The 1,055,075-nt window shown below is 44.4% G+C and overlaps 4 protein-coding genes and 1 long non-coding RNA gene across 6 annotated transcripts; 3 read left to right on the top strand and 2 right to left on the bottom strand.

Moving 5' to 3' along the window:
* Positions 1-46,365: 46,365 nt before the first annotated feature.
* Positions 46,366-46,746, top strand: LOC121282803 (histone H2B 1/2/3/4/6-like). The gene has a single exon (XM_041196619.1). The coding sequence runs from the start codon at positions 46,366-46,368 to the stop codon at positions 46,744-46,746; it is 381 nt and encodes a 126-aa protein (XP_041052553.1).
* Positions 46,747-332,440: 285,694 nt separating this feature from the next.
* ano3 (anoctamin 3) lies at positions 332,441-932,024 on the top strand. The gene is made up of 28 exons (XM_041198368.1): positions 332,441-332,793; positions 457,751-457,945; positions 658,178-658,366; positions 669,239-669,352; positions 672,675-672,802; positions 680,058-680,216; positions 691,130-691,230; positions 691,906-691,950; positions 703,350-703,481; positions 705,556-705,662; positions 710,830-710,885; positions 727,348-727,469; positions 742,582-742,716; positions 752,547-752,643; positions 785,575-785,635; positions 834,492-834,574; positions 837,125-837,265; positions 845,179-845,343; positions 846,048-846,084; positions 846,433-846,544; positions 849,360-849,417; positions 851,044-851,141; positions 856,005-856,150; positions 866,107-866,259; positions 906,849-906,996; positions 913,630-913,710; positions 918,349-918,454; positions 931,786-932,024. Exons 1-28 carry the CDS (start codon positions 332,646-332,648, stop codon positions 931,966-931,968), a joined length of 3,300 nt encoding a protein of 1,099 aa, XP_041054302.1. The 5' UTR covers positions 332,441-332,645; the 3' UTR covers positions 931,969-932,024.
* On the bottom strand, positions 784,301-816,031 carry LOC121283606 (mucin-15-like). Of its 2 annotated transcripts, XM_041198370.1 has the most exons (5): positions 815,893-815,979; positions 813,973-814,037; positions 800,641-801,475; positions 798,425-798,595; positions 784,301-785,969 (listed from the first exon to the last, which is right to left on the bottom strand). In XM_041198370.1, the coding sequence occupies exons 3-5, from the start codon at positions 801,434-801,436 to the stop codon at positions 785,794-785,796; spliced, it is 1,143 nt and encodes a 380-aa protein (XP_041054304.1). In that variant the 5' UTR covers positions 801,437-801,475; positions 813,973-814,037; positions 815,893-815,979; the 3' UTR covers positions 784,301-785,793. The 2 variants fall into 2 exon arrangements, with proteins under 2 accessions (XP_041054304.1, XP_041054303.1); XM_041198369.1 differs by lacking the exon at positions 813,973-814,037 and having other exon boundaries at positions 815,893-816,031.
* A 23,876-nt stretch (positions 932,025-955,900) lies between the features above and the next one.
* On the bottom strand, positions 955,901-1,036,995 carry slc5a12 (solute carrier family 5 member 12). The gene is made up of 15 exons (XM_041196618.1): positions 1,036,639-1,036,995; positions 1,022,858-1,022,923; positions 1,022,707-1,022,758; positions 1,021,687-1,021,754; positions 1,019,059-1,019,213; positions 991,160-991,300; positions 986,098-986,227; positions 985,144-985,232; positions 984,918-985,030; positions 976,909-976,976; positions 973,987-974,073; positions 973,704-973,891; positions 973,514-973,617; positions 956,908-957,038; positions 955,901-956,068 (listed from the first exon to the last, which is right to left on the bottom strand). The coding sequence occupies exons 1-15, from the start codon at positions 1,036,993-1,036,995 to the stop codon at positions 955,901-955,903; spliced, it is 1,917 nt and encodes a 638-aa protein (XP_041052552.1).
* Positions 1,036,996-1,040,731: 3,736 nt separating this feature from the next.
* Positions 1,040,732-1,053,159, top strand: LOC121282982. Its single transcript, XR_005944158.1, has 3 exons — positions 1,040,732-1,040,776; positions 1,047,146-1,047,280; positions 1,052,729-1,053,159. It is a non-coding gene; the product is annotated as an uncharacterized LOC121282982 (long non-coding RNA).
* The last annotated feature ends 1,916 nt before the right edge of the window (positions 1,053,160-1,055,075 follow it).

Below are 1,055,075 nucleotides of genomic sequence, written 5' to 3'. Positions count from 1 at the left end.
AAGAGCATGGGAACTAACCCTGGTGCCCGAGCCAATTTCCATTCTTCAGTGAACAACACATCTGGCGATAATCACATTGCTGTTCACGGGAGCTTACCATGTGCAGATTGGCCGATGTGTTTCTGACACTGCAACAGTGAATGCGCTTCAAAAAGTACTTCACTGGCTGTACAGCACTTTGGGGCTGCCTTATGGTTCTGAAAGGCACTATGTCAACGCAAGTCTTTGGCCGGAATTTTCCAGCCCCCCCCCACTACACCGGCAGCATCTTCCGGTCCCACTGATGTGAACGGAGATTTAAATGGCTCATTGGTCCCATCGCTGTGGGGGGCTGGAAGATTCTGGCCTTTCTCTTTTTCTTGCACCATTGCTATGCTATAAATATAGCAACTCAAGCTTTCCAACCCGTTCCTTCAAAAGGATGTTCTATTGCTATATATATGAAGACTATTTAGACACCTGCACATGAAAGGATCTCCCATGAAATTGCTCACAGATTTAAAAATGGCAAGTAAAAAATAACAAGAAAACCCACACACTAACACAAAGAAGCAATAGTAGAAACCAGGCAAGTAGTATAGGCCATATGCTGTTGCTTCACACTAAGTACAGATTGATTTTCTTTCCTGGATCCTCTGCCTTTCTCCCCTCCCTTTTTGTTTAGTCTCCCCATGCCACGACTTTCCTTCTCTTCACACTTCATGCCCCTTTAGCCATTGATTTGCACCACCCCATTTTACTTCACTGCCAATTTTTACCTCTGTGTTGCCTGAGGAAGTTATTACTCTCACTTTTATTTTCTCACCTTACTGCACTCAGCGAGGTGCATCAAAAGATTCCGGAAGATGGGCTGCTCTTCAGTTGATTTTTTTTGGCACCCGGTTTCATGAGTGGAAACTGGGCCTGCAGCAGATTTTTAAGCCCAGTTTGTTGGTGTTTTAAAAACAAATTTTGTGTGCAGTTCCTCTGCGGAAAATGTTTTTAGATCTGCTGGTAAAGAGAGAAAGAAGCTGCAAACAGGAAAATGCTGAAGACCGGACAAGGACTGTGGACATGTAGTACTTAGATTATGTATTTGGCACCATTTAGTGCAGACAGGATGCACTTGCAATGGAGTAAGGAGAGCTTATCAAAAATCCATGATATGGTTCTGGATTTCTTTCTTGGGTTGGACTGGAACAGACTCTGTTTATAGGGGTGTGGATTAGTTCAGTGTTATTTGCCAGCAAGGAGGCTGTGGTAATGTCAAGATTGTTGACAAAACTCAGCAATGTTTGTGTGATGACTTGATGGAGCCGACAGGTTTTGTAAAGAAACAGTAAAACTTTATTACAGTGACATCTAGGAGTGCTTGCGCTCTAGACCCGATCTCTCATCTGAAAAGCCCCACTCACCGGATTGCCCGAGCTAAGAGCTTACCGGTTGAAGCCCCTCAGTATGTCACACAAGCCATGATTGAAAGGAGGGAGGGACAATACATGCAGTTACCACATTTCCTGCTCCTTTAGTTTTTTACAATTGCTCTTCACAAACCACATTTGAACATCCAACAAACATATAGACAATTTCAGGTGATTATTTGTATATGGCTAGGGCATCGTAGCTCTACCACTAGAGATTCCTGAACAGGATCGACAGGATCTGGAGCTGCACTGTGAGACACATCATAGGAACTGGGCAGTTCAGGATTTGGCAACTCCTCTGAAAAATCTGGAATATCTGCTCTAGAAGTCAACAGTTCAACATTAATCACATGTTGATCAGTTAAATGTTGGAGTGTCTCTCTGGCACGGATGTGATCTATGTGCTTATGGATGATTCTGTCTCCCACTTGTACTTGGAAAGATAATGGACCAGCCTCTGAAAAAATGGCTCTGGAGCCCAACAGGGTCCACTGCTGAAATTTCACAAGTATACTGTATCACCTCCTCTGTGCGAGCTTTACTGTGTATATCATGGTTAAATTTCTGTTTACTCTGGTTTCGCACTACCTTCCCTTCTAACTTCACAAACACCAAGTGTAAATATGTACACAGACAGCGTTTCATTAATAACTCTGACAGTGTTGAACACGTAGTCGAATATGGCATTGTATGATAACAAGAGGAACTGGGAAAGTCAAGATTCCAGGATGCCTTCTGAGAACATTTTCATACAAGACTTAAAAGTTTGTACAGTCCTCTTGGCTAGACCATTTGATGAGGGATGCCTAGGAACTGTCTTTATATTGTGGATTCCATTCAGATCCATAAATTACTGAAATTCGGTGCTGGTAAAGGCTGTACCATTATCAGAAATGACAAGTTCAGGTAGGCCATGTATGCTGAAACTGTTGCAAAGCTTCTTGATACTTGTGTTCAATATTGGTGATTTGACTGCATAGACATCCATCCATTTTGAATGTACATCTACAATTAACGAGAACATGATACCTAGGAATGGTCGTATATAATCGATATATAGTCGAACCCAGGGTCGTGCAGGCCACTCCCACAGATACAAGGGAGCCAAAACTTCTTTTGTTGTTGCTGACAGTGGAGACAGTGCTTGACTGTGCTTTCAATGTCATTGTCAATGCCTGGCCACCAGACATAGCTTTGTACAAGCATTTTCACCTTTGATATGCCTGGATGCGTTCTGTGAAGCTCTGTCAAGACTGGCTCTCTACCTTATGATGGGACGACAAAGCTTGACCCCCACAACAAAATTCCATCTTGACAGCTTAGTTCCGTGTTTCTGACATGGAATGCTTTTAATTCTTCAGATGCAGATGAGTTTGGTCATCACTGCACAACAAAGTCCCCGACTTTCAGCAACATCAGATCTCTGTTCATCCAAAGTCTAATTTGTTTCGCACACAAAGGTGAAGAGTCTAAGAAATGTATTAAAAGCACTAATTCTTATGAAACGGGAGTATTTACAATACTATCTGGTAACGGGAGATGACTAAGTGCATCCGCATTTATAATGTGAAGACCAGGGCGGTACATAAAAGTATACTCATATGCAGATAATGTCAGAGCCCGGCGTTGTATTCTTGCTGATGCTATTGGCAGAAAAGCCTTGTCCTTGCTAAATAATCCCATTACTGATATATGGTTCGACAAGATGGCAAAATGATGCCAATGTAGGTACCGGCGAAATTTTTTTACACCGATTACGACTGATAATCCTTCTCTTTCTAACTGAGAATAGCCCTTCTCAGCTTGGGAAAGGGTTCTCGAGACATAGCCAAAGGTCCTTTTTAATCCATTTTTCATTTTATGTAATAAAATGTTTCCTACACCGTAGGAGAATCATCACATGTTAATAGCAGTTCTTTCAATGTGTCGTAGGTACCAATAAACATGACGAATGCAGCAATTTATTTGCTTTCACAAAGACATCTTCTTGTTGTAAACCCCATGACCAATGGTGGTTCTTTTTCAGCAACGAGTGTAACGGCGCCAAAAGAGTTGACAGGCTGGGTAAGACGCAGCCATCGTAGTTGACCATACTCAGGAAGGACTTGGGTTTTGCTACATTGGATGGTGATAATGCATATTTTATTGTCTGAACTTTACATTCTACAGGATGCAAACCCCTGGCATCCACTCTGTGACCTGGATAAGCGAATTCTGGTGCTTGAAATATGCATTTTTCCCTCCTTAGCCGTGCACCAGCTTCCATGAACTTTCTCAGCACCTCCTCCAGGTTGCCAAGTGTTTAGCCTCAGCTAACCCGGTGATGAGAACATCATCCAAATATACAACGCTTGTGGAAGTCCTTGCAGAAGACTCTCCATTGCTCTCTGAGAAATTGTGCCTGCTGACGAGACTCCAAAAGGCAGGCGAGTGTACTGATAGAGACCCTTGTGTGTGCTAATAGTCACATATTCTCTCAATGTGCTATCCAATTGTTGAAAGGCATGGCTCATATCTAATTTCGTATATAACTTGCCTCCTGCCAGCTTGGCGTATAAGTCATCTATCCTTGGAATAGGGTACTTGTCTAGCTTTGCTACTTTATTTACTATCAATTTGTAGTCTCCACGCATACGTATAGCCTGATCGGGCTTGACAACTGGAACTATGGGTGCAGCCCCCTCAGAGAATTCCACTCTGAATTATTCCCAGGCTTTCTAACCTGTGCAGCTCTGCATCCACCTTTTCTTTCAGTGTATAAGGCACAGGACTGGCCTTGAAGAAACAGAGTGTTGCCTGGGGATTGACATATACCTTGGCATGCACGCCTTTCAACTTCCTTGTTGTATTTCTTCAGAAGTTCTGGAATTCCATCTGATTTTAGGTGAAATATCTCAGACCGGTTGAGTTTTATCTTCGTATATAAAAGCAAAATACTGCGGGTGCTGGAAATCTGAAACAAAAATAGAAAACGCTGGAAGAGCTTAGCAGGTCTGACAGCATCTGTGGAGAGAGAAAAACAAAGTTAACGTTTCGAGTCTGTATGACCCTTCTTCAGAGCTTAATCTTCTGTAGCTAATCTCAACCTAAAAGAGTGGGTCCCTCCCCTTTTACAATTATCACAGGCAGTTGGGCTGTCGGTTGCTTGTAACAGACTGGGACAGTGGGAATGCCCTTGACTTGAATAGATTCTCTGTGTAAGTCCTTAGCTTAGCATTTGTCAGCTCCAAGTTTATTGGCTGTCTTCCTTCATTAATGTATTAGAAAGTGTGCACTCCAACCACTGTAGCTGAGGCACCAATATCCACTTCCATACGAATGAGCTTCCTTTTTTTATATTAATTCATGGGATGTGGGCATCACTGGCTGGGCCAACATTTATTACCCATCCCTCGTTGCCCTTGGGAAGGTGGTGTTGAGCTGCCTTCTTGAACCGTTGCGGTCCATGTGCTGTTAAGAAGAGAGTTCCAGGATTTTGACCCAGCGGCAGTGAAGGAATGGAGATATATTTCCAAGTCAGGATGGTGAGCGGCTTGGAGGTGAACTTCCAGGTGGTGGTGTTCCCAACCTATCTGCTGCTCTTGTCCTTCTAGGTGGTGGTGGTCATGGGTTTGGAAGGTGCTGTTGAAGGAACCTTGGTAAATTTCTGCAGTGCATCTTATAGGTGGTACTGCTGCTACTGCTGTGTTGGTGGTTGAGGGAGTGAATGATTGTGGCTTTGGTGACAATCAAGTGGGTTGCTTTGTCCTGGACGGTGTCAAGCTTCTTCAGTGTTGTGAGAGCTGCACTCATCCAGGCAAGTGGAGAGTATTCCATCACACTCCTGGCTTTTGGTGTACAGGCTTTGGGGAGTCAGGAGGTGAGTTACTCATTGCACAATTCCTAGCCTCTGACCTGCTCTTGTAGCCATAGTATTTATATGGCTAGTCCAGTTCAGTTTCTGGTCAATGGTAACCCCCAGGATGTTGAGAGAGGGGGTTTCAGTGATGGTAATGCCATTGAACTTCAAGGGAGGATGGTTAGATTCTCTCTTGTTGGAGATGGCCATTGCCTGACACTTGTGTGGCACGAAAGTTACTTGCCACTTGTCAGCCCACGTCTGGATATTGTCCAGGCCTTGCTGCATTTGGACATGGACTGCTTCAGTATCTGAAGAGTCACGAATGGTGCTAAACATTGTGTAATTATCAGTGAACATCCCCACTTCTGACTTTATGATGGAAGGAAAGTCAGTGATGAAGCAGCTGAAGATGGTTGGGCTGAGAACACCACCCTGAGGAACTCCTGCAGTGATGTCCTGGAGTTGAGATGACTGACCGCCAACAACCACAACCATTTTCCTTTGTGCTAGGTATGACTCCAACCAGCAGAGAGTTTTCTCCCTGATTCCCATTGTCTTCTGTTTCGCCAGGGCTTGTTAATGCCACACTCTGTCAAGTGTGGCCTTGATGTCAAGGGCAGTCCCTCTTACCTCACCTCGGGAGTCTTTTGTCCATGTTTGAATCAAGGCTATATTGAGGTCAGGAGCTGAGTGGCCCTGGCGGAACCCAAACTGAGCGTCAGTGAGCAGGTTATTGCTAAACAACTGCTGTTTGATAGCACTGTTGATGACCCCTTCCATTACTTTTCAGATGACCCAGAGTAGACTGATGGGATGACAATTGGCCGAGTTGGATTTTTCCTGCTTTTTGTGTACAGTACATAACTGGGCAATTTTCCACATAGTTTGATAGATGCCAGTGTTGTAGCTGTACTAGAAAAGCTTGGCTAGGGGCGCAGCAAATTCTGGAGCACAAGTCTTCAGTACTAATGGCAGAATAGGAGATATGCCGGGCCATGAGGTTACAGATTGTGTTCGTGTACAATTCTGCCACTGCTGATGGCTCACAGTGCCTCATAGATGCCCAGTCTTGAGTTGCTAGATCTGTTTGAAATCTATCCCATTTAGCACGGTCATAGTACCACACAACACGATGGAGGGTATCTTCAATGTGAAGGCAGGATTTCATATCTACAATGACTGTGCAGTGGTCAGTCCTACCAATTTTGTCATGGACAGATGCATCTGCAGCAAGCAGGCTGGTGAGGATGAGGTCAAGTATGTGTTTTCCCTCACCACCTTCCGCAGACCCAGTCTAGCAGCTCGGTAGTGGTGCTACCAAGCCATTCTTGATGATGCACATTGAAGTCCCCAGCCCAGAGTACATTCTGTGCCCTTGCCAAGTGGTGTTCAACATGGAGGAGCACTGATTCATCAGCTAACAGAGGGCAGTACATGGTAATCAGCAGGAGGTTTCTTTGCCCATGTTTGGCCTGATGCCATGAGAATTAATGGGGTCCAGAGATGATGTAACTCCCTCCCGACTTTATCCCACTGTGCCAACACCTCTGCTGGGCCTGTCCTGTCTGTGGGACAGGACATATGGAGTCTGGGACATTATCTCTAAGATATGATTACATGAGGGTGACTATGTCATGCTGTTGCTTTACTAGTCTATGAGACAGCTCTCCTAACTTAGGCACAAGCCCCCAGATGTTAGTAAGGAGGTCCTTGCAGGGTCGACAGGGTTAAGATTGCTGTTGTTGTTTCCAGTGCCTAGGTCGATGCCGGGTGGTCTGTCCGGTTTCCTTCCTTTTTTGTGACTTTCTAGAGGTTTGATACAACTGAGTGTCTTGCTAGGCCATTTCAGAGGGCATTGATGTGGGTCTGGAGTCACAAATAGGGCAGACCAGATAAGGATGACACATTTCCTTCCTTAAAGGGCATTAGTGAACCAGAGGGGTCTTTACAACAATCATCAATGATTTCATTGAATTCAAATTTCATCATCTGCCATGGTGGGATTCGAACCCAGGTCCCCAGAGCATTACCCTGGCTCTCGGGATTACTAGTCCAGCAACAATATAGCTACGCCATCACCTCCCCCTGCACTGTCACTGTAATAGGCTCAGTTTTCACAGCAGTTACATTATACAGGAAGTACACATCCGTATCAGCAGCTTCAGCCTTTGCTGTGCCTGTTAACTCAGCCATGTTTCTTTGCTATCTTGCAGGCCGCCTCATCTTTGCTTGGCATTGCCTAACCACGTGTCCTTTCTTATGGCAATAATGACATTTTGCAACTCTGAATTTACAACCACCTGCTCCGTAGTCACCTCCACATTTACAGCAATTTTATCTTGAAGTCATTGATGAAGCATTTCTGCTAGGCTTCTTATTGTTTCTTACAGGCGACATTGAATCGTACTTTAACTCTGCAGGTCTGGTTTTTGCGCCACGCTCGGTCCCCACCCGACATGAAGTACAACACCATTACCCATGTGTGAGCCTGAGAGTCTTTCACAGCATTTTCCACGGTGAGAGAGATTTCTAGGGTGTGTTTAAAATTAATATTGAATTCGGCAAACAAGCAGTGCTGTCTGGTGTCGGCCTTGATTCCACATGCCAGTCAGTCCCACAGCATATCGTTTAATGCGACCCCAATGCCACAGTATTCCATTAACTGCTTGGGGTTCACCATGTAGGCATGGGGCACAAACTCTTGAATTAAATTTAAGGCTCTGCACTATCATGGTTGGCTTTGGCTGGAATTGTGTTTTCATTAGGTTGACAAATTCACTGAAGGACTTGGAATTGGGCGTGCTGGGGGCAGTCAGGTTACCAATCAAGATAAATGTTTCACTGCCACATACATTTAAAAGCTTTCCGCTTTTCTTCGGCGGCTATTTCATTTGCTACAAAGTAAAATCAGAGGTGATCAACATACTGGCCCCAATCTTCAATATTAGCATCATATGGACCGATTCTTCCAAACAGCAGCATGACCGGTGAGTAATTTTTAAAATTCGGTTTACTCACAGTAACAGGGCGAGGTGCAAAGTCGAAGTCAATTTTACGCTCGTCACCAAATGTAATGCCTCTATGGAGCAGACAGGTTTTGTAAAGAAACAGTAAAACTTCATTACGGTGACATCTTGGAGTGCTTGCAGCTAGACCCGATCCCTCGTCCGAAAGGCACCGCCCTGCAGGTTGCCCGTGTTAAGAGCTCATTGGTTGAAGCCCCAGCAATATATCTCATGACCTACGATTGACAGGAGGGAGGGACAATACATGCAGTTACCACAGTTTGTTTGAGCAACTGCAAGATGCAATAGACATGGTTATATGTTCATTTATTTCTGAGCTTTTGAACGTTTCACCAATGTTATCAAACTTAATATTGGGATTTGAGTGTGGCATCAAGGAGCCCTAGCAAAACTGAAGTCAATGGGAATCAGGGGGAAAACCCTCCACTGCTTGGAGTCATACCGAGCACAAATGAAGAATGTTCTGCTTGTTGGAGGTCAATCATCTCAGCTCCAGACCATCACTGGAGGAGTTCCTCAGGGTAGTGTCCTAGGCCCAACCATCTTAAGCTGCTTCATCAATGACCTTACTTCCATCATAAGGACAGAAATGGGGATGTTCGCTGATGATTGCACAACGTTCAGCACCATCCGCGATTACACAGATACTGAAGCAGTCCGTGTCCAAATACAGCAAGACCTGGACAATATCCAGGCTTGGGCTGACAAGTAACAAGTAATATTGGCGCCACCCAAGTGTCAGGCAATGAAAACCTCCAACAAGAGAGAATCTAACCATCAACCCTTGATGTTCAAAACCATAAGACATAGGAGCAGAAATTAGGCTATTCAGTCCATTGAGTCTGCTCCGCCATTCAATCATGGCTGATAAGTTTCTCAACCCCATCCTCCCACCTTCTCCCCGTAACCTTTGATCTCCTTACCAATCAAGAACCTATCTCTCTTAAATACACTCAATGACCTGGCTTCCACAGCCTTCTGTGGCAATGAATTCCATAGATTCACCAGTCTCTGGCTAAAGAAGTTTCTCCTCATCTCTGTTCTAAAAGGTCTTCCCTTTACTCTGAGGCTGTGCCCTCGAGTCCTAGTCTCTCCTACTAATGGAAACATCTTCCCCACATCCACTCTATCCAGGCCTTTCAGTATTCTGTAAGTTTCAATCAGATCCCCCCTCATCCTTCTAAACTTCATCGAGTATAGACCCAGAGTCCTCAAACCTTCCTCGTATGTTAAGCCTTTCATTCCTGCGATTGTTCTCGTGAACCTCCTCTGGACCCTTTCCAGGGCCAGCACATCCTTCCTGAGATACGGGGCCCAAAATTGCTCACAATATTCTAAATGTGGTCTGACCAGAGCCTTATAAAGCCTCAGCAGCACATCCCTGCTTTTATATTCTAGTCCTCGCGAAATAAATGCCAACATTGAATTTGCCTTCCTAACTACCGACTCAACCTGCAAGTTAACCTTAAGAGAATCCTGGACTAGGACTTCCAAGTCCCTTTGCACTCCAGATTTCTGAATTCTCTCCTCATTTAGAAAATAGTCTATGCCTCTATTCTTCCTACCAAAGTGCATGACCTCACACTTCCCCATGTTGTATTCCATCTGCTACTTCTTTGCCCATTCTCCTAACCTGTCCAAATCCTTCTGTAGCCTCCCTGCCTCCTCAATACTACCTGAATCCCCCATATCAACATCCATTGACCAGAAACTGAATTGGACTAGCCTTATAAATACTGTGGCTACAAAAGCAGGTCAGAAGCTAGGAATCCTGCAACGAGTAACTCACCTCCTGACTCCCCGAAGCCTGTCCACCATCTACAAGGCACAAGTCGAATGTGGTGGAATGCTACCCACTTGTCTGGATGAGTGCAGCTCCCACAATACCCAAGAAGCTTGACACCATCCAGCATAATGCAGCCCACTTGATTGGCACCCCATCTACAAACATTCACTCCCTGCACCACCAACACAGAGTAATAAACAGGGTGTATCACCTACAAGGTGCACTCCTGGAATTCACCAAGGCTTCTTGGACAGCACCTTCCAAACCCAAGACCACTACCATCTAGAAGGACAAGGGCAACAGATAGGTCGGAACACCACCATCTGGAAATTCCCCTTCAAGCCACTCGCCACCTTGACTTGGAGGTATATTGGCGTTCCTTCACTGTCACTGGGTCAAAATCCTGAAACTCCCTTCCTAACAGCACTGTGGCTGTACCCACGCCACATGGACTGCAGCGGTTCAAGAAGGCAGCTCACCACCACCTTCTCAAGGGCAACTTGGGATGGGCAATAAATGCTGGCCTAGTCAGCGACACTCACATCCTGTGAATGAATTTTTTAAAAATTATAATGAGCTAGATGAAGAATTGTTATGGCAGTTGTCTGCTGTGGAAATTCATATTATAATTCCCAGAAAATGAAAACAAAAAAAAAAACTGCTGACTATTTCAGCAGTAATGTCGCCCATAGAATGGGGAAGAAAGAAAGATGTGGGGAGGGAGGAAGAGTGAGGGAGATGCTGCCTATGGTGGGCTGGGAGAAAGGTCTTTGGGACCTGGTTGGTTGCAAGGGTGGATGCAGAGAGTGGAAGGCACATACGACACATAAGTCAGCTGGATTGGGTAGTGAGGAAAATGAAAGGGACCCATAGACAGGGAGTGGAGCAGAGTGCACAAAAAATAGAAAGGGAGAGGTGCTCTGTCGTGGGAGACAGGGAAAGAATCTATTCTGGAAATAATTCTTTTGGAGAGGCAGCAGAGCCCTGTTGTACTGGGAAGAAAGACACACACTCACACACACACACACACAGACACACTTACCATACATCCGCACCTACTACACACACCTACAATACACACACACCCACACCTACTACACATAGACACATACACACACACCTACTACACTTACACATATACTACATACACACACACCAACACCTACTACACACACACACGCGCACAGACCTACACACACACACACTACATACACATACACAGGTACAAACACACACCACACACACCTGTAGTGGAAAGAGGGAGGCAAAAAAAAGCGATAGGAAACCTCTTTAGCTCTCAAGAGAATGGGAGAGATGATTATTGCTACTTTCCAGGCCTGGATCATAAAACAATGTATTTTCAGACTCACTGTGAGCAATGCCATGGGAGATTCACAGATTGTTCCTTTATTTGTTTTGTGTTTCCTTTATTACCGCAGTGTAACATTTGGATTACATTTAGGTTAACAAAGTTTACCATTTCAAAAGGAAATTTAAGAGTTATTTTAGAAATCACATTGGTAACATGGATTGACTCATTTTTGGCAATTTTTAATGAGCACAAACATTCAAAATGTGGTTGAATGCTTTGCAAACTGAAGGAGGGCCTCGTTATTGGAATTGTTAGAAATACCCATACACAAAATGGCACCTCTAATATCCCAGGCACTGCCTTTGATTCATCAATGTTTCAAACGGAGAAAATTATTCCAGATTCAATTTACTGATCTGTGTCATGCTGTGAATGAATCTATTTAAATAAACAATCGACTTTTTTTTCAATACACAGGAGCAGGATCTTTTATTTCGCTTTGAAATATTTCATCAAAGTAAGAACAGTTCAAAGGATTGCAACCAGGATTCTTGTATTTTGTATTCATATATGTTGTCAATAGTAAGCTAATGGATTACAAGTGGATGTTATTGTCAATGGTACAGGGGAATGATTAGAATGGGGCTTCAGTTACATCGAACATTTATGCAACAGATACTTAAATACATATAAATTCCTCAAGGTACTTCCTTTCACATCCATGTTTATTGTATTCTTTCTCTTGCTTATTAAGGCTGTCCAGACTTTGGTGCACCACCAATTACTACAGGGTATTTGCATATTTCATAGTTAATTTTAGGTCGTTATTAGTGTGCATTCATCATGACCTGACTAATTGAATTAAAAAAGTGAAATAAAATCTCCTGATAAACATTCCAATACTTTGATGTTGTACCCTTCAAAAATTCAGCGGAATGGCAAGGTCTTTATGATGTATTATTGAGCTGCAACCCCAGGAACTCAGGGTCATTTACTAAGGACTACACTTCTCTTGCTTACTGGTTGTGATTTCAATGGCCTCTTCCTTCTGAAACTGCAAATATTTCAGTAATCCATTATGGTTTTATGGGAAAAAAAAACTGCAAAAATACAAAAATTGGAACTGCCTGAAACTGCAGGAATTTTGACACGCTGAGCAAGGTTTCATGACAAGTGCGTTGCTACAGATATGTACTATTTCGTTTCATTCAGTTCTGTATTCAAAACTGAATTTTACAATTCTTGTAGTGCATAGGAAATAAATAGCACAAAATAAAAGTTAATGCCACATAATTAATTTGTAAGAAAACGTGTTTTAATTATGTTTATATTCGGTAAGTCTTCTGATGGAGCTTACTTTTATATTAACTTGTTATTTTATAATTTCAATTTCAGTTGTGTAAGAGAAACTTCAACTGGATGCACATTTGTTGCATTATAAATTTTTCTCCTGTATTTCAATGCATAGTTTTGATGTGTTCAGTAAATGAGCATTTATTATCCTATTAAATTAATTATTTAAGAAGTTGTTTTGCAATGTTATTCTCTGCTCCTTTTATTTAAATGTTTGGCCTTAATTGTGACTTGAATAAAAACAGAAGTTATATTTTAGTGCCGTGTGCACCTCAGTTATCTATAAAAGCTATAGTGGAAAAATATTTTTATAGAAGTATTACTTCGCAATATGATGGTTCAGAATATTTTAATAATAACAGCAACTCATATTTCTATAGCACATTTACCATAATGAAATGTCCCAAGGCGCTTCACAGGCGCATTTTAAAACAAATTATGACACTGAGTCACATAATGAGATATTAGATCAGATGTCCAAAAGCTTTGTGAAAGAGGTAGGTTTTAAGCAGTGTCTTAAAGGAAGAAAGCGAGATAGGGAGGCGGAGAGGTGTAGGGGGGGGAATTCCAGAGCTTGGAGCCCAGGCAGCTGAAGGCACGGCCACCAATGGTGGAGCAATTAAAATTGGGAGTGGACAACAGGGTAACCAACTACCAGTGAACATTTTAAGGGACTTTTTTGCACCAACTGTGGGAGCCGTTGGGGATGAGGGGGTGCTGCAGTGGATGCTGCCAGAGCTGTAAGAGCAGGGCATTTGGGATGTTCCCAGAGCGGTCTGAGCAGTGGGGTGCCAGAGCTGTGAGAGCTGGTATGGGGAGGGGGGAGGTGGGGGCAGTGGGTGCTCCCAGAGCTGTCTGAATGGTGGGGAATATCAAAGAGGAAAGCACAGCACACATGTATAGGTGCATACTGCTCAAGCACAAAGCTTCAACATTGCAGATGCAGCTTCAAACAACCTGGGAAATGGCACAACCAGCCTAATTACAGGGCAATTCCATAAAATCCAGGGCAGCTGGTCAACCTGATACACAAAGGCAAGAATTAGAGGAGCACAGACACCTTGTCACACTGTGGGGCTGGAGGGGATTACAATGATGGGGAGGACCAAGGCCAGGAGCCAATGTAGGTTACGAACACAGGGGTGATAGGGGAAGAGGACTGCAAGTTAAGACACAGACAGAGTTTCGGATGATCTCAAGTTTACAGAGCGTAGAAAGTGGGAGACCAGCCAAGAGTGGTTAGAATATTCGAGTCGAGAGGTAATGAAGGCAGCAATGAGGATTCCAGCAGCAGAAATTCACAACTCCACAGATACTGAAGCAGGCGTCCATATGCAGCAAGACCTAGACAATATTCAAACTTGGGCTAATAAGTGGCAAGTAACATTCATGCCACCCAAGTGCCAGACAATACCATCTCCAATGAGAGAATCTAACCATCTCCCCTTGACATTCAATGGCACTACCATCACCTGAATTCCCCACTATCAACATCCTGGGGGTTAACATTGACCAGAAACTGAACTGGGCCAGTCATATAAATACTGTGGCTACAACAGCAGGTCAGAGGCTGGGAATCCTGCACTGAGTAACTCACCTGCTGTCTCTCCAAAGCCTGTCCACCATCTACAAGGTACAAAGCAGGAGTGTGATAAAATACTCACCACTTGCCTGGATGACTTGCACTTCCAACAAAATTCAAGCAGTGTGTACTATCTACAAGGTGCACTACAGCAACTCACCAAGGCCCCTTCGACAGTACTTTCCAAACCTGCAACTTCTACCATCTAGAAGGACAAGGGCAGCAGATACATGGGGACACCACCAACTGCAAGTTCCCCTCCAAGCCACTCACCATTCTGACTTGCGGTTCCTTCACTACCGCTGGGTCAAAATCCTGGAATTCCCTTCCTAATAGCACTTTGGGTGTTCCAACAGCACTTGGACTGTAGTGGTTCAAGAAGGCAGCTCACCATCATCTTCTCAAGGTCAATTAGGGATGGGCAATAAATGTTGGCCTAGCCAGTGATGCCCACATCTGATGAACGAATAAAAAATGCTGATCAGAGGTGAAGTCAAGCAATGTTACAGGATGGAAAGAGGTGTCTTAGTCATTGCATGAATATGAGGGTGGAAGCTCATCTTGGGATCAAATGTGGCACCAAGTTTGCAAACAGTCTTGCTTACTCTCAGGCTGTTGCCAGGGAGAAGGATGGAGTTGAATAAATTTCAGTTGACAGAATGACTCAGCTCTTTTAATTAGTGAATAGTGTTGTGTCAAACTCTCCCTTAAGATGAGCAACTTCAAGCAATCATTGTGTCTTTAAGCATTTACCAGCTTAGTATGCATGTTATTACAATTTCCTCCAACATTCTTAACCTGTGGTCCACAGCATACCAAGTCTTCTAAAAATCTGAACTGGCACTCAGGGGTGATTTAGTGTGCCACAGTACTAACAATTATCCCTGTGACAAACAGTGCACTGGAAGTACATGGGATGCCCACCACTCAGACATGGCTACTCTGAAAGGCTGAAGAAACCATACTGTTAAATGAACATAATCGGACTAAAAGTCATAGAGATTTATTTACATGTAAAATAATAACAAAGCAGAAAAACACAGTGGGACACTAATGGTATGCAGGCTTCAAAAACGGCTAAGGCTAAATCAGACCCATAAAATGCATTCATTAGAATTTAGTTTTTACAGGGGGCATAGAGGGTGGAATTTTCTGAGCCCACTGGCGGTGGGTGTGATAGGCGGCGTGCATGGAAAATATGGCGCAACCTGCTTCAAGCTGGCGTGAAGGCAGGTCGTGACTGTCCGCTCAGCCCGCCATCGATTGGCGGGGAGCTAATTATAATACATTAACATATAATTAAAAGACCATCCTGCCAGGCTCTTGGAATCCCGTCGTATTGTCCGTCCATGTCAGCGGGAAAGCACGTTTCACAACAGCACAACGCGCACTTGGCGGACTTCACTTTGGGGGAACTGAGGTGAGTGAGCAGCTGCGTTCTCCACAGCTCACCCGTTGTTTACAGGCCTCAGGGGCGCCATGGGCCAGGGGCAACTGATGCCCAGCCTCAGAGGTGACTGCTGAGGGGGTGGTGGGTATCTGAGGCCAAGTGCTGGCCATTTTCGGAGGCAACTGCTGAGGTGGGGGGGTGTCTGGGGGCAAGCGCTGGCCAGCCTTGGAGGCGACTGCTGAGGGGGTGGGGGGTTATCTGAGGCCAAGTGCTGGTCAGCCTTGGAGGTGAATGCAGAAGAGAGGGGTGTCTGGGAGCAAGTGCTGGCCAGCCTCGGAGGCAACCGCTGTTGGTTGGCGGGGGGGGAAGGAGTGGTCAAGTGCTGCCCTGGCGCTGCATCCTGCGGACAGGCAATCAATGTGTGGGGCAGGGTAAGTGAGGCAAGTGGCCATGCATTACGGGCACCTGTATAAACTGACCGTGCCTCTTAAACTGAGACAGATCAGGTGCAGCCGCAGTGATATGATTGGGGCTCCTGGCCTGCCCGCCCATGCAAGGAAACGGAGGCACCAAAGAGCCACCAAGCACTCCATACCTTACCCCTGCCCCTCCCTCCCCCCAGCACCCCCCACACCCCAGCATGGACTTCGAGTTCACCACTACTTTATTGGACTGTGGAGCAGTTGGACTGCACACGTTGTACAATCTCCTTGCCAATCCTGACCATGTAGCAGTCACTGCTGGAGGTGCTCACAGCCCCTTCCAATCTCAGCATCCCGGTCTCAGTGTCCCCCACATCACAGGTTGACAGGGCAGCCATGCAGCGCACTCATCTCTGGCCATCCGAGGGGTGACCAGCTCTCTCCAGGAAGCATTAAGTGGTGGTCACACAGGGCCAGGAAAGGTGCTAAGTACAGCCATGATAACCGCGCCTTTCTCTCTCTTTCGTGCTGCAAGAGAACCACATCAGGATCATGGATCCTGGTGACCTGGCTGTATGCTTGATGACCTATAGAGACCATAGAAGACGGTGGAGAGAGCGACTGAGGCTCCTGGCTGCACAAAGGCAGGAGCAGCAACCTCATGAAGAAGGGGCAGCAGGTTTACAGAGGCTGCAGAGTTGGCTCCTTGGGGATAAGGGCTAGATGGAGAGGCCGTGGCTGATGACACCCGTGCAATGGCCTCAGACTGCAGCAAAGCGATGCTATAACGAGGTTCGTGCAGCAACTCGCAACTTGGTGGAGCAAACCCATCGGGATGCTGAAGATGCTAAGCTGGTGCCTGAACCGGTTTGGTGGAGCCCTGAAATACAGTCCACAGAGGGAGTCACGCATCGTCGTCGCCTGCTGTGCCCTTTACAACCTGTTGCTGAAATGGGGAGAGTAGCAGGCTGAGGATAAGATGGAACAGTGAGGAGGACGCCGATGGGGAAGAGAATGAGGGGGTCCTCGGAGGCGCTGAAGACAGGAATGAGGCTCTCGCATTGGCTGGACGAGGCAGGTGCACTCAGGAGGCCCTCATAGTTGCCAGATTTGTGGAGAATAATGACAACATGCAGTGAGGTGTCCCCGTAGATCCCCAGATCACAGTTGTGAATGTTTGATTCCATTCTCCCTTATGGAAGTACCAATGCACACTGTAAGAATGCTCCTGTCATGGAAATGTAGTGGAGGCCTTAGTAGTGGCTCGATCACGGGATGATGATGACAATGTGCAGTGAGGACACGTCAAAAATCTTCACATAGCCTCTGAGAATGTCTGACTCTTAGCTGGCCGAGGGCAGATCACTTGCGGTCCCTGATCAGAACCATCTCATAGATGCAGCCATGAAACTTTAGACGCATCAGATGCTGTGTCCGCCTTCAGCACCTCAGCCCTTCAGGAGCTGGTGCACAGCATCACCAGTCACAGATGCTGGTGTGATGGGGCCAACCCCTCCACACAGAGAGTAAGAAAGAACTCTGTAGAACCTGCCCACCACAGTCAGGCAGCAATGACCAGCACTGCCGAGGTGCAGGTATCAGTAATGTTTCCAGGGAGTGTGAAGCCGGACCATCACTTTGGTCTGAAGGCCGCACAGAGCACAGGGAAGAGGCCCTGGACTGAGACACCTGCCTTTAGCTTGTGCAGAAAGGTTTCACATCTGAGTGACAGGAACACTGCTCACCAGAACAAGGAGCCACAGGCAGGGACACATTCTTAGGAGTTTATTGACAATATTGAACAGTGTGTACAAATGATCAACACCCCTGGCCAGGCTGTGCAACTATTTTTATCTAACATTCCTAACCCTGCTGCTATGTCTTGGTGCTCCGCGGACATCCACAGCGGCAGTGTAGGCAAGCTGCTGACTGTGGCACCCTGTCTGTGACGATTTTGGCGGGCATCCTCTGGAGGGCCGAGACTTGCAGGGCCCCGGCCTGCTTTTCGGGGTCCTGCTGTGTGGCAGCGGCACCCTCCTCGGCCTGTGGAGCTGGATCTGCAGGGGTCACAGGAAGAGGGGAGTCAGATGGGCCGATCACTCCCTGGGTGGATGACTCCGGAGTGGGCACCTGCTGACCTTCCTCCCTATGGGTGCCTGAGGGCCCCTGGCTGACTCTGTGAGCGGAAGGGATAGCTGGAGTGAGATCGAGCTGCCCTGCACCTCTCTTGCGTACACATTATTGGAGGCCAACTATGGCATCAGTGATGGAGTTAAGCCATGCAGAGGTTCAGGATTGATGTCCTGGACCAAGGTCTCCATGAGGCTGCCACCCTGGCAAAAGAATGGGTCTAAGACTAATATTTTAAACTTAAATAGGGGCAATTATGAAGGCATGAAAGCAGAGCTAGCAGAAGTGAACGGACAATTCAGGTTAAGGGGTAGGTCAATGGAAATGCAGTGGTGGGCATTTAAGGGGATATTTCAGTATACACAGAATAGGTACATTCCAATGAGAAAGAAAAACCCCAAGTTGGAGACCACAATCCGTGGTAGCTAAAAAACTTAAAGATAGTATCAGACACAAAGAAAAAGCCTATCATTGCACAAAGATGGGCAGCAGATCAAAAGATTGGACAGAATATATATTACAGCAGAGAATGACTGAAAGCTTAATAAGGAGAGAAAATTTACAGTACGAGCGAAAGATAGCTAGAAATGTAGGACAGGATCTTACCCTTGGCAGGAGCGGGCAGGGGCGGTTGGGAAGCTGACCCCCGCCAGTGATCGGCAGCGCACCGCGATTTTACCCGGGTGGGCCAATTAAGGCCCGCCCAGCATGAGACACGCACTGTGAATGAGGGCAAAGGGGAGGACAGGGGCATGATGTCCGCTGGGTCCAATGGCGACCTGGCAGCTGATTCAAATGCGGCCTTGGCAGCCCCTGGAAGGCTGCCACTGCAGGACGCTGAAATCCTGTGCGTGGAGATCATGGCAGGTGATATGGCAAGGGGGAAGACAGCCGGCCTCGCTTTTCTCAGATGAGTCCCTCACTGCCCTCCTGGGAGGAGGTGGCATCCAGGGTCAGCAGTCAAAACATGGTGAGGCGCACGTGGGTGCCATGCAGGAAGCACTTTAACGATCTCCTGCGATCGGGAAGGGTGAGTACCATGTTGGCATGGGTCACTTTGCAGAGCAGTTAAGAGGTGCCCATCCCCCCATGGACCTCAGAGGGGTTACAATGTGAGTGGAAAATGTCAATGAGGCAGGATCTGGCCAAGGGGGGTGAGCCCTGGCTGCTTGGACTGAGTGCCTTACATCTCCAGGGTCAGGAATCGGCTGAGCCCTGCGAGGTGTTCCTCAGGTGAGGCTGGCCAGGCTGCGATGGTGCTAAAGGTAGAGGGTGGACTAATCAATGCTTCTTTATTCTTTCAGGAGAAAACATCCCCTAACAATGTTGAGTGGTCACGGACTGGCAGGGGGACCCCCACATCTCCTAATTCTCAGTCAATATGAGCATGAGGCACTGGAGCTGGAGAGAAGCTATGCACCTTGGTCAAGCGGCCATGGTGAGGTTAGGGCGCCAGAGGGAGGTAAGAGTGCAGGGCACTGAGGTGAGAATGTGGGCTTTTTGCAACTATTCCAGTACAGTCTGTATATTAATGTGAAACTCAAACCTGGAATGCCCACTGATGCCATGCACACTGACAGTCTAGTGAGTTAAACTAATGACATGTCCTTCTTTTCCCTTTTAGGCTCACCAGCAGGTGGTCATCATGAGGCACGTGAAGGCCCACCCCTGACCCCTGAGGACCCACCATGCACACCACGCACCTGCATCTCACCCTCTCTGTCAAGCAGGCACCAGCGCATGTACCAGCACCTCAGTGGGCATAACATTGCTGTCTAGAATCTCAGTGCACAGTGGTGAGGACACTTCACACTCGCTTGAGGTGCAGGAGGAGGCAGAGAGTGCCCAGGGTGCTGACAGTCTGAGTATTGCTGGGAACCAGGACAATGCTCAGTCGATGGCTGACGATGGGCCTCTGGAGTCACCCAAGAGGCAGCAGATGCTGGATGTCCAGCAGGTTGTGTGGGAGGATCTGGCGGAGATACATGAGGGAATCCGTGCTATGGTGTCCATTGTGGAGGAGTCCCTGCGGAGCAAAAGTACTGCGTTGACCCTCATGGCTGAGCCCAATGCCTCCTCCATGGAGAGAATAATGACTCTGACGGAGAGGCACCTCCAGGAACTCAATCAGGGGTTCCTGGGGGGTGCGCTCGGAGCTGCAAAGCCACACAGTGGCAATGACCTCACCTGGTCAGTGTCAGTGTAGGAGATGGATTGGGCACCCAGTACCCCAGCTAGGTTCCCATCCATTAATGGTGAGCAGGAAGGTACAAAGCAACCTCACGTTGGCGCACGGGCTCCTCTCAGGGCACTCCGGTTGACGGCAGCAGCTCTTCCGCCCCTCTGCCAGTGACCGTGGCATCTGATGAGGCTGCGGCAACTATGGAGATGCCAGCCGTGGCACTGGCCACTCCCTCCCAGGCGGGGCCAGCATAGGCTCCATGGGTCAGAGGATGCCCTTCAAAGTCATCAAGGCCAACAGGACAGCAGGGACAACAGGATGTCTCCAATGCCGCTGCCAGTGAGGGGGGAGCACCTAGACATAGCACCCACAAGTGAAAACTTAAAGCACCTTAAACACAATACAGCCTGGTCAAGGGTGATACTTGTTTCCCCCGCTTTTCTGTTCTTTTTTTAATGGTGTGATGTAAAACACTGGTCAATGTTAATTTCTGCAATGTTTGTCTGTCAGCAGTAAAAGAGATGTTTTTTGTGCAATTGGCCTCTGGATGCTTCATTTGTTCTGTAGGTGCAGGGTAGGCCATGATGTTATGATGGATGTGTGACTCCATAAGCTTTATTGCAGTAGCACACAGTGCATGTTGTTGACCAAGGAAATGGTCTTGTCAGGGATCAATATGGAAACTACAGCCCTAGCATGTGGTGATGGTTTTTATTTGGTAGGCTAACTGAAGGAGCATTAGATCAAAGCATCCCTGGAGTCCCTGCTCCTTGGAGAATACCCAGGTCAGCGTCTATGCCCTCAGCATTCTCCTGAGCGTGCTCATCCTCAGACTCACTACTGGACTCATCATCTGTTGCCCGTGCAGCTACATCATGATCTTCTTCCTCCATTGTGTCCCCCCCCTTGCCATTGTCAGATTGTCTGGTGCAACCACCATCGATGACACACGATCTGGGGGATATTGCAGTGCACCCCCTGAACGGTCCAGGTATCGGAAGCGCATCTTGAGAAGACCGATGATTCTCTCCACCACCCTCGTGGAGGCGTGGCTCCTGTTGTACCGCTGTTGGCCTCTGTTATTGGGTGGCAGAGAGGTGTAATGAACCACCTTCTGAGGGGATAGCCCTTGTCACTCACAGCCATCCATCCAGCCGTGCTGGAGCACTAAAGAGCCTCGGCACCTGGGAGTGGCTAAGGATGAACGCTTCATGGGAGCTGCCAGGGTACCTTGCACAGACTTGTAGAATCTGCATCCTGTGGTCACACACAATCTGGATCTTCAGGGAGTGGAATCCCTTCCTGTTGACGGCGGCAACCAGCTGACCCTCGAGCCTGCTCTGCAATTCAAAAGATAATGGCTGATCTGAATGTAACCTCAACCCCACATTCCTCTCAGCCCCCGATAACCTTTCACCCCCTAGTTAATCAAGAATCTATCTAGCTCTGCCTTAAAAACATTCAAAGACTCTGCTTCCACCGCCTTTTGAGGGAGGGAGTTCCAAAGCCTTGATGGACACATGTGTGCGGTCGATGGCACCCTGGATACAGGGGTACCCTGTAATCATTGCTAAGCCTCTGGCTCGCTCTGCCTGGCTGGCCGCATCCATATGGTAATGAATGAAAGTCAATGCACACCTGAACAGAGTGTCTGAAACCAGTTTGACACAATTGTGGACAGTTAATTGGGAGGCTCCACACTGATCCCCACTGACCCCTGGATAAAGCCAGAGGCATAGAAATTTAGGGCCACCGTGACTTTCAGAGCACTGGCATGGGGTACCCACCAGCCCAGTCAGAACTAATCTCAAGGCTGATCCTCTGACAGATGGAGGTCACTGTCTCCCTTGAGAGATGGAGCCTCCTTTGCCACTGCACCTCAGACATATTGAGGTAGCTGCATTGCTGCCTGTATACCCTGGCAGCAGGATAGTGGCGTCTTCTGTGGCTCCTTACACCTTGGACTGTTGGCCCTGCGCCCCTTGTGCCTGCACTTCTCCCCCCACACATCGCTCCCCCGAAAGCTGAATAAGGACACCTGGTCTCCTCCCCTTTCTGCCCGTCTCTTCCACCTCAGAGGAGGAGGTGCCTCCAGCGGAGATCACAGTCCTCATTACCAGGGTAATGGAAGGCCGTCTGATATCTGAAAGGCCCCGCGCGGTGTGAATCCTCCGGGGGCCTGGAAGACAACACTGAGTCCTGAACCGAAGCCTCTAAATGCTCTGAATGCAGCGCTGAAGCGAAATGAAGCCGTCCTGTTGACAGAAGCAAGCAGCAGCAAGTGATATCCAAAACCACTCACTATTCGCTTTATTCACCCCTCTTATCCTGCCCGTGGATGAGGTTTTGCAAATTGTGGCCTGCCCATTTTGCCCGTGCAACGGCCTGAAAATCGCACGGGTTATGTAAAGCCAGTGACAATTGATCTCTCAAGGGCCTTAACTGGCCATTTAATTCATGGTGGGCGTGCATCCGTCTTCATCACACACCCGCCTAGCGAACGACCGCGAGAGTGTGCGTCGACGTTGGCACGATCAGCCGACAGCAATGCGATTTATTTCACGCTTGGGCATGTCGGGCACATGCCCACATGCCAAGGGTAAAATTCTGCCCATAAAGATAGTAAGAGATTCTCCAGATATTTAAAAAAGAACAGAGTTAACAAAGTGAGCGTTGGTCCTATAGAAAATGAGTCTGTGGAATTAGTAATGGAAAATAAGCTGATGTCAGATGAATTGAACAGGGACTTTGCATCAGTCTTCACTACAGAGGATACACATAACATCCTAGAATAGCTGTAAATCAGGAAACAGAAGGGAGGGAGAAAGTCAAGAAACTTACAATCATTGTACATACAAACATACATACATACGAATTAGAAGCAAGAGTAGGCAACTCGGCCCCTCGAGCCTGCTCCGCAATTCAATAAGATCATGGTGAACCTGAATGTAACCTCAACCCCACATGTCTGCCTACCCCTGATAACTTTTCACCCCCTGGTTAATCAAAAATCTATCTAGCTCTACCTTAAAAATATTCAAAGACTCTGCTTCCACCACCTTTTGAGGGAGACAGTTCCAAAGGCTCAGGACCATCTGAGAGTAAAAATTTCTTCTCATCTCTTTCTGAAATGAGCGAGCTCTTATTTTTAACCAGTGACCCTTAGTTCTAGATTCTCCCACAAGAGGAAACATCCTTTCCACATCCACCCTGTCAAGGCCCCTCAGGATCCTGAAGGTTTCCATTAAGTCACCTCTTACTCTTGTAAATTTCAGTGGATATGACCCTAACTTGTCCAGCGTTTCCTTATAGGACAATCTGTCCTTTCCTGGTATTAGTTTAGTAAACCTTCTCTGAACTGCTTCTAACATATTTACATCTTTCTTTAAATAAAGAGAGCAGTGCTATACACAATACTCCAGATATGGTCTCACCAGTGCCCTGTAGAACTAAAAGATAATGTCCCTACTTTTTTAATCAATTCCCCTCACAATAAATGATAACATTCTATTAGCTTTCCTAATTACTTGCTGTATCTACATACTCATCTTTTGTGATTCATGCGCCAGGACACCCAGATCCCTCTGAATCTCAGAGCTCTGCAATCCCTTACCATTTAGATAATTTTTTATTCTTCCTGCCAAAATGAAAAATTTTACATTTGCCCACATTGTGCTCTATTTGCCAGATCTTTGCCCACTCACTTAACCTATCTATGTCACTTTGTAGCCTCCTTACATCCTCTTCACTGTTTACTTTTCTACCAAGCTTTGTGTCATCAGCAAATTTAGCCACTGTTCCTTCGGTACCTTCATCCAAGTCACTTATATAAATTGTAAGAAGTTGAGGTGCCAGCACTGATCCCTGTGGCACACCACTTGTCACATCCTACTAACCAGAAAAGACCCATTTATGCCAACTCTCTGCTTCCTGTTAGCTAGCCAATCTCTTATCCATGTCAATATGTTATTACCCCCTATAACATGAGCTTTTATTTTCTGCAGTAGGCTTTGATGGGGCACTTTATCAAATGCCTTTTGGAAATCTAAGTACAGTACATCCACTGTTTCCCCTTTATCCACAGCACATGTGACTCCTTCAAAGGACTCCAACAAATTGGTTAAACATGATTTCTCTTTTACAAAACCCTGTTGACTCTGCCTGATTGCCTTGAATTTTTCAAAGTGCCCTGATATAACATTTCTCATAATAACTTCTAACATTTTCCCTATGACAGATGTTAGGTTAACTGGCCTATAGTTTCCTACTTTCTATCTCCCTTCTTTTTGAATAGAAGGGTTATATTTGCTATTTTCCAATCTAATGGAACCTTCCTCAAATCTAGGGAAGCCTGGAAAATTAAAACTAGTGCATCAACTAACTCACTAGCCACTTCTTTCAAGACCTTAGGGTGAAGTCCATCTGGACCTGGAGATTTGTTCCTTTGCAGTCCCAACAATTTGCTCAATACCACTTCCCTCGTGATTGTAATTTTCCTGAGTTCCTCCATCCTTTCCATTTCCTGATTCACAGCTATTTCCGGGATGTTACTTGTGTCTTCCATAGTGAAGGCTGAAGCAAAATACTTGTTTAATTCATCCACCATCTCCCTATTTTTCATTATCAATTCCCCAAATGCACTTTTTATAGGACCAATGCTCACTTTGTTAACTCTTTTCCTATTTAAATATCTAGAAAAACTCTTACTATCCATCTTTATGTTACTAGCTAGCTTTCTCTCATACTTTAATGTTTTCCTTCTTATTAATCTTTTTGTCATTCTTTGGTGTTCTTTATATTCTTTCCAATCTTCTGACCTATCACCTGTCTTTCCGTAATTATATGCTTTTTGTTTAAGTTTGATGCTGTCTTTAATATTTTTAGTTAACCACGGATGGTTGGCCCTCCCCTTGGAATTTTTCTCTCTCATTGGAATGTATATATTCTGTGTATTCTGAAATATCCCTTTAAATGTCTGCTACTGAACCTCTATTGACATATCCATTAACCTCATTTTCCAGTTCACTTTTCCTAACTCCGTTTTCATGATCTCATAATTGATCTTTTTTAAGTTTAAAATACTAGTCTTGGACACGTTCATTTCTCCCTCAAAATGAATGTAAAATTCAATCATATTATGATTGCAGTTATCCAGGGGTGTCTTCACTAGGAGGTTATCAATTAATCCTATCTTGCTGCTCAATACCAGTTCTGGTATAGCTTGCTCTCTGGTTGGTTCCAGAGCATGCTGTTCTAAGAAGCTTTCCCGAAACCATTCTATGAGCTCTTCATCTACACTACCTTTGCCCATCTGATTTTTCGAGTCTATATATAGATTAAAATCCCCCAGGATTATTGTTGTACCTTTCTGGCATGCTCCCATTATCCCTTCTTTTATACTCTGTCCTACTGTATAGTTACAATTCGGGGGACCTGTCCACTGCTTCCACAAATGATTTCTTGCCTTTATCATTCTTCATCTCAACCCAAACCACTTCTACATCCTGGTTTCCTGAACTTAGGTCATCCCTCTCTAATGTGTTAATACCATCATTAATTAACAGAGCCACCCCTCCACCTTTTCCTAACTTCCTGTCCTTCCTAAATGTCACATACGGTTCAATCTTCATGTCCTAACCTATGTCACCAAACAGTAAGTAGGCATATAATTGACACGTGCATAAACAAGAATAAAATGTTGACCATTGGAGGGAAGCACATGATAAAGTTGGCTGATTAACAGGATTTCTATAAAAAAAAATTAAGTCTATTGTCAGGAAATATAAGGGAAAAATTCCTGCTGTGCCAAGTGTAAAAATAATGGAGCCTATTTGCAGAGAATGCTTTCACTATTTTACTTTACATAGCACATCTTCTAATTCATGGTACCAAAATAAGAGTTTTTCAGTACATCTATTATCCATATTGTTATGTTTTACTATATGGGGTCGCTTTGCTCCTGAACTAGTTGCATGCTTATCTGTCGGCAGGTAAGTCAATTACAACATACTGCAGATGCAGAGACCAATATGAAACGCAGCACGTACTATTTATTTACACAAACAACAGAGCACAAACATGACATGTGCTTCACCAACCCTCTACTCTAGGCTAACATTTACATGGTGGCTCACATTACACAGCTATTGGGTCTTACAGTCACGTGGTCAATCTTCTCAGGTTCTCTTAAAGGTGTATTACACCTCAGATTACCATGTCCTCCGCCTTTACTTGAAAGTACATTTTATAATATGTTCACTATTTACAAAAATGAACTATTTACAAATTCAGTCTCTCGGGAAGCTTTTTCAAACGAATCGACCCTCGTAGTTCTATGACTTCGGATAGTTTACCTGAGGCCTCTCTCTCAGGGGTTATCTGTCCACTAGGCTCTCCAGGAGGAACCTGTAAGATTGCTTCTTCGACTCCCACAGGCCCAACGGGTTGTACAGCTCCTTCCAAAGCAAGAGGAGTTCTTTCTACCTGTGCTGTAGACTCCAATGGTAATGTTTGGTGCACCTTTTCTTGTGGATCTGTTTCCATTTTCCTAAGATGATCTAGGTATCTCCTGATTATCTGACCTTCAACCAATGTATGGTAGGACAGCAGTCCTATCACAGCACTGACTTCACCTAATAGCCATTTGGGCCCACATCCAAAGTTCTTTTCAAAAACTGCTTCCCCTATAGCGAAGTTTCTTTCATGACTGTGGTAATCATGTTCATTTTTCTGGGCCTCCTGACTTCTCTCTACTGTCCACCCTAAATTTGGCCTTATGAGGCTTAACCGTGTCCTGAGATTTCTCTTAATTAATAACTCGGCGGGGCCAATTCTAGTGGCCGTATGTGGCGTAGTCCTATAATGGAGCAGCTGAGTTGACTATTATCTCTGGTAAACTGTGTATTGAAAATTCTGATGCAATCTGTCCATGGTAGCAGCAGATGTGTGTGATCACACCTCGTATACATCCATCCATTTGGAGTGAGCGTCGATAAGTAAGAGGAACATTGTGCCCAAAAAAGGCCCCAAGTAGTCAACGTGGGGGCAGACCCATCGCCTTCCTGGCCATTCCCAGGGATGCAGTGGAGCAGAAGGAGGCAAATTCTGCACCTGTTGGCATTGTATGTGGCTCCTGACCATGTTTTCGATTTCAGTGTCCATCCCTGGCCTCCATAAGTAGCTGCGCACCAACATTTTCATTCTGGAAATGCCGAGGTGAGAACTATGCAATTCTATCAATAATGGTTGCCTTCCTCTGGGAGGCACAATGGCTCTCGTTCCTCACTGTAAAATGCCAAACTGGCAGGTGAGCTCGTATCTCCTATTAAGATAGGGCTTCATTTCGTCCAACTTTGGCTCATTAGACCATCTCAGCAAGACTTTGTTCCCTGATGGGACACAAAATTGGATCACGGTTTGTCCATTCTCTGGTTTGTTGGGCATTTACTGGCAATGAATCCAGAAAGTTTAATAACAAGACAAGTTCTCAAGGAATTGTGACATTCACATTGCTGTTCTTTAGAGGTAATCGGATCAGCGTGCCAGCCTTGGCAATCTGGCTCCTCGGCCTGTGGACAAAAGTATATTCCTAAGCAGCTAGAATCAATGCCCAAATGGATGCTTGCCAAGGCAATTGGGGATATTGTCTTATCTTCTCCAAACAAGCCTAGTAGTGCCTTGTGATTGGACACAATGATGAAGTAGTGACCATGGATGTATTGATGGAATTTCTTAACGCCAAATACAATGGATAAGCCTTTTTTCTCTATTTGTGAGTATCTTTGTTCTGCCACACTGAGTGCTCTTGAGATGTTGCCAATGGGCCGTTCGGAGCCATCCACCATCAAGTGGGAGTGTACTGCCCCCACTCTATAAGGGGAAGCATCACACGTTAAAATCAATTCTTTCTCTGGGTCGAAATGTACCAAAAAGGGCCGATGAATGTAGTAACTGCTTTACTGCTGTAAAAGCCTGTTGTTGTTGGGCTTGCCAAGTCTGCCTGTGGATTTTCTTGAGTAACCCGTATAATGGAGCAAGTACTGCTGGCTTGGGAGAGACCAACTGTAGTAGTTAACCATTCCCAAGAAGGACTTGAGTCCAAGACATTTTTCAGGGCTGACAAATAGCTCTCACCTTGTCTTCTACTAGGTGAAGGCCCTGCGAGTCGACCCTATGACCCAGGTAAATCACTTCTTTTTCTTGGATTTTTCCCTTTTCAAGCGTACTCTGGCTTGTGAGAAATGCTTCACTACCTCTTCCAAGTTAGTCAGGTGTCCTTCATCAGTTAGTCTTGTTACTAGGACACCATCGATATAAACAACCACATGGGGTAGAACTTGGAGCAAGTTTCCCACAGTCCATTGGAAAATGGTGCAAGCCGATGAGACTCCGAAGGGTAACTTAGTTTTTCTTATTATTCATTCATGGGATGTGGGCTTCGCTGGCTGGGCCAGCATTTATTGCCCATCTCTAGTTGCCCTTGAGAAGAAGGTGGTGAGCTGCCTTCTTGAAAGGCTGTGGTCCATGTGGTGTAGGTACACCCACAGTGCTGTTAGGAAGGGAGTTCCAGGATTTTGATCCAGCAGCAGTGAAGGAACGCCGATATATTTCTAAGTCAGGATAGTGAGTGACTTGTAGGGGAACTTCCGTGTGGTGGGGTTCCCATCTTTCCGCTGCCCTTGTCTTTCTATATGGTGGAGGTCATGGGTTTGGAAGGGGCTGTCAAAGGAACCTTGGTGAATTCTTGCAATGCATCTTGTAGATGGTACATACTACTGCTCCTGTGCGTTGATGGTGGAGGGAGTGAATGTTTGTGGATGTGGCGCCAATCAAGCGGGCTGCTTAGTCCTGGATGGTGTCAAGCTTCTTGAATGTTGTGGGAGCTGCACTTATCTAGGCAAGTGGGGAGTATTCCATCATATTGCTGATTTGTGCCTTGTAGATGGTGGACAGGCTTTGGGGAGTCAGAGGTGGTTTATGCATCACACGATTCCTAGCCCCTGACCTGCTCTTGCAGCCATATTATTTATATGGCTAGTCCAGTTCAGTTTCTGGTCAATGGTAACCCCCAGGATGTTGATAGTGGGGGATTCAGTGATGGTAATGCCATTGAACATCAGGAGGGCAATGGGTTGGATTCTCTCTTGTTGGAGATGGTCATTGCCTAATGCTTGTGTGGTGCAAACGTTGTTTGCCACTTGTCAGCCCAAGCCTGTATATTGTTCAGGTCTTGCTGCATTTGGAAATGGACTGCCTCAGGTCCAAATGCAGCAGAACTGCACAATATCCAAGTAAACTGGTATAACCCTCTATATGTGTTGATTGTCACAAAAGCCCAAGAGGCCTTTTCTCATTCGGATTGCTGGTAAGCGTGGCTCATTTCGAGTTTCGTAGCTGTGATTCCCCCTGCCAGCTTGGAGCACAATTCATCAATTTTTGGTATAAGATGTATATCAAGTCTGGCCACTTTGTTAACGTTCAACTTGTAGCCCCCGCATATTCGCACACTCTGGTCAGGCTTTAGATGCAAAGGGGACTGGCCTCGCCTTCAAATAAGAACATAAGAAATAGGAACAGGAGTAGACCATTCGGCCCCTCGAGCCTGCTCTGCTATTCAATAAGATCATGGCCGATCTTCTGTTGTTTCAATTTCCACATTCCCATCCATCCCCGATAACTTTGATTCCCTTGCCTAACAAGAATCTATCTAACTCTGCCTTAAAAAATATTCAATGATCATGCCTTCACTACCTTCTGAGGCAGAGAATTCCTAAGTCGCACAAAAAATTTCCCCTCATCTTTGTCCTAAAAGGCACCCACTAATATTAAAACAAGACCCCTCGTTCTGGACTCACCCACAAGAGGAAACATCCTTTCAACGTTCACCTTGTCAAGGCCGTTCAGGATCTGTATACATCATTCAAATGGCCCCTCATTCCAGGTGTCAACCTCCTTTGAACCACCTCTAATGCATTTACATCCTTCCTTAAATAATGGGACCAAAACTGCGCACAGTATGCGAGATGCGGTTTCACCAAATATCTAGGGGTGGCTCCAGGATCCAAGTGGATTTTAGCTTGCAGCCTCTGAATCTTTCCGAGCTCTTCCCTGAACACAGAGGCATATTTCTGTAATAATTCTTGCAGATTTTTCATTTTGAGTTAAAAATCTCAGTCCACTCCAAATTTATTTCCTCAAGCCAGTTCCGAACAAGTAGAGTTGGACCTTCCCAGGCTACCACTACCATGGGTAGATTAGCAGACTGGCTTCCATATTGTACTGGAACTTTGCATATACCTTTTACTCATATGTTCTCGCCAGTATATGTCTTTAGTCTGGCATCTGAGTTTTCCAGACTTAGTGAGTGGCGTCCTCCATTCAGATACCTAAATGTGTGCTCCCCTATGACTGTCGTGGATGCGCCTGTATTCACCTCCATTCGAATAGGTTTTCTGTTGACCTCTACTGTCACCCACAAGAGGAAACATCCTTTTGACGCCCTTCTTGTTAAGGCCGTTCAGCATCTTGTATACATCAATTAAATCATCCCTCATTCCGGGTGTCAACCTAATAAACCTCCTTTGAACCGCCTCTAATGCATTTACATCCTTCCTTAAATAAGGGGACCTCTGATTTTTAAGCTGCGTAAATATCTGACTCTGTTTCTTCTGGCTCCTCCATTATATAAATCTCACGACTTCTGCCTTTTTGTTTGAAATTTGGACTCAATCTTTCTTCACAATATCACATTCTTTTAAATTGTTGTTCATTTGTAAGCTGTGTGGTTCAAATTCTGCTGTTATGAATGTGTTTTTTATCCATTAATCCATTGCTTTTTGCTGTTCTGTTAATGGCAGCTGTTTCTCACCTTTCCATGGAGCCTTGCGCTTCCAAGACATTTCCAGCCTCCCTCCCAATGTGAAGAACAGTGCCACTTTGTGCTCCCTTCATTTCTTGAGTCTGACTGCGCTTTCCATTGCGAGTGCCAACTCCAGTGTCTTGCTGCAGTCTAAGTTTGTTTCTGACAACAGCCTTTTTTTGAATGGTGTCTTTGTTAATCCCACACACTAATCAGCATCTTAACCTTAACATCGACATCCCGAACTCACAGTGCTCTGTCAGTTGTTTTATGGCTGCTACGTAGCTACATAGCAAGTGACTGTCTCTCCAGGGGCACGACACCTCAGATTAAATTTAAAATGCTGCTTTGTTACCGAGGGTTTCGGCTTAAAGTGGCCTTTCACTAGATTCACCAACTCATCAAAGCTCTTGGTATCTGGGTTGTTGAGTGCCGATAGACTACGAATTAGGCCGTATGTTTTACTGCCACATGTTGATAAGAGGATCACCTGCCTCTTCCCCTCCTCCGATATGTCATTGGCTTAAAAAGAAAAATGCGAGGCGTTCAACATAAGGTGACTAGTCAGTGGTAGTCTGATCAAATGGTTCGATGCGGCCAAATTGTGGCATACTGGAGGGCAATAACTTCGACAATTATGGTGAGGGCTTACAATTGTAATGTACTTACAATCAGCCTGCACAGCATGGATGTTTCACTACAGTTGGGTTTTCATGGTTTTCCTTGATATTGTCGACTAGTCGTGTTTTGCCTCGTCGCCAGTTGTTCTGTTTTATATGAGGTCGCTTTGCTTGCGAACTGGTTGCATGCTTACCTGTCGGCAGGTGAGACGATTACAATATACTGCAGATGCAGAGACCAATATGAAATGAAGCACATACTATTTATTTACACAAACAGAGCACTAACATGACGTGTGCTTCTCCGACCAGACCCTACTCTAGACTAACATTTACAAGGTAACCCGTGCTACACAGCTATTGGATCTTACAGTCATGTGGTCAATCTGCTAATATTCTCTTAAAGGTGTATTACACCTCAGATTACCACACAGTTGTTCTCCACCCATCTGAAAGAGAGTTGACCTTACATGCCGTTCACTAGATGTGATTAAAAACAAAAGAAACAAATGTACAGTGAAAATAAATGTACCCGCATGCATGTACAGAGCAAAGCTATATGCTGCTTTTAAATTATCATATCCAGAACATCCATTTATTGGCTCACGAAGGCTACCTGCTGGGCATCAAAGAGTGCAAGAGAATATCTTTCCTCTTGCCTTTAGTAAAGCTGCCTGCCCTATGTATTGGTCAACAGGAAAAACATTGATCAGCCAGGGTTGCTTGGCTGGCATTGAAGCTGAAAGCTGTGTAGGATTTAGCAAATTTCATAACCTGCATAATCAGTTCTCAACCATATTTCATGATTATGAATTCAACTCAGAAGGAAAACAAAGTGACAATATGTATAAACAATAGCTCCTACATTGGAAGAACCTCTTCATGTGTGTTTACCAACTCAGCCTTCAGAAGAGTCTGAACTTTTCTTAAAAAGAAATCAAATCTCTTTGGCTTTTGATAAGATGACATGTGACATGATTCTCCCTGAAATGAAATTTGCCAGCTGCAATTTTTACAAGTGCAATACTAAATGTAATACATAGATACACACACATACACACACACAAACCCAATTGCCAACAACATCACAGTATTCGGAATCTGCACCTATGCTGATTGTGACAGAAAACTGACTCGTTATTGCAAAACTGCAAAAGGGGGATCTAATAAAGAAGAAAAGAATTCAGTTAGTCCTTCAACATGTTTTGTGCCATTCCTTTAACACAATCATAGGCAGTGATCATCTTGAACTGTTTGCAGCTGCTTGTACAGCCTCCCAAAGTGTAGACATTCATGTTCCTATTACAGTAACTAATGTTCCTCTAGTTCTCAATGACATAGTATTTATAAAGGATTTCTATCAAATCTGGAATGGATAATTCATCTTTTTCTTCCATCTCAGCTTCAGAGTGCATATTGAAGCTTCAGCTTAGATGCAAACTTAATAAAAATAAATTTTTTAAAAATCAACAATCCATTAATCATCTACAAAGATAATTCACACTTTTCTTTAAAAAATGACCAAAGCTGAAATGGAAAGGTCAATCTCACTCTACTATTAATGAAATAAAGATCATAAGGTATATACAGAGATGAAAGAGAAGATAATAAAGCAAGTATTAGGAAACTCATACATCGGTCAAAGTACTGGTTTTCACTGATGTTTCTGGACAACCCTATACTTTGAAATGCCTTGAAGCTTGAAAAGAACTTGTTAAATTACTTGCTTTGATATGGTGGATTATTATGTTGTTAAAATTCTTTAAGAGTTCACACTATAAATTACATTTGAAAAGCAGTGATCATTGTTATGTTTGTTGCGTGATTGTAAAGGCTGATGTAAATATTTGATTTAATAAGGGCCTTTTGGATAAGGCACATTTGAAAATGCATGTCTTAGCCTGCAAGCCAACAAACAAGAACCCGTAAGCTTCCAAAATGTGTAACAGTGTGGATACTGAGAGTATAAGCAAAATACTGCAGATGTTGTACATCTGAAATAAGAACAGAAAATGCCAAAAATACTCAGCCGATCTGGCAGCATCTGTGGAGAGAGAAATTATGTTAAAATTTTGAGCCAAATATGACTTATTCAGAACAGAAGAACAGTAGAAATATGGAGGGTATTATACTGTTGAAAGTGCAGACGGGAAGGAAGGACAGAAGGGAAAGTCTGGGATATGGTAGAAGTGGGAGAGATTAATTGACAAAGATGTTATGGAACAACAGTGGCATTCAAGGGGGAAATAGCAAGGGTACATGGGAAAATATGTTCCCATAAAGTCAATGGTCGGGGGGGGCGGGGGGGAACCAAGTTCTGAGAAACCTGGATATTAAGGGACATAAAGGTTAGGATTAAGGAAAAAAGAGAAGCTTATGGCAGACACTGAGGGCTCAGTATGGCAGAGTCGCAAGGGGCGTATAAAAAGTGCAGAGGGAAACTTAAAAAAAAATTAGGAAAGCTAAGAGAGTGCATGAGAAAGCATTGGTGGGTAGAATAAATGAAAACCCGAAGGATTTTTTTTACATATATGAAGAGCAAGAGAATAACTAGGGAAAGAGTAGGACCAATTTAGGGCCATAGAGACAATCTGTGTGGTCCTGGAAGACATGTCAACAAAGATCTGACTACATTAATCCCATTTTCTAGTGCTTGGGTCATAGCCCTGGAGGCTATGGCAACACAAGTGAATACCTAAATACTCCTTAACTGTTACGAGAGTTTCTGACCCAGCCATCCTTTCAGGCAGTGAGTTCCAGACTCCCACCACCCTCTGGGTGGAAAAAATTCTCCTCAACTCCCCTCTTAGCCTTCTACCTCTTACCTTAAATCTATGCCCCCTGTTTATTGACACCTGCACTAATGGAAAAATGCCTTCCTATCTATCCTATCTATGTCCCTCATAGTCTTATGCACCTCTATAAGGTCCCCTCTCAACCTTCACTGCTCCAAGGAAAACAGCCCCAGCCTATCCAATCTTCCTTCATAGCTCAGACCCTCCAGCCCAGGCAGCATCCTGGTAAATCTCCTCTGCAGCCTCTCCAGTGCAATCACATCCTTCCTATAATGTCTTGTCCAGAATTGCACGCAGTACTCTAGTTGTGGTCTAACCAGTGTTTTATACAGCTCCAGCATAACCTTCCTGCTCTTGTATTCTATGCCTCAGCTACGAAAGGCAAGTAACCCATATACCTTCTTAACCACCTTATCTACCTGCCCTGATACCTTCTGGGATCCGTGGATATGCACACCAAGGTCCCTTTAATCTGGACTATTTTCCAGGGTCCTACCATTCATAGTGTAATCCCTTGACTTGTTAGCCCTCCCCAAATGCATTACCTCACACTTTTCTAGGTTGAATTCCATTTGCCCCGCTCTACTCACCTGACCAGTCCATTGATATCCTCCTGCAGTTTACAGATATCCTCCTCACTATTTACCACCCTACCAATTGCCGTGCATTCACGAACTTCTTGATCATACCCCCTACATTTAAGTCCAAATCATTTATGTACACCACAAACAACAAGGGCCCCAGCACTGAGCCCTGTGGAACCCCACTGGAAACAGACTTCCTGTCACAGAAACATCCCTCTACCATCACCCACTGCTTCCTGCCTCTCAGCTAATTTTGGATCCAATGTGCCACTTTGCCTTGGATATCATGGGCTCTTACTTTCTTGACCAGTCTGCCATGAGGGACCTTATCAAAAGCCTTGCTAAAGTCCATGTAGGCCAAATCAAATGCATTACCCTCATTCACACTTCCGGTTACCTCCTCTGAAAATTCGTTCAAATTTGTCAAACACGACCTTTCATGTTGGTGTATGGCTGTTTGAAAATATTAATTCAAGTTGTCAACAGTTCAATGTTAGGAAAGGAAGGCAGGGAGAAAACTTATATTGGGATCCCAGTAATTTAGTGAAGTTTCATTCCTATTTATTCTTCTGCCATTTAAGCTCTCGATATAGGGGTGAAAACTTATTCAAATTCCTTGTGTGGGGGAGGGTACCATAAGTGTTTATCCTAAGCCACATCATTGCTTGAACTGACCTCTGCATATAAATGTACAGTCCTACATTTTTTGTCTTTTACTAAATAAGCCCTACTTTTTAAAAAAAAACACTGTAAGACCCTCCCGCTGATCTAAAGGTTCTTGTCTTGGATATCAACAGCACTCAACAACTTGGATGAAATTTCATAAAAGCTGACACACCTTTATTTAACTTCTAAGCGATAGTACATACTCACGATAATGTTGGTTGCAAAGCTTCCCTGCAAGTCAGAGTCGGTCTCATTGGTCAATCCCATAATGAACCTTCTCTTGTAACCACAGTATTTACATGGCTAGTCCTGTTTAGTTTCTGGTCAATGGTAACCCTGATAACGAATTCTTCATGCGCATCTTTGAGCAGCTGACCAAATTGCTCTAATCACTGAAGCAAAGGTGATTCTGTGGGCTCTTTCTTGAAGCCTTTTTTGTCATGGCTCTGTGCCATATAAGGTAAAGCCTGCTTCTTGTCCATTTAATTGGTTTTTAATTACATTGCTGTTCATCTCCATGCTTTCTCCAGATGTTCCCTGGCTCGGCCCCCTTTGAAGGTGACACTTGAGATACCATAGCGAGCTTGACTTCACGTTGTTATCTCCAACAACCTTATCAATCTCCAGACCTGGGACAAGTCGGCACATTTATTGCCCCTGAATGAAACTCAGTTTGTTTATCGTCCCCGGCTGGAGCCCTCCTACAGATTAAGTCATTTTGCAGAACTTAATTTTTATTCATTCAAGGGATGTGGGCTTTGCTGGCTAGGGCAGCATTTATTGCCCATCCCTAATTGCCCTTGAGAAGGTGGTGGTGAGCTGCCTTCTTGAACAGCTGAAGTCCATGTGGTTTAGGTACACCCACAGTGCTGTTAGGAAGGGAGTTCCAGGATTTCAGTGGCAATGAAGGAGCGATTATATATTTCCAAGTCAAGATGGTGAGTGGCTTGGAGGGGAACTATCTGGTGCCCTTGTCCTTCTAGATGGTAACAGCCATGGGTTTGGCAGGTGCTGCCGAAGGAGTCTTGGAGAGTTTCTACAGTGCATCCTATGGATGATACACACTGCTGCTATTGTGCGTTGGTGGTGGAGGGAGTGAATGTTTGTGGATGGGGTGCCAATCAAACGGGCTGCTTTGTCCTGGATGATGACAAGCTTCTTGAATTTTAATGGAGCTCCGCTTATCCTGGAAAGTGGAGACTACTCCATCACACTCCTGACTTGTGCCTTATAGATGGCAGACAGGCTTTGGGAGTTCAGGAGGTGAGTTACTCGTTGCAGGATAACTATTCGCAGACCTTCTCTTGTAACCACAGTATTTATATGGCTAGTCCTGTTTAGTTTCTGGTCAATGGTAACCCTGATAACGAATTCTTCATGTGCATCTTCTGAGCAACTGACCAAATTGCTCTAATCACTTCAGCAAAGGTGATTCTGTGGGCTTTTTCTTAATGCCTTTTTTGTTATGGGTCTGTGCCATATAAGGTAAAGCCTGCTTTTTGTCCATTTAATTGGTTTTTAATTACATCGCTGTTCATCTCCATGCTTTTTCCAGATGTTTCCTGGCTCAGCCCCCTTTGAAGGTTACACTTGAGATACCATAGCGAGCTTGACTTCGCATTGTTATCTCCAACACTGTTATCAATCTCCAGAGCTGGGACAAGTCGGCACTTTTATACCCCTGAATGAAACTCAGTCTGTTTATCATCCCTGGTATGAGCCCTCCTACAGATTAAGTCATTTTGCAGAACTTTATTTTCATTTATTCAAGGGATGTGGGTTTCGCTGGCTAGAGCAGCATTTATTGCCCATCCCTAACTGCCCATAAGAAGGTGGTGGATAATGGGGAACTCAGCAATGATAATGTCATTGAATATCAATGGGCGATGGTTAGATTCCGTCTAGTTGGAGATGCTCATTGCCTGGCACTTGTGTGGAGCAAATGTTACTTGCCACTTGTCAGCCCAAGCCTGGATGTTGTCCAGGTCTTGTTGCATTTGGATATGGGCTTCTTCAGTATCTGAGGACTTATGTTGTGCAATCATCAGCGAACATCTCCACATCTGAACTTATCATGGAGGGAAGGTCATTGATGAAGCAGCTGAAGATGTTTGGGCCTAGGACACTACCCTGAGGAACACCTGCAGTGTTATGACACAGCCCATGGTAATTGCTGAGTTGTTCAAATCCCAAAGGGAAACTTGAAACAACTGCACAACTTGTTTTGCAGTTTGTATAAATTTCAAGATGGGTGCCTTGACTTCAGTAGTAATAATACCACCCAGTCAAATAGATCTTACAAAACTAGGTTAAACAATTATTAATAAGAGAAATTATTTTTAAATACATACATAGATCTACAAATTACTGCTATGATAACTTCTAAATTCCCCTAATAATCTAACTCTCAGTTACACTTTCATTAAGGCACATAGACTTAAAAGACCCAGGCAAAAAAAATGATACCATGAACAAGCCAAATTCAAAGTGAGTTTTCTTAACTTCAGTCCTTTGAAGATAGAAGCTGGAGGCATAGATGTTGAAGTCTTTTTTCACTTGTAAGATCTTAAAATTGCCTTCCCTTACAAACAGCCTTCTCTCCTTTATATATATTTTCCTCTGTGAATGCAAAAACTCATTGTTTCACTATGTCTTGGACTTTATCTTCCTGATAATAAAAACCTCTCATAGCACTAAGTTTTACCAGTAATCTTTGGGAAAAATAAACACACTGTTTCTAAACTTCACCCACCTAGATGACACATTTCACTCCCTCTTTTAAAAACAATCTAGTCTGGCTTATTTAAAAATGCAAATGTTCCCTTGACACCTATGTTTCTAAACATCCCCATGTTTACCTAATTAACATTTCAAACCTAACTTCTCTTCTTACATCAAAGGCACCCAGACTAGCTGCCTCTAATTCAATTAATTCTCGCAAACACACAGAGACACATGCAGACACATAGGCACATCCCACTATTACTCTACTTTTCAAAAAACTCCAATAACATTATGGAAATTATTATATCTTCCTGACATGTAGCAATGTCCTGGAGTTGAGGGGACTGACCTCCAACAACCACAACCATCTTCCTTTGTGCTAGGTATGACTTCAACCAGTGGAGAGTTTTCTCCTGATTCCCATTGACTCCAGTTTCACTCGGGCTCCTTGATGCCACACTCAGTCAAATGCTGCCTTGATGTCAAGGGCAGTCACTCTCACCTCACCTTGCTGGTCTTAGCAAGGCTTTGACTTGACTAAGTTAACCATTATGCTTTGTGTCTTGAACCCAGGCTGCAGTTCGGTATAGTTCTTTAGATATACCCTCGGTTTGGGTTCTTCTTATACCTCGATGTTCCATGTTACAACCATGAGACAGACTCCATGCACAGGGTTAAGCCACAATATAAAAGAAATAAATAAACTCTTACATAGTTAAGAAGTGATTGTACATTCAAATAGTAAATAATGCGTTGGCTTACACCGGGACCACAACTTAATGAGCCAATTCAGTATTTTCATGGTAATGATAAAAGATTTTGGGCTCATATTGATTCTTTCGTTCATTATTAATGCTCAGCATTGCGAGCAAGCCCAGCATTTGTTGCCTATCACTAGATGCCCTTGGGAAAATGATGGTTGTAGTGTTCAATTGTTCAAATCTTTGCATAGCTCTGAGATATATAAAATATACAACAACGGTAAGCCTTCTTCTTGAATCACTGCAGGCTTTCTAGTGAGCATACTCTGACAGTGCTTTCAGGGAGGTGGGGGGATGGGGGGGGGGGGGCGGGTGTGGTGGGTACATGTAGTTCCAGGATTTTGATCTATATTGAAGGAATGTTGATAAATGTCCAAGTTGTCACACCATTTGTAAAATTTTGATATCATCCTAACTGAAACCAAGTAGACTGACAGCAATTTGGAAGGTCATCTGTTTTGACAAATCCAATAAGGATGGGTTCAGTGTTGCTATTGGCTGTGCCAACCTTTAGCCAACAGCATAAGAGTAGCAACTTCAAACACTCACTCAAAATTGACTCCTGTGTGACTATAGTAACATTGTAAAACTACTCTGCCCAGGAATATGAACAACAATGAGGCAAATAGTAACTGGCATCTTTAATATTAGGTTGCATCAAAGGCCTTTGTTAAGCTTCAAAGGCTTTGACCATTTTTCCATAGAAATAACTTGGAAACAAAAGGAAACATTTAAGTACAGGATTTTAAAATAAATTGGATTTCAGCCAATTTAAAAGGATGGCTACAGGCTGTCTCAATGCGTATTTAAGCAAGGAAAATATACTGTTACCGCGATAGTCAGACATAATAGTCTTTAACAAAAACAGAATTACCTGGAAAAACTCAGCAGGTCTGGCAGCATCGGCGGAGAAGAAAAGAGTTGACGTTTCGAGTCCTCATGACCCTCGTTATCAATAAAACTTAATGTTCAACCATACAAGACTCTGAACCTCTTTGCGAGACCTACTGAACATACAATATACAACAGTTTCTGCTTTGAATACTTTCATACATCCAATGAGATTGGCTGCTCCTGTAAATATGAGAGTTAACCCATGTTGTTCTATTATCTTTTTGTACAATCGCATTACCTTGTAAATAATTGTATCCCCTTGTAATCTGGACCAGAACGCAAGTTCTGTCGAAGGGTCATGAGGACTCGAAACGTCAACTCTTTTCTTCTCCGCCGATGCTGCCAGACCTGCTGAGTTTTTCCAGGTAATTCTGTTTTTGTTTTGGATTTCCAGCATCCACAGTTTTTTTGTTTTTATAATAGTCTTTATATCCTTGACAGGAGCTCCCAACAAACATTCATTTTAAAGAGGGATAATCTGTACTTCCATGCTGAGCTTTGCATGATGCTGGTTTCAAAAGAGAGGAACACACTGGCAGAGCTGATTAACATGATCTTCTGATAACCCCTGGGGAAAGGTCAGGAGTGAAGCTCTAACTTCCTGTGGGTTTGGAAATGGGTCACGTGTAGCAGTCAATTTTTGGATAAAGTGAAAATCTGCAAAGCTTTAGGTGGAGGGAGGTCCAGAAATATTATGGAGACTCAGAAAATGGGAAGATTATTCTGATTAAGTGAAGTAGGACAGACAGGTGAATGATGGTGGGAACACTACATATTTGTAATTTTACTTTATTATGCGAAGACAAGCTGTATTCATTGAAACCGATGGATCTATTCATCAGCAACAAAAGCAATTTAAATACGCTCAGCAGGTCTAACAACTTTGGATCGGTTTTTGTTTTTAGATTGGGTCTATTCATCGTTGTCTTGCTGTATGTTCACTGGGAGACTGAAGAATGCAGATGATAAAGAAACATATATATGGTCCAGATTACAAGGGGATACAATTATTTACAAGGTAATGCGATTGTACAAAAAGATAATAGAACAACATGGGTTAACTCTCATATTTACAGGAGCAGCCAATCTCATTGGATGTATGAAAGTATTCAAAGCAGAAACTGTTGTATATTGTATGTTCAGTAGGTCTCGCAAAGAGGTTCAGAGTCTTGTATGGTTGAACATTAAGTTTTATTGATAACAATTAACTATTTACATTGGCTACAAGATATAATTAAATCACACACACAGACAAAACAACACAACCCCCAACCCCCCTCCATAAACCTACTTTACACTAAACCAGAAGAATATTATGAAAATTATTATACTTCCGTAACAGGCGATGGTTAGATTCTCTCTAGTTGGATATGATCGCTGCCTGGCACTTGTGTGGTGCAAATATTACTTGCCACTTGTCAGCCCATGCCAGGATATTGTCCAGGTCTTGCTGCATTTGGACATGGGCTGCTTCAGTATCTGAGGAGTCGCCAGTGGTGCTGAACATTGTGCAATCATCAGTGAACATCCTCGTTTCTTACCTTAGGACGGAAGGAAGGTCATTGATGATGCAGCTGAAGATGGTTGGGCCTAGGGCCCTAACCTGAGGAACTCCTGCAGTGATGTCATGGAGCTGAGATGACTGATCTCCAACAACCACAACAATCTTCCTTTGTGCTAGGTATGGCTGCAACGAGGAGAGAGTTCTCCCCCGATTCCCATTGACTCTAGTTTTGCTAGGGCTGCTTGATGCCACATTTGGTCGAATGCTACCTTGATGTCAATGGCAGTCACTCTCACCTCACCTACTGAGTTCAGCTCTTTTGTCTATGTTTGAACCAAGGCAGTAATGTGGTCAGAAGCTGAGTGACCCTGGCGGAACCAAAACTGAGCATCAGTGAGCAGGTTATTCCGAGCAAGTGCCATTTGATGACAGCACTGTTGATGACCTCTTCCATTAACTTTACTGACGATCGAGAGTAGACTGATAGGACAGTAATTTTCTGGGTTGGATTTGTCCTGCTTTTTGTGTACAGCACATACCTGGACAATTTTCTATATTGCCAGGTAGATGCCAGTGTTGTAGCTGAACAGCTTGGCTAGGGGCATGGCAAGTTCTGGAGCACAAGTCTTCAGTACTATTGCTGGTATATTGTCAGTGCCAATAGCCTTTGCAGTATCCAGTGCCTTCAGCCATTTCTTGATATTACATGGAGCAAATCGAATTGGCTGAAGACTGGCCTTTGTGATGCTGGGGACTTCTGGTGGAGGCCGAGGTTGATCATTCACTTGGCACTTCTGGCTGAAGATTGCTGCGAATGCTGCAACCTTCTCTCTTGCATTAATGTTCTGTGCTCCACACCATTGAGGATGGGGAGATTTGTGGAGGCGCCTCCTCTAGTGAGTTATTTAATTGTCCACCACCGTTCATGGCTGGTTGTGGCAGGACTGCAGAGCTTGGATCTGATCTGTTGGTTACGGAATCACTTAGCTCTGTCGATCACTTTTTGCTCATGCTGTTTGTCATCAAGCAGCCCTGCATTGTAGCTTCATCAGGTTGACATCTCATTTTTAGATATGCTTAGTGCTGTTCTTGGCATGCCCTCCTGCACTCTTCATTGAACCAGTGTTGATCCGCTGGCTTTCTGGTAATAGTAGAGTGGGCGATATACCGGGCCATGAGGTTACTGATTGTGGTTAAGTATAATTCTGCTGCTACTGATGGTCCACAGTGTCTCATGGATGCCCAGTCTTGAGTTGCTAAGTCTGTTTGAAATCTAGCCCATTAGCGTGGTGGTAGTACCCAAAACACGATGGAGGGTATAGTCAATGTGAAGACAGGACTTCATCTCCACAAGGACTGTGCAGTGGTCACTCCTACCGATACTGCCATGGACAGATGCATCTGTGGCAGGCAGGTTGGTGTGGATAAGGTCAAGTATGCTTTTCCATCTTGTTAGTTCCCTTACCACCTGCTGCAGACCCAGCTTAGCAGCTATGTCCTCAGGACGCAGCCAGCTTGGCCTGTTGCTGGTCATTTTCTTGTGTGTCTTCTACTCGAGGTACAGTGGTAATTGTATGACAATTTGTCTGGTATGACCAAAGAGGAGCTTCTGCTGCCAGCAAAGAAATTGGACAAACTGGCTCTGCAAAGAGTGAAGTCAATTCAAAGCTGAAGTCCCAGTTGAGAGTTTCTTTACTAGTGGGCCTCTCAGGAACTTGCAGCTCCATGTAGTTGATGACAAAGGTTGCCTTGACATCTTCTGCTGTTTTAAGAAGGGTAAAAGCAACACAGGCATCTCTGCTCAAGAGAGAAAAAGATTTGTTTCAGATGACGTACATGACTTTGAATTTCTGCTTCTTGCCATACCTTAGTGATTCTAGGATCATGCCTATAACCAAAAGTTGGATTCCTCTAGCCCCTTAGGATAGTGTGTCTGTTGCTCATAGCCAGAGGTCTCTCAGCCATGGTTCTTTATCCAAGAGGACTGTAACACTGGTTTTCTGTCCAATTTGAAGTTAGTGAGTTGACTGCTTACTGAAATGTTTGCATTCCAAAAAGAGAATCCAGTTCCTTGACCTCCCCCAAGAGTATGGTTGAGTCTCTTCCTGATGTGGCACCTCAATCTCATGGATTGTCTTGGAATCCTCCGGTCACCTGGCTTTGCATCGTTTTCCGAAGTGTCCCAGGGATTTGCAGTTGAAACCGAGATTGCTGGACAATACTCTTGCCTGTGGGGTAATTTGGCTCCACAGTGCTAACGTAATGTCCCACCTCCTTGTTGTCAGTTTGGGTACTGCATTTCTTGACTTGGAGTCTCACTATACCTTTATTCCTAGCTGGACAGCTGGGGTTGCTCTGTACCATGGCTTGCTTTCACCATGTAAAATGGATTAATGCTGTTGGTGGATTTCAAACTGTCTTGACTCTTTGGATGGCCTTTTCTAGAGTCAGATCTTCCTTGGCCTTTAATATGTCTGAAAGGGCATCATCAGCCACTCTACAGTTCTGCCGTTTATGAGTTCTGACATAAGATCACCATAGTCACAGCCTCATTTATAAAAGAGTCAACTGGTTCTCTGGACTGTTGGACATATTGGTGAATTTCACACTCTCTAAGATTTCGTTACTTCTTAAATTAAACTATGCATCAAAGGATCTTAGAACTTCCTTAAATTTATCTAAGGATTAACTTATTCTTTGCCTTGCAATAATATCATCAGCTATTGGACCTACTGAATAAATTAATGTATTCCCTTGTTTATCTTCTGTCTTTTTACCTAATCCTGAAGCTAGCATGTATTGTAAGAACTTTTTTCACCAAATTCCCTGATTTGTTTGGTCTGGCCCTTTTATCAGTCTAAATTGGTATCAGTCCAAATATTTATTTGTTGCTTTAAAGTTGCTTTAAAGTTCTGGTGAGTACAGCTTTAAATACTGTGTAGGTTTTAATGACGGCACCACAGCAACCATTTCTTCAAAGAGTCTTTCCACGCTTGTTGTGTTTTGGTGGGCTCCCAGCAATGGCAGTCTCAACCTCTTTGTCTTTAGTTTTGTGCAACAATTTACTCAATCAACTAACCTGGGCCTTTCTTGTGATATCAAAGGATTTTAAACTGTTTTACAGTCAATTCCAGGCTTTGGCTGAGGTTTTTAAATCTTCTGATTCATTATTTTTTTACAACAATGTTGGTTGCCACCTGGTATGGTACTGATTCTGACCCAGCCTGGCCATGGTACTTTTGGAAAGGGGCTACTCTGACTTTTTAACAACACTGAAGCTTTTTAAGCTAGTCCTGGCTTAGAACAGAATTTTTTTGCTCACCTCTGCTAGGTCCTTTGACTCTGCACTCTATGGGCATTGACAATAGACCTCTACAGGATCATGTGGAGCCTTCAAGTGCACAGTAGGGTTTTTTCTTCTGCTTTTCTACTTCCAATTCTGCAATGGAGTTCCTTTCAAATGATATCTCTCTGTGCCTTCGCTTTAGGTATTTTCAGTTATGTCAGAATGTTGCTCCTTTAAATTTACAGCATTTGAATTTCTGCTCCAGCTTCTCTGAGGTTTTCGGTTTTACCATTCGCTGCCACCATGTTATATATTCAGCAGGTCTCGCAAAGAGGCTCTGAGTCTTGAATGGCTGAACAGTGAGCATTTATTGATAATACATAATGATGTACATATATACAGGGTATAGCCCAAGCTATGAGCTAACTCCATATTGCTTCTACATTGATCCCTGTCCAGCCCAGAACTGACTCTAGACTCAGGTCATGTGTTTCTTTACATCACACTTTGGGCAGTGCTGTTTCCCAGTTCCACATTAACCTTTGCTATTGCAGATATTCTTATGCTACAGAAGCAAATTTATAGCAACCACATCTACTTTGTTCTTCCTTTATTACTGTATAAACAACTTGAATAGCAGGAAGATGGTGGTGTAGTGATAATTTAATTGGGCTAGTAATCCAGAGGCCTCAGATAATCCCACTGGAGCAGTTGGTGAAATTTCAATTAATAAATAAATATGGAATATAAAGCTAGTCTCAGTTATGGTAACCATCACAACAATCATCGATCGTTGCAAAAAGGCCATCCAGTTCACTAATGCCCTTCAGGGAAGTAAGTCTGCTGAGATTGGCAACAAATGCTGGCCTTGCCAACGATGCCTGCATCCCATGAAAGAATGGGAAAAGCAATGTTATTAAAGAGGCATTTTGATAGGTTTAGACAAAGTAAGGTTGGAGGAGGCTGATATGAAGTATAAAGACCAGTTAGGCCAAATAGAATTTACAGCACAGAAAAAGGCTAAGTAATTATTTTTTTCCCTTATAGCATTAATCATGGTACCTTGTTACAGAATCAAATGGCACCTCAACTAACCAATACGATATCCTTCGGTGAATAAGTTAACAGCTTCACATTTAATTTGCAACAATCTATTAAACAAGGCCAGCTGAGCACAGCCCACTGATTAATAATCTACTGATTAATGTACTATACGCAGTGCTGACCCAGACCACTTTCATTCGCAATGCCTGAAGCGGTGACGAAGGGCGTGGCCCCCAAAAAGGGGCCAAAGAAAACTGCCACCAAGAAACGCGGCAAAGGTGAGAAGAAGCGCAAGAAAAGCAGGAAGGAGAGCTACAGCATCTACATCTACAAGGTGCTGAAGCAGGTCCACCTGGACACCGGCATCTCCTCTTCAGCCATGAGTGTCATCAACTCGTTCGTCAACGACATCTACGAGCGCATCGCCTGCGAGGCTTCCCTCCTGATCCGCTACAGCAAGCAGCACACCATCTCCTCCCGGGAGATCCAGACCACCGTCTGCCTCCTGTTGCCGGGGGAACTGGCCAAACACGCCGTCTCCGAGGGCACCAAGGCAGTCACTAAATATACCAGCTGCAAATAGAGCTTCTCAACAGATCTATTTAAAATTCAACTCAGTGCTGACCCAGTTGCTTTAATATTCTAATCAACTTTTATTAACTTAGTACAGCCCGTGCAAGAAATTTCTGTCCCTTTACAAAATGGTCAAATTGGAATTTAAAAAAAAAACAAGGGTATATTTGTCATTTCCTTAATCTTACCAAGCACAGAGTTTATCCTCAAATCTGGAAATCAGATCATTCAGTCTCTCGTAGCAAAATAGAAAGATTTACATCACAGAAAGAGGCTTTTCGGCCCATTGCGCTTATGCTGCCCACAAAAGAGTTTTCCAGTCCAACTCTCACTTCAAGTGCACATCCAACAGTGTTTGGTAAATACAATGAGGATTTCTGCCTCTATCTTTCAGGCATTGAGTTCCAGGCTCTCACCACCATCTGCGTAAAAAAAAAATCCTCCTCCTTCCTTCTAATTCTTCCCTTTAAATCCATGGGCGGAATTTTGCCGTTGGTGAGCAGGGGGCGGGGCCCGCTCACCGACGTGCAAAATGACGCGGGATAACGTCGGGGGTTTCCGCCCCACTTAAATTTTCAGGAAGGCGGGGGCTCAGCAAAATCGGCTGTGCGCCCGCCGACCTGTCAATGGCCAATTGAGGCCATTGACAGGATAATTAAAACATTTAAAGGCCCTGCCCGTCTAACCTTAAGGCTGGCGGGCAGGCCAGGAGTCCCTGCGGGCTTCTGTTAAAACATGAAACCTCATCCACCGGCGGGAAGAAGTTTCATGTAGGGGTTTAAAAAACTTTAATAAAGTTAAAGTGAAACTTATTAACATGTCCCATCTCGTGTGACATTGTCACATGAGGGGGACATGTGAAGGATTTTTAAATTTTTCTATTTTTAATATTTATACAGCTGTCAACGATCTCCCTAAGTCTGCACTTAGCCTCAGGGAGATGTGCGCTCTGTCATGCGCATGTGCAAAAGAGCACACTCTCGCTTTTGGGGAATCCCTCCCCCGACCCGCACAGGAAGCGCTGTCACACTGGGCGGGCCTTAAGGTAGGCAGAAAATTCTGCCCTATGCCTCATGGTTATTGACCTCCAGCTAATAGAATAAGTCCTCCCTATCCACTCAATCTGTACAGCTTTGACAAGCATGCTCTTCAAAACCACACTGACCATTTTCTTTCAGATTAAAAGCTGCAAAAATAATTGCATAAGTGCAATGCTTTTCTGAAAAGTGTTGCACGTGGCCAGATAAACAGAGACAAAGTGTAGAATTTCACCGCCCAACACAAGGCAGGAGCAAGGTGTGTGGCAGTGGGTGGGTGAGGGAGGTTTGTCGCTGGGTGGGGTGGCTGTGAAAGATAAAATCGCAGGCAGCTGTGGCGGATCAGCTCCCTGACCATATCTCACCATCGGGGCATTTTACTGATGGCAGGAAAGAATCGGACGGGAGGAGGGCAGACAATTTGAATATGCAATGGCTCTATTAAGGGCCATTTTACAAGGTCATCAGCACATCTGCAAAATTATACTAACTAACAGTTCATTCAAAATCAAAAGGATGGGAACCATTTTTCCAGTATATATTTGTAGAAGTCATTTTGAGGACAGTGTCATTCTTAATAGAATTCATTTTTAATCTAAGAAATCCAGTAAAGGGAAAACCAGTATGAATTAATTCTAACTGTATTAGAATGCAGCCCATTTTTATTACCAGATTCTAACTAGCTCTTTTTGTTACTGTGTGCCTTCTATTAAATTAAAAAGGTATAAACTGCTGCAGAGGTGAATTTGAACAAGGGATAAAATAATCAGGCTGAAGAAACTGAGAAATTACGCAATAAAGAACTGAAATAATGCAATAGAAAGTGAGGATTGCAGAACAGCATGGGGAAAATGAGAGAGCGAGAAACGCTTAAATAAATGAATAATTAAGTACAGGTCCTTTTACGTGCTAATATATTCTTGAGATTGATGGCATACCCATTTAAGCAACAACAAATTGCATTTATATAGCAGTACAAACTTAAAAAGGCATCAAAAGCTGTTTCGCAGAGGTAAATTCAGGCAAAACATTTGCAGCTCCATAGGAATAATGTCCATGTAATTCTGAGAAAAAACATATTTGAATTATGGAATGGTTGATCCCTTCCTGAGGAACATTTATTCATTTAATTTTTTTTAAAGTAGAATCTTCAAAGGAACTCAAATAATCAGCTGATCAGTTTATTCCATTAATCAACTAATTTAAATCCATGGTGTTATTTGCTTTCAACAAATTGCTTCTTGGTTCCATAAGTGAGCATGACTAAACTTGTTTGACAGTCCATTAATAAAATGTAAGATCGGACTGATAGTAATCTTCTTCTGAGGTGTCATGATGGAAATACTATGTGCAATCTACTTATAATAAATGGGTCTGTTGTTTACCTATGTCAAGCTACCCCAGATTACTTGGCATACAAGGCTTTCCTTCAGTTTATAATGACTGATCTATAGGAACTGCATGCAAAAGAAAAGACGTCTGGAGAAGTTTGCATTGTAACAACCCATAATACATACATTTGCATTGTAGTATTCTGCTGGAATTAGCTATGGAAAATGGACTGATGGCCTATAACCTAAGGTAGATTTGCAAAGAATATACAGAACAGAAACAGGCCATTTGGACCCACTAGTGTGTGGGTGTTTATATTCCATACATGTCTCCTCCCATTTCATCTGGTTCATCTCTTATGCACTCTTTTGAAAACATGGTAAGCTATATACGCCTCAACCACTTCAACCAAAATCAAACCACTCCACAACTAATAGTGTTTCTTCTTAATTCCTTATTGGATTTATGAGTACCTAAATTTTACTTATGACCCCTGGTTTAGGATTCTTCCACAAGTGGAAACATTCTTTCCATATCTACACTTTCTAATGGTAATAATTTTAAAGACAGGAAAAATCAGGAGGACAAACACTCCTCTACTTTCAAACCAACATGGAACAGACAGTTATAAAAACAAAAAAACTGCGGATGCTGGAAATCCAAAACAAAAACAGAATTACCTGGAAAAACTCAGCAGGTCTGGCAGCATCGGCGGAGAAGAAAAGAGTTGACGTTTCGAGTCCTCATGACCCTTCGACAGAACTTGAGTTCGAGTCCCACAGAACAGACAGTGCTGGCCATTATGGGAAGGGGCATCGCTGAGGCCATAGTCAATGACAGCACTGGAAAGATCAATAATAAAAGTCTGTAAAGTTTTAAGCTTCTTTCCCACTTCTCTCTCACCCCACAATATCTTCTGGCTCACAGGCTGCAGATGGCATAAGTGTGCATTTCTTACTTTCCCTTCTCATCACAGCCCATCTTTGTCCCTTTTCCAATTCAAATACCCAAGAACTGGAACATGCCTAATCAGAAGCTGAAGACAGTGATGATGAATTGACACTCTCACTTGATCTTACACTCACAGCCAGCAGCTCAGAGCCAGGTACTGCGCATACTTTAAAGTGTTTTTAGGGTTGGATGAGTGCATCTGCAATAACACTCAAGAAGCTTGACACTCAGGACGAAACTGCTCACTTGATTGGCACCCCATCCACAAACATTCACTCCCTCCACCACTGACACACAGTAGCAGCAGTGTGTACCATCTACAAGATGCACTGTAGGAATTCACCAAGGCTCCTTAGACAGCACCCTCCAAACCCACGACCACCACGATCCAGAAGGACAAGAGCAGCAGACATATGAGAGCACCACCATCGGGAAGATCCCTTCCAAGTTACTCACCATCCTGGCTTGGAAATATATCACCGTTCCTTCACTGTCATTGGATAAAAATCCCGGAATTGCCTTCTTAACAGCACTGTGGGTGTTCCTACACCATATGGACTACAATGGTGTGAAGGCAGCTCACCACCACCATCTTAAAGGCAATAAGGGAAGGGCAATAAATGCCAGTGATGAGCGATGCCCACATCCCATGAACGAATGAAAAAAAAGACTAGAATTGCGGAAAGGTTTGCACATGATGAGACAAGAAGCACAAGTGTGCAGGATCCAGCTGGGAAATGAGGATACCATAGGTGCCAGCCCACCAGGGGGTGACGCTGAATACTAGTTCTGCTGCAGATGAGTCAGATAAGGTTTTTAATGATCAGGCGACAGAGAAGGCTGACGTGCACACAAAACCAAACGTTTGGCCCATTGCAAACCATGTTGAAAAGCTTGCACACAACATAGAGGAGGATATAAGTTCACTGCTTACTTCAGACCTAAACCTGTGCTTAAACAAATTTCCACCCCTCTATGTCTATGTCTCCCTGACTGGATGTAAGTGGACTGCTATATTCAAAGACCTGATATTGTCACAAGGGCTACAAAAAGGTGCTCATTGCTGTTTACTGGGAGGACCTGGTCCTTGATCAAATTTAACATTCCTGTAAAGGTGCGAACAAGGGTAAACACAAAAGCAAATTAGTAGTTAGATGATTGTGTATTAATGGGCTTCATCATCACCAACATCTGCATGGGGAGGACCTGCAAGTTGATATATTCAGACACATTGACTGCAGCCATTCAAGAAGGCAGCTCACCAGCACCTTCTCAAGGGTAATTAGGGATGGGCAATAAATGCTGGTCTAGCCAGTGAAGCCCACATCCCATGAACAAATAATAATAAAGAACATTGACCAAAAGTAGGAGGAAAGGAAGACTAGTCTCTGGATTACCCACCTCCTTCACCATCTCCTGTGAACTCTCGCAAGCTTCATTGTTCAAAGTCTATTGGGATGGATGGATGAATGCCTGACTTGTACCTGGTCCTCCATCCAAAAGTGTAGTCTGCTTTTTGTTGAACACTGCTTTCTTCTGCAATAACATTTTAGAGTTCCACGATTTACTGCAACATGGTAATCACTTGCAATATTAGCAGTGCCCTTTTTGCTTTTGCATTCAGTGGCTGCAGTTCAGAAAGTGATGCTCCTTTATTGATTTGTCATGTGTTAGCTCTTTGTTGATATTTGTTTGACGCATGACTTGTGACTTATTAATCAACGATCATTGTGTTAAAAGACGGCACCTTCTTTAAAGGATGCTATTTTAACCAACTCACTACATTGAGTGATAGGAAACACTTGGTAGTTGCCACAGGGCTCATTTTTAAAGCTGACTCTTACAGTCCTCATCAAACTTCTTCTGGTATTGTCCCCACGTCCTTGGACTGAGCATATTAGCCTGCTTCATCAATTACCTTATCTCTAACAAAGGACCAGCAGTAACGGGATAAAGGGCAATAGAACCAAGGTGGATTAATGACATTGGAATACTGATTCGCCACGGCCCAATTGATTGGTGGAACAGGAAGGATGGCTGAATAGTCTACTCCTGAGATGAATCTACAGCATATAACTCCATTAATAACTCCTTTCAAAATGAAGCAGCCTATGACAGTACATGGACAATGTTTGGACATGGGCTATTAAATGACAGGTAACATGCGCACCAATTAAATACCAGATGTTGGATCCAGTATCCTGGTTTGTTGGGGCTAAAGGATCCGGGTTGCGAACATCTTCTCCTCCCTTGCACTGTTGTTCGCCTGGAAGGAGAATGTGAGGCGTTCAACACAATGAGACTAGTCGTCTGAGGTTGGATTGAAAGGCTCCACTCTTCCGAATTGCGGTATGTTCTGAGTGCATTGCTTCGATGGCCAGGAAATAAATTTTTCTTTACTTATAACTACCATGTGAGGTACGGCCTGATTTCGGTTTTCTGATTTCCTTCGTTCCTTATTTTTACCTCATCCTTTCATGTCTTTTCTTGCTTTTTACTCTTGTCGCCACTTTGTTGGATCCAGTGCCCTGGTTTATTGGGGCTAAAGGACCTTTGTTGCACGGTTGTTTCAGGGTGACTGAGTTGGTACCAAGACAGAGAATCTCAGTAGACCATTCCTAGAAACACATGGGGAAGAGATTTCCCCTCGTCGGGGGTCGGGGGGGTGGTGGGGAGGAGTGCAGGAACGGGTGTGTGCAGGCGCCCCTCCAATCGACGCCTCCGAGCTGGCTGAGGAGCAGATGGAGGAGCAGCACGTCTCCTCCAATGAGGAGGACACCATAGATCCTCATATTGCATCTATGAACGTTTGGCTACAGTCTGGCTGAGGGCAGCTTGCTTGCACTCTGTGATCGGCGTCATATCATGGAGACACGGCGTGAAACTTTAAATGCACCTGATCCTTTGTCCACCTTCAGCACCTGGCTCCTTCAGGAGCACAGAGTCACTGGACACAGATGCTGATGAGATGGGGGCCAGCCCCACCTGAAAGGTGCTGAGAGCACACAGAGAGAATGACGGAACTCTATGGCGCCTGCCCACAACATTCTGGCAACAATGACAAGTACTGTTGAGGTGCAGGCATCAGTAATGTGTCCACTGAGTGTAAAGCTGGAGGTTGCACACTGCACAGGGAAGAGGCCCTGGGCTGGGACACCTGCCTTTAGCTTGTGCAGGAACCAAGGCTTCACATCTGAGCGACATGAACACTGCTCATCAGAACAAGGAGCCATAGGCAAGGAATCATTCTTGGTAGTTTATTTACACTAGTGAACATTATGTACACGTGATTAATACTCATGCCCAGGTTGTGCAACTACATCTTTTTAGCCTTACTAGCGCTGCCGCTATGTCGTGGTGACTGCTATGCCCTGCCTGTGACCTTGCCGGGCATCCACTGGAGGGTTGAGATTTGGAGGTCCATGGCCTGTTTCTGGGGTCCTTTTGTGTGGCTGTGGCACCCTCCTCAGCCTGTAGGTCTGGAGCTGTGGGGATCACAGGAAGAGGGGATTCGGATGGGCTGGACACTCCTTGAGTCACTTTGGTGGACGGCCCTGGGGTGTGCACCTGCTGACCCTCCTCCTTATAGGTGTCTGAGGGCCCCAGGCTGACTCCTTGTGGAAAAGGGAAAGCTGGAGAGAGATGGAGCAGCCCCACATTGCTCTTGTATTGAGACTGATGGAGGCTACCAATGGCATCAATGAAAGAGTTCAGCCCGCACAGCAGTGCAGGACTGATGTCCTGGACCAAGGTCTCCATGGCAGCTGCAATCCTACCTCAGTGCATGGCACGCTGGCGTTATCACCTCAGACTGAAGGCAGGCAGACTCCTTCATTGTGCCTTGCAATCTGAGGAGTGCAGCGAACATCCCTTCCTGATGTTCCCGAGCTTGCCTGTGCAGCTCCAGCAACTGAGGTTTGATGAGCCCAGAGGCTCCTTATCTGACTCAGACTCAGCAGATTTCTGGCCTTCAGCCATCCTCCAAGTGCCAGAAACCTGTGAAGTCCCTGCCACCGTCTGCTGTGGATCAGACAGTGCGATATGCTCACCAGACTGTGACCCCAAGGCTGCTCTAGAACTAGGTTCCACCCAAGTGTGTGTCTCTGTGCCAGTGGAGGGTGTGGGTGAACACTGTGATGGGTCATCCATTGGGGTTTCTGCAGATTCCTCTTCCGAGGTGTCTACGGGGCTGGAGATGAGCACCTGGGTCGTGCACTCCCTTGGCTGTTTCCCATATATGCCCAGGAAAGCAAGGAGAGATAATTAGTGCATGGCAATGGCCTGTGAAACAGGACACATCACTCACAGCATGCATGTCTGATGGATTTTGCACTGCTGGTTCCAACTTGGTAGAGCAGCGCTGACCTCACCGTCAGCACAGGGATGGTCCAGATCCTCGTAGGCCAGCTAGATGACTATTTTCAACGTCTGTGATGACCTTGATTTGAGGCATTCCTCCACCAGTCTGCGGCCTCTCCCTCTTGTGTGCCAGCTTGTCCTGTATGAAGACAGATGAAGAGAATGTAAGTGAGACGCCTGCCAGGTCAGGTGATAAGTGTGCCTAGCATGTGGGTGGTGAGCGGTGCCATGGACAGGATGAGGACAGTGAAGCTGTGTGCGAAAGAGTGAACGGTGATGTCCCTTGAACTTGCGGTGAGTGAGATCCTTGTGGATGTGTGATGGGTCTGTGAGTGTGCGAATTGAGAGGGATGAGAAAAGCGACTAACCCGGATGGAAAGGAGGAGATCATTCATCCTCTTTCGGCACTGGGTGGCTGTCCTCCTTTGCAAAGCATTGGCACTGACCACCACTGCCAGTGCCTTCCAAGCTGGTTTGGTGATGCTGCTGCCTTTTCTGAGCCAGAGCAGGGGTAGATGACATCACGGCGGGCCTCCAGAGCGTCCAAAAGTCATTGCAGGGGTGCATTACTGAATTGGGGAGCTGCAGTCTTCTTGCCTTTCAGGGTCATGCCTTCTGTGCAGCAGTCCTAGGCTGGAAGCACTGAGAGGTGTGTGTGCAGCTGCACTTTAAATATGGTGCCCAGAGTGAGGACGCGATGAGGTGATGGCATGGTGGGCGAGTGAGAGCCTGCTGCCCGCCATCAAAACGATGTGTTTCCAGGGAATGCACAATTAATGAGGCAGGTTTGGGACTGTAAGGCGTGAAAAACTGCCATTGTGGCTGGCGGGTAACACATTCTTCTTCCCTTCCGCTACCGAACTTGGTGAATGTCTGAGATGGCGCAGCCCAAAGGGAGGGTTTAAAGCACGAAAGGAAAAAATGAAAATGGCAATTTTAACCTGGAGGTATTTGGGGACTGCGAACTAATCTGGGTCGGTAAGGACAAGGATGTTGGGTGGGATAGGATACAGCAAACAGAGCTGAAGTTTATAGAATATGGAGGCTAGGAGGGCAGCCAATGAAAAGGATGGGACTGGCAGCAAGGAAATAGTTTGTTGCAGAGACTGAGAACTGTGACTGTGACCTTCCAAATGATTTAAACCTACAAAAGAATTAAAAGTTTTAAGCACATTGGAAAGGTAATTTTAAATTCATTGTAGATTACTGAGCAATATTAACCAGGAATGAAATCTGATATTCAAAGGACATGATAAGAGTAGAAAATTCAATGCATCTAGCAATGAATGTAAATTTGTGATTTAGATTCAGTCAGAATAAGAAGACTGTGCAGTACATCACATATAAACTTTACAAGGTTTAAGCCACAAAGCCTCGGCAAAGATTCTTTGATAAAGCACCCTGATTTCAGTTAAAATTATTAGAAATATATTTAGAAATTGGTGGATGAAAATCCTTGCTTATGTCCTGTCTCTAATGGTTTGACACAGGATCACAGAATTTCAACAAAGCATATCAAAGATATATTAGCTGATAACAGGAAGATAATGGTGTTTTCAGACCTACAGAAGATTCTGATTCATCCAGCCCAAAAATGCACAGTCTTCTCCTGGTGCATTCCTAGTAGCTTCCAACGACATTCTCCAGGGAAGATTGATCATAATATTATGAAATTGTACTTTCAGTTTGAGAGTGAGACACTTGGGTCTGAAACACGCATCATAAACTTAAAATAAAAGTAATTGTGAAGTTGGCTTAGGTGGGACTTGGAAAATAGATTAAAAGGTAAGACAGTAGATAAGCAGTGGCAGACAATTAAGAAGGTATTTCATAATTTTCAACAAAGGTATATTCTGTTGAGAAAGACGGTGTGAGAACGGTGACTCAGCCATGGCTAAAGAAGTTAGGGATTGTGTCAAATTGACAGAAAATTGCGAAAGTTAGTGCAGGCTAGAAGATTGGAAAATGTTAGAAACTAGCAAAGGATGCCAAAAGATAAATAAAAAATGAGAAGATAAAAAATGAGAGTCCAAAAGTCATTCCAGGGGCAGAACTTAGTCAAGGGATAGGATACGGCAAACAGAGCTGAAGTTTATAGAATATGGAGGCTAGGGGGGCAGCCAATGAAAAGGATGGGACTGGCAGCAAGGAAATAGTTTGTGGCAGAGACTGAGAACTGTGACTTTCCAACTGATTTAAACCTACAGAAGAATTAAAAGTCTTAAGCACATTGGAAAGGTAATTTTAGATTCATTGTAGATTACTGAGCAATATTAACCAGGAATAAAATCTGATAATCAAAGGACATGATAAGAGTAGAAAATTCAATGCATCTAGCAATGAATGTAAATTTGTGTTTTAGATTCAGTCAGAATAATTAGACTGTGCAATACATCACATATAAACTTTACAAAGTTTAAGCCACAAAGCCTCGGCAAAGATTCTTTGATAAAGCACCCTGATTTCAGATATCCTGTTGGTGAGAGAAAAAAAAACTCCTCCTGCATTCCCTCTGTTGTTCTTAATTTGTAGAAATATCTGTCATTTTGTTCAAACAATTGCCCTCCATCTATGTAAGACTCAAATTTCAGAGAAGTATTGCCTTGCTATCTTTGAAGGTCAGGTCCTCAGTTGTGTGATTAGGTGGTGCTCTGTTTCAGAGCAATTCAACCTTTTCAGGCATCAGTTCAAACTGATTCCAAAACAGCACATCACAGTCTCGTGACTGCAATAAATGAAGCATTGTGATATATAGCCTGAAGAATTGCACGGAATAATCCTGAACCTATAAATGTCTGTGAAGCAAACGTTTAAAACAAAATTAGGCTGATAGCATTAAAGAGAAGACAAAAGCTAATTTATGCCCATTGTTCTATTATCATAGAACTCACTGGCATTTGGGGGTGCACCAAAATTTAGAGGGCTGTCCCACAGACTAGTCAAGCAACAGTTTAACGTAGTCATACTCACTGAATCATACCATACAGCCAGGGCTCCTCTATTATCATCCCTGGGTGTGTCCTGTTCCACCAGCAAGACAGACCCAGCAGAGGTAGCGACATAGTGGTATACAGTCGGGAGGGAGTCTCCTGGGAGTCCTCAACATTCACTCCAGACTTCATGAAGAGAGAGTGCAGCACAGATTGAACAGGATGGCACCTGGTCTGCAAAGATTAAATAATGAGGAGAGGTTGGACAAATTAGGCTCATATTCCCTTGAATTTAGAATGTTAAGGGATGATTTGATTAAAGTTTTCAGGATATTAAGGGAAACAGATAGGGCAGATGGATAGAAATGATTTCTGCGAGCTGGGGAGTCTAGAACTAGGTGACATGATCTAAAAATCTAAGATGTTCGTGGAGTCAAATTAAGAAACACTTTAACAGGAACCGTCCCCGATTTGCTTGTGGTAGCAGGTGTGAGAAAAGACCTTTTACCCGCCAGCCACAATGGTGGGTTTTCCTGCTAAATTGTTGCCTTCCCGGTTCATCCCGCCTCGTTAATAATGCATCCGTGGGAAACGTGCTGGCGGGTGGGCTCGGTTTTGCCCGCCATGCCGTGACCTCTGCCCTTCCTCGCTCCGGGCGCCATATTTAAAGCATAGCAGAGTGCAGCCTATTTCATTGTCTACAGACTGGGGCTGCTCCAGGTGGCACATGGCCCTGAAAGCAAAGGTGAGGGAAGCCCTCAAATTTAGTGATGCCTGGCAATTGCTGGACACAAAGGAAGGTTGCCGTGATGTCCTCTACCACCCCCCCCCCCCCACCCCCGCTCTGGCCACAGGAGGTCCACCAGAGTCACCACTCCAGTCTGGGAGGTGGGCATTCAGTGCCAGTGGAACACAGAGGAAGTCAGCCATCCAGTGCAGGGAGAGGATGAATGGGTAAGTCAATCTTCTCATTGCTCTCGACTCACACACACTCAGAAACCCATCACACACCCACAGGGATCTCACACCTCAAGGGACTACACCACTAACTCTCACACCCCCCCCAACCCCCACACCTCCATCAGGTTCATATCCTCTGGAGCTCGTGTCCTCATCCTGTCCATGGCTCCGTTCACCACACAAACATTCCACGGAGTGCCATGTGTCCTGTTCAAACCCTCTCCACCAGTTCTCATACAGGATAAGCTGGTTCACAACAGCAGGGAGAGGCCCCAGACCGGGGCGGGGGTTGGGAAGGGGGGGAGGTGGGGGGGCGGCGGTGGGTGGCCCACATTAGGCCCCTCACTCACTTTGATCTGCGTGCCATCACACTGACTAGTGAGGATGTGGACCATGCCTGTGGTGATGGTAATATTGGCAGCGAACCCCCATGTGAGGCTCCGGCACCCCATCATCCCCATCTCAATGCAACTGTGAGTGTTCTCTCTCCTGCTTTTGACTCTGCTGCCATGCAGTAATTATCTCTGCTTTGGTTCATAGGGAGCTCTGCCAAGCGACCTCAGACAGCCAGTCCATCAGCTCCATCCAGGTCCTCACCTCCAGCCAAGAGGACACCTCCTCCATTGAAGGGCTGGAAATAAGCAGCCTGGAAGACTCGTCACAGCGCTTACCCACACCCTCCAGCAGCGCAGAGACACACACCTCACTGGGACCGAGATCCAGAGCAGGCTTGTGTTCACAATCTCGTGGTCACCATACGGACATGTGTCAGCAGCAGGAGGATGCAGGTTTAGCTGAGCTCCCCAGCGCTCGGAGGACTGCTGGGGAAGAGGCATCTGTGAGGTCCGAGTCAGATGACAAGCCTCTGGGTTCGGCCTTTGAGCTCATCATGGAGAGTCAGCAGAAGTCGGGGGAACATAAGTTCAAGGTGAGGTGCAGGAGGTTTAGGGGGGATGTGAGGAAAAGCTTTTTTACCCAGAGGGTGGTGACGGTCTGGAATGCACTGCCTGGGAGGGTGGTGGAGGTGGGTTGCCTCACATCCTTTAAAAAGTACCTGGATGAGCACTTGGCACGTCATAACATTCAAGGCTATGGACCACGTGCTGATAAATGGGGTTAGGTAGGTAGGTCAGGTGTTTCTCACGTGTCGGTGCAGACTTGATGGGCCGAAGGGCCTCTTCTGTACTGTGTGAGTCTGTGATTATGTAAACATCACGCAGAGCTATTGGAAGTCCTCAAAAAAGTGACACACGAGTCAGAGGAATGCATCCGCCTGCTCTCTGCTGAGGTGGTGCACACATGTGCACACATGGAGATCTCCATGGGAAAGATGGCAAATGCCATGGACACCCTGGTCCAGCAGAACGCGCAGATGCATGCAGCCATCATGGTAGCCATGGGTGAATTCCTGCATTGACAGCATGAGGAGGAAATGGTGCAGCTCAATGTCCCTCCAGGTGCTCCTTCTCCTCAAGGAGTCAGGCTGGGGCCCTTGGGCACCCGAAGGTAGGAAGAGCAGCAGCTGGACACCCTTGGGTCATCCACTCCGGAATCTTAGAGGCCGTCTGCTCTGCCTGAGCTCCCTTTGCCTGTGACCCCCTCAACCTCATCCTCTGTCACCACAGAGGGAGCAGATGGCCCACAGGAGGATGGCCAAAGCAAGCCGGGGCCCTGAAGGCCTCGGCTCTCCAGAGGATGCACGCTGAAGTCATCAGAGGCAACAGGACCAACCATTCCACAGTCTGTCTCCAACCCTGCTGTGGATGTCAGGGCAGCAAGAAGTAGTATGCATAGAAAAGTTAAGAAATTCTGATCACAAGTGGTTGCATGGGTTTTTGTCACTTTATCACCTGAAAATTGTAAAGAACACATCTTTTTATTCCTGTTGGACTGTGGATTAAAATTACAATGGCTGCAGTTTGAAGGACATGTCTACTGGAACAGTGTGGGGGATATATACGCTGTTGCTGTCCTGGAGCAGAGTGTGCCATGAAAGACAGGATGGTGCTGAGGAGGAATCTGGCCCAATGGGAAACTGCCTGGCAACAATGTCTTAATTGGCTCCTGACCAGGTGACCAGGGCTTGTGTGAGAGCAGTGCAGCAGAATAGCTACTAGCCTGAAAGGAAAAAAGACCTAAAACCTCTGTCTCCTATGTGTGTAAGATTCCAGTAATTCTACAATAATAGCTAGCTGGCTTTTTCTCCTCATATCTCTAGAGCCTGCTCTCTCTCTGAAAATCCCTGTCAAGAAGCAAAGGGGAAAGTCACTGTTAGAGACATTGAAAGGCAAGTTCTCAACAAGTGAACTAAACTGAAAGTGCTGGAAGAGCACCTTTGTCATCAACAAAGAACTAAAAGGAATTTGGAAGACATCAATCAAAATCAACCAGTCGAATTCTGTACTCTGGAATTGAGCTAATGAACTGCTTTATCACACCCTTAAAATCCATGTTCTTTGTGCGTCTCATGTGTCTTGTAAGTGTGTGTATAGGGATTTAAGAAGGGATAGAGTTTAGGTTATAGAGTTAGAAATTAACAGTTCATTATCTCTTTCTTTTGCCACTGGTTAAAGACAATTTGTTCAATAAAAAGCTATTTACTTATGGAGTTTACAAACCTGGTGCTCGTATTCTCTTAACTTAAATTAAACAGTTAAGTGGGCTGATCAAGCACTTTTCACATTTCTCGTGGCTCGGGGAGCAGAGAGGCTTGATATTGCAGCGCACTATCCCCAATGAGTCGTGACAGAATACATTCACTTTCACTGAATAATGTGTATTGTTGTATTTCAACTTCTTTGACAGGCTTCACAAGTCCTCCCACTGCTTGCCTCCCCCTCACGTAGTTCAGCTGCACGCAGCCGGCCCACGAGCAGTTCTGGAGGGGGAAGTGTGTGTGTGTGTGTGTGGCAGGGCCTATCAGAGCCTTGGGCAAGCACTCTCCCACGCATGTAGAGCCTACATCAACCACACTCAGCTCACTGTCCCGAGCATTTTCAATACTGCTTGCTGGGGGTCTCTTTTAGTTGTCCATCTGAGCTGACCTGCATCTTTACCCACCCACTGATCACACTCCCCATGCAGCACCACCCAACACAAGGCTCCGCCTGCTTTTGATTTGACAAATGGGGTCATGGTAAAGTTCTTGATTAACTCCCCAACACTTTCCACTCCCCCAGTCACCCATGCCCTTTCCCCCATCACGGTGGACCCCCTGGCATCACCTTCCACCTCCCCACTGTCACCTACCAACCCAAACCCTTGTATTTCCAAGATGTCCAGGTGAACGTGCACGTTCCCTACCTTCCTGAGAATCCCACTCCCATCGCATTGGCCTTCCCAACCTCGTCCTTCCCACCCCCAGGGTCCGTATCTGCCTCCGTATCCCCAGCAACCACTCTTACCACCCCTTCTACTGTTACCGTTACACCCTCATCTTCCAACCCTACCAGCTCACTCTGCCCCCTCTCACACTCAACATTCCCTCCTACCACATACACCCTCAGTTCACTCCCCAGGAGGTAGTCATTGACTCCACAGACCCTTGCATGTTCACCTGGATATCCCCCCACTTACTCCCTCCACACTTTCTCCCTCCTCCTCCCTTACTCCCTCTGTAACCCTGGACACCTCCCCTCTCTGAACTCTCTCCTCCCACCAGACACTTTCCCCTCTCCAAACTCCCTTCCTTACACCTGCCTCTCCCATACATGTGTCTCCTCACTTGAAGCATTCTCGCCTGTTACACCCTCCTCCCCCCAACTCCCTCAACCCCACTCCCATCCCCACCTCCACCTGACACCTTTGTTTTCCCCCCACTAACCTCACCACTCCCACCACACCCCGCCCACCACCCACACACCCACCCGCTACACCTTTATCTCCCATTCACGCCTAAACATGCCTCTCCCACAACTTCGTTGATTATCCATAGCAGCCCATGGCCAAGACTCTGATGTTCCAAAGCTGGCCCAAAGAATCAACAGAGACCATGGAAGATGGCGCAAGCCCATGGCCAAGACCGTGATGTTCCCAAGTAGGCCCAAGGCAATACCGAGACCTCCCACCTTCCGGGAACTGCTTCACAGCAGAGCCATGTGCATGAGAATACACCCAGCATGCGGTGCATGTGTTCCTCCAGGCTCCAGTAGCTGTATGGATCCAGTACCTTCTTCTCCTCGGATGTCCGCAATTTGAGCACAGCCATAAAGATAAGACCCAACTTCCCAAAGGCATAACGGTAAATTGGGCGTGGAGGGGCAATTCCACTCGGGCCTTACCTTGCATCCCATTAGCGGGATGCAAATCATGACCGCGTTGGTCACCAATGGGATTTGTGTCCCAACGGATGATCCCACTGTGATTTCATGCTGGCATGAAACCAATTTCTGCCCCTCATGCCAAATTCTGCCCCATCCCAACCCAACGTGACACCCGCCACCAATGGGACTGGACGATTCTGTCCTTTGACAGGAAAACGGCAGAGGTTTTGGACTCTTTCGTCCCCAGCATCCCAGGTGCCAGACTTCAGCCAATTCGATTCACACCACGTGGTATCAAGAAATGGCTGAAGGCACTGGATACTGCAAAGGCTATCAGCCCTGACAATATTCCAACAATAGTACCGAAGACTTGTGTTCCAGGACTTGCCGTGCCCCAAGCCAAGCTGGTCCGGTACAGCTACAACACTGGATTCTACCTGGTTATCTGGAAAATTGCCCAGGTATATCCTGTACACAAAAAGCAGGATAAATACAACCCAGCCAATTACCGCCCCATCTGTCTACTCTCCATCATCAGTAAAGTAATGGAAGGGGTCATCAACAATGCTATCAAGCGGCACTTGCTTTGCAATAACCTGCTCGCTCACGCCCAGTTTGGGTTCTGCCAGGGGCAATCAGTCCCTGACCTCATTACAGCCTTGGTTCAAACATGGACAAAAGTGCTGAACTCCTGAGATGAGGTGAGAGCGACTGCCCTTGACATCAAGGCCGCATTTGACAGAGAGTGGCTTCAGGGAGCCCTAGCAAAACTGGAGCCAATGGGAATCAGGGGAAAACGCTCCACTGGTTGGAGTCATACCAAGCACAAAGGAAGATGGCTGTGGTTGTTGGAGGTCACTCATCTAGCTCCAGGACATCACTGCAGGAGTTCCTCAGGGTAGTGTCCTAGGCCCAACCATCTTCAGCTGCTTTATCAAAGGCCTTGCTTCCATCATAAGGTCAGAAGTGGGGCTGTTTGCTGATGATTGTACAATGTTCAGCACCATTGGTGACTCCTCAGATACTGAAGCAGTTCATGTCCAAATGCACCAAGGCCTGGACAATATCCAGACTCGGGCTGACAAGTGGCAAATAACGTTCGCGCCACACAAGTGTCAGGCAATGACCACCTCCAACAAGAGAGAATCCAACCATTGTCTCTTGTTGTTCAATAGCATTACCATCACTGAATCCCCCACTATCAACATCCTGGGGGTTACCATTGACCAGAAACTGAACTGGACTAGTCATAGGAACATAAATGGCTACAAGAGCAGCTCAGAGGCTAGGAATCGTGCGATGTATAAACCACCTCCTGTCTCCCCAAAGCCTGTCCACCATCTACAAGGCACAAGTCAGGAATGTGATGGAATAGGCCCCACTTGCCTGGATGAGTGTAGCTCCCACAGCACGCAAGAAGCTTGACACCGTCCAGGACAGTGGCAGCAGTGAGTACCATCCACAAGATGCACTGCAGGAATTCACCAAGACTCCTTTGACAGCACCTTCCAAAAGGCAGCAGATAGATAGAAACACCACCACCTGCAAGTTCCCCTTCAAGTCACTCACCATCCTGACCTGGAAATATATCACCGTTCCTTCACTTTCGCTGGGTTAAAATCCTGGAACTGCCTCCTTAACAGCACTGTGGGTGTACCTGCACCCCAGCAGAAGTTGAAGAAGGCAGCTCACCACCACCTTCTCTAGGGCAATTAGGAATGGGCATTAAATGCTGGACCAGCCAGCGAAGCCCACATCCCTTGAATGAATAAAAAAAACCTGTCTTCTACAAATAGGAATTGATGCTAGATCGATTGCTAAATTTCAAGCTGAGGTTGGTAGATTTTAGTTAACCAAAAATATAAAGAGATATGGGGCTAAGGCAGGTTCATGCCATGACCTCACTGATTGGCAGAACAGACTCGAGGGACTAAATATCCTGCCTGTTTTGCTATGTTCACTAAAATCCAGGTCTATATGTTAAGGCCACATCGTAGAATTTCAAGGCCAAGGGTTCTGTAGATGTTTGTGATGTTGTCACTTCAGGTCACTCAAGGGAAACTCAGGCAAAATTCTCTCGGTTTGTATTTCGAACAGAAGAGGAAATGGATTGGCCAGGCGTTATAAGGTGTACTAAAACAAATAAAAAAGTGTTTCAACTGCAGAATAGTGGTGAAAGTGCACATAATGCAGGGCTCTAGAGAACAGGCTACGATAAACATCAAGCCCTGATAATTATTTTGTTGCTACACTTCTATACACATGCCGGCAAAATCTAAGAGTAGCACTGCACAATATTAACATTGCGCTGTGAGTGATTGGGAAGTAAGATCAGCATGTTACTGACAGTATTATAACAACATACACTCGAATATGCTTTTATAATGATTGATACAGAATCCAGGCACTCGGATTCAGGATATAAAGATGTTGCTTGATGTTGCAATATATCAACATGACTCTTTCAGGATTTAACATAGGAATATGTTCTTAATGCAGTTTTGCAGCAGCAATTGTAGCAGTAAGCAGCATTCGGCTTTGTAGTGTTAAGCACATTTCAGCAATGCTCTCCTGCACTAATGGGTTTTTGAATGAAATATGGAATCCTATGTTGATTTCCAATTATATTTTATGAAATATGTGGGACTAGGTATCAGGAGGGTGTTTCTATTGCTGGACACCTTTCTCCTCGTGAAAAATGGGTTGCCAGTGTTATGTTTTTACAATAACATAAAAAGCACCAATCACTCATAAGGGATTGGATAAATGCTTTGTAGGTTAATTTATTGAGACTACTGCATGGGAACATTTATACAGGGGTATAAAGCCTGAAGATATCAGAGCTACAGAGCTGTCTGGGTGTGCGCTTTGCTGAAAAAAACAAAAGTGAAACTAAAACTTGGGGTGGAATTATACAGCCCCTCTCGTTGGGGGGATTTTCCAGCCCTGCCGAAGTCAGTGGACGTTTGAACAGCTCACCACATTTTCCAGCCCCAGCCCAGCCACGACAGGGCTGTAAAATTCCACCCTGGATCGCATGACACACTTCCTTTCTAGTGATGTCACGCTGTAATCCCTTAAAGGAATATTAGAACAGCCAGCAGTTGAGAATCAAGTGGAGTGTTTGGGACAGGGAAGAGGCAATGTGTTGGGCACCTTGGACATCTCACTGACACCAATTAAAGCCAACAATTTCCAACTAGGCTTGTAATGGGAAAACAACCTTGCCCATCAAAAACAGGCAGCTTACGTGCACAAATAGGGTCCTAGTCAGCTGATGCTGATTGCCATTTTCAAGCACTAATGGGCAGAGTGTGTAACATGAATGTGCCTGGGTGTCTCCTGCTTGTACCATGCAGTGAGCAGCTTACCTCGTAGTCCTTAAAGGTACAGTTTGAAGCCACTCAAAATATGTCCAGGAAGATTTTTTTTTGTTGGAGGTGGTGGGGGAGGGGGGGGTGGAGAATGGAGCCAAGAGGAACAGGAATGCTTTCCTGTAATTTTAAATGGAAGAAAATGGTCCAGTTATACATGAAGGGCCATAAAATGCAGGAGCAAGAAATAGTTTATTATTAACAAGTCTGACACTGTTGGCCTTTTTCTCTGCTCATGCAAGAGCAGGAAGTGAATAAAAATAAGATTTTCATTAAAGTGATGTGGCTTGGGTGGTAGACTTTTATTAGCCTGACAGATGAATATTGAATGTCTATAGTAGACCAACCGTGGTATTTGAACCTACTTCTTACTTAGAGTTCTCCTTTATACTATTCCTGCTGGCACAATGAGTACTTATTTTCTACTGAAACATTATTTTGTACAAAATTGAAGTTGACAGGCCTCTTTAATCTTTTCACTGCCTCATGCCAATTTAAGTGCCTTGTGGTTTTACTCAAGCAGATTGAAATATGGTGAGATATCTAATCATTGGTTCTGGTGGAGACAAATGTCTGTGCCACAGATACCTCATCACTACACTTAAAAAAGATTCAGTATAAGCTCCATATGGCTCAGTGAGCTGATTCAGAAAGTTCTTTCACCAATCTAAACTGGGTTCGCTAACATCAATTTGAACGGTGCTGCAATTGGCTTAGCGAATCATCGCTAGGGAAGAAGAAAAGAGAATTCATTCAGTGTTCCTTCTCCTGCTAGTTTCCCACCAACCTGTGGTTGAAGAGATCAGGTGAAAGAATAATACCAAGCTCAGCCCTCATGGTTAAGTAGCCCTATGGGCCTACACCCATGGGAGTTTAGAAGAATGGGAGCTGATCTTATTGAAAAATATAAGACCCTGAGCGGAATTGTTAGACAGGTTTTTGGTAGACAAGGGATTCAAGGTTTATGGGGTATAAACAGAAAAGTGGAGTTAAGGACCAGTTACGATCTTATCAAATGGTCCAGCAGGCTCAAAAGGCTGAATGGTCTCCTCTGGCTCCTAAGCCCTATGCCCCTATGTTCCATACAACACTTGCTGGAAAGGATTGGACGGATGGATAATGACCACTTAATCAAGTTGCCATAAGGTAACCTATGTCCATGAGCCGTGCCTCAATGAGAAGTTGAAGGAAATAAGGAGGAATGGTTCAAAGTTTGGAGAGGAAAAGAAGTTCGGGAACAATTGTCTCCAGACAAGAAGGCTGGAAATTCAAGTCCTGCACCGGGGACTGGAGGTCACACATAGGGTTAAATTTCTTGGGTCAGTGTGGCAACACCATGCTACAACCCTGCAATAAAGCCTGGTAGCTGGTCAGCAGCATACACTTAAAAAGGCTAAGCTATGAACAACATGTAACATTTAATACTGAGCCCAGTGGTAGCAGCTGCATTGTCCAAGATGTAATCCTTTGTAATGGCTGTGCAGATGCGAAAACAGTCATTGTAAAAGGAAGCACGCATCACAGAAGAACATTCCCTTGAGCACTCCCTCACGAGCCATCATTTGGGGTCTTAGGGTGTATCATTCCTTTGCAGAGTAATCCTAAAATGACTAAACTAGCAGCTCATTGTTCCTTGCTAGTTTGTGAAAATCAGTTTGCTCTGACTTGCTGAAGTTATCCTATGCTATAATAAAGAGTATTTGCTTCGTCCCAATTCAATGAATCATCCAAGCAAAATGCATGCAGGCTGTGAAAATTAGCTAAAGCACACAAATAATTTTGAGAAAGCTGACAGTTTCCCCAAAAAAGGCTGGTAGGCAAAACACAATTTTAAACCAGCCTTGGACATAGGTTTATTTTACAGTCACCACTCTTACATACTGTTATGCTGAATAGATTTCACAACTTGCATCCCCCAGCTGCTCCTTTTAGGTGGTGGAGGTCAGCACTTTGGAAGGTGCTGTCAAAGAAATCTTGTCAATTAGTGCAGTGGAACATGTGCTTGTCATAATTTAAGAAATAGGCATATCCAATATTCCATCATTTACATTGCGAGGGCTCGCTAAAGCATCTTAATATGTGCTTCTGAAGTTGTAGACTTGTAGCTCTCAGAAGGTTGAGTTTTACACTACCAACTTATTTATTCAGCATCTTTTAATGCATTAAAATATCCCAAAGGGGCTTCAGGGCAATGCTATAAAGAAAAATTTAATACTAAATAGAGAGGCTTTAAGGAACATCTTGAAGGAAGGGAGTTAGAGAGAGGGAGAGGTTTAGCAAAGGAATTCCAGAGTTTAGTGCCTAGGCGACTGAAGGTGATGTCGCCAACAGTGGATGCTCAATAGGTCAGAAATAAAGGACCGCAGTTATCTTGGTGGATTGTGGGGCTGGAGAGGATTACACGCCAGGGAGGGCCAGGCCATGCAGGGGCTTGAAAGGAAACATGGGAGTTTTAAAATCAAGACATTGCTTAACTGTGGGGCAATGTAAGCCAGTGAAGATGGGAGAACTGGACACGCTGCAAGTTAGGGCAGCAAAGTTTTGGATGGCCTAAATTTTATGGAGTGTAGGAGGCGGGAGGTTGACCAGAATTGCACAGAATAGTCAAGCGAAGGCATGGATGGTGGTTTCAGCAGTGGCTGAGTTAAGGCGGGGGAGGATTCTGGCCATGTTACAAGGTAGAAAGACACTGTCTCAGTGACGGAGTAGATAACTGATCAGAATCCCATCTCAGCGTCAAATATCACAGAATTTCTCCCTGTGTGGGCGGGCGTGTGCCCGACCCACTCGAGCATAAAATAGCGCATGATGATGTCGGGCGAGTGTCCCAACGTCATTGTGCACTCGCACAATATTTCGGTTGGTGGGCGTGCGCTAAACTCAGGAGCGTGCCCGCCGACAATTAAGAGGGCAATTAAGCCCATTAATGACGCAATTAACAGAGATTTTTCACTGCTTGTTCAACGTTACAGTTGGCGGGCAGGCAAATCAGCCAGGGGGCCTTTGCATTTTTCAGGAAACCTCATTCACGGGCTGGCTGAGGTTTCCGTGATAAATTAAAATTAAAATAAGTTTTTGTGGACAGCGTTTTCATGACCTGCATTGTCAGGTGAAGGATTATGAAGCTGGACACTTTTTTTTTTTCCGTTTTCTGTGACCTTTATTTTAGGTTCTTCAGGTCTGCAGCTCCCTGAGGAAGCTCTCTGCCTTCAGGGAGATCTCTGTAAGTGCTTCCCCACACCCGTGCTGACTTCAGCGCTAGCGCTCGTCCCACCCCACCCCGGCAGCGCTGAGCCTTTCAGCGCACACTTCACGCTGGCTGGCCCATTAACTGGGCAGCCAGCGTGAAATGGCAGATGGGGGCAGATCGCGGGCGCTAGTCTGTTCCCGGACCCGCCGATCATGCCCACACACTGACCTAAAAATCCTGCCCTGTGGAAATACATCGCCTTTCCTTCACTGTCGCTGGGTCAAAACCCTGGAGCTCCCTCCCCAACGGCACTGTGGATGTACCGATACCACATGGGCTGCAGCGGTTCAAGAAGGCAGCTCACCACCACCTTCTCAAGGGCAGCTAGGAATGGGCAATAAATGCTGGCCCAGCCAGCGAAGCCCACATCCCATGAAGACTAATTAAAGAAAAGCCCCAGCCACTCGCCACGGAGAGGAATGACTGGGGAATGGAGTTTGTAGCAGAGATTGAAACAATGGCTTCAGTATCCCCGATATTTAAGCGGAGGAAATCTCTGCTCATCTAGTGCTCGACATTGGACAAGCAGTCTGGTGAGGTGGTGAGGTTAAGCTGGTTGTCATGAGTCTACATGGGAAATGTGATGCTGTATTTCAGATGAAGCTGCTGGGGAATAAATATGGATGAGAACGAGGAAAGAGTCAAAGATAGATATTTGGGGGTTACAAGAGGTAATGCTTCAGGACCTGGAAGAGAAGCTGGTTGCGATTAGATAGATAAGGTGGAACCAGGCGAGTGCAGTCCCCAGATGGAAAACAGGGGAGAGCCATTGGAGGAGGATGGTGTGGTTAACCTTGTCAAGGGGTGTAGACAGATTGAGAAGGATAAGAAGTCTTTGTTTACCTTTGTTCATTTTCATATAGAATATCTATTTTTCCCTTTCAAAAGAATCCATTTGGATATGTGGCAGGTGCAGAAATCTGATTCAAGGACGGAGTTCCAGGAAAGATGGACATGGATTTAGGAGGTGGAAACTCATTTGAAGACTTTGGAGAGGAAAAGGAGATTTGATGATGAGGCGTCATATAGGGGGATGGTGACATCACCACCTCAGCCAGGTTCCATTAAGGCCTTGATATCAATCCAGTCATCTACAAGAAATTTATGGATGACAAGGGCCTTACTCACAAGTGAATGGACATTCTGGAGGGAGAGCAGAGATGGGTGGCATAAGCTAACCAGCTAGCAGAGATCACAGGGGCAGCGGTGGGAGGGGTGAATTGGATGGGAAAAAGATTAGAAAGATAACCCCCAGTGGGTGCAATGGGCAGTAAAGTCAGTTTTAAGGATCCATGCGTGACTTCCACCTTTTTGGATGAGGTCCTCTGCATAATATGCCTTTAAGGGATAGCAACATGTTGTCAATAGAAGGGAAGTGTGTCATGTGATCCAGCCCCAGTTTCATTTTGGCCTGTGAGCAGAACATAGCACACACAGCTCTACTGATGATGTCATCAAGCTTTCTATCTTTCTATAGCTGTTCTCATGTGCCTGGTTTAAATAAATGAATCCACAACATATTGACACAGTCCCTTATGAGTGATTGGTGCTGTTGTATCGTTATAAAAGAACAACATGGTATTCAGCAGTGGTCAAGCAGCCATGCAGCAAGATTAAGTACAGATGGTGAACAGCTTTAGATTATGCTACATGGCATGAGATGACCCTCAACATTCTGGTCAGACGGCAAAGGAGTCAAGTGTCGGAGGGTGTTGAATTTGCAGCGTGGTAACTGCACAGAAAAGCTTTAGCAGAACTCCAATAAAGAGCTGATAAACTGACAGATCCCTCATGGTGAGATTGCAATGCGTAATCTGTCAGTTCCTTGAGTTGAACAGAACATCGAGAGGGCCAGCACTGGGTTAGCAGAGTCAGGAAAGGCGAGTCGCCAAGGCGTGAGCTGAATCGATAGTGAGCGAGGGAGAGTCAAACAAAAAAAGAAACAAACAAAGCCATCATTAAAATTGGGCCAGAGAAGGTTCCCATTATAATAGGTAGCTGCAGGAGTTGTTGAGCATTAAATTGTTTAAAATAAGGAGGAAGGTTAAAGGGATATTGTCAGAATGTCCACAAAGTTCCTCCGTTTGAACTGGGATGTATCTGGCCTACTATCCAAATTCAAACTTTTTAAACAGTATATGGAGCTACGGTTTCTAGATTCAGGTGTGTGTGAACCAGACAAGCAAGCCATAAAAAATTCACCTAGCAATTGGGAATGAAGGTCTACACAGGTTGAACATGTCAGGATTAATAGAAGAGCTAAAGGATCCCCAAAAGATTTGGATTACATTGGAAGACTGGTTCGGTATCAGATTAAACTTCCATTTTCATCAACAAGAGTTCATGTAATTTCGACAATAGCCTACAGAATCTATAGATCACTTCAACAGCAAATGCAGAGAAAAAGGTACATTTTGTGATTTTTCAAATGCAGCGCTAACAGACAGAACCGTTGAGTTGGTGATCACATCCACTCCCATGGAAGCATTCCAGAATAATATGCTAGACAAGTCCAAAGTGTATAGTATCGTAAAACTCAGGGCTGGACATAAATATGAATTTATCCTCATAGGTCGACGAAGCTTACAGATCACATGTACAACTCCAGTTGTCATTGCACTCACCAGAACACCCAAACCTAGCAGGACATATGGAGGGTGTGGCCTTCTACATGCACCAAGGGAAATGCTCAACTTTCCATCAATTCTGCAAGGCATGTGGCAGAAAGGGCCATTGGCTGATGCAGCTACAAAGAGCTGTGCACTGATCCAAACAGGCCGTACATAATGGCAAGAAGAATGCCCTATAAGAAACAAGTGCATAATGTGATTGACAAACCAGAAAATGACCATGATGAGCATGACGAGCGGTACGCATAGGTTTCACGCTGTCAATCTTGTGGAAATCATAGGTACCGTCACACCATCAAAAGTGTTTGCCAAGATTCAAATTATCTGTCCTAAGAAAGTTGGTAACTATTTGTTATGTGCCAAGATTGACACAGGGGCAAGTGCCAACCTATGACACCTGCAAATTCTAAAAGACATGTATCCACAGAAATGGAAAGCCATGGCAAAACCTACTGCTGCAAAACTTTCAGTGTACAATGGTTCATTTATTCCATGTGCAGGATCCATAGTCCTGGAGTGCAAGTGCAATCAATCTCCTGTGTGTCACAAATGTTCTACACTGTGGAGACTAAAGGCCTGATGATTGTTGGTCTACCAGAATGACATGATCTCACACTAGTAACAATCCATGGAACTGGTCAGACCTCACGCAGCAGACAAACCTCAGAAACTACTTCTATCACCTCAGTTCACAATCTAACATCAAAATATCCAGAAGGCTTTGATAAAAGTGACAGTTTCAAGGGAGTTGCAATGTTACGCTTACAGGAGAATGAAAGCCCACTAATTGATCTGGTACAGCCTGCGCCATGCAAATGCTGGGAGCTACAAGGAGAAACAGTGAAATATTCCACATTACAGAAACTGTGGAAAACCATGATTGAATTATGGCCTGATTCACTTCAGCATGTACACAGACAGGTGAGACCATTTTGGCTTTATTGTGATGAGCTAGGCATCTTCTGGGGAGTCATTTTTAAATGTCATCATACCGGAATCTATGTGACCTGATATTCTTCAACAACTTCATCACTCACACACGGGCACAGATCAGATGAGAAGACTCACAAGAGAGCCTATTGGCCGGGTACGAACAATGACATTGAAGTCATTGTGAGGAAGTGCGAGGCGTGTCAACAGCATATGCCAAGTCAGCACAAAGAGCCACCGTTTCCACATAATGTTCCTATCCAGCCTTGGTCCAAAATTACATCCGACCTCTTTCATGCTAATAGCACTGACTTCATCGTCGATTTCTTTACCAAGTACCCCATTATTCGACAATTTCACAATATGTCAAGCACAACTGTCATGTACACTCTGAAGTACTCTTTCAGTTTATTTGCCACCTAGAAAGATCACTACGGATAACGGTGCGTAATTTACTGCTATGCCATTTCAGCATATGTGTGAGAAGTGGAATATCGATCACACTACTTCTTCTCCTCATTACCCTAGATCTAAAGGCCTCACTGAAAAATTGATTCATACAGTGAAATCCTGAATTATCAAACATAGATAGACCAGTTAAGAAATACACATTGCAATGTTACATCTGAAGCGACACCTTTAAATGCAACTATTCCATCACCAGCAGAGCTCATGTTCAGCAGACCAATGTATATCAAGCTAATTACTCTTACCCATTTTACTCTCTCAGAAACTAAAGATCAACTTGTAAAACTGCAAGAGAAGATGACCAACATTCATGATAAAAATGCAGGTACACAATTGTCAAGTTTAAAGTTAGGAATAGACCATAAGACCATAAGACATAGGAGCAGAAATTAGACCATTCGGCCCATCGGGTCTGCTCTGCCATTCAATCATGGCTGATAATTTTCTCTACCGCCTTCTCCCCGTAACCTTTGATCACCTTACCAATCAAGAACCTATCTATCTTCGTCTTAAATACACTCAATGACCTGGCTTCCACAGACTTATGTGGCAATGAATTGCATAGATTCACCACTTTCTGGCTATAGAAGTTTCTCCTCATCTCTGTTCTAAAAGTTCTTCCCTTTACTCTGAGGCTGTGCCCTCGGGTCCTAGTCTCTCCTACTAATGGAACCATCTTCCCCACGTCCACTCTATCCAGACCTTTCAGTATTCTGTAAGTTTCAATCAGATCCCCCCTCATCCTTCTAAACTCCATCGAGTATAGACCCAGAGTCCTCAAACGTTCCTCATATGTTAAGCTTTTCATTCCTGGGATCGTTCTCGTGAACCTCCTCTGGACTCTCTCCAGGGCCAGCACATCCTTCCTGAGATACGGGGCCCACAATTGCTCACAATATTCTAAATGTGGTCTGACCAGAGCTTTATAAAGTCTCAGCAGCACATCCCTGCTTTTATGTTCTAGTCCTCTCGAAATAAATGCCAACATTGCATTTGCCTTCCTAACCACCAACTCAACCTGTAAGTTAACCTTAAGAGAATCCTGGACTAGGACTCCCAAGTCCCTTTGCTCTCCAGATTTCTGAATTCTCTCCCCATTTAGAAAATAGTCTATGCCTCTATTCTTCCTACCAAAGTGCATGACCTCACAATTTCCCACTTTGTATTCCATCTGCCACTTCTTTGCCCATTTTCCTAACCTGTCCAAATCCTTCTGCAGCCTCCCTGCCTCCTCAATACTACCTGTCCCTCCACCTATTTCTTAATCATCTGCAAACTTAACCAGAATGCCCTCAGTTCCTTCATCTAGATCATTAATGTATAAAGTGAAAAGTTGTGGTCCCAACACTGACCCCTGCAGAACTCCACTAGTCACCGGACACCATCCTGAGAAAGACCCCCTTATCCCCACTCTCTGCCTCCGGCCAAACAGCCAATCTTCTATCCATGCTAGTACCTTGCCTCTAACACCATGGGCTCTTATCTTACTGAGCAGCCTCCTGTGCAGCACCTTGTCAAAGGCCTTCTGGAAGTCCAAGTAGATAACATCCATTGGCTCTCCTTCGTCTAACCTACTCGTTACCTCCTCAAAGAATTATAACAGATTTGTCAGGCATGACCTTCCCTTGATGAAACCATGTTGACTTTGCCCTATTTTACCATGCACTTCCAAGTATTCTGAAATCTCATCCTTAATAATGGACTCTAAAATCTTACCAACGACCGAGGTCAGGCTTATCGGCCTGTAATTTCCTGTCTTTTGCCTCACTCCCTTCTTAAACAGGGGGGTTACATTAGCAATTTTCCAGTCCTCTGGGACCCTCCTGACTCCAGTGATTCACCATTAAAGCCTCCACTATCTCTTCAGCTATCTCCTTCAGAACTCTGGGGTGTAATCCATCTGGTCCAGGTGATTTATCCACCTTCAGACCCTTCAGTTTTCCTAGCACCTTCTCCTTGGTAATGGCCACCATATTCACCTCTGCCGCCTCTCCCCCCCCCCCCCCCCCCCCCCCCCCCCCCCCCCCCCCCCACCGACTGTCTTGAACTTTGGGGATGTTACTCGTGTCTTCTACCGTGAAGACTGATGCATAGTACCTATTCAGTTCCTCCACCATTTCTTTGTTCCCCACTACTGCTTCTCCAGCATCATTTTCTAGTGGCCCAATGTCCAATTTTGCCTCTCTCTTACCCTTTATATATCTAAAAAAACTCTTGCAATCTTCTTTTATATTACTGGCTAGTTTACCCTCCTATTTAATCTTCTCCCTCCTTATTTCTTTTTTAGTTGTCTTCTGTTGGTCTTTGTAGGCTTCCCAATCCCCCGGTTTCCCACTGCTCTTCGCTGCATTGTATGCTTTCTCTTTAGCTTTTATGCTGTCCCTGACTTCCCTTGTCAGCCATGGTTGCCTTGTCCTCCCTTTACTATGCTTCTTCTTCCTAGGGATGAAATTTTGCTGTGTCTCCCAAATTACTCCCAGAAACTCCTACCATTGCTGTTCCACTGTCTTTCCTGCTAGGCTCATCTCCCAGTCAACTGAGACTGGACCAATGGGAACTGATAGCCAGTGCCAAGCTAAACAAAAGACCCCAAAATCCAGGGGAGTGGAACAGGAGAAAGTCCCAGGAAGATCTCCTAGTCAAAGGGAAGGACAGGAACCTGGAAAGGGTCGAGTGAGGGGCAGACAGAAAGGCTTCAGATTTAAAGAGACAAAAGCTGCAGAAAGCAGATTTAAAGTGAGAACAGCTTGCAAGAGGCCAGAAGGTCCAAAGAGACAACTGACAGTCTCTTACTCTTTGCTATCAGTCTGTAAAGCAGTGGTGTACTATTGACAGCTGAGCTGCTGAGAGAGTGTGTGTGGAAGAAAGTTTGAATGCATGTGGTGACCCAGGGGAGAGGAAAAGGAGAGGGAAGGAGAGTTCGAAACCTTGGAGGTGAACCCTTGGGGAATGTGTCTGAGAGAAATTGTCAGTTTGGGAGAAGATTCCAAAGCGAGTTCTTGGAGAGTGGAGATTGAAAACCCTCATGATAAACTGAGTTCAGTGAGGCTGGTTGGCTCATAGTATGACAACTGGGGGGAGTTGAGGGGAGATCCATAGCATCTGGTTGAGGTGGCACCTGTCACTTGGTTTCAAAGTGTGCTGTGTCTGACCACAGGCCTTTAAATGGTTTACATAGATTATACTTACTGTGAACATTAGAGTATAAGATAGCTTTTGTGACTTGTGTTATCATTACGAATCTGTTTATATCTATAAAGGTATAGTTGTGGGTGAAGGAATATTGTAATATAATTCATCTTTTCTTGTTTAATAAATGTTTTATGCTTTTGTTAAAAGTTCATTAGCTGACTCCAGTGACTGTGTTCAGGAGCCCCTCTTCATGTATTCAAACAACAAACAAAAGTTAGGATCTATCCAGCTAGGTTCCATCCTGGGATCAGGCTTGTCCAGTGGTAACCTTACCTAGGGATTTTAACACATGCAAGTAGTCCTTTGTTGTAGCTTCACCAGGTTGTTACCTCATTTTTAGGTATGCCTGGTGCTGCTCCTGGCATACCCTCCTGCACTCATCATTGAACCAGAGCTGATCCCCTGGCTTGATGGTAATGGTAGAGTGGAGAATATGCTGGCCCGTGAGGTTACAGTTTGTGGCTGAGTACAATTTTGCTGCTGCTGATGGCCTACAGTGCCTCATGGCTGCCCAGTATTGAGTTGCTAGATCTGTTCAAAATCTATCCCATTTAATATAGTGGTTGTGCCACCGTATCCTCAACGTGAAGATGGGACTTTTTCTCCACAAGGGCTGTGCGGTGATCACTCCCACCGATACTGTCATGGACAGATGAGTCTGCAGAAGGAAGGTTGGTGAGGATGAGGTCAAGTATGTTTTTCCTTCACCAACTGCCTCAGGCCCAGTCTAGCAGTTAAGTCCTTTTGGACTCGGCCAGCTTGGTCTGTAGTGGTGATACTGAGCCATTCTTGGTGATAGACATTGAAGTCCCCCACCCAGAGTATATTCTGCAACCTTCACATCTTCAGTGCTTCCTCCAAGTGGCGTTCAACATGGAGGAGTACTGAATGAGGGTGGGGGTGGGGGCGGGGACGGGGAGTAGTATGTGGTAATCGGGGGGTGGGGGCGGGGGCGGGGAGTAGTATGTGGTAATCGGCAGGAGGTTTCCTTGTTCATGTTTGATAATGCCATGAGACTTCATGTGGTCTGGAGTTCTACCTATATATAATTGTTCTCGTGCCAAGTTTAACTAAATGAACCCACAACGTGTTTATACAATCCCTTATGCGTGATTTGTGCCTTTATATCGTTATAAAAACACAACATTTTCCGTGACCATTGACAACCCACCCTTTTGCATAGAGCAACAGTCAAATGCTGATACTTTGGATGTATATACCAGCTCACAGTTCGTACATTTTATGTCACTCTCTCCAATATATTTCATATCATTTCATGGTGCTTACTTCCTCTTGGTATAATTTATAGCACATGATATCTTGAGTGCAACTCACATGAGCAGTCTCTGGGGTCAATCTTCGCTGAAGATTTTGAAGTATTTAAATACATTTTGGTGTCATTTCAAGAGCCTAAAAGAGAGGCATTTGATTGCAGAATTTCTATACATACACAGAAGAGATTACTGCTGTATTGAGATAATCTCAAGAGCATGGCAATGCAGTGAAGGAGTTTTAAGTCCCATACTGCATTTATCTACAAAGGCTGACATGTGGATAAAAGACTCAAAACGCTGATGGTTAGCAAATATGAATCCTGATGGAGCATTGTTAAATGAAGTTACATAAAAAGTGTGTTGTACTCACTATAAGGGATGTGATTCAGCTTCAAGCTTTTGAACAGAGTGTTAAGTCCAGACAGTCTCTCATTATCTGCCCTCAGCTACTTCCCGCCATGTTTAAGTGATTTGCTTTTCATGCGTTAGCACATCTCAAATACGTGCTGATGGGCAGTGGCAGTGAGTTCTTAAAAGGAATATAGATGCACATTTTGTATAGCATGTGTCAGCACATAAACCAAGGTCAGTCGATCTACAAATATTACAGTGGCTGTATTACACTCACCTGTCTTGCAAAGTATTGAATCATACGGCTTAATATTCACTCATGTTCAGAAGAGATTTCCACAGCATCCTGGGTGATTTCAGGAGAGCTGCTTGGCAATGAAGCTCAAATATCATGATGACTTTGTCAGAAAATGATGTCAACACACCTCATCGGGGGAAAATGGTGGCATAGTGGTAATGTCACTAATAATCCAGACTCCCAGGCTAATGCTCTGGGAACTTTGGTTCAAATCCCACCATGGGAGGCAGTGGGGTTTAAATTCTGGTGATAAATCTGGAATATAAAGCTGGTCTCATTCATGGTGACCGTGGCAGCCATTATTGATCGGTGTTAAAAACCCATTTGGTTCACTAATGTCCTTTAGGGAAGGAAATCTGCTGTCCCTACCTGGCCTGGCCTGCGTGTGACTCCAGACTTGCAGCAATGTGATTGACTCTTAACTGCCTTTTGAAATAGCTGAGCAAGTCACTCAATTGAAGGGCAATTAGGGAAGGGTAAAAAAAAAAAGACCCAACCCTACAAACCAAAATAACCAGCCAGAATTTGGCTGCTGGAACTTTAATGGGAAATTTCTGGAACCTACAAGAAATGTTAACCTTCCACTAAATGTACAGCAGCAGAAGAGGACAGGAATGTTGTGTTTTCACTGACCTACGTTGGCTCCTGGTCCAGCAATTTAAAAAAAAACCCCACCTCTTTTTCAAATCCCTCATGGTTTCATCCCTCCGTGTCTCTGTAGCCTCCTTCAGCCCAACAACCATCTAAGACAACTGTGTTTCTCCAATGCTGGCTTCTTGCCAGAAATCCCTAATTTTCATCTCATTATCAATAGTGGCCATGCCTTCAGCTGTCTAAGCCCTAAGCTCTAGGGCCAGAATTTTCCCATCGGCGATTTGGGGGCGGGGCCAGCTCGCCGACGGGAAAATGACGTGGGATGATGTCGGGAGGAATCTCCGGCGTCATCCCGGTCCCTTTAAATTTTTAGGATGGCGGGCGGACACCGAAATCAGCTGTCCACCCGCCGATCTGTCAATGGCCACTAAAGACCTGCCCGTCCAAGCTTAAGGTTGGCGGGCAGGCCAGGGGCCCCAGTGGGCTTCTGATAATACACGAAACCTCATCCACTGGTGGGATGAGATTTCTTGTCCGTTTTTTAAAACTTTAATAAATTTTATGTGAGATTTATTAACATGTCCTATTTCATGTGACGTTGTCACATGAGGGGGACACGTTAATAATTTTTAAATTTTCCTATTTTTAAAGTTTTTTGGACTGTCAGTAATCTCCCTGAGACAGCACTTAGTCTCAGGGAGCAGAGTTCTTGAATGAGCGCACTTTGACAGATGGGGAATCCCTCCACTCCCCGCACAGGAAGTGCATAGCGCTTCCCATTGGCCAGCCCGCTGGGCGGTCCTTAATTGGCCCGCCCACTTGAAGTAGTGGCGAGCCCCGTTTTGGCGGTGGAGTTTGGTTGCCAGCCCGCTGCCAAGACGGTGGGGCCTGCCCGCCATTCGAGGGCAAAATTCTGCCCTAGAATTCCTTCACTAAATCACTCTATTTTTCTTTCCTTCCTCAAGAGACTCCTTAAAACCTATCTTTTGAGCAAGCTTTTGGCCACCCATCCTAGTATTTCTCTGTGGCCTGTTAAGACACAGCAGTTGGTAAAGGTTGAGTTATTTAAAATCCCGGAGGGAAACTTTAAACAACTATCATAACCTATATATTTCAATTACTATTTTGAGCAGCAACTCTGGATTCAGAAATGAAACCTCCAGAGGCTTTTTTATATAAACTAAATTCAACATTTATTAACCAAGTTATTAAACACATAAAAATCTACAAATTATTACTATAATAACAATTAAACAAATCCCCAAATTAATCACTTCCAGACAATCTTCCCCAAGGCAACAATAACCCATAGACTTAAACAGGCACCAGGCAAAGCACACTTTATCTTACAAATTCAAAATGAGGTTCCTTTCTATTTATTTCCTTTGCAGACAGCTGTAGGCTTACAGGCACTTAGGTCTCACATGCCCCAAACTTCTACACACAAAACTCTTCTGTATATACCTAGCCTTCCCTTTGAATGCAAATTCTCATTGTATAACCAGGCTCTTTGAACTCTACCTCTTCTAATAATAAAACCCTTTTCATAGTACCAATTTTAATAGTAATATAAACATATCGCTTGGTGTCTCCTAGCTAGGTGCAAGATTTCACCTCCCAGTCTTTGAATGGTTCATTCAACAAAACGCAAATGTACCCTCTACCTCTGTTTACATCTCAAAACTACTCTACTTCAAAGCACCCAGGCTAGCTGGCTTTAATCCAATTAACATACATACACTCACACCCACAGACACAGGACTTACAAGAAGTCCAATCAAAAATAATTTCCAATAACATTATACATATTAATATTTCTTCATGACAGGCCAGTGTCAAAATTTGTTCAGTAACGCATCTGTGTGAAGCATTTTCAGAAATTTTACTATATTAAAGTTGATATTCAGAACACCAGAACAAAGTCCTAGGTTGGAATATAAAGTTGGTTCAGGCAGGCTCACGCCCGACCCAACCGAGCGTAAAATGACGCACGATGATGTCAGGCGAGCATCCCAGGGTCATCGCGCACTCCTGCAATATTTCAGTTGGCAGCCGCACGCAGGATTCGGCAGGTGCGCCTCCCGCCAATTGAAAGGCCTATTGAGGCCACTGAAGCTATAACTGATAGAAATTTTTCGCTGCCCGTCCAACTTGACGGTCGGCGGGGAGGCAAAAAGGCCCTGCGGCCTCTGCATTTTTTAGGAATCCTCATCTACGCGCGGGCTGAGGTTTCCAACAGCAAACAAAAGCAAAATGGAAATGTCAACGTTTCATGAATAACATGTTCCTGCTCGTGTGACATGTTTTATAACATTTTGAAAAATCTTTACTTTTGATGCTCAGAAGCCTTCATTTCCCTGAGGCAGCCCCTGTGCCTCTGAGAGCTTTTCCAACGCGCTCCCCCACCTTGCGCGAACTTGTGCTCTCGCCCTTCTCACTCCCCACCCCCGCCACACAGGCAGCGTTGGGCGCCACCATGCCTTAATTGGCCCGCCAGCATGAAATAACGGGCGTCCCCAGTCGCGGGCGGCGGTCAGCCTCCCGAACAGCCCCTCCCGACCCCGCCGAGCCCGCCCGACAAGGGCAAAGTTCTGCCCCTAATGAACATTTTAGTGTGCGGCTTGCGGATATTAAGAGGTGGGAAAGGGGACTGCTTTTTAGAGGAGGTTATCAATATTAAATTTTACAGCCTCCTATGTTATTCACTTTAAATGTCTAAAATGCTGAACTGTTTTATCTTTCATTCTTAAAACGTTTTCTCTCCCACATAAATATTGCAAATAGTCACAGCGGCAGTTGTAGAGCATGACTGAAAGCAGTAATTCTGAACACATCTTTTTCTTCAAGCATCAGAACTGACTATCAAAACAGTACTTTTTATAATGACAATGAAATAATGCTGCTCGCTCTCGGCACTACCTGACCACTTTCTTTCTTAAATTGTTGTCAGCAAGTTTTTATTTCTTAATTGAAAATGCACCTTGCAATACCTGTAGTGGACTCCCTGGAGCAAGGTCCCACTATATTTCAATTGCCTAGCATGAGGGGCTATTGATGACCTTCATTTCCCAAGACAATTTAGCAATTTAACTGATGTAAGTTGTATTCGAGGGACTACGTGATGAAAATACAGTTAACTCTTCATCACTTGGTGGCACAGTACTTGAGTATTACTGAAAAAATAGACATGCTATTGAAGCTTTTCCTCTTTCACCCATCAGGGCAGGCACAAGAATACCAAATTTCAAAGGGAGCAACAAGTTGTATTGCATGAGAAAGGTTTCGACAGCATCCCTCTTTCCTCAGCAATAGGTACCTCTTCCTTCAGCTTTACTGTGGCAGTTTGAACTCACTGTTACTTTGCTGATGAGTTATTTTGAAAAGCATGGCCTGAATAATACGCTTCAAAAACAGGAGCAAAACAGGAACACATCTATGTATGACCGGGTGTGAAGATGTTGGGTCACATTCCCAGCATCATCATACCAGACTGGGATAATACAGTTAGCGAGCGGGTGTGGAAATTAGGAGCCTGCCCGTGCTATGCAAATTGAAGGTAATAGGCTAGTTGTACTAATTAAAAAGGCAATCAACTGCCATAATAAATGCAGAATAAGACCATAAGACCATAAGACATAGGAGCAGAAATTAGGCCATTCGGCCCATTGAGTCTGCTCCATCATTCAATCATGGCTGATGAGTTTCCCAACCCCATTCTCCCGCCTTCTCCCCATAACCTTTGACCCCTAGCCAATCAAGAACCTATCTCGGTCTTAAATACACTCAATGGCCTGGCCTCCACAGCCTTCTGTGGCAATGAATTCCATAGATTCACCACTCTCTGGCTAAAGGAGAATAGAATAAAACGCTTTCAGAGTGGGGTTTGTGCCAGTCATATTTCCCTCTTTTGTTGTAATCAGGCAGGCTGTAATGGTGGGCTGTCTGAGGGCAGAGTTCAATTTCGGCTGTTCAGTGTTCTTTGGCTGCTGGAAGTGTTGCATGGAAGAAGTAGATGTATACTGACTTAAATTCTTGATTTAAGAACCTGAGACCTCATACAGAGAGGTCCGTTTCTGCTTTGTGCCGCTAAAGAAGCCAGAGTGGCCCTTTAAATCACGGGCAGTGACCTCGATCCGGGTCACGGCCGACGAGCTCCAATGCTGGATATCCCGCCCTACTGCTCTGATTGGGTGGGATACTCTCAGCCTGTGGCCCGGTACCCGCCTAGCACTCATAATTGGCCCAATTGACACTTTTCTTGGCACCTTTGGGGGTGGCCTGGGTCGGAAGCCTGAATGCTGGCTGCTTCCAGGTGCATACCCCGCGGCACCACACCCGCGCATGTTAATCAGCCCCATCTTGCAGTATTGTAACCGTTCACGTGGGCGTTTTTAGCTACCTTCACTGAAATGCATTTCATTATCTTGTTGAACATTTAACTCAATACAATCTAATGAGAGCTATAGGTTTTCTAGGCAGAGTCAGCATTGTAGTTTGTTTTAAGAGGAAATGCAGCTGAATGCACTTATCGCAGAATAAAAAGGTTCCTACACAAAAGGTTGAAATAAGTTTTCTTCCTGTATGTACAGCCTTTCATTATAAGACTCAAATAAGAGATAATAGCTTTTTGATGTCTTTTCTTTGTTCATACATTTTTTCCCTGAGCTGTCATGAATGCTAACTGTGAACGAATGATCAGGGTTACCCTAAAGGAAAGTAAGAAGTAGCAAACCCAAGCAATTGTTCCCTGTTTTATTGCTGATGGATAGAATCAGGTCACAAGTCATTGACAACAAAATTCATTTTGGAATCGTTAAACTTTTGTCCCAATCTATTCTTTTATCTAGAAAAGATTTTTGTCCTTTTGTAACCTGGACTAAAATTCTCATCTTTGCAAAATATGCGGAGCCTACTCCCCCAACTAATTATCACCAGCTAAAGAGAACAATGCAACGCACATTATTTAAACATACAATTTCTGCAAAATCTCTTGTTCAAGGCATCAAAGAAATATCCTTTATTACTAACATTCCTGTGCATCCGCACTAATCATCCTTTAAAGTGTTTCAAGCCACCAATGAGTAATTGAAATCGCCGAAGCTGGCATTTGCAATTCACCAGTCTAATTTAAATGATATCTAATGCCAACTACCAATTGAGCCTCAGGTCTACCTGTTCTAGCACAGGGATCACAACCTGCAACCAATATGCACGAGCAGGCCAGTTCTTTCCAATTTCTATCCTAATTAAGTTTCATATAAACAGCAGTAATTCCTGTCCTATTATTCAAGTTTAGGAAGAAAACCCAAATTTATCATGTTGTGTCAAATGGTTCTCCTTAAATACATTGAGGGTGGGTTTCTCCAGAGGTTCTTCTTGTGCTCTTCGATGGAAGAACCATGCCATTTTCCTGGGATTTCAACAGACACGCCCCGAGGGAAATTTACTGCCCTTTACATCCTAATGCAAAGATTCTGCAACCCAGAGTGAAAAGACATTAAAAAAGGGGAAATAAGGATGCTGATCCGAACTGGTCTTGTATACTTCAAAATGAAACACCAGTGAAAACTGGGAAATAAGAGAACCAGTCCCAACTGTTTTTTTTTTCCCTTCCGGGAAAGAATGAAAATAATTATGAAGCTAAAATATGTATATTTTGCCGGAAAGGTCACAACTAAAGCGGGTAAACAGTGGTGATAAAGTGTTACTGCCCCTTATTACAAGCAGAGGTTTATTAGTTTATGAAAGTGTAATGTATTTTCCTAGTTATGAAAGAAAAAAGCTCTGCAATTGCGCCAGGAGTGTTGGAGCCCCTCCCCCAACTTCGCCTCCCCTCCCCCTCACCCCCAACACCCCCAACTAGCAAGGAGCAGGAGAAACTCCTTGGAAATTCCAGGTCTAAACTTACTTTCCAGAAACCAATCAAAAAACACTTCACCATATTTTGGAAAATCTTTTACAGACACCTTCCCAAATACTTTCAGTGGACCTTTCCTCCAATTCTACACTCAAGCACCATCTCTGGCAACATTCTGAAACACTGAGCAGTTCAGGGACCTGCTCATTTTGTCTAATGTTTCAGTGGAATATTTTTTTTAACTTGGAATTTGGAACAAGCTGAATTTCAATTCATCGTGGATGCTTTGACAGATAATTCATGAACAGAAAGTGTGACAGCATGAGGCTATCGGTCTCGAGCGAAATTGCTTTCGGCTGCTTTGAGTGGTTCTTTTGCAATAAAACCCCTGCAAAATCCCATATGCATGAGTTCAATGACCCTAAAAAGTCTCAAAAGTCAGCTATATCTGTCATAAATCAGACTGAGGATGAGCTTGCTGTTTTTCGTATGGAAAACAATTGCTTGGACTTTCTGTCCTGACAACTAAATAGCATTGACTGCGTGATGCCCCATAGATCAAGGGTCTAAAATGCATAAGCAGCAAAAGAGCCAAGTGTTGCAGCCATCTTCACTGCTGCTGGTAATTCCAAAGTCACACAGGATGCAGTCTGTAAATCTCCTGAAGGCAATTGCAGAAATCAAATAATGTTTACCAACCTAACCAATGCTTATCAACAGAACAGCTGGGGACATGGAGGGTAACTTTAATTTAACACTGGGTGATAAACGAGCGATAGCAGATTGGCTGCCCATTTCAATGAAACACAAAGTCAGCCGAGGAACAAAACAAGCAGCTGAATCGCTAATGCTTACTTTTCGCCCAGCGCTAAACGTTGAAGTGAATCTCCAAACTTATCCCCACCCCTCTCCACCCCCCCCCCACCCCCCCCACAACCCCGTGTGTTAATTAAAAAGCTAGGAAAATAAACCAAGCCCAAAGTATCCTGGACCTTTTGTGTGCACTTCTAATTATTTTAACCATGTTCTTCTTCTGATTATTAGGCTCAAGAGAGAGAAAAAAACTAAACCGTCAACCATTTTAGTTTCATTTAATATTCCCTTTGGCTTTTAAACACTGGCTGTGTTCAGTTTTGACAAGCTTCCAGTCTAGTCTTATCAGTGTCAACACATTGACTTTGAATCGGTGCTAAAAATTGCTTATGGTTACACAATTCATTACTTCTGCTTCTTTTTTTTTGCCATCAATGTGTAAAAGATGCATGCTTTCAGCCTTAAGCTTAGGGCAATGCTTCATTAAAAAAAAAGGCCCATTTAAATTCTGCACAAGAGTAGACGCGCATAAATGAACTGCAATCCCCACTCATGTGTCCAAAGAAAAATCATGATCTTTTTTTTCCCCAACAGCCTAGATAATTAAATTACAGAAATAAGAGCAAAAAAAAAAAAAATAATGCTGGAAACACACAGCAGCATCTGTGGAGAGATAAAGACAGAGTTAACGTTTCAAGGCCAGTGTGACTCTTGGCCAGGATTTAGGGCCCCCACCCCACCACCCCCATCCCCACCCCACCACCCCTGCGGATGCGGCGAGCCATTTAAATCTCCATTCAGTTCAGCGGGACCGTAATGTCCCGCCGGGCGAGAGGGGCCGTAAAATCCTGGCCCGAGTCTACAGCGCAGCGAAAGGCCCTTCGGCCCATCGGAAAGGCCCTTCGGCCCATCGTGCCTATTCCACTCAAACGTTGGGCCGAACCCGTCACGGCGGGGGAGGGGGGGGGGGGGTGGGCGAGCCATTCAAAAGTCCACTGCCTTTGGCATGACCGGAAAAGCCCACCGGCGGGAGGGGCTGTAAAATTCCGCCAGTTCACCTTGTTTCTCTCTCCACCGATACTGAATATTTTTAGCACTCTCCACTTTCATTTCAGATTCCCAGCATCCAGAGTGTTTTACTTTGAACTAAATGACAGGTTTTATTTTTGCACTGACTGCAATTTATTATTTTCAGTGCATTCCTAATAACAATAATCATGGGAGGCATAGGTGCAGATTAAAAGGAAAGTTAGGGGGTAGGCCCGTAGCAGGGGTAAAATTATAGGCGTTCGTGAGGCAATGCTCTCTCCGCTTCCTCAATGAATAACTACTCAAAGATGTTGTGCTCACTCCGAGGTGATACCACTGTTTTTTATCCCTGCCACTTCACTTTGCCAATGCTTCAAGCGGCTTTACTTGGCTTTCATCATATTATTTAGATTTGTACTATTTGAAGTCACTTAATACTGCCAAGTGGATAGTGGTTGTTGTGCTGCACCAAGCATGGTTACATTTCAACACGACCCTAAACGAGGTGCATATGTCTTTTGATGGCTGGATGGGATGGATTTAGTGGCTGCCAGTTATATACCTTTCTCAACGAGAAACATCGGCAGAGCAGTATATATAATGGGTGATCCCACATCACCTGTTTTATACTATCCGCCAGAATTAAAATCACCCTAGAAGTGAACCCTGTTACTTTACAGTTGGCATGCTGAATGTTTTTCTTTCAATTGCTTTACTGTACCACTTGTTCATTCACAAGGAACGGTCAGTCCCCACAGTTTAATCTGTCCGGATTTATCGCAGGGAGTTACCCAGATTAGGAAAATAGCGCTAACCATTTGTTAGCACAGTAGAAGTCAATTAAAAAGGCACCATTTAAAATATATTCCACTGTAACTCCTGACACCCGGGGGTGAAAGGCATCAGGAGCAGTTACGCTTGTGCACTCAGCCCACACTGAGGCTGCCGGTATATGAGCAACTGCTCGTGAAACCTTTCTGGTCAGCGGCAGGAGTTTGGATCTACCAAAGGCCATGTTGCTCCACACTGCATTGGAACCTGCAATTTTAGCATTTTCTGTGGGAATTCCAATGTTAAAATGTAATACTTATATGTGTGTATGCTTCTAGGAGCACCAGCAATTGGCATTAAGGTGAGAATTCTGCTGGAGCATTTCAGTGCTGCAGCACAGACGAAAACATAATTTGTTAGCAACAATTCATCCCAGTTCCCAATATGGTGAAGGGATAGCAAACTCAATTAGAATTTACAGGAGTGTTGCCTCCTTAGGCTAGATCCAGTGTATTAAGAGTTTGTGCAAGGAGTTGCCGCACAACCCAAGTAGCTTAGTTGGTGTATTCCTTTTATACTTATGTGTTCATGGGATGAGGGCATCACTGGCTAGGCCAGCATTTATTGCCCATCCCTAACTATCCTTGAGAAGGTGATGGTGAGCTGCCTCCTTGAACCGCTGCAGTCTCTGTGGTGTAGGTAGACTCACAGTGCTGCTAGGAGGAGAGTTCCAGGATTTTGATCCAGCAACAGTGAAGGAACGGCAGTGTTTTTCCCAGTCAGAATGGCGTATGCCTTGGAGTATGCCTTGGAGGGGAACTTGAAGGCGGTGGTGTTCCCATGCATCTGCTGCCCTAGTTTTTCTAGCTGGTAGAGGTCACAGGTTTGGAGGGTACTCTTTAAGGAACCTTGGTAATTTGCTGCAGTGTATCTTGTAGCTGGTACATACTGCTGCCATAGTGTGTAGGTAGGGAGGGGCAGTGGGGGTTGAATGACATAGGAGGAGAACCCAAATGGTGCAGGAATAAATGAACTTAGTGCTGAGTTCAAACAAACCCCATTTTGGCTGTTGCTGTGTGGAAGTCACAAATTTATGGAGTAGGCATAAACACTCTTCAGGGGTGGATTAGATCTGTTTAACTGTCATGGTCTGAAGATTTTTTAAAAATTTCCTGCCCTTTAAACTGGAAAAGAAAAATTGACTGCAGCAGCCAGTGATTATTAACAAAAACTCTGCTTGAACGTTTTGATTGACATGACAGCTGGTGTAGCATCTGTGCAAATGATTTCCACAAAGTTTTTTGTTGACATTTCCCTTAAGGCTATTCATTATGAATGCTTGGCTAAGTTTTAAATGCCACCATTGTCTCAACAGGGGTTCTGAGTTCACAGTTTTACTGACAACTATAGAGGCTTTTGAAGAATTAGGTGCATGAATATTTATCTATTGTTTTTTGTTTTTATAAGTGATTAACCACTTGCGGAGATTTAAAAGTTTAGGTAATTACATGATTGTTTTTCCACTACCAAGTCTACATAATGAAAACTGTATTAGATTTTTAGAAGTTTTTTTTTTCATTTCCACATGGATCTTGTGGTCTTCCTTTGAAATATATTGGGTGAGGAGCCATGGAGTTGGCATGGAGGGCATGAGGGGGGGTGGTCTTGGATGAGGGGATGTGAATGTAAGAGGGCCTAAAACTTGCGAAAACAAATGCGACAAAGCCTCAGAGAACCAAGGGATGACTTTTAACCAGCTCACCTTGGCACTCGCCCAGCATTCCCCCCCCACCCCCCACCACTAACCGCCATGTTCACCCCCACATATGGCCACTTACAGTCTGATTCCATGGCCTGACCCCATTGCACATCCATGCTCTTCAGAGCAAAAATCTTGTGACTCGTGGCACCTTTTACCGAGGCAAGTCCACCAAGTCAAGGTATTTCTCGACTTGAGCTATCCACCTCAGGAGCCAAAATCTGACCCCGAGGCTGTGGAGAAGGTGCAGCAAAAATAAACACAGTCAATATATTTAGCACACTGGTTACTTCAAGCAGCTCAATAAGCTTTTTGCAACCCGATAACCTCCTGCATTTACCATCACAGCAAAAAATCTCCCACCTTTTATCTCTCAAAAGGTACAGTGTAAAGGTTAAACTTCCTGGCTTGTGCTGATGAATCCCAGCTACTGAATATTCATGGCTCATTTGGAATAAAAGAGATGGCGTTTGAATATTAACAAAAGCACAGTAATCCGTTATATAGGCAATATTCCTGAGTTATTTCTGCTCATTTTGGAAAGAAATCGCAGTGAATGTTCCAATTTAAAATGGACAGTTTAGTTCACATTTTGCAACAGACTATACCAAATGAGAAGTGGCAGTTGCCTGATTAGCTTTCAGAGAAGTGGGGAATGGGAATTACAAACTCCATTCATCGAAGGTATGGAGGTGTTTCATGCTGTTTCATTATTGCAACCTATTATGGCTTTACCATGGGCCATTTATTGGAGGTAAATTGCATTAACACAAATGCTCCGCTATCTGGAGTGGGCACTGTAATAGGTTTACAGGAGATTTTTGAAAGAAGTAGCGAGACAAGGTACTTTGGAACTAGAAGCCGAGTCTAGATGGGAGATGTAATGGCAGAAATATTGGTCTCTGACCATCACTTTGGAACCTGTAAGGACATTTCCTTGTCCCACTTGCCTTCCTCACTTACATGGTGACATCATCTAGATTCATCAGATCAGCTTGCACACAAAGGCTAATACACACACCCTATTATTTTCCATTGCCTGTGTGCTTGTTGACATCCAATACTGTGCAAACCCTAACTTCCTGCAGATAAAACTTGGGAAAACTCAAGCCACTGGCTTCATGAACTTAGGGTCAACCAGACCATGATATCAGAATATAGTTTAACCAAAGCTGAGTTCTCCTTCTCCTTTCTTCTCCATCACAAAGTTTGACTATTATTACCTCTATAACATGCCAGCCTCTGCCTCTATGTCAAGCTGTCCACTTCTGCTCTCACCACTAGACCCAGCTACTCCAATACATGTTGCTGGCCTCATAATATTCTCTCGTCACAACCTTGAATTCATCCAAAAGTCGAGTGTTCAATATCATCCCGGGCCCTAACTTCCGAGCTCCAGGGCAGTGTATCTGGGGGGTACCCCAAAGATGCACTGGGGAACCCAGCAGACCTCATCCCCCCTCACCAAACCTCAGACATTCATTCCCAGGTAGATATTTCAAACTTCTGATGGGCAATTGCCCTGCACTGGGAACCATCTGAAAATGCAGGACTCCCCACAATGCCCAAGCCCCACCCCTCCCCTACCCAACTGGCCCCCACCCCTGAGACTACCTTCATGACCAAACCCCGGAACTACCCTTCCAACACGACCATGTGATTCCCTCACCCTCAATACCTCCCTGACTGACCTCCGCCACCACCTAGGCTGAACTCTCAAATTCCCACCCCCCCCCCCCGGCCCGACCACCCCACAACACTGGCGTAAATTCTGCTACCCGCCCCCCATCCCCCGGCAGCCCTACCAGCCCAACTCCCACTGCTCCCCCCAGCACAACTCCCACACCCCCATCCCGACTCACGCCCCTCTCACCTGACTTCCAACCCCTGACCACCCCCACCAAATGCGACCCACTTACCTTATGCATTTACCTTACGCTGGCTTGTCAAAGACCTTTAAAATTGGCTGGACCTTTAAGCCTACCTGGTTTACAGCAGCTGGTGCCACAAAAAAGAGGGTGTGGCTTACTTACCTTCGACTGAGCTGCCCTCAGTTGTAGGCCCTGGGAGTGTACTGCACTACTTAGATCTCGCCTGGCCTGAGTCGGAAGGTCAGGCAAGGTAGGATCGCCTGGATTTCCAGGTAAGTAATTTTGAGCAGCGTGGCAATTCGACTCAATTGCTACTCCATCGGAAATTATGGCCCTTCATGTCAAAGAATGAGGGAGAACAGAGTGTGACGAAGCCTCAATGCAGTGAGGTTCGAGTGCTAATTTTGCAGTGTGGTGCAGGTAGGAATTCAATGGCTGTTCAAGGCTTTAACTAGGTGAGCAGGTAGGTGATTGGTGAGGTTTTAAGATTTTATTTATCTAGACGCAAGCGTTAGTTTAAATCAGTACTGGGGAAGTATAAGTACTGCACTAAATTTATAGCTTAACTAGTTAAAATACTTGGTATAACTACAAACAACAGTTAAATAATATTTCTAAACTTGAAATCCAGTTAGATAACTTAAACAGAATACAGATGGCAGGGCAGATGATGCGTTGCAGCTGCAGCATGTGGATATTGGTGGACACCAGTGTGATCCAGAAGTGTCTGCAGCTCGAGGAACTTCAGCTCAGAGTCAATGAGTTGCAGTCCGATGTTTGGACACTGCAATGATTCATAGAAATATAGAAACTAGGAGCAGGAGTAGGCCATTCAGCCCTTCGAGCCTGCTCCACCATTCATTATGATCATGGCTGATCATCCAGCTCAATAGCCTGCTCCCACTTTCTCCCCATATCCTTTGATCCCTTTTGCCCCAAGAGCTATATCTAACTCCTTCTTGAAAACATACAATGTTTTTGTCTCAACTACTGTCTGTGGTAGCAAATTCCAGAGGCTCACCACTCTCTGGGTGAAGAAATTTCTCCTCATTTCAGTCCTAAATGGTCTACCCCATATCCTCAGACTGTGACCCCTGGTTCTGGACTCCCCCACCATCGGGAACATCCTTCCTGAATCTACCCTGTCTAGTCCTGTTAAAATTTTATAGGTTTCTATGAGATCCCCCCTCATTCTTCCGAACTCTAGCGAATATAATCCTAACCGACTCAATCTCTCCTCATATGTCAGTCTTGCCATCCCAGGAATCAGTCAGGTAAACCTTTTCTGCACTCCCTCTATAGCAAGAACATCCTTCCCCAGATAAGGAGACCAAAATTGCACACAATATTCCAGGTGTGGTCTCACTAAGGCCCTGTACCTTTGCAGCAAGACATCCCTGTTCCTGTACCCTTCAGAGAGGGGAAAAATTACCTGGATACTTTTTTCCAGGAGGCAGTCATACCCTTTGTGCTAGGTACTTCTGATTTGCCCCATGGTCAGGAACAAATGGGTGTAACTGCCAATCAGGCAGGTTTGGGCACCCAGAAGGCAGCAATGGAGGAGCTTCAGCCCCCACAATTGTCCAACAGGTTCAAGGTCTTTGTGGCTAGTGTTGGTGAAAGCAGGACTGCAGGGAGGATGAACAAACTGGCCACAACACCGTGGCACTGGGGCATTCAAACAGGGGGAGGACAACGGAATGTAGTTGTAATAAAGAATCGTACAGTTAAGGGGATAGTTATGCTTCTTTGCAGCTGAGAATCTGAGTCCCGAAAGCAGTGCTGCCAGCCCAGGGCCAGGGTTAAGGTTAGTCTCTCTGGGTTGGAGAGGAGCTTGGAATGGGAGGGGGAGGATCCAATTGTCACGGTGCACACAGATACAAACAACATAAGTGGGACTAAGAAAGAGGTTCTTCTGACTTTGCCAAGAAAACAGGCCCCTCCATATTGCAGGGAACCATTAACTGCACACACGTGGCCTTGCTGGCACCACATCTCAATGAAGAGATGTACTGAAAGAGCAAGGGATACCACTCAATTAATGTACAGTTAGTGTTGAATGTCATGTTGGTGAATGTTGAGTACCCTGGCAGTGGTCATGATGCTTTCATCCTGTAATCTTCAGGTCAGGCCATCTTCGAGCAACCAGGGATTGGCTGCTCATTGACAAGGGCTACCTGTTCTACACCTAGCTAATGACTCATTTTCACCACCCAATATGTGACCAATGGCTCCCCAGTAGAATCCATGCCTCAATTATGAACATTATGGAGCAGACCATCTGTGCCCCGAAACAACATTTCCATCACTTGGATTGCTCAAGGGAGCCCTCCAGTATTCACCAGACTGTGACTCCGAACTCGTGGTGATCTGCTGCGTCCTCCTCAACTTGGCCACTATGGAGGTGCAACACATTACCCCAAGGTTTTGATGGCCACCTCAGATGGCTGAGATTGAGGAGGAGGAGGAGGAAGAGAGGAAGCTGACACATCCATGCTCCGGGTGGACTGTCTGTAAGCATCTCATCAAACTCCAGCTCCCCTGATGAAATCTGTACATCCCTGTTACTCAGCACTTCCTCACCTTGCCACCTCTCTGCTACAGAACATCACAGTATCCTCTAGGCCACAAACTGAAATAAAACAAGCCACAAAGGAGCCAAGCCAAATTTATCCAACAACACTTCCAATAATCCAGATAATAACCAACTATTCATCCTCCTTGCCTTCATGCGCATATCTTTCCCTGGCCTAGTGTTGCCACCAAGTGCTAGCCCAGAGGCTGCAGAATGGTTGATGGAAGGCCATTGGATTTCAATGCGGGACTGCAGACGGTCTTGCAGGATGCCCCTAACCATCCTTGGCATTGGTGAATATAAGAATATAAGAAAGCAGCAGTAGTCTACCATACGTCCCCTCTAGCCCACTCCACCATTCGATATGATCATGGCTGAGTGACTGCCTGGACTCCACTTTCCCACCTGTTCCCCTTATCCCTTGATTCCCTGTGACACCAAAAATCTGTCTATCTCAGTCTTGAATATACTCAATGATAGAGCATCCCCAACCCTCTGGGGTAGAGAATTTCAAAGACTGACAACAATCTGAGTGAAATTTCTCCTTCTCTCAGTCCAAAAAAATTGACTCCCTAACCCGAGACTGTGTCCCGGTGTTCTAAATTCTCCAAAGGAACCAGCCTTTTGGTGTCTACCCTATCACCTTCATAATCTTATTTGTTTCAATCAAATTACCTCTCATTCTTCTAAATTACAGACACTATAAACCCCCAATTCACTCAGCCTCTCATCATAGGACAACCCCCCTCATCCCAAGTTTTGTATGATCTCATATGTGCCTACATGCCATTGTAATGTAAAGGTGCTCAGCAGAGCAAGGGTTAATGTGGGACTGGGCAATAGGACCAGCCACAGTATGATGTATAGGGTTACATCGTAATTGACTGAGAGAATAGTCCAGAGAGAACACTTTAGCAGCAGTCTACATGCATGGAAGAGCATCATGCATGGCTGTAACCTGGGATCTGCAAATAATTAAAAAGAAACAATAAATGGCTTGTATTTAAATATAAAAGTATCAAGACCTCATCACTGAGATGTCTAAAGAACCCATTTTACAACATGGTTGGCAGTGGTGTTTGCTTCTAAAAGGTATCAGATCAGCAGTGATTTGAAAGGTGTCATTTTAAATGATGAACCCAGAACAGTATCCCAAAGTATGAAAACCTAAAAGCAGCTGAAGCCAGACTAGAGAGGTGTGCACATAAGAAGAAAACTTGAAGGAATAGTTGAAGAAGCTTCGCTACAGACTTAGATTGAGTGAAAGTCCATTGCAAGACCCCTGAATGATGCAGAGTAAAGAAGAATAAAGCCCTGGTCCTGTACCTTGAGTGATGCAGAGTCAAACGACCTGGTCCATTCACGAGACGGTGACCAAAAATACAAAAAAGGCATACTTAATTTATAGAATAGGTGTCAGTCCCAGGGCTCAGCATATCTATAAAGAAGCTAAAAGACAGCTGCAAGGTAAAATGACCTGCTAAAAAAAAAAATCGGCTGGCAGAGTCAAGGAGAAAACCTGCAGGGCATGGTAAAACAACAGGAAAAGCTTGCATAGTTGAAGAAACAAGGAACCCTTTTCAGTCGGGAAAAGTAAAGCTTTTCAGTGAAGAAAAAAAAGAATTGCTGCTGCTCTCAAGAGTTTAACACAGCAGCACTGAGAATAAGGAAAAAGAAAACAAAACCTGAAAAGTTGATACTTCCTGGCTTTCAAAAAAAAAGCGCACATCCACCGAAACATGTGGAGAATGGGACATTCAAAGTGCAAAGGACTTGCAGAGGTAAAAGACAAAAAAGGGAAAGAGTTGCCCAGAAAAGAAGTGCTACAGTTATAAAAAGTTAAAAAAATAATAAGGCCCACGATTGTCGGGGAGCCCACCAAAATCATAAAAGCGCAGGAAACTCACAACAAAGAAAACCGACAGCTACAGACAGCCTGAAGTGAAAAAAAAATGGTTACTGCACTGACAGTCTTAAAGGAGCAATAACAGTTAAAATAGTAAATATAAGAAAAAACAATTGATCATGGGCAGAAAATTAGAAGAACCAGATGAATTTTGGACAAGGAAGTGGCTACATCAGATACAAGAGTGGTCTAGCACACTACTAATAAAGTGCTGAAGGCAACACAAGACCCCAGAGAGAAGGCAACAAGAGACCTCAGAGAGGGGACAACTCCCAATAAACTGCCAAAGGCAACAAGAGGCCCAGAGGGAAGGCAACAAAAGATCCCAGAGTGAGGGAACCAAAAGACTTCAGAATGAAGGAGACAATGTTCAAGAAAACCACAAGATGGTATCTGACCATGCCAGTGCAATGAAATGAATGAGCTGAAGAGTTTAGCACAGAAGAAAGAATTGGCTAAGAACCACCCAAAAGGTTCAAAAATAAAGATTCTTGAAAACATTGACGGAGTGCCCAAAATGCAACATCAGTTAGTATTGCGGAGTATGTGCAGATGGATGTGAATTAAGGAAAGCTGTCTGAAGTAACTCAAAAGAAGCAAAACATGCAAAAAATGAAGCTGTTCTACAAGCAAATGTTCACATCAGAGCTGAACTGAAAGATTTGAAGCATAAGATTCAAGCTGAGTCAACGAGATGATGTATTGATACCCAGAGTGAGTTAGCAAGGGTCAACAAGAAAATAAACAGTTGAAAGAACAGTTGATTGTCCTTCAAGATCAAACACAAAAACAACATGTGACCATTTAGCAGCCTGAAGAAATGCAGATTGTCTTAAACTGCAGAATGGAAACACAGAGCTGGAGAGGGGCAAAAGTTTCTAGAATGTGTTCAGGAAAGTTTTCTACAGCAGTATCTGTTCAATACAACAACAAAAAAAGACAAAATGTTGGTCCTGGTTCTTAGAAATGAGGTGATCAAGTGTCAGTGAGCGAACATTTAGGAGACAGTGATCATTGTATTGTACATTTTAGGATGATGATACAAAAGCATGATAGGCAACCTGGAGTAAGAATAATTAACTGGACAAGATCCGACTTCGATGGGGCAAGAACAGAGCTGGGCCAGATAGACAGGAAAGATAGAATGGTGAGAAAAAACTGTGGCTGAGCAATGGGCTACCTTCAAAAAAGAATTGGCTTGGGCGCAGTCAAGGTATAGTCCATTGAAAGGGAAACATAAGCAAACAAATCCAGAGCTCCCTGGATGAAAAATGGGATAGAAATTAAGATAAGGAAGAAAAATTGTGCATATGACAGGTGTCAGGTAGAAAATACAATTGAGAACCAAGAGGGATACACAAGGTTTAGAGGGGAGGTGAAAAAGCATATTAGAGAAGTGAAGAGGGATTATGAGAAAAGACTGGCAGCCAACATAAAGGGGAACCCCGAAACCTTCTCTAGGTATATGAATAATTAAAGGATGGTAAAAGGAGGAGTAGAGCCGATTAGGGACTTAAAAGGGAATCTATACACGGACGAGGGGGCTGAGGTATTAAATGAATATTTTGCATCTGTCTTTACCAAGGAGGTACGTGCTACCTAGACCATGGTGACAGATGAGGAAACATTGTCACTAGAAGGGTTCAAAGTTGATAAGGAGGATGTGGTGAATAGGCTGTAAACTCTAAAGTTGACAAGACACCGGGACCAGATGAGATGCATCCAAGAATATTGAAGGAAGCGAGAGTAGAAATTGTAGGGGTACCGGCCATAATTTTCCAGTCTTCCCTAGACTCCGGTGGTGCCGGAGGACTGGAGAATTGCAAACATTATGCCCTTGTTCAAAAAAGGTTATAAAGATAAGCCCAACAATTACAGACCAGTCACTTTAACTTCAGTGGTGGGCAAGATTCTAGAAATAATTATTCGGGAAAGAATTAGTAGTCACATGGAAAATATGGGTTGATAAGGAAGATCCAGCATGGATTTCTAAAGGGGAAATCATGTTTAACTAACTTGCTGGAGCTTTTTGAAAAAGCAACAGTCAAGTTTGATGAGGGTAATGCTGTTGATGTGATGTACATCGACTTTCAAAAGGCATTTGATACAATGCCATACAATAGACTTGTGAGAAAAGTTATAGCTCATGGAATTAAAGGGACAGTAGCAACATGGATACAGAATTGGCTGAAAAATAGGAAGCAGGGAGTGATGGTCAATGGATATTTTTCAGGTTGAAGGGAGGTTTTAAGTGGAATTCCTCAGGAGTTGGTATTGGGACCCTTGCTTTTCCTGACATACATTAATGATCTAGATCTTGGTGTGAAGGGGACAATTTCAAAGTTTGCAGATGATACAATGCTTGGGAGTGTTGTAAACTGTGAGGAAGAGAGTATAGAACTCCAAAAAGACATACAAAAGTTGGTGGAGTGGGCAGATAGGTGTCAGATAAAGTTCAATGCAGAAAAATGTGAGGTGATGCATTTAGGTAGGAAGAACATGGACAGACAACATAAAATAAAGGGTGAAATTTTGAAGGGGGTGCAGGAGGATAAAGACCTGGGTGTGTATGTGCATAGATCATTGAAGGTGTCAGGACAGGTGGAGAGAGCAGTTAATAAAGCATACAGTATCTTGGGCTTTTATATAAGGCACTTGTTAGACCTCAGCTGGAGTACAGTGTACAGTTCTGGGCACCACATTATAGGAAGGATGTGAACACATTGGAGACAGTGCAGAACAGATTTACAGAAATGGTTCCAGGGATGAGAAACTTCACTTATGAAGATAGACTGGAGAGGCTGGTACTGTTCTCCTTGGAGAGAAGAAGGCTAAGAGGAGATTTGATAAAGATGTTCAAAATCACGATGGGGCTATGAGAGTAGATAGGTAGAAGCTACTCCCGTTCACAAAAGGATCAAATATGAGAGGGCACAGATTTAAAGTGATTTGCAAAAGAAGCAAATGTGACATGGGAAGAAACATTTTCACACAACAAGTGGTTCGGGTCTGGAATGCACTGCCTGGACGTGTGGTGGAGGCAAGTTCAATCGAGGCATTCAAGAGCGCATTAGATGATTATTTGAATAGGAACAATGTGCAGGGGCACAGGGAAAAGGCAGGACAATTCTCATTTGGAGAGCCGGTACAGACATGCTGGGCTGGATGGCCTCCTTCTGTGCCATTGAAATTCTGTGATATCTGCAGCCATGATGGCAGCATTCTGAGCCTGACTGGCAGCAAGCAATGCTTCAGCCTGATCTTCCTCTGTGGCACTGAACCGACTGCCTGTGCTACAATGGGAAGAGTTGGTGGAGAATGCATTGCCTCCGATACTGCCTGCACTGCAAACATTTAACATTCCAAGGAGCAGTAATTGGCTGGAGGTGGGATCTCTGCCCCTCACTTGGGAGGAAGTCCTGCCTCAGAATGCTGCGGCCCACAGCTTTGTAGTTCTAGCAGCACAGGGGCTAGAAGGCAAGACAGGGATTACAAGCCATCGCCAGAGTCTAAGTCCCAGAGTCCAAGCCCAGGTAAGTTGGGGTTTCAGGATGGGGAAGGGAGGTGAAGCCCAGGGAAGTGGGAAGAGTGGGGTAGGGGTTTTTATGGAGAGGCAGAGGTGGTGAGGGGTCAGACATTGTGATGGGGGCACCCAATGTTGAAAGGTGGCCATTGATGGAGGTGCCTTCCCTTCATGACTGAGGCTCAAGCAGGGTGGCTTTGTGGGGCTCTCCCCTGGCCCTGAACTCTTCCTACCAGTCTGAAAATCGAGGCTGGGTGGGAAACGGCTCTTAAGTGGTCATTAATTGGCCACTTAAGGACCTCAAGCGGGGCAAGGGCAGACAGGCCAGCCTTGGCCTCGTTCATCTCATCGTAAAATTATAAAGAAGTTGGGGTGGGCAAGGGCCTAGTGTGAAGGGCATCCGAGGAGTTTTACAGGCTCCCGCCACCATTGCAAACCCATCAGTGGGCGAACGTAAACTTTTGCCCCAGATTGTGGGATGAGAGTGAAGTGGGATTCGCTGTCTTCCTGGATGCCTTTAGTGACACTTGTTGCCTCAATGATAATCTCACCAAGGAAGTCAAGCACCTTCACACCCGAAGAAGTGAAGACAGACAGCCGTGCCTGTCTCCTGCCGGTGTGTGGTTGCTGTCTCCTGTTGTGGGTCACTTTGTCCTGCAAGAGAGAGAGAAGAGCATCAGTGAGTATTTTGCTATGTGTTTGGGTGATGTGCTCGCAGCAGCTGAACAGCTGGAAAAATGTGGAAGCTGCAAGCTGTGGGTGTGAGGCTCACAGCAGTGATAAGTGTATGAGCGCACGAATGTTAGGCATGGGCCCTGATTCCCTGAGGTTGCTGATGGACAAGCGATGGGGCTGATGTTCCTTGGGCAGTGTTTCAGGCTGACGGTGTGGTTGGTCAGAGATGGCATCTGAAGATGTACTCACTGACCCTGACCACTCACGTGAAGTTGTTGAACTTTTTCCGCACTGTGTCCAGGTCCTTGGAGTTAGTTTCCTGACATTGACCTTCATGGGTACCTACTCTCACTGCCTTTGCCGTGTATGTCTCGGAGACTTTCTAGGTTCCTTCAGCAAGATGATCTCTCTGGCCCTTTCCAGTTTCTGCACTAAGGCCTCCAGCTCTGCCTCGGAGAATCTAATAACTCTCTCTCTCTCTCTCTCTCTCTCTGGCCTGTAGCTCCATTAGGCTGGTTTATTCCCGTGTCTTTTCCAGCCACTTCCAGTACCTCCTGTAGCCAGTTTCTATCTCCCCTTGAAGGGATGCAGGATGGCTTTAACTGGCGATGGACTCACATAAAATGGGCCCCTCTGTTGATTATGCAGCCAATTAGCAACCCATTTAGCATGGGTTGCACACTACAACCATTGAGATGAGCAGGCAGCATAAAGTTTCTGTGCTGCCTGCTTCACTTCCTGCATCTGCTAATGGGACTTATTGAATCTTTCAGACCCCCCTACCCCCAACAGTTTTAACTCCACACTTCAGGAATGTGTTTTATACATTGGTGACAAACCATTATGTGAAGTTGGCGGTACTCTAATATGACATTAGCTACAGCTTGTTCACGATGATAGGTAATACTCTCATACAATAATGTTAATCCAGGTTTGGGGTTAGAGAAGAGTTCAGGAAGCTTGACCCTGCGATCATGTAATAATGGACCTCTTCTTTTGCTGTTATTTGAATACGTGCACATTGTTTGTATCTCTATATTCTGCTTTTAGAGAATTTTTTAAAGCCTTTTGAGAATTGCAGATAGTGTAATCTTTTTGCCATTAATTTCTGTGGATTAACGGAAGGGGAATATGGTGGTCTAGTGGTAATGTCACTGGACTAGGGGGACATGGGTTCAAAAGCCACCTCAGCAGCTGGTGGAATTTGAATTCAGTTAATAAAATCTGAAATTATAAATCTAGTATCAGTGACGGTGATCATGACAGCTATCATCGACTATTGTTAAAAACCCATCTAGTTCATTAATATCCTTCAGGGAAGGAAGCCTACTAACCTGGATTAGCCTACACGTGACTCCAGGCCCACAGCACTGTGATTGGCTCTTATCTGCTCTCTGAAATGGCCTAGCAAGCTATTCAGTTTGACAGAATTTTTTAAAAATTCAGTTATGGGATGTAGGCTTTGCTGGTTGGGCCAGCATTTATTGCCCATCCCTAAATGCCCTTGAGAAGGTGGTGTTGAGCTGCCTTCTTGAACCATTGTGGTCCTTGTGGTGTAGGTACACCCACAGTGTTGTTAGGGAGGGAGTTCCAGGAGTTTGACTCAGTGACAGTGAAGGAAAAGTGATATATTTCCAAGTCAGGATGGTGAGTGACTTGGAGGGGAACTTGCAAGCGGTGGTGTTCCCATCTATCTGCTGCCCTTGTCCTTCTAGATGGCAGTGGTTGTGGGTTTGGAAGGTGCTGCCTAAGGAACCTTAGTGAGTTGCTGCAGTGCATCTTGTAGATGGTACACACTGCTGCTACTGTGCATCGGTGGTGGAGAAAATGAACATTTGTGGATGGGGTGCCACTCAAGTGGGCTGCTTTGTTCTGGATGGTGTCAAACTCCTTGAGTGTTGTTGGAGCTGCACTCATCTAGGCAAGTGGGGAGTATTCCATCACACTCCTTACTTGTGCCTTGTAGATGGTGGACAGGCTTTGGGGAGTCAGGAGGTGAATTACTCACCACAGGTTTCCTAGCCTCTGACCTGCTCTTGTAGCCACATTATTTATATGGCTAGTCCATTCAGTTTCTGATCAATGATAACCCCCAGGATGTTGATAGGGGATTTAGCGATGGTAATGCCATTGAATGCAAAGGGGAAATGGTTAGATTCTCGCTTGTTGGAGATGGTCATTGCCTGGCACTTGTGTGGCGCCAATATTACTTGCCAGTTGTCAGCCCAAGCCTGGATATTGTCGAGGTCTTTCTGCAAGTGGAATAGGACTGCTTCAGGGCAAGAAATGCAGGCCTTGTCAGTGACAGCCACATCTCATGCAAGAGCAACAAAAAAATTAAATCTAACTGTCTCTGGATCTAGTGAAATGTGTCTGAAATGATTGAAGACATCAGATCATTCAAAGCAGACAACTCCAAGGAAACAACACATTGATAAAAGATTTATCGGTTATAACATTTGCCGTTCTTTCTAAATCACGCAACACTTTGGCCGCTGCACAAATGTGCCATAAAATGTTCCAACACCTCAATGAAAAAACATTAAATGGAACCCTGAGTTTTTCACAGCACAAAGAACTATATAGATTTCTCCGTTTAGTTCATGGATCATTATGCTTCTCATTTCATGTTTGTGCAGTTTAATTAGATATATATAAAAAAAGCTGTAAGGTATATGGAATGTGCTCAATCCTGTTTCGAGAGATTTATAAATCAGTGAAACAAGCAAGCCATCCATAGAGTTTAGGTTAAATTATATATTCAGCTCATCATATACCCAGAGGTCCATAATCACATTTTCATTCCCTGAATTGTAATCTTATAAATATAATGAAAATAAGAATGACAATTTTAATAGATACAGTACTCAGATCATGCTTGAAAAACAGGAGCTATTCACAGTAAAAATGGCATTAATCCTTTACATACATTCTGATCCTAAATAGCTCTGTCTGTGAATTTCCTTTATAATTTTTCAGACTGCAGCTGACTATTTCTGAAGAGGTCACGGCAATGCAAATAAATATACCAGCTTTCCTGGGAGCCCTTTGCTACATGGGATTGTTGCCTTCAAGTCCTCTCACTATGCTCCCCCCACTATTCCATCACCACTCCATTCCCTTTTCCCTATTTCCTATTCCCTCGGGGCCCTTGTTTGTATCTCATAGGATAAATCTATTATTTTGTCCTGACTAATGGAGAAGAATTGTCAATGCTCGGCCTGTCCCTTTGTTACTGGGCCTCCTCAGCCTTAGGCTGCAGAGGCATGGGTTTTAATTCATTGGGGCTCTACTGGGGTGAACATTACTGAGTTATTAGCTCTCTCCAGTGCACCACGTCTGAACACTTATTGAATGCACAGCATATTCCTTTCCCAATCCCTTAGCATTGTATATAAATTTAACAACAATAACATAAAGTCCTTTTTACTGACATGATTTATGTTTCTGATTTCACCAATTTCATCATTTTCCCTACTCCATCATTCCTCAGTTTCGTTTTCAATCCATAAATCTCAATGGTTAAAGACACAGTTGCCCATGGGAAGTTGGTGGTGAGCCTACTTGAACCGCCGCAGCCCATGTGCAGTTGAATAGACAGATCCACAATTTTGACCCAGTGTTATGACCGATGCAGTTGGTAAAGTAGAGTTATTTTAAAATCCCTGAGGGAAACTTTAAATAACTGTCCTAGCTTATAATTTTAAGTATTATATTTGAAAGGCGACTCTGAATTCAGGATTCAGACCACCAGTTCTTGAGGTTTTACGTTAAAGTAAATGAAACATTTTATTAATTTACACAGGTTAATATATATATACACATGGCTACAAATTACTACTATCATAAATTTTAACAAATTCCAAACTAATCTCCATAAAGACGACAGCAACCCATAGACTTAACCAAACACCAGGCAAAGCATTTATAACTCATAAATTCAAAATGAGGCTCTTTTCACTTTGGTTCCTGGGAACCAGTTGGAGGTTTGTAGCTGCCTTTTGATCTCACATTGCCTCTGCTCTGCACATGCAAAATGGCTGTCTTGTTATACCTACCATTACCCATTGAATGTTAATTCTCATTGTGTCAACAACCTCTGAACTAAACCTCTCTAACAATAAAACCTCTTTCATTGTACCAATTTTATTAGTAATATAAACATTTTGCTTGGTATCTGCTAGATAGGTATCATTTTTCACCCCACTTCTTGCATGTTCTATTCAAAAAAATGCCTTTGTTACCGCATTCGCTTTTCGACAGTCTGTACACAGTCGTTGTGTTCCATCCGGTTTCAGCACCAGTACAATAGGGGAACTCCAGTTACCGCAACTAGACTCAATGATTTCATTTTGAAGCCTGAAATCAATTTCTTTTTTTACTTGTGATAACTTTGCTGGATTTAATCTATAAGGTTGTTGACTCGCTGAGGATGATATTTCTATACATACATCATATCAAGCTAAATGTGTCTTTCACAACTTATTTCCACAAATATGTTTGTGTGACTGCAATAGCTTTTCCAAATCACTTTGACACTTGTTGGAAGGTAATTCAATATTGCATTTAAGTTTTCAAGCACCCCTTCATTATCCAATTTGATTAGAGGAAAATCAATTTCAGAGAGCTGCACTTCTACCTCTTTCTCATCACCCACCATTACTAACAACTCTTTTCATTTCTCGTCCCTGTCAAAGTACTTTTTAACCATATTTACATGACACACCCTCTGCTTCTTTCTTCTATCTGGAGTATTTATTAAATGATTTACTTCACTCAATTTTGTTTCAATCCTGTAAGACGCACTAAATTTTGCATTTAATGAATCACCTAGAACTGGTCACAAAATGAGTACTTTCTCTCCAGAAACAAGACTGTGAATTTTAGCTTCCTTATCTGCTTTCACTTTCATCACTTGCTGTGATATCTTTGAATGTTCCCTAGCCAACTCACATGCTCTGATCAATCTTTCCCTGAATTTTGATACGTAATCCAGGAGAATAGTTTCTGAATTTTGACCCACTAATTTCTCCTGAATCAGTTTCAGTGGTCCCCTTACTTCATGACCATAAACTAGTTCAAAAGTGCTAAAACCAGTCAATGCATTAGGACCGTCTTTAATAGCAAATAACAAAAATGGAATTCCCGTATCCCAATCCTGCGCATAATTCTGACAGCATGCTCTTATCATAGTTGTTAAAGTTTGATGCCATCTTTACAAAGCTCCTTTTGACTCCGGATGATAAACTGTTAACTTAAACTGTTTTATCCCCAAATTGCTTATCATTTCCTTAAACAGCTGTGACATGAAATTTGACCTCTGATCTGATTGTATTTCTTTAGGTAAGCCGTATCATGTGAAAAACTTAATTAACTCCTCCACAATGTTCTTAATTGTAATATTTCTTAAAGATATCGCTTCAGGAAACCTGGTGGACACATCCATTATTGTCAATAAGTATTGATTTTTATTCTGAGGGAGGGGTCCTGCACAATCAATCATGAGCCTGATAAATGGTTCTTTAAATGTTGGTATTTGGATTAAAGGCACTGGCTTAATCACTGCTTGTGGTGTTCCTGTTACTTGACATACATGACAGGTTCTACAGAATTTGACTACATCACTGTGCAATCCTGGCCAAAAAAAACCTCTGTATCTTTTCCTGTGTTTTCCTAATTCTTAAATGTCCTCCCATTGGAATTTCATGAGCAATCCTCAGAAACTTATTTTTGTACCCTAATGGGATAACAATCTGATGCACCTCCCTCTAGCTTTCATTTGCTTAGACATGATCCGAGAGCCACTTTCTCAACAATATATTTCTTTGAAGATAATAACGTACATTTTGCTTTGGTTTCTGAATAAGCTTTCTGATATAACTGTTTTAATTGCAAATCATTTTTCTGTAACCCCACTAACCTCTTTGAGTTAAACACTTCAAATGAACTGTCCTGCATTCCTTCCCCCTGAACAATGTTATCTAATTGGATTTCAACACCGTTGAACTGCCTGCTCATCTTGTTTGTTTTGTTCTTCCCAATGGACCTTTGATCTTGTTATAACAAAACCAGGAAACAATCCAGGATGTTCATCCTGTAGCACTTCTGTTGAAAACACATCAACAGGCTGCTCAACTACCATTTGCATCAGCCACATTTGTGACCCAGCTATATCATTACCCAGAATACACTGAACCCCTGCAATGGGCAATTTTTCCACCACCCCAACTATAACTTCACCCGTCTTCCATTTGCTCTTAAAATTTACCTTCCACAATGGAATAGATTTAGCATCTCCATGAACCCCACTTATTATTACCTTCTCCTATTATACTCCCTCTGAACAACAAATATCACTATCCCACAACATTAAGGATTGACTAGCCCCTGTGTCTCTTAAAATGTGAACATCTTTACCTACTCCACCCTCTACACATGGAAAGATTTTCCCTTCACATGCACAATCTTTAAACATTTCTGCAACCAGCTCCCCAGAATTCTCTTGAATAAACTGTGAACACATTCCCACTTCTTTACCTTTCATTGATTCTCTGTTTCACCTGTACACAAGCCATTGGTTTCTCCTGTGCCTGAACCTAAGAACCCATAGTACTTTTACTTCCAGGGCTGTTCTGTACCCCAATAATTCCAGCAGATTTTCCTTACAACCTCCAACACACTGACATCATGTGCCATACTTATTAAAATGAAAACATTTCAATTTTTGAACGTCACTTCTACCTTCAGCACCTTCCTTTTTGTTCTGAGAAGAAAACTTCCTGGGAATTTCCAGCTAATCCTTATCTTCACTGATTACCTAACTTCCTTTCACCTTCCCGTTTTTTATCCTTTGCCTATTTGAAAGGGTGACAGAAAAAAAAGGTTTAGCTGTATGAACTAACTCATAATCATCAGCTTTCTCTGCTGCTTGTCATACAGATTCAGCCCTCTGTTCATCCACATGAGTTCTCACTACTGAAGGGCTTGAATCTTTAAATTCTTCCAAAAGAATGACTTCCCTAAGAGCTGCATAGGTTGTCTCTATTTTTAACACCCGTATCCACAAGTCAAAATTACTTTGTTTTACTCTTTCAAACTCAAAATAAGTTTGCCCATGCTGTTTTCTCATATTCCTAAATTACTGCCTGTATGCTTGAGGAACTAACTCATATGTGCTCAAAATAGCTTTGTTCACCACATCATAATTCACTGACATTTCTTCTCAAAGCAAAACTTATACCTCATGTGCCCTACCTAACAACGTACTCTGTAATAATAATATCCAGTATTCCTCTAGCCATTTCATCTGTTTAGCTAGCTTCTCAAATTAAATAAAGAATGCTTCAATATCTTTTACCATCAAACTTTGGAAGAGCTTGTAAAATTTAAACATATCCCTACTGGGTTCAACTCTAGAGAAAAATCCTTCCTCACCTACTGGCATCACTTTTTAAACTGCCAACATTTTCAGTCGGAGTTCTCCCTCTCTCCCTCTCTCCCTCTCTGTCTCTTTCTCTTTCCTCCTTCCACCTTCACAATTTTTGATTCCCATGCTTCAAATTCAAGTTTCTTCAGTTCCTTTGCTTGTTCAAATTCAAACTTCTTCATTTGCAGCTGAAGTCTCATTACCTCCAGCTGTCAGGTTTCACTTCCAACTGTAGATGCTGTGCCATACTTTTAACGATATCTGATTTCATAACCCCCACAAGTAACCCCAATTGTAACTTATCTGCCAACTCTGTTAACTTACTTTTGATCATTCTCTCCAAACCAATCAGAGTTATCTCTTCTACTCCCAGACAAGTCTTATCAATTGCCAAAGCCATCTTGCAGTCTCCACTTCTAAAATACCTCACCAACTCCTGAATTCAAAGTGCCTCTCCTACTCGTAAGCTTAACATTCACCAATTCCTAACCAATTTAGGAATTAGAAATATAATTTATTCTGGACAAGCCCCCATTTGTTATGACTGATGCAGTTAGTAAAGTGGAGTTATTTAAAAATCCCAGAGAGAAATTTTAAACAACTGTCATAACCTATAATTTTAAGTGTTATGTTTGAGGTGCGACTCTAAATTCTGGAGTCAGACAACCAGTTCTCAAGATTTTACATTAAAATAAATGAAACATTTTATTAATTTATACAGGTTAAAATATATATGCACATGGCTACAAATTACTACTATTATAGCTTTTAACTAATTCCCAAACTAATCTCCATAAAGACAACAGCAACCCACAGACTTAACCAAACACCAGGCAAAGCATTTTCACCTTAAGATTTCAAAATAAGGTTAATTTCACTTCAGTTCCTGTGGAGCCAGTTGGAGGCTTATAGCTGCCTTTTGATCTCACATTGCTTCTGCTTTGCACACCCAAAACGGTTGTCTTGTTATACCTACCACTACCCATTGAATATTAATTCTCATTGTATCAACAACCTCTGAACTAAACCTCTCTAACAATAAAACCTCTTTCATTGTACAATTTTATTAGTAATATAAACATAGTGCTTTGTATCTGCTAGATAGCTATCATTTTTCCTTCCACTTCCTGAATGCTCTATTCAAAAAGTGCAAATGCACGCTATTGTCTCTTACACATCAAAACTTGTACACATCAAAGCACCCAGACTAGCTGGCTTTAATCCAATTAAGACACACCCATAGACTAAACTTCTATTTTAAAAGAAAAATCTTTTCCAATATTATTATATACATTAATAGTTTCGTGACACCCGGCCACAACAAAGGAATGACAATATATATCCAAGTTGGGGTATTGTATGTTTTGGAGGGGAACTTCGAAGTGGTTGTAATCCCATGCACCTGCTGCCCTGCCCTTTTAGGTGGCGAAGGTCACATATTCGGAAGATGCTATTGAAGAAGCTTTTTTGAGTTACAAGATACAGGTATATCCAATATTCCAATGTTTATGTTACAGGGACAATATGACAAACACAAATATCCATTTCTGGAGTTGTAGATTTAGAATGTAGGAGGGCAAGACTTAGTTCTGAAGCAGTCCATCCACAGCCTCAACCTTTTTGATATTATTCCCCATGACTTTTGACATTCCATCCCACATGCATAGAGCAACAGGCACATAGTGGTGGCTGCTATGACTCATCTCATGAAATGTACATTTTACTTCAATCACTCCAAGATATTTAATGCCATTCTCTGTTAGATATCTTTTTCTTGATACAATTTGCATCACACAGTCTCTCAAGTACAACTCACACAAGCAATATCTGTAGCCTATCTTCCTCCTAAACATCAGCCATGCTCAGCTGGGAGCACTCCTGCCTCTGAGTCAGAAGGTTGTGTGTTGAAGTTCCATGCCAGAGACAGGAGCACAAAAATCGAGGCTGACACTCCATTGCAGTACTGAGGTAATGCTGCTCTGTTGGAGGTTCCGTCTTTCAGAATGCATGTTAAACCAAGCCCCTTCCTGCTCTCCAAGGTGGTTGTAATAGGCATTATTTTAAAGAAGGGCAGGGGAGTTATCCTTGGTGCCCTGGCCAATATTTATTCTTCAACAACCACCACTTAGAGCATTTTTGCATTCCTGTTTGTTGGAGCTTGCCATGTGAAAATTGCCTGCTGTATTTACTTCTGGAGCACTTCAAAAGCATTTGGCTGTAAAGTGCTTTAAAGGACATCCTGAGGTCATGAAAGGCACCATATAAAGGCATGTCTTTCTTTCTGAAGGTTTAAAGTACTTAAATGCTGCTGGGTGCCATTTCAATAGTCTGTAAGAGAGTCATTTGATCACAGAATCGCTGCACATATACAAAAGGTATTACTGCTGCATTTCAGGGAAAGTACAAAAGCCAGGCAGTGGAGAAGGTTCAAATTCAACATCACATTTTGTCTGGAAAAGTTGATATGTGTATAAAAGCCTGGAAATGCTGATTGTTAGTGAGTAGGCCTTCTAATCTGGCATTGTTAGATGAAGTTACATAAAAAGTGCATTGTAATTACTGTAAGGAATCTGACTATGCATCAAGTTCTGTAAAAGGGTATTATGTCCAGACAATTTGTCATTATTCCCCTTGAGCTACCTCCCACCATATTTTGCTTTATGGTTTAGCACGTCGGATTCAAGCTGATGGGCAGCAGCACTAAATTCAATATAGCTGCACATTATGTCTAACATATGTCAGCACATAAACAAAGGCCAATGCATTGCTATAAATTAAAGGCCGTGCTCATTCCCTGTGTTAACTTTGCTATTTTAAATGGTTGCTGCGCACATCCAGAGCTACCTACAATGTTCATTAACCCCATGCAGCAGCAAGGGGTCTAATATTGAGGGTTAGTAGTAGGTCTTAAGGGCAGCCTGTACGTCTCAAAGGGGAGATACATTGCAGCAGCAAGAAATGATAGAAGGCATTTGAAAATGGAGTCTGTGCTGCGATGCTTTGAGGAATGGCTGAACATGCAGGAAAAGGTTCACTAAGATTGTCCGACTGTGCGCCCGTTCAGTGTAAGGGTGGAAAGGAGAGACCCCCTGTATCCGGGGGAGTGGGGGAGTCGGCAAGGGTGGGGGCCGGGGGAAGTGGGGGCAGGAGGGCATCCAGACATATGGTCAGGAGGCAATGGGAAGAAGTAGTGGTGGAAATAAACATCAGGAGAGTAACTGCTACAACATGGACACAGTGCAGGAAGAAATTTTATGATCTGACATGATTTGTCAAGGTGAGTGAATTCAGTCTATAAATAGAATATCCTACCAACTTCATAACTAGCCTCATCACTGTTCAAATCGCTACTCATTGCCCACCTATCAATAACCTCTACCAATCAATACTCAACTTTTCAATTCACATGCTCATACACTTAGCACAGTTGCAAATCTCACAACCATAATTCACAGACACACTGGCAGCTATTCAACCATGACAGCCACATCATCCAGACATATTGCAGGACACTCACTGAAACACTTCCCTCTTCCTTGAAGGAGAAGGTTGCCCATAACAGAGCAAAGCAGGAAAGGACTGGAGGAGGACAAATGTGCCTGCATGCTTTAACACTCATGGAGGAGATTGTGGTGCCATCACGGGAAGAAGCATTGCTGAGGCCCTGACAACTAGGTGTGCTGGAGGAATTGTCGATCAGGGTTGGTGCAGTTTTAATCTTTCCTCCTTTTATCTCAGTTCTGCATCATCTTGTCTGACTTACAAGCTGCAGATGATGTAAGCACGCACTGCCTACTTTCTTTTCTCCCCTCACCACAGCCCACCCCTTGTCCCTTTTTCAATTCAGATAGCCAAGAACAGGGACCTTTCCAGTGAGAGGAGGAAGAATGAAGAAGGCAGTGAAGATGACGAGACGTCTTAACTCAAACATATAATCTCAGCCACCAGTTCAGAGACTGAGATTGAGTATATTCAAGAGGCTAGGATAAAGGAGGCATATGCACATGGTGATACACCTGGCACAAGTGAATAGGAGCCAGGGTATAGGGAAAGGCTAGCACAGGTACCAGCTCACCGGAGGTTGTGGTTACACACACTATTTCTGCTGTGGAAGAGTCAGGGTTTTAATAAGGCAGGGTACAGGAGAAAACTGGTTGGTGCACTTGAAACTCTGTCAGAAAGCCTTCACAAATTATCAAGGTGCATGGGGGAATCCAATACTCCAACTGGGGTCGGGGTACTACACTGAGCTCGGAGTTCATCCTTTCAAACATCAGCATGCCTGCGGAACCAAAAATGATGCACCATCTAATGGCTGATATCATTTCTAATACAGATTCCGCCAAAGGTCTGAGTGCTGCAGTGGGACCTCAGACTGTTGACATTGCAAGTTTGGATACCACTGTTTAAATGGGCATCAAGAGCATCCCAATAATCCATCATCTGTATATCCCCCAACAGATAGGTAGAGTTGGTGAGATGCCGCACAATGCAATTACCAGTGGTTCCATGAAGCACGAACCTGCTATCTTCTTCAAATCAATGAATTGGGGAGTTACAACATTGAAGAAATGTAAAGTTACACCTATAAACTTTGTTACAATCACTGTTGGGAATCAATAAACCAAAATAACATTTTTTAAAAAATGTGTTCATGGGATTGCTGACTAGGCAAGCATTTATTGCCCATCCCTAATTGTCCTTGGGAAGGTGGTGGTGAGCTGCCTTCTTGAACTGCTGCAGTCCATGTGTTGTAGGGACACCCAGAGTGCTGTTAGGAAGGGAGTTCCAGGATTTTGACCCAGTGACAGTGAAGGAACAGCAACATAGTTCCAAGTCAGGATGGCGTGTGACTTAAGGGAACTTACGGGTTCCCATGCATGTGCTACTCTTGCCCTTCTAGATGCTAGAGATCAAGGGACTGGAAGATTTACTGAATGAGCCCCTGATAAAGAAATTACTGACAAGATTTCATTTTTTGTAACTACTTTAACACCAATCAACACCAACACAAATTAAACACAAATTAACAAACAAATGATACTTCAAATAAAAATGTAAATTTCACTTCAAGTAGCCAATACAACAAAGGTATATCTTTCACAACCACAAATATTCCCCTTCAGCATACCTGACATTACATAGTTACACATGTTATTCTTTATTCACACAGTTAGGTCAGGAGTCCTATCTGACAACAGCTTTCACCCCTGAGTTTCACAGGTACAATTATCATCAGCAAGGCACACATCTATGGACCCTCTCACCCTCGGGTCATGACAATCCTGATGGGACTGTGTGGCACTCCAGAGTTCTTTTTTCAATCGACCAACCAATAACACCTTGGTAACGACCTGGCCCTCTGATACAAACTCTCAGCTCTTTTGCAAGCCTGGGTTATTCACACCGCTTTTAGGATTCAGTCTCTTTTACGTTGGTTGTATATCACTTCTCCAAGAGCTTCTGGAATTCTATTTTTCTTCTTACTGCCAAACAGAAAAGTGACCTTTTTGTAGAGAGCTCAGCTTACTCTTAAACACATCAGAGAATTAATAACTGTGTCCTATCACAGCATTTCTTCTGCATCTGTGTGCTGATTGCCTCCTGCCTCTAGCTCTCCTTTATGTCCATCCATAATGGCTTTTGGTCTTAACTTACTGCCTGTTAGTACTGCTTAGGTCATGTCACCAGTTTACATGGGTCAGTATTTCTTAGTATCCAAGAAATTTACAATCAATCCCTTACTATTGATACAAACTCTTAAAAGCCCTTTTCAAGTACTCCTAAAAATAATTGCAGATTCCACAGACATTTTAAAGAAATTACAAATTTTCCATACTATACTACTTTGGGGTCAAAGGTCATCACAACGTAAAAATTGAATGCATCAAATTTTGTTCCATAACTCTCTGCGAAGTTTCACCATGTGTTATATAAATGCAAGTTTTTGTTGTTGATGTCGTTGAACGACATTGAATAACCTTCATAACTTGCTAAAGCCTTTTCAATGGTGCTAAATAGCCTATAAGGGGTTGATACCAGATGTCATCAGTTTCTAGGCAGCCAACCTAATGAGTGATAGTATTTTAAAATCCTACTTTAACCCACTTCTCAATTTAATTTAATCAACTTGGATAGTATGATTCAAAGTACATTTTAAGACTCCACTATTATTGCTCATTTTACAGGAACTCCCACAGCGTGGATCACCCATGGCCAGAGACCACATCATTATAAGATTACCGAATGTCTTGATCAGGAACAAGGAAAACCCATTTTTCACCTCGCCTACATATGATCTTTCTGGATGTCAACACCTTTAAATGGGATTAACAAAGAAACTTCTGACATAGCATGGTGATGACATTGTAGTGCAACATTTGGTCAGAACAAATGTACAGAGCAGTGACAACTTGAGCTAATGCAATGCCTTTAACATAGACAATTTCATAGGGCATTTTACAACTGGCAGTTCAGAAAATAATAGGAATAGGTAAGAGGGAGGGTAAACCATGGTCAGAGAGATAAGAAATGGTGGCTGGTCACTTGTTCAAAAAAAGATGGATTTTCCAAAGGTTATTAAAGGTAGATGGGTTCTTCAAGATAGGGAGAGAAATGGAGAGTTAACGGAGCTTAGGGAGGGAATGCCAGAAAGCAGAGCCAGCAAAAGTGGGGAGGGCAGGGGGAGAATTGTATATGTTCATAGTCGAATAAGCAAAGGATGTAGGAGTTGATATACTGCCAGAATAGTTTTATAGTGTGCAGCTGATTTACAAAAAAATTGGCTTCACAGTATGATACTGAATGCCAGAATACGTGTCTCAGTTTGCTCTTTCTCTCTCTCTCATGAGCCAGGCTGCAATGTAACAGTGGCTTTAGTTTCTACTCTCTATTTGATTGCAGTTCTGTTTGGTTTGGCAGTGCTGATATAAGCAAACAAAGGGACTTCACAGCTTAATCATTGTAATTCATTCATTGATGTCAAGAACATGTTTCCAGGAATGGAAAATTGACTCTATTTTAAGCAGGCATGTTGAGATATATTGCCCAGTCCATGACGTCAAGTTTTGCATAAAAAAAAACTTTGTTAACTGATATGCAAATGCAACCTGATTTCTGAAGTGCCATCGAGGCTAGCTTTCAGCTTCAGAGGAAAATAAGATGCATTATATCCCATTAGGTTAATACTCCCATTGGAGATTATGATTGAGAAACAATAAGGGGGACCATTTTACACAAATCTATTACATATATTCTATTTTTTAAAGATTATTTCCATAGTTAGTATCTAAATTTGAAAGGCTGGTGACATGTTTATACTATGAGTTAGCATAACAGTCTCCTCTCCAAGGACAACTGCATTTCATTATCACTGTGCTGGAGTCTCAGTTCCATTCTCAGGCCTTACAAACCCAAACATTAGCATTTTGTGTGCACTTTGGGAATACATGGGATCGCAGATGTATTGTTAGGAAATGGTATCCAAAGTGGGTAAACAGTTATGTATCCAAAAGGCCGTGGGTAGCATAGCTTAGAAAGAATATAACAGAAATGAGATCATAACCACAAGAGAGAATAAATCAAGAGGGGAAAGCTGAAGATGGTTGGTTGTGTCTTCTGATGCACATCCAATGTAACCTCAAGTGTTGATCTTGAATATGTATAACATCTAACTTTTAATAAACCTACAAATGTATTGGCTTTTGTGTTTGAACCTTTTATTAATTGCCACTTTTATTATTCCAGTATCTCGACAAAATCAAATAATGTGCAACACTCCATCTGGCACTACCTGAACAAATTCAAGCCCTACACGGCTCAAATGTTTATTTTCCTTTAATAAAAGTCTATTTTGGGTAACGAAATTAACAGGGAAATTAGGAATGCAGACTTTGAAATTCCATGGGCGGTTGGGCAGCTTTGCGAGGGGTTGGAGGGGTGTGGGGGGGTGTGGAGGTGTACTAGTGGTGGAGGATTTCACTGTAAACCCACAGGAGATCAGCAAAAGGAGATGGTCCAACAGGTTTTTGCAGCTGTTTATTCCATTTTGCTGAAATATCCATTGATATCCCCACTGGAGTTACAACAGAAAACCACAAGAACTCCTGTGGAACGTCAGGGCCACAACTGGAGACATTTGCACTTGGGCTGTGAAGAGAAAGCACAAAGAGGCTTCATATTGAGGGATATTTTCAGGTTGGTGAAGTGAGTGGACAAGAACATGGGACATAAAATAAAATGCAGGGAAATGTGAAGCTATTTTGAAGGAAAAATAAAGAGCAGATTTTTTTTTTAAATGGCAGGAGGCTGGGATATCCTGGTATTCAGAGGGATCTGCATGTCTTTATATGTGGATCACATACATGGCCAGGGAGGGACAGTATGAGCCCTGGTGCTTCTCCTGTTGCGAGGCCCCTTATTTCACAGCCCCTATTTAACCCTCCTCCTCACATCCTTCAGGTGCCCAGAATTAAGAACCATGGTTACAGAGGGGTTAAACTATTTTATGTAAGTTTAGCAAAGCTTCTTGCCTTTTGTACTCAATGCCTCTATATATAAAGCCTGTCAAAAGCTCAGGTTTCTGTATGATATACTTCACAACCACGGCTTTGTCAGACTATTACACATAACATGGTCGTTCATCTTATGCAACCAGCTCCGCTTCTTTGAACCTGGCCCTACGGTATATCCAGACAGCAACATCCAAAAGACTTGAGCCTCACAAGCACTGCAAAAAACAATCCCATGTATAAATGAAAATATTTTGAATTAACAATGACATATTCTATAGGTGACTGACTCCTGGTTTCACTTCGAAGTTTAGAAACGACATAACCTTCCAATAAATTAGCACCAACAATTCACCTGCAATAATATGCTTTATCTATCCATACAAGTGGGCCTTGTTAATGGAAAAAATACGTTTTACAATGAGTGATTAATATTTTCTCTATTTCTTTATTTTAAATAATTTAAATTGATTATAGCCACATTTACATGTGCCCATCATGGAGCATATAATAGAAGAGCAAAGTACTGCAGATGCTGGAAATCTGAACGATAAACAGGAAATTCTGGAAAAACTCAGCAGGCCAAGAAGCATCTGTGGAGAGAGAATCAGAGTCAACGCTTCAGGTTCACGATCTGCACTAGTTCTAACAAAGGGACACTGACGTCTCTTTCTGCACAGATGTTGTCAGTTGTGCGGAGCATTTCCAACATTTCCAATGTATTTTGAAGCAAAAGTAACCCCTTTTCCCAGACCTCCAAAAAAGAGTCTTGTAAGGCTTTCATTCCCCTTCAGCAAGAAACACACCAGCAGCTGCCTGAGATTTCTTTTGGCACAACATTAAACATGATTTTTTTTTTAAATGAAGGTATGAAAAAGGCATAAACAATATCAATGTCAAAGCAATCAATTGATGATTTTTAAAAATGCGTTAATAATAAAAATGTCCATTAAAAAGTGCCAAGCAGCAGAGTTAACTAATAAAACGCTTTTGCCTTTTTGCTTAGGAAGCAGAGCTAGAGGCCGACTAGACCCCAAGTCCTGGTCACCAGAGAAGGGGGAGGGGGAGTGGACCTGAGCTAATAAGTTGGGTTTAACTAACACTGACCTTGTGTTCATCACTGGAGGTGCATGCTCCAAGCTGGCCCCAGCCGAATTCATAGGAAAGTGAGGGTTGGAAGCTGGCTGCCTATCAGCCTGAGTTTTCCTCTTCACCCAGCCCAGCCCAGCACGTGGAAAGTTTCTGGAGAGGGAGGAGTTGACGGTGGAGGGCATGTCTATGTTTTTTTTTATTCATTCACGGGATATGCGATTCACTGGCTGGACCAGCATTTATTGCCAATCCCTAATTGCCCAAGAAGCTGATGGTGAACTGTCTTCTTGAACCGCTGCAGTCCATGTGTTGTAGGTACACCCACCGTGCTGTTAGGGAGGGAGATCCAAGATTTTGACCCAGCGACAGTGAAGAAATGGAGATGTATTTCCAAGTCAGGATGGAGAGTGACTTGGAGGGGAACTTATGCGTGGTGGTGTTCACATGTATCTGCTGCCTTTGTCCTTCTAGATGGTAGTGGTCGTGGGTTTGGAAGGTGTATCGTTGCACCGAGCAGCCTTTGTGTGTGTGTTTGTGTGTGTGGGTGTGTGCGTGTGCATAAATGTACATGTGCACATGTGTGTGTGTGCGCGTTCAGTTCACTCCCAGTTTCAGGATTCTCTCTCTCACTCACACACTCACTCACTCACTCACTCTCACACATGCACACATACACACCCACTCACTCTCACACACACACACTCTCTCTCACTCTCTCACACACACTCTCTCTCACACATGCACTCTCTCACATGCACTCTCTCGCTCACTCTCTCACACACATTCTCTTATACAGACACGTACTCTCACACACACACATTCACTCACTCACATGCGCTTTCACTTTCACACACACACACATTCTCTCCCACTCTTCCACACACACTCTCAATCTCACATACACACTCAGTCTCACACACACACTCTCGCACACTTACACACTCACTCTCACACTCTCTCAATCTTACATACACACTCACTCTCACACATTCTCTCACGCATGCACACACACAACAGACTCACTCACTCTCTCACACACACACACACACAGACACAGTCACTCACTCTTACACATTCACTCTCAAACACACACTCTCGCACACAGTCTCTATCTCACACACACACTCACTCTCTCTCTCACTCCCACACACGCTCTCTCACACTCACACTCACTCCCACACGCACACACTCTCACTCTCACATTCACACTCTCTCACTCTCAAACACACACACTCTCTCACACTCACTCTTTGCAGTTTTACTGAAAAAGCCCAAACTTGTCAAGTTTTTCTTCCTAACTCTGCCTCCTCATCCTTTATAATATCCGAGAGAAAGTACAATGTCCTTTTCTATTATTTTGATATCCTTTTCATATGATGATGCTCAAAACTACACGGTCTCTCTGCTACTACAGCCATTTACAACTTGCACTTATCCACTCATCCGTGGGCCCAGGAGGTTTGGAAATGGTCTCACTGCCGTGGAGTTATGGATACCTGTGAGGGTGGCAAGATGCATTTCCTTTCAGGCCTGTCACATGTTCCAGCTACCCTGGGGCCCCACTGTTGCTGTAACCACCTTCTCCTGGCCTCCCCGGCCAGCTCTGCCATCTTGACTCCTCTAGCCCTTTAGGTGGCCGGCACCTGCTCATCAGGGTGAGAACACGACCAAGGGTGGACTATGTTACTCAGAATGTACTCAGGCTGTAAAAATAAATGACTGCACGGTATCAGGCTTTCATTCCAATAACTCCTCATAGAAACATAGAACCATAGAAAATAAAAGCAGCAGTGAGTCATTGGGCCCTTCGAGCCTACTCCACCATTCAATATGATCATGGCTGATCCTCCAGCTCAATGTCATACTCTCACTCTCTCCCCATACCCCTTGATGCCTTTAGAATCTAGAAATCGATCTATTTCCTTCTTAAATATATTCAGTGACTTGGCCTCCACAGCTTCTATGATAGACAATTCCTCAGGTTCACCACCCTCTGAGTGAAGAAGTTTCTCCTTATCTCAGTCCTAAATGGCCTACCTCATATCCTGAGATCATGACCCCTTGTTCTAGACCCCCCCCACCCCCACCCCCACCACCCAGCCAAAGGAAACATCATGCCTGCATCCAGTCTGTCCAGCCCTGTCAGAAATTTATATGTTTCAATGAGATCCCGTCTCATTCTTCTGAACCTCAGTTAAAACAGACAAAGTCGGCCCAATCTCTCCTCATATAACAATCCTGCCATCCCAGGAATCATTCTGGTCAACCATCGCTGCACTCCCTCTATGGCAAGTATATCCTTTACTATGTAGTATATCCTATACTGCAGAACTTTGTCCTGGAGTGGAGCACCCACCACGCACTTATCTGCAAACACATTGAATTGGGCAGGCGGCCATGTGAGAGAGGGAGTGGTGCTACCCGAGTCTGGGCTGTCCCACTGCACCACCGCACCCCCCCCCCCCCCCCCCCCAATCCCCCCCCTCCCACCCCTTTACCTTGGATCCCATGGGCTCTTACTTTCTTGACCAGTCTGCCATGAGGGACCTTAGCAAAAGCCTTGCTAAAGTCCATGTAGACCACATCAAATGCATTGCCCTCAGCAACACTCCTGGTTATCTCCTCAAAACATTTGATCAAATTTGTCAAACACGACCTTCCCTGAAAAAAAATCCATGTTGACTATCCCTGATTAATCCATGTCTCTCCAAGTGCAGATATATTTTGTCTCTCAGAATTCTTTCTAGTAACTTTCCCACCACCAGGGTTTGACTGACTGGCCTGTAATTTCCTGGTCTATCCCTTCTCCCTTTTTTAATAATGGGACAACGTTAGCAGTCCTCCAGTCCTCTTGCACCTCAACAGTAGCCAGGGAGATTTGAAAATTACTGCCAGGGCCCCTGATATCTCTTCCTTTGCCTCCCTCAACAGTCTGGGATACATCTCATCTGGGCCAAAGGATTTATCCACTTATAAGGCCGCTAAACCTGCTAATACTTCCTCTCCTTCTTTGTTAAATACCTCTAATATTTCACAGTCCTCTACCCTGATGTCTATACCTGCGTCATCCTTTTCCATTGTGAAGACCGATGCAAAGTATTCATTGAGGTCTGCACCCACGACTTCCGGGTCTACACACAGGTTACTTCTATTGGCCCTACTCTTTTTCTAGTTATTCTCTTGCTTTTCATATATTGAAAAAACACATTTGGGTTTTCCTTTATTGTTCCCACCAATGCTTTCTCATACACTCTCATAGCTTTCCTAATTTCCTTTTTAAGGTCCTCTCTGCACTTTTTATACTCCTCCAGGGACTCTGCTGTATTTAGCCCTCGGTATCTGCCATAAGCTTCTTTTTTTCTGAATCTTAACATTTATGTCCCTTGACATCCAGGGTTCTCCAGACTTGGTCTCCCCCTTTGTCTTTACAGGATCTTATTTGCCCTGTACTCTCGCTATTTCCTCCTTGAATGCCTCCCACTGCTCTGACAGTTTTATCTGCAAGGAGCTGCTCCCAGTCCACTTGGGCCAAATCGCATCTCATCTTAGCAAAATTAGCCTTTCCCCAGTTTTGAACTTTTATTCCCGGCCCAACCTTATCCTTTTCCATAACTGTCCTAAATCTAACTGAGTTATGATCACTATCTCCAAAATGCTCCCCTACTGATACGCCTTCTCCCTGCCTGGGCTCATTTCCAAAAATGAGGTCCAGAAATGTCCCCTCCCTTGTTGAGCTTTCTACCTACTGGCTAAAAAAGTTATCTTGGATGCAACTTAAGAATTTTGTTCCCTCCCTATCTTGCACACTAAAACTATCCCAGTTAATATTTGGGTAGTTAAAATCCCCTACTATTACTGCCTTCTCTGAAATTTGATTCCATATTTTGATCTTCTATCTCTCCCTAACTGTTTAGAGGCCTACAGTACACACCCAACGTGTGTGTCCCTTTTGTGTTTTTTACTTCTACTCATATAGCTTGCTTTGATGATCTATCCAAGATATCATCCTTCCTCACTGCTATAAGTGATTCTTTGATCAATACTGCAATCCCCCTTCCCCTTCTATCCCCCTCTCTATCTCGTCTGAATACTCTATAACCAGGAATGTTGAGCTGCCAATCCTGCCCTTCTTTTAGCCAAGTCTCGGTCATAGCTATGATATCATAATCCTATGTGCCTAACTGTGCCCTCAGCTCGTCTGTTTTATTCTTCAGGCTCCTTACATTGAAATATATTCCATTTACACTTGCTAACCTCACTTCTTTCTTATCCAGCTTATGTTTCCTCTGCGTTCCAGACTCACTTACCAGTGTTTTAACTTCTAATTCCATCTCAGCTTCTCTCCCCTCTAAACTACTTTTCAGGATCCCATACCCCTGCCAATTGTGTTTAAATCCACCCCAACAACATTGGCAAATGTCCCCGTGAGGATGGGCAGTCCAAAAGTATGGGTTACAATCTCAGAGCAAGGAGTTGACCGTCTAGGGCTGAGATGTGGAAAAATCTTTATTCAAAGGTTTATGGATCTTTGGAATTCTCTACTCCAGGAGCTTTGAATGCTCAGTCACTGAATATGTTCAAGACAATTATCGATAGATTTTTGGATAATAAGGGAATTAAGGGATATTGAGATGGTATGGGAAATATTTCCCAAGCATGTTTAAATTCCTGGAATTAATGGCAGGTCTACATCAATACCTAATGGTTGATAGAAGCCCAACCTTCCTTCAGTTCCAAAGGAGCTGCCAACATTTCAGGCCCTAGGAGTCCATCTGAAGATGAACCAAATCTTTGGCTGGATAGCTTGGATGTAAAAGTTAGGTTCCCAGCAGGGCCAGTGCAAGTGTGCTTTCCACCCTAGGTCAACATTCATCCATGTCACGGAAATCCAGTAGCAAGGCGCAAGCGGTTCTGAGGGAAACAAGTCCCGGAAACCTGGGGATGGGCTTAGGGAACAGGTTAATGTGAGAATTCACTGCTTCCGCACTGGAAACTCAAATTCTTTGCAGACTGAACACACCTGAACAATGAGCAGCTATGGCTTAAAGCTCTGCTATTGAACTTCCAGCCACAGTGTTTAAGATAAATAAAGTGAGAACATTATATGAGAATATATGCAGGTACAGCAAGTTATTAAGAAGGCAAATGGAATTTTGGCATGTATTGCTAGGAGGTTGGAGTTTAAAAATAGGGAAGTCTTGTACAGGATGTTGGAGTACTGTGTACAGTTTTATTCCCCATATTTAAGAAGGATATACTGGCATTGGAGGCAGTTCAAAAGAGATTCACTAGGCTGATTCCTAGGATGAAAGGGTTGACTTTTCAAGAACGGCTAAACAGGTTAGGCCTTTATTCTTTAGAGTTTGGAAGAATGAGGAGTGATCTTATTGAAACGTACAAGATTCTGAGGGGGCTTGACAGGTAGGTGTTAAGAAGATGTTTCCACTAGCAGGGGAGTCTTGAGCTAGGGGACATAGTTACAGAATAAGGGGACACTCATTCAAACTGGAATGTAAAGGAATTTCTTCTCTCAGAGGATAGTGAATGTCTGGAATTCTCTACCCCAGAGAGTTGTGGATGCTAGATCACTGAAAGTTTTTAAAGAGGAGGTAGATAGATTTTTGAAATATCGGGGAGTTGAGGGATATGAGGAGCTGGCACAAAAGAGGAGATGAGACTTGTGGCAAATGATGGGATTGGTGGAGGCAAGATCTTATTGAATGGTGGGCCAGGCTTGAGGGGCTGGATGGCCTACTCCTGCTCCTACTTCTCATGTTCTTATTTGCAGTAAGCCTTAAAAACAAATCGCTGATCCGATCAGAAGTGAAGTTTTCTGAACCCCTCTTCGCGCCCATCGAAGTCGGACTAACGCTCACTGCTCCTGCCCGATCCCTCAATGAAATTCAAACTCCTCCAATCCCATCATTCGCCACCAAAAGTCCAGCCAAAACAAATTTTCCGTTTTTTTTTTTCAGTTTGAGGAAGTTTGAATTTAACTGGGCATGGCTGCGCTGGATGTGATGCATGACGATGTTTCATGATGATAGGAGTTGGAGTTCCTTTCACCTTGATTACTGATGATGAATTATGGGACTGATTTGTTTTAAAATACCAGGGGCTGAATTTTTTAGGATGGCGGGGGTCTCAGCTCCTACCATCCGAAAAGTCGGCGGGAACACATCCCCACCAACTCAGAGAATCCTGCTGCCATTTTATGCTCCAGCAAGCATTGATTGGCATAAGGTGGGAATTCCACCCCTCAATCAGAAAAGAGTCCCGTCTTGGAGAGCGTCCGGCCAATCAGATTGGCTAACAGCTCTCTAGTCCCTCCAGGAACAGCGCTGCGGTGGCCGGAAGAGGCACTACACAGAGCTGTCAGAGCCCAAGGACAGGAATCTGAGGCCTATGTAAGTGTCAGGAGTCCCAGTGCGGGGAGGGTAGGGAAGGGCTGGGGGGTTCACTGGACGTTGGGTGGGGGGATGGTGGGGAGTGTGTTGGGGGGAGTCCGTGTCTTGAAGGATAGGCTGATGGGCAGGGGGAGGTCCAGGTCAGCGGCCTTAAGGGGAGAGCGCCCCTAGGCTGATGGAGGCATCCTCCCCCACACCTTTCCACCCAAGACCAACCTTTCCTTCATTTCTGGCTTCTGCCCCACCCACCGAGCTGTCTATAAATTGAGGCTGTTTGGGAAACAGCCCTTAAGTGGCTATTGGTTGGCCACTTAAGGGCCTTAATTAGGGAAAAGGTGGGCTTCCCCTCTGAGGCCTTGCCCACCCCAGCATAAAATCACTGCGAGGCCAGGGGGTTGGTGGGGGCAGTGCAGGTAAACAGAGGGAATCCTGTCCATGCAAATTTATGCTCCCCACATGCCTCATGACCCATCGGGGTTGCTGGGGAGCATAAAATTCTAGACCAGGTTTCAGTTCCGATTTTTAAAAAAGGCTGGCACTTTTTTGCTGCTCCCCACATCTTGCTGCCCTAGGGTGAGTGCCTAGCTCGCCTGGTGGTAGCGCCAACCCTGCTTCCCAGAGGAAAAAGGAATAGAGGTCCAAATAAAGCTACTGACTTGCAAAATGGATTTACCCAGGAAGGAATGGATAACAGATCCGTAGGATAAGATATACAAAGCTGTCCTACCATGAGGTGAATTCAACTGACCGGAGAGATCTGAGACAGCCTTCACTACCACATAAAATCAGAAAGATAAGGAACAATTTCCTAAAACCATAAGTTCTTCAGCATTATACTGAACTAGGCTTTATCATATCTTCTAGATGCATTATTCAAAGCTCTTTACTGGATACAAGAAGTCAAAACATAAAATTGTTGTATTTTGTTGCACAATACCTGTACGTTCAGTTTTGTGGCCGCTGTTTCAGGTCCAAGATGGTGTCCGCATCACACATGCTCGAAGATGCTCCACACTGGACACCATTGTGGGGAGGCACACCAGAAGTATGCGGAGAAGGCAGCTTGTGACAACAGACAGCATGTAGCGCTGATTTAGCTCATTATGTCATTTGTGACCTCAGCGCTCCAGTTAACACCATTTCTTGATCTCAGTTGAACATTCATTCAGCATTGGGAAGGACCACCCACATGAGCGCTACATTCAGGTCAGTTGCTGCTTGATTTCTACTCACTGATGCTTTTTTAAAAAATTCTTTCATAGGATGTGGGTGTCACTGGTAAGGCCAGCAATTGTTGCCAATCCCTAATTGGCCTTGAATTGAGTGGCTCGCTTGGCCATTTCAGAGGGCAGTTAAGAGTCAACTACATTGCTGTGGGTCTGGAGTCACATGTAGGCCAGACTGGGTATGGACAGCAGATTTCCCTCCCTAAGGCACAAAAAAAAACCAATGTTTTCACAACAATAAATGATAGTTGTCATGGTCACCATTACTGAGACTAGTTTTATATTTATTATTAAATTTAATTTCAATCCCATCAGCTGCTATGGTGGGATTTGAATCCATGCCCCCTAGAGTCTGGGCGTCTGGATTACTAATCCAGTGACATCACCGTTAGAGCGACATCTGCCCTAAATTACTGAGTCATTAGAGCTTTATGCTGGTTTTTACTGCTATTTAAAATTGCTGAAGTCTACAGGGAATGGGATGGCATGAGATGAAAGGTTCTGCTCAGACCATTTGTTCCCAGTCCTGAAGCATGACAGAGAGAATAAGAAGGGCAACATAGAGGAGGACAAGATGCTCAAAGAGGCAGGAGAAGGCAGAGAGAAGGGCTCTTAGCAGAAAGTCATTGGTCTTCATGGAACAAATCATCTACCTCAACCTCAGTGAGGAACAGTGTGTGTGACATTCCTGTTTTATGAAGGAAGTGCTGACAGATCTCTGCCACCTGTTGTAAGCAGACCTGCAACCTCAGAGCAGGGCGAGGTTGGCACTGCCAGTGGCTGTGATGGTGATTGTGGCCTCAAACTTGTTCAGGTCAGGCTCCTTCCAGGCTGGAGTAGGTATCATCTCCAACATCTCTCAGTTCACTGTTATTTTAAGGGAGGTCACTGATACTTTGTATGCAAGAGAGTAGAAGAGGTTGCATTCACTCCTTGTACAGAAATGCCCATGGAGTGAGCACATAGCTTCACCAGGATAGCTGATTTGCCCATGGTGCATGCCTGCGCACATGTCACTTTGCGAGCGGCCCATATAAATTTTGAGATGGACCCCATAGGTTTCACCCCCTCAGTGTCCAGCTGGTGTGTGACCATATTCAGTATGTCATGCAAGTCAATGCCCACTAGCCTATGGTGAGCAGCTGTGAAGGAGGAAGAAGAGGAGGAAGGGAGAAGGCAGTGAGCATGGACCCTCTTAGGACAGGAAGACTGTGACCGGCTCATCTGACTGAGGTACCAGTGAGCAGAGCCCTTTTTCCCATTCAACAACAGTCTCACACCATCCCTTCCCTCTGATACTGACCATCACAGCTTCTATTTGTCAACAATGCTGAAAGAGCACCACCACAGAACAAACATTTCAACGCAATTTTATCAATCAAACCATGCAATGTTGCATTCAAAAGTCAACGAATCACCCCTGTACTGTTCCTTGGTGCCTATCTTCTGTGTGTCTTTCCGTGTCCTAGACCTCCTATGCAGTGCTGCTCCTATGGCTGCAGAATGGCTGGTGGAAGGGTGCTGACTTTTCTGGGGCGGTTGTAGATGGCCTTGCAGGATGACCTTGTGCAGTCCTGGCCCTAGAAGACCTGGCTTTGGACTCCATCCACCTTGATGTAGGTGGCAGCAGTCTGGGTTGGCTAGTTGACAGGCAACAGTAAAGGCACTGATGGAGTAGTGGGAGGGTGATCATGAGTGGGAATCATGGGAAAGGACAGCAGGTTCGTACACTACCAAGCAACTGCCAGCTACTCGGTTCTAAGGTTCTTTATTACTCTAAATTGTCATGAATGCTGAACTTCACAGGACGGTTATGTTTTAAAATGTCCCCTTTAACTTAAGGTGAAATGGAACATTCTGAAAAGCGGGGTTGGTGAATTCCAGATAAACACCTCCACTTGGAGAAAGGCCCGTGTCTTCCAGTTGTCATGCGGAGAGAAATGCAATCAGAAACCTATTGAAATGCCAAGTGACAGTCTTAACATCTTTACATAGCGTCCCACAGACAAAGAACACTTAATTTTTGAGAAGCAGAGAAACAAATAAGCTACTACTGCAGCAATACAGGTGGACTGTTTTGTGTTAATAACCAAGCAGGACGCTGATGAAAGTTTGTTTTCTGTTTGAAAGGAAGGGAACAGAATAGATGGGGCTCCTGGAAATTTAAAGAACAGGGAGTCTCTGAGACGGGCCTTGCTGGTAAAACTTGGACCAGAAAACACAGCCTACGTGGAACAGTTTTTTAAGGACGCTGGAAGTTTTCTCCTAGCATGAAGGGGAAAAGTGAGCCTCCAGGAGAGCTGGGACATGTTTTGGAACTGTTCCTGTAGTGCTACATTTCTGCCAGAAGTGGGGTGCACAGTGAAAGGGGTTGTAAGACAAATCTTGATTGCGTTAGTTAGTTCATGTGCAAATACCTTTCTTTAAATTCATTGTATTAGTTGTCTGTTAAGTAACATTTGACCTCTGTTGATTTTAGTTTGCTTGTTACAGTAAAAGTCTTAAAACATGATATATTGTCATTCAGTTATTTAGGAACATAGGAAGAGGAAAAGGCCATTCAGCCCGTTGAGCCTGCTCTGCCATTCAATACGACCATGGCTGATCGAACACTTCAATGCCTTTTACTCACACTAGCTCCATTACACTACGTTATTGTTAATCAGAAATCTATCAATCTCTACCTTAAACACACTCAATGACTGACCTTCCATGACCATCTGGGCCAGAGGATGCCAAAGATTCACAACCCTCTGAGTAAAGAAATTTCTCCTCACCTCGGTCCTAAGTGCCTTCCCCCTTATTTTTAAATTGTGTCCCTTGGTTCTAGGCTCACCAGCTAAGGGAAACATCTTATCTGCATCTACTCTGCCTATTACTTTAAGTATTTTGTAGATTTCAATGAGATCACCTCTCATTCTTTGAAACTCTAGAGAATACAGGCCCAGTTTGCCCAATCTCTCTTCCTTAAAGACAGTCCCACCATCCGTGGAACAAGTCTGGTAAACCTTCATTGCACTCTATGACGACAATATCCTTTCTGAGGTAAGGGGATCAAAATGCACACAGTATTCCAGGTGCCGTCTAACCAAGCCTCCATACAATTGAAGCAAGACTTCACTACTCCTGTACTCAAATCCTCTTGCATTCTATTAGCCTTCCTAATTGCCCACTGCATCTGCATGTTAGCTTTCAATGAGTTATGAACAAGTCAGGTCCCTCTGTGCATCTACACTTTCTAATCTCATCATTTAGGAAATACTCCGCACTTCTGTTCCTTTGACCAAAGTGGATAACTGCACATTTTTCCACATTATATTCCATCTGCCATGTACTTGCCCACTCACTAAGTCTGTCCAAATCCTCCTGGAGCCGCTTTCCCTCTTCCTCACAACACACGTTCCTACCTACCTTTGTATCATCTGCAAACTTGGAAATATTTACATTTTTTCCCCCAAATCCAAATCATTGATACATATTGTGAACAGCTGGGGCCCAAGTACTGATCCTTGCGGTACCCCCTAGTGACAGTCTGCCAACATGAGAATGACCCGTTTATTCCTCCTCTGTTTTCAGCCTGTTAGCCAATCCTTAATCCATGCCAGTATATTGCCTCCTATCTCATGTGCTTTTATTTTGCTAATCAACCTCCTGTGGGGGACTTTATCAAAAGCCTTCTGAAAATCCTAGTATACTACATCCTTCAACTCTCCCTTTATCAATTTTGTTAGTAACATCCTCAAAAAGACTCCAACAAGTTCATCAAACATGATTTCCCATTCACAAATCCATGCTGACTCTGCCCAATCAGATCATGATTATCCAAGTATCCATTTATCACATCCTTTATAATAGATTCTAGCATTTTCCCTACTACTGATGTAAGGCTAACAGGCCTGTGGTTCCCTGTTTACTCTCTCCTGCCCTTCTTAAATAGTGGGGTGACCTTTGCTACCTTCCAAGCTTCAGGAACCATTCCAGAATCTATAGAATTTTGGGAAATGATCACCAATGCATCCACTATCTCAATAGCAACTTCTTCCAACACTCTGGGATGCAGAATTTCGGTCCCATTAATTTCTCCAATAAAACCTTCTTACTTATACTAATTTCCTTCAATCCTTTCTCATTCTCCCTAGTCTCTTGGATCTCTAAATCTGGGAGCTTTCCTGTATCTCCCTCAGTGAAAATAGACACAAAGTAATCACTTAGCTTCTCCACCATTTCTCTAATCCCTATTATGAATTGTCCTGACTCTGCCTGTAATGGACCCACGTTTGTCTTAAAAACAAAAAACTGCAGATGCTGGAAATCCAAAACAAAAATAGAATTACCTGGAAAATCTCAGCAGGTCTGGCAGCATCGGCGGAGAAGAAAAGAGTTGACGTTTCGAGTCCTCATGACCCTTCAGCAGAAGGGTCACAAGGACTCAAAACGTCAACTCTTTTCTTCTCCACCGATGCTGCCGGACCTGCTGAGTTTTTCCACATTTATCTTAGCCAAACGCAGCCTTTTTACACACCTATAGAAGTTGTTACAGTCCCATTTTTAGGTTTTTTTTGCTAGATTGCAATCATTTTCTATTCTCCTTTCTTTACCAGTTCCTTGGGCCTAGATTTTTCCTGTGGTGGGAGGCTGGGCGGGAGTGGGCAGGGGCAGGCATGGAGCCGATCGCAGCCCGCAATTGGCTGCGCGCCGCCAGTTTAGGTGGGTGGGCGATTAAGGCCTGCCCAGCGTAATACGCGTTCTGTAGTGCTTAGCCCTACCTGTGCGGGCGGGGGGAGGAGAGAGAGCCGGGGCCAGCGCTCTTTCGTGCGTGCGCCTGAAAGAGTGCAGCAACCTCTCTGAGGCACAGAGCTGCCTCGGGGGGGGCGGTGGAATTGAATGGATATGAAACAAATTTAAAAATCGGTTTAAAAATTTATTCCAACATGTCCCCTCATGTTGGAACAAGTTTGTAAAAGTGTGAAAATTCATGTATTTATTTTATAAAAGCTTCAGGAAACCTCATCCTGCCCATGGATCAGGTTTCCTGAAAAACCCAAAGGCCGCTTGGGCTTTTCACCTGAACGCCAACCTTAAGGCTGGACGGGCAGTGTTCTTAAGGACTTTAATTAATTTCTCAATGGTCTTAATAGGCCCTTAACATTTCTGCGGGCGCACAGCTGACTCTGGCGCGTGCTAGCCGAACGAAATAACGTGTGATGCGCGGTGACATCGGGACACACGCCCGACGTTATCACGCATCACGTTATGCGTCTGCGTGTCAACCCGCTCCTGAATGTTGACCAGAAGATTATGCCCTCGGTCTTCGTTTGCTGAATTTTAAAAACCTCCCAAACCTCAGGTTTACTACTACGTCTGGCAACTTTATAAGCCTTTTCTTTTAACCTTATACCATCCTTAATTTCCTTTATCAGCCACGGTTTACTAACTTTTTTGGGATTTTGCACCTTGAAGGAACGGATAGGAGCTGTAAGCTTTGTAATTGCCCTTTGAATGCTATTCATCGTCGACGTACAGTCAAACCTTTTAATATATTTTCCCAATACACCTCAGCCAATTTGTCCCCCATGCCTTCAGAACTTCCGTTGGCCGCAGGGAATATAACCTCTTCTCAAAAATTATGGGCAGCATTTTGGCCTTGATAGGCAGGTGGGCCCGACTGACTCGGTGGTGGGCAGGCAGCCGATCACCGCCACCAAAATGGGCCGCGCCGCCATTTTAAGTGGGCGGGCCAATTAAGGCCCACCCAGCGTGCTGCCCGACGGGAAGCGCTATGCACTTCCTGTGCAGGGTTGGGGGTGGGGGGGGCGGGGGGGATTCCCCAGCTGTCAGAGTGCGCTCTTTCACGCATGCGCACCTCTCCCTGTGGCAAAGTGCTGCCTCAGGGAGATCGCTGAAATCCTGTCAAATATTAAAAATGAAACAATAAAAAATTCATTAACATATGCCCCTCACGTGAAAATGTCACGCGAGATGGGACATGTTAGCGAAGTACACAAAGCCTTTCTTAAATGTTTTTAAATCCGATACCAAACCTCAGGTGGTAAAAAAAAATCACTTACCCGCCTGCCCGTCGAGCCCGTGCGCTGAGCCGAAGTTCACATGGGTCCCTGAAAATCCTGGTCGATTGGAGAGTTAAGGGCCTTAACAAGGCCTTTAATTAATGGCGGGGCCGCACGTCCTGCTGCCTAGCGCGCCTGCCGACCGAAATATCGCGATGCCGCGCGCTGACTTCGGGACGCTGGTGCGACACCAGCGCGCGACATTTTAAGCGCTGGCGTGTGGGGTCCACCACCCGCACGCCAGCCAGAAGATTCTGCCCTATCAGTCTGTCCGTGGACCGTATCAAAATTCAGGACCTTTTTCATATTATGACCCCTTTCACGGTAGGGAACAAAACTGGCGGGAGCTGAAGAAGTGTACCTTGTGGGATCAAGTACGGAGCAGCACTGACTTTAGATATTGGAGCAGTTTCTGTGCCCAGGTTAAGGAATGAAAAGTAAAAGCTTTCGTAGCACTGAGAAGCCTGTGAAAGGGATTATAATCTGCTCTTCTCTAGAGCCGCAATTTTGGACAATAAACTGTTACTCTTCCGCTATTGCTGAAATGTTTTTCTGACATATTTTACAGTTATATTTCTGGCTCAATATGGTGCTTCCTGTCTCTCTATAACATCAACTGCATGCTAAGGAAGTACAATTTTTCAAACTAACTGGATTGTCAGACAGCTGATTAAAAACTCTTAAAGTCGACATTAAATCATCAGCGTCGCAAGTTGAAGATTTTCTCATCCTTCCTGGTTTCTCAGTGCCTCTTCTCACAAGTAAGCTTTTGCTTTTCATTGGAAAAACTCAGCAGGTCTGGCAGCATCAACGGAGAAGAAGAGAGTTGACATTTCGAGTCCTCATGACCCTTCCACAGAGCTCAGGAGTTTTTCCAGGTAATTCTGTTTTTGTTTTGGATTTCCAGCACCCGCAGTTTTTTGTTTGTACTTTTCATTCCTTAGTCTGGGCACAGAAACCGCTCCAATAGCTAAAGCCGGTGCTGCTCTGTACTTGATCACTTCTTCAGTTCCCACCAATTTTGCACCCTATCAAGAAAGCGATTATAATATGAATGATATTTGTCTATTATAGTAAAAACAGAAAGTGCTGGAAAAACTCAGCAGGTCTGACAGCATCTGTGGAGAGAGAAACACTGAGTTAACGTTTCAAGTCCGTACGACTCTTCTTCAGAGATACTTGGCTATTATGAGCTGAAAACTGGGAGGGTCCAATTTTATTGCTACCAAGATGCTGTTTGCAGTAAATGTCCAAAAATTAAGAATTGCTCTGAAATAATGGCCGGGGATTTCCTGGAGCAGGGCACTGCATGGTGTTCCCCATGAGTTAGATATTTCCTCTTACCCTTCTGCTTGAAATTCTTTTGCCCTACAAGTTGCTAGAAGTGCAAGGGCAACTGGGCATATTGAACATTGGTGGGACGAACAGCTGGATTTTACGGGACACTGCAGACCCCACACCACACGGCCATAAAGTCCAGGGGGAGGAGACCTGCCCACGATCCCAACGGCTGCCCCACGGCAATTTAATACTCGCTGCAACGTCTATTGCTTTACGGCGAGACTTTTGCCCCTTCCTCAGGAGGAAGTCTCACCTAAGAGAGCTGTTGGCCAATCCAATTTGTCGGTAGTCACATCAGTGCCACTTGGAGCTACTTCTGGGACCGCAAGCTGTCCCCAGTTCTCTGGAGCCTGGACTGACAGGTAAGTCTGGGGTTGGGGATCATGGCAAGGTAGGCGCGGGAGTGAGCGGTGAGTTGGGTGATGTGGGAGAGGAGGTGGGTGCTGGCCGCCAGTGGCCAGGAGCGAGGGTGAAAGGGTAGTGGGGGGGAGGGTGACCTATAGCAAGGTGGGAGGGGGGGCATAGGCTGCATCCAAATGGCTGAGGGGGCCCCCAAAAGAGCCTCCTCCCTCCTTGCCTGACACCAGCTGGCGCAGGTAAAGCTGCCGGCCTACCTGCATGGCATGGTCCACCTCCTGCTGCATGTAAACAACTGGTGGGGGTAGGATGAGACCATTAGGTGACCATTAGCTCATAAAATTTCTGACAGATCAGGCGTGGGTGGATAGGCAGCAGGAAAGTCATTCACTCGATTTTACGTGACCCCAGCCAACAAACCCACTGGTGGGCGACTGGTGGTTGGGGGGGTGGGGGAGCATAAAATTCAGCCCAGACACTCTATTTTCTTAACCAATGAGATTTAAGGATTGAGAAAGTTTCAGACAAAGGATGGAGGAGGAAATTGAATGAATTAGAGTCAGGGAGAGAAAAAAATAAAGAGAGAGAAAGAAGGATTGAATTGAGAGAAATGAGGTGAAAATGGAAAACTAAGAAAAACATTTTAAAAATAAAACTGTTAAAATCTCTAAGAACAATTTGCTACTGTACAAATGAGATGACAGCTTAAATTGTTCACTTGGTGGACTGGAGAAGTTGAGTGGCTTTGCAGGAACATAAATCTCATCATTAATAGATTAGTTACACTGTTAAGTAATAGCCCTAATTTTTGGTGGCAAGTTTAATTGACAATAAAGCACAAGTGTTGTACCTTTATGAAATTCACAAGGTGTGATCTGCCATTTTTCTGTCGCTTTATGCACAAATGATCCTGCAGCTTGTGATAATTTGCCATTCAAGGGGTGTTTTTCCTTGCTATTAGCTGCTGGATTATTTACACATTAATAATGGTATGCATATTAAACTCAACATTGTTTTATCAGTAAATTCTGGTCCATTTTAAAAATTTGTTCATGGGATGTGGGTGTCGGCAGCATTTGTTGCCTATCGCTAGTTGCCCTTGCTCAGAGGCCATTTAAGAGCCAACAACATTGCTGCGGGTCTGGAGTCACATATAGGTCATGTAAGCACAGCAGATTTCCTTCCCTAAAGGATATTAGTGAACCAGATGGGTTTTTACAACAATCAGCAATGGTTTCATGGTCATCATCAGACTTTTAATTCTATGTTTTTATTGAATTCAAATTTCACCATCGGCTGTGGTGGGATTCAAACCCAGGTCCCCAGAACATTACCCTGGGTCTCTGGAGTATTAGTCCAGTGACAATACCACCATGCCACATCAAGGTAGTGAGTGGCTTGGAGGGGAACTTCCAGGTGGTGGTGTTCCCTTGTATTTGCTGCTCTTGTCCTCTAAATAGTTGAATTGCATAGTGTTTGAGGTGCCTTTGGCTTACTTTTCATCTTGTAAGTTTTTACATCATTGTCTGTATTTAACTAAAACTCTTCTCTGATATCTTATCAATAGCATATTCACAAAAATTATTCTATGAACACGTTCTATTATTTTCCCCTGATCTTTTAGCTAATATTGGTTCAGTGCACTGTAAATGAACCTCTGAGCATATTCCAGTTCATTCTGCTGATGACTTGAATGGGAATAATGCTTTGTAATCCCAATAAAAACTATCGGCTACAGATCAGATTACAGGTAATGCTCATACTGCAAACTATTGGGATTTTAAGAACTATTTTAGGGAAAGAATTCTGGACAATGTAGAAAACTATCACTGCTTCCAGAATCAAGTACATTCTCAGCATTTAGTGATCCATTTTAATGCAGATAAATAGTAAATGCAAATTCTCAATCAATGACCTATTCAGTGGATTACATTACCAGAGTTTATTTTTTAATATTACTACAGTTTGTGCATGGCAGGACTTCTTGCATAAAATGCTAAATGGGTAATTTTGATATACTCATTTAATCTGGCATTAAAAATATGTACAGGAGAACTTTTGTTTCATTTCATGATAAAGACTCAATTGTAGTTCATTTATTATCTAATGTTACAGAAATTCTGACTAGAAGATCTCATAATGATGCTTGCATTTTTGACTAATGCAGATTTTTAGTAAACCCCTGGTTCATCACAAAAACAGAATTACCTGGAAAAACTCAGCAGGTCTGGCAGCATCGGCGGAGAAGAAAAGAGTCGACGTTTCGAGTCCTCATGACCCTTCGACAGAACTGTCGAAGGGTCATGAGGACTCGAAACGTCAACTCTTTTCTTCTCCGCCGATGCTGCCAGACCTGCTGAGTTTTTCCAGGTAATTCTGTTTTTGTTTTGGATTTCCAGCATCCGCAGTTGTTTTTTCGTTTTTATCCCTGGTTCATCTATTCATTCCTTCTGCCCACCAACCCCACACAATGGGCTGAACCTAATGGACCGCCCTGCAGTGTCCATCAGCCAGAAAGCTGGAAGCAATGCAGTCATTTTCAGAAGTCCCATGGAACCCAATGCCAGTCAGGTAGTTAACTGCCTGCCGCCAGATCCCCCTTCCCTTTCAGGAATGAGGTTCTGCCCTCAAGAGCAGCTGGCCAATCTGAAGGCCGGCAGCTCCTCAGCCTCAGCAGCACCACCGGGACTGGTGTCCACTGCTGGGACTGCAGCGGCTGCAGGATTAAGGTAAGTTTGCGGGCTCACCGGGGCCAGTCAAGCAGGCCCTGGCGAAGGGGGAAGCTTTTACTGGGTGGCTTTCATCGATAGCTTATGGCAACACCCACACACCCCACCACAACCCCCACACCCTTACCTGTTGGTAGAGCAGCGGCAGGGTGAGCCTTATTGACCATTGAATGGCCACAGTTGCTCCCCAGATGGGAAGGCCATCGTTGATCTTTCCCACCTGTGACTTAATCGGGGAAGGATGGGGGAGTCAGGAAGGCAACAGACCTTCCCTCCCAATGCTACGCAATCGCCCTTTCCTGCCTCCTAGCCTGGACCTGAGGGCAGCATTAAATTTCACCAAATTTGGGCAGTGCTTTTAGATGCAATGGGCAGAATTTTCTGCCTGCCAGGCGGACGGGCCCGACCCAATCTCCGGCGGGCGGGGAGCTGATCCCCGCCAGAGAAGCAGGCCCCACTGCCATTTTACGTGGGTGGGCCAATTAAGGCACGCCCAGCGTGACGTCCAGCGCTTCCCGTGTGGGCGGGGGGAGGGGGGAATTCCCCAAAAGCGAGCGTGCACTCTTTCACGCATGCGCACGAAAGAGCGCACATCCCCCTGAGGCTAAGTGCTGCCTCAGGGAGTTCGCTGACAGTTTTAAAAAATAGAGAAAAAAAAATCCTTAACATGTCCCCTTCATGTGACGATGTCACATGAGATGGGACATGTTCATAAATTATGCTAAAGCTTAATTAAACTTTTTAAATCTCTACATGGAATCTGGTCCCGCTGGTGGATGAGGTTTCATGTTTTTTCTATTTCCCCCCCCCCCCCCCGGTGTTCCTGTCCTGCCCGCCAGCCTTAAGGTTGGACGGGCAGGTCCTTTAATTGTTTTAACGATCCTGTCAATGGCCTCAATTGGCCGTTGACAGGCCGGTGGGCGCACAGTTGATTTTGCTGTGCCCCCACCTTCCTGAAAATTGAAATGGGGCGGGATGAAGTCAAGGGTTCCTCCCATCGTCATCCCGCATCATTTTAAGCGTCGATAAGCGGGCCCCGCCCCCTGCTCGCCGATGGCAAAATTCAGCCCAGAACATTATATTATGGTTTGTTATGCTTCAGGAGATGACGGCATCATTTTTGTTTTATGTAGCAGTGGATGTTCAAGGTAAGTGTGTTTGTGAAATAATTAGAGTTAAAATAGACTTTGTATTTCAGTATTATAACTTTCAAATGGAGAACAGAGCCCAACTGACTTACAATTACATGCACATTAATTCACCTGTGGATTAGCCAGGAAGCCAAGGATTTTAATCAAATTATAGATCATTTGAAGGACATGAATATTTTATTTGTGGATCAAGCTATCCAACCCACATATAAATTGGTTCAATTGCTAGCAAGTATCAAAGCAATAAAGAAAGAACCTCCAGTTATATTGAGATTATGACATCCTGGGGGCATTCCAAAGCATTTCACAGCCAATTAATTATTTTTGAAGTGTAGCTACCTGTTCTTGCAGTCGTTATGTGGGAAAACTGTTGGTAGTTGCGGGTTAATCTTAACCGGCCACCCAATCAAGATGGTTGTGTTATAGGATAAGTTCACAATATATGTGTTGTTCAGCATGAAGAAATCCAGGACTGCAACTTAGTACTCATGGAATCTAAATATCCCTTACAACTAAGTCTTTGAACTTGATTGATTGACAGGGCTTCGTTTTGAGGTCATTTAATATGGAATACAGACTGAATTATACTTAGTTCATTTTCTGGAATTAACAATTGAGCCCAGATATTCCTCCTTTCACAAACTATAGTAACTGAAGGAATGGCCTCTCCTGCTGTCTATCAGGTGTCATATGATGTTCTTGGAGGCTTTGACCAATGAGCCCTAAGCGCAGGCAATTTGGGGGTACGGCTTACTGACGAGAGTGCTGACCAAGCATGTAGTGCCTGAAAAGCTTTCTGTAATAAAGTTATCTGTTTCTTGTTGAAACTTGTCCACTCCATCATTACATTTGGCGACGAGGGTAAAATGGCTCCGACACTGCATCTCACCTGGTTACCGTGAGTACATTGAATCTCAAGAAAAAGAAAAGACTGCTTACCAGTCCTGCCACACTTCAGCAGAATCAATACTTATGTTGCCACTATGGAAGACTGCAACCAGTATGTAGAAGGCCTCAGATTTTATTTCCTAGTGAAAGAAATTACTGTGGAGGAAAAGCAGAAAGTCATCCTTCTGAGTGTTTGTGGTACTAAGATATACAAGCTCATTTGCAACATGACGGTCCGAGCACGCTCAATTCTAAGTCCTATAATGAATTAGTGGACCTCGTGAAAATGCACTTCTAGCCAAAACCATCTGTAATAATGCAGCATTTTAAATTTAATTCCAGAGTTAGAGCCTCGGGAGAGCCCACAACTTTAGGGACAGATTAAATGATATGCTGTGGGACCGATTAGTTTGTGGAGTTCAGGATGACACCGTGCAGCGCTGATTATTCACCGAGGTCGACATCGACTTTGAGTGTGCCCTAGAAATCCCCCTCACCATGGAAAGTGCTGCGAGAGACTCGCAGGCTTTGCAACACGTATAACATGGTGCTGTTCTTCATGTGGGGCTGGAACCGCCTGCTGAGCGCGGGGTGAAAACCAGAGACACAGCACTGAATTGACATGCAATGTCCACTGTTAGAAACATGAAAAGACCTAATATAACACTTCAGCAGTGACTCCAAGGTGAGTTGTTATAGATGTGGAGGTCACCACGGACCAGACACCTGTAAGTTCAAGGAAGCAGAATGCCATTATCACCATGAGAAATGTCACGTAGTAAGGCAATGCAGGGCAAAAGTTGAAACAGCCCGTAAAGCAGCAAACCAACATGGGTGAATTATAAATACAGCAGGATCTTAAGCCGCAAACACCAACATTTATTCCCTCTATAATGTAACCGTTGTAAAAACCGAACCTATCACTGTCACCATCCAAGTTAATGAGAAGCCACTGATAAACGAGGTGGATGCGGGTGCCTCGATTACGGTGGTGGGAGAGTACACTTTCATATACCTTAATGAGGGTTGACAGCCAATAAACCTGGAGCGGCCAACCACTAAATTAAAGACATACACTGGAGAAGGTAAAGGGCATCACCACAGTACCAGTGTCTTACAGGCAACAGACAGCCCAGCTGCCTGTGATAATAGTGAAAGGAGACGGACCCAGTCTTTTAGGCCAAGACTGGTTACAGAAGATCAAGCTTGACTGGTCTGAGTTATTTCACCTGAAAACAGAGGGAATTTCTGAACTGCTAAGGAAATACGACATGGTATTTTGGGATGAATTAGGGAAGTTAAAAGGCGTGCAGACCAAGAGCTACGTGAGTTGTCAGGGGACACCACATTTCTCTAAGGTCAGAATTGTGCCTTATGCATTGAAGGAGAAGGTGGTTGCAGAACTGTGCAGGTTAGAAAAGCTGGGCGTCATCCAACATGTTCAATTCTCGGAAAGGGCAGCACCCATAGTTCCAGTAGTTAAGCCTGACCAAACTATATGCACTATAAATTGACCTTAAACAAGACAGCAAAACTAGACAAGTACCCTTTTCCCAAGGATAGATGATTTATATGCAAAGCTGGCTGGAGGCAGCTGCTATAAAAAAAATGGATGTGAGCCATGCCTACCAACAATTAGAACTGGATAGCAGGTCAAGAGGATATGTGACTATTAACACACACAAGGGTCTTTATCAGTGCACTAGCCTACCCTTTGGAGTATCATCTGCATGCGCAATTTTCCAGGGAACAATGGAGAGTCTTTTTCAAGGACTCCCCCCAATTGGTAGTGTACCTAGGTGATGTTCTGATCACAGGGTCAACTGAGACCGAACACTTGGCCAACCTGGAGGAGGTGCTAAGAAGGTTCATGGAAGCCAACTTATGGTTAAAGAAGGAAAACTGCACATTTCAAGCACCAGAAGTTACTTACCTGGGTCACAGGGTGGATGCCTTGGGTTTGCATCCAGTGGAAGCGAAAGTTTGGGCAATAAAAGATGCATCCTCACCTTCCAATGTAATTGAACTCAAGTTGTTCATGGGTATTATGAACTCCTATGGCCGCTTCTTATCTAACTTATCAACTGTGTTAGCACCATTACACTTGTTGTTAAAAAAGAATCATCGCTGGTCATGGATTTCACAACAGGAAGAGGCTTTTGTGAAAGTAAAGAAACTGTTACATTCACTGTGTTTATTGGTACACTACGACCCATCGAAAGAGTTGATATTAAAATGTGATGCCTCTCCTTATGGTGTAGGATCAGTGTTATCACACAGAATGGAAAATGTATTAGAAAGGCCCATTGGCTATGTCTCACGAACCCTTTCTCAAGCCGAAAAGGGTTACTCCTAGCTAGAAAAGGAAGGCTTATCGGTGGTATTCAGAGGAAAGAAATTGCACCAGTACCTACATGGGCAGCATTTCACCATTGTGTCGGGCCATAAACCATTAATGCGTTTACTCAGTGAGGATAAGGCCATTCCGCCACTAACATCAGCTGGATTACAGCATTGGGCTCTGATATTATCTGTGTTTGAGTATACTTTTATGTACCGCCTTGACTTACACATTGAAAATGCAGATGCACTCAGTCATCTCCCATTACCAGATAGCATCGTACATGCTCCAGTGCCACAAGAAGTTATGCTATTACTGAGTTTCTTGGATTCATCATCTGTGTGATGAAGAGAGATCAAACATTTTCGAAAGTCAGAGACTTTGTTTTGCAAGGATGGTCAAATTCGCCTGTATTTGAAGATTTGAGACCATTCCATGCCAGAAACAAAGAGTTAAGCTTCAAGATGGAATTTTGTTTTGGGATCAGGAGTTATCGTCCCATCACAAGGTAGAGAATCACTCCTGACAGAGCTTCACAGTATGCATCCAAGCATATCAGAGATGAAAATGCTTGTACGAAGGTATGTCTGGTGGCCAGACATTGACAGTGACACTGAAAGCATAGTTAAGCACTGTCTCCACTGTCAGCAACAATTGAAGTTGACTATTTCAGCTCCAGTGCATCCGTGGGGGTGGTCTGGTTGACCCTGGGTTAGACTACATGTTGATTATGTAGAACCATTCTTAGTTGCCATATTTTTGTTGATTACAGGTGCACATTCTAAATGGATGGATGTGTACGTAGTCAAATTGCCAACATCGAGCACTACTATTGAAGCTGCGTCACTGTTTTAGCGTACATGACCTACCTGAAGTCATCGTTTCTGATAAAGGTACAGTCGTTAGCAGCATAGGGTTTCAGAAATTCATGAATCTGAATGGAATCAGACATAGTAAAACAGCCCCTTACCATCCCTCGTCAAATGATTGAGCTGGGAGAACTGTAAAAATTTTCAAGTCTGGCATGAAAAGGTTATTAGAAGGTATTCTAGAAGCTCAACTTTCCCATTTTCTTCTCAGCTATCGTACAACACCACATTTGACTTCGTGTTCAACACCCCCTGAATTATTGATTAAACGCTGCCTACGGACAGAGTTAAGCCTGGTGTTCCCAAATTTAGAGAGGAAGGTATAGCAGAAACAGAGCAATCAAAAATGTAACCATGATATACACAGCAAAGCTCACACAGTGTAGGTGACATGGTCGTTGTGCAAAATTTCGGAAGTGGACCTTGTTGGGTTCCTGGAACCATTGTCTCACAGGCTGGTCCAGTATCTTTCAAAGTACAAAAGGAAGATAGAATCATTCGTAAGCATCATATTCATGCTAGAGACATATTCCAACAACCAACTATTCCGTCTGGATTTGACATTGAACCGTCAATTCCTGAAGTAGCAGATCTACCTAGAATAGACATGCCTAATATCTCTGTAGAATTGCCAAACCAAGAACTTCCACTTTCTAATGATATGTCTCATGCTGCATTTCCAGATCCTGTCGATCCTGTTGAAGAACCTCAAATGGCAGTGCTACGCTGCTCTAGCCGTACAAAGTGATCTCCTCAGAGACTTGATCTTTAATCACCTGAAGTTGAATATGTGTATATGTTGTTGGATATTAACTTTTTTTCCTGTAAATTGAATTTGAAATAAAAAAACCTAAAGAGGGAGGAAACGTAGTAACTGAAGGTATAGCCTCTTGTGCTGTCCATCAGGGGTCACGTCCTGGGAGGCTCTGACCAATGAGCCCTAAGCATGGGCAATCCGGGGGGTAGGGCTTCCTGACGAGAGTCCTGATCAAGCGTGTAGAGCCTGAAAAGATTTCTGTAATAAAGTCTGTTTCTTGTTGAAGCCTGTCTGCTCTGTCAAGTCATTACACAAACATTAGATGCAAATAGTTATTAGAGGTTTTAGGAAGACAGAAGAGGAAGTGTATCGTTTACTCCTGACATTCTGGGTTGTCAATAGCATAGTTTCATGCGCAGATTTGACCATACATAAGGTGTGCCTGGTGGAAGCAGAAAACCAGCTTAATGGGATGGACACAATTAAAGTAAAAAAGAGGGAAAAAAATGCTTGCAAAATGTTTGAGAACGCCAAAAGACGTTTTTGACCACTGAAGGCTGACTGTTCAGAAAATCATTGGATGAGGTAGTGGCTCAGGGTATTGCTCTGGGGACCCAGGTTTGAATCCCACCACGGCAGATGGTGAAATTTGAATTCAATAAAAATCTGGAACTAAAATCTGATGATGACCACGAAACCATTGTTGATTGTTGTAAAAATTCATTTGGTTCACTAATTTCCTTTAGGGAAGTAAACCTGCCCTCCTTATCTAGTCTGGCCTACATGTGACTCCAGACCCGCGGTAGATGTAGTTGACGCTTAACTGCCCTCTGAACAAGGGCAATTAGGGATTGGCAATAACTGCTGGCCTAGCCAGCGATGCCCACATCCCATGAATGAATGAATAAAAAGCAGAAACAAAAAGGTCAGATAGCGAGAAGAGAGCCTCGAGAAGAAAGGGGCCAGTGAATCAGTACCTGTGATGACTGTCACTGTAAGATCAATTCAACTGAGTAGGGGAGGGGGGGGGGGTGGGGGGGTCACGTGATTTGTTCAACCAATGTGTGGCTACCATGGGGGAATAAATTCTAGTGAGGCTTTTCCTAGCATGAAGATGGCTGTATGAGGGGTTGGCTGGATACAAGCAGCCATGGAAGCTCTCATGTAAATAAAGTTCACTTTGCTTGACTAAGAAGCCTCCCAGAACGTGTTTCTGCAGTCCACTGTCTTCCACTGCAGGAAATAGGTCTGAGATGGCCAGGCCAGAATAGGGCTCCTGAGCAACACCAGGTGATGGTTAACACAGAGTTGACCACCAAGGCACAAATCATACCTTGCAACACATTGTACAAGGTGGCTGCCACCACCAGTAGCAGTCTTTACCAGTGCTGAAAGACTATAGCTAAGAGATAAGATTAAATTAAGGGAAAGGAAAGCTGGCAAAATGGAATTCCTGCATATTTTCTACATGAAGGATTGGGAGTGATGTAAAATTAATGTACCCTTAAATATTATCTTCAATATTTTGGTCTAGCACTTAATAAAACTAAAATAACTTAATAAAACTAAAGACAAAGTAGATATTTTTTCAGAAAATAGGTAAGTGTGATACAGAAGATATAGAGCGGAACTGTCCCAGATTAGCATTAAGTGTGGTAGCGGGCAGGATAAACAGTGTTTTACCCGCTGAGTGCAATGGCTGCATCTCATGGTGTTATTATCCCAATCCTGCTGTATTAATTATGCATTCCCGGGAAACACGCCATTTTAATGTCGGGCAGGCTCTAATTCGTCAGTTCACTTCATCACTTCATCGCTTCCTCTTGCCAGTCACCATATTTAAAGTGCAGCCACGCGTACACATCTCAGTTCTTCCAGCCCAGGGCTGCTGCACAGAAGGTATGGCCCTGAAAGGCTAAAAGAATGCAGAACCACACACCCCAAACCACCCTGGTTTAGTGACGCATCCCTCGAGCACCTTTTAGACATTGTGTAGGCCCGTTACGATGTCCTCTAGGATCTGGACCAGTCCTGTGCTGACAGTGAGGTCAGCGGCATTCTACCAAGTGAGGATCTAGCAGTGCGATATCCATCAGGCAACCACATTATGAGTGATGTGTCCTGGTTCATAGGACATTGTCATGCACTAATTATCTCTCCTTGCTTTCACAGGCACATGTGGGAAATAGCTGAGGGAATCCATGACCCAGGTCCGCAACTCAAGCCCCAAAGAAACCTCCGAAGAAGAATCTGTAGACACCTTCATTGAAGGCCCATCACAGCGCTCACCCACACCCTCCACCAGCACAGAGACACACAACTCGGTGGGATGTCGCTTTACAGTGGCATCAGGATCACAATCTGGTGAGCACGTCGCACTTTCTGATCCACAGCAGGCGGCGGTTAGGACTTCCCAGGTCTCTGGCAGTCAGAGGAGTGATGGAGACCAGAAATCTGCTGAGTCCGAGTCAGATGATAAGCCTCTGGACTCCGTTGTATCTCAGTTGATGGAGCTGCAAAGGCAAGCTCGGGAACATCAGGAAGGGATGTTCTCTGAATTTCTCAGATTGCAAGGCACAATGGAGGGGTCCATCTGCCTTCAGGCTGAAGTGGTAGCACTGACATGAATGCACCAAGGTCAACACTGGTAAGATGATGGCTGCCATGAAGACCTTGGTCCAGGATATCACTCCTGTACTACAGTGCAGGCTAAACTCCATCACTGATGCCATAGTTAGCCTCTAACAGTGTGTACGCAAGAGTGGTGTTGGGTGGTTCAATCTCACTCCAGCTACTCCTTCTCCTCAAGGAGTCAGTGGGAACCTTGGACATCCATTGGGAGGAGGATCAGCAGATGTACACAATGAGGCCATCCATCCAGGTGACTCCGGGAGTATCCGGCCCATCTGAATCCCCTTTTCCTGTGACCCCAGCAGTTCCAGCTCCATAGACCGAGGAGGGTGTCACTACCACACAGCAGGACCCCGAAAGCAAGACCGGGCCCTCCAAGTCTCGGCCCTCCAGAGGACATCCATCAAGGTTACCACAGACGGGGCATAGCAGGCTGCCTCCACCTCCGCTGTGGATGTCTGGGAGCAACAAGACGTAGCAACAGGGTTAGGAAGGTTAAGAAGATGTAATTGCACAGCCTGGCACGTGTGTTAATCACTTGTACATAAGGTTCAGAATAATGTACAGAATAACAAGGTGACTTATTATTTAAATGGAGAGAAACTTCAGAATGCTTCAGTGCAGAGGGATCTGGGTGTCCTCGTGCATGAATTCTGAAAGCTAGTATGCAGGTACAGCAGGTAATAAGGAAGGCAAATGGAATTTTGGCATTTATTGCTAAAGGAATAGAGTATAAAATTAGGGAAGTGCTGTTGCAACTGTACAAGGCATTGGTGAGACCGCATCTGGAGTACCTTGCACAGTTTTGGTCCCCTTACTTGAGGAAGGATGTAGCTGCATTGGAGACGGTTCAGAGGAAGTTCACTAGATTAATTCCAGAGATGTGGGGCTTGTATTATGAGGAGAGATTGAGCAGTTTAGGCCTATACTCATTAGAGTTTAGAAGGATGAGAGGAGATCTAATTGAAGTATGTAAGATGCTAAAGGGGACAGACAAAGTAGACGTGGAGCAGATGTTTCCCCTTGTGGGGCATTCTAGAATGAGAGGCCATAGTTTTAGGCTAAGGGGTGGTAGATTTAAATCAGAGATGAGGAGGAATTACTTTTCTCGAAGGGTCGTGAATCTGTGGAATTCACTACCTCAGAGTGCAGTGGGTGCTGGGACGCTGATTAAATTTAAGGAGGATATAGACAGATTTTAAATTAGTAATGGGTTGAAAGGTTATGGGGAGAGGGCGGGAAAATGGAGTTGAGGCCGAAATGAGATCAGCCATGATCGTATTGAATGGCGGGGCAGGCTCGAGGGGCTGAATTGCCTACTCCTGCTCTTAGTTCTTATGTTCTCATGTTCACTATTGTAAATAAACTCCAAGGAATGTCTCCCTGCCTATAGCTCCTTGTTCTGATGGGCACTGTTGTTGTTACTCAGATGTGAAAACTTGGTTTCTGCACAAGATAAAGGCAGGTACCTCAGTCCAGGGCCTCTTCCAGCTCTGTGCAGCCTTCAGATCACGCAGTCCGCCGTCACACTCCCTGGACACTTCAGTGATGCCTGCACCTCGATGATTCTTGTTATCGCTGCCAGAATGTCGTGGGCAGGTGTCACAGAGTTCCGCCATTCTCTCTGAGTGCTCTCAGCACCTTTAAGGTCAGACTCCCCCCCCCATCTCATCAGCATCTGTGACCAGCGATACTGTGTTCCTGAAGGAATCAGATCCCAAAAGTTGACAAAGGACCAGGTTCATTTAAAGTTTCACAACTGTGTCTCTATGATATGACCCTGATCACAGAACGCAAGTGAGCTGCCCTCAGCCAGACTGGAGTCGGACATTCACAGAGGCTAGGTGAAGGTTTATGGAGTGTCTTCACTGCATGTCGTCATCAACTTCCTGGAATTGAGCAACTATTAGGGCACTCCTCTGCGTCTCCATGACAGGAGCATTCTCACAGGGTGTGTGCACTGCCATCAGCCAGACTGGAGTCAAATGTTCAAAGTTGCAATGTGAGCATCTATGGTCTTTCCTCACTGCATGTCATCATCATCCTCCACAAATCTAGTAGCTATGAGGGCCTTCCAAGCACGCCTGCCTGGTTTGGCCTCACTGCCTTCGAGGACCTCCTCACCCTCATCCCCTTCAGTGTCCTCCTCATCGGAGGAGACCTCCAGATCCTCCATCTCTTCCTCAGGCAGCTCCTCTCCCTGTTGCAGTGCCAGGTTGTAAAGGGTGCAGCAGGCAACAACGATGTGTGACACCTTCTGTGGATGGTATTGCAGGTCGCCACCTGTCCGGTCCAGGTACCGGAACCTCATTCACCGCATCCCGATGGTTTGCTCCACCAAGTTGCGAGTTGCAGTATGAGCCTCGTTACACCTTCATTCTGCTGCAGTCTGAGGCCGCTGCACGGGTGTCATCAGCCACAGCTTCTGTGGGTAGCCCTTGTCCCCGAGGAGCCAATCCTGCAGCTTCTGTGGACCCTGGAATATGTTAGGGATCTGAGACCTACTGAGAATGTAGGGGTCATGGACACTCGCTGGAAACCGAGGGCGAACCTGCAGGATGTGTTTGTGGTGGTCGCACATCAGCTGCGCATTCGGCGAATGGAAGCCCTTCTAAGTTGACATAGCTGACTGCTTGTTGCAAGACGGAGAACTGAGCACACCTCGTGAGTGCCGTCGATATCACTCTGCACCTGTGTGAAACCCGAGATCTGGGCAAATCCAACCGCTCTCGCATCCTGGCTGTCCTGGTCCCGGGTGAAATGCACAAAGTTCGCAAAGATGGCATCCGTGACCACATGGATACAGTTGTGGGTGGAGGCTTGTGATATCCTACAGAGGTCACCTGTGGAGTCCTGAAAGAAGCCACTGGTGTAGAAATTGAGCGCCGCGGTCACTTTCAAAGCCACTGGCAGTGGATGCCCTCCATGCCCCCTTGGCGCCAAATGCTGCAGCAGTTCGCAGATGTGACCAAACAAGTCCCTAGACATGCGCAGTCTTTGAAAACACTGGTTCTCGGTCATCTGCAGGAATGAAAAGCAGTGTCCATTGACCCTGGGCCCTGTCTAGGCCCTGCCCAGCGATGACCCGCTGTGGCTGTTCAGCAGCGTGTGCGGGAGCCCCAGTCGTCCCTTCTTCCTGAGGGTGCTGCTCCTCCCTCTGTGCAGCCAGGCACCTCCGTCGTTCTCATCTTCTTCATCTCTGCTCTCTGTAAGCCACGAGGCATATAGCTAGTTCACCAGGATCCATGCTCCTGATCTACTCCTCCTGCAGGATGAAAGAGAGAGTTGCATGGGTTAGCTTGAGTGTACTAAGAACCTGTCTTGGTTAAGTCTGAAGGCCCCTTAACGTATCCTGGAGAGTTCTGGCTACCACTTCGATGGCCAGAGTTTACTGCGCTGCATGGCTGCCTGAAACCCAACCCTCCTCCGTCCCAACCCACCTGACCGATTGGCAGCAGCTTTGCCCATTGGACTGCACGCTGTGCTCTCAGCTCAGGTGCAGGATTCTCCTAACCTGCAATGCAAGGCTGCACTATTGGCTTGAACCAAGGGGGAGACTGGTCCAAACCAGAATGATGACTTGGCAAGGGGCTGTGAGTGCCTCCACCAGTGACTGCTCCATGGCCAGCTTTAGCAAGGAGATTGTACAATGTGCACAGTTGAGTGACTGTACTGCAATCCACTAAAACACTCATGACTTTGCAGTCAGTGCTCAAAGGGCGAAAAGCTCCAGAGCACTTGGTGGCACTTTCGCGCCTCTGCATTGCTTGAGCGGGCAAATAAGCTAGAGGCCCGACTCCAAGTGCGTCAATGTAGCTGCAGCTGAACTATCTCAGCTGTGGAGGAATGGTCCCTTTATACAACGTGTTCCTGATGTGTGGCCACTTCCCCACCCCCCACCCGGCAGGTGCTTGTGCACTATCATGAACCACAGGGCAGCCCTTGTCCCCACCCTCCCCAAGTCACCTCAACCGCAGTGCAGCCCTTATCCCGCTCCTACCCCCAAGTCATCTCCACCTTGATGTCTAAAAGGCGACCCTGGCAAGCACCGCGCAACCTTACTCTGCACTCACCTCCCAGTTCCCCTTGTAGTGCAGCCTGCCGAGTGCATGCCTTATATATGCTGTTGTGAAATACGCCAGCGTACAATCACGCCGACATGTTTGGACGATCCAGCGTTGGGGGGGATGATTCCGGCAGACTGGCCTTAGAATGATACGCAGATATATGACAAAGAGGTCTGACAGCGGGAAACACGCCTGTCATTGACAGGCAGAGCAGACAACTGCAAGCTAGTTTTGCGATGTCGTGAAACCGATTTTTGGCTTTCTCGCTATGTTGCCCGTTCATGCTGCCGAGCATGCCCAACGCCAGCGGGCACAGAAAATTCCGCCCATACTTTCAGATTGCTGAGTGCTGCAAACTGGTAAATTGATGAGCATTATTTTGCTTAATATAAATAACCAGCGGCATTCTTTCCAATTAAGGTTTGCTATAATAATCTAATCGATCTCACAATTGTGTTTGAGGATTGTTTTATGATCCCAGCTGTTGTTAATACTCGACAAGTCAGATCCCAGGGTGGAACCCGGCTTCTAGAACCTAACTTTTACTTTTGTTTAGAAACGTGGAGGGCAGCTACCGAACAGTGTTGTGACGTGATGGATAGCGTGTGCTAGGTGGATCAAATCCACGAAGAAAACTTGATCACGCGGTCACAACTGTTTTGCAATTTGTATTTTTTTTCGAGGTGCGTGCCCTGAATTATAGAAGTTATAAGACTACTACAACTTGAGGTATTTTTAAAAAACTAAATTAAACATTTATTAACAGAAGAAATGATTTCATGCACATACATAGGTCTACAAATTACAACCTTAATAACTCCTAAAATTCCTAATTAATCTGGCTCCCCAGTTACACCTCCTTTAAGGCAACAATAAAAGCAAATAGATTTAAACAGACCCAGGCAAAGCAACACAATACCCAAGATAGGAGAATTCAAAGTGAGTTTTCTCAGCTTTGGTTCCTGTAGACAGCAACTAGATGTACCGGCCTTGGAGGCTTTTCACAGTTGTTACATCTTAGAATGTCTTCTCCTCTGACACACAGCTTCATCTCCTTTATACATGTTTCTCCCTATTTACTGCAAATTCCATTGTTCCCATATGTCTTTGGAACTTTACCTTTCTCATAATATAATTCCTTCCCGAGGGCAGGATGTTTCCCTCAACAGGGAGCGAGGTGGGCGGGACTGGGAGCAGCCGTCAAACCGACCACCACCCGCAATCAGGCTCTGACCGGGATTTGACACTGACCGGCCAATTAAGGCCCGCCCAGGGTGAAACGCCGCTCCGCATCGGCCGGGGGGGTGGGGACCTGTTGGCCGCCGGGTCCAATGGCGACCTGGCAGCTGGTTTAAAAATGGGCCCAGGGAGCCCCAGAAAGGCTGACAGGAAAGGGCTTCTGTCTGCCGTTCTCACGATGGACTTGAGTGCGGCTGCAAACACCAGGCGGGAGGGTAGGTTGGGCAGGCACTCGGTCACCCGCTTTTCTGATGAGTGCCTTGTTGACGTCGTGGAGGAGGTGGCTGCCAGGAGGGACGCTCTTGACCCCAAGGATGGGAGGAGGTCACCGCACCTCACCAAGAGGGAATGGGAGGAGGTGGCAGCCCAGGTGATCAGCAATGATGTGGTGCGGCCACAGTGGGTCCAGTGACAGAAGTGCTTCAATGACCTGCTATGCTCAGGAAGGTTGAGTACCACGTTGGCATGGGTCGGTGTGCAGAAATGTTAAGGTGTGGCTGTCCCCCCCCACCCACCAACAGGGGTGCTAGAGTCTGAGTGCCATCTGCCAATCACACTGGAGCGGCCAAGGGGGTGAGCCAACTTGGACTGAGTGCCTTGCTGCTCGAGGGCCACAACTCAGATGTGCCCTGAGAGATGTTCTTCAGCTGGGGCTGTGGCCAAGCTGAAAAGGCTTCTCTGTCCTTTAAGAAGAAGACGAGCCATAACCAAGCCGAGAGGGCACGTACAGATGGGGACCTGCCCAACCTCCTGCTGCACAGCAGTTTTGAGCAGGATGCCATCGAGCTTTGGAGCCTGTAGGCTCCCCGCGCAACCAAGCATGGAGAGGCGGGGGTGCAAGACAAAGGTAAGAGCGCAGTGCACAGAAGTGAGAGTTTCGGCTTGTGCAACCATTCTAGTGCAGTCTCTTCATTGATGTGAGCCTCAAACCTGGAGTCCCCATTGATCATTGAAAGATGATGGCACCATGATGCTGATCTCCATTGTCTTACCAGGATGCCTGGCATGCACAGTGACAGTGTGATAACTTCAACAAGTGACATGTCCTTGTTCTCCTTTTCAGTTCGCCAGCAGGCGTCCAACCTGCAGACCCCAAAGGGTCACCCCTGGTGCCAGAGGACTACTGGGCATCATTTTCCCCTGCATCACACCCACTCCCTGAAGCAGGCACCAGTGCAGATACCAGCACCTCAGTGGGCATTAGAGTGGTGGCTAGTATCTTGGTGCACATTGGTGAGGGCACCTCACAGTCGCTTGAGGTGCGGGCAGAGGCAGAGAGTGCCCAGGGCACCAGCAGTCAAAGTACTGCTGGCGACCAGGATTATGCTCAGTCAAAGGCTGGTGATGAGCCTCTGGAGTCGTCCATTAGGCAGCAGGATGTGCTGGAGGATCTGGCAGAGATCCATGAGGGTATGCGTGCCATGGTTTCAGTGATGGAGGAGTTCATGCTGAGCATGAGCATGGCATTGACCCTCATGGCTGAGTGCACTGCCTCCTTCATTGAAACAGTGGTGACTCTCAAAAAGACGCAGCTCCAGGTCCAGAATGAGGGGTTCCTGGGGTTGCACTCAGACATGCAAGTCCTCACACAGGCACTGACTTCAGGTGGTCAGTGTCCGTGTGGGAGATGGATGAGGCACCCCGTATCCCAGCTAGGTGCCCGTCCATCAATGGTGCGCAGGGAGGTCCAGAGTGACCTCACGTTGGTGCACGAGCTGCCTGTCGTCTCTGCGGGTTTCTCTCAGGGCGCTCTGGATGATGCCAGCAGCTCCTCAGCCCCTCTGCCAGTGACTGTGGCATCCGATTAGGCTGGGGCAACTTAGGAGATGCCAGGCATGGCACTGGCCCCTCCTCCCAAGGCAGGGCCAGCAAAGACTCCACTGGCCAGAGGACAACCGCCAAGGTCATCAAAGCCAACAAGACAGGAGAACCAGCAGGCTGTCTCCAATGCCAGTGCCAGTGCTAGATGTAGCACTCACAAACTTAAGTTAAAGGCACCATGAGCACAAGAGGGACAGGTCACGGGTGATTTTATGTTAATTTCTGTTTGCTTCATCTATACCAGTCTGTGACTGAAGACCAGAAACGTTTATGTAAATAATTTGGAGTTGTCACAAGGAGATAAATCTTGTATTTGTCATATTGACCTGTGTATGCTTCACCTTTTTATTTTATTGGTGCAGGGTATGCCAGTATGTAATGCTGGACATAAGTGGCTCTGAACTTTATTGCACAGGCACTGAGTGTTCTTTGTGTTCAAATGAAAGTGTTCTTTCAGACAACCGGGATAGAGGAGGTAGCCTTGGTATATGTTTGAAGCTGATCTTTGGTAGCCTAGCTGAAGGAGCGTTGGAACACACAATGAGTCAACCAGCCTCACTGAACTCTGTCTTTCATACGAGGGTTTCCAATCTCCAGTCTCAAAGTGCCTGCTTTGGAACTATTCACAAATGACACTTTTGCCCGATGCCTTCCAAACCTCCAAGGTTTTGAACACTCCTTCCGATGTTCTTCTCCCCTGGATCACCACATGCATTCAAACTTTCTTCCATGCACTCTGTCTCAAATACTCAGCCATGCCAACAGAATACCACTGCTTCTCATGTGCATAGTAAGAAGTCACCAAACTTTGGTTGTCTCCTTGGATCTTCTGGCTTCTCGCAAGCCAATTTTGCCTTGAGTCTGCTTTCTTTCTCTAAACTGAGAGTCTTCCTTTCTGCTTCTTGCTTTCACTTCCACTGAATCGGGTCTTGTTCCAGATTCCTGTCCTTGTCCTTTGACTTAACTTAAAGGGATTGTTGGAGCCTTTCTCTTTTTCCTATTGGACCTGCTACCTGCAGTTCCCTCACCCAGTAGACTGATGACAACTTGCTATCTCTCTTGAGATCCAGAATTTATTTGACATTCACTGTTACCTTAACTTTAGAGCAACTCATCTAAGATTTTTAGACGTATTTTCCTTCGCAATCTACTAGTATGTCTGTGTGGGAGATGGATGAGGCACCCCGTATCCCAGCTAGGTGCCTGTCCATCAGTGGTGCGCAGGGACCTCACGCTGGTGCACGAGCTGCCTGTTGTCTCTACGGCTCCCCTCAGGGTGCTCTGGATGATGGCAGCAGCTCTTCCATCCCCTCTGTCAGTGACTGTGGCATCCGATTAGGCTGGGGCGACTTAGGAGGTAGAGACTTAAGCTGATTCCTCTACCTTGGAGCATAATCACCAATTGAACTCAAACTGTAAGTCTTCTCTCTAGGCCCCTGTTGCTAGGCAACAGCAGAGTTTTTTCTACCTTGTGTTTGTTTAAACTTCCTTTCAAAAGTCATAAAATCTCATTAGAATGCATGCAGCTTTTAAAGTGAGATGAAAACTCAAGTTCCCCCTTTAACACACAAATACAGAAACACAAATCAAACTTAAACTTAAAGCTAAAACTAATTTCTAACACCCAAACACTTCAACTATCTCTAGTTCCTAACAATTGTAAGTTTTGAATTATAAGATTACTATATTTCAGCACTGTAGCTTTAATTGTAAGGTAGGTGGAAGGAGACATGTGACCTGTGCTGGGGTCTACCTGACTGTAAGCCTGGGTGGTTTAATTGTTGAAGATCTGAGGAAGACTTAGATTGTTTTATTGAGGGGGAGGTGCAAGGTATCTATGCTTAAGAACAATAACTGCAGTTTCTAAGTTTACATTGAGTAGACCCTGAGTCTCCCAAAGTCCCAGAAAGGTGTTATAGATATTAAGTTATAAATAGTTGTGCCAAAAAGTGTCCTTTTGCTTCTAAGATGAAAGGAAGTTAGGATTAAGGATAACTTAGTAACATTTCCACTTAGATACAAAGCTAATGTGTTTCCGGTTGCCATGTGGAAGAGGATAGTGGAAGACATTTTGTGATCAGGTTACATGCTTCCCTATAAACCCAAGAATATCAGAAAAATCACAGTGTAGCAGTTTGGTCCTGTGAAATCTACAGCCAAATGAGAGGTAGAGAGAAAGTGGTAGAACAGTCAGGCCTGTACCTTAAGCAGAAAAATGTTAACCATTTCATTCATAACGTGGGTATGAGTTTGTGCTCAGATTCAAGACTGATTTTGTGAGGATATAAAAGAAACTTGAAGCTATCTTGAAGCTTGAGGAAGAAATCTACAGCATAGGCCTCACAGTGAGAGATAGTCCTGGAATTAGAGATTAGCTGGCTGGGAAAGTGTGAAGAAGTATAAAGGAAGTAACCCGTTAGAAACCAGGAGCTAGCACATGTGAACAGTTTGCAATGGGAACTGTAATTCTGCGGAGAGTGTGTTGTGTGATTAATAACAAGGATTCATTTATTTCCATAGTTTAAAGCATAAGTTACTTACAAAAGAAAATAATGCTTAGTTAATAGTGTTTTAGCCATTTGTTACAGTAAATGTTTTAACACGAGAAATCTTGATGTATTATTCTTTCAGCTGTTAACTGGAAGTTTGAATTTCCCTTTAAAAGCTATTGGTCTCTACAGAGATTATAACATGTTTAAAAAGATGTTTTTCTATATATAAAAGTTGAATGACTGTGCCATCCTAAATTTATGTAATTAGTCAACCATTATAAGCAAAACATTGTGTGCCTAAGATTGTGTTTCTAAGAAGTTCATTAAATATAGATGTCTAAAAGTTTGGCTGTATATAAAAAAAAACTTACATTTCATTTTTATTCAACTGGTTCATGTCACCATACAGGTACAAACTTGCTGGAGTTTTTTCAAAATATTACTTGTAGCATTGACAAAGGAGAACTAGTGGCTGTGGTGTATTTGGATTTTCAGAAGGCTTTTGATAAGTTCCCTTACAGGAGGTTAATAAATAAAATTAGAGCACATGGGACTGTGTAAATATGCTAGTATGGATTGAGAATTGGTTAACAGACAGAAAGGAGAGAGTAGGAACAAGTGGATCATTCTCAAGATGGCAGGTTGTTACTAGTGAGGTGCCGCAAAGATCAGTGCTCTGTCTGCAGCTGTTCAAAATCTGTACAAATGATTTGGATGTGGGGACCAATTGTAATATTTTCAAATTTTCTGATGACACCAAATTGGGTGGGAACATAAGTTGTGAGGAGGATGCAAGGAGGCTTCAAGGGGACTTGGACAGGCTGAGTGAATGGGCTAGAACATCGCAGGTGGACTATAATGTGAATTCACTTTAGTAGAAAAAAAAACAGAAATGCAGGATATTTCTTAAATGGTGAGAAATTGGGAAGTGCAGGTATCCAAAGGGGCCTGAGTGTCCTTTTTCATGAGTCGCTAAAAGTTAACATGCAGGTGCAACAAGCAATTAGGAAGGCAAATGGTATGTTGGCCTTCATCACGAGAGGATTTGAATACAGAAGTGAAGATGTCTTGCAATTGTATAGACGCTTGGTGAACTGTATTGTGTACAGTTTTGGTCCCCTTATCTAACAAAGAATAAACTTGCCATAGAGGGAGTGCAACAGAGGTTCGCTGAATTAATCCCTGGGATAGCGGGATTGTCTCATGAGGAAAGATTGGGTCTGTGTTCGATAGAGTTTCAAAGAATGAGGGGTGACCTCATTGAAACTTGCAAAATTCTTACAAGGCGTGATAGGGTGGATGTAGCTAAGACGTTTCCCCTGGCTGGCGAATCTAAAACCAGGGGACATAATCTCGGATAAGGGGCAGGTAATTTGAGACTGAGATGAGGAGGAATTTCTTTACTCAAAGGGTGGTGAATCTTTGGAATTCTCTACTCCAGAGGGATGTGGCAGCTTAATCATTGAGCATGTTCAAAAGAGAAATCAATAGATTTCTTGAGACAAATGACATCAAGGGATATGGAGATAGTGTGGGAAAGTGGCACTGAGATAGATACAGGAAAGTGGCATTAAGATAGATGATCAGCCATGATCTAAATGAATAGTGGAGCAGGCTCGACAGGCTGAATGACCTACTCCTTTTCCTATGTTCCTACAGATAAGCATATTTTAACCTATTTTGAAAGCATGTCTACCCAGATGCAAAATCTCCACAGCCATTTGTCTTATGATTTCTCCACAAGAGAATTGCAATGTTTCAAAACAGCTGCTACTTTCTTTATGTCATAAAATAAGATCTAATAACATCTACTGGAAGAGAAATTTATTGAACTTTTTTTTGCTGTGGAGAGATTGAATAATCAAAATGGCAAATTGGAAGTTGAGGACATAGTGGGTATCTTTTATAAATTCCAGCACGCAATTTACTGCATATTGGGATTAATTTTCAGCCTTGGGTCATGTAAGACAGAAAATAAAATATAGAAATTTCAGTTAATAAGGGATGCTTTTAATGAAGACAGTTGCAATGCAATTTAGATGAAAGAAAACAATGCTTGAATAGTAACATCAGGATTAAGGAACTTTTTTTTAATAGCTTCTGAAGAACAGGTCAGATGTGGAGAATATTATACATTAATAAAAGACACATTCAGAAAATCAAATGCATAATATTAACGGTTAATAAAATCAGTCCTTTAATCTGATCAGATCCGGCTAATCCTAAGATTTTTCTTTGCTTCCAGTTCAGCTTTATCATTGAAATGCCGATTGGCACTGGCTTTAAAAGTCTAAACAGCTGCCATTTTTAAAATTAAGGACGTGCAAATAGATCATTTGTTCTTTGAATTATCACCAATGCAAACAATCATTTTTTTAAAACTTTGATATTGACTGCAGAGCGCAACAAGAGCTAAGGCAATAAGAATGTTCCATTTTATTGACTAACGGCTGGTAAATGGAATTGGCAGTAATGTCAGGGAAGTCAGAATACACAGACTTTTGACAATGCCTGGTAAGTACCAAAAAAAAATCATTATTCCAGAAGAGAACTGCAGCATTAATAGGATCCAGGCAAAATATGAATATGTGTCCTGAGGTCAACACATCATCATGTGTACATGCTGACAAATTTCATCAATATTTTTATTAGGGTTGAAGTAAATCAGCTAATGAATAAGTTCATAAAAAGTGCATCTCCCAGACATAACCTTAACCCATAAACTGGCCACTAGTTTTGGCTCAATTGTCAGTTATTAAGCTAATGTACATAGTAAATACAGTAAAAACCAAGGACGAGTAAAGATAAATAAACATGAATACTTATTTCCATTAATCAATTTTCATATGATCTTGCAAATAGCTACTTTTCCTGATTTCTTATATTCTTGATTCATCACTGCAGTGTTACAAAGATCAACTCTTCGGACAAAACACTTAAAATGGAGATTCTCTGATAGGTTTAAAAATATTGTACAGACTGTCACATTAGACAAAATTGTTTATAGTTTACATTTGGAGGAGGCAATTGAAGAAATATAGATAGTCCAGTAAGTGCATCTATGTTATAGCCAGGCATATGAATTAAGGAAGTTAAAGATAGGGAATAAATTGTAATATTCCATTAAATCCTGGGTATAATAGCTTAGTGGTTATGCTACTGGACTACTAATCGAAAACCTTTGACTAATGATCTAGAGTCATGTGTTCAAATCCCATCATGGTAGCTGGGGAATTTAAATTCAGTTAATTAATTAAGTTTGAAATTAAAAGCTAATATCAGTGATGTTGACCATGAATCTACCAGATTGTTGAAAAAGCCCTTCTGGTTCACTAATATCTTTTAAACAAGAAAATCTGCCAGATTTATCTGGTCTGGCCTATATATGACTCCAGACCCACATCAATGTGGTTGACCCTTAATGGCTTAGTGTAATGGGGCTAAGACCTCACATTCCATACTTTTTAAAATAAAATATATAGATAACATCATGGCTAATTTCTCACATTTTAAAAACTGGACAAAGACTTTGAAATGACTGAAGCCACCTGTGTGACCTTCAAACAAAATAAACTTTCTGGCAGTATTAGAGAAACTAACATCACATTATCTCAGAAGATACACTAACAACCCTGTGGGCTGCAGACACCAAATTCAAAATGAATTATACAAAGGCCATCTACATTTCATAAGCCAGGCCTGGCCAATGGAGATAGGTCGTCTGCTAGGACAAAGGACCCTGCAATGTTCCTTTCAAATTCTTTATGGTTGGAACATTAACAATCTCAGGAACCCAGTCAAAGGTATACAGACTCTTTATCCAAGCCAAAGTAGAGGGTGACAGTCATGTGACATGAACCCCCTGGCTGGGAGGACCAATATTGCTGTCTTGCTGGACTGCAAAGTAGTTTGCCATCTTCCATCAACTAAGAAGCAGCACCAAAATGGGCTCTGTCCACTCTCGAAAGCCTGGTCCCCATCTATATTGTTTCTACTAGCGCTTTGGAACTTCTATACCACCACTTACATACTAATTCATCTCTACATGCCTATCTTATCAGGGAAGTCATCTCTACTGGAAAAATAACTTATCTAGCATCAGTTTTCGACCTGCTGACTTTGGTGAAGGGACAAACCATTGGACTTTGATTCTAGGCTCTGGACTCATGTGAAACAATAATCCTTTACTCTGTGGTCTTTGTCCTGTGAATCTGCCTTTTCCTATCCCCCTCATTATTGCATGAGTGACAAGGAGGCAACATCATGACCCTCCTGTCATGTTTCAGTGTGTGAAAATAAACTAACCCTCTGAGTTCACCCTATCTGGAGTTTGCTGTGGGGTTTATTAATAGAAATTGGATCACACCAAAACTGAAGAGCTGGGAAGCACACCACCACTTATCGAGAGGGAATCAAAATCAAAAACATCTTTCTGTTTATGGACGGGTGGTGAGAGCAGAAATCAGGACTGTTTAAATTAACCCCATCTGCCCTCCTGTCCGTAACACTTAGGAAGCCATTCTGTTGCATTCAAGAAGGAGGCTCACCGCCACCTTCTCAAGGCAATTAAGGATGGGTAATAAATGCTGACTTGCCAGTGCTGCTATAATTAAAAATAATTATATCCCTGCCTTTAAATAAAAGTCTAGATGTACTTTAGGGGAACTATTAGATTCCACGTAAGAATGGAAAAATACATTTCCAAATTGTCTTCATCAAAATAACAAAATCAGAGAATATGAAAAAGCACCTATTTGAGAGATCCTTGTACAGCTGAGATGAAATATTGCATGTTTCAGTCAGTGGTAGCTTTAATTTATACTTAAAACAATGGAGTTGATTAATTTTCCCTGGCTAGGAGCTTTGATGGTTTGCAACTACCAGCTTCAGTGAGGGTAACAATCAAGCACACAAGGCCATAATTTATCGTACAAATCTTCTGCCTGCATGCCCAATCACGTATCTCGCTGTCTGGGAGAATGACAATCTGCCCTTAACCCTATCACAGAATAAGCTCCTGCTCACGATCACAGCCTCAGGTCAATTATACGTGGTAGAAATGTGTAGGGTGAATATAAGTTACAATCGCCTTCCTCCTAAAACAATCTATCAATGAGCTTTGAGGCACTGGGCGAACGCAGGGGAAAATATATGCTGTCATTTGCAGAGTTCAATTTGATATTTAAATTCGCTAGAACTACCCTCAAGGGAAAATTATCAAGTCTTGACAGTCACTCAGTGAAATGCAGAGCACATTCCCTTTTCTTACATCGTAATTCCTCAATTTACTGAGAAGGCAGTAAAAAACAGAGTAACAATTTAGTAGCATTTATCAGAAGTAATAGTAATTTGTTTTACAGAATATGCACTATAAAAGTAAGGTGCAATCCTAATTCTGAAATATTTGGAATATATGTTACTGCTTATTAATTCCAGTCTTAATTTTAGTCAAGTTATTTAACATTTTCCTCAGGTCTCCCTGCACCATGCACCAGTCTCTGGGCAAGACAGGAAACCTGTATGTTGCCTCTGATTGTATTAATACTGATGTATGGCTGGTTGATCAGATGCACGCTAGTGCCGAACACTTCTCCTTCTTGCCCTTCCTTCCTGTGGGATTGCATTTGGATCAACCTAACCCTCGAACCGATGGCCAGGTAAAATCCAGCAATTCACTGCATAAAAATCATGAGTTTGAATCCATGCCCTGCAAAGCACTGGAGTGCCCCATCATGCTAACAACATTATTTCCTAATGTGGAGTGTTCCAAAGATGTTTTTGGGGTTTCATACACATTCAAAATTTACCACATGTTGCTCTGAATATATTAAAGAGGGAGGTATGTTTTCATTGGTGCCACGTTATAGACTTTTAACCTTTTGAGAATGGAAGCTATATTTCTGCTAAATAGCAAGGGTTGAACATTTGTATTCTGACTGACTCAGCCAGGTGGCTCTCTTTCTCAAATCCATAGAAAGACTGCAGGGCACAATGCATCCCATGCAATGCTGGAAGATCTAGTTAAATTATTCTCAGTGGATCACTGTTTGGTATTCATTGCCTGAAGTGGTTCAGGATTCAGCAAAGGTGACAGTGATCTAATATTCTATCCCAGTGAACAATGGTATGCGCCTTTGACTCTTAACAGTTAAGTTTTTTTTAACAACAGCTTACCTTTCTGGAGGATAAAATTAATTGCCCTTCAAGTGCTTCAGCATAAATGACAGAAAGAAAATGCTCAGAGTTGCTGCCTCAAGATGTCATTAGCATGATTGTTAAAGATGTGTAAAGCAAATCTGAACATTTAAATTATGCAGGCGATCAGAAATGAAGCTAGTTTGTGGGGAACAGAAACTGGTGAGATAACTAGAATCAAAGGGTTAAGACATGAAACAAAACAGAAGAAAAATATGTGGAAGCTGGTAACAGAGGCATTCAAAGCTCTTGATCCCAATAGCAAGGTGTCAATGTACCTTTCAAATTACCAGTAGTTAATACATATATATTCATGTCAAAAAGAGAAGAATGGAATATTAATCAATAACACTGTAATTCAAATATGAAAAAAATGCTTCTGTTGAAATCAAAGAATATTAATGAATTTCAGAAGTTAAGATGAATCGTTGCATTGTGAGGTAGTAAAAGAATTAAGGGTAGCTTGTTTGCTGTGACAACTTTGTCGCTTGGATTCATCCAAGATAGATAATTAAATAACTGTGTAAAGATGTAATTGTAGAGCACTTCTAACTTATGTTATTTTGACAATAAAATAGTTTGGTAAGTACTTAATGTCTATTATTGAGTGCACTGGATGAGTAAAGGGCCATTTATTAAGCAAATTTTAGTTCATTGACAGCTAAAAAAGGGGAGTAAGTTTGTATAACATGTCATACATGAAGGGAGAAAATGAATAGTGTGATAGCTTCAAAATTTCAATTCATCTCAACATTTGAAGAATCAGTATGTGCTATTGTTTTGTGAGTGTACGTTCTGAAGAACTATGGGGTAATTGGCAATAGGCCATTATTATTATTATTTGATAGGCTTTTAAATTATTATAGTCACAGAATAGTTGAATGATACAGCACAGAAGGAGACCATTTGGCCCATCATTCTAGTGCTGGCACTTTGAACGATTATTTCAATTCCCCCGAATTTTCCTTTAACCGTGCATTTTTTTTTCCTTTCCAATTTATCCAGTTCCCTTTTGGAATTTACAACTGATTATGCTTGCCATCCTTTCAGGCAATGCATTCCAGATAATAACAACTCACTCCATAAACAAAAAATGCTCCTCATTTCACCCCTGGCTCTTTTGCTGAATTACCCTAAATCTGTATCCTCTGGTTATCAATCACTACAAAGTTTTAAGCTAACTTGGTGGATTAACAAAAATGCAATCTTGAACACAATTCCATATTTTGCACTTCTGGCATTTTACAATGAGATGGATGAAATGATGAAGCATGTTACCCTTGGATCAAATTCCATGGGTATATGAAGGAATCGTATGAATACTGAAAGGTTTCATTTCAAATCAATATTTAAAATATTTTTCCTCAGGAAAAAGAATGCTTGCGGGCTTAAAAATATCAGTTTCCAATATAGTTAAAGATAATGGTGTTCAGAAAAGATTGAAATAGTTTTCAATCTGCAGCAGGATTTTCCATTTCTGCAATGAATATATTATTTACCTTATGTGGCAGTGTGATTGAGAAGCATGTGATTCAAATGCAGTTCAAAGAAGCCCAGGTACCGTAATCAAATTATCATGGAAAGTGCCCTTATAGCAGATAAATGTTAACTTTGAATATTTGGCATTAGTCAATTTTCAGTGACAAATTTTAATAAATATGATAAGCCATTGATCCAGAAAATGCAGGGATTATATTTGCATCACAATTTCACAGAACACAATGGCCTGGAGACTGCAACTCAGATGAGGGCATGATCCCAGTCAAGCGCCTAATGAGGCCGGCAGCAGAATCACAATGAACCAGTCCACTGACCTCATATAGTACCAGAGAGCTGTGGCCACTCTTTGTGGCTCCTGAGGCAGCTCATCATTGGTAGGGGCCTACTAAGACAATAAGGTCAGAGCCACAACCTGAAGGCAGACTTAGATGCTGCTCTGCCTAAATTCAAAATGCCACAATTTTCTTGCATGTTTATAACACAGGCTTTTTGGGCTAAAGGACCTGCTTCCATGTCATAACTTCACTAGATTATTTATCTTAGCCATTCAAATTTTACAGATCAAATGCTGTTCTATTTTTCCTCCACAGAGCCAACTTCAGCAAGACTTCCAGTGACTTTCTTATAATTCACCACTCATCCCTTTGACATTTGTCTTTTTAAAGAATATGTTTTTACTCTGAAACATATCAGTACTGATGCCAGGCAATCTTAAATGTAATCACATTGTGGTCACGGGCCACTAGAGATTCCACCATTTCTGTATTATGGATGCTATCCTGATCACTTGCAATAACCAGGTCTAGATGAAAGTTACTCCAAGCGGGGTGCTTGAAAAATTGAGCCATAAAACAACCTTGCAACAAGTTGACTGGTTCTCATTTAGTCACCACACATCAAGTAATCAGATAAAAATTGGGAATACCTTAATAGAAGTCGCCCATGATTAGAGCATTATTGCCTTTGCATATGCTTTGATATATCATCATTTCATATACCACCATCATCCTTACCCTGCCTAAGGGTGAGTACTTGATCTAACTGCTAATCCTGACCTTGCTAACTTCAAGCCAGGTTATTTTAGTTTCTGCTCTCTCCTGGGATAACAATTCTCCCTCCTTAATTCCCAAATTCTCTTCAAGCGTGTGAAGCAACACGTCCTCCTCTCCTGAACTTTCAATCCTTTGAGATGAGCCGATTTGTTTCAATGATACACAAAGGAATTTGTACTTCTACTGGCACTGAGATGTAGACAGATGCTGAAGGAACTGAAAGCAGACCTATATGAGGAAGAGAAGGAGAAACTTGGCACATTGGATTGTGAGAGCAGCAGAAATCAAAAAAAGCAGGAACCTGCCAGAGGCAATGACCACTTAATTGTGGAAGGAAGATGTTAACAAAGAAAAATCAAAACCACTGAGAATGTAATAAGAACACAAACAAGTGGGTATGATGATATGAAAATAAATGCTCCAGGCAGAATATAATTATATTGCACAGAATTGATTCCTGTATTTGGTGTGGCCTGGACTCAAGCAACAATAAAAGAAACACAGATTCACAGAAACATGTTTTCTCCTGCTCTCATCTCTTTTTATTTTGCATCTTTAGATTTATGAAGCCACATACTTGGGCTTTGCATACTTTCTGAAGAAGCAGTTTCAATCATGCACACTATCTAAAATTACTGAATTACTGAACATACTCAAGAGTTGTTTGGGACCTAGATCATTTAATTATTTTGTACCATAACATTTAACTACAAAATGCCCACAACTTTATACATAATTCAAAATGACTTGCTGCAGTTATTTGACTGAATTCATTTCATTAAAAAAAAAGCCTTCTTATGTTTGCATTCTGGTTAGAAGCCAACATTTGGGCCCAATGGGACATGTTTTCTCTCTTTGAAGATGCCTATTTCTTTTCCTGACCATATTCTAGTATTCAAGAGGACTCAGCCACATGGGGGCTAGATCAGTCATGTCTGCATGGACCATATGGTCAGCAGCACTGGTTGTTCCAGTTGCACTCTCCCTGCCTGACAGCTCTGCATCTCCTTCCAGCACTAGAGTCGGTCTCCTCACACTGGATGCACCTTTGGAATCCCTGGCGCACACATATTGCAGGATTCCCCATTGCTATCCGACTCCTCTACACTTGAGTCACTTACTGCTGACACTTCAGGTTAAGTGATGCCTTTGATTGGACCGTTTGCATCCATATCATTCACCAGGCTTCCACCCTCGAGCAACTCCCCTCAGTAAACCATTTTCTGAGGCTGTGCTCCAGCTACAGGTTCCACAATATTGGTGTAGCCACTAGTGTTAGTCTGTTTGATGACTTTGTGGGGTTCAGGATCCTAGACACCGAGTAGCTTCCGACCTCTGATACTCCTGTTCCAGAGATATACTCTTGTGCTGACTGGAAGGTCAACCTTGTCAGCTTTGTGATTCTGGAGCATTTTTCTTCACGCCAGTTCTTTCTCGGTCATTTTGGACGTCATCTCGAATGTCTGGTGTAGCCTCGCATGATGCTCTGAAATCCACTCGTCAACTTAGCCATCTCCTTAAGTTTTTTTTAAAAATTTATTCACGTGATGTGGGCTTCGCTGGCTGAGCCAGCATTTGTTGCCCATCCCAAATTGCCCTTGAGAAGGTGGTGGTGAGCTGCCTTCTTGAACCTCTGCAGCCAATGTAGTGTAGTTACACCCACAGTGCTGTTGGGAAGGGAGTTCCAGGATTTTGACCCAGCGACAGTGAAGGAATGGCCGATATATTTCCAAGTCAGGATGGTGAGTGACTTGGAGGGGAACTTCCAGGTGGTGGTGTTCCCATCTATCTGCTGCCTTTGCCCTTCTAGATGGTAGTGGTCATGGGTTTGGAAGTTGCTGCTGAAGGAGCCTTGGAGAGTTCCTGCAGTGCATCTTGTATATGGTACACACTGCTGCTACTGTGCATAGGTGATGGAGGGAATGAATGTTTGTGGATGTGGTGCCAATCAAGCGGACTGCTTTGTCCCGGATGGTGTCAAGCTTCTTAAGTGTTGTGGGAGCTGCACTCATCCAGGCAAGTGGGGGGTATGGGTGATGAGCCCAAGGAGATGGCCCACAGGAAGGACTGTGTCTCTTCCAAAGAAGAGATAGTGTGGGGAATTAACCCATGGAGGAATTTGGGGTACTAATATAAACATAGACCAGTTCTGGAAGGTACTCAGGCCACTTTTGTTTACTCACTGTGCTGGTGCGGAATCGGCCATGCAGAGTGCTGTTGAATCATTCGCACTGTCCAATCCCCTCCGGATGGTAGGGGGTAGTGCAACTCTTCACAAATCCATACACCTTGCAGAGCTCCTGTAGGATCTTACTGTCAAAATTGCACCCTTAGTCTCTGTGGATTCAACATCGGTCACGGAAATGAATGAATCAATCGCGTACTAACACTTTGGCTGTAGTTGAGGCTATTTAGTCACGGGTGGGAATAGTCTGCGTAAATTTAGGGAAGACATTACGAGTATGAGAATCTGTTCAGTTCTGTTACTGCTGGGGTTGAGGACCATAAAACCCATTGCAAGGACCTCCAGGGTCTAGTGGCAACCAGGGATCCCATGCTGGGGTGAAGTTGTTTCCCTGCTTTGCTTAAAATTCATCTTTCACAGTTCCAACAGTAGTCCTCGATATCGGAAGTCATCGATACCGGGTCAGTAAAATGTTTCCCCTACAATTATTTCTCTGGTCGGCACATTTGTCTTCTCTGGCGCTGGTGCTCCACCTGATCATAAGCCACTGTCAACACTTGATGTTTGTGATGCCGGGAGGGATGAATTGCTTCACCTCTCCCTGGTTATCATGAACCAGCCAGTAGAGAATTCCATCATCCTCCCTGATTCTCTTCCAGCACCACAGCAGTTTCTGGGCCTGTTTGGATTCCTTCATCAGATGGCACCAGGTTGGTGGATGTCGGGCTTTCCAGGATTGGTGAAGTCTACTGATGTATTTATCAACCAGTTGAAGCTGCCCGAGGTCCTTTTTTAAGATGGATGGCAAAGATGAAACCACATGTGGTTACCCCTCTGGATCTTGTATGGATCGCCCTCATAAGTGCATCGGTGATGCTAGGGCGACTTCCTGCCTGGATTCCATGGAGGACTGGTGTGTGAATGTGGCTATTTGCTTGAGGCGTGGGTGTGGCATCAGCTGCAATCTAAAATGGCAAAGGTGGGGTGCCTTCCATGGTCAGTCCTGTGGCCGAGGGCCTCAGCCCTTGGCTGGGCTTGCTTCTTCTCTGATGAGGGGGAGGAATGGATGCAGCCCTTGTTCTTGCTGGTGCAGTGTCTGAGGTTACTGGGAACAGCCTCGGTTAGAGTGTCCAACCCCATTACAATCCCCGCACCTCTTGGAAGTGTCCCTCAGATGTGATTGGCCTGAGGCTTGCTTTAGGAAGGCAGGAAGGGGTGAGTCTGTGCTTGCTGTGCAGTAATCTGCTCTGCCTGTCTCCTCAGTCTCTGGTCTTTTTTCCCCACCCGTGCCAACAGTCAGCTCCCTGATGGTGGCCTCTTTTCTGGGCCGGGAGTTTCCAGTCCCTCCCAATTGGAAAATTTGAAGAGCCAACCAAAAGACCATTAACTGGAAATTTCCAGCCCTGGCCTTGGGAGTCCGGTCTTTCCCCATGATCCTGATGATGGAATCACGTGCATCAAAGAAGGACGGTTGGGGCTTGTCACTGTTAAGTCTCCTCAATACCGTCCGAACGTCTTCATCCCTCACCACTTTAGCTAGGCAATTTTTCAGCTGCATGTCCCTGGTTGGCTTGAAGGAGGATGATCCTGGAGAACAATATGATCAAACAACTTCACCAGCTCCATGGATACAGAGCCCAGGTCCTCTCCTTCAGTTTACTTGTGCTCATAAAACCTCTGCTGCAGCTGTGACAGGTTAACACTGTCCCCAGACACCCGTGCCAAGACCTCAAAGATCCACCACGGAATTTTTTTCCACATCCGTGCCTCTCCCCAGTGTTACCCGTCAAGCTTTCCCATGGATATCCATCACGAATGCTGCCTGCTCGCTCTGGGTGAGGACCCTGGATGCCATGACCAGCTGCTCAGCCTCGATCAAATCCTGGGCCACCTGGTTGTTGGACGTCCCCAGTCTTCCCCCAAACCTGTCCAGCTTCCTACCCGCTGGCAGGTGGAATATCTGTGACAGGATATTCCATCCACCCTCTGTGGGGAGGGCAGTCTGGAAGCCCCATCCTGGTCGTGAACCCCAACTCTCAGCTTCATCCTGTGAAGCCTGTGCCTCCACTGGAGCTGCAGCTACTTCAGCCTCCCTCGCTGACAGAGCCAGTTCCAGTTCTTCCACCATCTATTCTATCCTGGCCAGGCACCTTTCCACCTCGTCCAACATGACTTGATGCCAGTGCTGTGGAATCACAGTCCAGACACCAAGATATAACTTGTGATTCAAGTACACAGATTGCACGAAGATTATAAAACAGGGATCCTTTATTCCACTGGCATCAAATCTTTATAAATATTAATAGAAAAGCTTAACTTAGGGTAACAGACTATTTGCAATGCGTATTCACTACTAATATTCCAGATCCACCAGACTGTCAAGAGCTTAACTCTTGATCTCCAATTAGCTGGTAGCAGAGTTCAATTGGTGGAACTTCTGCTGCCAATTTCCCATGGCTATATGACCCAGATTACCTTGCCTTACAGGAGCAGGGATGACTTGCTGCAATTGTACAGGGCCTTGGCGAGACCACACCTGGAATATTGTGTGCAGTTTTGGTCTCCTTATCTGGGGAAGGATGTTCTTGCTGTAGACGAAGTGCAGCGAAGGTTTACCAGACTGATTCCTGGAAGGGCGGGACTGACATAGGAAGAGAGTTTGAATCGTTTAGAATTATATTCACTGAAGTTCAAAAGAACGAGCGGGGATCTCATAGAAACCTATAAAATTCTAACAGGACTAGACAGGGTAGATGCAGGGAGGATGTTCCCAATGGTCCAGAACCAGGGGTCACAGTCTGAGGATACAGGGTAGGCCATTTAGGACTGAGACGAGGAGAAATTTCTTCACCCAGAGAGTGGTGAGCCTGTAGAATTCGCTAACACAAAAAGTAGTTGAGGCCAAAACATTGTGTGTTTTTAGGAAGGAGTTCGATATAGCTCTTGGGGCGAAAGGGATCAAAGGGTATGGGGAGAAAGCGAGAACAGGCTATTGAGTTGGACGATCAGCCATGATCATAATGAATGGCAGAGCAGGCTTGAAGGGACGAATGGCCTAGTCCTGCTCCTAGTTTCTATGTTTCTATAAAAGGGAATTGCTCTCTTTGAGGCTCCTCAGTCCCAGGGCTGGCTTCCCAAGCAGTCCGACCATGGCTCCAGTAGCTTTTTTTTTCATTCATTCATGGGGTGTGGGCATCGCTGGCTCGACCAGCACTTATTGCCCATCCCAAGTTGCCCTTGTTCAGAGGGCCTTTAAGAGTCAACCACATTGCTGGGTCTGGAGTCACATGTAGCCCAGACCAGGTGAGGGCAGCAGATTTCTTTCCCTAAAGGACATTAGTGAACTAGATGGGTTTTTACAACAATCGACAATGGTCATCATTAGACTTTTAATTTCAGATTTTTATTGAATTCAAATTCCACGATTGAACCCAGACCTCTAGAATACTACTCTGGGTCTCTCGATTACTAGTCCAACAACAACACCACTACACCATTGCCTCCCCAATATGCCCACTCCACTTCCACTTTCCAGTTCTCTAGCCACCACCCGAAGCTTCAAGCTGCCCTATTCATGGGTTTAGGTCTCACCAAGCGGCAACTCACAAGTCCTCGACTTCTGCTCCTTGCTGCTTCTGCAACCCTTGCTCAATCCCTATGGACTCTGGCTCCACCCCGAGCCGAGGACAGAGGAGCCCATGGGGCTGACCAGTTCTCTTGCCTGCTGTTCTCCCTCACTACACAGAGTCGCTAGGTTGCACAAAAATAATTTTAATATTTTTTTTAGTAGGCCATATCTCCACTATGAATTAGTTCAGATGCACAGCAAACCCAAAGATCATATCCTTTTCATGTCAGAAGTGGAGAAGTCTACCTATTTAGCTGCAGCAGGATCCGAACAGGATACTCTACTCATACTGACCATGACTGATGTACAATGAGGCAGTTTTAACAAAGCATACAACTTTCTGGCTCTGGACAGTGTTGTCTAAGATGTTAGCCTTTACTCACACTTGGCTAATTGAGAATTACAGACGAGACTAATTGCATTTTTGATCAGTAAGTAAAACATGAGCTGGAATTCAGGGTAACAGAGTCAAGTAACCTTTAACCCCTTCGCTCTCAAGTTCTGAAGTGATTCAAAGTGATAGGGTGTCAGCGGTTATATCGTATTCACTGTAAGATTTACCACATGCTAATGTCTGAGCACTGATATCAAAGTGTGACAGCATTACCAACAAAGCCCTGGGTCGATTAATGTGATCTCCGCATAACTACTCACTGCTCATGACCCAGGATACGTCAGCCAGTACAGCACATAATGCTGCTCCAATTTCTGTACATAGGGAATCTCATCTTATGATTATTTTACACAGCAAAGCCTCTGGAGATCAATTTAACTCACTTCGCTTTTGTTTGAATAGCCCATTTACAAAAGATGCCCTATATCTCTCTGCCCACCCAAACCGGATCAGGGTCTCTGAATCTCCAGCTTCAACTGCTTCCCATGTCCTGCCAATTCTCAGCTGGAAAACATTCCAATGTCTGACCAAACCAAGGAAAATGTGGGCCTGAATTGCTTGCCTGCTGATGGGTTTTTAGGTGAGGTTGGAGCATGAAATTGCAGGAACCGGATTCCCTCTGTCTCCCGATCTGTCCTGACCTTGCAGTAAATTTATGCTGGTGGGGGGTGGTGTGTGTGTGTGGGGGCAAGGCCTTGGACAGGAAACCCACCCTTGCCCTGATTGAGGCCACTTAAGTGGCCAATTATTGGCCACTTAAGGGCCATTTCCTGCCCAGCCTCAATCTTGAGGCTGGTGGGGTGATTTACCTGGCGTGGGGCAAGCCCAGAAAAGAATGGGCTTAGATCTCAGGCGGGAAGACTACACCTGAAGCTCCTTTCTGACTGCAGGAAGCGCCCCCCTGCCTCCCCTCCCAAAGCCGCAGTGGCCACTAGACCTCCCTCCCTCACTTCCCGGCCTCTCCCTTGACACCCTGATCGCCCTCTGTGCCTCCCCAAGCCTACCCTACCCTCCCTGCCCTGAGACCCCATAAGCTTACCTTATCCTCTGGTCCTGGGACCTAGGCTCAGGCAACTTCCTGGACTTCCTCTCAGTCCGCTGCTGCTCTTGTCGCTGCAGGGGCTGGAGAGCTGCCGATCAATCAGATTCTCTCCAAGGTGGGACTTCCTCTTGAGTGAGGGGCAGAAGTCCCGCCTTGCAGCCAATTGACGCTCAATCGAGTGTGAAATGGCTGCGGGGCACTCGGAGTTGGCGGAGATGTATTCTTCTTTGGATGGCGGGAAGGGAGACCCCACCATCTGAAAAATTCAGGCCATTGAGGTAAAGGTGTTCAAAATCAAGAGGGAACTGGACAGAGTTGATAGGGAAAATCTGTTCTCACTGGTAGAAGGATCGAGAAGGAGAGGGCGCAGATTTGAAGCAATTGGCAAAAGAAGCAATGGACACATGGGGAGAAACCTTTTCACACAGCAAGCAGTTAAGGTCTGGAATGCGCTTCCTGAGAACATGGTGACGGCAGGTTCAGTCAAAGCATACAAGAGGGAATTAGATTATGATCTGAAAAAGGAAGAAGGTGCGGGGTTATGTGGAGATGGCGGGGCAATGGCACTGGGTGCATTGCTCATTCAGCGGGCTGGCACAGAAACAATGGGCTGAATATCTTCCTTCTGTGCTGAACCATGGTGGCTTTGGTGTTGAAGTCTGGCATCTTCATTCATTTATTTTGTCTCAGTTCGAACCACAACTGGGCCTTTGAGATTCTGAGGCGTTTGTATTTTAGTTCTCATGCAGCAGCCTGTCTGTTTTCATGCTCTACTAGATACCTGCTGACGTTTACCATTTTATGATTTGGTTCCTTTCAAAATCTTCAGGTCATTGAAGGGTCAAACCACAATTCCTCATCTAGTTATTTCTCAACCTATTTTACCTTGGGCATAGCACAAGCAGGGATAAAAGAAGTTCAGTATAAGATTCAGTATAACAATGAAATTACAGAAGTGTACAGTCAGTCGTAGTGTTTGAATTAACTTTCATTAATTAGACAAGGCAATGCAGAGATTTCTCAGGATTTATACAGTGAGTAATAGGCATCGTCACTGGTTATATTCAATGCTTATAATCACATGAGTGTATGCGTGTATACCTTAATCTTGTGCTCTAGCTGGTAAAATGATAATGAAAAGCAGGAGGAGCAAGTGTTTCTTGATTGATTTGTGTGTTTTGTTTTCTTGCTTATTGCTTATTGGATAGGTTATTTTTACAGAGTGATTTTTGAAACGAATGAAGATGCCAGACTTCAACACCATAGAAACAATAGCATCCGTCATCAAGATCAGTTCAATCAAATCAGGATAGTGAGTCCAGGCCAATGGATGGCATCAAACCCTTCCAAAAATGAGCAGCTCCAACAGGGCACATCATGGCAACAGGCAAGCATCATCCAATCACATTTTGGATGGGGAACGGTCACAGTTCTGGTGTGCTTTGCTGGGTGAGTCAAGGTTCTCAGCAATCTCTCTGAAGCAATCAGGGTACCGATTGTACTGATGTACCAATGTGTGCTATCTCTGGTAAGCACATGCCAGAATTCTGAACTTGGTGAAAGGGAAAGATTTCAAAGTTCCCCAATGATTTTCTTTTTATTCACCCATAGGATGCGGGTGTCACTGGTCAGGCCAGCATTTATTGCCCATCCCTAATTACCCTTGAGAAGGTGCTGGGGAGCCTTTTCTTGAACCATTGAAATCCATGGTGCGTAGGTACACCCACAGTGTTGTCAGGGAAGGAGCTCCATGATTTTGACCCAGTGACGGTGAAGGAATGGTGATGTCGTTCCATGTTAAGATGGTGTATGACGTGGAGGGAAACTTGCAGATGGTGGTGTGCCTGCTGCCCTTGTCATTCTAGGTGGTAGACATCGTAGGTTTGGAAGGTGGTGTTAAAGGAGCCTTGTTAATTTGCTGCAGTACATCTTGTAGATGATACACACTGCTGCCACTAGGCACTGATGGTTGAGGGAGTAAATGTTTAAGGGGTGGATGCGGTGCCAATCAAGCAGGCTGCTTTGTCCTAGACACTGCCGAGCCTTTTGAGTGTTGTTGGGGCTGCACTCATCTAGGTAATTGGTGAGTATTCCATCATACACCTGGCTTGTGCCTTGTAGGTAGTAGAAAAGCTTTGGGGAGTTAGGAGGTCAGTCCTCACCACAGATTGATGATATATGTTTAATTAGTAAATATGCTTGTTACATTAACCTGTATGGTGTGAGCGTATGCAAGGCATTTTCTAACAAAATTATTAGAAAATAATTGCATGTGGCTAAAGTAGTCTTGCCATAGCCATACCTTTGGCTAATCAACAATTTTTTTTCGACAAAGCTGAGTTTGTCATGTTTAGAGTGGGGTTCCTGGCATTTCTATTAACTGGAAGGAAATAGGAAAAAACTAGAGCCCCTAAATGTTTAGCAAATAAACAAAATCATGCAGCTTTCCACCTCAATCTTTTATCTTTCAAGCACCGAATGAGCTTTGTCAAATTAACATGAAAGCAATTTTCAATTCTTTGGTTATTTGTTGTTAAGCAGTAATATTAAAATAGAGGACAATGCCATCTAATGGAAAACAAAGGAGTTACTCCCTGCAGCTCACGTGTTGAAACCTATGTACACTGCACACTGTGGGACTTTGTCTTGCAGTTCTCAAATTACGAACGTATTAACATGAAGTAGAATCTAAATATAGGTATTACATGCCAACCTGCTCATAGTTGTGGCAGCCTTCTGCCTTCTAAGGTGTTAGTTTGCGCCATGTTCGTGAACTCTGTGTTAAGCGTTGCTTGGTGTAGCTAAAGAGCCTCACTCTGATGTGGCAGTTTCTTGCCGCATTTACTGCAGAGGAAGACAGTGGGCTGAGAAGGTGAATGATTCGCTGGCCTCTGTTTTCTCTGGGCCCTCTTCTTGGTCAGCTGGGTTTTTTTTTTGTTTCAGCTCGTCTCTCCCAATGTCTTTCCAGTCAGCCTCCAGAGGACACAGCCGTCAGCAACTGTCTCCCAATTGCCATCTTCATATCTCGCTTGCAGGTGTCCGTGTAGTGGAGTTTTGGACGCCAAGGAGATCGTGGCCCATGGCCAATTCACTGTACAGAAAGCCTTTGGGTATAGGGCCATCACCCCTCCGATGAATGTTGCCAAGGCAGCGCAGCCATCATTGGCTTCGTGATGAGTGTATGCTGACGGAATTAGCACACTCCAGGGCGTCTGAGTTAGTGACCTTGTCCTGCCAAGGGATGCCAAGGATACGTCTGACACAGCAAAGGTGGAAACTGTTCAGCCTTTTCTCCAGCCTAGCTTATGTTTTCCAGGTCTCAGCACACTCATTACACATTAAAGTAGTGTGTGTTAAAGCTAACAGTTAAAAATTGCTTCTTTGTAATGTAAAATACACCACAAATGTTGGATTTGAGGAACACATCCAAATACAAATGAGTTTATCTAAAATTAAAATGATGTTTGTAAAATAGCCAAAATGTAAAGCCTGGATTGTTTACACTTGTTATTATCTTGTCATAATGAAATGGATTAAGAGATAGAGAACAATCATGCAGCCTTCCACCTCAATCTTTTATCTTTCAAATTAAATCTTATTTATATCATTCACAGAGACTCTAGTGAGTGTGACTTTACTACAATATTACACCATGCATTGTGACAACTTTAATCTTCTACTTCCCCAATGCAATCACCCTTGCAATCTACCATTTTTATTTTTTAATAGATCCTTGGAGCAATAGACTGTGCACTTACATGTTAAATGAGGCAACGTAAAGGGAGTTGAAATTAACTTTTGTTTGGAAGGAGTGTCCTAATATCTGCTTGTGTGGCTGCGTGTTAATGTTGTTTTCCTGATAATGCTCCTGTAAAGTAGCTTGTGATGTTCCACTACTATGTCAAATAGACACCAAATGATGCGAGCTGTTGTTCTTATCTTCCAGGGCCCTGAGGCCAACAGCCAGACTGCAGCTCCAGTTCTGCCAGATCCGAGCTGTCATGGAAAGCATTTATGCTGGGGTTTCAAACTAGCCATGGTCTGGTAAACCACAGCTTGCTCTGGATAGGTGCAGTTTACATTGAGTGTGCTGGATGTGTTCAGGCCCAGGGCAGAAAGGAGTCAGGAAAATTAACCCTACAAGTGGTACATTTAAGTGTTACTATGTTATCCCCTACAGCATGAGCTTTTATTTTCTGCAATAACCTTTGTTGTGTACATTGTGTAGATATTTCACATAGTTCCTAATTTTACTTATCATTTAGTAGAATGTTCCATTTATATGTATAAAATATATGTATTTTATACATATGTATATATTTTATATATATATATTACATAAATATATATTTTACATACATGTTTTACATATATACATATACCACACTTATACATAACACGTACTTTCAAGCCAATGATAGTGTCGTCATTAGTTCTGATAATGTGAATATGACTTTTAGCAGACAGAATAATTATTAAATGTTGCTTGACACACATCTTTTTAAAACAGACCAGCTCCCTGTCGAGGCAAGTTAGATGCTGATAAATAGAAATAATGAGGCCTTCATACAATTCTGGACCAGCTTTAGGCTTCCTGATTTGTATTTGCGCTCAGTGCATGGCACCGATTTCAGGCCCAAAGCCAGGTCCAAAAGAATTTCCACTCAAACCTGTTTTGGTGGTGTTGTTTGGAGAGATAATGATCGGTCAGGACACAAGGACAACTTCCTTACTTTTCTTTGCATTGGGCCTTGGGATCTTTACCCAAGAGGAAAAACTTAACATTTCGGCCTAGATTTTCACCAAGTTGGGATGACCTGGGAGCCCTTTAAAAGTGGTGGACAGGTCTTGATTCCAAGATTCCTGACCCCATTCCCAGGCTGCCCACTCAGTCAGCCTATCTATATCGATCTGCACCTCCTCATGCCCTCTTCACAACATACTTTCCTACCTATCTTTATGTCATCTGCAAATTTAGATACCATACCTTTTCTCTCCTCTGCTGAGTCATTGATGTAAATTGTAAAAAGTTCAGGCCCCAGCACAGACCCCTGTGGGACACTACTCATCACATCCTGCCAGTCAGAAAAAGACCCATTTATGCATATTCTCTGTTTTCTGCCGGCCAGCCAATCTTCTATCCATGCTACTATGTTATCCTCTACAGCGTGAGCTTTTATATTCTGCAATAACCTTTGTTGTGTCACCTTATCAAATGCCTTCTGGAAATACAAGTACAGCACATCTACAGGCTCCCCTTTATCCACAGCACATGTGTCTCCTTCAAAGAACTCCAATAAATTGGTTAAACATGATTTCCCTTTCACAAATCCATGCTGACTCTTCCTGATTACCTAGAGTTTCTCTACATGCTAAGCTAAAACCTCCTTAATTATCGATTCTAACACCTTCCCCACAACAGACATCAAGATAATTGGCCTATAGTTTTCTGATTTCTGCATCCCTCCCTTCTTGAATAGAGGGGTTATATTTCCAGTCTGATGGGACATTTCCAGATTCTAGCGAATTTTATAAAATTAACGCCAATGCATCGATTACCTCAACAGCCACCTCTTTTTAGACCCAAGGAGGAAGTCCATCAGGGCCCAGAGTTTCCCCATTCTCACTCTCTGGAGGACCAACACTCACTTCACTTACTCTTTTCCTTTTTAAATACCTGTAGAAATGCTTGTGTCTGTTTTTATATTTCTAGCTAGCTTCCACTCATTTTCTACTTTCTTTCTCCTGATTAACCTTTTAGTCATTCTCTGCTGTTCTTTACATCCTGACCAATCATCTGTCTTGCCACTCATCTTTGTGCTGTTATATGCTTTTTCCTTAAGTTTGATGCTCTCCTTAACACCTTTAGTTAACCATGGATGGTGGGTCCTCTGCTTAGAATTTTTCCTTACAGTAGGAATATACTTATTCTGCATATTCTGAATTATCCCCTTAAATGTCTGCCACTGCTTCTCTATTGATCAATCCCCTAGCCTAGTTTCCCAGTTCACTCCAGTTAGCTCAGCTTTCATGTGCTCATAGTTTCCCTTGTTTGGGTTTAAGATACTAGTCTTGGACCCACTCTTCTCCCTTTCAAACTGGGTGTAAAATTCAATCATATTGTGGTCACTACTACTTATGGGTGCCTTCACTCTGAGGTCATTAATTAATTCTGTCATGTTGCGCAATACGAAGTCTAACATAACCTGCTGCCTGGTCGGTTCCAGAAAGTGCTGCTCTAAGAAACTATCTTGAAAGCAATCTGTGAACTCATCATTGAGGTTACTACTGCCAATTTAATTTTTCCAGTTTATATGTAGATTAAAATCAACGATTACAACCACTAAATATTGCTTCTTGTATACTTTGGGCTAGATTGTGGTTACTGTTAGGGGCCTGTAGACCATTCCCACCAGTGACTTATTTCCCCCACTATTCTTCATTTCCACTCAAACTAATTCTACATCCTGATCTCCTGAACTAAGGTCACCTCTACTCCACCAATGCCATCCTTAATCAACAGTGCTACTCCTCCTCCTTTATCTAGCTTTCTATTCTTCTTGAATGTCACATACACTCAATATTCAGGACCCAACACTTGTCAACCTGCAGCCATGTCTCTGTAATGGCTATCAGATCAGCACACCAGTGCAAAATATAAGGCTGCAGCATTTGCTACAATCTTCAGCCAGAAGTGCCGAGTAGATGATCCATCTCCAGGTGGCCCCCAGCATCACAGATGCCAGTCTTCAGCCAATTCAATTCATTCCACATGATATCAAGAAACAGCTGAAGGCACTGGATACAGCAAAGGCTATGGGCCCTGAGAATATTCCGGCAATAATACTGAAGGCATGTGCTCCAGAACTTGCTGCGCACCTAGCCAAGCTGTTCCAGTACACCTACAACACTGGCATTTACCCGGCTATGTGGAAAATTGCCAAGGTATGTCCTGTACACAAAAGCAGGACAAATCCAACCTGATCAATTACCACTACATCAGTTACTCTCAAACATCAGTAAAGTAATGGAAAGGGTCATCAACAGTGCTATCAAGCAGCACTTGCTAAGCAATAACCTGCTCACTGGTGCCCAGTATGGGTTCGCCAGGGCCACTCAGCTCCTGACCTCATTACAGCCTTGGTTCAAGCATGGACAAAAGAGCAGAACTCCTGAAATGAGGTGAGAGTCACTGCCCTTGACATCAAGCCTACATTTGACCGAGTGTGGCATTAAGGACCCCTAGCAAAACTGAGTCTAAGTGAATCAGGGGTAAAACTCTCTGCTGGCTGGAGTCATACCTAGCACAAAGGGAGATAATTGTGGTTGTTGGATGTCAGTCATCTCAGCTCCAGGACATCACTGCAGGAGTTCCTCAGGGTAGTGTCCTCAGCCCAACCATCTTCAGCTGCTTCATCAATGACCTCCCTTCCATCATAAGGTCAGAAATGGGGATGTTCCCTGATGATTGCATAAGGCTCAGCACCATTCGTGACTCCTCAGATACTGATGCAGTCCATGTCCAAATGCAGCAACACATGGACAATTTCCAGAATTGGGCTGACAAGTGGCAAGTAACATTTGTGCCACACAAGTGTCAGGCAATCACTGTCACCAACAAGAGAGAATCCAGCCATCACCCCTTGATGTTCAATGTCATTACCATCACTAAATCCCCTACTATCAACACCCTGGGGATTACCATTGGCCAAAAAACTGAACTGGACTAGTCATATAAATACTGTGGCTACAATAGCAGGTTAGAAGCTAAAAATTCAGTGACAAGTAACTCATCTCCTGACTCCCCAAAGCCTGTCCACCATCTACAAGGCATAAGTCAGGAGTGTGATGGAATACTCCCCACTTGCCTGGATGAGTACAGCATCCACAACACTCAAGAAGTTTGACACCATCCAGGACAAAGCAGCCCACTTTATTGGCACCACATCCATAAACATTCACTCCCTCCACCACTGATACACAGTAGCAGCAGTGTGTATCATCTACAAGATGCACTGCAGGAATTCACCAAGGCTCCTTCAACAGCACCTTCCAAGCCCACAACCACTACCATCTAGAAAGACAAGGACAGGAGATAGGTGAGAATACCACCACCTGGAAGATCCCCTCCAAATCACTCACCATCCTGACTTGGAAATATATCGCCGTTTCTCCACTGTTGCTGGGTCAAAATCCTGGAACTCCCTTCCTAATAGCACTGTGGGTGTACGTGCACCACATGGACTACAACGGTTCAAGAAAGCAGCTCACCACCACCTTCTCAATGGCATCTAGGGATGGGCAATAAATGCTGGCCCAGCCAGCGAAGCCAACTTCCCATGAATGAATGAATAAAAAAAAAAAAATTCAATGCGTGCTATCAATTCTTTAACTTTGCTCGGAATGTTACACACATTCAGATACAGAGCCTTTAGTTTTGCCTCCTTGTTATCTGTGTAACATCTAAAGAAGTGGTGTACCTGATAGTGCAGAATTGCTCAGTATTGCATTAATCTAGATTATATGCTCAGTCACAGGATGTAGGGCTGGAACTCCCGACCTCTGGTGACAGTGCTACCCCCCTGAAGAAAGATGAACAGGGTTATTTGTGCAGATTATCCACACAGCCTTAAAATGAAGTTCAAAACTGTAGCTCAAGCTTCTATAATAAGAGCACAACGTTTGAAACAAATCAGTAATTTATTCGCAAAATATGACCTACTGGAGTCCAGGGATAGTTTTTGCAGTATAATGGCAGAGAGAGAAGGATAAGGGAGATTGAGGATGTCATAGCTCACTTACTGGAGGAGATGGTTCTTGACATTAATGGTCCCTGCTGGTTTGTATAAAACAACTTATAGCTAGTTTGGCACATCTATTCCTGAGAAGTCTCTAAAGAAGTATAAATATCTCAGTGCACACTGAATCAGTGTCAGTAACACTTTACTCCTTATTATTCACAAGTCCTGCATGTTGTGAAAACTTTAGCCTGTGCCCTTACTTTAATAAGTTAACAATCTTACCTTTTATGTTTGAACTGAATCTTTAAGATGATGCAGTATATTTAACAGTAAATAGATTTCTAGCCGATTCCAGGTATTTTTTTTCCAAAATCAGCTGCCTGGAATGTACTTTTAATTCTCTTATAGCTGCATACTCTGTTTAAATTCAAATTTGATTTAATGGAAGGGAATAACTCCACCAACTCCCTTAGGCCATAAAGGTTTTTTATTCTATAAACAAATGTTATGCTTGGCTGTTGTCCCACGCGTAGGCAGGCTGAATGATATGCCACTTAATTACAAAAAGTGAATGCAAAGGAAAGTTCACTGTAACCTCTCTAGTCCGGACACCAACTCATTTCTGGATTTCAGAGTTTTCTGGATTACAGAATGACATTAGAATCCTTAACCTCAAATGTGTGAACCGAAAATCACAGTAAATAAAAATACTTATCTGAAACATAAAACATTATAAAGCAGGAATCAAAAAATGAATTCCTTATCCAAATACTCTATCCCCCATGTTTCCACTCCCAAAGCACTGTACCAAGATGATGCCAATGACATCGAGGGAACAGATGAATCAGCTGAAAAGTAAAATTCAAGACAACTGGTGCTTCTGAACAATAGATTTCCAGATTGGAGGGGTTCCAGTGTAATTATAATAATCTCTATCATGCTTTTGTCTCAATGTGAAATTTGACATTTCAGACTGAATAAGAGAACCTTATCCTCCTACCAATAACAATACCAACCCAGTAATTTATTAACCAGCTGTAATAACTTGTATCATTTGCCACTTGCAGACAGTGAAGCTACCATTGCTTCTCAGTGTACTCTCTCGCTATGGTAATAGCTTTTGAACTGATTCCTACTAATTAATTTCTACACAACTTGTATTAATTTGTTTTTAGCTTACATTCAAAATGTTCCTGTTGAAACAATCTTACTTTACCTCCTTCCATCAGTTACTAATGTCCTTCAATCTCTTACCTCATAACAATGTAAGCAATCCAAATTGTTGTATAGTGTAATGTGTTTCAAGGTCTTTCACAGAAGCATAACCAAACAAGTGGATACTGAGTCAAAGGAGACATTTGGAGGGCTGATGTTCATAGAGCTGGATCTTGAAGGAAAGATAAAGAATTTGAGGGAGGGAACTCTAGAGTGTGGCATTTAGGTAGCTGAAGGTCAAATGCTGGGGTGAAAAGAGAGAAGGCTGTCCAGGAATCTGGAGTCAGAGAAATGGAGAATTTGTTCAGGGTGAGGGAGAATTGTGGAGCTGAGAAGGATGCAGAGATAGGGACTGCTAAGGCCAGGAAAAGATATAAACTGAAGGACGAGAATCTTAAATTGGAGGCTTTGGGGGTCTGGAAGCCATTGCGAGCCAGCAAGTATAAAGGTGATGAACAAGGGGAATTTGGTGCAATTTAGGACACAGGCAGCAGAGTTTTGGACTAGCCAAATGTAATAGAAGTTGCAAATTGTAGGCCAGCCAGGAAAGCATTGGAATGGTGAAGTCTGGGGGTGACAAGGGCATGGCATGGAATGAAGGTTTTAGCAGCAGATGAGCTGTTGTTTTGTAGCTAGGCAATGTCATTAAACTTGAAGCCAGCAATCTTGGTGCTGGAGCAAATATAGGATTGGAAGCTTGGTTTGGCATCTAAAAAGGTTCTAAGGAGTTTCATTCAGCTTTGGGAGATGGGGTAGGGGGATGGTGGGGTGGATGGAATCCATGACCAGACTATAGAGCTTGTGGCTGGGGTTGAGGACAATGGTTTCAATCTTCCTCAAGGTTTTTCAATGAAAATTGTACTTCAGCTAAAACCGGATATTGAACAGGCAGTGTGACAGCACAGAGGCAGTGGGAAAATTGAGAGAGGTAGGAATGAGATAGAACTTGGTCTCATTAACATAAACATGGAAGCTGACCCCCATGTCCATGGCTGATGTTGCAAAGGGGCAGCATATAGTTAAAAGATGAGGAGGCAGCCAAGGATGGACCCCTGTGGGACTGCAGAGGAAATGTTACAGGGTGGGAAGAGAAATTGTTTGTGGAGCTGCAGTGGCTACAACTGAACCAAATTAGGGCAGTCTCACTGAGCTTGAAGAGCGATATTGGAGGTACAGGATGCAGTCAAGATTTTCCAAAGGCTACAGAAGAATTCAGGGGGATGAGGAATGATAATGCACAATGTTGATCTTTGGTTATGTTGTAAGAGAGGTAGAAACTTGATTAGAGAGATTCAAACATAGACATGGGCATGAATTTAGGAGGAGACAGCAAACTGAGTTTACACCATGGAGGTAAGAAACAGGAGCTGGGTCTTATTTGGGTTTAGAAACATTCCTCGAGTGGGAGGCTGATTAAAGTTCATATTTTCACATGGATGAGCCTTTAATTGATATGGGGATTGGTTTCCTGTCCACTTTGAGCCAGTGGCAGTGGAAGCAGGTCAGATGAAATCTGGAACTCATTTAGCCATCCCACAGCAGCCATGACCAGTGCTATTGGTTGTTCTGATGGAGATATCTGCTGATTCTGCCAAAATCTTTCGCTTCACCAGAGGGAAGTGAGATGTCACAGAGGAGCCAGGGGCCTGACACCCAGGCTGGACAACCCTCGTTTCATTGATGCTGACTTGGATCATATGCTGGAGTCCTTGAGAGAGGAGGGAAGTTCTCTTCACGGGGAGTGGCAGGGGGAAGCGACCTCGTCACGCAAGCAGGGACACCTCTCTGTTCAGCATTATTTCTACCCTCACCATCCCCACCCCGGCTCCAATCCCTCCTTCTTTCATACCTCCTGCTACTGCTCCTCCCCTGAGGAGCTGCTTCCTTCCAGAGTCTCACCTTCTCAAGGTCCACATCTCTCTGGAGAGCACGTTGTGGAGAGAACAGGAGACCACCACAATAATCGAGGCCCTTGCAGCGGTGTACTGAAGGCACTGCCTGACCAGTCACATCTTCAGAAGCCCAATAGTTTGCTCAATGGTTGTCCTGCTGAGCAGGAGGAATAGGTCGTATCACCTCTGTATCTCTGGGCCTAGCATAGATGGGTCAGTAGACATCTCTTCAGGGGATTTCCCTGGCTCCCGAGGATAAGTTCACACTTAGGAGGTTGGAGTGAAGACCTGAGGCAAGATGGACCAGCAGAGCATGAAGGAGCCATGGCAGCTGCCAGCAAAGTGAGGGCACACATGATAGAAGCTTTTTGCTGTGGTTATGGACAGCTGGATGTTTCGGGAGTGACAGTCCTTAATGACCACATGGGTGCAATCGATGATGCTCTGCACATGTGGGAATCCAGTGATGGAGGCAGAACCCAATGCCCTCCATCTCTGTGGGGCGCTGTCTGTCATTAAATGAACATGCTGTTCAGCTCTGGCAAAGTGGGTGTCAGTGACCAGTCAGATACAATTGGGTGCAGCTCTTTTTGAGATGCCGCCAAGGTCTACAGCTGATTCTTGGAAGGGGCCAGAAGCAAATAAGGTCAAGGTCACAGTGACATTGATGACCACTGGTGGGGCATGGAGACCAGTGCTTTGAGGTGGGAGGTATTTGTCGATGAGGGCACAGATATCTGTGACCATCTGCTTGGAAAGTCTCATTATCTTGTGGCGCTGGTTCTCGGCCATCTCCAGGTAGCTCCATCTTTGCTGGACAATCTGGTGATGAGGGCTTAACTTCTGTAGCCTTCCTGCCCTTTTTTCCTCTCCTCTGCTCTCCTGATGCCCAGGGTTCTGCCATTTCTGCCCTTCCTCCTTCGTGGTCTGCTATTCCATGTTGCCTCAATGCCACTGAGCACAAAATCTGACAGTCATGCCCCTTTGCCAGCTGGAGTCTTCCTTCTGAGTAAGTGGCTGCCCAGTTGTGCTTGGCAGACTTGACCCATGCCCTTCTGGTCCTTGGTTTCAGGCATCTGCCAACTCCACTTAAAGATCGGGTGCTGAGTTCCCACTCTCCCTACCGCCTGTGAAACACCAAGAACATGCCCTTATCAAGTGTCCAGTCCCCCTTTGCACTGTTCAACTTCTTCTGGGGCTGAGGTGATGCCTTCAGGCGCCTAATACTGACTCTCCACCATGTACCCACCTTCCCTCAGTTGTTCCAGAATTGCCAGCTTCGAAAACCCACCTACTCCTTTAAATATCCCACCCACCATCTACAATAGGTTCTCAATGAGCTTTTAAAGTCTTAATTGGGCATTGCTAAAAAAAAGAAATTTTTTTAACAAAGCTTTTCATCTTGCAGTCATCAGGACAATTGGCAAGAATACCAAATGTAAAGGGAACAACAATTTATACTGCATGAGAAGAGGGTGCTGATGGGTTGGCAAGTGATTGCTGGTTGGTAGAGGCATTGCCATAGAGAATGCATCGGTTGACAGTGGATGACAGTTAAACGCCAAACATTGTTTGAAATTTAAACCAGGCAACCTGACCCTGATTGCTCAAGACATTGCCCTGGGGAATGAACCAGTGAATGGTTGTCACTTGATTTCTTTAGCTGAAATGGACGCAATGTGTGTACATGTCCTTTCTGTCTGTGTATTAATATATGTAGCTTCCAGTATTCGCAAATGCACCACATTGCGAGCCTGATTCACAATCTTAAATTGGTTGTCAGCGTAATTCTTAGCACACTGTGGATTATTTAGCAAGTGTTGTCCAATCGCAGAATCACATCTAACGATGGACACTATGGTAAGAATTTTCCTGTCGGCAAGCGGGGGCGGGGCCAACTTGCTGACATGTAAAATGACGCGGAATGACATCAGATGGAAGTCCCCATGTCAGCCTGCGTCATTTGCATTTTCAGGTCAGCGGGGACGCAGCCAAGTCAGCTATGCACCTGCCGACCATTCAAAAAGCAATTAAAACAGTTAGTGAACGTGCAGGTCGGGAGTGCTGGCGGCCACCTGAAAAAGCATGAAACTTCATCCACGGACGGGATGAGGTTTCATGACTGAATTAAAAAGTGAAGATTTACTTTTACTTAAAAGTTATGTCCACGTCCCAACTCATGTGACATTGTCACAAGAGGGGACATGGATGGTAAATGAAAGTTTCGAAAAGAGAACTTTCTCACTTTGGGAACCGACCTCCCTAAGGCAGCAGTTAGTCTTGGGGAGATCGGAGCGCTCCTTCATGCACATGCACAAAGGAGCGCACTTCCACATTTGCCATCCCCCCCCACCGCCTCCACCTGCACAGGGAGCAGCGCTTCCATGCGGACATCATGATGGGTGGGGCTTAACTGGCCCACCCATGGAAAATGGCGGCGCGCCCCCAATTGGGGGCACCGATCAGAAGGCCGCCTGCCCACACCCACTGCCGCACTTCCCCCTTGACGGGGAGAATGTTTTGCCCTGTGTTTTGAGTTTTGCAAGTATGGGCTGGTTGAATGCGGTCTGTAGCTTGCCCATTGTGAACAGCAGAAGGTACATGCTGTTTGATATGATCCGCCAGCCTTTGGGGCATACAGCCTACATACCTAGCAACACACCAGCACTGAAATTCATATACCACATTAGTCATTTGTGTGATAGGCAGAAGGTTTTTTTGGTTTGACAGCAGCATTCTGTTGGCAGCAAATACCACTTGTGTTGCTACTGCCCAGTAGCAGCATGAAACTGCTCACTTTACTTGTGGCTCATGTAATGGTGGCAGGTCCAGCTCACCATGATATAATGCTGCAGGACAAATATTTATGGCTTCCTTAAGTGGAGCATTGGTGAATTGGCTAGCAATGTCAAATGAGCATATGGACGCAGTATTGCTTTCTCTATGTATGGTCTTCAAAAATGTAAAGGAATCTTTCACTTCTGTTCATGTCCACTTGCCGAACTCTCTTCTCATGCAGTGTAAATTATTGTTCTCTTTACATTTGGTATTATTGCGAGTTGTCCTGATGAATGCAAGGTGTAAAGCTTTGAAGAGAAAAATCTTTTTTTCAGCAATACTCAAGTTCTGAATTACCAAATGATTAGTGTTAATTGACCTGAATTGGAGGGAGGGTAGAATCCCTGTCCTGCCCTTCCAACACTCTGCTCGTTATTGCCAGTTGTGGGGTGAGCAACTTTAAATCCATAAGTTGCTTGATGCCAGTGTTTTCAGGCTGCTATCTCTGAGCAATGGGGTGGGGGCTGTAGGGGAATTGGAGGGGGTAGGGAGTGGGGGTAGTGGTGTGGCACTGAAAGTTTAACCCAACGTGTTCAATGGGTTTGAAGATTGGAGATAGAGAGGTAGGTTGCAAGGGCGGAATAGTCAAGAGTGGTATACAGAGGGATTGATACTGGTGCATTTGAAAGGGACAGTAACAAGGTGTGGGGAATGGGGAGCAATTTACCATGCCACACTGGTATCGGGACTAGAGAGGGAAGGTGGGTAGTTAGCAGTTGAGTTGGATTTCTTTATATTCATTCACCAAATGTGGGCGGCACTGGCAATGCCAACATTTTTTACTAACCACCAATTGCTCTTGAGAAGGCAGTGGACAGCCACTTTCTTGAAGAAAGCTGAATGGCTTGATAGGCCATTTCAGAGAGTAGTTATGTGGCCGGTGTTATCCTTACTTTTGCTTTGTTGTTCCTTTAAATCTCACAGACCCATTACAGTGGGTCTGGAGTCACATATAAGCCAGGCCTGGTAAGGTTGGGGGATTTTAGTGATTTCAGGACATTAGTGAACTGGATGAGTTTTTACTACAATTGGTCATTTTGTGGCTGCCATAACCGATCTAGTTTTTAATTAAGGTTAAGGAAGTAGGGGCAGGTTCTCAAGGGAAAGTGAATTTGGGGGCAAGCGTAAGTGAAGAAAAACTAAAGGAAGATATGTGGGGGTTCAGGTCTGGAACCGGAAGAGGGCATGGAGAGATTGGCTTGTTGAGCAAGAGGGAGGAAAGAAGAAGCTGGGCTAGCGGAACAGATTGGCAGAGTCTTGGTGCCAATGAAGTCCATGGACTTCGCATAGATGTTGTTAGAACTGAGGCTGGAGAAGACAGGGTGTGGGGATTTAAGGAGACACTTGAGGATAGCAAAGAAAAGAAGTCAGGTTTACCTTTACCCTTTAAAATGGGTTACCTACTCAGACAAGAATAAGGTGCAGTTCAGCTCGAAGCAAAAGCAGAAAATGCTGGAAAAATCAGGCCTAACAGCATCTGTGGTGAAAGAAAGAGAGTTGGCTTTTCTGTATGCCCCTTCTTCAGAGCTGAGCTGATCTAGGTCCAGCCAAACCTGCTGAAGCATGGCTATATCTGCAGTGTTTTGGTGAGGTCAATGGCATTGCTGCAATTGTCCATTGTTGGCTCCTTGGAAATTGAAATAAGAGACTGAGTTTTTCTGGTGCCTCTAATGTAGTTTATTTACCTAGTATATGATCATTTAATTGCTTTTAAATCATTTTATTCTGGAGTTTTCCCAACTCCATTTGCTCCCATCATGTCTTACTGAAATACCATGCAGGCCACAGTCAAGTTTTGAAATCCCCCTGACAAGATGATCTCATTTATCAACTGACTTCTCACTAACAGCCAAAAATTGATGAATGTATTCCATAGTTTATTTCCTCTTCAGTATTACTTCTACCACTCACATTCAGCAGCCATGTCAAAATGCACACAAAGTTAATATTTTTACTTGCTGAAACTTTAAGATGATTCAAGTACAATTACTCCAACAATATATTTAATACTGATAAACTAGAAACATTACTAATTCTGTCTTAAAGAAGATTGGCTTCTGATATTATCTTTCATCTCAGTCATTCCTTTTCCTCTTCAGAATTCTTAACTCTATTTAAAACCCAAAACAAACCAAGGCTTAAATGGTCAATATTTGGGGGGCTGTTTGAACACCCCCACCCGTAACCCTCCCGCCCCCAACCCCCTCATGTAGTCCTCAGCAGGTACAATAAAAATACTAAAATCTGCCAGGCAAGATCTTCCTGCCTTTGAGCTCCAACTGCTTTATGACCGTTGCAACCTTTCCTGCCACTTTCTACTCTTGCAAAGTTTAGTCCTTTTAATCTCATACGACAGTTAGAGTGTCCAAGGGATAGACCTTGATTAGCAAGAGGTAACTCGAAACAGCAGGACCTGTTTTTAGTCATGAAAAATTATCAGGAATGGGCTCGCAAAGCAAAGGCTGTTGGGACACTTGATATTTTTAGCTTAGACAAGTGCACAGCAAAAACTAAATCAGACTAGCTTGAAGTTAGCGTGAACCCAACAATTACAGATAACTAAGTCAGCAATTACGGGTAACTAGATGTCAGTCACTGGAATGCTAAGATACACAGAAAAACGAGACAGTTGATCTGAAACACTTTGCACGTGTTGTGATAGATTGTGAGCCTATGTGACCAAGAACACATCCTCAGTCATGAAAGGACAGGGACAGATTGTATAAAAGACAATGTAACAACTCAGAGGGCAGAGTACTGATGTAGATTGTCTTGACTATAGCAGTCTCTCCTGTTTATGCTTGATTAAATGATCGAGAAAATCTTACCTGAGTCTCCGAGGCGTTTGTCATTTTCACCCCGCAACATAGCCAGCCTCTTCTCCCTATCTTTATCATGCTAAAATTAGGACTTAACTACAAGAACTTGTATTGGTATAATGACCTTGATGTAATAAAAGTTAGAAGTGGATGCCCGCTGATGATTATACACTGTTCAGCATCATTCATGACCCTTCAGATACTGAAGCAGTCTATGTCCATATGCAGCAAGACATGAATAATATTCAGGCTTGGGCTGATAAGTGGTAAGTAGCATTCACCCCACACAAGTGCCAGGCAATGACCACCTCCAGAAGAGAGAGTCTAACCATTGCCCCATGGCATTCAATTGCATTAACATCACTGAATCCCCCATTATTAACATCCAGGGGGTTACCGTTAACCAGAAACCCAACTGGACCAGCCATATAAATACTATAGCTACAAGGGCAGGTCAGAAGCTGAGAATTCTGCACAGAGTAATTCACCTCCTGACTCTCCAAAGCCTGTCCACATCTGAAAGACACAAGTCAGGAGTGTGATGGAATATTCTTCACTTGCCTGGATGAGTGCAGCTCCAACACTCAAGGTGTTCGACACCATCCAGGGCAAAGCAGCCCTTTAGATTGGCACACCATCCACCACATTCAACATTCACTCCCTCCATCACCAATGCACAGCAGTGTGTATCATGTACTAGATGCATTGCAGCAACTCACCAAGGCTCCTGTGACAACACTTTCCAAATGTGCAACCTCTGCCACCTCTAAGGAGAAGGGCAGAAGGTGCATGGGAACACCAACACCAGCAAGTTCTCCTTCAAGTCACTCACCATCCTAACTTGGAAATATATCGTCGTTCCTTCACTGTCACTGGGTCAAAGTCCTGGAAATCCCTCCCTCACAGCACTGTAGGTGAACCTACACCACATGGACCGCAGCAGTTCAAAAAGACGGTTATCCACCACCTTCTCAAGGGCAATTGGGGTTGGGCAATAAATGCTGGCCTAGCCAGTGATACTCACATCCTGTGAATTAATAAACTAACATGTAAAGTAAAATAAAACTTCCCAAGGAGCTTTACAAGATAAGGCAACATTTGACACCGAACCAAATAAGGCACTATTAGAGCAGATGGCCAAAAGCTTGGTCAAAGGGGTAGGTTTTAAGAATGGCCTTAAAGGAGGAAAGGGAAGCAGAGAGGTTTAGGGAGGAAATTCCAGAGCTTAGGAGCTAGACACAGGAGGACAGGGCTACCAATAGTGAAGCGATTAAAATCAGGGATGCTCAAGAGGCCAAAATTAGATGAGAGCAGATATCTCAGAGATTTGTAGGGTTAGATAAGATTGCAGAGATGAGAAGTGACAAGAGCTTGAAGGTATTTGAAAATAAAGATGAGAATTTTACAATTGTGGCATTTTGCTTAACTGGGAGCCAATATCAATGAGTGAGCATAGGGCAGTGGTGCAGGAGGGGGAAGAGAAGCCATTGCAGGTGATACTTTCACTGTGATTAGATAGAAAAGAATAGAACCATGGAGTGCATTCCTACACAGCTGAAGGACGGTGGAGAAGTCCCTGATGTCTCCTTTCTCTTGCAGCACAAGCGTCAGTTTATACTTTCAGCAAATGGCCACCCAAATACTTAGAAACCTAAATATGTAAAGAAGCCTAACCAATGGAAAACGTCATTAGATGCCCTGTTAGAGTAAATTTTGGCCTGCTTAATGTCGATGATATTTTGTCCTGAGATTGCTGGAAGTTAATAATGCAAAGAGCACTGTGCCCTCTCCAGGGTGTCTGAGATCTGAATGAATGGAACAAGCAACTGTGAATCTCCTTAACCTAAAAATCACCAACATAAAACCTGTGAAGCAAGTGTAAGTAATTCAAAGTCACATGGGGGACACCCCGGCGGTGGGCAAGACTGGAAAATCCCGGCCTAAGAGAGAGAAAGTAAGATTGGATTAAGGGAGGGAGACAAAGAGATGGTAAAAACGAGTTTTTTTTAATAAAATCTCCAACAATTAAAACCCTTAAAGAATGCGATGTTGCATTTGTAATTGTTAATTTTCAGTGCCAACGATGTTGGCTTTTTATTGCTCTTTCATGGGATGTGGGCATCACTGGCTAGGCCATCATTTATTGACAATTCCTAAGCTGACAATAATTAACATTTACCACATCGCTAAAGGGTACTTAGACTCAAAATGACTTGGCTTAAGTTTCTGTGGTGAGTTGACTTCATAACTACAGTGCAAGTACAGGAAATTCACATCACTGAATGGTGACAGAGATAGTGGGATGCTGTTTTATTAAAACTCATGATGGAGAAGCTAATCTCCAACAGCAACTTTTCAATTTCTACATTTAATTACACTTTGCCCTAGTTTGGGGTTGCTGTGGCAATTGAGCATAAATAACACTGAACAATGGGTCATCATTTATAATGTTACAAACATACATAAACCTACACAAGTATGGAATAGAATCACTGTTATTGCTCATTCAGGTAGCTAAAGTTAGAAATGCCTACAAATTGTAATCCTTCATGGTTTCTATGGTTTAAGGCTTGAGTATGAAATTTCATCTGAGTCTTAGGCAAAGGGAATTTTATTTTGCTTATGGACAAATGCTGTATGCATGTTTTTTTTTAAATTTATTCAAGATTTGGGCAGCACTGGTTAGGTAACTATTTATTGCCCATCCCTGATTGTCCTTGAGAAGGTGATGGAGAGCTGCTTTCTTGAACCACTGCAGTCCACAGCATTGTTAAGAAGGAACTTCCAGGATTTTGACCCAATGACAGTGAAGGAACGGTGATATATTTCCAAGTCAGGATGGTGAGTGACTTGGAGGGGAACTTGCGGGTGGTGGTGTTCTCATGCACCTGCTGCCCTCGTCCTTCCAGCTCGTAGAGGTCATAGGTTTGGAAGGTGCTGTCATAGGAGCCTTGGTGAGTTGCTGCTGTGCATCTCGTAGATGGTACACACTTGCTAACACTGTGCGTTGTTTGTGGAGGGAGTGAGTGGTTAAGGTAATGGATGGGGTGTCAGTCAAGAGGGCTGCTTTGTCCTGGATGGTGCCAAGCTTCTTGAGTGTTGTTGGAGGCACAATCATCCAGGCAAGTGGAGAATATTCCATCATGTATGTGAGAAAAATAGTTGCATAATCAATATATAGTTTGACCCAACTCCTGTGGAACTTCAGTACTTGAGAATACACAACCAAAACCATGACAATGACAATGGGCCAGCAAACGGCTGGAGAGTTAGAAACTATCTTTCCTTTGGCAGCTCAGTGGGATAATAACTGATAAAGATGTTGAAGTCAGCACTAGGAACATCAGCCCAGAAACTTGTTAAAACAGTTGATTGCTAGCAGGCATTTTGAGTGATACTCTTTAAAGAGGCTGATGTCATTTTGGTGGCTAACATTTCGACTAATGCCCTCTCCGAACAGCAGCCAGCTGTATTGGAATGATAAGGGTATTGATGTCAATTTCAAGTTCTACTTAAAGGGATACTTGACATTTCACTGTTGTTGGAGCTATGAAGTGCACTTCTAAGACACATTGGCAGACTTCATTGGATACTCTATCAAGACTTCACCAACACTTGAGTAAGACTTATTCCAGAGATTCTCTGAGAACTTCACCTAAAAAGAATGTGCTGTGCTACTCCATCTTATAAGAGTCTCTGGGAGAAAAGGAATGCTTGGTGTATAAGAACATATATAGGAGTAGGCCACTCAACTCCTTGAGCGTGCTCCATCATTCACTAGGATCATGGTTAATTTTATTTTAACTTCAACTCCATGCTCCCTCCTACCCCCGATAACCTTTCACCCTCTTGCTGATCAAGAATCTATCTACCTCTGCCCTAAAGATATTCAAAGATTCTGCTTCCACTGCCTTAGAATCATAGAGTCGTTAAGGTCTACAGCACAGAAAAAGGCCCTTCAGCCTGTCGAGTCTGTGCTGGTTGAACATGTACCTAACTATTCCATGCGGGACCTTATCAAAAGCCTTGCTGAAGTCCAAGTAGACTACATCAAATGCATTGCCCTCATCTACACACTTGGTCACCTCTTCCAAAAATTCAATCAAGTTGGTCAGACATGGCCTCCCCATAACAGAACCATGCTAACTGTCCTTGATTAATCCCTGCCTCTCCAAGTGTAGATTAATTCTGTCCCTCAGAATTGCTTCCAACAGTTTCCCCACCACTGAGGTTAAACTGACTGGCCTGTCATCCCCTGGTTTATCCCTTCCACCCTTCTTCTAGGCTTTTGAGAAAGAGTTCCTAAGACCCGCGACCCCTTACCCACCGAGAGAGAAAAAAATTCTCCTCACCTCTACCTTAAATGGGTGACCCCTTATTTTTAAACAGTGGCCCCTAGTTCTAAATTCTCCCACCAGAGGAAACATCCTTTCCACATCCACCCTGTCAAGACCCCTCAGGATCTTATGTGCTTCAATCAAATTGCCTTCCATTCTTCCAAACTCTAGTGGATACAAGCCTAGATTGTCCAACCTTTCCTCATAGGACAATTTGCCCATTCCAGGTATTAGTCTAGTGAACCACCTCTGAACTGCTTTCAACACATTTAAATCCTTCCTTAAATACTGCACATAGTACTCCAGATCCACTCACCATCCCGACTTGGAAATATATCACCGTTCCTTTACTGTCACTTCAGTTATACAGAGCACTTTCAAACAGGCCAGTTTTGTTAGCATTGCGCATGTTTAGCATCCATCTTCATTCTTTAACCAAAGCCATCCGGTCAATGTCTGCAAGCTCACGTTGAATAATGCCCATGTTTAAAATCAATGGCATTGGATATACAGAAAGTGTTTACAATTTCAGGAGCCTGTTGTTAAATCCAACTTAAGTCTCATTTAGTCCAATATGAAAAGGTTCTATCTAACAAGCTTGCTGACCAGATTTCCCCAAAAGATGTGCTTCTTTCTGCAGAAACTTTCAGATTTCCATTTTGAATTACTAGTGTTGCTTAATATAAGGTAATATTCACTGATCATATTCTGATAATAATCTATTTATTACAATTATTTTCCTATTTCAGTGTAATTAGGTCTCAGTGAACCATTCACTGTCCTAGTAGAATGGGATATTACCTGCACTAAATTAGAATTTATGCTATTGTTCAACTAGGATTAGAAATTCTCAGCAGGGAAACTTTTTTTCAAATTTTCAATAAATGTATTTAAATACCTTCGGGTGGGATTTTATCCTGGCAATGTAGAGATTACAGCTGAATAAAGCCATTAAAAATTTTCGAAAACAATTCCCTAGTTAGCACCTATTGTACTGAGGAGAACTGAAAATAATAAAAGTAGATTGTCCTTAGACCGATTTAAATTAAATAAATGGCCATGAGAGATGCAAGGGATTGTTTCAATAGACTGAACAGATTAAATGTATTTGGCTCGTTGTCTACAAAGAAAACTTTTCATTTTATTGGTATATTGGAGAAAATATTGATCTACTGACAGCCTTTCCCACAGTCCTTGAATGGTCTAGTATTCATGCTGATGTTTCACTGTGAAGAATGTGTCCAATTTTGAATGTGATGTTAAGAGTGGATCAGTTTATTCAACATAAGAAGAAAGGGATAGACTCCCCCCTTCTATACACCTAGAGAGGAAAGACAAGTGAACACACATTTGCTGGATCCCTTCTGCCTTTAGATTTCTTTTATTCTTTCATTCTTTATTCTTTCACATAAATTTCTCTGGCAAGACCGGCATTTGTTTCCCATCCTTAATTGCCCTTGAGAAGGTGGTAGTGAGCTGCCTTCTTGAACCTCTGCAGTTCATGTGGTGTAGGTTACACTCACAGTGCTCGTTGTAGTTTACCCAGAGAAGCAAGAAACGAGCAGCTATGAAAAAACAAGGTATTAAAGTCCTAAAAGAGCCTCCTGCCTCATTTTCCTCGGTTTTCTGTCTACGTGGAAGACTTGTCAGAAGACGTTGGTGGAATTTGGTTTTTTTGTTCAGCCCCACTCAGATCAAAGCATCTGAGTTAAGCATGAGGGAAAAGGATGCTCGTCAGGACAAAGTCTTTGAGGAAGCCCCCACCCTTGTTATTGGGCTGAGGAAATCAAGGTGTTGGGCAAGAAATCTCTTCACTCTTCTCATTTCCATTTGAATTTTGAGTTTGCCACGTAAATAGTGGATTCAGGAAGGTAGCAAATACGTTCAATCTCTGTCCCACTCTTATATCCATGATCTTGATATGACGGTAGAAGTTAAGCTCCTCATCAGTGGTGATCCCACCAAGAAGGTGGGGAGCTTGCTGATGGTGATGCCATTGAAATTCATGGGGATATGACTGGGCTTAAGTGTGTTTAAGATGGTTATTATCAAGAACTTTTATATATGAATGTTGCCTGCTACTTGCCAGCCCAGGGCTTGACAGGGAAGAGCAGTCAGAGAAGCAGACCAGTCAGCTGCTCGGAACAGGCCCATGCTGAGTTCAGAAGAAGAGTGAAAAAGAAACACGTTGTGACATCACAGGAAAGGAGCAACCTGATTGGTTGGAGAAGAAGCTAGCTGTTTGGTGAGTATCTGGTGAGTGCCTGGTAAGTGTTTAAGGTTTATTCTATTTCTAAGGTTTAAAATAAAGTAGGAACTGCACTTTTTGGTAAGATTTATTAAGGAGGGCCCACTAAAATAATTTTCTACTTGGATAAAATGGCGAGAGTTCAGGGGGTAAATCAGTGTGAGGTCGGGAGATAAAACAGCGAGAGGTCAGGAGATAAAACTGTGAGAGTTCAGGGGATAAAAAAACGAGAGTTCAGGGGATAAAACAGCGGGAGTTCAGGAGATAAAACTGAGAGATTTCAGGGGATAAAACAGTGAGAGATCGGGAGATAAAACAACGGGAGTTCAGGGAATAAAATAGCGGGAGTTCAGGGGATAAAACAGCGGAAGTTCAGGAGATAAAACAGCGAGCGTTCAGGGGATGAAACAGCAGGAGTTCAGGAGATAAAACAGCTGAATGCAGAGACAGTTAGGAATTGAGAACAGAAGTGAGTATAGAAACGTACATTTCTAAACAAGCACACAGAAAGTAAGAATTTATAGGCACAGGAGAGGGGTTTCTACTTTCTACTCATCACCAATTTATAGTTAACAATGCAAGAGTAAGGTTAAAGTAAATAAAAGTTATTAAAGTTTAAGCAAAAATGTGATTTAAAAGTTTAAGGGTAAGGCATGGCAGGACAGCTCAGGCAAGCGGAATGCCCATCCTGTGACATGTGGGGAGTCATGGACACTTCTCGTGACCCAGACGAGCCCACGTGCAGGAAGTGTCATCGGATGCACAAGGTTGAGCTCCGCGTTTCAGAGCTCGAGCAGTGGCTGGAGTCACTGAGGTGCATCCGTGAGGCAGAGAACTAAGTGGATAGCATGTTCAGAGAGGTGGTCGCACTGCAAGTTAGGGGCAAGCAGGCAGATAGGGAATGGGTGAACCCCAGGCAGTCCAAGAGAAACAGACAAGTAGTGAAGGAGTCCCTAGAGATCCGGCTCACAAACTGGTTTTCCATTCTGGATATTGGTGAGGGCAATAGATCCTTGGAGGAGTGCAGCAAGAGCCAAGACCGTGGCACCATGGGTGGCCCAGCTATACAGGAGGGGAGGAAGAGGAGTGGAAGGGCAATACTGATAGGGGATTCTTTAGGTAAGGGAGCAGACAGGCTTTTCTGCGGTCACTGATGTGACTCCAGGATGGTTTGTTGCCTCCCTGGTGCTAGGGTCAATTATGTCACAAAACGGCTGCAGGACATTCTTGTGGGGGAGGGTGACATTCTTGTGGGAGCCAGAGGTCATGGTCCACGTTGGTACTAACGACATAGGTAGGAAGGGGAATGTGGTCCTGCAATCGGAATTTGGGGAGCTGGGTAGGAAATTAGCAAGCAGGATCTCTAAAGTAGTAATCTCTCCATTACTTCCAGTGCCACATGCAAGTGAGTACAGAAGATAAGACAGAGGAATGCGTGGCTGGAAAGATGGTGCAGGAGGGAGGCCTTTAGATTCCTGGGACACTGGGACTGGCTCTGGGGGAGATGGCACCTGTACAGGCCGGACGGGTTGCACCTGAATAGAGCCAGGACTGAGTTCCTTGCAGGTCATTTTGCTAATACTGTTGGGGAGGGTTTAAACTAACTCAGCAGAGGTTTGGGAGCAGGAGAGAATATTAGAAAGTAATACCAGGATGCATGGAATGTTGGGAGAGGCAGATGGCGCTAAAATAGAGAAAAGTGAGTTAATAGAGGGAGTCAGAGAATGGGAGCAAGTAATGAAGACTAAATCAGGGTTACACTTCATGTATGTGAATGCACAGAGCATAGTTAATAAAATTGGGGAGTTACAGGAACAGACTTGTCAGATTATGATGTTGTGGTGATAATAGGGACCTGGCTTAAGGGCGGGCAGATCTGGGTGCTAAATATTCCTGGTTACAAAGTCAGACAAGATAGGAAAGGGAAAAAAGGAGGAGGGGTGGCATTTTTGGATAAGGAGAGTATTGCAGTACTGGAGAAAGAGGATATGTCAGAGGATTCAAGGACAGAATTGATTTGACTAGAGCTAAGGGGTAAGAAGGATCCAATTACATTGCTCGGTGTAATGTATAGACCACCAGTTAGTGGGAAGGATATAGAGTGTCATGAAGAGATATTAATGTCTATAATGTCATTGGAAATTATTTTTAAAATTGAATTGTAGTAGGGTCTGTGTCTATGTATGTGTCTGTGTGTGGTTTAATTGGATTAATGCCAGCTAGTCTGGGTGCTTTTTCATAGTTTTGAGATGTTAATTAGATAAACAGTTAGGAGGATAGAAGTTAAAACATAAATTTGCATTTGTTGAATAAAGCATTCAAGAGTGGGAGTAAAATTTGCACCCAGCTGGGAGACGCCCAGCGATGTGACTATATTACCAATAAAATTAGTGGGACGAAACTGTTATTGTTAGAAGGTGTGGCATTAAAAGCCTAAGATACCATGGAAAATTCACATTCAAAGGAAAAGCTAGGTATAAACAGAAAGGAATGTGTGTGTGTGGGTCAGAGGCATTTAAGACCTAACCAGCCTGTAAGCCTACAACTGTATCTGCAAAGAACCAAATTGCAAGGAATCTCATTTTGAATTTGTAAGATCAAATGTGCTTTGCCACATGCATGTTTAAAATCTATGGGTCACTGTTGCCTTGGTGAAGATTTACCTGGGGGTGATTAATTTGGGGGTTTATTTAAAAACTCTTATAGTAGTAATTTGCAGTAATCTGTATGCATTTAATTTGTTGTTAAACTAACAAACATTTAATATAGTTTCATATAAAAAACCTCTTGAGGCTCGGTGGTCTTATTCCTGAATTCAGACCTGCATCTCAAACATACCAATTGAAAATATAGATTATGACAGTTGTTCAAGTTTCCCTCTGGGATTTAAACAACTCAGCCTTTACAAGCTGAGAGGAGGAAATCTGCAAGGAAAATACAGAGAAGTGTAAACATTGTAGAGTAGTTATAACGGGGGACTTGAATTACCCGTATATAGACTGGGATAGCTGTGGTGTAAAGGGCATTAAGGGCCAGTGAGATTGTGTTCAGGAGAATTTCCTATAGCAGTATGTATCCAGTCCAACAAGAAAAGAGGCACTGCTAGACCTGGTTCTTGGGAATGAGGTGGGCCAAGTAGATCAAGTGACAGCGGGGGAACATTTAGGGGACAGTGATCATCATATTATAAGGTTTAGGATGATGATGGAAAAGGATATTGTCAATCCAGAGTAAGAATAATCAACTGGCACAGAGCGGACTTTAATGGACAAGGAGAGAGCTGGGCCGAATAGACTGGAACCAAAGATTGTTGGGAAAAACAGTGGCTGAACAGTGGGCTACCTTCAAAGAAGAGATGGTTTGGGCACAGTCAAGATTCATTCTCTCAAAAGGGATGAGTAGGACAAACAAACCCAGAGCTCCGTCCATGACAAAGGAGATAGAAATTAAGTTAAAGAAGATAAAGTGTGCTTATGACAAGTGCCAGGTAGCAAATACAATTGAGAGCCAAGCTGAATACAGAAGGTTCAGAAGGGATGTGAAAAAGCAAATACAAGAAACAGGGGTTATGAAAAAAGACTGGCAGTTAACATACCAAAGTATCCTATAAGCACACCAATAGTAAAAGCTTGGTAAAAGGAGGAGTAGGGCTGATTAGGGACCAAAAAGAGGCAACAGGCATGGCTGAGGTGTTAAATGAATACTTTGCATCTGTCTTTACCTACGAGGTAGATGCTGCCCAAGCCATGGTGACAGAGGAGTCATTAGAATGGTTTAAAATTGATAAGGAGGAGGTATTGGATAAGCTGTCAGCAGTTAAAGTTGATAAGGCACCAAGGCTGGATGAGGTGCATCCAAGAATATTGAAGGAAGTGAGAGTGGAAATTGCAGAGGCATTGACAATAATCTCTCAATGTTCTTTGGATTCAGGGGAGATGCCGGAGGACTGGAGAATTGCAAACATTACGCCATAGTTCAAAAAAGGTTGTAAAGATCTGCTCTGATATTACAGGCCAGTCAGTTTAACTTCAGTAATGGGGGACCTTCCAGAAACAATTATTCAGGATAGAATTAATAGTCACATGGAGTGCTGTGGATTGATTCGGAAGATTCAGCATGGATTTGTTAAAGGAAAGTTGTGTCTGACTAACTTGCTGGAGTTTTTTTGTAGAGGTAACAGGGATGGTTGATGAGGCCATTGATGTGGTGTATATGGACTTCTAAAAGATGTTCGATGCAGTTCCACACAACAGAACTATGAGGAAGGTTATAGGTCATGGGATAAAAGGGACAGTAGAAACATGGATACAAAATTGGCTGAGGGATAGAAAACAAAGAGTAATGGTTAATGGGTACTTTTCGGGCTGGAAGAAGGTTGGTAGTGGAGGTCCCCAGGGGTCGATATTGAGACCCTTGCTTTTCCTGATATATATATATATATATATTATCTCGATCTTGGTGTGCAAGGGACAATTTCAAAGTTTGCAGACAACACAAGCTTGGGAGAATTGTAAACTGAGGAGGACAATGTAGAACTTCAAAAGGACATTGACATAGTGGTGGAGTGGGCAGATAGGTGGCAGATGAAGTTCAATGTGGAGAAGTGTGAAGTGATACACTTTGGTACAAAGAACATGGAGAGGCAGTATAAAATAAAGGATACTATTCTGAAGGGTGTGCAGGAGCAGAGAGACCTGGATGTATTTGTAAATAAGTCATTAAAGGTGGCAGGACAGGTAGAGAGAGAAGTTTCTAAAGCATACAGTATTCTAGGCGTCATTAATAGGGATAGAGGCATAGAGTATAAGAGCATGGAGGTTTTAATGAACTTATCTAAGACACTGGTTAGACCTCAGCTAGAGTATTCTTTGCAGTTCTGGGCACCACTCTATAGGAAGGATATGGACACGTTGGAGAGAGTGCAGAAGAGGTTTATGAGAATTATTCCAGGGAGGAGACATTACAGTTATGAGGAAAGATTGGAGAAGTTGGGACTGTTTTTCTTGGAGAGGAGAAAGCTATGAGGAGATTTGATAGAAGATTTCAAAATCATGAGGGGTCAGGACAGAGTAGATAGGAGAAACTGTTCCCGCTCATAAATGGATTGACATCCAGAGGGCACAGTTTTAAAGAGTTTTGCGGAAGAAGCAAATGTGAGGTGAGAAAAAATTTTTTCACACAGCGAGTCGTTAGAGTTTGGAATGCACTGCCTGGAAATGTGGTGGAGGCGGGTTTGATTGAAGCATTCAAGAGGCCATTGGATGATTATTTAAATAGAAACAATATGCAGAGTTATGGGGAAGAGGCAGGAGATTGGCATTAAGTTAAAATGCTCAGAGAGTCAATACAGACACGATGAGCTTAATGGCCTCCTCTGCACCATAACAATCCTGTGATAGGATGTTTCCACGGGTTGGGGGATCTAGCACCAGGGGCCATGGTCTCAGAATAAGGAGTTAGGTTGTTAGGACCAAGATGAGCAGGAATTTCTTTAGTCAGAGGGTGGTAAATCTTTGGAATTCTCTAACACAGAGGGCTGTGCAGACTCAGTAAGTCAGTATATTCAAACCAGAGATCAACAGTTTTCTAGACACCAATGACATCAAGGGCTATGGGGACAGTGTGGGAGGATGGCATTGGAGGTAGATCAGCCAAGATCTAGTTAAATGGTGGAGCAGTCTCCTGGGGCCAAATGGCCTACTCCTGCTCCTATGCTCCTCTGTTCCCAAGCCTAGATATTAGCAGATTGGCCTGGGTTGCCTCATTATCAGGGGAGTTGTGAAGGGCACTACACACCATGGAATCATCACTCTCAATCTTATAATGGAAAGAAGGTGTGCAAACAGTACTTTGTAGTACAGAACTTGAGTATTGCTGAAAAGGGAGACATGTTGTTGGAGCTTTTCCTCCAGACAAATGGAAGAATACTAAATTTCAAACAATCACAACAATTTATTCTATAGTAGAGAAGGGGTGCTGATTGGTTGTAAAGTTGACTCTGATTGGCTGAGGCATTGCCATGGAGAAAACAGCAGGAAGCTATAGGCTCCCCACACTCCTGGGTAATTCAAAAAAGGTGCAAGGCTTGAAAATATTTCTTGTGTTTGCAGAGAACAGATCCTGGCGAATGAATGTATGTCGCTTCTATAAATCATAAATGAGCTCTGTTAAGGGCTTGACTGATTTTCTTAAACTGGTTATTAGTGTAGCTATTAGTGCACCGAGGATTGTTCAGCAAGTGCTGCCCAATCGTGGCATCACATCTAACAATAGACTTTTTGTTTTGGGTTTTGCAAATGTGGGCTGGCCTTTTTGAGAGTTTACGTGATGCATAGTGAACAATGACCTGATCAGAAGATTGATGGCGCAACTGAAGGTGGTTGGATTGAGAATGCTTCCCTGAAAAGCTCTGTACTCTGCCTATTACAAACAGGCAAAGGAACATGTTGATTGACTCATTGGGACCTATGGCCTATGTGTCTGGCTTTGCACCAGCACTGAAATTCATGGATGACATTGGTCAATTGTGTGGTAAGCAGATATCTTTTTGGACTGACAATAGCACCCTGTTAGTGGAAATACCATTCGCATCACCATTGCATAGAAGCAGCCGTGAAATGGCTTACTTAACCTGGCATTCAAATTTTTCAGGTACTTTGCCTTTCCAGGGTAATTTGAAGTGGACCGGTCCAAAAGTGGCAGCCTTTAGTCGATTTGCGAGTTTCCAAGATGCATAGTGAACAATGACCTGATTAGAAGATTGATGGAGCAACTGAACCTGGTTGAATTGAGAATGCTTCCCTGAAAAGCTCCTTCAGTAATGTCCTGGGGTTGCAATGACTGACCTCTGACCCACAACCATCTCTCTTTGTGTCCAGTATGAATCTAACTACTGGAGGGTTTTCATTTCCGTCTCCATTGACCTTCGTCTTTCCAAGGTTGTATATTGCGATGCTCAGCTGAATGCTCCCTTGAGGTCAAGGGCAGCTACTCTCACCTCTCCTTTGACAATCAGTTCCTGCATCCGTGCCTGAATTATAATTAGAAAATGATGGAAAAACGTGGTTTATATATCTTGTTATTCTTACAACAATTTCTATGGTTACTGGGAAAAGATAATTCTATAAAATCAAATTGGATTGATGTCATAACTGGCAGGCGGCTAAGTACTGCAGAAAGTTGGTGAACTATCTGTTCACTCATGCAACTTCGCTCAAGTTCCAGCCTAGACTTATAAACAGAATTAGCATCACTATAAGGATTACAGTGGACTGGATCTGCCTAAATCCAGTTCCTAGCAAATCAAAACATATATAAACTGTCATTGTTATTCACAATGGCTACAATAAATATAAATCATTACATTGGTACAGTATGAAGGAATTCATTTCTGGTCTAGTTGTATCGTTGGAGTACAGTAGAAGCTTGACATGACCCATGCTGTACCTGGTGTATCCCAGGAGTGACCAATGCTGAGGCTGCTGTCAGCACACTACCAGGAAGCTGGATTCAATGACATTTCTCATAAAAGACACACCAACATTTTAGACACATTCTGACACTTTGAAACTCAGTTTCCAGTCTAGTATTAGTGACCAACCTCACATTTACTGGAGTACCTGGATTCTTATTTACATTCTACTGCTTTACTATATACCAGGGAACAAGATATATACTCAGCAAATCATCATGATAAAAAAAATTGGACACATATCAACTAAACCACAAAATGAACAAATTGCGATTTTAATGATAAATGAAAAACACGAATTAAACAATGATTTTCAGAATAAGTTTATGTTTGGATCAATTTGGAGCAATTATTAAACAAGTAGCAAGAGTGGTATTAACCACTCAGGATGCTGCCGTCAAGCCAAAGAGTTGTTTTGCCTATCATACAAATGAGTGATGTGGTGTATGAATTTCAGTGCCAGTGTGATGCTAGGTATGTAGGCCGTAGGTCCCAAAGACTGGCAGATCATATCAAACAGCATGTCCCAGCTGCTTTTCTCAATGGGCAAGGTACGGACCATACCCAACCAGCCCACACTTGCAAAACTCAAAACGTTGTCCAACATTAGATGTGATTCCATGATTTGACAACATTTGTTAAGTAATCCTCATTGTGCTAAGAATCACACTGGCAAGCAATTTAAGATTGTCAGCTGGGCTCGCAGTGTGATGCATTTACGTGTACTGGAAGCTACATATGTTAATACATATGGCTCTGTTCTTTGCAGAAAGAAAGAACACGTACACACATTGCACCTGTTGCAGCTAAACAAATCAAGTGATAGCCATTCACTGGTTCATTCCCCAGGGCAATGTTTTCACCAATCAGAGTCAAGCTTCCTGGTTTAAATTTCAAACAATGCTTGGCAGTCAACTGTCAGTCACCATCATCTAGTGCATTCTCCATGTGAATGCCTCTAATAATGAGTCCACTTTGCAAACATCCAGCACTGTCTTCTCATATAGTATAAATGTGTTGTTTTCCCCTGAAATTGGCACTTGTCCTGATGAGTACAAGATGTAAAACTTCGGCAAAGTAATCTCCTTTTTTGGCAATAGACAAGTATTCTGAATGTTCACATTCAGCTATAAATAATTAATGATCATCACAGGACATTGCTACTGGAGTTCCTCAGGATAGTATCCTAAACTCAAATATCTTCAGCTGCTTCATCAGTGCCCTTCTCTCTATCATAAGGTCAGGAGTGGGGATGTTCTCTGATGATTGCACCATTCGCAACTCTTGAGATACCGATGCAGTCTGCATCCACATGCACAAGCCCTGGACAGCATTCAGGCTTGGGTTGATAAGTGGTAAGGAACATTCACCAAGATCCAAGCAATGACCATTTCTAACAATAGAGAATCTAATCATTTTCCCCTCGACATTCAACGGCATTGCCATTGCTGAATCTCCCATTATCAACATCCTGGGAGTTACCATTGACCAGAAACAGAATTGGGCCAACCATGTAAATACCGGTGCTACAAGAGCAGGTCAGAGGCTGGGAATTCTGAGATCAGTGACTCACCTCCTGACTCCCCCAAGCCTTTCCAAAATCTACAGGCAGGAGTGTGAAGGAATATTTTCCACTTGCCTTGATGAGTATGTCTCCAACAACACTCAGTAAGCTCAACACCAGCCAGTATAAAGCAGTCCACTTGATCGTCACTCCAGCCATCACCTTTAACATTCATTTCCTCCACACCATGCACGATGGAAGCATTGTACACTATATATGCAATGCACTGCAATAACTCACCAATGCTCCTTCGAAAACACCTGCCAAACCCATGGCCACTGCCCCCTAGAAGAACAAGGACAACAGATGCATGGGAACACCACCACCTGTAAGTTCCCCCCACCACCATCACCCACCTCCCCCCCCACCCAACCCCGCGCCCCCAAGCCACACACCATCCTGACTTGCAAGTATATCACAATTCCTTCACTGCTGATGTATCAAAGTCCTGGAACTCCCTTCTTAACAGCACTGCAAGTATACCTGCACCAGAGGGACTGCAGCGATTCAAGAATGTGGCTCACTGCCACACTCTCAAGACCAATTAAGGATGGGCAACAGATTCTGGCCTAGCCAGTGATGCTCACATCCCAGGAAAGGTTTTTTTAAAAGAGCAAAATAACAAACCAACCTTTATGAATAATTGACACAATTCTTCCGTCATCTTAACAAACACATTCCAAATACTAGGATACACTTGATGTTTCATAATGTAGTAATCATAACTTTTTTATACTTGATATTATTTAAAGTGAGAATGGTTATACCAGTATCTTTGAGGTACACAATGCACTTGTAACTTAATGAATTCTTGTCACGTTAAACTTGTCAGACACATGCTTCATAGGAAGGTGATCTATTCATCTACATTAAAAAAGAACAAGAAAATATAATCAAAACTGGCCATGTGGCACATTGTTTGCTCTGATAAGCAACTAAATATATTCAGTACAGATGGTGGTTAGTGTACCACATTACATCACAACAAGTAGTGACAAATAATGAAATGAATAAACTAATTCTATTAGTGACATCTGTAATTTAAGTAATTGTACAATCGCAATTGTTCATTAGAAAATGGAATCATGTAAAATTCACATAGAAAACTCCCAAGCGCGATGGTAAATCTATGCATTTATGAAAGAACATCAATTCAAAAACAAAATCTACCTCAGATATCTTCAAATTGTGACATTAAACAATGGATGGATTCCTATGCTGCAATTGTCAAAATGCATCTGGTTCATCATTACCATGCACTTCTGGTATTAGGATCTCATTTCACAATGTGAACCCATTGGACAATGACCATCAGCCTATCTTTCAAGAACATAGGAACAGGAGGAGGCCATTCATTCCCTCAATCTTGTTCTGTCATTCAATTAGATTGTAGCTTATCTGTATTCCAACTCAGAAGCAATCCCATTAGAGGTCCCATGTATGAACCCTCAGTGGTCTGATTGTGGAGCAGCCTTGAGTTGTCCCTTTAAGGGCTGCTGATTGGGACCCTCCATGCCACAGAATGAAGGGTGAGGCACACATAGCACTCGCCCGTCCATTAGTAAATGATGGAGTCAGGCAGCTACAATAGAGGCCGGATCTCAATTAAAATATTTAAATAATTTTCCCACCTCTTTCAGGCATGGCTGCTAGCTGCCTATTTCTAGGCCCACTTAAAAAGTGAGCCAAACAAGCCTTGGACAAAGAGATAAAAACAAAAAACTGCGAATGCTGGAAATCCAAAACAAAAACAGAATTACCTGGAAAAACTTAGCAGGTCTGGCAGCATCGCTGGAGAAGAAAAGAGTTGACGTTTCGAGTCCTCATGACCCTTCAACAGAACTGTTGAAGGGTCATGAGGACTCGAAATGTCAACTCTTTTCTTCTCCAGCGATGCTGCCAGACCTGCTGAGTTTTTCCAGGTAATTCTGTTTTAGCCTTGGACAAACACTGTTCAATTTTCATTTGTCTGCTGCCCTTTTCTCCAGCGTAGTCATGGTGGTAGGTGTACAAACCAGGGCCTCTCTGTTTTTGGTCAGCTTGTCAAAAGTGATGACGTTAAAGAAGCACTGGACTTTTGCTCCTCAGTCAAACCAGTTTTCGTGGTATCGATTTGTATTGTATTAAATTCAGTACATGGAGCAGGCATTCCATTGAAAACTCATAATTTATATCTGTTACTCCTGTAGGAAGCACTGTGATAGTTGCTCTGAATGTTAAAAGACCTCATACTGTGATACGTTAACTGTTGCCCTTGTATAAAGTTGAAACACATTTTGCGGAGATTGCGCAATCTGACAACGTGTTTCATAAATCACTCTAAGCACTTTTCCTTCAGAGCTCATTTTTATCTCTCAGTAACTGGTATTACTAATGTTAAAAATAAGGGAATAAAGAAAAAAAATACATATTTCACAACATGATTACATTGATCCATGTCATTAAGGTTTTTACTTGAAGGCACCTGCTTAACTCAAAGACTTGAGCTTCAGCTAGTTTTTAACTCAGAGCTGCGACCCTCTGAGCTGCATTTGAATGATGCAGTCTAAGCATGTGCGGTGTACCTAGTTTCCTAAGATGTAATGGTAACAGCCAATCAGCTGAATTTAATTTCTCTTTGCCTCCCCCCAACCCCGCAACCCCACCCCCCACACCACCCCAAAGCAGCATTTTTTCAAATGTGTTTGAAAAATAAGAAGTAAGCAAAAATTCAATAATTTTACTGAGCTAAAATGTATATTAAAAATGCACAGAGATTGTGTTTGTGAATTCAAGAGAGAAAAACATAACTACCAATTACACCTGCACATGCTTTTGTTTTCCTCTTTAAAAGTGTTTTCCTTCATGTAATATAGCTTTAATTTTAAAAAAGCTCAACAAGTGAATTTTGAACCAACAAATTAGTTTCACCTGATGGTTAGAAAAGGTCATGTTGCTTTTATTTTACTTTCATGGGATGTGGGTGTCGCTGGCAAGGCCAGCATTTGTTGCCCATCCTAACCACCCTTGAACTGAATGGTTTGCTAGGCTATTTCAGAGGGCAGTTAAGAGTCAAACGTGTTGCTGTGGGTCTGGAGTCACATGTAGGCCAGGCCAGGTAAGGATGGCAGATTTCCTTCTCTGAATGAAGGACGTTGGTGAACCAGATGGGTTTTTACCACAATTAACAATAGCTCCATGGTCGCCATTACTGAGACTAGCTTTTCAATTCCAGGTTTTTTTTAATTAATTGATTAAATTTGAATTTCACCAGCTGCCATTGAACCCATGTCTCCAAGTCATTAGCCTGGGCATCTTTTAGTAAGAGGCATTGCCATTACACTACCATGTCCCTTTGCTGATTGCATATAACTGTGAGACAGAGATTTTAATTGCTAACACTTAAGAGACTTGACACAAGTAGAGAAAAGGGCACAGAAGCAGTGTTTTGTTTTCCCCTCATTCTAATTTAAACTTCTGTAACAAGTTAAATTTTGTTAGCTATCTGAGGAAGAAGGTTAGGAAGGGCAGGTGGGATAGGAGTGGGGAACTCAATGAAGATGATGGATTTTCAACCCTCTCAATGCCCTCTTTAAGGGTGGGGTGATGGAAGGTTAGGGTTGAGTGAGTGACAGGGGTTAAATGGGTCTTTCTAATGGTAGGGGTAATGATGGTGTTTAGGAAGAAGACTGGATAGTGGGGAGGTGAAGAGGTAGGAGATATAGTGGGAAGGGATGGTAAGTGAGCCACTGATGGCTGCATTCATCATGCAACCCCATCCACAATGCAGCCTCCAGCCATTGGTAACTCCTTTTCTTTCTAAATTGCACCAACTGCACCTACTCAGGAGGAGAGATAAAAAGAAGAAAGGTAGGAGAAGGCAGGTCAAAGACCAACAAGCTAAAGAGAGAGAAGAAAATGAGACAGAAGCAGAAGAGGAAAAACAGAGAGAATCAGTCACTTGAAGACACCAGAGAGAGGTAAGATCATGACTGTATTCTCTAAATGATCAAGAATGATAATTCAACAGGAGATCGATTAGTAGGTTAAAAATTATTGCCAATGATATTTTATGAAAGTGTAATGATCTTGTACCAAGTCATTTTCTTTGAACCGCTTATTTGCTTGTTATCAGATCACAGAGAAGGAAGTTGCTAGCAAAGCTGTTTACCAACATCTACAGAATAGGCACCCTTCCAAACATCTGCCGCCAAACCAAGATGGTGGCCTTTGCCAAGGCGAGGAAGCCAGCCGATGAACCACAAAGCTACCATCCCATTGTCCTGTTCTCAATATGATATTAGGTCCTGGAATGCCTCCTGCTAAACAGTCTATCTCACCCTGGAAACAGCAACGCCCCCTCAACAAACATGTTTTTGCATAGGTTGCAACTGCTCTGAACAGGTTCTGACACTGAGCCCACAACATATTAAGTCCTGTTTCCAGAAAAGCTTAAAGTCAGGAACTATCTTTGTTGACTTCTCCTTTGTCTGTGACACAGTGTGGTGCACAGGCATGCTGCTGAGGCTCTCCAAAGTCATCTGCTGTGTGAAAACCCTACAACTAATCAACTCCATGATCAGCAGCCAGCAGTCCCATATGCACCTTGGAGATCATATCAACCGCCGACCCAGAACCAGCAACAGGTTCACACAGGAATCAGTCCTCGCACAAGCTCTCTTTAACACATATACCAGTGACTTCCCTTCCACAAAGTCATGGCACTTCACACATGCTGACGTCTTGGCCCTGGCTCTCCAGGTTAAAGAACTTGAGGACATTGAGAAAATACTCTCTGAAGACCTACATTCCCTGGAAGTCTACTTCAGAAATTGGAGATTTTGACCAAACACTACTAACACCTGAGCAACTCAAGGCCAGGGAAGAACTTCATGTTCAATTCTGTGGCTGATGATTCACCCATGACTCAACTTCAACATACCTTGGCATCACTCTTGACCGTACATCGTTCTTGAGAACACCGGAGCCAAGGTCAAGATGAGAGTGAATCTCATACAGAAACTGGTGGGTACCACCTGGAGCAGCAGAGCCAACACACTACCCACTGCTTCACTCATCCTGGCCTACCCAACAACAGAGTACAGCTGCTCAACATGGCTCAGGAGCCACTGCACAATAGGAGATATCCACTTCTGGAAACTATGACGATTATTTCTGGGAAAATGAGGCCAATACAGCTTGCGTGTCTTCCTGCGCTGGCACATATTGAACCCCCTGATGTCCGCAAGGAAAGCATCCTCCTCAAAGAAGACTACTGGCTGACAGCTAACAAAGCATTCCCGCTGACACAGGATCTAAAAAGAAACCCACGCACTCATTGAAATCCCATAGTCCCTACTGGAACACAGTCCACACGCTACAAACCATCGACAGCACCACCTCTCAATGACATGCCTCTTGGTTGACTGCAAACATTGACAACCACATCCTGGTAACTGACTCGAGTGGTGAAATCCCAGGTTTCAACCCTCCAAGGAAAATCTGGGCACCCTTTGAAAATCTGAAAACCCTCAACCATTTAAGGATGGGTCAGGAAGAGTGTAGCCATTTGCTCCACAAGTGGAACACGAGGAACAACTCAAATCCAAGTCAGACCATTGTCCATATACTGAATCCCTGCCCTGTGGGATCCACTCTTGGTGGCATCACAACCATTCACACTGTATCAGCTGAAGCCATTGAATGGGCTGTTAACCTGGACATTGAACATGACTACTTCCCCAGCCATACAAAAAAACTTTACCAGTCAAGCGGATTTTTTCCTTCTTTTGTATATGTGTCAAACTTTTTGAATGTAATTATCAGCCTGCCTGCTAATACTGACACGTGTGTGCCACAGTAGCATGTGGGTGCCCTGGCAACAAATACAGTGACTTCCCCATAGTCTGAGTGGGTTAGAAGCAGAATCAGTGACTGATGCATCCCAAAATTCACACCAGGATGTCAACCCCATGATGATTTAACCCCTTTATTTTGTTTCATTTAGCGGTGCTGCAATAATTAATAGAGTGATATCCTTATTTTCTGGACATGTCAAACCTCCCTTTTTTAGATGTGTTTGTACGTTGGTATTTTAATAGCTTTTAGCCTGTGAATACTCAGGTCAGAATTGAATATTTCACCAACCCAAAGTAATGGTGGTGGGATATGAGAAGGCAGCATGTAGGCCAAAATTTTCAAGTATGGAGTGGGATCTGGCCAGGAAACTCCTAGATCGCTCCCCTGAACATCTCAATGAATGGAAAATCGCAGGGATTCAGCAAGCTTGTGTCTGCATTTGGGGTAAATTTGATCTCTTTGGTCACATTGGCAGTTCAATGCAGAGCTGCCAATCAATCGAGCACAGCTTCTAGGTTGCAGGCTACGTTGTCAAATTACTGGAGCTGGTGTGAACCAATGAGGAGTGTGAAACAATAGACCCAGTTACTGAATATAAATCACCCAAACTTCAGTTCACCTGTGGAGCACGCAATCTGATAGAGTATGGCTAGAATAACAAACAACATTTTGTTTCAGAGGTGATGTACTGTATGTAGTCCACAATCCTATAATGGAATGTCATATTTTTGATATTGATGAAGAGCCTTCCATATGCAGCTAAAGAGTCATGTATCCATTATGATACAGTAACCTTCTAAATTCTAGGAAATACAACCTAGTTTGTGTAATCTCGCTTTGTAATTTAACCATTGAAGCCCGAGGACCATTTTGGCAAATGTTAACTGTACCCCCTTCAAGGTCAATATATCATCCCTAAAGGGTGGTGTCCAGGATTTCTTGCAGTGCTCTAGGTGTGGTCTGACTAGGGCTTTGTACAGCTGAAGCATGACTTCTACCCCCTGGTACCGTAGATCTCTATAGAAAGGCTAACAATCCATTAGCCTTTTTGATTATTTTCATGTTCATGACATTTTAATGACCTATAGAATCCACAAGTCTATCTCAAGACTTTTACTATTTTTAGCTTTTCACCATTTAGATAGCAATCTGGTTATCCTTTTAAGGTTTAAGGTCTAAGATAATTGACCTCCCATTCCCCTAATTGAAATCCATTTATCACAGTTTTGCCCATTCACTTAACCTATGAATATTTATTTGCCATTTTATGTTTCTATCTGCACTACTTATAATGCTGTCTATCATTGCATCATCAGGAAATTTGGATTTGTGCCTTTCTGTTCCATCATTCAAATGACCAATAAATAGTTGAGGCCTCAATACAGATCCTTGCAGGACATCGCTAGTCATATTCAATCAATTAGAATACTTGCTCTTTATTGCTACTCTGTCTCTTCCACTTAGATAATTTCCTAACTAGGTCAATAATTTTCCTTCAATTCAATAGCTTTACTAACAGTCTTGTATGAGGGACATTATCAAGTGCCTCTGGTAGCTCATGTAAATAACATCCATAGACTTTCCCCTGTTCACTACTTCAGTAATCTCTTCAAAACATTCAATCAGGTTTGTCAAGCATGACCTATTCATTTGCCAATCCAGGCTGGCTGTGTTCAATCACTCTATCCTTAAGTTTAGACCCCTACAATTTCCAGACAACAACAGATGTTCGGCTGACTGGTCTGCAATCTCCTGGTTTCTCTCTCTAATCTAAAGAGATGGTTCCCGAAATGAGAGAACTTCAGAAGATTATAGTTAAGGCATCTGCAATGTCATCTATCAGTGAAGAGTGTGAAAGAAGTGAGATCTTTGGAGATTGGATGAACATGGTAGTTCATATATTTACAGAGGCCTTGTATTAAAATTCACTCCAATAAAGTGAATTCACATCAGGAAATAGTTCCCTAAGGATATTTTTGATGAAGCCATTTCTGAGCCTTCAAAGTGGATCTCTGAGTTCTCTTGCATTTTCTGAGCATTCCCCCAATCCATCTGGAGAATCATCACGGGCTTTGTTTCCACCCCTCAGCTCAGAGTTTCCTGGGTCTGTACTGCTGTTATATTCCAGTTAGGTTAGACTGAGATGAATAAGGAGCAGCAATTACCAGGATCGCTTTGTTAAGGCGGGTGAGGGGTAAGTGAGATTGAAACATTTATAAACTTCATATAGTGATTTCTGCAAGGATATTACATTTTCCGGTGTTGCTGTAACACTGTATGATTTAGATGAAGAAAACAAGTTTGGGAGGATACATGCCACCTGAGGGCTTTTTTCTACAATGAGCAGTACCCGGACATGTAAATTTACATAACCCCACTTACCTGGTTATACATACGAACATACAAAATAAGAGCAGAGTAAGCCATTTGGCCCCTTGAGCCTGCTCCGCCATTCAGTAAGATCATGGCTGATCTGTTTGTGTTTCGAGTTCTACATTTCCATCTACCCCCAATAACCTTTGATTCCCTTGCCTAACAAGGATCTGTCTACCTCCGACTTAAAAATATTCATTGACCCTGCCTCTACTGCCTTCTGAGGCAGAGAGTTCCAAAGTCACACAACCCTCTGAAGGAAAAAAATTCTCAACTCTGTCCTATAAGGGTGACACCTAATTTTAAAACAGTATCCCCTAGTTCTGGACTCACCCACAAGAGGAAACATCCTTTCCACATCCACCTTGTCAAGACAATTCAGGTCCAGTGGAAACAGGCCCACACTGTCTAAACCTTCCTTATAAGACAACCCACTCATTCCAGGTATCAATTTAGTAAACCTCCTGAATAGCCTCTAACACATTTACATCCTTCCTTAAATTAGAAGACCAAAACTACACAGAGCATTTGAGATATGGTCTCACCAATAACCTGTATAACTGAAGCATAACATCCTTACTTTTATGTTCAATTCCTTTCATAATAAAGGATAACATTCTATTAGCCTTCTTGATTACATGCTGTACTTGGTACTAACTTTTTGTGACTCATGCACGAGAACACCTAGATCCCTCTGCACTTCAGAATTCTGCTGTTGTTCTCCATTTAAGTAATACTTTTTTTTTATTCTTCCTGCTAAAGTGAACAACTTCATATTTTCACACATCTGCCAGAGTTTTGCCTACTCACTCAACATATCCATACCCATCTGCAAACTCCTTATGTCTTCTTCACAACATACTTTCCTACCTATCTTTGCATCGCCTGAAAATTTAGCCACCATGCCTTTGCTCCCCTCATCTAAGTCATTGATGTAAATTGTAAAAGGTTGAGGCCCCAGCACAAATTCCTGCAGGATTCCACTAGTCACATCCTGCCAATCTGCCAGCCAGCCAACCTTCTATCCATGCTCATATGTTACCTCCTGTACCTTGAGATTTATTTTCTGCAATAACCTCTGATGTGGCACCTTTTGGAAATCCAAGTACTGAATATCTACAGGCTACCCTTTATCCACAGCACTTGTGACTTCTTCAAAGGACTCTAATAAATTGGTTAAACATGATTTCCCTTTCACAAAACCATGCTGCTTCTTCCTGATTACCTTTTGTTTTTCTAAATGCCCAGCTGTAACCTCTTTAATGACTGACTCTAACACCTTCCCCATGACAGACTTCAAACTAACTGACGTTTAGTTTCCTGTTTTCTGTCTCCCTCCCTTCTTGAATAGCAGGATTCTATTAGTTACTTTCCAGTCAGATGGAACCTTTCCAGAATCAGAGAGGGGGACCTATTTTCGCTGCCTCACTTTCATAAGAATAGCTGTGTCCATTTATACAATTCCACAGGCACGAGGCTCAGTGTTTGAGTTTGTAATATTCTGTCTGGATTCTTGGCAGACCGAATTAGCCACACTACTAGGAAGCCACCAGTTTTTTTGTAAGTCCTGGTAAACCTCCCAATGACCAAGGGGCAGGTAATCTTGGGGTTTGAGTTAATAACAGGTAAATTCAATCCCATGTCATTTTCTGCTGTGACCGTCCCCAAAGAGCTGACAAAGTCAATTGCATTAACATCAACTGGGCCTGCAACTTCTCTCGACCTCTGTACCAATCTGCATTAACATTCCCAATGACCAATTCCCAATGACCAACTACCCTGGCAACTATCCCATTAAAGCACCCTATCAAACTGGGTTGTCGGGGTGCTAGGCAATTCCATCATGCTCTCGCAAGACTCTGTATCTTGTGTTACATTGTTAACCAATCTCATACATCTTGGCTCTTTCAATCTTCACAAAGGGTGCTGATGAATTTAGATGCCTTTGAAAATTCTACAAAGATTTTCAGAATTTTCAACCTCCTGTTTTGACTCCCCCTTTACAAAATTACAGCTCTTTACAAATGAACTAGATATAATTCTTCTTTCCATCTGGTGTCTCCTGTCAACTCTAGACCTGCCTCACCCTGCAACTGGTGCTGTGAACACTTATGCTAATAAACTTATACCAGAGAATTGAGTGCTATCAGCACTCGACCTTGCTAACCATTTGAAATTGACCAATGTTTGAATGGAAGAATCATCTGGGCCAGTGTGCCTGGAAACTTATTAATCATCGACCGCTGTATTTGACTGTGGAGGTAGCCATCTTGATTTTGCGTTGTCTCAATTCAGTTCTCAGTGCCATTATAGAGGACTCTGTACCTAATGTTTTAGTAAATATGTGCTTTGCCAGGCAGTTCAGAGGCTGGGGAACATGCAAACTCAAGGGCAGGATTTTCGCTGTGGGCTTCGAGAACTTCGCCATCAGGAGTCAGAGGTCCATGCTGTGTGGGGAACAGTCACTTCTTATGATTTTTCCACTTAGTGGCCAGAGACCAGGCTTGGCGTCCAGTTAAGGACAGTGGATGGGCTCTTGAAGCTGCAAGGCCAATCTGTGGCCTTCCAATTTGAAAGTCAGCAACTGGATGCGACGAAAGGTAAGTGAGGGAGAGCGAACTTAAAAATGGAAGTGCCCTCTCTTCAAAGTTTTGAAAATTTAAATAGAAAGAGGTTTGTGCAGCCAAATCACTGTCGTATCTGTTGCCAGGAGGGCTGCCCCCAGGCACTTAAATTGGCCTCTGCCACCCACAGGAACTGGCAGGCCAACTGGAAAATCCCAGACAGCCTCCTTCAATCGGACGACCCAACTGCGCCCCATCCCACCTTCGGGAGAATGGTCCAAAGGGAGGATAAAGCTGGGGAATCGGCGGAGAGCACCATTTCTAGTGCCTGTCCACCTCCGTTCCAGACCTTGGCATGGCTGAACATTCAGATCTTGATTGTCTGTTTCATGTATTAGCATTTTGCTCAGGCATTTGTTCCAGGTTGCAAGAATTATTAAGGTCCCCAAATATTTTATTACTTTGAAGCAGGGTTTGTAAGTTAAATAAACCATTGCAACTTGTCCACCTTGCATTATTATCCTACCTCCTGTTAATATCTTAATAATTTGCAGCCTGAAACAAGCGGTCTGTCAAAATTTTATATGACTGCCAGTCAAAGAGGGATCAAAGTTATTAGTGCTAGTGAACGTGTAAGCAACAAAAAAGTGCCCTGAAGAAGAGTAAAACGGACTCGAAACGTTAACTCTGTTTCTCTCTCCACAGATGCTGCCAGACCTGCTGAATTCTTCCAGCACTTTCCGCTTTTATTTTATATTCTAAAAGTTTTATTGTTCACCCTGAGTACGCTCTGGTGTGTTGTACAAGCGGTCACCGGGTAGAATTTCCATGAGGATGTTCTGAGCTCCTGTTGTAACTCCAGCAGGCGAGTGGTCAAATTCCCTAAGAAAGCATGAATACATCGGGCAGAATATTATGCTGGTCGGGAGGGAGCCCAACTGACCCGGACGAGTGTAAAATGACGCGCGATGGCGTCGGGGGGGAGTCCCGACATCATCACGCACTCACGCCATATTTCAGTCGGCGGGCAGGTATGGGAGTCGGCAACGCACCCGCTGACAATTAACAGGCCGATTAAGGCCATTAAAGCTCTAATTACATGAAATTTTTTTGCTGGCTGTCCAACCTCACGTTGGGCAGGCAGTCGGAAAGGCTTTATGTGAAACCTTACCCATTAGAGAGATTAAGAAAAAACATTTTTCAGACTAATTTCTAACATGTTCCTGCCCCATGTGACAGAGCCGCATGAGGGGACGTTGTTGACATTTTTAGATTCTTTATTTTTTTTTATTTTCACAACTCTTCAGCTACCTGAGGCAGCCCTCCGCCTCAGGGAGCTTTTACTGCGCGCACCCCTGCGCCTGCGCACACGGTTCTGCGCTCGCGCTCCTCCCGGCCCCTACAGCTGAGCTGCTGAGCTGAAATGGAGCGCGCATTTCACGCTGTCTGCCCGTTAATTGACCAGCCAGTGTGAAACCCACATCCGGGCCCCATTGCGGGCGGCGGTCAGCTTCATGGCCGCTCCTGGACCCACCCACTGCGCCCGTCCGACGAGGGCAAAATGCTGCCCATTATTTCTCCAGGGGTTCCACCACAGTTATGGTGGGAGGGGAAGAAACCCCGTTGGGAATTCTAAGCAAATTAACTAAATGCACAGGGAATAGAAGCAGTGCTTTGCAATGGAACATAAAAATGCACCCGGTTCGTTTCACATGGGAACAACTATGACAAAGCTTAAATGCTACATGCAGGGCATGCATGTCAACAGCATATAAGGCATTTAAGTGGTTAAACATTGAACAGGCATTTTTCATACAACACACTGGCACTGAAATTTGAGCAACAGGTGAAGCGAGCTGTTTCACGCTGCTACCACGCAGCAGCAACACGAGTGGTGTTCACCACTAACAGGATGCTGCCGTCAAGCCAAAAGGATGCTTTGTCTATCGCACAGATGAGTAATGTGGTATATGAATTTCAGCACCAGTGAGATGCTAGGTCTGTTGGCCGTACATCCCAAAGATTGGCAGATCGTATCAAACAGCGTGTCCCAGCCACTGTACACAATGGGCGTGGTACCCAACCAGCCCTTGCTTGCAAAACTCAAAACACAGTGTCCAACATTAGATGTGATTCTGTGATTGGACAACGTTTGCTAAATAATCCTTAATGTGCTAAGAATTACACTGACAGCCAATTTAAGATTGTCAGTTAGGCTCACAATGCAGCACATTTGCATGTACTGGAAGCTACATATATTAGTACACAGGGCCCTGCTCTTTGCAGACAGAAAGAACATATACACACATTGCGCCTGTTTCAGCTAAACAAAATAAGTGACAGCCATTCGCTGATCACCCCTCAGGGCAATGTTGACCAATCGGGATCAAGCTGCCTGGTTTAAATTTCAAACAATGCTTGGCAGTTAACTGTCAGTCACCATCAGTGATGCATTCTCCATGGCAATGCCACTTGCCAACCAATCAGCACTCTTCACATACAGTATAAATTGTTGTTTTTCCCCCTTATATTAATATTCTTGAAGTGTCCTGATGGTGGCAAGACAAAAAGCTTAGACACGTCTCTTTGAGCAATACTCAAGTTCTGTACTATCAAACGACTACTCGTATACCTGAGACAGTAGGAATTGTTGGTGCAATATTTTATCACATACAAGATATATGCAGAATGATTCAGAGGAAGTTGGGAAAACACCTGCAAGAAAGAGGACTGCAATGATATTCAAATGGAAATGATGGAGGAGAGCTCATTGTCAGCCAGTAACTAAATTGAGTTTATTGCCAAAAGGGGACTATGATGGCAAGGCTCATTTTTGCAATGAGTTTGAGTCAGATTAAGATCTCCTTTTATGAGCTGTGCCTGCAGCTCTCTGACAGCTAGAACGATTCAATTATCAGTTTGTCTGCGAAGTGCAGGCTTCTGGTGCATCGCTGAGTGATCAAGGTGAAGCATTCCACTGGGGTCTGTAGCTGGGGAAGCAGGGGCCGGGTCTTGTTCGGCATCCCCCAGCCTCGAGCCTACCGCTTAGGGATGCTAAAATCCAAGCCACGAGTACGATAAAGTTCAGAGCTATTAACAGTGCCTATTCAGCTTATTCTGTCTGCAATTAACACTCTGATTTTGCTCCTCTTTTCCCTTCACAGCAGAAGAAAAGGCAGAAGTCTCGAGGCTGACATTGTTCCCCGAGGACCATGATTGCAGGTTAAATTGAAGACTTACTGTAAAACTCATTGATCTATTATACATTAAAATTATTGCATGGTTCAGATACTTTTTGAAATATATTGAAAATTTCTATGCCACGCTATCACAATGGGAAAACAAGCATTGTCAAAGTGTTAACATTTAAAATGCAGAACCAGTTACACATCAGTGTAAGAGACAGGGCTGTAGGATTTTCAACCATCTTCAGCCAGAAGTGCTGAGCGGATGATCCTGAGGTCCCCAGCATCACAGATGCCAGTCTTCAGCCAATTTGATTCACTCCACGTGATATCAAGAAACAGTTGAAGACACAGGATAGTGCAAAGGCTATGGGCCCTGACAATATTCCGGCAATAGTGCTGAAGAATTGTGCTCCTGAACTGGCCACGCCCCTAGCCAAGCTTTTCCAGTGCAGCTACAACACTGGCAATGTAGAAAATTGCCCAGCTATGTCCTGTACACAAAGAAAAGCAGGACAAATCCTATTGGCTAGTTACTACCCCATCAGACTACTCTCGATCATCAGCAAAGAGATGGAATAGGTCATCAACAGTGCTACCAAGCAGCACTTGTTCAGCAATAACCTGATCACCAATGTTTAGTTTCAGTTCTGCCAGGGCCACTCAGCTCCTGACCTCATTACAGCCTTTGTCCAAGCACAGACAATAGAGCTGAGTTCAAGAAGTAAGGTGAGAGTGACCACCCTTGAACATCAAGGCAACATTTGACCAACTGTGTCATCAAGGAGCCCTGGCAAAACTGAACTCAATGGAAATCAGGGCGGGAAACTCTCCACTGGTTGGAGTCACACCTAGCACAAAGGAAGATGGTTGTGGTTGTTGGAGGTCATTCATCTCGGTTCCAGGACATCACTGCAGGGGTTCCTCAGGGTAGTGTCCTCAGCCAAACCATATTCAGCTGCTTCATCAATGACCTTCCTTCCATCATAAGGTCAGAAGTGGGAATGTTCACTGACGATTTCACATTGTTCAGGACTGTTCGCAACTCCTCGGGGATTGAAGCAGTATGTACCTTCATGCAGCAAGACCTGGAAAACATTCAGGCTTGGGATGATGAGTGACCAGTATTTGCACCACACAAGTGCCAGGCAATGACTACCTCTATCTTGAATCTAACCATCTCCCCTTTACATTCAAAAGCATTACCATAACGGAATCCCCTACTATCAAACGTGCTGGTGGGTTATCACCTACCAGGAACTGAACTGTACCAGCCTTATAAATACTGTCGCTACAAGAGCAGGTCAGAGGCTGGGGATTCTGCAGCAAGTAACTCACCTTCTGACTCCCAAAAGCCTGTCCACCATCTACAAGGCAGAAGTCAAGAGTGTGATGGAATACTCCCCACTTGCCTGGATGAATGTGGCTCACACTCAAGAAGCTTAACACCTCCAAGAACAAAGCACCACTTGTTCAGCACCCCATCCCCCACCTTAAACACTCACTCCCACCACCACTGACACACAGTGGCAGTAGTGTGTACCATGCACAGGATGTACTGCAGCAACTTGCCAAGGCTCCTTTGACAGCACCTTCCAAACACACAAAATCTACCATCTAGAAGGATAAGGGCAACAGGTAGATGGGAACACTACCACCCTCAAGTTCCCCTCCAAGCCACACACCTTCCTGACTTGAAACTATATCACTGTTCCTTCAATGTTGCTGGGTCAAAAACCTGGAACTCTGTCCCTAACAGCACTATCAACATCCTGGGGGTTACCATTGACCAGAAACTGAACTGGACTAGCATTATAAATACTGTAGCTACAAGAGCAGGTCAGAGGCTAGGAATCCTATGGCAAGTAACTCACCTCCTGACTCCCCAAAGCCTGTCCACCAAGGCACAAGTCAGGAGTGTGATGGAATACTCTCCATTTGCCTGGATGAGTGCTGCTCCCACAACACTCAAGAAGATTGGCACCATCCAGGACAAAGCATTCCATTTGATTGGCACCCCCATCCACTAACATTCACTCCCTGCACCAGCAACGCAAAGTAGCAGCAGTGTGTATCATCTATAAGATGCACTGCAGGAACTCACCAGGGCTCCTTGGACTGGATGTTCCAAACCCTCGACCACTACCATCTAGAAGAACAAGGGCAGCAGATGGATGGGAACACCACCACCTGGAAGTTCCAGTCCAAGCCATTCATCATCCTGACTTGGAAATATATCGCCGTTCCTTCACTGTCACTGAGTCAAAATCCTGGAACTCTCTTCCCAAAAGCACTGTGGGTGTACCTACACCACATGGACTGCAGTGGTTCAAGAAGGCAGCTCACCACCACCTTCTCAAGGTCAACTAGGGATGGGCAATAAATGCTGGCCCAGTCAGCAAAGCCCACATCACGTGAATGATTAAAACAAAACACTGGGTGTACCTACACCACGTGGGCTGCAGCAGTTCAAGAAGTTGGCTCACCAGCATCTTCTCCAGGGCAATTAGTGATGGGAAACAAAATGCTGGCCTTGCCAATGACATTCACATCCCATGAAAGAAAAAAGAACACCACAGTTTGTGCTGTGACAGAGATTTTTTTAATGTTAAACGTCACCTAATATTACCATTTAAAACAATGAATTTGAATTTCCTTAAGCTTTTTGCCAGTTTGTAAAGGAAACCACACCGGAACTCCTGATGAATTTTGATGGCACAGCAGCATAAAAACTAGGGAATTAATGGCTGTTCTTTCTCCCCACCTCCTGCCATCCTCAGTCATCCTTCTCTCTCCATCCTGTTTTCTTCCTTTTCACCTATTTCCTTCCCACCCCTCCCCACCATCCTCCTTTCCTTCTTCTCCTTGTCCTGATACTTCCCCCTATTGCCTCCTCCCATCTCTCTTTCCCTCTACCCCCGTCTGGGTTAAAGTATCCTCGCACCCCATAACACTGCATACCCTGAATCAGGCACCTGACTTTGACTGCATGTTTTGTTAAGCAAGGTCTTCCTTTCTGAAATACCCATTGGATCTTGATTGATTTATCTTCAACTAGTTGTTGCTCAATTTCTTGTATAGGAGATTTTTCTCTGTCCCATTCTGTAGGAAGAACTGCTCCCAAGAGCAAAACAAAGGAAAATTAGGTGGACACCCATCATTTTCGAGACCCTTACCCCCCCCCCCACCCCCCCCACCCCTGCCACCACCCACCCCCACCCCCCACCAACAATAGTTCACTCTAGGATCACCTAGGGCAGCCTCTCCTGACATAATTGCACTTGTACGTATAATAAGTTGAGACCAAGCTTTACTAATCTCTCCTTTTGTATTATGATTCACTAGATGGATGTGCCAACTCCAAGGTTACCTTGTGAAAGCCCCACTATCGTGTTCCTGCCAGCCAGAGTGTCTGTGGGTACCTGGAGACAGGCCAAAGACATCAGTTCATGTAAGGATCTTTTTTTTTTCTTGAACCCCAGCCAATCCAAGCAAGGAGATCTGTGCCATTTAGGGTCTTCTGGCTGCTGATCTCAAAACTCTAACTTCCTTTTCAGGTGCAAAGCCCATTGAGCATTGTAGTCTCCTCTGAGGTAAGCCACACTTATTGGCACAACTGGAGTCCATAGTGGCAACTCTGCCCTATCCTGTATCCCATAGATTTTTGATTTTTTTGTGCATTTTACGAAGTGCATGATAATCAAGTGTCAAAGAAATAGGATGCAAAACTATAGCCTAAAACAGTGCAGCAATGATTTTCTAATTATCTGCTTCTGTCAAGTGTGTTTCCCTTTTGGGAGTGAGGAATTTCATTTACCAATACATTGATACTTGAGTGACATGTTCTTTCATCTCCTTGAATTAATTTTAATTCTGCAGTGTCTATTACTAACTACCTTGGCTGTCAAAGTAAACCACTTTGAATGAAAATGATTTGAGACTCTGCTTTCCAAAATAGGAATTTTACTCACCCAAAATGAATTCTGAAAAACACAGGATATAATTGCAGTGTGTTCTAGAGCAGGAAAAACTGCCATCTTGTGGCCGATTAAAAGTCTGCAATATATTTCACATTAAATCAATGTACTATAACTAACTCTAGGTCATGATCAACTTTAAATGGCTGTATCATTTTAGCACAAAATGGTGACCAATAATGAGGGAGACTAAATTTAACTTAATTTTTGCAGTAAAACTCATTTTGGGCCCAGTATTACCAATTCTGACCTGTCTCTTTTGAAACAATTTAAATAATAAGTATTACACGTTGAAGTGATTTAATCTAGGCCCATACTAAGTGTCGTACACTATTGAACTCGAACTTGACAGTTAACATCAGGTCACTGCAGTATGTGGTCAGGCTGTGTAGAAGATTGACATGTTTCTAAACGCACCACACTGTGGTCTGACACCACCACCTTCCCTTCAGCGTGACATTTAGATGGGGCCTACGATGAGCCCAAAATAAACACCACATCTGTTCAACTTGACTTTTAAACATAAAGTGAGAGCATTCCTTTGTGGCGTGTTTAAAATGCAAAAGATTAATAATGCATTTCTTCTTAAAAAGAAATGCTGTTCTTCGGACATGGGTATCGCTGGGAAGACCAGCATTTATTGCCCGCCACTAAATTCTGTGTCAAGGTGGGCGTGTGCTGCCTTTTTGAACCAGTTTGTGTGGTGAATGTGCTTCCACTTTGTGGTCAGCTTGGGAGTTTCCAAGGTTTTGACCCAATGACAGTGAAGGAATGGAGATGTATATTTGAGTCAGGGTGGGAAGGGAAAGTTTATGTTTCTTTATTTTTTCATGAGACGTGGGCATCACTGGCAAAGCCAGCATTCGTTGTCCACACCTAATTGCCCTTGAACTGAACATTTCAGAGGGCAGTTAAGAGTCAACCACATTGCTGTGAATCTTCAGTTACATGTTTCCAACTGCACTGCACTGTGGTCTGACAGCTGGACACGGGGAGGCAGAGGTTTCTGTGGGGGCAAGGGTGGGGGAGGGGGCCAGCAGTAGCAGGCGGTCAGTGAGTGCAGTCTGTCCCCAAGAAACTGGCAGCAGTACCAGAAGAAGCCAAATGATCTTACCCACCTGGTCAAGGTCAGTGAATGATTCTTCACATGACATCTCCTACCCACCGCTCTCCCAATCTCTCACATTGCTCAATGTACCACACCCCCATTACTTACCCAACAGCACTGTCTGGCACTTAGGACTAACACCTGGCATCTAGATCCCTCACCCTCACACATGTTCTAATGATGCCAACCTCACACTGAGCTCCTGCTGCTACCACGTACCTCTGATATTCAGCTGTAGCAGACACATCACTCAAACACATTGCGATACAATCACTGACATTCTGCTTTCTCTCTCTCAGGACAAGGTCACCCATAACCATCGGAAACAGAGCAGAACGGGTAGGGTCAAAGATGGCTTAGGCAGATGGCTCCTTGGACAGCACCTTCCAAACCCACGACCGCTACTATCTAGAAGGACTAGGACGGTAGATAGATGGGAACACCACCACCTTGTAACTTCCTCTCCAAGCCACTCACCATCCTGACTTAGAAATATATCGCCGTTCCTTCACTGTCGCTGGGTCAAAATCCTGGAACTCCCTCGGTAACAGCTTTGTGAGTGAACCTACACCACATGGACTGCAGCGGTTCAAAAAGGCAGCTCACCACCACCTTCTCAAGGGCAACTAGGGATGGGCAGTAAATGCCTAAGTAGCCAACAATACCCACATCCCATGAATGATTTTTTTTAAAAATCACCTGAGTACCACAGAGGAGATGACTCTCTGCAGTATGGGGCTGACTGTGAGAGAGTCCATGGCATCCAGCATTGCTGACAACATTGAAGATGATGATCTGTTACCGTTTTATGGCCCTTCTCAACTCCCAGCTCACCCTTATCCTGATATCTGGCATGATGAGCAAGCTTCTGATGTTTTCCACCCTATTCGACTCACCTTTCCTCATCACAGCATTCTCCTTTCAGAGTCCTGCCTTCAGATACCCAAGGACTGCTGCCTTTTCAGCCAGAGCACAGTCATGAGAGAGACAGAGTTAGAGAGAGATAGTGTGAGGGAGCGAGTGAGGGAAAGTGGGAGAGCGACAACACAGCGCTTAGGAATAGGATAATTCGACACTCACAGCAACCAGTTCACTGAACAGTATGTAACTTAGAAGCAAGTATAGAGTTGGAATCCATATGTGGTGAGTTACCAGTCAGAAGTGGGCTGTCGTCAGACCGAAGGGAATGGACATGTAGCATGCAAGTTCACCAGAAAGCAAGGCCACAGAAGAATCCTGCTACAGGGGACTCAGTTGAGGACCTCAATGAGATGGCATGCAGGAGAATGGCGATGGGATTGCACAGTGAGATTGTGGCTGCATTGGCTGGCCTACCAGGCAACCTCCTTTCACTCTTAACTGTAGTATAAAGAGTTAATGTTAAAAATATGTAGTCATCATCAGTAACATAAAAATCACACTACAACAGAGCATGGAGAGAGATAGTTCTATGTAGAGCCTCGTAATAGGTCTGTGTTGTACAGTTAGTATAATGTTCAATAAAAGGTAGAGTTTACCAACAACTCTGCCTTCAGCATTATCTGTAAAGTCCAGACCCATGAGTACCACACCTCGGACCCACAGCGATAGTAACAGATCAACAAACATGAAGGAGTCTGTCTCCATGTCCTCCACAAACATACCAGAGTATTTCTAGAAACTTTACAATATTGCAGAGGTTAGTGTAAATTGCTTTAGCTGCAAGCTGGGTGTCTGGCTCTTTAAATAACGTTAGTTTAGGGCCCCTCTTGCAGCTGACCACGTGTTCTTTAGTGAGTGACCAACAATTAGTTAAATGAACCTGCGTGGTTGAAGTTTTTAAATGGAGCTGAGGTCAGCTGGTATGACTGTTTGACATCAAGACAGCACCAGTTGAGAGGCATCCAGAGCATGCAGGGGCTGCCTGTGTAAGTGCTCTTCCTAGCTTGGGGTGCCATGTAGGCCATACTGGAAGTAGCTGAACAAGCTGCATATCCCACCTGGAGGACCTCTAACATCCGTAGTGCCATCTCAAGCGTTGCTACGGGCTTGCTTTTCACATCCATTGTATTTGTACCACTCAGCTGCCTCCTGCCTGGGTGTTTGCACCATGTGGACCTTCATGAAATCATGCTAAGATGGGGTAATACACTGATGATGTTATTATACCGTGACTTCCCCATTTAAAGTAGGCCCCAGTCAGACTGTGGAAGTCAGCCTTCCATTCCCATCCAGAAGTAAGTCCTTGTCTGCAAAGGTCAATGTGCAGGGCTATGGTAAAAAGGTGGGGGAATGGTACTAGGTGCTCTGGCAGGCTGAATCGCCTCCTCATTTTCTGCTTCTATCATTTTTGTATTATCTTAAATTTATGGCACCTTTTTATTTTCTTGCTGATGAACGGAACATATTCCTGACTATTAACTGTGCCATATCCCTCCATTGATTAATTCCAAAATGAAGTCTCTTCAGATGAGAAATAGATCTTTACTAAGGCCTGGATTTTTGTTTGCAAGTTGGGAGAATTCCCTGCTCAGTGAACCTGACCTTTAAAATTTGCTGCCTGAACTTCCTATTTTCATTCCGGGGGATGGCAGAATAGATTAAAAGTTGGGGAAGACGACCCTGGAAATAGTGCAGGGTCGGTGGCGCGTGTCTTGGGAGGTTGGGCGACTAAGGTGCAGATAAAAAGTAGGCCCTCAGAAAGGCCTATTTGAGAGGTTGGCTGTCCATGGTAAACTTGCTGAGCCTTGTCAGGTGACTGTCAAAGCTGTAAATGTTGTCCAACTGCTAGCTGTCACTGGAATGGATGGCCCATCATGGGCTTTCCCTATGGAAGAATTGTCATTGCTGCTGCCGAATCAAAATGTACTCTACTGAACCAGTGAAAGCATGGAGTGGATTCTCAAGGCACAGCCATGGAGATGTCATCACCTTGCCTCCGCTAGCTGGTACAGTCATTATGCAGTCATGTAGTTAGCTGCCAAGGCTCAGTGTGTGAATGATGAACATTGCCATGTTCATTATCCCATTCACTTGCGCCCTTGTCACCTATTTATCAGGATGTGCCCACACTATTGACCTGTGACCAGGTCCCTCAGATCTGCACTGTCACAGCATTAACAGTGTGACTAAGAGGGATTAAACCAGTAGGGCTGTCGGTGGTCACGGAGCACAGCATGCTACCTGGGAGTCACGGCTGCAACAAACATGGCACCAAGCATCTATGCAGAGCTACTTTCTGCTCTACACCTTAACAGTAAAAATTGATAATATGGTGAATATGGTTAGTGCAAGTAATCACACAAAGGTGAATGAGAGCATTGTAATCTGAGTTGTTCATGACCCTTTTTGCCTTACATTTTTATTGGTAGAATAAAGTGCGATGGTTGCACACCAGCAGCCTGCCCCATCAACCCTACCTGAATGCAAACCCAGGGCTGTGCAGGTTACTGAGGAGGGTGAAGGTACCAGGACTGCCCCAGCACCCTCATCTTCTTCCACCTCCCCAGCCCCTGCACCAAAGCCCTCATCTGCTTCACCTGTGCCAGTGACCACGGCTGCCCATGTAGAGACTACAGTCTGAAGTAGGTCACCAATAGGCACCTGCACTGCCAATTAGAGTGAGAAGTGTGCAGTCCACCTCAACCTCTTCCAAGACAACATAGAGGGCACTTTGTAGGAGTGTGCATGAGTGCAGGGTGTCATCCCACTTAGAACACTAATCAGTTCAGCATGGTTACACTTTTCACATCGTATAGATCACAGTTGAGCCCTGCTTGAATATATTTACTTCCAATTGTACACGATTCAGTGTGTGTTTGTACACTAAAGAGCTCAAAAAGAATAGTAAGATTATCACGGTGGTTCTTACCAGTAATAATGAGGACAGCCTGCTGGGGTCCATCTCAATGTGCCGTCACCAGGAACAAAGTCATCACCCGATTTGTGATGCTTTGGAGGGTTTTCCAAGGTTGACTTTAAGGGAGGCTCAATGTTCAGCCCCCATGAGCAGAAGCTGGGCAGCAGGTGCATCTCAAAAATGAGTGATGGGTACAAGCATTAATCACACTGCAGCGTTACACATTGGCCTAAGTGTATGCATCACAGTTAGGTAGGCCATGTATCGTCCAGGGAATATTGGCCGTCTGCTGTGCCCACTACTTTGGCTGCATTTGCATTCCAGAGCCAGGACTTTCCCCTCAGCGATTTGCGGGCGGGGCCCACTCGCCAATGGGAAAAGGACACGGAATGACATCGGGAGGAATCGTCGACGTCAGCCCGGTCCCTTTAAATTTTTAGGAAGGCGGGTGGACAGCGAAATCAGCTGTCCGCCCGCTGACCTGTCAATGGCCAATTGTGGCCATTGACAGGCTAGTTAAGATAATTAAAGACCTGCCCATCCAAGCTTAAGGCTGACGGACAGGCCAGGAGCCCCAGCGGGCTCCAGATTATTGATGAAACTTCATCCACTGGTGGTGTGAGGTTTCATGTCCGTTTTTTAAAAATGTAGTAAGTTTTAAGTGTTTATTATTAACATGTCCCATCTCGTGTGACATTGTCACATGAGGGGGACATGTTAATAATTTTAATATTTTTTTATTTTTAGACTTTACTTACCTGTCAGTAATCTCCCTGAGACAGCACTTTGCCTCAGGGAGCAGTGCGCTCTTTCGCACACATGCGTGAGACAGCGCACTTTGACAGATGGGGATTCCCTCCCCAACCCCAAATGCATGGCACTTCCTGTCGGGGATGCTGCTGGGTGGGCCTTAATTGGCCCGCCCACTAAAAATGGCGGCGGGCCCCGTTTCGGTGGTGGAGGTCGGCTGTCAGACCTGCCGCCGAGCTGGTGGGGCCCGCACGCCATCCGAGGGCAAAATTCTGCCCAATGTGTCGCAGAATGTGCTTTGTGTGTAAAGCAGAGGCCTATGGGAGTCAGGAATTTTGCAGGTGGCGCTAACGTCATAAACAGGTCCATTGGCCGAAATGGATGATTCACGAGTTCTTTCAAAGAGCTGTTGTTGGACTGTTGCGGGCTCCTCATGTGTGGGATGCCGTATCTGAATGTATGCTACAACATATAATCCTATCAGTATGTGTGGGTTTGAAGTCTGATATTGTGTCACTCTCAGCATTATGAGCATGGTTTGATTCTGGACAAGTTGGCAGCATAGGCTCCTCATTGACAGTCACTGGTACTCATGTAAGGGGTTAGGTTGTGAATAATTTATTACCATGTGTGGTTGCAATATGATGAGGCCCATGGTTATGATGGTGAGGGTATCAGCCACATGAATGTGACTGAGTCCAACTCACTGATGTTGATTCCCTCCCTTGCGAGGGATGGACAGTCCCCTGAGTACCTGTGGAGTCAATGTACAGGGTATTTTAGGTGGAAGCATGTTTCCAGGGCCTGGCTGATGACATTTGGGAAATGGGGGGACCTAATGAGAATCTATTTTGCAGTAGAACCCATCCAGCAGTGATCCCGTCCTGCACAGTCAGACCTGGATACATGACCACGCCTCCCAGCTGCACAGTCAGACCTGGATACATGACCACGCCTCCCAGCCGCTCTGCCATTGGTGGCCTCCTCATCCTCACCATTTCTGAATCTCTGGAATGGACAGGGCTTCCTCCTCTGCCTCATCTCCCTCCTCCTCAGAGGTTGAAGCTCTGCCCATGGCCTCATTTTCATCGATTTGTAGGCCCCTCCGCAACACAATGTTGTGCAGCATGCAGCACAGCACTACTCTTCTTGATAAGCTTGCTGGGGAATATTGCAGAGCTCCACTTGAGCAACCAAGGCATCGGGGGTGGGGGTGTCGCAATATGGAAAAAAGGGCAAACATCTGTTTCATGCCGCTGTGAAACCACTTTGCGATTGTCCGCTCCATCCATCGATGGCGGGCTGTGTTTCTTGCTGCCGCATGTCAGGAACATCATTTTAATACATTGGCATCAAATTATAAGCCCTGCTCACCAGAATCATCCCCTGACACTGGATCATCTAGGCACGCCGACGTGTTTCCCAACTGTACATAAACAACCAGCATCCAGCGAGTTGCACTTTGCTCGGGACTTCGAGGTTTGTTTGCCGACCTTGCTTCGGGCAGCACTCATAGTCATCAGCGCCAGGCCTCACAGGCAGCACCACATCACTTTTAGGGGCGCTTACGAGCAGGTCCCTACCCACCAGACCAGCTGTAAGGTGGGGTTGGCTTTTCAACAGCTGCAGGGCTCAGGCTTGTTTGAGAAAGGGGGAGAAGTGGCCCCAGGAAAGGGAAGAGGCTGCAGGGTGAGGGTTGAATTGGGGAAGGGGGGTATCGCAGGGTGTGTGTGGGGGCACATGCTGATCTGTGCAAGTGGCCTCAAGAGGATGAGGACTGAGGATGCGGTCTCCAGAGGAGATGAGGCCAGATGGAGATGTGAGTATCTGCCTGAGAGAGTGAGTGGTGATGTCCCTTGAGCTGGCAATGAGTGAGGTGCCAGTGAATATGTGATGACCTTGTGAGTGTGTGAGTTTAGAGTGATGTGATGCTTGCCTTACCCTGGCACAGATGAGATCACCTATCCTTTTTCTGCACTGGATGGCTGACCTCTTGTGTGTAGCACTGGCACTGACCACCTCTCTCACCGCCTCCGAAGCCAAAGTGGTGAGACTGATGGGTCTCCTGTGGCCAGAGCAGGGGTAGAGTACAGCTTGGCAGACCTCCACGGCATCCAGAATGCATCCCAGGGATGCGGCACAGGATCAGGAGGCTGCACTCTTCTTGGCTTTCGGTGCCATGTCTTTTCCAGAGCAGTCCTGGGCTGCAAGCAGTGAGAAGTGGGCATTTGGCTACAGTTTAAATATAGCGCCCTGCGTGAGGAAGCGGGAAGGTGTTGATGTGATGGGCAAATCAGAGGCTGCCTGGCAGCGAGACCGCATGTTTCCTGTGGCTGCCTAATTAATGAGGCGGGAATGGGATGATGCAGCGCAAGAACCCACTATTGAGGCCGACTGGTAAAACAACTTTTTTCCCCACCTGCTACTGCACTTTGCACAAACCTGGGATAATTCCACCCCTTGGCGTGGTCACAATCAATAAACAATCACGTTTATTGAGTGGAAGGACTTCTGGTTAACAAATGTGTCCACATGTTAAGCTGGGGCCTTTATGACAACATGGGGGCCAATCAATAACACCCTGTACTTGAGGGAAGCCTGCTGATTGGGCAAAGACCATGGCTTTCTGCATCTGAGATGCCAAATCTATAGGGAAATTAACGTGATCTCCCACACGAGTGGACAGGGCAGTAGTTACAGCCTTAATGCGGTTGTGTGCTGCTGACTGGGATATAACAGACAGGTCTCCTGATGATCCCCGGAAAGATCCTGAGGCACAGAAATTTAGAGGGACTGTTGCCTTCCTGTTGCAGGAAATGGGAGTCAATGGATTGTGGCTCCAATTGTAGCTGCACCATGCGACATATGCCTGTCACCACCTCATGGCTTAGTCTCAGTCACATTCAGCACTGGTGACCATTATATTGAGATAAGATGTCCTAGGTCTGTACAAACTTCCCATAGCGCAGTATCTGGTTGTCCTGTCTCTCCTCTTCTTCCTTCCTGGTGCCTGTGCAGCAATCTCTTCCTCCTGACCTCCTGACCTCCCTGTGGCCTCTGGCTGCTTATGGTAACTGGCTTCTATGTGTGAGGATGCCATGCCCATCTTCTACCTTCCTTCACACAAAGTGCTATGTGCCCTTCTCCAGCACAAAGTTCTTCCTGGCACCAGGATGCACGAGTAGGTAGAGGCAAAAAAATACCACCCTTGTACCCCCTTGGGTTAAAGCAGACAGTTGATTTTGTGCCACTTCTGGGGCAGTGAATAAAAGTTTTTAGCAAATTCCACAGAGGTACCTTACCTCTCTAAAGGGGTATTCTGGCTACCCAAACAAATACACCAAGTTCAGACCTGTTCTTACCTGGTGTACTCTGCACACTTCAGATTTCACACTCCTAGGCTGTCCAAATCTGACTTGAGCAGAGGCAACTAAAATGGCCAGCTGCCTCCATTAAAGGTGCATGCATGAAAATGCCCCTCCCCCATCCCCGCCCAGGTGAAAATGGTAATCGCCATGTTTGGGGTGGTCATTTATGATTTTGGGGAACTTATTATTTGTAGGGAGACGGTAGAGTAATGGTAATGTCACTAGACTAGTAATGCAGAAGCCCAGGTTCATGATCTGGGGACATGGGTTTAAATCCCATCACAGCAGCTGGTGGAATTTAAAGTAAATTAATAAAATCTAGATTTTACGAAAGCTCGTCTCAATAATGGCAACCATGAACTTATTCTTAATTGTCGTAAAAACTTATCTGGTTCATTAATGTCCTTTAGGGAAGGAAATCTGCCATCCTTATGTGGTCTGGCCTACATGTAACTCCAGACTCAGTAATGTGGTCAACTCTTAACTGCCCTCTGAAAGGGCCAAGCAATCATTCAGTTCAAGGGCAATTAGGGATGGGCAACAAATGCTGGCCTTGCCTGTGACATCCACATCCTATGAAAGAATAATGAGAGGGCTCCTGTCATTTTTATCTTGATGGAGGGGCTCTGTGTCATGATGAAAATCCGGGCTTAAGTCCAATTTTTATACGTTCCATTATGTTATACGTCCAGGCTTCTGAAAACTGGTTCAGAAAGTGGATAAGCATCGCGATGCAAGATGTTCAAACACGTTAGGAGCAATTTAGGAGAATCAGCCAATTAAACTTCACCATACTGTTCACATGTCAATAACTTGGTTGAGTAATGAGTAGTAGGAACCAATTTTATGTCAATAACTTCTTTAAAATAAAATTCCTGATTAAAAGGCAGCTCCTTGTTATTCATCAGAAAGACAATCTAATTTCAACTTCAGATAAACCTGCTACTTGATCCTATAGAGTGAAGGCAAATTTGTCCATCAGTCACTTATAAGCTCCTATCATTCTGCCAAATTACATCACATTTCATCAATTCACAAGACCTGCTACACTCATGTAGCACATTCTTTGCCTCATTGACCAGTTGGATGGTTCAACTCTTTCTTGCCAGAACAAATCTTGAAATCCTGACTCTGAAATCTTTCGTATATGCTCCGTTAAACATCTAATTAATTGAAATAAAAGCCACTGTACAAAGATAATTCCAAAGCTATTACATTGAAATTATTATATTTTATTCATTACAAAGCTTTGCAAGAGAAGATAGAATGAAGCCTAACACAAAACCATAAATCTTATACTCTTCATCAATACAAAGAGCATGTTTGAGCCTAACCAGGTGTTAACTAAGGGCAAGGTCTGTACATAGGAATATCAGAACAAGAGTGGGCCATTCAGGTCTTCACGCCTGTCTTGCCATTCGAATGGATATGGACAGACCTGAACCTCAACTTAATTTATCTGCCTTTGCTCTATAACTTTTGGTACCCTTACCTGGCAAAAGTCTTTTGCCTTCCTGATCATCTATGGTCTGGTTGGATGGTGGAGCAGGCTCAGGGGGAGGAGTAGCCGATTCCTACTTCTATTTCCTATGTTCCAATGTTCTTACCTCACCCCAATTAATTGTCAGCCCACATCATAAGATAATCTCGCTTTTGTCTTTGCTAATGATAAAGAAAGAAAAACTTGCATTTATATGGCACTTTTCACATCCACTGGATGTCTCAAAGCGCATACAAACAATTAAGCATTGTTTTGAAATGTAGTCACTGTTGCAATGTTGGAAAGCATGAATCCTTATTGAGCACTTTCTGGATGCCTTTATCAACAGGATTCAGAAGATTCCCCTACCCACCATTCTAGTGAACTCCTCCAAAAATCTAGTTTGTTCAGACGTGTCCCCATTTCAAAAATCCATGCTGACCTTTTTGCTCAGCTTGCACTTGTCCTAGTACTCCCTCACTATCTATGATGATAATTGTAGGGAACGTACTGGAATCTGATATTAAACTGATGGGTCAATAGCTACATGGTGTCTCTATATCCACCCCTTCTTAATTAATGAAGTGACATTTCCCAATCCATTTATTGCACAGAATTTTCTTAAATTGCTTTATTTGATTGTAAACCTCTTGGCAATGTGGTGACATACAATCAACACTGAAACTTTCTAAAATAGACCTCATATTGTTCAATGGTTTAATGATCTGCATTTGATTATGTTAATCTGTTTGCAGATCTATGTTCATTGTACTTGATTGCTTAAACCTGGGTGGAACCTTTGAGAGCTAAAGTAAACAGGAGCTTCTAGAGAAAGACCTGAGAAACCAGAGCTGTGAACATGTTTGTAAAAATCCCGTGGTTGTTGAGATATTTTAAAGCACTGCAAATAAGCCTGTTATTAACTTAGAATTTGTGTCATCTCTGCATTGTTCTAAGGTAAATCAGAAATAAAATCTACAACAAACTGGTCAATGCACTACAGAAATGCTACCAACATGACAACCAGTTGCAGACAAACCTTGCCAAGCACATTGAGATTGGGGTCTCACTGACGTTTGGTCCCCCACCTGTTCTACAGGATTTCTACTACCAAATAACAAGATATTTGTCAGATACAACATGATTGCACCAAGAAATTTTAAAGTTACTGCATAAATCTCCATAGTTTGCTGAGGCAGGCTTTTAATCATGACACCTTGGCAATAAAGATGCAGGAGTGGAAATTGTGCAGGGTCATAATTGGGAAGTTTTGCAAAAAAAAGTAGACTCCTTTGCCTGTCCATTTTACTGATGTCAAATTTGTGCCTAAATTCGCTGCCAATCTTATTAGCAAATGGAGGAGCACAAAAGTCAGCAATAACAGTTGGGCCTGAGGAATGACCAGGATTCACACCATGCATTCTTTCTTTAAATATGAGGGTTGGAATTTCAAACCATCTAACAATGATGAATGGACATTGGAATTTCATGTGTATTTGGGCCCAGAGACTCTGACAAGGTGCGGCTTATTAGATGACAGAATTCTGGACACAAGTACGATACATCCAAATCGCCCCAGTTTTCTTTGATCCACCTGACACTTCCAAGCTCTGACCGTTTAGACCAATCCATGCTCGAAATGGTAACGAACCTTGGTTATCCACAATTGAAGAATATGTTTGGAGCTTTTTTTTTAAAAAAGGGATACAATCTAGTCATGGAAAATTCCAGCGATTTGATCAGTTCAAATAATCTGATTTTTCACTGGTTTTTCATAGTTGTATAGTGAAGCAAACTTATAGCACACTTGTTGACACCTTGAAAATCAGATTTCTTTTCAAAAAAGTTAGAGCTTTTGGATTGAAAATCAGTAGTCAGTGAAAAATTAATAAGTAATTTTTATGTTTAATATGTAAATATTTCCAACATTTAAATGTATTAGTGGAAATGCAGCATCAGATACCTTAACAGGTATTGGTCCAGAGTTCCTTGGCTCTCACTTACGCTTACCACCTGCATCAATTTGCCAACAGGAACTTGTGCCCTTTAAATTTTTGCGGCTGAGTGAAATATAAGCATTGCCACCAAACAAATGCAGTGCCAGCAATGGAAATATATTGCACTGTCGTCTTCTGTCATATGCCTTACTTTTAGAACCTCTTGCCTCTGCTGCTGCTTTCTCTTGCGTTGCTGTGGAGGACAAGGGTATGGACATGGGAAGATCACTCCAGCTACTTAGTCCTTCAGAATGCATGGTGGAGGGCTAGAGGTTCAAAAAACATCACTTGCACTGACAGGACTTCAGTTACCTAAAATGTAGGACTGGACAGATTTTTTTTCCCAATGAGAAAGGTTGCCATCAATCTCCATCAACCTGTTATTTCATTATCCATCTGACTTAAGGGGCCATATTGGGCCTCAATCATAGGGTGTAAATCGATACATTTCTTATTCAGATGGATCGAGGATACTCACACCACCTGTTCCTTTGCGTGGGGTGAGTTTTCAAATGAATGGCAAATGGTTTGGGCAAATGTATCTAGCAAGTGGTGTAAACACTTGAGGAAATTTGCACTTTGCGATGTTTCAATGTAAAACTATCATAAATCAGTTGCAAGCAGGAAAACAAAATGGAGTAAAGCTGCTGTTGCACCACTGTAACGCTGAAATGTTCCAGGAGGCTTTCAGCTTTTATTTTATCATTTCCAAATCTTAATATTCATTTATAACAGCTCAGCAACCTCGTCACAAGGCATCATGCTTTCCAGGCAGTAAACAACATGCTTAACTGCATCCACATTTCAATAAATCAATGAAAATTTCCTTTGGGTAGCATACTATACGATATGTGCATATTTTTATATAAAAAAAGCTAGCTGTCATATTGTTATATTTAAGAATCAAGAGTAAGAAAGCAGAAACAAACTTGCATTCACCTAGCAACTTTCACATCCTCAGTTCATCCCTAAATGCTTTGCAGACGGTGGCCTGGATTTTCCCTTTGGCGGGCGGGCTGGGTGAGGGCGAGCGAGTGGAAGTGATCGCCACCCGTGATCAGCTGCGCCCGCCATTTTACGAGGGTGGGCCAATTCAGGCCTGTCCAGCGTAACGCGCGGCCGGTAGCGCTCAGCGCTACCTGTGCATGCGGGGGGGGTGGGGGAGGAGGGAGAGTCGGAGCCTGCGTGTGCGTGAAAGAGCGCAGCAATCTGCCTCAGGGAGATTGAATAGATTATAAAGCATTTTGACAAGCGAAGTAAAAATGTACTTAAACATGTGACAGTCTCACATGAGCTGGGACGTGTTTGTGAGGTTGGGAACATTTATTTATTTATTTTATTAAAGTTTCAGGGAACCTCATCCCGCCCGTGGATGAGGTTTCCTGAAAAACGCGAAGGCCGCTTGGGCTTTTCGCCTCCCCGCCAACCTTAAGGATATACGGGCAGCGTTCTAAAGCATTTTAATTAACCCCTTAATGGCCTTAATAGGCCCTTAACCTTTCGGCAAGTGTGCTGCTGATGTCATCGTAGCCCCACGAGCTACTTTTGAAGTGCAGTTACTTTTATTTTGTCGGCAAAGGTGACGTTTAATTGCATTGAACTATTAGTCTAAATGTATACATTTTATAAGGCAATATTTAGCCTATTGTTAAATAATACATATATCATTGAAGCTATTTTGGGATGTAACGGCCTGACCAAGGTAATGACATTTTGGCTGATTTAAACTAAACTTGGGATAATGACTTATTGAGTGCTGGGCCAGAACTGTGGAAAATATATCCAGACGATGATGTAGCAAAGGTTTATTGTAAAACCTTTTGTAACTCTGTTCTCTTCTCTGTACCTCATTCTGTGTCAGGTTGGTTTGTATGAGGTGTAGTTTCCGGCAGGTTGTTGGCAAATGACTTAAAACGGAACTTGACAATCAGCATATTTGGCACAAGACTGAATTCATCAAATTAATATATTAAAAAAGTAGTTTCAGGCAAAGAACTTCTCTAATGTTGCTGCCTTACTACAAGATAATGAATGAAATTCAATTTATGGGGCAGAGTTTTATGTTGTGCCAGGGCCCCCAACACAACCCCCCACCCCCAACCTCCCCAGTGTAAATGTCAGGGGCAAAGCTACCCCCCTGGAAAGTTGCACCTAGCCATTTAACATTCAGTGGGGTGTTAATTGACTCAGGGCAAGACCTCTGTCTGCATCTGGAGAGGCAATTCCACCTCTAAGAGGCTGCTGATCAGTCAGATGGCCGGCAGCTGATGGCTGGGATCTCTGGACTCAGTGGCGCCACCAGAGTCACTGGCCACTGCTGGGACTGTATCTAGTCCCGTTCAGAGATCTTGGCAGGAGCTGAATGGGGAGGCATGAGCAGCGAGGAAGAGGTGGTGGGGGGGGTGGTGGGATACCAGGATGAACAGGCCAGGGGCAGAGGGGAAACCTGGTGGGGAGAAGACCATGTGGGAAGGCTCGTAATGGAAATACCCCCTTCATTATCTGCCAAGTAGTGAGAGCAGCCAGGTTTTCCACTAGGTGCTGGCTGACACAGCAAACATTGCGGAGAAGGCAGGAAGTGTCCCTTAAGGGGCCATTAATTGGCCATTTAAGGGCCTCAATTGGCCCATGTTCAGGCAGACCACCTGACACCTACCTCACTGCTTATAAAATTGTCGTCGGGTAGACGCTGGCAATGGCACCCATGGCATTACACCCCTACCCACCTTGCAACCCGCCCCAGGGTGAGCATAAAATTCTGCCCATCACGTTTTGTTTGAGTCTGACTGCATTACACCTGCAAGATCACTGAACGTTTCCAATTCACATTCTTGTTTCATTCTCATTCGAATGTGAGGCCCTGTTTGCTGTTGATTGAATCACCGTAAGTGAAATCTAATTATAATTGGAAGAGCATTTCACTTCAGTCAGGTGCAAATAATCTTAGACGGCTGTAGTTTGAGGTTTATACCGAGAAAGCAATAGGACTTTGAAGCTTTCCCAGTACAATCAGATTTCCCACAGTCAGCCTTTATATTCTGTTGCAGGTGTCAGCAGTAGAGTGGGGCTGGCTATGTCCAAGGCAGTGGAACAGAAGCAGCAACGTTTGAAGACATTTTAAAATGTAAGGATTGTGAGATACAATTTTCCTGCAATCTTATCATTGGGGAGTGTGTGGGGGTGGGGCGGATGGGGAGGAGGTTGGGGGCTGGGGGTTTTGTTAAATTTCGCATCCATCCAGTTGTGGCATCACGCAGTCACCAGGGACACGTTGAGTGTTGCCATGGTGATCATGGCGGAAAACGCTATTTCTCATGTCACTCTGTTAAGACCGTGCAGTTTGAATACTACTGCCCATACTTCACTGCAGCCACAGAATTCCTGGGAAGTGGCATCAATCATTAGGGAGTGAATGGATTGTCTGCTCGATCAACTTCTCATTGTTGATCTGCCCAGAAACAGGTGGAAATCTAATGCAAAGTCTTTTTTTTTTTAATTCATTCACGTGGTGTAGGCTTTGCTGGCTGGGCCAGCACTTATTGGCCCTCCCTAATTGCCCTTGGGAAGGTGGTGGTGAGCTGCCTTCTTGAACCACTGCAGCCCATGTGGTGTAGGTACTCCCACAGTGCTGTTAGGGAGGGAGTTTCAGGATTTTGACCCAGCGACGATGAAAGAACAGCGATATATTCCCAAGTCGGGATGGTGAGTGACTTGGAAGGGAACTTCCAGGTGGTGGTGTTCGAATCTATCTGCTGCCCTTGTCCTTCTAGATGACAGTGGTCGTGGGTTTGGAAGGTGCTGTGTAAGGAGCCTTGGTAAATTCCTGCAGTGCATCCTGGAGATGATACACACACTGCTGCTGTTGGTGGTGGAGGGAGTGAATGTTTCTGGATGGGATGCCAGTCAAGTGGACTGCTTTGTCCTGGATGGTGTCCAGCTTCTTGAGTGTTGTGGGAGCTGCACTCATCCAGGTAAGTGGGCAGTATTCCATCACACTCCTGACTTGTGCCTTGTAGATGAAAGACAGGCTTTGGGGAGTCAGGAGGTGAGTTACTCACCGCAGGATTCCAAGCCTCATGTCTTGTAACTGGATTTAAAAGCTCAGCCATCTTGTCAAAATCCAACATTTTTATATTAACTCAATTAACTATTTTAAGCGGATGCATTTTGTTACCTCTGATAGCTGTTTTAAACAGTTATCATTCTAATTTAAAGAGAAAAATTCCTGATACCTGTTCCAAATTTACTTCCCCAATAGCTTTAATTATGTCCTCTGTTTTAATTATGTTCTTTGATTTAACTTCAGTAACAATCAGAGTTACTTTACATGTATAATTTTATATTTTATAAACTTCAATTAGAATTTTTTTAATTCTTTCTCGGGATGTGGTCTTCGCTTTACATCATAAACATACTTTTATATAGCAACACTATGTAATAACACGTCACAACGCGCTTTACTAAAGTATTGGCAAACAAAATTTGGCATTGAGCCACAGAGAGCCTGGGACAGGGCTTGATCAGTGATAGATTTTTATGGGGCAGTTCAAAGGAGCAAAGAGATTTGGAGACGTTTAAGGGGGGGAATTGAAGATCTTAGGGACAAGACAGCTGAATGCATTGTTGCCAATGGTGGAGCAATTATATTAGGGGCTGCACAAGAGGCCAGAATTGGAGAAATGCAGAGATTCGGAGAGGGGAGGTGCACAAGGGGCAAAACACTAGGGCCCATGCCCTCGAGAGGAGGGGGGAGGTGGCTGGAACCCTGGACTCAACTCACAGCTTTTGCTTCACTGGCAGCACCAGCCCTCTATGTGGGCAGCCGTGACAGATAGCCATATCCACTGAATGTGCGACCCGACTCCAGAGTTCAGCTGGTGTCAGAATGAGTCAAAGTTGATTGCATGTTAACAAAGTGTTATGGACAGGAGGGAGAGAAAGTGAACTTCTTTATCCTCCCATCGCCTGTCCTTAACTAGAGCTGGTTTTTTAATTATTTTAAAAATAGGTTGTGGTGGATTTCCACAATCTCTCAGTTTGTGTGAGACAATTTACTAATAACTCGCAGCAAACTCGCTTTATGATTAACTCAGAAGGTGAGTTTATTTGCATTCAAACTCGGGATGAGGGAGGGTGTTCACAAACACATACACACACACACACACACACAAACACACACACTAAGCCGGGGGATAGAAAAGAGGAAGATTTACAACTATGGGCAACGACAATAAAAGAACCACAGAAATGAATATTAGTTCAGGTGATTTCCAAAGTCTGAGAAGTCAAAGTCCAGAGGGTATTTCTTTCGTGGTGGAGTTAAATCCAGATACATCCCAGGTTGAAGACAGCAACATGAAAAACCCTTGAAACGAAGGATGCTGCAGCGTGATGGGCTTTCACCGTTTAGATGGCTTGGCATGCAATGATCAGAGACGTTTAGAGATCTAACAGGCTTTGAGGAGTTAAGAGATGGTTACTGGCTGTTTGCTCAGCCAAGCTGCTGGAGTCCTTTCCAGTTGGTATTAAAACAGCATCTGAGGGTTTCTCAGTTCTCATAGGAATATAGGGATTTCAAAATGGCCACTCGAGTCATATGACCTTCTTTCTCCACTGTGATGACAAAAAGGATGTTCATCAATTATCTGGAACTGACTTTTGGTTTCAGGACTGATAATGTCCTAGCCATTAGCTTTTGAAAGAGTTACCATCTATACTGACATTCTTGTGTCGGGATACCATTGTCAAGGCAGACCCTCTGCCTCCGCTAGAGGGGTAAGCTTATCAAGATGCAGATGATGTCCATTGTCCCCTCAATAGTCTCCTTTTGAAATGGACCTGGACAATTCCAAGCGTGACATGGGTCTGTCAACATCCTTGCAGGCATAACAAGTTTCATTTTATCCTTCGGCTCATCCGACGCCTCAACAAGAAACTTTTTCTCTTTCTCTCAAGTGCTAAGGAACGCAAGCTACAACAACTCATCGACACCAACACCCATCTAGGACCCCCTGACTATACCCCCTGACCTTCCCCTCTCCGATGCTGAACGTTCAGTGCTCAGCAAAGGACTTAGTTTCATACCCTTACGCCCTCACCTCAATGAATTTCGGGCTCGGCATGATACTGAACTCTTCTTCCGCCGTCTTCGTCTCCGGGCTCACTTCTTTGGGCAGGAGTCCTCTCCCAGTTCAACGGATCCTTTTACCCATCTCCAATATTCTCCCTCCACCTGGACCCCTCCCTCTGGATTCTTACCTTCTCTCGATCTTTTCATTGAGAACTGTCGGCGCGACATTAGTCGTCTCAATTTCTCTGCTCCTCTCACCCATTCTAACCTGTCTCTCTCTGAACTTACTGCACTCCATTCTCTCAGGTCCAACCCTGACATTGTCATCAAACCCGCTGACAAGGGTGGTGCCGTTGTTGTCTGGCGCATTGACCTCTACCTCGCGGAGGCTGAGCGTCAACTCGCAGACACTTCCTCCTACCTCCCCCTGGACCATGACTCCACCACTGAACATCAAGCCATTGTTTCCAGGACTGTCACTGACCTCATCTCCTCTGGGGATCTCCCTCCCACAGCTTCCAACCTGATAGTCGCCCAACCTCGGACGGCCCGCTTCTATCTCCTACCCAAAATCCACAAACAGAACTGCCCCGGTAGACCGATCGTCTCAGCTTGCTCCTGCCCCACAGAACTCATTTCTCGTTATCTTGACTCCCTTCTCTCTCCCCTTGTCCAGTCCCTTCCCACCTACATCCGTGATTCCTCTGACACCTTACGTCACATCAACAATTTCCAGTTCCCTGGCCCCAACCGCTTACTCTTCACCATGGACGTCAAATCCCTCTACACCTCCATCCCCCACCAGGATGGTCTGAGGGCCCTTAGCTTTTTCCTCGAACAGAGGCCCGAACAATCCCCATCCACCACTACTCTCCTCCGTCTGGCTGAACTTGTTCTCACACTGAACAATTTCTCCTTCAACTCCTCTCACTTACTCCAAATAAAAGGTGTGGCTATGGGTACCCGCATGGGCCCCAGCTATGCCTGTCTCTTTATGGGGTATGTGGAACATTCCTTGTTGCAGTCCTACTCCGGCCCCCTTCCACAACTCTTTCTCCGGTACATCGATGATTACTTCGGTGCCGCTTCATGCTCTCGTCAGGACTTGGAAAAATTTATTAATTTTGCTTCCAATCTCCACCCCTCCATCATTTTCACGTGGTCCATCTCTGACACTTCCCTTCCCTTCCTTGACCTCTCTGTCTCAATCTCTGGTGATAGACTGTCCACCAATATCCATTACAAACCCACCAACTCCCACAGCTATCTCGACTACAGCTCCTCACACCCTGCTTCCTGTAAGGACTCCATCCCATTCTCTCAATTCCTTCGCCTCCGTCGCATCTGTTCTGATGATGCTACATTCAAAAACAGTTCCTCTGACATGTCCTCCTTCTTCCTTAACCGAGGTTTTCCACCCACGGTCGTTGACAGGGCCCTCAACCGTGTCCGGCCCATCTCCCGCGCATCCGCCCTCACGCCTTCTCCTCCCTCCCAGAAACATGATAGGGTCCCCCTTGTCCTCACTTATCACCCCACCAGCCTCCGCATTCAAAGGATCATCCTCCGCCATTTCCGCCAACTCCAGCACGATGCCACCACCAAACACATCTTCCCTTCACCCCCCTTATCGGCATTCAGTAGGGATCGCTCCCTCCGGGACACCCTGGTCCACTCCTCCATCACCCCCTACTCCTCAACCCCCTCCTATGGCACCACCCCATGCCCACGCAAAAAATGCAATACCTGCCCCTTCACTTCCTCTCTCCTCACCGTCCAAGGACCCAAACACTCCTTTCAAGTGAAGCAGCATTTCACTTGCATTTCCCCCAACTTAGTCTACTGCATCCGTTGCTCCCAATGTGGTCTCCTCTACATTGGAGAGACCAAACGTAAACTGGGCGACCGCTTTGCAGAACACCTGCGGTCTGTCCGCAGGAATGACCCAAACCTCCCTGTCGCTTGCCATTTCAACACTCCACCCTGCTCTCTTGCCCACATGTCTGTCCTTGGCTTGCTGCATTGTTCCAGTGAAGCCCAACGCAAACTGGAGGAACAACACCTCATCTTCCGACTAGGGACTTTACAGCCTTCTGGACTGAATATTGAATTCAACAACTTTAGGTCGTAAGCTCCCTCCCCCATCCCCACCCCCTTTCTGTTTCCCCATTCCTTTTTTTTTCCAATAAATTATAAAGATTTTCCTTTTCCCACCTATTTCCATTATATATATAAAAAAAAACCCACTAGAGCTATACCTTGAGTGCCCTACCATCCATTCTTAACTAGCACATTCGTTTAGATGTCACCAACTTTAATTTTAACACCTATGTGTTCTATTGTACTATTGTCGTTGACATCTTTTGATGATCTGCTTCTATCACTGCTTGTTTGTCCCTACAACCACACCCCCCACCCCCCCCCTCCACCTCTTTGTCTCTCTATCTCTCCGCCCCCCACACACACACCTTAAACCAGCTTATATTTCAACTCTTTCTTGGACTCGAACGCAAGTTCTGTCGAAGGGTCATGAGGACTCGAAACGTCAACTCTTTTCTTCTCCGCCAATGCTGCCAGACCTGCTGAGTTTTTCCAGGTAATTCTGTTTTTGTTATGGTTGAAGCTGGTCTGGTAATAAAATGTGAGGACTGCCGTCTTGGAACCTCAAGCATTGGCACAGCAGAAAATGAAACTAAGAAAAAAATGTTGCTGGGACTTCTGGGAGGAGTGGATCATAGCACTGGGGGAGCCAATTAAAGCCGCACCCATCTAGAATCTTTATTCCCACGTGAGGAGAAATGCACAGCAGAGACACGTTTGGAGAAGCTCAATAACTTTTGAGACAATTTGGAGCCTTCAATATAATAGCACATTCATGCGAGATTAATTCTGACATGTTCTTATCATTGATCTCCCTGCAATAACCCATTGTAGTAATCGTGGTAATCGCCAGTCTGATAATGACTCCAAAAACAGGTGGGCACCTGGACAAACAGGAGAAGCCTTTTGGAAAACCAGTCTCAGAACATTGCAGCTGCCGGGCTCAGGGATGGGAACTCTCGGGCACTCCTAAAAGAATCTCATCCCCTCACAGAGCATGTGCCCTCATGCATATTCCAAATGATGTAGTCATAGAGTTCACTGAATGAGTAACGTATTGCCTGAAATAAATGCAGGACATCCAAGTGCCTGGCCAAATCCATCTCATGGCATAAGGTCCACTGAATTAGGACAGTTGGCGGAGCATACTGTGACACTGAGAGCGGTCATCGAGATGGCCAAGATTGTATTGGCTAATAGGTGCCAAGACTGTAAACAAACTCTTAAACCCACAGTCACTCACAAGGAGGTGACACAAAGAGAATCTTTGGAGGCTTTCGGTCAATGTTCCTGCAGAGAGGAAACCTTCAGGAAGATGGAAGGTGTATTTAATGTTGTCCACATCATCGCATGCAGGCAGGATGAAAGGCGGAGAAGGGTGCTATGGTGGCACCAGGCTCACCAAAGGGAGAAACTTCACGCTGGTGAGCAAGGGACAGCAGGGTCCCCCTCTGGACCCAGAGGATGAGGCTCACAGTAACGCTGCATGTAGGTGCCTCCCAAGATTCAGGATGTACAGAAGACGTATGTCCTTTCTGCAGATGAGCGACAGACAGTGTCATCGATGCCTCCGCATGTTCAGGGTGGCTCATATCTGTCACATTCTCCATGAGTTGACACCATTGGGATTGAGAGGACATCCTTTGCCAGTGGCTCTGAAAGTCACCACCGCTCTTAACTTCTACGTGAGTGACTCTTTCCAGGGCTGCACTGGGGACTTCTGCGGGATTTCTCAAGCTTCCAGCTACAAATGCATACAGGACTGATGGATGCCCTCTTTGCCAAAGCCCAATTACATGCACTTCACCTGAGATCAAGCTGGCCAGGCAGCCAGAGCACTGGGCCTTGCTGCTATTACCAGATTCCCACAACTGCAGGGTGCCATTGGCTGCACTCACGTGGCTATAAGACCTCCCTGGCAACGGAGACTCCAATACATCAGCAGGAAAGGCTTCCACTTGCTCAGTGTGCATCTGGTCTGCGACCACCAAGGACACATCATGCAAGTTTGCGTGAGATACCAGGGAAGCTGCAACTACTGCCAAATCTTGAGTTGATTACAGGTCCTGGACATCTTCGAGGACATCGCCACACAACATCCAGGGTTGGCTCCACGGTGACAATGGTTACTTGCAGGACATGGCTGATGACACTCGTCCAATGGCCACAAACTCCAACTGAAAGAAGGTACAATGATGCACATTCCACCACAGAAACACTGGTGGAGTACACCATTGGCATACTGAAGATGTGATTCTGATGCCTGGACAGATCCGGCAGAGCAGTCCACTACACTCCCCAGAGGATCTCGGGGATCACTGTGTCTCCCTGCGCCCTGCACAAACTGGCACTGCAAAGCGGGGAGGACTTGCCAGATGCCGACATGGAGGAGCTGCACATCTTCGCTGAAGAGGAGGACATCAAGAGGGATGAGGGCGATGAGGTCAAGGAAGCTGAGGCTGCAGGGCAAGAAGCCAAAGCATAGGCCAGACGAGGCAGGCGTGCACATAAGGCATTCAAGCTGTCAGGTCCCAGGAGGATAATGATGAGTAGCAGTGCTTATCCTGTCAGACCAGTGCCCTCCATGATGGACCCACATCACCACCAGCGTGGCTAATCTTCTCAACCATCCTCTTCATTCTGAGATTGAGTATTTACACATTCTGCTCACCGTGTCCTCATCCTATGAAGGATGATGAAGCCTCGGGGGCATGTGTCCTTGCTGAGATGAGGTATCAACTGCAGGAGGTCATTCCGGCATCACACAACGTAAGGTGCTGCCTTTTCGAGCATCTCTACAGCATCCCGGATGCTAAGGCAACCTACAAGAGGCCGGAGTTGCACTGCAGTCCTCAGTGGAATCATGGCACTGTACCTTCATTCTGACAATGTGTCTCAAGGTGATCCATCTCCATCAACACGAAAACACCTAATATGTCACTTCTGTGGTGATGCTGCGAGGCTAGGCTTGAGCCAAAGTAGGTGAGGACATTCAACAGGTGTTAACACTTGTTCAATGCACTCAGTCCTCACTCAATCCCGATTACATTGAGGCCCTCCATTCTCAGTGAGGGATGTGGTGCTCCAGTGAGCCTGACCTTTCAATGGACATTGGTCACCATCTTCATACATTTGCCTGACAGACTTGAAAAAGCCTCTTTTTCAGCACCATCGGCTTCCCATAATGGTCAGCCCTGGCCCATGTGACCTTGTGCAGATGACCAAGGAGCCCTGAAGGTTCTGCTTCACTGATAATAACGTATCAGCTGCATTCCATCCTCACTCCCAGCCCATTTCTGTCCTGAGCATTGTCTTCCCATCAAGCTCCCATGTGAGCATTGAGACCATGCTCAACGGTTCCAGTGACCACAACACATCTCCAGTTGGATGTGGCATTGCTGAGCTCGGCGAGTGTTTAGGGGAGGGGAGGCTAAGCAGAATGTATCAGCCCGCACCGCATCCCCTCTTTTTGATGATAGCCTTGTGGGCACTATGAAGATAAAACAGCAAGACATAACATCGCACTCACAGTCTCACTGCCTGAAGGATCAGCTGGTGCAGGGTCCTCACTTGAGTGTGTGCCGCTGACCTTACCATTACCGCATGCACGGCCCAGGTCCTCTCTGGTCAGGTGTACTGCACAATCCTCATACTGGGTGAGGACCCTGATCTCTGGCATCAGGCCACCGACCTCTGACCCCTCCCTTTTATTATGGGTGAGCTTGGCCTACTTGAAGACAGATGGAGAGAGTCTGAGCAGGAAGCATACCTAGGCAGATGATAAAAGATGCCTACCTTGTGTGGGTGCTGAGTGGAGCTGTGTACGAGATGAGGACACAAACTGCACAGCATGTGAGTCTAGATGGAGGTGTCAGGGTGCGTGCGGGAGGGTGAGTGGCAATGTCCCTTGTGCTGGTAGAGTGTGAGATCCCTGCAGATTGTCATCCTGAGAACATGTGAGGGGGCTTGTGAGAATGTGAGCTGAGAGGAACGAGAAGGCTGGCTTATCGTGGTTGCGCAGATGAGATTATTCATCTTTTGCCGGCAAGGTATCATTGAGCTGAGTTGGCGTCCACCGCCACAGACACCACCTCCCAAGCCAGGTTGGTGACCTTGTTGGACATCCCGAGGGTAGAGAAGGTCACAGCGGGCCTCGACAGCATCCAGAAGGTGACCCAGTGAGGCATCGCTAAACTTGGGGGCTGCAGTCCTCCCACTTCTTTTGTGAGCCATCTCCTGCCTGGAGTCGCCCTGGGCTGCAGGCAGTGAAAGACCTGCATGCGGGTGCGGTTTAAATAGGATGCACAGAGCGAGGATCCGCTGAGATGACAGGGAAAGGGTGGGCAAATCACAGGCCGCCGGCCGGCAAAACGGTGTGTTTCTAGCTCATGAATATTGAATGAGGTGAGGGACAGACAATCGGGTGCAAAAACAACACCAGCGGGGAAAAAGCCGCTTTTCCCACCCACCACAACGCTCAGGTCCGCAGAGGAAACACTTCCACCCTCTGTCTCTCCCTTTAGCTCTGCTTCTTAAAGTGAAAAGACAAAAAATGTTCTTATAAGTGAACTCTGCTGCTTGGCACTTTTTGATGGTCATTTTTATTAATTGCCCATATTTAAAAAGTTGCCAATTTATTGCTTTGACATTGATTCTTTTATGCCCTCTCAGCAAGCTGCTTATGTTTTTTTTTGAAATTCATGTTTAATGTTGTGCCAAACCAGATCTCAGGCAGCTGCTACTGGGTTTTTCCTGAAGGGGAATCAAAGGCTGACAAGAAGTCAATGGGAGCAACATCCTTTGCGGGGAGGTTTGCTAGTGCTGTTGGGGAGGGCTTAAACTAATTTGGCAGGGGGATGGGATCCTGAGAGGAGGTTCAGCAAAGGGAGATGACCAGCCAAAATTAGAAGAAAGAGCAAGAGCCTGGAAGGCATAGAAATTATAGGCCAGTTAGGCACAAGGGAGTTTGGCAAGGTTGGATGGTATTTATTTTAATGCAAGGAGTCTGACAAATATGGCAGATGAGTTCAGAGCATAAATTAACACATGGAAGTATAATATCATTGCTGTCACAGAGGCATTGTTGAGAGAGGGGTGGGATTGGCAGCTCATTATTCCAGGATATAGGGCCTTCAGGCAAGACAGGGAAGGAGGTAAAAGAGGAGGGGGTATTGCAATATTGATCAAGGAATCAATTACAGCAACAAGGAGGGATGACATCTTAGAAGGCCCCTCAAATAAAGCCATAGGGGTAGAACTGATAATCAAAAAAGGAGCAATCATATTGCCAGGAGTGTACTACAGGCCCCTAAATAGTTAGAGAGAAATAGAAGAGCAGGTATGTAGGCAAATTTTGGAGAAGTGTAAAAATAATAGGGTAGTAATAGTGAGGGATTTCAACTTCCCCAACATTAACTGGGTTAGTTATAGTGCGATAGGTTTAGAGGGAACAGAATTCTTAAAATGCATCCAGGAGAGCTTTTTAAGCCAATATGTAAAAGGGCCTACAAGGCCCTGGACTTAATTTTAGGGACATGAAGCTGGGCAAGTGATAGGGGTATCAGTAGGGGAGCATTTTGCAGATAGCGATCATAACTCCGTTAGATTCAAGGTTTTTATGGAAAAGGAAAAGGATAGGTCAGAAATCAGAGTTCTAAATTGGGGGAAGGCCAATTTTAATAAGATCAGATATGATTTGGCCAGAGTGGACTGGGAGCAGCAACTTTTAGGTAAAGCTGCGTAAGAGCAGTGGGACTCATTCAAGAAGGAAATAGGGATAGTACAGGACCAATATATTCCAGTAAAGACAAAGGGTGGGACCAACAAATCCAGGGAACCCTGGATGTCAAGGAATATACAAGATTGGATGAAGAGAAAAAGGGAGGTTTATGGCAGATTCCAAGGGCTCAAAACAGCAGAAGCCCTAGAGGAGTATAGAATGTGTAGGGGGGGGAACTTAAAAAGGAAATTAGGAGAGCAAAAAGAGGGTTTGAAAAAACATTGGCAGGTAAAATAAAGGAAAATAAAGGAAAATCCAAAGTTATTTTACAAGTACATTAAGAGTAAGAGGATAACTATGGAAAGAGTAGGGCCTATTAAAGACCATAGTGGTAATTTGCGTGTGGAGCCAGAAGACTTAGGTAGGGTTCTAAATGAATACCTTGTGTTGGTGTTCACAAGTGAGAGGGACGATGTGGTTATGAAAATCAGGCAGAAGGACTGTGATATAATTAAATAAATTAGCATAGAAAAGGAAGAGGTTCCAAGTGGTCTGGCAGGCTTGAAAGTAGATAAATCTCCAGGCCCGGATGAAATGTATCCCAGGCTGTTGAGTGAGGCAGGGGAGGAGTTAGCAGGGGCGCTGGCAATAATTTTCAATACCTCTCTGGCCACAGAAGAGGTGCCAGAGGACTGGAGGATAGCCAATGTGATACAGTTATTCAAGAAAGGAGGAAGGGATAAACTAGGGAACTACAGGCCAGTCAGTCTAACATCAGTGGTGGGGAAATTATTGGAAGTAATTCTGAGGGAAAGAATTAATCTACACTTGGAGAGGCAGGGATTAATCAAGGACAGTCAGCATGGCTTTGTTAAGGGGATGTCATGTCTGACCAATTTGGTTAAATTTTTCGAAGAGGTAACCAGATATGTAGATGAGGGCAACACATTTGACGTAGTCTACTTGGACTTCAGCAAGGCTTTTGATAAGGTCCCACATGGGAGACTGATAATGAAGATAGAGCCCGTGGGATTCAAGGCAATTGGCAAATTGGATCCAGAATTGACTGAGTGGCAGGAAGCAAAGGGTGATGGTTGAGGGGTGTTTTTGTGACTGGATGCCTGTGTTCAGTGGGGTTCCACAGGGATCAGTGTTGGATCCCTTGCTGTTTGTGGTATATATAAACTATTTAGACTTGAATGTAGGAGAGTTGATCAGTAAGTTCATGGATGACATGAAAATTGGTGGGGCGGTAAGTAGTGAGGAGGATAGCCTTAGATATCAAAGGATATAGACGGGCTGGTCAGATGGGCTGATCAGTGGCAAATGGAATTTAATCTGGATAAGTGTGAGGTGATGCACTTGGGCAGGACAAACAAGGCACAGGAATACACAATGAATGGTAGGACCCTGGGAAGTACCAAGGATCAGAGGGACATTGGTGTGCTTGTCCACTGGTCCCTTAAGGTAGCGGGACAGGTAGATAAGGTGGTTAAGAAGGCACATGGGATACTTGCCTTTATTAGCTGAGGCATAGAATGTAAGAGCAGGGAGGTTATGCTGGAACTGTTTAAACCCTGGTTAGGCCACAGCTAGAGTATTGCATGCAGTTTTGGAATCCGCATTATAGGAAGGATGTGATTGCACTAGAGAGACTGCAGAGGAGATTTACCAGGATGTTGCCTGGGCTGGAGAGTTTTAGTTATGAAGAGAGATTGGATAGACTGGGGTTATTTTCCTTGGAGCAGAGGAAATTGAGGGGGATATGATTGAGGTGTATAAAATTATGAGGGGGATAGATAGAGTAGACAGGAAGGAACATTTCCCCTTGTGGAGGGATCAATAACCAGGAGGCATAGATTTACCTCACACTTATCCAGATTAAATTCCATTTGCCACTGATCAGCCCATCTGACCAGCCCATCTACATCCTCCTGCAATCTAAGGCTGTCCTCCTCACAATTTGCCACCCCACCAATTTTTGTGTCAGCCACAAACTTACTGATTAACCCTTCTAGATTCAAGTCTAAATTGTTCATATATACCACAAGCAGCAAGGGACCCAACACTGATCCCTGTTGTGGAACCCCACTGGACACAGAGGTAAGGGGCAGGAGGTTTAGAGGGGATGTGAGGAAGAATTTTTTCACCTGGAGGGTGGTGGGAACCTGGAACTCACTGCCTGAAATGGTGGTAGAGGCCGAAACCCTCATAACATCTAAGAAGTATTTGGATGTGCACTTGTGATGCCATGGCATACAAGTTATGGGCCTAGTGCTGGAAAATGAGATTAAAATAGTTAGGTACTTGTTTGACCGGTGCAGACCCGATGGGCTGAAAGGCCTTTTTCTGTGCTGTGTACCTCTATGACTCTATAAGTCTGATAGTTTTTTTGGAAGATGGGCAAAAGGGGTTAATTTTATTCCAATAGAAACAGGGAGTGTTGGAAATGCTCAGCATGTCTGAGGATTTGAACACAGGAGTAAGGAGGTCTTGCTGCAGATGGATAGAGCCTTGGTGAGACCACACATTGGAGGATTGTATGCAGCCTTGGTCTCCTTAGCTAAAGAAGGATATACTGGCCATGGAGGGAGTGCATCAAAGGTTCACGAGACTAATCCCTGGGATGGCAGGATTGCCTTGTGAGGAGAGATTGAGGAGACTGGGCCTGATCTAGAATTTCAAAGGATGAGAGGTGGTCTCATTGAGGTATCCGAAATCGGTACAGGGGTCAACAGGGTAGATGCAGGAAGGGTGTTTTCCCCTGGTTGGTGGGATTAGAACCAGGGGACATAGACTCAGAATAAGAGATAGGCCATTAGGTTCAAGATCAGGAAGAATTTCTTCAGTCAGAGGGTGGTAAATCTTTGGAATTCTCTACCCCAGAGTGCTGTAGAGGCTCAGTCCTTATGTGTGTTCAAAACAGAGTTCGGTAGATTTCTAGATACCAATGACTTCAAGTGATATGGAGATAGTGTGGGAAGATGGTGTTGAAGTAGAAGATCAACCATAATCCATGTAAATGGCGGAGCAAGCTCGAGGGACTGAATGGCCTACTCCTGCTCCTATCTTCCTATCTCCTTAGAGGTCAGTGACCCTTCATCAGAACTATTGCAGATCGTGAACCTTAAGTGTTGACTCTGTTTCTCTCTCCACAGATGCTGCCTGGCCTGCTGAGTATTTCTAGCATTTTCTGTTTATATTTCAGATTTCCAGTATCTGCAGTGCATTGCTCTCCTATTATATGCACTATTCTGGAAAGTTGTATGTGTGGTTAGTTTCAATTCAAAATGAGAAAATATTTATCACTTAGTGCAATGTAATCTTTTTGTTAGCAAAGCCCATTTGTCTAGATAAAAATAGCAAATTGTAGCAGGTGAAACGGTTGAAACTAATTTATTGGAAGGTCTCGCCATTTTTAAACTAGGAATGAAACCAGGAGTCATGCCCCAATCGAATATGTCACTGTTAGTTTAAGATATTGTACATGGGATTGTTGTTTGCAGTCTTCCATGAGGTTCAAGTCTTTTGGATGTTGCTGTCTGTGTATTGCATAGGGCCATGATGTGTTCTAATAATTATATAAGCACCAAACACTCAAAAAGGATTGTGTAAACATGTTGCGGGTCCATTTAATTCGACTGGGCACATTTATACAAAGGTAGAAAGCTTGAAGATATCAGCAGCAGAGCTCTGTATGTGTGCTCTGCTCAAAAGCAAAAGTGAACCGTAGGCTGGTTCGCCAGACAGACTTCCCTTCTAGTGATGTCACGCTGCTATCCCTTAAAGGCATATTATAACATCCCCCTTTCTGTTTAAAGGCACTTACCCCCCTTCCAAAGAAGTATAACTATTTACTATATGTTTTCATGTTTAGTTACCATTACATAAGTACATAGAATTGGTGAATCAATGAGTCTATAAAGCGTAGAGGTAACCTGCTGATATGCCCAGATCTTCTAATGGTAACCTTGTCTGGAGGTTTCCTGAATTGCCCACAGTGTTCTGTGGGATTCTCATTCTTGGAAGTTGTTCCTGGTTGCATTTGGGATCTTGTCCTTGATGTAAAAGGACTGTGCATTGGTTGAGGAGTTGGAATGGATCTGATTTTTCCTCGGTCATGCCTCACCATTGCGCCTTTGTGTGTAATGACTTCATGGGGCCTTGGTTCTGAATCGATCCTTCTCACCTCAACTGGTTGTCATGTACCTTCTGTGGGATCCTGGATACGAACTGGTTCCAACTCAAAGCTTCACAATTCTGCATCTTCATTTTTATCGTGCATACTGACCATTTCCACTTGGAGTTTTAAAAGTTGCTCTCTAGTTTCTGAGAGTAGAATGGGTAAGAGTAGGTAAATTGGTACGCACTGGTCTGCCAAATGTGAGCTCTGCTGGTGATGGAATAGTTGCAGTTAAAGGTATCACTCTCAGATGTAAAATTGCAATATGTAGATCTTTTTTGGTCTATCTGCAATTGAGAATTAGGGATTTCACCATATGATTATTGATTCAGTTAGGCCATTAGATCTAGGATAATGAGAAGAAGTAGAGCAATCGATATTCCACTTCTCACACATATCCTGAAATGGCTTGGCAATAAATTACGGACTGTTATCAGTAATGATCTCTTTAGGCACACCAAATAAACTGAAAATAACACTTAGAGTGCACACAACAGTTGTGACTTGAGGTATTGTGCACTTGTTGAATAATGGGGTACTTGGTAAAGTTATCATTGATGATGATGAAGTCAATGCCATAGACATGAAAGAGGTCAGATACAATTTGGACCAAGGATGGATGGGAACGTCAAACAAAATCAATGGTTCTTTGTGCTGGCATGGCATATGCTCTTGACATGCGTTGCACTTCTCAATGATGATTTCAATGTCATTGTTCATACCCGGCCTTTAAACTGTCTCTCATCCGATCTATGCCCATGTGTGAGTGATGAAGATAATGAAGAATATCAGTTCACAAAGATTCTGGTTTGATGGCTTGCCTGCCTTTAAAAATGACTCCCCAGGAGATGCCCAGCTCATCCTGATAAGGGCAAAATTGTCTCACATGCTCGTGAGCATGCTGAATTGAATCAGACCATCCTACAGTGATAGTTTCCCACAGTTTCTGTATTGTAGAAACTTTTGCAGTTTCTTCTTATGGCTGCCAGCATTTCCATTGTAAAAAATGTACCAGATCCATTGATGGACTTGCATTGTCCTGCAAGTGTAATGTTGCAGCTCCCTTGAAACTGTCAATTTCATCACAATATTCTGGATATTTCGATGTTATGTCATGAAATGAGGTGATAGGAGTAGTTTTTGAGATTGATCTGCCTTAAGATTTCTGACTCATTCCAAAGATTGTCACTAGTGAGGTCATGGCATGCTGGTATACCTACAATCACTTCGTCTTTAGTCTCCACGATGTAGATCATCTGATAAACAGGAGGATTGATTGTACTTGCACTCCAGAGTACTGATCCTGCACAGAATTATTGAACACTTGTATGTTGAAAGTTTCACAGCAGTAGGTTTTGCCATGGCCTTCCAAGTCTGTGGGTACATGTCTTTTAGAATCTGCAGAAGTAGGATGTTAGCACTTGCCTCCTGTGTCAATCTTGGCCATTAATGAATAGTTATCAACTTTCTTAGGGCAGACAATTTGAATCTTGGCAAACGCTTCAGAAGGTGTAATGGCATTCACGTTTTCCACAAGATTGATGGTCTGAAACATGTGTTCATCGCTCTCCACCTCGTCGTGCACATCATCATCATTTTTGTCGTTTGTCAATCACCTCATATATATGTTTCTTATTGCTTGAAGGTAGCCATTGTCTGTTTGGATCAGTGGCTCTTTGCAACTGCAGCAGCCTTTGCTCTAGTCCATTGCTGCTGCCAATGGCCCTTTCTGCCACATGCCTGATTGATGGAAAGCTGGGCATTTCCTTGGCAGAAGGCCATACCTCCCATATATCTTGCTAGGTTTGAGTGTTCTAGTGAGGAGTGCGTCAACAATTGGGGTTGTGCTTAGGGCCTGTAGGCTTTGTCAACCTGTGAGAATCGCTTCATACTTACGTCCATCTATCAGTAGCTAAACAATGCTATACATTTTGAGCTCGTCTAGCAGATGCCCCGTAACGCTTCAATGGGAGTGGATGCAATCACAAACTCAACAATTCTGCTAGTTCTGCATTTGAAAAGTCACCCCACTTATTCTTGTTTCTGCATCTGCTGACAAAGTGGTATTTAGATTCTGTAGGCTGTTGTCGAAATGACATGAACTCTAGTCAATGAATGTGGAAGATTAAGCCAGTACTGAACCAGTCCTCCAATATAGTCCATATTTTTGGGGGCTCATTTAGTTTTTCTTCTGTTAATCCTGATGTGTTCAGCCTGTGTAGACCTTCATTCCCAATTGCTTAGTGAATTTTTATGGCTTTCTTCTCTGATTCAGACACACATGAATCTAAAAACCATAGCCCTGTGTGCTGTTTCATATTATGACACAGGCAATGGTCAGGGCGAGTTGTTCAAATCCCAGAGGGAAACTTGAAACAACTGTCATAGCCCATTTTTGAAATTTGTATGTTTCAAGATGCAGGCTATGAATTCAGTAGTAATAAGACCACCAAGTCTCAAGAGGTTTTTTTCTAAAACTAAATTAAACATTTATTAATACAAGAGAAAATGTAAGCACATGCATATTTGAACAAAATTACTTCTATAATAACTACAAATATCCCCTAATTAATCTGACTCTCACTATACCCACATTTAGGCAACAGTAAATCTCATAGATTTAAAAAGACCGCCAGGCAAAGCACATTTGACCTTAGGAGTTCAAAATGAGATTCCTTGCAGACATTGTTGCAGGCGCACAGGCTGTTTAGGTCTTAAATGCCTCTGCCTTACACACATGGACTCCTTTCTGTTTACACCTAGCTTTGCCTTTGAATGTAAATTTCCCATTTTATTACTAGGTTATTAATTTTACCTCTTCCAACAATAACATCCTTTGATTCCATCAATTTTATCAGTAAGCTAAAAAAAACGCTTTGCTCAGCATCTTCTAGCTAGGTGCAAGGTTTCACCCATTCTTTTGAATGCTTTATTTAAAAACGCAAATTGCTCCCTTAACGCCTATGTTTCTAACCTTCCCCATGTTTATCTAATTACCATTTCAAACTACTTCTTTCTATGCATCAAAGCACCCAGACCAGCTGACTTTACTGCAATTAAGACACACATAGACACAGACACCACTGGGCGGGGTTGTGAATTGTGAGGAGGATGCAAGGAGGCTTCAGGGCAATTTAGACAAGTTGTGAGTGTGGGCAAACACATGGCAGATGCAATATAATGTGGATAAATGTGAAGTTATACACTTCGTTGTGAAAAACAGAAAGGCAGAGTATTATTTAAATGGTGATATATTTGGAAATGTGGATGTGCAAAGGGATCCGGGTGTCCTTGCAGGTACAGCAAGCAATTAGGAAGGCAGACAGTATGCTGGCCTTCATTGAAAGAGGATTTGAGTTCAGCAGTAGGGATGTCTTACTGCAGTTATACAGGGCCTTGGTGAGGCCACACCTGGAGTATTGCATGCAGTTTTGGTCTACCTACCTAAGGAAGAATATACTAGCTATAAAGGAAGTGCAGCGAAGGTTCATTGATACCAGGGATGGTAGGACAGTCGTATGAGGAGAGATTCAGTTGACTGGGCCTGTATTCACTAGAGTTTAGAAGAATGAGAGGGGATCTGATTGAAACATATAAAATTCTAACAAGGCTTAACAGACTGGATGTTTCCCCTGGCTGGGGAGTCTAGAACAAGGTGTCACAGTCCATGTAGGACTCAGATGAGAAAAAATTTCTTCAATCAGTGGATGGTCAACTTGTGGAATTCAATGCCACAGAAGGCTGTGGAGGTCGGGTCACTGAATATATTCAAGAAATAAATTGATACATTTTTGGATATTAGGGGCATCAAGGGGCTTGGAGAGAAAGCGGGAATATGGCTTTGAGGTAGAGAATCAGCCATTATCATATTGAATAGCAGAGCAGGCTCGAAGGGCTGAATGGCCTACTCCTACTCCTAGTTTCTATGTTTCTCTGTTGAAGTTCTATTTTAAAAAAGAATTTCCAATAATATTATGGGCATTAATCTCGCCATGACACTTAAACATTTCGAATTTGCATAATAGGTCAGCTACATCCCAATTCAAACTGGGGGATTTTGTGGACTTTCTGACAATATCCCTTTGACCTTCCTTCTTGCTGTTCTCAATTTATTGTTCAGCAACTCCCGAGGGCACCCATTATAATGGCAAACTTCCCTGGTGTCACCATGCTGCAATTTCAACACTCTCCAGTGCTGGAGCACTGTTGCAGTCTAACCAAAACATCAAGGATCGTCTCATGCCATGTAGCATGATCTAAAGCTGTTCACCATGTCATACTTGCACTTAATCCTGCTGCCACGCTGTTTAACAGTTGCTAAGCAACTGTTGTTATAATGATATAGGGACTAATCCCTCGCAAGGGATTGTGTAAACACTTTGTGGGTTAATTTACTTAGACTAGGCACATGAAAACATTTATCCAAAGGTAGGAAGTTGGAAGAGATCAGTAGCAGACCTCTGAGTGTGTGGGCTCTGCTCAGAAACAAAAGTGAAACTAAGACTGGATCACATGACACACTTCCCTTTTAGTAATGCCACGTGGCTATCACGTAAAAGTATATTACAATAGGCCAGGTTCAAAGAAGCGGAACTGGTTGCATTAAATGGGCAACCAAGTTGTGTGTAATTGTCTGACAAAACTGTGATTGTAAAGTGCATCAGACTGAAATATGAGCTTTCAATGCACTTTACAAATAGAGGTATAGAGTACAAAAACCAAGAAGTTGTGCTGAAACTATATGAAACTATACGTGTCTTTAATTTTCCAAACCCTGCCACTACATCTTGGTGTTCCCTGGCCATCCACAGTGGAGGTGGAGGTAGCCTGCTGACTGCTATGCCTTGTTTGTGATGACCTTGGCGGGCGTCCTCTGGAGGCCGAGACCTGGAGGGCCCCGGCCTGCTTTTGGGGTCCTGTTGTTTGGCCGTGGCACCCTCCTTGGCATGTGGAGCTGGAGCTGTAGAGGTCACAGTAAGAGGGGATTCGGATGGGCCAGTCACTCCGAGTCACCTGGGTGAATGAGCCCGGAATGTGTACCTGCTGATCCTCCTCCCTATGAGTGCCCGAGGGCCCCAGGCTAACTCCTTGAGGAGAAGGGGTAGCTGGAGTGAGATGGAGCTGACCAACACCCCTCCCATATACACACTGTTGTAGGCCAACTATGGCATCAGCGATGGAGTTGAGTCCACTCAGCAGTACAGGAGTAATGTGCTGGATCAAGGTCTCCATGGCGGCCACCATCCTACCAGTGTTGACCTCAGTGCATTGGCAGCTGGTGCTATCTTCAGATTGAAGGCAGACGGACTCCTCCATTGTGCCTTGCAATCTGAGGAGTGCAGCGGACGTCCCTTCCTGATGTTCCCGGACTTGTCTTTGCAGCTCCAGCAACTGTGTCATCACTGAGTTCAGAGGCTTGTCACCTGACTCAGGCTAAGCATATGTCTGACTTCCAGCAGTCCTCCGAATGCCAGACACCTGGGAAGTTCCTGCGCTCCCTGCTGCGATTAAGACTGTGCAATGTGCTCAACGGATTGTGATCCCGGGGCTACTCTAAAGCTAGGTCCGACCGAGGTGTATGTCTCTGCGCTGGTGGGGGGTGTGGGTTAGCGTTGTGATGGGATTTCAAGGAGGGTGCCTCCTGATTCCTCTTCAGAGGTTTCATCGGGGCTTGATTGGAGGTCATGGGTCATGGATTCCATTGGCTGTTTCCCAGATGTGACTACAGAACCAAGGGGAGATAATTAGTGCACGGCAATGGCCTGTGAAACAGGGCACATCACTCACAGCATGGTTGTGCCTGATGTATGTTGCACTGCTGGATCCTCACTTGTTAGAGCACCGCCAACCTCACCATTAGCACAGGAATGGTCCCGATCATGCCTCCAGCTTGATGGCTCAGTTTTCAAAGCCCGTGAGGACCTTGATTTCAGGCATTGCTCCATCGATCTGTGACTTCTCCCTCTTGCTGTGTGCCAGCTTGTCCTGCATGAATAGAGATGGAGATACAATAAGCAGGACACCTGCCAGGCTAGATGATAAATATGTCTGACATGCGTTGGTGGTGAGTGGTTCCATGGACGGAATGAGGATAATGACAGTGTGTGTGAGAGAGTGAATGGTGATGTCCCTTGAACTGGATGTGAGTGAGATCCCTATGGATTTGTGTTGGGTTTGTGAGTTGAGAGTGATGAGATGAGTGACCTACCCTGGCCGAACGGAGGAGATCATTCATCCTCTTGTGGCACTGGGCGGCTGCCCTCTTTGGAAGAGCGTTGGCGCTAACCACCACTGCCACCATCTCCCAAGCTGGATTAGTGATGTTGCTGCCCATCCTGCGGCCAGAGTGGGGGTAGAGGACGTCACGGCGAGTCTCCATGGCATCCAAAAGGCGCTCGCTGGACACGTCATTGAACCTGGGGGCTGGCAGTCCTTTTGCCTTTCAGAGCCATGTCTTCTTTGCAGCAGTCGTGAGCTGGAAGCACTGAGAGGCTTGCACGCAGCTGCGCTTTAAATATGGTGCCCGGTGTGATGAAGCGGCAAAGTGATGGCATGGCGGGTGAATGAAAGTCTGCCTACCATGGAAACGGTGTATGTCTCAGGAATGCATAATTAAAGGAACGGGTTTGGGACAATACGGTGTGAAAAACTGCCTTTGCAGTCTTGGGTAAAAGGTCATTTTACCCGCCCGCTACCGCACTTAGTGCAAATCTGGGACGATTCCGCCCAGAGAAAATGAGCTTATTCTCCCTAAAGCTAAGAAGCCTGAGGGGCTTTGATGGAGGTGAATGAAGTTATAAAGAGCTTGGATAGAATAAATAGAAACTGTTTCCAACGGCTGAAGGATTGATAATCAGATGGCCCAGATTTAACTTCACTTAGGGTATTGGCAAAAGAACCAGAGGGAACACGAAGGAAAACTTTTACACAAAGGGTGGTTAGGATTTAGAATGCACTCCTTCCCCAATATTGTGGTGGACACAGATTCAAATACTGTTCAAAAGGAAATTGGATAAATGCTTGGAGGGAAAAAAAGTGTATTGTGAAATCCTAGCATATCTTCTGCTGCCTTACATTCCAAGCTAGCTCCCTAACCTAGTACTCCATTAGCTTTTTAAATTGTTTTGCCCTAATCTAAAATTTGATGGATGTATTACTGCATGTATTCCCTACATTACTACAGTGATTACACATCGGAGGTACTTCACTGGCAGTCTGGTGGATGTGAAAAGCACAATATAAATGCAAATCTTTCTTTTTTTGTGTGTATTACTGCCTCATTCCTTCTATATGATTAAAACCCATCTGCAGAATGTGCATTCCACTGAAACCTGCTGTATAAATATTTCCAGTGGCAATTCATTGTAAATTATTTCTTCTAACGCCCCAGTTGGCACTTTAATGGGAATTCCAATTTTGATAATTATGCAAACTTATAATTGTTCTTTTCATAACACCAGTTGGCACTATAGAGCCTTCTTCTGGCTGTTCCCTTAAGTGACAGCGACAAGCATGCTTGTGATGACTCTATGGAATAGACTGGCTTCGTCAAGAAACTGTTAAACTTTATTACAGAGACGTTTTTACTGCTTGCACGCTCGACCAGATCGCACATCGGAAAAGACCCATCCTGCGGATCGCCCGTGCTAAAAGCTCGGAGATCCCACAGTACATCACATGACCCACGGTTGACAGGAGGGAGTGACTATGCATCCAGTTACCATAACGCGAAAATGTCCTAGAACTGAGGAAGCTTCCAGGAGTATATCGGTGAGACACGGCTTCTTACCAGTTCTTTGGCATGCATTAATCTTGTATGAATTTCTTGCAGCTGTTCACCAGGTAGAATGCAAAAGGAACAATTTGCATCCAACTGTATTAGCTTATATATAAATATAGGCAAGGAAGTTAACTTAAGGTTGCCTTGCAGTTCTCCTTCTTCCTCTGTTTTAACATGGTTGCATAGAAACACCCTGGGAACCATTATTTAAATGACACAGTGTCAGGGGGAGGTGGTGGCAAAGTGACAGGACATGTTGCTATTCCAGAGACCAAGGGGAATTCTCTGCGAATCCCCGTTTTGAATTCCATTGCAGCAGATGGTGAAATTTGAATTCAATAAAAATCTGAGATTAATCTGATGATGATATGAAATGATTATGTTGAAAACCCATCTGATTCATTAATGCCCTTAACAGAAGGGAAATCTGATGGCCTATATATGACTCCAGACCCAGAGAAATGTAGTTGACTCCTAAATACCCTCCAAGTAAGGGCAATTAGGGATGGACAATAAATGCTGACCCAGCCAGTGATGCCCATACCCCATGAGCAAATGAAAAATAAAATTGCCCTGGTGCAGCATGAGGTTATTTTCTCCAGTGATAATACCATGGATGGGGACTGTTAAGTTTAGATGGCAGTTATCCATTTATGACTTAAGTGAAATGGAATTTCATATTGTCACATTGGGGGAGTACACAAGATGTCTGGTGCCTCTAAGCCATAAGAGTGGAGGCACTTGAGAGGCACCGATGTGTCACATTTCCTGTGCAATTGCTAATGGAAGATTAAAAATAGGTCATATATTCTAGGAAAGATGAATTACTGCTTTATGTTTAAAGGCCAGGACAATACATAATGTTGAAAATGTTGAGGCTTCTATTTAATTAAGATATATCTAAGTGAAACACAAGAAGTGTATTTAGTCTTCAGAATCCTTTGAGCTAAAATGCAGGGGAAAATGTTATGTATTTAGCTGGGAGGTCATAACAAATATGATGGTGCCCAGAATTCTCTGATCATTAATCTTGATCAAGTTCCCTCTCAACATCCACTTCTGCAAGGAATAAAACCCTAGTGTACATAATTTTTCTTCATAACTCAGTCCTGTAAATTAATGAATCAGCCTTGGAGCCCTCCTTTGGACTCCGTCCAATAATTCTTTCCTCTAATATGGAGGTTAAAGCTGAACGTTGAGCTGTACAGACAGTCTTACCAAAGCTAAATACAATATCAACATCACCTTTTCAGCAATGTTCTCTCTATTTTTTTTTGTTGTGCATGGTCTGCTCATGTCAATGCTCTTCACCTTTAATTTCTTTTGTGCGGCCACACTGAGTGTCACCTTAAAACAGGATAACTTGCAAGCGGTCTGTGCAGTATCTTCCAAGTTGTTGTGCTTCCATGCACTTTAGAAGGAACATTGCTCCTCAGCACTGAAAGACACACCCTGAGCTACATGCCTACATTTTTATTGCTTGCGTCATCACTCCTGAACACTGAATCCTTGGTTGCTACAACTTATCAACCAGAACCCTCCACTCTCATCTTGGTCTGTTACCTCACACAGATCTTACTTTAATATCTAAACTATATTCTCACTTCTTGTACCTAATCTCTTATTTTGAATATTGCTGAAAAGAGAGACATGTTGCTGAAGCTTTATGTCTTGCGCTCATCAGGACAAACACAAGAATGCCAAATTTCAAATGATCATAACCTTTTACACCACAGAAGGATGAAGGATAGTGCTGATTGGTTGGCAAGTCAACTCTATTGGCTGAGGCATTGCCATGCAGAGAAAAAAAATAGGAACCATAGGCTCCCCTAACTCCCAGGCAATTCAAAAAAGGTACAAGGCTTGAACATTTTTTGGGTTTTTTTTGTTGCAGCGAATGGGTTCCTGCGTATGGATGTCTGTCACTTCTAGCAAGTGTAAATGAGCCACATTACGAATTTGACAGATTATCTTAAATTGTTTGTTAGTGTAGCTATTAGTGCACTCTTAACTTCACATTCACCCATTTTGAGCTCCACCTCCCACCATACTACTCATTTATTTAACCTGTCGTGATTCCTTTGGACCACTAGACTTTGATTAACACATTTTGTAAAAGTAAAAAATAGATAAAAAAGCAGCTGAATATCTAAATAGCGAGAGATTGCAGAGTTCCGAGATTCAGAGGGCTCCGGGTGTCTTGGTGCATGAATCACAAAAGGCTTGCAGGCAGATACAGCAAGTAATTAGGAAAGCTATTAGAATGTTATCATTTGCTGGGAGGGGAATTGATTACAAAAGTAGGGAGGTTATGCTTCAGTTGTACAGGGCACTGCTGAGACCACAGTTGGAGTATTGTGTACAGTACTGGTCTCAGAAACGTAGAAAATAGAAGCAGGAGTAGGTTATTCAGCCCTTTGAGCCTGCTCTGCCATTCAAGATGATCATGAATGATCCTCTATCTCAACGCTATACTCTTGCTCTCTCCCCATATCCTTTGACTCCTTTAGAGTCTATAAACCTATTTCCTTCTTAAATAATTTTAGTGATTTGGCCTCCACAGCCCTGTGTGATAGAGAATTCCACAGGTTCACCACCCTCTGAGTGAAGGGGTTTCTCCTCATCTCAGTCCTAAATAGCCTACCCCATATCCTGAGATTGTTCTAGAACCCCCAGTTAGAGGAAACGTCATCCCTGCATCCAGTCTGCCCAGCCCTGTCAGGATTTTATATGTTTCCAAAAAATGGCTCTTTATTTAAGGAAAGATGTAAATGCATTAGAAGCAGTTCAGAGAAAGTTTACTAGACCAATACTAGGAATGGGCAGGTTGTCTTCTGAGGAAAGGTTGGATAGGTTAGGCTTGTATCCACTGGAGTTTAGAAGAATAAGAGGTGACTTGATTGAAATCTTAAAGATCCTGAGGGGTCTTAACAGGATGGATGTGGAGAGCATGTTTCCTCTTGTGGGAGAATCTAGAACCTGGGTCATTGTTAAAAAATAAGGGGTCCATCATTTAAGACAGAGATGGGGGGAATTTTTTTTCTCTCATAGGGAAGTCTTTGGATCTCTCTTCCTCAAAAGGTGCTGGAAGCAGTGTTTGAATATTTTTAAGACAGAGCTAGATAGATTCCTAGTTAACATGAGGGGTGAATGGTAATCAGGAGTAGGCAGAAATGTGGGGTTGAGGTGACAATTAGATCATCCATGATCTTACTGAATGTTGGTGCAGACTTGAGGTGCTGAGTGGCCTACTCCTGCTCCCGATTTGTATGTTCATAAGTATGTTCGCATTGGCCATCCAACCAATTAGATGCCATCCACAAACTTAAACAACTTGGACCACATGTGAAATAAGAGCAGAAAATACTGGTAAAACTCAGCAGATCTGGTAGCATCTGTGGAGAGAGAAACACTGTTAAAGTTTCAAGTCCATATGACTCTTCTTCAGAGCTAAAGGGGACTATATTTGGTTTGATAAGCCAATTATCGACTTAAGAAAAAATAGTGGCTCCAACACTGACCCCACACCCTTCTCCTAATGCTGCTCTTCACTTCCCCTTCTATCTAAGTTTCAATCTCAGATTTTAACCCTGACTTGATTCTGGGTAAACCTGCCGTTGCAATGTGAACGATTCCTTCTTCAAAAATAATCTTCCATTTTAACGGCCCATTCTTCCCTTTGCCAAATTCTTTTCATTTATTGCTTTCATACTACATTTCATCGCCTCCAAATCTATTCTTCCGAAATTCAGTTTCTCAATCATTGTGGTTAACAGTTTTGTTCTCATTTCAGCCTTAAAGTGAACGTTTACACAATTAACTCGCACACAGTAACAAATGTTTCCTGTCATCTACTTGGCTTGCACATCCCTCTGCATTCATTAGGGGCAAATCTACTATTGCTATCCCCTTTTGCTGTTTGTTTTATCTGTTTATTACAAGTCTAGATCTTCTCCTTAGATATTCTCTCAGATACACTGGTGCTAGTAGCTCTCACAAGTGGTGCACGCGTCATACATATTTATGTATGTCCAATATCTAAATGCAAAAAACAGATATAAAAGATATAAAGTATTTATTTGCTTCTTTGTCTGAGCTGCACAGTTATTTGAATACCTGATTCGTCCATCCCTCCAAAGGTTGACCAAACAATCGCTTGGTGTGATGAAATTTAAATTGCCAAGTTGTTGTGTTTCACAGCACATGAATATGCAGAACAATCATTTTGATTGAACTGAATTATTTCAATGAATTCAGTTCAGAGAAGGTTCTCTCGGCTGATTCCTGGAATGAGGGGCTTGTCTCAACGAGGATAGGTTAAGGCAGGTTCGGCCTATTACACATTGGAGTTTAGAAGAATGAGCGGTGATCTTATTAAAACATGTAAGATCCTAAGGGGGCTTGACAGGGATGATGCTGGGAGGTTGTTTCCTGCTGCAGGGGAAGCTGGAACTTGAGGGCACAGGTAGTTTCAAAATAAGGGGTCTCGCATATTAATACAGGGATGAGGAGAAATTTCTTCTCTCAGAAGGCCATTAATGTTTGGAATTCTCTTTCCCAGGGTGCAGGGGAGGTTGGGTTATTGAATATATTCAAGGCTGAGTTAGACAGATTTTTGATTGTCAAGAGAGTAAAGTGTTAAGGGGGGCAGACAGAAAAGTGGAGTTAAGGCCACAGTCAAATCAGCCATAATCTTATTGAATGGCGGAGCAGGCTCAAAGGGCTGAATGGCCTACGCCTGCTCCTATTTCTTTTGTTCTTATGAATACAACTGGGCTTTGTGCAATAGTACAAAATAATGAATGTGTATGACTCCCACAACACCTTTGACTTAAACAAGGTAAAGTTCAACTTCAGCAGGACACAAAACAGTCAATAATGGATCAGCCATCCTTCATACACTTGATCCAATTTTCCTTTCCATTTCTCTCGATTAAAACACCTGAGATATTGCTGACAAAGTGACATGGAGAATATTCCATAAGAATGTTGACAGTGTCTGTTGGGCCATATGCTCGTGTTAACAAAATATTCTGTCTCTTTCGTGGTGCCCAGCACTCCATCTGCTCCTGTGATAAGTTTAACATTGAACATGAAAGCTTAAGTTGGACAACCAACAATCCCCCTTGAACGACCAATAAAATGGATCCTTCTCAGTGCAGCACTTGATCGTGAGAAGCCTTTTCATTTCTGCCACAAACCTGACGTGAACTTGAGTTGATATCAGGTTCTACGTTATTAGTCCTGAGGATTTAAAGTTACTTTTCCCGCTGATGATTGATTGTTGTTTATCGGGTGTTAACATAGCTGCTCACTTGATCATAGATCTTAGAGGCAGAGTTATTGTCAGTCCGAAGCGTTATGTATGTGCAAGCATTCAGGAATCCTGACGCTTACTGACAGTGATTGTGGAAATCATAAATTTATTGAAACAACTGTCGACAGCTGGCTCAATAAAGGACGCCAGAATGTTTTTCTTTCAATTTTTCCAGAGGGACCAGTTTTTAGGGAAGCTGACAACTTTAAAGATAGCCCCATTCTTTTAAAGCTTCAAGCAGCCTTAGTTGCAAGTTACCTGGTATCACTGTGCAAGCAATAAATTACAGAGCTGCAAAACTGTCCTTATTTACAACAGCAAGTCTATTGTAAGATTGTTACTGTGGGTGAGGGAAATTAGTAAAGTAATTCACCAGGAGAAAGCAGCGAAACTTTTCTCTAAGGCCAATCTTAAGTACGATGATTCTGACATTATGGCCTGGCGGGTATACGTGATTGGTGGGTCCAGGAACGGCCGGGAAGTAGACCGTCGCCCGCGATTGCCCCCCCCCCCCCCCCGGACCGCGAATTCACACTGGCCAATTAATAGCCGCCGGGGTGGGGGCGGGAGGAGGGCGGGCGCTGATGTTTGCGTGGGAAATCTTCCCGAACGCAGAGAGCTGCCTCGGGGAGCCGCAGACCCGAAAAACCACGAAATCAATTCTGAAAATCAGGGGAAAGACGTCCAAGCGTCGAAATCAGGCACTTAAACATGTGGATAATAAAAATGCTGTCCATAGGTTTTTGTATTTATGTTATTTAATTCCAGAAACCTCATCCCCGCCCTTGGATGAGGCTTCATGAGAAACGCAAAGTCCGCCTGGACGATTCACCCGTCCGCCAAGCGTAAGGTTGGATGGACCATGAAAAATCAGAGACAATCGCGCCGTGAATGGGCAATAATTGCCCTCTTAGCTGTCGGCGGCACGCTTCCAACTTTTGCGTGCGCCCACCGAGCGAAACATTGCGCGGGTTCGGGATGGTGTTGGGGCGCTCGCCAGCGCGATTTTACGCCCGATCAGGTCAGGCGCATGTACCCACAGGACGCATAATTCTGCCCTCTGTGTCAGACTGTGTTTTCTGCCAATGCAACTGCAGGGACCTCATTCACAGGACATGCAGTCTCAATGCCTGTGACATCACTGCCAGCCACAGCTCACTGTCTGCAGCAAAGAACAGAGGCACCCGCGATATTGAACAACGTAAAGATATTTTCAAAAGTGCAGCAAAATAAAATGCGCTTTTCATTTCACCTTGGCTAAGGATTGCAGCCTGCAAAGAATATTGAACCCCAAATAATCAGTCAAAAATCCTGGGATCACACCTGCAATTTGCTCGCCACCCTGCTTTCAGCCTCAGTGGTTAACCCGGTCCCGAGCTCTCACTGCCTCCTTGTCACTCGCAGCCCTGCACCTCGATGTGTATCGGCAGCGAGCGGGGCAGTGAACAAAGAGGCCAAAGGTTGGGACTAGGGCGGTGAGGAAAGCAGCGAGTTGGGTGGTGAGTAAAGTGGCGAACGGGGTGGTGAGTGGGGCGGTGAGGGCAGTGGTGAGTGGGGCGGTGAGGGCAGTGGTGAGTGGGGCGGTGAGTGAGGCAGTGAGTGGAGCAGTGAGTGGGGCGGTGAGTGGGGCGGTGAGTGGGGCAGTGGGGCAGTGATGGCAGCGGTGAGTGGGGCGGTGAGTGGGGCGGTGAGTGGGGCGGTGAGTGGAGCGGTGAGTGGGGAGGTGAGTGGGGTGGTGAGTGGAGCGGTGAGTGGGGCGGTGAGTGGGGCGGTGAGTGGGGCAGTGAGGGCAGCGGTGAGTGGGGCGGTGAGTGGGGAGGTGAGTGGGGTGGTGAGTGGAGCGGTGAGTGGGGAGGTGAGTGGGGTGGTGAGTAGAGCGGTGAGTGGGGCGGTGAGTGAGGCAGTGAGTGGGGCAGTGAGGGCAGCGGTGAGTGGGGCGGTGAGTGAGGCAGTGAGTGGGGCAGTGAGGGCAGCGGTGAGTGGGGCGGCGAGTGGGGCAGTGAGTGAAGCAGTGAGTGGGGCAGTGAATGAGGTGGTAAGTGGGGAGGTGAGTGGGGCAGTGAGTGGGGCGGTGAGTGGGGCGGTGAGTGGGATGGTGAGTGAGGCAGTGAGGGCAGCGGTGAGTGAGGTGGTGAGGGCAGCGGCAATCGGGGTGGTGAGTGAGGCGGTGAGTGGGGCAGTGAGTGGGGCGGTGAGTGGGGCAGTGAGTGGGGCGGTGAGTGGGGCAGTGAGTGGGGCGGTGAGTGGGGTGGTGAGTGGGGCAGTGAGTGGGGCAGTGAGTGGGGCAGTGAGGGGCGGTGAGTGGGGTGGTGAGTGGGGCAGTGAGTGGGGCGGTGAGTGGGGCGGTGAGTGGGGTGGTGAGTGGGGTGGTGAGTGGGGCGGTGAGTGGGGCAGTGAGTGGGGTGGTGAGTGGGGTGGTGAGTGGGGCGGTGAGTGAGGCAGTGAGTGGGGCAGTGAGGGCAGCGGTGAGTGGGGTGGTGAGTGGAGCGGTGAGTGGGGCGGTGAGTGAGGCAGTGAGTGGGGCAGTGAGGGCAGCGGTGAGTGGGGCGGTGAGTGAGGCAGTGAGTGGGGCAGTGAGGGCAGCGGTGAGTGGGGCGGCGAGTGGGGCAGTGAGTGGAGCAGTGAGTGGGGCAGTGAATGAGGTGGTAAGTGGGGAGGTGAGTGGGGCAGTGAGTGGGGCGGTGAGTGGGGCGGTGAGTGGGATGGTGAGTGAGGCAGTGAGGGCAGCGGTGAGTGAGGTGGTGAGGGCAGCGGCAATCGGGGTGGTGAGTGAGGCGGTGAGTGGGGCAGTGAGTGGGGCGGTGAGTGGGGCAGTGAGTGGGGCGGTGAGTGGGGCAGTGAGTGGGGCGGTGAGTGGGGTGGTGAGTGGGGCAGTGAGTGGGGCAGTGAGTGGGGCAGTGAGGGGCGGTGAGTGGGGTGGTGAGTGGGGCAGTGAGTGGGGCGGTGAGTGGGGCGGTGAGTGGGGCGGTGAGTGGGGCAGTGAGTGAGGCGGTGAGTGGGGCAGTGAGTGGGGCGGTGAGTGGGGCAGTGAGTGGTGCGGTGAGTGGGGCAGTGAGTGAGGCGGTGAGTGGGGCGGTGAGTGGGGCGGTGAGTGGGGCGGTGAGTGGGACAGTGAGTGGAGCGGTGAGTGGGACAGTGAGTGAGGCGGTGAGTGGGGCGGTGAGTGGGGCGGTGAGTGGGGCAGTGAGTGAGGCGGTGAGTGGGGCGGTGAGTGGGACAGTGAGTGAGGCGGTGAGTGGGGCGGTGAGTGGGGCAGTGAGTGGGGCAGTGAGTGGGGTGGTGAGTGGGGCGGTGAGTGGGGTGGTGAGTGGGGCGGTGAGTGGGGCAGTGAGTGGGGTGGTGAGTGGGGTGGTGAGTGAGGCGGTGAGTGGGGCGGTGAGTGGAGCGGTGAGTGGGGAGGTGAGTGGGGTGGTGAGGATTGGGTAGGTGAGTGGAGCGGTGAGGAAAGTGGTGATCAGGGTGGTGAGTGGGACAGTGAGTGAGGCGGTGAGTGGAGCGGTGAGTGAAGCGGTGAGTGGGGCGGTGAGTGGGGCAGTGAGTGGGGCAGTGAGTGGGGCGGTGAGTGGGGTGGTGAGTGGGGCGGTGAGTGAGGCAGTGAGGGCAGCGGTGAGTGGGGCAGTGAGTGGAGCGATGAGTGGGGCAGTGAATGGGGCAGTGAGGGGCGGTGAGTGGGGCGGTGAGTGGGGCAGTGAGTGGGGCAGTGAGTGGGGCGGTGAGTGGGGCGGTGAGTGGGGCGGTGAGTGGGGCGGTGAGTGGAGCGGTGAGTGGGGTGGTGAGTGGGGCAGTGAGTGGGGCGGTGAGTGGGGCGGTGAGTGGGGCAGTGAGTGGGGCGGTGAGTGGGGTGGTGAGTGGGGTGGTGAGTGGGGCGGTGAGTGGGGCGGTGAGTGAGGCGGTGAGTGGAGCGGTGAGTGGGGCGGTGAGTGGGGCGGTGAGTGGGGTGGTGAGTGGGGCGGTGAGTGGGGTGGTGAGTGGGGCAGTGAGTGGGGCGGTGAGTGGGGCGGTGAGTGGAGCTGTGAGTGGGGCAGTGAGTGGGGCGGTGAGTGGGGCGGTGAGTGGGGAGGTGAGTGAGGCAGTGAGGGCAGCGGTGAGTGAGGTGGTGAGGGCAGCGGCAATCGGGGTGGTGAGTGAGGCGGTGAGTGGGGCGGTGAGTGGAGCGGTGAGGGGCGGTGAGTGGGGTGGTGAGTGGGGCGGTGAGTGGGGCGGTGAGTGGGGCAGTGAGGGCAGCGGTGAGTGGGGCGGTGAGTGGGGCAGTGAGTGGGACGGTGAGTAGAGCGGTGAGTGGGGCGGTGAGTGGGGCGGTGAGTGGGGCAGTGAGGGCAGCGGTGAGTGGGGCGGTGAATGGGGCAGTGAGTGGGGCAGTGAGTGGGGCAGTGAGTGGGGCGGTGAGTGGGGCGGTGAGTGGAGCGGTGAGTGGGGCGGTGAGTGGGACGGTGAGTAGAGCGGTGAGTGGGGCGGTGAGTGGAGCGGTGAGTGGGGTGGTGAGTGGGGCGGTGAGTGGAGTGGTGAGTGGGGCAGTGAGTGAGGCGGTGAGTGGGGTGGTGAGTGGGGCAGTGAGTGAGGCGGTGAGAGGGGTGGTGAGTGGGGAGATGAGTGGAGCGGTGAGTGGGGCAGTGAGTGGGGCGGTGAGTGGGACGGTGAGTGGAGCGGCGATCGGGGCGGTGAGTGGGGCGGTGAATGGGGCAGTGAGTGAGGCGGTGAGTGGGGCGGTGAGTGGGGCAGTGAGTGGGGCGGTGAGTGGGGCGGTGAGTGGGGCGGTGAGTGGGGCGGTGAGTGGGGCGGTGAGTGGGGCGGTGAGTGGAGCGGTGAGTGGGGCAGTGAGTGGGGCGGTGAGTGGGGTGGTGAGTGGGGCGGTGAGTGGGACGGTGAGTGGAGCGGCGATCGGGGCGGTGAGTGGGGCGGTGAATGGGGCGGTGAGTGAGGCGGTGAGTGGGGTGGTGAGTGGGGCAGTGAGTGGGGCGGTGAGTGGGGCAGTGAGTGGGGCGGTGAGTGGGGCGGTGAGTGGGGCAGTGAGTGGGGCGGTGAGTGGGGCGGTGAGTGGGGCAGTGAGTGGGGCGGTGAGTGGGGTGGTGAGTGGAGCGGTGAGTGGGGCGGTGAGGAAAGTGGCGATTGGGTTGATGAGTGAGGTGGTGAGGAAAGCGACGATTGCGGTGATGAGTGGGACGGTGAGTTGGGCAGCGAGGCCAGCGGCGATCGGGGTGGTGAGTGGGGCGGTGAGAAAAGTGGCGATTGCGGTGGTGAGTGGGGAAGTGAGGAAAGCAACCATCACGGTGGTGAGTGGGACGGTGAGTGGAGTGGTGAGGAAAGCGGTGATTGCGGTGATGAGTGGGACGGTGAGTGGGGCAGTGAGGGCAGCAGTGATTGCGGTGGTGAGTGGGTCGGTGCGTGGAGCAGTGAGGAAAGCGGTGATTGTGGTGCTGAGTGTGGCGGTGAGGAAAGCGGCGATCAGGGTGGTGAGTGGGGCAGTGAGGATCGGGTAGGTGAGTGGAGCGGTGAGGATCAGGTAGGTGAGTGGAGCGGTGAGGATCAGGTAGGTGAGTAGAGCGGTGAGGATCGGGTAGGTGAGTGGAGCGGTGAGGAAAGTGGCGATCAGGGTGGTGAGTGGGACGGTGAGGAAAGCGGCGATCGGGGTGGTGAGTGGTTGGTGGGCGCGGGCATACAACAATTACATCTGTGGCATCGCGCACGAGCCTGGGGGTGGTTTGGGTACCAACTTCCTGCTTCAGGCGCACAACAGTGACGTCAGTGGCACCGACTTCCTGTCTCAGTGCGTTGGCAGGAGATACAGTGTATGTGTAATTGGGCAAGTGGCAATGTACCCTAACCTCTTATTTGAGTCTCATTAATTATATAAAGTGACTCGCCTACATGATTTGTGCTTATCTCTGGAGATTCACATGGTTGGAAAAGTGAAATTATGTACGCAGGTGCAGGGATTTAAAAGCCAGGAATGATGTTTACCTGTAGTAGAGGTAAAGAGAGTTTAGGCTGAAGTTATGTTGGAGCCGTGCCTGACAAAAACCACAGTTTTTACAAGCGTGGCTGCAGCTAATGTTATAAGAAATGCACCAAAGTTGCTCAATTCTACACTTCAGGGCCCCTTTCCAAATAAAAATGGAAGGCAGAGTGCCTTGGAGGAGGAATTAAGTATATAAAAACCACAATATACGTAGAAGAAATGCAATAAATGTTTTTGAACAGCCAAAAATCTGTCAGTGCAACACTATAAAATATTTTGATTGCAAGATTGTTGATTGAGCTTATATGCTTTGATGATGTTTTCTGGGTTAGTACCATCTTTTTTTAAGTATTTTTCTTCTGTCTTCACTCATTTACTGTCAGTCTGAAATGCACCAAGGTTTCTTCAATGGCCTGTTCTGTGCGATCTCAACCGCCAACAGGTTAAATGAGCAATGTCATGGCAAGACCAGCACTTCCAAATTCCTCAAGTTCTAGGTTACACATCTTCCTGACTGGTACACACGTCACCTTTCCTTCATTGTCATTGGGTCAATATCCTTGAATTCCCCGACCTATCATTGTTGTAGCAACATTATTACACACTGATTGTAATGGCCCAATATATCTCCTATCCAGAAAAACAAGACAAATCTAACCAGGACCATCACCGCTCTATCATCCTCCCAATTAACAGTAAAGTGATGGAAGGAGGCTTCAATCATGCCATCAAGTAATATCTATCTACCACTAACTTGCTAGTACATGATTCATTTAGATACTAACAGAACTATTCAACTCATGGTCCAAGCACAGCTTTCATCCAGATATGGGCACAGAGCTGAATATGAAAGAAGAGGTGAGTGTAGATGCCCTTAATAACCAGACAGCACCCAACTGGATATGGCATCAAATGGCTTTAACAATTGAAGCCAATGAGGGTCAAAAGGAAAATCTTCCAATTTCTGAAGTCTCATCTGACACAAAGAAATATGCTTCCCTTTCTAAGAGGCCAATCAGCGCAGCCCTAGAATACCACTGTAGATTCATAGCGTTATAAAGTCATTTACAGCATGAAAGGTGGCCATTTGGCCCATCTTGTCAATGCTGGCTCTCTGTCGGGCAATCCAATCAGTCTCACTCCCCTACTCAGTCCCCGTGGTCCTGCAGGTTGATTTCCTTCAAGTGCATATCCAATTTCCTGTTGAAACCATTGACTGTTTCTGTGCCCATCACCCTCATGGGCTGGAATTCCAGGTCATTACCACTCGTTGCATAAAAAAGTTCCTCCTCATGCTCCCACTGTAACTCTCGCCCAGAACCTTAAATCTGCCCCCAATCCTTGTACAAGCAGCTAATGGGAACAGTTTTTCCTTGTCTTCCTTATCCAAATCTGTCATAACCTTGTATGCTTCTATCAAATCTCCCCTCAACATCCTTTGCTCCAAGGAGAACAACCCTATCTGTTCCAATCTAGCCTTGTAACTAAAGTCCCCAAATCCTGAAAGCATTCTGGTAAATCTCTTCTGTACCTTCTTAAGGACCCTCACATCCTTCCTAAACTGTGGTGACCAGAACTGGATGCAACACTCTAGTTGGGGCCTTACCAGAGCTTCATAAAGGGTAAGCATAACTTCCCTGTTTTTGTGCTCAATGTCTCAACTAATGAAGGCCAAGATAGGAGCTCCTCAGGAAATGTCCTCTGCCTAATTATTTTCAGTTTCATTTTTAATGCCATCCCACTATCAAAAATCAGGATTATGACTATTCATTAATCTACAGTAAACAACCCCTTTCACAATTTCTATGATAATTAAGAAACTCATGTCACACTACAAATGGTTCGGGATTACATGCAGCTTTGGGCTCACAAATAGAAGCATGTCATTCATGTTGCGTAAGTGTCAAGTCATGATCAACCTCCAACAACAGGAGACATCTCAACATGTAATGACAGCACCATGCTGAGCATCCCATCATCAGCATCCTGGGGAGTCGCCATTGACCAGAAGCTGAACTGGACAAGATTGACGGGATCAGGGCAGAACTCTGTGGTGAGTGATTCAACTCTGGACCTCCTGAAAATCCCCTCACCCTTTACAAGGCTCACGTTAAGTGTGATGGAATGTTCATTGCTGACTAGATGTGTATAACCACAGCAATCTCAGCATCACGCAGGACTGAAAAGCACATATAATTTGGGACGCCTGTCACAAAATTCACTATTCATCTCTTTCATCATTGTGGAAGCAATAGGCATGATCCACAAGAAGCAGCATTGCAACTTGTCAAGGTTGCTTCACAACACCTCTCTCTCTCTCCATCCTCCACATCAGTGAGAGGATCAGACCAGCAAAGTTGCAGGAGTATCATCACCTCCAAATCGCCCCATTCTGACATGGATATACATTATTGTTCCTTCATTGTCATTGAGTCAAAACCCTGCAATTTCATACCAAATGCAAATGTAGGAGCACCATCACCATAAGGACTGCAGTGGACTTAGTTGACAGTATTTTATGGCTCTTCTTATGGTTTATTTTGAGGTGGGAGTGTTACTTACCAGGCAGGTGAGCAGATTTCAAGCAAAATCAAATCAAGGACAGGAAGGCCTGTGGTCAGAATTCCCACTGCATTGCCAATTGAAGCCCTTAAAGGTGGACAATTAATGCCCATTTAAGGGCTTCATTCTGCCGACGCTGGTATTCACCCAGCGGTGAGCGGGGCAGACACGCTGTGTTGAACATGACAAGCAAATTTGCACAGGGCGGCTTGAGGTCATCTGGGGGGATCCCCTTTTCACAGGCACTCGGTGCTTGACCGAGGGACCCAGCATCAGGAAGAGCGTGGAGGTGGGGGGACACTGAGGTGCAACCCCTAACCTTGCTGCTGACTCTTCTACTTCCCCCTCTCTCATGAACCCCACCCCATGAAATCTCTCCCGTCATTACTTACCTGTGGCGTGGGGCGCTCCTCGATCCTGGGCCTTGGGGGAGCGGGGTTGGGGTGGGGTTGTCGCCCTGCAGCAGCCATCACCTCCTGGAGGCGCTGCTGAGCAAACGAGCTGCTGGCCCCTGATTGGTCAGAAAATCTCATTGGGCAGGATTGCCTTAATCCTGGTTCCTTGATGCCAGAGAATTCTTGCCACTGGGCACATAAGTGCTTAAGAGGAGCTTCTAGAAGGAGGCAATGTGGGTCTTATGCTGACTGTCCAGCTGGCAGACAAGACCCCCGATGCCTCCAAAAAATCCCCCTCATTGTATTTATGCTCCAATTAGCCATTGCAAAATTCTCTTGCACTTTCTATGAAATTGTCAATTTTGGCAGCCGAATCGACTAGTTCAAATGTATGCATGATGGAATTCATACAGGGATCCACCAAACTGGATTCAAATCCCATCTCCCAGGCCAAAATTAGCCATTCAATGTTGTGGCGCAGGTTTGCACCAACAGTAATTCCTCTACCACAATGGGTGAATGGACAGGTTACTGTTATCGATTGCATTAATCTTTGTTCAAATACAACTGAAACTGCTGAATAATTCTCCATTTCCCACCTTTTCAATTCTTTTTGATGATAATGTACAAAACAAAAGATAAGAGTTCACCCCTTGCCTGAGGAACCAACAGATATTTTGAAAATATCTCTCATTGTGCAGTAAATTGAAGTAGTCCATCAAATTTATTGTAACCTGATTGAATAAAAAATGTGAAAGCTGAACTACATTAATCTTTCATGTTGCATAAACCATTCTGCCTCAGACCTCGAGAACACAAACAGCTATTCCATCAGTCAAAAGCCGCGTGCAGTATTTTTATTTCTTATACAGTCACAAATCATTCGGACAGGTTTTACCTCTTATAGTGTGTTTTTAAGAGAATGGTGAAGTCGCTGATTAAGAAAAAAGTTTATGAATTGACATTGGCAAGCTTTTTATCATAAATCTGACATTTTCTGCCTTCAGTCAAGCTAAACTGCCTGGATTTTGCAGTAGAAATAACAAGAATGATATCAGCTCTAACCTTTGTTAAGGGCTAAATCAGGGAGTTGTCTTCGACATCCTGCACCAAATGTGGAAATTAAGAAGGTGGTATCCGAGTTGTCCCATTGCTCTAGATTCTCGAAGCTGTGCTATAACAATATCTTGCCAAGTGAATTGTATCCATAATTGCCCATCCGTACCCAAAGCTGTTACAAGCAGTCTCACTGTAGTTGGGCTGAGAAAGCCATCCTGGTCTGCCACTTTAGTGATATTTCACCCTGGAGACATTCGGGGTGGGGGAGGTGGGAAGGTTTGGACTGTCCTCCATTGGAGCTGTCCTCCATTGGAGTGGTCTTTCCACTCTGTTCTTCCTTGACAATGTTGCCACGCCCAGTTTCCCAGAGCTGGGGTGCACTAACCTTTTCACTGGTTCAAATCTTTCAGAGATTGGGCTTCTTCTCCTCCAGCTCCTTAGCGTTTTGCTGCTTCTTGTTCTTGTCCACCCTCAGCTGAAAGGCCCCTGCCATCCATGTCAGATGGGAGTCACCACTTGCCACTGCTTTGGGAAGTGGCTTGGTCCTTTCTTGGCCCCTTCCTCTCCTTGATCTTACTCAACAGCTGCCACTCGCCCGGTTGCCCCTCTGCTGGCTCGTCCTCCATTGAGTTGGTCTGCTGAAGAGGAGTTGGCTCAGGGGGTTGTGCTGCTGTTTGACAGCTTGCTGCTACACCCTTTTCCTTCTTGTGTCCTTCTTTGTCCCATTTTCTTCCTTGGAAGTCCTGGTGGGTGTAGGGTTGCAAGACTCTTTCACGGTAGCCATGCTTACCATTCTGCCTGTGTACCCCTCTTTGGTTCTTGCTGCTTGTGCGTAGTTAAGGTAATGTTTTGGGCAGGCCTTGTATGGGTGGCATGCCTCACCAGACAGGTTGCAACACTTGGTCTGATTGTAGTTCTTTTCCTGGTAGCCTCCCTGCTGACAGTTCTTACAGATGATGGTGCTGCAGTTAGCTGCAAGGTGGGCTGGGCCCAGGTGCGACAAATTCTAGGCTGCCCAAAAAGACAAGGCAACCCCGGCTTCCGCCTGGAGGGACAGTGGAGGGCTGTTCCCTTGTCATCCACCTGCAAAGTTACCTTGACCTCGCATTTGTTGGTCCAAATTGCGAAAGGATCTTTGACCTCCATGCTGAATCTAACCATGGCAACATACCTGACAGGGGAGATAAGCACATCCATGACAGGAACATACGGTTGTAAAGATGCACGATCACAATATTGTGACAGCAGCGAAAATAGCGGCTCCACCATGAGGGTTCTCAGTGTTACTAAGTTTCCTTTCCACTCATCAGCTTGAGGAATTTCATACATGCAGCAACATTCTTGAAGGTCACTTCAAAGTATGAAACACTGGGTAAGTCCTGCAGGCAGCAAATGTCCACAGCTATGAATCTGCAGCATTTCAAAGGGACTCCCTTAACGAAGATGGTTGATGGTGCAACTCGTTCACTACTTTTCACCGCCACCCTAACGGTGTTACACACCCTCAGGTTTGGGGCTCAGTCGCCGGTTGCAGCCATCACTTGTTCAACATTTCCCACTAACATCCTAACCAGAAGGAAGACAAACAACCGCAGCTGAGCTTTCAACAGTGAAACGTAAAAGGCAGAAGCTTCCACTGAACCCAAGAGAACACAAACTTACAGCTGTCCTGGGGGAATCACCTTCTTGATCATGATGCCCCTCCCCCCCACCGCCTAATAAATAGAACTGACTCAATGGGTGGAATGTTCCAATCCTACCAGCAGCGAGGAGCTTGGTGGGTGGGGGAGATTAATTTGGGTTGAGGAGAAAAATCAGTTTCCCAATGGTGAAATGAACTTTTGCAATTATGGTTCTTGGGACTCAAAGGTGGTTTAAAGGTGGATTGATTCTACCCGATGAGCAATGTCGGGAAGCCCTGTTACATGCATTGGCAAGTCATGCATTGAAAGGCCACCTCGTCGGAATTAGGTACCCCCTAAAAATCCCCGCCAATGAGAAATTCGAACGTACACTTTCATAACTGCATATAAATGGAGTTTAAATGGAGTATAAAAGTAGACATCTTCCATGTTTAACGGTGAGTTGCTACTTTGGGTAGGGTCTGTAAATACCAGCCTATGCTTGAGGCTGGGTGGTAGCAGCACAAGGTGCATGGCAGATGACCAAGGAAGGAAGGGTTAGTGGGGAAGGGTGGAGAAGTAGCCAGGCAAGGATGGAAGGGATGGGAGTTCCAGGATTTTGACCCAGCGACAGTGAAGGAACGGCAATATATTTCCAAGTCAGGATGGTGGGTGGCTTGGAGGGGATCTTCCAGGTGTTGGTATTCCCGTGTGTCTGCTGCCCTTGTCCTTCTAGATGGTAGTGGTCGTGGGTTTGGAAGGTTCTATCTGAGGAGCCTTGTTGAGTTCCTGCAGTGCACCTTATAGATGGTACACGCTGCTGCTACTGTGCGCCGGTAGTGGAGTGTTCGTGAATGGGATGCCAGTCAAGTGGACTGCTTTGTCCTGGATGGTGTCAAGCTTCTTGAGTGCTGTTGGAGTTGCGCTCATCCAGGCAAGTGGAGAATATTCCATCACACTCCTGACTTGTGCCTTGTAGATGGTGGACAGGCTTTGGGGAGTCAGGAGGTGAGTTACTTGCAGCAAGATTCCTAGCTTCTGACCTGCTCTTGTAGCCAGAATATTTGGAGACTTGTAAATATTAGGCCCTGGCCTTTGACCCTGTGAGGTGATGGTGGGGATGGTGACCTCTTGCCCGTCTCTGCGCGAGAATCATCGAGCTCCTCACAAATGCATTTTTAACGAGCTGAACAGAGCAAGATTGTGGGTAGTCAGCTGCCCCGCCCCATCGCGGGAATAACTCCCACTTCATCACCCGCCTGAACATAGACTGCAGAACATGCGATAACGGCCTATATAACATTCTGTTCTGGAAGACAGTTCTTTTAATTTATCCATTTCAACTTTCTCCTTCAGTCAATCAGTTACTTTGCATGGTACAGTCACTTTGGACTTATTTTCATAATCTATATACGTGTTGGATATGTGCTAGATGCTGCCATTTTACAATGATGATTGCACTTATAACAAGCTTTTTATTTATACCTTGGCCAAAATGAGTCCAGTTAACATTGAATGACATGCTTCAGAATGAAAACTCCCTTTTCAATCATTTATTCATTCATGTTTATATCTAACTGGTTATTCAACTGCTAATTCTGACTTTCTTATTCTTGTCCTGTAAAATCGCATTAGTTGTGAATCAGAAGCACAATTACAGGAAAATGAACAGTGAACAGACCTTTCAATGCTGCTGACTTCAGAATTGCAATTTCCAACTGCTAACCAAAAGCTATGGGGAGGAATTTAATGCTCCCCCTTGGAGCCTGGCTGGGTGGCAGGGGGCTGCTAAATAATGGGGCAGCAAGGTGCGAGACCCCAGTGCCTTCTCAACTTCCACCAATTATGTCCAAGGCAAGGAAGGTCAAGAACAGCCTTCCTGCCCAGCGGCCAACTGAAGCTATTATGTGGCCACATAAGGACCATTTAAGGGCCTCATCCAGAAGCAAGCAGCAGCTACGCTATGTGAGTGACTGGCCAGGTGCATCTGGCAGGCGTGCCTGTGGCCTGTTGGGGTAGGTGGCCCTCTTTCTCCATCATCCTAAGCCCAATGGAGTGACCGGACAAAAGGAAATGGAGAGACACTCAAAAAGCTACCCCCGCCCTTGACAATGATCTCTCTCTTCCTCTACCCCACTCGCCTGCACCCTGAGGTTGCAACAACAATCCTTCAAGTTGAGGGAGATGGTGGCATTGTGGTAATGTCAATGGACTAGTATCGAGAGACCCAAGCTCATCCTCTAGGGGGAACATGGGTTTGAATTCCACCATGGCAGCTGGTGGAATTGAAATTCAAGAAATAAATCTGGAGTTCAAGCTAGTCTCAATAATGGTGACCAAGGGCAAATGTAAAATTATCCAATTTGGCAGGAAGAACAAAAAAGAAGCATACTATCTAAATGGTGAGAGATTGCAGAGCTCTGAGATTCCGAGGGATCTGGGTGTCCTAGTGCATGAATCACAAAAGGTTAATATGCAGGTACAGCAAATAATTGGGAAAGCTAATAGAATGTTATCATTTATTGTGAGGGGAATTGAATACAAAAGTAGAGAGGGTATGTTTCAGTTGCACAAGGCCATCCATCTACATTCGATCATCAGAAAATGGTAGGGGTCATCAACAGTGTTATCAAGCGGCACTTGCTAAGCAATAACCTGTTCACTGATGATGCCTAGTTTGGGTTCCACCAGGGCCACTCAGCTCCTATCCTTATTACAGCCTTGGGTTAAACATGGACAAAAGAGCTGAACTTCTGAGGTGAGGTGAGAATCACTGCCCTTGACATCAAGGCCACATTTGACCGAGTGTGCCATTAAGGAACCCTAGCAAAACTAGTCAATGGGAATCAGGGGGAAAAATTCTTCACTGGTTGGAGTCATATCTAGCATAAAGGAAGATGTTTGTGGTTGTTGGAGGTCAATCAACTCAGTTCCCGGTCATCACTGCAGGAGTTCCTCAGGGTAGTGTCCTAGGTCCAACTATCTTCAGTGCTTCATCAATGACCTCCCTCCCAGCTGATGGTCAGAAGTGAGGATGTTCACTGATGGTTGCACAATGTTCAGCACTATTCGTAACTCTTCAGATATTGAAGCAGTCCATGTCCAAATGCAGCAAGACCTGGACAATATTAGGCTTGGGCTGACAAGTGGCAAGAAACATTCACGCCACACAAGTGTCAGGCAATGACCATCTCCAACAAGGGAGCATCTAAAGATTGCACCTTGATGTTCAATGGCATTACCATCACTGAATCCCCCCTATCAACATCCTGGGGGTTACCAATAACCAGAAACTGAACTGGACTAGCCATATCAATGCTGTGGCTACAAGAGCAGGTCAGAGGCTAGGAATCCTGCGGTGAGTAACTCACCTCCTGACTCCCCAAAGCCTGTCCACCATCTACAAGGCACAGGTCAGGAGTGTGAAGGAATACTCACCACTTGCCTGGAACAGTGCAGCTCCCACAACACTCTGGAAGCTTGACACCATCCAGGGCAAAGCAGTCTGCTTGATTGGCACCACATCCACAAACATTCATTCCCCCCACCACCAATATACAGTAGCAGCAGCATGTACCATCTGCAAGGTGCACTTCAGGAATTCACCAAAGATCCTTAGACAGCACCTTCCAAACTCATGACGACTACCATCTAGAAGGACAAGGGCAGCAGATAGATGGGAACACCACAACCTGGAAGATCCCCTCCAAGTCATTCAACTTCCTGACTTGGAAATATATCACCGTTCCTTCACTGTCACTTGGTCAAAATCCTGGGACTCCCCCCCAAACAGCATTTTATAGACCAATCGCCAGCGGGAAAATTCAGGCCAATATTTCTATCTAGAAGGACCAGGATCCATATGCTACACTAGTTACTCCCTCAGTGGAGTCCTTCCACCTTCAAAGCTCAATGCACATGAACCCCCAGGCCCCTCTGTCCTTGCACACTCTTTAGAACTATGCCTTCAACTCAATATTGCCTCTCCCTACCCCTTCTGCCAAAATGCTGCACCTCATGCTTCTCTGTATTAAATTCCATTTGCTACTTTATTGCCCATTCTGCTCACCTACCCAAATCCTGTTGCAGTTGATTGGTATCAACTTCACTCTTTGCTACACCTCCAATTTTGGAAACATGGGCAAATTTTGAAATTTTACTTCGTTTTTCAATACCTGAGTCATTTGTATATTTCAGAAAAAAACTGTTGCTTTAGCACTGCTTGAAGGAACACCAATATCAGCTATCCTCCAGTCTGAAAATTTCAGGCATTCCACTCAAACTGGGCCAACTCAAAACTGTGGGTGTACCTATACCACATGGACTGCAGTGGTTCAAGAAGGCAGATCACCACCACCTTCTCAAGGGCAATTAGGGATGGGCAATAAGGGCTGGTTTAGCCAGTGACGCCCACATCCCAGGAATGAATAAAAAGCTTAGCTTAAGGGCAGAAAACTGCGAGTCAGTTTTCTGTCCTTAAGTCAAGTTTTTATCCAAGCTGACAACTACCCTTGTGATTCAATGTGCCACAATATTGTTAGCTAGCCTTTTATGTGGTACTTTGTCATGCACTTTCTTAAGATCAATATAGGCAGCACCATTTCCTTCACTGTCACTGGGTCAAAATCCTGGAGTTCCCTCCCTACCTGCACTGTGCTTTTTAATCATTAATTTGGTCAACCTAAATGAAATTGGTGTTTTTGGTGACTGCTTTCCTGCCTTCAGTGATGGTGTGTTTGACCAGTTCCCCTGGCAGCATGAGGCGGACGGTGATTTGTATCTCCCTGGCCAAGATGGTGTGGTGCTTATTGTGCTGAATGAGGTATAAGTCTTGGAGGTGATGCACTCGAAAATGTCGACAATGAAGGGGCCCACGACATTCATGGCCTTGGACGGGATCCTAGTTAGGGGGCTGGACCTGGATCAGCACCTTGTAAACGTAAGTGGAATAGCTCTGCTTGCGAGATTTCCTCTGCTCCTTGAGAGGCTTCTTGGTGACTTTAGTCAGCAACTGCTTCGATGTCTTGCAGACGCACCATCCTTAGCTGCAGCTGCCACCTCAGGCATCCCACTCAAACTGGACCAACTCAACTCTGTGGTGTACCTACATGACATGGACTGCAGCAATTCAAAACAGCAGATCACCTCCACCTTCTCAAGGGCAATTAGCGCTGGGCAATAAACGTTGGCTTAGCCAGTGACGCCCACATCCCATGAATGAATAAAAAAAATTATATTCCCTTCATCAAAATCTGTTCATCAACACGTTCAATAAGATTAGTCAAGCACAATCTGTCTTTTACAAATCTGTGCTGGCTCTCCTTAATTAACTCAAACCTCCCCAATTACCTGTTGATTTTTTCCCCAGTTATTATTTCTAAATCCTTACTGACAACTGACATTAAACTGAACGACCTGTCCTCACTAGGAACCCTTGTGTTATGACACAGCAGTTTGTTAAGGCTGAGTTATTTAAAATCCCAGAGGGAAACTTTAAACAACTATCATAACCTATATCTTCAATTGTATGTTTTAAATTACAGCTCTAAATTCAGGAATGAGAGCACCAATTCTCGAGAGGTTTTTATATCAAACTAAATGAAATATTTATTAACTTACAACAAATTAGACACATACACATGGCTTCAAGTTACTACTATCATAACTTTTAACAAAGCCCCAAATTAATCTCCACAAAGACAACAATAATCAATAGACTTAAACAGACACCAGGCAAAGCAATTTTTCACCTAATGAATTCAAAATGAGATTCCTTTCAATTTCATTCCTTTGCAGACACAGTGTTAGGTTTACAGGTTTAGATCTTACATGCCTCTGACCTGCACACACAAAACTCCTTTCTGTTACACCCAGCCTTCCCCCTTGAATGTAAATTTTCATTGTATCACCAGGCCCTTTGAACCCCTTTCATAGTACCAATTTTATCAGTAATATAAATGTTGCTTGGTGTCGCCTAGCTAGGTGCAAGATTTCACCCGCAATATTTGAATGGTTTATTCAACAAAATGCAAATGCACCTTTTAACTTGCTGCTTACATCTCAAAACTACTATACATCAGTAATATAGTTATTGACTAGCTGGCTTTAATCCAATTAACACACACATAGACTAAACCTCTATTTAAAAAAATTCCAATAACATTATATACATTAATATCTCTTCATGATACCTTGCTTGAATAAGGATGCCACATTTGCCACTCTCTAATTCTCTGGCACCTCCCCAATATCTAGGGAAGATCGGAAGATCATGACATTCCCTTCCATCATCTCCACCCCCACTTCCTTTAGCAACTTGGGATGCAAGCCATCCAGATCAGGTGACTTATCCGCTCAAAACATAACCAGCCTTTCCAATATGCCCTGCCTGTCAATGTTCACCTCATCCATTACCTCTACCATCTCCATTTCTATCAATATTTTCTCAGCATTCTCTTCTTTATTAAGCACCAACACAAAGCACTCATTAAGTATTCTAGTGCTGCCCTGCATCTCTGGGCAGCACCTTCTTCATCCCTAATAGGGTCCAATCCACCCCTGACTACCTGCTTACTATTTACATTCTGGTGGCAAATGTTGGGTTACCTTCGTTCATGTCCTTATCACATCAACCCCATTTTTTTTTCCTTGTAGTCTCACTGCTGTCAAATTAAAGTCATAGCTACCATTCTCCCAAACTTGCAAAGTTCTAACTTGTTTCTGTGGCTTTGCCTTTGCAATGCCCATGGTCCACAAGGAAGCAATGGTACTGATCATTGCCCTTGAAGCATATGTCCTACAAAGGTCTAGCAATCTCTGTGGCATGGTTTTCACCTTTGCCAATGTTACTTTATGTCCCGTGAGAGCTTAAGGGGATTTCTGGCACCCAACAGCAGTGACTTCATCAAGAAGGCAATGCAGCCAATCACATTGAAGGATTCTCACAGACAGCAAACACTAGCAAAAAACATTGATTATCCTTCACTTTTAATCTCTTAGAGAGAGAAATCAGGATTGAGACATACACAAAGATTGAATGGAAACGCTGAAAGGTTATACATTTTTAGTGTTTTTTATTATGCTAAAAATCTATGGAACGTTTTATCATAATGGAGAATTTTGATATCCCACATATATAAATTAGATTTTTGGAGCAACAGAGTTGGTTCACCAATAATTATGAATTTATTATACAATTAAAAACCTAGTTCTACATCATTCTCTCATTCCTCTTTATTTATCCTATCTTAACTTCTTTGTTTAGCTTCTATGCATGGGAAGAAATGATAGAACCAAGAGAGACCATTAAACATGCGAACAGTAGGAGGCGTAGCCTGTTTATTAGTAAAGCTATTCAGGCGAGGTCCAAACTCTTTGTCTATTTCTCCATTCATATTTACATTTTAGAAATCAATTGGCATATAGATTTGGCTGAGCAGTGCCTGCTTTTTCAAGCAATAACTAATCTACCAAGGCTCCAACATAGTCAAAGTGAGGTACCACCATATTGGGTAAGAATGCTAGAAATAGGAGCAGGTTTAAACCATTCCCTTCCTAACAGCACTGTGGATGTACCTACACCACATGGACTGCAGTGATTCAAAAAGGCAGCTCACCACCACCTTCTCAAGGGCAATTAGATTTGGGCAATAAATGCTGGCCTAGCCAGCAAAGCCCAAATCCCATGAATGAATAATTTTAAAAAAATTCAGTCTCTTGAACTTACTCTGCCACTGGGGAGGCGATGGTATAGTGGTATTGTCACTGGACTAGTAATCCAGAGACCAAGGGTAATGTTCTGGGGACCTGGGTTCAAATCCCACCACAGCAGATGGTAGAAATTGAATTCAATAAAAATCTGGAATTAAAAGTTTGATGATGACCATGAAACCATTGTTGATTGTTGTAAAAAACAATTTGGTTCACTAATGCCCTTTAGGGATAGTCCTTATCTGGTCTGACCTACTTGTGACTCCAGACAGCAACGTGGTTGACTTTTAAATACCCTCTGAACAAGAGCAATTAGGGATGGGCAATAAGTGCTGGCCTAGCAAGCTGCATCCCATGAATAAACAAATAAAAAAATCAGGGCTGATCTGATTGTGTTCTTAACTCCACTTCTCTGCCTGCCCCTCTTAACACTTGACCCCCTTGTCAATCAAACTTGTCTAAATCAGCCTTGACTATATTCAATGACTGCTCCCTGTGGAAGAGAATCACAAAGACTAATGACCCTCTGAGAGAAGAAATTCCTTTCCAACTCCATCTTAAATGGGAGACCCCTAATTTTTAAACTGTGCCCTCAAGTTCTTGATTCCCCTGCATCCTCCCAGCATCTACCCTGTCAAGCTGCCTCAGAATCTTATACCTTTCAATAAGATCACCTCTCATTCGTTTAAACCCCAGTGAGTATAGGCTCAATCTACTTACCCTTGACTCACAAGACAAACCTCTCATCACAGGAATCAGCTGAGTGAATCTTCTCTGAGCTGCTTCCAATGCAAGTATAACCTTCCCTAAATAAGAAGAGCAAAACTGTGCACAGTATTCTAGCTGTTGTCTCACAATGCCCTGTGGTGGCTCAAGACGTCCCTGCTTCCATATTCCATCCCCCTTGCAATAAAGGCCAACATTCTGTTTGCCTTCCTAATTATTTGCTATACACGCAGGGCTACTTCTTGTGATTCATGTACAACGATACCCAGGATTCTTCTGTACTACTGCATTCTGTAGTCTATCTTCATTTAAATAATATTCTGCTTTTCTATTCTTCCTGCCAAAGTGGGACAGCCTCACATTATACTCCATCTGTCATTTTTTTTCTCCCACTCCCTTAGCCTATCTATATCCCTTTGCAGTCTCTTTGTATCCTCATATCTTACTTTCCTATATCTTTGTATCATCAGCAAAAGAAAACGATCAATATGTATTGTCCATGTCTGAAGGCCACTTAGGACCTACTGGCTGTTGGACTGCATGATTGGTCTGCCCTGATGCAGTCACCAGCAGCCTCTCTCCACATTCCTGGAACATGGGTGATCAGTGCTACCTGATGTCCCTGTCCTCTCTCAGGCAAGTTCCAATCTCCCTTGGCTTTCAACCTCTCCTCACCTGTCCGCACCTACCCCCTCTCCCCCGCACCACCACCAACCACCGCCCCCCGCCCCCCCCAACCACCACCACCACCACCAACCCTCTGTACTCAATATCGAGTGCACCTTGGGCCTCACTGTACAGATACTGGGATCATACTGCACAACACCTCCACCCCCATGTCCTTCTACCCTACTTAATTTTAGTGCAGTTCAATCAAGGGAATCATCTGCATATCTGCAATGGAGGAAAATGGGATAGCAGACTATGGAGTGGAGAGTGTTCTAGATTTGCCAAAAATAAGAGGCTGAAGATAGACAGGGCAGAGTAAAATGTGGGAAAATTAGGCTCATCCTGGGGGCCTGGGAAATACTTGTGAGACATTGAGAAAATAATGCCCTGAAAATTGGCAGTAAGTCCACTAGGAGATGGCAGAATTTTGCCTGGGTTTCCGATTAACCTTATGCTGCCGTGTTCAGATAGTTATGTAACGGCAGATCCATACTCACAACAAACAATTTTATTTACATAAAGTGAGACAGAGCTAAGTGCTGGGATTCCTAACATGGTGGGTTGCTGCAACCTCAGACCTCAAAAGGACCATGTTTGGCAGTAATGCACTTACCATTATGACCAGGTGAGAAGGGATGAATTGGCTCCCCACTATTCAACCTCCTCATTTGGTCATGACAACGATTTACGCTTCTTTTCCACGAGCATATGACTCTTCTAAATCTAAGTATCTTTAACTATTTAAGCGGTGAGCAATAATGAGCCAATTAAACAAGGTTTTCTTGAGTCAAAGAGAAAATTGATTAAATACTAAATCCGAGAAAAGTAATAAAAACGCGACCATAAGACCATAAGACGTAGGAGCAGAAATTAGACCCTTCGGCCCATCGAGTCAGCTCCGCCATTCAATCATGGCTGATAAGTTTCTCAACCCAATTCTCCCACCTTCTCTCTGTAACCTTTGATCCCCTTACCAATCAAGAGCCTATCTATCTCTGTCTTAAATACACTCAATGACCTGGCCTCCACAGCCTTCTGTGGCAATGAATTCCATAGATTCACCACTCTCTGGCTAAAGAAGTTTCACCTCATCTCTGTTCTAAAAGGTCTTCCCTTTACTCTGAGGCTGTCCCCTCGACGTCAAGCATTCAGCCCTCATCCCTCATGTCATCATTCGGGCGGGCACACACACACGCACACACGCAAACACACAGACACACACACACAAATACACACGCACACACACAAATACACTCACACACACAAATAAACGCACACACAAACACACATACACTCACACACAAACATACACACACACACACATGCACCCGCTGACACACACACAAATACATACACACACACACACACACACATACATATACAAACACACACAGATGCACAAATACACCCACACCCACACAGAAACACGTGCATCAGAAATAAGGGGAGTTAGAGTCCAATAAAAAACATGAAACAATATACAGTTAAGTGTCCTTTGATTGTCCTTGAGGTGAGGATTTTAAACACTGGGGCCAATTTGGGTTAGCTGGCTTCTTGAATACAGTCAAATGTAGAAGATGTTGCAATAATTATGAGATTTTGGTTTGCTGGTAGGTTTCTGGTAGAGTTAGCTTCTTGAACCGGGCAAAATACTTATTCCAAAAGGGAGAGAGGGAGAGGGAACAGCCTTCAGCCTGTTTGCTCTGCTGTCACCCTTCTTGACACCACCCGTGTCACTTGCAATCTCTCCCTAGTGGCTGGGCAGTGTTGCCTTGAAATAGTTCACCCATTGTTATTTATTGTGTCTGTCTGTAGCAGCCATTGTTTCAATATCCTGTACCTGCATTTTTAAGGTCTCTTCCTTAGGCAGTTATGAGTTTCAATGGGTGTCTTGATCACAGGAAATGTCTCTCTCTTCACACTCCCCTGAGCATGATTTGTTTGTTCCTCACCTTCATCTTAGAAGATGTCCTTGCATTTTAAGCAGTTTGTTCTGCCTCAGCTCAAATTGCAAAATTTGCAGTCAGTTGAAAGTTGAAAAATCATTTACAAAATATAAAGGGGTATAGCCTCTTGACATTATGTACAACAAGAGTATTTCTCTGACAATGAGTGAGTGATGTTAGGGTGTTGTGACACAATTCCCCAGACCATTGGACCCAAAACAGCCAAAACTGACCTAACAAGCACCCTCACAGCCTAAACTGAAAGAAAGAGTTTCATTTATAGACTGTTTATATGGCTTTTGTAACTTTGCTGTTCATGAGAGCTTTCTGTGTGCAAATTGGCTGCTGCATTTTAGCTAATACAGCAGTGACTGTACTTCAAAAAGTACTTCACTGGTTGTGAAGCACTTTGAGACACCTGGTAGTTGTGAAAGGCACTATATAAATGTAAGTCTTTCTTTCACTTTAGGCTGCCAAAGTTGTTGTTAGCTCAGTTTTGGCTGTAATAACAGTGCTTTAAAACCTACTTGATTTTTTTGGAGTTGCATCAATTTTCCAGTTCTTCTGCACTGTTATCATTGTCATGAGAATTTTGCTGTGCTTTCTGATGGGGAGCAGCAGCACTTGCAAGAGACAGTCCACAGAGCTGCAAGAAGAGGGTGAAGAAATGGGGCCACGTGAGGTTCCGAATCGAACTTCATACTTGAACCCCACTGAATGGCAGTGTATCAGGCACACTTTCTTCAGAAGGTAGGTGGATGCGGAGCTTTGTCCCCAGCTACAGCAAAAGCTGGAATGGATAGAACCTCCTGTGTTCACTGAGCTCACCATTGCCCTGAATTTCTGACACTTTTTTCAAGTCTTAATAGCAATTAAGAACATATATCACCACCCTTATTAAGATGGGGCTGTTGCCTTTAAATGGCATCAGGGCCACTTGATATTCCTCGTGCGCTTAGTCCATCTATCAACAAACAACACTGGCAGTCCACCTATTCTGTATTAATTAGACCAAAAGGCCAATTTTTCAACTTCCTGTTGCCCATACACAGGCACAGCCCAAAGTTGCCTCATCTGTGTTAATTTTTGTGCAGTGTTGGATACAGATGGGCTAATCACATGGAACTCAACATGCAAAGGGTTAGATTGTAGCATGCAGTCCAAAACTTACTTTGAACATATTGTGTAGCATTCCCACCAGCTAAGGCAGCTTTTGTTTAATATTTTGTTTTGTTTGTGATTTATTGCAAAATATCCATGTCCCAATGCTAAGAATAACATCAAAGTGCTAAATGTTCTGACTTTTTGATTGAATAGTCTGAACTTAGTAACTGTCATTGAAAAAGTCCAGCACAATCTGTACTGCACAACTTCAAAAGCTCTTGCACACTAGAATTCTCTGAACTTTCAATGTGCAGTATTTTCATGTGACTTTTATGATCGATTATTTAATGTTTTATGAGCTATGGCTGTATTTATAAATTAATAAGAGCAATTTAAAATCATTCAAGCATGGAAACATTAAGTGTACAGGCTATGATGCCGAACACGAGTCAGTACTGTGCTAAAATCTATTAGCCCAACAGGAATTATAGAACTGTTTAAGCATATTAACTATATGAAAGGATTGAAAAGGGGAGGCCACAGCTCTAAATCTTGCAGTTGAAATATGTTTTATACAAGCATGGCTAAATCACACCAGAAAAGCCTTTTTTTCCCAAAGTATATTAATTAATTTGTGCACGATGCTCTTTTTAACCACCACATTTAATTCATCCCAATGAACTATCTATAATATTGCGACTGGACTAGTGCTCCAGATACTCAGGCTCTGGGGACCCAAGTTTGCATCTTACCAAAGCAGATGGTGAAATTTGAATTCAATAAAAAAAAATTTGGAGTTAAAAGTCTAATGATGACCATGAAACAATTATTGATTGTTGTAAAAAAACACCCATCGGCTTCACTAATGTCCTTTAAGGAAGGAGATCTGCTGTCCAAAACAAAAACAGAAATACCTGGAAAAACTCAGCAGGTCTGGCAGCATCGGTGGAGAAGAGCACAGCTGATGTTTCGAGTCCTCATGACCTTTCAACAGAACTAAGTAAAAATAGGAAAGGGGTGAAATATAAGCTGGTTTAAGGAGGGGCTGGAAAAAGTAGAGCTGGATAGAGGGCCAGTGATAGGTGGAGATAACCAAAAGATGTCACAGACAAAAGACAAAGAGGTGTTGAAGGTGGTGATATTATCTAAAGGAATGTGCTAATTAAGGGTAGAAAGCAGGACAAACAAGGTACAGATAGCTCTAGTGGGGGTGGAGTGGGGTGAAGGGATACTAAAAAGGCTAAAAGGTAGAGATAAAACAATGATCTGCTGTCCTTACCTGGTCTGGCCTACATGTGACTCCAGACCCACAGCAATGTGGTTGACTCTTAAATGCCCTCCGAAATGGCCTAGCAAGCCACTCGGTTCTTAAGGGCAATTAGGGATGGGCAATAAATTCTTGCCGAGCCAGCGGTGCCCACATCCCGTGAACGAATAAAACACGATAGTGGAAATGCTCTCCATCTAGAGAACACGTTCTGTAAGTCTCTCGCTTAATACCTATCACATTTCACACGTTACAATTGAGTTTCAGGGTTCAAACTCCAAAGCACAAGTGAAACCTGAGAACATTGTGCAATAAAAATAGAATTTAAGCTTATTCAGACAAAGCATCTTATACGACTGTTGTGTTACACGCACGCATTCTGTACCGGAAGTGTGCCTCTCACTATATTGGTATGGACGTCAAGATAAGCTTCCAGGGTTCCCCTTTGCGAAAAACTATAGCTTTTTTGCATATACAAACCAGGGCCCAAGCACCTGTTTCGTTTCCCCTTTACCAAATTTATTTTCCTCGAATGCAGCTCAGGTCTACATGCATTCTAACCAGAATGACTTGAAAGGCCTGCAGCAAAGCTGGAACAAATAGGTAAATATTTATAATTCACTTACCTCAAATGTAGCATCAGGAGGAACAAGAATATCCCATTTGCTTCCACATTAAAAGTACTGGTCCCTCTCCTGGCCACTGTTTGAATCCCCTCACCATCCCCTTCAGCCCCTCCCCAACACGTCCCCCTGCAATTGCCACCAACGGATCCCACCCCTCCCGGCTGCTTTATTAATGATCTTTTTAGTGTACTTCCATGCCTTTCTTCCAACTTTGAGGGCTTTCTTTACTTATTTCTCTTCAAATTGTTTTTTCAATGCATTTAAGCATCATGTTTCTTTAATTTACGGTTTTTATAATAAGTTCATTTTATATTGCCTTTATATTGCACCTTTAACAAAGTAAAAATGTCGCAAGGTGCTTCACGGCTGTATTATAATCAGTCAAAAATTGGCATCCAGCAAAAGAACAAGTAAATAAGTGTTTGGTCCAAGATGCAGTTTTCAAGAAGCATCTTAAAGGAAGAGAAAGAGAGAGAGAGAGAGAGAGAGAAAGATTTAGGGAAGCAATTTCAGAGCTCAGCCTGCATGTTCAGAAATATGTCAATAAAAGAATTCCCATTGTCCCAGATGGGTTTTATTCAATACAACTGTGACAACCATTTTTTTAATGAAGTTCTTTTCGTATTGCCTTCACGTTGGTCCTTATTGGAGTTGCATACTGAGTATGAATTTATGGTATTGGTTTGTCCTGGATCAGGTCAAGGGTTATAGTCCTCCAGCGTGTATCCACTTCCACCCTCATTATGTCACCACCAGTTTGAAATGCAAAGTTACCTTTCGTCACACCCTTAAGGAACTGGATCGGAAAGCATATCTATATATATATATACATATATAAAGCAAAGTAGTAACAGTACTGTTAGGGAAGGAGCTCCAGAGTTTTGACCCAGCTAAAGTGGAAGAATGGCAACATAATCCCAAATCAGGATGGTGCATCTTGGAGGGTAACCTTCAGCTGGTGGTGTTCCCATGCATCTGTCGCCTAGCGAAAAGTGACACAGCCACTGAGAGAGAGGCAGGAGCTGAGAGGCAGTTCAACCAGTGTGTGTCAGAGAGGGAAGACAGACTGCCTCAGCTCTCTGAGAAGAAACTGTACAAGGCTAGGTGGGGCAGTAGTTAACTGAATAGTCAGTTATAGGACCCAGTAACGTGATCAGTTCAGTGGTGGTGCTACTGAAACACTGAGTTTAAAGTGCAGTTATTTTTGGGTGTCTCGGGAAGAGATATGAGTTTGGTGAGAAGCATCAAATGCTCAAGAATTCACTGGAAGGAATTCACTGTTTGTATCTGTGCCAGTATCAAGCAAGAAGCCTTTGTGTCAAGCTAATGTTAACTCTTCACTGACATATTTGCCTGTAAATATATTGCTGGGTAAAGGAGTCTTGGGGGATTGAAACTTCTTCTTGTGATTGTATTGAGAACTTACCAACCTTTCTGTCTGGTGTATTTGGCGTAATTTTTCTTGTTTTAATGAATGTTTTATTATTTGTATTAAAAGGTCAGCAGCAGAGTCCTGTGAATTTGCTCAGTAACTTTCCTTCATGGCTTCTTAAACAAAGTCAGGATCTATCAGGCCAGATGTCACTCTTGGGTCTGATTTGTCCAGTATTAAAAACAGCTGGGATAATTACAATGTTATCCTTATAAGCTCAGATACCAGACCACCTAGAAATTCCCAATATTCCTTTATTCATTTGTGGGATGTAGGAGTCGCTGGCTAGGCCAGCATTTATTGCCCACCTCTAATTGTCCTTGAGAAGGTTTCTAAAATGCCCCATAAGAATAATATTTGTTTGCAAATTCATTCCTTTCAATTTATAGAATAATCTGTTCACATTTTAGTTTGGACTCCTTGATCCAAAGAATCAGTGTTGTTCAGCTCATGCTATATACTTGTGGACAGATGATCTCAACGGAAATCTTCTCATTTACTATAGACCCTACTTCCTTTGTCTTCCAAGTGTCATGCCGAGTTATACTCCTCCTTTCTTACCTAATTTTCCTGAGCACCTCAAAAGATTACATATTCTCATCTTCAGTATTGACAATCATACTTCTCTGATCTTTCTTTCATTAAATTTTCAGTTGCCACAACAGCCTCAAGTTCAGTCATCTAGCTGTGAATACTCCTAGCATTCAAATATACATTCCTTAATAGCTTGAGTCTATTCTTTTCCTATTGATCGTTCTACTCTGCATTTGTTTTTTTTTTGAGATTAATTTGTTTGTTTCTCACCTCTGCTCACTTTTCACGCAGCCTTAATAGTTTAAATCCTCTTGTATTGTCCTATTCAACCTCTTTGCAAGGACACTAGTACCAATCTGGGTTAGGCCTGTCTCAAGAACCTCTTTCACTCGCTTCAGTTATACAGGGCATTGGTGAAACCATACCTTGAATACTGGGTGCAGTTGTGGCCTCCTCAATTAAGGAAGGATGTAAATGCGTTGGAGGCAGTTTGAAGGAAGTTTACCAGATTGATACCTGGAATGAGTGGGTTGTCTTATGAGGAAAGGTTGGACAGACTGGGCTTGTTTCCACTGGAGTTTAGAAGAGTGAGGGGTGATTTGATTGAAGTATACAAGGTCCAGAACGGCCTTGACAAGGTGGATGTTTCCTCTTGTGGGTGAGTCCAGAACTAGGGGGCACTGTTTTAAAATTAGGGGTCGCCCTTTTAGGAGAGAGATGAGGAGAATTTTTTTCTCTCAGACGGTTGTGCAACTTTGGAATTCTCTGCCTCAGAAGCTGATGGAGGCGAGGTCATTGAATATTTCTTTAAAGCAAAGGTAGATAGATTCTTGTTAGACAAGGGAATCAAAGGTTATCAGGTTTAGATGGGAATGTGGAAATCGAAACACAAGAAGATCAGCCATGACCTTACTAACCAGTGGAGCAGCCTCAAGGGGCCAAATGGTCTACTCCTGTTCCTATTTCTTATGTTCTTATGTTCAGTCCTGAAATTGACCCAATTTCTTATGAATCTGAGATTCTCATTTGTACATCATCTCTCCAGCGATGTAGTTCATGTCCAATATCTGTTTTTGACTAATTGTTTTAGAGCATATCGCTGAGAGTTTTCCATAGATTACAAACCTCAAGTATTGGACTTCAATCAATTTCTTTGCAACTCCTTAAATTCCCTCTGCATGACCTCCATTTATGTCAATTCCTGTACAAACCATGGCATTTGGCTGATTTCCCTCTTCCCAGGAATTTTTCTGCTTGTTCTGTTGTGGTACCAAGGAGGCAAAACACCATTTTGGACATCCAGTCATTGCTATAAATCTGGCAGACAGCCTCCCTTCTTAAGTACTCTCAACATAACTCACTCTGTCATCTTTTCACTAAGTTAGCCTCCTGCATGCAATTTATTTATAGCTACTTTATCTTGATGACCCACTCATGTTTACCAGTGACATTATTTTACTGTAACAAGTCATAGATATCCTTATGGTAAAGTGGTGCTCGTCACTCCCATAGTGGTCAGAGCATCTTACGTTCAGGGGTGCCTCCACTCAGCTCAATATTTAATGAAACAATAGTGCAGCTTGGGAATTTAACAATCGGGCCTTATTTTGATTTTGAACTGGCCACCATGTCTGACAGATATTTGTGTTTTCTCAATCTTTTCAAAGATAACTGAGAAAATATTGTGAAGGCAAAGCTGGATATCAATCATTCAAATGTAATAATTCACAGGCAGCAAGTGACATACTGCGTAACAGTCAAAGCAAGTTCTACTTAATGACACTTTCCCATCTCTCCTTGAAAACATGGGAAAAATAATAAGCCACACGTTCTCCCTTACATGGGCTGAATATTTTTCTTATTCGTTCTTGGGATTTTGGCATCACCGGCTGGGCCAGTATTTGTTGCCCATTCCCAATTGCCCTTGAGAAGGTGGTGGTGAATTGCCTTCTTGAACCGTTACTGTCTGTGGTGTGTAGGTACACTCACAGTGCTGTTAGGAAGGGAATTCCTGGATTTTTACCCAGTGGCAGTGAGGGAATGGCAATTTAGTTGCAAGTCAGGATGGTGTGTGGCTTGGAGTGGAAGTTGGAGGTGGTGGTGTTCCCATGCATCTGCTGCCTTTCTCCTTCTAGGTACTAGAGGTCGTGGGTTTGGAAGGTGCTGTTGAAAGGCTCTTGTTGAGTTGCTGCAGTGCATCTTCTTGATGGTGCACAATAATACTATTGTGTGTAGGTGGCAGAGGGAGTGAAGGTTGAAGGTGGGGTGCCAGTAAAGCAGGCTGCTTTTTCCTGGATGGTGCTGAGTTTCTTAAGCATTGTTGGAGCTGTATTCATCCAGGCAAGTGAAGAGTATTCCATCACACTCCTGACTTGTGTCTTGTAGATAGTGGGCAGGCTTTGGGGAGTCAGGAGGTGAATTACTTGCTGCAGAATTCCCAGACTCTGACCTGTTCTTGTAGCCACAGTATTAATATGGCTGGCCATGTTCAGTTTCTCGTCAAAGGTAACTGTTGAGAGTGGGGGAATTCAGCGATGGTAATGCTATTGAATGTCAAAGGGTGATAGTTAGATTTCTCTCTTGATGGAGGTGGTCATTGCCTGCTACATTTGCCACTTACCAGCCTAAGCCTGAATGTCATCCAGGTCTTACTGCATATGGGCATGGACTGCTTCAGCATCTGGGAGTTGCAAATGTTGCTGAACATTGTGCAATCATAAGCAAACATCCCCACTTCCGACCTGATGATGGAGGGAAAATCATTGATGAAGCAGCTAAAGCTGGTTGAGCTGAGGACACTACCTTGCAGTGATTTCCCAGGACTGAGATGATTGACCTCCAAAAACCACAACCATCTTCCTTTGTGCTAGGCATGATAAGCACAAGGAACTGAGTTCCTCGTGTTACCTTTCTTTGGACTACCTCTATCTGAAAAATTGACCTGCATTTTTAGCTTTCAACTCCAGACATTTAGACCTTAGCCTCTCAGTCCCTTCTTTAAAACATTTGTCATTGTCATTTGACCTTTAATCCTAGCTGGAGGGGATAGGCTGTGATACTAGTTTCCTGCCCGGCCACTGACTTTCTAGTCACCCCGGCCAGTAAATCTGAATATCGCAGTTGCCCTCATACATGTGCTTTTTAAGATTAACAGCCGGGATTTTTTAATAAGTTATGCTGCTTGTTTTTACCTTTCAGGGCAGGTCATTCCAAGTTGAGCAAACTGACAGCAACGAGTGTGAAATTTCAAGCACAAATTACATCCAGTGCAATTTTTTTTAACCCCTTGTCCCTGTTTTTAAAAATAAGCATTGTGCTAGAAACTGACCCCCATCAACAAAACCTGCCAAGGCTCCCAACTGAATTCATCTTCAATGCAAGTTTCTGGTCATTTTTTTATTCTTACAAGGGACGTTGGCATCGCTGGCTAGGCCAGCATTTTTAATGTCTATCCCTATTTGGTCTTGAGAAGGGCCCATTAGTTGGCCTTCAAAGAGGTTCCTACAATTAAGCTGTTTTGGACGAATGGATCCGAATGAATAGATTTTAAAAGCTTTTGAATTTTGTTTAGTTTACTAAAAACCTGACTTCTGTACACCAGTTTAACTCGCAAATGGTTCAGCATAGTCCTTCAAAATCAGTCTGTTATATAAGCCCATGGGACTCACAGGTGGTGAACTAGCCACTCCAATTAAAGATGCTTACATTTTGTTATAAAGCTATTTTCAGCTGTGTTAATCACACTGCACAAAGATACCACTCTAAAATATGTCAAGGAATGATTTTTATGCAAACCCTTTTTTTTTAATTACTTTCTAAAATGCTGCCTGATTCATGAAAGATTTTAGGTTCACTTACATGCAACTGTGTGTGTGAGCAGAAACTTGTGAAAGATAAACATCTCAAAAAACTAGTGTCATTTTGGGTGCAACTAGATGATTTTTTTTCCATTTTTTTAATATTCTTAAAATGAATGGATGCTTTCATCCCTGATGGATCTAGAATCGGACAATTGACCCTTACAGTATCAGTGTGACATTCCACAAACTAGTCCTTCTTGTTCGTTCTTTTAATTCATTTACAGTATGTGTGCTTCACTGGCCAGGCCAATATTTATTGCCCATCTCTAGCTGCCGTTGAGAAGGTGGTGGTGAGCTGCCTTCTTGAACCACTGCAGTCCCTGTGGTGTGGGTACACCCACAGTGGTGTTAGGGAGGGAGTTCCAGGATTTTGACCCAGTGACAGTGAAGGAACAGCAATATATTTTCAAGACAGGATAGTGAGTGGCTTGGAGGGGAACGTCCAGGTGGTGGTGTTCCCATCTGTTTGCTGCCCTTGTCCTTCTAGACTGTAGCAGCCATGAGCTTAGAAGGTGCTTTCGAAGGAGACTTGGTGAATTCCTGCAGTGCATTTTGTAGATGGTACATACTGCTGCCAGTGTCCGTTGATGGTGGAGAAAGTGAATGTTTGTGGGTGTGGTGCCAATCAAGCAGGCTGCTTTGTCCTGGATGGTGTCAAGTTTCTTGAGCTTTTTGAAGTATTGTCCGTTAGTACATTTATTCAGCAAAAGCAATAAATATGGCACTTCAGCTGATTGTATTTATGTTAAAATTTGGGTTGCATTTGTTTATTTTAATCAGTGACCTGAATTGGTTTAAAGATTTTTAAAACATTTTTAGTGGGGTAGAATTTCAATTATAAAAGATAAGTTAATTTATTTTCACTGTGCCTTGTACCAGATTACAAACACATTCTTAAAATGCAAGAAGCGAATCATGATACATTTGGTGCAGAAATGAAATGAAAATGAATCCCTTAGGTATATCTTATTAGTGCTGTTTTGCGTGGGAGTAACCTTTTTGCTATTTGGATAAAGGCATTTTGAATATAATACGTTACTAATTTCTGTTTACAAATTGACACTGCTAAATATGGATTATTGTTCATATATTGAGACATTTGAGAACACGAATGCCAAGGTGAGTTTTGTCATAATTAATTGATAGAAAGAATAATGAAACCCCTAAATCAATTCTAAAGATCCCCTTGCAAACTTTTAATGACATTTTCTAATGTTTTTATTTATGCTGCTTATCATTTTATGCAAAATGAAAATTGAAAATTGGTTGGTACAGTGGCGTTAACTTCATTGGGCATGTTGACTTTATCTCTTGTGCATTACTTTTGATCTCTATTTAGCCTACTAACATACCTCCTATATCCTTCGGCTCATCCGACGCCTCAACAAGAAACTTTTTCTCTTTCTCTCAAGTGCTAAGGAACGCAAGCTCCAACAACTCATCGACACCAACACCCATCTAGGACCCTCCACCCCTGCCTGTCCCTCCGTCCCCACCCTTTCTTCCAGTCCCAACCCCAGCCGTGTATTCACTATACCCCCTGACCTTCCCCTCTCCGATGCTGAACGTTCAGCGCTCAGCAAAGGACTTAGTTTCATACCCTTACGCCCTCACCTCAATGAATTTCGGGCTCGGCATGATACTGAACTCTTCTTCCGCCGTCTTCGTCTCCGGGCTCACTTCTTTGGGCAGGAGTCCTCTCCCAGTTCAACGGATCCTTTTACCCATCTCCAATATTCTCCCTCCACCTGGACCCCTCCCTCTGGATTCTTACCTTCTCTCAATCTTTTCATTGAGAACTGTCGGCGCGACATTAGTCGTCTCAATTTCTCTGCTCCTCTCACCCATTCTAACCTGTCTCTCTCTGAACTTACTGCACTCCATTCTCTCAGGTCCAACCCTGACATTGTCATCAAACCCGCTGACAAGGGTGGTGCTGTTGTTGTCTGGAGCACTGACCTCTACCTCGCGGAGGCTGAGCGTCAACTCGCAGACACTTCCTCCTACCTCCCCCTGGACCATGACCCCACCACTGAACATCAAGCCACTGTTTCCAGGACTGTCACTGACATCATCTCCTCTGGGGATCTCCCTCTCACAGCTTCCAACCTGATAGTCGCCCAACCTCGGACGGCCCGCTTCTATCTCCTACCCAAAATCCACAAACAGAACTGCCCCGGTAGACCGATCGTCTCAGCTTGCTCCTGCCCCACTGAACTCATTTCTTGTTATCTTGACTCCCTTCTCTCTCCCCTTGTCCAGTCCCTTCCCACCTACATCCGTGATTCCTCTGACACATTACGTCACATCAACAATTTCCAGTTCCCTGGCCCCAACCGCTTCCTCTTCACCATGGACGTCCAATCCCTCTACACCTCCATCCCCCACCAGGATGGTCTGAGGGTCCTTAGCTTCTTCCTCGAACAGAGGCCCGAACAATCCCCATCCACCACTACTCTCCTCCGTCTGGCTGAACTTGTTCTCACGCTGAACAATTTCTCCTTCAACTCCTCTCACTTCCTCCAAATAAAAGGTGTGGCTATGGGTACCTGCATGGGCCCCAGCTATGCCTGTCTCTTTATGGGGTATGTGGAACATTCCTTGTTGCAGTCCTACTCCGGCCCCCTTCCACAACTCTTTCTTCGGTACATCGATGATTACTTCGGTGCCGCTTCATGCTCTCGTCAGGACTTGGAAAAATTTATTAATTTTGCTTCCAATCTCCACCCCTCCATCATTTTCACGTGGTCCATCTCTGACACTTCCCTTCCCTTCCTTGACCTCTCTGTCTCAATCTCTGGTGATAGACTGTCCACCAATATCCATTACAAACCTACCGACTCCCACAGCTATCTTGACTACAGCTCCTCACACCCCGCTTCCTGTAAGGACTCCATCCCATTCTCTCAGTTCCTTCGCCTCCGTCGCATCTGTTCCGATGATGCTACATTCAAAAACAGTTCCTCTGACATGTCCTCCTTCTTCCTTAACCGAGGTTTTCCACCCACGGTCGTTGACAGGGCCCTCAACCGTGTCCGGCCCATCTCCCGCGCATCCGCCCTCATGCCTTCTCCTCCCTCCCAGAAACATGATAGGGTCCCCCTTGTCCTCACTTATCACCCCACCAGCCTCCGCATTCAAAGGATCATCCTCCGCCATTTCTGCCAACTCCAGCATGATGCCACCACCAAACACATCTTCCCTTCACCCTCCTTATCGGCATTCCGTAGGGATCGCTCCCTCCGGGACACCCTGGTCCACTCCTCCATCACCCCCTACTCCTCAACCCCCTCCTATGGCACAACCCCATGCCCACGCAAAAGATGCAACACCTGCCCCTTCACTTCCTCTCTTCTCACCGTCCAAGGACACAAACACTCCTTTCAAGTGAAGCAGCATTTCACTTGCATTTCCCCCAACTTAGTCTACTGCATTCGTTGCTCCCAATGTGGTCTCCTCTACATTGGAGAGACTAAACGTAAACTGGGCGACCGCTTTGCAGAACACCTGCGGTCTGTCCGCAAGAATGACCCAAACCTCCCTGTCGCTTGCCATTTTAACACTCCACCCTGCTCTCTTGCCCACATGTCGGTCCTTGGCTTGCTGCATTGTTCCAGTGAAGCCCAACGCAAACTGGAGGAACAACACCTCATCTTCCGACTAGGGACTTTACAGCCTTCCGGACTGAATATTGAATTCAACAACTTTAGGTCATGAGCTCCCTTCCCCATCTCCACCCCCTTTCTGTTTCCCCCTTCCTTTTTTTTTTCCAATAAATTATAAAGATTTTCCTTTTCCCACCTATTTCCATTATAAAAAAAACCCCACTAGAGCTATACCTTGAGTGCCCTACCATCCATTCTTAATTAGCACATTCGTTTAGATAATATCACCAACTTTAACTTTAACACCTATGTGTTCTATTGTACTATTGTTGTTGACATCTTTTGATGATCTGCTTCTATCACTGCTTGTTTGTCCCTACAACCACAGCCCCCCCTCCACCTCTCTGTCTCTCTATCTCTCCGCCCCCCACACACACACCTTAAACCAGCTTATATTTCAGCTCTTTCCTGGACTCGAACTCAAGTTCTGTCGAAGGGTCATGAGGACTCGAAACGTCAACTCTTTTCTTCTCCGCCGATGCTGCCAGACCTGCTGAGTTTTTCCAGGTAATTCTGTTTTTGTTTTGGATTTCCAGCATCCGCAGTTTTTTTGTTTTTATCTCCTATATTACTGTTTTGTCCCTGTAGCAAGATGGTATCTTCTTTTGTGCATGTTGGTCATGAAGCCAAGTCTATTCTCCTGAGTGGAAGTGTCAAGTGTGAGCATTGTGGGACTAACACTGAACTAATCTGAGATTCTGCATTCAGTCTTATGACCATTTTTTGTAGGTAAGCTAAAGGTGTGAATCACACTTCCGATCGACAACTCATTCGCAGTGGGATATTTTATGCTGCTGCAGACCTTAAAGATTTCAAGAACTGGTACAGGGCTGTGAAAAGCTGGCCAAAAACAATTTGATTGTTGCAACCATGTCAAATCAGTCATCACTGGAGCAGTGAGTTTGCCTCAGTTCCTTGATAGGGACGTGAACATTTCATGACAGCAATTTTTTTTTAATTCACTTTTTATGGGATGTGAGCATTGCTGGCTAGGCTGGCATTTATTTCCCATCCCTATTGCCCTTGTTCAGAGGGCATTTAAGAGTCAACCACATTGCTGTGGGTCTGGAGTCACATGTAGGCCATGTAAGGATGGCAGATTTCCTTCCTTAAAGGGCATTAGTGAACCAGATGGGTTCTTACAACAATTGACAATTGTTTCATGGTCATCAGTTGACTTTCAATTCCAGTTCTTCATCAAATCCAAATTCCATCATCAGCTATGGGGGGATGTGATCCTAGGTCCCTAGAGAATTACCCTGGGTCTCTGGATTACCAGTCCAGTGACAATACCACAACACCACTGCCTCCCCTTTTTAGCAAAAGAGGAAATTCTGGAAGTGGGCTAAGGCACAATACATAAACGAAGCCTAATACGAATTCTTTATTAACTATGATCATCACCCTTGCACCGTCTAACACTGTACGGGATGCTTCCCAGAATTGGTTATTATGTAACAGTGAAGAATTCTATGTATTTACTGTTCTCATGAAGAGAAAATATGGATCAGCAACCTTCCAGTAAGACAGTAATAGTCGAGGAGATGCAGATAACAACCTGGGAGATAATGTTAGATGACCAAAACCATATTTCGAGACGTCAAATAAATAAGCGGATGATATTGGATGATCTGAAAACCAGTATTGTTGAGTTGCATATAAAACCATATAAAAGAAATGCATTGCAACTTTTATTGTTTCCTTTCTTTTCCTTGTCCTCTTTATCTTCAGCCTAATGTGAAGTTAGCTGTTTGGTCAAGTACCTAGCTGTAACTATTGCTATGTTTAAGATCAAGTCACTTTTCAAGAGTACCCACAACATCTGTTCAAGCACCAGTTTTTCCAAACAGCAACTTTTCCACAGTTCCTTGGTAGTAGTGACGGACACAAACAGCGGCTCTCACAACTATTGACCCAAGGGCAGTCTGTGCACAAAGCTTTGGGAAATTACAATACCTGTTGTGTCCCACAGCACAATATTCTGGATGGATGTGGTGCATTTCCAAGTCATGTCACTCAAAAGAGGTTCCTCGTGTCTACTCTCATCTAACAGACCTAAAACTACATTTGCCAGTTTCCTCATGGCTAAGGAATTATTCACTTCTTTCCAGGGCCGATGTGCAAACATGGCTGAGATCAAATTGGCCCCAAGGTGGCAACTTAAGGATGGGCTTCTTAGAGCATAAGAGGTTATGGGGAGAAATGATGGACACATTCAAAATCATGAAGTATTTTCATAGAGCAAATAAGGAGAAACTGCTTCTAGGACAGAAGTTTTGGTAACCAGAGGAGACAAATTTAAAAGTAATTGTCAAAAGAACAAGGGGCATCATGAAGACATCTTATTTTTAACCCAGTGAATTAATAATCTGGAATGGGCTACCTGAAAATACATTGGAAGCAGAGTCAAAATGACTTACAAAAGGGAATTGGGTAAATACTTAAAGTTTGTTTATGAGGGAAGTCTTATGAGGAAAGGCTGGGCAGGCTAGGCTTGTATCTGCTGGAGTTTAGAGGAGTAAGTGCTGACTTGATTGAAACATAAGATCCTGATGGCTCTTGACAGGGTGGATGTGGAGAGGATGTTTTCTCTTATGGGAGAATCTAGAACTTGGGGATCACTGCTTAAAAATAAGGGGTCACCATTTAGGACAAAAATTAGGAGATTTTTTTTTTCTCTCAGAGGGTGTTGAGCCTTTGGAACTCTTCGTCAAAAAGCAGAGTCTTTGTACGCTTTTAAGGCTCATATACTCAGACATTCACAGCACAAAAGGAGGCCATTCAGCCCAATGTGTCCACACCAGTCAATAAAGATCTGACCTTACTAATCACGTTTTCCAGTTCTTGGCCAATAGCCCTGGAGGCTATGGCAACGCAAGTGAATATCTAAATACTTCTTAAATGTTACAAGAGCTTCTGACTAACCATCCTTTCAGGCAGACTACCAGCACCCTCTGGGTGAAGAAATTTCTCCTCACCTCCCCTCTTATCCTTCTACCTCTTACTTTAAATCTATGCTCCCTGGTTATTGACCCCTCTGCTAATGGAAAAAGTGCCTTCTTATCCACTCTATCTATGCCCTTCATAAACTTATACACCTCTATCAGGGCCCCTCTCAAACTTCGCTGCTCCAAGGAAAACAGCCACAGCCTATCCAATCTTTCCTCATAGCTCAGACCCTCCAGCCCAGGCAGCATCCTGGTAAATCTCCTCTGCACCCTTTCCAGTGCAATCACATCCTTCCTATAATGTGGTGACCAGACCTGCACGCAGTACTACAGTTGTGGCCTAACCAACGTTTTATACAGTTCCAGCATAACCTCCCTGCTCTTGTATCTAGCCTTGGCTAATAAAGGCAAATATCTCAAATGCCTTCTTAACCACCTTGTTTACCTGCTCTGCTACCTTCAGGGATCTATGGATATGCACACCAAGGTCCTATCTGATCTTCAGTACTTTCCAGGGTCCTACCATTCATAGTGTAATCGCTCACCCTGTTAGCCCACCCCAAGTGCATTACCTCACACTTTTCCAGGTTGAATTCCATTTGTCACTGCTCTGCCCTCTGACCAGTCCATTGATATTGTCCTGCAGTTTGCGGCAATCCTTCTCACTAATTGCCACCCGACCAAATTTCGTGAGCTAGATAGATTCTCAATAAGCAAGGGGTGAAAGGTTATCCAGGATAGATGGGAAGGTGAGGTTGAGGTTGCAGTCAGATCAGCCATGATCTTATTGAATGACAAAGAAGGCTCGAGTAGTCTACTCCTGCTCCTAATTCGTATGTTTATATGTAAGTGCAAATATTGTGGCTTTAGAGCAAGAACAGGGATGTGAGGCTCATTGGACAGCACTTTCAAACAGCACAAGTACGATGGGCTAAACAACTGCCTTCTGTGCTCTATCATTTTATGGGCTGAATTTTCCCCCAGTTGGAGGGGAAGTTGATGGGCGGGTATACTTCTGATCGGCAACCTCAATCGGAGGCACGGCACCATTTTACGTGGGTGGGCCAGTTAAGGCCCGCCCAGCGTGACTTCCGCACAGAAGCGCTATGCACTTCCTGTGTGGGCGGGGGGTAATGCCTAAAATTGAGAGTGTGCTCTTTCGTGCATGCACACTAAAGAGCGCACTCATCGCCCTGAGGCTAAGTGCTGCCTCAGGGAGATCGCCTCTACTCTCAAAAATATTAAAAATAGAAAAAAAAATTCCCTTACATGTACCCTCGGGACATGTTCATAATTTCCAAAAAAAACGTCATTAAAATTTTTAAAACCCTACATGAAACCTCATCCTGCCTGTGGATGAGGCTTCATGTTTTTTCTACTTCCCGCCAGGGCTCCTGGCCTACCCGCTAACCTTCTGGTTGGACGGGCAGGTCCATTAATTACTTTAATTGCTCTGTCAATGACCTCAATTGGCCATTGACAGGTTGGTGGGCCCACAGCTGATTTTGCTGCACCCCCGCCTTCCTGAAAATTTAAATGGGGCGAGGTGACGTTGGGAGTTCCGCCTATCATCACCGTGTGTCATTTTACGCATCAGTGAGCGGTCCCCACCCCTGGTCGCCAACGGTAAAATCTAGCCCTATGTATTCATTTTGGGTAGATTTCTTAGCATTTGGTTTTAGAAGCTCTTAACCAGGGTAATGGGTTTCCACATAAGAAAGATGCCCAATTGACCAAAATAAAAATGTAACTCTGCGTGCTATGGATCCATTTGATGTAATTAATTAAAGATAACAGGAAAGAGATTATGGGCTATTTTATTTAACTTGAAATTGTTTAATTTTAATTAATTGAGCATTCAATTATTTTCAAACAAAAGAAAATAAATGCTTTGATTCACTAAATCGGGAAAATAATTACTGATGAGATTTGCCCTTTAGCCCACCTTAATTTATCTTCTGTTTTCTATCTGGAAGTTTATCTTGCATGTTGAAACATAGAAACATAGGAAATTGGAGCAGGAGTGGACCATTCAGCCCTTCGAGCCTGCTCTGCCATTCAATATGATCATGGCTGATCCTCTATCTCAATGCCATACTTCGGCTCTCTGCCTATACCCGTTGACACCTTTAGAGTCTAGAAATCAATCTATTTCCTTCTTAAATATATTCAGCGACTTGGCCTCCACAGCCTTCTGTGGTAGAGAACTCCACAGTGAAGAAGCTTTTCCTCATTTCAGTCCTAAACAGCTTACCCTGTACCCTGACACTGTGACCCCTTGTTCTAGAACCCTCAGCCAGAGGAAATATCATCCCTGCACCCAGTCTGTCCAGTCCTGTGAGAATTTTATACATTTCAATGAGATCCCCTCTCATTCTTCTAAACTCCAGTGAACACAGGCTGAGTTGACCCAATCTCCTTTTATACAACAATCCTGCCATCTCAGGAATCAGCCTGTGAAGTGGAATTCCCTGATATTGGTCCTACAATGACTGTTTTCAATATTTTGAATCTGCATTCCCTAGTGCTACTCTCATAACTTGATTTAATGTCACATGACCTTTTTTAAAATACTTTTAACAATATTTAAACGTTGCAGCTTTCCTTAAAAAAGTAACTGGTGGCTAAACTTCTCTAACAATTTGAGTTAATCTGTTGAAGTATTTTTTTCCTGAAATTTGAAATTTCTTGAAATTGTCAACACTGTTGTTATGACCGGGTGAGGAAGGATGCTAGGATTCCCCTTCATTTTTCCTAATCTTTGATTGGTTGTAACAGGGTTTCTAAAATTTATAAGGATGAACGTGCCAATTCAGTGTGTGTACTTAACTGTTTACACGCGGATTACTAAGAACTCAGTCTGACAGGCAAAGTTGAGTTTAAATGCAAGGGGTTAGTTTTTATTATGCTGAAAACCCACCCAGGGAAAGATATAATATTTAAAAAGCAAGCATACCATCTAAACACACATGTACATACACCATGCAAAGATATAAGTTACAAAGCAGAGGAGGATAACTTTTGGCTGAATTATAATTCAACAATCGAAGGCAAAGACATAAAGAGTTCACTGATTGTGAGTCCTTTGGTGTTCGTGGTTGAGGCAGTTCTTAGACTGTGATCTTTGGGTTTCCTGGAAACACTGCTTTGGAAGTTGAAGTCTTTAGAATTTTTCTGTTTGCTGTCCATGATCTGATATAAGCAGGTGGGGTTCAATTTTGTTGGAAGAGAGAGTAAGGCAAGCAACCTTTTTCCTGATTCCAGATGTTCCTTCTCCCTGCACCAAAGCCAGCAACTTTTTATAATAAAAGACTTTCAAAAACCAAGGAGATTTGGTCATCTGGTGACTGGCCATTGATATGTAATGGAAAACAATCAATAATTTATTCATGTTAATAAAGAAGTTTCCACCTCCCATGATCAACACCATTGACATACAATAAAGGAAAATAGTGGTCCTTAGCCCGTCCCTTGTGCATAATCAATTTTGTGAATTGTCCCTTGTTACCTGGTAGCCCTGGAGATAGAAACCTGAGGCCTTATTGTTCTTGATGTTTTGGAGTAAGTCCTGACAAGGGCACGTATGACATTCCACAAGGATGTGGCCTAGCATGTTCATGGTAATCCAGTTTCAGAAGTTTCCAAAGGCTTGGCCAGCTTGTAGTCCCAAATGTCAGGTGATCTGTGGCAGCCACCTTAAGTCAGTGTCTCTATTTTAACAGCTGAAACTGCCATTTTTAAAACAAATTCCATATGTGAGTCCAGCTGATGAAATTGAAATTTAACATTTGGCATCAGCATACTTCCATAACACCATGAAAATTAGCATACTGCAGGTGAGACCCGCGTCCAGTGAATTATTGCTTATGTACATACCATAACCTTTGTTTCTGACATAGGGAAATTATCAAATTTTTAATTGCTCAATTAAATTGCTAATCAATTTTTAACTAAGAATTTCGACAGTTCAGTGCAGGCAAATGCTGTGTGTCTGCATTTACTTTATTCAAATCTAAACCTGCAATGATACATGACATGTGAGGGAAAATTGAAATTATATCTCAAGTAAATACAGAATGATAGATCAATCAGAGTTAATAAAAATTATTTTAGGGATGTATGAAATTTACATTCAAAGCGAAGTCTAAAGTCAATTTACATAAAGTTTCACAATAAAATTAGAGCAAAGAATTAATAACATAATAACATTTTTAAAATTTGCATTGTTAGTAGTATTTAATTATGTATTATTTAGAAACTATCCTGGATGGTTTAGATAGACCTTCCATCCTCATACTCATTAAAAATACATGCAGTTTGACAATGCAAGCTACCACCTAAGATGTAAAGGGTTTATTTGAGTCTGTTTTAAGGGCAGTAATTTGAATAAATTATTAAGAGGATAAGTATTGTAGTTCTCCATTGTTGAAAGCTTTAACCACACACTTCTTATTTCAAGCATCTGAAACAAACACACTGACTGGTTCATCTAGCTTGTCCTAAATGGTCATGATGCAGCTGAGCATCATGACTCTGTGTACCCTCCAATTTGCAGTCATGTAATCTGAGAGATGCAAAATAAAATGCAGATAGGAAAAGCCTAGGTCAGTAAGGGGAAATATCAGGGAAATATCTGGAGGTGGTCAAATTGAGTTCCAGGATATCACAATGACCATGAGGTTTGCATCTAATTTACTAGTTGCCTTTTTGTATGTAATGATATTAGCCTTACTAAGCAACTTTGTCAGCTCCCTTTTGAACTTTTGCATGAATCTGCACATGCCACATGAACTGGTAATTTGTTCCACAAGGTTGCAGAGCTCATATGGGTGATCCCTCCTGTTTGCCTAATCTATCGTGTTCAAATAGACACCACAAAATTTAGGTCCCTCATTATTTTAGATGACTTCACCTAAATCTCACCAAAATCTACACTTTTCTACAGAAAAAGGACTCTGCTTTCTTAGCCTAGCATGATACCCAAGGGCTTTTAAACTAGTAATCATTCTAATGGCCCACCGTCAACCTTTCTCAAGGCTTCTATCTCACCCAACATGTGAAGGGATCAAAACTGAACACAGCATTCCAAAATTCTTGATCGAGAGCACTATATTTCTTTGTACATCCTGTTACATTCTTTGTCTTTACCGTAGCCTCACTGCCTTAATCATGCACCTTAGGAGTCTCATGGGGGAAGAAAGTGAGATCTGTAAACGACTGTTTGTAGGAACTAATTGTAAGACACACAGTCTCATGTCTGGCTAACTCTGCCGGACGTGATCCTGGTGAAGGAGTTGGCACTTATGCCCAACAAATGTTGGTAGCATGCAGAGCAACCAGGTTATGACATCCATCAGTGCACAATGCTGATTTAACAGCAGCGTTGCCCTGTACGAATGGCACATTCCAGCCTACACCCTACCTTAACCTTGCACAGCTGAGCTTGGCAGCAAAGGGCATGAATGATTTCCACCAGCGCTGGATCATGAACTGCTTGCAGGTTAGTTGCTTTATTATGTCTTGCTGCTAGTGCATTTGGAGTCATGGTTTGGAGTCATGATCTCATGGTGACTGTAATATCCCGGAGCTCAAATTGATCACCTCGAGGGTCAGGGAGTATTTCCCTTACTGGTCTAGGGTTTTTTCCTATCTGCTTTTTTTTGCCTCTCCCAGATTACATGACTACAAATTGAAGGGTTCACAACATCATTATGGGTCAAAATCCTGGAATTCCCTCCCTAACTGCACTGTGGGTGTACCTACACCACAGGGACTGCTGCAGTTCAAGAAGGCAGCTCACCACCACCTTTGCAAGTGCAATTAGGGATGGGCAATAAATGCTGGCCTAGCCAGTGATGCCCATATCCCATGAATGAATAAATAAATAAAATGTTTTCCTGTACTTGGCTAAAGTTTGAATAGTCTACATAGGATGGTCAAGGGTGGTCAAGTACTTTTCTTTGTGCTGAGGCAAGTTTAATGGGTGTACAGGAGCAAAGGGACATTGTGTACATGTACACAAGTCATTGAAGGTGGCATGACAAGTTGCAAGAGTGGTTAATAAAGCATTCAGCATCCTAGGCTTTATTAATAGGGGCATAGTGTACAAAAGCAAGGAGGTTATTTTAAAATAGAATATAGTACAGAACGCTGGCTCAGCCTCAGCTGGGGCATCGTGTGAAGTTCTGGGTGCCACACTTTAGAAGATGCAAGAGAGAATGCAGAAAAGATTCAAGAAAATGATTCCAGGGATGAGGAACTTCTGTTACGTAGATAGATTGGAGAGATTGGGACTGTTTCGCTTGGAGAAGAGAAGGTTGAGAAGAGATTTAATAGAGGTATACAAAACCATGAGGACTCTGGACACAGTAGAAACTGGTTGAAGGATTGGTGGAAGGATTGAAAACAGGAGGGCAGAGATGTAAGGTAATTAGCAAAAGAAACAAAGGAGGCACCAGGAAAAACTTTTTCACACAGTGACTGGTTGGGATCTGGAATGCACTGCCTAAGAGTATGGTGGAGATGGGTACAATCAAGGCATTTAAAAGAAAATTAGATTATTATGTGAAAAGAAAGAATTTTGCGGAATGGCACTCAGTAAATTGCATCTTTGGAGATCCAGTGCAGATACGATGGGCTGAATGGCCTCCCTCTATGCTGTAACCATGCTGTGCAGTTGCTTCCAGATGTGCATTGCTGAGTGGCCATTCCTTTTAGAATTGTGCATGACTGGAAGAATGAGCAGAGGTCACCCAGAGCAGGATACACTATTAGAAGATGGAGGAGGAGGAGGGAAGAAAGCCTCTTAGCAGGAGGTCATTTCACTGAGGGTCATTAGAAAGCATTTCTCCTACGTTAACTCCAGTCAGGCTTAAAACTTGAAAACTCTTCGCTTCACTAAAGAGATTGCGACTGAAATCTGTCAACTGTAGCAGCCACAATTGCAACCTCAAAGTAGGGCAACAACTACATTACCTGTGGCTATCAAAGTGACTAGCTCTTAACTTTTGTGCATCTTGCTCATTCTACGCTGCTCCTGGGGATATGTGCCACATCTTTAAGTTTTCAGTACACTACTGCATAAGGGATGCATGAGGCTCTCGATACAAAGTGAGCCAGCTTCATCTCATTCCTTCTCACTAGAAAGAAGCAGGGAGACTGAGCACTAGGATTTGCATGGATTACAGTTGAGGTAATGTGCATTACCTCACCTGCACCTCACTTTGGCCTTTTTCATGATCTGAGAGGGATTCTCCACTCTCAGTGTGTAGCTGGTGTGCAACCACGGGCAGCTCATTATCCCAACGACAATCACGATTCCGTAATTCCATAGCCGTCGTCCGTGCCAGTTGTACCATCATATCAAACCAAAAGCTGTCTACTGTGTGACCAACGTTATCCACTCATGATGCGACTCATGATTCTAGTCACCCACACAACAGAGCCATGCTAGGGAACATTACATAGCAGAACATTGGCATCTTCAAGAAACAGTTTGCTTGGACTGTTCCCGAAAAGCTTTGTAGTTCTCAACTGAGGGGGAAATTAAGATTTGTGGTAGTGCAACCTGATCTTTATGAGGGAACAGCCTTAGTCACCACCTATCAGGTGAGAAGCTGAGGAGCAGGACCACAAGGAAGGGGGTGCAGTACAGCAGGAAGTGGAAGAATAGGAAGAGGAAGAGAGTCTACAAAGCAGATGGCCCTTTCTACTAGCTCGACATGATGAAATAAGTAACCTCAACCACACCTCCCCATTCACTAGTAGTCCCATGCTCCTTACCTTCCCTCTCATCACTGACCATCACATCAGTGTCCTTCCATCTAAACAAAAACAAAAAAAGCACCAGAAAATACACATTCTGTTCCAAATTTATAAGTTCAGTCATGACATAATTCATATGCAAACAAATCACCTTAGTGCCTGTCTTTCATGTATCTTTGCATCTGATCTTATGAGATTTTTTACAAATGTGTTGGCTTCGCTGGCTAGGCCAGCATTTATTGCCCATCCATAATTCCCTTGTTCAGAGAACATATAAAAGTCAACCTAACTGCTATGGACCTGGAGTCACATTTAGGCCAGACCAGCAGATTTCCTTCTCTAAAGGACAATAGTGAACCAGATGGGCTTTTATGATAAAAACAAAAAACTAAAAACTGCGGATGCTGGAAATCCAAAACAAAAACAGAATTACCTGGAAAAACTCAGCAGGTCTGGCAGCATCGGCGGAGAAGAAAAGAGTTGACGTTTCGAGTCCTCATGACCCTTCGACAGAACTGTCGAAGGGTCACGAGGACTCGAAACGTCAACTCTTTTCTTCTCCGCCGATGCTGCCAGACCTGCTGGGCTTTTATGATAACTGACAATGGTTTCATGATCATCATTAGATTGCCATGATGGAAATTTGAACCCAGGTCCCCAGAGCATTACCCTAGACCAATGGATTACCAGTCCAATGACAATACTGCTATGTCACCACCTCACCCAGATGCTTCCCCAATATCTTCAACATGATTCTGGAAGGCTGATGACCTCAAATTGAAGAGATTAATAATTAAGAATGGAGGACAAAATCAAGCAGCTTTGAACCTAGAAGGCCCAGCTTCAGACTGTACCATTGTGGCCTGAGCTGCACCACTCTGGGTGGCCTGGCTGCCAGGTATCAGTACAAGGACACTGACAAAGAGTGTCAGGGATATGAGCAGGGGTGCTGTCATCCTGAGAGTGGAAAGCAGCTTTTGTGTTCCAGGGAGCCGCAGCCCTCTGCAATCCTACTGAGGGCAAACAGTAGTAGCCATGATTGCAGCCGTCTTGAGTTCCCATGACAGCCACAGTGCCTCCCCATTAAAAGTTGTAAGCAACTGTTGGGAGCACTAGACACTCACAACATTGATCCCCCTGCTGATGTGTGAAGCCAAGAAAGAGCATGGGTAACACTGGCTGCACACAATAATTGGGCAACACAGAGGATAGCACCAATTCCCTGCGCTGTCTGCAATGCAATCAATGGAAATAAAAACAGAAAATGCTGGAATAGCTCAGCAGGTCTGGCAGCATTTGTGGAGAGAGAAACAGAGTTTACGTTTCAAGACCATATGACTCTTCTTCAAAGCTAAAGCATTTTCTGTTTTTGTTCCAGATTTCCAGTATTTTGTTTTTACCTGATGCAATCAACGGGTGTGGGTTAATTGATGCACATGATTAACATGCACTTTTTTTTTGGGGGGGGGGTGGTGGGCATTGAACAATTACCGTACTTTAATGTACTTTAATGCTTATGATCCCTCCTAAATCAACAGATTTCAATTCTGTACCGAGCTCAATCTATATATGCTTGGCATTAGCCTTATGTAGATGGATGATGCACTATGCTTTTAGAACTTCACCATTTTTTCTTTTGTGCTTAGCACAGGTCTGCAAGTGAACCTGTACTCCATATGAACTACAGTGTGGCTTTATAGTGTGCTGTTGAATGGGGATCAAACAGAAGCTGTTGTTGCAGTAATTAGCTTCCTGGATCTTAAGCCCCCTAGTGCTGCCCTGGTTCAAGCAATGGAAGAATAAACACTCTATCAGGTTTGGGCCATTTACAATGCATTATGTGTCCATAAAGCACACGTAGCAGAAAATCAATACAGAACTCCCTTTATCATACATCTTCTAAATTGTACTGTTCTCTGCAGAAATTAAAATAATAAAAGATATACCGCTTTGCTAACTCTCTTAATGCTACTGATCAGCATCTATTACAGTTTATACATAAGGATTTACCTGCCCCACAAGTGTACAAGATTCTGTCATTGTTCCCGAGAAAACTGGGAACCTGCTTCAAGCTTCAGTGACATATACCTCTCATATCCTTAGAATTTCCAACTGGGGTAAATCAGATCAGTATTTCTCGCATTAGCTGTCACTCATCAGCAGGATTAAAACACCAAGAATGTCTGCTGCCTCACCCAGAATGAGAAAACAGTAAAAACTGGGAATTAAGAACACTGGTCCGAAATAGTCTTGCATACCTTAAAATGGAACACCAGTAAAAACTGGGACAAAAGGGGCACTGGCTGGAAATGTTTTTCCCTTCTGGGTAATCTCACCTGCTAGGATGTTGCCTTCATCTGTTTGTCTCCTGCCCAAGATCAGGTTAAATGTTTCTGGATATGCTACGAAACATTTAGTCATTTATTGAACAAATCTTACTTGACTAATTTATGATGAAAGTAAGTAGGTTTACAATGAGCCTATTAGCATAAAAAGAACACTGAGACTGCTACTTAATTGCAGTTGGCAACTCCCCAGTGGATGGATATCAGGGGCTATAATTTTCTAACCAGTGTCCCTATTGGCACTGTTCTTTATTGGAGCACCTGACTAAGTAATTAGCCCAGTGTTTCATCGGAGTCTGTCTGGCTTTGAAAGTAAATACACTGAATTACTGAAATGAACAGTCTCCAAAGTTAAGTTATTTTTAATAGAATCTATCTGTATCTCAAGAAATACCTTAAGAAAAACAATACACTCTAGACAAAATGCTTCATTATCCTCATTCTAAGAGCCCACAGGTAAGCTTAAATAGCTGAACCTTATACTAAGTATCATAATTCAAATGCTGCACAAGTAAACTCACCACCTTTACACTTTAAATTAACCTACTGATTATTCTTTTGTCAAGTAAATTTTGTCAAAACTCCTTCAGCTGGAAATCCTGTGAATTTTCCTTTCTCCACCAGCAATATCGGGATTCAGGAATTTTCAGATTTGAGGCCTGGAACCAGAACACCAGGCAACGTCAAACTTCATCTCAGCCAAATGAGACACTGATTTTGTCAAAATTCCAGCAGCTGATCCAAATCGCTTATTCCAGGCAAAGTACTGGTGATGATCCTACCTATGTGAGCTCACTCTGTGAGGAAAGGGAGGTGGAGAATTCATTTGAAGGCACATAGCAAATATGTTCCAACCGCTGCAGTGATATTGCATTGTTCCCCCCAGCAAACGCTTCATGAACAAACACAATGACTGGAAAAAAATCCAAGATGTTATGTATTGCACTGAGTAAGGCTATCATGTGCTCAACTGCAGGCAGCCATGACAGAGCAAATTAATTTACACCTCTCTAAGAGGTGTCAGCAGAGAGGGTAATATAACAAAACGCTCAATTCTTGAAATATGCCAGACAAGGGAAGGCAAAATAAATATGGATGTCAGAAACTGAGTTTGTGAGCAAGTGATGAAGAGGTGCATCTGCTGTTTGTCACAGTTTGTCATAGTATAGGTGCTTACACATAACATGCATTGTTCTATTTGGCATTGCAGAATATTTTCCCAAGTGGAGAGCAGTGCAGCCTGCCTAGCCGGAACTGATGGATAGAACCATTGCTATTTAAAGTTCCCAGGGGACCTGGGAGCAGATGCATAAGGAGGGTAGGCAAGCTGCAAATGTAAGACTATTCAATGATATCACTGATTAGGTAGATGGCTCAAGTATGTAGACTTCAAATCTTGCCTGATCGGTTATTTCACGTTTATTGCTGCCGATTCCAAGCTTTCGCACTAGTTGGTGGCTCATGCATTGCTCATTCTCTATATGCAAATGCACCAGCAGGGCAGATGTTTGACACCTATGTGTTCTATTGTGCTATTGTCGTTGACACCTTTTGATGATCTGCTTCTATCACTGCTTGTTTGTCCATACAACCACAACACCCCCCCTTCCCCTCTCTCTCTCTATCTCTCCGCCCCCCCACACACACACCTTAAACCAGCTTATATTTCAACTCTTTCTTGGACTCGAACTCAAGTTCTGTCGAAGGGTCATGAGGACTCGAAACGTCAACTCTTTTCTTCTCCGCTGATGCTGCCAGACCTGCTGAGTTTTTCCAGGTAATTCTGTTTTTGTTTGGGCAGCTATTCAAATTGAACTTAAAATGACACCTCTGACACAGTCATATTTTCAAATAGCTTCACGTATAGAAACACTGCAACGCAACCTACTTTCATGTGTAGTCAATTACTGACACACAGGTTGGGCAGCAGGGTGGTTCAGTGCTTTACTTTCCGAACCGTAGCAGCATGGTGACATTGGCCAGCCCTGTTGTGCTCACTATAAGACCATAATGCGTAAGAGCTGAAGTAGGCCATTCGGCCCATCGAGTCTGCTCCGCCATGCAATGAGATCATGGCTGATCAGATAATCCTCAATTCCACTTTCCTGCCTTTTCCCCATAGCCCTTGATCCCCTTAGTGATTAAAAATCTATCTATCTCAGCCTTGAATGTAATTAACAGCCCAGCCTCTACAGCCCTCTTCGGTAAAGAATTCCACAGATTTATCACCCTCTGAGAGAAGGAATTCCTCCTCATCTCTGTCTTAAATGGGTGACCCCCTTACTCTGAGATTATGCCCTCTGATCCTAGACTCTACCCACAAGGGGAAACAACCTCTCAGCATCTAACCTGTCAAGCTCCCTAAGAATCTTATAGGTTTAAGTAAGGTGGCCTCTCATTCTTCTAAACTCCAATGGGCACAGGCCCAACCTACTCAACCTCTCCTCAAAAGAAAATCCCTCTGTACTGGGATCAAACTAGTGAACCTTCTCTGGACTGCCTCCAATGCCAGTATATCTTTCCTTAGCTAAGGGGACCAAAACTAGGTGTGGTGTAACTAGCGCCTTGTATAGTTTTAGCAAGACTTCCCTATCATTATACTCCATTCCCTTTGAAATAAAGGCCAACATTCCATTTGCCTGCCCTGTTACCTGCTGAACTTGTATGCACGAGCACCCCAAATCCCTCTGTACTGCAGTTTTCCGCAGTTTTTCTCCATTTAAACAATATTCAGCTCCTCTATTCTTCCTTCCTAACCTCACATTTTTCCACATTATATTCCATCTGCCAAGTTTTACTCACTTAACTTAGCCTCAGCTTCACTTAACCCACCTTCAATTATGGCACCAGCTGCTTCTGCAGGATCTGATGTGTCAGTGGCTGTGAAAAGCTGCTTTTCAGGTCTGAGTCACTAAAGAGTCTGATAAAAATCTGTTTCATCAGCTGCAAGGGCCACTGCAGCCTACCTGCACCATCAGAGCTGGCGCTGCCACAGTGAGTCAAGCTCACTCACTCCCTCAATATTTTTGCCTCAGTCTCCAAACTAGGAAAAACATTGCTTACAGCATCAGACAACGAAACTTGCAGCTTTCAACAGAAACACTAGGGGTTGAATTTCCCCGCTGGCGTGTGGGGGTGGGCCCCGCACATCCACGTGTAAAATGACACGCGTTGACGTCAGGCAAGTGACCCAAGGTCACCGCTCATCATCGCCATATATATATATCGTGCAATGATATCCACTGTGCACCCGCCATTAATTAACGGGCCACTTAAGACCCTTGACTCACCAATCAACGCCAATTTTTCAGCACCCGTGCGATCTTCAGGTTGGCGCATGGGCGCAATGGGCAGGTGGGCAGGACACATTTGTATAAACCTCATCCTCGGGCGGGATAAGAGGGGTTAGCGGGGTCGTGAGTGTGCTCTCTCAAGTATTGATTTTTCAAAGTTACTGGATACTTGCCTGTGTGATCTGCAATACTTCAAAACGCAGACCAGCTGCTTGGCCTGGACTCACAACCTTCAGGTCAGCACTCTGCAGTGAGGAATCTTCTTTGGACCTGCAGGTTTCAGGGAGCCTTCCCTTAGCCTGGGAATGGGAGCTGAACCCTCCGCTGGAGGCACCGCCTCTGAGGAGGAAGGGAGGGCTAGAAGGGGGAGGAGGCCAGGAGTGCCCAGTCTGCCTCCAGATGAGTTACCTTTGGGAGGATAGGCGCAGGCACATGGGGTGCAGGACCAAGAGGTAGCCCAAGGTGGAAGGGGCCGGAGAAGATGCCACTATCCTGCTGCCAGGGTATACAGGTGGCAAAGCAGCTACATCAATATGTCTGAGGTGCAGGGCCGAAGGAGGCTCCATTTCTCAAGGGACACAGTCAACTATATCTGTCAGATGATAGGGCCTGAGATCTCCGCTAACTGTGTGGGTGGACACCCCATGCCAATGGCTCTAAAGGTCACAGCTGCCCTCAACTTCTATGCCTTTGGCTCCTACCAGGTCTCGGTGGGTGATCTTTGCAGTGTCTCCCAATCAGCTGTCCACACTTGTGTCAAGCAGGTCACAGACGCTCTGTTCAGGCGTGCATTGACCTTCATCCACTTCTGTTGAGACCAGGCAAGTCAGACACAGCGAGCCAGAGGCTTCGTGGCCATTGCTGGCTTCCCCCGTGTCCAGGGTTCTATAGACTGTACACATGTGGCCATCAAGGTGCCAGCAGGTGAGCCTGGTGCCTTCATCAACAGGAAGGGCTCCCACTCCATGAACGTGCAGATAGTGTGTGATCACAGGATGCTGATTCTACAAGTCTGTGCAAGGTACCCAGGCAGCTCCCGTGATGCCTACATCCTGAGACACTCCCAGGTGCTGAGGCTCTTCAGTGCTCCAGCCCGGCTGGATGGATGGCTGCTGGGTGACAAGGGCTATCCCCTCGGAAGGTGGCTCATGACGCCTCTCCACTATCCAAGAACAGAAGCTGAGCAGCGGTACAATAGGAGTCACACCTCCACAAGGGCTGTGGTGGAGAGAACCATCGGTCTTCTCAAGATGCGTTTCCGACGCCTGGGCCACTCAGGGGGCACACCAGATCGTGTCTCGGTGATAGTGGTTGCATGCTGCGCTTTCCACAATCTTGCGCTGGAAAGGGGGGGACACAGTGGATAGTGAAGACATCAACGCAGTGTCTGCGGCTACACACGATGAGTCCAGCAGTGAGTCCGAGGATGAGCAGGCACAGGGAAATGCTGAAGGGGTAGACGCTGACCCGGGCATACTCCAGGGAGGCAGGGACACCCAGGAGGCTGTAATCCAACAAACCTTCAGCTAGCACAACACAGATGGACCTCCAGGGCAAACCTGGGCTGCAGGCTCCATACTCGATACCTAAGAGCAAAATCTTCCAGGTTAGGAATAGTAACTAAGGAATAGTAACTTGTTAATAAAGCTGAATGTCCCACAAAGCACTGCTAACATTTTTGGAAACCATACACATGCAGAAGAAAAGAGGCACCCTCAGCCATGTTTGAATTTAATATCACAGGCAAAGAAACTTAATGAAACCCAATGAGAATGGTGTTCCAATTCAAAGCAAATCACAAAGACCTCATCTCAGGCCAACGCAAAAGCACCAGTGGGAAACCCGGGCTGTGCCTAAGGTGCCTTATGTTTTCATTTCCGCGTGCTACGTCTTGGTGGTGCCCCATCACTTGGAGTGGCATCCGAGACAGCCTGCTCACTCTGCTGTCCTGTTGGCCTCAATGACCTTGGGGGTCATCCTCTGACCCGTGGAGCCTGTGCTGGCCCCACCAGAGAGGGATCTTCCAGTTCCACAGCTGGCATCTCCCCAGCCGTCACAGCCTAACCGGAAGCTACAGTCACTGGCAGAGGGACATAGGAGCTAGTGCCCTCACCCAGAGCGCCCTGAGAGGTGCCCGCAGAGACGACAGGCAGCTGCTGTGCTAACATGAGGTCGCTTCAGACCTCCCTGCTCACAGTGGATGGATGGGCCTCGAGCTGGGAAACGTGGTGCCCACACCATCTCCTACACTGGCACTGACCAGCTGAGGTCAATGCCAATGTGAGGGTTTGCTGGTCAGAGTGCATCCCCAGGGAGCCCTGATGGGTCTCTTGGAGGAGCCTCTCCACAAGAGTCGCCACTCTCTCCATGGAGGATGCATGGCGCTTGGACATGTAGCTCATTGATTCAGTTATCGTCCGCGTGGACTCCTCCACCACGGAGACAAAGCATAGTCTCATGTATCACCCCCGGCTGCATTTCCTGGCCCGGCTGCCTCACGGACGACTCCAGAGGCCCATCATCAGGAACTGACTGAGCATCTGCCTGGTCCCCTGCTGTCCTCCGACTGCTGGCGCCATGGGCACTCTCTGTCTCTGTCAGCTCCTCCAGCGAGTGTGAAGTGCCCTCACCTCTGTGCCCTGGGACACTAGTCGACGTTCTAACTCTCACCAAGGTGCTAGTATCTGCGCTGCTGCCTGCCTGGCAGAGATGGTGTGATGCTGGTGAGACTTCAGGACCCTCAGGTGTGAGAGGGGGAATCTGCTGCTCCTCCTCCTGGCCCTGCTCCACTGATGCTGAAAGGAAGAACAAGGACATTGGATCAGTTGACATGGAGACAATGAATAAGTGCATCCCTGTCCCCCGGATCACTATGCGCTCATCCTTCCATAAGCAATGGTCAAGCTATGTTGTAAAATTAAATCGTTAACATTCAGCACTGCTACGGCTGTTGGGAGAACAATGCTGACCTCATTGCTGGGCCATGGCACCCCAGCCTCACTGACACCAGGGGACCTGGGCGCATGGCACCTCTCAAAATCCAGGGCCTCCTACTCAAACCGGCTGAGAATGGCTAACTGTGCCTGGCTGCCACCAGTCCTCACACGCTCTGCAGCATTCTGCGCATTCTTCTCCTGAAAATGAGAGAAGAGCATTGATTAGTGCAAGTTGTACCTGGACTCTCTTCGCGGACAGCCCACCCCAACCAAAGTGGGACATTGCAGGGCTCCAGTGCCTCCTCACCCCGCTGCTGCCGAACACTCTCTCAAAGATGCTAGGCCTGTTCCCCACCCCCTTGGCCACATGCTGCCTACATCACATTAGGCACCACACGGTATATCCTTCCATAGCAAGGAGGCGCAAGCACGTGGAGCACAGAGGCAGCAGATGGTTTGTTGCCACGCCACCTTGAAGCTCCCCTCCCAGCATCTCATCACCCTGACTTTGACATGTCCTGGAGTTCCAGCCCTGTGCCTAGGCGCTGCTCCTCCAGGTTGCCCCCAAAACAGTAACGCGGGTCTCAGTGTTCCACCTGCTGCGGGGGCAGAACCCATCTCTTCACCACCCTCTCAGGGTGACCTTGGCATGGGCAATACCTGCTGGCCCACCCAGCGAAGGACACATGTCGCCAATGATTCATTGCAGTCACTACACTCAGACTTGGGGCAGGGTGGAGGTGGTGGCTGGGGGTTGGGGGGGGGGGAAGTGGGCAGCAGTGGGGTAAGCCAACCTGCTGGGTTAAATGCCCAATGGCAACATGGTACTCACCCTGCCAGAGTGCAACAAGTTGTTGAAGCGCCTGTGTCACTGGGTCCAGGTGCGCCGCTCCACATCGTGGGAGCTCACCACCTCCTCCCTTTCGTCATGTTGGGGGAGGGGGGGGGTGCCGGGCTTCTTCCTCCTGTCCTGGGGTACGAGCACCTCCTGCCGTGCTGCCACCTCCTCGAGGAGGGCAACAAGGCACTCATCCGAAAAACGAGGGGCACAGTGCCCCCAGCCCTACCCCCTGAACTGGCCTGCCCCAATGGCCTTCTGTAACCTCTGCTGCCCCTCCGCAGAGCCCTTCACCCAGCCATTGTGAGCAGCCTTTCCTAGGCTGTCTGGCCTTCCTTTATACAGGCCACCGGGTCACCATGGGACCCTGCAGACTGAGTGCGCACACACCCACTCCCGCAGGCTTTAATTGGCCCACCCGCCTAAAATGGCGTCGCGGACCCGATCGAGAGCGGCGATCGGATCTGTGCCCGTCCGCACCCGCTCCGCCCACCCCACCCCAGCCCTCCAGAAAATTCTGCCCTGGGTTATGATGAGCTGTTGGCCACAAACATATCAAAACGATGCCAACCCACTCGCTTAACTTGTCTCTATCCCTCTGCGGACCCTTTGGCCAGAATTTTGACCTCGGATGGCGGACGGGCCCCACCGGCTTGGCGGCCAGCGGGCAGCCGAACTCCGCCGCTGAAACGGGGCCGGCCGCCATTTTGAGTGGGCGGACCAATTAAGCCCCGCCCAGCGGCCTGTCCGGCAGGAAGTGCTATGTGCCTCTTGTGCGGGGCGGGCTTCCCCATCTGGCAAAGAGCGCTCTTTCATGCACTGCTCCCTGAGGCTAAGTGCTGTCTCAGGGAGAGCGCTGAATGTTTAATATTCTTTAAAAATAGAGAAAGAAAAACATTGTTAACATGTCCCCCTCATGTGAGACTGGCACACGAGATGGGACATGTTAATAAATATCACATTAAACTTATTAAACATTTTTAAAGCGGACGCGAAACCCGCTGGGGCTCCTGTCCTGCCCGCCAGCCTTAAGGTTGGACCCGGCAGGTCCTTTAATTGTTTCAACGACCCTGTCAATGGCCTCAATTGGCCACTGATAGGTCGGCGGGCGGACAGCTGATTTCCCTGTCCGCCCACCCTCCTAAAAATTTAAAGGGACCGGGATGACGTCAGGGGCTCCTCCCGACATCATCCCGCGTCATTTTCCTGTCGGCGAGTGGGCCCCGACACCCCCCCCCAACCCCCCCAAACCGCCGACGGGAAAATTCTGGCCTTTGAGTCATCCTCACCACTTGCCTTCCCACCTATTTTTGTGTCATGCGTGAACTTGGCGATAGCGCATTCACTTCCCTCATCCAAGTCACTAATACATATTGTAAATAATTGTGGCCCCAGCACTGATGCCTGTGGCACTCCGCTGCTTACGGCTTTTCAATGGCTAAAAAGTGCCGGCCGTATTGACCTACATGTTAGTCACCGTTTTGATATGTTTGTGGGCAACAGGTCATCAAACCTAATGGGCAGAATCTTCTGGCTAGTGTGCAGGTTGCGGAGTCCGCACACCAGTGCTTAAAATGTCGCGCGCTGTCGTCGCGCCTCTTTATGGCCCTTAACTTGCCAATCGACCAGGATTTTGAGGGACCCGTGTGAACCTCGGCTCGGCGCACAGGCCCAATGGGCAAGCGGGTAGGTGATTTTTTTTTTTTTACAAACCTCATCCAGTGGCGGGATGAGGTTTGATAGCGGTTTTAAAAAAAGTTTAATAAACTTTTTGTTTATTTCATGAACACGTCCCATCTCATGTGTGACATTGTCACATGAGGGGGACACAGTAATGAATTTTTTATTGTTCTATTTTTTAATGCTTGCCAGCCTTTCAGCGATCTCCCTGAGGTAGCACTTTGCCTCAGGGAGATGTGCGCATGTGTGAAAGAGCGCACTCTGACAGCAGGGGAATCCCACCACCGCCCCCCCCCCCGCCCCCTACCCAACCACCACCACCCCACACACAACCCCCACACAGGAAGTGCATAGCGCTCCCTCTCAGCTGGCCCGCTGGGTGGGCCTTAATTGGCCCGCCCACTTAAAATGGCGGCGGGTCCCGATTCGGCAGTGGCGATCGGCTGCCCGCCCATCGAGGGCAAAATTCTGTCCAATGTTTCTGTTGAAACCGCAAGTTTTGTTGCCTGATGCTGTAAGTAATGTTTTTCCTAGTCTGGAGACTGGGGCAAAAATACTGAGGGAGCGAGTGAGATTGACTCACTGTGGCAGCGCCAGGCTTAATGGTGCAGGCAGGCTGCAGCTGCCGTTGCAGCTGATGATTGAGATTTTTATCAGACTCCATAGTGACTCAGGCCTTAAAAGCAGTTTTTCACAGCCACTGCCAAGCAGTTGGTGCCGTAAGTGAAGGTGTGGTCAGAGTGATTTTGGTATCTGCTCATCTCTTTGGCCTGCCTTCTTTCATCTCGAGCCATTTCAATTATTAAATGCTGTACTCGTTGAATTTCAGACCTACCACAAACCATTCATTGCGTGAGATTCTTCAATTACAGTGCATTCATGCTAGAAACTCAACATCAGTAGTTTTGACTTTGCATTACGGTGCTGAATCCTTACTTCCTGAGTTTCCTCTTCAGTAAATCAGTGTAATGTGGCAGTTATGGAAGCAAAATCATTTTCTGCTCAAGGGTCTATATTACACAAATTCGTGACTGACTTTGGATGTAAGAGGGGCTGAATTTTTAACCGCAGGAGGGGACATGCAGGGGTGCGGACACGCATTGAAAATTGGGTTCCTGGAGGGTGTCACAGGATCCTGATATCTCCGGAATGCAAAGTAAGTTTCAAAGGAGGGAAAAGGGGAATAGCTGGGAGCCGGGGGCGGGGGTGGGAGACCGGGGAGTGAAGGGGATGGACTGTGGGGTGGGAGGGGGTGGGAGGGGGGTGCGTAATCAAGAACCCGCTCGCCTCCAATTACCGGCCTATTCAGCTCCTTGGGGAGCTTAACAGGCCAGAGAAGGCCAGGAGGGGATTTTCAAATTGGAAACCACTAAACTCAAACAGTTGGGTGCAACATTAGTGCACAGCTGTCAGATTCACTGTGGGGAGCTGCAATGTTTATTTAAACCAGAAAAGAAAATTCCATCAAGAGTTTCACTGCTATAGGGGTGCTGTACCACTTGGCTGGTCATTTGGCCAATTCTCTCAGCACTGAGACTTCTGGCCCCTCCAAATTCCTGCCTCCTCCCTTGGGCCAGGCAGTGGCAGGCCCCCTTATGGCTGCCTTGTATTTTTCAATGCAGATTACTGCATGCATTTGTCAACCTTGAGCGTATTTGATAGCTTTGAGCACATTTGATAGCTTTGAGCACACTCGATGCCTTTGAGTGCCTTTTGCCATTTGATCGCATTTGATGTCAAAGATGGAAAAACGCTGCTGACTACATGCAAAACTCATTCCAAATGAGAACATTTGATGTTGAATGATTGCTGATTGTTTTTGAGTGCATTTGAACGCAAAAAAGTCTAAAGATTTGGATAGGAGTGTTTCACATAGGACCCAGCTCTGCTTGCTGACCGCGGCCCGCACTGCCTTGCCCCCACCACCGCACCCCCCCACCCACCCACCCCCCCCGCCCCCCCCCCACCCCCCCCACCCCCCCACCCCACCCCCGACCACCTGAATTATCTCAACTCTCGGGCAGCGGAGGGTGGAAAAGATTTCCCAGGAAGCAGCGTCACATCTGACTAGCCCTCACTTCGCCAACTCAGATATCAGCACGTCAGAGGCATGAGCGCATGTGTAGAGTCGGTGGCACAGGGTGAGGTGCAGCGCAACAGGGTGCAGCAGGAAGTGTCAGAGTCAGGGATATCAGTGAACAGTCCCCCTCAGATGGGGCAGGAAAGTCACGTTGAATGTGGAAGATCGGAAGTCACCTTTTAGCGCACAGTATTTATATAATCAGCAGAAGATGTGTGAACACTCAGTGGAGTTCCCTGAGGCAGTGGGAGCTCTTGGACTGAAAGTGGAGAACTCCATCGCCCACTAGTAAGAAAATGAACTCCATCTAGTCCTCGGAGCTCAGCCGCACGAGAGACACTCGGAGTGGCTTCAAGATTGCTATGTTTTGGGGCTATCTCTTTAATTTAAAGTAAAATGGAAGAATGAAGGGGCCATGTGACCCACTCTGAATTCTGCCCAACAACAAGCCTGGTGGCTTGCTTGCTATGGAGGCAAGAGGGGTCCAAGTCAAGAGACATGCTGAGAATGCGAATGATGTTCACACTTATGGACAATAGCATTTTGTTTTTATGACAAAAGCAAGAACATCTGTGCTGAGGGTGGGTAGACTGTTAGTCTCCAAATCTCACACAAAGCTGTTAGGAATGTCACCTAAAATCAAGTTTCTCATAAAGCAGTTTGCAGCTCATTCATTCCATTCACTGCCTCTCTATGATCGGACTATCTGCTTCTTGCCTGTCATCACCCTGACACTCCAAAACCCACACCCAAACCTACCAAAGTGCTGGGATTTTTTTTCCCCCAGTTTTCACTTCTGAAGGTTTACAGTTAAAAAATTAACTGTCTGACCTCTTTCCGAATGTTAACTGATCAGCCTTTTATCTCCAAGCATTTTTGTGTGGATCTTTGCTCGAAGTGATTAGGTGGATTTTTTTTTTATTCACTCATGGGATGTGGACATCACTGGTTGGTCCAGCATTTATTGCCCATCCCTAACTGCCCTCATTCAGTTAGCATTTAAGAGTCAACCACATTGCTCTGGGTCTGGAGTCACATATAGGTCAGACCAGGTGAGGATGGCAGATTTTTTTGGCATTAGTGAGCCAACAATTGACAATGGTTTGATAAGTCATCATTAGACTTTTTAATTCCAGGTTTTTATTGAATTTAAATTCCACTGTCTGCTGCGATAGTATTCATGCCCGGGTCTCCAGGACATTACCCCAGGTCTCTGGAATACTAGTCCAGCAACAATACCACTTCAACATCACCTCCTCCCGAGGTTGAGAGGGGAAAAGGACGGGGGGTGGTGGGGCGGGGTATAGTTTTGATATAGTCTTGGTAAAGTTTTATCATCAGTGATGGATGACAATGCTTCCCAGACCACTTGTCACAATATCCCTTTGAATTTAGAGAAAGCTACTTTAGTTAATGGATACTTCATTTCTTTCAAACAACATATTTAGATCATTACAGTGACGACCTTTATGGCCCATTCTTATTAACACCTACAGAAGAACTTAGTGGAAACTGTATCAGAAAGAGAGACAAAAATCCAGATTTATCTGTCAAATTACTGCTTGGCAAATGCAGTAATGACTAGTTGTGGGCAATATCCCCTGGGATCTCTTCCTTGGTCGCAGCAGATTCTATGTCAATTTCGCTTTTATTAAACAAAGCAGAGTGCACCATCTATGGATTATATTTCTAAGAATCTGCTGAAAGTTAATAATGTGGAACACTTAACAATGTTAAGATTTTAAGTGGACTGTTCTGTTTTTGCCAAATGTATGTAATAGAAATTACCATTTGGTCTATTTAACATAAGAACATAAGAAATAAGAGCAGGACTAGGCCATTCAGCCCTTCAAACCTGTTCCACCATTTAGTATGATTATGGCTGATCTTCTACTTCAATTCCACCTTCCCGTACTATCTCTATATCCCTTGATCCACTCAGTACCCAAAAATCTATCAATCTCTGTTTTGAGTGTGTTCAACAACTGATCATACACAGCTCTCTGGGGTAGTGAATTACAAGGTTCCACAATCACTTGAGTGAATAAATTTCTCCTCATCTCAATCCTAAATGACCATTCCCTTATTCTGATTTTGTGACACCTAGTTCTAGACTCTCCTGTCAAGAGAAACATTCCTCCAGCGTCTACACTATCAAGCCCGATAAGGATTTTATGTTTCAGTTAGATCACCTCTCATTCTTCTGAACTCCAAGGAATATAGTCACAATCTACTCAATCTCTCCTTGTTGGACAATCCCCCCATCCCAATGATCAGTCTCTTAAATGTCTGGTGCACCCCCTTCGAGGCTATCTTTCCTTAGGTGGGGAGACCATTATTTAGACTGCTTAAATTCAGGGGATCCAGTAATTCAGCACAGAGCTGGAGTAACATAGATAATCAATCATTGTGTGACCGAGTAGCAACATCTTTTAATCTGAATGTTCATTCGTGCCTTTGGCATCTCTACATCTCTCCTGGCGAGCCTCCCATTCAACACTTCAACTTTCCTTCAAGGTCTTGCTCCTCCCTATACCTGTAACCTCTTGCAATCCTACAACCCACACACATTCTCTATTCCTCGAACACTGGCCTCTTGTGCACCCCACTTCCTTTGTCCATTTTGGCTGCTGTGTTTTAATCGCTCTGGCATCATGGCTCTTCCAGCCGCCTTCACCTTCAAGCCACTCTTAAAACTCTCATACCTGACCAAGTCTTTGTTCAATGCACTCCTTTTTCCTCTTGGCATCTATTTTTGATTGACTGTGCCTCTGTGAAGCACATTGGGACATTTTTTTAGAACTGCTATACAATATACGTTGTAGTTGTAGAAGCAATCAATCTGAAAGGCTTTTTATTCTTCAGGATTTGAATACGGGAATTACATCGGCTGATATCAGCAGGTAGACATTTAGCCCTAGGATATTCTTCCATCCATCGCCTTAACATTGGCACTAACCTGTTTATTTTAAATTGGCCAGGCCTCCAACTATAATAGCCAACATATGAACATGTTTGATATTTATGCACGACAAGAACAACTTACATTTATATAGTGCCTTAAACATAGCAAAGCAAAACAAGGTGCTTCAGAGGAACTGAGACATACAAAATAATTAACAGTAAAGCAAGAAGGAGACGTTAGAATGAAACTTGGCCAAAGGAGTAAGTTTTAAAGGATGTCTTTAGACGGAGGGGTGCTTATGTGGAGAGGTATAAGGCGGAAATTCCAACTCTTAGGGCCTAGAAAGCTAAAAACACAGCTTCCAATGGCAGGGCGAAACATAGAAAAACATAGAAAATAGGAGCAGGTGTAGGTCATTCGGCCCTTTGAACCTGCTCCGCCATTCAATATGATCATGGCTGATCGCTATCTCAATGCCATATTCCCGTGTTCTCCCCATACCCGTTGACACCTTTAGAGTCTAGAAATCTATTAATTTCCTTCTTAAATATATTTAGTGACTTGGCCTCCACAGCCTTATGTGATAGAGAATTCCACAGGTTCACCACCCTCTGAGTGAACAAGTTTCTCCTCATCTAAATACTAAATGGTCTAGCCCGTATCCTGAGACTGTGACCCCTTGTTCTAGACCCCCTAGCCAGAGGAAGTATCATCCCTGCATCCAGTCTGTCCAGCCCTGTCAGAATTTTATATGTTTCAATGAGACCCCCTCTCATTCTTCTAAACTTCACTGATTACAGCCATAGTTGGCCCAATCTCTCCTCATGCGACAATCCTGCCATCCCAGGAATCAGTCTAGTGAACATTCACTGCACTCCCTCCATGGCAAGTATATCCTTTCTTAGGTAAGGAGACCAAAGCTGCACACAAAACTCCAGGTTTGATCTCACCAAGGCCCTGGACAGCTGCAGTAAGACATCCTTGCTCCTGTACTCAAGTCCTGTCACAATGAAGGACATAACACCATTTGCCTTCTTAACTGCTTGCTGCACCTGAATGTTTGCTTTCAATGATTGGTGTACATGGACAGCCAGTCAGAAATGTACAAGAAGCCAGAAATGGAAAAATGCAGATTCCTCAGAACTGCTTTTATTCTTTCATGGGATGTGTCACTGACAAGGCCAGCATTTGTTGATCATCTCTAACTGCCCTTGAATTGATTGCTAGGCCATTTCAGAAGGCATTTAAAATGTAACCACATTACTGTGGGTCTGGATTCACATGTTGGCCAGACCAGGTAAGGACACAGATTACCTTCCCCAAAGAGCATTAGTGAACCAGATAGGCTGGAGGTGGTTACAGAGATAGGGAGGGGTGAGGCCATAGAGAGATGAGTTTAAAATCAAGGTGTTTGAGAACAAGGAGCAAGTGTAGGTCAACAAGCACAGGCTGATGTGTGAGTTTTTAAACTTTGTTCATGAGATGTGAGTGTTGCTGGCTAGGCCAACATTTATTGCCCATCTCTACTTGCTCTTGAGAAGGTGGTGCTGAGCAGCCATCTTGAACCGTTGCAGTCTGTGGTGTAGGTACATCCACGTGATGTAAGGGAGGGAATTCCAGGATTTTGACCCAACAACATTGAAGGAATGGTGATATATTTCCAAGTCAGGATGGTCAGTGGCTTGGAGGGGAACTTGCAGGTGGTTGTGCTCCCATATATTTGCTGCCCTTGTCCAAGGTGTTTTGAAGGTGCTGTCGAAGGAGCCTTGGTGAATTCCTGCAGTGCATCTTGTAGATGGTACACACTGCTGCAATTATGCATTGCTGCTGGAGGGGGTGAATGTTTAAGATGGTGGATGGAATGCCAATCAAGCGGACTGCTTTGTCCTGGATGGTGTCAAGCTTCTTGAGTGTTGTTGAAGCTGCACTCATCTAGGCAAGTGGAGAGTATTCCATCACACTTCTGATCAGTGCCTTGTAGGTGGTGGACAGTCTTTGGGAGTCAGGAGGTGGGTTATCTCTTCAGAATTCCCAGCCTCTGACCTGCTATTGGAGCCATAGTATTTATATGATTAGTCCAGTTCAGGTTTCTGGTCAATGGTAACCCCCAGGATGTTGATAAGGGACAGCATGGGACAGAGTACAGATTATCTGGGCAGCAGAGTTTTGGATGACCTCAAGTTTACAGAGGTTAGAAAATAGATGGTGAGTCGGGGAGCTTTCGAGTGTTGGTAACAAAAAGTATGGTGGAGCGTTTCAGCAAAAGATGCTGAGGCAGAGATAGAAGGTGGCAATATTAACGAGGTTGAAGTCACCGGTCTTTGCGATGGAGGGGATATGGGGTCGGAGGCTCAGCTCAGGTCAAGTAATCATTGTCAGAATCTGATTCTGTGATTTTAGATGGCAGTTTGTGTCATTTGGTGCAGCTTGATAAGTGAACATAAGCAAGGGGTATTGAAATAATGGGACATGGAATGGAGTTTGGGGCAGGTGCTAAAGGAAATAGCTTCGGTCTTCACAATGTTTAATAACAGGAACATTTTGCTTGTTCAGTACTAGTTGTTGGACATGCAGCCTGACACAAAGGAAGTGGAGGCTTTGAGAGTGGTGATGGTGAGATTCAACTGGGTGTCAGTAGTGTAAATGTGAAGTCTGATGTAGTATTTTCTAATTATGTCCCTAAGGGGCAGCTTGTGGATGAGAAATAAGAAAGGCCCACGGAAAGACTCTCAGGGGAGCCTCTAAAGGTAATTGGGAGAGCGAGAAGAGGAGCCATTATAGGAGAATCACTGGCCATGAATGGAATCAACATGAGCATTCTCATGAGTAACACCAACACAAATCTGAAGAATGAGAGGTCATCTTATTGAAATATCTAAGATCCTGAGGGGATTTGACAGGGTGGATGTCAAAAGGATTTTTCCCCTTGTAGGGGATTCTAGAACTAGTGGATGCTGTTTAACAATAAGTTGTCTCCCATTTGAGCCAGAGATTAGGAGACTTTATTTCTCTCAGAGGGTGGTTAGGTTGTGAAATTCTGTTCTCCAGAGAGCAGCGGAGGCTGGGTCGTTGAATTTATTCATGGTTGACTTGGATAGATTTTTGATCCACAGCAGAGTCGAGAGCTATGGGGCAAGGGGGAAGTGGGTGGGAGGTGGGGAATGCAGGCAGGAAAGTGCTTTTGAGGCTGCAGCCAGATCAGTCATGATCCTATGGAATGGTGAAGCAGGCTCGAAAGGCTGAATGGCCTACTCCTGCTCCTAAATCTTGTGTTCTTTATTGAAGCGAGGCTGAAACTCCTTCAGCTTGGCACAGATTAATTAAGAATGGAGAAAGCAGGCCTTAGGAGTTGACCTTAAGAGAATACTCATGTTGGCAACTGTGTAACTGCAATTAGTACGTAAATGACTTTGGAAAAGATTGCCAACAGTACAGAGGAACTTAGTAAACTTTTTTTTTATTCATTCATGGGATGTGGACTTCGCTGGCTGGGCCAGCATTTATTGGCAACACTAGTTGCCCTGAGGTGGTGGTGGTGAGCACCTTCTTGAACTGCTGCAGTCCATGTGTTGGAGGTACACCCACAGTGCTGTTAGGGAGAGAGTTCCAGGATTTTGACCTAGCGACAGTGAAGGAATGGCGATATATTTCCAAGTCAGGATGGTGAGTGACTTGGAGGGGAACTTCTAGGTGGTGGTGTTCCCATCTATCTGCTGTCCTTGTCCTTCTAGATGGTAGTGGTCATGGGTTTGGAAGGCGCTGCCTAAGGAGCCTTGGTGAGTTTCTGCAGCGCATCTTGTAGATGGTACACACTGCTGCTACTGTGCATCGGCAGTGGAGCGAATGAATGTTTGTGAATATGGTGCCTATCAAGCAGGCTGCTTTGTCCTGGACAGTATCAAGCTTCTTGACTGTTGTGGGAGCTGTACTCATCCAGGCAGTGTGGAGTATTCCATCACACTCCTGACTTGTGCCTTGGCCCAGACCTCCCTGTCACTTGCCATTTCAACACACCACCCTGCTCTCATGCCCACATGTCCGTCCTTGGCCTTGTGCAATGTTCTAGTGAAACTCAGTGCAAACTGGAGGAACAACACCTCATCTTCTGACTAGGCACTTCATAGCCTTCCGGACTGAATATTGAATTCAACAACTTTAGATCATGAACTCTCTCCTCCATCCCCACCCCCTTTCCGATCCCCCTTTTTCCAATAATTTATATATATTTTTCTTTTCCCACCTATTTCCATTATTTTTAAATGTAATACTGTCCATTGTTTTATCTCTACCTTTTAGCCTATTTCGATCCCTTCCCCCCACCCTACCCCCACTAGGGCTATCTGTACTTTGTTCATCCTGCTTTCTACCCTTAATGTCACCTATTAGCACATTTCTTAGCTAATATCACCACCTCTTTGTCCTTTTGTCTATGACATGTTTTGGCAATCTCCACCTATCACTGGCCTTCTATCCAGCTTTACCTGCCCCACCCACCCCCCCCCCCCAAAAAACAGCTTATATTTCACCTCTCTTCTATTTTTCCTTAGTTCCAATGAAGCGTCATTCGGACTCGAAACATTAACTGTATTCCTCTCTGCAGATGCTGTCAGACCTGCTGAGTTTTTCCGGGTATTTTTGTTTTTGTTTTGTATTTCCAGCATCCGCAGTTTTTTGCTTTTATCTCAGTATTTATATGGCTAGTCCAGTTCAGGTTTCTGGTCAATGGTAACCAACCAGGATGTTGCTAGTCGGGGATTCAGTGATGGTAATACCATTGAACATCAAGAGGCGATGGTTGGTTTCTCCCTTGTCGGAGATGACCATTGCCTGACACTTGTCCTCACTGCTTGTTTGTCCTTACATCCACACCCCCCCCCTCCACCTCTCTGTCTCTCTATCTCTCCGCCCCCCACACACACACCTTCAACCAGCTTATATTTCAACTCTTTCTTGGACTCGAACTCAAGTTCTGTTGAAGGGTCATGAGGACTCGAAACGTCAACTCTTTTCTTCTCCGCCGATGCTGCCAGATCTGCTGAGTTTTTCCAGGTAATTCTGTTTTTGTATTGCCTGACACTTGTTTGGCATGAATGTTACTTGCCACTTGTCAGCCCATGCCTGAATATTGTCCAGGTCTTGCTGCATTTGGGTATGGACTGCTTCAGTATCTGAGGAGTCGCCAATGGTGCTGAACATTGTGCAATCATTGACGAACATCCCTACTTCTGACCTTATGATGGAAGGAAGGTCATTGATGAAGCAGCTGAAGGTGTTTGGGCCTAGGACACTGCCCTGAGGAACTCCTGCAGTGATGTCCTGGGGCTGAGATGACTGACCTCCAACAACCACAACCATTTTCCTTTGTGCAGTGGAAAGTTTTCCCCCTGATTCCCATTGACTGCAGTTTTGCTAGGGCTTCTTGATGCCACACTTGGTCAAATGTAGCCTTGATGTCAAGGATAGTGCCTCTCGCCTCACCTCAGGAGTTCAGCTCTTTTGTCCATGTTTGAACAAAGGCGGTAATGAGGTCAGGAGCTGAGTGGCCCTGGCAGAACTCAAACTGGGTGCCAGTTAACAGGTCTTGCTAAGCAAGTGTCGCTTGATGGCACTGTTGATGACCCCATTCATTACTTTACTGATAATGGAGAGTAGACTGATGGGGCGGTAATTGGCGGGGTTGGATTTGTCCTGCTTTGTGTATACAGGAGACACCTTGGCAATTTTCCACGTAGTCTGGTAGATGCCAATGTTGTAGCTGCACTGGAACATTTTGGCTGGTGGTGGGGGGGCACATGTTCTGGAGCACCAGCTGGAATATTGTCAGGGCCCAGACCTCTTATTTTTCTTCAGCTTTCTTCAAAGGGAAGTGAAGGTTCCCAACTGTCCCTTCATGAATGTGAAAATTGGACTTTGGATCCTGAGAAGCGGTTGGCCTGGAGGCTGGAAGAATCTACTTTGGAAACTCAAGAGATTCTGGACAAGCCAAAGCCCAAATGACACCCTGTTCACCCTAACTGCTGGATAACTGCACCCATAGCCAGTCAGTGCAATCAGCCTTTGGAAATTCACCTTTTGCTTTTCAATCCCTGCCCGTAGGTTATTCTTCAACTGGAACAATGACGAGAACAATTCACACTCCTGTGATGATTTGTGTAATGCAAATATATGTAGTTTACTCAGTGAATCAAATCCCGTTTCTCTCTCTCTCTCTCTCTCCAAGTGAGACAATTACTCGCGGCCGTTTACATTGTATTTGGCATGAATTAAAAAGCAGCTCACATCGATTTCTGATGCTGTGGGGTTACGTCGAAGCTTCCATTAGGCATTTGCCAGCTGGTTAACGATGTCGACTAGTTCAGCTTGCCCGTGCCTGGAACATGTAGCCAAAATGTACCATGAGTTCGTAGAAGAAAATGTTCGAATGACGGTTCGCCAGCAGAGCTCCCCGAACGCGGACTAGCGCTTCACAAAGCTGCCTGTGGAGACCTCAGGGGTGGCCTTTTACCCTCATTCCACCCCCCTCCCATCCCTCCTCCTCCTCCTCCTCTTCCCCTCCCTCCCCCTCTCCCTCCTCCTCGGTCCCGGCGATGGGTCTGAAGTTGATGGATAAGTTGCTGTTTGTTCCGTCCTGTGTTGTGGCTACATCCTGATGCCAAAACTCAGCGCAGATTGATGACCGAACCCTTGTCGAACTGGAGGACCTCAAGTGCTTGACTCCTCTCTTCGTTATCTGGGAGTGGATAACTTTCGCCATCGTCGCTCAGCTGACAATGCAACGGACTTAAACACTCGAGGGGGTGGGGGGAAATCTCCTCGATGTTTATCGCACCTGAGAGATGGACGTTGAACTCAGCGAGCTGGAGGCCAAGAAGATCGAGTACAGGTCAATCTCCAAAGTGGACAACGCAGCTACAAGTGGTGTATTCAATCCAACCTTTCATCATGAATTTCAGTCTCCTTCCCCATCGCTATCGATTCACGTAGGTGAGTACTCCAGTGAGAGAGAGAGAGAGAGAAAACAATAGAAAAGAGTTTTCGGAGTCTAACGGTGAAACTTGTGGAGCTCTCTATTGCGAAGATACATACTTATCAGACCCCAAGCGGGGAGTGAAATCCTGCTGCGTTCAACTGCTTCACAAGAGTTCTAAAAAGTACCTTAAAGTAAAACATCCCAATAATTGCAGATGTCATTCTTTTTAAGCTTTAAAAAAAAACATGTTCTATAATGTCACCAATATGAATGTGGATTCTAGTTTTTAAGTAAAGTAATGTTGTTTGGAATTTGTTTAGATTATAGACGTTGCTTAAAATATGATCCATGGAGTGAAATGCGTTACCGGAGCAGTACAAACCAGTCCCCTGTACTTCTGTAAAGTATATCCACTGGACCCAATTTTTCCATTTTATGGGGATAGTGAGTAACATCGTGGTTTTGTAGTCATCTGCAGGCCTAAAATGAACGAGCTCCAGGCAGGGCTTTAAATTCAATGAATTGAATACATCTGAAATCTGAACAAAGTTGTTGTCAGTAATGGTGACCACAAAGCTGCCCGCTTTTCACAAAGACCCATCTGGTGCACTTTTGTTCTTTAGGGAAGGAAATCTCCTGTTCTTACCCGGTCTGACCTACATATAACTTTAGACCCACAGCAATGTGATTAACTCCTGACTGCCCTCTGAAATGGCCCAGCAAGCCGCTAATATAAAATCGCTACAAAATATCTAATAAGAATTAAACCGGTTGACCACCTGGTATTGACCTAAGCATTTGACTCAACAAGGCCACTCCAAGCCACTCACCATCCTGACTTGGAAATATATCGCCGTTCCTTCACTGTCGCTGGGTCAAAATCCTGGAACTCCCTCCCTAACAGCACTGTGGGTGTACCTACACCACATGGACTGCAGCAGTTCAAGAAGGCAGCTCACCCACCACCTTCTCAAGGGCAATTAGGGATGGACAATAAATGATGGCCCAGCCAGTGACGCCACGCCCTGTAAATGAAAAAAAAATTCCAGAGAATATATACAAAGCCATGACGGAATTGGGAATTTGGAAGTGGCCATCTCACAAACCCCTCAAAAAAAGCTGTAAACCTGGGTAAAAATAAACGTGGAATGAGGTAACCCAATGGCAACCCTCTTGAATCACCCAATGGAAACCAGAGGTGGTGCAACAGCAGACAAGGAACAGTCTGGTAGCCTGGCCACTGTACAACAGGGGTGGGTGTAACTAGTCTGTGAAGAAAATACCATGGTGTGGATTTTGCGATGGTAATGACAGTAAAACCGTCAGCATCTGCCACCATTACATCACTGAAACTGACAGTAACACTCTGGAAGTTGCTCCCAGTGATTCTACATTTCACCAGAGGGTGCGCCGTTGAGGCATACCTCCTATTCCACCTTCAGACAGCAATCAACAGGAAATCAATTGAATTGACATGAGCTTCCAATCTTATATTCTTAGTCTCCCTATAAAAACCCTTGGAAAAAGTTGTGCCTTGTTGAATGAGGTGTTTTTAATGGCATACCAATGTCATAATTACTGCCAAATGTCCTCATTGGCCCTGAGGAGCTAATTTTGTATTTGTGAATGTTGAATTTCACCATAATGATAAAAAAAACTTCCTACACACCTTTTCTTAAATATGTATCTTTTTTCTTTTTTGTAAAAAGTTGTTTACCTTTAATTTAGTTTCACAGTATGTTTACAGTGTAGTAGGAGGCCATTTGGCCCATCAAGTCTGCATTGGCTCTCTGAAAGAGCATTTCATCTAGTCTCACTCCCCTGCCTTATCCCCATAACCCTGCACATTCTCTCTTTTCAGGTAGCCATCCAATTCCCTTTTGAATACCTCGATCGAACCTGCCTCCACCACCCTTTCAGGAGGTTCCTTCCAGATTCTCAACCACCCTTTGGGTGAAAAAAAAATCCTCACATCACATTTACTCCTTTTGCCAATTATTTTAAATCCATAATCATTTGCTTTGCTACCTGAAAATTTAAATTCAAAGTGAAGTACTTTTAACTTCCTAGTTTGCTGTGTGTGAGTAATTCAATATGTTTGGCTGCTTTTCGGGCATGCTGACACCTGACAAGGCACCCCCCTCGATTTGGTGCCAGATTTAAGTTGCTTTTGAGAAAGGGGAAAACCAGGGCACCGAGAGATCACTGATCTTTGCAGACAGCTTACTTCATTGTCAGTGACGAGCCCTTGATTAGAGTTAAGTGGGACAATTAAAGTACCTCAAATTCAGAAGGAACTAACAACTAAACAAGATATCTGTTGTCATAAACTAATGCCCTCTCTAAAGGTGCACATGCTCATTGCAAGGTTACTGTTGGCATGAAGCAATCAATGCATCAATGGCATCAATGCTAAACTTGCAGTGAAAATCTGGAGTCATATGCAGCTAAACTTTGCTGACATGGCAGAGGTGGACGAGCTAAATAGGAATTCAGGAGATCTCCCGAGTGCCCCCTGTGAAAGGTTCCCCAGTGCTCTATTAATAGTATTCCCTTAATAGTATTCCCCTATTTCCTGAGAATCCCTTGTCCTATGATACCTCAGAGTTTAAGTTCAGTGCAGTGTCCTGGGCCCAAAGGACACCTGGCCATATATTTGATTTCAACTTAAATGTTTAGAGAGCAGGGATTTTTCCCTCATCACAGCCCCACAGTCTAAATATTTGTATTTTTAACTGTTGAGTGACAGCTCTGTTCACTCAGGAATCTCAGATTTTACCAGTTTCATCTCAGCTGGAGTCAAGTGATGAATGATGGTTCTGCTGGGCTGGAACCTGGCTTGCTACTGTCTGTCTCAGATCAGTAACTGTGGTGTGCGTGTACCTGTGTGAAGTTAAACTGTGTGTGCATAGGCCTAGAAGTTACAAGTACAATATCAAGCCAAAATTCTGCTCACTCTGTTCCACCAACCCTGTGTCAGAACAGGACCTAAATGCACCAGTGAAAGAAACTTTCCCTGAATCCTGAGAAGGAGTCATTTGGACTATGTCTATAGGGCACATCAGTAGTGCCTACATTGAAATGAGAGTCTGTAAATGCCCAGCTGAGGGATGAAGTCAAAGAGAAAATGGCAATAATGTTTTTCTTCTCTTAGTAGTTCAAAATAAAACTGATTTCCTTTGCCTGCAAAAATGTTATATATTTTAATACATAGTAGTGGAACAGAATCCTATTGAAGACATACAATGATGTTCCTATATATCAGCTGCCCTTGTTCTTCTAGATTATGGGGGCTATGAGATGGGAAAGGCCATAGAAGCTTTGAATTACTGCAGTGCATCCTGTGGATAGCACACGTTGCAGCCATAGTGCACCAGTGTTGGAGGGAGTGAATGTTTAGGCTGGTAGAAATATCGATAAGGCAGACAGCTTAAATGTTATTGCATGTTTATGACTGAGCTTCATAACCCAGAGAAATATCAGATTATGCTTGCTTACTACAAATAGTGTAACAATCAAGCAAAGAAATTTTGTTGAAGTTCATTCCCTGCAAATAAATTATACAAGGGCCCTATTCGTAGAGGGGCTGGAATCCACCCATGCTGGAGTGGGAATCTCATGCATTCATTGTACCACAATTCTGAATAAAATACTGTACAAAATAACACCACCTTTTGAGTAACAGAGTATGTATAGAATATAGTTTGGCGGGTGTCTCAAATTGCTGTAAATGGGTAGAATTGGCTGACCCCAGTGCATATTCAAAGTAAGGTGCAGAATGTGACTCAGGCTGCCTTAAAGCTATAGGCAGTGTTTTGAAATTGTCAGCTATACAGTGTGATGTATAGCCAGCAGACATTTTGCGTTGCCAGCTGTGCCTAGCACTTTACTGGTGACAACAGAACTCTACATCTCTGTGCGTGTATGTTCAGAGCTTCAGTCAACAGCTGGTTAAGTTATAATTTTAGAAAAGTTTTGCAAGTGTTGGATCCCTCCTAATGTTAACTTTATTGAGAAATAAATTTAAAAAGTTGGGGTATTCAGGAGCTCTTTAGACTTGGCTAAGCCGAAATTATATTACCACCAATGTGTGGTAATCTCTTAATAGTCATCTCACACCATTTGGCCTTGTTGGGCAAAGAAGGCAGATTGCCAGCCTGACTTCTGAGTTGAACTTCTGCATTCATGTAGATGCAGGTCTGACATTGCTCTGTGTTGATCAGAAAGCAGCAGTATAATAGAGCAATTAATATATTGCCACTGTAGGTTGTACTGCCCGAAGAGACCTTCAACTCTTTTTCAAAGAGCAGAAGATTAATTAGTGCATAACGTTATCCAATTTTTGAAAAGCAATAAATTAAAGAAGAGTGCTGTGCCAGACCAAGCAAGTCAAGATTACCTCTGGGAAGTAATCTTGAAATGAAGGGCAGGGGAGTTCTCCCCAGTGTCCTGGCCAATATTACTCTTTCAACCAATATCATTAAAGGAGATTATCTGATCGTTATATTTCCATTTGTCAGAATTTACTGTATGTAGTTTGGCATTATATTTCCTACATTTGAACAGGTACTACACTTCAGAGCGCACTTCATTGGCTGTAAAGTGGTGTCCTGAGATCATAAGAGATGCCATTGTTTGTTTTTCCTTTGAGAGTGGACCAGCATCCGCAGAATGGTTGCACTGGTTGGAATATTACAGTCCAATGAGGAGGGATACTTTTGGGCCTCAACAGCGACAGGTTCAACTAAAAACTGACACTGTAGGCTGTCAGATTTTTGGAAATAGGAGGCTGATGGGAAACAAAAGGCTGTGAAAACCTTCTTATCGCCATTGACCAGAAACTGAACTCGGCTAGCCATATAAATGCTGTGGCTACAAGAGCAGGTCAGAGGCTGGGAATTCCACAGGAAGTAAGTCACCTCCTGACTCCCCAAAGCCTGTTCATCATCTACGAGACACAAGTCAGGAGTGTGGTGGAGTACTCTCCACTTGCCTGAATGAGTGCAGCGCCAACAACTTTCAAGAAGCTTGACACCATCCAGGACAAAGCAGCTTGCTTGATTGGCACCCCATCCATCACCTTAAACATACATTCCCTCCACCACTGATACATAGTGACAGCAGTGTGTACGATCTACAAGATGCACTGCAACAACTCACCAAGGCTCCTTCGTCAGCACTTTTCAAATCCGCAACCTCTACCAGATACTAGAATGCTAAGGGCAGCAGGTGCATGGGAATGCCCACACCCACAAGTTCCCCTGCAAGTCAGACACCATCTTGATTTGGAACTATATCGGCTGTTCCTTCACTGTCGCTGGATCTACATCCTGGAGCTCCCTTCCTAGCAACAATGTGGGTGTTCCTACACGGCATGGACCGCAGTGGTCCAAGGGCAATTAGGGATGGGCAATAAATCCTGTCCTAGAAAGTGATGCCCGCAAACCATCAATTTCTAAATATAAAAAAAACCAGCTACATTTGGGTCTACATTTGGATAAGGTGCAGATATATCATCCTGCTTCATAAGCTTGTTGGAGGAGATGCAGTGTCATGTGCTAAAGAGCAAAATACTACAGATACTCAAAATCTGAAATAGAGACAGAAAATGCTGCAAGCACTTTGTGGAGAGAGAAACAGAGTTTAATCTCTGACCAAGGGTTATTGGCCTGAAATTTTCCTCTCCCCACAGATGCTGCCAGACCAGCTGAGTGTTTCTAGCACTTTGTTTTTATTTTAACGTCTTGTGTTTTTAAAATTTTTGCTATTATACCAATAGCTGGCACAAATTTGATGGATCAGATGGCCTTCTGTCCTGTACAATTTTATAATTCCATTTGGTATGTTCTATTAGTTTAAACTACATGGTGGTGGTGTGTCATAGTTCCACTCAGGGAACCCAAGTGGCTGTGGCAACATGCACTTGTACACGCATGCTGCAGTCTGGAGCGATGGATAGTGATGGTAGAGGCACCAGCTTTCTTCTCAACACATGGCTGACCACGAATCACGGCCACATTATTTGGAAGGATTTGCAGGTTGATAATCAACTGGATGCAACTTCTGTGGCCGTCAAGTACTGGGGTAGGACTCATCTCAGAGTTTCTGACATAGAGGCAGGGACCATACCGGCAGTTCCATAAGACCATAGTAAGACCATAAGACATAGGAGCAGAAGTAGCCCATTCAGCCCATCGAGTCTGCTCCGCCGTTAAGTTAGATCATGGCTGATCTGATAATCCTCAACTCTACTTTCCTGCCTTTTCCCCATAACCCTTGATTCTTTTACTGATTAAAAATCTGTCTATCACAGCCTTGAATATACTTAACGACCCAGCCTCTACAGCCCTCTGCGGTAAAGAATTCCACAGATTTACTACCCTCTGAGAGAAAAAACTCCTCCTCATCTCTGTCTTAAATGGATGGCTCCTTACTCTGAGATTATGCTCTTTGGTCCTAGACTCTCCCATAAGGTGAAACAACCTTTCAGCATTTACCCTGTCAAGCCCCATAAGAATGTTTCAATGAGGTCATCTCTCATTCTTCTAAACTCCAATGAGTATGGGCCCAACCTACTCAACCTCTCCTCATAAGAAAATCCCTCCTTACCCGGGATCAACCTAGTGAACCTTCTCTGGACTGTCTCCAAGATAAGGGGACCAAAACTGTTCACAGTATTATAGGTGTGGTCTAATTAGTTCCTTGTATAGTTTTGGCAAGACTTCTTTATTTTTATCTTCCATTCCCTTTGAAATAAAGGCCAATCTTCCATTTGCCCTCCCTATTACCTACTGAAATTGTATGTTAGCTTTTGGGAATCATGCATGAGGACTCCAAAATCCTTCTGTGCTACAGTTTTCTGCAGCCTTTCTCCATTTAAGTAATATACAGCTCCTTCATTCTTCCTGCCAAAGTGCATACCCTCGCATGTTCCCACATTATATTCCATCTGTCAAGTTTCTGCCCATTCACTTAACCTGTCTATATCCCTCTGTAGACACTTTGTGCTATCCTCACCACTTGCCTTCCCACCTATGTTTGTGTTACCCACAAACTTGGTGATAGTACATTCACTTCTGTCATCTAAGCTATTAATATATTTGTAAATAATTGTGGCCCCAGCATTGATCCCTGTTGTACTCCACTAGTTACAGGTTGCCATCCTGAAAATGCCCCCCTTGTACCAACTCTGTCTTCTATTGGCCAATTCTCTATCCATGCTAATATTCTACCCCCAACATCATGTGCTTTTGTCTTATTGAGTAGCCTTATCTGGGGTACCTTATCGAATGCCTTTTGGAAATCCAAATATATTACCTCTACTGGTTCCCCTTTATCTATCCTGTTTGTTATCTCTTCAAAGAATTCTAATATGTTTGATAAGCATGATTTCCCCTTCACGGAGCCATGCTGACCCTGCTTGATCATGTGCATTTCTAAATGTTCTGCTATTACATCTTTTATAATAGACTCCAACATTTTCCCAATGACAGATGTTAAGCTAACTGGCCTAAAGGTACCTGTTTATTGTCTCTCTCCCTTTTTGAATAAGGGTGTTACATAGGCAGCTTCCGATCCCCTGGGATTTTTCCAAAATCTAAGGGTTCTTGGACAATTACTACCAGTGCACCCACTATCTGTGTAGCTACTTGCTTTAATATCCCAGGATGCAACCTATCAGGTCCAGGGGGCTTTTTTGGCCTTTAGCCCTATTAGTTTCCCTATTACTTTTTCTCTAGCGATAGTTACAGTATTTATTTCCTCCCCCCTTTTTGCCCCTTGATTATTTGGTATTTTTGGAATGCTTTTCATGCCTTCTACCGTGAAGACTGATGCAAAGTATTTATTCAACTCTTTTGCCATTTCCTGGTTTCCCATTATTATTTCTGCAGCCTCATTCTCTAAGAGGCCTATGTTTACTTTTGCCTCTCTCTTCCTTTTTACATATTTAAAGAGGCTCTAACTGTCCATTTTTATATTACTTGCTAGTTTATTCTCAAAGTTTATTTTCTCCCTCTTTATTATTTTTTGACCACCTTTTGTTGGTTTGCCACTAATCTTTGCCACATTGTATCGTTTTTACTTCAATTTGATACTATCCTTAAATCTCTTGGTTAACCATGGTTGGTTTATCTCCTTCCTTGAATCCTTCTTCCTCACTGGAATATATCTTTATTGTGAGTCGTAAAGTATTTTCTTAAACGCCTGCCATTGTTCATCAACCGTCTTTTCTGTTAAACTCCTTTCCCAGTCCACTCCAGCCAACTCTGCCCTCATTCATTTGTAATTACCCTTATTTAAGTTTAGCACAGTTTTTTCTGACCCAAGTTTCTCTCTCTCAGACTGAATGCTAAATTCAACCATGTTATGGTCACTGTTTCCCAGGGGATCTTTTACTCTGGGATTATTTATTAAACCTGCCTTATTACATATTCCATAAGATATTCCTCTTAAACTAGGCAACTCTGACAAGCCTATTGCTCTATACAGCTCATCTTACCACAGAATAATTCAGGATACAGCTCCAACCATATCAAGCCTCATCCAGCGTTAACTTGATCTGTATCTGGAGAGATTGTAGAGATATGCATGAGCAAGACATCAATATCCTGTCCAGATTGCAACAATTATACTGTACTACAGTACAGCTTAGCATAAACAAAATCTAATGGTATTGCAACCAAAAGGAAACAGTGGTGACATGATGCTGGGACTTCTGTATGATTGTGAAACTACTTAGAACAGGAAAGACTCACTGTTTTACTTCAAATCAATGTCACATATTATTTGCAATTTACTCAAAACCTGTTAACTGAGACTCACTGATGGTCCTCAGTACTTTTAGTGCATACGCACTGAATTAGGGAGAATGTCCCTTTAAAATAAAAACATATGAATAAACAATGGAATTTGAAACTTGGGTTCCTAAGGATTCTTACAGAGCAAAATGCAAATAAATAATTTTGTGGTTGGCTGAGGCTTGTGGGAGTTTGGTATTGATGGACAGTATTTCCTATCCTGAGAGAACATACAGGCCATGAAAAATGTACAGAGATTTATATGTCTGCATTGTTCTGAATTTGTTTTGAAGTTGCTGCCAAAATAAATACGATTAAAATATAGAAATGTTTATTTAAAAAGAAATCGCATCATCTGTCTTTCAAGTGCGAGGCCTGGTATGGAGTTTTGTTTCTAGTCCTTCACGTAGCCTTAGGGTAATGCTCAATAAAGCATTAATTTTTTCACATCAGTGCATGAAGTAATGTTATACTTTGGCATTGAATATCTTCAATAACAGCAACTTGCATTTATATAATGCCTTTTGGATAGTAGTATCCCAAGGTGCTTCACAGCTGGGTTATCAATCAGAATTTGGCACCAAGACAGGTAAGGAATTAGGACAGGTAACCAAAAAGTTGGTCAAAGAGGAAAGCCATAAGGAGCATCTTAAAAGAATAAAGAAGGGTAGAAAGGTTTAAGGAGGAAATTCCAAAGCCTGGATCCCAGGCAGCTGAATGCAGAGCCGCCAATGGTGGAGCAACTTAAATCACAGATGTGCAAGAGGAAAGAATTGGAGGAACGCAGAGATTTTAGAGCATTGTAGGGCTGGAGGAGGTTACAGGGAGACTGAGAACGAGAGGGAGACAGATTGGGGTGGAGCGTAGGGAGCATGGGTGAGCAAAGCCACGTTGGGACTTTTAAAAAATGACCGAAATTTTTAAATTGTGATGTTGCCGGGCAAGGGGCTAATGTAGGTCACAGAGCAGAGCGTTGATGGCTGAAACGGATTTGTTGCTAGAAATAAGAACAAGAAATGATGTGTCATCGACCTAAAATGTAAACTCTTGTTTCTCTCCACAGATGCTGCCTGACCTGCTGAGTTTCTCCAGCACTTTTTGTTCTGATTTCAGGTCTCTAGAATCTGCAGAATTTTGCTTTTGGTATAAGCATTTTGGATGACAAGTTTACAGAAGATTAGAATAGTTGTGTCTAGAGGTGACAAAGGCATGAATGAAGGGTTTCAGTAGCAGAAATTGGCTGTCTCCCTGATGGAGTAGCACAGTTGTATTGTCACTAGACTGGTATTCCAGGGACCCAGGGTCATGAGTTCAAATCCCAACACAGCAGATGGTGAAATTTGAATTCAATAAAAACCTGGAATTAAAAGTCTGATGATGACCATGAAACCATTGTCAATTGTTCTAAAAACCCATCTGGTTCACTAATGCCCTTTTGGGAAGAAAATCTGCCACCCTTTGCTGCTGGTCTGACCTACAGTGACTCCAGACCCACAGTAATGTGGCTGATGCTTAAATGCCCTCTGAGCAAGGGCAATTAGGGATGGGCAATAAATGCTGGCCTAGCCAGCAATGCTCACATCCCATGAACAAATATTAAAAAAAGGAAAAAGAGATGAAATAATAACTATGAGCTGATGTTTGTCTGATTAAGAAGAGTCAACAGAATGTCTCGTGCCTAGTCTCACTCCTTAGGATTTTTCACCATTTTTCTATGGAAAAGATTTAGAAAACATTACTTTTAATGTTGGGCTTTTAAAACTATGTGAATTCACACAAGCTTTGTGAAAATTAAGATGAATGAAAGATGGTTAATATTTCCACAAGTTGTTTTCCTCAAAGATGTGAACACATTGTTAGCATGTCTTGGCAATTGATAAAAACACCTCATACTTATTTGCTTATGAAGGTACAAAAAGACTGCTTTTCAAACCAAAGCTTAACAATTGAGGCTCACCTTAAAGAATCTTATTTCTTCATGCTAGACCAGTTCATATGCTGCAATGGTACTGCTGAGGGAGGGACAAAAAGAAGGCTACAAAATGCAATATGGGACCAATTAAAATCTATAAAAGTCTATAGCGTGTATTGTGCTGCCCATATGTACAGCTAACTAGCTCACTTCGCCCTCTTCCTCAAAAGCATTACAGATCAGACACACTGGACGATGCCTTTGATTTTGTGCTTTACCGACCTGAGACCTTGATAAGTGTGGTCCCAGCCTTGGAAAATCAATCCTTCTAATTTATTTGTGAGTTTTACCTTTGCTCCAAACCTTAAAAATATACCAATGGCCATTATGCAACCGGGTTAGTCTACAATCCTCGTTGAACATAAAGCTGGTGTTTAAAGAAGGGTTTTTAGACATTTTAATGGAAGTCTAATTGATGTCACAATATGGGCTGTGCATACCAGAAACTCCTGGACACTAACAATAACAGTTTGGATTATCAGAGAAACCTTTGTAGCTTGTCCAAATAACAAGCTTGTTGTAGCACTTACAACAGAGTTATGGGTCTGTAACACCTTTGATGTACCAGATGAGCCTAAACAGAACAGAATTCTTTTTGTGGAAGCAATGTTCTGAGCTCTTTTATTTATTTTCTTTTCAGAAGTTCAGCCTGTTGTAAATGTGATGCAGTTAGCGGATATGTCATGTGGAAGTGCAAATGATTGAGAAGATTCTAGGTGCAAACAAAAGTTTTTACATTGGTATAAAAGACCGATCATGTTGGGAGAGTGGTTCCTGGGTGGGCATGTAACAAAGAGATTGATGTGATCACCTGGGAAAGGCAGTGGGAAGGCCCAAGTGAAGCAGTTGTCCAGTTATAAAAGTTGTGCCAGTTGGAGGCAGTCAGAGAGATGGACCCAGCACTAAGGTAAGTGGATAGATGGGGTGCTTGGAGGAGATCCCAAAGCAGAAGGGACCTATATGGAGCCCTGGAGTAGGAATCCTGCTTCTCCTGGCCCACAATTAACAAACCGATAATTTCCCTTCATGGACTTCCTCTGGCCCTGTTTCTTGGCAGGTTTAACCAGGTGAGGAAACCATCACTACTCTCCTGCTCAGACCTCAGGCTGAAATCACATATTGGACCTGATTTGCCCATTCAAAGAGTTTTGGGCTGGTGACCTTGCCACATGCAATTTAAAATTGTGGCGGGAAAAAGAGTGGGTAAGCTCCCTGCTCCACAAATACTAAATCCTTCCCTCCACCAGGTCTCTCCACATAACCCCCTCCCTTGCCATGTCTAGATTTCTGTGAGAGAGGTGGAGTTAAAATTAAAAACTTGAAATTAACTGTATAACTGTGCAATGGACATATATAACTCGTAAAAAAATCTATATTTTTGTGAAATGGTTATAGTTTCTAAATGGAGATTAACTGGTTCTACACTAATCTGAAGTTAATTATGTAAAGATGAACATTAACACTAGGTCCATTATGAAATAAATTGGCCTTCTGGAGCCCTGAATTATGCCATTATGAATAAACCAGAAGCTGATTAGTTCTGGTCAGATTGTAAATTAAACATTGGCACAGAGAGAGACAATATTAAATATTTACAAGGTCAAAAAGAGGAAGTGTGGGATGGAAATAACAGGCGTTGAAGTCTCCATAGCCCACAATCCATTGCATGAATTGTTGCATGACAAGCAGCTGTTGCAAAACTGGGAAAGGCCCATAAACCACAAATGATGCACAAGTGAACATGCTGAGTTGATCGTTTGCAAAAGCCAAGAAAATCCACAGGGAAGACATTTGTGCATAAGTGCCACTTTGTGCCTGGCAAGGATGCCTGGTGCTGACCTGCTGGAACACAGTGGGTTGGGAAGTGCCCCAGTCAAATATGAAAAATGGGTAGAGGTTGCAGGGTGTGGTGGAGACTACCTACTCTGGGGCTGTTAGGAAAACATACCGCCTGTGCCTCACTGGCTGCTTTAATAAGAAGATTAAAAAAGTGTTTGACCAATTATTTTGATGTATATTTGGTGCTAAATAGCATCTGTACAAAACAAAAAACAAAAATATTCTAAAACTTCTCAGAACATAGCAGTTGTCATTAATATATGTGCATATATGTGTATGTTTCTGTTTTGTGGACGTCCTTCAATTCATTTCATTATCCCCTGATCTTTGTTATAACTCTTTTTCATATGGCATCTTATCAAAGACTTTCTGAAATCTCAAGTTTGCCATATTCTCTGATGTTACTGTTATTTCTTCAAAGAATTAAATAAAGTTGGTTAAACATAAGCTTCCTTTTAGAAATACATGACTTTTAACATTTTCTTCACCTCTTACATGTTTTGTCGTCTGCTCTTTTAGAAAAACTCTTTTCACTCTGTTCTCCTCTGTGTTGCTTTATCCTCTGACATTCTCTTGGTCTATTTTTCATTCCTCCTTTCCCTAGTCATAAATTAGCTGGGGTTTACCAGGTGATGATCAGAGTATAATGTGCTGATGCATAGGTGTCTCTCTCTAGAAATGCATTCCTATTATTTTGGCATCTATTATTCATGGAGTGTCAACTTGTTATACCCAGATGCACCAAGCAAAAAACTGGAGAGCTGTAAATGTCTCAGCGTTTTGATACGGTCGAGTGAAAACCAGCATTCTTGGTCCTGGTGTTCACAATGATAAGGTTCACCAAAGGTTAGAATTTAAAATTTCAGCTGAAATGGTGCCCGATTCACTGCATGTTCTATCTACTGTGTTATTGTTTCTTCTGATCATCCATCAGCATCATTTGGCTCTGAAACTCACAACTGTCGATCTGATTTATTATACCGTAACTCAGAAGCCTAGTGGCGCAGTTCATTTGACGGCAATGGAACAACAGAAAATGGATAAAAATGTGGAAGGTATAAATCCAGACTTTTGAACTTTTAAACACAGCAGTTCCTGATAAAGACCATATTAGCTGTGAGTGTCTTTACTGTGCAACAACATGCTGAGGATTTACTTTACAGCTCTGTCAGAATAACTTGATGCAAGAAGTGTGTCTTTTTATGTAAATTTAGTGCAGAACAAATTAAGTGAATTATCAGTGACAGACCATTAGTTCAAGGGGATAATGAATAAATTAAGCATAAGGCTTATATCAAAATATATACTTCATAGAAAAGATATTGTAGCAGTAAACAAAGTGTATGGCAGTGATAAACAAGGCCATTATGATACCTCTAATTGGGATAAAGGAGTTACCTTTAATATTCCTCATTCCTCATGGTGTGCTATCGTATTGTCTTAGTGAAACATATAAGATCCTGAGGGAACTTGACAGGGGGGATGGGATGTTTCCCCTTGTGGGGGAGTCTAGAACCAGGGGAGACAGTTTAAAAATCAGGGGTCTCCCATTTAAGACTGAGATGAGGTGACATTTTTTCTGTCAGAGGGTCGTTAGTCGGTGGAATTCTCTTCCCCAGAACAGTGGAGGCTGGGTCATTAAATAAATGCAAGGCTGAGTTAGATAGATGTTTGATCAGCAAGTGAGTCAAGGGTTATGGGGGATAGACTGCAAAGTGGAATTGCGGCCACAGTCAGATCAACTATGATCTTATTAAATGACAGAAAAGGCTCAAGGGGCCAAATGGCCTATTCCTGCTCCTAATTCTAGTGTCTTGTCTCTTGTGTTGGTGTACAGCCTTGCTGACACTGATTTCAGAATCATGGGGCTAGGAATTGCACCTCATTTTGCCTCTTTTACGCGTGCAAAATAGTCATAATGAGGATCAATTTTAGTGTTTAATACCCTGTGCTGAAAGGATTTCTGAAAGACATTCAATCTCATGATGGGTTGGGCCATTTTGTAAACCCTGAAAAACAGTCAATCTCCTACTTCTCAAAATCCACAATCAGGACTGTCCCGGTAGACTGATCATATCAGCCTGTTCCTGCCCCACGGAACTCATTTCTTCCTATCTTGACTCCATTCTCTCTCTCCTTGTCCAGTCTCTTCCCACTTACACCTGCGATTTCTCTGATGCCCTATGTCATATCAACAATTTCCAGCCCTCTGGCCCCAACTACCTCCTCTTCACCATGGACGTTCAATCCCTTTACATGTCCACTCCCCACCTGGATGGTCTGATGGCTCTCCGCTTCTCCCTCGAACAGAGGCCCGAACAATCCCCATCCGCCACTACTCTCCTCTGTCTGGCTGAACTTGTTCTCTCACTGAGCAAATTCTCCTTTAACTTGTCTCACTTTTTCCAAATAAAAGGTATGTCTATGGGTACCCGCATAGGCCCAAGTTATGTCTGTCTCTTTATGGGGTATGTGGAACATTCCTTATTCCAGTCCTATTTAGGCCCCCTCCCACAACTCTTTTTTCGGTACATCAATGACTGTTTCTGTGCTGCTTCATGCCCTTGTCTGGACCTGGAAATATTTATCAATTTTGCTTCCAATTTCTATCCCTCTATCACCTTCACATGGTCCATCTCCGACACTTCCCTCCTCTTCCTTGACCTGTCTGTCTCCATTTCTGGTGATAGACTGTCCACCAATATCCATTACAAGCCCACTGACTCCCACAGCAACCTCAACTACAGCTCCTCACACCCTGCTTCCTGTAAGGGCTACATCCCATTCTCTCAGTTCCTTCACCTCCGTTGCATCTGTTCTGATGATGCCACTTTCCAAAACCATGCTTCTGACATGTCTTCCTTCTTCCTTAACCGAGGTTTCTCACCCACTGTGGTTGACAGAGCCCTCAACCAAGTCCGACCCATCTCCCTCGCCTCTGCCCTCACATCTTCCTGTCCCACCCAGAACCATGATAGGATCCCCCTTGTCCTCACTTTTCACCTCACCAGCCTCTGCATTCAAAGGATCATCTTCCTCCATTTCAGTCAACTCCAGCATGATGCCACCACCAAACACATCTTCCCCTCACCTCCCTTATCAGCATTCTGTAGGGACCGTTCCCTCTGGGACACCCTGGTCCACTCTTCCATCATCCCCACCAACTCAGCCCCATCCCACGGCACTTTCCCATGCAATCGCAGAAGGTACAACACCTGCCCCTTTACCTCCTCCCTCCTCATCATACAAGGACCCAAACACTCCCTTCAGGAGAAGCAGTGCTTCACTTGCACCTCTTTCATTTTGGTCTACTGCATTTTCTGCTCCCAATGTGGCCTCCTCTACATTTGAGAGCCCAAACACAGACCGGGTGACCGCTTTGCGGACACCTTCGGTCTGTCCGCAAGCATGACCCAGACCTCCCTGTTGCTTGCCATTTCGACACACCATCCTGCTCTTATGCCCACATGTCCATCCTTGGCCTGCTGCAATGTTCCAGTGAAGCTCAACGCAAACTGGAGGAACAGCACCTCATCTTCCGACTAGGCACTTTACAGCCTTCTGGACTTAACATCGAGCTCAGCAACTTCAGGCCATGAACTCTCTCCTCCATCCTCACCCCCCCCTTTTTTAATCCCTTTTTCCAAAATTCATTTTTATTTTTTATCCGCTTATTTTTATTTTTATTCATTTTTACTTTTATTCATTTATTCATTGTTTTATCCCTGTTTTAATCCCATTTTCGATCCCCTTTTGTCCCCACCACCATCCCCTTCCCCCATCCTACTCCCACAAGGGCCTCCTGTTCCTTGTTCATGTTGTTTGCACCCGACCTGATCGGACATAATAGCGTGATAAGACGGGCGGGCGTCGCGACATTATTCCACAGACGCACAATCGTCAGGTCAACGGCCACGCTCAGGAGTCGGAGCTGCGCCCGCCATCAATTAAGAGACCACTTAAGACCATTAAAAAACCAATTGAAGCCCATTTTACATTGCCCGTGCGATTTTGCGCTCACCGCACGTGCCAACCGGGCAGGAGGGTGGCCCACGTTTTGCAAAACCTCACCCAAAGGCGGGATAAGAAGGGTCAGCAGCATTGGCAGTGTGAGAGATGAGGGGTTTAGGAGATAATTTGCTGCTGGTTGCTTATTCGAACTTCACAGCTTCATTTCTGAGCTTAATTCTTAGCATTTCCAGGCTTTTTCAAGACTCCTTGGTGTCCCCAAGGCCCCCGGAGGATTTTGACCATGTGGACTCTCCCAGATATCAGACAGCCTTCTGTTATCTTGCTAATGGGGATTGTGGTCTCCACTGGTGGCATCTTCTCCTCTGAGGAAGGGAGGGGCAGAAGGGAGAGGAGGCCAAGTATCCCAATGCAGCTTCCATTGGGGGGGTCCTATGGGAGGAGAGGTGCAGGCACAAGGGGCGCAGGGCCAGAAGGTAGACCAAGGCAGAAGCGGCCACAGAAGACACCGCTATCTTGCTGCCAGTGTTTACAGGCGGCGATGCTGCTACCTCAGTATATCCGAGGTGCAATGCCAAAGGATGTTCCGATTGGGCCTGAGATCACCTCCAACTGTGTGGGTGGAAAACCCATGCCAGTGGCTCTGAAGGTTACAGTGGCCATCAACTTCTATGCCCCTGGCTCTTTCCAGTGGTCAGTGTGGGATCTGTGTGGAGTCTCCCAATCAGCTGTCCATAGTTGCATCAAGCTGGTGACAGAAGGTCTGTTCAGGAGAGTACTGACCTTTTCTCTTTACCGTATGGACGAGGCCAGCCAAACTGAGTGAGCCAGAGGATTTTCAGCGATTGCTGCGTTCCCCTGCATCCATTGACTGCACACATGTGGCCATCAAGGCACCAGCAGGTGAACCCGGTGCCTTTGTCAACAGGAAGGGTTTCCACTCCATGAACACATAGTGTGTGACCACAGGATGCAGATTCTACAAAGCCTGTGCAAGGTACCCAGGCAGCTCCCATGACACTGAGGCTCTTCAGTGCTCCAGCCCGACTTGATGGATGGTTGCTGACGCCTCTCTGCCATCCGAGAACAGAGGCAGAGCAGCGTTATAATAGGAGTCATGCCTCCACAAGGGCGGTGATAAAGAGGACCATAGGTCTTCTGAAGATGTGCTTCCGATGCCTGACCCATTCAGGAGAGCAGAGCGGGGGTCGCTGATAGTGGTTCCATGCTGCGCTCTCCACAATCTGGCACTGGCAAGGGGAGACCCACTGGAGGAAGAGGGTCTTGTTGCAGCTCCACTGACCACTGAGGATGAATCCAGAAGTGAGTCAGGAGAGGAGCATGGTGAGGAGGATGCTGAGGGTAAGTAGGCAGACCTCGGTAACCTCCAAGGAGGCAGGGACACCAGGGATGCCTTGATCCATTGCTCCTTCAGCTTCCACCTCAAGCCAGGGCTGCCGCCTCCATCCCGAATTCTGAAATGACCCTTTCGTTTGAACCCAAAGTCCTCTCAGTGCCTGTGCAATAAAGCCTAAAGCCACTCACGTCCAACATTTCATACGGGCGTACCTTGCACCAAAAAAACACAAAGATGAAGCATACTCAAGCCATTAGGACAAAAACAAAAATGATCTTATTTTGACAATGCTAAAAAATTATTGTCACCTTCCCTGGTCTTAATTCCCAGATAAGAAAATATAAACACACAGAAGATCACCCATGACCAGTCTCCCTTATGCTCATGGTGCCTTAAACTTACGCTTGCGAGTGCTACATCTTGGTGCTGCCCATCCCCCCTCCCCTCAATGGCACCGGCATTGGAAGCAGCCTGCTGACTGTGCTGTCTTGTTGGCCTTGATGACCTTGGCAGCCGTCCTTTGGCCTGTGCTGGCCCAGCCTGGGAGGGAGCGGCCAGTGCCATTGCTGGCATCTCCCCAGTCACCGCAGCCTCATCAAATGCCACAGTCACTGGCAGAGGGGCAGAGGAGCTGCTGGCATCCTCCAGAACGCCCTGAGAGGAGCCTGCAGAGGCGACAAGCAGCTCATGCGCCAACGTGAGGTCACTCTGGACCTCCCTTCTCGCCAATGATGGACGGGCACCTAGTTGGGATACTGGGTGCCTCATCCATCTCCCACATGGACACTGACCACCTGAAGTCATTGCCTGTGTGAAGGTTTGCAGGTCCGAGCACAACTCCAGGAGCCCCTCATTCTGTTCCTGGAGCTGCCTCTCCATGAGTGTCGTCACTCTCTCAATGGAGGAGGCAGTGTGCTCGATCATGAGGATAAAAGCAGTGCTCATGCTCTGCATGGACTCCTCCACAAGAGAAACCAGGGCACGCATGTCCTCATGGATCTCTGCCAGAACCTCCCGCACATCTCACTGGACATCCAGCATCTGCTGCCTAATGGATGACTCCAGAGGCTCATCTTCAGCCTTTGACTGAGCATTGTCCTGGTCTCCAACAGTTCTCTGACTGCTGGCACCCTCTGCCTCCGCCTGCTCCTCAAGTGAGTGTGAAGTGCCCTCACCACTGTTCTCTGACATTCTAGCCAAAGATCTAACACCCACCGAGGCGCTGCTATATGCACTGGTGCCTGGCTCAGAGAGTAGGTGAGACACAGGTGCATGCGAAACCTGGCAGTCCTCTGGCGTCAGGGGGAGCTGTTCGGGGTCCTGCGATCGAGTGCGTGCTGGTGAATCTAAAGGAGAACAACAACATGAGATTAGTTTAAGTCATCACACTGTCACTGTGCATGCCAGGCACCCTGGTAAAACAATAGAGATCTGCATCATGGTGCCATCGTTTCTCAATGATCAATGAGGAATCCAGTTTTGAGGCTGCGATCGATGATGAGACTACACTAGAATGTTTGCATCATCCAAAACTCTCACCTCTGTCCACTGCACTCTCATCTTCATCTCTTACCCCAGCCTCTCCACAGCCGGTTGACCGAGGTGTGTGGTGCCTCTCCAGCTCCAAGGAGTCCTGCTCAAATCTGGATAGGATTAGGGGGTTCGGGAGGCTTCTGCCTGTCTGTGACCTTTCAATGTTGTTATGGGTCACCTTCTGCTGGAAGGACAGAGAAGCATTGATTAGCCCACTCTCTACCTGCAGCACCATTGCAGCCTGGCCAACCCCACCTGAGGAACACCTAGCAGGGTATACCCAAGTCGTGGCCCTCGAGCTGCAAGGTACTCAGTCCAAGCAGCCAGGGTTCACGCCCTTGGCCAGCTCTAGTGTCACTGACACCGGAATCTAACGCCCCTGAGCTCCACGGGAGGATGGCCAGACCTTAACACTTCTCCTCACTGTTCCATGCCAACAAAATACTCATCCTTCCCGAGCGCAGCCAGTTGTTAATCCTTTTCCGGCATTGCACCTATGTGCGCCGTGCAATGTTATGACTGCTGACCTGCGCTGCCACCTCCTCCCAAGCTGTTTTTGTTAGATGCGGTGGCCTCCTCCTTCCATCTCTGGGGAATTTGGTGTCGCTCTTGGCAGCTACCTCCTCCAGGAGGACGGTGAGGCACTCATCCAAAAATTGGGAGGCCAATTGCCCACCTGACCTGCTCACCCGCCTGGTGTCTCCGGCCACATTTGTTGTCATACCTTAAGTGTTCACAATGCAGAAGGTTTGTTCTTCCCTGGCAACCTTCAAGGAGCTGCCTGTGCCGTTTTTAAACCGGCCGCCGAGTCGCCATTGAACCCGGCGGCTGACAGGGCCCCGCCCGCCCCTTCCTGACCACTGGGAGGACACGTTTCACACAGGGCGGGCCTTAATTGGCCAGCCAGCGTGAAATCGCGTTCGGGGGCCGATCGCGGGCAGCCCGTTTCCCGACCAATTGCGGACCCAGCGATGACACTCACAAGAGTGCAGTGGACATCCCTTCCTGATGTTCCCGAGCTTGCCTTTGTAGCTCCAGCAACTGTGACACGACCGAACCCAGAGGCTCGTCATCTGACTTGGACTCAGCAAACTTCTGGCCTCCAGCAGTCCTCTGAGTGTCGGACACCTGGGAAGTCCCTGCTTCTGCCTGCTGTGGATCAGACAGTGCAGGAGGTGGCAGATGTGTCTTTGGCGACACTGTTTCTCGGGCACCTACAGGAGTGAAAGGCGGCATCTATAGACCCTGGGTGCCGCTAAGCGCTGACCACTGATGGCTCACCGTGGCTCTTCGGCAGTGTGTGTGGGTGCCCAAGCCACCCCTTCTTCTTCCAGAGGGTGCTGCCTCCCTCTCTATGCAGCCAGACGCCTCAGTTGCTCTCGCCTCCGTCGTCTTCGATCTCTGAACGCCACAAGGCGTATAGCTGGTTCACCAGGCTCTGTGATGCTGATGTACTCTTCCTGGATGATGACAGAGAGAGATATGTTGGTCAGCATGGGTGTACTAAGATCCTGTCCTGGTTTATTGTGAAGGCCCCTTAATGCATCCCAGAGAATGTTGGCCACAACTTGGATGGCCAGAGATCCACCCGACTGATCGGTGGCAACTTTGCCCATTGTGCTGCATGCTGTGCTCTCAGCTCAGGCACAGGCATTCTCCTAACCTGCACTGCAAGGCTGCACTGTTAGCTTGAACCATGGGGGAGACAGGTCCAAACCGGGATGAATATATTGCAAGGGGCTGTGAGCACCTCCAGCAGTGACTGCTCCATGGCCAGCATTCGCAAGGAGATTGTACAACGTACGCAGTCGTCCAACTGTTCTGCAGACCATTAAAATGCTCATTAGTTTGCAGTCTGTGCCCGAGGGGTGAAATGCCCTGGAGCACTTGGTGGCACTTTCATGCCTCTGTGTTGCTTGAGTGGGCAGCTAAGCTAGAAGTCCAATTCCAATCATATCAATGTGGCTGCGCCTGAACTGTCTCAGTTGCAGAGGACTGGTCACTTTATATATGGTGTCCCTAAAGCGTGGCTGCTTCCCTCACCCATCCTATCCCCCCCCACCCCAAATGCTTGCACACTACATTCATCTGCAGGCCTGCCCTTGCCCACCACCCTCAATGTGCCACAAGCTTGAAGTCCAACAGGTGATGCACAACATTACTGTGCATTCACCTCTGAGTTCCCCTCAAAGTGCAGCCCACCAAGTGCACGCCTTCTACGTCGACATGCTTTCCCGCCAACGAAGGTGGACGAACCAGCGGGGGGGTGGGGGTTGGTTGGGGGGTGGGGAGGGGGGGGGGTCGCGTTGGGTGGGGGGTACAATTCTGGCAGGAAGGCCTAATAATGATATGCTGATGTCTTACAATGAAGTATCGATGCCTGATGGCAGGAAATGGGGCACCCCATCGGCGGGCTGAGCAAACAATCGCAAACTGGTTTTGCACCGTCGTGAAACTGATTGCGCCATATTGTCCACTCACACCACCAAACACGTCCGACGCCGGCAGGCATGGAAAATCCCGGCAGTTAACTGTTTCCCTGTACAGACGCTGCTTGTTCAGTTGAGCATTTCCAGCATTTTTGTTTTTTTATGATAATGAAAATCGTTTTCTTTATTTACCTGTTCAAAACGTTTGAGCACCACTACTAGATCACCTCTTAAAATTTTCTTCTTAATTCAAAGAGCCCTAGTTTCTCTAGCTTCTTCTCATAACCAAAGGCTCTAACCTACGGTATCTAATGATTTTCTTCTGATCATCTCCATGGCCTTGTCATCGTTCTGAAATTAAGGTTCCTAAAACTGCACACAATATTGTAATTGTGGCCTAACAAATGATGGATTTGGATTTAGCATTGTCTCCTCGCTTTGTACCGGATGACCCTTTGGACAACACTCAATATCTAATCGGACTATGGTACTGTACGCTTAGCTCTCAACTTCTTGCAACTTGCCTTCACTGTGTTGATTTTGTATTTCACTAATTCACTGGGCTAGTTGAGTGCTGCTCTGCATTGGTTGAGCACTGAGTCTGCTATTATTCCTCGGTTTCCTCAGCTTCACTCTTTATGCTTACTTCGCTTCCCGATATGCAATGCCTCCCATTTGGTTTTCTTAAATTATATTTGACAAAGTTCTGTCCACACACACACACATACACACACTCACTTTGTTTCTCTCATTCTGTAATTTCTAAGCTGCCTGCTCCTGGTTTTGGTGCTGTCTGTAAATTTGAACAGTTGGCCTTGAGTTTCTAAGTGCAAGTCATTGGTGTATATTAGGGGGAGCAATTTTAACCTAACTCGGCCAGTAAGAATCTGAATGATAAAAACAAAAAAACTGCGGATGCTGGAAATCCAAAACAAAAACAGAATTACCTGGAAAAGCTCAGCAGGTCTGGCAGCACAGATGCTGCCAGACCTGCTGAGTTTTTCCAGGTAATTAAGAATCTGAATGGTTTGGCTTGAAAGCTGGGTTCATACTCTGCATGATTTCATTCCCCATTGAAGGCAGTGGAGAGCAAAATTGTGTGTGGGGGTGGGTCAGGGTGGGTTGGTTGTGGGTGCTGTTGTAAGTCTGTATGTTGTTTCATGGAGAAGTCTAGATGTTTGTATGGCTGAACAATAGCTGTTTATTAATAGCATATGTCTCATTGCCAGTACTTCCATGTGATTCTCTAATCAAAACATGGGTGGTACTGTTTCTTCAGTCCCACATTAACCCTTACAGTCCCGACCACCCAAATACTTCGCCTTCCCCTAAGTATTTACCCAAACTTATTTAAAATAATATTTACATGCCACTTCCTTCTCCCCCCAAATCTCTGAATTTATAGTTTCAGACTGGAGGCTTTATGACTCTTCCAGATCGCATTCTTTTGCGGTGTGCAGGAGTGGTGGCCTGCTTTGCGCTGACTTTGTTGGTTTGGAGTTGAAATTGTTACACTTGGTGTTTCAGTTATTTGGATGACAACGTCTGGTTCACTTCTTGCGCTTCTTAGTGTTGTATTTCTCTTTGTCACCAATCTGTCTTCCTTGGGCGGTTACCGTAGGCTTATCCCTCTCCTTCCAGAGGGAATGCTCATTCTGTTCCTACATAGGCTGATATTTTCTGGCTGTGCTGTGGTGAGACCCGTTGTGGAAAATTCAGCGGCCCACCCAAAAGTCCATTGACTTTCGGCAGGATTGGGCAATCCCAGCGATGGGCAGAGCCGGAAATCCCACCTGTAGAGAGGACCCAGGTTTTCTTTTTCAGTATAGACCACCATGTTCTTCCTGGAAGTTGAAGGCTTATCGCTCTCACGTTTGTATGTTTCTCATCCTTGAACTCAACCTACAGTTTGGCCTCTAATGCTGTGCTCTGTTTCCTTGTGTGCACTTGTGCCTCCCTGAGTTTTGTCTTGTTGAGTTGGTGTTGGATTTCATGTTGTGTGCGTGAGCTTGATGCTCCAGCTCCATTGCTGTCATTTTTCCTGGTTCTATGACAGCAACTGTTTGACTCTGAAATTTTGGCTCAACTTTCTGCTATTGCTCCTCCTCCTCTGTATCTTCCATTTTAAGTATGTTGGTGCTCATCTGGAGGTTTGGCTGGTCTGGCCGAAGAAGGGTGCTTTTCTGCTATCTACAACGGAGCTGGACTAACTCCCTCTGTAAAGAGTGAGGACAATCCCGCACTGACGTCCCAGTCGAGATCATCAGTACTGGTGGACCTCTCAGGGGGCCTCCAATCAGTGTAGTTTATTACAGTGGCTGTTTTGACATCTTCTGCCATTTTGAGGCAGTTGAGGGCAACACAGGCATCTCTGCTCAGGAGGGAAAAGGCTTAATTGTAGATAACATACAGAATTTTGATTATTTGCTTGTTGCCATACTGGAGAGGCCCTTGAGTCATGCCTAGGACTGGTAGTTGGATTCCTCCGGGTCCATTGTCCATAGACAGAGTTCTTTTATCCATGATTCATGATCTGACAGGACTGTTACATTGGTTCCTGTGTCTAACTTGAAATTCATGAAACGACCATTTACAGATATGTCAGCATTTGAAAATGTGAATCTGGGATCCTTAATTTCTCCTAAGAAACATTGTTGGGCTTCTCCTTGGTGTGGTTCATCTATCTCATGGACCCGTTTGGGATCCTCCATATGTCTTGAGGCTTTGGACTTTCACATTTTTCCCAAAGTGTCCCAGGTGGTTGCAGTGAAAGCACGGCACAGTGACTGCTGGACACAGCTCACGCCTGTGAGGTCTTTTGGTGCCACAGTGCTGATATGGTCTGCCACCATCTTGCTTGGGTATTGCTTTCCTTGCCCTGGAGTCTCCTTACCCTTTGGTTGCTTTATGAGCTGGACCGTTGGGGTTGCTCTGTACCATGGTTTAACTTCACCATGCAAAATAGATCCATTTTGCTGGCGGACTTCTGATTGTCTGACGGTTTGGATGGTTTTTCCCAAAGTCAGATCTTCTTTAGATTAGAGTACATCCAAAAGAGTATCACACTCCCACTACTATTCAATCTCTTATGAGCTCCAACCTAAAGCCACCATAGTCACTGCCTTCAGCCAATTTTGTATAACTCATTTAGGAAAGAGTCCATGGGGTCCCTGGGCTTTTGGACTCTCTTCCTAAATTTTGAATGCTCCAAAATGTTATTGCTTCTTAGGTTAAAGCTAGGTGTCGAAGGACATCATGGCCTCTTCAAAGTTATCGGAAGATTCATTCATTCCTTTTCTGGCAATTATGTCATTGGCTATTGGACCTATTGAATATAATCATGTATTCACTTGTTCAGCCCCTGTTTTCTTATTCAAGCCTGATGTTATCATATATCTTAAAAATCTTCTTCTCCCTAATGCCCAATTTTACAGCTGGTCTGGCCCTTCCATTTGCCATAGTTGGCCTGGCACTGTTGATTTACCATTCATTGCTGTTTTCAGCACAGGGAAGTACAGCTTTAATTTTTTTTTCAATGGCGCCGCCTTGGTAGTTTTTTCCCTTCTTCCCGCATTTGTCAGGATTTGATGCAGTCCCATCATGGTTGCAGAGCTATTTTAAACCAGTGTTTCTGCAGAAAATCTTCTGAATGAATTGCTTTGGCCAGCAGAGCTGGAGAATCAAATTGAAGCCGATTTTTTGCTCTGACTTCTCTTTAGGTTTTGTTTTTCCTTTAACGCGCAGGCGAATGCACCAACTCGGGACCTGGACTGCAACGCTCTTTAAGCCATGCTTGTTGAAACAATCAGTCTGCCAGTGCTGCCTGATAATTGCACCGAATTTGCAAGCCTATTTAAGTCTTTTTTTTCGGAATTTGCTCACGCTCTTGCAGTCTGGCTAGGTCCTTTGACTCTGCTTTTGATCGGGTCTCGCTGTGGGCCTCCACGTACTCAGGTGGAGTCCTTTTACATTTCACAGTGGACCTTTCTTCTGCCCTTCAGCCTCCATGCCTGTAATGGAGCTTCTTAGTTGCTCTTGAGCTGTGTTCTTGAGGTCGTCAAGTTAGGCAAAAGTCTCTCAGCTCATTCTTAGGGATCCTGGAGTCCTTCACCTGCTGCCACCATGTTGTATGGTTATATGTTTTCTCATGAAGAGGTCTAGAGATTGTATGGTTGAACAATAACTGTTTATTCATAACACAAAACTATATACAGGATACAGTCCTGATTAGGTGCTATCTTTATGTCAACTTTTACCAGACTCACCACTACACCCTACTTCTCCCTATTACTCTCTCTGCGTCAGAATGTGGTCGGTGCTGTTACCCCAGTCCCACATTAACCTTTACAGTCCCGAACATCTTAACACTACAGGCAGGGGTCTGTCATTATAAAACCAACTGTCAACATGTCCCGTTCAGCTTTCTGGTGTTTTAGAGTATTCTCCCCCCCCCCCCCACCCCCCACCTCCCGCCCATGAGGGTTTTGAGCATTTCAATCCATCATGTCATTTTGAAAAGTGCATTGCAGTGAGGAGGATGATGTAAAGAAAGGAACATTTTCACATTGGAATTGGTACATGAGACATTTCTGAACAAATGGGGTTTAGATTGGATGTAGGGGAAAGCCACCATTGTACTGGGATAGACTTTCTTTTGAGCGGCTAAATAAGCCTAATAACTAACCATTTGATGCACTTTGCAGAGAGCTAAAACTCTGCCAACCTGGCAAGTTTCAGGTGACAAGAAGTGAAGTATATTTCTCGAAAATCCAACTGCGCCCAGCTCTTGGGGGAAAGAAAATGTAATTTAGAATTATGGCTGTGTTGAGAATAGGACTGTAAATATGCCTAAGAGGAGAGGGAACAGAAGAATTCAGTAGTGAGTTATGTTCTCTTTATCATCACTGACACTGGGATACAATTTCAGAAGACTGTTGGATAATTCTGGTGATTTGCCCACTGGTTTAAAGCATTAGTCCCAGTCTTAGTACTTTAGTAGTAGCAACGTGATTTAACCGATACTTGCTTTTATCATCTGTTTCTTTTAGAAACGCTCAAATGTAAAGTAATAACTGTTAAGAATCACTTTCTAACTTTCAACTTCAGAAAGATACACTTGTGTTTTTAGAGTTGCCATTTCTCCATGAGTGCTCTGGAGTCTCCAGGAATTCAAGATTAGTTTCCTGAACTGATGCGAGGAACCAAGAAGAAAGCCAGAGAGACACTGAAACAATTTTTAGTGCTTCCCCCTCTCCCTAACCACCCCCCCTACCTCCCCACCGCTTTTCTTTGAACACTTTTACTTATTAATTATAAAAACATTGGAGATGTGGGGGAAGAATTGCCTGTTTGCCTGACAGTGAATTATTATCCAGGCATGCAATGAGGAGTCTTTTCATTTCCGAGCTGACACGGGAAGGCGGGGAACTATGGGGATGGACGGGTGTGCTGGGCGACTAATTGCGACTGCTCGGAGATGCAGCTGGTTGGGGGGGGGGGGGGGCGCAAAAGAAACCCCAGGAGCACATCCAGTCAGAGCAAGCAGCCCAGTCCGTCACACAAGCCTATTTTCCATGTCCTCCAAGGTATGTCAGTATTCGGTTTGAAGGAGTATTGCAAAATTATGTTGAATTAAAAAGGCACTGAGTGCCATAGAATGATATCCACTGGAAACTGGGATGAGGTAAAAGGGGAAATATTTTGAACATGTGTTCCTGTGAGGTATCTTGCCCAAAAGGAAATTGGAGCACACGCTGCAAATTCTTTCCCTTCCATTATCTTAAATCATTTTTAAAAATCATGGGGAATAGACATGTGCTCTTGACAGGAAAAGCTGCATGGAGGCTATGTGAAATTGAAAAATGATAGTTTAAGTGCCTTGCACAAAAGACAGTTACAGAAATGATTTTCTCCCTGACTTGCACAGCAAAATTGCATACATATTCTTTACAAACGTATCAACAAGTTTGCTACATTCAGCAAAAAGAGAAATCTTCTTCAAAAGCTGCTCATCGTCAAAAGATATGAGAGGGGATGAGGCAGATGAACAAACTGGACTGTCCAGTCCTCTGGAGCAACTCTGTCCTCATATCTTAGCATTGACTTTCAAGTTAAGTTTCAGTCACAGTGATAGCACTATTGCGAAGGTTAGACCATTTGAATCTGCAACTTAGATTTGTAAAGTTTCTGAAGTTAATGGAGATTTTCTTTGTTCTGCGGTGAGATATATAAGATTAAATTTTGCAACAATTTTGACATTCAGTGCAATAGATTTCAAATCGAAGCACAATTCAGAACTGAAGACAGCAGGCCGGATTTTCGTGGAGTAGGGCTAATTTTGGAGACCTTTAAAAATGGTGGGCGGGAGCCGGATGCAGGAATCCTGCCTCCATTCCCTACAGACCCTATTTTTTGCTAGCAGTGGAAAGGGAGCATGGTGTGAATCAGTTGGGCAAGAAACCTAAGCTCAGCAGGGCTATTTGAAACTGGTGTTGAGCTCAAACAGGCCTCAGACTCACAGAATCACACGGTGCTGAAGAGGACCTTCGGCCCATTGAGTCTGCACTGACACGTGAGAAACACCTGACCTACCTACCTAATCCCATTTACCGCACTTGACCCATAGCCTTGAATGTTATGACATGCCAAGTGCTCATCCAGGTACTTTTTAAAGGATGTGAGGCAATCTGCCTCCACCAACCTCCCAGGCAGTGCATTCCAAACCATCACCACCCTCTGGGTAAAAATGTTTTTCCTCACATCCCCCTAAACCTCCTGCCTTGAACTTGTGTCTCCTCGTGATTGACCCTTCAACTAATTCGCTGCTCCCTAACAACCCTGTCCATGCCCCTCATAATCTTGTACACCTCGATCAGGTCGTCCCTTCTCTGCTCCAACGAAAACAACGCAAGTCTATCCAACCTCTCTTCATAATTTAAATGTTTCATCCCAGGCAACATCCTGGTGAATCTCCTCTGCACCCCCTCCAGTGCAATCACATCATTCCTATAATGTGACAACCAGAACTGCACACAGTACTCCAGCTGTGGCCTCACCAAGGTGCTATACAACTCCAACATGACCTCCCTACTTTTGTAATTTATGCCTCGATTGATAAAGGCAAGTGTCCCATATGCCTTTTTCACCACCCCACTAACATGCCCCTCTGCCTTCAGAGATCTGTGGACACACATGCCAAGGTCCCTTTGTTCCCCCGAACTTCCTAGTGTCATGCCATTCATTGAATACTTCCTTGTCAAATTACTCCTTCCAAAGTGTATCACCTCACACTTTTCAGGGTTAAATTCCATCTGCCACTTATCTGCCTATTTGACCATCCCGTCTATATCTTCCTGTAGCCCAAGACACTCAACCTCACTGTTAACCACCCGGCCAATCTTTGTGTCATCCGCAAACTTACTAATCCTACCCCCCACATAGTCGTCTATGTTGTTTATATAAATGACAAATAATAGGGTATCCAGCACAGATCCTTGTGGTACGCCATTGGACACAGGCTTCCAATCACTAAAGCAGCCTTCTGTCATTACCCCCTGTCTCCTACAACTAAGCCAATTTTGAATTCACCTTATCAAATTTCCCTGTATCCCATGTGCGTTTGCTTTCTTTATAAGTCTCCCATGTAGGACCTTGTTAATGGCTTTGCTGAAATCCATATAAACTACATCAACTTCACTACCCTCATCTACACACCTGGACACCTCCTCAAAAAATTCAATCAAATTTGTTAGGCATGGCCTCCTTCTGACAAAGCCATGCTGACTATCCCTGATCAAACCTTGTCTCTCCAAGTGGAGATAGATTCTCATCACTGATTGAAAGGTCTTAACACACGGTGCAGGAGTTATAAATTTATACAGTTAATGTCAATTCTCTTGAAGGATGGATAAGGTTTATTTACGTGTCCAAGCCTTTAAACGTAAAAATAAAACAGGCTGAAGCTGTCAGATAGAGTTATAAAAAATACATCTGCTGGATTGCTTTGATTGACAAGCGACCTGCTGTAGGCTAAAACAAAATCCATGGCCATCTGTCCCTGCAGTTTCAATAGAGTTCATTGTTGACATTGGGGCTGATATTGCAGCTGAGGTCATTACAAATGCTTGGCTGAGTTTCAAAATTTACAAAAGCATTTATCTCACTGGGAGAAGGCTTCACATTTTTACTGAGATTTTAAAAAGGCTATTAAAGGATTTGGTGTATGGGTGATTAGAAGTTTGTTTTGTTATAACAACTTGCATATTTGAGGGAATCTAAAATCTTTTACTGCATTTCATGAATGGAAGTTTTTTTCAGTATCAAGTGTGTATGAGCTAGAGCTCTATTAGATTGACAGAAGTAAAATTTTCTTTCATTCCCACATGGCTCTTGATGTCTGCCCATTCCGGATACTGGATGAGTATTTATGGAGGTGACATGGATATATGAGATGGCATGGGTGGTATGAAGGGGAATGGGGGTGGGTGGAGAGTCTGACAGCTTCTAAAATAACTGGGACAAAGTCCAGTGAACCGAGGCAGGCCTTCTAACCAGGTCACCTCGGCATTCGCCTGCCCCATAACCACGTATGATCTGTTTCTGAGGTCGGTAGGCCTGACTGCATCCCATGCCTGCCTCACTGAAGCGAAAATTCTCCAGTGGTTGGAGTCATACCTAGCACAAGGGAGATAGTTGTGCTTGTTGGAGGTCAGTCATCTCAGTCCCAGGACATCACTGCAGGAGTTCCTCAGGGTAGTGACCTAGGCCCAACCATCTTCAGCTGCTTCATTAATGACCTTTCTTCCATCAGAAGGTCAGAAGTGGGGATGTTCACTGATGATAGCATGAAGTTCACACCATTTGCGACTCCCCAGATGCTGAAGCAGTCCGTGTCCATATGCAGCAAGACCCAGATAACATTCAAGCTTGGGTTGATATGTAGCAACTAACATCCCTGTCATACAATGACCATCTCCAACAAGAGAAAATCTAACCATCACCCCTAAACATTCAACGACATTACCTTTGCTGAATCCTCCACTATCATCATCCATAAGCTTTCCATTGACCAGAAACTGAATTGGACAAGCGAATACTGTGGTGACAAGAGCAGTTCAGATGCTGAGAATTCTGAGTAACACCCTCCTGACACCCAAAATTCTATCCATCCACAAGGATCATGTCAGGAGTGTGATGGAATTCTCTCCACTTGCCTGGATAAGTGCAGCTCCGACAACATTCAAGAAGCTCATGCCCATCCAGGGCATAGCAGCCCACTTGATTGGCATCCCATCTACCACCTTAAACACCCACTCCCTCCACCACCGATGCACAGTGGCAGCAGTGTGTATAATCTACAAGATGAACTGTTGCAACTCACCAAGGCTCTTATGACTGTACATTCCAAACCAGTGACTTCTACCAGCTAGAAAGACAAGGGCAGTAGATGGTTGGGAACACCACCACCTGCAAATTCCCTTTCAAGCCATATACAACCCTGACTTGGAACTATATCATTGTTTCTTCACTGTCACTGGGTCAAAGGCTTGGAGCTCCTTTTCTAACAGTATTGTGGGCGTACCTACACCACATGGATTGCTATGGTTCAAGAAGGTGACTCACCACCACCTTCCCAAGGCTAATTAGGGATGGGCAATAAAGGCTGGTGTAGCTAGGAACACCTATGATATGATGTCATCCACCTTTAAAAGCATGTATCTCAGACAGCTGTCCATCATTACCTATCTTGACAGGATGTGATACATTGCCCCCTGACCTGTAGTCAGTCTGCAAGCAGCAGGAGTAGACATCCTACTTTATTGTTTCACCAATCCTTGTGTATGTGAATGATTGATTTTTACATCAAAGGGAAGAACCACATAATAACACCCACATCCCATGAAAATAATAAATAAATAAAGCTCTTTGAACATACTCTTAAAGCTGTGGCATTGATGTAGTTGGGCTTATTTTGTTAATTCTGCTGTTGATTCTTCTTTTGTCTATTTTGGGACTTTCTAAGTTTGGCTCTCATAGCATTGAGGTCTTATTTTCCCCAAAATGGGCAGCAGTGACCTGGGGATGTCATAGACGTTCTTCTGGCAAGCTGGAAAATGCAGCTGAGTCTTAGAGCTAAAAAGCAAAGGTAAGTGCAGCACCTCCAAGCTGGTTTGGGAATATGGAATAGTGACCCTCCAGAGTCATTTCCTGATGGCATATTGAGGGCATGAGGTCTGGTATGGTGCACCCTCTCTGGCACTGCTTTGGTTGCCAGCATACTCCAGCGACAGCAAATTCTTCCCTCTGTTGTAGCCTTCTATTGCATGCAATCATGAAGTCACTGCAGAAATGCTGTCTGTTTCCAGAGGCCTGCCATTGTGATCTAGTGGTGTAGTAGTATTGTTGCTGCAACCCAGAGGCCCAGGCTAATGCTCTGGGGTTCAAATGGGTTCAAATCCCACCATGGCAGCTGGTGGAATTTGAATTTATTTGATAAATCCTGAATATAAAGCTAGTCTCAGTAATGGTGACCATGAAACTATCATTGATTGTCGTAAAAACCCACCTGATTCAGTAATGTCGTTTAGGGAAGGAAATCTGCCATCCTTACCTGGTCTGGCCTACATGTGACTCCAGATCCACAGCAATGTGGTTGACTCTTAATCGCCTTCTGAAATGGCCTAGCAAGCCACTCAATTCAAGGGCAATTCAGGATGGGCAGCAAATGTTGGCTTTGCCAGTGATGCCCACACTCCATGAAAGAGTTAAAAAAAAGGGCACTATGCTTCTCACTGCGAAAGTGCAGAGCCTTTAATGTGGCTATTGGGGATCACTGGCCCTACACAGCATCAGTGAAGGGGTTCCTATGGAGCTGAAGGATGTGCCATGCATGAAAATGGGTTGCCTTGTGTTGAAATTAAAGAAAACAGAGGGGTGTGAATAGATAAGAGAGGGAGTTTCCCCTTCACTTCTTTGGAATGAGTGCACTGCACTTGCAGCAAAGAGGGAAATGTATTGCATTGCTCCAGTGTTCCTGGAGCTCCCTCATGCCCTCATGGTACATAATGTGCCTGTACCTTTTAGGTTTAATATACGAATGAGGCAAGTGAGGACATTCTTGGTCTTCCACCTCACTTCACACTTCCTATGCTCATTGGCAATCTGCAGTGGCAGCGCAGCTGAACAAAGTTGACACCTCCCACCTCCTGGCAGCTTTTCAGACAGCAAATAAGAACGCAGTTGAAGCTTCTGAGACCCGCCACTGTGATTATCTTCCTTGCCCTGTTTTTGCAGCACTGCAGGGCGGATCTGTACCAGGAGTGCACCGACGTCTTGCAAGCAGCCCAATGCAAGACAGGTGATTGATGGGACAGTCTGTGAGCATTGCAAAGCCTGTAAAAAAAAAAATCAATAGAAAACTCACCTACATAATATCATACAATGATGTAGCACAAAAGGACAATCTTTGGCCCTTCACGCCTGTGCTGGCTCTTTGAATGATCCTTCCAATTCGTTTCCTCTTCCTTTCTCATAGCCCTTCCGATTTTCTTCCCTTCAATTATCCAAATTTCCTTTTTGGTAAATTACTACTGGATCTGCTCCTATCATTCCAGACCATAAGATGTAAAAAAAAAAAGAACTGCTCGTTTCACTCCGGCCATTTTACCTTTAAATGGCAAGCCTTCTTGGGATCACCTTATTTTGCATGGCCTCCAAGGAGATCTCAAAAGGGAGTCCCCCTCTCTCTCTCGCCTGAGAATTTGAAGATGCCTGACTCCACTCAGCATATTGCACAGCAGGAGAAAGAGAAGCAAGCCATTACTTAGCAAAACTAGGAGCTAAGAATAATGTGACAGAAAACATGCAAGATAACTTTTTTTTAAAAGAAAAGGAAGTAGAAGTTCCCACAGGAGCTGCATCAGCACAATGGTGGCTGTGACCACAAATCCTACCCGTATGAAAATGAGGGGCAGTATGGCCTATTTCCAGGATGCTTCTGCTCGGATACTAAGCACAAAAAGCACATCTAAAGTGTTCTGTCCACGCCCAGCCCTGGATTCTCCCTTAGGTCCTGTTCTGGGCCATTTAAATAATCTGGAGGCTATTAGTCTGATGCAGGTCAACTTATCTGGCAAGGCCTACAGCCAGTGGTAGTGCCTGCATGGGAAATCTCAGGCAGCTCAGAGGGGGAGGGATAATGTGGGCCAACGGACTGAGAACTTTGGCCTACTTTCAGTTGTTGGGCCTGTCCCCACAGATCCTCCTGTTGGTGATGTTTTGAAGCAGGCAGATCACCAGCCTTTGCTGGGAGACCCTGTGAAGAATTGCTAATTGATTTGCAAAAAGTAGGATGTTAGAATTGCTCCATGCTGCCTCATTAACATGGTACTGCCTAGTCTCTGCCTTCTGTGGGCTAAGGTTTGACCTCTGGGAAATGTCAGAGCACTGATAGACGTGCAGAGATTTGCATCACTGTAGGCCTGCATCCTTTTTTCCTGACTCTTGCATGTGGGGAATACTGAGTTCATGGGTACAAGAATTAGAGAAAATGCATCAAAAGGGATCTAACTATTTGACCTAAGTTTGCAAGATCAGCTGCAGATATTTGGCTTTAGCACAGGGACAGCAGAGAGCTAGCAACTGGGTTAGCAGGAACAACTCAAGATTTCCGATTAAAAGTGAGGTGGACAAATTCATCCAGCCTTTGGAAAGGCTGAAAATAGCTTTGCAATATTTGTTGGCCTCTTCGAAGTAGTTCTGAGAGAAAGAAGTGGTACGTTAAAAATCAGGAAAGGTAAACCCCATGAAACAGAGTCTGTGGTCAAATTGGCATGAGGTGAGTGCTCTGTGGGTTTGTTCTATTTGCCACTGCTGGGGATAGCCAGTGGGTATACTAGTGAGGGCTGTGGTAATCTAGCCAGCTACTGATCTCTCTGGTGTTTGAAAGTATGTTGGGTGGGGGCCTGTTGATCTTCAGGCAAGAATGAAGTGGGAGTAGTAGCAAGTGGGTAACTCTTTTGAGTACAAACCTGTTTCCATCTGTTTCAGATGAAGTTACATTGTTTCATAGTTCGCCATTGTGAGATTTGAACTCTTGATCTTGGGGTTACAAACCCAGTACCATAACCACTTGGCTACTTAGGCCAAGCTTTTTTAACACATTTCCATCTGTTTTTCAGATGAAGTTACATTGTTTCATAGTTTACCAGTGTGAGATTTGAACTCTTGATCTTAGGATTATAAACCCAGTACCATAACCACTTGGCTATTTAGGCCAAGCTTAGCCAACTACTGATAGTGTCCCAATTTGCAAGTTGGTTACAGGTGCCTTTGTCTTAAATTGCTGGATTGAATTGGCCTTCTAATTGGATTAGAAACCCTGTCCAACTGAAGACAACAGGGAAGAAAATTGGGACGAGGTGTATATCAGGTGACGGAGGTGATTTTGATGTCTGTCCAGAGTGTGTTGCTGTTAATGCACACACGAAAAATGGTGCTATTAAATTCACTCAGCGCATACAGTAACACACTTGAGTGCACTCTAGAAAGAGGACTCTTCCTCTGCTTGTTCTCCTTAATTTTCTTCGTACTTTTCCTTTCTGTCACTTTTCTCCTTTACTTAATGCACTACCTTTCCCTCTATTTCTTTTTCTTCGGCGTCATTTGCCCAATTTCTTTCTCAACCCTTTTGTTTAATTCTTTAACAAGATATGCCATAATATTTTGCATTCTAGAAAATCATAAATTTTGACCTAAATTTTGCTAACATTGTTATGCAAACAGCAGTGCCTGCTGCTTGGTATAGGTCTTTATCGTGGTTAGTGAAGAAATAAAATTACTAACTGATAACCTGCTCCTGAGCAAATTTACATGACGGGTTGGATTTGACAAAGTCGAAATGCCTTCATTTTGCTGTAAAATTGTCAATATTAACTTGCACCAAAAACTATAGACAGGCTTCTGTCCTTGAAGTTTGTTGGTGCGTTAAATGACCCTCAAGGCCCCCTATATGGCGGTCAGGAAGCGCATGCATATTATGATCCAGAAGTGTGCTGTCCACCGTATTGGTGTAGGCCAAAAATATCAGCATGCAGAAACCACACCTGAAAGAGGACTCTTCCTCTGCTTGTTCTCCTTAATTTTCTTCGTACTTTTCCTTTCTGTCACTTTTCTCCTTTACTTAATCCCCTACTTTTCTCTCTACTTCTCTTTCTTCGGCGTCATTTGCCTTATTTCCTTCTCTATCCTTTTGGTTAATTCTTTAACAAGATATGCCATAATATTCATGATGTCCCACATGTTCCATTGTTAGTGTTGCGTCTTTATAAATGTGCATTTCTAGTCTCATTTGCAGCGCAAACATAATGCAAGCTGAGGGGCATGGTTAGGTCCAATTCGCATCGCTCATTGTGAGATATACCATTCTAGCAAGTTCTAGGCCATTATTGTGCTGATGGTGGGGCACATCTTCTTTAGCCTTGCTCCCTCCCCAAAGATCTAGAATCTTTTCATTAAGGAATACAGCATCTCTTTGAAAGGGCATAGGAGCATAACAGCAGAAGACTACAGGGTGGTCGCAAACCCCAGCTATTGTGGCTAAAAATGGCAGTCATTTAGAAACATTTTTGTTTCTGACAATGCCTGGTTATAAACCCCATTCAGCTTAAGAGAGGCTAAATGACTGTTTTATAGAAGCACCCGTTAAAAGTTCACTTACCGCAGGTTTATAACGGTTTATTCGGGTAGGATTGGGGCAAGGTGATCGCCACTAAAACTGCCTTCCCAACATTTTCTGTAAAAGAAGCAGATTTCAAACAATTTCAATTAAAGGTTTATTCATAAATCAATCGGGTAGAAACCACTTGAATAAGCGATGCCTTTTTATTCAACTGTGCTCTGTTTAAGTTGAAGCTGAATGATTGGAAACACCCTGTCCCTTAAGTATGGTTTTTTTTCTGATAATACTAGCAGTAAATGCAATTTTAAACAGGACGTGCAATATATTTCCCTTCATGGCTGGATTATATCTACTGCTCAAGTGTGAAGTGGATACATCTCAGTAATTACTCACAGTGGCTGAATGTAGCAGACCCCTTCTCATTCAAACAGTGGCATTAAACCATTAGAGGTAACTGTCCGCAGCACCTGGGATGAGCTTTGCTTCTATTTGAAACGTTTTATTCTCGACTTTCCCAACAGAGCTGAATATCTTATTTTAAATGGTATCAGTCATCTGCCTTCTCTTGTTTTGCTGAAAGTTGCTGAGTCTGGTCAGTGAATTTAGACTTTCCCATGCTCTACCATGCAGGTTGGGTTTGTGTTCCCACAGTCAGTTTTGTATTTTGCTGCGTGAGTTCAAATAATAGCAGAAATGATACACCAAGCTCATGCCATTAATGGGAAGTAAGAAAGGACTGAATGTGACTGTTACTGAATCACGTAATGCACAGTAATGAATTAAAATGCATTACTTCCATATTCAAGGTTTTGGAGGGTTCCATAAAATTGCTGTCGAGCTAATACAATTTCCCTATTTACATTTGCAGTAACTATTTTCACCTGTTGGCTGATTTAAACCCATTGCAAAGGTTTTATATTTACAAGTGTGCTTTAGAAATCTTTTTTTGGACTGGCTGTTATGAACAAGGATGTTAGTTTCTCTCTCATTCATAATTGCATCCATTACCTGGTTGCAACTTTGGTGTCAACGTTATGGTCATGGGTTCCGATCGGCTCCAGTATAAAGATAAAATGGATATGAGTATTATACTGAAACTGAAGCATATTTATGTTTTGCACTTCACTTCATGCTGCTGTCATTTAATTTATTGTGTTAGCAAATTTTTAATTCACGTCTATAGAGAGAGTATGTGCTTTTCTGGAATGCGTACAGCCTTATTTATTTCTAAAGCTGAATATTGTTTTTCTGTTTCCTATAGTATGACTGTCTGACTTTCTGCCAGTCATTACATTTGAGATTCCCCTGGACCCCTTTGGTTTACTCTTTCACTCACTTGGTTTTTGAATTGCTGGGGGTGGGGTGGGGGCCTAATTTAGAACTACTGTTCATCAGCACCTTTTGGACAAGTCATTTATACTTTTACTGTGTCCTCTAAGCCGGTCATTCGAGGAGCAAATTTAATCCAACACTTTTGACGTGAAAGATGTGGATGGGCTCTGAATATAATGTGCAAGTGATTGACCATCTGGTTTGAGCAAGGCAATGGTCATCTTAATTTAAGAGCTGAATTTGGTATACCTGGGAACAGGGGTACATCATTAATAAATGCAAATGAAGGTAGCATATCCAAGGAGGAAGGAAGCTAAATTACTATTTTCAATGATCAGTTTGTTGAACTAATTTTATTTACTTGCAGAATGTGGAGGCACAAAGTGTGCTTTAGCAATCTCTTTTGGACTGACTGTTATTAACAAGAATGTTAGTTTTTCTCTTTCATTCATAAATGCGTACACCATCTTAATGCTGTTTGCAACTTTGGTGTCAGTATTATGTTCATGGGTTCTGATCAGCTCCAATATAAAGGTAAAATGGACATACGTGCAAAGGGCCATCTTAGACAGATGAGGAGGAGCACAGGCTATAAAGAGTGTACTTCACCAATTTGGAGCTGAGTGCCGAAACTCAAGAATAGTTGAGTTCCTTTTAAGTTGCTGCTCATCTCTTTGCCAGCATTTATCTCTAGGCCCACGATTAGAATCTTCAGCAGCCATTTGGAAGCTGGGCCAATTGAAATTTTCAAGACTAGGTTGATAGATGCTTGTTAGCTATTGGTATAAAGGATGTGGAATAAAGGCAAGTAGATACAGTTGAGATATGGAAGTGCCACAATCTAACTAAAAGGATAAGGAACAGGCTGAAGGGGATCTTGTAACTATGTTCCCTGTATTTGAAGTAGGGCTGGCTATTTTTGTTTGTAGGCTGGATCATCTGATCCCTGTCAGGTCAAGGAGGATGGGCAATGGATGGTTGCTTTGCAGAATCTCTTATAGTAGCACCTCATGCTAATGATGGTAACATAACTCAATTCCTCTCTCTCACTGAAATAAAGACATTGGGCTGAATTTTCTACACTCATTGGGGATTGGGAGGGCTGGAAAAGTGACAGGGGAATGCATCAGGAACGGAGCCCATGACTTTCCAATGCCATGCCGAAAGATGACGATTCAGACACATATCATGAGATCAATGAACCACATACGTGGCAAATAAAGGGGTCACTTCATGCCACTGTGGGCATTTTGCTCACATCGCGTGGGGGCGCTGCCATGTGGGAAGACCATCTGGTGATATGTGGTGGCCTCTCAGATGGCTCTGGGTTGGGGGGGTTGGGGGGGGGGGGGGTGGGGTTGCGGGTGAGCAGGCAAAAGGCCTCTTTCCTGGGCAGTCCCTGGCCCTTGGAGAGAGATCCTGGTGCCAAAGGCCATCCTCCTGGCAATGGCACCTCTGGCACATAATGCGCACGCACCCCCATAACCCAATCACCAGGGTTGGCTAGATTGCCTGGCCCCAGCATCTCCCAACCAACCTGGATGATCTTCAAGGGTGCCAAGCCCTTCTCCTGGAGGCATAGCCTGCAGCAATGACCATCGCAATGCAGGTTAGACTGGCAGTTCTTGGGGGCACTATGCTGCCCCGGGTCCCACCGCCTTCCAAAGCAGAATGATCTCCCGCTTTCAGTATCAATGCTGGAATTCCAACCACCTCAGGAAAATTCAACCCATTGGCCCAGATTTTGCGCTGTGACGAAGGAACAGTTTCCACCCTTTTCTAGCACACATTGCCCAGAGAATTTTCACAGGTGTAGATATCTACTAATCTGATGTTTGATTTAGCATGGCTCCCTCTACAGGGGATCTGTGGCCTGAGCAGGTCTCGTATCAGGGAGGGTCTTTGACTTATCAGGTTGAAGAATCCTCAATGAAACATAAACTGCAGACTGGGAATTAAAAAACAGGGGATGTAAATTATATTTAGATCATTGTACAGCAAGCAAAATAACAATTGACATCTGTCCTTGGGATTGAAGAGGAAAGAGAACAGAATATCAGAAAATAATAAAAATTCGGCAACATCAATTTTCTTTTGAGGGGATGAGACTCCACATTTGTAAAATTACCTTTTTCAGCACCTGAGAGGCCATTCAGCCATAATTTTCAAATTTTATTACAAGCTCACCTATTCTTGATTGCACTAAACCTAAGTCTTTCAATTGCCTTTAGTGCAAGACTAGTGGGTAATTACAACTAGTGGACATTTTACAATAGTGTAGCATTTTATAATAATGTTACACTATTTCAGTGATTTATGTGCCAAATACATTGGCAAAGCTTGCAACAGTGCAACCTATGGTGCAATAGGATGTTTAACAACAACCTTTGGATTTCCATGTTTAACTGTGCATTTGCCGATGCCAGACATTTCTGTCAGTTTTACCCAATAATAACGATCACCACTTGCAGTCTCCCTGTTATTGGTACAGTAAAATTGAGGTAATTATCATTACAGAACCTACACCTTGTTAGATTTATAGACCTTTTTCTGAGAGGTACAGGGGTAGTGCAAGAATGTCAACAGTTAACTTTTGAGCAGGAATTCCATTTTGCAAGGAGATTTACCATGCAATCAGCTTTCCTTCTTGAATAATTGATCATCTCAAGTTATCTGCATTGTGAATACAGCACAAAGAACAAAATTTACATGTTATTTTGTGCCAGTGCTCGTCTATCCTCTGTATGTTTAAGAAAGCAGTCATCCTTTCTATTGTTGCAAGTGAAGGCATTATTGTAAAATCCATGAATAGTAAGATGAATGCAATCAATACTGTCTTGTATTCTATAAGTGCCATGCATCTGATTAGCCAACTGCTGCTGAATGGCACTGCTGAGCTACATATATCCAGAAATGTGCTGAAAGGATATTTGTTACCTCTGTAGTGCCAAGCTGCATATCTGATTCAGTCTGGTCATGCGTTCAGCTCGTGCATGGTTCATATTGACCAGAAGTTTGAATAGAATGAAAGACTTGCCCTCATATAGAGCCTTTCAAGACCTCAGGCTCACTTTACAGCCAATGAAGTACTTTTGAAGCGTAGTCATTTTTGTAATGTAAGAAATGTGGCAACCAATTTGCACACAGCAAGCACCCACAAACAGCAGTGCAATAATAACCAGATAATTTATTTTTTGTGGGCTGGATTTAACGCTGAGAGCGGGCGCCCTGCACCCCAGCGTAAATGTCAAGTTGGCTGTCTCGTTCCATTGCATTTTTCGGCTGACACACCACTCCTTGTTATGAGGTGAGGTCTCCGACCCTCTCCAGGAGGAAGTCCCACCCAATGGAACTGCTGGCCAATCGGAGGCCAGCAGCTCTGCAGTACCAGCAGGGCCACTGGGAGTGGTGAAAAACAAGTTTGCACACTCCATTAATCTACCCCAGGAGAAATTTTTGAGGTGGTGGCATAGTGGTAATGTCACTGGACTGGTAATCCAGAGACCCCGGGTAATGCTTTGGGGACCAGGGTTCGAATCCCATAATGGCAAATGGCGGAATTTGAATTCAATAAAAATCTGGAATTAAGTCTAATGCTGACCATAAGACCATTGTCAATTGTCGTAAAAACCCATCTGGTTCACTTATGTCCTTTAGGGATGGAAATCTGCTTTCCTACCTATGTCTGACCTACATGTGACTCCAGATCTGCAATAATGTGGCTGACTCTTAAAAGCCCTCTGAACAAGGGCAATTAGGGATGGAAAATAAATACTGGACTAGCCTGCAATGTCCATATCCCATGAATGAATTAAAAAAAGGCATGCATTAAAACTGGTGCGTGACCTATAATTAAAACTCACAAATTTTCTCCCGAATGCTCATTCAATCTAACTTTGAACTTAGACTTGTTTGCAGCTAAATTTAGTGAATTATAACCTTTTTGTGTGGAAATATGTAGACAGTCGATGTGGCAATCATACAGTTAATTCCTTGTCTTAGATGGCGAAAATGCAAAAGTACTTTGCAGATGGTAATGTTGTTGGCCTCTTCTCAAATAAATGGTTACGTTCCATTAAATTATTATTGGATATTATCATTGCTTTTTTTGGAGCATAATTTAAACTGGTGAGACATTTTATTTAAACTGAGTTGCAAAGTTAAAGATTGTCCCAGAACCTCTTACATCCTTTGGGCAGAATTTTATGGTCCCACCCGTCGAGGAAATTATCTGATCCCAATGAAGTCAATGGACAACTTGCTGCATTTTACAGGCCCTGCCTCGACTGCAAAGGGGCCATAAAATTCCGCCTTTGATGTTTAAAATTCCCCTTTGTTAACTTATCAAGTCAACATTTAAATAGTTATGGATTTCTGATGTAAATCTCTTCTTTAGTGTTGCAACAATGATCTTTGTAACAGCAAGAAGTATTTGTAAATGGGAATGTTTGATTTGAATTGTCGGTAGGAATCATCTTTGATGTCTATTGACATGGCTGGGTGAGCAATTTGGTCAAATAAGCTTTACTGATCTGACGGAAACATAATCCATTCAGTTATTGATCTCACAATCACTAATCATCTAACAATGCGGCAAGAGGTTGACAGAAGGTAATGGGCTTTGTCTTGTTTACCATTTGACTGTCACATGCGTTTTAGTGAAATGAGGGAATGACACAGACAGCCTGTGCCAGCAGCGATTGGTTTCTAGGCCAGGATTTCCCGGTTGGCGAGCGGGTGGGGGTGGGACCCGCTTGCTGACGCATAGAATGACGCGGGATGATGTTGGGCAGAACACCTGACATCACCCCCGCCTCATTTCAATTTTCAGGTGGGTGGGGGATCAGCTGAATCAGCTGTGCACCCACCGACCCGTCAATGGCCTATTGAGGCCATTGACAAAGTAATTAAAATACGTAATGGACCTGCCTGTCCGACCTTTACGTTGGCCGGCAGGCCAGGAACCCTGGGCATTGGAAAAAACATAAAACCTCATCCACGGACAGGATGAGGTTTCATGTAGGTTTTTAAATTTTTAATAAAAGTGTTAATGAGAGTGATGGACATGTCCCAACTCATGTGTCACATGAGGGGACATGTCAGGGGATTTTTTTTCTTTATTGTTAACATTTCTAAATTTGACGTCGTTCTCCCTGAGGCAGCACTTAGCCTCAGGGAGATGAGTGTGCTCTTTTGTGGATGTCACGCTGGGTGGGCCTTAATTGGCCCGCCCACGTAAAATGGCAGTGCACCCGCTCCTAAACTTCCTCCCCAACAGGGGGAACATTCTGCCCCTAAATTAGTTTGTATTTTTAATGGATTCTTAAGTTCAAATGGTGGTATTTAATTTATTATAAATGTTAACAATAAAGTGGGAAAACTGAAATCCACTTTGTTTGGGCAATATAGCAGAGTTCCTTCTAGTATCACATCTACTACATAATATTATAAACATCTGATTTGTTAAAATGGAATTGCTTTCGACTTACTGGAGCTTTTACCTCTGACATAAGGACATATTGGTTCTAGTTAAATTCCCACTTTGTCTATATTACGTGTAAAATTCATCTCAACTTTGTCGGTTTAAATAATTGAATCTAATGTACATAGTTGGATGAGAAACTCCGTCGGGTTCTAGCAGCCCTTCGGATGTTTACCTTTGTTTCCCGGGGATAGGATGCACCATGAGTCGCTTCTTACGCGGCCCATGTGGTGTCCTCTCAGGATATGGGTGCAGGCAGGGGCATCCCCTACATTCACCAAAAAATGGTGGTGTGCCACTATTCTGATTCGACACAGCCCAACTGACTGATGTGAACAGGCTAATGTAATGCCAGGATTCCTAATTTGGGCAATGAATGTGCAGGCAGTGTTTGCAGTGCCTACTTATAAAAGCAAGGTAGGCCCTGCTGTTGTGCCATTTAAAGGGCCAAGCATACTGATTGCAAAGGGACTACTTTATTGGAACTTACCTATTGCCAAGTAAGTCAAAGTACTCGGGAGTGATTTTGATGTTTTAGTGAGCCCCTGGGTTTGCCAGAGTTGCAGCATCTTCACAAAGACAGGTGGCAAGTCAGCAGATTGGAAAGAATATAAAGAACAGCAAAGAATGACAAAATGATTAATAAAGAGGGAAAAATTGGAATATGAGAGAAAGCTAGCTAGCATTATAAAGACAGATAGTAAGGGATTCTAAAGATATTTAAATAATTAAAGAGTTAATAAAGTGGGCTAAAAACAAAAAAACTGCGGATGCTGGAAATCCAAAACAAAAACAGAATTACCTGGAAAAACTCAGCAGGTCTGGCAGCATCGGCGGAGAAGAAAAGAGTTGACGTTTCGAGTCCTCATGACCCTTCGACAGAACTGTGGGCATTGGTCCTATAGAATGTGCATCTGGAGAATTGATAATGGAAAGTAGGGAGATGGTGGATGAATTTAACAGGTATTTTGCTTCGGTCTACACTACAGAGGACACAAGTAAAATCCCGGAAATAGCTGTATATCAGGAAATAGAAGGGAGGGAGGAGCTCAGGAAAATTACAATCACCAGGGAAATGGTTCTTGGGGCTGCGGGCTGACAAATCCCCAGGTCCAGATAGATTTCATCCTAAGGTCTTGAAAGTAGTGGCTAGTGAGATAGTTGATGCACCGGTTTTAATTTTCCAAATTCCCGAGATTTAGGGAAGGTTCCATTAGATTGGAAATAGCAAATAGAACTCCTAAATTTGCTGATGACACAAAGATAGGTAGGAAAGTAAATTGTGAAGAGGATGTAAGGAGGCTACAAATTGCCATAAATAGGTTAAGTGAGTGGGCAAAGATCTGGCTAATGGAGTATAATGTGGGCAAATGTGAAATCATTTATTTTGGCAGGAAGAATAAAAAAGAAGCTTATTATCCAAATGGTGAGAGATTGCAAAACTCTAAGATTCAGAGGGATCTGGGTGTCCTAGTGCATGAATCACAAAAGGCTAGTATGCAGATACAGCAAGTAATTAGGAAAGGTAATAGAACATTATAATTTATTGTGAGGGGAATTGAATACAAAAATAGGGAGGTTATGTTTCAGTTGTACAGGGCACATCTGGAGAATTGCATACAGCGCTGGTCTCCTTTTTTAAAGAAAGCTGTAATTGTGTTAGAAGCACTTCAGAGAAGGTTTACTCGACTAATACCAGGAATGGGCGGGTTGTCTTATGAGGAAAGGCTGGACAAGTTATGGTTGTATCCACTGGAATTTAGAAGAGTAAGAGGTGACTTAATTGGAACCTTTAAGATCCTGAGGGGTCTTGATAGCGTGGATGTGGAGAGAATGTTTCCTCTCTGGGAGAATCTAGAACTAGGAGTTACTGTTTAAAAATAATGGGCAGCTCATTTAAAACAGAGATGTGGAGAATTTTTTTCTCTCAGAGGGTCGCGAGTCATTGGATCTCTCTTCCTCAAAAGGTGGTGGAGGCAGAGTCTTTGAATATTTTTTAAGGCAGAGCTAGATAGATTCTTGATTATCATGGGGGTGAAAGGTTATTGGGTTGGGCAGGAATGTGATGTTGGGGTTACAATCAGATCAGCCATGATCTTATTGAATGGCAGAGCAGGCTTGAGGGTCTGAGTAGCTTACTCCTGCTCCTAATTGGCATGTTCGAATGTAGAGATCACAGTGGAGTAGGCAACCTGTCCACACAAAGGTTGCAACAAGTAACTGAATGGCTGAAGGTATATGTGAAGGCAGTGAGAGGTGAGTGTGAAGCTGGCAGAATTGGTAGACGTGTGAGGGTCAAATGGAATATCTGGCTAGTAGACGTTAGTCCTGAGTGTTGGAGAGTGTTGCTGGGTGAGTGATTGAGGTGTGGCACATTGAGCAGAATAAGAGGTGGAACAGTGAGTAGGAGTTAAAATGTCATTGGAACTGCTGCCAGACCCTCATGCCCAGACGAGGGGAGTTTTTGGCTACCTGCTGCCACTCCCTTCTGAGAGTTGCCTTTGAGACCCTTCTCATCCACCGTGGAAACATGGTGTATCTCCTTTACCCCATCTCCACCTCAAATCCCTCCTGTGCAGTGCCATATCGATCCCTGTGGATCCCTCTGTTTGCTCCTAGTGCTTTAAGAATTTACATTACATCAGTCTTTTTGTACAGCTTTCCTTTAAGAGACAGCCTGTCTTTATGAAGAGCAGATTGCCTGTACCCTGCAATCAGCAAACAATGCTGCTGGGCCCTCCTGCTGTGTGTTTCTGAATGAGCTCTGCAGAAAGTAGCACGAGAAGCATACGAGCTAGCACCACAATCATTCAGATGAGGTGGGCACATGAACTTTGTATGTTGCTCACCTCAATCTGAATGACATGGGCTCATTGGGAATCATGAACCTCCAGCACCGGAAGATCAGGATAACCCAATTTCTGGTCCGTAACACTTGGGAAATGGCTGTTGAAACTGTCACAGATCTAAAGCGTATGTTCCATTGCATCTAATTGCATCATAAACAAAGGATGAAATCGTTCGCTGAATAAGACTGATTGTCTAAAATGTCACTGAACAAATTGCAAGAAATCTACAAGCGAGCAAGTAAGTAGGAAAATAACTGAGTATTAGGTGGCCAACTAATCATAGGCCTTTAGCAAGTTGGTTTAGCTGACTGCCAATCATGCAAAAGAAAAGAGTTTTCCATTAACGAAATATAGAACCGAAAAACTGTACAGTCAAACATGAAGCTACATGATACTAAGTGTGCGGCAGTCTGGTTGTTCCCTATCACATACCATAAACATTTTGAATAGATCAGATGGTCTTGAATGGTAGTCTTGACGTAACTTAATTTTTGGATTTATAGGTGGAAACACCAATGCTAGGAAACCTGTACCAAATATTTGTTTATACTCGGGATATGAATCAGGTATGTCCCGTGGCCTCCCCAGGTCTTAGGTCAGACCTTTTCTTATAGCATTTTCTTACAGAAGCTTGGTTTAAAAATAAAATACTAAATGTCGAAATAGTTTGGGACGTTTCCTTTGAAAGATGTTTTATTTAACTTGCTTACATTGTTTGAGGGTTTGAGTTTAAAGAGCATGGAGAAAGAGATGAGAGATCATTAAAAAGCGTGGAGAGAGAGAGGAGAGTCCATTAAAGAGCACAGAGAGAGAGGCGAGAGACCATTAAAGAGCATGGAGAGTGAGAATAGAGTCCATTAAAGAGCACGGAGAGAAAGAGAGTGTCCATTAAAGAGTGTGGAGAGAGAGAGATGAGAGTCCATTAAAAAGTACGGAGAGAGAAGCGAGAGTCCATTAAAGAACACGGAGAGAGAGATGAGAGACCATTAAAGAGCACAGAGAGAGAAGAAAGAGTTAATTAAAGAGCATGAAGAGAGAGAAAAGAGTCCATTAAAGAGTGCGGAGAGAAAGAGAGTCCATTAAAGAACACGGAGAGAGAGAGACGAGAGTCCATTAAAGAGTATGGAGAGAGAAGTGAGAGTCCATTAAAGAACACACAGAGAGAGGTGAGAAACCATTAAAGAGCACAGAGAGAGAGGAAAGCGTACATTAAAGAGGCCGGAGAGAGAGACGAGATTCCATTACAGAGCGCGAGAGGGAAAAGAGTGCATAGGGTAGCTGATTGGTGAGTAGGATTAGTGAGAATTTCCAGTCTTTAAAGTAAAAGTAAGGTCTTTAGTTGGTGTTTAGGCCTCTAGTCTTTGTTTTCTCTTTTTCTTAAAAATAACCTGTTAGGTATAAGGTCGATATTGGTGTGTATAAAAATTAATCACAATAAAGTATAGAGTGGGGGATTCCTCAAGTGTAAAGAGCAGGGATATTAGAGTAATTAATAAATTAAATAAAATATGATAGCGATGGCAGGATGGGTGATGTGTTGCTGCTGCAGCATGTGGAATCTGCTGGATACCAAGCTGATCCAGAGTGAATACATCTGTAGCAAGTGTTTGTAGCTCGAGGAACTTTGGATCTGAGTTGAAGAGCTGGAGTCCAAGCTACAGACATTGCGCCACATCAGGGAGGGGGAACGTTACCTGGGCATTTTGCTCCAGGAGGTGGTCACGCCCCTCAGATTAGGTAATTCAAAATTGGTCCGTGACCAGGGACAGGAGGGTGTGACTACAGATGAAGCAGGTACAGGGACCCAGGGGGTAGCATTTGAGGAGCCTCAGCCCCTGCAATTGTCCAACAGTAACGAGCTTCTCGCAAGCTGTGCAGGCAACAGCAGGGACTGCAGAGAGGATGAGCAAACTGACCACAGCACCAAGATACAGGGAGCCATTCAAGTGGGGGGTGGAAATAGGAACATAGTAGTGGTTGGGGACAGTATAATTAGGGGGATTGATACTGTTCTCCGCAGCCATGAGCATGATTCCTGAAGGCTGCGTTGCCTGCCCGGTGCCAGGGCTAAGGACATCTCCTCAGGGCTGGAAAGCAACTTGGAGTGGGAGGGGAGGAATCCAGTTGTCATCGTCCACATTGGTAGCAACGACACTGATAGGACTAGAAAGGAGGTTCTGCTGAAAGATTTTGAACAATTAGGAGCAGAATTAAAAAACTGAACTGCCAAGGTTACAACCTTGGGATTACTACCTGAGCCACAGGCAAACTGGCATAGGGTAAAAAAAAGTCATCGAGTTAAATGCGTGGCTCAAAGTTTGGTGTGGGAGGAATGGGTTTCAGTTCATGGGGTACTGGGGTAGAATGGAGCTGTACTGGTGGGATGGGCTTCACTGGAACCATGTTGGTGAATGGAATAACTATGACTGTAAAGTAAATAGGGCGGGGGGTGTGGTGGTGAGTGGGGGAAGGGTTCTGGGGATGGGATACGTAGGCTAACAAAGCAAAAGGATATGGCAGCATTGCAGGGCAGCTATTTTGGTATTGATACCCAGAATGTGACAGGAAGAGACAGGGGAAAAAAATGGTAAAAAAGGCAAAATTAATGGCTCTTTATTTAGATGCACAGAGTAGTCGGACAAAATAAATGAAATAACGGCACAAATAGTGGTTAATGGGTTTGACCTTATAGCTATTACAGAGACGTGGTTACAAGGAGGTCAGAGCTGGGAACTAAATATTCAGGAGTGTGTGACTTCTCGAAGGACAGGCAGGAAGGAAAGGGAGGTGGGGTAGCTTTGTTAGTATGAGCTGGAATAAGTACGACAGCAAGAAATTATCTTGGATTGGAAGATGTAAAATCCATATGGGTTGACGTAAGCAATAACAAGGGGAAGTAGACACTCGTGGTAGTAGTCTGTAGGCCCCCTAACAGTAGCTATATTGCAGGAGAAAGAATAAAACTGGAGATAATGATTATAATGAGGAGACACTAATAGCATTCCAAAAATACTAAATAGTCAAGGACTAAAAATGGCAGCACATTAATCATGGGTGACTTTAATCTTCATGTAGATTGGGAAAATCAAATTTGGAGAGGTAACCACGAGCAAGAATTCATAGAGTGTATTTGGGACAGTTTCCTAGAAAATATGTTGCGGATCCAACCAGGCATAAGGCTATTTTGGATCTGGTAATGTGTAATGAGGCAGGTTTAAGAAATGATCTCAGAGTAAAAGATCCCCTAGGAAACAGTGACCATAACATAGTAGAATTTAGCATTCACTTTGAGAGTGAGAAACCTGGGTTGGGAACAACCGTGCTAAACTTAAATAAGGGTAATTACAAAAGAATGAGGGCAGAGTTGGCTGAAGTGGATTGGGATAGGAGTTTAGCAGAAAAAACGGTTGATGAACAATGGCAGGCGTTTAAGAAAATAGTTCAAGACTCACAACAAAGGTATATCTCAGTGAGAAAGATGGATTCTAGGAAGAGGATACACAAACCATGGTTAACTAAGGAAGTTAAGGATAATATCAAATTGAAAGAAAAAACATGCAAATATTAGTGGTAAGCCAGAGGATTGGGAAAGTTTTTAAAGCCAACAAAATATGACCCAAAAAAATAATAAGGAGGGAGAAAATAAACTTTGAGGGTAAAATTTAGCTATGAGGAGAGGTTGGAGAAACTCAGATTGTTTTCACTACAGCGACGGAGATTGAGGGGCGACTTGATAGAAGTTTACAAAATTATGAGTGGTATGAACAGAGTAGATAGTCAGAAGCTTTTTTCCAGGGAGGAAGAGTCAATTACTAGGGGATATAGATTTAAGGCGAGAGGAGAAAACTATAGAGGAGATGTGCGGGACAAGTTTTTTAGGCAGAGGGGAGTGTCTGGAATTTGCTGCCAGAGGAGGTGGTGGAAGCAGGTACGATAGTGGTTTAAGAGGCAGCTTGACAAATACATGAATAGGATGGGAATAGAGGGATACGGACCCCAGAAGTGCAAAATGTTTTAGTTAACGGGCAATATGATTGGCGCAGACTTGGAGGGCCGAAAGGCTTGTTCCTGTGCTGTACTTTTCTTTGTTCTCTTTATTAAACTAGGAAGTGATATAAAAACAGAGAGTAGGAGCTTTTTAAAATATATAAAAAGGAAGAGAGAGACCAAAGTGAATATAAGCCCCTTAGAGAATGAGGCTAGGGAAATAATAATGGGGAACCATGGGCAACATTTTCTCCCCGTCGGAGGGGGATGTGTGGAAGTGGGTGCGGGCAGGTGGGTCCCTGATCGGCACCCCCAGTCGGGGGTGCGCCACAATTTTACATGGGTGGGCCAATTAAGGTGCCGGCCCAGCGTGACGTCCGCCAGGGAGCGTTATGCACTCCCTGAGCGGGGTCGGGGTGGGGTTTGTGGCATGCGTCCGAAAGAGCGCACAGATCTCCCTGAGGCAAAGTGCTGCCTCAGGGAGATAGACTCAGGTTTGAAACATTGAATGAAGATTAGAAAATAATTACTGACATGTCCCCTCATGTGCCACGGTTATGCATGTCAATTTCTTTTATTTAGACATTTAATACAAATTTTAAACCCTCATGAAACCTCATGCCGCCCGTGGTTGAGGTTTCATGTTTTTTCGGAAGCCCGCCTAGGCTCCTGGCCTTAAGGTCGGATGGGCAGGTCAATTGATTGATTCAATTACTTTACTAATGGCCTTATGTGGCCGTTGACAGGTTGGCGGGCACACAGGCGAGTCGGCTGTGTGCCCACCGACCTGAAAATGTAAATGACGCGGGGTGACATTGGGGTGACCATCTGACGTCACCCTGTGTGATTTTCCGCGTTGCCAAGCGGGCCCTGCCCCCTGCTCACCAACCAGAAGATGCAGCCCCAGGAAATGGCAGAGGAGTTGAATAAATACCTTGCATCAGTCCTTATGGCAGAAGATACTAATAGCATTCCTAAAACGCTAAATAATCAAGGGGCAAAAGTGGGGAGGAAATAAATACGGCAACTATCACTAGAGAAAAAATACTAGGGAAACTAATGGGCTAAAGGCTGATATGTCCTCAGTTGTTATGAACGATACAGTTGGTAGAGCTGAGTTATTTAAAAATCCCAGCGGGAAACTTTAAACAACTGTCATAACCTATAATTTTAAGTGTTATGTTTGAGATGCAACTCTAAATTCAGGAATCAGACCACCAGTTCTTGAGGTTCTACATTAAAGTAAATGAAACATTTTATTAATTTATACAGATTAAAATATATATACACATGGCTACAAATTACTACTATCATAACCTTTAACAAATTCCCAAACTAATCTCCATTAAGGCAACAGCAACTCATTGGGCAGAATTTTCTGCCTGTAGGGCGGGCGGGCCCGACCCAATCACCGGCGGGCAGGGAGCCAATCCCTGCTGGAGAAGTGGACCCCGCCACTATTTTACGTCAGCAGGCCAATTAAGGCCCGCCCAGCGTGATGTCCGCCGGGAAACGCTATGTGCTCTCTGTGCGGATGGGGGGATTCCCCAAAAGTGAGAGTGCGCTCTTTCACGCATGCACACGATAAAGCGCATATCTCCCTGAGGCTAAGTGCAGCCTCAGGGAGATCGCTGACAGTTTTAAAAACATTAAAAATAGGAAAAAAAATCCTTAACATGCCTCCCTTCATGTGACAATGTCACATGAGATAGGACATGTTCATAATTTAAACTAAAACTTTATTAAACTTTTTAAATCCCTACATGCAACCTCATCCTGCCGGCTGATGAGGTTTCATGGTTTTTCTATTGCCTGCCGAAGCTCCTGGCCTGCCCGCCAGCCTTAAGGTTGGATGGGCAGGTCCTTTAATTGTTTTAATGATCCTGTCAATGGCCTCAATTGGCAATTGACAGGTCGGCAGGCCTGTAGCTGATTTTGCTGCGCCCCCACCTTCCTGAAAATTTAAATGGGCGGGATGACGTTGGGGATTCCCCCCAATGTCATCCCGCATCATTTTGCGGGTCGGCGAGCAGGCCCCACCCCCTGCTCACCGACAGCAAGATTCAGCCCATAGGCTTAACCAGACACAAGACAAAGCATTTTCAGCTTACAAATTCAAAATAAGGTTCTTTTCACTTTGGTTCCTGTGGAGCCAGTTGGAGGCTTACATGCCTTTTGATCTCACATTGCCTCTGCCCTGCGCACTGGAAAACTACTGAAGTTATATCTAGCACCACTGATTGAATGTAAATTTTCATTGTATCACAAGCCTATTTGAGCTCAATCTTTTAATAATTAAACCCCTTTCATAGTACCAATGTTATTAGTAATATAAACATATTGCTTGGTAGCTGCTAGATAGGTGTCATTTTTCATCCCACTTCTTGAATGCTGTATTCGAAAAAATGCTAATGCACTCTATCTCTCTGTTTACCTCTCAAAACTAGTGCATGTCAAAGCACCCAGACTAGCTGGCTTTAATCCAATTAAGACACATCCACGGAATAAACCTCTATTTTGAAAGAAAAATATTTTCCAATAATATTATATACATGAATAGCTTCATACCATCCCCCTCCTTATCAGAAAAGGAACTGTGATAATTCTAAAACATGGCTTCATTTTAATAACCCATCTCACATTATCTCCTATACTAATTACACTATTACAAAGTCCTTGATATCAGCAGAAATCACTCCAGTTCAGTGTCCGGGTTTTTTTTAAATGTCCCATTTTCCTTTAAGCTTCAAACTGTTGATAACGCATCTGCGAACAGATTTTCTCTTCCAGCAATATGTATAATATGTAGATTAAATGGTTGTAATAATAGACTCCATCTGAAAAGCTTGCACTTTTGTCTTGAAATTCGTCCAAAATCTTCAAAGGATTATGTTCTATATAAACGATTGTTACTGATGAATAGTTTGTAACATAAATTTCAAAATGCTTCAATGCTAACACCAAACTCAAAGTCTCTTTTTCAATCATTGGACATCCTCTTTGTTGTACATTCAGCTTCGATGATGGCATGGGGGCTGTAAAATTGGGCACCATGCCAACCGCACTATTCCCAGCATCTACCCATCCACCCCTGCTGTAATTTTACCATTTGTGGGGGAGGCTTTGGGAGGTCTGCCCACAGTCCAGTTGACAGCCTTAAGTGGCCAATTAATAGATGTTTGAGGACTTCCTCCTATTGCCACTAGGATTTTACCGGCGTAAAGCCTGGTGGTCTAATGACCAGTTAAGGGGTGGGGTGCCACCTTTTTCATCCTGCTATGCCGATCGGAGCACCCGCACCCCGCCCAAAAACCAAGTTATTCCACATCTGCAATTCCCCTGTGCCGAATCCTGTCCACCCTGGTTCTCCATTCCTCTTGCCCCCTTCATGGGGGCCTGCCAGCCTGGCCCTGGAGAGACCCTGGACTTGCCTCAAAGTCTGGCTCCATCAGAGCACACTTCCTTCAGGGAGTCGCTGCAGTCTCAGCAGTGGCCACTGTATCGGGTGGTGTTGCTGGGACCAGAGAGCTGCAGGCCATTTAATTGGCTAGCAGCTCTTGTAGGCGGGATTTCCTCCTCAATGGGGGCTGCGGTCTCAAGCCAATTAACAGCCTGACGGCCGTTAAATGGCTGCAGGGCAAGCTGGCTAAGTGGGGGCAGGATTGCCCCTGACTTTTAAGTTGGGAGTGTGGAGAACCTGCTCCCAGCATGAAATTCATCCCATAAAGTCTACAGCACACAAATGGTCCATTCTACCCAGCTGGTCTATGCCAGTATTATACCACATACAAATCTCCTTCCACCCTAGTTCATCTAACCCTTCAAGGGTGGGGGAAGCAGGGGTGGGGGGTGGGTAGGTGAGGGCGTGGGGAACCAGAGTGGACAGGGTAGGAGGACGGGGAAACATAGCTTTGGAATAACTTGGGGTTGAGGGAGGGGCCGGGCTCCCATTGGCACAGTGGGCTGGGAAAGGAGGCATCCCACCCTTGCCTGGCCATGAGCCCACTAGGTTTTACGCAGATAAAATCCCAGGTGGAGGGCCTTAAGTGTCCATTTATTGGCATACCCTCCGATCTCTTTCTGCCTTTAGCTTATCTAGTTCCCCTTAAATGCATCTATACTATTCACCTCAACTACACCTTGGGGTAGAACGTTCCACATTCTTAGCCAGTCTTGGGGTCAAGAAGTTTCTCTGAATTTTCTATGGGATTTATTAGTGACTACCTTATACTTCTGAACTCCAGTTTTAGACCCCATACAATTGGAAACATTTTCTCCCTGTCTACCCTTCTATAATCTTGAAGACCTCTATTACCACATGGACTGCAGCAGTTCAAAAAGGCAGCCCATCATCATCTCCTCAAGGGAAATTAGGGATGGGCAATGAATGCTGGCCCCTGCAAATTCCACCCTTGCAGCTCCATGGCTTAATCCTCAAAGGTATCAGCTCCTGAATTCTCCCTCCAGTGTCTGGGATTCCACCGACATTGTTCAGAAATTTGAACCAATTAGGTGGTGAAGCATTTGAAGTTTATCGGCCTTGTTAAATTGCAGGAAGATATTTCAAGGTTCCATTTAAGTTGGGCAAGTTGACAACAAATATTTTAAGATCCTGAGTTAGCTGCTGCGCTAAAGCACAGTCCAGTGTAAAGGTTGAAACAAAAATAAAAATAGCTGGATAAACTCAGCAGGTCTGACAGCATTTGTGGAGAGGAACACAGTTAATGTTTCGGGTCTGTATGACTCTTCATCAGAACTGAGGAAATATAGAAAAGACGTGAAATATAAGCGGGTTGAGGGGGGTGGGACAGGGTAGAGCTGGATAGAGGGCCAGTGATAGGTGGAGGCAAAGAAGAGATTGCCAAAGATGTCATAGACAAAAGGACAAAGGGGTGTTGACGGTGGTGATATTAGTTAAGGAATGTGCTAATGGTGACATTAAGGGTAGAAAGCAGGACGAGCAAGTAACAGATAGCCCTAGTGTGGATGGGGTGTGGGGAAGGGATCAAAAACTTGTGTCGCTAACCATTTTAGAGGGTGAGTAATATTGGTGCCCACGGAAGTAAAGTTAGAGCGGCCTGTTTGTTACCTCGTCTGTCCTTGTTAAACATTATCCTGCTCTGACCTGTAGTTCTGGTGCTGAGAGAGGTGATATCCTGTGCCTTGACCACCTCGTTTCATATAGTGAGTAAGACACTTTCACAGTTCCTTCTCGCGGACACCCTACAGCTATTTTCCTTCATTGTCACATCTCGTCCAGTAAAGCTCATTAAAATTTTGTTTGCTTCTTTTCTGCTTGTGTCCAGTATCCCACTTGATCATTCAATTCCCATGGCTAGGTCCTTCACTTTCCAGGCATGCTTCAGAACCGCCCACAAGATATGCAGAAATTGCACAAGTCTCCGGGAACATACTGGCAAAATGTTTGCTGCTTATTGTAGTATAAAGGGTTAATAGATGGGATATGCTAATGTATGACATAGGTGATGATAAACCACTGACACTAGTCATTCGTGGACTAGGCTCTTGGGAGAGAGGCTGGAATCGATCCTCAAAGCTACATGCCTACTCTGTAACCTGTACAGAAGTAGTACTAATAAACAAGTGTTAAGCAGATACCAGAGTATGTCTACAGACTGTCTAAGAAGCAAGTCTCACAGCTAGATTCCAAGACAGAAGAACCCAATCTAAGAACATGGTGGCAGCTCAGAACATGGTGGCAGTGATGGAGACATCGATGTAAAAGACACATCAGTGCTATCAAAGGAATCACAGAGTGAAGAAACCTTTGAAAGCAGCTTAAGAAATTTGGGTGATAGAAGGAGGCACACTGAATAGAGGAAATGATGACTGTACCTAGTGAGCAGTCCCTGCCCTTGCCCTGCCTGTTTGACTGCCTTGAGGGCCTGCAGAGAGGCCAGCAGTGGGAGATATGGAAAAGCCATTTTCCCTGGTACCAAGCAGTGTCGGCTCTTCATGAAAAAGAGCCAAAGCTCCAGGTTAGTTCCTTTCTTTATGCAGTAGGTCTAGTAGCAGATGACGTTCTCCTAAGGCAAGGTGTGCAGGAGTACACCATGGACTTTAATTCCATTATTAAAGCCTTTGACACCTTTAGCCCGAAGTAAAATTTAGTAATTGGAAGAACACCTTTTAACCCCAGCCCTTCCAATGACCTGGGGAAACAATTGAATTATTCCTAACCGATCTCCATTGCCTAGCTAGTTCTTGCAGATATGGGGCACTAAAGGATGAGCTAATCCATGATTGCATAATCATGGATGTGCAGGATGAGAATCTCTCTGAATTTCTGTGGACCAAAATTGATCTTACATTGGATTAAGTGGCCCAGTATGCGAGACAGGCTGAGCTTACAGCATTTAACTGGGCTCTAATTCCTGGCTACACCGAGGCTTCGTAGACTGGGCAGACCCACAGGCAGTGTCCCCACCCTTGCAAAAGACCACCAGACAAACCAAAAGGGCGGGAAACTCCATGCTGGTAACCATTTTGAGATGCTTGTGCTATGGTGCGAAAGCCCAGCATAGACACCGAGACTGCCCAGCAGAGGACACAGAATGCTTCCAGTGAGGCAAAACTGGACATTTCCAGCGTTTCTGTAAATCCAGCAATTTTAATTGAAGTCGCAGATCAGTGAACATTTATGAAATACATTCCTTCCAAAAAATGGAAAGTCCAGAAAATGACAACCTTCCACAATTCCGAGGTGAGTAGATAGTCTTAATCCAGGTTATTGGTCAGTTACAGTACGAGTTCAAGGCTTCAATACTTCTTTTAAATTTGTTACTAGAGCTGCTGTTAATATATTAGCAGATGGCCTCGATTGGCTTCAGCAAATGGCCCTTCATCCATCAGACATCACATTATAAGGTCTAGCCGGCATAGACCTTCCAATTAAAGGCCGGATTATTGATCCTCTTAGCTACAAGGGGCGACAGATCTTTGATTCTCTCTGCGTTCTTCACAATCAACGTATATCCTTGTTGAGTTAGGATGTTGGAATACTTCTAGGAATCCTAGAAGGAACAGATTATGCTCATCATTTGAATGACACGCTGTCCTTCATGCAACAATCTTCAACCTTTTAGTTAGAAGTCATGAAAATTCAGGCTCCAGAAGCTGAGGAAGTTTATACACTCAGCAGAAAGTTCCTTTCTTTCATGAAAATATCATACAGTAGACCAGGGCAGACGAGGGAGCTATGAATCTTTCAGTTCTTTATGAAGTAAGGCCAGAGGAGGAGGATACAGAAGGCATTGCGGCAGATGGTGACCATCTCCATGAGGACCTGCTGGACCTGGATTGGCCCTTCCTTGAGGGTGATGAGGAAGAATCCCTTGCAGTACTGAGTTATCTCTTGGAGGCTGAGGCCCTGGAGAATGGTTCATCTTTCCCGTTGGTGGATGCACCTTATGAAGTCTTTGTTGTCTTTTTAGAGGAGTCAGCTGTGCTTTAAGTGACTATTCAGCATTCGGATCTGAGTTCCACTGAATCTGCTGATGTATTTCCTACTTTCTCTCCTATTGTTCATGAGGAGTCTTCCACAGAGAATGCTGTGCCTGAGTTCAAGTTAGAGTCCATAGAGGATCACACAGCTCAAGAGCTGGTACCTTCCCAGGGTGAAAGTCAATTAGGACGCATACTTCATTCCCAGCTGAAAGCCTTCTTCTCTTCAGAGCTGGAGGTCTGCACAGAAGTTGCAGCAGAATCTTTAGCACTTCTGAAGCTGCACTATCCCGCACAGCAATCTTGTCCCAGAGTTGATTGTCTACAAGAAATTCCTCTCATTAGGAAAGATGGGGCTGTCTTGCTCCATATTCTCAGCAGTTCTTCCCATTGCCCATAATGGATTAACCTTGCACAGAGAGAAGTGTGGCTCTCTTACCATTGCCTACAGAAAGTGGATGGTCTCCTGGAAAATCAATGGGGAATTATTTCTTCTTCTTTTCCTGGCAGACTTACAGGAAACTGGTTCATTTCGCTCTACCAAGAGATCCAGAAATGAGTCAACCATTGTTGACGTTTTGAGTCCTCGTGACCCTTCAACAGAACATTCTGCTGAAGGGTCATGAGGACTCGAAACATCAATTGTGCTCTTCCCCGCCGATGCTGCCAAACCTGCTGAGTTTTTCCAGGTATTTCTGTTTCTGTTTTTGTTTTGGATTTTCAGCATCTGCAGTTCTTTGCTTTTATCTATGGGTTAACCATTGTTTTTTTTCTTAAGTTTTATCTTTTTTTTAAGAGAAACACAGGCTAACTTTTAAGTGTAATAAACCCATACTTGTTTGGTAAAGGCAAAATATTGCGGATGCTGGAAATATGAAACAAAAACATAAAATTCTGGAAAAACTCTGCAGGTCTGACAGCATCTGTGGAAAGAAAGACAGGGTTAACATTTTGAGTCCGTATAGCTCTTCTTCAGGGCAGCTGAAGAAGAGTCTTGCTTAAACCATACTATTTTTAATTGTATTTACGTCAGAGTTATTACCAGTTTCTCAATCGGGATTTTCTACTTATCCTGCATTTAACGCTCTATTTCCTAAAACTAAAATATATAAACCATGAGTCAGATTTTTGTAACAGTATGCTTGACCAGAGATTATTTTATATAAACAGTGTTACTTGCCATGCAGTGTTAGTGTCCTAAAGGCATTTGTCGCTTTGAAGAAATGGTCGCTGTCATTTTCAAAATGATAATGGACCATTATATTTAATTAAAGCAATTTATTGTTACCTTTAGCAAATTTACATGCAAATTTTAATGAAAATGGAGCAAGTCTTCATCTTCGTCCAAGAGCGATTATCTGACAAACATTTATAGAATGTGCCTGAATTACAGTCCATTGAAATCAATACCCCATCCCTGCCAGAATGCCTGCAAAACATTGAAGAAAATATACCCCGATTTAATAATCAGCTCCCATCAAAACACATTGCTGAATTTCTTTATTCAGATATAACACTTTTTTTCAGATAACTTGAGGGATTTTAAATTGCTAGCGTCAATTGATATCTCTATAGGTTTATTTTTATTTTTCTCTCTGGGTCTGCCAGTCTTGAATAAAGTTATCAACAAGCTAGGTAAATATTATTAACATAAAGGGCAAGACAGAATTAGATTAGGCACAGGACAAAATTAACATCACGCTGAAGTACATGATCACTGATATAGATATTTCAAAGCATCAAATGAATTCTAAGCAAATGCTTCTCAAGCATATTTTTGAAGATCAAAGCAATCAGATTTATAAGCAAATCAGACTTCGCCATCAATGGATAAAATGACAATAGTTAATGGTAATTAGGTTTTCTTGCTGAATCATCATATTTGAAGTTGGAGAAAATCTCTACTGGAATCTTATTACATTTCCTCTTATTACCTCTTTTGTGATTATGGTGTGAATCACATCTGGAAAATTTCATTGGTGCCTTGGATTTACTAATGCCACCAACACATTAATTATAGCCATATAGGTATAGAAAATGTAGCATGGATATTTTTGTCAGACAATATTTTATAAGTTGGCTGTTACTTAATAAGCAGCATTGAATGGGGAGAATATTATGTTTGAAGCTTGAGTTTTATAGTGTTAAGTGATCCTGGCTGATAGCCATTTAACTTCTTCCTACATGTTTCTTGCACATAATGTATACTTTTAAAAATTCTCTTCTTTTTCCTTACTGGTTCATGCATGGATGCACTGAATGTAGTTGTCAGGTTATATGATGGTGCAGGGAAAGGGACATAACTGATCATAACAACCAGTATGTGACTCTGAACCCAAAGGCAGGTTTCAGCATTTAACTGCAGCAAAAACAGAAATATTCAATGTGGAGCATTAAATATTAATTTTACATGGTTTTGGTTTTGATATTTATGGCTTTGATGCATGTATTTTCACATTATCAGCTAAACACTACATGACCCCCCTGATGGGAGTAAGTACAGCAGAACAGTAACACTGCTCTTGTATAACTGTTAGGAAATAGAGATAGTTTAAGTAAGTTATATTTGTATCTGTGGGTGTTAGGAATGAGTTTTAGCTTTAAAGTTTAAGTTTGATTTGTATTTCTGTATCTGTGTATTAAGAAAGGTCAAATGGCATTTTAGTTTCACTTTAAAAGGCTGCTTGCATGCCTGATGAGAAGTTTACGATCCCTATTAAGTAAAAGTAAACACACAAGAGTATAAAGAATAGTGCTATTGCCTAGCAAAAGGGGCCAGTTTCCTCCCACAGATACACACACAGGCTAAAGAAACAACAGTTTTAAGTTCAGTTGAAGCCAGGACTAAGAGACACTGGACACTGGGAGAGGGCACTGCAGATTTCCCAAAAGAACAAAAAGGTCCCAAGCAAAGAAAACCCTCAAAATCCAGGAGAGTAAAAGAGGGGAAAGTCCAAAGCAGAGCTTGTAGCCAAAGGAAGGACAGGAACCTGGAAGAAGGTTCTGTTAAGAGTGAGGGGCAGAGGGAAAGGCTCCAAGCTTCAGATTTAAATTGAAAATAGCTTGCAAGAAGCAAGAAGGTTCAAAGAGACAACTGAAGGTCTGTAACTCTTTGCTATAGGCATGTGAAGCAGTGATGTACTGTTGATGGCTGAGTCAGAGAGACAGAGAATGTGGAAGACAGTTTGAATGCATGCGGGGACCCAGGGAAGAGGAACGTTGGAAGGAGAGTTCAAAACCCTGGAGGTGAATCCTTGTAGAAGGCGTCTGAGAGAAAACGTCAGTTTGGGACAAGATTCCAAGGCAAGGTTTTGGAGAGTGGAGTGGAGAGTGGAGACTGGAAACCCTTGTGTGAAGGACGGAATTCAGTAGTTGGCTCACAGTGCGACAAGTATCTAGGGAGAGTTGAGGAGAGATCCATTGCATCTGATTGAGGTGGCATCTGTCACTTGAGGTCAGAGTGTGGTGTGTCTGACCACAGGGTGCCATAGGTTTACATGGACTGTGTACTTGTGTACAATAACGTATAAGATAGCTATTGTAACTTGTGTTATCCTTACAAATCTGTACATATTGGTAAAGGTATTGTTGTGAGTGAAGGAGTATTGTAATATGGTTCATCTTTTCTTGTTGAATAAATGTTTTATTCTTTTGCTAAAAGTTCATCAGCTGACTCCGGTGCCTCTGTTCAGTAACTCCTCTCCACATATCTACACAAACAAATAAAAGTTAGGATCTATCAAGCTGGATTCCACTCTGGGATCAGGCTTGTCCAGGGGTAACCTCAGCTAGGGATCACAACAATAACTTTAATTATTCATTGACAGAAATGAGTTGGAGGGTATGGAAATAAAAACAACCTTTGAGCTAACAACAAACCTGACTGGGTTTTTCTGAAATGACAGTGTTGGAATTCATTTTTCTGAAGGCGTACCCTTAATAAATGTCAGAGCTGTCAAGTTAAAATTGGAAATTACAAGTGGAAATGACAATTGACTATATTTCTTACTGAGTTTGTTCCATCCTTCACAGGATATGTGATAGTATATACTGTGCTTTGATAGTGTCATTGAGTTACTGTTCAAAACATATCGGGCTGGATTTTATGTGCCCCTGCTGGGCGTATTTTTGGTGGGGCACATGTGAAATAGGGAAGGTGTCCACCCTACCACCTTCCCACCCACCCCTCAGCTCATCTCCATAACACGGTAGGTGGGCTGGCACCATAATCGGCAGACTGCCTACCATATTTAAATGAATAATCAAGGGTCAACTGAGCTTGTTAACAAGCCAATTGACCCTAATAATGTGGAGCCCACACCTTAATACGGCTGGCAAGGGCAGTCTGGCAGGAATGGGCAGGCTGCTTTCTTAAACGTTTTTAAAAGGGCAGGAAGGATGGGAGGGGGAGTACTTTCTTCGGGGATGGGTGCCCTTTGTGCATCGGGGAGGTGGGGGGCTGGGGTGGGGGGAAGCCCTCTTAAGACCTTCCTACCCACCTGCTCACCAAAACTCACCACACCCCCACCGCCCCCCCCACAACCCTCCCGCGCACAGGCCGTCGACATTGTAGTTGAGCTTTTTTTATTCATTCATGGGATGTGGACTTCACCTCAGCAATTATTGCCCATCCCTAGTTGCCCTTGAGAAGGTGGTGGTGAGCTGCCTCTTGAACTGCTGTGGTCCATGTGGTGTAGATACACCCACAGTGCTGTTAGGGAGGGAGTTCCAGGGTTTTGACCCAGCCATAGTGAAGGAACGGCGAATATTTCCAAGTCAGGATGGTGAGTGACTTGGAGGGGAACTTCCAGGTGGCGTTGTTCCAATGTACCTGCTACCCTTGTCCTTCTAAATGGTAGTGGTTGTGGGTTTGGAAGGCACTGTCTGAGGAGCCTTGGTGAATTCCTGCGGTGCATCTTGTAGATGGTACAGACTACTGTGCGTCAGTGGTGGAGGGAGTGAATGTTTGTGGATGTGGTGCCAATCAAGCGGGCTGCTTTGTCATAGATGGTGTTTAGCTTCTTAAGTGTTGTTGGAGCTGCACTCATTCAGGCAAGTGGGGAGTATTCCATCACACTCCTGACTTGTGCCTTGTAGATGGTGGACAGGCTGTGAGAAGTCAGGAGGTGAGTTACTCGTCACAGGATTCTTAGTCTCTGACCTGCTCTGTAGCCACAGTATTTATATGGCTAGTCCAGTTCAGGTTTCTGGTCAGTGGTAACCCACAGGATATTGATAGTGGGGGATTTAGTGATGGTAATGTAACTGAACACCAAGGGGCGATGGTTAGATTCTCTCTTGCTAGAGATGGTCATTGCCTGGCACTTGTGTGGTGCGAATGTTACTTCAGGAGTTGAGAACAGTGCTGAACATTGTGCAATCATCAGCGAACATCCCCTCTTCTGACCTCATGATAGAAGGGAGGTCATAGATGAAGCAGCTGAAGATGGTTGGGCCGAGGACACTACCCTGAGGAACTCCTGCAGTGATGTCCTGGAGCCGAAGTGACTGACCTCCAACAACCACAACCATCTCCCTTTGTGCTACATATGACTTTATTGACATTTTCCTAACATGAACAGATATCTGCAGCAACTGAATTCTATCAAGTTAGGCTCCAACATGTGCTGCCTGACCTCCGACTCCCAGGTCAGGTGACCCTGTATAAAGTACAGAGTACTGTATGGTACCTAATACTGGTGTCCACTACCACAATTAGCTATTATCTTGACATTTCCCTTTTTGAAAAAAAAACTTTTATACAACTCAAATACACAAAGTCTCTTATCTATTCTTTATCACTCTGTTTTGATCAGCCTGTTTTGTCTTTTAGCCATCTCTGCATCTCTGTGGTTTTTTTTCCATAACTCTTACACTGGATGTTCTGAATGGTGACAGAGGTGATTTTGAAGGATAAGAGGCCTTCTCCAGCTATGTGTCACTATCACCCCTTGGATAGTTTTCAGGACTCTCAGGGTTTGTATGGTTATCTTGTGTTTCACTAGTGCGTTCTGGTTTTTTGATCTTCAGCCACACTTGTTGGTTCAGAGCAGGGTTTTGTTTCATTTGTTTTCCATAGGAATTTCTGGTTTCTCCTGTAATGTTGTCCGTTTGGAGTCGGCACGATGTAAGACCTTGGTTCCCCTGTGATTCCTGTGACAACAGCAGGATTCCAGACTCCATGCTGAATCCCCACTGTCTCTAACATGTTCAGGTCAGACAGAGGTTGGGCACCCTGATCAAAGTACTGTTTCTGCTTCGGCTGTCTCAGTTTGAGAAGGTCCTGCACACTGTATCTCTCTGGCTGTAGAAGTAACAGTGGGGATGCAGATAGAAGCTTAGTTCTTAATCTTCTCCCCATTGGGACCTGTGCTGGAAATGGAGTATTCCTGAATCCAGCAGAGCTGGGGAGGGGTCTCTTCCATGTGCCTTTGCCTTCTTCAACAGGTATTTTAAGGCACGTTCCACCATTCCATTGGATTGTGGATATTTGGGACTTGATGTAGTGTGGCAAAACTCCCAGTACTGCGTAAATTTGTGAAACTCAGTGCCTGAGGATTGTGGACCGTTATCTGAGATGAGCACTTCAGGTATACCATGGTGAGAAAAAGAAATGATTTTAAATGATTTATTACAGTGCTGCTTTTACTATCATTTCTTAGCAGCACAGGCTCAAAAAACTTTGAGTAATAATCTGCTGCTAGTGGGTGCTCACTGTTATCAAATGTGAACAAGTCCTCTCCAATTTTCTGCCAGGGCCTCTCTGGAACACTGTGTGGTTGAAGTGGTTCTTTATGTTGTGATTTACTGTACTTTTTGCACACTGCATATGCATTCATCATTTCCCCAGTTTGTGCTCCCATTCCAGGCCAATACATTACATCTCGAGCTCTTCTCCTGCATGGTTCTATGCCAAGGTGACTTTCATGTATGCCCTGCAGCATTCTTTCCTCAGTGTTGCAGGAATTGTGATTCCCTTCTCCCTTGAAAAGTATTCCATCTACTACATGAAGTTCCTCATGAAAGTTCCAGTTCTCTTGTACAGCAGAAGGGGCTCCGCTTCGATGTGTGGGCCAGCCAGTTTGCACAATCCGCTGCAGCTTTCTCAGGGTGGGGTCGTTCTTAGGCATTTCCCTGATCTCATCCAGTTTGATTGCAGCCACAGGTAAGTTCTTTGTCAGCCTGTGAACCTGTGCTTCCATTTCTTTATCCTCTTCCTCCATGATGGGTAGGTATGCACGTGACAGAGTGTCTGTGATGTACACTTCCTTGTCCAGTTTGTATTTAGCTCTGACCTGGTACTTCTGTAGACACATTAGTAATCTTTGGATTCTTGGTGGTGCACAGTCCAGGGCCTTTTTAAGTATAGCTTCCAAAGGCTTATGATCAGACTCTACCTCTACATCTTTGCTATAAAAAAACTGATGGAAGTGTTCTAGGCCAAATACAATTGCTCGCATTTCTTCCTACATTTGTGCATGCCGCTGCTGTATTTCAGTCATTGCCTTTGACGCGTATGCCAAGGGTGCCTCATTTTGAAATAAGACAGCTCCCAGGCCAGTCTTTGAAGCATCCACTGAAATCTTGACCGGTTGACTGAGATCGTAATACTTTAACACTGGTGCGTGGGTCAGTGTTTTCAGACTGGTCAAAGCTTCCTGGTGACTTTGTTCCGAGTGCCATTCCACCCCCCATTTTCTAGAAGTTCTCTGAGATGTGCTGTCAGGTCTGACATGTCACCATTCCCAAGAACCTCTGGCTTCAGTCCCTCACTTGTTAGCACATGTCCCAGGTAGTTGATTTCATGAAGACCTATTTTGCACTTTTCATTCTCCAACGTGAGGTTCCTTTCTCTGGCTCTGGCCAGCACCTGCCTCAGTCTGTGGTCTTGTTCTTCTCGTGAGGCTCCCCAGACCAGTACATCGTTGATATAGGTTTCCACACCCTCTAACCCTTCAAACAGCGGCTTCACTATTCTGTGGAACACCTCCGTAGCTCAATAAATAGCAAAAGGTAAGCGTAAAAACCTGCATTGCCCGTATGGTGTGGCGAAGTTACAGAGATAGGAGTCTCATTCCTCCAGCTTGACCTGTCAGAAGCCTGAACTCGCATTCCAGGACTGAATAATACTTCGCATCGGCTAGCTTACATGTGATCTCTTCTACTGTGGGCAGCTGGTAATGCTGAGTTTGTACTGCCTGGTTTAGCTCTCTGGGATCCAGACAGACTCATGGATTCCCATGTGATTTTTCTACAATTACAATTGGGTTAACCCGCTCTGTCAGTCCTTCAATTTTCTTGATGATGTGAAGTTTCTCCATTCTATCCAACTCTGCTTTCAGTCGGTCTCTCAGCATTACTAGTACTTTTCTGGGCAGGTCTATTTTGGGTATCACAGTTTCATCAGTCTTGATGGTGTATTCTTTTGGGCAATAAATCCCTTGGAACACATCTTTACACTCACTCAAGATGTAATCAACGGTGACATTCATTATTCTCTTGATTAGCTTCAGATTTTCACAAGCTTTGATTCCAAGAATGGGTTTTGCATCAGTTTTCACCACTATGAAGGGGAGTGCTTGAGAATGCTTTTTGAAGTTCATTTTAATTGTGCATATGCCTCCTACTGCAACATTTTCACCCTTATAAGTAGACAGCTTCACTTTTGTTTTAGTTAGCTGTTTTTCTTTGCATATCTTACTATATAGGCTTATGGGAATGACATTTGCTTGTACGCCTGTATCAAGCTTGAAATTCACCATCATTTTGGCAATTTTTAAATCGACTGTCTATTCTTCTTTGGAATTTGTTGTTACTGCGCCAGCAAAGAGTTCAGCTTCAGTGTCTGTGTCAATCGTGTGCAATTTCTTCAATTTACACATCTTAGCGAAGTGATTTAGTTTATCACAGTTCTTACACTGCTTTCCGTAGGTTGGACAACAACATGGTAAATGCTCTGTTCTACATTTGCTGAATGTAAATGTGTTAATAGCAGTTTTGTTCTTTTTATGTTCAGAATGTCCATTTGTTCTTTCCCGGGGCTGTTTCTATTTAACTGTATCTAACTGGTTGACCACGCACGGCATATCATCTTCTGTCATCTGTTTAATCTGGCATTTCGTTGTCTCTGCCGCTCTGCAGATATCTATTGTTTTCTCCAGCGTGAGATCAACTTCTCTCAAAAGCCGTTCTCTCAGAGAGTCATTCGCAAACCTGCAAATTATTCTATCTCGGATGAGAGATTCTTCAGGGTCTCCAAATTCACATGATTCAGCTCATTTTCTCAGCTCAGCTACATACTGAATAATGATGTCTTGTGTGTATGTAAAAAATCGGTAATTTTTTCTTAGGGCTGCAGTAGGCCTCGAATTTTTCAAGTCATTTCATTTCTCATCACTTTCAAAGGTGATGCATTATAGACTTCGAGGGCTTCTTCCCTTGCTTTGTGAAGAGAGATTGAAGACTGTACCTGAGGATCTTTTTTATCACTGCCTGTCTCTGTGAGGTACAGCTCGAATCACTGCCAGAACCACCTCCAGTTTTCAGTGAGATTTCTCTCCAAACTGAGCTCTGTTGGTGGTTTCGGAACCTCCATTGTTGTATTTAGTTTTCTTCTGGCTCCATGACCTGAACTGTTCAATCGTCAGGCACATGCAGTCGGCGGGCCCAGGAGCGAATGGGAAATGGGCCACCGGCCAGGATCGGACCCTGACCGTGATTTTACGTTGGCTGGCCAATTAACGGCCAGCCAACGTGAAACGCACGCTGAAATGCTCAATGCTGCTGGGCTGGGAGCGGGAAGAGGGTGGGCGGCGGTGTAACCGAGGGTGAGGGCAAGCTCTTCGAGAGAGCTCCCTGAAGGCGGACAGCTGCCTCAGGGAGCTGCAGACCTCCACAGGCTAAAAGACACAGGCTAAAAATGCAGCGGAATATGTCCACGCAGCACAATCAAGCACCTGAAAGCACTCCGATGTCTCTTTTCATTTTATCTCCCGACAGAGATTTCATCCCGCCCTGGATCGAAAATGGGGATGCTGCTTGGAAGAATGGCCGGTCCGCTAGCCGTGAATGTGGGTGGGCCACGTAATATCGCTGTTGGCGGCGTCGTCAATGGGCTTAATTGCCTGCTTAATTGTCAGTGGGTGTGCTTCTGACTGCCGCACGTGCCTGCTGAGGGAAATATCGCGCGAGTGGGCATTGACGTCGGGACGCCCGTCTGACATCATCTCGTGCAATTTCACGCCTGTTCAGAACGAGCGAGCACCCGCCCGCGGGATGTAAAATTCTGGCCCATGTCTTGTTTTTTCAATGATGCAACACGGGCCGTTGACATTGTAGCTGAGCTAACTTTATTGATAACACATTTTCCTAACATGAACAGATATCCGAAATAACCGAATTCTATCAAGACAGGTTCCAACATGTGCTACCTGACCTTCAACCCCCAGGTCAGATGACACCCTATCTCGTCCACAGTACCGTATAGTATCTAATACTGGAGTCCACGCCCACAATCAACTGTTATCATGACACGGCCTTCTCCCTAAACAGGCTGCACCGAGCCAGCATAATACCCCCACCTACCTTACTCCGGCATCCTTTGGGCTTTCTTCTTGGCACTGGTTGCACACCCGGCAGTGCCCCCTCTACATGCTCTTGGAGCTGCTTGGACTGCTGGAGCTGCCGACCAATCTGACTGGCTGGCAGCTCTGAGGGCGGGACTTCTGCCCCAGTCAAGGGTGGAAGTTCCATTGGCAGGCCATGTAGCCTGCCCACAGTGTGTTATGACTGCGGGGTGGGCTGGCGTGGAGCGAGTTGGCTTCCTGCCACCCCCTGTAATATGTGACCCATCATTTGGCTTATTAAGCCAAATTAACAAAAAGCTCACAAACAAGGCAATGAGTGGCCTAAATTATTTGCTAGAAGAAAACAAATATTCAGACTTCTCTGAATATAGGAATATAATCAAGTAAAGTCTAATTTCTGAGCATTGAACATAGGCTATGCCAGTAGGCAGTCAGAATAAGTAAAAATGAATCACTATAATTTGTTTAGACTTGCTTATAAATGAGGCAGTTGAGAGAAATGATGAAAATGTCAAATTATAAATCTGCTAATGAAGCCATTTGGGTTTTGATCTATAATAACCTATAATTATAAATTTTCTGGTAAATCAGTTTGTGGGTATGATGCAGATATATAAAAGTTAAAGTTCTGGCCCATAGCACAAACTGGCATTTCTAACACTGTGGAACTGCAATGACTTCAGAAACCATGTGGGATTGCACTGGTGGAAAACCCCTATATCAGCATAGAACAAAGTGCATGAACCTTCATTATCATTTCCTTTGTTGACATTATAAAATAGTAAAAGACATTTGTTTTCTTTTTAATGTTCACTGTTACAGTTCAGTGTCCTTCTCTCAAATCTCTCTCTCTTAATTTTCACATAAAAAGGCATTTTCCAAAACCAGTCCAATGATCTGAGACTTATCCTTTTGTGTGTGTCATGAATGTGAATAGGGTACCATAAAATGAATTATCCCTCTATAGTATTTCACATTATAGATTGTGTGGGCTTCACACCATGCGCTCCTACCCATTTGAAAGGCACAAGGCATCATCCTATCACACTCCACCATTCATTCTAAAACTAGTAATTGAATTTATTCACAGGAATTACAATTACAAAGAAGTAAATTAATGCAGCAAAAAACTAGCAATAGAAATAATTTTGAGAGCATCAGAGATTGAATAAGTTCATCAAGCTTTAAATAATTTTTCTAGAATGGATTCCTTTGGGTCATACGAGCTCGAAACATTAACTCTATTTCTCTCTCCACAGATGCTGCTAGACCTGCTGAGTTTATCCAGAATTTTCTGTTTTTGTTTCAGATTTCTAGCATTTGCAGAATTTTGCTTTTACGTTTGTCACAGATGTTAAATGTAGCAGATATTGGACCATTTTCTGGTGGGACCATTTTCTGGTTGTGAAACAGGACTTGCTAATGGAGAGGCTTAGCTATGGCTCTTTAATGCAACCACAGCATTAGCATCCCACCCAGCATTAGCATCCCACCCAGCATTAACATCCCACCCAGCATTAACATCCCACCCAGCATTAGCATCCCACCCAGCATTAGCATCCCACCCAGCATTAACATCCCACCCAGCATTAGCATCCCACCCAGCATTAGCATCCCACCCAGCATTAACATCCCACCCAGCATTAGCATCCCACCCAGCATTAGCATCCCACCCAGCATTAGCATCCCACCCAGCATTAACATCCCACCCAGCATTAGCATCCCACCCAGCATTAGCATCCCACCCAGCATTAGCATCCCACCCAGCATTAGCATCCCACCCAGCATTAGCATCCCACCCAGCATTAACATCCCACCCAGCATTAGCATCCCACCCAGCATTAGCATCCCACCCAGCATTAACATCCCACCCAGCATTAGCATCCCACCCAGCATTAGCATCCCACCCAGCATTAGCATCCCACCCAGCATTAACATCCCACCTAGCATTAGCATCCCACCCAGCATTAGCATCCCACCCAGCATTAGCATCCCACCCAGCATTAGCATCCCACCCAGCATTAACATCCCACCCAGCATTAGCATCCCACCCAGCATTAGCATCCCACCCAGCATTAACATCCCACCCAGCATTAACATCCTACCCAGCATTAACATCCCACCCAGCATTAGCATCCCACCCAGCATTAACATCCCACCTCTGGGCTCCCCAGGCAATTAGGGGGGGCGGTGGCATTTATTCTGTCAAAGGAAGGATTTCTAATTGAAGGGGTCATGGTGTAGGTTAAAAGGGCTGTCCAGCACCTGGGATTTTTGAGGCTGCAGTAACCATAGGAATGGAGAGGAGACCTGGGAAAGCTGCTCCCTCCCACCTCTCACTCTTACCTGGAGGTCCTGCTAAGGGGCTGCAGTGAGGTGAGTCCCAAGGTTGAGAGGAACAAGACAACCTCTCCAGCCAAGCAAGCATGGATGGAAGTAGCCGAGGAAGTCAGCAGCATAACTGTTGTCCCTCCAACCTGGAGACAGTCTACCAAGAGGATCCAGGACCTCAGGAGGACAGGCAAGGTGGGTGGCATGGCATGTTCAGGTAGCAAGCCCCATACTCTGACTCTCCAGCACTCCCCAGGGCAAGGTACCTTGCAGCCCCACCCATTCCTTTCTCTTCCGGCACTTCTTATCCCATCTGAACAGCCAGCATTAACACCCACAGTCATCCTGTTGCCCTCTCGCACTCATGCCTCCCTCCACAGTCACTCTCCACACATGTTATCCTTCCCTCCTCTCCACACATGCCATTAGGAACAATTATACCTCCCTGCTTTTTCCCTTGCAAGAGGAGAGAGCACACAACATAGGGGAGAGGCAGAGACCTGGAAGTGGATGAATGAGGTGCCCTCTGGTGAGTGGTACCTTAATCGGCCTTGTAATCTGCTCCATTGGGAAGGAGGTCTTGTTCCTAGAAACTGCCAATGCCGGCAGTAACATGCCACGAAAACTTGAACTTCCTGAGGCATTGGTGCTCAGACATGTCAAAAAATCTGATCTTCAGCCACTAGATCCTGTGCTGGGGTCTCATCTCCTTCCAGTTGGATCTCAGTGTTCATCTCTGTTCCCTATGGAGTGACATGTGGCTGAGGGGAAGGTAGTGCAGCTAGTGATACTCCTGCTGCTGCTGCTCTTGGCAGTTATATGGCTTATGATCTTGCCTCCTACCAGAGGTCAACATGGAACTGCATCAGCTGCCCCCATGTTGTGGTGAACACTGGCAGCAGGGAGCTGCAGCAAAAGGTAAGTGAACTGCTGAAAGCTAAGTGAAGTGCCATCAAACAAATTGGGAATCACCCGTCAAGCAGTGAAAGCAGTGTCTGAGGGAATTGTTTTGAACAGCAGTCTCTCAATGGCCAAGGCTAGAGCTCTTCAGCATAACTAATCATAGCCTTTCCAGGTTGCCAGCTTCACTGAAGAAGCCCTTCCCATTGTGCCCTTCCTTTGATGACCCTGGCAAGTTGCTGATAGGTCAGGAAACAGGCAGGGAATGATGATAAAACAGTCTTAATTGCTTTTTAATGACCTCAACAACTTACCTTAAAAATCCAAGGGGGTCCCTTCTTGCCTTCCATCTGACCCTGCAAAAACCCAGAAGAGGGTGAGATGATGTCAGGACCCTGACCCAAAGTCAATTTCAAGGGATTTAATGCTACACACACCCCCATGCAAACTCACCTTTTTAAAAATTCAATTACAGGATGTGGGTATCACTGGCTGGGCCAGCATTTGTTTGCCCATCCCTAATTGTAATTGAGAAGGTGGTGGTGAGCTGCTTTCTTGAACCACTGCAGTCCATTTGGTGTAGATACATCCACAGTGCTGTTAGGAAGAGAGTTCCAGGATTTTGACCCAGTGAAGCAACGGCAATATATTTCCAAGTCAGGATGATGAATGGCTCGGCGGGGAAATCCCAGGTGGTGGTGTTCCCATGTATCTGCTGCTCTTGTCCTTCTAGATGGTATGAGTTTGGAAGGTGCTGCTGAAGGAGCCTTGGTGAGTTTCTGTTGTGCATCTTGTAGATGGTACACACTGCTGCTACTGTGCATCGGTGGTGGAGGGAGTGAATGTTTATGGAAGGGGTGCCAATCAAGCAGGCGACTTTGTCCTGGATGGTGTCCAGCTTCTTGAATGTTGTGGGAGCTGCACTCATCCAGGCAAATGTGGAGTATTCCATCACACTCCTGACTTGTGCCTTGTAGATGGTGGATAGGCTTTGAGGTGTCAGGAGGTGAGTTACTCATTGCAGGATTCCTAGCCTCTGACTTGCCCTTGTACAGCTAGTTCAGTTCAGTTTCTGGTCAATGGTAACCCCAGGATGTTGATAGTGGGGTATCAGCGATGGTAATGCCATTGAATGTCAAGGGATAGTGGTTAGATTCTCTCTTATTGAAGATGGTCATTGCCTGGCACTTGTGTGGCACAAATCTTGCCACTTGTTAGCCCAAGCCTGGATATTATCCAGGTCTCGCTGCAGTTGGACATTGACTGCTCCCCATTGCCTGGAAAAATTCCCCCTCTGTTTCCAAAGCCTTCCACCACTTTGCCTGATGCCTTGGTCTGTTTAGACTAATTGTTAGTGATTGGTTGTTGTAAATGGTTAGGTACTATATCATCTCATCCTGTGACTACCAGGTGAGCTGGATTAGACTTTGTCTTTTTCTGTTTTGCAATTACTATATTGCAGTGTAATGCTTATGTGTGGGTGTGGTGATATTGTAATTCTGGGTATATGGAGGTGTGAATTTAACCCCCAACCACTCCACCCAGAACAGGGAGCCCCCAACACTGTGCCCACTGCTCCCCACAGCACTGTTGTGCTCTCATGTGCCTCTCAAGCAAACCTTTCACCACTATTGTCCTCTCTCCCCCTCCAAAGTAACGTTCCCAAATGTGTTGCCATCCAATAACCCCCTACTTCTGCTCTGTCATCTCTCCCTGTCTCCTACCCTTCATGATTGCCGGTCCGACTCTACCCCACCCCCTCCACCCACCGCAACCACAACTGTCCCCACGCTTGTCCCCACGACTGTCTGCTGTTGCCGGGAGTGCCTTTTGCCACTAGCTTTTCTGCCTGGCAACCAGCAATCTTGTCAATCTGACCAAAAAAAAAAAAAATTATGAGGCCTGTTGTTAAATTTAACAGGAATTTTGCCTTCCTGGAATTTTCAGTCTTCCCCCTGCCATGCTCCTCCTTGTAAATATCGTAGCCATCAAGTCAAGCTGTAAATAAAAGGTGGAAATTCAACAGCTATTAGACTATTTATTTTGGATCCGCTAGGTGAAATATAACCCACAGTGCCAAAGAAATTCACTCATGCTCGACAGGCAGCTGAGGGGAGGTGATGGCGTAGTGGTATTGTTGCTAGACTAGTAATCAAGCGATACGAGGTGAAGTTCTGGGAAGCTGGATTCAAATTCCACATGGCAGATGGTGAAATTTGAATTCTATATTTTAAAAAAAATCTGGAATTAAAAGTCTGATGATGACCATGAAAACATTGCTGATTGTTATAAAACCCATCTAGATCACTAATGTCCTTTAAGGAAGGAAGGAAATCTGCTGTCCTTACCTGGTCTGGCCTACATGTGACACCAGACCACAGCAATGTGGTTGACTCTTAAATGCCCTCTCAACAAGGGCATGGGCAATAAATGCTGGTCTAGCCAGTGATGCCCACATCCCACAAACGAATAAAAAAAAGGCAACTTATTAATCAAGTTCGCTATTCACTGAAAATGTGTGAATCCAATGGCTGAATGTTGTCTTTGATTCCTTTAGTACACTTGAGTTTCCTTTGAAAAAGCTTGGTCTTGAGAACAACAGTTAGAAATATATTTTTGTAAGAATATAGACAAAGGTAGCAGATGCATGTCTATGTATCAGAGGTCAGAGTCTTGAGATGCAGGAGTCAAGCACTTGCAATTTATTAATGGTCAACTGTTGCACACTCATAGCCTGCACATGGTGATATTGTGCTTTAGAGGATTGCACAGCTTTCCAGAGCTCTTCCTTCTGTTTCACCTTCTAACTTCCTTGAAATGGTCTCACTTTTTCAACTCAACTAAAAGACCCATTACATCAGCTGACTGATGAGCTTCATTTTTGGCTTTACGTTTATGCTTTATTGGTTTAACATATCAAAGACTCAATGAAACAGCTTCCTTTTGTTTCATTAGCAGGCCTAAAAATACATTTGTGTTGGAACAACACCTGCCTGAAGCATTACGTATTTACAGAAATCTCATTCACAAATAAACTCTATAACATACTGCACATGCAAGGTCTGATTATTTAGCCCCATTTTGCTCTTAATTTTTTACCAGGGCAAATTTTAAAACTGTTACTTTAGAAATGCTTATGGTTCTGGAAAAAAACTGGTCACATGTTGTTGACATGTTAAAAAGCAAATGTTGAAATAAATGGTGCCTCAGAATATGTTTCTTTTTATGGATAACAGCACATGGCATCGGTCAACAAACAGAATGAGAGAAGCTTTACCTCATAACTTGAAAGGAGCAACAACTTGAGGATTATCAAATGACATTGTTAAATGAACAATCATGTTATGAAATATTTGAACTTGCAACCTAATTCCGAATTTCACAATGTAGAATGTTTGGCTGACCATATATGCACCCAATATCTCAAATTTCCACTTAAGTTGGCAGATCATTAAGACCTAGGAATGCACAGCCTGTAAGGATGCTGGAAGCAGATTCAATAGTAACTTTCAAAAAGGAGTTGGAATTTTTGCTTAGAAGGGAGAAAATTGCAGTGATATGGAAAAAGAAAATGAGAGTGGAACAGACGGGTAGTTCTCTCAGAGAGCTGGCACAGACATGATGGGTCAAATGACCTCCTTCCTCACTGTAAGATTCTATGATTCTATGTTCAGGGGACTGAGATGGGCCACAACTTTATGTTCCCCACCCCCTTGCTAGTGGGTTTTTAGGCAGGGGAAGGGGAACATGAAATTGAAGGGATGGGATTCCCTCAGGGTTCCTGCCCGCCAGGGATTCCCTCAGGGTTCCCACCCGCCCGGGATTCCCTCAGGGTTTCCACCCACCCTGACCGCACGGCAATTTTATGCTGCACGGGCAAGGATTTGGACGAGAAGCCCACCATCGCCCCAGTTGAGGCCCTTAAGTGGTTAATTATTGGCCACTTAAGGGCCGTTTCCCACCTATTCTCAATTTTAAGGCTGTCAGGAGGGTTAAACTTGCATGGGGGAAGGCCAAAAATCACAAGAGTTACATTTTGGGCAGGGCGGTGGGGGGTTCAGGGGATGGGGCGCCTCCATTAGAAGCTCCCTTTTGAAGTCAGGCACTCACCTCTTAAGGTCTAGTGGCCTTCGGACCTCCCTCCCCCTCCATCCTCTTCCCCAAGATCCCTATTGCCCCTGTCACAGTTTCTCCAGGCCTTCCCTACCCTCCCTGCCCTGGGACCCCTTGAACTTACCCAAGCCTCTGGTGCCTGGACTTCGGCCCCGATGACCTCTTTCTTCTTCTGTCCTGTTGCTGCGGGCACTAGAGAGCCGCCGGCCAATCAGATTGGCCAGCGGCTCTCTAAGGTGGGACTGCATCCCGAGTGAAGGACAGAAGTCCCGCCTGCAGCCACTTAATGCTTGTTCGAGCGTGAAATGGCTGCAGGGCTCTCCGCCGCCTGAAAATTTCAGGCCGTGGTCTCCATGTATATGTACATTTATTCAATATAGTTAGAATCATATCTCTCAAGACTGAAGTTTTCTTCCCCCTTTTGAAAGGGGAAAGGTAGGACAAATAAATCCAGAGCACCCTGGATGGTGAGAGAGATAGAGGTGAAGGTGAAAAGGAAGAAGTGCGCGTACAACAGACATCAGGTAGAAAATACAGTGGAAAATCAGGCTGAATATAGAAGGACCAGAGGGGAAGTGCAGAAACTAATAGGAAAAGCAAGGAGAGAGAGAGAAAGAGCATGAAAAGAGGCTGGCAGCAAATATAAGAGGGAATCCCAAGGTCTTCTACAAGCATGTAAATAATAAAAGGGTGGTCAAAGAAAGAGTAGGGCTGATTAGGGACAAAAAAGGGGACTTGCATGTTGAGGCTGGAGGACTAGCGAAGGTGCTGAATGAGTTCTTTGCATCTGTCTTTACAAAGGAAGAACTTGCTACCCAGTCCAAGGTGAGTGAGAGGAGGTAACTGGTATACTAGAAGAACTTACAATCAAGAGGACGATGGTGTTGGAAAGGTTATCTTCACTTAAAATAGATAAGGTATCAGGACCGGATGAGATGCATCCAAGGATACTGGGGGAAGTGAGAGTGGAAATTGCAGAGACGTTAGTGATAATCTTCCAGTCTTCCTTAGACACAGGGGAGATGCCATAGGACTGGAGAACTGCAAATGTTACACCCTTCTTCAAAAAGGGGTGCAAGGATAAAGCTGACAACTACAGGCCATTCAGTTTGACCTCAGTGGTAGGAAAACTTCAAGGAACTATATATGGGATAAAATCAGTAATCACTTAGATCAGTGCAGGATAATTAAAGAAAACCTGCATGAATTTATCAAAGGAAAATTCTGTTTGACTAATTTGCTGGAGTTTTTTGAGGTGGTTGCAGAGAGGATTGATAAAGGAAACACTGTTGATGTGGTGTATATGGATTTTCAAAAGGCATTTGATACAGTGCCACACAACAGACTTGTGAGCAAAATTCTAGCTCATGGAATAAAAGGAAAAATAGACACTTGGATAAGAAGCTTACTGAGTGACAGGAAATGGAGAGTGGTGATAAATGGTTGATTTTCGGATTGGAGGAAGATTTGTAATGGAGTTCCCCAGGGGTCAGTGCTGGGACCCTTGCTCTTCCTGATATATATTAATGACCTAGACTGTGGTGTGCAGGGCATGATTTCAAAATTTGCAGATGATACGAAGATTGGAAATGTATTGGGGATAGTCTTGAACTTCAAAACACATAGACATGTTGGCAGATTGGGCAGATAACTGGCAGGTGAAGTTCAATGCAAGGAAGTGTGAGATGATTTGTTTTGGGAGGAAAGATACGATGAGACAGTATAAAGTAAAGGGAGAGCCTCTAAAGGGGGTGCAGGAACAGAGGAACCTTGGTGTATACATACATAGGTCATTGAAGATGGCAGGGCATGTTGAGAGCAGTTAATAAAGCATATTGTATCTTAGGCTTTTTCAATAGGGACATTGTGTACAAGAATGGGAAGGTCATGTTGAATTTGTATAAGACACTCGTTAGGCATCATCTGGAGTACTGCATCCAGTTCTGGCCATACTTAAAGGATATGAAGGCATTGGAGAGAGAACAAAGGAGATTCACAAGAGCGATTCCCGGGATGAAGAACTGTAGCTATGAGGATAGATTGGAAAGGTTGGAACTGTTTTCCCTGGAGAAAAGAAGGCTGAGAGGAGACCTGATAGAGGTATTCAAGATCCTGAGGGGTATGGACAGGGTAAATAGTGAGAAACTGTTCCCATTGAAGAGAATATCAAGAACTAGAGGGCACAGATTCAAAAAAATTGGCAAAAGGAGTAAATGTGATGTGAGGAAAATTACTTTCACCCAGAGGGTGGTTGGAGTCTGGAACAAATTTTCTGAAAGGATGGTGGAGGCAGGTTCGATCGAAGTATTCTAAAGGGAATTGGATTGCTACCTGGAAAGAGAGAATGTGCAGGGTTACAGGGATAAGGCAGGGGAGTGGGACTAGATGGAATGCTCTTTCAGAGAGCCAGTGCAGACTCGTTGGGCTGAATGGCCTCCTTCTGCACTTAAAGATTCTGTGATTCTGTGATACTATGGCATGATCTGGACATGTGGATGCTAACTTGGGATTTTTTTTAATCGGTCATAAGTTCACCTTGGAACTGTAAACAAGCAGGCCTCTTCCTAGAAAGCACTTCACTTTTATGGTATTTACCGGAGATCTGGTTGTTCATTTTAAACTGCAATCATTTTAATTGCTGAGGGTAGGCATGGGGTGGGGGGTGAGGTAACTTAAGATGTGAACCTGCTTGTTTTGGAAGGCAATTTGATTGGAGATTAAGCTGAGGAAGGAAAGGAAAGTTCCCTCTCTCTGCCTAAAATTGTGTGTAACTATCAACCTGTAGCCAGAGAACCGTCATCTGAGTGTAAATAGTTTGCATTTGGACCTGCAAAGCTGAGAGTTGGTGAGAATTTCCAGGCATCCACTGGGGCCAACAGCCTGTCTACGCACAAGGGAACTCCAGATCCACAGCATTGACACCCTGCAGACTTTATCCTTTATTTTATAACGCCCATCCTCCAAAGCCCATCTCTGCAGAGGAACTTTATCTCTTTGTCCTTTGCTTGTCTGTGTGTGTGCTGGGGAAGTTCTTTAGGAAGAAATAGGTAGCTATACTTCCCATTACAATTGTGCGTTAACCAGTGCTTGCAATTTGTTAAAACAAGTTATGTTTTAAAATTAATTAATAGTTCTGAGTTTTTGAAAGAAGCCTGGTCATAGTCTCTTTTCTTCTGGGTTCTAGAGGTGTGGGTACACAATTGGCCATTTCGGTGGGATAATTAAATATTTAATTTAATAGTGCGGCCTGTGGAGTTGCGGGGTTTGATAATTCGGGCACTCCTCCCGGTGCGTGTTGTAACAATACAGCGTAGACCATAGGATAAATAGCTTTTAAAATGTGTGCAACTTGCAAACATAATGCATAAAGCTCCAGCTATTCTAGTTAGTCAAGGGAAGTTGATGAAGCTGGTACCAGCTTTTGACATTGGGTTGTTTGTCACTTGTGTTGAATAGATAATCTAATGTTTGCATTAATGGCCGGAATTTTCCAGCCTCTTCTGCCCTCCCACGGTGGGTTCCCCTGCGGCAGACGACGTGAGGGGCTTGCAAAATCCGGCTAATATGTCCATCGTTGCTTATCATCTTTAGTACATTGTGCTTATATCAACTCACAGAATTATATCCTTTGTGCACCATTTTACACCCATATTATCTCCTAATGGATTGACTGGTGACACTTAATTTTCTTTCAGGTCCATTTCTTTCCTCTAATTTTCCTCTATTTCTGCCTCTACCAGAGAGTCCGACCATCCAGGTGGCTCTTCCAGATAGTGACTGTCAGCAAGTTATTTGCAATAGAGGTCCTCATAACTGAGCCTCACCTTGTTAACACCTCAGGCCAGAAATATCCCCCAGTTGGGGGGGCTGGGGGTGGGCGGGTGGGGGCGGGCATGAACCCGATCTGCACCCTCGATCAGATCCGCACCGCCATTTTACGTGGGCGGGCCAATGAAGATCCGCCCAGCGTGACGCGTGCCCGGAAGCGCTGAGCGTTCCCTATTCCGGGGGGGTGGGGTGGGGGTGGTGGTGTTGGTAGTGTGGGATTCCCTGAGTGGTTCCCTGCGATCTTTCACGCATGTGCGTGAAACAACGCAGAGACCGTGCCTCAGGGAGATTTGTTGAAGTTATGGGAATTTGAATAAAGGTTGGAAAAAAATTTAAAGACATGTCCCCTCATGTGAAACTGTCGCATGAGCTGGGACATGTCCACTATTTATTTAAAATTTTTAAATTTTAAATAATAAACCCTTCAGGAAACCCCATCCCGCCCGTGGATGAGGTTTCATGAAAAATGCAAAGGCCGCTTGGGCTCTTTGCCTGCCCCCCCCCCCACCCCCCAGCCAACCTTTAAGGTTGGACGGGCAGCTCCATTAATTACTTTAATTACCTTTTAACAGGCCTTACTAGTTCTTTGACAGTTCGGCGGGCGCGCAGCTGAGTTGGCCGCTCATCGGCCAAACTGAATACCTGAAGGACGTGCAATGATGTCGGGACCCCTGCCCGAAATCACCGTGCGTCATTTTACACAATGGCAAATGGGCCCCGCCCCCCCCGCTCACCGACGGGAAAATGCTGCCCCTAGTGTCCACATCCATAGATGCGCTCTTTCCGATTGTTGGATGGCGATTGGGAACAAAAACCCAATTGATTATTTTTTTTTATCTATCTAACATTGAGATCTGCTAGCTCAGTGCAGACTGGGGATGAAATCTGGGACCTTCTGGTTCGGTATGCCTTGTGATCACACCAGGATATGGGGGAAGCATTTCGAACCAGGATATTTCAAAGCTTTGTGTAAATTGTGAGGCATTTCAGTTTCATAAGCAATGAATCCTTTGCCATATCTTTTAATTGTTTAGCTACATAAAGGTTACTGGTTACTCATTTGACTTATAAGTTCCATTAGCTAGAAACATTTCATTGATTTTGTTTTGGATTTTGTCTCCAGTTTGTTTTAGAAAATAATTCTTGTACCTCTGTCCATGTTTATTCCTCAACACATTTTTAATATTTGTTCGAAGTGCAACATTACCCATGCTATAAAATTCCAAAATGTATTTTAAGGATATCTGATTGTCCTTTTCCTTTCCACTTTTGAGCACTGTTTTCAATTGGTAGGTAAAGCTTACCTGGAGTATACTATGAAGTAGTGTGCAAAAAATTACATATACACAAACAGGTTGTTAATCTGTTCTGAAACCAATTAGTCAAGTATGAATTAGACACTATTATTTTTCTTGCTAATAGGTTTATTCATAGAACATAGCATCACATATGTCTGCTTCCTGCCCATCAGCCCAGTGTCCCAACAGTCCCTCTTTAAAAGTGCATTAAGTACTTCATTCAGAAATGGCCTTCACCTATGTATCTTGACAATATAATTAACATTTCATTAACACAGGATATCTTAAAATTTGTGCTTTTCTAGCATTCGCCTCATCAGGAAGTAATTTCAGTTTACCTGTTAACATGCCCTATTTAGATTATGTTTGAATATTTTCTCCATGATTCTCTGCCATCTAAAAATGTCGAGTGCGTATGGTTTGAGAAATGATGCCTATGGGCAGAACCTTCAGTTTGGCGACGGGTAAGATGATGCGCGGTGACATCGGGCATGTGTCCCGACATCACCGTGCATCACACCGACTTTCCCGTTTGGCGAGCGCGCACCGGAGTCAGCTGCGCGCCCACCAAACTGTCGAAGGCCTATTAAAGCCATTCATTAACTAATTAATGTTGTTAAGAATGCTGCCAATCCAACCTTAAGGTTGACGGGCAGGTGAAGTGCTCAGGCGGCCTTCACATTTATCATGAAGCCTCATCCACAGGCGGGATGAGATTTCACGAGGGTTTTCAAACTTTAATAAAATTTTTCAAAAAAATTCATTGACATGCCCCAGTTCGTGCGACACTGTCACATGAGGGGACATCTTAAAAAAAAAAAATGTTTTCTTTATTAAAATTTTTAAAAAATCTAGCTAATTTCCCTGAGGCAGCTCTGTGCCTCAGGGAGATTTCTGCGCTCTATTGTGCGCATGTGCGAAAGAGCACAGGCCCCAACTCAGCCTACTCCCCCCGCCCTCACAGGGAGCGCTCAACGCTTCCGAATGTGCGTCACATAAAATGGCAGCGCCCAGCCATTGAGGGCGGTGATTGGCTGCACATCTGCCTGCGCGCGCTCCCATCCAGCCCCACCCCCCCCCCCCCCCCGATGGGAGAGAATTCTCCCCTATTAAAATGAAATTGCTTTAATTCTTGGTTTAAAGAAAAGAATGAGAGAGATTGAGATTGTTTTGCTTACATTGACCTGATGTTAGAACAGAATTACACCAGCCTGTAGATTTCTCCTTAGTTACTACCAAAGAGAACAATTGAGAGAGAGTTTGGCCACCAGTCAACTGCCGCTTCCTTGTCATTTTAATCCAATTGAAGGCTGAAGGCAAACTGCAAAGGTTGTGGGCCTTGACAACATTCTGGCAATAGTATTGAAGTCTCATGCCCCAGAACTAGCTGCACCCCTAGCCAAGCTATTCCAGTACAGCTACAACACTGATATCTACCCAAAAATGTGAAAAACTATCAGCTATGTCCTGTCCATAAAAGGCAGGGCAAATCCAACCTGGCCAATTACCGCCCCATAAGCCTGCTGTCAATCATCAGTAAAGTGACAGAAGGTGTAGTTGACAGTGCGATTAAATGACACTTACACAGCAATGACCTACTCACCGAGTCTCAGTTTGTGTTCTGCCAGGGTGACTTGGCTCCAGACCTCATGATAACCTTGGTCTAAACATGGACAAAAATGCTGAATTTGCGAGGCAAGGTGAAAGCGGCTGCCACTGATTTCAAGGCAACATTTGACTGCGTGTGGCTTCAAAGAGCCTGAGCAAAGTTGAAGACGTTGGGAATTATAAGGAAAACTCTGCACTGCTTGATATCACACCTAGCACAAAGGAAGAGAGCTGTGTTTATTGGAGCTCAAGATATTGCTATAGGTATCCCTACAGGTAGGATGCCATGTCTAACCATCTTCAGCTGCTTCGTCAATGACCTGCCCTCCATATTAAGTTCAGAAGTGGGGATGTTCACTGATATATGCAGTGTCCAGTGTATTCACAGCTTCTCCAACACTACAGCAGGACTGTCCACATGCAGCAAGACCTGGACAACATTCAGGCTTGGGTTGATAAGTTGTAAATAACATTCACTCCACACATCTCCCCTTGACGTTCAACAGCATTATTATGGTTGAATCTCACTCCATCAACATCCCGAGCGCGCCATTGACCAAAAAATTAAATGGACCAACCATATAAATTCTGTGGTTACAAGAGCAGGTCAGAGGCTGAGAGTTCTGTGGCAAATAGTTCACTTTCTCACTCACAAAGTCTGTCTACCATCTACAAGTGAGGAGTGTGATGGAATATTTTCCACTTTCCAACAACAGTCAAGAAACCTGATGCCATCCAAGGCAAAGCAGCCTGTTTGATCGGCACACCCTCCACTACCTCAAGCATGTTCACTCCCTCCACCGCCACACACAGTTGCGATAGTGAATTCCAAATGCAGGATGCACTGCAGCAACTTGCCAAGCCTCCTCTAACAGCACCTTTCATCTACCACCTACAACAATAAAGACAGCAGACGCAGGGGAACACCGCCGCCTGCAAGTTCCTCTCCGAGATACACACCACTCTGACTTGGAACTATCGCGGCCCCATCACTGTCACTGGGTCAAAAACCTCAAACTCCCTTCCTCACAGCGCTGTGGGTGCACCTACATAAGATGGACTGTAGAAGTTCAAGAAGGTGGTTCACCCACCACCTTCTTGAGGTTAATTAGGAATGAGCAACGTTCCTAGCCAGTGATGCCCACATCCCATGAAAGAATTAAAAAAAAACACACAACTGGCCAAGTTTCAAAAGATCAGAATGGTTATTCTTCATATCAGTTCCACTTTGATGTTCTTAGCAACTAGATATGAAATAATTCTGCAACCTTGTCTTCTGTTTCTGTTTGTCACAGCGATTGTGGTTATGAATCAGTGTAGAATCTAATAACTCACTGCAGCTTGAAAATGTCAGTTCTGAAACTGATCTCTGGGGATTTAATTTGCTGCATTACTTTTAAGATTTTTAAGATCCATGATGTGGAAAATGTTTTCCTGGTTACTTAATTGAGAACCACTTCCTTGATGTCTGCTATTTCGGGGAATTATTTCACTGCTGGTCACAAGTAATGCATTAGTGCTACTTTATACAGCAATCTTGTTTGGTTTGGAAGGAAGCATGTGTCAATCTAATATACAGAAACAGTAATTTTATTATAAGCATCTTTCATTGTTTTTGCAATGCTGTCTCCAAGGCCATGATTTTACAACCCCTCCTGCCCGGCGGGATATTACGGTCCTGCCGAACTGAATGGAGATTTAAATGGCTCGCCGCATCCACTGGGGGGAGACACACCGAAACATGGCCCAAAGTTTTAGTCTAGCACAGATAAATGATGAAGCGTGAAACAAAAGCAAAACATTTGAGATGCTGGAGATCTGAAATACAAACTGTAAATGCTAGAAATACTCAACTGGTCAGGCAGCATCAGTGGAGACAGAAACAGAGTTAATGGGCTGAACCTTACCCAAGTTGGGCGGGCTGTGCGGGAGCCGGCGGGTGCGGAGCCGATCGCCGCCCGCAATTGGCTGTGCGCCGCCATTTTACCTGTGCGTGCCAATTAAGGCTCAGCACTAGCTGTGCAGGCAGGGGGGAGGAGGGAGAGTCAGGGCCTGCACTCTTGCGCGCAGCAATCTCCCTGAGGCACGGAGCTGCCTCAGGGAGATTAAGTTGATAATAAAACCTTTTATAAAGGAAGTAAAAAATTATTTAAACATGTCCTGTTGTCTGACAGTGCCACATGAGCTGGGACATGTTTGTGTGAATTTTGAAAAATTGAATTAATTATTTTTTCAAAGCTTCAGGAAACCTCATCCCGCCCGTGGACGAGGTTTCCTGAAAAACGTGAAGGCCGCTTGGATTGTTCGCCTGCCCGCCAACCTTAAGGTTGGACGGGCAGTGTGGTTAACAACTTTAATTGCTTTTTTAATGGCCTTAATAGGCCGTTGACAGTTTGACGGGCATGCAGCCGCCTCCCTTCCTACCACAAGACCCCCACCCCCTTTTGCTCTTCTTCCACTCCGCCTCTTTCAATTGCTTAAAACCTATTGTATTTTTAACTTGCGTAACACCTTTATTCAAGAAAGAATGGAGACAGAAAGCAGGAAGGTCCACGCGCCCAACATCATCAGGCATCATTTTATACGTTGGCGTGTTGCCCCCCCACCCCTCCACCCACACACGCCAATGGCAATATTCTGCCCAATATTTCAGGTCAACCATCTTTCATCAGGAGCGGGAAAACAAAGGAACATAGGACTTAGGAGCAGGAGTAGGCCATTCAGCCCTTCTGCCCATTCAGCCCTTCAAGCCTGCTTCACTGTTCAATAAGATCATGGCTGATCTAGTTATGGCTCAACTCCACATTCCTGTCTGCCTCATCTATCAAAAATCTATTTAACTCTGCCTCGAATAAATTCAATGACCGAGCATCCACAGCTTTCTGGGGAAGAGAATTCCACATACTAACCACCCTTTGAGACAAATTATTTCTTCCTTCATCCCCATCTTAAAGGGTAGATCTCTTATTCTTAAACTGTGTCCTCTGGTTCTAGTCTCTCCCACAAGTGGAAACATCCTCCTGGTATCTGCCCTATCAAATCCCCTCAGGATATTTTTTGATTCAATAGGATCACCTCTTATTTTTCTAAACTCCAATGGATATAGTCACAAACTGTGCAACCTTTCTTCATATGATAATCCACTCATCCCAGGAATGAGTCAAGTGAACCTTCTCTGAACTGCTTCTAACACAATTTTATCTTTTTTCAAATGAGACCAAAACTGTACTCAGTTTTCCAGATGTGGTCTCACCAAAGCTCTGGACTGTTGCAGTAAAACTTTCTTATTTTTATATTCCATTTCTCTTGCAATAAATGCCAACATTTCATTTGCCTTCCTAATCACTTGCTGTAACTGCTTACTAACATTTTGTGATTCATATACCAGGATGCCCAGAAACCTCTGTCTCACTGAGTTCCGCAGTTTCTCTCCATTTAAATTGTATTTTGCTTTCCTTATTTTTCCTGCCAAAGTGGACAAGCTCACATTTTCCAACATTATACTCCATTTGCCAATTTTTTTCCCACTCACTTAACCTGTCTCTATCCCTTTGCAGTCTTGTGACCTTCTCTTGACAACTTACTTTCCTACATAACTTGATGTCATCAGCAAATTTAGCTACCGTGCATTTGGCCCCTTCATCCAAGTTATTGATATAGATCATAAATAATTGAGGCCCCGGCACTGATTCCCATGGCAATCCACTTGTCACAGCTTGCCAACCTGAAAAAGACCCATTTATCCCTACTCTCTGCTTCCTGTTAGGCAACCAGTCCTTTATCCATGCCATATGTTACCTCTTTTTCCATGTAATCTTATTTTGATGTGACACCTTATCAAATGCCTCCTGGAAAACCAAGTATACCAACATCTATAGGTTCGCCTTTATCCACCTTGCTTGTTACTTCTTCAAAAAACTCTAATAAATTAGTTAAACATGATTTCCCTTTCAAACTCCTGATCAAATTACGATTTTCTAAGTTTCCTGCTTTAACTCCTAATAATGGACTCTAGCAATTTCTAGCAATGGACTCTAGCCTGTACGTCCCTGCTTTCTGCCTCTGTCCTTTCTTGAATAAAGGCGTTACGCAAGTTAAAATAGAATCGGTTTTAAGCAATTGGAAGAGGGAGAGTGGGACAAGAGCAAAAGGGGGTGGGGTCTGTGGTAGGTTGGAAGCATGGAGAGATTAAATGACACAATTTGATGGGACAGAGCCTAAGGGAGTGGTAATGGAAACAAGTAAAGAAACAAGCCATGTTTAGAGGAGGTGCAAAAGACAGAATGATGACCAGCTGCTGTCTGAAGGTGGAAAAAAAGGAGAAAGACAAGAGTAAAACGGAAACCGGAAAAGTAAAAGGAAACAAAACGGAGGCAGGGATTATAGTGTAAAATTGTTGAACTCAGTGTTGATTCTGAAAGGCTGCAAAATAAGTCGAAAGGTGACATGCTGTTCCTCAAGCTTACTTTGAGCTCAGGACAAGGAAGGACATTGAGGTCAAGGAAGCCAGAGTTCTTTTTTAATAAAATAACCTGCTGGCCTTCTCATGGCCCTGGCAATTCCTTTTCTGAGGTTTCAGGTTAAAATAGCAGGTTGGCTTCTGATGGCATGTTTGGAGACGGTGGCACACTTAAAGAGAACACTGCCAGCTTGAGGTGGGTGTGCTTGCTGCCTGCAATTTAAAATTGGGAGTGGAGTGCATCTATTCCAACACTCCGGGGAGAACTTTCTCCCCGTTGGGAGAGTTGGGCAGGAGCGGGTTGCCGGCATGCACGCAGCCAATCGCCGCCCGCGATCGGCTGGGCGCCGCCATCTTACGTGGGCGGGTCAATTAAGGCCCGCCCAGCGTGACGCGCGCCCGGAACTGCTGATCGCTCCCCGTGCTGGTTGGGGGTGGTGGGGGGGACGTAGGCCGAGTCGGGGCCTGCGCTCTTTCGAGCATGCGTGCGACAGAGCGCAGAAATCTCCCTGAGGCACAGAGCTGCCTCAGGGAAATGGTTTAAGTTCAAAAAAATTTAATAAAGGAAAGAAAAAATTTAGACATGTCCCCTCACGTGGAACTGTCACATGAGCTGGGACCAGTCTATTCATTTTATTAAAAATTTTTACAAGACTTTAAAACCCTTCACGAACCCTCATCCCACCCGTGGATAAGGTTCCTTGATAAATGCGAAGGCCGCCTGGGTTCTTAGTCTGACCCCCCACCGCCAACCTTAAGGTTGGACGGGCAGCTCAGTTTATTGTTTCAGTTGAGAGTTAACTGGTCTTAAAAGGCCTTTTGACCTTTTGGCGGGCGTCCATCTGAGTCGGCTGCGCCTGTCAATTTACGCCTCAGCGAGCGGGCCCCGCCTCCCCTTGCCGGCCTGAAAATCCTGCCCTTCGTTTTAAGTGCCTCGTCACCTGGTTTCCGCTTGGCAGGGGAATTACAGATCCCTCCTCTGCCCCTAATTGAATTGAAGTGCCAAGTCCATGAATTGCCTGTGGTCCCTGAATCCTTCTTGACCTTCTACCTCGTACCGTACCTGTCTTGTTTTTTGTTTCAATGATTCACACAGTCGACGCTGTAGCTGAGCTAACTTTATCGAATACACGTTTTCCTAACATGAACACAAATCTGCAGTAGCTGAATTCTATCAAGACAGGTTCCAACATGGGCGATCTGACCTTCAGCCCGAGGTCAGGTGACCCCATATTTAGTGCAGGGTACCATCCAGTATCTAATACTGGAGTCCACAACCACAATTAATCGTTATCATGACAGTACCCAGCTTTTAGGTGTCCTTTTGAAAGAGGGCACTGGTTTTTATTTCACTTAGTTTAAGTAGTCACTTAAACCAAATTATTTTTCATTTCCACCTTTTGAATGTCATTGCACTTTGTCCCAGTGGCACTGAGGTTGCATCCAAAGTGTGTAGCCTTGATGTTCGGATTAGTGTTTAAATACAGTTACTTGATGTGCAACAAATTATTCTAGCTGCCATAATTACCTGGAATGAGCAGGATTTATCGACGAGAACCAGTAATTGCAAGAAAAAGGTTCTCTGCCAGCAAGCAACGTTCAATTTTTCAATGGTTAATGTCAATCCTCATTAATCTACCGGAAATATATATATTTTTTGCTGAATCCTGTAAGTTTGCTAGCTACTTGGTCAATGAAACAACACTGTCCCTCAACACCCCCCTCCCCACCCAAACGCAATATGGTACCCACATGCCTTTTGGGAATATGGTTATTAAAATTCGTGGCCCTCAAAGTGACAGATGGGAGAAATGGATGGAAAATCATATCAGGATTATTATACAGAGAATGCCAGATGGACTGATATAACGGAAAACCTACAGTGAGTTACACGGGATAAGGAGCGACGTTAGTTAATTTTTGGTCCATTTGTAGTGGTTTGATTTCATTTGTTAACTAAAACTTCTTTCAAAAAGAAGTGTGAAATATGATTTCTTACCTTTTTTTATGGGTCCAAGTAGCTGCTGTGTCGACATAATGGGGACAACTTTCAGCTCGGTGGGCGGGCACTCGTCCGACTCAACTGAGTGTAAAATGACGCGCGATATTTCGGTCGGCGAGCAGGCGCCAGAGTCAGTAGTGCGCCCGCCGACAATTAAAAAGGCCAGTTAAGACCATTAAAAAGTTAATTGAAAGAAATTCTTTGCTGTCCATCTGGGCAGGTAGAAAGGCCAAGCGGCTTTTGCATTTTTTAGGAAACCCCATTCACGGCCGGGATGGGGTTTCCAACAGCGGTTGAAAGTGAAGTAAAAATTTTATAATTTAGCTAATAACGTATCTCTGCTTATGGACGCGAGGGGACGTGTTTTATAAACATTTATAAAACCTTTAATTTTTCGTTTGAAAAACCGTTCATCTCCCTGAGGCAGCGCTGTGCCTCAGGGAGCTTATCCAGCACGCGTCTACACGCACGTGCCAAGTTCATGCTTGCCCTTCCCCCCCCTCACCGCCCGCACAGGTAGCGCTGAGCGCTGCAGCACGCTCTTCATCCTGGGTGGGCCTTAGTTGGCCAGACGTTGGGAAATCATGGTCCAGCCCTGATGGTAGGTGGCGGTTGGCTTCCTGACCACCCTCGCCCGCCGGCCGAGCCTGCCAAGGAACAGCCGCAGGAATCCATGAGCTTGACAGTACGTCTGTGGAAAACTGATGGTGTGAAAACTGTTGAGTGGGGAAGCACTAAATGGATAGGCTGAATTGTGAACTCAGTTTTGCAATTAGGGGAAAGGGAACGAATAACACATGACGTTCGCAGGCGAAGTCGGAACTAAAATGAAAAAAAAAATTCCAGGATGCAGCTGAGAGAGTTGGGCAGTCGTGATTTATGTTTTTAGATTTTGCCTTGCTTTCTGCTCAAGCAAAACCTAATGTGTTCAATAAATGGTATTGTAGTGTTTCCCAGAGATCAATAAATACCTTACAGTAAAGAGCATTTAGCACACAAGGTATGTCACAAGTCTTCATCACAAAGCAGTGGAATAAATACTGCATCAGATAATGGCACAGGCCATAAACTGTAGAAAACAGAGTGAAGATAACAAATTAGGAGCAAGAGACAATACCGTTGATTATAGAACATGACCTAGACTGCACTGATACAAAAACAATCAAGTCAGAACTATTTGCTGATTGTCTCTGTACTACTAGGTTGGGGCAGTGTTTGTAACCTAACTTGAGATTTTCTTGGATGTAAGGAGTCTCTTGACTCTATTTTGATAGCCACAGAAGAACTGCTGAATGCCAGCAAGGTCGTCTTGAGTCATTTCTATTGTTCTTGGAACAGATTCGTACAATATTAAATTATTGGTTTCAAGAGGGTGATGAAATTGCAATTTAATTTCTCACTTTAGCTCATGTCATAAATCATTGGAACTTTACAGTGCAGAATTGGGAACATTATCAAAACTCTGTGGTTCAACAGTTCACTCACAACTATCCATCATAATGAATATTCATAAAATTAAATTATGGTAATGAGACACAAAGCAGTGCTTGAAGTAAATTGAGTGAAGATTCAGCCATATTGCAGAATAGTACTGCCACATGAGACTTTTTTTTCAGCCCTGCTAAAATTCAGTCTGGAATGGCTTGAAAGAAGGGTAAGCTTGGCAGAACATTATGTTAATTACATGTGCTGTTCATTAACATAATTAGTTACATCTCAATTTGCAGCTTTGGCCTTGTGGCCTTGAGGTAGCCCAATGGAGTGACCAGGAACAATGTACTGCAGGTAAAATTTAGGGAGCTGCAATTACTTAAGTAAGTGGCAGCTAGCATCAAGGTAAAAGCCTTTGAAGACAGAAGCAGGGAAAATGTGGACAAGGTGAAAATAAAGGAAAACCAAAGCGGAGGCAGATGCAGAGTTGACAGGTAAATAAGAAAAAAGAAAGGATTTACATTTATGCAATGTCTTTCAAATGGCCCAAAGCATTTGAAAGCCTGTTAAGTACTTCCTAAGTGTAGTCACTGTGGTAGTGTTGGAAATATGGCAGCCCAATTGCACACAAGGATCCCCAAAACTTCAATGGTATAACGATCAGGTAATCACAGTGACGCTAGTTGAGGGATAAATGTTGGCCAGGACACCAAGGATAATTCCCCTGCTTTTCTTCAAAATAGTGCCATGGGACCTTTCACTTCTACTTGGGAGGACAGATGAAACCTTGGTTTTAACATCTCCGCTGAAAGATAGCACCTCCATTAGAAATAAGTCATTGCATTTATGTAGCACCTTTCACAACCTCAGGATGTTTGAAAGCATTTTTCAGCCAATAAAATGTGTTTCAAATGTGGTCATGAGGCAGCCAATTTGCACACAGCAAGCTCCCACAAACAGCAATTTGATAGTTTTACGAAAGTATAATAATTTTCATAATAATTTTCTGGTTTATTGGAAAGTAGGTTTGTAAGGGTTGTGTTGTTCAGCCTGTGTGTGTGATTTAATTACATTTTGTAGCCAAGCAGACTGCAAGTTGAAGTTATCAAAAGAAGGTGTAGAAGAGGTGGCATAGTGGTATTGTCACTGGACTAGTATTCCAGATGCTCAGGGGTAATACTCTGTGGACCTGAATCCCGCCGAGACAGATGGGGTGAAACTTGAATCCAATAAAAATCTTAATTAAAAGTCTAATGATGACCATGAAACCATTGTTGATTGTTGTATAAACCCATCTGGTTCACCAATGTCCTTTAGGGAAGGGAACCCTCACCTGGTTCGGGCCTACATGTGACTCCGGACCCACAGCAACTCTCCAGCAAGTACCTAATTAATTACAGCCACTTGTGGAATTCACACATCTGATTAGCTAATGGCCCATCCTTAAACAAAGACTAAGGCCCAGATTTTCACCAAGATGGGGAGGTTCTCCGTCATGGCGAGAATCCTGGAAATAGCCGAAAATTCTAAGTCCTTCCCCCAAACACAGGACATTTCCTGTTTTTGTGGGGTTGGGAGTGGAGTCAGGCTGCGGTTTAAATCACCAGCTGCCTACACTGAAGAGGAATTTTGGAAGGCCAGGAATGAAACCTGAAGTATGCAGGTTAGACCAGGTAAAAGGGGATCCAAAGTTGGTGGATTCATTTGGATAGCCAGGGTACCCCTGGAGAGGTATGGTCCCCTTTTGGATATGATCCTGTGGCACCTTTGGGAGATGTAAGGCATCCAATGTGATTTCTAAAAGTAAATATCATTGTGTGTAAAAAGCACATAAACTCATTGGGCAGAATTCCCCCCCCCCGCAACTGTCGGAGGAACTTGAAGAGCGGGCGCGCGGAGGCGCATCTCCGATCGGCGCCGCCGATTCACCTGGGCGGACCAGTTAAGGCCCACCCAGCTTGATGTCCGCACAGAAGCACTTTGCGCTCCCTATGTGGGCGGTGGGGGGGGGGGATTCCCTAAACCGACAGTGTGCTCTTGCACGCATGCACACGAAAGAGCACACTCATTCCCCTGAGGCTAAGTGCTGCCTCAGGGAGATCGGCTCCACAATAAAAAATCTGAAAACTAGAGAAAAAAAAATTCCCTGACATGTCCCCACATGTGATACTGTCACATGAGTTGGGACATGTCCATAACTTTTACAAACACTTTAATTACATTTTTTAAAAGCTACATGAAACCTCATCCCGCCCGTGGCTGAGGTTTTGTGCTTTTTCTATTGCCCGCCAGGGCTCCTGGCCTGCCTGCCAACCTTAAGGTTGAACGGGCAGGTCCATTAATTAGTTTCATGGCTCTGCCAATGGCCTCAATTGGCCATTGACAGATTGGCGGGGGCACAACTGATTTTGCTGAGCCCCCACCTACCTGAAAATTTAAATGGGGTGTGGTGACATCGGAAGTTCCGCCCGGCATCACCGCGCATCATTTTATGCATCGGCGAATGGGCCCCACCCCCTACTCACCGACCGGGAAATCCTGGCCATTGGAACTGTCAAGCAGCCCAAGAATTGTCAACCTGTCAAGGAACTGTCAAAGAGCTGTCAAGCTGTCAAAGAACTGTCAAAGAACTGTCTCGCTGGTGTAAAAAAACTGTCAAATAACTATCCAGTTGGCAAAGAACTGTCAAAGAACAGTCCATCTGTCAAGTAACTCTCAAAGCTGTCAAAGTACTGTCAGAGCTGCCAAGGAACCATCAAAGGATACTAGGTGAGTTTGCATGGAGGGGGTAAGTGGATGAGGGGGGTGGGGGCATTGTTTGGCATGAGTTGGCACTAAGTTGGTTTAGGGGTTATCAAGGGGCATCGGGGAATGTGGGGCCATGGTGGGTGGGTAGACGGGCATGGGTTGGTATCGGTGTCATGAGAAGCCAATGGAGTTGGACAGAGGGGTACAAGTTGGCATAGGTCAGATGAGCAACCATGGGGGTTGGGAGAGAGGCATGAGTTGGGTAGGGGATATGAAGGGCCATGGGGAGTGGGTAATGGAGCATGTGCTGGCATAGGTTGGCATGGATGGGGCATGGGGAGTGTGTTTGTGGGGGTGGTTAAGTGGTGAGGGTTGTTTTTTGTTTTATTTTTTAAAAATTAATTCAACACAGTGCCAGAGCACAGAGGCAGGCCTTCAGCCCGGCCTGTCTCTGCACCCAGCAGCCTCTCCACTCATTCTGGGGGCAGTGGGCGTAACATCATTCAAACCCCCCCACACCCCCCCGCCCCCACCCCTCAAACACTCCCCGCCAGGGATGAAAATCTGAGCTGCGGGAAGCCACTTTTAAAGGTTGGGTTCTCCAGCCTCTGCGCACCCAACACAGGAGCAAAACTCTGGGCCTCAGAGTGTCCAGACTGCCTGACCGCATGGTTTGCTGCATATGGACATGGACATTTTCACTTGGCTAAGGTTAATTTATTTAGAAATCTACTGTAGTTATTCTTTGTAAGAATTTGGACCTGAATCTAGGCAGTGTGTATGATTAGCTCAGGTGCATGAGGTTTCAGGTCAGATTCTCTCCAGCTTGAGATGACACATATCCTTATCGTTTTATCCCTCTTACCTTCATCCCCTCGCTGTCCTTCATTCAGTTCAGATGTTGTTGAAATGTCAGTTAATCTGCAGTGGCTTGCCTCTGAAAATTAAAGGCTCAATCTTCACCTTGCAAAATCACTATTGTGTTGATCTGATAGCTGGCAAAACATGCTGGCTCAGAATACTGACATTCAACTGCACAATAAGATACAGAAAATCTACTTTTGAAGTGTCAACTTGACTCAGTGGCAGCACTTTAGCTCCTGAGTCATGTCTCACTGTGGACGTAAGCAAATAATTGAAGTGGACACTTCTGTACAGCACTGGATGAATGCTGTACTGATGGAAATGCTGTCTTTTGGGTGGCACATTAAACCTTCTGCTCGCTCGGTTATAAATAATTACGCCACTGTACTTAAGGAAGAGCAGAGGTTTGTCCTGTCATCCTGATGAACCTTCTTCCCTCAACCGGCATCACCAAGAGCATGTTTTCTGCCGATGTAAGGCTTTGCTATGCAGAAACTGACCACCATATTTCCCTACAGAGCATCAGCAGTGACAGCGTGTATTATTCATTCACGTGAATGCCTCTGGTAAGCAGTACTACCCCAAAGCTGAATAGCCACACAAAAAGGGGCCACTCACTTAAATAAATAGCCCGCACGCTTCAAGTAAAGAATTAAAGGGTACCTCATGCGCAATTAAGGCAACCTCCATACAACTAAACAGTTTGCTAGGCTACTTCAGAAGAAGCTAAGAGTTAACCCGATCACTAGGCCAGGCTCCTGGATTACTAAACCTGCTATTGTACCCACCCCACCCCCAGTCCACTTCAAAAGTAATCAACTGAGGAGTGAACAGCTCAAAATTGCAGAAGGTGTGTGACTTGTCATTGCTTAGCATTCAGATCAGTAGGTGTACTGTCGATGAGCTAGTTATCTGGGAGTGGCAGGGAAGCAGTACTCGAGGAAGATCAAGTTCAATAGGAAGACTGTAACAAATTGCTGGCCCATGCTGATCTTTTTGGGACATCCAAACTATTTACAGGACACTAAACTGCTGTGCCATTAGAAACTTTCCGGTTTCCCGTAGAGGAATATCAGAGGAATTGACTGTTTTGTCCTGTACCACCCATTAAAGGAGTGCGTGAAGAACTTTGTTTCCACAGATCCTGCTACATTTGCCTTTGGAGGAACTTAACAGCTGACCAGTCAGCGCTTGCAGAAAGACAAGTGTGTGAAAGACTGCTAAAGTCTTTCCGAAAGATCTAAAGTTGACCCATTGATACATAAAACTTAGATGTTGTCACAGAACTGCTTATTTATTTTTTGCTGCATACTCTGCAAATGTTTGTTTGGCTTGTGTTTGACAACAGATGCATTTTTTCCTCATAGTAAGAATGCCAAACTCCAACACAGGAAAAAGGTACAGTCATTTTTAGCGGCCTGCGGAGTGTTAGCGGTACAAGTGTTCAATGTGTTTTGCTGTATCATTTGTCACTTGTATGTTGTGTAATTCTCTATTGCTTGCGGAGGTGCCTGCTGAGTTCTTCACTGTTTAGAAGAGTATCAGATTGTTACACAGCCAATTTGCTAAGTTGCAAGGGAACAGAAGGCCCAGCATGTGTACGTGAACTCAACCTAATTTACCTCAATCAGTGGCAGACATCCTTGTAATTCCTGTAGTTCCTATGGGCTCAGTACTTTCACAGACAGATACACAGATACTTAACTATGCAAAATTGATGCTGACATGAGTTCCAGTTCACTGCTTTTGTACTAACTTGTTGCTTTTGCACTACCCCACAATGCTGGCTTGGCAAAAGAAGCAAAGGTTCATGAGGAAGAACCTTTTTCACGCAGTGTGTGGTTAAGATTTGGAATGCACTGCCTGAGAGTTTGGCGGAGGCAGCTTTGACTGTGGCTTTCAGAAGGGAATTGGATGAACACCTGAAGAGAAACAAATTGCAGGGCTACAGGAAAATGATGGGTGAGTGGGACTAACTGAGTTGCAGTCGACATGGACATGATGGACTGAATGGCCTCCTTCTGTACAAACCATTCTATGATTCTATGAAATTCCAGGCTGATATATTTTGAGCTGATAAACTGGTAAGAGAGTGTATGGGATACTTGGGTTTGTAAATAGGAAGGCTGAATTTTAAAAAAACACACATTAAGGAAATCACAATAAATCTTTACAAAGGTTAGGCCTCAGCTGGAGTATTTTGTTCAATTCTGGGCAGCACACTTTAGGGAGGACATTAAGACCTTGGAGAAAGTGCAGAGGAGGTTTACCAGGATGATGCCAAGAGACTTCAGCTATGCAGTGAGATTGGAGAAGGTTAAGGGGAGATCTAATAGAGATATTCAATTGTGGAGCTGAGGAGGCAGCAGAAAGCATCTATTCTGCTAAGTCCTCCAAAAATTCAATGGGTGGGAAACTCGATGGACCCAAAAATGGGTGTGGGAGTTTAATTGTTCGATTAACCTGCACCCATAGCTTCTGATGCAGACGGCATGCAAACCTTGTGCTGTCTGCTTATTTAAAGGATTGTAGCATCCAGCCAGCACTAAGCAAGCTGTTGAGTGGCTGCATGTTGCCCAAGCAGGGGGCTCATAATCATGAGAGGCTAGTACAGGTTTCAGCTAGCCTGCGCCACTTAAAGCCAACCCACACCTTTTCAAGTGGAGGTGCCTTTGGCATGGAGGTAGTGCTGGAAGTCACTGCTCAACTAATTCTGACCTGGAAAAGACCAGAGAATGACACAACATAGCAGAGGGCAGGTTCCTACAGTTTCTGACGATGCACTGGAGGTATTGGGTGCACAAAGTGGGGAGGGAGAGAGATGCTTCGCGTGTGACAAGGATGTCCTTCAGGCACTGGGACTAGATAGCCCTGGCACTCAATACCAGCATTCTAGCCCTGATGACTTGGATGCAGTGCTGCAAGAAGTTCAGTGATCTTGCATGAGCTGTCAATCCACCAGAAAAGCTTATTTTAGCCAATGGAATGATCTGAGAATACAATTTTTTACTTTATGATAAATTGTTTAGCCTTTCGAATTATTTTTTAACTGGGGAAAGTAAGCGACACAACTTTTGAAAGGAGCAAATGTTTTTTGCTGACTGTTTTTTCACATTTGTCATGCAAATGGTATTTAGGATGATTTAAAAAGGTAGGTTCTGCTTGTAAATTAAATGCATGAAGGGAATGTTATTATTCAGGTAAGCAACATCACAGAGAAATATGACCATGCAGACTTCCTTTATTATGTTAGCCTAACCCAAGTCAAAGTCAGAATTCATGTTTGCAAAGTTTGAAGACCCTGCCCACAAAACTAGCCAGGCACGGAGGCTGAATAAATCCCCATTGGGCATTTTCACTAATTTCTCCTAGTTGCAGATATTCGAGGAAGGTCCAAAAATTAAGCTGGATTGTTTGGGTGCAAGGACACTAAAAAGTACATGTTATTTATTTTAAATTTTAAATGTATTTGTTTATTTTAAATTTACCAAGGAACTGACCAACGTTCCTTCTAAGGTGTGCTAGTGTGCAGCCGCCCAACTGTCCAGAACTTATTTCTCAGGAGATGAACAAACTGGCAAACGAAGCAATTCTTTTAATGTGTGCACTTGTGAGGCTGTGCCCACAATTTAAAGGGGCCGCTCAAAATCCATCCAAAGCTTTTAATCTCCTCAAGTGGTTAATCTGTTATAAAAAAAAAACAAATTTCTATTCAGTAGCCACTTCAAAGACTTTAATAGCCTCTTTAAGTTGTCAGTAAAACTGTGAGCTCAGAACTACCGGCTAAGATAATTTGTAGCTTTTGAAACTCACTCAAGTTTTCATAATGACGTAATGATAACCAATGAAGCTACAGTACTGGCATCTACCCAGCAATGTGGAAAACTGCCCAGGTATGTACTGTCCACAAAAAGCAGGACAAATCCAACCCAGCCAATTACTGCCCTATTGGTCTATTCTCGATCATCACCAAAGGAATGGAAGGAGTCATCGACATTGCTATCAAGTAGCACTTGTTCATAAACAGCCTGCTCACTGATGCTCAGTTTGAGTTCTGCCAAAGCCACTCCACTCACAACCTCATTATAGCTTTAATCCAAATATGGACAAAAGAACTGAACTCAAGAGGTGAAGTGAGAGTGACTGCCCTTGATATCAAGGCTGCATTTGACTGAGTGTGGCATCAAAGAACCCTGGCAAACTGGAGTCAGTAGGAATTGGGGGAAAGCTCTCCACTGGTTAGAGTCATAACCAGCACAAAGGAAGATGGTTGTGGTTGTTGGAGGTCAGTCATCTCAGTTCCAGGACGTCACTGCAGGAGTTCCTCAGGGTAGTGTCCTAGGCCCAACCATCTTCAGCTGTTTCATCAATGACCTTCCTTCCATCGTAAGGTCAGAAGTGGGGATATTTGTTGATATTGCATAATGTTCAGCACCATTTATGACTCCTCAAATACTGAAGCAGTCTGTGTCCATTTGCAGCAAGACTTGGATAACATTCAGATTTGGGCTGATCAGTAGCAAGTAACATTCACGCCACACAAGTGTCAGGTAATGACCATCTCCAACAAGGGAGAATCTAACCATACCTCTTTACATTCATTGGTATTACCATCACTGAATCCCCCACTACCAACATCTTGGGGGTTACCCATAGATCAGACGCTGAACTAGACCAGTCATATAAATACTGTGGCTACAAAAGCAGGTCAGGGTCTGGGAATTCTGTGCAGAGGAACTCACCTCCTGAGTCCCCAAAGCCTGTCCATCATCTACCAGGCACAAGTCAGGAATGTGATGGAATACTCTCCACTTGCCTGGATGAGTAGAGCTCCAACATCACTCAAGAATCTTGATATCATCAGGATAAAGCAGCCCACTTGATTGGCACCTCATCCACAAACATTCACTCCCTCCATCACAGGCACACAGTGACAGCAGTGTGTACCATCTACAAGGTGCACTGCAACAACTCACCAAGGCTCCTAACACTACAGCACCTTGTAAACCGATGACCGCTACCATCTGGAAGGACAAGGTCATCAGATGCATGGGAACAACACCATCTACAAGTTCCGCTCCAAGCCACACACCATCCTGACTTGGAAATATATCGCCATTCCTTCACTGTCGCTGGGTCAAAATCCTGGAACTCTCTCCCTCACATCACTCTGGGTGTACCTACACCACATGGCCTCCAGCAGTTCAAGGAGGTGTCTCACCACCACCTTCTCAAGGGAAAGTAGGAATGGGCACTATAAATGCTGGCCTAGCCAGTGACCCTCAAGTCCTATGGAAGAATAAAAAAATTCAACAAAGACCTCTATTTAAACTGCATGACCAGATGCTATTTTTTTTTCTAACCTTGCCTGTCGTTCAAAGCTGTCCAGCAAAGGGTTTTGTTTTCAAGTCTCACTGATAGCTAGCTTTATTTAAAATTTAGAGATCGGGGCATTCGAAAAAATTTCAGGTCATGATAGTTATACAAACCTCAGCACTGTGTTCAAATGGCCCTGCTGAGTTCAGGTGTGAAACGCACCCCAGCTCCTTTCCCCTCTTGGCAAAACTGGACCTGCCAGGAATGGAGTTGGACTTCTGCCTCACCCACCTTGTTTAAAGGTGCTTACCGACTCTCCAAAATTCCAGCCCATAGTCAACCGAGGGTCACCAAGCTGAACCATTAACTCAATTCCTTCTGCAAGGCCAGCTGAGCATTTCCAGCAATTTTGGTATCATCACCTTAGTCTTTCCTTCTTTCAGAAACAAGGGCTGGGATTTTCCGGCCCCATCATGGCAGAAAACGCCGCAGGAGAATCAGTAGCACAGCCAAAATTCCATTGACTTCCGATAGGATCGGACAATCCCAATGGCAGGTGCGGCTGAAAAATCCCACACAAGAGCCCAAGCTTATTCAGTCTGTTTTGACAGTTACAGCATCTTAACTCTGGTAATATCCTTGTAACCTTCATTCCACTTTCTCCTGTTCTTACCTATCCTTTTGGTGGTATGGACACCAGAACTGCACACAACACCCCAAGTGTGGTCTAACTAATATCCAATATAAATTTACCAGTGCCGCTCTGCTTTTGTAGCTATCCCTCTGAAATTGAAGCCCAGTTAATTGTTTGCACACTTAAATCCTTATCAATGTGAGTAGCTCCTCCTTATCAACGTGAGTTACGTCCATTTATTCCCATTTCTTCCCTATTGAGTTTCTTCCCTTACAAGAAATAAGTGACCTCCCATTCCTTTTATCAAAATACATTGAATTTAATTTGCCATTTATCTGCCCTCTCTGCAGGCCTGTTTATGTTCACTATTTTTGTGCTGCACTTTATGACTCACAACCCTGCACATCTACATATTTCAACACTACAGTCTCATATTAGCAGCGACCATGATGCTGTAGAGAGGATTGCAGTTGGTCCAAGGGGTATGGGGTTCAAAAATCAAATGTATGGAGCACATCACCAAAATGACCTGCATGTGCCTGCTGCCTTCCATATGGCAACAGATTATAAGGTTGACCTAGTGCCCTGCCACAGAGACGTGGAGCACTTAATTAACATATGTAAGTTGAGCTGTCACAGTGCAAACGGGAGTCTGCCTTAAAACTCATTGCTGCTGAGTGTGTTTCCTAGGGGTTGGGAAACTCAGCAGTGAATGGAAATTGGGAGCTGCCAGCTCCACAAAGTAAGTAGCTTCTGCAACACTCCATGTGAGCTAGGAGGAGCAGAAAGTGTTTTCCCTGACCCCCCTCAATAAAGCCTTCGCCTTCCTCCTTCCCAACAACTAAGAACTCTTCCCTGTTCCCGATCGTTGATTTCTCCTGCTCCATGACCTCTCTCCTCCACATCATGACCTCTCCCTTCACACCCAGCTCCAATTGTTGACTCTCCTGATAGCTGGGGATCATCGCTAGGAGTCCTCCAGCTGTTGGTGTTTCCACCCCCCCACCCCCCCACCCCCGGCCCCACCAAGGCTACAAACAGACTGTCAATTTGCTTGGCTAGGGAGCAGAAAATGGAATTTAAAAAAGGTTGTGAGATCTTGCAATTAACTTCAGCAGGATCTCCGTACTCCAGCCCAGCAGGATTGGCAACCCCCTCACATGCCTTACCTCCCCATAAATTTTGGGAACTATATGTCCAATTTCTGAATCCAGATTTATATATATATAGAAAAACATCAATAATCCCAGTGATGCCACTTTCTGCCAGTCTGAGCAAGTTTCTTTAATTCCCAACGGTCTGTTTTCTGATTTGGTAGCCATTAGTTAGTGTATTATTGGCCCCCAACTTCATACTCCCTGACATCTATCAAGAGTGTCTTCTGTAACACCTTATGAAGTGTCTTCCACGTACACCACACAAGCACCACATTGCCCTTGCCTACTCTTTCTGGTTAAATCCAGCCTTACTTTTGGAAATCCAGGCTGACTATTTTGTATTATAATCTCTATCATTGAAAAGTGCTTCTCTATCTCCTCCCTAGTTTCTTGGCATATCTGTGTGCACAGTTCATTGAAATCTGTGTCTTACCCTCAATAAGTGGGTATAGTTTGTCTAGTTTCTTTCCAGATGGTCTGTATTTGCTTCTTCACCACTGAATTCTTGTCTGATATGCACCACTTGATGAATACCATGCAACAAATCACACTGTACAAGCTCACCTGTTTTGGCGTTATGTTATTCATACATTGTGTTGTGCAATGATTCTCATGCTGCAGTTACCTGAGAGATGGAGTGAAATTGGTATGAAAATCCTGGTCCAAAGCAGTCAATTCTAACTTTGATTTCAGTGGCTACAACTCTTGTGACTCCAGTTTATTGGGTGGATTTATGGTAAATAGGCCTATTTCTGTTGAATAATCCCATTTGATCCTTTTGAAATAGTCTTCTATGTGTTAGCTTGTGAAATACTCTGGAAATCAAGATAAATAATATCAACAGGAGTACCATCATTCATTATATAGGTCCTGGTCCAAAGAACTTGATTGAATGAGTGAGTCAGGAGCTTGTTTTTGAATCTGAATGTTCCAAGGGATGACAATTCACATCAACAGTAATGTTTTCCAATAGTTTCTGTACAAGTGATGTAAACATCATGAGCCTTTAATTCCCAGGGTCTGAATTCTTCCTCTTCTTAAATAATGGGACCCCACGAGACTCCCCTCAATCCATGGGAACCAGCCCAAGCTAATTCAGTTATTAAATGCCTGAATGTGGTGACTCAATAGCTCCCACTGAGGTTTGGCTGGCTCCCAAGGGTTGAGTGGAGGCTCCTCCATTTCCTTTCACATCTTGGGTTAAATGGGATTGCATCCAGCTGCAGAAATGGTTTTAAGTGTCTTTGCCTCAGTTGAGACCATAGCAATACTTCTGTTGAAGCAATTTTAACCGCACACCTATCCTGTACTACTAGGAACATAGAGTTGCCTTCAGTTATGAAAACTGATGCTTTACAGAACATATATAATATTGCATCATTATAAATTCCATACAATAATATTTTTGCAAAAACGTCCCATTTATTGACCTTAAGTTTGATCCATTTTGCCCACTGCACTGTTCCCTCTATGTTAGAACAGTTGGGGTTTCAAGTCCCTCTTCAGGTATTGAGCACAAAAGTCAAAGCTGACACTCCAGTGCAGTACTGAGGGTGTGCTGCAGTGTCTGAGGAGCTGTCGTTCGGATGAGATGTTCACTGCCCTTTCAAATGCAGCTAAAAAATCTCATGGCACTATGTTGAAAACGAGAGGGGGAGTTATGCCCAGTATCCCAACAGAAAATGCAGGCAGCACCTGTAGAGAAAGTAACAGAGCTAACATAGAAACTAGGAGCAGGAGTAGGTCATTCGGCCCTTCGAACCTGCTCCGCCATTCTATGTAATCACGGCTGATCCTCTATCTCAACACCATATTCCTGCACTCTCCCATACCCCTTAATACCTTTAGGGTCCAGAAATCTATCAATTTCCTTCTTAAATATATTCAGTAACTTGGCCTCCACAGCCTCTGTGGTAGAGAATTCCATAGATTCACCAACCTCTGAGTGAAGAAGTTTCTCCTCAGCTGAGTCCTAAATGGTCTATCCCATACCCTGAGACTATGACCCCTTGTTCCAGACCCCCCCCCCCAGCCAGTGGAAACATCATCCCTGCATCCAGTCTGCCCATCCATGTCAGAATTTTATATGTTTCAATGAGAATCTCCTCTCATTCTTCTAAACTTCAATGAATACAGGCCTAGTTGGCCCAATCTCTCCTCATACAACAATCCTCCCATCCCAGTAATTAGTCTGGTGAATGTTTGCTGCACTCCCTCTATGGCATGTATATCCTTTCTTGGGGAAGGAAACCAAAATTACACAAAATACTCCAGGTGTGGGCTCACTAAGGCTCTGTACAGCTGCAGTAAGACATCCTTGCTCCTGTACTCAAGCCCTCCCGCAATGAAGGCCAACATACCATTTGCCTTCTTAACTGCTTCCTGCACCTGCATGCTTGCTTTCAGCCATTGGTGTGCAAGGGATCCAGGTCCCTTTCTACATCAACATTTCCCAATCTATCACCATTTAAATAATACTCGGCCATCCTGTTTTTCCTACCGAAGTAGATAACTTCACACTTAACCACATTATACTGCGTCTGCCATGTATTTGCCCATTCACTCAACCTGTCTAAATCACCTTGAAGCCTCTTAACAGTCTCCTTATCACTCACACACCAAGTTTTGTATTGTCAGAAAACTTAGAAATATTACATTTGGTTCCGTCATCCAAATCATTGATATATATTGTGAATGGCTGGGGCCCAAGCACTGATCCCTGTGGTACCTCACTAGCCACTGCCTGCCATTCTGAAAAAGACCCATTTATTCCTACTCTCTGTTTCCTGTCTGCTAAACAATTCTCAATCCATGCCAATATATTACCCTCATTCCCATGTTTTTTAATTTTACAAACTAACCTCTTATATAGGACTTCATTAAAAGCTTTCTGAAAATCCAAATACACCACAACCACTGGTTCTCCTTTATCTATTCTGCTAGTTACATCCTCAAAAAACTCCAATAGGTTTGTCAAACATGATTTCCCTTTCAGAAATCCACATTGGCTTTGTCTAATCCCATTGACATTTTCTAAGTGTCCTGTTATCACATCCTTTATAATAGCATTTTCCCTACAACTGATGTTAGGCTAACTGATCTGTAATTTGCTGTTTTCTCCCTCCCTCCTTTTTTAAATAGTGGAGTTACATTGCCACCCTTCAATCTGCTGGGACTGTTCCAGAATCTATAGAATTGTGAAGATGACAACCAACGCATCCATTATTTCCATGGCCACCTCCTTCAGTACCCTGGGATGTAGGCTATTGGGCCCTGGGGATTTATTGGCTTTCAGTCTCATTTATTTCTCCAGCACTATTGTTCTAGTAATACTAATTTCCTTCAATTCCTCATTTTCACTGGACCCTTGGTTCCCTAACATTTCTGGGAAGTTATTTGTGTCTTCCCCTGTGAAGACAGAACTAAAGTAGTTGTTTAATTGCTCTGCCATTTCCTTGTTCTCTATTATAAATTCTCCCATTTCAGACTGTAAGGGACTTACATTTGTCTTCACTAATCCTTTTCTTTTTATATACTTTTAGAAACCTTTACAGTCCACTTTTATGTTCGCTGCAAGTTCACTTTCATACTCTTATTTTTCCCCTCTTAATCAATCTATTAGTGCTCATTTGCTGAATTCTAATCTGCTCCCAATTCTCAGGCTTGCTACCTTTTCTAGCAACTTTATATGACTCCTCTTTGGGTCTATCCTTAATTTATTTTGTTAGCCAAGGTTGGGCTGGTTTTCCTGTTGTGTTTTCATGCAGAAAGGAATGTATATTTGTTGCACTGCATACATTTGTTCCTTAAGTATTAGCCATTGTCTATCCACCATCATGCCTTCTAATGAAGTTCCCCAATCTACCTTAGCCAACGAGTGCCTCATACCTTTGTAGCTTCCTTTGTTAAGATTTAGGAGCCTAGTTTCTCTACTGATGAAAGGTCACAGACCTGAAAAGTTAACTCTGTTTCTCCCTTCGCAGATGCTGCCTGACTGGGGCAATTTCTGTTTTTCTTTCCGATTTCCGGCATCTGCGGTATTTTGCTTTTGTATTTGAGTTATGCCCGGTGTCCTGATGACCATTTATTCCTCAGTCAGCCTCACAACAGATGATCTGCTCATTACCATGTCGCTGTTGTGGGAGTTTACTGAGTCTAGATTAGCTGCTGTGTTCCCTGTATTACAACACTGAGTGCACTTTAAACATGCTTTGTTGGATGTAAAACACTTTGAGGCATCCTGTTCTTTGCGAAAGGCACTGGATGAATGCAAATCTTTCTTCCTTAGGGATGAGAGGAACACAACAAAGCTGCTGTTTTACTGTATCATAATAATGAAAGTGCCTTTTGAAAAAAAATACTGCACTAAGTTGTTGTGGAGATTGTTAGGAATGTGCCTGGGGAAGGTAGAATACACCAGGCAGAAGGTGTCGGTAGAAAAGGAATTGAATGAAAAGGAATTTAAGTGTCTTCACCTGCAACTCAGCAGCTAAATTACAGCTGGACTATCTCAGCTATGGATGCTGGACATGTAAATCTTAAACGTAGACTGTGATTGTTGTAGGAATCCCTTTAAGTTATGACTTATGCATTGTTTTAGCATGTTTTCCTTATCTTATACTTTCAGGAAACTTACAGTGCTATGGACTGGGGACTGAGTTTGTTTGGCACAATTGTTAGGCAGGTATGAAAGATAACATTTGGCTTTGTTGAAGCCTTCTGCCTTTACTTTGACAGTTTATTACTGGATGCTGTTTAAGAGTCAGTGAACTGACCTTCTTCACCACAAGACTAACTTGCATTTATATGGAGCCTCTAATGTAGTAAAACTTACCAAGGTGCTTCCCGAGAGGGTGTCTATCAAATAAAATTTGACACCGAGCCACTTACGATATTATAACAGGTGACCAAAGGCTTGCCCAGAAAGAAAAGAACAGTAAAAGCTGGGAAATAAGGATACTGGTCCAAATCGGTCTTGTACACCTTAAAATGGAACACCAGTAAAAACTGGGAAATAAGCGTACAGGTCCGAACTGTTTTTTCCTCTTGGGTGGTCAAAGAGGTAGGTTTTAAAGAGCATCTGAAATGAGGAGGAGCGAGGTAGTGAGGCAAGGAGTTTTAGGGAGGGAATTTCAGAGGTTGGGGCCCTTCAGACAGCTGAAGGCATGGCCACCAGTGGTGGAGTTATGAAAATCAGGGTTGCGCAAGAGGCTAGAATTAGAAAAATGCAGATATCTCGAATGGTTGTAGGGTTGCAGGTGGTAATAGAGACATTGCGAGTCAAGACCACACAGGGGTCTGAAAACAAAGAGCAGAATTTTAAAATTGAGGTGTTGTTGAAATGGGAAAGCACCTGCCTTGAAATGCTTGGATTTATTTTTATGCAAGTGTATTTTTACTTAATGTTCTCCAACCTAACAGAATTAGCATTCAGCAGACTTCCTTTCAAATACCATGGATTATATTTGGAAAATCTAGAAAATTGTCAAATCCTGACAGGCTATTTATTTTCAACTTTCTACTGGACATACAAGGTATGTTGCAGGGAAACCTTTAGATTCCTTTTCACAAGCCTGCATAAGGCAGTTGCTAGCAACAATCTATAATTGCAACCGTTGTAAATTAAAACACATATTGGAATTTTTGCCAAATGTGTATTGTGCATTTTTTTAGGATAACATTCAATGTGAAATACAGATTTGAAGGACGGAGGGACAAATAAAAATGAATGAATGAGAACTCAAATATTGTTTACTATAATAATTTATGAAACTTTTTAATATGCCTTTGAGGAACAGCAGCATGACATCACTAGAAGGGAAATGTCTCATGTGGTCCATCTTTAGTTTCACCTTTGCTTTGAGTAGAGCACACACACACAGCTCTGATGCCTTCAAGCTTTATTCTTTTCTATTCATTCATGGGATGTGGGCTTCGCTGGCTGGGCCAGCAATTATTGCCCATCCCTAGTTGCCCTTGAGAAGGTGGTGGTGAGCTGCCTTCTTGAACCACTGCAGTCTAGTGCTGTGAGGAACGGAGTTCCAGGATTTTGACCTAGCGACAGTGAAGGAATGGCGATATATTTCCAAGACAGGATGGTGAGTGACTTGGAGGGGAACATCTAGGTGGTGGTGTTTCCATCTACCTGCTGCCCTTGTCCTTCTAGATGGTAGCGGTCGTGGGTTTGGAAGGTGCTGTCTAAGGAGCCTTGGCGAATTCCTGCAATGCATCTTGTAGATGGTACACACTGCTGCTACTATGTGTCAGTGGTGGAGGGAGTGAATGTTTGTGGATGTGGTGCCAGTCAAGCTGACTGCTTTGCCCTGGATGGTGTTAAGCTTCTTGAATATTGTGGGAGCTGTGCTTATCTAGGCAAGTGGGGAGTATTCCTATGTGTAACTGTTCTCGCGTGCCTAGTCTTAATAAAAAAACCCGCACATGTTTAGCCAATCCCTTATGAGCGATGGGTGCCTTGTGTCTTGTACAATAAACAACCCAAAGATATTAAAAACAAAAAAACTGCGGATGCTGGAAATCCAAAACAAAAACAGAATTACCTGGAAAAACTCAGCAGGTCTGGCAGCATCGGCGGAGAAGGAAAGAGTTGACGTTTCGAGTCCTCATGACCCTTCGACAGAACTTGAGTTCGAGTCCAAGAAACAAAAACCCAAAGATATTAATTATATTATAATAACACAACATGATGATCAGTAGTAGTAAGGCAGGTGGCAGCAAGATTAAGTACAGCTACGAATGGTGAACAGCCTTAAATCATGCTGCATGGTATGAGGAGACTCTTGATGTTTTGGTCACACCACAATGAAGTTGCAGGATCGCAGAGTGTTGAAAACTTAGTGTGGTGGCTGCAACGAAAAGCTTTGGAGACACAGTGCTGAGCCAGTGCTCAAGAAAACAGCTGGCAAGCAGGTGGATCCCTCATGGTGAGATTGTAGTGTATAGCCTGTCAGTTCGGTGAGAGGGAGCGCATCGAGAGGACCAGAACTGGGTTAGCTCAGTCGGGACAGGTAAGTGACCAGGGTGTGGGCATGACTGATAATGAGCAAGGGAGAGTCAACCAAAAAAAAAACCATCATTAAAAAAATCAGGCCAGAGAAGGTTGCGATTATAAAAACAAAAAACTGCGGATGCTGGAAATCCAAAACAAAAACAGAATTACCTGGAAAAACTCAGCAGATCTGCCTGCATCGGCGGAGAAGAAAAGAATTGACGTTTCAAGTCCTCATGACCCTTCAACAGAACTAGGTGAATCCAAGGAGAGGGGTGAAATGTAAGCTGGTTTAAGGTGGGGGGTGGGGGGTTGGGTGGGGGAGATGAGTGGAGGCGGGGTGTGGTTGTAGGGACAAGCAAGCAGTGATAGGAGCGGATAATCAAAAGATGTCACAGACAACAGAACAAAAGAACATGGAGGTGTTGAAGTTGGTGATATTATCTAAATGAATGTGCTAATTAAGATGGATGGTAGGGCACTCAAGGTACAGCTCTAGTGGGGGTGGGGGGGCATAAAAGATTTTAAAATAATGGAAATAGGTGGGAAAAGAAAAGTCTATATAAATAATTGGAAAAAACAAAAGGAAGGGGGAAGAAACAGAAAGGGGGTGGGGATGGAGGAGTGAGTTCAAGACCTAAAGTTGTTGAATTCAATATTCAGTCCAGAAGGCTGTAAAGTGCCTAGTCGGAAGATGAGGTGCTGTTCCTCCAGTTTGCGTTGGGCTTCACTGGAACAATGCAGCAAGCCAAGGACAGACATGTGGGCAATAGAGCAGGGTGGAGTGTTAAAATGGCAAGCGACAGGGAGGTTTGGGTCTTTCTTGCGGACAGACCACAGGTGTTCCGCAAAGCGGTCGCCTAGTTTACGTTTGGTCTCTCCAATGTAGAGGAGACCGCATTGGGAGTAGCGAATGCAGTAGGCTAAGTTGGGGGAAATGCAAGTGAAATGCTGCTCCTACCTACTCCTTCCTACCTCTCCCTGGACCATGACCCCACCACTGAACATCAAGCCATTGTTTCCAGGACTGTCACTGACCTCATCTCCTCTGGGGATCTTCCTCCCACAGCTTCCAACCTGATTGTCGCCCAACCTCGAACGGCCCGCTTCTACCTCCTACCCAAAATCCACAAACAGAAATGTCCCGGTAGACCGATCGTCTCAGCTTGCTCCTGCCCCACGGAACTCATTTCTCATTATCTTGACTCCCTTCTCTCTCCCCTTGTCCAGTCCCTTCCCACCTACATCCGTGATTCCTCTGACACCTTACGTCACATCAACAATTTCCAGTTCCCTGGCCCCAACCGCTTCCTCTTCACCATGGACGTCCAATCCCTCTACACCTCCATCCCCCACCAGGATGGTCTGAGGGCCCTTAGCTTCTTCCTCGAACAGAGGCCCGAACAATCCTCATCCACCACGACTCTCCTCCATCTGGCTGAACTTGTTCTCACACTGAACAATTTCTCCTTCAACTCCTCTCACTTCCTCCAAATAAAAGGTGTGGCTATGGGTACCCGCATGGGCCCCAGCTATGCCTGTCTCTTTATGGGGTATGTGGAACATTCCTTGTTCCAGTCCTACTCCGGCCCCCTTCCACAACTCTTTCTCCGGTACATCGATGAATACTTCGGTGCTGCTTCATGCTCTCGTCGGGACTTGGAAAAATTTATTAATTTTGCTTCCAATCTCCACCCCTCCATCATTTTCACGTGGTCCATCTTTGACACTTCCCTTCCCTTCCTTGACCTCTCTGTCTCAATCTCTGGTGATAGGCTGTCCACCAATATCCATTACAAGCCTACCGACTCCCACAGCTACCTCGACTACAGCTCCTCACACCCCACTTCCTGTAAGGACTCCATCTCATTCTCTCAGTTCCTTCGCGTCCGTCGCATCTGTTCTGATGATGCTACCTTCAAAAACAGTTCCTCTGACATGTCCTCCTTCTTCCTTAACCGAGGTTTTCCACCCACGGTCGTTGACAGGGCCCTCAACCATGTCCGGCCCCTCTCCCACGCATCCACCCTCACGCCTTCTCCTCCCTCCCAGAAACATGATAGGGTTCCCTTGTCCTCACTTATCACCCCACCAGCCTCCGCATTCAAAGGATCATCCTCCGCCATTTCTGCCAACTCCAGCATGATGCCACCACCAAACACATCTTCCCTTCACCCCCCTGTCGGCATTCCGTAGGGATCGTTCCCTCCGGGACACCCTGGTCCACTCCTTCATCACCCCCTACTCGTCAACCCCCACCTATGGCACCTCCCCATGCCCACGCAAAAGATGTAACACCTGCCCCTTCACTTCCTCTCCCCTCACCGTCCAAGAGCCCAAACACTCCTTTCAAGTGAAGCAGCATTTCACTTGCATTTCCCCCAACTTAATCTACTGCATTCCTTGCTCCCAATGCGGTCTCCTCTACATTGGAGAGACCAAACGTAAACTAGGCAACCGCTTTGCGGAACACCTGTGGTCTGTCTGCAAGAAAGACCCAAACCTCCCTGTCACTTGCCATTTTAACACTCCATCCTGCTCTATTGCCCACATGTCTGTCCTTGGCTTGCTGCATTGTTCCAGTGAAGCCCAACGCAAACTGGAGGAACAACACCTCATCTTCCGCCTAGGCACTTTACAGCCTTCTGGACTGAATATTGAATTCAACAACTTTAGGTCTTGAACTCACTCCTCCATCCCTACCACCTTTCTGTTTCTTCCCCCTTCCTTTTGTTTTTTTCCAATAATTTATATAGATTTTTCTTTTCCCATCTATTTCCATTATTTTTAAATCTTTTATGCCCCCCCACCCCCACTTGAGTGCCCTACCATCCATTCTTAATTAGCATATTCATTTAGATAATATCACCAACTTCAACACCTCCGTGTTCTTTTGTTCTTTTGTCTGTGACATCTTTTGATTAGCTGCTCCTATCACTGCTTGCTTGTCCCTACAACCACAACCCCCCTCCACTTCTCTCCCCCCACCCAACCCCCCACCCCCCACCTTAAACCAGTTTATATTTCACCCCTCTCCTTGGATTCACCTAGTTCTGTTGAAGGGTCATGAGGACTCGAAACTTCAACTCTTTTCTTCTCTGCCGATGCTGCTAGACCTGCTGAGTTTTTCCAGGTAATTCAAGGTTGCGATTATGATGGGCGGCTTTGGGAGTCATCACTCTAAGCTCACACATTCTCAAGGCCATCACACATTTACTGCCACCTCACTCACAGCCATTTCAAGGGACATCACCTATCACTTTCTCATCCGTGCTCTCACATATCAATCTGGCCTCATCTCTTCTGGAGCTCACCTCCTCATCCCATCCACAGCTCCACTCAGCACACGCACATGTCTGGCATCCTTCTCATCTGCCCTGGCATGCGCCTTGTTCATATTCTCTCCATCTGTCTTTGTGCAGGACAAGATTGTGCAGAATAAAAGGAGAGGTCCCAGACTGATGGTGGAGTGCCAGACAGCAAGGTCCTCACTGCCTTTGAAAATTGTGCTGTTGAGCTGGGGGCAGAGGACGTGGACTGTTCCTGCAGCATCGGTGGTGTCGGCTGCAAAAACCTACATGAGGGACCTGTACCAGATCATCCCACACTCAACGCTACTGTGAGTGCTCTCTCCTATTTTTTTACCCAGTTGTCATGCACTAATTATCTCTACTTTCTTTCATAGGCAGCTCTGCCAAGCACACGATGTCCTGAACAAGCTAGGCCCTCAGCTCCAGCCAAGAGGGTACCTTGTATGAGGAATTAGAAATAAGAAGCCTTGAAGACCAGTCACAGCAGTCACCCACGCCTTCCACCAGTGCAGAGACACACACCTCGGTGGGACCTATACCTAGAGCAGGATTGGGGTCACAATCTGGTGAGCACATCATACAGTCTGGTCCACAGCAGGTGGAAGCAGGGATACCCAAGGTCGCCAGGAGAGGTGGAGACGAGGAACCTGTTGAGTTCGAGCCAAATGACAGGCCTCTGGCCTCAGTCCTAAATCAGTTGGTGGAGCTGCAGCGACAATTACGGGAACATCAGAAAAGGATGTCCGCAGCGCTTCTCAGATTGCAAGGGACAATAGAGGAGTCTGTCCGCCTTTAGTCCGATTTGATAGCGCTGTCATGCCCCAAGGCCAATGTGGTGGAATGGCGGCTGCCATGGAGACTTGGCTCAGGACATCAGTCCTGCACTGCCACAGAAGCTGAACTCCATTGTTGTAGCCATTGGTGGCCTCCAGCAGTGTCAATGCAAGAGAGGTGTGGGGTAGCTCGATCTCACTCCAGCTGTCCCTTCTCCTCAAGGAGTCACCCAGGGGATCCATAGGGAGCTGGGCACCCAGGAGCCATCCACCCAGGTGACTCCAGGAGTGTCCGGCCGATCCAAATCCCCTCTTCCTTTGACCCCATCAGACTGAGGAGGGTGCACCTGCCCCACAGCAGGACATCCAAACCAGGCTAAGGCCTTCCAGGTCTCAGCCCTCCAAAAGACACCTACCAATGTCATTACAGACAACAGGGGCATTGCAGTCAGCAGGCTACCTCCACAACCGTTGTGGATATTGGAGATGCACCCAACATAAAGTTAGACTTAGGAAAGCTAAATGCTATTCGGAACACAGCGGTGACACGGGTGTTCACAACATGAATAAAATATGCACAATTGTAAATACAATATCTCTCATTCCACACCTTTTATGTATGCCTCCTTTTCATGATGAGATGTGTTGCAGTCAATCAGGTGACATACCATGGTCTCTTCCCCCACTTAAAGCAGCTGCCACTAACATGGGCATCTCATCTATGTAGTCTGCTTCCATTTCACCAGCGTCTGGCTGTTTTCAGATCATTTCCGATGTCAGTCGAGTCTCATCCTTAATTTTAAGTGTGTGCTTATCCAAGGCACATTCTTCACATGCCATGCAGGGTCATGTCATGTTCACTCTTGGCTGTGTAACCCAGAGGCAGAAGTGTTCTCCCATCTTGTCTACGTGATTGAAAGGTGAAGGTGTAGTGTTGAAGGACAGATGTGTTAACACATGGAGAAGGGTCATATACCCTGGAACTCAGTGTGCTTTGTCATCTGCCAGGGCTTTCATGCTATGAGTCCATACTCAAAGCTCGTGTGCTCATGTATGGCAATTGCATTTCTGACTTTCCCACCATACATCAAATTAGCTGACCGATAAGTAAAAGCTCATTACTGTCTCAAGTTGACGAAACTCTGTCATACCTGGCAGGCAGTGGAGCCTTTGATCAAGCTCTGGACGCACATCCTGTTGCTTCACACAATGCTAAGGGGAACAATGGGGTAGCAGTGAAGATGTAGTGAAGCGCAAGTGTCCTCTTCATCAGAAATGATTTGTCACCTAGAGGTCGTCATCGTCTCTGAGCATTTTTCAGTTCACCAGAGCCAGAGATGGCCATGAGGGCACAATGTTAAAGAGGAGGCATTATAATGTCTGGCAGGCAATTGGCTGAACGTCGTCATCCTCAGCTGGTCCACATCCATAGTAAGGTGAGGATAAATACAGGCTGAGAGTGCCAGATGTCAATGGGATTGAGAAGAAGGTGATGCAGAGAACCGACTGATCGCTAAATGGATTGAGACTTGCGGAATGTCCTTGGCCCAAGTGTCACCTATCAGTTTCACCATCAGGGTTACACCTGGAGACAGATATGCTTGAGGAGTGTTGTTCCATTGAAGGCTAGCACCTATGAGACTACTCAGGATAGTGGAACAACTCCTGCCTCTTGTAGGCTGCTGTCGCGACTAGGATCCTGGAGAGATAGAGTAAAGAGTCACAGAGTTATACAGCACAGAAACAAACCCTTCGGCCCATCGTGCCCATGATGGCCATCAAGCACCTATCTATTCTAATCCCATTTTCCAGCAATTGGCCTGTAGCCCTGTATGCTATGGCATTTCAAGTGCTCAGGTAAATACTTTTTAAATGTTGTGAGGGTTCCTGCCTCTACCACCCACTCAGGCAGTGTGATCCAGATTCCAACCACCCTCTGGGTCAAAAAATCTTTCCTCAAATCCCCTCCTAACCTCTTGCCCCTTGCCTTAAATCTATCCCCCTTGGTTATTGACACCTCAACTAAGGGGAAAAGTTTCTTCCTATCTACCCTATCTATGCCCCTCATAATTTTGTAAAACTCTCACAGGTCCCCCCTCAGCCTTCTCTGCTCTAAGGAAAACAACGCTAGCCTATCCAGTCTCTCTTCATAGCTGAAACCCTCCAGCCCAGGCAACATCCTGGTAAATCTCCACTGCACCCTCTCCAGTGCAATCACACCCTATAGTGCAGCGACCAGAGCTGCACACAGTACTCCAGTTTTGGCCTAACTAGCATTTTATACAGCTCCAACATAACCTCCCTGCTCTTATATTCTATTCTTCAGCTAATAAAAGCAAGTATCCCATATGCCTTCTGAACAATCTTATCTACCTGTGCTGCTGCCTTCAGGGATCTATGGACATGTACACCAAGATCCCTCTGATCCCCTGTACTTCCTAGGGTCTTACCATTCATTGTGTATTCCTTTGCCGTGTTAGTCCTCCCAAAATGCATCACCTCACATTTCTCAGGATTAAATTCCATTTGCCACTGCTCTGCCCATCTTACCAGCCCATCTATATCGTCCTGCAATCTAAGGCTTTCCTCCTCACTATTTTCCAATTTTCATGTCATCTGCAAACTTACTGATCATACCTCCTATATTCACATCTAAATCATTAATGTACACTACAAGCAGCAAGGGTCCCAGCACTGATTCCTGTGGTACACAAATCATCACAGGCTTCCAATCACAAAAACAACCTTCGACCATCACCCTCTGCCTCCTGCTGCTAAGCCAATTTTGGATCCAATTTGCCAAATTGCCCTGGATCCCATGGGCACTTACCTTCTTGACCAGTATCCCATGAGGGACCTTGTCAAAAGCCTTACTGAAGGACATGTAGATTACATCAACTGCACCACCCTCATCTACATGACTAGTCACTCCCTCGAAAAATTCAATCAAATTTGTTAGACATGATCTCCCCCTGACAAAGCCATACTGACTATCCCTAAGTAATCCCTGCCTCTCCAAGGGGAGATTAATCCTGTACCTCAGCTTTTTTTCCAATAGTTTCCCTACGACTGATGTTAGACTCACTGGCCTGTAATTACATGGTTTAACCCTTCTTGAATAATGGTACCACATTCGCTGTCCTCCAGTCCTCTGACACCTCTACTATGGCCAGAAAGGATTTGAAGATTAGTCTCAGAGCCCCTACAATCTCTTCCCTTACCTCACAAAGCAGCCTGGGATACATCACATCTGGACCTGGGGATTTATCCACTTTTAAGCCTGCTAAAACCGCTAATACCTCTTCCCTTTCAATGCTAATTTGTCCCCCTCCCTGATCTCTACACCTACGTCATCCTTCTCCATAGTGACCACTGATGAAAAGTAATCATTTAAAACCTCACCTACATCCTCCGGCTCCATGCGCAGATTGCACCTTTGGTCCCTAATGGGCCCTACTTTTTCCCTGGTTATCCTCTTGTCCTTAATATATTCATAAAATGCCATGGGATTTTTTTTTATCTTGCCAGTCAGTGTTTTTTCATGCCCCTCTTTGTTCTCCTAATTACTTGCTTAAGTAGTTCCCTACACTTTCTATATTTCTCTAGGGCTTCTGCTATTTTCAGCCCTCTTTATCTGCCATAAGCCTCCTTTTTTTCTTTTATCCAATCCTTTATACCCCTTGACATCCAGCGTTCCCTGAACTTGTTGGTCTTACCCTTCACCTTTACTGGAACATGTTGGCCCTGAACTCTCACTGTTTCCTTTTTGAATGATTCCCACTGGTCTGATGTAGACTTTCCTACAAGTAGCTGCTCCCAGTCGACTTTGACCAGATCCTGTCTTATCATTTTGAAATCCCAATTCAGGGCCTTTATTTCCAGTCCATCTTTGTCCTTTTCCATAACTACCTTAAATCTTACAGGGTTATGGTCACTATCCCTGAATTGCTCCCCCACTGACAATTCTACCACCTGCCCGTTTTCATTCCCTAAGGTTTGGTCCAGTATCACCCCTTCTCTTGTAGGACTTTCTATGTGCTGGCTCAAAAAGCTCTCCTGGATGTACTTTAAGAATTCCGTCCCCTCAAATCCTCTCACATTAAGTCTATCCCAGTTAATATTGGGAAAGTTGAAATCCCCTACTATTATTACCCTACTATTTATTCCCTTCTCTGAGATTTGCCTACATATCTGCTCCTCTATCTCTCCCTGACTGTTTGGATGCTTGAAGAGTCAGCACCTGCAGAGGCCTGATGGTGGGACTCCCTCCTCCTGTCACTGCCTCGTCTCAGCAAGGACACGTGCTCCCGAGGCTTCATCATCTTCCAAAGGATCAGGACAATGTGAGCCTGATGAGGAATTACTCACTCTCAGATTGATGTGCATTGTTGAAATGAGAGGAATAGCAATGCTGGTGTTAATGTTGGCCCATTATGGAGGCCACATGTCCAAGAGGGTACTCACTGCAACTCATCATCCTCCTGCAATCTGGTGACGAAGAGGCCCTCACGTGCACGCCTGCCTCATCTGGCCAGTGCTATGGCCTCTTCATCTGCAGCCTCGACTTCTTTGACCTCATCGCCCTTAACCCCTTCAAGGTCCTCCTCATCAGAGAAGATGCGCAGCTCCTCCATGTCAGCATCTGGCAAGTCTTCCCCCTTTGCAGCACCAGGTTGTGCAGCAGACAACAAGCCACGATGATCCATGAGACCCTCTGGGGACTGCTCTGCCAGATCTGTCCAGTCTACGGAATCGCATCTATAGGATCCCTATGGTGGACGCCTTGCTTCTATGAGGAAGTCACTCAAGGCGGGTAATAGCAAAGTATTGGAAGAGTAAACATCAAAGTGGAATTCTTCATTGCTCCAGAGAGTTCTCCATTGAGGAGTCATTGGAAGGACACTAATTGGCCACTGTACTAGCGTGCCCGGTGGTCATTTGTTTATGTGTGTATATAAGCCAAACCAGAATAAACTATTCTTACTTTGTACCAGAATCCATGCTGTAGACATCAATGCTTTTGTCCTGCAAAGATCTCACAGTCTGCTGACCAAGGATGGGATTATGGGCTCCCTAGCTGAAAAAAAAATTAAGTTGGAGAAGCTTCTAACAAGCCAGCAGAGAAATATGTGAGTGTTCGGTGAGAAATAGACTTACAAGTCTGGTTTTGAACACACGACTGGACCAGTCTTCAAAGATGGCTGAGTCAACAGGAATTATTGGACGACTGGAAGAGTATAATCATGACCCAAGAGCCTTTCATGTGCGTATGTGGAGTAGATAGAAGTGTTTTTCACTGCTAATAATATCCTTGAAAATCCTGATAACCCAGCTGTTAACTAGGCATTGAGAGAAAGGAAAAGGCAGTATTTTTGATGGAAACAGGCCCAGAAGTGTATGAAACTCTCAAGAATTTGCTACCCCAGCAAAGGCAAAGGGCACGCTGCTCTCAAACATTCTCATTAAGCTTGAGCGGCACTACAACCCCAGGCCATTAGAGACTGCAGAAAGGTCTCATTTTGGAACAAGGAATCAGTTGCCTGGTGAGGATGTTGGAGAGTTTATCGCGGCCTTAACAAGAACTGTCCATTCATTGTAATTCTGGAGAATTTAAAGCGCCCGCATTACGATGGGGGCACCTATTTCCTGTTTAATTGATAATAACACTTGTTGGTCATTAACACATAAAGTTCAGAAAAGGTTCCCTTGGAAACTATCCTCATAGAAACCATCCCATTGAGCAGAATTTTACCGTGGGATGGCGTGTGGGCCCCACTGGCTCGGCGGTGGGCGGAGAGCCGACCCCGCCGCCGAAACAGGGCCAGCCGCCATTTTGAGTGGGCGGGCCAATTAAGGCCCACCCAGTGGCCTGCCCGACAGGAAGTGCTATGCACTACCTGTGTCGGGGTGGGGTGGGGGAGGGTGGGGGGCAGGTGGGGTGGTGAAATCCCAGCTTCAAAGTGCGCTCTTTCACGCGTGCACACGAAAGAGCGCACTGCTCCCTGAGACTAAATGCTGTCTCAGGGAGAGTGCTGAAAGGTTCGTAAACATCAAAAATAGAAAAATAAAAAAATTATTAACATGTCCCCCTCATGCGACAATGTCACACGAGATGGGACATGTTAATAAAAACGACATAAACTTTATTACACTTTTTAAAAACGGATGTGAAACCTTATCCGACCCAAGTGTAAAATGACGCACCATGATGTCCGGCGAGTGTCCCAACGTCATCGCGCAGTCTTGCGATGTTTCATTTGGTGGGGTGCACTCCGGAGACGGCAGGGGGCCTGCCGACAATTTAAAGGCCTCTTAAGGCCATTAAAAAGCTCATTAAATTCAAATTTACACTGCCTGCCCAACCGAACGGTTGGCGAGCAGGCGAAAAGGCCAAGCGGCCTTTACATTTTTAAGGAAGCCTTGTCCACAGGCAGGGTAAAGGTTTCCTAAAGCAAATTAAAATCAAATAAAAACTTTATTTTTGGATTAAAAACATGTCCGAACTCATGTGACAGAGTCACATGAGGGACATGTTTTATGACATTCTTATTTCTTTTACCTTTTTTTTAAACAGTGCTTCATCACCCTGAGACATCTCTGTGCCTCAGGGAGACTGATGCGCTCTTTTGCGTGCTTGCGTGAACTGTGCACCAGGCCCGCTCACTCTCCCCTCCCCCCGCCCGCACAGGCACGCAGAGCGCTGCCGCTCGCATTCCACACCGGGCGGGCCTTAATTGGTCCGCCCGTGTAAAATGGCGGTGCGGAGCCGATCGCGGGCAGTGGTCGGCTTCCCGCCCGCTCCCGCCAAGGACAAAATCCTGCCCATGGATATACAAGCTAAATCCACAAAATTACCATGACACTTGCCGTGTTTACATGTGACTGTGTGCTGACTCATGTGAACTGTAAAATGTCAGTCTGTTAATGTCTTCCGTTGCTTGGAAGGACGTTTATATCTCCTTAACTGTGGCGACATTTCTCTTCAGAGCTCAAGACTGACTGCCTAGATCTTTTCCCATTTAAGACCTTTAACAGCTGTCAAAAAAAAAACAACCTGTATCCAAATTGTCTGGACTTGATTCCAGCTCGAGTTCTGATAATGAGCTTGGTATACGAGCACTGGATATCCTGTGTAACAGATTTGCTGCTTCCTTTTAATAGCAGTGGACCTTTAAACAAAACCTTATTTGTGACAAAAAACTGGCTATTCAGTAATTACTTTGAATAACAAATCCATCCATCTATCCAAAAAGGGTTATTTATAGAATAATAGACAGATGAGAAGGATTATAAATATGTTGTTTGAAAGGTTCGCATGACCTAACTATCCAGCAGAGAGCTTCAAACCATCATCTGGCTCTCAGGAATAGACTGCAGCCTTGAATTCACTCCCTTGTTGCTGTATGTAACATGTCCAATTTAATTTATCTGGAGATTTTGTTTTCTTCTTGTTTTGGACATTTTTATGCCAATTGATTGTGGGCTTTGTCCTTGATCCAGGGTGATGTTCAGTCATAAAGAATACATATCAAGAATGGTGAATTACAAAACTAAATCCTTAAAAGAGATAGGACCTGTATGAATTCATAAAGTTGAGTATAGTGACAAGTGGTTGATTCAATTTCCTGCCATATTCCTTCTCTCACTCACAGTGCCTTTGTTTAGTCTCACGTTTTTTGGTCAAGGGTGCTTTTATTGTTTCCTTTCCGATTTCATGTGGTGATCTGCAATAAAAGCTCAAACCAGGAAATAATCTGAATACTAGTTTTGAGTGTTCTTATAGTTGTTTTTTAGTTTAGGCTGATACAAAATGATGGCACTGATGTTTCGAAATAAAAGCTTCAGCCACCTTGATCCAAATGTCTTTGCATCTGTGGGGATTTACATTGCAAATATTTACTATGGAAATGTTTTTATTATTTTAGTTTCTTTGTGCATTAGATCAGGCAGGTCCAGTTCACTAATTATGCTTTTGCCATATAAGGAAGGTAGTGAGTTAATTTATGCTATACCAAATAATGCAGCTTGCGACCCAGTAACAGCCTATATTCATTGCAGTTTAGAAGAATGAGAGGTGATCTTATTGAAATATATAATATTCTGAGGGGGCTTGACAGGGTGGATGCTGAGATGATGTTTCCCCTCATTGGGAAATCTGGAATGAGGGGGCACAGTTTAAAAATAAGGGGTCTCCCTTTTAAGATTGGGGTGAGGAGGAATTTCTTCTCTCAAAGAGACATTAGTCTTTGGAGTTCTCTTCCACAAAGAGTAGTGCAGGTCTGGGTCATTGAATATATTCAAGGGTGAGTTAGATCGATCTACAAGGGCATCAAGGGTTAGGGCAGGCAGGCAAACAGGAAAGTTAAGATCAGCCATGATCTTATTGAACAGTGGAGCAGACTTGATGGGCAGAATGGCCTACTCCTGCTACTATTTCTGCTCATATCTCATATTCAGTGAGTTGATCTCTTGTGGCATTACTCATGGACAAGTGAAGTTTGTTCTTCTTCAGTTTATCTGCTTCTTTTTCATACTCCAGTTCGCTCTCTGTTTTTGTTGGCGTTCTATGCTCTCTTTGTTTCTTCTGTTTCTCACTTCCTTATTTGTGATGCCTATATCCTTCTATTCCTGCCTGATTTTTTTCCCTCACTTTTTCCCTTATGCCTTCCTGCTATTTCTTCTCTTCTTTCCCTATAACGCACACGGGTGAGAGTAAATTGCAGCATTATGGAGATTTGGGTCTGGGGTTCGGCAGAACTTGACAGACAGGCAGGTGAATCCTAGCACCATTTGAGGCGGAAGCATGCTGGGGATAGCCAACCTCATTTGACCTGCTTGCAGTGAATGGAAAGGCTTTGGTAGCTTTCAGGGTGAGACTTGTGCCTGTCAGCTCTGGGGCAAGGCTGGGGTTTGGTATCAGTGCAGTACTAGGAGAGGGACTGGAGTACAGTAGCACTGTGTGAGAACCAAGGTCTGGCAGTAACTGAGCAAGCATATGGGTGTTCGTAGCACCACGATGTTATGTTGCCACTTGCCTCCTCTTAGCTGAGTGCGTACAGATACAGGTAGAGACCATGGAACTTGGTAAGGCCCGAACACAAGGATCGCCATTCACCCACACCCATTGACCTCTGCAGATGCTAGAAGTTATATGGAAATGTATTACCAAATATTTTAACTCCTGCGCTTAACAGCACTGTGGGTATATCTATACCATGGACTGCAGCGGTTCCAGAAGGCAGCTTACCACCTTCTCAAGGGCAATTAGGGATGGGCAACAAATGGGGCCTAGTCAACGACATCCACAACAAGTACGTTTTTAAAGAAGTTGTTTTTCACGTAATATTTTGATCAATTAAATTCGCATATTAAGCTGATGGGTCAACTGCAGTCTTAGAAGCATGCTAAACATCAGAAACCAAGTGCCTGGGGTAGAATATTATGTTTCTCCACTGGCAGGTTTGTAGGTCGGGGGTGGGGGCTTGGTGGGGGGGGTGGAGGGGCGTGGTGCTGAGTGTATAATTCCTCCTTGGGCTTGCCTCCGGGTTTGTGCCCGCCCTGACCTCTCTGCAATTTTACACTGGGTTGGGCGAGACTTCAGACGGGCCACAAACCCTTGCCCCAGTTGAGGCCTTTAAGTGGCAATAATTGACCACTGAAGGGCCGTTTCCCACCCAGACTCAATTTTTAGGCTACCGGGAGGAGTTCCTAGGTATGGGGGAAGCCCAAAGCGAATCGGGTTCAGGCCTCAGGCGGGAAGGGGTGGTGGGGGGTGCCTCCAGCAGCAGCCCCCTTTTAACATCGAGCGCTATCCCCTTAAGGTCCGGTAACTGCAGGACCTCCTCCCCCCCCACCCCCAACCACTGAACCTCTCCATTGGTATCCCAATCCCCCACTGTACACCTCCCCAGGCCTCCCTTAGCCTCCCCACCCTGAGGGCCCCAAAACCTACCTGTCCTGGAATCCCAGGACTTATGTTGTGGGGGCTGCACGCTGTCCCAGCCCCAGTCTCAGTCCTGTCCACTGCAGCCTCTGACGTTGCGGGGATGAGAGAGCTGCTGGCCAATCCGTTTGGCCGGCAGCTCTCCAAGGCAGGACTTCCTCCCTCGTGAGGAGTGTAAGTCCAGACTCCAGCCAATTAACATTCGTCGGAGCGTGAAATCACAGGAGGGCAGGCAGTGTTGTCGGGTATGTGTTCCCCGTAGACTCTTCAGATGGTGGAAAGGTAAAATCCCGCCATCCTAAAAATCCAGGCCCTGATTTCAGATTAATCACGAGCCAGACCATACGAGATCCACTAGGTTTAATACTAAAAACATAATGGTTGAAATAGTCGAGAATGATTGTTTTAAATATAGCATCAATTTGTTTATTCGCTCTCAACTGCATGTTCCTGGCTCAGTTTCTCAGTTGAGCTTGCTTAGGTGGTAGGAGAAATCTGAAATGCATAACCTGCACTTAGTTTGATAAAAAATTAATGATGATGCTAATCACTGATGTACAATGTAATCTTTGCCCACATCACATCTGAGGCTGTGTGTCAGGAAGTAATTAATGGTCTCAAGTACCTTAAAACCTATCAGCTTGAAAGGTGTTGTATAACGGTGGGTGTTTTTAATCATGCCTGTGAGTTGGATGATGAGCAACACAAAAGACATCCATTTCGTTCAGTTCATTTACAAAAATGCCCATTTTATTGCGCGGAGAATTAAACTTCTGTAGTCCTGTTTGATTTCTTGACTTCAGACACGTAGAGCAATTATCAGAAAGCATTTATAAAATTATCACAGACTTCAACACTAACTATAGACCTGGAAGCTTACTTAATGATACAACTTATTATTTCATTATATATGACTCCCAACAGGCAGTAAGAAACACCATTGTATTGACACCTTCATAAGATAAGCGGAATCATGGAAAGCATGCAATATTGATTCATTTGTGCATAACCAGGTATGTGTGTGTGTGTGTGTGTGTGTGTGTGTGTGTTGGGGGGGGGTGGTGGAGGGAGTTGGTGATGGGCAGGAGGAGTGTGCTGCTACTGGAAGGTCCAGGACGAGAAAAGTCATTTTTTTTTATCCACTTCCAGTGAAACCAAGGGCAGAATTTTTCAGTCAACGTGCGAGGGCAGGCCCGACACGTAAATGACAAGCGATGACCTTATGGTTGGCGGGCAGAAGAAAAGGCCAAGGGGCCTTCGCGTTTTTTAGGAAACCTTACCCGTGAGCGGGATGAGGGCAGAGGGCAGTTAAGAGTCAACCGCATTTCTGTGCATCTGGAGTCACGTGTAATCCAGACGAGGTAAGGATGGCAGATTTCCCTCCCGAAAGGATATTGGTGAACCAAATGGGTTTTATGATAATCGGTGATAGTTTCGTGGCCACCATTATTGAGATAGCTTTTCGATTCCAGATGTTATTAATTGAATTTTAATCCCACCAGCTGCCATCCTGGTGGGATTTTAAACTTGTTTGGCACAGCATTAGCCTGGACCTCTGGATTACTCAACTAGGAGCATGAACCACATCTGACATATGCAAGGCTTGATAACGTAGACGTTTTTCATGGAAATGGTCAAAAATTATGAAAGGGTTTGAGAGGATAGGTTATTTCCCCTGGTGGATGAATAAGCAATAAGCCACAATCTCAGGAACAATGGAGGAAACTAAAAGGAAGGTTAAAAAAGACTTTTCATGCCTGGGATTATCAGAATATGGATTGCATTTACCACGATCTGCTATTGCCTGCTACTGCCAAGTCTGTATTGATACAAATGTGAGCCCGCTCTTCATTTCTCTTTTAAAATCTCTTGTTTGACTCTGCCATTATTTAACAGCCCATTTCTGCAGTAAACCCATTCGATAGATTCCAGCCGAAATCGTAGGGCAGAATCTTCCGGCTGGCGTGTGGGTGGTGGAGTCCGCACACCAGCGCTTAAAATATCGCGCGAGCGTCCCGAAGTTGGCACGCAGCATCGCGATATTTCGGTTGGCGGGCGCGCTAGGCAGCGGGGCACTCGCCCCCGCCATTAATTAAAGGCCTTGTTAAGGCCCTTAACCCTCCAATCGACCAGGATTTTGAGGGGCCCGTGTGAACTTCGGGTCGGCGCACTGGCCCAATGGGCAGGCGGGTAGGAGATTTTCACATGAGGGGGACATGTTAATGATTTTTAAATTTTTCGAGTTTTACAGAGTTTCGGCGCTCTCCCTGAGGCAGCACTTTGCCTCAGGGAGATGTGCGCATGCGCGGAAGAGCGCACTCTCACAGCTGGGGAATCCCAACCAACCCCAACCCCCCCCCCCACAACACAGGGCGCGCATAGCTCTTCCCGTCGGGCGGCACATAAGGCCCGCCCACTTAAAATGGCGGTGGGGCCCGTTTCGGCAGCGGCGATCGGTTGCCCACCCGCCGCCAAGTTGGTCGGGCCCACCCGCTCATCGAGGGCAAAATTCTGCCCATAGTCTGATAGTGTCCCCATTACCACCTTCCAAGAGCAGGGAGATCAGGTGGGCCGGGGAATGTGACGCACTCTGTCAAGCAAATACAGTGACGTGTAAAGCCCTGTTCAAAGGAAATGAGGGGCACTGGAGGGTCAAAGGACGGGCAGGGGATGTGGAGGGAATATTTACATAGGACAGTCCCTTCAGCACCTGTTCCAAACATAAAGTTTAGCATCTCAGTGAGCCTTACACGCACTTAATCTGCGGCCTCCCAACATGCTATGTCCGAGTGGTACATCTTGAGACGCTTTAGATCTCTGATGACTCCAGTGCTTCTGTCCTGTATGTTTGATACTGTCAGTCAAGTGCCATTCATTGAGTTAGTGGCCCTTGCGTATCTGAGTCCAGAAAGAGGTACCAGAAACTTGTAGGAAACATCACGAGTCACTCTTTTGCTTTCCCTCTTCCTCGCAAGGATTCAAGGTGCTGGCTCAGGAGCTTTCAAGTACGGATGAGCATCCGGAATGTGTGTCATCATTATCATGGCCAGAGCAAATGGAGCTTAATGACAAGCCTCTTCTGCATCCCATTGAGATATCGTCTTCCACAACCTGGACATCATCCCTCTCAAGCAATCCAAAAACACCCAACGCAGAGGATCTGGATACAGGTAGAAGAAAAGTGAAATTAATTTGAAATCTAGTGGAGTTGACATGAGAACCTGCTTTTGTTTTTTTTTACGGGACAATATGTTTGATCATTTTAGAAGGCAAATTGGTACATGTACATTTGTTCCAATTGAAATTGTTGGAGATACTAATTGGAATTTACTTTTTCTCTGTTTTAATGTTATACCTTGGGTTTATTCACCAGTTGGTGCAGCATTATGCACATCAATCCTCTAGAACTGGCGGAATAGCAAACCAGGGAAGATTTACCACATCCACTGGTAACCTGCTCAAGAGGACAATTAACCTCTGAAAAAATGAGTTCTGGCATCCATGCTCACTCTTTCCCGATGTATTTTGTTGACAAGTCCTGTTGTATTACAACCATAATCTATTTCAAAGATGGTATCCAACTCCTATATGTACAACTGGTTCATCATTTTGAAAGTCTTAACCACACCCATCCTGAGCCTGTAATTCTCCAAAGTGATTAAACCTTAATTCTCTAAGCTTATCCTTGAAGCTCAGAAAGTTGGTTTAGATATTATCTTTGTGACCCCTTTTGTACACATCAAAATCCTCAATATCCATCAGATGTGGAAAACAAAACAAGACACACACTGAAAGTGCAAAGATCAAAGCCATGATGTCAGATGTACATAGGGAAAAAAAAAACATGAATTAGGAGCCATTAGGCCCCTAGAGTTTGCTCTGTCGTTTGATAAGAGAACAGGATTAGGCTCAGTTGCGCCTGTAATTGAATATCCTGTTAACATTTCGTAGCCAGGGTCACAAGTGTAGAATGGTTACTTGGATGAAATAATGTAGGTTTCCCAAGCTCTATCAAACTCCACTCGAAGATGAATTGCTGCTTTCTGACAAAGAAAGAGTGAGCGGATAAAATAAGGAGGAGGAGTATCTAGGTACTGTTAAAGCCTTAAACGTGAAGGGAACATCATTGCATATGGACAAGAGCTAAGTAATCTGGTGGCGGATGTGGGTTTTTCAGCGTCCAAATTCTTGGTTGCCAGCCTCATTAGTGATGGAAATTCCATATTCAGTCCACTCGGTTTGAATTTTTTATGGTCAATGAATATTGCAAATCTGGTTCAAAATTGAAAATGAAAACTAATTCATAAATTTATTTCTGCAAAATAAGTAATAGGATTTGTATAAATGCTCTACCCCCAATAAAAATGTAGTTGTGAATGCAACTTATTGCATTCTCTTTTGAGAATGTCAATGTTACATTTGTTCAAATGCTGTATTTGAGATACTATAGGATCCCGAAATAGGCATTTCTTATAGCCATTTAATATTTTCACAAAACAAAATGTATCTGAGTGATTTTCATTGAAACATATCAAAATTGCTTCAAAGGATTTTATTTTATATCCACAATCGTTCCCATTTCTCAACTCCTCATCCAACAGTGATGTTATTTTGTAATTTTAGGCAGAAAAAAAGGGAAGAGCTGCAATTATATAACACTTTTCACAACAGCTGAAAATCTTAAAGTGCTTTACAGCCAATAAAATGCCTTTTGGAAGTATAGTTACTGTTATAATGTAGGAGCCAATATGCATGTAGCAAACTCCCACCAGCAGCAGCGTGATAATAACCAGAATATCTGTTTTTTGTGATGTTGATTGAGGGATAGGTATTGGTCAGAACATATGGAATAACTCCCCTGCTCTTCTTTGAAATTTTGCCGTGGGATCTTTTCTATCCACCCAAGCAGGCAGATGGGGCCTCAATTTAACGTCCCATCTTAAAGTCAGCACATCCGACAGCATTCTGTCAGGATGGCACTGGATTGTTAGCTTTGATTTTTGTGCTCAATCCCTAGAATTGGGACTTAGAACTGTAGGTATGTGAAGCTACACCTCCCTCTGACACTCTAATTCCAGGGTCCGCCCTGGATGGGGTAAAATGGTGAAGACTCGGTACAATTGAGTATTTAAAAAAATTATTTATTGTACCACCAATAATTTATAAATGACAGTACTCTGCTCTCTTCAATTTCAATCAATACCCACAATATTGATTGTGACAAGCACTGTTCCTTTTTATTCTCCTCAATTTCAAACAGTACTCACCTTGATGATCACTCAAGGAAATACGTTCCCATCTGTGCCAATAATCAATCTTGTCCACGATTATCCTTGCAAGTAGCACTCTCGTCCCTAAACACATGTTTCTTATAGCACAAAGAAATTATTCCTTGTACAATTATTGACACAACACCACCCCCCTCCCCCTTTTTGATTGTAACATCTTAAATCTTGGATCAATTCCACATCAAGGATTCATGATAGTCCATTAACATATAAAAAGTATTTCGACCCAGAGTATTCTGGGTTTATCAGTATCATCAATTTGGTGAATGGGTTTTTAGTCTCTGAAGCTGTTTTGGAATTAGCATTATGTGGGTACCAACCTAGACATAATGGAACCACAGCTATTAGTTTGTAAGTGCTGTTCGCAGCTTGGCCACCGGAGTTTAGTGGTCAAGGCAGTCACTTAAATCTGGACAAACACATCCCACTGTGAGGTCTGGTTGCATCAGCTATCTCTTGGTAAACATATTCATGGGGTCACTTCATTGTGCCTGTGTCTGTTTGAATAATTTCATTTCAGCTCCCAGTCCAAAGTTTCATTGGCTCCTGGAATACAAAATTTGGCCCATTTCTGACAATTGTCCATTTTACAAACTGCCTGGCTCCCTTTAAGTTAAATGCATTCCTGCTGAAGGACTCGCTGCAGAGCCTGGAATGTTGCAATTCAGAGGCAAGCAAGCTACCAGCTGAGCCATGGCTGACACACAAGAATGAAATACTTGAACTCCAAGGCTTTGTTCATCATCCCAAAATTTTTGTTCAACCCCCTACCTACATTTGTAAAAAATAAGCTAAGAAGGTTGCTTTAGTGCCATTGCTGTGTCTGTGACACTTATGGATGCCACTGAATTGATGCATTTGCAACAATTGCATTTTAGTTCAATTATTTTTATTCTGCAAGTAATATGTACCTGCAAATTGTAAAACTCACTGCCCTTTCCATGGTAATTAAATCCAAATCTACACGTCATTGGAGAACATGTTTTATCAATGGTATTTTATAAGGCAGCATTAAGCTTTATCTCTATAGAGATGTGCCACGTTAAACAAATCTGACTCTTTTGGAAATAATGCATTTACAACATAGTGGAGCAATAGGAGTTATCTCTTAATTGTTTCTAAGTAAATCAAGTGGCTTCTAAAAATAATTCCACGCCAAATAAATTTTTTCCTATTGTGCATTACTCCTGTTTCAAACCCTATAATTAAAATCAAAATCCCAATACAAGCGGAAACGTTTTCTTAGTTCTCTGATTTCCTTTTTAATATCCACTTCATAGTAATCAATCTACTGCCAAATCTAAAGGCAAAGAGCTAATCAAGTAAAAATGTTTAACCTGTGGTTCAACTTTAATTTAAGCTTCTTTGTTAACTGTTCAACCAGGGGAGCAGCTTGTTCCAACAGGAGGTATCTAATTACAGAGCTTGTTATAATTTGGCTCAATTGTCTGTGGCGATTTGAGATATAAAGACATTTTTTTTTATCTGTGTCTATACAGAGTATTAATTCACGCAAAAATAGATGCAAAAATCCTCGCAACCTACTTATGCAATCATGCAGAAGTCAGCCTCGTTCAGTGCAATCTTTTTAAAAAAACACAAATGCATAATTTGTAAATTTTGGATATGTCATTTGGATCTCTGAAGAGAAGCAGTAAAGAAAATCATACAGCAGGCTAAACATTAAATTCTGTTCCTTTTATTTTAAGGGTTTAAATGAGAACTTTATGGTAGCAGGAATTTAACTAACTTTCCTTAGCTGCTTATGAAAAGTACCAACATATTGATGAAGGTGTAAAAGCTGCTATGTGACTCTGCTAGGAATTCTGTTGTGATTGGAGCCATTGTGTGAATGCAATTTGTAAAAGCCCTTGATGACTTTGCCTTGACGCTCTTGATAGTTGAATATGCTTGTGACCACAACATGGATCAGACAAAATATAAGGAAAATGAATTAATTATACCATCTTTGTCAAAGTGTTGCTTAGCGTTCAATACAGTCAAAGAAAGTTTATGACTTTGGAATTATTGTCAGTTAATGCTGTTTAAGAATGAACTATATACGCTTTAACAGTGAGAAGTCTGCCCTCTTGTGTGGGCATATTTGTAGTTGAACAAGATCCTCGCTCTGGGAGGAACGTGAAAGTCTCATTATAGTGTATGATATCCAGTAGAGGGAGTGATTTGAAGATTTCTCTGTTGCAGAGTTTGTGGTAATTCCAGGAGTATTAAACCAAAATGCAAGACAATTTGTTTTCAAGTAGATTAAAAGCCATGACCTCTATTTTTACATTTACTGAACCGAAGCATGAAGAGTGATTTCCATTTTCTCTGTGCACTGGGGCAAGCCTTTAACAAATCAATACCGTTTACATTATCCAGCACAGCCTCAGTCTCAGAATGTGGATAGTACTCCAAAGAGTTTAAAGTAAAACAAATGAAATAAAAAGAGAGTTTACAGATGGTCAATCACCTACTGTGAAAAGGAAAGGACATGTTTAGTTTCAGGGAGAGATCCTTCGTCAAACTGAAAATTACAAGTTAAAAAGAGTATACACCCAAGATGTTAACTTAGTAGTGTTTTCTCTCTGTAGATGATAACTGAGCTGATGCACATTTTCAGAAATTACTGCATTTATTAAGATTTCCTTTATTTTCAAGTTTTCTTTATCCAATGTAAGTATTTCCTATTTGTAGCGGCTTAATTGTTTGACCTGAGTAGTAATTATTAACGCAGAAGACATGGAAATCAAACAGTTTTTTCCGTGGAAAAGCTATAAGGGAGAAAGCATTTCGGAATAAACGATGAAATGTCTTGTCATTTAGAACTATTGATGTATAAAACTGTACTCATCCTAACGTCTTGGGCTGAAAATTGGATAGCTCCCATTTTCAGACATGGAGCTCACAATTTGCAATTAGTCCGTGTCCGGTCCTATAGAGGCAGCATGCAAGTTTCGTGCTGATGCCTACTCATTGGATCGGTGGTTGTGTTCAGCAGAGCACGTTCAGCACTGCTGATTGGCTGAATACTCAACACGGGGCCCAGCATTGTGTGTGTGTGTGTGTGTGTGTGTGTGTGTGTGTGTGTGTGTGTGTGTGTGTGTGTGTGTGTGTGTGTGGCTAGCACATGTTTCAGCCAGCCTGCACCTTTTAGAGGCAGACTTTTCCTCCTAAAGAGGAGCTTTAATCTTTACGCTTAGCTTCTTATGGCTAGCTGTAACATCTTACCATTTCTTTGAAGTTCAAACTAATTTAATTTATCTAAAAATGCAAAAGTTCTGCACACCTCACATTTTAAATCTTGAGCCATGTTTACATATTTAGCATTTCCAACCTGGCTCCCCTTTTGATATCTCAAAAGTTTCAGACCAGCTGCCTGCAATTTAATTAAATCCCCCACATATACATCCACATAGAGAAATTAACCCAAACCCCGCTATTAACCTACCTTTACAATAAATTACAATAATATTATGAAAATTATTATATTTTCATGACACCAGGCCAGGGCGATAAGATAGTTATGTGCCAACTTCCCAGAGGACAAGGTCACAGATGGGTTTTGACACAAGGGTTCAGATGAGGCCATTGATGGGGTGGTTTGTAGGTGAATGTTGATGAGGATGCACATCAAAATGCTTGATGCATTAGCAGGCCTGCTAGACACCCTGTGTCACTGCCAATGTGCATGGAAGAGGCTGTCTCCCACTTGGTACAGAGCTTTGTGCAGCGCTGGGAGCCCGTCTTTTCTGATGTGGCAGATTTGTCATGACAGACCCTGTGAAACCAATGTAGCTCCTGGTGGCCAAGGTCGTATTTTCCTTTGCAACACAGGTAGAAGCCGCCAAATGTCTGAGTGCTACACTGGACGCTAACGCTGAGGTAATGAGATCCATGCTTGGTCCCATGAACGCTCAGACCACAATGGCTGCAGGCCCCCTTGCCTTAAGAAGACTGCAAGCTCTCAAAGCAGTCCAGAAACCTATATCCTCCAACAGATTACTAGGATTGCTCAGGCACCATACTGCTGGAGTGCCAATGGCTCTATGGAACAGAAACCTGCTCCCCTTGCTCAGAATGACAGCGTTCATGCTCCCGCTGCTGCCACTCCACCAGTGCCACTCTGCTAGCACCTCTCAACCAACCAGCCTGGACTTCTGTTGCCTTTTTTGAGATGTTGTAGTCTGAAGCCTGACCCTCAAGGCCCAAAATCCCTCAAGGGAATTCTGTAAGACCACCTGCAGTCTCCCCTACTGAAAGTCAGCAGCCTTCCACCAGCCATCTGTTGACACTGGGGTAGCACTGTCTAGGAGAACTAGAACAGGCAAAGGCACCTTCAAGGCAAGAACTAAGGGAATGCACAAGGTTGAATGTTTATGTTTTTATGTGTAATATTGGATGTGTTGTGGGATAAAGTTGTTGTGGAAAGTTTTTTTGTTGGTGCACTTTATTGGAGAATTTTGGCCGTGATGCTGTGATGGGACAGTGCAGATCGATAGAAAGGTGGAGAATCATGGGTCAACGCTGTCAAAGGGAAGACACCCTAAGGGAAGTGGAATCTCAGTAGATGCTCAATGACAGCCCACAACGAGCAAAGGGGTCCCGGACTCTTTCTTCCTGCCTCCTCTTATTCCTCCCGACAGAGCCATGTGCTCCCTGCACCATTGGAAACCTGCTCCCCTCGCTCAGAATGACAGTGTTCATGTTCTTGCCACTAGCACTCTGCCAGTGCCCTTGCTATCACCAACCAGCTGGACTCCTCCTGCCTTTGTTGAGGTGCTGTAAGTCTGAAGCTAGCCCCTCAAGGCCCGGAGTCCTGTAAGGGAATTCTGAGGGAAAGCCACAGGCCTGCTCATCTCTCTGCTTAGAGAGAAGATGGTGAAGTCTGCTTTCTTGGCATAAAGGGCCCCTGACATCTCTTGGATGCAGTAATGAACAACCAGCAGTGCGGTAAAGTGGAGCACCATGTACCTTTAAGAGAATGCAAGTGGACCAACCATATGATAGTACTGACCAATCAGTATACAGCGTGGGCTACAGGTTAACTGTAAGTCTAAAGGTGGAGGTGGTTCTGGGAGCATGCAAGGATTTAGTACTCTGCCTTCTGTTGCAATAAGCAATCACAGGCAATCGACAATTCAAACAAGTCGAGTGCTTTTCTGCCACTTCTATGGTCACATAAGGCGGCACTGCAGAGAAAGGCTGAGACAGCATTTTAAAGGTAAAGGGAGAAATCGTGAAATATGTCTCATGGAAGAACCTGAAGAAATAGAATCAGACATCCAGTCGTTATATAACCTAAAGGTGGGTAGAACCAAGCCAATCCAAGTAGCCATTGTAGTCAACGGACAACCATTAAGATGGAAGTTGATACTGGTGCATTGATGTCCATCATTGGAGAACATACATTCAGATACTTGAATGAAGGAACTCATCCTTTAAGTTTTGAAGTTTCAGACACTAAACTGAAAATATACATGGGGGAAGAAATAAGACCGAAAGGGATATGTCACGTCAAGGTGCAGTATGAGAAACAGTCTGCAAAATTACCCCTATTTGTAATGTCAGGCAGGGGACCGAGACTCCTTGGAAGGAACTGGCTGGGAGAGATAAACTTTGCTAAGTTCCCAATTCGAAACTAGAAGTGTTGCTGCAAGGAAAAAATGAGAGTGCGAAGACCAAACGGGAGAAGCCTGTAGAAGTGTTGCGCCGAGACAATGTTCAAGTTGAAGCCACGGTCCTTCAAAGAGGAAGGAGAAACCTATTAAAGGACTTTCATGTCTACACACTTCAATCAGTTCCCAATCTGTGCCAGTGAAAAGACATGAAGAAGATAAGGAAGAGTTAAACCTGCCGCTAGCCGAGTTAAGGAGTGAATTAGCTGAGGAGGGGCAACGATATGAAATTCTCCAGGGAACTATTAATGAGAATAGGAAAGAATTGAAAGAACTGAAGCAGCAGCTGCATAAAAAACCCTGAAGTTTTAAAACTAGAAGGCCCTGAGTTCTCAGAAGAGCTGCCGGAAAACCCAACTATTGAGCTCACTCACGTTCAGCTCGTGCCTGAGTCCAGTCCAGCCAATAATGAAATTAAAGAGAAGGCTGAGATACATATCAGTGCTACCAAGAAAAGGACACACAGGAAGAAAGAAGAATTATTGACAATCCTCGAAAAGAAAAACTATTTTCTTTTTCTCTGCGATGCTTTGTGCTTGTTGCCCTTTATCTGTCTCAGCTTGGAGAAGGAGGGGTAGAGGGGTAGCAGGAGGGAATGTGACCACACACGGAAGGTGGTGAAATCATCCACGGAGGAACCTATTGGACAACTGTCCCCTCTGGAAAGAATTTCCCGGTAAACCAGCCGAGGTTGTTGAACTGCGACGCTCAAAATGTCCGAGGAAACATCCTGAGAGAGTTTATTTGTAAATAGTCATCAGTGTAAATGGTTCACATGTTATAAATTTGTCGACTGTATTTTTTAAGTGAAGGGGGAGGGTGTGGTAAAGGGGAGTACCATGTACCTTTAAGAGAAAGCAAGTGGACTAACCATGTGACAGTGCTGACCAATTGATATACAGCACGGGTTACTGGTTAACTGTAAGGGCAGAATCTTGCCCTCAGATGGTGGGGGGGCCCGACCGGCTTGGCAGTGGGCAGGCAGCCGACCCCTGTCACTGAAATGGGGCCCATCGCCATTTTAAGTGGGTGGGCCAATTAAGGCCCACCCAGCGGCATCCCCAACTTGTTCCAGGGTGGGGGAGGGATTCCCCAGCTGTCAAAGTGCACTCTTTCATGCATGCGCGCGATAGAGTACACTGCTCCCTGAGGCAAAGTGCTGTCTCACGGAGATTACTGACAGTGGTAAAAACTTTAAAAATAGAAAAATTACAAAATTATTACCACGTCCCACCTCATGTGACAATGTCACACAAGATGGGACAATGGGACATGTTAATAAAGAACACATAAACTTTATTATTTTTGTTCAAAACGGACATGAAACTTCACACCACCAGTGGATGGAGTTTCATGAATAATCTGGAGCCCGCTGGGGCTCCTGGCCTGCCCGACAGCCTTAAGCTTGGACGGGCAGGTCTTTAAGTACTTTAACTAGCCGGTCAATGGCCTCAATTGGGCATTGACAGGTCGGCGGGCGGACAGCTGATTTCGCTGTCCACCCGCCTTCCTAAAAATTTAAATGGCCCGGGATGACGTTGGGGGTTCCTCCCAATGTCATCCTGCGTCATTTTCCCCTCAGCAAGCAGGCCCCGCCCCCAAACCGCCAAGGGGAAAACCCTGGCCTAAGACTAGAGCTGGAGGTGGTTGTGGGAGCCCGCAAGGATTTAGTGCTCTGCCTTCTGTTACAATAAACAATCACAGTTTGTTCTTCTGTCAGCCTCTCTCCATTATTGATAGCGAGCATCAGCTAACGAGTGTTTATGAAGGCATGCAATCCGTGTTTACTCAACTAGTGAACTCATAGACCCAAGACATAAAAAGCAAGAGAACGTTGGCATGGCTGCCTGCTTCTGCCTTGGAGGATCTGGTTGTGTGGAAGTTGAGAGCGACGGTGACCTTGATGGCCACCGGCAGCACCATCCCCACCCTCGTATGAGGCTGCACATCCTATTGAAGGAGGTGGCACAGTTCTGTGACCGCCTTCTTGGTGAATCCCATGTGCCTCAAGCATTACTGCTGGGTGAGGTGACAACACTCGTTGGGGAAGGGCCTTCTGCAGTGAACCCTACTAATCCTGATCCTCTTCCCTCCGCGCATAGCTTGTTTGCTCTGTACCCTCAGCTCCATCTCCCCGTTGTGCTGCAGACGCAGGGGGACTGCAAGCACAGCCTCCTTAATTGTAGAAGTCTTTCTGTGGGCAGGTCACACTGCTTCTCTGAAATCCCTCTCAGGGTTTGGCAACGCTGCCTTGGTAAATGCACATCTCATCAAAACTCCTCCAAGGAAGGCTATTTGATCTCACGATCTACATACTTCCAGTGTATGCACGGGTACCCCCTTGCTAACACCCTTCCAAGCATGGTCCTGTTTCATGGGCTGTTTCAGGAGTGGCTGAAAGTGCGACAGTAGGGAGCCTCTGGCTGCAGCTGCACCAGCCCCAGCTGAACTATTCAGCCTTTACATCTTTCTTTGTGTTTCATGGGAGTGAAATTTATAAGCAGAAAGAGTAGCCTGCATGACATACATATAAATAAACTGTAAGTGACAATGAAATTTGCAAGTACAAATTTGGAGGAGTTCCATGCCATTATCTTGAGGGAAAACAAACAACAAAGCATTCCTGTGGGTCATTACAAATAATTTTGAAATAGAAAAATGGTTATGGATTTAGCATGTTTTCCTGTGCAACAGTTTGTGACTATAATTACCACACATTGGCATAACAGCTATTGTGGTTCTGGTTCCAGTGTAATAAATCTACTATCTCAGCAGCACTATAAAGCATTGAAGGGAACACAGTCACTTTTTTAAAAAGTTGGGGGAGGGAAACAAGAGGAAAATTCACCATGTACACCCCTTGACAGCTTGTTACAAAAGCTTATTACAGGTCAAGTGTCCTTTATCCAAAACCCCCGGGGTCAATTGCGTTTCAGATAATTTCAGTTTTAGAATACTGTATACAGGCCTAGGCCTACTTACATTACAATGGCTGAAACCTAGACTAGCTATAGTTTAAAATAAACAAAAGGAAGAGGTACCATTGAATAAAAATACAGGATACCTGTCATCGGTTCCCACCCGTGGCGCTGTCTGCGATTCTGCTTGTAGGAGAGGGTTCACAAGGTAAACGGGGCAGACAAAAATCTCAAGGTAAACAGTGCAGCAAGACAAATTGACTTGCCATGCCAAAGGTCGAGTGTGGTCAGCGAGGTTTGTGTCAGCTCAGGTCAATTCCTGTGCCAAAGTCGATGAGGTTCACCAGAGTTGTGTCTTTGGATGTGTTCGATTTTGGGATTTACGGATATTCGATGCTCAACCCGTAACAGAATCCTGGGACCCAATTGCTTGCCAACGCATTATTGGCCAAACAATGGCATGAGAAAAGGGGCAGTGAAAATCCCAAAAAATGGGAGAGAATTGCTTTAAATAATGCAAAGTAAATTGTGATAATTTGTAATATTTCTCCCCATTCGTCAGCTTTTTAAAACAGTAACATATTCATTGCTGGGGTATAGTGGCTTAAGCTAACTTCCTCCTCAAAAGTTGAAGGAGAGCAAAGCTGAATTACAAGGGACTAGTGCCTGGGAAGAAAAAATACGTCCCTGCCTTGTGCTTGTTTCCTTTAAATAGATAGACTTTGGACAATGTTGCCTATTGTTGCTAGTTCATGTCCTTGGGTCCAACTGCTGAATTAGCACAAAGTTAGCACCTCTATTTAGAACCCTTAAGTGCATCGATGGGCAGAGGGATCTGGGTGTACGGGTCCACAGGTCACTGAAAGTGGCAACGCAGGTGGATAAGGTAGTCAGGAAGGCATATAGCATGCTTGCCTTCATTGGCAGGGGTATTGGGTATAAAAGCTGGGAAGTCATGCTGCAGCTGTATAGAACCTTGGTTAGGCCACACTTGGAATATTGAGTGCAATTCTGGTCACCACATTATCAGAAGGATATGGAGGCATTGGAGAGGGTGCAGAGGAGGTTTACCAGGATGCTGCCTGGTCTGGAGGTTATTAGCTATGAGGAGAGGTTGGAGAAACTCGGATTGTTCTCACTAGAGCCACGGAGATTGAGAGGCGACTTGATAGAAGTTTACAAAATTATGAGTGGCATGGACAGAGTAGATAGTCAGAAGCTTTTTCCCAGGGTGCAAGAGTCAATTACATGGGGACATAGATTTAAGGTGAGAGGAGAAAACTATAGAGGAGATGTGCGGGGCAAGTTTTTTACGCAGAAGGTAGTAAGTGTCTGGAATTTGTTGCCAGAGGAGGTGGTGGAAGCAGGTACAATAGTGGTGTTTAAGAGGCAGCTTGACAAATACATGAATAAGATGGGAATAGAGGGATATGGACCCCGGAAGTGCAAAATGTTTTAGTTAATGGGCAATATGAACAGCGCAGGCTTGGAGGGCCGAAGGGCCTGTTCCTGTGCTGTACTTTTCTTTGTTCTTTGTTCTTTGTTACCTTCAATAGCAGGATGATTAGATTCTGTGCGGATGTTGCCAGAGACAACATTGGAAGCATTTTGGTGATAATTTTGCAAATAAATTAAGGCACTGCACGGTTCATAGAAAAGGAAATTTATTAAGCCTCCAAATGTAATGCCATCATCCACCTCCTGTTTACAAAAAAAACTATTTTGAGGCTTTTATTTGAATAAAATGTACTGATAATTACATCACTTTTATCCAGAAATTGCTCCAGTGCTCTGCAGCAATTTTGCCAATTGTTCTCACGCTGAAATGAGCTTCGTCATTCTCCACTAGGCTTAAACAGCAAGTCACAGTTTGAGATTTTTTGACTGTTTCACCTCAAAGAGATTTTTGGTTTCAGTTGTAAAATGGTTTGGATATAAAGTTTAAATTCAAATTCTTATTAAAAAAAAACTGGAGCAAAGGGAGCTAGGAATGTTAATAAACTCTCCTGAAAGGTGTTGGAGTAGCCAATTCATTTACTGTCAGTTTGAGACAACGGGGAGAGAATTGGCTGGTGAATGCTGCCAGGTGGGAAGCATACCTCTTGGTCACTCAGTGAGCTAACTGATGGATATGGATGTACAGAGGAGGTCCAAGGTCACGGCTCTGACAGGAAAAACTCATAGGCTTGGATTTTCCCTATGGCACGTGGGCTGAGCGGGAATGGGTGGGGGTGGGGAGGGGGGAGGTGGGCCCAATCGGCGCCCACGATTGGCTGCGCGCCGCCATTTTACACGGGCGGGCCAATTAAGGTTGGACGTTCTGAGCTACTTTAATTACTTCCTTAGTGGCCTTTTAATAGGCCATTGACATATCGGCAGGCGCACATCCACCTCCGGCACACCAAATGAAAGATCGAGATGATGTGCGATGACTTTGGGACGCACGCCTGACATCACTACGCGTCATTTTATGCGGCGTGTCGGACCCACCCCCGCAAGCCGCCTGGAAGACTCAGCCCGTAGGATCATAGAATGGTTACATTCTAATTCTAATGGAGGCCATTTGGCCCATCATGTCCATGCAGGCTCTCAACAAGAGCAACTCACCCAGTCCCACTTGCCCGCCCTTTCCCCGTGGGAACACCACCACCCAGAAGCTCCCCTCCAAGCCACTGACCATCTGAGTTGGAAATGTATTGTTGTTCCTTTAAAACCACTGGGTCAAAATCACAGAATCTTAATGGAACAGAAGGAAGCCATTCGGCCCATTGTGTCTGCACTGGCTCTCCAAATGAGCATTATGATCTAGTGTCATTGCCCTGCCTTTTCCCCGTACCCATGCACCTTGTTTCTATTCAAATAACCATCTAATGCCCTCTTGAATGCCTCGATTGAACCTGCCTTCACCACACTTCCAGACAGTGCATTCCAGACCCAAACTACTCGCTGTGTGAAAAAGTTTTTCCCTCACATCACATTTGCTTCTTTTGCAAATCACTTTAAATCTGTGCCCTCTCGTTCTTGATCCTTTTACGAGTGGGAACAGCTTCTCCCTATCTACTCTATCCAGCCCCCTCATGATTTTGAAAACCTCTATCAAATCTCTTCTCAGCCTTCTTCTCTCCAAGGGAAACTGTCCCAACTTATCCAATCTACCTCATAACCGAAGTTTCTCACCCTTGGAGCCATTCTTGTAAACCTCTTCTGCGCTCTCTCCAATGTGTTCACATTCTTTCTATAGCGTGTCTCCCAGAACTGTACACAATACTGCAGCTGAGGTCTAAGAAGAGTCTTATATAAATTCAGCATAACCTCCCTGATCTAGTACTCTATGCCCCTATTAATAAATCCCAGGGTACTATGTGGTTTATTAATTGCTCTCTCCACCTGTCCTGCCACCTTCAATGATCTATGCATATACACACTCAGGTCTTGCTGCTCCTGCTTCCCCTTCAAAATTCCACCCCTTATTTTATATTGTCTGTCCGTGTTCTTCCTACCAAAATGCATCACCTCACACTTCTCCACAGTGAACTTTATCTACCACCTATGTGCCCACTCCACCATCTTGCCTATGTCCTCTTGAAGTTCCATAACATCCTTCTCATAGATCACAATACTTACAAGTTTTGTATCATCTGCAAACTTTGAATTTTTTCCCTGTACACCAAGATCTACATCTTTAACATATATCAGGAACAAGAAGTGTCCCAATACCAACCCCTGGGAAACTACATGACAAATCTTCCTCCAGCCCAAAAAATATCCATTGACCATTACTCTCTGCTCCCTATTTTTCAGCCAAATCCTGGAACTCCCTCCCATCAGCACTTTGGGTGTACCCACACCACAGGGACTGCAGTGACTCAAGAAAGCAGCTACCACTACCTTCTCTAGGGCAAATAGGATTGAACAATAGATGCTGGCCTAGCCAGCGAAGCCCACACATCCTGCAGATAAATAATAAAAAAAAATGCTCTTCAGGAGCTTATCCAATTCCATTTTGAAAGCCATTATTGAATCTGCCTCCATCACTCTCTCAGGCAATTTATTCCAGATCCTAACCATCCACTATATGAAAAGCATTTCTCTCATGTCACTATTGGTTCTTTTACCATCCACATTATAGCAGTGTTCTCTGGCTCTCAACCCTTCCGCCAACGTGATCAGTTTCTTTCTATCTACTCTGTCTCGACCCCTCATGATTTTGAACACTTCCATCAAATCTCTTCTCTTCTCTAAGGGGAACAAACCCAGCTTCTCCAACCTAATGGCGCAACCGAGTTGGTCATCCCTGGAACTATTCTCGTAAATCTTTTCTCCACTGTCTGTAATGTTTTCACATCCTTCCCAAAGTATGGTGCCCAGGATTAGACACAGTACTCTAGTTGAGGCTGAACCAGTGTTTCATAAAGATTCATTGTAACTGCCTTGCTTTTACCCGCTATGCCTCTATTTATAAACTCCAGGATCTCATTGGCTGAACTTGACGTACAGAAAGCTTTAGTCCCGTGGAAGCGTAATGTCTGGAAGGGTATTGTTGGGTTGGGAACCAATGTCATCGCACTGGTGCGCAGGAATATGGTGGGCCAGCAAGCTCTGAAATCAGCCCACTATTTTGAAATTCATGATTAGTGGCTGATTAAATTTATTTGCAGCCCAATTGACTGCAAAAGTGAGTCCCCGATGCAACAATGCACATGAAACACACCACACGGGAAGCTCGGTTTTCTTTTCATGGTCTCTGGAAAGGACGGATATAAAGGCTGGGGCTAAGCCTGAATTTAGCAGGAGAGGCTGCTGACAGTCATTTCATTAGGACATCTTTGCTGTGCTGAAATGTAAACAGGGCTATACGTCATTACAATGTCTGCAAACTTGTTCTTATTGTAATCTTTCATGACTGCACCATTTATGCTGGGAAACGGTGTTCCTTATGGGCATCGAGTATTCTTTGGGATTTATCTCCTTCAGTGAGGAGGAGAGGAGGATCAAGGAGAAGGAGAGGGAGAGGGAGGAGGCCGGCTGACCAGGGGCAGGAGCCACATGATGTAGAGGAAGGAGGACAGCCTGCGGAGGAGCGAGGGGCTATTGAGGGCAGGCTGCAGTTGTAGAAAGAGGCCATAGCTGCCAATTCCATTTATAAGGTGCCAATATCATATCTTCCGATGACAGAGTGACAGTGTTTCTGCAGACTTCACCTTTCACAAGAGACTGCCACTTCCCTACATGTCATGCTTGCTCCTCAGATGGCTTCCAATTGTGTGCCTGTGGCATTAAAAGTGACAGTGGTGTTGAACTTCTTTGACCCTGGTTCATTTCACACTGCCAGTGGAGGTCTGAGTGCGATTATCCAGCCTGCAGAACTTTACTGTATAAAGCTTTTCACAGATGCCATGTCCATCAGTTCATTGCCTTCACTACTGACCGGTAGTCAATTGGAAAGAGCCAGAGACAATGGCGTCCATAGGTGGTTTCCCAAGGGTGCAAGGGGTCATTGATTGCACCAGGGGGTCACCATCAGCCAGAGGTGTTTATAAAGCGAAAAGGGTACCACTCCATCGATTGGACGGAGAGTGTGCGACCACCAGCTACGTATCATGCAGGTGTGCGCAAAGTACCCGGGGAGCAGCCACGACTCATATTGTCAGGCGTTCCCAAGGATGTGTTTTTGGAGCCAGAGGCATTGGAAGGATGTCTGCTTGATGGTGACGATCACCCTGTGACAAAATGGCTGAGGACACCGGTTAGAGGTGCTAGGACAGAACCTGAGCACCATTTTAACAAGAGCCTCGGCACTACCAGGTCAGAATTACCAGTGCTATTTCTTCCACGGCAAAGGTCCTGAAAACCTCCCACCTATGAGGATAGTCATTCATATTTAAACTTATTCGCTTACTTATTGCAACGGTTCAGATAAAATCAAAATCATCAACAGAACATTGAGGTTCGACAAAGCAACGAGCAGGATTTGGAGTTCGGCACAGAAATCGTGTGAGATGCCATTAGGCGAGCGTCTCGATGTCACTCACGTGGTGTTTCGGTTGGAAGGCGTGGGCAAGTGTCGGAAGCGCACCCGCCGACAATTAAGAAGACAGTTACAGTTGTTGAAGTCCCAATTGTCCCTGATTTTCCATGGCCCATCCAACCTTACGGTTGGTGGATGGGTGAATTTGCCAGGTGGACATTGCATTTCCGATGAAATCTCATCCAGGGAAAGAACACGGTTTCTGTCATTAAATGAAAGAGAAATAAAAATCTATGGACAGAATTTTTAACATTCATATGTTTAGGTAACTGATTGTGATGCTTGGACATTTTCGTTCGTGATTTTAAAACCTTTATTTAATTGTTTTGAAGTCTTCAGCTCCCTGAGGCAGCTCTCTGCCTTCAGGGAGCTTTCATTCAGCGCTCACCCGCACCCACACTTACATCAGCACCCGCCCTCCTCCTGCCCCCCCCTCCCCCCGCACCCCACCCCAGCAGCGCTGCGCATTTAGTGGCCGTTAATTGTCCAGCCAGTGTGAATTCACGGTTGGGGGCTGACCGTGGGTGGCGTCTGTTCTCTAGCCGCTCCCTGGCCCACCACTCACGCCCGCACGCCGACCTAAAAATCCTGCCCACAGTTCCCTCGTGCCGCCAATGCGGTCCTGTGCCAGGAGTTCCTTTAAATGAGTGGCCATGAGCTCCTTCCAGGTCACAGCCAGCCACCTGTGCGCCCAGATGTGCTGTCTTTATTGTCCGATTGGGCACACAGCCCACCATCCCCACAAGCTGTTGGCCGTCCCCCACCAGCCACCCTTTAAGACACTTTTGCGTATGATGCACCATGTCTCAAAGGTGGCGGCAAGCTGCCAACTTCCGGAACGACTCCCGCCCACCGCTGGGATATGTAAAACTCAGCCCCAGTTGTCTCTTTAACCACTTTCTCAGCCTTGTATTACCAATGCACTTTTCTGGCCTCGTTTTGCCTCCTTAGAGTTTTTGTAGAGCGCCCCTCTGTAGTAGATGTCTAAATTACTACTCCGTGGCCTCCATGCGTACCCGTAATTTGCTTCATGAAGTTTGATGATATAGAAGTCAAAAAGTTCTTTTTATTTTTGAATGGTCTGTGATTTCAGTCAGGAAAATGAAATGTTTTCATGAATTTTTGAGGGATCAATGAGCAGCCCCTGCCCAATAATCACATCAAATTCTCATGTACAGGATATATTTTCAAATCCTCAAACACCGTTTATGGTTAAAAAGAAAAGCACTAGTGCCAGCGGAGCAAATTCCCATGAATGAATTTCGTGTCACCAGCCCTTAAGTTGGCTGAAGGTTTACATTAAAACATTTTGATTCCAGTCCATTAATAGTTTGAGTGCACAATACATGACCAAGGTTATCATTGACCATGTAATGTGATCTGTGTCTTTTAAGTCTGTGCTGAGGTGGGCTAGCTAGTAATGGATTTTGTAGCTTCAGTCTTTAAAATTTGCTGAACTTTACACATTAAAGCATTAATTCAAAATCCAATAGCTTAAAGCACAAAGTGCATTTGAAGAACAATTGACTGTGTGACATGATTTATGTATCTAGGCTTGCACTTATAATATAAAGTGCTTTGGTGTAAATGCGCCCTCAATCTGGAGCGAACCACTGTCCTGACACAACATTGGACTAAGTGAGATTTCCTGGAGGAGGGAACCTCAATCCATTTCCATCTGGAGCCAAACTGAACTGCACAACAACAGCTACACCATTTGACTTACATAATTTTAGTCTCAACCTTGTAGCTTCCACACTGCACTGATTCTAAACTCGGAGAGGGTGCATAGCCACTGAATGCACTGACTCATTATTTGTTTAGTCAGTTTGTGAGAGTGAACCTAATGGGGTGGAATTTCCTGGAGCCTCTCCCAAAATCCTGTTGTAACCTTAGTATTAGATTGGCAGACACCCTGGACAGGAGTCATAGGGACTCGAAATGATAACTCTGTTTCTCCCTCCCCAGATGCTGCAGACCTGCTGAGTTTTTCCAGCATTTTCTGTTCTTATTTCAGATTTCCAGCATCCGCAGTATTTTGCTTCCGGGAGGATTCCGTTAATCACTAGCAGGAGATTTAGAGTGCGCGTGTGGGAAGTACATCCCAATTCGTTTACTCACTGCATTAGTTCTGAGCAGTAAGCCCAGGAGAATTGCATTAGGTTCACACAGTAGCCAATAAGAATTGGTGAGTAATTAAATAAACACCATAGATATTGGGACAGGAGGAGCTATTATTCTGTTGACTGAGCAACCATGAGAAAGTAATTACATAAAAACAAAAATACTGCGGATGCTGGAAATCTGAATTGAGCTTACATGTGAATATACATGTGTACACATTCATACTGCCAAAGTTCTGGTTCTTACAATGCAATATGAGCACATGGCTTGCCTTGTAGGCATTTTCATTTAAATTGTGTATCTGACTCAGAAATGTTTTGTGGAAAACGTGGAGCAATTTTCATTTGGAGTATGAACAAGGCAATGGGCAGGGCATGCTCAGAGGAGTCGATTTTGGTTCAGGCTTTTCATTATAAAAAGGTTGGGCGAGCTGAACTCTACAGTGGGCGGCTCATCAACCTAGAGGTAACAAATCAGGCAGGTTGGCTAACTTTAAAGGGCTTGCTGAAGCACCTTTCTGAGGAAGGGAGTGAAAGGGAGGACAGAGCCAGCTCTGAACCATCGAACAATGCTTTTCCAAAACATACAGTAGCAAGGACAATATATATGTGTAGAGTAAAGGGTTAACATCAGAAGTATACAGGGATGCTGATGTAATAATGATGTCAGATCACATGACTGAGAAGTAAGAAAGATGTGGGAGCTCCAACCTTGTGTAGAGGTCCAAATGTGTAAATATTTGTAGTAATAAAGAGTAGTGGTTTTGAGAAACTACAGACTCGAGCAACAGACTTTGGGTGAATAAACAATCTCCAAAAAACACATTGCGACCCTGACCACACAACGAAGCAATGTGGAAGTCCACATGTGACTACAATAAAACATTTGCCAAACCTGCAACCCACTGTCCATTATTGCAACTCCAACAACACTCAAGAAACTCAACAACATCCAGGACGAAGCAGCCCACTTGATTGGCACCCCTTCCAACACCTTAAACAGGCACTCCCTGAACCACTGACACACAGCGGCAACAGTATGGACCATACACCATATGTATCATATGCAGCAGTTCACTAAGACTCCTTTGATAGCACTTTCCAAACCCTCAACCTCTACCAATGAAAAGAACAATGGTCACAGATGCATGGGAACTGCACCCCCATCCAAGCCTTACTGACAGTAGATTAAAATGTTTTTTTTCAGCAGAATGTAGGTGGTTAAGCATTAGGGACAAACTAAAAGGGACAAAGACACATTAAAGAGGTATTTTATGATGATTACCAAATTAAGATGAAAAGGGAATAATAGGCCTCCCACTGTACTCTTCCAGGGTTTGAGTTTGAATAGAATAATTTTACAACTCAGTTTTTCAAAATGACTCATTTGGCAATAAATGTGCTGTAGCGTGGGCCATGAAATATAATTTTCTGATGAGTTTTCTTCACATGCATCTTGTTTGCTAAGGGATTTCAGGCATCAGTTTGCCATCAAAATGTATAATACGTAATGTTTCTTTATTCAGGTAACTATGCAAGTGAAGAAATGTGTTATGATTATACATTTAACTATGCTAATTCCCATCATTGAAAATGTACAGCAAGTCCTGGATGACAATGTTGGATGATAGAGCTTTGAATGTGCAAAACGCGAAAGTGGATGAGAACATTCATTTCTCAAAAGATTTTGGATGTTTATATTGATGAACAAGGAAAGTCAGGAAAGTGTTTCCTTTCAGAATCACAAATATGAGCAGGTTGTTAAAGCTGAGAGTTCAGGTGATCAAAAGCATGGGGCCAGGTTAGCTCAGTTGGCGAGATGGTTAGTGAAGAATTCTGCTTCGGACACCATGAAATAGACTTTGTTGATATAGAGTATATTAACAGCAAGTCTTTATCAACAGCTGAAAACTATGTACATATTTACAATAGAGGGTACAGGTATAGAGCTGACTCCAGTCTAGGTCTTTATTCATCCCTAGACTGACCCTGGCTCTTGGTCATGTGTCTTCTTACATCACCGTGTGGGGGGTACTACATTGAGTCCTACATTTAACCCTTGTGCCTTATTGTTACAACCTTAATGCCATTCTAACCATTTTGCTATTACAGTATTAGCATTAACAACATCCTCACTACCCCATCTTCCCCCTTCAAGTCCTTGAAGTTAAAGGTTCCGGCAGTCTGGAGGCCTTATAACCCTTCCACATCTCATTCGCCATTCTGTTGGGAGAGTGGTAGGCTCTGGTGTTGCTTATTCCTGTTGTTGGCTTGGAGGTTGGATCAGTGTTTGGATATGGTTTCATCCATTTCTTCTATTGCTTGATGTTAAACCACACATGATTGGTTTGGTTGGCTTGGCAGTGTATGGTTGTTGTTACTCTTGATCATTTCTTGTGCGGTGGACAAAAATGGTATTGTTGAAAAGAGACATTTTGTTGAAGCTTTTCGTCTTGCACTCATCAGGGCAATCGTAAGAAAACCAATATCAGGGGAAACAACAACTTTATACTGTTTGGGAAGAGAGTGCTGATTGGTTGGCAAGTGGACTCTGAATGGTAGAGGTGTTGCCATGGGTAATGCATGGAGAATGTAGCTGCATATATTAATACACAGGGCCCTGTTCTTTGCACACAGAAAGAACATGTGCACGTGTTCTGCATGTTTTAGCTAAACAAAATAAGTGATAGCCATTCGCTGATTCATTCCTCAGGGTAATGCCTTAACCAATTGGAGTCAAACTACCTGGTTTAATTTTCAAACAATGCTTGGCAGTTAACTGACCATTAGCTGGTGCATTCTCCATGGCAATGCCTCTACCAATCAGACTCCGCTTGCCAACCACTCTCAGCACTCTCTTCTCATTCAGTATAAAGTTGTGGCTTCCCCTAACATTGGTATTCTTGCGATTGTCCTGATGAGTGCAAGATGAAAAGCTTCAACAAAATGTCTTTTTTCGGCAATACTCAAACTCTGTAGACCATAAGACATAGGAGCGGAAATTAGACCCTTCAGCCTATCGAGTCAGCTCCGCCATTCAATCATGGCTGATAAGTTTCTCAACCCCATTCTCCCGTCTTCTCCCTGTAACCTTTGACCCCCTTACCAATCAAGAATCTATCTATTTTGGTCTTAAATACACTCAATGACCTGGCTTCCACAGCCTTCTGTGGCAATAAATTCCATAGATTCACCACTCTCTGGCTAAAGAATTTTCTCCTCATCTCTGTTCTAAAAGGTCTTCCCTTTACTCTGAGGCTGTGTCCTTGGGTCCTAGTCTCTCCTACTAATGGAAACATCTTCCCCACGTCCACTCTATCCAGGCCTTTCAGTGTTCTGTAAGTTTCAATCAGATCCCCCCTCATCCTTCTAAACTCCATCGAGTATAGATCCAGAGTCCTTAAATGTTCCTCATATGTTAAGCCTTTCATTCCTGGGATCGTTCTCGTGAACCTCCTCTGGACCCTCTACAGGGCCAGCACATCCTTCCTGAGATAGGGGGTCCAAAATTGCTCACAATATTCTAAATGTGGTCTGACCAGAGCCTTATAAAGCTTCAGCAACACATCCCTGCTTTTATATTCTAGTCCTCTTGAAATAAATGCCAACATTGCATTTGCCTTCCTAACTACTGACTCAACCTGCAAGTTAACCTTAAGAGAATCCTGGAGTAGGACTCTCAAGTCCCTTTGCACTCAAGATTTCTGAATTCTCTCCCCATTTAGAAAATAGTCTATGCCTCTATTCTTCCTACCAAAGTGCATGACCTTACACTTGCCCACATTGTATTCCATCTGCCACTTCTTTGCCCATTCTCCTAACCTGTCCAAATCCTTCTGCAGCCTCCCCGCCTCCTCAATACTACCTGTCCCTCCACCTATCTTTGTATCATCTGCAAATTTAGCCAGGATGCCCTCAGTTCCTTCATCTAGATCATTAATGTATAAAGTGAAAAGTTGTGGTCCCAACACTGACCCCTGTGGAACTCCACTAGTCACCGGCCACCATCCTGAGAAGGACCCCCTTATCCCCACTCTCTGCCTCCTGCCAGACAGCCAATCTTCTATCCATGCTAGTACCTTGCCTCTAACACCATGGGCTCTTATCTTACTGAGCAGCCTCCTGTGTGGCACCTTGTCAAAGGCCTTCTGGAAGTCCAAGTAGATCACATCCATTGGCTCTCCTTTGTCTAACCTACTCTTACCTCCTCAAAGAATTCTCACAGATTTGTCAGGCATGACGCCCCCCCTTGATGAAACCATGCTGACTTTGCCCTATTTTACCTTGCACTTCCAAGTGTTCTGAAATCTCATCCTTAATAATGGATTCTAAAATCTTACCAACGACCGAGGTCAGGCGAATTGGCCTGTAATTTCCCGTGTTTTACCTCACTCCCTTCTTAAACAGGGGGGTTACATTAGCGATTTTCCAGTCCTCTGGGACCCTCCCTGACTCCAGTGATTCCTGAAAGATCACCACCAATGCCTCCACTATCTCTTCAGCTACCTCCTTCAGAATTCTGGGGTGTAATCCATCTGGTCCAGGTGATTTATCCACCTTCAGACCTCTCAGTTTTCCTTGCACCTTCTCCTTGGTAATGGCCACCATACTCACCTCTGCCCCCGACTCTCTTGAACTTTGGGAATGTTACTCGTGTCTTCCACCGTGAAGACTGACGCAAAGTACCTATTCAGTTCCTCTGCCATTTCTTTGCTCCCCACTACTACTTCTCCACCGTCATTTTCCAGCAGCCCAATGTCCACTTTTGCCTCTCCCTTACCCTTTATATATCTAAAAAAGCTCTTGCAATCTTCTTTTATATTACTGGCTAGTTTACCCTCATATTTAATCTTCTCCCTCCTTATTTCTTTTTTAGTTGTCCTCTGTTGGTCTTTGTAGGCTTCCCAATCTCCTGGTTTCCCACTGCTCTTCGCCGCATTGTATGCTTTCTCTTTAGCTTTTATGCTGTCCCTTATTTCCCTTGTCAGCCATGGTTGCCTCGTCCTCCCTTCAGTATGCTTTTTCTTCCTAGGGATGAATTTTTGCTGTGACTCCCAAATTACTCTCAGAAACTCCTGCCATTGCTGTTCCACTGTCTTTCTTGCTAGGCTCGTCTCCCAGTCAATTCTGGCCAGCTCCTCCCTCATGCCTCTGTAGTTGCCTTTATTCAACTGTAATACTGTTACATCTGATTCCAGCTTTTTCCTCTCAAATTGCAGGAAAAATTCTATCATATTATGGTCACTTCCTCCTAAGGGTTCCTTCACCTTAAGCTCCCTTATCAAATCTGCCTCATTACACATCACTAAATCTAGAATTGCCTGTTCCCTAGTGGGCTCCACCACAAGCTGCTCCAAAAAGCCATCTCGTAGACATTCCACAAATTCCTTTTCTTGGGATCCATTACCAACCTGATTTTCCCAGTCTACCTGCATATTGAAATCCCCCATGATCACTGTAACCTTGCCTTTCTTACACGCCTTTTCTAACTCCTGGTGTATCTTATGCCCCACATCCTGAATACTGTTCACAGGCCTGTACGTAACTCCCATTATGGTCTTTTTACCTTTGCGGTTCCTCAATTCTACCCACACAGATTCTACATCATCTGACCCTACGTCATTTCTTGCTATTGATTTAATTTCATTTCTTACTAACAAAGCAACCCCACCTCCTCTGCCAACCTGCCTATCTTTTCGATAGGATGTATATCCTTGGATATTTAGCTCCCAGTCCTGATCCCCTTGCAGCCATGTCTCCGTGATTCCCACCACATCATACCTGCCAATTTCAACCTGTGCCACGAGCTCATTTACCTTATTTTGTATACTGCGTGCATTCAGATACAACACCTTCAGTCCTCTACTTCCCGTCCCCTTTCTCATTGTCGTCCCTTTATCTGATGTGCTTGAAGTTAGATTCCTAGCCCTTTCCAAACAATCTGTCCTATTTTGTGTTCTGGGGACTGTACTACCAAACAACTATTTGGAAATAGCATTTATCTACTTGGCAGTGTTTTTTTCCTTCTTCCTTTACCGTTTAGGCCATCTGGAAGCTTTCTGAGACTGAGGAAGAGCATTCCTGTGGCAAGAGGAATGTTGAGTAGCATGCTCACCTCTATTTTCTGTTGTTGATTGTGTGCAACTTCTGCCAGGTTCCAGCATCCCTTGTGGTTTTGGCAAACTGGCTGGAAGTTGCTGCGTGTGCACAGTGGTTGTGTGTCTACTGACTGTACCATCATCGTGGTTGGAGGTGGAGGTTCCTCAGACTGTTGATCCTTCTTTGGCGCCACTTCCACCGGAGGTGTTATAGTAATCTTGTATGTGGTAGGTTGGTCTGACCACTGGGGACTGTCCAGGAACTGGAAGGATGATGGACAAACCTGCTCCGCAAAAGAGAAGAGATATCGCCCGTGAAATCAGAGTCTGCATATGCTTTGGTGTTTGAGGACTCGGGACCCTGCTGTTCTGGATGGCTAATGACAGTGGCAGTTTTGACATCTTTGCTACCTGGATAAGATCGAGGGCTACACAGGCATCTCTGCTGCAGAAGAAAGACTGGATGTGGACAGCATACATCAGCTCAAAGATTTGTTTGTCACCAATGCTCAGTGGTTCAAGGATCACACCAAGGACTGGGAGTCAGACTCCCCCTGTTTCATACAGTGGAGTGTCTGTTGTTCAAATGCAAAGGACTTGGAGCCATGGTGCAAGACCTAACAGGACTGTCACACTCGCCATCTGAATCTAATTTAAAATTAGTTCAATGACCATTTACCAGGATGTCAGCATTCCAAAATGAAGAGCCGCATTTTCTGATGCCCCCCAAGTAGAATGGCTGTGCAGCTTCTGGGTCTTTGGTCTTGACCTCGTGGATAACCCTTGGGATGTCTGTGCGCTGTTGGGGTTTTGACCTGCACACTTTACCAAAGTGTCGCTGCCGGTTGCAGTGAAAGCATTGGGCAGTGCCCGCAGGACACTGGCCTTTCCAGCAGGGGCGCTTTGCACCACAGCGCTGGCAAGACCACTCTGCCAGGCGTTTCAGGGGTTGCTTTCCCTGACTTGGCGACCCCTGCATTTTTGTGACTTGTTATGGTGGACCGAGTGTTGGTTTCTGCCTCATGAAGTGTTCTCTTCCCTTAGCATGGTCCTGTTCGTTCATGTAGCTCAGGCAGTCTAACTAACTGAAAAGCCTTGTCGAGGGCAAGATCAACTTTCGCTGTAGGAGATCAGAGGATGAATCATCTGCAACACACACGACGATTCTGTCTCAGATGAACTCAGACTTTAAATCTCCATATTCACATCCCTCTGCCAGCCTGTAGAGATCGTTAATGTAGGAATCGACTGGTTCCCCAGGGAGCTGGATTCTCTTATTAACTTTAGCTCTCTCCGATATTTTGTTGGGTCTCAAGTTGAAACAGATGTCAAAAGATTTCAAAACATCCTCAAATTTGGCAGATGATTCAGTGATACCTTGTTTTGCAATGATGTTGTCTGCTATTGGCCCAATCGAGTAAAGAGGTACATCACTGTGTGAGTGGCACTGTACTCAGTCCCACATTAACCATTTATGTACCGGACCATAGTACTACAGTTAACATGTAGATCGGACTCATGCCAACAGCATGGGGTTCAATTCCCCCTTCTGCCTGAGGTAGACTTGGGGCCTCTGTACCCGTTGTCAAAAAAAAAGTCATAGCCTTTGGGCAGAGAACTCAAGAACAGAAAGAAGCATAACTGCAATATACGGGTTCTTTCAAAAAATGCTTTTTGACTCTATTCGGAGGACTCGTGTTTAATTCCCACCATGTGGTAACAAATTAATGGCCTGAACTTTCATCCTCGAGATGGGTAATGAGAGTTGGGAGAAAGTACCGGCAAAGGCGGAATCTTCATTGCCGGGGGATGGCTGTGGACTGGAGCTGAGCCAGCTGACTGGGAAAAAGTTGAGAGGCAACCTCGGGCCGCTGGGTGCAGAGTCGGGCTGTTTAAAAGGACCGCCTCTGTGCTGTGGAGCTTGGTCCCAGGTAAAATGAAAACACAAAGACCCATCAACCCTCACAGCCCCTCACCACCCCCACACTCTCCATGTCCCATCCTGCCACTTCAAGCTGCCCCATCCACCCACTATGTATTCTCATGCCCCCTACGCCAAGCTGTGCCCCTCAAACCACTCCCTATGGCCCCTCAGTAGGCACACTCTTCATAACTTTCTAAACTGTTTAAAAAAAAGCCATTTCATAAGAAGTGAAGCTGCAGTTTCAGCAAGGGTAATGGTTTTCTGGGCTGTGAACCATACATAAGCATACATAATGAGGCTTAGCTGAGAGCCCAGAAATCCATTACTCTTGTTGAAACATCTGCACCCCAGAAAAAGCATTGCTTGATTGACAGCTCAGGCCATTTGAGCCTTGCGGTCAATTTCACAGGCCAGGACTTTCCAGTCGTCAGGTGGTGGTCAGCTGGCATGAAAAGCACGTTGAGGAGCTGAGCGCTGTTGGGGTGGGGGTTGGAGGAATTTGAGCTCTAAAGTCTGACCATGCGTGGGGGAGCGCGCACTAACAGCTCCCTGAAGGCACAGAGCTGCCTCAGGGAGCCGAAGAATTGTGGAAACAAAAATAAAGAATTCAAAAATGAGAGAAACATGTCCCCACGTGTGACTCAGTCACATGAACAGGGACATATTAAGAATTATGTGCAAAAGTTTATTTTTTTAAAATTACTGCTGGAAACCTCATCCCGCCCGTAGATGCAATTTCATAAAAAAATCTAAAGAGCGTTTGGCCGATTTGCCCACCCACCAACTGTAAGGTTGGACAGACAGTGAAAATTTGCTTTTAATGAATTGATTAAGAGCCTGAATAGGCTTCTTAATAGGCCTCTTAATGGACCGAAATATCACCCAAGTACGCGATGACGTTGGGATGCTCCCCCGATGTCATCGCACACTATTTCACGCTCGGGTGTGTTGGGCATGTGCCCGCATGCCGAGCTGAAATTCCTGCCCACAATGTTTATTTACACAGGTTAAGTGGTTTCAAGGGTACGTGGTTTCCATTATTAATACTTTAAAGGGCCTGGATGATTGACACTTTAATTACCTTCTATTGAAATTATGTTTTTAACATAGTAGAAAGTTATGAATGCGGTACTTTTTTAAAAGTATTTTCTTTACACATCCTACTGTCACTACAAGGTTCACTGATTCTATACAGTGCGTAATGTGTCATTGGGCATGCAAATGAGAAAAAAAAAAACTTTTTGACTGCTATTCATAGGACTCGTGTTGAAATCCCACTTTAATGGATGCCATCATGGATCCAAACCTGAAGGCAGGCTGTAGTAGTGAAGAATTTGTGAAAACTAAGACTACAAGGAACATGTGTTGCCATGTGGGCTTCAAATAGTTTTTTACCATCAATGAATCTGGAACTGGATTCTTCTTTCCTGTTTTCTCCCCCAAAAAGTACTTTGGCACTTATTTGCTGACATCCATTCAAACTTCTCAAGTTCACAGTTGGTACAAAGCCCATACTAACTTGAAGGGAAGTGGAATCAGTCTAACTCCTTCAGCAAGCCATTGTTTCCGTGCCAGCCAGGTTCTGGCACTAGATTCAGGCTGCATTTGCACCATAACTGCAGAGTCCTTTTGAAGTGAAAGCGCTTTGTATGAAGAGGACTATCAAGTGAATGTATCCTTAAGAGCAGAAGTGTCTTGTTTATTAACGTGGAATAAGACCTAACAGTAAGTGAGCATGTCCACATTTGTGTTGCTTCCACTACCAGCTGAAAATGAGGCACTGAACAGGCTGCAGTTCACTGGCAGGACAGGGGAGGTCGAGCTGAGAAATATTTTGGTTCCCAGAGCCGCTGACTGCATAGTTAGGCCTAAAATATGATCAGTTTTCCTTGTGCTCTTTGCACCTTACACCGTATGAAAGGCTCATAAATCCAGATATTATTTCCTGTATTGTTTCAAGTCTGCCAAAAGAGAAAACAATAAACCATATATTTAAATGCAAAATGAAGCCAACTAAGGAGCAGGCTATTTTACATCCAGTATTGTATAATGAAACAGGGTTAATTAATAATTTTATAGTAAAGGGTCCTCTAGGAAAGAGTGATCATAATATGAGAGAATGTTACGGTTAAGCCCAAAACTAGGATCGTAAATTTAAACAAAGGAGGTATAAGTGGTAAATTGGGAAATAAAAGTGAAGGAAAGTATTGTTTTTAAATCATAATTCCCCTGAGAAATAAAATCTCCACGGGAAAGGAGATACAGCCATGCTTAACGAGAAAAGATAAAGAAAATATTAGATTAAAAAGGTTTTCAACATTGCTTGAAAGAGTAGTAAACAACAGAGGATGACCAAGAAGGTGATCGGGAGTGAGAAAATGGAATTTGAGTAAAGGAGCAAGAAATCTATTCTAAAAGCTTTCAGAAGAGGAAGAGGTTAATAAAAGCAAATGTGGGTCCTTCAAGTCAGAGATGGGAGAAATTATAATAGACAAAAAGGAAAAGAAAGAGACAATTAATATTTCTGGTGCAAAATTTGGAAATGAACTGCCCTTTCTTTGGGTGGTACTATGAGTGCCCAGAGAGGTCCAAAATAGCGTATGTGGCATTTGAGTATGCTTTCCTTGCGAGTTGTGTGGATGCCACATTGGTGAGGACAGTGATTATTCACCAGCAGTATACAGACGAGGCAGATCGTGATGTCAGTCAGTGTGTAATGTTCATTTGACACCGGCACTTCCATTTTGGAGTTCAATGCTTCAGACTCATCTTAATCACGCACTGCTGAACACGTACTCCGCAGCAGGAGGGACACTTCCCAGCCCCACACCAGCAATATTTAAAGGGAACATCAATTCCTTGCAGCTTACTTGCTGAGTGATATCAAATGGCTGTTACAATGATCGTCCAACTGTTGGGGGACAGATTACTGGACACCCCACATGTCTCTTTGCACACAATAATCTACACCACCTTGATAGCTGCAATCGGAGGGTGAAAATAAAATACAAGAGTAAAATAGCAAGAAATATAAAAACAGTTTGTAAGAGCTTCTACGAGTATGTTAACAGGAAGAAAGCTGTGAAAGTAAATGTGGGTCCCTTAAAGGCTAAGACAAGTAAAATTATAGGGAATAGGGAATGACAGATGTGAAATAATTATTTTATCTCTGTCTTTAGCAGAAGGTACAAAAAGCATTCCAAAATAAAGGGGTGATCAAGGCATACTAAGAGAAAGGAACTTAGAGTAATTAATATTAGTAAAGAATTAATGGTACTAAAAAGTGACATATGCCCTGGAGCTGATAGCTGATATCTGAGGATTTTAAAAGAAGCGGCTGCAGGAATAGTGGATGTGTTGGTTTTCACCTTCCGCAACTTCCTAAATCTCCTAAAATAAATAACCATTTCCTGAACTCTAAGAATAAACGGGCCCCTTGCAGGATGACAAGGTGTACCTAGGGAGGTGCTGCACGGACCTCAGCTATTACCAATCTATAATTAATTACTTTGATGAGGGAATCAAGTGTAATGTATCCAAGTTTGCTGACCATATAAAGCGAGGTAGGAAAGCAGTCGTGAGCGAGGCACAAAGAGCCTGCAAAGGGATGCAGACCCATTAAGTGAGTGGGCAAGTTGATGGCAGATGGAGTATAATGCGGGGAAATCAGGTTAACAGCTTTGACAGGAGGAATAGAAAAGCATATACTTTTTCAATAGGTGACAGGCAAAATGTTGGCATTCAGAGGAACGTGGGTGTCCTTGTACACGAATCATAGAATTTTAACATGCAAGAATTGCAAGCATTTAGGAAGGCAAATGGTATGTTGGTCTTTATTGCAAGGGCTTGAGATGTAAGAATAAGGAAACCCTGCTTTGGTGAGACCACACCTGGAATACTGTGTAGAATTTTGGTCTTCTTTCTAAGGAAGGATATACTTGCCTTTGAGGCTGCAACAAAGGGTCACTAGATTAATTCCTGGGATGAGATGCATATCCTGTGAAGAGAGAGTAATTAGAATGGGACCATGTTCTCTGGAGTTTAGACGAATAAGAAACGATTTCCCTGAACCACATAAAATTCTCAGAGGGTTAATCAGTGTACATGCTGACAGGCTGTTTCTCCAGCTGAAGAGTCTAGAACTAGGCATCGTAGTATTAGGATAAATGTTTGGCCATTTTGAGATGAAGAGAACTTTCTTCACTCAGAGGTTGTAAATCTTTGGAGTTCTCTAGACCAGAGGGTTGTGGATGTTCAGTTGTTGAGTATGTTCAAGACAGAGATTGATAGGTTTTTTGACACTAAGGAAATTGGGGGATGTGGGGTTAGGGTGGAAAAATGGAGCTATGGTAAACATTCAGCCATGATCTTATTGAATGGAGGAGCAAATCTGAGGGACCATGTAGCCTCCCTCTCCTATTTCTTATGTTCTTATGTAGAAGTCAGGTCATTGGAACTTTAAGCTTGGGGTTGCAGTGTAAAACAGACAATATCTGATCAACCACTAATTATTTCCCCTGTCTGATTTTCCTTTTTATCAGTTGGGTTGGGTGTATAATAAATGATTGATACAATATTTCCTGCTTTTAATCCCTGCTGAGGCAGTAAGTAGTAAGTTCTGTTCAATATTTTACATTTACAGCTGAATTGGAGTAATTTTAAATGAGTGAATGGGTCACAAAATGGTCAAACATTTTGTGTTAAGTACAAACGTTTCAGCGAGGACTACAGAATCTGTATTTTTATGGAATTAGCTACTTGCCCAGTTAAGAGCATGAGAAATAACCATAATAGGCCCTGTTAAATGTGTACCTGTCAGGGAACTTTTATTGCTAAATTAAATATAAATCACTATTACACGGACTTGGCAAATTTCTTCTGGAACAAGTAACTAAGGTTCATTGGTTTGAAATTCTATGCAACTTTTATACATCTATTCAAAACACAGTTAAGTTCTGTTGAAGAGTCATACGGAGTCGAAACGTTAACTGTGTTCCTCTCCGCAGATGTTGTCAGACCTGCTGAGTTTTTCCAGGTATTTTTATTTTTAGTTTGGATTTCCAGCATCCGCAGTTTTTTGCTTTTATATTACAGTTAAGCTTTGTTTTGTCATAGTCAACTAGATTCACAGCAAATTAATTTTATTTTCACCTTATGTATGGTGTTTGCTGTGGCATAATTCATGACTTAATTAATGTAAGAAAATCATTACTGATTAGAGGAAGACAGATTTATATAGATAATAGTATTAGGACTGGATAATAGGCTGTAATTTTGAGAGGATGTTGACATGTGAATGTAAAGATTAAGTTCTGAACTGCAGCTCTTTTTCCTCTCTATCAATATCATGATCTCAGTAATGGCAATTAAAACTAGTAAAGATAAATTTTTCAAGGTCAGCAACACTTCTGCTAAAACCCTGACAAAATAATTTGCACGTGGACAGGCTTTTTGGATAACCTGGGCTGGCACATAATTTAACATGTCTAATAAGCTCCTGCCCTGAAATGGGCTTCCTGTTGGCAGGTACTGAAAGGGAAACAGCTGAATATTTGGACGTTTCCCCTGCCTGGCTGTCAAAGACAAAGCCAGTGACGAGCAAAAAAAAAAACAACCCCAGAAATCGGCAACATAAAGACGTGGATTCGGATGGCTGGTTAAGTGGAGGTGCAGCTCTGCAGGATGGGTTCGACCGGGCATGCACTGTTTGGCAACCTGAGGCACTTTCTCTCGAGAGCAACAATGCAATATGTCTACCAGCACCTGAGGGCCAACTCCACAGCAACTGTAGGATTTGGGAAGAGGTGCAGAAGAGGATTGATGACCCTAAAACAAGTTAGATAAGCCAAGTAACCTTGTTCATTAATTACCATGCATGTTCATACTTTATCAGCCTCCTTATCTAAGCTGCAATATACAACTACCATGCTTGGTTCACTGCAAACATACAAACATATGATGGCGGAGCAAAAGTAGGCCATTCGGCCCCTCGAGCCTGCTCCACCATTCAATAAGATCATGGCTAATCTGTTTGTGTTTCAAATTCCACATTCCCATCTAACCCCGATTACCTTTGATTCCCTTGCCTAACAAGAATCTATCTACCTTCACCTTAAATGGCCCCGCCTCCACCACCTTCTGAGGCTGGGAATTCCAAAGTCGCACGACCCTCTGAGAGAAAAAAATTCTCCTCATCTCTGTCCTAAAGGGGCGACCAGTAATTTTAAAACAGTGCCCTCTCGTTCTGGACTCACCCACAAAGGCAAACATCTTTTCCACGTCCACCTTGTCAATACCATTCAGGATCTTGTATAGTTCAAACAAGTCACCCCTCACTCTTATAAACTCCAGTGGAAACAAGCCCAACCTCTCCAAATCTTCCTCATAAGACAACCCACTCATTCCAGGTATCAATCTAGTAAACCTGCTCTGGACCGCCTCCAGCACATTTGCATCCTTCCTTAAATAAGAAGACCAAAACTACACAGGGTATTGGAGATGTGGTCTGTTATCTCCAATACCCTGTAGAACTGAGTCATAACATCCTTATTTTTATGTTCAATTCCTCTCGTAATAAAGGATAGCATTCCATTACTTGCTGCACCTGTATATTAGTTTTTTGTGACTCATGCACTAACATCTTATAAGATTTCCATAACAGAGCAATTGGATCTCACACTCAACACTGTGCAGATGGGGCAATTTGAAGTATGGCCTCCCAGTTTGGCAGTGCGTTCAAAATAGCATTGGTACACCGAGTTGGCTGCCACCATCATTATGGGCTCCTTTGGATGAGCGGCTGCAACATTTGACTCTTTCAAGTCAGAGACCACTTTTATTATAGGAATCAGGATCTTGTGACGTGCATAGGTTTTTGAAGTACAAAAGGGCAGTGCATTGAGCAATCTAACTGGTGGCCTTGCAGGCGCCAAAGGCCACCCAAAATTGGCCTGAAATCTTTTCTCACCCTTTTATTTATTTTTGTGGGCTCAAGAAGAGCAGGATTGCTTCTCATGGCCTGTGGTCCAATAATAATAACGCAGCAGGAGCACATCCCCTGATGGCCTGCACGTTGTTCCTTTGGGATCACCTCTTTCAAGGTTGGGATTGTCGCTGGCTCTGCTTGGGAGTAGCAGTATTCAGTACCATGCAAGTAGTCCTGTGTTGTAGCTTCACCATGTTGGCATCTCATTTTTAAGCGTGCCTGGTGCTGCTCCTCGCATGCCCTCCTGCACTCTTTGTGCCATTGTAGACTGGAGAAACGACCTATCAGCACTTACATAGTCCAGATCAAAACAATGGCTTAGTCAAAATTAACAGAGCAGGTTTTCACTGTGAGGGGAACTGTATTCCTACATGGCTGGCAGTAGCATCTAGGAATGGGAAAACACCGCAGTGTAGCACAATTAGAGTGCCATTCTCCTGCTGCTATTCATTGGGGGCTGGGGTGGGGGTGCATCCCCACCCCACCCCACCCTCCCAATGAATAGCAGAATGAGAATGACACTCCAACTGTGCATGGATAAAGTAAGCTTGTATTCCAGAAATAGTGGCAGGCAGAAACGTTGATGTGGAAATCTGACATGTAATATACCTTTAAGAAGAATGTTATAATGGAAGATCACATGATCTTAGTATCCAGTAGAAGAGTAGTAGTGCGGGCTACCTCAGTAGTCCATAGTTAGAGTCTACAATGTAGAGACAGGATTGGAGTTGAAAGCACACAAGTGTAGCTGCTAAATACCTTTGTAATAAACAAAATGTGTTCCACCAAAGAACTATCTGCTCACTTACTCTGTCTATTGTACCAACTCGGCCATCCCAAAACAAGTGGGCAACCCGGATCCATAAGTCCCAACAAACTGTTGGCCAGGATCCAACAGTTGAAGATGGCGTTGACCTTGAGATCTAACAATCCTTATTATGGAGGCTGACTGCAGGTTCTTTCAGTGAACAATAGGGGTCTGCCGTCACCTTCACACTGACCTGAAACTTGCACAAGCAGCTGTTAGCCTCTGGTGCCAGCTGATCACCTTCAGCTCTGAAACACTGAAGCTGACTCTCATGTCAACCTACTGCCCATCTGATCACATTCCCTGGAGGAATGAGCCACTTGCAATGTTCCAACCTACTGCTGTCTTTGGTCCTCAATCCTGGTATCTCCTTATATGGCACGGTATCATATTCTGTTTGGTGAACACACCTGTGAAACACCTTGGGATGTTTGACTATGTTAAAGGCAGTACAATACAATACAAGCCCCTGTTGGTGTGAAGAACTGCCTCTAGTGGTCTGGCCATTTCAGCCACAGATCCTCTGGGCAGAGCACCATACGACATAAATGTGATCAGTTTAGACCAAATGGAAGAACCCATGGTACATATTGTCCTGCTCTTTGCATGCGCGTTTGGTGGCAGTAATAACAACCGGAAAATGTACCCTCTAAGGGCTTTACTTTAATGATTAGAAGGAGTTCACCTTATCTGGTCTGATCTACTTGACTCAAGTTCTTAATTAATTGCTGCAAAGGAAGAAGGTGAGCCAGCGCCTTCTCAGGGTAATCAGTACTGGGAACTGCATGGCCAGCAGGTGAGTGAGAATGGGGTCAACAAAGCAGGACATGGGCCCAATGGACAGGATTATTTCAGAAAGGGAATGAGGGCTAATAAGGCAGCCATTGAAGGTTTCATTTCCCTGACACTATGGATTCTCAGGATCTCCATTTAACTTTTCCCACACAGCGTGCGGAATCTTTGGCCTTCTCTCTCATGGTGTGTTTGGTGGTAGGGGTGGGGGGCATTTAATCAGGTGGGTTAGTGGCAGGCGGGTCCCTGCCACCTTCCCACCTCCCCTCCAATTAAGTCCATGGTGGGAAGGCCCGTGGATGACCTTCCTGCCCAGCTACCATTTGAGGCCCTTAAGTGGACAATTAATGACCATTTAAGGGCCTCATCCCACAGCTGCTTATATTATCCCAGCGGCAGGTGGACCTGTCATCATGCAGAGTGCATGTTAAGGAAATCCTTGCAGGCCTCTTGTGGTCTCCAGTGCATGGAGAAAGGGGGGGGTGAGATAACTTTGCAAAAGAAAAGTTAAATTATATTTATATATTTATGTAAAAAATATTTATGTATTAGATTGCTGTAATAGCTATATATTGTGGTCTTTCATGTCAGTAACTTGTTCCTCCTGCATTAAAATAACGCATATTGAAATATAGAATAAGCATGTGCGTTAAGTTCACCAACAGGAATCCTACTCAGATGTCGACAGTCTTGATTTGAAATATTTAATCTGTATGAAGTGGTTGAAGCAGAATGTGTGAGATGGCAGTTACTGGTGACCAACTGTGAATATTCTACGTCAGCAAGAATTATTTCCACTGTGTTCATAACTGACATACCATCTACGTTCAGCAAGTTAATAATTGGTTAAAATACGTAGGAAGAAGATAGGAGTTTGTTTTAAATATGTTTGGCTTTAAACCAATGCACCTTAAAAGTTTTTGGATAGTGTGAACTTCCTGCAAAACTTTCTCCACCCTGTTCCCTGTTAAACTCGATTGATCTGAGCAACTTGTTATAAATCAGTGCACCCTCAGACTGACTGTGGCAATTCCATGGGAAATCGACCAGTCTAAAGTAATCCTGAAAGAATTGTATTCCATATACTTGAGTATTCAAAAAGTTAGTGACTAGTTTCACGGTAATTGTGATGTTTTGGAAGAAATGGAAAGATGAATCATGCCTTAAAAGCTGTACAGAATCACGAGCCACATTATGGATTTGACTACCCACGCTTACTCGTGAACTGTTATGTGAAATGTTTTCATTGGTGAGGTATTTTTCATGACCGTGTGTTAGCCCTGCTGATAGTATGATCACTAAATGATATCATGTATCTATTGACAACATTGGGCCATTGTCTCGTGGTTTGGCATGTTGTATGAATGTAGGCCACAAGAGGGCAGAGTGGAACTTCAGCTTGCTTGTTAGCAACTAAACAACCGCACAGAAATCCTAACAAAGTGCAACTTCTTTGTTCCCCAAACTTACATCTGTTATACACTGAATTATTTAAGGCATGGTGATTGACGCAAAAATTCCTATTAGTATATTAAGAAGCATTTTTCCAAGTCCTCGCTGTCAATTTTTTTTTCTGATCATGCTCCTGTGAAGTGCCTTGGGACATTCTACTACACTCAAAGGTGTGATATGAATGTAAGTTACAGATCACAGCCGGTCTCGGTGATGTTGTTTATCATGCACCGATAAAACTAAAACCTTTCATCATAAAGCACGTACAGCAAATAAAAATGTGGAACCGACTGTCACTGTTTCTTCACATGGATCACAGACTGATTTCACGAGCGCGTAATCATTTTCTGAAAATAACTATTTCTTGACCAATAGCTGCCTCTGAGATTTGGGCTTCAATCTGACTGTCATTTTTAAAATTGGTGCCGATTATAATTCGCAGGGTTGTTCTCAACTTAAAGCAGAAAGTGTCTCAGCAAAAAGTCACGAGAGCCAGAAGATTTAGCTTGACATAAATATAAAAAGTTTCCCTTTCACTGAAAAGTTACTTGGAACTTAGTGATTGTAAGATAGAAGCAGAAATGTGACATTTTAATTCCCCGCGTAAGCTGATCTCTAATCTTGGCAGAATATTGATTTGTATCTACATAGGCTGGCAGAAATGGCAGATGAAATTTAATACGTACAAGTGTCAGTCGATGCATTTCGCACAAGGGACAGGGGGAGGCAGTATAGACTCAATGGACTGAATCATCTGAGCGCTGGCAATCACTGTCAGATTGGTGCTCTGCTCCTATTTTTTCACACAGAAAAATTTTTCGCCGGAAGTCCGCATTTCTTGCCAGGACTTGCGAAATAGCCCTTTTCAGAAATAACTGTTCTCAGAGTCCTTCCTCATAGGGTAGGAACAGCAGGGGAAACCAAGCCACACTCCCTTCTTACAGCACTAGCTGGCATATTTTGATGAGGCTTCATTCGCTAACACACTGAAAAGCCTTGGGACATTTAAATAGTTTTTCACTGTTCCTAACTGAATATGAGTGAGGTTAGTGGGTAGGGTGGCAGGGTGGTGTGTCTGAGAACCAGTGTCGCCAAAGGCTGCCAATGTCTGGGGAACTGGTCAGTCAGATGTGCCACCTGCTGCAGGATTTGGTGCCATGGGGACATGGAGGGCATCCAAAGCCAGTGGCCGTGAAAATGACCAATTTCTACACCAGTGGCTTCTTCCAGGGCTCCACAGGTGACCTGGGTGGGATCTTGCAAGCCTCCGCACACAAGTATATTCAGGAAGTCATGGATGCCATCTTTGCGAAGGCACAGAACTTTGTGCATTTCACCTGGGGTCAGGAAAGCCAGTGTAAGACCCTGCCCCTGGTCAAAGGTTCTTGTCTTGGATATCAACAGCACTCAACAACTTGGAAATTTCACCAAAGATGATATACTTTTATGAATCCACTAAGCAATAGTACATACTCAGGATAATAATGGCTGCTTAGCTTCCCTGCGAGTCGGAGTCCATCTCGGTGGTCAATCCGATAATACAACCTCCATGCGCATCTTCTAACCAAATTGCTCCACCGCTGCAGACCAGATGGTTCTGTGGACTCTTTCTTTATACATTCCTTCGCTATGGCCTTGTGCCATATAAGGTAAAACCTGCTTTTAGTGTATTTAATTGGTTTTCAATTATATCATTGTATGTCTCCCTGCCTTCTCCAGACGCACCCTGGTTAAGCTCCTTTTGAAGGTCACACTCGAGGTACCATAGCCAGCTTGACTCCGCGTTGTTACCTCCAACACCATTATCAATCTCCAGAGCTGGGAGAAGGTGGCACATTTGCTGCCCCTTAACGAAGCCCAGTCTGCTTATCTTCCCAGGTAGGAGCCCTCCTACAGTTTAAGTCATTTTACAGGACTTGCTGATTCTAGCAAGGCTTTCACTTGACTAAACTAACCATCATGCTTTGTGTTTTGAGCCCACAGTGCAGTTCAGTACAGCTCTTTAGATATATCTTCGGCCTGGGTTCTTCTTATACCTCGATGTTCCATGTTACCACCATGAGACAGACTCCACACACACAAGGTTATAGCACAACCGGTCCACATTAATGAATTTAAAAGAAATAAAGAAACAGTTACATAGGTTAAAAAGTGATGGGACATTAAAAAGGTAAATAATACATTGGCTAGAACGCTGGGATTTGCGCAGATCTCTGGTTTTCCACAGGTGAAGGGTGCCATTGACTGCCATCACATGGCGCTTAAATCTCCACGGCAACAAGCAGTCAACTACGTCAAGCACTAAGGCCTTCCACTCGCTGAGTGTTCAGCTGGTGTGTGACCACCACAGATATATCCCAGAGGTCCGTGCACAGTTCCCAGGGAACGTCCACAATTCATACATCCTTCGCAGGTCTCAGATCCCTAACATCTTGGAGGATCCACAGAGGCGGCAGGGATGGCTCCCTGGGGGCAAGGGCTACCAGCAGAGAACGCGGCTGATGACACCCACACGGCGGCCTCAGACTGCAGCAGGGCAACGTTGTCACAACAACTTTGGTGAGGCAAATGATGGGTATTTTGAAAATGAGGTTTCAGTGTGCGGACAGCTCCAGCGGAGCACTGCAATGCAGTCCCCAGAGGGTATCGCCTATCGCTGCTGCCTGTTGCACGCTCCACAGCCCTGGCACTGCAACGGGGGGGGGAAGGACCTGGTGGAGGACGGGATGGGGGAGCTGCATGTACCCTCCGATGAGGAGGATGTCAAAGGGGATGATGATGATGAGGTCCTCGAGGGCGGGGATGCTGGCGATGCGGCCGTCGCAGTGGCCAGGTGAGGCAGGCGCGCTCAGGAGGAGCTCATAGCTGCAAGATCCGTGGAGGATGATGGTGAGATGCAGTGAGGACAGTCCTGACATCCTCACCTTGCAACTGTAAATGTTCGACTCCTGTGTGGCTGGTGGCAGCTCACATACCCTCAGTGCACAGTGCACACGGAAACACCGCTAGATTCCAGGAGGAGGATGATGACATGCAGTCAGGACGCTCCATAGACCTTCACATAGCCGCTGTGAATGTCTGACTCTTGTCTGGCTGAGGGCAGCTTGCTCGCGCTCTGTGATCAAGGTCATATCATGGAGATGCAGTTTGAAATTTTAAATGCAGTTGATCCTTTGTCAGCCTTCAGCACCAGTCCCCTGCAGGAACACAGTACCACGGGTCACAGATGCTAAATAGACGGGGGACAGCCTCACTTCAAAAGTAGAGGACTTCACTGCAGGCTTCCACTGTGTCCAGTAGGCGCTCGAGGGAAGCATTGTTAAATTTGGGGGCAGCATGTTTCCTCCGATTTGCAGCCATCAGTTCCCAGTAGCTTCCTTTCCCTTAGAGAGTGCTAGCTCTGTGCAGGGGCATCCTTTAAATATGGCGCCCGGATAACTGAAGGCCTGAGGTGACAGTGGGGCAGGTGAATCAGAGTCCTTGTTCATGAGTCACTGAACATTAACATGCAGGTACAGCAAACAATCAAGGCAAATGATATGTTAGCCTTTATTGCAAGATGATTTGAGTATTGGAGTAAAGATGTCTTACTGCAATTATATGGAGCCTTGGTGAGACCTCACCTGGAGTACTGTGTACAGTTTTGGTCTCCTTACCTAAGGAAAGATATACTTGCCATAGAGGGAGCGCAATGAAGGCTCACTAAATTAATTCCTGGAATGGAGGGATTGTCCTAAGAGGAATGATTAAATAGACTGGGCCTTTATTCCCTGGACTTTAGAGGAATAACAGGTGATCACAGTCAAGCATACAAAATTCTTACATGGCTCAACAGGGTAGATGCAGGAAGGATGTTTGCCCTGGCTGATGGGGTCTAGAACCAGGGGACACAGCCTCACAGGCCATTTAGGACTGAGGTGAAGAGGAATTTCGTCACTCAGAGGGTGGTGAATCTTTTGGGTTCTCTGCCCAGAGGGCTGTGGAGGCTCAGCCATTGTGTATGTTTAAGACTGAGATTCATAGATTTCGACATATTAAAAACATTAAGAGCTACAGGGATAGTGCAGGGAAATTGTGTTGAAGTAGAAGATCAGCCATGATCTCATTGAATGGTGGAGCGGGCTCAAAGGGCTGAATGACCTACTCCTGCTCCTGTTTGTTATGTTTTTAATCAAACTTGTACTTACATATAATAGTATGCTAGCATTAATGAGCCACAGTATGAGCTTGACTAATTATGTTAGAATGGTTGTTAGTGTAGCTATTAGCACAGTCAAGATTGTTCAGCAAGTACTGCCTATTGTGATATCACTTGAAGAGAGGATATACTAATGAGTAAGTACCAAGATGGAAACCATGTAACTGGCAGACATTCTTCAGATGAGCTTACAGTTTAGCTAGCAGCATGTGGTGTGAAGGAGTTGCAGCTGTACTTTCCTGTTAACAATAGCTGTTGAATCTTTATAGTATATCTCTCGGCTGCACTACATCTTCAAATAAGCTGAATCGACATTTAGTTTATTAGCCCTGTGTAAGACTGGAAAGTCTGCATTAAGCAAACAAAGAAGTACAACAATCGCAGAATCACATCTAATAGTGGATGTTTTGTTTTGGGTTATGCAAGTGCGGGATGATTGAGTACAGTTTGTACTCCACCTATTATGACCAACTGAAGGTCCATGGATTCAATCAGCCAGTCACTGGGATGTGAAAAAGTTGATTCTGGCCTTGAAGTTGCTTTCCTTAATACCTAGACAAGATTCATTTCCAACGCACATTTCCCAGGGAGTCAGTAAAGCGTCTCGCTGCCCCTTTTAACTTTGCCACGCGATTTCTGTGACCTTCATAGATGGGTAGATCAAGGTCTCTTACCTCTGCTTGCATTAACTACAGGTTCTGTGTTGGTCTGGTAATGACTCAGGTGGATGTGGGAGTTGGGAGTACATAACGTAAGTTGTAGAGGGTTCACTCATCTCCCTTTCTCCGTAAAGCTCTCGTTCTTCTGCCCCAAGGGTGCTCATTAATATTTCTGCCCCCAAAAACTGGCAATGAGCCTAACATCAGAGCCCCTTTAAAACTGAAGAGTCTGAGGAGGCCTTAAAGCTTGTGGAAAAAGGTTGAGCAGGTTAGTGCTTTGAAAGTAGAACACTGTCACTTCTGACGCCTGATTGTCTTATGCTGTTGCTTCCTAACAACTAGCAGATATATGTCGTGACCGGCAGCAGCAGCCAAAAGGCTTTCAGGCACAAAAATGAGTGTGGAGGAGCCAAGTGATAAGGAGGCACAATTTCCAGCTCTGAAGATGTATTTGTTTAGCACTTTTAGATTCTCATGTTATTAATTTAACAGAATATGCATTGCCATCCTTGAGCTTCAGTTAAGCACCATCATACACACATACATTGTTTTTTATAACTGATAGCCTTCAAAGCCAGTCATTAGCACCTGCAGCAGAGCACAGATAGAAAGCTATTAAATAAATGCAATAAACATTTGTAACTGCAGTGAAAGTCATATAACCAATCTACCAGGAAGAGACCCAATCAGAGTTGAAATCCCTAACTCCATCTAGTTGTTTTACTGAGAGCGTACTCCATCCTGCATGTATTTTAGTTAAGTGTGTTATACATATAAATTTTGAGCCCTGAACTCCCATCCAGAAATAATAATAATAAATTGTGAATGTATTAAAACATCAGGATCGGATCAGTGGCAAAAAATGAAACAGTTAAATTATAATCTATCATTTGGGTATAAAATGATTTACAAGGAAGAGAGATTAATCAGAGTTAAACAAGAATTGTGTTTAAACAGCCATATCTGATTCATTTACTTGAATAACAGGGGCACATGTATCATGTTTCCAAATAATGTAAATCATTTTATATAATTGCTCATGGTACACGGATCATGCTGATTGACTGAAATTGCACTTCCAGTTACATAACAGTGTGTAAAGAATACAAGCTACTTCACTACAATATTTCTTTAAAATTTGAATTCACAGCAAAAAGGAACCAATAATATTCTTGAGCCTGGTTTTCAAAGCTATTGGCTTGGATTATGCAAAGTAATAGTGGTGAGACTATGAGTTAACATTCAGACATGCATTTAAATGTGGAAATCAGGAAGTTGCTGTGCATGTGTCCCTGCTCTCCTGCAAGCTTTGCTGCACTGGCAAATAAATCTTAATCACTCCCAAACAACCTCTCAGGCACTGAAAATATAATTTTACAAACGTGCAGTATCATTCCTTCAGATTTTAATTATTTTTAGTCATTTGAATAAAGCTATTTTTACACATTTTCTTTCTGTCTCTTCTAATCCAATCTTGCTTTTCCTTCCGTACCCAATTTTACATTTAATTAAATATTCTAATTTACACTTCTTGGTCTCGACAATCATTTCTCACTCCGGATTCTTCAATTTCATCAGTCAAAGAGGCATTCTGTTCTTTGGCTTGCTCACACATGCAACAGATCCCCTGCCTTTAAGTATATCAGCATGTCATTGTAGTATAAAAGTCTTCGGCAGGGAAAAGGTTAATGTGGGACTGGAGAGCAGAACTGCCCACGGCATGATGTAGAGAGCACATGATAGTGGACTGTGGAGTAGAGTCTGGAAGGAGCCAGCATGGAGGCAGCATCCAAGCATGGCAGTACCTGGGATATGTATATAATTATTGGTTAACGATAAATGGTTAATGTTTAAACATACAAGCCTTCCAGGCCTCTTAGTGAGACACCAAACAAACCTTTACAACGCCCCCTGTAGAGGGCAGCACACTGGACAGGATCCCCAGTAACTGTAGATTGTTGCTCAAAAGCTAAGTTTATGGGTAGCTATAATAATGAACAGTGAGCTCAGTTCCTTCCAGGCTAATGAGTGGCTCGTTTCCTATCCACACTACTAACAATGGAAAAGAATTATTTAATGGTGATGGTATATTCAGATTAACAATGGTATACTTGTTTTGTGGAAGCAAAATATTTCAGAATTCTGATGCTTTAGATGCGCATGTTAATGGTGCTAATGGAATTATCACTGGCAGTAGGGAGATGATTTTTTTTACTGATCTTCCCTTTATTAATGTCTGTGAGATAAACACTCCAAATAATTAATAATTTATAACCTCTTAGCCTAATTTGATTTCTTCTTGTGTTTAAAATTCAGTTAAATGTCAATGAAAGCTTATCGTTTCATCCATAGGATTAGAATGCTGTAAACCTCATGTGAATTAGCCAATTGACTTGATAATCTTTGGGTAGGTCAAATCAGGCCAGAGCTTTGGCCCAATTTTGGCATGCGCCCGCCCTCTCCTGTCCCCCCCCCCCCCCCCCCCCCCCCCCCCCCCCCCCCCCCAACCCCTCCCAACAGGGAGAAAATCCTCCCCCATTAGTCTAATGAGACCGGCAGCAAGCAATGCTTTCTGAATGCGCTCAGTTAAACACGGAAATCCAGAAATTTCTGTCTGTGATTAGCTGCTGCACCTACAGGATGCCCTGTAGAAGGCCTCACAGGTGGAGATCAACGAGAAATCAGTGAACTGCTTACTTTTTATGCTATTAGCCTCACTGTGAAAACTTTTGAAAAAGTTATGCCTTGTTCTGTGTGCTAAGTGGATTTTTAATGGCATACTAAACCTTAATTATTGATTAACGACTTCTCTGTCCCTGTATCTTTGCTCGGTCTCAGGAAAGCTCTGGAGTTCATTCTACAGAAAAATAATTCTGCTTTTCAGGGTCAGCTTACAGGAATCATCAGATATGAGTTGTCAGATATCTTTCTGGAAGGTTGGTTGACTATTTTTGACTCCCTAAACCACCTTTTAATGAATCCCTCCTCAGGCAATGTATTAATTGACTTAGTCTAGTGATATATCGGGATTCCACAACAGCCCTTATGCTTCCTTCATCAAAATTACTGCTTTTGCTGCCCACATTAATCCATCAGAGAACTAATTTGTGGCTTGCTCTAGGTCATAAGAACATAACATTTGCCAGATGAGGAGAGACTAAGGTCCAAATAGTTCACCTTCTACCATCTTAGTCGCATAATATCATTATTGACCAATCATGGCGTGTCATTTTTTGTATGTTTGCGTATTCAGATGAGGAAAACCCTAGTGATGGCACGCTTTGGGAACAGTAGTTTCAAAGTCACCTTCTCTCCAAAGAATGTCATGCAGCCAGACTGTCATTACAGAAAGCAATCATTTGGTCCATCAAGTCGGTGCCGGTTCTCTGTGGATCAATGCAGTGAGTCCCATTACCTGCTCTATCCCCATAGTTCTACAAGTTTATTTCCCTCAAGTTCCTATCCAGCTTCCTTTTGAAATCATTGATCACCTCTGCCTTCACCATCCCCTGTAGACACCGAGGTCCAGATTATTACCACTCGCTGTGTATAAAGGTTAAATACACACACCCAAATAAATGAAATAGGCCATTTGGACCCTCGAGCCTGCTCCACCATTCAATAAGATCATGGCTGATCTGTTTGAGGCCTCAATGCCACTATCCTGTCTACCCCAATAACCTTTGGCTCCCTTGTCAGTTAAGAATCCATTTACTTGTGCTTTAAAAATATTTAACGAGCTGTCTCCACCGCTTTCTGGGTAAGAGAATTCCACAGACTCATGACCTTTTGAGAGAAAGAATTTCTCCTCATATCTGTCTTAAATGGGAGACCCATTATTTTTAAACTGCGTCCCCTAGTTCTGGTTTCTCCCACAAGGTGAAACATCGTCTCAATATCCACTCTTTCAAAACTCCTCCGGATCTTATATGTTTCAAATAAGATCACCTCACATTCTTCTAAACCTCAATGGCTACAGGCCCAACCTGTCCAACCTTTCCTCATAGGATAACCTCGTCATCCCAAGAATCGGCCGCGTGAATCTTCTCTGAACTGCTTCTAACGCAATTGCGTCCTTTCTGAAATAGGGAGACCAAACTGTCCGCAGTACTCCAGATACGGGGCAGAATCATACCAGGTTTACATTAAGGGCAGGAGTGGGCGAGTAAAGCAACGCCGGCCGCGATGGCAGGTTTTCACGCTGTATCGTCTCAAATCGGTGAAAATCAGGTCATCGAGGGCGGGGAAGAAGGATTAGTTCAGATGAGCGTTGGACAAAGAGCAAAACTAACCCACACCTCTGACTATGCTTATGGAGCTGCTGGCCACCCTGGCCTCATTCCACCTAATGCTACTTTGATTTTTGATGTAGAGCTCTTGAGACACGAGTGAAATCATTATTCGGTTTGTCTCCTGCTTTTGGCACACAAAACATGAGCAAGCTTGAAGATTGTGCATTGAATACGCAGGGCTAGGCTATAATCACACTACGTTTACCTTCCCCATCCACAACCTGCTGTATGTCAGCAACAAATCTGCCTCTCTCATGTTCCTTTTGGGCTGTAACTTAAAACCTGATGATCTTAATCCTGAACTTTATTTTTTAAATTTTTGAAAGAAGATCATGCTTTGCTTTACTCATGCATTCCTGGGAAACACACCATTTCCATGGCGGGCAGGCTCTCATTTGCCTGCCGCGCCATCACCTGGTTGCTTCGTCATGCCAGGCACTACATTTAAAGTACAGCCGCGCTCGGTGCTTCCAGCCCAGGACTGCAACATAGAACAATGACCCTCAAGAGCCTTTTGGATACTGTGGAGGCCCACAGTGAGGTCCTATACCCCTGGTCTGGCTGCAGGAGGTGCAGCTATGTTACCACTCCGGCTTGATGTGCCATGGCAGTGGTGATCAGTGCCAATTTTACACAGGAGAGGTTGACCATCCAATGACCTCATCCGGGCCGCCAGGGTAAGGCAACCATCTCATCACTCAAAACTCACACACACTCAAGCCTATCACACATTCCCTGGCACCTCACTCACTGCCAGCTCAAAGGACATCACCACCCATTCTCACACACATATTGGCCTCATCTCTTCTGGACATTCTCCTCAGCCCTCACCATCTTGAGGCCATTTGCACAGACCAACATGTGCGTCCCCACATACACCCTGGGATACCCCCCTTCCCCAGTATGGCTCTCATCCTGCAGCCCCTTCCTTTGCCTGAGGCCACTTCTCCCCCTTCCCCAAGCAAGACCTTGCCCTGCAGCCATTGAAAAGCCACCCACATACGGCTGATCTGGTAGGTAGAGACCCCTACCGTGAGCCCCCTAAAAGTGATGTGGTGCTGTCTGTGAGTCCTGGCGCTAGTGCTGACCGAAACAAGGTAGGCAAATGAACCTTGAAGTCCTGAGCAAAGTGCAGCCCGCAGGTCACGCCTTATAAATGCTGTTGTGAAACACAAAGGTGTGTTTTCCGCTGACATGGGCAGACAATCCGGCAGGAGGGGATGAGTCCGGCGAGCTGGCCTTATAATGCTATGACATGAGGTTCCCGATGTCAAATGGCAGGAAACACGGCCAGCCATTGGCAGGCGGAGTGGACGCTCGCAAACTGATTTCACAACATCATGAAACCGGTTTTTGACCTTCTTGCCATATTGTCCGCTCATGCCACCGAACATGCCTGATGCGGGGGGGCACAGAAAATCCCGCCCATAGACTCACCAATGCCCTGTACAACTGTAGGAAAGTATCCCTACCTTTATATTCCATTCTCCTTGTAATAAACCACATTCCATTTGCCTTCCTAATCACTTGCTGTACCTGCATACTATCTTTTTGTGATTCGTGTAGCAGGACACCCAGATCCCTCTGTACCGTGGAGTTCCTCAATCTCGCTCCATTTAGATAATATGCTGCTTTTCTATTCTTCCTGCCAAAGTAGACAAGTTCACATTTTCCAGCATCTCCTTAGGTGTCTGCCATTGAATCTCTACTGATCTATCCCTTAACTTTATTCCCCAGTTCAATTTAGCAAGTTTCTTCCTCTTATCTCCCCGTTACCTTTTGCCCAAATCCTTTAATCTGAGTCCTGTAGTCCATGTTCCATTAACTAATGGGAACAGCTTTTCTTTGTCTACCTGCCCTCATCTTGTACATCTCTATCAGGTCTTCCCTCAACCTCCTTTTTCTGAGGAGAATAACTCCAGCTTCTCTAGACTAAACTTGCAGCTAAATTCCCCCATCCTTAGATCCTTTCTGGTAACTCTCATCTGTACCCTCTCATGGACCCTCACATCCTCCCCAAAATGTGGTGGCCAGAATGGGGCTCAGCCCCCTATTTGTGGCCTAATCAAACCTTTATAAAGATTCAACATAATTTTTTTATTGCTTTTGTAGTCATTGCCACTATTCATAAAGCCCAAGTTTACATATGGTTTGCTAACTACTTTCTCAATATATCCTGCCACTTCAAATCTCAATGCACAAAAACCCCCAGGTCCCTCTGTCCCCAGTCATGCAATAGAACTATGTCATTGGCCTGGATTTTCATGCTCAAGGTGGATAGCGGGAGTCAGGAAAATTCCTGGCTCGCTCTGCCCATCTTGGGAGAAAATGCCCGCAAAGGCGAGGTATTCATTCCCTGGTGCGGGTATGGGCTGGAGTCAGGCCAAGAAAAAGTCCAGAGGCAGCCCTTACCCTCTGAACACTCGCAATGCCCCATCTGTGCCCTCTCATACAATCCCATCCACCCACTGTGGCTTCTCATGCCCCTATTGCCAAACTCTGCCCTTTGACCCACCCCTATGGCTCCTCATGCCCACTATGCCCAGCTCTGTCCTTCCACCCAACCCCTATGTTTCCTCGGTCCCCTATGTCAAGCTTGCTCCTCATGCACTCTATGCCTAGCTATGGCACTTCCATGCCCACTGCTACTCTATACACCGTCTAGAACCAATGGACCCTATAGTATATAGTGGGATGTGTAAAAAAAACGGTTTGAGGAAAACAATTTATTCATAACTTTCTCCTATGTGAGAAAAGTATTTTCACTAAAAACAATGAGTGCCAATCATCCAGACCATCAACAGTATCAACAAGAAGGACCACAAACCCTTGAAACCATTTAATGTGTAAACAAACATTGTGAAATTAACAGCTGGGATCAGAGAGCTGAGCTGTCAGTCAAACAATGTTTTCTCTGGGGCGCAGGTCATTTAGTACTCTAATGGTTGTCTGGGCTCTCAGCCAATTTTTTTCACCACAGTTTATGTATCTAGAGACACATATTCTAAATCTTTCTTTGTATTTCTCGTAGTCTTTTCAAGTCTCATCCTCTCTAATATGGTACTACCTCTCTCTCTCATTATGTCCAACACGGTCACTATTTATGCACCTTGATCCTCATTTATATTTTTTATATGCTGCTGCCCATACACTTCCCAAACATACTAGTAAACCTCCTCACAAAGATGCTGGTCCTAGTCCCCATGTCGCACTACCCATCCCTTTTGAATATGGGAAAATGTTAGCGCCTATTTTAAAGGATGTAATAGCAGAGAGTTTAGAAATATACAATATAATCAAGCAGAATCAGCATGGCTTCATGAAGGGGAAATCATGCCTGACAAGTTTATTAGAATTCTTTGAGGAGATAACAAGCAGGATAGATAAAGTGGAACCAGTAGATGTAATATATTTGGATTTCCAAAAGGCGTTCAATAAGGTACCACACATAAGGTTACTTAATAAGCTAAGAGCCCATGGTGTTGGGGGTAGTATATTAGTATGAATAGAGGATTGGCAAACTAGTAGAAGGAAGAGAGCTGGGGTTAGGGGGATATTTTCAGGATGGCAACCTTGTAACTAGTGGAGTGCCACAGGGATCAGTTCTGGGGCCTCAATTATTTACAATATATATTAATGACTTGGATGAGAGAATTAATGTACTATTGCCAAGTTTGTGGATAACACAAAAATAGGTGGGAAGGCAAGTGGTGAGGATGACACAAAGAGTCTACAGGGGGATATAGACACGTTAAGTGGGTGGGCAGAAACTTGGCAGATGGAATATAACGTAGGAAAATGTGAGGTTATGCACTTCTGAGGAATAATAGAGAAGCTGAATATTATTTAAATGGAGAGATACTGCAGAAAGCTGCAGCACAGAGGGATTTGGAGGACCTCATGCATGAATCATTAAAAGCTAAAATACAAGTTCAGCAGGTAATAGGGAAGGCAAATGAAATGTTTGCCCTTATTTTAAAGGGAATGGAATATAAAAATAGGGAAGTCTTGCTAAAACTATACAAAGCACTAGTTAGACCACACCTTGTATACTGAGAGTTTTGGTCCTCTTATCTAAAGAAAGATATAGTGGCATTGGAGACAGTCCAGAGAAGGTTCATTAGGTTGATCCCAGGTATGGAGGGATTTTCTTATGAGGAGATGTTGAGTAGGTTGGGCCTGTACTCCATAAGACATAAGACATGGGAGTGTAAATTAGGCATTCAGCCCATCGAGTCTGCTCCACCATTCAATCATTGCTGATAGGTTTCTCAACCCCATTCTCCCGCCTTCTCCCCGTAACCTTTGATCCCCTTACCAATCAAGAACCTATCTATCTCGGTCTTAAATACACTCAATGACCTGGCCTCCACAGCCTTCTGTGGCAATGAATTCCATAGATTCACCACTCTCTGGCTAAAGAAGTTTCTCCTCATCTCTGTTCTAAAAGGTCTTCCCTTTACTCTGAGGCTGTGCCCTCGGATCCTAGTCTCTCCTACTAATGGAAACATCTTCCCCACGTCCACTCTATCCAGGCTTTTCAGTATTCTGTAAGTTTCAATCAGATCCCCCCTCATCCTTCGAAACTCCATCAAGTATAGACCCAGAGTCCTCAAATGTTCCTCATATGTTAGGCCTTTCATTCCTGGGATCATTCTCGTAAACCTCCTCTGGACCCTCTCCAGGGCCAGCACATCCTTCCTGAGATACGGGGCCCAAATTGCTCACAATATTCTAAATGTGGTCTGACGAGAGCCTTATAAAGCCTCAGCAGCACATCCCTGCTTTTATATTCTAGTCCTCTCAAAATAAATGCCAACATTGCATTTGCCTTCCTAACTACCGACTAAACCTGCAAATTAACCTTAAGAGAATCCTGGACTAGGACTCCCAAGTCCCTTTGCACGCCAGATTCTGAATTCTCTCCCCATTTAGAAAATAGTCTATGCCTCTATTCTTCCTACCAAAGTGCATGACCTCACACTTCCCCATGTTGTATTCCGTCTGCCACTTCTTTGCCCATTCTCCTAACCTATCCAAATCCTTCTGTAGCCTCCCCACCTCCTCAATAATACCTGTCCCTCCACCTATCTTTGTATCATCTGCAAACTTAGCCAGGATGCCCTCAGTTCCTTCATCTAGATCATTAATGTATAACGTGAAAAGTTGTGGTCCCAACACTGACCCCTGGGGAACTCCACTAGTCATCGGCCGCCTTCCTGAGAAGGACACCCTTATCCCCACTCTCTGCCTCCTGCCAGACAGCCAATCTTCTATCCATGCTAGTACCTTGCCTCTAACACCATGGGCTGTTATCTTACTGAGCAGCCTCCTGTGCGGCACCTTGTCAAACGCCTTCTGGAAGTCCAAGTATATAACATCCATTGGCTCTCCTTTGTTTAACCTACTCGTTACCTCCTCAAAGAATTCTAACAGATTTGTCAGGCATGACCTTCCCTTGATGAAACCATACTGACTTTGCCCTATTTTACCATGCACTTCCAAGTATTCTGAAATCTCATCCTTAATAATGGACTCTAAAATCTTACCAACGACCGAGGTCAGGCTAATTGGCCTGTAATTTCCTGTCTTGTGACTCACTCCCTTCTTAAACAGGGGGGTTACATTAGCAATTTTCCAGTCCTCTGGGACCCTCCCTGACTCCAGCGATTCCTGAAAGATCACCACTAATGCCTCCACTATCTCTTCAGCTATCTCCTTCCGAACTCTGGGGTGTAATCTATCTGGTCCAGGTGATTTATCCACCTTCAGACCTTTCAGTTTTCCTAGCACCTTCTCCTTGGTAAAGGCCACCATACTCACCTCTGCCCCCCCCGACTCTCTTGAACTTTGGGGATGTCACTTGTGTCTTCCACAGTGAAGACTGACACAAAGTACCTGTTCAGTTCCTCCGCCATTTCTTTGCTCCCCACTACCTCTTCTCCAGCGTCATTTTCCAGCAGCCCAATGTCCACTTTTTCCTCTCTCTTACCCTTTATATATCTAAAAAAAACTCTTGCAATCTTCTTTTATATTACTGACTACTTTACCCTCATATTTAATCTTCTCACTCCTTATTTCTTTTTTAGTTGTCCTCTGTTGGTCTTTGTAGGCTTCCCAATCCCCTGGTTTCCCACTGCTCTTCGCCACATTGTATGCTTTCTCTTTAGCTTTTATGTTGTCCCTGACTTCCCTTGTCAGATATGGTTGCCTCGTCCTCCCTTTAGTATACTTCTTCATCCTAGGGATGAATTTTTGCTGTCTCTCCCAAATTACTCCCAGAAACTCCTGCCATTGCTGTTCCACTGTCTTTCCTGCTAGGCTCATCTCCCAGTCAATTCTGGCCAGCTCCTCCCTCATGCCTCTGTAGTTGCCTTTATTCAACTGTAAGACCATTACATCTGATTCCAGCTTTTTCCTCTCAAATTGCAGGGTAAATTCTATCATATTATGGTCACTTCCTCCTAAGGGTTCCTTCACCTTAAGCTCCCTTATCAAATCTGTCTCATTACACATCACTAAATCTAGAATTGCCTGTTACCTAGTGGGCTCCACCACAAACTGCTCCAAAAAGCCATCTCGTAGACATTCCCACAAATTCCTTTTCTTGCGATACAATACCAACCTGATTTTCCGTGTCTATCTGCATATTGAAATGCCCCATGATCACTGTAACCTTGCCTGTCTTACATGCCTTTTCTATCTCCTGATGTATCTTGTGCCCCACTTCCTGACTACTGTTCGGAGGCCTGTACATAAATCCCATTATGTTTTTTTTTACCTTTGCGGTTCCTCAACTCTACCCCCACAGAGTATACTTCATCTGACCCTACATCATTTCTTGCTATCAATTTAATTTCATTTCTTACTAACAAAGCAACCCCACCCCTTCTGCCAACCTGCCTATCTTTTCGATAGGATGTATATCCTTGGATTTTTAGCTCCCAGTCCGATCCCCTTGCAGCCATGTCTCCGTAATGCCCACCACATCATACTTGCCAATTTCAATCTGCACCACGAGCTCATTTACCTTATTTTGTATACTGCGTGTATTTCCCGTCCCCTTTCTCATTGTCATCCCTTTATCTGATGTGCTTGAAGTTAGATTCCTGGCCCTTTCCAAACACTCAGTCCTATTTTGTGTTCTGGAGACTTTAATATCCTCTCCTGGGCTCTCCTTTCTTTTCAGTTTTTTCATAATTATCCATGAAGTTGAATCCACCACCCCTCCCACCACACACTAACCCGCTGCTTTGTTTCCCATTAGTCATACTTTTTGGAGTTTTACCCTTCCCTCCCCCCCGACTTTCTAGTTTAAAGTCCTGTTGATCACTCGTTGGAATTTACAAGAATGAGAGGCAACCTTATTGAAACATATGAGATTTTTACAGTTATTGACAGGATTGGCAGGGTAGATGCTGAGAGGTTATTTCCCCTTGTGGGAGAGTCTAGGACCAGAAGGCATAATCTCAGAGTAAGGGGACAGAGATGAGGAGGAATTTCTTCTCTCAGAGGGGAGTGAATCTAAGGAATTCTTTACTGCAGAGAGCTGTAGATGTTGGGTCACTAAGTATATTTAAGGCTGAGATAGACAGATTTTTAATCAGTAAGGAAATCGAGGGTTATGAGGAAAAGACAGGAAAGTGGAATTGAGGATTTTCAGATAGCCATGATCTGATTGAATGGCGGAGTAGATTTGATGGGCTGAATGGCCTACTCCCTCTCCCACTACTTATGGTCTTAGGTGCCTCCAGCCCCAGAACTGGTCCCATTGCTGCAAGATTCTGAAGCTCTCCTTCCTACAACTTGCCTCAAATCACACATTGATCCACCCTGTCTTTCTGTTTCGATTCTCACTGGTTCATGGCATTGAGAGTTTTTTAAAAATATATTCATTCAAGAGTTATGGGCATTGCAGGCAATGCCAACATTTGTTGCCCATCCCTAATTTTCCTCTGAGGACAGTTAAAAGTCAATCACATTGCTGCGGGTCTGGAGTTACACATTGGTCAGACCAGGTAAGGATAGCAGTTTTCCAGATGATTTTCATGACAATCACTGATGCTTTCATGGCACCATTGTAGAGGCTAGCTTTCATTCCAGATTAGTGAGCAAAGACTAAGAGCCCTGACAATATTCCGGCATTGTAATGAAGATATAAGGTCCAGAACTTGTCGCGCCCCTAGCCAAATTGTTCCAGTACAGTTACAGCACTGGCATCTACCCGGCTATGTGGAAAATTGCCCAGGTATTCCTGTACACATAAAGCAGGACAAATCCAACCCGGGCAATTACCACCCCATTCAGTCTACTCTCAATCATCAGTAGAGTAATGGAATGGGCCATCAACAGTGTATCAAGTGGGACTTGCTTAGCAATAACCTGCTCACTGATGTCGAGTTTGGGTTCCACCGGGGCCACTCAGCTCCTGACCTCATTACAGCCTTGGTTCAAACATGGACAAGAGATCTGAATTCCCAAGGTGAGGTGAGAGTGACTGTCCTTGACATCGAGGTCGCATTTGACCATGTGTAACATCAAGGAGCCCTAGGAAAACTCAAGTAATGGGAATCGGGAAAACTCTCCATTGGTTGGGGTCACATTTAGCACAATGGAAGATGGTTGTGTTTGTTGGAGGTCAGTCATCTCAGCTGCAGGACATCACTGCAGGAGTTCCTCAGGGTAGTGTCCTCAGCCCAACCATCTTCAGCTGCTTCATCAATGACCTCCCTTCCATCATAAGGTCAGAAGTGGGGATGTTCCCTGATGATTGCACGATGTTCAACACTATTCGTGACTCCTCAGATACTGAAGCAGTCTATGTCCGAATGCAGCAAGACTGGACAATATCCAGACTTGGGCTGACAAATGGCAAGTAACATTCGCGCCACACAAGTGCCAGGCAATGACCATCTCCAACAAGAGAGAATCTAACCATCGCCCCTTGACATTCAATGGCATTACCATCACTGAATCCCCCACTATCAACATCCTGGGAGTTACCATTGATGAGAAACTGAACTGGACTAGCCATATAAATAGTGTGGCTATAAGAGCAGGTCAGGGGCTAGGAATCGTGCAACAAGCAACTCACTTCCTAACTCCCCAAAGCTTTGTCCACCATCTACAAGGCACAAGTCAGGAGTGTGAAGGAATACTCCCCACTTGCCTGGATGAGCACAGCTCCCAAAACACTCAAGAAGCTTGACACCATCCAGGACAAAGCAGCCCACTTGATTGGCACCACATCCACAAACATTCACTCTATCCACCACTGACGCACAGTAGCAGCAATGTGTACCATGTACAAAATGCACTACAGGAATTCACCAAGTTTCCTTCGACAGCAGCTTCCAAGCCTATGACCTCTACCATCTAGAAGGACATAGGCAGCAGATAGATGGGAACGCCAGCACTTGGAAGTTCCCCTCCAAGCCACTCACCATCCTGACTTGGAAATATATTGCCATTTCTTCACTGTCACTGGGTCAAAACCCTAGAACTCCCTTCCTAACAGCACTCTGGGTGTACATACATCACATGGACTACAGCAGTTCATGAAGGCAGCTCACCATCGCCTTCTCAAGGGCAATTAGGGATGGGCAATACATGCTAGCCCAGCCAGCAAAGTCCACATCCTGTGAATGATTTTTTTTTTACAATTGATTAATTAATTGAATTTTTAAAATTTCATTAGCTGCCATTGTGGGATTTGAACCCATGTCTACAGAATGTTAGCCTGGGCATTTGAATTACTACTCCAATGATATTACCACTAAGCCACCAAATCCCAGTTCTTTCCCTAGCGCTTACCACCTTTCAGACACGTTATGTTTCAAATTCCTCTTTTACTCTATCCCAAAATGTTATTTTCTGCAAGAAATCTAGCTAACTTTTGTTTGGACTAATCAATATTAGCCATTTCCATCATCTCCCTAGGGATTCAGCTCTATACATTTATCACTAGCTTACTTGAATAATGTTTCTGAAGATTACTTTTGATTTTATGCCACTTCAAACACAGGCTATTTCCTCTGGTAATACCATTCTGGACAAAATGAAATGGCCTATGATGATCCACATTATCTCGTCCCTTTAGAATCCTAAAAACAAAACTAACTGTTCAACCTCTCAACCTTTTTTTCTTTCCAGTGAGAGCATGCCCATTTTACAGAAATGCTCAACACAATCTGATCTTTGCATCCTCTCAATCATTGGTTATTCCCTTCTGTGTCCTTTCAATAGTTACAACATGATGTCTGGGATGAAAGAAGCCAAGGGTCCGATGCAAGATCCTTGGCTAAAAGAAGGGCAGGATTGTCAGCTCAACATTCCTGGTTATAGGGTATTCAGACGAGATAGAGAGGGGGATAGAAGAAGTGGGGGGTGGGGGGGCGGTGGGGTGGGTTGCAGTAATGATCAAGGAATCAATTACAGCACTGAGGAGGGATGATGTTTTGGAAGGATCATCAAATGATGTCATATGAGTAGAAGTAAAAAATACAAAAGGGTAGACACCCTGTTGGGTGTGTCCTATAGGCCCCCCAAACAGTCAGGGAGAGATAGAGGATCAAATATATAATCAAATTTCAGGGAAGTGTAAGAATAATAGGGCAGTAATAGTCGGGGATTTTAACTACCCAAATATTAGCTGGGATAGTTTTAGTATGCAAGGTAGGGAGGGAACAAAATTCTTAAGTTGCGTCCAGGAGAACTTTTTTAGCTAGAACGTAGAAAGCCCAACAAGGGAGGGGGCAGATGGAAGGCATGTCAGTAGGGGAGCATATTGGAGATAGTAACCATTACTCAGTTAGATTTAGGATAGTTATGGAAAAGGATAAGGTTGGGCCGGGAATAAAAGTTCTAAATTGAGGAAAGGCTAATTTTAATAAGATGAGATGCGATTTGGTCAAAGTGGACTGGGAGCAGCTACTTGCAGATAAAACTGTGTGAGAGCAGTGGGAGGCATTCAAGGAGGAAATAGCGATAGTACAGGGCAAATATGTTCCCGTAAAGACAAAGGGGGGCCCAAGTCTGGAGAACCCTGGATGTCAAGGGACATAAAGGTTAGGATTAAGGGAAAAAGAGAAACTTATGCCAGATACTGAGGGCTCAATACAGCAGAGTCGCTACAGGAGTATAAAAAGTGCAGAGGGGAATTTAAAAAGGAAATGAGGAAAGCTAAGAGAGTGCATGAGAAAGTATTGGTGGGTAGAATAAAGGAAAACCCAAATGGGGTTTTTTAAATATATAAAGAGCATGAGAATAACTAGGGAAAGAGTAGGGCCAATTAGGGACCATAGAGGTAATCTGTGTGTGGACCCAGGTGCAATCCTCAATGAATACTTTGCATCGGTCTTCACAATGGAAAAGGCCAACGCAGATATAGGTATCCGGTTAGAGGACTGTGAAATATTAGAGGAAATTGACATAGAGAGAGGGTTTAGCAGCCTTAAGAGTGGTAAATCTGCAGGCCCTGGATGATATGTATCCCAGGCTGTTGAGGGAGGCAAGAGGAGAGATATCAGGGGCCCTGACAGTAATTTTCAAATCCTCTCTAGCCTCAGATGAGGTGCCAGAGGACTAGAGGACTGCTAACGTTGTCCCGATATTAAAAAAGGGAAGAAGTGATAGACCAGGAAATTATGGGCCAGTCAGTCTAACCTCAGTGGTGGGGAAGTTACTAGAAAGAATTCTGAGGGACAGAATATATCTGCATTTGGAGAAACACAGATTAATCAGGGATAGCCAGCATGGATTTGTTAAGGGAAGATCGTGTTTGACAAATTTGATCAAATCTTTTGAGGAGGTAACCAGGAGTGTTAATGCGAGTAATGCATTTGATGTGGTCTACATGGACTTTAGCAAGGCTTTTGATATGGTCCCTTGTGGCAGACTGTTCAAGAAAGTAAGAGCCCATAGGATCCAAGGCAAAGTGGCACGTTGGATCCAAAATTGGCTGAGGCGCAGGAAACAGAGGGTGATGGTGGAAGGATGTTTCTGTGACTGAACGTCTGTTTCCAGTGGGGTTCCGCAGAGCTTGGTACTGGGGCCCTCGCTATTTGTGGTGTACATAAATGATTTGGACTTAAATATAGGCGGTATAATCAAGAAGTTCGCAGATGACAGGAAAATTGGTAGGGTCATAAATAGTGAGTAGGAAAGCCATAAACTGCAGGAGGATATCAGGTGGGCAGAGCAGTGGCAAATGGAATTCAACCTGGAAAAGTGTGAGGGCTAACATGACAAGGGATTACACTATGAATTATAGGACCCTGGAAAGTACTGAAGATCAGACAGGACCTTGGTGTGCATATCCATAGATCCCTGAAGGTAGCAGGGCAGGTAGATAAGGTGGTTAAGAAGGCATATGGGATACTTGCCTTTATTAGCTGAGGCTAGAATACAAGAGCAGGGAGTTTATGCTGGAACTGTATAAAATGCTGGTTAGTCCATAATTGTAGTTCTGGTCACCACATTATAGGAAGGATATGATTGCACTAGAAGGGGTGCAGAGGAGATTCACCAGGATGTTGCCTGGGCTGCAGGGTCTGAACTATGAGGAAAGATTAGATAGGTTGGGGTTGTTTTCCTTGGAGCAGCGAAGGTTGAGAGGGGGCCTGATAGAAGTGTATACGATTATGAGGGGCATAGATAGGGTGGATAGGAAGGCACTTTTTTCCATTAGTAGAGGGGTCAATAATCAGGGGGCATAGATTTAAGGTAAGAGCTAGAAAACAGAGAGAATTTTTTTCACGCAGAGGGTAGTTGGAATCTGGAACTCACTGCCTGAAAGAGTGGTTGAGTCAGAAACTCTTATAACACTTAGGAATTATTTAGATATTCACTAGCGTTGCCATAGCCTTTAGGGCTATGGGCCAAGTGCTGGAAAATGGGATTAGTGTTGTCAGATCTTTGTTGATCAGCTCGGACACGATGTGCTGAATGGCCTCCTTCTGCACTGTAGACATCTATGAATCCATGAGTCTACGAGGATGAGGATAATGCTCGATGAGGAGAAATTGAGTGGACTAGGCCTGTACTCTCTAGATTTTAGAAAAATATGAGATGTTTGCATTGGGATGTGTAAAATTCTCTAAGTACTTGACAGGATAAACGCTGGGAGGATGTTTCCCTTGACTGGGTAGTCGAGAACCAGGGGTTACCACCTCAGACTAGGGAGTCAGTGATAGGATGTGGGTGAGGAGAAACTTCTCTACTCAAAGGGTTGAGAATCTTTGGAATTCTTTATCTCAGCCACTCAGTATATTCAAGACAAGGGTAGTTTTTTGGTTACTGAAGGAGTTAACGGATATGGGAACAATGCAGGATAGTGTAGTTGATGTATAATATCAGCCAATATTGACTGGAGGCTCAAAGGGCTAAATGCCCCATTCCTGCTTCTCTTTCTTAGGTTCTCATATTGTTTCACATCCTGTAATGAAGAGTCAGAACAGTTTTCTAAGTGTGCTCTCATCAATGATTATGAAGTAGTAGGATTACCTCACTATTTTGACTCAATTTATTGCATCCCAAGATCCGATTCTCTTTACACATTGCCACTGAACATTGTTGCAATAGATTTAATTGATTGCCAATCAAGATCACTTTAATTTATTGGCAACTGGGACACCCAGGTCTTGTCCACTTTCTGTACACTTTTTTTAAATCCATGTTATTTTTGTTTATTTGTTCATGGGATGTGGGCATCGCTGGTTAGGCCAACACTTGTTGTCCATCCCTAATTGGCCTTGAGAAAATGGTGGTGAGCTGCCTCCTTGAACCACTGCAGTCCACGTGGTGTAAGTATACCCACAGTGCTGTTCGGGAGGGAGTTCCAGGATTTTGTCCCAGCAACAGCATTATAGTTCCAAGTCAGGATGGTGAGTGACTTGGTGGGGAGCTTGCAGGTGGTAATGTTCCCATGCATCTGCTGCCCTTGCCCTTCTAGGTGGTAGGGTTCACAGGTTTGGAAGGTGCTTTCAAAGGAGCCTTGGTGTGTTGCTGCAGTGTATCTTGTAGATGGTGCACATTGCTGCTACTGTGTGTTGGCGGTGGAGGGAGTGAATGTTCAATGTAGTGGATGGGGTGCCAATCAAACGGGCTGATTTGTCCTGGATGGTGTCAGCCTTCTTGAGTGTTGTTGGAGCTGCACTTGTCCAGGCATGTGGAGAGAATTCCATCACACTCCTGACTTGTGCCTTGTAGATAGTGGACTGGCTTTAGGGTGTCAAGAGGTGAATTACTCACTGCAGAATTCCCATCCTTTCCCCTGCTCCTGCTCTTGTAGCCACAGTATTTATATAGCTAGTCCAGTTTAGTTTCTGGTAACCCCCAGGATGTTGATAGTGGGGGATTCAGCATTGGTAATACTCATTGAACATGAAGAGGAGATGGTTTGATTCTCTCTTGCTGGAGATGGTCATTGCCTGGCATTTGTGTGGCACAAATGTTACTTGCCACTTGTCAGCCCAAGCCTGGATATCGTCCAGGTCTTGCTGCATTTGGACATGGACTTTTTTTTATTCCTTCATGCGATGTGAGTGTAAGTGACTAGGCCAGCATTTATTGTTCATCCCCAATTGCCCTTGTTCAGAGGGCAAGAGTCAACCACAATGCTGTGGTTTAGAGTCACATGTAGGCCAGACCAGCAGATTTCCCTCCCTAAAGGGCATCAGTGCACCAGAAGACAATTGATAATGTTTCATGGTCAATCGTCAGACTTTTAATTTCAGATTTTCATTGAATTCATATTCCACCACCTGCCATGGTGGGATTCAAAGCCAGGATCCCCAGAACATTATCGTATAATCTCTGAAACACTAGTCAAGTGACAGTACCACTATGCCACCGCCTCCTCTTTATGCTTGGGTATCTGAGGAGTTGCAAATGGTGCTGAACATTGTGCAATGATCAGCGAACATCCCCACTTCTGACCTTATGATGGAGGGAAGGTCTTTGGTGAAGCAGCTGAAGCTGGTTGGTTGGACCTAGGACACTACCCTGAGGAACTCCAAGGCTGTATGAGGTCAGGAGCATAGTGGCTCTGGCAGAACCCAACTGAGCATCAGGGAACAGGTTATTGCTGAGTAAGTCTCACTTGATAGCACTATTGTCGACCCCTTCCATCGCTTTGCTGGTGATCGTGAGGAGACTGATGGGGTGGTAATTGGCTGGGTTAAATTTGTCCTGTTTTTGTGGACAGGACATATCTGTGCAATTTTCCACATTCCTGGGTAGATGCCAGTGTTGTAGCTGCACTGGAACAGCCTGGTTAGGGGTGCAGCAAGTTCTTGAGCACAGGCCTTCAGTACCATTGATGGAATGCTGTAATACTCCCTCGCTGGTAGTTTTGAGGATATTACACAAAAGAGGTTCCAAAACATCCTTATGGGAGCTCCACTGTTAACATTTTCCCAGGCTGAAGACAATCCTTGCACCCATACCATCTGGGTTCTATTAGTCAGTCAATTACGTGTCCATTGTAAAATATTTCCACAGATTTCCACTTTTTATTTACAGTACCAACCTTTCCAGATGGACTGCATCAAAGGTCACACTGAAATCAAAGCACAGCACATTCACAGTCTGACCCGCATCAAGCCCCTTTGTTTGGTACCTCAAACGAAACAATGTTAACTCGACAATATCACCTTTCATGAACTCGTGCTGCCTATCTTTTGTAGCTTGATTTCTATCTAGCAGCTCCATGATCTTGCCTTCATAAATGGTTTCCACTGCTTTATCCACAAACTATGTTATAGTCACTAATCTGTAGTTTCCTGGGTTGCTTCTGCTGGCCTTTTTATCCAAACAAGTAGAAATAAGATCTGGCTTCATCCAGCTCGCAGAATACCTCTCTAATAGTCACTGATTTCTGCGGGCTTTGTGTCACAGTTGCTGCAGTTTACAATCATAGAGCAGTGATGGGCAGGTAATGACCCACTGGACCATCCAGTCTGACCCATACATCAGAAATTCCTTGTGCATCACTATGTACACATTCTCCGCCCACTCAAAAGTCATGTAATCTCCTGACGAGATGCAAAAACAGATAAAGATTCAGGCCAAATAGGGAGAAAAAAACCTGAACAATTCCTCACCGACCCCCATTAGGTGATCACAACTAGTCCAGAGACCACTCTGGCTCTAACTAATGCTATAACATTCTTCCTTCAGGGTTCTTGGCACATTGGGGCCATATTGCCACTTCTGATGGGTTCCCTAAAGTCAGTCAGATTCAGACACATGGTACTTACCCCCATGTTAGTAACCTAGTATAACTCCTTAACCTGACAATCACTTGACTCCAACTCTGCCTTTTTGATTTGACAAATTAGCTGGACCTGACTATTTCCATTGGACTGGGACTAGGGGTCACTCACCTGAAATCAAAGCCACAGCACATTCAACAGTCTGACCCTGCATCAAGCCCCTTTGTTTGGTACCTTTCAAAGCTAGAAAGGGCACATGTTAACTCCAAGGGACAATTATCACCCTGTTCAGCTGAACTCTGTGCTGCCTATCTTTTGTAGCTCTGATTTCTATCTAAGAACAGCTCCATCCTTGATCTTGTCCTCATTAACTAGGGTGGCTTCCATCCATGCTGTTACTCAACAACACTTATGTATCTATTAGTTGTCGACAGTTGCTGGCAGTTGCATAGAGCAGTGATGGTACTGACCCATACATCAGTGGCCTGTGGGTGCACATCACTTATGTCACATTCTACGCCTCACTTGCCAATGGGACTAAAATTGACGAGATGTAATCCAACCCAGTAATAAATGATGTTTGCACAGAAATGATGAGAAATGTCTGAACAATATTACCAATCACCAGAGACAGGATGGACTCATTCACACTGAAATTTGATCTTCAGGGTTCTGGATCGCCGGAGACTGGACAAATGAGTGAAGATGTGCATTGGGGCCTTGGGGTGTTGAGCTCCGTGGGAATTGCCTGGGAAGTTTGAACTTCTGATGGGCAATTTCTCCTGCTCCCTGGGACATTTCGTGAATGTCTCTGACTCTGTGTTAAGAGTCAAAGACTTCAGACAGTTCCATGGTACTTACCAGGATAATTACCCAGGGAATGTTAGACAAATTAAAAACCTAGTATAACTCCTGGGTAACTAGAGAACTGACCCCAATCACTGACACTGACTCCCCAACTCTGCCTTTAACCACTTGATTACCCCTTGACCCCAAATTATTGCCCCTGATCTTCCAACTAACCCTGGACCTGACTATGCTATCCCCCCCAACCATTGGATTACACACCCCCAACTGGACCTGACTAGCTCCAACTACCCACAACCCACCTACCGCCTCACTCACCTGCTACCTTACCCACCTACCACCTCACTCACCTACTACCTTATCCACCTACCACCTCACCCACCTGCTACCTTACCCACCTACCACCTCACTCACCTGCTACCTTACTCATCTACCACCTTACCCACCTGCCACCTCACCTGCCTACCACCTCACCTGCCTACCAACTCATCTGCCAACCACCTCACCCATCTGACACCCTACCCACCTGCTACTCTACTCACCTGCCACCCCATCCACCTTCCACCTTACCCACCTGCCAACCTACCCACCTGCCACCTCACCCACTTAACCACCTACCCACCCGACCACTCCGCGCATTCACTAACATCCATCCACCCGTTCACTAACATTCACATTGGACTTTTAAACTTTCCAAACAGCAGCTAGTAAAAAGGGCACACGTCTTGTCTTCCCTGACTCCAATGGAGCTCTCCAAGGGATGCTGCACTCCGCATTCCTGGGAAAGCCGGATTCGGAAGACCTGGCAGGAAATGTGGAGCAGCGTCGAGGTGGGGGAAAGCTCGAGCAGACCGGCGATCTGATGCTGATTGCCACTACTCGGAAGATCTGTCCTTTTGTAAATAGTATTACAACTTAGTTCTGCAACATCCTTTAGTTCCCTTTCCAGATCAAGTAAATTACACGTCTCCTCCTTGGTAAGAACACGGCAATTAATCTTACTTACCATCCTTGTAGCCTGTGAAGCACCTGGTGTCCTCATCCAATGCAAAACTAGGGTGGCTCCACTCCATCCCATGTTTTTCCTTTTCGCTTAATGTTACTACAACAACAACTTGTACTTATGTAGCATCTTTAACATAGTAAAGCTTCCCCGGGTGCTGCACAGGAGCATTATGCAACAAATGTTGCCACCGAGCCACATAAGGAGATATTAGGCAGATGACCAAATGCTTGGTCAAAGAGGTAGGTTTTTCAGCAGGAGAGTGAGGCGGAAGGGTTTAGGGATGGGATTCCAAAGGGTTAAGAGCACAAGCAGAAGAAACCACAACTGCCAAAGGTGGAGCGATTAGAATTGGGGAAGCGTAACAGACAACTTAAACACGTTCAATACTCACCTTCAGTTCTCCTTCCATGTACAATTCAAAACTTTTCTTTCACATCGCGATACCCTTTTTGTTCTCCAGGCATGCAGGGTGCCCGAGGTGATCAGGTGGCTCCTGGTATTCAGTTAGATGCAACTTGAAACTAGTGCTGTTATTTTTTTTGTGGTCTCACCCTAGTGTTCTGGGTGGTCGCAGTTGGGCAGAGTGGCAAACTGTGAACATGGCCAATTCATAACTTCCCAAGCTTTGGTGAGTAACTCGCCTCCTGCCCCCCAAAGCCTGTCCACCGTCTACGAGGCACAAGTCAGAGGTGTGATGGAATACTCCCCACTTGCCTGGATGAGTGCAACTTCAACAGCACTCAAAAAGGTCGACACTATACTAAACAAAGCAGCCCGCTTGACTGGCACCGCATCCACCACTTTAAACAGTCACTCCCTCCACCACTAACACACAGTAGCAGCACTGTGTACCATCTGCAAGATGTACCACAGCAACTCACCAAGGATCCTTTGACAACACCTTCCAAACCCCTGACCTCTACCACCTAGAACGGCAACAGCAGTCGGCACATGGGAACACCACCATCTGTAAGTTCCCCACAAGCCACACCCCATCCTGACTTGGAGCTTTATCACATTCCTTCATTGTCATTGGTTTAAAATCCTGGAACTCCCTTCCTAACAGCATTGTGGGTGCACTTATACCACATGGACTTGCAGCGGTTCAAGAAGGCAGCTCACCACCACCCTCTCAAGGACAATTAGGATTGAGAAATAAATACTGGCCTAGCCAGCGACGCCCACCTCGTGTGAAAGAACAAATAATCACTTGCAGGATATGGATTGTGTTTCAATGGCTAAGACAAGTGTGTTTTCAAAAGTTGCTGCTGTGCTGCATTGATTCCAGGAGTTTTGAGATGCAGTAATCCAGATCACCAGTTATATTCTTGGGTAGCAACATTAATGGACTGTCTACCCCATGCAAAATGTTTGCATTGAAGTACCTCAGGATATCATTTACAGTTTGGTCTCAATGATGAGAGGGTCCCTGTGGTAATGTGCACAGACACAACAGTTAGTGGTACTCCTCATTCAAGGGAAAATTTGACTGCTACAGACTTCAATCCACAGGCGGTACCACAAACATTTAGCACAGTGCTTAACTGCAAAATGTACAGTATATGAGGTCCAACAATATTACATACAATACCTACCATAAACAATGAAAATCCTTGGGGAACCATTGGCGTAGTGGTATTGTCACTGGATTGATGGTCTACAGGTAATTCTCTGGGGACCCAGGTTTGAAGAATCCCAACACTGCCAACTGTAATGCTAATAAAATACCAATGCCAATAAAAAAAAACTGAAATTAAAAGTCTAATGATGGCCATGAAAGCACTGTCAATTGCTATAAAACCCATCTGGTTCACTAATGCCCCTTTGGGGAAGGAAATCTTCCATCCCTACCTGGTCTGGCCTACATGTGACTCCAGTAATGGGGATGGCTCTGAACAAGAGAAATTAGGGTTGGGCAATTACTGTTGGCCTATCCAGCAATTCCCACATCACATGAATGAATATTACTAAATAATTAACTGCATACAATTAGCACAATACTCTCAATGGTATAAACAGATTTCCAGAGAATTCCTTCACCAGTTATTTAAAATCTTTAAAGGTATGGACAATCACACACTGACAAAGAAAATACAACATAAAAGGCAACACTGGTAATTTAGCACACATGAATTATGTAGGAGCTGCGTGGCAGCTGTACAGGAGAAATGAACTGGAACCAGACGACATTCAAGTGACTGCTCTAACTATTTGTGATGCCAAAGAGATAAATAAAGGATTCTCCGTTACCAGTCTAGCTTGTCCTGCTGTTAAATTACGGTTCCTTTCATTCAACAGACAGAACTTACCCGGTGCATTGGAAGCTTGTCCCTGAGCTGGCAACATAGTAGCAGCCAAACATGAGTGAATTAATATCCATTGCACACTGTAATCCAGTGAACCATCAAGTCTGCAGGCCCTAGGCCAAGAGCTCTCAAAAAGATTGTGTTGACATCTGTTTCATCCCATATGCATCATCATAGCTATTCTATCATTGGAATCAAAACAAATGCACCCCTCAATGAGAAAAAAATAGTCAAATATAGAATAGTGTAAAGAAGTATGGTATTATAAACTTTAAAATTTATTTTACACTATTATACCACACATATTTATTAACCGTGAATACCTTTGAAAATTGCAAACCCCTAACACGGACAATTCTATATTCTAATTTGCATATTATATCATGAGGATCCAAATATGCTGTTGTTATTGTTTGTTAGAATGCCTCACACATGTGACCATGTCTTCCATTTGTTTGGAAAGGTCACTGGCTCTCCATGGAAGAGCAATTGAGTTATCCTCTGGGTCCTGGAGAATATTTAACCATCATTTAATGTCACAAAAAGGAATGATAAGGCCATGGATCACATTGCTTTTTGTGGGAGCTTGCTGTGCACATATTGGTTGCCGTGTTTCCTATAGTACAACAGTGACTAGACTTCAGAAGTATTTCATTCTCTGTATAGGGTGGCCCTGGGTCATGAAAGGTGCCACATAAATGCAAAAATTTGTTTTTGAAGTTGTTTTCAAAGTTTATTCCCTCTGAATGACTTATTATTGAATGTGACATGACTAGAATGCCATTGTGTTGCTTTGTTAATTCACTTGATGAAAAAAAAAGCTTTCCCAAAACAGAGCTACTTCCTTTAAAAATATAAAGATTCACAGTGTTTGTTGGGTATAAGTTAGACATCAAATATGTTTATTATAAAAATGGGCAGTTTTATGATCCAAAAGCAAACCTATTGAAGCTCTTGTCATTGTCAACAAAATGTTCTTGATCCTTTAGAATGTGAATGGGGCACATGTATCAGTGTCATTGCCTTTTATGGCTGAGATAGTGAGCTGCTGACTAGGTATTGTGCAATCCTTGAAGCATCAATATAGAATAATCTTCTGAACACAACTCATTCTTATCCACAATTCAGACGCTGTTTAGTTTCCGGGTATGGGGGCAGGCAGGAATCTACAAAACAATGTGGTTATCGATTTCATAACTCTTTGGCAGTAGATCTATGATTGGAACTTTATGTGACTGAGGAGTAAACTGACAATACGTTTTCGAGCCTTTTAGAATTAAGCTAAAATGCCTAGGAAACAAAATCTTCCTGTAATGAAGACTAGAAGCGGTTTTCTCAATATTAAATACTGAGGGAGTTGGCACTCATCATGTAAAATGGGAAAATCAATTTGGTAAGTAGAAAGCCAAAGTGGTCAGCAAATGTGGTGCATATCTGTGAATTCCAAAACCCTTCTGCAGCAAAGTTAATAAAGGGAAATATGGGTGGGTGGGTAGAGGAACAATATGATTGACCACTGGAGCAGGTCAGGACTAACTGCCCAAAATTCTCTTGCCATAAAATGACATAGAATCTATGGTGCAGAAACAGGTAATTTGGTTCAACAAGCTTTGTGCCGGTGTTTATGCTCTATACAAGTGTCCTAGCCTTCCGGACTGAAAATTGAGTTCAACAATTTTAGATCATGAACTCTCTCCTCCATCCCCACCACCTTTCCGATCTCCCCCTTTTTTCCCAATAATTTATATAGATTTTTCTTTTCCCACCTATTTCCATTATTTTTAAATGTATTTCCAATCATTGTTTTATGCCTATTTAGCCTATTTTGATCCCTTCCCTTCACTCCACCCCACCCCACTAGGTCTATCTGTACCTTGCTCGTCCTGCTTTCTACCCTTAATTAGCACATTCCTTAGATAATATCACCACCTTCAACATCTCTTTGTCCTTTTGTCTATGACATCTTTTGGCTATCTCCACCTATCACTGGCCCTCTATCCAGCTCTACCTGTCCCACCCCCCGCCTCTTAAACCAGCTTATATTTCACCTCTTTTCTATTTTTAGTTAGTTCTGTTGAAGAGTCATATGGACTCGAAACATTAACTATGTTCCTCTCCGCAGATGCTGCCAGACCTGCCGAGTTTTTCCAGGTATTTTTATTTTTATCCTCCCACCTTACTTCAGCCCACCCTATCAAACTATCCTTCTAGTCCTTTCTCACTCATGAATTTTAAAACGCAAAGCATTTTGCTTGCAGCAAAGTGATGGATGCTTGATGCTTAAGTTTGAAGGTTGTGAGGTCAAGTCTCTTTACTGATGATGGGAGATAACCTATGCTGACATTACAGTGCAATGCTACATTGTCACAGTTGCCATCTTTCAGATGAAACATTAAATAGAGGTCTTTCTGTCTGCTCGAGTGCATGTAAACCAACCCTTAACACTATTCAACACACATTGGGAGCTCCCCTGACCCTGGCCCTGGCCAATATTTCTTGCTTCATCAACATCAGCAGAAACAGATTATTTGTCCGTCATTCACTTAGTCTTTGTGAGGTCTTGCTGTGCACAAATTAACTGCCTCGTTTGCTTACGCAACTAATTGCACTTCAATAATTGAGTATTGTAAAGTGTTTTGCAGTGTCCTGAGGACACAAAAGGCACTGTACAAATATAAATTCATTCGATTTTAAGATTCCTCTCTATTTCACTACCAGTCTCACAGTTGATATCTAACAACAATTGAATATATTTGTATCTGGTTAAATGGCCTTCATTGGAGCTTTATTTTTCTTTATTCTTTCATGGGATGTGGGCATCGCAGGTAAGGTTAGTAGTTGTTGCCCAGCCCAAACTGCCTTTTCTAGGTCATTTCAGAGGGCTGGTAAGAGTTAACCACATTGCTTTGGGATGGGTCAGGAGTCACATGGAGGTCAGACCAGGTAAATATGGAAGATTTCCTTCCCTAAAGGGGAATTAGTGAACTAAATGGTTTTTTTTTAACAACAATCGATGATAGTTTCATGGTCACCATTACTGAGACTAGCTTTATATTCCAGATTTAATAACTGAATTCAAATTCCACTGGCTGCCATGGTGGGATTTGAACCCGGAGCATTAGCCTCGGTCTCTGGATTACTAGATCCAGCAACATTATCACAACACCACCGTCTCCCTTATTAAAGAACTGGCAACAGCCAACATAATGTACTTATCTAGTTGATCCGGTGAGTTTTTGGTGTTAATACTTGTTTTCCCATTTGGCTTTGAACTGAAGGTAATTGAGAAATTACTTATAAATTTTTACATGATGAAGATGGTGTCAGGTAGCAGTGGACCTATGATCTCTCTCTCTTATCAAATTATTTCCTGCTGCCACTCTAGGTCAAAGCAAGTGACCTTTTCCCATTAGTTAAATGAGGCAGAATCCAGGCCTATGCTTTAGCTTTAACCAGAAACCTGATGGCAGCTCATGGATATTTGCTAACAACACTTACTGAACCTCAGTTTTGAAATGAAGAGGAGTAAGTCTGCTGACCAAATGGAAAGTCTATAGAGCAACAGTCCTCTCCACTCTGCTCTACGCATGTGAGACCTGACAAGACTAGCCACTTTCACTTGAGCTGACTTCGGAAACTTTTGAAGATCAGATGGCAGGACAAAATGCCAGACACTGAGGTGCTCACCTGAGCCGGCATGCCAAGCATCCACATTATATTGAGACAGTCACAACTGGGTTGGGCTGGTAATGTAGCCAGAATGCCTGACACTCGCTTACCAAAGTGAATCTTCTGTGGCGAGCTGGAGTCTGGGGTGCGGCCTCATGGTGGTCAAAGGCAGCATTATGAGGACACTCTGAACGCTTCACTTAGGAGTTTTGATATTGCCTCGGAGTCCTGGGAGAAGCGTGGCTAGGCGCAATCAAATAAAAAATGTTGCGGGCTCCTCCACAAGCAAGCACATATCAGAGGCAGAGAGAAAATACAATGAGAGGCAATCCTGAGCCAGCAATTTGTTCAAAAATCATTCACCTGTGGTATTCCGTCCTATTTGTAGCAGAACCTACCGGCCACAGGTCGGCCTTAGCAGTCACTTATGTACCCTACCAAACACCCCAGATGATGATCTTCGCCTTGAGGGATGAACAAGATGTGTGTGACTGAGCACTCTATCTACGTCCACGCTAATGATAAAGCTTAAACGATTCTTTTCTTCAGACAGACTTTTCAAAAGCTGAGTCCCATGTTAATGCCTTTTATTGCAGTTGGTAGGTTGCTTGTCAATGTACGTTGTTCCATTCTTAAAGTACATCTTGACGAGAATGCGCTTTTCACTATTCACCTTTCTGAACTGTTCTCCCTGGGTTATCTTCAGGAGAATTAGGCCAAGAGGATGCTTTCACGCAGCGCCAGAGATCCAAAGCAAATATCACTTTCTAGATGCATAATTAAAGTTTACTTTGAGAAGATCAATAATTGTTAATCTGTCAGCTGAACAATGCTGATTGAACAAAATTTACTTTCAGGCAAGAGGAAACTTCCAATCAACAGTAACCCCCTAAGCAAACAATTCACGAAGCCCAAAGCCAACCAATCTGCACTTTGATTAATAAACCAATTCGGAATCGGCCAACAATCAGTGATGAGCAGGCAACAGTTAAGCACAATCAATCAAATTGCTCAATTGTTTTTTCCATTAAGTTTCCAGTGTCCATCTTGATTTCTCAGTCATCCTGGTTTACAATGGGAGTAATTTTTTGTTTACACTACCTTTGGGCCAGATCTTCTGATGCCAACAGTGGCAAATGTTGAGGTGCCTGCTGCTGTTGCGCTTTAGGACCCATCGGAAGTCCTGACCCATACTCATGCACTGCAATTGCCCAGGAAGTCTCAACTGGAAGGACGCAGAAAGGTCAGGGCAAAGCAATCTCCGCAGACAACAGTGATCGTCCCAGCATTGCCGCTGACCAGAAGATCTGCGTCCTTAAATTATTCACTCCAAAATGATTAAACCCACTTCAAAATGCAAGTTCCAATAATATTTACTTTCAGAGTCCAATAGCTCATGCTCAGGGCCTGGGTCTTGAATTTTAATGCAGTTACAATAATCTACTAAAATCTAATTTTTACTCACCCACAGGATACAGGCATCGCTGCCAAAGCCAGCATTTATTACTCATCCATAATTGCCCTTGGGAATGTGGCAGTGAGCCACCTTCTTGCATTGCTGCAGTCTATGTGATAAAGGGCATTCTCTCAGTGCTGTTAGGAAGGGAGTTCCACGGTTTAACCCAGCAATGATGAAGGAACGCAATCTATTTCCAAGCCAGGATGGTGTGTGACTTGGAGGGGAACACGCTTTCAAGCACATGCTGTACGTGTCCTCCTAAGTGTTAGAGGTCACAGGTTTGGAAGGCATAGTTTATGATTCAGTGATATGCCGAAGTGCATCATGTAGATAGTACACACTGCAGTCAGTGTGCATTGGTAATGGTGGGAATGAATGTTTAAGGTGGAGGATGGAACGCTAAACTAGCAAGTTGCTTTGTCCAGGGTGGTGTTGAGTTTCTTGTCGGTTGTTGGAGCTGCCCTCATACAGGCAAGTGGAGCGTATTCCATCACACTCCTGACATGTGCCTTATGAATGTTGGGAAGTCTCAGAGGAGTCAGGAGGAAACTTGCTCACTGCAGAATGCTAAGCCTCTGACCTGCTCTTGTAGCCAAAGTATTTATGTGGATTGCTGAGTTCAGTTTTTAGTCAATCGTGACCCCCAGGGCTTTGATGGGGGAGTTGGACTTGATTATGGTAATGCTGTTGACTAAGGGGAAGTGATCCAACTCTATCTTGTTGGAAGTGATCATTGACATGTCCTTGTGCGGCATAAATGTTCCTTACCACTTGACCTAAATGTTACATAGGTCTTGCTGCATACAGGCATGGACAGCTTCTGTTTCTGAGAAGTTCTGAATGGAACTGAACACAGTGCAATCATCACTGCTTCTGACCATCTGTATACTCAGTGAGGGTAAATATTCATGCAAGTACTCCTCCTTTCTTCGAGATGCAACTCTGTATTTTCCTTCCTCGTCTTGGTCTTCCTCCTTCTGTCACAATAGAAATCCCCAGAAAGACCTCTTAAGTTGGCAAGGGGCTTCTGATCAATGATGTAGAGACAGCACAAGTAGACAAAAATCACATTGTTTCACAAGGGTTGGGGAATTCCAAAGATTCGCAAGCCTCTCCATGAAGGAATTTCTCTTTATCTCAGTCCTAAATGGTCGACCACTTATTCTGAGTCAATGCACCCTAGTTATAGACTCTCCAACCAATGGAACAGCCTCACAGTATCAACCCAGAAATGTTATACATTTCAATGAGATTACCTGGATTCCAGAAAATAAAGACATACTCTACTCAATCTCTCCTCACAAGACTATCGTCTCATCCCAGGAGTCAATCAAATGAACATCTGTTGTACTCCATCCAAAGCAAGGATACCCTTCCTAGGTAAATAGACCAAATACCATACACAGCACTGCAGGTCTCACCAATGCCCTGTATAATAGCAGCAAGGCTTCCTCGCTCTTATACTCCAACCTCCTTGCAAAGCCTCGGCCAATCAGAGTCACCTTGCCAACCAATCAGCACACTTTTCTCCTGTACTATAAATTGCTGTGATTGTTTGAAATCTGGCATTCATGCATTTGTCCTGATGAGTATGAGATGAAAAGCTTCAACACATGTCTTTCTCTGTCCAGTAATTTTCAGGCATCTTCTTCTACCTATTTATAACATGGTACAAACATAAAGAGGGCAAGTTTCAATTTACTTTAATATTAACATAGCTTTCTGATGTCAGGGATACTATAAATGCATGCTGCTGTTACAGACCACTTGTCAGTTGTTCTATGTGTACATGCTCAGTTGGGACACTGAAGAGTTATTTGCAGTGTTAGCCTTGATTGCTGTCCCTCCTCAAGTCCAGTAATGCTAAGGCTTATTCCAGATCCACTACTAATGCCGCAGGTGAGGTCAGCCAGCTTAGCACAGTCAAAGAATCAGATGCCTGACTTGCTGGTGAATGGCTCGGTGCCACATTGTGGCCCAGCGATACATCAGATGACGATCATGGAAAAGACTTTATCCAAAACTTAGAACATCTAAAGCTGATTAAAGCTGAGAGCTTGTATTGATTGTGGCAAAAGGAAGAGCATATTGATGTGTTTGCGAAGCAACAAAATAAGCCCGTTGTGAAATATTTGCTATTTAAACTTTTACTAAGAAGCTCAATGTTTTCTGAAATTTTGAGGGGCTAGCTCTTTTGCGCTTTTGGACATATCAAGCACTTTGCAGCCACTGAAGTATGTCTGTAGTATAATCACAGTGATAATGTCAGAAATGCAGCAGATAATTTGCACACAGCAAGTTCCCTCAAACAGCAATGCTATAGTGATTTGATTCAGGGAGAAATCATGGGCAGGACACTTGGGGGCAACTCCACTGATATTCTTCAAAACATACCACAGAATCTCACATCCACCTGAGAGGAAGACAATGCAGTTCTGCCTCAGTATCGAACTGGAGTGTCAGCCCAGATTAAGGCTGAGACCACTGGAGTGGGATTTAAAACTGCAGCCTACTGACTTAGAGACGAAAGTGCTAACATTGAACCATTTATGACTGACATGTAGCTGTTAAATAATAAGAATATATGAGGAACAGTCCGCGTCAGCTTTATCAGTTTTATTTGAGAATACAAGTAGTATATTGGCCCTAATAGGTAGCATTAGTGACAATATTATGGTCTTTTTTATCTAAAAATTACTGCCTAAGGGACAATTCGATGAGTAACAGTAGTCTAACCAGCTGCAGCGTAGATACCTCTTCATTATTATGTAACATTCTGCAAGCAAGTACAAATGCACAGCTATCTCTCACAAGACATGGTTTACTTAAATTGACATGATGATGATATACTGAGTGTTATAAGAGTTTTCAAGGAGGGGAGTGTGTTGCTGGACCTCCCATTCTGTCACTATGGTAACAGCACAGAATAATTCTATGAGCAAAGTGCTCCATAAAGCAGGTGTCGAGTTGCGCAGTGCTTCAGAAGCTCCCTGTGTATCTGTGAGCAGCGAGCTGTTTAAAGTCCCTCAGTGAAAGAGGAGAAGCTCAGTGTAATACTCCATTGAGTACCGTAGGATTTTGGTGAACATCGAATAAAGGAAGGATGGTGCATCACTCGAGATCCATTCAATCCTTCAAGCAACAAAAGGGTCAGTAATACTTCTGAATCGTTGTTAAATCTGTGGCTTTTTGACACTGTGCATCAGCTTCACACCAAGAGAAAACATGCAGATTGCACTCTGCTTTTCAGTATACCTGAACATCCTTATTTACATGTATCTTTTTACATTGTATAGGTGAAGGTTATTGTTTTCTATTCAGTTTGTTTCTGTGCAGTGGCTTCATGTGCTGTTCACCTGAATATCAAATCAAGTTTTAAGTAGGGCTGAAAATTTAGGCCGGCAGCCAGGAATGAGGAAATGATAACGTGGGTTGTTGAACAACTACTGGGCTTTGTTAAATTGCTCTACTGTTAGAAATATAAAAGCTTTCTGATATCTGGATTAGAATTACTGGTACAAGACTGTCTATTCAAAAAAGCTTATCGCACAAACTCTTATAGTAGATTGGAACTTTAAAAGACAAAAGTGTAATACTAAACATTTTCAGCTACTCATCACATCTATTGCTGATCCCAGCAGACCACATTCATGGTGATGTCAGCAGTTGAATGTTAGCCATCCTCTTGTGGCTACTAGAGCAGTTTAATTTCGGTATTGGCAGCCTGACATACTATGCGATTTAAGACTGAAATAGCTAGGAACACTGTGGTATAATACATTTGGTTGTGTAGCCATAACATTTTCTCTGCTGATGTTGATCACACAATTAAGTGTTACTTGATTCTCTTTTTAAATTAACACCTTCTGCCTCATTTGTATCAGTCAACAGTGATAAAACGCACTCGCTACTGGAGAAGCAATATATGGAACTCATGGGGGATGTAACCTAGAATCATAGAATGGTTACAGCACAGAAAGAGACCATTTGACCTGTCATGTCTGTGCTGACTCCTTGCAAGAGCAACTCAGACAGTCCCGCTCCACCACCCTTTCCTGCTGGCCCCCAAATTTTCTGACTTCATGTGCTTGACCCTGCACTCTCAGGCAATGCAGATCCTAACCACAGGGTTTAAATTAATCAGAAAGGAGAGCTCATGTCTATGAACCTTACCCTATTTTCTATGATTATATTTTGAAGCTGTGCTCTGGTTTTGACTGTCTAACCATTGAATTTTGTTTTAGTAAAACTTATCATTGCAAGTATATCTCATTAACGGTGTCATAGAGTCATGCTTCTGTTTCACGATATTAATATGCACAGTAGAATATGTGTTATTTTGCGTTGGTGAGTTTAGTAACTCGTTGTTTCATGGGATTTAATGTACCTTAATCAACTTAGGTTATGCTAACTTTTTTAGGTTTACTTATCTTGCCTTTTTTCCCTCTTCCCTCTCCACAACATTAACTCCTTGCAAAATGTTTGTACAGGTGGGTGACAGCCTCCAGCGTCTCATTTTTGCATTTGTGAGGCTTGGCGTTGAGTGCTTGGTAAGATGCTAAACCATTTGGAGCACATCACAACTTGATCTAATATCATTGTATTGTGCATGTGCACTTCCAATCGAGGTCACAGCAGAGTCAGGCACATCAAAATCTGGCTGGTTTTCTCCTTCTAAGGCATTGGGTCAAAAGAAAGCAGCATCTTAGTCAAGATCAATTAACCCAACACAGACCCAGAATTGAACCTCTCTGAGCTCACTACTTACTTTGCATCTCGGGGAATAAGGTGAGGAGCCCTTAACTTTTTATATGTCTGACGCACTGCTTGAGGAATCCTGACCTATTTGGATTAGTACACCTAATACGGACTAATTATAACCATGACTTAAAGTTCAACATCTTGCATTACAAAGCACCTATTAAATTGATGTTACCAATGCTTGTGTTTTACATCATCAATTTTTTATTCATTCATGGGATGTGAGTGTCACTGGCTAGGCCTGCATTTCTTTATTGCCCATCCCTAATTGCCCTTGAGAAAGTGGTGATGAGCTGCCTTCTTGAACTGTTGCAGTCCATATGGCGTAGGTATATCCACAGTGCTGTGAGGGACGGAGTTCCAGGACTTTGACCCAGCGACAGTGAAAGAAAGGTGATATATTTCCAAGTCAGGATGGTGAGTGGCTTGGATGAGCTCCCATGTGTCTACTGCCCAAGCCCTTATGGATGGTAGTGGTCATGAGTTTGGAAGGTGCTGTCGAAGGGGCCTTGGTGAGTTTCTGCAGTGCATCTTGTAGATGGTACTCACTGCTGCCGTTGTTCATCGGTGGTGGAGGGAATGCTTGTTTATGGATGGGGTGCCAATCAAGCAGGCTGCTTTGTCCTGGATGGTGTCAAGCTTCTTAAGTGTCGTTGGAGCTGCACTCATCCAGGCAAGCGGAAAGTATCCTCTACTCTGAAGAAGAGTCATATGGACTCAGAACATTAACTCTGTTTCTCTCTCCACAGATGCTGCCAGAACTGCTGAGTTTTTCTGTTTTTATTTCAAATTTCCTGTACCTGCAGTATTTTGCCTTTATATATATGAAGAGTATTCCATCACTCTCCTGACTTGTGCCTTGCAGATTGTGGACAGGCCTTGGGGAGTCAGGAGGTGAGTTACTCGCTGCAGGATTCCTAGCCTCTGATCTGCTGTTGTAGCCATAGGATTTATATGGCTAATCCAGTTCAGTTTCTGGTCAATGGTAATTCCCAGGATATTGATGGTTGGGATTCAGTGATGCTAACGGCCATTGAATGTCAGGGGGTGATGGTTAGATTCTCTCTTGTTGGATTGATGTGTTATCATTACAATATCCTTATCATTACAGGGAGTTTGCCACATCTAATTCTCAGAAAGCATGCCCCGTATTTTCTTGTTGGAATTTGCGATTTCTTGGACATGAAGGTAGTGGGGATGTAAATGAATATAAAATGTGTTTTAAATTTTCAATTCGGGGACTTTTTTGCATCTCCACAAATTGCCACGTTATGCTTTTTGATAGTTTGGGGTGCTGGTCAGTCAGGCTTCACTTATTCCATTGTCTGCCTATGTTTTCTTTTTCATGCTCAATTTTTATTCTGTGATTTCAGCTGCACTGTTGCGATTATGTGAGTGGCTGATAGTCTGAAATTAATTAACCATGCTGTCGATCGTTTCCTATTAACTTTAAACCTGATGCTAGCCTCTGTTATTTGGGAGATGGTCTGCCAGTTAAAAGGCAAGTGAAATCAAGTAAACGTAACTAGTATAACGGGATTTGTACGTCACAAAACTGATTGTTATTATTGACTGGAGTGCGTGAACCCATGTTGTAAGTAACATTATATTCCTGAATGCTTAGGGGAGATTTTTTTACTAGCAGGAGCGAGTGGATTTGGTAACAGGTGGATGAGTTTAAAATTGCTAAAATTGACAGCACCATTGGGAAGGTGGCTCTAACCCCCGCCTTCCACATTTAACTGCAATGTGTTAGGCTGTGTTAATAGCTCACTAAGAGTGATATTTGGAATTTAGCTGTGGGCACAGCGTTCCCTGGGCTTCCTGGAAGTAACCAGTAAAAGCAAGGCAGCAGCAATTGAGGAGAGCGAAGAAATGATAGCCAAAAACTGAAACCTCACTGAGATAGACAGATGTTTGGCCTCTTGGGGAATCAAGGGATATAGAGAATGGGCAGGAAAGTAGATTTGAAACTAAAGGTCAGCCACAATCATATTTGTAGTATATTGAAAATTGCATTGTGCATGTTGTGCACTTGAAGCTACCATACACATAAGCCATTGGAAGCTGAGAATAGCTTTGGACTGGTTCCTGGAGAGTGAAATGTCCACTTAAGGGACTGATTAAAACATAACAGTGGAGGGAGATCTTCGGTCATTTAAACGTTAAATGGGGGATCTTTTCTATAGTTTAAAGTATAAATTGCCAACTGCACAGCGTTTCAACAATGTTGCTTTTAGTTTGTTTATTACAATAAATGTCTTAAACATTGAAATTTTGTCATACAGCCCTTTCAGTCAGTCATGGGAAAGTCAAATATCATTTTGAATGCTATCGGTCTCTATGAGGGTTGGTAACAATATCTAAGCCTGTGCATGGTCAAGTGTAAAGGTAGGGAAGTTTTGCTGCAGCTGTATAGGGCCTTAGTTAGACCACATCTGGAGCACTCTTTACAACTTTGGTCTCCTTACTTCAGAGAGGAAATAACTGCATTAGGAGCAGTTCAGAGAAGGTTCACTCGGCTGATCCCTGGCATGAAGGGATTATATTATGAGGAAAGGTTGAACAGGTTGGACTAATACCCACTGGAGTTTAGAATGAGAGGTTGTCTCATTGAAATGTATTAATTCCTGAAGTGTCTGGGCAGGCTGGATGCTGGGAGAATGTTTGCCCTTGTGGGGGGTCTAGAGCCGGGGGTCTCCCATTTAAGACTGAGATAAGGAGATATTTTTTCTCTCTCTGAGCATCATTAGTCTGTGGAATTCTCCTCCCCAGAAAGCAGTTGAGGCTGGGTCATTGAATTTATTGAGTTAGATAGATTTTTGATCGACAAAGGAGTCAAAGGTTATGATGTGTAGACAGGAAAGTGGAATTAAGGCTGCAATCGGATCAGCCATTATGTCAAATAGCAGAGCAGGTTGGAAAGACTGAATGGCCTACTCCTACTTCTGAATCTAGTGTTTGTGTTCATGTGTGTGATCTGCATGAGTCCTGTGAGGATGCACTCTTCAATATGTGACCTCCTCTGAGGGGCCAGGGTCATTCTCCTGGACCATCTCCTGTAGAATACTTTAGGACCTTGTGGGAGGTTAAAGAGACCTGAATTAATTAGTGCTGCTCAGGTAAGAATTATTTAATTGATCATTATGCAAATAATATTTCACTGGCTGCTGGCATCACATCAACGCAAGGGAGCATTGTATTCCATACGGCTGTGTGATAATTAATAATGTCACCTGGTAACTAAGAGGCTCCATCTCTCTATATCTTGTCAGGCACACTGAATGTCTGCTGATCTCTGGCACCTCTTCCTCTGTAGAAGTTAACTGTGAGACTGATGGAAGGTCACCTCCAGCTCTCTGCATTTCCCTGTTGTTTTGTGATCTCCTGTAAGAAGGGGAAAAAGAAACCTATTGACTGAGAGTAATAGGATGTGTTGTACAGATGGATGGATAACATTTTGTGAGGGTGACCGTGAGGTGGAGGGGTGACATGGCGTTAAGGTGTAAGCGAGTGACACAGGCAGATGGGGATGTGAGGAAGGGAAATGCACCGGCAGAGGGGGATGGATGCACCTCCAAGGTAAGTTGGTTTGAAAATATGAACTTATGAAGTGATGTGCTGGAGCAGGCTTGAAAAGGTAGCGTGATAGGGGTTGGCATAATTCGTGCATCAGAATGTAGTGGGATGTACCATAGTAGTTTCCTTTGCTGCACTGATAAGATCATTGAGGCACTTTCCACTCTGAATAGAGAAGTTTGGCACCACTCTTCTGTTCATCTCCTGAGCAACCCCCAGACCTTCTTGCCTTTACTGGCATGCCACTTTCTCCCGTCAGTCGGGAACATCATCTCTCTGCAGCCCTCCATAGCCTCTGGCATCGTATCCAGGGAGGCATCGCTAAAGCGAGGTACAGACTTGAAACATTGGGACCCCATGCTGACAGTTTGATCTTTTGCTTCTCTCATCTACTTTCAGAATCCGCCACCAGCCATCTGTTTGAAATGCATATATTATTGGAAATTGTAATCTTTCGGATAAGCATAAGAATGAGGGGTTGGCAGACAGGCCTTGGATAATTACAGATGATAGTGAAACACAGGCCAGAATTTTCCCGTCGGTAATTTGGGGGTGGGGCCCGCTCGCCAAGGAGGAACCCCTGACGTCATCCCGGTCCCTTCAAATTTCTAGGAAGGCGGGCAGACAGCGAAATCAGCTGTCCGTCCACCAACCTGTCTATGGCCAATTGAGGCCATTGACAGGGTCATTAAGATAATTAAAGGCCCTGCCCGTCCAACCTTAAGGCTGGTGGGCAGGCCAGGAGCTCCAGCGGGCTTCTGATAACACATGGAACCTCATCCACTGGCGGGATGAGGTTTCATGTTCGTCTTTAAAAACTTTAATACAGTTTATCTGAGATTTATTAACATGCCGCATCTTGCGTGACATTGTCACATGAGGGGGACATGTTAATAATTTTTTTATTTTTCTATTTTTCATGATTTTTAAGGTGTCACTAATCTCCCTGAGACAGCACTTTGTCTCAGTTGGGGAATCCCTCCACCCCCAGTACAGCAAGTGCATAGTGCTTCCTGTCGGGAAGGTCGCTGGGCGGGCCTTAATGGGCCAGCCCACTCAAAATGGCAGCAGGCCCCGTTTCGGCTGCCTGCTCGCCACCGAGCCGATGGGGCCTGCCTGCTAAACGAGGGCAAAATTCAGCCCACAATATGAGGTTTTTTTTAATTCATTTATGGAATGTGGGTGTTTCTGGCCAGGCCAGCATTTATTAATTGCCCTTGGGCTGAGTGGCTCACTAGGCCATTTCAGAGGGCATTTAAGAGTCAACCACATTGCTGTGGGTCTGGAGTCACATGTAGGCCAGACCAGGTAAGCATGGCAGGTTCTCTTCCTTAAAGGACATTAGTGAACCAGATGGGTTTTTCCCCTGACAATCGACAACAGTTTTCTTTAATAGTCATCATTAGATCTTTAAGTCCATATTTTAATTGGATTCAAATTCCACCATCTGCTGTGGTGGGATTTGAACCCAGGTCCCCAACACATTACCCTGGCTCTCTGGATTACCAGTCCAGTGACAATACCACTACACCACTGCCCCCCTTCGTTAACTACCTGTTTAGGAAACAATGGCCGGAATTTTACAGCGGGAACCGTTGTAGTTGAGAATGGAACATTTGGAGAGACAGCCAAAAGTCAATTGATTTTTGGTGGGACCAGAAAATCCAGGCTGCAGGCGGTACCAGGTAATCCTGCCTACTCTGACTGTCAGGGCTCGGAAAGAGTTTAAATTATTCATGTAATTTCCCCATTTGCAAAACCTTTGAAGGAAACTGATAAACAAGGGAAGGTTTGAAGTTAGAGATATTTAATTTGGAGTTCTATCTAGAAACAGGCCACGTCTGACATGTTGCCTTTGAGATGGGCTGTGGGTGTAGGAAGATTCTTTTGTTTGGATGTATTTCTGCTATACGTGGCAGTCTGGAAGGCAGTCTGTGTCAGGAGCAGCATGAAACAGGCAGAGAGTAAATCTGTCAGCAGGCGCAACTAGGATCAGAGACACCCTCAAGAACCAAGGGTGTTGCTGATTTGGAGTCACTGAGCAAAGGATCCGCATGAGGCTGTGTTCAGGCTAGGGAAATCCAAACTCATGAGCTGTTGAAGTAGGGATGGAGGATTCGCCCAGCTGGATGTTAGAGGGAGAATCCCTAGGAAACCTCTCACCTCAGAAGATAGTACTGAAATTAAGGAAAATCAAAGTGAATTCCTGGGAGCTGTGACATACCTTGGTTTGGGTTCAGGAGAATTAAATAAGCACCCACAAAACGACAGTAAAAAGGGATTCTCAGTTGAAGTTAAAAGTAGAACAGGTAGTGCTCTGTTCGGAATGTTGGTACAAGTGCTTACGAGATACAGTGTTAAGTTAATAGTGCTTGTTTTGTTTTGATGTCTGTCACAGCAAAATTTGTTGCTTAAAATGTGGAATCTTGTTTTTTGGTCTTTAGAGTTAATAACTGGGAATTCAAATTCCTTTTTAAAAGGTACCAGTCTCTACTGAGATCATAACGCATCTTTGCAATGTCCTTTGAGGCACTGGGGTCGAAAACAACTGTCGGGGGTCATCATGCTTGCTTAGCCTAATTGGGTGAGTTACACATACAGTTTAAAAAGACACTGATAGATTTGGTACACTTATCTCCATATATCCTGCAAGCTACTATGGACGTCTATGCTCCCAGTGCATCGTCAAATTAAAATGACCCCTTTTTTGTTAACACGGTGTTCAGGAAATGTGGCATGGTGGCAGCGGTATGCCTCCTGAATGACAATGTTACATGTTGCAGCTTTGCTTTGGGTTTTCTTCCTGCCTGGATTCTGACCAATAATTTATGTGCCTTTTATCATCTTCCTCTACATCACCATTTATATAGAACGATGAAAATGCAATGATAGTTTCGAAATGTTAGCATTTCTCTGTTATTTTCCCCTAAATAATAAAAAGGTGCATTCTTCAGCATTTCCAATTTCAGTCTTTCTGTTGTTCATTTCCTGCTCCCACTGTAGGGATGCTCATGTCTCCCAGTCACTTTCAGAATCTTTCAGCTTGCTTTCCCAGGCCACTGCACCACTTAGCACTTCCCCAGAGCTCTGCAGGTTCTTTGAAGACCCCGATGAATTAGGTTGAATACGAACAAGGAGCAGGAGTAGGCCATTCAGCCCATCGAAACTGATCCGCCAGTTAATAATATCATGGCTGATCTTATTGTAACCTGAATCTGCATCCCACCTACCGCCGACAAACCTATCACCCCCTAGCTTACCAATTGTAGTCTTTGTAAGCGGGACCAGTATAACAAACCTTTTAACTTGGATCATACTGAATCTGTTGAAGGGCATAAAACTTGTCTCACATGGAGCACACTGCCTAGACTGCCCACTTTTTAACTTGCTATAAATTAACTTCTGCATATTTATTAAACCAGATTGAATTCAAGACCCTGCCAGCATCAGATTGGTGAAATCTTTTCAGCAGGAAAAGTTTTCATAGTTTCCTGACTACTTCAGTTGCAGCGAGTTAAAACAGAGTTCAACATTTAAATCATTTGATCCTCCAACTAATGAGTTGGTTATGAGAGCATTTTTACATCGTAAAATAATGGTCCTTAATCAAAGAATACTAGAGAAGAAAAAAGAGGTGCTTAAGCTTTAGGTCTTTATGTGTTGAATGAAGATTAGCTTTACATATAAACCAAACCTTAGGCTTTGAGATGTCTATATGTGATACTTGTATGGATAGGCACATGGGCACTTTTAGAATTTGGTTACTGACCATCGATATATACAGGGTACTTCTACAGATAGATCACGCATTTCTGAAGCAGCTTTAATGTAAGAAGACATTGTATTTGCCTGCTTTGGTGGGCAGAAAAGATCCTATCAGATCTTTTAAAGAGCAGGAGAATTCACCCAGTCCCGGTCAACATTTAATCCTCAACCAACGACATGAAAACAGATTTCCTTGCAATTTATTTGCTGTCTGTTAGGCCTTACAGTGCACAAATTTATTGCCATGTTGTTTTTTTAAATCGTTCATGGGAGATGGGCATCATTGACTAGGCCAGTATTTTTTTGCCCATCCATAATTGCTTTTGAGAAGGTGGTGGTGAGCACCCTTCTTGAACCGCTGCAGTCCTTCAACAGCACCTTCCAAACCCATGACCTCTACCATCTAGAAGGACAAGAGCAGTAGGTGCTTGGGAACATCACCACCTGCAAGTTCTCCTCCAAGGCACACACCATCCTGAATTGGAACTGTATCGCCGTTCCTTCACTGATGTTGCTTCAGAAACCTGGAACTCCCTTCCTAACAGCACTCTGAGTGTTCCTACAACACACGGACTGCAGTGGTTCAAGAAGGCAGCTGACAACCACCTTGTCAAGGGCAATTAGGGATGGGCAATAAATGCTGGAATAGCCAGAGATGCCCACATCCTAATAATTAATTAAAAAAATGTGTTGCAGGTACATCCAGAGAGCTGTTAGAAAGACAGTTCCAGGATTTTGATCTAGTAACAGCAAGCTAGGATGATGTGTGACTTCAGGGGAAACTAATAGGTGGTGGTGTTCCCAAGCATCTGCTGCCCTTATCCTTCTAGGTGATAGAGGTCACAGGTTTGGAAGGTGCTGTCAAAGCAGCCTTGGTGAGTTGTACACACTGCTGCCACTGTGCATTGGTGATGGAGGGAGTTAATGTTGAAGTTGAAGTTGAAGTTGAGTTAATGCTTGTGTTATACCAATGTTTACTCATCAAAAGTTTTGGCCAAGAAACATACTCTGGACATAACCGGTGCTACATAAATGCCAATTCTTTCTTTCTTGCTTTCTTTCTTTCGCCGGTGAAATAAAGCCAGCAAATGATAGATCAAGACTACCCCAGAATTTACAGAGCAAGTGATAAGGCTCTATTAAATGTTCTGGAGAAATAACTGGTCTTTGTGTATGATCTGTGACATGATTGACATCAGAAGATAACCTTGAAAACAATGATGTGTGCATATCCAGTTTTACCAAACCATGCAAAGCCATGTTCAAACTTTATTGGAGGTGTTTCTTACCAAGGCTTTTTTGAGAACTGTGGGCCTAACTTTGGAGATATTAGTCAATGAGAAATGCTGACGCTTTGCTGCCTTTATTTCATAGAAACATAGACACATAGGGTAGGATCTTTCAGTCGGCGACCGAGGGTAGGGTCCGCTCGCCAAAGCATAAAATGACGCGGGATGACATCAGGCGGAACTCCCAATGTCACTCCGTGTAATTTCCATTTTCAGGTCAGCAGGGGCGCAGCCAAGTCAGCTGCATGCCTGCTGACCTGTCAACGGCCTATTGAGGCCATTGAAAAAGTAATTAACATCATTAATGGACCTGCCTGTCTAACCTTAAGGTTGTCGAGCAGGCCGGGAGCCTGACGGGCTTAAGAGAAAACATGGAACCTCATCCACGGGCGGGGTGAGGTTTCATGAGTGTTTTTAAATGTTTGATAAAGGTTTCAATAAACGCTATGAATATGTCCCAACTCATGTGACAGTGTCACGTGAGGGGACATGTTAGGGAAATTTTGCTATCATTTGTTTAACAAATTTTAATTTAACAAATCTCCCTGAAGCAGCAATTAGCGAAAGAGCGCACTCTGGGCTGAGGGAATCCACCCACCCGCACAGGGAGTGCACAGCGCTTCCTGGCGGACGTCACACTGGGCGGGCCTTAATTGGCCCACCCATGTAAAATGGCGGCACACCCCCAGTTGGGTGCACCGATCAGAAGCGAGCCTGCCCACACCTGCTCCTTCCCCAACGGGGGAAAATTTTTCCCATAGAAAATAGGAGCAGGAATAGGTCATTCGGCCCTTCGAGCCTGCTGGCCCATTCAATATGATCATGGCTGATCCTCCAGCTCAATGCTACACTCCCGCTCACTCCCCATACACCTTGATGCCTTTAGAGTCCAGAAATCTATCTATTTCCTTCTTACTTTCAGCTCAAAATAAACTTTCGGGAGCTTTATCCATGACTTTTTATGAAAATTTATCTAAAAGCAGTGGTATTGTTGTGACACAATTTACTGAGGAAGTCCGAATCACTGTGGCGACAGGTACTTTTACATGCATTTTGTAGTCTGGAGCTATGAATAGTGATGGTAGAGGCACCAACGTTCTCTCCATCACCTGGCTGAACAGGAATCTCTCCTGCTCTTACCGCCTGTCATCGGTGTGTATTGGAAGGATTTGCAGATTGATACTTAACAAGTTATGAACACACCTTCCTTGGCCATCAATGTTGTGCGTGGTAATAAACCACTCATAAGGGATTGTGCAAACAGGCTGTGAGTTCATATATTAATCCTAGGCACTTGCTAACATATATATGTGGATCGAAAGCTTGAAGGCATCAGAGCTGCGTGTCTGTGTTCTGCTCCAGGCTGAAGTGAAACTGAGGCTGGATCACATGACACACTTCCCTCTAAGTGATGGCATGCTGCTGTCCCTTAAAAGCATACTACAGCAGTCACATCCTGGGATGGGACTGAAACCCAGAGCTTCTGCCTCAGAGTCAGGGACATTTCCCACTGTGCCACAAGATATTCCCCTAAGGGGAACAATGAACTAGTCAGCACCATATAATCAATGGCTCATATCAAAAAATCTGCCACACAGATTATCTGTATATATTTTTCATCCTGATGAATTTTACATAATGTTTTTATAACTAAAAAGAGAATTATAGATATCTGTAGTGTGTGTAAATTAGAAAGTGTTACCATTCCAAATTAAACATATGGGGATTGCCTATTTCATTACATTCTGATGAAAAGCATTAATAACATCTGACAGTTTTATGAAGCATGTTATCAGGGGATTATTTTCAAGACTTTCAACATGCAATGGGTTTGATTCGTTGCAGTAGTTTTAAACTTCAGATGCACCATGCCTTGAGTTAGAAAAGCGTTTTAGGGCTGTCTCCCTAAAAGTGGTATTTTATATTTTCTTGTCAGTGTTTAAAGTAGATATAAAAAAAAATTTGCTTTGTTCAACAAAAACAGCCTTCATAACTACTTCAAATTTATCTAAATCACTCTGAAGAGATCCATGGGCAGGATTTTCCCATCAGCGAGCAGGGGGACTGGGGCCTGCTCACCGACGCATAAAATGACACTTGGTGACGTGCGGCAGAACTCCCGACATCACCGTGCCTCATTTAAATATTCCGGTAGGCAGGGGTGCAGCAAAATCAGCTGTGCGCCTGCCGACCTGTCAATGGCCAATTGGGGCCATTGGCAGTCGTTTAACTAATTAATGGACCTGCCCGTTCAACCTTAAGGGACCTGCCCCATTTCTCATTACATATTCAGACCATAGGATATATAATCCTCTCTTAAGATATTGAAGCGTGTTGATCTACAACACCAAGTTGTATTTACATAGCACCTGTAATGTAATAAAATGTTGCAAAGTGTATTGCAGGGACATTATAGAACAAAATACAACACCAAGCCACATAAGGGAATATTAGAGCAGATGACCCAAAGCTTGGTCAAGGAGGTATATTTTAAGGAACATCTGAAAGGTGGAAAACAAGTTAGAGAGGTGGAGAGGAGGTTTACTGAAGGAATTCCAGAACTTAGGGCCAAAGCGCCTGAAGGTACAGCATTTGTTGAGGGAGGGGGTGGGGGGGGGCAATTAAAACTGGGGATTCCCAAGAGGCCAGAATTAGAGGAATGTTGATATCTCAGAGCGTTTTGGGGCTGGAGGAGATTACAGACATAAGGAAGGGTAAGATCATGGACAGAGTTGAAAACAAGGATAAGAATTTTAAAGACGATTTTATAAAGTACTGCTTGACTGGGTGCAGTGTAGGTAGCGAGTACATTGGCGATTGAATGGCTTTTGGTGGAACCCAGGCGACAGATTTTTGGATGGCCTAAAGCTTATGGAAACTGTCTATACCTGCTGCTCATCGATGGAACCAGTTGGCTCCTAGTGGTTGCAGATCTGTAATAGAAATTGGCCCAAAGTTCAACATAAATGCAGGGTTGGGGGGGAGGAGACAAGTTGGAAAAGTACTTTAGGAGGGCAATGTCTCCTCAGTTTGGAGAGGGCTAATCACTATTACATTTTAGACAGTTTAAAGAGGCCTGATACATTTCTCATGGAAAATGGCTTCATTTTTAAAGAAAGGCCCCATTTTTTTAGGAAGCATATGGAACCTGACAACAGTCTGTCTAAATGTCCTTATTTGAAAGCTTTCAGGAGTGCCTGCTATTTGAAAATAATACCAAGTTCCCTACCTTTTACGTGCTCAATTATAGGTGCCGTTTGCATGAGGTAGGCCTCAGCTTCTTTAATTTTTTTTGGAAGGTCGCAATTTTAAAATATGCAAAAGCCCTGATTTTTAATTAACAAGCCCCAATTTTATTTAAAATGGTGAGACGTAAGAATGTCTCTGGGCTCGTAGGGAGTTGTACCCTTAATGAGCTTTTCTGTTTGGACCTGGAGATCCAGTAGTTAGTAAGCCAGGTACTTTTAGGCAATCACTTCTCACAGTACTACTTGCAAATGCATTCTCAATGAGACATTGTGATTTATCTGTGGATTTCAATACACTATATCTAGTTGTACATTCTGTTGTGAATTATACTGCGAATACTTGTGTTTGACCGACAGTCATGCATACATATGCACACATGCAAGCACTGCACTGGGAAAAGATCCCTGCACAGTCAGAGACAACCATCTGCTTGCTGTGGTGCGTTGTATAGGTGTTGAAAATCACACGGTGCTGGGAGTTCTGAAACAAAAACAGAAAATGCTGGAAGAACTCAGCAGACCTAACAGCATCAGTGGAGAGAAAGACAGAGGCCAGAATTTTGACCTTGATGGGCGGGAGGGCCCCACCAGCTCGGCGGTGGTCAAGCAGCCGAACTCCGCCGCCGAAACGGAGCCGGCCGCCATTTTACGTGGGCGGGCCAATTAAGACCCGCCCAGCGGCCTGCCCGAAAGGAAGTGCTATGCGCTTCCTGTGTGGGGTTGGGGAGGGGGGGGGGGTGGTTGGTGGAGGGATTCCCCATCTGTCAAAGTGCGCTCTTTCGTGCACTGCTCCCTGAGACTAAGTGCTGTCTCAGGGAGAGCGCTGAATGTTTAATAATCTTTAAAAATAGAGAAAGATAAATATTGTTAACATGTCCCCCTCATGTGACACCGTCACACGAGATGGGACATGTTAATAAATATGAGTGAAACTTTAATAAGCTTTTTAAAAACTGAGATGAAACCTCATCCTGCCAGTGGGAAGCGCGCTGGAGCTCCTGGCCTGCCCGCCAGCCTTAAGGTTGGTCAGGCAGGTCTTTCAATGAACTTAATGATCCTGTCAATGGCCTCAATTGGCCATTGACAGGTCAGCGGACGAACAGCTGATTTCCCTGTCAGCCCTCCTTCCTAAAAATTTAAAGGGACCGGGATGACGTTGGGGGTTCCTCGCCACATCATCCCGCATCATTTTCCCCTCAGCGAGCGGGCCCCGCCCCCACCCCCCCAAATCACCGACGGGAAAATTCTGGCCAGATTTAACGATTCGAGTCCAAAACGTTAACTCTGTCTTTCTCTCAACAGATGCTGTTAGATCTGCTGAGTTTTCTCCAGCAATTTTGTTTCAGATTTCTAGCATCTGCAGTATTTTGCTTTTAACTGGGAGTTCTGAGTCTGTTCAACATTGCTTTCTCAGCGAACATCACCATTACCTGGCCATTGATCTTATTTTTATGAGGCTTTGCTACGTGCAAAGTCGTTTCGGCCCACATAAAAATAAACAGCCACTTCAAATTAATTCAAGTGCATAGGAATGTGCGAATTAGTGCTTGTTGATATTTCTGAGGGATATGGTTCTTATTTTCTTTCATTGAGGACAGCGCTCGTTTACATTAAATTTTACATCTTTAGTTGTGCAGTTAAGTAATTTTATTAAAAAGATAATTAAATCAGCAATCTTGGTGCCCAAATTCAACTGCATCATGGTCTCAATAGAGTGAAGCTATTTTCATGCATTTGGTTGTCAGCAGGCTAAAAATCAGGCCTTTTTATTTTGTTAAAATTGTACAACGTAGAAAATGCATGACTTTCTTTTACACATTAATCGTGCAAGATGAAGTAAAACTGCGCGCGTGACTACAATCAAGAAAGTAAGAGCTAGGTCCACACAACAAATCTGAAAGAACAACCATCAAATGGACTGTTGCCACAATGCCCCACATGCCTTACATCTCCATTTCCCTCACCAGATCTTCTTTGCCTGGGGACTAGACCAGCTGTGGCTTTCATCTTTGTGTCACATTACCAATAACTTTAGCAGTACGCCCACACACTCATGAAACACTGAATTCAGAGTGCCAAATTCACTTCATCCTTGGAACCAACAGGCAATTTTTTTTAAAAAAATCTCATTAGTCTGAGTTAAATTTGAACCCAGCTCTCAGAGGGATTCATGCTCCAAACCAATGCACCACCAATTTACCTTTAGCAATGTCAAAACAATTTTATTCGGTCATGTGATATAGCATTATTCACTATTGCATGAAGAGCGAATTATTTGATGAAATTATTTTGAAGTGGCTTCATTTCACAAATATCAGTCAGGAAGCCTAATGTAAATTAGTAAACATTTTAAGGCCATTGGCAAATGTTAACGATTTGGAAAGCACTTTTAATGCACTTTTCGTAGCCACTTATAACGTTGCTGTGTATGAATAAACAAGATACAGCTCTGATTGTTTTCTATTGTAAGTCTGTGTGACCACTTTCCATACTCCAGTGGCTGCAACTAAACCATTGTCAAGCTGCAGAAAACTGGGCTCAGAATAAACTTGGAATGATAAGTGGAACAACTCAGCAGGTCTGACAGCATCTGCGGAGAGGGGTTCAGTTTAACTGTATCCCTCTCCGCAGATGCTGTCAGACCTGCCGAGTTTTTCCAGGTATTTTTGTTTTTGTTCTAGATTTCCAGCATCCGCAGTATTTTGCTTTTATCGGAATGATAAGTGTCCATGTCAACCACCTGATCTTGATGCAGCCAATCAGCTTTTTGGGGTCAATCTATTTACCCACATTTTCAAACAAAAGACCACTCAATGTAGACCCGATCCACCTCTCACAGGCCCCTCTGGAACTCCAAATTTAAGCCAGAGCACTGCTGTTGCAAGTTATTCATACTGAGGGTGTAAATTCTCGTTGGAGTAGGATTACCACCCACGGTGCATAACAGCTGAAATCTTTTGCTACACCAGAAACATGTCTTGTGAGATTTAGAATGGTGCCAAGGATGGGGATGAAGCTACAGGAAGTTTTTTGGTAGAAAAGTAACGTTTCAAGTTGCTTCAGAGAGACTAAACTCTCCACAGGATGAAACAGACCAATTCAGACATGAGTGATCCGGCCTGTATTCCAGAATCATTCCCATTGGGAGGGATTTTTAAAATTAAAGGGGAAATTAAGTACTGAAGTGCTTTAAAAATAATAATTTTACTTGTTTAAGCTTGTTTGTTTTTCTTTTTCTGACATTTACTTTCGCCATTACAAAAGTGCAAGCACCTCTTGGAAATCAGAACAGAGGCAGCATTTCGAAACAAGCAATAGTATCTAATGAGCTGTGAGAATCGTTTAGGTTTGATGCATCACATCCAAAATACATCAATACTGTAAAACATTTGCTAATTTTGACACATTTATTTCTTTCAATTTTTTTTGCACAAAATAATTAATAGTGACGGAAAATTCTGAGAGGAGCTGTTGGTTTAGAAATGCGATTGCACCTGACAAAAGGTACTCGGGGCACAGGGTGGGCAGTGCACCCGCTTGTTCACAAGGGTGCAAAGACACTGATATTTCTGCAGGGCGTTCATTATAACGGAGTCAACTGTGCAGTCAATTATGAGGATCTCACCCAAGCTTATTGCATTGTGGTGCCTTGCATCTTCATCGAGGGTTTCAACAGTAATGATGAATTGGTAGTGCATTAACACATCAGTGACTGGCATAGCAAATTCCAGAAGCTTGGTATTATAATATTTGGGGGCGTAGACTTATTTTAGCATATCCTAGTAGGACTTGTGATTGGAATTCATTAACTTTTTACCCGACAAAGATCTTGCATTTGCTGTAACTTGGCTTGGGTCAGATTTGCTGTGAAAATCACAGTAAGGCAAATGGACGTTATGTATGGGTAAATGCCCCCACAACTTCAGGTGAAGGGCAATTATGAGGTTAAATGTGAATATACGAGCTGTGCTGCTCCACTGTTTGCTTTGCAAAAGCAGCAGCATCTTTGTCAATCTCATATTGAAAAGCATTGATTAGCATGAAGTTGCTGTGTTTGCATGCGGACTAAATTTTCAGAACAGAAAGATAAGTCTTATAATTTCAAATACAAGTATCCATTTACCATTGTGATAAGTTTTAATTACAATACAGTACTGCTGAACAGCCTCTGGCATGAAAATAAACTATTACAACTGTGATGTGATGACCCATGTGCTTTGGGGAAGAAAAAAAAACCTGTATTTTATTTCAGGACGGTCCCTTTAATGCCAAAGTGAAACTAAGATAATTCTGGAAAGGGGTATAATTAGTTTTCCTGGGTATTAGGTCATGAGGCTTCTGAGAAATGCCTGTGTTACCTGTGTTTGCAGTGGCGATGAAAGTTGAAAAAAAACAAAGGGTAAACAGACAGATAATTGGAGATTGAATTACAGTTGGTCTCAGAACCTAGAGTACAGAACACACAATTTGTGTGAAGGGAAGCCAGCAAAACCCTCTATGAATACAGCAGTTTTCAATTTGGCAGTAAGAAAAAATTGCAACTCCAGAAGCTCTTGTTGAAGTAAATGTGAGCAAGCTGAGTATGTGTTTCAGAGGAGCAGAACATGAATTGAGTATGTTGATTGGTCAGCTAAAAAAGGAACTCTGAAAAACTCTGCCATAAGGACTGTCGTGACCTGAGAGACAGAAAGAGAGAGAGAGAGAATTCGTAGACCTGCACCTTGTTGGCACTAACCATATCCAGGAACCTCGGATAAAATACAGCTGCCAGTGAAACCAATTCGAGGGTCGATCCATTGAGTGGGAACTGAGAGATCATACATGCCGGAGGCCAATTAGAAAGACTGTGAGATTGCATGTGGTGCCACATTTGTGTGTGAAATGATGTGAGTGCTTGTAACTACGTGAGGCATATCTATCGACTAAAAGTGAAATTTACCTTTTTATTTAAAATATCCTTTGCCTGGTAATTAATGTTTGAATTGTGTTGACTTGAATTAGACTGTTACAGTAAAAGTTTTAAAAACTGAAATCTTGCCCATCAGTTTTCTTTCTATTGATGTCGTCAGGGTTTCTTTCTTTTACAAAGTTATCGGTCTCGATGGGGATCCTAACAGTGGCGTCTCATTTCTTAAGGTATTAATTGCTGTTGGAGATTTTAAAGATACAAACTTGAAAAAACATATTTCTTTTCCTTTCTCTCCCTTTCCTCTCATGCTTAGTCCAATCTTTCTTTCCTTTGCTATATCTCTTTCCCTTCCTGATTTGACATTGAATTCATCCAGACTAATTCAACTTCCTTCTCATTCCTAGTTGATTTCACAGCCCTTTGGTCTGATTGGTAAAGGAGGCAGACAGTTGCTGGCCCTGTTTACTCAGGTAACAATCACCCTGTTTCCCTCGCTGTGACATTATCAACTCATGCTTTCAGCAACTTGCCCAGCAAGAAAATTTAAAAATCTAAACATGCAGGGGTAAGTCCAATAGCAGATGCTGTTTGATGCCCAGTTATAGCAAAATCTTGGCCAACGTCATTTTTGTGCCATCTTTCCCTAGCAGTAGAGCTGAGATCAGCTCATAGAGTCACACTCATTAAATGAATCCTGGCGCTATCACTCCATTAAAAACTCATTGACTTTGACATCAACTGTAGGTGCTGTGTTGTGCAGTGAAGTCGCTGCAGCTCCTGATTTGTGTTTGGAGTTTCAGCTACTTCACACCTTAGTGCGTAATGGCCTTCTAGGCAGTTCTGCAACTACGTGGCTCAATTAACAATATACTTGGAGTGTATATTCGATTCTGCTCTAAGCATAACCCTGGTAATTCCTGTATCCTGGAGGTCACAGTTATAATCAATCAAAGATCAGTTTTTAGAGTGAGAATGCATGCGGGAATACTTTATGCTTGCCTGACTTGGCTGGTGGCAGACTACACTGGTGATGACAAGCTCATGATCGATACAATTCATCATAAGAAGACCAGAATGTTAAAGCCAAATACAATATGTGCTATACGCTTAGTTTATTGCTATATGCTTATGCTTTTCCAGGCATTTTTTGGTGACGTTGTGGTATTATCACTGGACTAGTAATTGAGACCCAGGATAATGCCCTGGGGACCCAGGTTCAAATCCCACCAATAAAAATTTGGAATTAAGAGTCTGAATTAACCAAGGAGCCATTGCCAATTATCATAAATATCCACCTGTTTCAATAACGTCCTTTAGGGAAGGAAATCTGCCATCCTTACCTGGTCTGACCTGTATGTGAATCCAGATCCACAGCAATGTGGTTGACTATTAAATGCCCTCTGATCAAAGGCAATTAGGAATGGGCAATAAATGCTGGCTTACCCAGTGATGCCCACATCCCATGAATAAATAAAAGAAGATCAGGAGAAAGAAAAACTGGATTCTAAAAAAAATTGTACAAATTGAAGGAAAAGTATTGAAACTCAAGACAAAAAAAAAGTACCGTAAAGCCAAATGATAGTTGTTTAGATGGGTTACAGATTGCACTTTTTTGGGGGCTCAATCACCATCCCAAAGTTCTGGCAAAATAATGATGATAGAAAGACCAAGAAGTGGAGGGAACATAAGGACAAGTCAAATTGATGGAAGTCATAACTTTTAAATTATGCAGTTTATTTACACCAGGATGAAATATGTCTGCGATGCAAAGTTAAACCAAATCAAGAAAAACCGAAGAGGAGGGTAAACGTTCCTATTCATGTATCTGATCACATAAAGGCAGTCAATACAAGTGAAGGAGAATATAAACTGGTTCAGCTGGAGTATTGTGTCCAATTCAGCACACTACACTATAGAAAGGATGTGAAGGCAGTAGGGAGAGTATAGAAAAGATTCACGCGAATGGTTCCAGGGATGAGGAACTTCAGTTCCGTAGATAGATTGTAGAAGCTGGGGCTGTTCCGCTTGGAGATTAAGAGAAGATTTTTTTAGAGGTGCTCAAAATCATGAGGGGTCTAGTCAGAGCAGCTAGGGAGAAACTGTTCCTGTAGGGGATATTGTGAACTAGAGGACTCCACTTTATGGTGTTTGGCAAAATAGGTAAAAGCAGCATGAGGAAAACCTTTATTGCGCAGCAAGGGATTAGGATCTTGAATGCACTGCCTGAGAATGCGGTGGAGGCAAATCCAATTCAGACATTCAAAAAAGAATTGTGTAATTATCTGGAGAGAAAATAAAATTCAAGGAATGAGAAAAGGAGAGTGGGACTAGGTGAGTTGGTTTTGCAGAGAGTTGGCAAGACATGGCGAGGTGAATAGCTTCCTTCTGTGCTGTAATCATTCTATCATTCTGTGATTTGAAGAATTCACATAGGGTCAACAATCAGGAACTGAATGAATAAGCCTACCACCTGCTTTGTCATATTGGTTGTAACTGTTATATTTATATTTATTATTATTTGTAGAGTTTCGTTGTAGAAAGTCCAACTTCTTCACAAAAAGTGGTCATTGCTTTTGTGTGGTCAGTGCAGCTCAGAGATGCCCATCTCATATTTGGAATGTGAATGTGGCTTTGTACCACATTTTGTTTGTGTGCTGATGATGATATGATAAATGTGATCTACCTATATCACAGGACCTGACGATAGACTGGGAATCAACAGAATTTTTTGTGGGGTCAGACCTAGACAAGTAAAGAACATTTAGAACTAATTGTTAACTTTTTTTTCCCCTGCCACAAACTCTATTTCCCTTATCACTAATTCAAACATCCTCCCCGACCATTGTTTTATATGAACCAGCCTCTTTACAGCCTCAGCATCTGAATTAACCCCAATGTGAGCTTCTATCCCACATGCTGTCCAACACAAAGGCAGCTTAATCCCAACTCCACAGCATTGCCCACCTCTGACCCTGCTTCAGCCCATCGACTGCTGAAAACTTCATCCATTCCTTTGTCAACTCCAAACTCAACCATGCCAACGTTCTCCTGGCTGGTTTCCCATGCTCCACCCTGCATAAACATGAGTTTATCCACAACTTTGCTGCCGTATCTCAACCTGTACCATGTCCCATTTATGTCAGCAAGGGTGCGGTAGCATAGCAGGTGGGTAACCAGAGGCTTGAACTATTCTATTTTCACACACGGGTTAACTTGTGCATTTCAGCAAACCGTTTTAATAAACAAGGTTAAAAGACAATCCTAACCCACAACTTTATAGCATGGTTTAGACCTCCACCCAGTTACTTTTCCACTTTGTAGAGGTATGATAGAGCCATGCTTCATCCCCTGGATTATTGGTTCCCCTGCACCTCAGCAATTAACATACGTTGGCCCAAAACATCCGATCAGAGTCAGAACCTCTGTGTCCGACTCTGATCAGACAGAAATCTACCCACTTACCTGCAGAGGTTGAAAAGGCTCCCACTTCCAATGGGCAGATCCTACAGAACTCTCTCAGTGCAGGAATCCTTGCAAAGAGCAGCAAGGAGAATCTGCCCAGAAGCACACCCCCTTTATGGCACTTGCTGTCGTACTCTGGTAAGTGACTTGCTGTCGTACTCTGGTAATGTTTGGAGTTCCCCAACCTTCTCAGTGTGTTAGTGAATGAGTGTGTGAGTGAAAGGGTGAGTGAATGCTTGGGTATGTAGATGCATAAGTAGATAGGCGGGTAAGATAAATAAGTAAGTGGGTGGGGCGGGTGGCAGCTGGGTAGGGTGGTAAGTGACTAGGGTGGTAGGTGGGTAGTGTGGCAGCTGAGTAAGGTGCCAACTAGGTAGGGTGGTAGGTGGATGGGGTGGCAGTGGGGTAGGGTGACAGGTACATTAGGTGGCTAGGGTGGCAGCTGGGTAGGATGGCACCAGGGTTGGTTGGAAGCTGGGTAGGGAGGTCGGTTGGTGAGGTGGGTAGGATGGGTGAGTGGGTCGGCAGCGAGTCAGGTCTGGTCTGCGGAGGAGTTGGGGAACCAAGCAGGAGTCAGATGGTGGGGCTAGTCAGGTCTGATTGGATGGGTGATGGGGTGCCTGGGGGAGCTGGGGGGTCCACGGGGGAGTTGGGGGTGTCAATTGCAAAGTTACCCAGGAATTAGACTAGGGGGGGCCAAGATTTTCAAGCTCCACTATGACAGGACCCGCTGCTGGGGTTGCAGCAGCCCCTCCAAAAGTCCATTGACGTTTGGACAGGACCGAACAATCCCAGTGGCAGACAGAACCGAAAAATCCCACTCTAGGATCTTCTGTCTAACATTTGCTGGGTAACTATCCAGGTAAGTAAGTCCAAACTGACCGAAATCTCTGACTCAGAGCCGGCAACATTTTAGGAAGGTCCTGGGGAACAGGGGAAATGCCCACCAGAAATTTAAACTTCCCAGGCAATTCCCATTGGAATCATTGCATCGGGACTTCTGCAGGGTTCGGAATCGCATCTTGGGGAGAGTACGTCTGATGGCCGACATCTGGAGACCAGGTCTGGGCCATCAAAATACTAACTCGACTTGTTCCTCATGAAATAAAACTTGATTTCTAATAAAGCAATGCTTACAGCATCAAACTAATCCTTTACCTTATTCCAAGCTATATATCATCTTTATATATTCCTAATTTCTAACAGAGCTAACCAGAGCTCTACACAATTCTAGTATAATTTCCACCCCTTTATATTTTGGCCTGGGTGGCGCAATGGTTAGCACTGCTGCATCACAGCTCTTGGGACCCAGTTTCAATCCTGATCTCAGGTGTCTGTGTGGCGTTTGTATGTTCTCCCCGTTTCTGTGTGGGTTTCCACTGGGTGCTCCAGTTTCCTCCCACTGTCCATAGACATGCTGGTGAGGTGGATTGGCTACTGTAAATTGTGTGTGAGTTTGTGCCCTGTGATGGGCTGGCACCCTGACCTGGGTTTACCCTGCCTACTGCCTATTGCTTGTTGGGATAGGCTCTGACTTCCTGCGACCCTGAATTGGATGAAACAGTTCTGGAAGAGTGAGTGCAGTCTGCCCATTTGTTTCATTAATTATTTTTATACCAATCTACCAATTTTATAGATTTCTCTCCATGGACCCCTGAACCTCTGCTCCTTCTGCTCCAACGCCTTGATCTACCTCACTTGGGTCCAAAGTGAAGGACATTACACTTCCTCACACTGAGCTCCATCTATCAAAGTTTTGGCCATTCGCTTAATCTACCAAAGTCCCTTTGGAACTTTTTGAGCCCATCTATAGTGTATGCTGCAGCCAACTAACAGCGTTGTTAGCAGACTTGAATATGCGGCTGTCCATTTTCATAGGCTCATGACAATGCTGACTAACAATGGCAAATTGTGCTTTTGAAACAGGACCTTGGCATCGTGATTTAAATATCTAAGGTTTAGTTTAGGTAATTTGTGGACTATTATGATGCCTTTTACTGCAGTTACTGGTCTCAGGTCAGTAGCTGCAGTGCCTTGGGTTCTAGCCAGACAGTATCAGAACTATGTTGCCTCCTGGAAACATTGCTTCTGCAACCTAGGAGAAAGCTTTGCATGTACACAATAAAAAGGGGGTAGATTAATGTTCCTGACAAAATATGTAATATTGCAATGTTACTATTAGCAGGCTTTCAAAATGAAATGATCAAGATTAACAAGAACCAGTAATTTGAACCCAGTATCCAAGTGGCGAGTTGCACAGTGACAGTGGTGACAAGTTATCATGTGACATAGCACCTAACTCAAAGAAAGGGCGGAGAGCGATCAGACTGTGTTTAAGTCGAAAAAGGTATCTCCACACGATCTGATGTAGAAATAGCATCCGCTCCTATCTTTCATGCACCCTTGGCAGGAAATAAGGGGAATAGGCTTGGAAAACTATGAGTGACCTGAACAGGTGGTCTATCCATGTTCACTGTTAATTTAGAAGAGGTACAATGACCCAACACTTGTTCTTTTTCCTAGATTTAATAGGAAGATGAGATGGGAGGCTGAGAGCAATAGATGACATGGAATGGAAGTTGGAACATTTTAGGTGGAGCCAAAGGTGATGGAGTCAAGCTAGATTAAATTACTTGTTCTTTTACTGAAAGTTACTGCAGCACCTGAGGGTGAAATGAACATTTTCTATAGGAAATTAAACTCTAGATTATTTCTTTACTCCCAGCATTAGCATTGCTCCCTCAAACTATGACAACATTTCCACTGCACTGATGGTCTTTCCTTCACACTCTACTATAGTCTGGCAACCCTCATTCACATTCTGACACTTAACCTTGAAAAAAAAAAATGACAGTCATTGTTTTAAATCTTTAGTAGGCTAGACTTTAGAGAAGTTCGAAGCAAGAAAAAGCATGCTTGAGTGCACTGCAGATTCTGAGGCCTAGGCTATTTCAGATCAAAACTGCAATGTTCTGTCCACCAGCAAGTCAATTTTCATGTTGGTGTATTCTTTTGCTGTCCGTTGGGGTGTAGCTGTCACTGGCAATGTCAACAACCCCTAGATGCCTTTGAGAAGGAGGGGGTAGGCCTTTTTCTTGAGGTGCTGCATACTGTGAGGTCTAGCTAAACCCACAATGCTGTAAAGTTCTAACATTTTGAAATGGTGAAAGTGAAGATTTGGAGATATGAGTCCAAATCAGAATGGTGTTTGACTCAAACATAGAAAAACACAAATTAGAAGCAAGAGTAGCCAATTCAGGCTCAGAGCAAAGCGTGATCCCATGCACAGATTGTCCATATGCCTTGAGGTCACAGGTTGGGAGCCACTGCCAGAAAAATCTTAAGGGCTTGTCCCACAGATAATACACACTGCAGCTACAGTACACACTGAATTCACAGTACACACTGCAGCTACAGTACACACTGAATTCACAGTACACACTGTAGTCACAGGCCACACGGCAGTCACAATGCACACTGCAGACACAGTACACACTGCAGTCACAGGGCACACTGTAGTCACAGGCCACACTGCAGTCACAATGCACACTGCAGTCACAGGACACACTGTTGTCACAGTACACACTGCAGTCACAGGGCACACTGTAGTCACAGTACACACTGCAGTCACAGGGCACACTGTAGTCACAGTACACACTGCAGTCACAGGGCACACTGTAGTCACAGGCCACACTGCAGTCACAATGCACACTGCAGTCACAGGACACACTGCTGTCACAGTACACACTGCAGTCACAGGGCACACTGTAGTCACAGTACACACTGCAGTCACAGGGCACACTGTAGTCACAGTACACACTGCAGTCACAGGGCACACTGTAGTCACAGGCCACACTGCAGTCACAATGCACACTGCAGTCACAGGACACACTGCTGTCACAGTATACACTGCAGTCACAGGGCACACTGTAGTCACAGGCCACACTGCACTCACAATGCACAATGCAGTCACAGGACACACTGCTGTCACAGTACACACTGCAGTCACAGGACACAATGCAGTCACAGTACACACTGTAGTCAGAAGACACACTGCAGTCACAGAGCACACTGCTGTCACAGTACACACTGCAGTCACAGGACACACTGCAGTCATAGGCCACACTGCAGTCACAGAGCACACTGCAGTCATAATACACGATGCAGCTACAGTACACGCTGCAGTCACAGTATACAATGCAGCTACAGTACACACAACAGTCACAATACACACTGCAGTCACAGTATACACTGCAGTCACAGGACACAATGCAGCTACAATACACACTGCAGTCACAGTATACACTGCAGTCACAGTATACACTGCAGTCACGGTACACAATGCAGCTGCAGTACACACTACAGTCACAATACACACTGCAGTCACAGTATACACTGCAGTCACGGGACACACTGCAGTCACGGTACACAATGCAGCTGCAGTACACACTACAGTCACAATACACACTGCAGTCACATGACACACTGCAGTCACATGACACAATGCAGCTACAATACACATTGCAGTTACAGTACAAAGATGAAGTCACAGTACACACTGCAGTCACAGGACACTGCAGTCACAGCACACAATACAGCTACAGTACACTCTGCAGTCACAGTACACACTGCTATCAAGTGCACACTGCAGTCACGGTACACACTGTAGTTACAGTACACACTGCAGACACAGTACACACTGTATTCACAGGCCACAAGCAGTCACAGGGCACAATGCAGCTACAATACACACTGCAGTCACAGTACACACTACAGTCACAGGACACGATGCAGCTACAGCAAACAATGAAGTCACAGTACACACCGCAGTCACAGGACACACTGCAGTCACAGTCACAGTACACACTGCAGTCACAGGGCACACTGCAGTCACAGTACACACTGCAGTCACAGGACACACTGCAATCACAGTACACACTGCAGTCACAGTCACAGTACACACTGCAGTCACAGGACACACTGCAGTCACAGTACACACTGCAGTCACAGGACACACTGCAATCACAGTACACACTGCAGTCACAGGACATACTGCAATCACAGTACACACTGCAGTCACAGGACAAAATGCAGCTACAGTGGTAGGCCTTTTTCTTGAGGTGCTGCATACTGTGATTTGTAGCTAAACCCACAATGCTGTAAAGTTCTAACATTTTGAAATGGTGAAAGTTAGGATTTGGAGATATGAGTCCAAATCAGAATGGTGTTTGACTCAAACATAGAAAAACACAAATTAGAAGCAGGAGTCGACCATTCAGGCTCAGAGCAAAGCGTGATCCCATGCACAGATTATCCACATACTTCGAGGTCACAGGTTGGGAGCTACTGCCAGAAAAATCTTAAGGGCTTGTCCCACAGATAATAAACACTGCAGTCACAGTGCACACTGCAGTCACAGTACACAATGAAGTCACAGTGCACACTGCAGACACAGAACACAGTGCAGTTACAGGACACACTGCAGTCACAGGCAACACTGCAGACACAGAACACAGTGCAGTTACAGGACACACTGCAGTCACAGGCAACACTGCAGACACAGGACACACTGCATTTACTGGAGAGACTGCAGTCACAGTACACAATGAAATCACAGTGCACACTGCAGTCACAGTACACACTGCGGACACAGTACACACTGCAGACACAGGACACACTGCAGTTATAGGCCACACTGCAGTCACAGGACACACTGCAGTAACAGTACACACTGCAGTCACAGGACACACTGCAGTCATAGGCCACACTGCAGTCACAGAGCACACTGCAGTCACAGGACACACTGCACTCACATGACACACTGCAGTCACAGGACACAATGCAGTCACAGTACACAATGCAGTCACAGAACACAATGCAGTCACAGTACACACTGCAGTCACAGGACACACTGCAGTCATAGGCCACACTGCAGTCACAGAGCACACTGCAATCATAGTACACGATGCAGCTACAGTACACGCTGCACTCACAATACACAATGCAGCTACAGTGCACACTACAGTCACAATACACACTGCAGTCACAGTATACACTGCAGTCACAGGACAAAATGCAGCTACAGTACACACTACAGTCACAATACACACTGCAGTCACAGTACACAATGCAGCTACAGTACACATTACAGTCACAATACACACTACAGTCACAGTATACACTGCAGTCACAGGACACAGTGCAGTTACAGTACACACTGCAGTCACAGTCCACACTCCACACTGCAGTCACAGTACACACTGCATTCACAGGACACAATGCAGTCACAGGAGACACTGCAGTTACAGTACACACTGTAGTCACAGTAAATAATGAAGTCACAGTACACACTATAGTCAAAGTAAACACTGCATTCACAGGACACAAGGCAGCTACAGTACACATGCATTCTCAGTACACTGCAGCTACAGTACACACTACAGTCACAATACACACTGCAGTCACAGTACACACTGCAGCCACAGGACACACTGCAGCCACAGGACACACTGCAGTCACAGTATACACTGCACACTGCAGTCACAGGACACACTGCAGCCACAGAACACACTGCAGTCACAGTATACACTGCACACTGCAGTCACAGGACACACTGCAGTCACAGGACACACTGCAGTCACAGGACACTATGCAGTCACAGGACACACTGCAGCTAAAGTACATAATGAAGTCACAATACAAACTGCAGTCTCAGGACACACTGCAGTCACAGGACACACTGCTATCACAGTACACACTAAAGTCACAGGACCCGTTGCAGCTACAGTACACAATGAAGTCACTGTACACACTGCAGTCACAAGCAACACTGCAGTCACAGTACACACTGCAGTCACAGGCAACGCTGCAGTCACAGGACACACTACAGTCACAGTACACACTGCAGTCACAGGACACACTGTAGTCACAGGAGACACTACAGTTACAGTACACGCTGCAGTCACGGTACACAATGAAGTCACAGCACACACTGCAGCTATAGAACACAATGTAGCTACATTACACACTGCATTCACAAAACAAACTGCAGCCACCGTACAAACTGCAGCTATAGTGCACACGGTAGCCATAGGGCACATTGCAGCTACATTACACACTGCGTCTACAGTAGATGCTGCAGTCACAGCACACACTGCAGTCGAAGGACACACTGTGGCTATAGTACACACTCCAGTTACAGTACACACTGCAGTCATCGATTGCTGCATTTACTGTACACATTGCAGTCACAGTACACACTGCATCCATTGTCCACAATGCTACCACAGTACACACTCCAGCCACTCTACAGACTGCATTCACAGGACATACTGCAGTAACAGTACACACTGCAGGCACTGTGCACGGTGCAGTCACCGAACACAATGAAGTCACAGTACACACTGCAGTCACAGGGCACGATGCAGTACAGTACACACTGCTATTACAGTACACACTGCAGTCACGGTACACAATGAAGTCACAGCACACACTGCAGCTATAGAGCACAATGTAGCTACATTACACACTTCATTCACAATACAAACTGCAGCCACCGTACACAGTGCAGCTATAGTGCACACGGTAGCCATAGGGCACACTGCAGCTACATTACACACTGCGTCTACAGTAGATGCTGCAGTCACAGCACACACTGCTGTCTGAGGACACACTGTGGCTATAGTACACACTCCAGTTACAGTACACACTGCAGTCACAGTACACACTGCAGTCATCGATTGCTGCATTTACTGTACACATTGCAGTCACAGTACACACTGCATCCATTGTCCACAATGCTAACACAGTACACACTCCAGCCACTCTACAGACTGCATTCACAGGACACACTGCAGTAACAGTACACACTGCAGGCACTGTGCATGCTGCAGTCACCGAACATAATGAAGTCACAGTACACACTGCAGTCACAGGGCACGATGCAGTACAGTACACACTGCTATTACAGTACACACTGCAGTTGCAGGACAGAATGAAGCCACAGGACACTCTGCAGTCACAGTACACACTGCAGTCACAGGGCACGATGCAGTATGGTACACACTGCTATTACAGTACACGCTGCAGTCACAGTACACACTGCAGTCACATGCCACACTGATGTCACAGTACACACTGCAGTCACAGGACACACTGCAGTCACAGGACACAATGCAGCTACAGTACACACTGCAGTCACAGTACACACTGCTCTCACAGTACACACTACAGTCACAGGACATGTTGCAGCTACAGTACACAATGAAGTCACAGTACACACTGCAGTCACAGTACACACTGCGGTCACAGGACGCACTGCAGTCACAGGACATAATGCAGCTACAGTACACAATAAAGTCACAGCACACACTGCAGCTATAGAACACAATGTAGCTACATTACACACTGCATTCACAATACAAACCGCAGCCACAGTACACACTGAAGCCACCATACACACTGCAGCTATAGTGCACACGGTAGCCACAGGGCACACTGCAGCTACGTTACACACTGCATCCACAGTAGACGCTGCAGTCACAGCACACACTGCAGTCGAAGGACACACTGTGGCTATAGTACACACTCCAGTTACAGTACACACTATAGCCACAATATATATTGTAGTCACAGTAACACTGCAGACACAGAATTTAATGCAGCCACAGTACACGCTGAAAACACAGTACCCAGTGCAGTTACAGTACACACTGCAGTCATTGGACTCGCTGCATTTACTGTACACATTGCAGTCACAGTACAACACTGCATCCATTGTCCACAATGCTACCACAGTATACCCTCCAACCACTCTACAGACTGCATTCACAGGACACACTGCAGTAACAGTACACACTGCAGTCACTGTGCACGCTGCAGTCACCGAACACAATGAAGTCACAGGACACAATGCAGTCACAGGAAACACTGCAGTCACAGTACACACTGTAGTCACAGGGCACGATGCAGCTACAGTACACACTGCAGTCACAGCACACACTGCAGTCACAGGACACATTGCAGTTATAGTACACAATGAAGTTGCAGTACACACTGCAGTCACAGGGCACGATGCAGTACAGTACACGCTGCTCTTACAGTACACACTGCACTCACAGTATACACTGCAGTCACAGGACACGATGCAGCTACAGTACACATTGCAGTCACAGTACACACTGCAGTCACAGGACACGTTGCAGTTATGGTACACAATGAAGTCGCAGTACACACTGCCGTCACAGGGCACGATGCAGTACAGTACGTTCTGCTATTACAGTACACACTGCAGTCACAGTACACACTGTAGTCACAGGCCACACTGCAGACACAGGACACACTGCAGTCACAGGACACACTGCAGTCACAGTACACAATGCAGCTACATTACACACTGCAGTCACAGTACACACTGTTATCACAGTACACACTACAGTCACAGGACCCGTTGCAGCTACAGTACACAATGAAGTCACCGTACACACTGCAGTCACAGGCAACACTGCAGTCACAGTGCACACTGCAGTCACAGGCAACACTGCAGTCACAGTACACACTGCAGTCACAGGAGACACTACAGTTACAGTACACGCTGCAGTCACAGTACACAATGAAGTCACAGCACACACTGCAGCTATAGAACACAATGTAGCTACATTACACACTGCATTCACAATACAAACTGCAGCCACCGTACACACTGCAGCTATAGTGCACACAGTAGCCACAGGGCACACTGCAGCTACATTACACACTGCGTCTACAGTAGATGCTGCAGTCACAGCACACACTGCAGTCGGTGGACACACTGTGGCTATAGTACACACTCCAGTTACAGTACACACTCCAGTTACAGTACACACTGCAGTCTGAGGACACACTGTGGCTATAGTACACACTCCAGTCACAGCACACACTGCAGTCTGAGGACACACTGTGGCTATAGTACACACTCCAGTTACAGTACACATTATAGCCACAGTATACGTTGTAGTCACAGTAACACTGCAGACACAGGATTTAATGCAGCTACAGTACACGCTGAAAACACAGTACCCACTGCAGTTACAGTACACACTGCTATTACAGTACACACTGCAGTCACAGTGCACACTGCAGTCACAGTACACACTGCAGTCACATGCCACACTGATGTCACAGTACACACTGCAGTCACAGGACACACTGCAGTCACAGGACACAATGCAGCTACAGTACACACAGCAGTCACAGTACACACTGCTATCACAGTACACACTACAGTCACAGGACCCGTTGCAGCTACAGTACACAATGAAGTCACAGTACACACTGCAGTCACAGGCAACACTGCAGTCACAGTACACACTGCAGTCACAGGACACAATGCAGCTACAGTACACACGGCAGTCACAGTACACACTGCTATCACAGTACACACTACAGTCACAAGACATGTTGCAGCTACAGTACACAATGAAGTCACAGTTCACACTGCAGTCACAGTACACACTGCAGTCACAATGCACACTGCTGTCACAGGACGCACTGCAGTCACAGGACATAATGCAGCTACAGTACACAATGAAGTCACAGCACACACTGCAGCTATAGAACACAATGTAGCTACATTACACACTGCATTCACAATACAAACTGCAGCCACAGTACACACTGAAGCCACCATACACACTGCAGCTATAGTGCACACGGTAGCCACAGGGCACACTGCAGCTACGTTACACACTGCATCCACAGTAGACGCTGCAGTCACAGCACACACTGCAGTCGGTGGACACACTGTGGCTATAGTACACACTCCAGTTACAGTACACACTATAGCCACAGTATACATTGTAGTCAGAGTAACACTGCAGACACAGGATTTAATGCAGCCACAGTACACGCTGAAAACACAGTACCCAGTGCAGTTACAGTACACCCTGCAGTCATTGGACTCGCTGCATTTACTGTACACATTGCAGTCACAGTACAACACTGCATCCATTGTCCACAATGCTACCACAGTATACCCTCCAACCACTCTACAGACTGCATTCACAGGACATACTGCAGTAACAGTACACACTGCAGTCACTGTGCACGCTGCAGTCACCGAACAATGAAGTCACAGGACACAATGCAGGCACAGGAAACACTGCAGTCACAGTACACACTGCAGTCACAGTACACACTGCAGTCACAGCACACACTGCAGTAACAGGACACGTTGCAGTTATAATACACAATGAAGTCGCAGTACACACTGCAGTCACAGGGCACGATGCAGTACAGTACACACTGCTCTTACAGTACACATTGCAGTCACAGTACACGCTGCAGTCACAGGACACGATACAGCTACAGTACACACTGCAGTCACAGTACACACTGTAGTCACAGCACACACTGCAGTCACAGGACACGTTGCAGTTATAGTACACAATGAAGTCGCAGTACACACTGCAGTCACAGGCCACACTGCTGTCACAGTACACACTGCAGTCACAGGACACGTTGCAGTTATAGTACACAATGAAGTCGCAGTACACACTGCAGTCACAGGGCACGATGCAGTACAGTACACACTACTATTACAGTACACACTGCAGTCACAGTACACAAGTAGTCACAGGGCACGATGCAGTACAGTACACACTGCAGTCACAGTACACACTGTAGTCACAGGGCACGATGCAGTACAGTACACACTGCTATTACAGTACACACTGCAGTCACAGGCCACACTGCAGTCACATGCCACACTGCTGTCACCGTACACACTGCAGTCACAGGGTATGATGCAGTACAGTACACACTGCTATTACAGTACACACGGCAGTCACAGTACGCACTGCAGGCACTGTGCACGCTGCAGTCACCGAACACAATGAAGTCACAGTGCACACTGCAGTTACAGGACACAATGAAGTCACATGCCACACTGATGTCACAGTACACACTGCAGTCACAGGACACACTGCAGTCACAGGATACAATGCAGCTACAGTACACACAGCAGTCACAATACGCACTGCTATCACAGTACACACTACAATCACAGGACCCGTTGCAGCTACAGTACACAATGAAGTCACAGTACACACTGCAGTCACAGGCAACACTGCAGTCACAGTACACACTGCAGTCACATGACACAATGCAGCTACAGTACACACTGCAGTCACAGTACACACTGCTGTCACAGTACACACTACAGTCACAGGACACACTGCAGCTACAGTACACAATGAAGTCACCGTACACACTGCAGTCACAGGCAACACTGCAGTCACAGTACACACTGCAGTCACAGGACACAATGCAGCTACAGTACACACTGCAGTCACAGTACACCCTGCTGTCACAGTACACACTACAGTCACAGGACACACTGCAGCTACAGTACACAATGAAGTCACCGTACACGCTGCAGTCACAGGCAACACTGCAGTCACAGTACACACTGCAGTCACAGGACACACTGTCATCACAGGAGACACTACAGTTACAGTACACACTGCAGTCACAGTACACAATGAAGTCACAGTACACACTGCAGTCACAGGACACACTGCAGTCACAGGAGACACTACAGTCACGTCACACACTGCAGTCGGAGGACACACTGTGGCTATAGTACACACTCCAGTTACAGTACACACTGCAGTCTGAGGACACACTGTGGCTATAGTACACACTCCAGTTACAGTACACATTATAGCCACAGTATACGTTGTAGTCACAGTAACACTGCAGACACAGGATTTAATGCAGCTACAGTACACGCTGAAAACACAGTACCCACTGCAGTTACAGTACACACTGCAGTCACAGTACACACTCCAGCCACTCTACAGACTGCATTCACAGGACACACTGCAGTAACAGTAGACACTGCAGGCACTGTGCACGCTGCAGTCACCGAACACAATGAAGTCACAGTGCACACTGCAGTTACAGGACACAATGAAGTCACAGGACACTCTGCAGTCACAGTACACACTGCAGTCACAGGACACAATGCAGCTACAGTACGCACTGCAGTCACAGTACACACTGCTGTCACAGTACACACTACAGTCACAGGACACACTGCAGCTACAGTACACAATGAAGTCACCGTACACACTGCAGTCACAGGCAACACTGCAGTCACAGTACACACTGCAGTCACAGGACACACTGTCATCACAGGAGACACTACAGTTACAGTACACACTGCAGTCACAGTACACAATGAAGTCACAGTACACACTGCAGTCACAGGACACACTGCAGTCACAGGACACACTACAGTTACAGTACACGCTGCAGTCACAGTACACAATGAAGTCACAGCACACACTGCAGCTATAGAACACAATGTAGCTACATTACACACTGCATTCACGATACAAACTGCAGCCACCGTACACACTGCAGCTATAGTGCACACGGTAGCCACAGGGCACACTGCAGCTACATTACACACTGCGTCTACAGTAGATGCTGCAGTCACAGCACACACTGCAGTCTGAGGACACACTGTGGCTATAGTACACACTCCAGTTACAGTACACATTATAGCCACAGTATACGTTGTAGTCACAGTAACACTGCAGACACAGTATTTAATGCAGCTACAGTACACGCTGAAAACACAGTACCCACTGCAGTTACAGTACACACTGCAGTCACAGTACACACTGCAGTCATCGATTGCTGCACTTACTGTACACATTGCAGTCACAGTACACCCTGCATCCATTGTCCACAATGCTACCACAGTACACACTCCAGCCACTCTACAGACTGCATTCACAGGACACACTGCAGTAACAGTACACACTGCAGGCACTGTACACGCTGCTGTCACCGAACACAATGAAGTCACAGTGCACACTGCAGTTACAGGACACAATGAAGTCACAGGACACACTGCAGTCACAGTACACACTGCAGTCACAGGGCACGATGCAGTACAGTACACACTGCTATTACAGTACACACTGCAGTCACAGTACACAATGAAGTCACATGACACTCTGCAGTCACAGTACACACTGCAGTCACAGGGCACGATGCAGTACAGTACACACTGCTGTTACAGTACACACTGCAGTCACAGTACACAATGAAGTCACATGACACTCTGCAGTCACAGTACACACTGCAGTCACAGGACACACTGCAGTCACAGGACACAATGCAGCTACAGTACACACAGCAGTCACAGTACACACTGCTATCACAGTACACACTACAGTCACAAGACATGTTGCAGCTACAGTACACAATGAAGTCACAGTACACACTGCAGTCACAGGCAACACTGCTATCACAGTACACACTGCAGTCACAAGACATGTTGCAGCTACAGTACACAATGAAGTCACAGTTCACACTGCAGTCACAGTACACACTGCAGTCACAATGCACACTGCTGTCACAGGACGCACTGCAGTCACAGGACATAATTTAGCTACAGTACAGAATGAAGTCACAGCACACACTGCAGCTATAGAACACAATGTAGCTACATTACACAGTGCATTCACAATACAAACCGCAGCCACAGTACACACTGAAGCCACCATACACACTGCAGCTATAGTGCACACGGTAGCCACAGGGCACACTGCAGCTAGATTACACACTGCATCCACAGTAGACGCTGCAGTCACAGCACACACTGCAGTCGGTGGACACACTGTGGCTATAGTACACACTCCAGTTACAGTACACACTATAGCCACAGTATATATTCTAGTCACAGTAACACTGCAGACACAGGATTTAATGCAGCCACAGTACACACTGAAAACACAGTACCCAGTGCAGTTACAGTACACACTGCAGTCATTGGACTCGCTGCATTTACTGTACACATTGCAGTCACAGTACAACACTGCATCCATTGTCCACAATGCTACCACAGTATACCCTCCAATCACTCTACAGACTGCATTCACAGGACACACGGCAGTAACAGTACACACTGTAGTCACAGGCCACTCTGCAGTCACAGTACACACTGCAGTCACAGGACACACTGCAGTTACAGTACACAATGAAGTCGCAGTACACATTGCAGTCACAGGGCACGATGCAGTACAGTACACACTGCAGTCACAGTACACACTGTAGTCACAGGACACACAGCAGTCACAGTACACAATGTTATCACAGGACACACTACAGTCACAGGACCTGTTGCAGCTACAGTACACAATGAAGTCACAGTACACACTGCGGTCACAGGCAACACTGCAGTCACAGTACACACTGCAGTCACAGGACATAATGCAGCTACAGTACACACAGCAGTCACAGTACACACTGCTATCATAGTACACATTACAGTCACAGGACATGTTGCAGCTACAGTACACAATAAAGTCACAGTACACACTGCAGTCACAGTACACACTGCAGTCACAATGCACATTGCTGTCACTGTACACACTGCAGTCACAGGACACAATGCAGCTACAGTACACACTGCAGTCACAGTACACACTGCAGTCACAGGCAACACTGCAGTCACAGTACACAATGCAGTCAGAGGACGCACTGCAGTCACAGGAGACACTACAGTTACAGTACACACTGCAGTCACAGGACACAATGCAGCTACAGTACACAATGACGTCACAGCGCACACTGCAGCTATAGAACACAATGTAGCTACATTACACACTGCATTCACAATACAAACCGCAGCCACAGTACACACTGAAGCCACCATACACACTTCAGCCATAGTGCACACGGTAGCAACAGGGCACACTTCAGCTAGATTACACACTGCATCCACAGTAGACGCTGCAGTCACAGCACACACTGCAGTCGGTGGACACATTGTGGCTATAGTACACACTCCAGTTACAGTACACACTATAGCCACAGTATATATTCTAGTCACAGTAACACTGCAGACACAGGATTTAATGCAGCCACAGTACACACTGAAAACACAGTACCCAGTGCAGTTAAAGTACACACTGCAGTCATCGGACTCGCTGCATTTACTGTACACGTTGCAGTCACAGTACAACACTGCATCCATTGTCCACAATGCTACCACAGTATACCCTCCAACCACTCTACAGACTGCATTCACAGGACATACTGCAGTAACAGTACACACTGCAGTCACTGTGTACGCTGCAGTCACCGAACACAATGAAGTCACAGTGCACACTGCAGTTACAGGACACAGTGAAGTCACAGGACACAATGCAGTCACAGGAAAAACTGCAGTCACAGTACACACTGCAGTCACAGGGCACGATGCAGCTACAGTACACACTGCAGTCACAGTACACACTGCAGTCACAGGACTAAATGCAGCTACAGTACACACTGCAGTCACAGGCAACACTGCAGTCACAGGACACACTGCATTCAGCGAACACACTGCAGTCACAGTCCACACTGCAGTCACAGGACTAAATGCAGCTACAGTACACACTGCAGTCACAGTACACACTGCAGTCACAGTACACAATGAAGTCACAGTACACACTGCAGTTACAGTACACACTGCTATCACAGTACAGACTACAGTCACAGGACATGATGCAGCTGCAGTACACAATGAACTCACAGTACACGCTGCAGTCACAGTACAGAATGAAGTCACAGCACACACTGCAGCTATAGAACACAATGAAGCTACATTAAACAAGTGCATTCACAATACAAACCGCAGCCACAGTACACACTGAAGCCACCATACACACTGCAGCTATAGTGCACACGGTAGCCACAGGGCACACTGCAGCTACATTGCACACTGCATCCACAGTAGACGCTGCAGTCACAGCACACACTGCAGTTGGAGGACACACTGTGGCTATAGTACACACTCCAGTTACAGTACACACTATAGCCACAGGATACATTGTAGTCACAGTAACACTGCAGATACAGTATTTAATGCAGCCACAGTACACGCTGAAAACACAGTTCCCACCGCAATTACAGTACACACTGCAGTCATCAGACTCTCTGCATTTACTGCACACACTGCAGTCACAGTACACACCCTGCATTCATTCTCCACAGTGCTACCACAGTACACACTCCAGCCACTCTACAGATTGCATTCCCAGGACACACTGCAGTAACAGTACACACTGCAGTCACTGTGCATGCTGCAGTCACTGAACACAATGAAGTCACAGTGCACACTGCAGTTACAGGACACAATGAAGTCACAGTACACCACTGCAGTCACAGTACACAATGAAGTCACATGACACACTGCAGTCACAGGACACACTGCAGTCACTGTGCACGCTGCAGTCACAGGACAAAATGAAATCACAGTGCACACTGCAGTCACAGGGCACGATGCAGCTAGAGTACACACTGCTATTACAGTACACACTGCTGTCACAGTACACATGCTATCACATGGCAGTCACAGGCAACACTGCAGTTACAGGACACACTGCAGTCACAGGAGACACTACAGTTACAGTACACACTAAAGTCACAGGACAAAATGCAGCTACAGTACACAATGAAGTCACAGTACACACTGCAGTCCCAGAACACACTGCATTCACAGTACACACTACAGTCACAGGACACGTTGCAGCTACAGTACACACTGCAGTCACAATATACACTGCTATCACATTACTCACTGCTGTCACAGTACACATTGCTGTCACAGGACACACTGCAGTCACAATACACACTGCAGCTACAGTATGCACTGCGGTCACTGTGCACGCTGCAGTCACAGAACACACTGCAGCTACAGTACACACTGCAGCCACAATACACACTGCAGCTACAGTATGCACTGCAGTCACAGTAAACACTGCAGTAACCGTACATACTGCAGTCACAGAACACACTGCAGTCACTGTACACACTGCAGTAACCGTACACACTGCAGTCACAGAACACACTGCAGTCACTGTAAACACTGCAGTAACCGTACACACTGCAGTCACAGAACACACTGCAGTCACTGTACACACTGCAGTAACCGTACACACTGCATCACAGAACACACTGCAGCTACAGTACACACTGCAGGCACAATACACACTGCAGCTACACTTATGCATTGCAGTCACAGGACACGCTGCAGTCACAGAAAACACAGCAGTCACAGCACATACTGCAGTCAGAGGACACTGCAGTCACAGTAACACTACGGACACAGTATATAATGCAGCCACAGTAAACAATGTATACACGGTACACACTGCAGCTACAGTACACACTGTAGTCACAGGACACACTAAAGCCACAGAACATACAGCAGCCACAGTACACACTGCAGTCACAGTACACACCGCAGTCACAGGACACACTGCAGTCACAGTCACAGTACACACTGCAGTCACAGTACACACAGCAGTCACAGTACACCCTGCAGCCACAGGATACCCTGCAGCTATTGTCCAAAATGTTGCCAGAGTACACAGTCCAACCATTCTACACACTGCAGCCACAGTACACACTGCAGTCACAGTACACACTGCAGTCACCGTACACAATGCAGCCACAGTACACACTGCAGTCACAGTACACACTGCAGTCACAGTACACACTGCAGCCACAGTACACACTGCAGCCACAGTACACACTGCAGTCACAGAGCACACTGCAGACACAGTACACACTGCAGACACAGTACACAATGCTGTCACAGTACACACTGCAGACACAGTACACACTGCAGTCGCAGTACACACTGCAGGCATAGTACACACTGCAGCCACAGTACACACTGCAGACACAGTACACACTGCTGTCACAGTACACACTGCAGCCACAGTACACATTGCAGACACAGTACACACTGCAGGCACAGTACACACTGCAGTCACAGTACACACTGCAGACACAGGACACACTGCAGACACAGTACACACTGCAGGCACAGTACACACTGCAGCCACAGTACACACTGCAGTCACAGGACACACTGCAGACACAGTACACACTGCAGGCACAGTACACACTGCAGCCACAGTACACACTGCAGACACAGTACACACTGCTGTCACAGTACACACTGCAGCCACAGTACACATTGCAGACACAGTACACACTGCAGGCACAGTACACACTGCAGGCACAGGACACACTGCAGTCACAGGACACAAGGCAGCCACAGTACACACTGCAGACACAGTAAACACTGCATTCACAGTAAACACTGCAGTCACAGTACACACTGCAGCTACATTACACACTGCAGTCACAGTACACACTGCAGCTACATTACACACTGCAGTCACAGAGCACACTGCAGCCACAGTACACAATGCAGCCACAGTACACACTGCTGTCACAGTACACACTGCAGTCACAGTACACACTGCAGCCACAGGACACACTGCAGACACAGTACACACTGCAGACACAGTACACACTGCAGACACAGTAAACACTGCATTCACACAACACACTGCAGCCATAGTAAACACTAGGGCCACAGAACACACTGCAGACACAATACAGATTGGAGCCACAGAACACACAGCAACCACAGTAAACATTGCCGTCACAGTGCACACTGTAAACACAGTACACACTGCAGACACAGTACACATTGCAGTCACAGTGCACACTGCAGACACAGTACACACTGCAGTCACAGAACACACTGCAGACACAGTACACACTGCAGCCACAGTACACACTGCAGTCACACAACACACTGTAGCCATAGTAAACACTACAACCACAGAACACACTGCAGACACAATACAGATTGGAGCCACAGAACACACAGCAACCACAGTAAACATTGCCGTCACAGTGCACACTGTAAACACAGTACACACTGCAGACACAGTACACATTGCAGTCACAGTGCACACTGCAGACACAGTACACAATGCAGCTACAGTACACACTGCAGTCACAGTACACAATGCAGACACAGTACACACTGCAGACACAGTACACAATGCAGCCACAGTACACACTGCAGTCGCAGTACACACTGCAGTCACAGGACACGCTGCAGTCACAGAAAACACAGCAATCACAGCACATACTGCAGTCAGAACACACTGCAGCCACAGAACACACTGCAGCCACAGTACACACTGCAGTCACAGTACACACTGCAGTCACAGAACACACTGCAGACACAGTACACACTGCAGCCACAGTACACACTGCAGTCACACAACACACTGTAGCCATAGTAAACACTACAACCACAGAACACACTGCAGACACAATACAGAATGGAGCCACAGGACACACAGCAACCACAGTAAACATTGCAGTCACAGTGCACATTGCAGTCACAGTGCACACTGCAGCCACAGTACACACTGCAGTCACAGTGCACACTGCAGCCACAGTACACACTGCAGACACAGTACACATTGCAGTCACAGTGCACACTGCAGACACAGTACACACTGCAGACACAGAACACAATGCAGTCACAGTACACACTGCAGCCACAGTACAAACGGCAGACACAGTACACACTGCAGCCACAGTACACAATGCAGTCACATTACACACTGCAGTCACAGTACACAATGCAGTCACATTACACCCTGCAGTCACAGAACACACTGCAGTCACAGAACACACTGCAGTCACAGTACACACTGCAGTCACAGAACACACTGCAGTCACAGAACACACTGCAGCCACAGTACACACTGCAGTCACAGTACACACTGCAGTCACAGTACACACTGCAGTCACAGTACACACTGCAGCTACATTACACACTGCAGTCACAGAGCACACTGCAGCCACAGTACACAATGCAGCCACAGTACACACTGCAGTCACAGTACACACTGCAGTCACAGTACACACTGCAGTCACAGAGCACACTGCTGTCACAGTACACACTGCAGTCACAGTACACAAGGCAGCCACAGTACACACTGCAGCCACAGTACACAAGGCAGCCACAGTACACACTGCAGCCACAGTACACACTGCTGTCACAGTACACACTGCAGTCACAGAGCACACTGCTGTCACAGTACACACTGCAGTCACAGTACACACTGCAGACACAGTACACACTGCAGGCACAGGACACAAGGCAGCCACAGTACACACTGCAGCCACAGTACACACTGCAGACACAGTACACACTGCATTCACACAACACACTGCTATCACAGTACACACTGCAGTCACAGTATACACTGCAGTCACAGAGCACACTGCAGCCACAGTACACAATACAGCCACAGTACACACTGCTGTCACAGTACACACTGCAGTCACAGTACACACTGCAGCCACAGGACACACTGCAGACACAGTACACACTGCAGACACAGTACACATTGCAGTCACAGTGCACACTGCAGACACAGTACACACTGCAGACACAGAACACAATGCAGTCACATTACACACTGCAGTCACAGTACACAATGCAGTCACATTACACACTGCAGTCACAGAACACACTGCAGTCACAGAACACACTGCAGCCACAGTACACACTGCAGTCACAGTACACACTGCAGTCACAGAACACACTGCAGACACAGTACACACTGCAGCCACAGTACACACTGCAGTCACACAACACACTGTAGCCATAGTAAACACTACAACCACAGAACACACTGCAGACACAATACAGAATGGAGCCACAGGACACACAGCAACCACAGTAAACATTGCAGTCACAGTGCACACTGCAGCCACAGTACACACTGTAGTCACAGTGCACACTGCAGACACAGTACACACTGCAGACACAGTACACATTGCAGTCACAGTGCACACTGCAGTCACAGTGCACACTGCAGACACAGTACACAATGCAGCTACAGTACACACTGCAGTCACAGTACACAATGCAGCCACAGTGCACACTGCAGTCACAGTACACACTGCAGTCACAGAACACACTGCAGACACAGTACACACTGCAGCCACAGTACACACTGCAGTCACACAACACACTGTAGCCATAGTAAACACTACAACCACAGAACACACTGCAGACACAATACAGAATGGAGCCACAGGACACACAGCAACCACGGTAAACATTGCAGTCACAGTGCACACTGCAGCCACAGTACACACTGCAGTCACAGTGCACACTGCAGCCACAGTACACACTGCAGACACAGTACACATTGCAGTCACAGTGCACACTGCAGACACAGTACACACTGCAGACACAGAACACAATGCAGTCACAGTACACACTGCAGCCACAGTACAAACGGCAGACACAGTACACACTGCAGCCACAGTACACAATGCAGTCACATTACATACTGCAGTCACAGTACACAATGCAGTCACATTACACACTGCAGTCACAGAACACACTGCAGTCACAGAACACACTGCACACACAGTACACAATGCAGTCACATTACACACTGCAGTCACAGAACACATTGCAGACACAGTACACACTGCAGTCACAGTACACACTGCAGACACAGTGCACACTGCAGTCACAGAACAAACTGCAGACACAGTACGCAATGCAGTCACAGTACACACTGCAGTCACAGAACACACTGCAGACACAGTACACACTGCAGTCACAGTACACAATGCAGACACAGTACACAATGCAGCCACAGAACACACTGCAGTCACAGTACACACTGCAGTCACAGTACACAATGCAGACACAGTGCACAATGCAGTCACAGAACACACTGCAGTCACAGTACACACTGCAGTCACAGTGCACACTGCAGCCACAGTACACACTGCAGCCACAGTACACAATGCAGTCACAGTACACAATGCAGACACAGTACACAATGCAGCCTCAGAACACACTGCAGACACAGTACACAATGCAGACACAGTACACAATGCACGCACAGTACACACTGCAGCCACAATAACACTGCAGCTACGGTATATAATACTGCCACAGTAAACTGCATACACAGTGCACACTGCAGTTACAGTACACAATTCAGCTACAGTATACACTGCAGTCACAGTACACACTGCAGCTACAGTACGCACTGCAGTCACTCTGCACGCTGCAGTCACAGTACACACTGCAGTCACATTACGCACGCAGGTACAGTAACACTGCAGCCACAGCATGTACGCCAGCTACAATACACACGGCAACCACAGTACGCACTGCAGATACAGTACACACTGCAGTCACTGTAAACACTGCAGTAACCGTATACACTGCAGTCACAGAACACACTGCAGTCACTGTACACACTGCAGTAACCGTACACACTGCATCACAGAACACACTGCAGCTACAGTACACACTGCAGGCACAATACACACTGCAGCTACACTTATGCATTGCAGTCACAGGACACGCTGCAGTCACAGAAAACACAGCAGTCACAGCACATACTGCAGTCAGAGGACACTGCAGTCACAGTAACACTACGGACACAGTATATAATGCAGCCACAGTAAACAATGTATACACAGTACACACTGCAGCTACAGTACACACTGTAGTCACAGGACACACTAAAGCCACAGAACATACTGCAGCCACAGTACATACTGCAGTCACAGTACACACCGCAGTCACAGGACACACTGCAGTCACAGTCACAGTACACACTGCAGTCACAGTACACACAGCAGTCACAGTACACCCTGCAGCCACAGGATACCCTGCAGCTATTGTCCAAAATGTTGCCAGAGTACACAGTCCAGCCGTTCTACACACTGCAGTCACAGTACACACTGCAGTCACAGTACACACTGCAGTCACAGTACACACTGCAGTCACAGTACACACTGCAGTCACAATACACACTGCAGTCACAGGCAACACTGCAGTCACAGTACACACTGCAGCCACAGTACACACTGCAGCCACAGTACACACTGCAGCCACAGGACACACTGCAGACACAGTACACACTGCAGACACAGTACACACTGCAGACACAGTAAACACTGCATTCACACAACACACTGCAGCCATAGTAAACACTACAGCCACAGAACACACTGCAGACACAATACAGATTGGAGCCACAGAACACACAGCAACCACAGTAAACATTGCCGTCACAGTGCACACTGTAAACACAGTACACACTGCAGACACAGTACACATTGCAGTCACAGTGCACACTGCAGACACAGTACACAATGCAGCTACAGTACACACTGCAGTCATAGTACACAATGCAGACACAGTACACACTGCAGACACAGTACACACTGCAGTCGCAGTACACACTGCAGTCACAGGACACGCTGCAGTCACAGAAAACACAGCAATCACAGCACATACTGCAGTCAGAACACACCAGCCACAGAACACACTGCAGTCACAGTACACACTGCATTCACAGTACACACTGCAGTCACAGAACACACTGCAGACACAGTACACACTGCAGCCACAGTACACACTGCAGTCACACAACACACTGTAGCCATAGTAAACACTACAACCACAGAACACACTGCAGACACAATACAGAATGGAGCCAAAGGACACACAGCAACCACAGTAAACATTGCAGTCACAGTGCACACTGCAGTCACAGTACACAATGCAGTCACATTACACACTGCAGTCACAGAACACACTGCAGTCACAGAACACACTGCAGACACAGTACACAATGCAATCACATTACACACTGCAGTCACAGAACACACTGCAGACACAGTACACACTGCAGTCACAGTACACACTGCAGACACAGTGCACACTGCAGTCACAGAACAAACTGCAGACACAGTACACAATGCAGTCACAGTACACACTGCAGTCACAGAACACACTGCAGACACTGTGCACACTGCAGTCACAGTACACAATGCAGACACAGTACACAATGCAGCCACAGAACACACTGCAGTCACAGTACACACTGCAGTCACAGTACACAATGCAGACACAGTGCACAATGCAGTCACAGAACACACTGCAGTCACAGTACACACTGCAGTCACAGTACACACTGCAGCCACAGTACACACCGCAGCCACAGTACACACTGCAGTCACAGTACACAATGCAGACACAGTACACAATGCAGCCTCAGAACACATTGCAGACACAGTACACAATGCAGACACAGTACACAATGCACGCACAGTACACACTGCAGCCACAATAACACTGCAGCTACGGTATATAATACTGCCACAGTACACTGCATACACAGTGCACACTGCAGTTACAGTACACAATTCAGCTACAGTATACACTGCAGTCACAGTACACACTGTAGTCAGAAGACACACTGCAGCTTCAGTAGACACTGCAACCACAGTACACAATGAAGTCACATCACACACTGCAGCCACAGTACGCACTGCACTCTGCAGTCACAGGATACAACAAAGTCACAGTACACACTGCAGTCACAGTACACACTGCAGTCAGAGGAGACAATTCATCTACAGTACAGACTGCAGTCACAGTACACAATGAAGTCACAGGACACACTGCAGTCACAGGACACTCTGCGGTCACAGGACAAAATGTAGCTCCAGTACACACTGCGGTCACAGTACATGATGAAGTCACAGGCCACATTGCAGTCCCAGGACACAATGAAGTCACAGCACACACTGCAGCTATAGAACACAATGTAGCTACATTACACACTGCAGTCACAGTACAAACTACAGCTACAGTACAAAGTGAAGCCACCATACACACTGCAGCTATAGTGCACACGGTAGCCACAGGGCACACTGCAGCTACATTACACACTGCATCCACAGTAGACGCTGCAGTCACAGCACACACTGCAGTCGGTGGACACACTGTGCTGTAGTACACACTCCAGTTACAGTACACACTATAGCCACAGTATATGTTGTAGTCACAGTAACACTGCAGACACAGAATTTAATGCAGCCACAGTACACGCTGAAAACACAGTACCCACTGCAGTTACAGTAGACAATACCGCTACAGTGTAAACTGCAGTCACTGTACACACTGCAGTCACAGTACACACTGCAGTCATAGGACTCGCTGCATCAACTGTACACACGGCAGTCACTGTACACCCTGCATCCATTGTCCACAATGCTACCACAGTACACACTGCAGCCACTCTACAGACTGCATTCACAGGACACACTGCAGTAACAGTACACACTGCAATCACTGTGTACGCTGCAGTCACAGGACACACTGCAGCTACAGTATGCACTGCAGTCACTCTGCACGCTGCAGTCACAGTACACACTGCAGTCACATTACGCACGCAGGTACAGTAACACTGCAGCCGCAGCATGTACGCCAGCTACATTACACACGGCAACCACAGTACACACTACAGATACAGTACACACTGCAGTCACAGTACACTTCAGCAACAGTAAACACTGCAGTCACAGTACGCACTGCAGTCAGAGTACACACTGCAGTCACAGTACACACTGCAGCAACAGTAAACACTGCAGTCACAGGGCACACTGCAGTCACAGTATGCACTGCAGTCACAGTACACACTGCAGTCATAGGACACAATGCAGTCACAGGGCACACTGCAGTCATAGGACTCGCTGCATCTACTGTACACACTGCAGTCACAGTACACCCTGCATCCATTGTCCACAATGCTACCACAGTACACACTGCAGCCATACTACACAATGCAGTCATAGTACACACTGCAGTTGCAGTACACAATACAGCTACATTATACACTGCAGACATAGTACACACTGCAGTCAGAGGACATACTGCAGCTACACTACACACTGCAGCTACACTGCACACTGCAGTTACAGTACACAATACAGCTTCAGTAATCACTGCAGTCAGAGCACACACTGCAGCTACAGTACACACTGCAGCCACAGGGCACACTGCAGTAACAGTACACACTGCAGTCACAGTGCACACTGCAGGCGCACTACATGGTACAGCAACAATACACACTGCAGCTACTGTATACACTGCAGTAACCGTACACACTGCAGTGACAGTCCACACTGAAGCTACAGTATACACTGCAGCCACAATACATACTGCAGCCACAGTATGCACTGCAGTCACAGGACATGCTGCAGTCACAGGACACGCTGCAGTCACAGAACACACTGCAGCTACAGTACACACTGCAGCTACACTACACACTGCAGTTACAGTACACAATACAGTTTCAGTAATCACTGCCGTCAGAGCACCACTGCAGCTATGGTACACACTGCAGCCACAGGGCACATTGCAGTAACAGTACACACTGGTGGCACAGGGCACACTGCAGTAACAGTACACACTGCAGTCACAGTACACACCGCAGTCACAGGACACCCTGCAGCCATTGTCCAAAATGTTGCCAGAGTACACAGTCCAGCCACTCTACACACTGCAGCCACAGTACACACAGCAGTCACAGAACACACTGCAGCCAAAGTACACACTGCAGTCACAGTACACACTGCAGTCACAGTACACATTGCAGCTACATTACACACTGCAGTCACAGTACACACTGCAGCCACAGTACACACTGCAGCCACAGTACACACTGCAGTCACAGCACACACTGCAGACACAGTACACAATGCAGACACAGTACACACTGCAGCCACAATAACACTGCAGCTACGGTATATAATACTGCCACAGTACACTGCATACACAGTGCACACTGCAGTTACAGTACACAATTCAGCTACAGTATACACTGCAGTCACAGTACACACTGTAGTCAGAAGACACACTGCAGCTTCAGTAGACACTGCAGCCACAGTACACAATGAAGTCACAGCACACACTGCAGTCACAGTGCACACTGCAGTCCCAGTACATAATGAAGTCACAGTACACACTATGGTCAAAGTACACACTGCAGTCACAGGACACAATGCAGCTACAGTACACACTACAGTCACAATACACACTGCAGTCACAGTATACACTGCAGTCACAGGACACAATGCAGCTACAGTACACACTGCAGTCACAGTACACAATGAAATCACATACACACTGCAGTCACCGGACACACTGCAGTCACAGGACACACTGCAGTCACAGGACACAACAAAGTCACAGTGCACACTGCAGTCACAGTACACACTGCAGTCAGAGGAGACAATTCAGCTACAGTACAGACTGCAGTCAGAGTAGACAATTGCAGCCACAGTACACACTGCAATCATCCCCGAAGGCAAAAAAACAGCTAAAACTGGAAAATAAGAATACTGGTCCCAACTGGTCTGGTATATTTTTAAATGGAACACCAGTGAAACTGGGAACTAAAATTACTGGTCCGAACTGTTTTTTCCTGCTGCAACAGAACACACTTGAGCTGCATTGCCCATTGCAGCCACAGGGCTCCAGCAATGGTGGAAAAGGATGTTTGGGCAAATGGAAGGGTTGCTGTTCAAGCTGCCCCTCTTTGTTATGCATGGTGTTGAGCTTCTTGAGTCTTGTTGCAGCCAACCCTGCTTGAACTTTTAGGGTCAACGCAACTCAGTGTGAATGGCGAGTTTCCCAACCTAGGTCAGGTGCCAGAAGTAAGTAAGGCCATCGTTCCCTAAAAGCTGTTGGTGAGAATGCAAGGTAAGTGCCACATGTCTGGATAGGTTAGTTTTCAGTATTTCAAAAAAGCAATGTAGGCAGCTGGGATCAGTGATAGCACGCTTCCCATTGGACCAGAGGTTTGTGGGGCCATGTGCCTCAACACAACGTGCGCACATAATCCAGGCTAACACTTCAGTGCAGCATCTAGGGTGTACTGGATGTGGCTTTCCCTGGCAGGAGGTGGCAGTCAGGATCAACCAAGTGTACAAGACGCAAAATGTTGCGTGTTAGTCTGTTCCACATTCATTGCTGGGCCATGCCAAGCTCTCACATAATTTCTAATGCTTACCATAAGCATATTTGGCCCAAAAAACACATTGGCACTCTGTCTGTTTATCGGCTGCTAAACAGGTGCCCACGGCCTCCAGTATAGCAGGCAGGTGATGCATGTTCAGGCGGCAAGTGCATTTCCTGCTTGCCATATTGATGGAGCCAAATAGTAGGTATCCTGAAACAGGTGCTGGGCTCTTTATATAAGGAAATTAGGTGCCTAACACGTCTGGAGCACCAATTTGTCCTAAGGTTTGATTTTGATCCTTAAGCATTCCTTGGGCAGGCTGCCCCCAAATGATATGTTTTATTTTAAATTAACAACTTTGCTGTGAAGCCGTTGACAATAACATCCATGTCAACCTCTCTCAATTGCCGCTCGGCCTTCTTTTTCCTCACGTTCGCTCTTGGGGGAAGCCATGGAGCCAAATGGGCCAATATTCATATTTAGGAGGCCTGAAGCCTAATTTGGGTCTGTGCTTGGGTTTTCTTGATTGGGGGAGGTGGGTGGGAGGATGGGCGGTGTGGTTGGAAAGGGTTGGGGGGTGCATGTGGCAGCTACCTTCCCACCTTTGGGTGTTAAAGACTTTCTACATCAACATCTTGCTCTTTAAGCTTTATTTTAAGATCTACCTTGCTCAGATGTGTCTCTTTACTGTTGTTGTCGACCGGAAAGAGCATCTGTCAGCAACGTTAGTGGCGTAGAAGCGGACTGCAGCTCAGCACTTTGCAGGACTGCTACATTGATGAGCGATAGCTGCAGGTCTTTTTCAAACAGGTGCCACGACTCTGAAATTGGCTCCTTGCTGACATGGGACATCTCCGATTTCAGTTTTCTTTGATTATTTCCAGTTATCTGTGCCAGGACTTCCACATTAGTTGGTGGCATAATTGCAGTGGGGAGGGTAGGGCTGGTCTGGATCTGGTATCTGCTGATCTCACTGGATTTCTTTACTTTGGCTTCACTTGCAAATCAAGATTTGGCCTAATATCACATATGAGTTGACACCAGCCCAGATGGTGAATAGTTGGTCTCCTTGCTGAACACTGATCCATCAAAGCGACGGGAGAATCAATCATCACCACTTCAATTTAGAGAAACTGTACTTGGCGTACTTCAAACGGTTTGTTACGAGCCATGGAAACCGATAACTTTTCAAAGGAGATTTGAACTTCTAATTACTAGCTAAAAGAATGATGTCAAGATTTCATGTTTTAAATCTTTTACTGTAACAAATGACTACAAAGAAATACAGCCAAACACTACTTTATTTTTGTCAGCAACTTATACTTTAAATTACAGAGAAGAACATTTCCCCTGTTATATTATCACACATCACACATTGCACTCTCCATGAAATTACAGTCCTTATAACAAACAGTCCACTGTTTCTCCCAGCTTCCAATGGGTTTCTTTATCCCCATTTTGACAAGTAGTAATTTCAAGTGACCATCTCCACATACTTTCCTCAGTTTTTAGGGAGGCTTTAAACCACCAGTAGTAAAGCCTGTTCCAATGATTCTTCATCCCCCTGGCCACGTCAGGACAATTCTCCCGGAATCCTTAGATAGCTGTGGGATGTATCTGTTTGACTAGAGATCACATTCCTCCTGCTCCTAGTTATAGTAGCTCACAAAGCCAAGCAGCCTTTTCTCTCTACTGACCACACAAAACCGTTGCTGTCTGTCTGTATTATTCATTGATTTGTAGGGTAGCCTGTAAACTGATCTCAAAAATGTCTCCTCTGCTCTCTTCCCCATGGCAACATGAAACACGTTAGCCTTGTGTCTATGTAGAAATGCTAATTAACTATGCTTGACCTAACTGCTTTTCACTGTAACAGTAAGTGGACAGCTTCAGCGCAATTGTTTATATCCTGGTACCTTCAACACTTAGCTGGGACTTTGGGGAACTCAGGGCTGAATTTCTGCTCCTGAGCCAGGAGCCCAGAGTCGGGAAAGTTCCCAAATCCACTAACAGGATTCTCGAAACAGTGCCCTGGATGGTTGGATTTTCGTTCTGAGGGGATCAGTGAAAACTGAAATCAGGCCAGTCACCCCCTAAAAGTTTGCAGAGGCAGCCAAATGGGCTGCCAGGTGTTGAGGTGTGATTCTTAAAAGGCTCACCTCAGTGCTCTGGGACTTCATCCCAGCCGTTAAAAAAAGCCAAAAACGTGCCCTCTAATGCTCAACTGTCACACCTCCTCACTCCCACACTCTCCATTCCCCATCCATTCCAACTTGTGCCACCTCATGCAGCTTTAACCACCCCATGACTCTGTCATACCCGCCATAAGATATGTATCCACCTCTGTGGCCCTTTTTAGACCCTATGCCATCTTAGAGCCAACTCATGCTAACCCATGTCTTCCACCCACCACCGTTTGTCCATGCATCCTCCATGCCAATTCACACAGTATCTACCATTGGTAGATCTCAGTGGCCATGCTGGGATGAAATAACATAAGTGTCTATTGATGACTTCACCCTGGAAAAAATACACTGTCATTGATGAAAGCCCATTCAATACATTCAAATTCCTTCAACTACTTAATCCAAATGAAAGCAAATCTTCCATTCAAATACTTAGTCCCTTATAAAAACAAGCATTTGTATTCATTGCCCCACAACAAATACCTTATAATCACTTGGAGCTGACAATCATGTTGAATATATAGACACCCCACTGTGATGATGATGGGTTGGGTCTTGCAGCAGCAACCCTGTAATGAAATCCCTCAGGATTATGCCAACAGACATAGTGAAATTGCAAGAAGCCATAGCATCCTGGTTTCTTTTAGGGCTTGGGGATTTAAATTCCTTGATAGCTTGACAGTTCTATTGAGTCTATCCACTTCATATGCACGTTCATGTCTAACTTTAACAATCCAAAAGGGCACCTTATCTCTCGCAAAGGGGACTTGAGCCCTCCTCAAAGACACTTTATCTTTCCAAAAGTGGTAGTCGGACCTATCCAAAGGATCCCCTACCTCATCAAAAGTGTATCCTACCTCTCCAAATAACTCCAGCAGCTTTAGACCTTTTGCTTAAATGTCTAGAGCCCATGAGTCATGTTTTACATATTCCACTAACGAAAATGGCATCTGTTTGAAGGCAGCTACATTTTCACATGTGTAGCTGGCTCCATGAACCTCAGATATGCAAGGCTCTGTTCCCCCTGCAAAATGGTGGGGGCTGGGTTTGGTCTGGTGCTTCCGGAATCAGCGATCCGGCGAAATTTTACCTAAGTTGGGGGCCCCCTCTGACCCTGTGAAAATTCCGGCCTCAGAGTTTGCTCAGAGAATGCTGCCATTGTCTCCAAGTATAAACACCATGGATCTTCTTCTCAGTAAAACAATCTAAGCCTCCCTTTGATCTTGAATGATAATGGGGGGGTGGTGGTATGGGGGGTGGGGCGGGTTGTGGTATTTCAGGAGGGCTTCATAGAAGAGGAGGGCTGTGCAGGTGTTAGGGAGTCTGGGACAGTCATTGTCAGGCCTCGAGGGGCATTCCTATTCCTCCTGGCCCTTAACTCAAAAACTTAATTGGAGGAACTTTTCATCCCTCCCAACAGCTGCCGACCTGCTTCCACTTGATGGATGTTAAATCATCTTTCCCATTCTGCTCTAAGTGATAATGGAATTGGAGTCCAGTTGACTTAATTGACAGCGGGAGCATGACAACAAATCACTAGACTCTTGTTATCAACACAAAAGCGAGCTGAATTGAATTATTATTACTATTCCCCTCTTCTGCCCATGACAGTAGTAGTTTCTAATTTCTAACTGAATTTGTTTCTCTTTAGTATCCTTTCCCTTGTTGAAATGGGCCATGGTGTATTTCCCAAAACAAAAATAAAAACAGAATTACCTGGAAAAACTCAGCAGGTCTGGCAGCATCGGCGGAGAAGAAAAGAGTTGACGTTTCGAGTCCTCATGACCCTTCGACAGAACTTCCCAAATCCTGGTTTAAGAGGTCCAATGTCAAAAATAAACCCACAGCAATTTTTTTAAGGTGAAGCAAAGCTAGGATTTATTAACACATTCAGAAACCCGAGGGATGGATGACAACACACATTCACAAGCATACAAAGTTAAAAGGAAATAAGTTACAAATTGTGAGCTATTTAAAAAAAAAATCAAAGGCATTGGCATTAATTCACGTGAGTAGAGTCCAGTAAGTCAACGTCCAATGAAAGCCCTGTCAGGTGGCTCTCTTTAGAAGAATTTCTGGACTTGGTCCTAGAAGCTCAGTTGCAGGATGAGGCAGTTGAAGGTGCAGCAAAGTATTCTTGTATTCGAGCAATTAGTTCACTCTGTAGGTGAACTACAGGATTCTTTCTGGAGACCCATCGTCAAAGGAGATGGAGATCAGAGGCAGGCTGTTAGCCTGGAGTCTGGTTTTCTCTTCTGAGGTTAGACTGCAACTGAAGGCAGAATCCAAAAGTTGTATAATTAAAGCAATTCAAATAGCTCAAATGGCAGTAATGTGATTGGGTAGTTTCAGGTCGAGCCATTCAGCTAACAATGTACTTTAAGGACCCTCGTTAAAACCCATTGTTTTTTGAACAGATAAATGTGAAACCATTAGCACAATGTTGGAGATGAGGAGTCACAATAGCTCTGCCTTTGCCCAGAGCTGGCTGGTGCGGACATCTCATCTATTAGTCCTTTTTGTTGGCTTGGTTGGAATTCTCATGCAATGCAAGAGGTGTCACATTCCATGAGGTTGATGAGTTAGCTTTTATCTATTTTTAGAAACAGAATTTAAACATGAGGAACAAATTTTTAAGATTTTCTTTTTCCTCATGCCTTCTCGACATTCCATTCCATTCTATTGGGATAATTTACCTTGTTGGAGGTGCTCTATTAATGCAAGTTGTTATTAAAATTAACACGAAGGTTAGATTCATCCCAGATTTGTACCATCTGCAGTAGCGGGCATGAAAATAGACGTTTTGCCCGCCGGCCGTAATGATGGGTTTTTGCATTGTACCATTCCCTTCCCACCTCATTAATTATGCACCCACAGGAAACATGTCATCTTGCTGGTGGGTGGCCTCCAATTTGCCCACCATTCTGTTACCTCACCACTTCTTCATGCCACGTGCTATATATAAGCTACTGCCATGTGCATGCTTCTCGATGCTTGCAGCCCAGGACTGCTCAGGTGAAGACATGGCCCCAAAAGCCAGGGAGAGTGCAGCCCCCAATTGAGTGACGCATCCCTGGAACGTCTTATGGACACTGTGGAGGCCTGCCATGATGTCCTGTACTCTGCTCTGGCTGCAGGAGGCCCATCAGTCTCACTGCTCCAGCTTAGGAGGCATTGGCAGAGGTCACTGCACGCAAGAGGTCAGCCAACCATTACAATGATTGATCTCATCTGTGCCAACAGGGTAAGTCAACCATCTCATCACGGTCAACTTACACAGCCACAAGTCCATCACACATTCACTGGCATCTCACTCACTGCCAGCTCAAGGTACATCACCGCTCACTCTCTCACACACACCCTCACATCTCCATCTGGCCTCATCTCCTCTGGAGACTGCCTCCTCAGCCATCACCAACTTGAGGCCACTTGCACAGATCAGTATTTGGCCTCACACACACCCTGGGATAACCCCTTCCTCAGTACAGTCTACATCCTCTTCCCTTGCCTGAGGCCACTTCTCCCCAAGCAAGCCCTAGCCCTGCAGCTGTTGAAAAGCCATCCCCAACTAACAGTTGGTCTGGTAAGTAGAGACCTGCCCCTGAGTCCCATAGAAGTGATGAGGTACTGCCTGCAAAGCCTGGCACTGATGATCGTGAATACTGCCCAAAGCAAGGTAGGCAAACAAACCTTGAAGTCCCGAACGAAGTGCAGTTTTCCAGGTGCACTTTCGCTTACGCACAATTGGAAAATACGTTGGCATAATACCCGGATGATCCAGCGTCGGGGGATGATTCTGGTGAGCAGGGCTTATAATGAGATGCTAAAATATTGAAATTAGGTGAACAATGTGCAGCAGTGGGAAATGTGACCCGCCAATGACAGGTGGAGCAGATGATCGCAAACTGGATTCACAATGGGTGTAAATCCACCTTTTGGCCATCTTGCTATATTGCCCACCCACGTCTGCCATGACATCCACTGCCAAAGATTCCACCCACTTTCCTTTTAAACTTGTATTACAACAACTGCAGTAATAGAAGGTTTTGTGGTGCAGTGGTGGCTCCCCTACCTTTTGGCCAAAAGCACCAGGTTGAAGTCCCACGCCAGGACATGTCGGTCACAGAAGGTGTGTTTATCTCGCCGTTCAACAGGCTGACAATCGGTCTGGAAATTCTTCCACCGCTTCCCCACTATTCCCAAAGGGAGAAAATGGTGTGTATGTAAAAGAAACTACCCTAACATTATCATTTTGTTCTTTAGAACATAAGCTTAGGTCAGACAACCCTGACCTTCAATCAGCTTTTTACAGTTCTTGATAAATTGAGCTGTAAACCTCCCATTTACAGTTTGGCTTCAAATTCTGCATCACAAAATTGTTTTCACAGCTTTTCCCACAGCTATTTATCTTACGGCTTTTATACCTTCCTTTTTGACTTTCCCTAATATTTTCAGTTTCTATCCACTACTTACGATCTATCATTTTCAAGATAATGTTCAGAATCTTATAAGCTGCTGAGACAGTTAAACCTTGTGACTTATATCAGGCTGAGTAACTGAACGAATAACATGAAGTACCTGGAGGTCTGTACAGTGATTTTTATACCTAAATGGAATAAAAATAAATAACAGGTTAACACTTATGCTGAATTACATTCCCGTGCTGGACAGCATTTTTCATTAAATGAGAATCATTGAGAGCTTGTTATATGGCTTGTATCTGATAACTGATTAAGTTTATCAATTGTAAATCAGTATGTTTCATTGGTATTCTTTTAATTTAAAAGCGAAGATAGGTCAAATTCCTTGAAGAAGCATTCAGCATTTGCAACATGAGATTTAACACGTACCGTTAAAACCAGCTGAATGAGTGCATTGGATAAATGAGCTTTTCATGCTTTATCCTGCGCTCCTATTGGGATCTGTGCACCTTCTTAAGTCATTATATGTACTCTGTTATAGATATTTCATTTGTGACCGTAGCTGCATCTGGAGCACTAAAATTCCAATTTCAACACTATTTGTTTTTTTTACATATTTCGGCCTTCTATCTATCTAATCATCTTGTGTTTAGTGCATGTCCCTATAGGCTGTTACAACCTGCCCCACTCTGTGTCCCTGCCCACCCCCACCTCCGCCCTCCCCCAACCCCGCTACTCAACCCCCTTCCACCCGCCCCCCCCCCCCCCCCCCACAAAAGCTTCCAGTTCAATTCAGATGTTCCGTTGAACATAAGAAACAGGAGCGGGAGTGAATCATAAGGCCTCTCGAGCCTGCTTCACTGATTTAAAAAAAGATCAAAGACTGTTACCAGCTTTTAAAAAATAAGCCACTGTATCTTTAGAGTTGCAGAATATTTTTCGGAAGATGTGAAGCTTGTAAGTGTTGATGTTCAAAGAGACTTGGGCGTGCTTGTACAAGGAATGCAGGAAGTTAGCGTGCAGGTGCAGGAAGCAATTGGGAAGGGAAATGGCATGTTGGCCTTTATTGGGGTACAAGAATAAAGAAGTCTTGCTACAGTTATGCAGGGCTTTGGTGAGACCAAATCTGGAAGACAGTGTGCAGTTTGGTCTCCACACTTAAGGAAGGATTTACTTGCATTAAAGGCAGTTGCAGCAAAGGTTTATTAAATTGGTCCCTATGATGAGAGGCTCAGTTGGACCTATACTCTCTGGAGAAAAATGAGAGACAATCTCATTGAAACGCACCAGATTCAGATGGGGCCTGATGGGGTAGACACTGAGAGATTGCTTCCACTGGCTGGGGAATCTAAAACATGGGGACACAGTCTCAGGATAAAGGGCATATCATTTAGAACCGGGATGAAGAGAAATTGACACACAAGTTTGTGAATCTTTGGAATTCTTTACCCCAGAAGGTTGCAGATGCTCCATGCTTGAACACGCACAAGGCTGGGGCAGACAGAGTTTTGGTTTCTCAGGGAATCAAGGGATAAGGATTGGGTAGGAAAGCGGGAGTTGAAGCCCAAGATCTGCAATGATTGTATTGACTGGCAGAGCAAATTCAACGGGCTATATAGTCTACTTTTTTTTTATTTGTTCACAGGATGTGGGCGTTACTTGCTGGGCCAGCATTTATTGCCCATCCCCAATTGCCCTTGAGAAAGTGGTGGTGGAGTTCTTGAACCACTGCAGTTCATATGGTGTAGATACACCCACAGTGCTGTAAGGGACGGAGTTTCAGAATTTTGACTCTGTGACAGTGAAGGAATGGCAACATAGTTCCAAGTCAGGATGGTGAGTGGCTTGGTGGTGTTCCCATGTGTCCACTGCCCTTGGTAGTAGTTGTGTGTTTGAGTGGTGCTGTCTAAGGAGGCTTGGTGAGTTCCTGCAGTGCAAGAAGCCTACTCTTGCTCCTATTTCTTTTGTTCTAGTGCAGCATGAGATACCAGTGAGCAAATGATTAACTGCGTATCTAAAATCCCTTTCCTTGTAATTTTAACTGAGATGTTACACTGTTTTTAAATCAATGAATCAACACTGCAATTTAGACTTTCAGAATTGCTGACCTTGCAATAATGTGGCATTCTATTAAGTTTCACAGAGAAATGAAAAGCATGTAGGAAGGGGAGCAGGATTCTGATAAGTTATTGTCATACAGGCTGAATTCATAAATCATTCTTCCTTCATTATCTTTGTAAAGTCAGCCTTCCTTCACTGCAATCTGCCAGTTAGAATTGAACTGCCTCACTGTTGGAATCTGCAATCACAGTGCCCAGCTCACTTTATCGAAGTGCTATTCAGCCCAATTAAACTCATCAGAATTGAGAAAATCCAGAAGTCACCACCAAAAATCAATTAGCTATTTGCATTAATTATACTTTCATAAGTGTGATTTTTCTTTCTATATTCTATCAAATATACCTCTGCAGATCCTTAACATTATCAACTCACCTCATATTGCCCTCTGTCCATTGATTTCACTGCCCTCTTATCCTTTCTAGATCTCTTCCTCCATTTAAACTCTCCCACTTATTTTTCAATCTCCCGTCAGTGCTGCCAAGGTCACCTCTAACTAACTCCCTTTATCCCTCATGACTTGCATCCTGCTTTCCCTTCTAATCCTACTCATTCTCCATTCATCCCTGCGGAGATTTTCCCCTCCCCCATACCATTTAGAATTGCAATTTCAAGCAGTAAGCTGCTTAAGCTTTGGCTCCCATTTGCTGAGATTTCTATAGCTGCTGGTTTGCTCAATCACTCAAGTCCCTTCGCCTTTGGTAAGCATTTACCCCTTCAAGTTTGATCATTTCCCTTATGGCTCCATCTTCACTTCCTCAAACATAGGCTGGGATGTACTTGGCACAAAACTCAAAACCACCCACTAAAAACAAGTAACACAGTAACCATCTCCTTAAAACCCTCTCCCTCGCCCCTTCAACTCTCCCTCCAACAAGAAGTACGAGTAGCTCACGAATGTCTTTGACATAAGGACTAAGATTATCCCATTGTTCTGTCTCTACTCCAGTTTTCCCCTATTCTTCCCAGGCTGCTCCCTAACCTAGTCTTGAATCTGTGCCTTCTCTGAGTTTATTCACTTATCTTGGCATAACTCCTGCCCCTTTGCTCCCATTCCTACTAAATTGCTGACCACCCAACTTTCCTCTTGGCCCCCTTGCTAGGTGACATTTTTAGTCATTAGCTTTTGTTACAACTGGGATGGGAGGAGTGCCCAAATTACCAAGCCCCACTATTCCGCAGACAGTACCATTAATTTAAACGTTTAATTTTCCCACCGAAATGACCAATTTTATACTTATACCTCTGGTACCCAGGAGAAAAGAAGCTTTGACCAGGCTTCTTTCAAAAAAAAAACAGAATGAAAATAACTTATTTTAAAATAAAACTTTTTTTTAACACATTGCAAGCACTGCTTAACACACAGTTGCAATCGAGAAGTCTAACCATCCATCTCTTCCTAAAGAATGCCCCCAGCACAGACACACACACAAATAAAGGGCAAACAGACGGAGTCTATCTGCAGAGATGGGTTTTGGAGTTTGGGCGTTATGAGATAAAGGATAAAGTCCGCAGGGTCTCAATGCTGTTGACCTGGAGTTCCCTTGAGTGTGGATGGGCTGTTGATCCTGGTGGATGCCCGGAAGTTCCCAAGAACTGGTTCAGCTTTGTAGGTCCAAATGCAAACTGGTCACACCCAGATGAGGGTTCTCTGGCTACAATTTGAGAGCCAAACATTCATGGTAGAGAGAGGGAGCCTTCCTCTCTCAGCTTGTTCTCCAACAAGACTGCCTCCAAAACAAGCAGGTTCACAACTTAATTTTTTTTCCCTCTCTCCCACGTGACTGCCTTTTTGTCTCTCAGCTTCATTAATTAAAGTGCTTTTCCGTTCAATACAAACAAACAACCCCTTCTCAAGTACCATTTAGGTCAGGAGATTTCCAGGAAGAGGCCTGCTTGTTGACAGTTCATGGTAAATTTATAACATTTTAAAGAAAAAATCTCGAGTTGGCATCCAGATGACCAGATCATGCCAGGTGCTTCCGTTTTTAAAAGAAAAAAACTTCAAGACTTGAGAGATATGATTCTAACACTTTCCTCAGGTACTGTCCACCTCATAGCCTTCTCCCTCCTTCAAAGACCTTGAGCTCCTTGGCCCTGCAAATTATCAATGCATCTACAACCTTCCTCACCTCTCCAAAGTCTTTGAATGTTGTCGCTTCAAAATCCTTGCCACATGCTAAAACAGCCTAACCTGTTTTCTACTTTTGCACAGCCTTGAGAAGACCCTAATATCTTTTTCATTCTTTCATGGGATGTGAGCATCACTGGCAAGGCCAGCAAAATTGCTACCCATCCTTAATTGTCTGTGAACTGAGTGACTATTTCAGAGGGCAGATAATCACGTTGCTGTGGGTCTGGAATTACCTGTAGGCCAGACCCGGTGAGTGATGTTAAAAAAGCTCTTCTCTCCGACGGGATTTCCGTATCTCTCTTTTGCCTTGTTCACCTTCATTGCTTTCCATTTCTCTCCTGGTGTTTGCCTACCATCCATTCTTAATTAGCACATTCTTTTAGATAATATCACCACCTTCAACACCACTTTGTTCTTTTGTCTGTGACATCTTTTGATTATCTGCTCCTATCACTGCTTGCTTGTCCCTACAACCACACCACCCCCGCACTTCTCTCCACCCCCCCACCCCACCTTAAACCAGCTTATATTTCACCCCTCTCCTATTTTTACTTAGTTCTGTTGAAGGGTCATGAGGACTCGAAACGTCAACTTTGTTCTTCTCCGCCGATGCTGCCAGACCTGCTGAGTTTTTCCAGGTAATTCTGTTTTTTGTAAGTGATGTTGTTTGCCAAAGTAGCAAATGTGATGTGAGAAAAAACTATTTCACACAACAAATGGTTCGGGTCTGGAATGCACTGGCTGGAAGTGTGGTGGAGGCAGGTTCATTCGAGGCATCCAAGAGGGCATTAGATGATTATTTGAATAAAAAACAAAGTGCAGGGCCACGGGAAAAAGGCAGGGCAATGGCATTAGGTCATAATGCTCACTTGGAGAGCCGGTGCAGACACGATGGGCTGAATGGCCTCGGTCTGTGCTGTTAAAATTATGTAAGGATGGCAAATTTCTTTCCCTAAAGGGGCACCCATGAACCAGATGCGCTTTTACAACAATTAATTATAATTTCATGGTCACCACTACTGAAGTGAGCTTTCAATCCCAGATTTTGTTAATTGAATTTAAATTCCACCGGCTGTGGAAGTACTTCTCTTTAGCTCTGAAGAAGAGCCATACGGACTCAACATGTTAACTCTGCTTCTCTCTCCACCGTTGCTGTCAGGTCTGCTGAGTTTTTCCAGCATTTTCAGTTTTTATTTCAGATTTCCAGCATCTGCAGCATTTTGTATTTAATTTTTTAAGTACGTTTAATTAGGCAGTCTTCAGAATAGCATCTGTTGAGTGTAAAGGCATAAATCTGGAGTCAACATAAGTTTATGTAACTAAGTCATCAACAACAAATTTACTGACATTCTTGTGGATTAAGAGCCGGTGAATTGAAGCTGATTCTCCAGAAATCACTTAACAAGGCCCCTCAGAAAGGATTTGCAATTAAGATGAAAGCCCATGGGGTCTGAAATTAAATGATAAAGCATTTGACTAATTGGCTAGGTAATATGAAGCTGATCCTAGTTACCAATGAGAAAGTTTCTAATTACTCGGTCATAACTTGTCCCTTAGGAATGACATTTGAGCATCTTGCTGTTCGTAATACTGACAATAAAGGAGTTTTAAATGGAATATCTTTTTGCCCAGGGGAGCTTGTCATGCCAGGTAGAAAGAATATATGTGAGAAGCAAGGTGCATTTTTATTATATTTGAAGTTGAGAGAAATTCAGACCTTTCTCCCAAATTTTGAAACATCTTGTCCCAAGTATTTATAGTTTACACTTTTCTTTAAAATTCAAAATCAACAATGATGGTTTGGTTGCCGAGTATGTTATTATATTTAAAACTTGCATAACAGATAATTAAGGACACACTATGCATCAGTCAAATAGTTTGAGTTGTCACATTAGACTTGCAATTGACAGCTATGAATTATCTGCCTCCAGGTTTTCGGCCACGCTGATTTCCATGCTTGAATCGGATACATTTAGTCAGGTCTATTGCTGCTGCTATATGGAATGGCATGAAGGTTTTGAAAGGGCAAAAGCCTGGAGTTGTACAAGCACCTGCTGAATTGAGCCTTCCAATTGCAGTGACAAAGAGAGCACCATGAATTGAAGTGTCTGGTACCCAGACAATGGAGCTCTCCAAGTTAATTTTGAGCAAGAAGAAAAAGATGAGATATTGTTGAAAAAAGAGACATGTTGAAGCTTTTTGTCTTGCACTCATCAGGACACTTGGCAAGAATACCAATGTAAGGGGAAAACAACAATTTATACAGTATGTGAAGAGAGTGCTGATTGGTTGGCAAGTGGACTCTAACTGGTAGTGGCATTGCCATGGAGAACGCACCAGTGATGGTGACTGACAGTTAACTGCCAAGCATTGTTTGAAATTTAAACCAGCCAGCTTGACCCTGAATGGTCAAGACATTGCCCTGAATAATGAGTCAAGGGATGCCTGTCACTTATTTTGCAATACACAAGTTCTATGCTACCAAATGACTAAAAAGAGGAGAAAGAATGCATTTCTAAATTAGGACAATGGTTTGTAATTAATGATCTCTATGGCAAAAAAAAATCCATGCAATTTTTAGGGATAATCCCATGATCACTTTGTAAAATAGTACTGGGTGTTCCAGAAGTTAAAAACAAAATGGAAATATTATGCCTGTCACCCACTCTAGCTACATAAATAAACAAACATCTTTAACATCCAATAGTGGTTTTTTTTGATTCTTGCACAGGATGTGGCCAGTATTTATTGCCCATTTCTAATTGGCCTTGAGAAGGTAGTGGTAAGCTACTTTACTGAACCACTGCAGTTCATCTGGTGTAGGAACACCCACAGTGTTGTTGGGGATGGAGTTCCAGGATTTTGAACCAGTGACAGTGAAGGAACGGCAATATAGTTCCAAGTTAAGATAGCATGTGATTTGGAGGGGAACCTGCAGGTGGTGGTGTTCCCATGTGGTGTTCCCATGTTTCTGCTGCCTTTGTCCTTCCAGGTGGTAGAGATCGTAGTTTGGCAGGTGCTGTCGAAGGAGCCTTGGTAAGTTGCTGCAGTGTCTCCTGTTTATAGTACACACTGCCACCACTGTGCACTGAGGTGGAGGCAGTGAATGTTTAAGATGGTATGGTGCTGCTCAAGAGGGCTGCTTTGACCTGGATGGTGTTGAGCTTCTTGAGTGTTGTTGGAGCTGCACTCATCCAGACAAGTAAAGAGTATTCCATCACACTCCCTAACATTTTTTCATTGGATGTTGGTGTCACTGGCCAGGCCAGCATGTATTACCCATCCCTAGTTCAGAGGGCATTTCAGAGTCAACCGTATTACTATGGGTCTGGAGTCACATGTAGGCCAGACCAGGTCAGGACAGCAGATTTCCTTCCATCTAGTGGGAAGAATTTTCGGGCCGTTGAGCGGGGGCGGGGCCAGCTCGCCGACGCGTGAAATGACGCTCGGTGACGTCGGGTGGGTGTTCCGACATCACCGTGCGTCATTTAGATTTTCAGTTCGGCGGGTGCACAGCCAACTTGGCTGCATGCCCACCCAACTGTCAAAAGCCTTTTAAGTCCATTTAAATAGTCATTCAAGCAATTAACAGGGCTGCTCGTCCAACCTTAAGGCTGGTGGGGGTGGGGGGGGGTGGGGGTGGGGGGCAGGCGAAGAGCCCAGGCGGCCTTCACATTTTCCATGAAACCTCATCCATGGGCGGGCTGAGGTTTCATGAAGGGTTTATCAATTAAATAAAAAATCTTGAAAAAATTCACTGACATGTCCCAGCTCATGTGACACTGTCACATGAGAGCACGTCTTAGAAAATTGTTTTTTTCCCTTGCTTTAAATGTTTAAACTTTAAACTAATCTCCCTGAGGCACCGCTGTGCCCCAGGGAGATTTCTGTGCTCTGTCACGCATATGTGTGAAAGAGCACAGGCCCCGACTCAGGGAATTCCCCCCCTCCTCCCCACCCAACTCCCCCTGCACAGGGAGCGCTCAGTGTTTCCGGGCGTGTGTAATGCTGGGTGGGCCTTAATTGGCCCACCCACGTAAAATGACAGCCCAGCCCCGATCAGGTCCATGCGCCCCACCCCCCCCAACCCCACATGAGCCAGGTGGGTTTTTACAACAATTTACAATTATTTCATGGTCATCATTAGACTTTTAATTCCAGAATTTAATTGAACTCAAATCCCACCATCTGCCATGCCAGGATTTGAAGCCAGGTCCCCCTGAGTGTAACCCTAGGCCTCTGGATTACTATACCAGCGACAATACCACTATGCCATTGCACATGGCCTAGTAGATGGTGGATAGGCTTTGAGGAGGCAGGAGGTGAGTTACTTGCCTCATAGTGGGGGATTCAATGATGGTGATACCATTGAATGTCAGGGGGCGCTGATTAGATTCTCTCTTGTTGGAGATGGTCATTGCCTGACACGTGTGTGGTGGGAATGTTCCTTGCCACATATCAGTCCAAGCCTGGATATTGTCCAGGTCTTGCTTCATTTGGACATGGACTGCTTCAGTATCTGAGGAGTTGTGAGTGGTGCTGAACATGGCGCAGTCATCAGCGAACATCCCCACTTCTGTCCTTAAGATGGAAGGAAGCTCATTGATGAAGCAGTTGAAGATGGTTGGGCCCAGGACACTATCCTGAGGAACTCCTGCAACAATGTTGTGGGACTGAGCTGATTGACCTCCAAAAACCACAACCATCTTCCGTTGTTCTAGGTATGACTCCAACTAAGGGGGAGTTTCCTCCCTGATTCCCACTGACTCCAGTATTACTGGGGCTCCTTGATGCCACACACTCAATCAGATGCTGCCTTGATGTCCAAGGCAGTCACTCTCACTTTCCTCTTGATTTCAGCTCTTTTGTCCACATTTGGGAAAAAAGCTGTAATGAGCTCAGGAGCGGAGTGACTCTGGTGGAACCCGAATTGAGCATCAGTGAGCAGGTTTTTGCTGTGAAAGTGCTGCTTGTAAGCATTGGCGATGATATCACTTTGCTGATGATTGAGAGTAGAGTGATGGGGCTGTAATTGACCGCTTTGGATCTGCCCTGCTATCTGTGGACGGGATATACCTGGGTAATGTTCCACATTGTCAGGTAGCTGCCAGTGTTGTAACTGTAACAGCTTGGCTAGAGGGGCGGCTAGTTCTGGAGCACAAGTCTTCAGTACTATTGCCAGAATATTGTCAGGGTCCAAAGCCTTTGCAGTGTCCAGTACCATCAACTATTTCTTGATATCACGTCAAATTGGCTGAAGGCCAGGCATCTGTGATGCTGGGGTCCTCAGCAGGAGGCTGAGATGGATCATCCACTCAGAGGTCTAGCTGAAGAAGGCTCAATAGTATTCTCTTCCAATACATACTTATTCATTATCAGTTGATTTATGGTCATTCTGGGTTTTTTTTCTGCAAAAGCTAGCTGGTTAGCAGTAAAATAATTTTGATATTTTTCTGAGCCGCTTATCAAGCAATAGCACATTGACAGAGGATGAAAGCAAAAGATGATCTCTCACCAGGGAAGTAGGGCAGAGATGCTGAGCCTAAAAATATGGCAAGAGCAACATTGAACTTAGCGAAGCAAGGTGGGCCAGTACTGAGTGCACGGGCAGGAATTTTCTGTGGGTTTCAGGAACCCGGCATTGGAATCAAATGGGAGCCCCGAGCTGGCACTTGCCAGGAGCCAGACTGCGGGAGCTATTTTCCTGGAAGCGCCCTCCTAATTGACAAACACTGTCCCGTTAAGGTACGTTGGGCAAGCGCCCATTGCTGCCAGCCCAGTCAAGAGATGCAGAGGATTGGAGCCCTGGCAGCCCACTGGGCGAGGTGGGTGCTGCTGAGTTAGGTGGGGGATTGCGAGGGTGCCTTAACACAGAGGCTTACAAGAAGGTGCAAAAATAATTAAATATTTGCAAGGGAGGAAGGCGGTGGTCCCTTGGATCAGAGAGGAAACTCACACGTTCGGATCACTGGGGGGGGTGGGGGGGGGGGGGTTCCTTTCCTGCCTGTGGTTTCCTCTTTAGGGCATGGAGCCTCCAGCTCCAAAGGACACTGGGTTGCCACAGGGAGGCAGCAAGCATTAAGTTGGCAGCCTCCGCACATGGCACAGGGGCTGCTTTGCCAATGGCAAAATGCTGGTGAGCCCTTTAAATTGCTCCTACCTTAAGAATGCAAATTGAGTGCCCATCTCTGTTGAATGAGCAGCTGACCCATTTCCCACCTGCCCCTGGGAGACCTCCCTAGCAATTGGAAAGCATCATGGGGTTGACTTGACACAACTCCTGGCTATTTACCTGCCCCCCACCCCCCCAGCTTCCCCCCAGCCTGCCACCATGGGGCCAGAATAATTCAGTGACACTGGAGCAGATAGTGAAATACTAGTGAGATTGGTAGCCTGTCAGGACCAAAAAAGGTTTGAAAACCAGCCGCCATCCTTACGTAAAAGATGGGATCCATTGGATCTCACCGGACACTTCAAAACCAATCGAAAGATTGTGCAGAGTCAACATGGATCTATGAAAGGGAAATCATGTTGGACAAACCTGTGTTTTTGGGGATGAAACCAGCAGAATAGATAAGGGGGGAGCCAGTGAACATGGTATATTTGGATTTTCAGAAGGCTTTCAATAATATCTCACGCAGGAGGTTAGTGCGCAAAATAAGAGTACATGCATGGCATGCATTTGTCACCCATCATCTCTAATTGCCCTTAAACTGTGTGCCTTTTAGGCCAGTTCAGAATCAACCCCATTGCTATGAGTCTGGAGTCACATGTAGGCCAAACCAGGTAAGGATGGCAGATTTCCCTGCTTATATAGGACATTAGTGAACTAGATGGGCCTTTACAACAATCTGGTGATAGCTTTGTATTCCAGATTTATTAATTGAATTCAAGTTCCACCAGCTGCCATGGCATTTTGCAATAAAACTGTGCCGATAGATACTAATTCTCCCAGAAGGAAACTAACATCCATTAGACCATTATGTCCTCAGAATTAGCTTAAACTGTTGGATTACCAGCCCAGTGCTATTATCACAATGCCATCATCTTCCCTGGTAACATGCTATATCTGCTCCCTGAGTAAAGATGTTTCTCATGAATTTCATATTGTATTTCTTTTGTGATTATCTTATATTTATGGCCTCTGCTTCTGGTCTCCTTCTGTTGTCAGGCATTCCTGCATTTGGGAGAAGTTTCACCTTGATCCCTGATGAAGCTATCATTTCGCCTCCCTCCTTTTACTTGGAGGTCCAGGGTACTCCTTTGGCCATGAACATCCTAATGGGGCCCAATTAAACCCTTTCCAGAGGCTCTTGTGCCACAAGTCACTGGGCTTATCCAAGCTGTGTCCTAATATGCATTCTTCCATTGCACGAGGGAGCCCAAGAAATTTTAATTTTAAGAAGAAATGGCCCAATAGATGTTAGTTTTCTTCTGGAAGAACTTGAATCTATCAGAACAGTTTTATTGTAAAAAGCCATTTTCAAAATGTTGTATTGCAGAGGAGTGATAACTAAAAGGGTCTCTTTCTATGGATGTAGTCTGCTAAAAACTCAAAGCATTACAATCTGGCGAAATTTGTCTGTGGTTTTATTTTTATTATAGCGTTGTTATGCGCAAGATCTTTTCCCCATTTTAACCTTGCCTATACTGATTTTTTTAATGAGTCCACTGTACAGTTTTCAATAGGAATCCATTATTTATCAAAGCATAATATCAATATTTGATCTGTTCAGTCATAAATAATAGTGTATGCTAATTACTTCCTCTGTTTTTTTCTGTTCAAACATACCAGAAAAGCAGTGTAGAAATTATTGAACCACATTTGTGGGTTTTGTTTTGGCAAAGTGGGAGTTGATGTAGAACCTTTGGATTGTGTTATTCAAAGGCAGAGTAAACCCTGGAGTCGACTTAGGATCTTCTGTTTCCACTGAAAATATGATTCTGAAACTGGCCTAGTGGGCTGGATTTCACCAGGTCTTTGAGGGCCGGCTGTGAGGCGAGGCCCCCTCAAAAATGGAAGATGTGGTAGGGGAGAGCCTGTGTTCTACCTGCCACCCTACCATTCTGCCAACGCTGGAGAAGGCGGAGGAGGGTCCTACCAGCCAGGAGCCAATGGAGCCACTTTTGTGGCCAAAGAAGGGCCTCTTCTGACTGCCATTGACATTTCACCAGCAACCCCAAAAGCAACCAATAACGAAAAACAGAATTGATGACTTTTGGGTCAGTCATCAGGGCCCCCACTGGGAGAATAAAATTCTGGCCAGTTAAAAGCCTGCTTGATCGGCACTGCATCCACCACCTTAAACATTCACTCTCTCCGCCACCAGTGCATAGTTGCAGCAGTGTGTGCCATATACCAGATACGCTATAGCAACTCATCAAGCCTCCTTCGCCAGCACCTTCCAAACACTCGAACTCTAACACCTAGAAGGACAAGGGCAGCAGATGGGTAGGAACACCACCACCTGCAAGTTCCCCTCCAAGCCACACACCATCCTGGCTTCGAACTTTATCACCGCTCCTTCACTAACACTGGGTCAAAATCCTGGAACTCCCTCCCTAACAGCACTGTGGGTGTGCCCAGACCACTTGGACTGCAGTGGTTCAAGAAGGCAGCTCACCGCCACCTTCTCAAGGGCAATTAAGGGTGGACCTGGCCATTGATGCTCACATCCTTTGAGAAGAATAATTTAAAACATTTTTCAAAGCTTCTTTTTCTTCACTTACCTTCCATTTCACTTTCTTATGTCTCTCAGCTTCTCTTGCTCCTTGCCCTTGTCCTTCTAGGTGGTAGAGTTCGAGTGTTTGGAAGGTGCTGCCGAAGGAGGCTTGATGAGTTGCTATAGCGTATCTGGTATATGGCACACACTGCTGCCACTGTGCACTGGTGGTGTTTTTTCTTTGTTTTGAACCTCTTGTGTAGGCTTATTTCACTTCTGTTATTGTTATGTTTCTTTTTCTTATTTTGTTAATGATTTTTTAAAATTAATTTTCTTTGTGGCCTGAATTTTATTCTTGCTTCAGCCATTTGTGGGTCTTATGGTCGCTTTTAATGGGGATCAGGCAACTATTTGGTTGCTGTTGGTGTTTTGGTCCCTTCAAAGGATTATCGCCTGCCTCCAGGAGATGCTGGCCAATCCCAGGACCGGAAGTCCATTAATATCAGAAGCCACCGGGAACTGCCCTCTCAAACAGATTTAAGGTGACTTGCAAAAGAAGCAGATGTGACGTGAGAAAAACCTTTTTCACCTAACGAGTGGCTGGGGTCTAGATTGCACTACCTGGAAGTGTGGTGGACGTTGGCTCAATCAAGGCACTCAAGAGGGCATTAGATGATTGTTTGAATAGAAACAATGTGCAAGGGTACAGGGAAAAAACAGGGCAATAGCACTAGGTCATAACGCTCATTTGAAGAGCCAGTGCAGGCACAATGGGCCGAATGGCCTTCTTCTGTGCCGTTAAAATTCTGTGATTCTGTGTACCAGCTAAGTGGGAGTTTGTGGGCACTGGACCATTGAGACCGGCCCCTGCAAGGGGGTTGTTGGGTGGGGGGAGGTGGCGTTGGTGGAGACAGGTTTTGCCATTGACACATGGGTGGCCATCGCCACTGGGGGTGTGGGAGGGGGGCTTCTCCAAGGGCTAAAAAGTGCCCGAATAGGAAGGCCCACACCTATGCAGGCTGGGAGGGCACCAGAGTTCAACCAGCTGCTTCCCCATACCGCGGTGGATGCACCAACTAATGAGCAGGGGCCCTTAATTGGCCTCTTAAATGGCTTAATTGGCCTTTAGGCAGCAATGCCATCATCCACCTTTACCACAGCTGGCAGAATGACATGGCAGTGAGGAGATGACAGGTACCCACTCCCCATTTCCTTCTCCATTCTACGAGCTGCTCCACCTCCCAGCCCATTCCCAGAGGCCTGGCAAAATCCAGCCCTGTTTCTCTAATGCTCTCCCCTATCTCCTATCTCTTTGTTCTCTCTTGATAAACTTGCAGCCAGACTAGAGCAATGATCACTAAAGAAACAGGCCTCATGTACCCTCCAAGCTGTACTTTGTACAGCACAAATGTTGTTTGTTGCTATTCTGTTACAGACAATTTATCTGCCAATTTACATGTCATTTGTAAACTGTCATAAACATTATCTTTCTTCCTCTGTAACAATATTTGTTGCTGGCATTATTTCAGACAATGGGAGACTTTGTTTCTTTATCATATTTGTCAATCTGTTATTATTTAAGATTTCAAATATGAATTTAAATTATACCAATAATTTGTTGAGCTGGTTGCATGGTTAAGATTTAAGAGGTTGGCTCCTTATATAATGAACACAATCTCTGCGTTTTTACAGATCTGATGAAAAAAAACAATGCAGCACATAGATAATAGGGAGCTGCTGATGGTAATAAAAGCCCCATCAGTATCAATAGAGGCAATATTTTTTGTTAACAAGTTTAACAGCAAGTTACAGAAGTAATTTGAACATACTTCAATGCTATTATTCCCATACCCCTCTCCCTTCACCCAGCCATTCGCAAGGAGACAACAGCCATCATGATCCAATTCTTTGGACTGCTGTTCTTAAAACCCTCTGCCTTTCAAATTCCTTCTCCTACTTCAAAAGCCTTTTTAAAGCCAATCATTTCCCATGGGTTCTTGGTCACACTTTCTCCCATGGCTCAATTTTGCTGTCCATTTCCACTTATGAAATGCCTTGAGACACTTATTTAAGGTAAAATGTATGATATACATGCACGTTTTCGGTTTCCACAAGAAACCCGACTTCAACAGAATGACCCCTAACCCCCTACCCCTTGCATATTTCCAATACATTGATGAAGGGTTGTAACTTCTGACTAGCTTCAGAAAGTGCTGGTCCGCAGACACTAGAAGAAATAAAAGCACATTTACCTGGTCTTGAAAATTGCGTGGCCACTTCCGTTCACTGGAGCTGGTTAGGGACTGCCTCGAAAGAAAGGGGGGGTGGCGGGGCGGGGGGGGGGGTTGTGTGAGAGGCACCTGGGGTCGGTCTGGGACTTTATGATAGTTACCCAGAAGTTAGAAGAGGTTTTAATTCTTCTAGCATTTTTTGGGTAACTACTGGTATAACCCGAGCGGAACCATCAAGGTTTTGCGATTTAAACCACATTTTCAGATGGTTCCCAGGGCAACGCAGTTGTTCAGAGGAAGTTAGCACTTCTGGGCAATTGCTGTGCAAATGCTAGCCTGGGAACCTGCCAGAGGGATTCCCCAGTGCATCTTTGGGATACCCCCCAAATCCGACTCGGCTCATTTAAGAATTACCTTACACACCTTAATGGGCTCCATCCTGCGCTCAAATTCACCTTTAGAATGGAGCATTCAAATGAGCTCCCTTTCCTCAATGCGTTAGTTGAGAAATCTCCCAACAGGCTCTCGACTACTGTCTTTGGAAACATACCTTCGCTGGTCATTATACATGATGCAAATCCTACAGTTCCATGCAGTATAAGATTGACCTTATTGGCAACCTCGTTAATGGAGCCTGAGCCATTTGCTCACTGTACAAGCTTGATGTCAAAATACAGCGAATCAAAATTATCCTGCAGGATAATGGCTCCCCCAGTCGGATCATTGTTTGTTGTATATCATGCAAACTCATGAATGGTCCTAAGGCCATCACTTTTAGCCCTGAAAGGTGCCCAGTCTAGCTCAGATTACCCTGGAAGGGTAAGGTATCTCGAAACCTTGAGCAACAGGTGAAGTTGGCTGTATCATGCTGCTGCTATGCAGTAGCAACACAAGTGGTATTCTCCACTAACAAGGATGCTGCCATCAAGCCAAAAAGATGTTCTGCCCACCACACAAATCAGTAATGTGGTATATGAATTTCAGTGGTGGTGTGATGCCAGGCTGTATGTCTCAATGACTGGTGGATCAAATCAAACAGAACGTCCCTTCAGCTGTTTGCAACAGGCAAAGTCCTGACTGTACTCAACTGGCCCACGCTTGCAGAGCATAGTGTCCAACATTAGATGTGATTCTGTTATTGGACAACACTAAAAATAATCCTGAGTGCGCTCAGAAATACACAAACAACTAATTTAAGATTATCACAGTGTGGCTCACTTGCATTTACTAGAAGCTACATATATTCAGATAAAGTCCTGTACTTTGTAAGCAGAAAGAACATGTCCTTTTTCAACTAAACAAAAGCTTGGGGACAGCCATTCCCTGGCTTATTCCCCATGGCAATGCTTTGACCAATCAGAGTTGACCTGCCTGATTTCAATTAAAACAAAAGCTTGGCAATTAACTGTTCCCTGGTGCATTTTTCATGCAATGCCTCTACCAATCAGAGTCCACTTTCCAACCAACCAGCAACCTCTTTGAGCATTGGTATTCTTGTGAATCTGTCTTGATGAGTGTAAGATGACAGCTCAAGCTCTGCACTACCAAGAGACTATGGGCAGAATTTTTAGGTCAGTGGGCAGGCACGATTGGCGGGCCTGGGATTGGCTGGGGAGTGGACTGCCGACCGCGATCATCCCCCGACCGCGATTTCATGCCGACTGGTCAGTTAACGGCCAACCAGCGTGGAGCTTGTGCTGAGAAGATCAGCGCTGCCAGGAGGGGAGGGTGGGCGCAGATGTCGGTGGTGGTGGAGGGGGGGTGTTGAGCGCTGACGGAAAGCTCCCTGAAGGCAGAAAACAAAGTTTTTAAAATCAGGAAAAAAATATCCAAGCATCGCAGTCAGTCACCTGACCATATACATAATAAAAATGCTATCCGTATGTTTTTACCTTCCTTTCATTTAATAATCCCGCCCTTGGATGAGGTTTCATGAAAAATGCAAAGTCCGCCTGGCCGATTTGCCCATCCGCCAACCATAAGGTTGGACGGACCATGAAAAATCGGAGACATTCGCACCTTTAATAACCTTAATTGTCGCCGGGCGGACTTCCAACTTTCGTGCATGCCCGCCGACCGAAACATCGCGTGAGCAAGGGATGACGTTGAGACGCTCGCCCGACGTCATCTCACAGGATTTCGCGTCCGATGGGGTCGGGCGAGCGTCCACCCGATCGGCGTAAAATTCTGCCTTATTTATTTCTTCCCTGTGAAAATTTGAAGCTCAGATTTTATAGTCAGTGGTGAAACAAGGGCACCATCGCTGAACTCGAAGTAGATGGCCCACAAAGGTCCTCTGATCTCTCCAGTGTGGATTTCAACCTTCCTGATGTTAATTTCAGCCTGACGACAACTACAGTGGATCTTCAGCAGCAATTATATCACCAAGCAGGCTCAGCAGCCAACCAGATTGAAGTATTCTCACAGACAGCAAGCCTGTGAAATGCAACAAATGGTCCTTCAGTTTTATAAATCTTATCGAGTGTGAAATAAATGATGGGGTCATACACATTAGATGCTGAAATACTATTAATAAATTATTTAAAATTATTACATTAAAAATCTTGAAATTTTAATCAAGGTGTCATTATACAAATATAACGTTAGTTTTCCAAGGCTAGGGAGATTCTTAAGAAGTAATTGTGAACTTTGTACATTGTTAAAAGCTCAGCTACACCTAATTACCAAGTTGTAAATTTTGGGGGATTGGGTTTAAGAGGGACGTCAGTATTTAAAAGTGAAAGTTCTCACCATTCAGTGGTTTCTACTTTTGCAAGTCTGGAGGCGCCTCAATAGCACAATTTCTGGAGAAAGGTAGAATGACTGAGAGCAACCTCTAGATTTTTGCGTTTAAGTGTGCATGTGTAGATTCCAGAAACTTATGTCGGTTTCAGAAACATGCAGTAAAATTTTTAGCCCAGAGGGCGGGCGCACGCCCAACCCGACCGAGCATAAAATGACTCGCAATGAGGTGGGGCGAGGGTCCTGACATTATCGCGTTTTCACGCGATATTCCGGTGGGCCGACTTCGGCAAGTGCCCGCCGACAATTAAAAGGCCTGTTAAGGCCATTAAATGATCAACTAACGTGAATTTTCCACTGCCTGGTCCAGCCTTACTGTCGGCGGGCAGGCGAAAAGGCCAAGTGGCCTTTGCACTTTTTCAGAAACCTCATCCATGGGCAGGATGAGGTTTCCTAAAGCAAATAAAAATAAAATAAACAATATAAAACTTAATGAATAACATGCGTCTGCCCATGTGACAGAGTCACATGAGGAGACAGGTTTCATTACATTTTTATTTTCTCCATTTTTTTTTATTATAACACTTCATTATGAAGTGTTGAAGTATGAGATTATGAAGCGTGCACTCGTGCGCATGCGTGAAGGTTGCACTCGCCTGGCTCCCACTCCCGCCCCCTGTCCTCACAGGCAGCGCTGAGCGCTGAGCACTGTCGCTCGCGTTTCACGCTGGGTGGGCCTTAATTGGCCGGCAGCGTGAAATTACCTTCCGGCCCCAATCGCGGGTGGCGGTCGGCTTTCTGACTGCACCCGCTTGACCCCGCCGAGCCCGCCCAACATGGGTGAAATTCAGCCCATAATGATAGTGAAGGTCATTACTAATAGAAAATTTGAGCCATTATGTTAATGTTTGATATTTAAGATACATACCATTTATCCTCTCAGTACACCAGTAAAATACTACTTGCTTTCTTGTGCTTTGTTAGTGGCATACAATATTGTTTCCATCACAGCACATTGAAAAGGGTTTTGTATGGGTTCTAGCTAGGCCTTCTTAATGTCAGCCACGTGATGGAAAGACATTGCCCTTACCATCACTATCCATAGCTCCAGACTACAAAATGTGTGTAAAAGTGGATGTTGCCACAACAACTCAGGCTTCTTGGTGAGCTGGGGTGGGGGGGGGGATGGTGGGAGATGTGGTTGGCTCAGTTGGCTGGTCAGATTGGTGCCAACAGCATGGGATTTGGTCCCCGTTCTGGCTGTGTTGGATTCATGACCTGCCTCTTTTCCCTAACCATGGTGGAGATCACGGTGCTGTGGGACAGACCTACCTTTGGGCAGAGACTCCAGGAAGATGAAGATGGATCTAGCCATAAGCCATGATGTACTGCACAGGAGAAAGCTATCGGAGGGAAAGCATATTTCAATAGAGCTAGGTTATAGAAAAGAGTTGCATGAGTTTTAAAAGAGAAACATACTGTAATGTTAGTTTACAACAGTTTGTTGTTTTATCCATCCAACTCCCTTAACTCAATCTTACTCACCCTGCACAAATATGATGCTATTTCTCGCTCAGGATCATGTTACACTTTCCCTTTGCTCTGTGGCTTGTGCTGCCACTGATGTTTTGAAAATTTTGAAATTACACTTAACTACCCCAGGAGTACGTTTTCCAGGAACATCTTTGAATCATTTATGTTCCCCATGCAAGACCTGTCTCAATTTGACAAGACAGATTTCTTGGATTTGTTACACTAGTTTCACCAGGGTTCTTGATTCACTCAGGTTAAGAAAATAAAGCAGTTGTGTTAAATGCACAGTGTAGTAGGGCACTGAGTTATACCAATTGGGAAAGTCCAAAGTTCAAAGCCAAGCCTGTACTGATTTAACTAATCCCTGCCTGACTGTAGCAGTGGGCATTCTTTAGCTGGCATGAATGTCCATGTTAAAAGGGAAGGGCCTCGGGGGGTAAGATGGTGGGAGGAGGTAGGATGGTGGGAGTTGGGAGGTGTGTTGGATTGGCATAAGCTGTGGTCGGGTTATTGGGGCATTGGATGGTCAGTGTGGGTGGCCAGCTAGTCATTAGGTGGGGGGGGGGGGCGGTGTGAACAATTAGTGGGGTGGTCAGTGAGGGTGGGGTGGAGGAGTAGGGGAGTAGTCAGGTGGTGGTGGGGTGGCCGGGGGGTGGAGGGGGGGTGGGGTTAGTCGGGAGGCGGGAAGGTAGTTGAGGGTTAAGGGGCTGCTCAGGTGGTGGGGAGGGTAGTTGGGGGTGTGGCAATAGTCTGGAGGGTAGTTGGGGGTAGGGGACAGCTTGGAGATTGGAAGGGTAGTTGGGGTATTTGGGAGGTCAGGAGGATAGTCGGGGGTGTCGGGGGGTTAGTCAGGAGGTTGAGAGGGTGGTCGGGGTGTGGGGGTAGTTGGATGGTTGAGAGGATAGTCAGGATTTTAGGGTACAGTCAGAAGGTGGGAGGGTAGTCGGGGGTGTGGGAGTAGTCGGAGAGAATAAGTACTTGTTGGGGGCATGTGGGGTAGTTGGGAGATTGGGAGCATAGTCGGAGTTTGGGGGGGGTGGCTGGGGGTGTGGGGAGTAGTTGGTAGATCGAGAGGATGATCAGGGATTGGGGGGTAGTTGGGAGGTTGGAGGGTTAGTCAAGGGTGTGAAGGGTGGTTGATGTGTGTGGGTAGTTGGGGGTTCGGGTTATTAAGGGATGTGGGTGGGTGGTCGGGGATAGTTGGCAAGGTAGTCGTGTGAGGATGGTCAGGAGGTTGAGAGTGTAGTCGGGAGTTTGGGGGGTAGTCAGGAAGGTAGCCCTGTGTGTGGGCGGGTAGTCGGAAAGTTAAGAGGGTAGTCGGGAGTTGAAGTGCAGTTGAGAGGTCAGGAGTGTAATTGGCTTTGCTGGAGGGCAGTGGGAGGTAGGGAAGGTATTCAGGGGTGTGAGGGCTATTTGGAGTTGTGAGGTGTTAGTTGGGGAGCGAGGAGTGGTCAGAAGGTCAGGAGGGTGGCTGGGGGTCAGGAGGGTGGTCGGGGTCAGTGGGGGGGGGTAGTCTGCAAGTCTGCGGGGTCGGCGGGGTAGGGTCCCGTGAGGGGTTGGTAGTGTAGTCAGGAGGTCCAGTGGTGGTGGGGGGAGCAGACTAAAGTTACCCAGGAGTTAGAAGTGGTTTTCATTCTTCTGACTTTTTGTGGGTAACTATTGCTGTTAGACAGCTGGAACCATCCAAAGTTTGTGATTTAAATCAGAGTATTGGATGGTTCCCAGTGCAGGACGATTGCCCAATGGAAGATTGAACTTCTCAGGTAATTGCCATGCGATCCTTACACATCCCCCAATGCATCTTTGGATTACCATCCCACCCGGGTTCGGCATCCCAGAGATGGGAAATTATGGGCCCTAGTTTTTTCCCCATTCTCAAATTCACTTTGTCTCCCCCAAGGCAAAGGCTTGTGAGGCCCTGTCTTCCACCTTCAGAAATGTGTGTGTTGTCGTATCCCTCATATCTGTGGGCATGCTTTAATTGTGCTGCAGTCTGTGAAGTAAGCACTTCAAAATTGCAACATCAGCGGAACAGAGAGTCAGGAAGCTTTGATAGATGTTGTGATCTAATCACATCAAAGTGGGCACAATGGATGTAATTACCACCAGCAGTTTCCCTGAATTCTCATCAATCAAAAGTAAAACCTAATTGTAATCACTGCATCAAATAAAATGGTGCTGGAATAGCAACATGAAAATCTCTAATGCAATCAGGGAGCAGACCAATGATAAATGACGTTCATTTAAGATTTTAATAGCCATAGTTTTACTAAGTGAAAAATGCTATGATTATGAAATTTAATTAAGTATTTCTATTTGATAGTTACAATCAAGTTTTCAAACATAGAAAAGCCTAGTTTGAGTGGAAAGTCTGTCCTGCCATAGAAGGCAAACATACAAAATAGTCACAATCCTTTGCTTGGAACTCGAATAAGATTAGTGTTAAAATCCTTGCAATCTGGTTTCCGCCCTGCCTCATTACCGAAACAACTCTCATCAAAGGCAGAAATAGCATCTGATGTGACTGTAACAAAGGTAAATGCCCCCTCCTCATCCTTCTCAGTCTGTCTGTAGCCTTCGACACAGTTATATATTGGTTGTGACTGACTAAGGAACGATTGCAGAGATATAGATATGTCTGAACAATAACTGGTCTACTGGATGAACAGAACCATGTACAGATATTCAAGACTACAGGTGTTGCTCAGTCTAAGCCATGAGCCTTCTCTTTCTTGATTCTTAGTCATGTGTGTCTCTCTCTTACATCATCATGTAGGCAGTGCTGCTTCTCCAGTCCCACATATTAACCCTTTCAGCTCTGAACACCCTGACACTCCACCTTCCCCCAAGTCTTTGTCCAAATATATTTGACATCAATATTTACAAACCACCCCATCTCCCCCCAAGTCTCTAACTTCATAAAATGCTGGAAAAATTCAGCAGGTCTGTCAGCATCTGTGGAGAGGAAGGCAGAGTTAATGTTTCGAGTCGATGTGACTCTTCTTCAGAGTCATTTTTTTTGTTTTTGTTTCAGATTTCCAGCATCCGCAGTATTTTGCCTTTATTCTTTAACTTCATAGGTTTGTCAACAGAAAGAACTTGGACGGGCATTGCGCCTATTTCAAGTAAACACACTAGGCGACAGACATTCTCTGGTTCATTCTCCAGGGCAATGCCTTGACCAATCAGAGTCAACCTGCCTGGTTTGAATTTAAACAAAGCTTAGCAGTTAACTGTCAGTCATCAGTTAACTGGTGCATTCTCCATGACAGCACCTCTACTAGTCAGAGTCCGCTTACCAACGAATCAACACTCTTCTCATGAAGTGTGAATCATCGTTCCCTTTACATTTGTCCTGATGAGTGCAAGATGAAAGGCTTCGACAGCAGGTGTCTTTTTTCAGCAACATTCAGGTTCTTCTCTACCAAATAACTATTCACAGGTCTGGAGGTTTCACGACTCTCACTGATCGAATTCCTGTCAGACTTGGAGGATCAATAATCTCCCTTTGGGCTTCTTTGGTTGGACTTGGTTGGTCTTCAGTAAGAGTTGCAGTATCTGGTGCATTGTCAGTTTGACCTCAACATCTGGTTCTTCCAAGTGTATAATCGAAAGTTCTCTAATCTGGATCTAGACTTGATCCCCTGTTTCCTCTCCTTGCTGTTATATCTCTCTTAATCCGATGTTTCTCTCTCATGATTGGTTTTTGTGGGTTTATCCCTCTCTTTGCATGTGATGTGTTCTCTATCCTTGTCTGTTGAGTTGACCCTGGTTCCTTTTGATGCTTTTGTCCTCCTTCCTTTACTTCTGGAGTGATGACTCCTTATAGCCTCTTGTTCATGAAGTCTTGGGTAACCCTGGACTGCTGCCTCTGGAAATAATTGTTTAGGTTGGATAGCAGGCTGTGAGGAAGGTACTTGATCACCACCTTGCTCTCCCTCAAATTTCAGTAACTCTGGTATAGCAGTAAGGTCAGTGTCTTCCAATATAGAAGAGATGGACATTGTCAGCTTCTGTTCTGTCTCTGGTTCTGGACTCGTTTGATTGCTTGCATCCTGGACTAAGAGTTTTGGTGGACGGATAGGAGTGGATGCACATACAAAGGAGTCAGCGCTGTTGGATGAATGTGATATTATACCAGTGTATTCTATTGATTGAGTTTCGCCTTTCACCTTCTTAGCTGACATACAGAGTGATGAAGGATCATGGTTGCACTCATTGGCCCAATTGGTACAGTACCTCTTCAGTGAGAACACTTTTACTCCCTGTCCCCTGGATTTCTCCTTGGAAAAGAGATGGACCATTGGCATCGGTGAAGAGTATCAAAAATTCAGCACTGAGCTCCCTAGGTCTTCAGTGCAGTTGGACAGTTTGAGGGGCTCAGATTTGATATTGTCGATGACTGTTCATTGACATCCTCCACTGTCTTGATGAGTATGAGGTCACACAGGCATTTTGGCTCAGAAGAGAAAATTCCTGATTGCAAATAACATATTATTTCCAGTAGCTGTTTGTTCTTGTATTGGAGAGTTGCTTGTAACATGCCTTTGACTTGTAGCTTGATCCCTCCTGGACTATATAACTGGGTTTCTGTTGTCCTCAGCCATTGAGTTAACAGCCATGGTTCTTTGTCAGACAGGACTGTTATGCTTGCTCCTGTATCCAATTTGAAGTTAGTGATCTGTCCATCGACACAGATGTCTGCATTCCAGAATTTGTATCTTGTGGTCTAATATCTTGTTACTCCGTAAATGAAAATAATTATCAAAGGCTTTTAAGACTTCGTCGAATTTGTCTGATGTTTCATTAATGCCTTGTCCTGCTTTAACAGCATTAGCAATTGCCCCAATAGAGTACAATAATGTATTGACTTATTCAGCCTCAGATTTATTGTTCAATCCGGATGCAATCCTGATTCTTAAAAATCTCATCCTATGTTTGATCTTGCCCTTCCATATCCCTAGGTCGGTCTGGCAAGGTGAATTTGAAATCCATAAGACCATAAGACGTAGGAGCAAGAGTAGGCCATTTGGCCCATCAAGTCTGCTCTGCCATTCAATGAGATCATGGCTGATCTGTTAATTCTCAACTCACCTTTCCTGCCTTTTCCACATAGCTCTTGATTCCCTTCCTGATTAAAAATCTGTCTATCTCAACCTTGAATATGCTCAGCGACCCGGCCTTTACAGCCCTCTGCGGTAAAGAATTCCACAGATTCACCACCCTCTGAAAGAAGAAATTCCTCCTCATCTCTGTCTTAACTGGGTGACCTCTTACTCTGAGATTATGCCCTCTGATCCTAGACTCTCCCACAAGGGGAAACAACCTCTCAGCATCTACCCTGTCAAGCCCCTTAAGAATCTTATACATTTCAATAAGGTCGCCTCTCATTCTTCTAAACTCCAATAAGTACAGGCCCAACCTACTCAACCTCTCCTCATAAGAAAACCCCTCCATCTGTGATCAACCTAGTGAACCTTCTCTGGACTGTCTCCAATGCCAGTATATCTTTCCTTAGCTAAGGAGAACAAAACTGTTCACAGTATTCTAGGTGTGGTCTAACTAGTGCCTTGTTATACTCCATTCCCTTTGAAATAAAGGTCAACATTCCATTTGCCTTCCCTATTACCTGCTGGACTTGTATGTTAACTTTTTGTGATTCACGCATGAGGACCCCAAATCCCTCTGAGCTGCTGCTTTCTGCAGTCTTTCTCCATTTAAATAATATTCAGCTCCTCTATTCTTCCTGCCAAAGTGCACAACCTCACATTTTCCCACCTTATATTCCATCTGCCAAGTTTTTGCCCACTCACTTAACCTGATTATATCCCTCCTTGTGTCATCCTCCCCACTTGCCTTCCCGCCTATTTATGCATCATCCGCAAACTTGGCGATAGTACATTCATTTCCCTCATCCAAGTCATTAATATATATTGTGAAGAGTTGTGGCCCCAATGTTGATCCCTGTGACACTCCACTAGTTACAGGTTACCATCCTGAAAATGCACCCCCCCCCCCACCCCCACACCCACCGCACCCCATGCCCCTCACCTCATCCCAGCTCTCTGTCTGTTTTAAGCTTTTAGCTCCATAGCTGGTTTAAGCTTTTAGGGGGTTTTCCAGAATTTTTTTAAACTTCTGTTGCTGTAATGATGTTTTCCTGCTCTGATCAGCCTTTCACTGATATCCTCTGTGGTCAGTGACCCTTTTTGGTAATTGTTGCTAAGTTTGCCAGATTGTTTAAATGAATGAATCATTAAGCTTTGTTCACGGCTTTCCTAGAGCTGGGGAATCCTATTTGAGCAGCTGTTTTTTTTCAATTGCTGCCTCGTAGTCACCACTTTTAATGGCCTTGACCTTGGACCCGGAATGTGGACAGTGCTGAAACCCTCGCTCACTAAAAAATGGGTTTGCCCGGTACTGCCTGCTTACTGCGCTGTTCATTTGAAGATTCCGAGCCTTTATCAAGGTTCGGCCACCCTCCTTCGATTGTCGCTGGGCTCTTTGACTGTACTGCAGGGTCGGAATCTTTTCACGACCACCACATGCTATGGTGGTAGCTCTTGGTAAGCTGAACAGTTGGGGCAGAATTTTCTGCCTGTCGGGCGGGCGGGCCTGGCCTAATCGCTGGCGGGCGCAGAGCCAATCCCTGCCAGCGAAGCGGGCCGCGCCGCCATTTTACGTGGTCAGGCCAATTAAGGCCCCCCCCAGCGTGACATCCACCGGGAAGTGCTATGCCCTCCCTGTGCGGGCAGAGGGGAATCCCTAAAATCGGGAGTGTGCTCATTCGCACATGCTTACGAAAGAGTGCACATCTACCTGAGGCTAAGTGCAGCCTCAGGGAGATCACTTCGACTTTTAAAACTATTAAAAATTGAGAAAAGAAAAATCCCTTACATGTCCCCTCATGTGACAATGACACATGAGTTGGGTCATGTTCAAAATTTATAGAACATCTTTATTACAATTTTTAAAACCCTACATGAAACCTCATCCCGCCGCTGGACGAGGTTTCATGTTTTCTCTATTTCCCGCCGGGGCTCCTGGCCAACCTTAAGGTTGGACGGGCAGGTCATTTAATTTGTTAAATGATCCTGTCAATGGTCTCAAGTGACCATTGACAGGTCGGCGGGCCCGCAGCTGATTTTGCTGCACCCCCGCCTTCCTGAAAATTTAAATGGGGCGGGGTGACGTCGGGGGTTCCGCCCGATGTCATCCCGCATCAGTGAATAGGCCCCACCCCCTACTCACCGATGGCAAAATTCTGCCCTTGATTTTTTTTCTGCCTCTCTCTCTGCCTCCACATCTTCTAGCTCGTTTGGGGACCTTCAACTGTCTTACAACGAGTCTTCAGTTTTGGCACCTTTTTTTCCAGTTCAGACTCGTAATTTATTTTTAAATTTGATCTTCAAGGATTTCAGGGCCTGACGCAGCTGCCACCATGTTGTGTGTTGGTTGTGGCTGCCGAAGGGATAATTGCAGAGACATAGATAGGTCTGAATGAACAGAACAATGTACAGATATACGAGGATACAGGGGCAGAATTTTCCGCTCAGTGTGCGGGCACGCGCCCGACATGCTCGAGCGTGAAATAGCGCACGATGATGCCGGGCGAGCGTCCCGACATCATGGCCCACTTGCGCAATATCTCACTCAGCGTTGGCAGCGCGCCCACCGACAATTAAGGCCACCGAGGTAGCAATTGAAGACGATTTTTCGCTGCCCGTCCAACATTATGGTTGGCGGGTTGCCAAATCGTCCAGGCAGCCTTTGCCTTACTGAGGAAATCTCATCCAAGCACAGGGTGTTTCCACGATTAATTAAAAGAAGGTTAAAATGTTTCGAAGAGATTTTCATCATCCGTGTGTTGAGGCGTCTCACTCTAACGCGTGGACACTTTTCCCCGATTTTGCATTCTGCTTTTATTGAATTTGAATTCTTCAGCTCCCTCTGAGGCAGCTCTCTGCCTTCAGGGAGCTTTCCTTCCATGCTGTCCCATGCCCACACTGACCTCAGCACTCAGCTTCCTCCCGGCTCCCACCCCAGCAGCGCTGAGCCTTTCAGCGTGGGTTTAATTCTGGCTGGCCGTCAGTTGACCGGCCAGCATGAAACCGTGGTCAGGAGCCGATCGCACCCAGGTCTGCCGATCGCAACAACCCACCCTCCCAAAAATTCTGCCCCAGGTGTCACTCAGTCTAAACCATGAACTTTCTCTTTCTTGCCCTTCAATCATGTGTCTTCTCTCTCTCTTACATCATCATTTGAGTGATATTGTTTCTGCAGTCCCACACATTAACCCTTTCAGCCCTGAATGCCCTAATACGACAGGCCACAGCACCCTCTTTCAGCACCTCTCCATTATCATCCAGCTGAGTTGGCCTGCTCTTGAACCATAGAAAAGTTACGGTGCAGAAAAAGGCCATTCTGCCCATCGTGTCTGCACTGGCCAAAATATGGAAGAGACTCGCCACTCATTTTATTCCCACTTTCCAGCACCTGCTCTGTAGCCTTGCAGGTTACAGCACTTCAGATGCCGATCCAGATGAGCTGAGTGTTGCAGCCTCAACCACCAACTTAGGCACTGAACTCCAGACGCCCATCACCCTCTGGGTGAATAAGCTTTTCCCAATCACCTTATATGTATGCTTACGCCTGTATTCATTCTTATCAGTCTAATCATAGCCCGAGAATCATTGCAATGACTTCCCTCCCTGCTCTCATACAATTATCTCTGGCTTTCTCCAAGGATCTGTTTTTGGCCCCCCCCCCCTCCTTTTACTCATCTTCATGCTGCCCCTTGGCAACACCATCCAAAAGCACGATATTAGTTTACACCTGAATGCTGTGCTGGTGACACCCAGCTCTACCTCATCACCAGCTCCCTCAACTCTCCACTGTTGTTAAATTGTCAGGCTACTTAACTGACATCCAATATTGGAGAACAATAATGATCATTGTATTATGGTAATAATCACAGAATAGTTCTGTGAGCATAAGTAGTTTAGACGTCATGCTCTCTTCCAAAGGTAACATTTTAAAGTTCCTGCCTTGTGCAAAAAGCTAAAACTATCCTGCATGGTCAGAGATTAGGACTCCAATATTTAGGAGCAAATAAGGAGGGTTTGGGGGTGGTCGAAAATGGCCAAGAGAGGGGAGGGGTTCATCTTGAGGCGAAATGTTGCAATGTTGCTGTTGGTTCTAGTTTCATAATTCCATTTTGTATTGCTTCCTGATGCATCCTGTATTTCAAGCCTGCCGATTATCTAGTGGTTATCTGTTCTGCAAATCTCTGAACTGGCATACAGGCTGATTGACAATTGGTTTGAAAGGGAAGACAAGCTTTCCTGAATTTATGCCAATTCAGCCAATCACTTTTGGTTTAATCACCACACAGCCACTTACAGCTTTTCACACAAAATACCAGTTATACGGATTGCAACAAAGATCAAATTGCACTTTGCTTCATTTACAGAATTATGAAGTCTCTCCTTACAACAACTAAGGATCATTTTGCTGCCATACCCAATGATAAATAATTGTATGATGCTGTGTGTTTGGTCAATACCACAAACAGAATGGCTGCAGCAGGTAGATTAATCACACAGGCTAAAGGCCTATACCCACCTCTTAACATCAGCCTCATTAAATTAATCACTCTTGAAGACTTCCCTTTCTAAACACCAGATAGTGAAATGTTCTTCCCTAGAGAACAGTAGAGGCTGAGTCATTGAATATATTCAGGGCTGAGATAAATAGATTTTTGATCAACAAGGGGGTCAGGGGTTATGAGGGCCAGACAGGAAAGTGGAGTTGAGGCCACAATCAGATCGGCCATGATCTTATGGAATGGTGGAGCAAGCTTGAGGGGCCAAGTGGCCTATTTCTGCTCCTAATTCTTCTATTCCAACATCATTCCCCAAAGTTGACTTCTATAGATGTCTTATAACCAGGTGGCTACTTAAAATTCCTGCAATCTCTCTGCCAGTTGTGCTCTTTGAGCGAGACATTGGGCTGAATTTTACTTGCCCCCATGAGGCAGGGAGGGAGATGGGGGAACAGCCTGCAAAATCGCAAGGCGTCATGTCGGATCGGATCCCTGACTATGTCACGCCGTCAGGAATTTTTACGGACTGCGGGCCCTGCCCCGAGGAGGTAGGCTGTCAATCCCCATAAATGAAGGCCCAGTCAGGGGCCATTTTACAGTGCCGCTGGCATTTTTCCAATGGTGGATGGACCCCCATCACGTGAGGAGGTCGGGAGCTAAACAGAGGCGGCTGCCTAGCAGCAGTCTGGAGGGAGGGATGGTTTTATAAAGCCAAGAGAGAGGCATGGGCATGGGCAGGGAAGGCAGCCTCCATGGCCCCAACAATTTCCCAGAGTGGCTTCCTCTTCAGTGTTCAGCTCCGTATAGGTTGGATAGCAGGCTGTGAGGAAGGCACTTGATCAACACCTTGCTCTCCCTCAAATTCCAATAACTCTGGTATAGCAGTAAGGTTAGTGCCTTCCCATACAGAAGAGGGGGCGCTGATCGGAAGTGTGCCTGTGCGCGCCCGCCATTCAACTTGCCCCCAACGGGAGGAAAATTCAGCCCCTGGGATTTCAAATTATGCCTTTTTTTATTCATTCACGGGTTGTGGGCTTCGCTGGCTGGGCCATCATTTATTGCCCATCCCTAGTTGCCCTTGAGAAGGTGGTGGTGAGCTGCCTTCTTGAACCGCTGCAGCCCATGTGGTGTAGGTACACCCACAGTGCTGTTAGGGAGGGAGTTTCAGGATTTTGACCCAGTGACAGTGAACCTCCTGCCTCCCCAAAGCCTGTCCACTATCTACATGGCACAAGTCAAGAGAATGATGGAATACTCCCCACTTGCCTGGATGAGTGCAGCTCCCACAACGCTCAAGAAGCTTGACACCATCCAGGACAAAGCAGCTCGCTTGATTGGCACCACATCCACAAACATTCACTCCCTCCTGTAGACGGTACTCATCACATGATTGCAAGCCTCTGACCTGCTCTTGTAGCCACAGTATTTATATGGCTAGTCCAGTTCAGTTTCTGGTCATTGGCAGCAGTGAAAGAACGGCGATATGTTTCCAAGTCAGGACTGTGAGTGACTTGGAGAGGAACTTCCAGGTGGTGGTGTTCCCATCTATCTGCTGCCCTTGTCCTTCTAGATGGTAATGGTCATGGGTTTGGAAGGTGCTGTCAAAGGAGTCTTGGTGAATTCCTGAATTGCATCTTGTAGATGGTACACACTGCTGCTGTTGTGCGTTTGTGGTGGAGGGAGTGAATGTTTGTGGATATGGTGCCAATCAAGCAGGCTGCTTTGTCCTGGAAGGTATCAAGCTTCTTGAGTGTTGTGGGAGCTGCACTCATCCAGGCAAGTGGGGAGTATTCCATCACACTCTTGACCTGTGCCTTGTGGTGGTGGACAGGCTTTGGGGAGTCAGGATGTGCATTACTCATCACATGATTCCCAGCCTCTGACCTGCTCTTGTAGCCACAGTATTTATATGGCTAGTCCAGTTCAGTTTCTGGTCAATGGCAACCACCAGGATGTTGATAATGGGGGATTCAGTGATGATAATGCCATTGAACATCAAGGGGTGATGGTTAGATTCTCTCTTGTTGGAGATGGCCATTGCTTGACACTTGTGTGGCATGAATGTTCCTTGCCACTTGTCAGCCCAATTCTGGATATTGTCCAGGTCTTGCTGCATTTGGACATGGACAGCTTCAGTATCTGAGGAGTCGCAAATGGTACAGAACATTGTGCAATGATCAGCAAACATCCCCACTTCTGACCTTATGATGGAAGAAAGGTCATTGATGAAGCAGCTGAAGATGGTTGGGCTGAGGGCACTATTCATGACCATTATCATCCTGCAGCGATGTCCTGGAGCTGAGATGACTGACCTCCAACAACCACAACCATCTTCCTTTGTGCTAGGTATGAGTCAAACCAGTGGTGAGTTTCCCCCCTGATTCCCATTGACTCCAGTTTTGCTAGGACTCCTTGATGCCACAATCGGTCAAATGCAGCCTTGATGTCGAGGGCAGTCACTCTCACCTCACCTCTGGAGTTTAGTTCTTTTGTCCATCTTTGAACCCCCTTTGCCAAATGCTGCCTACATCACTACAGGCACCACACGGTCTAACCTACCATAGCAAGGAGGCGCAAGCACGTGGAACGCAGAGGGCAGCAGATCGATCGGTGCCACGCCACCTGGAAGCTCCCCTCCCAGCATCTCATCACCCTGACTTGGACATGTCCTGGAGTTCCAGCTCTGTGCCTAGGCGCTGCTCCTCCAGGTTGCCCCCAAAACAGTAATGTGGGTCTCAGTGTACCACATGCTGCGGGGGCAGAACTCATCTCTTCACCACCCTCTCAGGGTGACCTCGGCATGGGTAATATCTGCTGGCCCACCCAGCGAAGGACACGTGCTGTCAATGATTCAATGCAGTCACTGCACTCAGAGTTGGGGCCTGGGGGACACCAGGGGGGGAAGCCTACCTGCTGGGTTAAGTGACCAATGCCAACAGGTCATTGAAACGCTTGCGTCACTGTGTCCACGTGTGTCACACCACGTCGTGGGAGCTCAACTCCTCCACCACCTCTTCCCAGGCATGTTTGCTCATGTGTGTGTGGGAGGGGGGTGGTGGTGGGGGGGGGGGGTGGTGGCTCCTCCTCCCGTTCTGGGGAACCAGGACCTCCAGCCATGCTGCCATCTCCTCGAGGAGGGCAGCAAGGCAGTCATCGGAAAAACGAGGGGCAGAGTGCCCCCCTGCCCTACCCTCCTGCCTGGCCTGCTCACCAGCAGCGCTCTGGGAAGCCCTTCCACTGGCCGTGATTCACAGCCTTTGAAAGGCTGCAGCAGCTTTTTAAAACAGGCCGCCCGGGTCACCATTGGACCCGACAGTCATTGCAGTCCCGCCGCCGCCCGCCCACTCCCGCTGTCTTCGGGAATTGCGATTCCTGTTGGGTGGGCCTTAATTGGCCCGCCCGGGTAAAATGGCGGCACGGCCCTGATCGCGGCTGACGATTGGGTCCACTCCCACTCTGCCCCACCCCTGCCAGCCAGAAAATTCAGCCCCTGGAGTATGGTGTATAGTATTGGTCACCTTATTTAAAGAAGGATACAAATATGTTGGAAGCAGTCCAGAGAAGGTTTACCAGACTAATGCCTGGAATGGGCGGGTTGTCTTATGAGGGAAGGTTGGGCAGACTAGGCTTGTATCCGCTGGAGTTTAGAAGGGTAAGAAGCAACTCGATTGAAGCATATAAGTTCCTGAGGGGTCTTGACAGGGTGGATGTTGAGAGGATGTTTCCTCTTGCGGGAGAATCTAGAACTAGGGGGCTACTGTTTAAAAGAAAGGGGTCACTCATTTAAAACTGAGATGAGGCAAAAAAAAAAATTCTCTTAGAGGATCATGAGCCTTTGAAACTCTCTTCCTGAAAAGGCAGTGGCATCTTTGAATAATTTTAAGGCAGAGGTGGATAGATTCTTGGTAAGCAAGGGGTTGACAGGCTATCAGAGGTAGGCGGGTGCAGATTTGAGGTTACTATCAGGTCAGCCATGATCTTATTAAATGGTGGAGCAGGCTTGAGGGGCTGAATGGCCTATTCCTGCTCCTTGTTAGTATGTATTTCACCTCGTAAAACATCATTAGCCAAGTGTTGTTTGAATGCATTTCATGGGCACATGCATAATGATGTTTTCTTTTGACATTTTATTTAATAACCTGAATTCAGTTGACAGATTATGGAAAATGTCTTAAGTTAGTCAGAAGTAGATTAATCAAGTGGCACCATAAAGCTGATCTTTCTCTCCTGGCACTGGTTGGAAACAATTAGTGCAGAATGTGCTGGAAGTGCTCTCCACAGGGACCCAGATCTGAATGTCCTCTGGCACCGCATTATGATTTAGCAGGCACACATGCGCATGCATTTGGAGGCATAGTATTGTCCATGGCCTTGAATATGGCAGTAATTCTTCACATAAAGTGCTGGCCCAGCCAATGAAGCCCACATCCCGTGAATGAATTAAAAAAAAATATATCCTGAAGGTATCCTTCACCTTCAAGGGTGTGAGCATAGGGAGTCACCGAAAAAGACCCAGTTTTCAGGGTTTCCCTGATTAACAGAGCATGAAGAAGTGGCAGAGTAGCTGAGCATTGATTAAAACTGAGATTCACTGTGGCTCACAAGAGTTGAATTTTTTTCATTGTCACAATCTTCTCCTGAACTGGACTCTCTAAGGATATCGTTTAACATTAGCATTTGTATAGCATCTTCAATGTAGTAAAACATCCAAGGTGCTTGCATTCGGCAATGCAGTATGACTGGGGTTATGCCAGCACCCACGCTACATCTGAGCAGCCTGGCAGTCCGCCTTAGAGGGAGCTGGTAAGAGGGCAGCACTGTGGTTCCAAGCAAGTGATGAAGTCCCAGCCGAAACAAATATGGGTCTAAAGAGGAACAAGAAAGGATGTTGGCGTGATTGTGAGGCATTTCATTTTTAGTCAGGACAGGGAGGAGTTCCTACTCTCAAGTGGGGAAACCGTTGTTAGCGTCAGTTGTTAGGTGGAAGGTGGATGATAACAATTGGATAAATGGGGCCTGTGCTTCCTTCGTGCTGTCTATCTCCAAATAAATCATATCGTTAAAAAGAGGAGTGAGAAGTTTTTAAACACAAGTTTCATGATTACTTGTCAAAGACTCAACCAAAGCTGTCAAAGAGGTTGGTGGGATGACATGAATGGGAGCAAAGATTAGTGTCCATTTTGCTCTTCATTACACCCCTCTTTCAGGCAGAAAGATAGGAAGGTGGGGAAAAATTGTCCCTCGTTTTGTATTGTCAATGGTATCCTGGATTGCAGTAATCTCCTTATTTCCGTATGTGAAACTTTGGGGATAGTAGCCAAGAGGCTTTTTTAAAATATTATTTTGGCTGCCTTTGCTAATTAGTGGAACAAGACTTCAGGAATTTATAATACAACTGTGTTAAAAATGTTATTTTCTGCTGTGTCACATGTTTCCTCCTGACACTTTAGTGCCTTTATTTTAATCCAGTGTCTGTTGTTAATGCTGTTTATGTTGGAGTTCATTGCTCATATAATGCAATCTGAAGAATTAAGAATAAAGGCACATAATTGTTTGTTTGTAGAGAATTTGAGTATTGCTGAAAAAAGACATTTTTGTCAAAACTTTTTGTCTTGCACTCATCAGGACAATTCACAAGAAAATACCAATGTCAGGGGAAACAAAGTATTTATACTGTATGAGAAGGAGAGTGCTGATTGGTTGGCAAGTGGACTCTGATTGGTAGAGACATTGCCATGGAGAATGCACCTGTTGATGGTGACTGACATTTAACTGCCAAGACAAAAACAGAATTACCTGGAAAAACTCAGCAGGTCTGGCAGCATCCGCCGATGCTGCCAGACCTGCTGAGTTTTTCCAGGTAATTCTGTTTTTGTTTTGGATTTCCAGCATCCGCAGTTTTTTTGTTTTTAACTGCCAAGCATTGTTTGAAATTTAAACCAGGTAGCTTGGCTCTGATTGGTCAAGACATTGCCCTGATGAATGAACCAGTGAATGGCTGTCACTTATTTTGTTTAACTGAAACAGAGGCCATGTGTGTACGTGAGTGCAAGACGAAAAGCTTCAACAAAAAAAATCTCTTTTTTAAGCGATAATAAAGACACAATTTGCATCAAGACAGAAAACGTTGTAAGATGTACAGGTCATGCAGCATCTGAGAGGAATAAGAGTCCAAGGACCAGAAAATTTTCTGGGAGTAAGTGGTGGGGGTTGTGGGGAGTGGAGAGAGTGGAGGTGTGGCCTAGCCGAAAATGGGGCTAACGAAAATGGACTACTGAATTTAATGCAGGATCCCACTTTAATTTTTTTTTGTCTATTTCCTGGCTGTCAGCTAAGCAGATTGAGGGGCTGACATGTGGGGAAGCCTATGCTGAAAGGTGACAATTGGGCAGCAGAGGAGGGAGGTTGGGAGGGAGAGATCGTGGCAGAGAAAGCAATCGCAGGTTGAGGAGGAGATCGCAGGTTAGTTGTGAGTTATGCGCCGGGACAGAAATTACAAATCAAAACTGAGGCTAGCTGCCTCGTTAACCCATTTCATTAATTGACCCACTGCTCATGAGCACTGCATAGACAATTAAAACCAGGAGCGAGCGTGCTCAATGTGGTTTGTGGCTAGGTTTCAGATTTTTAAATACCTGTCCCACCCTCTCTCTCCCATTATGAGGGGTACAGATATCCCCAACCTTTCAGGTGAATGACCTTTCATCAGAATGGGAAGACGTTCGAGAGCTACTGCTTTCTAATCAAGCACAGAATCATAGAAAGCGAAGGAGCAAGGGAAGAGGGAAGATCTGTGATAGGATAGAGGCCAGGAAAGATCACATGACAAAAGTGATGGTGCAAGGCAAGCGGGGCTGGTAAAGGGGCACTTAAAGAAACAAAAGCTGGGTTCAGAGGATGTAAATGGCCATAGCAGAAACCAGCACCTGCTGACAGAGAAAATGTCCTGTCTATGATTTGAAATGAATGAACTCAATGTTGTCCGGAATTTGACTGTACCATTTAGGGTAAGGTTGGAGGTGGGGTTACATAACTCGGTGAGAGAATGCGGGGATGGGGGGAGGAGATTGGAGTGCTCGTCATCTTACTGCCTCCACAACATCTTGCTAGAAGTGGGGAAGGCGGCAGAGAGCACTCCTGCCCTGGGCCTGATTGAGCCACTTTGGGGAGTCGATGGCATAGTGGTATTGTTGCTGGACTAGTAATCCAGAGACCCCAGGGTAATGCTCTGGTGGACCCGAGCTCATATCCCGCCATTAATTTGAAAACTCTAATGGTAACCATTGTGGATTGTAAAAACCCATCTGGTTCACTAATGTCCTGTCGGGAAGGGAATCTACTGCCTTTACTGGTCTGGCCTATATTTGACTCCAGACCCACAGCAATGTGGTTGACTCTTAAATGCCCTCTGAACAAGAATGATTAGGGATGGGCAATAAATGCTGGCTTAGCCAGCGACACTCACATCCCATGAATGAATTTTTTAAGAAGTGGCCAATTAAGAGCCTCTTTCTGCCTCCTGCTGGCAGCTTATCAGCAGCCATGGGAGTCCTGCACCACACGGGGACTCCATCGGTAAACCTTGGTGGCCTCCCGGTGGGCTCCAAGTAAGGGTTCACGTTATTTGGGCACTCTTTGTCCCACCGAGGGACACCCTCCACCCCATCACCCCCCCCCCCCCCTCAAGGCATAGGCCACCCCCAAAGCAATGCCACCACCTGCCCTCACCAATCCCTCATCCCCCTAGCTGGAGCCTGCCTGATTGGTTCCGGTGCCTCAGACCCCACTTAGCTTGTTGCGAGGATGCGCATTCATCAACTGGCAGAATTTTGCCCTTGACGGGGGAGCTCAGCAGCGGGTGGGTGGAGGGTGGTTGGGCAGTGGAGGGGGGAAGTGCAGGCCGGCCAAGCACAAATGTCGTGCTTGCGCGCGAGCGAGCGCTGCATAATCCCCCCTGAGGCGCGGAGCTGCCTCAGGGAGATGAACAGACATAAAAACAATAAAAACTGTCCCCTCACGTGACCCTGTCACATGAGCAGGGACACGTTATCAATGAAAAGTTGAAGTTTTTATTGTATTTTTATTTGCTTTCGGAAACCTCATCCCGCTCGTAAGGTTGGACCGGCAGTGAAAATTTTACTTTGGTTGATAACTTAATGGGCCTGAACAGGCTTTCAATTGTTGGACGGAGGCGCTGCCGACTCCAGTGAGCACCTACCAACCGAGCTATCGTGGGACTGCGCATTGGCGTCGGCATGCCCGGCCGACATCGACTCGCGTCATTTCACGCGCGGGTGGGTCAGGCGCCGCCCCCCCCCCGCCGTGCGTGCTCTTGCTCAGGCGCAGTCCCAGCAGTGGCCACTGCTCCTGATGGTGCTGCTGAGGCTCCTGAGCTGCTGGCCAGCTCATTGGCCGGTGCCACAGATGTGACGGGTCAAGCGGGTTTTGCCCCCACTTTCGGGCCCATCGGCAGGACTTTTGTTGACATGAGGACTAAACCCAGGCCGTCGAGTCCAGAAGGCTGTAAAGCGCCTAATTTAAAGATGAGGTTGTGCTTCAGTTATACAGGGCATTGGTGAGACCGCAACTGGATTGCTGTGTACAGCACTGGTCTCCTGGTTTAAGGAAGGATTTAAATGCATTGGAAGCAGTTCAGAGGAGGTTTACTAGATTGATACCTGGAATGAGTGGGTTGTTTTATGAGGAAGGGTTGGACAGGTTAGGCTTTTATCCACTGGAGTTTAGAAACATAAAAGGTGACTTGATTGAAATACATAAGATCCAAGGGGTAGAGAGGATGTTACCTCTTGTGGGGCAATCTAGAACCAGGAGTCACAGTGTAAAAATAAAAGGCCGCTCATTTAAAACCAAGATGAGGAGAATTGTTTTCTCTAAGAGGGTCGTGAGTCTTTGGAGCTCTTTTTCTCAAAAGGCGTTGCAAGTAGAGTCTTTGAATATTGTTAAGGCAGAGGCAGATAGATTCTTGATCAGCAAGGGGGTGAAAGGTTATCAGGTGTAGGTGGGAATGTGCAGTTAAAGTTACAATCAGATCAGCCATGATCTTCTTGAATACCAGAGCAGGCTCGAGGGACCAAGTGGCCACTCCTGCTCCTAATTCAGATGTTCGTATTTTTTTTGGGCGCTGATTTCAACATGGCGCTCAGTGCTATTCGGTAAACCATGACCTTAGTTTCGAGTTTTAGATCTTGGTCCTTAAATACTTTTTTCTTCAGTCATAGAGTCAAAGAGTCACAGAGGTCTACAGCACATAAAAAGGCCCTTCGGCCGATCGAGCTTGCACTGGTTAAACAAGTACCTAACTATTCTAATCCCATTTTCCAGCGCTAGGCCCATAGCCTTGTACGCCATTGCATCGCAAGTGCACATCCAAATACTTCTTAAATGTTATGAGGGTTTCTGCCTCTACCACCCTTTCAGGCAGTGAGTTCCAGATTCCCACCACCCTCTGGGTGGAAAAATTCTTCCTCACATCCTCTCTAAACCTCCTGCCTCTTATTTTAAATCTATTGCCCCTGGTTGTGGCAGGAGACTCCCAGGAGCACAGCAGAACCGCTTTAGGGATGTCCTCAGAGTATCCCTGAAGAGATCAAACATCCTCACTGACTCGTGTAAGTCCCTGGCTTGGAATCAACCGAAATGGAGAAGGTTTACTTGGGGAGGCACCAAGCATATCATCGGGCACAGGCAGAGGCAAAGTCGAGATGTCAGAGAAAGTGCACAAACCTCCAAACGCTTCATCTGCCCGACCCTTCTCCCCATGTGGCAGAGTCTGCAGATCACGCATTGGACTCATGAGCCCTCTCAGAACCCCTCGGGCTGGAGTGGAAGCAATTCATCCTCAACCCCAAGGGACTGGCTAAGAAGAAGAAAGGCTAATTTGAGCCTGTGATTTACTGAAAACTGAAAAACTGCAGTGACAAGCCCAGCAGATGAATACATTACACAGCCAAACGCAGTCAGTGGTTGGTTTAAGCATGGTGTGTTAGGATCTGGGAAGTTCTGAAACAGCAGTCTCCCATGTATTAAATGATGGGGCTATAGACTGAGATGCTGATCATGATTGGAGTTGCTTTTGTTCAGTAACCTGGAAGCAGTAACACTTCATGTTTCTCTGGTGCTAGTTCATCATTAAAATAAAGCGAAATCCACTGCCGCTTGAGATATTGACACTTGAGTCTTTTTACGTGTGACAATTGGACGATGATAAAAGAAATAATGAGGCAAGGCAGCAACCCAAAGTTTATCCTCCTGATGAGGCCGGAGAGACAATTTCAAGTTGGCCTCGGGCTTCTTTGTCTGGGGACTGCTTGCCCAGACTGGATCCCAATGGTAATTAATGGGGTAATTTTTAAACAGCGCTGTTAATTTAATGAGTTATTTGGTATCTATCATACTGCATGTGGTAATGTGACTGGATTATGTTGAAGGAGATATCAAGTCTGTATTGTATTATATAATCATGCTTACAGGCTCATAACAATCAACATACATAAATTCTTCTTTAAGTGTTGACGTTTCGAGTCCTCATGACCCTTCGACAGAAGGGTCATGAGGACTCGAAACGTCAACTCTTTTCTTCTCCGCCGATGCTGCCAGACCTGCTGAGTTTTTCCAGGTAATTCTGTTTTTGTTTTGGATTTCCAGCATCCGCAGTTTTTTCGTTTTTTGTTTTTTTCTTCTTTAAGTGTCTATCTCGAGTGCTTTTGCATAAATGCTTCAGGCTGGAAGGTGTGAAGGTCAGAAGATTTTCCAAAATAAAGACAAATAACTTGTGAAAGTCTATAAATTTGTTGCACTGTAACTGTTCAGTGCATTTTTCAAGAGGTATTATAATAAATGGTGATAGATACCATTTAATTTACACTGGTATCAACTCCTTCATACTGCACTTATCTTTCCATTGTGTTACAGAGGTTAATTTAAACAGCCCTGATTTCTCCTCTCACACCACCCCCCCCATCCATAAACAGAAAGGTGTTTTGATTTGCTTCCTGTTTTATAAGCGGTGGCATATTTCCCAATGCCTAAGATTTGGTGTCTTCCACTGTCCTATTAATAACCTCTTAGTAAACTCAAGATAGGATGAACTCAAAGGGGTTAGCTTATTTGCACACTGAAAATGTGGGTGGAGGGTCACCACGGGTACCCCTGCACACTCACACAATAAAAAAGAGGTAGAAAAAAGAAAGATTTACAGGGCAAAGGCCGCAGAGCGAAGAATTGTTGTTTCACGTGTGTCCAGAGTCTGGAATCAAAGCCCAATGAGGTGTCCCTTCACAGATGTCCGCAGGCTAAAACCCAATGCTGTATAATTCACTTTTCCAGTAGATTGCCCTAACACGAGGAGATAAACTCGCAGAGATAAATCAATCTACTAGCAGATGGTACAGATGTTCCAATAGAAATAGAAGTGTAGATGGGGCCAGGTATTCAATCTGGGCAGAAACAGATTTTTGTGCTGCTGCTTGTAGATGGTAAAATGGCAAACTAAGCTTTGCAGTTCCACAAGTCAATATTACTGGTTCCACAGTGGGGCCTATGTCACATGACTCCCCATCTCTCCACTCGGGCTTTGACAAAGGGCGCGTATCCCTCTGTCTAGGTGTCTGAGATTGTTAAATGTTCCGATCAATAAGACTTGAAAGGGAAGCTGCAGGGCCCTTTGCCCTACCAGACAGATAAGCTCCAGTTGGCCAGGTCTGGCTTATGAAATGCAGATTGCCGTTGCACAGTTCTCATTGAATTTGGTCTCTGCAGCCCACAGAGGTCACCCATGCCTCTTCAGAGATAACGATGTGCAAGTTTACGTAATACTGCCATGCTAGCTCCTTTTGTTCAGGGTCACAGACAGACATTGCTTCAGCCATTTTAAAAGGTTGTTCTCCAGTTTGTTTTTTAATTTAGATATTAGCCCTGAGGAAATCTATATTTATTTTATAAAAATATATAGTGTGAGGTCTTAGTCCTCTGACAATAGCAATGCATCATTAAAAAAAGTACAATTTTTGCAGAGGGTATCATGAATATGGTTTGTTAGCAAGTGATATCTAGCAACAGAGCCATGCAGAAAAATCATTAATGTAGTCACTGCACTGCTGTTCAGTGTTATCATTCAATTTAGTACAGCTGAAATATCACTGGTGGGCCACTTGTTTTGGAATAACATGTCAACCTGTTATACAGAAAGGGAAGAAAAGAACTTGCATTACAATAGCGTTTTTTCATAACCTTGGAATGATCCAAAACAATTTACAGCTAATGAAGCACACTTTAAGCGTAGTCACTCTTGTAACATAGAGAACTATGGTAGCCTGTACATGCACAGCAAGATGCCACACACAACAGTAATGAGTTGAAAGCCCAGATGATTTGTTTTACAAATGTTGATTCATCTTCTTCTCACATCCAGAGATGCATGAGGCAGATGAAGCACACACTTATGTCTGGTTCCGTAGTTTGTTTTTCCTGGAGCAGGTCACTAGCCCGTTGTCAGAGGGTGTGGCTTGAGGAACACCACTCTTCATCAAGCATGGCTGACCAGGGGACTCTCCTGCTTTTACTGCCTGCCGTAGGTGCATTGGAAGAATTTATGGTTTGATAATCATTCTGTTTGGCCACATTATTCCATAGCAATCACTACTGGAGTGAGACTCGAACCAGGAGTGTTTTGCCCAGAGGCAGGGGCGCTATCCACTTCTCCACAAGACGCCCTCCCAGATTTTGATTGATAGATAAATATTTACCAGAACACCAGAAGAACTCGCCTGCTCTTCTTCAAATTGTGTTATGGGAACTTTTAGATCCAACTGAGAGGGCAGAGGGTGTTATAATATGACTTCAAGGGATATCAGCATGACATCACTGGAAGAGAAATGTGTCCTGTTCCAGTCTTAGTTTCACTTTTGCTTTGAGCACAGCACACACACAGCACTGATGTCTTCAAACTTTATACCTATGTATAACTGTCCTCATGTGTCTAATGTTAATAAATGAACCGTAACATGTTTACCCAATCCCGTGACTGATTGGTGCCTGGTGTCTTGTACAGTAAATAAGCCCAAGGTATTATATCATTATAATAACATGACAGATGGCCCCTGTTGCTTTCATGTTTCATCCAAATAATGGTGCCTATGACAATGCAGCACTCCCTCAGTAGTGTCTTGAGGTTTTCAACTAGATTGTGCCCTCAAGCCCTGGAGTAAAGCTTGAATTCACAATCTTCTGCCACAGAGGTGAAAATGCTTTATTGAGCCAAGGCTGTCAGAAGAACAACATGTGCAAGATTAAACTAGATCAAGAGATTAATTTGCATTAAATCCAAAAGATTAGGAATGGATGCTATGAAGTTTTAAGTACAATGATCATGTTTCAAAATTTGGCTGAAGAAGGATAAATAGTATTTGCTCAAAAGAGAAAGCTTGCCTTTATATGTAAAACAAAAACAGAATTACCTGAAAAAACTCAGCAGGTCTGGCAGCATCGGCAGAGAAGAAAAGAGTTGACGTTTCGAGTCCTCATGACCCTTCGACAGAACTTGCGTTCGAGTCCAAGAAAGAGTTGAAATATAAGCTGGTTTAAGGTGTGTGTGTGGGGGGCGGAGAGATAGAGAGACAAAGAGGTGGAGGGGGGGGTGGGGGGTGTGGTTGTAGGGACAAACAAGCAGTGATAGAAGCAGATCATCAAAAGATGTCAACGACAATAGTACAATAGAACACATAGGTGTTAAAATTAAAGTTGGTGATATTATCTAAACGAATGTGCTAATTAAGAATGGATGGTAGGGCACTCAAGGTATAGCTCTAGTGGGTTTTTTTTTATATAATGGAAATAGGTGGGAAAAGGAAAATCTTTATAACTTATTGGAAAAAAAAGGGGAAGGGGGAAACAGAAAGGGGGTGGGGATGGGGGAGGGAGCTCACGACCTAAAGTTGTTGAATTCAATATTCAGTCCAGAAGGCTGTAAAGTCCCTAGTCGGAAGATGAGGTGTTGTTCCTCCAGTTTGCGCTGGGCTTCACTGGAACAATGCAGCAAGCCAAGGACAGACATGTGGGCAAGAGAGCAGGGTGGAGTGTTGAAATGGCAAGCGACAGGGAGGTTTGGGTCATTCTTGCGGACAGACCGCAGGTGTTCTGCAAAGCGGTCGCCCAGTTTACGTTTGGTCTCTCCAATGTAGAGGAGACCACATTGGGAGCAACGGATGCAGTAGACTAAGTTGGGGGAAATGCAAGTGAAATGCTGCTTCACTTGAAAGGAGTGTTTGGGTCCTTGGACGGTGAGGAGAGAGGAAGTGAAGGGGCAGGTATTGCATTTTTTGCGTGGGCATGGGGTGGTGCCATAGGAGGGGGTTGAGGAGTAGGGGGTGATGGAGGAGTGGACCAGGGTGTCCCGGAGGGAGCGATCCCTACGGAATGCCGATAAGGGGGGTGAAGGGAAGATGTGTTTGGTGGTGGCATCATGCTGGAGTTGGCGGAAATGGCGGAGGATGATCCTTTGAATGCGGAGGCTGGTGGGGTGATAAGTGAGGACAAGGGGACCCTATCATGTTTCTGGGAGGGAGGAGAAGGCGTGAGGGCGGATGCGCAGGAGATGGGCCGGACACGGTTGAGGGCCCTGTCAACGACCGTGGGTGGAAAACCTCGGTTAAGGAAGAAGGAGGACATGTCAGAGGAACTGTTTTTGAATGTAGCATCATCAGAACAGATGCGACGGAGGCGAAGGAACTGAGAGAATGGGATGGAGTCCTTACAGGCCCCCTTCCACAACTCTTTCTCCGGTACATCGATGATTACTTCGGTGCCGCTTCATGCTCTCGTCAGGACTTGGAAAAATTTATTAATTTTGCTTCCAATCTCCACCCCTCCATCATTTTCACGTGGTCCATCTCTGACACTTCCCTTCCCTTCCTTGACCTCTCTGTCTCAATCTCTGGTGATAGACTGTCCACCAATATCCATTACAAACCCACCGACTCCCACAGCTATCTCGACTACAGCTCCTCACACCCTGCTTCCTGTAAGGACTCCATCCCATTCTCTCAGTTCCTTCGCCTCCGTCGCATCTGTTCCGATGATGCTACATTCAAAAACAGTTCCTCTGACATGTCCTCCTTCTTCCTTAACCGAGGTTTTCCACCCACGGTCGTTGACAGGGCCCTCAACCGTGTCTGGCCCATCTCCCGCACATCCGCCCTCACGCCTTCTCCTCCCTCCCAGAAACATGATAGGGTCCCCCTTGTCCTCACTTATCACCCCACCAGCCTCCGCATTCAAAGGATCATCCTCCGCCATTTCCGCCAACTCCAGCACGATGCCACCACCAAACACATCTTCCCTTCATCCCCCTTATCGGCATTCCGTAGGGATCGCTCCCTCCGGGACACCCTGGTCCACTCCTCCATCACCCCCTACTCCTCAACCCCCTCCTATGGCACCACCCCATGCCCACGCAAAAAATGCAATACCTGCCCCTTCACTTCCTCTCTCCTCACCGTCCAAGGACCCAAACACTCCTTTCAAGTGAAGCAGCATTTCACTTGCATTTCCCCCAACTTAGTCTACTGCATCCGTTGCTCCCAATGTGGTCTCCTCTACATTGGAGAGACCAAACGTAAACTGGGCGACCGCTTTGAAGAACATCTGCGGTCTGTCCGCAAGAATGACCCAAACCTCCCTGTCGCTTGCCATTTCAACACTCCACCCTGCTCTCTTGCCCACATGTCTGTCCTTGGCTTGCTGCATTGTTCCAGTGAAGCCCAGCGCAAACTGAAGGAACAACACCTCATCTTCCGACTAGGGACTTTACAGCCTTCTGGACTGAATATTGAATTCAACAACTTTAGGTCGTAAGCTCCCTCCCCCATCCCCACCCCCTTTCTGTTTCCCCCTTCCCCTTTTTTTTCCAATAAGTTATAAAGATTTTCCTTTTCCCACCTATTTCCATTATATAAAAAAAAACCCACTAGAGCTATACCTTGAGTGCCCTACCATCCATTCTTAATTAGCACATTCGTTTAGATAATATCACCAACTTTAATTTTAACACCTATGTGTTCTATTGTACTATTGTCGTTGACATCTTTTGATGATCTGCTTCTATCACTGCTTGTTTGTCCCTACAACCACACCCCCCACCCCCCCCTCCACCTCTTTGTCTCTCTATCTCTCCGCCCCCCACACACACACCTTAAACCAGCTTATATTTCAACTCTTTCTTGGACTCGAACGCAAGTTCTGTCGAAGGGTCATGAGGACTCGAAACGTCAACTCTTTTCTTCTCGGCTGATGCTGCCAGACCTGCTGAGTTTTTCCAGGTAATTCTGTTTTTGTTTTGGATTTCCAGCATCCGCAGTTTTTTTGTTTTTATCTCTTTTTTATGCCTTTATATGTAGCTTGTCAAACCCTTAGAACATCTCCAAAACACTTCACAGCCACTTAAGTCCATCAGTGTTGTAATGTAGTGAAGCTCAGCCCTCAGTTGTGTACATTGTGATAATTAACAAGATAAACTGTTTGGCGATGTTGGTTGGGGGATGATAATTCTTGGTCAGATCATCAGGAGGACTCCTCTGCTCTTCATCTAATGACCTGGGATTTGTTGCATTGACCTGAGAGCACTCACTTGAAAGCAGGTGGGATCTCAGTTTAACCTTTCATTTGAAAGATCACACTTCTGACGGTGCAGCGATTCCTCAGTGCTGCACTGAAGTGTTCGCCTAGATTATGTACTGATGTCCCTGGAGCGGGTCTTGACTTTATGCAGCTTTTCATGTCAAAATAACTCATGGCTTATATAGCAATTTGCTTTAAAAAATTGAGGAATTTGCTTATTAAGTCAGAAGCCATGGCAGCCATCCTCTATCAGAAATACCTTGCAATCATCCATTCGGATAATAATCAGTTAATCTGATTTTGATGGCATCATTTGTAGGTGAAATATTGGCCAGGGCACTGTGACAGCTTCTTGCACTGCTTTGAATACTGTGTTGACATAATTTAAATTGACTTGAATCACCACAACCGACAGCACTTTTATTAAATACCTCGTAAGAAGAATTACATCAGTAATGGAGCACTTCCTCAGTACGGTTATGCTTTGTAGGCTGAAATTATAATGTGATGTTCAAACCCAGTGTGGAACAAGTTCATACCTATTCGGATACGGGCATGAAAAGAGCAATAGGCCTGACACACGCTGACTGTTGAGCTGTGAACTCACTATCATTGAATCAGTGAGCTGTGGATACTGAATGGGTGTCCCCAGGCAGCTTGTACAAGACGAGGCCTCTAAGATTGTGCCACCGTGTTCTGGCATCCAACCTCAGTTAAATGCTGAAAAGGGACCAGGAGAGCGGATGATAGGGGAAGTGGGGACCCGAAGTGGGGGATGTGATCAGGAGCTGGTGAGTTTAGGTAGGGTAGTGGTAGCTGGGATCAGGGATAGCGGCAGAGGCCTGGATTATTAAGGATGGAGGAGGCGATTGAGGGGGGTGGGCTGGGTGAGTTTGTTTGAAAGGGCTGGGGAGATCCCTTGGGATCAGAGGGGGCATGGCGATCAGGGAAGAGAAGCATGTGGTCTGCAGCTTTGCACATGTTCTGAATGTGGCTCCACATGGAGCTTTTCTATTTCTCCCAGCTCCACAGGTAAGTAATTTTCACAGACACATCTTTTTTAGTATGGCAACAATTACTGCTGCCAATCCATTAGTTAACAGGTCAATGTCTTTCCTGTGTCCATTCCAAGAACAGAGCAGCTGCACATAATGTTAAAAACAAAAACAGAATTACCTGGAAAAACTCAGCAGGTCTGGCAGCATCGGCAGAGAAGAAAAGAGTTGACGTTTCGAGTCCTCATGACCCTCATTCACATAATGTTAACTTGTCTGCATAGTACACATTCTAGGTCAGAACATTGTGGTCCAGAAATTCAATGGCAACACACCCATTTTTGGGATACTAAATAGGTGCCCAGGCCTTCAACACAATGAGTAGGAAAGGCATGCTCAAGATAACATGGAAATGAGCTGCCTGCCATTTGTTGTAGTGGAAAACAGGCAATCAAGAGCCTGCTCCCAAAACAGGCACCTTATACATGCAAATAAGGGGACTAATGCCTGTTTGAGGGCCCTCTCGACAATACTGGGTGACCCTGAGATAGCCAGCATCAGGGATCAGCTTCTGTCAAAAGAAAAATCATTTTTCCATGCAACCAAGTCAATACCAAGAGGCAGCAACAATTCTGTAGAAGTATGTGGGGATGAGCCAGTTGCAATGTATTAAGTGAGTCATTTCTATATTGGGCTCCAGGAATGGCGCAAAAGACTTCCCAATAGGATAGTGTCAAACTGCAAAGCTTGCCATTTGTTTAGGTTTTCTTTGACTCTTCGATGAATTAATTTGGACTTTTCTTTCTCTTCATGCTCCTTCTGATCCTTCTTTTCTATCCCAGAAGGGAAAAACGGTTCAGAACCAGTACTCTTATTTCCCAGTTTGTACTGTTTTTTCTTTTCTTCTGGGATTTGCCCTGGGTGGTTTCCATTATTTCGATCCTTGCTTTTTGGTCTTCGTTTTTCCCTTCAGGTTTTTAAAGAAAACCTTTCAGTCAGTCTGGTTACCTCCATCGCATTTACAGATGATGTGAAGGGCTGTTTGTCGACTGGTTCAGTCGGACTGAAGTATCCCATCAAGCCATTTCCTCACTGTTTTAGCATGAGCAGACCCTCCTTCTCACAGGGATTTTGTTTTACTTGACCTTCCTCCTGCTTTTCATGTTTCACTGAATGAGGCTACTGCACATCTTAATTAAACCTCCCAATTTTATCGTCGAGGCAGAGAATTCTCTGAAGAGTTGCACATTGCACGTTATCTGTTTAACCACTTGTAAAATTAAAACCAGGTTTTCTGTTGCCTAACTATTTAAACTCTATCCCATAATGGTTACAGGGCAGAAAGGTAAAACCAATTTTGGTCAGAAAATGGGTAAATATTTAATTAAACAATGGCAAAGCAGCAAATAAAAATTGGATCTGGGAGTCTGAAGTTTGTTTTTATTCTTCACGTAAAACCCACAGTCCATCAGTTATATTTTTCACAAGGAAAAAATCGGGTCTCTGTAAATGATCTGAGGTGACAATGATATTAGCACTGATCATCGGCATTCTCATGTTTTGTGCTTTGGTTGTGCGTAGCAATACTCACAATGCCAAGAAAAAAACCTATTGCTATCATCAGTGGTTCAGTATTCTTTCAAATTTTGGGTCTGATATCAATATATTCTCAAGTGTTCAGCATCAATGGCCTCTGATAAGCGAACTCTACATCCTTTAAAATGAGTTCACCTTTCCTACCCACTATCTGATTACCTATTAACCTCATTCCACCCATCACTCCTATCTAGGTTTAACTCCATTTTCTGATTTATATTAATTTAAGCACCTTGCTCTAATTTTTCAGCTTTAAAGAGTGATCTACGGGGTTAACTTGACTAAACACCAGCATTGGTGACAGTGCCTTTAGCTTGAGCGCCTCGGTTCTGGAATTTTTCCCCAAACCTCTCTGCCTTGCCACCTCTCTCTCCCTCCTCTTTGCACCCTCCTTAATATTTATCCCTCAACCAGCATCACTAAAACAGATATAAAAACAAAAAAAAAGCTGGAAAAGCTCAGCTGGTCTGACAGCATCTGTGGAGAGAAAGACAGAGTGAATGTTTTGAGTCCGTATGACTCTTCTTCAGAGCTAAAGGGAAGTAGAAATGATGTTATGCAGCTTTCACATTTTTACTTCTCTTTAGCTCTGAAGAAGAGTCATATGGACTCGCAACGTTCACTCTGTCTTTCTCTTCACAGATGCTGTCAGACCGGCTGAGCTTTTCCAGCTTTTTTTTTGTTTTTGTTTCAGATTTCCAACATCCGCAGATGTTTTCGTGTTGGGAGCTGGTATATAGTGAATAGTGGTAATATCACTGGCCTAGCAATCTAGAAGCTCAGGTTGGTGGCCTGGGGACACAGGTTCAAATCCCACTATGGCAGCTGGTGGAATTTGAATTTGTTTAATTAATAAGAAATTAGAACTGAAAGCTTGTTTCTCTAAAGGTGCCAGGAAGCTATCATTGATTGTTGTAAAAGAAATCTCAGGAAATCTGCTGTTTTAACCTGTTCTGGCCTACATGTGACTCCAGGTCCACAGCTGGACTCTTTAACTGCCCACTGAAATGCTTTAGCCTACTCGGTTGCACTGCTACAGAAAAGTCCGAACAGCACTGTGAGAGTACCTACACCACAGACTGAGTGCAGTGGTTCAGGAAGGCAGCTCACTCAAGGGCAAATAGGGACGGGCACCAAATGCTGCCCTTGCTGGCAATGCCCACATCCCATGAAAAAAACAGAAAAAGGATTATCTAGTCATTGTTGCATTGCTGGTGTGGGACATTGATAATTGGCTGCCTTAATTCCTATATTACAAAGGGGTAGACTTAAATATTTCATTGACTGCGTAGCACTTTGAGATGTCTTGAGATCACAAAATTTGCTATGTAAAAGCACGTCTTTCTTTTTAAAGCAATGTCTCTTTTACCAAGCTCTTCTTAATCCCACATTCTCTGTCTTGGTGTTAGTCGTTGCCTGGCTACTTTTGTTGCTCCATGGGATGTTGTTCAATGTTAAAGGCGCTATAAAAGTGTTGGCCTGTCTGTTCCGGCCAGAGATACCCTGACTGACCTCCTGTCTGTCTCTTGGTATTTTCTGTTCCTAATTCAGATTTCCAACGTATGCCACATTTGTTTTCAATTTGACTAGCTTCATGCTGTGCATTGTTAAAGCAGGCAACATGAATAAAATAAGTGTGTCTGCTGAACACAAAGTTCCTGCAGGTACAAATACTAAATGTAATAACTATTACATATCAGTGAATTTGGTTTCGATCTGCACCTTGTTGCCTGAGGCTACATCCCTGGCCTCAAGCCAAAAGTTTCTCCAGACTGGTAATACTTGGAGACTTAGCACTGTTGAGGTAATGAAACATCCTAAAACGCTTCACAGGATCATTTTAAAGCAAAGTTCTAAAGCCAGAGAAGGAGACATTTGGGCAGATGTCCAAAGGTCGGTCAAACATGTAGGTTTTCATGGGTGTCATAAAGGATGGAAGAGAGAAGCTTAGGCCCTAGACCGAAGGCATTGCCAAGGGTTGAGCGATTTAAATCGTGGGTGCTCGAAAGACCAGAATTAGAGGAGCATAAACATTTCGGAGAGTTGTGGGGCTAGAAGAGATCAGAATGATGGGAGGGGGGGGCGACGCGGTGGGAATGAAGTCATGAAGGAATGTTAAAACAAGGTTGATAATTTTGTAGTTGAGGTGTTTCTTAACTAGGAGCCAATGTAGTTGGTTCCGAGCTCAGTGAGTACAGTGCTTCTTGTACTCTGTCATTATTAGAACTGAAAGTAACATGGCTTCTCCCGGCCAGTGTCTCATGGCAGAGATCACATGACTATGGCAAGCCAGGTAGGACCTTTAGAACATTATTGCATTTCAATCCAAACCCAGGCCATCAGAGGGAGGGCTGGAGATTACCACGACCTAAGGGGAATGCGCCTCACTCAGAAGGGGCTTATGATGGAAGTGCACCCCACCCTTCCCAACCCTCCCAACCCATCCAAAATCAAACTCAGTTTAGTTCCAGCCTAACCCCCTTGACCTGTCATCTACTCACCAGAGTAAAAATTGAGACTGGGCAGGAAAAGGGCCCTAACTGGGGCATCGGAGGGCTTCTTGTCTGGGGCACTGCCCATCCCACCGTAAAATCACTACCAGATTGGGGGCGGTTGGGAACCCAGTGTGAACCCTGTCCTTGAAATTTCATGCTTCCCCCCCGCCCCCCCAACCTTAGTACCCGCTGGTGGGGGGGGCTGGGCGGGATGGGGGCCGGAGTGGGGAGGGAGGTGGGGGCGCGAAGTGTCAAATTCTGGCCATGGATAATGTCTTATTCTCTAGCATTTTCCTTGTGGCCAAGTTAATAATCACTATTATTAAACCTTTTGGGCAGCATTTTGCCCTTGTTGTACGGGTATGGTGGGCGGGTCCGGGAGCGGCCGCGAAGCTGTCTGTCACCCGCGTAGGGGCCCCAACATGGAATTCACGCTGGCTGGCCAATTAACAGCCAGCCAGCCAGTGTGAAACGCACGCTGCAGTGCTGCTGGGGTGGGGACAGGGGGCGCTGATGGTCGCGCGGGTGTTAAGTGGCAGATGGAATTTAACCTTGAAAAGTGTGAGGTGATACACTTTGGAAGGAGTAATTTGACAAGGAAGTATTCAATGAACAGCATGACACTAGGAAGTTCTGAGGAACAAAAGGCCCTTGGCGAGTGTGTCCATAGATCTCTGAAGGCGGAGGGGCATGTTAGTGGGGTGGTGTAAAAGGCATATAGGACACTTGCCTTTATCAATTGAGGCATACTTTACAAAAGTAGGCAGGTCATGTTGGAGTTGTATAGAACCTTGGTGAGGCCACAGCTGGAGTACTATGTGCAGTTCTGGTCGTCACATTATAGGAAGGATGTGATCGCACTGGAGGGGGTGCAAAGGAGATTCACCAGGATGTTGCCTGGGATGAAACATTTAAGTTATGAAGAGAGGTTGGATAGACTTGGGTTGTTTTCGTTGGAGCGGAGAAGACTGAGGGGCGACCTGATCGAGGTGTACAAGATTATGAGGGACATGGACAGGGTGGATAGGGAGCAGCTGCTCCCTTTAGTTGAAGGGTCAATCACAAGGGGACATAAGTTCAAGGTGAGGGGCAGGAGGTTTAGGGGGGATGTGAGGAAAAACTTTTTTACCCAGAGGGTGGTGATGATCTGGAATGCGCTGCCTGGGAGGGTGGTGGAGGCAGGTTGCCTCACATCCTTTAAAAAGTACCTGGATGAGCACTTGGCATGTCATAACATTCAAGGCTATGGGCCAAGTGCTGGTAAATGGGGTTAGGTAGGTAGGTCAGGTGTTTCTCACATGTTGGTGCAGACTCGATGGGCCGAAGGGTCTCTTCTGCACTGTGTGATTCTGTGATTCAATGATTCTGGGTGCGCGCAGTAAAAGCTCCCTGAGCCACAGAGCTGCCTCAGGGAGCTGAAGATTTTTAACAATAAAAATAAAGATATTAAAAATAATGAAAACATGTCCCTTCATGTGACTCTGAGCAAGGACATGTTAAATATGAGCGTTAAAAGCTTTTAATTTTTTTTTTAAATCACTGGTCAAAACCTCATCCCGACCCGTGGATGAAGTTTCGCCAAAAATGCAAAAGCCGCTTGGCCTTTTTACCTGCCTGGCAACCTGGACGGGCAGTGAAAAATTCGAGTCAGTTAATTGATTAAGGGCCTTAATAGGCTTCCTAATTGTTGGTGGGCAAGCTGCCGACTCCAGTACACACCCGCCAACCGAAATATCGTGCAAGTGCGCGATGACCTCGGGTCGCTCGCCTGACATTATCGCGCATCCATTTTACCCTCGCTCGGGTCGGGTGTGAGCCCAGCCGACGAGTGCAATATTTCGCCCCTTGTCTTAGGGAAGTATTTCTTTTCAAAATTGTATTTGTGACCTTATGTTAGTCGGGCAATATCTGAGACCCTTAGAACAGCTTTTGTCACTATGGAAAGTTACAGAGTCGTTTTGCACGCATTATGGACAAATTGGTAACGTGTTTCTCAGTTTGAAAGATAAAAATAATGTCTCGAGTTCCTTTAACATCTTCTGTGAATGAATCAACTTTCTTCTGACAAAATGGCGGAATGGTAGATTGGGCTCAACCTTATGATTTGTGGCGGGGGGGTGGGAACCAAATACTTGCAACCCCCTCCCACCATTCCCCCCCCCGCCTGTGGAAGGAAAGTCGGCAGGCCTGAAGCATACCCTGACGCTATTACATGCTGATGGTGGGCTAAGCAGGCCGAGAGTGGGACTTCCACCCCTCAGTGGGAGGAAGACCCACCCTCAAGCCTCGAGAGCTGCTGGCCGATCTGATTGGCTGGCAGCCCTAGTAGTTCCAGCAGCACCAGAACGGGGTCATGGGCCCTGCCGGGACCTCAAGCTGGCCCGCAATGGAGAGAAGATGGACGCTGAAGCCGTAAGTCGGGCTTTTTTTGGTTGGGGAGGGATGGGGCAGCCTTGATGGGGGACTGATTTTGGAGGGCTAGTGGATTGGAACAATGGAGGATTAACGCATTGGGGATAGTGTCCCCAATGTGCACAGGGCACTCCCTGAATGATGTGCCTCCCCCTATCCTTCCCACCTTTATTAGTTAGGGTGCAAAAGATGGACTGCCCAATCCCACCTGCCTGCCCATGCCAACCGCATCATGATGGGCAGCGTAACATCCCAGTCAATTGACTTAGTGTTAAGCTCAATTGGCCGTTAATTATTTATTTAAAAATGGCGGGCAGGCTGCCGATTTCAGCAAGCCCTTCAACCTCGTCAAAGGAGATGGGCTCTTTAACCTGCTGCAGGAAATAGTCTGCTGGCCTGGGCTCCTGGGGCTCATTCATTATTTCGACAAGAACATGCAGAGTTTTGTCAGTTTTTTAATGGAGCATCGTTGGATTTTTCCAAGATCAGCAGCAGGGTAAAGTAGAGCTACGACCTGGCGCCAACTCTCTTTGCTATGTTGTTCTCCCTGTGGCTATTGTACGCTTTCTGCAACAACAAGCTGTTTCACTTGGCAAGACTGCACGCCAAGACCAAAGTGCATAATGTCCCAGTTTGCGAGTTGCTGTTCGCTAATGGCACTGCGCTGGTATCTCATACTGAAGTTCACTTGCAACAGCTTGTAGATCGGTTACCCTGGACATTCAGTAGTTTGGACTGACAATCAGTGTCAAGAAGACCAAAGTTATGGGCCAAGACATAAGTGACCCCACCTTCCGTCAACAGTGACAACCTCACTCAGGAGGATAGCTTCACATACCTTAGATCAACGATTACCAGCAACTTGTCCCTTGATGCCGAAATCCGCACCAGGTTTGCCAAGGCCTTAGCTGTCATGTCAAAGTTGAGAAGTCGAGTGTGGACCAACTGCAAGCTAACTGAAAATACACAGCTGTGTGTGTACTGGCCTTTTGTTCTCAGTGCCCTCCTTTATAGTAACAAGGCACGGACAGCTTATGCAGGCCAAGAAAGTGGCTGAACAGCTTCCACCTCCGTTGCTTCAGATGGATATTGGGCATCTCCTGGTAAGACAGAGTGCCACACGTGTAAGTGTGCCAGCGCGCACGGACCTCCAGCATGTTTGTCCTCTTGAGTCAGCGGCAACTCAGTTGGCTGGGTCACGTGAGCTGAATAGATGATGTTCGCATCCCCAAAGACATGCTGTACAGTGAGCTTGCTATCAGTAGGAGACCAAGAGGTTGCCTTCGTCTGTGATACAAGGATCACTGCAAGCAAGACTTCAGGTTGACCGGGATCGGAGTCGGTGGATGGTCGGAGTCAATGGATGGGAAGTTCTTGCTGCTGACCGGAGTGCCTGGAGACAAGCAGTCAGGAAAAACATGGAAACAAACAGAGGACAAAAGAAATGACCAGATAGTGAAAAAGAAAGCTTGACAGAAGGAAAAAGCATCAGGGCCGACTCTATTCATCTGTGCCAGCTTCAGAAGGGACTGCCACTCACAAATCGGCCTCTACAGCCACAAGAGACGATGTTCAACCCAGAAGTGACATACAGCCTGGGCACAGTCCATCGTCCCCAGAGAGAGATCGATACCAATAACTACAGTAATAACTATTAAAGTCAACTCCAATTGCAGACAAAGACTGAATTAGGCTTCATAATCAATTTAACTAAAATACAAAAATACAAAAAAAGAAAGAAAATTTTTAAAAATGACAATAAAGTACTCTGTGCTAATACTAAAGGTATAAATGTTATCATTTTGGATTTAATGCTTTGTTTTTATTGTATATATTTTTCAAACATCAAATATTGACTTTCATCTAAGTCTATCTTTCCCCTATTAAACAATGAATTTGTTTTGCTGAAGTTCAAGCATCTATTTGTTTCTGGCTGTCATTTTATGGACAGAACAATGTGATTGTCCAAGCCACAGACACGATTGGGTCTAACTCATCTTGTTTAGTCATTTCTCTGGCACGCAGTCAGCCCTGCTTGTTTAGATGTTGTGGCACAGACAAGTCATGCATCTTCTTTTCTGTACACATGCTGCATCAGAATGTTACACCTAATGGAATTAGCTGTCGCAGTGGTCTTTCTTGTTTGGATAGTCAGACATTATTTTGCGCAGTGACACTGAAGTTGTGCCTCTGGATTTGGCATGGAATTGATTTGTGCAGCCTAAGTAAGGATGTTGCATCTGCAATGGCATTCTCCTCTTGCCTGTGCAGCCAAAGACCCACCTTTATTATGCTAGTTATTGTGTTCCCTTGGCAATCCCTATGATAAAAGTAGTTTTTCTAATAGCATCACTAATGGCTGCCCACGATATATTGTTTTCAGGCTTTTAAAGCTTTTTTGCACAAGCTTTTACAGCCCATCTCCGGTACACATCCATCGGCTACAAAACAGAGTCGGTTTCTGATTCTACACTGACAACAAGCTAGACTGGCAATGACTAGCATGTATCAAAGAATTACTCTCCCAAATTATTTCAGTATGTATTTGTTAATGGATTTGAGGATTACAATGCAGAGCAATGACTTCTGAATACTAGAGGTTCTGTTTAATTCAATAGAAATGTCCTTTGGAGTTGCTCCTGAGTATCCTGGAAGACAGTGCACATGCATTCTGTTGAGAACCTGAGCTAAGCACCATGGTTACCATCATGCAAATATATATATATATAATAAATGGCCTTAACTTGAGTAGAGAAGGTTTGAGCGCAACACCAAAATATGAAAGGAAATCAACTTTAATTGTCCATTTTGTTTCTCTCTCCACAGATACTGCCTGACCTGCTGAGTATTTCCTGAATTTTCTGTTTTTATTTAAAAATTGGGAGTGTGTTTAATGGTGAAGGTAACTGCACATAACTTCAGGAATTTAGAAGACTAAACAAAAAAATTCTTAGATGATAGACCTGGTTTTAGGTCTGGGCCAGACGTGGATGAGTAAGGTTACATTTCAGTTTGAACAAGACAGCACCTTCCAAACGCACGACCACTGCCATCTAACAGGACAAGGGCAGCAGATAGATGGGAACACCACCAGCTGGAAGTTCCCCTCCGAGCTGCTCACCACCCTGACTTGGAAAGTATTACTGTTGCTTCACTGTCACTGGGTCAAAATCTTGAAACTCCCTTCCTAACAGCGCTGTGGGTGTACCTACACCACATGGAGTGCAGCGGTTCAAGGAGGCAGCTCACCACCACCTCCTCAAGGGCAATTAGGGATGGGCAATAAATGCTGGCCTAGCCAGTGACACCCCCATCCCCTGAATGAATTAAAAAGAACTTCAGCCAAAGCAGACCCGAGATACTTTAATGAAAGCAAAATACTGCAGATGCTGGAAATCTGAAATAAAAACAGAAAAGCAGAAAAACTGCTGGAAAAAACTCAGCAGGTCTGACAGCATCTGTGGAGAGAGAAGCAGAGTTAATGTTTTGGGTCTGTATAGCCCTTCTTCAGAGCTGGCACTTTAATGTACCGGCCTTATCCTTTGTGAGCTTCCTACTGAACTAACTGCTCGAAGTGAAACCTGCCCACTTACACTGTGAGCAACACAGGTCAGCAAAAAGCTTATTCAAAGTGGGAAATGGTCTCTTAAAGGGATGTTGCTCTCCCTAATGGCTTCTTTCAACTTTAAAACACTGGAAGAATATTCAATAAAATCAGTTGCAGGCAAAGTCCCCAGGTTCTCAGAAGTCTCCCTGGAGATGTTTCTGGAAGAGGTGAGGGTGAGGAGGGAGCTCCTATTCCCTAACTGCATTGTCAAACGCTCTGTCCACCAAGTGTAGAAAAAGTCTCCCGAGGTCACCAGCCTCAGGACTGTCACCCCAGAGACTTTGGGCTGGGATTTTACGGCCCTGTCATGGTGGGATCCACAGACCAGCCAAAATTCCATTGACTTTCAGCGGGACCAGAAGACCCTGCCAGTGAGTGGAGTTGGAAAAGCCCAGCAGAGCATGGAGCGCTTTAGTTACCTCACAAGAGTAGCAAGGCTGTGTGCTGCTCTTTACTCATCTCTTCTCTCTAGAGCCACCTTTCTTCCGATCCACACCCCCACCACGGTCCAAAGTGCCCTCCCCTCCATCACATCCTTTCCCACCCAGCACAAGACTACTGTACACCATTCTCAGTACACTGCTTCAATGGAATTGAACAGTGGGTGCATTTTCAAATGGGTTGACAGGTTTGCACTACTCATTCTCCTGCACCAGGAGAAGCTGGAGTTGTCCCTCAAGGTCAAAGACGATCTCATGCATGAGCCTATTGCTAAACCTGTAGTATCTGCTGCTTGAGGAAATAAAATGGGATGGGGGAAGTAGGGGAATGGGGGGGCGTGGTGTCACAGCCGGTGAAGTTGGGGTGTCAGGGGTGCAGGGATGTGGAGAAGTTGCTGAGAGCATACACAGCTCAAAGAGCTTGTTGGTTTTCATGCCCACAAGCTTGGAACAGTATAAAAGTGAGTTGTTTGAGGTATTGGGAGATTGATTTCATGTGTTTTTAAATTACATTAGAAATTATTACTTGGAACTTTTAGCTTTAGGGGTTTAAAGCGGATTGGGTGAGGGAACCAAAAGATTTGAGTTTTCTTTCAGCGTTGTTATCGGTTCCACCATTTCCTAATAGGATTTCTTGCTAGACAGTAACAGAAAAACTATTGCTTTTAATAGGTTCAAATTCCACACTCACTGAAATGCCCCTAATCTTTAAAAAAATTGCCTCCATTGATCTATTGAATTAATTTTCACTTACACAACAAAGTCTCAGCTTAAAGGCTTTTGTTTTTGGTTTGGCTTCTTTGTGGTGAAGGCGCACATTGATCGGATTTGACACACAGCTCCTGTTCACCCCCCTACGAGAATGAGTCGCAAGCCAAACTTTACGTGATCAAAAAGCAAAATATGGCAGAAATGGGAAATAAAAACTGAAAACGCGAGAATCGCTCAGCAGGTCAGGCAACATCCACGGAGAGGGGAAGGTCGGGTTAACCTGTCAGATCCTTGACCTTTCGTCCGAAACTGTTTTTATTTGAAGTAGATGAACGTATTTGCGGGCCTGGATATTTCCTATGGGGGGTGGGCTGGGCAGGACTGGGCGGGGGCAGGCGCGGAGCCAATTAAAGCCTGTCCAACGTGATACGTGTTCCATGGCGCTCAGCGCTACCTGTGCGGGCGGTGGGGGGGTGTGGGGGGGAGGAGGGAGGGTCGGTGCCTGCGGTCTTTCACGCACGTGCGCAGAAATCTCCCTGAGGCACAGAGCTGCCTGAGGGAGATCAAATGTACCATAAAATCACGACAGAATCGAATTAAAATTTTATTCAAACATGCCCTCTCGTGTGACTGTGTCACATGAGTTGGGACATGTCTGTAAAGATGGGAACGCTGATTTATTTATTTTATAAAAGCTTCAGGAAACCTCATCTCGCCCGTGGATGACGTTTCCTGAAAAGCATGCAGGCCGCTGGGGCTTTTCGCCTGCCCACCAACCTAAGGCTGGACGGGCAGCGTTCTTAAGGACTTTCATTAATTTCTTGAGGGCCTTAATAGGCCCTTAAGATTTCGGTGGGTGCGCCCGACATCATTATGCGTCGGCGTGTTGGGCCTGACCCCGCACACCGACCGGAAGATTCTGCCCGCGGTATTTATGGCATTGAGTGCTGAACAAACTGATTGATGGCTCATTTTGGAAATGCATTTCTAATGCAGACTTCCTGTGTCCCAGCAGAACATAGGACATGGGACACAAGCGCAGGGGTAGGTCATTCAGCCCTTTCAGCCTTTCCTGCCGTTTGAATGATGACCTGATTGTGGTCTCAACTCCACTTTCCTGCCTGCTCTCATAACCCTCGACTCCCTTGTCTATATAAAAACAAACTAGCTCGGTGTGGATAATTTCAATGGCCCAACCTCCAGTGTTTTTGGGGGGAAGAGAATTCCACAGACTATTGATCCTCTGAGAGAGAAAAAAACTCCCCTCATCTTCATCTCAAAAGGGAGACCTCTTATTCTTAAACTGTGCCCTCTCGTTCTCATCTCCCCTACAGAAGGAAATATCCTCTCAGTATTCACCTATTAAGTCCCCTCAGGACCTTATATGTTTCAATAACAACATCTCTCACTCTTCTAATCTCCAATGGGTGTAGGCCCAACCTGTTTGACCTTTCTTCACAAAATAAGCCCTCTATCCCTAGAATGAGTCCAGTGAGCATTCTCTGAACTGCTTCTATTGCAGTTATATTCTTTTTCAAATAAGGACTCCAAAACTGCACGCAGTAATGATTCGCATTTTTAATGAAAGTTGGGAAATATGCAAATGAGACAGGAATTGTTTATAATTTTCTACATAATGTCATACTGTCATGATCAATGTTCTCAATATGCACCCTTAACAATATACAAACTTATACATCAATGTGATATGAAATCTCATGTGAAAGCAAAGTTATATTTTCCAATTAAATTGTTTAGTTATAAGCAGTCGCTGTGCAAACCCCAGGGATCATTATGAATTGGATGAGTTTTAGTCTGACATTTTAAAACCTTAAGGCTGATGGTCTGGTCATTTATTTCCTTGCTGCCTCTGGAACCTTGCTGTGTGCAAATTGGCTGCTATGTCTCCTTTAATACAACCGTGATTACACTTCAAAAAAGTTGTACTTCATTGGCTGGAAAGTGTTTTGGGATATCCTGAAGTCATGAGTGATACTATTTAAAGAGATTTTTCGTTCTCCTTTTGCAAGAAAATTTTGTGTTAAGAATTGTGGTTATCAGTTGGTTTCCCACCATCAACACCACACAACTTCCTTGAATTAGTCAAGTACTTTCACTTGCGATGCCTAAAATAGTTCTTGGGTGGATAACAGCTTCTGAGGAATGCTTATTACTCACAGTTCTGGAAAGTATAATAATACTCAGTAAAGCAAAACCCCTGGCTCTTAACCTACATGCGCAATCGGAAGAGCTGCCAAATGTCATTAAGCTCTTTCCTAATTTCTATCACAGACGTCACATTTGTTTGGAACTCACCGTGACCTGTACGTGAACAGATGATCTATCTGTGTGTCTATTTAGCAGAATTTACTGATACTGACAGGCTCACAGAGGAAGTAAATGAAAAGGAATTAATAAGCTGTTAATCAACAAAATCAAAATTCAAAATGCAGCAGCAGATATTTGTCATGCCTATTGTTTATAAATCGAGCTTTAAAAGAAAGTTCTGCCTGTGTCAATAAGACTAGCTGAAGTGAAAATGCAGCACTTTAATGGTTGAGCCATTAAATATGGTCTGCTGGCTTTATTGTATTGAAGGTGAAGCTCTGTGATGTTAAAAGCTGTGATGTCATTTTTCTTCTGCTGCAGTAATCCTGTCGCTAGACTGGTAAAGGAATTTTATGTTGGTTTTCTGATGTCTGGTAGAAAAAGTGCACCTCAGCATGACTTACGATATAAACAGTGGCTTTTGATATAAATATTCACCTAGGGCAGGTATTCTTTGCTTTGCCTTAGAGAGCCTTTGTTGAAGTACACCGATCTTTACTGCTCTTTTCCACCTTTTTTTGAAATAGTTTTTCAAAGGAATACTTGTCACGATATGATTGGGCACAGCACAATGCAAGTTGATGACTGTGATGTCGGGCGTGCGTCATTTAGATTTTCAGATCGGCGGCTGCACCCGCCAAGCTGCCAAAGGCCTATTAAGGCCATTTAAAAAGCCACTTAAGCAATCACCTGAGCTGCCTGTCCGACCTCAAGGTTGGCGAGGTGGGGAGGGGGGCAGGCGAAGAGCCTAGGCGGCCTTCTCATTTTTCATGGAACCTCATCCACGGGCAGGAGGAGGCTTCATGAATGATTTTAAATTTTCACGAAAATTTTAATTAAAATCAATGCACATGTCCCAGCTCATGTGACAGTTTCACATGAGCGGACATGTCTTGAAAATGTTTTCACCACTTTGTTAAGCTTTTTAATCTTAAAACTTATCTGCGTTTTTTGGTGTGCATGCGTGAAAGAGCACACTCCCGATTCAGGCAACCCCCCCTCCCCCACCCGCAAAGGGAGCACTCAGCGCTTCCGAGCGCGCGTCACACTGCGCAGGCCTTGATTGGCCCGCCCATGTAAAATGGCGGCGCGGATCCGATGGGGAGCGCCGATTGGATCTACACCTGCTCCTGCACCACCAGCCCGACAGGCAGAAAACTCCGGCCCTTTGTTTTGGTGCAAGTACACAAAGTGGGGTATTTCAAAACAATTTTTTTTAAATAATTTGCCCAGGAACAGACATTTACCAATGAAACTAGCAAATAGTTGTGGAGAGATTTTTTTTAAAAATCGTTTTCAGTTATTCAGGGTAGATTAGACACTGATTTAAATGACTTTTTTGTGACAAACGCACAGAAGGCTGTATTAATCAAACAGCACCTGTTACTGTTCCTAAATATACTGAGGAATATTTGTTTAAGCAAAGGCGTTGCCTGATTGCACCGGTTCATGACAGATTTCTCATTCGGCAACCTGCAAATATAAGTTTGAGCGGAAACGTGAGAAAAAAAGATCACGTCTCAAAGGGCAGAATTTTGACCTCGGCGGGCAGGCTTGGAGGGGGCGGGCGGTGGCTTTTGGGAAGCCGACCACTGCCCGCAATCGAGGCTGGAAGGCCAGTTAAGTCCGGCCCAGTGTGAAAGGCGACCCGCAGCGCTAGGCGCTGCCTGTGCGGGGAGTGGGGTGGAGAAGGAGGGCGAGCGCGGGTGCCCACTGGAGAATCTCCCCGACGCACAGAACAGCCTCAGGGAGATGAAGAGTTCTCAAAAATAAAGATTTGAAAAATGTCACAAAACATGTCCCCTCATGTCACTCTGCTTTTGGTGCTGTTGGAAACCTCATCCCGCCCGTGGATGAGGTTTCCAAAAAAGTGCAAAGGCCACTCGGCCTTTTAGTTGTAGGCGAGCGCGCTGCCGATTTCCGTGCGGGTCTGTGTCCGAACTATTGCGCGACTGCCCGTTGACACCAGGGTGCTCACCCGACGCTATCGCACATCATTTCACGCTCCAGTGCGTCGGGCGTGCATGAGGTGAAAATTCTGCCCAGAGTGTTTGTGTTTTTGGAAGAGAAACGTAACACACATAGCAAGGCATGATTCAGAAACATCGGGCAGGATTTTCCCCTGGGCGATTTGGGGGGGCGGGGCCCACTCGCCAAGGGGAAAATCACGCGGGATGATGACGGGAGGGATCCCTCGACGTCATCCCGGTCCCTTTAAATCTTTAGGAAGGAGGGCTGACAGGGAAATCAGCTGTCCGCCCGCTGACCTGTTAATGGCCAATTGAGGCCATTGACAGGCTCATTAAGATAATTAAAGACCTGACCGGCCAAGCTTAATTCTGGCGGGCAGGCCAGGAGCCCCAGCGGGCTCCAGATTATTCATGAAACTCCATCCACTGGCAGGATGAAGTTTCATGTCCGTTTTCTAACCATTTAATAAACTTTATGTGTTTCTTATTAACATGTCCCATCTCATGTGACATTGTCACATGAGGGGGACATGTTAATAATTTCAATATTTATCTATCTTTAGACTTTACTTACTTGTCACGAATCTCCCCGAGACAGGACTTAGTCTCAGGGAGCAGTGTGCGAAAGAGTGCACTTTGACAGCTGGGGATTCCCTCCCCCACCCCGCACAGGAAGTGCATAGTGCTTCCTGTGGGGAAGGCCGCTGGGCGGGCCTTAATTGGCCCGCCCACTCAAAATGGCGGCGGGCCCCGTTTCAGCAGCAGGGGTCGGCTGTCCACCCGCCGCCCAGCTGGTGGGGCCCGCTTGCCCATCGAGGGCAAAATTCTGCCCATAGAAACATAGAAAATAGAAGCAGGAGCAGGTCATTCAGCCCTTTGAGCCTGCACCACCATTCAATATGATCATGGCTGATCCTCTATCTCAACGCTTTACTCCCGCTCTCTCCCCATACCCCTTGATGCCTTTTAGATTCTAATGATCTTTCTTAATATATTCAGTGACTTGGCCTCCACAGCCTCTGTGGTCGAGAATTCCACAGGTTCACCACCCTCTGAGTGAAGAAGTCTCTCCTCATCTCAGTCCTAAGTGGCCTACACTGTATCCTGAGACTGTGACCCCTTGTTCCAGAGCCCCCAGGGAAACATCATCCATGCATCCAGTCTGTCCAGCCCTGTCAGAATTCTATACGTTTCAATAAGATCCCCTCTCATTCTCCTAAACTCTAGTGAATATAGGTCTAGTTGGCCCAATCTCTCCTCATATGATAATCCTGCCGTCCCAGGATTCAGTCTGATGAACAATTTCAATGCAATAATCTATACTTAGGGCTAAGATAGAAGTTATAGCACCTGCTTGAATTGTTCAGAATGCCATCTGAATTAATCAGTTAGAATATTACCTTGCATTGCTCCCACCTCTGTGCAGCACACTCCAAGCCAGCAACCCTAACTCATCTTAAAAAAATTAAATTAGACCATGAATGCTTATCTCCAAATTCAATTAGTCTGTAGCAAAATCACATATCTGATTGGAAGAATAGCTTAATAGGATAGAGGACATATCGCTACCAGAGCCAGGGGCAGAAGGCTCAAGAGTTGGCCTATCATATTGTCAAACTAGAAATGGACCATATCTGCAGATGCTACCAAACTGGAACACCTTGAGTGTTGGGCTTTGAGAAGTGGGGTTGGATGGTTGGGGAAGCAGGGAAGTGAACTATGTGAGGTGGAAAAAGAAATACGATCAGTCCAGAAATGTTGCCCAGTGCTTAGAAAATGAATTGTTAAAGCAGGCCAGGGGTTGGTCAATGCAATTGGAATTTAATGGCCTGCATTTTGCAGTTGATGTGCCCTTGTTCAGAGGCCATTTAAGAGTCAAACACGTTGCAGTGGGTCTGGAGTCACATGTAGGCCAGACCAGGTAAGGATGGCGGATTTCCTTCCCTAAAGGGCATTAGTGAACCAGATGGGCTTTTACAACAATCAGCAATGGCTTTGTGGTCATCATCAAACTTTTAATTCCAGACGTTTATTGAATTCAAATCTCACCATCTGCTACGGTGGTATTCGAACCCAGGTCACAGGAACGTTACCCTGGGTCTCTGGAATACCAGTCCACTGGCAACCCCACTGTGCCAAGGCCTGTGTCAGAACTCACTGTCACTGATCTGTGAAGCTGACAGCAACTTCTGCTGGCCACTCTTATGTGGCTAATCACTGTTTAATGAAGGAGGTGTGGCTGCAAATTTGCACACAGCAACGTTCCATAGGCAGCAAGCAGATAAATGACCAGACCATTTGCTTTAAAGTTTTAAAGTGTCAGACTAAATCTCATCCAATTCATAATGATCCCTGGATCAGCTACTGCTTAGAACTAAACAATTTAATTGGAAAAATCACTTTTCTTTCAAAATGAGTCCAACATCTCCGCACATCCAGCTGTTCCCCAGCTGACTCCAGGCTTCGATGATTTCAGCGATTTTAATCTATCTGAATTGCAAGTAAATGTAATAAATAAACCGAGCATCCCAAATTTTCTTAGAATACCATTAGCATTTTGATAAACCCAGCATCTATTCCAATCGGTTTTCACTCTGGGGTCAATTTTCACTTGCCCCGCTTGAAGTTAGCAATGTGATAACAGACGAAACCTGCGTCAGTAGCTGCATCGACCTGTTAAGACCAATGATATAGTTAAGTTACATTTCAAAACAGCCCTACCACAGAGTGTCCTACTTCTTTCAAGTGGCAAGCCCCTTTTAGTAAACAAATTGAGATCCAATGATGTAAATAAGACCCGGTTGCCATTTTAGGTTGGAACTGGTTAGAGGGTGCATCCTGCAGGCATTAGCAGATGAACTTTTGAATTGTTTTCCCTCCCTGCTGCAAACTTCATTCCACAATGACTGACTCCACCCCTCTCCTTGGCACTTGTCTGGGGCTGAGCCAAAATGTTTGGATTCTTGGTGTCGTATTTGACCTGGAGATGAAATTCCTACCACACTTTTGCACCATCAGTAAGACTATCTATTTGCACCTCCACAACATTGCCCGGCTTGCCCTTCCTCAGCTCTTCTGCCTGGAACACTCATCCTTGCCTTTGCTACTTGACACATGACTATTCCAATGCTCTACTGGCCAACCTCCTACATTCTATCATCCCAAAACTCTGCTGCCTGTGTTCTTCCTCATGTTTAGCTCCTTTCACCCATCCCCGCCATGCTCATTGACCTGCATTGGCTCCCAGTCAAGCAATGCTTCAATTTCAAAATTCTTGTTTTAAAGTCCCTCCATATCTCCATAGCCTTGCTCCCCTACCACTACCACCAATCTCTGTGATCTCCACCAATCACAAAACTGTCCAACATAGCTGTACTCAAATAATTCTGGCCTCTTGAGCATCCCTGCTGCACTAATGATGGCTCAGCCTTTAGCTATCTAGGCCCTTAGCTCTGTAATTTCCTCCCTAAACCCCTCTGACCGTGTATCTCTCTTTTCTTGCTTTGAGATTTTGCTTAAAACTCATTTTTTTGATCAGGCTTTTAGCTACCTGCCCTAATATCTCCTCATATGACTCGGTGTCAAAATTGGCTTCATAACACACGTATTGCAGTGCCTTGGGGTGTTTCATTATGTCAAAGGTGCAATATAAATGCAACTTGTTATTGTTATTGTTGAGGTCTACCCCAAACTTGATGTGATGATTAGATTTGATCAAATCATTCTACGCAAAACGATTCTGCCCACATTGATATTGAAATGTAATTGTCCTTGGTGCAAAGAGAGCTTGGAGTCCAGATAAACACAAGACCTCATTCTAACCTGGGTTAGAATGAATTTGGGTTCGGGCTCAGTGACCGTTCACTCCCATTTTGATGCACTGATAAACCTTGTGTCAGCCTCAATCGGCGTGAAGCAACCGCACGTGCTTAGCAAGAGTTGTCGTGCCTGCTTTGCAAATTAAAAAAGGTAAGTGCTACTTTGGGCAGAGATTTTCACTCGGTGAGCGGGTGCACGCCTGACCCACTCGAGCGGGAATTGACGCGCGTTGATGTCGTCCGAGCGTGCCGTCCCCAACGCGCAGTCGCGCGATGGTTCGGTGGGCGGGCACGTGTCGGAGCCCACCTACAATTAAAAGGCCCGTCAAGGCCATTAAGTTGTCAATTAATGTAAAGATTTCGCTGCTTTCTCGGGCAGACAAAGAGGCCAGGCGGCCTTTGCATTTTTTGGGGGGAAATCTCATCCACGGGCGGGATGAGGTTTCCAAAAACGAATAAAATTAAAATAAAAACTTCAATTTTTCATTAATAACACGTCCCTGCTCATGTGACAGAGTCGCATGAGGGGACATGTTTTATTACATTTTTAGTTTTTTAATTTTTTTAACATCCCTTCATCTCCCTGCGGCAGCTCTCAGGCTGCACTCTGCACTGCCACTCTAGTTTCATGCTGGGCGGGCCTTACTTGACCCCGCCAGTGTGAAATCCAGGTGTGGTGCCGATTGCGGCCGGCGGTCAGCTTACTGCCCACCCCCACCGAGCACCCCTGCCAAGAGCGACCTTCTGCCCTTTGCTTTTATACTCCAAACACACCTGAAGATATAAATCCAGAGGGCAGAATTTTACGCCGGCAGGATTTTACAGTCCCGCCGTTGTCCATGGTCTTTTGAATGGCTCGACATATTTTACAACCCAACCCTCGCTGCGATGGGGCCATAAAATTCCTCCCAGAGAGTCCTGCCTCAAATTTCTATCCAACCTCACAATAGCCCTATTTTTAAGCAGGGAAAAGAACTTATGTTTATATAGCTCTCCTCACAACCACCGGAGGGCTGAAAGCACTTTACACCAGTGAAGGACTTTTGAAACGTAGTCACTGTTGTAATGTAGGAAACACAACAGCCGATTTGCACGCAGCAAGATCCCACAAACAGCAATGTGACAATGACCAGATAATCTTTTATTTTGATGTTGATTGAATGATAAATATCAGCCAAGGCACCGGGGATAACTCCCCTACTCTTCTTCGGAATAGTGCCATGGCATCTTGAACATCCATCCAGACAGACGGGGCCTCGGTTTAATGTCTCATCTGAAATATGGCACCTCCGGCAGTGCAGTGCTCCTTCAGTGCTGCACTCGAGTGTCGGCCTTGATTTTTGCTTGGGTCTTGAACACACAGTCTTCTGACTCAGAGATGAGAGAGCTAAATGAACCATGGGAGGTTAAAAGAATAGGAAGCATGGGCTGAACTTTACAGCTCCCCTGGGAGTAGGATGTCAGATAGGGTGGGTGTTGGGGGTGCAGTGGTGGGTACAGAAATTGGGTTTATGGCAGTGGTGGTACTACCAGGATAAGAGTCTGGAAGCTCTCGGAGGTGTGACTTGCTCTTGGTCAGGGGCAGAAGACCCACCTTAAGCCAGTTTGGCTGCGAGGTGAACTCAACCCTAAATTTAACACTGGGACAGACCCTGCATCCTGCAAAAACCTCAGCCTCACGTTAGAAAGAAATTCAACCTCCTCCCAGCCTACCCCAAGTTCCTCCTTGTGGCCTCATGTGATGCAAGTCAATCTGTGGTTCTGGTATTGTTTTCAATGATCATATTAGTGCTGTTATTTGAGGTGTCATCACTTCCTTCTTTGGGTAATGGTTAAGGCTACACCCTAGAATGAGGCCTTGTACACAGCAGAGTGGAGGAATGTGGCTTGACTGCCCTGGTTCAGTGTTCCCAAGTGTCTTTCACCCTCTACCTCTATACGTTGAAAGTACAGGAATATCTTATACTGGTTGACATTAAATAAGCATCTGACATTTATGATTCTACCAAATTTGCTTGTGCGCAAAAAGTATTGGCATTAAAAGTGATAGATTTTAACTTCAGTTTTAATGAATTATTGGAACAATGTTCGCTATGACATAAATCTTTTGGACATTAGCAAGTAATATTAGGAACAATAATGTGAGCATTCTATATTACTCGGTGTCCTGTTTGATTGCAATTATGCAAATTTTTAGCCAAGTGAACTTTACTTTTCAAGAAGTTACACTGCAAAATGTTCCAGAGAACATGAAAAAATAATTATGAACCCCTGAGACACAAGCCTACTTTGAAAATGATCAAAGCCTCTGTGATTCTCTTTCTTCTTTAGGAATGAACACAAGCATCAGTGGTATTATCAAGGAACAGCCGTTAACACCATCCAGAAGAAGTTTGCCCTGTTTGGCTCAGAGCCAGACATTACCGATCAACCTGAACAGACATTCTTTACAACAGCCTTCCAATCAGAAGCAGACACTAAGCGCAGGACCATCTTCCACAAATGTATCTTATGAGAAAGGTCAGTGGTTCCAGAAAATACTCTCCATTATAATGTTGGATGATGCTTTTAAATCCAAACTACTCTGATATAACCATGCACAATTAAGACAATGGTTTTACTGCATTACAAGGGTATTGCAAAGCTTTTTGACTGGTTAGTCAATTAAAATAAAGAACTTGCATCTCTTTAATGTCTTTCCTGTCAAAGGCATTCCAAAATGCTTCACAATAATCTTTTAAATATGCTCACTGATTTTTGCAGGCAATTATTGCATTCATGCAGCTATTAACTACCGTTGTATGGCTACATCTAAAAGTATGACCTTCTTGATCTTTATTAAGCATCTGGTTTGATATATCTCCCTCTCCTCCACCGGCCTAGAGTATTGACCCAAGCCACCAGACCTCCCTCCCTCATGATCTGTTTGGGATGTGCAGCAAATAGCATACACTTTCTCAGGCTCTTCATAAACTTGCCTACTTTTTCTAGACCTTCCTATCTGAGTGCAGAGGAGCACAAGACCAGACAGAAGTTATTCCCTGTCCCAGTGGTTACCTGTTCAGTGATTGTACAGGGAAATGAAACAGGCTGTGCATTTCTAACCTTTTGTTTCACCTGCATGTTTATACTTGCTGTCGGTGCAAAATCTCTGAACAATCCAACAGTATAGGGCATTGGTGAGGTCACATCTAGAATAGTGTGTGTAGTTTTGGTCTTCTTACATAAGGGGAGATATACTTGGAAGCAGCGCAGAAAAGGTTCTCTCGGCTGATTCCTGGGCTGAAGGGCTTGTCTTATGAGGAAAGGCTGAGGCAGGTTAGACCTATGCTCATTGGAGTTTAGAAGAATGAGATATGATCCTATTGAAACACCTATGATTCTGAGGGGTTTGACAGGGTAAATGCTGACAAGATGTTTCCCCTCATGGTGGAATCTAGAACTAGGGGTCACAGTTTCAAAATGAAGGGTCTTCCAATTAAGGCAGAGGTGAGGAGGAATTTCTTCTCAGAGGGTCATTAGTGTTTGGAATTCTCTTTCCCGCCGAGCAATGGAGGTCTGGGTACTGACTGTATGCAAAGCCGAGTGAGACAGATTTTTGATTGACAAGCGAGTCGAAAGTTAGGGGGGGCAAACAGGAAAGTGGAGTAAAGACCACAGTCAGATCAGCCATGATCTTATTGACTGGTGGAGCAGGTTCGAGGACCCAAATGACCTCTTCCCGCCCCTATTTCTCATGTTCTCATTGGAGGGCAGAAAGTGATCTTCAGTTGGATCATTAAGTTGCTCAATTGACTGTCCAGTGATAATATGCCACGGCAGTGGGAAAACAGTGGGCTCTCCTTCCAACGCCTTCCCCCACCATAATGCCAGCCCTCCGACCTCCCAGCCCATTCCAAAGCACTAGAAAAATCCAACCCATTAACTCTGTTTTCTCTCTCAACTGATGCTGCCTGAGCTGCTAAGTGTTGCCAGCATTTTCTGTTTCTATTTCAGATTTTGAGCATCTGCATTATTTAAGTTTTACAACATCATCTTTTGCTGGGCACATTCTTTTTAGTAAGCAGATGCGGCTTTTATTGCCTCAATCTATATTCTTGCATTCAGATCACCACAGGAAAATGTGTGATGATAAATCAAGGTTACTCCTAATCAATATAATTTTGAACACAATCAAATCATCCAAGCTAGAAGCAAAGAACGATTGCTATTAGATAATATGTTTGAACAGTTGCTATCGCTTCCGATATTGTTTTCCTCATTGGCAAATAAAATGCAATGACAATACTTCAGGGCAATAAATTATTTGATTTCCTGCCAGAACTACCCGACAGCAATGTAAAGATGAAATTAGTTGCATATAATTATCCATTAATTTATTTTTTCCAATGTTTGCAGGAGCACTGCTCTCCTGTTGTTCCTATGGCACAATCACATGGAATTGCAACTTTAGTAAATTGGAAAACAGACATCAGATTGGCTGTTTATTCTAGCCTACACTGAAAGCAGTCTCAAGAAAAGTAGCCTGGGGTGTACAATGGGCTGTCGTTCCTATATTGCACATTTTACACTCCAGCTAAAGTTGCAACGCTGCCCAATGTATATGCTTTTTCAGAGTTCAAAGGACAAGGCCACATTTGTCAAGACGGATAATTAAAATTAAAGATGTTCACTGACATTTGAATTTCAAATGTTTGAATGTGTGTAGCTAAACATGTCAGGATTGAAGATATTCTAGAGAGCATGCACCAAACTTGTGGGATCTTCCTTCCTACGTACTGTTCCTTTTTTGTTTGCATGGTTTAGATTTGTTTTTGCTGGAGGATTACTATGATCACAAATGGTAAATTTCAAATAATCAATCTTCAAACTGATAGGGTCAATTTTCAATTTGCTCCTTGGACAACAAATCCAGACCATAATAGACACCGTCTGAGATTTCTATTAATTGGAAAGAAAATCAATTGTTTGTACAGTGAGCAGTCGATTGGTAATGTTGGTTTTATGCACAGGTGGTAGGTTAAAAATCGATACCTGCTGTAAGATCAATTCAAACTTGACATTAATTCTTCATTGGATTTAACCATGTAGCAACACATATTAAGCAGAATTTTATTGAACCAGGTCTGCTCACAGCCGACAGGCCAGCAGAAGGTTGGGAACTCATTTATCGGAGAAAAGAGCTTTGCCCTGGCTCTTTAACTCAGCCATGCTATTAGCAACCCACTTCTGGGGTTCCACAGAGTGCCGGAGCGATGGCAAAAGAAGGGTTTCTCGATTAAAGGTACCACAGCAGAGGTCGGAGTGCCTGAATTCTACGTTGCTTTCTGAGGAAGCAACAGCCACAGGAATGGAAAAGAAGACCCAGGAAGCTGCCCCACAGGCCTCCGACTCCTTCCTCGATATCTGAGGGTCGGAGGTGAAGCGCTGTTCCCTGAGGTCGGATGGAAGAAGCCAGCCTCCCAAACCAACGAAGCATGGTTGGAAGTGGCCGAGGAAGTGAGCAGCCTGAGTGTGGCCCCAGAACCTGAAACCAATGCTCACAGAGGTTCAGTGACCTCAGGAGGGCAGGGAAGGTGAGTGACATCCCAACTTCAGGTGTCAACGCCCACACTCTGACTTGCCCAGCATTCTCCAGCACAGCACTCCTCACAACAACATACCTTCCAGCTCCATGCATTCCTCTCTCTCCAGGTGACTCCTCACATCCCCATCCGAACTGTGAACACTCACGCTAACCTGCAGCTGTGTGCCATCTCATATCCATCCCTCAGAGCTACCCTCCACGATTGCTGTCATTCCCCCCTCTTCGCACAACGCATCTCTCACACTCAAAGTTCTGTCTTCCTTAATCGCCATAGAAGAGAGCACACAGTGCCAGGGAGAATCAGAGAGCTGGAGGTGACTCTCCAGCGGTAGCCACCTTAATAGCCACTGGCAATACGTATCCACCGGGAAGGGGATCCTGCTCCAGAAAGCTGCAGATGTCAGTGACAATCTAACATGAAAACATAAGCCTCAGGAGCCACAACTGCTCAAACGTGCTGAGAAACCTGATTGACTGCATGTCAACTCTGTGATGGGCGTGTTGTCTCCTTTCAGCTGGGATCTCTCTGTCCACCCCCTCTGTCCTGTGGAGCGGTACTTGGCTGGAGAGAAGGCATCCAGTGTTGCCGCTGCTGTTCCTGCTGCTGGTGCAGAGAACCAGCTTAGAGCTGCATGAGTTGCTCCCATGATGCAGTGAAGCCTAACAGCAGGGAGGATCAGATCTAGGTGAGTAAATCCCAATGTCGGTGAAATGATTCCCAAAAAAAGTTGGAAATCACTTGTGAAGGAGTGAAGGCACATCCGCAGAACAAGCTCTGTGAGAACAAACCTTGCCCATTGGCAGGCCAGCTGCTCTGCAGTTTCACTGTTTAAACATTTTCGAGCCTTCAGTTTTATTGATCTGTAAAGCCCGCTGTGTTCTCACCTTGTTGACCCTGGCGAGTTTCACACAGCTCAGGAGACCTGTTCGCTTGTTGTTAAAGCCAGAATGGAGGGTTGAAGGTTCAACTGATTGACTATTTAAATACGTAAATGCCTGACTCAACAGCTCAATGGGAGTTTCCTGTTCTTCTCGGAATGTACCCTGGTGGGATGCAGAAGTGGGCGTGATCATGACAGCTTTCCAGCCCGTCAGCACTTTTTGAGGATTCAATTCCCCGCCTGCACCTGAACCCATCTTGTGCCTGACAGTTAAACTCTGCCCACAAAGGAGTAAGCAGCATTAGCCAGCCTCCTTTCTTGGGTAGAAAATACAATTCACAAAATATCTACCTGCCCCAACTCCTTAAAGTCCACTTGACATGTTATGTTCTTTGTCTCCTAGTGCTGCTTGTTCCTTAACTCACTTGCTCTGGACTCTCAAATGCTTAGCCCTCTCCTATCGAGGCCTGGACTTTCTCAGTGCCTCTTTACTCTTGACAGCTCAAGGTTTCAAGCAGGCAGCTGAGTAAGCAGCTTTGGAAGCATTCTATGTCAGCCCTGTCCTTCTGCATAATGGGTCGGTTTTAACTTGGCTATTTTATCATCCTTCGCTAGTGTCTCATTATTCTAAGCTACATTCTCTTCATAAGGGCAAGCTGTTTATATATTAAGCTGCCTAACTGAATGGTTTATGCGCAAGTTCAAAAATGCCTAATCTAAATGCAAGTTTTATGTCGTTAAGATTGTTGAAATTTATAAAGTTATTATGTTTAGAGGCAGTGTCTTTAAACTTAGGGTAAAATGAAGGGTTCATGAAGCCTGCCTGACAACAGGTATTGGTGATGGGCTGCTAAATATTAAAGGAAGGCCTAGGTTGTTTTACTGAGAAAAAAAGTGCAAGGTATTCACACTTGCAGATAATTGCACAGACAGCTGTGATACTAGTGTGAGTCTCCAAGTTCCAGGGAACTGTTAACAATGTGAGATTGCAAAATGGTATACTTTGAACAGTCCATTTGATTCCAGAATTGGGTAGAGTTGGAATAAAGAATAGCTAATCGGCATTTCTACCTGGATATAAAGCTCATGAGATTCACATTGCCATGCAGATGAAGACATTGTAAAGATCGGGTTACAGGCTTTCCTAAAATATCACTGAATATCACAGGCAAGAGGGTCAGTCTGCCAGGGCCCGGAAAGAGAGTGTTGAGGCTGAAAATCTCTGTGGTTCACCGTGCCAGAATGTGGGTGAAAGCTTGTGTTTGGAATGAATGACTAAATTCAAGAGGAGGTCAAACAAAGCTGGAAGATTTGCCTAGTTTGCTCAACAGGACGGATCTCCAGTAATACTCTCACCATGAAAGACAGTCCTGAGACATTGGAAGAATCAAATGTCTATTGTGGGAATACTGTATCTTCACAAACTGGTCTTTTTTAATATGGAAAGACATTGCATAATCTGGACATTTGGATGCTGACCTGGAGTTTTTTTTTAAAGGGTCATAAGTTCACCTTGGAACTACCAACAACAAGCATGTTTTTTTTCCATGGAATCACCTGACCAGCTTGAGGAAGCGCTGTTTATTTGTTTTGAACTGCAATCACTTTAATTGATGGTGGGAAAACATGGTTAAAGCACAGACAAGTGATTTACTGAAAATCACATGGCAAGAGACAAGATTTAAGTTTGAACCTGTTGTTTTGTGAATTCAGTCTTGTTGGGGAATAAGATGAGCAGAAAGGCTGCCCGAACTGACTCTCTCTCTCTCTCTGTCTCCCTGCCTTGGCTGGAATTCTGTGTGTGGTTACAAACCTGCAGCCAGAGAGCCCTCATCTGAATGTAGCTTGTCTGCATTTTGGGCCTACAAAGCTGAGACAGGGAGAATTGGTCTGTCTCTATATTCTCCTCCACACCAAAGCTCTGTTGTTGAGAACCTCCAAACATCTACCGTGGCCAACAGCCCGTCTTCAGTCCTCTAAAGCCAGTCTCTGCTGAGAGACCCTGTCTGTTTGTCTTTTGTCTGTGTGTGTGTGTGTGTGTGTGTGTGTATGTGTGCTGGGGTATCTTTTAAAATGGATAGGTAGGTATACTTCCAGAGTAGAATTATGTGTTAACAAGTTCTTGCAACTTGTTAAAAAATAAGTTTTGTGTTATAATAAATCAATCATTCTGAGTTTATTGAAAGAAGCCTGGTTAAAGTCTTTTGTCTCTGGGTCTAACAGTAGTGAAGGTAAATAATTGATCATTTTGGTGAGTGAATTAAACTTTTAAACTAATGGTGTGACCTGCAGAGTAGTGGGGCTGGATAAACCGGGCACCTCTTCCATCCCGCTCATAACATTACTTAAAGGACAGTGTTAATGTGTACCTGTGAAGTGGGTTTTTTCAGTTATGCTAAAAATAAGAAGGGAGTATTCCATTTTGTGGTTTATAGTGTACATTGCTACAAAGATTGTCATTAGTTTAGTGATTAGTGCTTTTAGTTTTTTTTGTTACAGTAAATGCCTTAAAACATGAAATCATGTTGTGTAATCTTTTCAGCTATTAACTGGAAATGGGAATACCTTTTGTAAAAGTTACCCATCACTGCAGAGAGTATAACAATAGGCTGAAAATGTCTAATCCTGCATTTTATTTGTTTATTATCATGTTCCATTGCAAGATTACAAGTTCAAATTCAACTTTTTTTTGTTGCAGCGAGGGTAAAGTATAATGAAAAGGAAAATCAAGAAGGGCATAGTACAGGTAGCTGATACCCTCCCCCTACTGTGGCTCTGCCACTAAAATTCTATTTAACCTAAGACAAAGTGCTGCACACTATTAGGAGCATTAATGATTATTTGTTCATAGAATGATCTAACTGAGAGGAACACCAGGTACCTCTGCAATATAAAACAATTTTTACGACTACCACAATGGAAAACTACTTTCTTACTTGCCATCCAAAATCTGATGTAATTTTGAGTTGAAGCTTGCTGTCAGGGTGAATGTTTGCATTAATGTTTCAGTGCGGAAATTAGTCTGTCAACGTGAAGCTGTTCTCAGTTATTTCTGTTGTCACCTCTTGTACTGGCAGAACAGAAATAACCATGTCATAAACCGTGCTGCTGGTCCTAAAAACACTGAGCTGCGATTACTGAAACTAATATTCTATCATGGCCGAGTATACCTTGAACCTGCCATAGAACACCAGCCTATGAAATTATTGAGTGCTACTCTTTTTAAGTTGAATCTACTTTTTTATGATGTGATCACAGCTAGAACCGACTCAAGGGCTGACATTTTCTGGTCCCGCCCACCATGGGAATTGTTGTGGATGGGATGGTAAATTTGATGGACCAGCAAAAGGTGAGTTGACTTCGCGCAGGTCGCAGGACTGGAAAATTCCACCCAACAAGACTGACTGAAGCTACCAAATGTAAGAGCTCTATCAGATATCATTCAGCCATTAGTTGTCCTTGAGATGCTGTGACACCAACATCAATTTGCCCTGATAACATGAAGAATTAACCATGTGGATTATTTGACAAGCATACTTTAGATTAGTTTTAATTTGAGGTGAAAACATCAATATATCAGTAGAAATGCTGAACAGATAACTATTTATGTGGATAGCTGTTTCGTTGAAAAATGTACAGTTCATTTATACTTAAACTGATTTATTGTTTTACATAAAATATGTAGGTGTAAATAATTTAGCATACAAGCACCAGCTTGCACTAATTTAAAACCTGCAAAGAGAAGGAATTGTTGATCAAGTTGTACGCAAGACACATGGATTGCCCCTGTGCCGATGGAAATGTCTAGATGATTGTTAATCTTACCAGCTACTCGTGAGCTGCTTCCTCAGGTTGAAGCCATTCTCCAGATATGACTCTATCTTTTCTTTTTTTTGTTGGATTATCAGGCACTTAGAGCACAGCAGGAGGCCATTTGGCCTGTCATACCCATGCTGGCTCTTTGTAAGAAGTGTTGTGCTTAATCCCACAGCCCTCCTTTTCCCTTTACTCCATGGTCTCTGCTAATGAACCCACTCACCAGATGAGACAGCCTTTACCCTACCCAAAAACCCGTCATCAGCTTGAAAACCTCTAATAGGCCATTTCTTAACCTTTTCTGTTCTAAGGAGAACATTATCTATCTAATCATAGCCAGAAAGTGACCATCAATGGTTTTCCTTCCCATTTCAACATCGTTTCCCTGGTGCCCCCCAAGGATCTATCCTTGGCCCCCTCCTACTTCACATCTAGGTGACATCATCCAAAAACACAATGTGCAGAAACTTGCACTGAGCGGGTGGGTGCACACCCGACCCACTGGAGCGTAAAATGATGCACGGTGACATCGGGCGAGCATCCCGACCTCGTCACACACTCACGCGATGTTTCGGTCTGCGGTGTGCGTGGGAGTAGGCAGCACACCCACCGACAATTAACAGGCCTATTAAGGCCATTAAAGTTCTAATTGAATAACATTTTTTGCTGTCTCTCCAAGCTTACACTTGGCGGGCAGGCAAAAAGGCCAAGCAGCCTTTGGATTTTTTAGGAAATCCTATCCGCGGGTGGGATGCGGTTTGCAACAGCAATTAAAAAATAAATATATATATTTTTTAAGTTGATTTATAATATGTCCTTCCACATGTGACAGAGGAGTCTTTCATTATGCACACTCGCACGCATTGGCCGTTAATTGGCCAGCCAGCGTGAAATTGATGTCAGGGCCCCATCGTGGGCGGCGGTCACCTTCGCTCCACTCCCGGGCCAAACTGACATGGTAAAAATCCTGGCCAATGTCGATTCCACATGTATGCTGATGACATCTAACTCAACCCCACCACCACCCCTCATGACTCCTCCACCATCTCTAGATTATCAGACTGCTGGACTGAACGACTGAACATTTCCTCTAATGAAATGTTGGGAAGACTGAAGTGTTATGATCCCAATTGAATATGGGGCAAGTCAGATCCCAGACTAAAACCTGGCTTGGCAGATACTCACTTTTTTTGTAGAAACTGTGTAGGTCAGTTACTGAACATATTCACAAGAGCCTGCCAGTATACTGTTAACACAAAGAATAAAACGTTTATTAAACAAGCAAAAATGAACTATATTACATGAGACAAAAGGGTTGGAAAGATTTCAATACAGATGCCACAATATGATTTCAACTCACACTATTTCTTTTATCCCAGCAACCCTCACAGGCACAAAACCCCAATGGAGATTTCCCACCATTTCAACACCAACGCATCTTTCTTGGGTTAGATCAGTTTCAAACTGTTTTCTTCCGGTGGACTTTTGAACATTCACTAGATGTTTCTCTTCAGCTGGTACCTCTCCCCGAGTCACCCAAAAACCACAGCATTATTTAAACTTCAGAGCAAACGTGCGAGGTCCCTACATTTAGTTCCCCAGCAGGATTGTAGGATTTGTTATTAGAGAGATTAGACCTTCTGCCTATAATCTCTGGTATACACACACTAACTGGCTACCCTTTTATGTTTCTCTCTGTCTCTGAGAGTCTCTGAGTGTCTCCGGACACCTGTCACTAGGCAACAGCACAGTCTTTTCTACTTTACATTTCTTTTTTAACTTCACTAAACTACTAGCCCCTTGGTAACCCATCTCTTCACTTCAAGAGTTGTAAAACCTCATTAAAAGTGCATGTATACTGATAGGGTCCAGACTTCCTGGCACCCAGTTCACCAAAACCTCTAAATACAACTAAAGCCAGGTTTCACCTTTCTTAACACCAAAATACAAAATATAAATTAAGTTTAAAGCTATACATTGTTCCTAAAAGAAGCCATTGCTTTTGGTCTCCACTATAAACTCAGCTCTCTTGCTACCAACACCATTTCTCTCCCTGGCAATTGTCTGACTGTTCACAACTTTGTTGTCATGTCTGACCTCAAGATGAGTTTCTGATCGCCTATCTGTGCCATCACTAAGACCATCCATTTCCACCTCTGTAACATCTCCTGGCTCCACCCCTCAGAACATCTGCCGCTGAAACTCTTAGTTATCTAACTTGACCATTCTAATGTATTCATGATCGGCCTCCCATACTCTACCTTCTGTAAACTTGAAGTCATCCAAAACTCTGCTGACCGTATACTAACTCACAGCAAATTCCATTTACCCATTACCCCTGTGCTTGCTGACCGACACTCGCGTCTAGTTAAGCAAGGACTCAATTTTAAAATTCTCATCCTTGTCTTCAAATTCCTTCACAGTCTTGTCCTTCCTTATCTCTGCAATATCCTCCAGCCCTAGAATTCTCTGAGATAGCTGCGCTCTTCTAATCCTGGCCTCTTGAACATCACTGATTCGAATCGCTCCAGAGGCGGCTGTGCCTTCAGCTGTCTAGGCCGTAAGCTCTGGAATTCACTCCATAAATCTTTTCACCTCTCTGCCTCTCTTTATTTCTTCGGAGATGCTCCTTAAAACCTACCAATTTGACCAAACCTTTGGTCATCCAGACTAATATCTTATGTGGATAAGTGTCATATTTTGTTTTATAATGCTCCTGTGAAGCACTTTGGAGTGTTTTAAGATAAAGGCTCCATTTAAGTTATAAGTTGTTGTTGAAAACTGTAGTGATTGTTGGTATAACTTTTCCTACTGCCTTTGGGGGTCACATGATTGTACTGACGAATGAGCTCTAAGCGTGGGTAATCTTAGGGTCGGAGCTTTCTAGTCATGGACCTGGTTCAAGCATGTAGTTTCTAAAAGAGCTCTGTAATAAGGTTATCTGCTTCAAATCAGAAACCTGCCCCTTGCATCAAGTGTGCTTCAGAAAGAGTCTTAGTAATTTAAGACCCTCATCCCTTTCATCAATAATTTAGTGAACTAGTTTGCTAATGCATTTATAATTTAAAAAAGGTTGTCCTCATCGTTTTTTGTGCTTTCTCTTTTCAGATGTTGTTCCAGAAACTGGCTCGGCCGAGAGTGTTTTGGAATATAATTCCTGTCAACAGTGCCATTCCAAACTTTCACCACAACAGCCTCTTGATGACTGTGTTGTTTGCCTAGGTATCCACTGTGTTGATGCTAACTGAGCTACGTGGGGTGGTTGTAATAAAAACGTGTTGACACAGCTATCTCAAGTGTCCCTGAGGAAGCTATCCGACTGCTAATTTTATTTTTCCTTTCCAAATTGAACAATTAATATAAACAAGGTAAAATTGTCCCCAAATAAAAACAAAAATAGCTGGAAAAGCTCAGCAGGTCTGACAGCATCTGTGGAGAGGAGTAACTTTGGATCTGTAAGCTTTGTATCCCCATCTTACAACACATATTAGTGCTGCCACCAAGATTTCAGCGAACGTAACAGTGAGTGTGCATACCAAGCCCTCTAGAAGTATCACACGTTTTGAGTCAGAACTCTTCATCAGAACAGATGTTTTTATATTATAAAGTTGTCCCCAGTTTGGGTCAAAGCTATAAAAGTTCCGGCAATTACTGTTGACACCCCTGCTGTTTGTAATCTGTGTTAACTGCTCAGCTTCAGAACCTTTATGGAAACTAATAACGTTTGCAAGTGATTTTAAGCTGGAATGTGAACTGTTAAATCTAAGAATCCAACCAGGAACATAGACAAACAGTTAGATGACATCCATAAATGGGTAAATCCATGGTAGGTGAATGTCAAGAGAGGTAAGTGCAAGCTATTACACATTGGAAGGAGGTCAAAGGTTACACCATGGATTGTGCAGAGGAAGCGAAAGGTGGGTTAGAAAAGATCTGTTCCTGATAAGGGATGCAATGCTTAATGTCAGAAATCCCTGGGACAATAATAAATGAAATGACTAGAATTTTAATAAAAGACTGGCATTTATATCGCATCTTTCATAAACACTGACATCGCAAAGCCCTTTGCAGCCAATGAAGTTTTTCTTCAGTGTAGCTGCTGTTGTAAGAAATGCAGCAGCAAATTTGCACAACTCAAACTGCAAAAGCAGCGATGTGATAATGACCAGATAATCTTCCTTTTGGTGATGCTAATTGAAAGATGAACACTGGGAATAACTCCCCTGGTCTTTTTCCAAATAGTGCTTTTATGTCCAACTGCAAGGGCAACTTGGTGTGGGAGGAATCGTCCCAGATTTGCACAAAGTGCGGTAGCGGGTGGGAAAAAAACCCATTTTGCCCTCTGGCCGTTTCCACCTGGTTATTTAGGCAGCCACAGGAAACATGCTGTCTCACGGGCAGGCAGCCTCCGACTTGCCCACCGCGCCGTTACCTCACCACTTCCTCACGCAGGGCGCTACATTTAACCTGCAGCCACACGCACACTTCTCAATGCCTGCAGCCAGGACTGCTGCAATGAAAACATGGCCCCTAAAGCCAAGAAGATTCAGTGACGCATCCCTGGGACACCTTCCGAACACCTGTGAAGGCCTGCCACGATGTCCTCTAACTCCACTCTGGCCGCAGGAGACCCATCAGTCTCACCACTCTAGCTTGGGAGCCGGTGGCATGGGTGGTCAGCGCCAATGCTGCACACAAGAGGTCAGCCATCCAGTGCAGAAAACAGATGAATGATCTCATCTGTGCCGCCAGGGTAAGGCAACCATCGCAGCACTAAAAACTCACACTCACAAGTCCGTCACACATTCACTGGCATCTCACTCACTGCCGGATTAAGGGACATCACCACTCAGTCTCTGACATGCACCATCTCATCTGTGTCTGGCCTCATCTGGAGACTGCCTCCTCAGCCCTCACCACCTTGAGGCCACTTGCACAGATCAATGTGTGCCCCCACACACACCCTGGGATACCCCCCCTTCCCCAGTTTAGCCCTCGCTCTGCAGCCTTTTCACTTGCCTGAGACCATTCCTCCCCCTTCCCCAAGCAAACCCTAACCCAGTAGCAGTTGAAAATCTTCCTTTGCCTTATGGCTGGCTTGGTAGGTAGAATCCTGCCTGTGAGCACTCCCCCCTAAAAGTGATGTGGTGCTGCCTATGGAGCCTGGCGCTGATGACCACAAGTGCTGTCCAAAGCAACATAGGCAAGCAAAACCTAAAATCCCGAGTGACATGCAGCTCGCCGGGTTTACGTCGCTTATGTACAGTTGTGAAACACGTTGGTGTGCAACCACGCCAACGTGCCTGGATGATTCAGTGTGGGGGGATGATTCCAGCAGGCAGGGCTTGTAATGAGATGCTAAAGTATTGAAATTAGGCTCCCGACATGCAGTGGTGAGAAATGTGGCCCACCATTGACAGGAGGAGCAGACCATCGCAAACTGGTTTCACAATGGCCTGCAACCGATTTTTGGCCTTGTCATCACATTGTTCCCCCCACTTTACCACCACCACACCCGCACCGCCCCCCCCCCACCCCCCCCCCCCCCCCCCCCCACCCCCCATCTGCCACACCCGGCCTGGCGTGATCCCCAGCGCCAACCGTGCCGGAGAATTCCAGCCGGGGTCTCATTTGATAGATGGCAACTCCGACAATGCAAATTCCCGCAATATTGCAATGGTGGGTCAACCTTCATTTTTGTGCTCAATCTGCTGACTTCGAGTCAAGCGTTGTACCAGCTGAACCACAGCTGGCACTATACTGGCACAACTTAACTCTACGTAAGTTCAGCAAAAGTTGAAAAATGTTAAATTCTGCTACCCTGGTCAGAGCACATCTTGAACTTGGATTCTGTTTTGGACACCAAAGCTGGGAACTTCCTTGGAGCTGCTTTTGCTGCTTCACTGGAACTTATGGAAAATATTTGAACCATGGAGGCTGTTTCAGGAAAGAACCACAAGTCGAACTGACAATAAAAAAAACGCAAGCAGTGCTAGCAGCCACCTTTCCAATGTTAACTGGGGGAGCTATTTCACTACTTACGGTGTCCAAGGATTCATACACAAAATGCATGTGTGGACTGTGCATGTGTAGCAGCAACTGAACATGAGAAATCAGACATACACCAAATTCTACCCATTTCTCCTCTTCAACAACTTAACTGGATGCAAGTTTAAAATGATAAATCTCTGGAACAATTTTTGATAGTGGAATCATTTATTAGGGCAGTCTTTCGATCTCACAGTAAATATTTGTGTCTTCCAAGGCTCACTACGCAATTAATTAAACAGCTATAACGATGATAACAATTGCAGTACTTATTAATAATAAATAACAGTAATATGGACCCCAGAAAAAAAAATAATTTTTTTCAAATTTCATGCAAGGGAGATGTCTGTAATCGGTTTTTAGTTCAGCAGTGGTGTGTAGTGACCTCCAGAGAGTTCTGCTCAGGTTTTGCATAACATAAGAAACAAATTTAAAAAGTTCTGTGAATATATTGACAAATATCAGATTGGTAAGCACTGTCTCTGCTGTTTTGCAGATGAAGAAAAGGAATGGAGCACCATCGAGTCTGAGCAAAGAACATATGATTCTCGGACTGATCATGACTTTCTCCTCCAGAAACCGTCAAATCGTCAGTCGTCGGAGGTTCATGATGAAGCTCGAGTGGTATGATTTTCGGCAACGCATTTTATGATATGTATTTTGGGGAGACCTGTAGTGATCGCAAATGTGTTAGCTCTGCTCATTTGCCTGCATTTGTTTTGCTGGTGGTATAACAAGAAAATAAATTTGGGGTAGATTTTCGCCTGTACTGCCTGGGTAGTAATCCGAAAGAGTGGATCACCGGCAATTTAGAGAAGCCGCCTGAATATCTCCTCTTTTATTTCAATGCAGAAGCATTTTTTTTACTCACAGCCTTCCTACCGTGTTACCTTCTGGTGTTTTTCCTCTTTTCAAAGTCCTTGCTGCTGCTCTGTTGACGGACTTTAACCTGGGCAATGCTTCCCATTATATGTCAACAAAGATCAAAGAAATTTTGACAGGCAGGTAAACTATCGTCCTGCATCTTGACACCACCTCCCCCACCCCCCTGCCAAATCTCACCTCCAGGAAAACGACCCAGGAGCAAGACAGAGCCAAGCAACAGACATGCCGGGAGGCAGCATAATTTTAGTGCTTGCCCTGCCTCTGTTTGCCCGGGTGGTGGTGGGAGGGCTAAAAAAAGCCAAGTTTCAATGAAAACTGTCACCCACTGGCACCAAGGGGACACATCATTGGAAACAAGCAGCGGGCACTCACACACAGTATGGTTAAAATTGCTGTGTGAAAACGGAACTCAGCAGGTCAGGCAGCATCTGTGGAGAGAGAGAAACAGAGTTGACGTTTCAGGCCCATGATCTTTCATCAGAAAAGTTAGAGATGTCATAGGGCTTGAGCAAGGGGGTGGGAGGGACAAGGACAAAAGGTCTGTGAGAGGATGGACGACAGGAGAGACTGAATGATAAAAGAGTTATTCTTCCAGGGCCAAAGAGCGTGGTGATGAGGAAAATTGCTGCTGATGCCTCTGGAAGACTAACTCTTCCGTCATTTAATATCTCCTGTATTCCTGTTGTCCTTGTAACCACTGCTTACTCAAAACCTTTACAGCTCTAACTTTTCCCGGTTCTGATGGAAAGGAAGACAGCCTGAAAGGTTAGATTTGTTTCTCTCCATAGATTGTGCCATAACCCGCTGAGTATTTCCAGCAATATTGGGCTTTTAAAATTGCTGGATGCTGCCTATGCTCAAATTGGATGACTTACATCAAGTTTCAGCAGCGTAATAAAAGGAAAGACTGGCAGTTGAATGGCAGAGTAGGTGAGAGTGCTTTATGGAAGGGCATGAGGTCTTTTAATCCAAAGGTCAAGATGACCTTTGTTGTTGTATTAAAGGAATTCGGAGAGGTTTGAGTTAATCAAAGAGAGTCAGCGCAGGTTTGATGAGTGCAGGTAGTGTTTAACTAATCTAATCCAGTTTTTTAATTAAGTAACAAGAGGTCGATGAAGGAAATTTAGCAAAAGCTGTCTACCTAGATTTTAAGAAAATTTTTGACCAAGTACCACGTCAAAGGTTGATGAACAAAATTGAGGCTCGTGAAATAAGAGAGTCAGTGTCAACATAAGAACATAAGAACTAGGAGCAGGAGTAGGCCATTCAGCCCCTCGAGCCTGCCCCACCATTCATGACGATCATGGCTGATCTCATTTTGGCCTCAACTCCAATTTTCTGCCCTCTCCCCATAACCTTTACTAATTAAAAATCTGTCCATCTCCTCCTTAAATTTACTCAACGTCACGGCATCTATTGCACTGTGAGGTAGTGAATTCCACAGAATCACAACTCTTTGAGAAAAGTAATTCCTCCTTATCTCTGATTTAAATCTACCACCCCTTAGCCTAAAACTATGGCCTCTCATTCTAGAATGCCCCAGAAGGGGAAATATCTGCTCCTCGTCTACTTTGTCTATCCCCTTTAGCATCTTATATACCTCAATTAGATCTCTTTTCATCCTTCTAAACTCTAGTGAGTATAGGCCTAAACTGCTCAATCTCTCCTCATAGGACAAGCCCCGCATCTCTGGAATCAATCTAGTGAACCTCCTCTGAACTTCCTGCAATGCAACTGCATCCTTCCTCAAGTAAGGGGACCACAATTGCCCAGTACTGCAGGTGCGGTCTCACCAATGCCTTGTACAGTTGCAACAACACTTCCCAATTTTTAGACTCTATTCATTCAGCAATAAATGTCAACATTCTATTTGCCTTCCTTATTACCTGCTGTACCTGCATGCTAGCTTTCAGAGATTCATGCGTGAGGACACCCAGATCCCTCTGCACTGAAGCATTCTGAAGTTTCTCTCCATTTAAATAATAAGTCACCTCTTTATTCTTCCAACCAAAATGGATAACCTCACACTTATCCACGTTAAACTCCATCTGCCAAATTTTGGTCTATTCACCTGACCTGTCCATATCCATTTGTAAATTTCTTATTTCTTCATTACAACTTACTTTCCCTCCTATTTTGGTGTCATCTGCAAATTTAGCTATAGTACCTTCTATCCCTGAATCCAAGTCATTAATAAATATTGTAAATCGTTGGGGCCCAAGGACCGAACCCTGTGGCACCCCACTAGTTACAGCTTGCCATCCAGAAAAAGACCTATTTATCCCGACTCTCTGCTTTCTGCTGGTTAGCCAACCCTCTATCCAAGCTAATATATTGCCCCTAACTCCGTGTGGTCTTATCTTGTGTATTAATCTTTTCTGCGGCACCTTATAAAAAGCCTTCTGGGAGTCCAGATTTACTACATTATCCACTTTGCTTGTCACATCTTCCAAGAACTCTAACAAATTAGTCAAACATGATTTACTCTTCATAAAACCATGCCGACTCTGATGGAATGCATTTTGACTTTCCAAATGCATCATTACTACTTCCTTAATAATGGATTCTAACAATTTCCCAACGACAGACGTTAAACTAACTGGCCTATAGTTTCCTAATTTCTGCCTCCTCCCCTTTTTGAACAAGGGCATTATATTGGCATTTTTCCAATCCACTGGAATCTTTCCAGAATCCAGGGAATTTTGGAATATTATAACCAATGCATCCACTATCTCCACTGCCACTTCCTTTAAGGCCCTGGGATGTAGGCTATCAGATCCTGGGGACTTGTCACCCTTTAATCCCAATAGTTTGCTCAGTACTTTGGTAATTGTTCTAAGTTCCTCCTTCTCTATACTCTCTGCACTACCTGTTACTATTGGGGTGGTACTAGTGTCCTCCACTTTGAAAACTGAGGAGAACATTGATTAAGCGTCTCTGCCATTTCTGCGTTTCCCACTATTACCTCCCCAGTCTTGTCTTCCAAGGGACCAACATTCATTTTAGCAACTCTCTTTCCTTTTACATATTTGTAGATGTTTTTACTATCAGTTTTTACATTTTGCACTAGTTTTCTTTCATAATTTACTTTTTAAATTATATTTAGCAACCCTTTGTTGATTTTAAAAAGTTTCCCAATTTTCCAGCCTGCCACTGACCTTTGCAATGTGGTGTGCCTTAGTTTTAGCCTTTAAGTTATCTTTAACTTCCTTGCTTATCCATGGATGATTTTCCCCCCTCTTACCGTCTTTCTTCCTCATTGGGATATATTGTACTTGGGAGGAATTGAATATCTCTTTAAAAATCTGCCACTGTTAATCAACTGCCCTACCTTGTAGTCTTCCTGGCCAGTCCACTAGAGCCAAATCTGCCCTCATACCTATGTAGTTGCCTTTGTTTAACTCCAGATCACTAGTGTGGGACTCAAGTTTCTCGCTCTCAAACTGAACTCGAAATTCTAGCATGCTATGATCACTCTTCCCTAGAGGACCCTTTACTATGAGATCATTACTTAATCCCATCTCATTACACAAAACCAAATCCAGAATAGCCTGCTCCCTGGTTGGATCCGCAACATATAGCTCCAAGAAACAATCTCTAATACACTCCATGAACTCTCACTCAAAGCTACCCTTGCCAGTTTAATTAGTCCAGTCTATATGCATATTAAAATCACCCATGATTATTGCCGTGCCTTTCTTACATGCTCCCAGTATTTCCTGGTTTATACTGTGCCCTACTGCTGAACTACTGTTTGAGGACCTATAGATTACTCCCACCAGGGGCTTCTTTCCCTTGCTATTTTTATTTCTACCCAGACTGACTCTACGTCTTGCTCTCCAGTGCCTATATCATTCCTCACATTAGCACTGATCTCTTCCTTTACTAACAAAGCTACGCCACCTCCTTTTCTTTCCTGCCTATCCTTCCGAAACACTGAGTGCCCTTTGATATTCAACTCCCAAACCTGTTCTCCCTGTAACCACGCCTCAGTAATCTCCATGAAATCATACCTAATTATCCGTATTTGTGCAGTTAACTAATTAGTTTTATTCCAAATGCTAAGTGCATTCAGATTAAAAAAGCCTTTAAGTTTGCCCTATTGTCAATTTTCCCTACTCTTATATGATTCTTTCATTCAATTTGGCATTCACACACTCTGTCCCTTCCTTTCACCTTTTGATAGCTATCAGTCTCGTCACTAACCTGCACTCTTACCCTCTCCTTAAACTTTGATTTTTTATATTTCCATGCAACTGAACCCTCCCCCCAACTATTTAGTTTAAAGCACTTTCTACGCCCCTAGTTATGTGATTCGCCAGGACACTGGTCCCAGCATGATTCAAGTGGAGCCCTCCCAAACAGAATATCTCCCTCTTTCCCCAGTACTGGTGCCAATGTCCCATGAATTCAAACCCACTTCTCCCACACCAATCTTTGAGCCACGCATTTACCTCTTTAATCTTATTGACCCTGTGCCAATTAGCTCATGGCTCAGATAGTAATCTGAAGATTATTACCTTTTTTGGTTCTGCTTGTTAATTTAGCCCCTAGCTGCTCATATTCCCTCAGCAGAACTTCTTTCCTTCTTCTACCTATATCGTTGGTACCTACGTGGACCACGACAACTGGATCTTTCCCCTCCAGCTCCAAGTTCCTCTGCAGCCCAGATGAGATATCCTTAACCCTGGCACCAGGTAGGCAACACAGCCTTCGGGATTCTCGATCCTGGCTACAGAGAACAGTATCTATTCTCCCAACTATACTACCCCCGATTATAACTACATTTCTCTTTTCTCCTCCCACTTGAATGCCTCCCTGTACCATGGTGCTATGGTCATTTTGCTCATCCTCCCTACAGTCCCCACTCTCATCCACACAGGGAGCAAGAATCTCAAAGCTGTTGGATAGTAGTGAGTTAATAGAGAAAAGCCTTCAACTATGGAAGATCCAAATCAGATGGTCTCAGAGATGAGGCAAATGACAGAAACATCAAAATGCCACGTCCAATTTGTTTGAACCTGAAGTTGGAAGATTAGGAAGAGCCAGAAGATGGTAAAGATCAGTAACTGAGGTGGATGTCTGGAAATAGAAGTCGATAGAATCGGGATTTGAGGTAAGCTGACAATTGTTACAGAGTGAAATCAGAAGAAGCAGCAGATGCAGCAGCTGTCATTTTCACACTCTTCAGGCCATGGGGATGGGGATTGTGAAGCTTTTTTGGTTGCTTACTGTTCACGATGTCGATGGAGAAAGGAAAAAGAAAGGAGAAAGGATCCAATAAGAGGTAGTGCCAGTTGAAAGGTTGAAGAATCAGAGAATCATAGAAGCATTTGACTCTTTGACAGAGTTATCCAATGAGTCCCACTGCCCTGCTCTTTCACCACAGCCCAAAGATGATCCTTTCCAAGTCTGTAACAAATTCCCTTTAGAAAGTTACAATGGAATCTGCTTTCTCTGAGCCTGTGGGGAGATTTGACTGAGCCATACAAAATTGTGAAGGGCCTGTATAGAGTGGATGGGAAGAGCCTAGTTACCTTAGCAGAGAGGTCAGTGACAAACGGGCATAGATTTAAAGTGATTGGTGGGAGGACTAGAGGGGAGATGAGAAATGGGGTGGAAGGGGTCTGCTACTCACTGCCTGAAAGGGTGGTAGAGGCAGAAAACCTCATCTCATTTAAAAGGTGCCTGAATGTCCACCTGTAAGCGCCGTTACCTGCAGGGTTATGGACCAAATGCTAAAAAATTGGATTAGGCTGGGTGGCTCATTCTTTTTTTAGCCGGCACAGAAATGATGGGCCATGTGACCTCTTTCTGTGCCGTAAACGTTCAATGATTCTGTGAGAAGGTTTATTGCTACAGTAATGTAAGCAGGAGCTGGCAGATGCCACCTGATGTACAATGTGGTACATCCATGGTATCCCTCAGATATAACCTCATTGTCATATACAGGCATTGCATCCGTGCTGATAAGGTTAAAGCAGCTAAGCTGATAGAGCAGCTTGCACAAGGATAAGTAACAGGATTGGAACCTTGACAGTCTCTGTCATGCTACTGTTGATAAATAGCAGCTTTCCCTGCATTTAAAGAGCTGATAGTGCAGAGAGATGCAAGCAGGAGAGACAGGTTTTATGAAGAACGGAAAAAACTCAAAAGATGAAGTAGGTAAGAATATATAATATTCAAGAAATTGACGCAATTTTTCATAAAAGATTACAGCTACCCTAAATTGTTACAACATGCTTGTGTCTGCAAGGATTCAAGAAAATCTAGTGCTAATTGAAAAGCTGGAGCATTGTAGGAGCATTTGGCTCTATGATAGAACTATCCAATTAGTCTGACTCCCCTGCTCTTTCCCCATAATTCTGCAGATTATCCTTTCCAAGGATTTAAAAAGTCACTATTGAATCAGCTTTCCCTACCTTTTCAGGCTTTGCATTGCAGATCACAACAGCTCACTGTGTAAAGGAATTTCTCGTCATCTCCCTTCCGGCTGGAATAATAAGAGTGTAACCTAAATTAAATATTTCCCTGAGCCAATTCACTCCACACTTTTTGCTGCAGCTTCTTGTTTTGATGAACAATACTGATTTCTAAAGCAGTTAGTCAAGAAGGAATGCACTCAAATGTGGTTTTTTTTAAGTGTAAATGCACTTTCAGCGATAACAATCACATGACAAAGATAACCAACATAAAAGCTCTGAAGTTGTCACTTTCAAAATCAGACTGCGCACACAAAACTGTACACAAATAACTCAAATTTAATGAGCTGCTTGAAACTGTCAACACTGTTTTCCTTAACCAGTTTTCATTTTGTCGAGGTTTAACACTCTTTGCTAACTGTAAGGAATTTCAGTTGAGACCAGTGAGGAGTAAAACTATTAGGGGTGACAAGCAGGGGAATATAAATGCCTGCAACTTTTTATTTTAAGAATGTTAATTCTGATGGCTCGTGCAATTTTATTTGAAATTGCGCCTTTTGTCTTTTGCCCAGGATGAGGAACACTCAGAGATGTCATTTGGTCTTTACTTTAAAGATGGAAAGAAACGGATCGATTATATCTTGGTCTATAAAATATCCAGCATACAGGTAGAGAAGAGAAACACCTTCGAAAAAAATCTGCGGGCAGAAGGACTGCAACTTGAAAGAGAGGTGTGAACAAAACAAGTTAGGTTATGTATGATAAAAATAGAATGAAGAGTCCACTAACTTAAAAGGAGTACAAGTAAATCGCTGTTTCGAAAGAGTGGAGCTCTGCCTCATTATCACCACCTTTTGCCTTCAATCCTCTTGTCTTCCACACTATCGTAGACCTTCCCTTCTCTTCTTTTCCTCCCATCCCCACTTTCTCTACTTGCTTAAAACCAGATACATAACTAACTTATTCCAGTTCTGATTAAAGGACTTTGACCTGAAAGTTTAACTTTGTTTCTTTCTCTACAGCTCATACCTGTCCTGCTGAGTTATCTCTGCACTTTCTGTTTTTAATTTAGATTTCCAGTATCTAGAACATTTCCTTTTGCATTTGGTTATTTATAACAATCCCTAATGTCGCTACATTTAAAAATCTGCTTTTATTTTTTTTTGCAAGAATACTTCCTTTGCTGGCTTAACTAGTTGAAGAAGCGAATAGCTGATCCATATAGACCAAGGGCATCCAAAATTCGATCCCTGGTCTCTTCTATGTTAGATGTTCTCAGGCAGGACTGTTGGGAAGAGTACTGCCATTGACCTCAGCACTTCAGGGTTGAAGAGATGAAAACTGGCCAGGTTTCCAACGACCCCACCCTACCCCCTTCCTCATCGCTATTCAGTTATTCTTGACAGTAGATGTGAATGTGTAGGCAATAGATGAGGAAAAGATTGGTGTTAGTTGCTATAGCTCTTGGGGGAAAAAAAGGCTTGACAGCATTCTCTGTCTGGATTCACCACATGAAGGTTGCTATTTGGATAAAGGATCAATAGGAATCCATTTAGTCGGGAAGAGAAGAGCAAGGAAGATCTCATGGGAAACAGGCGAAGATGGCGGGTTGGATCTAAAATTGATTCAGTGACAGGAAACAAAGGGTAATGGTCAATGGATGTTTTTGCGAATGGAATGCTGTTTCCAGTGGTGTTCCAGAGGGCTTAGTGTTGAGGCCTTTGCTGTTTGTTGTATATAATAATGATCTAGACTTAAATGTGGGAGGCATAATTTGGAAATTTGCAGATGACACAAAAATTGGCCATGTAGTTGATAGTAGGGGAAAGCTGTCAAATCCAGAATGATATCAATGGTTTGCTTCAGTGGACAGAGAAGTGGCAAATGGAATTCAATCTGGAAAAGTGTGAGGTAATGCATTTGGGGAGGGCAAAAAAGCAATAGAATACCCAATAAATGGGAAGTAGTTGAGAGGGGTTGAGAAAATGAGAGACCTTGGAGTGCATGTCCACAGGTCCTTGAAGGTAGCAGGACAGGTGGACAAGGTGGTCAAGAAAGCATATGGAGTGCTTTCTGTTATTGGGTGAGGTATTGAATACAAAAGCAGGGATGTAATGATGGAACTGTATAAAATGCTGGTTAGTCCACAGCTGGAATTCTGTGTACAGTTCTGTTCACCTTATTACAGGAAGGATGGACATAAGTGCTTCGGAGAGAGTGCAGAGGAGATTTATAAGAATGTTGCCAGGGCTTGAAAATTGCAGCTATGAGGAGAGATTGGGTAGGCTAGGTTTGTGTTCCTTAGAACAGAAGAGGCTAAGGGATGACATAATTGAATGAAGAAAATTATGAGGGGCCTAGATTGGGTAGAAAGGAAAAACTTGTTTCCCCTAGTTGAGGGTCAATTACCAGGGGGCATAGATTTAAGGTGATTGGTAGAAGGATTAGAGGGGACACGAGGAAAACCTTTTCACCCAGAGGGTGGTGGACATCTGAAATTCACTGCCTAAGTTGGTGGTTGAGGCTGAAATGCTCAACTCATTTAAAAGGTACCTGGACCTGCATCTGAAGTTCTGTAAAACCAGGTGCTGGAAAGCGGGATTAAAATGAGCGGCGAATTTCTTTTTTCTCTTTTTGGCCAGCGCAGACACGATGGGCTGAATGGCCTCTTTCTGCAACATAACTTTTCTATGGTTCTAAGAAAAAGATAATACGTTAAGCTTGTGCTAACGTGTTGAGAAGCAGTTTACTTACCGTTCCTTCACTACCGCTGCGTCAAAATCCTGGAACTCTTTCCCAGGAGTACTGTGGTTGTACCTACACCACATGGACTGCAGCAGTTCAAGAAGGCAGCTCACCACCAGCTTCTCAAAGGCAAGTAGGGATGGACAGTAACTGCTGGCCCAGCCAGCAAAGCCCACATCCCGTGAATGAATGAATGAATTAGATAAAGGTACTCATTCTGGTAAAATGAAAACTATAATTTTCTCTCATACTCTTCAAGAAAGTGTGAAGTAACAGGGACGTAAGATCTGACTTTTAGTAAAACACATTACTTGTCCAATAAGATACAAGCCAGGAGAACTGGAATGAATTAAGATACTGCTGAATGGTAAATATAGATGTTAAAATATTACCAGCCAGTAGTTGCATCATCTTATTTATGAAAGAAAATGAATGGAATGATTATGTAATTTCAGGAGCTAGTTCATCAGAGATTTTTGCTGATAAAATTGTTTATTTTCCAGTAAAGTTTAGAAAGGTCATGAAAATATTTGAAAAGATTAATGGATTTAGTGTGGGATCTATGTTTAATTTCATTGAATGAATAATGCTTTGGGAAGATAGCTAATAAACAGGATCAATGTCTACACAATAAGGAGCTTTTGCTCCTCACTGTTAAAACTGATTAAATTTGAGTTTTGTGTTTGGAGAGTGGCAAAAGAGCACTTCAATGCTCATAGTTTAATTATGTTATCACAGTAACAGTGTGACGGAACCTTTGTCATATTTTTCATATAAAAGCTACTCTGAACAGTTCTGTAGGTTTGCTACAATAATAAACGTGAAGCAAAAGTGTTCTGCAGTTTGTTTTTACCTCATAAATGTGGAATAAGCCTCTTAAAAATCACTTTCTGTGAACTCTGAACCTGAATACATTTCGCAGTAAATAATGATGAAATAAGTAAGGGATGCAATTGATAATGAGCACTGTTTCACAAGGAAATCCTTTTAATATCTGTAAATAGTTGTTGACACAGTGGGTTGCTTTGTGGTTATTATTTCAGTTGTGTTGACTATTTTCACTGTCAGATTTAATTACTCTGACCCAGTTCTCAAACAGCCTTAGTATTCTACATAGCTTAGCAAAAATATGAAAGGTTAGTCATGATTCTTAGAATAGATTGATACTGATGCTGCAAGCCTCCCTTAGAAAAAGTTTAAATATATTTTTGGGCTATTTAAGATAATCAAGATGAATTGGATGCATAATGGAGTCCAGTTCAAAGTTTGCAATTTTTTATTTCAACTCTTTTGAAGTCTTGATGTATAAGCATTTGCAGATGGTTTCCCATTGCAATTCTGAAGTGGGGATCCAGAGGAAGCGATGGAGGAGCCTCAGCCCCTGCAGCTGTCCACCAGATTCGAGCAACTTGTGTGGACAAGAGCAGGCACTGTAAGGAGGATGAGCAAACTGTCTACAACACCGTGGTGCAGGGAGCCATACAAATGGGGCAGTAAAAAGAAATCTAGTTGTAACAGGGGACAGTGTAGTTAGGGGGATAGATACTGTTCTCTGCGGCTGAGAGTGTGAGTCTCAAAGGCTGTATTGCCTGGACTTCTCCTCATAGCTGGAGCAGAACTTGGAGTGGGAGGGAAAGGATGCAGTTTTCATGGTCCACATGGAGAGCAACAACGTAGATTGCATTAAGAAGGATGTTCTGCTGAAGGAGTACATGCAGCTAGGGACTAAATTAAAAAGCAGAACCACAAGGATAATGATCTCTGGATCACTACCTGAGCCACAAGGCATTTGGCATGGGGTAAATAAGATCAGAGAGTTGAATGTTTTTTATTACATGCTTTCATGGGATATGGACATCAAAGACAAGGCCAGAATTTGTTGCCCATCCCTAGTTACAACAGCTGAGTGGCTTGATTGACCGTTTCTGATGGCCGTGAAGAGTCAACCACATTGTTGTGGATCTGGAGTCACATGTAGGCCAGGCCAGGTAAGGTTGGCAAATTTCCTTCCCTAAAGGACATTAGTGAACAAGATGGGTGGGATGTGTGGCTCAAAAGATTGATGTCAGAGAAATGTGTTTAGATTCATGGCGTGCTGGCACCATTACTGGGAAGAAAGAGAGTGGTACCATTGGGGGAGCCTTCACCTGAACCATGCTGGGACCAATGTACTGTCTAATTATATAATTCAGGCTATAGAGAGGGTTTGAAACTAAATCGTGGGGACAGTTCATTTGAGGGGAGATTTGGAAAGTTAAAGAGAAAGGACATGGCAATAGTATAGGCTAGTTATGTGGGTAGTGATAACTAGAGTGTGACAGGAAGGGGCAAAGAGTACAAACATAAGTGTGCACCAGCAAATAAGGTCAGAGTAGGAAAAAACAGTCAAGTGACAGAATTAAAGCCTCTTTATCTGAATGCACACAGCATTTGCAACAAGATGGATGAATTGACAGCACAAATAGAAATAAATAACTATGATATGATAGCCATTACAGAGACATGGTTGCAAAGTCAACACGGCTGGGACCCGAATATTCAAGGGTATTTGACATTTTGGAAGGACAGGATGAAAGGAAAAGGAAGTGAGGTGGCTCTGTTAATAAAGGATGGGATCAGTCAGTAGTGAGAAATGACCTTGGTTCAGAGGATCAAAATGTAGAATCAGTTAGAGTGGAGATAAGAAATAGTGAAGGAAAGAAGTCAATAGTGGGAGTGATTCAAGGGCCCCCTGGCATTAGCTATGCTGCAGGACAGAGTATAAATTAAGCAATAATGGAAGCTTGTAAAAAGGGCACTGCAATAATCATGAGAGACTTTAATCTTCATAGTTTGCATGAATAAAATTGGCAAAAGTAGCCTTGAAGATGCATTCATAGAGTGTATTTCGGATATATTTTTTTTAGAACAATACACTCTGGAACCAATCAGGTAACAGGCTACTTTAGACCTGGCAATGTACAATGAGACAGGATTAATTATGACCTCATGGTAAAGGATCCTCCAGGTAAGAGTGATCATAACATGAAATAATTTCATATTCAGTTTGAGGGTAAGAAATGAGGGTCTGAAACTAGTGCCTTAAACTTAAAGGTAATTACAAGGGTATGAAGGCAAAGGACAGAATTGTCCTAGAATTGCACTAATTGCAGTAACAGGTGTGAAAAATGATATTTACTCACTGGCCACAATGGTGGGTTTTGCGCTGTATCATCCGCTTGCTGACCCATTAATTATGCAGCCACAGGAAACACACTGTCTCGCTGGCAGGCGGCCTCTGAATTGCCCACTATGCCATTATCTCACCGTTTCCTCACTCCAGGTGCCATATCTGAACTGCAGCTGCACATACAGGTCTCAATGCTTGTAGCCCAGGACTGCTCCAGTGAAGACATGGCCCTTAATGCCAAGAAGAGTTCAGTGAACAAACCCCCACACTGGCTGAAGGAGGTCCAGCAGTCTCAACATTCCAGCTTGGTAGGTAGTGGCAGTGGGGGTCAGTGCCAGCACTGCACAGAAGAGATTGGCCATCCAGTGCAGAAAGAGGATGAATGATCTCATCTGTACCGTCAGGGTAAGGCAACCATATCATCACTCTAAACACACACTCATAGGGCCATCACGTGTTCACTGGCATCTCACTCACTGACAGCTCAGGGGACATCACCACTCACTCTCTCTCTCACACACACCTTCACATATCCATCTGGCCTCATCTCCTCTGGAGACTGCCTCCCCAGCCCTCACCCTCTTGAGGCCAGTTACACAGGTCAGCATGTGTCCCCACACACCCCCTGGGACACCCCACTTCCCCAGTAATGCCCTCACCCTGAAGCCTCTTTCTTTACCGGAGGCCACTTCTCCTGCTTCGCCAAGCAAGCCCTAGCCCCGCAGCCATTGAAAAGCAATGCCTACCTTACAGCTGGTCTCATAAGTAGAGAACTGCCTGTGAGCCCCCTTAAAAGTGATATGGTGATGCTGGAAAAGCCTGGCACGGCCCAAAGCAAGGTAGGCAAACGAACGTCGGAGTCCCAAGTGAAGAGCAGCTCACCAGGTGCACGTCACTTATGTACAGTTGTGAAACACGTTGGCGTGCAATCATGCTGAAGTGCCCAGATGATCCAGCCTGTGGGGTTGATTCCGGCGAGCAGGGCTTATAATGAGATGCTAAATTATTTTAATTATCTAATTAACATGACGTGCCATTGACAGGTGGAGCAGATGATCGCAAACTGGTTTTACAATGACGTGAAACCGATTTTTGCGATCTCCTGATAGTTTCCCGCTCCTGCCCGCTATGGTGTCCACCGCAAATGGGAGCGGATGATTCCGCCCAGAGCTAGCTAAAGTGGGCTGGAGAACAGGTTAAAAGGTAGGATGGTCGGGAAGTAGTGGCAGATATTTAAGGGGATGTTTAACAAAGATATATCCCATTTAGAAAGAAAGAAGCTTCCAGAAGGATGCATTATCCGTGGCTAACTGGTGAAGTTAAGGATGGTATCAAATTGAAAGAAAAAGTCTACCAGCTGCAAAGATTGGTGGGAACCCCAGAAGATTTGGAAAATTTTAGAAACCGGCAAACGCTAACTAAAAATAATACTAAAGGGGATGAAATTGGAGCGTGAGATAAAACTAGCAAGAAATATAAAAACCGACAGTAAAAATTTCTACAAGGAAAAGAGTGATTGCTCCCATAGAGGGGTGAGGCTGAGAAATTAATATTGGGAAATGAGGAAATAGCAGAGACTTTTGTATTTTGTATTTTCCTTCACAGTAGAAGACACAAGAAACATCCCAAGATTAAGAGGAAAGCAACGGGCAAAAGGAAACGAGGGATTTAAAACAATGATTCACTGAAGAAAAAGTACTAAGAAAAGTAATGGTTGATAAGTCCCCTGGACCTGATGGTCTGCACCCTAGGGCCTAAAAGGAAGTTATTTTTTTAATGCGTTCATGGGATGTGGGCATCTCTGGATAGGCCAACATTCATTGCCCATCCCTAATTGCCCTTGAATTGAATGGCTCACTAGGCCATTTCAGAGCGCAGTTCGGCTTCAACCACAATGCTGTGATCAGGTAAGGGGGGCGGTGGGGGGGGGGAGATTTCCTCCCTTAAAGGGCGTTAGTGAACCAGATAGGTTTTTACAACAATCAATGGCAATTCCATGGTCACCACTGCTGAGACTAGTTCTAGTTTTTTTTAATGTGTTAATTAATTTAATTTCAATTCCGCCAGCTGCGATGGTGGGATTTGAACCCACGTCCCCAGAGCATTTGCCTGGGCCTCTGATTACTAGCCTGGTGAGCATAAGACCATAAGACGTAGGAACAGAAGTAGGCCATACGGCCTATCAAGTCTGCTCCGCCATTCAGTGAGATCATGGCTCATCTGATAATCCTCAATTCCACTTTCCTGACTTTTCCCCATAATCCTTGATTTCCTTACTGATTAAAAATCTGTCTACCTCCACCTTAAATAAACTTAATAACCCAGCATCAACAGCTCTCTGCGGTAAAGAATTCCACAGATTCACTACCTTCTGAGAGAAAAAAAAATTCTTCCTCATTTTTGTTTTAAATGGGCAACCCCTTACTCTGAGTTTATGCCCTCTGGTCCTAGACTCTCCCACAAGGGTATAAAAACCTCTCAGCATCTACCCTGTCAATCCCCGTAAGAATCTCATATGTTTCAATAAGGTTGTCTCTCAGTCTTCTAAACTCCAATGAGTAAAGGCCCAACCTACTCAACCTCTCCTCATAAGCAAATCCCTCCATACCCAAGGTCAATCTAGCAAACCTTCTCTGGACTGCCTCCAATGCAAGTATATATTTCCTTAGATAAGGGGATCAAAACTGTCACAGTATTCTAAGTGTGGTCTAATTAATGCCTTGTCTAGTTTTAGCAAGATTTGCCTATTTTTCTTCTCAATTCCCTTTGAAATAAAGGCCAACATTCCATTTGCCTTCCCCATTGCCTGTTGAACTTGTATATTAGCTTTTTGGGATTCATGCACAAGGACTCCCAAATCCCTCTGTGCTGAAGCCTTCTTCAGTCTTTCTCCATTTAAATAATACTCTGCTCTTCTATTCTTCCTGCCAAAGTGCATAACTGCATATTTTCCCACCTTATATTCCATCTGCCACTTTTTTCGCACTCACTTAACCTGTCTATATCCTTCTGTAGACTCCTTGTGTCATCCTCACCAACTTCCCACCTATTTTTGTATCAACCGCAATTTTGTCGAAAGTGCATTCACTTCCCTCATCCAAGACATTAATATATATAAATAATTGTGGCCCTAGCACTGATCCCTGTCGCATTCCACTAGTTACAGGTTGCCACCCTGAAAGTGCCCCCCTTATCCTAACTCTCTGTCTTCCATTAATTAGCCAATCCTTTATCCATGTTAATATACTACCCCCAATACCATGGGCCTTATCTTATTAAGTAGCCTTATGTGCAGCACCTTATCAAACACCTTTTGCAAATCCAAATATATTACATCTACTGGTTCTCCTTTATCTATCCTGCTAGTTACCTCCTCAAAGAATTCTAATAAATTTGCCAGGCATGATTTCCCCTTCATGAACCTATGCTGACTCTGCTTGATTAGATCATGTAATTCTAAATGCTCTGCTATTATGTCCTTTATAATAGACTCTAACATTAGAGTCTAAAATGTGGGGAGATGGCAATGTAGTGGTATTGTCACTGGACTGGTAACGTAGAGACCCAGAGTGATGCACTGGGGACCTGGGTTTGAATCCCATTATGGCAGATGGTGAAATTTGAATTCAGTAAAAGTCTGGTGGTGATCATAAAGCCATTGTATTATTGCTGTAAAAACCCATCATGTTCACTAATGTCCCTTTAGGGAAGGAAATCTGCTGGCCTACCATGTGACTCTAGGCCACAGCAATGTGGTTGACTCTTAAATACCCTCTGAACAAGGGCAATTAGGGATGGGCAATAAATGATAGCCAGTGATGCCTGCATCCCATGAATGAATAAAAAAAATCCCAATGAAAGATGCTTCCCTTTTCGAATGACAGTGTTACATTGGAAGTTTTTCAATCCTCTGGGACTTTTCCAGAATCTAAGGATTCTTGGAAGAATGCTACCAATGCCTCCACTATCTCTGTAGCTACTTGTTTAATATCCTAGGATGCAACCCATCAGTCCTAGGGGACTTATCGGCCTGTGGCCCCATTAGTTTCCTCAGTACTTTTTCCCTAGTGATAGTTATTGTATTTGTTTCCTCCCCCTCTTTTGCCCCTTGGCTATTTAGTATTCAAATGCTATTAGTGTCTTCGACTGTGAAGGCTAAAGCAAAGTATTTATTGAACACTTCTGCCATTTCCTGGTTCCCCATTATTATTTCCCCAGCCTCATTCTGGAAGGGGCTTATGTTCAGTTTAGTCTCTCCCTTCCTTTTTATGTATTTAAAGAAACTCTTCCTGTACATTTTTATATTGCTTGATAGTTTACCCTCAAAGTTTATTCTCCCTCTTTATTATTTCTTGTTCAACTTTTTTTTGGCTTTAAAAACTTTCCCAATTCTCTGGCTTACCTCTAGTCTTGGCCACATTATATGCCTTTTTCTTTTAATTTGATACTATCCTTAACTTCCTTGGTTAACCATGGTTTGTTTATCCCCTTCCTTGAATCCTTCTTCCTCACTGGGACATATCTTTGTTGTGAGTCATGAAGTATTTTCCTAAATGTCTGCCATTGTTCTTCAACCATTTTTTGCTGCTAAAATCATATCCCAGTCCACTCCAGCCAACTCTGCCATCGTTCCTTTGTAATTACCCTTATTTAAGTTTAGCACAGTTGTTTCTGACCCAAGTTTTTCACTTTCAAACTGAATACTAAATTCAGCCATATTATGGTCGCTGATTCCTAGGGGATCTTTTACTCTGAGATCATTTATTAAACCTGCCTCATTACACATTCCCAGATCCTAAAAAGCCTTATCCCTGATTGGATCCACAACATATTGTTCTAGGAAACTGTCCCAAATGCGCTTGGTGAATTCTTGCTCGTGGCTACCTCTGCCAATTTGATTTTCCCGATCTACGTGAAGATTAAAGTCACTCATGATTAATGTACTGCCTTTTTTACATGCCCTCATTATCTCCTGATTTATCCTCTGTTCTACATTATAGCTAGCATTCGGTGGCCTATAGACTTCTCCCACCAGTGTCTTCTTCCCCTTGTCATTTCTTACCTCCATCCATATGGATTCTATGTCTTCTGATCCAAGTTCCTTTCTTGCTATCACACTTATTCCATCTCGTACTAACAATGTGGTATTACCACTGTACCACTGTAGGAGCTCCTACCATTTATGAAACACTATAGTTCTTTAGACCAGTGAATTACAAGGGAAGAGATCTGACTCACTCAAAAGGCTATTATGGTTAATGGGGTTAGTTTATTTGTACGCATGATTACAGAATTAACATGGGCTCGGATTTGAAGTAGTTACAGAAAAATTTAAATGGCTATTAAAAATGATTACAGAGTTAATCCCTTGTTGGTTTTCAAATATTATAAAAAACAAACTCAATCTCTTATCTTTATAATTTATATCATTCGTACAGTGTATTCAAAAGCAATATAGATTCATGCTATTGCTTATATTGTCTATTAGTCATTTTGCCCATAGGCAATGACCTTTGGGAAGATTTGTTGGGGTTTTTGTTCTGAAGTAATATCACAAATTTTGACACCCTGCAGATAAAGCTGGAATTGCATTATACACTCTTTTTGTGAAAATGGCACTGTTTATTAAATCATATACTGTGATAAATTTGTCTTAAAGTCATGTAGACATTGATCTGGAAGTTGTGTTTTTGTAGCAATTTAATACCTATTTCTTAATTTTTCTCTCAGCAATCCCTCACCAATAGCGACATAATGTTTGTGAAACTCCACGCACCTTGGGAAACGATATGTAAATATGCAGAAAGAATGAACATCCGCATGCCTTTTAGGTATTGTACATGTGTTGTTTGTTTCAATCTCTGTTGAATCAGTAACTGCTAAACTATGGTTTGGAACAGATTTGAATAGCCACTTCAGGGATAAGCCTAGGGAGGGACTGTGTGCAGTACTCAATTTCATTTGCCTGATGGAAGATTTTAAAAACACAGCCAACAGCATGAGAATTGTTTTCATGCTGCAATAAATAATACATTCCTTGACAAACATACGGTTATTGCCCAACTCCCTGAGCTGTGAAATGTACAATATATCTCCATACCTTCGACAGCTTCACAGAATTACCTCAGCAAAAATGCAAATACAAGTCAATAGCTAAATTTCTGAGCATGTTTCGCAATAACTTCCCGCACTATTAAGCAGGATTAAACAATAGTTTTTGGCTGAAAATGCCCACGTTTATAGTCTAGCATGTATGTGTGCATGATTTAACCATCATGTTTTCATAACTAATGCCATCTTATTATTGACATTGGAACAGTTTGAATGTTACATAGGGCGGGATTTTCCAGCCCACCCGCCACTGGGATTGTCCGGTCGTGCCAAAAGTCAATGGACTTTTGGCTGCACAGCCAAATCTCCCACAGCAGGTCCTGCCCGGAAAATCCCGGCCTTAGTCTTTCCAAAGCTTCCTGGTCCTTAGTACTTTTTTTTTCCTTTTCTTCCAGGAAAAAATGTTATTACACTGATTGGAAGAACAAAGTGATGAGCAGGTTGGTAGGTGCTGTGCAGAATTTGCTAATAGCATCCCATAAAGATCGTGTTTGATAGTTGTAAAATCACAGCTAGGGCACAATTTGGGTAGTTGCTGTCCGCTATAGCACAATGCAGTGCAAATCGTCAAACTACTCTGCTTTCAGTGAAGGCAGAGTAACTCTTTGGAGAAAGAAATCCAATTCACTTACAAGCTAGCTGAACAAAGTGGCAGTCACATTTTAGTGACTTTAAAATTGATTTACAGAGCACTTCTGACCAAAATTGCATACCAGATAAGGAATGGTTGAGTTTTACATCTAGGTCAAACCTATTGTCACTATGCTCTGAGATCTTGTTGGAGTGGTGGGATTTCACACATAGTTGATATCTTGTCATGAAATTATAGGCGCTCAGTCCCATAGCTTTCAGTTGATTTAGATGCACTGAAAATCATGATCACTATTACTGGTAACAGAATAAACTGTGCTCCATGGGGTTGGGAGTGTATTGGAAAATAATGACCTGTACTTCACGGCCAGTGCTAAAGTACTTCGGCTGTTACTGGTAAATCCCCTTCTTAAGCTTTTCAAAAGGTTTCACTCAAGTTCAACTGTTAGAGTTAGTTTTTAAAATGAAAATATCAGGCAAGCTGCCAATCAAAAGAAGCAACGAGTATAGCATTATCTTTTCGGGATCAGAATCTTTGACTCATGCGTCAAGTGTAGGACAGGTTTGAGTTGGCCTGCCTACTGTAACTGAACTGGAAATTGCAGTTTTCTCCATTCAATTAGAGCTGATTGCCAATCTGTAACACTTCTTCCTGTCAGCCTGCCCTTGGTGTAGTGACACTCATGGAACATTTCTTGTGATAAACGATATTTCACTGTAAAATAGCATCAGTATATTTGGTCTTTTCAGGATTTGTAAAAGACTGAAATAGTCTCTGATTGATCCAAACCCATTCCATTGCCGCATTTATTACAGCATGCAATTAAAAAAAAAGAAAACTTAGCTCTTCTGAATGCAAGTTATTACTATGTAATAGCTTATTTTTTGGTGAAATGTTTTGTATCATGTTCTCTATTTATTGCAGAGAAATTCAGTATGGAACATGCCATTTTCTTTAGACATTCCCTTCCTGCGAACTCAATCGAGGCATTAAACAGATTTTCCAGCGTGATTTCGGGTGGAATTGCCAAACCCAGAGTGTTGTATAATAGAAAAGTGTTTATACTAGCAGCAAGTCTTGGTGCAGTATTTTGCAGTTCAATGCCAATATTTTAAGGGAGTTGTGATTGTATAAGTTTGGTTTTGCCAGTTTTTCGTAAGGGTCTGCTGTGGAAATTCTGCTATTTGAAATCAGTTCATAATTGCTTTATTCCATACTAAATATCGGGAGACAGTTTTGTGATGAGTATAAAATAGGCTTTTTTACACACAAAGAGAACCCTCATTTGGTGTTATTTTCTTTAATTTTCAAATTTCTCCATTTTCAAACATTAAAATTTGCACCAAATATACAAGGTATTCATTTCATCTATATAGTTCATGTTTCTCCGACAGTATCAACTGGTATAGGGAGTTAAATCTCTTCGCAGCATTTTATGTTAGGTTTCCCAGCTAGAAAGTCAGCTCCTGGCAATTTAGAGAGAGCGAGAGGAGGCCCCTGGGACAGGCAGTCAGTAGCACCTCGAGGAGAATGCGAGAGGAGGACTCAGGGACAGCCAGTCAGCAGCACCTAGAGGAGAGTGCAAGAGGAGGACTCAGGAAAAGGAAGCCAGCAGCACCTAGAGGAGAGTGCGAGAGGAGGACTCGGGAAAAGGAAGCCAGCAGCACCTAGAGGAGAGTGCGAGAGGAGGACTCGGGAAAAGGAAGCCAGCAGCACCTAGAGGAGAGTGCGAGAGGAGGACCCTGGGAGAGACAGCTAGCAGCATCTAGAGGAGATTGCAAGGGGAGGTCCCTGGGACAGGCAATCAGCAGCAGCTAGAAGAGAGAGCGAGAGGTGTGTATTCTGCAGTCACCGTCGCCGAGTGATAAAAAAGAGTGATATCACAGGAAAACCATAAGTTCATTGGTTGGTAAGTAACGGCTAGGAAATTTAAAAACTAATTAAATAAAATAGAGATGCAGGGCCAGGCGATGTATTGTAGCTGCATGATGTGGGAGCTGGTGGACCCCATTGTGGTTCCTAGTGACCACATCTGTTGCAAATGTTGGTTGCTTGAGGAACTCCAGCTCAGAGTTGATGAGCTGGAGTCTGAGCTTCGGACACTGCGACACATCAGGGAGGGGGAGAGTTACCTGGACGCTGTATTTCAGGAGACAGTCACACCCATTAGATTAACTACTTTAAATCCAGCCAGTGGTCAGGGACAGGAGGGTGTGACGATGAGTGAGGCAAGTAGAGGGATCCAGGAAGTAGCACTGCAGGAGCCTCAGCCCTTGCCCTTATCCAACAGCTTTGAGATTCTTGCTCCCTGTTTGGATGAGAGTGGGGATTGTAGGGAGGATGAGCAAACTGACCACAGGGAGCCATTCAAGTGGGGGGTGAAAAGAGAAATGTAGTTGTAATCGGAGATGTTATAGTTAGGGGAATAGATACTGTTCTCTGTAGCCAGGATCAAGAGTCCCAAAGGCTGTGTTGCCTACCTGGTGCCAGGGTTAAGGATATCTCATCTGGGTTGCAGAGGAACTTGGTGTTGGAAGGGAAAGATCCAGTTGTCGTGGTCCACGTAGGTACCAACGATATAGGTAGAAGAAAGAAAGAAGTTCTGCTGAGGGAATACGAGCAGCTAGGGGCTAAATTAAAAAGCAGAACCAAAAAGGTAATAATCTCCAGATTACTCCCTGAGCCACGAGCTAATTGGCACAGGGTCAATAAGCTTAATGAGGTAAATACGTGGCTCAAAGTTTGGTGTGGGAGAAGTGGGTTCGAATTCATGGGACATTGGCACCAATACTGAGGAAAGAGGGAGCTATTCTGTTTGGAAGGGCTCCACTTGAATCAGTCTGGGACCAGTGTCCTAGCGAATCACATAACTAGGGTCATAGAAAGAGTTTTAAACTAAATAGTTTGGGGGGGGGGGGGGGCGGGATTCAGTTGCATGGAAGTATAAAAAATCAAAGTTTAAGGAGAGGGTAAGAGTGCAGGTTAGTGACGAGGCTGATTGCTATCAAAAGGTGAAATGAAGGGACAGAGTGTATGAACGCCACGTTGCATCAAAGAATCATATAAGAGTAGAGAAAATTGACAATAGGGCAAACTTTTTTATCTGAATGCACCTAGCATTTGGAATAAAACTAATGAGTTCACAGTGCAAATAGAAATAAATAGGTATGATTTGGTGGCGATTACTGAGACGTGGTTACAGGGAGAACAGGTTTGGGAGTTGAATATCCAAGGGCACTCAGTGTTTCAGAAGGATAGGCAGGAAAGAAAAGGAGGTGGTGTAGCTTTGTTAGTAAAGGAAGAGATCAATGCTAATGTGAGGAATGATATAGGCACTGGAGAGCAAGATGTAGAGTCAGTCTGGGTAGAAATAAGAAATAGCAAGAGAAAGAAGTCCCTGGTGGGAGTAATCTATAGGTGCCCAAACAGTAGTTTAGCAGTAGGGCACAGTATAAACCAAGAAATACTGGGAGCATTTAAGAAAGGCATAGCAATAATCATGGGTGATTTTAATATGCATATAGACTGGACTAATCAAATTGGCAAGGGTAGCTTTGAGGGAGAGTTCATGGAGTATATTAGAGATTGTTTCTCGGAGCAATATGTTGTGGAACCAACCAGGGAGCAGGCTATTCTGGATTTGGTTTTGTGTAATGAGATGGGATTAAGTAATGATCTCATGGTAAAGGATGCTCTAGGGAAGAGTGATCATAGCATGCTAGAATTTCAAGTTCAGTTTGAGAGCGAGAAACTTGAGTCCCACACTAGTGTTCTGGAGTTAAACAAAGGTAACTACGTAGGTATGAGGGCAGATTTGGCTCTAGTGGACTGGGCAGGAAGACTACAAGGTTGGACAGTTGATTAACAGTGGCAGATTTTTAAGGAGATATTCAATTCCTCCCAAGTAAAATATATCCCAACGAGGAAGAAAGATGGTAAGAGGGGGAAAGAGCATCCATGGCTAAGCAAGGAAGTTAAAGATAACTTAAAGGCAAAAACTAAGGCATACCAAATTGCAAAGGTCAGTGGCAGGCTGGAAGATTGGGAAATCATTAAAGATCAACAAAGGGTTATTACAAAAATAACGGGCAGAATTTTGCCCTTGATGGGCGGACGGGCCCCACCGGAAGGTGGGCAGCCAATTGCCGCCGCTGAAACGGGCCTCGCCCCCATTTTGAGTGAGTGGGCCAATTAAGACCCACCCAGCGTGACGCCCGACTGGAAGTGCTATGCACTTCCTGTGAGGTGGGGTGGGGGGGGGGGGGTGGGGGGGGGGAGGGATTCCCCAAATGCGAGAGTGCGCTCTTTTGCACATGCGCACGAAAGAGTGCACTGCTCCCTGTGACTAAGCGCTGCCTCAGGGAGAGCACTGACAGTTTTTGAAAGTTGAAAAATGGAAAAATAAGAAAATTATTAACATGTCCCCCTCTTGGGACATGTTAATAAATATCACAGAAACTTTAACATTTTTAAAACAGACATGAAACCTCATCCCACCTGTGGATGAGGTTTCATGTTTTATTTGTTTGCCGCCTGCCCAACAACCTTAAGGTTGGATGGGCAGGTCCTTTAATTGGGTTAATTATCCTGTCAATGGTCTCAAATGGCCATTGACAGGTCAGCGGGCGGACAGCTGACTGCGCTGTCCGCCTGCCTTCCTGAATATTTAAATGGGGCGGGATGATGTCGGGGGTACACCCCCCAAATGTCATCCCATGTCAGTGAGCAGGCCCCGCCCCCAGCTCGCCGACGGAAAAATTCTGCCCAATGAAAAGAGCCAAGATAAATTATGAAAGAAAACTAGCGCAAAATGTAAAAACTGATAGCAAAAGCTTCTACAAGTATATAAAAGGAAAGAGAGTTGCTAAAGTGGATGTTGGTCTCTTGGAGGATGAGACTGGGGAGTAAATAGTGGGGAAAGCAGAAATGGCAGAGACACTTAATCAATGTTTTGCCTCAGTTTTCAAAGTGGAGGACAATAGTATCACCCCAATAGTAACAGGTAGTCCAGAGGATACAGAGAATGAGGAACTTAGAACAATCACCATCACTGGAGAAAATGTACTGAGCAAACTATTGGGATTAAACTGTGACAAGTCCCCAGGACCTGATGGCCTACATCTCAGGGTCTTAAAGGAAGTGGCAGTGGAGATAGTGGATGCGTTGGCTATAATATTCCAAAATTCCCTGGATTCTGGAATGGTTCCAGTGGATTGGCAAAATGCTAATATAACGCCCTTATTCAAAAATGGGGTGGGGAGACAGAAAGTAGGAAACTATAGACCAGTTAGTTTAACATCTGTCATTGGAAAATTGTTGAAATCCATTATTAAGGAAGTAGTAATGGGGCATTTGGAAAGTCAAAATGCAATCTATCCGAGTCAGCATGGTTTTATGAAGAATAAATCATGATTGACTAATTTGCTAGAGTTCTTTGAAGATGTGACAAGCAAAGTGGATAATGGGGATCCCGTAGATGTAGTATATCTGGACTTCCAGAAGGCCTTTGATAAGGTGCCACAGAAAAGATTAATACACAAGATAAGACCACATGGAGTTAGGGGTAGTATATTAGCTTGGACAGAGGATTGGCTAACCAACAGAAAGCAGAGAGTTGTGATAAATGGGTCTTTTTCTGGATGGCAAGCTATAACTAGTGGGGTGCCACAGGATTCAGTCCTTGGGCCCCAACTATTTACAATATTTATTAATGACTTGGATTCAGGGATAGGAGGCTCTATAGCTAAATTTGCAAATGACACCAAAATAGGAGGGAAAGTAAGTTGCAATGAAGAAATAAGAAATTTACAAATGGATATGGACAGGTTAGGTGAATGGGCCAAAATTTGGCAGATGGAGTTTAACGTGGATAAGTGTGAGGTCATCCATTTTGGTCAGAAGAATAAAAAGGTGACTTATTATTTAAATGGAGAGAAACTTCAGAATGCTTCAGTGCAGAGGGATCTGGGTGTCCTCGCTCATGAATCGCTGAAAGCTAGCATGCAGGTACAGCAGGTAATAAGGAAAGCAAATGGAATTTTGACATTTATTGCTGAAGGAATAGAGCATAAAAATTGGAAAGTGTTGTTGCAACTGTACAAGGCATTGGTGAGACCACACCTAGAGTACTGTGCACAGTTGTGGTCCCTTTACTTGAGGAAGGATGTAGTTGCATTGGAGGCAGTTCAGGGGAGGTTCACTAGATTGATTCCAGAGATGCGGGGCTTGAATGAGGAGAGATGGAGCAGTTTAGGCCTATACTCACTAGAGTTTAGAAGGATGAGAGGAGATCTAATTGAGATATGTAAGATGCTAAAGGGGATAGACAAAGTAGACGTGGAGTGGATGTTTCCCCTTCTGGGGCATTCTAGAATGAGAGACCATAGTTTTAGGCTAAGGGGTGGTAGATTTAAATCAGAAATTAGGATGAATTACTTTTCTCAAAGGGTTGTGAATTTGTAGAATTCACTACCTCAGAGTTCAGTGGATGCTGGGACGCTGAATAAATTTAAGGAGGAGATAGACAGATTTTTAATTAGTAATGGGTTGAAAGGTTATTGGGAGAGGGCAGGAAATTGGAGTTGAGGCCAAAATGAGATCAGCCATGATCGGAATGAATGGTGGGGCAGGTGCGAGGGGCTGAATTGCCCACTCCTGCTCCTAGTTCTTATCTTCTTTCTTCAGATTATTTTGTTGTACCGTCCTGAATCGATCAATCATCATAATAGCCTTTTAAAAATACCAGACCTATAAATCTTGCAGTTCAGTTTCAGTGCAATGAGAGAGAAGGCGAAGCTGTGGACCTTTTTCCCTCACACCCTCCATGCCAACTCACCCAGTATCCACTATGGCAGACCTCAGGAGTCATGCTGAGATGAAATGAAATACATTTGTGAATGTCTATTGATGACTTCACTATTTAAAAAAAAAGCTTTCATTGATATAAACCCATTCAATAAATTTAAATTCATCCAACTATTTAGTCCCTTATGAAAATAAACATTGCATTCAAGCGTTTAATACTTTATGGGCAAGATTCTTCCTTCGGTGAGTGGGGGCGGGGCCCGCTCTCCGAAATGATGCGCGGTGATTTCGGGTGAGTGTCCCGACATCATCCAGCGTCATTTAGATTGTCAGTTCGGCGGGTGCGTAGCCACATTGGCTGAGCGCCCGCCGAACTGTCAAAGGCCTATTAAGGCCATCATTAAATTAATTAAAGTTGTTGAGAATGCTGCCTATCCAACCTTAAAGTTGGCGGGCGGGTGAAGAGCCCAGGCAGCCTTCCGAAAAAACATGAGACCTCATCCACGGGCAGGATGAGGTTTCATGAGGGACTTAAAATTTATGTTACATCTTTTAATAAAAGCAATTGACATGCCCCAACTCGTGTGACAGTGTGGTGACATGTCAATAACATTTTTCGCATCGTTTATTATCTTTTTAAAAGTAATACTGCTTTCCCAGAGGCAGCAATTTGCCTCAGGGAGATATGAATGCTCTCTCATGTGCATGCGTGAAAGAGCATGCTCCCGGCTCAGGGAGTTCTCCCCAGTCCGCTCAGCGCTTTCTGGTGCACATCACGCTGGGCGGGCCTTAATTGGCCTGCCCTTGTAAAATGGCGGCGTGCCACTGACTGGGGGCGCCAATCGGGAACCTGCCTGCTCCTGGACAATCCCCCCCCCCACTCCCGACAGGGGGAAAGCGCTGCCCTATAAAACACCACTTGTATTCATAGCCCCTCATCAAAATCATATAACCACTTGGGGCTCTTAATTACTGAATGTACAGACACCTCATTGTGACCCCTCAGGCTTTTATCAACAGACAAAATTGCAAGCCCCAATTCTGGAAGTCCCACCCCTGAACCCGACACCCACCATTTTCGCCAGGGTGGGAATGGGGGATGTGTTGTAGTTTGTACATCAGTGGTTCACTGAAGCAGCTGCACACTGAAAAGTAAAGCTGCCTTCGAAACGATCCAACTCTTATTAGTGTGATGTCCAAAACACAACTCATGGGCTTTAGACCTTTCAGGGACAGATCTAACACTGCTGGGGTTACTTGGAGAGGTAGGGTACACTCTTGGATGGCTCTAAGTACATCTCTGGGAAAGGTAAGGTGCCCAGTGGGAGACGTAAGGTGCCCTTTTGGGTTTGTGAGAATAGACATGAATGTGCGTAAAAAGTGTAAAAACTCTGTGGGCAGAATCTTGCCCTTGGTGGTCGTGTGGGCCCCACTGGCTCGGCCGCTGGTGGGCAGCTGATCGCCGCTGCCAAAACGGGGCCCACTGCCACTATGCGCTTCCTGTACGGGGTGGGGTGGTGGTGGGGGGGGGGTGGTGGAGAGGGGATCCCTAGCTGTTAAAGTGCCCTTTTATGCACAATTGCATGAAACAGTGTGCACTGCTCCCTGAGACGAAGTGCTGTCTCAGGGAGATTACTGACAGTGCACAAAAGTTAAAAAATAGAAAAATAAAAGTGTTATTAGCATGTCCCCCTCATGTGACAATGTCACACAAGATGGGACATGTTAATCAAAATGACATAAACTTTATTAATCTTTTTAAAAATGGACATGAAACTTCATCCTGCCAGTGGATGAGCTTTCATGTATTATCAGAAGCCCACTGGGACTCCTGGCCTGCCCACCAGCCTTAAGGTTGGACGGGCAGGTCTTTAATGATCTTAATTAGCCTGTCAATGGCCTTAGTTGGCCATTGACAAGTCGGTAGGCAGACAGCTGATTTCGCTGTCCGCCCACCTTCCTTAAAATTTAAAGGGACCAGGATGATGTCAGAGGTTCCTCCCGACGTCATTCCGTGCCATTTTCCCATCCGCGAGCGGGCCCCACCCCCAAATCGCCGACGGGAAAATTCTGGCCTGTGGAACTCGCAAGATTTCAAAGCATTTCACCATGAGTAGATCCTGAAGACTGAATTTTTGCGGGGCAGGAGGAGTCTCTGATTAAGACAAAATGGTGCTCAAGTCCCAGAAATACCACCCCCAAAACCAGCACCTACCATTTTATCAGGGGCAGATGGGGGTGGGTTGTATTTTGAACATGCCTGGTTCACGGATATAGCTGCACATAAATAAGTGTGGCTGCCTTCAAACAGATGCAATTAGTGGAATATGTAAAACACCACTTGTGGCCTTTAACATTTCAGCAAAAGCTGCCATAATCATTTGGAGAGGGAGGGTACAAATTTGGAGTGGTAAGGGACGCTTTTGGATAGGTCCAGGTGCCCCTTTTGAAGAGGTAGGTTACCCTTTGGGAGAGATATAGTGCCCTTTTGGAGGGGTAAGGTATCCTTTGGGATTATGTGTAAAAAGTGGATAAACTCATTGGAACTGTCAAACTGTTGTGGCATTTAAATCCTCAGGCAAAAATATGGCAGACGGAGAATAATGTGGGAAAATATGAGGTTCTCCACTTTGGCAGGAAGAATAGAAAAGTAGAATATTATTTAATTGGAGATATACTGCACAACATTTCAGTGCAGAGGGATCTGAGTGTCCTTGTATACAAATCGCAAAAAGTTAGCAGGCAGGCACACTAAATAATTAAGAAGGTAAATGAAATGCTGGCCTTTTTTGCAAGAAGGATGGAGCATAAATTTAGGGAAATCGTGCTTCAGCTGCACAGGACATTGGTGAGATTGGTGAAACATTGGTGTACAGTTTTAGTCTCCTTACTTATGGAGGAATGTACTTACAGTGGAAGCAGCTGACAGAAGATTCACTAAGCTGATTTTTGCGATGTCCTAAGAGGAAACATTGAGCAGGTTGGGCCTATAATCATTTGAAGTTTAGAAGAATCTAATATATTGATCTCATTGAAATATTTATGATCCTGAGGGGGTTGGATAGGGTAGATGCTGGGAGGACGTTCCTCTCATGGGGGAATCTTGAACTAGGCAGCACAGTTTAAAAATAAGGGGTCTCCCATTTATCATGGAGACAAGGAGGAATTTATTTTCTCAGCGGGCCGGTAGTCTTTGGAATTCTCTTCCCCAACGAGCGGTGGAATATTTTCAGGGCCGAATTGGATGGATTTTGATCGGCAAAATTATGGGCACAGGAAGAAAGTGGAGTTAAGGCCACAATCAGTGCAGCCTTGATCGTTTAGAATGGTGGACCAGGCTTGATCAGCCAAACGGCCTTCTCTGCTCCTATTTCTTATGATTTTATATTATTCAAATTATTCAGTTTGCTTCTTTTTAATGCTATTAATTTCCTTTGATGTATTGCATCACAGCGTTGGGAACGAATTTTCTAGAAAGCACAGTTGGAATGTCAAATACATTTACCAACCTTGATGGCTTTCACTTTAGGAATGGCTCATTGAAGTGATTTTGGGGGAGCAGCTAAACTCATGTTCAGCCTGAGTGGTGTGATCATGAGCCACTTGCAATAATATATCTTGCCATACGATTAATGACTAATCCAGGATATACCTCGGTGAATGATTAGAGTTGGCTGTCACCCACAACGCAGCAAGAATGTGGAATGAAAATTGGCCACAATTTTAAATATTACCACCAGATTTGCTGTCCTGAAAACGCTAGTACCAGACATTTTAATTCTTTTCCAACTTTTGCCAATCAATTGATCCCGTGCGTTCTATCCATTTCTGAATTAAACGTCTCCCTAACTAACTGTATCAGGCTTACAATCAGCCTTGCAGCAAAGCTCACATGACAATAACTTTCATTTCAAATCACATTGTCCGGTATACTCTATAAATTGTAAGCCAATAATTTTGTACAAGGCCTAGTCATGTGATAAACAAACTGGCCCTTCTCAACATTCATAATATTCCCAATTCTGTTACTAGAAAAATATTGCAGGCATTTACTGAACAATTATTTAATGTAGAATGTATATCATACAAAACAGTCACTTCTAAATGAATAATTATTAGTTACAGTATAAATCTAAATGGGATAGAAAGGTTTCAAGACAAGTTTAATAAAATAAAACATGCAATAAATATTTAGCGCACTTTGATGGGTTTTAATGGTAAACATTATCGCTATTCCGGTGTTTAGTTAAGAAAAAACTTCTGGCCTACAATACTTTGTGGATTTGAAAACAAAATCAACGAGCTGACAATGGATCCTTGTGCAGGCTTTGGTAACGTGGGATTGACAGTGAATTACCAAACTATTAAAATTTAAAGTAATATTCTCAGGTTATTTCAGTGCATTTCATTTTAAATATCAGTAATCCGGCATTTGCTTATTAGTTTTCAGAGGAATTTGCGACAGTTGAAGAGTTGGTTGCCAAGAAATCCAATGAAGCTCGACAAGGAGGCTCTACCGGATCTGGAAGAGACTGATTGCTACACTGCACCATTCAGCAGAGCACGTATGCACCAGTAAGTATTTTGCTCACATAATCACATTACTCGAACGGAATTCAAAAATGTATGACTACAGTTATTTTAATAGTATTAATTTGCACTAATGGGACAGATTCCAAAGAGTGAGATCAAGACCTTGAAAAGGGGCTTGAGAAGTTATGAAACAAAAACAAAAATAGCTGGAAAAACTCAGCAGGTCTGACAGCATCTGCGGAGAGGAAGACAGTTAACATTTCGAGTCCATATGACTCTTCTTCAGAATTGAGGAAATATGAAAATATGGTGAAATATAAGCTGGTTGAGGGGGGGTGGGTCAGGTAGAGCTGGACAGAGGGCCAGTGATAGGTGGAGGCAAAGAAGAGATTGTCAAAGATGTCATAGACAAAAGGACAAAGGGGTGTTGACGGTGGTGATATTATCTAAGGAATGTGCTAATGGTGACATTAAGGGTGGAAAGCAGGATGAGCAAGTGACAGATAGCCCTAGTGAGGGTGGGGTGGGGGGAAGGGAACGAAATAGACTAAAAGGTGGAGATGAAACAATGGATGGAAATACATTTAAAAATAATGGAAATAGGTGGGAAAAGAAAAATATATTAAAAAATATAAATTATTGGAAAAAGGGGGATCAGAAAGGGGGTGGGGATGGAGGAGAGAGTTCATGATCTGAAGTTGTTGACCTCAATATTCATTCCGGAAGATGAGGTGCTGTTCCTCCAGTTTGCGTTGATCTTCACTGGAACAATGCAACAGGCCAAGGACAGACATGTGAGAATGAGAGCAAGGTGGAGTGTTGAAATGGCAAGCAACAGGGAGGTCTGGGTCATGCTTGCAGACAGATCAAAGGTGTTCCGCAAAGCGGTCGCCCAGTCTGCGTTTGGTCTCTTCATTGGGAGCAGCGAATGCAGTAGACTAAATTGAGGGAAGTGCAAGTGAAATGCTGCTTCACCTGAAAGGAGTGTTTGGGCCCTTGGATGATGAAGACGGGGGAGGTAAAGGGGCCGGTGTTGCACCTTCTGTGATTGCATGGGAAAATGCCGTGGGAGGGGGTTGGTGTGTAGGGGGTGATGGAGGAGTGGACCAGGGTGTTCTGGAGGGAACGATCCCTGTGAAATGCTGCTGGGGGAGTGGTGAAGAGAAGATGTGTTTGGTGGTGGCATCATGCTCTAGTTGGCGGAAATGGTGGAGGATGATCCTTTGGATGCGGAGGCTGGTGGGGTGATAAGTGAGGACAAGGGGGACCCTATCATGGTTCAGGAGGGAGAGGAAGGTGTGAGGGCAGAGGCGCGGGAGATGGGCCGGACACGGTTCTTCCAACACAGTTCTTCCGACTAGGCACTTTACAGTCTGCCAGCCTTAACATTGAGTTCCACAACTTCAGATCATGAACTCTCTCCTCCATCCCCACCCTCTTTCTAAACCCCCTTTTTCCAATAATTTATATTTTTTAATAAATTTTTCTTTTCCCATCTATTTCCATTATTTTTAAATGTATTTCCTTCCATTGTTTCATCTCCACCTTTTAGCCTATTTCGTTTCCTTACCTGAATGCCACCCCCACTAGGAATATCTGTTATTTGCTCATCCTGCTTTCCACCCTTAATGTCACTATTAGCACATTTCTTAGCTAATATCACCACCGTCAATGCCCCTTTGTCCTTTTTTCTATGACATCTTTGGCAATCTCTTCTTTGCCTCCACCTATCACTGGCCCTCTGTCCAGCTCTACCTGTCCCACCCCCCTCAACCAGCTTATATTTCACCAGATTTTTCAATTTCCTCAGTTCTGATGAAGAGCCACATGGACTCAAAACGTTAACTGTGTTCCTCTCTGTAGATGCTGTCAGACCTACTGGGTTTTTCCAGCTATTTTTGTTTTTGTTTCAGATTTCCAGCATCTATAGTATTTTGCTTTTATCTGGAGAAGTTATGATAGGGCACGTAAACTCTTAAATCTCATACTTTATATTTATGTTTTAAATCAAGCCTCTTGGTTATATTGATCCCTTGTGTTGTTCTATAAGCATGCAAATCTCAAACGTGGAGTTTCATGTTCTCTTTTCCTTTCTTAAAAAAAAATCTCTCTTTAGCTTCACCATAAACAACAAAGATACCTTTTTCAGTAATTCAACAAGAAGTAGGATAGTTCATCACATGCTACAGAGGACAAAATATGAAGATGGAAAATCCAAAATAGGTAATGTTTTAAATAAGTCATTACATCTCAATTTCAGAGTGCTGATTGTTTTCATGAACAACCTTTAGGTCATTGAAAAAAAGTGCTGCAGTGCATTTGCCGTCTTTTATTGAGCGAACGCACCATATGGTACAGTCCTGTGCCAAGAAGGTATGTTTGTTCTGTGCCATCATGGGCCAGTCATGGTGAAAGGGAGGCGGTTTTGGCAGATTTGAGTTAAAAGCTAGTCTGGTAACCACGCCTGATTTCCATCCAGCTAGCCTGGTAGAAAATGTACATAAGACCATAAGACATAGGAGCATTCGGCTCACTGAGTCTGCTCCGCCATTCAATCATGGCTGATAAGTTTCTCAACCCCATTCTCCTGCCTTCTCCCCGTAACCTTTGATCCCCTTACCAATCAAGAACCTATCTATCTCAGAGTAAATAGACTCAATGACCTGGCCTCCACAGCCTTCTGTGGCAATGAATTCCATAGATTCACCACTCTCTGGCTAAAGAAGTTTCTCCTCATCTCTGTTCTAAAAGGTCTTCCCTTTACTCTGAGGCTGTGCCCTTGGGTCCTAGTCTCTCCTACTAATGGAAACATCTTCCCCACGTCCACTCTATCCAGGCCTTTCCATGTTCTGTAAGTTTCAATCAGATCCCCCCTCATCCTTCTAAACTCCATTGAGTATAGATCCAGAGTCCTCAAATGTTCTTCATATGTTAAGCGTTTCATTCCTGGGATCGTTCTCGTGAACCTCCTCTGGACACTCTCCAGGGCCAGCACATCCTTCCTGAGATACGGGGCCCAAAATTGCTCATAATATTCTAAATGTGGTCTGATGAGAGCCTTATAAAGCCTCAGCAGCACATCCCTGTTTTTATATTCTAGTCCTCTCGAAATAAATGCCAACATTGCATTTGCCTTCCTAACTACCGACTAAACCTGCAAGTTAACCTTAAGAGAATCCTGGACTAGGACTCCCAAGTCCCTTTGCACTCCAGGTTTCTGAATTCTCTCCCCATTTAGAAAATAGTCTATGCCTCTATTCTCCCTATCAAAGTGCATGACCTCACACTTCCCCATGTTGTATTCCATCTGCCACTTCTTTGCCCATTCTCCTAACCTGTCCAAATGCTTCTGCAGCCTCCCCGCCTCCTCAATACTACCTGTCCCTCCACCTATCTTTGTATCATCTGCAAACTTAGCCAGGATGCCCTCAGTTCCTTCATCTAGATCATTAATGTATAAAGTGAAAAGTTGTGGTCCCAGCACTGATCCCTGCGGAACTCCACTAGTCACCGGCCGCCATCCTGAGGAGGACCCCCTTATCCCCACTCTCTGTCTCCTGCCAGACAGCCAATCTTCTATCCATGCTAGTATCTTGCCTCTAACACTACATGTATGTGTCTGATCAGGGACAACTGTGCGGCGAACCAGTACTGATCGCTTCCTTGAAGAGGGAGTGGGAGGTAACTGTAATTTAATCTATAATATCCAGTTGTTTTAGTTGAACATGTATTATGTACATAGTGAAGTTGTGGCATTATACAATTTCTTTCATAACTGGGCCAATGTTACAGGAGTAACCACTTAAGAGAATCCTCAGTGTACTACTGGGTAAAAGTATGGAGCAGCATAGTACTTAATTTTACAGTGTTGAAGGCTCCAAGCTCAATTCCTGGGGGTACATCAATCTTCAGTCCTAAAGTTAAAGAGGAGGAAAACTTGTCCAGAGTCCCAATCCCTGATGGCTCAGTCTGGAAAATGTACGTGTGTATATCTTACAAAATTGGTGTTGAGATTCTGGAATTTTACAGCAGCTGTTACCTTGGGTTGAGTGACATTAACCACTCCTAGAAGAGGGCCTCGCATCCTCAGTGGAACAAAGTGCACCATTTACCTGCTCAATCTCTTGCTAAATATAGTGAATACCCAGGAATGAACACCAGGAATATATCCCATGCTGCTACATCAACTTTCAAACATCTGGTTATAAACCAATATCTTTACTTAACTTTAAACAAGTAAATGAAATATATTCTCAGTTTCCAAACAACAAAGCTATTTCTCCTGTATAGATGCTTAACATAACATTGATCCTCAAAACACAGTTTGATATATGTTATAAAATACTACCACAGAGCCTTTGATTAGTTTTATATTGATGATAGCCCTACATTGAGTGTACATTAGCGTCTTACAACAGTTGAATCAATTGAATTCCCTCTTAACTCGTTCCATTAGCTCTCTGGGATCATTTTATCCTCACTTTACCAAGTGGCGAACTTGTGGGATTGATTGAAATGTCGGTTTTACACCCCACCCAATATCAATCTCTGATGGCCCGAATGGAGAGTGAAATTTGACAGGTTGTAAAACCAATATTGCACCTGGCCTTGTCCATTTCCCGACCTGGGAATGGACCGTGAGGGCACGGAATGTGAAAAGGGTGAGCATTTCCATTCTTCTCAGCTCAATAAGCTTACAAAAAAAAATCAAAAAGTAAATTAAAAATATATCAAACCACCTCGGGCTGAATTTTACCTGCCCCCAGCAGGCTTGCTTTCCATGGTGGGGGCATGTTAAATCGGGAGGGTGTCCATGTCACCACCTTCCCACCCACCTGGAGCTCATCCCCATGATACAAGGTGTCGAAATCAGCAGCTCCCTCCCTCCCCGCAATATTGAAATGAGCAATTAAGGGTCAGTTAGGCTTGTTATCAAGCCTAATTGACCCTAATAATACGCTGCCTATGCCATCATATATTTGGCGTGCACAGCAGAGCAGGAAACACAATTTTTGATCTGAAATGGTTAAACGGCGGGAAGGAAGGGGAGGGGTTGCTCCTTGGGGGCTGCCCTTTGCTGTTCACGGGGTGGCTACCCCTATGAGGAACCCTCCCTTCCTTCCTACCTACCTGCTCCCTCTCTTGAACTCACCCCCTCCCCACCACTGCCCCTCTCCTTAATGGTCCCAACCACCACCCCCCACCCCCAGCCCAATACGCCGGACTTTCTGCTCCGGGGATCCTAGACCTTGGGCTCCACCTGGCAGCTGCCGCTGATGTCTAACATGGTGCTGCCAGACCTGAAGGAGCTGACGGCCAATCCGATTGGCCTGCAGCTCCAGAGGGCGGGTCTTCTGCCCCACCGAGGGACCGAAGTCCCCCTCACCCTTCGTTAACAAGGACCGGCAGCACTTTATTGCTGTGGACCTACGCTCCACGTCAACGTGGTTTCTGGGAGGGGCTCCAGCCCCCATCCCCCCCCACTACCACCACCCCCCCTTCACACCCCACCACCCCCACTCCCCTGTAAAAGTCAGCCCCTAATTTAGGTTTAAGTCCAGCCTTTTATTCATTTGAGTTGGTTTCCATATTTACACTAAAAAGATACTGTTTATAGCACGAAAAATAGTCGATTGGCTCTGAAATTTCAGAAATAATCCATTACACAAAGTATAATAAGCAGGGAGTTAATTAACACTCTGGCCTTTGGGACCATGCCCAGGGACCTCTGCCTCACTGCAGTTGAACAGTTATTGAAAGCACTTATTTGTTCAGGTGTGAGGAAGCTTACAATCAAAGTTAATCAAAAGCTTAAGACAATTTAAATACAGAAAATTAGTTCCATAATAATAAAACTAAAGGGTGTCAGCCAAAGCTCCAGATATGAGGGGGAGTGACAACATATTGCATCTTCACTCCTTCATTCCTCACTATTTCTATCAGACATGTCACTCAACAATTGAATAGGTGGTACACGTCTCCTGTGTGCCTGTAATTGTATACATGCGAACGTGCATGTGTGTGTAAGAGAGAAAACTAAGCAGTCTTATTTAAGTACAATGTATTGTAATATGATTTTTTGTTATTATTAATGCAGAGCAGAAATATACTTTGAGCCTAATCTTTCATGCATTTTATAGGATCTGGAAAGGAGGGTATGGGAAGGGAAGGATGAGGCTGATGACTGAACAATCTCTGTGCTCAGGGCCCCAAGAATTCTTAATCCTCCTGGCATCAATAGGAATTGATTCTAACTGCTTTAATGCTAAAGAGGTGAACTGCCATTTGCTTTGTCTGCATAAAGATTCAATGGGGCCATTAAACTGCTAACATCACTTTGAAAAACATTCTCCCCTGGATGGGTTGACAAACAGATGTGAGTGGTTTCTGATGTCAGTCTATAAATAGAATCCCATTCGATTGCTTGTGCCTTGGAGTTCACATGAAGCTCCCAGCCTCAAAAAAATGAATAATGTTGGTGCCTGACAGCACATCGAGGAAAAATGCTTAATTGGAAACAAAAGATCACAAGAGCGAAAGTGGGTTATCAGGAGAATCAGTTCAATTCTAGGCCTTTTTTTTAAAACAGCAGAAAAAGAGTACAATAATTTTCACAAGCGTGGCGTTGCCAGAACACTCAGGGGAGGGCTTTGAACCCCTGCCAGGGCTGGGAAGGGAGGCTGGCGGGAGCTAAAAATGGCCTCACCAGCTAGCGTGCTGGCTCCCCGGCTCCATCTCCCCAGGGCCATTTATGCAATGACAAGATCAGAAGACGGCAGGGCTACCCACCCACACACACAGTGGGTTGTCAACCTGGCTTATTAAGAGTCTCGTAAAGGAGGCCAACTGGGATTTTCCAGTCAGCCTCCAAATCCGGCAGGTGGAGGCAAGTTTAGGTGCCTGGTGGTGGTGTTTGACTGCATGATCTATTTTTAAATAGCTGTTTGAAGGTTAAAAGTTGTTGGAATTTTTCTTCAAATTAATTTTCAAAAAAAATCACAGAGATGGTACCTCCATTTTGAACCACCCTGCCCCTCCTTACCCTCCTTTGCAGCCTGCTGCTCCCTTCAAGCGGGGAGGCCTCTGGTTGGCCTTCCAGCTTTGAGAGCCCATGCACCCTCCTTAAATGGACTACCAGCCCCATCTCCAAGCCAAATAATAGGGCACCCTTATTAGAATCAGGGCTGGTGACTGTTTCCCTTCAATGGCATCTGGACCTGTTTCTTACCCCGAAGGGAAAATCCTGCTCTAGATGTTTAAAAATATCTTCAGTGAAAAGTCTACCTCTTGCTAACCAACATCAGCAAGAGGACATTCCACTTGGTCATGCATTATTATGAGTACTGGCTAAAATTTAAATTACCACTGACTCAGTTTCTGTTCTCTTCAGGTTTAAATAGGTTGCTTGGCAATGGAACATATGATGCTGCCTTTCCTCCACATGAGGTGAGACAGCATGACATTTTATTTTTCATAAACTGGGGAAGCAAAATTGAGCATAACGTGTGCTTCTTAATGCTTGGAAAAGAAATATTTCCTTATGGTAACTTGGTAATGTTCTGTTTATTCCTATAGAAGCTATTGTTTGGACATTCTGAGGTAAACTTTTATCTTCTCCATTTGGGCACTAATCTGGCAGAGTAGGTCAGCCAACTTTCATAGGTCATACCCAATTTCTGCTCCAGTTGGGGGATGAGTAAGTTTTCAATCAGTTTTCAATCAGTGGGCATTTTTTCCCCCCAGCAGAATATTGTCTATGTGGTGAAGAATCGATTCCAGTGCCCTTAATTTCAAAACTTTTCATCTAAATCCTCATGTACTTCATTAGCTTCCAAAAGATGTGTTAACCATGTCTGCAGATTGCTAAATCATAATTGTCCAGAATTTGCAGGATTTTTGATGATTGACTCTCATCATTCGCAACTTTAGGATTGAGTGCAGATTAACGCAGAAGTTGAGTTCTCTCATTCATTGCTCCGCTGCAAGCTGCACTCTGGACATCCCTGGCCCCTGAGCCAGCAATCAGTGAAATCAATTGATCTAGGACGATCTTTGCCTTTTTTGCTCTCAGATCTGTGTGAGAAACCCAAGACAAAATTAAGCCTTGTTCAGCAATGCATGACTGAGGGTTTTTTAACCGTGAACTGAATAATAACTACGGTTGAACAACCAATCTGGCCCTGAAAATATTATTTTACATTTATGGAATGTTATTAAATGGCTCCATTATGATTAATTAGAATTTTTTTTTAAACAAGATACTTAGAAATAATTGAAAAATAAACTTTTGAAGTTTGCCCATGGTAGTTCAGTTTCTACCTTTGGCCATGTGTTTGGCTTAATCTTTATTTTGCTCAGTGCAAAATTAGAAAAATGTCATTTAATTATTAGCGATTTTCATTTCCTGGCTGACTGTCTGTGAGAATACTTTAATATGATTGGCTGTTTGGGCAGATCGACAACCTCACTGCAGCTTGATGGTGGGAATCCCCATTAAATTAAGGTACAACCAAAAGCACATAGAGAGGTAAAATCCTCATCAAGGAGATTGCAGCGGATATGGAAAATTCACATATCTGGGAAGATTGGGGCGGGACGTGTCCCGAATGCAGGGATCTTCCGCATTTTGGGTCCTGGGTTGGGGCAATAGGATAACTGAGGCTGGGCTGATTTCTCCACTGAGCTGGACCCAGCCTGGATGGGGAAAGGACCCGCCGTTAATCCAAGACCCAAAGATCAAGGGATCAGCACGCAGTGACCCAGATACGACAGACATCAATGCCTGATGGGGATTGTAGTTTCCAGGGCAGGACCCGGTTTTCAGGTCCTTCCGGATTTTAGGAGGCCAGATAAGGGGCCTGATACCTGTACATAGTTTTTCACTGAGGTTTTCTTTGAGGTTAGTGCAAGCACCCTTGCTTCACCACTGGCTATACAATCCAGACCAATAAAATACATATAATATGGAATAAAGGTTTACTGCATCAGGGGTATACTACTTACCAAAGAAATGGGCACCTTTTTCTAATTTAAACTTTCAAAAAATGATTGTAATGATCCAGAGTTATTTTTCAATGGTGCAGTTATTGTTGATGTGCAATATGAGGTATTTATTGCCTTCAGAATTATTTTTATCTGACTGCAACACAATTATTACTTCTGATAAAAAGGTCACATTTCCTCTGTCTGTTAACTTCACCTGATTATGTATATGTACTGTTTGTAAATATATTTATAATGTTTTTTTCAAATCAATTTGTCTGGAAAACAAAATTGTTATTCTTTGGGAATCCAGTCAGGCTAATAGTTTTCATTTTAGTTGTGTTCTCTCTCTATGCCTGAAGAATGAATGCAACTCATTTTGTCACAGTGATGCCACCCATAAATGCTTTGGTGTTTTGCCCCTTCTGGCTCCCTGGGAACGGAACTGTTACAAAATTTACATAGCCCCTGTGTGGGTCGCCTCCAGTGGCCTCTCTAAGGATGGCCGGTTCACCGCTGAAGATGTGGTACAACTGGTCCACATGTCCAACAGTAGGACTGTGATTTGCACACGGCAGGAGCCTGACGCCAGTTTTAAACCAGCAACTTGGACACTTTGAACTCAGGGTGATCGACCACGAGCGTTCGGGACCCGAAATCCGGTCCACAACCATAACCTTTCACCCGAATGACAGTGGAGATTAGATTGAATTCCCCTCCCTTAACCATAAAATTCATGACACTTTTACGATCCATTTCACTTGCCTATATCGCTTGCGGAGCACTTGTTTGCAAATTAGATATCGTTCCATCAATGTATGTTTGTGTGTGTGTGGCATGGTACAGTAGCGTGTTCGGTTACTGGGCTAGAAATCTAAAGGCCTGAACGAAAACAGAGTGTACTTCGCTCCACAAGCTGGCATTGCCAACTTATTGGTTCCATTCCGCGCCAAAGCCGTTTTCCTGGAAGCCAGTCTGGCAACAGAATGCGAGCGGCAGCTAGCCTGTTGAGATAAATAAAAAGAAAATTAAGACCAATGACCAGGAGCCAACTGAAAATTTCCAGTCATCCTGCAGGTCCCCCCTGGCAGTGTAGGAACACTGCAACTGCCTGGAGACAGCCTCCTGACTGCAGAACAGGGGGGCCCAGCCCTTCAGGCTGTCTGTGGGGCACCCACTACATAACTGGCCACAGCTGCAGTCACAGATCACAATTTTTTATTTAGAATATCTTAAAAGTGCTGAGACAGTGCCTCAAGATGAAGGCACCCCCCCCCCCCCTCTCTCTCTCTTAGTTGGACGCAGGCTGCAGGCTTAGTCCATGCTGAAGAGCCTCCTATAAGCCCTGCAGCATTGCGAGTCTGATCACCATCCTTAATTGGACATCGAGCATCCTTCTGGCCACTACTTGGCCAATTCAATCAAGATGGAAAATCACATGACTGCTTCCGGCAGGGTGTAGGATCATGACCCGTATTTGACCCCAACATCGCGGTCCCGGTTCGAAATCCAAAATCCTGCCCGTGAGCTGAAATCCCACCACAGGAGCTGGGTGGCGGGGGTGGTGGGGGGGGGGGGGGTGGTGGGTGGGGCAGTTAATTCAATTAACTAATTAAATCTGCAATGAAAGGCTGGTATCAGTATTGGTGACCATGAAACTTCTGGATTATTGTGAAGAAAAACCCGCCTGGTTCACTCAGGCCCTTTGGGGAAGGTTAGCCAGTCTGCCTGAACTCACAGCAACGTGCTCGACTCGTAACCGCTCCCTGAATGCAAACCACTCGGCTGCGTTCGAAAGGTGGCTCCCCAACACCTTCCCAAGGGCAATTAGGGATGGGCAATAAATGGTGGCCTTGCTGGCGTTGCCCGTGTGCTGTCAGTGAACAACAAAGCCAAACGCCAGGGCCAGAAATGTGCTAATCTAATGCGGCAAGGATGGCATTCTCAAAATGTTGAATAGCTGGCTAGAGTTATGCCCCTGATTACAAGTTGGAGGAGAGATCAAAGATGCTTTGCTACTGAGCCAAAATGGAATGGTTCCAATAATGTTCACCAGATGTCCAGCTTAGATACTTAGGAATTGGATGATAAATCATTAGGTAGAGAACATTGCAAGCTGAGCAGACATCAGAAGGTTTCAGTAGGATTGCAGACCTTTTGGGATGTGAGAAGAATTTCTTTTGAGAGCTTGATGATTTTTTTTTGTGCTTTTAAATATGATCACAGGAGCCTTATTCCCACAAATCTATTATTTTTATTCAGCGCTTTGCTGAATATTTTTGCATGGGAAGGTGCTGTGGGAGGGAGTTGAGGTGTAGGGGGTGATGGAGGAGTGGACCAGGGTGTCCCAGAGGGAATGATCCCTGTGGAATGCCGGCAGGGTGGGTGATGGGAAGATGTGTTTGGTGGTGGCATCATGCTGGAGTTGGCGGAAATAGCGGATCTCCCTCTAACCTGCGCACCCGTACAAAGCCACCATGTTTTACCCAGCAGTCTCCCCACAGAGTTGCAGCACCTCCTGATGCTGGTAAAATGTCGGCAGTGGTGGGGGCTGGCACCTAATTGGGCACTCAGTTGGCACAATCAGCCACCTGCTGCCTGTCCGCGCTGCTGAGGTGCCCGCCATTTGGCAATGTGCCATGGCAGTGGGAAGGCATCGGCCTCCCCTCCCAATGCCTTCTGCTGCCATTTCACCAGTCTCCCTGCGTCCCAGCCCATTTCCACAGGACTGGTAAAAATCCAACACTCTGCTTCTTCATTGGGCATTTGGGAAGTTGGAAGGTGGAGGTGCGGGGGAGGGGCACCTCCAACAACAACCTCCTTTCAACAATGGGCATCTCCCGACGAGGTCCTCCCCCTACAGGTGCTCTCCCTTCACCCACCCTGACCCCCCAATCCCAGCATCTCCATCAATGCCCCGACCCCTCTACCCGGGGCTCACCTCCCCTCCCTGCCCTAAGACCAACCACCCCCCCCCCCCACTCCCGCCCCACATTTTGCTGGGCCTGGACTCCAGCAGTCAGATTCTGGGAGCAGTTTGTAGTCTCAGCCTTGGCCACTACCGCTCCTGGCACGGCTGGGACTGGAGAAATGCTGCCCATTCAGATTGGCCGGCAGTTCTCTGAGACGGGACTTCCCACTGAGCGCGGGGCAGAAGTCCCATATGCAGCCAGTTAACACGCCTTGGAGCATTAATTGGCCGCGGAGCAGCCAGTATCGGCGAGGTCGCTTTCCCCACTGACACTTCAGGAAACCCCACCATCCCAAAAATCCTGGCCGATGTGGGCACACTGATCCCTATTTTCGGAAGTTATTTACATCCTGTGCTACATAAGTTGCTGTGTCTTGCAGCCGTGTGGAAACCTGTGAGGCCAGTCATTCACCCATTGGCATGACTGGATTTCACAGTTACTGTAATCTTTCGGTCTGCTTCATTTCAATTACATGCCACGTGCATATAGCTCAGTGCCAGGAGTTTTTATAAGATGAAAGGCCTTGTGTCAGCTCCTTTGTAAATTTATATTTGAACGCCCTTCGATCAGGAGCAGTTTGTCCACTTGCACCAATCCGATTGTTTCATTTCCACCATTTTAATCTTTAATTGGGTGTTAAGTGTATTTACGAATTCCAAACTTTGCTGCTTGCACTTAGTTGGGTGTTAAAGTTCCCCACATCGATACGTCGAGGAGTTGTGAGCAGCTTAGGTCCATGAATGGATGAGGATTGTGAATAAAAGGTCAAAGTGAGAACTGAGACAATGCGCTGCCACATGATTCCTTTAGTGTATGTCACGCATTGTTCTCTGCATGAGGTCGTTTGATGAAAAGTGAGAGAACTCTCTGGTGAAGGTTAGAGGGTCATTTAGGGTGCAGAAGAAGGCCTTTTGGCCCATCAAAGCCTATATCAGCTCTTCATGGAGCAATCCCATTTTTTAAAAATTCATCCATGGGATGTGGGCATCGCTGGCTAGGCCAGCATTTATTGCCCCTCCCTAATTACCCTCATTCAAAAGCATTTTTAAGGGCAGGATTTTTCAGCTAGCATGCGGGGGCAGGCCCAACACACCTACATGTAAAATGATGAGCAATGACGTTGGACATGTGTCCCAATGTCATTGCGCTGAGTAGTGATGTTTCGTTCGGCGGGCGCGTGCCGGAGTCAGATGCCTGCCCGCCGATATGTAAACGGCCTATTAAGGCCATGAAGGATCTAATTAAGGTTATTGTAATCACTACCTGTCCAACCTTACGGTTGACGGGCAGACGAAAAGGCCAAGCGGCCTTTGCATTTTTTTAGGAAACCTCATCCACAAGCGGGATGAGATTTCCTCAAGCTTTTATCAAATAAATTTTTTTTAAATTTCATAAATATAAAAATGTGTCCCATCTCATGTAACACAATCACATGAGGGGATGTGTTTAAATAAATTCATCAACCTTTTATCTAATAATTTCGGAAGCTCTTCAATCTCCCTGAGGCACGGAGCTGTCTCAGGGAGATTGAAGCGCTCTTTCGCGCAGATACACGAAAAAATGCTGGCCCCGACTCTCCCTCCTCCCCCCCCCGTAATGCTGAGCGCTACCGCTCGTGTCTTACGCCGGCTGGGCCTTAATTGGCCCACCCATGTAAAATGGTGGCACGGAGCTGACCGCCGCCCACCCCCCCACCCCACCGAGCCCACGGAAAACTCCTGCCCTAAGAGTCAACTACATTGCTGTGGGTCAGGAGTCACGTGTAGGCCAGACCAGATAAGGACGGCAGATTCCCTTTCCTAATGAACCAGAAGGGTCTTTGCAACAACTGACCATGATTCCATGGTCTTCCTTTTTTTTTAATTGAATTCAAATTGCACCATCTGCCATGGTTGGTTTCAAACCCGGGTCCCCCAGAGAATTACTCTGGGTCTCTGGATGACTAGTCCAGGAACAGCACCATCCAACCACTGCCTCCCAGTACCCCGCCTTGTCCCGGTACACCTGAAAGTTTATATATCTCAGTATTGTCTCCTGTAGAGCTAAAACAAGATTCAGTTGGTCTTCAATTTGTCATCAATAGGGGGCCTGTTGTGGTCAATGGATCCACACCTTAATGTGCTTAACTTATGAAGTACCAGCCAGCAGTCAAATCAGCACTAGAAACAGATCTGGCCCTGACGGCAGTTTTGAGCGATGTCTTAATATTGTCATCTTAACCTTGATATCTCATCTAGCAGTCCAGAAGGAAAAAAAACAACACTTCGAACAAGTACTCTTATTTCCCAGTTTTTACTGGCGTTCCATTTTAAGGGTCAGAATCTCCCGATCGGCCTGCAGGGGTGGGCCCCGCTAGCTGACGTGTGAAGTGATGCGCGGTGACATCGGGCATGCGTCCCGACATCACCACCCGTCATTCAGACCTTCAGTTCGGCAGGCGCGCACCGGAGTCAGCTGCATGCCTGCCCAACTGTCAAAGGCCTGGTAAGGCCATTTGAAAATTAATTAAAACAATTAACGAAGCTGCCCATCCAACCTTAAGGTCGGGGCGGGGGGGGGGGCAGGCGAAGAGCACAGGCGGCCTTCGCATTTATCACGAAACCTCATCCACGGGCCGGAGGAGGTTTCATGGGGCAGGATTTCCCGATTGGTGTGTGGGAGGGCGGGACCCACCTGCTCGCCGGCATTTAAAATGATACGGGCTGACACCGGGCGGAACTCCCAAAGTCGCCCCGCCTCATTTCAATTTTCAGGTGGGCGGGGGCGCTGCCGAATCAGCTGTGTGCCCGCCGACCCGTCAACGGCCTATTAAGGCCATTGAAAAAGGAATTGCAGTAGTTAAAGGACCTGCCTGACCAACCTTAAGGTTGGAGGGTAGGCTGGGAGCTCTGGTGGGCTTCAGAGAAAGCATGAAACGGTGATGAGGTTTCACAGAATCACACAGTGCAGAAGAGGCTCTTCAGCCCATCGAGACTGTACTGACACATGACACCTGACCTACCTACCTAATCCCATTTACCAGCACTTGGCCCATAGCCTTGAATGTTATGATGTGCCAAGTGCTCATCCAGGTACTTTTTAAAGGATGTGAGGCAACCCGCCTCCACCACCCTCCCAGGCAGCGCATTCCAGACCATCACCACCCTCTGGGTAAAAAGGTTTTTCCTCACATCCCCCCTAAACCCCCTGTCCCTCACCTTAAACTTATGTCCCCTCGTGACTGACCCTTCAACTAAGAGGAACAGCTGCTCCCTATCCACGCTGTCCATGCCCCTCATAATCTTGTACACCTCGATCAGGTCACCTCTCAGTCTTCTCTGCTCCAACAAAAACAACCCAAGTCTATCCAACCTCTCTTCATAACTTAAATGTTTCATCCCAGGCAACATCCTGGTGAATCTCCTCTGCACCCCCTCCAGTGCAATCACATCCTTCCTATAATGTGGCGACAGAACTGCACTCAGTACTCCAGCTGTGGTCTCACTGAGGTCTATACAACTCCAACATGACCTCCCTACTTTTGTAATCTAGGTTTTTAAAAATTTAATAAAATTTTAACTAAAAGTGATGGACATCGTCGCATGAGGAGACAGGTCAAGGAAATTTTACTTTTCTATTTTTAACATTTTTGAATTTGGCGCCAATCTCCCTGAGGCAGCACTTAGCCTCAGGGAGATCTGAGTGCTGTCCTGCGTGCATGTGTGAAAGAGCGCACTTCCAGTTTAGGGAACTCCCCAGCCCACACAGGGAGCGCATAGCGCTTCCTGGCGGACTTCACGCTGGCCGGGCCTTAATTGGCCCGCCCACATAAAATGGCGGCGCGCCCCCAATCGGAGGCGCGCCTGCACACACCCGGTCCTGACCTTCCCCCCCCAGACGGGGGGAATGTTCTGCCCATGAAGGATTTATTAATCAAATAAATTTAGACACTATCACATGAGGGGACATGTCTGAATTTTTTTTCTCTTTATTTAAATTTTTCAAAATGAAATTAAGCTCCGTGCCTCAGGGAGATTTCTGAAATCTTACACGCGCATGCGCACAAAAGAGCACAGGCCCCGACTCAGCCTTTTCCCCCCCCCACCCCGTCCGCTCCGCTCAGCCCCCTCACCCAAGGTAAACAAGACCAGTTCGGACCAGTATTCTTATTTCTCAGTTTTTACTGGTTTTTTTCGTTCTGGGAGTGATAGAAACCTTGCTAACTCCCATGAATTTCTTCAGCGACCCTAATTTTTTTAACCTAACAAGAGTAGAAATTGCTCTTCTGAAGAGCTTTCAGATCAGAATGAAGCTGCCAGAAGAGACAAGCAGAAGTCATGCAGGAAAGTCATTTGAGGTCAGACCCTTTTTCTTATACTCTGCTGAATGGCTGAATTATTTAAGTGCAGTATTGCACGGGGAGGGGCAACTGTTCTATGGCATCAGGTTACATGAACTTGATATCCTCTGATAAAAATTCCTTCAGGTTAAATCCACGATTTAAATACTCAATGTGCCGGATTATTGTAGATGAGGGTGCTCAATGGTCAGGATATTATAATTAGCCTTTAATAGCTCACCTTTAACTTGCTGTATGAGGCAACTTTAAAGCTAAGAGAGAGAAAGAGCAATCAATTCTAATTTCTAGTTCTTTATTTCTTGCATTTTAATCAAAAAGATTTGCTTGTTAGAGCAAGTTCCAGTCAGGTAGTGGCATGACTGAGGATAAGGACACTGTGGCTACCCACAAGTGGCACGGATTCAAAATAATTGGCAGCAGGAGTAAATGCGATGTGAGGAAAACATTTTTTCACCCAGAGGGTGGTTGGAGTCTGGAACAAACTTCCTTAAAGGGTGGTGGAGGCAGGTTCAATCGAGGTATTCAAAAGGGAATCGCATTGCCACCCGAAAAGAGGGAATGTGCAAGGTTACGGGATAAGGCAGGGGAGTGGGACTAAGTGGAATGCCCTTTCAGAGAGCCAGTACAGATTCGATAGACCGAATGGCCTCCTTCTGCACCGTAAAGATATTGCGGTACTGTGAACATTGGGCACAAGCCCGAGTATAATGATTCTTCACCCTGAAGAATAACGTGATAGACAAGTGGCAACATCCAATGAAGAGCCAGCAGCTTACCCAGGGCAAGTTAACGGCCTGAAATTTGCCTAACTAAAATGGGCAAGCCCCTCGTGGAGTCCACTTTCCCACGTTAAGTAGGTGCCCAATTCCAGGCTGGCACCAGGACTTCCAGTTTGGGCACGTTGTAGCCAGATCGCCACCTGAAACTGGGTGCCAAATAGTTTCTACTCCGTGATTACATTTCTGCACCAGAGCAGCCAGCTGAACTCCCTCCTGTGGGAATTGTAATTTTTCCTCATTCCTGTTAAAACCTGACATAGGGGCTATCTGTAAGGAATCTGCTTTGGTGAGTTATGTTTCAGTTCAGTGAACTTCAGTTAAACCGCAAAGTTCAAGCAGTGCCGTAAAATATTCATATCTTTAAAACAGGCATGATTAAGAATCAGTTGAGAGAGGAAATCTCTGCCCTGGATGCCTGGGTTCCTGAGTGTGTGTGGTCAAGCAGCTGTGAGTTGATTCGCACACTAATAAGTTTAATCAATATGCAGAAGCTGTTTTGCAGCGAGAGGTATATTTCTGAGATTATGTTTACGTAATGCAATTTTCTGACACTTGTTTAAACATTAATAATTCCCTGACTTCCATTTACCGCTCAGTAGGTTGTCATTGTTGAATTGAGTTCCAACATCAGATGAAGCCATTTTTCTCTTGGACTGTAAAATTGTCCGCAATAGCATTTTATTTGGCACAGTGATGTATTGCAACAAGACCAACTCAAAAACATAAATAAGAAAAGGCCCTAATTAGGTACACCGGGGATTAGTTGAGCCAATTCTAAATGTGTCCCCCTTCAAGTCATTTTTGTTTCAGAGATGCAGATCCCTTTTAATAAGTTCAGCAGATTATGCGGCCAGATGTTTCCAGTCATTGCTAACTATATTAAATGATATGCAAGATTCAATGCGCCACTTTTGTGGAGAAGTGAGAGGAGGGACGGGAAGCAGGGAGTGGTTATGACCTTTTTTGCAAATGTTAGTTTCCCCAAATCTCTGAGTTCTGCAGTAATATTTGATGTCGGTGTGAACCAGTAACCTGTAGCTGGGACTACGTGTATTACATGGCAAAACTTGGCTACATCAGAACACTTCTGTCACCAATTCCTTGAGTCACGGTTTAATTTTCTGCACCGAGGGTGATTCTTTGGGCAGGATGTTCCCGATGGTGTGCGGTGGTGGGCCCCCACCCCCCACCCCCTCCCAACGTCCGCGCACAAAATGGCGAGCGTCCCGATGCCACCTCGCGCCAAGGCGATGTTTCAGCGGGCGGGTGCGCAATGATGTCCGACGCACGCCATTTAATTAACGGGCCACCGAAGGCCCTCGGCTCATCGATCGAGATTGACTTTCCGGCGCCTGTGTGATCTCTGGGTCGGCACACGGGCGCAACGGGCAGGCAGGTAGGACATATTTGTATTAACCTCATCCACGGGCGGGATAAGAGGGCTCAGTGGGGTCGCGAGTGTGCACGGTCAAGCATTTATTTATGAAAGTTTTTGAATCTTGTTCTGCAGTACTTCAAAACGCAGACCAGCTGCTTTGTCTGGACTCTTAACCTTCAGGTCAGCACTCTGAAGTGAGGAATCTTTTCTGGGCCTACAGGTTTCAGGAAGCCTTCCCTTAGCTTGGGAATGGGAGCTGAACTGTCCACTGGAGGCACCTCCTCTGAGGAGGAAAGGAGGGCTAGAAGGGGAAGGAGGCCAGGAGTGCACATTCAGCCTCCAGGGGAGCCACCTTTGGGAGGACAGGCGCAGGCACAAGGGGTGCAGGGCCAAGAGGTAGTCCAAGACAGAAGGGGCCGCAGAAGATGCCACTATCCTGCTGCCAGGGTATACAGGTGGCAAAGCAGCTACCTCAATATGTCTGAGCTGCAGTGCTAAAGGAGGCTCTGTCTCTCAAGGGAGACAGTCACCTCCATCTGTCAGATGATTGGGCCTGAGATCTCCTCTAACAGTGTGAGTGGCTCTAAAGGTCACAGCTGCGCTCAACTTCTATGCCTCTGGCTCCTTCCAGGGCTCAGTGGATGATCTTTGCGGTGTCTCCCAATCAGCTGTCCACACTTGTGTCAAGCAGGTTACAGACACACTGTTCAGACGGGCATTGATCTTCATCCACGTCTGTTGGGACCAGGCAAGCCAGACACAATGAGTCAGAGGCTTCGCGGCCATTGCTGTCTTCCCCCGTGTCCAGGGTGCTATAGACTGTACACATGTGGCCATCAAGGTGCCAGCAGGTGAGCCTGGTGCCTTCGTCAACAGGACGGGCTTCCACTCCATGTACGTGCAGATAGTGTGTGACCACAGGATGCTAATTCTACAAGTCTGTGCAAGGTACCCAGGCAGCTCCCACGACGCCTACATCCTCAGACACTCCCAGGTGCCGAGGGTCTTCAGTGTTTCAGCTCAGCTGGATGGATGGCTGCTGGGTGACAAAGGCTATCCCCTCAGAAGGTGGCTCATGACGCCTCTCCACCATCCAAGAGCAGATGCTGAGCAGCGTTGCAATAGGAGCCACGGCACCACAAGGGCTGTGGTGGAGAGAACCATCGGTCTTCTCAAGATGCGTTCTGGTGCCTGGACCACTCAGGGGGCGCACTCCAGTACCCCCCAGATCGTGTCTCGGTGCTAGTGGTTGCATGCTGCGCTCTCCACAATCTTGCGCTGGAAAGTGGGGACACAGTGGACGATGAAGACGTCAACGCCGTGGCTGTAGCTGCACATGATGAGTCCAGCAGTGAGTCTGAGGATGAGCAGGCACAGAGAAATGCTGAGAGGGTAGATGCTGACCTGGGAATACTCCAGGGAGGCAGGGACACCGGGGATGCTTTAATCCAACAAACCTTCAGCTAGCACAACACAAATGGACCACCAGGACAAGCCTGGGCAGTAGGTTCAATACTCAACACCTAAGTGTAAAATCTGCCATATTAGGAACAGCCATTAAGGGCCTTGTTAATAAAGCTGAATGTCCAACAAAGCACTCATTACAGTTTTGGAAACCATACACATGCAAAAGAAAAGAGGCACCCTCAGTCATGGTGACATATCTGAATTTAATATGTCAAGCAAACCAACTTATTCCAAAAAAAACAATAATGTCACATATCAAAACAAATCATAAAGACCTCATCTCGGGCCAACACAAAAGCACCAGTGAAAAACCCCTGGTGTGCCTAAGGTACCTTATGTTTTTGTTTCCGGGCGCTACATCTTGGTGCTGTCCCCTCACTGGCACTGCCATCTGAACCAGCCTGCTGACTCTGCTGTCCTGTTGGCCTCGTTGACCTTGGCGGTTGTCTTCTGGCCCGTGGAGCCTGTGCTGGCCCCGCCTGGGAGGGAGCTGCCAGTTCCACAGCTGGCACCTCCCCAGTTGTCACACCGCCCTCATCCGGAACACCCTGAGAGGAGCAGACAGAGACGACAGGCAGCTGCTGCACTGACATGAGGTCGCTTCGGACCTCCCTGCTCACCGTGGATGGGTGGGCACCGAGCTGGGCAAGTTGATGCCCAGGCCATCCCCCACACTGGCACTGACCAACTGAGGTCAATGCCAATGTGAGGGCTTGCTAGTCCGAGGGCATCCCCAGGAAACCCTGATTGGTCTCCTGGAGGATCCTCTCCATAAGAGTCGCCACTCCCTCCATGGAGGACGCATGGTGCTCGGACTTGAGGCTCATGCATTGGCGATCATCTGCGTAGACTCCTCCACCGCGGACACCAAGCCAAGCATAGCCTCATGTATCTCCGCCATATGCTCCTGCACACCCGGCCGCATTTCCTGCATTTGCTGCATCAGCCACTGACTGAGCATGTGCCTGGTCCCCTGCAGTCTTCCGATTGCTGGCTCCATGGGCACTCTGTATCTGCCAGCTCCTCCAGTAACTGTGAAGTGCCCTCTCCATTGTGCCCTGGGACACTAGCCGATGTTCGAATTCCACCGAGGTGCTAGTGCCTGCCTGGCAGAGATGGAGTGACTGGTAAGACTTCAGGCCCCTCAGGTGTGAGAGGGGGGCATCTGCTGCTCCTCCTCCCGCCCTCTCCGATGATGCTGAAAGGAAGAACACAGACAGTGGATCAGTTAACGTGGAGACAATGTCAATGTGCATCCCTATCCCCTGGATCATTATGCACTCATCCTTCCATAACCAATGGTCAAGCCATGTTGCAAACTTAAATCAATTAACATTCAGTAGTGCCATGGCTGTTGGGAGAACAATGCTGACCTCACTGTTGGGCATAATTACCTGGGCGTGGCACCCCAGCCTCACCAACACCAGTTGGACCTGGGCACCTGGTGCCTCTCCTGTTCAAGTGTCTCCTACTCCAACTGGCTAACAATGGCAATCGGCACCTGGCTATTGCCAGTCCTCACACGCTCTGCCGCGTTATGAGCATTCTTCTCCTGAAAATGAGAGACGAGCATTGATTAGTGCAACGTGTACCTGGACTCTCTTCGCGTTGTCCCACCCCAACCAGAGTGGGACATATCAGGGCTCCAGTGCCTCCTCACCCTGCTACTGCCGAACACTCACACAGAGATGCTAGGCCTGCTCCGCACCCCCCACCCCCTCTTGGCCACATGCTGCCTACATCACATTAGGCACCACACAGTCTAACCTTCCATAGCAAGGAGACGCAAGCACATGGAGTGCAGAGGGCAGCAGATGGTTCGTTGCCACGCCACCTTGAAGCTCTCCTTCCACCATCTCATCACCCTGACTAGGACATGTCCTGGAGTTCTGCTCCTAGGTGCAGCTCCTCCAGGTTGCCCCCAAACCAGTCATGTGGGACTCAGCGTACCGCATGCTGCGGGGGCAGAACCCATCTCTTCATCACCCTCTCAGGCTGACCTTGAGGTCACATGTCATCAATGATTCAATGCAGTCACTACACTCAGACTTTGTGGTGGTGGTGGTTGGGGGGGCGGGGGGTGGTGTGGGGGGGTGGGGGGGGTTGGTGGTGCGGGGGAAGCCGACCTGCTGGGTTAAATGCTCAATTCCAATGTGGTACTCACTCTGCCAGAGTGCAACAAGTCATTGAAGCTCCTGTGACACTGGATCCAGGTGCACCGCACCATGTTGCGTGGCCGCACCATGTTGCAGGAGCTCAACACCTCCACCACCTCCCAGGCAGGTTTCATCATGTTGGGGGGGCCTCCTTCTCCCTGGGGGACCAACACCTCCTGCCGTGCTGTCACCTCCTTGAGGAAGGCAGCAAGGCAATCATCCGAAAAACAGGGGCACACTGGCCCCCGCCCTACCCTCCAGCCTGGCCTGCTCCGCTGGCCTGGCCTACCCTCCAGACTGGCCTGCTCACCAAAAGCCCTTTGGTGAGCCCTTCCATTAGCCATTGTGAGCAGCCGGTCGCCATTGGACCCTGCGGTCAGTGCACTCCCGCCACTGCTTGCCCACTCCTGATATCCTCAGGAGTTGCGCATTACGCTGGGTGGGCCTTATTTGGCCCCTCCCACTGACGGGGACAAATTGATTGACTCAATTGGCCGACCGGTGGGGATCCACCATACTTCCATGCTTTCCACCGCTGGCAATATGGCAAGGTGGCGGGAAGACATCAGTCTCCCCTTGTTCCCCACCCCCCCCAACCATATGATTCCCCCTCCATTTTGCCAGCACTCCCTAATCCCAGCCAATCCCCAAAGAGGCCCAAGAAACTCAGCGAAACATATCAGTTCAATGACCTTACATCAGAATTGGTTCGGGGTAGCATTGATCTGTTTTTGTTGTTTTTGCTTATACTTCAGGCTAGCTAACCTTTTAGGAAATTCTATTTTTTTCAAGTTGCACATAGCTTTACTGGAGCCTTTTTCTCTTGTGTCTGTGCAAGCTTGAGCGTTTTATTGTAAAGCTCATCCTGCTATCTGTCAAAACCTATGGGCTGCTATATTCGTCTTCCTTCTATCTCATCAGTGCCAGTCAAATTCCATTGTGCATCTACTTTTCTCCCAGTTAATCAGTTATCCCCAGGAACTTAGATTTGACAATGCTGGCATCTATTTTTTGTTATATTCAACTCAGTGTGCGCTGGATCATTTCAAACATTGTGCATCAATGCACCACAAAAGCCATCTCCATGTCTTGTGGCATGTCTGTCCAAAGATGAGCCTCAGTGTACTCCATCTGTACTTCTAAGATAATATCCTGTGTCTTCACAATCCAATATGTACAAACAGTTACTTGGTAGGTCAGAACTTGAATATTTTTGAAAAGAGGGACATGTTGTCGAAGCTTTTTGTCTTGCACTCATCAGGACAAACACAAAAATGTCAAATTTCAAACAATCACAACAGTTTACGCTGCAAGTAAAAAGGATGCTGATTGGGTGGCTAATCATGGCCTTGCCATAGAAATGTTACCATAGAGAAAGCAATGGGAACCGTAGGCTGCTCAAGCCACTGGATAATTCAAAAATGGTGCATACCATAAATAATCAATTGAGCTCGTGACCTGGCTCATTTATATTTGCAAGAAGCAACATACATTCATCTGCAGGTACCTGCTGTCTGCAAACAAAAGGATATGTTCAAACCTTGCACCCTTTTTTGAATTACCTAGGAGCTTGGGAAGATTATAGTTCCCCATCGCTTTCTCGATGGAAACACCTTGGCTCAGAGTCGACCTGCTAACCAATCAGCACCCTTCTCTCCTGTAGTATAAATTGTTGTGATAGTTTGAAATTTGGCATCCTTGTGTTTGTCCAGATGAATGCAAGATGAAAAGCTTCAGCAACATGTCTCTCTTTTCAACAAAATCCAATATGTATTAGTGTGAGATCTTTTTATGGATTTGCATGTATAATTTCAACTGATTCTTTCTTTCTACAGGGAAGCTACAAAAGTAGCCATCCAATTAAAACACATGGTGCAATTAATCACAGGCATTTACTATATGAACGTTGGGCTCGCTGGGGGATGTGGTACAAGTACCAGCCATTAGACCTCATCAGGTAGGAACATTGTCTTCATGTACATTGTAACTCTGCCTCTTTCTTCTAACTTAACCCTGAAGGCTACAATCATGCACCATTCATTCATGTTAAATGTTGTGTTATTAATATTAATCATAAATATTTGCTTGCTTAGATTTCAGAGCACCATTTTTGTAGCCTAATGTCTTTTAAGTGTTTAATTTGTTAAAAAGACTATTTAAAAGGCAGACTGCTTAAAGCTGGTGTAATTTGTTGGACTGCTGAAGTAGCAATATTTGTGAAGTAGAACTCTGAGTTCAAGATAATTGGAAAATGTGCAATTTGAAAAATATATACTTAAACAAGAGTGCTGAATATATCTACCATTAAACCCTAATTGATCAGAAGCAAGTACAAAGGGCCTAAATAAAAAAGATTGAATTATCCATTTTTGATTACTTGTCCATTATCCATATTTTGGCCAAGACATTAATTTAATCCTGTTTTCAAGTATCAAATGGATTTGAGGAATGCCAAAGACAGAGGGGAGAAGATCATGAGCGATTGACCATGGGCCTTGACCAAATCATCGCTATGAGCTGCTGACACTTGTCACATTTCCACAGGCACCTCTACTGACTGGAGAATTGAATTTCTGGATGTCTCCCATGCTGGGAGTGGCCCTTGGGGCGGTGGTGGGGGAAGAGTGCAAGTGTTTTGAGGGGGCGTGGCTTGACATGGCTATCAGGAGTGCTGTGGATTCAGGAGGAACATCTCTGTTCCACGTCAACTAAAAAAGAATGGAACTTACCCTTTGGGTAGCCTTAGGCTGTATCCATGCCTTAGGAAACCTGAGACACCTGAATGACATCCTGAAGTGTGGGGTCCAAAACTTCCATCCCTCAACCAACAGCGAAAATAAATTATTTACAAACATGGAACATACAACATAGAAACAGGCCAGTTGGCCCAACCAGTCCATCCCAATAGGTGGTATTGTCTGGCTTCATACCGGCGGGAACAGGGCCGGAAAATGCTGCAAGCCATTCAAAAGTCCATTGATTCCAGTGGGACCGGAAGATCCCACCAGTGGGCGGGACCAGAAAATTCCAGCCAATGCTTATGCTTCACTTTAGCATCCTCCCATCCTTCCTCATCCAACTCAGCATAACCCACTCTCCCTTTCTCCCTGATACACTTATCCAGCATACTCTTAAATGTATCCATTCAGAGAATCAGGGAATGGTTGCAGGGCGGACGGAGGTCATTCAGCCCTTTGTGTCCATGCCAGCTCTGTGCAAGGGCAATTTTGTTCATCCCACTGCCTGAACCTTCCCCATATGCTTGCAATATTTTTTCCCTCGGATGCTTATCCAATTCTCTTTTGAAAGCCACAATAGAATCTGTCTCCAGCACCTTCTACGTAATCATTCACTGTGTGATTTGATCGTTTTGCCAATCGCTTTAGCATGGTTTATTTCAATGCTGTTTGGAGGGCACTGCTGTGCACAAATGGCCGGCTATATTTTCCATTTTATCACAGTGAGCGCACGTCTGAAGCAATTTATTGGTTGTGAGGCGCTTTGGGACCTCCTGAAGATATGAAAGGTGCTTTTTAAATGCGTTGTCTTTCTTTCTGCTTAAATACGGGGTGGACAGGGTAAGGATGAATAGTTCAAAGAGCTAGAAAGCAATAGCAAATGTCAGTTTTACAAATATGCTTCAGATGTTTTTGGGCAGCCTGACTAACCGGCAATCGCCTTGTTTCAGTTCATTGTTCACTTTTCAATTTTGATATAGTTTTGTTATTTGAGGCTTTCCTTTGAGGCACACATTGTCTTCTTCCTGTCAGAGTCTATTTCCTGCTTCATTTACTTCCCTTCACACTTTAGCTGTCCTACTTTAGTCAGCACAGCAGATCCTGAGACTTGTCATGAGCAACACCACAGGAGATCATTAATAATTTTGCACCGATTATAGCACATTTTGAATCTATGCACATTTTACAATAGATTTCCACCTCAAACCATTCATTCTTTAGCTGTATGAGGCTTGAAAGGCTTTCTAGCAAGTTGTAGGGTTTTTCACCAAAGTGTGTTACTTCTGTTTTGCAAATTATTGGTGAAATTGGTGTGTTTGAAAAAAAAAGTCACGTGATTTGCTCTGCCAGGTGCCGACACTTCAGCGCCGGTGCCTTTATTGTGTCTTGCCATATTGCATTGGTCACAAATTGACGTCGACTTTCCTATGGATGTGGTTACAAAATAATAAGCACCTCTAAATTGTACCACTTTTCCAAAAGGTACAAAGCTGTGAATCCACTACCCTAGTTTCACTGGGTAACAGAGAACTTGTAAAAATTGTGCAAGATGAAGGATGCTATCCGGACAGAATTATTTGGAAGCGGAGTGGATTCTTCCTTGTCCTGCTTCCTCTGCAAACCTAGTAACATGACTGATCTTGATCAGCTCCAGGGAAAGCATGTGCTCGAGTACATTCATTGTAAAACCTTCAGAAATGCACTAAGCGTGACCTCCCACACCCACATTGCCTAAAACTCCAGCACTTCCACAGTGACAACAGTTTGTTCATACCAATTTGGTGACAGTTTGTTCTTTCCGATAGTTATGTTTACTGACTCCTAGAGCCAAGGGTGGATATTTTGGCTTTCTTTTTTTCAATCTTTTAGTTGTTAATCTTCTATGTTTCTCTTCGGGCTTCTCCTATACTGATATGTGCAGGCCATTTTTCTGACTTTAAAGAGATTAGGAAGACACAGAATGTCTTCCCATGAGTCCTCGCCCCTTAAACCATTAGTGAGCCTGCATAGCTAATTGCCTAACTCAGTAAAATCAGTCAGGGTCACATTGGAGAGGGGGGAGGCAGGGGGGGAGCGAGGGTGTGGTTAGGATGACGGCTTTATGTTCTGCTTTGACATCACTACCACCACACCCACTCTCCTCGCACCCTGCCCCCACTACCCACCCCCCCCAACCTCCACTCCCCACCCCCCCCCCCCCACTACATGATCACAACCTCTAGTAACGCTGAAGGAAAACTCAGCTAAAGATTGCTCCATTAATGCCTTTCAAATGAACGACACTGCTAACTGTTAAATTCGTATCAACCTTCTAAAAGAAGTTTCATAAATTAAGGCTAATATTATATATTTAAAGTAAAACAAAAGGTCTAAAATGTTGAAATCTCCTGAGCAGCAAGCAACTAGGGGAAGAGCTGAGGCCTTAGACCTTTGGCAGTTTAGAAAATCAGGAGAACCTTGGTTGGTCTCATTCTGAACCGCCTCAGGTAGAAAGGGGAAAGGACCTCAGAATCTAAATTTCACTCAGGCTTCATAGCATGGAAATGCAGATCCTGTGCCAACTATGCGGAATGTTTGTGGACATCTCAATTTAAACATTGTGGGATTGAGTCATTTTGCCAGCTCAATTCGGCAAAAAGGGGCCACAGTGGAGCAAAAGATTGAGGGATCTCAAGTGCAAGTTACGTCCAGTGAAAATTGAGCTTCGGCGATATTTTGCGTTGGTTAAAAGACATTGCGCTGGGAGCGGTCCACCCCCACAAAACTGAATTGATTAGCGTGGTGATTTTCATTGCATCTGATAATGGAGATGCTTAAAACTGACAGGCTTTTTTTTGAGAATCTAGGGCACCTTTTAAAAAATAATTATTATTAAAAAATGTTTACTAAGAAACTGACTGGTGGATACTGATGAAACTAATAAATGCTCTATTACCTCAATATTCTTTATGTAATCTGGGGCAGAATTTCCCATTCGCGCCAGTGGTGGGAACCATGGTGGGAGGGGGCACTAAATTTGGCTTGACGGAAAAAGTCAGTTTCCTGCCGGCGGGAAATTAGTTTGGAACTTTGTTCTCTCGACTTTGCTGGCAGGCTAAAGGCGGCTCATGTTCCCCGCTGATCTATGTCAGGAACCATTCATTTGCATTTCATCAATGCTCATTAAAAGGCCAACTCACTGGAATTGCATTCGCCCTACAAATTACGTGCTTCTGCCAGTGGATAATTAGAATGGTCTGTTTCATGTCTGCATATAAGTGGCCTGGCTAACTTAAGTTCATCAATGACTTTGAGGTACATAAATGCCGCTTTCACCTACTTTTAAGAGCATTGCTGCAAGATTTCGGGTTCCTGCACCACAAGCTGCACAAAGGCTGGGCACAGGGTGGGGGTGCGGGGGGGTGCGGGGGGGGTGGGGGGGGGGCGGGATTTCCAACAGGGAGGGGAGAGACGAAGGCAGGACTCAGAGGGGAGGGGCTGTGGAACACAGGAGGGAAGGGGGAAGATGGAGGCAGGACTCGGTGGGGATATGTAACATGGGAGGGAAGGGGAAAGGCAGAGACAGGACAAGGGCGTGGTCAAGGAACAGAGTTGAATATGAAAGACTATTCTAAGGCTGAAATCACGCTGTCAGGGGCATATTGAAGAGACTGTCCTGAGGCTGTGCAGGACATGTTAGATGGTTCTTGCATGGCACTGAGGTCTTGCGCCAGGAAAGGTCTCTCTGGGCAGTGAGAGCTGTGCACTGTACGGTGGGCAGGGCGTGGTCAGTCATCCAAGGAATTTGGTCCTAGGGGTTCAAGTTATGGTGTTATGAGGCAGAGGGCACAGTCATGGTCAGGGAAGGCACCTATATCCTGTTGGTTGGTAGCTGAAAAGTCATGGTGGCTTCATTGGGTTGGGGGGTCTCCCGGAAAACCAGGGTGCATGTGGTCTCAAGAAGGGGAGGGGACAGGTCAACAAAGAGCACTGGGACATCAACATTAAAGGGTTCAAGAGAGAGACCAGGGATATGCACAATGGATAACAATGGTTTGAATGGTAACAGGAGGAAATTGGACAGTGAGAGGAAGAGAGGGAAATAAGGAGGTGGCGAGGGTGGAGGAGGATGGGAGGAACTTGATGGGTGATAGGGGGGTGGTTGGAAGCCTGTCTCCCAGACGGAGGTCAACAGCTCCATTTTCAAGCTCATCATTCAATGACATAGTTCAAAAAACAAGCTAGAAAAACATCAGTTGGGGAAAGGTCACACGGGGTGTGGGAGGAATTCTTGACTGATTGAAAGGGCACCCTATAACTGTGCTGCTCAAACCAGGGAGAGCACGACTGAGCTGAGTGTTGGACTCACGGGTCCAATGCATAATGAATTAGCTTGGCTCCTTTATTAATGGTGCACATTCAAGTGAGAATCCATTAAGCTTAGGTGCTGCATTAAAATGGTCTTAAATGGCATCTGATCCCAGCAGAAGCATGTCAGAATGGATGTAGGATCAAAATTACAAAGACCACGTCTGCTGCACAGAGGCAGCATGGGCCTCACAAGCCTCCATGTTCCCAGTGCACTGGTCCTGGCATTCAAGGCACCAAGCTTGCAGTTAGGGCCTAAGCGTGAGGACTGGGTATCTATGGTTATTGCCAAGGCCACTAGAGGACAACCAACACAAGGCTGATTGTGGCTCTCGAACTTGGGTCTTTTGACCCAGCTTAAGGCCCTGGTTGTGAAGTTGCATTGCGCAGTCACATCTGAGGGGAAAGCTCAGCCACAAGTTGCCTCCAGGATGCTACGACCCTGAAAGGGATGGTCTTGGTATGCGATGTGCAGATTAAGGGAAATTCAAGGGCTGGAGACTGCATCCCTGTCTTGTATGTGAAGATAGACCAGTCCACAGGAACTACCATTGATTGCTTGATTGTATGCATTAACCGATACAAGGAGGAGTTGAGAATGCAGGCCACAAGTAATGCTGTCTTCTTGATAGCTTTGATTTGAGTGAGGAAAAAGGCCTGTCACCAATTGGCACAACTGAGGGAAAGACCATTACCCTGAGGAACAAGAGCCAACGGAGCCCCAGGAAGACCCAGATGCCGATGAGAAGGGGCCATTCCAGGAATGTGTTTGGCTTGACCAAGGGTTGCAGCTCATACATAGAGATGAGTGAAAGACAGAGCTGTAAATACCTTCACTTGTCTAGGGATGTGGTAGCTCATATTTGCCGCATTCTCAGTGAACAGACGCCACATGGACTTTAAGGGCATCCAATGCCAGTTATTCTGAAGGTCACCACTACACTAATTTTTTTTGCCTGCATATCCTTCCAGGGTTCCATTGGGGACCTTTGCAGAGTCTCAGAATCGGAGACACACAAATGCTTAAGGGCAGGTGGGGGGGTGACAGACGCCCTTTTCAATAAAGCTCATCGTTATGTTCCACGTGGATGAAGCAAGCCGGGCTGCCAGAGCTGTGAGATTCACCGTGATCTCAAACTTTCTGCAAGTTGACTGCACCATTGACTGCACAGACGTAGCCTTGAGAGTTCCCTGGCAGTAGCCTGTGAGATTCATTAATTGAAAAGGACTTCACTCTCCGAATGTCCAGTTAATTTGTGATCACAAAAAGCAGATCTAGCAAGTTTGTGCTAGGTACCCAGGGACCTCCAATGGCTCATACATTTTAAGTCACTCCTATGTGCCAGAGGTATTTGAGGGAGCTTGGCGCTTCAAGGGTTTGCGATAAGGGTACCCCTTGAAGACATGGCTAGTGACACCCGTTCATCTCCCACAGAGCGCATCTGAGGAGAGATACAGTGCTGCACATTCAGCCACAACGTCCTTAACAGAGCAGAGTATTGGCCCCTTAAAGATGCGTTTCAAATGCTTGGACTGCTCAGATGGGGCTCTCCAATACTGACTGCGGAGTATAGACTGCATCATCATTGTTTGCTGCACCCTGCACAACCTAATGCTGCAAAGGGGGATGTGTTGCCACAGGGAGACATGGAGGAGTAGATGCCTCCTCGAATGAGGATTTTGAAGGGATGAATATGAAAGATTCAAGGATTCAGACAAGCCACGTGAGGATGCTATTGCATGGACATGAGGTGGAAGACATGCCAGTGACAATCTCATAACTACAAGGTTCCAGGAGGAATAAGGTGAAGACAAGTTGTTACAAACACAGTTCTCTTCATGCTTCAATGCAGAGGACACAATTACACCTTCATCATACTCTTCAACATATCTTGAAAGGTCAACAATCTCACAATGATCGGTGAGGAAGCATACGTCACCTTCAAGACTAATGATGGGGTCATCCTTGGAAGGCACAGTAGCTCAGATCATGTTTCCACTGTGGAATGTGCTTAGCACTCCACAAGCACATATTCTTAAACAAGTACACATAATGCAGTCCTTTCAGCCATGGCACCAACAAAACAATAGCCATGGCATCCTTAGCTGAAATGCTATTGCACATGGTTGCACTCATGCAATTGCAAAGTCCATTTGGGTGAAAAGACTTGGGGGAAATACTTATAACATCGACAAACTGCAGACTTCAGTGCAACAGCATCAGGATAATCACTAACCTTGATGAACAATTTTCATGAGGTCACCCAATGTCTGCCTAAGATGCAAGGGTCATAGGTGTATTGCCCAACCATTATTTTCATATAGGAAATGCCTTTGTCCATGTTGCTGATGTGAAACTAAAGGTGATTCACTATGATGAGATTGAGTGAGATTTAATGAAACAAAGGCTTGAGATGGGAGATAATTGAGAAATCCACACAAGTCTATTGGAAACAAATCAGAAATTAAGTTTGGAGAATGAATAAAAAGGGATCAGCAGATATCTATTCTAGCATATACTGTAAGCATTCAATAGGTTACATTTTTGGAGGTTGTAATCCTAATGTGACTTGTGGCACAGTGGTTAGCATTCCTGCTTCTGAACCAGAAGCTCCAGGATTGAGTCCCACCTCAAGACTTGATGTCCAAGGAAGTTATGTTTATAATGTGGCCAAACAGGTTGAGTATCAACCTGCAAATCCTACGAGCACACACCAATGACAGATAGCAAGAGTGGGATAGATTCCTGGACAGCCATGTGATGGCAAGGAATTTGGAGCCGCTATCCATAGCTCCAGGCTACAACATGCATGTAGAAGTATATGTTGCTGCAGCAACTCAGACTCCAAGTGAACTGTAATGCCACTACCAATACTGATGCAGAACCTTGCATGCCAGGAGCTAAAATTAGGAATTTAGGCAGACAGCTGGTGGGTCCTGCATGTTTTTCAGCCACGGATGGAAGTAAGTGTGGGGCACGTGAATCCTTGCACCTGAATTGCTAGAATATGATCCTGGTAGGAAAAGCTTTGTACCAGGACCCTGAATTCATGAAATCAACCTTCGAGTTTCAAAATAATACCCAAGTCAATTATTTTACTATTCATGTCCAATATAAATTAAAACATGTGTTTTCATTTTGTTTAGTACCAGATTTTAAATGGCCTTCATTTGAACCAGGGCTCAGCAAATTTAGATGTTCTTTTTAATGACGGGGAGGGATGGAGGAACAGTGCAGTCCAGTGCATTGGAGGGTTTGCTTTAAACATAACAGGTTTTGGCAGTCTATGTAGTTATGAAACTAAGTTTAATAAATCAGGTAATTTGTGGACTGGCACAAGAAAGCAAATAACCACAGACCCAGTCAATTTTGTAAGAACCCACTCCACCACAAAAATTTACACAGAATCTTCAGTGAGAGAATTCTGTACTGGTGGTGCTGCCTTTCAGATGAAAGGTTAAACTAAGGTCCCTCTTCCTTTCTTAGGTGGGCGTAAAAGATTCTAATGCACTATTTCAGAGAAGAGCAGTGGAATTGTACTTGGTGTCCTGTCAATATTTATCCCTCAATCAATATTAAAAACAAATTATCTGGTCATTATCATATTGCTGTTTGCAGAAAGTTTGCTGTGTACAAATTGGCTGCCACATTTCTTACATTACACCAGTGACTACACTACAAAAGTACTTCATTGGCTGTAAAGCACTTTGAGATATCCAGTAGTTGTGAAAGACACTATATATAATGCAAGTGTTTCTTTTTTTCCTTACTTTAGTCAGTGATACATACAATTCCAGTCATTTACTACATGGTTGACTTAAGTCTTTTGATGTGGCCAAGCCAAAAGGCTTTCTTTGAGGAGGTAATAAGCAAGATAGATAAAGGGGAACCAATAGATGTAATATATTTGGATCTCCAAAAGGCATTCAATAAGGTACCACAGATAAGACTACTTAAGATAAGAGCACATGGTGTTGGGGGTAGTATATTAGCATGGATAGAGGACTGGCTAACTAATAGAAGACAGAGTTGGGATAAGGGTGGCATTTTCAGGATGGCAACCTGTAACTAGTGGAGTGCCACAGTGACCAATGCTGGGGCCACAACTATTTACAATATATGTTAATGACTTGGATGAGGGAAATGAATGTACTATCGCTAAGTTTACGGATGCAAAAATAGGTGGGAAGGCAAGTGGTAAGGATGAGACAAAGAGTACACAGAAGGATATAGACAGGTTAAGTGAGTGGGCAAAAATGTGGCAGATGGAATATAATGCAGGAAAGTGAGAGGTTATGCACTTTGGCAGGAAGAATAGAGGAGCTGAATATTATTTAAATGACGAAAGGCTGAAGAAAGCTGCAGTGCAGAGGGATTTGGGGGTCTTCGTGAATGAATCCCAAAAAGCTAGCATACAAGTTCAGCAGATAATAGGTAAGGCAAATGGGATGTTGGCCTTTATTTCAAAGGGAATGTAGTATAAAAATAGGGAAGTCATGCTAAACTATACAAGGCGCTAGTTAGACCACACCTAGAATACTGTGAACAGTTTTGGTCCACCTATCCAAAGAAAGATATTCTGACATTGGAGGCAGTCCAGAGAAAGTTCACTAGGTTGATCCTGGAAATGGAGGGATTTTCTTAGAGGTTGGGTCAGTTGAGCCTGTACTCATTGGAGTTTAGAATGAGATGCAACCTTATTGAAACATATAAGATTCTTAGGGGGCTTGACAGGGTAGATGCTGAGAGGTTGTTTCCCCTTGTGGGAGAGTCTAGGACCAGAGGGCATAATCTCAGGGTAAGGGGGCGTCCATTTAAAACAGAGATGAGGAGGAATTTTTTCTCTCAGAGGGTAGTGAATGTATGGAATTATTTACCGCAGTGGGTTGTGGAGACTGGGTTGTTAAGTATATTCAAGGCTGAGATAGACGGATTTTTAATCCGTAAGGGAATCAAGGATTTGGGGAAAAGGCAGGAAAGTGGAGTTGAGGATTATCAGATCAGCCATGATCTCTTTGAATGGCAGAGCAGACTCGATGGGCTGAATGGCCTACTTCTGCTCTTACATTATATGATAATTGAGGTGGGTGGGGGAGGGGGTTCATTTTGTAGCCTTGAATGAGAGCATGACCTTGCATCACATCGATTAGTCACTCAATTCCTGAGGTTTGGAGAGGGATAAATGTAAGATATATTTACAATAGTGCAGATTATATACACTGAACAAATATCCATGCCACCATCGTGCATTCAAAACTTCTTAATTTTTCTAACCATACCATTACGTCTTGGTGCAACCCTGATATCCACAGGAGAGGTGGAGGCAGCCTGCTGATTACTATGCCCTATTGTCTGAGATGACTTTGGCAGGCGTCCTCTGGAAGCCTGAAATCTGGATATCCCCAGACTGCAAAGGGTGTTCTGCTCAGGGGGAGATGCATCCTCATTGGCCTGACCTGCTGGAGTTGATGGATTCACAGGCAGAGGGGATTTGGAGTGGCTGGACGCCCTTGGAGTGTCCTGGTGGATGCCCCCAGGCTGTCTGTTTTGTGCTGCTCCTCCCTTTGGGTGCCCAAGGGCACCTCCCTGGCTCCTTGAGGAGAAGGGGCACCTGGGATGGAGGCCGAGGTGCCTTGTCTGCTCTCAACTAGCCACGGCTGGAATGCACCCATGGCTAGAGCGATGGTGTTCAGGTCCGAGCACAGATTCAGAGAATCTGATGGACCTGAGTTTCCAAGGCAGCCGCCGCCCGTCCTGTGGCATTCGATGCACTCGCATGCCAGAGCCACATCTTCCGAGAGAGTGTGGATGGATTCGTCCATCCTTCGCTCCAGTCTGGTGATGGCCTCTGACAACTCCGCCTAATGTTGCCCTGCCTGTCTTTGCATCTCCAACATTTCTCTCAGGGTCAATTTCACATCTCATGATCAGACTCAAACTCTGCAGGTACCTGGTCTCCAGCATTCCTCTGAGTGTCAGAGACCTTGGCTGTCACAGACTCCATCTGCTGTGGACACGTGTCCATGAGGTGATCACCAGATTGTGACCCTGAGTCTACTCTAAGACTTGGGCCCACCGAGGTGCGTGTATGTGTGCTGGTAGAGGGTGCAGGTGAACATAGTGGTCGGTCTTCACCCTCTTAGTCTACGGAATGGAAAATTTCACCCTTGGGACCAGGATTGTGCACTGCACTCTTTAGTGTGCTCTAACCTGCATTCACTATCAGTTTAACATCACTTATCTGCCTTTGATTTTTATTCCTCTAGAAATTAACCAAAAGAATTGTTTGCACTTTCATGGCTTTATTAAGCCATGTTTAAAGATTTGTGAATCTCTACCGCTATATTCCTTTGCTCCTCTACAGTGTTTAGAATCACGGAATTGTAGAAACCTCAGCATGGAAGGCAGCCATCCAACTGTACTACCTGAGCTGGCTCTTTGAAGAAGCTGTTGTGCTTAATTCCACATCTCCACTTTTTGTCCATAACCCTGTAAGTTCCTCATCCCCAAGTAACTGTCCCACTTCCTTTTAAAGTTATTTATGGAATCAGCTTCCATCACCTTTTTGAGTAAAACTTTCCAAACCTTAAGAACTCTCTGAATGAAAAAAATTCTCCTCATTGCCCCTGTAGATCTTATGCCAATAATTTTGAATCTATGACCTCTAAACCAAAGGGATTTTTTTTTTCCTTATGTACTCTCAAAATCTCTTGTCATCTTGGCAACCACTATTAGGTCATCCAACCTCTCCTCATAACTGAAGTCCCTCATCCCTGGTGATAGCTGATAAACTTCCTCTGCACCCTTTCCAGTGCATTTATATCATTCCTTTTTGTTCTTTCATGGGATGTGAGCATCACTGGCTGGGCCAGCATTTATTGCCCATTCCTAATTGCCCTTGAGAAGGTGGTGATGAGCTACCTTCTTGAACCGCTACAGTCCCTGTGCTATAGGTACACCCACTGCACTGTTAGGGAAGGAGTTCCAGGATTTTGACCCAGTGACAGTGAAGGAACGGTGAGATAGTTCCAAATCAGGATGGTGTGTGGCTTAGAGGGCAATTGGCAGGTGGTGATACTCCCATGCGAATGCTACCCTTATCTTTTATGTGGTGGAGATCGTGGGTTTGGAAGGTGCTGTCGAAAGATCCTTGGTGAGTTGCTGCAGTGCATCTTGTAGATGGTACACACGGCTGTAGTCTTGAAGTGTGGCACCCAGAATTGTCCACAATACTGCACAGTGAGGAGATTGTACCACTTCCTCAGTGTTTTTGCACTGTTTGAGCAAACCTTGTCAAAATCATGTTTGAACTTTGTGTCCTAAATTTTACCACTTTAATAATTGAAGTTACAGGAACAAGCTATTTTAAACAGATCTTAAAACATAGTACACAGTATCACATAGTTCAGTGAACTAAAAGGAAATGGGATTCTTACAGTACAAGTTCTGTATAGCTTGCACAGTATTTGAACATTTAAATATTAAAGGATCATCAATTGTAATGTATAAGATGTTAAGTTTATCAAAATGCTGTCTTACATAAAATTGTCCAATTATTTATCCTATTCAATTGAAATAAATGCAAAGACTGGTACTTGGTAGTGGATAAGACCTTAAAGCATACCATCAGTAAACATATTAGAAAAATAAATTCATAATTCTTGAGTGCTATAAAATTAAAAATAAGAATAACATGAATTCCTATCTGGTTGAAATATTAAGCAAAGCTATATTTACATAACACTAATTTATATTGGCTCCGAGTCAGCTTGCCTCTGCTTGATTAAACATGTTCAATAACGATGCATTAATCAACTGCCCAGAGCCTGAATCACACAATTTTTTTTCAAGGTTACATAATGTGATGTGTTTGCAAAGGGGACAGCAAAGCTTTGAGTATTTTGAAAAATTTATACAGAATTGAGCTAAACCTTGCTGGAGTTTTGCACCATAACTTGCTGGAAGGGTGAACTGATCAAAGTGAGGTGAGGGTAACGGAGAATCATGGACATTAGTAAACAGTGGAACCAATGGTCCATCTCCTTAACCAATAAGATTTAAGAGTTGAGAAAAAAAAAACACAGCAAAGGAGGGTGAATTAGAGTTAATCAGCACAGAAAGAAAAATGAAGTGAAAGAAAGACTAATTATGAGAAAAAGAGGTAGAAGGGAAAAGCAAGAAAAAATATAGAAACTATACATTCAAATTTTATAAATCTCTAATAATAATTTACTTACTACCTGTAAGAATGAGATTCAATTGTTTAAATGTTCTCTTTCTAGCCAAAGAGGTTGATTGGCTTTGTGCTAATAATCATCAGTTTGTTAAAAAGGTATCATGGTGTTAACTTTCAAACGTAATTTTCTGTGACGAATATAGTGGACTTATTTTTGATAACAAATTCGGTGCAATACTGCCTTGGTGTCAGGGCAATCACTCTCACCTCACCTCTTGAATTCAGCCCTGCTGTCCATGGTTGCACCACAGCTGTAATGAGGTCAGACGCTGATTGGCGCTGGCTGAATCCAAACTAAGCATCTGTGAGCAGGTTTTTGTTATGTTAGTGCTACTTGAAGCTCTGTTGACGACACCTTTCAGCACTTTGCTAATGATAGCAATTAGGCTGATGCAGCGGTAACTGGCCAGATTGTATTTGCCCTGCTTTTTATGTACAGGACATCCCTGGGCAATTTTCCACACTGCTGGGTAGATGCCAGTGCTATAGCAGCATGGGAGCAGCTTGGCTAGGGTCACAGCTAGGTCTGGAGAACAAGTCTTCAGTACTATCACCAGAATGTTGTCAGAGGCCTTAGCCTTTGCAGTATCCAGCGCCTTCAGCTCGTTATCCCGTGGAGTGAATCAAAGTGGCTGAAGACTGGCATCTGTGATGCTAGGAACCTCAGGGGAAGACCGAGATGAATCATCCACTCGGCACTTCTGGCTGAAGAAGGTTGCAAATGCTTCAGCCTTGTCTTTTGGACTGATGTGCTGGCCTCCCGCATCACATTACCTCCCCCTCCAGTTAGTTGATTAATTGCCCATCATTATTCATGACTGGATGTGGCAGGACTGCAAAGCTTTGATCTGATCCATTGGTTGTGGGATCACTTAGCACCATCCATCGCTTGCTGCGTCTGCTGTCTGGCGTGCATGCAGTCCTGTGTTGTACATTCACCAGGTTGACATCTCATTTTTAAGTGTGTTTGGCGCTGCTTCTGGCATGCCCTCCTGCACTCTTCATTGAACCAGCAACGATCCCCCTGCTTGATGGTAATGGTAAAGTGAGCCATGAGTTTACAGATTGTGGTTGAGTACAGTTCTGCTGCTGCTGATGGCCCACAGTGCCTCATGGGTGTCCAGTTTTGAGCTGCTAGATTGGCTCTGAATCTATCCCATTTAGCATGGTGGTAGTGCTACACCACAATGAACAGTGTGAAGATAGGAACTTAGCTTCCACAATGGACTGTCTCCACAGTGACTCCCCTATACTGAGCATTCAGTAACTCCCCACACCGAGCACAAAGATGCTGTTTGAGCGAAGCAAATTACAGACATAGGTAAATTGATCGTCAAATCCCTGATTTTTTTTGTTGATGTACTCATCAATAGTGGCTTGCATTGTTACCGCACCATTATTTTTTCAGCAAGTTCTGTTCCAGTGTATATTGTAGCACATTAACTGCTCAAATACAATAGGGAAAAAGAAACAGGTAACATAAATTAAGCAGACAGGAGATAGGAGTAGTTTAGATTGCAAGAACAATTTGTGAAATTTATACATGTATAAAATGTGTGAAATAAAACTTCCTGAGTGGATTTTTGACCCTTCTCTTCAGGTGTATAATCCTTCCCACTCTGTTACATATTTATGCATGCTCAACTACATCACTTAACAATATTTTTCATTCCACCAATTTTTTTACAGAAGGTAGTGACCTGTGCAGTGTTAAGCAATACTAATAATTTTGTGTCATTCATTACAGGCGATATTTTGGCGAAAAGATTGGGCTATATTTTGCATGGCTGGGATGGTACACTGGGATGCTTATTCCTGCTGCCCTGGTCGGATTGTTTGTATTTCTTTATGGATTATTTACAACTGAGTCCAGCCAAGTCAGGTAGGAAAACATTGCAACTCTTGCGTAGACAATGGAACAATTCGGACCGTTTATAATTCTATAATTGCTTTAATAACGATTGAACTCTGAACCATCATCAATTTTTTAAGCATAATGTTGGGAAACTAGACTTAATATGAAAAAAAAATATTTTGAATTTACTGGCCTGATACCCCTAACTGATTTTTTAAAAAATAGACAAAAACCACGTTCCAGTGACTTGAGATCACAGGCAAAGATAGCTGTACATTTCCATCATGGTTCCTTTTGCATTCCAAAACTATTGAAATGGAAACAACCAAAGCCACAACAGGAGCAATTCCCTTAAGAAAGAAGAATAGGGGCCATTCATATCCTATTCACAAAGTGACCAATCACCTGGATACTCAACTGGGTGGAGGCATAATCACTTGGACACTAGGAGCCTAGCTGAGTGAGGAATTCAAAGCCATGACCTAATCAAGTTACAATTGGAATACACTAACCATGACCTTATTTGAATCACTGGGCAGTTGAGCAAAAATCTCATGACAAGCGAATCTTTTGTGTGTTTGGAGCACCAGTTTACTCTGCAGAAGTAAAGAAGCAGCTGAGATTGTGAACGAACAAGACCCTGAGTGGGTTCCTTTTCTCTCTGCTTCCATCCAATTTGCAAGCTTTTTGAAGCCTGTCTGCTGATTTTGACAACCCACGTGTTGCAGACGGAGATTTTTAAAAGAATTCAACCCAGCGCTGCTGCCTCCAAAAGAACAGATAAACCATCCATCTACAACATTAAACCCCCTCGATGCAGAAAGCAGCAGGATCACTGGGTGAAAGCAGCAGGACTGTTGATTTCAGCCTGAAGCCAACCAAGTCACCAACTTTCAAGAGTCATATAACCCTTTAATTACTTAATCCATCCTCCCACTCTGTATTTCATTTGTGTGTATGTGTGTGTGTGTCCTTTTTTAAGAATTATTTTTCTTAGACCGGGTTACAAAAAAAAGTGAAGTATAATAAAATAAAGCACAATAAAAACTATCTTCTTTTTCTAAAAAAAAATCTGAAGTAAACCTCCTGCTCTTGTCTTTTATGGTCACAGCACATAGACAGTTAAACACTCACTGAATTGGCATGTATATCCTTTCTAAACAAAAACCTAAACAAGGAGAGGTTAATGAGGGGAGAATTCAACCCCTCCTCACCTGATCATAATAATAGCATTTAAGGAGCATTGTCTTCCATACATCCATCCCTTTATCAGAAGTTAGCCTTTGCTACCATTTATTTCACCATCTTTCTCAGACCTCTTTATTCCCAGAAGCACGTTTCTAACCTATTTAATCCATGTACGCTATCTGCTTCAATAGCCTTCCCTGCTGGCTTATTCCATGAATTTATTACCCTTTTGTAAAAAATCTCCCAATGTCCCTCCTACTCTTAACCTATACCCACTTTAACTTGCATTCCTTGTACAATCCCCACCACTTTAAAACCCTTATATTTAAAATAGGCAGTCACTTACATGGGCCAAGAGATAGAAACCATTAATCATTTGCATTAATATCGCTTTCAAAGTGGCCGGTTGTAGCATCTTTCACACTCCATTCATTTTGAGCAGAAACAGTTTGAGGTCAGTGCCTTATTGACTGGCCAGCCAAAAATTGATGTCAATACTGCAGATCATAGATACTCAAAATCTTCTGTGATAATTTTTTTTTACTTGTTCTGCTGACATTGTCGGACTGGTGAACTCTCTCAGTGGGAACTGGGGCCTGGTCTACTGCCAACTGGGAGTGGGAACTCTCAGCTTGCTGCCTATGTTGGGATACCCTGCTCATGAATTGCATTGCATGGAAATGCACAGAAAGTGACCAACAATCCCAAATGTTTTATGCCTCCTCCCACCCTGCTTCATCCAACCTTATCATTCTAATCCTTTCTCTTTCATGTCCTCCCTCCTATGTGTGTCTGTTATTTGCCCCAACTATTCCTTGTGGTAGTGAAATGCATATTCTGACCACTCTTGGGGTAAAGAGATTAGGACTGACATAATCTCTGGATGAGTGCAACTGACACTTTTCCAGCACAGGAATTACACCAATTTAGGATAAGTTTTTTAAGGAGAATAATGACAATACGTGATTGCATACACTACCGAGAAATTAAAGTCCTACCACATACTTTCAAGCCACGGGAGAGAGCCATGGGCCACAGATAGAGAAAAATATTGGAAATCCATGAAGGTCAATTCAGTAGGGTTGCCAACTGCGATTAAATGTATAACTGGGGTTTCATCCCATGACTTGCCCCCGAGCTCCAGCCATTCATCGCCAACACGTCCACCCTTGTGACACCCTGCCTTCCTTCACCAACTCAAATGCAAAAGGCCTCATTACCCAAATGGATGATGCTTGACTGTCAGCCAAACAGCCTTTCTCTCCCATTTTCAATATTTTTATATCTGGTAAAGAGAAACGTCCGAAGAAAATGAAAAAAAATCTTTTTTAATGTCCGGATGATGTTTCTCCAGCATTGCACAGTACAGTATCCTAGGGTAACTCCCCCATCGGGGCGAGTTGTGTGGGAGCAGGAGCAGGAGCAGGCACGAGCAGGCAGGTTCCCAATCGGCGCCCCTGATTGGGGGGGGGGGGGCCGCCATTTTACATGTGCCACTGTCACATGAGCTGGGACATGTCCATTACTTTTATTTTAAAATTTTCCGAACATTTTAAATCCCTCATGAAACCTCATCCCGCCCATGGATGAGATTTCATACTTTTTCGGAAGGCTGCCCGAGCTCTTCACCTGCCCGCCAACCTGACATCCCCCCGTGTCATTTTACCCATCAGCCCCCGTTCGCCAACCGGAAAATGCTGCCCCTAGAGATTGATCTCCAATTCCTGAAAACTCCAGGCAAATCCTAGATTTATGATCGGAAGAAGCACCACCGATGCTGTTTTTTTCAGATAACTTATCGAGAAATATCGGGAAAACAAATGCAACATGAAGATTGTATTCGTTGATCTGGAGAAGGCGTCTGACTGAGTGCCTCGGGAAGGATGTCTGGAAAGGTGCTAGAATTTAGTGGAGTCACTGAGAAGTACTTACAACTATTAGAGAATATGGACAAGGGGTGCCAGATAAAAGTAAGAAGAGACGTGGGGGATAATGAGAGCTTTGATGCCAAAGTTGAATTACACCAAGGACCAGCATGGAGCCCCTTCCTCTCCCTGATTGTCATGGATGTTCTAACTGAGCAAGTGAGATGGAAAGTGACATGGTCAATGATGCTTGCAGATGACATTGCACTATGTGGTGGGGGTGATAGAGAACATGACGGAGGATCTGAAGAACTGCAGAAAAGCACTGGAAGACAAGGTTATGAAGATCTGTAGACCAAAGACCCAAAAAATGGACTATCAATTTGAGCCTAGGGAAGAGTATCAGAGTGAAGGTGTAAAGATTATGGGTGAAGACTTGGGGAAGAAATTTCCTCCCCCATTGCAGGGGAAGTGCAGGAGTGGGCATGGGTAGGTGCGCCTCCGTTCGGTGCCGTTTTACGTGGGCAGGCCAGTTAAGGCCCTCCCAGCATGATGTCCACCAGGAAGTGCTATGTGCTTCCTGTGTGGGTGGGGCGGGGGAGTGGGATTCCCTCAGCCGAGCGTGCGCTCTTTCACGCATGAGGCTAAGTGCTGCCTCAGGGAGATCGGTGCCAAATTTTAAAATGGTAAAAGTACACAAACAAAATTTACCTGACATGTCCCCTCATGTGGCACTGTCACATGAGTTAGGACATGTCCATCACTTTAAATCAAACATTTATTAAATTTTTAAAACCCTCATGAAACCTCATCCCTCCTGTGGACGAGCTTTCATGCTTTTTCTGAAGCCCGCCAGGGCTCCCAGCCTGCCCGTCCACCTTAGGGATGGACGGGCACGTCCAATAATTATGTTAATTACTTTTTAAATGGCCTCAATTGGCCGTTGACAGGTCAGCGGGTGCACAGCTGATTCGGCTGCACCCCCGCCTACCTGAAAATGGAAATGGCACGGGGTGACGGAGGGAGTTCCGCCCCATGCCATCCCGCATCATTTTACGGGTCGGCAAGCGAGCCCTGCCCCCAGCTCACCAACCTAAAAATCCTGGCCCTGGAGAAAGTGATTAGTTTCAAATACCTGGGGTCAGAGATGGCAGAAGATGCACTGTACCTTTCCTCAAGGGAAGTAGTATCCTCCTGATGATTCGATGGCCAGAACTGGACTCAGTACTCCAGGTGATACCTTAACACTGCCTTATATATCAACAACTTCTTTTTATTTGCCCTTTGGCAATTCTAAACTCGTGCCTGAATTTCCTTTTTATAAACTTTTAACAAGTCCACTGCTGATAAATGAATAGAAGCAGTCAATGCACATGCCTGAAATCTCTTTAGAAATTATTTTCCACAGAACACAAACTCTGTTACAATTTATTACTGTCATATTCATTATTTTCTAATTACTGAATTGCATCTACCATCTTTTGTTCCAGTACACTTAAGGTCCATGACCTTCTGATGGTTAGTTGTATTGTACCTCACTTTGCTCTTTCCCTCTTTCATCAATGCCAATGACTTAATTTATAGGCAATTCATAAGGAACTGCAAAGCTATCGTATTGTAAATTGTTACAGCAGCTGCGCCCGTCTTGCATTCCATGTGTAATGACGATTGATGACTGCTGGTCAGGTTTCATGGGAATGATCTCAAAATCCTAACTCAGCTTTCTCAAGGTGATGAAAATGTAATGTTTTCTTCAGCATTATTATGCACAATAGGATTGAATTTCTGTTGGGATAACCAGCCATCCAGAGGCCCATTTCCCATTGCTGGCACAGGAAACAGACTTCTTAGGTTTTCCAAGGCTCTCTTGCCTACATACAGCTGGTGGGCCCCCATAATTGATTAGGCCATGTGCTGGCAACATGTAGGCTAGGGACTGAGCTGGATAGTGTAGGGGCAAAGTTTAAAGGTGCAGCTCCTTAAAAGTTCAAGAAAAGGGTGACTTACACCATCATATTTAGTCATCCCAATCATAGGGGGAGATTTGGAATCCGACATGAAGGTGACGGCAAAGTCCCATGAATGCCGCTCCATCATTAATAGTGAAAAGCCCTCAGCTCCTCTGATATGTCCAAGCAATGGGGAAGCAGCCAATAAACACAGCTCCTCAGCTAGACCAAATATCCACTTTGATTGGGTCAGCTGCACATCACGGTATAAGTCCGCACTTCCCTTTCTGGCTCATATGTTAGCTGATATTGTAAACGGTCCTCTCTCCTGTGGAACTGTCGCCCCCTACCCCCTCCTTCAAATTTGTTGCCATCAACCATCTCCTCGAAAAATCCCTTGAGCCTTCCATTCTTGTAAGCTGTCGCCATCTTTCCAATGTAGCTTTCCTCTCCTAAGTCCTTGACAATGCTGATGCCTCCAAGATCAGTGCCCATCTTTCCCAGAAATCAATGCTTGAATCCTGCCAATCGGGTTGCCACCTCAGCCATAGAAGGGAAACAGCTTTTATCAAAGTCATAAATGACAGTTACAATGGTAAACAACCCCTCTTCATTCTTCTCAACTTGTCTGCAGCCTTTGACACAGTTGACCACATCATCCTTCTTCGCTGTCTCCCAGTTGGGTAGGAATGCATTCACCTGGTTCCACTCTTACCTATCCAGTCTGGGGTGACAATCAGCTGCAATGGCTTCTCTTTCCACTGCCACACCACTCTGCTATCTCCCAAGGGTCTATCCTTGGCCTCCTCCTATTTGTAAACTACACGTCCATGGCGTCATCATCAGCAAACATAGGCCTGAATTTTTGCGAAGCCGGAAGGGCTATGCACCTTAGCCAAAATGGCTAAAGGGTTCTGATTCCAGAAGTCCTGTCCCCACACCGGAGCACCCACCATTTTTACGGGGTTTGGGGAGGGGGGAGTGGTGCGGATGGAAACAGGGGTGCGTTATAGTTTGCACATCCATGGTTCTTAGAACAGATGCAATTTCCATTAGTGTAAAAAATGACTTGTGGGCTTTAGACATTTGAGGAAAAGGTCTAAAGCTGCAGAAGTTATGAAGAGAGGTAGAGTACATTTTTGGAGAGGTCCAGGTACCCCTTTGGTAGAGGCAACATGCCCTTTGGGAGAGGTCAGGTGCCCTTTGGGATCATTAAGAGTAGACATAAATGTGTGTAAAAAGTGGATAAGCTCAGTGGAGCTGTTAAGCTATCAAATTATTTAAATCCCCATGCTCTTTAAAGTTTCGGGGGGAAAGACAGCCTGCAGCAGCTGCTTACAATTTCACGAGCTGTCTATTGACATAAACCTGAGGGTTATCCTGTAGGATTGGTGCTGCATGACTGATTCCACAACCTGTCATCACCACATTTGGGGCCCACAAGTTCCCAGTTTGACTGACAGCTCCAAGTGATCATAAAATCTTTGATGTGGTGCTATGAATACAAATGTTTGTTTTCATAAGGGATTAAGTTCTTTGAATGAATTTAAATGTATCGAATGGGTTTTTATGAGTAAATGTTTCTGGTAAGACCTGTTAGAGATTCTTAGAACTTCATTTTATTTCATCTCCTGAGAGCTGCCTGTGGTGGATACTGAGTGAGTTGGCATGGAGAATGTAAGAAAAAAAGGAGGTGGTTGGGGGTGTCATTAGCATGAATTAGCACTAAGATGGCAAAGGGGTGATAAAGGGCTGTGGGGGTCATAGATTAGTGCTAAGTTGGCATAGGGGCTACAAAGGTCAATTGAGATGGGTAGCGGGGCATGAGGTGCATGCGTTAGTATAGATGGAGCATGGGGACTGTGTGAGGTGTGAGGGGTGAGGCCTAGAGGGATGTTTTTTTTTCTTGTTTTTATTGTAACCAGCCCCCCCTCAGCACCCACCAGTCCCTGGGGCTGCCTCTGCACTGTTTTGAAGAGCAGCAGGTCCAACTACAGTTAGCACCCTTCCCCCCAGACCGGAAATCCTGAATCCAGAGTGGAAATTGGTCCCTTAATGTCAGTTTCCACATATACTTTGACAGCACTCAGCTCTAACTCGCTATCACCTTTCTCGACACACCCCACCCCTAACCCTATTGTCTCTAAATGGTCAGATTGCTCGTCCAAAACCCTGCACTGGATAAGCAGAAGTTTCCACCAACTAAATATTTAGAAGACCACAGCAAGTGTCTTTGAACCCAACCAAATTCCATTTGCTAGCCACCCACCCCATTCCTCGCCCCACAACTGTTTGAGGTTGAACCAGGCTGCTCACAGCCTTCGTGTCACACTTGACCCCGAAATGAGTTTCCAACTACTTATCAGCGCCATCACTAAGACCTTCCCCTTCCTGATGCTGAAGGTTCTGTACTCAGAAAAGGACTCAGTTTTATTCCTTTACACCCTCACCTTAATGACACGACACGATGCTGAACTGTTCTTCTGTCACCTTCGTCCCCGTGCTCACTTCATTGGGCAGGAGTCCTTCCCTCATTCAACGATCCTTTCATCCAAATTCAGTGTTCTCCCTCTACTTGGACCCCTCCCTCTGGCTTCTTACCTGCTCTTGATCTTTTTATTGAGAACTATCGGCATGACGTCGGCCATCTTAATTTTTCTGCTACTCTCACCCACTCCAACCTGTCTCCTTCTGAACTCACTGTACTCCATTCCCTGACTTTGTTATCAAACCGGACAAAAAAGAAAATAAAAAACCTACTTCTCTTCAATTCTGAATAAGAGTCATGCGGACTTGAAACATTAACTCTGTTTCTCTCTCCACACATGCTGCCAGACCTGCTGAGTTTCCCCTACGTTTTCTGTTTTTATTCCATCACTAAGACCATCTGTTTCTACCTTGCTAACATCGTCAGCTCTGCCCTGCCACAGCCCATTTGCTGCCAAGATCCTCATCCATGCCATCGTTATCTCTAGACTTCATTATTCAAATGCACTCCTCGCCAGCCTCCCAATTTCTACCCTTTGCAAACTTGGGGTCATCTAACATTCTGCTGTCTGTGTCCAAACTCACGTCAAGTCCTGTTTATCCTTCACTCCCTCTCTTCTCATTGATCTGCATTTCCCGTTATAAGCAACACTTTGATTTTAAAATTCCCACCCGTGCTTTCAAATCCCTCCATGACCACACCCTTCCCTTTCTTTGCAATCTCCTCCAGCCCTGCAATGTTCCAAGATATCTTCACTCCTCTAGTTCTGGTCTCACGAGCATTCCCAATTTTAATCACTCCACCATTGGTGCCTGTGCCTCCAGCTCTGGAATGCTGTCCCTACACCTCTCTGCCTCCCTACCTCTCTTGCCTCGTTTAAAGCCGTCCTGAGAACCTATCTCTTTGCCCAAGCTTTTGGCCATCTACTTATTTGGCTTGGTGTCAAATTTTGTTTCACTGCACTGCCGTGAAATGCCATATGAGATTTTGTTACTTTAACAGCACGAAATAAGCGCACGTTGGTGCAGGTGTGAGTACATTCAAATATCTTCTGGTGCAGGGACATCTCCCGCTCCTCAATTTCCTCTCCCAAGAGAAATTTCCACTGGGATGCCCAGCCGGTGGAGAGGGCAGCTGTTACCGATCAGAGGAAAGATTTATCGAATGCTACATGAGGAAAAATCAATATTAAAGGTTGAATTAAACTGCAACATAACCATGAAAGTACTAGCAAATGTAATTAATCCAACGATAGCAAGGAAACAAGATCTGAAAACGTAGATGCTGATAAATCATTCAGCACAGTTCCGCGAAGCCTGAAAAAGGCCTCCTCCTCACTGTATGCCTTCTGTATTTTGAAGGCGCTGACCAATGACCTCACCTTATAGGTGTGTATTCAAGCAAAATGCAGGGCTGGGCAGCTTTGCCTCTGAGATGTTGAATGTCAACATATAATGAGGCTCACACCCGGGAGTAATGGCAGCATTCTGCTTCACAGACTGGTCATTCACAGCATACATCATGACCTCTGCTCCTGCATTCTGTTTGACAAATACCTGTGCTGCTGACCCACAGCAGTGGACCTCTCATCCTTATATAAGCTTATACATTTAACAGAACACAAACGGTTTTGACAAAATCATTTTCTATTCCATTCAGTGACATGGCCACGGTCACTCTCCTTTGAATGCTGCTCTCACATTCCTTTCAGTTTCAAATATGCCACCCTGACTTATTTCAAAATTCCCACTTTGTTGAAATCAAGACTCGCATTCTTACACACCGTGTTTTGGAATTTCGAGGAATTTCTGATCTGTTTCAGCTTTCCCTTGCTCCTTGATCCCTCAAACATCTTAAATTCAGACTTGCTCTCAAATAATGTCAATTCCTGGATTTACTTCATTTTGTGTAATCTTTGCAACCTTGGTAAGTGACTTTTGGCATGATGGACTCTAGACACTTACCCTTTTGGCTAAGTAAGCCCTTGTCCAAATCTTTGGTGTTCGATGCTGGCCCCTGAGGTACCCTCCTCACACCCTCCTGGAGGTTTAAGCACCCATTGTTTCCTGTTGCTAAGTTGACTTTTTCATACATACTGTCATGCAGATGTTGCATTGGAATCTGATATTCATTACGCTAGTTCTTCTATGTTGATATTCATCTAAAGTTCCCTCACTAACACAAACGTTATACCTTTCTCCTCTTTACTATTGCAAAATGGGAAATCTCTTGTGAGGTGCATGACGGGAATAGTGCAGATGTAAAGCAAGTATGGAATTATAGGGGCTTGAGGACGTCTTTGTGATTCAAATGACTTTATGTGTATTGAAGTGATACCTGATGATTTCTTTTAATTTAATTTTCCAGCCGGGAGATATGTGAAGCCAATGACACCATCATGTGTCCAATGTGTGAGCGCAACTGTCCTTACTGGATGTTGAGTGAAAGCTGTGTCTATGCCAAGGTAACTTAATTTCTGCTGCACAACATAATTTCAGTGTGTGCTTAACACTTAAAATTGAATTGAAAATTTGCACTTGCACATCAAAACAATAAGAATGTTTCTCTGAGATCGAAATAAAAAGGAGCTTCCTTCATGTAGCATTGAGTTATTTCCAACAGCATTTATTTCCAAAAGCATGGCTTTTGTTAGATGGACGTTAAGGGCGAAGGAGCCAAGTTGGGTAGATAGGGATTAAGATCCAGATTAGCTGCTATCAGATTGAAGGGCGGAATATACTTCAGGGCTTGTAAGACCTACTCCCACTTCTATGTTCTGTTGTAATCTGCATGATGTTTGGTTTTATCTTCAATTGTTAATGTGTTTCTTTCTCTCTGCACCATCCACGCCATGCTGTTGGGAGAGTATTCCATCACATTTATAGTACAGATTCAGAAACTGCCTGGATTACTAGATCCTATAATAACAGTTTGGGCAGGACTTTTGTGACGTCGGGCGGGCACTGTAGGTGGGCCCCGGAAACAGTCTGGCGCCCGCAATTGGCCCCCGACCGTGATTTCACGCTGCCTGGCCAATTAACAGCCAGCTAGCGTGAAAAGCGCACTGAGAAGCTCAGCGCTGCCACAGTGGGGGGTGGGAGGAGTGCGAATGCAAAAGTCTGTGCATGCGCTGGGGAGCACGCACTGAAAATTCCCTGAAGGCAGGGAACTGCCTCGGTGGGGGGGTACTGAAGAATTGTAAAATCAGGAATAAAGATTTCGAAAATGTGAAAAACATGTGGCGACATCGGACTCACTCATGTGAACATAGCAAAAATGCTGTCAAAACATTTTTTTAAAATTAGTGTTAAAAACCGCATCCCGTCCCTGGATGAGGTTTCCTAAAAAATCCAAAGGCTGCCTGGCCGACTCACCCACCCGCCAACCGTAAGGTTGGACGGGCTGTGAAAAATAGCTTTTAATTAATTGATTATTGGCCTTAATAGCTAAAAACAAAAAACTGCGGATGCTGGAAATCCAAAACAAAAACAGAATTACCTGGAAAAACTCAGCAGGTCTGGCAGCATCGGCGGAGAAGAAAAGAGTTGACGTTTCAAGTCCTCATGACCCTTCAACAGAACCGGTTCTGTTGTCCAGTTCTGCTGAAGGGTCATGAGGACTCGAAACGTCAACTCTTTTCTTCTCTGCCGATGCTGCCAGACCTGCTAAGTTTTTCCAGGTAATTCTGTTTTTGTATTGGCCTTAATAGGCCTCTTAATTATCAGCGGGTGCGCTGCTGACTCTCGTGTGCCCCCGCTGACTGAATTATTGCACAAGTGCGTGATATTGTCGGGCACGCGCACACCTGGGGGACGTGAAGTATGTCTGATGTACGATGGGTCAAATGGCCTCCTTCTACACTGTAACAATTCTCTAACTCCATAAAACCTTTTATCTTATCAGTTGTATGGCAGCCATTTTCCTATAATAGTGCAAGTATGTTAAGGACTGATGCTCTCCAATTGTGTGGTAATGAGAACAGAGCCCAAATGCCCTGGATTAGTTAATGTTCACCTCTATTCAAAGATCCAGGTGCAGACTTCTTCATAGAATTATGTAGAGCCCAAAGCACAAAAACAGGATCTTCGGTCCAACTGATCTTGCTACTGTCTTCTCTGTGTCCACCCAATCAAAATCCTTCATAATTCTTAAGACCCCTATTAGGTCAACCCTCAGCCATCCCTTTTCTAGAGAAAAGGGATGCATCCTGTTCAGCCTTCCTGAACAGTTATTGCCTCTCAGTGCATGGTGCCAGCCTTAAAAAGGCTAAGCTCGTTTAGGTAAATAGAATCAAAAGTATGGTGATAAATAAACATGGGGAAACATTTAAGGAAACAATTCAAAATGATCAAAACAATACACTCCCTTAAAAAAACAAAAGCTCAGCCAGAAACATCCATCTGTAGCTTACTAGGCAAGTTAAGGGCAATATTAGATGAAAAGAAAATGCTTAAATTGTAATAGACAGTAGTAAGTGTGATCATTGGGAGCATAGGAACATGCCACTTAGGAGCAGTACTAAGCTATTCTTCCCTTTGAACCTGCTCCACCATTCAGCAAGATCATGGCTGCTCTTATTGTGGACTCGACTCAACTTTCCTGCCTGCTCCCTCCCCACCACAACCCTTGACTCCCTTGCCTACCAAAAACCTATCTAACTCAGCCTTGGATAACTTCAATGATCCAGCTTCCACTGCTTTCTGGGGAAGAGAATTCCACAGCCTAATGACCCTCTGAAAGAAAAAATTCTCCTCATCCCCTTCTTAAAAGGAAAACCTCTTATTTTTAAACGGTGTCCGCTAGTTCTAGATTCCCATACAAGAGGAAGGATCCTCCCTATCAAGTCCCCTCAGAATCTTATATTTTTCAACATGATCACCACTCATCCTTCTGAACTCTAATGGACATAGGTTCAACCTTTCTTCATAAGGTAAACCCTGTTCAACCTGTTCAACCTTTCTACATAACATAAACCCTTCATCCCAGGAATGAATCAAGCGAATCTTCTCTGAACTGCTTCCAATGCATTTATGGCCTTCTTCAAATAAGGAAACCAAATCTGTACACAGTATTCCAGATGTGGTCTTATTAAGGCCCTGAACAGCTGCAGTAAAAATCCCCTACTTTTATATTCCATTCCCTTTGCAATAAGCAACAACATCCATTTGTCTTCCGAACCACTTGCTGTACCTGCATACTAACTTTTTGGGATTCATGCATGAGGACACCCAGATCCCTCTGTACCACAGAGTTCTGCAATCTCTCTATTTTAATAGTATACTGTTCTTTTATTCTTCTTGCCAAAGTGAACAAGTACATATTCTGCCATATTATACTGTATCTGCCAAAGTTCAGTTGCTTAATCTACCTATAACCTTTACCTCCTCTTGACAACTTCTTCTCCTACCTACCTTGTTGTCATGAGCAAATTTAGCTGCCATAAATTTAGTCCTTTCATCCAAGCCATTTATGTAGACTGTAAATGGTTGAGGCCCCAGCATTGATCCCTGTGGCACTCCATTATTTAAAGCTTGCCAACTTGAAAATGATGCATTTAACCCTACTCTCTGCTTCCTGTTAGCTAACTAATCATTTACCCATGTTAATTATGTTACACCCTTGATCATGAGCTCTTATTTTGTGTAGTAACCTTATCAAATGCCTTTTGAAAATTTAAGTGCACCACATCTGCAGGTTCCCTTTATCCACATTGCTTGTTACTTCCTCAAAGAACTGTGCTATATCCTGCCAAAACCTCTTTAATAATGGATTCTAGTAATTTCCCTATGACAGATGTTAGGCTAATTGGCCTATAATTTCCTGTTTCTGTCTCCCTCCTTTCTTGAACAAGGATGTCACATTTACCGTTTTCCAATCCATTGGGACTTCTCCAGAAGCAAAGGAATTTTGGAAGATTATAACAAATGCGTCCACTATCTCTGCAGCTACTTCTTTTAAGACCCTAGGAAGCAGGCCATCTGGTCCTGGAGACTTTTCAGCCTTTAGATCTAATAGCTTTCCTAGTACCTTTTCCCTGGTGACGCTGATTGTTTTAAGTTCCTCCCTCGCTTTCACCTCTTGATTTTCCAGTATCTTTGGGAAATTTTCTAAGTCTTTGACAATGAAGACAGACACAAAATACCTGTTCAATGCATTTGCCATTTTTTTGTTTTCCATTAATTTCCCAGACTCACCAACTAGATGACCAATGCTCACTTTAGTTACTCTTTTCCTTTTTAAATACTTACAGAAATTCTTGCTATCTGTTTTTATATTTCTAGCTAGCTTTCTCTCACACTCTAATTTCCCCCTCTTTATTATGTTTGCAGTCGTTCTTTGATGGTTCCTAAAATCTGTCCAATCTTCTGATCTACCACTAACCTTTGCAGATTTGTACAGCATTTCTTTCAATTTAATACCATCCTTAACTTTCTTATTCCACCATGGATGATGCATCCTTCTCAAAGTCTTTTCTCCTCATTGGGACAAATCTTTGTTGAGAGTTATTAAATATCTCCTTAGCAGTTTGCCACTGCATCTCTACTGTCCTACTTTTAAACCTCGTTTCCCAGTTCACTTTAGTCAACTCTCCCTTTATGCCCTTATTATAATTACTTTCATTTAGGTTTAACACATTAGTCTTTGACCCACACTTCTCACCTGAAAACTGAACATGAAATTCTATCATGTTTGATTGCTGTTGCCTAGAGGCTCTTTTACTATGAGGTTATTGATTAATCCTGCCTCAATGCACATTGCCAGGTCAAGAATAACCTGCTCTCTGGTTGGCTCTGGATCATAGTACTCTAAGAAGTTAACCAGAATACACTTGTTGAAATCATTTCCAGGTTACCTTTGCCAGTCTGATTCACTCAATCTACATGTAGATTAAAGTCACCCTTGACTATTGATTATTGCAGTACCTTCCTTATGCAGCTCATATATTTCTTCCTGTATACTCTGTCCTACAAGGTAACTACTGTTAGGGGGCCTATAAACTATTCCCACAAGTCACCTCAAATCTTTCCTATTTCTTATCTCTACTCAAAATGATTCTACATCTTACCCTTTTGAGTTAAGGTTATCTCTCACTATTATACTAATGGCATCCTTAATTAATTGAGCTATCTCAGCACTTTTTCCTAGCTTCCTGCCTTTACGAAATGTCATATACCCTACAATATTCAGGCCCCCACCTTGGTCTCCTTGTGTCTTAGAGTGTTTGGAGTGTTTTAGAAACCAGCAATGGGCCACCAAAAACTTAACAGAAGGGGAAAAATTAGAATTTGGTAATAAACTAGCTAGGAATAGAAAAAAGAGGCTGTAAGAGCTTTACAGGTATACAGAAAGGAGGTGGTTAGCTAAAATAAACATGCCTGAGAAGCAGAGGCATGAAACATTACCTTGGGGATTGAGGAAATGGCAGAGACATTGAACAAATAGTTTTGGTGGAATCTCCCATTCTGGCCAGCAATGGGAATTGTGGTCGGCGGGTAGCTTAAGGTGTCATGCGTCAAAAAAAATCAGTTACCTGACGGTGCAAAAAAAGTTTGGAAGTTTGTTCCCCTGACTTTCAAGTCAGGTTAAAGTTGTGTCGATCTTCCCAACAAGCAATGGCTGGAGCCCTATTTGCATTCATTAGCATTTCATGAATGCTCATTGAAAGGCCAACTGTCTGGAATCATGCTCCCCCTTCACATCAAGTTTCCCTCCAACAGGTAATTAAAATGCTCTGTTTTATGACTGGGTATAAGCAGCATGCATCTGGCAAGCTTCATTTCATCCACACCTTTGAAAGTCAGTAGACGCTCCTTTTGTCTTTCTTTAAACCTTCACTGCTTCAAATTGGTTGTTGATAGCACAAGCTCCACCAAGGCTGGGCATGGGAGGCAAGGCCAATGGGGAGGACTGAGACCGAGGCAGGAGTTTGAGTGGGGGAAGGACCAGAGGGCAGGGATGAGATGGAGGCAGGACTATGGGTGGGGGCCGGGGCAGTGTGGTGGAGATCACGATTAAGAGAATGTCCGGGGAATAAGGACAGACTATCAGGAGCAAGGTTAAGGGACTGTCCAGGGAATGAGACCAGACAAACGGGGGCAAATTTAAGGGACTGTTCGGGGATTGAGACAAGACTGTCAGGGGCATGTTAGAGGGCTCAGCATGGCATGCATGTCTTGGCCCCAGTCTCAGGTGGGGCAAGGCCTCTCTCATCCTACAGAGAATTGTGTGAAGGCTGTTGGCTCTCAACTGTTGCATTTGGTCCTGGGGGTTTGATGCACGATAATGGGATTCGGAGGGCACAGTCACATTGAGGGGAGCTATTTGTATCTAGTACGCTGGTAGATCCAATATCGTGGTGGGGTGGGGGGGTTAGTGGATGGTCTCATGTGGGGAGTGGGGGGGTATCTAAAAGTAAGGATGTAGCTGGCCTCGAGAAGGGGTGGGGTCGGATTAACGAGGGGCATACACATGTCAACATTGAAGGGAACAGAGGGGAGAAGAGGAACATCAACATAAAAATTAATGGAGTCAAGGGTAACGGGGGGAAGCTGGGTGGTCACAGGAGGGAGAGGAATTAGGAGGTGGCGACTATGGAGGAGGATGAGAGGAGCTTGGTGGGTAACAGGGGAAGTTGAAAGTGCGGGAAGCACTCACAAATCTAGCAAGCACCAATTTTCCAGTTTGCTCGCTTAGGATGCAGTTCGAAAAACAATCAGGAAAAAAGCGGGTCCAACGTGGGTGGAAGGAGTTTATTACTCCTCTTTTGGGCCAAGTGAAGGGGTACCCCATCAATTATTTGCTCAAGTCATGGAGAACCAGGCTGAGCTGAGCACTGTTCTCGAGGTTCAAATGCCCATTGAAGGAGTATTTCTCCATGACTAATGGGATGCATTCCTGTGAGAATCCAATAAGATTTGGGGCTGGATTTGAGTAGGCGTGATTGGCCGTCTATTCCTGACGGGCAAAGGAAAGGGATGGAGGTGAATTCATTCAAGGAGCATGGATGCTGGGCAGCAGCTAGATGCACACTCCAAGAATCCATAATCCCAGATAAATGATCATGGCTGTCAAGGCATAATGTTTGAACTCTTCCCATCATGCCATGATATGTTGTCTCTCCAGAATGTCTAGGCTCATGGAGGCAACCTCAGGGTTCTCACACATGGCTGTAATCACCCTGGCCAAGGTGCAATGTCTGCATGCCCAATTATTTATGAAGTGAAGAGCAGCCGCCTGTGGTCTCCAGGATGTCCTTCACCTGCTAAGGGGTTGGCTGGGGATACCACGTGTAGACAGAGGCCAAGGGGGTGACAGTGGCCTTCTGGCTTGCACATGGAGGGAATCCAGTTAAAGGAAAGCTTAATTAGGTCATCAAATCTATTCATTGACAGATACAAAGGGGCATGGAAGTTAAGTTAATTACTATCAGCTGAGAAAAATAACTGAAGAAACTTAAGGGACTAAAATCCACAGGAGCTAATCAGTTATGGAGTTAAGAATGGCCAGACTTGCATGCTAGAAGGCACAGCTGACTGGTTTAGTGACTTGCTGTGCGTGTTAACAGCGGGCATCCTTATGACAGATGGCATGACTCTTCTGGCCCAGATCACCTGAAGACTCTGAAAATAGCTGTTGGTAGTGGCTTCAGTGATGCCTGACAGATATGTTTTGTGGCTGATCGTGCTGGCATACCTTTGTTCATATTCTAGCAAAAGAAGCAAGGCATATTGAGCTTCTGAACAATGAGTCAGTGGAGCAGTTAGTCATGCCTTCACACATTTGTGCGTCATCAGGACTACTTTCACTGCATAAATTAAGGGCTGGAACTTCCATCAGAACTAACCTTAACTAACATTAACTAACATTGAACTAAATCAAATTCTGCTGCCTTCCAAGCAGAGGCATGTGTGCAGGTACCAAACAGGGAGGGTAGGGCTTCACCAAGTGTCTCTCGTATATCCTGACTCACACTCAACATACCATTGAGGACCCTTTTCTTCTTCCCAGCTCCTCATACTGAGGGTGCATCATTGGTAAACCCATTATATCCATCCTGTTGGAAAAAAGATAACAATTTGTCCAAAGGCTGCTGAGAAATTAAGTGTTATAAGTGGCAGAAAGAAAATACAAATACACAAGGAACAACCATGAATTGATGAGCACTAAGAGGACACTCATTTCGTGGCTGTTTTAATGGTCTTGCCTTGCTTGGCAATCCTGGGCCTCCCATTAATTTGACCATTGATGTAACAACATTAGAAAAAGCTGCAGGAGTGTACAAAATGGGGCTCCACTGCTGTTAAAATGGATTGTCATGCCTTTACTGGACCCAAATGCTTTGCTGCCGTCTGTGATGTTGCTGCTGATCTATTTTGAGTGCTAATGGTGCGGTAACCCAACATTATGGATATCTGCCCCTTTTCCTTCACTGCAGTGCATAGGTACAGGAGTCGACTATTAGCCCCTTGAGCCTGTTCTGCCATTTACTGAACTGCAGTTTAACTCATTAACCCAACTTTGCCACATAACCCCTAATACCTTTGATTAATAAAAGCCAGATCTTATATTTTTATCATTACAACTAATCTGTTCTCAACTGCAATTTTCTTGAGAGAATTCCTTAATGTTTAGAAGTACTTCCTAATTTCACACCAAATTATTTGGCTCTAATTGTTATACTGTGCCCCCAACCACAGAAAATTGTTTCTTTCTCCCCAATGGGTTCCGTTTAATATCTTGAAAATTTTGATCAAATCTCCTTTTAATCCAAATTCCAGGGAGTACAACACTAGTTTAATTCCTAATGCACTGGAACAAATGCACACAGATTGTTAAACTGAAAAGAATTGGCTCCTATTCTCTGATTGTATTATTCAACACAGATGGACACTGCAACATGTTGTTCGTAATAGGCAGAGTACAGACTGTACACAACCAGCCTGCACTTGCAAAACCCATAACAAAACATGTACTATTAGATGTGATTCCGTGCTTGGGTATCCCTTGCTGAACAATCCTGAGTGCGCTAGCAGCTACACTGAAACCAATTTAAGATATTCAGTCAAGCTCATAATGTGTCCCTTTTACGTTTGTTAGAAGCAATGTACATTCATGTGCAGGGACCAGTTCCCTGCAAATGAAAGGAATATCTTCAAGCCTTCTGCCTCTTTTGAATTACCCAGAAGCTTGGGGAGTCTGTAGTTCCCCATTGCTTTCTCCATGGCAATGCCTCAGCCAATCAGAGTCAACTTGCCAATCAATCAGCACCCCTTTCTCCAGTAGTATAAATTGTTGTGATCGTTTGAAATTTGGCATTCTTGTGTTTGTCCTGATGAGTGCAAGATGAAACGTTTCAGCAACATGTCTCTCTTTTCAGCAAAACATAGGAGTTATTCAGTCTCATATCCTCACTGTTGGAGAAGGATGGTGTGAAAGGCTGCAGACATGCCAAAAGAGCGTGGGGGGGATGGTGGAGTTTACTTTAACATGGTCATTTTTGGCTTTGAAAAGAGCCAATTTAGTACTCTGGCAGGGGAAACCTGATTGGAGGAATTCGAGCATTGAGTTCTGGGAGAGAAGGGCATGTATTTTGGAGATGACAACACCTTCAAGGACTTAGGAGAGGAAAGGGAGATTGGAGATGTGGCAGTAGTTTACAAGGACAATGAGGTCAAGAGTTGATTTTTTGAGGAGGTGGGGTGACACCAGCAAATTTGAAAGAGGGAGGAGGGACAACAGCTGAAGAGAGAGATCTCTTCTGTCACAGAACCACCAGGTAAAGAATTTGTGAAATTTACAAACTAGAGTTATAAGTAAGGAAACATGTAACATTTTTAATATGTAGTTAGCACAGCTTGCTATTATACTGCATTCTGATGTATGAATTCTGCACTTGTAAAGGAACTGTAAGGTTTATAATGGGTGCTAAGACTTGGTTTAACAATGATTTCTGATGCATTGGGCTGAATTTTATGGGGTGTGGGGCTGCAAGGGGGGGAGGGCGGACAGCTAGAAACCACCCCACCCACCCCGCCCCCGGGAAGGAAAGTCAGCCTGCAGCCAACACACCGGAAAGAAGCCGGCCCCACAGCCATAACATGCTGGAAGTGGGCTAAAGTCGGTGATGGTGGGACTTCCACCCCTAAGTGGGAGGAAGTCTCGCCTTCGAGAGCTGCTGGCCAATCAGATTGGTTGGCAGCTCTGGCAGTCTCGGCACGCCAGAGCTCAGTAGTGGGCGTTGCTGGAACTGCAGGAAGGAACATGAAGGAGAGTGATGGCTGCCACAGAAAGTTAAGGACAGGGCCTTCAAGGTGGGGAAGCACCCGAGAGGCCAGTGAGGGGGAAGAAAGGGTGTGTTGGTGGGGGGGAGGGGGGGCAGATTTCTGAGGGCAGACAGGGTGGAAGGGGGAGCATGTGATACATTAGATACCTTCGGGTTACCCCTGAAGCACAGGGCACCCCTCGAATGAGGTGACCCCGCCCCCTCCCCATCCTTTCCACCCTTTTTCATCGAGGTCAGCAAAAAAATGGCCTGCCTACTTCTGCCCACATCAACCGTATTATTCGCGTGGACAGCATATTATCCTGGTCAATAGGCTTGCTAACAAACCTAACTGACCTTTAGTTATTTATTTATATGTGATGGGTGGGCTGCCAATTTTGGCACCTAGTGCCTTATGGGGGTCAGGTCTGGGGGGTGGACGGAAAGATGGTGAGCTAGCCACCCGGCATATTTACATGTCCCCCCTGCCACCTCACCAAAAACACAGCTACTGGGGGCCATAAGATCCAGGCCATCATATGTAGAGGCAAATATAAATGAACTTATAATTCATTATGTCACTGTTGACTGAATTTCATCAAAGTTCATACATTCTTCTAGTTGAAGTAAGTTTACATTGCATTGCAAACCTACAACTTGTATGTAATGATAATTATAATACATTGAGTGATTAGATTTCCATTTTGTAGCTAGCGAAATAACAGCGGAGGAGAAACAGAAGGCAATTCTCCTAAGTGTCTGCAGGAGCAAAACCTATAACCTGATCCGTAGTTTGACGGCTCCAAATACGCCAAATTCCAGATTCTTCACCAAGTTAGTAGACCTTGTGAAAGGACATGTTCAGCCTAAGCCCTCAGTGATCATGTAAAGATTCAAGTTTAACTCTCAAACAAGGGACCCCAGTGAAATGCACATTGCGAAGCTAAAACAGTTACCAGAGTGCTGTGACTACGGTGATACATTAACTGACAGGTTGTGAGATCGTTTAGTTTGTGGCATAACTGACGATGCCATTCAGCACCATTTACTTGCAGAAGTTGAAATAGACCTGAAGCGTGAGCAATGGAGAGCACTGAGAGGGGTTCGCAGGCTCTGCAGAAGGTGCAACATAGCGCCGTTCTGCAGCTAGGGCTGGAACCTGCCACTGGGCGTGGCATGAAGATCAGGGAGGCTACCCTGAAGTGGGACACGGTCCCTACTGCTAGGAAAACAAAAAGAAATGCTGGAAGTGGCTCAGCAGCAACACAGTAGTTAAAGTGTTACCGTTGTGGGGGAAATCATGAACCCGAGATCTGTAGGTTTAAAGAGTCAGAATGCCACTACTGTCACAACAAAGGGCGCGTTGTTAAACAGTGCAGGATTAGATCAAGACAGCCATTCAGACAGCAGGTCAAGTTAAATGAAGTACACGATGTAGATGAGCCAGAAGTTACTAAGGCTGACGGTTGGGAAAACTGAACCAATCACGGCTACACTTCAAGTAAATGGAAAGCCTCTGCTCATGGAGGTTGACACAAGAACATCAACCACAGTGGTGGGAGAACACATCTTTAAATACCTCAGAGAGGGTACCCAGCCATTGAGTTCGGATAAAACTGATGCTCAGTTAAAAACATATACAGGAGAAGCAATACAGGAGAAAGGCATCACCTCTGTACCTGTAGCATACAGGCAACAGACAGCTCAGCTGCCAATAATTGTTGTAGTAAGAGAAGGACCTAGTTTCCTGGGTTGTGATTGGTTGAAAGAAATCAAACCAAACTGGTAGGAAACTTTTCAGGTCAGGACAGGAATTCCAGAGCTGCTGGAAAAACATGAGGGAGAATTCCGAGATGAGTTGGGGGAAAACCAAACCAAAGGTCTACAAGCTAAAGCATATGTGGACCCTGAAGCAACACCCTGGTTTTTTGAAGGCAAGATCTGTGCCTTATGCTCTGAGAGAAAAGGTAGGTGCGGAATTATGTCATTGGGTGAAGTTAGGCACAATGCAGCCAGTCCAGTTTTCAGAATGGGCAGCACCCATAGTTCCTGTGCTGAAACCGGACCAAACCGTTCTCAACTGCGGAGATTATAAATCAATGGTAAACAAGGCTGCAAAATTAGACAAACGCCCAGTCCCAAAGATTGAAGATCTGTACGTTAAACTCGCAGAAGGAAGATCCCACACTAAACTAGACGTGAGTCACGTACGTCGACAGCTCAAGCTGGATAATACATCAAGAAATCATTTCACTGTAAACACACACAAGGGCCTGTACTAATATACGCACCTACCCATCGGTGTGTCATCTGCCTGTGCAATTTTCCAAAGAACCATGGAAAGCTCACCACAAGGACCACACCACCCCCCCCGCCGCCAAGTTATAGGGTACCTGGACGGTGTTCTAATCACAGGATCCACAGAAGCAGAACATGTGGCAAGCCTGAAAGAAATCGTGGAGAGATTTTTGGAGGCTGGCATTCATTTAAAAAAAAGGAAAGTGCACCTTCCAAGCAAAGAAAGTTGCGTATCTAGGTTATCGAGTGGATTCCCAAGGGTAGCATCGATTAGAGGAGAAAGTCAAGGAAGTCCTTTCCTACCAACGTCATGGAGCTCAAGTCTTTTTTGGGCATGGTAAACTATTATGGTTGATTTTTGCCTAATCTATCTGAAGTGTTAGCCCCTTTCCACTTATTATTGAAGAAGAACTACAGATGGCCAAGGAAGGCACAGCAAGCCGAAGCTTTCACAAGGGTCAAGAGAGATTTACACTCGTCATGTCTGCTAGTGCACCATGACCTGTCTAAGGAATTGATACTCACTTATGATGCATCTCACTATGGAGTGGGAGCAGTATTGTCACACAAACTGGAGGATGGGTCTGAAAGACTGATAGGGTATGTATCCAGAATCCTTTCTGCAACCGAGAAAGGATACTTGCAAATTGAAAAAGAGGGCTTATCTATCATATTTGAAGTGAAGAAGTTCCATCAATATTTGCACGGTCGACACTTCATCATAGTGTCAGATCACAAACCACTGTTAGGTTTGTTTACTGAAGATAAGGCAATCCCACCGATAGTCTCTGCTAGAATTCAAAGGTGGGCTTTAGTTTTGTTGGCATACGAGTACACGTTTAGGCACCGTCCATGTTTGCATTTGGCAAATGCAGACACCCTCTGTCATCTCCCTTTGCCATATAGTATTGCATATGTACCTGTACCTCAAGAGGTAGTACTTGTGTTGAATTTCCTGGACTCTTCACTAGTCTGCCCATTTCAGCCCTGCTGCATACGTGCAAGTGGTCTGGTCGGCCCTGGATTAGACTACAAAAAGACTATGCAGGTTTCTAGGTACATGCTTTTTGTGATTATCGATGCACATTCCAAAAGGATCGATGCATTTGAAGTGAGATCACCTACTTTGTCTGCAACCATTGAAAAGCTGCACCAGAGTTTCAGTGTTCATGGTTCACCTGAAGTTATTGTGTCAGACAACGGTACTGCTTTCACTGGCACTGAATTCTAAACATCCGTGAACCTAAATGGGATTAAACACATCAGAACAGCACCGTGTCATCCCTTGACCAATGGATTAGTAGAAAGGGTGGTACAAACCTTTAAAACTGGCATGAAGAAACTAACTGAGGAAATGTTAGAAACAAATTTCAAGATTCCTGTTCAGTTATCGCACAACTCCTCATGAGACCACTGGTTTAATTCCTTCAGAATTATTAACGAAGTGCTGACCTCGTTAAAGATTGAATTAATATCCCCTAAGTTAGAGGGGAAGGTAGGGAGAATCAAGGGTAGTCAGAAAGTGAATCATGACTTTCACAGTAAAGGTCAAGAGTTTACTGTGGGAAAGACAGTTTTTGTATGAAATTTTGCAACTGGACCGAGATGCGTCCCTGGCACAATCATCTTTGAAACAGAGCCTTTACCTTATCAGATCAAAGTGAAAACAGGATTGTTAGGGAACATGTGGATCATCTCAGAAGTCAAGAAACCCTTCAACAACCAGTTAATCCACCTGAAATCGAAGTCAAAACTTCAACCCCTGAGGTGCCAGATTGACAAAGAATAGTCACACCGGGCGCCTTTGTTGAAGTGAATAATTCTGAACTGCCATTGTCTAGGGATGTCCCTGAAGCTGCAGTCACTGTGCAAGTTGATCAAATAGAAGAATCTCCAGTTGTAGAGTTGCGTCGCTCTACCCATGTCTAAAAACCTCCTCAAACACTAAATTTATAATGGCATGAACTAGATATAATTGTATATAATATGGGTTAAGATGTTTTTGTAATTAAGACGGTAAAACAAAATTAAAGGTGGAGGAATGTAATCATTGTAAGTTAAGCCATTTCTTACTGTTATGGGGATCATATGACTGTATAGGTGAATCAGCCCTAAGTGTGGGGAATCTTAGGGGTGGAGCTTTTTAGCCTTGGTCTTGGAACAAACATTTAGCCTCATCTGGAGTCTGTAAATAAAGTTTACTGTTCCTTACAAGAAACGCATCCTGCACGCCAAGTTTATTACAATATTATAGACATGATGGTTGGAATTACCTTTGAACCATATTAAAATAAAATCCTTGTTGGACAATTGATTGAACGAGGATGACATGCTAGAATGCTTGTCTTCAGGTCATTGCTGCTGTGTGCATATTTCTATTGTCAGATGCTCAGCTTTGTGCTGGCGGTTTCTGCTGCCAGAGATTTAGTCTTCTGTTGAAAGGTATCATTGAATTTTTCAGCTATAATTTTGAAGCATTATCAGCAATTGGCTAATAGCAACAGCAAGGCATTTCAATTGACTGAAATTGAAAATCAAGCGCACATATGTTGCTTTTAAAAACGGGTTTATATCATTAGGATCTTGTCTATAATTTTCTGTATTAATTTTAGACGTATCTTAAAGTAAAAGCCATGTTAGCAACTTTGATTACAGGTGAATTTTGTTTTGTTCCATATTAGGAATACTTTAGATTACTTAAAGATCTTCAGGTGTGCTTCTCCTTATGAATTAGGCCCTTGTAGAAATTGCATCATAAAGAGACAGATTTTCCCATTGGAGCCGAGAATCAGGAGCTGGGTTCTATTCCGGGTTGCGAACCCACCCCTGACGCCAGCACTTTTTATGGAGTTTGGGTCTTAATAACCCCGGGGACAGGTTTGCCGTCATTTAGTGGCTGGGGAGGGGGTCGGGAACAGAGGCTGCACACCAGGGAAGTGGACCACGTTGTGGTCCAAACAGCAACCATTGCTGTGGCTGCCTTCTGTGTATTGTGTAAAAAAATGAGAGAACCTTTATCTTCAAAGTGGCCAGGGCAAGTGGAGAGCTGGGACCTGCCGTCAGGTCGGGAAAGGTTGGTTACTAAAATTTTATTACTACTCAGTAATCTTTTGCCCAACTTTCACTCTTTTGCATGAAATAAAACTGTATCAGCGTTGCCACCCCTGTTCCCTCCAGGCTGGAATTGGTCAGCTCCACAGAGCATGGAATGGTGGATTAGCAGTCACGTCACTGGACTAATAATCCAGAAGCCCAGGTGAATTTCTTGGAGACATGGGTTCGAATCCCACTATGGCAGCTGATGGAATTTGAATTTGAATTCAATTAATAAATCTAGAATATAAAGCCAGTCTCAATAATGTTGACCATGAAACCGTCATCAATTGTTGTAAAAACCCATTTGGTTTGCTGATGTCCTTCAGAGAAGGAAATCTGCTTGTCTGGTCTACATGTGACTCCTGACACAGCTGCCTACTCCCATGAAAATCTCAGAAGGCGAGATCTTAATGAGCTCCCTAATTACCTCCATCAGCCCAATTAATGAGGTGATGTGTGTGTGTGTTGGGGGGGAAGTGGTAGGTGCGGGGAGGAGGTGAATCTTGGAGGGCTGCCCCCAATGCACATACGGCATGTCTCAAATCAGGTGGCCCCATTTACTCCCTGCCTTCCTTCATCTAGGCCACCAAAAAATGGCCTGCCCATGCCAACTGTACTTTGGCATGGGCAGCATATCATCCTGGTCAATAGGATAGCTAACAAGCATAATTGACCTTTAATTATTTATTTGGTTATGATGGGGTGGGCTTCCAATTTCTGCTTTTGCCCGCCTAGTGTATTATAGCGTGGGGGGGTGGTCAGCTCCGGAAATAGGCAGGAAGGTGATGGGCTAGCTATCCAGTTAACGAGGTGGGCGACTTCACTTTCATTGCCAACCCCCACTCTCCCCACCGGCCCCCCCCCCCCACCCTGTCCTCGGGAAAAATCATCCAAGTTATGAATGGAAGCGGCAGACCAGGGCAATGGTGCATTTTCCTCCCCGTCCCACTTCTCTCTGCCTCAATTCTGGATGGGAAAACCTGAACGGCTGCAGGAGGTTTTACAGAAATAGAGGAATGAGGTCAAAGATTTGAAAACAAAGATGAGATTTTTTTTAATTGAGGCGTTTCTGGATCGGGGGCCAACGTAGGCCAGTGAGCACAGGAGTGGTGGGTGAATTGGAACTTGGTGTGAGATAGGACTTGGACAGCAGGGAGTTGGATGAGTCTTGGTACAGTGTTGAGATAGAGGGTCAGCCATGATCACATTGAATGACGGAGCAAGCTCGAAGGGCTGAATGACCAGCTCCTTTTTTCCAATTCTTCAAAGAGCTCAAGTTTATAGTCAATGGAAGTTGAGAAGCTGTCCAGGCGAGTGTTAAAATAGTCAAGTCTAGAGGGAACACAGCTGGGAGTTTCAGCAGCAATGAGATGTGTCAGGGCTGGAGTTGGGTGCTGTTAGAGATGTGGAAGTAGGTGGTCATGTTAATGGAATGAAATGTGATCACTAGCTCATCTCTGGCTCACTGCAGGCTCAAGTTGGACACCAAGGTTACGAATGGTCTGGTTAAGTCTTAGACAATTGCCAGAGGGAGTGATGGAATGGGTGGCTAGTGAACAGAGATTGTGGTGAGAACAGTTCGGAATTCAATGGGAAGCTGGAATGAGGTGTTAACTAAACTAATTTTCTCGTGGAGACAAGTATGTGCTTGGTCTAAACTGATGGTTATCATATATGCTCCAGCTTTGGGCTCCAATATGAATCAATGATTTGAGGAAAAAGAGAGAGAGAAAAAGAGAGACAATAAAGTTTTACAGAAATGAATTTAACAATCCTTTGGGCAATAAGACTTGTAAATATCAGCATGTACCAAATCCTCTTGGAGGAAATAGAATGGAGGTGCAGACATATGTATTTTAATAGTGAGTGACATCATTTATACTACTCTTGTTTGGCTGTAGGTGACTAGCATTGAAGCTCATTAAATAACTGAAGATCATCCCTTAAACCCCATGCTGCTGATTGCGAGAGGAGACCCAAGATAATAAGATGGTAATAAGCTTGCCTGATCAGCATAAAATCCCTCCCATGGGGGCAATTTTATGAACCTATCTGCCTGAAACTTGCTCCACAGATCCATGGGCTGAATTTTCCCCCCCGTTTGGGGCAGGGGAAATTGATGGGCGGGTGCGTGTGGGCGCGCGTTTGATCGGCGCCCCCGATCGGAGGCACGGCGCCATTTTACGTGGGCGGGCCAATTAAGACCCGCCCGGCGTGATGTCCACAGGGAAGCGCTATGCACTCCCTGTGTGGGCGGGGGGGGGGGGGGGGGGGGGGGGGGGGGGGGGGGGGTGGGGGGATGCCAAAAATCGAGAGTGCTCTCTTTCATGCATGCACACAAAAAAGTGCACTCATCTCCCTGAGGCTAAGTGCTGCCTCAGGGAGATCGCTTCTACTTTCAAAAGTATTAAAAATAGAAAAAAAAATTCCCTTACATGAGTTGGGACATGTTCATAATTTACAAAAAAACTTAATTAAAATTTTTAAAACTCTACATGAAACCTTATCCCGCCGGTGAATGAGGTTTCATGTTTTTTCTATTCCCTGCCGGGTCTCCTGGCCTACCCACCAACCTTAAGGTTGGACGGGCAGGTCCTTTAATTACTTAATTGACCCTGTCAATGGCCTCAGTTGGCTATTGACAGGTCGGCGGGCGCACAGCTGATTTTGCTGCGCCCCCACCTTCCTGAAAATTTAAATGGGGCGGGATGATGTCGGGAGCTCTGCCCAACATCACCGCGCGTCATTTTACACGTCGGCGAGCGGGCCCCACCCCCTGCTCACCGACGGTAAAACACAGCCCCACGTGTTGGGAATTCAGGCTCCACGATGGTCAGAAAATAAAAGGGATGCCCAGTGTTCCAAGATGTGCATCTGCAGGCCAGACTGGGCGGGTTCACGAAATGCCCTCTTCTGATGTTGTTGTCGTTACTCAGAGCCTATTCCCTCCTGTGACTCTTTAATGAAAAATTCATAGGGGAATAAATTAATTGAGCTGTAGCCAGCCGCAAAGATTTTGCAAACACGGACAGAATGCCTTTACGAGACAAGACATTTGGAAAAGGCAGAAATGTCAGCAAGGTTTTTTCTCCATTCTCGGAGCCTGTGGAAATTGTGAATTTTGCTACTCTTTGAAATTAAGCATCTCATTAATATTTGCAAATAAATCTCATCTCCAAGTGTATGATTTTGTGTTTGTATACTTTGGAAGGATTGCAGCAAGCGTGTCGAACAGAATGTGCCAGATTACTTGTGTCTCCAGTTCAGTCTAAATAAAATCTTAGGCTCATCTGCATTGTGCATCTGCTCTAAATTGATGGCAATAAGTAAGCTTGGAGTGAAATGCACTCCAGACAAGCTGGATATTAAATGACTAACCACCTGGTGATGAGAGCTGATTTTATATCATTGTGATGCACTCGCTTGAAAGTTCAAATTAATGAACCAGAATTTGCTGTCAAAATAACAGTGAAGCTAATGGCGCTTGCTGTTACTTATGTATAAATTATACATTTCTGAGCAGGGGACAGATGAGTGATTCATTGCAAGTCTCCTAAAGGTGTTGGCCAAGCAATGCTGCTGCACCACCGGCTTTGTTTTGTTTTCTTTCATATGAAGTGAGTGCTACTGGCTAGTCCAGCATCTACTGCCCATCCCTAGTTGCCCTTTAGCTGAGTGGTTTGTTAGGCCATTTCAGAGGGCAGTTAAGAGTCAACCACATTGCTGTGGCTCTGGATTCACGTGTAGGCCAGAACCAGGTAAGAATGACAGATTTCCTTCCCTGAAAGGCATGGGTGAACCAGCTGTGTTTGGCAACAATCGACAATAGTTACATAGTCATCGTTACTGAGACAAGCTTTTAGTTCCAGGTTTATTAACTGAATTTAAATTTCGCCAGCTGCCTGTGATGGCAATTTGAGCTCTTGTGCCCCAGATCTCAAGCCTGGGCCTCTGGGTTACTCGTCCAGTGACATAACCACAATGCCACCTCATTGTGGTGACGACCTCTCGCTGTCTACCTCAACACTGACAGCTGTTGAACATCGACTGTGAAGTTTCAGCTTTTGTGTGAAAGATAGGAATGAAACTCGCTGTAGATATTTGGTAATTATTAGTTAACTACCCTTTCAACGATGTGATAATTACAACCACTCTGGCACTGAAAATTAACCATTATAAGTGTGGGGAGAAGGCGGGAGAATGGGGTTGAGAAACTTATCAGCCATGATTGAATGGCGGAGCAGACTTGATGGGCTGAATGGCCTAATTTCTGCTCCTACGTCTTATGGTCTAATGGTCTTATGGCTTGTCAGTCCTTCAGGTTTTGAATGTTTTAGGGAGATTTTGAAAATGCTAAATTTCAATATTTTTCATTTACTTTTGATCTTATTTTTCTTCTGCCCCTCTCAATGTGATCTTCTTGCTGTCTCTTCGGCCGGGATTTTCCGTGCCCGCTGGCGTCGGGCGTGTTCGGTGACGTGAGCAGACAATATGGTGAGAAGGCCAAAAATCGGTTTTGCAACGTTGTTAAACCAGTTTGCGATTGTCCACTCAGCCCATCAAGGGCGGACCACACCCCCACCATCAGACATTGGGAACTTCATTGTAATACATCTGCATATCATTATAAGGCCAGCCCGCTGGACTCATCCCCCTCCCCCCTACGCCCCACTCTACTGGATCGTCCACCCACATTGGCGGGAAAACACGCCAACATGTTTCACAACAGCATATATAAGATGTGCACTTGGGGAGCTGCACTTCAGTCGGGACTTTGAGGTTTGTTTGCCTGTCTTGCTTTGGTCAGCACTCGCAGTCATCAGTGCCAGGCTTCACAGACAGCGGCACGTCACTTTTAGGGAGACTCACCAGCCCGTCCCTACCTACCAGATCAGCCATATGTGGGGGGGTTTTCAACAGCTGCAGGGCTAGGGATTGTTTGAGGAAGGGGGAGAAGTGGCCTCGGGCAAGGGAAGAGGCTACAGGGTGAGGTCTGTACTGGGGAAGGAGGGTATCCCAGGGTGTGTGTGTGTGTGGGGGCACATGTTGATCTGTGCAAGTAGCCTCAAGATGGTGAGGGTTGAGGAGGCAGCCTCCAGAGAGATGAGGCCAGATGGAGATGTGAGGGTGTGTGTGTGAGAACGGGTGGTGATGTCCCTTGAGCTGGCAGTGAGTGAGAAGTCAGTGAATCTGAGGTGGGCTTGAGTATGTGAGTTTAGAGTGATGAGATGGTTGCCATACCCTGGCTGTGTGGATGGGATCGTTCATCCTCTTTCTGCATTGGATGGCCAACCTCTTCTGTGCAACATTGGCACTGATCACCACTGCCATCGCCTACCAAGCCGGAGTGGTAACGCTGCTGCCCCTCCTGTGGCCAGAGTCGGGGTTAGAGGACATCACAGCGGGCCTGCACGGCATCTAAAAGACACTCAAGGGCTGCAGTCTCCTTGCCTTTCGGGGCCACGTCTTCTTTGCTGCCGCCCTGGGCTGGAAGCCCTGAGTGCGGCCGTACTTTAAATGTGGTGTCTGGTGTGATGAAGCGGTGAGGTGACGGGGTAACAGGCGAATCGGAGCTCGTCCACCACCGAAACGGCGTGTGTCCCGGGAACGCATCATTAACGGGACGGGTTTGGGGCTATGCGGTGTGACGTGCTGCCATTGTGGCAGGCAGGGTAAACATCGTTTTTCCCACCCGCTACCGCACCTAATGCAAACCCGGGATGATTCCGCCCTTTATTTCTCTTTTTCGCATTGAACTCACCCCAAATAATTCATCTTCCTTGCCTGCCCCACAAATTCTTACGCCTCATTGGTTAAGAAGCTGCCCCGTTCACTCAGGTCCCAGGTGCCCTGTTACCCTCACTGTGACATTGCTGCTGGCGCCTTCAGCAACTTTCTAGACAAGAATGTGAGCTGAAGGGTGCCGGGGTAAGTCTCACTCACGGCGAACAGTGTTAAATGAGCGACTAAAGCAGCATCAGGCCCAGGGTTTCCTCGGGAAATCTCACCCTCCACCCCTGAAGGTGGTGACTTGTTCTGAGGCCATATTAACTGAGCACAAAAGCCATCCTCTGGCACTTACGGCAATCGACTGCTCCGAGGGGCTTGTTTTCAGATACCGCGATGGACCACAGAACAAATTCAAAATTCAGACATGCGCTGCGCACGATTTTTGAAAATTTGAAACGAGTCGGTGGGGGGGCGGGGGGGGGTGGTGGGTGGGGTTGAGGATTTTGCGGCCCCACAGCAGCATGTCTCCTGTCACCCGGGGGGAGCCATTTAAACCCGCATCCAGTTCGGCGGGACCATAATATCCCGCCGGGCGGGAAGGGCTGTAAACTCCCAGCTCAGGTAACTGAATTTCACGTTTCTGCGGCAAATGATAAAGAGGAAGCGAAGTTTCTGCCTGGCCTGCATTTTTCGATCGTCAGGGAGCTGCAGACCTCCAAGTGATAACAGAAAGTACAAAAATGCTGCAAAAAATGGCCACGCAGCTCAATCAAGCGCCTGAAAGCAGACCTCTTAAAAATGCTGCACCCAGATATTCCTTTTTTATTCTATTTCCGAAAGGAGATTTCATCCCTCCCTTGGATGAGGCTTCATCAAAAATGTAAAGGCCACCTGGCCGGTTGGTCCGCCTGCCTATTGTCAGGTTGGACAGGCCGCAAACAACCGCTGACAATCGAGCCGTTAAGGGCTTAATTGCCCGCTTAATTGTCTTAATTGGCCCTCCTCCGGCTACCCCGCGTACCCACCACACGAAATATTGCGCGAGCGCGGGATGACTTCCGGACGCTCGTCCAACGTCACCTGGTGCGATTTTAATCCCGTTTGGGTTAGGCGCGCGCCCATGGAGCGTAAGATTCGTCCCGTGTGCCGCAATGCTAAACGGTGAATGACAAGAGCTCCCTGCAGCTCTCTTCAATCTTTGATCTTATCCTCGTCTTACTTTCCAGCGGGACTCTTTTCCTGATTCCACACTAACTGAGGTGCTCCTCACGAGCCAGTGACTTCAGGCACTATTTGGCCTATTTTACGCGCAGAAAAGAGTTACATCTCCCTCACACATAGGTCACTAAAAAGGTACGTGCTGCACATTTCCATGTGCTTTTGTATTTGTCCATCTGGCGGAAGGTGGTATTTGTAATAATGAGGCCACGCTGAGCACGCTTTGTCAGCAGGAGGACACCATTTTTGCATTGGCTTTTCCCACCCTGTATCTCCCCAATTTAGTTCTTTTTTATTTATTCGTTCAAGGAATGTGGACATCACTGGCTAGGCCAACATTTATTACCCATCCCTAATTACCCTGGGGAAGATGATGGTGAGCTGCTTTCTTGACCCGCTGCAGTCCATGTGGTGTGGGTACACCCGCAGTGCTGTTAGAAAGCGAGTTCCAGGATTTTGACCCAGCGACAGTGAAGGAAGGGCAACATTATTGCAAGTCAGGATGGTGAGTTGCTTGGAGGGGTTTGCATGTGGTGGTGTTCCTGTGCATCTGCTGTCCTTGTCCTTCTAGGTGGTAGGGGTCACGGGTTTGGAAGGTCCTGTTGAAGAAGCCTTGGTGAGTTGCTGCAGTGCATCTTGTAGATGGTACACACTGCTGCCACTGCTTCGTGGTAGAGGGAGAGTTTAAAGTGGTGGATGGGATGCCAATCAAGCGGGCTGGTTTGTCCTGGTTGGTGTCGAGCCTCTTGGGCGTTGTTGGAGCTGCACTTATCCAGGCAAGTATTCCATCACACTCCTTACCTGTGCCTTGTAGATGGTGGACAAGCTCTGGGAAGTCAGGAGATCAGCTACTGTCTGCAGAATTCATAGCCTCTGTCCTGCTCTTGTAGCCACAGTATTTATATGGCTGCTCCAGTTCAGTTTCTGGTCAATGGTAACCCAGGATGTTGATGGTTCTGCTCTAGACAGCGGAATCAAGGACAACCTTGGCATTAAAATCCACCCCCCACTAAAAATGATCTTTCCTTCTTTTGCAATGGCAGCGAGGGCTTCATCAAGATCAGAACAGAACTGTTCTTTAACATCTTCATTGGAGTCAAGGGTTGGAGCATGCATGCTGATGATGATGGTATATTGGTTACAGCTGAGCTGTAGGAGAAGTGTCATGAGTCTTGCATTTGTACAACCGGGGAGTTCTAGCAGAGCGTCCGAGATCCTAATCCAGATGACAGAACCAACTCTGTAGACACAAAGGTCGCAGCCACCCTTTTCTTTCCAGTAGATGTACCTCCCTGCTTATATAATAAAAACAAAAAGTCCTGGAAATACCTAGCATGTCTGAAAGCATTGTGAAGAGAAGCGGAGTTAATGTTTCAAGTCAAGTATGAAGGAGGGTTGAAATATGGTGGGTTTTATGCAATTGAAAGTGGGGATGGGGAGGAAGAGAAAAAGGGAAGGTCTGGGATAAGGTAGAAGGCAGGAGAGATTAAATGACAGAGATGTGATGGATTAAAAGGCAAAGGGAGTGGTAATGGTTGTAGTAAAGAAACAAAACATTTGCTCAGAGTGAGTGTGAATGGCAGAATAATGTACAGCTCCGTCCAAAAGCAAAAACACGAGAAACAAGATTCAAACTGCCGCACAGCAAAACACAGAGTCAAATGGAGCACAGAGTTCGAGGTCTGAAGTTGTTGAACTCAATGCTGAGTCCAGAAGGCTGTAAAGTGTCTAATCAGAAGATGAAGTGCTGTTCCTCGAGATTGCTTTGAGCTTCACTGGAACATCACACGAGGTCAAGGACAGAAACGTGAGTGTGAGAGCAAGGTGGGTTATTAAAATGGCAGGCCACTGAAATCTCGGGGTAACACTTGCGGACTGAGTGGGAGGTGTCCTGCAATGCGGTCATCCAATCTGTGTTTGATTTCCCCACTGTGGAGGCAACCCTGTCATAAAAGGCGAAGACAGTAATCTAGATTGAAAGAAGTACAAGTAAATCACTGCTTCAACTAGAAAGAGTGCCTGGGGCCTTGGACGGTCAGGAGAGAGGACATAAAAGGTCAGGTGTTACATTTCCTGTGATCGCATGGGAAGGTGCTGTAGGAAAGGGACAAGGTGTTGGGGGTGATTGAGAAGTGGATCAAGAAGTCATGGAGGGAACGGTTCCCCCGTACTTCTGTCGGGGAGGTGAGGGTGATGTGTTTGTTAGTGGCGTCACACTGAAGTTGGTAGAAATGGTGGAGGATAATCCTTTGAATGCAGAGGCGGGTGGGGTGTTTCTGGAAGGAGGGAGGGAAGGGATGAGAGCAGAAGTGCGGGAAGTGGGCCAGACATGGTTGAAGGCCCTGTCAATCACAGTGGGGGGAATCCCCTGTTGAGGAAAAAGGAAGACATATCATTAGCGTTGATGTGGAAGGCAGCACCATCAGAACAGAAGTAGCAGAGGCAGAGAAACTTTGGAGAATAGAATGGAGTCCTTCAGGGGGCTTGGTTTGAGGAAGCGTGGTCAAGGTAGCTGCGGGAGTCAGTGGGCTTAAAATGAATATTAGTAGACAGCCTTTCCCCTTTCAAAAGAGAAGCCAAGGAAGTGAAGGGAAGTGTCAGGAGATAGACCATGTGAAAGTGAGAGAGGTGTGGAAATTAGAAGCAAAGTTGATGAAGTTTTCCAGATCCAGGCGAGAGTAAGAAACGGCACTGACACAGTCATGATTGTACTGGAAAAAGAGCTGGGGCGATGGTGGGGGTGGGGTGTGGGGAGGACCCCTGAGTAAGACAGGAACAAAGAATGTTCCATGTTCCCCAAATAAAGACGAAATGTTGTTCAGAATGGTGGCAACCTGTCAATCAAGCTGCATTGAGTCCTAACGCGTTATGATGAGCCAGAGCAGTGGCAGATTAGGAAAGAAAAGGAAGAAAATCCTGCCCTCCAGATCCCACTACCTCAGAAGATGTCCTACTCCATCTGCCCAATGATCTCCAGGTTGAGAATCAGGCTGTTCAGTCGCGTGAAGACCCACAGCAGAAAATCACGACCCTGAGTAGACGTCTTCCTCAAATTGAAGGGCAACCAATGCTGCACGTTGACATCACAGATCATGGTCTTTACTGAGCCATTAAGGAACTGACAGGTGTGGCTTGAATTCTCTAATCAGCAGAGCAGAAAATAGAACTGAATTGCAACCTGGATCTTGACCATTGGCGGACATTAGAGTTTGAGAAGAGAACCTGAGATGCTTTTGTTCTAGCCTCTGAGATATTTGTGTTCAGCTAAATCTGGCTTCTGACCATCCCTGATTTTAATCGCTGAACCATGGGTGACCGTGACTTCAGAGCCCTAAGCTCTGGAACTTCCTCCCTACACCCCTCAGCCTCTAGACCTCGCTTTCCTCCTTTAATTCACTCCTTAAACGCTACCTCTTTGACCAAGCTTTTGGTCATCTGACTTAATATCTCCTTATGTGGCTCAGTGTCATACTTTGTTTCATAATGCTTCTGTGAAGCATGTTAGGATAATCTGTTACGTTAAAGCACTATTTAAATATAAGTTGTTGTCGTTGCAACCATAGAATTGGAACAATGTGGTTTTGCTTCAACGCTAACTTTAGGAAATGGTGATGTCCATCCAGCATCGGAGCCAGGAGCCTGATTCCAGAATGACACAAATTCTCACTGTTGATAAAAACAAAAAACTGCAGATGCTGGAAATCCAAAACAAAAACAGAATTACCTGGAAAAACTCAGCAGGTCTGGCAGCATCAGCGGAGAAGAAAAGAGTTGATGTTTCGAGTCCTCATGACCCTTCGACAGGGGGGTGGGGGGAAGAGAAGTGGGCAGGGGGGGGTGCAGATGGAAAGACTAGCCCAGTAGACAAGATTTAAAAATAATGGAAATAAGTGGGAAAAGAAAAATCTATATAAATTATTGGAAAAAAACAAAAGGAAAGGGGAAGAAATGGAAAGGGGGTGGGGACGGAGGAGGGAGTTCAAGATCTAAAGTTGCTTTCCACCCCACCCCCACTAGAGATGTACCTTGAGTGCCCTGCCATCCATTCTTAATTAGCATATTCTTTTAGATAATATCACCACCTTCAACACCTCTTTGTTCTTCTGGCTGTGACATCTTTTGATGATCTTCTCCTATCACTGCTTGCTTGTCCCTACAACCACACCACCCCCCCCACTTCTCTTCCTCCCACCCCCCACCTTAAACCAGCATATATTTCACCCCTCTTCTAACATTCAATCAGTTCTGTCGAAGGGTCATGAGGACTCGAAAGTTTTTGTTCTCACTGTTGATGGTGAGTGAAACTGCTCCACACCAATGCTACAGCTGTGGGTTGAGAATATTCAATGCTCATGCAAACTTTGATTTTCCAATTTTCCCTTCACTGCGGCTCATTCGCTCAGCAGTCTCGGTCACTTCCTGATATTGCTGCTTGGCACCCAGAAGGGAAAAAACAATAAAAACTGGGGAATAAGAGTACTGGCCTAAACTGGTCTTGTGTACCTTAAAATGTAACACCAGTAAAAACCGGGAATAAAAAGAGTACGGGTCCGAACTGTTTTTTACCTTCTGGGCACAGATAGTAAGCAATTCTGAATCATCAGCAATGATTATTAGTTGAATCACTGCCCCATTGCAATGCAATCTCTTTGCCATCAAGTATTATTGAGCACAAAGTTTTAAACATCAGAGCTAGAAATTGACCGTCTGACATGGGTTGAGAACAATCTCTGCATTGAAATGGATAGGCTCGAGACACACCTAATATTAGAGCCTTGTTTCAATGAGGCCAGTGGGCTGCAGCCACATACCAGGCAACTTACTGGCAAATCAGAATTGTCTTGCAGACTGCTGCGTCCTCAGTAATGAAGGGTTGATTAGAAAGGGGCTAAGTAAGAGCCATGAATGGTCTTTAGTGTTATATATTTTATATGCCTCAGAGCTTTTTCAGAGATGACACACTGGTTTCTATCTGTGCAGGAAATTTATTTACAAGAGTTTTATACAATGCTATAAAATGTCTACTCCATGTTTCAGCTCTAGCTTCCAGCTCTTTCTGCAGTTTTGTTGACTTTTCTCTGAGTCCACACCAAAGCATAACCAACCAAGCACAGTGAGCATCAACAGCAAACAGACTCACTTACTCAAGCACTGAATAATTGAACACGACATCCGGCGCTGCAGTGGACCCATGAGGTCCCTTTCAGGACTGCTGTTTGGGCTGCATGTGGACTACATTTCCCTGGACACAGTCAACCAGGACACACCAATTTCAAAGGCGTCCTTAAATAAGTGTTAAGCTTCTAGTTTGTATATTTAAAGAGCAAAACATATGTTTCAGGTGCTGGCACTGGCTTCTTCTTTCTTTGGGTTTGCTAAAACAATGGAATACTGAATACGCACACTACCTGCAATATTCCCTGGCAAAGGGTGGGGAGCCAATGAATTTCTAAGCCCAAATATTTTACCTCATTAATATTTCTGACAACCCAGTCACTATATTAACAGACTCTGATGGTTTCTGTCTCGGTTTGATCTTCGCCCCGTATAGGTTTTCAGCATCTAGTTAATAACTTTCTTTTGGAATATGGCTCAAAGAATGCTGGAGCGACATGGATTTTAAAAAGATATGACAGAATCCTTGCATCTTGCGATGCCAAGCTGCAGGATGCCAGCAATACAGACCATGCCATCTGTTGTGGAATAGACCATAATATCTAATTACTGCAAAGATTACTGTGGGCAGGTGCAGCAGCTTTTATTCTAAGACAGATATTTGCAACATGCTTTCTTCTAATTTGAAAACTTGACCTATACAATTCAGCCTGTTACCATGTTGTTATCAACAACAAAGTTGGAGAGCCATAGGTTTAACTTCACTTTAGTTTCTCCATTTCCCCGTTTAGTGATTGATCTTAGTGGAACTGCTGATGATCGTCAGCAGGGAACCTTCACTGGGTTGATGGCTCTTGTCCAATTGCTCCTGACAAAAGTTGGTACAGATTGAGGTCCTCTGTGTGCGGTCTCAGTGGCAGAGGTGAGGCATGTGGACTGCTGGGATTGACAGAGGATTGACTGCAAAAATTGACTAGAAAATTGACTGAGTAGTGCCACCTTGTGGCATGGCGCTACGGAGGCCGAACAACGCTCCCGAGGGCAGGACGTGCTGCTGACTGTCCTGCCCGGCCCTTGAGTTAGAAGAGGGCACACTGAGGCGCATCCCCTGCATGTGTCACAAGGCCTTGAATTGACTTTATCCTGATGTCACATCGCCAACTGACACTAGGAACAGGTCTTGTGTATGTATTTGTTCATCATTCTTCAAAGACCTGGTGTGAAGCTTCAAGATCCACCCTGCAGTAACACTCCTCACAGGGCTAGGCACTCCGAACTGGAGCCAAGGTCACTGTTTCCGTTGCAAAGTCTCTGGAAGTACTCTGCAATGTTTCTGAAGCTCTTGTGAGTTGTGCTCTAGGGGGTTTGTTGCAGAGTGTTGCTGCGTCCTCACAGGGAAGGCAGAGGACAAAGGCTCCACTAGGTCTGGGGGCAGCAGTGGCAATGCCTCTGGGTCTGCAGAATGCCAGAGAGATGGAGCGAAGGCTGCAGACAGGGCAAGCTCTGCGCAGTGCTCCCTGCCAAGCTGGAGCCTGACTCCTTCATGTTCCATGATAGGCCAGCCAATGCACCCAGCGTCGCAGTGTACATGACATGTTGTCCTGTACGCTGCCCATTGCAGTCCTCATCTGAGTCCTCGGCAGCAGCACTTGCCTGTCACCTTGCCCTCCAGGGGGACTGGCAAATGAACCATTCTTTCTCTTGCCTGGCTGCTGTCTACCAATGCCTGGATAACTGACCACGTGCTGATCTCAACTCTATACTAGCAGGGTACGTGTAGTGCCAATATCTGAACCAGGAGCTGTGAATGTCAGATCAGGTGATGGACCCTCTTCAATACAGCTGTGCTGTTGGTCTCTTTCCTCCTCCTCAGGCTCCTGTAGCTGGGCAGGTGACAGCTCTTGTGTGTCTGAAAGCAGAGAAGCAGAAGGGAAGGGTTGGTGTGAGGGAAGGGCAGGCTGGTCGGAAGCAAGAGGCCCATGGTCACACCGTTGGCAGCTTGCTCATTGTGCTGGATACCAGGATGTGTGCCACATTGTCCTGCAAGAGAGAAGGCCGAATGTCAGTGATTGCCTAGCACAGTGTTTGGGTGATGTGCCTGTCATAGCTGAATAGCTGGAGGTATGTGGAGACTGCGAGAGGTAAATGTGAAGCTGGCAGCGTTGGTAGGTGTGTGAGTGGGGTGGAGTATCTGGATGTGAGGCCTGAGCCCTGAGTTCCAGGGAGTGCTGTTGGGTGAATATTGGGGCAATGAGCGATGTGAGAGGCTGGTGCTGTAGTGATCATGAGATTTCATGAGCAGATGCATTCACTCACCTTGAATACCTGTGAGAAGTCTTTACACCTCTTGTGAACTCCCTCCCCAAAGCTCTCTGTCTCTCCATCTGTTTCCCCTTCTTTAAGAAACTGCTTAAAAACTACTTCTTTCACCAACGTTTTGGCTGCCAGTCCTAACGGCCAGAATTTTATGTCCCACAGGCAGGCGCGCACCCGACCTGAAAGAGCATGAAATCGCGCGAGATGACATTGAGCGAGCGTCCCGATGTCATCGAGCGCTCACGTGATATTTCGCTCGGCGGTGCACGCAAATGTCAGAAGCTCACCGCTGACAATTAAGTGGGCAATTAAGCCCATTAAATGCCAAATGTCAGTAATCTTTCGTGGCCCATCCAGCATTACGGTTGGCAGATGGGCCATTCGGCCAGGCAGCTTTTACGTTTTTGATGAAACCTCATCCGGCGCGGGTAGAAATCGCCATTAGGATTTGAAATAAAAAGAAATGTCTGGGAACTGTTATTTTTTATGAGTTCTGCTTTCAGGTGCTTGATTGTGCTGCAGGGACATTTTTTGCAGCATTTTTGGGTTTTCTTTTATTATTTAGAGGTCTGTAGCGCCTTGAGGCATCTCTCTGCCTTCAGGGAGATCAGTGGAAGCGCTCACCAGCGTCCACGGTGACATTGGCGCCCGCCCTCTTCCTGCCTCCCCCCAACAGCAGTGCTGAACCTTTCTCTGTGTGTGTTTCACGCCGGCTGGCTGTTAATTGGCCAGCCAGCGTAAGATCGCAGTCAGGGGACTGATCACAGGCAGAAGCACATTTCGCGTCCGCTTCCGGACCCACCGATCACGCTCGCCCAGCGAGAGAAACATTCAGGCCAATGTCTCCTCCTTTAGCTTAGTGCCAATTTTTGTTTGGTTACTTTCCTGTGAAGCGCCGCAACATGTTTTAATACGTTTAATATGTGTCTAAATATGTTGTTGATGAAATTGTCCATGGAATTTTATTTTGTTGCCATAGCACTGTCATGTTAAAGAGTACTTAGAACCGTGGCCTCCAACTGGTTAAGGTACAGAAGAGCTATACAACAAATGAGATGCAGGTTTACTTAGGAACATGTTAAATAAGAGAGGGAAAGTAAGATAACAAACGACGGTAACTTATACACTTTGGGGAGAATTTTCTCCCCGTCTTGGGGGGTGGGGGGTGGGGGGGGGGGGGGGGGTGGGGGAAGTAGTGTGGGGGTGGGTGGGTGGGTGTGCAGCCGATCGGCTGGGCAGCACCATTTTACGTGGGCAGGCCAATTAAGGCCCGTGCAGCATGACACGCGCCTGAAAGCGCTCCCTGTCCGGGCAGGGGTGGGGAGTAGGCTGAGTCGGGCAGTGCGCTTTCTCGCGCATGCGTGCTAAAGAGCGCAGAAATCTCCCTGAGGCGCAGAGGTGAAACTGTCACATGAGCTGGGACATGTCCATTAATGTTAATAGAAAATTTTCCAGCACTTTAAAAACGTTCATGAAACCTCATCCTGCCCGTGGATGAGGTTCCATGAAAAACGTGAAGGCTGCCTGGGCCCTTCGCCTGCCACCCCCCCACCAACCTTAAGGTTGGACGGGCAGCTCAGGTCAATGACTTCATTGATTGTTAAATGGCCTTAACAGGCCTTTGACAGTTTGGCGGGCGCGCAGCTGACTTGGCTACATGCCCGCCGAACTGAAAACCCAAATGATGTGCGGTGACGTCGGAACACATGACCACGTCACCCCGCGTCATTTTATGCCTTGGCGAGTGGGCCCCGCCCCTACTCTCCAAGCTGAAGATTCGACCCTTTATTACACGAGCAGGTTGCAAGTGTTTTTGATTTGTACCTGGTTACCACGGAACTTCACACGTCCCAAAGGAATGACTGTAATATGATCCCTTAATAATTATCAGCATTCATGCTGTGAGTTTAAGTATTTGTTGGCAAGTCAACAAATTGAGCTGTGGATGTATGAAAATGTGCATCCCAGTGTGGGCACTAATAATAAGGTGAAATCATCAAATAAAGCACACCAGCATCCATTTACAGATTCTGGACTTCTGATAGAAGTAACAGGAGATGAAAAATAATGGCTTAGAACGTTAAAGAATATTTAAAATACTTTAATAAAAATCAGCAAAGCATTGAAAGTAATTGAAGTCTTTACAATTCCCGCATTTCACACTTTTAATTGATTTTATCATAGACAAACAAATAATGAAACTTATTCCATAGATAAGCAATTACAGGATCTACAAAAGTTGCAGGGAATACTTGTGTTTAGACTTGATTTATCCCTATCATTTATTGATTTTGCCTGTCCACAAATTCTGCAACAAACTTACACCACCCCCACCCAAGATGATTTTAATGGGGGATTTGCACTCGCGACTTTGCTAATATCACCCTGTGATGTGGTTACTGGGCAGCTTGGCCTGGTGTCTGACCTCCATTCCTCTATCCCTTTCAATCTGTCGTCTTTCCCTTCTCTCTCCCTTCCTCCTTTCTGCATGACCTTCGCTTGACATCTTTTCCGTGATCTCTCACCAAGTCAGGGTAGGTTAATGTAAGTATAAGCTAGTCGCGGAAGAGAAATCTTTCGCATCAAACAGCACTGCTGCAAAAAATGAACATTTTAAAGCAGGTGCTGGAATATTTTGAAATTGGAGCAATGGCATGTTCAAAGTGCCAACAAGGTGACCTTATTCATGAGTGATTGTTTCAATGCTGTCTACCTTGTGGAACCTCATGAAAAGTAGGATATTAAATGGAATGTGGCCATGATACCAAAGAGCACTCTTTATTCGAGTCATAAAACAAGTTATTCCAAGAATAATTGATCAAGCATGTCAGACCTCGGCCTGGCAATGATACACACGTGTGAAATTGTTGTACCTGCAGCTACCTGGTTCCAAAGCCAATAAGCTATATTTCTCTTTCTAAAATCCTGAGTGTCATTCCACTCAATGTATCTCAACTTTTCCACAATAGTCACCATCTGCATCTGACAAAGATAAGTAAAAAAATGGGAGTTATAAAGACAAATAGGAGTGACAATAGTGACAAACATGGAATATAAATGAATGATTGTTGACACCAAAGGACCAATATCGTCATTGAATTTAAATGACCTAAAGACCTTAAATTTGTGTTACTATGTGAAAATCTGTGCGTAATGTACATCATATTGTAACTGGAATGTTGAAGCATTAATTTATTAAGAATATTTCTCAACATGTCATTACTGAAGTTGAAAATGCTTTTTGTGGAAATTCAGTTTGTATAAAATGAACACAAGATGATGCTCCAAATATTTGTGTATTAGTTATGGGCTGTCTGTGTAACAAGATATTTAGCATTTCCATTCTTTCCCTCCCTCTAGCTAACACATTTATTTGACAATGGAGGCACTGTCTTCTTCGCCATTTTTATGGCTATTTGGGGTAAGTGCAATTCCAAGTATTTTTCTGTCTCCACAGTAGCTTTTTTTCAACAAAAAAAAATCACATCCTTCCAGTTCTAACCCATTTGATGCTACTCCTGATGTGGAAAGGTCTCTGTTCACTTTCTTTCTGCCAAACCATTTGAGATGTCAGTTGGGTTATGCGACATTTCCATATGAATGTGGTAAGTCATCCATCTGAATCTCATAATTTGGGTCATGCATCTGACCTGCATTGTAAGGCAGTGCTTCAATCAAAGCAGCAGGGTTGTAGTATGCTGCTCCTTCTTGGCACCTTAAATCAACAGCATCCTCTGTATGGTGCAGATGCAGAACTGAAATAAATGAGAATATGAGGTGATCATTTTGAGAACAAAGCAAATCTTTGTGATATAGCGTACTATCTGGTTGATAATGGGCCAGAACTTCCATGCAATGGCAATTACTGCAGGTTTGCCACTCCATTCCCGTTTACTTACCCAGGTCGGAACTGTACTTTTCTCGCTCAACCTTCCACCCTGGGCCTGGTGAGGATTCTGCAGAGGAGCAGCTCTGGACTCCTTCCAGTGCAGTGTAGCAGTTGGGGAAAATGGAGCCAGGCCCCTCTTTACAGCACTAACTGCCATAAACTGGGCAAGTTTAAAGGTCCCAGCCACTGAGAAGCCATGGAGAAGGTAAGTGTGTAAGTGTAGTAATTATGATTTTATTTAGTGTAATGTACCTTTAAGAATAATACTTGTTAGGCAAGATCACATGATCTGCAGTAACCAATAGGAGAATAGCACTGGCTATCTTTGCAGTCAGTGTAGAGATAGAGTTGGAGTTGAAAGCACGTGTGTAGTTGCTGCTGAGTATATTATAAATAAACTTAATGTTTTCACCCAAGAAGTGTCTGCAGATCAACTCTATCATTAAAAGCACAACTCAGCCGCCCCACAGCTGAGGGGTTAAGGTGGTTAGGAGGATGGGTCAGGTGGTTAGGGAAATGGTGATCGTGGGTGGGGGTTGGCAGGGGGAGGGGCTCGGATTTTCAGGGAGGCAGGAAGTCCAGGGGGTGATTGGGTGATTGGGTGTTTGGGTGGGGGATTGTCGAGTATTCAGAGGGGGTCAGAAGAGTCAGGTGGGTAGTCAGGGATCAGGAGGGTAGCTGGGGTTGAGGATGTCAGTGGAGTGGGGGTGGAGTTGGGGGGTGGGAGAGAGGGGCTGCAGTCTGCAGGTGCGGGGATAGCCAGGTTTTGGAGTTGGGGGATTGGGGCAATAATCGAGGGGGTGGGTGTGTAGTCATCAGGGAGTGAGGGGGATAATCGGGGCGGTGCGGGTCAGGAGGATATTCAGGGGGTGGGAGCTAGGGGTGCTAGCTGGGGTATCAGGAGGGAGTTGGGTGAGCAGGTGTAGTCGAGGTGGAGAAGGTAGTCGGGCAGTCATGAGGATATTTGGGGGTGGGGGGTTGGGGTGGTTAGAAGTATAGTTCCCCAAGAGTTTGAAGTGGTTTTAATCCTTCTAACATTTCCTGGGTAGTTATTCTGCCAAGACAATTGGAACTATCCAAAGTCGGAAGGTTCCAGCTTCAGGGTAATCGCCCACTGGAAGTTTAAACTTCCCAGGAACTCCTGTGCAGTTCTTGCATGGGGAGTTCCGGGGTCCCCCAGCGCATCTTCTGGGTTACGCCTGGGTACAACCCCCTGGGGTATGGAAGTTCTGGCCCAGTAATCTGTGCGACATTAATTGTAAACATCTTAACTGGCTTGTATAGAAATTCCAATATCTCCGACTTTAATGGAGGCATTATCCCACTTAAGACAATTGTACATTTGCGGTCCAGTTGTTCTGATTGTTATGATATTGCCTCCAAATCAGGTGCAGTTCAGGAAGACCTAATGCTGAACCAGTTGCATTTGTCCCTGTATAAAATACCAAGAGCTGGAAACCAGAGTTTACTTAGACCTGGCAGTTAATGACAGTCATGGTGAAGCAAAGGGAAAGCTATTTTGTTTTGAACTCATTCTAAGAGGCTGGGACAAGGGCGGCCTTGTGGTTCAGTAAGTAGCACTCCTGCCTCCAAGCCAGAAACTCTGCGTTCACGCCTCACTCCAGGACTTGCTGGCACTAAAAGGAGTGTTTGTGATGCGGTTCAACAGGTTGAAAATCAGCCTGTTAATCTTTTCAACACTTCCTCACTATCCCCCAAGGGGGAATCAATGTAGACGTGAAGACACAAAACAGAGGTTGGGACTTTGATTTGAGAGATTTAGTGGTATTGTTATCGATTTTGCTAACAAATTGAATATTTCCTTGCAGTGGAGCAACAAAATTTGTGACGTATATCTTGGCTGTGTAGCGATCTTGCTTGACCAATATTCTTTTTCCCCAGTGACTTGATGAATGCAGTGTATAGACGGGCAGTGTAAAGAGTTGCAATTAAAAGGAAGTGAAAATCGTCAAAGTACAAAATGGGCTACCGATTTGTCGTTGTACCGTTTCTGTTACTTCCCACATTAATTAATGCCCCCTTTGTGTCCATTTTAGAATTCCCTGTATGGATTATGTGTTGGTATGCAGCTTTGTGGTTCACACAGATTGGGAACATGTAGGAAAGGGGCACCAATTTATTGTTGACATCTTCACTGAGGTGAAGATTATTGGTGTGGTTTGGTAGGAGGTTTGAGGACTGGTGTGTTTCCACGCTGTGCTGTAGGATGAGCAGTGAGTTAAAGAAACATCCTTCTGTTTGAGATAGGGAAGAAGGTAAAGAGTTTTCCAGTTGCAGGAAGCGCTTTTTCAAATCTCCGGCCCCTTCTATGTCAGAGAAGTCTCATTTCTGCCTGTATCCTGGCAGCTGCTGCACCTCTTATATCCAAGCCTAAGTTGCCTTACAGTACATTAAGGAGCGTCAAAGCAGGAAACTATTGCAGCGATGGACCGTCGTTTTAATAAATGTAAGTGAGATCAATCAGGACTCAGTTGGCAAATTCAGCAAGGTTCAAAATGTCACAGGTTTCTAGGGATACATGTCAATCGTGGAAATTGGGCAGAAACTGCTACAATCTTATATACAATCAGCAACAGACCACATTTCAAAATACATGTGTCTGGATGACACTTACCTCTTAACTATCACCTAAAACAGATGCAAAAACAAAAATAGCTGGAAAAACTCAGCAGCTCTGACAGCATCTGCAGAGAGGGATACAGTTGACATTTCGAGTCCGTATGACTCTTCATCATAACTTCATCATAAGGAAATAGAGAAATGAGGTGAAATATAAGCTGGTAGGGGAGCGGGGGGGGACAGCTAGAGCTGGTAGAGGGCCAGTGATAGGTGAAGGCAAAGAAGAGATTGTCAAAGATGTCATAGACAAAAGGACAAAGGGGCGTTGACGGTGGTGATATTAGCTAAAGAATATGGGACATTAAGGGTAGCAAGCAGGACAAGCTAGTGGCAGATGGCCCTAGTGGGTGTGGGGTGGGGGGAAGGAGTCGAAATGGGCTAAAAGGTGGAGATGAAACAATAGATCGAAATAAATTTAAAAATAGGTGGGAAAAGAAAAATATATTTTTTTTAAATTATAAATTATTGGAAAAAAGTGGGATCAGAAAGGGGATGGGGATAGAGGAGAGAGTTCATGATCTAAAGTTGTTGAACTCAATATTCAGTCCGGAAGGCTGTAAAGTGCCAAGTCAGAAGATGAGGTGCTGTTCCTCCCGTTTGCATTGAGCTTCACTGGAACATTGCAGCAGGCCAAGGATGGACATGTGGGCATGAGAGCAGGGTGGTGTGTTGAAATGGCAAGCGACAGGGAGATCTGAGTCATGCTTGCGGACAGACCGAAGGTGTTCCGCAAAGCGTTCACCCAGCCTGCGTTTGGTCTCTCCAATGTAGAGGAGACCACATTGGGAGCAGCGAATGCAGTCGACTAAATTGAGGGAAGTGCAAGTGAAGTGCTGCTTCACTTGAAAGGAGTGTTTGGGCCCTTGGACAGTGAGGAGAGGGGAAGTAAAGGGGCAGGTGTTGCACCTTCTGCATTTGCATGGGAAGGTGCCGTGGGAGGGGGTTGAGGTGTAAGGGGTGATGGAGGAGTGGACCAGGGTGTCCCGGAGGGAACGATCCCCGCGGAATGCCACCGGGGGGGCGCGGTTAAAGGAAGATGTGTTTGGTGGTGGCATCATGCTGGAGTTGGCGGAAATGGCAGAGGATGATCCTTTGAACGCGAAGGCTGATGGGGTGATAAGTGAGGACAAGGGGGACCCTATCATGTTTCTGAAAGGGAGAGGAAAGTGTGAGGGCGGATGCGCGGGAGATGGGCCGGACACGGTTGAGGGCCCTGTCAACCACCGTGGGTGTAAAACCTTGGTTAAGGAAGAAGGAAGACATGTCAAAGGAAATGTTTTGGAAAGTGGCATCATCAGAACAGATGCGACAGAGGCAAAGGAACTGAAAGAATGGGATGGAGTCCTTACAGGAGGTGGGGTGTGAGGAGCTGTAGTTGAGGTAGCTGTGGAAGTCGGTAGGCTTGTAATGAATATTGGTGGATAGTCTATCACCAGAAATTGAGACTGAGAGGTCAAGGAAGGGGAGTGTCAGTGATGGACCATGTGAATATGATGGCGGGGTGGAAATTGGAAGCAAAATTTATAAATTTTTCCAGATCCTGACTAGAGCATGAAGCGGCACCGAAGCAGTCATCGATGTACCAGAGAAAGAGTTGTGGGAGGCGTCCTGAGTAGGACTGGAACAAGGAATGTTCCACATACCCCATAAAGAGACAGGCATAACTGGGGCCCATGTGGGTACCCATAGCCACACCTTTTACTTGGAGGAAGCGAGACGAGTTAAAGGAGAAATTGTTCAGTGAGGGAACAAGTTCAGCCAGACGGAGGAGAGTAGTGGTGTATGGGGATTGTTCAGGCCTCTGTTCGAGGAAGAAGCAGAGAGCCCTCAGACCATCCCGGTGGGGGATGGAGGTGTAGAGAGATTGGTGAAGAGGAAGCGGTTGGGGCCAGAGAACTGGAAATTGTTGATGTGACGTAAGGTGTCAGAGGAATCACGGATGTAGATGGGAAGAGATTGGAAAAGGGGAGAGAGAATGGAGTCAAGATAGCAAGAAATGAGTTCCATGGGTCAGGAACAGGCTGAAACAATCGGTCTGCCGGGACAGTCCTGTTTGTGGATTTTGGGTAGGAGGTAAAAGCGGGCCGTCCGAGGTTGGGAGACTATCAGGTTGGAAGCTGTGGAGGGAAGATCTCCAGAGGAGATGAGGTTAGTGACAGTCCTGAAAACAATGGCTTGATGTTCAGTGGTGGGGTCATGGTCCAGGGGGAGGTAGGAGGAAGTGTCTGCGAGTTGACGCTCAGCCTCTGCGAGGTAGAGGTCAGTGCACCAGACAACAACAGCACCACCCTTGTCAGCGGGTTTGATGACAAAGTCAGGGTTGGACCTGAGGGAATGGAGTGTGGCAAGTTCAGAGAAAGACAGGTTAGAGTGGGTGAGAGGAGCAGAGAAATTGAGATGACTAATGTCACGCCGACAGTCCTCAATGAGAATGTCAAGAGCAGGTAAGAATCCAGAGGGAGGGGTCCAGGTGGAGGGAGAATACTGGAGGTGGGTACAAGGTTCTGTTGAACAGGGAGAGGACTCCTGCCCAAAGAAGTGAGCACAGAGACAAAGGCATCAATGAATTTTGGGCTCGGCACGATGCTGAGCTCTTCTTCTGTCCCCTTCGTCTCCGTGCTCACTTCTTTGAGCAGTATTTTGCTTTTACCTAAAACAGATGACCTGGTCATTTATTCAATTGTTGTTTTTGTGACCTTACTATCCATAATGTGGCTGCCACATTTCTTACATTGTAACAGTAACTACGCTTTAGAAGAGTTTTATTGGCTCTTAAGTGCTTTGGTTGGGGAAGGCGCTATATAAGTGTGTCTTCCTTTGCTTTTTAACATTCCACTTTGAAAATATGTGGGAAGGTTTCTTCTGTTCACTGTTCACAGTCAAACTGTAAATATGTGCATTTAATTTATGCTTTTTTAAATAACCTGTCCCCCATTATAAATTTCTAGTTTTTGGGGGTATTTTGGTGTACATGAGATGTTTTATACACTAGTATCATTTGTTCCTCATTGAAACAATTCAAACCACTGTACCAATGTAAAAAGCACTTATTACTATATCGAAACAGTTATATTAATCTTGACAATGATGCATCTTTTTCACGGGCTTTAATTTCTGGTGTCAAACTTGCGAGGCAGAATCAGTTTCGTAGTCTTCCTACATTTATACAATCGTTCTTAATCTGTTCAAGGTTAAACTGCAACTTGTAGAAATTGAAAACAAAAACAAAAATACCTGGCAAAACTCAGCTTTTTGCTTTTAACTTGTAGGAATTGATTTTTCTTTACTGGAATGGTTGGTTGCGAGGAATTATATTGAAGAGCCATGCCCATAAAATTTTCTTTTGTAAGCTTTTTTCAAGAGAGGTATGTGTGGGTGGGCCTTTTATGTTTTGAAATATAATAAAATGACAAAGTTCTGAAAGAATGAAAAGTACGTTCAATGTGCCTCAGTGTTCGAGAAGTGCTTACATTGTTTCGGGCTAGACTGAATGATAAGGTTTTACTAATTGTCTTCCCTCATTCTGCTTTTACACATTGACATATATTCCTGACATTTGTTGCAGCAAGTGAGTTTTTCATTGTTCAGATCCATTAGGAAACTGGTTTTTCACTTCCCTGCCTGGATTTTTACAGCACCCGAGTGACAGGTTGGCAGGCAGGAGAGGGGAAGGCACGGGTGCTGGGCCACAAAATTGGACACCATGCCAAGGGCACCATTCCTGCCACCTATCTTCCCCTCCCGCAGCAAGTGTGCAGCCCCGGCAAATTTCACTGGTTGGGCTGTTGGCCAGTCAAGGGAGGAAGGGAGGGGGCGGGTGGGTTGCGGGGTGTGGGGTGGGGGGGTGGGGGGGGGGGACGGGTAGGGCGGTGCCTCCTTCACAGTATCACAGTATCTTTACAGTGCAGAAGGAGGCCATTGAGCCCATCGAGCCTGCACTGGCTTGCTGAAAGAGCATTTTACCTAATTCCACGCCCCTGTCATATCCCCATAACCTTGCACGTTTTCTTCTTTTCAGGTAGGAATCCAATTCCCTTTTGAATACCTCAATCGAACCTGCCTCCATCACCCTCTCAGGAAGTTTGTTCCAGACTCTAACCACCCTCTGAGTGAAAAAAACATTCCTCACATCACTTCTTTTCCTCTTGCCTATTATTTTGAATCTGTGCCCTCTAGTTCTTGATATTCTCTTGAGCGGGAACAGTTTCTCACTATTTATCCTGTCCACACCCCTCAGGATCTTGAATAGCTTTATCAAGTCTCCTCTCAGCCTCCTTTTCTCCAAGGGAAACAGACCCAAACTCTCCAATCTGTCCTCATAGCTACAGTTGTTTAATTCTGGAATCATTCTGCACTCTCGCCATTGCCTTCACACCCTTTCTCAAGTATGATGCCCAGAACCGGACACAATACTCCAGGTGAGGCCTAACTAGTGTCTTGTACAAGTTTAACATGATCACTTACTCTTGTACTCAATGTCCTATTAATAAGACCTAGAATAACATCTGCTTTATTAGCTGCTCTCTCAGGATGCCCTGCCACCTTCAATGACTTATGTACATATACACCAATGTCCTTTTGTTCCTGTACTCCTTTAGAGTTTCTCCCTTTATCTTATACTGTCTCTCCACATTCTTCTTGCCAAAATGAGTCACCTCGCGCTTCCTTGCATTGAACATCATCTACCAAATGGCTACTTTCCCCTTTATTCCATGAGCTAGAATTTTGCTCACAAGTCTGTTGCGTGGGCACTGTATCAAATGCCTTTTGAAAATCCATATACACCACATCAACAATATTGCCCTTGTCAACCTTCTCTGTTAGCTCCTCAAAGAACTCCAACAAGTTAGTTAAACATGATTGTCCCTTAATGATCCATGCTGGCTTTCCTTAATTATTCCTCACCTGTCTAAGTGACTATTGATTTTGTCCTGAACTATAGTTTCCACAGGTTTCCCTACCACAGAAGTTAAACTGACTGGTCTATAGTTGCTGGCATTATCCTTTGAACAAGGGTGTATCACTCTCAATTCTCCAGTCCTCGGGCACCACCCCTTTGTCTAAGGAAGACTGGAAGATGATCACCAGTGCCTCTGAAATTTCCACTCTCACCTCCTTCACTATCCTTGGACGCATCTCATCTGATCCTGGTGCCTTTTCAATTTTAAATAAAGATAGTCTTTCAAATATTTCCTCCTTCTCAATTGTAAATTCCTCAAGTGTACCAGTCACCTCCTCCCTCACCTCAGCCTAGGTTGCATCCTCTTCCTTTGTAAAGACAGATGCAGAGTACTCGTTTAACACCTCCGCTACTTCTCCTGTCTTCCACATTCAAGTCCCCTCTTTTATCCCCAATTGGCCCTATCCTTTCTTTTACCACCCTTTTATTATTTACATGCTTATAGAAGACTTAGGGATTCTCTTTTATGTTCACTGCTGGTCTCTTTTCATGCTCTCTCCTTGCTTTTCTGAGAAGTTTTTTTCACTTCCCCTCTGGTCCTTCTATTCTCAGCCTGATTCTCCACTGTATTTTCTATCTGACATCTGTCATACATGCACTTCTTCCTTTCATCTTCACCTCTATCTCTCTCGTCATCCAGGGTCTTCTAGATTTATTTGTCCTATCTTTCCCCTTCAAGGGAATATACCTTGACATTACCTGCAGTACTATCTCTTTGAAGGAGCCCATTGTTCAGCTACCATCTTTTCTGCCAAAATTAGATTCCAACTCACTCGACTTGGTTGCATTCTTATCTCATCGAATTTGGCTTTCCCCCAGCTAATTATCCCTGCCCTGGATTTCTTCTTACCCTTCTCCATGACCAACCTAAACCTTATGATAAAATGGCCACTCTCCCCTAAATGATCTCCCACTGTTATTTGATCTACTTAGGCCAACTCATCCCCCTGAACCAGGTCCAACAGTGCCTGTTGAAGTACCTGATGAAACATGCTGCTGCAGAAAATGATCTTGAACACACTCCAGGAGCTCACGCCTCTCTTGTCCTTTTGCAATATTCCTATCCCAGCCTTTATTTGGATAACTGAAGTCCGCCATTCTAATTGCTCTTTAATTCTTGCACCTCTCTGTAATTTCTTTACAAATTTGTTTCTCTACATCCCTTCCACTATTTGGTGGTCTATATATTACATCATTCAATGTTATTGCACCTTTCCCATTCCTTACCTCCAACCACAGAGTCTTTGACCCCTCTGGAACATCCTTTCTCTCCAATAGTGTAATACTATCCTTAATCGATACTGCCACATGCTAGCCCCTTTCTTCCTTTCCTGTGTCTCCTAAATACCGTGTAGCCAGGAATATTTAATGCCAAGCGCTGCCCTTCTTTGAGCCAGGTGTCTGTTATAGCGATAATATCATAGGGAAGAATTTTCCAGTTGGTGCTTGGTGACATTGGGTGTGTGTCCCAACATCACCCCACATCATTTAGATTGTCAGTTCAGCGGGCGCACCCGCCAATCTGTCAAAGGCCTATTAAGGCCACTTGGAAAGTAATTAACGTTGTTAAGAATGCTGCCCGTCCAATCTTAAGGTTGGCGGGGGGTGGGGGGGCAGGCAAAGAGCCCAGGCAGCCTTCGCATTTTTCATGAAACTGCATCCATGAGCGTGATGAGGTTTCACGAAGGGTTTATTAATTAAATAAAAAATTTTGAAAAAATGAATGGACGTGTCCCAGCTCATGTGGCAGTTTCATATGAGGGGACATGTCCTTAAAATCTTTTTTATCTTTATTAAATTTTTCAGAACTTAAACTAATCTGTGCCTCAGGGAGATCTCTGCACTCTTTTGCGCGCACGCGTGAAAGAGCGCAGGCCCCGACTCAGGGAATCCTGCCCCCCCCCTCCACCCGCACTTCCGGGTGTGCGTCACACTGGGTGAGCCTTAATTGGCCTGCCCACTTAAAATGGCAGTGTGCGCCCGATCGGGAATGCCTCTCGGGATTACATTCACTCCCGCCCGCCCCCACACTAATGACTCTCTATAGCCTCGTCTAGTCCTATCAACCTCTCCAAGTATTCTATTTACCTTGATGATACTCTCTGATATATCTCCCTTATTAGTTAATACTTCTCTACTTCCCACTGCCAGTTTTTCTCCTCTCCTCTCTGAATTTCCCCTCAGGTTCCCATCCCCCTGCCAATCTAGTTTAAACACTCCCCAACAGCACTAGCAAACCTCCCCACAAGGGCATTAGTCCCAGTCCTGTGAAGGTGTAACTTGTCCTTCTTGTACAGGTCCCACCTGCCCCTGAATCAATCCAAAGCCTCCGAAATCTAAAGCCCTTCCTCCTACTCTATTTCTCGAGCCACATGTTGAACTGTTCAATCTTCCTATTCTTATGCTCACTAGCACATGGCACTGGGATCCTGAGTAATCCTGAGATTACTGCTCTCGAGGATCTGCTTTTCAATTTCCTTCCTAACTCCCTAAAATCTGCTTTCAGGACCTAATCCCTTTACTTGCCTCTGTTATTGGTCCCAATAAGGACCCCAACTTCTGGCTGCTTGCACTCCCCCAAAAGAATATCTTGCAGCTCTGTGACATCCTTGACCCTGGCACCAGGGAGGCAACATACCCCATTGTGGAGTCACGTCTACAGCTACAGAAATGCCTGTCTGCTCCTCTAACTATGGAATTCCCTACCACAATAATACTTCCACTCTTCCTCCTCCTCTCTTGTGCAGCTGAGCCACCAATGGTGCCACAGACTTGGCTGTTGCTATAGTCCTCTGAGAAACCATCTAGCTCACCACTATCCAAAATGGTAAAGCGGTTAGAGAGTGAGATAGCTTCGGGGGATTCCTGAACTACCTGGCTGTTTCTCTTAGATGCACTGGTGCTCACTCATTCTCTCTCTGTCTGTTTACTACTTAGCTGCAGCGTGACCACCTCACTAAACTTGCTATCCATGTAACCCTCAGCCTTGTGGATGCACCACAGTGATTCCAAGTTCCACAACCTGGAGCTCAAGTTTCTGCATGATGACACTTCATCCAGATGTAGTCATCGAGGGCACTTTGTGCTTGCACGACTTCCCACATCCCACAAGATGCACATTCCACATGGCCGAGGTGCATTGCCATACCTTAAACTTTATATAAAGTGTTCACTTACCTGTCACTCACCAATCATCTCCTCCTCATCCTCTTATGCTCTTTATGAAGTCTCGCTGCCCTCTCCCTCATGTGACTCTTTATGAAGCCTCACTGCTCTCTCCCTCTCGTGCCTCTTTATGAAGTCTCACCGCTCTCTCCTTCTAACTCTCTTTATGAAGTATTGCTGCTCTCTTTCTCATGTCTCTTTATGAAGTCTTGCTGAAGTCTCCCCGCTCTCCACGCTCTTTTTAAAATTAAGTCTCCTTGCTCTCTGCACTCTTTCTAAAATGAAGTCTCCCCACTCTCTGCACTCATTTTTTAAATGAAGTCTTGTCATTCTCCATGCTCTTTCAGTCTCTCTCGCTGACCCCTTGACTCGCACTTTGTCCTTCTTCCTATAGTGGGAGGCATAGTGCACAATAGCATGAGATAGTTGCATTGTGATAATGTAATTGGACTAATAATTGAGAGACCTAGGCTAATGCTTTGGGGATGTGGGTTGAAATCCCACGAAGGCACCTGGTGGAGTTTACATCCAATTAGTAAAGTCTGGAATTGAAGGCTACTCTCAGTAATAGTGACCATGAAGCTATCATCAATTATCATAAAATCCCACTAATGTCCATTAAGAGAGGAAATCTGCCATCCTTACCTGATCTGGCCTACATGTGACTCCACACCCACAGCAGTGTGGTTGGCTCTTGACAGCCCTCTGAAATGGCCTAGCGAGCCACTCAGTTCAAGGGCAAATAGCAATGGTCAACAAATGCTGGCATTCCTAATGATGCCCACACCTCATAAAAGAATGTAAAAAAAAAAACTAAAGGGGATTTTCATAAGAAGCTGGGTTGGGTAAAAGAGGTGGCAAATGGAATTCAGTGTCAATTAATGTGACGTAGTACATTTCGATAAGTTATGGGAGAACATATTTCAGGCCGCAGAGGCTACCACCAGGGTGACAACCAGTGTTAAGAGACTACAGAAAACAAGTAATACATTCAGAAATCTTAATGAGAATGGCTAAGCCAAAAACAAAAAAACTGCGGATGCTGGAAATCCAAAACAAAAACAGAATTACCTGGAAAAACTCAGCAGGTCTGGCAGCATCGGCGGAGAAGAAAAGAGTTGACGTTTCGAGTCCTCATGACCCTTCGACAGAACTTAAGTTCTGTCGAAGGGTCATGAGGACTCGAAACGTCAACTCTTTTCTTCTCCGTCGATGCTGCCAGACCTGCTGAGTTTTTCCAGGTAATTCTGTTTTTGTTATGGCTAAGCCAAAGCCTGTTATACTTCTTTTAAAATGGAAAGGTATTTGAAGTGGATGACCCAGGGCTATGGGGCGAGTCCACAACAGCAGGATTAGTTTTGGAGTGCTCGAGCAAAGAGCTGGCAGGGGCATGATGGCCTGAATGGCCTCCTCCTGTGTTATAAATCTCTGTAATTCTAAGGTGATTTACAAAGTGCATTCGGTTGTTCCAACTGCTATTATTTAATCTCCTGTGTGGACACATAAATAAATAGAGCTACTTGGAAGATTTTAATTACATTTTGGTAATTGCTTACCTGGATCACTAGATATATTATCGTACAGCCTGCGATGATTGAAGTGATCTGACTTTCTGCGTGTACAGAGAAAATAAACAAGAAACGAGAGGAGAATGATTCCCAAAATGCAGCCAAGGATGGCCCCAATTACCACACCTCCGGTAACTTTCCCCTCCACAGGGATTAGATCTGAAACATTTTGAAAATAAGGATGATTGCATAACAGGTCAGGTCATTGAGATATTTTAGCAAAATTAACTGCTGACTTACCCAATTATTGTGGTGATTTTCACCTTTAACAATTCATTATTCATGCAGTAGCTACACTTCAGTGACAAATGGCCAATTAGGACTTTAGCCTGTTATTCCTGTGAGGTTTGTAATGTTCCCTTATGTAGGATTTGCATGAATGCAAAATATCCTTATCCTGTAAGTACTTAGCTTGATAGTATGGCATGTTATAAGTTTATCTGCTTCAAAATGACTTCTTACGCCAAGATGAAAAATGAGTTCAATTTGATTCGGCTCCGTTGATTCCGCAGTGAAGAATTTCAGTGATCTTTTCTGGTAAAGTTGTATTTGAGTACAAAGATTGTGTGTTTATCATATCAGTGGTGTTTCATACTGTCTGGGTGGAAGCTGTTCCAGAGTTGTCTGCCTGCTCGTGAGAATGTGATGACGTGATGCACTTTCCCTGAGGTATAAAGGCCTCACAGTGTTATCCTACCCAACCTATCTGTCTCTCTAATTTGGAGATGTAATAGGCATTACAATTGTGTCTAGAGAGAAGGTTAAGGGGAGACTCATTGAAGTGTATAGGCATTAAACAGCTTGGAAGAGGTGAAAACAGAATGCTGGTTTTAAGCCACTGAACAGAGGCTGTGAATTTAAATTAGTAAAACATTAATTTAAGCTTTAGTAAAAAACATGTCCATTGATCGGGGCTTATTTTCATCTTTTAGAGGAGGGTGGGCCTTTGCTATTGAGAAAATTGGAGTTTCAGTGGACATAATTCAAAGGGATAAGTGACTGAGGAGGTTCATACATGATGATATTTTGGTGAACAATAGTTGAGCTCAGTAATGTATGACTTTATCATAAGGTCGTAAGAAATGGGAGCAGGAGTTGGCCATTCAGCCCATCGAGCCTGCCCTGTCATTCCATAAGATCATGGCTGATCTGATTATAGCCTTAATTACCTTCTGAAATGGCCTAGCAAGCCATTCAATTGTATTCACAAAGGTGGCACACCGCCTCCTTCACTGGTGTAAGTAGGGACAGGAATAAATGCTGGACTTGCCAGTGATACCCACATCTAAGTTTAGCACATGCCAGATGTCTCCATATTATGTTTGGTGCCATGCATCGTCCGAAACAGTATCTGTTGAGAGGTATTATAGTCTGTTATGAATAAAACAAACTCTTCCTTAGTTCTGTTGTGGCTGAATCATAATTTTATTTTTTGCTATGAAACTTTTTATTTCATGGAGCCAAGTTTAACAAATAAACATTATAATTTGTATCTGTTATAATCAAGAAGCTTTAATAGATCTGTGTTCAAAGTAATGGTGGGTTTTGATGCAGTAGATAGGGCCATACCATGGACAGAATTTTATTGGTCCCCACTGTAGGGGTGCCAATAAAAATCGGGGAGCCACTTTGCAATGGCTCTCACCAAAGCAGCAGGCTGTGAGGCAGATCAGCTGTCCACCCCCTTGGAGCAGGCAACCAATCTACATTAATAAAGCCCCTAATAGGGGCTATTTTATGAGCCGCTCACATTTTGTCTAAGGTGAGGCAACCCACCCACCTTGATGAAAGACCACCAGCCTCATGGAGCATGACCTCTCTCTGGCAGCCCATGCAGGCATTGGTGCCTAAGGCTCCATAGCCCAATGACCAGGCCGTGGGCAAGGAAGGCCACCCTCGCGGCTCCAGTGTGCCATATGGAAGAGCTCTCCTCCATCTCTCAGTCTTCCCATCCCTAAATTGTAATGTTTACGTATTTGTCTGAGGGCACCTCAATTTTGCACACACTCCCATCGCCTGCCTCCCTCATGTTCTCCAACCTGCTTCAGCAGCACCTACCTTTTCCAGTGGTGCTGCTGATACATCAGAGATGCCAGCCCTCTGATTGTCAGTTGGATTGACATGCTTCAAGTTCATGCATTTTTGCAGTGCTAGGAAGGGAAAGGTGTAAAGTCTACCCTTAATATTCATTTTTGAAGTCTTACCTTTCCCATTGACAGTTGATACATCGGAAGATGTGCCAGTTGTTGTACTAATGCTGGAATTAGTGGTTGTTATTGCAACGGTTGGACTTCTTGTCAAACTATGGTAAGAAGTGTTCGGAAGTGGAGCTAATGTTACAGAAGTAACGTTTGTCTTGTTACCAGGGGCAGCTGTTGATGTGTTGCTGAATATTGTTGGTACAGAAGTTGTAACTGTTGTGTTTCCTACGGTAGTATATTCTGTGGCAGCTGTAGCATTAGCTTGGCCTGTGGTCATTGCAGTAGTCATGTTAGCGTTTGCTGTCACATCACTGGTGTTTAGTACAGTAGTAGGCATTAATTCTGTAGTGCTGTTAAACGTGCTGTGATGTCTTGCAGTTGTAGACACTGTCCCATTAGGGTCATCTGTGTTTTTTACTGGTGTTGTTAGTGTAGTTGAGCCTTTAGTGGTTGTCATGAAAGTATTAGCAGGGGTTCCAATGCTACTGGGTTCGGAAGTGGATAAATTATTTTTGCTTGAAGTGGGTCTTAGAGAGCTGCTGGTGGCTGGTGCTGTAGCATCCATGCTGTTGCTGGCCATTACAGACATTGTAGCATTCATAGTTGATGAAACGGTGGATGAGGTTTTGTTTGAAGATGTTGTCATACCAGTTGAGGTTGTGATGCCAGTGGTTAACAATGTAGTTGCACTAGTTACAGGAGAACCAGATGACATTGAAGTTGTGCTTTCTGATGTTCCAACACCACATTGATAACATGTTAAGAATGTGACCATTACAACTGTGAGAAATGATGCCATTATTTTCGTTGTTTCAGTGAGTGTCTTCAAATCCGAATCCTGGAAAAGATCATCTCATTGAGCACGTTTGTGGGTATATCACAATAGTTTCTTTGGAGGTTTAATGTATATTTTGCTACAAGAACAATTTATTATGACAAAACATAGCAAGTTAGTTTTTAAATGCCCAAAGCAATTTACAAATAGATATTTACTTAATAGAATTGAAAGCTTATTACAGATTAGCATTGAACAAGTTTGAGGATTGATGATGTATGTGGGTGGGGGGATTGGGGGTTAGGGGGGGTGGAGGAGGAGGAAGATGTTAACTTCCTCCATCCACTAGGAATGGGGCAGTGGCAGAGTTAAAATTGGAAGTAGGCAACTTACCGTCGAGTTCCCGCTCTACCACTATATTTCCCAGAGCTATTTATAGGGCAGTTCAGATAACCACCTGAATCAAGCGGGAGCTTCACAATTCCAGGCACATTGAGGGCTTTTGACATGTAAAGGAACCCGATCCAATTTTAATAACATACTGGGCAAAGCATGTACAACCTTTTGGACATGTGCTGCATAAAACTTGATGATATGAAGAAGAGGCCTGGGTAGGTAAGTATTAAAATTATTTTTGTAGGACCATGAGGAACAGGATTTCTCTTCCAGGCCCCACAAGAATGGTTCAAAATCCTAGGGTCGTAAAAGAAGTGGCTAGTGAGATACTTGATGCATTGGTTTTAATTTTCCAAAACTCCTGAGATTCAGGGAAGGTCCCATTAGATTGGAAGGTATCAAATATAACTCCTTTATTCACAGAGGGAGGGAGACAAAAAGCGTGAAACTACAGGCCAGTTAGCTTAACATCTGTCAAGTGGAAAATGTTATAAGCTATTATTAAAGAAGTTATAGCAGGACTTGAGTAAGTTCAAGGTAATCATGCAGAATCAGCATGGTTTTGTGAAAGGGAAATTATGTTTAACCAATTTATTGGAGTTCTTTGAGGAAGTAACATGTGCTTGGATAAAGGGGAACAGGTGTATGTACTGAACTTAGATTTCCAGAAGGCATTTGATAAGGTGCCACATCAAAGGTTATCATGGAAAACAAAAGCTTATGGTATAAGGGGCAACATATTGGCATGGATAGAAGATTGGCTGGCTAAGCAGAGAATAGGCATAAATGGATCTTTTTCAGGTTGGCAAGGTGTAATGAGCGGTGTGCCACAGGGATCAGCGCTGGGACCTCAACTGTTTACAATTTATATAAATGACTTGGATGAAGGGATTGAAGGGATGGCTGCCAAATTTGCTGATGACACAAATGTTGGTCGGAAAGTAAGTTGTGAAGAAGACACAAGAATGCTACAAACAGTTATATAGATAGGTTAAGTGAGAGGGACAAGATCTGGCAGATGTGGTCTATGTGGGAAAATGTGAAATTGACCGTTTTGGAAGGAAGAATAAAAAAGCAGCATATTATCTATATGTTGAGAGATTGCAGAGCTCTGAGGTGCAGAGGTACCTGGGTGTGCGTGAATCACAAAAGGCTAGTATGCAAGTGCAGCAAGTAATTAGGAAAGCTAATAGAATGTCATCATTTATTGTGAGGTGAATTGAATACAAAAGTAGAGAGGTTATGCTTCAGTTGTACAAGTCACTAGTGAGACCACATTTGGAGTACCATGTACAGTATTGGTCACCTTATTTAAGGAAGGATGCAAATGTGTTGGAAGCAGTTCTGAGAAGGTTTACTAGACTAATACCTGAAATGTGCGGGTTGTCTTATGAGGAAAGGTTGGCAGACGAGGCTTGTATCTGCTGGAGTTTAGGAGAGCAAGAGGTAACTTGAAACATATAAGCTCCTGAGAGGTCTTGGCGGGGTGGATGTGGAGAGGATGTTTCCTCTTGTGGAAGAGGGTCATAAGTCTTTGGAACTCTCTTCCTGAAAAGGTTGTGGAAGCAGAGTCTTTGAATATTTTTAAGGGAGCACTGGAAGGATTCTTGATAAGTAAGGGGGTGATAGGTTATCGGCGGTAGGTGGGATGCAGATTTCAGGTTACTTTCGGATCAGCCATGATCTTATTAAATAGCAGAGCAGGCTCGAAAGGCTGAATGGCCTACTCCTGCTCCTTGTTCACATGTTCACATGTTTTCAAAACTAAGATTGATTGATTTTTGTTAGGCAAGGATAGGAAGAGCATTATTCCCTCTGATTTTCCTTTGTTGTGCATTGCCAGTTTGTTGCACTGCATATTGCCTTTAAGGTTGCTATGTGACTTTGCACGTGTGTATCATAAAGTGAACGTTGATTGTGCATGTCCTGTTTGATACATTTCAGATTGCTGCATGGCTGCAGCTGAGGGGTAATGTTGCTTGAGGTTTAAAGAATCAAGGTGGGTAGATGGAGTTGAGATATGATGACTCTTCCATCACTTTACTGATGATCAAGAGTAGACTGGTAGGATGGTAATTGGCTAGGTTGGATTTGTCCTGCATTTTGTGTGCAGGACATACCTGGGCAATTTTCCGCTTTGCTGGGTGGATGTCAGTGTTGTAGGTGTACTAGAACAGCTCGGCTAGGGGTGAGGCAAGTTCTCGAACATAACAACATAAGAACTAGGAACAGAAGTAGACCATTCAGCCTCTCGAGCCTGCTCTGCCATTCAATAAGATCATGGCTGATCATCTTGTGTTTCGATTACCACATTCCCATCTAACCCTGATAACCTTTGATTCCCTTGCCTAACAAGAATCTATCTACCTCTGCCTTAAAAATATTCAATGACCACGCCTCCACCACCTTCTGAGGCAGAGAATTCCAAAGTCACACAGCCCTCTGAGAGAAAAAAATTCTCCTCATCTCTGTCCTAAAAAGGTGACCCCTAATTTTAAAACAGTGCCCCCTAGTTCTGGATTCACCCACAAGAGTAAACATCCTTTCCATGTCCACCTTGTCGAGACTGTTCAGGATCTTGTATACTTCAATCCAATCATCCCCCTCACTCTTCTAAACTCCAGTGGAAACAAGCCCAGTCTATCCAAACTTTCCTCATAAGACAACCCAATCATTCCAAGTATCAATCTAGTAAACCTCCTTTCAAATACCTCCAATACATTTACATCCTTCCTTAAATAAGGAGACCAAAACTGCACACAGTATTCGAGGTGTGGCCTCACCGATACCCCATATAACTGGAGCATAATATCCTTATAAAAACAAAAAAACTGCGGATGCTGGAAATCCAAAACAAAAACAGAATTACCTGGAAAAACTCAGCAGGTCTGGCAGCATCGGCGGAGAAGAAAAGAGTTGACGTTTCGAGTCCTCATGAGTCCTCTGTCGAAGGTTCATGAGGACTCGAAACGTCAACGCATAATATCCTTACTTTCTTGTTCAATCCCTTTTATAAATGATAGCATTCCATTAGCCACCTTAAATACTTGTTGTATTTGCATGCTAATTTTTTGTGACTCTGGCATTAGATCACCTAGATCCCTCTGCACCTCAGAATTATGCAGCCATTCTCCATTTAAGTAATACTCTGTTTTTTTGTTCTTCCTGCCAAAGTGAACAACTTCATATTTTCCCACATTAAACACCATTTGCCAGATCTTTGCCCACTGACTCAACCTATCTGTATCCATCTGCAACCTCCTCATGTCCTCTCCACACACACTTTCCTACCTATCTTTGTGTCACCTGCAAATTTAGCCACTATGTCTTCACTCCCCTCATCTAAATCATTGATGTAAATTGTAAAAAATTGAGGCCCCAGTACAGACTCCTGTGGGATGCCACTCATCACATTCGGCCAATCAGAAAAAGACCCATTTATGCATACTATCTGCTTTCTGCCAGCCAGCCAGCCAATCTTCTATCCATGCTAATATGTTGCTCACTGCATCATGCGCTTTAATTTTCTGTAAATATCTTTGTCGTGGCACCTTATCAAATGCTTTCTGAAAATCCAAGTACAGTACGTCTATAGGCTCCCCTTTATTCATTGTGCACGTACTCCTTCAAACACTCCAATAAATTAGTTAAATGTGATTTTCCTTTCATAAAACCATGCAGCACAAGTGATGGACCACAAGCTTTGATCACAAGCCTTTAGTACTATTGCTGGGATATTGTCAGGGCCCTTAGCCTTTGCAGTAACCAGTGCCTTCAGCTGTTTCTTGATAACTTGTAGAGTGAATCGAATTGGCTGAAGACTGGCATCTGTGATGCTGGGGACCTTCGGAGGAGGCCGAGATGGATCATCCACTCGGCACTTCTGGCTGATGATTGTTGCAAATGCTTCAGCCTTATCTTTTGCGCTGAGGTGCTGGGCTCCTCCGTCATTGAGGATGGGGATATTTGTGGAGCCTCCTCCTCCAGCGAGTTGTTTAATTGTTCACCACTATTCAAAATTGGATGTGGCAGGACCGCAGAGCTTAGATCTGATCTGTTGGTTGTGGAATCACTTGGCTCTGCTTACCACTTGCTGCTTATGCTGTTTGGCATGCAAGTAGTCCTGTGTTGTGGTTTCACCAGATTGACACCTTATTTTTGGGTATGCCTGGTGCTGCTCCTGGCATGCCCTCCTGCACTCTTCATTGAACCAGCATTGATCTCCTGGCTTGATGGTGATGGTAGAGTGAGGGATATGCTGGGCCATGAGGTTATAGATTGTGGGTAAATACAATTCTGCTTCTGCTGAAGGCCCGCAGTGGATGTCTAGTCTTGAGTTGCTACATCTGTTCAAAATTTGACATACCTAAAAATAAAGTGTCAATCTGGTGAAACCACAACACAGGACTACTTGCGTGCCAAACAGCATAAGCAGCAAGTGGTAAGCAGAGCCAGGTGATTCCACAACCAACAGATCAGATCTAAGCTCTGCGGTCCTGCCACATCCAATTTTGAATAGTGGTGAACAATTAAACAATACTCGATTTAGCATGGTGGTAGTGAGACACAACACAATAGAGGTGAAGACGGCATTCGTCTCCACAACGACTGTGCGTGGTCACTCCTGTCATGGACAGATGCATCTGGGGCAGGCAGGTTGGTGAGGATGAGGTCAAGTATGTTTTTCTCTCTTGTTGGTTCCCTCACCACATGCCTCAGATCCATTCTAGCAGCTATGTCCTTTAGGACTCGGCCAGCTCGGTCTGTGGTGGTGCTACCGAGCTGCTCTTGATGATGGACATTAAAGTCCCCCACCCAGAATACATCCTGTGCCCTTCAAGCATCGTTCAACATGGAGGAGCACTGATTCATCAGCTGAGGAGGGGCAGTATATGGCAAACAGATTTCCTTGCCCATGTTTGACCTGATGCCATGACACTGATGCTATGGGGTCCGGAGTCAATGTTGAGGACTCCCAGGGCAACTCCTTCCCAACTGTATACTACTGGGCCGCCATCTGCTGAGTCTGTCCTGCCGGTGGGACAGGACATACCCAGGGATGGTGATGGTAGTGTCTGCAACATGATCTGTAAGGTATGATTCCATGAATATTATGTTCAGGCCGTTGCTTGAATGGTCTGTGAGACAGCTTTCCCAATTTTGGCACAAGCCCCCAGATGTTAGTAAGGGGACTTTACCAGGTTGATAAGGCTGGGTTTGCCATTGTCTTTGTTGTTTCTGGCGCAGGGTGGTCCGTCTGGCTTCATTCCTTTTATTGACTTTTTAGCAGCTTGATACAACTGAGTGACATTTAAGGGTCAATCACAATGCTGTGGGCCTGGAGTCACATGTAGGCCAGACCAGGTATTACTAAAGGGCATTAGTGAACCAGGTGGGTTTCTACAACAATCGACAATGGTTTCATAGTCATCGTTTAGATTTTTAGTTCCAGGTTTTTATTTGAATTCAAATTGCACCACCTGCTATGGTGGGATTCAAACCCAGGCCCCCAGAACATTACCCTGGGTCTTTGAATTACCAGTGCAGTGATAATACCGCTATACCACCACCACCTCTTCCCCCCTATATATATGTATTTGTCTCAAAAAATGGATTTATTGCAGTAATATTTTCCTGGCTTCCTGTTTTGTCCACCTCCATTTTCCTTACTCAATGCCTTTTTTGGCTCTCAGTTCCCCTACTGATGCTACTCAATGTATCTAGCCCTTGGCATCCATATTTTGCCTGCAGCTACTCAATAAGGACATCACCCGGAGGCATTCTAATTGACAAAATGGCCTGCAGGTAGTTTCATTGTTTCAGTATGTAGAATTCTCTTCCCCCACCCCCCCACCACACCCAAGAGCAGTGGAGGCTAGGTCACCGAATTTATTCAAGGCTGAGTTAGATACATTTTCGATAGACAAGGGAGTCAAGGATAATGGGGTGGGGGGAATGGGAGACAGGAAAGTGGAGTTGAGACTACAACCAGATCAGCCATGATCTTATCGAATCACCGAGCTAGCCCAAGAAGCTGAGTGGCCTACTCCTGTTTCCTAATCCTATGTTCCTAATATTGGGATAATGTAGAGGTGACAGCAAGTAAAGTCTGAGTTAGCCATGGGTCTCTATAATATGCACAATCATAAGCTATTTTTAAATACGCTTTTTCTGTTAACCGCATGATTTTCTCTTAACATTACTATAATGTTCCCCCTTTGCTTGTCTTTACGTGTGGAAATCATTCAATTATTTTTTTTTTAAATTAATGCCATGTTTCTGATCTGTTGGAGGGAAATACTGGAGCGGTTAAGATTTTGTATCTGGTGAAACAGACAGCTTCTCTAAAATAAAAAGAGGGCAAAAATGAAAGCAAATACAAATAATGCTTTGATTATGCAATAGATCAGTCAGCAACTGAAAGGAGAAAAGACAAATTACATTGTTTTGGGTGTGTACCTTTCCTCGCTGTAAGTGCGCACCCAAAACCTCATGACCTGTTTTCCTCTGTTCACAGGTGCTGACTGACATGAGGTGCGCTCCCAACATTTTCTGCTTTTATTACAGATCTTCAGAATAATTTTGTTCAGCCCGTGCACTGCTTTTTTTTTTAATCTTACCATTGTAGGTGCTCACGTTCATCCCACGGACAAAATCCTGTTTTTAATTTTATCTGGGGCGAGAACACTGACAGATGTCGCCTTACCAGTTTGACTCTGTAAAGACTCTTATTTACCACCAAATACAAAATGTGGTGGGAGATACTGCGGTCTGTTCTGAGATGCCAGTGCGCTCTGTTCAGAATTATTCACTGCCCCCGCACCACCACCTTACCTGGGCTGCATGTCGTGAACCAAGTTGAAGACAGGATTAGACCAAATTCATAAATAATGGTTGAATTGCTGCAGGACAACTTCAGCACATTGAACTGTAAGGAATTTGAAGAGATGGCAGGAGGGAGTAAGGATTTCTTTTTTAACTCGCACTGAATTATATAATGTTACAATGCAGAAACCAGCTACGTGATCCATTAAACTGGTCTCTTTTCATACAAATGCCAATCTCCTGCTAACTGCCATACTCTTCAAAATTACTGGTTCTTTTTAAAGCAACTATTCAAGCCCCTTGTCCAAGAATTTACAAACTACACTTCCACAATGAATTATAATTAATTCCACACTCTAACCACCCACTGTGTAATTTTTAAAAATTATAATTGAGCTGTTAATTGTTCCTGTAATTATCTTAAATTGTGCCCTCATGTTATAATGTCGCCAGTCAGGGCAGACAATTTTTCAACTAATGACTACCTTCTTACAAATAATGTTTCACCCATTTTTGATTAAGGCACGGCATTAGTAAGTTGCCATGTTAAAATAAGGACAGATTTTCTTCCTTGGTGCAGTTGCTTGGTTGAAACCACTGCACCCATTTGGTGTAACTAGTGCCATAGTTAATATACAGAGCCTTGCAACTGGATATATAACTCCAGATGTTTAATGATGCTGGGTTAGTGGCCAAGAACCAGATGCAAACTAAAATGTACCAAGAATTCATGGGCAACTCTTTGATTTTAACCATATTGGTTGATAACAATTGTGGTGTTACACGTGTGGAAGGCAGCAGTCATTTTAGAAAGGGAATATAATGAATGCCAAAAATATTGAACTTAGAATTGCTATCCGAGAGTAACAGACATGACATACTTCATGGATGTTTTTGTATATTAAATCAGTCTTCCTGGTAAACCTTTTTGTTTTTTGGCAGTGTGAAATGTCAGGGCACTTATGCTAAATGCCATCTTATATAACACACCCACATTCTTTACAAGGGCAGTGTATGCTTTCAGCAATTAATCATCAGCTCTATAACCAGCCCCGCATTATTCATTGATTACAACACTCAATGAAACTCTCATGCATCTCGTAACAGCAAGTGGTGTAATCAGCTGGTGCTCGTCTTGTGGGTAAAGATTTGTTAAGTTTAAGACAAAGCAAAATATCCGATAATGGTGTGCATGCATGGCAGAAATTGGCAATTGAACCTGTGCTGGGGTGATTTTATTCCTAGTGTTGGGTGAACTTCACAGCCCAGAATCAATGAGGTTTTCATGTCAGAATAAAAATCACAGGATGTTGTACAGAACTGGAAACCTTTCAGATAATGGTAGCTGCAGTTTGATGAAAATTGTATTTCAGTAAGAGTTCAGTTACACTATTATTTCAGCATTGATGTCTCACTCCTCACATGGCAATGCATTCAATTAAATTCTACACAAAACAGCAACTTACATTTAGATAACACCTTTAACGTAATAGAAGATACCAGGGCACTTCACAGAAGCACTATCAAAAAAAAAACTTGACACCAAGACATATAAGGAGATATTAGGGCTGATGACAAATAGCTTGGGTAAAGAGGTAGGTTTTAAGAAGCATATTAGTGGAGAGAGAGGCAGAGATGTTTCAGAAATGAATTCCAAAACTTAGAACCTAAGCAGCTGAAGGCATACCAGCCAATAGCGGAGTGATAAAAATTAGGGTGCACAAGAGGTCGTGTGGGGATTACAGCGAGAAGGATGGGTAAGGCCATGAAGGAATTTGAAAAGAAGGAAGGGAATTTTAAAAACGAGATATAGTTGCCAGACTTTCACCCTTTACCACCCTCTACCTGAGGGGTAGTTTTTAGCTTTGTGCAATAGGGTAAAATAGTTACAGGAAATCATCAGCCTGCTTTACGTCCTCCCTGATTTTAATCTCCACTAATAAAGATCAGAATGTAAACATAGCTGCTGATTCATTATCACCATTTTATGTTTTCACATGTTAAAGTTTACCCTTTGCAATCCTCAACATCTACTTCCCTCCCATTTCCTCATGAACTCTCCTCTCTATTTTTCTCACTTAGTCTTGGCACTGAATGATTGATTTTTTTTTAATCCTTGGTTCAAGTTACACCATGATTCACAATGCCTTTCTTCTCTGATTTCCTTCTGATTTTACTGAATCCCACATGGTATGGCGATTCTTCCAACCATTGCTCTGATCGCCCTTGAATTTCTCAATTTCTCAGATTCTCACTATCTTTCCCTTATCTATATTTTGCTTCCCATCTTCAACTTCTCAACCACGATCCACCACCTGGGGATAAGAAAAGTATCTTTTCAGCTCCTTTTCAAACTCTAAACCTCTCTCCTCTATCCCCCTGTCCACCACAGCATTGCCAATCCTGTCAACAACTGAACAGCTCCTTTGCCCTGCTCCCAATAAAAAAATATATCTTTAATGGTCTCTCACCCCTGCAATTCACCTTGAAAGAGCACCTTCTTCTCTCTTCTAATATCCAAGTGACATGGACAAGTGCCCCCAATATACATGACTAGCCTTGTTATCCATTGCCAAATTCAGCTTGAGCACAGGAAATATTGTTAACTCTCTCTCTCTTACCCCAGAGCAAGCCACGATACAAAGACAAACCCAATATGTCCTGATGCCAATTAAAATTTCTGATACTTAATATAAAGAGCTTACATATTTGTCTCTAAAATGGAAACTATTTGGTCATCCTCCAAGAACTCTGATTCAGCTTTTATCTCACAACACTTTTTAACTTCACACAAATTTACATCTCAGATCCCTTATTAGATTCCTTTCCTTCAAAGTTATCCTTAACCTCCTTCCAACTCAGCTCTCAAGAGTGCTCACTGACCCTTGACTTGGATATTCTTCACCTCTGTTTCAAAGTCACCATCCCAGTTTTTAAAAAGCCCGGTGTCATCTCCAACTCCTGCCTCATTCTCAACCTGCTTTCCATGTCTATATTTCTGCAAAATGTTAACACCACCTAAATCGATGTCCACTTTTCTCACCGTCTGCTTTTTGAATCCCTACAATCTGCCTTCCTCGTGACTCCACATAACAGAAACCACTCATTAAGTCTCTGTGAACATGACTGCGAACACCCCTTCCCTTCCTCTTCACCCATTTACCCTGACATGGTGGAACATACCATTGATGAATAACTTTACCTTGAAATCTGACTGCACAACCACACTTGCACGGTTTCAATCATAATGATTGCAGTGCATTTATCTTTTGCAACGGTTTGACCTCTATAATTCATTGACTTTGCAAAAGCGTGAGAGTAAAGATGCTGTAAAAATGCAAGTTGTCTTTCTTTCCTTTCCCTTGCGTGTCATCATACACTTATTTTTGACACGCTCCAAGGCCCAAACTTTGCTCCCTACTGTTCTTTATACATAACTTGCCTCAACATTACATGTGGCAGATGTAACTAATGCAGAGAAGTAAAAAAAAAATGATGCATTTTGTTAGGAAGAACAAGAGAGAGCAAAGTAAACTAAAGGGCTCAGTCCTAAAGGAAGTGCAGAAACAGAGACACCTGGTCTCATATGTGTACAGATCAGTGAAGGAGGCAGGGGAGGTTGAAAAAGTTTTTAAAGTTATCCTTAACCTCCTTCCAACTCAGCTCTCAAGAGTGCTCACTGACCCTTGACTTGGATATTCTTCACCTCTGTTTCAAAGTCACCATCCCAGTTTTTAAAAAGCCCGGTGTCATCTCCAACTCCTGCCTCATTCTCAACCTGCTTTCCATGTCTATATTTCTGCAAAATGTGAGGTTTTTAAAAAAAGTGCACAGGGTCCTGAGCTTTTTAAATAAAGACATAGAACACAAATATAAGGACATTATGCTGAACCTTTATAAAGCATTGGTTTCACGTCAACTGTAATAATATTTCCAATTGTGGGCATTGCACTTTAAGAAGGATGTGAAGGCTTTAGAGAGGGTGCAGAAAAGATTCACAAGAATGGATCAAGGGATGGGGAACTTCAATTACGTGGATAGATTGAAGAAGCTGGATGTGTTCTCCCTAAAGAAGAGTTTGAGAGGAGATCTGATAGAAGTGTTCCAAATCTTGAAGGCTCTAGACAGAGCAGATAGAGAGAAACTGTTGCAAAAGGGTCAAGAATCAGAGGACACAGATTTAAAATGATTGTCAGAGGAACCAAAGGTGATATGAGGAAAAACTATATTTATGCAGTGTGAATTATGATCTGGAATGAACTGCCTGGAAGTTTGGTGGAGGAAGATTCAATTGTGATTTTCAAAATGGGATTGGATAAGCAACTGAAGGGAAAACAATTGGAGCCTACTGAATAAGGGCTGGGGCATGGGACTAGTTAAATTGATCTTGCAGTGGTTTGACAGGTTGAACAACTTCCTTCTGTGCTGTAACGATTCTATGACACTATCATTATTATAGCATGGAGTTAGTCTCCATGTGTATACGCATGATCCCTCATTATTATCACCTTCAATTCCACAACTTTGCTGATTTGCTATTGATATTGGATATTGCATTTTCTCATCAGAAATACCAAGGGAGGCAGTGGCTCAGTGGTATTATCACTGGCCTGGTAATCCAGCTACCAAGGGTAATGCTCTGGGGGCCTGGGATTGAATCACCACCCAGCAGTTGGTGAAATTTGAATTTAATTTAAAAAATACATCTGGAATTAAAAGTCTATTGAAGTCCATGAAACCATTGTTGATTGTTGCAAAAAACCCATCTGGTTCATGAATGTCCTTTAGGGAAGGAAATCTGCCATCCTCACCTTGTCTGGCATGTAACATGTAGCTCCAAAGTGCTCTCTGAAATGGCTGAGCAAGCCATGCAATTAGCGATGGGCAATAAATGCTGACCTGACCAATGATGCCCACATCCTATGAATGAATTTTTTTTTAAAAACTCCCACCAGAAGCTTTACACCTCAGCTTCTAATTTCATTGTCTTGTTGAGGTTGAATTCCAATGGTAAAGCTTTGGTATTTGGTTTGATCCAGTCTATCAGTAAGACCAATTACTTTCACCGCCAAAATATTGGTGGTCACCATTCCTAACTCTTCCCCACCACTGCTGAAACCATAGTATCATCATTTCCTTTCATGCTTCGTCCCATCGTGCTGCACTCCAACTAACATAAACTGCAAAATTATCCAGAGCTTGATTGCTCACATCATAATCCTACACCTAATTCCACTCAACTTTCACCTTTTTTCCTTGCTAATACCTCTTGATTTTCTGTCCTTCAGCACATTGAATTCAGATTCTTTAGTATTTAACCAAAGTCTCCCCATTCCCACCTCTGAAATCTCCTCCAGCTGTGCTTCACTTCTGACTCCAGTATTCAGCCTCCCATCTGGCTTACCTTTAATAGAAGAACAGCCTTAAATCATCTTGCCTCTCAATGTTTTAGATTTTCTCTTCAAACTCCTCAGCTTTGCAAAGTCTCTTCCCACTTTCAACATCCTCCTTAAAACTGACCTCTACAACTGTTTCTCACCTCTACAACTGTATCTCAACCACTTCTCCTAACTCCTTCCTTACTCCTCTCCCCCTGCAAATTGGAGCATGGTACAATGCCAATTGGAGGTCTTCTGGCGCCGTAGATAGTGGCTCTGCCTCCATGTCAGACAGTCTGGGTTTGAGTCCCGCCCCAGGACTTGATGGCCAGGGAAAGTGCATTCATAACACGCCCAGCTAGGATGATGACCAACCTGTAAATCCTTCCAACACACGCAAATGGCAGGTGGTAAGGATGGGAGAGGTTCCTTGTGAGCCACCTGATGGAAAGAATATTGGAGTTTCTGCCATCACTATCCATAGCTCCAGACTGCAACATGTATGTAAAAGCACATGTTGACACAGCAACTTGGAGGCCCTGAGTGAATGTAATACACCACCACCACTGTGCTAATGATGAGGGATTGTGGATAGCATTAATGCAAAAGTGGCAGTAAATGCAAAAGCCATTTAATTAATTGCTAAGCACATTAAGGCAAAAGATTACCTCTCGCCACATGGACTTTGCATTGCAGACAATACCATTTCATCATTTAAGGATTTTCTGATTTAATTGATGCTTCTGTCCTCTATAACCCTGGTCAATCTGAATCTCACAGTACTGATATAGTTCAGAGACTAATATCTATAATGACAATCTAAGATGTAAAAAACGATTCTCACACGAGTTTTGATTTTCTCTGTGCAGTGCAGGTTTTTAAGGTGGCTTCCCGAACTTGGCGGAACTTTCAAAGAGTTGATATAATGGGCCGAATGGCCTCCTTATGTACTGTAAGATTCTATAATTGACTTTGTCAGAGGTTGTTCCAAACTCGCACAAGGTACATTTTTACATCAACAGCAACATCTTTCCAAAGCCTTTTGCCTTACCCTTACGTTACCATCTACACAAAACACTCCTTAATCAGATATAAGGTAGGTTACATTTGGCTCTCTCCCTCAATGAGTACATCTTACTCAACTGTTGTAACATTTTTTTACATTGAAGACTTATCTGACTGAGACAGTAATTTAATGCAAATGAAGTTTAGTGCCGCAGGTTCTGAAGAGATGGTATGGCACATTTTTTACTTTAGTGAATCTGATTGATGTCACCTGTTCCCCATACAGTAAGTTTCCACAGTTGGCCCTTTTAAGATGGAGTTGAGGGGTAAATAGAAAAAAAAAATGAAGCTCAAAGATGCGTTGTTTTGTATGGAGTATAAACAACAGCAAACGGCCAGTTCTGTGCTGTAAATTCTTTGTGATTCTACAAGATAGTTCAGCACCCCTTTAAGAAGTGTCTCAAATGTAGCAATAGCAGAGGTCGAGGAGCAGGACCCTGCACTCATAATCCTTACTGCTATTGATAGCTCCAGAGACGAGAGTGTCTTGTACCAGTACCATGTACCCTGAGTCACTTCCTATTGCAAATATTCAGAGATGGGGAAAAGTGTAAACTTTTTAGAAGAAAAGTGCCTCGTCAACAACAATAGCAGTTTCTGCAGCCAGTAACAGAAGAATTGCATTTAATTATGTGGCCTGCAGTGTTTTGTGTCTAGGATATTAATGTGTTGCCTGAACAACTGCTGAACACATTCAACACTTAACTGCAACCAGCACTAAGATTTACTCAGCAGGTGTTACACATCATTCAACAAATATAAAACTGTACTTCAAACCCGATGCAACAGGACATATATGAACTAGAGAATACTTACTTTACTTGATGTGATGTGATTCAAATGATGTTGGAAACTATTGGAATTGTTAGTTTATCCAAGCTGACAGTCCCCTGTATCACTCAGGTGAGCGCAACTGTGTGGCCGTGGGATGGATGTAGTTGCTGAATTAAAAGAGTGGGTGTGGTTTCTAATTGCGACTCTTACAAAGTATCAGAACTGGATAGACCTGATTTTCCATTTCTCTATTCATCCACTGGAAAGTATTAATTTACAGTGCACAGGATAAATATATCTTCTACAGTGGTTAGATGGGTGTGTTCTGTACACCATAACTGTGAAAGAGATTTTGCACTGAAACATTTGTATGACATCCATCTTCTGTTTGGTTCATTTAGTCAGCACCTTGCCTGAACTATGTTCAACTATGACATGACAAGCTCTTTGTCAATAACGATGGTAGAAACAGCAGGTTTTCAATGATAAAGAAGTGGTTTGTGCAAACTCCTTAACATAAAATTTGCAGTAGTTCGCAGTCTCCTTATTAGGTTAGACTGGGTTTGAGGCAAAACAGAGAAGGGGGATTAATAAAGCACCCATCACATATCAGGACATCTTTGTTGTGGTAGGGCCTGGTACATGCAGGGTTAATGTGGGACTGAGTGCAGTACTGCCCACACAGTGATGTAAGAAGGCACATGGCGCAGAGCCAGGATCAGTCTAGAGATGGACAGAAATGGGTAAAAACCTAGAATGGATTGAGATCCATACCTGTACCTTCTACTGTATATACATAGTTTTGAGTATATTACTTCAGATTCTTCAATCAATAAATTACTTTTGATATGTAGATAGTTCATAGAGGGGCAAACATAGAATAGCATGGTTACTCAGACAGCAATGAGATAAATGACCATTAGACTTGCCTCAGAATCTATTCACTCACATCGGCTCCTGTAGTAATATAACAATATTTTGAAATAAATGTTCCATGGAATTTTTGTTGCAGTAAATGTTGTAACTTTTTAAGTTTAAGCAACAGGAAAGATTGTATATTTTGTAGCCAACGTTAAACTTATTTAAAGGTGTCACGTATTAATAGGCTGATGTGGAAACACCTGTTAGAGTAGTTAATGCATGTTGGAAATCTGTTGATGCATGTTGTTCTCTTTTTGCTTTTCAGGGAATACATTTGATCCAGCCTGGATCATAAGATCTTAAAGAAAATTTGGAAATGGTGGGGCAGGGGATTTGAAAAGGGCCACATTTTGGCTGGCGAATATTAGGTAATATTACCTGAATTGAGAAGGTGCTGCTATCAGGAATGATTTGCAGGTTTGGTTGGAGAGTGGGGTGGTATCCAAAAAAATGAAGATAAACCTTACAGAAGATTTTAAAATTATGACAAAGTTTGATAAGTTAAGGTGGAGAAACTGTTTGTACATGAGAGTGAGTCCAGAACAAGGTGATATAAATAGTGATAAAAACAAAAAAACTAAAAAACTGCGGATGCTGGAAATCCAAAACAAAAACAGAATTACCTGGAAAAACTCAGCAGGTCTGGCAGCATCGGCGGAGAAGAAAAGAGTTGACGTTTCGAGTCCTCATGACCCTTCGACAGAACTTGAGTTCGAGTCCAGGAAAGAGCTGAAATATAAGCTGGTTTAAGGTGTGTGTGTGGGGGGCGGAGAGATAGAGAGACAGAGAGGTGGAGGGGGTTGGTGTGGTTGTAGCGACAAACAAGCAGTGATAGAAGCAGATCATCAAAAGATGTCAACAACAATAGTACAATAGAACACATAGGTGTTAAAGTTAAAGTTGGTGATATTATCTAAACGAATGTGCTAATTAAGAATGGATGGTAGGGCACTCAAGGTATAGCTCTAGTGGGTTTTTTTTTTATATAATGGAAATAGGTGGGAAAAGGAAAATCTTTATAATTTATTGGGAAAAAAAAAGAAGGGGGAAACAGAAAGGGGGTGGGGATGGGGGAGGGGACTCACGACCTAAAGTTGTTGAATTCAATATTCAGTCCGGAAGGCTGTAAAGTCCCTAGTCGGAAGATGAGGTGTTGTTCCTCCAGTTTGCGTTGGGCTTCACTGGAACAATGCAGCAAGCCAAGGACAGACATGTGGGCAAGAGAGCAGGGTGGAGTGTTAAAATGGCAAGCGACAGGGAGGTTTGGGTCATTCTTGCGGACAGACCGCAGGTGTTCCGCAGTTTTTTTGTTTTTATCTCTGTGTTTAATTGACTGCCACTGCTCTTCAAGAAATGCCTACCTCCTTGAAGAAGTTCTGTTCCTCTCTGCGACAAGATTTCCGGATTTCTCTGTTGCCTTGTTCACCTTCATTGCTTTCCATTTCTCTCCTAGTGTTTGACAAGGTGTTTACTAAAACCCGCTTTCACAGCCATATCTCCTTTCTCAGTGACTGTCTCCGTCTCCGACTTACCCCACATGGATTTCAACTGAAATTCCACCCCTCATGTTTCGAACCCACCCAGGATTACAGGTATCTCCGGGACATAAAACGTTTCTCGGACTGCTGTTCCCGTCACATTCTGAAATCCACTCTCAGTGCCATGCGCCGCCATATGAACACACTCGACCTCTCCCTCCAGCAGCACCGCCGTACCCTTTTTCAAAGCTGCGCGTGCCCCCAGTTTCATTTTATCCTTCGGCTCATCCGACGCCTCAACAAGAAACTTTTTCTCTTTCTCTCAAGTGCTAAGGAACGCAAGCTCCAACAACTCATCGACACCAACACCCATCTAGGACCCTCCACCCCTGCCTGTCCCTCCATCCCCACCCCATCTTCCAATCCCAACCCCAGCCGTGTATTCACTATACCCCCTGACCTTCCCCTCTCCGATGCTGAACGTTCAGTGCTCAGCAAAGGACTTAGTTTCATACCCTTACGCCCTCACCTCAATGAATTTCGGGCTCGGCATGATACTGAACTCTTCTTCCGCCGTCTTCGTCTCCGGGCTCACTTCTTTGGGCAGGAGTCCTCTCCCAGTTCAACGGATCCTTTGACCCATCTTCAATATTCTCCCTCCACCTGGACCCCTCCCTCTGGATTCTTACCTTCTCTCGATCTTTTCATTGAGAACTGTCGGCGCGACATTAGTCGTCTCAATTTCTCTGCTCCTCTCACCCATTCTAACCTGTCTCTCTCTGAACTTACTGCACTCCATTCTCTCAGGTCCAACCCTGACATTGTCATCAAACCCGCTGACAAGGGTGGTGCTGTTGTTGTCTGGCGCACTGACCTCTACCACGCGGAGGCTGAGCGTCAACTCGCAGACACTTCCTCCTACCTCTCCCTGGACCATGACCCCACCACTGAACATCAAGCCATTGTTTCCAGGACTGTCACTGACCTCATCTCCTCTGGGGATCTCCCTCCCACAGCTTCCAACCTGATAGTTGCCCAACCTCGGACGGCCCGCTTCTATCTCCTACCCAAATCCACAAACAGAACTGCCCCGGTAGACCGATCGTCTCAGCTTGCTCCTGCCCCACAGAACTCATTTCTCGTTATCTTGACTCCCTTCTCTCTCCCCTTGTCCAGTCCCTTCCCACCTATATCCGTGATTCCTCTGACACCTTACGTCACATCAACAATTTCCAGTTCCCTGGCCCCTACCGCTTCCTCTTCACCATGGACGTCCAATCCCTCTACACCTCCATCCCCCACCAGGATGGTCTGAGGGCCCTTAGCTTCTTCCTCGAACAGAGGCCCGAACAATCCCCATCCACCACTACTCTCCTCCGTCTGGCTGAACTTGTTCTCACGCTGAACAATTTCTCCTTCAACTCCTCTCACTTCCTCCAAATAAAAGGTGTGGCTATGGGTACCCGCATGGGCCCCAGCTATGCCTGTCTCTTTATGGGGTATGTGGAACATTCCTTGTTGCAGTCCTACTCCGGCCCCCTTCCACAACTCTTTCTCCGGTACATCGATGATTATTTCGGTGCTGCTTCATGCTCTCGTCAGGACTTGGAAAAATTTATTAATTTTGCTTCCAATCTCCACCCCTCCATCATTTTCACGTGGTCCATCTCTGACACTTCCCTTCCCTTCCTTGACCTCTCTGTCTCAATCTCTGGTGATAGACTGTCCACCAATATCCATTACAAACCCACCGACACCCACAGCTATCTCGACTACAGCTCCTCACACCCCACTTCCTGTAAGGACTCCATCCCATTCTCTCAGTTCCTTCGCCTCCGTCGCATCTGTTCCGATGATGCTACATTCAAAAACAGTTCCTCTGACATGTCCTCCTTCTTCCTTAACCGAGGTTTTCCACCCACGGTCGTTGACAGGGCCCTCAACCGTGTCCGGCCCATCTCCCGCGCATCCGCCCTCACTCCTTCTCCTCCCTCCCAGAAACATGATAGGGTCCCCCTTGTCCTCACTTATCACCCCACCAGCCTCCGCATTCAAAGGATCATCCTCCGCCATTTCCGCCAACTCCAGCATGATGCTGCTACCAAACACATCTTCCCTTCACCCCCCTTATCGGCATTCCGTAGGGATCGCTCCCTCCGGGACACCCTGGTCCACTCCTCCATCACCCCCTACTCCTCAACCCCCTCCTATGGCACAACCCCTTGCCCACGCAAAAGATGCAACACCTGCCCCTTCACTTCCTCTCTCCTCACCGTCCAAGGACCCAAACACTCCTTTCAAGTGAAGCAGCATTTCACTTGCATTTCCCCCAACTTAGTCTACTGCATTCGTTGCTCCCAATGTGGTCTCCTCTACATTGGAGAGACCAAACGTAAACTGGGCGACCGCTTTGCAGAACACCTGCGGTCTGTCCGCAAGAATGACCCAAACCTCCCTGTCGCTTGCCATTTTAACACTCCACCCTGCTCTCTTGCCCACATGTCTGTCCTTGGCTTGCTGCATTGTTCCAGTGAAGCCCAACGCAAACTGGAGGAACAACACCTCATCTTCCGACTAGGGACTTTACAGCCTTCCGGACTGAATATTGAATTCAACAACTTTAGGTCGTGAGTCCCCTCCCCCATCCCCACCCCCTTTCTGTTTCCCCCTTCTTTTTTTTTCCCAATAAATTATAAAGATTTTCCTTTTCCCACCTATTTCCATTATATAAAAAAAAAACCCACTAGAGCTATACCTTGAGTGCCCTACCATCCATTCTTAATTAGCACATTCGTTTAGATAATATCACCAACTTTAACTTTAACACCTATGTGTTCTATTGTACTATTGTTGTTGACATCTTTTGATGATCTGCTTCTATCACTGCTTGTTTGTCGCTACAACCACACCAACCCCCTCCACCTCTCTGTCTCTCTATCTCTCCGCCCCCCACACACACACCTTAAACCAGCTTATATTTCAGCTCTTTCCTGGACTCGAACTCAAGTTCTGTCGAAGGGTCATGAGGACTCGAAACGTCAACTCTTTTCTTCTCCGCCGATGCTGCCAGACCTGCTGAGTTTTTCCAGGTAATTCTGTTTTTGATATAAATAGTAATGGATAATGCTGGAAAACGCAACAGACCTAACAGCATCTGTGGAGAGAGAAACAGAGTTGACGTTTCTAGTCTGTATGACTCTTCAGAGATCTGAAGAAGGGTCATACAATCTCGAAATGTCAACTCTATTTTTCTCTCTCCAAAAATGCTGTTAAACCTGCTGAGTTTTTCCAGCATTTTCTGGGTTTTTTTCAGATTTCTAGCACCCACAATATTTTGCTTTTATGATATAAACAGTCACTTGGTAGTACAGAACTTGAATATTGCAGAAAAGAGAGACGCATTGTCAAAGCTTTTCATTTTGGACTCCTCAGGACTAATGCAAGAAGGCCAAATTTCAAACAATCACAACAATTTATACTACAGGAGAAAGGGGTGCTGATTGGTTGTCATCAGGGTTCTCTGTGGTAGAGAATTCCAAAGATTCACAACCCTTTGAGTAAAGAAATTTCTCCTTGTCTCAGTCTTAAATGGCCAACCCCTTGTTTTGGGACTGTGACCCTATGTTCTAGATTCCCCAGCCAGGGCAGGTTAAAAGTGCATGGTGAGGAGGCTGCATGCTGGCATCAAGGTATATCATGGAGAAGGTATTGGGGCAAATTCATGGGTGAGATGTAGGTTTGTAGGGGACTCATGGATTTTTTTTGGAGCCCAGGAGATTATTCCAGGTCTGCCTGACCCTTCTAAGGAAAGCTTTGGAATTGCATTAGTGCACACCCTTATCTTGTCTGCCAGTGGGGTCCTAATTATATAAGGGGACCCAGATTTGCATGTGCTGGATTTTACAACTACCGAGTGATGGGTTTAGCAGGCAGGGGACCCGTAAAATATCATGGATGATGTGCTCACCCCCTCCCCTTCCACAATTTTAAATGCAGCTAAGGTGGTGTTGTACAGCTCACCCACTCATGAGCCAATTGTGGCTATTATGTGGTCAGTTAATGACCATTTTGTGGCCATATCCTCCCACAGCTGGGATTTAATCAGTGCATTTCTTTGCAATGTTTTCAGGTAACGTAATGTCAATTAAAGCAAATAGATGCTCCGAGCGCACAATGCTTTAGCACTGGAAGTATTTCAGGATCAGGGTGGGTTATCATTGCTTTTTACAGACAGCTGAAGGAGGGTTGGTGGGGTGGGGTGGGGGGGTGGGGGGGGTGGGGAATGGTTAGAAGCCGAAATGAGGAAAGAACTGTTTTGGTGACGCTATTTGGGAGATTCTGCAGAGAAAGGTGGCTCATTGTGCTGCCTTGCATTTAGAGTATGACCAAAGCAGCATGGCTATAGATTACAGTGAAAATGAACTTAACCTGGAAGCAGGTGAGGCAGAAATCTGCTGAGCAACACTTGACTGTCAAGGTATGGTTTTATTTTACAATAATGCCTCACATAACTGCGCTTCACCTGGCCAAAGAAGGACGGGTGTAAGTTGTAAAAAGAAGCAACGGCAGAATACGCATTGAGTCTGATACTTGTGGGGCGGCGAGCAGGAAGTCCAGTTGCGGAGGTGCGAGGGGAGGGGGATGTGGTACAGAGCCTGGAGACATCCCAGTGATGCAAAAGGCTTGCTGAATTTATCAGCAGGACCTCATTATCACATGTTTTTGTTCTGTTTCTGGCCTGCTAGCCAACCAGGTTGACAGGCTAGCCTGGCCAGCGACAGGAGTTTATACTCAGGTACAATCGCCCAGGGGAGGGGAGTGAGCAGGACAGCACAGCTAACATTCCACATGCGAGAAGCCATGGGTGTCACTCATGCAACGTCACAGACTTCATACATTCATGTAATTTTAGTCCCCTTGTCACAATGTCACAAGGGCATAGACAGCAGAGGGGAGTGGCATCAGAGCATGTGAGGCGGGGGTGCGGGGAAGTTGCGGAGAGTGTCCGGGGGTGCTGGAGGGGGGTGGTGTGAGGGCAGAGGAGGTCAGCCTCGGTTGTGGTTTGACAGATTGTCAGGCTGTAAATGGGGGCTGGAAGTAGCGGGAAGACCGGCCATGGTGAGGGACAAAGAGAGAGGTCACGAGGTAGAAGACAGCTTGAAGGTGTGAAGGTGGGGGGGGCGTGTGTGGGTGGTGTCGGCACATAATTGTTGGGGGGGAGGCTAGGCTTCCTGACCTACCCGACCCTCTCCAGCCCATCATGGTGGGTGTGGGATGTGGACGTTTATATTGATCCCATTAACTTTAAACTCGTGATGGGAGTGAAAGCAAATTAAATTAATTAAGGTGTTGCGTTTGTAACAGCACACATTCCATTCAAAGAAATGAAAGAGGTGAAATAAATCATTTGAAGTCTTGTGCATTTTCAAAATATAATTGCAAGTAATTGGTGTCATTTTTGCAAAAGTAGCTGGCAGCGATGTATTACATAAATGAAAGTAAAAATCAACAAATCATAAAAGAAAAAATTTAAACTTTTATTGTGGCAGGGGACTGAAATTCCATTCATGTCATAATATATGAAGCTTTAGCTTGCTTTGCAATTTGTCTGAGTGTGCGTTCTCAACATGGGCAGCCGTTTCAAACTGTGACGTTGTTATCAGTGTTAGGGTGTAACAGTTTCACACCCACAACTTTCTCAATAGGTAATTTCAGTGCTGCTGTCCTGGAATGTCTCAGGCCAAGTACTCCCCTACCGGAAATTAAAGGGAGGGTCTGCAAGAATTTTCTTGCCCTCCCCACTTGGCAGCAGGTTGTAGAGGACGGGGCCTTGGACCACACAAACTGTGCATTTGTGATTTCCCAAAATGCAGCTGATTTGCAAGCCGATCCTGGAATACCTCCTTACACCCGTTAGTCATTTCCCTTTCTCTGTCGATGTTTGTTTCTTGTCGCTGATTTTTTAGCTAATTAATTCATCCCACGATCAGAGACAAAGACTACATCTTCTTGACTTAGTGCAATAACGAGAAAAGGATGATGGTGAGCAATCAGCCCACTGACTTCAGTGGAAATGACAATGAGGGGAGTGGGAAACTTATTGCCGCCACTTACACCTCGCACAAAGTAAAAGAAGCTCTGAAGAAGAGTCATCCGGTCTCGAAACGTTAGCTCTGCTTCTCTCTCTACAGATGGTGCCAGACCTGCTGAGTTTTTTTTCCAGCATTTTCTGCTTTTATTTCCGATTTCCAGCATCCGCAGTATTTTGCTTTTAACAAAGTTAAAAATCTAGGAGTGGGTATGGGAGAACATCATCTCTCTCTGTTCTCTCATTTGGGAACATGTTGCGTTACATAGGAATGAAAATAAGTTACAACAGTTTGAAAACTTAGCCCAAATGATCAATCAGATCTTTAATAAAATATGGTTTGTGACCATAAAACAAGCCTTAAGGCTCACTTTACAGTTCCTTCATTCTGCTAATTATTTTGCCGTCTATGTGACATCCCTCTTTCATGACTAAGGTCTTTGGGCCTGTGCATTCTATAGGAATTCTATAGGGCTGAGTTTTATGGAGGGAAGTGCTCCAACCATGCCCACCCTCTCACCCCTTGCCCAGAAGGAAAGTCGGTCCAGGTGGCCTTAAGGAGTTGAGGGTCAGACTTCTGCTCCTCAATGGCCCTTGAGAGATACGGGCCATTCAGATTGGCTGGCAGCTTTAGCAGGCCCAGCAGCACCTCGGACCCTGTAGTGGGCGCCACTGGGACTTCGAGCTGTCCACAGGAAGAAAAGGACATGGCCTCCAGACACAGGTGAGTCTGGGGTTCGACAGGGAGGGATGCGAGGTGCATGCAGCATGAATTTCGAAAGCTCGGCGGGCCGCTACAAAGCAGGGGTAAGGTCATAGGCGAGTGCCCCCTGATGTGCACAGGGCACATCCCAAAGTAGGTAATCCCCTTCCTTCCAGCCCTTTCACCCAAGCTGGTTTAGTCCGTCTTCTGCTGGCCAGAGCATTATGGTGGTGGAGGTGGATTGAGAGCCTTATGCAGGCAGTAATCAGCCACTTATGAGGCTCAGTAGGCCTAAGGGTGAGCAGCCTAGTGGGCACCTTATCCACTCTCCCAAATTCTGGGAACCAGGTCAGGGGTGGGGTGGAGGGCAGTGGGCTAGCCACCTGACATATTTTAAGCGCTGACCCCCCCCCCACCGCTAAAAACATGCCCTGCAAGAGGGCCATAAAATCCAGCCCATGGTTATGAGCAAAAAAATCCCCAATATTTAGAATCCTATATACTCAGGGAGTGACCAAACTATTTTCTGCTATCTTTCCTTTATGCCACTATCAGCACCTACTTTAGTCTTTAACACTACCATTAACACTCCCTTTGTCTTATTTCCATGACATCTTTGTCAAATCTCTCTTGAGCCCCCACCCATCCCTGACCTTCCATTTTGCTTCACCTGCTCTACTCCCTCTTAAACAGTATAAAATCCATCATATTTCTACCTCCCTTTAGCACTGAAGAAGAGTCATCCAGACTCAAAACATCAATTCTTTCTCTCTCCACAGTTGCTACCAAACCTGTTGAGTTTGTCCAGCATTTTCTGTTTTATTTCAGATTTCCAGAATCCATAGTATTTTGCTTTTAGCTTTTATCCAAATTACTTGCTGTTGATCAAAATTCTCCTTGGCAAAATTGCAAAGTATTTGACTTTGTCACATATTTGTCAATAAGATTTGACTAATAGACATGGTTAGACTACAGTTAGTAAAATAATCTTCCACATTGCTGTGAGTGAACTATGCTATTGTGTTTCATGCAAACTGGAATAGTTGGTGGTATGACGTAGTCAAATGCATGGCGTGCTCTGAAGAGGTGGGGGATGGTTAACACTGAAATATTTAAATTGGTAATGGAAGTTGTTTTCATGATATGCTGTTGGTAGGAATGAGTGATTTCTAGCTGTGGGGACGGGGGGGTGGAGATGAGCTCTGGTGGGGGGTGGGTGGGGGGGGTTACGGGGAGAGGCGGGGCTGGCAGGGGATGGGTGGGGGGGGTTACGGGGAGAGGCGGGGCTGGCGGGGGATGGGTGGCGATGAAAGACCAGCCGGCCCATCAAGCCTGCCCCACACTCATCCAGGTCATCATATGCACCATAGTAACAGCATGGCCACAGTTTTATAACTCGGGCTTGGTCAAACGTAAAATGATGTGTGTTGACGCTGGGCGAGCATCCCAATGTCAACGAGCAGTCAACGATATTTCAGTTGGCAGACGCGCACCCAAGTTGCCAGCAAGCCCTGCAACAATTAAAAGGCCTGTTAAGGCCATTAACAAGGCCATTAAAATAAACTTTCTATTGCCTGTCCAACCTCACGGTCGGCCGGCAGACGAAAAGGCCAAGCGGCCTTTGCACATTGTAGAAAACCTCATCGACGGGGCGGGATGAGGTTTCCTAAAGCAACTAAATATAAAATAAATGTTTTTAAATGTAATTAATAACATGTCCCTGCTCATGTAACAGAGTCACACGAGGGGACATGTTTTATTACATTTTTCAATTCTTTGCTTTTTTTTCCCACAAAGTTTCATCTCCCTGAGGCAGCACAGGCAGCGCCCAGTGCCGCCACTCATGTTTCACGCCGGGTGGGCCTTAACTGGCCCACCAGTGTGAAGCCGCCTTCCCACCTTGATCGTGGGCGGTGGTTGGCTACCCGGGCGCCCCCCTCCCGAGCCCACCCGACAAGGGTGCAATTCTGCCCACTGCTTATTATGCTGAGCCACACTATCCAGATGTTTATCCTGGTGTGTCTTATTAATTTTTCTACAATTTCAATTTAACATTATAGTTGGTGTCCTATAAAATAGTATGGGTTGAAATCCATTAATATGGTTTTGTAAATTATCATAAATCCCTTGAGTTGTGCTTTCATAATTTGTTAGTTTTCTTGTTGGTTGAATTAGTCATTCCTTTGTAAATGCTGCTGTACAAGGTACCAAACCTGTAATTGATGTTGACATTGTGTGCAGGACAGTTAAATTGTTGCAGCTCTAACTTTCTGAATTCCAATGCTTATATACTCCTGAGATATTCCACCCTCCTTTTGTGGTGCAGTTTCTGTGTGAGTTCAGTTTTAGAACTTCCCCTAGTCTTTTATTGGACCTGTTGTAACTACTGGAGAGTTCTGCTTTCTGGAGATCTAAACACAAGTAAATCATGTGCGTGAGCTTAAAACCAGGGCAGGTATGAGGGTAAGTACTGTCAATGTGAAGCACCTCCCAAACATCCTGACCTCCACCACCTCAAATGATACGCAGTTGGGTGGACGCATCCACACCTCCATTTTCTCCAGCAAGTTGTAAACCGTCCCGACTTGGATGTAGATGGTGGTTTTATCATCGTCGCTGGCTAAAATTGTGGAATTCAGTTCTTGTGTCTATGTTTGGATCAAGACTGCAATGAGGTGTGGAGCTAAGTGGCCCTGGAAGAACCCAAACTAAGCATTGGTGAGCAGGTTATTGCTGCGTAAGTGCCACATGAAAGCACTGTCGATGACAGCTTCCATCACTTTGCTGAAGATCGAGAGTAGAATGGTGGGCTGGTAATCGGCCCTATTGGATTTACCCTTTTTTTTTGTGCGCAGGGCTTACCTGGGTAATTTTTGATTTTACTGGGTGTTGTAGTTGTACTGGAACAACAGAGTTAGGGGTGTGACTAGTTCTGGAGCACAAGTCATCACTATAGCCGGATGTTGTTGGGGTCCATACCTTTTGTTATACCCGGTACTCTTAGCCGCTTCTTGACATCATGTGGAGTGAATTGAATTGGATGAAGATTAGTATCTGTGCCGCTGAAGGCCCCAGGAGGAGGCCAAGATGAATCATCCACTCAGCACTTCCGGCTGAAAATGGTTGAAAATGCTTCAGCTTGGCATTTGCACTCACTCGCTGGACTCCACAGTTATTCAGGATGGAAATGTTTGTCGAGCCTCCTCCTCTGGTTAGTTGTTTAATTGTCTGCCACCGTTCATAAATGGAAATGGCAGGACTGCAAAGTTTTGACCTGATCCTTAAGTTGTGCTTTCACTTTGCTCTTTCTACAGCATGCTGCTTCCACCCTTTAGCCAATATGTAGTCCTGTTTTGTTGGCATCTCATGTTTACGTATGCCTGGTGCTATTCCTGGCATGCTCACCCACACTCCTCATTGATGACCTGCCTTGATGATGATGGTGATGGTAGAGTGAGGGATATGCCTGACCTCGAGGTTACAGTTTGCGATAGTATTCAATTTTGCTGCTGCTGATGGCCCACAGTGCCTAATGGATGCCTGCGTTTGAGCTACTAAATCTGTCCTGAAGCTATCCCATTTAGTATGGTAGTAGGGCCTTCTAGCATGATGGAAGATGTCCACAGTGTGAAGGCTTTTGTCTCCTTGAGAACTGTGTGGTAGTCACTGCTACTCATATTATCATGGACAGGTGCATTTGTGACAGGTAGATTGATAACGATGAGGTCTAGTAGGTTTTTCCTTCTCATTAATCCTCTCACCACCTGCCACAAGTCTAGTCTGGCATATATGTCCTTAAGGTCTCAGCCAGCTCGGTCATTGGTTGTGCAACTGAACTGTTTGTGGAGGTGGATATCGAAGTCCCCCTGCCCAGATTATATTCTGTGCCTTTGCTAGCCTCAGTGCTGCTTCCAAGTGGTGTTCACCATGGAGGAGCACAAGTCAGGAGTGTGATGGAATACTCTCCACTTACCTAGGTGAGTGCAGCTCCAATAACACTCAAGAAGCTCAACACCATCCAGGACAAAGCAGCTCGCTTGATTGGCATCCCATCCACAAACGTTCACTCCCTCTACCACCGACAAACAGTGGCACCAGATGCACTGCAGAAACTTACCAAAGCTCCTTAGGCAGCACCTTCCAAACCCACGACCACTACCATCTAGAAGGACAAGGGCAGCAGACACATGGGGACACCACCACCTGAAAGTTCCCCTCCAAGCCACTCACCATCCTGACTTGGAAATATATCACCGTTCCTTCACGGTTGCTGGGTCAAAATCCTGGAACTCCCTTCCAAACAGCACTGTGGGTGTACCTACACCACAGGGACTGCAGAGGTTCAAGAAGGCAGCTCACCACCACCATCTCAACGACAATTAGGAAAGCCATAAATGCTGGCCCAGCCAGCGATGGCCATATCCCATAAATTAGATTTTTTTTTAAAAATCATCAATTGAAGGAAGGCAGGTGATAATCAACTGGAGGTTTCCTTGTCCGTGTTTGACCTGATGCCATTAGATTTCCTCAGGTCTTGAATCAATGTTACGGACTCGCAGGGCCACCCGCTCCCCACTCTATACCATTGTGCTCCCACCTTGGGTAGATCTGTCCTGCCAGTTGGACAGGATATACCCAGGGATGGTGATGGAGGAACCTGGCACATTGGCTGTACGATATGAATCAGTGAGTATGATTACATCAGGCTGTTGTTTGACTAGTCTGTGGGACAGCTTTCCCAATTTTGATGCAAATCCAGAGGTGTTGTTGAGGAGGACTTTGCAAGGTTTGCTGGACTGGATGTGCCTTTGTCACATCCCGAGCCTAGGTCAATGCTCCCTCCTGTTTTATTCCTGTTCAACTATTTTGGAGAAGTTTGTTACAACTGGGTAGCATGTTCGGCCATTTCATATGACAGGAATCAACCACATTGCTGTGGGCCTGGAGTCGCTTAGGCTAGACCGGGTAAGGATGACAGATTTCCTGCCTTAAACAATGTTAATGAACCGAGATGCGTTTTTATAAGAACCCAATCGTTTCATGGTCACCTTTACTGAGACTAGTCTTTTCATTTCAGAGGTATTTAACCGAAGAGCTAGGGGTGATGGTGGTGTGGTGGTAATGTCACTGGACTCGTAACCTAGAGGCCCGGTCTAATGCGCTGGGTGTACTGCTCCAAATCCTGCTGTGGCAGCTGCATGTAAGTTAGGTGCAGGGATAGGCTATTGGGCCCCTTGAGCCAGCTCCACCATTCAATAAGATCATGGCTGATCTGAGTGCAGCTGCATACTTGACTCCCTTGTTAGTCAAGAATCTATCTATCCCTGCCTTAAAATTATTCATTGACCCTGCCTCCAATGTTCTCTGGGGAAGAGAGTTCCAAGGATTCCTGACCCTCTGAGGGGAAAAAAATCATTCTCATCTCTGTCTTAACTGGGTGTGACCCCTTATATTTTAAATAAAGGTAAAATACTGCAGATCCTGGAAATCTGAAACGAAAACAAAAACTGCTGGAAAAACTCAGCAGGTCTGACAGCATCTGTGGAGAGAGAGACACAATAACGTTTAGCGTCTATATGACTCTTCTTCAGATCTCAAGAGTCATATGGACTTGAAACATTATCTCTGTCTCTCTCTCTCCACAGATGCTGTCAGACCTGCTGAGTTTTTCCAGCATTTTTTTTTTTTGTTTTCGCCTTATATTTTAAAGCTAGTTTTCCCTGGTTCTAGTCTCTTCCACAAGGGGAAATTACCTTTCTGGGTCCACCCTGTCTGGTGGAAACTGTTGGAATTTAAATTCAATTAGTAAATCTGGAATTAAAATCTAGTCTCAGTAATGGTGACCATGAAAACCATCATTGATTGTCACAACAACCCATCTAATTCACTAGTGTCCTTTAGGGAAGGAAATCTGCCACTCTTACTTGGTCTGGGCCTACAAGTGACTCCAGACCCACAGCAACGTGGTTGACTCTTAACTGCCCTCTGAAATGGCCTAGCAAGTCACTCAGTTCAAGGGCAATGATGGTTGGGCAGCAAATGCTGGCCTTGCCAGTGATGCCCATATCCCCCACAAAAGAATACATTTAAAAATTAATTTACATTTAAATTTAAATTCCTCAGCTGCTGTGGCGAGATTATGAACTCATGTCGTTGGAGCATTAGTCCATACCTAGTCTGGATAGATAGTCCAGTAACATAACCACTATGTACCACTTATGTTGTAGTTTTAAATTGTCAGTACAGGCAATAGGACCTAGCTCTAAGGATACAGGCTTTTGTATCCAATGTAGCACTGTCACATGAATCTGTCAGATTGTTGTCACGGCGTTCTAAGCGTGTGAATGATTTTGCAAAGGGCGCATATTTGAAAGTCTTTAGAAGTAGCATTATTGGGAAAATCAGGTCATGCTTGCACTGACTCATTACAGAGAGAATGCCATCACTCCGGCAACAGCTTTGAGTGTTCAAAGCTATTAGCATAATTATGCCACATGCCAACTTCCAAAACAGCATAACAATCTGCCCTTTTGTTAGTTTTACTCTTTTGGTTTCACCCTGCATTTAAAGCTCATTTATACTGTCCTTTTCCACCGAGGATGTGAGGAGTTCTCTGTAAATGTATGTTGTTTTAATAATGTGCTGCTAGTTTTTTAAAGAAAATGCAGGTGGCTAGCAAAGCACCTTACACATTTGGAAAGTTCCAGAAGTAGCTGAGAGGTGCTTTGCAAACAGTCATCTGATATCGCTGTTGAGTATTCTTTGGGGAAGGCTTTGTGCTCAGACAGAGGAAGCTCTGTCTTGTTACTCACTGTGTGACCTGAATATGGGCTTTATGTCCTCTGGGTCAGATGCAAGTTCTGCTTCTTATGATGTGACTACAGTTGTGAAAAAAGGATAGATCAGGTGCCGCCTTTACCTTTTCTCTGATAATGAACAAGATATTCAAGTGATATCAAATATTCATTATTAAAAACAATTCCCAATGACTGATGAACACTGAAATTCTGCGCATTGAAAAAAACATCTTTTTTCTTCGTACTATATGTGTAAAAGGAAAGTTTGCATATAGCAGCGTACATATATCTGCCTCATTCATCTCTGTATACATATTCTATTTTATTGAACTCTCCAGTGGGCTTCAGGCATGGCCAAATAAGGCATTGGGGTAAATAAAAACATATACTGGAAATACTCAGCAGGGGGAGGCGGGGGGAGGTTTCATGTAGGCTTTTGAAAATTTAAATAAAGGTTTTGTGAAAATTATGGACATGTTCCAACTCATATGACAATGTCACATGAGGGACATGTTAGGGAAATTTTATTTTTCTGTTTTTGTCTTTTTGACATTTACAGCCGATCTCCCTGAGGCAGCACTTAGCCTCAGGGAGATGTGCACTCTTCTGTGCGCATGCGTGAAAGAGCGCACTCTCGATTGTGGGATTCCCCCCTGGCCGCACAGGGAGCGCATCGTGCTTCTGTGCGGACGTCACGCTGGGCGGACTTTAATTGGCCCGCCCACGTAAAATGACGGTGTGCCCCCAATTGGGGGCGCTGATCGGAAGCGTGCCCGTATGCACCCGCCCATCAACATCCCCCCTCCCCCTTCCCCAATGGGGGAGGGGGGAAATTCAGCCCTATGGTGGGAGAAACTAAAGTAACATTTTAGGTCAGTGATAATTCATCAGAACATTGACAGCCGATTTTCAGCTGCCAGGCACCTATTTTGTATCTGAAATAAGAATTTCAGTTGGAAATTGTAGGAAGGTGAAATCTTGAACACACCGTTGGTACCCATCTGATGTACTTTTCGTCTGTTGTGAGGTCATTTGGCTTTACTGGAGGTCTAAATTTGGTCATCCATAGGTGCCTCAGAAAGGTGAATGTCATTGGTAGGTATGGCCTAAGGAATATCATTTCTTATCCGCTTGTGTCTGTAGCAAGAACTGTTAGTTTGTCAGGCACCTCTTCTTCCTGTTAACTGAGGTTTTGGCTATCAGATACTTCAGTGCTAATTGCCTGTTGTATCTGCTGTTATGATTTGCTATGTTCTTTTAAGAGCATACACTCATCTTTCAGTGCCAGCTATAACAGGTTGAAACTTATATAGGTTTGTGAGATTATTACATGATCTTTTCTGATTTTTCTCAAAACCAACTTTAATTTGTTGTGTTAATAATGTAAGATTTATTTAAGCTGTCAGCCTGGATATGAGTATCATTCCTTGATTTGGAAAATTGACACAAATGGATCCTTGCACTCTGCCCCAGAAATAGGAGGTTTTTATTTGGAAATGTCCCAATGTGATTGTGGATGTGAATCTATTCCCAATTTTCCCTCCTTTTCTGTGTTTTGTGCCATTTTCAGGGCTGTTGGGGTGGAATTTGACAACATGGTTAACTTTATACATCAGTGGATGGAGGTGCTTTTGTTCAGATGAGTCGTTAAATCAATGCCTCGTGTACCCTCTTAGGTGGATGTAAAAGATCCCAAAGCATTATTCAGAGGAGAGCAAGATAGATCTCTTGGTGTCCTGACCAACATTTAACCCTCAACCAACACCTTAAACTGATGACCTAGTCATTTTTCTCATTATTGTTTGTGGGAGCTTGCTGTGCACAATTGGATGCCACATTCCCTACAGTGACACCACTGTAAAGCTTTTTGGAACATCCTGAGTTTGTGAAAGGCTCCATGTAAATATTTTTTTTAATTCTTTCATGAGATTTGGGCGTTGCTAGATAGGCTAGCATTTGCTGTGTCCATCCCTAGTTGCCCTTGAACTGAATAGCTTGCCAGGGCATTTCAGAGGACAGTTAACAGTCAGCCACATTGCTGTGGATCTAGAATCACATGTAGACCAGATCGAGTGAGGATGGCAGATTTCCTTCCCTAAAGGACATTAGTGAACCAGATTTTTTTTTATTTCTTTCATGGGATGTGGGTGTTGCTGGCAAGGCCAGTATTTGCTTCCCATCCCTAGGCGCTCTTGAACCGAGCTTGCTAGGTCATTTCAGATGGCAGTTATGAGTCAACCATACTGTTATGGATCCATGTGTAGGCCAGACCTGGTAAGGATGTCAAATTTCCTTCCCTAAAGGACATTAGTGAACCAGATGGGCTTTTGCGACAGTTGATAGTTTCATGGTAACTATCACTGAGACTAACTTTATATTCCAGATTTATTAACTGAATTCAAATTCCACCAGTTGCTGTGGTGGGAGTCGATGATATTTGTCATGGTCATGGTCACTAGCTTTTCAAATTCAGATTTTTTTTCCTATTAATTGAAATTTGATGCCAACAGCTACCATGATGTCATTTGAACCCGTATCCCCCAAGTGTTAGCCTGGGCCTCTGGATTACTGGTCCAGTAACATTACCACCACATCACCACCTCCCTGAAATGCAAGTCCTTCTGATGTGCAGTTTTGTTTTTATATTATTACAGCTACAGTATTTTTGGAATTCTGGAAAAGGCGTCGAGCAGTTCTCACTTATGACTGGGACCTAATTGACTGGGAAGAAGAAGAGGTTAGTTTGAAAGAATTTTATGGAAATACATCTATCTTCTGAAACATCAACCATAAGTCACGTATGAGTAACTTGCAGACCACAAAGAAAACATAGAAATAAGAAAACCAGACAACAAAACCATCTCTTGATAGCTCCTTTATTTACAGATTGTAGCATTGCATATCTCTGCCTCCTATCTACACAGCAACCCAGTGTTCCAGCAGCCCCTCTTTATATGTGCTTAAGGTACTTAGTCAATCAAGCAATACCCTCCACCTGGTTATCCTTAATCTTAATAATACAATTAACAAAACATTATGTTTATCAGGCTGTTCTGTTTATCAGGTCGTTCAGCATGGTCGTGCTGCTGTCTACCCTATTTCTTCTGCATTATTCTATTTTATCTCCTGAGGCAAAGTACTGTATAAATACTCCAAAATTCATAAAAATAAGAAAAGCCACGGAATCCCCACACACATCTATGGGACTATCTATCCCTTGCCTTCTGCCCTTTACAAATGCCAATCACATTTCTTCACCCAGCACAGCAGTATAGAAAACATCAAGTTCAATAGTGTATTTAATCATTCGAGGAGTATATTTTCTCCTGTGTTAATTAAAAGTATATACTTCACTCAACTATCTTAAAACCAGTGAGTATCGTAACATGCCTTTCCTTTGACTATACATACAGAGAAAAATACACCTTTCCGAATGCAATCTATCATTGTAATCTTCAATTCCATTTATTTCTGTGTCTGCAGTTTACAATACCTGTACAAAATATTATGGGCACCTAAACATCCAGTATTATATTCCACATCAAAAATGCACCACCTGCCATCTTGATATAGGCTTCAGTATAAGCATTGAGGGCACAGGCCTCAAACAGGTGTTTATCCTTTTGTACACACTAAGAAAGGACTGCATGCCTATTTAAATTGTGCTGCACTGAGCACAGGTGGTGTAGACCAGGTGCTTTCAGGATAACATATGACCCAACCAGTGTTCTTTGAAGGGATCCTTGGCTACATCACTAAGAAGGTACTTTATTTTACTTACTTACATAGCCGAATGCAGAGCTAGGAAGAGCAGCAATGCTTGGCCTGGTTCGGCAGGAATACCAAACACCATTCGGCCCCATTTCCAATCACACTCCTTCCTCACTCCCGATTTACCACCGCCCCCACACACCGCGCCCCCCCCCCCCCCCCCCCCCCCCCCCCCCCCCCCCCCCCACCCCCAAACACCTAGAGACACCTACATTGGTCTCTGCTTGGTGGCAGCCAGACCAACTCCATCCTTGTGGAACAAGCAAAACTGTCTCTGGATACCCAATCCACAGCTCGCTGGCAAGATGCTGCTGAGGGCCAAGGCCCAATTGCAAGCAAAGGACAGGCCCAATAATTTTAAGCCCAATGATTTCACATCTTAAATGTTTAATTTATAAATGGCAGTATATTTTATCCATGTTCTTCCTGAAAGCTCTTATTTGTTCACACTATGTCAGTATTGCCCCACCATAAGCTTTGCTCGGTTATTCTCACCATTCTGCAGAGAGAACCTGTTGTTTCTGTCACATCCCCATAAGCAGCTTGATAAGTGGGTAGTAACATATAATTATTATTAAATAATACGTGGTATTACCATCATCCAATCTCCCACCATAAATATCCTGGGAGTCACCATTGACTAGGAAGTTAACTGGATGAGCCACATAAGTGGTATGGCTACAGGAAAAGGTCGGAGGCCAGGAATTCCGGAGCAAGACTTCCCTGAAGCCTGTCCACCATCTACAAGCTGCCAATTAGGACTGTGATGGAATCTCTTGCCTGGCTGAGTGCAGCTCTGATAAGACTCAAAAAGCTTAATACCATTTAGGACAAAGCAGCCCGCTTAATTGGCACCTCATCTACCCACATGAACATTCAGTCCCTCCAACACTGATGCATAGTGGCAGCAGTGTGTGCCATCTACAAGATGCACTGCAGCAAATTGCCAAGGCTTCTTCGGCAGCACTTTCCAACTCTGCGACCTCAACCACTTAGACAGACAAGGGGAGCAGATGCATGGGGACACCAGCAGGTTACCTTCCAAGTCACACATCGTCCTGACTTGAAAATATATCGCCGTTCCTTCACTGTTGCTGAGTCAAAATCCCGGGACTCCCTTCTTAACAGCACTATGGGTTATACTTATACCACATGGACTGCAATGGTTCAAGAAGGTGGCTCAACACCACCTTCTCAAGGGAAATTTGGGGTGGGTAATAACTGCTGGCCTTGCCAGCAATGCCCACATCCCATGAATGAATGGGAAAAAAGCCCATTTAAGCTGTCCAATTGAGGAAGATCCACACATGGTAACAGTACTGTTGTGTTAAGGGTGTGCTTTTAAAATAATAATAAATATGCCTTTGTGAAAAATTTTACAGCGCAATATCACCCTTTTTCAATCAGGTTTCCAATTTTACAGATGGACTTAGCGATTGGTAAAACAAACTGCATTCACAATGCATAGCTCTGTTGAAAATCCCCCCAAAATGATAGTGTTGTATCTTTTTATCAGGAAGAGCTGCGTCCACAGTTCGAAGCAAAATATTCCAAAAAGGAACGTGTTAATCCCATCACAGGAAAGCCCGAACCTTTCCAGCCATTCCTTGATAAACTCAGCAGGCTCCTTGTGTCTGTCTCAGGAATATTCTTCATGGTAAGTCCCGGAGAGGAGACATGCAATTTTTTCGTTCTGTTTTCTTCACCCCAGATAATAATAATAGGATACTTATTGTTACTATTATGACAAAAAAAATAATTGAGCCATTTGCGAGCATTCTGACGCATTGTGCTTTTATTTTGCGGCCCACCTTGTGAAAGCAAATGTCATATTTCTTGATTTTTTTTTCAAGCAAATGAGAATTTAAAAACCCTGAAATCAGAGTTTTAAAAGTCCATAAAGATTTAGGTTTCTCAATTTAAGATTTACATATTGCTCCTTTGATGGTAAAAGCAACATTTTGAAAGGTTGTGCATGGTATAATCCTGCTCCTTGCATAAGCATCACAGCTTTTTCATTACGTAGTATTAGTAGTGATGTCAATATTATTAAAGAGAACAGTTAGCTCATTAAATGGAATATACTTTTCATGTTGCACTTCCATTCTCAGCTGTGAGCTCTGTTATGAGGTTGAATTCCAGGCCAGGATTCCCTTAAATGGGCCACCATGTAGTAGGGATCCAAGGTTTGTAGCAATTAACAGTTCTGTTCTCTGTCTAAAGGGGCTTCCAGGTCTGTCACCTTGCCCATAGCATTGCCTGGGGAAATAGGCTTCTTCAAATCTACAGAAAGCAGGATGTTTAATTCCCTCTGAAGAAGAGTCATAGGGACTTGAACCGTTAACTCTGTTTCTCTCTCCACAAATGCTGCCAGACCGGCTGAGTTTTTCCAGCATTTTCTGTTTTTATTTATGTTTAATTCCCTTCTGGTCTGAAACCTGTCCATTTTTGTGATGTTTGACTTGTGTCTTTATTCACTATTTTCTCCCCTTAGCCTCATTTATGCTTTTTGACAAAGATGTTGATAACTATGGAGCCCCTGTCAAATGTCTTAATGGTGTCCACACTGGAGCAGTGGATATCAGACATGCCATTGGATATCAGGCAAATCAGACCCTTTGTTCTCTTGGTGGGCCATTAGTATGGCACTTTGATTAAGGAAATTCTCTGGCAACAAGGAAGGCAGGTGATTGACACCAGTGGGCGGCAGGTTGACCAGAATGAGCTTTAATATGTCTGAGATGGCTGTGGGCCTTCTGTCAGAACTATGGAGATAGAGCTGCCTTTAGGAAGGCACAATCTATATACTAGAAACCATCTTGTATGGGTTGGTATTGAAGTGGAATCGCTTTTCTTGTGGGGTGGAAGGTTTACCAGATAGCTACAAAGCCAGGAATCTGCTTTCCCTCAGGTTTTTTCGCTTGCCCTAAGAATATTCTTTCATGAGCTTTATATGACTCACAGGAGTGGATTCAGCTCAGTTTTCTCTAGGACTATGGCATTCATGCTCTCCTTTTTGTAGACTGACTATAGCTTGCTTCCCTATGATTGGCTGGTTCATTCCATTCTCATTGAGCTGGAATATTTTGATGTCTGCTATATTGGGATTCAGTTGGACTGTTTGATAAGTTACGTTCAGAGACACATTACAATACCATCTGCTGTTACATAAACTAACTAATTGGGATTCTGTTCTTTGCTCGAGTGGGTGGTTGTTGCCTTGTTTCTGGATCCAAGTCTGCTCCTCCAAGACCTGTTCTGGCATCCCTGGGCATGAAATGGTGGCTTTCTCCAGCTGCTACATAAATAAGCATCCCTTCTTTTCTCTGCAACACCCTTAAAAATTTTTGCTTTTCATCTGGGGGCAGGGTGGGGGGGTATAAATCTCCTGCTGTTTATCAAGCAACCAGATGGTCTCCCAGATGCTCTTCCTTTCAAATATCTGCCTTCTGCCAGTTTTCACTGATGCTTCTCACAGGGGTATGTGTCCATTTAGGGTTAGGGAGGATTTGAAGCATGAAATCACTGATTGCAGAATGACAGAGTAGTTAAAAAAAACACCGAAGACCTATGTTAAACAAGGTCACAGCGATTACTCAGTGCATTAAACAAGAGTCCTTGGGCTTGGAACATCCCTTTTGATTAGTGCTTCCTCATTACGGATCAAACTTGTGTTGTATGACCTGAAGTGCAATTAAGGGAGAAGGAAGGGGATGGGTTTGGTTACCCTGCCTTCATCTAGGCAAGTGCTGGCCCATTCTTCGAGATTTGAGCTGTGGAATGACATGACTGGGAGTAATGTGCTCTTTCCTTTTCAGCTTTTGCTGGTTAGCACCTCACAAGTATGTGATCTCTGCCACCTAGAAGGACAAGGGCAGCAGACACATGGGCACGCTTCCACCTGGAAGTTCTCCTGCAAGTTATGCGCCATGCTGACCTGGATCTATACAGCCTTCCCTTCATCATTGCTGGGTCAAAATCCTGGAACTCCCTCCCCTACAGCACTGTGAGTGTACCTACATCACACAGACTGCAACAGTTCAAGACAGTGGCTCACCACCACCTTCTTGAAGGTTTTTGAGGATGGGAAACAAATACTGGCCTTGCCAATGATGCCCACACCCCATGACTGAATAAATTGAAAAAAATGATCTACTTTACAATGCTGCACCCAGTCCAGTGGGACTGAGTAGTTGATTAGTTTCCATTATGTTTTGTGTATTTTGTATATACCTCTGTACACCTAACAGCACGGTGGGTGCACCTAGTCCACGTGGACTACAGTGGTTCAAGCAGGCGGACCAACACCACCTTCTCTAGGGCAATGAGAGACGGGCAATAAGTGCTGGCCTCACCAGCAACATCCATATCCTGTGAAAATAAAAATAATTCAGGTTCCTTCGTGCCTTCCTCTTTCTTTGTCCCCTCCTTTTCCTCTCTATGTTACTTAAGCTGCAGATGCGTAGAGTTGCCTTAGTCTTCGGGAATTGGCACCATTGGTCATCATAGTTGCGCTTGGTTAACTGCCTTGGTTATGGGGGAAAGAAGTGCCTGTGTCTACCTTGATTTTTTTTTTTGTCCAATAATATCGTTGGTATTAGATGGGTGCGTTCTGCATGTGACTCTACCTTTACCCGAGGGCTTGTTGCTGCCAGGTTTCAGGAAAGGGGAAGGCCAATTATGGAACCTCAGTGGAAGTGCCTTTGCCCTGTGCTCTGTGGGATGTCCTTAAAAAGGAATGGTGCAAATATCATCCTGTTCTCACTTAAGAAAGGTATACTTGCCACAGAGGGAGAGCAGCGAAGGTTCACCAGACTGATTCCTGGGACGGCAGGATTGCTGTATAAGGAAAGGTTGGGTCGACTAGACCTGTATTCATGGAAGTTTAGAAGAATGAGAGGGGATCTCATTGAAACATATAAAATTCTGACTGGGCTGGACAGACTGGACGCAGGCATGATGTTTCCTCTGGCTGGAGAGTCTAGAACAAGGGGCCACAGTTTCAGGATACAGGGTAGGCCATTAGGACTGAGATGAGGAGAAGCATCTTCACTCAGAGGGTGGTGCACCTGTGGAATTCTCTACCACAGAAGGCTGTGGAGGCCAAGTCACTGAATATATTTAAGAAGGAAATAGATAGATTTCTGGACTCTAAAGGTGTCAAGGGGTATGGAGAGAGAGTGAGAGTATGGAGAAAATTTTCTGTACATCAGGTGGGCTGTCAGGAATGGGCACTGGCGGGCATGGAGCCAATCGCCACCCACAATCGGCTGCGCTCTGCCATTTTACGTTGGCAGGCTAATTAAGACCTGCCCATGAAGACGTACGGCCGGTAGCGTTCACTGCTACCTGCGTGGGTGGGGGGAGGAGGGAGAATCAGGGCCTGCACTCTTTCGTGCACGCACGCAAAAGAGTGCAGAAACCTCCCTGAAGCAAGGAGCTGCCTCAGGGGGAATAAGTAGGTAATAAAAGTTCAGAAATAATAAAGTTAAAAATTATTCAGACCTGTCCCCTCATGTGGCATTGTCACATGAGCTGGGACATGTTTATGCATTGTTTATTTATTTATTTAATAAAACCTTCAGGAAACCCTCATCCCGCCCGTGGATGAGGTTTCCTGAAAAACATGAAGGCCATTGGGCCCTTTGCCTGCCTGTCAACCTTAAGGTTGGAGATGTGCAGAGTTGCTAAGTACTTTAATTGGGTTTTTAATGGTCTTAATAGGCCATTAACGACGTCACCGTGCGTAATTTTACAGGTCGGCGTGCCGGGCCCACCCTTGCAGGCCGATGTCAAAATTGTGGCCTATGTCATTGTGTTAGAGGATCAGCCATGATCATATTGAATGGCAGAGCAAGCTCGAAGGGCCAATTGACCTATTTTCTTGAAAGTTGATCTTTGCCTCAATAAAAGACTCAGGATTCCTTAGAAGCTCCTTGGTAAAGGTCTGCAATGATCAGTATGCGATACCTTTAGAGGTTAATTCAGCTCTGATCTGATGCTACTTTTATCATTTCAATCTGTTTGGTCTTAAAGCCATTAGCATGAACAGCAATGATCTTGTTGTGATTGATTGTGGTAGATGAAGATTAAAATTCAGTCAGCTTTGTCTGGCATTAAATCCACTTTAGCACCCAGGCCGAGGAGGGAGCTGTTGGTATTCTGGATGGATGTCTGCTTTTGTCAAGGTCTCTGTGGATACAGAAGATGTCCTACATTGTTAGGCCTTACAGCTTTCTGGTTATTTCTTGATCTCCTGTACCAATAAACAATTTGTGTATTTGTGGGTACCTGTGTGGATCGAATCTTGCCTTAGGTTAATCAATAATCAGTAATACACATTGTCCTCATTGTGCCCATTTTACAGGTGGCACATTCAGACCAATGTGTGCCTTAAGGATTTCTGAAAGAAGACTATTGGGACTAATTGTCCCTGGCTACACCCTAGCACAGGTGTTAACCTGGTTACATAGACCCCTCATTTATATAACACCTTTGTTGGTTCCTTCTCTGTAAAGTTGAATTAAAATAATAAGTAGGCCTGTTTATAACAATTTTTTTTGAAAAATTTGTTCTTTTTGTGCTAAATGGGACAGAAGTGTTCCTCTCCTTAACTCCACCGTACCCACCATCAGGACCTCCGCACTGCAGCTCCTACTCCCCACCCCATGTACCCTCCACCCCTGCCTTAGGGCTGGTATTATCAAGGATAATGGCCTGAATATGATCCAGTCAAAACGGGTGAGCTGCCAGTGGTGACACAATCCAGCTTGCCTGGATTATTTAGAGGAATACTCTCCACTTGCCTGGATGAGTGCCGCTCCAACAACACTTAAGAAGCTTGACACCGTCCAGGACAAAGCAGCCCTCTTGAATGGCACCCCTTCCGCAAGCATTCACTCCCTCCACCACCAACGCAGAGTAGCAACAGTGTGTGTACCACCTACAAGATGCACAGCAGGAATTCACCAAGGCTCCTTAGGCAGCACCTTCCAAACCCACAACCACTACCATCTAGAAGGACAAAGACAGCAGATACATGGGAGCATTACCACTTAGAAGAACCCCCCCCACCCACCCCAAGCCACCCACCATCCTGACTTGGAAATATATGGCCGTTCCTTCACTGTCGCTGTGTGAAAATCCTGGAATTCCCTCCCTAATAGCACTGTGGGTGTACCTACATCGCATGGACTGCAGCAGTTCAAGAAAGCAGCTCACAACCACCTTCATGGGCAATTAGGGATGGGCAAGAAATGCTGGCCTAGCCAGCGATGTCCACATCTCGTAAATGAATTTTTTTTTAAAGTCTTTGGCTCAAGTTTGAGCTGATCTTGGGCCTCCTGGTGCAGGTACATTTCGAAGCCACATTGCTGTCTACATACCCGATACTGGGCACCAATGGTTTTCAACCACATTGAGTATGAATGAGCATCTTTAAAAACCATGACTGTAGCTTAGAATTTAGCTGGAATCTGCGTTAATTCATTTCTGTCAGTTATTACAACAGCAGTGTTAAAATGCAAGTGGTGTCAGCAGTTGCATTCACAATTAAAGATCATGCATTTCTTCCAAATATGGAGCCCTTCACCCCAGTGTTCACAGCTGTGCTCGACATTTTGCAGCACTGGCTGGCTCCTTGTCTTTTCAAATCCAACCTGTTCACATTGTCGGCTGCAGGCCAGAACATCAGCACCAAAGCAAGGACAGGACGAATGAAAGCAAAATACTGAGGATGCCAAAAATCTAAAGGATAATCAGCGAGCGCTGCAAACGCTCAGCAGGTCAGGACATATCTGTGGAGGGAGAAACAGAGTTGACATTTCAGGTCAAAGGCTTTTTATCGGGAATGAGATGGAGCAGCTTTCAGTGAGTAGTAGGTGTCAGACTGATAATAATGGGGAAGCTGAATTGCTGGTTTGTGTAGAAAAGCTGAGCACTCAGTCAATCTTAATTAGTCTGCCTGTATGATCTTTGTATTAAGTCTACCTGGACCTTAACCGGTCAGAGTCAAGTGATTCTGACTCTATAGAGATACTACAGAAAGTAATTATCATGCATTGTATTGATTTTTATTAAAAACAATCTTGCTGAAATGCATTTAAAAGGAAAATAACTTGCAGTAAATCATTTTACTGTCACTTTTAAACATACTGTCACTTTTGGGCAGGCAAATTGAAAGTGAGAACAAAATGATTTCCAAGCACACAAATTGATGAACACTGAAGTTGCTTCACAAAGAATATCCTGCAAAAATCTAATGGAAGTTGACATCTATCTACTGTATTATTTCCCTGTAGTCAATCATGGATTATGGTTCACTAAATTTAGAGTGTTTTTGCCACAATTGTTCATGTTTCATCCTGAATGTCATAATGCAGTAGTGACACAGAGTGCCATAAAAGGCAAGTCAAGTGGTGATGATAGTGTAGTGCTCTTGTCGCTGGACTAGTAATTCAGAGGTCCAGGATCTGGAATAATGAAATAAGAATCTGGAACTAAAAGCCTAATGATGACCATAGAATATCCATCTGGCTCACTAATGTCCTTTAGGGAAGGAAATCTGCCATCCTTACCTGGTCTGACCTACATACGACTCCAGACCCACAGCAATGTGGTTGACTCTTTTAAAGAAAAAATGCTGTCTGAAATGGCCTAGCTACCATTGTCACCACCACCACCTTCTTTAGGGCAACTAGGGCAGTAATTGCTGGCCCAGCCAGTGTGCCCACATCCTTTGAATGAGTAAAAAAAAAGGCCAACCCTATGATCTTTACGTGATATAAAAGTGAAATTATGGTCACACAGTGTGGAATGATTTCAAGGCTGTAATTTTATCTTTGAATTACTGTAAAGGAAAAGACCTGCATTTATATAGCAACTCTCATGAGCACTGGACATTTCAAAGTGCTTTACACCCAATGAAGTACTTTTGAAGAGTGTAGCCACTGTTGTAACAGAGTCCTTCACCCCAGTGTTCACAGCTGCGCTTAACATTTTACAGCACTGGCTAGCTCCTTGTCTTTTCAAATCCAACCTGTTCACATTGTCGGCTGCAGGCCAGAACATCAGCGCACAGAAAACTCCCACAAACATCAGTGTGATAATGATTAGATAACCTGTCTTTTTTGTAACATTGATTAAGGGATAAGTATTGGCCAGGACACCGGGGATAACTGACCTGCTCTTCAAAACAGTGCAATAGTCTCTGTTCAAAATTCCATTCGATATTAATGCTTCTTTAGGGTGCATGCGATTTTTTTTATAATATTCATCAGAGTAGGCAGATGGGGCCTGACTTTAATGTCTCATCTCATCTGAAAGACAGCATCGCCAAAAGTGCAGCACTCCTTCAAGCGCTGCATTAGAGTATCAGCAAAAGCTTTCATGCTAAAGCCCTGGATTTGAACCTAGGACTTTCTAATCTTACTGGCAAGATTGCTACTCACTGAGCCACAGCCTGGCACATGTTGTAAGCATGCATCTGCTCTCTGGTACCATAATTAAAAGTTGACAAATTTCCAGGTATGGCACAGCAGCAACTCTCTTCTTTTGTTCTGATGGATGTAGATATTGCTGGTCCTGGCTGCAGTCTTTGGTGTGGTAGTGTATCGCCTTGTGACAATGGAGACCTTCGCTACTTTCCAGTGGGATTTTGTGAAGAAAAATTGGCAATTTGCCACGGCGGGAACTGGAGTCTGCATCAACTTTATCATCATCATGTCTTTGAATGTGGTAAGTGCAGCCGCCCTGGTCACCACCTCCACAGCCCTCCACCACCACCAGGCCCTGGCGCTCACCAACCTCAATGTTACTCTTGACCTGTCAGAAGGGGCTACATGTGGAAATAATCAGAAATGTTAGATTAGTGTGTCGTAAAGGAAACAGCTCTCCTTTTGAAGCAGACAAAACAGACAAACATTTCTCCTTCCAGATTCAATGGCCGATGATATTCAGGTCCTGACGAATTGGATGACTCTATCAGATCTTGACACAATGTTTGTTTTGATTTTTAAATTAATAATGGACTGATTTTGAGACGAGCACAGCTCTCATTGTGAACATCAACCCAGGCTGAGATATGGTGATTGGTGAAGAAAATATGTACACTGCTGAAGAAAGGAAGGTTTAGGAAGTTCAAACTAGAGCGTGATGTGTGATTTTTAATCAGGTTATTTTCAGCTGAGGCTGATTTTTAATTGAGCTGGAGATTCAGTGGCTCTTCTGTTATGTTAAGTACGTTGATGAATAGAGTAACGCTGAGATGTGTTTAACTTTGGGATAATCCTACTTCATGCCTTCATATTCAGTAATCGACCAATAGAATTTTCACTGCAGCTTTATGAAGAGGGCAATGTACTTTCACAAATAAAATTGTACATTGGTTAAACATTTGGTTCAGTTAAGTATCTGATTTTTCTATTTATTTTTGTTTGAAGGTTTATGAAAAAGTTGCATACCTACTAACAAATTGGGGTAAGTAAATAGAATGGCTGTACTGAAAGCTTTGCATATGATAAAAGTCATCTTCTGAATGATTCAACTTCTAAAAGCATGCCTGAATTTCCTCAAATATAAGATTGGCCGATATTAATGGAATTGGCATTTCAGCTATATTGGACCATAAAACTCATCAGAACATGGGTGGACCTCTTTAAAAATAAAGATCGCAAATGTTACTTCAATAATAAAATCTGAATTTATGCTAGTCACGTATTGATAAGAGCTTTTATCCATTACTAATGCAAACCACAGACAGTTTTTTTTAAGGATATCCCTTCACTTTTATTTCAACACTCATCTAGATGTTATCTATTGTTGCAGAACATCCTCGCACCGAATCTGAATGGGAGAATAGCTTCGCTTTGAAAATGTTTCTCTTCCAATTTGTAAACCTTAACAGTTCAATCTTCTACATTGCTTTTTTCCTAGGCAGGTGAGTGCCATTAATGAATTTGGATAATATTCCAGTTCACAGTGTGTCCTCGGTTGTTTACAAATTCATACCAAATGAATCACCATCAGTCAACACGTACCTTTGCATTAATAATTATTTCATTCCTGGTGCATAAATTTAAGGCGCAAAGCCCTTGATTTTGATTTACATGCACGCAAAGAGAAGTTCAATGTTGCACCGTAGACTAACAGTGAGTTGTCATTAATAAGACCCCTTTTGATAAATGCTTCCTGACATTTCAATAAATTAATAATGGACTGATTTTGAGACGAGCACCTACCAATAAAGATCTTGGGAATCTTAACAGTTTGAGGACATTGAATCACATTAAGCAACAGCTAGCTACCATGAGGTTGTTGTTTGGGCCTTTGGAAGCCTGTACATTGCCTGTTATACGCTAAAAAGCTGCAGTGTTAATGGTGTATTCATTTTCATTGATTTTTTTTAAGATCCTTCCAATTTCTCATCCTCTTTAATTTCTGAAAGTTTTTGGGGAGCAGAGGAGAAATGGAGGCTCCCCTCACTACATAATAACTTGCACAGTAGTTTGTAAACTGCTGCAATAATTAATATTCTGGTACAGTTGCAATTGATCCAAGTAAGGTCAGTTGGGACGTGGGAGTGTTTGACCAGGTTGCTGCATTAAATAATTTAATGTTGTGCTGAAAAACAGTATTCAGCTGAGTCATCAGGCTGTGTTCAAAGAAGGCTGAAGGAAATAGCTCTATGTTAATTATTGCTGGCCATTTTCAAATCTGTCTTACTGATCAGCCCCAGTAATCTGGACCAAAGGCTGTTGAGCCGCAGGTAAATGAATAAGTAATAGCCTGAATCCTGTGGGAGTCGCATGCTACGGATCTGTAACTTTTAATAAACACTGACTCAGGTCTCTGCTAAAGTGCAATGCCAGATTTGCTAATTTGTGAAATGCGAGAGATGGCTATGATGTGTTATTGAATTGTCCACTTTAGATTCACTCTACATGGCCCATTTATAACCATCAGTTATAACTGGACTAGTATTCCAGAGATCCATGGTAATGCTTTTGGGACTCGGATTCGAATCTCATCATGACAGCTGGTGAAATTTGAATTCAATAAAAAATCTGGAATTAAAGGCTTGATGATGACTATGAAACCATTGTCAGCAAAACAAATCTGGTTCACTAATGTCCTTTAGGAAAAGAAATCTGCTGTCCTTACCTGGTTTGGCCTACATATGATTCCAGACCCACAGCATTGTGGTTGACTCTTAAATGCCCTCTGAATTAGGGAATAAATGCTAACCTAGCCAGTGAGGCCCACATCCCATAAATGAATTTTTAAAAAACACCGATTGACACTTGTAGCTTGTTATCAAAACATCACAGTTCCCCAAGTTTTTTTTAAAAATTCATTCATGGGATGTGGGCGTCGCTGGCTGGGCCAGCATTTATTGCCCACCCCTAATTGCCCTTGTTCAGAGGGAATTTTTAAGAGTCAATCACATTGCTGGTGAAGTCACGTGTAGGCCAGAGTCATGTAGGTTAAGACAGCAGATTTCCTTTCCTAGTGAACCAGGCAGGTTTTGTGACAATCAACAATTAGATTTTAATTCCAGATATTTGTTGAATTTAAATTCCACCATACCCCCAGAGCATTAACCTGGGTCTCTGGATTACTAGTCCAGTGATAATACCACTATGCCACCACCTCCCCCTGCTTACTACTGACACTGTTGCTGATCTAATTGAGCTTCTATGTTGCCTATTTGATTGCTTACTTCCCCATGCCCCCCTGTTCTCCCCCACCCCCAGAAATCTTTGTGTTAGGCAGGGGTGTAAAGGGACGTGGAGCTAAAACAGATGAGTGGAGTTGAGGTGCAGATCAGCCATATTCTCGTTGAATGGGGGAGCACATTTGAGGGATTAGTTGGTTCACTTACATTCCTATCTTTCCATGCACCAGAATATGTATTTAGAGCATTTTTCTAGTTTTACCACCACATCATCATTATTAAATCTCAGGACCCCCATATTGCAAACTGGATGTTCCATCTCCACTGCAGGATTCAAATGGGAATCAAGAATAAAATGCCCATATTACACTGGTTATTGATCTGATGGTGATTCAATGTTGTATTTTTGGTTCCCCCAGCCCCACCCCCACCACCCCAGGAAAAATGGGGAACATAAAGGACTCTAACTTTTTTAAATTGGAACTGCTTGTGATAAGAGGGACAGTGTTCTCTTTTATAGCTGATTGCCTGTTTCTCCTCAGCACTCTGACATGAAGGAACCTGTGACCGTGTGTTTGCAATATATGAGAGCTGTAACGTATACTGCCTTCCCTCGTTATAACGCCTTTACTCACAGACTGATCAACGTTTGGAATTACCTAATGTTTGGCTAGAAACATGAAGGAAAACATGTGGGATATTCAAACCACAGTTGCCTGCTTCAAAGGGGCAATTAGAGTACTAGAGTGAAGAGCTTAAATGGCCAAAATGGCCTTTTCTCACGCTTGCCTCTTATTTTTTTTATTGCTGGAAGCCACACAGCCACAGATCATTCTGGAAGCATTGAAACCCATGCACAGTGAATCCAAATCCATTTGCTTATTCCTTTTTTGTTTCTTCACATCTCCATTTCTCTCTCAATGACTTTATCTCGTTAACTCCAAGTTACTATTACAAACAGTTCAAATGTTTTGCAAGCACCCTTATGTTAATCACATAACTAGTGGACACAATTGATATGATGATTTATTTGCAATCTAAGCACCACTGCTCTAAAATCCGTTTGTGTGTTGATCAGGTTTGCAGGTCGGCCAGGTGCCTATGCCAAGCTGTTTCAGAGATGGAGACTGGAGGAGGTACATATCCATCACCTGCATTGATGCTTGACATAACTGAATTGTGCTAACCGCTTTGAAACTGCTGACAGAGTGCCTGAATAAATTGATGCTGCAGCACACAGCGGTTAATGAGCAGTTAATAGGAATGTTGAAGAAAAGATTGCTCACTTTCACATTGCTTTGGCCCTTCAGCAATATTTCTCAATAATATCTGTGTTATATATACAGATGCAATAGTATCAGTATTCATTTTGATGACAACATTTAGTTTAAAAGATCAGGAAGATTCTGATTTTCTACTCGTCCGTGTTTGAAACAAATGATGTAGCCAAAGTATCATATGCCTGTTACATTAGGGGTTAGGATGATAACTTGCCCCAGCCCCAGACAACAGGACCATGCGGATATCTCACAAGGGGTCAACATCCGATTTATTGGAATGTGGTCTTTCAGCCCTGATGTTGTCTTGTATATCATAATAATAATCATTGCTAAAAAAAAAAGAAATGTTGCTAACTAATTTTGTTTTGTATCTATGAAGACAAATACAAGAATACCAAATTTCAAATACTCACAACAATTTATTCTACAGAAGAAAAGGGTGTGACATATAGTCACACACATGGACCCATTCTCTGCAAAGATAATTCGTTCAAGCCTTGTGCCCTTTATAAATTACCCTAGAGCTTGGGGAGCCTATAGTTCCCCACTGTTTTCTCCATGGCAACACCTTGGCCAATCAGAATTGACTTACCAACTAATCAGCATCCTTTTCTCCTGCAGTATAAATTTTTGTGATTGTTTCAAATTTGGCATTCTTGTGTTTGTCCTGATGAGTGCAAGACAAAAAGTTTCAGCAACATGTACTACCAAGCAACTATTAATAATGTAATTGTTTTGTAATAGGAAGTTTAGGTAATGAGTCACAAATTCTATGCATGGGTCTGAGAAGCAGAAGTCAGCTAGGAAATTCCTCTCTCTGCCTCTGCTTGTAGTTACTCCTACCAGGAGATCTGCTGCCATGTAATGTCATGCGCGACTATCTTGCACCTTTCTCACACACCCACTATAGCTCCTCTGCAGCTGCTCTGTGATGTTCATCATCCAATTACTCTGAGGTCAACTCCTCTTTTTGTTGCCCTCCACCTAGCCCCCCAGGAGAGATCTCTGCAGCTTTTCTCTGTGGCTCAAATGAAATGGCTGAAATACTGCCATTTTCTTTTCTAGACGTCGCTTTTGTAGAGTTTGTTTTGGACTTGCAATTTCAAGCACCTCTTCATTTGTCTTATGGTCTGTATCTGGAATTTTAAGCATAACGTCTGAGCACCCACATTACAAAGGCCTATATTTTCTTCCATAGATCTTTATATATTGTCCAAGTTTCTAGGGCAAACAGGAAAGTGGATAAAATGCAGCAGCTTATGAGTTTTTTCCCCTTGTTACAAGCTTGATCTTTGCTGTTAATGGATCCTAGGGCGTCAGTTAGGGAGCTGATTGGAGAAAAATATGCTCTTGTAATTCTGTAATTGGTTTGAGTGAAAGCATATAAACTTACCATCCTGTCTGTCTTACATACAACTATTTGTTCTGTATGATATATATATATTTGTTACCTGATAAATCTTTGTCTTTTATTTGATACAGTGTCATCCCAGTGGCTGTTTGATTGACCTGTGTATGCAGATGGGTATCATTATGGTCCTGAAGCAAATGTGGAATAATTTTATGGAGCTTGGCTACCCGTAAGCTTTACCATTTTCATTCTCAATTATCTCGGCTGAAAAGCCAATTAAAAATGAACTCTATGACATTGAACACTTATGTCTCTCCGGTTCACCTGCCAGATGCTATATTTAGAAGGCAATTTCTCTTGCGGATCATAGAACCCCCATTTACGTGAACTGGAAGCAGTCACCAAAGGCATTTTTTACGACACCTTCATGTATGCATTCAGGAAGAATAAAATTAATCTGCATACAAAATTGCAAGTATTTGGTGGCTCTGATTTTTACTGCCCCCGATGCAAACTAGCCAGGGAAGGGCAGTTAAAATATCGGGTATCAATTGTCACCCCTTCCCCCACACCATCCCCCACCACCTCCCCACAATCCCACTTCCTCCCTGAACAAGGGAGCAGGACACCTGCAGAAAAGAAATGGTGTCCCATTTTACATATGCAAATCAGGTCCAATGATGTCATCAGGATCCAGTCAGTCATACCAACTCCTCTTTAGGAAGGACGTGAAGGATTTAGAGTGTGTCCAGAAAAGGTTTATGAAAATGGTTCCAGGAATGAGGGGCTTCAGTTACATGGATAGGTTGGAGAAGCTGGAGCTGTTCTCCTTTTGAGGAGAGAAGGTTGAGAGGAGATTTGACAGAGTTGTTCAAAATCATGAGGATTCTGGACAGAATAGATAGGGAGAAGCCCTTCTCATTGACGGAAGGGTTGAGAATCAGAGGGCACAGATTTAATATGTATGGCCAATGAACCAAAGATAATGTGAGGAAAAACATTTTTACACAGCCAGCGGTTAGGATGTGGAATGCTGTGGAGAGTGTTGTGGAGGCAGATTCAATCATGGCTTTCAAAAAGGAATTGGATTTATCTAAATAGAAAAACAAAAACAATGCAGGGCTATGGGAAAAGGGCAGAGGAGTGGGACTAACTCAGTTACTCTTACAGAGAGCCAGCATGGACATGATGGACTGAAACTCCCCCTTTGTGCTACAACCATTCTATGGTTCTATCATAAAATGGCAAGTTACTTGCAGGGGAAGGAGGAGAGGGAGAAGGGCTGGCAACAGGAGGCCTTATTGACCTAAAGTCTTCTGGGAACATTCCTCTTTGCTCCTGGTTTAGCTGGAGATAATGTATGCATCATTTGTGCTTTACAAAGAAGGCATTCACAGAACTGTGCCAGTTCTTGGAACCAGACCGACAGCCTTAGTGCAGGGCTAAGACAATGCTGCCAATGGCTGTGAAGGTAACCATGGCCCTAAATTTCAGGTGATGCACGTAACACTTCCCAATTTGCCATCCACAGCTGCGTCAGAAAGATAACTTTCACTCTTTACGCCTGGATAGGGGAGTTCATTGTGTCATCCCTGCAAATGAAGGAGCAGGGCAAGTGCGCACATGGCTTTGCCAGGATAGCAAGCTTCCCATGGTGTAGGGTGCCTTCAGATGTATACATATGGCTTTGCGCGCAATACATCTCAATGCTGAGTTGTATCACAACTGGTCACCCCACAGCTTACGGAGAGGGAATGGGTGACCATCAATCAGAAGAAAAGTGTCAGGCAGGGAGTGTCAGGCGGGTAGTCAGGAAATCCCCAGGGTGCATCTCACTCGAGAACCATTTTTCTGTGTTGGAAAATGGTGAGAGTGAAGGTTCTTCTGGGGAGTGCAGCCACGCTCATGGCACTGTGAGTGGCTCAACTGCACATGGCAGGGAGGAAAAAGAGGGGGAGAGCAATAGTGGTAGGAGACTCGATAGTAAGGGGAACAGACAGGTGTTTCTGCGGCTGTAGACGGGACTCCAGGATGGTATATTGCCTCCCTGGTGCCGGGGTCAAGGATGTCACTGAACGGCTGCAGGGCATTCTAAAGGGGAGGGCAAACAGACAGAGATCGTAGTACATATTGATACCAATTACATAGGTAGAAAGAGGGATGAGGTCCTGCAAGCAGAATTTAGGGAGCTAGGAAGCAGATTAAAAAACAGGACCTCAAAGGTAGTAATCTCTGGATTACTTCTGGTGCCACGTGCTAGTGAGTATAGAAATAGGAGGTTAGTCCAGATGAATGCGTGGCTGGAGAGATGGTGCAGGACGGAGGGCTTTAGATTTCTGGGACATTAGGACTGTTTATGTGGGCAGTGGTACCTGTGCAAGGCAGACGGGTTGCACCTGAACTGGAATGGGACCAACATCCTTGCGGGGAGGTTTGCTAGTGGTGTTGGGGAGGGTTTAAACTAACTTGGCAGGGGGGTGGGACCTTAGAGAGGAGGTTCAGCAGGGAGAGACACACAGCCAAAATTAGAAGAGAGAGCAAGAGCCTGGAAGGCATAGACATTATAGGCCAGTTAAGGCACAAGGGAGTTTGGCAAGGTTGGATGGTATTTATTTTAATGCAAGGAGTCTGATGAAGAAGGCAGATGAGTTGGGGGCACAAATTAACACATGGAAGTGTGATGTCATTGCTGTCACAGAGACATGGTTGAGAGAGGGGCAGGATTGGCAGCTCAATATTCCAGGATATAGGGTCTTCAAGCGAGACAGTGAAGGAGGTAAAAGATGAGGGGGTATCACGATATTGATCAAGGAATCAATTGCAGCAATAAGGAGGGAAGACATCTTAGAAAGCTCCTGAAATGAAGCAATATGGTTAGAACTTAAAAACAAAAAAGGAGCAATCACATTGCTAGGAGTGTACTAGAGGCCCCCAAACAGTCAGAGAGAAATAGAAGAGCAGGTATGTAGGCAAATTTCAGAAAAGTGTAAAAATAATAGGGTAGGAATAGTGGGGGATTTCAACTTCCTCAACATTAACTGGGTTAGTCATAGTGTGATAGGTTTAGAGGGAGTGGAATTTTTAAAATTCATCCATGAATGCTTTGTAAGCCAGTACGTAGAAGGTCCTACAAAAGAGGGGGAATTTTAGGGAATGAAGCTGGGCAAGTGGTAGAGGTATCAGTTGGGGAGCATTTTGCAAACAGCAATCATAACTCTGATAGATGCAAGGTTGTTATGCAAAAGGACAAGGATGGGCCAGAAATCAGAGTCCTAAATTGGGAAAAAGCCAATTTTAATAAGATCAGATCTGATTTGGCCAGAGTGGACATGGAGCAGCTACTTTTAGGTGAATCTGCATCAGAGCAGCGGGACTCTGTCAAGAAGGAAATAGGGAGAGCACAGGACCAACATATTCCAGTGAAGACAAAGGGTGGAACCAACAAATCCGGGGAACCCTGGATGTCAAGGGATATACAGGATTGGATAAAGAGAAAGAGGGAGGCTTATGGCACATACAGGGCTCAAAATAGTGGAAGCCTGAGAGGAGTATAGAATGTGTAGGGGGGAATTTAAAAAGGAAATTAGGAGAGCAAAAATGGGGTATGAGAAAACGTTGACAGGTAAAACAAAGGAAAATCCAAAGTTATTTTACAAGTACATGAAGAGTAAGAGGATAACTAGAGAAAGGGTAGAGCCCATTAAGGACCTTTCTGTTCATGATGCAGCATTACTTATGTCTGCCTCCAACGACTAACCGAGTGTTGCAGCAGTCTCTCTTTATAGATATTCATTTATGCATGCTCTGCTCAAAATTAAGACATGTCCTTGGTTTGTTGTCTTCTGATGCTTCATCCTGAGCTGTTTTTAATCAGTGGTGGTTAGGAACTCAGGAATGATGAGGAATGCAGTTGGTAGGATTCAAATCTCCATGGGAAAACCCCAGTGGATTTCAACTCGCACCACCTTAACTACAACTCATTACCCATGTGGGACTTCAAATGATGACTCTGGGATTAAGAGTCCCATTATGTACCTGTTAAACTAGCTGAGCTGTAAACAGTGCCATGGGAATCAATTACATCCATTTGAAAGGGAACAAAAGGCCTTAGTTTAACATTTAATCTGAGACATCACAACTCTAAGTGCAGCAGTCTCCTGGAATACCAACCTTGATTTCCGTGTTCAAGTCCTGGAGCAGGATTTGAACCTACAGCCTTCTGAGCTAGAGGTCAGGGTATTGCCAACTGAGCCATGGTAGTGGTGACAACGTTAGTGGTGAAAATGTTAAATTAGGAAGTGCTCTTTGGAGAATGGAGATTAAAAAAGAACACTTGCTTCAGTAGAGCATAGGGAAGTTCACTTTATACCCAATGCACTGTATACCATATCACAATGTGCAAAAGAGTAGAAAAATATTAGTATTCCTCAATACTAATCACAGTCACATCAATGTGAGAAAAATCTCCCATTAATAAATAGTTAAATGAAGGAAAAATTAAGACCTGGGATGAAGTGGGATGTTAAAAACGCTCTTATGTGTCATGAAGGTCAGGATAAATTTTCGGTTCTCAAATGGCACAACTCGATCCTCTTTGCAAAGTCTGCCACTTAGTGGTAAGGAGAGGTAGTGCAAATGGTTTGATTGAGCTTCAAGTAAAAACAGTGATGCACACTTTTGTCATTTTTCCACATTCACGGCATCCTGGTTTATCCAATTACCAAATCACTGTAATTATAATTTTCTGTCATATCTGGGAAAATAAACACAGTGAAGCCCTAAGGTGTGAGTTGCTTGTGATTTTCTGAATGCAGAAATTGTTATGCAGAATGTCCATATTTATATTTATTTTACACGTGCCTGGTTATGCGCGAGAGGCTTTTCTGACTTGTCAGCAAGATTTTGTTTTATACAGAAGCTCGCAAATAAGCAATTCTGAAATACATTCTGCAGACAAACATCTTTTCATGTGCCAGTTATGTGTGAGAGACGGAAGAATGAAAGCCCGCTGAGTTGTTGTGAAATATTAATATACTGCAATGTTGGGTGGAAAATAGATCAGTTAACTGCAGTAATTTCCTGGTCTCTTTAGACTGTTGCAGAATTGGTGGTCACGAAGGAAGGTGAAGAAAGCTGGTCACAGTGTGGAGAATAAAGTCTACCTACCTCAGTGGGAGAAAGATTGGAATCTGCAACCCATGAATATCCATGGACTGATAGATGAATATTTGGAAATGGGTAAGACACAAAATACTGACAATGTGTTATACATCACTATAGCTCAATTTAATTGGATAAAGAGCGTCATGTTTTTGATTATTTAATGTCAACATTTCTGTGTGTAACTATTAAACATATCCCCTACCAATTAAGCAAGCACCGTTAATACATGCTTTAAGGAGCTAGTTCTGTTTGTTTGGTTTAATGTATGTTTTGGACTGTCAATCATAGGCAGACCATAAATGTAAATGTTATCAGAATTTACCCAGGGTGTCCATTATTCAACTCTAGAACAAAGCTGGAGATTTTAAGTGTGAAATATCTTTCATCAAATAACTTACAAAATTGTCCTTGCAGAAGAAATGAAAGCTTTTACTTATGAATTAAATGTGAAACAAGAAAACATTGAAATTTGAATTATAGAGCTTCCTGACCTAAGATTATCAGATGTCAGTCATTGAAACTTTAGATCCAGTTTCATTATACATTTGGTATGACTCTCTGCTTCAGAAAGTAGACTATATTTTTTCAGTATTTGCTGTGTTCTTTGCAAATGTTGAGACTATGCAGTGTTTCCCTCAAAATAAGTTTAGATTTAAATGTAATTGGAAGGCAACATTTCTTTAAGGAACCATCGCCTCAGAAATTCTGTTCCCCAGATGATTGTACCTCAAGGTACCCCCAAGATGTGCTGGGACCCCTTGGAAGTCCACGTGCACTGACCGTAAGGGAATTTTCCAGGAAGTTTGGACTTCCGATGGGCAATTCCCCTGCGTCTGGAGCCCTCAGAATCTGAGTTAAAGTCAGAGACTTTGGATGTTTCCAGCTCACTTACCAGAATATTTAACCAGGAAAAGTTCGGATTAAAACCAATTCTAACGACTGGGTAACCATACTACTGGCCGCTCTGACACCTCACTGGAGCCTCTGACTACACCCTGCTGGCCCCAACCCCCACCCTGGGCCCCAACCCCCACCCGGACTACTTCCCCTGAGACCACCCGACTCCCCATCCAACCACCTGACTATTCACCCCCAACTACCTGACTCCTTCCCTCAATCACCCAAATACGTCCCCACCATAAGAGGTGTGCACAGTTGAGGTAGTTCGGAGATCAAAATGTCAGCAGCCAGGAAAATAACCCTTAATAGGCCCATTAGTCACTTGTTAGCTGCCCACCTCCAATCAGAATCACAGAATAATTGCGGTGCAGGAGGCCACTTGGCCCATTGTGTCATCACTGGCTCCCCGAATGAGCATTATGATTCATTGCCATTCACCTGCCTTTTCCCTGTAACCCTGCAGTTTGTTTCTATTTAAATAATTATCTAATGCCCTCTTGAATGCCTCGATTGAACCTGCCCCCTTACACTTCCAGGCAGTGCGTTTCAGACCCAAACCACTCGCTGAGCGAAGAAGTTTTTTTCTCACATCACATTTACTTCTTTCGCAAATCACTTTAAATCTGTGCCCTCTCCTTCTTGATCCTTTTATGAGCGGGAACAGTTTCTCTCTATCTACTCTGTCCAGCCCCCTCATGATTCTGAACACCTCTATTGGATCTCCCCTTAGCCAGCTACAGTCCCAACTTCTCCAATCTATTTTCATAACTGAAGCTTCTCATCGCTGGAACTATTTTTGTAAACCTCTTGTGCACTCCCTCCAATGTGTTCACATCCTTCCTAAAGTGTGATGCCAAGAACTGTACACGATACTCCAGCAGTCAAACTAGTATCCTGGACAAGTTCAGCATAACCTCCTTGCTCTTGTACTCTATGCCCATATTAATAAAGCCCAGGATATTGTATGCTTTATTAAATGCTTTTGCCACCTCCCTGCCACCTTCAATGACTTCTGCACATATACACCCAGGTCTTTCTGCTCCTCCACACCATTTAGAGTTGTACTCCTTATTTGACATTGTCTCTCCATGTTCTTACTACCAAAATGCATCACCTCACACTCCTCTGCATTGAAGTTCATCTGCTGCCTATCTGCCCACTCCACCAACTCGTCTATGTCCTTTTGAAGTTCTGTTCTGTCTGCCTCACTGTTAACAATGCTTCTAAGTTTTGTATCATTTGCCAACTTTGAAATTGTCCCCTGCTCACCAAGATCTAGATCATTTATGTATATCAGGAAAAGCAAAGGTTCCAAAACCAACTCCTGGGGAACTCCACTGCAAACCTTCCTCCAGCCTGAATAATATCCATTAACCAGGCCTCACGGTTTCTTATTACTCAGCCAATTTTGTATTCATGTTGCTACTGTCCCTTTTATTCCATGAGCTATAACCTTTCTCACAAGTCTGTTATGCCGCACTGTATTAGATGCTTTTTGGGAGTCCATGTAAACACATCAACCCCTTTACCCTCATCAGCCCTTTCTGCTACCTCTTCAAAAAACTCCAGCAAGTTATTTAAACACGATTTTCCCTTAAGAAATCCACGCTGGCACTTCCTAATCAACCCACGTTTTTTCCATGTGACTATTAGTTTCATCCTGAATAATAGTTTCTAGAAGCTTCCCTACCACAGTTAAACTGACTGGTTTGCAATTGCTGGGCTTATCCTTACAACCTTTTTTGAACAAGGGTGTAATGTTGGCAATTCTCCAATCCTGTGATACCTCCAAGTCTAGGGAAGACTGAAAGATAACAGACAGTGCCCCTTCAATTTCTACTCTCACTCCATTCAATATTCTCAGATGCATCTCATTCAGTCCCGGTGCCTTGTTAACTTAAGTGCCGACAATTTATTCAAAACCTCCTCCTTATCAATTTTGAACCCTTCTAGTGACAGAGTTTCCTCCTCTGTCACCATGGCCTAGGCAGCATTTGCTTCCTTGGTAAAGATGCAAAGTATTTATTTAATACCTCAGCCATACCCCCGGCCTCCATGTATAAATCCCCTTTTGGTCCCTACTCGGCCCTACTCCTCCTTTTACCATCCTTTTACTATTTATGTGCCGATAAAAGACTTTGGGATTCCCCTTTATGTTAGTTGCCAGATATTTCCCATAATCCCTCTTCTCTTCTCTTATTTACTTTTTCACCTCCACCCTGAATCTTCTATATCAGCTTGGTTCACAATTGTATTTTCTACCTGACTCCTGTCGTAAGCGCACTTTTTCTTCTTTATCTTAATTTCTATCTCCTTTTTCATTCAGGGAGCCTTGGATTTGTTTGCCCTACTTTTCCTTTTCAAGGAATACACCTTGACTGTGCCTGAACCATTTCTTCTTTGAAGGTAGCCCATTGTTCAGCTACAGTTTTTCCCGCCAACCTTTGATTCCAGTCTATCCGACCCAGCTCCGTTCTTGCCCTATTGAAGTCGGCTCTCCCAGTTAATTAATTCTTACTCTGGATTGCCCATTGTCCTTTCCTACTGTCATCCTAAACCTTACCATACACTGATCAATATCTCCTAAATGTTCCCCCACTGACACTTGATCTACTTGGCCCACCTCATTTCCAAGAACCAGGCCCAACAGCATGTCTTGTTGGACTAGGCACATACTGCTGTAGAAAATTCTCCTGAACACCCTTTAGTAACTCTTGCCCCTCTCTGCCCTTTATGCTACCACTAGCTCAGTCTATATTCCGGTAACTCAAATCCCCCATTATAACTACCGTATAATGTTTGCACCACTCTGTAATTTCCCTGCAGATTTGCTTCTCTACATCCTTGCCACTAGTTGGCAGTCTATAGATTGCACCGAGCAATGTAATTGCACCCTTTTTGATCCTTAGCTCTAACCAAATTGATTCTGTCCTTGAACCCTCTGGGACATCCTCTTTCTCCAGCACTTCAATGCTCTCTTTAACCAATACTGACACCCCTCCTCCTTTTCTTCTCAATCTATCTTTTCTTGAACACCTTGTACCCAGGAATATTTAACACCCAGCCCTGGCCTTCCTTAAGCCAAGTCTCTGTTATCGCCACAACATCATAACTTCACATGGCAATCTGCACCTATAACTCACCAATCTTATTTACTATACTCTGTGCATTCACATATGTACAGTATAACCCTGATGTAGACTTCATTACTTTCCCCCTTACTCTGACTCCGCCTATTAACTTTCTATGCTCTATTCTAGTGTTATATGTCTCTCCCAGTATTTTCTGCACTTTGGCATTACTCCCTAACATTCTCTCCTGCCAAGTTAAAGCCTCCACCCCCGACCTCTCACACGCCACCCCAAACCACCCAGCAGCACCAGCAAAATGTCCCGCAAGGAGCTCAGCCCTGGCTCTCTTCAGGTGCATAGGCGCCATCTCCCCCAGAGCCAGTCCCAGTGTCCCAGGAATCTGAAGCCCTCCCTCCTGCACCCTCTTCCCAGCCACACATTCATCTGCCTTATCCTCCTATTTCTGTACTCACGGGCACGTGGCACTGGGAGTAATCCAGAGATGACTACTTTAGAGGTCCTGCTTGCTCACTTTCTACCCGGATCCCTAGATTCTGTCTACTGGACTACATTCCACCCCCCCGCCACCTTCCTACCTAAGTCATTGGTACCAACATGGACCTTGACCTCTGGCTGTTCACCCTCCCCCAGAAGAATGTCCTGAAGCCGTTCGGTGACATCCTTGGCCGTAGCATCAGGGTGGCAACATACCATCAGGCAAGGCCCCTAGTGCTTCAACAAGATCCTGCCCAAAGTTATGAAAAGAATGACAGAGTCAGAGATAGAAGTCTGTGATGACAATGGGAGTCCTAGAAACAGGAAGAGTGAAAAATGAAAGGGCTTGTTATATTGCGGTATTATTCATAAAGAGCTAGGAACCCCTAAATGATTTTTGAATATATATTCTGGTGTGCCACATTCACAGTCACATGCCAAGCAATAATATATCAATCTATCAGCCCACCATCCACTTGGAGAGCAGAAAGAAATAACTCACTGGAGCTCCAGCATTTTGAGTCCGAAACATGATTATTTCTCAACTTTGGAAATCAAAGATAAGACATGGTTTCTGCAAGTTCCGCTCTAAGTCACTCACCAGCCGGACTTGGAACTATAGTGCCGTTCCTTAGCAGTCACTGGGTCAAAATCCTGGAATCCCTTTTCTCACACCACTGTGGGTGATGGACATGGACTGCAGTGGTTCAAGAAGGCAGCTCACCACCTCCACCATCTCAAAGGATGGGCAATAAATGTTGGCCCTGGTTCTGGAACTCAAATCTTCAGTACTATTGCTGGAATGTGGTCAGGACCCATAGCCTTTGCAGTATCCAATGCTTTAAGCTGTTTTTGGATATCACGTGGAGTGAATTGAACTGGCTGAAGACTAGATCTATGACACTGGAGACCTCAGGAGGAGGCTTAGATGGATCATCCACTGGGCACTTCTGGCTGAAGAAGACTGCAAATATTTCAGCCTCCTCTCTTCTCAACCTTCTTTTTCTCCAAGAGGAACAGTCCCAATCTATCTATGTAACTGAAGTTCCTCATCTTGGAACCATTCTCGTGAATCTTTTCATGGGATGAACATTCTTTGTCTCAGCTTCCCAGGGTCAGCCAGCCCCAGGAAGTGGGGAGTGGAGGGGGAGAGATTAGGAGGACTTTTGGGGATGTTGGGAGATCAGAGGGATCATGCGGGGTGGTGGGAGATTAGAGATTTGAGGGGGACATGGGGCAGATTGGAAAGGAGGCAATGGGTCCGATTGCCAGGGGTTGAAGGTCTAAACCAGGGTCAGCAGCCATTGCTTCTTTTTAGCCAATAGCTGCCCAGGCCAGCCAGGGTTAACGCTAACACGGTGGTTAATTCTGTGGCATGCAGCTTCATTATAATATTTAAATGATCAATCGACCTCCTGTGAGTCATTTGGTTGCCGCGCTCCCTGTTAAAACTGGAAGTTGTCAGACTCAAGGTTGGTTAAAGTCGGGTTTCAGATGTGTTACATTTTTTTCCCCATCCTGCTCACTTAACCTCACCCATTTCGAGGTTTAAAATTCCGCACCTCCACCGAGTCTGGTGGTGATTTTCTTTTTTATTATATGGAATCTGCATCACAGAAAATGTCCATTTGGCCCAACTGGTCAATGTAAAATCTTTATATTCCAGATGAGCCTCATCTCGCTCTAATTAACCTGCCTCCATATCCCTCTATTCCCTCTCCCTCATGTTCTAACTATTGCTTAAGTTCATCAATGTTATCTTCCATCTCACAGGGTGATCCATTATTCACACCACTCTCTGTGTAAAGGAGTTTCTCTTAAATTCTTTATTTTGCTTATCCACTATATTTATGGCCCCCTTTCTCTAAACTCTCCCACAACTCGAAATAATTTCATAATTCACCTGGCCATGCCCCGTCTGTTCCAACCAAGCTGTTCCAGGACAGCTGGCATCACTGGCATCTACCCAGCAATGTGGAAAATTGCCCAGGTATGTCCTGTCCACCAAAAGCAGGACAAATCCAACCCAGCCAATTATCGCCCCATCAGTCTACAAGGTGCACTTGTAGCAAATCACCAAGGCTCCTTTGACAGCACTTTCCAAACCACCTAGAAGGGCAAAGGCAGCAAAGGCATGGGGACACCACCATCTTCAAGTTCCCCTCCAAGCCGCTCACCGCCCTGACTTCGAACTATATCGCCACTCCTTCACGGTCGCTGGGTCAAAATCCTGGAGCTTCCTTTCTCACGTCACTGTAGGTGTACTGGCACCACATGGACTGCAGAGGTTCAAGAAGGCAGCTCACCACCACCTTCCCAAGGGCAATTAAGGATGGGCAATAAATGCTGGCCTAGCCAGCGACACCCACACCCCATGAAGGAATAAATGAGAAAAATTAAAAGAGGTATTCAAAATCATAAGGAATCTGGACAGAATAAATTGGGATAAGCTGTTCCCACTGGTGGATCGATCAAGAACCAGAGGGGAAAGATTTAAGTTAATTGGTAAAAGGAGCATTGATGACATGAGGAATAACTTTTTCACACAGCAAATGATGAGGGTCTAGAATTCAATGCCTACAATTGTGGTGGTGGCAGGGTCAATTGAGGCATTCAGGAGGGAAATGAATTATTAACTGAAAAGAAAGAATATGCAGGCTTATGGGGAAAAGGCTGAGCAATGGCAGTAGGTGCATTGCTCATTCGAAGAGCCAGCGGACGCATGATGGACCAAATGGTCTCCTTCAGTGTTGTAACAATTCTGTGATTCTGTGAAATGTTAAATGTTGAGCCCAGCAGTTCCTGAGGGAAACCCATTCTTCTGGTGCCCTGACCTTAAATCAGATCACCCACTGCCCATCCACACCACCACCGCCCATCCACACCACCACCACACCCCCCAGCCCCCCAAGGCAAGGGCCCCTTGCCCAACTGCTAAACCCCCATTCTCTCCCCACATCCACAACTAATATTGTTAGCTTGTAAGTGGATGAGGGATGATGCTCAATTCAAAGTGGCCTAGAGGCATAGGGCAGGATCTTCCCCCCATTGGGGGGGGGGGTGGGGTTTGCGGGAGCGGGCAGGTTCCCGATCGGCACCCCCAACTGGGGACTCACCGCCATTTTACGTGGGCAGGCCAATTAAGGCCTGCCCAGCGTGATGTCTGCCAGGAAGTGCTGTGAGGTCCCTGTGCGGGCCGGAGTGGGGGGATTCCCTGAGCTGGGAATGCGCATGCGTGCGAAAGAGCGCAAATGTCTCCCTGAGGCAAAGTGCTGCCTCAGGGAGATCCGTTCAGGTTTGAAAGATTAAATAGAGATGAGAAAAAAAATTACTGACATGTCCCCTCATGTGACACTGTAACATGAGGTGGGACATGTCAATTTCCCTTATTTAGAGATTTTGTACAAATTTTAATAACCTCATGAAACCTCATCCCGCCCGTGGATGAGGTTTCATGTTTTTTCAGAAGCCCATCTGGGCTCCCGGCCTGCCCACCAACCTTATTCCCTTTAATTACTTTTTTAATGGCTTTAATAGGCCTTTGACAGTTCGGTGGGCACACAGCCGATTCGGCTGCGCGTTCGCTGAACTGAAAATCTAAATGACACGGGGTGATGTTGGGGCGCACGCCCAATGTCACCCCATGTCATTTTACGTGTCGGTGAGCGGGCCCCACCCCCTGCTCGCAGACCAGAAGATGCAGCCCATAGTTGCCTTTCAACAAAGTTCAGGTCCAAATCTTTAGCACCCTTGTGTGACATTCCCTCTGATTTACTTTTAGCAATTTGTTAATCTGGTTATGTTAATTGCATGTAATAGTTGTCAAATTAGTTTACAAGAGCATCTATTAGAAGGTAATAGTCCTGGCTTGAATAACTGCCAATTGGAAAATATACTCCTAAAGAGGAGAAAATAGCTTCAAAATTAACTGAGGAATCAATATTAGTTTAATATGAAAAAGTCATTTCAGTGTACTACCAAGAACAAATGACTCAAGCAAGACTTCAGACCTCAGGCCTTATCAGGGCTCTATCCATGAACTTGCTCCTGAATTTTAAGTGGCAAGAGTGCCCAGTGCTGAATTCGTAATCCCTGATCAAGCACACTCAGTCTAATACCCTGTCATGTACACAGAGCATCTTGTAACCACTCAAAGTCACTACAAACTGATAAAGCTGATGTTACAGTTTTTTTTTAAATTGACAACAATGAAATGTTTTGCAAGTCATGTGAAGCAGCTTAATTTCTTCGCTGAGCGAGCCACTTAAAGCCAGTTTCAATGATGCACAGTACAATTCAATCCTCCCTTCAAGCCTCTCTTATGATAAAGAATGAAAGAAGAAATTGTTGCATTTATATAGAGCCTTTCACAAACTTACGACGCTCCAAAATGATTTACAACCAATGGTGCACTTTTGAATTGTAGCCGCTATTATAATACAGGGAACACAGTGGCTGATTTCTGCCTAGTGATGCAATAAACTCTACAGTCAGATCATTATTAAAAGACATAAAATTCTGGAAATACTCAGCAGGTTTGACAGCATCTGTCGAGAGAGAGAAAGTGCAGTTAACATTTCAGGTCGGTGACCCTTTGATATAATAGATTAAGCCTGGCAAGGAAAGGTAGGTGGGGAGGAATGATTGGATGGAAAGGTCTATGATAGGTTGGAAGGCAGAAGAAATTAAGTGACAAGAGGGATGATGGTGAAAGACAAAAAGAGATAGTAATGGGACAAATGAAAAAACGAATGTGTCTAGAGGAAGTGTAGATGGAAAGACAGCATCAGTACCAACAGTTACCATCTGGGCTCATTGGAGGCCTGCCCCCACCCCCCTACCAAGGCGTAGCTCTCCCCCAGGGTCCTCCTCCCCCATGACCTCTCAAGCCCAGGTCCCCACACACCCCTTGACTCCCTTGCTGGGGGCCTGCCAGCAGCGAGACTCACAAAATCTCAGCAGTTCCAATCCAGTGCCCCCCCACCTCGAAGTACTGGAGAGCTGCCAGCCACTGATTGGCTGTCAGCTCACTGAGGCAGGCAGGACGTCCTGTCCCCGAGGGCTGGAAGTTCCGCCTCCACAGCCAATCAGCCACTAAATGGCTACAACAGGACAGGCATTCGACTATTGGGCAGGCTTGACCCCACCCAAACCCCACCCCAACATTGTGGTTGGCTGGGGCAGGGACTGCAGCACCCCATTAGATCCAGCCCATGGAACCTTTTCCATCCACCAGTGAGGGCAGAGGCAGATGGCATGGCACTGAGGTCTCAGACTGCGTTCAGTGCTCATGCTCAGGAGTAGGGCTTGAACCCTCCCAATCTTCTGACTCAGCAACAAGAGCTTCTACCAACTGAGCTATGGCTGACACCAATTTATTTAAAAAAAAGCATTTTATCATGAAATAAAACAGATTGGAAACACATTCCTGTTTCAGTGTATAGACACTATAGGCATGCTAATGGCACAGATTCACATGTTCCAGTTTAAACTGTTGCTGATTATTTAATGTGTTTGTTCTTGGTTATTAGTGCAATGGTAATTGTGATTCTCATTTTAATCTAGTTTTACAGTTTGGTTTCACAACAATATTTGTTGCTGCCTTCCCACTGGCTCCACTCCTTGCTCTCCTAAACAATATCATTGAAATAAGGCTGGATGCTTACAAATTCGTCACACAGTGGAGACGACCATTGCCTGCAAGAGCAACAGATATAGGTAACACGATCACTGCAATGCCCTGCATAGAGCTGTGCTGCTTCCCAAGAGAATTACATGATAAAATTAATAAGCTGTCGGTTTTTTACTGTTAAGACCCGGTAGAATTTCTACATCTCCTCCTTTGCTACAGCTGCTTCTGGAGGTTTGATTTTACTTTAATTCTGTAGAGCCCGAACATATGAAGGCTTTGAATATTTCTTTCATATCTGGGGAGATTTTTCACTTGCATGTCTGGATAGGTTAAGAGAAATGTTTGTTCTCCTCTCTCACCTCTTGTGTCCAGTCTCCCTCCTTCTGATTGATCTTCCAACTCTGGTCTTCCCTCTCTTTAGGCCTGGATTTTCGGAATGACTCGGGAGCCCGATTAAAAATTGTGGGTAGGTCCCGATTCCGGGATTCCCAACCCCATTCCCGGGCTGACCTGGAGCGCCTTTTCAGGATGCAGGCTGGTTCGGGTTGTGGGCCCACACCCTGTACTCACGACCTGACCGGTTTCCATTGCAGGGATGGGCATGTTCTACTCTTCCTCAATTTTCATGGAGTCAGGCCAGGTTTCTTTAAAAGAGTCATGGTTCACGGCACCTCAGAGATTTTGTCAACCATAGTCTGTATGAGGGAACCTTTTAAAAGGTGAGTTTGAAAGGCCCTCCTTGTGGTGGGAATTTTCAAGAACCACTCCGGAGGCAGAGCTGTGTAGAATATGGGAAGTTTAATTCAAGCATGTGCAGGGGAGAGTCCTTCTTAAAGAATCAGTAGGTGCTGTAGCCATATGTGTACCTCCCCCTCGTGTGACCACATTATTCCAGCTAACCTTAACAGTTGTAAAGTTCATTCAACACTATAGGATTTCTGTGGCCATATTAGTCTAGTTTTCCCAATTAATTTTAACCTAATAATGACCACATGGGAATTTCAAACTTATTACCTGGACTACTTCACTCCTCATGCTCCCTGTGCCAAGCTATGCCCCTTCACCCACCCCCATGGACCCTCATTCCCTCCTTTGCCAAAGTATGTCCCCACCCACAACCAACATGGCCCCTCATGCCCCATATGCCAAGCTATGCCCCTTCACGCAGCCCCCATGGTCCCTCATGCCCCATGCCAAGCCAAGGCAGTTCCATGCCCATTCAACCACTATAGCTTATATCAAACCAATGAACTCTATAGTGTCAAAAGGATGTGTAAAAAAAGCTTTATAAAACCAGTCATTCATTACTTTCCACTCTGTTAAAAACAGTCCTTTCCCAACAGCCCATTAAAAGTGTGAATCATCCAAACCCTTTAAAGAATTAATAACAAACTGCAGGCACTTGAAACCTCTTAACCTTGTGTAAATAAGTATTATGAAATTGGCAGCAAAGATTAGAAAGTCAGAGGTGTCAATCAGGAATGTTTTCCCTGGGACTCGGGAATTTCATCAGAGTAATGGATGTCTGGGTTCACAGCCAAGCTTCATTATGTGTTCTGGCTGAGAGTTGAAGTGTCATAGATTGGCTTGGGTGCATGAGAGCCATGAGTGGGGGGTTGGGGTGGGTGGAGGGACTTAACTTTGGCATGTGGAACATAAGGGACCATGGGGGTGTTTGGATGAGGGGTTGGGTGGGGTAGCATACCTTGTCATGGGGACGAGGGGCTATGGGATTAGGTGCGAGGCATAATTTGGCATAGGGAGCACGAAGAGCCATGGAAGGCAGGTGGAGGGACATACCTTGGGAAGGGGGCATGAATGGATATATGTGGGTTGAGGGCATAGCTGGTCATAAGGGCAGGGGGCCAAGGGGGTGGGTGGGGTGGCATAGCCTGGCATGGGAGTATTGGGTGACATGGGTGGGACATGGGGAGTGTGTGGGGGGTGAGAGTTATAGAGTAAAGGGTTAACATCAGAAGCACCTGATGCTGATGTAATTATGATGCAATGTCACATGACTAAGTAACAGAGTTCTGGAGGTAAGGAGAAGTCCAACCTTGTGTAGAGTTACTGAGATGTGCATAGAGCTGTAAATAAATATATATATGTATATATTTTATGAACTACAGTCAAAAGTACCTTTCTTAGGGAAAGTGTTAAATCTTGAAGAACTCCATCTAGATCCCAGACACAAGATGAAACATGGTGGCAGCAGACAGCGAGTAAAGGACCCAAAAAAATTCCAAGAGAAGATTACAGACCGGACAGACTGACAGATTCTTGGAAGAAGGAGAAAAAAGAAAATTGATCAAAGTCTCATCCGAAAACCTCAGAGCAGTGTGGCTGCAGCAGATGCAAGTTGAGACGCAGGTCCAGCAGCAACATCTCCAGAGCTTGGGACAAGCATGGATTCGGTGCTGCCACTCCCAGAGTCTTTCTGAAGCGCTAACGTTGCACAACAAGCTCAGCACTGGGATAACTGGAGAAGGAAGTTTCCAGATTGTTATGACACAGCAGTTGATAAAGGCTGATTTATTTAAAATCCGAGAGGGAAATTTTAAACAACTGCCACAACTTATATTTTCAATTGGTGTGTTTGGAGTTGCAGCTCTAAATTCAGGAATAGGACCACCAGTTCTCAAGAGGTTTTTATATCAAACTAAATGAAACAGTTATTAATTTACAACAAATTAAGCACATACACATGGCTACAAATTACTACTATCATAACTTTTAACAAATTCCTAGATTCATCTCCACTAAGGCAACAATAACCAATAGACTTAACCAACCACCAGGAAAAGCATTTTTACCTTACGAATTCTAAACAAGGTTCCTTTCACCATGGTTCCTTTGCAGGCAGTCGTAGGCTTACAGGCTTAGATCTTACATGCTTCCGACCTACACACACAAACTCCCCTCAGGTTATGGATAGCCATCCCTTTTGAATACAAATTCTCATTGTATCACCAGGCCTTTTGAACTCCACCTCTTCTAACAATAAAACCCCTTTCATAGTAACAATTTTATTAGTAGCGTAAACATATTGCTTGGTGTCTCCTAGCTAGGAGCAAGATTTTACCCCCACTCTTGAGTGCTCTATTCAACAAAATGCAAATGTCCCCTCTACCTACTCTTTACATCTCAAAACTACTATGCATCAAAGCACCCAGACTAGCTGGCTTTAATCCAATTAACACATACACAGACTAAACCTCTATTTTTTAAAAATTCCAATAACATTATATATATCTCTTCCTGACACAGATAAAGAACAGCTTCAGGGTTGCACAAGAAGGAGCAAAAAGATCAGATCCATACTCCATGCAGTTGGAGCTATTGCTGACGACATGATAGCCAGACAGGGAATTGATGAGGCCTCAAGCTCTTCCGATGAAGACTTCCAGGCAGTCGATTTGTATTGTAGCATTCAAAAAAAATTTAATCATCGAACAAGCAAAATTTGATAAGAGAAAACTAAAAAACCCTGTGAATGCATGGATGCGTTCATCAATACAGGCTAGCAGAAAATTGTGGCTGTGGAATATTGAGGGATGAATTGATTTGTGATCACAGAGTAGTCAGGATCCTGGATGAAGCACCATCAGATCACAAGCAAGCAAGGGAAGATCTAACTTTAATTGAGGCAGTACAGATTGAGTTTTAGACTGACCTCAGAAAGCAAAATAGAACAGTTGTTTGTGGCAAAAGTGATGTCCCTTGCAAACAAATGTGTGGGGCTTTTCAATATCTTGGACAGAAAAAGAAGACACACAGAAACAAAAGTCCATGAAATTAGGAAAAAGTGTGCCAATCACCATCTTGAAATGCTCTCGGAATGTGAGGGAAGATCTACACAAATAGGAAGAATGCCCAACGGGGGGAGTAGAGTGCCACACAACTGTAGGAAGTTAGGACATTTTAAATTGTCTGCTGATCTAAAACACAGCCCAAAAAGAAAGGAAAAATAACAAGGCCAAACCAGACACAAGAAGTGGAAGAACCACAGAAAAAGGTGAATAACTTTCCGAGGGGAAATAAATGAAACAGAAAATAAATGCATGAGCATTAAATTTGAAGTGGACAGACAGCCCACAGAGTTTAAAATTAGACACCGGGGCAGGTGTTTCAGTCGTATCTGATGAAGTAAAGTGGCTTCAGCACATTACACTTAGCCATCATCCATCCAGTGACAAGGTCCAAGTGGGACTACACTGAAAGTCATGGGATGACACCTGGCAAAATTGAAATACAAGGATAGAGAAATTGTTGAACCTTTGTATGTCATATAGAACCAAGAATATTCATTATTAGGCAGGAAGACATGCTTACAGTTGAGTCTGATTCACAAAGTAGATGAAGTTGCTGTTGAGTAGTACATTCAGGAATGAATTTCAACCATTATTTACAGACTTGGGAAAGCTGAAATTCGAATATCATGTAACCCTAAGAGTTGTTGCTAAACCAATCTGCCTCTGCATACCAAGGAAAGCATGTCACCTACTCTTGGGCGAAGTCAAGAGTAAAACTGAGCACATGTTACAGCAGAGGGTTATCGCTCCAGTAACCATTCCGACAAAGTGGTGCTCTGGAATGGTCAAAGCCCCAAAGCCTAATGGCTCAATTAGAATGTGTGTGGACTTGACTCAAACAAACAAATCACTAGAGCATGAGATCCAGCCGATAACCTTAAGAATGAAAGTCTTGCCAAACTATTTGCTAAAAGTACCCTATTCCTCAAATTAGGTGCAAACAGGGGTTTTTGGCAGTTGCCTCTGAACAGACCACTTTTAAAACAGCATTCGGTTGTTCTTGCTTTAATAATTAACCATTCAGAATTGCTTCTGCACCAGAAGTATTCAAGGACAATGTCTCAGACCTAGAACAAATGGAAGGAGTAATATTGAATGAAAGTGGCCAGACCACCTGGTATTGTCCTTGGCACCGGAAACGACAATCGCAGCCCTGTCAACCCTGCAAAATCCTCCTTACTAACATCTGGGGGCTCGTGCCAAAATTGGTAGAGCTGTTTCACAGACTAGTCAAACAACAGCCTGACATTGTCATCCTCACAGAATCATATCTCACAGATAATGTCCCAGACACCACCACCACCATCCCTGGGTATTTCCTGGCCCACCGACAGGACAGTTGCAGCAGAGGTAGCGGCACAGTGGTATACAGTCAGGAGGGATTTGCCCTGGGAGTCCTCAACATTGACTCTGGACCCCATGAAGTCTCATGACATCAGGTCAAACATGGGCAAGGAAACATCCTGCTTATTACCACATACTGCCTTCCCTCAGCTGATGAATCAGTGCTCCTCCATGTTGAACACCACTTGGAGGAAGCAATGAGGGTGGCAAGGGTGCAGAATGTACTCTGGATGGGGGACTTCAATGCCCATTACCAAGAGTGGCTTAGTAGCAGCACTACTGAACGAGCTGGCCGTGTGCTAAATGACACAACTGCTAGACTGGGTCTGCGGCAGATGGTGAGGGAACCAACATGAGGAAAAAATATACTTGACCTCATCCTCACCAACTTGCCTGCCGCAGATGCATCTGTCGATGACGGTATCAGTAGGAGTGACCACCGCATTGTTATTGTGGAGACAAAGTCCAGCCTTCACATTGAGGATACTCTCCAGCGTGGATGATCCATCTCAGCCTCGTCCAGAGGTCACCAGCATCACAGACGCCAGTCTTCAGCCAATTTGATTCACTCCACGTGATATCAAGAAACGACTGAAGGCACTGGGTACTGCAAAGGCTATGGGCCCTGACAATATTCCGGCAATAGTAATGAAGACCTGTGCTCCAGAACTTGCCCCGCCCCTAGCCAAGCTGTTCCAATACACCTACAACACCGACATCTACCCGGCTATGTGAAAAATTGCCCAGGTATGTCCTGTACTCCTGTACACGAAAAGCAGGACAAATTCAGCCAAGCCAATTTCCGCCCCATCAGTCTACTCTCGATAAAGTAATGGAAGGGCTTATCAACATGCTATCATGTGGCACTTGCTTAGCAATAACCTGCTCACTGACGCCCAGTTTGGGTTCACCAGGGCCACTCAGATCCTGATCTCATTACAGCCTTGGTTCAAACATGGACAAAAGAGGTGAACTCCCGAGGTGAAGTGAGAATGACTGCCCTTGACATCAAGGCCACATTTGACCAAGTGTGTCATCAAGGAGCCCTAGCAAAACTGAAGTCAATGGGAATTAGGGGAAAACTCTCTGCTGGTTGGAGTCATACCTAGCAGAAAGGAAGATGGTTGTGATTGTTGGAGGTCAGTCATCTCAGCTCCAGGACATCACTGCAGGAGTTCCTCAGGGTTGTGTTCTAGGCCCAACCGTCGTCAGCTGCTTCCACAATGACCTTCCTTCCATCATAAGGTCAGAAGTGGGGATGTTCGCTGATGATTGCACAATATTCAGCACCATTCACAACTCCTCAGATAATGAAGCAGTCTGTGTCCAAATGCAGCAAGACCTGGGCGGTATCCAGGCTTGGGCTGACAAGTGGCAAGTAACATTCGCGGCACACAAGTGTCAGGCAATGATCATCTCCAACATGAGAGAATCCAATCATCGCCCCCTGATGTTCAATGGCATTACCATCACTGAATCCCCCACTATCAATATCCTGGCGATTATCATTGGTCAGAAACTGAACTGGACAAGCCATATAAATACTGCGGCTACAAGAGCAGGTGACGAGTGACGAGTAACTCACCTCCTGACCCCCCTCCCCGCCCCCCAAAGCTTGTCCATCATCTACAAGGCACAAATCAGGAGGGTGATGGAATACTCCCCACTTGCCTGGATGAGTGCAGCTCCCACAATACTCAAGAAGCTTGACACCATCCAGGACAAAGCAGCCCGCTTGATTGGCACCACATTCACAAACATTCACTCCCTCCACCACCTATGCACAGTAGAAACAGTGTGTACCATCTCCAAATTGCACTGCAGGAATTCACTAAGGCTTCTCTGAACCTTCCAAACCCATGACCACTACCAAGTAGAAGGACAAGGGCAGCAGATAGATGGGAATATCACCACATGGAAGTTCCTCTCCAATTCACTCACCATCCTGACTTGGAAATATATCGCCATTCCTTCATTGTCGCTGGGTCAAAACACTGGAACTCCCTTCCTAACAGCACTGTGGGTGTACCCACACCACATGGACCGCAGCAGTTTAAGAAGGCAGCTCACCACCACCTCCTGAAGGGCATCTAGGGATGGGCAATAAATGCTGTCCCAGCGAAGCCCACATCCTCTGAATGATTACAAAAAAAATGCCATATGGACAGTATGGTCATACTCAGCCCATTGAGGGAAGAACTCAACCGTCAAGCGAGTTCAGTCCTCTAAGTTCTACAGGAAACAGGTTTGATGTTGAATAATAAATGTAAATTTGCAAAGCCAATGATTAAATTCCTAGGGCACTTGTGCAAGCTTCACGAGTAACAGCTAAGCCACAAAAAACCAACGTGATCAGAAAATTCCCACAACCCAAGAACATTACATAGCTGCAAAGGTTCCTTGGAATGGTCAACCAAGTAGGGTATGTTCCAACCAAATTTGGCAGTAATCTATAAGCCATTGAGACAGCTGTTGAGAGACAAGGTCAGCAGTGGTGCTGGAATGTGGAACAGCCAAAAGCTTTTGAGAAAATCAATAATCTTCTAATTTCACCTGAAATTCTAGCGCACTATGATCCAGAGCTGCCGACCATAGTAGCAGCAGATGCATTGTCCACAGGTCTGGGTGCAGTTTTGTTTCAAATTCAAAAAGATGGTAAAAGAACATCAGTTTATTATGCCTGAAGCTCACTCACAGACGCAGAGGAAAGGTGTGAAACAGTTGAGAAAGAAGCATAAGCAGCAACGCGGGTGTGCGAGTTCTCAGATTACGTGATGTGTTAGGGCTGGGGTGATAGGAGTGCACAGCTGACCTAGCCCCACTACTCCACAGGTCATCCATTTGTTTAAAAGTTTAATTTACTCACCAATGTGGCTAATGGTTTACGTTCACCACCGGTACCCAGAATAAAAGAGACTTTAACCAGGCTTCTTTCAATAAACAGCAAACCTATTAGTTCATTATAAAACTAGTCTTGACAAATAGAAAGGCAAAGCTGTTAACATACAGTATGCAGTATGAAATTATACTAATTACTCTTTCGAGGTAACCTAGGTTTCATTATCATGAACACACACGTGCATACACGCACGCACATAGACGCTGAAATAAAAATAGAAATGGAGGAATTCTGCCAAAAGTTAAAAGTCAAAGATTCCAAGGCTAAGGATAGATGCTGGAGTCCTTGAAATGGCGTCCAGGTTATACGGTTAATCTCTCAGCACTGATCCATGAAACGATCAATGACTCTGGCAATGTTTCTTAGGCTGGCTTGAGGACCATTTGCAGATACTCTATCCAAGCACATAGCAACTTAGGAGCAGCTTGTATTCACTTCTGGCTGTGGACTGGTTCTGGGCTGCAAAAAGGCTGCTGTCTTCCTTTTCAAGCAGTTGGTCCTTCTCTTCTCAAAAGCAAAACTAACTTTAAACCTCAGTCTTCCAGGCATACTTTTTTCCCAGAGCCATAAAACCCATGTGACCTCATGCACCTGGGTCAAAAGGTTTACATTTTTTTTTACCTGCTTAATAACCCTTTCCTGTAAAAGGATCCTTTTCCAGGGATAGCAATTGAGTCCTGATATAACCCTTTATGGGACACTGTCTTTTAAAACACAAATTCTTCCAGAGTATCCATAGTCCTTGAAGATGAACCATTTCCTGTGATTAAAGTGTTCATGATAGATGGGACTATGGTTTCAAATTGAAACTAACCACAAGCCTTTGGTCACTCTTCTTAACTGAAAGATGCCGCCTTGAATTCAACGTTTCAGACTTCAAATAATGAGGTATGATTCAGATACTGAGTACATTCAAGGGAAGTACCAGATGACAGCAGATGCACACCAAGAATACCAGTGGAAAGAACCAACATGGACGATTTGAATTTGATCAAGGAGTTGGAAGCATATACTTCACTCATTACCAAATGCTTACCGGCCACTTATAAGAGATTACAGGAGATTAAATATGCACAACATCAGGATGGCAAATGTATCCAAATCATGGAACACTGCCAGAAAGGATGGCCAGATTGTACTCCTAACAATCCAGTACCACGCCAGTACTTAGAATGAGAAAACATCTTGCAATCGTGGATGATTTCTTAGTTTTTAATGGCACACTAGTCATCCCTAGAACATTTTGACTTTATTCCCCAAAAAACTTCATCAAGGTCACATAGGGATAGAAAAATATCGAGCAAGAGCCCAGCAGTCAGTCTGGTGGCCAGGCATTAGTCATACTGTAGAAGAACTAATTTCGAATTGCCTTACATGTGCAGTGAAAAGCCAATAGCAGAGTGAACCCACTGACACCCTCCATTTGTCCATTGAGGCCATGGCAGATTTATTTGAGGTTAAAGGCAAAGTATTTATTATTGTCAGTGATTAGCATTCCAGATTGATTGAAATGAACAGGCTGCACAGCATCAAGTTGGAGGCAGTCAATCAATCACTGAAAAGAACCTTGCAACACATGGCATCCCGGACATTGTAGTGTTTGAGTTTGCTAAAGAATTATTCCAGAACCTTGCGAATGAACATGGTTTTATGCACGTTACTGGCTCACCTAGATATCCTCAGGTGAATGGAGACGCTGAAAGGGGAGTTCGAAAAATCAAAGAATTGATGAAAAAGAATGACGATATTAACTTAGCCCTGCTTAGTTACCGAACCGAACCTCTACAACATGGGTTCTCACCATCAAAGTTGTTCAGGGGAAGACAACTAAGAATACAAGTCCAGCTCTGCAACAGAAACTACAACCTGATATTACCTCACGTGGATCGTGAGAGAGTTAAAAAGTGTGAGGAGCAACAGAGACACAGACTTGTAACTTCAACTTCAAGCACACAGCACGAGACTAAAATTGCTGCAGCTCGGGGAGAGAGTGTGTATATGAGATCAACAGAAAGAAGGCATAATAAAAGAAAGAACTCCATAACCAAGATCTTACGGGATTGAGACAGACCAGGGAAATATAAGGGTAAACTGAGGCACATCGATATCCTTGGAAATGAAGCCAATTGAAACTTGGGCATACTATTCAGATCCAAACAGAGATAAGGAACAAGAAACAAGACAAAGTTCTACAGCCACCCAGCATAAGGACATTCCTATCAAACGAAGAGAGAGTGCAGAGTGTCCTCGACTTCAAAAAGAAATCAGAACAAGATCAGGGAGATTGGTCAAGGCACCTTCGAGACTAACCCTGTAAAGTCTGAGACTTTGCAGGGAGATGTAAGAGGATGGAAATAGAGGGGGTAAGATTTGGGGAGGTGGGGGGGGGGGGTGGTGGAGATGTAGAATAAAGGCTGAACATTCAAAGCACCTGATGCTGATGTAGCTATGATGCATGTCACATGACAGAGATGTAGAGGGAAGGAGAAGTCCAACCTTGTGATAAGTTACTGAGATGTACACAGAGCTGTTAATAAATAATAATACTTTTATATGAACTACAGTCCAAAGTAACTTTCCTGGGGAAAGCCCATCTAGGCTTGAACACAAGACAAAACAACAGGGCGTGTGGGGTGAGGGCTGGAGGACCTTTCTATGTTTATTTTAACTGGGACAAAGTCCCACAGCACCAAGGCGGGGCCTTGTAAGCAGCCTGTCTCCGCGCTGGGGAGCCCATGTGGCTGGCTGCCTCCGACCTCTTTCCCGGGTCGGCTGGCCTAACTGCAGCCCTTCCCTGCCCCCTGGCAATGAAGAATCCCGCCTTTGCGAGCGCTTTCTCCCGAGATGGGCAGGCGGAGCTGGGAATTTTTCTGACTCCTGCTACCAGCCTCGGTGGAGAAAATCCTGGCCTATTTTATTTCTACATTGGAAATGTTTTGGAGGCCTCGCACATGCTTATTCCTCCCTAGGTCTTGTCAGTGTTGAAATCAAAGCTCATTATGCAATTTCCTGTTTCGTTGCTTTCCCGTGACCTGCGGAGCTTTGCTTGGCACTTCCTTTGTCCTGAATCAGATTTAGAAAGCCCACACCTGGCATCACACAAGAACTACTTCCTGATTTATTCTGTCCTCCTTGCCCTTCCCCAAACTGGTATTCTGTGCTAAATTGTTTTGGTTCACCACCTTGATTTTCCTGTAAATAAAAGAAATGTTACATTCTTTTAAATTATCTGTTGACATCCAGCAGCCGAGAAATGGAAAAAAGGAGCTGGTTTTCCATCTGTGTTGTTTGTAGCCCGTCCTTGGTACTGTTTAGCATCCAGCAAGGAGATCTCAAAGGAATCTCGCTGCCTAGACTTTAGAAGCAAAGTGTTCCTTTGCCTGAAGCTGAAAATGAAGCTCACAGGAACTCCTGGGGATAGTCTCACATTTACATTAAAACTATCTTTTGAAAGTAAAGCCTCTGGAACTCAGGTGGAATGAAGTCTCTCGGAGTTCAAGGAGACACAGTAAGGACTGCGTTCCCATGCACCACCTCCAGTTCCCAGGAACATAAGAACAAGAGTCGGCCATTTTGCTGCTCGAGCCTATTCCACCATTCAATAATATCATGGCTGATCTATGGCGCAGCGATGCTCACTGTGCTTGATTGGTTAAGACTGGGTGTGGGCTTAGAGAAAAGTCAATAAACCTGTAGAAAGTGCTGGAACCTAGAGCTGAAGCACAGAGCAGACATTTTAATGTGAGTAAAACCTGTTACACACAGAGAAACCAGCGTCATCTTTGTATAGTTCTGAGATATAAAATATATAACATGGCCGAACTGCATTTCCCGTTGTCCCGTATCAATTAATACCTTTGGCTAATAAAAAAATCTATCAATGTCAGTTTTAAAATAAACAAGTGCCATTCGTGGAAAAGAGTCTCAAACTTCTACCAACCTTTGCATGTGGAGATACTTTCTAATTTCACTCCTGACTCTAAATGTATGGCCTCTAGCGTTCCCAGACGCTGCAAGTAATTTATTTCTATCTGCCCTAGCCACCATCTTCTACAGCAGAAAGCACAAGGACATAATCTTAATGACAGAGACTTGTACTCATCCCAGGACTGCAAACATCAGGGGACAGAAATTAGTATTTGCACTGGCTCAACTTACTCTAAAATCTAATTAGTTCACTTGTTTCTGCTACAGTACAGTATGGTGTTTAAAATGTCATCAGGCTGAATTAACTTACTAATAAATTGGTCCCAAAGTCTAGCACTGGAGAAAGCTCCAAGCTGGCTTACTGAGAGACTGATGACATAAAGCAGAATACTGCAGGAGATAGCTGAAACTTTAATTATGCTCACCCACAAGAAGTCAATTTTTAAATTATCCAAGTTATTAGGAGAATAAGCTTTTTGAATAATAAGTTGTACAACTTAATGCAATGCAACTGCCCATTTAATTTGATTTAATAGCATTCTTTTATTGCATATATATTTTATTACGTATATATTTGGGGAGGTGATGGCGTGGTGGTATTGTCACTGGACTAGTAATCTAGAGACCGAGAGACATGCTCTGGGGTTTGAATCCCGCCACAGCAGATGGTGGAATTTGACTTCAATAAAAATCTTGAATTAAAAGTCTAATGATGACCATGAAACCATTGTTGATTGTTGTAAAAACCCTTCTGTTCACTACTGCCCTTTAGGGAAGGAAATCTGTCGTCCTTACCTGGTCTGGCCCAGGTGTGACTCCAGACCCACAGCAATGTGGTTGACTCTGAAATGGCCTCGGAAATGGCCTAGCAAGCTACTCAGTTGTATCAAACCACTACAAAGTCTCAAAAACGGAGTGGAACCGGCATCAACCTAGGCACCGGAAATGACAATGGCAATCTTCGTCCTGTCGACCCTGCAAAGCCCTCTTTACTAACATCAGGGAGCGAGTGCCATTTTGGGAGAGCTGTCTCACAGACTTACACAATCATCCTCTTGGAATCGCACCTTACAGATAATGTCCCAGACATCAACATCATCATCCCTGGGTATGTCCTGTCCCACCAGCAGGACAGACCCAGCAGAAGTGGCATACAGTCAGGAGGGAGTTGCCCTGGGAGTGCTCAACATCGACTCTGGACCCGATGAAGTTTCATGGAACCATGTCAAATGTGGGCAAGGAAACCTCCTGCTGAGTACCACGTACTGCCCACCGCCCTCCCTCAGATGATGAATCAGTGCTGCTCCATGTTAAACACCGCTTAGAGGAAGCACTGAGAGTGGCAAGGGCACAGAATGTACTCTGGGTGGGGGACTTCAATGTCCATCACCAAGAGTGGCTTGGTAGCACCAATTCTGACTGTTCTGGCCAAGTCCTAAATGACATAGCTGCTAGACTGGGTCTGCGGCAGGTGATGAGGGAACCAACAAGAGGCAAAAACATACTTGACCTCATCCTCACCAACCTGCCTGTTGCAGATGCATCTGTGCATGACAGTAACAGTAGGAGTGGCCACCGCACAGTCATTGTGGAGATGAAGTCCCGCCTTCACATTGAGAATACCCTCCATTGTGTTGTGTGGTACTACCACCGTGCTAAATGGGATAGATTTCGAACAGATCTAGCAGCTCAAGACTGGGCATCCATGAGGCGCTGTGGGCCTTCAGCAGCAGCAGCAGGATTGTACTCGAACACAATCTGTAACCTCATGGCCTGGCATATCTCCCACTCTACCATTACCATCAAGCCAGTGGATCAACCCTGGTTCAATGAAGAGTGCAGGAGGGCGTGACAGGGCAACACCAGGCATAGCCAAAAATGAGATGTCAACCTGGTGAAGCTACAACACAGGACTACTTGCATGCCAAACAGCATAAGCAGCAAGTGACAGACAGAGCTAAGCGATCCCACAATAAACAAATCAGATTTAAGCTCTGCAGTCCTGCCACATCCAGCCGAGAATGGTGGTGGACAATTAAACAACTCACTGGAGGAGGAGGATCCACAAATATCCCCATCCTCAATGATGGGGGAGCCCAGCACATCAGTGCAAAAGATAAGACTGAAGCATTTGCAACAATCTTCAGCCAGAAGTGTCGAGTGGATGATCCATCTCAACCTCCTCCGGAGGTCCCCAGCATCACAGATGCCAGTCTTCAACCAGTTCAATACTCTCCACGTGATATCACGAAACAGCTGAAGACACTGGATACTGCAAAGGCTACGGGCCCTGACAAGATTCCGGCAATGGTACCGAAGACTAGTCTCCCGGAACTTTCAAGCTGTTCCAGTGCAGCTACAAGACTGTTATCTACCCAGCAATGAGGAAAATTGCCCAAGTAAAAGCAGGACAAATCCATCCCAGTCAATTACTGCACCATCAGTCTACTCTCAATCTTCAGTAAAGTAATGGAAGGGGTCATCAACAGTGCTATCAAGCGGCACTTGCTTAGCAATAACCTGCTCACTGATGCACAATTTGAGTTCCGCCAGGGCCACTCAGCTACCGACCTCATTACAGCCTTGGTTCAAAATTGGGCAAAAGAGCTGAACTCCTGAGGTCTGGTGAGAGTGTCTGCACTTGACATCAAGACCACATTTGACTAAGTGTGGCATCAAGGAGACTGAGTAAAACTGGAATCAATGGTAATCAGGGGAAAACTCTCCGCTGGCTGGACTCAAACCTAGCAGAAAGGAAGATGGTTGTGGTTGTTGGAGGTCAGTCATCTCAGCTCCAGGGCATCACTGCAGAAGTTCCTCAGGGTAGTGTCCTCAGGCCAACCATCTTCAGCTGCCTCATCAATGACCTTCCTTCCATCATAAGATCAGAAGTGGGGAAGTTCGCTGATGATTGCACAATGTTCAGCACCATTCGTGACTTCTCAGACACTGAAGCTGTCCATGTCCAAATGCAGAAAGACCTGGACAATATCCAGTTTTACACTGACAAGTGGCAAGTAACATTTGCGCCACACAAGTGTCAGACAATGACCATCTCCAACAAGAGATAATCCAACCATCGTCCCTTGAAGTTGAATGGTATTAGCATTAGGAGGCCCCTACTATCAATATCAACTAAACTGGATTAGCCATATAAATGCTGTGGCTACAAGAGCAGGTCAGAGTCTAGGAATTGTGCGGCGAGTTACTCACCTCCTGACTCCCCAAAGCCTGTCCATTGTCTGCAAAGCACAGGTCAGGAGTGTAACAGAATACTCTCCACTTGCCTGGATGAGTGCAGCTCCAACAATACTCAAGAAGCTTGATACCATCCAGGACAAAGCAGCCCACTTGATTGGTACCACACCCACAAACATTCACTCCCTCCACCACCGATGCACAGTAGCAGCAGTGTGTACCATATTCAAGATGCACTGCAGGAATTCACCAAGGCTCCTTAGACAGCACCTTCCAAATCCATGACCACTACCATCTAGAAAGACAAAGGCAGAAGATAGATGGTAAGACCACCACCTGGAAATTCCCCTCCAAGTCTCTCACCATCCTGACTTGGAAATATATTGCTGTTCCTTCACTATCGCTGGGTCAAAATCCTGGAACTCCCTCCACAACAGCGCTGTGGATGTACCTACACCACATGGACTGCAGCAGTTCAAGAAGACAGCTTACCACCACCTTCTCAAGGCGATTAGGAATGGGCAGTAAATGCTGGCCCAGCCAGTGAAGCCCACATCCTGCGAATTAATAAAATAAGATGGAGTAAGGCTTCTGAAAAGATGTTTTAAATCGACATAACAGCAAGTTTTCATGTTTTGTCATAATTTTCACTGGCTATGATTTATAATTCTATTAGGTTTGAGCACCAGTGCAGGGAAATTCCTCATGAATTTTCTCAATCAATCAGCAAAACCTTGACATACGATTGGCAGACTCCAGTTAGGTGCGTACATGGAATTTCTGCTGATCTTCAGCTGATGTCACACAATGAGGAAGATTCCACAAGGAAATTTTTGGCATCAATTTTTCACTATTTAAATGTTGTTTTTTAAAATATATCCCTGGTGTTCGATTTTCCACCATTGCAGAATCCTTCCCTGCCTTCAGCTCATCCTCAAGGATGTGCCCTTTACCATGACTGATTTTCTTGGCTGTAGACACTGTTCCCAGGGAGTGCAAGAAGTGGGTATGTGGATTTGGGGGTGGGGGATAGACAACGGCTGGAGTAGGCCGATGGTAGGTATTGTGTTCTATTGTGGGGTCGCTTTGCTTGCGATCCCATTTGCACGCTTATCTGTCGGTGGGTGAGTTGATAGCAATATATTGCAGACGAGTATGAAATGAAGCACATGCTATTTATTTACACACATAACAGAGCACTAATATGGTATGTGCTTCTCCAACTAGACCCTACTCTAGACTAACCCTTGACATTGTAGCCCACGCTACACAACAATTGGGTCATACAGTCACATGGTCAATCTGCTCACATTCTCTTTAAGATGCATTGCAGCTCAGATTACCACACCCCTCCCCCTTTACTTGAAATTACAATTTACCATATTTTAACTATTTAAATAAATAAACTATTTACAAATTCAGTCTCTCTTTCAAACGTGTCGACCATCATCATTCTACAACTTCGGATGGTTTACCCGTGGCCTCCCTCCCCGGAGTTATCTGCTCACTAGGCTCTCAAGTCGGAACCTGTAAGTTTGTCTCTTCGACTCTCTCAGGCTCAACGGGTCCTATAGGTACTTCCAAACCAAACGGAGTTCCTTCCACCTGTGGTGTAGACTGCAAGGGGGATGCTTTCACCCTCTTTCGGGCCCCATTGCAGGCACTCATGGTGCCCCTCCCCTCCAAGTTCAACAATATGAAGGTCAACTGTCAGGAAGGTTCTCAGAAGCAGAATGTTGGGCAAGGCTAAATTCAACATGGTATGATCAGCTTCCTTTTGTGTAAAAAAATAAATCTTGGGGCCTTGTCAGTAATTCTGCTTTTTCTTCCTACGTGTCTTCTTTTGATGGGTTTGCTGCTTGACAGCACTGACTTTAATCTCAACCTTCTTTTCAATTTCCCTATTGGCCAGGCTAGGCTCAGGTAATAAGCTCAACTTGAGTGAACTCAGTGGTTGAGTCTCCTGGCATTTCCTCATCTGTCAACTCCTTTGAAAACTCAGGGGTCTCTATTATTAAAGCTTCTTGGCTTTCACGTAGCTGATTCTTCAGCTCTTCCATTTCTTTTTTATACCTGTTAGTTGTTTCCTGGAGAATTAAGTATTGTGTGTTCTTGGCTAATTTATTCTTCATCACGGCCAGAGAAATGCTGAATTTTTTTCTGTTCTTCCTCATACCTTTTTAGTGGTACAAATTGGGATCTGAGGGAACCTTGCAATATGTGAAAGTCCTTCAACAGGTTTTCTTTTTCTCTTTGGAAGTTACTGACTTCAACTCGAACTCTGTGCTGAAGCATCACCTCTACGAGTTCCTTTAGTTGACTCTTGCCATACTCCTTTTTCCTGCTTCTGACTGAGATCTCAGCCATCTCTCAAGATTGATCTCTCTTTACCAGTTTCTTCCAAGGAGACTAGGTCCTCTGCCTGCTATCACTATTCGGGGTAGTTTAGCAGACTGCCTTCCATATTGTACTGGAACCTTGCATATGCCTCATACTCGTATGTCTTCGCCAATATACATCTTTAATTTAGGGTCTAAATTTTCCCGTTTTAGGGAGTGGCCTCCATTCAGATACTTAAGTATGTGTTCCTCTATAACTGTCATGGTGACCTTGTATCCACCTCCATTTGGATGAGTTTTCCATTGACTTCTACTGTCACGTAGATTGCTTCTGTTTTACACGTTTTTAAGTTGTGTAGTAAATAAATATCTGACTCTGTTTTTTCTGGTTCCTCTATTATATGAATTTCACGATTTCTGTGTTTTTGTTGGAAATTTTGTCACAACCTTTCTTTACAATATCACATAATGTGTCATTGCGATAGCATTAGAAACACTCAGTTCTTTTAGCTTGTCATTCGTTTGCAGGCTGTCTCGTTCATTTTCTGGCAGCATTAATATGGGTCTCATCCGTTAAACCATTGCTTTTTGCTGGCCTGTTAATGATGGCAATTTCCCGCCTTTCGCAGAGCCCAGTGCTTCTGCACTATTTCTAACCGGTGTTTCCCTCCTGATGTGAAGGATGACGCTATTTTGTGCTCCCTTGATTTCTTCTGAATCCCTGACTATGTTCTCATTGCGAGCACCAACTCCAGCACCTTGCTGAAGTCTGAATTTGTTTTTGACAACAACATTTTTTGAATGGCATCTTCGTTAATCCCACTTACTAATCGGTCTCTTAACATGTCATTAATCGACGTCCCGAACTCACAATGCTCTGTCAGTTGTTTTGAGGCTGCTATGTAGCTACATAGCAAACGATTGTCTCTCCAGGGGTGCGACACCTCGAATTGAATTTAAAACACTGCATTGTTACCGAGGGTTTCGGCTGAAACTGGCTTTCCACAAGATTTACTAACTCATCAAAGCTCTTAGAATCTGGAGCATTGTGTGCCATTAGACTACGAATTAGGCAGTATGTTTTACTATCACATGTCATTAAGAGGATTGCTCGCCTCTTCTCCTCCCCCGATATGTCATTAGCTGAAAAGAAAAACAATATAATGTGACCAGTCATCAATGGCCTGATCGAACGGTTCAATGAGGCAAAATTGCAGCATACTGGAGGAGATAACTTCAACGACTATGGTGAGGCCTGTATTTACAATTAGCCTGCAAGGCACCGCTGATTCACTTCAGTTGAGTTTTTGCAGCTTTCCTTGGTGTTGTCGACTGGTCGTGTTTTGCCTCATCGCCAGTTGTTATGTTTTACTGCAGGGTCGCTTTGCTTGCGATCCCATTTGCATACTTATCTGTTGGCGGGTGAGTCGATAACAATATACTGCAGACGCAGAGACGAATATGAAATGAATCACATGCTATTTATTTACACACATAACAGCACTAACATGGTATATGCTTCTCCAACCAGACCCTACTCTAGACTGACCCTTAACATTGTAGCCCCGCGCTACACAGCAATTGGGTCATACGGTCACATGGTCAATATGCTCACATTCTCTTGAAGTTGTATTGCATCTTAGATTTCCATAGTAGGCCTTTGAGGCTTCCAGAGCTCAGCATGATTGGCAATCTTTTTGCTGCCTGATAAACTTCAGCAAAGGTAAATGCAGGTCTGTTGCAAAATAGGCATAGGTAGCCTTGTGGCAGTGTTAGTGGGCTACCAATCCAAATGGTTCACACAAAATTCTAGTGTCACAAGTTCAAATCCTGCCACGGAAGTTGGGAAATTTGAATTCAATTAACTAATCTCAAATAAAATGTTAGTCTCATTTGTAATGATCATGAATCTACCAGGCTGTTGTAAAAACCCATCTAGATTACTGATGTTATTTAGGGAGGAGATCTTCTGTCTTTACTGAGTCTGGCCTACATGTGACTGCAAACGCACAGCCACGTGGTCTTCACTGTTTGTTGTGAAATCACACAGTCAAATTAGATTAAAACGAGAATCACAATTAGCATAAAATTATCAATATTGTTTTACCTTGGGCATGTGGACATGGTGATGTAACACTCCTGTATATGTCTGTATTTTACTTGTGTATTTATAATATGATTGCAATGGCTGACTTGAAGTATACGTAGGTCTGAATTTTTCCAGCGTCAGGCGTGGTCGGCAGGAGCGGGCAGGGGCGGCCATGGAGCCGACCTCTGTCTGCGATTGGCTCTGCGCCGCCATTTTATGCGGGCAGACCAGTTAAGGCCCTCCCAGTGGTAATACCTGAGTGGTAGGTTGGACGGGCAAGGTAAAATTAATGTTAATTACCTGTTTAATGGCCTTAATAGGCCTATCAACTATCGGCTGGTGCACAGCCGACTCCATCGCCCGCCCTCCGAACAATACATCACAAGACAGGGCGATGATGTTGGGACGCACGCCCGAAGTCATCGCGTGTCATTGTACGTTCCTGCGTTTTGGGCCCTCCCCCAGCACACCGAATGTAAAATCCTGGCCAGAGGGAAAGGTTTCAGCTATCAGGCACCAGGTCCATTGTTCCTCCTCCCATAGATTACTGCCAAATTGCCGCTGGCATTTTCTACCCCTCTTCTTGTGGAGGGGGGGGAAAGCTGCCCTGTTTTAGGGAAAACTTTAACCCTGCAGTTTGTGTGGTTTTATCCCTCACAAGGTGCTAACAAATCAGTGTTGCTCACTCTGTGCCTGTGCCGAGGCAATTGTCATTTTACATTAAAATACACTTAAGACCTACCTTGGAGTGCAGTGTGCTGATCCAGCTTAAGAATGAGATTTGTCAGAATATAAGAGTACGTTGCAAAGTATGCTGATGTTTGTGGAGGTAAACAGGCATGCAGTTCATTGCTTAATAAGGCCGTGTTGCTGACGAGTGTGTAATAATGCTGCGCCACAGCTACAGTGAGTATTTTTTCAGGATTCAGGCGATATTATCCCATGTTGTCAGATATGTTTTAGGGAAGGCTTCATGTCATAAATGGGTATTAACTCTTTATAAGAGTGAAATGGTGTTACTTCTGGATTATCTACAAATAAGAGGAAATATGGGCAGAGGTATATTCTGCAGCATTGAAGGTGTACAAGGTTTGAGCTAGTGATCTGTATCACAAGATGGTCCATTATGAACATTTGGGCATTGGACAGAATTGAGACTAACATGCAAATCCCATATCTCAGTCATTGAGTATGTTTAAAGCAGAGATTGACAGGTTTCTAAATACCATTGACATAAAGGGATAAGCAGATAGTGTATGGGTAAAAGGCAGTGAAGTGGATGATCAACCATGATCATTTTGAACGGTGGAACAGGCTCGATGGGCTGAATGGCCTACTGCTGCTCCTGTGTCCTATGTTCCTATAGCAAGAACTTTATGTCTTTAATCACAGTCGTGTTGTGAGGCCTTTTGGGCAAAGAGGTAAGTGTTTTCAGTGTTGGCATTTTAAAACAAAGTGCATTCAGGTGGGTTTAAAAGAAGATGAAAAGTCATTCAAATACTAAATTTCCCTGGAGTCTTTGGACAATAAGCACTTTTATAGCCTGTTTCAGTGATTGATAAATCCCTTTTACCCAATAAACTGGAAAGTCTCCAGTTCCAGGCACTCAGTGAAGAAGGAACTTGTGTTTATATAATGCATTTCACATCCCCAAAGTATGTCAAATCCAATGAAGCACATGTGAGGTATGGTCACTGTTTTAATATAGGAAATGTGGCTGTCAGTTGTACACAGCAAGTCGTCTTTTAAAACAATGAAATAAATGAACAGAGATTCTGTTTTTAGGTCTTTGTTGAGGGATGAGAACTTCCCTATCCTCCTTTGATTGTCCCGTGGGATTTTTAACAACAATAGTATTTATATAATGACTCTAAAGCAATAAAACACCCCAAGGCATTTTACAGGAGTGCTATAAAACAAAATATTACACTGAGCCACATAAGGAGATATTCGGGCGCATGACCAAAAGTTTGATCAAAGAGGCACATTTTAAGCAATGCCTGAAAGGAGTGAGTGAGAGGTGGAGAGGTTTAGGAAGGTAATTCCAGAGTTTAGGGTCCAGGCAGCTGAAGGCAAAACCACCAAAGGGAGGGTGGTTAAAATCAGGGATGCTCAAGAGGCCAGGATTTTTTTTTATTATCCTTTTGTGGGAATGTGGGCATCACTGGCCAGGTCAGCATTTATTGCCCTTGTTCAGAGGACATTTAAGAGTCAACCACATTGCTGTGGATCTGGAATCACATGTAGGCCAGACCAGGTAAGGATGCCAGATTGATGGGTTTTTGCATCATTTGACAATGGTTTCATGGTCATTATCAGACTTTTAATTCCAGATTTTTGTTGAATTCAAATTCTACCATCTGCCATGGTGGGATTCAAACTCAGGTCCCCAGAGCATTATGCTGGGTCTCTGGATTACTAACCCAGTGATAATGCCACTGCACCATCCCCCCCCCCTACTCCAGAATTAGAGGAGTGCAGATATCTTGGAGGGTTGTGGTGCTGTAGGAGATTACAGAGGTAGAAAGAGATATGAAGGCAAAGATGAGAATTTTAAATTTGAGGTGTTGCTTAACCTGTGACAATACAGAACAGCGAACTCAAGGGTGATAGATGAACAGGATTTTGGTGCAAGTTAGCACATAAGCAGCAGAGCTTTAGATGACTTCAAGTTTATAGAAGATAGAATGTGGGAGACCAACCGGAAGTGCATTAGAACAGCATTCAGCATGAGACGGGCCTCAGTTCAATGTCATACCCTAAGGACAGTATCTCCAACAGAGCAGTGCTCTCTGAGTACCCCATAGAAATATCAGTCCAGATTATGTGATCAACTTCTATAGCTTGAACTCATGACCTTCTACTTCAGAGGCAAGTGTGCTACAATGGAATCAAGGTTGATACCAGTTTGTACAGATTATTGAAAAATATGTTTTAGTAAATGAAAAAAAATTAGAAACAAGTCTATGCATCAGTATAAAAAGGAATGTCCTGAAGTGAACAGACTTATACTTTCAATTAGACTGTGGCTAGAATTCTAATGAATACAAACATCTGTGGCTTGGTCTAAATTGCCAAGTGGTTATGGTACTGGGCTTGTAACCCCAAGATCAGGAGTTCAAATCTCACCATGGCAAATTATAAAACAATGTAATTTCATCTGAATAGGAACAGATGGAAATGTGTTTGTACTCGAAAGAGTTACAAACATCTGTGCTTATGCTCCCTGGTGGTCCTCGTTGGGTAAAGGGTTAACACTAATAATAACTACTGAGCATGTGCAGAAGGAGCTATGTCATAGTGATAACACTCACTGAGAGGAGATGAATGAGAAGCACCTTAGAGAGGAGTTGTAGCTTTGTTCCGATATTCTGCAACCTTGTATATAGTTAGTTGTGTAGATAAAAGAGCTTTGTAGGAAAGACCATTGCCTCCAGCAAGGTAAGAAACCAATGTCTCCTGAGATAATTCAACAATAACAGATGGTGGCAGCAGTGACTAGACCCACAGAGAAACAATAAGAAATGATGGGAAAAGCCTGAAGAGAAATTCAGCAGCAGTACCGAGCAGTGGGTAAAGGACTTTGAGGCCAACCCAGCAACCACATTGGAGAGGAAAAACACAAGGACACAGCCCAGTGGCTAGCAAGACAAGCATGTCAGAAAAGAAATCCTCGATCTAGGGTAAGAAATGGCTAATACCTCACCTTTCCTTGAATCGTTCCAAAATATGGAGGGCCCCAGACAGGCTGAATAATGGCAAAATTGGCAAAGGCATTTCAGCCACTATCGCAAAATTTCAGGCTTTGCATGTAAAAATAACCAGACCAAGTCAGCACTTTGTCCGTGATGCTGCCAACAGTATATAACAATGTGCTGACAGACAGGGGCAGAATGGAGAGATAGCCTCCTACGAGGATGTCATCAGAGCTTTCAACTCATACTTTAGTCTCCATAGAAATATTGTGATAGAGAGGACAAAATTTAATCGATACAGTCAAAAACAGTGTGAAGGGATTGACACATTTCTCAACAAATTGTACCACCTAGATGACAATTGTGAGTACAGAAAATGTTAAAAGGCAGTCTGATCAGGGATAGAATGGTCGTAGGTGTTTTAAGTGAAAACCTCTCTGACTCGTTACACTCCTGGGAAGATGTAACTTTAATTAAAGCTGTACCAACTGGCCAGGCAGATCAAAGAGCAAAGGCAGAATAGAGTCTTTGTATGCGGTGTGAGAGAAATCCCATATGAAAACCCCCATGAAGTCGTTCAGTTTGTGGGTTGTAAAACCAAAAGTAAGGCAGCAAACACAGAAGTGCCTTGAAAAAGTGCCAACCAGCATTTTCCACTGTTCCCACTGAGGTGGGGAGAAGGCCAACAGACAGGAAGAATGCCCTGTCCAGATTTTGCAGTGACCATGGGTGTGGCAAGACAAGCCATCTTAAAGTGGTCTGCCATTCCAAGAAATTTGTGTTTACGACAGAAGGAAAAATCTGTTAAAGCAACTGGCATTCAACAAATTCAAGACCCTGACAACCACCTGACAAATCACCTTTCCTAGGAGAAATAAAGGAAAATAAAAGCCCATTTTGGAGTGCTAACATTGAAGTTAATGGACATCCTATTAGCTTCCGATTGGACATAGGAGTGGGAGGCTCCGTTTTATCTGATGGGGTTTCATGGCTGAACAAAATAACTTTGTAATCTTCCTCTATTTAACTCAAAAATTTAGGAGGAATCAAGCTAAATGTTAAAGTTCGGCTCGAGTCCACACTAAAATACAAAGATAGGGAAATTTCTGAAACACTACATGGTATTCGGAATCAAGAATGCTCTATGTTGAGCAGAGCTTTAAATCCGATTCTGAACATCGGTGAAGTCAGCAAATAAATACAAGATAATGAATTTAGAAAGGAATTCCCCATACACTTCAGAGGCTTGTGTAAATTGAAGATCATGCTCCAAGACAGATGTAAAACCCTTTTGCCTATTTACACCCAGGAAGGTCCCTCAGATGTGGGTGTGATGCTTCAACAAGTGGTCATTTCACCAGTCACTAGGCCAATCAGATGATACTCTGGAATGGTACCAGTCCCAAAGTCAAATGGCTCTATTCAAATCTGCTTTGACCTGATGCAACTGAACAAGGTGGTGGATGGAGACAAACATCCTATGGCATTGGTGGATGAAAACTTAGCCAAACTAATGAAGAATACAATTTTGACCAATCTTGATGCTGACAGTGGCCTCTGGCACTTGCCATTGGATCAGGAGTCACCCCAATCATTTTCATATGCCCTTTGTATGGTACTGTTTTCCTCCATCTATCATTTGGCATCACGTCTGCCCTGGAAATGTTCCAAAGGATAATGTCCAACATACTGGAGGGCATGGAAGGCATCATGTGCCACATGAACGATGTTTTAATCCGTGGCTCAACGAAGGAAGAACACAAACAGGGCAGAGAAGCCTTACAAGTGCTGCAAGATGCTGGTTTGACACTCAGTGACAAGTGTGAGTTTTCCAGGTTCACAATAGAATTCCTCGGCCAAATCATGCAGGCAAATCGGAATCACTGCAGCGCCGCACAAAATGAAAGCTGTAAAAGAATTGCCACTGCCCAAGAATATCACTGAATGACAAAGGTTTATGGGTTTTGTCAACCAACTAGGTAAATTCCTACCACACTTTGTCCAGATCAATGAACCTTTCAGACACCTTTTACAACAAGAACGGGACGTGGTGTTGGACTGAGCATCAGCAGCAGTCTTTCAAACAAATCAGAGCGAAGTTAATGTCTTCAGAGGCCCTAGTCCACTACAATCCTGAACTTCCAACGATTGTAGCAGTGGATGCATCAGCAATAAGACTGGGAGCCATGCTATTCCAGGTCCAAAGTGATGGGACAAGATGAAATGCTTACTGTGCCTCAAGGTCCTTACCCCAAACTAAATAGAGCTAAGCTGTCATAGAAAAAGAAGCCCTCACAGCGACTTGAATGTGTGAGAAATTCTCTGATTACATTATAGGACTATAGTTTAAGATTGAAACAGATCAGAAGCTGTTGGTAACCTTACTGAACCCAAAAGCAATGGCAAGGATGCCACCCAGGATCCAGAGATTCAGATTGAGACTTATGTGATATGACACTACTATGGAGTGTGTACAGGATAAATACCGACACTCTGTCATGGATACCCATCAATTACCCAATACAAGAAGATAAAACTTGCACTGAAGAAGCTGAAGCTTCCATGCCTTTACTGTTTAATACTTGCCAGCAACAGAGCAGAGGTTGCAATAATTTCATGAGGCTGAAAAGCAAGCTGCAGAGTGCACATGTTGCCTTGACAGATGGCTACAGTGCATTCCAAGCACCCCGTCTACTTTGAACAATGTAGCCATACTAGTATCATAGACCTCTTGGTATACGATGAATGAGCTTTCTGCCTGGTATGCCTCCAGAAGGTTCACCAAGGACATTTGTTTGTATTACCAAGTGTTGAGCCAGGGCACAACCATCCATATGGTAGCCAGGTATTACACGCTCTGTCGAAGAGATGGTCTCCGACTCCACCACCTGCGCCATACACAGACAGGAGCAGAAAGAGCCCCCATCTTTCCCATCCGGGACTTGGGAATGCCTTGGCATGGATTTGTGTGAATTCAAAGGGAAAGCATTTCTCATAGTAGTAGACTATTATTCCTACTGGATATGGCCTCATCTCTGAAGCTGTTATTACCTCCTTGAAGAGGATGTTCTCCACACACAGCATTCCGGACATTGCCATCTCTCACAATGGGCCACAATTTGCCAATGAATGTGTCCAAACCTTCACAGCATCATATGGATTTGCCCAGGTTACGAATTCGCTGAAGTATTCTCAGTCTAATGGAAAGACTGAGAGAAGATTATGTACTTTAAAACACTAAGTAAGGAAGAATGATGATTTTGAGCTCGCTCTGTTCAGTCATCGCTCAACACTGTTGCAGAATAGTTTTGCCCCATGCAAGATTCTGATAGGGCACAGGCTAAGAATCCAACTTCCTGTTCTTCCCTACACGTTACCACCAAATATCATGATGGAAAACCATGACCGGGCTAGAAAAAGGGAAGGAACTTACAGAGCAAGTTAAGCTCGTACTTTTAACCAAAGACCACAAGGCTCCCCACTCTCAAAAGGGGAGAGATGGTATGGATTAGAGACCAGCAGCGAGAATGTATTAGAATAAAGAAGCTATAGCAACCAAGACCGTACCTGGTCCAGACATGTCTGGCATCATTCAAAGGAACAGAGCTGCTCTGATTTCAATGGATAGATAACCATTAGCAGGATGGGCTGCATACCCTTAATCTCAGGAGAATGCCACATCTACAGAATCACAAAAAATTAGAGAAACCAGGTGTGACAAGGAACTGAATTCAGAGCAAACCAATTCCCAACTACCTCAGAAGGAACTGTGCACTCATTCAGGAAGACTGGTGAAACCACCAAGGAGACTATCCCTTTAAAAGCAGAGACTTTGTGGGGAAGCATGAGGAGGATGTGTATATAATAATATGGAGAATAAAGATTTGGTGGGGGTGGGGACATGTAGAGTAAAGGGTTAAGTCTAACAATAGTTACTGAGCATGTGCCTAAGGAGCTACGTCATAGTGATGTCACCCACTGAGAGGAGATGAGTGAGAAGCACCTCAGAGAGGAGCTGTACCTATGTCCTGATGTTCTGGAACCTTGTATATGGTTAGTTATGTAAATAAAAGAGCTTTAAAGGAAGGATCATTGCCTCCAGCAAGACCTCATCTTGAGTAAGAAACCAATGACTGCTGAGATAACCCAACAATAACAGAGCCTTTACCATCCTTTCTCCATTTAGTACTCTGGGACGTGAGGGTGGATACTTGTACTGGTGAAAGTCTTTCAGTTAATTTGCAGGACCTAGAGTTTAATAAGGTTTTTTAATGGGGAGCTGGTGCTTTAGTGGGAACGATACTGGACTAGCAATCCAGAGGCCCAGGCTAATGCTCTGGGGACATGGGTTCAAATCCCACCATGGTGGCTGGTGGAATTTAAATTCAATTAATAAAATCTCGAATTATTAAGTTAGTCTCAGTAATGGTGTCCATGAAACTGTTGTTGATCGTTGTAAAAACCCATGTCCTTTATGAAAGGATTTCCTTCCTTTGGGGAATCTGCCATTTTTACCTGCTCTGGACTACATGTGACTGCAGACCCACAGCCACGTGGTTGACTCTTAACTGGCGTAGAAAGCCACTCAATTCAAGGGCTATTAGGGATGGGCAATAAAACGTTTTATGAGTGCTATGGAATACCGCCCAGTCCACAGCTTAGTATTTGGGATTGTATTTATTCTTTCACGGGACATGGGCATTGTTGGCTGGGCCAGCATTTATTTCCCATCCCTAATTTCCCTTGAGAAGCTGGTGATGAACCGCCGCCTTGAATCTTCGCAGTCCATGTGGTGAAGGTACACTCACAGTGCTGTTGAGGAGAGAGTTCTATGATTTTGACCCAGCGACAGTGAAGGAACGGTGTTATGGTTCCAAGCCAAGATGGTGTGTGACTTTGAGGGGAACTTGCAGGCGGTGATGTGCCCATGCATCCACTACCCTTGTCCTTCCTGTGGTAGAGGTTGTTGGTTTGGAAGATGCTGTTGAAAGGGCCCTCTTTAATTGCTGCAGTGCACCTTGCTGGTACACACTGCTGCTACTGTGATTCGATAGCGGAGGGAGTGAATTTTTAAGGTGATGGGCAGCATGCCAATCCAGTTTTGGCCTGGATGGTGTTGAGCTTCTTGAGTGTTGTTGAAATTGCACTCATCCAGGCTTTGGGGGAGTCTTTAGGTGAATTTTTCACCACAGATTTCCCACCCTCAGACCTGCTCTTGCATCCATAGTATTTATGTGACCAGTCCAGTTCAGCTTCTGGTCAATGGTGACACCCCCACCCCCCGCCCTCCGCCACTGTTGATAACGGGGGAATTCAGAGATGGTAATGCCATTGAATGTCAAGGGAAGATGAGTAGGTTCTCTTGCTAGAGATGATCATTGCCTGGCATTTGTGTGGCATGGATATTACTTGCCATTTAACAGCCCAAGCCTGGATATTGTCCAGAACTTGATGCATTTGGACATGGACTGCTTCAGTATCTGAGGAGTTGCAAACGGTGCTGAACATTGTGCAATCATCAATGAACTTCCCGCTTCTGATCTTATGATGGAAGGAAGGTCATTGATGAAGCAGCTGAAGATGGTTGGGCCGAGGACATTACCCTGAGGAACTCCTGCAGTGATGTCCTGGAGCTGAGAAGACTGACCTCTAATTACCGCAGTCATCTTCCTTTGTGCTAGGTATGACTCTATTTGATAATGCAAAATGGCTGGTTTTCCAAAAGCAAACTACTTGCCTCACTTCCCGAGAAAGCGTAAGGGAAGGCGATGGGCGTGTTTCGTGCCAATGACAAGACTTGATGTTTGCAATACAAACTCAGAAAATTCAACCTAAGTCTAAGGATGAAAAGCATTTTCTTCCCTTGTTGTAATACCCACAAATTGAAGATGTACTCCAAAGCTGCCTTCTAATTATAGCTTATTTGTGCTCATAGGTAGGATCATTTTGTTAAAAAAAAATTATTCATTAGGTATGGGCATCACTGGCCATGGTCTCTCATTTGGTCTCTCCAATGTAGAGGTGACCACATTGGGAGCAGCGACGGCAGTAGACCAACTTGAAGGAGGTGCAAATAAAGTGCTGCTTCACCTGAAAGGGATGTTTGGGGCCTTGGACGGTGAGGAGGAAGGAGGTAAAGGGGCAGGTGTTGCATGTTCTGCAATTGCATGGGATGGTGCCATGAGAAGGGGAAGAGGAATTAAGAGTGATAGAGGAGTGGACAAGGATGTCATGGAGGGAACAGTTCCTATGGAATGCTGAATGGTGGTGAGTGGAAAATGTGTTTGGTGGTGGCGTCATGCTGGAGTTGGTGGAAATGGCGGAGGATGATCCTTTGAATGCGGAGGCTGTGGGGTGAAAAGTGAGGACAAGGGGGACCCTATCATGGTTCTCAGAGAGAGCTGAAGGGGTGAGGGCAGAGATGCCAGAAATAGGTCGGACACGATGGAGGCCCCCGTGAACCACAGTGAGGGGGAGCCCTCTGTTAGGGAAACAGAAAGACATGTCAGAAGCACCGTTTTGGAAGGTGGCATCATCAGAACAAATGCGATGGAGGCGGAGGAACTAAGAAAATGGGGTGGAGTTCTTACAGGGAGCAGGGCATAAGGAGCTGTAGTTGAGGTGCCTGTGGGGGTCGGTGGGCTTGTAAAGAATATTGATTGACAGTCTATCACCTGACATGGAGACAGCGAGGTCAAGGAAGGAAAGTGTCCCAGGAGATAATGGTTTTCAAATTCCGCCATGGCATTGCCCTTCCCTATCTCTGTAATTTCCTTCAACCCCACAAGCCTCTGAGATATCTGTGCTCCTCTAATTCTGTCCTCTTGTGCATTCCCAATTATAATTACTTCACCATTGGTGACCATGACTTCAGTTGCCTGGGCCCCAAACTCTGGATACCTTTCCTGCCCCTCTCCGCATCACATTCCTCCTTTAATACACTTCTTAAAACCAACCCTCTGACCAAGCTTTTGGTCATCTGACCTAATATGCCATTATGTGGCTGGGTGCCATACTTTGCTTATGATGCTCCTGGGAAGCATCTTGGGACATTTAATTATATTAAAGTCACTATATAAATATAAGTTGTTGTTGTCATTGTGCTGGGTGAGAACCCTAGTTTGCACTGAGGCAGCTGATTTCAGCCATGACAATGGTAGAGAAACTACTGTTGTCCCAAGAATCCCCAGCTAGAGATGGGAAAATTCAGCCATGATCTGTAGTCATGATTGCATTCCAGAAGCTTCTGTGTTAAGCATACATTTGGCTGTCAGGTGATAAGAATATTCAGCTCACAAATAAATAATCTGTTGATACTCACTTTCAATATTCATGTGAAGATTAGATACTTGGGCCCAGATTTCCACCCCTCCATCATGGCAAAAATGGCAGAAGTGGCTGAAAATCCTAAGTCCCACCCCCGAAAACAGCCCTTCCCATTTTTGGGGGTGTGTGAATGGGGTTGGGTTGTGTTTCATGCATGCATGTTTTATAGAGGCAGTTGGCCATTTAAATCATGAGCTGCCTCCACTGAGGTGGAATTGTGGTAGGCCAGGTGTGAAACCCAAAGTCTATAGATTAGACCAGGTAAGAGCAGGTTGAACTTTGTGGATTCAGTTGGATAGCCAATATATCCCTTTGGAGAGGCAAGGTACCCCTATGGATCTGCTTCCGGGACACCTTTGGAATTATTAAAATTGGCATAAATGTGCATAAAAAGCGCATAAACTCATTACTGTTCAAGCTTATTGAAACTGTCAATGTACCTGTCAAAATCAATTGTCAAAACTGTCAGAAACATCTGTCAAAGGGACCTGTCAAGTTGTCAAGGCATTTGAAGTCCTGCCCTTTAAACCTTTTGAAAAAAAAGTCCATAGAGTGTTAAAAAAATGATTGCTTGCTATTTCACTCTGTTGACATAAACCTGAGGATTAGTGGATTACTGGATTAGTGCTGCACCACTGATTTTACCACCGTCCATTATCACAGTAGGGCGCCTGTTATTTCAGTTTGATTTACAGCTATAATTGTTTATGGACCCTCTGAAGTTGGACTATGAATTCCAATGCATGTTTTTAAAAGAGATTGCACACTTGAATAAAATATTTGTTCTAATGAGGCTTTATTTAGTTGTAGGAATATAAATATAGTAAATGTTTTTAATTTATGGGAGTGGTTTTTCAATATGGTGAAATCTGCATTAGACACTTCAAACTTTATCTTATACAACTTTATCTTATCTCATAGCTGCATGGGTCCTGAGGTTTGCCCATGGTGATACTGTTATGATCCCAGCTGATATTACTACTGGACAAGTCAGATCCTAGAGTGAAACCTGGCTTGATAGATCTTAACTTCTTTTTTTAGAAACCGTGGAGGTAAGTTACTGAACAAATTCACAGGAGTCAGCTGATGAGCTTTTAACAAAAAGAATAAAATATTTATTAAACAAGAAAAATAAACTAGAAAAATATTCAAATATTCATGATTCCTTCACCCCACCTATATGTTTACGGACATACAAAGTCGGAAAGATAGAACCATTTATCATGTCTATCTTATACTCTAATATTCAGGGTAAGTATGCGGTATATGTGAACCAACTGGCGAATTGTGGTCAGACACATCACATTCCAAAATAAATGACAGATGCAGCCAAAGCAGATTCTATGAATTTCTCAACAACCCACACAAGCACTTGTCACATAGTGAGCCTACCAGTCTCACTGAAATTCTGTCTTTCTCACATGGGTTTCCGATCTCCGCATTGCTCCTACTCAAACGGTTTCAACAAGGATCCTTGTCCAGAGTTTCAGTCTCGCCTTCTGAGATTCCTTTCCTCTGGATCTCCGTGTACACTCAAGCTTCACCTTCCAAGCACACTTTCAAATCTTTGGCCATGCCAAGCAGAATACCACTGCTCCACTATGTTTGTTCCTGTGACCCGCAGCATGGAGCCACCAAATTTGGCTGCCTCCTCAGATCTTTTGGGCTTCTCTCAAGCCCACTTTGCTTCAAGTCTGCCCTCCGCAGCTCTTTTATTTATTTTCTCTCTCCAACTCACCCCAGCCCCAACAGGGCTATCTGTCACTTGTTCTTATGTTTTGTTTTCACAGAGCGCTGAAACTTGTTCTGCTATTAAAACATTCTGCTAGCTTACCCTGATGCCACTTTCAACACCCTCTTTAGTCTTTAACACTGCCATTAATGCTCCCTTTGTTTTGAGTCCATGACATCTTTGCCAAACTTCTCATGAGTTCCCACTTATCCCTGACACACTATTTTGCTCCAACCTACTTAACCCACTCTTAAACGGTATAAAACCCATCACATTTCTACCTGTTTTCAGTTCTGAAGAAGAGTCATACAGACTTGAAACATTAACTCTGTTTCTTTCTCCAAAGATGCTGCCAGACCAGCTGAGCTTTTCCAGTATTTTGTGTTTTTATCTCCACAGCGCTTTCTTTAACTTGGAGTCTATTTTGCTGCTCCTATTGTTTTTCATGACTCAACGGGCTCTATCTCTGATCCCTGTCCTTGTCGCTGCCTGGGCCCTTCTTCTGGGACTCCTTTCCGATCCACTCCCTGGTTTGGGACCTTCTTCTTGGTTTGGGATCTTCTCTTTGTCCCCCTCCCCATTCTGTTCACCAGAACACCTCTCCATGGCGCTCCTGTTCAGATCATCTAACCTTCAGTTTCATGCCATTTCATGAACGGGCATGAAGTTGCAGAAGATGACGTTAGGCGCATGCCCCAACGCCATCGCGTACTCGCGCAGTATTTTGATCAGCAAACGCATGCAAAAGTCCGAAGAGTGCCTGCCAACAATTAAGAGGGCACTTAAGCCCATTAACAGGCCAACTGTAAGCGATTTCTTTGTAGCCCGCCCAACCTTACAGTTGGTGAATGGGCCAATCGGCCAGACGGGCTTTACATTTTTGATCAACCCTCACCCAAGGACGGGATGAAATCTCTGTCAGGATTTAAAATATAGAGAAACATCTGGTGACTTTTTTTATGAGGTCTGCTTTCAGGTGTTTGAATGTGCTGCATGGACATTTTTATGCAGCATTTTTGGGTTCTCTTTTATTAATTGGATTTCTGCAGCTCCCTGAGGCATCTGTCTGCCTTTGGGGAGATCAGTGGAAGCAATCACCAGCACCCAAGGTGACATCAGCGACCACCCTTAATGGCAGTGCTGAGACTTTCTCCGGGCGTGTTGCATGCTAGTTGGCCTTTAATTGACGAGTGCAAAATTCAGGCCATGAAAATGGATGAACTGCGCACGTGCGGCCATTCTTCAAAATCATGATTTAGGTAAGTAGTTTTGGGTTTGCTAACAAAAGTGGGTGAGTTGGTATTGTAGATGTAAGAGCAAAGGGGGTGATGGGGAGCATGGGTTGACATGAATTGACATTAAGTTGGCATAGCAGCTATCAAGGGCAGTGGGAGATGTGTGGAAGGGCATAGGCTGGAAAAGGGGCTATAAAGGGCCATGGGAGGTGGGAGCTTAGGTTGACATAGAGTCTATAAAGGGCAATGGGGGTGGGGTTGGAAGGGCATAGGCTATGAAGGAGCTATGAAGGTCCATGGCTGGGTGTGTGGAGGAGCATACATTGGCATGGTGTGTATGAGGTGTTAGACTGGGTGGATGGGAGGCATGAGGTGGCATGGGTTGGCAAAATTGGGCATGGGAAGTGTGTGGGAGTGAGGGGGGATGAGGACTGGAGGGATGTTTCATATTTTAATTTTTAGTTTTAAACTTTGGACACAGTGCCAGAGCCCCCACGCAACCCTTCCAACCCAGCCCACCTCCGCACTCGACATCCACCTCAGTTCTTCCTGGGTCACCTGCCCTGACTCCTCATCCAGCCTGCACAGCAAACCCCCCATCACCCACCACCACCCACCCACTGCCACCCACCACCACTCCCCTGCTCCCCACCCGCCCCACACCACCGGATCGAAAACCCAACGTCTGGGCAGCCATTTTTAAAGAACAGGTTTGAGGAGCTGGAATTCTTCCGTCTCTGCGCACCTGACCTGGGAGCGACAATGTGTGTCTTGGATACGATGACAAAAGGTGTTTGGTGCAGCGGAGCCGTATTTCAGCAAAAACAACTAAAGCATTCAGGGAAGAGAAGATGAAAGAGAGTTGGCGGACGACAGAATAAAATTAGTTGTCAAATTGTCACTGCGGCAGCACCATGTTGTACAATTCCGAGCCTTTTGCAAAACTGGACTCTCTTCCTGTCATTTTTGTACAGTCCCGTCCAATATTAAACAAAGTTTCTTTCTTTGTGTATTCATCGATGGTGATATGATACTTGCTGGATCTGCAGGAATTGGAAATCTCAATTTTAACAGGGTTCGGGGGACTGGAAAGGGTTGCCTTTGAACATTGTTTAATGGGACGAACGGGCCTTGTGTTTCCCATATTTGTGGTTGCTGCATTAAGCTCCATTTTACATTTTGTACGTTCTAAATTAGGTTTCCTACTGGTACCTATACAATCATAGATCCTTTTTTTTTTTGCTTTATTTGTTCGTAGGGTGCGGGCATTTATTGCCCATCCCTAATTGCCTTTGTTCTGAGGGCATTTTTTTGTAAAAGAGTTAACTACCTTGCTGTGAGTCTGAAGTCACACGTAAGCCAGACCGGGTAAAAGTGGCAGATTTCCTTCCCTAAAGAACATTAGTGAATCAGATGTTTTTTTTGTGGTCATCAATAAGGCTTTAATTCCAGTTTTTGAAAAATTGGTATTTGAACCCAGGATTCCCCAGAGAATTACCCTGGGTTTCTGGAATACTAGTGCAGTGATAATACCACTATGCCACTACCTCCCCCTTATTGTTATTTTATCCCATTCAGCAGCATTGGCACTTTATCTACTAGATACAAACTCACTCACCAATTCGTTGATAGGAATATGTGAAGTATTGTTGTTTTCAAGCAGCTGTGCGATTCCCTTTCAAAAATATTTAGGGTCCTTGATTCAACAACAATTTGTGAATTTCAAATTCTGGCTTTCCCCTATGTAAGTATTTTTTTTGACGTAATTCTTTTTGTTCTTGATTTTGTCGAACTTACCATCTGGGAAGACAATGATGTCTCTGACAGTCTACGCATTAGGTGCTAGCTTTATATTCAGGAAAAGTATGATCACAGAATCACAGAATTGTTACAGTGTAGAAGGAGGCCTTTCAGCCCATCGTGATTGCACTGGCTCTCTGAGCGTTTTAACTTAGTACCAATCTCCTGCCTTTTATCCTTAACCCTGTACATTGTTTCTATTTAAATAATCATCAAGTGTCCTCTTGAATGCCTCAATTGAACCTGCCTCCACCACATTTCCAGCCAGTGCATTCCAAACCCTAACTATTCGCTGTATGAAAAAGTTTTTTCTCAACTCGCATTTGCTTCTTTTGCAAAACAGTTTAAAACTGTACCCTCTGGTTCTCGATCTGTTTACAAGCGGGAACAGTTTCTCCCTATCTACTCTGTCCAGACCTCTCATGATTTTGAAAACCTCTATCAAATTTCTGCTTAGCCTTCTCCTCTCCAAGGAAAGCCGCCCCAACTCCTCCAATATTTCCTCATAACTGAAGTGTCTCATCCCTGGAGTCATTTTCGTATGCCTCTTCTGCATTCTCTCCAATGCGTTCACATCCTTCCTATAGTGTGGCACCCAGAACTGTACACAATACTCCAGCTGAGGTCTAACCAGTGTTTTATATAAATTCGTCATCACCTCTCTGCTCTTGTACTCTATGCCCCTTTTAATGAAGCCTAGAATACTGTATGCTTCAGAAACAGCTCTCTCTACCTGTCCTGCCACCTTTAATGACTTATGTACATTTACGCTCAGGTCTCTCTGCTCCTGCACACCCTTTAGGATAGTATCCTTTATTTTATACTGTCTCTCTATATTCTTCGTACCAAAGTGTATCACTTCACACTTCTCCACATTGAACTTCATCTGCCACCTATCTGCCCACTCCACCATTGTGTCAATGTCCTTTTGAAGTTCTACATTGTCCTCCTCACAGGTTACAATTTTCTCAAGTTTTGTGTCATCCACAAACTTTGAGATTGTCCCCTGCACACCAAGATCTCAATCATTTATATATATCAGGAAAAGCAAGGGTCCCAATACCAACTCCTGGGGAACTCCACTACAAACATTCTTCCAGCCTGAAAAATACCCATTAACCGTTACTTTCTGTTTTCTATCCCTCAGCCAATTTTGTATCTACGTTGCTACTGTCCCTTTTGTTCCATGACCTATAACATTCCTCACAAGCCTGTTGTGTGGCACTGTATCGAACGCCTTTTAGAAATCCATGTACACTACATCAAAGGCCTTGCCCTCATCAACCATCTCTGTTACCTCTTCAAAAAGCTCCAGCAAGTTAGTTAGACATGATTTCCCTTTAACAAATCCATGCTGACTCTTCCAAATCAATCCAAATATTTTCCATGTGACCCTTAATTTTATTCCTAATAATTGTTTCTAGAAGTTTCCCCACCACCGAAGTTAAACCGACTGGTCTGCAATCGCAGGGCAGATCTTTACAACCTTTTTTGAACAAGGGAGTAATGTTTGCAATTCTCCAGTCCTCCGGCATCTCCCCCGAATCCCCTGAGGTCGATGCCTCTGCAATTTCCACTCTCACTTCCTTCAATATTCTTGGAAGCATCTCATCCAGTCCCTGTGCCTTATCAACGTATCAACAGCTACCAACAGCTTACCTCCTCCTTATCAAGTTTGAAACATTCTAGTGACTGAGTTTCCTTCTCTGTCACCACGGCCTGGGCAGCATCTGCCTCATAGTTAAAGACAGATGCAAAGCATTAATTTAACACTTCAGTGTCTTGTCTTTATGTGTAAACCCCCTTTTTAGCCCCTATTCAGCCCTATTTCCCCTTCTTATGTTCTTAAAGACTACTTTGGGATTTCATTTTATATTAGCTGCCAGTCCTTTCCTCATAATCCCTCTTCCCTTCTCGAATTTGCTTTCTCACATCCCTTCTGAACCTTCTGTATTCAGCTTGGTTCTCAGTTGTATTTGCTACTTGACACGTGTCATAAGCACACTTTTTCTTTAACTTAATTTCTATCTCCTTTGTCATCCAGGGAGCTCTGGATTTGTTTGCCCTACCCTTCCCTTTTGAGGGAACATCCCTTGGCTGTGCCAAACCATCTCCTCTTTGAAAGTAGCCCATTGATTGTTCAGCTACTGTTTTACCCGCCAACCTTTGCTTCCAGTCTATCCAGCCCAGCTCCGTTCTTGCTCCATTGAAGTCCGCTCTCTGCCAGTTGATTATTCTTACTCTGGATTGACCAATGTCATTTTCCACCATCATCCTAAACCTTATGATACAATGTTCACTGTCCCCTAAATGTTCCTCCACTGTCACTTGATCTACTTGGCCCACCTCATTCCCAAGAACCAGGTCTAGCAGTGCCTCCTTTCTTGTTGGACTGGACACATATTGCTGTAGGAAATTCTCCTGAACACAATCTAGGAACGCCTGTACCTCACTGCCCTTACACTATCACTATCCCAGTCTATATACGGATAATTAAAGTCCCCCATCATAACTAATCTATGATGTTTATACGTTTCTGAGATTTGCAGATTTGTTGCTCTATTTCCTTCCCACTAGCTGGTGGTCCGTATGTTACACTGAGCAATGTAATTGCACCCTTCTTATTCCTTAGCTCTAGCCAACTCAATTCTATCTTTGGATCTTCTGGCACATTCTCTCTCTACAGTAATACTTTCCCTAACCAAAAACACCACCCCTCCTGCTTTATTCCCTTTCCTGTCTTTTCTGAATACTTTGTAACCAGGCATATTTAACAACCAGATCTGACCTCCCTTAAATCAGGTCTTTACTGTCGCCACAATGTCATAATCCCACAAGGCAAACTGTGCCTATTAACTATACTCCGTGCAGTGTAACCTTGATTTAGACTTCATTACTTGCTCCCTTACTCCGACACCATCTATTAACTTACTATCCTCTATTTTATTGTTTTTGCCTTTCCCAGCATTCCATGCACCCTGGTATCACTTTATGATATTCCCTCCTGGTTTCCACACCCGTGTTGAGTTAGCTTAAACCCTCCTCAACAGCATTAGCAGAATGACTCGCAAGGAACTCAGTCCTGCCTCTGTTCAGATGCAACCCATCCGGCCTGTACAGGTGCCATCTCCTCCAGACCCAGTCCCAGTGTCCCAGGAACCTAAAGCCCTCCCTCCTGCGCAATCTTTCCAGCCAGGCATTCAACTGCCTTATCCTTCTATTTCAGTACTCACTGGCATGTGGCACCAGGAGTAATCTGGAGATTACTCCTTTAGAGGTCCTGTTTGCAAATTTCCTACCTAGCTCCCTAAATTCCAATTGCAGGACCACATCCCCCTTCCTACCTATGTCGTTAGTACCAATGTGGACCATAACCTCTGGCTGTTCACCCTCCCCCACAAGAATGTCCTGCAGGCCCTTCTGTAGCATCCTTGACCCTAGTACCAGGGAGGCAACAAACCATCCTGGAGTCACATCGACGACCGCAGAAAAGCCTGTCTGCTCCCTTACCTAAAGAATCCCCTATCAGTATTGCCCTTCCACTCCTCTTCCTCCTCTCCTGTATAGCTGGGCCACCCATGGTGCCATGGTCTTGGCTCTTGCTGCACTCCTCCAAGGATCCATCGCCCTCACCGACATCCAGAATGGAAAAGCGGTTCGTGAGCGGGCTCTCTGGGGAATCCTGTACTACCTGCCTGTTTCTCTTGGAATGCCAGGCAGTCACCCATTCCCTATTTGTCTGCTTGCCCCTTGCTTGCGGTGCGACCACCTCTCTGAATGTGCTATCCACGTAGTTCTCTGCTTCAGTGACTCCAGCCACTGCTTGAGCTCTGAAACGCGGAGCTCAACCTTGTGCATCCGATGACGCTTCCTACACGTGGGCTCGTCTGGGTCATGAGAAGTGTCCATGACTCCTCACATGTCACAGGACAGGCATTCCGCTTGGCTGAGCTGTCCTGCCATGTCTTACCCTTAAACTTTTAAATCACTTTTTAACTTTAACTTTAGTTATTTTTACTTACTTTAATTTACATTAACCTTACTCTTGTACTATTAACTATAAACTGAAGATTAGTAGAAAGTTGAAATTCTTCACCCTTACTCACAAATCAGCTCCCTCTCCTGTACCGAGAGATTCTTACTTTCCCTGTGCTTGTTTAGAAATTTACATTTCTGTATTCACACTGTTTTCAATCTCACGACTGTCTCTCCACTTGGCTGTTTTATCTCCTGAACTCATGTTGTTTTATGTCCTGCACTATTGCTGTTTTATCCTCTGAACGCTCATGCTTTTATCTCCCGAACTTTCACTGTTTTATCTTCTAAACTGTTGCTGTTTTATCCCCGAATTATCGTTGTTTTATCTCCCAAACTCTCACTGTTTTATCTCCCGACCTTTTGCTGTTTTATCTTCTGAACTCTCTCGCTGTTTTACCTCCTGAGCTCTCGCTGTTTTACCTCCTGAACTCTCGCTGTTTTATCTCCTGAGCTCTTGGTTTTTTATCTCCTGAAGATGGATTTCAAAATCACATTGTGGGTCAGATCATAAACATTTAAGAGTGAAATGCATCAAATTAAATTACAATTCTAAACCAATCTGACTTCAAGTCAAAAAAGAGGGGCCTGAGGCATATGACTTGCAGCTTTTTATATAGACATTGACCTTGTACTTCAGTCTTTTGTAGGGCAGATTAGCCATATTAAATATCAATAACTGGAATATTCTGTTTGTTACATTTGTGAATGAAAATGTGTAAAGTTGTCTTGCTGTAATTGCGACTGCAATGCGTAGCTGAAACAGCAGATGGTGTGCTTTTATGGCATTGAATGATCCACCAGATCGATTAAAATGGACAATAGCTAAATAGTTCTCCATCAACTTTCTGAAAGCTTACTTAGAGCCTTGGTCCGTTTAAGTATTAGAGACATGGCTACACACTGGCTAAAGGTACGCATAACAGCTGGTTTTGAAAGGTTTATTAAGATCTGGTTACACTGGATGTACAGAACACAACACCAGGCGTGGACTAATTGATATTTTATACAGACGACAGTTCAAGTTACAAAAAGGTAGAACGACAGTTGTCAAAAAGAAACCAGGTTGATATCTTTTCCATGTGAGCCATTTGAGTTTATTTAAAATTCATCATGTCATAGCTTCCGTTGCTGATTTATGTGTTGAATAGTCACATTTTATGCATTAATCCTTCACTGCAGTATCACGTGGCAGATATCAGAAAGAGGAATATTATAAAGAGTGATTTTTTTTTTGTTACTAGGAATCTGGTATGGAATTTTGGAAGGAATCGGAGTACTTGCTGTGATCACCAATGCTTTTGTGATTGCCATCACCTCGGATTATATTCCTCGCTTTGTCTACGCATTCAAATATGGTCCTTGTGCAGACCAGGGATACACGCAAGAAAAGTATTACACTTTCCTATACTTCTATCCATATCTAAATTGAAACAACCTGTTATTATATTGTATGTGTTCTTGGAGGATTCCTAGTTGGTTCATTAAAAAGCGGGCAATGTTTTTTTTTCAAACAGCGGTCAACGGGGGCTGTCCATCCTTCACATTTGGGAGCTCAACAAAAATAATTTAACATACCACCTCGAGCTAACTGATTGTAATTGAGACTATTGCTCTCTTATGTCGCAGTGTTAAAATCAATTCAAGAGCTCAATATGAGGGGAGGTGCTAGTGGCATAGTGGTATTGTCATTGGACCATAATCTATGGTAATGCTCTGGGGATGTGGGTTCAAATCCCACTATGATAGATGGTGAAATTTGAGTTCAATAAAAAAACATAGAATTAAAAGTCTAATGATGATCAAAATTGGGAGAGCTGTCTCACAGGTGAGTCAAGCAACTGCCTGACATCGTTGTATTCATGAAATCATACCTTACCTTATAGACACCTCCATCACCAATCCCAGGACAGACCCAGCAGAGGTGGTGGCAAGTGGTATACAGGTGGGGAGGGAGTCTCATGGCATCAAGGGCAAGGAAACCGCCTGCTGAATGCCACGTACTGCTGACCCTCAGCTGATGAACAAGTATTCCTCCATGTTGAACACCACCTGGAGGAAGAACTGAGGGTGACAAGGGTGCAGAATGTTCTCTGGATGGGGGACTGCAATGTCCATCACTGAGAATGACTCAGTAGCACCACTACAGGCCAAATCCTAAAGAACATGGCTGCTAGACTGGGTCTGTGGCAGATGGTGAGAACAAAAAAAGGGAAATACATAACTGACCTCATCCTCACCAACCTGCCTGCTGCAGATACACCTGCCCACGACAGTATCAATAGGAGTGACCACTGCACAGTCATTGTGGAGATGAAGTCCTGTCCTCACATTGAGGATACCCTCCATCGTGTTGTGCAGCACTACCACCATGCTAAAAAGGATAGGTTTCAAACAGATCCAGCAACCATGAGGCCATCAGCAGCAGCAGAATTATACTTAACCACATGGCCTAGCACATCCTGCACTCTACCATTACCACCAAACCAGGGGATCAACCCTGACTCAATGAAGAGTGCAGTAGGGGATGCCAGGAGCAGCACCAGGCACACCTAAAGATGAGATGTCAACCTGCTGAAGTTATGACACAGGACTACTTGCATGCCAAACAGCATAAGCAGCAAGCAATAGACAGAGCTAAGCAATTCCACAACCAACAGATCAGATCTAAGCTCTGCAGTCCTGCCACATCCAGTCGTGAATGGTGGTGGACAATTAAACCACTCACTGGAGGAGGAGGCTCCACAAATATCCCCATCCTCAATGATTAGGGGAGCCCAGCACATCAGTACAAAAGATAAGGCTGAAGCATTTGCAATAACCATTAGCCAGAAGTGCCATCTTGACCTCCTCCAGAGGTCCCCAGCATCAGCCAATTCGATTCACGCCACACCGGCTGGATACTGCAAAAGACTGGCCCCTGAGAATATTCCAGCAATAGTACTGAAGACTTGTGCTCCAGTACTTGCCGCACCCCTAGCCAAGCTGTTCCAGTACAGCTACAACACTGGCATCTACCTGGTAATGTGGAAAATTGCCCAGGTATGTCCTGTACACAAGAAGCAGGACAAATCCAACCCAGCCAATTGTTACCCCAGCAGCCTACTCTTGATCATCAGTAAAGTGATGGAAAGGGTCATCAACAGGGCTATCAAGCAGGACTTGCTTAGCATTAACCTGCTCACTGACACTCAGTTTGGCTTTTGCTAGATTCAGTCAGCTCCTGACCTTATTACAGCCTTGGCTCAAACCCTGACAAAAGAGCTGAATGCTTGAGGTGAGTTGAGGTGAGGGAGAGTGACTGCCCTTAACATCAAGGCAGCATTTAACCAGGTGTGGCATCAAGGAGCCATACCAAAATTGGAGTCAATGTGAATCAGTAGGAAAACTCTCAACTGGTTGGGGTCATACCTAGCACAAAAGAAGATGGTTGAGGTTGTTGGAGTCCAATCATCCCATTTCCAGGACATCACTGCAGGAGTTGCTCAGGGTAGTGACCTCGGCCCAACTATCTTCAGCTGCTTCATCAGTGACCTTCCTTCCATAAGTAGGGATGTTCAGCACCATTCACAACTCCTCAGACACTGAAGCAGTCCATGTCCAAATGCAGCATGATCTGGACAATATCCAAGCTTGGGCTGACAAGTGGCAAGTTACATTTGTACCATGCAAGTGCCTGGCAATGACCATCTCCGACAAGAGAGAACCTAACCCTTGCCCCTTGACATCCAATGGCATTGCCATCGCCGATTTCCCCACTATCAACATCCTCGGGGTTACCATTGACCAGAAACTGAATTAGACTGGCCATATAAATACTGTGGCTACAAGAGCAGGTCAGAGGCTAGGAACCCTGTGGTGAGTAACTCACCTCCTGACTCCCCAAAGCCTGTCCATGTTCTACAAGGCTAAAGTCAGGGGTGTGATGAAATACTCTGTTGTTGCCTGGATGAGTGCAGCTCCAACAACACTCGAGAATCTTGACACTGTCCAGGACAAAGCAGCCCTGCTTGATTGGTATCCCATTCACAAACATTCACTCCCTCCACCACAGTAGCAGCAGTGTGTACCATCTAAAAGACATACTGCAGAAACACACCAAAGCTCCTTAGACAGCACCTTCCAAGCTCACGACCATCTGGAAGGATGAGGGCAGCAGATACATGGGAACACCGACACCTGGAGGTTCCCCTCCAAGCCACTGACAATATTGACTTGGAAATATATCACCATTCCTTCATTGTCGCTGGGTCAAAGTGCTGGATTTCCTTTCCTAACAGCACTGTGGGTGTACCTACACAACATGAACTGCAGCAGTTCAAGAAGTTAGCTTACCACCACCTTTTCAAGAGCAATTAGGGGTGGGCAATAAATAATTGCCTAGCCAATGATGCCCACGTTTCCTTTTATTCATTTACAGGATGTGGGCTTCTCTGGCTAGGGCCGCATTTACTGCCCATCCCTAATTGCCCTTAAGAAAGTGGTGGTGAGCTGTCTTCTTGAAGCGCTGCAGTCCATGAGGTGTAGGCACACCCACAGTGATATTAGGTAGGCAGTTCCAGGTTTTGACCCAGCAACAGTAAAGGAATGAGAAAAGTCTCCAACAGCATTCACGAAGCTTGACATCATCCAGAACAAAGCAGCCCGCTTAATTGGCACTCCATCCACAAACATTCGTTCCCTAAACCGATGATGCACAGTAGTAGCAGTGTGTACCATCTACAAGATGCATTACAGGAACTCACCAAGTCTCCTTAGACAGTACCTTCCAAACCCACGACCACTACCATCTGGAAGGACAGAGGCAGCAATTACATAGGAATACCACCACCTGGAAGTTCCCCTCAAGCCACTCACCATCCTAATTTGAAACTATGTTACTATTCCATCACTAATGCTGGGTCAAAATCCTGGTAATCCCTCCCTAACAACACTGTGGGTGTACCTACACTCATGGACTGCAATGGCTCAAGAAGGCAACTCACCACCACCTTCTCAAGGGCAACTAGGGATGGGTAATCAATGCTGGCCTAGCCAGTGATGCCACATCCCATGGAAGAGGAGGTGGTGGCTTAGTGGTATTGTCACTGGACTAATAATCTAGAGACCCAGGGTAATGGAGACCTGGGTTCAAATCCCACCATGGCAGATGGTGAAATTTGAATTCAACTAATCTGGAATTAAAAAGCCTGATGATGGAAGCCATTAACTATCTAGCTCACTAATGTCCTTTAGGAAAGAGGATCTGCTGTCCTTACCTAACCCTAATGTAACTTGAGACCCATAGCAATGTGGTTGACTCTTAAATGCTGACTGAACATGAGCAATTAGGCAGTGACACCTGTATCTCAAGAACAATGGTACAATTAAGCATCCTATTAACGTAGTCATCTGTATGTTTTTTGATTTTCTTAGTGTGGATGGTAGAAACAGACAGTCACATATCAATATTAAAATTTGTCTGGCTGTATACCAGGGGCTGTACCTTCCGGTCAGTAAGTGGGGGTGGGGCTCGCTCGCCAACGTGTAAAATGACACAGGGTGACATCGGGCAGGTGTCCAAACGTCACCCCACATCATTCACATTCTCAGGTCAGCGGGCGCGTAGCCAACTCCACGGGCTTCTGAAAAAGCATGAAAGCTCATCCTCAGGCGGGATAAGGTTCCATGAGGATTTAAAAATCTCACAATGTTTTAAAATAAAAGTTATGGATACGCCCCGACTCACGGGACAGTGTCACATGAGGGGACATGGCAAGGAGTTTTTTTTTCCTCAGCTTTATTTAAAGTTTAAAATGTGAGCCGATCTCCCAGAGGCAGCACTTTGCCTCAGGAAGATCCTTGCGATCTTCTGTTTGCATGTGCGTAAGAGCGCAATCCCGGCTGAGGGAATCCCACCCCACCCCACCCCTCCGCCCGCACAGGGAGCGCATAGTGCTTCCTGGCGGACGTCATGCTGGGCAGGCCTTAATTGGCCCACCCACCACGTAAAATGGCGGCGCGCCCCTGAACAGGGATGCTGATCAGAAGCCCACCCGCACCTGCTCCCACACTTCCCCCCTAACGGGGGGACAATGCTGCCCCAGCCTTCAGGTAGGGTGGAGTTACTGGGCTGCTGTGAATTTTGACCCCATGTTAAAATGTCCATAATATTTTGCCAGGTGCATGTTGTTAATCCCTCTTCATGATAATTCAGTCCAGTAGCGAGTTAGCATATGACCAAAATGCTTTTGCTACATTCGACATGTTTTAAGTATAGTTACATTGTAAAATCCCCGTGACTTCTGTTCCATTATATCTAAAATGCCAGAGCTGGAAATCGAGGGGATAAAGGACAGTGAGTGCTAGCAACTCCCACCATCAGGAGAACACCATGTATAGCTTCTAATATATTTTACTCATGTAACTATCAGAACTACCCACAACATCTGGTGAGAAAAAAGAAAATATTAGACCTAAAAAATTGGCCTTAAAAATCATACAAATTAGTCAATCCTCCTTAGAGATGCCTGGGATAAATCGGAAGATGTGTTTTATGAGACTAGAAGCATTTTAGCAAGTCTTTCGAAGGCCCATAAAATTTTCATTGCTGTAAACAAGAATTTTCCAAGGTCAAAGAGAGGGGATTCTCTTTATGCAAGTTTATCTTACTCAAGTAGCTAATCTGTGATTTTTCTCTTGCACAGAACGTTGCATTTATGACCTGAAGTGTGTTTGAAATAGAGATAGAAAATAGAAAATTTAGATTGCCTGATACAGTGGGATTGCTTCCACCTTGTGGATGCTCAGTCATTCAATGCCTTTTGTCTCCTGGGTATGCAATCAAAAGATGTGTTTAATTGAAAAATTCCCTGCAGCCCATTAAACCTCATTCCTTTTTGCTATTTCCCCATTGGATTTCTAAATTAGTCCAGTGTCTTGATATCAATCACCCTTCCTGGAAAACCTTTCCAGTTGTCATTTTCTTTTATATTAGTTCTCAGGTTGTGGGCTGTACTAACAGAGTCACATTTATTGTCCATCCCTAATTGCCCTAAGATGGGGCTGGGGCTGAAGGTGTTTTCCATGAATTTGTGCAGTCCTTGTGGTGCAGATGTTCCTATACTGGGCCAGGATTTCCCCTGTTGGGGGTGAAGTTGAAGGGCGGGCGTGCACAGGCGCACTTCTGATTGGCGCCCCGATTGTGGGCCAATTAAGGCCCGCACAGCGTGACGCACACCTGGAAGCGCTATGCGCTCCGTGTGCAGGCGGGGGTGGTGGTTGCCTGAGTTGGGGCCTGCGCTTTTCCGTGCATGCACGCAAAAGAGCACAGAAATCTCCCCGAGGCACAGAGCTGCCTCTGGGAGATTAGTTTAAGTGCAAAACTATTTAATAAAGGAAAAAAAAATTAAGACTCGTGCCCTCATGTGAAACTGTCACATGAACTGCCTATTAATTTTATTAAAAAATGTTTACAAGACTTTAAAAACCTTCATGAAACCTCATCCCGCCTGTGGATGAGGTCCCATGAAAAATGCGAAGGCCGCCTGGGCTCTCCGCCTGCCCGACAACCTTAAGTTGGACGAGCAGCTCAGTTTATTGATTTAATTGATGGTTAACTGGCCTTAATAGGCCTTTGACAGCCGACTCGGGTGCGCGCCCACCGAACTGAAAGTCTGAATGACGTGCGGTGATGTTGGGACACACGCCCGACATCACCGCGCATCATTTTACGGCCCTGCCCCCGCTCGCCGAGCTAAAGATTATGCCCATGGAATAGAAACTGTTGAACTGAGCAGGGATATTGCACACTAACCTCAGAAAGAAAGGTTTAGTTCTTAAACTTTTCGAGGGTTAAGATCTTGTACTCCAATCCTGTTCATTAATCTGGCCTGGTAACTGAGAAGCTTAACGGGAACTGAATAAATCCTTTTGGGGTTTAAAGACTATGAACTGAGTACCTCTCACACATGTGAGGCCTAACGTGTTGCATAATTAGTGCTACTTTCCACAGATACATGACATGTTCAATTTTCTTTTTTGCAGATGCTTGAAAGGCTATGTCAATGGCAGCTTGTCCTTCTTCAATAAGAGTGACTTTGGCACAAAGGATAGAGGCTACTGCAGGTGAATATAATTCTGTCAAACAAAGGAGATTGTTTTTTTTTCCCCCTCTATCCACTACAGACTTCTCAAATATAAATGGTGTGAGGGCAAATAAGTGGCATCCAACAAGTAGTCAGTAACAAATTATTAATGGATATTACAACAGTTATTCAATTATTTGCCTGATTCCCCCATCTCCACTTTTCTGGTTACCTGACATCGCTGATTATGAGCATGAGATGATCTGAAGGAAATTATAAATGGCCCTCAGAGAACACAGTGCATTCCTCCTGGTCAGTCAGCAAGGGATATACTCAAGGGGTGGTGTTTACTTTGCTGAGACCCTGAGCGAAGGTTCAGTTTGGGGACTGGGTCCACTTCGGACCCCTCACTGTGTGATCACCTGGCTCCAATGCTGTCCCTGGCTTTGCTGATGATGGAAAGATCCACATAGAACAGTTGTACTAAAACAAAGTGTAATAGAGCTGAGGAACTCAGCCTGGGCCCTACTTGCAATGAGATGTAACAAATTAGTTTCTGCACCCTATCTCCCCCACCCCTGGCCCCGCCATCAAATTTGGAGGGTTTAGCATTATGGTCCGTATTTTGCGACCACAGATGAAGGGAGAATACGAGGCACCAGTCTGGAGAAAAAGATGCCCGCAAAGATTTAGAAGGCTTTAGGGTATAGATTTCATCTATTCTGTCTGATATGATTTTGAATTTGGTGCCATTTATGGGAAATCCATGGCATCCAGCAAAGGGGAAGGCTGTTCGTTCAATTGGATTAAAGAATTCCCACAGACAGCAATGCAGGAAGTGAAATGCATGGAATATAGCTCACGTTTTAATCAATTTTCCGGTGGCAAAGTAAGAATTGGGACATACGCATTGGTTAAAGGAGAAACTGAAATATCATAAACTTCAAACAAAAAACTAAAATATTTTTTATTATTTCAAAAGTCATGCAATTTTTACATGTTTTTCAGAGGGAATGAGATTCTACACACATAAAATTAGCCTTCTCAGGCCAACGTAGCTGTTCAGCAATAATTATGATGTAGTATGCCATTAAAAACTCATTTATACCTCATTTAACAATAATTGTTTTTCACAGCAAGAAGCTTCTTCTTTGTCCCTATTTCTTTCCTGTGCCTAAGTGGCACACGAGGCAGACAAAGCACTTGCTTATACCTGTTTCCATGGCCAGTTTGTCCTGAAATAGGTCACCGGAATGCCAACAGAGGCTATAGTTTGAAGGGTGCCATCCTACATCAAGCATGGTTGACCAGGAGACTTTCCCACTCTAACTGCCACAGGCATATTTGAAGGATTTATAGGTTAAGAATCAACCTGTTTGGCTACATCATGGATGCAGCTTCCACAGCCATCAAGTCTTGGGATGGGACTCAAACCTGGAGCTTCTGGCTCAGAGTTGGAGCCGTCACCCACTGCGCCACGAGACCTCACTTACAGCAAGCATAGCACATAGAAATTTGAAGTTAACCTCAATTTACAGACTCTGTGTTGATTACATCTACAAAGACTGCAGCAGTGTACCCCATGGAGGAGCAGAATATCACCGACAGAAACTTCAAGGCTTCCATGCTTAACTGGTGCATGTGCAGTGGCCAGATGTTGCTGCCAGTTTTACACATTAATGACAGCAAGCGCTGACAGCTTCACCATCACCGCAATCGCAAATTATAGGACAATAATTCTAACTCTTCAGGTTAAGCCAGGCAAATTAGAACGTTCCTGAACATAAAAGCTTAAATCAATCAATATCCAGTTGGTAAGGCAAGCAGCCTTCCAACTGGTGGTGCTAAGTTGCAATAGATCTTCATTAGTTGCTCTTCATCTAAAATTGCAGCTAAGTCCACAATAAAGAATTTTAGTGCAAAGGTAGTTTCTTATATTTAATATATGTTTAATATTTCCTTTTTTTTTTCTTTTGCTGTTGTTAATAAGACTGACTGGAGGTTTTCCAGCTGGGAGCCCCCAGTGGGAAAATGTGTTGGAACATTAGTCACTCAGCCAATGATTTACCATGCATTTACTAACATGCATACCTAATATGTGCCGGGAGCAGTGAAGTACAAAATCTCTACTTCCCTGTCACCATTTCAGGCTTTTAAAGGATTTGTAAAGGAGGGAGCGGCTAACATTTGTACTTGGACAACATTTGCTTTCACAGTTATTGCCATAGAAAGGATAAGAGGCTGAAGGAAAGAGTATCAAGAGAGTGACTAATGCAAGTCAAATGTGTGTGAAATTAGATTTCATTATTCATTACATGGGTTGAGAGGTAAACAAGGTTAACGGGGCAGTTTCTAGAGAGACAGTAAATTGCAGAAAGATTGAATTTTATTAAGGAAAGCTGGAAATAGTCAGCTGGTAGTACAGCAGTTAATCATGGCTGAAAAAAGAGACATGCTGTTGAAGCTTTCTGTCTTCCACTCATCAAGGCAGACAAAAGAATACCAAATTTCAAAGGGAAGAACAATTTGTACTACACGAGAAAAGGGTGCTGATTGGTTGGCAAGTGGTCAAAGCGTTTCCATGGAGATTGCACCAGGGAACAGTTATTCCCCAAGTTTTTGTTTAAATTCAAAGAAGGCAGATTGACTCTGATTGACTGAGACCTTGCTATGGTGAATGCATCAGGGAATGCAAACAGAAAGAACGTGTCCAGGCATTGTGCCTTTTTCAATGAAACAAAAACTTGGGAGACAATGAGTCCTACACAAACTCAGATCCTGCTTTTGGTCCCAGCAATGGGACTGTCCAACCTGCTCAGAAAATTCCGGCCCATTTGCCAGTTCACCGAGAAGTGTAGCTGAGTGGAGTACAGTCCAGGCAATGCTCTTGCTTCCATTTCTGCCGTGCAGCAGTGTTCTAATACATTGAAGCCCACTACAAACATATTATTCACAAGTTAGAATGGGAAATTTCAGCTTCTGGCACAGTAAATGTTAAATCCATCACTTCAGTGTGTGCTCTATACTGATGCTGTTCCGGTTTGGACATCATTCCTGGATCTTATGGTCAGCAGCAAAGCAACAATGTCAGTGCTGCCCTTGAATAAAGCTGCCCACAAAGATCTAGCAGTCTCTTAGGCATGGATTTGTCTTTTCCAGGTATTAATTTGAATCTGATAGCAAGTCATAGGGTTACGCTGGCATCCAGCAAGTGATGTTATTAATCAGTCAATCATATTGAAGAATTTTCACAGACAGCAAACCAGGAAGTAAAATGCACAAATTATCCTTCATTTTTTGTGTATTTTACTAAGAGTGAAATAAATATTGGGAGTGGCATATTAGAAGCTAAAGTATCATAAAAAAACTTCAAAGAAACAACTTTTATTAAAACTAAAAAAGAACTCCATAATTTTTTATTATGCCTATATAAAATTTTCATTTCAGGGCCAGAGAGGCTCTTGAGCAATAGTCATGATTTATTATGCTGTTAAAAACGGCTAGGATTTCCAGATCGGCGAGCGGGGGGTGGAGGGGGGGTGCCATGGGTGGGGGGGGGGGGGAGGGGGCCGCTCGCCGACACGTAAAATAATGCAGGATGATGTCGGGCGGAACTCCTGACGTCACCCTGCCCCAATTCAATTTTCAGGTAGGCGGGGGCTCAGCCGAATCAGCTGTGCGCCCGCAGACCTGTCAACCACCAATTGAGGCCATTGACAAACTCATTAAAGTAATTAGTAGACCTGTCCGTCCAACCTTAAGGTTGGCGGGCAGGCCAGGAGCCCTGGCGGGCATTAGAAAAAGCATAAAACCTCATCCACGGGCGGGATGGGGTTTCATGTAGGTTTTCAAAAAATGTAATAAGATCTTTGAAAATGATGGACATGTCCCAACTCATGTGACAGTGTCAATGAGGGCACATGTCAAGGAAATTTTTGTTCTTTTTTTAACATGTCTTAGCCTGGAGCCAATCTCCCCGAGGCTGCACTTAGCCTCAGGGAGAAGAGTGCGCTCTTCGGTGTGCGTGTGCAAAAGAGCGCATCCTTGGCTCAGGGAACCCCCCGCCCACATAGGGAGCACATAGCACTTCCTGGTGGACGCCACGCTGGGCGGGCCTTAATTGGCCCGCCCACATAAAATGGTGGCATGCCCCCAATCAGAGGTGCGCTTCCATGCACCCGCTTCTAAACCTCCGCCCCCCCCCCCCCCCCCCGGAAAAAGGGGGAAAATTCTGCCCAATGTTACCATGTGGACAGGGACATTCTCATCAGTTCAGTGAAATCTCGAAGATTGCTGCTTGCAGGGATTTCAACACTGCACGATACAGAAGATCAGCAGCTCCCAGATTTGTGTATTTAATTGAAGTTGCTGTCAACTTTGTGATCGTGATGACAGCATCCGCTGACAGTTTTGCCTTCATTGCATCAGCAAAATTGAGGCCACCCTTCTGTTTTCACACCGTTATTTCCATCTTCCTTATCCAGCAGTAGCACCATAAACCAAAAGATCTAGAAATCTGTCAACGAAGCTAAGATAGCTGGATTTAAACTGTAAACACCAGAAGCTAACCAACAAGGCTTCCAGAATCCAAAATAATAGCTATTGCCTTGGCTTAAACAGACCAAACGGTTAATCACTTGTAGCAACTTGTGGTTTCTAACTACTTTCTTGCTTCAAGGTACAGAGACTACAGAGCTCCTCCGTGGGATCGCAATCGATATGAGTTCACGTTACAATTCTGGCACGTTCTAGCTGCACGTTTGGCTTTCATCATCGTGTTTGAGGTCAGTCAAGTAATTTATGTCTCTATGCGATTGAACAATGTTGCTGTTCGTGGCGTCACTGTATCACAGAAACTTTATGTTGAGCAAGCTGTGTCAATTTAATGGCTATCTATCATTTAAAATGTAAAACATTTCTGTAGATACAGTGTTAGACTGATCAAAGTTAGTATATATAGTGAATGTAGCATGCTTGAAGGAACGTGTGACTTGGGGCCTATGGCCTATGAAGCTCTCTACCACCATGGGTTTCTTCGCCTCATGTCTGGGTCTGTTGTAGATGAATTATTGCAGAATGGTTGCTGTGATTAGACAATACCCCCATTGTCATTTTATCATGCAGTTACTAGGAGAGCAGAAGGTAAACTAAATGGAGCATAGTCTTTTCTCCTTCTCACAATTTCTGTGTTCCTATATAGTGATAAGCCTACCTGACTTCTCAATTACATTCTTTCTGTAGGCGTACACGATGCTAACAACCTCGAGACTGTGTTGTGCAGCACCCGTGACAATTTATCTCAAACGTAAAGATTTCAGGTCTATGTTCCTCAGCCCACCTTTTCCCATCACTAATGGTCGCTCCAGGGGTGGAATATTGCGCTGGTCAGCCGGGCGCGCGCCCGATCCAAACGAGGGTAAAATGACGCGCGACGATGTCGGGCGAGTGTCCCGGCATCACTACGCGCTCGCGCAATGTTTCGGTCAGTGCAGTGGGTCAGCCACCAGCCCGCTGGCGATTAAGGGGCCTCTGAAGGCCCTTAAGGAACTAATGGACTTGAATTTTCTGCTGCCCGTCCAACCGTTCGGTTGGCAGGTGGGCAAAAAGGCCAAGCGGCCTCTGCATTTTTGGCGGAACCTCGTGGGGTGAGGTTCCGTCCAGTGATTTCTTAAAAAAATTAAAACTTTTTGTGCTCATATTTCACATGTCCCTGCTCATGTGACAGAGCCACTTGAAGGGGGGGGGGGGCATGTTTTCATTACTTTAAAATACTTTATTTATCCGGACAAAAATCTTTAGCGTGTAATCCACGTGGGGGCCCGATCGCGGGCAACGGTGAGCTTCGTGCCCGCTCCCAGGCCCGCTCGCTGCAGCTGCCCGAAGAGAGCAAGATTCTGTCCCACATTTCTAATTTGCCTTCCATTGGACACCACTTCTCCTTTATACTGAAGTCAATGGAAGGGAGGATTGGTTTGGTTACTTGAGTGACCAATTCGATATCACCAATCGTACGCCATTGCCCAAAGTTAATATGACTCACACTGTCACATTTTTGCCACACTTTCTGTGTCAACTTCCCCTGTTAGAAATCCCTGCATCCTAATTTAGGTTGAATTTTACCTATTGTTACGATCCCAGCTGATGTTATTACTGGGCAAGTCAGACCGTCAAATAGAGCCTGGCTTGATGGATCATATTTTTTTTTAAATTTTTGACGACAGAGGGTACTCACTGAAACAGGTTTACAGGAACCTGCTGTTAACTTTTTTAACAAAAAAGATAAAACATTTATTAAAGAAGAAGCATTAACTATATTACGCTAGACAACGAAAAGATTTCAAAACAGACACCAAGAGAAAAAAATGATTCAGACGCACACTATCCCATTTATCCCAGCAAGACCCTGGCAGACGCAACATCCTATGAGGAGGTACCACTATTTCCACACCAAGGCTAGAGCTGGTTTAGTTGTAAAGGGGTTTCTTTTCCACTAGACTTCTGAACATTCACTAGAAGTCCTTTCATAATTGGTATCTGCAGGTAACTTAATCTAAATTCATTATTACTTTGGAAAAAAATATTCCCCCCAATAGGGGGAGGGGTTGCAGGGGGAGTGCAGGAGCAGGCACAGGCAGGCTTGCCTCCGATCAGTGCCCCCTATTGGGGGCGTGCTGCCATTTTAAGTGGGCGGGCCAATTAAGGCCCAACTAGCGTGATGTCCGCTAGGAAGCCCTATGCGCTGCCTGTGCGGGCAGGTTCTTTCATGCATGCGCACAAAAGATCGCACTCATCGCCCTGAGGCTAAGTGCTGCCTCGGGGAGGTCGCCTCTGAATTAAAACTTTTAAGACAAATGTTTAAAAAATTTCTCTGACATGTCCCCTCATGTGACACTGTCACATGAGTTGGGACGTGTCCATCGCTTTTACTCAAACCTTTATTAAATTTTTTAGAAACCTCATCCCGCCCGTGGACGAGGTTTCATGCTTTTTTCGAAGCCCGCCAGGGCTCTCGGCCTGCCCGCTGACCTTAAGGTTGGACAGACAGCCCTGTCAATTACCTGAATTGGTTTATTAATGGCCTCAATAGGCCGTTGACAAGTCGGCGGCCGCGCACCTGACTCGGCTGCGCCCCCGCTGACCTGAAAATGGAAGTGAGGCGGGGTGGCATCAGGAATTCCGCTTGACGTCATCCCGCATCATTTTAGGCGTCGGAGAGTGGGCCCCTCCCCCGCACACCGACCGGAAGATCCTCTCCTTTAACTTTAGAGCAATACATGTGAGTTCCTTATCAGCCTGGCATCGTTTCCAGCTAGAGAGTGTCTTAGACCTTTCCTGTCTTCACTCTGTGATACACTCATACCAACTGAAACTAAAAGCTGCTTTTAATGTCTCTCCCTATATCTCTGTGGGTCCCTCTCTGATCCCCTGTCGTTAGGCAACAGGACAGTTTTTCTCCACTTTATTTTTGTTTTAACTTCCCTAATCTACTAACCCCTAGGTAACCCATCTTTTCATTTTAAACCTCATTAAAAAGGCATGTATATAAACAGGCACAGACTTGCTGGCTCCATCTCGAGGCGTAAAATTCTACCCCGTAGAATGATACAGCACAAAAGAAGGATATTCACTCCATCATGCCTGTGCCAGCTCATCACTGGAGCTATTCAGTTAACCCCCTTAGCCCTATATATGTAAAAAAAATTTCCTTCAAGTGTTTAACTAATTCCCTTTTGAGATTTATAATTGAATCTGCTTCCACCACCCTTTCAGGCAGCGCATCCCAGAGTTGAACAACTCACTGTGCCTCATGTCGCCTCTGATTCTTTTGTCAATCACTTCATATCATTGTTCTTTGGTTACTAATCTTTCTGCCATTGGAAACAGTTTCTCCTTATTATTACTCTGTCACAATCACCAATGATTTTGTACAGCTCTATCTCATCTCTCTTCAGTTTTTTTAGTTTTGCCACATTACTGAAGTCATCATCTGTAGCATTTCTAGTAAATCCCCTTTGCATCCCTTCTCAGGCCTAAACTGGGCTTTATCAGTGTTTAGCATAACGTGATTGCTTTTGGAATCTTTGCCTCTACTAATAAAGCCAAGGGTCTGTTTGCTTTGTTGACAGCCTTCTCAGCTTGTCCTTGCACCTTCAAAGATTTGAGCGCATGACCCCAGGTCCCCTTGTTCCTTTAAAATGGCACTGTTTAGTTTATATTGCCTCTCCGTGTTCCTTGCGTCATGTGTCTGCACATTTCACAAGTCTGTCTCGTCCTGATTGTGTATTATATTTTGTGTTATCTGCTCTTAGGTGGACAGGGCTTAATTTCAAAGTTTATGCAAGTAACACTATGTTCAGGACTTTAAAATATATCAAAAGAGAAGTATTCCTAATACTGGCTCTCTTGGAAACACCACTGTATGCCTCCAGCCTGAATAACAACAGTTCACCACTACTCTCTGCTTTCTGTTTTTTACCCAACTTTGTATCCATGCTGCCACTGTCCTTTTAATCCCATGGGTTTAAGTTTCATTAAAAGTCTATCAGGAACTCTTTGGAACTCCATATATACACCATTAACTGTACCACTCTCATCAACCATCTCCCTTGCTTCTTAAGCAAGTTAGTCAAACACAATTTGCCTTTAACAAATTTGTGCTGACTTTCATTTATTAGCCCATACTTTTCCTAACGTCAGTTAGCTTTGTATATTAGGCAAGATTCTAATCTCATTCTAACGTTCTTTGAAGATGTGACAAGCAAAGTGGATAATGGGGATCCTGTAGATGTAATATATCTGGACTTCCAGAAGGCCTTTGATAAGGTGCTGCACAAAAGATTAATACACAAGATAAGATCACACAGAGTTAGGGGTAATATATTAGCTTGGATAGAGGATTGGCTAACCAACAGAAAGCAGAGAGTCAGGGTAAACGGATCTTTTTCTGAATGGCAAGCTGTAACTAGTGGGGTGCCACAGGGTTCAGTCCTTGGGCCCCAACTATTTAGGATCTAATTTAATGACTTGGATTCAGGGATAGAAGGTACTATAGCTAAATTTGCAGATGACACCAAAATAGGTGGGAAAGTAAGTTGCAATGAAGAAATAAGAAATTTACAAATGGACAAGTTAGTTGAATGGGCCAAAATTTGGCAGATGGAGTTTAACGTGGATAAGTGTGAGGTTATCTTTTTTGGTCAGAAGAATAAAAAGGTGACTTATTATTTAAATGGAGAGAAAGTTCCCAGAATGCTTCAGTGCAGAAGGATCTGGGTGTCCTCGTGCATGAATCGCTGAAAGCTAGTATGCAGGTACAACAGGTAATAAGGAAGGCAAATGGAATTTAGACATTTATTGCTAAAGGAATAGAGTATAAAAATAGGGAAGTGTTGTTGCAACTGTACAAAGCATTGGTGAGACCGCACCTGGAGTACTGTGCACAGTTTTGGTCCCCTTACTTGAGGCAGGATATAGTTTCACTGGAGGCGGTTCAGAGGAAGTTCACTAGATTGATTCCAGAGATGCGGGGCTTGTCTTATGAGGAGAGATTGAACAGTTTAGGCCTATACTCGCTAAAGTTTAGAAGGATGAGAGGAGATATAATTGAGGTATATTAGATGCTAAAGGGGATAGACAAAGTAGATGTGGAGCGGATGTTTCCCCTTATGGGGCATTCTAGAATGAGAGGCCATAGTTTTAGGCTAAGGGGTGGTAGGTTTAAATCAGAGATGAGGAATTACTTTTCTCAAAGGGTCGTGAATCTGTGGAATTCACTACCTCAGAGTGCAGTGGATGCCGGGACGCTGAATAAATTTAAGGAAGAGATAGACAGATTTTTAATTATTAATGGGTTGAAAAGTTATGGGTAGAGGGTGTTAAATTGGAGTTGAGGCTGAAATGAGATCAGCCATGATCGTAATGAATGGCAGGGCAGGCTCGAGGGGCTGAATTGCCTACCCCTGTTCCCAGTTCTTACGTTCTTATATTCTTATGTTCTAAACTCATCCACTTAGACTAAGTTATGAGCCTAAAAGTTTCCTATCATTGAGTCTGTAATTGTAGGGTGCATTCATCTCCCCGTTTTTTAATAGGGGTGTAACATTTGCAATCATCCCATCCTCTGTCATCAACCCTATCAGGGGAATATTGGAATACTGTGGTCGGAGCCTCTGCACTTCCACTCGTATTTCCCTCACTGAAAAAGTTAGGATGCGTTGCATCTAGACGAGATGACTTTTCTGTTGTCAGTCCTGCCAACCTTAAGTACTTTCTCTTTGTCTATTTTTATCCAATTCAGTATCACTACTACCTCCTCCTTTACTGCCACATTGGTAGCATCTTGTTCTCTAGTGAAGAAAGATTCTTCACACATGCTATAGCCAATTGCGAGAAAAACTAATTCAATCTGCACTTAGGAATGTGGACCAATCTATGGAAATTTTTTACATATATTTGTTCATGAGATTTGAGCAGCACTGGTAAGGCCAGCATTTATTACCCATGCCTAATTGTCCTTGATTGAAACATATAATATCCTGAGGGGAGTTGACAGGGTGGATGTGGAGAGGATGTTTCCTCTTATGGAAGAATCTAGGACTAGGGGTCACTGTTTAATAATAAGGGGTCACCTATTTAAAACGGAGATGAGGCGAAATTTTTTTCACTCAGAGGGTTGTGAGTTTTTGCAACTCTCTGAAAAGGTGGTGGAAGCAGAGGCTTTGAATATTTTTAAGACAGAGGTGGATAGATTCTTGGTAAGCAAGGGGTTGACAGGTTATCAGGGGTAGGTGGGATGCAGATTTCAGGTTACTATCAGCTCAGCCATAATCTTATTAAATGGCGGAACAGGCTCGAGGGGCTGAATGGCCTACTCCTGCTCCTTGTTCGTATGAGAAGGTAGTAGTGGAACCACTTTATTGAACTGCCACAGTCCATCTGGTGTAGGTGCTGTTAGGGAGGGAGTTCCAGGATTTTAATCCAGCGATATTGAAGGAATGGCAATATGGTTCCAAGTCAGGATGGTGAGTGGCTTGAAGGAGAGCTTGCAGGTGGTAATGTTCCCATGCTGCCTGCTGCCTTTATTCTTCGAGGTGGTAGATGTTGTGGGTTTGGAAGGTGCTGTTGAAGGAGCCTTGGTGAGTTGTTGCAGTGCATCTTGCAGGTGGTACACACTGCTGCTACTGTGTGTCAGTGGTGAGGGAGAGAATGTTTAAGGTGGTGGATGAAGTTCCAAAAAATGTAAATATTTATGATATTCCGTTGTTCACAACAGTGTCGGGGCTGTGACATAATGGATAGAGTACTGTCAAAAACTGAAGTAAGGAATTTAGTCATAATTAAGGTGGCATTATAAGAGTAACAGTGCAAAAAAAAAGTATTGGACATGTACTTCCGCCAGTGCCAGGAATAATCAGAACAAACTATCACAATATCTATAGGCTGGTGGGTAAGGTAAGAGTTTACTCTTTTACTTTGAAAATGCTTGCCATCCTGTGGCTGTTGTTAATGGCTCCCAGTCAGTCATTTATCATTTACTTTCATGATGAGAATATAATTGAAAAAGGTATTTGACATTTATGCACACTCTTTATCCATTTGTTTTTTCGATAAAAATTTTCAGAAAGATCTAAGTGCCTAACTCAGACAACAATGGACATGTTTGGGTTTTGAATTTAATTGGAATTTACTTGTGGTGATTGTTGCTTGCAAAAGTAGATAATAGGTGATCTGTTAATACTTCTTAATAGCTTTCAGTAGTAGAAGAGGATTTCACAGAAATCCTCTAGGTAGGTGTATTTACATTAAGGATGATTAAATGTTCAGAGATAGTAAGGCAAGACTGAAATGAAATCTGTGACAATAAAGGTAAAACATGAATTTTGCTCGCTCTCTATTTCTTCCATCTCAGTACTCTGCCAGATCATCAGCCAGTTGTTTATAACTTATCAAAGAAAGTGTCATTTGACAGAGCCTAATGGTCTCTTTCACTGCTCCAAACACTGCGTATCACATGCCACACTTTATTAATGATTTGATGAGACAAAGTTAATATAACATATTTTAATTTGTTGAATATATTTTAATTAATGCTTTAGAAATGAATAATCAGATTAACTTAGTGAACATTACTTCTACCTGATAAATGGTTTCTGGTTAATATTTATCTTGGCTGATTGCCTCAGTGTACTAAATGTTCCCAGTGATTGCAGGAATATGCTCATTGCTTTTTTTAAAAAAACATTGTAATTTGATTCTGATGTTGCAGACAAGCAGATTCCAATTTGTGCTCACTCAATACAATATGCAGCTATTAACTCTTTTAGTGTGAACTCAACTGCCATCCCCTCTGAAGACATCTGAAACTTTTAAACAAAATGCAACCCATAAGCAAAGTCATTGAAATATTAGTGAGTCTTTTTGTGAGGTGGAGGAGAGAGTAACTCCATGGACTTGCCCATGATATCTAATAATTACATTCTGCTACTGCTAGGGACAAAAGGGTGTCCATGTCCTCATGAAGTCTATCACTGTCTGATTCACAGTTCACACTATGCCCAGATCTTGTGTCATCCTCCATGCCCCTGACCCCACCATCCCTGTCCTCTGCTGGACCGTTCCTCCACTCCTCCATGCCCCTGACTCCACTCACATCCCCCTCACCACTGACTCACCCTTGCCGGTTGTGAACCTCCATGCAAACTACCATTCTCCTGCTCTCAAATGCCAGGATTTCCATGCCCGCTGGCGTCAAGTGGACAATATGGTGAGAAGGCCAAAAATCAGTTTCACGACATCGTGAGACCAGTTTGTGATCGTCCACTCAGCCCATCGATGGCGGGCCATGGACCCTGCCAGTGGAAATTGGGAGCCTAATACATCAGCTATCATTATAAGGCCAGCCCACTGGACTCAAACAACTCCAGCCCTCCACCCCTGCTGCATTGTCACCCTCGAGGGCAGGAAAACACGCCAGTGCAGAACACGTCTTAACAACTGTGACGTGCAGAAGTTGGGACTTACCTGCCGGGGTCTTGCTCACATTGTGGACATCTGAGGAGCAGAAGATGCTGGAGCCCGACAGTACAGGAATCCTGGAGGAACGTCCATGGCTTGCTAGATGGATTCTCATGGGCATGGCCCTGCTGCAAAGCAGCTCACGGATGCTGCAAAGTCACTGTTGATGCTCACAACGGGTGATGGTCAAGGGGGTGGGAGACGAAGGTCTAGGATCGACTGGGAGAAGAAGAGATGTCGGGGTTTGGGGGCGAGATTGCTGGGGGGGTGGGAATGAAGATGTCAGTGAAGTGAGGTTGGTGCGGTGGATTAAGGTGTCGGGGAGGTGAGTCTGGGAAGGGGGAGGGAGTACAAGGGGTGGAGGAAAAACAGGGGAGAAGGTGGCAACTGGGGAGGTAGTTGTAAGGGGGGGTGGACAGTGTATGGGATGGAGTTTGGGGGTGGGGAAGGAGTGCGGAGAGGGGAGGGAGCCCGGGAGGAGGTTGGATTGCGGAGAGGCGAAGGAGCAAAGCTAGTGGAAGAAGTGAGGGCATCTGAGGGTCTGAGGGAGTCAGGAAGGGGGAAGGAGTAATGCTGGAGGAAGAAGTGAGGCTGGAGGAAGGAGTTGGGAGTGGAAGGACTAAGAGTGGTGAAGAAGGAAAAGGGTGCCAGAGGGAGTCTAGAAGGGGGAGGGACTAAGCGAGGGGTGAGTCCGGAGGGTGGTGGCGGGAGGGTTAAGGAGGGAGGATGACATTCTAGGGGAGAAGAGGTTCCTGGGGCAGAGAAGAGTTCCAGGGATGAAGGAATGCTGAGAAGGGAAGAGATTCCAGCGGGGGAACGAGAGCAGAGGGGGTGGTGTCGAGGTGAATGTGCATACAGACCCTAGCAGACAGCATTAAAAATGCTCAGGACAGTATGATACATGAAGGATTCATGTGCGTGGTAGAGTGCTTGCACGAGGCTCTGCAAGGCCCTGCCAGACACACACTTGTCCATCCAGAATCACATTGGCCAGCTTCTCCCTCTGCAGTGACAGAGGACGAGATTGAAGGGCTCCTAGGCAAAGGGGACTCAGAGAGAGAGGACAGCCTCTGAGATTCCAGGAGTGTCTAGCTGCCACTCCTCATCCCCTCCGCTGCCCGGCAGCCCCAGCCTGACTCCTTGAGGGGAAGGAGCACCTGAAGGGACGTCGAGGTGCCCCTGTTTCCCACTCGTGTTGCTGCTGCAGGAGCTCACCCATTGCTCCCGCGATGGAGTGCAGATCTGTACAAATCCCCACGCTCTGTTAGACCAGGGTCTCCATTGGTCTGCCATCCTCCCCATGGAGACCTCCATGCCCACATACGTGGGCTCCACTTCATCAAAGGTCAGGCGGACGCACTCCTCCGACTCACGTGCCGCATTGCTGAAGGCTTCCAACAGCTCTGTATGATGTTCCCGCACCTTCTGCTGACTCTCCAGGAAAGACCAAATCTAGAGGCTTGTCATCGGACTGGGCCCTCACAGATGCCTCTTCCCCAGCTGTCCTCCGAGTGCCGGGGAGCTCGCACGAACCTGCCTCCTCCTGCTGCGGACACGTGTCCATGTGGTGACCACCAGATTGTGAACCTGAGCCTGCTGTAGATCTGGGTCCCACTGAGGGTGTCTCTCTGCGCTGGTGGACGGTGTGGGTAACCGCTGTGACGGGTCTTCCAGGCTGCTTATTTCCAGCTCTTCAATGGAGGACGTGTCCTCTTGGCTGGAAGCGAGGACCTGGATGGAGCTGAGGGACTGGCTGGCTGAGGGTGTTGGTCACTTGGCAGAGCTCCCTGTGAACCAAAGCAGAAATAAGTAGTGCATGGCAGCAGAGTCAAAAGTAGAAGAGAGAGTGCTCACAGTTGCATTGAGTGAGGGATGATGTGGTGCAGGATCCTTATGGGAGTGTTCACCGCTGACTTCACCGTCACCGCAGGCACGGTCCATGTCCTCACCAGTCAGTGTGATGGCACGCTGCTCAAAGTGAGTGAGGGGCCTAATGTGGGCCACCCACTGCGTGGAAATAAATGGAGAGAGTGCGAGCAAGACACATGGCACTGCGTGGAAAGTTTGTATGGTGAGCCATGGACGGATGAGGACTCGAGGTTGAGAGGATATGAGTCTGGTGGAGATGTGAGGGTGTGCGTGAGAGTTAGTGGTGTTGCCCCCTGAGGTGTGAGATCCCTGTGGATGTGTGATGAGTTTGTGAGTGTGTGAGTTGAGAGTGATGAGAAGAGTGAATTACCGTTAATTACCTTGGCAGAACGGATGGGACCATTCATCCTGTAGCAGCACTGGCTGGCTGTCCCCTTGTGCAGGGCATTGGTGCTGACCACTGCTGCCACTGGCTGCCAAGCTGGATTAGTGAGGTTGCTGCCCATCCTGCAGACAGAGTGCAGGGGTAGAGGACATCACGGCGAGCCTCCACTGCGTCCAAGAGGCACTCGAGGGACGCAACATTGAATCTGGGGGCTGCAGTCTTCTTGCCTTTCGGGGCCATGTCTTCTTTGCAGTAGCCCTGGGCTGGAAGCACTGAGAGGTGTGCACGTGGCTGGATTTTAAATAAGGCACCCGGCGTGAGGAAGCGGTGAGGTAATGGTGTGGCAGGTGATTGAGAGCCCGTTCACCATGGAAACAGTGCGTTTCCCAGGAATGCATAATTAATGCAGCGGGTTTGAGATGATGTGGCGTGAAAAGCTGCCAATGCAGCCAGCACATTAAACATTGTTTTACCCACCCGCTACCGCACTTAGTGCAAATCTGGAATGATTCCACCCATAGAGTTAAACAAGGAAAATTTTTGACTTTACACACAACTGCTCAACATATTTAAACAGTCATTGTGAACAAGGTGAACAGAATTTTTTGAGGCAGTAACAAGGAGGATTGATAAGGGTAACGTAGTGGATGTTGTCTGCATTAATTTTGGTAAGGCATTTGACAAGGTCCCACAAGGCAGACTAGTCAGAAAAATGAGATCCCATGGGATACAGGGAAATGTGGTGAATTGGATCCAAAATTGGAACAGTGACAGGAAACAAAGGATAATGTCAATGGATGTTTTTTGTGAGTGGAAAGCTGTTTCCAGTGGCGTTCCACAGGGCTCAGTGTTGGGGCCCTTGCTGTTTGTCTTATATGTTAATAATTTGGACTTAAATGTGGGAAGCATGATTGGGAAATTTGCAGGTGGCACAAAAATTGGCCGCATAGTTGATAGTGAAGAGGATAGCTGTTGTCTCCAAAATGATGTCAATGGTTTGGGTGAGTGGGCAGAAAAATGGCAAGTAGAATTCAATTTAGAAAAGTATGAGGTCATGCATTTGGGGAGGGCAAACAAAGCAAGGGAATACTCAATAAGCAGCAGGATCTTGAGAGGGGTAGAAGAAGTGAAAGACCTTGGACTGCATGTCCACAGATCCCTGAAGGTGGCAGGTGAAAGCATATCAAATGCTTTGCTTTATTGGGTGAGGTATTGAATATAAAAGCAGGGATGCAATGCTGGAACTATATAAAAGGCTGGCTAGATCACTGCTGGGATTCTATGTACAGTTTTGGTCACCACATTACAGGAAGGGCATAATTACTCTGGAGAGAGTACAGAGGAGATTTACAAGAATGTTGGCAGGGCTTGAAAATTGCAACTATGAAGAAAGATTGGATAGACTAGGGTTGTTTTCCTTAGAACAGAGAAGGCTGAGAGGTGAGCTAATTGAGGTGTGCAAAATTATGAGGGCCTAGATAGGGCAGACAGGAGGGACCTGCTTCCCTTAGCTGAGGGGTCAATTACCAGGGAGCACAGATTTAAGGTGATTGGTAGAAGAGTTAGAGGGGACACGAGGAAAAACATTTTCACCCAGAGGATGGTGGGCATCAGGAATTCACTGCCTAAGTTGGTGGTTGAGGCTGAAATGTTCAACTCATTTAAAAGGTACCTGGATCTGCATCTGAAGTTCTGTAACCTGCAAGGCTATGGACCAGATGCTGGAAAGTGGGATTAAAAATGAGTGGCTTGCTCCTTTTTTTCTCTTTTTGCGGCCAGTGCAGCCACAATGGGCTGAATGGCCTCTTTCTTTGCCGCAACTTTTCTATGGTTCAGTGGGTGCCACAAGATTCTCATGTGCCACTAACTTTATCCTGAGGGTAGGACTTTAGGACTTTATTTTTAAAAGTTTTACTTCAATGAGTATTCCTGGAATGCAAATGCTTTGCAAGTGCGAACTCGCCACAGGCTAGCGAAAGCATGGAAGCAGGCTGCTGACTTTATCTCTCCATCTCAAGCCGCTGTTAGGAAATCAAAATTTCACATCCCGCCTAAATAACCACGGTTCCCACTCTTGTGGACTCCATAAAATTCGCCCCCACCCACACACCACCCCCCCCCCCCTCAAAAAAAAGGGTCTCTACCAGAAACTCTCGGTTTGTTTCCTGCTGACTACGTGTGGCTATCCTTCAAGATACAGGTGATGTATGGAATCAGACAGAACGTGGGAAGAGCGGGTGAGGATGGATAAAGACATGTGTTGCACACTGAGGACAGCACATTCTCAACAGAAGAGGGGGAGAATACACATTTATGAATGGATTATATTTGGAGGAAAAATCATACCATGTAATTTCTTTCAACCTTCCCACTTAGGACTCACATTTGCAGGTCCTGACCTTGATTCTGTGAGTGGAGTGGATGATTCCTGTAGATTTGTGTTATGCGCAATATTCCTTATTAGCAAAATTATGTTCAAAAGAATAATATAATGAATGGCACTTAATTTCCTAGATCAAATTTGAATGCCGTGCTCCACTGAAATGTCAACTTGAATTTTCCCTGAAGTATTGCTTTCAAAGATCACCTTTGACAAGGAGGGTAGCCTGTCAAAAAGAGGGTCATCCACTGATCCACCCAAGCATGCTTCGCATTAGGTGGAGCATCATGAGTTCTCGATTAAAAAATAGCATCTTGTGATGCAGCTAAAGTTGAACAGGGAAAAGAAGTGTAGGACAAAAGAACAATGTTGAAGTAGTATCAAATGTTTAAAATAGCGTAAACGAATAAGAAATGGGTTATGAACGTGTGTGTTGAAGTTTTTAAAAATACCTGTCTTATTTTCAGCACTTAGTGTTCGGTATTAAGTCTTTCATTGCCTACCTGATTCCGGACATGCCCAAAGACCTGTGTGACCAGATGCGGCGAGAGAAGTACCTGGTTCAAGAGATGATGTATGAGGCGGAGCTAGAACATCTGCAAAGGGAACGGAAGAAGAACGGGAAAAGATATCACCATGAATGGCCTTAGTGTGACCAATGAGACCTGTTAACAGACACTCCAACTGGACTGCGCTGCTACAGAAGATGGAGATGCCAGCTATGCTGCACAAGCTCTTGCAAGTTTTCTTTTTATATAGATATATAACTTTTATAATTAGTGAGTCATCAAATGCATGTTTTCGAAAGAGAAAGAAAAGAGCTGTATATTCTGTCTGGCGTTTGGATTTCAGGCAGGCAGGTAAAGGATCATGGAAGCCAAGTGTTAACCACATGAGGAGTTGATGTTTAATTTTTAATAATACTATACCGATCAATATGAGTTCACATCACAATCATATAATCCATATTTACCAAAGAATGAGAAGTTTATTTGTAAAACAGCCCCCACTCATTCAGAATTTCCACTGATGTTTTTCCCTCCATCAGTTTACTTTTTTCTCTTTGACTACTACGAAAAGCTTATTTTTAAAAGGAATGTGAGCAGGTAGTGCCGCAGCCTGGTTTGCTGGGCTAGTACTGAACCACTGCAGTCACCTGTGAGCAAGCAGCACTCGCTCTTAAAATGCGACCAATGTATAACTGAACACAGGTCCCAAACCTTGACCAGCATTTTTGCTGAATATTCATTTGGTAATAGCCAAAAGGGAAACCGTTAGTGTAGCAAACAGATTATTTTCAAGGTATTTTTTCTATGTTTTGAAGATAGTCACCCTCTTGGTTTCCTGTTCCCATGTTTTTAGGAGGGGCAAATTAGTAAATGTGATAGCAACCTTTGTGTATTGGCTGGCACAATGTCTAATAGTATTATAGAAATGACCAAATCACCATACGTACCTGTTAAGGCATCTCTGCATTTTATGAAATTTATTACATGTACATGCATTAATCTTTCAATCAAACTAGCTTTTGGAGCTACATTTGCGTTATATGAAGTGAGAAGGCTGCACAGGCCAACAAAGAGGAGATTTTCTCTTTGCTACCCTACTTCACATATCTTGTTATTGCACAATGGACAGATACATGCTCTATCAAGTCCTACCTGTGTGCTTACAGTCATTCCTATGCTAGTTGTGTACTGCAGACGAGAATGTGCAGCATTAAATTTAGGCAGCTGTCCATATAATAATAAACAATGCACAATGAATGGAAATAAAATGTGTACTGCGTGAAGGCCCTTGATAAAACTCCAAAACATAACTAAAACATGCCAAAATTATACCTCTGTTACTATAAAGGTGTAGAAATTATGCATAGAGTTCCTTATGGAGTCCATAATCTAGATCTAATTTTTGATGAGATATACCGCATGATAATAACAGTGAGATATTCTGATATAAGGGATCTCCCCATGCATCCAGTATATTTTTCTCTTAGTTTCTCAGAGCAGGTAGATATTGTTGGAGCAGATGTTCTGCCCAGGGATAATTCACGTTTGGTATTGCATGATGACAAGACTTAAACTTTAAAATGTCTGCCTTCTTTTGGCATCTCTTGTTTTTTTCTTCGTTTTGTTTTAAAGTCCTATCTATATTCCCTAGTTTGTTAGGCATACTGTAAAGGAGCCTCTTGGATGTTACGCCTAATAGTTTTTTTTCAACTAATGCAGAATGTAATATGCAAGCACAATCCTACATCCTTATTTTAACATTCACACCACAGCTGTTTCCCAATTTTGTTTTATCTCAGCTATAAAGGGCTTGTGATCTACAACAGTAGAAACCAGGTTAGTACCAGTGCAAGTACAGGGACTGTACATATCGATTCCAGTGATAAAGGGGTCACGGGTAAAAAGGTCTGTTGTAAGACTACCACATCAAAATTAAATCTAACAACCATTTCTAGTGACTTTATACCAACTTGAATGCCTGTACACCGTCACAGTGATACCATGCAAGCATTTAAAGTAAATCATTCTTTGTAAGCATGTCTCCCTAAAAAGCTTTGATTTGCCTATTGGCAGTTTATTTTCCCCTGATGAGGGAAGTGATCAATGCAACTAAATTATTTACTATGCAGTTCAGAGAGTTGTATATCACTGGCAAATCTTGATAGGATTGAACACCTTCATATCATAATCAGAACTCTCAAAAAATACGTTGCTTGAATGTAAGATTGCACAGAAATATCTTAAAACAAACATCCTATTATGTAAATGAAGTTTCACAAAATTAAGAGAAGGCAAACAAATGGCATTATTTAAATCATGAGCTATGCATTGTTACTAGCATTTTATGACTTTCTTATCTATGATACGTCGTTATTTAGAACAATTGATTTAATTCCCTGTATGTGTAAACAAAACAGAAGCTGTCACTTTAAATCTCAGATTTATGGTATTAGGAGCACAATGTTTTTCTATGAAGAGTTCGAAACTCGTCTATTCCTGTGTTTATAATTATTTTAGTTGAAGTTGAAACTCAGAGGCCAGTGGGACTTGTTTATGGAGTTGATACAACATCCAACATTTCCTATGAGTTAGTTTCTTCCACTCATGTGTGTTTTACTTCAGTGTAAGCAACGGTCAGCAACCAGAAGGACCGTCTTGTAGCTTATCGCGCAGTTCCTCAGTTGATGAATAATTTACACATCTAAGATGCATTGCCTTATCCCCGACAGAAATTTGAACACTTAACTGGGTGGTTGCTATACAGCAAGTTGATAGGATAAGCTTGGAACGTTTATGCACATGAACAGAAATAATCCACTCCATTCACCTGTCCATTCCTGAGCATACAAGAAAACTGGTTAAATTTTAAAAGCTGAAAAGCTTGGGCTTTTGTAAAACCATTCTGTATCAGCTACTCCCTATGTTTGTATTAATGGTGCGTTTTTACCATTACTGTATTAGCATGCGTATGATGGCACAGCTTTTATGATGGGTTGGGCAATATATGATACAGCTTTTCTCTTTCACACTATTTTCTACTTGTGCTACTTAGTTTGCATTCGGGGAGGCTTGTTCCTGCATGCTTGCAAGTAAAGTACTCAGCATGTACCTATTTCAAGCTTTTCAATATTTCCTTCGGTTTACAGAGATTTGATTTACTGCAATAAAACCACAATTTAAGAGCTCTCCCACTTCCATTTAAAACTTCAAACATTCTTAATTATTATCCTGATGATCACTGCACGACATCTGCTGTGTAAGAGGTGTTTTAGGCACAGTCACTAATATTAAGCCTCGAGGTAACACATTTTCATTATCAAGGCCTTGATTTTGCTCTTTTTCCTGTGTTTTATCCATAATAATAATTTCCTGTGGAGTGTCCTCTTACTTAGCAATGAAATTTTCCTGAAACACATGACTTTTCAGCACAGATCCTGTCCATTACATCATTGCTTGTTCCTTCTCTGGACCTTTGATTGGCATTACCACCCAATAGGAGCAGCTCACTAATCTTAAAATATTAATTAAATTTCAGTCATTGAGACGAAAATCCAGTGATATTGACTTAAGTTTCATAAATCTGTATTTTTAATTCTGAGGACCTGTTGTTTGAACTACTGGGTCTGTATAGGACCTCATGTTCAAAATATGGTCATTCCTAATTGTTTACACAAATTAGAAACTTTGGCAATCTCCACACGGGGCAAGATTTTCCCCCCGTCGGGGGTGAAGTTGAAGGGTGGGCGCGCACAGGCGCGCTTCTGATCGGCGTCCCCGACTGGAGTCGCGGAGCCATTTTACGTGGGTGGGCAAATTAAGGCCCACCCAGCAGGATGTCTGCTTGGAAGCACTATGCATACCTGTGCGGGCAGGGGGGGAGTCCCAAAATCGAAGTGTGCTCTTTCGCGCATGCACACTAAAGAGCGCACTTATCTCCCTGAGGCTAAGTGCAGCCTCAGGGAGATTGGCTCTAAATGTAAAAAAGCTAAAAATAGAAAATAAAATGTCCCTAACATGTGGCCTCAAGTGACAATGTCATATGAGTTGGGACATGTCCATAATTTTTACAAAACCTTTATTATGTTAAAATTTCTAAAAACCTACATGAAACCTCATCCCGCCACTGGATGAGGTTTCATGCTTTTTCTAATTCCCACCGGGGCTCTGGCCTGCCCGCCAGCCTTAATGTTGGACAAGCAGGTCCACTAGTTAAATTACTCTGTCAATGGCCTCAATTGGCCATTGACAAGGTCAGTGGGCGCCCAGCTGATTTTGCTGCGCCCCCGCCTACCGGAAAATTTAAATGGGGCAGGGTGACGTCTGGAGTTCCACCCAATGTCACCGTGCGTCATGTTACCAGTCGGCGAGCGGGCCCCCCCCCCCCCCACCGCGCTCACCAACAGGAAAATCCTGCCCATGGAACTCTGGGACACGCACGCTTTATTTCTCCCCCATCCTGACATAACTCATTTAACTAGCATGCGTTTTCTACCCTTAAGCTGAATTTTTTATTGCATATCCGTTCTCAAGTTTTACCCCAAGTTCCTGATACTTTGAGTTTAATAATTTTTCTTTTGGAACTTTGTTCAATGTCTTTGGAAGTCAAGGTACACCAATTCATCGGATTTCCCCAGTCCGCTTAGGTTCTCATTTTCTCAAAGACAATGACGAGGTTGGCCAAGCAGAACCTTCCCCTTCTGACTTCATGTTGATTGATTTTAGCTAGTTTATTATTGCAGATGATTAATTCCACTATTTCATATGGAATGAAAGCACGACCAATGAACTGATATCTGTTTGGTCACCACACAATTTCAATATGGGCACCATGTTAGCCTGTATCTAATCTACTGCTACCCAAGCTGAGTCAGGCACAGTGACGTCATGACCACTGTTAACCCCCGATTGCAGTTAGCTATGGGAGAGACCAAATCTGGCAACACAGACCACAATAAAAAGCATAAACATTGACATAAACGGCTCTCTTCACAGCTTCAACCAAAAGAACAATGACAATGATCTACTGCTACTTCCCCTTTGTCCATTGACTCCCAAATAATGGTGATCCATGCATCAAGCATTTCATTCCTAGCATCCACCAGCACTCTGGTACAGACAGCATCTAATCCTTAAGACTTACCTGTTTTCATCTCATTCATGCCTTAGTCATTCATTTTGCTTAGGATATCCCTGTTTGTGGAGGACATGTTGTTCAGGTTACCCTTTTTTAAATAATTGGAGGAGGTAATCACCCAGAAAATTCATTATTTTGGGCCCTCCTTCAGGTTAAAGACCATACAAATCATCACAATTTTCGCTTCTTCTCAGCCCATCCTCTTACTGCTATAGCACTGAAAGAATGCTTTACACTATATTTAATCGCTGACACTATGCTTTTTCTGGATTCCACTTTCCTCTTTTGATTACGTTTTTAGCATGTTTCAGGATTTTATTTTATTTATTCCGGTAAATCCCCTTTCTCCCTGCAAGATTAGCAGATGTATTTTTTAATAGCTCTTTATTTCACTTTCCAGCTTGCTTTCTACCATTTTGAGGGGCACTTTTGTTTAGCCTGGATTTTTTGGATAAGTATTTATCTTTCCCACTTAACGTGGTGTCCCAGATTCCCCTCAGGGCTTTGCCTCCTTCGACGCTGTCACTTTCCTAGAAGTGTGCTGGAACCTTTGCAGCAAAGGTACAGTGGCCGAGTGGGAGCAGCTCTAAAGAAACTCTGAGTCCGGAGAGGAAGGGAATTTGCTGTCAGTGAGTTTAATCTCCAGTTGATTAGCTTCATGGTCAGAAAAATGTTTCAATCAAGAAACTTAAAAAAAAAGGTTATGTTCAGTTTAACCTTCCTTTTACAGATTAATCTTGAAATAATTTAATTTTTGTATTAAAGCTTCACATTGTCCTTAAGTGGAGATCATCCAAACTTCTGAATTTAGAATGCAGTTTGCAAATTAAGTGCACTCAGTTCTCAGGAACCCCTGCTAAGTTATTGCAAAATATTATTCTGGTGAATGCAAAGATATATTTTGGTAGTTAAATTGCTCTGTATTTTGTATTACTGAATAACATGATGTTGCATGCAACTTAGGTTTGCAAATTTTCCAAGGGATGATTAATAACCAGTTCATTTTCAAACAGAGCATGGAACAATGGGTTGTTGATCTGCTTCAAAAACCAATTGTTCTTAAGTCTAAGAAATAGTGGAATGAATTGAATGGGTTATATTTATTCCAATGCATCACTTAGAATGTAGCAGTATTAGTAGCACCGCTATCAGATTTAACGTACTTTATCATATTTTATCATATTCTTCTGCTGTACTTCAAGACAAAAGCATTTTCCCTGACTGAATGTTTATGGTGTTAAACTTGTGTCTTGATGAAATGAGAGTTCAAAAGACATTAAACAGTTCTGTTCAGATGTAACAGTCTTTGATCCAGGAAATGTGAGAGCACTATTTTGTGAGGCTTTTTGACCAGTTGTAATTGGCGATTCTGTCACCAGGTTTACAATGCCGCACCTGGGGCGAAATGAACAGTATTTTTTTTGGTGTATGTGTATAAACTGAAGCTTAAAAAAGACACAAAATACTTGGTGCATTTGCTTGGGCCTGTATTGTAATATTTACAAAATGCTCTGTTTAATTTTGTAAGATTTACATGTAAAAATTGTAATGACTGTATTATACAGATTTGGATATCAGAATTTTCATTAATAAATAATTGTATGCATATCAGTGTTTGGATCAGTGAAAATATATTCTGTAATTAATACAGTTGAAGTGTAATTCAATGATTCTGCCGTACCAGCAGAAACTGTTTCCAGGAGAATCAGGATGTAGCCCTGTCTCCGAGTCACACATCTTCTGGAAGCCTGATGTTGGGCTGGCAAAAGAATGCCACTTTTAAAGTGCAAGCCACTATTAGTGTGTAAATTGTCCAGCAACATGTTGTGAGAAGAGATACCCCGGGAACTGCAAGTCACCAGAAGCTGCTGGACAATTTCTGTCGCTTCGCCATTAACTTGGCAAAAACACCGGCCTGTTCACAACTTGCACATTAATTCCCAAATAAACTTGCCATGGAAAGTTAGGGCTGGTACTTAACAGTGTAAGGATCTTTTTGATGATGGGATTTAAGTTCCTGGAATGCCGCTCAAACTCTCAGGCTGAGAAAGGGAACAACTGCAGCTATGGAGTATCATTCCTGGAGGTTGTAAATTGCTCTTAGAGATTTTTTTAATTTTTAAATTTAAAATGTTTTTTTCTTGCTTTCTTGCCTGTTGCTTTCTCTCTCTCTTTTAATCCAATCTTGCTTTCTCCCTCTATTTTTCTTCCTGTACCTGATTTGACTCTTAATTCACTTTACCTCTGCCCCTGTTATTCCTCAAACTCAATCTTTAAATCTCATTGGTTAAGAAGATAGACTGTTTACCTTGCGCTCAACAAGGACCCAGATGGCCTATTAACCTCAAATTGTTATCAATGTGCTCTTCCAGCAATTTGCCATACAAAAAATTGTTGAAGTGAAGGGTCTAGCTAGTGGGACACACATCAAGATGCCTCACTCCAGCATATTGTGGACCATTTGTAATTACAGCTTAGATCTTCTCTGAAATGATTTTCTGTGCAAAGTAACACAATGATATTCCAGAAATTTTGAAAGATCATTGAAGGAAAAGGCAGCTTCCCTGCTTTTGCTGCAAAGGGACAGCTATAAATTTGACAGTCATACCTGTCAGTTGCCTCATATCCTTAGATATTGGCCACAGAGCTTCAGCGTAGGTATGATGCTCCTCAAAGATCCCTCCAAACTGGTGAACACCAACAGCTCCAAAGCCATTGATGGCCTCCTCCTCAGCCTCTGTTGAGAAGACAATCCTCAACAATTCCATTGGTGACCTTTGCCCTATAAATCACTTTATGCCACGTCCTCAGTTACTACTAACTCCTCTCAAGTTAAAGGCTCTGAGGGGTGCTTGTGAAAGAGGAATTAATTAAGTGCAATTGGTAAGTTGGGGGAGAATTTTCCCAATGGCGGGCGGGCTGGGCTGGGGTGGACCACTCACTGCCCGCGATTGGCTGCGCGCCGCCATTTTATGCGGGCAGGCCAATTAAGACCCGCCCAGCGTAATGCGGCACGAGGCTGCCTCAGGGAGGTCGAACGGATTATAAAAGTTTTTTAATAAATAAAGTAAAAATGTATTTAAATATGCCCCATCATGTGACAGTGTCAAATGAGCTGGGACATGTTTGTGAAGTTTGGAAAATGTATGTAATTATGTTGTAAAATCTGCATGAAGCCTCATCCCGCCCGTCGATGAGGTTTCCTGAAAAACGCGAGGGCCGCTTGGGCTTTTCGGCCGCCCGCCTACCTGAAGGCTGGACGGGCAGCGTTCTTAACTGTTTTAATTATTTTTTAAATGGCCTTAATAGGCCGTTGACAGTTCGGCAGGTGCACACCCACGCCCGCTGAATAAAATATCGAAATGACGCTTAATGGCGTCGGGTGGCACGCCCGACCTCATTGCGCGTCATTTAATGCATCGGCGTGTCAGGCCCGCGTCTGCACGCCGACGGCAATATTCTGCCCTTGGAGTGGGCTGTGAAGACAATGATTGGACAGTTGCAATTGATGGCTGGCTGGTTTTCATCCTCCTCTTCCTCACAGTAAAGCTCCACAGCTCCTCCTCCTTTTCATCATAATCTTCATCGCCTTTCTCCTCCTGTGCATCCACCCAGCTGCACCCCGCCCCCCCCCCCAGCCCCAACCACCCCACCCATTAGTGTGGTAAATGTGTAGGAATGGCTGATGGAAGCTAAGAATGTGTGAGGCTTAAAGGCTTAAAGAGTTAGAGGATAACTATGGTCAAGGGCAACTAGGGATGGGCAATAAATGGCTAGCCCAGCCAGCAGAGCCTACATCCCACGAATGAATTTTTTAAAAGTTAGAGAAAGGAGAGGAATGTTCTAACTGGGTGGTACTTTAGAGGAATGTTAAGGTGATGACATAGGTGCTCATGCTGGCAAAATATCATCAACTTTACCATCTCCCAAACGAGAACCAACTGATTGCCCACAACCGAAATGGCCTTGCCCTTGAAGGAATTGTGCGATTTAAAGGTGGGCTGGTTGCCCAAGTATTGTGTGTTAATCTATTCAGAAATTGAACTGAGGGTGAGGCTAATAGTTGTTGAATGTATGTGGCATGGGAGAGCTTTAGTAAGAGATGTGGGGAATGAGCCCATGAAAGTGGAGAGCAGAGTTTTATCGGATTGTACATATATCTAATTGCTGCAAGGGGTGACGGATGGTCACACCGCAAGATAATTAAGTTCTGGCTGCCCCTAAGCAGTGGGCAGTGTGACAGTTTAGTCGTGTAAGTATTGGTTTGAGAGGATGATGAGCGTGTTGGTGCCCAGGAAAGAAAGGAAAGGAAAGAGTCACAATGTGTTACTTTGCCAACCCTGGTGAAGCTGTTAAACAATTTTATCACACTATTCTGCAGGCCTGGGGAGGAGGGAGTGCCCCACATGACATTTTCAGGTTGTTTTTGTGGCAGCCGGAGCCAGAAGCCTATGGGCAGAATCTTACTGGTTGGCGGAGATGGGTTTGGAGATGGGATGGGGAGCAAAATTAGGAAACTTCATGTAGGATCATCTCTTGGCATTTTTCCGTCTCTGATCAACAGCCTGCACTGACAACAGTGGGTGGCTAACTATTATCAATTAAATGTCCACTTAGGAGTGAGTTGGTGACACCACCGGGCAGCCCAGAATGTGCTTAGAGGTAACAGCTAGAGGGTCCTCTGAGCCCTCCTTTAATTTCAACCCCACTGCTTTCCCAGTTACATCACTAAACCCATCTCCTCATGCAGGACAACTGGCCACCCACAGATTCAAGCCCTCAAATTAAACATTGTATCATGGTGTCTGTCTCTCATCACAAGTTTCTCCCAATATATAATGAAATGGAAATAGGGAGTAATTGACAGCCCACAAATTTGGGGTTTACATGTATGTTATAGCAATGCACAAAAAGGAATGAAAATAATTGACAAAACTGTAATCTGAAACTGAAAGCATGTTTTTTGTCTAATTGAAGAAGACTGGTGGTTTTAAGATTCTGGTGGTTCATTTGGAGCATTTATAATGGAGGTGCCACGGCATTACACAATTGAGCTTCCAACCTCACATTCGGGCCATCACTAAGACGCCCTTATAATTAGTGACCTCATAGTGAATGTGCCCCTAGGTAGCAGCGATCATAATATGATTGAATTTTACATTCAGTTTGAGGGAGAGAGGAATGGGTCCAAGGTTATGTTTTTAAACTTAAATATGAAGGCATGAAAGCAGAGCCAGCTAAAGTGAATTGGCAAATTAAGTTAGGGGATAGGCCAATAGAGATGCAATGGCAAACATTTAAGAGGATATTTCAGAATACACAGAATAGATACGTTCCAATGGGTAAGAAAAAGTCCAAGGGACAGACACACCATTCGTGATTAATTAGAAAGGTTAAAGATAGTATCAAACTTAAAGGAAAGGCATATAATTGTGCAAAGGTAGATGAAAAGCCAGAAGATTAGACAGAATATAAGGAAAAGCAAAGGATGACTAAAAGATCAATAAGGAGGGAAAAATTAGAGCATGAGAGAAAGCTAGCCAGAAATATAAGGACAGATAGAAGGAGTTTTTATAAATATTTTTAAAAAGAAACGAGTTAACAAATCGAGTGCTGGTCCAATAGAAAGTGAGTCTGGAGGATTGATAATGGAAAACAAGGAAATGGCAGATGAATTGAACAGGTATTTTGCATCAGCCTTCACTATAGAGGATACATGTAACATCCCTGAAGCAGCTATAAATCAGGAAATGGAAGTGAGGGAAGAACTCGTGAAAATTACAATCACCAGAGAAATGGTACTGAGTAAACTGTTGGAGCTGTGGGCTGACAAGTTCTCAAGTCCTGATGGACTTCATCCTAGGGTCTTAAAATAATCGGCTAGTGAGATAGTTGCTGCTTGGTTTTAATTTTCTGAAACTCCCTAGATTTGGGGAAGGTCCCATTAGATTAGAAGATAGCAAATGTAACTCCTTTATTCAAAAAAGGAGGGAAACAGAAAGCGTGAAACTACAGGCCAGTTAGTTTAACCTCTGTCAAAGGGGAAATTTTAGAACCTAATATTAAAGAAGCTATAACAGGGCACTTGGATAACTTGAAGGTAATCAGGCAGGGTCAACATGGTTTTGTGAAAGGGAAATCATATTTAACCGACTTACTGGAGTTCTTAAAGGAAGTAGCATGTGCTGTGGATAAAGAGGAACCAGTGGATGTATTGTACATAGATTTCCAGAAGGCATTTGATCGAGTGCCACATCAAAGGTTATTGAGTAAATTAAAAGCTCATGGTATAGGTGTTAACATTTTGGCATGGATAGGAGATCGGCTAGCTAACAGGAAGCAGGGAGTAAGCATAAATGGGTCTTTTTCAGGTTGGCAAGATGTGACGAGTGGTGTGCCACAGGGATCAGTGCTGGGACCTCAGTTGTTTACAATTCATATAAAAGACTTGGATGAAGGGATGGATGGGATTATTGCCATATTTGCTAATGACACACAGATAGGTAGGAAAGTAAGTTGTGAAGAGGACGTAAAGAGTCTACAAAAAGATATAGATAGGTTAAGTGAGTGTGCAGAGATCTTACAAATGGAGTATAATGTAGGAAAATGTGAAATTGTCCATTTTGGCAGGAAGAATAAAAGAGAAGCATGTTATCTAAATGGTGAGAGATTGCAGAGCTCAGAGATAACGAGGAATCTGGGTTTCTTATTGCATGAATCACAAAAGGTATGTAGGTACAGCAGGTAATTAGGAAAGCTAATAGATTATTATCATTTATTGTGAGAGGAATTGATTACAGAAGTAGGGAGGTTATGCTTCAGTTATACACAACACTAGTGAGACCACATGTGGAGTACTGTGCACAGTATTGGTCACCTTATTTAAGGAAGGATATAAATACATTAGAATCAGTTCAGAGAAGGTTTACGAGACTAATACGTGGAATGGACGGTTTGTCTTATGAGGAAAGGTTGGGCAGACTAGGCTTGTATCCACTGGAGTTTAGAAGAGTTAGAGGAGACTTGATTGAAACATATAAGATCCTGAGGGGTCTTGACAGGGTGAATATGGAGAGGCTGTTTCCTCTTGTGGGAGAATCTAGAACTAGGGGTCACTGTTTAAAAATAAGGGGTCGCCAATTTAAAACGTGGATGAGATGAATTTTTTTCTCTCAGAGGATTGTGAGTCTTTGGAACTCTCTTCCTGAAAAGGTGGTGGAAACAGGGTCTTTGAATATCTTTAAGGATAGATTCTTGGTAAGCAAGGGGTTGATAGGTTATTGGGGCTAGGCAGGATGCAGATTTGAGGTTACCATCAGATCAGCCATGATCTTATTAAATGGTGGAGCAGGTTCAAAGGGCCAAATGGCCTACTCCTGCTCTTTGTTCATAAGTTTACCCTATATCCACCTTCATAACATTGCTCAACTTCACCCCTGCCTCAACATATTTGCTGCTGAAACCCTCACACATGCTATTGTTACCTTTTATTAAATTAATTCTTGGGATGTGGGTTTCGCTGGTTGGGCCAGCATTTATTGCACATCCCTGGTTGCCCTTGAGAGGGTGGTGGAGGTGAGCTGCCTTCTTGAACCGCTGCCGTTCATGCAGTGTAGGTACACCCACATTGCTGTGAGGAAGGGAGTTCCAGGATTTTGACCCAGCGACATGTGAAGGAACAGTGATATATTTCCAAGTCAGGATGGTGAGTGACTTGGAGGGGAGCTTCTAGGTAGTTGTGTTCCTGTCTATCTGTTGTCCTTGTCCTTCTAGGTGATAGCAGCCGTGGGTTTGGAAGGTGCTGTTGAAGGAACCTTGGTGAATTCCTGCAGGGCATCTTGTAGACGGTACACACTGCTGCTACTGTGTGTCGGTGGTGGAGGGAGTGAATGTTTGTGGATGTGGTGCCAATTAAGTGGGCTGCTTTGACCTGGACCGTGTCAAACTTCTTGCGTGTTGTGGGAGCTGCACTCATCCAGGCAAATGAGGAGTATTCTATCACACTCCTGACTTGTGCCTTGTAGATGGTGAACAGGCTTTGGGGAGTCCGGAAGCGAGTTACTTGTCACACAATTCCGAGCCACCTGACACAACTATTCCAATGCACCCCTGGCTGGCCTATCACATTCTACCTTCCATAAACTTGAAGCCACCCAAAATTCTGCTACCAATATCTTAACTCTGTCCTGTTCCCCTGTCGGCCCTGTGCTTGCTAACCTACATTGGCTGCTGGTCAAGCAATGTCTTGATTTTAAAATTCACACTCTTGTTTCAAATCCCTCTGTGGCCTTGTCACTCCCTATCACTGTAATCTCTTCCAGCCCCAAAACCCTCCTAGATATCTGCACCCCTCTAATTCTGGCCTCTTGTACATTCCCAATTTTAATTGCTCCCCCATTGGTGGTGGTGCTTTCAGTTGCCTAGGCTCCAAGCTCTGGAATTCCCTCCCTCCAGCTCTCTGCCTCTCAACCTCACTCTCCTCTTTCAAGACACTCTTTAAAATCTATCTCTTTGACCAAGCTTTTGGTCATCTGACTTAATATCTCCCGATGTGACTCAGTGTCATATTTTTAAAAATTCATTCATGGGATATGGGCTTCACTGGCTGGGCCAGCATTTATTGCCCATCCCTAGTTGCCCTTGAGAAGGTGGTGGTGAGCTGCCTTCTTGAACTGCTGTAGGTACATCCACATTGCTGTTAGGAAGGGAGTTCCAGGATTTTGACCCAGTTCCGGTGCCTAGGTTGATGCTGGGTAGTCTGGCCGGTTTCATTCCTTTTTTGTGACTTTGTAGTGATTTTTTACAACTGAGTGGCTTGCTCGGCCATTTCAGAGGGCATTTAAGAATCAACCACATTATGTGAGCCTGGAGTCACGTGTAGGCTGGACCAGATAAGAATGAAAGATTTCTTTCCTTAAAGGACATTAGTTGTCCATTTGTTTTATAATGCTTCTGTGGGCATTTCACTACATAAGGTTCTATACATATGTTGTTGTTGAAGGTATTTATAAAACCATTCAGGCATTCAAAATATTTTAAAATGATTTTATTTTGTCATATTTTCATAAACTAAGTAGCATCTAGTTGCTTTGGGTGCATTAATATACAAAGCTAATTATAGTATTGTTATTTCTGGAATATTCCAAATTTAGGCAAATATTTTGCACACTCAATTTAAACTAGAGTTGCTGCAATATTCGTCTTTACACAAGAATAAAAGAAGTGGCCTTCAAGACTTTACGAAGACCAAGAAATCAAAAGTAAATAAAGAATTAAAAGTTAATGAAATCATCTGTAAGAATTTATATAAATGCCCAAATCTGGCAAATGCATTTCCTCCCTATGTGCTTTGTAAGAATAAATTTTGTTTAAAAAATTCACGACATACGTGGCTGAAATTAAAACATTGAGTCCTCACTAAAGAAGAAATCACTTCATTTGTATACTGTCTTTCATGATCTCAGGGTGTTCTAAAATAATTTACAACCAACGCTTCTGAGCTGTAGTCACTGTTGTTTTGAAGGCAAATATGGCAGCCAATTTGCAAACCTCAAAACTTCACAAACAGTAATGAGAGAATGACCTTTTAAACTTTTTGGCAATGTGAAGGGATTGATTTTGACAAGGACACCGGACATCTCCCCTGCTTTTTTCCGAATAATATTTGAGATCATTGATGAATCAGACGAGGCCTCGGTGAGACATCGCGCCTGAGAGCATGGCACCTCCAACAGTGCAGTCCTCCCTCAGAAAGTGTCAACTTAGATTATGTGCTCAAGTTTCTTGAGTGGGGCTTGAATGCATGAGCTGGTGACTCAATGATGAGTTTTTTCCTATATCCCTTTACAGGATGTGGGCGTTGCTGGCTAGGCCAGAATTTATTGCCCATCCCTAATTGTCCTTGAGAAGGTGGTGGTGAGCTGCTACCATTGAGCCAGCATTGGCACTTTGAGCCACCAGCCTGGTTTGTGTTTAAAAGGGTAACATTGGTATTTGTAAGCTGCGAAATGAGGCACAGTCTCACTAAAGGTTATGCCCTGCAGAAAGAATAGTTTTACAACTTGATTTGAACCCCTTTCTAACACTGAATATATTGCACTATAGGTGAGAAATTTGTTTATTTCTAGCAGCTGCAACAACAGCAGATACAACAACAGTGTGTATTTAGAAAGATATGGGGGATGAAATTCTACTGGAGCTATGCAGACAGACATTGATTCTCCAGGGGCAGGTTGAGAAGTGACCCACGGCCTATGCAGCCAGAGAATCATTTTTCAATGATATCATTGAGGAACGTCGCACAGGTCGTGGACATAGCAGCCTGCCTGCTGCCTTCCCCAGTGGATGTCTATGTAGCACCATGAGGAATTTTTTCCCCTATATCTATCTCGATAAAAACTATTGCCACACAGGAACTATTTTGTGGTATTATTGTTGCTCCTAAGTAAATGGAGACAAAATTCAAATGTTTAGCTATTGTTTAAAGCTGAATCTGAATGGACTAAAGCACTGATCTCTTGCATGCCTCTCTCACCCTTATTGAGTAAATGTTTTCAGTATTTGGCAGTTTACTTTTGTTAGTTATGCCAACGACTAAAAAGGCACAACATCATTTAAGGAACATAAAGAGCCAGCATTAGTATAAAGAGCTTGGACATGATTAAGTTGATACCACAACAAACGTATCAACTAGTCAACTCAAAGAAGGCAATGGAAAAGTGATTTTGTCACAAATTTTCCAAAATTTTTGACGAGTTTGACAGGTATTACTTTGAATTTTTTTTTTATTCTTAAAGCAGTTTAGTAATCAAGCTTTGTTTTAAGACCATGACAAATAGAAACAAATAATTGGTGCATTTTAGCTGGACTCACAAGTTTGTAACCAATACTAATTGTCTGTAACCAATACAATACTAACAGTCTGTAACCAACAACATTGATAGGACTAGAAAGGTGGTTCTGCTGAAAGAATTAAACAGTTAGGAGCTAAATTAAGAAACACAACCTCCAAGGTAATAATCTCAGGATTACTACCTGAGCCACAGGCAAACAGGAATAGGATACATAAAGTCAAGGAGTTAAATACATGGCTCAAAGATTGCTGTAGGAGGAATGAGTTTCAGTTCATGGGGCACTGACACCAGCACTGGGGTAGAAGGGAGCTGTTCCGATAGGATGGTCTTCGCTCGACCCATGCTGGGACCAGTGTCCTGGTGAATCAAATAATTAGGGCTGTAGAGAGGGTGGGAGGGTTCTGGCGAGGGGATACATAGGATTACAAAGCAAATGGGTATGGCAGCATTGCAGAGCAGCTATTTAGGTAATAATACCCAGAGTGTGACAGAAGGAACAGAGTTTACAAACACAAAAAAACAGCAGCAAATAGGGTCAAAGGGGGAAAAATTGTAAAAAGACAAAAATTAATGGCTCTTTATTTAAATGCAGGTAGCATTCAGAACAAAATCAATGAATTAACAGCACAAATAAAGGTTAATGGTATGATCTTATAGCCATTATGGAGACACGTTACAAGGAGATCAAAGCTGGAAACTAAATATTCAGAAGTGTGTAACTTTTCAAAAGGATAGGCAGAAATGAAAGGGTGGTGGAGTAGCTTTGTTAGTACGAGATGGAATAAATATGATAGCAAGAAATGATCTTGGTTCAGAAGATGTAGAATCCATATGGGTGGAGGTAAGAACAAACAAGGGGAAGAAGACACTGGTAGGAGTAGTCTATGTGCCCCCTATCAGTAGCTATAGACAGAGAATAAATCAGGAGATAATGAGGGCATGTAAAAAAGGCATTAATCATAGATTACTTTAATCTTCATATAGATTGGGAAAATCAAATTGGTTCCTTAGAGAATGAGGATGAGGAAATAATAATGGGGAACCAGGAAATGGCAGAGGAATTGAATACATATTTTGCATCAGTCTTCATGGTAGAAGACACTAATAGAATTCCAAAAATACTAAATAATCAAGGGCCAAGAGGGGGGAGGAAATAAATGCAATAACAATTACAAGAGAAAAAGTACTAGGGAAATTAATGAGGCTAAAGGCCAATAAGCCCCCGGATCTGATGGGCTGCATCCTAGGATATTAAAGGAAGTAGCTACAGAGATAATGGATGCACTGGTAGCAATCTCCAGTTAGCTTAACATTCGTAATTGTGAAAATGTTAGAGCTTATCATAAAGGATGTAATAGAGCATTTAGAAATGCATAATATAATCAAGCAGAGTCAGCATGGCTTCATGAGGGGAAATCATGTCTGGCAAATTTATTAGAATTCTTTGAGGAGATAAAACAGCGAGACTTTGTGAAAGGTTAGAACAGTGAGACTTCGGGACAAAGAGGTTAAAACAGTGAGACTTCGGAAGAGAGAAGTTAAAACAGCAAGACTTTGGGAGAGAGAGGTTAAAACAGTGAGACCTTGAGATAGAGAGAGTTTAGAACAGACAGACTTCAGGAGAGAGAGGTTAAAACAGCGAGACTTCAAGATGGGGAGGGTTTAAAACAGATAGACTTCAGGAGAGAGAGATTAAAATAGTGAAACTACGGGAGAGAGGTTAAAACAGCGAGACTTTAAGATGGAGAGAGTTTAGAACAGATGGACTTTGGGAGAGAGAGATTAAAATAGTGAGACTTCAGGAGAGAGAGGTTAAAACAGTGAGACTTCGGAAGAGAAAGGTTAAAAAAGTGAGACTTTGTGAAAGTGAGTTTAAAACAGTGAGGCTTCAGGAGAGAGGTTAAAATAGCGAGACTTCGGGTCAGAGAAGTTAAAACAATGAGACTTCGGGAGAGAGGGGCTACAGCATCAAGACTTCAGGAGAGAAAGGTTAAAAAAGTGAGACCTCGGGAAAGAGAAGTTAAAACAGCGAGACCCCAGGACAGAGAGATAATACAGCGAGACTTCAGGAGAAAGAGGTTAAAGCAGCAAGACTTCGATACAGAGGCTAAAACAGTGAGACTTCATGATAGAGAGAGTTTAGAACAGTGAGACTTCGGGAGAGAGAGGTTAAAACAGCGAGATTTTTGGACAGAGAGGTTAAAACAGCGAGACTTCGGGACAGAGAGGTTAAAGCAGTGAGACCCAAGTAGGAGTAAGGGTAAAATAAAAGCAAGGGTCTGTATTCTATGTAAAGATATGTGTGGGGAGCTCAGCCCCGTGATTTGCACATCCTGTGCTTTTTGGGACTAGACGCTCCTGGCATCTGGATGACCATGGGAGCAGGAGGTGCCTCCAACTGGAGCAACTTGAGCTCCGTGTTTTGGAGCCTGAGCGGCAGCTGGGGGCACTACGGTGCATTCAGGAGGCTGAGAGGTTCGTGGAGAGCACATCTCAGGTTGTGGTCACCCCACAGCTTAAGGAAATGCAAGCGGCGAGAGAATGGGTGACCATCAGACAGAAGAAGAGGACCAGGCAGGTAGTGAGGGAATCTCCCAAGTGCATCTCACTTGCAGACTGTTTTTCAGCCTTGGAAAATGGTGAGAGTGACGGTTCCTCTGTGGAGGCCAGCCAGAGCCAAGGCTATGGCACTGTGGGTGGTCTAGCTGCTCGGGTGCGGGGGGGGGAGGAAGAAGTGTGGAAGGGCAATAGTGGTAGGGGATTCGTTAGTGAGGGGAGTAGACAGGCACTTCTACAGCTGTAGACGAGACTCCAGGATGGTATGTTGCCTCCCGGGCGTCAGGGTCAAGGATGTTACGGAATGGCTGCAGGGCATTCTGAAGGGGGAGGGTGAACAGCCAGAGGTCATGGTCCATGTTGGGACCAATGACATAGGAAGAAGGAGAAATGAGGCCCTCCAAGCAAACTTTAGAGAGTTAGGTAGGAAATTGAAAAGCAGGACTTCAAAGGTAGTAATCTCCAGATTAATCCCGGTGCCACGCAGCAGTGAGTATAGGAATAGAAGGATAGAGCAGATGAATTCATGGCTGGAGAGATGGTGCAGGAGGGAGGGCTTTAGATTCCTGGGGCATTAGGTCTGTTTCTGGGGGAGGTGGGATGTGTACAAGTTGGACAGGTTATATCTGAACAGCAACGGGACTAACATCCTCAGGAGGAGGTTTGCCAATGCTGTTGTGATGGATTTAAACTAAATTGGCAGGGGGATGGGATCCTGAAAATTAATTCAGAGGGGAGAGAAGCTGAGATGGAATTAGAAGCTAAAACACTAGTAAGTGAGTCTGGAAGGCAGAGGAAACATAGGCTAGATGAGAAAGAAGTGAGTTTAGCAAGTCTAAATGGAGCTTGAATAAGACAGACGAGCTGAGGGCACAGATAGGCATGTGGGAGTACGATATCATAGCTACGGCTGAGACTTGGCTAAAAAAAGGGCAGGATTGGCAGCTCAACATTCCTGGTTATAGGGTATTCAGACAAGATAGAGAGTGGGATAGAAGAGGAGGGGGTGGTCGCAAAATTGATCAAGGAATCAATTACAGCAGCGAGGAAGGAAGATATCTTGGAAGGGTCATCAAATGAAGTCATATGGGTAGAAGTAAAATACACAAAAGGGATAAACAAGCTGTTGGGTGTGTACTATAGGCCCCCAAACAGTCAGGGAGAGATAGAGGATCAAATATGTAATCACATTTCAGAGAAGTGTAAGAATAATAAGGCAGTAATAGTTAGGGATTTTAACTACCAAATATTAACTGGGATCATTATAGTGTGCAAGGTAGGGAGGGAGCAAAATTCGTAAGTTGCATCCAGGAGAGCTTTTTAGCCAGTAGGTAGAAAGCCCAACAAGGGAGGGGCAGTTCTGGACCGAATATTCGGAAATAAACCTGGGCAGATGGAAGGCAGATCGGTATGGGAGCATTTTGGAGATAATGACCATAATTCAGTTAGATTTAGGATAATTATTGAAAAGCATAAATTCGGGCTGAGAATAAAAGTTCTAAACTGGGGAAGGTTAATTTTACTAAGATGAGATATGATTTGGCCCAAGTGGACTAGGAGTAGCTATTTGCAGATAAAACTGTGCCAGAGCAGTGGGAGGCATTCAAGGAGGAAATAACGAGACTACAGGGCAAGTATGTTCCCGTAAAGACAAAGAGGGGGACCAGGTCCAGAGAAACCTGGATGTCAAGGGACATAAAGGTTAGGATTAAGGAAAAAAGAGAAGCTTGTGATAGTTACCAAGGGCTCAGTATGGCAGAGTCCCTGGAGGAGTATAAAAAATGCAGGGGGGAGCTTAAAAAGGAAATTAGGAATGCTAAGAGATTGCATGAGAAAGCATTGGCTGGTAGAATAAAGGAAAACCCAAATGGGTTTATAAAAATATATGATGAGCAAGAGAATAACTAGGGAAAGAATAGGGCCAGTTAGGGACCATAGAGGTAATCTCTGTGTAGACCCGGAAGATGTGGATACAGTCCTCAATAAATACTTTGTGTTGGTCTTCACAATGGAAAAGGACAACGCAGGTATAGACATCAGGATGGAGGACTGTGAAATATTAAGAGTATATCAACATAGAATGGATGAACTAGAAGGCTTAGCAGCCTTAAAAGTGGATATCTTCCCAGGCCCTGGATGAGATGTACCCCAGGCTGTTGAGGGAAGCAAGGCAAGAGATATCAGGGGCCCTGGCAGTGATTTTCAAATCCTCTCTGGCCATAGGTGAGGTGCAAAGGACTGGAGGACTGCTAACGTTGTCCCATTATTAAAAAAGGGAGGAAGGGATAGACCAGGACAACACAGGCCAGTCAGTCTAACCTTGGTGGTGGGGCTGTTACTAAAAAGAATTCTGAGGGACAGAATATATCTTCAATTGGAGAGACGCGGATTAATCAGAGATAATCAGCATGGATTTGTTAAGGGAAGGTCGTGTTTGACAAATTTGATTGAATTTTTTGAGGAGGTAACCAGGAGCGTTGATGAAGATAATGCATTTGATGTGGTCTGCATGGACTTTAGCAAGGCTTTTGATAAGATCCCTCATGGCAGACTGGTCAGGAAAGTAAGAGCCTATGGGATCCAAGGCAATGTGGCACCTTGGATCCAAAATTGACTGAGAGGCAGGAAGCAGGGGGTGATGGTTCTGTTAATGGAAATCTGTTTCCAGTGTGATTCCGCAAGGTTTGGCGCTGGGCCCCTTGCTATTTGTGGTGTATATAAATGATTTGGACTTAAATCTAGAGGGTATGATGAAGAAGTTTGAGGGTGACATGAAAATTGGTAGGGTGGTAAATAGCGAGGAGGATAGCTGTAAGCTGCAGGAGGATATCAATGGACTGGTCATGTGGGCAGAGCAGTAACAAATGGAATTCAACCAGAAAAGGTGTGAGGTAATGCACTTGGGGAGGGCTAACAAGGCAAGGGATTACACTATGAATGGTAGGACCCTGGAAAGTACTGAAGATCGGAGGGACCGTGGTGTGCATATCCACAGATCCCTGAAGGTAACAGGGCAGGTAGATAAAGTGGTTAAGGAAGCATATGGGATACTTGCCTTTATTAGCCAAGGCATAGAATACAAGAGTAGGGAGTTTATGCTGGAACTGTATAAAACGCTGGTTAGACCACAACTGGAGTACTGCATGCAGTTCTGGTCACCACATTATAGGAAGGATGTGATTGCACTGGAGAGGCTGCAGAGGAGATTTACCAGGATGCTGCCTGGGCTGGAGGGTCTGACTATGAGGAAAGATTGGATAGGCTGGGGTTGTTTTTCTTGGAGCAGCGAAGGTTGAGAGGGGATCTGATAGAGGTGTATAAGATTATGAGGGACATAAATAGGGTGGATAGGAAGGCATTTTTTCCATTAGTAGAGGGGTCAATAATCAGGGGGCATAGATTTAAGGTAAGAGGTAGAAGGTTAAGAGGGGAGTTGAGGAGAGTTTTTCTCACCCAGAGGGTGGTGGGGGTCTGTAACTCACTTGAAAGGGTGGTTAAGTCAGAAACTCTCAAAACATTTACTAAGTATTTAGATATTCACTTGCATTGCCATTGCCTGCAGGGTTACAAGCAGTGGAAAATGTGATTAGTGCAGTCAGATTTTTGTTGACCGGCCGAATGGCCTCTTTCTGTGCGGTAAACGTCCGTGAGCCTATGAGTCTATGGGCAGAATTTTCTGTTCGGCAATAGAGGGTGGGCCCCGCTCGCCGACGTGTAAAGCAGGTATTAGGGAAGGCAAATAGAATGTTGGCCTTTATTTCAAAGGGAATGGAGTATAAAAACAGAGAAGTCTTGCTAAAATTGCACAAGGCACTAGTGGGACCACATCTAGAATACTGTGAACAGTTTTGATCCCCTTATCCAATGAAGGATACACTGACATTGGAGGCAGTCCAGAGAAGGTTCACTAGGTTGGCCCCGGGTATGAACGGATTTTCTTATAGGAGAGGTTGAGTAGGTTGGGCCTGTACTCATTGGAGTTTAGAAGAATGAGAGGTCACCTTATTAAAACATATAAGATTCTTAGGGGGCTTGACAGAGTAGATGCTGAGAGGTTCCTTGCCCTTGTGGGGGAGTCTAGGACCAGAGGGCATAATCTCAGAGTAAGGGGTCATCCATTTAAGACAGAGGTGAGGAGAAATTTCTTCTCTCAAAGGGTAATGAATCTGGAATTCTTTACCACAGAGAGCTGTAGAGGCTGAGCCGTTATGTATATTCAAGGCTGAGATAGACAGATTTTTAATCAGTAAGGAAATCAAAGGTTATGGGGAAAAGGCAGGAAAGTGAAATTAAGGATTATCAGATCAGTCATGATCTCATTGAATGGTGGAGCAGACTCAATGGGCCGAATGGCCTCCTTCTACTCCTATGTCTTATAGTCTAACAATACTCCCAAGCTGCCTGTTCTATCTCCAGGCTTGTAACCAGCAACTGTGTAACTTGAAAACTATTCTCATAATAGTTCTTCTGCAGCTGTTATGTGTGCTATAGGTGGTGAAATCACCAATATACCCAGTCAATACTTCTTTGTGATTTTCTTGTTCACGATAGTGAGGACACAACTGCTGTCCAGTGGAACATTTTCCTTCATGACATCCAGTGTTGCCAGGTGAGGAACTGAATGGCTAAATGTAGAATCGATTTTATCTCCTTTATACATTGCTGTCATTTTGGCTAATAGACTTTATGATGGTATTGCTCTTATCATTATTATTCGGTTAGTTGTTTTATTTGTCCTGCAGTTGGCTTCAAACACGCTGGAACCTATTTAATGAAAAGGTAGACGTATCTAAATTGGTGAAGAAGATCAGTTGAAAGCAGTAAGGGACTTTTCTCAGTTTTTATTGATGCTGAGTCTCAAGCTAAGATGTCTATCCAGAGAGGTAAAAGAAGAAAAACATCCTGTCATGTGACTGTGAAGTTGATTTTGATGGGATGAGGGGAGGGAGAGGAAAAGGTGGAAGAGGGAGGGGAGAACAGGGAGGATGAGGGGGATGGAGGAAGCCATTGAGTGTGATGAGCGCGAGGGGCGGGATAAAGAGCTGGATATATAAACTGAGCTTATTCGTTGCAACCAGTTCCCTGAAAACAAAATAGCATGCAGCTGCCATCTTGAATGAGTCCATCAGGTAAAGGCTCATTCCACATTCATGAAAAAAGGAAAGCATATTAATATTCCTGTGGTTCTGAAAGTGCTTTCTTAAGGAGTTTAGTAATCCAAATACACAATAGGTAGAACTGACAGTACTCAGTTCCACACCCACCCCTCTCTGCTCTCCCCACCACCACCCCCCCACCAACCCAGCCCTCATTGTCCACTGTTGAAATGGTAGACTTTATGCTGAAGTATACAGTTCTGTATGGCTCAACGGTAGTTCTTTTTTGTTTCCATTTGGCTTATTAACCATGGTAAACTTACCAAGCCTGTGATTTTTCCCTGATGTTTGGGGCAAATAATTGTTTCATCAGCTGCGTTGCTTTTGCTTATTTTGGATTCACAGTTTTTAAACATCGATCTCAATTTGTGGAATTAAAAATATGTATCTTTAGTAACACCAACATTACTGTGAGGCTGTTGTTCTGGGGTATAAGCAGATGGAGCTTTCATTGCTTCCTGACTGTACACATCAATGAGATCTTTCCCTGGTGGCATTTTCACTGTCAAGTCATTATCTGATATTCTATTTTCATTGTTAGCCTGTAATGAAATTATAAAAAATTGTAAGAAATAGCTTTTATCAGTAAAGAAAAGTTGACCTATCTGTAAAACAATATATAACATTTTTTAAAAAGAAGATATCAGCATAGGAAGACCATGTTGAGATATTACTGTCTATATTAAGGAGGGATTCATAGGTTAGTAGAATGACAATTTTTTTTTTAATCCTTTTAACTCAAGATTATTTTGGCTGTCAAATCTTCTGTTATCCTCATGGGCAATTCATACCTTCAAGATGTCTAACCTAGCTTTGGGATCTAGGTAAGCTTTCAGTAATATGCTTAAGATAATGTTGTTTGTGTTTACATATTGTGGCCAGGGACAATTTAAAGGGATAGCCACAAAGCAAAAACTAGATAGTCAAAGATGCCTTGTTTTATTATATGCGTAATTCACAATTATTGCACTTTAGATGTGATAATTATGATCAGCAAATAATCCTGTATTTTATCTCAGGGAATGTTGAATTGTATTCCTTTATTAACAAATTTGTGACTTGCTAAAAGAGCTTGAATTTACCATTCTTCAACAATATCTTTTTCTGAATTATCAATACAACTCAATTCAAGCAATGCCAAGTAAAAATCTCCAATGGAGTACAAGTGTACGTTCTGAACTGCATTAGGGAAGAAACTGACAACCTTCTGGACCTCAGTTTGCACTTAGACCTTTGACAGTTGCTGAGCATGAGGGTGGAATTTGCTTTGACTCCATTAAGGATGAATTCAAAATGATGTCAATGTGTACAGTGGTGAAAAGCATCAGTGACCCTTAACATAAAACGTGCATTGTAAAGGATGTTTAGAAGGAAGTCCAACCTCTGTGCTGTTTTCCTCTCCATGGAGGACACCAAACCAAAAGATCCTCTTGTACTTTTCTGACCAAAAACAAAACAGGTTGCAGAATGGTCGGACTAACAAAGGCTTCACATTTGCTCCATGCCTGGGTCCTGGAAAAGGAGACAGCAATCCAATAGAATACCTCAAGACTATTGTGCATTTTTTGAAATGCAGTTAACTATTGGTCACAAGTGATCTACCACTGCAAGTCCATGTTGTGCTCTTTCATCACACTTTGCCCACCGCATCATTTGACATGTATTTATTCAACAAAATAAGACACCAACCAGTACTGACGCAATGTTTCAGTCCTTAACAGGATTTACACCTTTACAATTTGTAGCTTGTAAATGGGGGACATGCCTGATAAAAACACATGTTTCACGTTATCGTAGAAGTCGGGGTAGCTTTGCAAGCACAATAACATCATTTTGAAAAAAAGCTCATCAGTCTCTCAATCATACTGAGACTTATATATGTAAATGTAGGGCGGAATTTTACGCCAGTTGGATTTCCCAGTCCCACTAAGTCAAGGGATTTTTGAATGGTTCGCTGCATTTTATAGCCCTGCCTCCATGCGAAGGTGCCATAAAATTCCACCCATAGGGTGGGTAACATAGTGGCTTTGTCACTGGATTATTATTCCAGAGGGCTGAGTTGGATGATCCAGAGACAGAGAGAGTTCAAAGCCCACCATGCTAGTTGGGGTGTTTAAAATCAGTGAATTGAATAAACCTGGAATAAAACGTCATGATGACATCAGACGATAAAGCCGCAGGATTGTTGGAAAAACCTATGTGCTTCACTAGTGCCCTTTAAGGAAGGTGTTACAGACTGGAGGGTGGGGGGGAGGTTAATTTAAACAGTACTAATTTCCCCTCTCACTACCCATCCATAAACAGCAAGGTCTTTTGACTTGTTTCCCTCTTTATAAGTGGTGCCGTATTCCCCAACATCTCGGTTTTTGTGTGATTCAATTTTCTATTAATAATCCTGCAGCAAACTTGAAATAGCATGAACTCAAAGGTTAGTTTATTTGTACTAAACACAGAAGAAGGTTCACAACATCCCCCTCATATTCAGATAGTAGAGAGAGATGGAAAAAATAAAGATTTACAGTACAGAGACCACAGAAAAAAGAAATGTTATTTCACGTGGGTTCCAAAGTCCAGAATCAAAGTTCATTGAGGTAATCCTTTAATGAGGCTGGTGGGTTGAAAACCAATGCTGGATAATTCACTTTCCTGGTGGTGTTGACTTCACACAATGTGATAGGCATGCAGCGATGAATCAGCCTTGTAGGTGATGGTAGAGAATTTCCAGCAGAAACAGTGTAGATGGGGCCAAGTGTTCAACCTGGGCAGTGCTCCTATTCTGTGAGGCTACCAGTTAGATGGTAAACAGCACACTGAGCTATTCAGCCCAGCAAGGCAATATTACTTGTTCAACTAGCCAGAGGCCTAGGTCATGCAGCTCCCATCTCTCCACACTGTTTTTGACAAAGGATGTGTATCCATCATCGGAGTTCCCGAGATTGTTAAATATCTCAATCTTTGTCTTAGCAGATGAGCAGACTCCTGTTGGTCAGCTTGGATTATGAAATGTAGATGGCCTTTGTATAGCTCTTTTTGAATTTGGCCTGTGTAGCCCACAGGAGGTCATTAGTGGTTCCATAGAGATAATGATTTGTGGGTTTCCCCGATGCTGCCTGGCAGTTCCTTTTGCTTGGGGGTCACAAATTGATGTAGGTTCAGCCATTTTAAGGATCTTTGTTCAGTTTTAAAATTTTTTTTAGAAATGGGTTTAGGGAGGGAATTCCAGAGCTTGAGGTAAATGATGGTGCAGCCACCGATGGTGGAGCGATGATAATCGGGGATGCACGTGAGGGCAGAATCAGAGGAATGTGGATGTTTTGGACGATTATAGGGCTGGAGAAGATTACAGGTTCATCCCGTTTCTGCAGGCAGGACCTGAGCCCGGAAGTGAGTGGGTTTCTGACTCCTGCCCCTGCCAGCGCCATCACATAAAACTGCATTTATCCAATTGTTGGCTTCAGGGCGGGTTTTAGGCCCATGACATGGGAGAATTCATGCTCGCCCAATCTGAGCAGAAGGGCGGAATATCCGGTGGCCGTAATCTTTGGCCAAAAGCAGTTCGCGGCCATTCGCTTAAAGGGCTACCCGGCATGGGGCGGTGTCAGGTGACCCAGCGAACATGAAAACGTAAAAGCCGCAAAAAAATGTATTTTTTTTTCAGAAGGTTTATCAGGCATTTTTTGAGGGGAGTGTTATTATTCTGTAAAGTGTGTTACATTATGCAGAGATTTTGAGTTGATTGTTACCAGTGAACACAGACGGCATTAAATCTGATCATGTGCATGATGCCAAGGTATTAAAATTGAGCAGCTGCTTAGCTCCAACATGTTATCCTCCATATGTGGCTGAGACAAGGGAGTGAGGGGGGAGGCAAGGAAGAAGGGCCAGAACAGCTCCACATTTTAATGATGAAGATCATGCTCTCCTCCAGGCTGTGTCCACCAGATGAGAGGTCCTTATTCTGGCAGACAGGAAGAGGAGACCTCCCTCTATAATCAGAGCAGCCTGGGAGAAGGTTGCCATGGAGGTCAGCAGTGTGGGGGTTGTGCCTAGAAACTGGAGTCAATGCAGGAAGAGACTGAAGGACCTCTTGAGATCACATGGATGAGTACGTACTCATTATGTGTATTGTTAAAGGAAGCTACAGGGAAGGCAGAAAAATGCTGAACCCTGTGTGTACCTCTGAGGCATTATGCACTGTCACTGTTCGTGGCCCCCCAGAGGAGGCATTGTGGCTCCAGAGTGGCCAGCAGGGAGAGGCCTTAGATGTGAGGGAGGCGCTCCGGATCTTAGCTGCCAAGTGTGCAGATCATTCATTCCTCTCTCACCTGGGAGGCCTGATGAAATTAAGTTACCTGAGAGTGATCATCATTGCAATGTGGTGCCTCATTTCAGGGGAAGCATGCCCACAATGCCCATGAAAAAAAAAACAGGACTGGAGGTGGGGTGCCCAGTCACGCTGCAGGAGGAGAATGTCCTGTCGCTGTCATCTACGGAATGGACCCACTCCATCGGCAGAGGTGAGATTGGAGGGAGGCCTGGGGCTGGCGGGATTGCAAAGGGCTGAAACCAGACCTGGGACACAAAGCAGGAGCGGGCTAGGGGGAGGGGAACTAAGGCCTGGTATGCTTACATGAATAGTACATATGTGGTTTATGCATTCAAAGGCAGGGAAGCTTCCTAGTAGAAATATTGTGAGTTTGCATGCTACAAGTGTGTTTTAATGGTTGCAATGTGTCATGTTTCATAATCTACATGCTGCCATTGGCATTCAACATTGCGGCCTTGCACACCTGATGAACTAATGCCCTTTTTTCTGTGTGCCCTGTGCAGATGAACCTTCTTCCGCTGAACCCACCAGCCCTGTGAGACTAGCAATTGGCTCTGGGGAGGAAGAAGAACCCTCAGAGGATATAGTGTCACACCCTCTCCCTGCATCAAGCACCAGCGCAGGTACTGGCACCTCAGCAGAGACTACTACATCATGGCAAGGGAAAACACAATTTGGTGAGGTCACCTCACATTCACACATGCAGCTGCCAGAGAGAGTGTGGTTGAGCAGGGCTCGGGCAGTTAGAGGCGTGTTGGAGGTGAACCGGAGACTGGTGACAAGTTGGATGATGAGCCTCTGGAGTCACCTGTTATGTGGCAGATGCTGGATGTCCAGCGCGAGGTGCGTGAGACTTGGAAGATAGACCAGAGGGATTGTCTGCTCTGGTCCAGGTTGTGGAGGTGTCCATTCAGGCCATGTGCACTGTGATCACCCACACTTTGGAGTGCTAAGCTTCTCTCACAGACAGGACCAACCTGGAGAAGCAAACCACCGTATTGATGACGCTATTGTGATTATGCACTCCAACCTGCACACCATCACCCTGGCTCTGAGCTCAGGGGTCCAGAGCCAAGGTGACAGGGGGACTGGGAGCCTGGACACTGAGCTAGCTCAGGAACCTCACAGGAAGGCAGGGAGAACCAATTGGTCCTCGCAGTGGAGGATGAGCAGCTGGTATCACCATATGGAAGCACCTCTCAAGGCATGTCTGATGGGGGCAGCCTCTCCTCCACCTGTCCGTCATTGGCATAGTCCCCCTCTATTGCTGTGGCGACAGAAGCTACTCCTGTGAATCAGCAGGAGTCTTCCAACGTGGTGGGGCCCTCAAGGCCTCAGCTGCACAGAAGACAACCGACAAAGTCATCCAGGGCAAGGGGACAAGCAGATCAGCAGCCTCTCTCTAGCACAGCAGCAAGCGAGGGGAATGCATTGCATCAGAGCACAAGTAAAAGAATTAAGAGAACTCCACACTAGTCACAAAGCAGGTCACATGGGTGCATTTTAAATATGGTATCATTAGATGTGCCATGGGAAGATGTGAATAAACTGTAAATTCACTATACAAAATCAGAATTGCCTGGAAAAACTCAGCAGGTCTGGCAGCATCGGCGGAGAAGAAAAGAGTTGACGTTTCGAGTCCTCATGACCCTTCAACAGAACTAGGTGAATCCAAGGAAGGGGTGAAATATAAGCTGGTTTAAGGTGTCGGGGGGGTGGGGGGAGAGAAGTGGAGGGGGGTGGTGTGGTTGTAGGGACAAACAAGCAGTGATAGAAGCAGATCATCAAAAGATGTCACAGACAACAGAATAAAAGAACACAGGTGTTGAAGATGGTGATATTATCTAAACGAATGTGCTAATTAAGAATGGATGGTAGGGCACTCAAGGTATAGCTCTAGTGGGGGTGGGGGGAGCATAAAAGATTTTAAAATAGTTAAAAATAATAGAAATAGGTGGGAAAGAAAAATCTATATAAATTATTGGAAAAAACAAAAGGAAGGGGGAAGAAACAGAAAGGGGGTGGAGATGGAGGAGGGAGCTCAAGACCTAAAGTTGTTGAATTCAATATTCAGTCCGGAAGGCTGTAAAGTGCCTAGTCGGAAGATGAGGTGTTATTCCTCCAGTTTGCATTGGGCTTCACTGGAACAATGCAGCAAGCCAAGGACAGACATATGGGCAAGAGTGCAGGGTGGAGTGTTAAAATGGCAAGCGACAGGGAGGTTTGGGTCATTCTTGCGGACAGACCACAGGTGTTCTGCAAAGCGGTCGCCCAGTTTACGTTTGGTCTCTCCAATGTAGAGGAGACCACATTGGGAGCAACGAAAGCAGTATTCTAAGTTGGGGGAAATGCAAGTGAAATGCTGCTTCACTTGAAAGGAGTGTTTGGGCCCTTGGACGGTGAGGAGAGAGGAAGTGAAGGGGCAAGTGTTACATCTTTTGCATGGGCATGGGGTGGTGCCATAGGAGGGGGTTGAGGAGTAGGGGGTGATGGAGGAGTGGACCAGGGTGTCCCGGAGGGAACGATCCCTACGGAATGCCGACACGGGGGGTGAAGGAAAGATGTGTTTGGTGGTGGCATCATGCTGGAGTTGGCGGAAATGGCGGAGGATGATCATTTGAATGCGGAGGCTGTTGGGGTGATAACTGAGGACAAGGGGGACCCTATCATGTTTCTGGGAGGGAGGAGAAGGCATGAGGGCGAATACGCGGGAGATGGGCCGGACACGGTTGAGGGCCCTGTCAACGACCGTGGGTGGAAAACCTTGGTTAAGGAAGAAGGAAGACATGTCAGAGGAACTGTTTTTGAAGGTAGCATCATCAGAACAGATGCGACGGAGGCGAAGGAACTGAGAGAATGGGATGGAGTCCTTACAGGAAGCGGGGTGTGAGGAGCTGTAGTCGAGGTAGCTGTGGGAGTCGGTAGGTATGTAATGGATATTGGTGGACAGTCTATCACCAGAGATTGAGACAGAGAGGTCAAGGAAGGGAAGGGAAGTGTCAGAGATGGACCACGTGAAAATGATGGAGGGGTGGAGATTGGAAGCAAAATTAATAAATTTTTCCAAGTCCCAACGAGAGCATGAAGCAGCACCGAAGTAATCATCGATGTACCGGAGAAAGAGTTGTGGAAGGGGGCCGGAGTAGGACTGGAACAAGGAATGTTCCACATACCCCATAAAGAGACAGGCATAGCTGGGGCCCATGCGGGTACCCATAGCCACACCTTTTATTTGGAGGAAGTGAGAGGAGTTGAAGGAGAAATTGTTCAATGTGAGAACAAGTTCAGCCAGACGGAGGAGAGTAGTGATGGTTGGGAATTGTTTGGGCCTCTGTTCGAGGAAGAAGCTAAGGGCCCACAGACCATCCTGGTGGGGGATGGAGGTGTAGAGGGATTGGACATCCATGGTGAAGAGGAAGCGGTTGGGGCCAGGGAACTGGAAATTGTTGATGTGACGTAAGGTGTCAGAGGAATCACGGATGTGGTGGGAAGGGATTAAGCAGGGGGAGAGAGAAGGGAGTCAAGATAACGAGAAATGAGTTCTGTGGGGCAGGAGCAAGCTGACACGATCGGTCTACCAGGACAGTTCTGTTTGTGGATTTTGGGTAGGAGGTAGAAGTGGGCCGTCCGAGGTTGGGTGACTATCAGGTTGGAAGCTGTGGCCCCCTCATGTAAAGGTTTAGTTTATTTGTATTTGGGAAAATATTCCTGACTTGTCAGCAGTGAACGTCGGTCAAGTTGCAAAAATGCCAAAGGATTCAAAATGGTGAGTGTGCTGACAGGATGTTCTCAGTGAGATCACAGTCTAGATGGAATGACATTGAGACACAGGAAGTGTATGCATCTCTGTGACTGAGAATTCCTGACCTATTGGGACCTCTGTCTTATCAAGGCATCTCTTGTGTCACGGCCATCCATGAACATGTGCAGGCCCTTGCACCTCTCTGTCAAGATGTTCTCTCAGCCCCTCTTCACCCTCATGATCAGAGGAATGCTCGCTATCTTGCGTCTCCTATTCCTCCAGGGCATCGCCTCCCTGAATGGTGAGGCTATGCAGAACACAACACACAACAACCATCAGTGAAACTCTGGATGGCACATACTGCAGTGGTCCTCTTAATCTATCCAGGCATCAGAACATCATCATTAGCAGCCAATTGTCTGCTCAACTAAGGCCCTGGTGGTTCCGTGATCTGTTGCTATGGCTCCTCTCCTCACTGCATCATGAGCTATCTCTTCAAAGGGGCAACCCTTTTCACCCAGAAGCCAACCATCCAGGGCATCAGGTCCATTCAAAATGCCTGGCACCTGGGAGTTCCAGAGAAGGTATGAGCCTTGGTTCTGCCCGGGTACCCCATACATGCCTGAATAATTCATCGATTGTGGTCAAAGACCAACTGGACACTTAAGGAGTGATAGCCCTTCCTGTTACTGAATATACATGGCTGGCCTGCTGGAACATACAGTCTATTGCTCCCTTGACCCAGGGGAAACCCACGATTGCAATAAAGTCTCTGGCTCTTTCCAGTTGACTGTGACAGTCTATTGAAAATGCAATGTACTGATCTGCCCTTTGGAACAGTGCATCTATAAAGACCTTAATGCAGTGGTATGCAGCAGGCTGCGTCATGCCACTGAGGGCCCCACAAGCTGCCTGAAAGGATCCAGTGGCAAAGAAATTCAGTGCCACAATCACCTTTAGGGCCACTGGTGCTGGGTGACTACCCGTGCAATTGGAAGCTTTCTTCCCTGCCAGCATCACGCAGAGAGAGGTCACTGTAGCTTGGGAGAACCTGAGTCTCCACTGGCACTGTGTCTCTGACATCAAGGGAGCTTATTCTCTTATGCTTGATTGGCACCATAAGTTCTTTTGCACCTCTGTTTCAGTAGCATTATGCCTCCATCAATTCCTTGCACTAGTGAGGGTCTGCCAACCTCATGCGCCACCAGTGCTTTCCTAAATCTCACCATCCGCCCTTCTTCCTCTCCCTATCAATCTCCTCCTCCTCTCCCTCTTAGTGGAGGACGTGTCTCCCACAGAGGCCATTATTCCCATGTTTACACAACCAAGGAGGCTGAGGGACAGCTGTGGGCCTAAATTCACCTTTCTGCAGGAAACATTACACCTCGAAACAGCAAATGTATCCCTGGAAACACAGCTTTCAATATCAAATTCTGGCAGCACTCACAACACCCTAGACTGCTGAGGTCAAACTAATGGCCCAGCTGGTGACTTTTAACCCACCCTTACAACCTGTCCGTGGTTAAAACAAGACCCCCCCACCTGGCGTGATTCATACTCTCTGTAATAAACTTGGTGTACTAGACAGGTTTCTTGTTAGAAACAGTAAATTTTATTTACGGAGCTCCTGATGAAGCTACATGCTTGTACCAAGACCAAGGCTAGAAAACTTGGCCCCTAAGGTTACCAGCGCTTAGGGCTGATTTGTCTGTATGGTCACATGATCCCCATAACTGTATGAAAGGATTTACTTACAATTACTACACTCTCTCAGCATTTTATTGCCAGTCAGTTGGGACATTAACAAGCTTAAATAAGCAATTTAATTAAACTTGAATTAAGGTAGGCAGGCTCCAAATTCCTAGGCCCATCCACTTACAGTATTATCATGTTCGATCATCATCGTACATGATAATACATTGGCACAGGCATGGTACAGGCCCATTTTCACCACATATTATTCTACCTGGGGATGTGAAAACAAGGATGAGAATTTTAAAACGAAGATGTTGCTTAGTTTGGAGCCAATATAGGTCAGCGAGTAGAGGGGTGATAAGGAACAGGACTTGCTGAGAGTTAAAACACAGGCAGCAGATTTTTGGATGGGGTGAAGTTTACAAAGGGTACAATGTGGGAAACCAGTCAGGAGTGCATTGGAGTAGTCAAGTCTAGAGGTAACAAAGGCATGAATGAGGGTTTAGGAGCAAATGAGCAGAGATAGGGGTGACGTCAGGCAGTGTTAATGAGGTGGACATAGGCGGTCTTAGTGATGGCATCAATATAAAGTGAGATCAGAAGCTCAACTCGGGATCAAATGGAACCAAGTTAGTGAACAGGATGTCTTACTCCCGGATGGTTGCCAGGGAGACGGATGAAGCTGGTAGTTAGGGAATGGAAATTGGAGCATGGACCAAATACGATGGCTTCATTCTTCCCAATATTTAATTGGAGGAACTTGCTGCTCATCAAGTACTGGAGTATCCAGTTGTGAAGGGTGGTGGACAATTAAACAACTAAGTGGAGGAGGAGATGGCTCTGTAAACATCCCCATCTTGGGTGATGACAGAGTCCAGCATATGAATGCAAAGGACAAGGCAAAGTGCCAAATGCCAAGCCATCCTGACCTCCCCCCAAGGTCCTGAACATCAAGGAGCCAGTCTTCAGCTAATTTGAGTCAATCCATGTGGCGTCAAGAAATGGCTGAAGACACTGGATACAGCAAAGTCTATGGGCCCCAACAACATCATGGCTAAAGCCCTGAAGAATTGTACACCCAGAACTAACCAAGCTGATCTGGTACAGCTACCACACTGGCATTTACCAAACAATGAAGCAAATTACCCAGGTATGCCCAGTCCACAAATGTCCAGGATAAATCCAATTCAGCTAATTAATGCCCCATCAGTCTACTCTCAATCATCGGCAAAGTGATGGGAGGGGTCATTGACAGTGCTATCAAGCAGCACCTACACAGTAATAATCTGCTTGTTGTTGCTCAGTTTGGGTTCTGCCAGGTCCACTCTTTTGTGGATCTGTTGGTCCAGACATAGACAAAAGAGCTGAATTCCAGAGGTGAGCTGAGAGTGACGGCCTTTGATATCAAGGCAGCATTTGACCAAGTATTTGGCATCAAGGAGTGTTATAAAAATTGAAGTCACTGGGAATCAGGGGGAAAACTCGTGACCATTTTGAGGCATTAACGGGATGTGGGCTTTGCTCGTTGGGCCAGCATTTTTTGCCCATCCCTAGTTGCCCTTGAGAAGGTGGTGGTGAGCTGCCTTCTTGAACTACTGCATTCCACATGGTGTAGGTACACCTATAGCGCTGTTAGGGACGGATTTCCATGATTTTGACACAGGCTCTGGTTGTTAAAGATTAATCATCTCAACTCCAGGAAAATGCTGCAGGAGTTCCTCAGGATATCGTCCAAGGTCCAACCATCTTCATCAGCTTCATCACTGACCTTCCTTCCACCATTAGGTCTGAAGTAGAGTGTTTGCTGATGATTGCACAATGTTCAGTTGCACCCGCAACTCCTCACTTACTGAAGAAATCCATGCCTGCATGTAGCAAGACCTGGACAACATTCAGGCTTGGACTGGTAAATTGCAAATAATATTAATGCTTCACAAGTGCCAGGCAATGGCTATCTTCAACAAGGTAGAATCTAATTACCTCCCCTTGACATTCAACAGCATTACCATCACTGGATCCCTCACCATCAATATTATGGAGGTCACCATTGACTGGAATCTTAATTGAACCAGCCATAAAAATACTGTGGCTACCAGGGTAGATCAGGGGATGGGATTTCTGAGGTGAGTAACTCAACTCCTGACTCCCCAAAGCCTGACCAGCATCTAAAATGCAAAGGTCAGGAGCGTGATGGAATATTCTCCACTTGCAGTTTCAACAACAGCCAAAAGTTAGACATGATACAGGACAAAGCAACCCACTTGATTGGCGCCCATCCACCATCTTAACCATTCACCCCCTCCACTACTGACGCGCATTGGCAGCAGAGATTCATTGCAGCATCTCACCAAGACTCCTTTAACTGCGACGTTTAAACCCATAATCTCTAGACAAACAATGGCCGCAGGCACATGGGAACACTTTCACCTGCAAGTTTCGTTCCAAGTCACACATCATCCTGATTCAAAAATTTATCACCATTACTTTACCATCACTTGGTCAAAATCCTGAGACTGAGGAAAGGGCATTGACCTGAAACGTTAACTGTGTCTCTGCACAGATGTTACCTGACCTGCTGAGCATTTCCAGTGTTCCATACTGCGTCTGATTTTCTTTCTCATTGAGATGAATAACAGGGGGCTAAACTTCAACTGACAGTTGGATTTCTCCCTAGTTATGACAGCTGAGCCTTATTTGCATCTAGCCATCCAGCACTATAACTTTAACACTCTTTCCACCAGGTTAATGCTTGTTGCAGCAATAAAATCAGTCCAGAGGAGCATGTGGCCCCGGCAGCAGGCCCACACACACTCTGTGGCAAAAATGCCATCAAGGTCCAATATACAAGATAGGACCATAATTTGCTTAAAAGTATAAAGCTCCAATCTGCTCCAGGTTGATGTCTTAGCTGCCTAAGAAACAGCAGAATTGTAGGATGAAAGGGGACAGGAAATTAACTTTGTCCATTTTAACTCCTTGTCATGCCCTGTAGCTGTATGTCATATTCTGAACATCAAACTAATTTTATATTTTAAAACTGGACACAAAAAGGCTGGAGAAAATGATTACCATGATTACCTGACTTTTTTTGCGGATTAGAACTGCTCCCCTGTGTCAAGAAGGGTTAAGAAGAACATTCCAGATTGATGTGAATCAATGCCCTTCCCTGAATCAATTAAAAAGGTATTATCTGATTTGAATGGGTCATTCCAAAACAAAACTCTGACTACCTCAAACCCTCAGAGGTCTTAACCCACAACATAGGATGTGTAATCAACATGAACACCCCAACTTATTTGGAAAAATACTATGAACTTGGGAAAAGCCACATGGAACAGTCATGTAGTTGTTGTCTGTTTAAAAGATCAGCTCAAGGTTGTTTGTAGTTACTTCCACCGAAGCCATTGAACCATCAGATCAGCCGGTCTGTATACCACACTCAGAAACATGCTGCAAGTCATCGGGCAGCCAGAGTACATAAGCTGTTCCAGTTAAAGTTCACCTAAGAACCAAACTGCTATAAATTTGACTACAGGAAACCTCACAACCTACTGTGAATTCAACCCCCCACCCCCGCTTCAACTTAAAGTATCAAAGCCATAGTAACTACAGGCCTGCCATCTGGGAGACCAGAGATCATAAACTGAGACTGAGATAGCTGTAATCGGTAAATGTGCATGAATTATCTGTATCTAATCTTTGTGCGTGTGTGAGAATGAGTGTGCCTGACGTTGCATTTAATTCAGGGTGAATTTTTTTTTTATTCATTCACAGAACGTGGGCATCGCTGGCTAGGCCAAAGTTTATTGCCTATCCTTAATTGCCCTTGAGAAGGTGATGGTGAGCCACCTTCTTGAACTGCTGCAGCCCATGTGGTGTAGGTAGACCCACAATGATGTTAGGAAGGGAGCTCCAGGATTTTGACCCAGCAACGGTGAAGGAACGATGATATAGTTCCATCAGGGTCGTGTGTGACTTGAAAGGGAACTTCCTGGTGGTGGTTCCCATGTATCCACTGCCCTTGTCCTTCTAGATGGTAGTGGTCATAGGTTTGGAAGGTGCTGTCTAAGGAGCCTTGGTGAATTCCTGAAGTGCATCTTGTAGCTGGTACACACTGCTGCTACTGTGCGTCAGTGGTGGAGGGAGTGAATGTTTGTGGATGTGGTGCCAATCAAACAGGCTGCTTTGTCTTGGATGGTGTCAAGCTTCTTGAGTGTTGTGTGTGCTGTACTCATCCAGGCAAGTGCAGAGTATTCCATCACACTCCTGACTTGTGACCTGTAGATGGTGGACAGGCTTTGGGGAGTCAGGAGGTGAGTTACTCACCACAGAATTCCTAGCCTCTGACCTGGTCTTGTAGCCACAGTGTTTATATGGCTAATGCAGTTCAGTTTCTTGTCAATGTAATTCCCATAATATTGAAAGTGGGGGATTCAGCAATGGTAATGCCATTGAGTATCAATGGGAGATGGTTAGATTCTCTCTTGTTGGAGATGGTCATTGCCTGGAACTTATGTGGTGCGAATGTTACTTGCCACTTATCTGCCCAAGCCTGAATGTTGCCCAGGTCTTGCTGCATATGGACATGGGCTACTTTAGTATCTGAGGCATGATGAAATATAGAGTCAAGGGACATAGAGTTATACAGCAGAGAAATCATGCCCTTCAGCCCATCGTGTCTTCGCCGGCCATCAAGTACCTATCTATTCTAATCCCATTTTCTAGCACTTGGCCCATGGTCCTGTATGCTATGGCATTTCAAGTAGTCACCTAAATGCTTTGTATAGGTTGTGAGGGTTCCTGTCTCTACTACGCCCTCAGGTAGTGTGTTCCAGATTCCAACCACCCTTCTGGTGAAAAAATATTTCCTCAAACCGTCTCTAAACCTCCTGCCCCTTACCTTAAATCTATGCCCCCTGATTATTGATACCACCTCCCACCCTCCACCACCCCCCCCCCACCCGTTAAGGGGAAAAATTTCTTCCTATCTACCCTATCTATGCCCCTCGTTATTTTGTACACCCCTATCAGGTCCCCCTTCAGCATTCTCTGCTCTAAGGACAACAATATTAGCCTATCCAGTCTGCCCTCATAGCCCAGGCTCCAGGTCCAGCTCAGGCAACATCCTGGTGAATCTCCTCTGCACTCTCTCCAGTGCAATCACATCCTTCCTATAGTGTGGCAACCAGAACTCAACACACTACTCCAGCTGTGGCCTAACTAACATTTTATACAGCTCCAACATAACCTCCCTGCTTTCATATTCAATGCCTCAGCTAATAAAGGCAAGTATGCCATATATCTTCTTCACTATCTTATCTACCTGTGCTGCTGCTTGCAGGGATCTATGGACATGTACACCAAGGTCCCTCTGGTCCTCTGTACATCTTAGGGCCCTACCATTCACTGTGTATTCCCTTGGTGTGTTAGTCCTCCCAAAATGCATCACCTCCCACTTCTCAGGCTTAAATTCCATTTGCCACAGCTCTGCCCATCTTACCAGTCCATCTATATCATCCTGTAATTCAAGGCTTTCCTCCTCACTATTTACGACAACACCAATTTTTATGTCATCTGTGAAATTACTGATCATACCTGCTATATTCACATCTAAATCATTAAAGTATACTACAAATAGCAAGGGTCCCAGCGCTGATCCCTGCGGTACACCATTCATCACAGGCTTCCAAATCACAAAAAACAACTTTTGACCATGACCCTCTGCCTCCTGCCACTAAGCCAATGTTGGATCCAATTTGCCAAATTGCCCTGGGTCCCATGGGCTCTTATCTTCTTGACCATTCTCCCATGCAGGACTAGGTCAAAAGTCTTATTGAAGTCCATGTAGACGCCATCAACTGCACCACCCTCATCTACACAACTAGTCACTTCCTCGAAAAATTCAATCAGATTTGTTAGTCATGATCTCCCCCTAACAAAGCCATGCTGACTATTCCTGATTAATCCCTCCCTCTCCAAGTGGAGATTAATCTTGTCCCTCAGATTTTTTCCAATAGCTTCCCTATCACTGATCCTGATGTTAGAACCACTGGCCTGTAATTCCATGGTTTGTCCTACTACCTTTTTTGAATAATGGTACCATATTCACTGCCCTTCAGTCCTCTGGCACCCCTCCTGTGGCCAGAAGGATTTAAAGATTAGTGTCAGAGCCCCTGAAATCTCCTCCCTTACCTCACAAAGCAGCCTGGAACACATCTCAACTGGGCCAGAGGATTTATCCACTTTTAAGCCTGCTAAAGCCGCTAATACCTCCTCCCTTTCAATGCTAATTGTGCAATCAGGAAAGAGGAATCATGCTGAACATTGTGCAATCGTCGGAAAACACCCCCACCTCTGACCTTATGATAGAGGGAAGATCATTGATGAAGCAGCTGAAGATGACGGGCCTAGGACATTACCCCAAGGAACTGCTGCAACGATGTCCGAGTGGAATATCACATGGATCGTTGCTGGAGCCTCAACTATTTACAATTTATATAAATGACTTGAATGAGAGGGCTGAAGGTATCATTGCTAAATTTGCTGATGATACAAAGATAGGCAGAAAAGTAAGTTGTGAAGAGAACATAAGGAGCCTGCAAAGGGGCATAGATAGGTTAATTGAGTGGGTAAAAATTTTGTATAATGTAGGAAAATGTGAACTTGTCCACTTTGGCAGGAAGAATAGAACAGCAGCATATTATTTAAGTGGGGAGATAGTGCAGTACTTTAAGGTGCAGAGGGATATGGGTGTTCTGGTACACAAATCCTAAAACTTTATTACGTAGGTACAGCAAGTGATTAGGAAGGTAAATGGAATGTTCCTGTTTATTGCAAGGGGAACTGAATGTAAAAGTAGGAAAATTTTGCTACTTTTGTGCAGAGCGTCGGTAAGACCACATCTGTAGTACTGTGTACAGTTTTGGCTCCTTATTTAAGAAAGCATATAAATGCATTTGAAGCAGTTCAGATAAGGTTCACTCGACTGATACTTAGGATGGGTGGGTTGTCTTATGAAGAAAGGTTGGACAGATTGGGCCTGTATCCATTGGAGTTTAGAAGAATGAGAGGTAATCTTAGTGAAACACATAAGATCCTGAGGGGAATTGACAGGGTGGATGTTAAAAGGATGTTTCCCCTTGTGAGAGAGAGTAAAACTAGGGGACACAGTTTAAAAATAAGGGGTCTCCCATTTAAGAAGGAGATGAGAAGAATTTTTTTCTCTCAGAGGATTGTGAACCTTTTGAACTCTTCCCCAGAGAGCGGTGGAGGTAGGGCTATTGAATATTTTTAAGGCTGAGATAGATAGATTCTTGGCTAACATGGGAGTTAAAGTTATCGGGGGTGAGCGGAATGTGGAGTTGAGATCACCATAAGATCAGCCATGAACTTATTGAATGTGGGAATAGGCTCGAGTGGTAATGTTTGTATGTCCGTATATTTTAAGACTGAGATGATTGACCTCCAACAACCACAGCCACCTTTCTTTGTGCAAAAGTGACTCCAATCAGTGGAGAGTTTATCCCCTGATTCCCGTTGACTTCAGTTTTGATAGGGCCCCTTGATGCCACACTTGGTCCAATACTGCCTTGATGTCAAGGGCAGTCACTGTCACCTGAGAATAAATAACCTTCTTTAGTTTAAACTCACAAAAGCTTGCTCCTGAATTATTTAATTGTGATGCACATTCAAATGGGGTCAGAGAAAGCATGCCTCTTTCCGTACAGGACATACTAATCACAGAGAAATATATTTTGTCCATGACACTCCCACTATATTATTCCAGCAGTCTGGACGAGATATGTTTCCCCCTTATATCTGCACAATTTGAAATGGAGGTTAGAAGCATGTCCAGAACTCTATTCTTATGGCAACATTTCAAGTATGTTCTTTGTCAAGAAATAGAGTGATTGAAGTCACTGGTTCAGTATCACTTTCCATATATGAGATTAAGGCAGCAACGGCACAGTGAAATCCAAAGACTAATATTCATTGGATCTGGGAACCGAGCATAAGTCAGTGATGCCCCAGTATTCTCAATATGAACCATTAACAAAGAAACTTCATGATTGGGTTACTAATAATTGTTTCATATCCATTGCAAATCTTGGTCCAAAAATTCAAAAAGATATTTAAAAGAAGAACAATTGGATGTAATGAAGTGAAAAGAACTGAGGAGCTCTTTACAAAGACTAATCAACCTTGAAAAATGTTAGAACAGACCTGATATGAAGCTTAACAGAAGTCCAGCTCCCAATGACCCCAGGAATCCCAAAGGACTATAGTAGAGATACGATATGGAATACCAGCTATCTGCCAGTGGCGGTCTGCCAATGGAAAAGAGCAGCATTATTACTGTCACTTTACTTAATTACAATAAGTCTCAAGTTGAACAAAAATTACATAATCATACCTGTGCATCTGTTCGGGGATTACAGTTGGCAACGAAGTAGGAAAAAGATCCGATGTGTTCAGTCGTAAGCAACTGTTAGTACTTAAGTGTAAGGGTAGCGTCTTTGATGCTGGTGCAGGATAGATAAGCCCACCAATTGCAGGCCAGAACGATAAGGTTACTCCAACTGCCAGGCCTCCGATTGCACCCTGTGTGAAGCAGATGTTTGATGCATCTGTGCTCAAAGTAGTGGACAATAAAGGTATTGAAGTAACAGCGAAGTAGGAACAAATGATCTACTTACAATCCAGTTTGCGCAAGGAAATAAAATGCCCAAGGAAAATAACCCGAGCATAGGCCCCCCACACATGCCGTGAATGCTGAGTGCTGCCTGTGAATTAGAATTAAACAGTTACAACAGTTGGTACAGAGACAAAAAAACAACTTTTGAGACTCTTCCTGCTCACTTTAGCATTGATTTACATTAACGGGAAATGAAGTAGCAAACACTGGCAATCTTGGGGAAAAAAGAGGAGGTAAAGGATAGAAACAGCCCACCAGTCAGAATTAGTGGAGAGGGATGATGGGTCAGTATTGTGGAAAGGACTTTCTTCGGAACTGAAGCGTTTTGGTGGAATCAGAAAGCTGGGAAACGTACTCCAAGCACAGAGAGCAAGCTTATTAGCAAATGACCAAAAATCAGCACTGCTTCAAGGAAACACAGGTCAGCTGATGTGAAAGTTCTCTTCAATCTGGCACAAAGAGGCAAGAAGGACATTGAAGAAGCAAAAGAACATGGGTCCGCCAATCCTAAAACGGAGAAAAAGAAAATAGCAGTTAGGTTCTGATAAAAAAAAGACTCAACCCTAAATGTCATCTCACCTTCTGGGCACAACAAACCCAACCCATGACTAAAAATGTATCGGGACCCACTTTCAGACACAGGGTTCACGTTTCGTTGAGGGAGAGTCCTCGTTACAGAGAGTGTGTGGATCCTGAAACCACGTTGGGCTATTTCCACATAGGAGAGTGCCCTGAAAAGGGGCCAACAACTCTTGGAGTTTGGCGAGAAACAACTGTACTTGATGTGTTGTAAAATGTTATCAAAAGCTAAAAAATATCAAACATGGCTGGAAGCCTATTATGTTCAAATAACTAGAGCTGCTGTGGATCTTCACAAAAGCTATCCAGCAAAGGAAGGATTGTTTCAGTACAAGAGTATCTACCAACAGATAAATATCAAATCTCTGGAGGATGTGGTTAGGCCTTATCTTAAATCAGCTTTGTTCTACTTGCTTTATTTGTCTGATGGTACCATGTAGGTGAACTTAGCCCACACTGCTGGCTGACTGCATGCTCAGCTGAGGGCCCAACAGCGTGCAAGGCTAACATATGTTCCAGCTAGCTTGCCTCTCTTAAATTTGTGTTATACTGATGGAAAAGAAGCTGCTGTCAGTACTAAAATTGTTTGCAATAGGAAACAAAGCAAATGGAACACCAGAGCAGAGAATGAACTCCCAGGTTTATTGATGTGAAGCTGGAGGTCTTGGACATGGAGGTCAACCACAGTGGACATGCCATTTTTCCACAGGGAGGCTGGCGTTGCAAGAAGGCCATCAAAAAACACCCACAAAGAGAATGAAAGAAAGAAAGAGAAGAAAGGAATTTGACTGTTATTTAAAAATGAAGAACGTGCAAGGTTATGGGGAGAAGGGGGGGAGAATGACACCAAGTGAATTCCTCATTCAGAGAGCCAGTGCAGACAGTGCAGAATGGCCTCCTTCAGCACTATAAAATTCTGGAGTAAGAAACCCCTTCATCCCAGGAATCAGCCCAGTGATCCTTCTCTGAATTGCCTCCGATGTAAGTATTTCCTTCCTTAAGTAAGGAGCCCAAAACTGTACACAGTGCTCCAGGTGCAGCCTCACCAATGGCATGCAACAAGATGGTAACAGAGTAGAAGCAATGGGGGGCGGGGGTTGGGTGGGCAGGTAGAAGGGGCAGGCACACCTGCGTCTCCTCAGGTTTACAGAGGAGATGCTGCCTAATATCACAGGTCTGACTGTCACAGAGCCCAATGCACCTGACATCTCCAAGGTCATTAAGGATAATGTTACTGCTTTATGTCCTTTTAAACTTGTACCTGCCCCATATCCCGTTATCTGGCATGAAGCTGCAGGTGGTGTGGCCATGGACCTATTGCTTCCTGTCCCACACACCCTTTCCTCACCCTCTTTTTGTTTCCTGCCTAAGAACTGTCACCTGCCCAACAGCCTCAGGAGGCAGAGAGAGAGAGAAATCACATGACTGATGAAGCAACTTGATGTGACACACCTAGTCACCCGTTCAGATACTGGCACTGCATGAACTTTAGCTGCTACTAGTCTATCAGCACAGGGCACAAGTGACGTGCAACCAGACCAAAGTACCTCATGAGATAGCTCTCTGGAGGGCGAGATCACACACGAGTTCTGCTATAGGGGACTGAGATGAGAGCTTCGAGGGGGGCAGAGAACATGAGAATGCTGAAAATAGATAGCCCAGGCCATTCAAAGGATATGATACCGCAGAACATCTTTAATTGTGGTGAGACTGGTGCTTTCTAATGATACACCAATGAGACCAATAAAACTCTAACATGGAATTGAGTGCATCCCAGTGTGAAAGCAAGTCTCTTTGTTTGACACTGCTTTCTAATGGTACACTCTTAATTAATAAAATTCTAATACGAACTGAATGTAAACAGTGTGAAATAAAATCCCTTTGTCAGACACTGTGCACCTATTGAAATAATCATGGGACTTTGCCAGTCGGTAAACAATCCAATACCACCCAAAGACAACCAGGAGTTCTGATTGAGAAGGAAAATGCAGGTGAATTAGTGGCAGGAATTGGCACTGTGACAGCACCAGGCAGGATGTCAGAGGAAGAGTTCTTTCAGCTATGCCAGTAGAGGCTTGAGAACGTGCACACATGCTGCTTTATTGGTAATTTGGGGCCATTCTTATTGGCCCCAAATTGACCTGATACAGCAACCAATCTGCATTAGTGCCAACGCGTCCGATATAAGTTTCAGGGTCTGCACCTAAAAACACCCGTATTCAATTAGGGCAGAATATAAGAGAGCTCAGAAAAGCTGACTGCTTCACAGTTTAGAATCGCCAGCAGAAAAGTACAATTGTTTTCTAAAACGACAGGCAATCCTCATATACTGCACTGGACTTACCTGTATGATGCCTCCCATTAAAGATGCTGCAACTGCCATCGAAGTACAAGCTGCACCATACAGTATGCCTGAAAGACAATGTCAATAATAGAGATTAGAGAAGGCACTTGTAAATTCCATAAGGAAATTCAAACCTGTTTAGAAATTGTAAATGCTAAGAATTTAATCATAACCACAATATTACTGGCCGCAGTGCCTTGAAAACCATGTTGCATTGTGAGAAACCCAGCTTGTGATATTTCATCCTTTTCATCAGTGGAAGATTCAGAATGTGTCATCGTCCTCTATTGAAAAGAAGGATAATAGGGACCACCATTCAGTGTAAAAAATTGACAGTGCTGGATAGGACAGCCACTATACACTTCAGCTTGACTGAAATTCAGGGGAAGGGAAATTGGGTGGGTGTGTAACCGGGGGCCGATTTGATACCGTCCGTTTTACGTGGAAAATTTTACAGAACAGAGGGAGGTCATTCAAACCATTGTGCTCATGCCAGCTCTCTGAAAGAGATGTTTGATTTCTTCCATTTGCCTGCATGTTCGCCATTCCCTTTAAGCATGTTCCGTTTATCCATTCCCAATATAAAAGTGACTGTGTACTCAGCTTCCGCCACTGTGTCAAATGGGTTGTTCCATCGCCTAAATAATCATTGTGAAAAATAAAAATCCCCACATCTCTTTTTTTAATTATTTGGTGCTGATATCACCCACATCTGTTTAGATCCAATATTCCCCTAACACATGCCAGGCCAAAGAAGAGGGGAAGGAAGGGCAGCCACTTCTGCAACATCAGAAATGACCACTGGCTTCAGTACCATCTGGTTTTTATTGAAAAACAGCAAGCTGGGCGTCTTGAGACCCAAAGACCCTGCACTGCATCAAAAATGAAGTTATTCACCAGCCTCAATGTGTTGCTGTTTGCTGTTTCTCAGATCCTCGAATCTGAAGGAACTGGACAGAAGCAATAAGAATCACTTATCGCGGACACACCATCATGGGTTCTGACAATTGGAGACAACAACTGTGAATTGCATTTACTAAGCACTTATATAACCCAGTGAAACATCCCAGGATCCTTCACAGAAGCAAGTATCAGACAGAAATCTGATACTGAGCCACATGAGGAGATGTTATAGCAGAGGGCCAAAAATTTGGACAAAAATGTTGGTTTTAAGGAGCATCTTAAAGGAGAAGATAAAGGTGGAGATGTGGAGAGGGAGGGGGATGAATTCCAGAACTTGGAGCCTAGGTAGCTGTAGCTATGGCTGTCAATGATGGAGTGAATAAAATTATGGATGCACAGAATTGGAGGAGCGCAGAGGTCTTAAAGCCATATAGGACTGGAGGAGATTACAGAGCTAGTGAGGGGTGAGACCATGGAGGGTGTCAGGAAGATATAATAATGTTATTGGTAATTATTGTAAAATAGTGGTACCTGTGCCGAAATGTGTCTCTGTGTGTGTGTGTTTGTGTGTGTGTGTGTGTGCGTGCTTGTGTGTGAGAGACTTAATTGGATTTAAAGGCAGCTGGGCTGAAGGCTTTGATGTATTAGAAGATAAGCTAGGTTTGAAATGTAAACATGGAGGAAGTTTGGAATGTAAGGTGTAAAAGGACAGTTGCATTTTTAAATAAACCAGACAACCTTGAATTCAAAAGGAGGGGTGAAATGTGTCACCTAGCCAGGTGTAAATAAGAAAGAGTGTGTTTATTTTTCCCATGCACGCGTGAAAGGGCACAGTCCTGACTCAGGGAACACCACCCCGACCCGCCCACACAGGGAGCACAGTGCTTCCGGGTGCGCGCCACGCTGGGCGGGCCTTAATTGGCCTGCATGCGTAAATCGCAGCGCGGACCCGATTGGGAGCACCAACTGGGTCCGTGCCTGCCCACTCGCCCCCGCACAACCCCCCTAAATGGGGGGAGAATACTACCCTTTGTGTCCTACTGTTGCCTTAATGGAGGTGTAACTGGGAGTCAGATTAATAAGGGGATTTAGAAGTTAATATAGTAGTAATTTGTAGACATATGTATGTGCTTAAAATCATTTCTCTTATTAATAAATGTTAAGTCTAGTTTTGTAAAAACCTATAAGACACAGTGGTCTTTTTACTCTTGAATTCAAAGCACGTATCTCGAAACATACAAATTACACAAACAGTTGCGGCAGTTGTCTCAAGTTGCCTTCTGGGATTTGAACAGCTCAGCATTTACCATCAGCTGTGCCATAACATAGTTGGGTGCTCTTTGCGGGATATATTTGAAATTCCTTGGTTGGTTTGGAGTTGGTGAATTTTAAAGTTACGAGTATGAGAAGCATTTTGAATTCAGGAGTTGGTGTGAGATTTTTTTGAAGCGTTGAGACTACAATATGGCTTTCGCAGTTGCTCAGGATTGTCTGAGAGTTGTAGTTATAACTTTCACTGGTTTACAAAAAGGTAACTAAAGGTTAAGTTAATGGAATTGGTGGAAAAATTACAATTGGGGTTACCTTCAGAGGCAAAGAAAGCAGATATAATTGAAGGTATGGCACAGCATTTAAAGTTGGAAGCAATACCTGACCAGCTGGAGGTAGTGAGACTTCAGTTAGAAATGAAGAGGCTTGAATTTGAACAAGCAAAGGAACTGAGTAAAACTTTAATTGGAGGCAAACGAAAAGGAAAAAGAATTGGAAATGAGGAAACCTGGAACTAGAGGCAGCAGAAAAAGAAAGGGAAAAGAGATTATTTCAAAAAGGAAGGTTCTGAGGGTTGAAGTGACATTTGAAATTGAAGTGTTTTCATTGTAATGAAGTTGGACATATGAAATCTGTGTGCTGGAAATTGCAGGGGAAGCCTGTTGGAATAATAGGAGTTCAGGAAAGTTTTGGAAGTAAAAGTACTGTGGGTTCCGAGGTTCAGGCACAAGAAAAATTAATGGTTTGTGTACAGGTAAAACAGGGAGAATTAGTGATAGTTAAAGAAGTGGAAATGTGTTCACAATTTACCCAAAAGGATTCGGAGGAGCAGGTTGCAAAATTGTTTAAAGATTTTGTGTGTGAAGGGAAAGTCTTTCCACGTGGAGTAGGTAAAGATGTTAAAATTTTAAGAGACACAGTGGCTAGTCAATCCTTAATGCTGCGGGATAGTGACATTTGTTCTTCAGAGAGAATATTGCAGGAACAGGTGGAGTTCATGGAGATGCTAAACCTGTTCCATTGTGGAAGGTAAATTTAAAGAGTAGGTGAAAACAGGTGAAGTGACTTTTGGGGTAATAGAAAAATTGCACATTGCAGGAATTCAATTTATTCTGGGTAATGATATAGCTGAATCACAGATATGGGTGATGCCTATGGTAGTTGAGCAGCCTATAGAAGTGTTTTCAACGGAAATATTGCAGAGAGAGCACCCTGGATTGTTTCCAGATTGTGTGGTAATGAGATCACAGGCTCATAGGTTGAAACAAGAAGAACAGGAAGTTCAAAGGCAGGGAGAAGGTCTGGAAATCCAATTAGCTGACACTGTGTTTGATAAGGTTGTTGATTAAGAAAGACTGGAAGACAATTCAGCTGAAGTGTTTAACTTAAGGAGGTTAGTGGAGTTGCAGAAAAAGGATTCGCAAATAAAACGTTTATATCAGGCAGCTTACTCAGAAACAGAGGCAAAATGTTTTCCATAGTGTTATTACCTTAAAGGTAATATTTTAATGAGAAAATAGGGGCCTTATCATTCTTCAGCAAATGAAAGCTGGAGGGAGAGGGGTGCAACAGATTGTACTACCATTTGGATATAGAAATGAGATTCTGAGGATAGCTCATGAAATTCCAATGTGGGGATATTTAGGAACTATAAAGACACAGGCGAAGATACAAAAACTTTTGTTTGGCCTGGATTGTGTAGGGATGTAGTCAAATTCTGTAGAACATGTCACTCATGTCAGGTGATAGGGAAACCAAGGGCAGGAATTAAGCCAGAACCTTTAATTCCAATTCCAGCATTTGAAGAACCTTTCACTAGGGTCATGATTGATTGTGTAGGAACCCTTTGCAAGATTAAAAGTGGGAACCAGTACTTACTGACAATAATGGATGTGTCTTACAAGTTTCCTGAAGCAATACCTTTGATAAACATTACAACAAAGAAAATTGTGGATAAGTTTACTAAATGTTTTACAAGATATGATTTACTTAAAGAAATAAAATCAGATCAGTGTTCAAATTTCATGGCCTGAATTCATGCTTCAAAATGATATCATTGAGTCTAGTTGCAGTAACTGGATTTGCCTATTGTGCTGATACCAAAACCAGATGGAGCACAAAGACTGTGTGGACTATTGAAAGGTGAATGCGGTGACAAAAGTGGATTCATATCTTATACTACGGTTGGAAGATTGTATTGAGTAAGTGGAACAATCAAAATTTATCACAAAGATTGACTTGCTGAATGGATATTGGCAAGTACCATTATCAGAGAGAGCAAAGGAGATATCAGCTTTTGTGATGCCAGATGGCCTATATCAGTTTAAAGTCATGCTGTTTGATATGAACAAAGCACCTGCAACGTTTTAAAGACTGACAAACAAAGTAATGGCAGGTCTGAGCAATTGTTCTGCTAATATTGATGACTTGATAGTTTTCAGTCAGACATGGGAGGAGCATTTACAAAATCTGGAAGAATAATTCACTTGATTATAAGAAACTAATCTGGTGGTGAAATTGGCTAAAAATGAATTCGCAAAAGTGCAAGTTATGTATCTAGGCCATACTATTGGGTATGGTAAGGTGGCTCCGAGGAATGTGAAAGTCAAAGCTATCGTGAATTTCCCCATGCCTACAACAAAGGGAGAAGTTTTGAGATTTCTGGGCATCAGTGGGTTTTATCGGAAATTTGAACCAAATTTTAGCAATGTGGTTGCCCCACTGACTGAACTGTTAAAAAAGAACAAGGAGTTTCAATGTACACAGAAGTGTCAGAAGGCACTTGACAGTTTGAACATTGTATTAATGATGGCACCAGTTTTGGCAGTACCTAATTATGCCAAGCAATTCAAGTTGGCTGTTGACGCAAGTGATATAGGCATTGGGGCCGTACTGTTACAAGAAGATGAAAATGGTTTTGAAATCCAATAGGGTATGTTTCACGGAAGTTGAATGTACAACAATGAAGATATTCAATGATCGAAAAGGAAACTTTGGGTTTGGTGTTAGCATTGCAGCATTTTGAGATTCATATTGCAAATAATTCATCAGAAACAATTGTTTATGCAGACCACAATCCTTTAAAGTTTCTGGACAAATTTTGAGACAGAAGTACAAGGCTATTCAGATGGCGTTTATTCCGATAACCATTTAATCTACAGAATATACATGTCACAGGATAAGAAAACCTGATTGCAGATGCATTATCAAGAGTGGAAGCTTAAAGGGAAAATTGGACATTTAAAACCTGGACAACTGAACTGAAATGATTTCTGCTGGAATGAAGGATTTGTATATATACTGTTATGTTAATGCATGCATCTGGTAATGTAATAGTGCAAGTATATAATAAGTATAGGAAATAGTATAAGATGGGTTAATTAAATGAAGCTGTCTTTTTAAATTATGAGTCTTCATATTTCAATAAGGAGGGGGGTGCCATGAAGATATAATCACATTATTGGTATTTATTGTAAAATAGTGGAATCTGTGTCTGTGTGTGTGTGTGTGCGTGCATGCATGCGTATGTGTGTGTGTGTGTGTGTGTGCGTGCGTGCGTGTGTGTGTGTGTGCATGTGTGTGTGTGAGAGACTTAATTGGATTTAAAGGCACCTGATCTCAAGGCTTTGATGTTTTGGAAGATAAACCAGGCTCGAAATGTTAAGTAGGTAAACATGGGGGAAGTTTAGAATGTAAGGTGCAAAGGGATATTTGCATTTTTAAATAAACTAGACTAGTTTGAATTCAAAAGCAGGGGTGAAATATGTCACCCAGCCAGGTGAAGTTAAGAAAGAGTATGTTTATTTTCCCAAAGATTACTCATAAAATTGGTACTATGATAAATGTTTATGATCAGGAAGGTAAAGTCCAAAGACAAAGTGAAACGATAGGAATTTGCATTCAATGGAGAGAATATGTATAAAAAAGAGAAGGCTGTATGTAAAGGCAGGCATTTTAAGATTTAACAAGTGGGAAAATCCTTCAGCATCTGTCAGGGAGAGATATTAATGTCTATAATGTTATTGAAAATTATTTTTTAATCAGTATTGTAGTGGGGTGTGTGTCTTAGTTGTATTAAAGCCAGCTAACCTGCATGCTTTGATGTATAGAAAGAAGTAGGTTTGAAATGGTAATTAGGTAAACATGGAGAAGTTTACAAACATAGTGTCAAGAGGGAATTTGGATTTTTAAACAAGCCATTCAAAATCTTGCACCTAGCTGGGAGGTGCCAAGCAATGTGTTTATATTACTAATAAAATTAGTGAAATCAAAAGATGCTATTGTTAGTACAGGTTAAATTAAAAACATAGTAATACAATGAGAAATTTACATTCAAAGGAAAAGCTAGGTATAAACAGAAAGGAATTTGTGTGCGTAAGGCAGAGGCACTTAAGACTTAACCAGACTGTAAACCTGCAACTGTGTCTGCAAGGAACCTAATTTTGAATTTGTAAGGTCAAGTGTTCTTTGCCTAGGGCCTTTTTAAATCTATGAGTTTTACTGTTGCCTTAACGAAGGTGTAACTGACGGTCAGACTAATTAGGGGATTTTTGTAGTTATTATAGTAATAATTTTGTAGGCATATGTATGTGCTGACAATTTTTCTTGTATTAATAAATGTTTAATTTAGCTTTATAAAAAAAACTCTTGAGACTTGGTAGTCTTATTACTACTGAATTCAAAGCCTGCATCTCGAAACATACACATTGCAAAAATGGAATGTGGCAGTTGTTTCAAGCTTCCCTCTGGGATTTGAATAACTCAGCCCTTACCATCGGCTATGTCATGGCATCAATGCCTCAAGCTGCTGTCCACAATGAACTGAAGTTAAGAAAACCCTCTTTGGATTGGATTGCTCAGGGTATCATGTTTCTTTGCCTGAATCTTTTAAAATTTATGTGTCTTACTGTTGCCTTAACAGAAGTATAACTGGGAGTCAGATTAATTAGGGGATTTAGAAGTTATTATAGTAGTAATTTGTAGACATATGTATGCGCTTAAAACCATTTCTCTTATTAATAAATGTTTAATCTAGTTTTATAAAAACCTATAAGACTCAGTGATCTTATTACTACTGAATTCAAAGCCCGTATCTCAAAACATATAAATTGCAAAAATAGTTGTGGCAGTTGTCTCAATTTGCCCTCTGGGATTTGAACAGCTCAGCATTTACCCTCAGCTATGTCATAACATAGTTGGGTGCACTTTGCGGGATATATTTGAAATTCATTGATTGGGTTGGAGTTGGTGAATATTAAGATTATGAGTACGAGAAACACTTTGAATTCATGAGTTGGTATGAGGTTTTTTTGAAGCAGTGAGATTGCAATATGGCTTTCGCAATTGCTCAGACTTGCCTGTGAGTTGAAGTTATAACTTTGGCTGGTTTACGAAAGGTAACTAAAGTTAAGCTAATGGAATTGGTGGATAAATTACAATTGGGGTTACCTTCAGAGGCAAAGAAAGCAGATACAATTGAAGGTATAGCACAGCATTTAAAGTTGGAAGTGATACCTGACACTTAGCACCACACAATCTTAGTTAACTGCTTATGTTCTGCAGCTTTCGTATGTAAATTTAAAAAAACAATTATGAGTCGAAATATTGTGGCAGTGTGATAAAAATGGCAATCTTGTATTATTCAGAATTTACTGGGCGAATAAAGTGGAGCTTGTTGCTCAGGAGCAGAACTAAATTAATATGCAATAATACCAGATGGATTTAAGCACAGCATAGGAGACATAGTGCTGAACACTGGAAGTGCATTATGTTTCTGTCAGCTTCAAGCCCTCTTTAAACATGAGTTTGATAAAAACATAAATACTGAAAATACTTACACAATCCTTTGCTGATCCAGGTGCTCATCTTGTCTGATATGTTGGGGAAGCATTGTTTAACATAGTCTTCATATGTTACAGTTGCGAGTGCATTAATACTGGCAGCTACTGTGCTATAGACCAAGAAAGAAAGCAAGATCACTACAACATGCTGACAACCAATCATTGAGCTTTGACATTGCTATTTCAGCGAGTGATGTTCGTGTCGAAATTCCCACATACTGACCTAAGTGTGGCGCTAAATGCACAGGCTACAAAAAGTCCAGGAAGCCCTGGCAGGTGTCCCAATATTTCCATAACAAAATAGGGCATGAGCTTCAAAAAGGAAAAGAAAAAAATGTTAAACAATGTGAGAAGATATTTCCTTAAGACATTGTATTCTTTTTTCATCATTTGAAATTTCTGAATCCCAGATCCCACTAAAACTCCATTGTTGCAAATTAGTTTCCAGGTTTTGATTAATTTATAGCTCTCTTCCTCCCACACTGTCCATCGTAAAATTCAACATAGCATTGAAAACTGCAATCATTGTGCCCACAGACATTGTATTATATTTTTCCGCTGCAAAGTGTTCCTTTCATTGAAGGCTCAGCCGTAAATTTCCTCTAATTGAATTTCGTACGGCTGTAGAATAGATTAAAAATACATGCAGCTTTCATTATGAGCTATATGCCAAACTTTGGGAAGTCTGAGACTTTATTATATTGTATCTGTACTGTCAGTGTAAACCAGTTTCGTTAAAGTTGTAGTGTAGATCTGCAGTTAGCATCTGAACCAAAATGAGACTCACTGAAGGAGGATGCCACATTCTTCCTCAGAGATAGCCTGCGCCCAGCCTCATTTCATTTTCGTTCCGCTCCATTGTTAACCCACACCTGCCTTTGAGGTTACACTACATGCTTAGCAGCGGCGTGAATGAAACGTTAATTATACTCTTTGTTAATATGAGGACCAGCTTCAATCATAAGCTTCTGACATAGACTAATTCGGGAAGTAATTCCCTCCCAGCTGCCTACTGCAAACAACCTGTAGAGCATAAAGTGGACGGATGGTTAAACTGAGTTGTCCTCCCTTGCTAAGGAGAAAGGGAACAAGTTTACAATATTTTTTGTAAATGCTGCAATGATTTTGTAGAAGATTCATGTTGGAAGATTTTATTACTGTTAGTTTTACAGCTTACCTGGTCTGATGCTGAAATGAATCCTGCAGTCCAAGGATCACAGTTCACGTAATACCCATACATAATCAGCCCAGAGAACACTGCGCAGACAGTGATCACCCAGAGACCAAGCAAATTCAGGTACAGTGCCCTAGGACAAGAATTGAGTTTGTCATTTATGTGCCGTCTTTCATTGGATGTGAGCATTGCTGGCAAGGCCAGCATTTGTTGCCCATCCCTAATTGCCCTTGAGAAGGAGAGGTGCTTTCTTGAAATAGTCCAACTATAGTTACACCTAGCTATTAGGAAGAAAGATCCAGGATTTTGACCCAGCAACAATGAAAGAATGATGATATAGTTGCAAGTCAATATGGTGTGTGGCTTGGAGGGGAGCTTGCAGGTGGCGGTGTTCAGATTGCATCTGTTACCTTTCTCCTTCCAGATAGTAAATGTCCGGGTTTGGAAGGTGCTGTCAAAAGACCCTTGGAAAGAGGAAGTCCTGCGCTAGAGAGCTGTTGGCCAATTGGAGGCAGGCAGCTCCGTAGTCCCAGCAGTGTCAGCCAGGAGCAATGGGCGCTACTGGGGCTGCAGGCACCAAGGAGCCCAGGTAAGTCCAGGCGCCTCAGCGAGAGGGTCGAAGGAGGAGGGGGGTGGGGGCAGATCCAAGAGGTCTGGAGGAGGGTTAAAGTGGGGGTGGGAATGACCTTGAGGCTGGGGAGTGGGGTGCCTCCAATGGGCTCAGGGGCCCCTTCAAAGGAAGTAACACCCCTAGCCTGACACTCGTTCACACAGCTAAAGCTGTCGGGTCTCCCACATGGTATGGACCTCCCATGCTGCAGTAAAATACTGATGACAGTAGGATCAGGACCATAAATGGCCAATAATTGGCCACTTAAGGGCCTTAATAGGCCCAAGGCTGAACCGGCCAGCAAAGTTTCCATCACACCCCATAAAATATCAGACAGGTCAGGGGCAGGTGAGTACTTGGCGGGAAGGCCACCCACTGAATTTTTTATGCTCTCCCACTTTCAGACTCACCAGTGGGGGGAGTGTAAAATCCAGCCCTGTGGCTGGTCCAGTTAAGGTTCTGTTCAATGGTAACCCTCAGGTTATTGATAGTTGGGGATTCAATGGTGGTAATGCTGCTGAATGTCAAGGAGTGATGGTTGGATTCTCTCATGTTGGAGATGATTATTGCCTGACACTTGCATGATGCAAATGTTACTTGTCACTTAACAGCCCAAACCTGAATATTGTCCAGGTCTTGCTGCATATGGACACAGAAAGCTTCAATATCTGAGGAGTCTCAACTCTTACTGAACACTGTGCAAGCATCAGCAAACATCTCCACTTCTGACTTAATGATGGAGGGAAGGTTATTGATGAAGCAAGTGAAGATGGCTGGGCCTGGGGCACTACCCCAAGGAACTCATGCAGTGATGTCCAGTTGTTGAGATGGTTGACCTCCAACAACCACAACCATCTTCTTTTGTGCTAGGTATGACTTCAAACAGTGGAAAGTCACGTCTCCCCACCACACCACCCCAATCCCTCCCCGCGCCTCCCCCCCGCAAGCCCCCCCAACACCCCGCCAGATACCCACTGACTTCAATTTTGCTAGCATTCTTTGATGCACACTCAGTCAAATGCTGCCTTGCTGTCAAGGGCCTTGATGGAGAATTCTAGAACCAAGGGACATGGATTCAAGATAAGTGGCAGAAGGAGTAGAGGGGACATGAGGAAGAACTTTTTTAAGCAGAGGGTAGTGGGTGTCTGGAATTCGCTGCCCAAGTTGGTGGTAAAAGCAGAAACTCTAAGCTCTTTTAAAAAATACCTGGATCTGCACCTTAAGTGAACAAAGAACAAAGAACAAAGAAAAGTACAGCACAGGAACAGGCCCTTCGGCCCTCCAAGCCTGCGCCGATCATATTGCCCGTCAACTAAAACATTTTGCACTTCCAGGGTCCATATCCCTCTATCCTATTCATGTATCTGTCAAGTGCTGTAACTGCAGGGCTATGAGCCGGGTGCAGGAAGGTGGGAGTAGAAAGGACACCTGGCTGTCCTCGGGCTGGCATGGACAAGATGGGCCAAATGGCCTCCTTCTGTGCTGTAACTTTTCTATGGTTATATGGTACTATGGCAGTCACTCTTACTCCACCTTTGGAATTCAGCTCTTTTGTTCATATTTGGACCAAGGCTGTAATGAGGTCAGGAGCAGAGTGGCCCTGGTGGAACTCAAACTGAGCGTCAGGAAGCAGATGATAGCTGACTAAGTGCCGCTTGACAGCACTGTCGTCGACACCTTCCATAAATTTGCTGCTGACTGAGAGTAGATTGATGGACGGTAATTGTCGCATTGGGTTTGTCCTGATTTTTGTGGGCCGGGCACATCTCGGTAATTTTCCACAATACCAGGTAGATGTTTTGTGGCAGAACTTGAGCAGCTCACTTAGGGGCACAGCTAGCACTGGAGTTCAAGTCTTCAGACTTTACTAACTACCAGGATGTTATCAGGGACGAAAGCCTTTGCTGTATCCAGTGCGTTCAGCCATCTCTTGATATCATGTAGAGTGAATTGAATTGGCTGAACTCTGACACCTATTTTGGTGGGGACCTCAGATGGAGGCCGAGATGGATCATTCACTCGGAAACTTTTAGCCTCTTTAAACATTGAAACAAAATGTGGTCTGGCTTTCATGAGGTGAGTTGCTCCCTTGGAGAGCTAGCACAGGCATGATGGGCTCAATGGCCTTCTTCTGTGATTTTGTGGCAGCAATGGCAAGGAAACTGTCAGCTTCTGAAGTCCGTAAATGTGCAGTTAATTGCAGGAATCCATTAGTTGCTATCAGTGGTTTTCTGATTCCCCAGATGGTGCACAATTGAAGTTCTTCCAGACTCCACTCAATTAGGAATCATTGAGTTGTTGAGAACTTATCCTTTCACCTTATTCATCTCCACATAAAGAACCTAGAAAAAGTTATGTGCTGTCGAATGACATGGAAAAGTGTTTCAATCAACGTACTAGGTTCACAATTACTACTGAACAATTTCACTGGCCCTGAAGGATTAGTTTTATATTTGTGGGATGTCAAAATTCTCTATTATAATAACAAAATTCATATTTAGAAAATATTTTTTATTAAAGTTTGCTGATGATATTTTGGCTTCTACCGCAATCCCAGGTCAATGTCCCAACCATAAAAGGGCAAATTCTAATCAACTCTGTGGTTTCTATTGAATGTAGCCACCCTATGGGGAAGCATAGAATTGCTGACAGCAATCTCTGGGTTTTTTTGCATCTAACTGCGCATGTTCAGACTCCAGGAGTGGCTCTCCATAGACCTTCAATTAAAAGCGAATAATTCAGCTCATCTGGGTTTGCTGTCTGTGAGAGTGATTCAGTATGATTGGCTGCTTACTCTGCTTGATGACATTGTTATTGCTGGATTCCTGGAGATCTCCTTAACTTGATGCCAGTGCTCAACAGACATTGGGGAAGGAGAAAATTCGCACCACAGAGATTGCTCAACCTTTGTGGGCAGCCTTTTTTTTGACATCAGCAGAAACCACCCTCGTTTCACTGCAAAATCTGGCCCATGTCGATGTTTCTAATATTTGTATTGTTGAATTTTGCTTGGAAGCATTTCATAGGAGCTTGAAAATGTTCTCTGCACTTTATCAACAGTAAGAGCCTGGTGGTGGCCTGGTGATGTTATGTATGCAGGGTCATTTTACAATGATGTGATCCTGACACACACCCTGGCATTTATGGAATGCATGTTAGGAATTCAGTTGTCACCTCCTCCCTTGAAGTTCAATCCTTGCAACTTATGCCCTCCTGGTGAGTGAAACTCTGTAATGGAATCATCTTGTAAAATTACCTCTTACAATGTGCCAAAATGCTGGTCCATAGGAGCAAAGGATGCATCCATTATTCTAATGATGGTGAGTTTTTGAAATGTAATATGCTTCCTCCCAGGAAAGAAAGGAACATCATGCAACCTTAATTGACTTGGTGAACCTCATATTGATATTAAATACGAATAGTCCTCATGTAAAGGATCTGGATGTGTCATGTACTGTAACATGCCTATGAATATTAAGATGATGTTCAGTTCTTTTGTGCACTCACTCATGTATAGCATTTTGTAATAGAATTGCAAATGAAAACAAATCTAATTTATGAAGCACAGTGAATGGGCAATGATTGTGAAAAATAAATATTGCAGATAACTTTGTGACAGTAACAATTTTTTTTTAGGGAAATAGGTGATGCTGTGGGTTTCAAGTCCAGAATCTGGCCTCAAATCCAGCTCAGACTAAAGGGGTGATAGAGTCCTGTGTCTGTCTCCTGTAAGGATCCTATGTCACTGTGTTGCTGACAGCACAAATCTGTCCCTTATTTAGAACCTGACAGTCTCACCAAGTGAAGTCACAGGATGTTTGATGTGTGGAGTGAAACAAATGTCACTTGGTGCAAGATTTCTGATGTAAGATTTGAGGAAAATTGTTGGGGCAGAGCTCAGAGTGGTCTACTTGGTAGCTAAACAAACTTGAACCTGACACAAGATGCCTCAAATGGAAGAAGTTTCAAACTACAGCACCAACATACAAGCATACGAACAAGGAGTAGGAGTAGGCCATTCAGCCCCTCGAGCTTGCTCTGCCATTTTATAAGATCAAGGCTGATCTGATGGTAACCTCAAATCTGTATCCCGCCTATCCCCGATAACCTATCACCCCATTGCTTACCAAGAATCTATCCACCTCTGCCTTAAAAATATTCGGGAAAAGGGTTCCAAAGACACACAATTGTCTGAGTGAAAAAATTTTGCCTCGCCTGTTTTAAATGGCGACCCCTTAATTTTTAAACAGTGACCCCCTGGTTCTAGGTTTTTCCACAAGAGGAAACATCCTCTCCACATCCACCCTATCAAGACTCCTCAGGAGCTTATACATATATATATTATATATTACACATCTGTCACCTTAGTGAGAACAACAATGGAAATAGGTCATTGGAAACACTTGTGTAATGTCCACATTGGATGGCTAAGAAAACAAACAGTTTTGCACTTACATTTTGGCGTGTTTTTCTGATTTGCACGAGATGCATCTTTGGACGATGGATTGATTCACTCCATAGATTCCTAACCAGGTAAACGTGCCCCCTACTGCCAATGTCCAAAAGGTATGACGCCTCAAAGGATCTACATTGAAACTAATTCAAGTGTAAATTAAACAAAGCAAGTCTTGTCTTCTTAATTCACTTTCTCAAGTAACATTCTATTCAACTGTAAAGTCTGAGGTGAATCCACTACTTTGGAGCTATAAACATTAAAAGCAAAGAAAGAAACTTTCTGGCCCCCCCATGTCTGTATCGGTGCTTTCACAGTATCATCATATTAACCAGAAACTGAACTGGAGTAGCCATATAAATAGTGTGGCCTCAAGAGCAGGTTAGAGGCCAGGAATTGTGCGATGAGTAACTTACCTCCTGACTCCCCAAAGCCTGTCCACTATCTATAAGGCACGAGTCAGGAGTGTGATGGAATACTCCTCACTTGCCTGGGTGAGTGCAGCTCCCACAACACTCAAGAAGCTTGACATTATCCAGGATAAAGCAGTCCACTTGATTGGCATCACATCCACAAACATTCACTCTCTCCACCACCGATGCACATTAGCATCAGCGTGTACCATCTACAAGATGCCCTGCAGGAATTCATCAAATCTGCTTAGACAGCACCTTCCAAACCCATGACCACTGCCATCTAGAAGGACAAGAGCAGCAGATAGATGGGAAAACCACCACCTGCAAGTTCCCCTCCAAGACACTCACCATCCTGACTTGGAAATATATCGTTGTTTCTTCACTGTCACTGGGTCAAAATCCTGGAACTCCCTTCCTAACAGCACTGTGGGTGTACCCACACCACATGGACGGCAGCGGTTCAAGGAGGCAGCTCACCACCATCTTCTCAAGGGCAGTTAGGGATGGGTAATAAATTCTGGCCCAGCCAGCGAAACCCATATCCCATGAATGAATTTTAAAAAAGCACAGAAGGAGGCTATTTGGCCCAAGTGCCTGTGCCAGTTCTTTGGTAGCCCCACTACCCCATTTTTTCCCTATTGCCCTGTTAATTTATTTTACTTTTAAGTATTTATCCAACTCTCTTGTGACAGTTATGATTGAATCTGTTTCCACCACTCTTTCAGGCAGTGTATTCCAGATCGGAACAAATTTCTGTGTAAAAAATTGTTTTCATCTGTCACCTCTGGTTCCTTTGCTTCTCACCTTCAATCTGTGTCCTTTAGTTACTGACCCTCCTACCACTCAAAACAGTTTAACTTTGGCTAAACTATCAAAACCGTTCATGAATTTAGACACATTGATCACATTTCCTCTTATTCTTCTCCACCTCAAGGATCCCTAATGAGACCAACCCTAAATCCTCCAGTCTATCCACACAATTGAAATTCCTCAGTGCTGGTACCTGGGGAAGCAGTGGCATTGTGGTATTGTCACTGGCCTATCTCTGGTAATCCAGTGACCCAGGGTAATGCTCTGGGAACCTGGGTTCAAATCCTACCATGGCAGACGGTGGAATTTGGACTCAATGAAAATCTGGAATTAAAAGTCTAATGATGGCCATTTAAAGAAAACATCTGATTCACTGATGCTCTTCAGGGAAGGGAATCGGTGACTCCAGGCCCACAGCAATGTGGCTGACTTTTAGCTGCCCTCTGAAATGGCCTAGCAAGCCACTCAGCTCAAGGGCAATAAATGATGCCCACATCCCCCAAACAAATTTTTTTTAAAAATGCCAGCCAATGTCTCAGAACATTTTCTAAAGGTTTAGCATAATTTCAAGGAGGTCTTGTGGTGCAGCAGGCAGCATACCTGCCTCTGAGCCAGAAACTCTCCATTCATTGAGGACTTTATGGCCAAGGGACAGCACAGCCGAAAAACTTGTATGTTGTTCCAACATGCGCCAATGGCAGGCGGTAAGAGAGCGAGAGATTCCTGGTCCGCCATGTGAGAGAAAATTGGAGCCGCTGCCAACACTATTAATAGCTGTGGGCTACATGCATGTTGCCACAGCTACTCAGTCTTTTTAGGGGGCTGGACAGCTCAGTTGACTGATATGGATCAGGTTGGTGCCAACAGCACTGGGCTTGCTTCCTGTTCTAGCTGGGTGGATTTGGGACCTGCCTCCATGCCCTACTTTTTGCTTCAGTTGTGTCAGCATCACAGGATAACATCCATAATCAGTCAATTTTTAAAAGAATTATGAATGTGGTTTGTCCCGAAAAGCTGATTACCGCCACAAACTACTTGCAGGCAAATTGAACTTTTTAAGGAAGACTTTTGTGTTTTTAAAGAAATACAAGCAAGGAAACTGAGCAAAAGATGGCTGATAATGTAAAGTGACTGTGATGACTGGCACTTTAAGGTCAGTTCAGCTGAGTCGGGGGTCATGTGATTTGTTCAACCAATGTGTGGCTAGCACGGGGGAATAAATTATAGGGAGGGGTTTCCTAGTAAAATGGCTGTATGGGGGGGTGGGGGAGCTGACTATAATACAAGCAGCCACAGATGTTCACTTTGTTTGGTTAAGAAACCTCCCAGAGCATGTTTCTGCAGTGACAGCTTTCTGGAAAACTACTATGTGGATTATGCTGACAGACCTGTCTCAAGAGAACATGGAATGTCACGCCTGAAAAGGTGTCATGGCCTTCTTCCAGCAGAGACACTTGAAAGAGAGATAGGAAAGATCAAAAGACTGAACTTTAATCTCCTGTGGTTGCAGGGTCAGAAGACTGATTTGCAGGTCTCAGCAGCCACCCACAAAACCCATCTCCTGTTGGTTTATATCTCAGAATGGGTAAATCGTTCTAATATGAATGCAAAATGACTATGTCCTTTCCTGGAATACACAGGAAAAAAATGGATTTGTGCTGGTGTGCTGTGAGAGTGACAGCACAAGAAGACCAAATGGCCACCCCTGCAATTGTAGGCGAAGTCCCTTTCTTTCTCTCTCTGTCTCTCTCTCTGTTGCCGGAAGCAAGGCTCAGCAGAAGCCACAATCAAAAAGGAAATAGGGCAGCCTCTTCAGCTATCCTGCAGAACTAAGAGTCTCCAAGACAACTGCAAAACTGCTAAAGTCAGCTCTGCTGGAATCACTCAACTTAATGGCCGCAATGCTTCGCCATCTATGCCTCATAGACAAGCCAAAGACTGATCCTTTTTTTTTAACTTTTATTTGTACTCTTAACTTCTCATTTCTGCTCTGTGTGATGTGTGTTGCGTTTTAATTATTTTTTCTCGGGTTTTACCAACTAATAAAATTACTCCTTCTTTGATTCAAGAAAGCCTGGTTAAATTTGCTCCTCCTGAAAAATAAATACTTTGGACTGGGAAAAGGTATCCATGGGGTGAAGGGATCCCTTTTAAATTAACCTTGTTGCGACCAACCGAGGCAGCTGAATGAAGAAGGGGAGCCAGCTCATTCCTCCTCACCCAGGAGCATAACAAAATTGGAGTCCCGTTAGGAAAGTTAACAAATTGAGGGAATCTCGCCCAGGAGCTGGTCATAACAGGTTAACAATGCTCTGAGGATGAGTCATAAGGACTCAAAACGTTAAATCTGTTTTTCTTTTTCTCCACAGATGCTGTCAGACATGCTGAGTTTTTCCAGCTTTTTCTGTTTTTGTTTCAGATTTCCAGCATCTGCAGAATTTTACTAATAGCAATATAACAGTGACCTCTGCTGTTTTTACGATGTTGATTGTGGGAGAGATATTGGCCAGGACACTGGAGGTAATTCCCTTGTCCTTCTCTGAAATAGTGCCATGGGACATCCACTTGCACATGCATAGGGGGCCTTGGTTTAACATCTCATCCAAAAAGACAGCAATTCTGACAGTGCAGCCTCCTTCAGTACTGCACTGGACTGTCAGCTTTGGTCCTTATGCACTCAAACCTTGGAGTGGGATTGAACCTGTGACCTTGTAGCTTAGAGGTGAGAGCACTACCACCTAAGCCGCAGCTGAAACTCGTATGTTGGGGGTGGTGGCACTGTGGGTCAGGCCTGCCTTCGGGCAGAGAACTGCCTTGTTTTTATACTCTACCTATTTATTCACAAAGTCAAGGATGCCACATGCTTTTTTAGCAGCTGCCTCAACTTGTCCTGCCACCTTCAAAGACAGGTATGCAAACACCACGGGCAAAATTTTAGGTCCCGCGGGCGGGCGCATTCCCGACCCGATTGGGTGTAAAATAGCACACGATGACATCGGGTGAATGTCCCGACGCCATCACACACTTGCACAATATTTTGGTCGACAGGTGCGAGTGGGAGCCAGAGCCACGCCCGCCATTAATGAAGAGGCCACTTAAGGCCATTAAAAAGCCGATTGACACTGACTTTTCACTGACCATGCGAGTTCACGCTCGTCACACGGGCAGGCAGCCAGCCGACACTTTCAAAAGCCTCATCCACGGGCGGGATAAAGGAGGGAGAGTAGCATTGCCAGTGTCATTCGTGAGGAGTTTGGTAGATAGTCCGCTGCTGGTGACTTATTGGTACTTGTCAGCTTCATCTTTGTTCGGGACTTCATTCTTAGCATTTCCAGGATTCATTTCAGGACACCTTGGTGTTTCCAAGGCCCCCAGAGGTTTCACACAGTGTGGACCCTTTCAGGTATCAGACAGCCTTCCGTTACCCTGGCAATAGGGATTGTGGTCTCCGCTGGAGGCACCTCCTCTAAGGAGTAAGAGAGGGGCAGAAGGGAGAGGTGGTCAGGTGTCCCAATGCAGCTTCCAGGGGAGCGACCTGTGGGAGGAGAGGCGCAGGCACAAGGGGGGCAGGGCCAGCAGGTAGTCCAAGGCAGAAGGGGCCGCAGAAGATGCCACTATCCTGCTGCCAGTGGTTTACAGGCGGTGATGCAGCTGCCTCAATATGTCCGAGGGGCAATGCTGAAGGAGGCTCCAACTCTCAAGGGAGTCAGTGGCCACCATTTGTCAGATGATTAGCCCTGAGATCAGCTCTGACCGTGTGGATGGACACCCCATGTCAGTGATTCTGAAGGTCACAGTGGCCCTCAACTTCTATGCCTCCCGTTCTTTTCAGGGGTTAGTGGGGGATCTTTGTGGAGTCTCTGAATCAGCTGTCCACAGTTGCATCAAGCTGGTGACAGAAGTTCTGTTCGGGTGGATACTGGCCTTTATTCTTTACCAACTGGACGAGGCCAGCCAGGCTGAGGGAGCCAGAGGCTTTGCAGTTATTGCTGGGTTGCTCTTCTGACTCACTACTGGGTGCAATAGACTGTACACGTGGCCATCAAGGTGCCAGCAGGTGAGCCCGGTGCCTTCATCAACAGGAAGGTCTCCCACTCCATGAACGTGCATTCATTCTCAGATTCCCAGACCAGTAAAGATAAACCAAATATAAATGAATAGAAAATCACCCTGAACTCTCCCTTTAGTGCTCTTGGTGCCTTTAACTTATATTTGCGATTACTACTTCTTGGCCCCCACCCCCCCACCCCCCCACCGCCTTCGCTGGCACCAGCATTGGAGACAGCCTGCTGGCTCTGCTGTCTTGTTGGCCTTAATGACCTTGGCAGTTGTCTTCTGGCGAGTGGAGCCTGTGCTGGCCCAGCCTGGGAGGGACTGGCCAGTGCCACGGCTGGTATCTCCTCAGTTCATCGCAGCCTCATCAGATGCCACTGTCACTAGTGGAGGGGCAGAGGAGCTGCAGTCATCATCCAGAGCACCCTGAGAGGAGCCCGCAAAGACGACAAGCAGCTCGTGCACCAATATGAGGTCACTCTGGACCTCCCTGCTCACCATTGATGGACGGGCACCTAGCTGGGATACATCCATCTCCCACACCAGCACTTACCATCTGAGGTCATTGCCTGAGTGAGGACTTGCAGGTGCGAGTGCAACCCCAGGAGCCTCTCATTCTGTCCCTGGAGCTCCCTCTCCAATAAGAATCATTCTCTCAATGGAGGAGGCAATGCACTCAACCATGAGAGTCAACGCAGTGCTCACGCTACGCAGGGACTATTCCATAATGGAGACCATGGCACACAGAGCGACATGGATCTCCGCTGGATCCTCCCACACATTTGATGGACATCCAGCATCTGGTGCCTAATCGGTGACTCCAGAGGCTCATTATCAGCCTTCGACTGAGCATCATCCTGGTTCCCAGCAGTCCTCCGACTGCCGGTGTCCTGGGCACTCTGTGCCTCTGCCTGCACCCCAAGCGAATGTGAAGGGCCCTCACCAATGTGCACCAACATTCTAGCTGCTGATCTAATGCCCACCGAGGTACTGGTAGCTGCACTGGTGCCTGCTTCAGAGAGCGGGTGTGACGCAGGTGCAAATCAAGCCCGGTGGTCCTCTGGCATCAGGGATAGCTCTTCAGGGTCCACAGAGCGATTGCAAGCTGGCGAACCTAAAAGGGAGATCAAGGACAAGTCATTAGTTAACGTCACCACAATGTCACTGTGCATGCCAGGCACCCTGGTGAGACAATGAAGACCTGCGTCATGGTGCTATCGTCTTTCAATGATCAATGGGGGCTTCAGATTCAAGGTTCACATCAATGATGGGATGACACTAGAAAGGTTGCACAATCTGAAACTCTCACCTCTGTGCACTGCACTATTACCTTCATCTGGCACCCCAGCTTCTCCACGCCTGGTTGCACGAGGAGCGTGCTGGCTCTCGCACTCAAGGGCACCCTGCTCGAACCTGCTGAGCAGCAGCAGGTTGGGCTACCCTCCGCCGGTACATGCCCTCTCTCCTTTGTTATGGCTCGTCTTCTCCTGAAAGGACAGAGCAGCATTGCTTAGTCCACTCTCTACCTGGAGCGCCATTGCAGCCTGGCCAACCCAAACTGAAGAACACCTTGCATCCGTATCGTGGCCCTTGAGCCACAAGGCACTGAGCCCAAGCAGCCAGGGCTCACCACCCCCCAACCCACCCCCCACGCCCCCTTGGCCAGCTCCAGCATCACTGACAGTTGGCACTCAGAATCTAACCCCCCTAAGGTCCACAGGGGGAATGACCACATCTTAACACTTCTGCACACTGACCCATGCCAATACGGTACTCACCCTTCCTGAGCTCAGCAGGCCATTGAACCTCTTCCGCCACTGCACCCATGTGCGCCGCACCACATCAAAGCTGTTCACCAGCGTTGCCACCTCCTCCCATGCCCTCTTGGTGAGGTGCGGTGGCCTCCTCCTCCCATCCCTGGGGACAAGGGTGGCCCTCCTGGCAGCCACCTCCACCCCGAGGACAGCGAGGCCTTCATCCAAAAAGCAGGGGGTCCAGTGCCCACCCAGCCTCCCCTCCCACCTGGTGTCTCCAGCCGCATTCGAATCCACAAGTTGAATGTTGAAGATGCAATGGAGATGTTCATTCGTGGCAGCCTTCCAGGGGTTGCCTGGGCTGTTTTTAAACTGGCTGCTGGGTCACCATTGGACCCAGCGGCCAACAGGCATCTGCCTCCGCTAGGCCCTTCCTGACCAGCGACGAGCTGCGTTTCACGCTGGGCAGTCCTTGGTCATCCCAATAGCGTGAAATCGTGATCGGGGCTGATTGTGCGTGTCTCCCGGACCAGCCCACCGCGCCCGCCTGACGACCTCAAAATCCTGCCCCACGGGTTTCTTTGTTCTTGCATCCCCTTCAAGATTGTGCCATTTTGTGTATATTGCCTTTTCTCATTCTTCCTACCAAAATATATAACTTTACGCTTCATATGAACATAGAAAAACAGAGAAAATAGGAGCAGGAGTAGGCCATTCGGCCCTTCGAGCCTGCTCCACCATTCATTATGATCATGGCTGATCATCCAACTCAATAGCCTGCTCCCACTTTCTCCCCATATCCTTTGATCCCTTTCATCCCAAGATCCATATCTAACCCCTTCTTGAAAACATACAATGTTTTGGCCTCAAGTACTGTCTGTGGTAGCGAATTCCACAGGCTCACCATTCTTTGGGTGAAGAAATTTCTCATCTCAGTCCTAAATGGTCTACCTGTATCCTCAGATTGTGACTCCTGGTTCTGGACTCCCCCACTATCAGGAACATCCTTCCTGCATCTACCCTGTCTAGTCCTGTTAGAATTTTACAGGTTTCTATGACATCCTCCCTCATTCTTCTGAATTCCAGCGAATATAGTCTTCTTTACCGCCTGCTGCACCTGCATGCTTACCTTCAATGACTGGTCTATGAGGACACCCAGGTCTCATTGCACATTCCCCTCTCTCAATTTATAGCCATTCAGATAATAATCTATCTTCCTGTTTTTGCTACCAAAGTGGATAACCTCACATTTATCCACATTATACTGCATCTGCCATGCATTTGCTCATTCGCTCAGCTTGTTCAAATCACACTGAAGCATCTCTGCATTCTCCTCACAGCTCACCCTCCCACCCAGCTTTGTGTCATCTGCAAACTTGCAGATATTATATTTAGTTCCCTCATCTAAATCATTAAAATATATTGTAAATAGCTGGGGTCCCAGCACCGATCCCTGCAATACCCCACTAGTCACTGCCTGCCATTTGGAAAGAGAACCATTTATTGCTACTCTTTGTTCCCTGTCTGCCAACCAGTTTTCTATCTATCTCAATACACTACCCCCCAATCCCATGTGCTTTAATGTTACGCGCTAATCTCCTATGTGGGGCTTTGTCGAAAGTCTTCTGAAAGTCCAAATAAACCACATCCACTGGCTCCCCCTCATCAAGTCTACTCATTACATCCTCGAAAAATTTCAGTAAATTTGTCAAGCATGATTTCACTTTTGTAAATCCATGCTGACTCTGTCCGATTCTGCCACTGTTTCCCAAGTGCTCAGCTGTTAAATCTTTTATAATGGACTCTAGAATTTTCCCCACTACCGACGTCAGGCTGACTGGTCTATAATTCCGTTTTCTCTCTACCTCCCTTTTTAAGTAGAGAGGTTACATTAGCTACCTTCCAATCTGTAGGAATTGTTCCAGAGTCTATAGAATCTCGGTGGGTGACCACCACTGCATCCATTATTTCAAGGGCCACTTCATTAAGTACTCTGGGGTGTAGATTATCAGGCCTCGGGGATTTATCAGCCTTCAATCCCATCAATTTCTTCAGCACCATTTCCCTACTAACATTGGTTTCTTTCAGTTCCTCCCTCTCACTAAACCCTGTGTTCCCCAACATTTCTGCTATGTTATTAGTGTCCTAAAAACAAAAAAACTGCGGATGCTGGAAATCCAAAACAAAAACAAAAACAGAATTACCTGGAAAAACTCAGCAGGTCTGGCAGCATCGGCTTCTCCGCCGATGCTGCCAGACCTGCTGAGTTTTTCCAGGTAATTCTGTTTTTGTTTTTATTAGTGTCCTCCTTTGTGAAGACAGAACCGAAGTATGTATTTAGTTGGTCAGCCATTTCTTTGCTCCCCATTATAAATTTTCCTGTTTCTATGTTCAGCTATGTGTCTGCACATTTCATTAGTCTTAGTCCTGATGTCAGTTATATTGTGCATCACATTATCACTTTGGTTAACTCCCCCCTGAGCTTCATGTCATCCGCAAACTTTGAAATTTTGTCCAAGTCCCTGTCATTAATGGTGGTTATTAATGGTATGTCAGTAGTGGAAGGACAAATACTACCCTCTGACAGAAGATAGCAGGGTTCTGCTCCACGGAGCCACTGCCATTCCCACCCCCACCCCCCACACCCCGAGGTCGTGCTCAGCAATCCCAGCAATCTGTTGGAGGATAACTTGTTGGACTGCTGTGACACCCTGCAAACTGTGAGATGTCTGAGTGCCTGAGGGTCAAGTTACCCGCAAAATGCTATTAATATGCTACTATTCATATGTGGAATGGGAGAACATCAGGTGACACTTCTCTAATTGCACCGAACGTGATTCATGACCCTTTATCATCGTAAATGACTTTCAGAACACAGTATAGCCAAAGTAGGAGAGAGAGAGAGAGAGAAGAGAGAAACTGACATAGTAAGATCGCAATAAAAACAGAAAATGCTGGAAAAACTCAGCAGGCCTGACAGCATCTGTGGAGAGAGAAACAGAGTTAACGTTTTGAGCTTGTTTGACCCTTTATCGGAGCTGTGAGTAGTTCATTGAAAGTTGTACTTTTTCCACCAGCACGACATGTGATGAAGCAGGAGATGCTGTGTCTGGGAATCGAGGTCAGCCATAACCTAATCCGAAGCTGTAAAAAAAAGGAAGAGCAGGTCTCTCTGCTTAAGGCTTCGATAATGGGTGCATCACAAGTGCCATTAACCATCAAGGACAGCATATGTCTCCAGTGCAAAAACATGTCCTTTGATGTTGCACAGCTACAACTGATAACAGTCCCAAATGCCAAATGATGTCAAGAAATCAAAATCTGAGCCAACAGGGATTTTGTGTTCCTAGCTGGCACTTCTTTAATTGGATAGTGCAGTTTTAGGTTAAAACTGCTGATTGGTTTGGCAAGGCTCAAAAGGTTTTGAATTGTAACAAAGTTATAAGAAAGGGCATCTGACAGACAATCAATGTAGAAGGCTTCAGGGAAATTCAGGAGACACCTGGGAAGCTAGCCGAAAATGAAAGGCAGAGACTGTGAACACATACAACTTCTACCCAGGGCACAACAGGGTAACATAAAACTTGATTCCTTGAATTTACTTTGAAAATTACTGCTCAAATATTATAACATATTAAGTCTTAATCATACCGAATAAAGTTGAATCAGTTGAGTCAGATGGGTCAAAGTTGGATGATTGGACATTGGAATCAGAAAAAGCCTACAATCGGCGATGATAGCAGGACGTTGATTGACAATTAATTCCTTTTTATAATGTATTCAGTGCAAGTAGTACCGATCCCCTAGCTGGTAAAGGAGGGAGACCCATGGCTCACTGCAATCTACCAGTTACCAACAATCTACCAGCGAGCAACAGTATAGTAGAAATGGCGGGCTTGATGGAGATTGAGCGTGCCAGAGATAAAGAGTTTGAAAAATTATATATTACGGATTTAGTATTGTTTCTGATGAGTCCAGAGGGAGACACATATCAGAAGGCAGTTGAGTAGATCCAGAGCCAGGTATCTCTGGCAAAAATTAAGTTAGATAAAGGGAAGCTCTTGTTAGCAGACGCTGCCCATTTTTGTGCATAGCAAGGGATACACCAAGAGGGACAGCAGTGGTCATTGGAGCGGGAACAATTGGAGAGTAGGGCCAATGACCTCAAGTGCATAGCTACTCAGCTGCAGGCGAGTACTGAGGTGGCAGCTGTCCAAGCACTAGAGATATGATGAATGAGAGAAAAGAATGAGGAACTACAAAAACAAATAGATCAACTCCAGCATCAGCTGGGGGATGTCTGTAGTGCATTGCAAGAGATGGCGAGTGCCCTCAGTCATGTGGAGGATCATTCTAAGTTTGAATTTAAAATACACTAGTTGCAGGGCAGATTAAGCCTTTGTAAAGCTCTAATATCCACAATCACTGCCTGGGCTTGTGATGGAGAAGGTTTTAACTGGGATAATCTGGGTAGGGAAGCTGCTAGTCACCCTGATTGCAAGGACTGGGAACAGTGGGGTCCGCCCGAATGCCCAACACCAATGAATGTGATCAACACTTGGGCCACTTTTGATCTGGCAGGGGTTGGACTGGGACAGATGTTTCACAAGCTGAAGAGAGGAGTTCACCTAATGTTAGATCAAGCACAGGCATTAGCCAGAGAATTAGGCTCCATTTGGGGTGGAGTTAATCCTTTGGAAGTGAACATGGCTTGGGAAAACTTTAAGAGAATCCATACCAATTGCAGGATGGAGAGCTGAAAATGGTCCCTAGGCGACGACTAGTGGCCCTTCATTGACCCCAAACTTATAGCAGGCTATGGAAATACCAATGGCCTCTTTGATGAAATATTCTATTTGTTGGGCTTGGGTGACCTAAACTGATGGCCCCGTGTTCTCAGGAAGTGCAGGGGCCTACTAAAGATGCCATGGCTTTTTCCAACAGACCTCTTGACTTATATAAGCAAACCCAGCCCACCCCCAAGCCAGCTAATTCAATCGAATCCTCTCAAGGGGATGAGCTTTACACGCAAATGTTTTTGACACAGCTGCAGCCACTGGTGAGGCAACTCCTTGGCATTTCTGTCTCTATGCATAATCCCTGGGCAGATATGATCAGTTGCACCACTCGAGCTTGGAGGAATGTAAAGAGTTTAATCACCCACCCAATTGGTACAAACCCCAAGGGTAATCCAGTGGTAAATGCAAAAGGACCCACTAGGGAACATTGGGATCAGAATCAAAGTAAGGTTATGAGGTGCTAGAATTGTAGGAAATCAGGACATTTGGCCTGGGAATGCAGAGAGAAAAGGAGGGGTCCACCTCCCCCATATCAGTCCCCTTCAATTAAACTGGGGCCCTCCACATTGGCAAGCTGCTGGCTCTGATTACCACCATCAGCCTGACCAACCACCCAGGGGTAAATAAGGGAGCGCAGGTTTCAGTGGTGATGGAACGCTTTGCACCGAGCGGGAATGAGTGGCAACAGCCAATGAAGCACATTGCTCCCCCGATACAGTGGGTAGTGGGGTTCTGATGTGATGGGCATGCTCGGCCTGTGGTGTCTACTGTAATTAATGGAGGTCAATGGCAAATAGTGCTTCTTAACACAGGGTCAGCAATGACCACCATCCATACCCCACATCCTGAATGCCATGCGGCAGCGGGAAGCAAACAATTGCTTTTAACGGCCCTCGACAGGCCCTCTCGCGCTGCTATTGAAGTCCCTGTCATCCACGTGATGATGGATTTAGTTGTTTGGGATTTGTGGTGCATGGTAGTTGTGTGTGCTAAGGATGGGAGAGGGATTTTGGGCACCAAAGTGTTGGAACAGTGCAAAGTTCTATTAGATTATGCAAATAAATGTCTGTGGCTTCCTGTGAATGTCTAGACCTATGGGCAGAAATCTTGGATAGTCGAGCAGTGCTCAGCTTTAAAATGACCGAACACCCAGACTCACCCAGGCCCATGATTCAAGCATTTGTTCAGAGCTAAGAACAATGCTTGTGAAAGGTAAGCTTAATTGTAGGTGCAAGGGGCTGGAAACAGTGACAAATGAGCCGCCACGTCCATTTGCTAAGCAGTAGCCCATTCCATAAAGCCAGCCACCTGGCATCTGAGAAATAGGTACAGTTATTGTTACAGCACGGTGTTGTTGGGATGGGGACATGTACTATAAATTCCTTAATTTGGACAGTAAAGAAACCTGAAGGCAGCTGCAGGGCATCTAACTATCGATTATCATAGACTAAACTCAGTCATGCCAGTGTGATCAATTGTCCTACAAAAAACTCAAACTCTCCTGTCCCAGATCCCAACAAGTGCCAAATATTTCTCTTCTCTCGGCATCATTTCCTGGTGTTGGAGTATGCCTGTCCATCGATAAGATTTGAAGAGCAGAATTATGCCTGGACCCATTTTCTCCAAGGTTTTCACAATGCTTCAACACTTTCTCATCATGGCCCCAGTTAGTAAAAGCTTTTCTTGACTCGAGCGTTTGTTGCAGTATGTGGATGAATAATTGCTGACCACGGAATCGAGAGAGGACCATGCTTTGTTTCTGAAGGAGCTTCTGCAAAAGCTACTTGAAGCAGGGTTCAAGATTAACTCAGGTAAGACACAACTATTGCAGCAGAACGTAATCTTCCAGAGAGTTCCTGCTTCAGCAGCTGGTCAAGAACACAAGTCAAAGGTACAAGCTATTCATAGCTTCCTTCTATCTGTTTCTAAGATGGCCTTACAGTCATATTTCAGTCTTGTTCGATATCAAGGTACATTGATATCAAGATTCACAGAACTAGCCAAGTCTCTGTACGATCTTCTGAAGAGGAAGGAAGGCTATGTGCAGTCAAACTGGGCTCCCTACCACACCTTGGCAGCTTGTCTTTGAAACAAGTGGTTCCTGAGTGACGCACTTGGTAAATCTAGGCACGGGTAAACCTTTCCACCTTGAAGTAGGAGCAACCAATCAGTTATCACTGTGGTTCTTCGCCAGGTAACCTCTTATCTATCATGCACGTTTCACGAATCCTGACCAGCAGTGAAGAGGCCTATGGCCCATGTGAAAGGCATTTATTGGTCACCTTTTGGACGATGAAACATTTTACTGAAAGAATGGGTCTACAGACACTAATGTTGCGCTCCCCTAATACTCCGCATAATTTGCTAATGAAACCAGGGGACGCACTGGTCACCGCTGCCGACAAAGTCACTGGGTGCCACTGCTGACAAGGTGTCACCTGAACATTATCCCTCAGAAGACTACATTGCTGGCTGAGCTGATGCAGCATCAGGAAGAGCTACACAAATGCCCGCTCACTTTGACTTCACAATACACCCGGTCCAGAATACTGCAATGTCTGCTGTTCCCGTTGTTTCAATAGATGGCTTGTCCTTCCATGTGAAATGAAAACTGGTAACAGATTTCCAGTGGTCTTGCCGAGCTGAACTCTTCAGTACCAATACACACCCCTGTTTTGCCCAAAATGCCGAAATAGCTACCTGATTGTCTCCAGTAACCGAAACTCGTGCTCAATCATTTAATGTTTGGTCTGGCAGTGCCTATGCTATCAACACCATGTTCACTCTTTCCCTTTATCAGTGAAGTGATTGGTGAGCCTCCATTAGTAAATTACTTGTACACGCTGCACTGCTCTGCACAGAAGCACTGCAGGCTTGGGCGCAGCCATGTTTTATAGACAAGGTAAAAGTGTATTTGTAGAACATGGATCCCAAGAAGGCAGGAAGTTCTAGTATTGGCCAGGCAACAAGGCAGGTTGCAATTCCTGGTGACCAGTTTGGACAAGGGCCGCATGGTGCTGTGTCCAGTGCGGAAGGTTGCATAGACCAACATGGCTTATTTTCCCTGTAAATGCGGTGGCCACCTTTTCAACGCACCTCACAGAGAACCAGCAAAGTAAATCCCTGCCCCAGCCAACAGAATGAGTTTGCAGATTACCTACATACCAGTAGGCCCTAACCACTCCATGAACACCCCCTCTCCACCCATGTTTCAGGCCACCCCTAATGGGTGCCCCAGATGGCAGACGAGTATTTTGAAATGTTCCGTCTCCAAGCAGTGAGTGGGCATCTCTCAGCCGCGACCATAGCCAGCAGGATCCAACTACACTAGTGTTGATGGTTTGGTGATCTCAGTTAAAAGGAGATATGGATCAAAGGGAAACTCAGCATAACCCAGCCTCGTGCAATAATAGAGACCTTATTCAGCCCACCTCACCGTCCCGATAGGCCAAGAACGCGCCTATCAATCGATTTTATCCAGTTCCTTACATCAGCTTACCTCTACTGCTTGGTTGTCGTTGATAAATACACTAAATGAATTAAAGCCAGCACTTGTAGGGAAATACTGCTATAATGGTGGTGATCTTCGTTGAGTGAGGTGTTCTGTAAATGGGGAGCACTGCTACAAGTGGATAGTGATCAGTGGTCACATTTTGCAGGAAAAATATTTATTTCGGGAACTTATAGAGATTGCTCACAAATTGCACTTGAACCACCACCCACAGTCATTGGGAGTGACAGAAAAGTGTAATGGATTCCTAAAAATGATGCTTTAAGAGATTTGGTGCAGACCACCCCACTCAATATATTTCTAATGTGCTTGATAACAATTAGGTTGACATCGCTTCCCTCAACGACAGCCATATCAAGCCGTGACTGGGTGGCTGATGCATATGCTTGGACACTTACTATGAACTACCACTACACTGTTGTTGAGGGGAACATTGAACAATACCTAGTTATTGCTGAGAAAAGAGACATGTTGCGGACATCTTGCAATTCTTGCAAGCTGTCCTGATGAGTACAAGACACAAAGCTTTGACAGCTTTTCTCTTTTTTCAGCAATACTCAATATCTGTACTACCAAACAATTATCTGAATACCCACTTAAGGCAACTGGTGGCCTATGTTAATGAGGCTAATTAATGTGTAGCTAGAAATATTGGAAAAACAACACAACAGATTTAAGAAGTATTTTGATAAATATGTGTGACTTTATGCATGCCACATTGACAATGTGGTCTTTGTGTTGAATTATGGTAAAAAGAAGCATGTGATTGAACCAAATTGGTGAGGCCACCTTCTCAATAGTGGAGAGAGCCAGCTCAGCTGTCTATTTATTCTGACTGATCAGAAAAGGCGACAAGAAAATAGACAACTGATGTTATATAAACCATAGAAATGTACAGTTAAACAGGAATCAATAACCGAGCTGGTAATCATGTGTGGTGCTCCATCTTATTATGAGGATGAATTTCTAAATATTTAAAGCTGTATCACCAGTTACAGTTGTCAGTAACATGTTTCAGAGATGACATTCAATGATAATTTTGGGACAATGAGGCGGCTTCCAAGATGCACAGGCTTTGTACAATGAGACTGAAGAGAGGGATGTGGGAGAGAAGACACAGCATGGTGGGGGCTGCCATTGGGAAACATCAAGTCTTGACTGCATGAAAAAGCTGTGGCTTCAACACAGAATCACTGATGTACGTGTGGAGGAAGGGAAGGGGGCATGGATAAAATGTACCCACAGTGGAAAAGGGATAACTGGGGGAATCCAATGGCAGTGGATTCAGGACAAATTCAGCATGATGGCCCTTCCCATAGGCAATATCAGGATATCCTCTAAAGGAAAGACTCCCAAAAGCTGAATGGGGTCTCTTGGGTTGGGATCGCTTTGTGGCTTAACAAAGAGAGAGTGCAAGCCAGAGAGTGGTGAATCTATGGAATTCATTGCTACAGAAGGCTGTGGAGGCCAGGTCATTGAGTGTATTTAAGACCGAGATAGACGGGTTCTTGATTGGTAAGGGGATCAAAGGTTACGGGGAGAAGGCAGGAGAATGGGGTTGAGAAACCTATCAGCCATGATTGAATAGCGAAGCAGACTCGATGGGCCGATTGGCCTAATTTCTGCTCCTATGTCTTATGGTCTTAACAGGTTAAATTGGCCCCAATTTTGGAATAGCCACAGTGGTAATATCCACTGTAAGCCACAAAGTGGGAGGATACCTCGTATGTGAAATTGAAAGCTGCGCAAAATGCCGACAAGGATGCACTCAAGAATCCTGATCCTCTTTGCACCACGTTACACCCTAATCCACTGATGAATGGACTGAAAGGTGGAAAAAAGAGATGTATCTTATAATGATATGTACCTTGAAATTGAAATTGCGCCCAGATATTTTTAACCTGATGCTCTTGCAAATGTCCAATGGCTGATTTTAACTTGTTTTGTCTTATGTTAAAGGAGTTAATTGGAGTCTCACAGGCAAATGCCAGAGGAAAGACTGGGGGAGCAGATATTCAGATGAGAAAGAGGGGGCCAAGGCTCGAAAGCAGAGAGGTCTAGAATGGGAGATACTGCCCATGTAAACCAGATAAACATAGTATGTGGGGTCATATGGAGGCAGCCCAAAGAATTACTGACCAAAATAAAAATAAAACTTGCTGGAGACTGAAGCAGCCAATCAGTTGATCTGAGGTAAGATTAATGAAATTATTGGGGCAAATCATCAAGAAGATTCTCAACAGAATATTTTTTCAGGTTGTTACATGCAGCATGTACAAACATATGCACTAAACCTGAATCCAAAATGAACTCTCCAACTTAAGAGTCCAAAGGTATTCCCGCTTTTATTAGGAATCACCATCTGGGTGCCTGGTTATGAGGTAGTGAAAAGACGAGTACTAACTTATGAGGCAGCGTGGCCTTGCCTTCTTCACCTGGCCCATGCTCGAAGTGAAGGTAGCCAAATCCCAGTGCTAACCTTATAGGCTCTTAGTAAGGTTGTATAATGTAGAGCTCTTAGGAGTTATCAACAATAAATCGATCTACAAAGAATTTGAAGATCATTCTGTTTAATTGACAAGATTTATATGTTTATGTATTCATGTGACGTGGGCATCACTGGGTAGGCCAGCATTTATTGCCCATCCCTAATTGCCCTTGAGAAGGAAAATTGTCGACAAGTCAGAAACAAATGGGTATGCAGGTGTGATGTGTATCAGCACACCACAATGGCACATGGTTTCATGTTGGATAAACCGTCTCATAACTACGCAGTTGTCAGAGACCTTGGAGCCTTGACCAAGTAAGACCATTGAAATGGGAAGAGAGAGGTATTGCATTACAACTAACGCTTCACCTCTGTATCACAGGTCCCATCGATAATCCCATGCTCTGCCTTTGCCTAGTAGAGCCAGATAGGGTCGAAGTAAAACACTATTGCCGGTTCATCAGCATAATGTTATTGAGATACAGTTAGTGCCACCACAACCAAGAGGATGTCAGGAGTTCACGTGTCACCCAATTCCTCCCCTGTCCCTTACCTAAGATCAAGTCTCCAATATACAGCAACATCACAGGAGCACTTAAGTTTATATGCAACAAACTAACAAGGGTACTGAAAAATAGATTAATTTATTGAGCGGGTCATGAGTGGTGGAGATGATGTCACCACCATTGGGCATGAGTTTTTTTTTAATTCATTCATGGGATATGGGCGACACTTACTAGGCCAGCATTTACTGCCAATCCCTAATTGCCCTTGAGAAGGTGGTAGTGAGCAGCCTTCTTGAACTGCTGTAGTATGTGGGGATACTCACAGTGCTGTTAGGGAGAGAGTTCCAGACCCAGCGACAGTGAAGGAATGGTGATATATTTCCAAGTCAGGGTGGTGAGTGACTTGGAGGGGAACTTCCAGGTGGTGGTGTTCCCATGTATCAGCTGCCTTGTCCTTCTAGATGGTAGAGGTCATGGGTTTGGAAGGTGCTGTCTAAGAAGGCTTGGTGAATCCTTGAAGTGCATCTTGTAGATGGTACACATGCTGCTACTGTGCATAGGCGGTGGAGGGAGTGAATGTTTGTGGATGGAGTGCCAATCAAGTGGGCTGCTTTGTCCTGTATGGTGTCGAGCTTCTTGAATGTTGTTGGAGCTGTACTCATCCACATTTCATTGTGTCCCATCCTGACCCAGGGAATTATGGCAATTGGCATGGATGACGTGCTGGTTGTGATGTTTTATAAAGAGATTGACTCACAGGACTTTGAACTAGTTGGTTTGTTCAAAGAAATTAAATGAGATGTCAGAGAGGGAGCTCCTCTCCACACAACGTGGGAACTGTGAGATACATGAGGGTCAGGTTAAAGGTAAAACGCTATTATGTACATATATGCAATGTTATGCATTGAGTTATACTTCTTTAATTGCATTGTGTATGTGACTCCACAACCCTGTGTCTGTTTAAGTGCTTTTCAGAACATAGTATAGGCAAACTGAGAGCACAAGGGAGAGCGCTAACAGCGTAAGGTCTTAAGCTGTGTGCATCTTATCAGCAGTTGGACATTAGCCATCAACAAGAGAACAAGATGGAACAGGGAACACAATGTATGTGGGGACCTCATTTGACTCCTGCTAAAAGTAATGGAGAGTTGAAGGCTGAGATAATGGGTAAGTCACAGGGCCATTAACCATCAAGGCCACCTTATATCTCCAACGTAAAAACCTGTCCCTTTGTGTCACCACGGCTGCAGCTAATTACCATCCCAACAGTCAAAATAAATGATGGCAAAGCTAACAGAAGATTGAAACCTGAGTAAACAAGGATATTTTGAACCTAGAATTTAACTGGATAATGAGGTATTGGCTATACACCACTGATTGGTTTAACAAGGCGCAATAATTTTTGAATTATAACAAAGGTCTAAGAAAGGGGTAAAAGCAAAAAACTGCAGATGCTGGAAATCGAAAACAAAAACAAAAATACCTGGAAAAACTCAGCAGGTCTGGCAGCATCTGTGGAATGGAGCACAGTTAACGTTTCAAGTCCGCATGACTTTTCAACAGAACTAAGGAAAAATAGAAAAGGTGTGAAATATCAGCTGGTTTAAGAGGGGGGTTGGGACAAGAGAGCTGGATAGAGGGCCAGAGATAGGTGGAGACAACCAAAAGATGTCACAGACAAAAGGACAAAGAGGTGTTGAAGGTGGTGATATTATCTAAAGGAATGTGCTAATTAAGGGTAGAAAGCAGGACAGACAAGGTACAGATAGCCCTAGTGAGGGTGGGATGGGGTGAAGGAATCGAAAAAGGCTAAAAGGTATAGATAAAACAATGGATGGAAATACATTTAAAAATAATGGAAATAGGTGGGAAAAGAAAAATCTATATAAATTATTGGAAAAAACAAAAAGGATGGGGAAAAATCAGAAAGGGGGTGGGGATGGAGGAGAGAGTTCATGATCTAGAATTGTTGAACTCAATATTCAGTCTGGAAGGCTGTAAAGTGCTGAGTCGGAAGATGAGGTGCTGTTCCTCCAGTTTGTGTTGAGCTTCACTGGAACAATGCAGCAAGCCAAAGACGACATGTGGGCATGAGAGCAGGGTGGAGTGTTGAAATGGCAAGCGACAGGGAGGTCTGGTTAATGCTTGCGGAGAGAATGAAGGTGTTCTGCAAAGTGGTCACCCAGTCTGCGTTTGGTCTCTCCAATTTAGAGGAAACCGCATTGGGAGCAACGAATGTAGTAGACTGAGTAGTCATGCGGACTCGAAACAGATGCTACCAGACCTGCTGAGTTTTTCCAAGTATTTTTGTTTTTGTTTAAGAAAGGGGATCCAACAGGCAATCAGGGTAGAGGACCTCAGGGAAATTCAGGAGGCAAGCAGGAAACTGGCTGAAAATGAAAGGCAGAGAGTATGAACACATACAGTTGCAACTTCTATCCAGGGCAAAGTAAATCTCAATTGCATGTTGAAAATTACTGTTCAAATGTTACAATGTTTTAAATATTAAATGCACTGATTAAAGCTGGATCACTTTCGCCAATATGGATCATTGAATCATAGGGTCTGTACAGGTGTACAAAATTCTTTTGAACATTGGTACCCATAGCTATGATGAAAACAGGCCAAGCTTGCATGGCAGCAAGCTGGTCTTGCAGGACTTCAGTCAGAGAGTCCACTGCAGGACCCAGACATTGGGTGACTTCTACATGTATTGCAAGGGAATGAAGATCAGCCATCAGAAGCTGTGTCATGGTTGAGTGTACAAGTGTGCTAATGAAGTTGAAGAAGGGTCATACAGACTCAAAACGTTAACTCTGTTTCTCTCTCCACAGATGCTGTCAGACCTGCTCAGCTGTTCCAGCATTTTCTGTTTTTGTTTCAGGTTTCCAGCATCCGCAATACTTTGGTTTTGTACTATAGAAGAAGGTTGATGGGCCTAAACAATAAAATGCTTGGAGCTTGCCAGAAACCCTTCAGTTAATGTCAAGAAGAATGGAGGAGACTGGCTCCAACTTGGCAAAGAGTTCTTTGCTAAACGTGGAGCCTATTCTTTCCAATGTGGAGCTGTGCTAATGAAGGTGACTTCTACAATTTATATCAATGACTTAAATGAGGGGAGCAAAGGCAATGGTAGCTAAATTTGCAAATTACACAAAGATAAGTAGGAAAGTATGTTGTGTAGAGGACATAAGAAGGTTGCAGACAAATATAGATGGGCTGAGTGAGTGGGCAAAAATCTGGCAGATGGAGTATAATGTGTGAAGTTGTTCACTTTGGCAGGAAGAATAAAAAAGCAAAGTATTACTTAGATGGTGAACGATTGCAGAATTCCAAGGTGCAGTGGGATCTAGGTGTTCTAATGCAAGAGTCAGAAAAAGTTAGTATACAGGTAATTAAGCAAGTAATTAAGAAGGCTAATGGAATGTTATCCTTTATTATGAGAGGAATTGAACATAAAAGTGACATGTTATGCTTCAGTTATACAGGGCATTGATGAGACCACATCTCAAATACTGCGTGCAACTTGATCTCCTTATTAAAGGAAGGAAGTAAAGCTGGAGATGGTTCAGAGTAGGTTTACTGGATTGATACCTGGAATTTTTTTTTTATTCATTCATGGGATGTGGGCATCACTGCCCAGGCCAGCATTTATCACCCATCCCTAGTTGCCCTCTAGTTCAGAGGGCATTTAAGAGTCAACCACATTCCTGTGGGTCTGGAGTCACATGTAGGCCAGACCAGGTAAGGAGAGCAGATTTCCTTCCCTAAAGGGCATTAGTAAACCAGATAAGGTTTTTACAACAATTGACAATGGTTTCACTGTCATCATTAGACTTTTAATTCCACCATCTGCCATGGCAGGATTCAAACGCAGGTCCCCAAAGCATTACCCTGGGGTCTCTGGATTAATAGTCCAGCGACAATACCACTATGCCATTGCCTCCCCCTAGAATGAGTGGGTTGTCTTATGAGGAAAGGTTAGGCAGACTGGACTTGTTTCCACTGAAACAGAAAATGCTGGAAAAACTCAGCAGGTCTAACAGCATCTGTGGAGTGAAAAAAAACAGAGTTAATGTTTCGGGCCCCTTATGACTTCTTCAGAGCTAAAGAAGGGTAAAAATGCAATGAAATAAATACTGTTTAAGGGGGGTGGAGCAGGTGAAGCTGGATAGAAGGCCAGTGATAGGTGGAGACCAAGGAGAGATTTCCAGAGATGTCATGAACACAAGGAAAAAGGGGTCTAAATGGTAGTGGTACTGGCTAAAGGAGGTGCTGATGGTGGCATTAAGGTCAGAAAGCAGAAAGTGATAATAGCAGGACAAGGGTAAGCACTCTGTGAGTGCAGAGGCGTGGGAGATGGGTCGGACACGGTTGGTCAACCACAGTGGATGGGAAACCCCGGTTAAGGAAGAAAGACCCACTCACTGCGGTTGACAGGGCCCTCAACCGTGTCCGACCCATCCTCCACGCCTCTGCCCTCACACCTTTCTCTCCCTCCCAGAATCATTATAGGGTCCCCCTTGTCCTCACTTTTCACCCCACCAGCCTCCGCATTTAAAAGATCATCCTCTTCCATTTCCGCCAACTCCAGCATGATGCCATCACCAAACACGTCTTCCCATCACCCCCCTGTCGGCATTCTGTAGGAACTGTTCCCTTCAGGACACCCTGGTCCACTCCTCCATCACCCCCAACACCTCATCTCCCTCTCACGGCACCTTCCCAGGCAATCGCAGAAGGTGCAACACCTGTCCCTTTACCTCCTCCCTCCTCACTCTCCAAGGGCCCAAACATTCCTTTCAGGTGAAGCAGCACTTCACTTGCACCTCCTTCAATTTGGTCTACTGCATTCGCTGCTCCCAATGTGGTCTCCTCTACATTGGAGACCAAATGCAGACTGGGTGACCTCTTTACAGAAAACCTTTGGTCTGTCCGCAAGCATGACCCAGACCTCCCTGTATCTTGCCATTTCAACACTCCACCCTGCTCTCATGCCCACATGTCCGTCCTTGGCTTGCTGCAATGTTCTAGTGAAGCCCAACGCAAAATGGAGAAACAGCACCTCATCTTCCGACTAGGCACTTACAGCCTTCCAGACTTAGCATTGAGTTCAACAACTTCAGACCATGAACTCTCTCCTACATCCTCAACCTCTTTTTATCCCTTTTTCTCAATATTCATTTTAACTTTTTTAATTTTAATTTTTTAATTTTTATTTTTTATCCACTCATTTTTATTTATTTTAATTTGCATTTATTGTTTTATCTCTACCTTTTATCCTATTTTCAATCCTTTTTCCTACCACTGTCCCCTTCCCGTCACCTCACTCCCACAAGGGCCATCTGTCACTTGTTCATGTTGTTCTTTCCAGAGTGCTTACTCTTGTCCTGCTATTATCACATTCTGCTTTCTGATCTTAATGCCACCATCAGCACCTCCTTTAGCCAGTAACACTATCATTAACACCCCTTTGTTCTTTTAGCCATGACATCTCTGGCAATCTCTCCTTTGCCTGCACCTATCACTGGCCTTCTATCCAGCTTCACCCGCTCCACCGCTCTTAAACAGTATAAATTTAATCACATTCTCACTTCTCTTTAGCTCTGAAGAAGGGTTATAAGGACTCGAAATGTTAACTCTTTTTTTTCTCTCTCCACAGATGCTGTTAGACCTGCTGAGTTTTTCCAGCATCTTCTATTTTTGTTTCAGGTTTCCAGCATCTGCATTATTTTGCTTTTATCTTGTTTCCACTGGAGTTTAGAAGGGTGAGGGGTGACTTGATTGATGTATGTAAGATCCTGAACAGTCTTGACAAGGTGGACATGGAAAGGATGTTTCCTCTTATGGGTGAGTCCGAAAATGGGGGGCATTGTTTTAAAATTAGAGGTCGTCCTTTTAAGACAGAGATAAGGAGAATTTGTTTTCTCTCAGAAGGTTGTGCGACTTTGGAACTCTCCGGTTCTCTGCTTCAGAAGGTGGTGGAGGCGGGGTCATTGAGTATTTTTAAGGCAGAGGTAGATAGATTCTTGTTTGGCAAGGGAAATAAAGGTTATGGGAGTTTATGGGAATGTGGAATTTGAAACACAAACAGATCAGCCATGATCGTATTGAGTGGCAGATCAGGTTCAAGGGGCCGAATGGCCTACTTCTGCTCCTATTTCATATGTTCATATGTTTGTACCCTGGCCTTATAAGGTCACTTCTGCTTGGTCTCTCACCACATGCAGATCCCATCTTGGAACTATTCTCTAAATTACATGTTGTATCAGGATTTAAGCTGGTAGTTGCAAGCATGAGAGTGAATGATTATGTTTATTCTTTATCATTATCATCCCACTCTTCCATCTCTTGTTCTTCCATCTACTGCTCAGCCAAGTTGCAATTCTTGAATATGTGAAAGGTAAGAGAGATAAGAGCAGGGTTGTGGAGAAGGGAGTTGGTGGGGGGGTGGTTTGGAGTAAAAAGTGTATGCTTACTCACTTGCAGTTTATAAATCAGAAGAGAATATGCAATGAGGGGGAAATAGGATGTAATGAAGAGGATTAGGTATGAGGACACTGTCATCTTCAATGGTTTTAACCACACCATTGACCACATCCTCTGTGATGGCCACTCCAATGATGCTGACCACCATTGCCCCCATGGGGTAAGGGCATGTAGCTGTGCCTGTTCCTTACTGGTTAGGTCCTGCTACTTCCAATTATGTATAACCTTGTCCTACATGAGGGAAAGAAGCGAGTCAGTGAGTGTGGTTGATGTGGCTGTCACGATTGAATAGCTAGCAATATGTGCAAGCTCTGCTATTTGGCTTACAGCAGTGCTAGGTGTGTGAGGAAGAGCTGAAGCTATGAATGTGAGGTATGAGTAATGATTAATGGCGGATGAGTGATAGGCATGTGGTGTATTTAGAAGCGTGTGAGACTAGTTTGCAGGATATGGTATGTGAAAATACATTCACTGACCTTGAATACTGGTGTGAGGTCATTAAACTTTACACGGCACTCACCGGGATCCTCAGGGTTTGTCTCCTACATTGAACACTGTAACTATCTTCTCCCACTGCCTTCGCAAAGTTTGTGTGTAGGGCCTTCTGGCCCCCTATGGATAGATCACATCTCTCCTTTTCCCTGCTTTTCTCCAGCAAATCCTTCAGTACAGCTTCAGAAAATCTTGGAGCATATTAGCTCCCCTGTTGAGCCATAATTAGTCACTATTCTTCCTGCTCAAACACTCGTTCACAAACAGATCCAGCACTTGCTGCACCAGAAGACACCTCCCCTTTATGAAATGCAGAGAAACTGATTGAATCAAAGTTCTGAAGAAAAATCATACAGGACTCGAAACATTAACTCTGCTTCTCTCTCCATAGACACTGCCAGGCCTGCTGAGTTTTTCCAGCACTTTCTGATTTTATTTCAGAATATCCGCCGTGTCTCACCTTTTTTTTTACTGATTTTATGTGATTCAGTCTAGCTTTAAGTGGTGCTAGCCTTGCACAAAATTGGATCCCTTGCTGAGATATTCAGCCACTGAACATTACGTTTAGCACTAGTTGCATGGTCATGGCTGAAGAATTTGCGTCAGTGCTGAGTGGATGATCCATCTGTGAAGGCTCACAGATCTCAGTGTTCAGGTAATTCGATCCACTCCACACGATATCAAGGAATGGCTGAAGGTCTGCACACATCACTGGCAGTCACTGATTACTCTGCTGGATCTGCCTTTCTATGAAGGGTCACCAATCTCTCCAATAGGAAACATGACAGCACTCGAAGCCTGGATGCACTCTTCCATCATCCACGCGTGGACGTACATAGCCTCTGGCAGCTCTGCCAGCTGTTTCCTTACCTCTCGCTGTAGCTGCAGCAGTTGTCATGTTGCCAACAACTCCAGAGTCATATCATCGCCCTGTGGCTTAGCGTGGACTGGATTCCCGCAGTCAGTGGCCTCAGCTGCCACAGCTTCACCAGCTGCTCAGGCAGGTCTGTGATGTGCTCACCAGGCTGTGATGCTGAATCTACTCGCAAACGCGTATACACTGGAGTGAGAGTATGTGCACTGATGGAGGGTGGGGGGCAAAGATATGACGGTGCATCCTCTGAGGATCTCTCCGCTTCCTCAGAGGCAGCCAGCTGGCCCTGATTTCTCCAACTGTCTGCACCTCGGAATCACCCTGCCATTTGTGAGAGAACAGGAACATGCTTTGTGTGTGCCAGATGCACCCTAAAGCCTCTGCGCCATACCCTCACCCCCTTGGGTTGGCATTCCTGTTGCCCCATCTACGATTGCATGGTTGCCCTGGTGCACTATCATTTCCAAAGCCTCCTCCTCCATGTGGTGGGGGATCAGGTTTGAAGATACAGCACCCCTCTGCCAGTCTTGGCCCTTTCTTTGACATTGTGCCCCATCTTTTCCCATGGTCACAAAAAAAAGGAACTGTAAGTTTTTCCTTGGAGACAGAGACAGCACTTCTGCTGGTCCATGATGGGCACACACAGATGCTACCTGCATATGACTACCCTCTCATGGGACCTTTGGCGGGGGTGGTCAACTGTCTTAGATGGGCACCTCTAACCGAGAAGCAGCCATGCCCCTGACAGGATATGCTGTAGCCACTTGCTACAGATTGCGTGGTCACTCTCCCTCCACCAAACGCACTCTCTCGCATTGCCACATTCAAGCCCCAAAGAGAAAAGAGGTGTGGAGCATTTCACCTTTGTGGGTGGAAGGAGGTCATTAATGCACTTGAGGCATTGAGTCCAGGTTCTAGGACTGACCCCACGGCTGCTGGCATCCTCTGCAATATCTGTCGATGTTTGCTTATTCAGGCGGGCCGCTCACCTCCTCCCTGGGGAAGAGGACCCCCTGTCTTGCCCTACCAGCCTTAAGGAGAACCTGCAGGAAGATATTGCTGAATCGTGGGGCCACCCAGGGCCTTCCGTCTGCCATTTATGCTGCAGGCTTCCAGTCAGCCCCTTGGCTGAAGGCTTCAGTCCAGGAGCAGCAGAGGATTGTTTGCAGCCCAGGGGAGGACACTTCTCTATTGGCCGGAGTGAATACAGGGCTGGAAAACCGTTTAATATGGTACCAGCACCTGCTGTGGCCTCAGCTGAAGCCAACTTCACCGCCTGATTCAGGCCTTCAATTGGATGCTCCCTGAACCAGTTGGCATGAAAATGCGTGTGGCAGGGTCTCTAAACGTCCGAGCGGAAATGGCACCCGCTTCCAATGCCTCCACCAGCACCTGTGGCCTTGCCATTGTATCCGCCCCATTGTCCTCCTGTTGATACTGCAACCTCAGGCAGGTTTAACTCAGATCTAACTGCCAGGATAATGCCCCACTAATCAATATCTTTGAGGTCTTTGTACAAAATTAAATAAGAAAATACTTTCCCTCCAGAGATAAGTTAATCACTTGTCAGTAGTGAATTCTTAGAAGGTCCAAAACTTGTTTCTCAACATTAATGGGAATGTTCAAACTTCAATTACTTTCTACTTTAATAAAACTGTAACCTCTTCTCCAAAGAATTCTCACGGTGGTGCCTATGTGGAGTTACTTACTCAAATACGTTGAGTCTTTGGCCATTCCTGGCTATCTTCCACATATTGCTGCTTCCTCCTAACTTGATGCTTCCTTGGATAAGAACTGTCAAAAATCCCAAGATCATCACAACCAACTGGAACGCGTCTGTCCACAGAACTGCCTTCAAACCACCCTGAAAATTTAAAGAAGTATTAACGCTGATGTTAAAAGTTCATCCTCGAGAAGCGTCGTCCTTTTAAAAATATAATGAGTTGAATATTAGCATGGAGAGGGGGAGGAAACAGGGGACGTTAGTTTGAGTACAAGGCTGCAGCCAAGCAGGGCTGAGAGCAGATAGGTCTAACAGGGGTGGTGTCCCGATCACAGTCGGGAGTGGAAAGGTACAGATGGTGGTCGGGAAGGGACCAGTTGCAATGGAGGGGAAACAGACAGAGCATGGATATCGGGATTTGCCAGGTAGTTTGTCAGACCGGTAAGAAACACCCCTGCTCCGGCTGGCCCACAAGTAGTGCTACATAGGCATTTACCTTATAGAGTCAGTCATTCTTACCTCCTTTCATCTGCCGGGTTTTCTGAGACCAGGGTAACTCGGTTGACTGTGGCTAAAACTATAATCAGTACAGAAAGCATTCAGCCTCATTATTGCCTTTATAATTTCTTATCTGTACCCAAACCACTTCTACATCCTGGTTGCCTGAACTTAAATTATCCCTCTCTATTGTGCTAATACCACTATTAATAAACAGAGCCACCCCTCCACCTTTTTGTAGCTTCCTGTCCTTTCTAAAGGTCATGTACCCTTCAAAGTTCAGTCCAAATCTATGTCATCCTGCAGCCATATCTCTGTAATGGCTATCAGGTTGTACTTATTTATTTCTATTTGCACTATCAGTTCATCTGTTTTGTTTCGAATGCTATGTGCATTCAGATATAGAGCCTTTAGTTTTATCATTTTATTATTTTTGTAACCTCTAACCTTATTTGCTAATTTACTTTTAGGCCTGAATTTTCAGCTCAGTGGGCTGGCGGGATCAGCAGGCCCAGGATCGGCCGGGAATCGGACCGCCAACTGTGATCAGACCCTGACTGCGGTTTCAATGTCAAGCACGCGCTGAGAAGCTCAGCGCTGCCGGGTGGGGGCAGGAAGAGGGCTGGCGATGACATCAAAGCGGGCACGGGCCAGTACTGACAGAAGGCTCCCTGAAGGCAGAGAGCTGCCTCAGGGAGCTGAAGGCCTGAAACAGCAAAAATAAAGGCTTCCAATGCCAAGAAAAGGTGTCCATGCTTAATGCTTCACAATCAGTCACCCGAAAATTTAGCTTATGAAAATGCTGTTCACAAGAAATTTATTTATGGGCTGAATCTTCCAGTTGGCCTGCGGGGGAGGGCCCAACGTGCCAATGCATAAAATGACATATGATGACATTGGGCGTGTGTCCCGACGTCACGGCGCCTCATTTCAATATTTTGTTTGGCGGGCACGCGCCAGAGGTGGCTGCATGCCCGCCGAATGGTCAACGGCCTAATAGGGCATTAAAAAAGAAATTTAACTTGTTAACAATGCTGCTCATCCAACCTTAAGGTTGGCATCAGGTGAAGAGCCCAAGCGGCTTTCGTGTTTTTCAGGAAGCCTCATCCCCGGGCAGGATGAGGTTTCATGAAGGTTTCATAAAATAAATAAATTTTACTAACGTCACAAACATGTTGCAACTCATGTGACACTGTCACATGAGCGCTACAGGCTGTGCATTACACTGAGCGGGCCTTAATTGGCGTGCCCGCATGAAGTGATGGCGCGCGGCCGATCGCGTGCAGCGATCAGCTCCGTGCCTGCCCCCTCCCACTCCTGCCCACCATAGGAAAAATTCTCCCCTATATTTTATTTCATCTTGGAAATATCACCTCACCGGTGGATAAGGTTTGTTGAAAAATGCAAAGGCCACCTGGCCAATTCGCCCATCCACCAACTGTAAGGTTGGACGGGCTATGTAAAATGACAGACACTTATGCCGTTAATGGGCTTAATTGCCCTCTTAATTGCTGTCAGGTGAGCTTCTGACTTTAGGGCGTGCCCACCGACTGAAATATCATGCAATTTCAGATCCTACCAGGTCGGGCGTGTGTCTGCCCGATCAGCGTGAAATTCTGCCCTTACATTTGTACTCTCTGTCCTTCCCTGTCACGGCCTGTTTATCATTTCCCATATTAATACCTTTTTCATTTCAGATTGTAATGTTATCAGTGGAAGCTTTTTGCCTCAGAACTCACAAAATAAATACAAGAAATAAAATAAAACTTTAAGGGATCAAGATGCCAATCTTCCCTCTAACGCTTTTTTGTTGTGTACGATCTGTACATTTAAGTGCGTGGACCCTTTTAATTTTTTTCATGCCTGTGTAAACATAGCAACTTAAAGGATCCCACTTATGCTTGGCCTTTGGACATTGATTATAACTTATATATTAATACCAATATGTTAATATCAAAATAGTGAGTATTTGTTTCTGGAAAGATTAAATCATTGAATGGAAAAAATGTTCTTTTTAATGAAAATTCAAGTGCGTATCTGTGAAATTGTTGCATAAGTGACTCATTGACAAAATATCTTATATAAATGCTCTTTGAATGTAAGCACTTATACATACCAGGGTGCAGTAGAAGGTGCAAACAATTCCTGTTGCAAACACTGATCCCCAGAGATTAAAACCAGTCACTGAGGAAGAAGAAGAATGCATATACTTAAGATGCAGGTATACTTAAAATGAAAATAAGGGCAGGTAAATATGAATGATCATTGCTCATTTGGAGAACTGGTGCAGACATGATGGGCCGAATGGCGTCCTTCTGTGCCATTAAGATTCTGTGATAAATAAAATAATTTTAATAGCAATTAACATTGAAAACACCAATGTTTTCTCCTCAGTGTGGATGAAACATCACACCAATTCAAAAGCAGCCAAAATAAGGTTGAAAAGTGATTGATGTTAAACAGAGATAACACTAGGAGCTTGGATTGAAGTGTGTTGTGGCGAGCAATGTAATATAGCTGGGAGAGAGTTTTGGCAATTATTTATTTTTTTGCAGAAAGTTCCAAATAATACTCTCAATTTTCACAGCCCTGGTAAGCACTTAATACTTTACTCAGAATTCAAGTTCAACATTTAGTGAGAGAACGTAACCTAATAAGTGCTTTCTGTCTGTTATTGTTCACACAATACTCATGTATTTCAGCATTTGACAAAATGCTGGGTAATATGTACTCTGCACTTTATAAAACAATGTGATCAGTGTAGTCATGAGTGAAGTTATTACAAAACCTGGGCACTAAAACAACAATCAATCTGAAAAAGCAGTAGAATAATAAACTAGATTCTTTTAACCCCATATTGATATATAGTATTTTAACGGACTCGGAATTAATCCTAGATTGTGGGAAAAGAAGCCTTACCTAAAATGACTGCACATAAAAATAACTACTTTGAAGTGCATTCCCTGTTACCATGCAACTAAAGAAGGAAATCTTGCTCACAGCAAACAGTAATGGCTTCAGGTGTTGAATTACTAGAGCTTATTAGTGCACTAAACTTCAAAGTGAGACCAGAAAAAGCTTTCACTCTGAGCAGACAACTTGTAATGTTCAATAATTATCTTTTCATTGTACATACCTTGATTCAGTGCCAGAGCTGGTGCATAAACCACAATACCTGTGTACAGAATCTGAAGATTAAAAGAAAAATCTATTTAACTCTTTCTTGTTTCAAACAAAACATAAATAAAAACGTAACTGATGAGTTTCAAAAAATTGCAGCTTCTTACTGTTTGGAGGATATAGATAATGGTAGCGGCAAGACGAACCAGCCTATTGAACCTCAATTCCAAATACTGAAAGAGAAAAGGAAAGGGGGGCCAAATTAAGAAATACGTTTGTGTAACATTGAAATGACAGAGAGAAACCTTTTTTTTTTAATGTCATCTTCCACGTTCTCAGGATGCCCCAAAGAGCTTAACAGTCAAGTCATTACTTTTGAAATTGAGTCAATGTTGTTTTGTAGGCAAAACGTAGCAGCCAATTTGCCAAAGGACCTGCAGTAATGAGAAAAATGCCCGGTTGTTGACCGGAATTTTCCAGCCCTGTTGGCATTGGCAGGTCGGGGGGGGTGACGGTTGGCGGGGAGGGGTGGGGTGGGGGGGGGAGTGCCACGGGGGCGGTGTGGGGGTTGGAGCAACATGGTTTTAAGTCGTTGTGAAACCAATTTGGGGTTGTCCGCTCCACCCATCGATGGTGGTGCTGCGTTTCCCGTTGCCACGTCACAAACGTCATGTTAATACATTTTTATCTAATTATAAACCCTGCTCATTGGAATCCTTCCCCAACATTCTATTTACCGCCCAGGTCAGTGTGACTTCGGAACGGCGACCTGAACTTCAACGGGAACTTGGAGGTGAGCGCACACAACCTTGTGCAGCGCTCCGAGCATCACCCATAGGACATCAAGAGAGAGGCGCCGCGCATTCAAGGGGCGGGGGGCGCAGGCAAGTCGCTTTTTCCTGGTTGGATTTCAGTGTGATGTCGGGGCAAGGGCTTCAGTGTGGGTCAGGCTAGGGTAGAAGGCAAGGCAGCACAGACTGGGGGAAATGCTCAAGCGCATGCCGGGGATGTGGTAGGGTTGCGGGGGTGAGGGGAGCGGCCGTGCCCTTGCAAAAAATTGTCAAAAGCAAGTATTCTTCCGCAGCTGAGACCATCCAGCTGCAGCTCCATTGACATGTCTGGAGTTGGGCCTCTCAAGATTTTCTGCCCACTCAAGCAGCGCGAAAGCGTGAAAGTGCCACCAAATGCGCCAGAACTTTTTATCACTTGGGTGCAGGCTGCAAACTAATGTGCTTTTTAGGGGGCAGCAGAGCAATTGGCTGACAGGGCAAGTTGTACAATCCCCTTGTGAGAGGTGGCCATGGCGCAGTCACTGGTGGAGGTGCAATGTCTTTATTAAGGAGTGGGCCAGTACCCATTATGGTTCAAGCTAACAATGAAGCCTTGCAGTGCGGGTTGGGAGAATGCCTGTGCCTGAACTGAGAGCACAGCATGCAGTCCAGTGGGCAAGGCTGCCGCCAATCGGTCAAGCGGAGTGCAGCAGAGGTGGATGGAGTTTCAGACAGCCAATGAGCGCGCTGCATACTGGCCATCCAAGTGGTGGCCAGCACTCTCCTTGCATGTGAAGGGATCTTCAGACTTAACCAGGACTTAATCAGACTTAGTACATCCACGCTAACACATGCGTCCTTCTCTTTGATCCTGCAAGAGGAGAGCGTCAGGATCATGGAGCCTGGTGACTTAGTGATCTGCCTCATGGCTTACAGAGACCAGAGAAGAAGAAAAAAGCGCACCAGAGGTGCCTAGCTCGGCAAAGGGAGGAGCACCTCTCTCAAGATGAGGGGTGGCAGGGTCTGTTGTGCATGCGGTTGAAGATCCACAGAAAGCCGTCGCTCATAGGCAGCTTGATGGACCCAGGGTCTATAGGTGGGGCTTGCCTTTCCTGCAGAGGACCAAGAACCACTGTCGCAAAAGACTGCGCATGTCCAGGGATCTGGTCGGTCACATGTGCCACCTGCTGCAGGATTTGGTGCCACAGGGACATGGAGGGCATCCACTCCCAGTGGCCATGAAAGGGACTGCGACACTCAATTTTTACACCAGTGGCTTCTTCAAGGGATCCTAAGGTGATCTATGCGGAATCTCACAAGCCGCCATGCATAAGAACATCCAGCAGGTCAAAAAAACATCTTCGCAAAGGCACAGAACTTTGTGCATTTCATCAGGGATCAGATAAGCAGGAAGCAAGAGCACTGGGATTTGTGCAGATCTCTGGTTTTCCACATGTGCAGGGTGCAATCGACTGCACTCATGTGGCGATTAGATCTCCATGACAACAAGCAGTCAACTATGTCAACCACAAGGGCTTCCACTGCTGAATGTTCAGAGCTGGTGTGCAACCACCACAAAGACATCTCAGAGGTCTGCTCACGATTCCCAGGGAGTGCCCATAACTCCTACATCCTTAGCAGGCCTTAGATCTCTGATGTCCTCCAGGGTCCGGAGAGGCTGCTGGGTTGGTTCCTCGGGGACAAGGGCTACCCACAGAGGACATGGCTGATGATGCCCATGCGGCAGCTTCAGGCAGCACAGAGTGACGGTATAATGCCGTGATCCAGACTGGTGGAGCAAACAATAGGCATTTTGAAAATGAGGCTCTGGTGCCTCGACAGTCTTGGATGGCAGTGCAATGCAATACAGTCCCCAGAGGGTGTTGTGCATCATCGTCGCCTGCTGCGCACTCCATAAACTGGCACTGCAACAGGAGTGGGGGGGGAGGTGACCTGGCTGAGGAGGAGAAGGAAGAGCTGCACGCATCCTCCGCTGAGGGGGCCATCGAAGGGGATGATGGTGATGAGGACATCGCACAGGCCAGACGAGGCAGGAACGCTCGAGAAGCCAACATAGCCACAAGATTTATGAAGGATGATGACGAGAGGGGACCGTCCTGACATCCTCAACTTGCATCTATGAACATTTTACTCCTGTGTGACAGATGGCAGCGCACATACCCTCGGTGCTGAGGCTCATGTCATGGAGACGCAGCAGAGGCCCTAATGGCCGCTAGATTCCTGGAGGATGATGATCACATGCAGTGAGGGCACACCATTGATATGTGAATGCCTGACTGCTGTCTGGCTGAGGGCAGCATGTTTGTGCTCTGTGATCAGGGTCATATCAGACAGATGTAGCCTTGAAACTTTAAATGCAGCTGATCCTTTGTCAGCCTTATGCACTTCAGGAGCACAGCGTCACCGGTCACAGATGCTGAAGAGATGGAGGGCCAGCCCCATTGCAAAGGTGCTGTGAGAGAATGACGGAACTCTGTGACGCCTGCCTACAATATTCCGGCAATAATGACAAGCACCATTGAGGTGCAGGCATCACTAATGTGTCTGGGGAGTGTGAGGCCAGACCATCACTTTGATCTGAAGGTTACACACTGCACAGAGAAGAGGCCCTGACTGAGACTCCTGCCTTTACCTTGTGCAGGAAACAAGGTTTCACATCTGAGTGACATGAACACTGCACATCAGAAAAGGGAGCCATGGGAAAGCAGCAATTCTTGGGAGTTTATTCAGTGAACATTAGGCTGTGCAACTACATCTCCTTAGCCTTCATAACCCTGCCACTTGGTTCTTCCATGACACCCAAGGTAAGGGTGAAGGCAGCCTGGTGACTGCTATGCCCTGTCTGTGATGACCTTGGCGAGCGTCCACTGGAGGGCCGAGACCTTGGAGGACCCGGCCTGCTGTCAGGGACCTGCTGTATGGCAGTGGCACCTCCTCGACCTGTGGAGCTGAAGCAGCTGGAGGTCACAGAAAAGGGGATTCAGATGGGCCAGATTCTCCTGGAGTCACCTGGGTGGATGGTCCCGGGGTGTGCACCTACTGATCCTTCTCCCAATGGGTGTCCGAAGGCCTTTGCTGACACCCTGAGAAGAAGTGGAAGCTGGAGCAAGATTGAGCTAGCCTGCACCTTTCTTGTGTTGACACTGTCAGAGGCCAACTATGGAGTTCAGCTCGTGCACCAGTGCAGGACCAATGTACTAGACCAAGATCTCCATGGCGACCAGCACCCTACAAGTGTTGATCTCGGTGCATTGGCATACTGGCGTTATCACCTCAGACAAAAGGCAGACAGACTCCTCCATTGTCCTTGCAATCTGAGAAGTGCAGCGGACATCCCTTCCTGATGTTCCCAGGCTTGCCTTTGCAACTCCAGAAACTAAGGTATGACTGAGTGCAGAGGCTCCTCACCTGACTTGGACTCAACAGATTTCTGGCCTCCAGCAGACCTCTGAGTGGCAGAAACCTGGGAAGTCCCTGCCACTGCCTGCTGTGGATCAGACAGTGCGATGAGCTCATCAGATTGTCACCCCAAGGCTACTCCAGAACTGGATCCCACTGAGGTGTGGATCTCTGTGGTGGAGGGTGTGGGTGAGCACTGTGACAGGTCTTTAATCAGGATATGATCAGAGTCTTCTCCCAAGGTGCCTTCAGGGCTTGAGTCAAGGACCTGACTCATGGACTCCATCAGCTGCTTCCCAGATGTGCCTGCAAAAGGAGAGATAATTAGTGCATGGCAGGGGAACTGACTCACAGCATGATTGTCTGATGGATGTTGCACCACTGGATCCTCACTTGGTTGAGCACTGCCGACCTCACCGTCAGCACAGGAACGGTCCAGATCATTGCCAGACAGCTGGATGACTCTATTTTCAAAGTCTGTGAGGACCTTGATGTCAGGCATTCCATCACCAGTCTGCAACCTCTCCCTTTTGTTGTGCGCCAACTTGGTCTGCATGAAGACAGATGAAACAGTGCAAGCAGGATGCCTGCCAAACCCGATGAGAAGGATGTCTGGCACGTGTAGGTGGTGCCATGGACTGGTTGAGGACACGATACACAGGGCAGATAAAGGTGTGCATGAGAGAGTGAATGGTGATGTCCCTTGATTTGGCAGTGAGTGAGATCCCTTTGGATGTCTGATGGGTTTGTGAATGTGTGAGTTGAGAGTGAAGAGAACAGTGACTTACCCTGGCAGAACAGAATAGATTGTTCATCCTTTTTCAGCACTGGGTGGCTGTCCTCTTTTGCAGGGCATTGGCGCTGACCACCGCTGCCACCACCTCCCTGGATTGGTGACCTTGCTTGCTGGTCTTTGCCCAAAGCGGAAGTAGAGGATTTCACAGGGGGCCTCCACTGCGTCCAGTTAGGCATCCTACAAAAAGAGGACAGCCACCCATTGCCGAAAAAGGATGAATGATCTCCTCTGCTCTGCCAGGTTAAGTCGCTGTTCTCTTCATTCTCAACTCACACACTCCAAATGAAATCACCAAATGCAGTGATAATTATCTTCTTACACAGTGTAACCTGTGAAAACATGCTCACACACACATGCACAAAAGCACCTTCCCAAAAGATGTGCTGAGAATTATCCTAACGTACAAGACTTGTTGGCACTGGAAGTTGGTGGGCAGAAATTCTACTCAAAGTTGCCTTTTTTGCATCTGAAAAATTGGCAGCCAGCAATTGAAAATCAAGGAGTGGAGGTGGTCACCTTGAGCACCAGTTGATGCTGTATTCAGCTTGACCTGTGAATGGCGAGCAGCCCTACAACTGTAAGATTGGTTGAATATCCAAATCATGGCCCTATATGCGTTAGAGGACCCCTGATTTCAAATTCAGGTATACATGTGCCATGCACGCTATAACTCATTGCATCGCACATTGAGAGGCCTAGCCAGCAGTCCTTAAAGGACAGGAACTTTATTGAGATTACCCATGACTCATTCAACTCTTGCCATTAACTTTAGTAGCATTTTTTTTAATCATGTGATGTGGGCACTTATTGCTTAAGTTGGAGTTCGGTGACTGAGGGAGTTCGGTGAGGAGGGAACGAGGTGATCCTTTGAGTACTGTGAGTACAGTCGGGTAACTATTTACTACTTTTATTGCTTATAGTTTTTAAGGTCTTATTTTGTGGTTCATTGTTTGTAAGGGCTATATTCTGTAACAACGAGGAATAGGGAAGAAGGGCCCTAGAGTAATTAATATTATTTGATATTAAGTACCTTCCAAAAGTACTTTTGAAAAACTCCAAAAGTTCCAAAAGAAGTATTAAGTTAATTTAAAGGGATAGGTCATGGCAGGAGAGCTCAAAGCCATGATGTGCTCCTCCTGCTCTATGTGGGAAGCCGGGAAAATTTCTAGTGCTCGGGGCCAGCATGTGTGCATTAAGTATCTCCAGCTGCAGCTCCTGGAAGCCTGGAGCTGGAGTGGCTGCTGGGGACACTGTGGAGCATCCATGAAGTGCAGAGTATCGTGGATAGCACCTATAGAGAGGTGGTCACACCGCAGGCTAAGAGTCCACAGGCAGGAAGGGAATGGGTGACCACCAAGCAGAGCAAGAGGACTAAGCAGGCAGTGCAGGAATCTCCTGTGGCCATTCCCCTGCAAAATAGATATACCGCTTTGGATACTGTTGAGGGGAATAGCCTCTCAGGGGAAGGCAGCAACAGCCAAAGTTGTTGCACCATGGTTGGCTCTGCTGCACAGGGGAGGAGTAAAAAGTGTGGGAATGCAATAGTTATAGGGGATTCAATTGTAAGGGGAATAGATAGGTGTTTCTGTGGCTGCAAACGAGACTCCTGGATGGTATATTGCCTCCGTGGTGCTAGGGTCAAGGATGTCTCAGAGCAGCTCCACGACATTCTGAGGGGGGAGGGTGAACAGCTTGTGGTCATGGTACACATTCACACAAATGACATAGGTAAAAAAAAGGGATGAGGTCCTAAAAGCAGAATACAGGGAGTTAGGAAGTAAGTTGAAAAGATGATCTCAGGATTACTACCAGTGCCACGTGCTAGTCAGAGTAGAAGTAGCAGGATATGTCGGATGAATACATGGATGAAGAGATGGTGTGAGTGGGAGGGTTTCAGATTCCTGGCACATTGGGACTGGTTCTGGGGGAGGTGGGACCAGTACAAACTGGACGGGTTACATCTGGGCAGGACCGGAACTGATGTCCTAGGGGGAACATTTGCTAGAGTGATTATGGAGGGTTTAAACTAAAATGGCAGGGGGATGAGAACCTATGCAAGAAGTCAGAGGAGGAAGAATCAAAAGACAGAAAGGGGAATAAGAAAAGTGATGGGCAGAGAAATCAAGGGCAAGAACCAAACAGGGCCCCAGTGAAAAATAGTGGGAACGGGACAAGTAATATTAAAAAGACAAGCCTTAAGGCTTTGTGCCTTAACGCAAGGAGCATTCACAATAAAGTGGATGAATTAACTGCACAAATTCATGTAAACAAGTATGATATAGTCGGGGTTACGAAGACATGGCTGCAGGGTGACCAGGGATGGGAACTGAACATCCAGGGGTATTCAGTATTTAGGAAGGACAGACAAAAAGGAAAAGGCGGTGGAGTTGCACTGTTAGTTAAAGGTGAAATTAATGCATTAGTGAGAAAAGATATTAGCTCTGACAATGTGGAATCTGTATGGGTAGTGCTAAGAAACACTAAGGGGTAAAAAACATAAGTAGGGGTTGTTTATAGACCCCCAAACTGTAGTGGTGATGTTGGGAATGGCATTAAACAGGAAATTAGAGATGCATGCAATGAAGGAACATCTGTAATTATGGGTGACTTTAATCTGCATAGATAGGGAAAATCAAATTAGTAACAATACCGTAGAGGGGGAATTCCTGGAGTGTATACGGGATGATTTTTTGGGCCAATACATTGAGGAACCAACTAGAGAACAGGCCATCCTAGACTGGGTATTGTGTAATGAGAAAGGGATAATTGGCAATCTAGTTGTTCGAGGCCTCTTGGGGATGAGCTACCACAATATGATAGAATTCGTTGTCAAGATGGAAAGTGACGTAGTTGATTCTGAGACTAGGGTCCAGATTCTTAATAAAGGAAACTACGATAGTATGAGGTGCGAGTTGGCTATGATGAATTGGGAAATGTTACTTAAAGGAATGATGATGGATAGGCAATGGCAAACATTTGAAGAGAGTGTGGGTGAACTGCAACAATTGTTTATTCCTGTCTGGCGCAAAAGTAAAACAGGAGAGGTGGCTAAACCATGGCTTACAAGGGAAATTAGGGATGGTATTAGATCCAAGGAAGAGGCATACAAATTGGCCAGAAAAAACAACAGACCTGAGGATTGGGAGCAGCTTAGAATTCAGCAAAGGGAGAACAAGGGACTGATTAAGAAGGGGAAAATAGAGTACAAGAGTAAGCTTGCAGGGAAGATAAAAACTGACTGTAAAAGTTTATATAGATATGTGAAGAGAAAGACATTGGTGAAGACAAATGTAGGTCCCTTACAGTCAGAAACAGGGTAATTTATAATGGGGAACAAAGAAATGGCTGACCAACTAAATACATATTTTGGTTCTGTCTTCACAAAGGAGGACACTAATAACATACCAGAAATGTTGGGGAACACAAGGTTCAGTGAGAGGGAGGAACTGAAAGAAATCAGTATTAGTAGGGAAATGGTGCTGGAGAAGTTGATGGGATTGAAGGCCGATAAATCCCCAGGGCCAGATAATCTATATCCCAGAGTGCTTAAGGAAGTGGCCCTAGATATAGTGGATGTATTGGGGGTCATCTTCTGAGATTCTATAGACTTTAGAACAGTTCCTACAGATTGGAGGGTAGCTAATGTAACCCCACTATTTAAAAAGGGAAGTAGAGAGAAAGCAGGGAATTATAGACCAGTCAGCCTGATGTTGGTAGTGGGGAAAATTCTAGAGTCCATTATAAAAGATTTAATAGCTGTGCGCTTGGAAAACAGTGGCAGAATCGGACAGAGTCAGCATGGATTTACGAAAGGAAAATCATGCTTGACAAATCTACTGGTATCTTTCGAGGATGTAACTAATAGAGTTGATGAGGGGGAGCCAGTGGATGTGGTTTATTTGGACTTTCAGAAGGCTTGCGATAAAGTCCCTCATAAGAGATTAGCATGTAAAATTAAAGCACATGGGATTGGGGGTAGTGTATTGAAATAGATAGAAAACTGGCAGATAGGAAACAAAGAGTAGGAATAAACGGGTATTTTTCCGAATGGCAGGCAGTGACTAGTGGGGTACCGCGGTGCTGGGACCCCAGCTATTCACAATATATATTAATGAGTTAGATGAGGGAACTAAATGTAATATCTCTAATTTTGCAGATGACACAAAGCTGGGTGGGAGGGTGAGCTGTGAGGAGAATGCAGAGATGCTTCAGTGCGATTTGGACAAGCTGAGTGAGTGAGCAAATGCATGGCAGATGCAGCATAATGTGGATAAATGTGAGGTTATCCACTTTGGTAGCAAAAACAGGAAGGCAGATTATTATCTGAATGGCTATAAATTGAGAGAGGGGAATGTGCAACAAAACCTGGATGTCCTTGTACGCCAGTCACTGAAGGTAAACATGTAGGTGCAGCAGGTGGTAAAGAAGGCAAATTGTATGCTGGCCTTCATAGCTAGAGGATTCGAGTACATGAGCAGGGATGTCTTGCTGCAATTATACAGGGTCTTGGTGAGATCGCACCTGGAATATTGTGTGCAGTTTTGATCTCCTTATCTGAGGAAAGATGTTCTTGCTATAGAGGGAGTGCGGTGAAGGCTTTCCACACTGATTCCCGGGATGGCGGGACTGACATATGAGGAGAGATTGAGTCAGTCAGGATTATATTTGCTAGAGTTCAGAAGAATGAGGGGGGATCTCATAGAAACCTATAAAATTCTAACAGGACTAGACAGAGTAGGTACAGAAAGGATGTTCCTGATGGTGGAGGAGCTCAGAACCAGGAGTCACAGTCTGAGGATATGGGGTAGACCATTTCGGACTGAAATGAGGAGAAATCTCTTCACCCAGAATGTGGTGAGCCTGTGGAATTCGCTACCACCGAAAGTAGTTGAGGCCAAAACATTGTATGTTTTCAAGAAGGAGTTAGATGTAGCTCTTGGGGCGAAAGGGATCAAAGGATATGGGGAGAAACTGGGAGCAGGCTATTGATTTGGTTGATCAGCCATGATCATAATGAATGGCGGAGGAGGCTTGAAGGGCCGAGTGGCCTACTCCTGCTCCTAGTTTCTATGTTTCTATTGCCTATCCCTAATTGCCCACCGCCACCTTCTTGAGCCACTGCAGGCTATCTGGTCTGACTTATCTGTAGCGGTTTGGTCCAAATCAGTGGCTTCCCTGAAGGAAAAAACAGTTCAGACCAGTCCTCTTATTTCCCAGTTTTACTGGTGTTCCATTTTAAAGTATACAGTATCAGTTTGGACCAGTATTCTTATTTCCCAGTTTTACTGGTGTTCCATTTTAAAGTATACAGTATCAGTTTGGACCAGCATTCTTATTTCCCAGTTTTTACTGTTTTTTCCTTCTGAGTTACTAGGCCATTTCAGAGGCCAGTTTAGAGTCAACCACATTGCTGTTGGTCTGGAGATATGCAGGCTGGACCAGGTAAAAGTAGCAGATTTCCTTCCTTGAAGGACATTAGTGAACCAGGTTGGTAACCATTACTGAGACTAGCTTTCAATTCCAGGTTTATTAATTGAAGTTAAATTCCACTAGCTGCCCCATGGTGAGATTTGAGCCTACATTCTCTTGGGCCTCTGGCTTACTAATCCAGTCACATTTACTCTAACCGGGATTTTCCGGTCCCACCGAAAGTCAATGGGCTATTGGCTGGCCTGCCACGATCCCTGCAGCGGGTCCCACCATGTGCAGGGTCAGAAAATCCCAGCCTATGTCACCTCCTCTTCCTATAAACTCAGACCTGAAGCCTGCAGGGCAATGTCCCTAAAATTGTATTGCACACAGTTCCTCTCATTCGCCTTTTCCCAAGCTACATGGGGTGGCCACAATGCTGGTTAATTACGTTTTCATGTCAACCACAATTTTTTGGGATTTGGTGGCAGGTTTTCAGCCAGATACCCTTCCTGCCTCTAACCCTCCCTATTTATTCAGGCTGGGGCCCGGCACACGTTGGCCTACCTGCACCAGTAGCTGTGTTCCTTCATTGACAAGTCCTGGAGTGGGAATTCAGCACTGGTCTGTGCAGCTCAGAGACAGGACAGCCATCCATTGACCCACTCCAGCTCCTCCTTGTTGAACTGGGGAGGTGGTGGCACTGTGGTATTGTTACTATGTTGGTAATCCAGAGACTCAGGAGCAATGATTTAGGGACCTGGATTCAAATCCCACCATAGCAGACAGTAGAATTTAAATTCAATAAAAATCTGGAATTAAAAGTCTAGTGGTGACTACGAAACAATTGCTGTAAAAGCCCATCTGGTTCACTAATGCCTCTTAGGGAAGGAAATCTGCTGTCCTTATCTGGTCTGACCTACATGTGACTCCAGACCCACACCAATGTGGTTGACTCTTAAATACCCTCAAGGGCAATGGGATGGGCAAAGAAACACTGGCCTAGCCAGTGATGCCCACATCCCAAAAACAACTAAATTTTAGAAAGTGGAGTTTAACTGATTCAGTTATCACCCACGATCACTAAAAATCAGAGATCCAATGTTCATATATATATATATTGTTCACAGTAGAGCATCAGAATCATTCACAGATATTACAGGTATTTTTCCTTTTCTGTAGAAATTGGTGCAATTTCGCTGGCATTTTCAAAAATCTCTAAAATGGGTAAGGAAATTTCTTGAGCAATTACTGCGGGGGAACAGCTGAAAAAGTAATAAATGCCTTTTCATTAGATGTTGACTGAGTAAATCAATAAAAATTCAACCCGTACCTACAAAAGTTTGCCATTTGTAATAAACAAAAGACTCTCCCTGACAGCCATAGTAAATCTTCATGTTCTTTGTGGGAAAAGTCAATTTTTATTTAAAGTGAGCTTCAATATATTTAACATGTTAAATTTGTCCTATTTCAAATGTTTCACATGTAAATCCAGTTTTATATTTCAACATTTTAAATGTCACAGATATCGTCACTGAATTTACTTGTGTGGATTTATAAAGCATTTCTTTGGTAGTACAGATTGTCAGTGGCAATATGCTGTTTTGAAGATGTGATAAAACCAATATAGCAAGTTTTAGCTCTATTTAGCTGCATTATCTTTCTGCAAATAAAGAAGCCATTGCAAAAGGAACATTGCAATGCTAACTAAACCTCTGAGTGACACATATTATGTTTTATAAAGCAACAACATATTTATATAGCACCTTTAACATAATAAAACATACTAAGACACCTCACAGGAGGATTGTAAGAACATAAGAAATAGGAGCAGGAGTAGGCTACTTGCCCCTCAAGCCTGTTCCACTATTCAATAAGATCGTGGCTGATCTGCCCCAGGCCTCAACTCCTCTTTAGTTCCAGCTCCCTGTAGCCCTCAACTCCATGATATTTCAAAAATCTATCTGCCTCCTCTTTAAATACTTTCAGTGATCTATCCTCCTCAACTCTCTGAGGTAGAGAATTCCAGACACTCACTGCCCTCTGAGAGAAGGGATTCCTTCACATTTCTGTTTTAAATGAGTGTCCCCTTATTCTGTAATTATGCCCCCTAGTTTGAGATTACCCCACTAGTGGAAATATCTTCTCAAAATCCACCTTGTCAAGCCCCCTCAGAATCTTGTACGTTTCAATAAGATCACCCCTCGTTCTTCTAAACTTGAATGATTAAAGGCCTAACTTGTTCAGCCACTCTTGATAAGTCATCCCCTTCATCCCAGGAATCAGCCTGGTGAATCTCTTTTGAACAGCCTCCAATGCCAATGTATCCTTTCTTAAATACAGGGACCAAAACTTTACACAGTACTCTATGTGCGGCCTCACCAACACCCTGTACAGTTGTAACAAGACTTCCCTATTTTTAATCTCCTACTCCCTGGCAATACAGGCCAAAATTCCATTTGCCTTCTTAATTACTTACTGCACCTGCATGCTAACTTTTTATGTTTCATGCACAATAACACCCAGATTCCACCGTGCTGCAATTTTATGGAGTCTCTCTCCATTTAAATAATAGTCTGCCTTTTGATTCTTCCTATGAAAGTGCATGACCTCACGCTTTCATACATTAAACTCCATCTACTAAGTTTTTGTCCACACTCAACTTACTTATACCCCCTTGCAGATTCCTTATGCCCTCATCACAACATGCCTTCCCATCTATTTTTGTATCATCAGCAAATTTAGATACATTACAGTCTGCCCCCTCCCTCAAGTCATTAATTTAGATGATAAATAATTGAGGCCCTAGGATTGATCCGTGTAGCACTCCACTGTCCAACCTGAAAAAGACCCGTTAATCCTGACCCTCTGTCTTCTGTGTGTTAACCAATCCTCGATCCATGCGAATACATTACCCCCAATACCGTGAGTTCCTATTTTGCTTTTATAAGCTTTTATGTGGCACCTTATCGAATGCTTTCTGGAAATCCAAATGCGCTGCATCTACCGGTTCCTCTTTAACAACTCTGCTTGTTATATCCTCAAAAAACTCCAGCAAATTTGTCAAACATGATTTCCCTTTACAAAACCATGTTGACTCTGTTTGATTGCGCTAAGCTTTTCTAAATGTCCTGCTATTTCTTCCTTAATAATGGACTCTAGCATTTTCCCAATGACAGATGGTAGGCTGACTGGCCTATAGTTTCCTGCTTTTTGTGTCCCTCCCTTCTTGAACAGGGGCATCACAAAAGCGGTTTTTGAATCTGCTGGGACCCTCCCAGAATCCAGTGAGTTTTGGAACATTTCGACCAATGCCTCCACTATCTCTGCAGCAACTTCCTTTAAAATTATAAACAAGATAAGGCATCAACTCACGTAAGGAAATATTAGGGCTAATGACTAAAGCCTGGGACAAAGAAGTAGGTTTTAAGGAGTGCCTTAAAGGAAGAAGGTGAGGCAGAGATACCGAGAGGTTTATTCCAAAGTTTGGGGCAGCTGAAGGCATGGCCATCAATAATGGAGTGATCAGTTTTATTGATTTTATCCACCTCACCTCATATGTACTGGCAATTCCTGATCTGTAAAAGACAGGTAGGAAGAGCTCCGCTGTGAAGATGACAACAAATGTGAAGGCGACGCAGAAGAGGATGAAAGAAGCTCCATGCCGATAAACCTCCGAGGGGGCTCCTAACACAGTCACTGCAGACATGAAACTGGCGGTGAGAGAGAGGGCCACTGGGCCACAAAACATCTGTCTCCCTGCTACCAGAAACTCATGGGAGGTAACCTTCTTTCTTTCTTTGATGGCAAAAAAGACTCCTATCCCAGAAGAAACGACAAAGAGCGAAGCAAAAACGACGTAATCCCATGCTGTAAAAGTCCCCACGCCTGGGTTTGCAAATTGACTCATTATTTCCTCGCGGAAATGTAGTTCAGACACATATATTTGTTACTTCAGGGATGAGCCTCCAGTAAACAGTTATCAACAAGATTTGCTCTTGGGTGCTTCCTCATCTGCAGGACTCTCCTGGTTAAAACTGACAATGCCAGGAGACGTGTTCTGTAAGGTATGAAGGAAAAGGACTCTCAAACAGCACACACAGGCGATGATCACCCGAAATGATAGCCTGCAGATTTGTAAATAGGTGTACATGAGATTATGATGACCGTTGAGGAAGTCCCAGTGGAATTTACCAAATAGTCAGTGATCTCTTCAGCTTTCATTAGCCAGTTAAAGATTAGACTGAGCACTGAACCAAGAAGTAAAGTTCCGTTTTACAATTCAGCAATTTATTGCAGCAATTTTAATTACTACCCTAAACTATTTTCTGTACCAGACGAGGTCATACAGTTCGCATTTGGACAAGAATTGGAGTTCAAACTGACCAGAAAATGAACTATTGGATTATCTATTTTTAAGATTAGTATCATTGACTGACTTGCAGCCTGTGCTTCGCTCACTTAAGCAATTATTTACAGGTAGGTCAGACAAATTATGTCAATTGATCATTTCTACATACAATACTTAACCCAGAAATCTTTTTGAGCACAATCGAGAGAAAAATACAAAAGGAAAATCAATGTTTGGTGGAAAAGCCAGCTTGAGAAACAAAAGAGGCTAAAATTTACTGCGGTGGCTTGAGTGTCAAGTGTACCCACCTTGGGTCTCCATGGATACCTATGCCAAAACTGGCAAGTCAGGGAGAGATTCCTTGATTTAAATTTTTTGGTTGGGCACTGCTACCATTGGGACACATCTCTGGCATCTTTCTGCCCGAGGCTGCAAGCATTCATTTTTGATCAATTCATTCATTTATGGGATGTGGGCATTACTGGCAAGGTCAGCATTTGTTCCCCATCCAACGAAATTGCCAATGAGAAGCTGGTGGGGAGCTGCCTTCTGCAGCCCATGGTGCTAATGTTAGGGATGGGATTTCCAGGATTTTCATCGAATGATGCTGAAAGGGTGACAAAATATGCATGTACTATAATCACGTATTTATACCTCCTTTCCAATTGTTCAGAAAAGGGCATGAATCATAAGGCATGTTGTCTTAGAAATTCAGTGATGTGTGCCAGTTTTACAGGCATAATATGAGTTTCTCCAGGTCCAGTCTGGCAGAACTTGTGCAGTGTTCGTTCAGCACCAAAAATTGGCTGTCATATTGCTTGCGGCAGCTCAGTTAGTAACCAGGGGGCCACACCTGAATCTGCTGCATATGCAGGTTGGTGGCTTAGTTCTGCTTCAGGGCCTGTCTGCCAAACTGGATTGCCATTGACCACAACATGTACCATGCAAAATGTAGTCAGTTCCTTTGGGCATTCAGCAGCCAAACCAGTGGGAGCCAAGAGGCTGTCACCCAAAAGGTAAGTGCATCCTTACACCTCCAAACTCTGCCCACCCACTCCATCCCACCATCTCTTCTGAAATCCTCGGTTGGCATAGGAATTGAACAATCTTGCTGCCTCCCACAACCAAAAGCGACCATTGGAGCTATGACTATCATTTGAAGATTGTCCCTACTGACCCAAGGAGGAGAGGGGATCAATTTGCCACGGCCCTGCCATCGGTTGTGCATGTGCAATGTTTTATGCAATGACTGCACCTCGCTTCAGGCATGAGCACATTTCTAGGTCATTGCTTTTGCTGCAGTCATCATTTTCTTTCAATTTTCTGCAGATTCTCCTTGGAGAATTTGGCCTTGGCGGGAGGCAGTGGCATAGTGGTATTGTCACTGGGCTAGTGTTCCAGGGATCCAGGGTAATGCTCTGGGAACCCGGGTTTGAGTCCCACCACAGCAGATGGTGACATTTGAATCCATTAAAAATCTGGAATTAAAAGTCTGATGATGACCATGAAACCATTGCTGATTGTTGTAAAAACCCATCTAGTTCACTAATGTCCTTTAGGGAAGGAAATCTGCCATCCTTACCTGGCCTACATGTGACTCCAGACCCACAACAATGTGGTTGACTTTTAAACATGCCCTGTGAATGAGGGCAATTAGGGATGGCCAATAAATGGTGGCCCAGCCAGTGACACCCACATCCCATGAATGAATAAATAAAAGTTAAAATAAGTTGGATGCCAATGGCTCAATCACCTTATCTCCACTGGAGCAATTTTGATTTCACTGCATGTTCACTAATTGAATGCAAGAATTGTAGTTTACTGTGGAAGTTTGATTTAGAAAAGTGTATGTTTATATCAGGTCTTGCATTAGAAGTATCCACCCCTACTACCACCCACTGAGCTTTTTGGTAGACTGTTTGATTTTTGCCTTGCAACATGGGAAGAAGAAAAATGATTTTTGAGCGGGAAAATGATAAATCCAGCACATTAGTCAGTCCATTACTAATTGCAAGCGAGCTTGCTGAAGTTAGGAGCTGAAGGTTTTTCTTTTATTCTAATTAAGATGGAGAATGGAATTCTTCTCATAGTGTCAGCTTCAAACACTCCCAAGGCAGGTACAGTACAGTCAAAGGCAAAGTAAACTTATACCGGTCCCAAGCCCGGAACTTTACCGCAGCAGCATCTGTAGGGTAGCTTTACCATTTTATATCCCAGTAATATTCTGGCCTCTCCAGGTCAGATGGTCTTTTGGCGTTTTTGCTGCGGACACTTGGCGCTGTTGGCTCGTGTCCACTGGCAACTGAAATGAACCATACGCCGTTTACAGCCAGATCAGGTGACTTGCGCGTGCATTCAACAGCACGAAGCTCATTGAATTTCCACCACGCCTGGGGGAGGAGGGAGGGGGGGGGGGGGGTCATTCAACTCGAAACTTTTAACTCTTGTTTCTCTCTCCACAGATGCTGCCAGACCTGCTGAGGTGGGTTTTTTTTTTTGTTTGTTTTTCCCCAGCACTTGGGTTTTTGTTTTCAGGTTTCCAGCAACCGCACAGCATTTAATTTTCATGCCAGTGTCAGGCATTCGCCATTTTGTTAGAGGCCTCAGAGCAATGCAGAGATGATACTCGTTTCTAAGTGCGCAGCAGGTTTACTTACAATAGCTTCCAAATACCTCTGCAATCACAAGAACATCTGCCCCCATGCTTATCCCCCTCCCCTCCCCTCCCCTCCCCCAACCCCCAGCTCAGCTTCTAGTAGCTTCTGCGGGTTGTCTGTTAACGTTGCCCCCCAGCCCCCAACCCCCAAGACCACCCCCCTCCCCACACACACACACACACACACATACACACACCCAGGGTTAACCAATCGAGCGCAGAGCGTAGATCAGTGGCCAGACTAATCAAATCAAACACGGAAAGCGATTGAACGTGGGCAGACGGACGGGACACCGAAGGGGCGGGAAAATTGATTAAAAAAAAAAAAAGTTGTGGCGATGGGGGCCCATCCACTGGCAAGCGAGCAGTTATCTCCAGGAGGACCTTCAAGCTGGGAGAGGGTGGAGGGGGGGGGGGGGTGGGGTTCGATCCCGATCCCGATCCCGATCCCAATTCCAATCAGGCAGTTTGCTGGCTGTCATCACGGTTCCCGGGGCGGGGCGGGGCGGGGCGAGGGGTCCTGCAGGCGTCACGTAATTTCCCACCTTCAAAACCTGTTGGCCAATCAAGCGGCCGACAGGGTTTTTCCAGCATCGGCTGCGTCACAACAGGCCGGGCTGGCCGCTGCCGCCATTGTGGTGGGGACCGAGGAAGAGGAACGTGGCTGCAGCCCCCGGAATAAAGGTAAGTGGGGGTGGGGGTGGGGGTGGGGAGGGATGTGTGATCGCCGGGACCACCCCCCCCCCCCACCCCTTTCTGTTTCTTCCCCCTTCCTTTTGTTTTTTTTAACCAATAATTTATAGAGATTTTACTTTTCCCACCTATTTTCCATTATTTTTAAATCTATACCTTTTATGCCCTGTTAGTCTTTCCACCCCACCCCCCCCCCCCCCCACTAGAGCTGCACCTTGAGTGCCCTACCATCCATTCTTAATTAGCACGTTCGTTTAGATCATATCACCACCCTCAACACCTCCGTGTTCTTTTGTTCTGTTGTCTGTGACATCTTTTGATGATCTGCTCCTATCACTGCTTGCTTGTCCCTACAACCACACCACCCCCCCTCCACTTCTCTCCCCCCCCCCCCCCCACCTTAAACCAGCTTATATTTCACCCCTCTCCTTGTAAAGAAACATCAGTTCTGTCGAAGGGTCACGAGGACTCGAGACGTCAACTCTTCTCGTCTCCGCCGATGCTGCCAGACCTGCTGAGTTTTTCCAGGTAATTCTGTTTTTGTTTTGGATGTCCAGCATCCGCAGTTTTTTTTTTGTCTTTATACAGTCAGGTAGGCCTCAGCGGAAATGGCTGCGAGTGGCAGGGAATTTTCTTTCTGTGAGGGCGGCCCTTGCTACTGGCAGATTGAACACTGGGTGCCCAACCGCCCCCACTAGGCCACAGGCGTGCCTGCCGTGGTTTACTTGATGGCTTGCCCATATGGCATGCCCCCCCACCCCCACACTGCTAGTTGAATACCAGCAACAGTGGAATAAAACCCTTAAATGACCCTTAATTGGTCCCTTGAATGCTTCAATTGGCCTCTGGATGGGAAGGCCACTCTTGGCTCTTAAAGGGAGTCAGGAAAGCGGCAGCCTTTGTACCCCATTGTATGCCTCTCCCCAGCTCCCAACCCACTCTCGAGGGCTTTAAATTCCACCCAAAGTGGTTATCTTTTTAGGCCCTAATAGAGGAGGACATTGAGATGGGCGGACGCAGAATTTCATGCCAGTGGCAGTGTGACAATTCTCCAGCTCCATCCTGTCCCTGGGCCATTTTTTTCAGAAGGGGTGGCGGGGGAGGGGGGGGGTGGTGGGGGGAAGAGTGGGGGGGTGGTTGGTGGTGGGGTCTGGGTGGGGGGGCTGATGAGTGGTGCGGGGCAACAGGGTTACCTTTCTACACTCAGCCTGAAGGTCCCAAGAAGCGTCCTCAGGGAACAGCCCACTTGCCTTGAGGTAGCCACCCAGCCAAGCAACCAGTTTTCCAGGCAGGCTCAGAGGCCCTCCTTACCTATCAGGGTTCAGTTGCTGCCCCAGGCTGCCCTTTGAAGGGGTATTCCCCCACAATGGTGGCCTGACTGTTGAGGGCTTTATTTATCAATTAAAAAATGTTGCAGAGTGGATGCCTCCATTTTGAGGAGCCATCTCCCTCACTTACCTGTAAAGCGGTCTGGAGGGGCTCTGATTGGCCCTCCTGTTTCGAGAGCCTGTCTGCCATCCTTAAATGGATCATGAGCTTGCCTCCTGGCCACTAATTGGCCAATCCATGGAAAATTACAGCTGAGTAACTTTTCTTCACACAGTTCGGGCTCCCTGAAGCCTGTGGCGAGAATACTGCTGAAAATATCTGTCAAGTCCTCACCTGCTGCACATATGATCAAGAAATTTATTTGCACGCAAAAGCAAAGGCCCCACATGCCAGTCAGTGTTGGCTTGAGGCCAGAGCCATATTCAGTTATGGGCTTCATTTAAATGCCACTGAGGGCAGGTGTGGGGTTTCAAGCAGGTGTCTGTTTTGCTCACAAGTCAGGAAGTTTGGAAAGTTGAAACAGAAATAAGTGCTGGAAAAACTCAGCAGGTCTGTCAGCATCTGTGGAGAGAAAGACAAAGTTAACCTTTCGAGTCCATATGACTCTTCTTCAGGACAGAAGAATCATGCGGACTCAAAACATTATCTCTGTCTTACTCTCCACAGATGCTGTCAGACCTGCTGAGCTTTTTCCAGCAATTTTTGTTTTTGTTTCAGATTTGCAGCATCCACAGTATTTTGCTTTTATCTTAGTTTGGAAAGTTGTCTGGCTCTTACACACAGGTTGCTTTGACTACTCCTTAGCACAAGAGGTAACAGCGTAAGACAGAGAGTAGCAATTCCCCTCATTGCTGCGGTGCACATCTACACATGGTTTCTTTGTGGGAAGAAGCTGTACATGAGTTTTACATATCGCATGGTACAAAACTATGAAATAAGAAACCTTAATGGCAGACGTATGGAGTACACTGTTTTCCAAATCCCACAAGTACATCTCCAGATAAATACACCAGGACATGAGAAAGCAGTTAACCATTGATGTAACTTGAAAACAAACAATAGTCTCTTGCCTGTTTTCTCTAATAAAAGTCTATGCTCTACCATATAAGAGGAAGAACTGCCCATCTGTTAATCTAGTTTCCTAAAGATTACAAGGAATTCATATGACAAATGCCACCTCTATTAGAGAATATGAATGCTTTCTGAGAACAAGCACTGAGAAATAACGCACTTGAGGTGTCTTAACAAACGTTGAAGCAAACTTCACCAAACGAGAAACAGGACAGAACAAAGGATCAATTTCCTGGAAAACTGGTAAAAGCAGGGAGAATCACAAGATATTCTATAAGTATATCAATGGGAAGAGGATAATCAGGGAAAGAGTAGGGCCCATTAGGGACCAAGGGGGCAATCTATGGGTGGAGCCAGAGGCCATCAGTAGAGCGTTGAATGAATACTTCACATCCGTCTTCACCTAAGAGAATGAGGATGAAGTTAACGAACTTGGGGAGAGAGACTGTGAGATTCTTGAGCAATTGACATATGGAGTGACAAGGTATTGGAGGTGTTGGCAGGCTTAAAAGTGGACAAATCTCTAGGTCGGGATGATTTGTGCCCCAGACTGCTGAGGGAGGCAAGGGAGGAGATCGCAGGGACTCTGATCCAAATTTTCAATTCCTCTCTGGCCACGGGGGAGGTGCCAGAGGACTGGAGAACAGCTAATGTGGTTCCACTATTTAAGAAGGGTTGTAGAGATAAGCCAGGGAACGACAGACCAGTGAGTCTCACATCAGTGGTAGGGAAACTATTGGAGAAAATTCTGAAGGAGAGAATCTACCTCCACTTGGAAGACAAGGTTTGATCAGGGATAGTCAGCATGGCTTTGTCAGAGGGACGTCACGCCTAACAAATTTGATTGGATTTTTTGAGGAGGTGACCAGGTGTGTGGATGAGGGTAGTGCAGTTGATGTAGTTTATATGGATTTCAACAAAGCCTTTGACAAGGTCCCAAATAGGAGACTTATGAAGAAGGCAAATGCACATGGGATACAGGGTAATTTGATGAGGTGGATTCAAAATTGGCTTAGTTGTAGGAGACAGAGGGTGATGACAGAAGGAAGCTTTAGTGGCTGGAAGCCAGTATCCAGTGGTGTACCACAGGGATCTCTGCTGGGCCCCCTATTATTCGTCATTTATATAAATGACATAGATGACTATGTAGGGGGTAGGATTAGTAAGTTTGCGGATGACACAAAGATTGGTCGGGTGGTTAACAGTGCAGTTGAGTGTCTTGGGCTACAGGAAGATATAGATGGGATGGTCAAATGGGAAGATAAGTGGCAGATGGAATTTAACCCTGAAAAGTGTGAGGTGATACGCTTTGGAAGAAATAATTTGACAAGGAAGTATTCAATGAACTGCATGACACCAAGAAGTTCTGAGGAACAAAGGGACCTTGGCGTGTGTATCCATAGATCTCTGAAGGCTGAGGGGCATGTTAGTGGGTTGGTGAAAAAGACATATGGGACACTTACCTTTATCAATCGAGGTATAGATTACAAAAGTAGAGAGGTCATGTTGAAGTTCTATAGAACCTCGGTGAGGCCACACTGGAGTACTGCATGCAGTTCTGGTTGCCACTTTATAGGAAGGATGTGATTGCTCTGGAGCGTGTGCAGAGGAGATTCACCAGGATGTTGCCTGGGATGAAACATTTAAGTTATGAAGAGTGGTTGGATAGACTTAGGTTGTTTCCATTGTAGCAGAGAAGGCTGAGGAGCGACCTGATCAAGGTGTACAAGATTATGAGGGACATGGACAGGGTGGATAGGGAGCAGCTGTTCTCCTTAGTTGAAGAGTCAGTCACAAGGGGACAATAGTTCAAGGTGAGGGGCAGGAGATTTAGGGCGATGTGAGGAGAAACTTTTTTTACCCAGAGGGTGGTGATGGCCTGGAATGTGCTGTCTGGGAGGGTGGTGGAGGCGGGTTGCCTCACATCCTTTAAAAAGTACCTGGATGAGCACTTGACACATCATAACATTCAAGACTATGGGCCAAGTGCTGGTAAATAGAATAAGGTAGGCATGTCAGGTGTTTCTCATGTGTCAGTGCAGACTTGATGGGCCAAAGGGCCTCTTCAGCACTATGTGATTCTGTGAAAACTACCAAAGGATGGCAGCAAGAATCTGTCTTATAACAAAAGGGCTTTTGTCACAAACGTTGAGGCACGGAGAATGTGGAGTGAGCTGAGAGGTGGCAGATGAAGTTCAATGTGGAGAAGTGTGAGGTAATACACTTCTGTACAAAGAACATGGAGAGACAGTATAAAATAAAAGATACTATTCTACAGGGTGTGCAGGAGCAGAGAGACCAAGTGTGTACTTAAGTCATTAAGGGGGAGGCGATGGCGTAGTGGTATTGCTGCTGAACTAGTGATCTAGATGCCCAGGATAATGTTCCGGAGTCCCAGGTTTGAATCTTGCCATGTCTAGATGTTGGGAACTGAATTCAATCAAAACCTGGAATGGAACCATTGACTGTTGTAAAAACCCATCTGGTTCACTAATGTCCTTTACGGAAGGAAACCTGCTGTCCTGGCCTGGCCTACGTGTAACACAGCAATGAGGTTGACTCTTAAATGCCCTCTAAGCCAGTCAGTTTTACAAAGACCCAAAAAAAGGAATGAAACGGGACAGACCACCCAGCACCGACCTAGGCACTGGAAACGACTGCGGCCCTTTTGACCCTGCAGAGTCTTCCTTACTAACATCTGGGGGCTAAGGCTGAATTGGGAGAGCTGTCTCACAGACTAGTCAAGCAACAGCTGACATAGTCATTCTCATGGAATCATACCTTACAGATAATGTGCCAGACTCCGGCATCATCATCCCTGGGTATTTCCTGTCTGACCGGCAGGACAGACCCAGCAGAGGTGGCGGCACAGTGATATAGTCAGGGGTTGGCCAGGGAGTCCTCAACATCGACTCCAGACCCCATGAAGTCTTATGGGCATCAGGTCAAACATAGGCAATGAAACCTCCTGCTGGTTACTACATACTGCTCTCCCTCAGCTGATGAATCAGTGCTCCTCCATGTTGAACATTGCTGGGAGGAAGCACTCGGTGGCAAGGGCGCAGAATGCTCTCTGGTTGAGGTACTTCAATGTCCATCACCAAGAGTGGCTCGGCAGCACCACTACTGACCGAGTCCTAAATCATATAACTGGGTCTGCGGCAGGTAGTGAGGGAAAAACATACTTATCCTCACCAACCTGCCTGCCGCAGATGCATCTGTCCATGACAGTATCAGTAGAAGTGACCACTGCAGAGTCATTGTGGACACAAAGTCCCGCCTTCACATTGAGGCCTCTATCATGTTTTGTGGCACCACCACCGTGCTAAATGGGATAAATTTCGAACAGATCTAGCAAGTTAAGACTGGGCATCTATGATGCGCTGTGGGCCATCAGCAGCAGCAGAATTATACTCGAACACAATCTGTAACCTCATTGCCTGGCATATCCATAATGGCACTCAGGACTCAGGGCTAATATCCAGATACTCCACCTCATCCTCACACACCTCCCAATGCTGCCAGCCTCACACCCACCTCACATTGTGTACACAAATCTCCAGCATTGAGCTATGGATGACACCACCCAAATACAGTAGTCAACAATCACCGACCTTCTACCCTCTCCCTTGCAGGGAAAGCTGATACATAACAGAAGGGAGCAGGGCACTAGCTTCCCTGCACCATTCGAAGAAGCTTTCTCTCAACATCATGAAGCTGGCTCAAGCCAAGCATGTGGCAGCTAGTGCCAGTGGCAGCACAAGTGACTGGTGGCATGGTGGGTAGATGTCGTGAGAGCATTGAGAACGTTTCTGCCTTATGTCCCTTTCTCAGTATCTAACACGCCCTCATCCTACTATCTGGCATGATGGCCAGGCTGCTGATGGTGTGACCTCTTGCTTCTGACACCCACCCTACTTCCCTCGATCCAACCTTCCCCTTCTGATTTCCCGCTTTCAGATAACCAAGAACTGCCTCCTTCCTTGCCAGCTGCCCAGACACAGCAGCCCAGCCCAGCAGTGAGAGAAACAACACAGCACTAATGAAGAAGCCTTGATCTGACACTCGCAGCCAGCAGTGAAGCGATCGATTTTGGTAAGAAGAATGAGGAGAGAAATAAGAGGTTGCAATTCTAAAGGGGTTGCTGGAACAGAGAGACCTGGGGGTACATGTATTTCCGCTGATTTAGAGACTTTCCCACATCAATTGGTGCATGAGGCAGACAAAACATGTGCTCTGTTTCTATAGTTCTCTTTACAAATAGTTATTTGGTAGCACAGAACTTGAGTACTGCTGAAAAAAGAGACACATTGAAACTTTTCATCTTGCACATATCAGGACACTTCACAAGAATACCAAATAAGGGGAAAACAACAATTTATACTGTATGTGGAGATAGTGCTGATTGGTTGGTAAGTGGACTCTGGTAGAGGCATTGCCATGGGGAATACACCAGCGATGATGACTGACAGTTAACTGCCAAATATTGTTTGAAATTTAAACTAGGCAGCTTGACCCTGACTGGTTGAGGCATTGCCCTGAGGAATGAGTCAGCACATGGCTGTCACTTATTTTGTTTAGCTGAACCAGGCGCAATATGTGTACTGCTCTTTCTGCATGCAAAGAGCAGGGCCTTGTGCATTAATATATGTAGCTTCCAGTACTCGCAAATGCACCACATTGCGAGCCTGACTGACAATCATAAATTGGTCCTAGCCAGGGAAATTACCACCCCATCAGTCTACTCTTGATCATCAGCTAAGTGATGGGAGTGGTCATCAAGCGTTAGCAATAGCCTGCTCACTGAAGCTCAGTTTGGGTTCCGCCAGGGCCACTCAGCTTCTGACCTCATTACAGCCTTGGTTCAAACATGGACAAAAGAGCTGAACCCAGAGGTGAGGTGAGAGTGACTGCCCTTGATATCATGGCAACATCTGACCGAGTGAGACATCAAGGGACCCTAACAAAACAGTAGTCAATGGGAATCAGGGGGCCTAGACGAATGCAGCTCCGACAACACACAAGAAGCTTGGCACCATCCAGGACAAAGTCCGCTAGATTGGCGCCCCATCCACAAACATTTACTCCCTCCACCACTGATGTGCAATAGGAGCAGAGTGTAACATCAGAAAATGCACTGCAGAAACTCACCAAGGCTCCTTAGACATTACCTTCCAAACCCACAACCACTGCCATGTAGAAGGACAAAGTAAGCAGACACAGCAGAATACCACCACCTGGAAGTTCCCCTCCAAGTCACTCACCGCCCTGACTTGGAAATATATCATTGTTCCTTCACTGTCGCTGGGTCAAAATCCTGGAACTCTCCCTAACAGCACTGTGTATGCAACTACACCACATGGACTGTAGTGGTTCAAGAAGGCAGCTCACCAGCACCTTCTCTAGGGCAATTTAGGGACAGGCAATAAATGCTGGCCTAGCCAGTGATGCCCACATTCCATGAATGAATTTTAAAAATGTTGACACTCAACCTGTTTGGCTGCATTTTGAATGCACCTTGCTGGGCCATCAAGTCCTGGAGTGGGTCTTGAATCCAGTGCTTCTGGCTCAGAGGCAGTGACACAGCCCACTGCACCATAGGACTTCCATTTGCCAGACCTGTGGGATATTTATGCACAAATCAATGAAGGTGCCAGGAAAAGTTGTGATGCTTGGTAAAAAGGCACACAGGAACCTGAGCTTTTTAAAGGCATAGGCCCGGATTTTTGCCATGAAGAAGAGCCTCTCCTTGGTAGCATAAATCCCAAAAATGGCTGAAATTTCTAAGTCCCTCTCCCGAACCCAGCATTTCCCATCTTTGCGGGACTGGGACTGGAGTTGGGCTGGGGTCCATGCATGTGCAGTCTGCGGATGCAGCTGGCCATATAAATCACCAGCTGCCTCTGCTGAAGTGGGATTTTGGGAGAACAGGAGTGAGGAATCTGGGGTGTGCAGATTAAAACAGGCAGGAGAAGGCCTGAACTTGGTGGATTCTTATGAATAGGCAGGGTACCCCTTTGGATAGGGTCTGGGACACCTTTGGGAGTGTTAAGGCATCCTTTAGGGTTATTAAAAGTGTAGATCATTATGTACTTTTTACATGCAATTCATTGGAACTGCTGTTATGACCGGGTGAGGAGGAATAAGCTGGCTCCCCATTTTATCAACCCTCTAGGTTGGTCGCAACAAAGCTTTGCTTAAAATTCTTCCTCCCCCCGCCCCCCACCGCGGATACATTTTCCAGTCTGAATATATTTACTGATCAACAAGGAGCCAATCAAACCAGGTTTTCTTGAGTCAAAGAAAGAGTAATTTTATTGGTCACTAAAGTCCAAGGAAAAATAACAATTGAAGATGCAACATGCATTCACACAGCTCAGAAAGGAAAGTTAAGAGTCCAAATCAAAGTTAAAAGAAATATACAAATATTTCTTGACCATGAGGTGTAGATGGTAGTACATTGTAACCTCCCATCTACCTCCAGATGCCGCAGATGCATCTGCTCATGAAAGTATCAGTAGGGGTGACCACAGCACAGTCTTCGTGGAGATGAAGTCCCGCCTTCACATTCAGGATGCCGTCCATTGTGTTGTGTGGCACAACCACCATGCTAAATGGGATAGATTTCAAGCATATCTAGCAACTCAAGACTGGGCATCTATGAGGCGCTGTGAGCCATCAGCAGCAGCAGAATTGTACTCGATCACAATCTGTAACCTCATGAGCAGACTCGATGGGCCAATTGGCCTAATTTATGCTCCTATGTCTTATGGTCTTATGGCCCAGCATATCCCCCATGCTACCATTACCATTAAGCCAGGGTTCAATGAAGAGTGCAGGAGGGCATGCCAGGAGCAGCACCAGGCATACCTAAAACTGAGGTGTCAACCTAGTGAAGCTATCAAACAGGACTACTTGTGTGCCAAACAGAATAAGCAGCAAGTGATAGACAGAGCTAAGCAATCCCACAACCAATGGATCAGATCCAAGCTCTGCAGTCCTGCCACATCCAGTCGTGAATGGTGGTGGACAATTAAACAACTCACTGGAGGAGGAGGCTCTACAAATATCCCATCCTCAATGTTGCAGTGCAAAATATAAGGCTGAAGCAATTGCAACAATCTTCAGCCAGAAGTGTCAAGTGGAAGATCCATCTCGGCCTCCTTCGGAGGTCCCCAACATTACAGATGCCAATCTTTAGCCAATTCAATTCACTCCATGTGATATCAAGAAATGTCTGAAGGCACGGGATATTGCAAAGGCTATGGGCCCTGACAACATTCCAGCAATAGTACTGAAGACTTGAGCTCCAGAACTTGCTGTGCCCCTAGTCAAATTGTACCAGTACAGCTACAACACTGGCACCTACCCGGCTATTTGGAGAATTGCCCTGGCATGCCCTGTACACAAAAAACAGGACAAATCAAACCCGGCCAATTATCACCACATCAATCTACTCTCGATCATCAGTAAAATAATAGAAGGGGTCATCAACAGTGCTATCAAACGTCACTTGCTTAGCAATAACCTACTCACTGATGCCCAGTTTGCGTTCCGTCAGGACCACTCAGCTTCTGACCTCGTTATAGCCTTGGTTCAAACATGGACAAAAGAGCTGAACTCCTGAGGTGAGGTGAGAATGACTGCCCTTGACATCAAGGCAGCATTTGACCAAGTGTGGCATCAAGGAGCCCTAGCAAAACTGGAGTCAGTGGGAATCAGGGGGGAAACTCTCCACTGGTCAGAGTCATATCTAGCACAAAGGAAGATAGTTGTGGTTGTTGGAGGTCAGTCATCTTAGCTCCAGGACATCACTGCAGGAGTTCCTCGGGTTAGAGCCCCAGGCCCGACCATCTTCAGCTGCTTCATCAATGACCTCCTTCAAACATAAGGTCAGAAGTGGGGATGTTCGCTGATGATTGTACAATATTCAGCAGCATTGGCGACTCCTCAGATACTGAAGCAGCCTATGTCCAAATGCAGCAAGACCTGGACAATATCCAGGCTTGGGCTGACAAGTGGCAAGTAACATTCACTCCACACAAGTGCCAGGCAATGGCCACCTCCAACAAGCGAGAATATAACCATTGCCCCTTGATGTTCAATGGCATTACCATCACTGAATCCCCCACTATCAACATTCTGGGGGTTACCATTGACCAGAAACTGAACTGGACTAGCCATGTAAATACTGTGGCTACAAGAGCAAGTCAGGGGCGAGGAATCATGCAATGAGTAACCCGCTTCCTGACTCCCCAAAGCCTGTCCACCATCTACAAGGCACAAGTCAGGAATATGATGGAATACGTCCCACTTGCCTGGATGAGTGCAGCTCCCACAATACTGAAGAAGCTTGACACCGTCCAGGACAAAGCAGCCCGCTTGATTGGCACCACATCAACAAACATTCACTCCCTCCACCACCTACGCACAGTAGAGGCAGTGTGTACCATCTACAAATGCACTGCAGGAATTCACCAAAGCTCCTTAGACAGCACCTTCTAAACCCATGACCACTACCATCTGGAAGTATAAGGACAGCAGATAAGTGGGAACACCACCACCTGGAAGTTCCCCTCCAAGTCACTCACCATCCTGACTTGGAAATGTATCGCCGTTTCTTTACTGTTGCTGGGTTAAAATCCTGGAACTCTCTCCCTAACAGCTTTGTGGGTATGCCTACACCACATCGAGTGCAGCAGTTCAAGAAGACAGCTCACCACCACCTTCCCAAGGGCAACTAGGGATGGGCAATTAATGCTGGCCCAGTCAGTGAAGCTCACGGCCCATGAATGAATTTTAAAAAAAAGAAATTCCAAGCAACCCTTCGGGATATGTCTGTCTGTATAATTCACATAGGGATTTTCCAGAAGGGTCTCTTAATTGTACCAGCCATTCTTTGATCTGGGTATTTCTTCTATTCCTTTAAAAAACACAGGCCCTCTTTAAACAGTTCAGTATGTCCATGGTTAATTGCAAGTTGTGTGTCGTCCTCACTCCAACATTGTGTTGGCTGTTGTGACACTGTCCAGCTGTAAAAGAGCTGTCCAGCTATCATGGAGGTGGCCAACTGTCCAGGAGATGTCCATATGTCCATGAGATGTCCAACCTTCTAAGAGGTGTCCAACTGTTGAGAGGATAGTCAGCTGACCAGGAGATGTCCAGCTGTCCAACAACTGTCCAGCTGTCAAGGAAATGATAAGGAGCTGCCCAGCTGTCAAGTCTGCCAAAGCTATCCAGAAAGTGTCAGACCTGTCAAGGATGCTCGATAAATTGGCGTGGAGGGGGTAGGGAAAAACGATGATGGGGGGAGTAGGTTGATATGAATTGGCCCTCAGTTGTCATGGCAGGAATGGGGGCAATGGGGCTGGGTAAAGGGGATTAAGTTGGAATAAGGGCGTGGGCCATGGGGGGAGGAGGGGGTGGTGGGTGGGGTGCATGGGTTAGCATAGGTTAGCATGGATTGGCATGGGGAGGTGAGGGGTGGGGTCTAGAAAGATTTTTTTGTTGTTTTATTATTAATTTTTATTTCTTTAAACACAGCTTCATGCCCAGACTGACTTCGGTCCCGGCAGGCAGTGAATTCGTTCTGGGATTGCCCGCCCTGACACTTGTTTCAGCCTGCTGCCACTACCCCGCTCCCGCTCCCGCCCCCTGACTGAAGATCCCGCCTGTGGGGGAGCATTTATACAGTCCGGGTTCGCTTAGCCAGGACATCATCCCACTCCGTGCTCTCGACCCGGGGATGGAAATCTGGGCCATAAGAGCTCAAAAGCAAGGAAGCTATGATAAAGCTGTAGAAAGTATTGGTTCAGTCTCAACCGGACAGCACACTTTAAGAAGGTCGTGAAGACTTTAGAGAAGATGCAGAAAAGATTTACGAGAGCGTTTCTAGGGATGAAGTAGAGAAGATTGAGAAGAGGAAATTTGATAGTAATGTTTAAAATCATGAATAATTGTCACAAAGAGATATTAACGTGTATAATGTTCTTGGAAATTATTTTTTAAAATAGAATTCTAGTGGGGGGCTGTGTATAGGTGTGTGTCTTAATTGGATTAAAGCCAGCTAGTCTGGGTGCTTTGATGTGTAGTACGTTTGAGATCTTAATTGGGTGAATAGTAAGGAGAACAGTAAAGTAAAATGTTCATTCGCATTTGTTGAATAAAACTTTCAAGACCGTGGGCAAAATTTTGCACCTAGCAAAAAGAAGCCAAACAGTGTGTTTATTTTTTTCAGCTAATTAATAAAATTGGTGCTTTGAAAGGGGTTTTATTGTTAGAAAAGCTGAAGTTCAAATGATACAATGGAAAATTTACATTCAAAGGGAAAGCTAGGTCTATAAAGAAAGGAGTTTGTGTGTATAAGGTAGAAGCATTTAACATCTAACCAGCCTGTCAGTCTACAACTGTCTGCAAAGGAACTAGATTGAAAAGTTAAAAGCAAAATACTGCGGATGCTGGAAATCTGAAACAAAAATTGCTGGAAAATCTCAGCAGGCCTGACAGGATCTGTGGAGAGAAAGACAGAGCTAACGTGTTGATTCTGTATGACTCTTCTTCAGAACTGGGGTGAAAGGATCCGTTGAACGGGGGGAAGACTCCTGCCCAAAGAAGTGAGCACGGAGACAAAGGCAGCAGAAGAAGAGTCCAGCATCATGCCGAGCCCAGAATTCATTGAGGTGAGGGCATAAGGGTATGAAATTGAGTCCTTTGCTGAGCACTGAACGTTCAGCATCAGAGAGGGGAAGGTCAGAGTGTATGGTGAATACGCAGCAAGGGCTGGGATTAGAAGACAGGATGGGGTCAGAGGGATGGGAAGAGGTGGAGGGTCCTAGATGAGTGTTGGTATCAATGAGTTGTTGGAGCTTGCGTTCCTTAGCAACTGAAAGAAAGAGACAAAGTTTCTTGTTAAGGCGTCGGATGAGACGAAGAATGAAATTGGGAGCAAGGACAGCTTAGAGATAGGGTGAGTCGGTGCTGCTGGAGGGAGAGGTCGAGTGTGTTTATATAGTGGTGTATGGCACTGTGTGGATCTCAGGATACGGCGAGAACAGTCTGAGGAGCATTATATGTCCCAAAGATACCTGTAATCCTGGGTGGATTCAAAACATGAGGTATGGAATTTCAGTTGGAATCCACAGGGGATAAGTCATCGACGGAGACAGTCACTGAGGAAGGAAATATGGCTGTGAAAGCGAGTTTTAGTAAACACCAGGAGGGAATTGGAAAGCAATGAAGGTGAACAGGGGCAAAAGAGACAAGTGGAAATCCTGTTGGAGAGAAGAGCAGTACTTCTTCAAGGTAGGCATTCCTGGAAGAGAGGTGGCAGTCAATTAAACACTAAGATAAAAGCAAAATAATGCGGAAGGTGAAATCTGAAACAAAAACAAAAACTGCTGGAAAAACTCAGCAGGTCTGACAGCATCTATGGAGTGGAAGACAGAGTTAACATTTTGAGTCCGTATGACACTTCTCCAGAACTTCCTGAAAGGAGCTTCATTTTGAATTTGTAAGGTCAAATGTATTTTGCCTGGTGTCTGTTTAAAGTCTATGGGTTATTGTTGCCTTGGTTAAGATTTGCCTGGGAGTGATTAATTTGGGGATTTGTTTAAAAGCTATTATAGTAGTAATTTGTAGCCATGTGTTTAATTTGTTGCTACATTAATAAATGTTTAATTTAGTTTCATATGAAATCATGAGACTCGGTTGTCTTATTCCTGCTGAATTCAAAGTCTGCATCTCAAAATTACAAATTGCAAAAATAGATTATGACAGTTGTTTCAATTTCCCCCCTGGGATTTGAACAACTCATCCTTTACCATTGGCTGTGTCATAATAATGATCTAGAAGGAATGGAGAGAAAATATTCCCATTGATGGACGGGTTGAGA

Source organism: Carcharodon carcharias, chromosome 10 (assembly GCF_017639515.1).
Source record: "Carcharodon carcharias isolate sCarCar2 chromosome 10, sCarCar2.pri, whole genome shotgun sequence".
Taxonomy (NCBI): Eukaryota; Metazoa; Chordata; class Chondrichthyes; order Lamniformes; family Lamnidae; genus Carcharodon; species Carcharodon carcharias.
The sequence above is the reverse complement of the archived record's forward strand: the minus strand, read 5'-3'. Positions and strand labels throughout refer to the sequence as shown.

Coding starts and splice junctions, on each gene's coding strand:
- LOC121282803 (XM_041196619.1), top strand. CDS start 46,366: ATGCCTGAAGCGGTGACGAAGGGCGTGGCCCCCAAAAAGGGGCCAAAG.
- ano3 (XM_041198368.1), top strand. CDS start 332,646: ATGGACGTTGAACTCAGCGAGCTGGAGGCCAAGAAGATCGAGTACAGG. Junction 837,266..845,178: donor TCTCAGGAATATTCTTCATG/GTAAGTCCCGGA, acceptor TGATGGATGTAG/ATATTGCTGGTCCTGGCTGC. Junction 918,455..931,785: donor CTTTCATCATCGTGTTTGAG/GTCAGTCAAGTA, acceptor TCTTATTTTCAG/CACTTAGTGTTCGGTATTAA.
- LOC121283606 (XM_041198369.1), bottom strand. CDS start 801,436: ATGGCATCATTTCTCACAGTTGTAATGGTCACATTCTTAACATGTTAT. Junction 798,596..800,640: donor ATCAACTGTCAATGGGAAAG/GTAAGACTTCAA, acceptor AAAATGTTTCAG/ATCTAATCCCTGTGGAGGGG. Junction 785,970..798,424: donor TAATATATCTAGTGATCCAG/GTAAGCAATTAC, acceptor CATTTATTTCAG/TTCTGCATCTGCACCATACA.
- slc5a12 (XM_041196618.1), bottom strand. CDS start 1,036,995: ATGAGTCAATTTGCAAACCCAGGCGTGGGGACTTTTACAGCATGGGAT. Junction 976,977..984,917: donor CTGGATCAGCAAAGGATTGT/GTAAGTATTTTC, acceptor ATTGTCTTTCAG/GCATACTGTATGGTGCAGCT. Junction 974,074..976,908: donor TAATGGGAGGCATCATACAG/GTAAGTCCAGTG, acceptor TCTAATTCACAG/GCAGCACTCAGCATTCACGG.